We start from the raw sequence: 950,162 nt of genomic DNA, 5'->3' as shown, positions 1-950,162 counted from the left end.
ACAGAGGCCAAAAGCAACCCCAATGTGTAACATGAGAACAGCTTAAATCAACATACATTTTACAGTACCAAAAACACAATGGAGAACTTGAAATGCATATTTTAGGGAGATGGATGACGTCCTGGAAATCTCTGTTGAGTCTATACAGAGTCTTTCGCATGAGTTTTTTACTGACTTAAGCAATCATTTGCTAGGCTTGTTTTTTGTTGTAGGGTTATTGTGTTTTCTCCCCCCCTCCCGCCCCCCACCCCCAACAGGACATTTAGGACTCGGCTCCAAGGGAGCTCTCTTGATGTGTGTCCAGGATCCTTAAGCTGGGAGGCTTTAGTCACAGGAAACAAAGCCTGAGCTTTGGGGCTGGGAGAGGACCTTCCTCTCACTTCTGCCATAAGGGAGGAGACTTATCTGAGCCCATAAGCAAAGCTTTGCCAACCTAGGGATGCACTTAGGGCCGACCACTGTTGATGAAAAGAGTCCAGCTCTGTAAAATATTTGAAGAAATTTAATCTGAACCAAATATGAGTGACCAAGGTCTATGACACAGCCCTCCGGAGACCCTGAGAACACGTGCCCAAGGTGGTCAGGCCACAACTATACAACTAGGTTTTATGCATTTTAGGGGGACATAAGACATAAATCAATCCATGTAAGATGTACATTGTTTCCATTTGGAAAGGTGGGACAACTGGAAGTGGAGGGCTAGGGGTGGGTCCAGGTTATAGGCAGATGCAAAGATTTTCTGACTGGCAATTGGTTAAAAGAGTTTGTCTAAAGACCTGGAATCAATAGAAAGGAAATGTCTGGGTTAAGATAAGAGGCTGCAGTGAGCTATGATTGCACCACTGCACTCTAGCCTGGGCAACAGAGTGAGAACCTTTGTCAAAAAAAAAAAAAAAAAAAAAGAGAGAGAGAAGGGGTTGTGGAGACCAAGGTTCCTATTATGCAGATGAAGCCTCCAGGTAGCAGGCATCAGAGAGAGTAGATTGTAAATGTTAGTAAAATTTCTTATCAGACTTAGAAAGGTGTCAACTTCTTAGTTGATTCTCTCCTGGATCAGGAGAAAGACCTTAAAAAGGGAAAGGGATTCTCTATAGAATGCAGATCTTCCCCAGGAGACAACTTTGCATGGCTATTTCAAGATATGGCAAATAAACACATTTGGGGTTAAAATACTTGGATTTCCTTTCTTATCTGTCATGCGATGCTATGTCAGAGTCAGGTTGGAAAGCAGGCCATGTTATGTAGGATTAAACAAAACCCCTCTGATGAGACGTTATGGTTTGTAGGGTGGACTCTTTAGGCCCCTTAGATAGGAATTTGGGCAAAAGATGAAAAAAGGTCAAAGTTCAGTCCTCACCACCATGCTTATTGATGAGTGGCTGACTGGCCGGGTATTGTAGGTGGAATGACTGATGCATATTTATCCTGAAGGCCTAGCTTACTAAAAATTCAGCTGGCACTCAGGGCCATGGGGGTAAATCTGGAAATAGAGCTTGGCATCCAATCCTATAATAATTCCCCAAGTGACACTTTTAGGAAGTCAGGGTCCATGTGTCTCCATTAGTGTCTAGTGTATCACTCCATTTATAATTTGTATGGACTCCCTCTTAACTTTCTTAAGAATGAATGTTCTCAACAATTTTGCTACAGGTAGTTAGCCAGGCATGAGTGTGGCGGGAGAGTGCTTCCCGTCAGGAATGTCAGGCAACCATCAGGTGATGGTTGGGCAGTGATCACAATGCCTCTCTTAAAATGATAATTGGCAGCCAGCGCCCCGCCATGGAGAGACCATTTCCTGATAATTCACAGTTGTCACACTAAAGTGATAATTGATCACAGCCCCCAGGGATAGGCAATTTGCCAAACAGTTGAGATTGGTAATCTGCAGCTTCCAATAAAATCTCAGGAGTTGGGAGTGAGTTTGGGCATTCTCCTTAGGAGACAAAATGGCAGAATATGACCTTCTGGGGGCATTCCACTGGAAAAGGGAAGAAAGCCTCAGGTGAGCATGCCCACAACTTCCTAAATACACTGCACATGCTCACCTCCCAAAGCAAGTATGTGTGTGGCTCACCCTTAAGGAAGAATGAGGGAAAAGGGGTGCAAGATGCCAGAAGCAGGCTAGCAAATAAAGTCCTAGAGTCAAGGTTAAATGGGGCACTTGTCCTTCAAGTCACCCGCTTGGATCTCTTCTAAGTGTACTTTTCTTTCCTGCTCTAAAGCTTTTTAATAAACGTCCACTCCTTCTCTGAAACTTGCCTCAGTCTCCTTTTCTGCCTTATGCCCCTCAGTTGAATTTCTTCTTTCTTTTGAGGAGGCAAGAATTGAGGTTGCCACTGTTAAAGCAAACTAAATATGACCTGAGAAGGACTTGGTACTTCTATATTTCAGTCCTTGTGGATGAACTGCAACCTAACTTAGTAGGTCGACAAGATTGAAAACCTAACTTAGGAGTACCGACCTGTAACAATAAGTGAGTCTTGGCCAATCCCAGTGGCCGTACTTCAACCACTTACAGACTGTTAAGTGCTCAAGCTGTGTTCAAATAAGGCAAACACCGAGCTGTAACCAATCCAGTTATTTTTGTATCTCACTTCTGATTTCCGTACGTTGCTTCCCTTTTTTGCCTATAAATTGGTTCTGACCACAAGGCATCCCTGAAGACTCGTTCATTGCTCAATTAAACTCCTTTAAATTTAATTTGGCTGAAGTTTTTATTTTAACACATCAGACCCATCAGTAGTTTGGATATTCGCCACCCCCTAACATCTTCATGCTCTTCTAGATTTTTCTATGCCAAGAATGGCATTGTAGAGGATTTTTGCAGCTACTTCTTCCTTTCTCTTTTCATTTTTTTTGACTGCAGCAAAATATTTGGTAGTTGACATGCTATACACTTTATTCAAGGACAACCAATGCCCTTGATTCAATAAGCCCAGAAAGCCTGAGGGATTTGAGGCCAGTGCTGGGGAATCCAGGTCTGTGAGATTTTCCTGGGATTTGATGAGGATCTGAGCAGATTCTCTGAACCTGTTTCAGCCACATTAATGTTGGTCATTGAAAACTTTCCTTCACTTCATTTTGCTCGCTAATAGTGTTATCCAGAATTGAGTAGTAAGTCAATTCCAGAAAAGGCTGTGGATAGCAGAGAAATATGATTTTGAATAGTAGAATTGCAGGGTCATGGGTAGAATATAAATGCAGGAAGAAAAAGCTAGCTCAAAAAAGGAGAGATCACACAAAAGTTTTTAAAAAGGGAGACATAAAATTGTGTTCATATTTGATACTTAAATTATTTTATTTTTTTTAATTTTTAATTGTTATGGGTACATCATAGGTGAATATGTTTATGGGGTACATGTGATGTTTTGATATGAGCATGCAATGTGTAACAATCAAACCAGGGTAATCCGGGTACCCATCGCCTCAAGCATTAATCCTTTCTTTGTGTTAGGAATATTCCAATTCCTCCCTCTTAGTTATTTAAAAATATACAAGGAATTATTGTTGACATAGTCACCCTGTTGTGCTATCAAATACTAGCTCTTATTCCTTCTATCTTATTCCTTCTGTCTTTTGCACCCATTAATCATTCCAAATTATCCCCACCCCCCACTCCCACTCCCCTTCCCAGCCTTTGCTAACCATCCTTCCACTCCCTATCTTTAGGAGTTCCATTGTTTTAATTTTTAGCTTCTACATGTGAGTGAGAACATGCAAAATTTGTCTTTCTGTGCCTGGCTTATTTCACTTAATGTAAATGTCCTCAAGTTCCATCCATGTTGTTGTAAATGATAGGATCTCATTCTTTTTTGTTAATTTTTAATTTTTGTGGGTACATCATAGGTGTATATATTTATGGGGTACATAAGAGGTTTTGATACAGGCATGCAATGTGTAATAATCATATTATGTAAAACGGGGCATTCATCCTCTCAAGCATTTATCATCTGTGTTACAAACAATCCAATTATACTCTTTTAGTTATTTTAAAATGTACAATTAAATTATTATTGACTATAGTCACCCTGTTGTGCTATTAAATACTAGATGTTATTCATTCTTTTAAACTATTTTTTGTACCTATTGAACATCCTCACTCCCCTCACACCCCCCAACTACCCTTCCTAGCTTCTGGTAACGATCCTTCTACTCTCTATCTCCATGAGTTCAATTGTCTTAATTTTTAGCTCCAACAAATAAGTCAGAACATGAGAAGCTTGTCTTTCTGTGCCTGGCTTATTTCACTTAATATAGTGACCTTCAGTTTCATCCACATTGTTGCAAATGACAGGATCTCACTCTTTTTAAAGGCTGAATAGTACTCCATTGTGTATAGGTATCACTTTTTTTTTTTAGATCGAGTCTCGCTCTGTCACCCAGTCTGGAGTGCAGTGGCGTGATCTCGGCTCACTGCAAGCTCCGCCTCCCGGGTTCATGCCATTCTCCTGTCTCAGCTTCCCTAGTAGCTGAGACTACAGGCGCCGGCCACTATGCCTGGCTAATTTTTTTTTGTATTTTTAGTGACCTCATGATCCACCTGCCTCGGCCTCCCAAAGTGCTGGGATTACAGGCATGAGCCACCACGCCTGGCCTATAGGTATCACATTTTCTTTATCCATTCATCTACTGATGCACACTTAGGCTGCTTCCTTATCTTGGCTATCATGAGTAGTGTTGCAATAAACTTCAGAGTGCAAACATCTCCTCAACATACTGATTTCCTTTCTTTTGCATATATTCACAACAGTGGGATTGCTGGATCATATGGTAGTTGTATTTTTAGTTTTTTGAAGAACCTCCATACTGTTCTTCATAGTGGCCGTTCAATACTTTTAATAAATGGTGGGGTGAGATACTGTCTGAAAAGATATAGTCCTTGACTTACCAAGACTGGATATGGGGCTCGTAGGTGATACATACAAATAGCTATGACAAAACCCAGGAGTAGTGTGTATTGTCTGATGGGTGAGAACTTAAAAGGAGGGAGCCCAAGGTGATCTACATCATTTGCAGCTTCATTACCACATGCAGCAAAGACAATGATTTTAATTACATCACGAGTGCTAATATCTGTTCCCTAACACTGCAGTAACAAATCACCACTAACAGTGAGTTAATACAACACAATTTTATGATCTTACATTTCTGAACACAGTCTGACAAACTCACCCGGCAGGGCTGCTCTCCCTTTGGAGGCTTAAGGGGAAATTCCATTTCTTTGATTTTTCCAGCCTGTAGAGGCGACCTGCTCTCCTTGGCTCAAGGAGCCTCCTCCATCTTCCAAGCCAACTTGACAGGTTGAGTCCTTCTTATACTGAATCATTCTGATCTTCCCTCCTGCCTCCCTCTTCCACTTTTAAGGCTTTTTGTGATTACAATGAGCCCACCCAAATACTCTGGAATAATTTCCCTACTGTAAAGTCAGCTCATTAGCAACTTGAATTCCATTTGCAACCTTAACTCACTATTATCATAAGTCTGCACTTGTACATTGGTTTCATCCTAAATAATGGATAGCTTTCTTTAACTCCTACTGACTCCTCCTGCACAGAACAAAAAAGTATCTAGGTGCCAGAAGACCCATTCTTATGTCTAATTCCCCAAAGTTGCTCTGGGAAATGCCTTCTTTCAAACAACAAATTCTAATTAATAGTGTCTCTGTGTGTATCTGATGTTCTTGTTGATACCTTACAGGATCATAATATTAATGACAGCAATCCTAACACAAACAAGAGCTAATATTCCTTATTGGGGAACCTGCCCCAATAGTCATGTAGGTTCTTTTCTGTTTTCCCTAAGCATCGGCCAGTTTGAGAAATAAAGGGACAGAGTACAAAAGAGAGAAATTTTAAAGCTGGGCGTCCGGGGGAGACATCACATGTTGGTAGGTTCTGTGATGCCCCACAAGCTGTAAAACCAGCAAGGTTTTATTAGGGACTTTCAAAAGGGGAGGGACTGTGCGAATAGGTGTGGGTCACAGAGATTACGTACTTCACAAGGTAATAGAATATCACAAGGCAAATGGAGGCAGGGTGAGATCACAGGACCACAGGATGGGGCGAAATTAAAATTGCTAATGAAGTTTCGGGCACCATTGTCATTGATAACATCTTATCAGGAGACAGGGTTTTGAGAGCAACCGGTCTGACCAAAATTTATTAGGTGGGAATTTTTTCTTCCTAATAAGCCTGGGAGTGCTATGGGGGACTGGGATCTATTTCACCCCTACAGTCTACAGACCATAAAAGATGACCACGCCCAGAGAGCCGTCTATAGACCTACCCCCAGGCACATATTGTCTTTCCCAGGGATGTTCCTTGCTGAGAAAAAGAATTCAGCGATATTTCTCCCATTTGCTTTTGAAAGAAGAGAAATATGGCTCTGTTCCGCCCGGCTCACCGGCAGTCAGTGTTTAAGGTTATCTCTCTTATTCCCTGAACAATTGCTGTTATCCTGTTCTTTTTTCAAGGTGCCCAGATTTCATATTGTTTAAACACACGTGCTCTACAATTTGTGCAGTTAATGCAATTATCACATGGTCCTGAGGCAACATACATCCTCCTCGGCTTATGAGATGACAGGATTAAGAGATTAAAGTAAAGACAGGCCTAGGAAATCACAAGGGTATTGACTGGGGAAGTGATAAGTGTCCATGAAATCTTCACAATTTATGTTTAGAGATTGCAGTAAAGACAGGCATAAGAAATTATAAAAGTATTAATTTGGGGAACTAATAAATGTCCATGAAATCTTCACCATCCGTGTTCTTCTGCCATGGCTTCAGCTGGTCCCTCCGTTTGGGGTCCCTGACTTCCCGCAACAATTCCTTGTGGTTTTTAATGTGGCAGACATTGGGCTAAAGTGATTCTTTTAAATGCATCATCATTTAATCCTCGTAACACTGCATGTAGTAAGTCTTAGCATCATTCTTGTTTTACAGACAAGCAAGAGGCATAGAGAGGCTGAGTGCTTCTCTGAGCTCCTCCAGCCGACAAGTGACAAAGTTGCACGGTGACTTCAGAGTGTGGTCTTTAACATAAAGCCAAGTTGCCTCTGGGTGTGAGTATCAAAGTTGGCAATTGTCAATCTGGAGCACAGGTGTTTCTCCAGGATGAAAAACATTCTTTATTGAAACATGCAACATGTTGTAGACATCATTCTTCATCTGCTTTTCTACTTCACTTATCAAAATTACTCTTCTTGTATTTCACAAAAGACAGACACATCCCTCAGACATACCAAATATGGCTGTGCTGCATTATCACCCCCAGTGGAAAACATTCCAATGTGCAGAAAAAAAAAAGAAAAAAAGAAAAAGAAAAAGAAAACAACAACAATTTGACAATGGAAGTAAGAGTAAAGGTTTTGTTTGTTTTTGTTTTAAAATCAAACCTTGAAAACAACTTGCAGAGTTTTATGTCTTTCCTTGTCTCATGCATATTTTTGTAACAGACGAATCATGGTGTTAGATACAAGACATTTTGTTCATGTGATCTTTTAATTAGATGTTGTTTAGAAAATATTACATGAGGTGTGGGTGGTGAGATGCCCATGTCTATTAACCAACAAAACAATCCAAGTTTGTTTAATCAACAGAATAACCTATTATTAGCCAGTAATGATGATTTTGTTTTGATTTGCAACTGAAAAACAGTGCATTGAAGTATTATGATTGAGCTGTTGAATTACTAATGTAAGTGATTATTGTACACTTTCAAATGATAGCTCACCAGTGTCTGTCTATAGGTCTGCCAGTTACAATTCTCTGTACCGCATCCTTATAAACAGTGGTTAGGAGACTGGCTGGCCCATAAGAGGGGAGTGCTGGAGAGCCTGGGAAATGGAATTCCCAGCAGTATAACCCTTGGTGTCATCTTTGTTTTGGGCGCTTCCATAGTTGTTAGAAAACCTCACAGGTTTTCCATGGGGAGCTTCAGGCCCATCTCTCCTCACTGGTGCAACACTGAACACAACTGAAGCCTCACAGTTCTTCATTGCTTTCCAATTTCCAACGCCAATGCAATGTCCTCTTGAAGTTTCCCAAAGATTCTTATTTTTAAAAAGGGATAGTGAGACTATGGGGAGAGGCTTTCCGCTTTTATTACTTAGGTCCTGTAGCAAAGACCAAGGTGCATAAAAAGAGATGCTGGTCATTGGTCATTGCTTTTTTTTTTTTTTTTTTTTTTTGACAGAGTCTCACTCTGTCGCCCAGGCTGGAGTGCAGTGGCATGATCTTGGCTCACTGCAACTTCCACCTCCCAGGTTAAAGTGATTCTTCTGCCTCAGCCTCCTGAGTAGCTGGGATTACAGGCATGCACCACCGTGCCTGACTACTTTTTTTTTTTTTTTTGTATTTTTAGTAGAGATGGGGTTTCACCATATTGGCCAGGCTGGTCTCAAACTCCTAACCTCGTGATCCGCCTGCCTTGGCCTCCCAAAGTGCTGGGATTATAGGCGTGAGCCACTGCACCCGGCTGTTCATTGCTTTTTGCTTCAAGAATGGATGCATTCTAATTCCCAGGCATTGGAATGAGTGTGAAATTTAGGTGGCTCTGTATGGGGCAGATGTGTGTATTATGTAATGGAATTGGGATTGCTGCAGTGGGAACAGAGGGAGAGATCTAAGATTGGACAAAGGGAGTTCCTGTTTCTATTTCTATTTTCGGTTGAATAATTTAATTAAATACCTGAAAAATAGAGATTGTCTTTCTAACCATTTTTTCAGCACCTTACCATTTTCAAATGAGGCCGGATAGATGTGGGTGAAGGTTCTTAAGGTATCTAAAGCCTAATTTTATTACAAGAGGATGCAACATTATGCTCAGATTAGTTTGCCTGTCTAATAGGATGCATTCCTAGCATTGGTAACACTTATGACACCATTAGAGGGAATTATTTTGGGGATTTTGGAAAATCTTGGTACAGGATGTTAATAATTATTTTGGTTCATCTGCGGGAATTTCTTGGCTTCTACATTCCTTTACAGAAAAACCAAAAAGAGCTCTCTTTAAGCAAACTACAGTACCTTCACAGAGCAGGACTGGCGGAGCGCAATGTTGCCTGCAACACTAAGGGAGGTGGCCTTCTCTGCCCAGACTGTTTCCCAGCAAGCAGATCCTTGGACTCCAAAGTTTTTGTTCATTTACTCCCATCAGTAGAAATGTTTAAGGCATTCATTCTCAATTGGTTGGCATTTCTTACTTTACAAAGTATAGGTATGCATTACTGTACTCACATATAATTTACACTGTAAAACCAACACAGAAGTAGAAAAAAAGATGAGGTTAAGAGATGAAATTATAATGTGGAAATATTACTTCATATATTTTTATTTACAAATGGTACATATTCCCTTTTGTTTTCATTAAAAATATATATTAGCATTGATATTGTCCAGGAGGGCTGACTTCTAATGGTCTTGCTAATTATGATGGCTTAATAATACAGTTTGAGATGATCTCGAGGTATAAGGTTCATGGCTAACAATCATTGATGCAAATTTCCATTTCAAATAATGCTCTTGATAACTTCAGATTCCGCAGGCAATTGCTCGGCCCATCTTATTACATGGGTGCTTTGTTAACCTCATACTATGGATCGTGAAAATCTGCTATTAGAATTAAATCCAAGAATCAACTGAGCTATTATCTTTCTCTCTTGGACTTGAAATATGGACAAATATTGTGAATCCATAGTTCTTTCCCAGGAAAATTGTAAGCTACATATTCATTTTGTGTGGGCAAGATCAGTTAAACCTAGATGAAATAATGCACAAATCTGCCTAACTATGCATATGTCACAGGACACTGAAAGTTGAGGGCTAAGCAAATTAAAAGCCCAGTCAAGGCTGCTCTGTGGTTCACAGACTACAAGTGTGCCCTTAGGATGCTTCAAATTTCAAGAAAATTATGCATCGTGACTGTCATGGTACCAAGTGGGCAGTCAACGTCAAGCCAACTGTTACAAATCAGCATAGCATGTCTTAATCACTCCCTTAACTATTTAGGTAGAAATAAATATGAGTGGAAGTTCCAGAACTATCTTCTTACATCTAATTTGTTTTCTTATAAACCTCACTCTACATTGAAGACCATCAAATGAGACAACAATCACTAGAGTACAGCCAGGTTAGTACTGCCTATGGAATTACCTCCAGGAGGTGATAAAAACAACTCTTGAGCATTTTCCAGCTCACTTTGTGGATAGGTGAGGCCTGTGTGAGGAGATACTTCTTTAGGAAGGGAAATATCTCTCAGTAGCATTTCCATTTCCACGGGGTATCCAAACTCCAGTATACAGAGCTGAGAATTATCTAGGGCAGTGTATCTGTTTCTTATGCAATTCTCCAGCCTTTTCTCCAAGGAAATAAGCATTTCAGAAACGTCAGATTCATGAAGTAACGAATAAATAAATGTTGAATGACTCAATGATTTATAAGGAGATAAAATAATTTTGCCTGAAATCTTACTTAATCCAGATGGGGTGTTCCGACCTTCAAGATGGCAGACACCAGACCTGCCCTAAGGAATGGAACCAGGTTTGGGCTGAGGTTGGTCCTGCTGTAACATTTAGCTGTCTCCTGGACACTGCATGGCAGCAAAAACTAATGTCCTGTTCAGAAAGCTTTGGATCCTCACTCATCTTTTCCTCCTTTTCTTTTCTTTTTTTTTTTAAACTCTTCTATTCTGCACTATTATGGAGTGCCTGCTAAAGAGATAGATTTCTTAGCGACTATTGCAGGGGACCTAAAAAATAATTCCAAATGAGAGAGACCACTGGCCTTTCCTGCAGTTCTCACTATGCCTCCTGATGGAATCAGGGCCACAGGCATTAATCCATACTGAAGATGCTGATTCTCACTGTGGCCCAGGAAAGCCAGAAGAGGAGGAAAAACAGAGAGCAAGAATTACGCCAATGTGAAGATGGTCATGCAGGAAGGCTTATGAAATGCAGTGAAAGAACAAGAGATACGCTAATGGAGAATATAATGAGAGCTTATTTTGAATGACAAGTATTGATTTCTCTCTCCCTATTTTTTTTAACTGTCCATATAGTAACAGGTATATATGCACGGGCAGTCTCTAAAAACCACCACCACCAACAAAACAACTGTATTTGCTAGTGGACTGTTTTGAACAACATCAGATGGAAATGAAGAGGGCAAGAGGTTGGTCCTGGGAAAAAGTCACCTTTTCTCCATTAATGGCACATTTATTTAAGTGTTATCTGTATATTACAGCAAACTATTTTTTGCATTCATTGTTTAACACAACCAACAACAGTAAACAATCTTAATTACCTGTTTGATTGAAAAAGTCAACATTTTTCATTTGTCATTGTAAAATTAAAGACAGATTTATAACTTCTTTAGGTATGGTTGTTACTGGGAACAATTTTTATTTAGTAGAAATAAATCAGTTTTTCCTTGAAAGTGCCTTATTGTTTAAACATGTTACTTTTTATTTTGGAAATAACCATAGATGTAGACAAGAGATATCCAACAAACACAGAGGTTGAAATTGAATGCAAAGTGAATTTGTAGCATGAAAAAGAAAACAAACAAACAAAAAAAGGACTTTTCACCAGCTTTTGTGGAAGAAGGTCGCTGAACATTGGCTCTGTTCTCCTCCTGAAGTTTAGTGGAGTTTCTTACAACAGCATTACTTCCCGGGCCATTATGCAGAACCCACTTTCATCTCATCCCTCAATTCCTGGGAGTCTCTGCATTACAACAACCTTTATGGAGCTTTGCAGCTAGCAGTATTAGCTTGCACTGTGACCACAGGGGAAGGGTAAACAATGCTCACCAGGACGGATGCCTGAAGGGTTATCATCTGAGATGGACTGGACATCCTGTCTTGCAAAAGGTTATCATCTGAGATGGATTGGATGTCCTGCCTTGGAAGACACTCAGCTTGTTTCAATGGCTCTACATCAAGCAATCTTTCTCAGTCCAACTGATCTTATTTAAGCTCCACCAAAAGGGCATTTGCAACACCAAGCGATCAAGACAATGTTCAGGGGCTGTGTGGTTGGAAGTCCCTTGAAGTTTGATGGCTTGCCTTTTCATGACTTTAATAAATTTCATCTCATCTTGAAATCATTGGCCAACCATAAATCACTGATTAACCAAGTTAATGAATGAAATAGAACTAATAAAATGCAAACTCTGCACATATTAGCAAAGTGAGATGTCTTTCTTCAGGATCTTTTTAATCCTGATTTTGGCAGGCATAACTTTTGGGACGGTTTTTTTTTTATTTTCAGAACATAAAACTTATTAACATATAAGCTCCGAGGCAATACAGCTTTCTTTTTCTTTTCTTTTCCTTTCTTTCTTTTTCTTTCTTTCTTTCTTTTTCTTTCTTCTTTCATTCTTTTCTTTCTTCTTTCTTTTTTTTTTTTTGACAGGGTCTCGCTGTCTTGCCCAGATTGGAGTGAAGTGATATAATCATAGATCACTGCAGCCTCAAACTTCTGGGCTCAAGCAATCCTCCCACCTTAGCTTCCCAAGTAGCTAGGGCTACAGGTACGTGCCACTGTGCTTGCCTAATTTTCGAACATTTTTGTAGAGACGGAAGTCTCACCATGTTGCCCAGGCTGGTCTTGACCCCTGGCCTCAAGTGATCCTCCTGCCTCAGCATCCCAAAGTGCTGGGATTAAAGGAATGAGCCAGCATACCTGGCTACAATATAGTGTAAACCAAAAATAAAAATTTAAGCCCCCCAACCATCTGAATGGACCCCAGTTCATGGCCCAGAAAATTCCAAAATTTACCTGGAAAACTAGTTCAAGCAATGATAAGCAGGGGGAGTTGGACATGCTTCATTATTCCCTCTTCCCTTCTACAATTCAGACACAGCTGACCTTAAGACTGATAGAACAGACTCTTTTAAGTCTGTTGTGAAACATTTACAATCTATTCTCTCTGAAGCCTGCTACCTGGAGGCTTCAACTGCATGATAAAACATCAGTCTCCATAGCCCGTTATCTTAACTCAGACATTCCTTTCTATTGATTCCAGGTCTTTAGTTAATAACTCTTTCAACCAATTGCCAATCAGTGCATTTTTGAATCTGCCTATGACCTGGAAGCCCCCCAACATTCTAGTTGTCTTGCCTTTCCAGACTGAGCCAATGTACCAATATACATATAAGATGTATATATCTTATGTTATGTTATGTTATGATTAATGTCTTATGTCTCCCTAAAATGTACAAAACCAAGTTGTAGCCTTGTTGTACAAAACCAAGTTGACCACCTTGGGCACATGTTCTTAGGACCTCCTGAGGGCTGTGTCATGGGACACTGATTGCTCATATTTGGCTCAGGATAAATCTCTTCAAATATTTTACAGAGTTTGACTTTTTTTTTTCAACAATTGCTTTATGAAGTATCCTGATGTTGTTATAGCAAGTTCACATGAATACTAGAATTGCTAGATGTCAGCTGAAACTGGCTGGTATCAAGGAAGCATTCTTAGACTCTAAGAACATGTCTGTTATACAGATCTTGTGGTTTCCATTCAAACATGAAAAAATATTTAATCAAATGAAGATCTTTTAGTACATTTGCTGTGTGAAAAGTGTAGATGCATTTTCTAAGCATGGTTATTTTCCCTTTTTTTAAGGAATCAAAGTATAACTGTGATCCTTTGTGCAAATATATAGTTTATTTGAAATCTTTTGGACAACTAGGTTTTAATACAAAACAAAGGCATTTTCAAATTTTGCATTATGGCTGGGCATGGAGACTCACACCTCTAATCCCAGGACTTGGGGAGGCCAAGGTGGGCAGATCACTTCAGGTCAGGAGTTCAAGACAAGCCTGGCCAACATGGCAAAACCTCATCTCTGATAATCCAAAAATTAGCCATGCGTGGTGTGTCACGTGCCTGTAGTCCCAGTTACTCGGGAGGCTTAGGCAAGAGAATCGCTTCAGCCTGGGAGGTGGAGGTTGCAGTGAGCCTCGATTGCACCACTGTGCTCCAGCATGGGCGACAGAGTGAAGCTGTGTCTCAAAAATACAATAAAAATAAAAATAAAATAAAATTTCGCAGTATTAGGGAGTTTTTTATTTACACTTGTATTCTTTTTCATCTCAAACTGTGTTAATCATTTATGTCAAAGCAGAATTATGTAAGTCAGAAAAGGCATATGGAATTGTATGGAGTAGATTTGAGGGAGAACAAATATTACAATGAGTTATAAAAAGATGTCTAAAATTTCTGAGATATTTTAATTAGCAGCTAGAGAAACAGTGATGGGGAAGAGTGAAGTCAGAATCTTCCACTCCCATCGCTAATCAGCCGTTGCTATTGTACACAATACAGTTGAACATTAATAAAACCTCCATTCGTGTTTCAGCAGATGCCACGTGACATCTGTCAGAGCTGGTATTTGCTTTGCAGTGTTTCTTGCAGTCTTTTTGGCTTCTGTTTCTTGCAGTCTTTTTAGCTTCATGGGTATACCTTTAAAACATTGTATTAAAAAAGTATATTTTCAATGAGTACTTCATGCAGGTATTAACTGTCTGGCAAAGATAACTGTGATCTTTTTATTAAAAATCTAATTTCCCTTATGTGAAACAATCAAGTATTGAGAAGTTCTCCACAGCCATGCAAAGGGCAACTGGGTTTCCTAGGGTTACATTATGTCTATGGAATATTTCAGGAAGAAGGAATTATTGTGTGGCTATTAAAAACTAGTAACTTAAAAATATGGACATTGGTTAAAGTTTCATATGGGCTAGAGTTTTCAAAATAATTGATCAGAAATTTATATGTCTGTGTGCATTTTTGATATATCACACTAACAGGCTGGAAACAACAGGCTTTGCTGATGTACAAAATCCATAATAATATCTTAAGAAAGCCCTTTTGTCACAGAAAATGTAACAGATCAGGGATTTAATTTAAAGTTATCTCCAGTAAGAGAGGAGTGAGTATTTTTCACCTCCTTGGGATGCATGAAATTGCGAAGAATTGAGAGAAACTGCAGTTCAGAGTGAGAAGGATAGAGTTTGCAATTCCAGAGGGAAAATTTATTATCAAGGTTTCCCGAATCACATCATCTCATGGTCAATGCCAAATAATAAGTAGATGCAATAAATATTTCCTTAAAAAACAATAATCATGTTGACAAAAATGAATATTAACGAAACATAAATTACAATTTCTAAATCAGCACTAACGACAAAAGAAAAGTGCAACTTTTCATGAGGATTAAGGAAAGACAATGAAAAAGGGTTGCAGTCTGACTAACCTCCACATAACCCCGGGGAATGATGTCTGGAGTTTCATGGACTGACTCAACCATCAGTTATGTGTGCAACTTTCTGCTTTCCTCTAGCAACTGGACAAGAGAAGTAGAAATTCGCCTGCCCATTGACGTTGCAGCTATAAACACAGAAGAGTAGTGTATAAAAGCAGCAACAAGAGTGAGAGCATCTTAATAATGCCTCGCAGAAGTTTATGGGGCTGCCCTCTTTGAGATACATGGTCAGTTGCCTTAGTTTTCTCAACATTCCATGCTTATCTATCAACTTCCCAGAAGTATAATATTTTAAGTAGAAATAGTTCAGTCCTGGTGAGCTACTCTGGGAGAAAGAGGACAAGCTGCTTGTTCTCAGTGCAATGCACCCTCTTGCTTCTGTGTAGTGGCCCCATGGTAGTCTAGGTGTGGGAACAAGGGAAATAAGAAAGGGTTACATTTTGCTTACTGAACACCAGCAAGGTAAGCACTTTTCCATTTTCTAGCTATGTTAACATTGACCTGGGAAGTAGGACAGAGTATTCATGTTGCTCTCTTTCATTACATTCTTTGTATCAAAGATTTTGCTTGGAATTGTATTAAATTAATAGGTTACACGACTGTTTCTCATCCCCCCCAACAAGGAATATTTTATATTTCTTCATTCATTCAGGATGTGGCTTTGTCCTTCACTGTGAGCACAAAGTTCCTGGAAATATATGTTTATACACACACAAACACGATTGACTAAGAAAAGAAAAGACATATATAGGTGTGTATATAATCTATGTATATTAAAATCTATTTTATTAGTTATTCTGTAGTTTTAGCTGCTATTATGAATAAAAATATAATCTAATTTTAAAATTTATTCTATTGGCATAAAATGCAAGACAATTTTGACATATACAGCTTTTATCATTCATTTTACTACTCTGCCTCACTAATTCTTAAGTACCTTTAATTGTTTTTTCAATTTTCTAGATATTTAGTGTCAACATCTGCAAACTAAACATTGTTGTAGCTTTAAAATATATGTTAATAATTTAACAATTGCTTTAGCTTTCTGGTTTATCAAGAATCTTCAAAGCCATGTTAAGTAAGAGTGGTACTGGTGTTCATTCTATATTTTTTCCCTTGATTTTTAAAAGAAATATATAATTGCTTTTTTCTTTCCAATGATATTTGCTGTTAAGTAATGGTTATGTTCTTCTAGTCTTATCTTACCTAGAGATTTTTTAGGAATAGCCTCACATTTTTAGGCAATTTACCAAATGCCTTTCCATCATCACCTCCCATGAATATAAACAGATGGTTTTCTCCTTTAATTTAATAAAATAAATGATCTTAAGCCATTCATTCATGCTTTCATCCAATATTAAAAATATTGGTCATTATCTTGAATATAGTAGAATCTATCGAGTTGTAATTTAGAATGTTTGCATCTAATCATGCACAATAAGCATATAGAATTATCCTACAATTTTTTCCACTATTTCCCACTCATCTTAGCAAGTTATAGCTTAAAAGTTACACTAACATCATGAAATCGGGCAATTTTCCAGCTTTTTCTTTAGCCTAGAAAAGTTTATGTTACATAGAAATGATTTGTTCTTTAAAGCTCAAGTAGAACACAACTGTGAAACCATCTGGGTCTGATGTATATTATTTTTTAACCTGGCGTCTCTTTAATTACCTTTTCAACACCTTCCTTTATTTGTAGATTCAGTTTTCTGCCTCTTTGGGAAGCCAGTTTGAATATTTTTGCAAGAAACTAGCCACTCGCTTCAGAATTCTCATATTTATTGCCATAGAAGTACATAGACTATGCACTTATAATATTTCCTTTTTTTTTTTTTTTTTTTTTTTAGTATTTATTGATCATTCTTGGGTGTTTCTCGGAGAGGGTGATGTGGCAGGGTCATAGGATAATAATGGAGAGAAGGTCAGCAGATAAACACGTGAACAAAGGACTCTGGTTTTCCTAGGCAGAGGACCCTGCGGCCTTCCGCAGGGTTTGTGTCCCTGGGTACTTGAGATTAGGGAGTGGTGATGACTCTTAAGGAGCATGCTGCCTTCAAGCATCTGTTTAACAAAGCACATCTTGCACTGCCCTTAATCCATTTAACCCTGAGTGGACACAGCACATGTTTCAGAGAGCATGGGGTTGGGGGTAAGGTTATAGATTAACAGCAACCCAAGGCAGAAGAATTTTTCTTAGTACGGAACAAAATGGAGTCTCCTATGTCTACTTCTTTCTATATAGACACAGTAACAATCTGTTCTCTCTTTCTTTTCCCCACATTTCTCCCTTTTCTTTTCGACAAAACCGCCATCGTCATCATGGCCCGTTCTCGATGGTCGCTGTCTCTTCGGAGCTGTTGGGTACACCTCCCAGACGGGGCGGCTGGGCAGAGGTGCTCCTCACTTCCCAGACGGGGCGGCCGGGCAGAGGCGCTCACTTCCTAGACGGGGTGGCCGGGCAGAGGCGCTCCCCACCTCCCAGACGGGGCGGCCAGGCAGAGGCACTCCGCACCTCCCAGACGGGGTGGTGGCCGGGCAGAGGCGCTCCTTACCTCCCAGACGGGGTGTCGGCCGGCACTTATAATGTTTCTTTTAATCTCTGAAATCTGTGATTTTATTGCCTTTTTATTCATAATCTCATTCATTTCTTTGTGCCATCTTATTTTTTCTCAATCTAATATGCTAGTACTTTTTCTGTTTTATAGTTATTTTCAGAGAAATGATGTTTGGATATATTTCTGTTGGCTACTATTGATACTATTTTAGTAATTTCCGTTTTTATCTTTATTCTCTTTTATTTTACTATTTTAATTGTTTTTTCTAGTTTCTTATATTGAATAATTATTTCATTTATGCTCAGCCTTTTTTTCATTTTAATAATGAAAGCTTGTGAATATAAACAGGTTTATCATAGATTTTGGCATACAGAATTAGCCTTTTCATTACTTCCGAGATAACTGACATATCTGTTATGATGTTCCCTTTGATCTGAATATTGTTTAATACCATGTTTTTATTAAATTTACAAGTAGATCACTCAATTTACAAATGATTGGGTTTTTGAGGTCATTTTGTATTGTTGATACCAAGCTTTCATTGTTTATGAAAGTGTTTTGTAAAATCTGGACATTTTACTTTATAGGATTTTGTTTTGGTTAAGTCACAGCCAGCATGTGTATAAATACATGCACACAAACATGTATCCATAAATACAAATGCAGGTCGGGCACAGTGGCTCATGCCTGTAATCCTAGCACTTTGGGAGGCTGAGGCAGGAGAATCATTTGAGGTCAGGAGTTTGAGACCAGCCTGGCCAACATGGTGAAACTCCCACTCTACTAAAAAGATACATAAATTAGCTGGGTGTGGTGGCATGCGCCTGTAGTCCCAGCTACTCGGGAGGTTGAGGCAGGAGAATTGCTTGAACCTGAGAAGTAGAGGCAGGAGTGAATTGATCGTGCCACTCCACTGCAGCCTGGGCAACAGAGCAACACTCCATCTAAAAAATAAATAAATAAATACAAATGCATAGATAGAAATATAGACATAGATATAGATACAATTATAGTTGTAGAGGTAGATGATATAGATGTATAGATATCCTGCCCATATCTTCTTGATTTGTATAATTTTCGTGGACACTGCTCTGGTCTTCCAGTTTTCCACCTCCCAGCACCTGTGTCTTCTTGCCCAAGGGCCTTTCCTGGCTACCAGGTTCAGCTCCGGCAAAGCACAAAGCATACAGGACATGCCAGGAGACAATGCCTCCTACATTGGCCTCCAGCAATGGCTGAAGGGTGTTGGTGACCAGCAGCTCCAGCTCCCTCTTGTTTTGGGAATGAGAATGCTGAGGTGTGTGCTCTGCTCTACCTCTCAGAGACACTCCTCAGAATGAAGCTACAACTGCCCGCAGCAGTCACTTGTATTATAGGACAGCACACCCTTTCCGAGCTCCTTCTTTTGTCTTCTCTTCTCCCTCTGATGTTTCCTATGCTCACATCCCCTCCTAAAAGTGATCACATTAAAATCTTGGTCTCAATATCTGCTCCTAAGAAACATAAACTAACTTTCTCTCTCCCTCTCTCATATTGAAAAACAAAACACAGTTTTCTCTCCTGCTATTCTAATGGATAGAGGCAGGTAATTCTATTATATAATTTGGCCAGAATAGAAAAATCTGTACTGTTCTTGTAACAGTCTTTGGCGAATATTGCCTATATTACAGAACTTAAAATCTGTATTCTGATTCAGGTTGCAACCCATTATCTTGAACAAAGTGACACGACATCCAGCTCGGCTTGCTGTGGGCAAAGAGGCTTTGCCCCGCCTGTGAAGTACGCGGCTGCAAATGGCATTATTCAGCTCTTGCTTTTGTCCAACAATGTTTCTCAAGGCTATAGCTGACAGGTGTTAGGGATCCTCACCTCCAAGTTGAGTCTTATTCAGACCCAGCTAGAGACTGATGTTATCTCAGGTCAGTATCTTCTTCAATAACAATAACAGAAATCCAACCTGGGACAATCTAAATTAGAACCTAAGACATTTCTATTTTGAGAGAAAGAAAAGAAGCTGAGAAGTTTGACCCACCTCATGACAGGTGGTATGACTTGGTCTGAATCTACACGTATTTTCGGATTTGAAAAAAATCCAACCAAAACAAAGCAAGGAAAGATACTATGTGCTGCTGAATTACAGTCTGTAGTAGTTTTAGACTGGATGCAGCTGAGGTTGGAAAGCCTAAGTGGTTCATATCTCTGTAGCATTCAAGCAGATGGAAATTGGGGGATTCCTGGAATGTAATCCTTTTTAAAGTTCTTAAATAAGGGTTTAGGGCCCCTGCTGTAATATGCCAAGGCAGTTTAATGAAAGATGGGTAAATTATCCCTCTGCCTCCTCCACATGATCTACTTACACAGATACTAAGTCCTGTAATGCATGAATTGCCATCAGAGATTAAATGCTTAGAAAGGAAATAGATATGAATTTAGATGAAACCCACATTATACTATCTGGTTTTTTCTCAAATGGTATTTAGAAGAATAGCGAGAGCATTTCTATTTAAAATCACCAAAGCCTCTTTCCGGCTTATCTAGTCATCTAGTAGAGATGAGTTTTTTTCAGGAGTTCTTAATCAAGAATGATTTCAGAGGTTGCGTTCACTTGAGTGTCAAAGTGTGTACCAAGACAAATTCATTCAGTGAATTCTTTTGATTTAATAAAAAACTACTCAAAATAATTAATGTCACATTTTGGGATCATGTGGATACAATATTTAAATATTTAAAGTATTTTGCATTTTCAACTGAACACCTCTCTATTCAGTTGGTGGTGTAGATAATCTGAAAGACAACCAATTATCTTGGTTTTAAATGCTGGGTAGTCATGATAATGCTACGTTTTTTGTTACCAAAATGTTGGTGAAGAAACACACTGGATACACATATACGTAAGCAATTATAATTACTTATCTCTATGAAGTGGGATAACAATGTTTTGATTTTTCCCCAATGAAATTTAGTTTAACTCAAGACTTTCTCTTTCTTTCTTCTTTTTCTTTCCTTCTTTCTTTCTTTTTTCTTTCTTTCTTGTTTCTTTCTTTTCTCTTTCTCTCTCTCTCTTTCTTTCCTTCTTTTCTCTCTTTCTTCATTTTTCCTTTCCTTCCCTCTCTCCCTCCCCCCTCTCGCTTTCCTTTCTCTTTCTTTCCTTCTTCTTCCTTTTTTCTTTCTTCATTTCTTCCTCTACTCTTTTTCCTTTCTTTCCTTTCTTTCTTTTCTCTTCTCTCTCTCTCTTTCTCTCTTTCTTTCCTTCTTTTCTCTCTTCATTTTTCCTTTCCTTCCCTCTCTCCCTCCCCCCTCTCTTTCTTTTCTCTTTCTTTCTTTCCTTCTTCCTTTTTTCTTTCATTTCTTCCTCTACTCTCCTTTCTTTTCTCTTTCTTTCTTTCCTTCCCCCCTTTCTTCCTTTGTCCCTCCCCTCCCCAAATCTCCCCTCCCCACTCTCCCCTCCCCCTCTTTCCTTTCCTTTTCTTTTTTTGTTATGCTCTTAATATACCTGGGGAGAATAAACCAATGAATAAACATATCCCTGAAGTTCTAGAGCAGGGGTGTCCAATCTTTTGGCTTCCCTGGGCCACATTAGAAGAAAAATAATTGTTTTGGGCCACACATAAAATACACAAACACTAGCAATAGCAGATGAGCAAAAAAAAAAAGAAAAAAGAAAAAAGAAAAAATCTGGTAATAATTTAAGAAAGTTTACAAATTCATGTTGCGCAGCATGGAAGGCTGTGCTGGGCTGCATGCGGGCAATAGGTTGGACAAGTTTGCTCTAGAGGCTTATGGAGAACAGAGCTAAGTCATCATTATGGGAAGGTTGAATTACTGTTCTCAATTCTTCCAGCCTTCCTGCTCCAAGAATGATGCACCCATGCAGGATAGTGGCTCTGCAATGCTGTCCACTGCAGCAGGGAGCCGCCTTTGCTTCCTGCCATGGTGGTACTGGGCTTGGTGAGAGGATTTGGATTGGCCAGTGGGAATTGAGTGATGGCGTAAGGATCCGGCCTGGGGCCAAAGTCTCAGGAAGCCTCATGTTTCCCCTCCCACTGCGGTATTCCTGCGATCTGCTGTCAGGACAGCATGTCCACAGAGCCATCAATAAAAAAAGGATGGAATGGCACATGAACCTTAAATGAATACCAACTGCCGCTTGAAGCAGAGTGGCCCCAGCTCCCCTGCAGAGCCATGAATGTTCAAGTGTTTTCTGTTATGAATGGCTGGGTTTTTGGATGATCCCTTTTGCTCAGCATTATTGTAGCAATTGTGGCACAGTAGATGACTTAACTATGGTCTGTCCATATAATTAAAACTGGCCTGAAAGTCATTTGACTAAAAGGAAAACAGTTCAAACAAAATAAGGGTTTTGCAAAATTCCAGGAGTCTGCACACCACCACATCCCATTTTGGGGAAAGCGCCATCACCCACAGTTCCCCACTGAGAGAAAAGATCTAGGTGGCTTCTTACACATAAATTTCTTATCAATATTTTGAAAACCTTCAACAAAAGGAGAGACACAGCTGGGCAAGGTGGCTCACGCCTGTAATCCCAGCAATTTGGGAGGCCGAGGCGGGTGGATCACCTGAGTTCGGGAGTTCAAGAACAGCCTGACCAACATGGAGAAACCCCGTCTCTACTAAAGATACAAAATTAGCCAGGCGTGGTGGTGCATGCCTGTAATCCCAGCTACTCGGAAGGCTGAGACAGAATTGCTTGAACCTGGGAGGCAGAGGTTGTGCTGAGCTGAGATCGTGCCATTGCACTCCAGCCTGGGCAACAAGAGTAAAACTCCCTCAAAAATAAATAAATAAATAAATAAATAAATTTAAAAAACAATAAAGAAAAAGAGGGAAACACTTCCTTGGTGGTAGAAACAGAAGAGAAAATGTAACAGAGAGGAGGAAGTAGTAGTGAAAAATACTAAAGTTCTGAGAATAGGAGAGCAACAAAGTGATGATAGGTGATCAAAGTTGTCATTCAAGCTTTCTTCTCTCCATTATTCTGCCTATACTTGGGTTCGTGTTCTTGCAGGGAGGGCGTCTTAGTGATTCCAGCTGCCTATCTCTTCCGCAAGGTGGCATCTTGATGGTGATTTCCCTGGTTTCTTATTTTCACATGTATCCTCATTGTTTGAGGTAAATGGAATGATTTTCTGGCTTTGAAACTGGGAAAATCCAATACACATGTTTGTCAAGAGGAGGCTGAATTATTTCCTTTGTCAAGGTGCTGCTGGCTTTCCCTGTATTAATGCTTATATTAGAAAACATCTACACTGCCAGTCCGAAACACCACTCCAGACGCTTTAGAGATCTGGGCGTCGTGTGTGCTCTTATTTTTATGGTTGGTGATGGTTTTATGGTGTTCAAACATCTGGTTGATGCCAGACATTATATTATGTACTAGAGAAGAAAAATGCTGAATCTCTTCCCCTAGGAATCCAGTTGGGCATATAGACATATACAAAGATAGTTTCAATGCAGTCTATTAGATGTTTATAGTGGGTGCTATGGAACCACAGAGGATAGGCACAGCAACTGCTTCCTGAAATTCACATGAGCTTTAAATAACCGCCTTGAAATGCCCGTTTATGAATGAAAGGATAAAAGAAGAGTGCCCATGTTTCCTCATTTACTCGCTTGTTTACTATAGTGCATTTATGTGTGCATTCTTAGAGTGAATGTCCCCAAGTTCAAAATCCCTAAAAGGAGCTCACAGCAACTCTTCCTATGAAAGACCCTTCTGTCCATTTCAGAGATGGGGATATCTTGATAAGAAAGATAAATAGGAAGAGCATTGCAGAAAGGGATAGACCAGGAGGATGGAAAATGTCTGCTTGTCTTGAGTCCAGTCTTTATAGCTCTGTTTCAGAACTATTTCAATTGTTGTGAACTTCTCCCATATTAGGGATGCATACTCAAATCCCCAAACACGTTCAGGTTAGATATAAATTCATTTTCATTATCTTGCTTTCAGGATAATCCATGCCACTAGAGTATGCTTTCCAAACAGTGAAAAAATAAAAGTTAAGAGGATTCAAATTGAAGTTGAAAAATTTTCCCTCTAGAAATTAGAAAGACAACATTAGTATTAATAGTGTTTAAACTATTGAGTTAAATATTAACATTTTCCATTTAAAATGAAATTTAATAATGTATAGAAGAGCAACGCATACATTAGTATTTCAGAAGTACAAATGATGAAAGATAATGAGGCTCTTGTCTTCGTAATGCGACTAAAAATCAGAATATTCCAAAGTTTTATAAGCCTTGATCCTGTCATCATTAGTGTATAGTGTCTAGGCCGATCTCACAGAAAACCTCAAGGGAATGTATTTTAAAACTTTCCAGTCTAATAGTGTCATTCAAGAAAAAGGACGTCTTCATGTGGTTGAAAACAAGGTTTAAATTGCGTAATCCTGTTAAGAAAGAAAACTAGGCTCTTTTTCATATTCTATTCTGTGTAAACACATGCACACTTTTTTCCCCTTACTTACGTTTAGAGCTTTCAGAGCTGAAGGCCAAGATTTAGTGCCAGCTCTTTCACACTTTTGATATCTCAAGAGTGCCAGCCAAGAAAACATACACAATGCTCACTTAATTTGCATAATATCCAGGGCTCAAAAGAGGTTATAATAAATGTTACCAAAAAAAATCTTGTAAGGAATATGCTTGCCTGATATTTAAAGCTATTGATATGATTCTGCTTAGAAAGTGACTTTTGATGTTCCCAATTTGGGTGTCAGCTGGAGTTGTTATGCCTGAAAAAAATTCACTTAACTCTTTCATATATGGTGAACTGTGATTGTCCTGTTGCAGATAAACACTTTCAAGGCCTCGCTTATGTTATTTGTTGCTGTCAGCAGCCTTCTGAGATGGCACACCATGATACCTGCTCCCTCATCTTCACGCCTTGCTTAATCACATCCTGTTGAGAGTGGGCTGGAAAGAGCAAGTGGCTTCTGAGGAATGGAGCACTGCCAAGTGTTGGGATGATGTTACTGAGACTAAGCCACAAAGACTCTAACTTTGTGGTCTTCTTTCACTTTCTGGGCCTCCTCACCTGTTTTCATGAAGGAAGTTGTGAGCTGCCCCATGGAGAGGCCTATATGATAGGGAACTGGTCAACAGCCAACAAAGAATGGAGGGCCTCCGTGCAGCAGCCCATGAGGATCTGAATCCCACCAATCACCTTGCAAGGGAGCTTGGAAAAGGATCCACCTAGGCTTGACACGACTGATGTCCCGGCTGACTGCAGGCTCATAAGAGGGCTCAGCTAAGCAATGCCAAAATTCCTTACCCACAGAAACTGTGAGGTAATACATATAATGTTTCTCACCATTATATTTTGAGATGTTTTGTTACATGGCAACAGGCACCTACAGTAGTCCCCCTCTTGTCCGTGAGAGAGATGTTCCGAGATCCAGAGTGGATGCCTGAAACCAAGGATAGTACTGAACCCTATATACACTGCTTTTTCTTATACCTACATACATTACATACGTATGATAAAGTTTAATTTATAAATAAGGCACAGTAAGAGATGAACAACAATAACTAATACTAAAATTAAACAATTATAATAGTATCTTGTGAAGTTAAGTGATATCGCCTTCTTTCTCTCGAAATATCTTATTGTACTGTACTCACCTGATATGGTTAGGCTTTGTGTCCCCACCCAAATCTCATCTTGAATTGTAATCCCCATAATCCCCACGTGTCAAGGGAGAGACCAGGTGGAGGTAATTGAATCATGGGGGTGGTTTCCCTCATGCTGTTCTCGTGATAGTGAGTTCTCACGAGATCAGACGGTTTTATAAGGGACTATTCCCACTTCACTCAGCACTTCTCCTTCCTGCAGCCTTGTGAAGAAGGTGCCTTGCTTCCCTTTCACCTTCCACCATGATTGTAAGTTTCCTGAGGCCTCCCCAGCCATGTGAAACTGTGAGTCAATTAAACCTCTTTCCTTTATAAATTACCCAGTCTTGGCAGTTCTTTATAGCAGTATGAAAATGGACTAATACATCACCCTTCTTCTTGTGATGGTGTGAGATGATAATATGCCTGCCTCATGAGATGAAACGAGGTGAATGAGATAGGCATTGTGGCACAGGCATTGTGATGTAGTAGTGTTAGACTACTATTGACCTTCTGACAAAGCATCAGAAGGAGGGTCATCTGCTTTGGGTGATCCCAGATCTTTGAGCTATGATGATGTCTATGGGTGAATGTCAGGAGCAGATGATGTCCATGACTCTTGGGTGGGTAGCGAGTTATGTGCCCAGCTTTGGTGGGTAGCGAGTTATGTGCCCAGCGTGGAGATGCTGGACAAAGGGATAATTTACATCTCAGGCAGGATGGAGCAGGACAGTGTGAGATTTCATCATGTTATGAAGAATGGCACACAATTGAAAACTAAAAATTATTTTTGGAACTTTCCATGCAATATTTTCCAGCTGCAGTTGTCTGCAGGTAACTGAAACTGCAGACAGAGAAACTGTGGATAAGGCGACTGCTGTAATGCATTCACTATACTTCATCTCTGAATGTGAGCAACTCCAGAAAACTACTTGGCCAGGTAATTTCTCAGTAAATAGAAAGTATTGTGTTCTACCTTTTGGTACCTGGAAATAGCTAACCAGGTATTTACTAAATATTGGCTGAAATTACCTTAATTATAGATTAAGCACAATCAGTTCCTGAGAATACTAAGATTAATACACATGATCTATGGTGATGGTTGAAATGTCTCCGATAGTAATTTTTGGCAGAGTTGGTTTAAATCCCATAATTGACCACTTGATCAATTTGACCAACAAATTGATTTGTTGTGTGATCTTGAGGGGGTTAATTGGCCTCTTTGAGCCTATTGTCTGATTAACTAAATTGGAAATAATAAAACCTATCTTGGCCGGGCACGGTGGCTCACGCCTGTAATCCCAGCACTTTGGGAGGCCGAGGTGGGCGGATCACAAGGTCAGGAGACCGAGATCATCCTGTCTAACACGGCGAAACCCCGTCTCTACTAAAAATACAAAAAAATTAGCCGGTCTTGGTGGTGGGCGCCTGTAGTCCCAGCTACTCGGGAGGCTGAGGCAGGAGAATGGCGTGAACCCGGGAGGCGGAGCTTGCAGTGAGCCAAGATCGCGCCACTGCACTCCAGCCTGGGTGACAGAGCAAGAGCCCGTCTCAAAAAGAAACAAACAAACACCTATCTTGCAGCACTTTTGTGAGAATAAAATAATGTCTGTGGAAGAGCTGACATTTAGAGGGATCTTAATCCACCACAAATATTTTTTTGTCACCAGTCACCAAGGAGCTCTTAATTTAAGAAGGAAGGCAGAAATGATTGTGGCAAATATGGAATATGTGGAAACAGAGGTGAATTCAGTGTGCAGCAGGGAGACACACTAAAGAGCATCACTTATTTCTCTAAATGTTAACATTTTCAGTTAGTTGCCTCTTAACAGAGGAAAATAAAAATGAACAGGACGATAGTGATTTTTCCCCTTAGCAAGTCTTCACTAGCTAGTTTTGAAAGCATGGCCAGCCTTATCAATTACTTACGGGTCTTCTTAAGTCATGTTGGAAGGAAGAGAACATGCAGACTTGATCTGTAATTCAACTACATGCAATGCAAAGAGTTTATTTTAAAAAACATATGTGTATATACACACACCTTACCTAATGAATGGCTGGCTTTACTTCATTGTACAGTGCGCAGTCTCTGATAATAAATGCCAGGTCTGCATAATACAGAAAGGTTTGTTAAACATTTCTTTGGTCTTACTTTCAAGAAATGAGAATTTATATGAGGCATAAATAGCTCATGAAAATGTCTTATTGCAAACAGCTTTGTTTTAATGTTCAATTACCTTTTTTTTGAGCTGCATTTCTACAACCACACTGAGTAGTTTGAGTTTCTCATCTTCTGGTGTTTTCTCTCTCTCTTTCTCTCTCTCTCTCTCTCCACACACACACACACACACACACACATATTCGCACATGTATATTCCAGCAAAATCCCTTGCACATATACAGTGGAACATTTACCTTTGTGTTTTTTGTTTTCTTGTCTACTGCTGTACTGCAATCTTAAATAAATGCTAAGCTACTTCAGTGCATGGAGTAGAATCAAATGCAGCCTTTAAACCACTCATTTACAGCCAGTAGCTTTTTGCAAGAGAATAACTGGGCCTCACACTCTGAGTTTTCCTAAAGAAGGGCTGTAGCAACCACCTCCTTGGTGTAAAGCAGCATTATAAGGCCTTCCGGATACTTAGTAAGGCACGTTTTGTCATGCCTTTGACCTGATGTGTTGAAAAAAAGTGTTTTGATATGTGGAAACCAAAGCAATTTTTTTCCCTTTGGCAATGTCTACCTCTATTTTACAGTTTGCCAAAACTTTTCTCTTTTCAAAAGTTATCATTTTAGACTGCAGAACTGCTATGGATATCACTTATTGTACTTTCTGAAAAATTTTAAAAGACTTCATAACATCTGTCACATCTGTCTTTAGTCAAAAGAAACCCCTGAAAGATCTTTTCCATTAGGTTTTGCATAGACTTATGGTTTACTATTTCGTCTCTAAAAATTGCTATTATTCACACAATAGGATGGACAAGCACATTGTAAATGAAAAGTAAATATAAATATAGTTTAGGATAGCAAAACATGGTGAAAAAATGTTAGTGCAGTATAACTGCTTCATGTTTTTAGTTAGGTGAACATAGGTGAAGATTAAATACAGATATACAACTTTTCTCTTGAAAACTTCGATGTAACTCATGTTTTGAAACATTAAAAAGAATTTTTATATAAACAAAAGTGAAATAAGTTCTCACACATTCTGCAGTTCTGTATGAAAATTTTGCTAAAGGTAAATGGCAAGATGACATTTATTTATTTAGTGTCATCTCATTATATATTTTTTTCTTAATTTGTCCAACCAAGAGACTTTCCAAGCCTTCTAGCAATAATAAGATTATATAATAAACCATGATCCCAAAAGCATGTTACAGGAAAAACAAAAATCTTGACATTTTAGTTGACTACAAATTTGTTCTGAGCTAATAATATGATAAATTCTAACTGATTTTAGAAATCAGCATATTAGAATAATTTCTTATAAAATGTCACATGTGTGCTACCCAGGCTAGACCACATCTAACTATTATATCTAAGCCATTGTCTTAATTTACAATATAGGATATCAAATAAACACCACTGTCTACTACAAGGTCTTTTTTTTTTTTTTTTTTTTTTTTTGAGATAGGGTCTTGCTCTGTCATCCAGGCTGGAATGCAGGGACATAATCATGTCTCACTGCAGCCTCCACTTCATGGATGCAAGAGATCCTCCTGCCTTAGCCTCCTGAATACCTGGGACTCCAGGCATGCATCACCACCTCTGGCTAATTTTTGTAATTTTTCTTTTTGTAGAAATGGGGTTCCACTATGTTGCCCAGGCTTTGAACTCCCGGACCGAAGAGATCTTCCTACCTTCGCCTCCCAAAATGCTGGGATTAAGGGCACAAGCCACTGTGCCCTGCCTCCTACAATATTTTGACAGACATCAAATAGCTGCACTCTTTCTGAACAAGCCTGAATGTAACCTCTTATTTTCTTCTCAACTATGGTAGTTCAGGTCACTATACTAATTAATCAGCATTGTTACCATTTGTGACAGACTCAACAGTATTCAGAGTAGAGCAAATTATCATTGAAAGCACTTTTGAAAAATGGAATTGGGAACTGGTAATATTTAGCAAAGAATGACAGTATCCAACAGAACACGGGAGCTCTCTTCAAATATTTAAAGGAGTGGTGTATGGAAGAGGAAGTAGATTCACTATTCGTTACAGCTCTTGAAGTCAAAACAAAGAACAAGGCAGAGAATTGCAGGATCTCTGCTTATAATAGAAAATGTCAATTAGTGAAATAAGTGCTCTTAAAATGCTATAGTTACTCTCAACCCCTAGAACTATGCAAAAGTGGCTGAGGTATTAATCATTGAGAAGACTTTGGTAACAGTGAAATAGGTGACCAATAAATTAGTACCCAGAGGCTAAATTATGACATTAAAACACCCTCGGATTTTCATAAAAATAATTATTTTGCCACCATTTGTACCAGAGTATGTCTGATTGTATTCAAATATTTTATGCAAATATTTCAGCACAGCATAATTACTGAGTTTGATTTGCAGACATGATTTATATATTCAAAGAAGACTGTGGACATCTCTCTTGTTGAAAGCTCTTTGGGCAAAAACTAAAGTGGCGTTAGACTCAACGTGCTCTGCAATATTATCTGCATTAATTTTGAATGTCACAATTAGAAGCATTGTTAGAGATAAAAGTATTTATCATTATGTATGTCAATGTATTCTCTTAATAAGTTAATAGATGGAGATCATCATTCTAGAATTACTTTTATCTTCATTTTGACATCTGAGGAATTATGGTAATGTTATGTCAGAAAGTATGAATAAATGCTTGGAAAGTGTCAAAATTACACAGGTGCCATTTTGAAAGGGGTAACTTCAGAAAAGTGCACTTGTGATATCCAGGAATTCATACGGATAGTGAATAGAATGATAGAAGACAATGCAAAGCACTTCCTCACAGATAGCCAAGTGAGAAACACAGAAAGAATGATGGAGTTGGGAAATCTTTGTATTGTAACCACCATATTGGCATCAAGGCCAACTAGATGACAAAACTAATTTGATGAACAAGATATGATATATACATAGTCTGAAATAGCCCATTGATTTCTTATCAATACCACATGTCTTATAAATTGCAAAGGTAAAATTAATAACTTTGTACGGGGATATCCAAGAGACACCATTTTAACCAAGTGATGAAGTTTATCATCACCAATAATGAGACAGAGGCATCATGTGCATCTAGACATAAGGTACTAGAGAAAACACACCTCATTTTGATGGTATTCCTGCCAAAAATAAATAAATTGAATCCAGTTATCAGGAATCATTAAACCAGCTCATATCGAAGGATGTTCAACAAAATAACTGGCCTGTCTTCAGATATATCAGCTTCATGAACAAACAAGAAACTGAGAGAATGTTCCAGACTGAAGGAAAGTAAAGTTACCAGACAATGTGATGTCATTCATGATTGTGAATTGGATACTGGACCAGAAAAAATATAGCTAAAAAAGACAGTATAGCAATAATGAAGAAATTTTCAGTATCACTGTGAATTAGATAGTACTGCGCCAATGTTATCAATGATACCAATACTATCAATGAATTAGATAGTATTGTACCAATGTTAAATGTCTTGATTTTGTTAATTGTATCAGGTTCGTGCAGTTTTTATCTTTGGGAAATTCATACCAAAATATTTGGTGTTAGGTGAATATGATATCTACAACTTAATTTCAAGTAGTTCAGAAAAGTATATGCATATATAGATATACATATATAGATATATAGAAGTGTGTGTGTTATGTGTGTATTTGTGTGCATGAAAACACTTAGGGGAGAGAAGACAGATGATAGGTAGATAGGTAGCTAGAGAGAGAGACAGACAGACAGATAGACAGAAAGACAGACAGGTCCCTTAGACAGATAGATGGACAGACAGACAGACGGGCAGACGGATGGACAGACAGACAGACAGAAAGATAGACGGACAGAAAGAAAGACAGATAGACAGATAGATGGACGGAGGACGAAAAGACATACAGACAGACAGACAGATGGACAGATAGAAAAACAGACAGAAAGATAGACAGACAGACTGAAAGGTAGACAGACAGACAGAAAGACAGGCAGATAGGTAGGTAGGTAGATAGATAGATAGATAGATAGATAGATAGATAGATAGATAGATAGCCAGCCAGCCAGCCAGCCAGTCAGACAAATAGACAGACAGGCAGACAGATAGACAGATAGATAGACAGATAGACAGAAAGATAGTTAGACAGATAGACAGATCCACAGATAGATAGACAAACGACAGCCAGCCAGCAAGCCAGACAGACAGACAAATAGACAGACAGACAGACAGATAGATAGACAGACAGAGAGACAGATAGACAGATATAGATAGATAGATAGATAGATACAAATAGATGGATAGGTAGATGATAGATAGATAGATAGATGATAGATAGATAGATAGATAGATTAGATAGATAGATAGATAGATAGACAGTCAGATAGAGCAAAGCAGTTGGGCGCAATGGTTCAAACCTATAATCCCAGCACTTTGGGAGGCTGAGGCGGGCAGACCTGAGGTCAGGAGTTCAAGACCAGTCTGGCCAACATGGTGAAACCCCGTCTCTACTAGAAATATAAAAATTAGCCAGGTGTGGTGGCGGGTGCCTGTAATCCCAGCTACTTGGGAGGCTGAGGCAGGGAGAACTGCTTGAACCAGGGAGGCAGAGGTTGCAGTGAGCCAAGACTGTGCCACTGCACTCCAGCCTGAGTGAGACTCTGTCAAAAAACAAAACAAAACAAAACAAAAAACCACAGTAACATAGATAGAGCAAAGCCACTGTGGCAAATTTTTAACATGTCCTAAATCTGGTTGAATGTTTACAGCAAATTTTATACTGTACTTTGATATTTTCTGTGTGCTTGAAAATATATAAAATAAAAATTTATAAAGATAAAAAGAGAACCAGAAACGAAAGTTGGAATAATCAAAAATAAATTTAAACAATGATGCATCTCTGGGTAATCAGTTGTTTTTTTTAGCTCATTCTGATGAAATTTTTGGCTGAATTGACTTCAGCAGTGGATCTCACTTTCTGAAAGATTTGTGCTGTCCTGTTAGGCTATCTGATACACAGGACTCAGTTTGTGGGAAACAGAAATGAAGTACAGTAACTTATGGTAAATATTTAACAAGAATACAGCTCAGTACCCTGCAGCATGAACTGCAGGGAAACTTACCTTAAGCAGAACCATACCTAACAATATTTAGGTTTCTTAAGCTGTTTGGGATTACACCACTTGTGCCTGCATAATGTCTAGGATGCCTTCTTAACAGCAATTGCAATTTTTTTTGCAAAGCCCAATACCAAAATGTAAAAGCTGGAAACTATTATGCTTTTCTCGATTCAAACTTTAATAATATACATTTGACAATGAGCTTATTTATATATGGTGAACTGTAATATAATGTGATGCAAACCTCATCCTGTGGTTATTCCAAATTTTCCACAAAATGTTCACAGAAGTAGCATTATCAAATAAATGAAATGTGAAAAAAATAATACATTCAATCTTGGCTTTCAGTAACAGAATTCAAGTTTAATTGCAGGGACATGAGTTGTTCATGTTATTCATCAAGTTCAATGTCATTATCGATTTTTCAGGAATAGTATCGGCGTGACTTACATTTTGAGGAATTTAGGCCAGAAATCCTAGGTGCCAATAATCTTTCTCTATATGGGAAAAATGCATCCTTTAGTCCCCCTGTCTGAAGGGAAACCGCAGAGGCAGTGGAACCGTTAGAAGCAGGAAATAGGTTTGAATAATATAAATGGCCAATGAGTTTCTTTCTTTCTTTCTTTATTTCTTTCTTTCTTTCTTTCTTGCTTTCTTGCTTTCTTGCTTTCTTGCTTTCTTTCTTTCTTTCTTTCTTTCCTTCTTCTTTCTTTCTCTTTCTTTCTTCTTTTTATTTTTTTTTTTTGAGATGAAGTCTCGCTTTGTCGCCCAGGCTGGAGTGCAGTAGCGCGATTTCGGCTCACTGCAACCTCCGTCTCCCCAGTTCAAGCCGTTCTCCTGCCTCAGCCTCCCAAGTAGCTGGGACTACAGGTGCCTGCCACCATGCGCAGCTAATTTTTTTTGTATTTTTAGTAGAGATGGGGTTTCACCATCTTAGCCAGGCTGGTCTTGAACTCCTGACCTTGTGATCCGCCTGCCTTGGCCTCCCAAAGTGTTGGGATTACAGGCGTGAGCCATGGCACCCGGCCAATTTTCTTATTTGTATTTTCAGATGAGGTTTGAGAACATTATATGCAGTTTTATCTACTTAATGAAAAGATGTCAAAATATTTAGCAGTCAATGAATATAATACCTGTAATGTAGTCTCAAATGATTTCTTCTCCTTCTGTCCTAAAAGAAGTGTAGGGTCTTGTCTACACTAACCCCTGAATCATACACTCAGGGACTTAGTAAATGGGCAGAAAGTGGTTAGCCAAGATAATTAAAACTGAAGCATTATATTAGTGCTTTACTCTTCTTAAGAGTTTTGAAATCCCACTATGGTAGAGCCTCTTCAAGGCTGAAAAGAACATCATGAAAGAGCTTTGCTGGTGGCAGCTCTCACATGAATCACCACCACCAGGAATGGCTAGGCAGATAACTTTTGCATATGTTTCAACATTTTACTTTCGGTAGCTAAAGCAGAGGAGATGCTTCTTCTTTCAACTAGCAAGCTCCTGATGCCTCTCCAACCCAGATGCATCATATTAGAATGAAAACCTTGTTCTTAGAAAATGAACTCAGTACAGTGTGTGGCCCTTACAGAGATGACACAAATGGCTTCTTCAATGGGAAGCTCATCGCCATCATCCCCTGCTCCATCCATTATTTGTTACTGACAGCTGCCCATGTGTCAATCTTATGTCAAGTACAGTGGAAGCCAGCTTCAACACAAATCTGCTTTTCATGTCACACCTGATCCCAGGTCACTGCCCCACACTCCTGCTCCGTTCTGTGAATGAGGGCCAAATTTTAAAAGTAATACATCATGGAACAGTTTTTTTTTTAAGTTATGAACCTTAATTGCCCATGAAGGCCTTACCTCATGTATGCTGTCCACTCTCCAACTAAATTCATTATACCCCAAATCGAAGCCATTTAAAATGAACATGAGAAGTATCTTGAACATAGATGATACATCCCCACTTGATCTTGATTCTATACTACTTACGTTTCCCATGAGATCAATTAGTGACACAGATAGCTTACTTTGTATGATGTTCACTGGAAACCTCATATACTATCCACGACGTTATTTGCATCTTGCCTGTTTCTAAATTACTATGAATTTTTTTCACCTAAAATAAGAATAATGCTAAGATGGAGAAATGGAGTTGTGCATATTTAAGTCATCATGTAACTGTATATATTTTGGTAAAATAGAAGAGCTGAGAATGTTTTATTCTTCAGAAAAAAATCCCCGAGGAAATGAGAAGACATACATCATTGAATAACACCACAGTGTGGCCCCATTAGAAAAGCAGTATACATTTCCTGACGTAGAAACGACCAAATTAAAACATTCCAAGTGGAATTATTATTTTCCTAAGCCTGCAAGTTTATTTGTTGTCCCTGTTTCCTTGTGTGCGTTAGTTAGAAGCATCCCTAGGAGACAGTGGAGAATGGAGATTGCTAAGCGATTTTCCATACTTCCTCAAATGCAAGGGTGAGCACTTTAAAATTCAAGACCCAGCACCCTTCAGTGCCTGTATACACTGCAGAGATGGATTGCTTGGTATTGTCGTACGTAAGTAACTAGAGTCATAAGATTTGTATTTCTGTCTCTGGATTCATGAGCCATAAATCTTGAGCATGTTAAAAATGCTAGTGCGGGGACTTCATGAGAAGCCAGTGTCCTGCTGGTCAGCTTTCTCCATCAGGCGTGCATATGCAATAGCTCACAGAGGCATTCTAGGAGTGCCACAAGTCACACGATACCACTTTCCTACCATGATAACTCAGTGCGACACCAGCAGGCTCCTGTCCCCAGCTTCGTGTTAAACACTCTGCAAACACTTCAGTGTGAATCCAAGCACGTGTATGATTTACCTACCCATTTTAGCAAAATATCTGCTTTCAATCACTCATAACTTTGGTGAAAAACAAAATCAAACCATATGCTCTTGTGGAAAAAGAATACATTATGGTTGTCAATGTTTACGCTATTAATATAAATTATATCAGTTTGCCTGGCTTGGAATTATAAGAATATCTCGAAAATGCTTTAGGTTTTCTAAAATGGAAATTTTCCTTCAGCAGCAATTCAAAATGACAAGAAAAAAAGATTCATCCTAGACTTGGGAGGCAATATCTAGATAATAAATGCTTCTTCATTAAAGAGAATAGGAAACAAAAACAAAACAAACGGAAAACAAATTTGGATTTATTATATTAACACTTCCAAATTGTTTCAAGAGTCTCATTCATGACTTCTATAAAACCTTGGTGATATTTTACCTCAAATAAATCACTTCTCTTTTGGACTTCAAATAAAGTTAGAGAAGCATATATATATATGCATATATATATATTTATATATATATATATCCTAACATATATATCCATATATGTATATATATATCTCCTACAAATTTGGATTCTGGCCAGGCATGGTGACTCATGCCTGTAATTCCAGCACTTTGGGAGGCAGAGGCAGGTAGGTCACTTGAGTTCAGGAGTTCGTGACCAGCCTGGGCAATATGGTGAAACCCCATCTCTACTAAAAATACAAAGATTAGCCAGTGTGATGGTGCGCACCTGTAGTCTGTAGTTCCAGCTACTCAGGGGGCTGAGGTGGGAGGATGGCGTGAGCCCAGGAGGTCGAGGTTGCAGTGAGCCTTGACTGTGCCACTGCACTCCAGTCTGGGCGACAGAGTAAGACCCTGTCAAAAAATAAATTAATTAAATAAACAAATCAGATTGTTGATTCAACCTCTAAAGCTGCAACTGAACATGTAAAGAAAAAAACAAAACCTGTCAGTTGCTTAATTATTTTTGGAATGACCACTGTCCGAAACCATCTTGTTCAGATTTGCACTCTTATTTCTAATCCCATGAATGTGCCCTATGGTACAATTTTTTTTTGAAATATATCTGACGCATTTTTTTCTTCTTTATTTTCTGCAAATCCTCACCATTAAAATCAGCATTTGGGCAGAAGAGTATTGCCCCAGAAATGGACAGGCTCAACAGAACCTAGCAAGATCAGAGTCAAATCTGTGGCTTTGAGTAGCAAAGTAGGACTTCTCTTTCAGCTCATAGCAGAAATATTCTTTTTATTCCAAATTCTGCATTTAAATATCAAGAGGCAAAGCCCGGAGAGCTCAAAACATTAAGGTTATGTCTTTAACTCTCAAGTGAGAGAAATGCACAATGAAATGAACACCTCCCAAGCAAAGGAGATGGGAGTTGCAACAGAAAGGAGCAGTGGGGAAGGGATGTCACTGCACTGTCTGTGTTGGTGGGGTAGGAAAGTGCGTTCTTTCCCAGGAGGCAGATGGAGCAATAAAATACCATTTAGGCTTTTTTTTCTCATCTGAAATTCTTAGAATAGGCAGTCTTGTCCTTCAGAAGGAAACATAGACGTGTATGAAATGGCTATGGGAGAGTAAAAAATGGCAATCAGAGAAAGGGATTGGAGTTGGGCAGAGTGGCTCATGTCTGTAATCCCAAAACTTCGGGAGGCTGAGGCAGGAGGATTACTTGGGGCCAGGAGTTGGACACCAGCCTGGGCAATATAGCCAGATATCATGTCTAAAAACATAAAAAAACAATTAATTGGATATGGTGTCATGCTCCTGTAGTCCCAGATACTCCAGAGGCTGAGACAGGAGGATCACTTGAGCCCAGGAGGTCCAGGCTGCAGTGACCTATGATTGCACCGCTGCACTCCAGCCTGGGCTACAAAGCAAGACCCCAACTCCAAAAAAATACAATTAAAAAAAGGAAAAGAAAAAGGGATGCAGACAGTGTCCTGATTCCTCTGGGACCCCAGAAAAGTATTGGGGAGCTTTAGGTGGGTCTCAACCCTAGGCTTCCATGCCCAAGACATCCCTGGCAACTCAGCTGCAATGACCAACAGATAACCTCATGAAAAATTGGACTTCCCCTAGGGAAAGGAAAGGAGAAGATGAAAATGAGTAGACATATCTGCCTCCAAGATGCGATAGCAATAGCTTTCCTTCTATTGGCAAAATAAAGGGTACAGTCAAATGACAGCTTGAGAGCTAAGCTATAGTCAGAGACATTTCGTTTTTAACTTGCTGTAAGTGGTAGAAAAAAATAAATGCATTAACCTCTCAGAAGTGGGTTTCCACGCAGCAAAATAGTGAAATAATGCCTAAATTTTATACAGAAAATAGCACATAGCAAGCCTTCAATAAGTTGTAGATAATATTATTATTGCTGAAATTATAATTGTTAGGAAAAATAAAACTATGATGGAGCTTATTCACTTTAATGGTTAAGTGTTACAATTTAATTAGATGAGATGAGAATCACATGTGTCCAGCATCTTTCCTGATTAGCCTACAACCATTATTACACTAAAACAAAAAGAAACAAACAGCAAATGGTTCTAATTTATCCTCAGGAGTAGTGTTAATTTTAGACTCATCATTTTGTAATGGCAGTCATAGAGACCACAACAATGCATGGTAAACCACTCCAATTTGCCCAAGATTTCTCAAATTAGGAAATCTCTTTAAAGAAACCTGTGCAAGGGAATAAGTGAAAGCCAGTTTGATTTTGTGGATCTCCTGACAGGCATGACAACTAATTGCCTTGTAAATTGAAAGGGTATAGGGAAGTCCCCAGGATTGAATATTGTAGTTAAGTGATCAGGACCACTTTCAGTGATGATTTAAACAAAATGGGTCAGATGTAGTGGACTGATTTATCTGCTCCAGGTGTGGTTCATGGACCAGCATCACCTGGGAGCTTGGGAGAAACACAGCATCTCAGGCCCACCCCATCCCTGCTGAATCAGCATCTGCATTTTAGCAGGATCCTCAGGTGTTTATGGGCACTGGAAAGTTTCAGAAGTGCAGGCCTAGGCTGATTTCCATGCTAAAATTCTAGCATTTGCATAACACAAAGCAGGAGACAAGGTTATTTTTATGTAATAGATAAAGAATAGATAATTTTGAATGGTTAAGCTTATTTTTATGTAATATATCATGAATAGATAATTTTCATAATAACATACAGTTGCATAGAGGAAAAATTTTATAAATAGAGAAATGAGCCAATAAAATCTTGTGAAGAATCATGTGACTGTCACATCAAAGTGAAATTTCTATGCCATAAATATTTGGTTTTGTTTGAAATTGTGACATTGCTTTCAGAAATTGGTAAAATTAAGGCCACTGTTCTGAGAATAGAGTATCTATGCTCTTTTCTGATGCATTGTCTTTTTGCCTATTTATATATTTGCCACAACCCTTTTTCACTAAGCCTAGACACTTTTGAGTTATGACCTTTTCTGGAAGACCACAGGTACAACTTTCAGTTTAAGATAATGAAGATGGTTTGCAAATAAATGATTCCAGCATGCAAGATATAAATTATTTTTAACTTATCTATTGATAACTACTTATTCTGTTATAATCAAGGTAATCTACCTATAGGTAATGATTATTCTAATACATCATCTGCTAAGATGTTTAGAAAATGATTCTCAGAGAGCATATCAGTGGTTGTATTGAACTAGAATTATTGTATGTTTCCATCTGATTCCTTCACCAGAAAGGGAACTTGCCTTCCTTATCTTTATTTGTTTATAGCATTACTCATTGCCTGGCTTATACTGGAAGTTCAATTAGTGTTCTTAAATCAATAATGAATGATTGCTGTAAATTGTATATACTTTTGTTTCTTTGTGACATTTTTGGTAATAGCCTGTAATGGTTAGTAGGTCACTTCATATCAGGTGTTTAAAAAGATGAAGTTTCCCAAGTAAATTCACTTGTGATGCTATGCTTTCGTTTTTATTATTTTTTATGTGTGGTTTGATGAATTTAGTTAAATAAGATAATGGGCATTGCAAGAATTAGAATTTCAGGAATTCTAATATCTAAGGTACCTACTGGCAAACAGGTTTGCGATAGCTATAAGCTGAAACCAGGCCATTTACAAATAATTACAAACCAGTAATATCCTTCTGACCTACTCTTCAAATTCATTGCACTCAATTTGGAACAAACCATGTTCTATTCTGTATTCACGGTAACATGTTGTTGGGCAATTAGATATTGTAAGTAGTATTTTGGGTAGTAATAGGTATTTTTCAAGATCATTTTCTTTTTCTGAAAGGAATACACAATTTCTGTATATCTAAGGACCTTGTCATTGCTTCATAATCAACCAGACTTTACTTCTTAATAGTTTTTGGTTTATTTTTCCATCCCATATTTTTTGTTTTAGTTTTTTATATTTTTATCTTTCACCCTTGATCATTTGGGAGCTCTTGACAATGACAACAGAAGAAAAACCAAAGCAAGTAATTTCAGTTTAATCTATAATTCATTTGTGAGCGTTTCAAAACATTTCACATATTACCTGAAATATCAGTGTTCTCTTTAAAAGAAAAGCTAAGAGACAGAACCATTTTACTTAAAAAAAAAATGATCCAAGCTGGTAGAATAAATGCACATTTTCCTCTCTAGGCACAACTCAAAGTCAACACTCCCCAACTCTTTCTTGTCCAATGGGGACAGAAGGAAGACTTAGAGGTGTGCCTCTATTGTCCCTACTGAACAATGTTCCCAGATGTTAAAATTGTCGTGAAAATGTGAAACTCTTTGCTACAAATTTTGGCAACAACAACAACAATAAAACATCTATTCAATGTAACACAATTTTTAAGAGTGTGTATACAGAATGCTAAAAAATAAATTGGCTGATTGTAGTCAAATTAATTGTTTACCCAGTTAAATAAAGAAAAAATAATAATAAAATCAATCACTCCTGATAAGTGTTTAAAAAAAAAAAAAACTGTTTCCAATTTAGAGTTCTTAGTAATGTCGCATTGGTGCCTCTTCCCTATAGAAAAAGGTGTAGTGTTTTTATTCTTCTTCCATTCCTGGGCACTGTCAAGTCCCTGCCCAACTTTTGGCCTCAGACGAAAAGCATTCTTTGGTCTGGTCTTTCCTAGCCATGGGCATGGACTGAACAGCATCTCTCCGGAAGCACAGTTGATCTTCAGATGATAATAGTAAAAGAAAGAGGAGGTATTGTGAAGAAAACTGGTTTGGTGTTATCTGTCAACATTTCTTTTAGTTCCTACTGTATACTCGTGTACAGAGGTGCATAAAAAAGGGATTCGTGGCCCGGCGCGGTGGCTCACGCCTGTAATCCCAGCATTCTGGGACTTTGGGAGGCTGAGGCGGGCGGATCACAAGGTCAGGAGATCGAGACAATCCTGGCTAACACGGTGAAACCCCGTCTCTACTAAAAATACAAAAAATTAGCCAGGCGTGGCGGCGGGCGCCTGTAGTCCCAGCTACTCGGGAGGCTGAGGCAGGAGAATCGCTTGAACCTGGGAGACTGGAGGTTGCAGTGAGCGGAGATTGCGCCACTGCACTCCAGCCTGGGTGACAGAGCCAGACTCCATCTAAAAAAAAAGGGGGTAACTCGCTGCCCGGAATTATTTAGGCTACGATTAGTTGCTTATAGTCAAGAGTCAGGAAACTTGTTAGTTCCACACATTCAGCTATGAAGTAAATAAATTAGGAAGTTAAAATTTTGACTAGAAGAAACACCCTCTATTCACTCCTTCCATAGTTGTGGTTTCCAGGAGCATTCACACAATGGCATATCAATGCCAATAAGTGTAGCATAAACTTAAAGAAGCAGTGTGGACACCTACATTTTGGAAACCCTTTGGTTACTGTGAGGAATTAGTCAATTAAACTTAAACATTTTCTTTCCTCAAAATTGGATGAGTTTACTGTAGGTACTTTGTTATCTATCACCCCAATAAATATACCCAGGTGAATAATGGAGATATATCTTGGTGAGGCAAACTTGTGTAGGAATTAGCAGACCTAGATTCCACTTGAGCAGAATAGATAAATCAATTTTAGTCAATCTGTTAACTGCTATGTAGCCTTCTTCTCTTTCTGTGAATTAAGACACACATGCTCTTACATCCACAGGAACTGCGCTAGCCAGAAGGTAATGGAATGGCCCCCACAAAGTGTGAAAAAGGGGGGAAAACAACTGTTAGTTTACAGTTCTATATACACTGAAGATATCATTTTTAAATGAGGGGGAAATTAAGGCTTTTTAAGATGCACAAAAGCTGAGGGCATTTTTCTCCATCAGACCTGCACTTCAAGAAATGCTAAAGAAAGCTCTTCAGGTAGGATGGGACTGGTACCAGATGGAACACTGAATCCATCCAAACCGTGACAGACTCAGTGTGAAATATGTGAGAGGGTATAAAAGACTTATTTGCTCACTTTACAGTTTCTTTAAAAGATAATTAACAATTTAAAGCAAAGTTTAATAATTACGAGTTTACCACACACATCAAAGTGAAAAATGTGTTTTAAAAATAGCACAATGGTCAGGGAGGGTAGGGATATGGCTGTGAGTGTCTTACATCACACATGACGTGGTATATTATTATTTGAAGATGTTAAAGATTTATTATAAACACTGTAATTTTTTTTTTGAGACGGAGTTTCGCTCCTGTTGCCCAGGCTGGAGTGCAGTGGCACAATCTCAGCTCACCGCAACCTCTGCCTCCCAGGTTCAAGCAATTCTCCTGCCTCAGCCTCCTGAGTAGCTGGGATTACAGGCATGTGCCACCACGCCCAGCTAATTTTGTATTTTTGGTAGAGACGGGGTTTCTCCACGTTGGTCAGGCTGGTCTCAAACTCCTGATTTCAGGTGATCTGCCCGCCTTGGCCTCCCAAAGTGCTTGGATTACAGGCGTGAGCCACTGCACCTGGCCATAAACACTATATTTTTTTTAATTAAAAGAAGGTATATCAAATAATTCTATGGTGGAGATAAATGGGATTCCACAAAATTAATTTTTATTTTGTATATATACACACAAACTTTTACCTTTATTTCTCTGAAATTACTATTTTAGTTCTACTATTAGGTTGGTGCAAAAGTCATTGCGGTTTTGGCCATCATTTTCAATGGCAAAGACCGCAATTACTTTTGCTCCACTCTAATACAAATTATGATGATGAATTTAATAAGTGACTTTGACCGGGCTAAGAGATGCCCAGATAGTTGGAAAAACATTTATTTCTGGATGTCTCTGTAATGGTATTTCCAGAGGGATTAGCATTTGGATCAGAGGGGTTTTTTTGGGAGTGGGGGGTGAGAGGTCCTGATTTGCATAAGTCCACAGCAACCACCAAAAATGTGAATGCTGCTTGCTTTCCATAGTGACTGCTTGAGTTACCTCTCACATAGAAAACCAAGGGTGTCTTGCTTCCAGGCGGTGGGATGGATTCAGAGATAATACCATTAACACCAATGCCTCTATACAATGCCTGAACATTCCTAGACAGAGATTTAAGTGGTGTGGTAGACAAGGGATCAAGAAGGATGCCAGAATGAAGGGAAAAATTTGGAAAAACCAAGAGAATTGCAGAAAACCAGATCCAGGGCTCTAATAATCTATGAGAGCCTATGTAGACTTTTCTCTAGGATGAGTCAATGACTTACCATTTAAGAGCACAGAGATGGCAGGGCACGGTGGCTCACGCCTGTAATCCCAGCACTTTGGGAGGCTGAGGCGGGCAGATCACGAGGTCAGGAGTTTGAGACCAGCCTTACCAACATGGTGAAACTTTTAGCTGGGCGTGGTGGTGCACGCCTGTAATCCCAGCTACTAAGGAGGCTGAGGCAGGAGAATTGCTTGAACCCGGGAGGCGGAGGTTGCAGTGAGCTGAGGTTGTGCCACAGCACTCCAGCCTGGGCAACAGAGCGAGACTCTGTCTCAAAAAAAAAAAAGGAAAAAAAAAGCACAGAGAGTGGGCCCTCTGTTACTTTTGATGTCCAGCCTGCAATATTAATGCTCCAGAATAATACAAGTTTTGAAAGGGATATCCTGATAAAAACCAGGAACCAAGTTATTTCAAAAGTAAGTTAATGAATAAAAAATCAACAATGAAACATTGATCCTGAAAATGTGACCAAATTTTGGTGCTTGGTGAAATGGAAATTCCGAGGGAAGAAAAAAGTGTAGTCTTTGCTCTTAACTTATTTAAAAAACAAACTAGTAGAAGATATACAAATTATTATTATATATGAGGAGCACAGTAGTGACATATATAAGCTTCATTTGTTATTGTCCATTCCAATTTTTTTTTTTTTTCTGTTGCCCAGGCTGCAGTGAAGTGGCGCAATCTCGGCTCATGGCAAGCTCCGCCTCCCAGGTTCAAGCGATTCTCCTGCTACAGGCACAAGCCACCACACCCAGCTAATTTTTGTATTTCTAGTGGAGACAGGGTTTCACCGTGTTGGCCAGGCTGGTCTCGAACTCCTGACCTCAAGTGATCCACCCGCATCGGCCTCCCAAAGTGCTGGGATTACAGGCGTGAGCCACCGTGCCTGGCCTATCCATTCCAATTTAAATGATAAAAAATGAGATCTCTATTGTAGGGAGTGTGAGTCCAGAAATTTTCTTGGAGAAAGTGGGTCTTCAGTTGGACTTAAGATGATGGAGTTTAGCAGAAAATGAGGAGAGGGAAGAACATCATGCTGGCAATTATGTGGAAAGCATATAGAGCTAGGTATGCACAGGACGTATTTCTAAGAGAGAGAGAAGCCTGGCATTTTGGGGCAGAGAAACCTATTTGAATCATTTTACTACTTTAACCACATATTTTAAAAAATGGATCTCTTCCCCTCATGCCTTCATTTGTTTTCACGTTTGCATTGAAATATCATGCACCTCACCTCATTTTCACCTTGTATTTCAAATGAACATAGTCATAAATGAAATATTTTAGTAGGTGAGGAAATCTTCACACAAAAAAATACAATTCACTGCTAATTGTAAATTTCAGCAATAAAAATTAGTTTATACGCACCTACCCTAAATAAGCCATAGATACTGAGACATAAGGTACGGTCCTCGCCCTTGAATAGGCTATTATCCCCCTAAGAAGTGTAAAAATCCACATGTATGTGTGATTATATCAGGAGCCACTGTCTGGTGATAGTGGTAAGATAGCTTAAAGAAAGAGAGACCACTTCGTGCTGTGGGGATTATCACAGGTAGCAATGGGATAGATAAATTTTGGAAGTTGGGTAGAGTTGCTGCAGATGGCTGGGGTGGGGGATATCAGTGAAAAGAGTCAGAAAGAAATAAAAATAAGAAGGTGAAAACACCCACTTGTCTTTCTTTTCATAACCTGTTTGTTATTAAGCCTTTTTCAGAGTGTTGGTAAGGCCAATAGTTACAAAGATCATGACACAAACTAGTGAAGGTGACTCAAGGTGAAAGGCTTTACTTTCCTGATATGTATTAGGGAGCACCTGAAGATAGGGTAGCCTCTAAACCAAAGCAAGATTGGAGTTAAACGGGGCCAGGAGAAGAGAAAACTCCACGATCCTGTGTCCTGGCCCAGGTAGCAGTGCGGTAAAACTTGTCATTGGAATGATTGGTGATTGTTACTGTTTTTCATGCCCTTTAATTGGAATCGCTGAGGGGATCTTGTTCTGAAAACTGTCGGAAGCATTCTTCTGAGAATAGTTTTTGTGAACCTTGCAAGTTCAGAAGAGGGCAAGATAGTAGAAACAAAGAAAAAGGGAAAAAGAGAACGGAAAAAAAGGGAAAATATTCAAGGGTTAAAACGAAAGAAACTGGATTCACTTTTAATCCATTTACATGATCTTGTGATGTCTCCACGGACTTGCTTCATGCTTTTAGCTATTTTCTACCAATTACATTGGGAGACATGACTGTGTGCAAGTACAGGGAAGACTATTTTCTGATCATTTCTCATTAAAGTAGAAAAGTGCTTTTATTTTGCAAAGAAACTTAAGGTTTGTCAGGTTTTTCTGATCTTGTGATTGAAGCTGACCCTTCTTTTTTAAAAACGTCTTTTGGTCTCATCTGCAATTACTCTAAAGGTCTTTAGAGACACATAGAAGTGCAGGTTACAGATTTTATTCCCACATCTTTGCTCTTTGATGTGGCTCTAAATGGATAATTGGAATGTGAGAGAACTCCTCTAAGAAGAAAAAGAAAATAGAGGTCTTGGTAGACACAGAGATTCTTTTTGTTCCATTTACCAAATTGGAAGCGGGGGGGTTGCTGCTAGAGGTCTTGCTCTGGCTCAGATGCAAAAATTCTTCTCCTACTAATAAGCACTGCTTGATATCGACTTCACTGCATCCTATTACTCACTGTAGCCATGTAGCATGATAATTACGCCCGACACCCCTCTCTCTGCTTCTGGCCCCAAACGTCATGACTTACATGGGATACAAGACATAAGTTAATCCTTATTCTTAATACAGTCTCCTGCACTTCATTCACATAGCCAGAGTATTGTCTCAATCCTGCCCCGTGTCATACTATAGGACTTGATGTAAATCATAGCATTAGATTTGGAAAGAAAACATTTCCCCTGAAGCATTTAAGGTCTTAAGCTGAGCCCTTGAGTCAGCAAATAAGTAGTGCTACAAAAATGCCTACAAACAGAGGGGAAAAAACACCACAAACAGAGCTGTGTCAGGGACAATGCTAGTTTAGGGAAAGCAGGTGATGACAAAAAACCCCAGGAGAGTTTGACTGGCATCTCAATGGGTGGATATCACCTCCATGCTGCAGATAAACTAATACTTTTGAGTATGTGCTTTGAGCTAGGGTCTTTCCAAGCCTCATTTACTTTTCTGAGTTAACTAGTAAGGCAGAAACAATTACTCCCGTATGATGTACGGGAGGCAGCATAGCATAATGTCATGAGCTGGCATTTTGTAAGTATCAGGAATAGCTGTCATCTATGTGTGATGTTGGGCATTTAGTAAAAGAGAATTAGCAACTGCACCTACCCTCTCAGGAGCCTATGAAGATCAAATGTAACCCCACATGTAAGGCATTGAACCTCTAGCTCCTTTCAAATGCTCAAAATATGCTAATTGTTATTTACAAAAATCAGTCATGAGGCTTAAAGAAGTTTATTTGGTCCAATTTCGCATAACTAACAAGTTCCATGACTACTCTTGACTATAAGTAACTAATCATAGACTAAATAATTCTGAGCAAAAAATCCCTTTCTTATGCACCTCTGCACACCGGTACAGAGGAACTAAAAGAATTGTTGGCAGATTACACCAAACCAGTTTTCTCCACAACGCCTCTTCTTTTTTTTTTTTTTTTTTTTTTTTACGATTTTCATCTGAAGATTAATTGTGCTTCCTGAGAGATGCTGTTCAGTCCATGCCCATGGCTAGGAAAGACCAGACCAAAGAATGCTTTTCATCTGAGGCCAAAAGTTGGGCAGGCAACTAGAATCTGCTCTTGCTAAAGACCCAAATAAGCACCCCTGTGATCTTAGGTCCAGCAACCACAGAGAAAAGATAGTTCATCAACCGCATCATAGATCTTTACAGCTGATTCATCCATGCCTTTTACTGTAAATGTAGCAGGATTATAAAATTCAATTTGTAATTCCTGCTGCTCTAGAGGAAGCCTTTGTGTCCATCCTCAAGGCATGGTGACTTGATAGTGCCCAGGAATGGAAAAAGAATAAAAACACTACACCTTTTTCTATCGGGAAGAGACACCAACCCGAGATGTTATTAAGAGTTCTAAATAGGAAACAGTTTATTTTTTTACATTTCTATTTTATTTTAGATTCAGGGAGCACATGTACAGATTTGTCATAAGGATATTTTGCCTATTGCTGAAGTCTGGGCTTCTACTGATCCCATCACCCAGATAGTCAATACAGTACCCGAAAGGAAGGTTTTTCAGCCCGTAGCCCACTCCTTCTCTCCCCTGTTTTGAAGTCCTCAGGGTCTATTGTTACCATCTTTATGTCCATGTGGATCCAGGGTTTAGCTCCCACTTGTAAATGAGAAAATGTGATATTTGATTTTCTGTTCTGTGCTAATTTCTTTAGGACAATGGCCAGCTGCATCCATGTTGCTGCAAAGGACAGGATTTCTTTTTTTTTATGGCTGCACAGTATTCCGTGGTGTATATGGATTTCTTTCTTTTTTTGTTGCTGCACAGTACCTCATGGTGTATATGCACCACATTTAAAAAAAATCCAATCCACCAATGATGGACACCTGGGTTGATTCTGAGTCATAATGTTTGGGACCAGAAGTAGGAAGAGGGGTAGTGGGTAATTGTCATGCTACATGCCTACAATGAGTAATAGGATGCAGTGAAGTTGACATCAAGCAGTGCTTATTAGTAGGAGAAGAATTTATGCATCTGGGCAGAGCAAGACCTCTAGCAGCACTGCTCCTTGCCGCCCACCAATTTTGTAAATGGAACGAAAAGAACCTCTGTGTCTACCAATACCTCTATTTTCTTTTCCTTCCTAGAGGAGTTCTCTCTCATTCCAATTATCCAATTAGAGCCACATCAAAGAGCAAAACTAGAACTAAAACTAGAACTAAGAACGAAAACTAGAACTCCCATTTGACCCAGAAATCCCATTAATGGGTAGACACCCAAAGGAAACAATTTCTAAGGGCAAGAGTTTCTATGTGACAATTCCTTTATGATGAGACTTTTTATTGGAGTACAAAAAAAATACCCCCTGCCCTCCCCCCTCCACAAAAAAATAATGATTTCCAATCAAGATAGCCCAGCATGTTGTACCCCTTCCATTTTAAACAGGTATCAATGCAGGTAAATGCTATGGAGAAAATTTAGATACAGATAGGAAAAAGCCAGGGGTCTGCTAACAGGTCTCAACATTCACCAAGAGTTTTCTTCTGAAATAACTAAGACTTCATCTTCCTTACCTAGGTGGGAGAATTGGAATTAGATTTACCCAAATAAATCCAGAGGAAAGCAAGCTGAGAGAGGCAGGTTTCTTATGCTGCTTGGTGTTTAGCTTATCTTAAGCGTGTAGGCTTAGGGTTCAGACACCTAACCAGGTACTAAAATATCTGCCTTCCTGGCTTAGTGAGAAGAGGATCAGCCATCTTCCTACTCTCATCATGGGCAGGGAATACTGAGCCTTGATACCTGATGTCCCTTTGGACTGAGGACTCTGGAACGTGGCAAAGGGAGTTAAGGAACCTAAAGACTGGAAGATTTAATGTGTGAAAGTATATTTCCTTCTTTAAGTGAAGCTGAAAATACAAATTCACAAGCATGTAGAGAAATACAAGAATATGAAGGACAACCAATAAAACCAGTGATTGCAGGATAAATATAGTCCACAGGAAACTAAAAAAAACTAGAAATGCAACTAAGATTTAAAAATACGTACAAGGTGCTTTCAAATTTTCCCACTAACTGTCTTTGACAGCTGGGAATCTCAAGATCACCTGTTGTTCATGACTGTTGTCAAGGGGATCCTCCCTTTAGGGACACAGGAAGATTTGCCTAAAAACATCAGGAAACTTTGATATCTATTATTTTATTATAAAATTCAACTACAGCTTTGCTGCTATATTACTTCGGGTCTTTACTCATTCCACTGTTTATTTTAAGCCTCAGCTTGTGGATAGTTGGAGAAGGAGGGAAAATATGTGACACTCTTATTAACTAATTTAACTATGTATATAACATGTAGAATAATGAAAGACTTAAAAGAAGATGTAGTATTTGTGAATGCTCCAACAAATTAAAAGATTATTTAAATTATTGATTTCTGATGAAACCACTTATTGTCTATAATGAATTAAAACAGTTTGTGAAAATAAATTCAGTGACATTTTTGCATCTATAATTTCAAAATCATAGTAACTTTCCAAAGCCAAAAATTCCTGAAACACAAGTCTGCCAATCATCACAATAAAACATGAAGCCCCAGTGAAATAGCTAGTCAGGATGGGTTCCCAACAAATAGCAGTTGAAGCTCCTACTGCCATGAAATGATGAAATAAACCCATGGATAATTTTTTCAATGCCAAAAGAATCAACACAGACTGTTTTGGGTTGCAGAGCTTGAATGGAAATACGGCATTAAAATAAGGTGCACAAAATGAATTCTGGAGTATAATTTTAAAATACACTGCAACGTTGCTCCGTAATATGCATCAAACCCAAAAGTGACCACTGACAAGATTCAGTTTATTTTAGTTTTATGCTGTCATTATGGAAAAAACTATAGCAGAGAGTTCACCAATTTCCCTTTGGAAAGAGATATACAACCACAGCCAATACGCTTTCCTAAAAGACAGCAGGAGCTTTTCATGCGGACTTGTTTCCCATCCGTAACATACAAATATTTATTGTCCAGGGTCAATACAGCCTTGCAAATAAACAGGCTTTGAGTTATACCAAGCATGCTCATTCTTATATGGTATTTCCATATAAGAAATACAAAAGAAATATACCACAAAATGATGGTGTTCAGGACATGGGGCAACGCCCTGTTTCTGTGGTATAGTGGCCTAGATTTCGTAGGATTCCATAGGAGGCAGCTACAAGATCAACATGCAAAGCTCTGAAATCCCTTCCTAAGCTAATGAAGTGAAGCCCTGACTGCACCAAGGAAAGGATGAAACAGAACTCATTTATTGTTTCTCAAATGATGCTACCATCTCTTCAAAGCCACCATTATTTTTAACGTCTTTAAAGCTATAAGAACAATCTATGTAACAAGTGAAAACTGCCTATAAAATTAGTGCTTTACATCTCAAACCCTTATTATATGGAAATTCATATTTTCAGAATCACATAAAAGTTTAACGTGCTATTCATTGTAGGATTAAAGGACATGAGTTATTCTGTCCATGTAATTACTAACAACTGGAAATTAAATCGCGATAATTTTGTACTTTATTCTTCTTAAAATAATTTCCTTTCTCCTTTTTCCTGAGAAACATGCTTCAACAATACTAACAGCTTACCTTCTAAAATAAATGATCACATATAGGATATTTTATATATAGTATATATTTATATTTATACATTATATATTTATGTATTATATATACATATAAAAATGCTTATATATTTTACAGATGTCTAAACATTTATATAGAATATAAATATATATATAAAATCTATATAGAATGTAAATATTTATATATATAAAATCTTTATATGAAATCTATCTATATGAATACATAAAATAGATAAATAAATACATAAATATACAAATACATAGATTATATGTATATAATACATAGACAAATAAGAATTATATATACATATACACATTAGAAACACAACGATCTTTTCTGTATAAAGACCTGTGTGTTTATATAAAAACCTGTGCATTTATATAAATATTTATACAGATTTTATATATATATAAATATACACACACAGGAATACAGTAGTAAATTCTACCATATATAGAAAAGACCTGTGCATTTATATAATTATATATAAATGTAGATTACATATATACACATGAGAAATACACAGGTCTTTTCTATAAATAAAAAGTTCTACTATATTATACTCTCATTGCAATTATTGACAGCTGAGTATTGAATCATGATAATTTTGTACTTTATTCTTCTGAAAGTGATAATTTCCTTTCTCTTTCTGCCTGTGAACCATGCTTCAACAAGCATAAACCCTTACCTTCTAAAATAAATTATATAGAATATATACATATAAATATGTTTTCTATAGGTGTTTCTATATAAAATATATATTTATATATAAATATTTCTATATACAATCTATATATATAAAAATATAAAAATACATGTTAATATATAAATATATATGGTAGGTTCTAGTACATATAGAAAAGACCTGTGTATTTCTAACGTGTTTGTATACAGCAAATACAGTTGTATATTACATTTTATTTACATATATTTATGTGTATTTCTATATAGTAAATTCTACTCTATTCAGAAAAGACCTGTGTATTTCTAATGAATTGAAATATGAAATATAATTTTTGTCTCCTCAGTCGCAAAAATAAAAAGACTCTTTTCAAGTAGACAGATTTTGCTCTACTTTGAATTTTTCTTCTTAATTATATTAGATTGTAGGGAGAGGACGCTGAAAGGAAAGAGATGGAAACGATTCTTCCATCGGTTTCTATAACCGAAAAGGTATTTTGACAGTGAAACCTAAGTAGGTAGAATCCAGTTCTTGGTACTTGGTGTATGTGCTAGCAAGATTGCATGAAGAAACAAACCGTATAAGAAGCGGAGTCATCCTGTGAAGGGGAAATTTGTCTCCAGTGCTCAGCCATGACGCAATCCTTATCCTCCTGTCTGGCTAACTGTGACCTGTCTCTGTGACCTCAACCCCGTGGGACCCCACTTCCCTCCCTCCCCACACACCACCTCTTCCTCCCTCCCTCCCCACACACCACCTCTTCCTCCCTCCCTCCCCACACGCCACCTCTTCCTCCCTCCCTCCCCACACGCCACCTCTTCCTCCCTCCCTCCCCACACACCACCTCTTCCTCCCTCCCCACACACCTCCTCTTCCTCCCTCCCTCCCTCCCCACACACCTCCTCTTCCTCCCTCCCTCCCACCCCACACACCTCCTCTTCCTCCCTCCCTCCCTCCCCACACACCACCTCTTCCTTCCTCCCTCCCTCCCCACACACCTCCTCTTCCTCCCTCCCTCCCTCCACACACACCTCCTTTTCCTCCCTCCCTCCCCACACACCTCCTCTTCCTCCCTCCCTCCCCACACACCACCTCTTCCTCCCTCCCCACACACCTCCTCTTCCTCCCTCCCTCCCTCCCCACACACCTCCTCTTCCTCCCTCCCTCCCCACACACCACCTCTTCCTTCCTCCCTCCCTCCCCACACACCTCCTCTTCCTCCCTCCCTCCCTCCCCACACACCTCCTCTTCCTCCCTCCCTCCCCACACACCACCTCTTCCTCCCTCCCTCCCCACACACCACCTCTTCCTTCCTCCCTCCCTCCCCACACACCTCCTCTTCCTCCCTCCCTTCCACCCCACACACCTCCTCTTCCTCCCTCCCTCCCCACACACCACCTCTTCCTTCCTCCCTCCCTCCCCACACACCTCCTCTTCCTCCCTCCCACACCACACACCACCTCTTCCTCCCTCCCTCCCCACACACCACCTCCTCTTCCTCCCTCCCTCCCTCCACACACACCTCCTTTTCCTCCCTCCCTCCCCACACACCACCTCTTCCTCCCTCCCTCCCCACACACCACCTCTTCCTCCCTCCCTCCCTCCCCACACACCTCCTCTTCCTCCCTCCCTCCCTCCCCACACCTCCTCTTCCTCCCTCCCTCCCCACACACCTCCTCTTCCTCCCTCCCACCCCACACACCTCCTCTTCCTCCCTCCCACCCCACACACCACCTCTTCCTCCCTGCCTCCCCACACACCACCTGTTCCTCCCTCCCTCCCTCCCCACACACCACCTCTTCCCCCCTCCCTCCCTCCCTCCCTCCCCACACACCTCCTCTTCCTCCCTCCCTCCCCACACACCACCTCTTCCTCCCTCCCCACACACCTCCTCTTCCTCCCTCCCTCCCTCCCCACACACCTCCTCTTCCTCCCTCCCTCCCCACACACCACCTCTTCCTTCCTCCCTCCCTCCCCACACACCTCCTCTTCCTCCCTCCCTCCCTCCCCACACACCAGCTCTTCCTCCCTCCCTCCCTCCCCACACACCACCTCTTCCTCCCTCCCTCCCTCCCCACACACCTCCTCTTCCTCCCTCCCTCCCACCCCACACACCTCCTCTTCCTCCCTCCCTCCCTCCCCACACACCACCTCTTCCTTCCTCCCTCCCTCCCCACACACCTCCTCTTCCTCCCTCCCTCCCTCCACACACACCTCCTTTTCCTCCCTCCCTCCCCACACACCACCTCTTCCTCCCTCCCTCCCACCCCACACACCACCTCTTCCTCCCTCCCTCCCTCCCCACACACCTCCTCTTCCTCCCTCCCTCCACACACACCTCCTCTTCCTCCCTCCCTCCCTCCCCACACACCTCCTCTTCCTCCCTCCCTCCACACACACCTCCTCTTCCTCCCTCCCTCCCTCCCCACACACCACCTCTTCCTCCCTCCCTCCCTCCCCACACACCTCTTCCTCCCTCCCTCCCTCCCCACACACCTCCTCTTCCTCCCTCCCTCCACACACACCTCCTCTTCCCCCCTCCCTCCCTCCCCACACACGTCCTCTTCCTCCCTCCCTCCCCACACACCACCTCTTCCTCCCTCCCTCCCCACACACCACCTCTTCCTCCCTCCCTCCCCACACACCACCTCTTCCTCCCTCCCTCCCTCCACACACACCTCCTTTTCCTCCCTCCCTCCCCACACACCACCTGTTCCTCCCTCCCTCCCTCCCCACACACCACCTCTTCCCCCCTCCCTCCCTCCCTCCCTCCCCACCATCAGAGAACACGGAGTCACTCAGATCAATTTGCAAGACATTCATTTTATTATCAACAGTATGGCAAGCACCCCGCTGGTGAGATCTCTGAGGTCTGGCGGCTGGGCCTGAACTTAGTCGCTGCTCTCGGAGATAGGGGAGTAGCTGGCCGTCTACACACTCGGTAGTTCTTCCACCTCGCTCTCCTGACTCAGTGGTTCTTCCATCTCGGTCTCCTGACTCAGTGGTTCTTCCACCTCGCTCTCCTGACTCAGTGGTTCCCCCACCTCGGTCTCCTGACTCAGTGGTTCCCCCACCTCGCTCTCCTGACTCAGGGGGTCGTGCTGGCTCCCCTCGCTCACTGGCTCCTCCGGCGGCAGCTCGTGCTGAGGGAGCTCCCGGCTGGGCTGCTCGCTGGGGCCGGGTGCCGCTGGCCCGCTCTCCGCCTCAGGTGCCGTCACGGCCGCCATCTTTGTCGCAGCCCCTTTCTTCCCGCGTCTCCCTCTACGAACCGCTTTTCCCTTCTTGGCCACCTTGGCAGTCTGGAAGGACAACAGGGACGATCACAGAAGGGCTCTGGTTTAGGGACGAGGATGGAGGAGGCTGGGAACAGGGACGTGTCCTCAGAAGCGGTGGGGACCGGGTTGGGGGGTTGTGCCAAGTGAGGACAGGAGAGGCTTCTTGTGAGGAAGGAGGCGAGGGGAAGACGAGGAGGAGCTTGGGAGGGTCACTCACCTTCTTCTTCGGGCCACTGGGGCTCAGCTGAGAGGAGGCCTTCCTCTTTGCTGCCTCCTCGGCCTTGGCCGGAGGTCCCGAGGCTCTCGGCTTTGGACTCATCTTCCGCAGCTCAACGTCTCGCAACGGTCGACTAACTCCAGGGTGTCTGGCCTCCCTGTATATACCCCTCTCGCGATACCAGGACGAGACAATCACGCCCCTGAGCTGTGATTGGTCAACACTCCACTACCCAGCCAATGGTAGCCCTGGGTGGGAAGGCAGGCCGTATACGTCACAAAGCACCATCAGGACATGGCCGATGAAGTCGGGGGCGGGGGGTGGGGGTGACATCTAATGAGGAAGGCAGGGTGCTCTAGTTGGAGAAAGGGAGATTTGGGTTAGCACCCCTAAAGATAGTTCCCAAACTGACATGTCGCCCCTCCTAAACTCCCCATGTTCAATTTTGGCAGATCACGTGGCACGGGAGGATATTTCCGCCATATGTTTCCCCCGGACCTCCCATTCAGTGGTACATTCTGTTCCTCCACACCTGCCATCATTACCCAGTTTCTGTATGACCTACCTAAAATCCCTCCATGCTAACTGGGATAGACGGAGGGCTATATGAAGACGTCAATTGACCAGGCACAGTGGCTCACGCTTGTAATCCCAGCACTTTGGGAGACCAAGGTGGGTGGATCACTTGAGGTCAGGAGTTTGAGACCAGCCTGAACAACATGATGAAACCCCATCTCTGCTAAAAATACCAAAATTACCCGGGCGTGGTGGCACGCACGTGTAGGTCCAGCTACTCAGGAAGCTGAGGCAGGAGGATCTCTTGAACCCGGGAATTGGAGGTTGCAGTAAGCCAAGATTGTGCCACTGCACTCCAGCCTGGGCGACAGAGCAAGACTCTGTCTCAGAAAACAAGAAGAAGACAAAAGCTATCTTATCTGTGCGTTCTTTTGTATTTACTCATTAGGATAAAGAGGCAATTCCAATGAAAGTAGGACTTCAAAAAATAGATATACTCTATGGCCATATCAAAATTATTAAAAGCACCTTACTGTCTGTGTTCTTAAAAAATTTATACTGCTGTAAATGATTAAGGCAACTGAGCAAGATATATTAATATCAGTGCTGAGCCACTGGTTTGTGGGTATGTCATTTCCACAGACATCAAAATGCTATTTAGTTTGTTTTGGTCCATCATTCAATGATACCTCCCCTTAGAATTGAATGAAAGCATTTTGTTAACATTTATGTACGCTTACAATTATTTCACATCTGTGGCAAGGTAAATTATGTAGAGTGCTTTGTTTATCCAGTTTAATATTCGTGGATTATGTGGAAGTTTATATGGACATCTAAAAACTTGAATGATGAATTCCCCTGCCCTTCCTTTTTTAATGTGCAGTTTTCACATGTAACAACATATGACAACATGTAAAAAGATTTTTTGCATGTAACATGTTAAAAAGATGTACATGTTTTTACATGTAAAACAATTTTACATGTAACATGTAAAAAAAGAAATGTTCATTTGGAAACACTTTATTTAGTAAATATGAAATTCAGAATATATATGGAGTAAGTGAAGTAAATGTATTCTTTTGCCAAGTTTCTGAAATTCCATTCATGAATCCTTCAAAACACAGTACTCCCATTGGGAGGAGAGGAGTGACTTCCTCTCATTTTTCCTCGTGCTATTTATGTTAATTGGCCCCTGTATACCACTCATCTTTTCTAGGTTTTCCAAGTTTAAGAAAAAAAACAAGTTCATTCAGATTGTGTTTTTCTGCCTGCAGTCATGTATACAGCAATAAGTGAGTCCCTATGGGGAGCATTTAATTCCTAAAGTTTGCATTTTCATAAAGGATTTTCCTTTTACCCAAAGCGTGTGTTGGTACTACTAAGTACTATGAAGTACTACTTTAAGTTTCTAAAAAGATCCTTATTTGAGATCTCTTTCAGTAGTTACAGAGCCAAAATAAGCACTGCAGAGGTCCATGTCTGAGTTCTGTTGTACATCCTGGGTTATCTGACTACTATTTACTCGATAGTGGAAGGACAAGAAAGAGGCCACAATGTACTTAATGATGGAACAGTTGATGTTTATGCCACCCCTTACTACCTCAAATGAGTAACTGTGTACTTGAAGTCATATTATTTTTAGAGACCAGGTGTCGCTCTGGCCCAGCCAGAATGCAGTGGTACGATCATAGCTCATTGCAACCTTGACCTCCTGGGCTCAAGCGATCCTCTCACCTGAGCCTTCAGAGTGGCTGGTACCACAGGTGTGTGCACCACATCCAACTTATATATAATATATAATATATTATACATTAAACATATTATATATATTATATATAATATAAACATTATGTTATATATAATATATATTATATTATATAATATATATATTATACATATTATATCTTATATATTATACATAATATAATATATCTTACATATTATACATAATATAATATATCTTATATATTATACATAATAAAACATATCTCATATATTATACATAATATAATATATCTTATATATTACACATAATATAATATATCTTATATATTATACATGATATTACATATTATATATTATACATGATATAATATATATTATATATTATACATGATATAATATATATTATATATTATACATGATATAATATATATTATATATTATACATGATATAATATATAATATATATTATACATGATATAATATATATTATATATTATACATGATATAATATATATTATATATTATACATGATATTATATATTATATATTATACTTAATATAATATAGAATATATTATATATAATATCTAAAGCATAATTATATAATATCTGTAGCATAATTATATAATTATGCTATATATATTATATATCTACCATATTAGATATATATAATATGTATAGCATAATTATATAATATGTAATAATACAAATTTTATATATATATAAAAAATGTATATATTTTGTATATATAATTTGTATTAATATATATTATATAGATTATAGATTATATATATAATATATATAATCTATAATCTATATAATATATATATTAAATATATAATATATATATTATATATAATATAATGTTTATATTATATATAACATATATTATATATAATATTATATATTATATATATATTTCATATAGTATATATATTATTATGTAACATATATATTATATAATTATATATATTATATATATTATATAATTATATACACACACACACACACACACACACACACGTTTTGTCTTTCTAGAGATGAAGCCTCCCTGCATTGTCCAGGCCAGTCTCAAATTCCTGGCCTCCAGTGATCCTCCTGCCTTGGCCTCCCAAATTGCTGGGATTGTAGGCATGAGCCACTGATCCTGGCTGCATTATCTCACGCCTATGTGGAATCTAAAACAGTTGAACTCACAGAATCAGAGAATAGAATGTGGTTTCCAGGAGCCGGGGGAGGTGGAAGGTTGGGGAGATTTTGGCCAAAGGGTACAAGATTTCAGTTAGACAGGAGGAGTAAGTTCAAGAGCTCTATTGTAAAACACTGTGACAACAGCTAATGATAATATTGTATTTTTAAAGATTGCTAAGAGGGTAGATTTTAAGAGTTCTCACCACAAAGAAAATTATACTTAGGTGAAGTAATGCAATCGTCAACTAGCTCGGTGTAGGTATTTCACGATGTATACATATTTCAAAGCAACCTGGTGTAGATGGTATATACCATTTAAGTTCGTCAATTAAAATAAGTTAGTGAAATGTTTGGAATTAAAAGTAAAAACATACACTTATTGCCCTGCAGTTCTATAGTTTCATGTAAAGTCTGGACTGAGTGCCTTTGGGTTAACATTCAAGATGACAGTGGGGCAGTGTCCCTTCTGGGGTTTGTAGGGGAGGAGCTGTTTTCTTGTGTTTTTCAGACTCTGAAAGCTCCCACCATTCCTTGTCTCATGGCCTCTTTCTCCATCTTAAAAGCCAGCATTTTTGGGGTCGGATCCTTGTCATGTAGCTGTCTTTCTGGTTCCTTTCTCCTGCCTCTTTTACACTTAGAAAGACCCTTGGGATTCCACTGGACTCCCCCAGAGATAACCCAAGATAATATCCATGCTTCAGGTCAGCTGATTGGTACCTGTCAATAGCACCTTCCAACTCATTTCCTCCCTTGCCTTGTCGTCTCACATGTTCACAGGTTCCAGGGATGAGTTCCTGGACATCTTTGGAGGGTACTTATTTTGCCTACCAAATACACCCTTTCTTTAAATGCACCTCATCTTAAAAATGGCATTGTTTTAGGTGGGCACAGTAGCTCATGCCTATAATCCCAGCGCTTTGGGAGGCAGGGATGGGAGAATCACTTGAGGCCAGGAGTTTGAGACCACCCTGGCCAGCATAGCAAGATCTCATCTGTACAAAATCATTTTTTAAATGGCACCATTATAAAGAGGGAGATAGCGTGGATTCCATCCTGGTCTCAGCCCTTGTTGAAAGGTGTTGACTTGCATAAACTGAAAAGCCACAGTGACAATAAAAAGCTCATCCCTTGCTACTCCTAAGGAGAAACGCTGGCTCCCATAAGCAAATGATGTGAGTGTAAGTCTTTGTGTATGTGTCCATGGGCTGGGGAACGGGTTCGCTGAGTTAATGGAGGCTTTGAAGTCTGTACTGTCTTCCACCTGGCTGCAAATTGTATACAGTAGTTCAAGGGATCCTCTCACTTCAGGCCTCCCGAATACCTGGGAATACAGGCATGTGCCACCATGCTGGCTAATTTTTTTGTGTGTTTTGTAAAGACATGGTCTCACTACGTTGCCCAGGCAGGTCTTGAACTCCTGGCCTCAAGTGATCCTCCTGCCTCAGCCTCCCAAAGTGCTGGGATTACAGGCATGAGCCACTGCATCCAGCTGACCTATGTGCTTTGTTTTTTATTTTATTATTTCATTTTATTTTTATTTTATTTTTTGAGACAGGGTCTTGCTCTGTCACCCAGGCTGGAGGGCAGTGGCGCAATCATAGCTCACTGCAAACTCTGCCCCCGGCCTCAAGTGATCCTCCTATCTCTGCCTCATGAGTAGCTGGGACCACAGGCATGTGTCACCATGACCAGCTAATGTCTGTATTTTTAGTAGAGATGGGGTTTTGCCGTGTTGAAATAGACTCTCTTTATTTAAAACATATGTCTGTCTATTCCTGAGTACAGTTTAAAAACATCTCTTTTTATTATTTGAATTTGTAAGGGTCTTATGTGTAAATAGAAAAGAAAATGCTTATGATAAAATTAATCATAATTAAAATTATTGAATAAGTAATATATTAATATATTTGCTTAACAAAATGTTAATATTCTCTTAAAATATCATTACTAACACATAATCCACAAAATCCTACCTTGGATTTTATTACATAGTTTAGAACTTTTATTGCATGTTCTTATCTTTGTAGTACCATACATGAATTTTAACATCTCTAAGCACAGGAGAAGATTGTATATGTCATTGCCCTTACCTTACAGCTAATAAATGATTGATCATTTCAGAAAGCAGGCATTTAAAGCTGTGTGAACATGAAGCATTCATCATTACAGATGCTCTTGATCACATAGCTACATGGTATCCAGCAGTTGCAACTTACAAAGTGTATCAGTCCAAGATCTGATTGGTTCTGCAAATTTAGATGACTCATTTTCCAATATTTTCAAGTTGCAGCCCCATGTTTTCATACATGTCATTTCTGATTTACCATTAAGCATGTTCTGGTAAATTGTTTCTCTCGACTGCTCATGCAGTGTTTTGAACTGGTGCCATAGTGGATTTATTTTCTTCCCTTCAGTATAGACACATACATGTGCTTATTTCTAAACCTCATTAGCTGCCACTAAGGACCAGGAAGCAAAGTCCAAGTGACTGAAAGCGGTTACAAGTTATTCTTTGATTGGCTTTCGGAGTGAGTTTGATGCAATCTCCTCACTTTTCTAGCCAGGGTGATTTGGCCAAGTTATCTGTCCTCAACCATTCCCGTTTGGGCTGTAATACTGTTTTGCCAAACACAGAAACACTAATGTAGATAGCTCACACTTACGGTTTCCAGAAATTTTTTTCATACAGGGAAGTTTTCTTAAAATGTATCAATCTCTTTTTTTTTTCTAAATCCACAAACAAGATTGAATAATATATCACATATACATTTAAATACATATTGTAAATATTTGCATATGAATATATACAATATATGATTAATGTAAACCATTTTGTTTTCCTTACATTTCTTAAAATCAAAGCCAATGAAAAACATTTTAAGTACAATGATATAATTTACTGATAAAAGAAAATTATCTTCCCCTCTTCTATAAATTTACAGAGCCTGGAATTTTTATCAGATAAATTTTGGATACCTTATAGCACTAACATAGTCCTTTTTTAAAATATGTTTTTGAAATTTAGCTATTATTTTTAGTAGAGACATGATCTCACTATGTTGCCCAGGCTAGTTTCCAACTCCTGGCTCCAGTGATTCTCCCACTTGGCCTCCCAAATTGCTGGGACTACAAGGAATGAGCCACCATGTTGGCCCAGCATAGTCCTTTACAAAAAAAAAAAAAAAAAAAAAAAGGCCACCATAAATATTTGCGGAGATATTGAGTGAGTGGATGGATTAACAAATGAATTAATCAATGAAGCAGTGTCTGAACTTAGGAGAAATTTTTTTTTTTTTTTTGATATGGAGTCTCGCTCTGTCACCCAGGCTGGAGTGCAGTGGTGCAATCTCGACTCTTTGCAAGCTCCGCCTCCCAGGTTCACGCCAATCTCCTGCCTCAGCCTCCCGAGTAGTAGGGACTACAGGCGCCCGCCACCACGCCCAGCTAATTTTTTGTATTTTTAGTAGAGACGGAGTTTCACCGTGTTAGCCAGGATGGTCTCGATCTCCTGACCTCGTGATCCACCCGCCTCGGCCTCCCAAAGTGCTGGGATTACAGGCGTGAGCCACCGCGCCCAGCCTCTTTTTTTTTTTTTAAGGAACATTAGTTAAAATGTACTAAACAGCTCCATACGACTTCTCCAGAATGATGGACATTGCCCTATAGACATATGTGAAAAATGTATATGTTTATTTATAACAGATATACAACTTTCTTTATTACTGTATTCACTTTATGTTGTACTTATTTTTCTACAAATGACTACAAAAGCCTGTTTGGTTATAATACAATTTCTATAGGCACTTAAACAAACAAAATAGCTCCATCCTTATTTGTGTTCAAAATTTGAAAGTTGCTATTTTGGGGTCATTTTTATGTTCATATCTCTTTTTCTGAATTTGATTTTGTAATGCTTTTTTGTTACATTTATTTTAATTTTTTTATTTCTATAGGTTATTGGGGAGCAGGTAGTGTTTGGTCACATGGTATTTGGTAACACAAGAAAGTTCTTTACTTTTTTGAGATTTTGAGATTTTGGTGCACCCATCACCCGAGCAGTATACACTGAACCCTATTTGTAGTCTTTTATCCCTCACCCTCTTTTCACCCTTTCCCCCTAAGTCCCCAAAGTCCATTGTATCACTCTTATGCCTTCGTATCCTCATAGCTTAGTTCCCACTTACAAGTGAGAACATGTGATGTTTGGTTTTCCATTCCTGAGTTACTTCACTTAGAATAATAGTCTGCAGTCTCATCCAGGTTGTTGCAAATGCCATTAATTCATTCCTTTCTATAGCTGAGTAGTTTTCCATTGTGTATATATACCACAGTTTCTTTATCTACTCGTTGATTGATGGGCATTAGGGTTGGTTCCATGTTTTTGCAATTGCGAATTGTGCTGCTATAAACATGGGTGTGCAAGTATCTTTTTCGTATAATGATTTCTTTTTCTCTGGGTAGATACCCAGTAGTGGGATTGCTCGATCAAATGGTAGTTCTACTTTTAGTTCTCCAAGGAATCTCCACACTGTAATGCTCTTTTAAAATATGTGCTTTTTATTTCTTGCTTGAATTTTTTTTTTGTATTTGGAAATTGATTTAGGAAGTATATGTAATCCATAGAGACCTCAGCCCATTTTTAAAGATTCATGTTACAAACACTGCAATAGCTTCCTGTGGGTCTGGCATGGTAGGAAGTACAGGTGAAAGAAAACAAATAAGACAGAACTGGTATTCTGGAGCTTGAGAAAATGAAGAACCCTGGCAATCACAATGCAGTGTGAGAAGTGTTGTGAGACATGCATTTGCGGGACCCCTAGGGGCACGTGTCTGTCTCCTAGTGCAGCCCAGGAGGTATTGTCATGGAAGGCATCCCTCTTAAATCATCTCCCAGAGGATGGCATCTGATGAGGGTAGGATGCATATTCCAGGCAAAGGAGGCAAAGGCACTGGGTTATTAAAGTATTGCAAATAACTCCTGCACACTTCTGGTACAAGTATAAATTGGTACAATCCCCGAGGAGAAATATTTGGTAATATCCACCAGTAATAAAATGTATTAATGATCAGATATGGGACCCAGCTCTCCCAGCTGTTCCATTTTTGAGAATGTTTCCTGCAGAGACACTTGCCCATGGATGACGTGGCAGATGCACAGTTTTGTTCACGGCAGCCCTAGCCTTCGCACAGAGTTACAAACACCCTAGATGTTCCTCAGGAGAGGAAGGATTCAACAAAATACTGTGTGTCCAAATGGTGGGAATGCCACTACAATCAAATGATAAGGAAGACTTTCTGAGATATGATGTTAGGTGAAAAAAGTGGGTTGTAAATGGACGTGTACGATATACTATATATTATGTGAACAAGGGAAAATACATATATGCCTTTACTTGTTTCTTGTAAATGTATAAAGTCATCTCAACGTGTAGGTAAGAAGCTGACAAAAATATTTGTCTCAGTGTGTGGTGTTGTTATATGGGACTAGATACAGGACTCGTTGGGGTGAAGGATGAGAGGGAGAGAATGGTCCAAGAAACAGCTACAGACCTTCTCCAAGCTTCCGCAGTCATCAACTCATGGCCAATTCCATTTCATCCCAACTCCTAGACATTTCTGCCTGCCCCAGAGTAGAATATCTTGTATATATACAGATGCACACACACACACACACACACACACACAGACACACACACATATTCATGTGCTTGGCTTATGGCCCAAATAAGATCCATGCATAAAAATTAAAGGTAAAATTTTTCTTTTAAATATGTACTTTGTCAACTTCTGCAATAATTATAAAAGCCTTAAATTATGAATGGAGTAAAGGGAGTTTGTTATTATTATCAAACTCTCCTAGACACAGTTTTATTTTTATTATGATTTTTCTTTTAACTCATAGTGATCTTTGTGTGTCTTTTTACATTTTTAAATATACAGGGCCATTGAAGGTTTTCTTTAGGCATTAACTTTTTAATTTTTGTATTATAGTTAGAAAATTTCAGATTCTTTGAAATTTGAGAAGACATACTTTATGTCAAGTGGGTAACCAAGTTTTAGAAAATTTTCTGGAACGCTTGAAAAGAACGTGTTCTCCAATTATTTCATGTAGTTTTCTATATATGTCCATTACAAGGAGCTTATTAAACTATTAAATCTTTTATATTTATATTAGTTTGATCTCTATGCCAGTCATAGACCATTCTCACAGCTGGTGAGAATATGCTGAATTATCCCAGTATAATGGTGGATTTGTTCATTTCTATTTTCATTCTGTTAATTTTTCTTTTATGTATATTATATATAAATGCCATTTAATTAGATGCATATAGATTTAAATTGTTATAGCTATCTGAGAACTTAACAGATTTTCCCATAGGGATAACTGTTTTACCAATAAGAATGACTTTTGCATTAATATTTAATTTATCTGATGTTGATACAATTAAGCCTTTTTCCTTGGATTGATACATGTTTGGTATTTTGTTTTCCATCTTTTTCTTTTCAAACCTTTTGTGTCTTCATCTTTTCATTATAGAGTTTAATCTGTTTGTATCCATTGTGTTTATGGACTCATTTCTATCATCTTATATTGTACTTTCTGTTAGTATACTTGCTTTTCATATCACTTTTATTCTATCTTGTTTGTGTTTGTTTTATTTTAGCTTGATTATTACCATTTTATTTTGTCCTTTTTTGGGTCAGAAGTTACATCCTCTAATTTCATCCTTTTATTGGATATTATAGAAATGTTATAATATATATTTTTTGAAGTGTGTACACAAATAAAGTGAATGAGTAACCTGACTCTTCTTCAGAAGAATATAAAGACCACACAAAGTGGGCACATAGCTGTGGAGGGACAAAGGTGATGCTGGGCACACAGACTGACCACACAGAGCTGGGTCTCTTCAACAATGTCGTATGTCTATGTGAAGAAGGATGCCAAGGCACACTCTAAGATAATGTGTGTGTGTGGGGGAGGAGGCGTGTGTGTGAATGTGTGCGGCACACCTGATGCATGCTCAGGAGTGTATGTATATCTATGTGCACCGTTGTTTTTAATTCAAAAAGTGCATAGCTTTCATTTTCACAGGAAGTTATGATGCCTCATACAGCAAGTACCTTTGGTACCTTTGGATAGACTTTTTAAGGTAGCATCTCATTTTTGTCACCAATTTAGCAGCTGTCTGCATTCTAAAAAGCTGGATTCAACTTTAAAACTTCCCCAGTCTAGTATAGTATAGTGTAAACAGATCAATCACTATAGGAGGAGGATTAAACAGGCATATTCTGAGCAGGCGACTGGAACACAAAACCACTTAAAGAAGCAGAATTGGGCTTGTGTGTTTAAAAGCACAAAAGGAACTGTGAAATATCTAAAATCCAATAGCTAAGAGAAATTTCACATGGAGAGACTGAGAAACTTCTGCAATAATTATGAACGCCTTAAGTTATGAGTGGAAAAACTGTTGCAGAGATTTCCATAGTAATCTCCAAAAATGAATCTGTTGCCCACTGAAACTCAGGATGGTAAGGAAGCAGAAAGTTATGGCAAGACTGGGCTAGTTCTGATTCCATTGGCCATGCCTGGCTAAGCATTTCATTAATTCTTTACCGAGATGAGATTTGAATTACAGTTGACATCAAGAAGTAGTTACATCTCTATTTTCCAAGATCAATCATTCAGCAAAATTTAATAATTGATTCAGTAATACAGAGTCAGTCATTCCTAAATAATGTTTTCTGTTTGCTTTGTAAATTTCTGAAGCAAAAGGACAAAACAATTATTTTAAAAAATCAAAGGTCAGTATCAAAAAGGCAAAGTCAAAATTCTGCAAGAGCATGGTGCTGAGCATGGGTTGGCCAGATATACTTTATTGCTTTTGGAAATGGTTCTCGAGTGATTCGTGTAGGAAATAGTGTAGAAATATTCTGGAAGGGTTTTCTCTGCCTTTATGTGAACATTTCCAGTTTCCAGGAGCCACGGAGCCTGATTCAGTTGTCTACACACAGGTGATGATGATGATGATGATGATGATGATGATGATGATGATGCTGCTACTGAGTTGTTTGAGCTCATTATATATATATATATGATATTATATATATATATTCTGGTTCTTAATCTCTTGTCAGATGTATAGTTTGCAAATATTTTCTTCCATTCTTTAGGTTGTCTCTTCATTGATTTTTTTTTTTTTTACCATGCAGAAGCTGTTGAGCTTCATGTTTTTCCATTTGTTGACTTTGCTTTTACTGCCTGTGCTTTGGAAGTCTTACTCAAAAAATCTTTGCCCAGACTAGTGTCCTCAAGCATTTCCCCACAGTTTTCTTTTAGTAGTTTCATAGTTTGTGGTGATAAACTATGAGCATGCAGGTGTGACTCCATTCGCCAATGTTGTGAACAGAAGTTGTGAGGACAGAATGGTTTGTGTTTTCATAAGTTTTCTATATGCAAAGTTGATTTGATGACAGTGGCCTCCTGAGAATGAACTTTCATCAAAACACTGAGGTCTGTGACCAAGCAGACAATAAAAACACTCCTTAATGTGGGAGTCATCAGTACCACATAAAATGTGCAAATTAGCAACATTTCTGTCCAAGTATTGAGCTACAAGATTCAACTCAGGAATATTATATGGTTTTATTCATTTTAATACGTAATGGAGGAGACACATTTTTGCTTGTAAAGGAATAAATCCATGTGTCTAATTATGTATTAGGAAAATGAGGTCATTTCCTTCTATGTGGTAATATATTCACGTATAGGGGGAAATGCCATAATATATGGGACAATAAGATGGATAATACTATACTAACAAATATAATAAAATGAATAATATGAAAAAAACATCAAGAGATGGAATTAACTTTAAATACAGGGCAGATATATTTTTATCAGCTTGCTGGGCTAGCACTTTTCCTTACTTCTCTCCCTGAAGGGTCCTCAATTCTGTTTCTATTCTGTGTGTCTTTTTCCCCCACTTCTGTGTACATATGTCCAGGGCCCCTTCCCCCAAAGCCCTTCAACTAGTTATTCTCCAGCAGAACATTTTTCTGCCAGTAAAAATATTTTCTTTCAGGAATTGGCTAAAAGCTATTTTCATAAAAACTTCCCTATATGAATTGAGCCTATAATTATCTGGCTCTTTCTTAGGATTTCTGCAGAGCGTATGCACACCTAAAGCGTACCAATTCACACTTGGTTCCGGGGTCTATAGTAGTCACAGAAACATGACTCCTGTCATGAATGCAAGCTAGGATGTGGTCCCTAAAGCAGGGTATGTGTCTCGAATGCCTCTTCAATCCTTGTACAGTGTCTAATACAGTACTGCTTCCACAGTGTTGAGCAGCAGTCCTTAAGAGGGTGGAGTTTAGAATTTGATCTTTGCAGACCTGAGTTTTAATCCTGGCTCTATAACCTATAAGCAGTATAAGAAAGTTACTCAAACTGTCTGTCTCATTTGTCCAGTGGGGACACTACTCATTTTACAGGGTGTGATGGTTAATTTCAGGTGTCAACGTGACTGCCTTAAGGAATACGTCAGGAATTGGTAAAGCATTGTTTCTAGGTGAGCCTGCACAGGTATTCTTGGGAAGATTGGCGTGAGCTGGTGGACAGAGTGGGGAAGATGTCTTCAATAGAGACAGGCCCCATTCAATTCTCTGAGGGCCCAGATAGAAGAAACAGGGCAGAGGAAAGGCACTTTCCTCCCTTTCTCTCCTGGAGCTGAGACTCTTCTTTTCCTGCCCTTGGACATCAGAACTTCAGGCTCTTTTTATACTGAGAATTACACCATCCACTTCCCTGGTTCTGAGGTTTTTCGGTGTGGACTGAGTCACACTCCTGGCATCCCAGGGGCTCCAGCTTGCAGACAGCTTGTCCTGAGACTTTTCACCCTCTAATTCCCCTAATAAATCCCCTCTCATCTGTCTTTGCTGATAACCTGTTGGTGGTGTCTCTACAGAGCCCTGATTAATCCATAGGGGTAATGTGAGGGAGAAATGAGGTCGTGCATGGAGAGCATTTCACACCCTGCCTGACACATGCCCAGGTCCAACAGGCTGCAGCTGCAGTTATTCTAGAGCTTAGCATCAGTGTTCAAAACAGTGGAAGGCCTTCCCTCTGGTACCCAGCCATCGCGTTGAGCTTCTCCTGTCATTTTTCAATTCCGGAGTGTTTTTTGAGAGCAATTCTATGTCCTGTGTATCACTGACGTGGGGCCAAAAACAATCTGTATGCGTGGGGATCTGAAGCTGGGAATGACCAATAGGTCAGAAAGTTCTTAGGAGTCGGGAGCAGAGGAAGCTGCATGGTCAAGGGGAATCAACATGAGCCTTCCTGCCATGTGTCCTATTTCCTGCGGTCTAATGAGACAGAGATATATGTATGTATGCATCATCTCATGCTTAGGTCTTTAATATGTACAAGGTGTTTTCAAATTCTCCCACCAACTGTCTTTGACAGCTGAGAATCTCAAGATCACCTGTTGTTCATGACTGCAGTCAAAGGGATCTGCCTTTTAGGGACACAGGAAGATTTGCCTAAAATGTCAGGAAGCTTTGATATTTATCATTTGATTACAAAAGTCAACAGCACCTTTGCTGTTATATTATTTTGGGTCTTTACTCATTCCACTGTTTATTTTAAGCCTGAGATTGTGGGTAGTTGGAGAAGGAGGGAAAGTATGTAACACTCTTATTAACTAGTTTAACTGTGTGTATAACATGTAGAATAAAGAGAGACTTAAATGAAGATGTAGTATTTGTGAATGCTCCAACAAATTAAAAGATTACTTAAATTATTGATTTTTTTTTTTTTTTTGAGATGGAGTCTTGCTCTGTCACCCAGGCTGGAGTGCAGTGGGTGCAGTCTTGCAATCTCTGCTCACTGCAACCTCCACCTCCAGGGCTCAAGCAATTCTCTTGCCTCAGCCTCCCAAGTAACTGGGATTACAGGTGCACACCACCACGCCTGGCTAATTTTTGTATTTTTAGTAAAGACAGTGTTTCACCATGTTAGGCAGGCTGCTTTCAAGCTCCTGACCTCAAGTGATCTGCCTGCGTTGGCCTCCCAAAGTGCTGGGATTACAGGCGTGACCCACCGCACCTGGCCTGATTTCTGATTAAACCTCTTATTGTCTATAATGAATTAAAAGTTTGTGAAAGTAAATTCAATGACATTTTTGCATCTATAATTTCAAAATCATAGTAACTTTCCAAATCTGAAAATGTCTGAAACACAAGTCTGCCAATCATCACAATAAAACATGAAGCCCTAGTGAAGGAGCTAGTCAGGATGGGTTCCCAACAAATAGCAGTTGAAGCTCCTACTGCCATGAAATGATGAAAGAAACACGGTTTAAGTGCCATGGATAATTATTTCAATGCCAAAAGAATCATCACAGACTGTTGTGACATGCAGAGCTTGAATGGAAATATGGCATTAAAATAAGGTGCATGAAATTAATCCTTGAATGTAATTTTGAAACACACTGCAAAAGTGCTCCCTAATATACACCAACCCCAAAAGTGGCCACTGACAAGATAAGTTTATTTCAGTTTTTATGCTGTCATTATGGAAAAAACTATAGCAGAGAGTTCACCAATTTCCCTTTGGAAAGAGATATACAACCACAGCCAATACGCTTTCCTAAAAGACAGCAGGAGCTTTTCATGCGGACTTGTTTCCCATCCGTAACATACAAATATTTATCGTTCAGGGCCAATACAGCCTTGCAAATAAACAGGCTTTGAGTTATACCAAGCATGCTCATTCTTATATGGTATTTCCATATAAGAAATACAAAAGAAATATACCACAAAATGATGGTGTTCAGGACATGGGGCAACGCCCTGTTTCTGTGGTATAGTGGCCTAGATTTCGTAGGATTCCATAGGAGGCAGCTACAAGTTCAACATGAAAAGCTCTGAAATCCCTTCCTAAGCTAATGAAGTGAAGCCCTGACCACACCAAGGAAAGGATGAAACAGAACTCATTTATTGTTTCTCAAATGATGCTACCATCTCTTCAAAGCCACCATTAATTTTAACATCTTTAAAGGTATAAGAACAATGTATGTAACAAGTGAAAACTGCCTATAAAGTTAGTGCTTTACATCTCAAACCCTTATTATATGGAAATTCATATTTTCAGAATCACATAAAAGTTTAACGTGCTATTCATTGTAAGATTAAAGGACATGAGTTATTCTGTCTGTGTAATTATTAACAACTGGAAATTAAATCGTGATAATTTTGTACTTTATTCTTCTTAAAATGATAATTTCCTTTCTCCTTTTGCCTGAGAAGCATGCTTCAACAATACCAACAGCTTACCTTCTAAAATAAATGATCACATATAGAATATATATTTTATATATTGTATATTTATCTTTATGCATTACATATTTATATATTATTTATATATTATATATAAATGTAAATATATTTACATATTTATATATGTATTTATATATTTACATAGAATATAAATATTTATATAATCTATATGTGAAATAGATCTCTATCTAAATGTAAATACATAGAAATAGATATATAAATATATAGAGATTATATATTTATCTATAAATATACAGATTATATATTTATCTATAAATATACATATAAATACAAACTATATATATATCCATTAGAAATATACAGGTCTTTTCTAAATATAAATATAGAAATACACAGGTCTTTTCTAAATGTATCATAAATTCTACTATATAAAATTCTACTATATATAGAAAAGACCTGTGTGTTTATATGTTTATATAAATACCTGTGCATTTATATATGTATAAAACCTGTGTATTTATATAAATATATATAAATATAGGTTTAATATATATAACACATTAGAAATACAGCAGTGCTTTATACTATATATAGAAAAGATCTGTGCATTTATATAATTATATATATAAATGTACATTACATATATACACATTAGAAATACCCATCCTTTCTATATATAGCAAGTTCTATATTATTCTCTCATTATAATTATTGACAACTGGGAATTTTGTACTTTATTTATTTTTTATTTTTATTTTATTTTTCTTAAAATGATAATTTCCTTTCTTTTTTTATCTGTGAAGGATGCTTCAACAATCACAACACCTTACCTTCTAACATAAATGATCACATATAGAATATATATTTTATATATATTTATATTTATATATCTATTTTCATGTATTTATATTTATAGATAGGTTTCATATATAGATTTGATGTCTATATTGATATATTATTTATAAATATAAATATGTTTAATATGTTTTATATATAATATATAGAATATAAATATTTACATATGTAATCTATAAATATAAAAACATAAGATATATTAATATATAAATATACATCATAGGTTCTACTATGTACAAAAAAGAGTTGTGTATTTCTAATGTGTATAATCTATATTTACATTTATTTATATTTATATATTTATATATAAATATATATTCCATATTTTATGTCTATATGTATATATCTTATATGTAAACATATAATCTGTGTCTATAGTAAATATAGTTGTATATTTTATTTATATAAAAATTTACATGTATTTGTATATAGTAAATTCTACTAGATATAGAAAAGACCTGTGTATTTCTAATGTATGGAAATATGAAATGTACTTTCTGTCTCCTCAGTTGCAAAAATAAAAAGGCTTATTTCAAGTAGATAGATTTTTCTCTACTTTGAATTTTTCTTCTTAATTATATTAGATTGTAGGGAGGGGACGCTGAAAGGAAAGAGATGGAAACAATTCTTCCATCGGTTTCTATAACCGAAAAGGTATTTTGACAGTGAAACCTAAGTAGGTAGAATCCAGTTCTTGGTACCTGGTGTATGTGCTAGCAAGAGTGCATGAAGAAACAAACCGTATAAGAAGCAGAGTCATCCTGTGAAGGGGAAATTTGTCTCCAGTGCTCAGCCATGACGCAATCCTTATCCTCCTGTCTGGCTAACTGTGACCTGTCCCTGTGACCTCAACCGTGCGGGACCCCACTTCCCTCCCTCCCCACACACCACCTCTTCCTCCCTCCCTCCCCACACACCACCTCTTCCTCCCTCCCTCCCCACACACCACCTCTTCCTCCCTCCCTCCCTCCCCACACCACCTCTTCCTCCCTCCCTCCCTCCCCACACACCTCCTCTTCCTCCCTCCCTCCCTCCCCACACACCACCTCTTCCTCCCTCCCTCCCTCCCCACACACCTCCTCTTCCTCCCTCCCTCCCCACACACCTCCTCTTCCTCCCTCCCTCCCCACACACCACCTGTTCCTCCCTCCCTCCCTCCCCACACACCACCTCTTCCTCCCTCCCTCCCTCCCCACACACCTCCTCTTCCTCCCTCCCTCCCTCCCCACACACCACCTCTTCCTCCCTCCCTCCCCACACCACCTCTTCCTCCCTCCCTCCCCAAACACCACCTCTTCCCCCCTCCCTCCCTCCCCACACACCACCTCTTCCTCCCTCCCTCCCCACACAGCTCCTCTTCCTCCCTCCCTCCCCACACACCACCTCTTCCTCCCTCCCTCCCCACACACCACCTGTTCCTCCCTCCCTCCCTCCCCACACACCACCTCTTCCCCCCTCCCTCCCTCCCTCCCTCCCCACCATCAGAGAACACGGAGTCACTCAGATCAATTTGCAACACATTCATTTTATTATCAACAGTATGGCAAGCACCCCGCTGGTGAGATCTCTGAGGTCTGGCGGCTGGGCCTGAACTTAGTCGCTGCTCTCGGAGATAGGGGAGTAGCTGGCCGTCTACACACTCGGTAGTTCTTCCACCTCGCTCTCCTGACTCAGTGGTTCTTCCATCTCGGTCTCCTGACTCAGTGGTTCTTCCACCTCGCTCTCCTGACTCAGTGGTTCCCCCACCTCGGTCTCCTGACTCAGTGGTTCCCCCACCTCGCTCTCCTGACTCAGGGGGTCGTGCTGGCTCCCCTCGCTCACTGGCTCCTCCGGCGGCAGCTCGTGCTGAGGGAGCTCCCGGCTGGGCTGCTCGCTGGGGCCGGGTGCCGCTGGCCCGCTCTCCGCCTCAGGTGCCGTCACGGCCGCCATCTTTGTCGCAGCCCCTTTCTTCCCGCGTCTCCCTCTACGAACCGCTTTTCCCTTCTTGGCCACCTTGGCAGTCTGGAAGGACAACAGGGACGATCACAGAAGGGCTCTGGTTTAGGGACGAGGATGGAGGAGGCTGGGAACAGGGACGTGTCCTCAGAAGCGGTGGGGACCGGGTTGGGGGGTTGTGCCAAGTGAGGACAGGAGAGGCTTCTTGTGAGGAAGGAGGCGAGGGGAAGACGAGGAGGAGCTTGGGAGGGTCACTCACCTTCTTCTTCGGGCCACTGGGGCTCAGCTGAGAGGAGGCCTTCCTCTTTGCTGCCTCCTCGGCCTTGGCCGGAGGTCCCGAGGCTCTCGGCTTTGGACTCATCTTCCGCAGCTCAACGTCTCGCAACGGTCGACTAACTCCAGGCTGTCTGGCCTCCCTGTATATACCCCTCTCGCGATCCCAGGACGAGACAATCACGCCCCTGAGCTGTGATTGGTCAACACTCCACTACCCAGCCAATGGTAGCCCTGGGTGGGAAGGCAGGCCGTATACGTCACAAAGCACCATCAGGACATGGCCGATGAAGTCGGGGGCGGGGGGTGGGGGTGACATCTAATGAGGAAGGCAGGGTGCTCTAGTTGGAGAAAGGGAGATTTGGGTTAGCACCCCTAAAGATAGTTCCCAAACTGACATGTCGCCCCTCCTAAACTCCCCATGTTCAATTTTGGCAGATCACGTGGCACGGGAGGATATTTCCGCCATATGTTTCCCCCGGACCTCCCATTCAGTGGTACATTCTGTTCCTCCACACCTGCCATCATTACCCAGTTTCTGTATGACCTATCTAAAATCCCTCCATGCTAACTGGGATGGATGGAGGGCTATACGAAGATGTTAATCATCCCTCTCTCCTACAAATTCCTCTGCTACACCTTGAGGATCATTCACTTCTTGGATGCCATGGAACAACTTTTCCATCTCACATACTTCTCCCAGCATCCACAAAGTGCCTCACAATTTTTCATTCTCATGGTTTAAAGCACTGGCTTCCAGAGGTCAAGATCAGCAAACACACTGGCTCAGCTGGGAATCGGTATCAGGCTGGGTTCCTCAGAGAAGGAGAAACTAAACCAACAGGATATTTGTGTGTGTGTGTGAGACAGAGAGAGAGTGTCTGTAATACTATATATCATAAACATCTGTTTACTATACTATAGTATTTATTTATCAATAATATTATATATATGATACGGTTTACTCTAAGTAATTGGCTCACACCTTCACACAATGTGGGGGTCTAGGAAGCTGAAATATATAGGGCAAGTGAGCAGGCTGGAAACTAAAAGCTTCCGCACAGCCAACAATCAACAAAATGAAAAGGCTATGGTTTGGGAGAAACTATTTGCGAACCATATATCTAATAATGAGTTAATATCCAAAATATATAAAGAACTCACACAGCTCAATAGCAAATAAATAAATAGTCTGGTTAACAAATAGGCAAAGGACTTGAATAGGCATTTCTAGAAAGAAAACACACAACTGGCCAACAGGTATATGAAAATGTGCTCAACATCGTTAATAATAAGAGAATGCAAATGAAAACCACAATGAACTATCACCTCACACCTGTTAGGATGGCTATTAAAAAAAGTCAAGAGATAAAAGATAATGATGGCAAAGGTGTGGAGAAAGTGAAACCCTTTTAGGGTGTGCAGAAAACGGGACCTTTAAACGCTGTTGACAGACGTGTAATTGGTACAGCCGTTATGAAAAACAGTGTAATGGTTCCTTGGAAAATCAAAATAGATCTACCATGTGACCCAGCAGTTCACCTGTTGAGTAGGTACCCCACTCCCACAATGAAATCCACATCTTACACAGATATCTCCAGTACTAAGTGTAACTCATTAATCACACAGGAAATTAGAGTTTCTATTTGAAAAGAATGTTTTTTTTCCACCATTCTGGTATCAAATATCTATTCTAGCCATCTCTTCTTATTTCTTGCTTTGTAATAATCTAGGTACTACTACCCACTGACAGAACCGACTCATTATTCCAACAAGAAATGAGAAATGTTGAGAAGAATGCAATGTTATGCTTCTTGTCTTCAATCAGTTATTTTAGTTTTATGGAGGATTCTGTATTTAACTCTTACCCAGGTAACTCTAGTTACCATATCCACAGTACGTAGTAAACAATCGTAAAAATGTAAGAACACAGAATTGACTAGAATGGTTACTAAACTTTCTATATTCAACCAGTTTTCCTAGTAATTGCTAGTTATTTATTCAGCTGTTTGCCTAGGTACCACTAAATGTTTAGTTTTATGTCACAGAGACATAAGAAGTAGTACTGTGAAGAATTTATTTATTACAAGTACTGGCTTCATGTAGCTATCTCTAGTTAATTACTCACTTGGATAAAGTAGATATCTATTGTATGAGGTAATATTTCTAACATGAGGTTGGAATTTTGCATTGAGGAAAATGGTTATTGAACTCCCTGGCATAGGCCAGTTATCTTCAGCTTCCTGGGATCAATTACTTGGTCTGGCGAATTCTAGCTATCTTTAGGTTGCTAATTACATGTTTACCACCAGATGTCTGTGGTAATTTATTATTTCAACAAAAAATAGTGGAATGATAAGGAAGGATTTTCCTTTTTCTTGGCATCACATAGATGATTCAAGTTATCTCCAGTTATTCTTTGTAACTTTTTTTCCTGGGTAATATTCAGCACCTACCCTTGTAAGTTCTTATCTCAATTAAAACCGATAATTGAGAGTTGCAAAGAACATGATTTTCAGAATCAGGTTCATTTGGTATTGTAATGACTGTAGGCTCTTTCCATGTAACGAGTTTCATGGGAAAGCCCAGTTAAGTAAAACTTATATATTAACTCAACACCAACAAAATTTTATCTGACCAGACTAGATTCCCTATGTTCTACATTCCACTGAACTATTCTTGTTGTCTCTATTTTACTACTTACTTAGGTACATGACTTACCTGTAGTACTAACTCATTATTCCAGCAATAATTCAGCAGTAAGTGGTGAGAAGAAAGTGATTTTATTTTTAATATTTATTTTTATTGAAGTAAAATATACATACATAATGTACCCTCTTTACCACTTGTAAGTGTGCAGTTCAGTGGTAATAAATACATTTATACTCTTTTATTTCCCCTTCACCCCCCCTTCCCCTTCTGGCCTCTGGTAACCATCACTATAGTTGCTGTTTTCATTAGAATCACTTTTTTAGCTCCCATGTATGAGTGAAAACATGCAATATTTGTTTTTCTGTGCCTGACTTATTTTATTTAACATAATGGCCTCCAGTTCCATCCATATTGCTGCAAATGACAGTATGTCATTCTTCTTATGGCTGGATAATATTCCATTGTGTACATATACCACATTTTCCTTATCCATTTGTCTATTGATGGGCACTTAGGCTAAATCCATATTTTGGCTATTGTGACTTGTGCTGCAATACACGTGAGCAAGTATTCCAGCAGTGGAATACTCGGATCATATAGTAGTTCTATTTTTAGGATTCTGAGGAACTCCATACTCTTCTCCATAGTGGCTACAGTAATATGTATTCCCACCAACAGTGTACAAAGTGGGTTCCCCTTTCTCCACCTCCTTGCTAGCAACCTTTCATGCCTGTCCTTTTGATCAAAGCCATTTTAACTGGGGTGAGATGATATGGCATTGTGGTTTTGATTTGTATTTCTTTGATGATTCGTGATGAGTATATTTTCATATGCCCGATGGCCATTTTTGTGTCTTCTTTTGAGAAACGCCTATTCAGATTATTTGTCCATTTTTAAGTCAGATTGTTTGTTATTAAGTTTTTCGAGCTCCTTATGTATTCTGGTTATGAATCACTTATCAGATGTATAGTTTGCAAATATTTTCTGCCATTCTGTGGGTTGTCTCTTCACTTGGTTGATAATTTCCTTTGCTATGCAGAAGCTTTTTAACTTGATGTAATCCCAGTGGTTTACTTTTGCTTTGGTTCTTGTGCTTTTGAAGTCTTACTCAAGAAATCCTTGCCCAGACTGATGTCCTGGAGCATTTCCCCAATGTTTTCTTCTGGTCGTTTCTGTTTCAGGCCATAGTTTTGAGTCTTTTGTTTTTGTTTTTGTTTTTTGTTGAGGCAGAGTCTCATTCTGTCGCCCAGGCCCAGGCTGGAGTGCAATGGCACAACCTCGGTTCACTGTAACCCCTACCTCCTGGGTTCAAGCGATTCTCATGCTTCAGCCTCCTGAGTAGCTGGGATTACAGGTATGCACCACCATGCTTGGCTAATTGTTGTATTTTTAGTAGAGACGGGGCTTTACCATGTTGACCAGGCTGGTCTCAAACCCCTGACCTCAAGTGGTCCGTCCGCCTCAGCCTCCCAAAGTGCTGGGATTACAGGCTTGAGTCACCATGCCCGACCAGATTCAAGTCTTTAATCCATTTTTTATTTGCTTTTTATGTGTGGTGAGAGATAGAAATCTAATTTCATTCTTCTGCATATACTTATACAGCTTTCCTACCACTGTTTATTGAAATATCTGTCTTTTCAGCATCATATGTTCTTGGTGTCTTTGTTGAAGTTGAGTTGGTTTTAAGCATGTAGCTTTATATCTGGGTTCTGTATTCTGTTCCATTTGTCTCTGTTTCTGTTTTTATGCCAGTACCATGCTGCTTGGTTTACTATAGCTTTGTAGTAAATTTTGAAGTCAGGTAGTGTGATGCCTCCAGCTTTCTGCTTTTTGTTCAGGGTTGCTTTGGCTATTTGAGGTCTTTTACGGTTTCATACGAATATTATAAGTATTTTCCTATTTCTGTGAAGTATGTCATTGGTACTTTGATAGGGATTGCATTGAATCTGCAAATTGCTTTGGGGAGTATTGTCAATTTAACGATATTAATCCTGTCAATCTATGAGCATGGACTATCTTTCCATTTTTTTGTGTCTTGAGAAGACAGTGTTTTAAAAATTTTTGTGTTTAGTTTTTCTAGCTATTATTACTTATTCATAGTAAACTAATTACCTGGGTACTGGCAGGTACAGGTCGACCTTGTTTTATTGTGATGCACTTTATTGCATTTATAGATATTGTGTTTTTTTATATACATAAATTGAAGGTTTCTGGCAACTGTCTGTTGAGCATGTCAGTGTCATTTTTCCAACAGCAGGTGCCCACTTCATGTCCCTGTGTCACATTTTGGTAATTCTCACAATATTTCAAACTTTTCCATCATTATTATACCTGTTACTATGATTTCTGATCAGTGATCTTTGATGTTATCATTATAATTGCTTTAGGACTCTACAAACCGGGCCCATATAAGAACACACCAAGAGGCATCACACTACCTGACTTCAAAATATACTACAAAGGTGTATTTCAAAATATACTACAGATCTACAGTAGGAGCAAGATGGCAGAATAGAAGGCTTCACCGATTATTCCCCTGGCCCTCTTGCAAAGACACTAATTTAACAAATATTTACACAGAAAAAAACACCTTCATGAGAACCAGAAATCTAGTGAACACCCATAGTACCTGGTTTTAACTTCACATAGCTTGATATGGTTTGGCTGTGTCCCCACTGAAATCTCAACTTGAATTGTATTTCCCAGAATTCCTATGTGTTGTGGGAAGGAACTAGGGGGAGGTAATTGAATCATGGGGGCTAGTTTTTCCTGTGCTATTCTCGTGATAGTGAATTAAGTCTCACGAGATCTGAAGGGTTTATCAGGGGTCTCTGCTTTTGCTTCTTCCTCATTTTTTCTTGCTGCTACCATGTTAAGAAGTACCTTTTGCCACCTGCCATGATTCTGAGGCCTCCCCAGCCATGTGGAACTGTGAGTCCAATGAAACCTCTTTTTCTTCCCAGTCTCGGGTATGTCTTTATCAGCAGCATGAAAATGGACTAATACAGTAAATTGGTACCAGTAGAGTGAGGCGTTTCTGAAAAGATGCCCGAAAATGTGGAAATGACTTTAGAACTGGGTAACAGGCAGAGGTTGGAACAGTTTGAAGGGCTCAGAAGAAGATAGGAAAATGTGGAAATGTTTGGAACTTCTGGACACTTGTTGAATGGTTTTGTCCAAAATGCTGATAGCGATATGGACAATAAAATTCAGGCTGAGGTGAGCTTAGATGGAGATGAGGAACTTGTTGAGATCTGGAGCAAAGGTGACTCTTGTTATGTTTTAGCAAAGAGACTGGTGGCTTTTTGCCCCTGCCCTACAGATTTGTTGAACTTTGAATTTGAGAGAGATGATGTAGGGTATCTGGCAGAAGAAATTTCTAAGCAGCAAAGCATTCAAGAGGTGACTTGGGTGCTGTTAAATGCATTTAGTTTCATAAGGGAAGCAGAGCATAAAAGCTAGGAAAATATGCAGCCTGATTATGTGATAGAAAAGAAAAACCCATTTTCTGGGGAGAAATTCAAGCTCACTGCAGACATTTGCAGAAGCAGCAAGGAGCCTAATGTTAATCCCTAAGGCCATGGGGAAAATGTCTCCAGGTCATGTTAGAGACCTTCACAGCAGCCTCTCCCTTCACAGGCCTGGAGGCCCCGAAGGAAAATGTGGTTTCATGGGCCAGGCCCAGGGTCCCCGTGCTGTGTGTAGCCTAGGAACCTGTTTCCCTGTGTCCCAGCCGCTCTAGTCGTGGCTGAAAGGGGCCAATGTACAGCTTGGGCTGTGGCTTCAGAGGGCAGAAGCCCCAAGCCTTGGCAGCTTCTGCATGGTGTTAAGCCTTCAGGTGCACAAAAGTCAAGAATTGAGGTTTGGCAACCTCTGCCTATATTTCAGAAGATATATGGAAATTCCTAGATGCCCAGGCAAAAGTTTGCTGCAGGGGTGGAGCCGTCATGGAGAACCTCTGCTAGGGTAGTGTGCAAGGGAAATGTGGGGTCAGAGCCCTACTGGGGTAGTGCCAGGTAGAGCTGTGACAAGAGGGCCACAGACCTTCAGACACCAGAATGGTAGATCAACTGACAGCTTGCACTGTGTACCTGGAAAAGCTGCAGACACTCAATGCCAGCCCATGAAAGCAGCCAGGAGGGAGGCTGTACCCTGCAATGCCACAGGGGCAGAGATGCCTAAGACCATGGGAACCCACCTCTTGCATCAGCATGACCTGGATGTGAGACCTGGAGTCAAAGAAGATCATTTTGGAGCTTTAAAATTTGATGGCACTGCTGCATTTTGGACTTGCATGGGCCCTGCAACCCCTTTGTTTTGGCCACTTTCTCCCATTTGGAACAGCTGTATTTACCCAATACCTGTACCCTCATTGCATCTAGGAAGTTACTAGCTTGCTTTTGATTTTACAGTCTCATAGATAGAAGGGGCTTGCCTTGTCTCAGATGAGACTTTGGACTGTGGACTTTTCAGTTAATGCTGAAATGAGTTTAGACTTTGGGGTACTGTTGGGAAGGCATGATTGGTTTGAAAGGTGAAGTTTTGGAGGGGCTAGGGGTGGAATGATATGGTTTGGCTGTGTTCCCACCCAAATCTCAACTTGCATTGTATCTCCCAGAATTCCCACATGTGAGAGGGACCCAGTGGGAGGTAATTGAATCATGGGGGCCTGTCTTTCCCATGCTATCGTCATGATAGTGAATAAGTCTCACAAGATCTGATGGGTTTATCAGGGGTTTCGGCATTTGCTTCTTTCTCATTTTCTCTTGCCACTGCCAGGTAAGAAGTACCTTTCACCTCCTGCCATGATTCTGAGGCCTCCCTTGCCATGTGGAACTGTAAGTCCAATTAAACCTCTTTTTCTTCCCAGTCTCAGATATGTCTTTATCAGCAGCATGAAAATGGACAAATACAGGGACACTATTTCCTTTTGCACAATGGAAAGCATCATAAATAAGGTAAAAATTAAGATACAGAACAGAAGAGCACATGTGTAACTTCAATTTATTGACTTGGATAGTTTCTAGATGATATACACATATTTATACCCAACAAATTAGTAATTTAAAAAATCCTCAAGACATTTAAAGATGGGCAAATTATATGGAATAAAATGTATTGAAGACAAAACCCAAATGGATAGTAATCACAAAAAGTCTGGTGTCACTGAGAGTCAAGGGATTACAAAATATCACAAAGGAATGCACTTCCATTTGCAAACAGTGGTAATGCCGTGTGTTGATAGAAACATGTAATCGATCTTTTCTTTGGTGGGCAATTAGCAATATTGAGGAAAGTTAAAGATGTATGTATCCCTACCACTTGAAACACCTGGAAATGCCATTACCATGCTTATATTCTAGAACAGAAGTTCTCTGCCATGACTGTACATGAGAATCACTGCTCTAGAATATGGCACAATACACATTCATGCGCATTATTCCTTGTCCAGCAAATGCAAGAGTTTCTCTAGAGGAGGGGCTTATCTCAATCCTAGGCTCCTGTTAGAATCTCTTCAGGGGTTCTTTCACAAAAGTAATACCTAAACATCCCCCTCCAAATCTGATTAAGTTGGTCTGGATGGAGTCTGACTGAGGAAGCCTGGATGCCCATTAAGTTCTTCCAGGGAACTATTGAAAATCTTGACACCCACGTTGCAATCCAATATCTCTGGATTTGAGCCCCAAGCTTTGTGTAAACAAATTAGAACCTTGTGTGTAATAGCAAAAATCTGGAAGCCACTTAGATGTTCATTGAGAGGAGAATGCATAAATACATTGTAGAAAATACCTATAATAAAATATATCCTGCTCTTAAAATGAAACAAATTTTGCCCTCATCTATCAGCATGAGTGAAACTTAAACATGACACTTTGTGCAAAAAAAGGCAAGCTAAAAGAATATATGGACATAAGTTCTTTATGCCACCCTTATGTCCATATATTCTTTGTAGTATAGATGTAAATATATAGAATATATATTTATAAAATATGATCTATAGACACAAATATATAGAATATATATTTATAAAATATGATCTGTCGACATAAATATATAGAATAGAATATATAGAAATAAATAATTTCTATCTATATAACCTTTATGGTATAGGATGTCATCTAAATAACATAAGCATATTGAATATCCTATTTATTATTTACAGATGCATTTGTGTACTAAAGGTATGAAAGTTCAAAGGCTGGGTGCGGTGGCTCATGCCTGTAATCCCAGCACTTTGGGAAGCCGAGGTGGGTGGATCACAAGATCAGGAGTTCAAGACCAGCCTGGCCAATATGGTGAAACCCCGTCTCTACTAAAAATACTGAAATTAGCCGGGCATGGTGGCAGGCACCTGTAGTCCCAGCTTCTCGGGAGGCTGAGGCAGGAGAATCACTTGAACCTGGGAGGCAGAGGTTGCCATGAGCCGAGATCGGGCCACTGCACTCCAGCCTGGGAGACAGGGCGCGACTCCATCTAAAAAAAAAAAAAAGTATGAAAGTTCATATAGAGGTAATATAAGTCAAGTAAGGGTTAGTAGTTACACCTGGAGAGGGAAGGACGGAAGGAAGACAGGGGCAATAATAAGGTCTGATGTCACTGCAAAAACAGAACATTTCAGCTCAGTGTTGGAGTCTCACTGATTTGTCATTGCTTCCAGACCCTGCACCCAAGCATGTTGTAGTGTGAACTGAGGACACCTTTAGCAAGATTTAACAGCTGTGGTCATTCAATATTTTCAATGAAAGAGCTCACAGAGCAGTTTCTCAGCTTACCAATAGACTTAGGAAGCATCAGTCTTCACCATAAAATGGAAATTTTCTTTTCCTTGAATTTAATATATTATTTGAATAATTTATAAAAAGTTTGCCTTGTTTTCTTTTCTCGTTTGGAAATGTTGCTCTGTAGCTGTCAAAACTCCTTCTCACTTCACCACTGAGAAATCTAAGGCAGTGGAGAAAGAGTTCTGGCACTGAAAATGTATCCAAAACAGTTGCTCCTTTTCTAAACTGAAGAACAGCAGTTATCTTAGACTGGAACAGCATGCCAGGATGACATGAGGCTCCATGGGAACATGTTTGTATCATCTGTGGCCACCTAGAGTCCATCAGCAGTAACCACAGTGGAATCAGAGTTGGAAAGAATTGCACTGGGCATAACTCACAAGTTTCCTTCTGCAATGACGAGGGTGGCAGTCTATCTATCCACAATCTGTGCATGCACATTCCAAATCCTACCGAGAAAGGTTCGGGGATGCATCAGGGGATTCCATGAAAGGGAGAGAAACGTGCATTTTAATGCATGTAATGTGCCAACCATGAGGCTACTAGAGTTACATAGATTGTTTTATTTAATTGCCACATGGTTTGAAATAGACATCCTTAGCCCCTGCCCCCCCCCTTTTTTTTTCCATAGGGGGAATGTGAAGTTAGAGTGGTTAATTTTCTCACATTTACATAGCTTGTTTGTGACAGACCCTATATTGACACAGCCTGTATCATTCCAATCCATGCCTCCCCTCTTCAGTGCTTCTATGCCACAGTCTGTGCATCCCCATTTTCCTTAGCCAGTTATTTCGGAGTTTATGCTTCTCCACGCTCCCAGCTGCTCCTTCTCCTCTTCATTTCATGCCTCTCCTAATTTGAAAACTCGTCAATTTTCTGAGTCTTACCTAAACTCAATTTCCTCTCGTGTGTCCTACGTTTTTGCACCAAACCTGCACTGGGTGGGAGGATGCCGTGAGTGGAAATTGTGGGATTTTCAGTTGGACACAGAGGAAATTGAATTCAAACCTGTTATATGCAGCTGTGTGATATTGGACAGTGACCTAATGATGGAGAGCTTGAGTTTCTTCATGTATAGTAATAAATACTTCTCATGGAAGATTGCTGTGAGAATAGAACAGGATTGCATTTGTGCAGTGGCTGCGTTCCAGTGCTCACCTGGTGAACATTTGCTCCCCTTCCCTTCTAACTGTCTCATAAGGTTTCCAGTGGGAATTGCATCTTCTTGGCCTTGCTTTGAACTTGCTAACGAGATTCAGAACTGGATCTGTAACAGATTTTCAGTTAATACATTTTCAATATAAAATGTTTACATTTCCAGTCTCTTTTAGGGGTTCTGTTTCCTTTGCATCAACTTTTAATTTTTGAATAATTTTAGATATAGAGAAAAGTTGGAAAGACAGTGCGGAGAGATAACACGAACCCCTCGCCCATATTCCCCTAATGTTAACGTATTATGGAACCACAGAATATCTGTCAAAATGAAGATATTAACATTGGTAAGTTACTATGAGCTAAACTCCAGACCTCATTGGGATTTCCTCTGTGTTTCCATGGGCTCCCTTTCTCTGTTCCAAGATTCCATTCAGAATCCCATGTTGAGATCATGTCATTACAGTTCACTGGCTTCCTCCCATATGTGGCAATTAATTAGTCTTTCCTTGTCTTCATGACCTTGACAATTTTGAGGAGTACTCCTCAGATATTTTGTAGAATGTCCCTTGATTGGACTGGGTTTACCAGATGCTTTTGTGAACATTATACTGTGGTTCTGGGTTACCGGGCAGAATATCATAGAGGTGAAGAGCTCTTCTCCTCACACCGTTCCAGTGGTACAGGATGAGGGTGCCCGTTTTAGGAGACTCAAAGCAATAATTTGCTAATACTGAGTGACTTGTTTAGAAAGAGTCAGTGAAGCTTCTAGAAATAGCTACCCTTTTTTTGGAATGCCTTGGCTCTGATGTCTTATCACACATAACATTCTTGGCTGCATTAGGATGTCATACACTCCCAGTGAGATGCTTGAGCAGAAAAGGAGCTTGTAAGAATTGAGCTATTAGGCAAACATGCAAGCAAACAAACAAAAAACCAGGTGGGCAATGTACACTTTGGAAAATACTGCCTTGCTCTGTTGGCTGCCATCATGAACCTGTTTTTCTAACATCTGTTATAAACAGCGGTACCCTTCTGCAAACAGTGCCACCTCATGCACAGAGAGAATAAATTTTCCTGGGCATTTGTGGCTCTGTGTGTGGCCCGGGAGGCAGCTCAGCCTGGGATTTGGGCCTGCAAAAATAGAATCATTCTTTCCACTAGCAGAGGAAATTAGTCCTTGTGAAACTTCAGCTTTGTTGAAAGGACACACACAATGCACAGATTTCCTGTCTACAAAATTCATCCCACAGATACTATGAGGAGATATTTTTAAATGTACCCATGCTAATGGCTGGATTTTGAGATTTTTACAAAGCAGAAATAGATGTAATGATCTCTCCTTCTTCCTTCTCTTTTTTTTTTTTTTTTTTTTGCACTCTACTTTTCTCTCTCTCACAAACTGAAGTTTAACTCAAAATCAGTGGTCCTCGATTAAGTTGACTGCATCCCCAAGGGGACAGTTGGCAGAGTCTGGAGAAATTTTGCATTGTCCGTATTAGAGGAGGGGTGGATTGGCATCTAGTGGGCAGAGGCCAGGGATGCTGCTAAGTAAGCATCTTACAATGTACAAGACAGGCCCCACCACAGAGAATCATCCAGCCCCAAATGTCAACTGTGTCAAGGCTGAACAATCTTCTCCTTGCACTGCTTCCCCTCTCCACTGCTAGTGGAGCCTGTGACTGCGGCAGTCCTGCAATTCCCCCCCTTCCCCCCACATTTTTTAAAGATGAAGTCTTGATTTGTCACCCAGGCTGGAACAACCTCCGCCTCCCGGGTTCAAGTGATTCCCCTGCCTCAGCCTCCCAGAGTAGCTGGGATTAAAGGTACTCACCACCACATTTGGCTAATTTTTGTATTTTTGGTGGAGACAGGGTTGAGAGGTGACAGCGTGCTGGCAGTCCTCACAGCCCTCGCTCGCTTTCGGCGCCTTCTCTGCCTGGGCTCCCACTTTGGCAGCACTTGAGGAGCCCTTTGGCCCGCCGCTGCACTGTGGGAGCCCTTTTCTGGGCTGGCCAAGGCTGGAGCCCACTCCCTCAGCTTGCAGGGAGGTGTGGAGGGAGAGGCGTGAGCGGGAACCGGGGCTGCGTGCGGCGCTTGCGGGCCAGCTGCAGTTCCGGGTGGGCGTGGGCTTGGCAGGCCCTGCACTCGGAGCAGCCGGCCAGCCCTGCTGGCCCCGGGCAATGAGGGACTTAGCACCCGGGCCAGTGGCTGCAGAGGGTGTACTGGGTCCCCCAGCAGTGCCAGCCCACCGGCGCTGCGCTCGATTTCTCACCGACCCTTAGCTGCCTTCCTGCGGGGCAGGGCTCGGGATCTGCAGCCCGCCTTGCCTGAGCCTCCCACCCACTCCATGGGGTCCTGTGCGGCCTGAGCCTCCCCAACGAGCACCAACCCCTGCTCCACGGCGCCCAGTCCCATCGACCACCCAAGTGCTGAGGAATGGGAACGCACGGCGCGGGACTGGCAGGCAGCTCCACCTGCAGCCCTGGTGCGGGATCCACTAGGTGAAGCCAGCTGGGCTCCTGAGTCTGGTGGGGACGTGGAGAGTCTTTATATCTAGCTCAGGGATTGTAAATACACCAATCAGCACCCTGTGTTTAGCTCAAGGTTTGTGAGTGCACCAATCGACACTCTGTATCTAGCTGCTCTGGTGGGGCCTTGGAGAACCTTTATGTCTAGCTCAGGGATTGTAAACACACCAATCAGCACCCTGTGTTTAGCTCAAGGTTTGTGAGTGCACCAATCGACACTCTGTATCTAGCTGCTCTGGTGGGGCCTTGGAGAACCTTTATGTCTAGCTCAGGGATTGTAAACACACCAATCAGCACCCTGTGTTTAGCTCAAGGTTTGTGAGTGCACCAATCGACACTCTGTATCTAGCTGCTCTGGTGGGGCCTTGGAGAACTTGTGTCGAAAACTCTGTATCTAACTAATCTGATGGGGACGTGGAGAACCTTTATATCTAGCTCAGGGATTGTAAACGCACCAATCAGCGCCCTGACAAAACAGGCCACTCGGCTCTACCAATCAGCAGGATGTGGGTGGGGCCAGATAAGAGAATAAAAGCAGGCTGCCCGAGCCAGCATTGGCAACCCACTCAGGTCCCCGTCCACACTGTGGAAGCTTTGTTCTTTCACTCTTTGCAATAAGTCTTGCTACTGCTCACTCTTTGGGTCCACGCTGCTTTTATGAGCTATAACACTCACCACGAAGATCTGCAGCTTCACTCCTGAGCCAGCGAGACCACGAACCCCCCAGAAGGAAGAAACTCCGAACACATCTGAACATCAGAAGGGACAGACTCCAGACGCGCCACCTTAAGAGCTGTAACACTCACCGCCAGGGTCCGCGGCTTCATTCTTGAAGTCAGTGAGACCCAGAACCCGCCAATTCCGGACACAGGGTTTCTCCATATTGGCCATGCTGGTCTCAAACTCCTGACCTCAAGTGATTCGGCAGCCTTGGCCTCCCAAAGTGCTGGGATTGCAGGCATGAGCCATTGTGCCTGACCTGTGATCCTCTTGGAACTCCATTCTTTGCCTCCCCAAGACTGCCCTCAGCTCTTTCCTCCAAACCTCCCTTTACGTTCTTGCTGGAGTTCAGCGAGTTCCTTCTCCCTATGACTCCAGCTCAGAGTTCCAACATGTATTTCTCCCCACGTTTGTCTTAGGTTACATTGTTTTGTTTAATTGCATCTGACATCCCTTTAAAATTACTTATCAAGTCATTACATCTACCTGCACTTGGATGTCCTCTCCTTTCCTAAGTCAACATGTCCCAAACTGAATCCTTCCTCCTCTTGCCTCGATTTTCCCTGGCATGACTTCATTGCTGCAAATGACACTGCAATTTCCCCAGGCAGCCAGGCTCAAACCTTCATCTTTCAGTGATTCCCTATCAAATTCGTCATCCATTCTCCAGTACAAAATTTACCAGTTCTTTCTACCAAACTCCTTCTGTAGTTATTTCTTTCCTGCCTCTTCAGCTTTGCTCAGGGTTCTCCTTCATAACCTTTTAGTCTTTGGTTCACCAACCTCCTAACTACCCCCTCATCCTTGAATCAGCTCACCGTCAACAATGGGTCGTCTTCCTACTGTGACAGCACAAACCCCAATTCCTGCCTTTCATTCCTCATTTCCCTGCCTCCTCCCCTGGCAATGATTCCTTCTAGTTTAAAAAATATATATATTATATATATTATTTAATTTATTAATACATATTTAATATATATTAATATATATTAATATATACATATGTGTATATATACGTATTTTATATATATATATATATATATAGAACAGTTTCAGGATTACAAAAAAGATGCAAAGATAGTCCAGAGAGTTCCATCTACTGCTCACTCATCTACCGTTAGTGTTAAAGTTTTCTATCACTGTGGTTCCTTTGTCACAACTAATGAATTCATGTTGGTACATTAGTCTTAACTAAACACAAGGTTTTATTTGGGTTTTGCTAGTTTTCCTTTCAAAGTCCATGTTCTCTTCTAGGACTCAGTCCTGGATTTATCATTGCATATAGCCATTTCTCCGTAGTCAAGGCCGGGTGTGAAAATTTCTCAGACTGTCTTGTTGTTGTTGTTGTTGTTGTTGTTGTTGTTGTTGTTGTTGTTTTTGATGACCTTGACAGATTCGAGGAGCCCTGGTCAGGCATTTTGCAGAATGCCCTGAATTTGAATTTACCTGCTGTTTTTCTCATGATTAGACTGGGATGACTGAGCTGATGAGACTGTGGTGTTTCTTCTCTCTTGGAGACCTCAGAGGTGAGGTGTCCTTTTCCTGATATTTAATCACAAGTGCATGCTATGAACATGAAGTCACTGGCTAAGGTAATGCTTGCCTGGCTTCTCTACCTTGAAGCTACCATCTCCCCCTTCCCATATGCTAATTTTTGGAAGCCAGTCATTAAGTCCAGCCCACACTGAAATGTGAGGGAAGGAAGACATTTGATATACTTAGGCAAGTTTGCTTCTAATTCTGTTTTTCAATGTCTATTTTTAATTGAAAATTAATAAATTATAGTTGTATATATTTATGGGGTACCAAGTGATGTTATGATTTATGAATACAATATGGAATAATTAAACTGAGCTAATTCACATATCCATCACCTCAAATACTTACCATTTTTTTGGTAGTGAGAACATCTGAAATTTACACTCTTAGCAATTTTAAAATGCTTCCAATTCTTTGTTTTAAATTCCACCCAGAGCACATTTATGCTTTCTTTAACTCAAATTCTATCTGAAGGGCTCAAAAGCTACTTTGTCTGTAGGGCACTCTTTGATTTCTCTTTGATGCAATTCTCTTATTATTTATCAAAAACACTCAGAAACTAAATTCTACCTGTACCCAGAATATTTCAGAGATGTGTGCTTCCCTTCAGCTCAGACCACATCTCTAATTTATGTATTCATTTTGCCTTGCATTTCACATCAGTGTTTTGTGTTACTCTGATCATTCCTTGCTGGCTCCTGGATTGCTTGCTGAATTAGTTCTGTCTAGTCCAAAACCGTGACAGGACACACTCAAATGATACCTGCCAAGGGAATGAAGGAGCCATTCATTGACAGCTGATGTTTATATCCTCACACATAACATCATATTTCTTGCACCAAAGCAAGGCTAATGTGGGCTTAATTAAAACAATGTTGAAATACTTCTGGTTGCAAAGCTGGGCGCATACAAGGACTCCCAAATGCAGCACAGTTCTGAACGCTTGGCAGATGCACAATATATAGGTGTGTATTCCTTTTTGAAAAATTCACACCAAGAAAATGAATGCCTGTTTTAGGAGAGCAGTGAAGAGCAGTTTACATATACAAACAGGAGTTAGCAAACACTGAAGGCGGCATGGCAAAAACTCAGCAATGCATCTGCAGAGCCGGGTACGGCCTGGGATCTTCCAGAAAGTCTTTCCTCACTATTCCAGTTGGAAATCAATCTCTTCTTCCATAGAAATCTTTCCTTTTTTTTTTTTTTTAGACAGTGTCTCGCTCTGTCGGCCAGACTGGAGTGCAGTGGCACGATCTCAGCTCACTGCAACCTCCACCTCCTGGGCTCAAGCAATTCTCCTGCCTCAGCCTCCCGAGTAGCTGGGATTACAGGCATGTGCCACCACACCTGGCTAATTTTTGTATTTTTAGCAGAGACGGGGTTTCATCATGTTGGCCAGGCTGGTCTCGAACTCCTGACCTCAGGTAATCCGCCCGCCTCGGCCTCCCAAAGTGCTGGGATTACAGGTGGGAGCCACCACGCCCAGCCCTTCCATAGAAATCTTATAGAATCTGTTCCTGTGTTCCCCCTTTGACTGCTGCTTCATTGACTACTGCTATTTAGCATTGCACATTTACACAGTGACTGTTTTTGCTTGTCACTTATAAATGGGATGCCTCATATAATTCACACTGTTCCTATGCTTCCTGTCTCTGGGTATGAATGACATCAACAGGTGATGACTCTATATCAATATATTTTGTGAGTGCTTACAGCCACATGTCTTCACTTTGCTTACAGCACAAGATGCTAGTCTTGAGTTTTCACATAGAAATACCAACAGCTACTCTTCTTTTTTAGGTAAGAAGACCTGAAAAACACACATTGGCCCTTTGCTTAAGCACAGTAAGCTACTTTTTCAAAATGAAACCCACACAGAGTCCTTATTATAAAATGCTTCTTCTCCTAAAACATGTTATCCTGGCTACAAAACACAACTTTTATAAAATAAGTTTAGGATACAGTCTTAACTCCAAGTCTGTCTCTCAGTACATATTTGCTGTCTGACTAGTCAATTTCTCCATGGTCTTTGCACTCACAGTGGTACCCCATGGAAAATATCAATTTGTTTATTGTTCTTTTGCGGCTTTGAGAGTTTTCAAGAGAAATGGCAAGGTTTAATAGAAACCTGCTTTCTGGGAAACCTTCTCTCCCTCCTGTCTTCCCATTGGTGCATTTCTTGCAATAGCTCAATTAACTATTAAAATTACCAGAGACATTCCCAATTTTGTTTCTCGTAATCAAACATAGAAAATATACAAACAACATTTTGAGCATTCTTCAACTATTTTCTTCATGCCTGAACTAGACATTGGGCCCTCTGGAAGTAGAAGTCGTGATCATGTTTATTCTAAATGTGATCATTCACACTTAATGATTAAATAATGAATTTCATTAGTTAAAGGATTATACATGTTAAATATTGATTCTATTTTGAGTGACTCTTCCACTTTTCTCCCAGTGCTTTTCCTGGCTTCATCTCCTATAAATCCTCAATTCATATGTGTCATTTTGTATCATACAGACACGTCTAAAATAAGATAGCAGCTAAATTCATGTTGTTTGCTTTGGGAGAAGAATTCTGTCACTCAAAAGGCAAAATGATGCCTGACCTTAGGAGCCATCACACAACTTCCTGTCAGATGGACATATCCTGTGGTTTAATAGTCTTTTAGTTCTGAGCTGAGCCAACGTGATGTCCCATGTGTGAATGCCTTGTCTAAACGCATCCATCACAAGAGACATCTTATAGCAGAAGGCTCCGATTTTAACTGTTGTTGAAATCTGTGCATTGCTCACATTTGGCTATCTATAAACGATAAAGTGGAGAATTGAGACAAATATTCAGTTAATTTTTTAAAATCTTAATTTTATCATGATCCTTGTAGTCCTTAAGGTGAAGATCTTAAAGTAAAAAGAGATTTGAGTCTTTCAAATAGGTAGAAATAAGGGGTAACTTAGACTATTAAAATACAATTGATTTCCATGTAACTCAAATGCTAATGTTAAATTTTAATATTATAAAGACAACAAAACCAAGACATAATATTTGGATAGCAAAAATTCTCTCTCTCTGTCTCTCTCTCTCTCTCTCTCTCTCTCTATATATATATATATCCCGATATGTATCTGAGGGCAGTATTTTACTGTGTAAATAAAATTTGCATGCACAAAAAATATTGAGGGAACTTAAAGGATCAAAACCAAGTACTGAATTTTCAGAAATGGATTGCTTTCGGGGATATTACATATTTTATTAATTTAAGTACATTACTAACCCTCTAAACCACTGACAAATGATCTTTCTAATAATGTTCCACATATAAATTGAGTAGAAACTAATACTTGAAAAATACACATAGTCAAAATAAATCAGGAAATGAGTAGCTTGTTTCCTTTAGTGGTCAGAAAACATTTTCCCCCACTTTAGGATATGTGTGTCATGTATTTCCAATAAATAATTGCTGAGCTTAATACTTAGGTGATAGGTTGATAGGTGAAGTAAACCACCATGGCACATATTTACCTATGTAACATACCTGCACATCCTGCACATGTACCCCAGAACTAAAAATAAAAAAAAAAAAAAAGAATTGAGGTGGACAAACACATTTATTGAGGGCTTGCTTGCATGATGGTGGTTACTACATGTTTCAAAATAGTATGCCTAACCTCCCTAACCTTTTATCTGTTTGACAAATGATTGAATGTTTTCATCATCCATATCAAAATCAAATAATTTTAAAGCTAAAGGGATATGTAGACATCGACCCGTTGATCTTTCCGTATTTGACATGTTCTTGGAATTTTTTTAATAGCATCATTTTTCTGCCACATCAAAAGAATATCGACTGATAGTGAAATACTTAACATTTTTCACATGGAAGAAACTCTCTCTCCCATATTGTGAAACCCAAAACAGAGTCATATTCAAGCCAGGGAGACATGCTATTTTGATTCCCTAGAGACTTGCTGTATCCATGAATTCCACTCCTTATTAATTCTTTAATTTACAGTTCTTATATTGAACTCAGGAAAGGTGTGTGTAGTTGGTCCTGTGCCATGTGTTGGGAGGCTGACCTCCCTTCTAGATTGTACAAACAACACAGTGGGCTCATGGCATTCCCGGACTCGAGTCCTCCTTTTGGTCTATTCACAAGTGACCTTCAAATTCCACAGCAAGGAATGAGTATGAATTTTGCCAAGGCATTGATTCAAATTCTGGGCAAGTATGTTCTGCAGAAACACATTCCATAGCTTCATGGTGATGTGAGCAGTAACTCTGGACTTCCGTGGTTTGGAAGTCTATAGGTTTTTTGTTGTTCTCTACTCATCATGGCAAAGGCTGTTTTTCCTATGGGGCATCCTCACTTTATCTTTGCTGTCTAGATACTGACAAAAGATACTGATAGCCATCTCCACCATCTGTATGGGTTACAGTATGCACTCTGCTGGATCCCATTAATTTTGAAATTTGCAAAGATTTAAAAACATATCCCTTGCAAAAATCAAGGCTCCATTTTAAGCACACACTTACAGAACTCTGTGGGTTTATCAGGTATTTCCACTTAAATGGTCTTTTTTAAACCATCATGGGCAACAACATACGTTGTTGTGCTGTAGGGCTTTATTTCTCATCAACTAGGACACATTACACTTTCCAGATTAATAATAATTAATTTGTGTGTGTGCATGTATGTGCTCATATGCAAACCTGCAGGTCTGAAAAGAATGACATTTAATTTTAAAATAGAAAAATCTGCATTTTGAAATACAGTTGAGAAATAACAATGACATGGTTACATTAAGCCTTTGAGAAAGAGTAGAGCCCATGAGTCAATTTAGGGAGACAGCCATTATTGTAAATCAGAAGTGATGCTCAAATGATTTCAGGTTAATTAAAGCATGGCTTGACCTTATTGCCCCATCAACCTCAGTGGGCTGGCATGACCTGGGTCAGAAATTCCCCAAAGAGGCCTGCCTTATCAATAAATAAGCCATGAGTGCTGATATCATTATTTTCAAAACTACAGCAGGTGACAGACACTTCTGTGCTTTAGAAATCAATGTCAAATTAATGAGTTCAGAGTCAAACGAAAAGTGTACACCTGCATCATCTAAGCCAAATTACATTACTGAAACCCAATAAAATATTAAATAATATCTCAATTTCAGGAGTGCTGTCTTTCAGGCCATGTTTTTCTACTTCACAAGAGAATTTTAAAAATAGAAAGAAACAAAAGAAAAATGCATATGATCAGTTATTAGATGAAATCAAATTACCTGTCCCTTGAAGAAATATTAAATATTTATTTCTGGATGACTCTTTTGAAAAGGTGTTCATGTTGATGGGTGCATATCCATTTTCATTTTTAAACTACACATTAGTGAATTACTAATACAGGCATTAAACAGTATAATGCTTCAACTTATAAAGCAAGACGGAACATAATTTACGTTTTTTGGTATGTAGAGCCTGTAAAACCCATACAGAAAGTGAGGTTATACAAGTGAAATCCAGTAAAAAGAAAAAAAAGTCACTGATTATTAATATTTTAAAATTCATGTACTTATTTCCCCTCCAAAGAGGGGAAAAACAGCTTGAAGATGCACACATGGCTTTCTGCAAGAGTTAAATTGGTAAAATTGCCTCAAACACAAGAAGGAAGGAGGCAGCTGAAAAAAGGGATGGAGTATCCCTTGCTGGAAAGATGAATATGACTGCTGCTTGTGTGAGAACCTGAATTGTAGCTCATATTTTTTGTTGCCCGTGGACAGAAAATCTGTAAATAGGAAAGAGCACAATAAGTAGGAATATATGAATGAATGACTACATTTGTCCAAAAGAGAATTCAAATATATGACTTGACTTTATAAATGAATGGTTAGAAAAGTTGGCTGATATTTTAACAGCAGTTACACAATGGCACACCATCATCATAGTGTTTTCAACCATGGGTCAGTTCATTTTTTTTTTTTGCACTGAAAAAGATCCTTGAAAACAAACTGTGTATCTCCTCAAGCAATATCTAATATTCCTTATCCAAATGAACATGTATAACAGGTGAAAACTGCATTGAACGGAATCAAACTTGAGTGTTCTGAATGAGCTTTACAAGGGACCTCGGAGTGAAAGAAAGAAAACCTTCTTTTTGGTTGTGCCTGCCAGTATTTCAGTGATCTTATAAGAGACAGGTCATTTATCCAATCAGATGCTTAGATTTCTTCATTTCTGAAATGAACTAATCAACAGATTTCTAAAGCATTTCCACGTAATGCATAGATGTTCATTAGCACTACCTGCCTAGATAAGTTGGGGTGGAACCAGCAATATTTCCATAGATGACTTCATTGCAGAATTTAGCTTCAGCCACGAGAATTCTGTTGGTATAAATGAAGTGCAAGGGAAATTTATTCAATCAGGGCTCTGCAGATGGTTTAAACAGGTGCACTGTTTGGGGGGTGGGTTTCGGTTGTCTTGCTGTGGGTTGCACAGGGGTCAGAGGTTATGCTTCAACAGCAAGGTCTTGGATGCCTGGCAAACCTCGGCAGCGCTTTCTGGGAAAGAGAAAAATAGAATATATTCTTTATGAAATTTATGGGCTGCAAAAGACAACTGCACCTGCATCTGGTTTCTCTTACTGAAAACACATGAAAGCTGTCACCAGGAATGGAAAGCTCAGCTCCCTAGTTCCTGAAAGTGAACAATGCAGGAACCTCGAGGAGATCTGGGATGTATCAGACATGTACAAAATAATCAGCTGATTGCCGCAAAACTGCCACTGGGACCAGCACTACCTAGACATATACTTCAGGGACACCTGAGCTTTTGACCAGGAAATTCCATGAGAACAAAAAAGTTCAACTTTGAGTGGGACCTACACTTAATCTACATGACATGTACAAAAAGGATTCCAAATGTTTTGGGTCTGCCTATGAATCTCCAAATTTCTCTCTTCTTGTATTTGATCAAAGGTAATTTTCCTGATTGGAAGTTATATAATGTTGAATAGAAGTGTTTTTTTTCAGTACAATTCATGTTGCTATACGAGAATTTGTTGGGATGTAAAATCAGTCCTGACATTTCAAATACTCCAGCTGTATTTGCAGATTTAAGCCCACGCTGCCCAATATGGCTGGTACCCACCTCCCTCAGTTTCTACTTTTGAAGAAGAAAAATGATTATGGCAACTCATCCTGATAGTTTATTAACAATTCATGAAATTGTTAGGCAGTTTTTCAACTACAGTTTTGAGAACTTTTCATGAGTTGGGTACTTTGCCTGACATTTGAAACTCAAAGATATATAAACTCTACATCCCTCAGGATTGATGGTTAGGGTATTTCATTTTAGTTCATTACTGTGCATATCCATTTCTTTACTATGGAAATAACCTCCACGTTTCCATGAAAGACTGAATTGAGAGACTGCAGATTTTACTTTCACTTGACAACAATGACTTACTTAGTTTGGGCCTTTGTATTAGGTTGGTGTAAAAGTAATTGCGGTTTTTACTTCAATGGCAAAATCGCAATTACTTTTGCACCAACCTAATAAATGCATTCCACTCCTTGAACTTCAGTTCCTTCATCTAAAGTGAGGAACTAGAGCTATAGATTGTTTCTATGGTTCTTTTCAATTCTCACTATCAAGAATTTTGTAATTATAGGTGGCCTCCTAACACTCAGACATTATCCTGGGAGTTTAGCTTTGCTAACTAGGTAATACAATGGTTAATGTGTACCAAAGATTTCTCCTGATGACACGTAAAAGCCCTATTTTGTGATACTGAAAACTTATATTTGCTGGGTGATAATTCTCACCATATTTCCCTACTGGAATGGTCTCCAGATAACTTATGGCAGTTTTCAGATTCTGAACCCATCTTTATAAGAATGTTTATTTATAAAATGTTTATTGTAATAAATGTGTCTTGATTTTCGAAGAAAATTCTAAGACAAGACCCAAGAGACATTGTGGATCATCTAAGTATCATAGGAATAATTGCATAACTTAAACTAAACACTCTACCATCCACTGCTCCGATCCAATTAATTGGCATTTTCTTGTATGTACAATGCACCCTTATGTCTTATTAGCTTAGCATTTATTACACTGGGGGACAATAATGTAGTAATGTTTGATTGTCATATATTTCCATATTCTTAAGCAACAATATTTGGCAAAATGTCTAGCTGAGAGTAGCAAATACATTGTTTGTCTTCAGACAACTATGGAGAAAATAACTGGTTCTATTTGTTCAAATAAGTCTGTCACAGAAAGTGAGAAGTAGATGTGGTTAAAAATGTATGGGAAAATATTCAACCTCACTATCAAAAGAAACACACCTTGTAAAAAATATTACCAGGCTTCCAATGTGTTAAATTCATAAAACATTTGAGAAGATTGCCTATGGTTTGTGAGAGTGTGTGCAGTGGATGCAAATTGTCATTTGGTGAGCTTTTTGACAACATGTATCAAATATCTAAAATATATGTATACTCTTTATTTGGCAATTTCATATCTGAAAATTTATCCTAAATATATTGAACATAAGCAGCTATCAAAGAATCAAATATTAACGAATGTCAACAAAATTGAAACAATATTTGTCAAATCTTAGTCAAAATAGCCAAAACCAGCGACAGAAAAGTGTGTAAGTAAAAAATAAGATGGCATAGCATGCAATTGTTAAAATGTTTGACATGGGTATGAAAACATAAAATGAAAAATGAGCTAACACATTTTAATAAATACAGGACAAATAGAAAGCAATACCATTGGTAAATATGGACTCATACAAGATAATATATGGGAAGGCCATACACTAGATAATAATTGCCAATAGCTAGAGGACTATACATCTATTTTTAAATTGCTTATGATTAATAGGTATTGATTTTATAACATAATAAAATTAAATTCATTTTGTTTAAAAACAGGCATTACAAAACCATATTTGTCTTTCCAACATTCATTTAGGTTTTTAGCATGGCTGAGAACTTGTTCTCAAATCTGCTCTCAAAACTAATGCTATCCACAATTCAAGCTAACATACGTATACACTAGCTTTGAGCCAAACCCTAGATCTTTACTAAATTTGTTTCTATCAGTTCATTTTTAAAGGAGATATATGAATTTGCCTTAAGAAGCCAGCATGAGGACACAAAAGTCACCCAGAATAAGCAGTCAAAAATAATGTAAGTGGACAAAGTTTTGGCAAATTACTTTAAAATCACCTGTTAGCCAGGTGGACTTAGGTCAATTCACCCAATGGATTGACCAATCCTACACACTTTGAAAAGAGTCTAGTTCATGGGATGGAGTGAACCCAGGCAATATTTGTGGATGACTCCCTTTGGTATTGGTGATAGAACTGTGGTTGTTGGGTTGTGCAGTACCACACCAGTAAGAGACTCTCCAATTGTAATCTGTTCCCATGGGTAATATCAGATGAAGACTGCTTAAAGCCCAAATAATGAGACCACTAATAGGGAAACATGTTATTGACTCCTGTGGCAAAGGAAGGGGAGTAAAAATAGGAAGATGATAGGTTACTGTTGATTGACATGTACCTAATAGGCACAATCTTACGCCAAAATAAATATGCATTTTTGTGAGCACTTTAGTTCTAGTCTTTAAAATCATGTCCCTAAGATGTTTCTTCAAAATATTTTGAGCAGCAACAACATCAAGTTTTATGTAATAGGCTATTTTTGAAGCTTATTAGCATTATTATAAGTAGATAGTAACAAGAATTAATACCTAAAGTCATATGGAGTGAAATTTGTATTGCATCTTAGAAATCAAAAAATCATTGCCCAATTATGTTATCTAATTTTTTTCCCAATAATGTACTGAGTTTGGACTGTATTTATCATATTTTCATAGGTTAGAGGAGGGCTGAAGAGTTAAATAAAAGGTTTGTACAATTTTGTGTTCTTCATAAAATATTGAAAATAACACATATTTTTATTAATCCACAAGTTCAATGAATATGAAATAGGGAATAAAGGGAAAATAGCTCTTCCTACCCTATCCTTCTATCCCTCTACTCTCCTGATGGTAACCAATGTGTACAGCCTCATACATATTATTTTTGGTACATGTCAAAATACACATGGTACACATGTCAAAATACAAATGACTGCATTAAGTACACACATTTTCTGTACTACTCACTTTTTTCATTTAAAAACATGTATTAAAAAACTCGATAAAACAATGGAGATACATACCCTTCTTAGTTCTTGTTGACATTTCTTTATACTGATATATGATTTCCTTAACCAGTGCTATACTGTTTGTTGTTTAGGAAGATTATAGATTATACTCTCAGTGATTTGAAGAATTATCTTGTGCATTTATCTTGTAGGATTGTGATACAATTTCTGAAAAAACATGACGGAATTTTTTGGTTCCAGTTATGAAAATGTTAAATTCATATTCTCTCAAATTGTACTTTGCACTCTCACTACTGGTTGTACAAAAACACAAGTTTCTTCACACTATTTCCGATATTTTATATTACCTTTGCTAATTTATCTGTAGTCTGATAGAGTCAAATGGTATCTTTTTATATATTAAGTATTTCTTCTACAAGCATTCTACACGCAATTTATAATTCTCAGAATTGTCTGTTGTATTCCTTATTCCTTTTTCCTGATGGGTTTGTGGCTTTCCTATGGATCTATGAGTTTTTTTACATAATTGTATAAGTAAGAATAATTATAAATTTTATATTTAATTTTATAATCTACATTGCTTGTCCCTTGTGTCCACATCATTGTTAGGAGTGGAGAAAAGTGTTGAATTTTTACGTATTTTTACCTGAAATACAACAAGTCAAATTTATAGAATGATTAAAGAAAATTTCAGAGACTCCAGTTAAGATATGGTTCTCAAATCTCACATAGGAGACCTGCAGGTAAACGGAGGATAAGCATTGTCTAGTGTCCTGTCTCACCTATGGGTAACTGTCAATTCATATGAAATATAAATTTCTTAACTAATGAAAACAAACAGGCTATTTTTAGTGCAGACAGAACTACTGTCCTACCTTTTCCCACATTCTAAACTAACACTGGTGGTATCATAAGAAGTAGGTGCAGTTGAGGATACATTTTTTAAAAATAAAACTGACCAAACAATATATAGGTGATAGAGTTTGGATTTGTGTCTCTGCCCAAATCTTATGTCCAACTGGAGGAGGGGCCAGGTGGGAGGTGATTGGATCATGGAGGCAGATTTCCCCCTTGCTGTTCTCGTGATAGTGAGTGAGTTATCATGAGATCTGATGGTTTAAAAGTGTGTGGCACCTCCCCCCTTGCTCTCGCTCTCTCTGTCTCTCCTGCCATCAATATGAAGAAGGTGCTTGCTTCCCCTTCGCTTTCTGCCATGATGGTAAATTTCCTGAGGCCTCCTAGTCAAGCTTCTTGTTAAGCTTGTGGAACTGTGAGTCAATTAAATCTCTTTTCTTCATAAATTACCCAGTCTCACGTAGTTCTTTATAGCAGTGTGAAAACAAACGAATACAGTAGGTAATGAAATTAATACTTCCAATATGCATACTGATATTAGTAACACCTAACCTGAGCATAACATACTTTGCAGAATGCCTTAATACTTCCTCTGCCTGACATCTAAAGAAATCTGACTTGCTGTCATCCTCTTATATTTAGCAAGAGGAGATGTTTTCTATGTCAAGAAGTGTTTTTATGTCATCTGTCATTGCTGTGGGCCCTCCCTTAGTTTATCTACCATTGGAAAGCAACTTGTAAGTATCATTTTCAAGGAACAAGAAAAGAATATATTTTTGCTGTGATAGAAGTCACTTCTTGTAACCCTGCCTGTTACATTCCTTGCATAATGTCAGGTCCATATTCCCAGACATCTGTTTGAACACAATGTAGGGGCATCTAGCCATTCCCAAAAGTGAGACACCTACAAGAACACCCAACATTGTTTTGGGGTTTGATCTGATTGATCCACATTGAATTGAGTCGAAGAGGAAAACAACAAAACAAAACAAAAATGAGAAAGGTTTTACATTTTTCCGGTTTCCTGTAACTGTACAACAGAAAACTCCAAACACATTTAGAGTGGTGATTCAATGCATAGTAGTAATCCATGCTTTGCAATATCCCATCATGCAAAACATAATAAAACAAATCAAGCTGGGGTTATAGAGGTGGACTTTTAATCACTGGCCTGTTCTGAATTTCCCTGCATAAATACTTTTGGGTAGAATCAGTCATTCTTTGAAAAATATTCTCAACCGTTAAAAATCACAAAACAGATTGAATGTTATTTAGCCACAAACAATAGAACCTACATCCTTCGGCTGCCATGCAGCTACCATTTCCTTCTGTAGCATTACAAGTTGCTTGCAATGCTTTATTTGCTCCCACCGTGCCTAGAATATATATTTGGTACATAATAAAATTGAACCACAGCCAAGTGAATGGTTTGATTTTTGCCTGACTCATTTACTGAGATTTGTTATCCATCTGTCCTAGAATGGAATATTTCTGCCTTGCTGTAGACATGTGAAAATGAATGGTGAGAATTCTTTTGGTTTCAAGGAATGGAAGCCACATCAATCTAGCTCTCAATTTCATGGGAATCCAGGAGAAACTGAGTAACCAGTACTTAGGAAATGTAGGCACCTAACTGTTACAGTAGATAGTTAGGCAGACATGAGCAGGATGGGAGACAGCCCTCTCACCTCCCAAGGAATGTCAGAGGACCATCAGGTGATGTTCAGGAGGTTGTTAAACTGTCTCTCTAAAATAGTAATTGGTCACAGCCAAATCCAGGGAAAGGTCAGTCTCCTAATAGGTAGAATCCGGTGATTAGCAGTTTCCCGATAAGATCTCAGGAGTTGGGTGATTGGGCTCAAGGATGTGCAGTGCAAGGCAAAATGGTGGAGTTTAACTGGTCTATGACCTTCCTCTAGGAATGCTCGACTGGTAAGGGGAAAAGCACCTCAAGTGAGCATGTGCACAACTTCAGTAAACACACTGCGCATGCAGCCCCTCCCAAGTGCTAGCAATGCCACTGCACATGCAGACAGCCCACCCCAAGGGAAGAATCAGAGAAGAGACGCAAGACCCCTGAACCATGCCATTGTAAAACCCCAAGTCAAAGGTCAACTGTACACTTGAATCTCTCAAGTTGCCCGCTTGACCCTCTTCCAAGTGTAATTTACTTCTTTTCATTCCTGCTGTAAAACTTTTTAATGAACTTTCACTACTGGTTTCAAGCTTGCCTCAGTCTCTCATGTGCTTTATGCCCCCTCAGTTGAATTCTTTCTTCCGAAGAAGCAAGAATTGAGGTTGCTGCAGACCTGTATGGATTTGCCGCTGCTAACATAATAAAATATGTAGTCACTCATCTGCTGTTATCTTTCAAACCTCAACTCTGAGACCGGTGATATTTCTTCCAGATTGGCAGCTTTCACAAAGTTGATTTACAAGCACAATGTCCTCAAGCAAACGTTACTCAGCCATACCACGGGCCAACTTTTAAGTCAGATGCGAGATCTTAGAGACTTGGTTTCACACCATCGAAAAATTATGACAGTTCTTAAAGACATTCCCCAGACATGCCATTGTTTTTATGGCAAGAATATGAATATAAAACAGCATTTATTCAGAAAAAAGATGTCAACTCCTTATCCCATAATGCAATTAATTAAGCCTTGATGGGTGTGAATACCCCTTCTCTTGATTTGAATTGGGGAAAGGGTGTGGCCTAGTGGGTCGTACTGATAGCTGTTCTCCAGATGCACAAGCATGCGCATCTTAACACATTTGGAGAGATGGAGTTTTAAGCACCTAAGCCATTGAGCTTGACTCTCCCTCTGTGAAGGAGGCATCTCACATTTGACCTAGAGAGATCATGTAAAATGCTTGAAATTTGAACGCAAAATGCTTAGTCTCAGTATTAATTGTCCATTTTGCTCAGATATATCCTACCTCCAAAACCATACTTCTATAATAGATGATTTTTTTTTGTTATTAAGTTGCTTTGGTTTAACTGCACATTTTATAATAACTGAGCCACAGGACGTGTTGGAGATATCTATCTGGAAACACTGGATCTTATTATACAATCGCCTAGCAATATATTATTACCCTCTTTCCTAACATTTTCATTTTTATAGCAATACTTCAAAGTGCTATTCTTTTCTAAAATAATGTAAGCTAAGTTATTTAATCATTTTATATTCGATGAGCAATTATGTTTTCATTTTACACTATATGAAAATGAACACTTGGATTTGTGTATCTATATGTTTATATCTACTCATTCTTTTTTGTTTGTTTGTTTGTTTGTTTGTTTTTTGAGACAGGGTCTCACTTTGTCACCCAGGCTGGAGTGCAGTGGCATGATCATGTCTCACTGTAGCCTAGACCTCCTGGGCTCAGGTGATCCTCCCACCTCAGCCTCCCGAGTAGCTGGGACTACAGGTGTGCACCACCACACTGGATAATTTTTGTATTTTTTTGGTAATTTTGCCAATGTTTTGCCATGGGATTTTGCCATGTTTCCCAGGCTGGTCTTGAACTCTTGTGCTCAAGTGGTCCACCTGCCTCGGCCTCCCAAAGTTCTGGGATTACAGACTTGAACCACCTTGCTTGGCCTCTATTCATATTTTCTAAATAGCCATATCTTTGTACATTACCTCCAACATTTTTCATAGACTAGTTTATTTGAAAATTACATTGACAAGAGATATATACTCTTTAAAATTATATTTATAGAGTGAATAAGTATATTGTGAAAATTTGTATAAATTTACACATTTATAACACCACTAAGATTATATATAGGTTTCCATTTCAGCCCCTTTAAATAAACATGAATTATCACTTTGTCAAATATATGCCAAAATCATAGGGAAAAAACAAGAACCTCCCTGGATCTTTTTTGTGCATGTGTGTGGAAGGGATAGTAGTGAGGTTGAAACATTTTTATGTTTACTAACTATTTTTCTCTCTTCTGGAAATTGCCTGTTTATAACTTTACCCACTATTGTTTTAACCATAAAGGCTATTTTGAGGGTAAGGAACAGATGTTAACTTCTTGCTTACGGACATAGTATGACCATTTGTTTCCAGAAAATAGTGTCATTTTGGCTTGTATATAGTGCATTTTCCATAGAAAATGAGTGACAGGTCAGGATTTTTCTTCACAGTTTTATTATTATCATACCTAAAAATGCCTTTCAGAACCGGAATATTACAAAAAAGTCACTCTTTTTTTGTACAGTTATAGTCTTGTTTACTACACATGAATTTCTTATGTGTACCTAAATTATAGTTTGCTGTGCTGGGTGAAGTAGGAGTCCGATTCTCATTGGAATAATTCATCTTTTCACAACTGGTTTAGCATACTAGCTTTATGAGCTACTGCAGTCTATCTATCTGATACAGTTTCCTGACTTTTGAGTTCTCGGTTTATTCCAAATTCTGTGTATTCTGCCTTTTGTTACAATTTTTAAAACCCTACATGTTCCAGTGCCCCCTCCCCCCATGATTTCCCATTTCATTATTTTTCTGGCTATGTTTTTCACTACAGGTGAATTTTAAAAGTCAACAGAGGAGTTTGTTTGGAGTCATTTTGAGTTTTTATTAATTAATTTAGGCAGCTTCAACATTTCTACAATATTGTGTCATCTCACTTACTGACAATTTATGTTTCAATTTTCTGAAGCACTTTTTCTTAAGCTTTATGCTTTTCTTCATATTTTTCATTCCTGCTACTTACTAAATTGGCTCCCGAGAATGTAATTATTTTGTTTGCTACTAAGAATGTGATTTTTCTCACATAATATTTTCTGAGTGTCATTTGGATGTAGAAACCTGTTTATGTAAGTATCTTTCTGAATTCTTCTGAATTCATGTGTTTAGTCAAATTCTTTTCAAACTCTTCTATAAGGTTTTTTTAAAAAAACCCTTCATGAGATTATTTAATCATTTTTATGATAGCAGAACATATTTATTTATTCTGATTGTGCTTAAAAAGATTTTCACTGCTTCAGTGCTTAGCATGAAGATGGTATTTGTCTTATGTCATCTTTCAGATCAAGAAAGTAGTAAACTGTTCTGAATTTTGTCAGATTTGGCATTTTAAAAATCTTTTGAAAGTTGGAATTTTCAGCCTTTTTGCCAAAACAAAACTGTCCATTAAGATCTTTGGCACCAGAGTATCCAAGAGAACCCCTTTAACCTCTTTTTCATTGTTTATGTAGAACTATATTGGGGTTTTCACAGTGCTCTTGCTTTTCTAGGTATGGCTGTTTTATGGGCTCTTGTGACACCTGTGCATACTTCCTGCAGCACAATAATGTACGTACATACATACACATACACACACACCATATATATATATACACATATACATACATACACACACAGTTTGTTCTTGTTATTTATGATAGTAATGCTCTATAAAGCCACTGTGAATGCTGAATTATCATAATACCATTGCTCTTAGGAGAAACACAGGCTTAGGGAGTCTATGAAGTCTCTGGTCACAACATTTTCATCAACTGGTCAATATATGACCTTGGTTTGTGTATCTCTGTTTAAAGACACTGTATTTAATATACATAGTTGATTCATTAATGCTGAATGCACAGCCAACAGCACTATGACTCATGCCTGAGAAAAGCTAATTGAACACACCCATCTTCTCTGTTGGACACATCAGAGCTTTTTTGTGCTTAGCAACATTAGACAGCACTTCAGCAGCAGGCTTGGGTGCCATTTGAGAGTGACATCACCAACAAAAAGCACAAAAATGTGAGCAATGTGGGTGTCAGTTATTGAAAATTGTCACCACTCTGTGCATGTCTCTGGATGACTACGGAAGTGCTAGATTACAAATCAATTTTAGTATGTAAGCAAACTTGCAAATATGGAAGTCAACAAATGATGAGGATGTGAGTGTGTCACCTGAAATAGACAGTGAGCTTCTCAGTGTAGGACACAGACATTTCTCATCCTTGTTCCAGTGGAAACGGCATCATGCCTAGCACTGGGTAATCTATAGACTAAGCTGTTCTTACACTTTTTAAAATTATAGAGTTTTTTTTTAACTTGAAATGCAAATAAAATAGATGAATTCAAATAAAATAGATAATAGTAGATTTCCTCTGCTTGATATTTTGTCATTCACCTTGTCCTTTGGGCAGGTAAAGTGAATTGCAAGAGATTATATTACAAGCAGGTAATTACAAGCCTCTAGAAATGATGCTTTTCGGATTCTAGGATCCTAGTTGAGTGCATTTTTCTTTACTCCAAGCTGTCTCACTTCCCAGGCACTCTCATGATAAACTCAATGATGTTGCCTCTCCTAGAAAACATCACTCATAATTCTTAGTTTCATGTAACTCCTGAGCTCTTTGCAGTGTGAACATGTCTAATATATAACAGCTGGTTTTGAAATGACAATTTCACCACAAATTGTAAATTGTCCAGTCAGGATCTTAAATGCCCTTTTCCCATCAGGAATCATTTGGTAACATAGTCTCCTGGAAGTAATAATCTCTGCTATATATGGAGCCTCATTAGGGAGGAGTGAGCCCCCATAATCAGTTCAGATGCGTGATTTAAGGAGACCTACACCAAACTCTGCCACTAACGTAATTATCCATGTAGGAGGTCTTTGGGAGGGCTTTCCACACATTTTTATCTTATAACTCACCCCTGTGTGGAGTTACAAGAGGACTGTGTTTAAATGCTTGAGGTTTGATAATGTAAAATGAAGCAAAATTAGACCTTAATCTGTGTCAACACCAACTAAATGAAGTTTTCAACATATTTAGTCCCTGGTCCTGGCAGAGAATCAGGGTGATGTAGCCAAGAGTTCACATATGTCTGCCAGCTCAGCTTTTCTTTGCTATAAGGGCTGCATGAGAAAGGGTTCCCATAGACCCAGTGGCCCCAGAAGCTGCCTGGAGCACACCATCCCCTTTCACAAATCTAATGTTCTGGGAGAAATGCCGACCTAAACAATGTGACTCCATGAGAGAGGATCACCGAATTCTTTCATCTGCTCATCTCCTGTAAACCCACAATGAAAAGTGCTCTGCGTAAACTTCAGGAACCTTTTTCTCATGTTTATGGTAAATATCAGGAAACAAGAACGTGTTTCCTATCTTGTAGTTCTGTTACCTACAACCAGGATTCCAACATCATATAAAGCACTGAGCTTCTCCTTGGCTTCCCTTCTCTGGATAAGCATATATTTTAGAGAGATTCTATTTTCACATGAAGAGTTGGCTAAAGTCTCATTAACTTAGACCACATTTCACATAGAAATGGTTGTGTTTCTCTGGTGCTACAGCCTCTGTCCACAAAGAGTGGAGATAAGCTAAACTACTTGCTGTAAAGAAATGCATCATGCTGTTCAATGGAAGGGATGTGACCTAAAATTTGAGGGTTCAACTTGCAGCAAGGAATCCAGGATTACAGAAAAGTTAAGCTTTGCACATGTTCTGATGCCAGGAAATAACTTATCTTTCAGCAAGTTATGGGAGATGAAAATATACTTGGCTTTTAATAATCATTGATCTTTTCTTTTGTCTATCTATCTTGCTTGTTACCAGAAATAAAATGTATCTATCTATCTATCTATCTATCTATCTATCTATCTATCTATCTAATCTCTATGTGTATCTATCTATCTATTCATCCATGTATGGATGTATCTATCTATCATCTATCATCCATTTCTACTTATCTCTCTCACTACCTACATATCTATCATATCTATCTAATCTCTGTGTCTATCATCTATCATCTATTTATATCTATCTAATCTCTATATCTATCAATCTATCCATCTATCATCTATATCCATCCATCTATGTATCTATCTATCCATCATTAATCTCTATCTATGTATCTATGTATGTATGTATCTATCATCTATATATCTACCTAGCTATCCATCTATCATATGTTTTTATGTATGTATCCATCTATCTTCTATCATTGATCTCTATCCATCCATCATCTATGTATGTATGTATGCATCATGTATGTATGTATGTATCTATCTACCTGTCATCTATTTCTATCTATCCATCTCTGTATGTATCTATCTATCTTTATCTGCCTGCTTATAGCACACATCTATCTTTTGATGGTCTGCATTATTCATGCAAGAAATGTGAACACGGTGCAAATCCTTTTTCTTGTTTACTTGGGTTTTGCTTGCAATATTTTGAAGAAACAAAACCCATTTGAATGAAACCATGATGTGTGCAGTCCCCAGGAATGCAGTAAAACTCCCCAGCAACTCACTTGCCCCAGTGTGTATGTCCCTGGGAATGCGGTGAAGCTCCCCAGCAATTCACTTGCCCTACTCTAAGAGAGAGATTTTTTTCATGGTATAAGTATGTAAGTGTTTAGTGTTCATTGTATTCATAACTAATACAATTTTAGGCACTCAATACAAATCTATGCAATAATATATTCTGTTTAATAAGAATATTTACTCAAGCCCGTAGTTAACTTTATGTGAGTCATCTTGTGAAGTGGCAGAAAATCCAAGATAACATAATGTTTGTGAACCTGTATTTACTTACCTTATAGTACCACTTATATCTAAATGCCTGGAAAAATAATCATTTAAATTGAAACATTAAAATACTACATCTTTAGGTCTCAGTGTTACAGTAGACTCAAATGTCAGCTATTTAGGATCTGCTAAGGTCATATATAGTTTTCAAATATTCTATGAAAGGAGAAAAATTCAGCTTACTTCCTGAAACCATGGGGTTTGTAAGGAAAGTTGTATTATCTGATAAGAATAGACGTTTTGTATTCCAAAGTAGATAATATTTAGGCTTTTTTACTGTTCACAAATAAGTCGTGTATCCATAAACTGGGAAAAACAATAAAGGAAATATCATTCCATCCCTTTAATTTTAAGGACCTGAGACTCCTTGAGTTTATTCGTGTTCCAATAAAAAGATGTAAAACCTATATGCAAAAGCTTTTAAATCATCTTAGATACGTGCTATTGCTAATATGCCTTTGAAGCTATGCCTTTGAAGCGTCCATGGGTTGCAAATTTACAAAGCCCTCCACACTCACTGTATTCAAACTATTCTTTGACATACTTCTGATTTTCACAGGCATCTCAGGAACTTAAAGCATGTTGCAAACACTAATTACATGTAAGTATGTGAAGCATGTAAGAGAGCAAACTTGAGGAAGATAAATATTAGCCCCACTTGATCGTGATGTCAAGTAAGATGTAGAGGCTGCCCATACTTATGCCAGATCTCTGGAACTGGGCGGTGGCACCCACATGCCTTTATCAACTGGATTCACAATGTTGCTGGCTTTCCTCATTAGCTTGCGAAAATAATTATGGCAAAGCTCTATTTCAGTACTGTACAAAGTGCTAGGTAACTGTAAAAAGTTACTTAGAATTGAGAAGTCAAATAACTATTAAGATTAAGTTCAACTTACTTAGAATTGAGTTGTCAAATAACTATTAAGATTATAGATCGACTTTCAGTAAAATTCTGCCTGAGTCTGTCTTCAGAAATTGATAACAAGGAGCCACATACTCATGTGTTCAGATGTTGTTTGTGAAAATTAATACAGATGCAGAGTCCAACTCTCTTAATTTCCTGGAGTAGGGGGCCCATCACAAGCAAACTATGAAACCTAAACAAATACAGTAAAACGAATACAACCGATCCTTGAACAACATGAGCTTGAACTGTGAAGCTCCACTTATATGAGGATTTTCTTCCACCTCTGTCACCCTTGAGACAGCAAGACCAACCCCTCCTCTTCCTCCTGCTCCTCAACCTCCTCAACATGAAGACGACAAGGATGAAGACCTTTATGATGATCCACTTCTACTTAATGAATACTAAATATATTTTCTCTTCCTCATAGTTTTCTTAATAACATTTTCTTTTCTCTAGCTTACTTTACTGTAAGAATACAGCATATAATATATATATAGCATATAAAATATGTGTCAGTTGGCTATTTATGTTACCAGTAAGGCTTCCAGTCAACAGTAGGCTATTAGTAGCTAAGTTTTTAGGGAATCAAAAGTTGTACATAGATTTTTTTAAGTGCATGAGGTCTGACACCCCTAACTCCTGTGTTGTTCAAAAGTCAACTGTACATCTGAATATGTATGGGAACAAGGCCTATCTTTGTTAGGCATTATGGATGATAAAGAATTAACCATGACTCTTGCCTTTAGGAGTTTGCCTCTAAATAGAAAGAATGGACCTCATTTTTTTTTTTTTTTTTTTTTTGAGACAGAATCGCTCTGTTGCCCAGGCTGGAGTGCAGTGATGAGATCTTGGCTCACTGCAACCTCCACCTCCCAGGTTCAAGCGATTCTCCTGCCTCAGCCTCCTGAGTAGCTGGAACTACAGGTGTGCACTACCACTTCCAGCTAATTTTTGTATTTTTAGTAGAGACAGGGTTTTGCGATGTTGGCCATGCTGGTCTCGAACTCCCGACCTCAAATGGTCCACCTGCCTCGTGGCTGGGATTACAGGTGTGAGCCATCACACCCAACCAGAATGGACCTCACATTGACCACATAGGCTTTAAATAACAAGCTGGGAATTGATACAACAGATAGCCTTGAGTTCAATCTCTTGAGGCTTGCGGCATGGAGCAAGAAATGTAGAGCGTCTAAATCGTCCCTTTCTGAAGATTAAGTTAGTCCTAATCCTGGAAGAAACTTGCATAGCTGGTAATGATTTTTTAAGGTAGCAACTCAATGACAGTTCATTGTCAAGAACATGTTAAAGTCACCAAGAGGAGTGCCCTTCAATCTCAATTCTCTAAAGCTAAAAGTAGAGGGAAATCCTCTGCTCACCTGAGCCAAAGGCTCCTCCTCTGCCTCCCAATCTCTGCTCCTGAATCTACACCTCTCATGGGCAGTTGGAAATGGGAGTTGCCCCTCTCCTTAGGAGAAATGCCTCTTGCTACACACCAGTGGGTCACCTTTGCTTCTGGTTCCTACAGAATAATCTCATCACAACATCACAGTTTCCTCATCTATTGATTCACATCCATTCATTTATTTGAGTATTTACTAAATATTTGAGTGGAAAAGCTCAATTCCAACACTGGGTTTTGCAAGTACAGTGCTGAACTAGACAGGTCTGGTTCCTGACCTCAGGTATTTTGCACATCACTACTCATTCCAAGGTGTAAAGTTGGGCTCATCCAGGCTTAAATAGGTGCATATATTCTGGGCCAAAACTTTAGGGCCCTGTACATCCATCTTAGGTCTTCATCTTTCAAAATACCTGCTCACACACACAAGGATAAACACGACTGAAGTAAGACAACCAAGTATTTTTTAATTGCCATATATACATATACATACATATGAGTGTATATATATATTTTATATATATATTATATTTTTATATATATTTTATACTTTATATATATTTTAAATTTTATATATATTATGTATATTATATATTATATATTATGTATATTATATATTATATATAATATACATAATATATAATATATAATATATATTATATATAATATATTATATATATTATATATTATATATAATATTATATATTTTATATATATAATATTATATATAATATATTATATATATTTTATATATATAATATTATATATATATATATTTGGAGACAGGATCTTGCTCTGTCACCAATGTTGGAGTGCAGTGGTGTAATCATAGTTCACTGCAGCCTTGAACCCATGGTCTCAAGAAATTCTCCTGCCTCAGCCTCCCAAGTAGCTGGGACTACAGGTGCACACCATGACACCTGGCTTATTTTTACATTTTTTGTTGTTGTTGTAGAGACAGAGTCTTGCTATGTTGTCCAGGCTAGTCTGGAACTCCTGGCATCAAACAGTCCTCTAAAAGTGCTGGGATTACAGGTGTGAGCCCCTGTTCCTGCACTGTATTTTATATTCATGTTGAGAAAAGCAACATCCTCATGAAAAAAAAACACACACATTTCAGAGAGACATAGCTGTGACTCAACCAATTCCTGCCATGTATTCTGCAGGATCAAATTCTATCTTCTCAGGCTTCTCCTCCTCAAGGACTGAGGGTTAGCTGAGGAGTATTCTTAGCTTTGTAGAAGAGGCAGGATTGTCAAGCGGGGATGCAGCTGTGAAATGCTCCAATGTGCTGCCTTCAAGTTGCTACTTTGAAAAATCATTAGGAGCCATGCAAGTCCCTTCCTCTATTGGAACTAACTGAATCTTCAGAAAGGTAAGACTTAGACACTCCACATTTTTTTGCCCCTTCCCTTCCCCCACCAAAAAAAACCCATGGTGATTAAAGATACTTGGTTGTCTTAGTTTACTAATATGAGATGGGGTGACCCAGGACTCAAAGAAGAAGCCCTTATGATGTATGATGAGAAGTCCATAGGCTTCTGTGTGTCATAGGGCTGGAGAAGGACATGCTTGGGAAGTGGAATAGGGTGACCATGACCTTGGAGTTCAGAAAGGCTGCTCCAGGGAATCAACACCAGAAAAGTGAGTTCCTGGTGAAGGGTAGTGGAAGGAGAGAGTGGATAACTGGTTTAGCCCACCTGTCTAAGTGTTGAGAGTTAGACTCTATCTACTCCCCTCTCCCACGTCAGTTTTGGAAGCCTTGACTTCCAACTTGAGGTTGGCGAGTTTCTTCTGGGGATACCGGGGAGAAATAAATGACAACTCAGAAGTGGTCAGAGCATCAGCATAGGCGGAATGCACCTGTGCGGTTTGTCACCTGTGGGGTTTCCAGGAAGGACACTTACAAGCCACATCCTCTTATCTCTCCAAATGCTTGGGTCCCACGCTCTTCCATATAAGCCGCATCCTCTTACCCCTCCACTGCCTGGGTCCCAAGCTCTTACTCTTTCCCTGCCACATTTCCTATTGGCACTCAACAAGTCAGGAGTGTCAATCTGAGGCCATTTCCTAAGCTTTTGAAAGGAATCCTGAGTAATATCTTTCAGACCGAGGACATTCTGCCAGCTGATTTACCAGAGGGGTGTTTTTTACCCAGGTAATACCTGAGGAAAATGAATGTCTGGTTGGTATTGATATCCAGTCGTAAAGCAGAAAAAAATCACAGTGAGAAATTGTGTACACACAATAAGAAATACAGTATTCACAGGTTATTTTCTTTTATTATTTATTTGACATTATGTTTTAGAAGAATTTTGTAGCTTTCTGTAGTAAACCCTACTTTCATCTTTCTGCCCAAGGAAACAATAGTTATGACTCAAGGGAAGTGTGAGGAAATCCAAAAGAGAGCATCTCCCCCTAAACCTGATCAAATTCCGTGGAGAGTTTGGTGTTAATTGAAGGAAGTGGCAGCCTTTCTGTAGTTGAATACGTATCAAAGTGAGGGACAAGTTGTTTTCCCTAAAAGAGTGTATGCGTATTTGAGAGTGAATATTTGCACACAGACATATATTTATAAAGATCTATAACAAGACAGTGTGGTTACATTGTGTTTGAATCAACATGTTTTGGATTAAGTCTCACTTCATCAGAAGCTCCCATTAAGACAAAAAGTGTCTCTCTACTACTCTGTTTTCCTACATCATTAATAAAACTCCACCACCCCTGGTGGGGGAGGAAAACTAAGAAATCTATTTTAGATATTCAAGGAAAATATGTGCAGGAAGTGTTATTACATTCTATTAGCTACACCAACTGCCACATAGAAAAAAGTCAGTTCCAAACTAACCAATATCCAGTCCTTGAAGTCTTCCGGGTGAGATTTTGCAGTGAGGGTCTCTAGAAAAGAAAGAATTGTTTACTTACTACCTTGAGGTGCTGGAGCTTAGGTGTGTCAAACTGAGGATGGCTTTCCCAACTGTGTTTTAAAAACCATATCAAGTCTGTGCATGTTCAGGACCTGTTCATGGGTGAGTGTGTGGGGCAGAAGCAGAAACTGGCACTCTCTATCTGTTCTAAAACAAAAACAAGGCTTTTGAATTACAAATTTGGAGGCAGAGTTCTGACTCATGAGAGTGTTAAGGGAAATTATTTGCAAGCTTGGACATAAAAATATGCAGCAAAGTCTAGATCTGTTTTATTTACTTTCTTTTTTGCTGCTGCAAAAGTCTTTTTTAAAATCTTTCTTTCTCTCTTCAGGTTAAAAGAAATGGACTGAGCTGGCATATTCATCAAAGCAATTTACTGAGAATGCACTTTGACAGACTGCATTAAGAATGTTGACTTGTGAAAACAAAGGGTTGCTTTATAATGCACATAAATTATATGCTTTAAAAAAGTGAAGGGTCTGAATTTTTTAATGATCCTCTAGCTAGAGCAGAATGGAGTTTTGCCTATTTTTCATTTTAGCACTTCAAAAGGTCTTCTCAGGATCCCATGGCTGACATAACTCAAGCAGAAAAGATAGCATGACTGTATTATGCTTTTCTACTTGGATCTATTAAAATTAGATTTAAGTCAACATATATTTATTAAGTATCAACCATGAACCAAAGACTGTGCTGAATGCTTTTAAGGATACAAAGATAAACCAAACAATGTCAGAAGAAGGTTGAAGGGAAATATCTCCTCAAATAGTAGCCTACCAGGGTATACTAAAAAAATGTACCCTCAAAAGAACAATATGGTTTCAAAGAATCAATTGATTGTGTTTAGTTGAGGGCTAGTAAATTATCTTATTTAAAACCCAATTTTGACTTCCATGTTTCTTGAGGGATGGATACTAGAAGAGACAGGAATCAAGGGAGAAGGGGGAGTCCAGAGGCACTAAGCAGCCTAAGCAGAGGTAATGTTTAAGGTCTGTTAAGGTAGCTGGTTTGACTTGGTGTCCAAAGTACACATAGAGGAAGAGGAAGAGGAAGACGCAGGGCTGGAAAGAGTGCAGCTTTGACACATAATTGATGGAAAATATGAGGAAGAGATGAAGATCTGGTAAGAAAATGCTATGCTGAAGGTGATATTTAATAGTGGTTAATCCTGAAATGGTGTATGGTTGAATTGGTGAGGGATATGACTGAAGTTCCATCATGGGAGTATGGTAAAAAATTGCTGAGAAACAGTTGTATCTGAAATGCATGGGAAAACATGTGAGAATGGAAAAGAAGATGGATGTAGAATGTTATCTATATACGTTGGTGTTTGTGGAGTGAGGAAAGAGTTTAAAAATTACTTCTGCTATTATTGGCTTGACCAAGGATTGGGGTCAAATAGTTCTTTCATAATTTAGTAAAACTTGACAATGATACAAGGAACAATGAGTTAGAAATTTAAATGTAAGGGAACAAATAAATAAATGAATTCACATGTACACATAAATCGATCTAGTTAATTATGTGACACTTCTACACAGGAAACAACAACAAAAGTGCTCAGAGAAATTAAAGGCCTACATACGGAAATATATCATGTTTATAGTCTGGAGGACCCAATATTTTTAAGATACCCATTTTTCCAAGCTTGTGCAATCCCTATCAATATTTTACCAAAGATTTTGTGGAAATTGTGAAACTGACTTGTAAAATTTATATCCAAAGCCAAAGTACCTAAAAAGCAGCTAAGGTAGCCTTGAAGAAAAACAAAGGCCAAATACTTAATTTACCAGATATCAAGAATTACAATGAAGCTATGGTAATCAAGATAGTAGCACAAGAATACACTAAAAGATACATAGAAAACAGAGTCTAGAATCTAGAGTACATCCCATATATGCAGTAGACATATTTATGAAAAAGTGTTACAGCAATTCATTGGCGGGAAAGAATGGTTGCTTAAATAGGTGATGTTGGTTCCATTGGATTTCAATATTTTAAAAATAAAGTTTTACCTCTACTTCAAATAAATTAATATGAAATAGGTCACAGATGATCTGTAAAATACGAATTATAAAATTTATAGAAAAAAACAAGAAGAATATGTTTATGAGCTTGGGATATACAACAATTTTTAAAGAGAACACAAAAATTACTAGGCATAAAAAACTGATAAATTGGTTATCATTAAAATTAAAAAACTTTGCTCATCACTAGACATCACTAAGAGAGTTAAAGGATATGATAACGAATGAGACATTATAGTCTCCAGAGGACTGATATTTAGAATATATTAAGAAATCCTATAAATTAGTACAAAAAAGACAACTCGATTAAACATTTTCAGAAGATTTAGACAGACCATTTCCAAATAAAGATTTCTGACTGGCCCATAAGCATATGGAAAGTTACTCAACAGCATTTCTTATCAGGAAAATATAAGTTAAAGCCATAACGACATGCTACTGCCCAGCTACCAGAATGAATGAAATTGTGAAACGATTGACAATCCCATGTATTTGCACATGTCTGTGGAGTGACTGAAATTCTCACATATGGCTACTGGGAGAGTGAATTTGATGCAGGACAGGCGAGTCCCAAAGTGGGGCTTAGCCTTTCAGGATTTTTGGCTTTGCCAAGGATTCAAAGGTAAGCCAGTGGTAGGGTAGAAGAAAACAGCTTTATTGAAGCAGCAATAAAATGAATTTTACTTAAAAGATTTGTACAGTATGTGCATGCTATGTCTAAAACATGATGATAATTTTGAAAACTTACTTTATCCCTTATGTAGAATGTTGTAAAATGTTCCATTTTAGCAACAACAAAACAATTGTAAAGGCATTTTTAAGAAAGGAGGCAAAAATCTATTATGCTTATTTTTTTCCCAGAATCTTACTGACCTACACATTTCCACATATTATGCATTTCAGTAAAACAATGGAGAAGAAATACATTTTCTTCACTTTAGAAAGAAAAAAATAACCCCAAGGCTATTAAGAAGCATAGCAATGATTGGAAGCATAAAAATGAAACTATCTTCGTTAATAAAAATGATTGCCCTGATCATATTATATACTTGTGTTTCAAAAGAAATGTTACCCAATAGAATTATACTGTACCTGACCGCTCACAACTCTCATTTTATTTCTGATCTATCTTATAGTTATCTCTGGAAAGAAAATGGCCCTCTGGTAATATATGTGACATCACGTGCTGAATTTGCAAAGAGGGGTAATTTTGATGAGAATAAATTCATAATAACATAATACATTTCAAGTATATAGGCCAATACTCACTCTAATGTCTATACCTTTTCACCAGTCTAGCATCTGATAGCATTTATGGAAAGCTTCACTGGCTGATCAAAATGTTCATATTCTAAAGTGATTCAAGAACTCATTTAAAGCATATAAGTCATGATGTGAGATGCAATTGTGTATTTGGAATATCTCCATTGGTCAGTAGTTTTTAGTACAAAATGAATGAGCCTTCTGGGTCCTGTAAATATTTTGTATTTTGAATAAATATATTACACAAATATCTTGCCATACATAAACACCACCTCCTAATGTCTAAACAAATATAATTTGATATTCAAAGAAGCACATGGTAATGGGGTGCTTCCCATGTGCAAGCACTTCAGATGTAGTGAGTTTGGGTCAGAATTTGCATTAGAAGCAGAGCCAAGATTCAAACACATCTCTTTCTGGGTCTAAAACCTATGATCTTCCCCTATTTCCAAATAATATCAGAGGGCAAAATGGCATGGCCACCAAGATCCCAGACTATGGAATTGAAGGAAAACGGGTTTCCTTCACAGTTCTGCCACTTACTCACTCTGGGGACCTTGAGCAGACTCAAATTAGTTGGTCAACAGTTGGTTGGCCAACATCAATGCCAACCTCACTCAGTTATCACAAAAATCAGACATCATGATATGTGACAAGTCCAGGGTGCAGTGCCCTGCCAATGGTGAGAGTCTCAATCCCTATCTGCGGCTATAACCAAACATCTTAGATGGTATAATTTATACATAATATAAATTTATTTCTCACAATTCTGGAGGCTGAGAAATCCAAGATCAAGGCACAGACAGATTTGGTATATGGTGAAGTCTGCTCTCTGCTTTGTAGATGGTGCCTCTCATTGTGTCCTCACCTGGATAAAGGGTGAAAGGGCCAAAGAGATCCTCTCAATTTCTTTCATAAGGGTACTCATCCCATTCAGGAGGCTGGAGCTCTCATGACCTAATCATCCCTCAAATCCTCCTAATACTATTGCGTTGGAGATTAAGTATCAACCATAAATTTTGGAGGGACACTAACATTCAAATCACAGCAGTGAGGGCTCTATAAAAGTAAGTCATATTTATTACCCAACCACGTTTGCAATGAGGGGTTGTGGGGCAGATTTGACTGTCATAACAATTCCGGTTTTCTCTAAACTTGGGCACATCCTGTAGTTGAGTTGTTATAAGCTCATGCGACCAGGCTGAATGGCTGGGGAGACACTGGAGATGTAAGCTGCCTCTTTATCTGTCTGTAGATCATCTTAACAGTTTATCATTAGATTTTTACTTTTGAGATGGAGTCTTATTCCATCACCTAGGCTGGATTAAAGTGGTGCAGTCATAGCTCACTATAGCCTTGACCTCCCGGGCTGAAGCAATCTTTCCGCTTCTATTTCCGAGTAGCTGGAACTACAGGCACAAACAACCATGCCTGGCTAATTCTCAATTTGTTTTGTACAGATGGGGTCTCACTATGTTGCCCAGGCTGGTCTTGAATTCCTGGAATCAAGCAATCCTCTCACCTCAGCCTCCCAAAGTGCTGGGATTACAGGCATGAGCCACCGTGCCTGACCTATTCTTAGATGTTGAGAGAAGCACACTGAATGCTTTTGCTAATGCTGAATAATAAAATCGTAACCACCAGTTACATGGCAAATACTTCCTGAGCATTTCACAGATATGATATTACGAAATCAGTAAGAAAATGTGGGGAGGTAAATAATAGTGTCCTCATATTACCAATAAATTAAATGAGTTTGTGCTGCGCTGTTCTGAAGAGATTCAACTTGTACTTTATTACAATGATATAGTCCAACACTCGGAGATGATAGTTCAAGTATTTTGTAAAAGTATCACAAAGAAAGATGCAATAGGGAGGGGACGCACACACACCCCACAGAGATAGTGAAGAAAACCAAGGAGAAAAATTGCAACAGGTAAGAGAACAGCAACTTTTGTAGAGAAGAGGACAGTCTCCTTAACAGGGTGCAGCCAGGAAAGCCCTTCTGATCAAATGACATTTGAGCCTAGACCTGGAAGAAGTTGAGGATATATTGAAGATACATTTTCAAAGTAGAGCTGAATCTCTCAGGAGTTGAGAGAACGTCTACGTCAGATCATGGGATGATACTGCCATTGCTCCTCAGGCAGCAGGTGGCTATGGCTTCCTTGTGACTTCAGACCACGGTGGAGGCACCAACCTAATGGGTGCTCATTGGAGCCTGTAAGTGTCTGGAGGAGAAGGACTGTATGATCTTTCTGATATTGAAGAGCATGTAGAGGAAATCAAGCCTTTACTTGAAGCCACCATCATATTTTCTTCCTGTCATCTCTGTAGATTTCCTTGTTTTGACCAGACAAGTTAAAACTTTTGGATCTGCCAACAACCTTCATACCACGCCATTTTCCAATATGTATTCTGAATGTGACGGCTAATCACTTCATCATGGTAGGCAAATGTAGAAAGCCTGCCATTTTCGCAACCCAATGTATGATTTATCTGTAATTTGCAAAATAAAACCTAAATCAGCAAGCCATAAATTGTTACTGCTGTGTGCTGTTTACAAGAGATTTGAATGATAGGATGGCATTATTGGAAACCTGATAAATGTCAATTTAAGAGTTTTTTCCCAAAGTGCAAGACAGATTGACACCATACCAGATACTTTATAGAGAGCTGTAGTTTACTCAGATAAATAGTGTTTTCCACGAAAGTTACTGGATGGTTTTGTTATTGAGTCATTATTCTTTTCATACAGTGGTTTGGTAGCCAATTCATACAGAACCACAATTCTTTAGGTTTGCTTTGACCATACTATTTCAACCTAGTGGAGATTAGGCAGGAATACAAAATCTTGAAGAAGAGATACTAAATCAAGGTTCAACATAGCCACCACACACACACACACACACACACACACACACACACACACACAGTGCAGCATAATGCAATTCTCTTGCAAGAATTTTCTACAGAATTCATTTGAGAGAAAAAATATCATCTTTTTAATTACAGTTCCCAGATTTGCTCTGCTGTTGCTGACACAGTGTATTAGCCACCCTGATTATGTTTTAGAGACTCATGAAAATTTCGGGTTTCATTGTGTTTGCAAAATGTTTCTCCGAGTGCACACTGTATGCTGACATGGCAGACTGTTGAAGTAATATAATGTTACTCTGATTAAGCTGATTAAAAGCTGTGTGTTTTGACACATATTGGAAAAGGCTAAGCTGTTGGAATAGGGGACAATAATGAAATAAAGCTTAAACTTGTTCCATGTCACACAATACCATGGTTCCTCCTAACAAGATTACGATGACATTAAGATTCCTTTCTCATCTAAATCTGGATTTTGTGAGACAATGTACAGACACATTTTAAGAGGTATCACCCATAGTAAAGTGTTTAAGAAGACAGTTCACAGATCCAACTTTTAATAAAATATAGGCTGTGACATTAACTCATATTTCATAGGCTTAGGGTTTTAAAGATCACCCTTTAAGGAACTGGTTCTTTCCCTAGAACTTGTCTTTAATAATTTCAGTAGCTGTCATTGGAGGAGCAACAGCACTGGCCATGGGTTTCTTTGACCGCCTCAGGTTGTTCCTGGAAATTTCGCACCAGGGTTAGCTAATCATGTGCTTCCTACAAAAATTATTTTTTATTAAGATGACAGGATAAAATTTACCTAAACCCTGTATTTGCTGGGCATATGCAAAGTGAGGAAAAAACACATTTATGTACCTACATACAGGGAAAATTAGCCCAAATTCAAATTTTTATAACTCATTCTTAACTTTATTCTGGTTTTCTTTTCTTCTTCTGATTAACCATTAACTTATATCATAGGTGGTACCCACCCACGTTTTCTAGGGCTTTCTCTATAAAGGAGAGCAATTTATTTGTATTTAGTAACTATTTTTTTTGCTCTTTTTTTGCCTATACTTTATTTATTCACTTATTTGAGACACGATCTCACTCTGTCCCTCAGGCTAAAGTGCAGTGGCGCGACCATAGCTTACTGCAGCCTGAAACTCCTGGCCTCAAGCAATCCCCCCACCTCAGCCTCCAAGTAGCTGGGCCTATGGGCATGCACCACCATGCCTGGCTACTTTTTAGATTTTTTTGTAGAGACAACGTCTCACTATGTTGTCCAGGCTGGTCTCACACTCTTGGGCTCAAGAGATCCTCCCACCTTGGCCTCCCCAAATGCTGGGGTTACAGGCATGAACCACCATGTCTGGCCCGCCTTTCCTTAAAAAAATTATGGAACAATGAAAACACCAATACCTTTGCAAATCTGTAACATATGGTTCTCATGCCCTCCATGGATTCTTTCCACAGTGGACAAGCATTTCTTAGCACTCACTCTGTTCATTGCTCTTTCAAATGATATGGATAAACAACAGATTTTCATAAAGCACTTCAGAGCCCTTGAAGCACTTTGACAATGGTTGTCCTACTTTATCCTCGAAATGACCCCTTAAAGAAGGAAAAACAGATGTTATTATCTCCGTATTTGAAAACAAAATATAATCAGACAGATTATACAGTTAGGCAAAGTTCTTATAGCCATGAGTGGGGTGGTTTGGTCCTTGGACTTCTAGTTTGACAACTTTTCTGAAACTACATATTCAAATCTTAGATTCATTTCTTTACTAAGCTTCACAGTTTTCAAATCTGTGGTTTTCAATCTTTGGATGTGCACTCTTGCACCCAACAACCTAAATGGATATAAACACTGCTATGGACTGAATTGTGTCCCTCCAAATTAATAATTTGGAACCCTAACCCCCAATATGACTGTGTCTGAAGACAGGGCCTTTGAGGAAATACTAAAATGAAGTCATAAGAGTGGGCCCTCACTCAATAGATCTGGTGCTCTTATAAGAAGGGCAAGAGACACCAGCACTCTCTCTCTACCATGTTAGAATGTGGCTACCTGAAGCCAGCAAGAGAGCCTTTACCAGAACCTCCACGTTGCTAGACCTTGATCCTAAACTTCCCATCCTCCAGTACTGTGAGAAACGGAATTCTGTTGCTTAAGCCATGTAGTTTGTAGTGTTTTGTTAAGATAGCCTGAACAGATTCGTATAAACACAATAGTACTATTACAAGAATTATCAACTAAGTTTTCTCACATGTGAAAATTATACATTCACAGGTGTATATATGTATTAGTTTATTTTCACGCTGCTGATAGAGACACACCCGAGCCTGGGCAATTTACAAAAGAAAGAGGTTTAATGGACTCACAGTTCCACATGGCTGGGAAGGCCTCACAATCATGATATAAGGTGAAAGGCACATCTCACATGGTGACAGACAAGAGAAGAGAACGTGTGCAGGGAAACTCCCCTTTGTAAAACCATCAGATCTCATGAGACTTATTCACTACCGCAAGAACAGCACAGGAAAGACCTGCCCCCATGATCCAATTACCTCCCACCCTGTCCTTCCCAAAAGTGGGAATTGTGGGAGGTACAATTCAAGATGAGATTTGAGTGGGGACACAACCAAATCAAATCAATATGCATAAGTGTTTTCAGCTATGCTGAGTGAATAATGAATGGCTTTCCAAATATGTCCATGTCCTTAATCACCAGAGCCCATACCTGTCTCACCTTATATGGCAAAAGGGACTTTGCAGTTGTGATTAAGTTAAGGACTTTGAGAAGGGGAGATGATCTTGGATTATCTGCCTGTGTTCAAAATAATCATTAATGTCCTTTAAGAGAGAGGCAGGAGAATCAGAATCAGAGAAGGAGATGGGACAAGGGAAGCAGAGGTTGGAGTGATGGAGGAGGAAGCCACAAGCTAAGGAAGGCAGGTGGCCTCTAGAAGTTGGAAAAGGCAAGAAAATGAATTCTCCCCAGGAGCCTTCAGAGGAGACACAACGTTGTCAAAATATCAGTTTTAGCCTTCCGATACTGATTTTGGACTCCTAACGTGCAGAAATAAAAAATAATGTTTGCATTGTTTTAAGAAACTAAATTTGTGATTAATGGCAAAGGAACAGTAGGAAAGGAATACCTCATCCTAAAAGGGAATTCTAGGATTAGAATGATTAAACTATGAAAAATTAAACTCATTTCAGAACCAACTTTTAAGGTTTGGGGATCAGTTGACGAAAAACCTCACCCACAAAGAATTAGGCATCTAAAAGTTTTCAGTTATAATTTAAGAAAAAGAATTTTAAAACCCTGCCGAATGCATGTTCATATGTCTATTTATAAGTAACAATTTTAAGATTTTAATGGCCACTTTAGCTAGCAAGAGAAGGAAATATTGCCATGTGTATTACATATTTTGAAGCAAAAAGCTTAATACTTGGAGAGGAATCAGAAGGATTCTGATTCCTACACTATTCACTGGCATAAACAAAATATCTACTTTCTGCCTCTTCAGTCACAAAAAAAGGGCCTATCTCTTGCCGCTTCATGCAATTAAAGAAAGAAAGATGCGCCTGGGTATTTATTTCAGATATTCAGCACAATGGGAGCTTGTAATTAATATGAATCTTTTCCTTTGTGGCTATTTTAAAGTCAGCAGGAAGTCATCTGAAAGGAAAGGCTGTATTTTTAAAACTTCAGGTAATGTTCCCAAGCTTGGGAGGTTCACGCTAATAAAGAAAATGTCTTTTGAAAAAGAATATAGAGCTAGTTATATTTTTTATATGTTATGAAAGAAAAACAGTCCTTGGAGGACAAAGATCTCTAACCAAGCCTTATCCTCAGAGCTGTGGGGAAGCACCAGGTCAGAGACTTTCAATTCTAAACTTTAAAGTCTGCATCTCTCCTTGTTTGGGCTACACCAGATCCTGACTGCACATGTTCGCCATTCCTCCACCATTCCTCCGTTATCAGTCATGAGTTCTCCACAGTCTCCCAGCACTTTGCATGTATTTCAGTCATGACACTGAGCATGTCTCATGGTGTTCTATTATTTCCATCTTTATGTCCATGTGTACCCATTGTTTAACTCCCACTTATCAGTGAGAACACGAAATATTTGATTTTCTGTTTCTGCTTGAATTTGCTTAGGATTATGGCCTCCAGCTCCATTTATGTTGCTTCAAAGGACATGGTTTCATTCTTTTTTATGGCTGTGTAGTATTCCATAGATTATATGTATCACATTTTCTTTATCCAATCAACCCTTGATGAGCAGTTAGATTGGTTCCCTGACTTTGCTACTGTGAATTGTGCTGCAATGAACATCCTAGTGCAAATGTATTTTTTATATAATGATTTGTTTTCCTTTGAGTAGATACCCAGTAGTGGGATTGTTGGGTTGGATGGTAGTTCTATTTTTAGTTCTTTGGGAAATCTCCATACTGATTTCTATCGAGGTTGAACTAATTTATATTCCCACCAATAGTGTATAACAGTGTAGTCACTTGTTCTGAGTGCATTTCCCCCTGTTGGTCTCTTAAACAATCAGCAATTAAGAAACAAGGTCTGGGTCTGATCATTGACATGTTCCTTCCCCACTTTCTCATTTTTCTCTATTGCAAGTCTATCTACAGTGTTTGGTATGCAATAGGCATTCAATAGTGTTGGTCAATGTCTCCTTGTTCTTGCTCCATGCAGGTCTGTGTGGACCCCTGGCAATATTCATGGCACAGGGAGCTTATTCTCCCAATCCTCCTCTGGGGACCTGGACACTCAAGCATGTATGACACGCTGTCTTTCTTCTGCACCAAGACCAAGGCTCTTACCGGGCACTCCATCCTGGCCCTGGGACTGCATTGGCCTCTCAGAACAATTTTATGACATCTACCTTCATTCTGTTGCTTAAAATTCTTCTCACTCTTGTGCCTTCCAATGAAGTCGCTTCACTAAACGTGAAAACAAGACAAGACAAAACATAACAAAAAAAAAAAGTGTTTTGGATAATACACACACATTCAGAGAAGACTGAGGAAGCAGGAAACATCTTTTCTTTTTCAATGTGCTTTTTTTTGTTGTTTTTTTTTTTTGGAGATGGAGTCTTACTCTGCCACCCAGGCTGGAGTGCAGTGGTGCGATTTCGGCTCACTGCAACCTCCACCGTCTGGGTTCAAGCGATTCTTCTGCCTCAGCCTCCCTACTAGCTGGGAAAACAGGCACCCACCACCATGCCTGGCTAATTTTTTTGTGTGTTTTTAGTAGAGACGGGGTTTTACCATGTTGGCCAGGCTGATCTCGAACTCCTGACCTCAGGTGATCCGCCTGCCTCAGCCTCCAAAAGTGCTGGGATTAGAGGCATGAGTCACTTGGCTCAGGCCAAAGTGCATATTTTTAAAGTATACATTGTGGATTTCAATTTAAGTCAGAGTCTAAGGTGAGGTTTTGGGAAGCTGGAGGAGGGACATGTGGCAAGTCTCATCATTCCTCATTGCCTTAGCAGATGTTTTTTTTACCTCAGGCCTGGCCTGTAGAGAGCGATGCAATGGAATGCCAAGATTTAGCTGAGGGTAGGCTAGGGATGTGGCCCAGATGAAATGTGGATGTGCTTGTGCTACTGAACTTTGCCTAGCAAGAATACTCGGGGCTGAGAAGAAATATGCCAGCAATTTTATGAGTTCAAATTTAGGAATTTAAAATCAAGCTTTACAAACATGTACCCCACTTAGAAGGGCACTTGTCATGAATCCTGGAATGGCTGGGCCTTTCCAGGTGTTGAGAGAACCCACCACTTGCACAGTTACTTATTTCTTGAGGAACAAAGATTCTTCGGGTTGATTTTTAGTGTTGGTGCCCCCACCACCTTTGCGATTTTCCACATTGGCAGTTGTACACGCCCAGTAATAAACATCTCCTTCACATCATCAATGTGCAGGTAGCAGGATGTTTCAAGTTTTAAACTTTTGAAAGAAGAGTCCATTTCTAATATTTAATACATTTTATTTTCTGGAGCAGTCTTATATAGCTTCAGGAGGCATGATGCTTACCAGTTGACTATTTACTCTTTTGCCTTTTAGGGCTTGGCAAATTCATGTTTCATTTATTAAACTTTATGAATGCATTTTAAAATACTTAAAAGTTACTAATTTGAAAGCACATCTTCTTCATTTTAAAACTTGATAGAAGAAAGTCATTATTTTATATTTTTTGAGACAGGGTTTTGCTCTGTCACCCAGGCTGGAGTGCAGTGGTGTGATCATGGCTTACTGCAGCCTCTACCTCCCTGGGCTCAGGTGATCCTCCCACCGCAGCCTCCTGAGTAGCTGAGACTACAGACATATACCACCATGCCTGGCAACTTTTGTAGTTTTTGTAGAGACAGAGTTTTGGCTTATTGCCCAAGCAGTCTGCCTGCCTTGGCCTCCCAAACTGTTGGGGTTACAGGCATGAGCCACCATGACCAGCAATCCATTATCTTTTTTTTTTTTTTTTTTTTTGGAGATGGAGTCTCGCTCTGTTGCCCAGGCTGGAGTGCAGTGGCGCCATCTCTGCTCACTGCAAGCTCCGCCTCCCGGGTTCACGCCATTCTCCTGCCTCAGCCTCCCGAGTAGCTGGGACTACAGGCACCCGCCACCACGCCCGGCTAATTTTTTTTGTATTTTTAGTAGAGACGGGCTTTCACCATGTTAGCCAGGATGGTCGAGATCTCCTGACGTCGTGATCCGCCCACCTCGGCCTCCTAAAGTGCTGGGATTACAGGTGTGAGCCACCGTGCCCGGCCCTTTATCTTTAGAATGGAAATTTTTATTGCAATCCAAGAGATACCATATTCATTTGTAATTATAATATAGATTAATCAATAGAAAGTCTTCTTTCACTAATTATAGTTCCTCACTAACCTGACTACTGTCTTTCTTTGAAGACCTTTAAAAATATAATAAGCACTTAAGTTCTTTTGACTTTCTCTATGGCTTAATTTCAAAGATTGTAGTCCCTTTCCATCAGCCCAGTATTATTTAAATGATGGTTAAACATGCACATGTTTGCCCCTTCCTAAAAAAGACCTAATACAGCAGAATCACTAAAGAGAGGAGCCCCAAATCTGCACATAAAACAATATCTCTGTGAAATAAAATTCTTCTGAACAACGTTTTATAAGTAAGGGGAGGAGCAATTTTATTAAATAACAGATGATTGCCAAGAGTGTAAGGTGCATTATACACATTATCTTATTACGTTTCTGACAATACTCCAAGGGCAACATACTGTCTGCTTTTTACAGATGAGTACACAGGACCAGGGAGAACATGATTTGTGCAATAGCGCCCAGCACACCTTTATGCACACAAGATTCTTGTCGTTACTTGTTATTTCTGACTCCCTTGACCTTTTCCACCTTTTTCGAATTCTGTGATGATCTTTTGGACATGCCAGCTTTGCTAAGCTATGGTGTCCAGTTATTTAAACGAACGTAGGCATTGTCATAAAGATATGTAATTAAAGCCCATAATCAGTTGACTTTAAGTAAGGCAGATTATCCCGTTAACCTTGTGGTCCTTGTTTATTCTGGGGAAAGGCTTTCAAAGCAGAGTCGATGCTTAAAAACATGTAGAGAAGAAGAAACTCTGCCTCTGGGGAGCAGCCTCAGTCTATGTGGTGAGTTTCAGGCTGTACTTCCTGCTAGCTTGCCCTGTGGGATTTGGACTTGCTTCTCTCTCTCTCTCTTTCTCTCTCTCTCTCTTTCTCTCTCTCTCTCAAATAAATAGAGAGCTACCTGAAATAGTTCTAGATAGATGGATAGATGAATAGATGTATGGATGAATAGATGGATAGATAGATGATAGGTAGAATAGATCTAGATAGATAGATGGATAGATGAATAGATGTATGGAATGTATAGGTGAACAGAAAGATAGATAGCTGGAATAGATATAAATAGATGGATGGATAGATGAATAGACAGATGAATAGATGGATAGATAGATGATAGGTGGAATAGATCTAGATAGATGGATAGATGAATATATGTATGGATGGACAGAAAGATAGATAGCTGGAATAGATATAGATAGATGAATAGACAGATAGAATAGGTCTAGGTAGATAGATGAATAGATGAATAGGTAGATGGATGGACAGAAAGATAGCTGGAAGAGATATAGATGAATGGATGAATGAGTGGAGAGACGGATAGATAAACGGACGGAATAGATCTAGATAGATAGATGGTGATATGGTTAGGCTTTGTGTCCCCACCCAAATCTCATCTTGAATTGTAATCACCATAATTCCCACATGCCAAGGGAGAGACTAGGTGGAGGTAATTGCATCACTGGGTTGGTTTCCCCCATGCTGTTCTCATGATAGTGAATTCTCATGAGATCTAATGGTTTTATAAGGGCCTCTTCCCCCTTCCCTGGGTATTTCTCCTTCCTGCCGCCTTGTGAAGAAGGTGCCTTGCTTCCCTTTCACCTTCCGCCATGATTATAAGTTTCCTGAAGCCTCCCCAGCCATGTGGAACTGTGAGTCAATTAAACCTCTTATATATATATATATATTGCCCAGTCTCAGGCAGTTCTTTATAGCAGTGTGAAAATGGACTAATGCACATGGATAGATGAATACGTGGATGGATGGATGGATGGATGGATGGATGGATGGATGGATGGATGGAATAAACACATATACAGATAGATGATAGCTCTCTAGCTTTTTCTCTCTTGCTTCCTCTAGAAAGATAAATAGATTTCATATATTTTTATCAATCATACATGTATAAAGAGGATATATATGTGTATATCTATCTGCATCCATATCTGCATTTATATCTATAGCTTTAGCTATCTTTGTAGTTCTGCTTCCCTGCCTGAGTCATGTTTTACACAGATATGATATTGTGTGGGAAATCTGGGCAACACTGACACTGTTAATGTTCATAAAATGACTCCAGGGGCCAGGTGTGGTGGCTTACGCCTGTAACCCCAGCACTTTGGGAGGCTGAGGCGAGTGGATCACTTGAGGCCGGGAGTTTGAGACCAGATTGGCCAGTATGGTGAAACCACGTCTCTACAAAAAATACAAAAATTAGCCAGGAGTGGGGGCATGTGCCTGTAATCCCAGCTACTGGGGAGGCTGAGGCAGAAGATTCACTTGAACCCAGGAGGCAGAAGTTGCAGTGAGCCGAGATCACGCCACTGCACTCCAGCCTGGGCGACAGTGAGACTCTGTCTCTAAAACAAACAAACAAAAAAATATGACAGCAGAAAAGTGATGATTTCACACAGAATCATTGAGAACTCACTCTAAACAACCAGCACGTCATCTTAAGGAGATGACTCATTAAATTTCCTCTTGGTATGTAACTGCAGCTGGTTGGTACCCATGAAGTCAGGTGTTGGCAGCTACCTTTTGGCTTTGATTTATGGAAAGAAAATGTGATTGCTTTCTTGGGGTCTTTTACAAACAAATACAGAGAAAAGCTGCTCCATGTGCAGGGAAACCAGCCTCTTGATTCTGTGTGAAGTGCGTAATCCTGAAAAGGAAAATGAATGAGCCTTGGAGATGCTTTCAAGAGACATGAGGGAAAATAGAGAACTAAAGGGAGATGTGAAACTACTAATTTAGGAAATAAGAGAACTTCAAATACCTTGTAGGTTAGTGAAGGTGAGACAATCTTACAGTCATGCAATCAAATGCTATTATTTTATAGTCAAAAGTGCTATGACAAGGGTTTATTTAAGTGGATTCAGCACTCCTGTAGCAGTACTACAGTAAAAATCTAGGCGTTATGATATCCATTCCAATGGCATGTCTACTAAACTGCATTGCTTCTAGTAATTTGTTTGCTATTTGGTGTCAATGGTATCAGTGTTTTGGAAGGTGAGGTGAGGAATCTGATCTTTAAGGCCCAATACTGTAGAATGGGCTGTAATTCAAATAGAGAAACTTGGAGTCAGCATATTTTAATCCTCTTTAACTCAGACACTTGCATTGCTGAAGTTAAGTGCCCTTGATATCAGGAATATTGGTGTTTTTATAGAATCAGAGAGCTGTGAACTAAGGGAGGCAGAAATGAAGTTATGTAGAATTTGAACTAAGGCTGCAGAATGCAAAATGCCTCCTAACACGAAAATTGCCTTTTGGACCTATGCTTCAAAATTTTTGGCTCATCCTCCTGGAATTCCTACCCCTCACTTCCCAAAGATGCTCTCTTCTTTCCTTACTAGCTGCATGTATCCTCATGTTTTTCTATCATACACAGTCATGTGTTGCTTAGCAATAGTGAGAGGTTCTGAGAAATGTGTCCTTAGATGATTTTGTCATCATGTGAACATCACAGAGTGGATTTACACAAGCTTAGATGGTATAGCCCACTATATACCTGGACTATATGGTATAACCTATTGCTCCTAGGCTACAAACCTGAACAGCCTGATCCTGTACTACATACTGTAGGTAATTGTAACCCAATGATAAGAAGTTGGGTATCTAAATATGGAAAAGGCACAGTACAGTAAAAATACAGTATTATAATCTCATGGGAGCACTGTTGTATATGCGGTCTGTTGTTGACATGTTAGAGCAAGACTATATATATATATATATATACACACACACACACATACATTATATATATGTATAAAGCTGCTGTGAACATATTTGTACAAGTCTTTTGTGTATATATGCACTCATTTCTCTTAGGTCTATATCTAGGAGTTGAATTTCAATGTAAATATCCATTCAAAGGAAAATGGATGAACACAGTATGGCATGCTCATAGAATGGAGTGTACACATGTTGGTACCAACAAACAAAAAGCACATATGACAGACAGAAGCACAAATATGACTGAATCTCCAAAACGTCATGTTGAGAAAAAGAGCCCGTTCTTGTAGCCCATGAGGGTAAAGAGCCCTGGGTGGAAAGTACGTCTAGAGGGCAGATGGAAATTCTCCAGCACTCCAGCCTTGCCTGCAGAAGAAAGATCTTTAGGAAAAAGAGACGAAAGATGTCAGATTCCCTATGGAAGGGCAAAATAGTGACGCCAGGCTGTGAAATATGATGGAACATAAATTGGTCAGCTTGTCTGTGGTGACTGTGTCTCTTTTCCCCCTGCTCTTCATGATTTAAAATGAAGCCTAGTTAGCATTTTAACCTAAGGGTTGGTTTTTCCAAAGGAGGAGCAAACCACAATTTTTCAATTTAGTTTTGATAAGTCTAGAAGCCAGATTTCAGCTTTCACAGTTATAAAGGAAAGCAACAAAGGAGAGTTATGATTCCATTTTGATGGTTTATCTGGTAGCTGAGACAACTGTTGGTGGCTTCTACTCAATCCAGGCACAACATTCTATGTCTGGGTGTTTGCATCAAGAAAGGAAAACCCTGGAGATATGACTTTTCCTTGGTAGGATCACGTACTTTGTATTCAATTTCTCTCTGCAGGAATGCATAGACTTTTTCCACCTTCCTTCACCCTGCTATGCTTTATTTCCTGGACCCTAAAGATTATACCTGTCCTCTCTGCCTGCCTTCCCTCCTTGGAATATTACAAATGCTTTCTTCCTGCCATTTTTCTGCCTTTCTTCATATGGTTTCTTTAAGTAATTAAAAAAATTTTTTGAGATAATTTTAGTTTTACATGTAGGTGTAAGAAATAATACAGAGAGATCTCAAGTATCCTTCATCCAGTTTTCCCCAAGAGTAACCTCTTGAAGAAAGAACTACAGTACAATGTCACAACCAGGAAGCTGACATCCGCCAACCTCACCAACCTCATTCACATTTCCCTGGTTTTTCATGCCCTCATTTGTGTGTTAGTGTATATGTTTGTGTGTACTTCAGTGCAATTTTATCATACGCATAACCTTTTCTCTGTAAAATTTTGATTCAAGTTTATATTGACACAACTTTCTAAAAATTCACTACTTTGAATTAGAGGTAAGTTTTTTAACACTCACCTTTTAGGTCCCTAAAAATTCAATGTGTCAAAATTTGCCTAAGCTCCCCGGGAGCCTAATTACTGTTGGCACTCAGCTCAGACCATTTTTAGGACAGGTGTGAGTCTTCTAAGATGCTGAAATTCCTTTCAATTAACCAGCAGTCAATATCTCGTTGAGAGGGATTCTCTGCAAAGGTGCACAGTTACCGGAATTTGGAGTCATAGGACTCACTATGACTCCTCACACCTAAATGTCTCAAGCATCTCCCATTATGATCTATACTTTTCTATTTTTTAATTATTTAATTATGTCACAGTCCAATTTTGGACCTTGAAATAACAAAATATAAAGGCCAATAAATTTTTTAACTGGGGGCAAATGTGAATGAGAAGGTGGTGAAGAGTATTTCACACTATTTGCTTTCATTTTGTTTCAAAACTCCAAATCAGAATGGGGACCATTCAAGCAACAAAAAATATTTAAAGAGACAGTATCAGATTGCATCAGATTGCATTCAGAGTGCAGAATAAATTCTATTAACCGAAAGGAATGCATGCACGCACACACACACACATACGAACACACATAAGTACACACACACATACACACACATAAATATCCACACATGACTATACACACATACACACATGCACACACATATGTAAGATTCTATTTGCCTGCTCAGCAGGAAATTTCCTGAAAATGACATAGGAATAAAAAAGAATGACCTAAGAAACATCCCCCACGTTAAGGCAGTCTTCGGTTGTAATAAATTGCATGAAAAAGGTGGACAGACATTTGTGGGGCGTAGGTGATGGCTTCCTCTCTAGTTGAGAGACTAATGTTCTCCTGCAGACAAAGGGTGGCTCTATAGTAATTTTCCTTCCTAATGAGAGGTGAGAAGCAAAATCACAGCCACATACTTTGGAGCCTGGAAACAGAACCACATCCTACCGGGGTCTCGTGCCCAGAGGAAGTTATACATAATGTTGAGTATTAGCAACACTTCTCTGGTGGTTTCATGTTTAAGACAAGCCATGTTAACCACTTCCTGGTGAAATAGTGTGAATTGCATTCTGAGGGAGCTCAAGGTCGAGCCAAAAGATTCTGGCAGGCTGTTCCTGCCTACCTCCACCCTACGTAGATTCCTAAATCAACATGGTATGCTCATGTCCAGGTAAACAAAGCGATCGTGTCTTCTGTGTTGTAGATGAGAAAGGTGGGAGGTAGGTTGGCTTGCTGTCCCATAAACAGAATAAAGGAAGAGCAGATACTCTCTTTACAGAAAAGTTTCACAGTCATAATTATTAAAGCAAGTATAGAAACTATACAAGCCAGGCTTATGCTTTAATGGTTTAAATGGAACTATAGCGACCAAGGAGTCCATATTTCTAGGAGAAACTCCTCTAGTGAAGAAAAATAAAGTGTTGACAGAACAGAATCAATAATAACCTTTAGGCTTTAATACAACATATATTGGACTTATTCCAACTATGTCCCCTGGGCTACCCCATCTACCCTCCTTGTTTGATCAAGATTCCAGCTCCCTTGCTCAGGCTGTTTAGAGAAATAACAGTTCAGATATTCCATACCTCAGCTTTAACCAAGGGGAAAGATCATTCTGCACTGCCCTTTCTTCCAGCAGCCAAACTAGCATTTCACAACCTTTACTTAGCACACACAAGAAGCAGAAAACTTCCTGCCAAATAAAAGGCTTGGATTTGCTTGGCTAATTACATTTTGAGCTGGAAGGTAGATGATCTTTATTCTGAAGCTCTCAATAGCAGGCACAAACCTCCTTTTCTCTGAGTCTGGCTTTCCTCCTCTGGAAGCAGGGATATATTTTCTACCTACCTCACAGGTGAACTGTGAGTTTTGAGTGAGATTTTTGGGAGCCAAAATGTCAACCTAGAAAGCTCTATCCAAACAGGACAGGAAAATTCTTATTTTCTTTGGCGTGACCCTTGGAACTTGCAAAAGGTGATTAATAAAAACGTATAAAGCTTTGGCCTGTAATTTAAGAATGTCGACAACTGCCAGCAATTTTTGTTATTGTGATCCAAATGGCAGGCAGCAACAATGAGCAAGTTTTCCTTCTGTGTCAGAGCTTGCAGTCTCAGTTTACGTGCACAGCACTGCCAGCTCCAAGCCTGTGTTATCAGGAGACTCAGGAAACTTGGGCACATTCTTCGGTGTCTTCTTGGCACAGAGCTTGGAATAGTTTCACCTCTTAATCTGGATTCCCTTTCAGTTCAGCAAACACAGCCAGCAGCTTCAATAGAGACTTTGCCTGGTTCTAAGACTCTGCAGATTACGTGGGGCTGCACAAATCACTGGGTGGAGATCAAGTTAAATCAAGATACACATTGTTGTACACTGTAGGCTGGCAGACTGAAAATGAGAGTTTTCAAACAAGAACCTGGGTCTTTTCTTTCCTAAATAATATTTGTTTCAGAGGCTACCTTTTAGGTTATGTTTAAGAAAGGTGTTTCTGAATAGGAAAACCCTCATCTTGAAAATTTCCCAGGAGGGACTCGACCATGAGTCTGTGATCTTGAGAGAAATGCCTCGGAGTATGTTTCCTCTCATCTTGGGAATTTTCTGGCCAAATGCCAGCCACCTCCTTTCTTAGAGAATGCCTCTTTTGGGGCCATAGAAAGAGAGAGGGTAGTAGGTGGTTTTGCTATTAAGCCAGGGGATTAAAAGGGAGGTGTTTTAAGGATAACGTTAGCTAATAGTTTATTTCAAAGGTTTAAGGGAAGAAGTGTTTGCGGTGCTGAAAGCAAATCCTCTTTACACCTTGACAAACGTAGACAGTTTCCTATTCCCGGAAGATGGCTTAGAAAATGGAAATAATCACTGGTATGAATAAAAGTTTGTCTGTGTAAAATTAAAGGAAAAAAAAAGAGAAAGAAAACCAAGTCCTGGATAGGTTAGTTTTCTGCAAATAAATTCAATGTTTAGAACAGAAACACATTATGAATGGAGGACACATCTTCTTTCCCTTCCCCTGGGACACAATCTCTTCTTGAATGCCAACCTCAGGACAGATGAGGGTCTATTTGGGGTCTTCTGACTTCATTCAATCCTTGAACATTCCTGAGAAGACAGGCTAAATCATTACAAGCTGTAGTGGAGGCCAAGAAGGCTATCTAGGCAATAAAGGGTATGACTGTCACAAAGCCCCTGAGACTTACACTGTGCATGCAGGCTAAAAAAATTCTAACTATTTTGAAAGCAATGGAATGTTTTTCAGTGTGAACAGTAGTCTCAGTTTGGGATATTTTTAAGTAATTTATTTTTCCTTTATTTTTCTCAGCTACCATCTTGAAAGGTAGCTTTGCTTGTATTTGTTCAGCTCAGACTTTTAGGTTAAGAGCTTTGTTCATACTCTGGTGCAGGGCTTGGAAGAAAAAAAAATTTTTTTTTGTAAAGTTGTAGATAGTAAATAGTTTAGGCTTTGCAGGCCTCAGGGTCTCTTACGTGAGTACTCAACTCTTTCTTTGTAGTGTGGAAACAGACATAGACAACATAAAAACTAATGTGGCTGTGTTCCAATAAAACTTTATTTATAAAAACAGGTACTAGGCCAGATTGACCCACAGACTAATTTTTTTTGCTGTCAGTTTTTTGACCCCTCTAGAAGCTGATGTAGTCCAGATGTGCAGAGCCAGTGGTCAGTAGCTTTGGGGTAATAGCTTAAAGCAGGGGTTAGCAAACTACAGATGGTGGGCCATATCTGTCCTGCTGACCAAGTCTTAGCAGTTTATCCAGTGAAACGTTACACAACAAGCAGAGTAAATGAACTACAGTGAACTATATCAACACCTAACAATATGTTAGAAACTTGACACTAACTGAAAAAATAAAGCTACTACAATATCACTTTTCATAAAGCATGGAAGCAAATAAAATTGATGTGCTTTGGTGTTACCATACATTAGTCTTGCCTGTTGTAATTAAAAAGAAATGAAATCATGTAGTTTTTTCTCTTTTTCATCTGGTTTCTTTTCCTTAAAGTCATAATTTTGAGATGTATCCATACTGTTGCATGTAATAATAGTTTCACTTTTATTGCTGAGTATTAGTCTATCAATACACCACAATTTGTTAATCTATTCTCCTGTTGTTCGACATTGTTGTTGCTTCTAGTTTGGGACTTTCATTAATAAAGTTGCTAGGAACTTTTGTGCAAACATTGCTTTATGGACATAAGTTATCATTTCTTTGGGGTAAATCCTATAAGCGAAATTGCTGTGTAGTACTCCAGGCGGTACATTTGACTTTTAAAAAGAAAATGCTAAATTGTTTTGCAAAGTGGTTGTGCCATTTTCATCCCTCCACAGCTATGTGAGCATTCCAGTTGCTCCATATCTTCACCAACACTTGGTATGATCAGTCTTTTCCATTTTCATCATTTTGCTCAGTGTGTATTGATGTTTTGCTGTGGTTTTAATTTGCATTTTTCTGATGATTAATAATAATGAGAATTCTCCGTCAATAGTTGCCTTGAGATATAGAGGAATGGCAGCCATTAAGTCTAAAGGGGGATTAAATAACATTTTAGGGTGATGAAAATATTCTCCATCTTATGGTGATTGTTATATGAGTATAAAATCAAGAAAAATAGATGCCCATAACTGTTCATAAAATAACCTCAACAAAACAAGTATAAATATGCTAAGTTGATTTGAAAACCCCACCAAACAAAACATATTTAGGGACAAATATGCATGTAATAAAATGATATATATAATAAAAAGTTATTTATTTACTTAAAATCAAGAGAATGAAGAGCACAAATTTCAGAGTAGTGGTTGTTTCTGGAAAGAGAAAAAGTGATAAGATAAAAGAAGGTAGGAGAGAAAAGATTTCTTATCCATCACAGGGTTTATGATGGAAACACCTATCATAAAAGAGAGACTAACAAGAGAAAAGCACACTAATTTATTTAATATAAGCTTATTTATTTATTTATTTTTTATTATACTTTAAGTTTTAGGGTGCATGTGCACAACATGCAGGCTTGTTACACATGCATACCTGTGCCATGTTGGTGTGCTGCACCCATTAACTCGTCATTTAACATTAGGTATATCTCCTAATGCTATCCCTCCCCCCTCCCCCCACCCCACAACAGGCCCCAGTGTGTGATGTTCTCCTTCCTGTGTCCATGTGTTCTCATTGTTCAATTCCCACCTATGAGTGAGAACATGCGGTGTTTTGTTTTTTTGTCCTTGCCATAGTTTGCTGAGAATGATGGTTTCCAGCTTCATTCATGTCCCTACAAAGGACATGAACTCATCATTTTTTATAGCTGCATAGTATTCTGTGGTGTATATGTGCCACATTTTCTTAATCCAGTCTATCATTGTTGGACATTTGGGTTGGTTCCAAGTCTTTGCTATTGTGAATAGTGCCACAATAAACATTTGTGTGCATGTGTCTTTATAGCAGCATGATTTATAATCCTTTGGGTATATACCCAGTAATGGGATTACTGGGTCAATTGGTATTTCTAGTTCTAGATCCCTGAGGAATCGCCACACTGACTTCCACAATGGTTGAACTAGTTTACAGTTCAATATAAGCTTTATGTGACATGAGGGCCTTCATAAATGAAGGCTCAAAGAAACAGGAACACTGTATTTTTATGGGAAGTCATAGAAGAGTATAATTGGAGGATACAAAGGCTTGGGCTAATGGTGATAAACTGGGGGCAACTCAGCAAGTCCTATTTATTCAGACTCTTGGCCTCTCTGTGTCTTGAAGGATACAGATGTTCCTTTTCCCCAGATATAGGGAGGATATCTCTGAAATGAAGGTCTCATGATCTATGTCAGAGAAAGGTCAGAGACTTCTTTTATGAGCTGCATCAGGGGAGAAGGGTGAAGGGAAGGTGACCTTCCTGCTTCCTGCTTCTGCTGTTTCCTCAAATGCCCAGGTGCCTATATTGGGGTAGCATGCCCTAAACCCCGTTACAAAGGAGTATAGAGATATATTTAGCTTCATAGGTATTTGGAGGGTCCATGGGGTTAATTTTATTATGTTTCATAATTTATGCAAACATACGTTATTTGGATGCATAAAACAGTACATAATAAATTCTACTTATAAAAACATGCTCTTAGTGCTTGGGTTAGAATCTCATACATGGGCAAATTCCAAGTCACTTAAAAAAATCCCACATCTTTTCAACGTGGGATACATTGTGATGGTCTGTAATCGCAGGGTCTGGTCTGATAGGACAAGACTGTTCAGAGAAAACGTTATATGATTTTGAGGACATACTAAGGACATACTAAGAAGTTTTCAGGGGAAGTCAATAATTTATTTAAAATGGAAGGTGGTGGTCACATAATCTGATTTATATTTTAAAAGATCATAGGGCTGCTAAACAGTGACTGAGTGAAGTACAATCAGAAACTTTTAGGGATCTACTGTAGTTTGCACTTGGGGTGAATGGTAGAGAGGAAGTTGAATAGAAGGAGGTGGATTTGAGAAGATATTCTAGAATTAAAGTTGATGGAATTTGCTGAGGCTAGGATATAATTTTAAAATACCTCTCATGCAATATGCCTTATCTTCCCCTATCAAGCTTTACAAAATGCTTAACTTCCTTTAAAATCTATTGGCTAGGCTTCTAGGTCATTCTATGAATTCATAACAGTCATTTCTGTCTTACGTTGTTATGAGATTTAGGTTCAGATTTGACAGCTAAACGACAAAAATAATGACCAGGAACCAGATAATATTTTATTTTGGACATTAATTTTATATTTTTCTTAGAACAGTAGCAGGGAACATATGACATTTTGGAAAACCCATTCATTTAGGGCGTCCTTTTGCCTTCTTCTCTGAAGGAATGTGAGTGATGAGAAACTTCTATCAGTTGAAAATAATCCATTCAGAACTTTCTCTATAAAGACCACAATGCTTGGCTCAAAAGGAGGAGAATAATACTAAAATATGAGCTTTGCATATTGTAGAATTCCATCTAGTTATAAAAAATGTATTTTTTCCCAAAAACTTTATTTGCCTAACAAAGTGGTTTTGAATCAAGGGTCAAATTGTTACAAGAAAAAGAAGTTTCTCAAAGTCCACACCCTGCCATAACATTTTCATTTTTCCTTCCAAAGTCAATCATACCATCAGGAATTTCCATCCACAGATTTTGGGAGCATGCACATTTTGGTCTCCACCTAAGACTGTCATTTATTGAGTTCTATTACTCCAGTCATCTCTTCCAGATGTTCAAGTGGATCTTCCAAACTTGAACTTTCAGTTCCCCAATCTTTAGTCCATTCTATTCTCTCCGACCTTGGCTTAGTGACCTATGTCTGAGGACTTTTTGGATGAAATCTGGAACTTTCTAAGGAAGTTGGCACTTTTTATTTTGTAAATGAGGACCTTACAATTTTTTTTTCTTACCAGACCCCTTCAGTTTTAAAGAAGGCACTGTGCCAAGCGAGTGAACACAGCGCAAATGTCTATGCTTAAGCTGAGTTTGAAGTTACGACCCAGTGACTCTTACACCATGAGTAAAGAGAAGGCAAGTGTGTAAATTGAAATAAATCCCACTTCCTGTCCTCCTAAGTACATGCATTTATGGTCATGGTTACTAGTTATAAAGCTCACTGGGAATTTGAAAGTAGCCAATTTGATAATAAACTAAGTGAATAGGGATAAAGTTTTACTGATTGTAGTTTTGTGAAATGCAATGGTAGTATATGATTCTGTTTGGATTTTTTGTTCATCAGTTGCTAATGCTGAATGGAAGTGTGTTAAGAAATGTACATTTCAACCCCAGTATATTATAAGAAGCAAACAGAGGACGGGCAAAGTGCAATTTTCTTTATTCATGCTTGCCTTTAACATGCTGGTGGTTAATTGAAAAAGCACACAGTGAAGAAAAACATTTCACAAAATTACAAATATTCTAGGAAGCATCAGGAGGGACTGGGAGAGGTCAGTTGGCTCAATCTCTGCCTTACAACAAATATCAAGAATGCAATGATCCTGAATCTTAAGATTCGTTAAGAATTCTACCTTTCTCTCAGGAACTTCTGCTCTTTGCAGGAAAGATATTCCAAATGCCATGAAATCAAACAATTCTTACAATTTGAAATGATTTATTCAACTTTTTATTATATTTCCTTGGAAGGTTGTTTCAAACTGGGGATTTAGGAGATATATAGGATATCCATCTATCCAACTATCCATCCATCCGTCTTTCTATCTATCCTCCTCTCTCTGTGTATCTACCTATCTACATACCTGTTTATTGATATTGGCTAAAACTGCCTAATGTCAAAGTTGTAACAGACTAAAAATTGACAGACATATTCAATCTTCTTGACAAAATTTAGATCCGAAAAATATTGACAAAGGAAATTGAACCCAGTAGAAACAGTTGACACAAATGAACATCCAAAAAATTAGAATTAATAATTGATCAGAGGATACAAAGTAGCAAAATATGGCATGAATATGTCTACAATTTAATGTACAACATTAGATTCTATAACTATGGGTAAAAAATTGTGCTGTATTTAGGATTCATGCTAAATGAACAGATTTTAGCTGCTCTTGCCATGGGGTAGTTGGGGAATGGGTATTTGCGTGAGATGATGAATGTGTTAATTTGTTTCACTATAGTAACCTTTTTACTATCTCATAACATTGTTCTGTATACCTTAGTATACACAATAATATTTGCTTAAAAAGTAAAAATAATAATTAGGAAAATTTGATATGTCTTAAATAATCATTGAAATAAAAATGAAAAGTAGGAGGGGGGAGGGATAGCATCAGGAGATATACCTAATGCTAAATGACGAGTTAATGGGTGCAGCACACCAGCATGGCACATGTATACATATGTAACTAACCTGCACGTTGTGCACATGTACCCTAAAACTTAAAGTACAATAATAATAAAATAAAATTTAAAAAAAGAAATAAAAATGAAAAGTAAACAATGGAACCAGTTTAATCATATTGTATAGAAAATTGATCAAGGGATTCCATTGCATGTTGGATATGCACCAGAAAAGAGTCTAAGAATTGTAGTACAGTTTCTCTGTACAGCTTTTCTAAAAAATGCTTTGTTGGTAAAAAGTCATAAATATTAGTATAGTTCTGATTAAAATGACATAAATTGAAGTTGTCCTTGAGGGAACAGTGATATCCTCAAAACAAAAGTGTAAAAACACCCTCAACTAGATAGGTCTGATATGCAGTGGTCAAAATAGGTCCTATGATATTGTGTTCCTCTCGACTCTGGAGCTGTGGAAGCTGGGTATAGTCAACAGACAAACGAACTCACCCTTCCTTGTATTTGTGAATAAGCTAGATGTCAAGGAGGCAGCAGAGAGAAGTGTTTCAAATGATGTTAAAAAAAAAAAAAAAAGACTGGCTGGACACAGTAACTCAGACTTGTAATCCCAGTGCTTTGGGAAGCCAAGGTGGGAAGAACTTGAGCCCAGGAGTTCAAGGCTGCAGTGAGCTATGATCTTACCACTGCACTCCAGCCTGGGTGACAAAGTGAGACACTGAATAAAAAGAAAAGACTGATTTATGAAAGTAAATATATACTTAAAATGTGTATTTGCATGAATAAAACTGAAAAATGAAAACGCAAACCTTAAAAATATATTTCCAACATGTCAGATGGGAAATAGCCAGTGAAAGGACATTCAATATCCACTTTTCCAGAGCTTTACTGTGTTTTCAGGAGTAATTTTTCTGCCTAGAGTTCAACAGATGTTAAGAATAGTGACATTATAAAGTTCGACTTGATGGCCGAAAATCGGCAATTCAGGATAATGTTGTCTAAAGAGCAACATAAATTATTTCCTTATTATTTGGTTGGTGGGTATCATTTTCAGCAGGATAGGTTTTAAAATCCACAATGGGACCTTTGTGTAAAAATGATGCCAATACATATTAGTTAAATTACCTTGTATGCATATTTTATACTGATGGGATATAAGCTATTTGCTTGATGATGAAAATAAAGCACCTGAATATGTAAAGTTGAGTAGATTTCACCTGCTGGGAAATATATTCTTAGTGTTAAAAATGCAGCATCACACGGAGCTAGAAAGTCTTCTCGTATCCCATAGGGTAATAAAATTGAGTAGGAGAGAGTTTCAATTATTCCCCTAATAAGCAAATAAAGCAGCCACTTAGAAGTTAGTGTGTTTGCAGTACTGAGACTTAGTTCTGTGTTCAATTCTGCCTTCCAGTCTCTGAAAATGTATGTAACCTTTTACTATCTTAAATGAGATTTTCTTTAATGTAAGTTTTATGATGAGCAAGTTGGGTGAATGTAATTTTCCATGGTAAAAGTGAAAAACACAAATTTCATTAATGAATAGCATCAACAAAATGCCCTTCCAAATGAGGAAACAAAAAACAACAGATGCTTGCCAAAGAGCTAACAGAAACAAAGGCAAACAGAGAAAACTTTGGATATAAAATTAAAGAGGGGCAAGTGTTCACGGTCCTTCCTTGAAGTGGTGGGGGTATGCATATTTCTGAGGAAACCCTGTCTGGCAAAAACCATAATTTTGAGTATTACAGTTGTGTCTACATGACCACATAAACTTTCCCAGTGGCTACCTTATAAATGGTGCCAAAGATTAATCTGACTTCAAAGGTGCAGAACAACTATGTCATGTGTTTGAAGTCAAGAAGACAATGAATATATTCATTTCTACAAAGTAGTCATTTAAGTTAAGCTGTTACTTTTTCTTCTTGCTGCCATCCAGTGATTTCAAAATGTTCAACCGCCTAGCAAGAATGTGATCCCAATTCCAATGCTGTGGATTAGGATTGTATATTATGTTTATGCAAAGTTATGGCCAATGAAAGATTTCCTTGAAAGGTTGTTTCAAACGGGGGATTTAGGAGATTTAGGAGATATAGGAGATATATAGGGAATATTTATAGGCAGAAGCGTAACCTTTTATTTTTTATTTTATTTTATTTTTTTTGAGACAGAGTCTCAGTCTGTCGCCCAGGATGGAGTGCAGTGGCATGATCTCGGCTCACTGCAACCTCTGCCTTTCAGGTTCAAGCGATTCTCATGCCTCAGCCTCCTGAGTAGCTGGGATTACAGGCGCCCGCCACCACGCCCAGCTAATTTTTGTATTTTTCATAGAGATGGGGTTTCACTATGTTGGTCAGGCTGGTCTCGAACTCCTGGCTTCAGGTGATCCACCCATCTTGGCCTCCCAAAATTCTGAGATTACAGGCTTGAGCCACTGTGTCCGGCCAGCTACATCTTTTACATCTTCCCCAGTTTCATAAACGTAAAATACAAAAGGGAGTATCCATTTTGAGAGACAGTATTTTCTAATATTTGTAAAACAGAAGCAAAAGATATAGATGGATTGAGATTTTTTTGTTTGTTTTCTGTTTTGTTTTGTTTTTTGAGACAGGGTCTCACTCTGTTGCCTGGGCTGGAATGCAGTGGTAAGACCATCGCTCACTGCAGCCTTGACCTGTGCTCAAGCGATCCTCCTGCCTCAGCCTCCTGAGTAGCTGAGATGACAGACATGTGCCACCACACCTGGCTAATTTTTTAACTTTTTGTAGAGATGGGGTCTCACCATATTGCCTAGGCTGGTCTCAACCTCCTGGGCTCAAGCTATCCTCCCACCTCGGCCTCCCAATGTGTGAATTTTTAAAATATTGAAACTTCACAAAGTCCACACAAGAATAAGACTGCCAAACTGATATATTATTTATTTATTTAAAAAAACTATGGTTTCTCTTTGTATTGCTTTGTCTATATGTACACACCAGTTTAAAAAATGTAAAAGAACTTGATACCTTGAAGTGGTTGATCTGGAAACACTTGTCCCTCTTGTCTGGAAACAAGCCACTCTCTAATAGAGAAACATGGAAGCGGACACATACTGTCATTAGTTTTGGTGACACAGACCATTCTGTGGTGCACTGAGAGAGGGAACTACACAACAGTGTGACTAACAGGAGGCCAAGTTCACTGGGGATGTCTTGAAGACAAGCTACCGCAGTTTATAAACATATCTTAACAGATCACCTACATGTAAAACCTCTTATTTATTCTCACACATATCCAACTTTTTATTTTTTTCTTCTAACATAAAGATACAACATTTCTGGATAAAATAAGGCATGGTTTTAAGGCTTGTGGAAACAAGAAACGTTTTAAGCTCAACTGAAAGTTCAAACTGTCTTTGAAATACGTTTGATTCAGCCAACTCTGAGGTACATTGTGCCAAGGTCAAAATACCTTTTACTTTAAAATCTAGAGAACGTTTACAAATTTAAGTCCTATGGCATTGTTCATTCTTTTATTCAACTCATTAAATATTTCTTTTATAAGCTACTTAATGTCCAAAAGTTGTTCCTGCCTCATTTCTTAGGGACAGGAAGCCATGTTTACCAGGAGTATATTAAGTTACATGTCTGCAGTTTGGAGTATGGTTTACATTTTCTACCTGCTTGGAAAATATGATGTTGGTTCAACATTTTAAAAAATTAATTCTGCTTCCTTTGAAGACTCTTCCTAAATACCTAGATGTCTGTTCATTAGTTATAACATAAGTAAAACACAATCAAAATAAAACCATAAAAAGAATATGCAAATCAATCTAGAAACATAAATTCCTATAAAAATAAATGTAAGGAATGAAAAATGAATCAGTATTTTTTAGGACCTCAATGTTGGGCAATGTTTCCATTATCTATTTTCATCTTTAGAATGAGGAATTTTTACTTAAAATTGAAAGTCTACAATACCACTGAACCCTTTTTGGTTCTCCATAATTTTAACCCACTTTTAAATTATCTGCTTCTTACCCTAAGTAGGAGAAGCATAGGAATTATATTAGAAAGAGGTCCCTATTGTCAGAGTGCACAAAGAAGGAAACTGAGACCTGAGAGGAACACGTCCTAGTTCATGGGATTGGAGCTCCAGAAAGCTGGGGAAATAACTCAGGGCATCGGACTCAAAGTCCCACCAGCAACGATGTCCTTAGGAGAGAGAGCCTTGAAGCTAGACCTGCATTTAAACCACCAATCTTTTGTGGCCTCTGTAACATAAATTAATGCCTTAGAATACTGTTTTCCATATTGATGAATATAATAATAGTAATAGCTCACACTTCCATTGCACTTATTAAGCGTCATGAATTGTTCCATTAACTTTTATTTTATTGGTGTGTAATTTTCACATCAATCTCACATGTAGGGTACTGTTGTCACCCCCATCTTACAAATGAGAAACAGATGCATGGAAAGGTTAAGAAACTTGCCTGAGGTCACACAGCAAATGAGATGTGAGTCTTATCCCACAATCTGTGCTCTGACCTGCTGCACTGTTGCCTCTCCTTTAAATCTAGAGCAGAGTTGCTGGAGAGCTAACATAGGGAAGGAAGTTTGAGTGTTAAATACAATAAACTATGTGGACAGTGGACAGTTTCTTCCTTTCTTAAAGGCGAAACAGTCAAATATGAATTTTTTATATATAACAATGTCTATGTGTATGTCTATATGCCTACACCTAGACCTAAACCTATACGTGTGTCCAAATTTTGTACCTACATCTCTTCTTGTTAAACAGCATCACACGTGCCAGAATGCCATATAAATGTAAAAGAGAAAGTGTAATAGCCTGTTACTTTTTAAAAAATTTTTATTTTATTTTAAGTTCTGGGATACATGTGCAGGACCTGCAGGTTTGTTTCATTGGTAAACATGTGCCATGGTGGTTTGCTGCACCTATCATCCCATCACCTAGGTATTAAGCCCCACATGCATTAGCTATTTTTCCTGATGCTCTCCCTCCACCTTCCCCCGAATGGCCCTGGTGTCCGTCATTCCCCTCTCTGTGTCCATGTGTTCTCATTGTTCAGTTCCCACTTATGAGTGAGAACATGCAGTGTTTGGCTTTCTGTTCGTGGGTTAGTTTGCTGAGGATAACAGCTTCCAACTCCATCCATGTCTCTGCAAAGGACATGATCTCATTCCTTTTTATGGCTGCATAGTATTCCCTGGTGTATATGTACCACATTTTCTTTATCCAGTCTATCATTGATGGATATTTGGGTTGATTGCATGTCTTTGCTATTGTGAATAGTGCTGCAGTGAACATATGCATGCACGTATTTTATAACAGAATAATTTATATTCCTTTGGGTATATACTTGGTAATGGGATTGCTGGGTCAAGTGCTATTTCTGGTTCTAGGTCTTTGAGGAATTGCCACACCATCTTCCACAATGGTTGAACTAATTTACACTCCTGCCAATAGTGTAAAAGTGTTCCCATTTCTCTACAACCTCATTAGCATCTGTTGTTTCTTGACTTTTTAATAATCACCATTCTGACTGGCATGAGATGGTATCTCATTGTGGTTTTGATTTGCATTTCTCTAATGATTAGTGATGTTGAGCTTTTTTTCATGTTTGTTGGCTGCATAAATTTTTGCAATCTATCCACCTGACAAAGGTCAAATATCCAGAATCTACAAGGAACTTAAACAAATTTACAAGAAAGCAAAAAACAACCCCATTGAAAAGTGGTCAAAGGGCATGAACAGACACTTCTTCGTTACTTTAGGTAACAGAAGTTCAGAATGTTTTGTGAAAGTTGCCTTTTCTTAAAGAGGGAGTCAAACTTCCAAAACAAATGAACAAACAAACAAATAAACAAGCGTTTTCAATTAAAGAAAGTCAAAGATTAGACAGACCAATGCAATTAGAGCAGTGCAAATAAAAACACGTTTTGCCTTTTGTAGATAAGTGCTGTGGAGATTATACAGTGTTTTATAAATTTTGAATGACACTTTTACATAAGAACTAATTATTCTGATGTAACATTTCACACTAATAATGCTAGAGGTTACATGTGAGTCTAATCAAGTGAAAAACAACATACTGTCTCTCCAGCCTAAATTATCTACACGTTTGTGGTTTACCCATTTGGTAGTTAAAATTTTTTTTCTGAGTAATACAAGAAATAATGGCATATATTTCATAAGGAAGAATATTCTACGTTAAAGCTTGAAAATATTATCCTTTAATTTTTTCCTTGTGTTTTTCATAACTTTATGATAGTTTTATTATCATTTTTTCCCCTGAGGATTACTTTCTGCAAAGTAAGGACAATTCTGGGCTTTCTATGAAGTCCTCTTGATGGCCCTTAATCCACATTGCACCAGGAATAACAGAAGTGACATTTAATTGAATGTTACTACTTTAGGGCAAAGCTCTGTTTTAGAGGTAAACAAAGAGATTAACATTAGTGTCCCTGTTAAGTTCTTGATGGTGTTTCTCAATGTCTAGCATTCAGCCTCAAACCAAAAAAAAAAAAAAAGTTGAGGTAAGAGCATATGTTTTTTAAAATGTCAGTCTGTGTTGAAACCAGCAGCAATGAAAAATGGCAGCCTTGAGCTGAAACGTTGCTTTTCCTGAAGAGATGGGGAAACAGTTGACGCTTGAGGTCAGGGTCTGCAGAACACAATGGCAAATGTTGCAACTCTCTGCATCCTGTTTAAATGGAGGTCTATGTGTGTCCATCCCACCTTTGATGAATTGTTGTGAATGAGGTTTTATTAAATTGGACCCTGGGGTGATTTAATTGTTCCCTCCCTCTGAAAGCACTGAACGCTGAAAGAATGCTTCCTCCAGAGGAGTGAACCCAACATCTGTTGAGATCAACCAGCAGAAGGAAAAGAGCTTGAATATAATTGAGAGCTAATAAGTAAACTAAATAAATAGCCCTGACCATCTCAGTATGAAGCCTGATTTTTTTGGTGATTGTTGCCAGCAAAATCTAGAGACTTGGACCACTCTAACCGTCATAAATATAATAATAATAAATAATTTTTAAAAATCTGCTCCTTTCACCCCTGAGTATATACTATTACTTTATACATTGAGTCTGGATTCAACTTCCAGACCATGACATCAGCATCAATATATCATCCTAATTTGCCAACAAAATACCGATATGTGTTGCAAAAGAGAAAATATGTTCATGATGAAAGTCGACTTCATGGTGCAGATTTGCAATTGTTATTATGATTGTAAGAATTATGTAAGCTGTCAGGAAAGCAGTATTCATTGACTGCCCACGAGGTCGCTGCATACAAAAATTCAATAGTTATCTATATGCTTATGTTGGAGGCAAAACAATAGTCAAATTCATGACTTTCCGTTATTTCTTTTAACTTCATATCACTAGTCTTTTTCTATCAGGTGCCAAATGTCTATCTTTTACATATTTAATGTCAGAGAGTGGTAAATATAAATGGCCATGTCTGTTCAGGTAGTGTAAAATCAGAGTGGCAACCTGATTCTCTCAATCACAGTAGTGTCCTGTTTCTTAAATGCCCCTACAAATTCACATCCTATACCACTGTTCTTCCAGGAGAAAGCCCCAAATCCTAAATCCATGCCCTCCTTAATCAGGCTTTACCTAAATTAAAATATGTCTAGGGTAGGTTGGATATTCCTGTGATTGGCCAAGTCTTGGAGTTTAGGGAATGGCAGGGCCAGCATCCTTCAGACTAGTGAATGGCTGAGATGAATGCGTGTTGGGGAGAGGAATTGAGGGCAGTTGGAGTGACCCTGATGCTGCACGGAGGGGAATCCTGAACACTCTCATTCCTATAATGCCTTAGCATTTGCAAAGCTCTCACACAGACATCATGTAATAGGATTCTCCTCAAATCCCTTCAGGGTCAGTAGGGCAGCAACCATTTCCCTGAGCCCAGATGCAAATCACCCATCCTCACAACCTGTAACTTCTTTCCTCCTTATGTTTTCATTGTCTGTTTTCCACTGTCCATTCCTCTGCCATGGCTACTAGATGGTAAGACGCTTGTTATCAGAAAAGTTGTCTGTATTGATGGCTGTTCTCCTCCCTCTGCCTGGTACATTCTAGGTGCATCAAATCTATTTGTTCCAAGAAGGAATGTTCCTGGCAGGAAGCCATTTACGTAAGCTGGCAAAGCCAAGCCTCCAACTTCAAATCGTGTCTTCTTTTTAGAAGTGGGTGATTGTGATCTAGAATCTATCTGCTTGACTTCAGAACCAGGAGAAAGTGAACCGAAATACCGGGAAGGAAATTAGAGAGAGAACAAGAAAGAACATTCAAGTAATGGAGCTGATGCTATGGGTTTAGTGTCTGTCTGCCAGTTTCCGGTTGAGTGAAGCCAAAACTAAACCCATAGCCACCCGGTTATTTACTTTCCCTGTTTACATATCTCCTCTATTCACTAGAGGCTGTTTTAAAACTGTTCTACGCTCTTTAAACTTTCTATTATTATGTTTAAACTTTCTCAGTCTGAGTTGAGAGACAGAATGAGCAAACGTTTATTGAGTTCTTACGAAATGTTAAGAGCCAGTCTAAGCACTTTTAATAAATTTACTTATTCAATCATCACAGTAATTGTATGAATTGATTACTCTGGTGGTTTTTTGTTGTTGTTTGTTTGTTTGTTTTTTGAGATAGGAACATTTGATAGGAAGAAACATTCAAACTATACCTGGGAGTAAAAACACCCCTGACTGAGTTCCACTGTTTACACACTCTTCATCCCTTTAATTAGTGTCTACACTACAATCCATAACTAAGCATTTTCATGTTTATAACATCAACCTAAGCCTGAGTCTCACTCTGTCACCCAAGCTGGAGGGCAGTGGTGTGATCATGGCTCGTTGCAGCCTTAACCTCCCAGGCTCAGGTGATCCTCCCACTTCAGCCTCCCGAGTAGCTGGGACTACAGGCACACACCACCGTGCTTGGCTAATTTTTTAATGATGATAGTGATTATTATTTGTCGCGGTAGCATTTCACTACATTGCCCAGGCAGATCTCAAACTCCTGGGCACAAACAATCCTCCCACCCCGCTTCCCATGCTGGGATCATAGGATTAAGCCACTGCGCCAGGCCCCTCTTATTTTTTCATTTCATAGCTAAAGGAAGGGAGGCTGACAGAGGTTAAATCCCCTGCTCCAGGGTAGGCATCTTGAAATGGGTGGAGCTGGAACTTGAAACCCTGGGTGTTTCCTTAACTTAAAGCTGTCAGTGCATTCTCTTTGTAACTTCCCTCCTTCTCCAACAGAGAAGACACATCACGTCTTTTAGAAGACAGCTCTCCCACCAGGGCTCATGACTCTAACCTGTTTAACCCACTTTAGGACTTTAGGGACCAGGTTGCTTTTCCTGTATCTTCAACCTCTCCCCTCTTCTGTTCTCTTTCCATGAACATCCACATGTCAAGTATTTTCTGCAAAGTCTTCCCTCAACTCTGTCTCTCCTTGGATCAAACAATTAATGCCTCACCTTCCTTTCAGGGTCACATTTCTGTTTATTTTCTCTCTCTCTTTTTTTTTTTTTTTTTGTTATGAGGTCACACCATGTTGCCCAGGCAGGTTTCCAACTCCTGGGCTCAGGCAGTCCTCCTCTCTCTGCCTCCCAAAGTGCTGGGATTACAGGCGTGAGCTACCATGCCCAGCTCAGGGTCACATTTCTTAAAAGATGTGTCTTCATTTTCCATCTCTCCTTTCTCACATCCTGTTCAGTAGTAAACCCACTGCAGCACGACACTGTCACCATGACATTGATACAGTTGTTCCTACTAAAGTCCCCTTGACCTTGCACTTGTATGACCCAGCGAATGCTTTCTTGGTCTTTTTGTACTTGATATCTCTGTGACATTTTCCCCTGTTGTCTATGTCTCTTTCTTTAGCTTCTCTGACACCTCAATGTCTTGATTTTTCTATGTCTCTGGTTGTTTCTCCACAGACAGTTTTGTGGGCTCCTTTCCTAATACTTTTCCTTTCAATGCTGGCACATAACAAGATGTTGTTCTTGAACCTCAGTCCTCTCCTCTGATTGCTCTGTATCATGGTTTCTCAACCTTAATATTATTGACCTTTTCAAACTGTGTAATTCTTTAATTCTTTGTTGTGGAGTTGTGCTGGGTGCATTGTAGGATGTTTAGCAGCATCCCCGACCTGCACTCACTACATGCTAGCAACATCCTTCCCTCTGACTGTAAGACTAACAGTGTCCCCCGGCATTGCCAAGTGTGTCAGGATTTTTTGCATTGCTATAAAGAAATAACCTGAGACTGGGTACTTTTAAAGAAAAGAGGTTTAATTGGCTTGGGGTTCTGCAGGCTATACAGGAAGCATAGTGCTGGCATCTGCTTCTGGTGGGGCTTCAGGAAGCTTTCAATCATGGTGGAAGGTGACAGGGAGCCAGCATGTCACATGGTGAGACCGGGAGCAAGAGAGAGTGAAGGGAGGTGTCGTACTCTTTTAAACAGCCAGATCTCAAGATAATTGACTCACTATCACCAACACCAAGCCATTCATGAGGGATCCACCCCCCGGTACCCAATCACCTCCCACCAGGCCCCACCTCTGACATTGGGGATCATACTTCAACATGAGCTTTGGCAAGAACAAACATCCCAACTATATCACCAAGTGTCCCCTGGGAGGAAAAACACCCCTGATTGAGTTCCACTGTTTACACACTCTCTATCCCTTTCATTAGTATCAACACTACAATCCATAACTAAGCATTTTCATGTTTATATCATCAGCCTAGGCCTTTCTCCTCCATACCAGATTCTTCAATCCTGTTTGATAATTCCATGGAGCTGTCCTAAAAGCACAGGAAAATAAGTTTACCATTCCCCACACTGAAACTTATCTTCTACTGCTAACTTGTCTGTTTGTTTTCTGAGATTTCTGACCTCAAGAAATAGCACCATCTTCCATGATATTTCTCAAGGTAGGACATGGGTGCCTCCCTTACCCCACATCTACTCCGGCATCAAGTCTCTTAGATTCCATTTCCTTAACACAGAGCTTTTTCTCTCTTTCTCCACACCTCTACCATTTTTCTCTAGCATCCTCTGTGCATTCTATAAGCGCAACAGCTTCCTAAAGTATATCTTGCCTTGCAGACATTTGCTTTAAACATTCATTAGTCCAAATGCAACCAGAGTGATTACATTAAAGTTCAAGCTGTCCAATGCCATGCAAATACCTTCAGATCTCAACATCTTTCAATGTCCTTAGGATAAAGTGCATAATCTAAAGCATGGCTTGCAAAGCACTCTATGACATGGCCGCTGCTTGATTCTCATCTTTAATGGTTGACCTCATCTAGGTTTCTTTCATAAAATCTCATAATCTATGGGATGGATCTATTTACAGTTGCCAAAAAAGCACCATCTCTCTCCCCCACCCACAAGGCTCTGCACTGGTTGTGCCTTCTGCCTAAATGCCTTCCTCTCTCTATCCCTCCACCCCTTTCTTTTGCCAACTTTCTCCATCTTCAAACCTCAGCTTATATAGGAAACTGTCACCAACCCACATAAACCTAGTGAATGGCTTCTCCTTTTATGCCATCTATGTAATGTTCATCGTATTCCACCCACTCTACAGCCACTGCCTGCTGACCGATGGAGTTCTCTGCTTAGATTGTGAGGTCCAGAAGATCATGATACTCACTTGAATGCTGTTCTATTTTTAAATCCCATTATAGAGGTGCTCTAGGAGGTAGTCAATAAATAAATTTAATAAATATTTAACATGTTACAAATGGGATTTTGCTGCCAAGTCAGCACTTCAGATATCCTGTAAACCTGTAATCCTCTACAAAAAAAATTAATGCCCCATGTGTTGGCACTTAAGCCAGTCCTTGTGATCTATGCACATTGCAGCACTTCTAAGGCTTGGAAAACAACTTGCATCAACTACTTCCATAGCCCAGCACTTCAATTGCTCTCCCTCTCCCTTTCCCCTTTATGAGGGACACAGAAGTAAAGAGAATTGGTGGCAGCAAGGAATTAGCATTTACTGAGTGTCCAATCTGTCAATCTCTTTAGGCATCATTTCATTAAGTGTTCACAACAACCCTCAGAGTTAAGCATCAGTGTAGAGACCAGGTTACTGAGGCTCACAGAGTGTAATGACACATCCTTCAAGATGTTGGCTGGGATGCAGTCTTTTCTGGAGCTTGAAGTCCTTTTCTAGGCTCACTTGGGCTGTTGGCAGCACCCAGGTCCTTGTGGTTATGGGACTGGGGTCTCCCTTTGCTTGCTGGCTGTTGGCCAGGGATTGCTGTCAGCTCCTGGAGTCTGTCCTTAGGGCCTAGCCACAGGGTCCTCTCTCAACATGATGACTGACTTACTCAAAGCCAGTAGGAGGACCTTTCTTCTGACATCTACAATACAGGTATATAGAATATAATGGAATCATGTCCACCCCATTACCTTTGTCGTACAAAGTAACCTAATGGAGGAAGTGTCATTCCATCATAATCATAGGTCCCAACCAACTCAGGAGAAAGGACTCTTATGGGGCATGTCTGGCAGCAGTGGGGATTCTGACTACCACAACAGTAACCTGGAAAGACACAGAATTTCCTGTCCAGGGAGCGAGGTTCCAATCCCAAATCCATAGGTGAATTATTCAATCAACTGTGAGTCTCAGCAATTTTTAGAAATTTGTGGTAACTCATTATATAGCAATAGATTTCCAATAAACTATGCTGCATGCTTGTACAAAAGTACTAGAGAGTAGTGTCTGCAGAAGGCAGAAAGAAATTCCTTATCTTGCCCTAGATCCTCAACATTCATGACACATTGGAAAGGACTGTCAATCATCCTTATTAAAAAACAAAAAACTCAAATCTGGTCTGCTAGGAAAGCCCATTTTTCCAGCAACAATGCCCTTCTGTATAAAAATTATATAGTAATACCAGATCCCATTGCATTTCTACACACCTAAGTATTTTTCCATCTTTTGGAGTGATTTTACAAGTGGTCAATGACTGAGAACAAAAGAACTGAGGGAAAACACAACTGTACAACACAGTGTCTGGCCAGGCATGCCCGTGCAGAAGGCAGCTCTGCTCAGGTGGGCTTCCTGGCACAGATTTCTGGGGCTAAACTGGTGTGACATCAGACACTAGTTACAGTGGAGCATTCCGGCGGGGCATTTCATGCTGTGGTTCAGCTGAAAAGCAGGTAGGGCTGGGTTCACACAGATCTCTTTCCTGGGAAGACTGAAGCACTGAGTCCCAGCTGGAAGGACGCCTTGCCAACAAAAATTTCAAAGTTTCATAAGGTCAAAAACCAGCCTACCCCTGGTCCAGCCTTTCACAGCCTCTACCCACAGATGCCAGTGGGAACTCCCTACCAAAACCAAAAAGGCCTCCCTACATTGCCAAACATGCACTGGGAGAAAAAAAGAAAGAAAAAGTCTAATAAATCCTGATTTCTAAACAGAAGGAAAAACACAATTGCCCACTCTCTTTCATTAAGCTATAGGTTCAACTCCAATATTGTATCAACCTACCCTGGGTTTAATAGCAATTTCTATTAAAATAAAAACCATATCTCTAGGATTCATATTCTCCTTGTTTTAAGTAGAGATTTAAGAACATAATTACATATTTTAATACACCTTAACATACATGGGATTTATGTTTATTGATGTGGAAATGAAATTAAAAAGAAATGTGCTCATTTTAAGAATATGCCTATCAAGGAGTAAAAAACATATTCCCACCACCCAAGAAGATAAATTGGAAATTAGAACAGTTTTACCTGAAACAACTCATTCCAAGGGGGAAAAAAAAATCCTAATTTCTATGTTGCTTTCGTTCCTTGCTTTGAAAAATTTTGATTATAACTCAAGATCAACCAAACTGCCTCAACTTCTTTAAAAATAAGATAAAAGACGTTCACAGGAATAGTTTTAAAATAATGAGAAACATTTCTCAAACTAGCAAGGGAAATGTAAATATTTTTCTGATGATGTAGACTTTGAAAGTGATCAAATATGATCCTGGTGATCCAGGGACCAAGACTAACCTCCTAACAATCTACCTTTTATCAAGTTGTGTGCTTCTTAGGAAAACAGAGCACAGAGAAAACTGAGCTCAAGCTGCCAGGTTAGTAGCTGACTATATGATTCAGAAGAATCATCCTCTTTACAAAGAATACAGTCCACTATTCTTTAAACATGAGATTACTTTAACTTTCTTAAGAATAAAAATGAATTCCCCTGAAGGATGTTCCAGAGAAATGTCTATTTTGACTAGTCTGCCCATTCTTAATGCTGGCAGGCTCTTCCCTATCTAATCCACAAATGAGTTGTTCCTTTAAAATCCGAGCACTTTGGTTGGGCGCGGTGGCTCAAGCCTGTAATCCCAGGATTTTGGGAGGCTGAGGCGGGTGGATCACCTGAGGTCAGGAGTTCGAGACCAGCCTGGTCAACATGGTGAAACGCCGTCTCTACTAAAAATCAAAAAAAAAAAAAAAAAAAAAATTAGCTGGGCATGCTGGTGTGCACCTGTAATCCCAGCTACTCAGGAGGTTGAGGCAGGAGAATTGCTTGAACCTGGGAGGTGGAGGTTGCAGTAAGCCAATATCCAGCCACTGCCACTGCACTCCAGCCTGGGCAACAGAACCAGACTTTGAAAAAAAAAAAAAAATCCAAGCTCTCTAAGAAGGCAAATGGTATAGGCACAATCAACTTGTTTATTTTATTCTCTGGCTATTTTTTTTTTTTTTTGAGGTTAGGTAACTAATCTAAAAGGCATCTTGAGAAATGGTTGATGTTGGACACCCTTGTGTTTTGGAATTCCAGCAACATATCTTAGATCTTTACCTTTATTAGCACAGATGATCCCATACATGCTAGGCCATTTGGCTGCAACTGGGCACGGAGAAGAGAATTAATTTCTTTGCTTAAACAGTCGCTTGCAACCCTGCCTCCTCCTCCTCCACCCACAGCAATGCATGAATTCAGGGGCAACTGGACCTATACAGGTTTTCTAAATGAACATAATTGATTTCACAATTAGTTTTTCAATATCACTGAAGCCATTTGGCAAATTAACTGGTATAATTATAAAACAACAGTATTTGAAGGGCTAAGTAGCCACCTCTGGACTGTGGATTCCCAGTGGGGGTGTTCCATTGGAAATCATCCCTGAATTGGGAATTCCTGATAAAAATCCTTTCAATGCTAATTCACCACCCCTGAGGTGTAGAGTGGGGTTGACTTGCACACACACATGTACATAGCATGATTGTATTTTTTTAACAGAAAATCTCAGATAATAATAAGATTTCCGGATTCCATAATATACACATAGTTCTAAAATCGTTGGTGTGAGTAGATCTAGAAATTACTGTGTATTCAAGTGGACATTCTCTGTTTCTACAATGGGTGATTTAAAACTTAGCAATCAAAATTTAAATGTGTTAAACACTTGGAACGCACTCTTCCACCTCTTTACATCTATTTTACAGGACTTCCCACCTGAGTGTATTCTGATATTTCCGTTACTGGTTGTCATAGCTGAACACTTGTAATAACATAAATGCCATGGTTAAGTACATTAGGACATATTCATAAAATGGTATGATTTTTAGCTGTAAAACAGAAGGAATAACTAAATATAGAGTGAAAGAAAGAGGATGACCAAAATCTATTAAGAGACAAAAATCTCAGAATAGTACATATTTTAAGGGAGTACCTTTTTGAACTTTTTTACAATGTATGTGTTACAATGTTTTTAACTTTCTTTTTTTCTATTAATATATAATACACTACATACCACTGGTTTTTCTTCTGTGCAGAATTGGGGCAGATTATAAAAAAGTAAAATGGAGATTTTTTTTCCTCCAGACATTTACATTTTTGCTGGGTGCAAGTAGTAAAAGTGAAATCACCTTTACAAAAATTATGAGAGTGAGAAAAATCTGACAAGAAAACTGTGGCAGTGAAAGAGATCTGAACTAACTGACTCTGTCTTGCTTTTAACCTCCAATCTGCCCTTTTTCATTCCTTGGCATAGGGAAATCTAACTTTAGGAGGAATTTAGTTTATACTTTAACTTTGGAACAAAGATGATAACAACCCCTTCCTGAAACAAACCCCCTCCTTGACTGAGGATCAGACCTCCTTAGTAAAACTAAAGAGTTAGCCACAAGAGTAGAAATTTTGGCTCAGGAATCATGCAGCCAGAGGCCACAAGATTCCTAACCTCCTCAATTGCTCCTAGGGATAACATCACTATTGTAAAACCTATAATTGGTGTTCAGGGTATTTTTCAGACCCTGTATCCTGATGAACCAGCTGGCGCCACTAACACCAGTAAACTGGCCCACCTAGTTCTGCAACCCCACCCAGGAACAGAAGGCACACAGAAGAACCCCCTTCCACCTCCACCCACCATGATTTAATCCCCAACCCAACTAATCAGCACTCCTCACTCCCTAGCTCTTTGCCCACCAAATTTTCCTTAAAAACCCTCCCAGCCTTCAGCGAGACTGATTTGAGTAATGACTCCGTCTCCTGCGTGGCCAGCCTCCAGTCAATTAAAGTCTTTCTTTACTGCAATACCACGATCTCAGTGAATTGATTTTGTCTGTGCAGTGGGCAGGACAAACCCGTGGGATGATTACAAATTAACTTAAAATGGTGTTTAAGACCAACTGTTGTATAAGGACGTAAAGAGAAGAGAAGAAAGTTGGGGGGTGGAGAGAGAGATTCACATGAGTTCAGAGAAAAATCATTTTTAGAGAAGTTGAGATTCAGAGTTGAGGATTATGTATGGGTGGAAATTAAGTAAACAGGAGGAAATTAGATGGATGTTCCAGTGGAAAAATTTAATTAACATGTGAAAATATCTATGAAAAAAATATTTTTTTCTATGCATCTCTCAGAAAAGGGACAAATAACTACTTTTCTATCAGGATTAAAATTGGTTGACAGAGTTTTATCAATATCCCCTAATTGTACTAGTTGAACTGACCAAAATGCCCTATTATCTCATTTGAAATAAATCACCCACATGTAAATACATATATACATGCCCATTCACCAAATATCATTGTTCGTGCAATCAATCCAAGGACACAAGAAACCAGCTTGTCTTTAATACATACAAAGTGGACATCAAATAGCAGTGAGAGGACTGCAGATCTGCTCTCTCAAAGATTCAGACAGAAAGTTCTGAGGTAGATGAACCCACCCGCAGCTGTTCAATCAGGTACAAATAAAATTGCTTAAATAGCAGTAAATACTTAGAAATTAGAAAATAGCAACAGAAAAACAAATACAAAACAAATCAGTTCATGAGGCAGTTTAAATTAAAATGATTCTCTAATAATTTGATCTCAAGTGGCCGCCAGGGGCATGTGAAATTATGAAAAATAATGAACACAAGATAAATGTGTCCCCAGTGTCAGTCGGATGTGTACCTTCTCTGTTATTTTCCAGTTTCTAAACTGTTAGCAAATTAGGAAACATTTCCATCTCCGTCAGTGGAGGATTCACTCTGCTTCCAAAGTAAACACATTTGTGAAGAAGTGCGTCTATAGTGAGAGGCTCTTTAACATAGAACAGAGGCATTTAAATCGCTTTCAATTTGGCTAATATCCTGAGGAATCTTAAAGCTATATCTTTACTAAAGAGCATCAAATACTTCCAAAGCAATTGGGATTTTCCCTCTCATTTCTGAAGGCAGATAAATCCCCTTGAATGAAGCAGCGCTCGGTTACTTCATTACTTCTCATATGTTTGCTGTGAGATATTAGTAAACCACAGCCATGAAAACAGACATTCCTTCCACTTCTGCCCAAGAAGGAAAGTTCATAATTTAGAGATTTCTGCACATCTTGAGCCTTCAGTGTGCAGCTTGTGCCAAAATACGTGTTCCCTTCAAGTTCGATGCCCACGGTGGTATTGAGTGGATTGGCTTACTGGAAGTCAGGTGCATTCTTTATCTGATGTTCCCATCTCCCTTTGACCTTCCTCTTAATTTTTTTTTCCTTGCATGTTTTAGGAAATGCAGACAACAAAATAAATGAAAAAATACACTTTCGATGGCAATACTAATTTTCTGTATTTGATTGAATTTAGTTTTTCTTTCAATAACTACCAACGTTGATGCACAGTGATGGGAGTAAAACAGATTGCTCTAGATTAATGAATGGTTCTCAAAATGTGGTCTCCAGACGAGTAGCATCAGCGTCCCCTGGGGATCTCTTAAAAATAAATTATTTGGTTCCTGTAAGGTGGGCACACAGTTTTAGATGATTAGCAAGGAGATTCTAATGTGTGATTGTAATGTGTGATGATGTTTATGAGCCACTATTCTAGATGTTAATCAGAAATGCCAGCATACTTCAAAAAAGAACACTCCTATGTAATATATTTCCAGCGTAGCACAGTGCTATGCCTATATTTATATTTCATGGTTAAGCCCTTTTACTGTTAAAAAAACACTTGATATTTTTAAAAATATTATGGCTCATTGATTAATGCATATTTACAAATAGTAATATGCTTTAGGTTATCTGATAATATCAATGTATGATGACCTATACAACTTTCTCTTCTTTGAAGGCTTAAATAACCCAAAAAATGAGGAAACAATGAAAAAGAATGGCACTACCTTGGAAAAACAGCATGAGTGATGCAATTTAATGGATGCACATTTGATTTATGGCATGCTAAATGCTAAGTATGGGTTATTTCATTTAAACCTCACAACAAACCTATGTGAGGGATACTCATAACATCTGCACTTGACCTAGAAGAAAACTGAATTTCAAAGTGATTGAATATCTTACTGAAGGGGCCATGGTTAGGGAAGCAGCATTTAATATCCCAGAACCACAAAGCCCATACTTTTCCCCGTCTGTGGCTGCCTCATTCATTAAAATAACTCCACTTTTGTTCCTTTTAATTAGAGTTGAAAATTCTTTTTTGCAAGAAATCAGCTTTACTGTCCATGCTCTGATATAAGGGCATGTAGATAAACCACCATGAGTGAAATTACAATGAAGCTTCTTATCAGTTGTTTAGAGTAGGACTGTGTGTGGGGAGAAGAGAGCTAGGTGAGGATGGAAAGTGTGGCCTCCCTCCAGTGTGACGGAGACAATATTTTTACACCAATCTCGCTTTAACCATGCTCATCTAAGCCCAGTAGCTAGGAATATGACTCTGGGTGGAATGGTATCTCTTATAAGATGTCATTTCTCTCTGTCTCTTTTTTTTTTTTTTTTTTTTTTTTTGAGATGGCGTTTCACTCAATCTCCCAGGCTGGAGTGCAGTGGTGCGATCTCGGCTCACTGCAACCTCCGCCTCCTGGGTTTGAGTGCTTCTTGTGCCTCAGCCTCCTGAGGAGCTGGGACTACAGGCACGTGACACCATGCCCGACTAATTTTTGTATTTTTTGTAGAGACGAGGTTTTGCCATGTTGGCCAGGCTGGTCTCAAACTCCTGGCCTCAAGCGATCCACCTGCCTCTGCCTCTCAAAGTGTTGGAGTTACAGGCATGAGCCACTGTGCAGGGCCTAAGACGTCACTTCTCATAAGCAGTCTGCTAGCACCTTAATCTCAGCATCTACTCAACAAAAGTTTATTCTGGAAGCCAAAAGAGCCACACACAGGATGTATAATAGTTAATAAAGAGTTAAATGAATTCAAATGATGGAACTCAAGACATTTGTAGGCATGTTGGTTTTCATAGCTTAGGTTAAAACTATTGATAGTTTAAATTATATAGAAACATAGGTTATGTTTAACCTATGTGTGTGTGTATGTGTCTCTTATATAAGAGGAGATACAGCAGAAATGTAAATCATTAGAATTTTTAACCTTCTGTCTTAATATCTCAAGCCTGCTCAAGGAACGTTGATCTCCTGCTTTCAAGTTAACCTGGATTGTTAATTTTCTGGTTTTTAACAGAAATTCCTACACCACTGGAAGGGTTGCCTGGCAAGATGAGTCCACGCTGGCCAAATCATTCACCTGGTCTAAGGCAACAGGCTCTTAACTCTCCTCCCATTCTCGCCCCTTTCAACTTATCCCCACCCCGAAGTCAGAGTAAACTTATTAAAATACAAGTCAAATCTTATTCCTTCCCTGTTCAAAACCTCCCAGTGACTTCTCAACCAATTCAGTGTAAAAGCCGAAGCCCCTAATATGGCCCCTGCCCCTACACAATCTGTACCTCTATATTCTCTGATGGGTTCTTCTTTTCTTTTCCCTGGCACCCCTGTATCCTGGCTTACCTCCTTGCCATTCCTGGAAAACCTTAGATTTCCCCATCCTCATGTCCCTACCTCCATCATTCTCAAGCCAGCCTATTTTGACTTGTGTAGTTTGTGTTGCTACAAGATGTATGTATTTCTTCTTTGTCACCCCTTCACTCTCTAGGGCTAAGGACTAACTCTGAGCTCCTACAATAGTTCCATGCACATCATGGGCACCCAGTAAATGTTTGTTTCATGAATGAATATATGGTGAGACCATCTAGGGCAGCTCAATACAAATACAACACAAATCCCACCAAAATATTCAGCACAGAGTCAAGAATTGTCACTCAGGAATGGTAGGCCATAACTCTGTATTTTACATATCATTTGAGATGGCCCCAATTTAAAGCAGATTGAATGTCTCCCATTTTTCTCATTGATGGTAAACTGGACACAGCATGTTTTCATTAGTCTTGTTGCATCTGGCCTGTGCTTTATATATAACAAGCTCAACTGAGACTTTAAGTCATTGGCACTGGTTCTGGTTTTCCACAGTTTGCCTCAGCCTCGTCTCTCTTGGTCCTCAGAACACTATCATTACCACCTCAATGACTGGAAAGAAAGTAACAAAATGTGTACCTTCCTAGGATCTTCTACTTCATTTTCTGGGAAAATTTTTTCATATCTCCTCCCAACCTGGCCTCTGTTTTTTCTTTCTGTTGTCCTGCACTTGCTGAAAAGAGGTAGGACTCTGAATTTGGGGGAAAAATTAGAAAGAATTATATTATTTTCCATATGTTTTCTTTAGCTTGAATTACAACAGTGATTCAAGCATTGTTTCTTTTTGCAATCATATGAATCATACAATTTTACAATTTGTCTGGCAAATTGGTTAAAGCAATTTCAATGCAAAGATGATTTAAGAATAAGAATGTAGGAATGTTACTGCCTAGTTGAACTATCTTGGATGCTCTCCCTCACTTCCGTGTATTTCAGCTGCTTCATCTATAAGAGGAACCATTTGGACTAGATTTCCTTCCAATCTTGTGCAGGTCTACTTTCAGTTTATTGTGTGCCAATAAAATCTTTCTATTTAACTTCAAGTAGCACCACATCTGTGTTAATTTAATACAAGTTTCAAGATGTCTACTGTGACCATGGGACAGTCTTTTATGCTGCTATACAGTTATTAGTAATTCCATTATAATGGTCAGGAGAATAAAAAATAAAAACCTCATTAAGTAAACAAACAAAAATAGCTATAGGTCCATGATGTCAAAAGTTAAATATACATGGAAAAAAGAGGTTAAGAAAACTATACTTTATCCACAGGATATTAAACGTTTTTGGATTTTTGACTCTAGCATTAAAAAATAAATAAAATAGACATGTCTTCATCCTGTGCAATTCCTGCCTAGATTACCGAAAGTCACTGTGGCCACTGAATCATCACTACAGCTGCCCACAGATACCCTACTGAGCTTTAGGACCCATCATCTTCCTAGCTGGTCATTGAGTCTGTCCAAAGTTGGCATGTATTTATGTTTTTCAAGTGAGGAAGAAATGCTTTGTCTTTTCTAAAGCAGGAATTTAACTTCAAGTCATAGAGCCATGTGTTACTTAATGACAGGAACACTTGTGAGATATGCTTCATCAGGTGACTTTGTTGTTATACAAACATAATAGAGTGGACTTTCACAAACCTAGGTGGTACAGCCTACTCCACACCTAGGCAAGATGGTGTAGCCTAGTGCTCTTGGGCTACAAACCTGTGCAGCATGTGATTGTACTGAATATTGTAGGAGATTGTAAAATAATGATAAGTATTTGTATAATCTAAATATAGCTAAACATAGAAAAGGCAATGCATTGCACTGTGACACTATTGACAGCTACAGTGTCACTAAGTGATAAGAATTTTTCAGCTACATTATAATTTTAAGGGACTACCATTGTATGTGCAGTCAACCATTATGTGTCATGTGACTGTGTTGAGAATTTCTTTTTGCTAGTATAAGATCATCCGTAAATTCCAGTCATTGTTATTCACAATGGACTATATCACTCACTGGAATTGCCTTCTTTTTACTTTCAGAGTTGGGCCCTGTCACCCAGGCTGGAATGCAGTGGTGCAATCACAGCTTCCTGCAGCCTTGAACTCCTTGGCTGAAGCTATCCTCCTGTCTCAGCTTCCTGAGTAGCTGGGACTACAGGTGCACCACCAAACCGCATAGCCTGCTTTATTAGAAAACTTATCACCACCCCTTGATTTATGACACTTAATTTTTTGGTTAACATTACACAAACTAGTTATTAATATGACTTTTCTAACTAATGACTAAAAATAAGAATCCTCTTGGTTGAAACTTATCTTAAGGCTATGCATATGAGGTAAAGTTATGATATCTAAATGTAAGGTATGCTTGAGATAATCTCTTCTAAAACACACACACACACACACACACACACAAATGCACATTTCCACTCCTAGTCTCCTAAAGTGATGGCTCTCATCCAGGGGGAGATTATGAGTTAGGTCTCCTCCCTCATTTCTATAACATGTCTAGAAGCAATTTCAGTTGCCACCATTGGGGGATAAGGGTGCTGCTGGCATCCAGTGGATAGAGAGTGGGGATGCTGCAAAACCCCATACAATGTACACGGCAGGCCCTCATACAAAACAGTCATCTGGCCCCCCAAATTCTGTAGTGACAAAGATGAGAAACTCCACCCAAAACAAAGAAAAAACACCACACACACACAAAATAATCCTTACCTTTCAAAAAAAAAGGCTTTTAAACTATTTTACCAATAACTTTTGTTTTTTTAAAGCATCTTGGATATTTTGCATTATTTCTTATTTTGCGTTGTTACAGGACCAATAGGTCCATATGCCTACTGCCTAGTAACAGACCAATCCACCAAGACAACAGGGTTTGCAGCAGAGAAAGAGTTCAATTATTACGGGGCAGCTGAGTAAGGATGACAAATGATGAGAGGGACCCTCAATTCCACCTCCCTGGGGACTTCTTGACTGGAGTTTTAAGGGGATCTTGGAGGGTAAGGGGCTGGAAAATTGGGATTGTTGATTGGTCAAGGGAAGAGGAATTAAATCATGAGGGTGTGGAAGCTGCATTCCTTGGTGAGTTGGCTCCTCATGGGGTTCTTCAGACTAGCTGATGTCAGTGGTTTCATTGGTACTCAAGACCTGAAAGAGTATCTCAAATGCAAAATGTAACATTTCACAATACTTAAGATGTTACCTGTAGAGCAGTCAAGGGGAGCTGTAATGCCTTAAAGGGTGTATGTGATCCGGGGGCCATAGGCAGCAAACACCTATGAGGAAGGGTGTTGGAGAACAGGCTGACCTAGTCATTAATGCTGAGTGAGCTGCAAGCTTGGTTTACTTTCATTTCTCCTCTTCCCTCCTTCCCTGCTTAATTTTATAAGATTTATAGGGTTGGCATCAGTATTTTCAGGTTTTTTCCCCATTTAATTTGTTCTGGACAATTACCCTAGTCCTAGAAATGCTATGCATGCTTTGCTGATGATCTCAGCACAGTTCTCAGTGAAGACAACAGACGAACACATTGACACCAAGGTAAGCTCAGCGCAGATGACTAAAGCTCTACTTCTAGAAAAGTTAACATATTTTACTGCAATCCTTTTAGAAACTTTACCCTCCTGCCTGAAAAAATTAGTATTTATTGCACTGTCTTATGAATGAGTGGCTAATCACACATAAATGGGGCAACATAAGTATATTTTTAATTGTTTTATTTTCTGATATCTGTAATAATTCATGTGGCTTGAACTCAAGCCCATTTTTTTGAAGTTGCTTGCTATGTTTTTCTGAAGATACAAAGGTACGACAAGATTATTTTTATTTGTTGAATGCAGGATGCGGCAATGCTTCATCAGATTGCATTCACAGGTTATTTTCTTCTCCTCTGTTATTTGAATCAGCTCAAAATTCCTGAGAGAGTGTAGGAAGATGAGTCATGATAATGCTCTTTCATTGAACACATGCTGCACTTTCTTTTTTCCTTTTTTCTTTTTTTTTTTTTGAGACAGAGTCTTGCTCCTTCACCCAGGCTGGAGTGCACTGGCATGATCTCCGCTCACTGCAACCTCCACCTCCGGGGTTCAAGCAATTCTTATGCCTCAGCCTCCTGAGTATCTGAGAATACAGGTGTGCACCACCACACCCAGCTAATTCTTGTATTTTTAGTAGAGATGGGGTTTCGCCATATTAGCCAGGCTGATCTCGATCTCCTGACCTCAGGCAATCCGCCCACCTTGGCCTCCCAAAGTGTTGAGATTACAGACATGAGCCACCACGCCCAGCCCATGCTGCACTTTCTAAGAGTTAGGGAACTTTGCCACAAGTTTCTTCATGCTATGGCAACTACTACTGCTCCCTGATCATATAAAACCCTGTTGGGGTGGCCGAATCCAACACCAGGCCGTGGGGGCTACGAAGTCCAGCAGAGTCAAAGGAATGAGAAAAAACAAGTTTAAGAGTGCATAAAGTGGGTCCAGGGGGCCATCGCTAGTATGGAAGCTGCGAAGGCCCCGAGCTCTGGGAGCCCACACTATTTATTGGTAATCAAACAAAGAAGCAGGTGGTGAGGATGTGGGGGTTGAAAGGAAGTGGTGCATCAAACACATGATCTATAGCTGTGATGGTTTAGCATTTCCTTTGAAGCATATGGAACATGTTCTGCTACTTGAGATAATAGGGAACATGTTCTAGTTTAAGATACAATTGTTTTATGAGCCTGGGAGTGCTAGAAGCAAGGACCCAGCAAGTCTAGACACATTCCAGAGGCCATTAGGGGTTTTATGCCCTGAGCCCTGGATTCCATCCAAGCCATGAGGGGTTTTATGCCCTGGGCTTAGATTATGGTGCAGCAGGGCAGCCTTCCACCCTTTGTCACAGAGCCTGGTGTTCCAAAGGCCACGAGGGGTTTTAGGCCTTGGACCCTGGACATCTTCCAAGACTCTTTTACATTATGTCTGACATGCAAGCCCTGCATCAGCTTTTCTCCCAACAAATCTAACCTAATAATAAGAGATATACCAGAAAATCACATTTATTTTCATGATGAAAATGTTCTTCAAAGGAAGCAATCTGTTTTCTTGCTTTATACCCTTTAACTTCCATGCAACAAATATTTTCTCAATTATTTTAATGCATGGGGTAAAAGGATAGATTTTAGTCAAATGCCTAGACATACAATGGTGACCCTAAATAAACAGGTGTTGTTTTGATCCTTATCTTAGAGTGACTCCGGTGAAAATATTTACAGATGAAACAATGTGATGTCTGAGAATCTCTTCCACCTACTGTGATGGGGATAGGATGAGGCTGTGGCAGGACTGACAGTCTGAGGCGAAGTGATGGGAGCAAAGACTCCCATTATACTATTTGGTCTATTTTAGATGTGCCCCAAATTCATCTCATCATGATATTTGTAAAAGTGGCCTTTAAGGATATATATGTGTCACATTTATATAAATGACACTTATCATTTATAAGTGAGGGAGCTAGACACAGCATTTTGTGGGCTATTCAGATAACTGGAGGGTTCTGGATGTTAAGGTGCACCTTTGCAATAAGGTGTCATATTGCAAAGCCAGCTGTTGTCTTGTCCTGATGTGGTGCTGAATGTCCTGCAAACTACTAGTGTCTGTCTTGATTCCTTTCTTAGTTCTTCAATTCCACCTTCACATAGTTACTGTTTCCTGCCAAGAACAGAGTTCAAAAAATGTTGCTTATTTCCCTTAAAATCTTTCATTTTTCCCATTTGATATGGTTTGACTGTGTCCCCACCCAAATCTCATCTTGAATTGCAGTTCTCATAATCCCCACATGTCATGGGAGGGACCCAGTGGAAAGTGATTGGATTATGGGGGCGGTTTCCCCCATGCTGTTCTCCTGATAGTGAGTTCTCACAAGATCTGATGGTTTTATAAGTGTCTTGCATTTCCCCTGCTAGCACTTCTCTCCTGCAACCATATTAAGAAGGATGTGTTTTCTTCCCCTTCTGCCATGATTATAAGTTTTCTGAGGCCTTCCCAGCCACGCAGAACTGAGTCAATTAAACCTCTTTCCTTTATAAATTACCCAGTTTCAAGCAGTTCTTTATAGCAGCATGAGAACGAATTAGTACACCATTGTTCACAGTAATAGGTTTTCAACTTGATTAATGAGATATCTATATGTTTATTTTTCTAGTTGCTGTGCAGTCAGCATTTACCAAAAGTATAGTTTCATATTTTTTTTCTACCTCATTGCTCAGCAAACTACAGTGCCCACCCCTCAGGCCAAATTGAGGCCCACTGGTTAGTTTTTGTAAGTAAAGTTTTATTGGAACAGTCATGCTCATTTGTTTATGTACTGTCTATGGCTGCTTTTGTGTTAAAAGGGCAGAGTAGCTGTGACAAAGAACATACAGTATGCAAAGCCTAAAACATTACTTTTGACCATTAAGAAAAAATAAATTGCTTAACCCTTATCTACTCTATAGTTTCAAGAATCTGTGTTGAGTATTTTTTCTTTTCAATTTGATATATATTTACGGTGTTTGATTTTATTATACATTAATATGCATACAACTCAAAAGAGTTCCATTATATTTTGACAAAATATCCTAATTGCCAAGAAAATGAAAATTTGGCCCTTGTACAGAGGAAGAAAAATATCTTTATTTCTTTTTATACTTGAGGCCTTTAGTTTCACTTTATTCTACTTTAAAATATTTCCAATGCCATTGCTCAATTTTATCTAACCAAAATATTTTCTTCTAAAAGTATCTTTGTAACTGAACAAATGTCTAAACTCCCTGGAATCCTGCTCTGACTAGAGGTGAACAGTAAAGGCTTATAAGGCTTGCTTAGTTTAAGAATGTAATGTGGCATAAAATAAAGAAGGTGAGTAAATGCAAAGTTTTAGCAAGTTTAATGTCTATTTGAGCAAAAGGTGGGTCAGTAATTTGAAAATGCATGGGAATGGGTTGGTTCCTTAAGCACTGGTAGAGGTAGAGGCTTGGCATGGAAACAAAAGAAGAGCTTAAAAAAAATGGGCAATGCTTTCTTAGGGGGTTATGCTCCACTTAGGAAACAATTTCTCTTTTTGACCATGATTTAGGTTGCATTAGCTTGTTGTTAATCTTTGAAAGGATGCACGTGTTTGTGTGTGTGTATGTGTGTGTGTGCATGTGTGTGCGTGTGCACTTAAGTTTTCTAATAATTATCTGGTTAAAGACCAAAAAGATTGAGGAGATAAAACTTCCCCTCAGAGTGACAAGGTGACCTGGAAGGGACTTAACCATAGAGTATTTATTTATAGAGTATTTATTTATTTCAACTGGAGTTCTGCTCAATACATACGGTAGCCACTCACTGCATGCAGCAGCTTAAATTCAAACTAGTTAGAAATCAATAAAATGAGAAATTCAGTTCCTCTGTCTCAGCACATTTCAAGTGCTCATATCCATGTGAGGCTAGGACTACCATATTGGAAAGCACAGGGTCATGGAGCTTTGCCATCATGGCAGAAAGATGATGAATGTCGTGTTTCTGAACTGTTCTCAAGAGTTGGGTTACGAAGCTCCTTCTGCTAATACCTGAATGACCATAACTCAGATTTTAGAAAAGGCAAAGTTTCAAAACCTTGTATTATATGAATTTCACTCCTAGAGTAATAATGGTCAATTTGGAGGTGGAAGCAAGTTTGGCAAGTTGGAGGTAATGTTGTCTTGACTTTGAGTTGATGGTTGGGTTGGTAGAGGGCTGAGAACGGTTATTCTGTCTCTTTATCTTTCTCTCACTGGTTTCCAGCTTTTGTTTTTATATTAACTCTACCTTTGTCTATCTCTGCCCCCAATTCAAAGAGAAAATGAGTAGTCTTCAGGATCACTGCACATGGCTAGAACTGGAATATATTAAGTGCCGATGCCATGTGAATTTTTTTTCATTTCCCCTGGACAGTAATATTTGACATTCAGTTGTGGGGAAGGTTTATTTTTTGGTCACTAAAATTAGCTCTAGATATTCTTCAACTTCCACTAAAGTTTGCCTCACAATACTGTATTGTAGGGAAATGAAGGAAAGGAAGTCTCATGTTATTCACATCACCATTCCATAGGCCCACATGCCAATGGTGACATTTAGTGATTGCAATAACAGAGTCAACTGAGAATACTGGTATTTCGGTATTTAACTGCAGAAGACATGTTTAAAACATTATATTTTGAGGGGAAATGGAAGTCCAACTTTTTATTGTAACAAAATTATAAATTTTATTTCAAAAACAAAAATCGTGGCTCACCTTTTTCTTCCTTTTTAAAAATGTTTTATCATTTATTTATTCTTAGACTGTCCCAAGGAACAAACAGCTTTATCTTCTTCAGTTTCATTATGTATAGATGGATATACTGAAGAAGAATTACCTGTGTTAATTTCAAATTTTCATATACATATTTCACTTATTTGGAAAACTTCTAAGGAGTTGCTTTGGGGATAGGATTCTCACTTTGTCTTTTTCATTGCTGTTCTTCTTCTTAAGAATTTTGAAATTCACTTCTTGGCATACATCACTATGTACCCAATGAATATGTGCAATTATTATTTGTCTATTTTTTTAAAAAGAGAAGAAAAGAAAAAAATTTTTAAAAATGTGGAGCTAAGTACCAAAAGAAATACTTAAAAAATTGTTTTCAGTATAAAAAATTTCTAACATTTCTATTCCAGGATACACTTTTCTTGGTAAAGAAGAGTCTTATTCACCAAATATTTTCATAATAAATTATTAGTTATGAATAAATATTGAATTCATCAATAAATATGAGTGAACATGGATGACTCACTGGAATTAATAAGTTGTGGATCCCAGTTTCAGGTTACAGTTACTGATCTTGATTTCAGGGCTATAATAAAACCTGCATATCCTGGTAATCATGTATCATACGATTCATATCAACTTTTCGTAGTTGTTTGTTTTAATGCCATAAACAGCCCTTCAGGAATGGCCCCAGGCTGGTTCATTCTTTTTTAATTTTTATTTTATAATTATTAATATTTTTTGAGATGGAGTCTCACCCTGTCACCCAGGCTGGAGTGCAGTGGTACGATCTCGGCTCACTGCAACCTCTGCCTCTGGGGTTCAAGTGATTCTCGTGCCTCAGCCTCCCAAATAGCTGGTATTACAGGCGTATCCCACCACATCCAGCTAATTTTTGTATTTTTACTGGAGACGGGGTTTCACCATGTTGGCCAGGCTGGTCTTGAACTCCTGACCTCAAGTGATCCACCCTCCTTGGCCTTCCAAAGTGCTGGGATTACAGGCATGAGCCACCGTGCTCGGCCTGTCATTTATTCTTTATCTGGTTCAGGAGTTGAACTAGGAGCTTATTTATGTATTTATGTATTTATTTATTTATAGAGATGAGGTTTCACCATATTGCCCAGGCTGGTCTCAAACTCCTGGCCTCAAGTGATCTGCCTGCCTCAGCCTCCCAAAGTTCTGGAATTACAAGCGTGAGCCACTGCTCCCAGCCTGGTTCATTCTTAGGCTTTGGACGTTTCCCTCTTTGGATGGCAGGCAGCCAGTCATTCAGTTTCTGTTCACTTTTTCTAACTGGGAAAATTAGCCTTAGTATTGTACGATTCCTCTAGTCTAGGAGGTATAGTTTGAGGATGCCCTAATTTCTCCTCTTTCCCAGCCAATTTTTGGGGGTGAGGGAAGGACAAGTTAGGTTGAGATGGCTTGAGAGCATAACAAATGAGAACATCAAAAGTGTCAGAAGTGCAGATAGAAAGGCAACAGAGTTTCTATTTTAATCCAGGAACAGACTGCATTTTATCAGCTACTCTTGGTTTTTACCAAATAGCATAGTTAAAATGCTATATATGTAAACTGAATTTGCAACACATTACTTATGCAGTTGACCCTATCTCACTTTTTAAGGATTCATGTCCTACTGTATTCCTAGACACCCCAGCCTCAAATATTTGAAGATCAGCAATCCCTTTGGTATCACTTCTGGTTTTTTTTCTAAAGCTAAATTTAAGAAAAATACATTTACTGGTTCTTAAACACATGGTCCTTAAAACATTTCTATCTGAATCTCTGTCTATCTGCATATCCTGGTATCCATATATCAAAAGTCTGCAATCATGTCCTCTAGACTGGTTACATTTGAGGTGAACTTTGGGTATGTCATTTTAATGCCTTTTCCCCCAAGTACTTTAAATTTTGTAGAATTGAATAATTTTTCTATACACAATAAAGTCATTTCTATAATTTAGTTAATGAGTTCTACGATGTTAGATATTTTGCTTGGCTTACTTTTTTTAGTTATAAATTTTTATGTAGGTAATATCTGCATTTAAATCTTGGCTTTTTTTTTTATTGTGTAGGGCCAAATTCTCTGAAATAGAATTGCCAAGTCCAAACCAAATATTTGTTTGCACTTGAGGCATATTTTCATGCTGTCTTCCAGAAATGTGCAGCCTCCGAGAATGCCTTCTTCACTGCTGTTCTGTTGGTGTCATTTTAGAGCTGTTGATCTAGACCTCTCTCCTAAAATAATAATGCTGTTGGAATCAAAAGACAAAATATAGAAATTATAGGTCTCTTTCATTTTCTGTTTATACAAAGATGGGTTGATGACATCATTTGGCAATGGAGATCTGGGGGAAAAAAACCAGATAAATAGGTGCAAGCATGATGGTTTTAGATACTCTTCAGTGAGTATCTATAAAAGTTCTTCCCTGAATGGAAATTTGTCTCCAAAATAGGGTTCCTGTGTCTCTTCCTCTATCATGTTGCAACCTTTCCAAGGACTATTTTTGCTTAAACAATATATTCAAACATCGGAGACCATACTGTTAGAATCATAATTATTTAAAATGTACATATACTGGACTAACCAGTTATATATGCACTGTCTTTTTTATGTGTCATAAAACCAAAGTCCCATACATTCATAAAGTAGTGTACCCTGTGCTGAAGCCCCTGTATTGTTAAATATACATATTGAAGCCCAAAAGGCTCAAAGAATTGACATCATACTTTAATATCACAGACTAACGTGGCTCTTCATGGAACCGGAGATATCAGTGGATTGAGTAGTTTCCACCACCACAAAACCTCATATGTCTTCATATCTGGACTTGGTGTCTGATACTTAAACCAGCTAAAAATTCTGCAAGATTTAACAAACAGCTTCCAAAGTGTTTTTTTAAAATCCGTGATGTTTGCTAACTCATTCTAATCACCTTGAAGGTATGTACTTTACTCAGTGGAATCTCAAATGAGGTGCTAGGAGGTGGCTTGTGATCTGAACACTTTAGGAAGAGCTAACTTAATCACGAAAGTTTCTAAGTTTTTCTTTTTCAGCCCAACTTTTCTTTCATCCTGTCTTGTTTAAAAGATTTCACTTTCTTTAGACTGATGAGGATGGTGATTCAAGCCAAGAAAGTGTGGGTGGGAATTCAAAGCCTTGCTTTGTAACTAGAATGCAAATGCTATTCTAACATAATTTGAACCTGATTGAGCTGCCCAAATTTCAACCATCCTGGAGCAAAACACAGGAAATCTGTACCACAGCCAGAAAGATTCCCTGAATTCCAAACGGAAACAGAGCATTTCTCCATTTCTTGGAGTTGTACTGGGCCCAAATGTGTAGCCTAGAAAATAATGGTTAAATGTTGTTTTTGGACCAACTGTTGAGTTAGTTTTAAAGTTTCTACCAGAAAAAAAATAAAGAGAAAATTACCTACATATAAAAAGTTACAAAATCAAATTGTCTTTTTGGCTTAACATTTTCTTCACATTATTTTACTGAAGTTTGTATTAACTTTTTCTTGAAATGAAATGTTCTATGGCTTTTGTTCCAAAAACTGTGAGTTTCCTTTCATTTACCCTGCTGTCACAGCATCCAAGAAAGAACATGTTACCACGATTGCAGCCCAGAAAGAATTGGTCCCTTAACTTTTGATAAGAACAAGAACAAAATAATAGACATCACTTTCCTATTTCTTCTTGAGTACTGGACACAATTCTGGTTTTTTTTTTTTTTTTTACTCAACCTTCATTTTTGGCTTCAATAACTTGAATTTGTAGTATAAAATATACTAGAATGGCTATAATCATAAAAGATAGAACACAATAAGTGTTGATGTGGATGTAGACAAATTGGAACCTTCACACATTGCTAATGGGAAGGACAAATGGTGCAGCCACTTTGGAAAATAGTTTGGCAGTTTCTTACAAAGTTAAAGACAAATGTACCAAGTGCTCCAGCAATTCAACTCCTACGTAGCTACCCTGGAGAAATAAAACGTATGATTTGCACATAAATGTTCATAGCAGCATTATTGCTAAGAGCCAAACAAATGGAAACAACCCAAATGACCATCAGTGGACGCATGGATGAACAATATGTGGTATACCTATACAATGAAATACTGTGGAAGTTTGAGTCCAGGCAAAAGACAAACCATGCAGTGGGATTAAATAGGGAGAGTTTAATGTGAAGAATTATGAAGAGTTATAAAAGAGTAACTATAAGACATGCATGCATAGACTCGCCGGGCGTGGTGGCTCACGCCTGTAATCCCAGCACTTTGGGAGGCCGAGGCGGGCGGATCACGAGGTCAGGAGAGCGAGACCATCCTGGCTAACACAGTGAAACCCCACCTCTACTGAAAAATACAAAAAATTAGCAGGGCATGGTGGCGGACGCCTGTAGTCCCAGCTACTCGGGAGGCTGAGGCAGGAGAATGGGATGAACCCGGGAGGTGGAGTGGAGACTGCGCCACTGCACTCCAGCCTGGGCGACAGAGCGAGACTCCATCTCAAACAAACAAAAAAAGAGTGAAGATGTTTGGAGATTTGGCCAGGCCAGAGTTGGTCTTGAGTTGCTGGGCAGACTGTGGGCCACATTCTAGAGTGCAGGTGAGAGGGCAGGTGATCGGCAACCACTGTGTTAGGGAGTCTGTGCATTGGAGTGGACAGAAGGTTCAAAGGGACACAGCCATGTGGGAAGTTTGAAGAAGGACAACAGCTTGATGTGTCAGACTCGGAAGGGAACTCTGGTTTCTCAGCTGAGAAAGCTGGGGAAATAATATTGCCAGGCTTACGTGTCAGAGTTGCTGAAAGGCTGCAACCTGGGCCTATGGCTGGAAGAGGTGCCACCAGATGTCATAACCGCACTTCCGATCTCGCCCCCTGAGCCGAAAATTGCAGCCTTTCTTTTGCACTATCTCTCCAGCACCCTCTGCTGGGGAAGCTTAACGTGGTGCTCACGTTAAAGGAGCAGAGCTTCAATGGATTCCCTTGTTTATCTGAAAATATATTAAGGGGTGCATGGGGAGCTGATATCAATGTGTTATCAACACATTGATAACAGAAAAATTCTATCCAGCAATTTATAAAAAAGGAAAAAAGTATTGGCACCTCCTACAACATGGATGAAACCAAAGCATGATCCTGAGCAAAAGAAGCCAGTCACATAAAACCATATCCTGTAGGATCCGATTTATGCAAAATGTCCAGAATAAGCAAATGCATGAAGGCAGAGAGTAGATGAGTGTTTGCCAGGGGCTGGAGGGAGAAAGAATAGGGTGTGAATAATAAAGGGTGCAGGGTTTCTTTTTGGCGTGATGAAAACACTTTAAAAGTAGATTATGGTGAAGGTTGCACAACTCTGTAAATATACTGAAAAAACATTGAAATGTACTCTTCAAAGGGGTAAATTTGATGGTATATAAATTACATCTTGATAAAGCTGCTGGACGAATTCACTATGTAAAATTTTTTATTTTTAAATATTTATTTTTAGTTTTGCAGATTTGAGGGTACAAGTGCAATTTTGTTACACTGATATACTGTGTGGTGGTAAAGTCTGGGCTTTTACTGTAACCATCATCCAAATAGTGTACATTGTACCAAACAGGTAGAATTTCATCCTTTAACCCCTTTCCTACCCTCCCTTTGGAGTCTCCAACGTCTATTATTTCATTTTGTATGTACGTGTGCACCATTATTTAGCTCCCACTTGTGAGAACATGCAGCATTTGACTTTTTTGAGTCATTTCACTTGGGAAAATGGCCTCCAATTCCATCCCTGTTGCTGCAAAATATATAATTCCATTCATTTTTATGGCCGAGCAGTATTCCATGGTGTCTGTGTACTACATTTTCTTTAGCCAATCATCTGTTAAAGGGCAGGTAGGTTGATTCTGTGACTTTGCTATTGTGAATAGTGCTGCAATAAACATATCAGTGCAGATGTCTTTTTATATAATGATTTATTTTGGGTAGATACCCAGTAGTGGGATTGCTGGGTCAAATGGTAGTTTTATTGTTAGCTCTTTGAGAAATCTCCATACTATTTTCCATACAGGTTGTATTAATTTACATTCCCACCACTAGTGTATAAGTGTTCCCTTTTCTCTGCACCCACACCAACATCTGCTGTTTCTTTACTTTTTAATAATAGCCATTCTGACTGGTGTAAGATGGTATTTCATTGTAGTTTTAATTTGCACTTCTCTGATGATTAGTGATGCTGAGCCTTTTGAAAAAAAAAAACAAAAACTTTTTATGAGACGCCACTGTGTTTGAATTGACCATGTTGTGTTGCTCTTAACCCAAAGAAGAGAGGAGTTCGTAGCATCGAGAAAAACTATTTAGTTAGTGTTCAGAATTTTGTGTCAGCTAGACTTGGATAATTATAATAGTTTTAGAAGTCTTGATGACTCTACATTTATTTGCTTGCAATGTGACTAAATTCTAATTTTATTTCTGTTCTTTTTTTTTTTTTTTTTTTTTTGCTGTTACCTCTTTTTAATAGTTAGATATTTATACGGTACAAATCTCCAGACTCAACATATTAATTTCCATTAAGTCATCTTTCCTATTCTGGATCTTTTCTCCCTAGCTTAATAGTACACACTGAAAATAGGAGAAATCTAAATCTGTAACTCGTTTTGAGAGTGTTCCTGAAGTAAAAGGGTTGGCACGTGGAGTGACAACAGTAAAAGGCCAGTCTCCTGCCTTTTATCCATCCTTTTTCACTTAGGTGTGAGCTTAATCTTTCCATCATATCCTATTTACAGGCAGAAGAAAGACTTTACATTGACTGACAACTGCAGAGGGCCATGTTAGAATAGGAGAAGGGAGGTTCGCTGTAATTAATAAAAACTGACCCACAGGAGTGACTGGTCCAATTCCATCCTGCAACAAACCCAAATCCAATCAGATGCACATGTTCTGGTGTGTGCAGTCTAAATTTTGCAGCAGTGTGACCTGATATGCAGATAAAGAGGACAGGGACAGATAGACCATGCATCACACCTGCTATAATTGGATTCTTATATTTATCAATATTAAACCTCTGTTTTGCCACACAGAATTGAATGTGACGTGTTTCTAATTCCCATAATAGATTTCTTCATTTCCATTTTGCAGGAGTAGCTTATTAAGGCTGGCTAGGCTGCCCGTAACCATGTGAAGTACTTCTGTTTGGTCTTTTAATCACTGCAGACATGGGATGCTGATTTTGTGAATAAAGAGCACAAAATGAATGGGGGTAAGATGTTAATGGGTCAAAAATCCATTTCCCTATTATGAACCAAGGTGAGAGGAGAATTACTAGCATGGCACTTCATTTAGAAGGCCATCTGCTGTGCATTGTGCCTGGGAAAGAAGGATGTTGCTGAAGTCACCAGGTCTGTCCTGGGTCAGAACTCATGTCCAGAGGTCACCTCTTGGAGCACAGTAGACTCATTTTATTTCCACTCTCTCCTCTGCCTCTGCAGCCAGCAAAACATCTTATTCTTTGAAATTCGCCAAGAGAAGGGAAAAAATAAAGAGACTTGGATCCATAGTCATCCTTCCATTTCTAAGTTGAAGAAGAATAGGGAGGGTTTTGTCTATGTCTTGGGCAATTAGATTAGCAATTGAATGTGAGCATGGAATCTTTGTTCAGAGGGCTAAAATTCAGACATAGAGTAAGAAAAACTGAGATTTGAGAAAGACTTGTAGAAAGATTGTCCTGATGCAAAGAAGATGATATGAGAAGATACCTGGAAACTCAGATACACAGGGTGCAAAGCTTATGACTCAAGTAAAAGACAAATACCCTGCTGGCCTGACTAGGCTTTAGAAAAACAGAGGGATGCTCATTATCGATTAAGAACAAACCCAGAGTAGACTGAGAAGGAAGCAGACATATAACTTACCTGTTATTTTAGCACCAGAAAATCAGGACTCATGAAAAGTGGAGAGGTCTTTCCCTTTTCTTTTCTTTCCAAGTCTACCTAAATAGACTATGCAAACGCTGCTCTCTCAGTGCCTCTTGCCCATCCAGTAAACACTTCATGTGGATGTAGTGCTGGGCCCTTTTTGGTTACTGTGACATCTACTCCACATATATATTTGTTATTTAACACAGGCCTTCTAAAGATACAACTTCTTTACCCAGTTGCTTGACTTGGGGTGGAAACATCATGTACAAGACGGACCGTGGAAAAGATATTTTGAAGCAGATGGACCTCTTTAAAAGACTAATTTTAGATAGATTCAGAAAAATGCAAATATGTCATTTCATTTGACCATAGTATTAGCATCATATTTAACATTTCAGTCTGGACCATCTGGGGCTGATTCTGATCTTTAGAAATTTTATGGGAGCTATTTTGGCTCTGCTTGGGAAAGTTTTGGTTGAGTTACTAGCAGTATGAGAATCTAGTCCTGTTGCTGAAATAGAAAGATGATTTTTTTAAATCTCTTTTAGAGAAAAGTTGCTTTAGGAAGAAGAATTTGGGAACTTAGAATATATTTAAGAGATGAAGAACATTTCAGCTACCAATTTAAAGCTCAAATAACAATCACTTGTATACGAGTAAGACCTCCTGTTTCCTTTGGATTAGAAGACCCTGAATTCTCCCATACGGTTGATGTTTCTGTGCTATTCCTTGCTGCAGACATCTTTGGATGAATTTACTCTGTTTCTGGAGAAAGTTCTGGGTAAGGATTCACGTGATATGGTAAGACAGTGGAGGAAAACAGTCTTTTTCCTCCCTATGTCTGTGTAAACACCTTCCTTTTCAGTCTCAAATGCTCTGTGCAGGCTGCTAAAAGATGTTGTGAGTCATTCATTTTAGAAACACAATTTATTTTAGAATGTGCACAAATGCTGTTATACATCCACATAAGCCTTCTCAGGAAAAAATAACACCCCAAATGTTTCAACCTTAGCATCTTCCTTCTTTAATTTTTTAAAAATGTCCCTTCTTTGTTCTTGCCCATATGAGTACATATTTTTTTTAAATGGTTCAATTATAGTAAAACATGTAGTACAAACTATTTTGAGGACGGAATTATTTTACTTGATTTGCCCTTGTACAGAACTGAAAATTTTACTCAAATAATTTTGTTAGATCTATCAAATCTAATAATATTCATTTAATACTCCCTAAAAAGATTATTTAACTCAAACATCAGGAAAAAAAATGAATTTGTATTCTGTCTTAAAAACAGAAACCGTTTTAAGGTTATAGTAAGCATTTCAAATTTAATACAAAAGTCTGAGTAATGCTTTCGTGGACGAACATACATTATACATTCCATTTAAAATTATTTTCTTGTCACATAGTTGTGTGTCCATTTTCAATTATTCTGTTAATTCAAGGTGCTACTGCTGTCTGTAGAAATTCAAGTTGGCCACTGGCACAGCATTAGTGAATTACAAGTGGGTCACAGATGATTGAAACTACAAATAATTGGATGAACCCCAGCCATGGGTTATGTAGGTGGTCCTAGCTGCAGATCCAGAGCTAGTCATGGCCTCTGATTTGCCTCTCCTTTTGTGGTTGGGAAATCAAAGATGGAATTCAAGACATCTGCCTATACACTTCATTATGGACAAGTGGGTTGTGGACATGTGTTTGTTTTTGTCTGTTTTCATCTGCTCCCCACTTCATCTCTTGCTAAAAGTACCCTGATTTTCCTTTGTGCAATTAATTACTCTCCCTTGCTTAAGAATGTGGTATGAGAATCTTGAGCCCACTACTGTATTCTAGGAGATTTTAATTGCCTTGTACGATCAAGAGATCTTGTGATACTAAGCACAATGACCAGTCTTGGAATGGTCAGGTTACCCAATTCAGGACACTGGGAGAATATGAACACCACAGTGCATCTACCAGCCATTAGCTACAAGAGATGCTCATTTCTTCCATGACCAGGATGAGGACTTGAGGCTGGTACTAGACATTAACTATTCAGTGAATACAATGTAGAGCCCCATCTACTGAGAAGCTGCCTGTTGGAGCCTGTGGTTTGAGTCAGGCCTGGAGAAGACAGCAGTGAGACAGCAATGGGTCCTTGGTTACTTGATTTGAGCAAGTTTCTTGATCAGGTCTAGCCCAATGGATTTTTTTCCCAATGAACCCAGTAAATTACCTTTGTTATCCAGTACAGTAGCCACTAATCTCATGTGCATATTGGACATTTGAAATATGACTCCTCCAACTGAGATGTGCCATAAATATAAAATATGCACTGGATTTCAAACTTAGTACAACAAACATTTTTATATTGACCTCATGTTGAAATTGTAATGTTAAATTTAGACACAGCGGGTGTATTGGTCAATTTGCATTCTTATAATAAAATATTGAGACTGGGTAGTTTACAAAGAACAGAAATGAATTTTTTTACAGTTCTGGTGGCTGGGAAGTTCAAGATCAAGGCATCACAGGTTTGCTTATCTGGTGAGGGCTACTCTCTGCTTCCAAGTTGACATCTTTTGCTGCAACCCCAGGAGGGGAGGAACACTGTATCTTCACAGGGCAGAAGGTGGAAGAGCAAGTTAGCTGAGTGCTGGGTGAAGCTTTTTATATAACTCTACCTCCTAGCACTATCACATTGGTCATTTAGTTTCAACACTTGAATTTCCAAGGGGACACATTCAAGCCATAACACTGGGTCAATAATTATGCTATTAAAATTACTTTCACCCATTTCTCCAAGAAAACATGAAATTACATGATCAGCTTGTATCTGTGGCCCTGGATGTAGTTCTATTAGAAAACACTGGCTTAATGCATTTCGAATTTTCTTGATGACATGTAATGTAAAGATTTTAAAATTTACACAATAACTTACTTTTCAAATCCTAGTTGGATAACACCAAGTTTGACTGTCATACTTTGAAAAGCCAGTTCTAAGTTAGAAATGATATGTATATAAGCATCCGAGCTAGCAAAGTCCAAAGTCAAGTGAATGCTGCATGTGGTTTTTTATTGGTGACATTCTCCAAAGTTCTTTGGCCGATATGCTTTATGTGTGAAGGCTCTGAATGGCATAGGCTTTATTGTCTTTCAAAATATACAATTGCTTTGTGTACTTATTTTCAAAGTCGCTGCAATAGCCTAAAAGTGAGCTGAAATCCTTTCCCCCTTGGCTATAATATCAGTATGGTATCCAGCCTCCAAGATGGCCCCTAATGACTGGGCTGACTTGTATAAGCAATAGGATACTGAGGTAATGATGGCATATGACTTTGAAGTGTAGGCCATAAGAGACATTTGAGTTTCCTTCTTGCATTCTTTTGGCTAACTCACTTGAGAGAAAGCCAGCACCATGTTGTAAGGATACTCAAGCAGCCCTGTGGAGAGACCCATGTGATGAGTAACTGAGAAGGCAGGCCAGTAGCCATGTGGCTGAGCCATCTTGCCAGCAGATCCTCCAGTCACATAGAACCTTTCGAGACTAAAGCCCTGATGGACAACCTGACTTCAAGCTCATGAGGGACTTTGAGCCTGAACCTCCCAACTAAGCCACTCCAAAATCCCAGACTCATGAAAAAATTGTATATCTTTATTGCTTTAAACTGTGACGTAGTAGGATCATTTGTTACATATTAATAGATAACTATTGCAGTCACACTTTATATGATAAGAATCATCCTATAAATTATTTTTATTTTTCAAGAAAAACAACCCTCAAACTTGTTCCCTGTTGCTAAGTCACTTACTTACTTTCTCCTGTTGATTTTTCCACTGAAATACTTGCTATCCTATTTATGTGGTTCCATCTAAGATGTCTGAGATATGCTATCCATTTTCTCTTTAAGCTCAAGAGGAGTTTAGGCTGTAAAAGGTGACTGGTTGGTTCTGAAGAGGCAGATGTCTGTTTTTAATGCTTCGCATTACTTGAATCATAGACAATTTCAGGCTTAAAAGGTCTTTTGGAGGTAAATGAGCCCAGTGCCTCCTCCAGATGCTTGGAAATTCTCTCCACCATTCCTTCCATGGGTCACTCAGCCTATACTTAAATATGGTGCTAGAGGACATCTACCTCTGACACTAGCTCCATGGATAATGTGAGACTGCTCTAAATTTTAGAACAGGGTTGTTTATCCTGGGGCCATTGGATTCTGCTGAAATATATAAATAAACTACAGGTGTCCCTGAGCCCCCTGAGATGAAATTCATGCATGAGATTGCACTCCTGTGATTTTTTTTTACATGGAAAATTATTATGACTTTACTACTCAATGAGGTTAGTAGGTATTTTTAGAACCAATATATAAGAAAATAGCTTATATTGAGTGAAAATAGAGGTCTGCAATTTGTCCACTTCAGTTTTGGATCTTTACAGAGGCACATACAATAAGAAAAACCCCTGTGCCCTTGTCTGGTTCCTACATTCTACTTCCATGCTCTTATTGGAAATCTTGACGTCTAGCTGCAGGCCCAGCTGTCCTAGTGTCTAGCACTAATGTAGACCTCAGATCTAAGGGGTTTAAGGAGCACCTGTTTAATGCTCCGAGGTCTCTACCAAGTTGCTTAGTTGCTGCATTGGCCCTGACAGCCACCTGACACCATAGTCTGCTTAGTATTGCTGATTAATTTGCTCTGCTCAGTCACCATACAGGGCCTGGCGTGCCAGCTATGAGTCTACCACAGAAAATTGAACCCTGCATCCTGCTAAAATGTTTCACTGGGGTTAACTTCTGCCTAGCTTACAACTGTCTGTTGCCCATTTCTTGGCTTTAGCTTTGCTTTACTGGTTTCATGATGCCTCACTTTTTTTCAGGCAATAACCTCTCAAGGTAATCATCTACTACCTATTATTTTCATACAGAAATATGAGGCCCTGTTGTCCCTGAAGAACTAGACTAGATTTCCTTCCCTATCATTAAAGCGGTTTAACTTAATTGCAAAATCTGGTCCCTCCCATCATCATGGAAGTTAAACTTTATCTATTATCTATCTATCTATCATCTATCTATCTATCTATCTATCTATCTATCTATCTATCTATCATCTATCTATCTTCTATTTGAGGCAGGGTCTCATGCTGTTGCGCAGGCCACGGTGCAGTGGTGCAAACATAGTTCACTGCAACCTTGACCTCATGGGCTCAAGTGATCCTCCCACCTCAGCCTCCTGAGTAGCTGGGACTACAGGCATGTACCACCACAAATGGATAATTTTTTAATTTTCTTGTGGAGATGGGATGTCACTATGTTGTTCAGGCTGGTCTCAAACTCCTGGCTTCAATGATTCTCCTGCCTCGGCCTCCAAAAGTGTTGGGATTACAGGTGTGAGCCACTGCACCCAGCCAAGTTAAACTTTAGAATCCTCACCAGCTATGGTATAATCTTTGTCAACAGTGTCAGGCCTCTAAGCCCAAGCCAAGCCATCATATCCCCTGTGATCTGCACCTATACATCCAGATGGCCTGAAGCAAGTGAAGCATCACAAAAGAAGTGAAAATGGCCGGTTCCTGCCTTAACTGATGACATTCCACCATTGTGATTTGTTCCTGCCCCACCTTAACTGAACGATTAACCTTGTGAAATTCCTTCTCCTGGCTCAGAAGCTCCCCCACTGAGCACCTTGTGACCCCCGCCCCTGCCTGCAAGAGAAAAACCCCCTTTGACTGTAATTTTCCACTACCCACCCAAATCCTATAAAACGGCCCCACCCCATCTCCCTTCGCTGACTTTCTTTTCGGACTCAGCCCACCTGCACCCAGGTGAAATAAACAGCCTTGTTGCTCACACAAAGTCTGTTTGGTGGTCTTTTCATACAGACGCGCATGACAAACAGGACAGTTTGTCAACCATTTGAATATAACTATTATGTATGAATTTAATAAAATCATTTTCATCTAATCCTGTCATCCATAGAAAAAGTGTTCTAAATGATTTTTGAGATTTCTTAAGCTCTAAATGTCTGGATTCTTCCTAAATATTTCAACTATTATCCTACAACACCATCAACTTTGTTTCCACCCTACCTTTTCAGTGTCCCACTCATTAGCCCAAACTAAATGACTATTTTCAAGTCACTTTTCACAGTTTTGAGTCCAGAGTCAGTGTTTTGTTGATTTTTGTAACCCAAATCTAACACAATAATACCTAAAACATCAACATCTATTACATGTTTATTGAAGAAAAGCATGTTGAGTTAATATTCAAGAGCCATTATGAGTATCTTTGAAAACAATGTAATATTCTTCTTTCTAGAAATCCAACCCCCCCTTTATTATTAATTATAAGAAAAAAACTTTCTCCAAAATTTGTTAATGTCAAAAGAAACATAAAGTCTTTATTTCCTAAAGGGTTGTTTACCTGGAGATTTCTTTACATTTTAAGAAAATAGGACTAGGTCAGCCTTGGGAGAATTGTTTGCAATTTCAAAAGTGAATAACGACTTGGGAAGCTTGTTTGCTTGTTTGTTTCCCCTTTTCAAAGCCCTTCTGGTGGTCTATTTGCATAAGTATTTGAGTGCACTTTAATGCTTATGCAAATAATGATCGGACCCACAGAACTTGGATTTATTATAAATATGAAACATGTATAAAGATAAAATCTTAAGTAGAAACTGATTATCCTGAAATCCCAACTAAAATCATAATAAAAGGCTTTTTAAAAGTGAATTTTGCCTAAAGACTGCCTTTATCCAATTCCAGCACTATATTGACCCACAAAAGTGGGCCCATACAGACAGCAGGTGTGGGGGAAAAAAAAACAGAACAGTCCATTGACTTAGACAATTACACTGAACTCTACAGGGAGATGGAACCTAAATTTAAACTGAATTAGTCAAGACTCAAATGTATGCAATCATTAAACAAATAAGCAAACACCTGTTGACAAATTTGGGTCATTCAGGGACTTAGAATATGTCAACTATAAAAAATATAATAAAACCAAATGCATGCACAAAGAAATAGAACTAAAATGTATTGAGTGACCCACATCACCACACACTGAGCTAAAAGCTTTACACAATTGACGGGTTTCCAGCCTGTGGCATATTAATGCATTGGCCTCATGGGTAGGGTTATAATTTAAAGCTCCCCATCAGGCTTTAAAAACACTAAAAGGTTATCTCTTCTAATGTTCCAACCATCCTAAAACATAGGCCATTGATTGGAAGTGTGGTCTCTCTACCAGCAACCTTATCATTGCCTGGATACTCAGTAGAAAGGCAAACCTTGAACTTCAGCCGAGGTTTATAGAGCAGTGTGGAGTCCAGGAATTCTGTGTTTCACAAGCCCTTAGTGCACACTTAAGATCTAGAACCACTGGTCGTCTGATTTCATGACCATTCTACAGATAAGAACTTTGAATTCAAGAGATGCTAAAAAATATCCTGAAAGTCAGCCAGGCACAGTGGTTCATGCCTGTAATCCCAGAACTTTGGGAGGCCAAGGTGGGAGGATCACTTGAGCTCAGGAGTTTGAGATCAGCCTGGGCAACATAGTGAGACCCCCATCTCTGCAAAAAAAATTTAAAATAAATTAGCCAGTTGTGGTGGTGCACACCTGTAGTCCCAGCTACTCAGGAGGCTGAGCTAGGAGGATCACTTGAATTCAGGAGTTTGAGGATGTAGTAAGTCAGGATTGCACCACTAAACTCCAGCCAGGGCAATAGAGTGAGACTCTGTCTCAAAAAAAAAAAACAAAACAAAGAAACAAAAAAACAAAAAATCCCAAAGTTAAGCAAATTAGTAAGAGATGTGGGTAGGTCATGAAGCTGGATTTGATTTGGCCAGAAAATGTGAGCTCTTCTGATTTCACCACAAGGTCAACCAAAAAGAACTTAGGGTCTGTTTAAGAAACAATTCCTATTTAGTAAGCATGAAATTATGATTTTAATAATTTGATTAATGATTTTTAGTCATTATACTTATAGGCCAGGAATAAATTCAAACAGCGCAAAGTAGGGCATAAGAATAAATTATAGTGCTAAGTAGTTTCTGTGTCATTTCAGAATGCAGTCTCTTCACTCTGGCTAGCTTGCTTGCTAATTACTTAGTGTAATGCTCTATCTTCACAATGCATGTGCTTATCATATATTCTTAGTTATTACTTCAGTGGAAGGGAAATTACCACTCATTTCATGTCAGTTTTGTATGAATCTTGTATACTCCAACTACAATAAAAATGAGAGATGAATAATTATATTAAATCTGAGTGACGGGCTGGCTAGACAGTATTTAAATGTATCTCTGAGACAACATTTTGTTAACAGTATACTAAGCAAGATTCACATGTTGAATCTTAAAGGCACACACCAGAATAATTATACTCTTTGTTCCCAAAGGACTATCATTATGTAACTACCATTAATGATGTAAGTATACAGTTAACAGACTTATAATGATATACGTATATATGCTTGTATAGAGTTATAAAATATAAGTGTGTGACTAGTGTAAGTATATAATTATTGCTTGCATGGCCTTCTTTTATGTTATCTATTTCATTATTTATTTTATTAGAGTAAGGAACATCTTGTTATTTTAATCATGCATTATTTAGGTTAAATATGGGAGATATTTAGGAGAAGGAAGCCAATATTGAGCACCATAAACAGAAAGCAAACAAAAGTGAAAACCAGCAGAATGAGTGCTGATAAACAAAAATATGAACACACATTCCAAAACTTCAGACAGTTGCAAAAAGGGAAAGTGTTAAGCCCTAATAGTTTTGCATTGGTAAAGGTCCTGGGAATTTTACCAGCTTGTAGAGGATTGTACAGAAAGAGTAAGTAAGTGAATTAAATTTAAAAAATCATTAAAAAAACAATGAAGAGTGGCAGAAGTTACCTATCTGTCTCTGAAGCATAAGCAATAACAATTATTAGGGCTTGCCACTTTTCAGGACTTGCTAAATCAAGATAATGCACTTTTGGAGACCGAGGTGGATGGATTGCTTGAGTCCAGGAGTTCGAGGCCAGCCTGGGCAACATGGAGAAACCCTGTCTTTACAAAAAATACAAAAATTAGCCAGGCGTGGTGACATGCACCTGTAATCCCAGCTACTTGGGAGGCTGAGGCAGGAGAATCACCTGAGCCCAGGAGGCAGGGTGCAGTGAGCTGTGATTGCACCACTTTGCTCCAGCCTGGGCAACTGAGTGAGACCCTGTCTCAAAAAAAAAAAAAAAAAAATCAAGAGAATGATGCTCTGAAATCAGAAGTTATCTCCTCTATAACAGGAGATGACAGTCTTCATGTTTGGACAGATGGATGAATCTAGTACGGGCTTTTAAGAAAATCTCAGAGGAGAGAGTAAATCCCAGATTCTTAAAAAAAAAAAAAAAAAAAAAAGTCACATATTGACCCAAAGGAGTCTCCCTCCTGCCACAACCCCTCCCCGAGCAACACACACACAGGATTGGATAAAGCCAGAAAATACTACATCCAGCTTTCAAACCGCTTCAACAGAGGACAAGTTTAAGCTGCACTGTGTGTGTGCATGTGTCTTTGTTTGTGTGTATTCTCATCCTAAGGACTGAGTCTAAGAATCAATAGTGTTCTTTCGTGATTTTTGGTTTTTGTTTTAGAGACACGTCTCACTATGTTGCCTGAGCTGGTCTCGAACTCCTGGGCTAAAACCATGCTCTTGCCTCAGCCTCTGGAGCAGCTGGGACTACAGGTGCACACCACTACCCCTGGCAAGAATCAACAGTGTTCTTAATGAAAGATGAGAGCAATGGGAATGAAAGAAAATATGAATACTGTAATTTAAAAAAATTCCTGTGCTTAAACATGAAAAGTATATACATAATTAGTAGGTCCATTGAATTATTGACAAAATTAACAAAAAAATTAACAAAAATGCACATTCTCTATGAATCTTTTCAAAAATTGAAGTATAAAGAAAGGCAATGCCTCAAATATCAAGTAAAATAAACAGATTTATGACACTATGAAATGAAGCTGGCCTCTCCCTGTAATCCATAAACAGCAAAAATATCAGAAGAAAAAAAATCAATGTACAGGACTTTGATGAAAGAACTTTGCATAGCCAAGGTACATGTGAATGCAATAGAGACATACTAATTCAGAGAATAAAAGGATTAAATCCAGTTCATTCACCAGGAACCATTTATTTTTCCCTTTAAAAACATATTGATTTGAGCATTAATTACAGATAAAACACTTTGCTGAAGAATAAAGCTACAACAGGGAGACATTGGTTGTTACACAGCAGCGATGTGGCAATAGATACTTGATACAAGAAGTGAATCATGCCATGACTGAATGTAAGGGGGAAGCAACTTAAAATGGATATTAGCAATGGCCACACCAAGGAGAGAGGTAGAGCGAGGTTGGGCACACACAGAAGAGGAGAAAGGTAATGTAATGCCAGAGGCAGAGATTGAAATCATGTGGCACAAGCCAAGGAATTCCATCAGCCACCAGACTGTGGAATAGGCAAGGAACAGACTCTCCCCCTACAGCCTTAGAGGGGAGGGTGGCCCTGCCAGCAGCTTGATTTCAGCTCAGTGATGCTGATTTTGTACTTGTAAACTTCAGAACTGGAGGGAATAAATGTGTCTTGTTTTAAGCCACTGAATTTGTGGTAATATGTAACAGCAGCCACCATCATACAAGGTTATTAAATTTATGCTGAATATATTATCTCAATGCATGTAAGAAAGTTGAAGCATACCACCACTTCATTCTCCTTGTTTTTTTTTGAGATGGGTTCTTGCTCTGTTGTCCAAGCTTGAGTGCAGTAGTAACGATCATAGCTCACTGCAGCCTCAAGTTCTTGGGCTCGGGTGATTCTCCAGCCTAAGTAGTCAGGATGATAGGTGCATCCACCACACCCAGCTAATTAAAAATATATTTTTAAAAGATATGGTCTAGCTGTGTTGTCCAGTCTGGTTTTGAACTCCTGGCTCAAACAAGCCTCTCAAGCAGCTGGAACTACGGGCATGTGCCACCATGCTTAGCCCACTTTGTTCTTGATAAAGCTAAACAGAAAAATCTAAGTGGGGAGTTGTTTGTGAGTTTTAGTAAAATCTATGTGGACACTAATGGGCATCGCAGGTGATGGGGAGACCGTTGTTAGGCAAAGTGGCCTCTGTGCTCTTGGAAACAGGCAAGGGCAGTGTCATCATGGACATTGGCATCAGTGGTGATGGTATCATCATTGGGAAGTACTGAGGATCTTTGGGGAGGTATCGGTTACAGAGAAGGAACCTCAGTATTTTCAGCATTAGGAAACCTCACCACAGCTAACTCAAGGAGGAGGATCAAAGTGGATGTGCTCTACAAGGCAGCAGGACGAGCTTACCAATCACACAGGAACACTTTACTCAGGATGACAGGAATTATTGGGTGATAGGCAACAGGAATTAGATTTCCTACAGTGTGGGAGGGGGAGGAGCAGAGAAATAGGATGTTGTAACTCTGTGTTCCTAAGTTTATTTCCAGTTTGTTCTGTTCTAGTATCAGTTACCTATTGCCATGCTGCTGCTGCACAACAAACAACCACATGGCTCAGGGGAAGACAAGAGTGTGTATTACTTACCTATCTGGAGCCAGCAGGGAGTCAGCGAGGTGGTTCTGTGGAGGTCAGCTGAGCTTACTCATAACCATAGAGAGGTTTCCTTGTTGACTGGCTTTGCAGTGCTGCAGGTTCCTCTAATCCTTGAGTAGACCAGTATTGGGACTCAAAAAATGATACCCCAAAACAAAGGCCTCAGAGGCAGCCTCAAAAGCAAAAGTTTCTCTCTGACCTCCTCTTGCCCTCCTATCTCTCAGTTCCATCCTCCTGACAGGCATCATAAAAACTAGAATTTCTCTTCCACAAGGCAGGTCCTAGAAACCAGAACCCTCTTTCCCAACAGCCAGCCATAAAACCTAAAAATAGGACTCTACTTTTGTTTCACCTGTTTGTGTAGAAACAGGTCACAAAGAATGATCTGACCTACTGGGTTTGACTGCAGGTCCTAAGACCCCCATTCCAGAGAGGGTCCCACACCATACCCAGAAGGAAGAAGTGTTGCTCAGAGAGGCCAAGAAGAATTCAGACAGACAGGCCTTGCTGGGTTTCCCCACTCAGCTGATTAGCATTAGGTTAGACCCTTTTGGTCCAGTCCTATTTCTACATGGCTGTCCATACTTTGTTGAACCTAAGCATAAAAATGGTCAACTTCCCCTGTATCTTTGGGTCTTCATTCTAAAGGCTCCTGGGTACACATTAATAAATTTGTATGTTTTCTTTTTTCTATTAGTGTGCCCCTTGTCAGTGATTTTTTTCAGTAAAGCTTCAGAGGGCAAAGGGAAAATATTTTCTTAGCCCTTTGTTATGGTTTGGCTGTGTTCCCACCCAAACTTTATCTTGAATTGTAACTTCCACAATCCCCACATGTCACAGGAGGGACCTGGTGGGAAGTAACTGAATTATGGGGGCAGGTTTTTCCCATGCTGTTCTCATGATAGTGAATAAGTCTCATGAGAGCTGATGGTTTTATAAAGGGCAGTTCCCCTGTACATGCTCTCTTGCCTGCCACCATGTAAGATGTGCCTTTGCTCCTCCTTCACCTTCTGCCATGATTGTAAGGGACCATATGGAACCGTGAGTCCATTAAACCTCTTTTTCTTTATAAATTACCCAGTCTTGGATATTTCTTCATGGCAGTATGAAAATGCACTAATACATCTTTCACTAGGTTGGACATAGTCCTATACCATTTGCAGAGATACAAAAGAGAACTCCAGCCTGATCAGGCAAGAACTTCCCAATGTTCCACTTGCATAGAGGCTGGTAACATCTCATTTGCCAAAGTAAGTCATGTGGCAGAGACCAGAGACCAGAGTTAGAAAGAACACCATGACCACAGAGTACAGCCACATAGCTACATGATAAAGACAAGGACATAGGGAAGGGTGAGAAGTTGGGGATAAGGAAGCAACCTACTACCTGTGGGTTAAATATTAAATATTACACTGGATTGGATGGTTAGTTTCCCTGAATTTAATAGTTGCTTATATTACCTAATGTAATAAATTACATTATTTGTTATTAAATATATTTATTACGTTATTTAATACATTCATTTACAGCCATCTTTCTGCTTTAACATGAAAGTTATTTCTTGACATTTGTTTTATCTCTATTGCTATGGTCTAAACGTCTATGTCCCTCCCACCAAAATGCTTATATTGAAATCCTAACCCCTAAAATGATGGCATTAGGAGTTGGTCCTTTGGGAGGTGATGAGATCATGAGGGTAGAGCCTCATGAATGGGATTAGTGCCCTTATAAAAGAGACCCTAGAGAGCTCCCTCACCCCTTCCACCATGTGAAGACACAGAGAAAAGGCGCTATGAACCAGGAAGCGGGTCTTCACCAGACATTAAATCCGCCACACTTCAATCTGGGACTTCCAGCATCCAGAACTGTGAGAAATGTCTGTTGTTTATAAGCCACCCAAGCTATGGTATTTTGTTATAGCAGCCTGAACAGACTAAGACATCTACCTTCACTCTTTGTATGTCTAAACTGACTGAATTTCCTGAAGAAACAGGTATATATTATTAGTGTCTACGTCACCTAAGAAGCCACCAAAACATTTTATGAGCTAATTCACTCTGTATGATTTATTTGCAGAAATCCCCCTTAAGTAAGGTTGACTCTTGTAGGAGCTCGAAGCCACAGTGTAACTTCCCTAAGGGTGTTTGCCCCCTTTTTTCTCACTGGAGTAACTCATCCATTAATGCTGTCCTTTTATAAGCTTTTCCTAATGGTTTTCCAGGTTGGTTAAAACAAGCTATGTCCTGATTTCTCATTGCTCAGTGTACTTTTCTCCCCCATTATCTGTTTCCTTTATATATTTCACATATTCAGTCCTCTGCCTTGTATGTACAGTGAAAACACAAATGTTCAGATTTATAGAACATCAAATCTGGACTGGCTACTATGTTGAATGCTGACATCTGGATAAGGTTGCCAGATTAAATACAAGATGCCATATTAAATTAGAACTTCAGAGAAACAATGAACATATTTAAAATATAAGTATGGTTCAAAAACTGTATGGGGTATACCTATACTAAAAAATAAAATCATTGTTTCCTGAAATTCAAATTTAACTCAATCCTGTACTTCTATTTGCCAAATCTGACAATGCTAGATTTGTAACAAGAAGCTGGCATAATCTCTGTCTTCCCAGACTTCATCATATTATAGATTTAACGGGAACACAAGAAGATAATAACAAGATTTTTTTAAGTGGAAAAAAGGGTGAAGTAAAAAATGTGTTTTGGGATATTTAACAGGGACCCATAACCATCTTGCAGCTTTGGGACAGGCTTCCTCTCCTCCATACCTACTTGTTAAAATAGTTAGCACGTTATGCTAGAATTGTTATACTACACTAGAATTGCATTTACTGTAGGCAAGCAAGGTATTTCTGAGAAACAGGGATGTTATGAGGAAGCAGGTTTTTCTGCATACAAGTTATAAAAACACGCAGCCTCAGGCAGCATCATTAAAGTGCAGTGCTGCGTCAGTATGGGCAACCCTCCCATCTGCCAGGTAAGCCTGTCTTCGCTGTGTGAGAAGGATTCATTTGGGGTGTCTGCTGTAAGGTGGACAATGTGGGCACCTTTGCAAATGGCTAAGAAGTCTGTTAAGCTACTTGGAAGAAAACAGTTACTCCTCCCAGCCTCCCCTGTTCTGGCATGTGTATACATGGACACACCCATGTGCACACAGAGGCACATGCACACTCCTCCCCCATACAGTTACTCTCATCCAAGTTAAATAGGAGGGAGAGCTGGACTGAGAAGTTTATGCAAGTTGATCCCAAAGTAACTGTAATCATAAAAATTGGTTGCAACAAATTGATCGTAATCACAAAAATTGGTGGTAAGCTAGGCAATGACTCTCCCCTAATGAACCAATGGAGTGATCTAAGGTAGTGTTTCTCAAACTCAAATCACTTGGTGTTCTTCAGAGAAACAGAGCTAATAGGATCTACGTATCTATATCTACATATTTTAGATGCCTAATGTGTGTGTGTGTGTGTGTGCGCACGTGCATGCACGTGTGTACATATATTTAGAATACACACACACATAAAGAGAGTTATTATAAGATATTGGCTCATGCAATTATGGAGGCTGAGAAGGCCCACAGTCTGCCTTCTGCAGCCTGGAGACCCAGGAAAGCTGGTGATGTAGTTCGAAGGTCTGAGAACCCAAGAGCCAATGGTGTAGATTCCAGTCTGGGTCTGAAAGCCTGAGAACCAGGAGCACCCAGGGCTCAAAGATTCAAAGACTGATGTCTCAGCTCAAGCAGCCAGGGAAAGAGAAGGAGAATCCAACCACTCTCTGCCTTTCTGTTCTAGAGGCCATCAGTGGATTGGATGGTGCCCACCCCCATATTGGGGAGGGTGTGTGTTCTTTATCAGCCTACCATGTCAAATGCTAATGTACTGTGGAAATACCCTCACAGACACACCCAGAAATAATGTTTAACCATTTATGCAGGCATGAAGTGGCCCAGTCAGGTTGACACATGAAGTTACCACTGTGGTATGAAAAGGGGCATGCTGATTGAGCAGGTCTGAGTGAAGTCTGAGTCAGTGTATTTCTAGCATGCTTCCGGGAGATGCTGACGCAGTGGGTCTGGGGACCTCACTTTCAGTAGCAGGGTCCTAACCTGAGGTTTTTGGCCTAGCCATTTCTATACCATCCTTCTGCACCAATAAAGATCTATAAATGCAGATGGTGGAGTGGAATGTTGAGGTGACTCTCCATGGGAAACAGCTAGACCTTTATTGGGAGAAACATGTTGTTGAGATGCTGGGAGGTCTGGTCTGGCCCTAGATTTAGCTTACTGAGTTGTCAGATCCTGGTCTACCGACTTCCGCCTCACATCCCAAATGGCAGAGGCTGTGTGGGGTGACGGAGAAGCCCTTAATCCTGAAACAGCAACTGAGTGTGTTGGTGTATGGACTGGCCAGCTTGTCTTCAGTTAAAATCCATTAATTCAGTACCTTTTAGGTGCCTGTGGGTGCCGAGCATGAAGAGGTAGACACTGCTTAACCATTGTAGGCTAAGCTATGCATCAAGTCATGCAGAGGAGATCAAAGGGTCTCACCAGATGACTCATTTCACTGATGGTGCATCTGAGTTCCAGGTGAGTCATGGGGCTTTCTTAGGGTCACACGGTTGGCTCCGGCCAGGACTGGGACCCTGATTTCTCAATGGAGAATCCAGTGCTCCTTGCTTCTCCTCCAGGAGCCAATAAAAACCACAGACAGCACAGTGGTGAGCCTTTAGTTGGAGTCTGGCCCCGAATTAAACTTTCCCAGCTGGTATTTTCATACCAGCCCTCAGGATCTAGTTCATTTTCTCGATTGTGTTTACATTCCCATTACACAGTATTAATCACAGAAATATTTCCTGCCATGAAAGACTCTAATTAATTTCCCGTGCTTCTTTGGTCTGTTAAACTTAAGCCATTGCATACCTTGGGGTCCACCGACATCTTTAAAATATCCTCCAAGTTGGAAGCTTAGATGTGGAAGGTACAAATAAACCAACGGCAGCCCGGATTAGCCTGAAGGATGATTTTGGTTCACAGAAAAATAAACCGTGATTTAACAACCTTGTCTGATCTTGCGTGAGCGAGTCACAGTGCTCGAATATGCCTGGGCAGGAGGCCGCCTTATAATGATGAATTATGGATGAAAAACCTACACATTTTCTGCTGAATCTGGGGAGCATGAATGCCCCCTTCAGAAGGCTGGGAATTTCCCTTATGTGCCTCCATTTTGAGGAATAAAATGAATCACTAAAATGCATGAATAATTCGACCAACATGAAATTAGTACTATTCGCCATACACCACAAAGTTTGGGTGAAGTACTCGGCAGAGAGGCAAATTGTATGAGGAGGGGTAAAGAATTACAGCTTTCAAAATGCTTAGTTGTCTAAAGGCCAAAGATATTTTTTTTAAAAAAACTTTATTCCTGAATGTCATCTCATGCATAGAGAAGAGTATAACATCAAATTTGATGATAAGCCTCAAGTATCTTGGAAGATGAATTGGATAGCTGGAAAAATTGGAACAAAATTCCATCCCTTGGGGGACATATTTCTAACTTCCTGGGGACCTTAATTTATGGTGAATTTACACATTATACAATTTTACTATTTCAACAAACCAGAGCATGCCAAATCAGATAGACTTATTCATGCATAGGGAAATAAGAGATAAGAATGAACTATCTGCCTTCCCCAAAATTTTGCATGCAGAGCCCACCAATCTATCCATCTATCTATTATCTATCATCTGTGTATTATCTATTAATCTATCTAATATCTATCTACCTACCTATCTTGAAACGAATTACTTGTGTGTTAAACAAGCACACCTGAGCTTGTCCTGATTTGTTTTGTTTTGTTTTCTTTTGTTTGAGACAGAGTCTCACTCTGTCTCCCAGGGTGGAGCACAGCGGTGTGATCTTGGCACACTGCAACCTCTACTTCCTGGGCTCAAGCGATTCTTCTGCCTCAGCCTCCCAAGTAGCTGGGATTACAGGTGCCCGCCACCACGCCTGGCTAATTTTTGTATTTTTAGTAGAGATGGGGTTTCGCCATGTTGGGCAGACTGATCTCTAACTCCTGACCTCAAGTGATCCGCCCGCCTCGGCCTCCCAGAGTGCTGGGATTATAGGCGCGAGCCACTGTGCCCAGCCTTGCCCTGATTTTGAATGAACAATTTCTGTGGCTAGTTTGATAAATCCCATGTAAATCACTGATTTCTATGCCCGATATACAGAAGGTTTACAATAGTATTAGTTCTCTTTCCTTTTCTATTGAGACAGGAGTCTTTGTATTATATAACTTTATGGATGGAACGAATATTGAAAATTAGTTGTTCAACTATCTCATGAAAAAGCAAAACAAAACAGTTTAGGTGCAGTGGCTCACTCCTGTAATTCCAGCACCTTGGAAGGCCAAGGAGGGAGGATAGCTTGAGCCCAGGAGTTTGAGACCAACCCGGCAACATGGTGATACCCAATCTTTACAAAGAATTCAAGAATTACCTGGGTGTGGTAGCACACGCTTATAGTCCCAGCTACTTGGGAGGCTGAGGCAAGAGGATGGCTTTGAGCCTAGGTGTTTGAGGCTGCAGTGAGTTATGATCACATCACTGCATTCCAGCCTGGGGAATAGAGGGAGACCTTGTCTCAAAATAAGTAAGTAAATAAATAAATTAAAATAAAACCAAAATAAGACACAGGAAAAAAAACCTTCGGAGCAGATATGTTTGTTGTAATCAATTACTTTAAGGGTATGTCAACATAGATAACCTCAAATTAAAATATGAATGGTCACTGAATGAGTCTGAGAAAATAAGTAATTTATGGAATTCAAGGTGGTCCCCTTCCCCAACCTATTGTCTCTCAACCCAGCCACCATATTTTCCTTTGCTTCAAATAAAATATACAAAATGACTCTCTTACCACAGGGCCCTTGCATATGCTTTTAACCTCTACCTGAAATGCTCTCTCTCTGTATCTTAGCATGGCTCATTCCTTGTCCTTCAATTATTAGCTTTATCCCATTTTGTACTTGTGTATTTGTTTAAATAGTTTTTTATACAGTTTTCTTTTTCTTTCTTTCTTTTTTTTTTTTTTTGAAACAGGGTCTTCCTCTATCGCCCAGGTTGAAGTGCAGTGGCAGTGGCATGATCACTGCTCACTGCAGCCTCGACCTCCTGGGCCCATGATCCTCCCACTTTAGCCCCCCAAGTAGCAGAGACCAAAGAAAGGCAGGTATCATCACAGCTTGCTATTTTTAATTACTTTTTATAGCCCGGGATCTCATTATGTTGCCCCAGCTGGTCTTGAACTCTTGGGCTCAAGTGATCCTCCCACCTTGGCCTCCCACAGTGCTGTGATTACAGGCATAAACCACTGTGCCCAGCCTGTTTAAATAGTCACATTTTGACTCCCGGTAAGTTATAAGCACAAGGAAAGAAGAAATAGCAAATCTCAGGGTTATTGCAGTATACCTAGTACAGGGCCTGCTGCCTGGCAAGTAGTAGGCACTTGCTAGACATTGATTGTATAAATAAATGAACTGCTTTGGATCTTTATTTACCTTCCTAGGTTCCATCAAATAGAGTCATTCTATTTATTCAGTCCAAGGCAGGGCATGGGTTAAGATATCCCCAGAAATATATTCTCTGTTTAGAATCTGGTCCCCAGTGCTGCTGGGGCAGCCCAGACAAACCAGGACATGTACCATACTCTTGCTGCAGTAGCATCAGAGCTTCCACTGGAGCCTACACATCTCAGGTGACTAAATAACAATCATAATATGCTGGAGCCTATTCCAGCCTTGGGTGGGTGTAACCCCAGGGGGAAACTCTGGAGAGGGTAGGAGGATTAGCTAACTACAGGATAATTTGCTCGGGTAATGTGTACCGAGGACACACTTACGTAGGTGGAAAAGGGAAGTCTGATGAGTCACAAAGACCTGGCACAGATCGTGAAAGCACAGGGAGAAAACCTAAACTCCATCCAGGGTGGCATGGAAGCCATCTTGGGACATTAATTAGAAAGCCTGAAAGCAGACAGGAAATCAGGAGATGGAGGAATTGAAGAAATCACAGAGGTGGAGGTAGTGCTGGTGGCAAGAGATTCAAGAAATTAAAAGAAAAAGAGGAGGAAGAGGAAGAGGAGGAGGAGAAGCAGGAGGAGGGAGACAATGATTCAAGGCAATGTGCTTGCAAGCAGCTATTCAAGTCAGACAACACAATTTGGCATCCTATGGGTGCAGAGCAGTGATACCCCCCTCTCCTGGGTTATTTATGGTTTCCCGAAATGAAGAAGACGAGAAGTCCCATGGCTAAATGTATGCAGCATGCTGAGTTGTTAGAAACATTTCCAGCTTAGATATTTATTTCTATGCAGAGTTACCAACACTCTTGTCCAATTTGGAAATAACAAAAGAACAAGCAAGACTTAGAACTTCTTCTCTGCACTCATAATCTTGGCATGTAAGGATGATGCAGAGTCAAAATTGTGGGCTTCATTTGTTTAGTCATTTATTAGTTGATTTATTCAACAAATGGTTATATAAATCACATTCTACATCCTTGATACTGTTAGGCACTGGGGGTGAAAGAAAGAAAGAAAGAAAGGAAAGAAAGAAAGAAAGACATAGTTCCTGCCCTTTAAAAGTCTTCAAAGAACCACACAAAAAATTATACCACGTTGTGCTCTAGTTATAGAGAGACTTACAGACATAGGAACCCATCTGGGGTATCAGGGACAGCTCCTGATAGAGGTCGCTATCACAATGGCTTTGCTAAACTCTCTGAAGTCATTTTTGACCACATATGCATTCATTTCACAAATATCCCTTGAGATCCTAATAGATGGCATTGACTTGCAAAAATGAACAGGAAATGGTTCCTGCCCATAGTTGGATGTAAATCGTGATCTTTGAAAAGAGCGTCTTTCTCAGATGTCCAGTGTTAGAGGATCCAGTTTTCAAAAACTTTACACTGTGTATACGTCTCACCCCAAGATGTGCCCCAGTTGTTTTGATACTGTGTATTTTGCCTGAAAAGTTCTATATTTTGATTAAGGTCACTTAAAAAAAAGGCAGGTATCATTCAAGGATATAGCATCAACTCAAATTAGTTCTTGTTTACAATGTTACCTCATTGGATTCAGAAGGGCCTGGGCTTCTAGCAGAGCTAATATAACGGAATCAAGAAGTTAGCAAGACTTCCAAGGCCAGTCACCAGTGGCTCACATCTGTAGTCCCAGCACTTTGGGAGGCCGAGGCGGGCAAATCACCTGAGGTCAGGGGTTTGAGACCAGCCTGCCCAACATGGTGAAACCCTCATCTCTACTAAAAATACAAAAATTAACCAGGTGTGATGGTGCGTGCCTGTAATCCCAGCTACTTGGGAGGCTGAGGCAGGAGAATCACTTGAACTCGGGAAGTGGAGGTTGCAGTGAGCCAAGATCACGCCACTGCACTCCAGCATGGGCGACAAAGCAAGACTTTGTCTCAAAAAAAGACATTAGTAAGACTTCTAGAGAAAGTAACTTATTGGTATGGTTTGGATCTGTGTCCCCCCACCCAAATTTGATGTCCCTTTGTAATCCCCAATATTGGAGGTGGGGCCTGGTGGGAGGGGACTGGGTCATGGGGGCGAATCTCCCCCTTGGTGCTGTTCTTGTGATAAAGAGTGAATTCTCATGAGATCTGGTTTTTTAAAAGTGTGTGGCAATGTCCTGCAACTTGCTCCTGCTCCAGCCAGGTAAGACGCTCCTTTTTCCCCTTCGCCTTCTGCCACGATCGTAAGTACCCTGAGGCCTCCCCAGAAGCTCAGCAGAAGCTGCTATGCTTCCTGTACAGCTTGCGGAACCATGAGCCAATTAAAGCCCCTTTCTTTATAAATTACCCAGTCTCTGGTATTTTTTTATAGCAGTGCAAGAGAATACACTTATCATCTTGACAGTGCCCGGATATGGCATTTAATTAAGCAACAGCGCATTACGCTCCATGGATGCCTGGAAGACAGGGCACTGTGAACGATGACAGAATAGTCCAGATCCCTTGCTTCTTACATTTGATGTCCTTGTTAGAGGCACAGGAATGAAAACTTCTTTTGTATTTGTATTCGTTTCCAGTGGCTGCTGTAATACATTATCACAAATGGGGTGACTTAAAGCAAACCAAATGTGTTCTTCACATTTCTGGAGGCTACAAGTCTAAAATCAAGGGGTCAGCAGAGCTGTGCTCTCTCTGAAGGCTTTTGGGACAATCCTTCCTTGCCTCTTCTAAATCTTTGTGGTTGCTAGAAGTCCTTGACATTCATTGGTTTGTAGATGTATCACTTCAATCTCTGTGTCTATTATTATAAGGCATGTTCCTCCGTCTGTATCTCTGTGTCCATATTTCCCTCTTCTTTCTTTTTCTTTTTTTTTTTTTTGACAGGCTCTTGCTCAAATTTTGCCCAGGCTGGAGTGCAGTGAACACAACTCACTGTAGCTTTCAACTCCTGGGATCAGGTGATCCTCCTGCCTCAGCCTCTCTAGTAGCTGGGACCAAAGGCACATGCCACCATGCCTGGCTAATTTTTTAAAAAATTATTTATTGTAGAGATTGGGTTTCATCATGCTGCTCCAGCTGGTCTCCAGCTCCTGGGTTTAAGCCATCCTCCCGCCTTGGCCTCCCAATGTGCTGGCATTACAGGCATGAGCCACTGCACCTGACCATATTTCCCACTTCTTATAAGGATATCAGTCATTGCATTTAGGTCCCACCCTACATTAGCATGACCTCAATCTGCCTTGATTACATTAGTAAACACCTATTTCCAAATAAGGTCCCATTCACAGGTTCTGGGTAGACACAAATTTTGGGTGGCATTATTCAATCCAGTACAGTGCAGAGTTTTTTTTTAAAAAATGCTAAATACAGGTTTACCTGCTTTATGTTAGCTTTCTAATTAGCCTCATACTTTATACAAGTGTTACAAGAAAATTACACTACCTCCCTTCAAAAATCTACTTTGGGCTTAAGGGTGACTAGCTCAATTTTGTCCTGGGTTTCAGGAAACCCCTCAATCCCAGGCTAGCTGGGGTGGTTGCTCACCAAATAAACTCCTTCCAGCCCTTGGCTGCCACCAATTTCTGTCACAGAACAAGCTATTTGTTCTTCTTCCAGTTTAAGTCAGGATTATTTCTTCATGGATAATCTGTTGAGCATTTTCCCAGAGGCGGACACTGGGGTCTGTGGTCTGCCCTATGTCTCAGGATCCACTAGTGACTGGACATCTGAGCATGGTGGTAGGGGCTGGACCAGTGAGGACAGAGCAGGACCTTGGTCTCTGGGACTTCTGGCTCCTCCATGGACCACTGGGCTCATGGTCCTCGTGGGGAGAAATGCAGATGCAGGTCATTTGGTTTTCATTGTTCCTCAATCTCATTGGTAAACTTGAGACTTGTAAACATAGTCTTGTACTTTGGGGTGCTCTTATCTTCTCCCCAAATTCACTTGCCCTCACACTGCCCACTCCCTGCCTAGCCTTCATTCGGAGACCCATATGTGGGCTTCCATGTTCCATATCTACCCATTTTCCTGCTCTAATCCAATTTTGTTTAGTCAGGAGATGGGGAAATCAAATTAACTTGGCAAACAGAATAGAAGGCTATTGACAGTTAACCATGAGTGAACCTGTTAACTCTTCCCTGGCATTCAATTGTCACATCTCAATACTTTAAGGTAAATGGTAAAGAAAAGCCAGAATTGTCTAGGAAAATCTTATGAATGACCAAACAGTGACGTTTTCTTCAGTTGTGCATTCCTCCCTTATTCTGCTTTTCGTCCCATCTTAGACAGCCATCTGAGTCCATGTTTGCTCATCTGTGGGGACTATAGACAGAGCTGGGTCATTTTTTTTTCCTTCTTACTGGAGACTGAAACTAATACGAAAGATGCAAATCATCTCTGTCTCAACTGAAATGATGGAAAAGAGAGCGCCAAAAGATATCCTTGAAATCTGCATACGTTAATTATTTACTGAATAGCTGTTGTGCACCAAGTTCCCTCAAAACATTGTCTATTTATTCCTCACAGTTACTCAGTAGGGGAAGTCTGAGATGTTTTACAAATGTTCAGAGAGTGAATGGCTCTATTAAATCATCTCAAAGAAATTCAGCTCAACAGATACTTGTTGAAGTTTGACTGTGTATGAAACAATATTCTAGATCCTGGTGATTTACAGAACAAGGCAATAATTCCTAACCTTTTATCAATATTGCATTACTGGCTGGGCACAGTTGGTCACACCTATAATCCCAGCACTTTGAGATGTCATGAGAGGAAGATCACTTGAGGTCAGGAGTTCAAGACCAGCCTGGGCAACATAGTGAGATCCTGTCTCTACAATAATAAAAATAAAAAGTAGCTGGGTGTGGTGGCACATGCCTGTAGTACCAGCTACTTAGGAGGCTGAAGCAGGAGGATCCCTTGAGCCCAGGAGTTCGAGGCTGCTGTAAGCTGTGATGGCACCACTGTACTCCAGCCTGCATCCCTGCAGACACATTGTGTGTGTCAATAAAGAAAAATGATTTCAGAGGGTGATAAATGCTGCGGAAGAAATAAGACAGGGTCATGCAACAGTGGGTGTGAACCTCTTAAGATGAGATGCTCAGGGAAACCCTCCCTGAGGAGAGGACATTGGAATTTAAACTTAGTGATAAAGGAGCCAGGTATTATAGGTGAAGGTCTGGAGGAAGAGCTTCCCTGAAGGAAGGAACAGCAGATGCAACGTTCCTGGGGCATGAGAGCACTTGGCAGTTCATGTTGGAGGAGCAGAGTGAAGATCATGTGCTTCATACGCAAAGGAGAGCACGGTACACAATGAGGTCAGAGACCAGGAAAGCTGTGTGATGATGTACTGACCTTATTCTGCACACAGTAGATGCCTGTAAAGCGGCTTAAACAGGGAATGCCATGATCATATTTATGCTTTAAAAAGCATGCTGAAAGGCATGAGGAAGATGATTTGCAGTGCTGCAAGAGAAGAAGAGTCATTTGTGAAGAAGCTGTTGGAATCGTCAAGGCAAATGAGGATAATGACTTCTGTGGGGCAGAAGTGGATGAAGAGATGTGGATGGATTCATGCATATTTTGGCAGATCTCAAAACAGTACTTACAGAGCACTCTATCAAACCAACCAACCAAACACAGCAGCCACCACTGAGAAGGTAAAGAACATGAATGCGCTTTCTTGTTATAAGAGATTTTTTTTTTCCTTTTAAATGGAAAGTCAAAGAACCGTCCTTCCTTCTATCTGTTTATTGCTTTGCTGCTTACCCCTGTGCCAGATGCATCTACTGTTACCACATGAGTGGGAAAATGAGAAAAACGTTCATCAATCCATTTAAAAAAAAATAATCAGACTGTAGAAAATCCATAAAAGCTTTAGAAGTATTATTAGATGTGGTTAGCATAAAACAAAGCATTCAGATTAAAAGCTTCCTGTATTGAGGCAATCTCTTCAGCACTCAGAATTACAAGGAAGGCTAAAATATTTTATCAGTTTAATAAATGCTCTCTTGATGGAGAAAGCTTTTTTTTTTTTCTTCTGCCACAGGGACAGTGGTAACCAGAGAAAAGGAAAACATTTGAGTTAATACTTTTAATTTATATATGTATATGTGGGTAAGGTAAAAAATAACCAACTGTTTCTCTTACTATAGTCCCAAAACAACACACTTCTGGTCACCAAAATGTGAAGCAATTCTGCAACATCAGCAGGGCATCCTACAATGTAACTCAATTCTGACACTACCTGGAAATAGTATCAGTCTCAGAGGTTAAGGGCTCAGTCCCACAAAACTGCTCCCTCCACCCCCACTTTAAACACCAATTACAGGCCAATGGTTGTTCCTCTGTGCTTCTGAATAACCACCTATAAATCAGAATTCCCATGACCCTCTTCTCAGGTTCAATACATTTGCAAGAGTGACTCACAGAACTCAGGGAAACATTTATGTTTACCAGTTTAATATATTAATAAAGGATACGATGAAGGATACACGTGAAGAGCCAGAAAAAGAGAGACATAGGGTGAGGGTCCCCAGCACAGATGTTTCTGTCCCTGTGCAGCTGAGATGAGCCACCCTCCTGGCACATGGATCTGTTCGTCACGGTGGAAGAAACTTAACCCCATACTTTTCATATTTTTATGGAGAATTTATCACATAGGCATGGTCAATTATCAGGGAGTTTCTGTGCCTGTACTGAGAAGAATGTCTTATCCTCTGCAGCTATAATGCTGAGATGGCCAAAGAGCAAAGGGCTTGACCTCCTAGGTCACAAAATGGCAATCTTAGTTGAATAACCATGTTGATTGAATGGGTAGCTTAACCGGTTTTCTTATGAGAAAGTAAGGCTCCAGATAGAGGAAAATGAGGGGCCCTCAGAATTTAAATCAAGGCCTATGAGGAGGTTTGGGAAGTTGAGAGTACACTAAGCTGCAGCCTCTCCTTGGAGCCAAGGCAACCACTCATTGCCACTTTGGGGAGAGAGTCTGTAGGGACCATGCCTGTTGGAGTGGATTGATCATAAGCAACTGCCACCTACCCTGTAATTATCTTTCCTGAGATGACCAGTAGGGTAGGTTCCTTTTGTAAGTTGTCAAGGAAAGTGGCATCATCCATGAATAGTTCTGTAACGACTTGTTTTATGCAGAATGGAGAGGCTGGTGGGAGAGCTGGAAATAGGGCCCCTGCTTTTAAGGGAATAAGTATCTCAGACATCCACAGCAAGATAACCTGGTTGTCAGAGTAGCAGCAGAGCAGGCATGAGAATTAGAAAGAGTCTGCCCCACAGGATACGTGGAGGTGGCAAATGATTGAAAAATCCCTACCAGCAAAGAAGATGCATAGTGCCCCAAACTCTTCATTGCTTTGTATAAAGAAATAAACAAAAAATCCCAAACTGGCAAAGAGAGTCCTCGTGTGAACTGACATAAGAGTTCTCATTCTTCACGAATTTCAAGACCTGTGTCAGTCCTTAGATTCAGAGCCCCTGGACTGAATGGGGGGGCTGAAAGTCCTCGAAAAGATGTCCTTCAATAATATCTCAAATATGTATGTACTATGATCTCCCTCCTGGAAAGAGTTATTGTGCACCAAGGAAATGGATAGACCTGAGTTTTTTAAGGTTTATTAGATGCTACATCTGAGAAGCAGCACTGTCAGAGCGTGACATTATGGGGTTAGTTGATACTAGAGGTCTGACATGAGTCTACTTTACAAGAAGTCAGACATGACCAGTATTGCCTCCCATGTCTATTTCTCCATTTCTTAACTGTATATCTGGAATAGATCATTTTAACCTGGGGGTGCAAGCCCCACATGGGCTTCCTGATGCTAAAAGTCCAATGAGCCCCTGTCACTCTCTCTTACCACCCAAATGGTAAATTCACACTACCCACTATATCTCTGGTGTCCTTTTAAGAGATGTATGCCATCACCAGGTTTAGCCTTCTCTTCAGGTATAATAGCAATACACTTTCACCATCTATGATTTTGTGCCATACTTTGGTCTACAAGGTCCTTCGTTACTTCTATCTCTATCTTCCATCCTTGAGCAAGGATCAACCCATGATCCACTATTAATGATATCATACTGATAGGACCTGGAAAGCAGGGTGTAGTAAACACTATACATACTTTGGTAAAGCCCATGCTGACACAGCGTTCTGCCATCTTGTTAAGATTTCCTCAGACCTACTGAACTGGTTTAAGGTAGGACAGCCATGCCACAGGAGAGGAATGTTGCCCCATCATAAAGTAGGCACATTGCCTTGTAGGTATCCTTGGACTTTGCAGTCAGTACTATATGAGATTGTTCCAGGCTCACCCGTTGACTCAGCAACTTCAATGATGCCAGATTCCAGTGATGCCTTTAGCAAGATAAGGTTGACCAGATGACTCTCCCATTTATTATTTTTTCAGTTTCTAAAGATAGCAAGAATATTATAATCCATCATATCCCTCCCAGTCTTTGTTGCTATTAAGAGTAGCTTGCTACCCATTTCTATCCTGAAGACTTTCTGGGCCACCCAGGAAAGAACTAGCTGTCTGATTTTTGCACTATATGCACTATCTGTACATGACTACTTTCTCAAATCTCACCTAAATCATGAAGTGTTTCCTCTTGGTACACTCTTCCTTAATGGAAGTGGCTTTTCCATGAGTTCGACTGGGCAAATGATAACTAATCTTCTGTACTAAGAAGAATATTTTATCATCTATAGCTAAAGAGCTGAGATGGCCAAAATAGCAAAACGCTTGACGTCCTAGGTCCCTAACTGGTTATCCCACTTGAACCACAATGTTGACTGAATGGGTAGCCTAACTGGTTCTCTTATGTAAGTGAGTTCTCTTCCATCTTCTAGACAGAAGCCATATAATTGCTCTAATATTTGAAGTTCTCTAAGGAATTCTCCCTGAATTTTAATAGAAGCAGCTAGTATTTATTGAGTACTTATTACATGCTAGGAACTTAAGTCATATATCCTTATAACACCATGGGGAAAGTGCTAACATTATTTCCCTTTTCCAGATGGACAATCTTAGGCACAGAACACTCCATTAATTTGCTCAAAGTCATGCAGTTCTCAAGGGACAAAGCCAGGATATGAACCAATGCATTCAGGCATCAGAACCACAATCTTAGTACTAAAAATATAGTTATCCTACATTTTAAAGGACATCTTTAGAATCACCTAGGAGAGTCCTGTGAATGAGTAAATGTTTAACTCAAAATTTGGACAATGATTTAAACACAACAATTTTTTTGCTTGTTTTTAAAAACACCTAAAAATACCTAAGCAATTAACAAAGGCAGACAAGAAAACACAAACCAAAGGAAAGAGACAAACAAAACAAAACACCCACTGAGAAGTATTTTTCTTTTTAGAAATGATGTCTCTATATTATAGTGCTTCAATACAAAGGATCCTGTATTCTTACTTGTGTTTTTATGGAAGTAGAAAACTGCCCTGTTTCCAAGGCAAAAGCTTTCTTCTTAAGATGCCTCAGACCAAACACATCCCTGGCTACCCAGAGTGGCAAAAGAAAAGGGCAAGAGGAAATCTGAGAACCAGTCAAAAAAATACATTTCAGAGAGGAAGATGAGTTTGCTTTTCCCTTTGAAAAACCAAAAAGAGACATGTGGCAGGAAACCGAGGGAAGATTTCACCAAGTTCCCACTTCCATCGAAAGTTTATGTAGGAAAAAAAATTAACCAGATTCCAATGAAGGAGCCAACTAAATGCCAACTTAAAAAAAAATCTGTGTTATGGATAAGGACAGTTAGACCATCTCTATGAAAATACGTTACTTGGTTTACAGGGAACATATTATGAGAGAATCAATAATCAAATACTGTAACTAAGCTGCATATGATAAGATGTTCTGAAATCAATTTAGATGGGAAATCCCCAAGCCTTGTAAACAGAAACAGATGTATGGTCAGCAATGATTAATTATGAACTGTCACACAAATGTTTGCAATTCTGTTCACTTATTGAATCTAGAAGGCCCTTTAGTATTTGGTATGTAACAGTTTGGGTACTGGAGAAAGATTCCCTGATTTCAAACTTCAACCTTTTTGGCTGGCTATTCTGGAGTAGATGATTTAAACCATGGAAGCCTCAGTTTCCTTCTCTGTAAAGTTGGAAAAATAAAGCTTGATATTTCCCTGATAGTGTTGATAGGATTAGATGAAATCACCCTTGCATATCATCTAGTCTGGTACATAATAAATGCTTAATGAATACTGGGTACTATTAATTTTAGAGTCTTTCCAAAATGCTAATTTGTAAGCTTTGCTCTTGTTTAAAAATAAAACAGACTTCCAGATACCCTTATCATATTTTTGTTATATAAATGATACTATCAAAATAAAAATTCTTCAGAATAAATGCACTTACATAGTTCCCCCAAATATTGCCCCATTACAAAATAATACAATAATTTTTCTGATCTTTGGGAAGACATGTAAATCATATGGATTGCAGAAAATAAAATTCGTCCAGTGGCAAACTTGAGAAAAAAAGGCTCCCATCCTATTTTATCTCTAAGTTGATTTCCTGAATACAGTATGCAAAGTGAGCTTGATGATTTTCAAGATGAACTCTAGCTCTAAAATGTCTCCTGGGAATGACACATCCCTTGAGTTTTTTCAGAAAGTCTTACTGTGGGAAATAGCACCATTCCAGAGTTTACCTCCTAGGGAAGCTTCTATGATTTTATACAGCTACTACTTCTTCCTCTTCTTCCTCTCTCTCTCTCTCACTCACTGTCATTCACTCTGTCATTTTTATTTGTATTCCTGATCCAATGCTCAGTCCTTATCCATCCCTCTTGTCTCCTAACAATTTTTTCTCTGTCCTTTGCCCTTGTCCGCTCACAGTTTTTCTGCATTCAGTCTTAGCTAATGTGTTTTTAATTATTAGTTTAATTGTTGCTATTTTGCATCATTTGTTGCCACTAAGTGCAATAGCATCCCATAAATTATTAAATTAGATTTCATGCATTCAGTCACAAAACTTGTATTAAGGGCCTGCTTTTTGCCATTCTGAGGTCTAGGAGCCAAGGAGATGTGGTCAATGAATGGCAATTCCCTGTGTCAAGAATCCACTGCTGTAAACTTTTTCTAAACTGGAATCCACAGCCCTCCAGACCCTTAAGTCCTCATGCCTCTTTGCCAATCTAAGAAGTCTCTATTCAAGCAAACTGGTTTCCGCTCCCTGACTTCCACAATCCTCCAACGATTCCTCACAATGTGCTCTCTCATGTGCTCCATATTTTTATTCCAGTTGTGCTCCTGCTTTATAAAGAATCCTCCCAACGTTAGACCACTCACCCAGATTCAAACATAACCTCCCTTTCAGGGATAGTTCTGTCTTGGTGAAGCATTCTCAACCACTCTGGCCTGCAATGACCTTCCTGACCTCCAGTAGAGTTTCCTTCTAACACCCCTTCTCTGTGAGATCAGGTGGTCTATCTAGGCATGCTGTTGGTAATGTGCTCACTCAGCCTCCCTCCTTGTGCTATGTCTTTTTTGTACCTCTGCAAGAACCTGATCCGTTGTGGAGAGATTCACTAAAAAGCCCATGGGGTTGAATGCACCAAGTATGTGTAATGCACAGCCAGGCATTTCCTTTTGCTGTGATTTGGCTAAATTTCCTGTTCATTGTGTATGTGATCTAGAGGAAAATTAAAGAAAGGTCTCCCCTCCTTCTAAATCCAGTGATCAGGCCAAATTATTCAAGTGTTCTGTTGTTCATTGGAGGAAAATGTTGTTCAGTGACTAATATATTATATATATACACACATATGTATATTTATATCATACATATATTATTACATTATATATGTTATGTGTGAATGTATACATGTAATCAAAATACATGATTCTTGATTGCAGCATTGAAAATTCAAGTATTAAAATCTGTCTTTTCCAAACCAGGTTTTGTTTCAAAATTATAGGTGGAATGCAGTAAAGTCTCAGTCATATCACACACATCTTGAGACAGAACCCCACAGGTTTTTATGAGTTAGTAAATGTTTCCTCTTTGAGTCTACTGAGTGCCCAAGTTTCAAAAAGCAGTCATTTAAAACATGAGGGTTTGAGGACAGATGAAAACTATAAAATATAAGATACCATTGATTAGTTTAATAGTTGAATTCAATAGCTATGGCTCGATGAAGCTCAGAAATCTATACATTCAATTTATGATGAAAAGAAAGATTCACCATGAAGGGACTGTGGGCTGTGCTCAAAGTGAGATGTTGTAAGGAATCTAAGGATGAAAACACCACTACGTTATGAGCAGACTTTATAGCAATTCTTGTCTGTAAAATCATTACATTTTCTCCATCGGTCTTCAAGGAACTTTGATTTAAATCAAGGCCTTTAAGTCATGAATCTCACAACAAATTAATGGTGTAAATTCACGAATTTCATAAAGCAGGCATAAGCAGTTATACTATCAGCCCCACTTAAGCTGCATTCATGTCTCTTTCTACTCACTCCTCTAGAACATTTGACATAAGCCTTGTTGAGTTAACGGAATTATGCCAGAACACAGTGCTTGCTATGAATTCATTATCTGAAATTATTGAAACTGTATTTCTGCAGTACAGTGCATCATACACGGCTACAGTGGAACATACTATATTGGTCACATCTTTTCCCACAGAGAAAGGTCTTTGCAAAGCTATAACTTAACAATGCGCCATGACTTTTAGTGAGATATCTTCGTTTGGATTCCTTCAAAGGAAATCGTGAGTGAAGGATTTAAAGGCAGGCTGTTTATTTGGGAAGGCATCCTAGAAAGAACCCCTGAGGAAATATAAAGTTTCTAAAAAGAAATGAAGAAAATCTAGAATACATTCTCACCGTGAGTATATAGAGCTTCTTCCAACTGAAGACTCTGAGAATCCTCAGAATTGTCCAACCAAATAATGCAGAAGTGGAGGCATTGATCTATTGGGGAGTGTTTGCCTCTGAGGGTTGCTTCAGGGGAGCTATCTACTCTGTATTTCCCGGTCATGACTGCCCAGGCTGGACCAAGCTCCAATGAAGCTAGCTTCTGTGAATACAAGAGCTACTCAAGCCTGAGCAAACTATACATCAGCATTCCAGAACCTGAGCTATGCAGTTGAAGTCATGTGGCATTAAAAGATCTGTTATCAGACAATAGAAGTCAATATGATCCTGCTTTTTTGAAAACCATAATTACAATATTGTCTTTATTTTATTTTATTATTTTTTTGAGACACAGCCTTGCTCTGTTGCCCAGGCTAGAGTGCAGTAGCACAGTCTCGGCTCACTGCAACCTCCGCCTTCCAGTTCAAGAGATTCTCTTGCCTCAGCCTCCCGAGTAGCTGGGATTACAGGCATGCACCACCACACCTGGCTAATTTTTGCATTTTTGGTAAAGACAGGGTTTCACCATGTTGGCCAGGCTGGTCTCAAACTCCTGACCTCAGGTGATCCACCTGCCTTGGCCTCCCAAAGTGCTGGGAGACAATATTGTCTTTGTACAGTTTAATATAAAAGTATGTGTCATAAACACCTTGCAGACTCAGGAACACAGCAGTCTCCTCTAAGGACAGAGCAGTCATCATCTCATTAGAAAACAAGCACCTTCAACTCACTGTGTTTCTCTCCTTGCTAGGGCTCCTAGGAACTCAAGTTTTCAGCTGCCCTTCAATAACTTACACTTCCCTTTGCATTTCTTTTGTAATTATTTCATCACCATAGTAATGTCAAGATTTTATCCTGAATTTTCTAGATTTTTCATCCCTTCAAGTGTCTTAGATATTGTCTCAAATCCATTTCAGAACTAAAAGAAAAGGGCCTGGATTACAAATAACAAATAAAAGGCCAACCCACGGAAAGGAATAATTCATTATGATATTTAGTAGGAGCCAAGGGAATTGAGTCAGAGATAATACTCGTGTTGAGTCTGTGCTTTTTTCAAGGTGTGATATATTTATTTTGAACCCCACATGTCTTCGTTGTGCAGATGAGGAACTCAAGTTTCCAGGGAACCAAATGTCCTGCCTAAAGTCAATCATCTAGTGAATGGAAGAGCCAAGACCTGCAGGCAAGTCTGGTTCCATCTGTTGTGTTCTTTATGCTATGGCCTTTGGGTACTGAAAACACAGTGACTCATATTAGATCATTTGTAACAATGGAGAGATGCAATATATATCTGTAATCATATATTACATATTGTTATTTCTGCTTTCCTTTAACTTTGAAACTTTTCCAAAATCATAGCGATAATGGAGAATGCAAGATTTAGCCTCAAGTCAACATTTCCTCTTCTTTTGAAATATTTCTAGAGCTGGTTGGTAATTTTAAGATAGCATACTACTCAATTTGTCATAGTAGTCAAGATTCTTTTAAAATTAGGAGACTGCCTGTCCTTACTAAATGTAAACAATTAGAAACAATTACAAAAGAGCTAGATTATGAATCATTTTAATCTGATATTATTTATTTTGAAAAGCAGATTAATGATGGGTACACATTTCAACTGAAGTTTGCTTCTGTTTTGGGAGCCTTGGTGCTTCCACAGGGATGGTGCAGGGAGAAACAGTACTTACAAACTGCTGGTTCCCACTGACCTGGCCCATTTGCTTTGGACAAAGCTCATGCCGAACAGCCTTCTTTCTAAATAACTGTGGCTTTCCAAATCCCATTATGTCACAGTGTGTACTTAGTCATGGGTATGAATAAATTTTTATTTCATAAGCCAATTTTATGGCAGTCACCAAGTCAAACTATTTGTATGATAAACTTCCTTGATTTGTTTAAAATAACCATCCTGATGGTAAATAGTGGGCACCTCAGAGGAGTTAGCCAATTCCAAGACTTTTCCATCTCAAGGTACTTGTTCGGCCAAACGATTATTTATTCTGGACTCAGAGGACACACCTGGCTTAGTTCAGAAAGTTTAGTTAGTTCACAAAAATGGGTGCTAGTAGGCAAGGGTGATTTCAAATATTGAATAGTGGCATAAAGGTATGCAGTGATCAGAATGGAACTGCCTAGTTCAGAATGACATTTTCTACGAGCAGATATACACAGACTGGTGCATTCAGGTGGGATAGTCCTGGAATTAAATATATCCAGGGATTCTTTATCTGATAGCAAATTTCACAAAATCCAAGGCAGTGGGGTTCAAATTAGTAGTTTATGACTTCAACAGAAAATGTGGACCATAGATGTTTCCTGTTTCCAAATTGGATTGAGATGAATTTAAATGTGTTAATTTGCTTCAGTAGATTCACATCTAAAAATAACAGTGAGAGAAATGTATATACTATCAACAAAATTCAGTTTGCTTGGGAACCAAAACAGCCTTTCACATTGCACATCCTCAGTGATTTCTAAACAGCTGCCAAGGGCTTAAAAATCATCAAAGGTATTTATTAATAACAAACTCAGCATCAAACTTTTGAGACATTAGCATAGCTTTATTTGTATTTTCATTTTGTGACCATTTCTCTGGTGGGAGGAGACTTGACACACGCAGACAATCTGTAGTGAGTTCAGCAATGATACTCATGAATTGAACAAATGCTCACACATACATGCAAAACAGAAAGTTACTCTAGGTAGAGAAATGGATCTCTTATATTCAACTAGAGACAAAGGAAAAGAGATGGCATCATTTTTCTTACCAGCTGTCATCAATGCTTGATATGTCATATAGCTAGATGTAGGTGATTTTTGAAATTCGTAAATGATTGGAAACAATTCAAGTATCCCTTAACAGAGATTGCTAAATAAACTATGGTGAACTACACGATAAAACATTATACATCTGCACCAAAACAAAACAAAACAAAAAAGTGTAAGATTGTTATTAATCAGTTTGGAGAGAAAGTAGTGTTTAATGGTTTATATTAGCATAAAGAAACTAATAAAAGTAGTTATTTATAGTGGGTAGGGTTGGGCTGAATGGAGAAAAGAGTAGAGGATGGGAGTGAGGTCCTCCATACTTTTTTATGTTAAATGAGTTTGTTTTTCTTTCTGCAAAGTTTTCAGGACTTTGCAGCCTTTGTCTCTTACATCCAGACATTGCTTCAGGGGTTTATTATCCTCTCAAGAAAACCTTCCTTGAATGTTCGGCTGGATATAATTTCCCAATTAAATGCCCTATTATACATTAGTAGTAGTAGTATTTTGAGATAGGGTCCTGCTTTGTCACCCAAGCTGGAGTGCAGTGGTGTGATCACCATAACCTCCTCTGCCTCTTGGGCTCAATCGATTCTCCCACCTCAGACTCCCAAGTAGCTAGGACTACAGGCATGCACCTCTACGCTGGGCTGATTTTTGTATTTTTTGTAGAGATGGGGTTTTGCCATGTTGCCTAGGCTGGTCTTGAACTCCTGGGGTCAAGTGATCCACCCACTTGGGCCTCCCAATGTGCTGGGATTACAGGTGTGAGTCACCACGCCCAGCCTATAAGATGTTCTTAGAGCCCTGTACTTTTTCTTCTTTGTGGTTGTCTTTATTGCAATTGTGTATGTGTGTATATATATATTTGTTTACTTATATTTGTTTACTTATTTGATGTTTCTCCTCAAACGCTAGCCTGGGGTCCCTCAAGAACAGGGTCTCAGTTTCTGACTAATTGCTGAATCTCCAATACCTGACATTTCTCAGCTCAGGTTGGCTTCCAAGACCCGTTTCTTGATTGAGTAAATGACAGTGCATCCACATCACCCAGCTAATATAAACAAACTTTCATTTTCTGTCTGCATCTGCTTTTTAAATCCACGTTATTTGGGCAATATAGATGGCATTGAGACCCACAGGAAAAATTTTTCAGAAACATATTTATCATTATCCTTTCACACAATAAATTCTATAAAAATACTTTTGCTTATTAACTTTGTATTTGGAAAACATTCTGATGGTAAATAGTGGGCATGACAAGATGGTGAAACATGAAAGGCGGTGCTCATTTTCTATGTCCGAAATTCTGCAATTACTAAAATTTGTGTGCAAAACTGAGCGAAATACCTGTTTATCGGGCAATTTGGCCATGAGGGAGAAGTGAAATATCTGTAATGCATTTGCTCTTGTCCCCCTTTCCTGTACCGTATTACTGCGTCGCTTTCATTTCACTTATTATGACACAATCTCTATCTCAAAAAAAAAAAAAAAAAAAAAGGCCACAGGCTTCTTTTTCATTACTTTCAGCATGAGCTTTTTTTCTTTTATAAAAATTATTTGCGAAATGCTTACTCCACTTTTTTCTTCATCCTTTCTTCTGGCAGTCTTACATATTTCAAAGTTTTGGAAATTAAATATTTGCATAAATATCCCAATAGATAATGCATCTTTTACTTTTATTTCAGAACACAAGTAAACTCTTCATTTGGGTACAGTATTTCATTTTTTCAAGCTTTCCAAGATAAAATACTATTTTTCCTCTCAAACTAATAAGTAATAAACAATTCAAGACCAAGTAGTAACACTTAAAAAAAATTTTTAGAAAAGTTTATTATTCTTTTACTTTTGCTTCACATATTTTTACTTTTAATAACTGTTATAAATTTTCTATTTCAATTTGTAACCATGTTTATGGTTATGCTTTAAAATTTAATTTAATGTTTAGCTTTCAAAAAATTATTTTCAAGTGACAAATAATTTTGCATAGCTATGGGGTACAATGTGATGTTTTGATCTATGTATATATTGTAGAAAGATTCAATCAAGCTGATTAACATATCCAAAATACTTTTAATCATTACTTGAGATGAATTTGTGGGTTAAATTGGCAGAAATGTAAGAGTGATTAAAATTTATTTTGTGCTGTGAACTGATCTAAACATCTGGTGATACTGGACCACTAAATAGTGCTGTCCATGACACCAGACCATTGAACTTTAGTTATTGGTCTGCTCCTCCAGCTGCTGTAACATATGTTAATTTCTCACAACTGTACCTCTCTCTCTACTAAATTGCCAGTGACCTTCAGACAAGGCTCCAGTGGGTCTTCCAGAGCACCCATGGGATCTAGCTGACCCATTCTCCAGCTGAGACTACATCCTTGTCTTAGGCTGCTCTCCTCATCCCTCTTGTTCCAAAACGCATGCACTGTCAATCACCTGCAGCAACATCCTTATCTCAGGCTCTGCTCCCAGGGAGGCTGACTTATGACCGTGTTTGAAAATATCATAGAATTATGGGAAAGTGATCAGTACTTTATGATATGCTTGTATCCAAAACTTTAGTTTTTGTATAATGTTTTGAGAGATGACTGCCAACAATGTGGCAAGTAAAATTATTGTTTGACACGTATTTTATTTAACCCCCTAGTGTTTTTTTTTCTTATCTGTAAAATAACAATAAGCACATCTAACTAATGAGTTTATTGGGTCAGTTAAATAATTTAGCATAAGGAGAAAGGGCTGCTGTGCCTGTACTAGGTACAAGGAAATTAGGATTCGTTTTTCTTTAATTACTGGATAGGTTATGAATAAATGTAGCAGAACATTGACTGGAATAATCTGTTGAGAAATTCTGGTACTTTTTTTCCTAGTAATATCTGGTGAATTTTCTAATTCAAGATTTTATGTAGAAAAGAAGTAGGTTCAAGTGAAAATATATAAACTATATCATGTTCCCCAAATGGACTTGACTATACAATTAACTTATATTCTTGACCATGGTATTTTAGTATGCATTTCAAATCCTTCTACAGTGATGTTTGGAAACGCTTAATGTTAATGACTCAGCATCTCTGTGACTTTCATCCTTAGCAGGAGGCAAATACCCATTGGAGACTATTATAACACAGTTGACCCTTGAACAACATGGGTATGATCTGTGCAGGTCTACTTAAACAGGGATTTTTCTCATGACTCTGCCACTCCTGATGATGCAGGATTTTTCTCGGCCTCTTGGCTAGACTTGCAGAAGGAGCACCCCATCTACTCAGCTCACCATGCTCAACCCCTTGCAGGAGAGAGCACTTGAGTGAGCAAGTGCAGGATCCAGCCAGCCACTCTGGGCACCGACACAGGAGCAAGCTCTGTGCAGGGCCCGTGGCTAGACCAGGTATATCACCTTGAGGTGAATGTGGCAGCACCCAGGTGAGGGTGCCCATGAACCCTAAGCCCCAGACAGGGTGTTACAGTGCTCTCTTAGTTCTGTCATCCGTGGACAGCAATGTTAGCAGCTCAGTTGGTCCCTGGTGATGGTGCCCTCTGCTGGTGAGGGCAAAGGGTCAGTATGACAGCCTTTCTGGGTACCTGCAGTCAATAGGTCCCAAGCTCTTGTCTGGTGTCCAAGAAGAATGAAGTTGCACAGACAATTGAAGGATGGTGAAGGCAGAGAATTTTATTGAGCTATGAAAATGGGAGGGGAGCTAAAGAGGGGACGGGAAGGGAAGGTCATCTTCCCCAAAGTCAGATGAGTCTGGGTTCTTTACAGGCACAGGATGGGGAGTGCACACTGACTGGTTTGTGAGTATGCAAAAAAGGTTAAAATGAAGACACCACTCAAAAATGGGCACGACAGCATAGAAAACCAATTAAGGAAGGGTAGGTAGATGTAAAATAGGTGAAGGGTGGGGATCAATCAGAGGAAAGAGTGCCAAACAGGAAGATGAGTTCTCAATCCACTCCAGGGATTTAACTTGTAGCTTGGCTTTCAGACTTTAAACTGTGTTGAGCTTGGAGGTGGGGTTTCACTGGGGACCTGCCCCTATCTGCCTAGGCATTTGGCTGCCTCCTGTCACTATCACCAAGACAGCAAGACCAACCCCTCCTCTTCCTCCTCCTCCTCAGCCTCAATGTGAAGACGATGAGGATGAAGACCTTTATGTGGATCCACTTCCACTCAACGAATAGTAAATATATTTTCTCTTCCTTATGACTTTCTTTCTTTTTTTTTTTTTTTGAGATGGAGTCTCGCTCTGTCACCCAGGCTGGAGTGCAGTGGTGCGATCTCGGCTCACTGCAAGCTCTGCCTCATGGGTTCAGGCCGTTCTCCTGCCTCAGCCTCCCGAGTAGTTGGGACTACAGGCACAGGCCACCACACCCAGCTAATTTTTTTGTATTTTTAGTAGAGATGGGGTTTCACCATGTTAGCCAGGATGGTCTCGATCTCCTGACCTCGTGATCCGCCTGCCTCGGCCTCCCAAGTGCTGGAATTACAGGCATGAGCCACCGCGCCCAGCCCCCTTATGACTTTCTCAATAACATTTTCTTTGTTCTGGCTTACTTTATTTTATGAATACAGTATATAATACATAGAACATATAAAACATGTGTTAGTCTGCTGTTTATGTTATTGGTAAGGCTTCCTGTCAACAGCAGGGTATTAGTAGTTAAGTTTTTGGGGAGTCAAAAATTATAAATGGATTTGACTGCAGAAGGTCAGTGCCCCTAACTCCCATATTGGTCAACTTTATTTTTTTCATTTACATGTATTGCTATTTTTATGTTTTAGTTTTTACCCTTTAGAAAACATTTTACTCTATTTTTTGGATAGAGATTTGACAATCATAATAAAAAGAATGTCCCAGACATATCTTTAGTACAAAAAGCTGATAGTGCACCTTTGTACTACTCAACAAAAGCAAAAAAAAAAAAAAAAAATCACTCCAAAAAGTTGCAAGAAAAGTATCTTCCCTTTCTCCATCCTCCTCTACCTTCCCCAGCCCCTGGTAATCACCATCTACTTTCTACTTCTAGAAGTTCAACTGTTTTATTTGACTTAACAAAATGTCCTCCAGGCTCATCCATCTTGTCACAAATGACAGTATTTCCTGTTTTTTTTTTTTTGTTTTTTGAGTTGAATAGTATTCCATTGTGTATATGTACTACATTTTAAAATCCACTCTTCTTTGATGAACATTTAGGTTGTTTCCACATCTTGGCTGTCATGAATAATGCTGCAATAAACATGGGAGTGCAGACATCCCTTTAGCATACTGATTTGATTTCCTTTGGTAGATACAGAAAAGTGGGATTGCTGGATCATATGGTATCAGATAAGCAGAATAAGTTCTGGTGTTCTGTTGCACAGCAAGCTTGCTAAGGTTAATAATAATGTATTATATATTTCAAAATACATAAAACAGGATTTTAAATGTTCTTACCATGAAGAAATGATAAATATTTGAGGTTATGGGTATGCTACTCTTTCTAATTTGGTCATTCCACAATGTGTACAAGTATCAAAATACCACTTTGTACTATAAGTATATACAATTATTGTCAGTTAAAAATAAAACACAGCTTAAAAAAGAACGGCAAGAAAACCTTACAAACTATTTGAAAAGATAAATAATTTGCATATTTGCATTTCTCTCTCTCTTTTTTTAATGCAGACGTCTATGATCGTGAATCACTTCTTTTACTTACAGAAGACAGAAGCATTAGCTTGTGCTTTTGGAAATAATCCACAAGGATTTCAGGAAGAAATCAGATTTAGAAAATATCTCCAAGTCTGTAAGAATCAACTTCATGATTCAAGCGAGGGCTTCTCTTTTAAGTTTTTTTTTTTTTTTTAAGTTTCTTATCACTATGCCAAGATGAGCATAATAGATTTTCCAAGAGAAGATTCTGACTTTCTACCCCCAAGACAATTTGAAATGTTCTATGTCAGAAATTCAGGACAAAACTTCATTGTCTTTGACAGAACTTCAAATTGTTTCCTCTATCATGATGGCTCATCACCTGCTTTTGTGTTATGAGAGTTGAAGTGTTTTACCATCAGATTGTTCTGCTTAAATTCCTCTTCTAGCCTAAAATTCCCTAAACATAAAATTCATGTAGCATAACATTATGCTTCGTTGAACCCATTGTATGTTTTTTTTTCTGAGTCAGGTAAAAGAAAAATAGTGTAGAAATAAACTTTAATGATCATACTTTTTTATAGAGAATCAGACTTAAATGCTCACATATTTTTAAAAGAGGTCTTTCATTCTTACAGGTGTCTTCAATATATTCATCTGAATAGCTAAAGGAACATTAATGTTTCAGAATCTCTTCTGATTTACTGCTTAATAATATTTAATATGATCCTTGATGCTGAATATGTGTTTTAAAATGTCTACTACAGGAATTAAGAAAATAGCAATGCATGAGGTGCTGAGTCATTAATGGCATAGCTAGAGCATGCTACTTGATTTTTCTGGAATCATCTTTACTTGCAAGTAAGAGTTCCAGGCAGTGACTTCTGAGGTTTCTGATGGGTCTAAATTGTAAAATTTAAACGAGTCCCATTTCTGCAAAATGCCAGAGTCTCAACTGGTTATAAAATGTAAGTCATTGTGGATTATGGTCAAGGTAAGAGTGACTTCAGGTGTTGGGGCTATCCTCCAAGGAAGTTTAAATAAGATATATGTTCATCTGCATAGCACCCAAATCTGGGGGTAATTCTGATTTGGGGCTGTTGGAATAATCAGAGAAAGAATTGTCCAAGTATGTGATGGGGATGGCTGTACTCTGTCGAGGGGTGGGAGGGGCTCCAGCTTTTATTATTGGTGATGTAGTGATGGGAGGAAAAACTCAGAAAAGGGAGACAATGAATGAAGGCAGCCCATGTCATCTTGGGCTGGTGTCAGGGAGTCTGCAGGATGCAGACAATTTGTTTTTCTATCCCAAGTGCTGAATGGATGTCTTACATTTGCAAAAGAACTTTCAGGAAAATTTCAGCATTTTGAGGTTCTGATTGGTCCGATTGGCTCAGATTGGGTTAGATTCTACCCTAATATTTTTGTTTTGCTTTGACTTTTGGAACACATTAAGAAATTGATTAAAATTAGTACAAGGGATTGTTTCAGTAATCACTTTTCAATATTTTAATAACTCTATCTTATAAATAGAAAAATAAATCAAGTGAATGACAGAAGATATTTTTTCCCTTGTGACCCCCAATTGGCCATGCTCAAATTTGCTCATAATTCCAAATAAAAGCATCCTTAATATGTGAAGAAAAATAACTAGCCCCAAATGGAGACAGCTGTCTAGACCCGAATATGTTAACTTATATTGACCTGCATTTCAGACGCCAGTATAGACAGTTGTTATTGTTCCTGGTGAAAGATGAGTGCCCCTCTTCCCCGCCCAGCATGGAGAAGAATAAACAGGCTGGCAACACAGGTTTATGGGGATTTTGTGAGCCTCTGATCTCAGCCCTTAGACACCTTCTACAGGAGCATTGATCCCAGGCTGGGGTTGCGCAGTCAGCAGAGCAGCAATAGCCCTTCCCCGACCGGCAGGCACAGAGCAGGTAGGTTCCACGGCAGCATCTCCTTCCTGGTCTCTTGGGGCAACAGGCAGTAGCAGCAAGTGGGCTGAGATAGTGCTTCTCAGGCAATCTAAGGTTTAAAAAGCCTTTTCCCAGGAGCACCACTTCTCGTCTTTATTATGATAATGGTGATTATCATAATAGTGTTGTGGCATCCGTAATTTCAAAGCCTTTTTGGCATTCTATTTGAGGGCATTGTTAAAATTCATCTAGGTAAGTGTTGACAATGTGTAGTTATGGATAATGGGAGGGGTGAAATGGACATCATAGTTGGAAAAAAAAATAGTCCTTTGTCTTCTCTAAATCATTGATGACAAGAAGGCAAGCAAGAAGTCTGTATTCATAAATCTCCAGGCCAGGGATGGGAGGAAATTCAGGGCCCTCAGAAACTATTAAAATGTATTTTCTGGAATGCTACCCTAACTTATAAAAGATGAGAGAGGTTTTAGAATGTGAGTAGAATGATTTTCTTCTCCAAGGCCATGGTCATAATGTGGAGATAGTGTGTGTGTGCATGTGTATGTGTGTGTGTGTGCGTGCAAGTGCAACATATATGTGTATGTTGAAGACGGTGGTGTTACAGAGCCTGTCTGAGCTTCCGCAGGGCCAAAACAAGAAGCCAGAAAAATCAAGAACAATTGTGACATCAGACAAAGAAGGTGCGCAAACGGTAGAGACAAGAATCACAACAGGAAATTTAGATTTCCCCAATAAAAGCAGTCTTTCCTTCCTTGTTAAAAACACTATTTTTCCCCTCTCGACTTTTTGATCATCCTTGAGATTTTAGAGAAAGAATAAAAATATTGATTATTTTTAGGTTCGTTTGTATGTATGATCAAAAAGAAAATGTTTTCTTTCATAAAATGTTTAACACATGCATTAATAATTTAAATCCACTTTTAGGCTATGCTTCATTTAGAAATTAATTGAGAAAAAAGAGATCTCAAAAGGGAATTCTCTATGAGCTCTGATAGACTTTACATGTAAAAATGATTTTTTTTTACCTTGCTGGAAGCATACACAGCTCTAAACTAAGTGTCTCTGGCATTTATTCCACTGTGTACATTGAACTACAAAAAAACAACAACATTACATTGACATCATTGAAGACTGGCTGACTCCTTGAGGGAGTAAAACATGTTGTACTTTTAAGATAACACAAAACAATGGGAATTTCAGCACTGAAATGGCGGCTTACACATTGTGTTGGAAAATGTATGATTTTGATACATATTTTAATTCTTTCAAGTGGTTACAGATACAATGATAGGAATTGCACAGACAAAAATTATCAGCATTTCATAGAGCTTCATGCATCTATGGAATGAAGTATTTAACTTGGTTAAACTTGGAATTCATTGAATTGTTTACGTACTGATTTTGACAGACTGAAGAAGTTAATGGCCTTTAATCTAACAGAATCTGCTGCATCAGGAACCAGGATATCTCTAAAAAAATCACTTTGTAAAGTGGGCTTGCTCATGCTCTCTATCTCCCATTACAGATGCCACTCCAACAAACAAATATTGTTAAAAGTGAGTATTTTTAGTTAAGCTGGGATTCCGTATCCCTAATTCCAAATATGTTTATATTGCCATGTGTTGATCCATGAGCTTGAGATACAGGCTATTAACTTCCAGCTTTCCTAGCTGCCTGACATCATTCCCTCTTTCCTCCAAAAATCCTCACAATTTAGCTACATCAATAATTTTAGTAACTCTTTGGTTATTGGTAGAGCTTTAAATTTTGGCCAGTACCCAAATCCATATAGAGATCTGAAGTGGGGGCTTCTGACTCTCCCTTTTCAGAAGACATGGATATTAATGCCCCTACTCTATGCTCCCTTTCCCTGACCTCCTCTCAATCCCACTTAAAAATTGTATTGTCTCTCTGTTGACTTGAATACTGTCAATGGTGATATAGTATTTATGTGTATTTCTGGAACTATAACTAGATTTTCTCTGCTTAATATATATAGGTTAATTCTATATATTTTTAAAAATCTGTAATCTTGTTTAACATTAGCATTATAAATACTACTTACTTCTGCATCAGACAATATATTTGACTGTGTGTGTGTGTGTGTGTGTGTGTGTGTGTGTAGAATGTATTTTATATTCCTGGGTTCATACATGTTTTCCTTTACTTCTTGGTTTTCTTGTTTTGTTTTGTTTCTGGCATGTGCCTCTAGATATGATTGGTTTCCTTGTATGTCAATATCCTTCCATGCCTTCTCATTATATGCTAAGGGATAAGGAGTTATTTTTTAAAATAAACAAAAGCTCTTCCTCCTGGAGACCACTGCTTTCTGCTCCAATCAGAACTGCTTGGCAGTGATTTAGCATCCCAGAATTTTCCTCCACTACTGTAATATGTTTAAGTTATCTTAGATTATGGGGCTTCCTTTTTCCCAGTGTACTCATTTTACTGAAGCATGTATTTGAAAAGGATTCATGGAAAGTGTTTTAGCTTCCTATCATTGCATAACAAGTGACCTGCACATTTTAGCTGCTTAAAACAACATGCATTTATCTCACACAGCTTCAGAGGGTTGGAAATATGGGAGTAGCCTAGCTGGGTAGTTGTGGCACAGGATGTCTGATGGGGTTGCCCTGAAGCTGGCGGCCAGGGCTGCAGTTATCTGAAGGACTGACTGGGGATAGACGGTCCATTTCTGAGAGGGCTCACTCATGGGTAAGATAACTGGAGACCTCAGTCCCTGGTTGGCTGGCCGCAGAAGGCTTTAGTTATTCGCTATGAGGGCCCTCCACATGGCTGCCTCATGTCCTGGCATTTGGTGTCCCTCTAAGCAAGGGCTCCAAGACAATCAAAAAGTCCAAGATGGAAGATGCAGTTCCTCCACATGACCTATATTCAGAATTCATACACCATTGCCTCTGCCTTGACTCATTATGAGTAGCTAAGTCCATCACATACTAAAGGTAAGGGGAACTAGGGTCTACTTTTTGAAGAAAGAAGTATCAGTGAGGTTGGGAATGGTGGCTTATGCTTGTAATCAGAACGCTTTGGGAGACCGAGATGAGAGAATAGCTTGTGGCCATGAGTTTGAGACCAGCCTTGGCAACACAGTGAGACCCTGTAGTCCCAGCTACTCAAGAGGCTTAGACAGGAGGATCACTAGAGCCCAGGAGTTTGAGGCTGCAGTGAGCTATGATTACACCACTGCACTCTAGCCTGGGCAATAGAGAGAGACCTTGTTTCCATTAAAAATAAATAAATAAATAAATAAATAAATAAATAAAGAAGTCTCAGTGAATTCGTGAACATAATTTTAAAGCCACCACAGAATTCATTATTCTTTCCTTGTTCTTAATAAGGAGCTTCAGTGGGTATCACATTATAATTCAAATACCATTTTTCATTTAGAACATTTTAGGTATTAATCCATTTTGTTTTGTGATAAAGTCTTGCCTGTGAAAAGCTCAGCTTTTGTTTTCTGTTGGAAGAAGCAAGGATTTTTGTTTTCTTTTGTTTTGTTCTCTTCTTGTCTAGATTTAAAACATATACATACATACACACAAAAATACACACTCATACACACGACACACACACATATAAAATTCTCTCTACATATATCTTTTATGTGTGTGTGTATATACATATATGTGAAATTTCTGAGCACTAAGGATGAAGAAAGCATACATTTATCTTCATTATTCATGACTAAGCACCTAAGTTAAGTGTTTTATTCCTTGTGCTCAAAACTCAATGGGTTTTCAGGTTGAAGATGTATCTCTGCAGTGTGTGTATATATATATGTATACACACACACATATATATACACACATATATATAGGCAATTCTCATTATTCACATAAGTCATGTTCTATTGTACACTCATATATCACATATTATATATATATATATATAGAGAGAGAGAGAGAGAGAGAGAGGCAAATCTCATTATTCACAGTAGTCATGTTCTATTAAAGTCTCTGCAAACACTGAATTTGCAAATACTAAACTGCACCTGCAAGGGAAAATGCAGGGTTAGGTTCCCGCCAGCCTCTGGTCACGATACATTCATCAACAAATCAATGCATAATTTTGTTTTATGTGTAGTTCTATATAAAGACATCTTAGTTAATATAAACTGCTGATCCATTAACATTGAACTCATGGCCAACAGCACTATAACTCATGCCTCAACAAAGCCCATAGAATGTTTGTATTTCTTTCATAGGAGCATCACTGCCTTCTGGCGCTTAGGGACCCTAGACAGCACTTCAACAATGCACCTTGAGAGTGAAATCACTGAAATTAAGGACAAAAATTTAAAAATGTGACAGAAAATAAACTGCAAAAAAAGAACAGTTGTTTACAGTCTGAAAGCTGAAACGAGGCAGCTGATCACCCTGTTCAACCTCAGCTGGAATTGTGTGTGCTGGTGGCTCAAACTTTTTACCACTGTGCGCATGTCCACAAACGATCTTGAAAGTACTCCAAGGATTGATTTTCATGTTTACTGACAAACAGGTGAGTCTGCAAATAAGAAAGTCTTGAATAATGTAGACAAATGTATGCTTTCTTCATTCTTAGTGCTCAGAAACTTCACAACAGTGCACCTTAGTTAAGTGTTTTATTCCTTGTGCTCAACACTCAATGGGTTTTCAGGTTGATGTATCTCTGCAGTTCTCAGACGATTCTCTGCATCATTTCTTTGCTATTTCCACCTCTTTGCCTCCTCTGATCATTCTTTTGGGAGCATATATTAGTCACGTTTTAGCCAGTTAAGAGAGAGTAGTAGTAAAGGGAAGAGGAAAATGTTTATGAAAGATTTAGAATCAGGAGGAAATAGCAAAGATGCTACATGAAGGACACGGTAATAGGAGAATTTTAAATCAAGAAATAGGTAATCACCCTATCATTTATTAAAAATAACTTTTGGGAGACAGGAGAATGGCATGAACCCAGGAGGTGGAGCTTGCAGTGAGCCGAGATCGCACCACTGCACTCCAGCCTAGGCGACAGAGCGAGACTCCGTCTCAAAAAAAAAAAAAAAAAAAAAAAAAAAAAAACTTTTGGATTTGGAAGCAACCTAAGTGTCTATCAACAGATGAATAGATAAAGAAAACGTAGTACTTGCACACAATGGAGTATTATTCAGCCATAAAAGGAATATCACACATATACACACAACACACACACACACACACAGCAGCCTCTGGTCACAATATGTTCATCAACACACGTGTGTGTTTTTCACCCATTTTCCCAAATGTCTTCCCGTCTTGAGGTCATGGGTGGAGGATAATGTTCTACCATCATGGGTACGAGGGTTGTGGTGCCTGGGAACTTACTGCAAGTAGAAAATGAAAACTATGAACATCTACTTGAAGAATGTATTTATCACCAAAGCGGGATTCCTGACAGAGTTTGCTTTTACTTCCTCTGGCTTCCCCCGGCTTCCCCCTATATAATGGAAGGAGCAGAGAGCCTTAGTCAACATAACAAATGCATAAACATATTTGGTTTCCATGACTTTAATATGTGAGGATAATTAAGCCCAGACAGAGAATTGAATTTCAGAGTATGGAATTCCTGATAGTAAGTTCCTCTCATAATTAGCTGACACATATTCATTTTCCTTTACTTTCAGTTTATAAGGAAATCGTTTCTCTTATTTTTCATTGTTTTATTTTTATGGCTTCATTTTTTATAAATTAAGCTTTATCATAAGGAAATTGTTTTTCTATGCCTTTTTCTGCCCAGACGAACAGCAGAGAAATCATGATTGCAACAGCCTGGAGGAAAACAGTACCACTAATATGGAAGAAAGTAAATACTCAGCTGTGAGAAGCGGTAAGCTTGTCTGGCTGTGTTGAAGAGTAAAATGAAGGTAAACTCATTAGTATTTTTTTAATGAAAATTCCTAGGGTCTGCAAACTTCCATATAATAATCATTTTGGACATGAAAATCATTCTATTCTAACAGACTCATCTGTTGGGAGAATTATTTTTTGGCTGTTTATTTTTACTTTAATCAATTTTTGGAGGAAAATAAATTGATTAATAGTTTAAAAGACATCCATTTCCCCCATTATGGGTCTCTGGCACAGAAGATTGAGTTAATGATACCCCACACTGCTGCAATTATGGTACAACATCACCGTTGGTCCATGTGATGGGCCCATTTTCCATCCAGACTCCCCTTCCTGCCTCATTGGAAACTATGTAATACACTTATTATGAGATATTTGCTTATCTGACCTTATGAAATGTGTATTGTTTTATGTGTGTGTTTCATGTTTAACTAAATAATATTGGCATATGTCCCATTATGTGTTCATATTTTCACTCCAAACTATGCTTTTGATTTTTAATCCGTGTTTAATTTTTAATCCACTAAAGAAAATGTGTATTGGTTATCTATTACCACCAATTTGTGGAGTCACAAATTGCCACCAATTGAGTGGCTTAAAATGATGATCCCAACCTCTGCCCTATAGTTGTCCAGCCAAGAATGGTGATTTCTTCCTGAAATTACAATCTCTTTGTTACTTTGGTGTTTTTGTTTTGCTCTTTTTCAGTTCTTTCATGATGTTGATAGCTGCAAGAAACTGGATCCTACTAACAATTCAAGGGAGCTTGGAAGTGGGTCCTTCCCTGGCCAAGCCTTCAGATGAGAAACAGTCCTGCCTGACTCCTTAATGCTAGCCTTGTGAGACTGTGCAGAGGGTCCAGCCAAGCCATGTCCTGACTTCTGACCCATGAAAGCTTTGAGATGATACATGCATTTTACGCAGCTAAATTTGTGGCAATTTGTTACACAGCAATAGGTAGCCAATATCATCCCCAGTAATGGCTTTGTCACTGCACAAAGCCCACCCTTTATTCCCAAGACAAAGAAGCTCATTGCTTCTCTTGTCCTTGGCTGCTCTCTGATCCCTTGACTTCTGAAATATAGGCTCAGTATCTCTTTGCGGTTGGTGTTAAGCTTTACAGCTCTGGGTTCAGGATGTTAAACTGTCTTGATTAATCCTGGATTCAAATCAGTGACCTTGGGCAACTTGCTGCTATTGTTTCTTCTTGCATAGAATGAGGATTATATACTACCCATCCCATATTTATATAAAAAAAGGATTAAATAAGTTAATTCATGGACATGTTCAGAGTATCACCCAGGACTTAAGTGCTCACAGAATATTACTATTAAGTTACTGCTGCTTACCTACATTTTATAAAAGGAATTTCTGTGCTATAGAGAGCATATGTTCTTAGCAGATGAATATAAAAGCTAACAAGAATAAGTTAAAAGAAACAGCAGCAGTATTTCATACCAATTAGGAGATCAACTGAAGGAAACTAAAGGAACATAAAAGCTATTCCATTTTTGGACACAAAGGATGATCGTATTTTGTTTCCACCCGATTTCTTTATTTTTATTTATTTATTCTTCTTAACTTTTATTTTAGGTTCTTGGAGTACATGTTTGGGTTTTTTATATAGGTAAATTGCATGATATGGGGTTTGGTGCAAAAATTATTTTGTCACCCAGACAATAAGCATAGTATCTGACAGGTGGTTTTCCAGTCCTCACCCTCCTCCCACCCTCCATCCTCAAGCAGGCACTGGCGTCTCTTGTTCCTTTCTTTGTGTCCATGTGTACTCAGTGTTTAGCTCTGACTTATAAGTGAGAACATGTGATATTTGATTTTCTGTTCTTGATATCAAATCTATTTGAATATTAGGTTTCTTCATGTTTAATATTAGGTCTCTGTAGCATCAAGTTTCATCAAGCAGAATATTCTCCTAGCACTGGGGACAGAACAGAGATATACAGCCATTCACCAGTCAATGATGGACTACATATACGATGGTGGTCCTATAATATTATAATAAAGCTAAAAAACTCGTATCGCCTAGTAACATTGTAGCTGTCATAATATCATAGGACAATTATTTTACTTTTTAAGAATCTTAGTGTAGCATAAGTGTATAGTGTTTATAAGTGCTACAGTTGCACAGTAATGTCCTAGGCCTTCACATTCACTCACCACTCATTCACTGACTCCACCCAGACAACTTTCAATCCTACAAGCGCCATTCATGGTAAATGCCGTATACAGGCATACCATATTTTTGTATTACTGTACCTTTCTATGTTTGTATTAGTTGGTTTTTATGCTGCTGATAAAGACATACCTGAGATTGGATAATTTGTAAAGAAAAAGAGGTTTAATGGACTCATGGTTCCACATGGCTGGGGAGGCCTCACAATCCTGGCGGAAGACCAAGGAATATCTTACATGGCTGCAGGCAAGAGAGAATTTGTGCAGGGAAACTCTCCCTTATAAAACCATCAGATCTCATGAGACTTATTCACTATCAGGAGAACAGCACAGGAAAGACCTGCCCCCATGATTCAGTTACCTCCCACCAAGTCCCTCCCACAACACATGGGAATTGTGGGAGCTACAATTCAAGATGAGATTTGGGTGGGAACACAATCAAACTATATTAACGTTTATATATGTTTAGATACACAAATACTTACCATTGTGTTATAATTGCCTACAGTACTCAGTACAGTAAGATGTTGTGCAGGTTTGTAGCCTAGGAGCCCTAGGCTCTGCCTTACAGCCTAATTTTGTAGTAGGCTGCACCATCTAGGTTTCCGCAAGTGTACTCTAAGATGTTCACCCGATAACAAAATCATCATCTAATGATGCATTTCCCACAGTAAATCTCTGTCGTTAAGGGACACATGACTGTACAGACAGAAATTTCAAGTTCAACCTTTTTGGTCACTTCAAGTTACTTTAGTAGAGAACGTTTATTTTATTGCAAAAGCTTAAAACTACCTCGCAATGCAAAACTTGTAAGCAGTGGAATATGGCCAATTGGAATTCCTCCCTGAATTATGTGGATTTACAAAATTGTGTTTATTCAAATAAAAAATAGCTGCATATGCAGCACATTTCACTTAGTGACTGGGGACAAGAAAGATCATCTTTCCTCTTTCTCAACTCCTGGCGCCATGAAAACTTCTTCATCTTTATCTTTCAGAAACTTTGCTCAAACGGTAGCCACCTTCCATTACTCTGACTTTTGGGTATGATGAGCTCACCCTGTACTTCCAATAAACACACTTTTTCATGAGTTTTCCAGTTCTCTAATCTCTCCAGGAATCATGCCTCAAGGCCTTCTTCCCCACATAAACACACAACACATTCTGTCTAACAGGCAATTTTGAACAGGATTAAAACTTTCTGACATAACAAGACTAACCTTGTAATGAAGTAGGATGACAGCAGAAACTTATGAAGGTGGTTTCCTATTTTGGAATTTATGAGGAACAGCATGGGAGGGAAGAGTCATAGCATGGCATATGGCAAAGATGCAAAATGTGGATCTATCAGGGGTAGGGGGAATGTTTGCTGTTTTAAGGAGAAATAATGGTATAATTCGGGGACAGATAACCGTGGCCCTTGGACCAAATATGACCCACCACCTAGTTTTGTAAATAAAGTTTATTGGAGCATAAGCACACCTATTCATTTACTTTTTTTTTTTTTTTAAGATGGAGTCTCCCTCTGTCGCCCAGGCTGGAGTGCAGTGCTGCGATCTTGGCTCACTGCAACCTCTGCCTCCTGGGTTCAAGCGATTCTCCTGCCTCAGCCTCCCTGAGTAGCTTGGACTACAGGCACATGCCACCAGGCCCAGCTAATTTTTTTTTGTATTTTTAGTAGTGACGTGGTTTCACCACGTTGTCCCGGCTGGTCTCGAACTCTTGATCTCAGGTGATCCACCCGCCTCGGCCTACAAAAGTGCTGGGATTACAGGCGTGAGCCACCATGCCTGGCCTATTTATTTACATATTACATATCACATCACCAACTGATTTCCTCCTACAACAGCTGAGTTGAGCAGTTGAAATGGAGATCCTACGGTTCACAAAGCCAAATATACTTACGATCTGGCCCTTTACCAAAAAAGCACACTGACCCCTGCACAGCAGATAGAGAACACTGATTTTGGAACCAATGAAAGATCCAAATTCCAGGTAGTAATTGCAACCTGTACTTTTGATGTTGTTGATTGGATTCATATTGGTAGAGCAAGATTTAGCCCATGGCATCAATGTTGTCCATCAAATGACAATTATTTTCTCATTCCTTATGTAAACAATTTGTTAAAGAAGCAAAACATTTTGTTTTCACATCTCCCATTTTTAATGAGTGTTATGTCAGAGAAAAGTGCACAGCAAAATCTGTTATCAGTCAGTGCATTTCTGTGTGGCTCAACTACAGATTTTTAATGTAATATTCACCAAGTAAAGGCTCTGCTGAACATTTCCCAACTATGATTTTGTTTCATATTTTATGCCACCAGGAGACATATACATTTTGTGATAATTTTTGGAGAAGAAAGTTTATTCCAAATTAGATCACCAAAATAGATAAAGATATGATGGAAAACCAACTTGGATAACCTACTATTAATATCTTCAGGTGAATGGGATGCAGAGAATAATGCCGTGGTTAGCGTATCCTGTGAATTTTATCTTTGAAGTTATATAATAAAGTAAAATTTAAATAGAATAAAGGTGGCACTGTTTCTTGGAACAAAGGGAAATTACAAAGAGAAAATTACTAAATCACCACAAAATAAATTGGCAAGGAAAAACAAACATGAAATAAATATGTGTTAAGTATTGAATTTGACTTTTATTTTATACTACCCCAGGCAACAGAAACTGAAGAACCACGTTCTTTTTTAAACAAATTTTTTTGGGTACATAATAGGTGTATACATTTATGGGGTACATGAGATTTTTGATACAGGCATTGATATGGCTTGGCTGTGACCCCACCCAAATCTCATCTTGAATTGTAGCTCCCATAAGTCCCACATGTTGTGGGAAGGGCCCAGTGGGAGATAAATGAATCATGGTGGCAGTTCCCCCTACTGTTCTTATGGTAATGAGTAAGTCTCATGAGATCTGATGATTTTATAAGGGGAAACCCCTTTTGCTTGGTTCTCATTCTCTCTCTTGCCTGATGCCATGTAAGACGTGCCTTTCGCCTTCCACCATGTTTGTGAGGCCTCCCCAACCAGGTAGAACTGTGAGTCCATTAAACCTCTTTTTCCTTATAAGTTACCCAGTCTCGGGTATGTCTTTATCAGCAGCATGAAAATGGACTAATACAAGTGTGCAACATGAAATAAGCGCATCAGGAAAAATGGGGTATCCATCCCCCCAAGCATTTATCCCTTGAGTTACAAACAATCCAATTACACTCTTTTGGTTATTTCAAAACATAAAATTATTATTGACTGTAGTCAACCTGCTTTGCTATCAAATAGCAGGTCTTATTCATTCTTTCTAACTATTTTTATGTACCCATTAACCATCCCCACCTCCCCCTCCCCCAGGCCTACACTACCCTTTCCAACTTCTGGTAACCATCCTTCTACTCTCTATGTCTATCAATTCAATTGTTTTGATTTATAGTTACCACAAATAAGTGAGAACATGAAATGTTTGTCTTTCTGTGCCTGGCTTATTTCACTTAGTGTGATGACCTCCAGTTCCATCCATGTTGTTGTAAATCACTGGATCTCATTCTTTTTTATGGCTGACTAGTATTTCATTGTGTATATGTAGCACATTTTCTTTATCCATTCATCTGTTGATGGACACTGAGGTTGCTTCCAAATGTTAGCTATTGTAAACAGTGCTGCAACAAACATGGGAGTGCAGATATGTCTTCTATATACTGACTTCTCTTTTGAGGGGTATATTCCCAGCAGAGGGACTGCTGGATTGTATGCTAGTTCAATTTTTAGCTTTTTGATGAACCTCCAAACCGTTCTCCATAGTGGTTGTACTAATTTACATTCCCATCAACAGTGTAGGAGGGTTCCCTTTTTTCCACATCCTCACCAGTATCTGTTATCACCTGTCTTTTGGCTTATAACTACCTGTTCTTTTAAAAGTGTTCTTGGGGCATCTCAGGTTGCTGATCCAGGCAAGTGGGTGCTCTAAGTACTTGAAGATCTGCCTGGGCATGGAGCAGAGAGGGCCAAATGAGATATATTATGTCGTTTTGTGCTTCGCGAGTATTATTTGTGTACATGTGAACTTTAGTATTTGTGAAATATGCATGACTGTATAGTACAGTTAATTAATTATCTGCAAAAACAAAAAAATAAAAGCAGTCTTGCATAAACTCAATCCAAAAACATCTGTGATTGTCACTTACCCTTGCCCTTTGTGATTTCTCTTGGGCTCCTGTGTCTGCACATCCCCACCCAGAAGATGGCCCCGTCTTTGGTACATCTCTAGCACACTTCACAAAGTCACCTCTAGCCTTATGGATGGAACCCAACTGTTTCTCCTAGCTCACTCTTCTTCGGTTCTCATCTGTCACATTTAATGTTGTTTCTGGTTCCACCTGTACACCTTTAATGATATTCATTTGTGTAAGCTTCATCTCTGCGGCCAATGAAAGGGGGCATTTCTCCAGCACTGCTATGCAAAAATCTCAAAGAATGAATGCTGTGAAGAATTGCCAGCACCAAGGACATAGAGTTTACTCTCAGTATCTAGCCAGTAAAAGTGTGGAGTTCTAGAGTTTCCTTTCCAATGGGATGCCAGTCTGAAGTTGCCTCCTGGGCAGTCTGGGAGTCACTGTGAGGGATTTTCTCAAGCTTGGCTGGATCCCTGCCCCAACAGAGAGCCAACATGACCACCCGTGCAGGTGACGCCATCTCTGGCCCATTGGGAAACCTCTAGTTGGGCCAAATAAATGTCATTCTACTAAAAATCCATTTGGATGACTGAATTGCAACAAAGGGATGGCCATGAGAGCCAGAGCAGATGTATTGATCAGGAACATGTTCTCATCTTAATGATCTCAGAGTTTGAACGTAACCAGAATGTATTTGAGTGAGCATGTCTGGATGAAGAGATTAATCTTGGCTTCAGTCTTGCATATGTAAAATTGCTCTCAGGATGAATAGGCTAGGCTGTTTGTGTGCCAGACTCTTCAACTGGGATGAAGATACAAAAGATCATTGTTGGATGAGGAAAGGAGGTTCCCAGAATTTTAACTTTCCAAAGTAAGGGAGAAAAAAGGATACTTTTATTGATGCCAGAATACCTGAATAATAGGAAAATGGAAAAGACTTAGTAGCAGTTTACATCTATGTATTTTTAGGTCAATAACCAACACTAGTGGAAAAGCCTTTTCCTGCAAATGGAAATTTACCTCTTTCAATAGTTACTTGGAAGAAGAGCTCTCAAATTAGCAGAGAATCTGCTGATGGAAACTATTTGCAATTTGGAGGCAACACCCTTGGCCATAAACATTTAAGAGATTAAAAAATAAAATAACAGTAAGAACACATGCACGAGCATGCGTAGACACACACACACACACCCCACCATGCAGGTGACTCCATCTCTGGCCCATTGGGAGACCTCTAGTTGGGTCAAATAAATAAACTAGCAGGCTTGTTTTAGGAATATAGAAGAGTGGACCTTTTCTCACGGAGATCCAGATTCACAAACAGAGCCTATATATCCATATGTTCCTGCTTTTTCACAATTTATTATTTCATATTAAGCTCAAGGAAAAAAGCGGCTAAAAAAAGTCTAATTTTAAGGAGCTATAAATGAGTTGTTTGCTCATTAAAAAAAGCAAAACTATAATAAAACTTGCATTGATCCCATCAACAGTTAGACTTGGCAGGTTGCTCATTAGGACAATTTAAAGCAGCTTCTGTCTAATTCGACTTTTACGTTTAGACGTACGGTCAAGCTGCAGTGATTCAGTTCTATAAAACACACTTTCAATTAGGTCTGTTTGAGCTTGGCCTCTCCCATGCCACGATCTCAGACAGACCTGGTTTGATTTATGAGGACTCTGAAGACAGCATATTCAGGGTCCGCCAAGTGCTCCCTTCTGTTGTGCCTCGCGCAGATCTTGTTGCTGTGTGGCGGCCTCCCTGGCCTCACTCTCAGTCCTGGGAGGCATTCTCCAAGGATGAGGTGGGTGACAGTGGTTTGGCTCTTCTGTCTGCATTTCTTGTTTTTCTCTTTTTCATCACACACAAAAAAGAAACCACTTTTTACTTGAAAGTAAAATATCTTTTCCTCTAAAGAAAATGTCTGTTTTAAATCGTTATAGATTGGCCCATCTACAACAACTCGTTTGTATCTCCTCCTTAAAATTAGACATTTTTGTAGCCTTTTTATTTTCTTACGAGATGGAATAACACAGAGTTTAATATGAAATAACAAATTGTGTAAAACAGGAACACATGCAAATCCTCTTCCTCTGATTCATCGTACTCTATCAGACCTCCTCAGAGTCATAGACCTGCTTTCAGTATCTGGATCTCCATGAGAAAAGATCCATGCTTCCATATTCCCAAAATAATCCTGTGAATTCAAGAACTGATTCCCCACAATGAAGCTTTGTGGTAGATTCCAAATGGAATAAGCTTATGAAACACCTCAGATGGCATACAACATGTTGCAACAGAGATCAAGAAACAGAAATAAGGGCAAATGATTTCTCCTCTTGTTATTGGAATGAATGATGCAATGGGTGAGAGTCTCCTACTCAGTGTGCAACAACTCTGCGGCAGCTACACGAATTCCCGCACACCATAAATCAGAGCAAAAGAATGTCTGCTTCCTGGATCTTGGATAACCTGCTGTGTTTACAGAGGAGAAAAAGAACACATATCTAAGAGAACCACTTTCATTTCAGAGAACCATACCTAGGATGAAAGCCCTGCCTGAAGTCATGATGTCTTCATTTAGCTGCATCCTTAAACTCATCTCTCCTTTATGCTACAGCTGGGAAAGCTGAGCAGTGAACCAAACTCAACCCATTACTTTCTCTGGGGTTTTTCAGGCTACCAAAAGCATAAGCTTATTTCTTTCAAAATAAACAAGTAATCTTATGCACAGAAGAAAATTGCACCCTGCTGCATAATCAATAAACTCAATAATTAGATCAAGAAACAGAACAAAGCAAAACATTTCAGGAACACAGAGAAAGGAAAAGGAGCTTCTTGGAGGAGATGTGCTCAGAGAAAGACTCAGGGTTTCACTCTTTGATGCAATTTGAAGATCCCTGAAGAAAGTGCTCCCCAAATATCCCCCGGTAGGATGCCTGAAATTTCATGCTCACATATCCTTCCTTCCATTGGGATGAGGGTCTCTCAGATGCAGTTCTGCAGATATTGGAACATACAGGGTTTTGGAAGAAGCAATGCAATAAACAGTAATAACCTCTGTGCAGAAGTTTAAAGGATGTTTTGCAAATGACAGATAAATGGTGGTTCTGAGAGGACAAGTCCTATTTAGGATAGTTTTGTTTGAAGTATTTGGGGAATGAAGCTGGGTACTGCCTGCCCGAGGTAGCTGACTTGATTAGAGAACCTAGCCGAAAGGCACTGGGTTCTTGAGCAGATGCTGGCTAGAAGAAAAAAAAAATGTATGGATCCAGAGTTCTAGGATCAGGAAAGCCAGACTTTACGGTCTTATTTATGCCCTGTAGCAGCAGTACCGGCCATTTCAGGATGGAAACCTAAGCTGTTTTGCTTGATGAACAGAACACTTCTATTTTCACTCAAAAAGACTCAGTGATATGTTAGATTCAACAATTTAAAAGAGAAGTTTACTTAGCTGTGGCATACTTGAGCTATTTTATTACACCAATTTATAATTTCTTGGCCCTGTGGGCTTAAATGTTTCCAGGTGGCATAATGAACATTTTTAAAAACTAAATTTGAAAATTTATACTGAAGTCATTTGGCCTAAATAATTATATGGAAGAGAGTGAAAAAGTTTATACATCAAAGTGGTATTTTTTTTCCTCATAGCTAATATTTTATATAATGCAGAGTTAAGTACGTTTTGCTAAACCTCAGAGTGAAACACAGACCTTGGCAACATATAGTACCATGAGGTTAAATAGGGGCTGAAGACAGTAGTCTCTAACTATTCCTATATTCATAAAAATAATTTCTGGACACATTATTTTATTACTTAGAATAAAGATGGCACATCATGTCCTGTGACAACCTACCAATCACCTACCTGTGGCCCATAAAGAAGGGTACAAATTCAAGAGAATTTTATCAAAAATAGTGAATGTGTGCTTATAATAGGTTATCATCCAAATAGAAGACTTATGCCATTAAGGGTGAAAGTGAGGGCTCCCTGTATTTCATGATAGGGAAGGGGCAGTTCAAAAGAGCCATTCCAAGGGATCAAGCATGACAGATAGGCATGTTACTTAACAGAATGCTTACTGATTTGCAGAACTTGACTTACTTTCCTGCCTTTTGGGTGTGGCCATATGTTTTGGAACGTTCTTGGAGGGCCTTGCATATGTCCCTGAGACTTTGAGGGTCTACATGAAGAAGGTGAGTGGTATCTACTGATGAACTGCAAAATCCTCCAGCTGGGGGCAGTGGCTCACGCCTGTAATCCCAGCACGTTGGAAGGCTGAGATAGGCAGATCGCTTAAGCCCAGGAGTTCAAGACCAGCCTGGGCAATGTGGTGAAACCACATATCTACAAAAAATAGAAAAATTAGCCAGGCATGGTGTCTTGCACCTGTAGTCCCAGCTACTCAGGAGGCTGAGGAAGGAGGATCACTTGAGCCTGGGAGGTGGAGGTTGCAGTGAGCTGTGATTGCGCCACTGCACTCCAGCCTGGGCTACGGTGAGACCCCATCTCAAAGAAAAAGAAAAAAAATCCCGAGGGCCCGAGAAGCTTGGAATAGCCAAAAGCAAGGAGAGGGTGCATGGTGTGCGGTGGGGGAGGGGAGTGTCTATATCCCTTCACCCTCCACTTGATGTGATAAGAACATGTTTTTCTTTTTTCTTTCTTTCTTCCTCTTTCTTTCTTCTTTCTTTCTCTTTCTTTCTTTCTTTCTCTTTCTCTCTCTCTGTCTCTTTCTCTCTTTCTTTCTTTCTTTCTTTTCTTTCTTTCTTTTTTTTTTTTTTTTGATGGAGGAGTCTCACTCTGTCACCCAGGCTGAAGTGCAGTGGCACAATCTCGGCTCACTACAACCTCGCCTCCCTGGTTCAAGAGATTTTCCTGCCTCAGCCTTCTGAGTAGCTGGGACTACAGGCGCCCACCACCATGCCTGGCTACTTTTTTAAATTTTTTGTAGAGATGGGGTTTCGCCACATTGGCCAGGTTGGTCTTAAACTCCTGACGTCAAGTGATCTGCCTGCTTCGGCCTCCCAAACTGCTGGGGTTACAGGCGTCAGCCATCCACCATGCCCTTCCAGAGTATGTTTTTCCTTAGTTACATGGACAATGGAAAAGGGCACCAGGCTGAGGTCTATCTTAAAGTTAGTATGTTCAAGTTAGTATGTAAAAGTGGTACAGCCCTGGAGAACTTCAGCCGTAGGAGCCTGGGTCTGTAACCCTTGGGGAAGGAGGTTGGAAGGTCAGAGGAAGGCAATCTAGAGAACACTGCCATAGCAGGCAGCTGTGCAATGCTCAGCACCCCGTGGGCCTCCCAAAGAGCTCCTGGGCCAACCCATGGAAAGACCAATGTTCTACCCTCATACACATGCCATAGCGTCCACACTGATCACCAACCAGCCTTAGCCAAGAGAATCCTGAAATATTAATAACAAGACTAGTTCAGAGAACGAACTCCCCTTTCTTTTTCTTGCCCCAAATCTGGAAGAGGCAAAGTGGGAAAAGGAGGCAGAGGAAAGAGTGGAACCATCTCTGTTCTTCTACATGTCCCTAAGCCTCAGCTTGGGGTAAAAAGAGAAGCTCAGTATTGGATCCAAATTTGAAATCAAAATTTAAACTGGAAAGCACATTTTAATACAAGAAAATAAGACTTAATTACAACAAGGAGACTTTCCCGCATCGTTGGAAATGTCTGGAAAGCTATGGGAATGGTCAAGACGTCTTTGGGAGTTGGAAAAAAGGTCCCTAGGATGCAGTATGTTTGAGGGCAGTGTTAAAGAAAAATAAAGCCTTCTCCTCTGTGTTGGTCACTTAGTTCAGATTAGATCCATTTTTATTCGAGTAGATCCTCGGGTACATTTCTTCTCTCTGGTATCTCCATTAGTCCAACTTCTCCAAGCAGCCAGAGTTCTCATTTCACTTCCCCTTCTGTGCAATTTCAAGCCTTACAACATCCGCTAAGATGTAGAAGAAAGGATCTCTTTGTTTTTTTTTCATTATCGCCTTCCAAGGAGGCTTCTGAGACCATTTTTTCCTAATCAAGCCGACATAAAGTTTTAATATCACAGAAATACATCTGTTTATGTACTGTACTGTATCTTACTTGATATATAAGTATAGTACAATTTTTTTTGCCACTTCCCACCGAGAGCATTTTTTGAGAATGCATGCCTTTGGTAATTCACTTACTCCAACTGCCTCAGGTAAAATAACGAAGTGAGTCGAGTCAATGGTTTTCCATACTAAATATGGAGGAACTCTTATGGCACAGAGAGTTGATCCCATGAACACCCAAGGGGTAAGGGTGAGAAGGGGGTGGGCACCAGTGCGAGTGCCATATTGCTCTCACCCAGAAGGGCCACCATCCACACTGGGTTCTACAAGAATACCATGGAGTAGCCCTTCTAATGCAGCCTGAACAGCTGTTTTAATATATCTCTGTGTTAGGGTTCTGTGCAATATGACAGTTCATAAAAATGGTTTAGTGAAAAAAGGGGAAAAATTTTCTTGTATCCATACACCTGAATGTCCCCCACATTTTCAAATTCTAGCTTTGTGGTTAATAATGCCATAATGAATACTGGAATTTTAACAGAAAGGTGACTATGTACTCAGGAAAACTCAAATATTTGTGGAATTCCAGCAAAGGGGGAAAATGTATTTTTATGGGATTTTCCTCTGTGTCTTTCAAATCAACCCACTGACAGTTTGCTGATAAAATCTACTCCATGAGTTCATGGGACAGTCCTTCCAGTGATATATGTTTATAGCTTTATATTTTTTAGGAAAAAAACGAAACCTATAATATAGTTGGTAGATATTTTGTACCTCATGACATTTTATTCAATGCATTATAAGAGGGCTCATTGAAATTAAAATATTACCACTGTAAAATCTGATTATGATATATTTGGGTCTCACTTCATGGTGAGAAAAATGTTATACAAGAGGTCAATAATGTATTAACTTTTATCACTTTTTCAGTTTGTATGGTTTGCAGCATGATAATCCAATCAATCACACCATTAGGTTTGATGCAAAACCAACAGAACTGTACATATAGATACATGCTATAAGCCCAACTTAAATTCTTGCCCTGTTGTGAGGAGGTGTTAAATAGGGAGAGATCTATTCCCTCATTAATGTATGAAATATTACGGGGAAACAGGAAAGAGTGGTTAATTCAGTCTAAGAGGTTCTAGTGACAGGATCAGGTGACTTTTGAGCTGGGTTTTGTAGATTCTTGGAAAGAAGGGAATGGAATAATATTCCAGATGCAGGAAATAACTCAAATAAAATGTCCCAGGAGTCTTATAGTGTATGGTATTTCCATCTAGTTCTTGGATTCTTTGGGAAAACTGATACGATGCATGGTAAGAAAGAGGGGGAGATGAAAGCAGGCTCATAGAGACAAGAAACCACTACTAGGTTTCTTATTAGTGGTTTCTTATACGACTTCTTATATGATGCTGTGTTTTAGATTTACCGTGTATATGATGGTGAGGCCCTGGGAGTTTTAAGCAGAAAAGAGAGGTGTTGTTCCCTACAAAGCACAGAGTGTATAAACAGTAGAAAAGTCAGTAATCTGATGGAACCAACGCTAGGTTTGGCTAGTCTTATGTCCCAGAATCAGTATTATTCAGAAGTTCTTGCTACAGAATTGAATTAGCCAATGTCCATGTAAAACAATATGATTTAGTTCTGCTCATAATAAAGCCACTTGAAATTGTTCAGATATTTATTTTTTGGAGCACTGATACATACATATAGATGTAATTATAAATCAATATATGGATGATATCTATATCTCTACCTATGATTGAAAAGTAATGATATTATGCTATTTTTATTTATGGACAAATGTCTTTGGGTGAGAGATTTCAAGTTCGGAATTAACCTATATAATATTTTAATCCCAAACAAGAACAGTGAAATGTAAAAATATCACAGCATAGAATCTTCAGGAGAATAGCTTCAGATACAGTCCTGAAGAGATTTCAAAATGGCAGAATGGAAAATAAAATGAAATTAAAAAGATCAAGCAAGCTACACATCTCAGGTCAGACAGCTGTCAAGTGTATTCTCTGTTGAACCAAGTTCTGAACTGAATCCACATGAACGCAATGAATGAATGAGCTGTAAACTTATTTTATGATGAGACAGAGAGAAAGAGAGGTTTTGCTCAAGAGTTTGTGCCAGAGTTTTGATTTTAATAAACAAAGTGTGGCATATGAGCTCTGCTACACCCATGTCAGGACATTGCCTTTAATACATACTGTCCCAAAAACACATATCTCATTATTTTTGTAAATCTGATTTCAACATGAATACTGTACTCTGTGTTGAAAAGTTCCTAGCATTTGTGCTATCATTGCTGATAACTATGTATTTATTTCATACTTTCATAATAATGCCATATTAAAGTATCCATGTGCACATTTTCAAATTGCAGGCATGATCCGGGCCTGGCGGGGTCAGGTTGGGAGTGAATGCCTCTTGGGTAGGGAATCCTATAAGCTCTATTACTTGGATGATTACCAAAACCCATCAACTTAGTTATCTTTAAAATTATACTCTCTTTGCTGAAATAGAGAATTTTTTATTTCTTTGAGATATATAGCAAGCCAAAACTTATAGTTCTTCCAATATGAAAAATGGTTCTTTGAGATTATTAAAATCAGACTGATTATTGAAGTGGCACTTCTTCAAGAAAATAATATGCAGGAGAACAAAAGCAAAGTTTACACATAAAGATATTGATACTTCAGATAATGAATTTTTGTTATATGGAAAGATTCACAGCAGGATTACTTGAAATGCTGAGCCCTCCCAGTTGCCCACACAAAAGGAAAGAGTTAAAATTCAAGATTTGGGAATCATCCATTATCAAGCAAATAACGTCAATACATCAACTCATTTACGTTTAAACTCTGATGCCTCCAGTGTTTCTCCTTGTTAGGGTTTGTCCACATTGACTGAGAGGGAGTATTAGAAGACATCGCCCATAGCTGCCTGTGGCCCTCTGAAGGCCACTCTAGTGAATCTGTTTCAAAGACACTCAGCACAGGCTGAATGAATGTTTTGATGAAATAGCTTGTAGAGTAGAAGCAGTTCCAAATGGAACGTCTCTTCTATACCTCACCTTTCCCAGAGGTTACTGGCTAGAGTTTGGACATGGATTTATGCTGGATGATTTCATGCACTGGAGTTGCCTGCCCTATCATTGTTAAGCAGGAGTGACAAATCTCTAGAGATGATTAAGCCAGGAATGTATGCTCATAGTATAAGACTGGATACTATTCCTCGCTGGACTTATAGACATAACATTTAACGTAGGGAAATGCCAAGGGTGATCTAATTTGAGCTGGACTTGGCTGATGTTCCATGCATATAATAGCTATAATAAGCAGTTCATGACTGGAAGAAAAATCAAATAAAAAAGGTATCTCCTGGATATTGCTAAATGAAAAAACAAGCAGCAAGTCATAGTGTTATTGTTATGAAAATAAGACTAGGAAATCTAGAAAAGTATTTACGTAGCTCACTAATGATAGACAGCAGATTATCAGAATGAGGTAGGGTAGAGAATGTACTTTATATTATCGTGCTTTATTTGTGTCTTTTCTTAAAAAAAAAAAACAGGCACACACTATATTTGTAATCTAATTTATACATTAAAGAGGCTCTATCATGTACTTTCTGTTCCTGACCTTACTCAAATTTTCCTATTACAACCACCATGTCATCTTTCCTCAAATACAGGGAAACTTGGTCTTTCATCACTAAAGGAAAAATTATTGATTAGAAATGATCTGCTTTTACTGATTCAGATAAACTTGCCTTTAATACACAAATGTTTCTTTAGAATGACCTTTTAGAATTCATTTTTTTAATCATGTTTAATGCAGATGATAGATAAGACAGATAAGACATAGAAAGTGTAAGAGAGAGAAGGAAGGAAAGGGAAGGAAGGGAAGGGGAAGAGGAAAAGAAAAGGAAAAGGAAAGGGAAAAGGAAAGGGGGAGAGAGGGAGGAAGGAAAGAAAGGAAGGGAGGGAGGGAGGAAGGAAGGGGGAGCGGGAGGGAGGGAGGAAGGAAGGAAAGAAGGGAGGAAGGAAGGAAAGAAGGAAGGAAGGAAGGAAGTTAGTTAGTTATCTTATTCTGGGCCTCTCCCAGAAGCAAAGCCTCAAACAAGAACTTTGTGTACGTGGTTTATTCCATTGCTGATCTCAGAAATCAAGGGTAAGGAATGGAAGAGTTTGGGCACACGAGTTCAGTGCTCCCCTTTCTGCTTAGCAGTATACGAAAAGACTTTGCAATTTCACCATAGAGAGAAGCCTTTATCCAACAGCACCCATCGCCTGTGGACTGATAGTTGCCTCAGGAGGATTAATTTAATTAATTCCTCAGCTATGAAGCACGCCCAGGGGTCATCTCAGAGTTCTACAAAGCACATGTTGGAGAAGGTCCAGGATAGAATGCATAAGATGCATAGTGTGCCCCTAAAGAGTGATATTGTCAAGGAAAAGTGGGTGAGACTTGAAAGGAGCTGTTCACTGCTGCAGCATCTGGGCTCACAGGTAGGGCCGACAGATGTGTGGCTGCCCAAGGGAAAGGCTGGATAGAAAGAACGGGGAAAATTACATTTCTTGCTTTCCGAAAGATATTTTTCCTGTTGTCAATCGTTTTGGCATGAAGCCTGTGTGCTGAAGATCGTTTCTTTACAATCATCATTCACGGGAAGTGATTCCCCGCTCGACTTGCAGAGGGCAAAGACCAGGGAGACTTTGGGGATGTTTGCTGTGCCATTACTGCTAAGCCGTGACCATCAGCACTGAGAAAAATAACATGAAAAATATGATTTTATTGTCATTAAAAACATATAGAAATTCTCACAGTATAATTGGTCTGCATCATAAATGTATTTATCTCATCAGTGACAATCTATGTCCTTTTCTGACTTTTTTATTGTGTCATTTTTAATAGTATAAAAAGAACAGTAAAAATCATTGGCCTATTCTTCAAATTTAGGATTCAAACAGCAATGCAAATATGCAGTGTTTATTCAAGACTCTACCAAAAACCAGGAGCATTGACATAACTTTGTATATGGCCTAAAAATAGGAGGAATAATGCTATTTTCCAAAGGTCAAGAATCATTATTAGGCATCTTTGTGTTTTTATCAATGTTTTGTCTCTACAGGGTTCCAGGTACCATGCATTAGTCAAGAGATTATGAAAAATGTGTAGCAGTTAAAACATTAGTAAGAAATAGAGTGCTGGTATGTTTCATCTGTATTTTAAAAGAGTGAGATGACATAAAAATTACCTTGTATACTTATATACATTTATCATAAAATTTGAGCATCTGTTTACTGAAATTCAAAAGCAAAATTACAATGCTGTTGAAAGCTTTTAGCCTGTGAATCTTCAAGAATTGGAGGGATATCCATTTGTCTTGTAAGAGATGAATACAAAGAGATGAATACTTCTGCCTTGCAGCAAAGAAATACATAGAATAACCTTTTGAGATCCCACTTAGTTTCTGAATTCTATAAATAATACTGAAAATTATTTCAGAAGCCCACGTAATGATTACTTTTTCTATTTGTAATAAATAGATTATAAAAGTAATATTTTAATTATAGCTTCTGGATCATTAAATCAATCAATGAGGTTTTGGCATTTATTTGGTTTGATAGTTCCGTAAGTGGGTTGGCTGGTACTATGTTTTATTCTTGAAATGCCTGAATTAAGATTGAGTTCCCTGAGTCACTACTTTTAGGGACAGATGTGTTTCCACATTTAGTTAACATGCAAAGCAGTTCTACACAACACAATCTGTTAGCGTACACTTACTTCCTAAGCACAACCAAGTGCTTTTCCTTTTTTTTTTAAATTCTGCCAAATTATTCTGCAGTCACATATTCCAAAGCATCAGTGTCTAACAGATGACTACTTAAGTCCTGAGATTTTTCTTAAATTATTTTATAGTATGATAGAGTGTTGCAGGTACCCAAAGATACAAAGGAACAAGTCCCTCTGGTTTCAGAGGCAATGACATGAGATCTAAATAATATATGTAATTCGATGTCATTATTATCCCCATATTTTAACACTGTTTGCCAGTTCCTATGGATTAGAAAAATGTATAGTGATTGTATTAGTCGGGTGTTTTCCCAAAGCAGATCTTGAAACGAAGATTTGAGTGCAAGTAGTTCATTTAGGAGGTGGTCATGAGAAACATGATGAAGAAATGAGGTAAGACAGGAAAACAGTTGGGTTAGTAGTTGATATGTTGATGCACAGGAAATTGCTGTGGGCTACAGAAACTCAGTCCCACTACAAAACCTCTGCAAGATTGTGGAACACACTTCAGAGTTGTCTTCCACTAGGGACTAACAAATCCCATCTCTCTTTAATTACAACCAGATCAGGATTCAGCCAGGGGATTCACTTGCCAGCATTTCCAGCATCCAGAGAAAATTTTTGAGTGCAGAGACACAGGAGTGTGAGGCTTGAATCTGTGGTCCTGTGCAGAAATTGTCCACTCAGATGTAAGTGATCTCCAAGGTGGTTGGAAAGCCTATTCATGGTAGTCTCAGTCTACACTACAGAGTCATTGATTGAGCATTCTCAATCAACTCTAGTAATTGGTTGACTATTTAATTAATTACTATCAGGCATTTACCAGAGGGCAGACCCTAGGCTAGGTGCAAGGCATAAGGAAAAAACCAACTTAACTCTTTTCTTCTTCTCCTGGAAACAATGCCTCAAATAAACAGCCCCTCCCTCTGTTTAGTCTTTTCCTATTATTCAAATTAAGGGTACTCTATTTTCTGGACCCTATGGCATTTTTGCCGTATTTCCATTTCAATACCTACTGTGCTACATAATTAAATGAGTCGGTAACCTGTCTCATTTCCCTGACACTCAAAACATTGAGTTTGTAGATTGCATCTGGCGGTATGGTAATTTTCACAGTGTTGATTCTACCCATCCATGAGCATGGGATGTGTTTGCATTTGTTTGTGTTGTCTATGATTTCTTTCAGCAGTGTTTTGTAGTTTTCCTTGTAGAGATCTTACAAGTTTTCCTTGTAGAGATCTTTCACATCCTTGGCTAGGTATATTCCTAAATATTTTCGTTTTTATTTTTCCTCTTTACCAATTTGGATGCCCTTTATTTCTTTCTCTTGTCTGTTGCTCTGGCTAGGACTTCCAGTACTATGTTGAATAGAAGTAGTGAGAGTGGGTGTCCTTGTCTTGTTCTAGTTCTCAGGGGGAATGCTTTCAACATTTCCCTGTTCAGTATAATGTTGGCTGTGGGTTTGTTGTAGATGACTTTTTTTTTAAGTATGTCCCTTCGATGTCGATTTTTCTGAGGGTTTTAATCATAAAGGGATGCTGGATTTTGTAAAATGCTTTTTCTGTGTCTATTGAGATAATTGTGTGACTTTTAATTGTGTTTCTGTGGTGTATCACATTTATTGACTTATGTATGTTAAATCATTCCTGCATCCCTCTTATGAAACCCATTTGATCATGGTGGATTATCTTTCTGATATGCTGTTGGATTCAGTTTGCTAGTACTTTGTTGAGGATTTTTGCATCTATGTTTATCAGGGATATTGATCTGTAATTTTCTTTTTTTGTTATATCCTCTCCTGGTTTTGGTATTAGGGTGACAATGGCTTTAGAGAATGATCGACTTAGAGAGGATTCCCTGTTTCTCTATCTTTTGGAATAGTGTTAATAGGATTGGTACCAATTCTTCTTTGAATGTCTGATAGAATTCAGCTGTGAATCCATCTGGTCCTGGACTTTTGTTTTTGGTAATTTTTTTTATTGCCATTTCAATCTCATTGCTTGTTATTGGTCTGTTTGGAGACTCTATATCTTTCTGGTTTAATCTAGGAGGGTTATATACTTCCAGGAATTTATCCATCTCCTCTAGGTTTTCTAGATTATGCCTGTAAAGGTGTTCATAGTAGCCTTGAATAATCTTTTGTATTTCTGTGGTATCAGTTGTAATATCTCCCATTTTGTTTCTAATTGAGCTTATTTGGATCCTCTCTCTTTTCTTGGTTAATCTTCTCTCTTTTCTTGGTTAATGGTTAATGGGCTATCAATTTTATTTATCTTTTCAAAGAACCAGTCTTTTGTTTTATTTACCTTTTGTATTTTTTTGTTTCAATTTCATTTAGTTCTGCTCTGATCTTCATTATTCATTTTCTTCTGCTGGATTTGGCTTTGAATTGTTCTTGTTTCTCCAGTCCCATTAGAAGTGACCTTGGATTGTCTATTTGTGCTGTTTCAGATTTTTTGATGTAGGTCTTTCCTCACTAAAGGAAAAATTATTGATTAGAAATGATCTGCTTTTACTGATTCAGATAAACTTGCCTTTAATACATAAATGCTATGAACTTTCCTCTTAGCACTGCCTTTGCTGTATCCCAGAGGTTTTGATAGGTTGTGTCACTATTATTGTTCAGTTCAAAGAATTTCTTAATTTCCATCTTGACTTCAGTGTTGACTCAATGATCATTCAGGAGTAGATTATTTAATTTCCATGTATTTCCATGGATTGGAGGGTTCCTTTTGGAGTTGATTTCCAATTTTATTCCACTGTGGCCTCAGAGAGTACTTGATATAATTTCAATTTTCTTAAATTTACTGAGACTTGTTTTGTGGCTCATGATATGGTCTATCTTGGAGAATTTTCTATGTCCTGATGAATAGAATGTATATTCTGCAGTTATTGGGTAGAATGTTCTGTAAATATCTGTTAAGTCCATTTGTTGTAGGGTATAGTTTAAGTCCATTGTTTCTTCGTTGACTTTCTGTCTTGATGACCTGTCTAGTGCTGTCATTGGAGTATTAATATCCCCCACGACTATCTTGTTGCCATCTATCTCATTTCTTAGGTCTAGTAGTAATTATTTTACAAATTTGGGAGGTCCAGTGTTGGGTGCATATATGTTTCGAATTGTGATATTTTCCTGTTGGACTAGATGTTTTAACATTATATAATGTCCCTCTCTTTGTCTTTTTTAACTGCTGTTGCTTTAAAGTTTGTTTTGTCTGATATAAGAATAGCTACTCCCACTCACTTTTGGTGTCCATTTGCATAGAATATCTTTTTCCATCCTTTTACCTTAAGTTTATATGAGTTCTTATGTGTTAGTTGAGTCTCCTGAAGGCAACAGATAGTTGGTTGGTGAATTCTTATCCATTCTGCAATTCTGTATCTTTTAAGTGGAGCATTTAGGCCATTTACATTCAACATTAGTATTGAGATGTGAGGTACTATTCCATTCATCATGCTATTTGTTGCCTGTATACCTTGGTTTTTTAAATTGTATTTTTGTTTTATAGGTCCTGTGAGATTTATGCTTTAAAGAGGTTCTGTTTTGATGTATTTCCAGGATTTGTTTCAAGATTTAGAGCTCTTTTTAGCAGTTCTTATAGTGATGGCTTGGTAGTAGCAAATTCTCTCAGCATTTGTTTGTCTGAAAAAGACTGTATCTTTCCTTTATGAAGGAAATTCACTGGATTCAAAATTCTTGGCTGATAATTGTTCTTTTGTTTTTTGTTTTATTTTTTTGAGACAGAGTCTCACTCTGTCACCACGCTGGAGTACAGTGGTGTGATCTTGTCTCACTGCAACCTCTGCTTCCTGGGTTCAAGTGATTCTCCTGCCTCAGCCTCCCGAGTAGCTGGGAGTACAGGCATGCACCACCACACCCAGCTAATTTTTTGTATTTTTAGTAGAGACAGGGTTTCACCATGTTGGTCAGGATGGTCTCAATCTCCTGACCTCGTGATCCACCCACCTTGGCCTCCCAAAGTGCTGGGATTACAGGTGTGAGCCACTGCGCCTGGCCAATTGTTTTGTTTAAACAGGCTGAAGATAGGGGCCCAGATCCTTCTTGCTTGTAGGGTTTCTGCTGAGAAATCTGCTGTTAATCTGATAGGTTTTCTTTTACAGGTTATCTGGTGCTTTTGCCTCACAGCTCTTAAGATTGTTTCCTTCACCTTGACTTTAGATAACATAATGACAATGTGCCTGGGTGATGATCTTTTTGCAATGAATTTCCCAGGTGTGCTTTGAGCTTCTTTTATTTGGATATCCAGGCCTCTAGCAAGGCCAGGGAAGAGTTCCTTGATTATTCCCCCAAATATGTTTTCCAACCTTTTAGATTTCTCTTCTTCCTCAGGAATGCCAATTATTCTTAGGTTTGGTTGTTTAACATAATCCCAAAATTCTTGGAGGCCTTGATTATTCATTTATTTCTTACTCTTTTTTGGATTGAGTTAATTTGAAAACCTTGTTTTCAAGCTCTGAAGTTCTTTCTTCTGCTTGTTCAATTCTATTGCTGAGACTTTCCAAAACACTTTGCATTTTCTAAGTGTGTCTTTTATTTCCTGAAGTTGTGATTGTTTTCACTTATGCTATGCATTTCACTGAAGATTTATCCTCTCATTTCTTGTATTATTATTACTTTTTTGATTTCCTTAAATTGGACTTCACCTTTCTCTGATGCCTCCTTGATTAGCTTAATAATCTACCTTCTCAATTCTTTTTCTAGCAACTCAGAGATTTCATCTTGGTTCAGTTCCATTGCTGGTGAGCTGGTATAATCTTTTGGGGGTGTTAAAGAATCTCATCTTGTCATATTACTAAAATTGTTGTTCTGGTTCTTTCTCATTTGAGTAGACTATGTCAGAGGAGAAATCTGGGATTCAAGGGCTGCTGTTCAAATTCTTTCATTTCATGGGGTGCTCCCTTGAAGTGGTGTTCTTCCCCTTCCCCTAGGAATGGGGCTTCCTGAGAGCCAAACTGTAGTGACTGTTTTTGCTCTTCTGGGTCTCGCCACCCAGCAGAACTACCAAGCTCCAGGCTGGTACTGGGGAGTGTCTGCAAAAAGTCCCATGATGTGATCCATTTACAGATCTTGCAGCCATGAATACCAGTACCTGCTCCAGTGGAGTTAACAGGGTAGTGAGGTGGATTCTGTGAGGGTTTTTGGTTGTGTTTTTGTTTAGTGTGTTGGTTTTATGTTGGTTGGCCTCCAGCCAGGAGATGGTGCTTTCAAGAATGCATCAGCTGCAGTCCTATAGGGAGGATTCAAACCTGCCCTAGGGACACCTGGTTAAGTATTCAGGTTTCTCAGGTGGTAGCCAGGGCCACAGAGCTCCCAAGAGATGATGACCATTGTCTTCTGCTAGCAGGGTGGGTAGAGAAAGACCACCAGGTGGGGGCAAAGATAAGCATGTCTGAGCTCAGCTTCTCCTTGGGTGGGGCTTGCTGTGGCTGCTGTGGGGGATGGGGATGTGGGTCCCAGTCCAATGGAGTTATATTCCCAGGGGGATTATGGTTGCCTCTGCTGAGTAATATAGATTACCAGGGAAGTGGGGGAAAGCTGGCCCCAGACCACAAGCCTCCTCATCGAGAAAGCAAGCTGACTCACAGTTTTTCAGGATTTCAGGGAGCCTGCAGTAGTGATCCAGTTCCTTCAGAGGGTCTGTGGATTCTCTTAGCATTCCTGTTATATTCCTGCGGTAGTTCTTGCAGCAAAAGTTCACAACATGAATCTCCACATGCTGCTATCTGTGGGAGCAGGAGCTGCAAGCTAGTCCTGCCACCTATCTGCCATCTTAATCCCCTGCTCAATGAACTTTGAAGTTTAGTGCCTTGTTAGTGGTGAGTAGCCACTTCATGGGTAACAAATTTTATTTGAAGACAAGCTTCCTGGTGCTTGCCCTAAATTCCTAGTTACAGCTCTGGGAAAGAGAATGCAAGTCAGAGAGGACTGCAAGGGGAAAGGTGGTTGTAAAGACACGCTGTCTTCTGTCTTGGTACTGAGTTTATGTTGATGTAGGGTCTTCCCCGATCTGAGTTGACACAATAGGATGGGACCAGATTATCAAGAACTGTTTGAATGCCTGTGACATTTGTATGGTGACGAGGTAGCAAATGTGCACCATGGTTTACCCCATAATATGCCTGTGGCAGATTCTGCATTTCTGCTAGCCATCAGCTTAGCCTCATTTTCCTTTCCTTCTTTTTCTTCCCAGTCATAATGTCATTTGGGATGTTTTAGGCAACAAAGAACAATCCAACGTGATGACATTTTTATAGTATAGTTATAGATAGCTCTGTCAACAGCATAAAGGTGAATGGGTAAAAATGAGTTCTGTAATGATGTTGACAAAGCTAATTTAAAAGTGGGCTCTTGCTCTTTGAAAAGTTGTTTTCGAATTCCCATTAAGGTCTTGGGGGATGAGAAACTTATTTTCAATATCTTTAAGAATAATAATCATTTTTGAGTCTCACTTATTTTTTCTCTCAACTATTTATGGGATGATTACTGTCCACATATACCTGCAATGGTGAGTCATAGAGTTTCCCAGAAGGCTGATCATGTCTGTGGAGGACAGGATGAGAATGACTAGTCTTCTTTATAATGAAATACTTCAAAGATGCATGTCATCATTTAAGTTCCTGGTGGCAGGGGAAGTGATCATATATCAAAGTGACTGAAAGGACCTGATGGGACTATTACCTTGTTTGTTATGTTTTTGTCTGTCATCACCAAGGAGCAGACATAGTCTATACTTTCAAAGGAATGAGCAGAAAGATAAGGCTTTCTGAATATTCCCTGGCTTTACCTCACCATATGAAGATTTGATACACTGGTGTCCTCCATATTTGCAGGATTCATTAAAAGAAGGGCCGTCTCTAATGAGTGATGACAAAGCCCACCTTCTCCTCATTACTCACTCAGAAGATGGTGGTTGTTGGAAACCCAACAGCTCACTTAGTTTTGTTCCTTCCCTTTCTTTTACAATTTATGCAACCAAGATGATAGGGGATGTCTTTAGTCTGGAATAATCACTCATGAACAAAGCTTTGCCTTTCATTTTATAGTGCATTTGCTAATATCAAATGAGGAAGACAAAAGTCTGAATACTTTTTTAAAAAAAAGAACAAAAAGTTGTGCCAGCCTTCAGTTACTTAATTATTTGTTCAACAACTATATTAGTAAGGGTTCTCCAGAGAAACAGAATGAATAGGATATCTATCTACTTACCTATCTATCATCCATTTATCTATCAATCAATCAATCAATCACCTATCTACTATCTATCTAGATATTCTATCATAGTCTATCTAGATAGATAGATATTGGGATATTGATAGATAGATGCCTATATACATGATATATACATATATATAATAAGGTATTGAGTCATGTGATTATGGAACTTGGGATTTGCCAGTCTCAACACCCATAGTTGGCAAGCTAGAGACCCAGGAGAGCCATTGGTAGTCTGAGTTCAATGGCCTGAGGACCAGGAGAGCCAACAATATAGTTCAAGTCTAAAGGCAGGCAGAGTTGAGACCCAGGAAGAGCCTGTATTTCAGTTAGGGTCTGAGGGCAGGAAAATACAGATGCCCCAGTTCAAAGCCAGTCAGGCAGACTAAATTCTCCCTTACTTGACCTTTTCTTGTATTCAAGCCTTCAAATGCTTTTTTGTTCTATTCTTTGTGCGTTGGATGAGGCCCACCCACATTGGGGAGGACACTCTTCTTTACTCAGTCTATAGATTCAAATGTTACTCTCATCTAGAAACACCCTCACAGTCACCAGAATATTGTTTAAGCAAAGGGCACCCTGTGGCCCAGTCAAGTTGACACATAGAATTAACCATCGCAGCAACTATTTACAAAATAGTTAACAGTATGCATTGCTAGATTATGCAATGTGAGGATGACAGAGATGGATGACTTCCATCCCCTACCCTTATAAGTTACAAGCTTTAGGAGACGTAGTGTTTTTGCAGGTGTGTGTGTGTGTGTGTGTGTGTGTGTGTGTAAGAGAAGTTAAGTGCCAAATAAATAAAACTCAAATATATGTACACATGCACATATACATACATACATACGTATATATACACACACACATCTAAATATGTATATATACACGGAGAATCTATATCTATCTATCTATGAAAAGCTCATTTATAATTGGTGTTAGCAAGCAAGAATTAAAGAAAGTCTAGCACTGGATCCAAGCCATAGGTAACAGTTCAGAGTTCAGCAGAGCCAAGGAGAGGAAAAGCATTCAAAGATGCAGAAAGATATAGCAGAGAACTCTAGCTGTTACTCATACCCTGAGCGAGTCCTCTTGCAGGGTGGTAGGTCTTCACAATCAAGTATGTGAGTGGAAGTAGTAACTACACCCAGGCATGGCTCATAAAATTCCCTATTGCCTATTCCTCCAAGCTCTTTTTGTTTTCTGTGTAGCTGTCTGGAGACAACTTCCAGGGCCACCTTAGAAGCCACATGTCAAAGACGGCACCCTCTCTGCTAGCCAGGGTCTTTAAGCACCTACCCAGGGTCTATGAGAATTGCTGTGTTGGTCTGTTCATCTGGTCAACACCATGATATGATCCACAAGTGAACTGCTATTGTGTTTGAGCCATTATACACTTTGGGATCTCTTTGTCACAACAGTTAACATTACTCAAACAAATATAAGATGGATGGATGGGGAAGAGTATGACTATACAGGCACGATGCATTTGTCCAGTGTGAAGGAAACATAGAATATACGTGAAGGATTTAGCAGAGAAGACAGTCCCATGACGTCAATCAGAGAATACAGAATTTGGACTCCATAAATTGGGGATGGGGAGTCACTGAAGCTACTGAAGCAGGTAGGAAACTACTGAAACAGTGTGGAGAAACATGTAATGTTCCAGCAGGGAATGGATTATGAAGAAGACAGCATCTAGATCTTCTTCTAGAGCACAGGAAGGATACCCAAAAAGTACTGTCCAACACAACATAACAGGCACAGAATTTTAGAAGGATGGGTGAGATGGCAAGAAAGAAATAACAGAAATAACAGAAAGTGAACAGAAATGGATTTTGACAGCACAAGGAGAGTGAGAGTTATCAAAGTTAGAGCACTAACACTTTCAGCTTTGTGGATAAAAATGTTTATTAATGAGACAATCTCTGTATATTTTGTGTTTCAACTGTTTGTTATATTTAAGAGACTAGGATGACTTTACAGTCTGGGAAATTAGCCTTGTGATTCCAAATTAAAATGTAACTATATTTTGAAATATGTAATAGAATTTTATTAAATAGATCAACAGTATGAGATTTTGCTAGATTGATACATTTGCTACTGTCCTGTGTGTAACTAAATAAGTTTTCAAAGGTGATGCAAAAATTTGGGAAAGGTTTTTTGCTTGTTAGGGTATTATATTTTCTGGCATAGGCAATTGATGTAACTCACACAAATACTGAATATTTAAAATTGATGAATGTCTTTTAAGATGTTTATGTATTTGTAAATGGAATTGATTACTTAAAGATATTTATTCTGTAAAAATGAATAATTATTGTAAGACTGTTGCAAATATATAGTTAACATTGTTAAAGCGTTAGTATGTTCAAGGCATTGTAAGGAGAGATGTTTAAATTCATTAATTCTCAGGTTTTCTTTCAGTCCTAGAAAGTTCAAGATTCCATTTTTTGTGCAAAGTATCATCATCATCAACAACAAAACCCCCAAAACAGAAATCATTACATTGTTTTATCTTCTCACAGGAAGGGAAAGGAAGCACAGCGTTTGACTCCCTGGTTTTCATCCTTTTCCTTTTGTCTTTTCTTCCTTTATGCTATTTTGGTGAAAGAGCAATGTGCAAAATAATTCCTTACGGGTAGTTCATACTTCAGTATTTAATAAAAAGCCTCTGAACATTTGTCAGATGATTTCTTGCTTCCCCTTCCTTTGTTCTGGTCTAGTTGGTTAAAAAGAAAGAGCAGAGACCCAGCAGATCTGGGATTTGTTTAACTGTGACACTCTGTAATGATGGGGTCGTGCTCTCAGGAGTTCCTACGAATCCAACTTGGGGAAGAGGGGAGGAAAGAGATGGCAGTAATATTACCAAAGGACTCTGGTTTATTTATATGCAGGCTATTATGCCATATCTTCCTCATCCTGTCCCCACAGAATCATGTGGAAGGTCTTATTAATGCATCAACAGGCTCTTATCATGAATATTAAAGAAAAAATAACCAGACACAGAGTTCATGATTGGATACCCCCCGCTCCACACACATACATACCCTTAAGGCAAAGGTGTGAGACTGAGTGTTATAGTTTTTGTTCTGCACTGTGTGATAAGATTGCTATTATAAATTTAAAAATATAATGGGGCATATACTGCAGCCTGAATACTAAATATCAAACACTTTTAATAATATAACATTAGAAAATATGAGTATGCATTAGAATCAAATTTTAGACATCAAATATTTTATAAAGGAATTATAAATAATAACGATATGAAAGTTAGCATTTTTAGCATAAATATTTAATCCAAAACACAGCAATTAAAATGACTGCTATTTATGCAAAAGTGCCTTCCATGTGTATTCAAAATTATTTGATGTTTATTATTTACTATTCACATGTGACACCTCTGCAAGCCAGGTTCCCATTGTATAGATGAGAAAACAGAGGCTCAGAGAAATTAAGAAACTTACAATCACACAACAATCAACTTTGACAGCTGGTATTCAGAAGAACCCAAAGAGAGTAAGTCAGCTAATTTTATGTTAATGGAAGCTAATGATGATAAATAACTATGAATCATAATAAGAATTATTTTCTTTTCTAGAAAATAGACTATTTTTTTAGTTCAATATGATTTTATTTAAAAATGTGTACAGCTGAAGGAGGGATCTGATCTTTTGTTAAAAGAACCCAATTTTCACAGTATATATTTGGCCATTTTAGCTTTGTAGTTAATAATAACAGAAAAGGAAGTTTCTGTTCAAGATCCTCACTCCAGCACACTCAGTCAAGTGCTTGGCAAGATGACACATTTCCTGGTCTGAAGCTCATAGCCAATCCTCTCACCCAAGTGGAACACCAGTTCTCCTCCAGGCACACACACACACACACACACACACACACACACGAGGTCTTATTTTCACTGCTCTACACGGGGCCCTGAGAATCCTTAATTTTAAAGTTGGGAAAAAGGTGAAAGGATTCCTTAACTCATTGTCTGCAACAAATCCAACTACCTTTTATCTCTTAACAATTGCAAGTATAAAATACTTGAAATTTATGAGATGCTCCATACACTATTTTTTAAAGCAGTATTAGGTTATCTAATAACGCAAAATTGAGTAGAAAATATGGAGAGTTGCCGTATACCCCTGCTTCTACACACAACCTCAGCCACTATCAATAACCTGCACCACAGTGGTCCATTTGTTACAATCAATGAACCAACACTGACACATCATCATTACCTCATGATGTCTGTATCTATATTAAGATTCTCTTTTGGTGTTGTACATTCTATGGGTTTGGATAAATGTATAATGACATGTTCCCACCATTAAAATATCAAACAGAATAGTTTTGCTGCCCTAAAAGTCCTCGCTACCCTGCCTATTCAAAGTTATTCCATTTTGAATATTATCTCCTACATTATTTGTTAAAACCTTGTTAGATCTCAGTTTCCTCAATTGTAAAATGAGAGGTCAAATTAAATTATCCCTTTGCTTCCTGCAAAGATATTATGAATGTATTTGCAAATGGAAAAATCTCTCTGATCTACAGAATTTTGAAAATAATATGGATTAGGTTTCTGAAGTCTCCTGTAAGTTATTCGTTATTAGCTCTAATTCGGTGAAATTCAAAGGAACCCTTGTGACACGCTGTCAGCAATTCAGGGTTATAGGCCTCACTCTTCCATAGCAGTCGCCAGAGGAAGCCGACCCCACCTCTAGAAGGTGTGGCCAGTCAATTCAATCAAATTTAATGATGGCAAATTTTAAAGACACCATATTCCCTCAAGGCCTTAAACTATATATCATTCTCAAGATGGATTTGACTTAAACACAGAATTAGTTACATGAAAATAATTTCACTTCAAGCATGGAGCTAATAACAGGGTTGGATTAAACTGTAGCTAATTGGTTATGCATAGCCAGCTCAACTAAAATTCACTAAGTGAACTGTATGTAAGAAACATGGAAAATAGGAAAATGAGAAAATTGGAACTTGTAGCTGAGTACAGTCCTTGCTCTTAGAGATCAAAGACAACACATAAGTAAATACGTATTTCATTAAAGTATGCCAAACTTTAAATAAAATATGCTAACCGTTGAAATAAGAACTATTTTTCCCTTAGTAGGTGGTACTCAGCAAGACTTGAAACTTTGGTGCCTCCAATTAACAGGACTAATGCCAGCTACTAAACTAATTTAATAAAACTATAAGTATAATCACGAAATGGGTCTTGGAACTATCACCCCCATGAAATCATAAATCCTCTCCCATCTTTCTGGCCCATGGTTGTCCAGTGTGTGCATTCCCTTTTACTGGTCATGTCTTTCAGGCAAAGCCATTAAGTTTTCGGCAGGATTAACTCATTAGACAATTATTAATCATGAAAACCAGTGCAGCGCTAAATTGTTTATTCCATTATCCAGACGAAGAAAATTATTAAAGACAATTTTTTTTTTTTGAGACAGAGTCTTGTCCTGTCACCCAAACTGGAGTGCAGTGGTGTGATCTTGGCTCACTGCAACCTCTGCCTCCCGGGTTCAAGCAATTCTCGTACCTCAGCCTCTGGAGTAGCTAGAACTACAGGATGCACCACCATGCCCGGCTAATTTTTGTATTTTTAGTAGAGACGGGATTTCACCATGCTAGCCAGGCTGGTCTCAAACTCCTGACCTCAAGTGATCCACCCACCTCGGCCTCCCAAAGTGCTGGGATTAAAGGCGTGAGCCACCATGCCCGGCCTAAAGACAATTTTATCTAGAACAATCATGGTGGCTACCCTTGATTAGCTCATGTATATCATTTTGAATGAACCTTTAGATTCTAGGTAGAGAGTGCCTAACTTGGTATTTTTCGGCCTTCTTTTTTTTTTCATTATCATTCACCTAAGGAGGATTTTAGGCATTATTTTTCCGAATTGCCATTTCCAATGAAATTTTAATACCTCAGACATTTTGTAAATCTCTGCATTTTATGGTATATCTGTGTTTTATAAATGACAAGTGTGAATTTGGTTAAAATCAACAAAAACTGTAAAAGCCAATTTCCATCCCCTTAGAGGCAATATTCCTTCTGTTGAGAATGCATGGCGTAGATAAACTAATTAGTAGCCAAGAAGAAAGCATACAATATCTAGACACTTCTCTACTATAGCACTGTGTGCACTCACTCATAATATGAATCACAAAACCACTGAGGGCCTACTTTTGGCCAGGTATGGTATTATACAATACTTATTTAAATATTATATATCTTATATCAAACAAGCATTTTTTAAGGCAAGCAGCACTTCATCTTTATTTTTGTAATTTTCATCAAAGATAGAAAAGTGCATTGAATAATTTAGGTTTTGCTGAATGGATGAATGAAAAAGTGAAGGGATGACTGAATGATTATTATGTAATAGGACACAGAAAACAGTTTTGCTGCCCTAAAAGTTCTCTCTGCCCTGTCTATTCAGAGTTTTTTCTTTTGAATAGGCAGGGCAAAGTTACTGACTATTGAGGAGTGAAGAAGTTATATCGTCCATCTGTATCAAAAACTATCTTATCTTATACAGAATTTTATATTCGAGTACTTAGTAACAACTAATTTCAGAAGCAGAGTGTGCACATCAACTGTACCTGATAGGCAATCAAAGTCATATTGAGGTCAGCTGGGGTTATATGATGCAAACTTGCTCTCCTTATAGTGTATATTTACTAATAAGCAAATACCAAGTATCCACTCTGCCTTTATTCCCTGACATATTTAACAGAGGCAACTCATTTTTGAAAAAAAGAAGTTAATTATTCTTGTACCTCTTAAAGATTGTAACACTTCAAATGTTTGCCTCCCACTTGTGGGAAAGAAAAATTATAATCTGCACAGGATTATCAATGAGTGAAACACTGGAGTGATTGTTTCTGGCATATTCACATTTGCTGGCTGATTCTGCAGCTAAATGCCAAAGAGGAATTTGTCAAAGAAAGAGACTTGCATATATTGAATCCAAAGCATTTTCAAAATCAATACATTTCTTACACAAAATAAGCAAAATATCTATGTACAGAGGCTTTGAATAATTCACAAAATGATGGTGTTTTCCCCTAAATGGCCTTTAAACCTCAATCACAGGCTAAGATTTGTCTACTTAATAAATTATTATTTCATTGCCTTGGGACATGAAGCTCTCCTTTTGTCTTTATTTGTAAAATGGAGAGAATTCTCTATTGTGCTATATATATGTGTGTTCTCTCTCTCTCTCGATATATATATATATATATACAGATGTATACATCTGTATACAGATATATATATCTGTATATATATATATCTGTATATATATATACATCTGTATATATATATGCTATATTTTTAAGGTAGTCTATGGACTATGAACTATGAAATCAAGGAATGCTATTACTTGGTTGTTTCAGAAGAGTTTTGAGGGCCCTTACCAAACTTGTAACCTTAGTGTCAAACACATACACATACCCACATACTTCACACAACACACACACACATAGACTTGCATACTACATATCAATTTACATTTCCCACTCGAGTCACCAGATTATTACTAAGTGTACTTTTTTCCCTTTTTTTGGAAAGTAAATGTAAGCATGTTAAATTAATAGGATTCCTTTTTCATAGAGTGTACATTTGAACTGCAATAATGTATAAAGGTAAAGTAGATTAAGATGCAAACATTAAGCTGATAATTATATTGCAGGACCTAGTATTTCTAGAGTAAAGTTTGGCTATGAACCTGACAGTCAATTATTATGCCAGGCAAAGTTTCCCACAATAAAATTTTGATTGTTGTTGAAATCAGGGCACTTGATATTCACAATGCTGTAATTAATTTTTACTTAAAACATTGGTATGCTGTTTTTCAGATCCAGGAATCACAGGGTCAATTTTACTTTCCTTAGCATAAGAGATTAGAGGAAGCTTATCTTTTCTCATCGGTAGGGTCAAAAATGCATTCCCTTACAAATTTTGGAAACTGCAATCAATCAGTGGGATAATTTTTAAATGTGAAGACTGGTTCTCACACCCATTGATCCAAAAATTAAATTTATTTTGGAATATTCATGGCTTTCCATGACCTTCCTGAAATAGCTGTAAAGTACATTTTATGCACATTTTTCTCAAATGTATGAAAATCAATGAGTCACATATCTTCATAAGGAACTCCTATAGAATATCATTAGTAATAAAAAAAACCAGCACATTATGGCTTTGGTTTAATCTTAAAACTCCCTGAAATTAAGTATGTATAACTTAAAATGGAACATAAAATAATTGCATCTGGAAAGCACAATTTAGCATTTAATGAAGAAAACATATAAAATTAGATTGAAGAAGTCATCCCATATGGCGTTCTTTGATGTAAATAGAAACCTTTGTTTTCTTTTCGTTACTCATTACCTACCCACTCTCCCTGGCAACGCAAGTGCAACTTTCAATTTTACTATTTTTGGAATCATGTTAATGGTTTCAATGATATTTGCTGGTATTAAAGCTTTTTTAAGAAGACAACAAAATTAGGAAAAATAATATGAAAGTAAAAAATTCCAGAGAAAACATTTTAGGAGAAAAAAACATTATAGTACTTTCATATTCAGTTACTATTTATAAATCTTCAATTCAATAAATTATGTAAACTGAAAATTGAGAGTGACCTTTTCCAGCTCCTTCACATTACAAATGTGAACCAATGAAAAATTTTAAAAACTAACTTTAAAATAAAATATAATTTTCCCAGGGAGAAAAAATTAGGAAAATATAATAAATGGTCCTAATTATCTGCAAAAGATTTTATGTTTTTTTTTCCTCTAATTTCCTATTATTTTTCTTCTCATCATTTTGGGAGGTCACAAGTTGTTTTATCCAATGAAATACGACTTCTGAAATGCAATCAATGATGTTTTTGGGGGGGAACTTTTTGTGACACTAAATGGGATAAGACAGTGAGGCACCCATGTTTCCAATGCAGGCAGAGACCAATTTCTGTATCTTGGGTTTGATATTGTGTCCTGCTGAGTAGAACTGACAGGAGTAGGAACTATCGATTACCCCTTAGTACACTGAATGGAAGATGGGGAAAACAGAAAGTTTATAGAGAGAACCCTAACGAACCAGAGAAAATGGAGCTTACCCATGATATTGCCTATTGTGTAATACCTACCACACCCGTCCTCAACAAACTCCTCTCCTCACCACTACGTTCCTGAACCTCCACTTAATCATTGATTTTCCCCTGGTATGCAGAATTAGCCAAATCCTCTTAAACAATGGATGAAAGAACTCCAACTTTGGTGCTGACAAAACAGGAAGTAAATCCCAACTCTACCACTTAGGATCTGTGTAGCCCAGTCCAAACCAGCCCTCAGTGATTTTGTAGATTAAACAAATAATCATTTTGGAAAGTACCTGAAGTGTCTTTTGTAAAATGTAGATTGAATCCTTTGCAGCACTGGACTAAACCCCTGTTCAGTGAAGGCACATTCAGTACTCAGGGCAGAATTTTGTTACAAGAAATTGTAAATTATCACACCTATGTGATTTCTTGGGCACTCAGAGGAAGTTTGAGATCTCAAACTAAATTTCAGTCTGAAAGGGTTTCTAGTTGAGTGAATGTAGGAAAAACTAAAAATGTAAAGAACAAAACCTGATGGGAAAGTTTCTAATCCCCAGCTCTAAAAAAAAAAAAAAAAAAAGAGAAAGAAAAGAATTCTCAGGACCAGCAGGGGCAAAGCTGCTACTTTTTCCTGGATAGGGCATGTATATGGCAAATTATACCTTCCTCTTCAGAAGCCAGAACATAATGCAACCCTGGCTGAGGAGTCCACAAGTGTTGTTTTAGGAGAGTTTCTCTGACCTCAAGGTAGTTCTGTTCTACACCTGACATTGGGAAATGATCCTGAATGTTATGCCAAAATGTTGTATAACTGTACTTGATAGTAACATGGTCCTGAAGCAATCCTAGAACACATGAGGAAACTGTGCAGTCAACCACCATCAAGAATGAAAAGTACGCATGTCTCCTAGGTTTCAAGTTCCAACACCAAAACCCATAGATAGAAAAGTGCTACACTGTTCATCACCACAGCTTTCTTCCTGCCTAACTTTTGGAAGCAGACTTAAGTTAGGAGAATTTCTAAGGATATATATAGAGAGAGAAAGAGAGCCCTGAAAATCCAGAAAAAGAATTATTACTGTATTTCATAGATTTCTCTTCTGAAACAAATCTTCCTGTCCATGACATATCTTCACCATGGAGAAATTCTAAGAAAGCACTAGAAACTTAGTAGTTTAAGGTAGCTCTTAGTCAGTGACACCCAGTCAGTTGATTAATTTTAGATGCATACAGCTATCATTTTATGTAGCCCTCTTATCAGCCCTCAAATCATCACAAACTTAGCAGCTTAAAACACCCATGCATTAACTCATAGTTTTTCTGTAAGTCAAAAATCAGGGCATGGAATGAGTAGGTCTTCTGACTAGCATTTCATTGCACTGAAATAAAAATGCTGGCCAGGGCTGTGTCCTCATCAGATATCTAAAGTGGGGAAGGCTGTAATCCCAAGCTCTCTCAACTTGTTGGCATAATATTTTTTCCTCATCATTGTAGGAACCATGTTTTATTTTATTTTCGTTTAAATTTTTTTATTTGTGCATGTTTATGGGGAACATGAGAAATTTTGTTACATCTACATACTATATAGTGGTCAAATCACGGTATCTATAGTCCCCATCACCTGAGCACAATAAATTTTTGTCTAGTCATCCTACTCTGCTATCAAACATTGAATTGATTCCTTCTATCTTACCTGTTATCCCATTTATCTTCATCCTCCCACTTCTCTCTCTTCCCAGTCTCTGTTATCTATTTAGGAAATATGTTTATGTTGTCTTGAAGCTCATCACCTTGGGGCCACTCTCAGCCTCCAGGGCCTACTCTCAGGTTCTTCCCATGTGGCCGTCGCCATTGGGCCTCTCACACTTACAATTTTTCTCACCAGGAAGACTTACATTCTTGTTTAGGGCACATCTGTTTGGGTCAGACCCACCCACACTATTTCCCTGGCATAAAATCAACTAATTTGGGACATCAATTATGTCTGCAAAGTCCCTTCACGACAGCACCTAAATTGAATAACTAGGAGAGGAGAAGATTTGTGTGCAACAGACGGCAGGAATCTTGGAGGTGATCCTAGAATTCTGCCTGACACGTTGTTGCTAATGTTTTTAGAATATATGAATGTATTCAGTTATGCTATATGCCCAATAATTATGAAAATAAATACATTCATGACTGAAGATTAACTACTTCATCTTCCACAGTGGAAAGAAAGAAGTAAATCATAAATGATTTAAGGCAGCATTTTTTCCCCCAAACCCTTCTATCTAGGGATAATAAGAGAACAAAACGGTTTTGCAGTTTGTTTCTCCCTTTTAAATTTTTTAAAAGTAATTTTTAGTCACTGATAAAAATAAATATTTTTTTCACCTTTCACATTTTTTTTTCAAATTGCTGATTGGGGAGGAAACAAAAAAAATTTTAATCACTTGTCATTTTACATGCATGTGAAATTTGGATCTTACATGCATGTGAAATTTGGATTAAAAATTGTAATACAAGTGCTATCACTGGATAAAGTTTGAATCCCACAAAATATTTCCATATATTAAGCTATTTGAGGGAATAATATTTCTGAAAAGTGAGTGCTAAGCTTTGTTTAAAGTGGTATTCATGATTCAAAATAAATCTGAAACAACATAAGTAATCTTAAGGGATCTGAAAGCATCAAAGATAAATGGCTGTTAGTTTCTTGTTTTTGTCAAGGTATTCAGTTGGCCTCCTTTCAATTGTTCCATTGGTTTGGATTTAAAGGCTCAAAATATGACATTCTTCCAAACTGATGAACTATACCAGAGCATATAACTTACTTTATCTTAGTTGAAAATGTTGTACATCTGTACAAAATTTATATTTGGATTTTCTTTTTTATATGCTTAGAATAGCTTTAGTTTTATGATTATGCTATGTAAGACTAGGGAAACTTGATAGTTTAGTCTCAGTATGACCCAAATAAAGGAGATTATTTTAACCTTGTTTTTGGTTTTGTTTTGTTTTTCCCTCAGAATAGAATAGAATTAGGTGGGTTAAAAAAAACACTAATGATGGATATCTCCATCAGTGTCATTTTTTGGCGACAACCTCGAAATATTCTCAGTTAGTAGATTTAGAACTGTTACAGACTGCAAAATGGCCACACAGCTTTGCAGCTCCTTTATCATAGACGGAGCCTATTTTCCCAGCCCTTGCAACTTCCTCTCACACCAGGAACTCATCTGCCACTATGTGAACAGACACCAGCTTCCTGGGGTTTGAGAGACCACATGGAGCAAGTCTCCAGCCATCCCATATGGCTCCTGTCCCAGCTGTCTCAGCAGAGGCCCAAACACGTGTGAGCCTAGCATCCTAACAGCACTATGTGGGGCCATCCACAGAACCACAGCAGGTGAGCACAGCCCTAATTGTTGATCCAAATAATTATAAGAAAACACATGGTGGTTGTCTAAGTGACTACGTTTTCATTAAAAGTTCAAAGATACAAAACCAATACATTTTGTCTATTTTCTTTTATTACAGTCACTAGAGGTTTTAACATCTAACTTCCATTGTTTCACATGTACGTTTTACAAGCCCACCTTTTAAACCTTCTCTTTCACTTTGTATAAAAGGTAAATGTCATCCTCCACCATTTCTGTTCTCTCACACCCATTCCCCAGATAATTCTATTATAGCTTAAATCTACCCTTCTCTCCATTTTCAACCTACTAGGCACAGCCCTAGTTTGCACTTCCATTGTCTTCTACTTGCATTAATGTAACAGCCTCCTAAACACACTTCTTAAATACAACACTTTCTCTCTCATTTGCATCGTGTTGACATGTTTTGCCTATAGAACCATCTTTCTGAAATATCAAACTGCACATCTTGCTCTCTTGCCTGTATCCTTCAATGGTTCCCATTGCCTGTGACTAAGTCCCAGGCTCAGAATAACATATGGACCCTAGATATCTTTTAGTTGTCATTTCCTACATCCACATCTGACATTCTATATAGTCCAGACATAAAGAATTACTCCAAACTAAGAATGATCAGTAAATTGTTCATGTAGAATCTGGACTATAATGTTCCCATCATTCTCCTTCTGTATAAATTCTGTTCATCCTCAAAATTCATAATCCCTAGAAAGACTTCCCTGATTATAACCTCACTCCATTTTCTGCTCTCAGTATAATTATTAAATAAGTTATATCTGGTTATGCAAAATATAATGATTGAAGTATATGAGGCATAGTCTTTTTGACTCTTAAAGCCATGAAAATCTTCATCCTTTAAGGCAATCTTAAATTTACAAAAGAGTCATAGCTAATTTGGCATCAATCAGGTCAGTAAAAAAAGAAATTAAAAATTTATTGACAAATGAAATTGTACAAGTTTGTGGTGTATGACATGATGTGTGGAAATATGTATCCATTGTGAAATGGCTAGATGAAGTCAATTCCATGTGCATTACCTCACATACTTATCATGTGTTTGTGGTGAAAATGCTTAAAATCTACTTTTAGCAATTTTAAGTATATGGTACATTGTATTACTTATAGCCACCATATATTGTACAACAGGTCTCTTGAACTTATTCCTCATGTCGAACTGAATTTTGTATCCTTTGGCCAACATCTCACTGATCTTACCTCCCTCCCTCCAGCCCCTGGCAACCACCTTTCCACTCTTGGCTTCTATGAGTTTGATGTTTTTAGATTCCACATGTAAGTGAGTCCATTTGGTATTGAAGAAAATGATTTTACCTGGTGAATTTGCCAACAGAAAAGGAATAACTGAAATATTTCTATTTGAATTTTTGGACAATTTATTTAAAGTCTCAGGACCCATTTTCTTCATTCATAGAAAGCAAAAATAATATTTACTTTGTCTGGTATATTCTATGTGAAAGTATTTCGGTGGTGTCTGGGACATATTTTTCCAGTGAATATCAGTCATCTTTTCCTTGATGTGACTCATAAACTAGTTCTGATATCACTTAAAACAAACAAACAAAAACGGTTTTGACACTCGTTGGGGCTGTGATAACATTTTTGAAATACCCGTGTCGCCACTCACAGGGACCAGTTTGAAGGAAAATACACATTTGCATGTGTAAGTTCTCACCTTATTTTTTCAATAGTTGTCATGTGAGGTAGATTGCATTCCAGATACCTTGTCTGTAGATATGGGGCTGACTAGGGATTGGTATTTATGACATTCAAAGGGAAGTCTGTGAGAGGTCAGTCCCTTCTGCTGGTTCTAATTGTTACTCACCTGAAATAGTTTAGGAATGAGGAGGTTTAAGGACCTACCAAAATTAGGAATGCCTTCCCTTCCTAGACAGGCTGCAATGTTTTGAGACTGAGGTATCTGGATACCCACAGTGAGAAAACAATCCAAAGCTTTTTATGTTTGGGAATTAAAAACTGGTACCTGTGCCACTTCCACATCCCTGTTGAAGGTGGGAGGCTGCTATTGATGTATTCCTGGACCCAAGTCAGGAATGTTTTATGCAGTGTTCATCAACAGGTATTCATATGCTCTCCATGGGCAAGACTGGAAACCTACTTCTAATTCCTCTAAGCAGCTAGCATCCTTCTAACACTGAAGAACTAAAATTTATATTCTCCAATAGAATCAGTGAACATCAACTACCCATGCTCTTTTGACAAGAAGACACGTCCCAGAGAAATTCTGCAACACACATTCTTCCCTTGTTGTGCAATTCTCTTTCTTTATTACTCTATTTTGTAGAAGGCATATAAATCGTAGGAGTTCCCTGCTCAGGCAATTCCTTGTATTACATAAAGGAGAGGAAAACAGATATGCCTAGGGGACTCCTCAAGGCTCTCTCGAGAGACAGGATTTGTAGAAGATTGTTGAGAGCATGGGAGGCTTGGCAGCCTGAGTTCACTAATGGGTTGTTAAGATTTAAATGTTCATATGTGAAATGGCTCAACTGTTTTTATGTGAGATGGTTCTATAATTCATATGTAACATTTTGTCACTTTGATTATTTTCCCAGAAGAAGTTATATACATAGAGATTATCTTTTCATTAACACTGGACATGCAGTTGCTTGGAAGAGAGTTCGTTATTCAGCCTTTGTTTCTTTTATTGTTATAGATTTATTTGGGGATTTAACTTCTTGAATTAACTTTGACACTACTTTTATTTCATCAATCTCTTTCCTTGTTTTTCATAGTGTTTTGAGCTTGGTTTTGCTTCAGCTGATATTGATTCTTTTGGGTTTTTTTGTTTTGTTTTGTTTTTGTTTTTGTTTGTTTTTTTGTCTTTGCCTGATACAATCTGGTCCATGCCCCTCTATTTAGCCTTTCTTTGTCATTTGGTGTTACATGTGATAGTTTTGGTAGAAAAAACATTGCTGGACTTAGTACATTAAGCTAGTTAATTGCCTTTGCCTTTGAAAATTTCATTCTGTTTACTTTTAGAATGATAGCTGATATGTTTCCTTGTATTTCTTTCATCTTATTTTATATTTATTGTGTGCATTGTTATTGAGGTACTATTTCCGAAAGGTAAAACACAAATTTTGAGTATGATGTTCAGCAATTTTTTTTTTTACATAGGAGCATATGCAGGCAACTATCACCCAGATCAAGATATATAGGACATTTCCATTATCAAAAAAGGTTTCTCATGCTCCTACCCAGTCAACAATCCCTTCCCTAAGATAATCACTATTCTTTTTTTTTTTTTAATTATACTTTAAATTCTAGGGTACATGTGCACAACGTGCAGGTTTGTTATATATGTATACATGTGCCATGTTAGTGTGCTGCACCCATTAACTCGTCATTTACATTAGGCATATCTGCTAATGCTATCCCTCCCCCCTACCCCCACCCCACGACAGGCCCTGGTGTGTGATGTTCCCCTTCCTGTGTCCATGTGTTCTCATTGTTCAATTCCCACCTATGAGTGAGAACATGCGGTGTTTGGTTTTTTGTTCTTGCGATAGTTTGCTGAGAATGATGGTTTCCAGCTTCATCCATGTTCCTACAAAGGACATGAACTCATCCTTTTTTATGGCTGCATAGTATTCCATGGTGTATGTGTGCCACATTTTCTTAATCCAGTCTATCATTGTTGGACATTTGGGTTGGTTCCAAGTCTTTGCTATTGTGAATAGTGCCACAATAAACATACGTGTCCATGTGTCTTTATAGCAGCATGATTTATAATACTTTGGGTATATACCCAGTAATGGGATGGCTGGGTCAAATGGTATTTCCAGTTCTAGATCCTTGAGGAATCGCCACACTGTCTTCCACAATGGTTGAACTAGTTTACAGTCCCACCAACAGTGTAAAAGTGTTCCTATTTCTTTGCATCCTCTCCAGCACCTGTTGTTTCCTGACTTTTTAATGATCGCCATTCTAACTGGTATGAGATGGTATCTCATTGTGGTTTTGATTTGCATTTCTCTGATGACCAGTGATGATGAGCATTTTTTCATGTGTTTGTTGGCTGCATAAATGTCTTCTTTTGAGAAGTGTCTGTTCATATCCTTCTCCCACTTTTTGATGGGGTTGTTTATTTTTTTCTTGTAAATTTGTTTGAGTTCTTTGTAGATTCTGGATGTTAGCCCTTTGTGAGATGAGTAGATTGCAAAAATTTTCTCTCATTCTTTAGGTTGCCTGTTCACTCTGATGGTAGTTTCTTTTGCTGTGCAGAAGCTCTTTAGTTTAATTAGATCCCATTTGTCAATTTTGGCTTTTGTTGCCATTGCTTTAGGTGTTTTAGACATGAAGTCCTTGCCCATGCCTATGTCCTGAATGGTGTTGCCTAGGTTTACTTCTAGGGTTTTTATGATAACCACTATTCTTAATTTTGTCACCATAAATTAGTTTTGCCTGTTGCAGTTTCTGATGTAAATGTCTATCATCAGTATGTAGTGTTCTGTGTCTGTCTTCTTTTACTCAGTATAAGATTTTTGGTATTTATGAGTGTTGTCACATGTATTGCTTGTTTGTTCCTCTTTATTTCTAGGTGGTATTTAGTTGTATGGCTATATGAAAGCTTTTAAATTCATTGCCCAGGTAATGGATATTTCAATAGTTTTTGTTTCTTCCTATTACCCATTAAGTTTCTCTCTATACATTTTTTGTCAACTCTTTCTAAAGAAAGGTACTCATTTATTTTGGGTATACATTTAGGAGTAGAATTGCTGGATCAATTTAGTAGGCATATGCTTCATCATATCAGAGACCATCAAATAATTTTTCAACAAGTATCATTTTATATTCTCATCAGCAAAATATGAGTTTCAGTTATCCAGTCACCTTGCTATCACCTTATATTGTCAGTTTTTAAAAATTTACCTATTCTGCTACATAGGTTCTGATATCTCATTGTGATTTGAATTTATATTTCTGTTGAATATCTTTTCCTATGTTAATGGAAATTTGGTTATCTTCTCATATTAATTGCCTAATGAAAACTTTTATCCATTTTTTTAAGAAATTAGCCCATCTAAAAACAGGGTTGTCTTTTTCTTGATTTGTAAGTTTATTATAAATGTCGATTAAAGTTCTTTTGTTTGATATATCAATTGTACATATTTTCTCACCATATGAGAATTATAAAACTTTCTTAATTGTGTATTTTTGAGGGCATGTTTTTCATTTCCATGTAGTCCAATTTACTCTTTTTATTACTTATTAAATAGTGCAATTTTCATCCTGACCAAGAAATTATCACTAATGCTGAGATTAACTACATACATTCTTATATCCTTCCAGAAGCTTTATAGTGTTAGCTCTTGCATTTTGCTCTCGGTTACATCTCAAATCAATTATTGTGAATTTTGGTCAGAGTATACTCTTTCCATATAGGTATCTAGTTTTTATAGTATAATTGGTGAAAAGACCTTGTGATCCCCATTGAATTTTGGTAGTGCCTTTGAAAAAAAACTAGTTATCATTTATGAATAGTTGTATTTCTGGACTCTACTCTGTTGCTTTGATTTATTTTTTGGTCCTTAGGTTAACGCCACACTATGTCTATTACTGTAGCTTCATAGTAAGTCCTGAAATTAGATAATATAAATATTCCGATTTTATTCCTTATCTTCCATCCTTGTCTTGGTTGAAATAATTCCTTTGCATTTCTATATACATTTGAGCAACAACTTGTTAATTTTAGTAAAATTTTTGGAATTTGTATTGGAATTGGATTGAATTTTTGTATCAACTGAAAGAGAAATTGCATTATAAAATGATGAGTATTCTAATATGTCTCCATTTATTTCAATCTTCTCTAAGCCCTAAAACATTTTATATTTTTTGGTGTAAAAATCCTGCCATCTTCCATTGAAATTGCATCCTTAATACTCAATGTTTTCTAATGCTATGGTGAATGGTATTCTTTATGAATACCATTTTAGAGCCATTTTCCAACAGTTTGTGGCTGTCCTATAGGCAAGCAATTGATATTTTCTATTGATCATGTATCCTGTGACCTTGCAAATTATTTCGAATAGTTTTAAAAATAGATTTCATAGGATTTTATGGGTATAATGGCATGCCTGTGAGTAATGACAGTTAAGACTATCTCTCAGACCACAGTGCAATCAAACTAGAACTCAGCATTAAGAAACTCACTCAAAACCGCTCAACTACATGGAAACTGAACAACCTGCTCCTGAATGACTACTGGGTACATAACAAAATGAAGGCAGAAATAAAGTTGTTCTTTGAAACCAACGAGAACAAAGACACAACATACCAGAATCTCTGGGACGCATTCAAAGCAGTGTGTAGAGGGAAATTTATAGCACTAAATGCCCACAAGAGAAAGCAGGAAAGATCCAAAATTGACACCCCTAACATCACAATTAAAAGAACTAGAAAAGCAAGAGCAAACACATTCAAAAGCTAGCAGAAGGCAAGAAATAACTAAAATCAGAGCAGAACTGAAGGAAATAGAGACACAAAAAACCCTTCAAAAAATTAATGAATCCAGGAGCTGGTTTTTTGAAAGGATCAACAAAATTGATAGACCGCTAGCAAGACTAATAAAGAAAAAAAGAGAGAAGAATCAAATAGACGCAATAAAAAATGATCTGTCTTCATTTCTAATAGCCTGTAATTGCATGCCTATTTTTGTGAACTGACTCAACTTATTTAAGCATTTTTTTTTCTTTTTTTTTTTTTATTATACTTTAAGTTTTAGGGTACATGTGCACATTGTGCAGGTTAGTTACATATGTATACATGTGCCATGCTGGTGCGCTGCACCCACTAACTCATCATCTAGCATTAGGTATATCTCCCAATGCTACCCCTCCCCCCTCCCCCCACCCCACCATAGTCCCCAGAGTGTGATATTCCCTTTCCTGTGTCCATGTGATCTCATTGTTCAATTCCCACCTATGAGTGAGAATATGCGGTGTTTGGCTTTTTGTTCTTGTGATAGTTTACTGAGAATGATGGTTTCCAATTTCATCCATGTCCCTACAAAGGACATGAACTCATCATTTTTTATGGCTGCATAGTATTCCATGGTGTATATGTGCCACATTTTCTTAATCCAGTCTATCATTGTTGGACATTTGGGTTGGTTCCAAGTCTTTGCTATTGTGAATAATGCCGCAATAAACATACGTAGTCATCCATTCTATATTCTCCATCTGAAGGTTCCAAAAATCCATACACAATGTGCTCTTTGCTGTATCTCTGGATGCCCACGATAGTGGCTTTCCTTCATAGGTGCCCAATAATCTCTGACTGTGCACTCAGTGTTGACCATAATCATTAGGACTCACAGGCATAATGTGGAAGTGCTTGTTTCTCCTGTAGTCAGGGAGTAATGCACCCTTGGCCAGCTTCCCTCTTCTCTCTACATGTTTGCCGAAGCATGGAGCTCACAGGTTACGCTTCTTCACCTCTCCTTCAGCCTCAGGTTTATTACCTGCTATCACATGGACCCTCAGGAAATCAGGTTTATTATCTGCTATCATGTGGACTCTTAGGAAAACCTTATCTCTTCCAGCACCTTCTGGAGTCTTTAACCCTGTACTTCTGGCTATAGATCAGGCTTGTTTTCTTTTGCATGGAAGTATTACATCACCACTCGTGAGACCAGGTATATTTTTCCAATTCTCTTTCTACCACTGAATATTCCAATTGTAAAGTGTTCTCTCTGTCCATCCATCTATCTACCTATCTAGAAAGACAGATAGATACCTAGTAGACAGATTATGCATATTAGCAGCTATGTTCAATTTGAAACATTTTAAATTTTACTCCGTCTTGCATTACTTCTCATGAACTCATTAGGATTTTCTTAGAGTCCAAGCCACTCAATTTCATTCTGCAATTCACAGAAAGAAGCATAATTCTATAATATTTCAATGAAACATGTGTGTTATAAAAATGTTTGAATTTGTCATTATTTTTAATTGAAAAATGTATACCATATGAACAGCTTATAAACATTCAAAAGGTATGGGCATTCAACTTTTTACCCATTCTATTAGGACAATCCTCATTGACAGGTGGATTGGAGGGATTGAAAAATAAAATTATATGTTGGCATAAAAATTTTTAAAAAGGTGACATTTTAATCTTTTCCTTTATGGTTTTTACAGAGTGGTTTGAATTTATACTTAACTGAGATGACTTACAGAGGGACATTTACTGATTTAAGCTGGGAGTTTTAATTATCAAAGTTCAAGTAGATATGACAGTTCCTTTGCCCTGTGTCACATTCAGTTAACTACAATAACCTGAAAAGATAAATACTACGCATGACTTTGGAATGCTTCAAAATTTTAGTATTTTCAAAAGTGCATCTGGGTGCAGTGTTTTGTGTCTGTAGTTCTAGGTACTAGGGAGGCTGAGGCGTGGAGGATCGATTGAGCCCAGGAATTCCTAGTTGCAGTGAGCCATGATCGTGCTACTGCACTCCAGCCTGGGTGACAGAGTGACACCCTATCTCAAAAGCAATAAATAAATAATTTAAATTAAAATGAAACTTACATAAACGTTGTTATAAAAACATAGCTACCAGAATATGACTACTAATGAATAATTCTTATTGCATCATGCCCATTTTTTATCATAAAGATATTTTAATTATTTTTGTTATCAACAATATTTCATTGACCTTAGGATTTTTGTGAAAATATATTTTCCAGATAATATAAATTTGTACAAGTCATCATTCAAGAATGTTTTTGCATTATTTTTGATAGAAAGTGAAAATGATAAAAAATATGAAAGAAAGTCAGATGGGGGCTTTCTAAATTCACACCTTTATAACATTGTTTACCTTTTTTTTATCCCAGTGCTAGACTCAGCTTTCTGATGAAAACAGTGCTTTGACATTATCTAAGGGAGTGGAACAACTGCATGAAATTAAGCAGCTTCATAAATCTTAAAGTTATTTGAATTCAATATTTGGCATTTATTTGTAGGCAAAAGTAAGACTCTAAAGATTTTTCACAAAAATAAAACAGTAATAAGTTGTGACAATATAGTCTTTTATCAATTATGATTTCCTTCTTTAAAATTTCAACTCCATTTGTTCTTGAGGCAAATACTGCAATGCTTTATAATTCAGTTTCAGGTGATGACACAGCGAATATGCAATTTATTGTGCAGCTTCTGCTGACATGTGCTTTTCAGCTGGCTTAACTGCTCATCCACTCAATTTCTTCATGATAATGATATTTTGATATTTTGAGATCATCCCTTTCATTTACAGAGAGATTTCATGAGATTTCCAAGGTGTATCTGCTTCTCTCCTATTATCTTAAACTTGCTTGTGCATATTGAGCAAACATATTGAGGCCATGGCTTTAAATGCTGGTGTCTTTGGAGAGGTATACACACTGATTAATTCACCAAAATGTCAGCTTTATCTTGTGGCCTGGCCATTGTGAGCATAAATAAATAAATAAATAAATAAAATAAAGAACATTTACACATAGCTTTTCAAAATGTTTCTTCACATTTGTGAAAACATCATAAGATTATGTAAGATTATGGATTTCCCAGGGTGAACCTCAACATCTTTCCTCTGACATATTTCTGACAACCTATCCTATTATCCCCAGTGTCACAAAGTGGTACATAAGCCAGAACCTCCCTGCTCCCTATCCCCTCACTGCACAGGAACAATTAAACTCACTGTGGTGGTTCCAATTAAAGCCAAAGCATCAGTAAAGCCCCACAAAGAGCTTCATCTTTTTCAAACTAACACGTATTCTCATTCTTCACCCCTACATTACTAAAAACTGTATATACAGTCCAGGGCCCTCCTGCACTCCCTTCCACCTCCCATCCCAACCTGATTTCAAGTTCCATGCCTAGGCCAATACAGGTCTTCTCAAAGTCATCTGTATCTTTCACTTCACTGAATTTAAAGAACATTTCCCAGTTATTTTGTGTATTTCCTCAGCAGGATTCATCTCTGCTGACCACTACTACCTTCTTGAAAAATCCTCTCTCCTGTCTCCATGTTTTGGGGTGAAATCTTCATGAATAATTTGGAAATATTAAGGTTTGTTGTGGGTGTGTTCAGAATGCCTTTAACCTCTTCACTGTTGAGTTGAATGAAGGCTGACGAACATGTTCTTGTTCCCCATAAGGATGACCTTTAATGAATAATTCAATCATCGTCTCTACAAGTAGTGTGACATCACCTTCCACTTCAGAATGTAATGTCAAGTCAAACCTTAAGTGATTAATCCTCCATTCATCTAAGTATTTAAGTATTTAGATCTAAAATATTTACATAACTAAGTATTTACTGAATGCCTACCTTTCTAATTTTTATGTTTCTTAACCAATCCTACTTGGTAAAAGACAGTGTGTTACAAGACAGTATGTTACCGGGAGTCGAGATAAATCAGACATGAATATTGAACTCATAAAGCATATTGTTTTATAAAGGAAATAAAATATATATGCCAATAAAGGGTTCATTGTTACACACACACACACACACACACACACACTTATAAAGATATATAGCACCTACTACACGGCAGATACAGTTCTAAAAAATCAGACATGGACCACCCCCCTTGTAGATCCTACAGTGTAATAGAGAAAGCAGGCATTAATAAGACCATTTTACAAATATGAAGTTACAGTCATGATGAATTTCCTGTAGTGGGAGGTCCAAGGTACTTTGGTAGAATGTAATGGAAGGATATGCCCTGGTCAGGGCTGTGTGAGGAGCATCCACTTAGAGAGCGACACTCATTTTAGACCTACTGTGAGACTGGGAATTGAATATGGGCAGAAAGGAGAGAAGGACAAGGGTAAATGATAGGGCTTGGCTGTGTCCCCATCCAAATCTCACCTTGAATTGTAATAATCCCCATGTGTCAAGAGTGGAGCCAGGTGGAGATAATTGAATCATGGGTTGAATCATGGGGGTGGTTTCTCCCATACTGTTCTTGTGGTAGTAAATAAGTCTCATAAGATCTGATGGTTTCATAAATAGGTGTTCCCCTGCACAAGCTCTCTTGTCTGCCACCATGTAAGACGTGCCTCTGCTTCCTCTTTGTCTTCCACCATAATTGTGAGACCTCCTTAGCCATGTGGAACTGTGAGTCTATTAAACCTTTTTCCTTTACAAATTACAGTACAGTCTCAGGTACATTTTTATTAACCAGCATTTCCCAGAGAAGCAGAATGAACAGGGTGTGTGTGTGTGTGTGTGTGTGTGTGTGTGTGTGTGTGTGTGTATAGATGAACAGCAGTATATATAGCATGTTTGAAATCAGCAAGACAGACTGGCAGGCTGGAGACCCAGAGAAGAATTTGTGCTACTGTCTGAAGTCCAGTGGCTGTGAGGAAGCAGAATTCCTTGTTCCTTGGAGAGCCTCAGTGTTTTCTTATAAGGCCTTCAACTGATTAGATGAGACTCACCCACATTATGGAGGGTAATCAACTTTCTTCAAATTCTACTGATTTAAATGTTAAAAATATCTAAAAAATAAATTCAAGGCAACATCTAGACTGGTGTCTAACCAAAAACTGTGCCTAGAGCAGCTGACATATAAAATTAAACATCACAAGGTGTTAGTTGCCAGCTTACAAGGCAAGGATGGAAGAAGCAAGCTGATGGAAATGAATTAGTGAGTGTATTGAATCTTAACAGATGGCTGGCATTTGCACAGTTTGCTTTTAGAATGTGGGCAATGGTGTAGGCAAAGGTATGCCAGGTAAAGGGCACAAGCTAAACATGCAAAGGCAGGTAATTGCTGGGTGTGTGCGAGGCACATTGATTAATCTGAACTGAAAGTATATTAAGTCAATCTTGGAAAATGAGGATGCAAAAACACGACAGGATCAGAATTTGGGTAAGGAGTTTGATTTCATTTTATAGGCAATGGATTTTTTTTTTTTCCTTTTTGAGTAGGGAAGTGACGTTATCACAGCTAGAAAGTGACAGTGCTTATATAACATAAGATGTACTTAGGTAAAATGGGGTGCATGAAAAATGTAATCAATTAATAGAATATGTACTATAACATGTAATATAATTAATATACTTCAGAATAGGCAAAGAAAACCACAATGCTAGTCAGTAAGAGTTCTCTGTATTACTAGTTATCAATTCAAAGTTACATTTTAAAATGCTTTTATTATGTTGTAATCCATAAAGTGAATATATTTCAAAACCAAGGAATTTTTAAGGCAAAACATGATGACTTTATTTGCCTTAAATCCATAAAGGTTTCATTGCATATAAGCATAAGGTTTCACCTCCTTATTAAAAAATTCAATAATGAGTTAAATATGTACTCAATTTTTCTGCCCAGTTAAGTACTAGACATCCAAGTCAAGAAAAGGAACGATGGATTATGCCATAAAAGCATTGTGGATTGAAGGTTGTGTGTGTGTATGTGAAGTCATTTTGTGCAGCAAATCTTTTCAGCTCAGAATTAAAATATAATTTATTTATTTTGATAAAACAGAAAACAGTAGTAGGCAAATACCAGTGAGGCCAGATTGTTCTTTTCACTATGTTATGACAAGCCCCTCCCGTAGTGCAACAGGTAATCATCAAGACTAACTGCCACATGAGTACAAGCAGGTTGTCACACGAAACTCTATTCTAAACTGCTGTCTTCAGCCCTGAGACATTTCATATAACCAAACCTGCACCTTGAACATGTAATCTTTTTTCTTTTATCCCTTGAATCAAATCCGCTTGATATTACACCTGGTGCATCAATCAATTGAGCTTTATTACCATTATACCATAGCATGTACCATAGAAAGTGTATGAATTCTACACACTAAACATTGCTCACCATTAAATAATTATTCCTGTTTTTATATATTTTTATTTTTTTATTTATTCATTTTTTTTGGAGACGGAGTCTCGCTCTGTCACCCAGGCTGGAGTGCAGTGGCGCAATCTCGGCTCACTGCAAGCTCCGCCTCCCAGGTTCACGCCATTCTCCTGCCTCAGCCTCCCGAGTAGCTGGGACTACAGGCGCCCGCCACCACGCCCGGCTAATTTTTTGTATTTTTAGTAGAGACGGGGTTTCACCGTGTTAGCCAGGATGGTCTCGATCTCTTGACCTCGTGATCCGCTCGCCTCGGCCTCCCAAAGTGCTGGGATTACAGGCGTGAGCCACCGCGCCCGGCCACCTGTTTTTTTATAATAAAAAGTATTAAATGTATATTTTCAAGAAAGAAACATATTTAGTAAACAAATATACACTGTATCAAAGTTTATTATAATACAGGCCCCACCTATAACGTTTATAACTGTGGCATGTTTACAATTTTCAGTTACTTGAAATTTTTAAAGTTTTATGCTAAATATTTAAATAATTTTTCATTTCACTATGCTTTTTTATCTACGTTAACAACTGATCTGAGTCTTGAACGCATGAGCACACACTCAAACATGCACACACAGACATGTGTGTGTTTGCAAACACAGAAGCAAAAATGGAATGATATAGAATATAAAATAATCATTTTATTCCTGTTCCTTAGGAGTAGTGATTAAACTGATTTTTCAAAAATTTTTACTCACAGTTCTTATATTTTAAAAAATTATTTTGCAATAAATGCATGCATTACTAACATATTTTATTTAGCTCTGTGTGTTTTCAAAATTTGTATAAATGGGATCATATTAAATATATGCTTCTGACTTGGTTTTCATTCATTTTGATGTTTCTGAGGTTCGTCCATGTTGATCTGTATAGCTGTATAATATCCATTTTATGGAAACACCACAATTCATCCACTCTCTTTGCCAGTGGCTATCTGGGTTTTTCCTATGTTTATCTATTACAAATAATGCTACAAAATGTGTACAAATGCCTTTCATGCAGATATACAGTGATTATGTAAGTAGTAGAATAAAACTTTGTTGTACCCCATGTGCTATTCAAATTTACTAGGTAACTCAGATGTTTTCCAAAATACTATTAATAATTTACTCCCCCAAAAGTGATGACCCATCATTCCACATCCTCTTTTACACTCATCAAACACTTAGAGTTTGGCCAATCACAGGAGTGTAAAATGGTATCTCATGATAGTTTTAATTTGTATTTCTTCCACTGATAATGAGAATGGGCATCTTTTCATATATTTATTGGCAATTTGTGTCTCCTCTATGAAATACTTTCTCATGTATTTTCCCTGTTTTCCTCTTGGTTTGTTTCAATTTTCTGTTTTGATTTGTAGATGTTATTTACCCATTTTTGAAGAATAATCCTTTTGTTGGCAATATAGATAGCAAATATTTCCTCAGCTTGTGGCTTGCTTTTTTGTGTGTATCATTTGTTAATTGAGTCATATATCACATACAATAAAATTTACACATCTGAATGAAATGCAAAGCTCAAAGAATTTTGACAAATACATACAACCATGTAGCCATTTATACTTAATGTGATTATTGCTATGTTGAGGTATAAGGCTACCATCTTGCTATTTGGTGTCTACTTGTTCCATCCATTCTTTGTTCCCTTTTCCTCATTTTCTACTTCATTTTGGCTTAATTATCATTATTACTATTATCATTATTTTAGATTCAGGGACACATGTGCAGGCTTGTCACATGGTGGATATATTGCTTCATGGTAAGGTTTGGGTTTCTAGTATACTCTTCACTCAAATAGTGAACATTGTACCCAGCAGCTAATTTTTCAATCTTCATCCCCGCCACATCCTCCCCACTTCTAGAGTCCACTGTGTCTATTATTTCCATGTGTGCCCAGCTCCCACTTGCAAATGAGAACATGTAGTATTTAGTTTTCTGTTTCTGAGTTGTTTAAGATTATGGCCTCCAGTTCCATCCATGTTGCTTCAAAGGACATGATTTCACTCTGTGCTATGGCCTCATAGTATTCCATGGTGTATATCACATTTTCTTTACGCAATCAATTGTTAGACAGTTAGGTTGACTCCATAACTCTGCTACTGTGAATAGTGCTGCGATGGACATACAAATGCAGGTGTCTTTTTAATAAAATGATCTGTTCTCCTTTGGATAGACACCCAGTAGTGAGACTGCTGGATCGAAGGATAGTTCTCTTTTTAGTTCTTGGAGAAATCTCCATATTGTTTTCCATAGAGGTTGTACTAATTTACATTCCCACCAACAAGGTATAAGCATTCCCTTTCCTCTGCATCACTGCCAACATCTGTTGTTTTTTGACTTTTTTAATAATAGCATTTTGGCTTAATTATTTTTATAGTTCCATTTTACCTCCTTTTGGTGTATTAGCTATAATTTTTTTATTGCAGTGATTGCTTTAGTATTCATATTATGCATCATTAACTTATCATAGTCTAGTTTTGATGATATGAGACCACTTCACATTTAGTGTAAGAACCTTGCAGTGGTTAACTTCCATTTCCTATCCTGGAATTATGCTGTTGTTGTCATACATTTCCCTTTTACAATAATTGAAATCCTCACAATACATCCTTATTATTTTGGTTAAAACAGTCAGCTGTAAGAACAATATTACATATTTACTTGCATGGTTACTATTTCCAGAGTTTTTCATTTCTTTGTGTAGATCCATACATTTAGTTTGATAATTAATATCAATTATCAATATATTACTTATCAATGGGCTTAAAACTATATTATTGTTTGTGACATTTTTCTGCTTTTTTATTGCCTCTGTGATATTTACTTATATTATATTTATATTATTTTAGTGGTTCTTTTAGGAGAATTATCTTGCATGTTTATTTTAATAAAGCCTGGAACTATTCATTATCTTCACTCTCCTGAAACCTGAATTGTTCTAATCTCATACACTTTTATCTTTTAAGATAGTTAAAATTTAATAGCCTAATTAGTATAGTAGAAAGAAGATTGCTATGAAATCAGACTATCTTTATTTTAATCCCAGCTGCATCTTTTCTTGGCTATAAAGTTTGGTAAATAGCATACCTTCCACGAGCCTGGATCTTCTGATGTGTAAAATTGGGACACAATATTTAATTGCATAAATGAAAGAATAGGATTGAAAGGCACACAGTAGGGGCTCAATAAATATTAGTGACTTTTCCCTTCCTACAAGATTTAATCAGGCAGATTTTAATAAGGGAATCATATCCACCCAATTAGGAATACTCAAGATAATATGGAAGGACATTCCCACAAACTGTTCATATTATGTCTAATGTGAAACCACATTTAAAAAGAGAAGGAGATATAAAAACACTGCCTCAATGAATTTAAAAAAAAGTGAATGTACTACATCTTAGCATGGAAATGACATAATATGCACGAGTCAACTGCTATACTTCAAAACTAGACACAGATTCGAATCCCATCTTGATTGTTGAATTATAACATTTGACAAGTCCCTTTAGTTCAATGGGTCTCACTCAACATTTCTAAAATGCAGATATTGGATTATAATGTCTTTAATATAATGTGGATTTCTACATTTTTTGGATTTTCTGATTTGCTAAGTTGAGAAAGTAAATTATATATTTCTTTGTTCATGAATGAAAGTATAGCAGGTATAGCATTTTGTCTTGTAATATAATCACACAGATAATTTTAGAAATGAGGCCAGGCACAGTGGCTCATGCCTGTAAATCCCAACACTTTGGGAGGCTGAGGTGGGTGGATCACGAGGTCAGGAGTTCAAGACCAGCCTGGCCAAGATGGTGAAACCCCGTCTCAACTAAAAATACAAAAATTACCCGGGCATGGTGGCAGGCGCCTGTAATCCCAGCTGCTTGGGAGGCTGGGGCAGAGAATTGCTTGAACCCCGGAGGCAGAGGTTGCAGTGAGCCGAGATCACTCCACTGTACTCTAGCCTGGGCGACAGAGCGAGACTCTGTCAAAAAAAAAAAAAAAAAAAAAAGCAGTTACCATGGAGGGAATATTTTAGATGAATAAAATTATTCCATGTGCTATAAAGTGGGATGTTTTGACAGAAATTGGTAGCTTCCTACTTAGAAACAATAAGGACCATACTTATTTTCCTCTGATTTTTTATAGAAATGTGTTTTGCTGATGCAAGTTCCTGTACTGTGAAGTTGTTCTTTCTAAATCATAAAATATTTACTTTGATGCATTTTTATTTTTCCTTCTCAAAATGCTGATACATATAGCACTCTTCTCTCTGAGAGTGCACCAGGCTGTGTTGTTACTAATTGCTTTTTTCCATGTTAGGTTTACATGGTGTAGGAAGTTATTGATTTTCTTTATAATGAGGGATTGAATCTCATTGTCCTAAGTCACAATTATTTCTGCAAACTAATAACAATGAACCAAAATATGCTATTATCATTTGACGGAATGACTTAAGAATGACAGATTTTGTAGCAACAAAATAAAATCAATTTCTTTACTGCTTTTTCAAAAAATGAAACATTGAACATCTTTTTCTGATTCAAAGACACTGCCTCAATTTCATTTTTTAAATTAAATGTTTGCATTCCATCTTTTTCTCTTCAAGGAAAAATAATATTATGAAATAACATTCTCATATCAATAATGCCTCTTTTTTCTTCCTCATACTTCTTTCAGCTTCTTGCAATACAGATTCAAACTCTATTATTGAATTGAAACTCTTTCTGTCATTTTCTTCACCATGTGATCTTCTTCAATGTTTGTAACCTGCTTAGCTTTGCAGCATTTGAAACCACAGACTACTCTTCTTTCAGATTTCTGTTATTCTTTACCTCCCTGGCTCTCTATCTCTCTCTGTGATTGCACTTTCTAAATCTTTCCAGCTGGATGTTCCCTCTTCTTCCTCCACCTGCCCCTTTATGGTGACATTTATTCAGGTTTCATAATCAGTCATCATCTTTTATTTCTAAACTGTTGTCAGGATCATCTACTTCCATGGCTTCAACTACATCTCCAGGCCAGTGTCTTCTCTTATAAATCTCTTACTTTTTTTTCCAGACTTCTCTTTCGTTGCAAGTGCCTGCTGGGCATTTCCATATTGATGTCCCATAGAGAAGTGAAATGCATTTTATTGAAGAGAAAATTCCGTCTTTGTCTGTCCAAACATATTATTCCTTCTGGTGCATGCCTTGGTTGCAAGCACCACTGAATACTCCTCATAAAAGATAAAAGCTTGGATCAGTTTTACTTGTCTCCTTCAACTTCTAACTAGCCTGACTAGCTAGTTAAATTACGCAAGTTATTAGTACTTGGTTAAAATACTCCATTTGGAGTTGTATCTATTCTTTTATTTAGTATTATTATTTTTTGAAATGGAGTCTCGCTTTGTCACCCAGGCTGGAGTGCAGTGGTGCAATCTCAGCTCACTACTACCTCCGCCTTCTCAGTTCAAGCGATTCTCCTGTCTCAGCCTCTCGACTAGCTGGGACTACAGGTGTGCACCACCACGCCTGGCTAATTTTTGTATTTTTAGCAGAGACAGGGTTTCACCAGGCTAGTCTCGAACTCCTGACCTCGGGTGATCCACCAGCCTCGGCCTCCCAAAGTGTTGGGATTACAGGCGTGAGCCACTGTGCCCGGCTAGGTTGTATCTATTCTAACAGCACCTGTTCAGGATCTATCTCGATGCTGTTGGACTATTCCTTATTTACATATTTATTCACTGTCAACTATTAATTGGGAGCTTAGCATATGCCCAGTATTAGTGAGGGTTCTAATATAGGAGAGCTTTAGGATACATGAGAAAGGAGGAGAAACAGGTCAGTAAATATGCCTGTATATTATAAAATAAGTCAATTATAAAGCATTATTGTAAATGCTTGGTGGAGATATGTGCATGACGATACGGGTGCAAGTATGACTATCTAGATACCTGAGAAAGTTAACAACAGGAGGTGAGATTTAAGAGGAAATTTGAGAATTACCATAGACAGACTGAGGGAACTGTAGGTCATTACAATGGCCAGAGCACAGGGCTACAGAGAATAGTGGGGAGAGGTGGGAGTTTAGAGGTTGGCAGAGACCAGATGATAAAAATCTCTTCTCTACTGGGCTGAAGAAGTTAGATTTTGTCTTAAAGTTAATAAAGAGCCATTGAAAGAACCTAACAGATGGGATTTATGTCATTAATTTCTCTTCGTGTTGTTCACTCCAACAGTTGTCTGGAGTATCACTTGGTGTGGAGGCAGTTTAAGAGTATAGGAAGAAATATTTTGGATTTTGTCTTAATAAAAAAAAAAGCCAGAAGCTGGTGGAACAAAGGTATGTCTTTGAGAGATAATAAGCAAGTTGAATATTCAGAACTTGACATAGGATTAAATGTCAATTTATTAAATGCAAGGGGTAGGATGGAAGGTATAGGCAAGATTTGAGGCTGAACCCATTATGTGGATGAATGGTGGTGCCTTCCATTGAGGAAGGGAAAATGGAAGAAGGTGAAGATTAGAAAGAAAAAATAAATTGAATTTTGAGCATCTTTATTTCAAGAAGTTTTGCTTATGACCAGAGAAAAAGTCTAACTGTTTCTGGGCTATCAGGATGAAGAAGTTAGAAGGCTCCGTGATGGAGTTAGAAATTCAAGAGCTATCGGGCATTGGTGTGTATATGCTATTGGGAGCTACGAGAACAGGCAATAGCTTACAGCATCTTCACAATTTTTTTGTGTGTGAATTAAAAATAAAATAATCTATCCCAATATTCCCAACCATTCTCTGCCCCAATTCAGTCTAAACAATTTGGGTTCTCATAAAAAGTATGGGGTCTGTCTTTTATTCCGTCATGCTATTCAGCGAGATTGTTCCCATAAAGTTGTGGGGATGGGTGAAATTTGAATCCCGGACCTCAATATTCAAAGCTCCTCATTACTGGGCCCCAACCAATTCTCATGTCTTCCAAAAAGCAATCATGAATCTCCTTAGTTTGAATCCATCTCTTCCTTTCTTCTCTTCTTCGTCACTGCCAGTGGGACCCTGTCATTGCAATAGCAATTTTATAATCCACATTATACTGGGGCGTATTTATTTGTGTTTCTCTGTGTCCCACTGGACTCTGAAAGGTTTGCTTTTGCACTTCATAAATACATTTATTTTGGATAATTATTGTGACTTTTATTGTCGTAATGGCAATTGTTCTAAGAATTCAATTCCCTCTCTCATTTAGAATTGTAGAAATTTTAAGAGTCAAAGGATCTTGGAGCTTCTTGAGTTCCAAAAGCTCATTTTGCAGACAAAACCAAGGTCAAAAGTTATTTGCGTAAAGTCACAAAGCAATCAGTGGCAAAGCAGACATAAACACTAGTTCTTGATGTGGTACAAAGTAGAAGTGAAAATTATTTCAATTCATGTGATTAATGTGAATTTAGTGGAATCCACACTGAAAGTTCTCAGATAAATAAAATGTCACAAATGACAGTGTTTACGGAAGTGCCTCAACCAGAAATTTGCTGACATGTTTATTCTACAAAATAAATTGTTATACATATAAAATTTATTATGATTAACATGCACATCATACTTTACTGCTTAGGAAAATATGTTTTCTATTTTTTTTAAGAGTAGGTTTTCATAATTGTATTTACAAGGTTCCTGGTTACACTTGCATCTTCAAAACATATTCCTTTAGAATGGAGAACCAAACATTGTGCGTTCTCACCCATAAGTGGGAACTAATCTTTGAGGAGGCAAGAGCATAAGAACCATACAATGGACTTTGGGGACTCGGGGGAAAGGGTGGGGGGTGGGTGAGAGATAAAAGACTACACAATGTGTACAGTGTACACTGCTCGGGTGATGGGTGCACCAAAATCTCAGAAACCACCACCAAAGAACTTATTCATGTAACTAAACACCACCTGTTCCCCCAAAACCTATTGAAATTTAAAAAACCCTTTAAACGACATGATTTTGGGTGCTCAAGTAATTTTGACAAAGTCAACTAAGTCTGCCCAAGATAGATGAAGAAATTAACCCCAAAACAAGATAATTTGCTTTCAAAAATAGCTATTTCTACTAATGTGGGAAAATATTTATTGTTGAATTAAACTATGATTTTATTTTTAAATATCACCATCCCTTGGAAAAGATCACCATAGCTTGAAAAAACATATTTACTTATTATTCACACTTTTGATCCTTAAAGAAATGACATTTATAACTCCAGTACGTGGTATGCATCTTTCTGAGTCAGTAGTTTTATCTCGGATGCCCTTTAAAGCAACATTCCTGAATGTTAACATGATGAATGACTTCTCATTAAACTTACCAGCCAATTTGGTGATGCATATATTGAAAGCAGTGCTTTCCTTTCTTAACAAGAAATTGCTAGTTTCAATTTACATGTTTAGAAATGTTATAAGCTTGAAGTTTTAAATCATGTGGTTTTAAAATTTAAGCTAGTGAATTAGACACCATCTTCTGAGGTACAAAAATGTCATATTTTAATGTAACTAACTTCATGGACCCCACTGTCAACTTTTTAAATTTTGCAAAAACAGCAAATAAGTTCCTGTTTTTCATTTACCCTTAGGCAGTCTTTTGCTTGCACTAACAATCTCTGCACATAAATCTTCGTGGAGGTGGCCCAAGGTCTATTAGTTCTGGAGTCCAGTATCTACACTTGACCGCCGGTTAGAACAGAAAAGAAGGTAATTATCTAGTTATCGGGAAAAATAAAATTCAACCCAAATTATCAAAGTGATTGCTTTGTTTGAAAGAGAAGTCCTGACTGGTATGTAAATGAGATTGAGAGATAAGTTATAAAAAGAGCTCGAATGACAGGGCCACGCTGAATCTCCTGTCTGCTGCCGATTAGGCAGGTCAATTCTAACACTGTGCTAACAAGGTCAAGGTCAAGGTTAAGTCCCCGAAGTGGGTGGTTAACTTGGCTTTGATCCAAGGCCATAGAATTCACTTTTATTTTCAGCTGTTTCTGAATATCCTTATTAGGGATAACAATTCTTAAAATGAAAACAATTCTAATAATTATTTACATATATGTATACATGTAATTGGGAAAATAATTTATAATATGAATTGAAGTAATTGAGAAATAAATTATAAAATTATTCAATTGCAAGTGACAATTTCTCCGACATGACTACCATCTGATGATCCTTAGACATTTATTTAAAGTTGTATGTTTTTATAACTAGGCTAATAAATTTTCTTTAGGATATGCCAATGTGGCCTTCTGTGTCAAAGTTAGGCAAGCCATACAGATTGGGATTCTTTTGACCAACTTAAATGATAAACTGTTAGCATAAAATACTCCAAACTATTTTTTCATGAGTAGCTAACATTATGCTTTCTGCTGTCTAATTCTCACCAAAACTAGATGGTGAATATTAATATTCATGAAGGATTTATGGAAGTCTATGCAAACTATCTGTCTCTGAGGGTTATCCTTGGTTCTTGCTTTTAGAAAGGGAATCCGACAGCATGGCTTTTGTGATAACATGCATTTAGCTCATTCGTGGGCTTATTATCCTAACCTCACCTGCCTTTGCTCTAATTACATCTATTTCCCCTAGACTATTGTAAATGTTTCTGCAAGTTACCACTAATTGTTTTAGAGTGAGGTAAGCTGACTAAACCTAATTAAATAAAAGAGTTAAAGTGAGTAAGAAAAGTAACTGCAGACTCGGTGCCTTTTGGGAACTGCATAAGATTTGTTTAACCATCCTTTTCTTTCCTTCTTCTCAACTGTGAAAGTACATGAAAAATGTGAATACTTACTATGTAAAATGTATTGCAAAATGCCTTGGAAAGAACCTTTCAAATACGTTGAAATTGAGGGTGGAAACAGTAGGCAAGAAGCAATGTTGCTATTCTCATTTTCAGCTTTGCCAGTCTCAATACTAGGAATCAGATCCATTCGTCCCATTATTACTGGTATACATTTTTGCAACAATTAATATTATTTTGTACAGTTCATAGTGAATGTTTACCTTGGTGATAAAACATTTAGAATAAAGTGCTATTTTGTTTTGTTTTATTTTCCTGTCAGCTAATAATAATTTATAGATCTCTAATAATCATGGAGATAATCATGGAATAATCATGGACATATTACTTATGATTTACCAAACATTATAAAATAAATTGCAAGAAATTCACAAATGAATACATTTGTGCTGGGACATGGGAATTTGAAAATAAAATATGCATTATGTCCAAAATAAGCTTTGCAAGTAATGAAAAACAATTAACTGAAGAATTCTACATACTTTTTGGTTAAACTGTTAGAAAGACTAAAGGCCATCATAATACTTACATCCTGGCCTATGGAGACAATAACCCTCCCATTGTTGTTATAAATGTTATTAGTGGCAGTGACAGTAACCAACCATAATTTCATAATTTCATTGAAGCCTGTCCTCTCCTGCTGTCTTTAAGCTCATTGCTGTGGATCAATCCTATATCAGACTCCGCCTGGACTTTCTGACACCCACAGCCTCTGCTCTATCCTTTAAAAGACATCGTCCCAGTTCTCCTACCAAGGTTCACATCAAGCCATCATCCTGTCTGTTAAAAAACAAAAAACAAAAAACAAAAAAACAAACAAAAAAAACCCAAAAAACCCCAAAAAACAGCAGCAGAGACAACAAAAATTTCTATATTTTACTTCAAGAATAAAATATAAACTCTTTAGCTTAATATTCAATATCCTACAACTCACTTATTTGTTTATTCATTCATTAACTCATTCAAATAAAATGTCTGAGTGGCTACAGGCACAATCACTACCATCATAGAATAATGATAATCAGGTCAGATGCTAAGGAAAAGAATAAATAAAATAGCATAAAAAAGCACCCATAGATTCTGTTAAATAGTAGACAGGAAACTAAAAAGTACTGACAAAAAGCCTGTAGCCTAGTGGCTAAATCTAGGAGTCGAGGAAGTATTTTTATGGGAACCTGACCTTAAAACTTAGACCAGATGGACGGATACAGCTAAACTTGGAGAAGAAAGGGGAGATTTCAGAAGAAGGAATAGTGCTTACAAAGAGATTTGTCCAGAGGAAGCATGATGTGCTCAGGAAACTGAAAATGTCAGCGTTGTTGCTCAGACAGAAAGATGAGGAAATCAGTTCCAGGTGAGCCTAGGAAAGTAGCCTAGAGCTAGATCTTTGAGATGATGGAGGAGAACGGTGGGGCATAGTCACTTCTGAAAGGATGACTATTTCTGAAGTAATGAGAAGGGATTCATTTTCTGTGACCAGAGTAGGCTCCTCCCAGAAAAGAGTTGACAGCAACTTGGCATTCAGTGTTTGCAATGCGTACAGTCCATGGGTTTGAGACATAGTTAGGAGGGAAAATTGACGGGACTAGGCAAGAGATGTAATGTGACTGGTAGAAGGGGGATGAGCTGGAAGAGACTTATTTAAGGGGAATTATCAGTTCATTCAGTTCTGTTTAAGTTCCAAGTACCATTGAGATGTTCACTGAGATATTCAAGTAGAGAGGGCAAATATGATTCTGAGGGTCAAGAGACAGGTTAGGAAAGGAGATAGTACACTTGGGGGATATTGATAGTTAGATGGCAGTTGAAGCCCCTGGGGCATGGTAGACATTGCCCTGAAGAGAATGCAGGATGGAAGAGAGCTCTGGCCCTGGGCTTTGCTTTCAGGAGGTCAAAATGGCATCTGGAGGCTACATATGCCTCACAGATGTGTTCTCTTTGTTCAGCAGGGCATTATAAAAATGGAGGATTTGGGTCAGTTTTGGATGGGCCATGCTGTCTCCAGTTTACCAGAATCTCCATAATTTCCAGGCTTATCCCCAAGTTGACTAGTTCCTCTCTTTTTGTTATCTCCTTGGTCCCTGTAGGCACTCGAATTTCAACCTTTGCTTTCAATCTTCATAGCCCAGTTGTTCCAATGTATGGCATCCAACACTGTTGTTTGTTTCAACTCCCGTTGCTGTATGCTAGAATTCATATCTTCCTGAATGCAGGGAGAATCAGATACCCTCCTCTGGTCATAGTTGGATATTTCCATTCTAATTCTTCCTTTATGGACATCTTCTTTTTTCTTCAAGGATCAGCTCAACCCATTTTCTCACAATATTGACCTAATTCCCATGCTTGTCAATACTTCCTTCATCCTCTGTTCCCACAGCAGTTTGTTTAAATTTCACATTTAATTGTGAATAAATTCATATTTATTTAATTTAATTATTTGATTTAATTTCATACTTATTTTCTTATACATTTTTGCATACATGCCTGTTCCATTTGCTGTTATGTAGAGTTCTTAGGGCCATGCCTTTATTGCTTTTATATCCTTTATAGCAGTTAGCACAATGCTATTCTCAGAATAGGTGATCACATGTTTGCTCAGTGAATTCTGCTGGAAGAACTGGAAACATTAGGATTCCAACACCCTGTCTTGTGCTTTGTGAAAAACAATGTCAGTGATCTTGAACAAGGCATGGACCCTGTATAGCTTCAGTTTCCTAATCTGTAAAGGAAGAATTCGGAATCACATTAGTGGCACCTAAATTTATCGGTATGCCAAGGTTCCATGAGGGCAGAGGTGTGATTTTTTCCTTAAAATATAGATTCCTAGGCTCTATCTCAGACTGTCTGAATTGGAATACTCAGGGTTATGGCTTAGGAATCTGTATTTTCAAATAGCCCTCTGTTAGATTCTAAGGTGAGTGACTGGTGATATCTTTGTTCATTACTTTTAGTTTTATTTTTTGCATTATTTAGAAATTATCCATCTACTCATACTCTATCTTTTTTATATTCTAATATGTGATTTCTTTCTCAAGACAGACATGAGTAATGTGAGACAAATAACTTTATCTATTTCTCCTTTGATAAATAAATGCTATATATTTATCTTGGTATGTATAACCAACCAAGTCATGCTAAGGTTTTTAAACTTAATAGACTTTTTTCTCTTCCCAAGTGAGATTTGAAAAGAGACCATCTTCTCCTAATTAGTGAGGCAGCAACATTTGCATACATGGCCCTGAAAAAAAAAAGCCCTACAAAGATAAAGACTTAAAAATAATTCCAATTTCAAGTAATACAATGTGGAAATTGTGGGCTAATTTAACATTAAACAGTGATGTGAATTTTGTTTCTTTAATTTAAAAAGTGTACAAGTCAAAGTTTGGTCTTATTTCTGGCTATTTGTTATATTGAGCCAACTCGAGCTAGTACAAGAGAGATGGGAAAATAATCTTTTAGCTGAAGGTCAATCAGTGTGTACATATACATTATAGCGTGTTTTTCCAATTAAGAATATCTGAGACTTCCCAAAAATTCTGGACAATTTGGAGCAGAATCATTCTGGGCCACCCCTTCTGGTTTGTGCGGTTGTGCTGGGATTTTGATGTTTATTCTCAGGTTTCCAAGGAGTCTCCAGTGAGTTGGATAGAGTTTTGTTTCTGCGTTCCCATGGCTGAGGCCAAATTTGATTGACAAGTATTTGCAGAGAGGCTGCCATATGCCCCGGAATTTGGCACACCAAGAAATAACAGACAGCCTCTATCCACAAAGAGATTTATGTGTTCATGCAACAACTACAGTGCAAGGCCACTCATGACTAAAACTGTCTAAGGCTACTGTGTCCTAGTTGAATTACTGAGTCCAAGGCACATGAAAATGATGAGGACAAGGCCCAAAGTAATGCCTCCTTGCAGATGTGGCTCGGAGTCCTCCCCGGTCTCTGTCTGATGACATTGCTTCATGAAGAACCTTACCTCTAAGAAATGGTTTTCTCCTGGACCTCAGCACTTCTTTTATTTCCAAAATTAAAATGTTAGGAACAAAAATAATAATAATAATTCAAAGGCAAGGCAGGTAAAACACTAATTTTAAAATTAGAATAATAAAAATCAAGTTGAGAGTTATAAAAATAAGCTGAAAGTTGATATAAATCCCCCAAAAGACAAGAGTTCTCTCCAAAAAACGTGAGATTCTGGTTGCTTTCAACGTTTCGTGAGATGTCATCAGGCCTGACTTTTCTTTTCATTACTGAAAAAGGCGGTGCATTTGCAGTGGATGCTTGCAGGACAAATGCCATTGAGGCGTCTTATCACAACTTTCTCTTTGTCCCCAACTCCTTTTACATATGCATTTATTGGACTATGATTCCCCTCACTTTAGAGTTACATATTTATATGACTTGCCTGCTCCTAAATCTGAGGTTATCCAAAACGGGAATCATACCTTCTTTCCTTGGTTGTTTGCTTCATGGGATCTTAGTTTCTAATCCCATGTACAAAAAGTCCAAATTTCCACCAGTGGCCAAAAGGACTCTGTGGCCTGGCTGCCTCTTCTCTCTCCATTCTCATCTGTTATGGATCCCTTTCACCCTAGCCCCTTTCCATTCCAAAAAGCCAGGGAAGGCAATCACTCTTCTTTCTTGCTGGACCCACCTCTCTGCACACCTGTGTCACCAGGAAGGCATCTACTGATCCTTCGTGCCTCATGTCAGTCTTTCCCATCACCAGTGGGCTGTGTCCCCCTTTGTGTTCACCTGATCTGTGTACTTGTGTACCTCTCCCTTTCAGCGTTTATCACCATGTGCCACTATACACAGAATTGAATAACAATTCATGTCTCTCTCCCCAAACTGACTGTTAGCTCTACATAAGTAGATACAGTTCTTCTCCATGTTTTTATTTTGAGTCCTCAGTCACTGATGTGTAGTAGGTGTTCATTTTTATCTAATTGGATATTGATGTGTATAATATCAATTTATATAATTAATTGTATAAAATAAATTTACGGCAACTCCATTCCTTCACACTGAGTGAAATTCAGTCTTGAATTTACATGTCCCTTGGAACAAGTTAAAATTGAACTTACAATTCTTACGGAATGGGACCAGTAAAAATACATTCAATTTGTTGGTTTTCTGCACTCCCTAGGTAATATCAACAATAAGTGAAAACATGCCTCCTCAAAGTGATTGGCAGTATCTCTTAGAATTTTACAATCTTTAATAAATTGCTAAATTATCAAAGATTTCAGGAGATCCTTGTTGCATTCATCTTTTATTGAGATTATATCAGACTGTGATAAGGCACTCTCCACTGTTTTATGTGGCAAAACAGATCATAGTTTTAAAAATAATCTTATTTGTATAAATAAAAATGAAAAGTCATATAAACAAAATTGTTTTGACATTTTCCTTTCCATCACAGGTTGTTCCTAAACACACTGGGATAAACTGGCACTTTTCAATAACGGCTACATATTAGAATCGCAGGGGAACTTGCCCAAGACACACCCTCGACGAAAATAACAAAAACCCTCAGGGGATATAACCCGGGCATCTCTACTTTTAAAGCTTCTCAGGTAAGTCCAATGTGCAGCCAAGGCTGAGAACCTTGGGTTCTTCTTGAAAGATCACTGTCTCTCAAACTTTAAGGTGCACACAAGTAATCTGGGCAACTTGTTAAACTGTGGATTGTTATTTTGGAGTAGAACCTGCAATTCTGTATCTTCACAGGCTCCTTGGTAAACCACGGAGCACGTGCTGAGTTGTGCAGAGTCAAATGACCTTAAAGGGGGAGAGAAGTCCTGATTCAGGGACATGCAAGGGTATTTAGAATTGAGTGCTCTCATTTGTTTTGGGCATTTATTATTTATGCCCAACCTAATTTAAGAAAGTATTCCACTTGCTTACATGACAAAAGATGTCTACTGTAAAACCATAACATGAAATGCAAGGGGGCATAATAGAAATGTGGCTGGCCAACAGGTAGATGACCCCTGAATATTCTCATCTTCTGATATTCATGCCCTTGAGTGTGGGTTTGGCCTGGTGACTTGATTCGAATGAACAAGATGTGGCAATGGTGATCGGATATGATTTCTGTGGTCAGGCTGTGAGACATTGTCACTTCCACCTTGCCAGCAGATGCTCTCTATTACATTCTAGGGCTTCAGCCGGTGATAAAGTGGACTGCCATTCTGGAGGGCCCCACATGACTGCAGGCAGTGATAGAGGGGGCTGCCATGCTGGAGGGCCTCACATGGCAAGGCACTGATGGCAACCTTCAGCCAACATTAGCATGGAAGTGAAGCTGATATCCCAACACCCTGGTAGAAATTGAATCCTACCAACAACCATATGTGCCTGGACACAGATCCTCCCCAGTCACGCCTTGAGATGACTGTAGCTCTGGCAAACACCTTGATGGCTACCTGTGGGAGACCTTGAAACAAAGGACCCAATTACACCACACCCAGAATCCTGACCTGCAGAAAATGTGAGATAAAAATTAGGTGTTGTTTTAAGTCACTAAGTTGTGGGGTGATTTTTTATGCAGTCATTGATAACTAATACTATGAGTAATACAGGCAAGTAAATGAGATATTACAGCACAGGAATAAAGAATAAGAAGAGCTACAGTGGCCTCTTCTGAGCTTGGATAATGTTGATAGGCTAAACACACTCATCAACCCACTCTGCCAAAATAAAACAACAAGAAAGTTGAGCAGTTATTTTTTTTTTTAAGAAAAAGCACTATCAGCTTTGAAAAAAACAGAGAGGTATCAAGAGATTAGACATTTTGAAAGATTAACGAAAGGTAAGAAAAATACTGAATCAAATATATGGAGAAATAAAGTGGGAAAAATAGTATAAAACACATGTTGCTTATGTCAGAGCTACCCAGGAGAATTATAAGGCCAGAGGCACATTCAAGAACCAAGAAGAGAGCCAACATCTACGCAATTTATCCTCGGTTTAATTTTGAGTCCATAAAAGGTGGTGGCATTACATAATCTGTGGTATATGTTACTAAATATTCAGGTTATAAAGTATCTTTCAAAGATTGTATTTAAAATTCATGTTATCTCTCTTAAAATGCATGAAACTTCAATATTATTTATGAGACACTGGTCACATCCAATTGTTCATTCTTGAATAGACAACACTTTGAAATTTTTAGCACCAAACTGAGACATCACACACAAAAATATTTCAGTAATCTACAATCATTGAGGGTGAAAATGATTTTAAGCCCACACACACGGTGTAGAATTATTCCTGTAATTTACTTGTGTATCGAGGTTAGGACCATGCCTCCAAATTATAAGTGGGTGATTTCTATTTACATAGCATACCTGTTGGGTTATGTTGTGCCTATGTTTCCTGTATGTCTGAGTCTCTCTTGTTGACATCTTAGATGCCATCATCATTTCAGGATCTAAGCAAATCCTGGGCTCTGTCCAGCATCTGTGGTGCTGATCCTCCATGAGACAGCCACCCCTTCTCATGCCTCTTGGATTTCCAAGTGCTGTCTGTCCTCTTTGCTAGGAGGTTAGATGTGGGCTCCTCTCTCCACAGTAAAAGCATAATTTCATTCTCATCTCTACCAAGACTGTGATGGTTAATTCTGAGTGTCAACTTGATTGGATTGAAGGATGCAAAGTATGGATCCCGGGTGTGTATGTGAGGGTGTTGCCAAAGGAGATTAACATTTGAGTCAGTGGGCTGGGAAAGGCAGATCCACCCTTACTCTGGGTGGGTACCATCTAATCAGCTGCCAGTTCAGTCAGAATATAAAGCAGGCAGAAAAACACGAAAAGGCTAGACTGGCTTAGCCTCCCAACCTGCATCTTTCTCCCGTGCTGGATGTTTCCTGCTCTCAAACATTGGACTCCAAGTTCTTCAGCCTTGGGACTTAGACTGGCTTCGTTGCTTCTCAGCTTGCAGACAGCCTATTGTGGGACCTTGTGATCATGTGAGTTAATACTACTTAATAAACTCCCATATGTATATATATCATATACATCTCAGATATATCTGATATATATGGGAGTTTATTATATATTAGTTCTGATATTAGTATATATATATTAGTTCTGATATATATATCCCTATATGGGATATATGCTATAGATCTGATATATATATATCATATATGATATATATATCCTATGTGTATATATCCCATATAGGGATATACATATATCAGAACTAATAGGATATATATAATCCCATATGGGATATATATATATTATTAGTTCTGTCCCTCTAGAGAACCTTGAATAATACAAAGACAAATGTCATGTCATTTGAATAAAAAAAAATTGTCTCTGGAATTGGAGAATGGTGCATAGCCCTTTGATGTTCTGTGGAGTGTGGAGACAAAAGAGATTCCATTTTTCTCTGTGGTAAAATCACTTCTCAGACAAAATGTTAACTTTTAATTGGTCATCCCACGCTGGTTGTTCTATGGTCTGCAATTTTCCCTTCTCCGTTCTCACTTTCATGTTCCGTCAACCGACCACAGGCATCTAAGCATGGATTCCAGGGCATTCCCAAGCTGTTGAGCCAGCCCATCTCTGGGCATGAAGAAATCCTTCTCGATTTCACAATTTATCTGTGCTTTAGTTCTAGAAAACTGACACGGCCACTAGCTGGAGGCTACATTTGTGGTCTTAAAATTTACTTTGAAAAAATGTAGGCAAATACCCTTGCACACATCTTCCCCATTCGCACAAGTACAAAACTGTACTTCAATGTCATTTTCCCTTGGGCCAAGAAGAAAATGTGGAAGAAAGCATGGAAATTATTTCAACTTTGATGCTGGAATTTTATTCTAAAACCAAATTCATGATAACTAAGAAATACTGTGTAGTAGAATGTTTATAGTATCTAAAAATATCACTTTTATGCCATCATCTATGAATTACTTAGGGATTATAGGGAAAGTATTTATATTTAAATAATTTTCTTCTGGACCCATTCAATAAAATATTTAATGCATAAAAGGTAATTTAAGATGAGAAAAAACAATGTTACTTAAAGTGTCATAATTCTGTCAATTGTACCATATTCTCATATTAAAAAGTGTGGAACATAAAGCTATATTTTATTTAAAAAATTTCCTAACTCCATTGTCTATATCTGCAAGGTTTATTTTCCCATAAGGAAAAATTCACACATCTAAGAAGTGTCTTGGGTTAACATAACTCTCTCTGTCTTGAAAGATTTTTATTTTCTAGTAAATTAAGTTTAAGTGCATAAATAATGGTACTGTCATGATGAACAGGCATATTATTAATATCATATTAATAATTATTATCATATTAATTATTATTAATATCATATTAATAATTATATTAATAATAATTAATATAATTATTAATATGATATTATTAATAGCATACCTGAAATTTTATAACGTTTTGGGCTGATTTGAAACCAGGTAGTTGTATTGTTGCATCACAGTTGAAATTATTATAACCAGTAGTCACGTAAGCCGTGGCTTGCTATGAAATTCAGGGCCCCAGAAGAAATATATTGAGACTAAAGCTAGCCACGCTGTTCAAAAGAAGAACTATAGTATATTTCATATAACTCTGTAACAAAGAAAAGAACTGAAGCTTCTGTGAGGTTTTTTGAAAATTACAAGAAAATATAAACAATTAAATGATAAAATGTAGTCCTGCAATAGCAGAACATGGAGGGAGAGGAAGTGAGAAAGAGAAGCAGAGAGAGAATAAGAGTGAATTATAAACAAGGAATATCTGCTTTCTGATTTCACCCACGGCATTGGGGAGTCCCACTTGACTGTCCTGTAAGCTGCTTGCCAGATAGCATCTTTACGGTGTTGGCTCTAACATCATGCCTCACCTTTGCAATGTGGTGTTATACTATTAAAGAAACAACAATAGTGGCATGGAACAAATCCCACTAGAAATTCCATTTCCATTCAATATGAATTCCGGTTTTGACTCTCCAATTCCTTTTGCTTTTCTAAATATGGAGTCGAGTTGATTCTCCATCATAGAATTCAGTTCAACAATTTTTCTTAATGTAAGCAGCAAGAAAGTAAAAGTGACAAAATGAGGATTCAATGAAATGCAATGATTCTGCAGCACAATCAGCACAAACCCAGGCAGATGGAAGTAGGAAGTCTATGGATTTTAATCGAGCTCAAGGAGAGGGAGGATTCAATGATAACCAAAAAAGAGTTACAGTTTTACCCTTGCTACTTTTGTAAATTTGAAATGACTGTCTTTTTCATCTTGTAGCCATAAAGCAAACACTGTAACTCTCAAGTTGTAGATCTAGCCAATTTTAAAATCTGCTACCACATTTATAATTCTCTATTTTTATCATGTTATTGCCACTAAATTCACACACACGCGTTGCTGATGTGGTCTGAAGTTTTTGTTGGCATGACTTGAGTGCTGACAGATTCCTTCATATTTGAATATCTTCCAAGCCCCAAACAATCTCCACTCTGCACCACCTCACAGCATATGTGCTTATCCCACATTTTTCAAAGACAGAATTATTTTAAGACACTGATTTGCCGTCACCGCATCCCTTTTATTTATCTCCTCACCTGTGCATTTTCTTTGCCTTTGTTTCTTGAATTAAAATGTAAAAGGCAACCAACTACCAACTGAGTAGATGATGTGAAGGAGGAGGTGTCAGAAATGTTAGGTTACTCCTGAATTAGAGTAATTCCTTAAGAGATGCTGTGATAAGCAGAATCTGGAAAGTCCAACCCCACAATTCCTTGCCCTGATGTTCAGAAATATGAATATAAGATTTCACACCGTACTTATTTCCTCCTGTGATGGTGAATATTGAGTGTCAACTTGATTGGACTGAAGGATGCAAAGTATTGTTCCTGGGTGTGTCTGTGAGGATGTTGTGAAAGGAGATTAACATTTGAGTCGGTGGACTGGGAAAGGCAGATCCACCCTCAGTCTGGGTGGGCACCATCTAATCAGCTGCCAGCACGGCCAGAATAAAAGCAGGCAGAAGAACGTGGAAATACTAGACTGGTTTAGTCTTCTGGCCTACATCTTTCTCCTGTGTGGGATGCTTCCTGCCCTTGAACATCAGACTCCAAGTTCTTCAGCTTTGGGACCCGGACTGGCTTCCTTGATCCTCAGCTTGCAGACGGCCTACTGAGGGGCCTCACCTTGTGATCCTGTGAGTCAATACTCCTTAATAAATTCCCCTTTATATATACATCTATCCTATTAGTTCTGCCCCTCTAGAGAACCCTGACTAATACACTTTCCAGGGCAAAAGGGTTAATCTGAAGATGTAAATAAGGTTACCATTCATTTGATTTTGAGTTAGTAAAAAGGAAGATTATCCTAGTGGGTCTAAACCTGTTGCACGAGACCTTTAAAAACACGATGTTTTCTCTGGCTGATAAGAGAAGGGGAAGTCAGAAATATTAGAAGCAGGAGAAGGAGTCCATGCATCCTTGATGGCTTTGGAGATAGAGAGGTGGTAAGCAAGGACAAATGAGAGATCTGAGACTGGCCCCTGGTCAAACAGCAATAAAACAAAGACCTCCACCCTACAATTGCAAGAAACTAAAATCTTCCAACCACAGATTCTTCTCCAGAGTCCTGAAAAGAGCCTGGTTGTCTGTCATCCTGACTTTGGCCACATGAGACCTTAAGCAGAGAATTCAGCAATGTCTTACTGGATTTCTGTCCTACAGAAGTGTGTTTTAAGTCTTCACGTGTATGCTAATTTGTTACACAGAAATAGAAAAGTAATACTGATGCCTTCTATGACAACTTAGGACCTGCTATTTTGAGATTATTTGGGGCTATAAATGTCCATTTAGGGACTGATTCACTATACTTTCTCTCAGGGTAGCAAGTCAAACTGCTTCTGCCCGCTAAATACTTTTGAAATCCACCCCTCTCCTATTTTCAGCCTAGTGACTTTCATTTGAACTTCTGTTTAAGAGTCCTCATCTCCTTCTCCTGATCTCCAACCTCCCCACCCTTCCACATATTCTTTGAGCTCTTTCTTCCACTGTACGGCTAGATTCATCCCCCAGAAACACAGCTGAGACCATGTTATTCTGCTAACCAAAAGCTACAAATGACTCACCAGTATCTACTTCATGAAGTAAAAACCTTCCTGTTGGAATTCAAGTTCTCTAAGGCTTTCTCCAGTCTCTCCCTCTAGCGTTACTTCCCTTCTCTTGACATCACACACTGTTTTTTTCCATCAAACTGATTGCATTTGCCCTTTTTACAGCATGTTCTCACCTGTGCCTCTGCACGGGTATGTTTCTGGTATACATGCCAAGATGTGAGTCAATCTTCACAGCTTAGTTAGATGTTACCGACCATCTGAGGCCCTCTTGCACGGTATGAGTGTCTTTTTCTACTTTAAATTTCAATGGTGCAAGGATATGGCCCTTGGAAGTCTGTGTCTCCTGATTGAGCTAGTAATACACATCTTTTGTAGCCCTTATGAGCTTCTACAAGATTACATCTGATTTATATTCATCATTGTATTCCTTAAAGCACTTGTTTCAATGTTTTATGCTTTGTGGATTTCCAAAAATGATGAATTTGTTCAAGCAGTAAAGAATAGCTAATGATACATATGTTCCTCAAAATACATAAACCATGTACATTTAAGTAAAAACATGCTAGATAACAAAAAAACGCACAAGATGATCTGAGTTTTTGTTGTTATGGTTGTTGTTTGTTCATTTGCTCATTTTTAGAAGAAAGGAGAAAAGAATAAAGGAAGATTGGACCCATGTGGTATAGAAATATCAAATACTAAATATGGATACTTCCTGTTAGTGGGAAGACACAAAATATAAAATACAGTCCACCCTTGAACAACACAAGTTTGAACTTCACAGGTCCACTCATACATGGATTTTCTTCTGCCTCTGCTACCCCTGAGACAGCAAGACCAAGCCCTGCTCTTCCTCCTCCTCCTCAGCCTCAACAGGAAGATGATGAGGATGAAGACCTTTCTGATGATCCACTTCCACTGAATGAATAGTAAATACATGTTCTCTTCCTTATAATTTTCTTAATGATATTTTTTCTCTACCTTATCTTATTGAAAAAATAAGTATATAATACATATAACATACAAAACATTGACTACGTTATTCATAAGGCTTCAAGTTAACAACAGGCTATTAGTAGTTAATTCTTTGGGGAGTCAAAAGTTACATGCAGATTTTTGACTATGTGGAGAGTTGGTACCTCTAATTCTCATGTTGTTCAAGGGTTAACTGTATCTTATTTTTATGTTGCACATATTTCATAATTAAGTCTTTCTTCTTATTTTACATATTAAGCCTATTTCTTTTAGCAATCCTAAGACTAATTTAATGACCTCTAAGTCAAAATGACTGGCTGACATTTTCTCTGCTGTTATTCTCAAACTTCCAAAAATGTGTTGTTCATTGCCACAGGCATCCTTTGCTCTTTAATTTCCAATCCAGTTTAGGCAAACAGTAGGGGTCAGATGTGAAACAAAGTTGATGAACGTAGAGTGAATTCAAACTCCAAACTGTAAGAATCTTTGTTTGGAAAGGGCTTTCTTTGCTTCTGCTTAAAAAGAGATATTATATAATTCCATGGTCTTGAATTTATTAGGCAGGATCTAACCTTCCGTGTAGATAATTACAGAAGACAGTAAAAACAATTGGCATTTAAAATAAAACTGTTGAGGCCAGGCATTGGTGGCTCACACCAGTAATCCCAGCACTTTGGGAGGCCGAGGCAGGCGGATCACCTGAGGTCAGGAGTTCGAGATCAGTCTGGCCAAGGTGGTGAAACCCCATCTCCACTAAAAATACAAAAACTAGTCGGGCGTGGTGGCACGTGCCTGTAATCCCAGCTACTTGAGAGGTCGAGGCAGGAGAATCGCTTGAACCCGGGAGGTGCAGGTTGCAGTGAGCCGAGATTGTGTCACTGTACTCTAGCCTGGGCAACAGAGCGAGACCCGTCTCAAAAAGAAAATAATAAATAAATAAATAAATAAATAAATAAATAAAATAAAACTTGAAAAAGTAGTTGTTTGAGATGTGGTTTCACATTCATAAAATCAAAATATTTTTCTTAATGTCTATAAAAATATTCACTCTGTCCTTTCAGAAGCATTTTATATCTTTTATTTTTAAACTTATTTTCAACAAAATAAAGTCATAATATAAGTAATTAGTAAAAATGGTATGTAAAAATGGAAAAATTTCATAGGAATGGGCTAATTATACTTTATTATTTGTGAATAAAATTATAAAAATGACATGTATTTTATTGAATGTTTAAACTGTTTCCTTGTATTATAATATAGTAGAGTGGGAGGATACCAAATACTATAATAGAAGAAACATTACTAATCATTTATCCAATCTCTTCATTTTACAGAAGAATAAACAAAACTCAGTGAAATATGGGGTTATTGTGCAAATTGTGTTCTCTGCATCTTAGATTTGAATCACCAAACTCTGTTACATATATGCAAATATGCTGATGCAAAAAAAAATCACAACACATTTAAGTTAAATGATTTACAATTATTCAAATTAAATAATTATTTTAATTCTTTAAACAATTATTTATTGTCTGGTTTAATATTGTAGATTAAAAAAATAAACCTTTCCTCCCTTCCAGATGCCCATTTAAAAAATTAAATAAATAGAAAGGAACTGTCATGGTAAGGAAATGTAGAAGGTCAACTCTCAACAACAGATTTTAATAAGTTTCTGGAAGGGATATTAATGTAAGAAACTGAACAATGCAAACCACCTTCCAGGATGTGTGTCCATTATCCAATCATCACTCAGACTAACACCACGAGAGAAAGAAGGACAGTGGGTGGGTGAAAGGAGCTGGGTGATTATTAGATTTCCAGTTTAGCTTCTCTACCTGCCTCGTTCATGCCTGCAAAGAAAACAAAATAAAACAAAGAGACAAAAACAGAGGGCTTTTCTCCCTAAAAGCCATACAACAATCTAGAGAAAACTGGTAAGCGGACAAGTTTTGTTGTCCCAAAATAAAGGATACCTTTAATCCAACATTTGGGAAATCTATAACATTCAATGCAATCCTTAAAAATGCAACCCAGCAAAGCCTGACAGTCAACAACTCTACTCATTTATACTGAATACCTGTAGAACTTTCCATTTCACCTGAGAAAACTAATGGAATACGAAATTATAGTGAAAGAAACTCACACAAACCATCGTGTATAATCAGGTCCACTTTCTGCAAACCAAGTCATCAGTCAAAAACAAATCAGGGTGAAAGTAAGGGAAATACTATGTTAAAGATAAAACTTATCTCAACAGAAATAGAGATGATGAGGAAAAGAGAATGTAAAACAGACACAGAGATACTCAGACACACACACACACACACACACACACACCCCCTCAGCATCAACCATTTAGCATCCGTTAACACAGATCAGACTTATATAAAAAGGAAATAATGAGAAAGCCAGAAAAACCCTTAAAAATTTAAAATATGAGGATCAAAATTCATAATTTATTTGAGGACTAGAAGACAAAAGAAGGAAATCCTAGAATATAAAGCAAAAAGACAAATACATGCAACTAGAGATGAGAGATTTAGTTTCTCAATCCAGAAGCTTCAAACACACCAGTAGGATGTTTACAAAGAGAAAACAAAATGAATTAATTATTTCAAAGAATATATAATGAGAAACACATGATTTTAGTCAAAGTTAAGATGAATGAAAAAGATTTCATGTCCTTGTGCAATCAGAACACCACGAATAAAATTAACCTTATTAAAGGTGGAGCTAGATTGTCAATGTGGATGATCTACAAATTGAGAGAGATTAAGATTTGCTTTAGATATTTCTTGGATGATTGTGGTTGCAGAAAATAAAGAATAATGTCTCCAAGTTCTTAAAAAAAGGAAATGATACCAGTAAAACTATTAATCAAGTTTCAGGAAAAACATGTATATATTGTGACTTCATTAATGTCCCACATACTCTGGTGACATCACTTAAAGACATGCTTCAAGGAAACAAGACCAGTAAAAAGGTAAGAAGGTATGGGTTTTAAGGACTGGTTGAACTAACTTAGGAGTCTTAAAAAATATATTGACTGAGAAGTCATCCTAGAAGAAAGCAGTCTGAATTAGGACTAAATAAATTCACTGATTTTTTGCCTTTAAGAAAAAAAGGCAAAGAAAAATGGAACGACTTCCACAAAATTCATACAATGAATGAGAAAAATAAATAATTTAGTGCATATTTTAAGAAGCATATGTTTATTCTTACCACAAGAAGCAAAGACAATTGCATTTTCTGGAAAAGGGCCTGTTTACAACTAAAGACATTGTGAGGGTACACGTGTAAGTTTCAAATACGAAGTGACCTAAACAGTGGCATGATAACTGAAGGAGACTAGAAAGCCACCAGGCGGACTTTACTCTGATAAGGCTCTCTTTCTGGGCATGCTGCGTTAGAACCATGGAGGATGTACTCTGAAGCATGAAGCTTTGTAGGTCTCTGTAGCTATGGTGGTATGAATGGCAGAGCTGATGGTCGGCACAGTGCTTGAAGCCTGCAGGACGCTCAGGGGCCCATGAAAATGCGTGGATTTATTTAAAATCAGAAGAAAAAACCCACAACTTTAGAGTCAATAAAATGTTCTAATTGTTTTTTTCACATCAGTAAATACGAAATTTTTAGGATGAATAAAATACATGATGGTGGGAGGCACTCAGCAGGGCAAGGGGCCGGGGTCCCAGCTAAGTCAGGCCATGCTCTGAGGAACGGTGCTCTTTTCCTTCTGCTTTTCCACATTTCAGAATCAAGTCATAGAAAAAGATTTAATGGTATTTCCAGAAACAAATTTAAGTTTCATAAACAATGCAATATATATGATACATAATTATATAATACATATCTGTATAATAGATAATAAATATATTATCTGTTACAATCATATATTATATATTGTATATTATCTATTACACAATTGTATATTATATATTAAAATTGACTATATGTTATATAATAAAATACATAACATATATGATTACATATGTTTATATATAATTATTGTAATGCATAGCTATGGTATGATTATATAATAATTGATATCACGAATATATTATATAGGATTATTATATATTATATTAATATGGATTATATTATTTATATGTGTGACAGATTATATATAATATTTACATATATATTCATTATATATAATTATGAAATATAATATGATAGATAATATTTATCATATATTCAAGGGAGAAAAGATCAAAGGGAAAAAGTGATGTGAGGAAGGAAGCATATAATATTTATCATACATTATATTACATCTGATATATTATGTTATATATCATAATTATATATAATGAAATGCATAATATATACTATAATGTAACATAATTATATATCATATAATATATATTTATCATGTTATATATGATTATATATTGTATATTATATTGTTATATAATATATAATATACTAAATATATACTGTATATTATATAATCATATAATGTATATAATATATGACATATATAATAATATACACTATATATCATATATAATATAAAATATGACAAATATTGTTATACTACCTATGAAGCAATATATATTATAATATATATCATGTATAATATTATATATTATATTATATCATAATCACATGTGATTAATATATATAATTAATATTTTATATGATATATTAATTATAACATATAAGCATATAATGTATACAATATAATTATACATATATAAAATATATAATACTATAATTCTATTAAATATGTTAATGTAATGAATACATTTAATATAAATATATATATGGTGAAGAGGTTGAAGGTGAGATAAGATCTGGCAAAATCATAAGGGTGCTAAAATTCACCTTAGTGGACAATCAAAAAATTTTTCAAATGTAAACATATATTATTTTGAGTTCAAAAGTTAATCAGTAAAGCTTAATAAGTACCTTTAGAATACTGCAATAGACAAAACAATCCCCCTCTAAATATGTCCTTGTTCGAATCCCCCCAACATTGTGACTATATTAGCTTACATGGCAAATGGGACTTTGAAGGTGTCTTAAGTCAAGGATTTTGAGGTGGAACTATCATCCCATGGGTCCCTATGAGAGAGAGAGGAGGTTTAGGGGGAAAAAGTGACATAAGGAAGGAAGCTTAGTTTGCAGTGGTGCATTTTGAAGGTAGAGGAAGGGGCCAGGAACAAAGGAATGCAGTTGTCATCTAGAAGCTGAAAAAGGGACGGAAAGAGACTTTCCTTTAGAACCTTCAGAAGGAATGCAGCTTTGACAACTGCATTTAGCCCAGTGAGATTCATTCCAAACTTCAGACCAGTAGAACAATAAGATAATACATTTGTGTTGATTTAAGCCACTAAGTATATGGTTATTTGTTATAGCAGGAATGGAAAACTAATACAAATATATTCATGAATTAATGAATGGCTGAATAAATGAATGTGTGGATGCATACATAGAGCTGATTATGAAGGGTGTGTCCATAAACAAGGACTAGTACCACCAAGTTGCCAGGTTTCTGTAATGATGTGTTTTATACATCTATTGTTTTGTTCAATTGATAACTTTCTTCTTGCCCTCTTTTTCTGCATGTTAATGTACTTTAATCATCACCGTGTATAAGTGTACCTCACCTTATTATGCTTTGCTTTACTGTGCTTCACAGACACTGCCTTTTATCTATATTGAAGGTTTGTGGCAACCCTGCATCCAGCAAGTCTATAGGTACCATTTTTCCAACAGCATGGGCTCACTTTGTGTCTCTGTGTCATATTTAGGTAATTCCTGCAATATTTCAAACTTTTTCATTATTATTCTATCTACTATGGTGATCTGTGATAAATGATCTTTTATGTTACTATTATAATTGTTTTGGGGCACCATGAACCATGTTCATATATGATGGCAAACTTAATCAATAAATGTTGTGTGTGTTCTGACTGATCCACCTACCAGCTGTTACCCTATCTCTCTTTCTCCTCAGTCTTCCCTATTCCCTGAGACACAACAATGTTGAAGCCAGGCCAGTTAATAACCCTGTAATGGCCTCTGAGTGTTCAAGTGAAAAAGAAGAGTCTCATGTTTCTCACTTTAAAAAAAAAGCTAGACATGATTAAGCTTAGTGACTAAGGCACATTGAAAGCCAAGATAGGCCAAAAGCTAGGCCTCTTGAGAAACACAGTTATCCAAGTTGTTAATGCAAATAAAAAGTTATTGAAGGAATTTAAAAGTGTGACTCCAGTGAACACATGAATGATAAGAAAGTGAAACAGCCTTATTGCTGAAATGAAAATAGTTCAAGAGGTAAGGATAGAAGATCAAACCCATACAACATTCCCTTAAACCAAGCCTAGTCCAGGGCAAAGTTCTAATTTTCTCCAATTCCATGAAGGCTGAGAGAGGTGAGGAAACTGCAGAAGAAAAGTTTGAAGCTAGAATATGTGGGTTCATGAGGTTTAAAAAAAGAAGCTGTCTCTACAACATAAACGTGCAAAGTGCAGCAGCTGGTGCTGATGAGAAGCTGCAGCACATTATCCAGAAGACCTAGCTAAAATCACTCATGAAGGTGGCTACACTAAACAAAAGATTTTCAGTGTAGGAGAAACAGCCTTCTATTGGAAGAAGATGCACCTAGGACTTTTGCAGCTACAGAGAAGTCAATGTGTGGCTTCAAAGTTTCAAAGGACAGGCTGACTTTCTTGATAGGCAGCTGGTGACTTTAAGTTGAAGCCAATGCTCATTTACCATTCTGAAAATCTTGGGGTCCTTCAGAATTATGCTAAATCCACTCTACCTGTGCTCTGTAAATGGAAGAACAAAGCCTGGACAACAGTACATCTGTTTACAGCATGGTTTACTGAATATTTTAAGCCCTCTGTTGAGACACACCAATCAGAAAAAAAGAGATTTATTTCAAAATACTTCTGCTCATTGACAATTCACTTGGTAACCCCAGAGCTCTGATGGAGACGTACAAGATTTATGTTGTTTTCATGCCTACTAACACAACATCAATTCTGCAGTAATTACTTATGGAGTAATTTTGGCTTTTAATTCATATTATTTAAGAAATATATCTTATAAGGCTATAGCTACCATAGACAGTGATTCATCTGTTGGATCTGGTCAAAGTAAATTGAACACCTTCTGGAAGAGATTTACCATTCTAGATGCTATTAAGAACATTTGTGATTCATGGGAGGAGGTCAGCCTACCAACATCAACAGAAGTTTGGAAAAAATTGATTCCAACCCTCATGGGTGATTTTGGGGGGTTCAAAGCTTCAGTGGAGGAACTAACAGTAGATGTGGCAGAAATAGCAAGAGAACTAGAATTAGAAGTGGAGCCTGAAGATGGGACTGAATTGCTGCAATCTCGTATCAAACCTGAATGAAACAGGAGTTGCTTCTTATGGATGAGCAAAGAAAGTGATCTCTTCAGATGGTGAACATGCTGTGAACATTGTTGAAACAACAATAAAGGATTTAGAATATGACATGAATTTAGTTGATAAAGCAGAGGCAGAATTTGAGAGAACTGACTCCAATTGTGAAAGAAGTTCTACTGTGGGTAAAATAATATTAAGCAACAGAGAAATCTTTCCGGCAAAAAGATTACATGACTTGCTGAAGGCTCAGATAATCAGCATTTTGGGCAATAAAGTATTTTTAATTAAGGTGTGTACATTGTTATTTAGACCTAATGCTATTGTACAATAGGCTATGGTACATAAATTTTATATGTACCGAGAAACCAAAAAATTCATGTGACTTGCTTTAATTGCAATAGTCACTGTATTGTTGTGGTCTGGAACTGAACCTGCAATCTCTCCAAGGTATGCCTGAATACCTTGGTATACATGGTATACATTCACTTAAACTAGCTGAAGGCAACAAAGAGAAGATTCTCCTCTTGGTACTTGTTTTAAAACATTTTATTAGATGATTTTTCGGATTTTGAGTATACATTCCTGGCCCGTTACATAGCAGGAGAATGTTTTCTTAATATTACCAGAATTTCCCCTAATCAGAGCTCCAAACCACATATTGGCCACTTTACAAGAAACAAGAGCCAGCCAGTTGACATCTCTAGCTGAAAGCCAATACCAGTTTTTTTGGCAGTTCCACAGCCACCTTTTATTAATTTAAAATGGGGGTGACCGAAACATTTTAAGACCATGACTGTGGGTCAATTCCCTGGGAAGATGCTCATTTAGAATGTACCAGATATGCTGTGATGTTAAACTTCAATATTCAAAGAAGTTTTTCAAGTATATTGTATAGTAGTTGCAGATTCTACCTTATAAACTGGGTGTTGCTAGTCTCATAAAAACTGAAATAGAAAAAGACACAAGTATCAAATACAGTTCTAGTTATGACCCACGATGGTAGTTTTAGCTGTAGATTCATATTGAAATCAACTGGGGAAGCTTTAAGAAACGGAGCCATCATCTTTCCCAAACTCTTCCACCCTCTGCCTGCATTGAATTAGAATCTCTGGGGATGGTGCTCCACCAATAGCATTTCTAAAAACAACTCCTTTCAGTTGATTCCAGTGGGGAACCCAGCTAAAGAAAAATTGTCCTCAGGCAGCTCAGCTATTGAGATCCTACACATGTGACATGTTATTCAATGAATACTGGACTATCTGGGCAAATGGTTCATGATATCTGAAATACTGTTGACGTTTGACTCACTCCAGTCAGCTGAGAACTGTCCCTTATTCTTAATATTTTGCCTTTAACTTGACACATGCTCCATCAGTGTTGTTATAGATATGACTAAATCCTACTCTAAAATTTACCCTTGGAAGTGATTCATAATCACATAATGAATATCTCTGGGCCTGTTTAAAATTGTTAAGATTGGACCACCCTAAAACCACAGCAAAGCTAAAATCAGGCATACACGTCAATGTTGTTAAAATTTCTTTGTAGTGCAAGGGTTTTCAAATATTCTGTTCAGTTAAAAACTCATGAAACTATCTGGATTCCTTTTAAATTTCATTTTCCAAATCAATTGGGCCTTCTCTTGAATCAATAGAATTGAACAAGTATTACAGAGAAGTAAAGTTTATTTTCAATTATAGGGACTTGTAAAAATGTGTTTCAACCTAATGTTTCCCCATTTTCATCTATCTTCTCCGAATAGGTAATTACTTTCTGGATTTTGGAATATTTTTCTCCATGATAAAATCATCTTGACAGTGCTGTATTTTGCAGACATTTCAGTGTGGGTTTCTTATTTAATTGGGTGACTTTCTCATGTCTTCCTAATCTCTCTCAGCACTGGCATAATTTCAGATTATTTAAATTCTAAAAAACTATTTATCCTTTAATTATTTATCCTTTAATTAAATACTACTTTATTACAAAAAAGTAATATTTACCATTACTTTTAATGGCAAAAACCACAATTGCTTTTGCACCAACCAAATAAAACTTGTTTGTATTGCATACAACATATTTTGAAACATGTATACATTATGGAATGGTTCAATTGGGGTAATTAACATATGTATTATTATGAATATATATTTTATTATATGAAATATAACTTATTCTTTGTTGCCAGAATATTTAAAATCTACTCTCTTAACAACTTTCAAGAACGCAATACCCTGTTATTAACTATAGTCACCCTGTTTTCCAATAGATCTGTTGAACTTATTCCTTCTAACTGAAGTTTCATATATTCTGACTTAATGGTACTATAACTAAACTGCACCTATAAGAATTGGGAACAAGAGCTAATCATATGTTTGAAAATTTTCAAGACCTAATTAGATGTTTTCAGAAAATTTCCAAACACTTGAACATGTAGATCTTGATCCTGGTTCTTATAGGTGCAGTTTGAATCATAGTTCCATTAAAGTGAGCATTCCACATTACTGGAAAAGATCAAAGGAGTCTTTTTTATGTGTATTTATTTTCTCCCCTCCATCCTTCTTTCTGGAAAGTATTAGCAAAGTATTACTTTTTTTTTTTTGTAGCATCTAGTTAAACATTTTTAAGTTAGGGACAGATTTAATGGCAATATGTCCCATTTCGGTATTGTTATTTAAGGCTCTCTAGGGTTGATTCTTCTGAACTGTACCACCCAAAGTTACTTCAAATAATCCTAGATGGCTGGATCCACTGTTATGCTATTCCCAAGGAGGGACTAAGGAAGGTAGAGATCACAAGGTTTAGCAACATTGTTCATCATAATCCGGTTCCAAATCTTCATTTGAAATTTATATGGCATTTTCTTCCTCTTCACTGGGTTTCCACTTTATATTTAATTCTTTCAGGAGATGATAGTAATGTGCTTCCACTCCAAAGCCATTGCCAAAAAGTAAAAAATGATTGTTTTCATGAGCATCATGAGGCAGAGTCTTTTATTTTCCTTATTTCGAATGAAAAGCACATATCTTCATGTATTTTGCATGCTTACATCCCAGGGAAAGAATATGTAATTATTTCTCCAATTGCTGCCTTAATTTTTCTACTTTTGTTTACTACAATATACTGAAGTCTGTGTATCTTTTTAAAATAAAATAAATCTGTGAAACGGCGACATTGCGTTAAATATATTAAAGTACAAAACACTCTCAGTAGACCAAGGGAAGGATTACAAATGACACTCAGATATCTGAAGAGTAGAATCAGCAACTATGTATGTGTCTTACTGCTGTATACACATCTCCAACTAAATATAGAGACACATTTTGCCTTATATTCTTATAAGAAAATATATAAAAAATAACAAAAAATAAAGCAATTACAATACTTGGCATTGTATTCTCTCCACATCAGACATTATTTGCCTCAATGGTGGTTCCTGTAAATGCCCATCTTTTGCTGATCCAAGAAGTACAAATAACTATGATTACACAATGTAAAACAGGAGCCCATTTGGTAAAACCTATGCATATTTTAAAATAGAAGAGAAAGACATCTAAATGTTCATAAACCTTAATTATGGCAAGGCATGGATGATTTGCTGATTCCTCTCCTTATCTTTATTTAACTATCAGGGGTAACTTTTATTTTTGATTTTTTGAGGCAGTCTTGCTCTGTCACCCAGGCTGGAGAACAGAGACGTGATCTCGGCTCACTGCAACCTCTGCCTGCTGCGTTCAAGTGATTCTCTCACCTCAGCCTCCCGAGTAGCTGGGATTACAGGCACCTGCCACCACACCCAGCTAATTTTTGTATTTTTAGTAGAGATGGGGTTTCACCATGTTGGCCAGGCTGGTCTCGAACTCCCAAACTCAGGTGATCTGCCTGCCTCACTCAGCCTCCCAAAGTGCAGGAATTACACGTGTGAGCCACTGTGCCTGGCCAACAGTCATTTTTAATGAAATGAAATATTTTTGTAGAAAGCACCAGGAATGATGGCTATGTGTTTAAGTAGCATATGCTCAGCATGTGAGACATCAGCTTCATCTACTGCTCTTATAATTACCAGAATTGTCTAGTTCACAAAATTGAGCCATGACTCTTGAAATTGCCATTATACATAGGTGATCTAAATATCCCCACATGGATACAGTACACTATTGACCCATTATTTGATAGTATCTATAACTTTTTCCAAATGCAAGGGGAGAAAGTTCTATGATGCCTTCAGATTCTCTGGGTTTTTCAATTCAGGTTTTTGTTTTTCTTTTGTTTTTCTGAATTCCAAATGTCTAGGATCCAATATTATATGTGTATACTTCATATTACAGAAATATCAGCTAGAGATTATAATGGACCATTTAAGTTTCATAAATAAGAATAAAAATATTATTCTGGTGTTTTGATTAATTAATAGAATGGTCAATCTTCTTATGCATTACATTTTTAAAAAATAACATCACAGCTGGTCAATTTACTTTAAAAAGAATTCAAACAAAATTAGAGAAATCAAAAATCAAAGCAAACTGAAAGTATCATTTTAGATCCAATAAATGGTCCAAATATTTTAAAAAGAGATATATTTCAGGGGGATAGTGGGAGAGGAAAATGCCATAACAGTTTTGGAAAGAAATATTTTAAGAACCATAAAGAAAACATTGAACATAATCAATTGGGCACTTACCATATATTGACACTAAACCAAATATTTTATTTATAAACTGTCCTAATAACATTCCTATTAGAGAGGTGTGTCTGCACCCACTTTAATAAGAAGAACACTGAAGTTGAAAAAGCTAAATAATTAGTTGAGGTCACACGTTGGTGGAGGGACGAGATGAAGCTGAAAGGAGGGCCTTTCCTTATTGATGGGCTCCTCTGCCCTAAACCATGCTGTTCTAGCCATGGTTTTGAAACATTAATCACAGAAATCTCCTTTCTAAGCCTTTCTCAAAAAGAAATCATTTCAACTAACCAGAAGATATGTGTATGAATATATTTGTGACAGTAAAAATTACGAAGTGCATACAAAAGAGATTCATAGAAAAGGTTCTGGAAGGTTGATCAAAATACAAGGATTAATTATAATTTAACATTCTGAAGCCTATTTGTCATTATGGAAAATGATGCCAACATAGTGTTAAATAAAGATGCAGGCAAAAATATTTCATAAAGAATATAATTTCTAGTATATAAAACATAATTCCAAGTTAATATTTAAAAAACATTAAAAAGTTATCTTAGGGTGTGAGAACAATGATGTTTTTAAATTTAAATATTCTATAACTTTGACACTGAACTTACTACCGTTAACTGTGTGCAGTTTGAACTTAACGAAAATCTTCAAAGACTATAATTTAGATGTGATTTAAAAACAACAGAGATCCATTCAGTCTGCAATCATATAACGGAAAAAATATAACGTCATTCATATACGATTTTTCCATTTGACATGGCCTAGAGAAAATGTGAGCTATCTTCTGCTATAAACAACCTTTACATTCTTGGAGCTGTCAGGGTAATATCTCTGAACGTAAGTTTCCTTACCTGAAAAATGATGAGTTTGGAGGACACAATCTCTTAACTTGTCTTCATAATAGTCCATGAATTTGTAAGTGCTAGGAAGAAAATAGAAAATAAGAAGCAAATTCATTGGCATGGCATTATGGGTGATAATACGAGGATAGTTTCAGAATGATAACTGACATCATCAAAAAAACATCGAAATTGGAAAATTTCAGCTATGGATAAATTAAGTATCTCTCTATAGATCTATATAGTAAAATGAAGTAGCCAAGCTATCAATTTTGTGATATATGCAGCATTTTAAACAGGTGATTATTAGGACTAAATTTTCAGCCCATTAGTGATGGATTAATGGCATAGCTTGCTTCCAAGGGGAACTCTTATGGACCCTATGAACTCTCACCTCCACAAAAAAGAGATGGGGCTTGCAGGTGGCCTGGTATGTGTGGAAAAGGTGATGTGCAGATAACTCCCATGAAGCACTGCTAACCTCTCCTCAATATGTGGCCAAATAAATTAAGAATGCTCTCAGTGGTCATCTTTTCAGCTCTCTTTCAATGCCTCCTTCTATTGCCCTTCACTTCCCCATCTCTCCCCTCCCTTCCATAGGATCCACTCTTATTATAACATCCCATCCAGGACTCTAGGTGCTCAAGTTTTTCCTTTACCCACATAAGTTTTGCCCTACATAAGTTAGTCCTCAGAACGTATTTGGTCAGGAGATGCCTGCTGTCTGATTGAAACATATAAACCCTTTCTTCATGTTTCAAGTGACCTCTTGCTGAGGAGGTTTATCTTGAGTCAGGGTGCTTGACCTAAGTTATTATGAAAAGAGAGAGAGAGAGAGAGGAAGAGGAAGAGGAAGAGAAGGAAGGAAGGAAGGAAGGAAGGGAAAGGAAGGAAGGAAAGGCGAGCAGGGGAAGGGAGAGAGGAATGAAGGAGAGGAGGGAGGAAGGGGCAGAAGGAAAGAAGAGAGGAAGTAAAGAAAGTAGCATTGAAAAAAGATGCTTGCACAAGAATGTTTTTAGTAGCACAATTTGCAATTGCAAAAACGTGGAACCAGCCCAGAGCCCATCAATCAATGAATGGATAAATAAATTGTGATATATATATATGTGTGTGTGTGTGTGTATGTGTATATGTGTGTGTGTGTGTGTGTGTATAATCAAATACTACTCAGCCATAAAAAGGAATGGATTAATGGCATTCACAGCAACCTGGATGGGATTGGATAGTATTATTCTAAGCGAAGTAACTCAGAAATGGAAAACCAAACATCGTATGTTCTCATAAGTGGGAGCTAAGTTTTGAAGATGCAAACGCAAAAGAATGATACAATGGACTTTGGGGATTCAGGGGGAAATGGTGGGAAGGGGGTGAGGGATAAAGGACTACTAATTGGGTTCAATGTATACTGCTCGGATGATGGCTGCACCAAAATCTCACAAATCACCACTAAAGAACTTATTCATGTAACCAAATACCACCTGTTCTCCAAAAACCTATGGAAATTTAAAAAAAAAAAAAAGAAAAAAAGAAAAGAAAATTCTGCTTGGTTTCCAAGGAAAGGAAAAGCAAATAAAACAAGCCAACAGAGGTATAAAAATAGCATTTTTAATTCCTAAAAATTGTTAATAGTCATTTTATAATTTTTATGAATTAATTGATAAGAGACCTTTCTATAAAGGTCAAATGTTAAAGACGAGAAAATATTTACCTTGAAGATATCAGAAAGGCATTAGTTAGGTCTTATAGGAAAGTCATTTCAGGTATTTATCCAGTTCTTTTTTTTTTAATTACAAAAGTGAATTATTTACTTTCCAATATGATTGCTCATCTGCTAGATTCTACTTAAAGCTCATGATGGTTAATTTTTAATTTATTCACACATCCCTACCAAGCACCATTCCTTATTTCTACTCTTTTTCAGAAAATAAAAATTAAAAAGTTGTGTGGACTCACTATTTCCATTCTTTTCTTCCCACTCTTTTTTAAAACTATTTTTTTTCAGGCTTTCCACCAAATACTCCATCAAAACTGTCTTTTTCCAGGTCACTGACAACTTCCACATCATTAATTTTTTTGGTCACTTCTCAATCTTCACTTACTTACTTAGCAGTATTTGATACTGTTGATTCTGTTCAAATTGTCTTATAGTTCCATTATAACTACAGTAATAATTCAGCTGAAATTATAAGCATGTAAAATTACTTAGCTCCCCATTTAAAATGACAATCACAAAACTCTTTATATTCCAGAAGACAAATATCTTTAAGCACTATAAATTCCTATAAATATGAAAATTTCCTAATGGACATGTCAATTGCATGTCCACAATGAACTTCCACAGCTATTACAAAATCATCTTAATCTACGTCAATAGAAACTTTTACCAGTAGGTAGGTTCCCTGGCCCTTTGCAACTTAAAATCAGGCACTGAAAGGAATAGATGATAATTTTTTGGTGCCCCGGGGGGTGAATTTTGTACATAGATTATACAGAAGGTACTTTGATTTTAAATATTAATATTCAATTTATTATGGTTATAAATTCAAAATACCGGTTTGCCTTAAGCACCCTTATGCTTTTAATTTGTATCACAAATATTATTTTAAATAGAAATCTAGGAAATTGTATAATTACCTTTAAAGGAGATTTTCAATTATGTCTACATTAACAAGTGTAATTATTTAGCATGCATTAAATGTTTTAAGCCTCACTTAATATGTTGTTTCCTTCAACTTTTGATTACTAAACATACTTTCTCAGACACTTAAACTATTCTTGCAAATTTAATAAATGCAATATATAGATGTATGCACATGCACACACAGTGACCAGAAAAGTGTGGTATGACATTACGGATGGAGATGTATCATCCAGGATGAATTTTTCCAAACCCCCTTTGCTGTGTTAAATCCCTTTTTTGTAGTCAGTTGTTATATATGCAAATACGAAAAAGGGAACAGTCCATAGCCTATGCACCTGTGTTCAAGTTGCACATTAACTAAATATGCAAGTCAAGTTCATGATATTCATGCCAAGCAGAAACACCAAGTGATAGATTTAACTTATCTATAAGCAGCATAATTCTCTTCTGAATACTTTTTTTTATGTTCATCCGTTACAACCACAGCTTATATAGATACTTAAGACATCTAATATGATTCTGTGTGGCCAAAGGGCGTGCCTGATGTTAACATCACAGCTTCTAAGGGTACCATTTTAGTGGCCACAATCCACATGTATCCTGCTGAATTAATCAACTCTTTTTGGTATTGGATGAGAGTTAAATTTTCCCTTCTTACCTTGATGGTTTACAAACTGTGCAGGCTAAGTTGGTGCCCATACCTCTCAGTGTAATATTGAGAGGTTCTAAATAATAGTAAAAAATAATTCTAATATCTTGCCCTACATGAAGGAATTACCTTGACACATTTTCAACAGAAGCCAAGAATAAGTGTTTTCAGCATTCTGAAAAGTAATTTCAGAATTCTGAGTTTGTGTAGTGGCCTAGATGTAAATTTATTTTTAAATGATTGAATTTCATCTTGTCTGAAGACTAAAATAAGAGGAAATAACTAAGAGGCTGAGAAATACATTTATAACAGGGTAACTTACATAAATTTCACATTAACAGTTTGAAGAGCATGGTATGATTTTTAATATCCTCAATTATATTTGAAAACTAAATAGGTCTTCTATATTAGTAGCCTCAAGCTGTCTGACAGCAGATACCTTCAATTACAAACTCTTACCTCAATTTGCCTTCTTAGGGACACTGATTATATTGCATGTAGGTCTTCCAACAAAGACCACTTTTAAAATATCAAACCATGACACTCAACCCTTTCATTTCAGTTCAATATTTATTATATTATCTTCATTTTATCTACCTTGAGGTTGCCACCATGTAAATATCCATTTCATTCAATGTTTCAATAAATATTCTCTGAGTGTATAGTATGTGTCAGTCTCTGAGCTAAAATAAGTGTGTTATGGTGGTGACATAGGCATAACATATTATTAAAATAACTGTAAAGATTTAATTTATTCTCAAGTTTTCAGACAAGAACATGCTTAAAGTATATGCATTCAAGACTTCCAAATCGTCCCTTATGGCCATCCCTAATAGCCTTCTATTACATAGTTTTATGCAAGAATTTATGTCCCATTCTCTTTGTAACTGATGGCCTCATGACTTTATCTTTGATATAACTTTAGTTTTTCTTATTTTCATCTTTAGAGACAGTATTCTGAGTGCAGTTTTCAACTGACTAGTCTACAAAGGATTTATTGTCCAAGTTATCAATCATTACACTGCTGGAGTATGAGTGGTTTCTTGAACTTTTTCAAATATCATGAAAATTTCACTATTAGTGTTGGATTAATACCGACTATCTTATTGTAGCCATTATGAATTTCAAATAAATGATTATGAAAACATAATTTGTGCTAATTTATATAAAGTTTGTGTAATTTATTTTCTGACATATTTGTCTCTGAAAACTGTGAGACAAGATGCTGTTTTTCCACTACCAGTTATATGTTGAAAAGTAATTCTATTCTTTAGCCACTTAAAGTTATAACTTTCCAGGAATTTGAAGGTCCTCATTCCTGGAACTGTTCAAAGTTGGATACACATATAACAGGGATATAACAGAAAATTTCCAAACAAGGGCATTGATTTAGTTTAGAAAATTTTTAACTTTTCTTCAAGTGTTCATATGTTCTAAAGTTCTGTGAGTCTAAGAATTTGTGTTTTTGCTTGATTTACGTTGTGAGTCTTCCTTGAGAACAAAAGTTCTCCCCTTTATCTTTAGGGATCCAATAAATACAAAACTGAGGACTTAGAGATTTTACTGATATTTTACTGATAGAATTACCTTCTGCAGAGTTAGTACACATCTATACAAACAGATTTATTTAAAAGGCTGATAATTTTCCACTTAATTATTTGTTTAACAATGATCCTGCTTATATGGAAAATGTAGGAATTTTGTTTTTACAAAGAGGCCAAAGGCAAGCAGATGATATTTAGTACCTCTCTTTGTAATTTCTCAAGATTTGTTACTGAAATATCTCAATGTTATGTAGTAGAGTAACTTTGTTAGTTCTTATAAATTTTTCTTATGAATTTCTTAAGAATAACTTTATCTCTTATGCAATACATTGCAGCTAGCCAGGGTGCAAGTCGAGGATAACAAATTAGTAGTCAGCACTCTGTCTTCAGAGCATGTAAGTTAAGAAAATGTATGGTTTCTCATATTCCAGAAAATCCAAACATCTTTGGAGAAACAAGTGAGTTTCAATGGTCAAAAATATATAGGAAGTGTAAATAAATAAACAAAAAATAGCAAGTTTCAAAGGAATCACAATTTAGACTTAAAACACTGGCCCCTTAGTAATATGGTAAAAACAGTTACCTATCGTATCTCTCTGATTGTCAAGATGAAAGAGGGTGTGGAGGGGGAGAAGTAGTAAGATGGAGAGAGAAGGAGAGAAACAGAGAAAGGGAATGAGAGATGAAAAGGAAAGATGGAGAGAGAGACACACAGAGACAGAGGGGCACACACACATACACAGGCTGATTTTATCAGGGATCGAAACACCATAGGGAGAATGTTTTAAAGTTACCCTGTACGTAATAACACACATTTGATGGGAAGTGATTCTGTATGTCACTGTAAGATTTATTCAGATCACAGAAATGAACCAGCACCTCCTCAATGATGAATCATTAATTACTTAATTTAGTAACTTAAATCATTAATGACTTAATTTAATTTTAAATGTTTTATCCCCAAAAATAACGAAAATGGATGTTAAAAACTTAACTGACTTTAACAACTAAATTAAATGTTAAAGCTGGTTATACATCCGTGTCAAGTTCCTCACTGATTCCCACCTCCATTCATAGGCACCTCAAATGGATGTGAAACATATTTAATGAATGGGTAGCATACATTTAAACTATTTGTAACATATATTTGATAGCAAGTGATTCTATAATACAGGTTGCATGTTTCTTGTTACAAAATAAATCCACATGAAGGCTCTGAAAAATTCTAAAAACAAAGTTTGTTTATTTAATCACCAAAGGTTGTTGAGCAGTGGGGATAAAAAAGTTAAAAATGAGCACATCCGGACCTATAAACAGATCACTGCATTCTCAACAGAAAGATCTACTACTGATCCATCTTTCTCTATATCTCTATCATCTATCTATCTGTCTCTATCTATCTATCTATCTAATCTATCATCTATATATCCTATCTATCCATCTAATCTATCCTATCATCTATCTATAACTCTATGTATTATGTATCCATCCATCTTTATCTATAAATCTATCATCTATCCATCCATTTTATCTATCAATCCATCCATCCATAGCTATCTACCTATCCACCTACCTATCTGTCTAGCTACCTATATATATCAAGATTGTAAAGTCACAGAGGGGAGTCAGGTTAGGCTTCAGCATGCTAGTGACAAGCAGGCTTTTTCCATGCAGATAAAGATGGAAGTCGGCCAGGCGTGGTGGCTCATGCCTGTAATCCCAGCACTTTGGAAGGCCAAGACAGGCGGATCACGAGGTCAGGAGATCGAGATCATCCTGGCTAACACACGGTGAAACCCCATCTCTACTAAAAATACAAAAAAATTAGCTGAGCGTGGTGGCGTGTGCCTGTAGTCCCAGCTACTTGGGAGGCTGAGGCAGGAGAATGGCGTGAACCCAGGAGGCGGAGCTTGCAGTGAGCCGAGATCGCGCCACTGCACTCCAGCCTGGGCGACAGAGTCAGACTCCATCTCAGAACAAAACCAAACCAAACAAACAAACAAACAAAAAACGATGGAAGTATATTTCCAGCAGGAGAAACAGCACCTGCAAAGCTACTTAGATAATGTCTTGCTTGAGGTTAGGCATGCATAATTTGGTAGTGAAGACAACCAAGATAAGTTTTGCTTGTTAACTGTGGTGTTGCAACTCAGCCCAACACTTCGTGTTTATTATTTTCTAAGTTTCTTCCTTCTTTTTTAAAAATTATTTTTTTCTAACTGACAAATAAAAATTGCATATATTTGTGGTGTACAACATGTTGCTTTGAAATGTGTGTACATCGTGGGATGGCTAAATTACATATGTGTTATCTCACATACCTATCAAATTCTTGTGGTGAAAACATTTAAGATCTACTCTCTTAGCATTTTTTAATGATATGATACATTTTTATTAACTATAGTGGCATTCTATTAAAACAATAATTTTATTATTTCATGATTTTATGGGTTAACTGAGCTTAACTAGGCAGTTCATGTATGGTATTGGCTAAAGCGGCAGCTAGTGGTAGGGGCTAGATTGGATTAAATTTGCTAGGACAGAAAATCAAAACATAATTGACTCTGGAGGTAAATTTTTAAATATAGGTTTTCTCATTAGTTCTTTATTTTGTGAGCTCAAAAACAATATACTCTCTTTTTCATATATAAAATTTATATAAAATACACTTCATATATACAATGTATAAAATAAAATTTCTGGTTCCATCTACCCAATGTTCAGACTGTTTTGCTTGATTAAGCAGTACAGGAAAGGTAGGCATGGTGACTCATGCCTGTAATCCCAGCACTTTGGGAGGCCGAGGCAGGTGGATCACTTGAGGTCAGGAGTTTGAGACCAGCCTGGCCAACATGGTGAAACCCCATCTCTACTAAAAATATAAAAATTAGCTGGGCGTGGTGATGCGCACCTGTAGTCCCAGGTACCTGGGAGGCTGAGGCAGGAGAATCACTTGAGCCTAAGAGGGGGAGGTTACAGTGAGCTCAGATGGTGCCACTGCACTCCAGCCTGGGAGACAGACTCTCTCAAAAACAAAACAAAACAAAACAAAACAACAACAACAATAACAACAAAACAAAGCATAGAGGGCTACTGTGCTTTAATGTGCTTTTTAAAAAGGAGTGGAATAAAACTAGGAAAAGAAATAATTTTCATTAAGAGAACTATTATACATAATCGTTAAATATAGGTTTACGTAATTGGGATAAAAATTATTTGAAAAAATATCAGTCGGCTGAAACCACTAAAACATTCAGGCTCAACCCATGTAGAATTATACCTCGAGAATATTAGGAAAATGGGTTGATAGAAGGAACCAGGAGTTCTGAGCACTGCAACTGAACTTTGATGTTGAGTGTCTCAAAGTTCTACGACCTAGGAGTGTGCTTGTTTTCACCTGCCAGATGAAATGGGTCGCTCTTTCTCCTGTCATCTGAGTAGAAGATTGCTTTCATTACAGTCTGAGTTGAGTGAAGATCAGAAGAGCCCAGGGATAGGTCAGAGACACCACAGGTCAATAAGTCTAGAAACGCGAGGCAGCGTGTGGAGACGGCCCTGCATGGCTACTCTGGTCTAAATGTCTGAGTTCCCCACCAAATCCAAACGTGGAAATCCTAACCTCCAAGGTGATGGTATTAGAAGGTGGGGCCTTTGGGAGGTGATGAGGTCATCAGGGTGGAGTCCCATGAAAGGGATGAGTGCCTTAAAAAGTAATATGAAATGGTTTGCTTTCTGCTTTCTACTCTCTGCCACATGAAAACGCAGTAAGAAGAGCACAATGTGCAAACAAAGTGGGTCTTCACCAGGCACTGCATCTGGTGGGGCCTTGATCTTGGACTTTCCAGCTCCAGAACTGCGAGAAATAAATGTCTAGCATTTGAGCCACCCAGTCCATGGCAGTTTGTTACAGCAGCGTGTACTGACTACATCAATGGCACACATAAATTTCTCTGAAGATGATTTTCAATGGTTCTCCTTCATTAACTTCTCTTCATGAGGGCCCAGGCTTTCTTTGTATTTAGTGAAGGCAGGTAGGACTGTCCAAGCCAGCACTGTAGAACCGTCACATGTCAGGAGCCAGTGAAACTCATTCATGTGTGGAGCATATCAGCAGATTCCCATGGCCAAGAATATCAGTATGAGGAACATCATGGGCAAAGCTAAGAAGGCTTTACCAAGCCAGCGGCTATCCCTGCCAAGAATGGCCAAATAAGCAACATGCCTACCTTTGTGTTATGTACTATGGTTCTATTATATATTGATGCTTTGGAAACCATGGAATAAGATTCACCGGTAGGAAAACAAAAGCATCACCAAAAGTCCTTTTGTAATGTGGTGAAGGGTAAGGTGATGGATACTAAAGCCCCTACAAGAATCTTGTATCTCAGGAAAGGAGGTTTTGATGGCCGATGTGATGCCTTGGTTCTCCTTAGTTTGAAAGAATTTAAACAAGAGACACTCAACAAAGGAGGTGTAGCATAGAGTAATTTATTGTAAAAGAAAAATAATATGTTGAAAGTTAGGCGCAGAATGGACAGTACACCCTGAGAGAGAGAGGATTCAGGGTGGGCTGCTCGAAGGATGAGACAGCAAAGACTGGGACTGGGGCGACTCGCTGTAAGGGAGTCTTCCATGATTACTCATCAGGAGTTGGGAGAGGTGTTACAAATAAGCATGTTCTGGATAGTCCTCTGGGTCCACATGCGCAGTAACTGTGCGTGCTTGTTCATACATTGCATGTCTCATTAGCATCTTATATCTCCACCCAGGGGTATGCTTTTTACTATTAAAATGAACAAAGGATCAGTTTGAGGACAGGTAAAGTCAAAATGCACATGCTCTCTAGAAGGGAAAGTCCCTATTGAAGATGGCTTAGCTTGAATGAACTCAATGACAATGAGAATACTGAAGTTTATTGTGTTGATTGTATGGTCACCACAGTCGCTGTGTCCTGAGAACATGGACACTTCCTTGACTACCTATCCTGTCTCAGAAGCCTGGTACTTAACAATGGATGATCACATAAGCATCCTTGCTGTCGGTAGCACCATTCTGAGCTAGCCTGACTGTCAGCTAACACTTGGGTGGGAAGTCACGTGCAGCGTGCAGGGCGCCTTCTATTTGGCCGTCCTGGTGGTCTGCTTCTCTCCACGCAGCTCTTCACAAACACAAGCTTTCATTCTGCCCTTTGGTTCTCCAAGGAACACTTGGACAGTTATTTAATTTAATCTTTCTTGTTGGTCTGCATTCGACTGGGCCAGCTTATCAATAGAGCTCCTTTAAGAGAGTCAATACCTCCTGTTTGTTCCAAAAAAGAGTCTTCTTTACACAATTCAGTGTAGAGAAATAAATGGATGCATTTGACACTAAGAAGGCACGTTTATCTGACTTTTAATGTATCTGCTACATCAATAGAAACAGTGCTATTTTATTTGATGAATTATAATAGTAGGGTGGCAATTCTTTGAAAACTAAGAAGTGAATTGTTGCTTTCGTTTGAGATAATAAGGATCAATACAGTGGATGGATTTCACCCTCCTATCCACGAAGCACAGTTGCTTCTTCCTGCAGCTCTTTGGATGTATTGGTCTATGTGACTCGCTCATAGCCTTATTTGACTTAGAAATCTTTGTGAGTAGCTAAGGAGTGTGGCCATGTGCTAGGAACAGTGGCTCACACCTGTAATCCCAGCACTCTGGGAGGATAAGTCAGGAAGATTGAGTCCATGAAATTCTAGACAAACTGGGGAAACATAGTGAGACCTCCTCTCTATGAAATATAAACAAAAATTAGCTAGGTGTGGTGGCACACACTTATAGTCCCAGGTACTCAGGGGGCTGGTACAGGAGAATTGCTTGAGCCCCAGAGGTTGAGGCTGCAGTGAGCTACAACTGCACCAGTGTACTCCAGCCTGGGAGACAGCAAGACCCTGTCTCAAGAAAAAACAAAATATAAAAAAGTAAAAAAGTAAAGAAAAGCCAATGTCATCATAAAAATGAATTTCTTTTTTGGGCGAGAATGGGAAATGGTGGGGGTCAAAGGGACAGAATCACGAAACTACACCAGATGTCATTCTGGGTTCTTTCTGTTCTGTTTTCTTGGAATAATCTTGGTGGAAGCCAAACTGCTCATCAATCCTGTGGTGATCGGGGAGCTCAAAGGATCCCATTCATGCAAACAGAGTCTTAAGTTGGGCTAAGAATTAAAGGTTGGTTTTGTAAAGGACGTTTCCAGGTTATAGCACACTTGCAAAATTACATCTACATAGTAGGCAGCCACTAATTGTGATGATAATCGTATTGATGTAAGAAGAAGAAAGTGGATGCTGAGGGGAGGAGGAGGAGGTGATGGTGAAGATGTAGGACTTGCTCAGGAGAAGAGAGAGAGCAGTGTAATTGTGGACATCTACGGACTGTTTCTTACTCATGATTAGGTTAAAGGTGAACAATAATCATTGCAGCAGGCATTGCTCGCCATCCCCTAAGAGTGTCAAGCTATTTTTATACCCTATAAGAAAATCCCGCTTGATCACAGGTTTGCCCAGTTAGTTTCAAGAATGAACTGATGCTCAGAAACACAAATACTTAAAATTCAGACAACGTATCACAGTTCACTAAATTGCAGGTCATTGGATCTCCTCAAGTGAAAATGACTGCTTTACATCAACCTCATTCAGGCTTTGGCCTGCTTTCTGCACCTATGGATGAGACAACATTTTGTTATCAGGCAAAACTATGAAACCACATCCCTGCCAGACAGGGAGGTCAGGATGTCAGCATCACTCCGAATCCTGGTTATCAAAGGCCATGTCAATCTGCACTTTTCTTTCTCTATCTTTCTCCAAGCCCTTAGAAGAAAAAAGGAATCCTTTATCCTGGAGGGAGATGGCACTACACTAAGATGACAGATTTGGTTTTGCTTTACCTTTGAGACTCTAAATAAGAAACCACTTAATTAACTTTGGTTCCAGGGATCTTTCAATAATTTTAAGATGGGAGCTAATGGGTGGAGCTGTTGTTCTCTCCAGCAAGTTATGTCTTCCTGCATGAAGCTATATCTTCATGCATATTTACAGAATCATATTTTCGTATATGGAGATGTATATGCATATATGTTGATGGATGAATATAAATCTGTGTGTTTATTTATTTATGGAGGCATATCTCAATGTGCAGTGATATAACTATAATGTATCTCTATTTATGGAGACGTATTTTCATGTATGGAGATAAATTTCCTTGTGCCTTGATAAACTTAAATATGCTTTCATGTGTAGCTATATATCCTCACATAGGTAAATGTGTTTCCATGTATCTTTACGTATGGAGAGTCTACATTGCAGCAAATAAAATCCCAACCAATTAGTCACTGTCTGATGAATAATCACTTCACTTAGATGACAACTTTAATCATTTTAATAAATGCACAGATACAACAAACCCTTTACTTAATAACTCATTGTGTCTAACACTAAATTTTGTATTTTCAAATAAAGCTCTTTTTCATTTTCATCTGTAGAATTAATATGTAAATTATTTCTTTTTTTTTTTTTTTTTTTTGAGATGGAGTCTCACTGTCACCCAGGCTGGAGTGTAGTGGCACAATCTCAGCTCACTGAAACCTCCACCTCCCGAGTTGAAGCGATTCTCCTGCCTCAGCCTCCCAAGTAGCTGGGATTACAGGCACCCACCACCACGCCTGGCTAATTTTTTGTATCTTTAGTAGAGATAGGGTTTTGCCATGTTGGCCAGGCTGGTCTTGAACTCCTGACCTCAGGTGATCTGCCCACCTTGGCCTCCCAAAGTGCTGGGATTACAGGCGTCAGCTGTTGTGCCTGACCCCTTTTTTCTAATTTATTTAATATTAAACATTCATATTGGTTTCTAATTATATGCAGAGTTCAAGATTGAGAGTTAATTTAATTAGATTTGTTTTACTTTTGCTGAATGTGTCTAACATCATAACATATTTTATCTCATCAATTTATTTTTATAAAATGTAATCAACTTAGAAGTATAGGTAGGGGCTTTACAAAAGATTTCTCATTTGTTTCTACATGTTTTGTAACAAAATTAGAAAACACAGATATGCAAAACCAAAAGTGAAAACGTAAAGGGCCACAGTTTCTTCTTTGAGAGTGAACCACTTCTTAAGATTTTACACATTTTTCTGTGAATCCAAACTATTGCCTGGGTAGTTACATATCTATAAACATGTACAACTCAAAAACTGGATCATAGTTACATGTACTAATGGATAAACTTCCTTTTTACTACTTAGTATGATATTAGAAACATATATTCATGACAATAATAATGCATCGAGATCACTGTAATGACTACAGAGTAGTTTGTATATCTAGTCTTTAAATTCGAAAGTTCTGGTCCTCAACTTTGAGGCAATAAAGGATTTTTTTTTTTTCTAAAATGTTATGTCAGATATTTTTCCTTTAATCTACCTAGTTGTCTGAAATGTTTCAATAGAAGATCCTAGAATTAGAATTTCTTGTACATTAGTTATACTCTTTAATGATGAAGTGGCATCATTTGTCTGGGGTAATACCCGAGTTTTGTTGCCTCACACCAAGGAAATTGAGGATGTGGGCACACAAGGAGTGAGTTTAAGAGTGGGAGTTTAATAGAAAAGCTCTTTTGTGCAGAGGGAATGGGTTCCGGATGGATCTCCCCTCATGCAGCCAGACGTTGGTTTTATAGATAAGCTTGAGGAGGCAGTATCTGATTTACATAGGGCACAGAGGATTGGTTGGACCAGGTGTGCCATTTACATAGTGTGAGAAGAAGCTGGCCATCCCACCCTAATCTTTTATTATGCAAATTGGGTCTCTACCTGGTCGAAGCCATGTTGTCTGCTTCTTTTACAGCACACGTGGCACACAAAGAAAAGGGAAGAGGGAACGTCTATGTTGAGTATACCTGGCTTCCAGGTATCCCTTTTCTATTGGCACAGCTGCTGGCATTCATCTATGCAAGCTTCCAGCTTGCTTATCTATGCTTGCAGCTTGATTCTTCAGGCTGCTTTTTTTTTGGAAAAGCAATGATTTGGGGCTGCTTTTTATTAAAAGGAAAATCTTACCAAGGGCTCTGTTACCCTCACTATCTGCCTCATAATTTCTTTTTAGCTCCTATATCAATAATAACTTGAATTTACTTTTTGAGATGCAAAAGCACAATGAAGAAAATAAAAAATGATTTTTAATATCCCCATCCAGATAACATTGATACTTAAAAAAATAGACATATGTTTACAAAATTCATAAAGCATTAGAAAATACAAAATGACAAATTATAACTGTCTTGTTTTCTGTTTCACAAACTACACAGATTGAAGAGTTGACCATATTGTAGCAGGACGAGCCGCAGACAAGAACTCCTCAGACACCGAATTGTAGAAGGAAAGGGCTTTATTCAGCTGGGAGCATCGGCAGACTCATGTCTCCAAAAACCGAGCTCCCTGAGTGAGCAATTCCTGTCCCTTTTAAGGGCTTACAACTCTAAGGGTGTCCGTGTGACAGGGTTGTGATCTATTGAGCAAGCAGGGGGTACGTGTGACTGGGGGCTGCATGCACCTGCACTGGTAATTAGAACGGAACAGAACAGGACAGGGATTTTCACAGTGCTTTTCCATACAATGTCTGTAATTTATAGATAACGTAACCAATTAGGTCAGGGGTCGATCTTTAACTACTAGACCCAGGGTGTGGCGCCAGGCTGTCTGCCTGTGGGTTTCATTTCTGCCTTTTAGTTTTTACTTCTTTTTTTCTTTGGAGGTAGAAATTGGGCATAAGACAACATGAAGGGTGGTCTCCTCCATTAATATGAGCCTATGAAAATTCAACTCATTACTCAGATGACTGTGAATACTGCAAGCACCACTCTAGGGGTGGGAGCTATCCCTAGATTAAGTCAGTTTCCTGGGAGTGACTTCCCAGTCTATTGTTCTTGAAGGGTCTTGGCTCCACTTTCCAAGCTATCATCTCTTTCCACCATTCTCTTTAGCTGCTCAATAAGAAGAAAACATGCCCTTCAAACAGATTTCTCAGTCTGCTTCTTGTCCACACTTAATTGGAAACTCAAGATAATCACATTTCCAGTTTGAACTAACACTTCTGTCATATAACTGTCTCAAAATTACCAAGGGTCTTCTATGAATTTAATTCTGTGTTAGTCTTAGAATCAAATTACTAATAGCACTTCTTTTTGAGACACGCCTTCATCTGTAGACTTGGTCACTGCTTCTTTGGGTGTGTAAGGTGTGCTAGAATAATGCCTTAGCATTCAGCAGAGAGGTTCTACCAGGCTCTATCTTAACTATTTCAGAAGTCTTAATATAAGGCATTACTGAAACCCCCTTGCTTTGATCTTTACCCATATACTTCTGGTAGTGAACTAGATCTGATCTTTTCCCCAAGATTTTAACTTATTTTGCAAATCATCTTTAAAGAGCCTGGGGTTAAGATACATGCTCGTTTTCCAAACCTCCCATTCTCAGAATTTCTATGTTTCTTCTAAGTTCAGTCTGCAAATTGACTGACCCTTCCTGCATTCACTCCTTTTATTGCAGTGCCTTCTCTCTCTCTCTCTCTTTTTTTTTTTTTTGTTCTTGTTTTGAGACAGAATCTCGCTCTGTATCCCAGGCTGGAGTGCAGTAGTGCAATGCTGGCTTGCTGCAACCTCTGCCTCCCACGTTCCAGGGACTCTTCTGCCTCAGCCTCCCGAATAGCTAGGACTACAGGCGCCTGCCACCACGCCTGGCTAATTTTTGTAGTTTTACTAGACATGAGGTTTCACCATGTTGGCCAGGCTGGTCTCGGACTCCTGACCTCAAGTGATCCTTCCACCTCGGCTTCCCAAAGTGCTGGGATTACAGGCGTGAACCCCATGCCCGGCCTTATTGCAGCGCCTTCTCATGTACATGTGTCATGGGTGGGACAATGCCTGAAGTATTTTACATGAATATCTCTTTGTCCTAGTGCAGCACTTTGTTAGGTACCTTTTCTATTTTCCAAAGTTATCACAGGCCACAGTTTTACCAAGTATGTTGTGACTACATAACATGGGTCACAAATTTTCTTTCAGCCTCACAGAAGTTTCCTTAATACTCCTTTATGTAGCCTCCTACATTTTCACAGATTCCAGGTTTACTGTTCTATCTATGGTGCAGTAAAAGTAAAACCTCCAGAGAGCCTTGTCTGGAAATTTCACTTTCACTGATACAACATATACAAATTTTTCTAGACATCTTTCCCCTTGGACTTGCTATGGATGTGGCTGAAACACTACATTTTCTTGAGCTTTTGGATTTTAGAAAGGCTGGTTTGTGCTCTCCAGAGCACGTCATTTTGGAGGGTAGCAGAATTCTGCTCTTTCCCCTTTTCCATAGATGTTTTCTACCCCGCAGCAATGCTTCTCTTGGGCATCCGGTTGTTCTCAGAATTCAGATGAAAACCTTAGCAGCTTTACTTGCATCACAGAGCCAGCTTGGTTTTTTTGGGAGACTCAATTGCTTCACCTAAGCCATTTCCACACACTTTAGCAAAAAACGAAAAGGCACGTAATAATTGCTATCTGGTCCCAGCTTTAAGTTTCCAAGGATGGGGAAGTGGGCCCTCGTGAAAGATCTTGAAGGATTTGATTTCTCTTTAGTCTTTCTTTTCTCTAAATTCACGATATTTAGAAAAGGAAGGAAAATGAAAGAAATGTAGTTACATTCCTCTTCCATTTTCTCCTCTTCCTGTGTACTCTTCTGGCCTTTTTTCATGGCTTCCATATCACCTGGATCTTCAGAAAGGGGCTTGTCTTCTTGGAAAATTTTCCTCACTCCATCCTGGGCCAAATCCATTGTCTATCCTAAGGCCACTCTTAAACGTTGCAGGTAACTGCTGATCATTGAGAATATTTATATTTACTAATATCTCCCATAGAGATTCCAAAAAGAAAGGAATAACAAGCTAGAAGAAACTGCATCAAGCTAAGCTCTGCAGACACTTGGAAATGTCAGGATAAATAACATGCTGATCATAAGTCTCTTTCTTTGTTTGAATGCTGCTGGTGTTCAGGAGTCAGATGGTTAGTGTTTGGTTTGTGTGTCTTATAATTTCAGTCTTACATGTTCTATTCCCTTTTCCAATTACAATGTATCTGTTGAAGAACCTGTGTTGTTTAAATTGTAGTGTTTCCCACAGTCTGCATATTACTTATTGCACATTTATATTGTGGTTAAATAGGTTGCTGTGTTTTCTGCATTTCCTGATAATCAGCAGCTGAATTCATTGGCCTGATCAAAATCAGATATGATTCATTTGGCATGACCACAGCTGGAGTTGAAATTTCTCATCAAAAGACACATATTTTCTGGCTTTCACTCTCACTCTTGTTTATGTCATCAGTCTCTGGTGCTCAATGACTGTATTTTTTAATTTATTGAGGGCTGCAAAATGGTAATGTTCTAATTTGATCATTTTGTTTATTCATTTATTTAAGTTTAATAACTTTATAACTCTCATCTAGTATTCTGTGGCTTATACAGAAAAATGAAGTGTAAGTTCTCAAGGTAATAAATTGATTATCTCTCATCTTCACAACAGAAACAATTCGTGTTACTTCAAAATATCTTTGCAATTCATAGATCTTAACATATTTGATAGTTTAAATCCATTTCAAATCTTATCCATACTGAAGCTCAAGCTGGCACAGCTTTGACCAGTGTGAATTCCTTCAAGCTGGCTCCATGACTCTAGAAGCCTTTGATATTTTTCTTCTTTCAATTCGTCCAGTTGTATTAGTCTCATCTTGTACATCCCTGCTCCTGACCAAGAATCAGTCATTTTTCCGAGAAACCTTGTTTTTTTAAAGTAGAAAATGTGTATCAAGATCAAAATCTGGGAGCTAGGAATGTCATTTCTACTGCATTGGTCATTATTTCAAGAGCTTTTGGTGTAGTTGAAAACAACATATAAAACGTTGAGGGTTCATATTAATGTTTCCAATGCAAATTTAGGAGTGCAAGGTTTTTACTTAACCTCTTGAATCACATCCTTGCTCCACATTGAAAATCTACATTAAAAGTCAAGGATACAGGGGATGAGAGAATTTAAATGTCTCATAATTACTCACATACTTTATCCTATATTACAAACAAAACAATATCAGTAAGACAGTATTAAGACCAACTACCATAGCAAAAAAAAAGTTAATTTTTTTGGCATAAGCTATTGCCATTCTCTCACACTTTAATCATTATACTACATCTATAGTGTAAGATTATATGACAATTACATCTATTCTCTCCCTTTTAAACCCATATTTTGTCTTAGTTCTACCAGTCACTTGGTACTTAATGTATTAATAGCATTATTCTTAAGCTGACATATTTTGTAATTTGTGTTCTTTAAAGGTTGTTTGTTAGTACATTGGTTAGGAAAGACTAATGGGAACAATGTTGCTTGAGTTCTTGAATGTTGCTAACAGTTTGTGCTATTATAAATGAAATTTTCAATTCTGTTATAAATTCAATGTGGTTTGACTATTGGAGAAATACATGTGTATGCTGATTTTGTAACTGGCTACTTTAGTAAACATTTCCATGTTTTCTACTAGTTTATTGTTATTACTAATCCTTTTGGCTTTACCATCTTACAAAATGTTAATTTTGCCTTTCAAAGTTTGAGTCACTTCAAAATTTTAATAATTGTATTAAATAGCACTTCCACATTGATGTTTGTAAGAAAAAATGATAGCAGGCACCCCTTCCTTCTTATTGATGCCATCAGAACTTCTCTTGATGGCATCATTCTCAAGACATATTTGGCCATTTGGCTGAAATTATTTTAATTACTTTTGTTTCTTTGTTACTTCGAAGTTTTATCAGAAATAATGGCTGAATTTTATAAAATTCTTTTTTGGCACTTATTGAAATAATAAAGTTGTTTCTTTTTCATTTAACCTAATCATTTCACAAATTACATTAATATATTTCCTAGTATTGAATCATTCTGATATTCCTGAAATAGATACCATTTCATCATGGGGTATTAGTTTTTAATATACTTTTGGTTTAAATGTTCACTTAAATAAAGACCTTGCATCAATATTTATGTAGTTGAGATGACACCTATGTATGCATATAACTTTTTTACTTCCTGATCTCTCTCAGATTTTAATATCAAAGTTAATCTACCTTTATAATATGTAATACAAGTATCTCTTTTTTTATATTACCTTCATCGGTTTAATACCACTGGGATTAATAGTTCCTTTAAAGTTAAATAGCATAGAAATTTCACTTTGCTTATATGATGGAAAAAATCACCTAAGAAATAACCTTCATCTTTCACTTTGTGGATAGTCAGGGAGTGGGGAGGGTCTTTTGCAAGTTTTTGTTTGTTTGTTTTGAGACAGAGTTTTGCTCTTGTTGCCCAGGCTGGAGTGCAATGGCACGATCTTGGCTCACTGCAACCTCTGCCTCCTGGGTTTAAGCAATTCTCCTGACTCAGCCTCTTGAGTAGCTGGGATTACCGGCGCCCGCTACCACGCTCAGCTAATTTTTTGTGTTTTTAGTAGAGATGGGGTTTCACCATGTTGGCCAAGCTGGTCTCGAACTCCTGACTTCAGGTGATCCGCCCGCCTCGGCCTCCCAAAGTGCTGGGATTACAGGCGTGAGCCAACATGCCCAGTTGGCAATTTTTTTTTAAATTGAGAAGATGACTATCAGTCTATTTATAGTTTCTTAAAATTTTACCAAGAAAAAGATGCATCTCATACTCACTTATCAACATTCTGTTGTTTTTCCTATCTACAGCAATTTTATATTTCCACTTATGCTTATCAAATATAAGTTTATTGTCTCTGTCTCCCTCCCTCCCTTCTCCCATGTTCTCCCATTCCCCCTGTCATTTCCCCTTGCTTAGACTAGTGTGCACAGAACTTTCTCTAAGTCTGTGGTAAGCACCCTGGCTAAGGAAATAAGAGCCTCAGAGTAAGCACTAAGTTTGTTTCCAGTTCTAAAACAGCCAAAATAAATCTTGTCCTCATTCGAAACTGCCTGCTATGCTTGGTTTATTGTAAATTTATTGGAACCAACGTGAAGCAATCACTAAATCTAATGCGGCAACTTCATCATGGAATAAGCCAGGGAGAAGCAACTTCTCACACCTAATGGCAAGAACCAAGAAAACAAACAAGCAAACACGGAGCTCTTTGCAGAACGAAGCCTCCTGCAATGCTTTTTGGCTTGTTTAGATGATGATTTGAGACCTGACTGCTCTCAGAATTTCCATGAATATGGGTCTGAAGTTAGTGCCCAGCTACAGCCCAAGAGAAAACATCACATCTGCACCCATCGTCAGGCACACCCATGCCAAACAGAACCCCAGGATCAGGAGGGTGCCCAGCACTGGGTTTAAGAGTGAGAGGTTAGGATTCAGGTCCATTTGCTCCTCCTCTTTTCTGTGTACCTATTTACATTTACAGTCATGAGATAGTGAGATTAAATTGTGCCATCTTGTGTGTTGTGAGTTATTGTTTCATTTTGTAGAGTTTGGTGTATGTCTGTGTTTTTCCTTCTGATTTTTGTTTCCTTAGTAATAAGGAGAAAATTCAGTAAGTTTTTTTTAACAGTGTAAATTCAGGACAGTTCTTTGACTCTCGGGGCATGCTATTTTCTGACTTGTAAATTGGTCTAATCATATCTACCCAATAGAGTTGATGGGAGGCTACATCTTTATAATATCTGATTTTCATACAGTCTTTCACCCAGAGATATAGAGTGTGAATAGGTGAAATCTCATTATCTTGTTATTCTCCTTGTCAAGTTAGTGATATTTTCTGTCTCATCATGGGGATGTCCTTCCCAAATAAGATGAGCCCTGCTTTTGTGATAGAATTAAGGTAAAGAAAAAGTGGACAAGGTCAGTCTTGGTCTTTAGTGATGAGCTTTCCTTTCACCAGCAGAGCTTCCTCTTCTGCCACTGTCCCCAGAAAAGACAATTGTTGATGATCCTACTGTTGCTAAAAAGTGTCTCATCACAGATGTGATGGAAAAATAAATGCCTTATAAAAGATTACATTATGCCTTTTACATTTCCATGCTTCCCCCATGAATAACTTGTTTTACTCTGCATCTCATTATCACAGTTTGATAACCCATATGGGTTGCATTAGACGTCAAGGCCACAGACTGAGTTTCAATGCACATGGCAATATATTTTCAATTTGCTGTTTATTACCTTTGTAAGAATCTATTACAGTTAAAATTGTTTCTGTAAAAACAGGAATGTAATCTAAAATTTAGTTCAATTTAATCTAAACTTTTTCTAAGAGCTAGAAATAAATAATTGAAAACAGAAGAGGGAAAAGCAAATCAATGAATAAAAAAAATAATCTACTACTTCTATCCATTTTATTATATATATATAAAACATATATATTTTACTTTGTGATATATATATATTTCCTACTTTGTGAGATATATATCTCTCTCTCGCATACGTTTATTGAAATATCTGTATCTACATTTATATTACATATTTAATCATCACCCTTCTCTTGTTAGCTTTATTCACTAATTGATTGCTGAGACCTTACAATGTAAAAAGCAAAAAAGCACTTTACAAGTTCCTCGGACCCAAAAACCTAACCTCAAGTTACTCACAGTAGAGGAGCAAAACAAAAACAAAAACAAAAACAAAATATATACCCAAAAAACCCCTTCAAAATATACCAACTATATTATGATTAGTCAGGATAGAATAGACTGACGTGGCTACCAATACGCTTACACATTTCAATGACTTTACCTAAGAAAGATTAATTTCTCACCTATACCATAGTCAGGGTGTCCTCCTGTATCCACCAGCTGTGGGGTGTAGAACAGGTTGACCTCCCACGTCATCCAGCAGGGGATAAGAGACCTAATGCATTCTGTGGGACAAGGTTATGGGGCAGGCCTGGAAGCAGCTATATCCTTCTTTCTATTCCATGGATCAGAATGTAGTCATGTGCTCCGATGTAACAGCAAAGGGAGGATGGGGAATCTGTGCCCTGGAGTCAGAACTGGTGTGGTGGACACTGTGCACAGCCTTTTCCAAACTACACATGGGTGCTCCATGCCAAGGTGGAAGTGAGCACAGGGGTCCACCCATGGGTACTATATTGGAGGATGGGAAGGGAAGACTGCTGAGTGGAATACTGACATTGTTATGTACTTAAAAATCTAACATACAAGGAAAGGCTAATTCTCATGATACACGATATGCATTGCACACACACACACACACACACACACACATACACACACACAAACATATACACGCTCCTGAATCACTGAAAAAAATAAAACGCTTCCCACTCTGGGCCAGCATTTTGTGTTCCATCATGATGACCTCATGGCCACACTTAATAGGTGCAGGGGGCAGTAAGTGACCCAAGTAGAGTGGATCACACTGCTTCTCCAGATAATATCAGACTGACCTGGAGGAACACCAAGCCTGAAAGGTGCCCTGGTTGCATGAATGCCTCTCCTGGCACTCTCTGGCTGCACCACTCCTCCTCTTCTGTAGAATGTATTCCATCCTACTCTGCAATTCAGTAGATAAGGATGCAGAATGAAGCTTCTGGAGAAGCCCAGTGGTGTTCCAGAGCCAACTCATGCCCTCTTCTGCCTAAAGTTTTCCATTTGAGAACCACTCCCTGGCTCACTACAGCAAGTGAGCATGAAACGCAAACGGTTCATCATGAACTGTGTGCCATCTGACTCCCATATGTTAACTGTGCCTTTAATTCTGTATCGTGAGGCCTTGACATCTGGGGCCTTACTGATTTTTGTTGGACTGCCCCTCCCAGGACTAGCAAATTCCTGGATATATCATATGGCTCCCCAGGGAGCATGTCTTTCATAGGCAAACTCACCAGTTGGGCTCTTACACTCTGCACCATTATTCCCCCACCATCCCCCACCCCCTGCTCCCCACTAATCACCTCAGAGTCAGGAATCAGAAAACTATGGGGAGTCTATACTCCCCAGGGCTCGCTGAAATTATTCAAACTAGTCCATTGTAAACCTGCCTAGCCTGCTTTCCCTGTCTTGTCCATTCCTTCCAAGGAAAACCATAGTAAAGGCTCTTATCCACATTTTCCTGTGGCCCCCTCTGCCTCCTGACTGGCCCCAGTGCTTCCTTGTGTGGCTCTGCATGGCCAGGCTTGCTCTGCCCTCTGGGAACTGTGAGTAACAAGCTATCTTTTCAATGGAAATAATCCCTGAGACTTGTTAGCCTCACCATACCTGAATAATGATCAAATCTGTATTTTAAAACACCCCATCCCACAAATCTTGACATTGGACATGCATAGCAGGCTTTCCCTATGAAATGGGAATAGTGAAATAGGAAGGTGAAGAGAAACTTCCAAGTGAGCAGGACTTGAAGCAATACATTCAGTTATCCCTTTTTCTTTGAAGGAAAGATGGCCTGAGGCATGGACCAGAAGTGGCCCATGGGAAGTGCCTGCTGGTTTGACTAGCTGCTCACTGTCTTCAAAAGAACAAGATTGGAAGATTGTGATAAGGATGTCTGGGGAAGAAGATGACTTCACTCCCAACGAGCCAACTGTGAGACTTAGTCACCTGTCTTCAGCCCATACCTATGGCCTCAGGAAAGGCAAGAGTATATAAATATTTACCTTTAAAATTTTTATTTTTAAATTATTTATTTATTTTTCTTCTTTGAGACAGAGCCTCGTTCTTTCACCCAGGCTGGAGTGCAATGGTGTGATCATAGCTCACTGCAGCTTTGACCTCCTGGGCTCAAGTGATCCTCCCACCTCAGCCAGCCGAGTAGCTGGGACTACACAGGCATACACAACCATGCTCAGATAATTTTTAAAATTTTCTGCAGAAATGGGGGTCTCACTATGTTTCCCAGGCTGGTCTCAAACACCTGGGCTCAGGTGTTTGGTACGCTCCCACCTCAGCATACCAAAGTGTTGAGATTACAGGTGTCAGCCACCATACCTGGCCAATATTTACTTTTAAAAGTAATGATACATTTTGTGAGTCAATTGTAAGTGCCCGAATATAATTTTTTAAAAAATTTCAGATAGATTAGAATTGTGTGTTTTATACTTATATGACAGTTTATACAGATAATTCAAATCATACTTCATCGAAGTGCTTTGGAATATATTTCTTTAAATTTAAATCACAACCCTATAACATATATTTTATTTCTAGAATACTCGTTACATATTTCTTTTCATTTTGTCCAGGGATATTTAATAATTTTTGTTATTAATACAAAAGCAAAGAAGTCCATTAACATTTGATGAAATTGAATTTTTTTTAAAAAAAACTATGTTAAATATGACAATATTTGAATCTAAAGCTACTGCCACAATCTCTTGGCATTGGCCAATTTCAGGAGAAAAATAGAGATTTGAAAAAAGAAGATATTCAGAGGCAAAATGTACAGTAGTCCCTCGGCATAAGTAGGGGGTTGGTTTCGGGTCCCCTGCCTATACCCAAATCCATGTGGATTCATCCCTCCATGTGCCAGGTTTCACATCTGCAAATACTGTATTTTCATCCTGAATTTGGTTGAAAAAAACACAGATCAAACCCATGCTGTTCAAGGGCCAATTGTATAATATTTAAAAATTTAAAAACCATAGCGACACTAAAAATCAGTGGTCTCCAGAGATTGGGGAAAGATGAGGAGGGATGAATAGACGGATCTCAGAGGATTTCTAGGGCAGTGAAACTATTCTGTAAGACATTGTAATAATTAATTCAAGATATTATGTACTTAAAAATACTCTTAGAAAATGACAATAAAAAAGTGAATCTTCATATAAACTGTAAACTTTAGTTAATAATAATGCATCAAAATTGGTTCATCAATTGTGACAAATGGACAATACTTCCGCAAGATGTTAATAATAGTGGAAACTGGTGTTGGGAAGGGGTAGTGGGGATGGAGAGTATATGGGAACTCTGTACTTCCTGTTCCATTTTTCTGTAAACTGAAAACCTCTCTAAGAAATAAAGTCTACTAATTTAAAATATTCAATCTGTAGAATTCAGAAAATGAAATGTTCATGATGTTAGAAAAATGTAATTTATGCCTTATTCAACAGATTGCTGAGCTATTCTACATTAGTGACAGAGTATTTCATGGTGTGTAAAATATAACTTTGAGTTGAACAATCAGAAGGTTCAAAAGCATATAGTTTTTTTAAAATGTGAAGACAAAGTGGGTGTTATACATGCTCTGCATAAACACCTCCCAGAAGTGCTTTTAAGATATTTGGAAGGGCACCTTGTCCTCAATTTTGCTGTCTGGGTTCCCCCTTAAGCTTCAAATCCCTTATGTAAAGGAGGCATCATCCTCATAATCTACTCTTGATTTGCAAAGAGCACGTGACTTGCAAATAACTTAGACTTAGTAAATTTATTGGCATGTGTTTGGTCTGTGGTAAGGGGGAAAACCTGGCCAGTATGACCCCAGTTTGAGGGCAGTACAAAGCCCCAGCCACACAATCCCTGATGTTATTTTCATGTCCAATCTGTGCATCTTACAGGGGAGTGTTCAGAATAGTCTGTATGAAGATGCATGGAGTTTTCCCCATTTCAGAGCTGCCAGAGCTGTCTGCAAGGCTCCTGAGTCAGCCCCGAGCATCGTAATTACACCGGGAGCTGCTGATAACTGGGCAGGCTGGGCTCGGCTCCCAGGCCTTCAAATAGGCTCCGAAATGCTCCTTCAAGCCCATTAACTTTGAATGTGGTCTCCACCAACAAGGCTTCCTATTGTTAGCCACAGCTGAATTCCGTGAAATGCTGGTTTTGAATGTTTTGAGTAAAAATTCTTCCCAAGCTGTAAAGATTTAGCAAAAGCCTGATTAATGGGACTGGCGCTGAAACAATGCACTGTGGGGCCAAGTAGTCAGGGAAGGCTGGAAAACGAAGAAGAGCTTGAAATGCAGGCATTAGCCAAGGCCAGTGACTCCAACCAAACCAAAGAAAATAGTGCTATCATCCAGGCAAATAAATGCACAAAGCTGCAAAGCACTCTGGGTTGGTTTAACGATAAAAGTATGCAGCCATGTCTTCAAATAAAAACCAAATAGGAAAAAGAAAAGAAAAACAACTTAGAGTTATCTTTCTCCTGGGCCGAAATCCATTCACAGAATTGGAACAGTTGTCTCATTGGTTTTACCGAAATAGGAACAGGTTTCCTGGCTCTCCTTGAGTTAAGCCTGTAGCTACTTGCGGATCTCTCTACAATTCCTCAAACATGCGTATTTCCTGAAGGGATTTAGTGGATATCCCTCGGACTTTTCTTTTCCAGTTGCCCCAATCTGTTTTGTCCCTGTATCCTATCCCTTTCTGAGACTCTTGGAATCCTTTTGAATGATTTGTCTTTAACACTCCTTAAAACCTATTTTCAAATGAAGCCCTTGCCTCTTACTTCAGTTGGAACATATGAAGCCACCAGCCTGGGGCTCCTTCCTGTTCCTACTATAAGCATCATTAACATGATCTGTATCCAGACGCAATCCTGAATACTCTATTTGTAACCCTAAAGGTACCTGCTGGATTTGAGCCTGAGCTCTCCATTTTCGCTCACACATATCATGGTTCTCCTCACTTCTAGAACATTTCCCCAAGATTACAAACAAACTCCTTTATCTCCCGTATTAAGTCACCACACACACACACACACACACACAACCTGAACCCACATCACCCCACATCCCCCTCAAACTTCCCCAGCATCTCCCTAACCAATTCATAGTAATCCTTCTCAAAAGAGTTATCAACTTATTCCTGAATTGTTCTCCCATGCAATTTGGCCCTAAACACTATCACAAAGTACTTTCATTACGGAAAAGTCCAGGAAAATAATAGAATAAACGCCTACGCTGGTCACTTCCAAGGAGATAGCATCTCATGCCAGTCAGAATGGTGATTATTTATAAGTCAAAAAACAACAGATGCTGGCAAGGTGGTGGAAAAAAAGAACGCTTTTACACTGTTGGTGGGAGTGTAAACTAGGTTAACCATTGTGTAAGACAGTGTGGCAATTCCTCAATGATCTAGAGGCAGAAATACCATTTGACCCAGCAATCCTATTACTGGGTATATACCCAGAGGACTATAAATCATTCTATTATAAAGATACATGCACACATATGTTCATTGTAGCACTATGCACAATAGCAAAGACATGGAATCAACCCAAATGCCCATCAATGACAGACTGGATAAAGAAAATGTGGTACATATACACCATGGAATACTCTGCAGCTACAAAAGGGAATTAGACCATGTCCTTTGCAGAGACATGGATGGAGCTGGAAGCTGTCATCCTCAGCAAACTAATGCAGGAACAGAAAACCAGACACTACATGTTCTCACTTAGAAGTGAGAGGTGAATGATGAGAACACATGGACACATAGTGGGGAACAATGCACACTGGGGTCTTCGGTGTAATGGGGGGAGGGAGAGCATCAGGAAGAATAGCTAATGCATGCTGGGCTTAATACCTAGGTGATGGGTTGATAGGTGATGCAAACCACCATGGCACACGTTTACCTATTTAACAAACCTGCACATCTTGTACACATACCCCAGAACTTAAAAGTTGAAGAAAAAAATAAAAAAGAAATGTAGCTAGTTCAATTTAAAGACTTAGTAATAAAAAAGTAAAATAACCCATTTAATGTTATTATATCCACATTCATTACACACTGAAATAATACATTTTCATGTTTTGAATGAAAGAAAATATATTATTTAATTTTTTAAAAAATGCTGTCCATTTCGATATTCTTAGAATTGTGTCCCTTTGATAAGTTTCCAGTGTAAGACGCATAGGTGTAAAATCCAATTCAAATAGGAAAAAAAAAAAAAAACCAACAAAACTAGAGTATATAAAACTTCACAATCACAACATTCCAATGTCCCCTGTCCCTAGTGTTAACAAAAAATTAAATATATGCTGTAATATGTCTTGCGTATTTTATTAGTTTTTAAAGACGTGTCTCAAGGGAGCCCACTATTTGTTTTATTGGGTAGGTTAAAGAAAAAATTGGCCAGGTGCAGTGGCTTCAGACCTGTAATCCCAGCACTTTGGGAGGCCAAGGCAGGAGGATTGCTTGAGCCTAGGAGTTTGAGACCAGCCTGGGTAACATACTGAGACCCCATCTCTACAAAAAATCAAAACATTAGCTGGGCATGGTGGTGCACACCTGAAGTCTCAGCTACCAGAAGGCTGAGGTGGGAGGATAGCTTGAGCCTGGGAGGTCAAGGAAGCTGCATTGAGCTATAACTGTGCCACTGAACTCCACTCCAGCCTGGGTGACAGAGCCAGACCCTATTTCTAAAAAAAAAAAAAAAAAAAAACCCAACAAAGCAAAAACACAAACCTTAACTGACAAATTAGTCTTGAATTTCAATAACACGAGGCCTTCCCTGCCATCTCCATGGACACTTTTATTGGGCTCTGCCAAGCTTTCCTCGCTCAGTTCTCACTCTGTCCCTGTTGTTCTTCCAGCAGGCACTGCCAGTTTAGGACCCACTTCCTAACAGTGGGTGTTTCCTTGCTAGTGACCAGAATGTGTTCCGGTTCTTCCCATCTCCAGGTCCTGGTTCAAAACTTAATCACCAAGAAAGCTTTTCCTGAGCCTCCTGAACTGGGGCAGGCCTTCTCCTCTTCCAAATAAAATCTATTTTCTCAACAAGTCTTCAAACACATAACTTCCCATCTTGCTCTCTTATGCTTCATGGGAGAGCTAGAACAATAAGAAATGTACCTGTCCATAGTCAACTGTAGTTTTCTCTGAGAGGCACTGTTTGGGAAAAGAAAGGCACAAAGACATGAGGACTATAACCCTTCCTTCATCTTGACTGCAGAAAATGATATGCAAATGGCTAATAATGTAATAGCTTGGGAAGAGTAGTTTCCGTGTGGTTATTAGGAATCCCTTTAGTATGATGGTCCAAGCATTTGGAGAATTTTAGACTGGGGAAAATTAAGTAGCGTGTCAGTAGACTTGAGAATTTGGAAATTTATAACAATCTACACTTTCCTGAGTGCTATTTTCTTATTCGTTACAGCGGCCCAATCTCTTTCCTGTCATAAAATGTCTCCATCATTTTACATATAATGATGAAAAATTATATTTTTAAATTAGGTTATTAAATAAATGCTTTATGCTAGCATAAAAAAGAAACAAAAAACAAGTATTAATATATGTGCAAACTGCTTGCTAATGTTTCTACAATGCCTCATATTTTTTCTGCTTCCTTAGCTGATGCTGAATCACTGCCATTTTATTGATCCAGGAGTGTGACCTATCTTTTCCCAGGACTATTAATAAGGAAAACTCCTTCACCTAACTATGTGACAAGATACTCTATAGAGATGTTAAAGTGTGAGCCCTCTCTATTTCCTGCCCGCCTCCTGCCATTCTCAGGAGGTTGCTGGGTCTTTTTTGATTCAAAGATTTTGCAGAGGAGAAACCAGGTGTTGCTTGAGGTGGGAGTGCTCTGTATGTCCAGTGTCAAAGTGTGAGCTTCAAGAGAAGACAATCTGAATTGCTCCAAATTGTAGGAAGAGAGGAGTGTTGAGTGTGTCAAGAGGACCCTGAAGGTCACCCCACGATGAGGAATGGACAGGTAAAAGATCAGAGAACCCCAGTGTAGGGGAACAGGGGACCCCTCCGTGGCCACCAGTGTGACTCATGGCATCAAGAGCCACCCCTATGTGCTGATGCTGGGTAAAGTCATTGGACCCTGGCACAGTCCTGGAGATGATAGTGTCCCAGTTATGACTAAATAGGATCTTTTATTTCTATGGGGGGGTGAAGGTTGAGTCAATGGTGGTGGGAAGGGAGTGAGTATCTCAGAGACAGAGTTCAATAATCATTTTTTTTTTTTTTTTGAGACGAGCCTCGCCCTGTTGCCCAGGCTGGAGTGCAACAGTGCAATCTTGGCTCACTGCAACCTCCACTTCCCAGGTTCAAGCGATTCTCCTGCCTCAGCCTCCCGAGTAGCCAAGATTACAGGCGCACGCCACCACGCCCAGCTAATTTTTTGTATCTTTAGTAGAGACAGAGTTTCACCATGTTGGCCAAGCTGGTCTCAAACTCCTGACCTCATGATCTGCCCACCTCGGCCTCCCAAAGTGCTGGGATTACAGGCATGAGCCACCGCGCCCGGCCCAGAGTTCAATAATCTTAAAGAAACTTGCAATGCAGAATTCCGCACGCACAGATATTTCTATGCAGAGATTAATACCCGTTGTGTCCATATTAGTGAACAACAGGCTATATATATAATTTATATGTCCTACAGTATCCACTGTCCCTTCAAAAATTCTGGCTATTTTTCTGGTATGCTATGCAACTTCTGGGTGGTAACAGACACATGGAATCAGAGAATATACCACCTTAGTCTGCTGCTACCTGTTTATTCAACCTCTTTCTCACAGCAAGCCTGGGAAGCCTCTTATGCATACACCTTGACTAATTTGGGTGGGCAGTACAAGTCCCCAAGATGGGAATCCTACACAGCCTACATGTTGTCACCCCAGAATCCCCGAACTCTGCTGGGAGAAACATACTCCATCATCCCTCTGGTAGAGGATTCTACATCCGTATTGACAGAGACCCACAGCCTCCCATGGAGTTACCACACAGGCTCAAGAACTCATATCACAAAGCTACCGCCAGGATCGATATTGTCATGATGAGGCCTGATATGTTATCATTTCAGTTCTATTATATTATTAAACATGAGCCTGGTAAAAGGAAGAGTTTATAGGCTGAGCTCACAAAAGGATCTCTGTTTATCATAAAGCAAGCAGAAAGACATTTCAGCCCACAGATGTCTGGCTGATGGAGTGTCAGGCCGGCCACCCGCCGAGGATGCTGTGATATGATTGACAAATGGCCAGTGCTCTCTGCCACGGGGTCCTAGGATGTCAGCATGTGAGAGCCAGTGAGTGCTACCCCGCTGGAGCCAACATTTGTAAAATGTGTCAAAGACTTGGGACCAAGGAGTAAATGAATATATTTGGACTTCAACAAGCCGCAAGTCTGACTCCATAGGAGGCCTCGTGTAATAGATACAATGTGCTTTAAACCCATTTATAAAGGAATGGCATAATTTTCTTGGTCTACATGGAATTTTTGAATTTTGTTACTACCGAGGAAAACAAAATCAAGAATGGTCAATGGTTTAGTGCTGATGACATTCATAGTTCCCCTTTACTTGGGGACGTAACATTTTACATAAGCAAGAATTTAAAAATACAGGCAAGAGATACAAAACAAAATTCTAAATGTTGCAAATTTTGAGACATGTTTAATATTTTTGGCCATCTTTCTGCTTCCACACTCAGTGCTAGGACATTTTATTTGGTTATTTTATTTAATTCTGATGACAAAGTTGTAAGGTAGATGTGGTAGGTAGATTCTAAAGCTGGCCCCCAAAAGCTTTCACCCAAATCTCTGGAGCCCGTGAATGTGATGTGATACTACTCCCATGATTGCGTTGTGTTATATGGCACAGCTGATTCTGAAATAGGGAGATTACCTGGGTGGGCTGACCTAATCACATGAGCCCTTGTTAGAAGACAACTTTCTCTGGCAAGTGACGTAAGAAGTCATGGAGATTTGTGGGCCGGGCACAGTGGCTCACTCTTGTAATCCCAGCACTTTGGGAGGCTGAGGAAGGCGGATCCGAGGTCAGGAGTTTGAGACCAGCTTGACCAACATGGTGAAACCCCGTCTCTACTAAAAATACAAAAATTAGCTGGGCATGGTGGCACGTGCCTGTAATCCCAGCTACTCAGGAGGCTGAGGCCGGAGAATTGCTTTAACTGGGGAGGTGGAGTTTGCAGTGAGCCGAGATCGTGCCACTACATTCCAGCCTGGGTGACAGAGAGAGACTCCATCCCCTCTTCAACCAAAAAAAAAAAAAAAAAAAAAAAAAAAAGAAGTCATGGAAATTTGTAGCCTGAGAAGGATTCAACTCTCTGTTGGTAGCTTGAACACGTAAGAAACCACATGAGAAGTAATGTAGCAACCTTAATGTGTTGAGAAATGCCCTGGAATGACAGCCAGCAAAGAAACAAGGACCTGGGCCCTGCAACTACAAGGAAATGGAGTCTACCAACAACCTGAATGAGCCTAGAAGCGGATTTTTTTCCCAGAGCCTTCAGCTAAGAGGCCAGCCAGCCAGCACCTTGATTTCACCCTTGAGACCCTACCTAGAACAACCAGGTGAGCCCACCTGATTTCTGACCTACTGAACTATGTGACCTATTAGACGGGTATTGTTTCAAACTGCAAACTTTGTAGTGATCCGTGAAGCAGCAACAAAAAATGAATACCATAGAAATCAGGTGATATAGTTTGGATGTTGTCCCCTCTAAATCTGGTGTTGAAATGTAATCTCCAATGTTGGAGATGGGGCCTGGTGGGAGGTGTTTGGGTCAAGGGGGCGGATACCTCATGAATGCCTTGGTGCTGTCCTGATAATGAGTGAGTTCTTGCTCTGAGTTCATGCAAGATCTGGTGGTTTAAGAGTGTGGCACCTCCCACCCCTCCCACTCCCGTTCTTGCCATGTGACATTGCCTGCTCTCCTTTGCCTTCCGCCATAACTGTAAGTGTCCTGAGGCCTCACCAGCAGCAGAAGCTGGAGCCATGCTTGTACAGCCTGCCGCACCCTGACCCAATTAATCCTCTTTTCTTAATAAATTACCCAGCCTCAGGTACTTATTTATAGTGACACAGAATGGACTGACACATCAGGAAAATGAGATGTGGGCAATAATTGTCTTTTTCTCTTTCAATTTATTTTTCAATCTGTCATTTTTTTCCTTTATTTCCCTGTTTGAACCAGAAAGACGTATTCTTTTTTAGCATTCTTGTCTCTATATCAGAGGTTGGCTTATGGAGCCACTGCCTGTTTTTGTAAATAAAGTTTTATTAGAACACACCCACACCCACTCATTTGCATATTGCCCAGGCTGCTTTCACACTACATCTGTAGAGTTGAGTGGCTGACACAGAGGCGATGTGGTTCACAAAGCTGAAAATGTTTACTCCATGGCCTTTTACAGAAAAACTTCACTGAGCCTGCTCTATCTTAGAATGGAGTGGCTTCCCCAGAAGACATCACTCTGGGGATGTAGAGTGGACCAAACTGAGTTTTTACCTCTCACCAGGGGAAGCACAGAGCTAAGACACTCCATAAACACGTTCCAATGATGCATGACTATAGAAAGGTGAGGTTTCTGATCTTCCTCTCCCCAATACTTTTTTATATTTACTTTTGTACTCTTAGATTTCTTTATTATAAATTTTGTTAACCATATATTCTGCCTTACCATCTTTCTTTTCTCCTTTACCCATTTCATTAACTCAGAGGGTAAGTGCCTGTGGCATTGAGAAGAGGTGCCTCAGGCTATTTAGTGAGTCAGTATCAATGGTGTGTGTACAAACAGTAGATGTCAGCATTATCATTGGCTGGGATGCCAATCACACGGGACACTGAAGGGAAAGTGAAAATGCCATTCTTCCAGTGACAGGTTTGTTTTTTAGAAACAGCTTGGAACAAACTCATGCCTGAAACATAATAAACCTCCCTGGACATCAGCTAGGGTGACAGCCATCACTTATGCATGGGAAGAAAATGGTTGAGAAATTCCTGGAAGCATCACCAAGAAGTTTAACTTAACTGCCATGTTTTGAGATAATCTTTCCACTATTATGACTAAAAATATTTGAAGAAAAAGACCACATAGGAGGAAAAACTTTGTTTTTATGTGGTGATATTTATGTCGGTTTTCCATTAGAGAAAATTGATGAGTTGCTGCTAAACAATTAAAAAGAGAGTCACATTTTTAAAATGGCACTTCACATCTGGGGTCTTCCTCCCTAAAACTCATAACCCCACTCATGACTAATGAGAAAAACATCAACTCTTTAAAATACCCATGCAGTACTTCTCAAAACTGTCAAGGTCATCCAAAATAAGGAAAATCTCGGAAACAATCACAAGTCTAGAGAATCCTAAGAAGACATGATGCTTACATCTAATGTGTTATCCTGGACCAGATAAAATACATTAGAAAAAAAGTAGGAAAATCTAAAACAAATTTGGACTTCAGTAAATAAGAACGTATGCATATTGGGTTATTATTGGTGGAAAATATACTATATTAATGTAAGATATTAAGAATAGTGAAATTCAAAATAGCAAAGACAGAGATTCAACCTAAATGCCCGATAGAATGGATAAAGAAAATGTGGTACATACACACCATGGAATACTATGCAGCCATAAAAAAGAACAATATCATGTCCTTTGTAGGGACATGGATGGAGCTGGAGGCCATTATCCTTAGCAAACTAATGCAGGAACAGGAAACCAAATGCTGCATATTCTCACTTCTTAGTGGGAGCTAAATGATGAGAACAGTTGGACATATAGAGGAGAACAACACACACTGGAACCTACTACAGGGAGAAGATCAGGAAAAATAGCTAATGGGTACTGGGCTTAATACCTAGGAGGCAAAATAATCTGTACAACAACCCCCCATGACACAAGTTTACCGATGTAACAAACCTGCACACACACCCCTGAACCTAAAATAAAAGTTAAAACAAAAAGAATAGTGGAAATGGGGTAGGAAATAGGTGGCAATTCTCTGTGTTATCTTCACATCTGCCTTGTAAATCTAAAACTCTCCTAATATAAAATACTTATTTAAAATAAGTGTTATGTGTGTATGAATTTAAGAAAAACATCATAGGTTATACATCAAACTGGGAATGTTTGCCTTTGGAAAGGGAAATAGGACTTGGGCCAGGAAGGATGGAGGGTGAGAGGAAATTCATCCATTTCACTCTGTATGTTTCTGCAGTATTTGGATATTTTAGACGGACAAAGTGATCATATATGAATTCTGTACCTGACAAAACAGCATGAGTACATGTAGTTTGGTCCTATCCAAAATTTGTAATCAACCTGTTTATAGGCATGAAGTGAAAAGTCTGAATTTTGGAATGTCTCATACAAATCTAAGGAGATCTGAAAAGATGAAGGAAAGCATGATAGTGGTAAACTTTGAAGTCCTTACTTTATTTATGCATTTTGCCTCATCTTATCACAATGAATATTTATAATGATGAGAAGAACTTGTTTTATTTAAAAATGTTTTTTTCAAAGACCTAGGTGACTTGAGTACATTTCCCAAACCTCAGTTTTTTTCATCTATAAGAAGATGAGGATTTGTTACATAATATATTAGGTCCCTGCCAACTCTATTTGCAAGGAGGCTGGCACCAAAGTTTGGATTAAAAGCTTCCTTGTGGTTTGTCCTTAGCTGACCTGAAGTCATGCTGAAGAAGACTGACTTCAAGTCAACTCATCCTAAACCACAGCCTTTGTCTTTGAGGTTAAATTCATTCAGTGTACACATTTGTTTATTGAAAACTTTGACTTCCCAAGTAGTTCTGAGAAATGATCAAGGTGACTGGGGATTTGGGGTGAAGATCTTGTGGTCTCTAGTTAAGGTTAGTTTAGGTAAGTACCTGCCATTCCAGACCAGCACTATATCTGTGGTATAAAATCCTAAGATTTTAGAGAGAATCAATTCTATTAATGGTGATATTGGGTGGATGCGGAGGCTCAGGAAATCTCATTCTGTCAACGTTGCTTAACCACACCAACTGTAAGTAGAGCTACACTGTCTGTATACAGTAGCCAGTAGCCACACGTGGCTATTCAAATTTGAAGTGTGGCACTTCCAAATGTGCTGCAAATGTAAAATGCACACTGATCTCAAAGACTCAACATTTAAAAAGTGGAATGTAAAGTATCTCATTAGCATTTCTGTATTGATTGCATGTTGAAATTATAATATTGGGCATATATTGGGTTCAATAAAATATACTATAAAAATAATTTCATTAGTTTCTTTTTCCTATTCCAATGTGGCTACTAGACATTTTAAAATTATACAGATACATCCAATTTTGACTTATGTTGTAATTCTATTACACGAAGATGACTTAGAAGAACCATAGAAAAGTTTCAAGCACCATTTCAAGTACTGGTTCTAATTTTCACAGAAAACTTTCAGATACAATTCAGGAAATTTTTTAGGATTCTGGGTATGCCTATATAAACATTAGGATACTTTAGCTAATCTTTACATATTTCTTCTAAATATCCCAGCATGTTAATGGAGGAGGAGGGGCGACAAGCAAAACCACTTCTCATTTAAAAGGAAGGTAGCATTTGAAAGAAAGACAAATTTGTTTGAATTCCAGTTTTTCTAGGAGTCTCCAGTTTTACAGCTGGCTGTAAAAAAATACACATGCATTCTCTTTCAAGGGAGTGTGTGGTCTTTATATTCAAATGAGTATCGGTCTGCCTTGCAGAGTACTAGACTTTCCTGACCAATAACCTAAAACCCAGGGTAGTAGCCCCCAGGGCTTCCCAGGGTTCATAGCATAGGTCCCAGAAGCTAAGAGCACGCATGGACTTGAGGTCTGGCCCAGACAGGGCATTCTAGCTTTCTTGCCGGCAAGGAGAGTGAGTTTCCGCGCAGTCTCGCAAACATTCCAGGATCCTGTACAAAACTGTCCTGCCATTGGATGAGTATTTCTACTGCACCCTTGCCCTCGCCCTGCAGTCGTACCACCTGTTTGCTCTGTGACTCACCTCCCTCAGGCATTCCCTGCTCTTCAGCCTCCCCATGCTCCAGTGCCTGCAATGAACTCAGAAGTCTACGAGAGATAAAAACACCTAACAGCCCTCTGCTCACAAACATGTGGTCTCCATGGGAAAAATGGCAGAGCTATGACAAATATGAGACATGTTATAATATTAGCAGCAGTAGTGGTATTTTTTGCCTAAAGGTTACTCCAGTGTTCTATTTCTTAACTTCAGCGCATGATGTAGAGCTTTCAACCTAGCTCCTAATTGTAAGACTTATTAGTTATGGCACTTGCCCATTTAACCAATTTTAAATAAGTGAGTTATTCCTGGCTTCAGTATTTATTTATCCCAGCAAATAATGAGAAAAATGCTGCTATGATGAAGCAATTGGCTTTTGCAGAAGTTATGACTTGTCTGTCTTCTGTATGCTTTTACAACATGTTCTCTCTCATTTCTATAATGGTTCAAATTATCTGGTAAGTGCCAAGGTCACACTGAGTTCATAGTTTGGAAATACCTGTAAAAATTCAGTCTCGTGAAATGGCCTTCTTTTCCCTTGCGGGGATGAGGAACTGTGGGCAGATTGCGGCTGATTCATGCCTCAGTGCACCATTTTATCAAATGAACTAGAGTGTCCGCTTCAACTGACTGACCTCAAGCTATGCCTCAGAATCTTAATTGAGAAGATAGATGAAGACCTGATAAAAGATGGGTTAAAAGATTACTTTTATAAATACCAAAAATTCACAATGCAAAAAACCTCATTCTGAATATGGCCCCCACATCCTATTAGCATACTCTGTAGACAAAGGGCATATTTCATTGTTGGTCTTAGGTATCCCTGTAACGAGTCCTATTTTCCTTCGGTTCTTGCCATTTTAATCAGTAGTACTAAGGCACGCCCTGTTGCAGGAAGCAGCTCCATAAACCAAAGTCTTATTATCACTTACTGGGTCAAATGGTTAACTACTGAGTCTCAACATTTCCGAAATCCCAATACTCTTTTTTTTTTTTATTGGTAATTTGAGTAAGCATCTTCATCTGAAAATCTATTACAAATATATTTAAAACCAATTCAATTTTGTTCATAATTAGTCTCCTCCCCCTCTAGCCTTTGAGTTGTCTGGAAGCCCAGAGATATTATCAGTTTAGGAAACTATTCTCACAGGGAAAGATTCCACAGAGCTACTTGTTGCAGTGTGCAAAGGTGAACTAATATGCAAAAGACCATTTTTCCAAGGGTAGGGAATACCACTTAAAATACCTTTCAAACCCTTGCTTTATACCTTTATTTATTTAGAAGTCAGGGTAGAAAACCTACTTTGGTAAAACGTTAGTTTAATTATCATGGAAACCACTCATAAAAAGAAAAGGTATTGACGACTTTCTCTCCTCCAATTTCTATCTCAAAATAAAATATCATTAAATTCTCCTCCCAGGCCATGACTCACTAATTCCTCCACCTGCCTTGGGGTCCTTTGAGTTCTCACTTTCCCTTCAGCTCCCAGGAAGTCTTAATTACCCCCTCCAACTTGTGCCTGCTTGCTCTGAATTACATGATACTTCGGGCACCCCCCATCTGTCAAGTATTACATGCAACCTGATATCGCCACCTCATTTTCATATGAATATTCTGTCTCTGTTCTCACTTGCATTCTCCTTAAGAGCACAGAATGTGTTTTATTCATATTTTATCACCCATGCACAGGACTATGTACACGAATGTGCCCAATTCAACTCAAAAGGAAAAATAATTCGAATCCTTTATTATAAGATGCATGCTTAGAGGTTACTGAGAAGACTGTGCCATTAAAGTCATTTGAAACACTCATGGAGGAACACTTGAACTCCCCCGGCTCATGGGATTTTCCCTCATGGGATTTTCAACATCTTGTGTTGTAACTACATTCTTTGCTGTAAAGGACACTGGTTACGTTTGTGCAGTTGTTTATGATGTGTGCCAATTTTTCACATTAATGGGGCTGCTTAGTTATGCCTGAGACATGCATTGCAGTGTAGACACCTGATGGATTAACCTTAATATTTTATGGCTTATACTTCATAAAGTGATGTCTGGAGGAGCAACTGTCCACCTCAACTTCAATTATCCCATTGCCTATTTCTGACTTTCTAGCTGTAAGATAAATAGAAATATGCCTTTTCACCCAGAATGGTCATCTCAGAAAAATATATGGGGAATTTTCGGGGAACATGAGGTAAGCATTAAAACTTTATTCTCAAGATAACTAAACATAAGCAGAGTAGTCATGCTTTGAGAATGATTAGAAAATACATCTAGTGACATTTTACCTTTAAGTTCAACTTTTTTCCCCTAAGTAGCTGTAAGATTAAATCTAGAACAAATAACTCTCTAAGCACACGAGTAGCCATTTTTACTAGATTTCAAGAGTTTGAAGTAAGGCAATTTTGGTCCCTGCTGATTAAAGTAGGGGCACTGAAGTTCATCTCAAACCTTTTTGTGTTTCTAGAAAATGATCTGTTTATAACATGTGCTGATATAATCCAGTATCCAGGTAGAACAATTATGTTGTTATCTACTGTTGCATAAGAAAACATTCAGTATGTTTTAATACACATGTTAATGATGATATTACTTCAGAACATTGGGGTATTATGTTTCCTTATAAACTAAAAAGAATTCTGTTACATTTCAGGCAGAGTTAGGTATCAGGCTCCCTAAAGAAGTAAAACATTCTCAATTCCAAGACATTGTGGTCACCAGGCACTTTCATAGTAGGACAATAATGCATTTGAACAAAGTAGAAATCCTCAAATGTTTTGCAGTCGTAAATGACTCAAATAACTGAAAGTGTCTTACAGGATAGCAACTCACAAGCACTATCCTTTCCAATATGTCTTTAAATATTAAATGTCCTATGGTTTATAGATAATGTTAGTGAATGTTTGTCAACCAAATTCCCAAAGATAGCAGCACTTTCACTCGCCATCTTCCTACTCCTTCTCCTTCCTCACTCCCTTCTTTATAGATGCCAGCCACATTATGTACAAAATGATGTTGTTTTAGCTCGATGCATTTTAGTAATATATAGACAGTAGCTAATATTGCAAAGGAAATTATATTTGCATAATTATATTTTGTGTGAAAAAAGATAATATTTGGACTGTGGGAGAAAAAAGAAATCAGGGAGTCCCTAAGGAAAACCATTTAATGGATACTCTGTCACCTACCCTTCACTTCCCTGCTGTTCTCCCACTGACCCCATTTCTTCTGTGTGTTCAGTGATATCTACCCTTGCTCCATTCAGCCCTGGACTTCAGGGGAAGTGCATGAGATCCCGGGTTTACCCATGAGTCTAATCAGAAAAAGGACTGGTGCGGGCCAGGATTTCAGCTGGGAGGGGCAATGGGTAGCCAGATGCTCCGGGTTTTTTGGCTAGAGGTTGGGAACTATCTCTGGAGATCGCCACAGTGGGCCACACAGATGTCATTCTCCACATGCACTAGACATCTAAAAAGTCTTAAAAGCAACTGAAGAAGTCTGGGTCTACTGCCTTTGAAAGCAATTGGTTCCAGAATGTCATGAGACCCATTCAGGCTAACGAGAATAAGACGTTGCATGATGTATTCTAAGGAAAGTGTCTTAGCTGCTTAAGCAGAACCACACAATGAGACAGCCTTTCTTTTTTCTGACACAGTGTGTGCATTAAGTCTTGAAATGTTCCTGTTATCTCTCTAGCAGGCATGCAACCGACGACTATATTCTCAGAATTTCATCAACAAAAGTCAACATTTTAAAAAAGTTTCCAAAGGAAAAAATAATAATCTTTTTTTTCTGAGTACCACAAAGCACCAAGACTAAATGAGTGGAAATAGCAAAATTATATTTTCATTTAAAGTACACTGAAACATTCTGAGTGTTCCTTTTTCTTAATATGCTTCTGGGAGAAGGAGCTGTTATATAACTAACTGAAGCTCTAAGATTAATATAGAACTGAATTCATAATTTGTTCCTGTCAAAGCTCTTCCATTAGCTTAAACACATATCCCAAATATAAACCCCATATATCAGAGTTCAGTTCCCATTTGTGATAGAATTAAATTAGAATTAGAAATGGATGGGTTGTTCTTTGTTTGTAGTGTTCTCTGTTTGGGAGATATTTAAATTTTTGTTGATATAGCAAAGTAGTTTTGGCAAAAAATTCTCATTCTCATTTGATCTATAAGAGCTTAATTCCTTTTATTTTTTTCACCTGGAAATCAAATGCCAACCTAACCCAAACACGTCTCAAACTGCAATTGGATACTTTTGGGTTTTCATCCACAAACCACGTTGCCGGGTTTTTGTTGTTGCATGTTTGTTTGTTTTACCATCTTCAAGTGGCCTTTGTCAGTTCCTTCTCTATTTTGGGTAACTGTGATGAGAATAGGAATTGTTGTATTATTCCACCATAGCATTGAGGCCATTTAATCTAATTTAAGGCACACTTTTTTTTTCAACTCTGTTTTCTCTAGACCTTGGGCTTCATTAAGGTGCCTCAAAGCCAATAAAGAGTGGAATTTGGAGACAAAAGGAGTCAAATCCATCTCTGGATCCATTAGCCATCACTTTCACTCTCATCTCAAAGAATATTAATAATAGTTCAGTTCACTGCTATGAGCATAATTTTGAAAGACTTCACTTAGCTATTAAGAATTTCTTGATCTGATCCAATTTTCCTTGAAAAGTACTTCTGTTTTTTTCTGTTCTTGTCTACAGTATTTCAAGGAAGATATTTCCTCTCATTTACAGTAATGACTTCTGTTTGTGCATGTGTTTTCTCACCTTGACTGTTTTGCCCAACACCTAAATCAATTATAGCTGCACGAATCTCCGAGCACGAAATGAGTTTTTGGAGTTGCTTTTCTCTCAGCCACCAAAAGAAATCCACCCTCAAAAATGAGCTGCCACTGAGCAAAGCGTTTTAAAAGGTTGAAGGTATTTGATAAACACTACACGAGAACATTCAATTAAAATTGGTCAAGTGACTGTAGCAGACAGGAAAACAGAAACTGGGGATTTGTTAAATTAGATTAGACCTTAGACTCTTGGTCCATAGTACCCTTTAGGGTATCCTTGACAATGTTCTAAACATCCAGTTTCATAATGAGGCAGAAATTTTCTGATAATTAACCTGATAGTGTATTGGAAATGGAAATAGGAGAAAGTTCTGGACCTCAATGGACCAAAATCTTATATTATTTAACATGTTTTACAAGCTTTTTTCTTTTCATGCTGCATCCTTATATAGCTGTATCTTCTGTCTAATACAGTAATCAGTAGCAGCAACCTAAGGTGATTTATATTTATATTTAAATACATTAAAATTAGATAAAATTAAAATTAATTTCTCAGTCTCACTGGCCCCATGTGAAGTGGTCAGTAATCCCATTTGGCCACCATATTGGACAGTACAGATACGCAGATTCTTGATCATCACAGAAAGTTCTGTTGGGCAGTGCTGCTACATAGGATGGAATCACACCTGAGGATAAGTCTCAAAACTTGGTTTCTGCTGTGTGGGGTGAGCCTTTGATCACCTTCTACCAAGTTAGTAACAATCTCTGTAATGTGTATGCAAACATATTTCTGCAATGCATTGCAACATTCTTCTTCAGTTCTAACCATTCAGCAGCTCCCCTGACCCACTGAATACGAACATTCCTCCAACTGGCATTGTGAGTCTTCCTCAGATGTTTGCAATCCCCAGCATTAGTCTTCCATCCTCATTCTGCATTCACCCTTGCTCTAGTCACATGGGATTGTTCACTCTTTTCCAGACATGGCCCATGTCTGGCTTTCAGTCCTTGCTCCTACTAGGCCAATAGAAATTTTGCTTCCTTTCCTATCTCCTTCAGCTTTCTCTTCTTAACAGAGTATTTACCTGTTTCTTTAGAGTCAAGTGTGATTTTCCCAATTTCAACCCCTGAATCATTGAATGAATTCATTTAAGTGCATGTGGCTTATTCTCCTTTGCATTTCAATGATTAGTAAACCTGCCTTATAGGTCCAGTTACCTTAGTTACATAGATGCCCCTGGGTCTTACACTTCAGCATCTCTCTGTGCCTTGCACATTTCAGGCATTCAATCAACACATTTGGAATTACATTTCATTTAAGCACCAAAATAACTCCTTGAAACTCGCTTTAATTTTAAATTAATGAAATAACAAAAAACTATTAACTTTATGCACTCTTACAATTGCTATAGGATAATACCACAGAAGAAAAATTAAAAATTAAAAATTACTGCTATTATAATTTTATAATCAGATGCCACTCACTGTTTATATGATGGATAGTATCACTGTAGGACTTTCAACTTTTTAATATCTCCCAATGAAGCCTTGAGTGTTGGGATTAAGAATATTTTGGTGCATGGCTGACAAAAACCCCTTCTTTTTGTCTCTGTCTCTATTTCTCTCTCTCCTTACACACACATACACAAGCGTATCTTTTTCTTTCTCTGCCTTTGCATGTGTGCATAGCTGCATCTTCTCTCTCTGTCTGCTTCTCCCTCACTTTCTCTTGCACTGTTTCCTTGTTAATTTTTTTACTGTTTTACTCTCCTCAGCAAATCCTTGTAATTCTCATCATAGTTCTTCACTGAAGCGGCCTGCTCTGTATGCTTCACTGTCTCCCTATTTTTTTTTTCTCTAATTCCCTTCTACGTGGTTGAATGCCTGGACTCTGAAGGTCTGTCCTGGTCTGCTCTCTCCCAGTAAAGCAGTACACCCTCACAGCATGGCCCCATACAGCCCAGGTTCTCCTGGCCATCCAGGGGTAGTTTGGCCCTCCCTGAGGTCTGCTTCCAGGCCTTGTCTGGGCTAGGCAGACTGAGCCCTTCCCAGCTGGGTTCCAGAGGCTAGACTTTAGATGACATGGAACAAAGACTCAAGGTACACCCAAATATGAATTCAGGATCAGCCAGAGCCTTCCAGGATAAAATTCTGGGAAATTTGGGAAAGACAACAGGTAAACCTCACAGGACTAAAACACGTCAATCGGTATGGCTGCTTAGTACAGCCCTGCAAAATCCCAGGCTCACTGCAAACTACAGCTCTCCAGGCTTTAAGCTGTGCCTTGATCATTGTCAAGTGCATTTCAATAAATTTTATTTCACTCTTTAAAATACTTGACGATGATGATATAAAAGGAAAGCTGACAATTCTAAAACATGCATTTTATAAATGTATATGTATAGTGATAAACGGCCTGTCACACAGATGATCCTCATTTCTCTACACATACCCTCTGCGGAATCGATTTAGGTGTAATCTAAACAACTTTGCACTTCTGGTTTTCAAAGGGATATGCAGCAGAAGTAATAGTCAGTCACTAGTGTGACCCTCCCTGATAAAGATCATCCTTCCTACTGTGCCAATGGGTTTTTATTTCAATTCACGGAGACACTGTTGTAAAGAAATACATGAATTAATTTGTCATTAGAATTTATTTCTGGGTGTAAAATGCCTTAGCTCTGCTTCAACAGAAACAAACCCTGAGAACAGACACTAGAATGGTCTGCCTTTTGAAATAGTGCAATTGCCCCTGTGGTGTTATGACCTAAGAAAGGAGAGACATTCTTGGGATCTTTACTTTTGATTCATTGTGTAGCAATGAAATATAGAATAGGAGTCTGTAGAAACTGTCTGATGAGGTTACTTCTCAGTTGGAAGCCCCAAACACATTTACAATAACTCAGTGGAGTGAAAGTCTTTCACTCCTCAGTGGATGACTTCATTGTGGCTGGACACTTAGAATTCCAAAAGAAGAAAATAATTGGTATATTTGCTTTCAAGACCACGAGTGAGATACACATATCCCATAACATTCTTCTGTAAACCTCAAATATACATAATACAGTTTTAAAGGCCACTAGGTAGGGACAATAGTTTTTAGCACATGGATACAAGATTTTACCTAAAGACATTTCTTGAAAACAAACTTTATGTGACAAATTGCATAGTAAGGCTATAATTATTTTGGGAGGAAAATACACAACCAGGAAATTGGATAAGTAAAAATAATATATTTATAAATTGGTGTTGGCCTTCATACCCACCCACCCTGCTGGTGAGGGTAAATGAGATGTGAACTCTGCCACAGTCATTAAAGTAATGACTTTTCTTTTTTTGTTAGGGGGGAGGGGGTTGCGGAATTTCACTCCTGTTGCCCAGGCTGGAGTGCAATGGCGTGATCTCGGCTCACTGCAACCTCTGTCTCCTGGGTTCAAGTGATTCTCCTGCCTCAACCTCCCAAGTAGCTGGGATGATAGGCATGTGCAACCATACCTGGCTGATTTTATACTTTTAGTAGAGATGGGGTTTCACTAAGTTGGTCAGGCTGGTCTCGAACTCTTGACTTCAGGTTATCCACCCACCTTGGCCTCCCAAAGTACTGGGATTACAGGCATGAGCCACCACACCCAGCCTTATCTTTCAATAACTGATGATTCCACATGTATTCTAGGTTTGTACATAGTCTATATTTAGCCTGAGTTTGTTCCTATTAGAGAGATAATTATTTCAATTCAAGGTTCAATGAAATGCCCTTGCTGAACTCAAATAATTCAGAAGACCTTTCAATGACTTGAGAGGTCCTCAGTATCAGGTTGTATATTTTGTTCTTTCCAGGAAGAAAATCATATTGTCTATTTGGATCATATTGGACAGCTGAACCCATCAAACGTTACCAGAATGGTGGAGTCCAGGAAGAAAACAGAAGATGACAAGAAAACTACACGTGGAAGTCCATTTCCAAGCAGATATGTGTGTGCAGGAGTAATGTTCTACAATGAAGGGAGAGGAGTAGAAGTGCTGAGTAAACCCAATACTAAACCTTTGCTATATGAGCTTTTATGTGCTGGAATTTCTCAAAGGTCCTTCCTTGACCTCCTGTCTTCTCACTGTATACTCTACCTAAGCAATTTAATTATACCCATGACATCAATAACTCAATTCTCATCTATATTAGTCAGTGTTCTCCAGAGAAACAGAACAAACTTGAGTATTAGAATACATATATATACACAGATTATATATATATACATATTATATATATACACATTATATATACATATTATATATATACACATAGTATATATATACATATTATATATATAATATACACATATTATATATGTTATATATACATATTATATATATTATATATATACATATTATATATACATATTATATATATTATATATACATATTATGTATGTTATATATATACATATTATATATACATATTATATATATTATATATACATATTATATATATACATATTATATATATACATATTATATATATACATATTATATATATACATATTATATATATATATACACACACACATCTCTCATTTTATCTGTTTTTCTCCATCTTCACCAACACCACCGTTACGCAAGCTATCATCGTCTCTACTCTGGGTAACTGTGACAGTCTTCTAACTGCTCTTATGCTCTCCAGTGTGAGCTCTCAAGGAATGGCCAAGGTTCTCAGTGTATCTTTAAAAAATCGTGCAAGATAGCCCTTCCTTCCTTTTCTCTCCCGATGCATCATGTGTTATGTCTCCATCCTGCAATGCCCAGAACCCCACCCTCATCCTTTAAGTTCTAACTGCAGTAACATTCTCTCAGTCCCTCAACCATCCATGCACCTTCCACTCAAGAGTGCTACCTGGACAACTGACGTCATCCTCGCCCCAAGCCCCATTCCCATTGGCCTGATTGCCAAATATCAATTCAGCAGAGAAACCGTTTCTGAACCCCAACACCTAGGAGGTCGTCTCAGAGAATGTGATGTGTTTTAAAGGCATATTTTTGTGATAGTTTGATTATTACTGGAGTCCCCCACTAGCTTGCAGGCTCACTAAGGACAGGGTCTTTGTTGTTCAGTTTCATTAAAACAGCAAGTACTTAAAAAATATTTAATGAGTTTTAAACATATTTTTATTTGTTTTAATCTCATTTTTTAAAAATTCCATTGCAAGTTCTTACCAGGCAGAGTATCTTTTGATTCTGACATTGTTCATTTACTCTTTTGTCACCATCTCTGTGAATAAAATTGAACATGGATTTGATATAACTGGGCACTTGCTCTGTTTTTATAATTTAAATGAAAAATCCTTTCATTCAAATAAACACAGGCCTTCAATTAACTAATAGTTTTTGCTAACCCCTGCTGCTGCATTTTTCTCAGTAATTCTTAAGTGAGAATCATGGTAACTTCACCAATCCCTTTATGTTAAAAGCAAGGATGTTCTTATGACTAGTAAGAGGTTGGTGCAAAAGTAATTGAGGTCTGAAAGTAATGGCAAAAACCACAATTACTTTTGCACCAGTTTAATAAAAAGCAATTTATTAAATGGCCATAACAATATATGCCATTTAAAGATGTAGTGTTATATATTGAAACATAACTTGGATATTTTCCAGATTCAGTTTCAAAAACAACAAAAATAAAATATAACTGTCCCATGAACCCATTTTCATCTTTCCAACTCTTGCCCTCTACGGATTCAATTCCGTGGTTTAAATATTGACCTCTAAACTAGTCAGCCAGTTTATCAGATTCACCTTTACAACTTAGGCAATAACTAGCCTTCAAAATAAATATAAAGAAAAGAAAATAAAAGAAAGTTTCCAACGATGTTCTTAGAGCAACTGACTAAGTCTTCTCATTCTGTCTGCACAGGTCTTTTCTCCAAGTTCAGCAGCATTTGTGTTGTAGAACAGGCACAACTGTTTTGAATTGCCACAACCACTCACTTCCATCGAACTTGGCAGAGTGGAGCATATTCATAGAGAAAAAACATAGGTATCTGGTTCTGATTAGTGATGCAGTTTTAGAATACATCTGCCATCATATATGCACACACAAGGCATGGGTAAAAGCAGTTGGACACTAAGACACAATAATTATATCTAGGGCTAACTTCTCTACAATGGAAATTCTGTATAACCAAGAGTTCTTCCAAAAATGTACGCAGGCACACACATCAATACACTGTACAAATTCTTCAGATTTAACCTGGATATAATAAAACTCGAAGATGACCAACAGAATTGTGTATTCCTTTGTTATTTAAATATCTGAACATTTAATATTTCTTGGTCAGTTTCAGGTAAAAAGCTACACTAATAATGTGGTTTAAATATGACATACTAATCTGAGAAAAAACTGTGGTATATTTTAATAAAACTTTCTATTTACAATGCTAATCTGTGTAACACTGAAGTGTTCCGCTCCAAAAATTCAGGATCTTTTATTGCTGAAGAGTTAATCATTACAGGGGAAAATCATGACACCCAGTGGCCAAAGACTTTCAATGCTGCATAAATTCTTGTGTCCTCTGTTCTTTATCACACTCATAAATTAATTTATTGATAAACTAAATCATTTATGTATTAAAATATGTATTACTAAAATAGGTAATGTGTTCACGAATGCTTTTGCATTTTTACATGTAGGCATGAAAATTATTTCTGAAATTGGAAAACTGCAGATGCTAATGTGGTTTGTGTGGATATGTGGCATCTGCCTCAACATAACCATATGAATATATTTCTTAAACACATATACTCATTTACAAAGAATCTCCTATTCTGGCAGGGTGCAATGGCTCATGCCTGTAATCCCAGCACTTTGGGAGGCCGAGGCGGGCGGACCACGAGGTCAGGAGATTGAGACCATCCTGGCTAACACGGTGAAACCCTGTCTCTACTAAAAATACAAAAATATTAGCCGGGCGTGGTGGCGGGCGCCTGTAGTCCCAAGTACTCAGGCAGCTGAGGCAGGAGAATGGTGTGAACCTGGGAGGCAGAGCTTGCAGTGAGCCGAGATCGCGCCACTGCACTCCAGCCTGGGCGACAGAGCGAGATGCCGTCTCAAAAAAACTAAAACAAAGAATCTCCGATTCTATACTCATGATTAGAACACATTCTGTGCTAGCCCACTTTTTTTCCTTTTGAAAAAACCCTCAAAGGAAAATAAAATGAATCATTTTACTTGTTGAGCTAATAATGGACATGGATCTTATTTATGTCTACATATTAAGCAGGACATTGCATGATAAGAAGGAGGTCTTTATGACGGGTAAGTTTATTTATACCTGTGCTGCTTCCCTTTCATTGGCCAATTTTACTTATTTCCCTCCTCGATTTAATTACTATTATAAACCTGGGAAGCTATACAGTAGTAGTGGTGAAAGATAAGTTCAGATTCCAACCTTGTCACATAATTAATTTGTAACTTTCAGCAAGTTCTTTCAGCTCCTGAAATTCAAGTATCTTTATGTGAAATGAGATTATTCTTTATTTGAAATAAAAAAAATTCCTACCTACTCCCTTTGTTGTGAAGATTATCTACCCTATGCATATACATTTATATATCCGTAAAGTGGCTAGCACAGGGCTTGAAGGTTTTTGTTTGTTTGTTTGTTTTGACACAAGGTCTCACTCTGCCATCCAGGCTGGAGTGCAGTGGCATGGTCATAGCTCACTGCAGCTTCTACTTCCTGGGCCCAAGCGACATTCCTGCCTTAGCCTGCCAAGAAGCTGGGACCAAAGGTAAGTGCATCCACCCGCAGCTTATAATACTTTTTTTGTAGAGAAGGGGTCTCACTTCAAGCAGTCCTTCAATATGTTGATAACCTGCTTATTTGCAATCCAACCAAAAATGCCTCAGACCTAAATACTATTACAACTCTTTAGACATTGGCCCCTTGTGGTTATTAAGTCTCTCCTTCCAAAGCTCAAATCTTCTCCCAGGAGGTTTGATTCTTGAGACTAACATTAATCCCAGGGCCCAAGGGTCTTTCAGACCACCGCAAAAATCGTATCCTAAACATGGACATTCCATACACTAAACATCAGTTGTAGTCCTTTCTTCGAATGGTAGGTTTCTGTCACATTTGGATAACCCGGTTTGGACTTATAGCAAAACCTCTTTATGAGGCACTACAAGGATCAGGGGAGGAACTCTGAAATTGGAGCCTTGAAATGGACAATGTTCTAAAAACCCTCAAACAAGCCCCCGCCCTGGCCTTGCCAGATCTTACAAAGCATCTTTACTTGTTTGTAGTTGAGAGAAGGGATACAGCCCTTGGAGTCCTCACTCAGCCACTGGGACCCTCCCAGTGGCCAATTAGTCACTTGTCAAAAACCCTTGACCCAGTGGCATGGGGATGGCTGCCATGCCTCTGAGTGCTAGTGTGTGTGGCTATCCTGGCTGTGGAGGCCTCCGAGCTAACTCTGGGCCAAGGAATAACTGTCTACATCCCACATCAAGTAATGAATGTCCTAAACTCAAAGGCCTTTCACTGGATCTCACAGAGCCATATAAGCAAATTTCCAACACTCTTTCTACAGGTACCAGAATTGAGTATTAGGCTCTGCCAACCCTTAATCCTGGCATGCTGTTACCAAACCCAAATGTGGAGGGACCACTTAAACATTCTTGCTTGGAAACCATAGATCTAACCTGTAATGTTAGACCAGACCTCCAGGATACTCTCCTTATAGATTCAGAGGCCACATGGTACACAGATGGCAGTAGCTTTATGATAGGTGGAACCCAACTGTCAGGGTATGCTACTATTAACCTAACTGAAATCACAGAATCTGGACCTCTGCCAGGAAGTAGCACCTTAGCCCAAAAGGCTGAGCTCATTGCTCTTACCTGTGCCTTACAATTAGGGGCAGGCATGAGGCTTAATATTTACACAGACTCAGCCTATGTCTTTCATGCAGTGCATGCCCATGCAGCCATTTGGCAGGAAAGAGGACTTTTAATGGCCTGAAATACTTCAATTAAACGTGTTCCTGAAATCATGGCCCTGTTGGAGGCAGTTATGCTTCCCCCACAGGTAACTATCATTCACTGCAAAGTGCATCAGAGAAGCAATGATGAAATCTCTATCAGAAACACCTGGGCTGACAAATAAGTAAAAGTGGCTGCCAGGTCACCCTTTCAGGCTGTCTTCATTCCTAGCCTAACTTCCCTGTCTCCACACTATACACAGGGGGAAGCCCAAAAAGCTCTAGAAAGAGATTTCTCCCATACCTCAAAGGGTTGGCTAAAAAGTCCTAATGGCAAACTCTTGCTCCCAGGAGCCTCACAAAGGAAGTTTCTAAATAGCGTGCACCAATCGACTCATCTGGGGGCTAAGGCCATCCAAGATCTAATAAAGTCACTGTTCACCAGCACGGGGATAGCCCAAGCTCTATGGGCCATCTCACAGGCATGTCCCACCTGCTGCCAAATAAACCCAGAGGGAGCACACAAACCTCCCCAAATCCTTCAACCCATTCTAAGATGAGGAACCCTACCAGGAGAAGACTGGCAAATATATTTTACACACATGCATCATGCAATGTGTGTATTTGTTAGTCAGGTATCTGTTAGTCTTTGCAGACACCTTCACTGGATGGATAAAGGCCCTTCCCACTAAAACTGAACGGGCCTCAGAAGTCACCTCAGCCCTTTTAGACCACATTCTTCCTTGTTTTAGACTCCCTCATGCCCTACAGTCAGACGATGGCCCCACTTTCATTTCTTAAATAATGCAGAGAATCAGTGAAGCTCTCCATTATTTAAGAAATGAAATGCAGTGAAGACACATGTGTCTTGGCGTCCACAATCTTCTAGGAAGGTGGAGAGAGCCAACCAAACCAGAAAAAGCACTTCACAAAGTTAATACATGAAACCCAACAGTTATGGTCAACTTTGCTCCCCATTGTACTCTTAAGAGCCTGTATCACCCCAAAATCTGAAACCCATCTAGCCCTTTTGAGATTCTCTGCGGAAGATCTTTCTTCCAAACAGACCTTTTGTTAGACCCAAAGAGACATTATCTCATGCAATATGTTATGTCCCTGGGACAAACCATCAAGGCCATCAATCATTATCAAAGTCTTCATAGCCCAACACCTGGCCCCTCTTTTTCAGGAAACACTCACCCTAACCTTATGCCTAAAGACTAGGTATATCTTAAAACTCTCCCACAGGACCAAAAGCCACTGGAGCCAGTTTGGACTGGACCATACCAAATTCTCCTTATGACCCCGACAGCTGTTCAACTCAAAAGCCTCTCCATGTGGATTTACTGCTCCAGGGTAAAGGTGGCACCAGCACTCGACAAAGAACGCACCACCTACACCTGCGAACCAGTTGGAGACGTTTGTCTATTGTTCAGGAGGAACTCAAACTCAGGCAATATCCACCTTAATACTTAGAAGCAGCAAAAGCAGAAACCCCTGATAAACCCATCAGATCTCGTGAGACTTATTCACTATCATGAGATTAGCACAGGAAAGACCAGCCCCCATGATTCAATTACCTCCCCCTAGGTCCCTCCCATAACATGTCGGAATTCTGGGAGATACAAGTCAAGTTGAGATTTCGGTGGGGACACAGCCAAACCATATCAAGCTATATGAAGTTAAAACCAGGTACTGTGGGTGTTCACTTGATTTTTGGTTCTCATGAAGATGTTTTTCTCTGTGTAGATAGTTGTTAAATTGGTGTCCTTAGTGGGGGGTCAGGGGGACAATCAGTGAAGCATTCTATTCTGCCATCTTTCTCCTCCTGTAGATCTGTAGTATATTTTGAAATATACCTTTGTAGTATATTTTGAAGTCAGGTAGTGCGATGCCTCCTTGTGTGTTCTTATATGGGCCCAGTTTCTGGAGTCCTAAAGCAATTACAATAATAACATCAAAGATCACTGATCAGAAATCATCATAACAGATATAATAATGATGGAAAAGTTGGAAATATTGTGAGAATTACCAAAATGTGACACAAGGACATGAAGTGGGCACGTGCTGTTGGAAAAATGACACTGACATGCTTGACAGTTGCCAGAAACCTTCAGTTTATAAAAAACACACAATATCTATAAACACAATAACGTGCATCACAATAAAACGAGGTCGACCTGTACCTGCCAGTACCCAGGTAATTAGTTTACTAGGAATAAGTAATAATAGCTAAAAAAACTAAATACAGAAATTTAAAAAACACTGTCTTCTCAGGACACAAAAACATGGAAAGACAGTCCAGGCTCATAGAGTGACAGGATTAATTTTGTATAAATCACAATACTCACCAAAGCGATTAACAGATTAAATGCAAGTCCTATCAAAATACCAATGACATTCTTCACAGAAATAGGAAAAAACTTATAATATTCATAGGAAACCATAAAATACCTCAAATAGCCAAAGCAATCCTGAGCAAAAAGTGAAAAGCTGGAAGCATCACACTACCTGACTTCAAAATTTACTACAAAGCTATAGTAAACCAAGCAGCATGGTACTGGCTTAAAAACAGACACAGAGACAAATGGAGCAGAATAGAGAACCCATATATAAAGCCACATGCTTACAACCAACTCAACTGAAACAAAGACAAAAAGAACATATGATGCTGAAAAGACCGACATGTCAATAAATAGTACTAGAAAGCTGGATAAGTATATGCAGAAGAATGAAACTAGATTCCTATCTTTCACCACACACAAAAAGCAAATCAAAAATGGGTTAAAGACTTGAATCTGGCTGGGAGTGGTGGCTCACGCCTGTAATCCTAGCACTTTGGGAGGTCGAGGTGAGTGGGTCACTTGAGGTCAGGGGTTTGAGACCAGCCTGGCCAGTATGGTGAAATCCCATCTCTACGAAAACTACAAAACTTAGCCAGGTGTGGTGGTGCACACCTGTAATCCCAGCTACTCTGGAGGCTGGGGCACGAGAATCACTTGAACCGAGGAGGTGGATGTTATAGTGAACTGAGATGGTGACACTGCACTCCAGCCTAGGCCTGAACAACAGAGTGAGATGAGACTCTGTTGAAAAAAAAAAAGAAAAAAAAGACTTGAATTTATGACCTGTAACTGAAACCACCAAGAAACATTGGGGAAATGCTCCAGGACATTGGTCTGGGCAAAGACTTCTTGAGTACGACCTCAAAAGCACAAGAACCAAAGCAAAAATAAACTACTGGGATTACATCAAGTTAAAAAGCTGCATAGCAAAGGAAATTATCAACCAAGTGAAGAGACAACCCACAGAATGGCAGAAAATATTTGCAAAGTATCCATCTGATAAGGGATTCATAATCAGAATACATAAGGGGCTCAAAAAATTTAATGACAAACAATCTGACTTAAAAATGGACAAATAATCTGAATAGATATTTCTCAAAAGAAGACACAAAAATGACCAGCAGGCATATGAAAATATGCTTATTATGAATCATCAGAGAAATACAAATCAAAACAATGCAATATCATCTCACCCCAGTTAAAATGGCTTTTATCAAAAGACAGGCATGAACAGATGCTAGCAAGGAGGTGGAGAAAGGGGAACCTGTGTACACTGTTGGTGGGAATGTAATTTACTACAGCCCCTATGGAGAACAGTATGGGGTTCCTCAAAATCCTAAAAATAGAACTAGTATATGATCCAAGTATTCCACTGCTGGGGAAAGAGAGAGAGAGAGAGAGATGGATAGATAGATAGATAAATAAATTTATCTGTACATCAAAGAGATATATCTGCATACTCATGTGTATTGCAAGTCACGATAGCCAAAATATGGATTTAGCCTAAGTGCCCATCGACGGATGAATGGATTAGGCAAATGTGGCATATGTACACAATGGAATATTATTCAGGCATAAAAAGAATGACTGGATATTATGTTAAAGGAAATAAGCCAGGCACAGAAAAACAAAGATTGCATGTTTTCACTCATATATGGGAGCTAAAAAAGTGGTTCTCATGAAGATGGTGACTATAGTGATGGTTACCAGAGGCCAGAAGGGGAAGCGGGGGATGAAGGGGAAATAAAAGAATATAAATAAAAGAATATAAATATTACCACTGAACTGCACACTTACAAGTGGTAAAGAGGGTGCATTACATGTGTATATTTTACCTCAGTAAAAATAAATTTTAAAAATAAAATCACGTTCTTCTCACCACTTACTGCTGAGTTATTGTTGGAATAATGAATTACTACTACAGATGAGTCATATACCTAAGTAAGTAGTAAAATAGAGACAACAACAATAGTTCAGTGGAATGTAGAACATAGGGAATCTAGTCAGGTCAGATAAAATTTTGTTGGTGTTGAGTTAATATATAAGTTCTACTTAACTGGGCTTTCCCATGAAACACGTTACATAGAAAGAGCTAACAGTCATTGCAATACTAAGTGAACCTGATCCTGAAAATCGTGTTCTTTGCAAGTCTCAATTATTCATTTTAGTTGGGATAAGAACTTATAAGGATAGGTGCTGAGTGTTACCCAGGAAAAAAAGGTCCAAAGGATAACAGGAGATAATTTGAATATCTATGTGACGCCTGGAAAAAGCAAAATCCTTCCTAATCATTCTACTATTTTTTGTTGGAATAATAAATTACCACAGACATCTGGTGGTAAACATGTAATTAGCAACCTAAAGATAGCTAGAATTAGCCAGACCAGGTAATTGATTGCAGGAAGCTGAAGATAACTGGCCTATGCCAGGGAGTTCAATAACCATTTTCCTCAATGCAAAATTCCAACCTCATGTTAGAAATATTACCAAATATAGTAGATATCTACTTTATCCAAGTGAGTAATTAACTAGAGATAACTACATGAAGCCAGTACCTGGAATAAAGAAACTCTTCTCAGTACTAGTTGAATAAACAACTAGCAATTACTAGGAAAACTGGTTGAACATAGAAAGTTTAGTAACCATTCGAGTCAATTCTGTATTCTTACTTTTTTAGGATTGTTGACTAGGTACTATGGATATGGTAACTAGAGTTACCTGAGTAAGAGTTAAATACAGAATCCTCCATAAAACTGGAATAACTGGTTGAAGACAGAAGTATCACATTGCATTCTCCTCAGTATTTCTCATTTCTTGTTGGAATAATAAGTTGGTTCTGTCAATGGGTAGTGAGTACCTAGGTTATTACAAAGCAAGAAATAAGAAGAGATGACTAGAATAAATATTTGATACCAGAATGGTGAAAAAAACATTCTTTTAAAATAGAAACTCTAATTTCCTGTGTAATTAATGAGTTACAATTAGTTAGTACTGGAGATATCTATATGAGATGTGGACTTCATTTTTGGGGGGTGGTACATACTTAACAGATGAACTGCTGGGTCACATGGTAGATCTATTTTGATTTTCCAAGGAACCATTACACTGTTTTTTATAACGGCTGTACCAATTACATGTCTGTCAACAGCGTGTAACAGTGAGGTGATAGTTCATTGTGGTTTTCATTTGCATTCTCTGATTATTAATGATGTTGAGCACATTTTCATATACCTGTTGGCCAGTTGTGTGTTTTCCTTCTACAAATGCCTATTCAAGTCCTTTGCCTATTTGTTAACCAGACTATTTATTTATTTGCTATTGAGCTGTGTGAGTTCTTTATATATTTTGGATATTAACTCATTATTAGATACATGGTTCGCAAATAGCTTCTCCCAAACCATAGCCTGCCTTTTCATTTTGTTGACTGTTGGCTGTGCAGAAGCTTTTAGTTTCCAGCCTGCTCACTTGCCCTATATATTTCAGCTTCCTAGACCCCCACATTGTGTGAATGTGTGAGCCAATTGCTTAAACTGTATCATATATATAATTCATAAATAAATACTACATGATAGTAAATATATATTTATGATATATAATATTACACACACACACACACACACAATATCCTATTGTTTTAGTTTCTCCTTCTCTGAGGAACCCAGCCTGATACCGAAACCCAGCCTGATACCGATACCCAGCTGAGCGAGTGTGTTTGCTGATCTTGACCTCTGGAAGCCAGTGCTTTAAACCATGAGAATGAAAAATTGTGAGGCACTATGTGGATGCTGGGAGAAGTATGTGAGATGGAAAAGTTGTTTCATGGCATCCAAGAAGTGAATGACCCTCAAGGTGTAGCAGAGGAATTTGTAGGAGAGAGGGATGACTGACGTCTTCGGATAGCCCTCCATCCATCCCAGTTAGCATGGAGGGATTTTAGGCAGGTCATACAGAAACTGGGTAATGATGGCAGGTGTGGAGGAACAGAATGTACCACTGAATGGGAGGTCCGGGGGAAACATGTGGCGGAAATATTCTCCCGTGCCACGTGATCTGCCAAAATTGAACATGGGGAGTTTAGGAGGGGCGACATGTCAGTTTGGGAACTATCTTTAGGGGTGCTAACCCAAATCTCCCTTTCTCCAACTAGAGCACCCTGCCTTCCTCATTAGATGTCACCCCCCCCCGCCCCCGACTTCATCCGCCATGTCCTGATGGTGCTTTGTGACGTATAAGGCCTGCGTTCCCACCCAGGGCTACCATTGGCTGGGTAGTGGAGTGTTGACCAATCACAGCTCAGGGGCGTGATTGTCTCGTCCTGGGATCGCGAGAGGGGTATATACAGGGAGGCCAGACAGCCTGGAGTTAGTCGACCGTTGTGAGACGTTGAGCTGCGGAAGATGAGTCCAAAGCCGAGAGCCTCGGGACCTCCGGCCAAGGCCGAAGAGGCAGGAAAGAGGAAGGCCTCCTCTCAGCTGAGCCCCAGTGGCCCGAAGAAGAAGGTGAGTGACCCTCCCAAGCTCCTCCTCGTCTTCCCCTCGCCTCCTTCCTCACAAGAAGCCTCTCCTGTCCTCACTTGGCACAACCCCCCAACCCGGTCCCCACCGCTTCTGAGGACACGTCCCTGTTCCCAGCCTCCTCCATCCTCGTCCCTAAACCACAGCCCTTCTGTGATCGTCCCTGTTGTCCTTCCAGACTGCCAAGGTGGCCAAGAAGGGAAAAGCGGTTCGTAGAGGGAGACGCGGGAAGAAAGGGGCTGCGACAAAGATGGCGGCCGTGACGGCACCTGAGGCGGAGAGCGGGCCAGCGGCACCCGGCCCCAGCGACCAGCCCAGCCGGGAGCTCCCTCAGCACGAGCTGCCGCCGGAGGAGCCAGTGAGCGAGGGGAGCCAGCACCACCCCCTGAGTCAGGAGACCCAGCTGGGGGAACCACTGAGTCAGGCGAGTGAGGTGGAAGAACCACTGACTGTGTGGATGGCCAGCTACTACCCTATCTCCGAGAGCCGCGACTAAGTTCAGGCCCAGCCGCCAGACCTCAGAGATCTCACCAGCGGGGTGCTTGCCATACTGTTGATAATAAAATGAATGTGTTGCAAATTGATCTGAGTGACTCCGTGTTCTCTGATGGTGGGGAGGGAGGGAGGGAGGGAGGAAGAGGAGGTGTGTGGGGAGGGAGGGAGGGAGGAAGAGGTGGTGTGTGGGGAGGGAGGGAGGGAGGAAGAGGTGGTGTGTGGGGAGGGAGGGAGGAAGAGATGGTGTGTGGGGAGGGAGGGAGGGAGGAAGAGGTGGTGTGTGGGGAGGGAGGGAGGAAGAGGAGGTGTGTGGGGTGGGAGGGAGGAAGAGGAGGTGTGTGGGGAGGGAGGGAGGAAGAGGTGGTGTGTGGGGAGGGAGGGAGGAAGAGGTGGTGTGTGGGGAGGGAGGGAGGGAGGAAGAGGTGGTGTGTGGGGAGGGAGGGAGGGAGGAAGAGGAGGTGTGTGGGGAGGGAGGGAGGAAGAGGTGGTGTGTGGGGAGGGAGGGAGGGAGGAACAGGTGGTGTGTGGGGAGGGAGGGAGGAAAAGGAGGTGTGTGGGGAGGGAGGGAGGAAGAGGAGGTGTGTGGGTAGGGAGGGAGGAAGAGGAGGTGTGTGGGGAAGGAGGGAGGAAGAGGAGGTGTGTGGGGAGGGAGGGAGGAAGAGGAGGTGTGTGGGTAGGGAGGGAGGGAAGAGGAGGTGGTGTGTGGGGAGGGAGGGAGGGAGGAAGAGGTGGTGTGTGGGGAGTGAGGGAAGGAGGAAGAGGAGGTGTGTGGGGAGGGAGGGAGGAAGGAAGAGGTGGTGTGTGGGGAGGGAGGGAGGAAGAGGTGGTGTGTGGGGAGGGAGGGAGGAAGAGGTGGTGTGTGGGGAGGGAGGGAGGAAGAGGTGGTGTGTGGGGAGGGAGGGAAGTGGGGTCCAGCGGGGTTGAGGTCACAGGGACAGGTCACAGTTAGCCAGACAGGAGGATAAGGATTGCATCATGGCTGAGCACTGGAGACAAATTTCCCCTTCACAGGATGACTCCGCTTCTTATACGGTTTGTTTCTTCATGCAATCTTGCTAGCACATACACCAGGTACCAAGAACTGGATTCTACCTACTTAGGTTTCACTGTCAAAATACCTTTTCGGTTATAGAAACCGATGGAAGAATCGTTTCCATCTCTTTCCTTTCAGCGTCCCCTCCCTACAATCTAATATAATTAAGAAGAAAAATTCAAAGTAGAGAAAAATCTATCTACTTGAAAAAAGCCTTTTTATTTTTGCAACTGAGGAGACAGAAAGTACATTTCATATTTCCATACATTAGAAATACACAGGTCCTTTCTATATACAGAATTTACTGTATACAAATATACAGAAACATATGTAAATAAAATGTAATATACAACTATATTTACTATATACAAACCTATATAGATTGTATACATTTATATATAAATATATAAATACAAATATAGAAATATGGATTATATATTTACATATAATATAAATATAAATATATAGATATAGATTATATATATATCTTAGAAATACACAGGTGTTTTCTATATATACTAGAACCTACTATATATGTATATATTAATGTATGTGTTTTTATATAATTCGTAGATTAAATATAGAAATATTTACATATATATTTTATGTATAAATACACATATAAAACATATTTATATATTATATATAATCATTTATTTTAGAGGGTAAGACGTTAATATTGTTCAAGCATGGGTCTCAGGCAAAAGGAGAAAGGAAATTATTTTAAGAAGAAATGAGTACAAAGATAAATATACAATATATAAAATATATATTCTATATGTGGTCATTTATTTTAGAAGGTAAGCTGTTGATATTGTTGAAGCATGCTTCTCAGGCAAAAGGAGAAAGGAAATTATCATTTTAAGAAGAATAAAGTACAAAATTATCACGATTTAATTTCCAGTTGTTAATAATTACGCAGACAGAATAACTCATGTCCTTTAATCTTACAATGAATAGCACGTTAAACTTTTATGTGATTCTGAAAATATGAATTTCCATATAATAAGGGTTTGAGATGTAAAGCACTAACTTTATAGGCAGTTTTCACTTGTTACATACATTGTTCTTATACCTTTAAAGATGTTAAAATTAATGGTGGCTTTGAAGAGATGGTAGCATCATTTGAGAAACAACAAATGAGTTCTGTTTCATCCTTTCCTTGGTGTGGTCAGGGCTTCACTTCATTAGCTTAGGAAGGGATTTCAGAGCTTTTCATGTTGAACTTGTAGCTGCCTCCTATGGAATCCTACGAAATCTAGGCCACTATACCACAGAAACAGGGCGTTGCCCCATGTCCTGAACACCATCATTTTGTGGTATATTTCTTTTGTATTTCTTATATGGAAATACCATATAAGAATGAGCATGCTTGGTATAACTCAAAGCCTGTTTATTTGCAAGGCTGTATTGACCCTGAACGATAAATATTTGTATGTTACGGATGGGAAACAAGTCCGCATGAAAAGCTCCTGCTGTCTTTTAGGAAAGCGTATTGGCTGTGGTTGTATATCTCTTTCCAAAGGGAAATTGGTGAACTCTCTGCTATAGTTTTTTCCATAATGACAGCATAAAAACTGAAATAAATTTATCTTGTCAGTGGCCACTTTTGGGGTTGGTGTATATTAGGGAGCACTTCTGCAGTGTGTTTCAAAATTACATTCAAGGATTAATTTCATGCACCTTATTTTAATGCCATATTTCCATTCAAGCTCTGCATGTCACAACAGTCTGTGATGATTCTTTTGGCATTGAAATAATTATCCATGGCACTTAAACCGTGTTTCTTTCATCATTTCATGGCAGTAGGAGCTTCAACTGCTATTTGTTGGGAACCCATCCTGACTAGCTCTTTCACTAGGGCTTCATGTTTTATTGTGATGATTGGCAGACTTGTGTTTCAGACATTTTCAGATTTGGAAAGTTACTATGATTTTGAAATTATAGATGCAAAAATGTCATTGAATTTACTTTCACAAACTTTTAATTCATTATAGACAATAAGAGGTTTAATCAGAAATCAGGCCAGGTGCGGTGGGTCACGCCTGTAATCCCAGCACTTTGGGAGGCCAACGCAGGCAGATCACTTGAGGTCAGGAGCTTGAAAGCAGCCTGCCTAACATGGTGAAACACTGTCTTTACTAAAAATACAAAAATTAGCCAGGCGTGGTGGTGTGCACCTGTAATCCCAGTTACTTGGGAGGCTGAGGCAAGAGAATTGCTTGAGCCCTGGAGGTGGAGGTTGCAGTGAGCAGAGATTGCAAGACTGCACCCACTGCACTCCAGCCTGGGTGACAGAGCAAGACTCCATCTCAAAAAAAAAAAAAAAAATCAATAATTTAAGTAAGCTTTTAATTTGTTGGAGCATTCACAAATACTACATCTTCATTTAAGTCTCTCTTTATTCTACATGTTATACACACAGTTAAACTAGTTAATAAGAGTGTTAAATACTTTCCCTCCTTCTCCAACTACCCACAATCTCAGGCTTAAAATAAACAGTGGAATGAGTAAAGACCCAAAATAATATAACAGCAAAGGTGCAGTTGACTTTTGTAATCAAATGATAAATATCAAAGCTTCCTAGCATTATAGGCAAATCTTCCTGTGTCCCTAAAGGGAGGATCCCCTTGACAACAGTCATGAACAACAGGTGATCTTGAGATTTTCAGCTGTCAAAGACGGTGGGAGAATTTGAAAACACCTTGTACATATTAAAGAGCTAAGCATGAGATGATGCATACATACATATGTCTCTGTCTCATTAGACCGCAGGAAATAGGACACATGGCAGGAAGGCTCACTTCGATTCCCCTTGACCATGCAGCTTCCTCTGCTCCTGACTCCTAAGAACTTTCTGACCTATTGGTCATTCCCAGCTTCAGATCCCCACGCATACAGATTGTTTTTGGCTCCACGTCAGTGATACACAGGACAGAGGATTGCTCTCAAAAAACACTCCGGAATTGAAAAATGACAGGAGAAGCTCAACGCGATGGCTGGGTACCAGAGGGAAGGCCTTCCGCTGTTTTGAACACTGATGCTAAGCTCTAGAATAACTGCAGCTGCAGCCTGTTGGACCTGGGCATGTGTCAGGCAGGGTGTGAAATGCTCTCCATGCACGACCTCATTTCTCCCTCACATTACCCCTATGGATTAATCGGGGCTCTAGAGAGACGCTACCAACAGGTTATCAGCAAAGACAGATGAGAGGGGATTTATTAGGGGAATTAGAGGGTGAAAAGTCTCAGGACAAGCTGTCTGCAAGCTGGAGCCCCTGGGATGCCAGGAGTGTGACTCAGTCCACACCCAAAAACCTCAGAACCAGGGAAGTGGATGGTGTAATTCTCAGTATAAAAAGAGCCTGAAGTTCTGATGTCCAAGGGCAGGAAAAGAAGAGTCTCAGCTCCAGGAGAGAAAGGGAGGAAAGTGCCTTTCCTCTGCCCTGTTTCTTCTATCTGGGCCCTCAGAGAATTGAATGGGGCCTGTCTCTATTGAAGACATCTTCCCCACTCTGTCCACCAGCTCACGCCAATCTTCCCAAGAATACCTGTGCAGGCTCACCTAGAAACAATGCTTTACCAATTCCTGACGTATTCCTTAAGGCAGTCACGTTGACACCTGAAATTAACCATCACACCCTGTAAAATGAGTAGTGTCCCCACTGGACAAATGAGACAGACAGTTTGAGTAACTTTCTTATACTGCTTATAGGTTATAGAGTCAGGATTAAAACTCAGGTCTGCAAAGATCAAATTCTAAACTCCACCCTCTTAAGGACTGCTGCTCAACACTGTGGAAGCAGTACTGTATTAGACACTGTACAAGGATTGAAGAGGCATTCGAGACACATCCCCTGCTTTAGGGACCACATCCTAGCTCGCATTCATGACAGGAGTCATGTTTCTGTGACTCTACTATAGACCCCGGAACCAAGTGTGAATTGGTACGCTTTAGGTGTGCATAAGCTCTGCAGAAATCCTAAGAAAGAGCCAGATAATTATAGGCTCAATTCATATAGGCAAGTTTTTACGAAAATAGCTTTTAGCCAATTCCTGAAAGAAAATATTTTTACTGGCAGAAAAATGTTCTGCTGGAGAATAACTAGTTGAAGGGCTTTGGGGGGAGGGGCCCTGGACATATGTACACACAAGTGGGGGAAAAAGACACACAGAATAGAAACAGAATTGAGGACCCTTCAGGGAGAGAAGTAAGGAAAAGTGCTAGCCCAGCAAGCTGATAAAAATATATCTGCCCTGTATTTAAAGTTAATTCCATCTCTTGATGTTTTTTTCATATTATTCATTTTATTATATTTGTTAGTATAGTATTATCCACCTTATTGTCCCATATATTATGGCATTTCCCCCTATATGTGAATATATTACCACATAGAAGGAAATGACCTCATTTTCCTAATACATAATTAGACACATGAGTTTATTCGTTTACAAGCAAAAATGTGTCTCCTCCATTAAGTATTAAAACAAAGAAAACCATAAAATATTCCAGAGTCGAATCTTGGAGCTCAATACTCAGAAATGTTGCTAATTTGCACATTTTATATGGTACTGAAGACTCCCACATTAAGGAGTGCTTTTGTGTCTGTTTGGTTGGAGACCTCAATGTTTTGATGAAAGTTCATTCCTAGGAGGCCACTGTCATCAAATCAACTTTGCATAAGAAAACTTATGAAAACACAAACCATTCTGTCCTCACAACTTTAGTCCACAACACTGGCAAATGGAGTCAAAACTGCATGCTCATAGTTTATCACCACAAACTATGAAGCTACTAGAAGAAAACTATGGGGAAATGCTTGAGGACACTGGTCTGGACAAAGACTTTTTGAGTAAGATGTCCAAAGCACAGGCAGTAAAAACAAAGCAGACAAATGGAATAACATGAAGCTCAAAAGCTTCTGCATGGTATAATAAACTTTCAATGAAGAGACAACCTAAAGAATGGAAGAAAATAATTGCAAACTATACATTTAATGAGAGATTAATAACCAGAATATATATATGTGTGTGTGTGTGTGTGTGTGTGTGTGTGTGTGTGTGTATAGAGAGAGAGAGAGAGAGACAGCTCAAGCAACTCAGAATAATAATAATAATAATTATTATTATTATTATTATTGCGTGTAGACAAATGAATCAGGCTCTGTGGCTCCGGGGAACTGGAAATCTTCACACAAAGGCAGAGAAAGCCCTTCCAGAATATTTCTACACTATTTCCTACACTAATCACTCAAGAACCATTTCCAAAAGCAATAAAGTATATCTGGCCAACCCATGATCAGCACCAAAGCTTGCAGAATTTTGACTTTGCCTTTTTGGTACTGGCCTTTCATTTTTAAAAATAATTGTTTTGTCCTTTTGCTTCAGACATGTATAAAACAAACAGAAAACATTATTTAGGAATGACTGACTCTATATTACTGAATCAATTATTAAATCTTGCTGAATGATTGATCTTGGCAAATAGAGATGTAACTACTTCTTGATGCCAACTGTAATTCAAATCTCTTCTCAGTAAAGAATTAATGAAATGCTTAGCCGGGCATGGCCAATGGAATTAGAATTAGCCCAGTCTTGCCGTAACTTTCTGCTTCCTTACTGTCCTGAGTTTCGGTGGGCAACAGATTCATTTTTGTAGATTTCTACAGAAACATCTGCAACACTGTCTTTTTGCATTCATAACTTAAGGCTTTCATAATTATTGCAGAAGTTTCTCAGTCTCTCCATGTGAAATTTCTCTTAGCTATTGGATTTTAGATATTTCACAGTTCCTTTTGTGCCTCTAAACACAACAGGCCCAATTCTGCTACTTAAAGTGGTTTCATGTTCCAGTTGCCTGCTCAGAATATGTCTGTTTAATCCCCCTTCTATGGTGATTGATCTGTTTACACTATACTCTCCTAGACTGGGGAAGTTTCAAAGTTGAATCTAGCTTTTTAGGATGTAGACAGCTGCCAAATTCATGGCAAAAATGACATGCTACCTTAAAATATCTATTCAGGCTGGGCACGGTGGCTCACGCCTGCAATCCCAGCACTTTGGGAGGCCGGGACAGGTGGATCACCTGAGGTCAGGAGTTCAAGACCAGGCTGGCCAACATGGCAAAACTCCATCTCTACTAATACAAAAATTAGCTGGGCATGGTGGTGCGTGCCTGTAGTCCCAGCTACTCGGGAGGCTGAGGCAGGAGAATCCCTTGAACCCGGCAGGCAGAGGTTATAGTGAGCCAAGATCGCACCACTGCACTCCAGCCTGGTGACAGAGCAAGACTCTGTCTCAAAAAAAAAAAAAAAAAAAAAAAGTCTATCCAAAGGTACCAAAGGTACTTGCTGTATGAGGCATCATAACTTCCTGTGAAAATGAAAGCTATGCACTTTTTCAATTAAAAACAACAGTGCACATAGATATACATACACTCCTGAGCATGCATCAGGTGTGCCGCACACATTCACACACACGCCTCCTCCCCCCCAGACACACATTATCTTAGAGTGTGCCTTGGCATCCTTCTTCACATAGACATATGACATTGTTGAAGAGACCCAGCTCTGTGTGGTCAGTCTGTGTGCCCAGCATCACCTTTGTCCCTCCACAGCTATGTGCCCACTTTGTGTGGTCTTTATATTTTTCTGAAGAAGAGTCAGGTTACTCATTCACTTTATTTGTGTACACACTTCAAAAAATATATATTATAACATTTCTATAATATCCAATAAAAGGATGAAATTAGAGGATGTAACTTCTGACCCAAAAAAGGACAAAATAAAATGGTAATAATCAAGCTAAAATAAAACAAACACAAACAAGATAGAATAAAAGTGATATGAAAAGCAAGTATACTAACAGAAAGTACAATATAAGATGATAGAAATGAGTCCATAAACACAATGGATACAAACAGATTAAACTCTATAATGAAAAGATGAAGACACAAAAGGTTTGAAAAGAAAAAGATGGAAAACAAAATACCAAACATGTATCAATCCAAGGAAAAAGGCTTAATTGTATCAACATCAGATAAATTAAATATCAATGCAAAAGTCATTCTTATTGGTAAAACAGTTATCCCTATGGGAAAATCTGTTAAGTTCTCAGATAGCTATAACAATTTAAATCTATATGCATCTAATTAAATGGCATTTATATATAATATACATAAAAGAAAAATTAACAGAATGAAAATAGAAATGAACAAATCCACCATTATACTGGGATAATTCAGCATATTCTCACCAGCTGTAAGAATGGTCTATGACTGGCATAGAGATCAAACTAATATAAATATAAAAGATTTAATAGTTTAATAAGCTCCTTGTAATGGACATATATAGAAAACTACATGAAATAATTGGAGAACACGTTCTTTTCAAGCGTTCCAGAAAATTTTCTAAAACTTGGTTACCCACTTGACATAAAGTATGTCTTCTCAAATTTCAAAGAATCTGAAATTTTCTAACTATAATACAAAAATTAAAAAGTTAATGCCTAAAGAAAACCTTCAATGGCCCTGTATATTTAAAAACGTAAAAAGACACACAAAGATCACTATGAGTTAAAAGAAAAATCATAATAAAAATAAAACTGTGTCTAGGAGAGTTTGATAATAATAACAAACTCCCTTTACTCCATTCATAATTTAAGGCTTTTATAATTATTGCAGAAGTTGACAAAGTACATATTTAAAAGAAAAATTTTACCTTTAATTTTTATGCATGGATCTTATTTGGGCCATAAGCCAAGCACATGAATATGTGTGTGTGTCTGTGTGTGTGTGTGTGTGTGTGTGTGTGTGTGTGTGCATCTGTATATATACAAGATATTCTACTCTGGGGCAGGCAGAAATGTCTAGGAGTTGGGATGAAATGGAATTGGCCATGAGTTGATGACTGCAGAAGCTTGGAGAAGGTCTGTAGCTGTTTCTTGGACCATTCTCTCCCTCTCATCCTTCACCCCAACGAGTCCTGTATCTAGTCCCATATAACAACACCACACACTGAGACAAATATTTTTGTCAGCTTCTTACCTACACGTTGAGATGACTTTATACATTTACAAGAAACAAGTAAAGGCATATATGTATTTTCCCTTGTTCACATAATATATAGTATATCGTACACGTCCATTTACAACCCACTTTTTTCACCTAACATCATATCTCAGAAAGTCTTCCTTATCATTTGATTGTAGTGGCATTCCCACCATTTGGACACACAGTATTTTATTGAATCCTTCCTCTCCTGAGGAACATCTAGGGTGTTTGTAACTCTGTGCGAAGGCTAGGGCTGCCGTGAACAAAACTGTGCATCCGCCACGTCATCCATGGGCAAGTGTCTCTGCAGGAAACATTCTCAAAAATGGAACAGCTGGGAGAGCTGGGTCCCATATCTCATCATTAATACATTTTATTACTGGTGGATATTACCAAATATTTCTCCTCGGGGATTGTACCAATTTGTACTTGTACCAGAAGTGTGCAGGAGTTATTTGCAATACTTTAATAACCCAGTGCCTTTGCCTCCTTTGCCTGGAATATGCATCCTACCTTCATCAGATGCCATCCTCTGGGAGATGATTTAAGAGGGATGCCTTCCATGACAATACCTCCTGGGCTGCACTAGGAGACAGACACGTGCCCCTAGGGGTCCCGCAAATGCATGTCTCACAACACTTCTCACACTGCATTGTGATTGCCAGGGTTCTTCATTTTCTCAAGCTCCAGAATACCAGTTCTGTCTTATTTGTCTTCTTTCACCTGTACTTCCTACCATGCCAGACCCACAGGAAGCTACTGGAGTGTTTGTAACATGAATCTTTAAAAATGGGCTGAGGTCTCTATGGATTACATATACTTCCTAAATCAATTTCCAAATACAAAAAAAAAAATTCAAGCAAGAAATAAAAAGCACATATTTTAAAAGAGCATTACAGTGTGGAGATTCCTTGGAGAACTAAAAGTAGAACTACCATTTGATCGAGCAATCCCACTACTGGGTATCTACCCAGAGAAAAAGAAATCATTATACGAAAAAGATACTTGCACACCCATGTTTATAGCAGCACAATTCGCAATTGCAAAAACATGGAACCAACCCTAATGCCCATCAATCAACGAGTAGATAAAGAAACTGTGGTATATATACACAATGGAAAACTACTCAGCTATAGAAAGGAATGAATTAATGGCGTTTGCAACAACCTGGATGAGACTGCAGACTATTATTCTAAGTGAAGTAACTCAGGAATGGAAAACCAAACATCACATGTTCTCACTTGTAAGTGGGAACTAAGCTATGAGGATACGAAGGCATAAGAGTGATACAATGGACTTTGGGGACTTAGGGGGAAAGGGTGAAAAGAGGGTGAGGGATAAAAGACTACAAATAGGGTTCAGTGTATACTGCTCGGGTGATGGGTGCACCAAAATCTCAAAATCTCAAAAAAGTAAAGAACTTTCTTGTGTTACCAAATACCATGTGACCAAACACTACCTGCTCCCCAATAACCTATAGAAATAAAAAAATTAAAATAAATGTAACAAAAAAGCATTACAAAATCAAATTCAGAAAAAGAGATATGAACATAAAAATGACCCCAAAATAGCAACTTTCAAATTTTGAACACAAATAAGGATGGAGCTATTTTGTTTGTTTAAGTGCCTATAGAAATTGTATTATAACCAAACAGGCTTTTGTAGTCATTTGTAGAAAAATAAGTACAACATAAAGTGAATACAGTAATAAAGGAAGTTGTATATCTGTTATAAATAAACATATACATTTTTCATATATGTCTATAGGGCAATGTCCATCATTCTGGAGAAGTCGTATGGAGCTGTTTAGTACATTTTAACTAATGTTCCTTAAAAAAAAAAAAAGAGGCTGGGCGCGGTGGCTCACGCCTGTAATCCCAGCACTTTGGGAGGCCGAGGCGGGTGGATCACGAGGTCAGGAGATCGAGACCATCCTGGCTAACACGGTGAAACTCTGTCTCTACTAAAAATACAAAAAATTAGCTGGGCGTGGTGGCGGGCGCCTGTAGTCCCAACTACTTGGGAGGCTGAGGCAGGAGAATGGCGTGAACCTGGGAGGCGGAGCTTGCAGTGAGTCGAGATTGCACCACTGCACTCCAGCCTGGGTGACAGAGCAAGACTCCATCTCAAAAAAAAAAAAAAAAAAATTTCTCCTAAGTTCAGACACTGCTTCATTGATTAATTCATTTGTTAATCCATCCACTCACTCAATATCTCCGCAAATATTTATGGTGGCCTTTTTTTTTTTTTTTTTTTTTTTTTTTTTTGTAAAGGACTATGCTGGGCCAACATGGTGGCTCATTCCTTGTAGTCCCAGCAATTTGGGAGGCCAAGTGGGAGAATCACTGGAGCCAGGAGTTGGAAACTAGCCTGGGCAACATAGTGAGATCATGTCTCTACTAAAAATAATAGCTAAATTTCAAAAACATATTTTTAAAAAGGACTATGTTAGTGCTATAAGGTATCCAAAATTTATCTGATAAAAATTCCAGGCTCTGTAAATTTATAGAAGAGGGGAAGATAATTTTCTTTTATCAGTAAATTATATCATTGTACTTAAAATGTTTTTCATTGGCTTTGATTTTAAGAAATGTAAGGAAAACAAAATGGTTTACATTAATCATATATTGTATATATTCATATGCAAATATTTACAATATGTATTTAAATGTATATGTGATATATTATTCAATCTTGTTTGTGGATTTAGAAAAAAAAAAGAGATTGATACATTTTAAGAAAACTTCCCTGTATGAAAAAAATTTCTGGAAACCGTAAGTGTGAGCTATCTACATTAGTGTTTCTGTGTTTGGCAAAACAGTATTACAGCCCAAACGGGAATGGTTGAGGACAGATAACTTGGCCAAATCACCCTGGCTAGAAAAGTGAGGAGATTGCATCAAACTCACTCCGAAAGCCAATCAAAGAATAACTTGAAACCGCTTTCAGTCACTTGGACTTTGCTTCCTGGTCCTTAGTGGCAGCTAATGAGGTTTAGAAATAAGCACATGTATCTGTCTATACTGAAGGGAAGAAAATAAATCCACTATGGCACCAGTTCAAAACACTGCATGAGCAGTCGAGAGAAACAATTTACCAGAACATGCTTAATGGTAAATCAGAAATGACATGTATGAAAACATGGGGCTGCAACTTGAAAATATTGGAAAATGAGTCATCTAAATTTGCAGAACCAATCAGATCCTGGACTGATACACTTTGTAAGTTGCAACTGCTGGATACCATGTAGCTATGTGATCAAGAGCATCTATCTGTAATGATGAATGCTTCATGTTCACACAGCTTTAAATGCCTGCTTTCTGAAATGATCAATCATTTATTAGCTGTAAGGTAAGGGCAATGACGTATACAATCTTCTCCTGTGCTTAGAGATGTTAAAATTCATGTATGGTACTACAAAGATAAGAACATGCAATAAAAGTTCTAAACTATGTAATAAAATCCAAGGTAGGATTTTTGTGGATTATGTGTTAGTAATGATATTTTAAGAGAATATTAACATTTTGTTAAGCAAATATATTAATATATTAATTATTCAATAATTTTAATTATGATTAATTTTATCATAAGCATTTTCTTTTCTATTTACACATAAGACCCTTACAAATTCAAATAATAAAAAAAGATGTTTTTAAACTGTACTCAGGAATAGACAGACATATGTTTTAAATAAAGAGAGTCTATTTCAACACGGCAAAACCCCATCTCTACTAAAAATACAGACATTAGCTGGTCATGGTGACACATGCCTGTGGTCCCAGCTACTCATGAGGCAGAGATGGGAGGATCACTTGAGGCCGGGGGCAGAGTTTGCAGTGAGCTATGATTGCACCACTGCCCTCCAGCCTGGGTGACAGAGCAAGACCCTGTCCCAAAAAATAAAATAAAAATAAAATGAAATAATAAAATAAAAAACAAAGCACATAGGTCAGCTGGATGCAGTGGCTCATGCCTGTAATCCCAGCACTTTGGGAGGCTGAGGCAGGAGGATCACTTGAGGCCAGGAGTTCAAGACCAGCCTGGGCAACGTAGTGAGACCATGTCTTTACAAAACACACAAAAAAATTAGCCAGCATGGTGGCACATGCCTGTATTCCCAGGTATTCGGGAGGCCTGAAGTGAGGGGATCCCTTGAACTACTGTATACAATTTGCAGCCAGGTGGAAGACAGTACAGACTTCAAAGCCTCCATTAACTCAGCGAACCCGTTCCCCAGCCCATGGACACATACACAAAGACTTACACTCACATCATTTGCTTATGGGAGCCAGCGTTTCTCCTTAGGAGTAGCAAGGGATGAGCTTTTTATTGTCACTGTGGCTTTTCAGTTTATGCAAGTCAACACTTTTCAACAAGGGCTGAGACCAGGATGGAATCCACGCTATCTCCCTCTTTATAATGGTGCCATTTAAAAAATTATTTTGTACAGATGAGATCTTGCTATGCTGGCCAGGGTGGTCTCAAACTCCTGGCCTCAAGTGATTCTCCCATCCCTGCCTCCCAAAGCGCTGGGATTATAGGCATGAGCTACTGTGCCCACCTAAAACAATGCCATTTTTAAGATGAGGTGCATTTAAAGAAAGGGTGTATTTGGTAGGCAAAATAAGTACCCTCCAAAGATGTCCAGGAACTCATGCCTGGAACCTGTGAACATGTGAGACGACAAGGCAAGGGAGGAAATGAGTTGGAAGGTGCTATTGACAGGTACCAATCAGCTGACCTGAAGCATGGATATTATCTTGGGTTATCTCTGGGGGAGTCCAGTGGAATCCCAAGGGTCTTTCTAAGTGTAAAAGAGGCAGGAGAAAGGAACCAGAAAGACAGCCACATGACAAGGATCTGACCCCAAAAATGCTGGCTTTTAAGATGGAGAAAGAGGCCATGAGACAAGGAATGGTGGGAGCTTTCAGAGTCTGAAAAACACAAGAAAACAGCTCCTCCCCTACAACCCCCAGAAGGGACATTGCCCCACTGTCATCTTGAATGTTAACCCAAAGGCACTCAGTCCAGACTTTACATGAAACTATAGAACTGCAGGGCAATAAGTGTATGTTTTTACTTTTAATTCCAAACATTTCACTAACTTATTTTAATTGACGAACTTAAATGGTATATACCATCTACACCAGGTTGCTTTGAAATATGTATACATCGTGAAATAGCTACACCGAGCTAGTTGACGATTGCATTACTTCACCTAAGTATAATTTTCTTTGTGGTGAGAACTCTTAAAATCTACCCTCTTAGCAATCTTTAAAAATACAATATTATCATTAGCTGTTGTCACAGTGTTTTACAATAGAGCTCTTGAACTTACTCCTCCTGTCTAACTGAAATCTTGTACCCTTTGGCCAACATCTCCCCAACCTTCCACCTCCCCCGGCTCCTGGAAACCACATTCTATTCTCTGATTCTGTGAGTTCAACTGTTTTAGATTCCACATAGGAGTGAGATAATGCAGCCAGGATCAGTGGCTCATGCCTACAATCCCAGCAATTTGGGAGGCCAAGGCAGGAGGATCACTGGAGGCCAGGAATTTGAGACTGGCCTGGACAATGCAGGGAGGCTTCATCTCTAGAAAGAAAAAACGTGTGTGTGTGTGTGTGTGTGTGTGTGTGTGTGTGTGTATATATAATTATATAATATATATATTATATATAATATATATTATATAATATATATACTATATATAATATATAGTATATATGATATATATTATTCTATAATATATATAATATATGTTATATAATATTATATATATTATACATATTATATTATATATTACATATCTTATATCTTATATATCATATATAATATATAATTATATTATATCTTATATATTATATATATTATATTATATAATTATATATAATATATATTTATTATACATATTATATTATATATCATATATAATATATATATTATATATTATATACATTATATATAATATATATATTATATTATTATATTATATATATTATATTATTCCATATTATATTATATATATTATATTATATATATGTTATATAGAATATAAATTAATAATAGAATATATATAATATAATATAAAAATCTAATATATAATATAAATATATAATATAATATCAATTATACTTTATTATAATTATATTATATATTCTATATTATATATCATTACATATTATATATAATATATAATATATAATACAAATTATATATATAAAATATATATTTTTTATATATATATAAAATTTGTATTACATATTACATAATTATGCTATACAGATTATATATCTAATATATTAGATATTTATAATGTCTATAGCATAATTATATAATTATGCTATAGATATTTATAATGTCTATAGCATAATTATATAATTATGCTATAGATATTATATAATTATGCTATAGATATTATATATAATATATAATATATTACATTATGTATAATACATAATACATAATATATTACATTATGTATAATATATAATATATGTTACATTATGTATAATATATAATATATCTTACATTATGTATAATATATATCTTACATTATGTATAATAGATAATATATAGCTTACATTATCTATAATAGATAATATATATTATGTATAATAGATAATATATATTATGTATGATAGATAATATATATTGTGTATAATAGATTATATATTATGTATAATACATAATATATTATATTATGTATTATACATAATGTTATATTATGCATAATACATATTATATTGTGTATAATATATTATATATTATATTGTGTATAACATATTATACAATATATTGTGTATAACATATTATACAATATATTGTGTATAACATATTATACAATATATTGTGTATAACATATTATACAATATATTGTGTATAACATATGTTATACATTATATTGTGTATAACATATGTTATACATTATATTGTGTATAACATATGTTATACATTATATTGTGTATAACATATGTTATACATTATATTGTGTATAACATATGTTATACATTATATTGTGTATAACATATGTTATACATTATATTGTGTATAACATATGTTATACATTATATTGTGTATAACATGTTATACATTATATTGTGTATAACATATGTTATACATTATATTGTGTATAACATATGTTATACATTATATTGTGTATAATATATGTTATACATTATATTGTGTATAATATGTTATACATTATATTGTGTATAATATATGTTATACATTATATTGTGTATAATATATGTTATACATTATATTGTGTATAATATATGTTATACATTATATTGTGTATAATATATGTTATACATTATATTGTGTATAATATATGTTATACATTATATTGTGTATAATATATGTTTTACATTATATTGTGTATAATATATGTTATACATTATATTGTGTATAATATATGTTATACATTATATTATGTATAATATATGTTATACATTATATTGTGTATAATATATGTTATACATTATATTGTGTATAATATATGTTATACATTATATTGTGTATAATATATATTATATATAAGTTGGATGTGGTGCACACACCTGTGGTACCAGCCACTCTGAAGGCTCAGGTGAGAGGATCGCTTGAGCCCAGGAGGTCAAGGTTGCAATGAGCTATGATCGTACCACTGCATTCTGGCTGGGCCAGAGCGACACCTGGTCTCTAAAAATAATATGACTTCAAGTACACAGTTACTCATTTGAGGTAGTAAGGGGTGGCATGAACATCAACTGTTCCATCATTAAGTACATTGTGGCCTCTTTCTTGTCCTTCCACTATCGAGTAAATAGTAGTCAGATAACCCAGGATGTACAACAGAACTCAGACATGGACCTCTGCAGTGCTTATTTTGGCTCTGTAACTACTGAAAGAGATCTCAAATAAGGATCTTTTTAGAAACTTAAAGTAGTACTTCATAGTACTTAGTAGTACCAACACACGCTTTGGGTAAAAGGAAAATCCTTTATGAAAATGCAAACTTTAGGAATTAAATGCTCCCCATAGGGACTCACTTATTGCTGTATACATGACTGCAGGCAGAAAAACACAATCTGAATGAACTTGTTTTTTTTCTTAAACTTGGAAAACCTAGAAAAGATGAGTGGTATACAGGGGCCAATTAACATAAATAGCACGAGGAAAAATGAGAGGAAGTCACTCCTCTCCTCCCAATGGGAGTACTGTGTTTTGAAGGATTCATGAATGGAATTTCAGAAACTTGGCAAAAGAATACATTTACTTCACTTACTCCATATATATTCTGAATTTCATATTTACTAAATAAAGTGTTTCCAAATGAACATTTCTTTTTTTACATGTTACATGTAAAATTGTTTTACATGTAAAAACATGTACATCTTTTTAACATGTTACATGCAAAAAATCTTTTTACATGTTGTCATATGTTGTTACATGTGAAAACTGCACATTAAAAAAGGAAGGGCAGGGGAATTCATCATTCAAGTTTTTAGATGTCCATATAAACTTCCACATAATCCACGAATATTAAACTGGATAAACAAAGCACTCTACATAATTTACCTTGCCACAGATGTGAAATAATTGTAAGCGTACATAAATGTTAACAAAATGCTTTCATTCAATTCTAAGGGGAGGTATCATTGAATGATGGACCAAAACAAACTAAATAGCATTTTGATGTCTGTGGAAATGACATACCCACAAACCAGTGGCTCAGCATTGATATTAATATATCTTGCTCGGTTGCCTTAATCATTTACAGCAGTATAATTTTTTTAAGAACACAGACAGTAAGGTGCTTTTAATAATTTTGATATGGCCATAGAGTATATCTATTTTTTGAAGTCCTACTTTCATTGGAATTGCCTCTTTATCCTAATGAGTAAATACAAAAGAACGCACAGATAAGATAGCTTTTGTCTTCTTCTTGTTGTTTTCTGAGACAGAGTCTTGCTCTGTCGCCCAGGCTGGAGTGCAGTGGCACAATCTTGGCTTACTGCAACCTCCAACTCCCGGGTTCAAGAGATCCTCCTGCCTCAGCTTCCTGAGTAGCTGGAACTACACGTGCGTGCCACCACGCCCGGGTAATTTTGGTATTTTTAGCAGAGATGGGGTTTCATCATGTTGTTCAGGCTGGTCTCAAACTCCTGACCTCAAGTGATCCACCCACCTTGGTCTCCCAAAGTGCTGGGATTACAAGCGTGAGCCACTGTGCCTGGTCAATTGACGTCTTCATATAGCCCTCCGTCTATCCCAGTTAGCATGGAGGGATTTTAGGTAGGTCATACAGAAACTGGGTAATGATGGCAGGTGTGGAGGAACAGAATGTACCACTGAATGGGAGGTCCGGGGGAAACATATGGCGGAAATATCCTCCCGTGCCACGTGATCTGCCAAAATTGAACATGGGGAGTTTAGGAGGGGCGACATGTCAGTTTGGGAACTATCTTTAGGGGTGCTAACCCAAATCTCCCTTTCTCCAACTAGAGCACCCTGCCTTCCTCATTAGATGTCACCCCCACCCCCCGCCCCCGACTTCATCCGCCATGTCCTGATGGTGCTTTGTGACGTATAAGGCCTGCCTTCCCACCCAGGGCTACCATTGGCTGGGTGGTGGAGTGTTGACCAATCACAGCTCAGGGGCGTGATTGTCTCGTCCTGGGATCGCGAGAGGGGTATATACAGGGAGGCCAGACAGCCTGGAGTTAGTCGACCGTTGCGAGACGTTGAGCTGCGGAAGATGAGTCCAAAGCCGAGAGCCTCGGGACCTCCGGCCAAGGCCGAGGAGGCAGCAAAGAGGAAGGCCTCCTCTCAGCTGAGCCCCAGTGGCCCGAAGAAGAAGGTGAGTGACCCTCCCAAGCTCCTCCTCGTCTTCCCCTCGCCTCCTTCCTCACAAGAAGCCTCTCCTGTCCTCACTTGGCACAACCCCCCAACCCGGTCCCCACCGCTTCTGAGGACACGTCCCTGTTCCCAGCCTCCTCCATCCTCGTCCCTAAACCAGAGCCCTCCTGTGATCGTCCCTGTTGTCCTTCCAGACTGCCAAGGTGGCCAAGAAGGGAAAAGCGGTTCGTAGAGGGAGACGCGGGAAGAAAGGGGCTGCGACAAAGATGGCGGCCGTGACGGCACCTGAGGCGGAGAGCGGGCCAGCGGCACCCGGCCCCAGCGAGCAGCCCAGCCGGGAGCTCCCTCAGCACGAGCTGCCGCCGGAGGAGCCAGTGAGCGAGGGGAGCCAGCACGACCCCCTGAGTCAGGAGAGCGAGGTGGGGGAACCACTGAGTCAGGAGACCGAGGTGGGGGAACCACTGAGTCAGGAGAGCGAGGTGGAAGAACCACTGAGTCAGGAGACCGAGATGGAAGAACCACTGAGTCAGGAGAGCGAGGTGGAAGAACTACCGAGTGTGTAGACGGCCAGCTACTCCCCTATCTCCGAGAGCAGCGACTAAGTTCAGGCCCAGCCGCCAGACCTCAGAGATCTCACCAGCGGGGTGCTTGCCATACTGTTGATAATAAAATGAATGTGTTGCAAATTGATCTGAGTGACTCCGTGTTCTCTGATGGTGGGGAGGGAGGGAGGGAGGGGGGAAGAGGTGGTGTGTGGGGAGGGAGGGAGGGAGGAAGAGGTGGTGTGTGGGGAGGGAGGGAGGGAGGAACAGGTGGTGTGTGGGGAGGGAGGGAGGAAGAGATGGTGTGTGGGGAGGGAGGGAGGAAGAGGAGCTGTGTGGGGAGGGAGGGAGGAAGAGGTGGTGTGTGGGGAGGGAGGGAGGGGGGAAGAGGTGGTGTGTGGGGAGGGAGGGAGGGAGGAACAGGTGGTGTGTGGGGAGGGAGGGAGGAAGAGGTGGTGTGTGGGGAGGGAGGGAGGAAGAGGAGCTGTGTGGGGAGGGAGGGAGGAAGAGGTGGTGTGTGGGGAGGGAGGGAGGGGGGAAGAGGTGGTGTTTGGGGAGGGAGGGAGGAAGAGGTGGTGTGGGGAGGGAGGGAGGAAGAGGTGGTGTGTGGGGAGGGAGGGAGGGAGGAAGAGGAGGTGTGTGGGGAGGGAGGGAGGGAGGAAGAGGTGGTGTGTGGGGAGGGAGGGAGGGAGGAAGTGGAGGTGTGTGGGGAGGGAGGGAGGGAGGAAGAGGTGGTGTGTGTGGGGAGGGAGGGAGGAAGAGGTGGTGTGTGGGGAGGGAGGGAGGGAGGAAGAGGAGGTGTGTGGGGAGGGAGGGAGGAAGAGGTGGTGTGTGGGGAGGGAGGGAGGAAGAGGTGGTGTGTGGGGAGGGGGGGAGGGAGGAACAGGTGGTGTGTGGCGAGGGAGGGAGGAAGAGGAGGTGTATGGGGAGGGAGGCAGGAAGAGGTGGTGTGTGGGGAGGGAGGGAGGAAGAGGTGGTGTGTGGGGAGGGAGGGAGGAAGAGGACGTGTGTGGGGAGGGAGGGAAGAAGAGGTGGTGTGTGGGGAGGGAGGGAGGAAGAGGTGGTGTGTGGGGAGAGAGGGAGGAAGAGGTGGTGTGTGGGGTGGGAGGGAGGGAGGAAGAGATGGTGTGTGGGGAGGGAGGGAGGAAGAGGTGGTGTGTGGGGAGGGAGGGAGGAAGAGGTGGTGTGTGGGGAGGGAGGGAGGGAGGAAGAGGTGGTGTGTGGGGAGGGAGGGAGGAAGAGGTGGTGTGTGGGGAGGGAGGGAGGGAGGAAGGGGTGGTGTGTGGGGAGGGAGGGAGGAAGAGGTGGTGTGTGGGGAGGGTGGGAGGAAGAGGTGGTGTGTGGGGAGGGAGAAAGGACAGAAGGAAGGAACAAGTGGTGTGTGGGGAGGGAGGGAAGTGGGGTCCCGCGGGGTTGAGGTCACAGGGACAGGTCACAGTTAGCCAGACAGGAGGATAAGGATTGCGTCATGGCTGAGCACTGGAGACAAATTTCCCCTTCACAGGATGACTCCGCTTCTTATACGGTTTGTTTCTTCATGCAATCTTGCTAGCACATACACCAGGTACCAAGAACTGGATTCTACCTACTTAGGTTTCACTGTCAAAATACCTTTTCGGTTATAGAAACCGATGGAAGAATCATTTCCATCTCTTTCCTTTCAGCGTCCCCTCCCTACAATCTAATATAATTAAGAAGAAAAATTCAAAGTAGAGAAAAATCTATCCACTTGAAAAAAGCCTTTTTATTTTTGCAACTGAGGAGACAGAAAGTACATTTCATATTTCCATACATTAGAAATACACAGGTCTTTTCTATATCTAGTAGAATTTACTATATACAAATATATGTAAATTTTTATATAAATAAAATATACAACTATATTTACTATAGACAAACATATGTTTACATATAAAATATATACATATAGACAAAATATGGAATATATATTTATATATAAAATATATAAATATAAATAAATGCAAATATAGATTATACACATTAGAAATACACAACTCTTTTTTGTACATAGTAGAACCTATTATGTATATTTATATATTAATATATCTTATGTTTTTATATTTATAGATTACATATATAAATATTTATATTCTATATATTATATATAAAACATTAAACATATTTATATTTATAAATAATATATCAATATAGACATCAAATCTATATATGAAACCTATCTATAAATATAAATACATGAAAAGAGATATATAAATATAAATATATATAAAATATATATTCTATATGTGATCATTTATTTTAGAAGGTAAGGTGTTGTGATTGTTGAAGCATCCTTCACAGATAAAAAAAGAAAGGAAATTATCATTTTAAGAAAAATAAAATAAAAATAAAAAATAAATAAAGTACAAAATTCCCAGTTGTCAATAATTACAATGAGAGAATAATATAGCACTTGCTATATATAGAAAGGATGGGTATTTCTAATGTGTATATATGTAATGTACATTTATATATATAATTATATAAATGCACAGATCTTTTCTATATATAGGATAATGCACTGCTGTATTTCTAATGTGTTATATATATTAAACCTATATTTATATATATTTATATGAATACACAGGTTTTATACATATTTATATCAATGCACAGGTATTTATATAAACATATAAACACACAGGTCTTTTCTATATATAGTAGAATTTTACATAGTAGAATTTATGATACATTTAGAAAAGACCTGTGTATTTCTATATTTATATTTAGAAAAGACCTGTATATTTCTAATGGATACATATATAGTTTGTATTTATATGTATATTTATAGATAAATATATAATCTCTGTATATTTATAGATAAATATATAATCTCTATATATTTATATATCTATTTCTATGTATTTACATTTAGATAGAGATCTATTTCACATGTAGATTATATAAATATTTATATTCTATGTAAATATATAAATACAAATATAAATATGTAAATATATTTATATTTATATATAATATATAAATATGTAATGCATAAAGATAAATATACAATATATAAAATATATATTCTATATGTGATCATTTATTTTAGAAGGTAAGCTGTTGGTATTGTTGAAGCATGCTTCTCAGGCAAAAGGAGAAAGGAAATTATCATTTTAAGAAGAATAAAGTACAAAATTATCACGATTTAATTTCCAGTTGTTAATAATTACGCAGACAGAATAACTCATGTCCTTTAATCTTACAATGAATAGCACGTTAAACTTTTATGTGATTCTGAAAATATGAATTTCCATATAATAAGGGTTTGAGATGTAAAGCACTAACTTTATAGGCAGTTTTCACTTGTTACATACATTGTTCTTATACCTTTAAAGATGTTAAAATTAATGGTGGCTTTGAAGAGATGGTAGCATCATTTGAGAAACAACAAATGAGTTCTGTTTCATCCTTTCCTTGGTGTGGTCAGGGCTTCACTTCATTAGCTTAGGAAGGGATTTCAGAGCTTTTCATGTTGAACTTGTAGCTGCCTCCTATGGAATCCTACGAAATCTAGGCCACTATACCACAGAAACAGGGCGTTGCCCCATGTCCTGAACACCATCATTTTGTGGTATATTTCTTTTGTATTTCTTATATGGAAATACCATATAAGAATGAGCATGCTTGGTATAACTCAAAGCCTGTTTATTTGCAAGGCTGTATTGACCCTGGACAATAAATATTTGTATGTTACGGATGGGAAACAAGTCCGCATGAAAAGCTCCTGCTGTCTTTTAGGAAAGCGTATTGGCTGTGGTTGTATATCTCTTTCCAAAGGGAAATTGGTGAACTCTCTGCTATAGTTTTTTCCATAATGACAGCATAAAAACTGAAATAAATTTATCTTGTCAGTGGCCACTTTTGGGGTTGGTGTATATTAGGGAGCACTTCTGCAGTGTGTTTCAAAATTACATTCAAGGATTAATTTCATGCACCTTATTTTAATGCCATATTTCCATTCAAGCTCTGCATGTCACAACAGTCTGTGATGATTCTTTTGGCATTGAAATAATTATCCATGGCACTTAAACCGTGTTTCTTTCATCATTTCATGGCAGTAGGAGCTTCAACTGCTATTTGTTGGGAACCCATCCTGACTAGCTCTTTCACTAGGGCTTCATGTTTTATTGTGATGATTGGCAGACTTGTGTTTCAGACATTTTCAGATTTGGAAAGTTACTATGATTTTGAAATTATAGATGCAAAAATGTCATTGAATTTACTTTCACAAACTTTTAATTCATTATAGACAATAAGAGGTTTAATCAGAAATCAGGCCAGGTGCGGTGGGTCACGCCTGTAATCCCAGCACTTTGGGAGGCCAACGCAGGCAGATCACTTGAGGTCAGGAGCTTGAAACCAGCCTGCCTAACATGGTGAAACACTGTCTTTACTAAAAATACAAAAATTAGCCAGGCGTGGTGGTGTGCACCTGTAATCCCAGTTACTTGGGAGGCTGAGGCAAGAGAATTGCTTGAGCCCTGGAGGTGGAGGTTGCAGTGAGCAGAGATTGCAAGACTGCACCCACTGCACTCCAGCCTGGGTGACAGAGCAAGACTCCATCTCAAAAAAAAAAAAAAAATCAATAATTTAAGTAAGCTTTTAATTTGTTGGAGCATTCACAAATACTACATCTTCATTTAAGTCTCTCTTTATTCTACATGTTATACACACAGTTAAACTAGTTAATAAGAGTGTTAAATACTTTCCCTCCTTCTCCAACTACCCACAATCTCAGGCTTAAAATAAACAGTGGAATGAGTAAAGACCCAAAATAATATAACAGCAAAGGTGCAGTTGACTTTTGTAATCAAATGATAAATATTAAAGCTTCCTGACATTTTAGGCAAATCTTCCTGTGTCCCTAAAAGGCAGATCCCTTTGACTGCAGTCATGAACAACAGGTGATCTTGAGATTCTCATCTGTCAAAGACAGTTGGTGGGAGAATTTGAAAACACCTTGTACATATTAAAGAGCTAAGCATGAGATGATGCATACATACATATGTCTCTGTCTCATTAGACCGCAGGAAATAGGACACATGGCAGGAAGGCTCATGTTGATTCCCCTTGACCATGCAGCTTCCTCTGCTCCTGACTCCTAAGAACTTTCTGACCTATTGGTCATTCCCAGCTTCAGATCCCCACGCATACAGATTGTTTTTGGCCCCACATCAGTGATACACACGACACAGAATTGCTCTCAAAAAAACACTCTGGAATGGAAAAATGACAGGAGAAGCTCAACGCGATGGCTGGGTACCAGAGGGAAGGCCTTCCGCTGTTTTGAACACTGATGCTAAGCTCTAGAATAACTGCAGCTGCAGCCTGTTGGACCTGGGCATGTGTCAGGCAGGGTGTGAGATGCTCTCCATGCACGACCTCATTTCTCCCTCACATTACCCCTATGGATTAATCGGGGCTCTAGAGAGACGCTACCAACAGGTTATCAGCAAAGACAGATGAGAGGGGATTTATTAGGGGAATTAGAGGGTGAAAAGTCTCAGGACAAGCTGTCTGCAAGCTGGAGCCCCTGGGATGCCAGGAGTGTGACTCAGTCCACACCCAAAAACCTCAGAACCAGGGAAGTGGATGGTGTAATTCTCAGTATAAAAAGAGCCTGAAGTTCTGATGTCCAAGGGCAGGAAAAGAAGAGTCTCAGCTCCAGGAGAGAAAGGGAGGAAAGTGCCTTTCCTCTGCCCTGTTTCTTCTATCTGGGCCCTCAGAGAATTGAATGGGGCCTGTCTCTATTGAAGACATCTTCCCCACTCTGTCCACCAGCTCACGCCAATCTTCCCAAGAATACCTGTGCAGGCTCACCTAGAAACAATGCTTTACCAATTCCTGACGTATTCCTTAAGGCAGTCACGTTGACACCTGAAATTAACCATCACACCCTGTAAAATGAGTAGTGTCCCCACTGGACAAATGAGACAGACAGTTTGAGTAACTTTCTTATACTGCTTATAGGTTATAGAGTCAGGATTAAAACTCAGGTCTGCAAAGATCAAATTCTAAACTCCACCCTCTTAAGGACTGCTGCTCAACACTGTGGAAGCAGTACTGTATTAGACACTGTACAAGGATTGAAGAGGCATTCGAGACACATCCCCTGCTTTAGGGACCACATCCTAGCTCGCATTCATGACAGGAGTCATGTTTCTGTGACTCTACTATAGACCCCGGAACCAAGTGTGAATTGGTACGCTTTAGGTGTGCATAAGCTCTGCAGAAATCCTAAGAAAGAGCCAGATAATTATAGGCTCAATTCATATAGGCAAGTTTTTACGAAAATAGCTTTTAGCCAATTCCTGAAAGAAAATATTTTTACTGGCAGAAAAATGTTCTGCTGGAGAATAACTAGTTGAAGGGCTTTGGGGGGAGGGGCCCTGGACATATGTACACACAAGTGGGGGGAAAAGACACACAGAATAGAAACAGAATTGAGGACCCTTCAGGGAGAGAAGTAAGGAAAAGTGCTAGCCCAGCAAGCTGATAAAAATATATCTGCCCTGTATTTAAAGTTAATTCCATCTCTTGATGTTTTTTTCATATTATTCATTTTATTATATTTGTTAGTATAGTATTATCCATCTTATTGTCCCATATATTATGGCATTTCCCCCTATATGTGAATATATTACCACATAGAAGGAAATGACCTCATTTTCCTAATACATAATTAGACACATGGATTTATTCCTTTACAAGCAAAAATGTGTCTCCTCCATTACGTATTAAAATGAATAAAACCATATAATATTCCTGAGTTGAATCTTGTAGCTCAATACTTGGACAGAAATGTTGCTAATTTGCACATTTTATGTGGTACTGATGACTCCCACATTAAGGAGTGTTTTTATTGTCTGCTTGGTCAGAGACCTCAGTGTTTGGATGAAAGTTCATTCTTAGGAGGCCACTGTCATCAAATCAACTTTGCATATAGAAAACTTATGAAAACACAAACCATTCTGTCCTCACAACTTCTGTTCACAACATTGGCGAATGGAGTCACACCTGCATGCTCATAGTTTATCACCACAAACTATGAAACTACTAAAAGAAAACTGTGGGGAAATGCTTGAGGACACTAGTCTGGGCAAAGATTTTTTGAGTAAGACTTCCAAAGCACAGGCAGTAAAAGCAAAGTCAACAAATGGAAAAACATGAAGCTCAACAGCTTCTGCATGTTAAAAAAAAAAAAATCAATGAAGAGACAACCTAAAGAATGGAAGAAAATATTTGCAAACTATACATCTGACAAGAGATTAAGAACCAGAATATATATATATATATAATATCATATATATATATAAAATGAGCTCAAACAACTCAGTAGCAGCAGCATCATCATCATCATCATCATCATCATCATCACCTGTGTGTAGACAACTGAATCAGGCTCCGTGGCTCCTGGAAACTGGAAATGTTCACATAAAGGCAGAGAAAACCCTTCCAGAATATTTCTACACTATTTCCTACACGAATCACTCGAGAACCATTTCCAAAAGCAATAAAGTATATCTGGCCAACCCATGCTCAGCACCATGCTCTTGCAGAATTTTGACTTTGCCTTTTTGATACTGACCTTTGATTTTTTAAAATAATTGTTTTGTCCTTTTGCTTCAGAAATTTACAAAGCAAACAGAAAACATTATTTAGGAATGACTGACTCTGTATTACTGAATCAACTATTAAATTTTGCTGAATGATTGATCTTGGAAAATAGAGATGTAACTACTTCTTGATGTCAACTGTAATTCAAATCTCATCTCGGTAAAGAATTAATGAAATGCTTAGCCAGGCATGGCCAGTGGAATCAGAACTAGCCCAGTCTTGCCATAACTTTCTGCTTCCTTACCATCCTGAGTTTCAGTGGGCAACAGATTCATTTTTGGAGATTACCATGGAAATCTCTGCAACAGCTTTTCCACTCATAACTTAAGGCGTTCATAATGATTGCAGAAGTTTCTCAGTCTCTCCATGTGAAATTTCTCTTAGCTATTGGATTTTAGATATTTCACAGTTCCTTTTGTGCTTTTAAACACACAAGCCCAATTCTGCTTCTTTAAGTGGTTTTGTGTTCCAGTCGCCTGCTCAGAATATGCCTGTTTAATCCTCCTCCTATAGTGATTGATCTGTTTACACTATACTGTACTAGACTGGGGAAGTTTTAAAGTTGAATCCAGCTTTTTAGAATGCAGACAGCTGCTAAATTGGTGACAAAAATGAGATGCTACCTTAAAAAGTCTATCCAAAAGTACCAAAGGTACTTGCTGTATGAGGCATCATAACTTCCTGTGAAAATGAAAGCTATGCACTTTTTGAATTAAAAACAACGGTGCACATAGATATACATACACTCCTGAGCATGCATCAGGTGTGCCGCACACATTCACACACACGCCTCCTCCCCCGCACACACACATTATCTTAGAGTGTGCCTTGGCATCCTTCTTCACATAGACATACGACATTGTTGAAGAGACCCAGCTCTGTGTGGTCAGTCTGTGTGCCCAGCATCACCTTTGTCCCTCCACAGCTATGTGCCCACTTTGTGTGGTCTTCATATTTTTCTGAAGAAGAGTCAGGTTACTCATTCACTTTATTTGTGTACACACTTCAAAAAATATATATTATAACATTTCTATAATATCCAATAAAAGGATGAAATTAGAGGATGTAACTTCTGACCCAAAAAAGGACAAAATAAAATGGTAATAATCAAGCTAAAATAAAACAAACACAAACAAGATAGAATAAAAGTGATATGAAAAGCAAGTATACTAACAGAAAGTACAATATAAGATGATAGAAATGAGTCCATAAACACAATGGATACAAACAGATTAAACTCTATAATGAAAAGATGAAGACACAAAAGGTTTGAAAAGAAAAAGATGGAAAACAAAATACCAAACATGTATCAATCCAAGGAAAAAGGCTTAATTGTATCAACATCAGATAAATTAAATATTAATGCAAAAGTCATTCTTATTGGTAAAACAGTTATCCCTATGGGAAAATCTGTTAAGTTCTCAGATAGCTATAACAATTTAAATCTATATGCATCTAATTAAATGGCATTTATATATAATATACATAAAAGAAAAATTAACAGAATGAAAATAGAAATGAACAAATCCACCATTATACTGGGATAATTCAGCATATTCTCACCAGCTGTGAGAATGGTCTATGACTGGCATAGAGATCAAACTAATATAAATATAAAAGATTTAATAGTTTAATAAGCTCCTTGTAATGGACATATATAGAAAACTACATGAAATAATTGGAGAACACGTTCTTTTCAAGCGTTCCAGAAAATTTTCTAAAACTTGGTTACCCACTTGACATAAAGTATGTCTTCTCAAATTTCAAAGAATCTGAAATTTTCTAACTATAATACAAAAATTAAAAAGTTAATGCCTAAAGAAAACCTTCAATGGCCCTGTATATTTAAAAACGTAAAAAGACACACAAAGATCACTATGAGTTAAAAGAAAAATCATAATAAAAATAAAACTGTGTCTAGGAGAGTTTGATAATAATAACAAACTCCCTTTACTCCATTCATAATTTAAGGCTTTTATAATTATTGCAGAAGTTGACAAAGTACATATTTAAAAGAAAAATTTTACCTTTAATTTTTATGCATGGATCTTATTTGGGCCATAAGCCAAGCACATGAATATGTGTGTGTGTCTGTGTCTGTGTGTGTGTGTGTGTGTGTGTGTGTGTGTGTGTGTGTGTGTGCATCTGTATATATACAAGATATTCTACTCTGGGGCAGGCAGAAATGTCTAGGAGTTGGGATGAAATGGAATTGGCCATGAGTTGATGACTGCAGAAGCTTGGAGAAGGTCTGTAGCTGTTTCTTGGACCATTCTCTCCCTCTCATCCTTCACCCCAACGAGTCCTGTATCTAGTCCCATATAACAACACCACACACTGAGACAAATATTTTTGTCAGCTTCTTACCTACACGTTGAGATGACTTTATACATTTACAAGAAACAAGTAAAGGCATATATGTATTTTCCCTTGTTCACATAATATATAGTATATCGTACACGTCCATTTACAACCCACTTTTTTCACCTAACATCATATCTCAGAAAGTCTTCCTTATCATTTGATTGTAGTGGCATTCCCACCATTTGGACACACAGTATTTTATTGAATCCTTCCTCTCCTGAGGAACATCTAGGGTGTTTGTAACTCTGTGCGAAGGCTAGGGCTGCCGTGAACAAAACTGTGCATCCGCCACGTCATCCATGGGCAAGTGTCTCTGCAGGAAACATTCTCAAAAATGGAACAGCTGGGAGAGCTGGGTCCCATATCTCATCATTAATACATTTTATTACTGGTAGATGTTACCAAATATTTCTCCTCGGGGATTGTACCAATTTGTACTTGTACCAGAAGTGTGCAGGAGTTATTTGCAATACTTTAATAACCCAGTGCCTTTGCCTCCTTTGCCTGGAATATGCATCCTACCCTCATCAGATGCCATCCTCTGGGAGATGATTTAAGAGGGATGCCTTCCATGAGAATACCTCCTGGGCTGCACTAGGAGACAGACACGTGCCCCTAGGGGTCCCGCAAATGCATGTCTCATAACACTTCTCACACTGCATTGTGATTGCCAGGGTTCTTCATTTTCTCAAGCTCCAGAATACCAGTTCTGTCTTATTTGTCTTCTTTCACCTGTACTTCCTACCATGCCAGACCCACAGGAAGCTATTGGAGTGTTTGTAACATGAATCTTTAAAAATGGGCTGAGGTCTCTATGGATTACATATACTTCCTAAATCAATTTCCAAATACAAAAAAAAAATTCAAGCAAGAAATAAAAAGCACATATTTTAAAAGAACATTACAGTGTGGAGATTCCTTGAAGAACTAAAAGTAGAACTATCATTTGATCGAGCAATCCCACTACTGGGTATCTACCCAGAGGAAAAGAAATCATTATACGAAAAAGATACTTGCACACGCATGTTTATAGCAGCACAATTCGCAATTGCAAAAACATGGAACCAACCCTAATGCCCATCAATCAACGAGTAGATAAAGAAACTGTGGTATATATACACAATGGAAAACTACTCAGCTATAGAAAGGAATGAATTAATGGCATTTGCAACAACCTGGATGAGACTGCAGACTATTATTCTAAATGAAGTAACTCAGGAATGGAAAACCAAACATCACATGTTCTCACTCGTAAGTGGGAGCTAAGCTATGAGGATGCATAAGCATAAGAATGACAAAATGGTCTTTGGGGACTCGGGGAAAGAGTGAAAAGGGGGTGAGAGATAAAAGACTACAAATTGGGTTCAGTGTATACTTCTTGGGTGATGAGTGCACCAAAATTTCACAAATCACCACTAAAGAACTTTCTTGTGTAACCAAATACCATGTGACTAAATGCCACCTGCTCCCCAATAATCTATAGAAATAAAAAAATTAAAATAAATTAAAATAAATTAAAAAATAAGAAAGCATTACAAAGTCAAATTTAGAAAAAGAGATACGAACATGGTTAAAAATGACCCAAAAATAACAACTTTCAAATTCTGACCACAAATAGCAATGGGGCTATTTGTTTGTTTTAGTGCCTATAGAAATTGTATTATAACCAAACAGGCTTTTAAAGTCATTCATAGAAAAAAATAAAAGTACAACTTAAGTGAATACACTAATCAAGAAAGTTATATGTATGTTATAATAAATATATGCATCAACATCACTAATGATCAGGAACATGTAAATCAAAACCACAATGCGATACCACCTTACTCCTGCAAGAATGGCCATAATCAAAAAAATCAAACAGTAGATGTTGACCTGGATGCAGTGATCAGGGAACACTTCTGCACTGCTGGTGGGAATGTAAGTAGTACAGCCATTATGGAAAACAGTGTGGAGATTCCTTAAATAATTAAAAGTAGAACTACTATTTGATCCAGCAATCCCACTACTGGGCATCTACTCAGAGGAAAAGAAGTCATTATACCAAAAAGATACTTGCACAGGCATGTTTATAGTGGCACGATTTGCAATTGTAAGAATGTGGAACCAACTCAAATACCCACCAATCAACGAGTGGATAAAGAAACTGTGAGATATATCTATCTATCTATCTATATATATATATATTTGAGGAAATACTACTCAGCCATAAGAAGGAATGAATTAATGGCATTTGCAAGAACCTGGATGAAACTGCAGACTATTATTCTAAGTGAAGTAATCCAGGAATGGAAAACCAAACATCGTATTTTCTCACTCGTAAGTGGGAGCTAAGCTACACAGATGCAAAGGCATAAGAATGATGCAATGAACTTAGGGGACTTGGGGAAAGGGTCAGAAGGGGGTGAGGGATAAAAGACTACAAGTTGAGTGATGTATATACTGCTCGGTGATGGGTGCCCCAAAATCTCACAAATCACCACTAAAGAACTTACTCATGTAACCAAACACCACCTGTTCCCCAATAACCTATGGAAATTAAAAAAAAAATTAAAAATAAATTAAAAAATAAAAAAGTATTACAAAGTCAAATTCAGAAAAAGAGATATCAACGTGGTTAAAAATGACCCAAAAATAACACCTTTCAAATATTCAACACTAATAGGGATGGGACTATTAGTTTGTTTGTTTTAGTGCTTATAGAAATTGTATCATAACCAAACAGGCTTTTACAGTCATCTGTAGAAAAAAACATACAACATAAAGTGAATACACTAATCAAGGAAGCTATATATATGCTATAAATAAATATATACATTTTTCATGTATGTCCATAGGGCAATGTCCATCATTCTGGAGAAGTTGCATGGAGCTGTTAAATACATTTTAAATAATGTTCCTGAAAAAAAAAAAAGAATTTCTCCTAAATTCAGAAATTCAGACACTGCTTCATTAGTTAATTCATTTGTTAATCCATCCATTCACTCAGTATCTCAGCAAATATTTATAGTGGCTTTTTTTTTTTTTAGTAAAGGACTATGCTAGGCCAGCACGGTGGCTCATTGCTTGTAATCCCAGCACTTGGGGAGGCCGAGGTGGGAGAATCACTTGAGCCCAGGGAGTTGGAAACTAGCCTGGGCAACATAGTAAGACTCTGTCTCTACTGAAAATAAAAGCTAAATTTAAAAAATATATTTAAAAAAACGTACTACGCAAGTGCTAGAAGGTATCCAAGATTTATTTGTTAAAAATCTCAGGCTCTGTGAAGTTTATAGAAGAGTGGGAAAAAATTTTCTTTGATCAGTAAATTATATGATTGTACTTAAAATGTTTTTCATTGGCTTTAAGAAATGCAAGGAAATATAAAATGGTTTACATTTACTATATATTGTGCCTATGCATATGCAAATATTTACAAAATGTATTACAATGTATATGTGTTATATTATTAAATCTTGTTTGTAGATTTAGAAAAAAAGAGATTTACACATTTTAAGAAAACTTCCTTGTATGAAAAAAATTTCTGAAACCGTAAGTGTGAGCTATCTACATTAGTGTTTCTGTGTTTGGCAAAACAGTATTACAGCCGAAAGGTTGAGAACAGATAACTTGGCCAAATCGCCTTGGCTAGAAAAGTGAGGAGATTGCATCAAACTCACTCCAAAAGCCAATCAAAGAATAACTTGAAAAGACTTTCAGTCACTTAGGTTTTGCTTCCTGGTCCTCAGTGTCAAGTGATGAGGTTTAGAAATAAGCACATGTATGTGTCTATACTGAAGGGAAGAAAATAAATCCACTATGGCACCAGTTCAAAACACGGCATGAGCAGTCGAGAGAAACAATTTACCAGAACATGCTTAATGGTAAATCAGAAATGACATGTATGAAAACATGGGGCTGCAACTTGAAAATATTGGAAAATGAGTCATCTAAATTTGCAGAACCAATCAGATCTTGGACTGATAACCCAGCTGGGTTCCAGAGGCTAGACTTTAGATGACATGGAACAAAGACTCAAGGTACACCCAAATATGAATTCAGGATCAGCCAGAGCCTTCCAGGATAAAATTCTGGGAAATTTGGGAAAGACAACAGGTAAACCTCACAGGACTAAAACACGTCAATCGGTATGGCTGCTTAGTACAGCCCTTCAAAATCCCAGGCTCACTGCAAACTACAGCTCTCCAGGCTTTAAGCTGTGCCTTGATCATTGTCAAGTGCATTTCAATAAATTTTATTTCACTCTTTAAAATACTTGACGATGATGATATAAAAGGAAAGCTGACAATTCTAAAACATGCATTTTATAAATGTATATGTATAGTGATAAACGGCCTGTCACACAGATGATCCTCATTTCTCTACACATACCCTCTGCGGAATCGATTTAGGTGTAATCTAAACAACTTTGCACTTCTGGTTTTCAAAGGGATATGCAGCAGAAGTAATAGTCAGTCACTAGTGTGACCCTCCCTGATAAAGATCATCCTTCCTACTGTGCCAATGGGTTTTTATTTCAATTCACGGAGACACTGTTGTAAAGAAATACATGAATTAATTTGTCATTAGAATTTATTTCTGGGTGTAAAATGCCTTAGCTCTGCTTCAACAGAAACAAACCCTGAGAACAGACACTAGAATGGTCTGCCTTTTGAAATAGTGCAATTGCCCCTGTGGTGTTATGACCTAAGAAAGGAGAGACATTCTTGGGATCTTTACTTTTGATTCATTGTGTAGCAATGAAATATAGAATAGGAGTCTGTAGAAACTGTCTGATGAGGTTACTTCTCAGTTGGAAGCCCCAAACACATTTACAATAACTCAGTGGAGTGAAAGTCTTTCACTCCTCAGTGGATGACTTCATTGTGGCTGGACACTTAGAATTCCAAAAGAAGAAAATAATTGGTATATTTGCTTTCAAGACCACGAGTGAGATACACATATCCCATAACATTCTTCTGTAAACCTCAAATATACATAATACAGTTTTAAAGGCCACTAGGTAGGGACAATAGTTTTTAGCACATGGATACAAGATTTTACCTAAAGACATTTCTTGAAAACAAACTTTATGTGACAAATTGCATAGTAAGGCTATAATTATTTTGGGAGGAAAATACACAACCAGGAAATTGGATAAGTAAAAATAATATATTTATAAATTGGTGTTGGCCTTCATACCCACCCACCCTGCTGGTGAGGGTAAATGAGATGTGAACTCTGCCACAGTCATTAAAGTAATGACTTTTCTTTTTTTGTTAGGGGGGAGGGGGTTGCGGAATTTCACTCCTGTTGCCCAGGCTGGAGTGCAATGGCGTGATCTCGGCTCACTGCAACCTCTGTCTCCTGGGTTCAAGTGATTCTCCTGCCTCAACCTCCCAAGTAGCTGGGATGATAGGCATGTGCAACCATACCTGGCTGATTTTATACTTTTAGTAGAGATGGGGTTTCACTAAGTTGGTCAGGCTGGTCTCGAACTCTTGACTTCAGGTTATCCACCCACCTTGGCCTCCCAAAGTACTGGGATTACAGGCATGAGCCACCACACCCAGCCTTATCTTTCAATAACTGATGATTCCACATGTATTCTAGGTTTGTACATAGTCTATATTTAGCCTGAGTTTGTTCCTATTAGAGAGATAATTATTTCAATTCAAGGTTCAATGAAATGCCCTTGCTGAACTCAAATAATTCAGAAGACCTTTCAATGACTTGAGAGGTCCTCAGTATCAGGTTGTATATTTTGTTCTTTCCAGGAAGAAAATCATATTGTCTATTTGGATCATATTGGACAGCTGAACCCATCAAACGTTACCAGAATGGTGGAGTCCAGGAAGAAAACAGAAGATGACAAGAAAACTACACGTGGAAGTCCATTTCCAAGCAGATATGTGTGTGCAGGAGTAATGTTCTACAATGAAGGGAGAGGAGTAGAAGTGCTGAGTAAACCCAATACTAAACCTTTGCTATATGAGCTTTTATGTGCTGGAATTTCTCAAAGGTCCTTCCTTGACCTCCTGTCTTCTCACTGTATACTCTACCTAAGCAATTTAATTATACCCATGACATCAATAACTCAATTCTCATCTATATTAGTCAGTGTTCTCCAGAGAAACAGAACAAACTTGAGTATTAGAATACATATATATACACAGATTATATATATATACATATTATATATATACACATTATATATATACATATTATATATATACACATAGTATATATATACATATTATATATATAATATATACATATTATATATAATATACACATATTATATATGTTATATATACATATTATATATATTATATATATACATATTATATATACATATTATATATATTATATATACATATTATGTATGTTATATATATACATATTATATATACATATTATATATATTATATATACATATTATGTATGTTATATATATACATATTATATATACATATTATATATATTATATATACATATTATATATACATATTATATATACATATTATATATATACATATTATATATATATATACACACACACATCTCTCATTTTATCTGTTTTTCTCCATCTTCACCAACACCACCGTTACGCAAGCTATCATCGTCTCTACTCTGGGTAACTGTGACAGTCTTCTAACTGCTCTTATGCTCTCCAGTGTGAGCTCTCAAGGAATGGCCAAGGTTCTCAGTGTATCTTTAAAAAATCGTGCAAGATAGCCCTTCCTTCCTTTTCTCTCCCGATGCATCATGTGTTATGTCTCCATCCTGCAATGCCCAGAACCCCACCCTCATCCTTTAAGTTCTAACTGCAGTAACATTCTCTCAGTCCCTCAACCATCCATGCACCTTCCACTCAAGAGTGCTACCTGGACAACTGACGTCATCCTCGCCCCAAGCCCCATTCCCATTGGCCTGATTGCCAAATATCAATTCAGCAGAGAAACCGTTTCTGAACCCCAACACCTAGGAGGTCGTCTCAGAGAATGTGATGTGTTTTAAAGGCATATTTTTGTGATAGTTTGATTATTACTGGAGTCCCCCACTAGCTTGCAGGCTCACTAAGGACAGGGTCTTTGTTGTTCAGTTTCATTAAAACAGCAAGTACTTAAAAAATATTTAATGAGTTTTAAACATATTTTTATTTGTTTTAATCTCATTTTTTAAAAATTCCATTGCAAGTTCTTACCAGGCAGAGTATCTTTTGATTCTGACATTGTTCATTTACTCTTTTGTCACCATCTCTGTGAATAAAATTGAACATGGATTTGATATAACTGGGCACTTGCTCTGTTTTTATAATTTAAATGAAAAATCCTTTCATTCAAATAAACACAGGCCTTCAATTAACTAATAGTTTTTGCTAACCCCTGCTGCTGCATTTTTCTCAGTAATTCTTAAGTGAGAATCATGGTAACTTCACCAATCCCTTTATGTTAAAAGCAAGGATGTTCTTATGACTAGTAAGAGGTTGGTGCAAAAGTAATTGAGGTCTGAAAGTAATGGCAAAAACCACAATTACTTTTGCACCAGTTTAATAAAAAGCAATTTATTAAATGGCCATAACAATATATGCCATTTAAAGATGTAGTGTTATATATTGAAACATAACTTGGATATTTTCCAGATTCAGTTTCAAAAACAACAAAAATAAAATATAACTGTCCCATGAACCCATTTTCATCTTTCCAACTCTTGCCCTCTACGGATTCAATTCCGTGGTTTAAATATTGACCTCTAAACTAGTCAGCCAGTTTATCAGATTCACCTTTACAACTTAGGCAATAACTAGCCTTCAAAATAAATATAAAGAAAAGAAAATAAAAGAAAGTTTCCAACGATGTTCTTAGAGCAACTGACTAAGTCTTCTCATTCTGTCTGCACAGGTCTTTTCTCCAAGTTCAGCAGCGTTTGTGTTGTAGAACAGGCACAACTGTTTTGAATTGCCACAACCACTCACTTCCATCGAACTTGGCAGAGTGGAGCATATTCATAGAGAAAAAACATAGGTATCTGGTTCTGATTAGTGATGCAGTTTTAGAATACATCTGCCATCATATATGCACACACAAGGCATGGGTAAAAGCAGTTGGACACTAAGACACAATAATTATATCTAGGGCTAACTTCTCTACAATGGAAATTCTGTATAACCAAGAGTTCTTCCAAAAATGTACGCAGGCACACACATCAATACACTGTACAAATTCTTCAGATTTAACCTGGATATAATAAAACTCGAAGATGACCAACAGAATTGTGTATTCCTTTGTTATTTAAATATCTGAACATTTAATATTTCTTGGTCAGTTTCAGGTAAAAAGCTACACTAATAATGTGGTTTAAATATGACATACTAATCTGAGAAAAAACTGTGGTATATTTTAATAAAACTTTCTATTTACAATGCTAATCTGTGTAACACTGAAGTGTTCCGCTCCAAAAATTCAGGATCTTTTATTGCTGAAGAGTTAATCATTACAGGGGAAAATCATGACACCCAGTGGCCAAAGACTTTCAATGCTGCATAAATTCTTGTGTCCTCTGTTCTTTATCACACTCATAAATTAATTTATTGATAAACTAAATCATTTATGTATTAAAATATGTATTACTAAAATAGGTAATGTGTTCACGAATGCTTTTGCATTTTTACATGTAGGCATGAAAATTATTTCTGAAATTGGAAAACTGCAGATGCTAATGTGGTTTGTGTGGATATGTGGCATCTGCCTCAACATAACCATATGAATATATTTCTTAAACACATATACTCATTTACAAAGAATCTCCTATTCTGGCAGGGTGCAATGGCTCATGCCTGTAATCCCAGCACTTTGGGAGGCCGAGGCGGGCGGACCACGAGGTCAGGAGATTGAGACCATCCTGGCTAACACGGTGAAACCCTGTCTCTACTAAAAATACAAAAATATTAGCCGGGCGTGGTGGCGGGCGCCTGTAGTCCCAAGTACTCAGGCAGCTGAGGCAGGAGAATGGTGTGAACCTGGGAGGCAGAGCTTGCAGTGAGCCGAGATCGCGCCACTGCACTCCAGCCTGGGCGACAGAGCGAGATGCCGTCTCAAAAAAACTAAAACAAAGAATCTCCGATTCTATACTCATGATTAGAACACATTCTGTGCTAGCCCACTTTTTTTCCTTTTGAAAAAACCCTCAAAGGAAAATAAAATGAATCATTTTACTTGTTGAGCTAATAATGGACATGGATCTTATTTATGTCTACATATTAAGCAGGACATTGCATGATAAGAAGGAGGTCTTTATGACGGGTAAGTTTATTTATACCTGTGCTGCTTCCCTTTCATTGGCCAATTTTACTTATTTCCCTCCTCGATTTAATTACTATTATAAACCTGGGAAGCTATACAGTAGTAGTGGTGAAAGATAAGTTCAGATTCCAACCTTGTCACATAATTAATTTGTAACTTTCAGCAAGTTCTTTCAGCTCCTGAAATTCAAGTATCTTTATGTGAAATGAGATTATTCTTTATTTGAAATAAAAAAAATTCCTACCTACTCCCTTTGTTGTGAAGATTATCTACCCTATGCATATACATTTATATATCCGTAAAGTGGCTAGCACAGGGCTTGAAGGTTTTTGTTTGTTTGTTTGTTTTGACACAAGGTCTCACTCTGCCATCCAGGCTGGAGTGCAGTGGCATGGTCATAGCTCACTGCAGCTTCTACTTCCTGGGCCCAAGCGACATTCCTGCCTTAGCCTGCCAAGAAGCTGGGACCAAAGGTAAGTGCATCCACCCGCAGCTTATAATACTTTTTTTGTAGAGAAGGGGTCTCACTTCAAGCAGTCCTTCAATATGTTGATAACCTGCTTATTTGCAATCCAACCAAAAATGCCTCAGACCTAAATACTATTACAACTCTTTAGACATTGGCCCCTTGTGGTTATTAAGTCTCTCCTTCCAAAGCTCAAATCTTCTCCCAGGAGGTTTGATTCTTGAGACTAACATTAATCCCAGGGCCCAAGGGTCTTTCAGACCACCGCAAAAATCGTATCCTAAACATGGACATTCCATACACTAAACATCAGTTGTAGTCCTTTCTTCGAATGGTAGGTTTCTGTCACATTTGGATAACCCGGTTTGGACTTATAGCAAAACCTCTTTATGAGGCACTACAAGGATCAGGGGAGGAACTCTGAAATTGGAGCCTTGAAATGGACAATGTTCTAAAAACCCTCAAACAAGCCCCCGCCCTGGCCTTGCCAGATCTTACAAAGCATCTTTACTTGTTTGTAGTTGAGAGAAGGGATACAGCCCTTGGAGTCCTCACTCAGCCACTGGGACCCTCCCAGTGGCCAATTAGTCACTTGTCAAAAACCCTTGACCCAGTGGCATGGGGATGGCTGCCATGCCTCTGAGTGCTAGTGTGTGTGGCTATCCTGGCTGTGGAGGCCTCCGAGCTAACTCTGGGCCAAGGAATAACTGTCTACATCCCACATCAAGTAATGAATGTCCTAAACTCAAAGGCCTTTCACTGGATCTCACAGAGCCATATAAGCAAATTTCCAACACTCTTTCTACAGGTACCAGAATTGAGTATTAGGCTCTGCCAACCCTTAATCCTGGCATGCTGTTACCAAACCCAAATGTGGAGGGACCACTTAAACATTCTTGCTTGGAAACCATAGATCTAACCTGTAATGTTAGACCAGACCTCCAGGATACTCTCCTTATAGATTCAGAGGCCACATGGTACACAGATGGCAGTAGCTTTATGATAGGTGGAACCCAACTGTCAGGGTATGCTACTATTAACCTAACTGAAATCACAGAATCTGGACCTCTGCCAGGAAGTAGCACCTTAGCCCAAAAGGCTGAGCTCATTGCTCTTACCTGTGCCTTACAATTAGGGGCAGGCATGAGGCTTAATATTTACACAGACTCAGCCTATGTCTTTCATGCAGTGCATGCCCATGCAGCCATTTGGCAGGAAAGAGGACTTTTAATGGCCTGAAATACTTCAATTAAACGTGTTCCTGAAATCATGGCCCTGTTGGAGGCAGTTATGCTTCCCCCACAGGTAACTATCATTCACTGCAAAGTGCATCAGAGAAGCAATGATGAAATCTCTATCAGAAACACCTGGGCTGACAAATAAGTAAAAGTGGCTGCCAGGTCACCCTTTCAGGCTGTCTTCATTCCTAGCCTAACTTCCCTGTCTCCACACTATACACAGGGGGAAGCCCAAAAAGCTCTAGAAAGAGATTTCTCCCATACCTCAAAGGGTTGGCTAAAAAGTCCTAATGGCAAACTCTTGCTCCCAGGAGCCTCACAAAGGAAGTTTCTAAATAGCGTGCACCAATCGACTCATCTGGGGGCTAAGGCCATCCAAGATCTAATAAAGTCACTGTTCACCAGCACGGGGATAGCCCAAGCTCTATGGGCCATCTCACAGGCATGTCCCACCTGCTGCCAAATAAACCCAGAGGGAGCACACAAACCTCCCCAAATCCTTCAACCCATTCTAAGATGAGGAACCCTACCAGGAGAAGACTGGCAAATATATTTTACACACATGCATCATGCAATGTGTGTATTTGTTAGTCAGGTATCTGTTAGTCTTTGCAGACACCTTCACTGGATGGATAAAGGCCCTTCCCACTAAAACTGAACGGGCCTCAGAAGTCACCTCAGCCCTTTTAGACCACATTCTTCCTTGTTTTAGACTCCCTCATGCCCTACAGTCAGACGATGGCCCCACTTTCATTTCTTAAATAATGCAGAGAATCAGTGAAGCTCTCCATTATTTAAGAAATGAAATGCAGTGAAGACACATGTGTCTTGGCGTCCACAATCTTCTAGGAAGGTGGAGAGAGCCAACCAAACCAGAAAAAGCACTTCACAAAGTTAATACATGAAACCCAACAGTTATGGTCAACTTTGCTCCCCATTGTACTCTTAAGAGCCTGTATCACCCCAAAATCTGAAACCCATCTAGCCCTTTTGAGATTCTCTGCGGAAGATCTTTCTTCCAAACAGACCTTTTGTTAGACCCAAAGAGACATTATCTCATGCAATATGTTATGTCCCTGGGACAAACCATCAAGGCCATCAATCATTATCAAAGTCTTCATAGCCCAACACCTGGCCCCTCTTTTTCAGGAAACACTCACCCTAACCTTATGCCTAAAGACTAGGTATATCTTAAAACTCTCCCACAGGACCAAAAGCCACTGGAGCCAGTTTGGACTGGACCATACCAAATTCTCCTTATGACCCCGACAGCTGTTCAACTCAAAAGCCTCTCCATGTGGATTTACTGCTCCAGGGTAAAGGTGGCACCAGCACTCGACAAAGAACGCACCACCTACACCTGCGAACCAGTTGGAGACGTTTGTCTATTGTTCAGGAGGAACTCAAACTCAGGCAATATCCACCTTAATACTTAGAAGCAGCAAAAGCAGAAACCCCTGATAAACCCATCAGATCTCGTGAGACTTATTCACTATCATGAGATTAGCACAGGAAAGACCAGCCCCCATGATTCAATTACCTCCCCCTAGGTCCCTCCCATAACATGTCGGAATTCTGGGAGATACAAGTCAAGTTGAGATTTCGGTGGGGACACAGCCAAACCATATCAAGCTATATGAAGTTAAAACCAGGTACTGTGGGTGTTCACTTGATTTTTGGTTCTCATGAAGATGTTTTTCTCTGTGTAGATAGTTGTTAAATTGGTGTCCTTAGTGGGGGGTCAGGGGGACAATCAGTGAAGCATTCTATTCTGCCATCTTTCTCCTCCTGTAGATCTGTAGTATATTTTGAAATATACCTTTGTAGTATATTTTGAAGTCAGGTAGTGCGATGCCTCCTTGTGTGTTCTTATATGGGCCCAGTTTCTGGAGTCCTAAAGCAATTACAATAATAACATCAAAGATCACTGATCAGAAATCATCATAACAGATATAATAATGATGGAAAAGTTGGAAATATTGTGAGAATTACCAAAATGTGACACAAGGACATGAAGTGGGCACGTGCTGTTGGAAAAATGACACTGACATGCTTGACAGTTGCCAGAAACCTTCAGTTTATAAAAAACACACAATATCTATAAACACAATAACGTGCATCACAATAAAACGAGGTCGACCTGTACCTGCCAGTACCCAGGTAATTAGTTTACTAGGAATAAGTAATAATAGCTAAAAAAACTAAATACAGAAATTTAAAAAACACTGTCTTCTCAGGACACAAAAACATGGAAAGACAGTCCAGGCTCATAGAGTGACAGGATTAATATTGTATAAATCACAATACTCACCAAAGCGATTAACAGATTAAATGCAAGTCCTATCAAAATACCAATGACATTCTTCACAGAAATAGGAAAAAACTTATAATATTCATAGGAAACCATAAAATACCTCAAATAGCCAAAGCAATCCTGAGCAAAAAGTGAAAAGCTGGAAGCATCACACTACCTGACTTCAAAATTTACTACAAAGCTATAGTAAACCAAGCAGCATGGTACTGGCTTAAAAACAGACACAGAGACAAATGGAGCAGAATAGAGAACCCATATATAAAGCCACATGCTTACAACCAACTCAACTGAAACAAAGACAAAAAGAACATATGATGCTGAAAAGACCGACATGTCAATAAATAGTACTAGAAAGCTGGATAAGTATATGCAGAAGAATGAAACTAGATTCCTATCTTTCACCACACACAAAAAGCAAATCAAAAATGGGTTAAAGACTTGAATCTGGCTGGGAGTGGTGGCTCACGCCTGTAATCCTAGCACTTTGGGAGGTCGAGGTGAGTGGGTCACTTGAGGTCAGGGGTTTGAGACCAGCCTGGCCAGTATGGTGAAATCCCATCTCTACGAAAACTACAAAACTTAGCCAGGTGTGGTGGTGCACACCTGTAATCCCAGCTACTCTGGAGGCTGGGGCACGAGAATCACTTGAACCGAGGAGGTGGATGTTATAGTGAACTGAGATGGTGACACTGCACTCCAGCCTAGGCCTGAACAACAGAGTGAGATGAGACTCTGTTGAAAAAAAAAAAGAAAAAAAAGACTTGAATTTATGACCTGTAACTGAAACCACCAAGAAACATTGGGGAAATGCTCCAGGACATTGGTCTGGGCAAAGACTTCTTGAGTACGACCTCAAAAGCACAAGAACCAAAGCAAAAATAAACTACTGGGATTACATCAAGTTAAAAAGCTGCATAGCAAAGGAAATTATCAACCAAGTGAAGAGACAACCCACAGAATGGCAGAAAATATTTGCAAAGTATCCATCTGATAAGGGATTCATAATCAGAATACATAAGGGGCTCAAAAAATTTAATGACAAACAATCTGACTTAAAAATGGACAAATAATCTGAATAGATATTTCTCAAAAGAAGACACAAAAATGACCAGCAGGCATATGAAAATATGCTTATTATGAATCATCAGAGAAATACAAATCAAAACAATGCAATATCATCTCACCCCAGTTAAAATGGCTTTTATCAAAAGACAGGCATGAACAGATGCTAGCAAGGAGGTGGAGAAAGGGGAACCTGTGTACACTGTTGGTGGGAATGTAATTTACTACAGCCCCTATGGAGAACAGTATGGGGTTCCTCAAAATCCTAAAAATAGAACTAGTATATGATCCAAGTATTCCACTGCTGGGGAAAGAGAGAGAGAGAGAGAGATGGATAGATAGATAGATAAATAAATTTATCTGTACATCAAAGAGATATATCTGCATACTCATGTGTATTGCAAGTCACGATAGCCAAAATATGGATTTAGCCTAAGTGCCCATCGACGGATGAATGGATTAGGCAAATGTGGCATATGTACACAATGGAATATTATTCAGGCATAAAAAGAATGACTGGATATTATGTTAAAGGAAATAAGCCAGGCACAGAAAAACAAAGATTGCATGTTTTCACTCATATATGGGAGCTAAAAAAGTGGTTCTCATGAAGATGGTGACTATAGTGATGGTTACCAGAGGCCAGAAGGGGAAGCGGGGGATGAAGGGGAAATAAAAGAATATAAATAAAAGAATATAAATATTACCACTGAACTGCACACTTACAAGTGGTAAAGAGGGTGCATTACATGTGTATATTTTACCTCAGTAAAAATAAATTTTAAAAATAAAATCACGTTCTTCTCACCACTTACTGCTGAGTTATTGTTGGAATAATGAATTACTACTACAGATGAGTCATATACCTAAGTAAGTAGTAAAATAGAGACAACAACAATAGTTCAGTGGAATGTAGAACATAGGGAATCTAGTCAGGTCAGATAAAATTTTGTTGGTGTTGAGTTAATATATAAGTTCTACTTAACTGGGCTTTCCCATGAAACACGTTACATAGAAAGAGCTAACAGTCATTGCAATACTAAGTGAACCTGATCCTGAAAATCGTGTTCTTTGCAAGTCTCAATTATTCATTTTAGTTGGGATAAGAACTTATAAGGATAGGTGCTGAGTGTTACCCAGGAAAAAAAGGTCCAAAGGATAACAGGAGATAATTTGAATATCTATGTGACGCCTGGAAAAAGCAAAATCCTTCCTAATCATTCTACTATTTTTTGTTGGAATAATAAATTACCACAGACATCTGGTGGTAAACATGTAATTAGCAACCTAAAGATAGCTAGAATTAGCCAGACCAGGTAATTGATTGCAGGAAGCTGAAGATAACTGGCCTATGCCAGGGAGTTCAATAACCATTTTCCTCAATGCAAAATTCCAACCTCATGTTAGAAATATTACCAAATATAGTAGATATCTACTTTATCCAAGTGAGTAATTAACTAGAGATAACTACATGAAGCCAGTACCTGGAATAAAGAAACTCTTCTCAGTACTAGTTGAATAAACAACTAGCAATTACTAGGAAAACTGGTTGAACATAGAAAGTTTAGTAACCATTCGAGTCAATTCTGTATTCTTACTTTTTTAGGATTGTTGACTAGGTACTATGGATATGGTAACTAGAGTTACCTGAGTAAGAGTTAAATACAGAATCCTCCATAAAACTGGAATAACTGGTTGAAGACAGAAGTATCACATTGCATTCTCCTCAGTATTTCTCATTTCTTGTTGGAATAATAAGTTGGTTCTGTCAATGGGTAGTGAGTACCTAGGTTATTACAAAGCAAGAAATAAGAAGAGATGACTAGAATAAATATTTGATACCAGAATGGTGAAAAAAACATTCTTTTAAAATAGAAACTCTAATTTCCTGTGTAATTAATGAGTTACAATTAGTTAGTACTGGAGATATCTATATGAGATGTGGACTTCATTTTTGGGGGGTGGTACATACTTAACAGATGAACTGCTGGGTCACATGGTAGATCTATTTTGATTTTCCAAGGAACCATTACACTGTTTTTTATAACGGCTGTACCAATTACATGTCTGTCAACAGCGTGTAACAGTGAGGTGATAGTTCATTGTGGTTTTCATTTGCATTCTCTGATTATTAATGATGTTGAGCACATTTTCATATACCTGTTGGCCAGTTGTGTGTTTTCCTTCTACAAATGCCTATTCAAGTCCTTTGCCTATTTGTTAACCAGACTATTTATTTATTTGCTATTGAGCTGTGTGAGTTCTTTATATATTTTGGATATTAACTCATTATTAGATACATGGTTCGCAAATAGCTTCTCCCAAACCATAGCCTGCCTTTTCATTTTGTTGACTGTTGGCTGTGCAGAAGCTTTTAGTTTCCAGCCTGCTCACTTGCCCTATATATTTCAGCTTCCTAGACCCCCACATTGTGTGAATGTGTGAGCCAATTGCTTAAACTGTATCATATATATAATTCATAAATCAATACTACATGATAGTAAATATATATTTATGATATATAATATTACACACACACACACACACACAATATCCTATTGTTTTAGTTTCTCCTTCTCTGAGGAACCCAGCCTGATACCGAAACCCAGCCTGATACCGATACCCAGCTGAGCGAGTGTGTTTGCTGATCTTGACCTCTGGAAGCCAGTGCTTTAAACCATGAGAATGAAAAATTGTGAGGCACTATGTGGATGCTGGGAGAAGTATGTGAGATGGAAAAGTTGTTTCATGGCATCCAAGAAGTGAATGACCCTCAAGGTGTAGCAGAGGAATTTGTAGGAGAGAGGGATGACTGACGTCTTCGGATAGCCCTCCATCCATCCCAGTTAGCATGGAGGGATTTTAGGCAGGTCATACAGAAACTGGGTAATGATGGCAGGTGTGGAGGAACAGAATGTACCACTGAATGGGAGGTCCGGGGGAAACATGTGGCGGAAATATTCTCCCGTGCCACGTGATCTGCCAAAATTGAACATGGGGAGTTTAGGAGGGGCGACATGTCAGTTTGGGAACTATCTTTAGGGGTGCTAACCCAAATCTCCCTTTCTCCAACTAGAGCACCCTGCCTTCCTCATTAGATGTCACCCCCCCCCGCCCCCGACTTCATCCGCCATGTCCTGATGGTGCTTTGTGACGTATAAGGCCTGCGTTCCCACCCAGGGCTACCATTGGCTGGGTAGTGGAGTGTTGACCAATCACAGCTCAGGGGCGTGATTGTCTCGTCCTGGGATCGCGAGAGGGGTATATACAGGGAGGCCAGACAGCCTGGAGTTAGTCGACCGTTGTGAGACGTTGAGCTGCGGAAGATGAGTCCAAAGCCGAGAGCCTCGGGACCTCCGGCCAAGGCCGAAGAGGCAGGAAAGAGGAAGGCCTCCTCTCAGCTGAGCCCCAGTGGCCCGAAGAAGAAGGTGAGTGACCCTCCCAAGCTCCTCCTCGTCTTCCCCTCGCCTCCTTCCTCACAAGAAGCCTCTCCTGTCCTCACTTGGCACAACCCCCCAACCCGGTCCCCACCGCTTCTGAGGACACGTCCCTGTTCCCAGCCTCCTCCATCCTCGTCCCTAAACCACAGCCCTTCTGTGATCGTCCCTGTTGTCCTTCCAGACTGCCAAGGTGGCCAAGAAGGGAAAAGCGGTTCGTAGAGGGAGACGCGGGAAGAAAGGGGCTGCGACAAAGATGGCGGCCGTGACGGCACCTGAGGCGGAGAGCGGGCCAGCGGCACCCGGCCCCAGCGACCAGCCCAGCCGGGAGCTCCCTCAGCACGAGCTGCCGCCGGAGGAGCCAGTGAGCGAGGGGAGCCAGCACCACCCCCTGAGTCAGGAGACCCAGCTGGGGGAACCACTGAGTCAGGCGAGTGAGGTGGAAGAACCACTGACTGTGTGGATGGCCAGCTACTACCCTATCTCCGAGAGCCGCGACTAAGTTCAGGCCCAGCCGCCAGACCTCAGAGATCTCACCAGCGGGGTGCTTGCCATACTGTTGATAATAAAATGAATGTGTTGCAAATTGATCTGAGTGACTCCGTGTTCTCTGATGGTGGGGAGGGAGGGAGGGAGGGAGGAAGAGGAGGTGTGTGGGGAGGGAGGGAGGGAGGAAGAGGTGGTGTGTGGGGAGGGAGGGAGGGAGGAAGAGGTGGTGTGTGGGGAGGGAGGGAGGAAGAGATGGTGTGTGGGGAGGGAGGGAGGGAGGAAGAGGTGGTGTGTGGGGAGGGAGGGAGGAAGAGGAGGTGTGTGGGGTGGGAGGGAGGAAGAGGAGGTGTGTGGGGAGGGAGGGAGGAAGAGGTGGTGTGTGGGGAGGGAGGGAGGAAGAGGTGGTGTGTGGGGAGGGAGGGAGGGAGGAAGAGGTGGTGTGTGGGGAGGGAGGGAGGGAGGAAGAGGAGGTGTGTGGGGAGGGAGGGAGGAAGAGGTGGTGTGTGGGGAGGGAGGGAGGGAGGAACAGGTGGTGTGTGGGGAGGGAGGGAGGAAAAGGAGGTGTGTGGGGAGGGAGGGAGGAAGAGGAGGTGTGTGGGTAGGGAGGGAGGAAGAGGAGGTGTGTGGGGAAGGAGGGAGGAAGAGGAGGTGTGTGGGGAGGGAGGGAGGAAGAGGAGGTGTGTGGGTAGGGAGGGAGGGAAGAGGAGGTGGTGTGTGGGGAGGGAGGGAGGGAGGAAGAGGTGGTGTGTGGGGAGTGAGGGAAGGAGGAAGAGGAGGTGTGTGGGGAGGGAGGGAGGAAGGAAGAGGTGGTGTGTGGGGAGGGAGGGAGGAAGAGGTGGTGTGTGGGGAGGGAGGGAGGAAGAGGTGGTGTGTGGGGAGGGAGGGAGGAAGAGGTGGTGTGTGGGGAGGGAGGGAAGTGGGGTCCAGCGGGGTTGAGGTCACAGGGACAGGTCACAGTTAGCCAGACAGGAGGATAAGGATTGCATCATGGCTGAGCACTGGAGACAAATTTCCCCTTCACAGGATGACTCCGCTTCTTATACGGTTTGTTTCTTCATGCAATCTTGCTAGCACATACACCAGGTACCAAGAACTGGATTCTACCTACTTAGGTTTCACTGTCAAAATACCTTTTCGGTTATAGAAACCGATGGAAGAATCGTTTCCATCTCTTTCCTTTCAGCGTCCCCTCCCTACAATCTAATATAATTAAGAAGAAAAATTCAAAGTAGAGAAAAATCTATCTACTTGAAAAAAGCCTTTTTATTTTTGCAACTGAGGAGACAGAAAGTACATTTCATATTTCCATACATTAGAAATACACAGGTCCTTTCTATATACAGAATTTACTGTATACAAATATACAGAAACATATGTAAATAAAATGTAATATACAACTATATTTACTATATACAAACCTATATAGATTGTATACATTTATATATAAATATATAAATACAAATATAGAAATATGGATTATATATTTACATATAATATAAATATAAATATATAGATATAGATTATATATATATCTTAGAAATACACAGGTGTTTTCTATATATACTAGAACCTACTATATATGTATATATTAATGTATGTGTTTTTATATAATTCGTAGATTAAATATAGAAATATTTACATATATATTTTATGTATAAATACACATATAAAACATATTTATATATTATATATAATCATTTATTTTAGAGGGTAAGACGTTAATATTGTTCAAGCATGGGTCTCAGGCAAAAGGAGAAAGGAAATTATTTTAAGAAGAAATGAGTACAAAGATAAATATACAATATATAAAATATATATTCTATATGTGGTCATTTATTTTAGAAGGTAAGCTGTTGATATTGTTGAAGCATGCTTCTCAGGCAAAAGGAGAAAGGAAATTATCATTTTAAGAAGAATAAAGTACAAAATTATCACGATTTAATTTCCAGTTGTTAATAATTACGCAGACAGAATAACTCATGTCCTTTAATCTTACAATGAATAGCACGTTAAACTTTTATGTGATTCTGAAAATATGAATTTCCATATAATAAGGGTTTGAGATGTAAAGCACTAACTTTATAGGCAGTTTTCACTTGTTACATACATTGTTCTTATACCTTTAAAGATGTTAAAATTAATGGTGGCTTTGAAGAGATGGTAGCATCATTTGAGAAACAACAAATGAGTTCTGTTTCATCCTTTCCTTGGTGTGGTCAGGGCTTCACTTCATTAGCTTAGGAAGGGATTTCAGAGCTTTTCATGTTGAACTTGTAGCTGCCTCCTATGGAATCCTACGAAATCTAGGCCACTATACCACAGAAACAGGGCGTTGCCCCATGTCCTGAACACCATCATTTTGTGGTATATTTCTTTTGTATTTCTTATATGGAAATACCATATAAGAATGAGCATGCTTGGTATAACTCAAAGCCTGTTTATTTGCAAGGCTGTATTGACCCTGAACGATAAATATTTGTATGTTACGGATGGGAAACAAGTCCGCATGAAAAGCTCCTGCTGTCTTTTAGGAAAGCGTATTGGCTGTGGTTGTATATCTCTTTCCAAAGGGAAATTGGTGAACTCTCTGCTATAGTTTTTTCCATAATGACAGCATAAAAACTGAAATAAATTTATCTTGTCAGTGGCCACTTTTGGGGTTGGTGTATATTAGGGAGCACTTCTGCAGTGTGTTTCAAAATTACATTCAAGGATTAATTTCATGCACCTTATTTTAATGCCATATTTCCATTCAAGCTCTGCATGTCACAACAGTCTGTGATGATTCTTTTGGCATTGAAATAATTATCCATGGCACTTAAACCGTGTTTCTTTCATCATTTCATGGCAGTAGGAGCTTCAACTGCTATTTGTTGGGAACCCATCCTGACTAGCTCTTTCACTAGGGCTTCATGTTTTATTGTGATGATTGGCAGACTTGTGTTTCAGACATTTTCAGATTTGGAAAGTTACTATGATTTTGAAATTATAGATGCAAAAATGTCATTGAATTTACTTTCACAAACTTTTAATTCATTATAGACAATAAGAGGTTTAATCAGAAATCAGGCCAGGTGCGGTGGGTCACGCCTGTAATCCCAGCACTTTGGGAGGCCAACGCAGGCAGATCACTTGAGGTCAGGAGCTTGAAAGCAGCCTGCCTAACATGGTGAAACACTGTCTTTACTAAAAATACAAAAATTAGCCAGGCGTGGTGGTGTGCACCTGTAATCCCAGTTACTTGGGAGGCTGAGGCAAGAGAATTGCTTGAGCCCTGGAGGTGGAGGTTGCAGTGAGCAGAGATTGCAAGACTGCACCCACTGCACTCCAGCCTGGGTGACAGAGCAAGACTCCATCTCAAAAAAAAAAAAAAAAATCAATAATTTAAGTAAGCTTTTAATTTGTTGGAGCATTCACAAATACTACATCTTCATTTAAGTCTCTCTTTATTCTACATGTTATACACACAGTTAAACTAGTTAATAAGAGTGTTAAATACTTTCCCTCCTTCTCCAACTACCCACAATCTCAGGCTTAAAATAAACAGTGGAATGAGTAAAGACCCAAAATAATATAACAGCAAAGGTGCAGTTGACTTTTGTAATCAAATGATAAATATCAAAGCTTCCTAGCATTATAGGCAAATCTTCCTGTGTCCCTAAAGGGAGGATCCCCTTGACAACAGTCATGAACAACAGGTGATCTTGAGATTTTCAGCTGTCAAAGACGGTGGGAGAATTTGAAAACACCTTGTACATATTAAAGAGCTAAGCATGAGATGATGCATACATACATATGTCTCTGTCTCATTAGACCGCAGGAAATAGGACACATGGCAGGAAGGCTCACTTCGATTCCCCTTGACCATGCAGCTTCCTCTGCTCCTGACTCCTAAGAACTTTCTGACCTATTGGTCATTCCCAGCTTCAGATCCCCACGCATACAGATTGTTTTTGGCTCCACGTCAGTGATACACAGGACAGAGGATTGCTCTCAAAAAACACTCCGGAATTGAAAAATGACAGGAGAAGCTCAACGCGATGGCTGGGTACCAGAGGGAAGGCCTTCCGCTGTTTTGAACACTGATGCTAAGCTCTAGAATAACTGCAGCTGCAGCCTGTTGGACCTGGGCATGTGTCAGGCAGGGTGTGAAATGCTCTCCATGCACGACCTCATTTCTCCCTCACATTACCCCTATGGATTAATCGGGGCTCTAGAGAGACGCTACCAACAGGTTATCAGCAAAGACAGATGAGAGGGGATTTATTAGGGGAATTAGAGGGTGAAAAGTCTCAGGACAAGCTGTCTGCAAGCTGGAGCCCCTGGGATGCCAGGAGTGTGACTCAGTCCACACCCAAAAACCTCAGAACCAGGGAAGTGGATGGTGTAATTCTCAGTATAAAAAGAGCCTGAAGTTCTGATGTCCAAGGGCAGGAAAAGAAGAGTCTCAGCTCCAGGAGAGAAAGGGAGGAAAGTGCCTTTCCTCTGCCCTGTTTCTTCTATCTGGGCCCTCAGAGAATTGAATGGGGCCTGTCTCTATTGAAGACATCTTCCCCACTCTGTCCACCAGCTCACGCCAATCTTCCCAAGAATACCTGTGCAGGCTCACCTAGAAACAATGCTTTACCAATTCCTGACGTATTCCTTAAGGCAGTCACGTTGACACCTGAAATTAACCATCACACCCTGTAAAATGAGTAGTGTCCCCACTGGACAAATGAGACAGACAGTTTGAGTAACTTTCTTATACTGCTTATAGGTTATAGAGTCAGGATTAAAACTCAGGTCTGCAAAGATCAAATTCTAAACTCCACCCTCTTAAGGACTGCTGCTCAACACTGTGGAAGCAGTACTGTATTAGACACTGTACAAGGATTGAAGAGGCATTCGAGACACATCCCCTGCTTTAGGGACCACATCCTAGCTCGCATTCATGACAGGAGTCATGTTTCTGTGACTCTACTATAGACCCCGGAACCAAGTGTGAATTGGTACGCTTTAGGTGTGCATAAGCTCTGCAGAAATCCTAAGAAAGAGCCAGATAATTATAGGCTCAATTCATATAGGCAAGTTTTTACGAAAATAGCTTTTAGCCAATTCCTGAAAGAAAATATTTTTACTGGCAGAAAAATGTTCTGCTGGAGAATAACTAGTTGAAGGGCTTTGGGGGGAGGGGCCCTGGACATATGTACACACAAGTGGGGGAAAAAGACACACAGAATAGAAACAGAATTGAGGACCCTTCAGGGAGAGAAGTAAGGAAAAGTGCTAGCCCAGCAAGCTGATAAAAATATATCTGCCCTGTATTTAAAGTTAATTCCATCTCTTGATGTTTTTTTCATATTATTCATTTTATTATATTTGTTAGTATAGTATTATCCACCTTATTGTCCCATATATTATGGCATTTCCCCCTATATGTGAATATATTACCACATAGAAGGAAATGACCTCATTTTCCTAATACATAATTAGACACATGAGTTTATTCGTTTACAAGCAAAAATGTGTCTCCTCCATTAAGTATTAAAACAAAGAAAACCATAAAATATTCCAGAGTCGAATCTTGGAGCTCAATACTCAGAAATGTTGCTAATTTGCACATTTTATATGGTACTGAAGACTCCCACATTAAGGAGTGCTTTTGTGTCTGTTTGGTTGGAGACCTCAATGTTTTGATGAAAGTTCATTCCTAGGAGGCCACTGTCATCAAATCAACTTTGCATAAGAAAACTTATGAAAACACAAACCATTCTGTCCTCACAACTTTAGTCCACAACACTGGCAAATGGAGTCAAAACTGCATGCTCATAGTTTATCACCACAAACTATGAAGCTACTAGAAGAAAACTATGGGGAAATGCTTGAGGACACTGGTCTGGACAAAGACTTTTTGAGTAAGATGTCCAAAGCACAGGCAGTAAAAACAAAGCAGACAAATGGAATAACATGAAGCTCAAAAGCTTCTGCATGGTATAATAAACTTTCAATGAAGAGACAACCTAAAGAATGGAAGAAAATAATTGCAAACTATACATTTAATGAGAGATTAATAACCAGAATATATATATGTGTGTGTGTGTGTGTGTGTGTGTGTGTGTGTGTGTGTATAGAGAGAGAGAGAGAGAGACAGCTCAAGCAACTCAGAATAATAATAATAATAATTATTATTATTATTATTATTGCGTGTAGACAAATGAATCAGGCTCTGTGGCTCCGGGGAACTGGAAATCTTCACACAAAGGCAGAGAAAGCCCTTCCAGAATATTTCTACACTATTTCCTACACTAATCACTCAAGAACCATTTCCAAAAGCAATAAAGTATATCTGGCCAACCCATGATCAGCACCAAAGCTTGCAGAATTTTGACTTTGCCTTTTTGGTACTGGCCTTTCATTTTTAAAAATAATTGTTTTGTCCTTTTGCTTCAGACATGTATAAAACAAACAGAAAACATTATTTAGGAATGACTGACTCTATATTACTGAATCAATTATTAAATCTTGCTGAATGATTGATCTTGGCAAATAGAGATGTAACTACTTCTTGATGCCAACTGTAATTCAAATCTCTTCTCAGTAAAGAATTAATGAAATGCTTAGCCGGGCATGGCCAATGGAATTAGAATTAGCCCAGTCTTGCCGTAACTTTCTGCTTCCTTACTGTCCTGAGTTTCGGTGGGCAATAGATTCATTTTTGTAGATTTCTACAGAAACATCTGCAACACTGTCTTTTTGCATTCATAACTTAAGGCTTTCATAATTATTGCAGAAGTTTCTCAGTCTCTCCATGTGAAATTTCTCTTAGCTATTGGATTTTAGATATTTCACAGTTCCTTTTGTGCCTCTAAACACAACAGGCCCAATTCTGCTACTTAAAGTGGTTTCATGTTCCAGTTGCCTGCTCAGAATATGTCTGTTTAATCCCCCTTCTATGGTGATTGATCTGTTTACACTATACTCTCCTAGACTGGGGAAGTTTCAAAGTTGAATCTAGCTTTTTAGGATGTAGACAGCTGCCAAATTCATGGCAAAAATGACATGCTACCTTAAAATATCTATTCAGGCTGGGCACGGTGGCTCACGCCTGCAATCCCAGCACTTTGGGAGGCCGGGACAGGTGGATCACCTGAGGTCAGGAGTTCAAGACCAGGCTGGCCAACATGGCAAAACTCCATCTCTACTAATACAAAAATTAGCTGGGCATGGTGGTGCGTGCCTGTAGTCCCAGCTACTCGGGAGGCTGAGGCAGGAGAATCCCTTGAACCCGGCAGGCAGAGGTTATAGTGAGCCAAGATCGCACCACTGCACTCCAGCCTGGTGACAGAGCAAGACTCTGTCTCAAAAAAAAAAAAAAAAAAAAAAGTCTATCCAAAGGTACCAAAGGTACTTGCTGTATGAGGCATCATAACTTCCTGTGAAAATGAAAGCTATGCACTTTTTCAATTAAAAACAACAGTGCACATAGATATACATACACTCCTGAGCATGCATCAGGTGTGCCGCACACATTCACACACACGCCTCCTCCCCCCCAGACACACATTATCTTAGAGTGTGCCTTGGCATCCTTCTTCACATAGACATATGACATTGTTGAAGAGACCCAGCTCTGTGTGGTCAGTCTGTGTGCCCAGCATCACCTTTGTCCCTCCACAGCTATGTGCCCACTTTGTGTGGTCTTTATATTTTTCTGAAGAAGAGTCAGGTTACTCATTCACTTTATTTGTGTACACACTTCAAAAAATATATATTATAACATTTCTATAATATCCAATAAAAGGATGAAATTAGAGGATGTAACTTCTGACCCAAAAAAGGACAAAATAAAATGGTAATAATCAAGCTAAAATAAAACAAACACAAACAAGATAGAATAAAAGTGATATGAAAAGCAAGTATACTAACAGAAAGTACAATATAAGATGACAGAAATGAGTCCATAAACACAATGGATACAAACAGATTAAACTCTATAATGAAAAGATGAAGACACAAAAGGTTTGAAAAGAAAAAGATGGAAAACAAAATACCAAACATGTATCAATCCAAGGAAAAAGGCTTAATTGTATCAACATCAGATAAATTAAATATTAATGCAAAAGTCATTCTTATTGGTAAAACAGTTATCCCTATGGGAAAATCTGTTAAGTTCTCAGATAGCTATAACAATTTAAATCTATATGCATCTAATTAAATGGCATTTATATATAATATACATAAAAGAAAAATTAACAGAATGAAAATAGAAATGAACAAATCCACCATTATACTGGGATAATTCAGCATATTCTCACCAGCTGTGAGAATGGTCTATGACTGGCATAGAGATCAAACTAATATAAATATAAAAGATTTAATAGTTTAATAAGCTCCTTGTAATGGACATATATAGAAAACTACATGAAATAATTGGAGAACACGTTCTTTTCAAGCGTTCCAGAAAATTTTCTAAAACTTGGTTACCCACTTGACATAAAGTATGTCTTCTCAAATTTCAAAGAATCTGAAATTTTCTAACTATAATACAAAAATTAAAAAGTTAATGCCTAAAGAAAACCTTCAATGGCCCTGTATATTTAAAAACGTAAAAAGACACACAAAGATCACTATGAGTTAAAAGAAAAATCATAATAAAAATAAAACTGTGTCTAGGAGAGTTTGATAATAATAACAAACTCCCTTTACTCCATTCATAATTTAAGGCTTTTATAATTATTGCAGAAGTTGACAAAGTACATATTTAAAAGAAAAATTTTACCTTTAATTTTTATGCATGGATCTTATTTGGGCCATAAGCCAAGCACATGAATATGTGTGTGTGTCTGTGTGTGTGTGTGTGTGTGTGTGTGTGTGTGTGTGTGTGTGTGCATCTGTATATATACAAGATATTCTACTCTGGGGCAGGCAGAAATGTCTAGGAGTTGGGATGAAATGGAATTGGCCATGAGTTGATGACTGCAGAAGCTTGGAGAAGGTCTGTAGCTGTTTCTTGGACCATTCTCTCCCTCTCATCCTTCACCCCAACGAGTCCTGTATCTAGTCCCATATAACAACACCACACACTGAGACAAATATTTTTGTCAGCTTCTTACCTACACGTTGAGATGACTTTATACATTTACAAGAAACAAGTAAAGGCATATATGTATTTTCCCTTGTTCACATAATATATAGTATATCGTACACGTCCATTTACAACCCACTTTTTTCACCTAACATCATATCTCAGAAAGTCTTCCTTATCATTTGATTGTAGTGGCATTCCCACCATTTGGACACACAGTATTTTATTGAATCCTTCCTCTCCTGAGGAACATCTAGGGTGTTTGTAACTCTGTGCGAAGGCTAGGGCTGCCGTGAACAAAACTGTGCATCCGCCACGTCATCCATGGGCAAGTGTCTCTGCAGGAAACATTCTCAAAAATGGAACAGCTGGGAGAGCTGGGTCCCATATCTCATCATTAATACATTTTATTACTGGTGGATATTACCAAATATTTCTCCTCGGGGATTGTACCAATTTGTACTTGTACCAGAAGTGTGCAGGAGTTATTTGCAATACTTTAATAACCCAGTGCCTTTGCCTCCTTTGCCTGGAATATGCATCCTACCTTCATCAGATGCCATCCTCTGGGAGATGATTTAAGAGGGATGCCTTCCATGACAATACCTCCTGGGCTGCACTAGGAGACAGACACGTGCCCCTAGGGGTCCCGCAAATGCATGTCTCACAACACTTCTCACACTGCATTGTGATTGCCAGGGTTCTTCATTTTCTCAAGCTCCAGAATACCAGTTCTGTCTTATTTGTCTTCTTTCACCTGTACTTCCTACCATGCCAGACCCACAGGAAGCTATTGGAGTGTTTGTAACATGAATCTTTAAAAATGGGCTGAGGTCTCTATGGATTACATATACTTCCTAAATCAATTTCCAAATACAAAAAAAAAAATTCAAGCAAGAAATAAAAAGCACATATTTTAAAAGAGCATTACAGTGTGGAGATTCCTTGGAGAACTAAAAGTAGAACTACCATTTGATCGAGCAATCCCACTACTGGGTATCTACCCAGAGAAAAAGAAATCATTATACGAAAAAGATACTTGCACACCCATGTTTATAGCAGCACAATTCGCAATTGCAAAAACATGGAACCAACCCTAATGCCCATCAATCAACGAGTAGATAAAGAAACTGTGGTATATATACACAATGGAAAACTACTCAGCTATAGAAAGGAATGAATTAATGGCGTTTGCAACAACCTGGATGAGACTGCAGACTATTATTCTAAGTGAAGTAACTCAGGAATGGAAAACCAAACATCACATGTTCTCACTTGTAAGTGGGAACTAAGCTATGAGGATACGAAGGCATAAGAGTGATACAATGGACTTTGGGGACTTAGGGGGAAAGGGTGAAAAGAGGGTGAGGGATAAAAGACTACAAATAGGGTTCAGTGTATACTGCTCGGGTGATGGGTGCACCAAAATCTCAAAATCTCAAAAAAGTAAAGAACTTTCTTGTGTTACCAAATACCATGTGACCAAACACTACCTGCTCCCCAATAACCTATAGAAATAAAAAAATTAAAATAAATGTAACAAAAAAGCATTACAAAATCAAATTCAGAAAAAGAGATATGAACATAAAAATGACCCCAAAATAGCAACTTTCAAATTTTGAACACAAATAAGGATGGAGCTATTTTGTTTGTTTAAGTGCCTATAGAAATTGTATTATAACCAAACAGGCTTTTGTAGTCATTTGTAGAAAAATAAGTACAACATAAAGTGAATACAGTAATAAAGGAAGTTGTATATCTGTTATAAATAAACATATACATTTTTCATATATGTCTATAGGGCAATGTCCATCATTCTGGAGAAGTCGTATGGAGCTGTTTAGTACATTTTAACTAATGTTCCTTAAAAAAAAAAAAAGAGGCTGGGCGCGGTGGCTCACGCCTGTAATCCCAGCACTTTGGGAGGCCGAGGCGGGTGGATCACGAGGTCAGGAGATCGAGACCATCCTGGCTAACACGGTGAAACTCTGTCTCTACTAAAAATACAAAAAATTAGCTGGGCGTGGTGGCGGGCGCCTGTAGTCCCAACTACTTGGGAGGCTGAGGCAGGAGAATGGCGTGAACCTGGGAGGCGGAGCTTGCAGTGAGTCGAGATTGCACCACTGCACTCCAGCCTGGGTGACAGAGCAAGACTCCATCTCAAAAAAAAAAAAAAAAAAATTTCTCCTAAGTTCAGACACTGCTTCATTGATTAATTCATTTGTTAATCCATCCACTCACTCAATATCTCCGCAAATATTTATGGTGGCCTTTTTTTTTTTTTTTTTTTTTTTTTTTTTTGTAAAGGACTATGCTGGGCCAACATGGTGGCTCATTCCTTGTAGTCCCAGCAATTTGGGAGGCCAAGTGGGAGAATCACTGGAGCCAGGAGTTGGAAACTAGCCTGGGCAACATAGTGAGATCATGTCTCTACTAAAAATAATAGCTAAATTTCAAAAACATATTTTTAAAAAGGACTATGTTAGTGCTATAAGGTATCCAAAATTTATCTGATAAAAATTCCAGGCTCTGTAAATTTATAGAAGAGGGGAAGATAATTTTCTTTTATCAGTAAATTATATCATTGTACTTAAAATGTTTTTCATTGGCTTTGATTTTAAGAAATGTAAGGAAAACAAAATGGTTTACATTAATCATATATTGTATATATTCATATGCAAATATTTACAATATGTATTTAAATGTATATGTGATATATTATTCAATCTTGTTTGTGGATTTAGAAAAAAAAAAGAGATTGATACATTTTAAGAAAACTTCCCTGTATGAAAAAAATTTCTGGAAACCGTAAGTGTGAGCTATCTACATTAGTGTTTCTGTGTTTGGCAAAACAGTATTACAGCCCAAACAGGAATGGTTGAGGACAGATAACTTGGCCAAATCACCCTGGCTAGAAAAGTGAGGAGATTGCATCAAACTCACTCCGAAAGCCAATCAAAGAATAACTTGAAACCGCTTTCAGTCACTTGGACTTTGCTTCCTGGTCCTTAGTGGCAGCTAATGAGGTTTAGAAATAAGCACATGTATCTGTCTATACTGAAGGGAAGAAAATAAATCCACTATGGCACCAGTTCAAAACACTGCATGAGCAGTCGAGAGAAACAATTTACCAGAACATGCTTAATGGTAAATCAGAAATGACATGTATGAAAACATGGGGCTGCAACTTGAAAATATTGGAAAATGAGTCATCTAAATTTGCAGAACCAATCAGATCCTGGACTGATACACTTTGTAAGTTGCAACTGCTGGATACCATGTAGCTATGTGATCAAGAGCATCTATCTGTAATGATGAATGCTTCATGTTCACACAGCTTTAAATGCCTGCTTTCTGAAATGATCAATCATTTATTAGCTGTAAGGTAAGGGCAATGACGTATACAATCTTCTCCTGTGCTTAGAGATGTTAAAATTCATGTATGGTACTACAAAGATAAGAACATGCAATAAAAGTTCTAAACTATGTAATAAAATCCAAGGTAGGATTTTTGTGGATTATGTGTTAGTAATGATATTTTAAGAGAATATTAACATTTTGTTAAGCAAATATATTAATATATTAATTATTCAATAATTTTAATTATGATTAATTTTATCATAAGCATTTTCTTTTCTATTTACACATAAGACCCTTACAAATTCAAATAATAAAAAAAGATGTTTTTAAACTGTACTCAGGAATAGACAGACATATGTTTTAAATAAAGAGAGTCTATTTCAACACGGCAAAACCCCATCTCTACTAAAAATACAGACATTAGCTGGTCATGGTGACACATGCCTGTGGTCCCAGCTACTCATGAGGCAGAGATGGGAGGATCACTTGAGGCCGGGGGCAGAGTTTGCAGTGAGCTATGATTGCACCACTGCCCTCCAGCCTGGGTGACAGAGCAAGACCCTGTCCCAAAAAATAAAATAAAAATAAAATGAAATAATAAAATAAAAAACAAAGCACATAGGTCAGCTGGATGCAGTGGCTCATGCCTGTAATCCCAGCACTTTGGGAGGCTGAGGCAGGAGGATCACTTGAGGCCAGGAGTTCAAGACCAGCCTGGGCAACGTAGTGAGACCATGTCTTTACAAAACACACAAAAAAATTAGCCAGCATGGTGGCACATGCCTGTATTCCCAGGTATTCGGGAGGCCTGAAGTGAGGGGATCCCTTGAACTACTGTATACAATTTGCAGCCAGGTGGAAGACAGTACAGACTTCAAAGCCTCCATTAACTCAGCGAACCCGTTCCCCAGCCCATGGACACATACACAAAGACTTACACTCACATCATTTGCTTATGGGAGCCAGCGTTTCTCCTTAGGAGTAGCAAGGGATGAGCTTTTTATTGTCACTGTGGCTTTTCAGTTTATGCAAGTCAACACTTTTCAACAAGGGCTGAGACCAGGATGGAATCCACGCTATCTCCCTCTTTATAATGGTGCCATTTAAAAAATTATTTTGTACAGATGAGATCTTGCTATGCTGGCCAGGGTGGTCTCAAACTCCTGGCCTCAAGTGATTCTCCCATCCCCGCCTCCCAAAGCGCTGGGATTATAGGCATGAGCTACTGTGCCCACCTAAAACAATGCCATTTTTAAGATGAGGTGCATTTAAAGAAAGGGTGTATTTGGTAGGCAAAATAAGTACCCTCCAAAGATGTCCAGGAACTCATGCCTGGAACCTGTGAACATGTGAGACGACAAGGCAAGGGAGGAAATGAGTTGGAAGGTGCTATTGACAGGTACCAATCAGCTGACCTGAAGCATGGATATTATCTTGGGTTATCTCTGGGGGAGTCCAGTGGAATCCCAAGGGTCTTTCTAAGTGTAAAAGAGGCAGGAGAAAGGAACCAGAAAGACAGCCACATGACAAGGATCTGACCCCAAAAATGCTGGCTTTTAAGATGGAGAAAGAGGCCATGAGACAAGGAATGGTGGGAGCTTTCAGAGTCTGAAAAACACAAGAAAACAGCTCCTCCCCTACAACCCCCAGAAGGGACATTGCCCCACTGTCATCTTGAATGTTAACCCAAAGGCACTCAGTCCAGACTTTACATGAAACTATAGAACTGCAGGGCAATAAGTGTATGTTTTTACTTTTAATTCCAAACATTTCACTAACTTATTTTAATTGACGAACTTAAATGGTATATACCATCGACACCAGGTTGCTTTGAAATATGTATACATCGTGAAATAGCTACACCGAGCTAGTTGACGATTGCATTACTTCACCTAAGTATAAGTTTCTTTGTGGTGAGAACTCTTAAAATCTACCCTCTTAGCAATCTTTAAAAATACAATATTATCATTAGCTGTTGTCACAGTGTTTTACAATAGAGCTCTTGAACTTACTCCTCCTGTCTAACTGAAATCTTGTACCCTTTGGCCAACATCTCCCCAACCTTCCACCTCCCCCGGCTCCTGGAAACCACATTCTATTCTCTGATTCTGTGAGTTCAACTGTTTTAGATTCCACATAGGAGTGAGATAATGCAGCCAGGATCACTGGCTCATGCCTACAATCCCAGCAATTTGGGAGGCCAAGGCAGGAGGATCACTGGAGGCCAGGAATTTGAGACTGGCCTGGACAATGCAGGGAGGCTTCATCTCTAGAAAGAAAAAACGTGTGTGTGTGTGTGTGTGTGTGTGTGTGTGTGTGTGTGTGTATATATAATTATATAATATATATATTATATATAATATATATTATATAATAATATATACTATATATAATATATAGTATATATGATATATATTATTCTATAATATATATAATATATGTTATATAATATTATATATATTATACATATTATATTATATATTACATATCTTATATCTTATATATCATATATAATATATAATTATATTATATCTTATATATTATATATATTATATTATATAATATATATAATATATATTTATTATACATATTATATTATATATCATATATAATATATATATTATATATTATATACATTATATACAATATATATTATATTATTATATTATATATATTATATTATTCTATATTATATTATATATATTATATTATGTATATGTTATATAGAATATAAATTAATAATAGAATATATATAATATAATATAAAAATCTAATATATAATATAAATATATAATATAATATCAATTATACTTTATTATAATTATATTATATATTCTATATTATATATCATTACATATTATATATAATATATAATATATAATACAAATTATATATATATAAAATATATATTTTTTATATATATATAAAATTTGTATTATTACATATTACATAATTATGCTATACAGATTATATATCTAATATATTAGATATTTATAACGTCTATAGCATAATTATATAATTATGCTATAGATATTATATAATTATGCTATAGATATTATATATAATATATAATATGTTACATTATGTATAATACATAATACATAATATATTACATTATGTATAATATATAATATATGTTACATTATGTATAATATATAATATATCTTACATTATGTATAATATATATCTTACATTATGTATAATAGATAATATATAGCTTACATTATCTATAATAGATAATATATATTATGTATAATAGATAATATATAGCTTACATTATCTATAATAGATAATATATATTATGTATAATAGATAATATATATTATGTATGATAGATAATATATATTGTGTATAATAGATTATATATTATGTATAATGCATAATATATTATATTATGCATTATACATAATATGTTATATTATGCATAATACATATTATATTGTGTATAACATATTATATATTATATTGTGTATAACATATTATATAATATATTGTGTATAACATATTATACAATATATTGTGTATAACATATGTTATACATTATATTGTGTATAACATATGTTATACATTATATTGTGTATAACATATGTTATACATTATATTGTGTATAACATATGTTATACATTATATTGTGTATAACATATGTTATACATTATATTGTGTATAACATATGTTATACATTATATTGTGTATAACATATGTTATACATTATATTGTGTATAACATATGTTATACATTATATTGTGTATAACATATGTTATACATTATATTGTGTATAACATATGTTATACATTATATTGTGTATAATATATGTTATACATTATATTGTGTATAATATATGTTATACATTATATTGTGTATAATATATGTTATACATTATATTGTGTATAATATATGTTATACATTATATTGTGTATAATATATGTTATACATTATATTGTGTATAATATATGTTATACATTATATTGTGTATAATATATGTTATACATTATATTGTGTATAATATATGTTATACATTATATTGTGTATAATATATGTTATACATTATATTGTGTATAATATATGTTATACATTATATTGTGTATAATATATGTTATACATTATATTATGTATAATATATGTTATACATTATATTGTGTATAATATATGTTATACATTATATTGTGTATAATATGTTATACATTATATTGTGTATAATATATATTATATATAAGTTGGATGTGGTGCACACACCTGTGGTACCAGCCACTCTGAAGGCTCAGGTGAGAGGATCGCTTGAGCCCAGGAGGTCAAGGTTGCAATGAGCTATGATCGTACCACTGCATTCTGGCTGGGCCAGAGCGACACCTGGTCTCTAAAAATAATATGACTTCAAGTACACAGTTACTCATTTGAGGTAGTAAGGGGTGGCATGAACATCAACTGTTCCATCATTAAGTACATTGTGGCCTCTTTCTTGTCCTTCCACTATCGAGTAAATAGTAGTCAGATAACCCAGGATGTACAACAGAACTCAGACATGGACCTCTGCAGTGCTTATTTTGGCTCTGTAACTACTGAAAGAGATCTCAAATAAGGATCTTTTTAGAAACTTAAAGTAGTACTTCATAGTACTTAGTAGTACCAACACACGCTTTGGGTAAAAGGAAAATCCTTTATGAAAATGCAAACTTTAGGAATTAAATGCTCCCCATAGGGACTCACTTATTGCTGTATACATGACTGCAGGCAGAAAAACACAATCTGAATGAACTTGTTTTTTTTCTTAAACTTGGAAAACCTAGAAAAGATGAGTGGTATACAGGGGCCAATTAACATAAATAGCACGAGGAAAAATGAGAGGAAGTCACTCCTCTCCTCCCAATGGGAGTACTGTGTTTTGAAGGATTCATGAATGGAATTTCAGAAACGTGGCAAAAGAATACATTTACTTCACTTACTCCATATATATTCTGAATTTCATATTTACTAAATAAAGTGTTTCCAAATGAACATTTCTTTTTTTACATGTTACATGTAAAATTGTTTTACATGTAAAAACATGTACATCTTTTTAACATGTTACATGCAAAAAATCTTTTTACACGTTGTTATATGTTGTTTCATGTGAAAACTGCACATTAAAAAAAGGAAAGGCAGGCGAATTCATCATTCAAGTTTTTAGATGTCCATATAAACTTCCACATAATCCACGAATATTAAACTGGATAAACAAAGCACTCTACATAATTTACCTTGCCACAGATGTGAAATAATTGTAAGCGTACATAAATGTTAACAAAATGCTTTCATTCAATTCTAAGGGGAGGTATCATTGAATGATGGACCAAAACAAACTAAATAGCATTTTGATGTCTGTGGAAATGACATACCCACAAACCAGTGGCTCAGCATTGATATTAATATATCTTGCTCGGTTGCCTTAATCATTTACAGCAGTATAATTTTTTTAAGAACACAGACAGTAAGGTGCTTTTAATAATTTTGATATGGCCATAGAGTATATCTATTTTTTGAAGTCCTACTTTCATTGGAATTGCCTCTTTATCCTAATGAGTAAATACAAAAGAACGCACAGATAAGATAGCTTTTGTCTTCTTCTTGTTGTTTTCTGAGACAGAGTCTTGCTCTGTCGCCCAGGCTGGAGTGCAGTGGCACAATCTTGGCTTACTGCAACCTCCAACTCCCGGGTTCAAGAGATCCTCCTGCCTCAGCTTCCTGAGTAGCTGGAACTACACGTGCGTGCCACCACGCCCGGGTAATTTTGGTATTTTTAGCAGAGATGGGGTTTCATCATGTTGTTCAGGCTGGTCTCAAACTCCTGACCTCAGGTGATCCACCCACCTTGGTCTCCCAAAGTGCTGGGATTACAAGCGTGAGCCACTGTGCCTGGTCAATTGACGTCTTCATATAGCCCTCCGTCTATCCCAGTTAGCATGGAGGGATTTTAGGTAGGTCATACAGAAACTGGGTAATGATGGCAGGTGTGGAGGAACAGAATGTACCACTGAATGGGAGGTCCGGGGGAAACATATGGCGGAAATATCCTCCCGTGCCACGTGATCTGCCAAAATTGAACATGGGGAGTTTAGGAGGGGCGACATGTCAGTTTGGGAACTATCTTTAGGGGTGCTAACCCAAATCTCCCTTTCTCCAACTAGAGCACCCTGCCTTCCTCATTAGATGTCACCCCCACCCCCCGCCCCCGACTTCATCCGCCATGTCCTGATGGTGCTTTGTGACGTATAAGGCCTGCCTTCCCACCCAGGGCTACCATTGGCTGGGTAGTGGAGTGTTGACCAATCACAGCTCAGGGGCGTGATTGTCTCGTCCTGGGATCGCGAGAGGGGTATATACAGGGAGGCCAGACAGCCTGGAGTTAGTCGACCGTTGCGAGACGTTGAGCTGCGGAAGATGAGTCCAAAGCCGAGAGCCTCGGGACCTCCGGCCAAGGCCGAGGAGGCAGCAAAGAGGAAGGCCTCCTCTCAGCTGAGCCCCAGTGGCCCGAAGAAGAAGGTGAGTGACCCTCCCAAGCTCCTCCTCGTCTTCCCCTCGCCTCCTTCCTCACAAGAAGCCTCTCCTGTCCTCACTTGGCACAACCCCCCAACCCGGTCCCCACCGCTTCTGAGGACACGTCCCTGTTCCCAGCCTCCTCCATCCTCGTCCCTAAACCACAGCCCTTCTGTGATCGTCCCTGTTGTCCTTCCAGACTGCCAAGGTGGCCAAGAAGGGAAAAGCGGTTCGTAGAGGGAGACGCGGGAAGAAAGGGGCTGCGACAAAGATGGCGGCCGTGACGGCACCTGAGGCGGAGAGCGGGCCAGCGGCACCCGGCCCCAGCGAGCAGCCCAGCCGGGAGCTCCCTCAGCACGAGCTGCCGCCGGAGGAGCCAGTGAGCGAGGGGAGCCAGCACGACCCCCTGAGTCAGGAGAGCGAGGTGGGGGAACCACTGAGTCAGGAGACCGAGGTGGGGGAACCACTGAGTCAGGAGAGCGAGGTGGAAGAACCACTGAGTCAGGAGACCGAGATGGAAGAACCACTGAGTCAGGAGAGCGAGGTGGAAGAACTACCGAGTGTGTAGACGGCCAGCTACTCCCCTATCTCCGAGAGCAGCGACTAAGTTCAGGCCCAGCCGCCAGACCTCAGAGATCTCACCAGCGGGGTGCTTGCCATACTGTTGATAATAAAATGAATGTGTTGCAAATTGATCTGAGTGACTCCGTGTTCTCTGATGGTGGGGAGGGAGGGAGGGAGGGGGGAAGAGGTGGTGTGTGGGGAGGGAGGGAGGGAGGAACAGGTGGTGTGTGGGGAGGGAGGGAGGAAGAGGTGGTGTGTGGGGAGGGAGGGAGGAAGAGGAGCTGTGTGGGGAGGGAGGGAGGAAGAGGTGGTGTGTGGGGAGGGAGGGAGGGGGGAAGAGGTGGTGTTTGGGGAGGGAGGGAGGAAGAGGTGGTGTGGGGAGGGAGGGAGGAAGAGGTGGTGTGTGGGGAGGGAGGGAGGGAGGAAGAGGAGGTGTGTGGGGAGGGAGGGAGGGAGGAAGAGGTGGTGTGTGGGGAGGGAGGGAGGGAGGAAGTGGAGGTGTGTGGGGAGGGAGGGAGGGAGGAAGAGGTGGTGTGTGTGGGGAGGGAGGGAGGAAGAGGTGGTGTGTGGGGAGGGAGGGAGGGAGGAAGAGGAGGTGTGTGGGGAGGGAGGGAGGAAGAGGTGGTGTGTGGGGAGGGAGGGAGGAAGAGGTGGTGTGTGGGGAGGGGGGGAGGGAGGAACAGGTGGTGTGTGGCGAGGGAGGGAGGAAGAGGAGGTGTATGGGGAGGGAGGCAGGAAGAGGTGGTGTGTGGGGAGGGAGGGAGGAAGAGGTGGTGTGTGGGGAGGGAGGGAGGAAGAGGACGTGTGTGGGGAGGGAGGGAAGAAGAGGTGGTGTGTGGGGAGGGAGGGAGGAAGAGGTGGTGTGTGGGGAGAGAGGGAGGAAGAGGTGGTGTGTGGGGTGGGAGGGAGGGAGGAAGAGATGGTGTGTGGGGAGGGAGGGAGGAAGAGGTGGTGTGTGGGGAGGGAGGGAGGAAGAGGTGGTGTGTGGGGAGGGAGGGAGGGAGGAAGAGGTGGTGTGTGGGGAGGGAGGGAGGAAGAGGTGGTGTGTGGGGAGGGAGGGAGGGAGGAAGGGGTGGTGTGTGGGGAGGGAGGGAGGAAGAGGTGGTGTGTGGGGAGGGTGGGAGGAAGAGGTGGTGTGTGGGGAGGGAGAAAGGACAGAAGGAAGGAACAAGTGGTGTGTGGGGAGGGAGGGAAGTGGGGTCCCGCGGGGTTGAGGTCACAGGGACAGGTCACAGTTAGCCAGACAGGAGGATAAGGATTGCGTCATGGCTGAGCACTGGAGACAAATTTCCCCTTCACAGGATGACTCCGCTTCTTATACGGTTTGTTTCTTCATGCAATCTTGCTAGCACATACACCAGGTACCAAGAACTGGATTCTACCTACTTAGGTTTCACTGTCAAAATACCTTTTCGGTTATAGAAACCGATGGAAGAATCATTTCCATCTCTTTCCTTTCAGCGTCCCCTCCCTACAATCTAATATAATTAAGAAGAAAAATTCAAAGTAGTGAAAAATCTATCCACTTGAAAAAAGCCTTTTTATTTTTGCAACTGAGGAGACAGAAAGTACATTTCATATTTCCATACATTAGAAATACACAGGTCTTTTCTATATCTAGTAGAATTTACTATATACAAATATATGTAAATTTTTATATAAATAAAATATACAACTATATTTACTATAGACAAACATATGTTTACATATAAAATATATACATATAGACAAAATATGGAATATATATTTATATATAAAATATATAAATATAAATAAATGCAAATATAGATTATACACATTAGAAATACACAACTCTTTTTTGTACATAGTAGAACCTATTATGTATATTTATATATTAATATATCTTATGTTTTTATATTTATAGATTACATATATAAATATTTATATTCTATATATTATATATAAAACATTAAACATATTTATATTTATAAATAATATATCAATATAGACATCAAATCTATATATGAAACCTATCTATAAATATAAATACATGAAAAGAGATATATAAATATAAATATATATAAAATATATATTCTATATGTGATCATTTATTTTAGAAGGTAAGGTGTTGTGATTGTTGAAGCATCCTTCACAGATAAAAAAAGAAAGGAAATTATCATTTTAAGAAAAATAAAATAAAAATAAAAAATAAATAAAGTACAAAATTCCCAGTTGTCAATAATTACAATGAGAGAATAATATAGAACTTGCTATATATAGAAAGGATGGGTATTTCTAATGTGTATATATGTAATGTACATTTACATATATAATTATATAAATGCACAGATCTTTTCTATATATAGGATAATGCACTGCTGTATTTCTAATGTGTTATATATATTAAACCTATATTTATATATATTTATATGAATACACAGGTTTTATACATATTTATATCAATGCACAGGTATTTATATAAACATATAAACACAGAGGTCTTTTCTATATATAGTAGAATTTTACATAGTAGAATTTATGATACATTTAGAAAAGACCTGTGTATTTCTATATTTATATTTAGAAAAGACCTGTATATTTCTAATGGATACATATATAGTTTGTATTTATATGTATATTTATAGATAAATATATAATCTCTGTATATTTATAGATAAATATATAATCTCTATATATTTATATATCTATTTCTATGTATTTACATTTAGATAGAGATCTATTTCACATGTAGATTATATAAATATTTATATTCTATGTAAATATATAAATACAAATATAAATATGTAAATATATTTATATTTATATATAATATATAAATATGTAATGCATAAAGATAAATATACAATATATAAAATATATATTCTATATGTGATCATTTATTTTAGAAGGTAAGCTGTTGGTATTGTTGAAGCATGCTTCTCAGGCAAAAGGAGAAAGGAAATTATCATTTTAAGAAGAATAAAGTACAAAATTATCACGATTTAATTTCCAGTTGTTAATAATTACGCAGACAGAATAACTCATGTCCTTTAATCTTACAATGAATAGCACGTTAAACTTTTATGTGATTCTGAAAATATGAATTTCCATATAATAAGGGTTTGAGATGTAAAGCACTAACTTTATAGGCAGTTTTCACTTGTTACATACATTGTTCTTATACCTTTAAAGATGTTAAAATTAATGGTGGCTTTGAAGAGATGGTAGCATCATTTGAGAAACAACAAATGAGTTCTGTTTCATCCTTTCCTTGGTGTGGTCAGGGCTTCACTTCATTAGCTTAGGAAGGGATTTCAGAGCTTTTCATGTTGAACTTGTAGCTGCCTCCTATGGAATCCTATGAAATCTAGGCCACTATACCACAGAAACAGGGCGTTGCCCCATGTCCTGAACACCATCATTTTGTGGTATATTTCTTTTGTATTTCTTATATGGAAATACCATATAAGAATGAGCATGCTTGGTATAACTCAAAGCCTGTTTATTTGCAAGGCTGTATTGACCCTGGACAATAAATATTTGTATGTTACGGATGGGAAACAAGTCCGCATGAAAAGCTCCTGCTGTCTTTTAGGAAAGCGTATTGGCTGTGGTTGTATATCTCTTTCCAAAGGGAAATTGGTGAACTCTCTGCTATAGTTTTTTCCATAATGACAGCATAAAAACTGAAATAAATTTATCTTGTCAGTGGCCACTTTTGGGGTTGGTGTATATTAGGGAGCACTTCTGCAGTGTGTTTCAAAATTACATTCAAGGATTAATTTCATGCACCTTATTTTAATGCCATATTTCCATTCAAGCTCTGCATGTCACAACAGTCTGTGATGATTCTTTTGGCATTGAAATAATTATCCATGGCACTTAAACCGTGTTTCTTTCATCATTTCATGGCAGTAGGAGCTTCAACTGCTATTTGTTGGGAACCCATCCTGACTAGCTCTTTCACTAGGGCTTCATGTTTTATTGTGATGATTGGCAGACTTGTGTTTCAGACATTTTCAGATTTGGAAAGTTACTATGATTTTGAAATTATAGATGCAAAAATGTCATTGAATTTACTTTCACAAACTTTTAATTCATTATAGACAATAAGAGGTTTAATCAGAAATCAGGCCAGGTGCGGTGGGTCACGCCTGTAATCCCAGCACTTTGGGAGGCCAACGCAGGCAGATCACTTGAGGTCAGGAGCTTGAAACCAGCCTGCCTAACATGGTGAAACACTGTCTTTACTAAAAATACAAAAATTAGCCAGGCGTGGTGGTGTGCACCTGTAATCCCAGTTACTTGGGAGGCTGAGGCAAGAGAATTGCTTGAGCCCTGGAGGTGGAGGTTGCAGTGAGCAGAGATTGCAAGACTGCACCCACTGCACTCCAGCCTGGGTGACAGAGCAAGACTCCATCTCAAAAAAAAAAAAAAAATCAATAATTTAAGTAAGCTTTTAATTTGTTGGAGCATTCACAAATACTACATCTTCATTTAAGTCTCTCTTTATTCTACATGTTATACACACAGTTAAACTAGTTAATAAGAGTGTTAAATACTTTCCCTCCTTCTCCAACTACCCACAATCTCAGGCTTAAAATAAACAGTGGAATGAGTAAAGACCCAAAATAATATAACAGCAAAGGTGCAGTTGACTTTTGTAATCAAATGATAAATATTAAAGCTTCCTGACATTTTAGGCAAATCTTCCTGTGTCCCTAAAAGGCAGATCCCTTTGACTGCAGTCATGAACAACAGGTGATCTTGAGATTCTCATCTGTCAAAGACAGTTGGTGGGAGAATTTGAAAACACCTTGTACATATTAAAGAGCTAAGCATGAGATGATGCATACATACATATGTCTCTGTCTCATTAGACCGCAGGAAATAGGACACATGGCAGGAAGGCTCATGTTGATTCCCCTTGACCATGCAGCTTCCTCTGCTCCTGACTCCTAAGAACTTTCTGACCTATTGGTCATTCCCAGCTTCAGATCCCCACGCATACAGATTGTTTTTGGCCCCACATCAGTGATACACACGACACAGAATTGCTCTCAAAAAAACACTCTGGAATGGAAAAATGACAGGAGAAGCTCAACGCGATGGCTGGGTACCAGAGGGAAGGCCTTCCGCTGTTTTGAACACTGATGCTAAGCTCTAGAATAACTGCAGCTGCAGCCTGTTGGACCTGGGCATGTGTCAGGCAGGGTGTGAGATGCTCTCCATGCACGACCTCATTTCTCCCTCACATTACCCCTATGGATTAATCGGGGCTCTAGAGAGACGCTACCAACAGGTTATCAGCAAAGACAGATGAGAGGGGATTTATTAGGGGAATTAGAGGGTGAAAAGTCTCAGGACAAGCTGTCTGCAAGCTGGAGCCCCTGGGATGCCAGGAGTGTGACTCAGTCCACACCCAAAAACCTCAGAACCAGGGAAGTGGATGGTGTAATTCTCAGTATAAAAAGAGCCTGAAGTTCTGATGTCCAAGGGCAGGAAAAGAAGAGTCTCAGCTCCAGGAGAGAAAGGGAGGAAAGTGCCTTTCCTCTGCCCTGTTTCTTCTATCTGGGCCCTCAGAGAATTGAATGGGGCCTGTCTCTATTGAAGACATCTTCCCCACTCTGTCCACCAGCTCACGCCAATCTTCCCAAGAATACCTGTGCAGGCTCACCTAGAAACAATGCTTTACCAATTCCTGACGTATTCCTTAAGGCAGTCACGTTGACACCTGAAATTAACCATCACACCCTGTAAAATGAGTAGTGTCCCCACTGGACAAATGAGACAGACAGTTTGAGTAACTTTCTTATACTGCTTATAGGTTATAGAGTCAGGATTAAAACTCAGGTCTGCAAAGATCAAATTCTAAACTCCACCCTCTTAAGGACTGCTGCTCAACACTGTGGAAGCAGTACTGTATTAGACACTGTACAAGGATTGAAGAGGCATTCGAGACACATCCCCTGCTTTAGGGACCACATCCTAGCTCGCATTCATGACAGGAGTCATGTTTCTGTGACTCTACTATAGACCCCGGAACCAAGTGTGAATTGGTACGCTTTAGGTGTGCATAAGCTCTGCAGAAATCCTAAGAAAGAGCCAGATAATTATAGGCTCAATTCATATAGGCAAGTTTTTACGAAAATAGCTTTTAGCCAATTCCTGAAAGAAAATATTTTTACTGGCAGAAAAATGTTCTGCTGGAGAATAACTAGTTGAAGGGCTTTGGGGGGAGGGGCCCTGGACATATGTACACACAAGTGGGGGGAAAAGACACACAGAATAGAAACAGAATTGAGGACCCTTCAGGGAGAGAAGTAAGGAAAAGTGCTAGCCCAGCAAGCTGATAAAAATATATCTGCCCTGTATTTAAAGTTAATTCCATCTCTTGATGTTTTTTTCATATTATTCATTTTATTATATTTGTTAGTATAGTATTATCCATCTTATTGTCCCATATATTATGGCATTTCCCCCTATATGTGAATATATTACCACATAGAAGGAAATGACCTCATTTTCCTAATACATAATTAGACACATGGATTTATTCCTTTACAAGCAAAAATGTGTCTCCTCCATTACGTATTAAAATGAATAAAACCATATAATATTCCTGAGTTGAATCTTGTAGCTCAATACTTGGACAGAAATGTTGCTAATTTGCACATTTTATGTGGTACTGATGACTCCCACATTAAGGAGTGTTTTTATTGTCTGCTTGGTCAGAGACCTCAGTGTTTGGATGAAAGTTCATTCTTAGGAGGCCACTGTCATCAAATCAACTTTGCATATAGAAAACTTATGAAAACACAAACCATTCTGTCCTCACAACTTCTGTTCACAACATTGGCGAATGGAGTCACACCTGCATGCTCATAGTTTATCACCACAAACTATGAAACTACTAAAAGAAAACTGTGGGGAAATGCTTGAGGACACTAGTCTGGGCAAAGATTTTTTGAGTAAGACTTCCAAAGCACAGGCAGTAAAAGCAAAGTCAACAAATGGAAAAACATGAAGCTCAACAGCTTCTGCATGTTAAAAAAAAAAAAATCAATGAAGAGACAACCTAAAGAATGGAAGAAAATATTTGCAAACTATACATCTGACAAGAGATTAAGAACCAGAATATATATATATATATAATATCATATATATATATAAAATGAGCTCAAACAACTCAGTAGCAGCAGCATCATCATCATCATCATCATCATCATCATCACCTGTGTGTAGACAACTGAATCAGGCTCCGTGGCTCCTGGAAACTGGAAATGTTCACATAAAGGCAGAGAAAACCCTTCCAGAATATTTCTACACTATTTCCTACACGAATCACTCGAGAACCATTTCCAAAAGCAATAAAGTATATCTGGCCAACCCATGCTCAGCACCATGCTCTTGCAGAATTTTGACTTTGCCTTTTTGATACTGACCTTTGATTTTTTAAAATAATTGTTTTGTCCTTTTGCTTCAGAAATTTACAAAGCAAACAGAAAACATTATTTAGGAATGACTGACTCTGTATTACTGAATCAACTATTAAATTTTGCTGAATGATTGATCTTGGAAAATAGAGATGTAACTACTTCTTGATGTCAACTGTAATTCAAATCTCATCTCGGTAAAGAATTAATGAAATGCTTAGCCAGGCATGGCCAGTGGAATCAGAACTAGCCCAGTCTTGCCATAACTTTCTGCTTCCTTACCATCCTGAGTTTCAGTGGGCAACAGATTCATTTTTGGAGATTACCATGGAAATCTCTGCAACAGCTTTTCCACTCATAACTTAAGGCGTTCATAATGATTGCAGAAGTTTCTCAGTCTCTCCATGTGAAATTTCTCTTAGCTATTGGATTTTAGATATTTCACAGTTCCTTTTGTGCTTTTAAACACACAAGCCCAATTCTGCTTCTTTAAGTGGTTTTGTGTTCCAGTCGCCTGCTCAGAATATGCCTGTTTAATCCTCCTCCTATAGTGATTGATCTGTTTACACTATACTGTACTAGACTGGGGAAGTTTTAAAGTTGAATCCAGCTTTTTAGAATGCAGACAGCTGCTAAATTGGTGACAAAAATGAGATGCTACCTTAAAAAGTCTATCCAAAAGTACCAAAGGTACTTGCTGTATGAGGCATCATAACTTCCTGTGAAAATGAAAGCTATGCACTTTTTGAATTAAAAACAACGGTGCACATAGATATACATACACTCCTGAGCATGCATCAGGTGTGCCGCACACATTCACACACACGCCTCCTCCCCCGCACACACACATTATCTTAGAGTGTGCCTTGGCATCCTTCTTCACATAGACATACGACATTGTTGAAGAGACCCAGCTCTGTGTGGTCAGTCTGTGTGCCCAGCATCACCTTTGTCCCTCCACAGCTATGTGCCCACTTTGTGTGGTCTTCATATTTTTCTGAAGAAGAGTCAGGTTACTCATTCACTTTATTTGTGTACACACTTCAAAAAATATATATTATAACATTTCTATAATATCCAATAAAAGGATGAAATTAGAGGATGTAACTTCTGACCCAAAAAAGGACAAAATAAAATGGTAATAATCAAGCTAAAATAAAACAAACACAAACAAGATAGAATAAAAGTGATATGAAAAGCAAGTATACTAACAGAAAGTACAATATAAGATGACAGAAATGAGTCCATAAACACAATGGATACAAACAGATTAAACTCTATAATGAAAAGATGAAGACACAAAAGGTTTGAAAAGAAAAAGATGGAAAACAAAATACCAAACATGTATCAATCCAAGGAAAAAGGCTTAATTGTATCAACATCAGATAAATTAAATATTAATGCAAAAGTCATTCTTATTGGTAAAACAGTTATCCCTATGGGAAAATCTGTTAAGTTCTCAGATAGCTATAACAATTTAAATCTATATGCATCTAATTAAATGGCATTTATATATAATATACATAAAAGAAAAATTAACAGAATGAAAATAGAAATGAACAAATCCACCATTATACTGGGATAATTCAGCATATTCTCACCAGCTGTAAGAATGGTCTATGACTGGCATAGAGATCAAACTAATATAAATATAAAAGATTTAATAGTTTAATAAGCTCCTTGTAATGGACATATATAGAAAACTACATGAAATAATTGGAGAACACGTTCTTTTCAAGCGTTCCAGAAAATTTTCTAAAACTTGGTTACCCACTTGACATAAAGTATGTCTTCTCAAATTTCAAAGAATCTGAAATTTTCTAACTATAATACAAAAATTAAAAAGTTAATGCCTAAAGAAAACCTTCAATGGCCCTGTATATTTAAAAACGTAAAAAGACACACAAAGATCACTATGAGTTAAAAGAAAAATCATAATAAAAATAAAACTGTGTCTAGGAGAGTTTGATAATAATAACAAACTCCCTTTACTCCATTCATAATTTAAGGCTTTTATAATTATTGCAGAAGTTGACAAAGTACATATTTAAAAGAAAAATTTTACCTTTAATTTTTATGCATGGATCTTATTTGGGCCATAAGCCAAGCACATGAATATGTGTGTGTGTCTGTGTGTGTGTGTGTGTGTGTGTGTGTGTGTGTGTGTGTGTGCATCTGTATATATACAAGATATTCTACTCTGGGGCAGGCAGAAATGTCTAGGAGTTGGGATGAAATGGAATTGGCCATGAGTTGATGACTGCAGAAGCTTGGAGAAGGTCTGTAGCTGTTTCTTGGACCATTCTCTCCCTCTCATCCTTCACCCCAACGAGTCCTGTATCTAGTCCCATATAACAACACCACACACTGAGACAAATATTTTTGTCAGCTTCTTACCTACACGTTGAGATGACTTTATACATTTACAAGAAACAAGTAAAGGCATATATGTATTTTCCCTTGTTCACATAATATATAGTATATCGTACACGTCCATTTACAACCCACTTTTTTCACCTAACATCATATCTCAGAAAGTCTTCCTTATCATTTGATTGTAGTGGCATTCCCACCATTTGGACACACAGTATTTTATTGAATCCTTCCTCTCCTGAGGAACATCTAGGGTGTTTGTAACTCTGTGCGAAGGCTAGGGCTGCCGTGAACAAAACTGTGCATCCGCCACGTCATCCATGGGCAAGTGTCTCTGCAGGAAACATTCTCAAAAATGGAACAGCTGGGAGAGCTGGGTCCCATATCTCATCATTAATACATTTTATTACTGGTAGATGTTACCAAATATTTCTCCTCGGGGATTGTACCAATTTGTACTTGTACCAGAAGTGTGCAGGAGTTATTTGCAATACTTTAATAACCCAGTGCCTTTGCCTCCTTTGCCTGGAATATGCATCCTACCCTCATCAGATGCCATCCTCTGGGAGATGATTTAAGAGGGATGCCTTCCATGAGAATACCTCCTGGGCTGCACTAGGAGACAGACACGTGCCCCTAGGGGTCCCGCAAATGCATGTCTCATAACACTTCTCACACTGCATTGTGATTGCCAGGGTTCTTCATTTTCTCAAGCTCCAGAATACCAGTTCTGTCTTATTTGTCTTCTTTCACCTGTACTTCCTACCATGCCAGACCCACAGGAAGCTATTGGAGTGTTTGTAACATGAATCTTTAAAAATGGGCTGAGGTCTCTATGGATTACATATACTTCCTAAATCAATTTCCAAATACAAAAAAAAAATTCAAGCAAGAAATAAAAAGCACATATTTTAAAAGAACATTACAGTGTGGAGATTCCTTGAAGAACTAAAAGTAGAACTATCATTTGATCGAGCAATCCCACTACTGGGTATCTACCCAGAGGAAAAGAAATCATTATACGAAAAAGATACTTGCACACGCATGTTTATAGCAGCACAATTCGCAATTGCAAAAACATGGAACCAACCCTAATGCCCATCAATCAACGAGTAGATAAAGAAACTGTGGTATATATACACAATGGAAAACTACTCAGCTATAGAAAGGAATGAATTAATGGCATTTGCAACAACCTGGATGAGACTGCAGACTATTATTCTAAATGAAGTAACTCAGGAATGGAAAACCAAACATCACATGTTCTCACTCGTAAGTGGGAGCTAAGCTATGAGGATGCATAAGCATAAGAATGACAAAATGGTCTTTGGGGACTCGGGGAAAGAGTGAAAAGGGGGTGAGAGATAAAAGACTACAAATTGGGTTCAGTGTATACTTCTTGGGTGATGAGTGCACCAAAATTTCACAAATCACCACTAAAGAACTTTCTTGTGTAACCAAATACCATGTGACTAAATGCCACCTGCTCCCCAATAATCTATAGAAATAAAAAAATTAAAATAAATTAAAATAAATTAAAAAATAAGAAAGCATTACAAAGTCAAATTTAGAAAAAGAGATACGAACATGGTTAAAAATGACCCAAAAATAACAACTTTCAAATTCTGACCACAAATAGCAATGGGGCTATTTGTTTGTTTTAGTGCCTATAGAAATTGTATTATAACCAAACAGGCTTTTAAAGTCATTCATAGAAAAAAATAAAAGTACAACTTAAGTGAATACACTAATCAAGAAAGTTATATGTATGTTATAATAAATATATGCATCAACATCACTAATGATCAGGAACATGTAAATCAAAACCACAATGCGATACCACCTTACTCCTGCAAGAATGGCCATAATCAAAAAAATCAAACAGTAGATGTTGACCTGGATGCAGTGATCAGGGAACACTTCTGCACTGCTGGTGGGAATGTAAGTAGTACAGCCATTATGGAAAACAGTGTGGAGATTCCTTAAATAATTAAAAGTAGAACTACTATTTGATCCAGCAATCCCACTACTGGGCATCTACTCAGAGGAAAAGAAGTCATTATACCAAAAAGATACTTGCACAGGCATGTTTATAGTGGCACGATTTGCAATTGTAAGAATGTGGAACCAACTCAAATACCCACCAATCAACGAGTGGATAAAGAAACTGTGAGATATATCTATCTATCTATCTATATATATATATATTTGAGGAAATACTACTCAGCCATAAGAAGGAATGAATTAATGGCATTTGCAAGAACCTGGATGAAACTGCAGACTATTATTCTAAGTGAAGTAATCCAGGAATGGAAAACCAAACATCGTATTTTCTCACTCGTAAGTGGGAGCTAAGCTACACAGATGCAAAGGCATAAGAATGATGCAATGAACTTAGGGGACTTGGGGAAAGGGTCAGAAGGGGGTGAGGGATAAAAGACTACAAGTTGAGTGATGTATATACTGCTCGGTGATGGGTGCCCCAAAATCTCACAAATCACCACTAAAGAACTTACTCATGTAACCAAACACCACCTGTTCCCCAATAACCTATGGAAATTAAAAAAAAAATTAAAAATAAATTAAAAAATAAAAAAGTATTACAAAGTCAAATTCAGAAAAAGAGATATCAACGTGGTTAAAAATGACCCAAAAATAACACCTTTCAAATATTCAACACTAATAGGGATGGGACTATTAGTTTGTTTGTTTTAGTGCTTATAGAAATTGTATCATAACCAAACAGGCTTTTACAGTCATCTGTAGAAAAAAACATACAACATAAAGTGAATACACTAATCAAGGAAGCTATATATATGCTATAAATAAATATATACATTTTTCATGTATGTCCATAGGGCAATGTCCATCATTCTGGAGAAGTTGCATGGAGCTGTTAAATACATTTTAAATAATGTTCCTGAAAAAAAAAAAAGAATTTCTCCTAAATTCAGAAATTCAGACACTGCTTCATTAGTTAATTCATTTGTTAATCCATCCATTCACTCAGTATCTCAGCAAATATTTATAGTGGCTTTTTTTTTTTTTAGTAAAGGACTATGCTAGGCCAGCACGGTGGCTCATTGCTTGTAATCCCAGCACTTGGGGAGGCCGAGGTGGGAGAATCACTTGAGCCCAGGGAGTTGGAAACTAGCCTGGGCAACATAGTAAGACTCTGTCTCTACTGAAAATAAAAGCTAAATTTAAAAAATATATTTAAAAAAACGTACTACGCAAGTGCTAGAAGGTATCCAAGATTTATTTGTTAAAAATCTCAGGCTCTGTGAAGTTTATAGAAGAGTGGGAAAAAATTTTCTTTGATCAGTAAATTATATGATTGTACTTAAAATGTTTTTCATTGGCTTTAAGAAATGCAAGGAAATATAAAATGGTTTACATTTACTATATATTGTGCCTATGCATATGCAAATATTTACAAAATGTATTACAATGTATATGTGTTATATTATTAAATCTTGTTTGTAGATTTAGAAAAAAAGAGATTTACACATTTTAAGAAAACTTCCTTGTATGAAAAAAATTTCTGAAACCGTAAGTGTGAGCTATCTACATTAGTGTTTCTGTGTTTGGCAAAACAGTATTACAGCCGAAAGGTTGAGAACAGATAACTTGGCCAAATCGCCTTGGCTAGAAAAGTGAGGAGATTGCATCAAACTCACTCCAAAAGCCAATCAAAGAATAACTTGAAAAGACTTTCAGTCACTTAGGTTTTGCTTCCTGGTCCTCAGTGTCAAGTGATGAGGTTTAGAAATAAGCACATGTATGTGTCTATACTGAAGGGAAGAAAATAAATCCACTATGGCACCAGTTCAAAACACGGCATGAGCAGTCGAGAGAAACAATTTACCAGAACATGCTTAATGGTAAATCAGAAATGACATGTATGAAAACATGGGGCTGCAACTTGAAAATATTGGAAAATGAGTCATCTAAATTTGCAGAACCAATCAGATCTTGGACTGATAACCCAGCTGGGTTCCAGAGGCTAGACTTTAGATGACATGGAACAAAGACTCAAGGTACACCCAAATATGAATTCAGGATCAGCCAGAGCCTTCCAGGATAAAATTCTGGGAAATTTGGGAAAGACAACAGGTAAACCTCACAGGACTAAAACACGTCAATCGGTATGGCTGCTTAGTACAGCCCTTCAAAATCCCAGGCTCACTGCAAACTACAGCTCTCCAGGCTTTAAGCTGTGCCTTGATCATTGTCAAGTGCATTTCAATAAATTTTATTTCACTCTTTAAAATACTTGACGATGATGATATAAAAGGAAAGCTGACAATTCTAAAACATGCATTTTATAAATGTATATGTATAGTGATAAACGGCCTGTCACACAGATGATCCTCATTTCTCTACACATACCCTCTGCGGAATCGATTTAGGTGTAATCTAAACAACTTTGCACTTCTGGTTTTCAAAGGGATATGCAGCAGAAGTAATAGTCAGTCACTAGTGTGACCCTCCCTGATAAAGATCATCCTTCCTACTGTGCCAATGGGTTTTTATTTCAATTCACGGAGACACTGTTGTAAAGAAATACATGAATTAATTTGTCATTAGAATTTATTTCTGGGTGTAAAATGCCTTAGCTCTGCTTCAACAGAAACAAACCCTGAGAACAGACACTAGAATGGTCTGCCTTTTGAAATAGTGCAATTGCCCCTGTGGTGTTATGACCTAAGAAAGGAGAGACATTCTTGGGATCTTTACTTTTGATTCATTGTGTAGCAATGAAATATAGAATAGGAGTCTGTAGAAACTGTCTGATGAGGTTACTTCTCAGTTGGAAGCCCCAAACACATTTACAATAACTCAGTGGAGTGAAAGTCTTTCACTCCTCAGTGGATGACTTCATTGTGGCTGGACACTTAGAATTCCAAAAGAAGAAAATAATTGGTATATTTGCTTTCAAGACCACGAGTGAGATACACATATCCCATAACATTCTTCTGTAAACCTCAAATATACATAATACAGTTTTAAAGGCCACTAGGTAGGGACAATAGTTTTTAGCACATGGATACAAGATTTTACCTAAAGACATTTCTTGAAAACAAACTTTATGTGACAAATTGCATAGTAAGGCTATAATTATTTTGGGAGGAAAATACACAACCAGGAAATTGGATAAGTAAAAATAATATATTTATAAATTGGTGTTGGCCTTCATACCCACCCACCCTGCTGGTGAGGGTAAATGAGATGTGAACTCTGCCACAGTCATTAAAGTAATGACTTTTCTTTTTTTGTTAGGGGGGAGGGGGTTGCGGAATTTCACTCCTGTTGCCCAGGCTGGAGTGCAATGGCGTGATCTCGGCTCACTGCAACCTCTGTCTCCTGGGTTCAAGTGATTCTCCTGCCTCAACCTCCCAAGTAGCTGGGATGATAGGCATGTGCAACCATACCTGGCTGATTTTATACTTTTAGTAGAGATGGGGTTTCACTAAGTTGGTCAGGCTGGTCTCGAACTCTTGACTTCAGGTTATCCACCCACCTTGGCCTCCCAAAGTACTGGGATTACAGGCATGAGCCACCACACCCAGCCTTATCTTTCAATAACTGATGATTCCACATGTATTCTAGGTTTGTACATAGTCTATATTTAGCCTGAGTTTGTTCCTATTAGAGAGATAATTATTTCAATTCAAGGTTCAATGAAATGCCCTTGCTGAACTCAAATAATTCAGAAGACCTTTCAATGACTTGAGAGGTCCTCAGTATCAGGTTGTATATTTTGTTCTTTCCAGGAAGAAAATCATATTGTCTATTTGGATCATATTGGACAGCTGAACCCATCAAACGTTACCAGAATGGTGGAGTCCAGGAAGAAAACAGAAGATGACAAGAAAACTACACGTGGAAGTCCATTTCCAAGCAGATATGTGTGTGCAGGAGTAATGTTCTACAATGAAGGGAGAGGAGTAGAAGTGCTGAGTAAACCCAATACTAAACCTTTGCTATATGAGCTTTTATGTGCTGGAATTTCTCAAAGGTCCTTCCTTGACCTCCTGTCTTCTCACTGTATACTCTACCTAAGCAATTTAATTATACCCATGACATCAATAACTCAATTCTCATCTATATTAGTCAGTGTTCTCCAGAGAAACAGAACAAACTTGAGTATTAGAATACATATATATACACAGATTATATATATATACATATTATATATATACACATTATATATATACATATTATATATATACACATAGTATATATATACATATTATATATATAATATATACATATTATATATAATATACACATATTATATATGTTATATATACATATTATATATATTATATATATACATATTATATATACATATTATATATATTATATATACATATTATGTATGTTATATATATACATATTATATATACATATTATATATATTATATATACATATTATGTATGTTATATATATACATATTATATATACATATTATATATATTATATATACATATTATATATACATATTATATATACATATTATATATATACATATTATATATATATATACACACACACATCTCTCATTTTATCTGTTTTTCTCCATCTTCACCAACACCACCGTTACGCAAGCTATCATCGTCTCTACTCTGGGTAACTGTGACAGTCTTCTAACTGCTCTTATGCTCTCCAGTGTGAGCTCTCAAGGAATGGCCAAGGTTCTCAGTGTATCTTTAAAAAATCGTGCAAGATAGCCCTTCCTTCCTTTTCTCTCCCGATGCATCATGTGTTATGTCTCCATCCTGCAATGCCCAGAACCCCACCCTCATCCTTTAAGTTCTAACTGCAGTAACATTCTCTCAGTCCCTCAACCATCCATGCACCTTCCACTCAAGAGTGCTACCTGGACAACTGACGTCATCCTCGCCCCAAGCCCCATTCCCATTGGCCTGATTGCCAAATATCAATTCAGCAGAGAAACCGTTTCTGAACCCCAACACCTAGGAGGTCGTCTCAGAGAATGTGATGTGTTTTAAAGGCATATTTTTGTGATAGTTTGATTATTACTGGAGTCCCCCACTAGCTTGCAGGCTCACTAAGGACAGGGTCTTTGTTGTTCAGTTTCATTAAAACAGCAAGTACTTAAAAAATATTTAATGAGTTTTAAACATATTTTTATTTGTTTTAATCTCATTTTTTAAAAATTCCATTGCAAGTTCTTACCAGGCAGAGTATCTTTTGATTCTGACATTGTTCATTTACTCTTTTGTCACCATCTCTGTGAATAAAATTGAACATGGATTTGATATAACTGGGCACTTGCTCTGTTTTTATAATTTAAATGAAAAATCCTTTCATTCAAATAAACACAGGCCTTCAATTAACTAATAGTTTTTGCTAACCCCTGCTGCTGCATTTTTCTCAGTAATTCTTAAGTGAGAATCATGGTAACTTCACCAATCCCTTTATGTTAAAAGCAAGGATGTTCTTATGACTAGTAAGAGGTTGGTGCAAAAGTAATTGAGGTCTGAAAGTAATGGCAAAAACCACAATTACTTTTGCACCAGTTTAATAAAAAGCAATTTATTAAATGGCCATAACAATATATGCCATTTAAAGATGTAGTGTTATATATTGAAACATAACTTGGATATTTTCCAGATTCAGTTTCAAAAACAACAAAAATAAAATATAACTGTCCCATGAACCCATTTTCATCTTTCCAACTCTTGCCCTCTACGGATTCAATTCCGTGGTTTAAATATTGACCTCTAAACTAGTCAGCCAGTTTATCAGATTCACCTTTACAACTTAGGCAATAACTAGCCTTCAAAATAAATATAAAGAAAAGAAAATAAAAGAAAGTTTCCAACGATGTTCTTAGAGCAACTGACTAAGTCTTCTCATTCTGTCTGCACAGGTCTTTTCTCCAAGTTCAGCAGCGTTTGTGTTGTAGAACAGGCACAACTGTTTTGAATTGCCACAACCACTCACTTCCATCGAACTTGGCAGAGTGGAGCATATTCATAGAGAAAAAACATAGGTATCTGGTTCTGATTAGTGATGCAGTTTTAGAATACATCTGCCATCATATATGCACACACAAGGCATGGGTAAAAGCAGTTGGACACTAAGACACAATAATTATATCTAGGGCTAACTTCTCTACAATGGAAATTCTGTATAACCAAGAGTTCTTCCAAAAATGTACGCAGGCACACACATCAATACACTGTACAAATTCTTCAGATTTAACCTGGATATAATAAAACTCGAAGATGACCAACAGAATTGTGTATTCCTTTGTTATTTAAATATCTGAACATTTAATATTTCTTGGTCAGTTTCAGGTAAAAAGCTACACTAATAATGTGGTTTAAATATGACATACTAATCTGAGAAAAAACTGTGGTATATTTTAATAAAACTTTCTATTTACAATGCTAATCTGTGTAACACTGAAGTGTTCCGCTCCAAAAATTCAGGATCTTTTATTGCTGAAGAGTTAATCATTACAGGGGAAAATCATGACACCCAGTGGCCAAAGACTTTCAATGCTGCATAAATTCTTGTGTCCTCTGTTCTTTATCACACTCATAAATTAATTTATTGATAAACTAAATCATTTATGTATTAAAATATGTATTACTAAAATAGGTAATGTGTTCACGAATGCTTTTGCATTTTTACATGTAGGCATGAAAATTATTTCTGAAATTGGAAAACTGCAGATGCTAATGTGGTTTGTGTGGATATGTGGCATCTGCCTCAACATAACCATATGAATATATTTCTTAAACACATATACTCATTTACAAAGAATCTCCTATTCTGGCAGGGTGCAATGGCTCATGCCTGTAATCCCAGCACTTTGGGAGGCCGAGGCGGGCGGACCACGAGGTCAGGAGATTGAGACCATCCTGGCTAACACGGTGAAACCCTGTCTCTACTAAAAATACAAAAATATTAGCCGGGCGTGGTGGCGGGCGCCTGTAGTCCCAAGTACTCAGGCAGCTGAGGCAGGAGAATGGTGTGAACCTGGGAGGCAGAGCTTGCAGTGAGCCGAGATCGCGCCACTGCACTCCAGCCTGGGCGACAGAGCGAGATGCCGTCTCAAAAAAACTAAAACAAAGAATCTCCGATTCTATACTCATGATTAGAACACATTCTGTGCTAGCCCACTTTTTTTCCTTTTGAAAAAACCCTCAAAGGAAAATAAAATGAATCATTTTACTTGTTGAGCTAATAATGGACATGGATCTTATTTATGTCTACATATTAAGCAGGACATTGCATGATAAGAAGGAGGTCTTTATGACGGGTAAGTTTATTTATACCTGTGCTGCTTCCCTTTCATTGGCCAATTTTACTTATTTCCCTCCTCGATTTAATTACTATTATAAACCTGGGAAGCTATACAGTAGTAGTGGTGAAAGATAAGTTCAGATTCCAACCTTGTCACATAATTAATTTGTAACTTTCAGCAAGTTCTTTCAGCTCCTGAAATTCAAGTATCTTTATGTGAAATGAGATTATTCTTTATTTGAAATAAAAAAAATTCCTACCTACTCCCTTTGTTGTGAAGATTATCTACCCTATGCATATACATTTATATATCCGTAAAGTGGCTAGCACAGGGCTTGAAGGTTTTTGTTTGTTTGTTTGTTTTGACACAAGGTCTCACTCTGCCATCCAGGCTGGAGTGCAGTGGCATGGTCATAGCTCACTGCAGCTTCTACTTCCTGGGCCCAAGCGACATTCCTGCCTTAGCCTGCCAAGAAGCTGGGACCAAAGGTAAGTGCATCCACCCGCAGCTTATAATACTTTTTTTGTAGAGAAGGGGTCTCACTTCAAGCAGTCCTTCAATATGTTGATAACCTGCTTATTTGCAATCCAACCAAAAATGCCTCAGACCTAAATACTATTACAACTCTTTAGACATTGGCCCCTTGTGGTTATTAAGTCTCTCCTTCCAAAGCTCAAATCTTCTCCCAGGAGGTTTGATTCTTGAGACTAACATTAATCCCAGGGCCCAAGGGTCTTTCAGACCACCGCAAAAATCGTATCCTAAACATGGACATTCCATACACTAAACATCAGTTGTAGTCCTTTCTTCGAATGGTAGGTTTCTGTCACATTTGGATAACCCGGTTTGGACTTATAGCAAAACCTCTTTATGAGGCACTACAAGGATCAGGGGAGGAACTCTGAAATTGGAGCCTTGAAATGGACAATGTTCTAAAAACCCTCAAACAAGCCCCCGCCCTGGCCTTGCCAGATCTTACAAAGCATCTTTACTTGTTTGTAGTTGAGAGAAGGGATACAGCCCTTGGAGTCCTCACTCAGCCACTGGGACCCTCCCAGTGGCCAATTAGTCACTTGTCAAAAACCCTTGACCCAGTGGCATGGGGATGGCTGCCATGCCTCTGAGTGCTAGTGTGTGTGGCTATCCTGGCTGTGGAGGCCTCCGAGCTAACTCTGGGCCAAGGAATAACTGTCTACATCCCACATCAAGTAATGAATGTCCTAAACTCAAAGGCCTTTCACTGGATCTCACAGAGCCATATAAGCAAATTTCCAACACTCTTTCTACAGGTACCAGAATTGAGTATTAGGCTCTGCCAACCCTTAATCCTGGCATGCTGTTACCAAACCCAAATGTGGAGGGACCACTTAAACATTCTTGCTTGGAAACCATAGATCTAACCTGTAATGTTAGACCAGACCTCCAGGATACTCTCCTTATAGATTCAGAGGCCACATGGTACACAGATGGCAGTAGCTTTATGATAGGTGGAACCCAACTGTCAGGGTATGCTACTATTAACCTAACTGAAATCACAGAATCTGGACCTCTGCCAGGAAGTAGCACCTTAGCCCAAAAGGCTGAGCTCATTGCTCTTACCTGTGCCTTACAATTAGGGGCAGGCATGAGGCTTAATATTTACACAGACTCAGCCTATGTCTTTCATGCAGTGCATGCCCATGCAGCCATTTGGCAGGAAAGAGGACTTTTAATGGCCTGAAATACTTCAATTAAACGTGTTCCTGAAATCATGGCCCTGTTGGAGGCAGTTATGCTTCCCCCACAGGTAACTATCATTCACTGCAAAGTGCATCAGAGAAGCAATGATGAAATCTCTATCAGAAACACCTGGGCTGACAAATAAGTAAAAGTGGCTGCCAGGTCACCCTTTCAGGCTGTCTTCATTCCTAGCCTAACTTCCCTGTCTCCACACTATACACAGGGGGAAGCCCAAAAAGCTCTAGAAAGAGATTTCTCCCATACCTCAAAGGGTTGGCTAAAAAGTCCTAATGGCAAACTCTTGCTCCCAGGAGCCTCACAAAGGAAGTTTCTAAATAGCGTGCACCAATCGACTCATCTGGGGGCTAAGGCCATCCAAGATCTAATAAAGTCACTGTTCACCAGCACGGGGATAGCCCAAGCTCTATGGGCCATCTCACAGGCATGTCCCACCTGCTGCCAAATAAACCCAGAGGGAGCACACAAACCTCCCCAAATCCTTCAACCCATTCTAAGATGAGGAACCCTACCAGGAGAAGACTGGCAAATATATTTTACACACATGCATCATGCAATGTGTGTATTTGTTAGTCAGGTATCTGTTAGTCTTTGCAGACACCTTCACTGGATGGATAAAGGCCCTTCCCACTAAAACTGAACGGGCCTCAGAAGTCACCTCAGCCCTTTTAGACCACATTCTTCCTTGTTTTAGACTCCCTCATGCCCTACAGTCAGACGATGGCCCCACTTTCATTTCTTAAATAATGCAGAGAATCAGTGAAGCTCTCCATTATTTAAGAAATGAAATGCAGTGAAGACACATGTGTCTTGGCGTCCACAATCTTCTAGGAAGGTGGAGAGAGCCAACCAAACCAGAAAAAGCACTTCACAAAGTTAATACATGAAACCCAACAGTTATGGTCAACTTTGCTCCCCATTGTACTCTTAAGAGCCTGTATCACCCCAAAATCTGAAACCCATCTAGCCCTTTTGAGATTCTCTGCGGAAGATCTTTCTTCCAAACAGACCTTTTGTTAGACCCAAAGAGACATTATCTCATGCAATATGTTATGTCCCTGGGACAAACCATCAAGGCCATCAATCATTATCAAAGTCTTCATAGCCCAACACCTGGCCCCTCTTTTTCAGGAAACACTCACCCTAACCTTATGCCTAAAGACTAGGTATATCTTAAAACTCTCCCACAGGACCAAAAGCCACTGGAGCCAGTTTGGACTGGACCATACCAAATTCTCCTTATGACCCCGACAGCTGTTCAACTCAAAAGCCTCTCCATGTGGATTTACTGCTCCAGGGTAAAGGTGGCACCAGCACTCGACAAAGAACGCACCACCTACACCTGCGAACCAGTTGGAGACGTTTGTCTATTGTTCAGGAGGAACTCAAACTCAGGCAATATCCACCTTAATACTTAGAAGCAGCAAAAGCAGAAACCCCTGATAAACCCATCAGATCTCGTGAGACTTATTCACTATCATGAGATTAGCACAGGAAAGACCAGCCCCCATGATTCAATTACCTCCCCCTAGGTCCCTCCCATAACATGTCGGAATTCTGGGAGATACAAGTCAAGTTGAGATTTCGGTGGGGACACAGCCAAACCATATCAAGCTATATGAAGTTAAAACCAGGTACTGTGGGTGTTCACTTGATTTTTGGTTCTCATGAAGATGTTTTTCTCTGTGTAGATAGTTGTTAAATTGGTGTCCTTAGTGGGGGGTCAGGGGGACAATCAGTGAAGCATTCTATTCTGCCATCTTTCTCCTCCTGTAGATCTGTAGTATATTTTGAAATATACCTTTGTAGTATATTTTGAAGTCAGGTAGTGCGATGCCTCCTTGTGTGTTCTTATATGGGCCCAGTTTCTGGAGTCCTAAAGCAATTACAATAATAACATCAAAGATCACTGATCAGAAATCATCATAACAGATATAATAATGATGGAAAAGTTGGAAATATTGTGAGAATTACCAAAATGTGACACAAGGACATGAAGTGGGCACGTGCTGTTGGAAAAATGACACTGACATGCTTGACAGTTGCCAGAAACCTTCAGTTTATAAAAAACACACAATATCTATAAACACAATAACGTGCATCACAATAAAACGAGGTCGACCTGTACCTGCCAGTACCCAGGTAATTAGTTTACTAGGAATAAGTAATAATAGCTAAAAAAACTAAATACAGAAATTTAAAAAACACTGTCTTCTCAGGACACAAAAACATGGAAAGACAGTCCAGGCTCATAGAGTGACAGGATTAATATTGTATAAATCACAATACTCACCAAAGCGATTAACAGATTAAATGCAAGTCCTATCAAAATACCAATGACATTCTTCACAGAAATAGGAAAAAACTTATAATATTCATAGGAAACCATAAAATACCTCAAATAGCCAAAGCAATCCTGAGCAAAAAGTGAAAAGCTGGAAGCATCACACTACCTGACTTCAAAATTTACTACAAAGCTATAGTAAACCAAGCAGCATGGTACTGGCTTAAAAACAGACACAGAGACAAATGGAGCAGAATAGAGAACCCATATATAAAGCCACATGCTTACAACCAACTCAACTGAAACAAAGACAAAAAGAACATATGATGCTGAAAAGACCGACATGTCAATAAATAGTACTAGAAAGCTGGATAAGTATATGCAGAAGAATGAAACTAGATTCCTATCTTTCACCACACACAAAAAGCAAATCAAAAATGGGTTAAAGACTTGAATCTGGCTGGGAGTGGTGGCTCACGCCTGTAATCCTAGCACTTTGGGAGGTCGAGGTGAGTGGGTCACTTGAGGTCAGGGGTTTGAGACCAGCCTGGCCAGTATGGTGAAATCCCATCTCTACGAAAACTACAAAACTTAGCCAGGTGTGGTGGTGCACACCTGTAATCCCAGCTACTCTGGAGGCTGGGGCACGAGAATCACTTGAACCGAGGAGGTGGATGTTATAGTGAACTGAGATGGTGACACTGCACTCCAGCCTAGGCCTGAACAACAGAGTGAGATGAGACTCTGTTGAAAAAAAAAAAGAAAAAAAAGACTTGAATTTATGACCTGTAACTGAAACCACCAAGAAACATTGGGGAAATGCTCCAGGACATTGGTCTGGGCAAAGACTTCTTGAGTACGACCTCAAAAGCACAAGAACCAAAGCAAAAATAAACTACTGGGATTACATCAAGTTAAAAAGCTGCATAGCAAAGGAAATTATCAACCAAGTGAAGAGACAACCCACAGAATGGCAGAAAATATTTGCAAAGTATCCATCTGATAAGGGATTCATAATCAGAATACATAAGGGGCTCAAAAAATTTAATGACAAACAATCTGACTTAAAAATGGACAAATAATCTGAATAGATATTTCTCAAAAGAAGACACAAAAATGACCAGCAGGCATATGAAAATATGCTTATTATGAATCATCAGAGAAATACAAATCAAAACAATGCAATATCATCTCACCCCAGTTAAAATGGCTTTTATCAAAAGACAGGCATGAACAGATGCTAGCAAGGAGGTGGAGAAAGGGGAACCTGTGTACACTGTTGGTGGGAATGTAATTTACTACAGCCCCTATGGAGAACAGTATGGGGTTCCTCAAAATCCTAAAAATAGAACTAGTATATGATCCAAGTATTCCACTGCTGGGGAAAGAGAGAGAGAGAGAGAGATGGATAGATAGATAGATAAATAAATTTATCTGTACATCAAAGAGATATATCTGCATACTCATGTGTATTGCAAGTCACGATAGCCAAAATATGGATTTAGCCTAAGTGCCCATCGACGGATGAATGGATTAGGCAAATGTGGCATATGTACACAATGGAATATTATTCAGGCATAAAAAGAATGACTGGATATTATGTTAAAGGAAATAAGCCAGGCACAGAAAAACAAAGATTGCATGTTTTCACTCATATATGGGAGCTAAAAAAGTGGTTCTCATGAAGATGGTGACTATAGTGATGGTTACCAGAGGCCAGAAGGGGAAGCGGGGGATGAAGGGGAAATAAAAGAATATAAATAAAAGAATATAAATATTACCACTGAACTGCACACTTACAAGTGGTAAAGAGGGTGCATTACATGTGTATATTTTACCTCAGTAAAAATAAATTTTAAAAATAAAATCACGTTCTTCTCACCACTTACTGCTGAGTTATTGTTGGAATAATGAATTACTACTACAGATGAGTCATATACCTAAGTAAGTAGTAAAATAGAGACAACAACAATAGTTCAGTGGAATGTAGAACATAGGGAATCTAGTCAGGTCAGATAAAATTTTGTTGGTGTTGAGTTAATATATAAGTTCTACTTAACTGGGCTTTCCCATGAAACACGTTACATAGAAAGAGCTAACAGTCATTGCAATACTAAGTGAACCTGATCCTGAAAATCGTGTTCTTTGCAAGTCTCAATTATTCATTTTAGTTGGGATAAGAACTTATAAGGATAGGTGCTGAGTGTTACCCAGGAAAAAAAGGTCCAAAGGATAACAGGAGATAATTTGAATATCTATGTGACGCCTGGAAAAAGCAAAATCCTTCCTAATCATTCTACTATTTTTTGTTGGAATAATAAATTACCACAGACATCTGGTGGTAAACATGTAATTAGCAACCTAAAGATAGCTAGAATTAGCCAGACCAGGTAATTGATTGCAGGAAGCTGAAGATAACTGGCCTATGCCAGGGAGTTCAATAACCATTTTCCTCAATGCAAAATTCCAACCTCATGTTAGAAATATTACCAAATATAGTAGATATCTACTTTATCCAAGTGAGTAATTAACTAGAGATAACTACATGAAGCCAGTACCTGGAATAAAGAAACTCTTCTCAGTACTAGTTGAATAAACAACTAGCAATTACTAGGAAAACTGGTTGAACATAGAAAGTTTAGTAACCATTCGAGTCAATTCTGTATTCTTACTTTTTTAGGATTGTTGACTAGGTACTATGGATATGGTAACTAGAGTTACCTGAGTAAGAGTTAAATACAGAATCCTCCATAAAACTGGAATAACTGGTTGAAGACAGAAGTATCACATTGCATTCTCCTCAGTATTTCTCATTTCTTGTTGGAATAATAAGTTGGTTCTGTCAATGGGTAGTGAGTACCTAGGTTATTACAAAGCAAGAAATAAGAAGAGATGACTAGAATAAATATTTGATACCAGAATGGTGAAAAAAACATTCTTTTAAAATAGAAACTCTAATTTCCTGTGTAATTAATGAGTTACAATTAGTTAGTACTGGAGATATCTATATGAGATGTGGACTTCATTTTTGGGGGGTGGTACATACTTAACAGATGAACTGCTGGGTCACATGGTAGATCTATTTTGATTTTCCAAGGAACCATTACACTGTTTTTTATAACGGCTGTACCAATTACATGTCTGTCAACAGCGTGTAACAGTGAGGTGATAGTTCATTGTGGTTTTCATTTGCATTCTCTGATTATTAATGATGTTGAGCACATTTTCATATACCTGTTGGCCAGTTGTGTGTTTTCCTTCTACAAATGCCTATTCAAGTCCTTTGCCTATTTGTTAACCAGACTATTTATTTATTTGCTATTGAGCTGTGTGAGTTCTTTATATATTTTGGATATTAACTCATTATTAGATACATGGTTCGCAAATAGCTTCTCCCAAACCATAGCCTGCCTTTTCATTTTGTTGACTGTTGGCTGTGCAGAAGCTTTTAGTTTCCAGCCTGCTCACTTGCCCTATATATTTCAGCTTCCTAGACCCCCACATTGTGTGAATGTGTGAGCCAATTGCTTAAACTGTATCATATATATAATTCATAAATCAATACTACATGATAGTAAATATATATTTATGATATATAATATTACACACACACACACACACACAATATCCTATTGTTTTAGTTTCTCCTTCTCTGAGGAACCCAGCCTGATACCGAAACCCAGCCTGATACCGATACCCAGCTGAGCGAGTGTGTTTGCTGATCTTGACCTCTGGAAGCCAGTGCTTTAAACCATGAGAATGAAAAATTGTGAGGCACTATGTGGATGCTGGGAGAAGTATGTGAGATGGAAAAGTTGTTTCATGGCATCCAAGAAGTGAATGACCCTCAAGGTGTAGCAGAGGAATTTGTAGGAGAGAGGGATGACTGACGTCTTCGGATAGCCCTCCATCCATCCCAGTTAGCATGGAGGGATTTTAGGCAGGTCATACAGAAACTGGGTAATGATGGCAGGTGTGGAGGAACAGAATGTACCACTGAATGGGAGGTCCGGGGGAAACATGTGGCGGAAATATTCTCCCGTGCCACGTGATCTGCCAAAATTGAACATGGGGAGTTTAGGAGGGGCGACATGTCAGTTTGGGAACTATCTTTAGGGGTGCTAACCCAAATCTCCCTTTCTCCAACTAGAGCACCCTGCCTTCCTCATTAGATGTCACCCCCCCCCGCCCCCGACTTCATCCGCCATGTCCTGATGGTGCTTTGTGACGTATAAGGCCTGCGTTCCCACCCAGGGCTACCATTGGCTGGGTAGTGGAGTGTTGACCAATCACAGCTCAGGGGCGTGATTGTCTCGTCCTGGGATCGCGAGAGGGGTATATACAGGGAGGCCAGACAGCCTGGAGTTAGTCGACCGTTGTGAGACGTTGAGCTGCGGAAGATGAGTCCAAAGCCGAGAGCCTCGGGACCTCCGGCCAAGGCCGAAGAGGCAGGAAAGAGGAAGGCCTCCTCTCAGCTGAGCCCCAGTGGCCCGAAGAAGAAGGTGAGTGACCCTCCCAAGCTCCTCCTCGTCTTCCCCTCGCCTCCTTCCTCACAAGAAGCCTCTCCTGTCCTCACTTGGCACAACCCCCCAACCCGGTCCCCACCGCTTCTGAGGACACGTCCCTGTTCCCAGCCTCCTCCATCCTCGTCCCTAAACCACAGCCCTTCTGTGATCGTCCCTGTTGTCCTTCCAGACTGCCAAGGTGGCCAAGAAGGGAAAAGCGGTTCGTAGAGGGAGACGCGGGAAGAAAGGGGCTGCGACAAAGATGGCGGCCGTGACGGCACCTGAGGCGGAGAGCGGGCCAGCGGCACCCGGCCCCAGCGACCAGCCCAGCCGGGAGCTCCCTCAGCACGAGCTGCCGCCGGAGGAGCCAGTGAGCGAGGGGAGCCAGCACCACCCCCTGAGTCAGGAGACCCAGCTGGGGGAACCACTGAGTCAGGCGAGTGAGGTGGAAGAACCACTGACTGTGTGGATGGCCAGCTACTACCCTATCTCCGAGAGCCGCGACTAAGTTCAGGCCCAGCCGCCAGACCTCAGAGATCTCACCAGCGGGGTGCTTGCCATACTGTTGATAATAAAATGAATGTGTTGCAAATTGATCTGAGTGACTCCGTGTTCTCTGATGGTGGGGAGGGAGGGAGGGAGGGAGGAAGAGGAGGTGTGTGGGGAGGGAGGGAGGGAGGAAGAGGTGGTGTGTGGGGAGGGAGGGAGGGAGGAAGAGGTGGTGTGTGGGGAGGGAGGGAGGAAGAGATGGTGTGTGGGGAGGGAGGGAGGGAGGAAGAGGTGGTGTGTGGGGAGGGAGGGAGGAAGAGGAGGTGTGTGGGGTGGGAGGGAGGAAGAGGAGGTGTGTGGGGAGGGAGGGAGGAAGAGGTGGTGTGTGGGGAGGGAGGGAGGAAGAGGTGGTGTGTGGGGAGGGAGGGAGGGAGGAAGAGGTGGTGTGTGGGGAGGGAGGGAGGGAGGAAGAGGAGGTGTGTGGGGAGGGAGGGAGGAAGAGGTGGTGTGTGGGGAGGGAGGGAGGGAGGAACAGGTGGTGTGTGGGGAGGGAGGGAGGAAAAGGAGGTGTGTGGGGAGGGAGGGAGGAAGAGGAGGTGTGTGGGTAGGGAGGGAGGAAGAGGAGGTGTGTGGGGAAGGAGGGAGGAAGAGGAGGTGTGTGGGGAGGGAGGGAGGAAGAGGAGGTGTGTGGGTAGGGAGGGAGGGAAGAGGAGGTGGTGTGTGGGGAGGGAGGGAGGGAGGAAGAGGTGGTGTGTGGGGAGTGAGGGAAGGAGGAAGAGGAGGTGTGTGGGGAGGGAGGGAGGAAGGAAGAGGTGGTGTGTGGGGAGGGAGGGAGGAAGAGGTGGTGTGTGGGGAGGGAGGGAGGAAGAGGTGGTGTGTGGGGAGGGAGGGAGGAAGAGGTGGTGTGTGGGGAGGGAGGGAAGTGGGGTCCAGCGGGGTTGAGGTCACAGGGACAGGTCACAGTTAGCCAGACAGGAGGATAAGGATTGCATCATGGCTGAGCACTGGAGACAAATTTCCCCTTCACAGGATGACTCCGCTTCTTATACGGTTTGTTTCTTCATGCAATCTTGCTAGCACATACACCAGGTACCAAGAACTGGATTCTACCTACTTAGGTTTCACTGTCAAAATACCTTTTCGGTTATAGAAACCGATGGAAGAATCGTTTCCATCTCTTTCCTTTCAGCGTCCCCTCCCTACAATCTAATATAATTAAGAAGAAAAATTCAAAGTAGAGAAAAATCTATCTACTTGAAAAAAGCCTTTTTATTTTTGCAACTGAGGAGACAGAAAGTACATTTCATATTTCCATACATTAGAAATACACAGGTCCTTTCTATATACAGAATTTACTGTATACAAATATACAGAAACATATGTAAATAAAATGTAATATACAACTATATTTACTATATACAAACCTATATAGATTGTATACATTTATATATAAATATATAAATACAAATATAGAAATATGGATTATATATTTACATATAATATAAATATAAATATATAGATATAGATTATATATATATCTTAGAAATACACAGGTGTTTTCTATATATACTAGAACCTACTATATATGTATATATTAATGTATGTGTTTTTATATAATTCGTAGATTAAATATAGAAATATTTACATATATATTTTATGTATAAATACACATATAAAACATATTTATATATTATATATAATCATTTATTTTAGAGGGTAAGACGTTAATATTGTTCAAGCATGGGTCTCAGGCAAAAGGAGAAAGGAAATTATTTTAAGAAGAAATGAGTACAAAGATAAATATACAATATATAAAATATATATTCTATATGTGGTCATTTATTTTAGAAGGTAAGCTGTTGATATTGTTGAAGCATGCTTCTCAGGCAAAAGGAGAAAGGAAATTATCATTTTAAGAAGAATAAAGTACAAAATTATCACGATTTAATTTCCAGTTGTTAATAATTACGCAGACAGAATAACTCATGTCCTTTAATCTTACAATGAATAGCACGTTAAACTTTTATGTGATTCTGAAAATATGAATTTCCATATAATAAGGGTTTGAGATGTAAAGCACTAACTTTATAGGCAGTTTTCACTTGTTACATACATTGTTCTTATACCTTTAAAGATGTTAAAATTAATGGTGGCTTTGAAGAGATGGTAGCATCATTTGAGAAACAACAAATGAGTTCTGTTTCATCCTTTCCTTGGTGTGGTCAGGGCTTCACTTCATTAGCTTAGGAAGGGATTTCAGAGCTTTTCATGTTGAACTTGTAGCTGCCTCCTATGGAATCCTACGAAATCTAGGCCACTATACCACAGAAACAGGGCGTTGCCCCATGTCCTGAACACCATCATTTTGTGGTATATTTCTTTTGTATTTCTTATATGGAAATACCATATAAGAATGAGCATGCTTGGTATAACTCAAAGCCTGTTTATTTGCAAGGCTGTATTGACCCTGAACGATAAATATTTGTATGTTACGGATGGGAAACAAGTCCGCATGAAAAGCTCCTGCTGTCTTTTAGGAAAGCGTATTGGCTGTGGTTGTATATCTCTTTCCAAAGGGAAATTGGTGAACTCTCTGCTATAGTTTTTTCCATAATGACAGCATAAAAACTGAAATAAATTTATCTTGTCAGTGGCCACTTTTGGGGTTGGTGTATATTAGGGAGCACTTCTGCAGTGTGTTTCAAAATTACATTCAAGGATTAATTTCATGCACCTTATTTTAATGCCATATTTCCATTCAAGCTCTGCATGTCACAACAGTCTGTGATGATTCTTTTGGCATTGAAATAATTATCCATGGCACTTAAACCGTGTTTCTTTCATCATTTCATGGCAGTAGGAGCTTCAACTGCTATTTGTTGGGAACCCATCCTGACTAGCTCTTTCACTAGGGCTTCATGTTTTATTGTGATGATTGGCAGACTTGTGTTTCAGACATTTTCAGATTTGGAAAGTTACTATGATTTTGAAATTATAGATGCAAAAATGTCATTGAATTTACTTTCACAAACTTTTAATTCATTATAGACAATAAGAGGTTTAATCAGAAATCAGGCCAGGTGCGGTGGGTCACGCCTGTAATCCCAGCACTTTGGGAGGCCAACGCAGGCAGATCACTTGAGGTCAGGAGCTTGAAAGCAGCCTGCCTAACATGGTGAAACACTGTCTTTACTAAAAATACAAAAATTAGCCAGGCGTGGTGGTGTGCACCTGTAATCCCAGTTACTTGGGAGGCTGAGGCAAGAGAATTGCTTGAGCCCTGGAGGTGGAGGTTGCAGTGAGCAGAGATTGCAAGACTGCACCCACTGCACTCCAGCCTGGGTGACAGAGCAAGACTCCATCTCAAAAAAAAAAAAAAAAATCAATAATTTAAGTAATCTTTTAATTTGTTGGAGCATTCACAAATACTACATCTTCATTTAAGTCTCTCTTTATTCTACATGTTATACACACAGTTAAACTAGTTAATAAGAGTGTTAAATACTTTCCCTCCTTCTCCAACTACCCACAATCTCAGGCTTAAAATAAACAGTGGAATGAGTAAAGACCCAAAATAATATAACAGCAAAGGTGCAGTTGACTTTTGTAATCAAATGATAAATATCAAAGCTTCCTAGCATTATAGGCAAATCTTCCTGTGTCCCTAAAGGGAGGATCCCCTTGACAACAGTCATGAACAACAGGTGATCTTGAGATTTTCAGCTGTCAAAGACGGTGGGAGAATTTGAAAACACCTTGTACATATTAAAGAGCTAAGCATGAGATGATGCATACATACATATGTCTCTGTCTCATTAGACCGCAGGAAATAGGACACATGGCAGGAAGGCTCACTTCGATTCCCCTTGACCATGCAGCTTCCTCTGCTCCTGACTCCTAAGAACTTTCTGACCTATTGGTCATTCCCAGCTTCAGATCCCCACGCATACAGATTGTTTTTGGCTCCACGTCAGTGATACACAGGACAGAGGATTGCTCTCAAAAAACACTCCGGAATTGAAAAATGACAGGAGAAGCTCAACGCGATGGCTGGGTACCAGAGGGAAGGCCTTCCGCTGTTTTGAACACTGATGCTAAGCTCTAGAATAACTGCAGCTGCAGCCTGTTGGACCTGGGCATGTGTCAGGCAGGGTGTGAAATGCTCTCCATGCACGACCTCATTTCTCCCTCACATTACCCCTATGGATTAATCGGGGCTCTAGAGAGACGCTACCAACAGGTTATCAGCAAAGACAGATGAGAGGGGATTTATTAGGGGAATTAGAGGGTGAAAAGTCTCAGGACAAGCTGTCTGCAAGCTGGAGCCCCTGGGATGCCAGGAGTGTGACTCAGTCCACACCCAAAAACCTCAGAACCAGGGAAGTGGATGGTGTAATTCTCAGTATAAAAAGAGCCTGAAGTTCTGATGTCCAAGGGCAGGAAAAGAAGAGTCTCAGCTCCAGGAGAGAAAGGGAGGAAAGTGCCTTTCCTCTGCCCTGTTTCTTCTATCTGGGCCCTCAGAGAATTGAATGGGGCCTGTCTCTATTGAAGACATCTTCCCCACTCTGTCCACCAGCTCACGCCAATCTTCCCAAGAATACCTGTGCAGGCTCACCTAGAAACAATGCTTTACCAATTCCTGACGTATTCCTTAAGGCAGTCACGTTGACACCTGAAATTAACCATCACACCCTGTAAAATGAGTAGTGTCCCCACTGGACAAATGAGACAGACAGTTTGAGTAACTTTCTTATACTGCTTATAGGTTATAGAGTCAGGATTAAAACTCAGGTCTGCAAAGATCAAATTCTAAACTCCACCCTCTTAAGGACTGCTGCTCAACACTGTGGAAGCAGTACTGTATTAGACACTGTACAAGGATTGAAGAGGCATTCGAGACACATCCCCTGCTTTAGGGACCACATCCTAGCTCGCATTCATGACAGGAGTCATGTTTCTGTGACTCTACTATAGACCCCGGAACCAAGTGTGAATTGGTACGCTTTAGGTGTGCATAAGCTCTGCAGAAATCCTAAGAAAGAGCCAGATAATTATAGGCTCAATTCATATAGGCAAGTTTTTACGAAAATAGCTTTTAGCCAATTCCTGAAAGAAAATATTTTTACTGGCAGAAAAATGTTCTGCTGGAGAATAACTAGTTGAAGGGCTTTGGGGGGAGGGGCCCTGGACATATGTACACACAAGTGGGGGAAAAAGACACACAGAATAGAAACAGAATTGAGGACCCTTCAGGGAGAGAAGTAAGGAAAAGTGCTAGCCCAGCAAGCTGATAAAAATATATCTGCCCTGTATTTAAAGTTAATTCCATCTCTTGATGTTTTTTTCATATTATTCATTTTATTATATTTGTTAGTATAGTATTATCCACCTTATTGTCCCATATATTATGGCATTTCCCCCTATATGTGAATATATTACCACATAGAAGGAAATGACCTCATTTTCCTAATACATAATTAGACACATGAGTTTATTCGTTTACAAGCAAAAATGTGTCTCCTCCATTAAGTATTAAAACAAAGAAAACCATAAAATATTCCAGAGTCGAATCTTGGAGCTCAATACTCAGAAATGTTGCTAATTTGCACATTTTATATGGTACTGAAGACTCCCACATTAAGGAGTGCTTTTGTGTCTGTTTGGTTGGAGACCTCAATGTTTTGATGAAAGTTCATTCCTAGGAGGCCACTGTCATCAAATCAACTTTGCATAAGAAAACTTATGAAAACACAAACCATTCTGTCCTCACAACTTTAGTCCACAACACTGGCAAATGGAGTCAAAACTGCATGCTCATAGTTTATCACCACAAACTATGAAGCTACTAGAAGAAAACTATGGGGAAATGCTTGAGGACACTGGTCTGGACAAAGACTTTTTGAGTAAGATGTCCAAAGCACAGGCAGTAAAAACAAAGCAGACAAATGGAATAACATGAAGCTCAAAAGCTTCTGCATGGTATAATAAACTTTCAATGAAGAGACAACCTAAAGAATGGAAGAAAATAATTGCAAACTATACATTTAATGAGAGATTAATAACCAGAATATATATATGTGTGTGTGTGTGTGTGTGTGTGTGTGTGTGTGTATAGAGAGAGAGAGAGAGAGACAGCTCAAGCAACTCAGAATAATAATAATAATTATTATTATTATTATTATTATTGCGTGTAGACAAATGAATCAGGCTCTGTGGCTCCGGGGAACTGGAAATCTTCACACAAAGGCAGAGAAAGCCCTTCCAGAATATTTCTACACTATTTCCTACACTAATCACTCAAGAACCATTTCCAAAAGCAATAAAGTATATCTGGCCAACCCATGATCAGCACCAAAGCTTGCAGAATTTTGACTTTGCCTTTTTGGTACTGGCCTTTCATTTTTAAAAATAATTGTTTTGTCCTTTTGCTTCAGACATGTATAAAACAAACAGAAAACATTATTTAGGAATGACTGACTCTATATTACTGAATCAATTATTAAATCTTGCTGAATGATTGATCTTGGCAAATAGAGATGTAACTACTTCTTGATGCCAACTGTAATTCAAATCTCTTCTCAGTAAAGAATTAATGAAATGCTTAGCCGGGCATGGCCAATGGAATTAGAATTAGCCCAGTCTTGCCGTAACTTTCTGCTTCCTTACTGTCCTGAGTTTCGGTGGGCAATAGATTCATTTTTGTAGATTTCTACAGAAACATCTGCAACACTGTCTTTTTGCATTCATAACTTAAGGCTTTCATAATTATTGCAGAAGTTTCTCAGTCTCTCCATGTGAAATTTCTCTTAGCTATTGGATTTTAGATATTTCACAGTTCCTTTTGTGCCTCTAAACACAACAGGCCCAATTCTGCTACTTAAAGTGGTTTCATGTTCCAGTTGCCTGCTCAGAATATGTCTGTTTAATCCCCCTTCTATGGTGATTGATCTGTTTACACTATACTCTCCTAGACTGGGGAAGTTTCAAAGTTGAATCTAGCTTTTTAGGATGTAGACAGCTGCCAAATTCATGGCAAAAATGACATGCTACCTTAAAATATCTATTCAGGCTGGGCACGGTGGCTCACGCCTGCAATCCCAGCACTTTGGGAGGCCGGGACAGGTGGATCACCTGAGGTCAGGAGTTCAAGACCAGGCTGGCCAACATGGCAAAACTCCATCTCTACTAATACAAAAATTAGCTGGGCATGGTGGTGCGTGCCTGTAGTCCCAGCTACTCGGGAGGCTGAGGCAGGAGAATCCCTTGAACCCGGCAGGCAGAGGTTATAGTGAGCCAAGATCGCACCACTGCACTCCAGCCTGGTGACAGAGCAAGACTCTGTCTCAAAAAAAAAAAAAAAAAAAAAAGTCTATCCAAAGGTACCAAAGGTACTTGCTGTATGAGGCATCATAACTTCCTGTGAAAATGAAAGCTATGCACTTTTTCAATTAAAAACAACAGTGCACATAGATATACATACACTCCTGAGCATGCATCAGGTGTGCCGCACACATTCACACACACGCCTCCTCCCCCCCAGACACACATTATCTTAGAGTGTGCCTTGGCATCCTTCTTCACATAGACATATGACATTGTTGAAGAGACCCAGCTCTGTGTGGTCAGTCTGTGTGCCCAGCATCACCTTTGTCCCTCCACAGCTATGTGCCCACTTTGTGTGGTCTTTATATTTTTCTGAAGAAGAGTCAGGTTACTCATTCACTTTATTTGTGTACACACTTCAAAAAATATATATTATAACATTTCTATAATATCCAATAAAAGGATGAAATTAGAGGATGTAACTTCTGACCCAAAAAAGGACAAAATAAAATGGTAATAATCAAGCTAAAATAAAACAAACACAAACAAGATAGAATAAAAGTGATATGAAAAGCAAGTATACTAACAGAAAGTACAATATAAGATGACAGAAATGAGTCCATAAACACAATGGATACAAACAGATTAAACTCTATAATGAAAAGATGAAGACACAAAAGGTTTGAAAAGAAAAAGATGGAAAACAAAATACCAAACATGTATCAATCCAAGGAAAAAGGCTTAATTGTATCAACATCAGATAAATTAAATATTAATGCAAAAGTCATTCTTATTGGTAAAACAGTTATCCCTATGGGAAAATCTGTTAAGTTCTCAGATAGCTATAACAATTTAAATCTATATGCATCTAATTAAATGGCATTTATATATAATATACATAAAAGAAAAATTAACAGAATGAAAATAGAAATGAACAAATCCACCATTATACTGGGATAATTCAGCATATTCTCACCAGCTGTGAGAATGGTCTATGACTGGCATAGAGATCAAACTAATATAAATATAAAAGATTTAATAGTTTAATAAGCTCCTTGTAATGGACATATATAGAAAACTACATGAAATAATTGGAGAACACGTTCTTTTCAAGCGTTCCAGAAAATTTTCTAAAACTTGGTTACCCACTTGACATAAAGTATGTCTTCTCAAATTTCAAAGAATCTGAAATTTTCTAACTATAATACAAAAATTAAAAAGTTAATGCCTAAAGAAAACCTTCAATGGCCCTGTATATTTAAAAACGTAAAAAGACACACAAAGATCACTATGAGTTAAAAGAAAAATCATAATAAAAATAAAACTGTGTCTAGGAGAGTTTGATAATAATAACAAACTCCCTTTACTCCATTCATAATTTAAGGCTTTTATAATTATTGCAGAAGTTGACAAAGTACATATTTAAAAGAAAAATTTTACCTTTAATTTTTATGCATGGATCTTATTTGGGCCATAAGCCAAGCACATGAATATGTGTGTGTGTCTGTGTGTGTGTGTGTGTGTGTGTGTGTGTGTGTGTGTGTGTGTGCATCTGTATATATACAAGATATTCTACTCTGGGGCAGGCAGAAATGTCTAGGAGTTGGGATGAAATGGAATTGGCCATGAGTTGATGACTGCAGAAGCTTGGAGAAGGTCTGTAGCTGTTTCTTGGACCATTCTCTCCCTCTCATCCTTCACCCCAACGAGTCCTGTATCTAGTCCCATATAACAACACCACACACTGAGACAAATATTTTTGTCAGCTTCTTACCTACACGTTGAGATGACTTTATACATTTACAAGAAACAAGTAAAGGCATATATGTATTTTCCCTTGTTCACATAATATATAGTATATCGTACACGTCCATTTACAACCCACTTTTTTCACCTAACATCATATCTCAGAAAGTCTTCCTTATCATTTGATTGTAGTGGCATTCCCACCATTTGGACACACAGTATTTTATTGAATCCTTCCTCTCCTGAGGAACATCTAGGGTGTTTGTAACTCTGTGCGAAGGCTAGGGCTGCCGTGAACAAAACTGTGCATCCGCCACGTCATCCATGGGCAAGTGTCTCTGCAGGAAACATTCTCAAAAATGGAACAGCTGGGAGAGCTGGGTCCCATATCTCATCATTAATACATTTTATTACTGGTGGATATTACCAAATATTTCTCCTCGGGGATTGTACCAATTTGTACTTGTACCAGAAGTGTGCAGGAGTTATTTGCAATACTTTAATAACCCAGTGCCTTTGCCTCCTTTGCCTGGAATATGCATCCTACCTTCATCAGATGCCATCCTCTGGGAGATGATTTAAGAGGGATGCCTTCCATGACAATACCTCCTGGGCTGCACTAGGAGACAGACACGTGCCCCTAGGGGTCCCGCAAATGCATGTCTCACAACACTTCTCACACTGCATTGTGATTGCCAGGGTTCTTCATTTTCTCAAGCTCCAGAATACCAGTTCTGTCTTATTTGTCTTCTTTCACCTGTACTTCCTACCATGCCAGACCCACAGGAAGCTATTGGAGTGTTTGTAACATGAATCTTTAAAAATGGGCTGAGGTCTCTATGGATTACATATACTTCCTAAATCAATTTCCAAATACAAAAAAAAAAATTCAAGCAAGAAATAAAAAGCACATATTTTAAAAGAGCATTACAGTGTGGAGATTCCTTGGAGAACTAAAAGTAGAACTACCATTTGATCGAGCAATCCCACTACTGGGTATCTACCCAGAGAAAAAGAAATCATTATACGAAAAAGATACTTGCACACCCATGTTTATAGCAGCACAATTCGCAATTGCAAAAACATGGAACCAACCCTAATGCCCATCAATCAACGAGTAGATAAAGAAACTGTGGTATATATACACAATGGAAAACTACTCAGCTATAGAAAGGAATGAATTAATGGCGTTTGCAACAACCTGGATGAGACTGCAGACTATTATTCTAAGTGAAGTAACTCAGGAATGGAAAACCAAACATCACATGTTCTCACTTGTAAGTGGGAACTAAGCTATGAGGATACGAAGGCATAAGAGTGATACAATGGACTTTGGGGACTTAGGGGGAAAGGGTGAAAAGAGGGTGAGGGATAAAAGACTACAAATAGGGTTCAGTGTATACTGCTCGGGTGATGGGTGCACCAAAATCTCAAAATCTCAAAAAAGTAAAGAACTTTCTTGTGTTACCAAATACCATGTGACCAAACACTACCTGCTCCCCAATAACCTATAGAAATAAAAAAATTAAAATAAATGTAACAAAAAAGCATTACAAAATCAAATTCAGAAAAAGAGATATGAACATAAAAATGACCCCAAAATAGCAACTTTCAAATTTTGAACACAAATAAGGATGGAGCTATTTTGTTTGTTTAAGTGCCTATAGAAATTGTATTATAACCAAACAGGCTTTTGTAGTCATTTGTAGAAAAATAAGTACAACATAAAGTGAATACAGTAATAAAGGAAGTTGTATATCTGTTATAAATAAACATATACATTTTTCATATATGTCTATAGGGCAATGTCCATCATTCTGGAGAAGTCGTATGGAGCTGTTTAGTACATTTTAACTAATGTTCCTTAAAAAAAAAAAAAGAGGCTGGGCGCGGTGGCTCACGCCTGTAATCCCAGCACTTTGGGAGGCCGAGGCGGGTGGATCACGAGGTCAGGAGATCGAGACCATCCTGGCTAACACGGTGAAACTCTGTCTCTACTAAAAATACAAAAAATTAGCTGGGCGTGGTGGCGGGCGCCTGTAGTCCCAACTACTTGGGAGGCTGAGGCAGGAGAATGGCGTGAACCTGGGAGGCGGAGCTTGCAGTGAGTCGAGATTGCACCACTGCACTCCAGCCTGGGTGACAGAGCAAGACTCCATCTCAAAAAAAAAAAAAAAAAAATTTCTCCTAAGTTCAGACACTGCTTCATTGATTAATTCATTTGTTAATCCATCCACTCACTCAATATCTCCGCAAATATTTATGGTGGCCTTTTTTTTTTTTTTTTTTTTTTTTTTTTGTAAAGGACTATGCTGGGCCAACATGGTGGCTCATTCCTTGTAGTCCCAGCAATTTGGGAGGCCAAGTGGGAGAATCACTGGAGCCAGGAGTTGGAAACTAGCCTGGGCAACATAGTGAGATCATGTCTCTACTAAAAATAATAGCTAAATTTCAAAAACATATTTTTAAAAAGGACTATGTTAGTGCTATAAGGTATCCAAAATTTATCTGATAAAAATTCCAGGCTCTGTAAATTTATAGAAGAGGGGAAGATAATTTTCTTTTATCAGTAAATTATATCATTGTACTTAAAATGTTTTTCATTGGCTTTGATTTTAAGAAATGTAAGGAAAACAAAATGGTTTACATTAATCATATATTGTATATATTCATATGCAAATATTTACAATATGTATTTAAATGTATATGTGATATATTATTCAATCTTGTTTGTGGATTTAGAAAAAAAAAAGAGATTGATACATTTTAAGAAAACTTCCCTGTATGAAAAAAATTTCTGGAAACCGTAAGTGTGAGCTATCTACATTAGTGTTTCTGTGTTTGGCAAAACAGTATTACAGCCCAAACAGGAATGGTTGAGGACAGATAACTTGGCCAAATCACCCTGGCTAGAAAAGTGAGGAGATTGCATCAAACTCACTCCGAAAGCCAATCAAAGAATAACTTGAAACCGCTTTCAGTCACTTGGACTTTGCTTCCTGGTCCTTAGTGGCAGCTAATGAGGTTTAGAAATAAGCACATGTATCTGTCTATACTGAAGGGAAGAAAATAAATCCACTATGGCACCAGTTCAAAACACTGCATGAGCAGTCGAGAGAAACAATTTACCAGAACATGCTTAATGGTAAATCAGAAATGACATGTATGAAAACATGGGGCTGCAACTTGAAAATATTGGAAAATGAGTCATCTAAATTTGCAGAACCAATCAGATCCTGGACTGATACACTTTGTAAGTTGCAACTGCTGGATACCATGTAGCTATGTGATCAAGAGCATCTATCTGTAATGATGAATGCTTCATGTTCACACAGCTTTAAATGCCTGCTTTCTGAAATGATCAATCATTTATTAGCTGTAAGGTAAGGGCAATGACGTATACAATCTTCTCCTGTGCTTAGAGATGTTAAAATTCATGTATGGTACTACAAAGATAAGAACATGCAATAAAAGTTCTAAACTATGTAATAAAATCCAAGGTAGGATTTTTGTGGATTATGTGTTAGTAATGATATTTTAAGAGAATATTAACATTTTGTTAAGCAAATATATTAATATATTAATTATTCAATAATTTTAATTATGATTAATTTTATCATAAGCATTTTCTTTTCTATTTACACATAAGACCCTTACAAATTCAAATAATAAAAAAAGATGTTTTTAAACTGTACTCAGGAATAGACAGACATATGTTTTAAATAAAGAGAGTCTATTTCAACACGGCAAAACCCCATCTCTACTAAAAATACAGACATTAGCTGGTCATGGTGACACATGCCTGTGGTCCCAGCTACTCATGAGGCAGAGATGGGAGGATCACTTGAGGCCGGGGGCAGAGTTTGCAGTGAGCTATGATTGCACCACTGCCCTCCAGCCTGGGTGACAGAGCAAGACCCTGTCCCAAAAAATAAAATAAAAATAAAATGAAATAATAAAATAAAAAACAAAGCACATAGGTCAGCTGGATGCAGTGGCTCATGCCTGTAATCCCAGCACTTTGGGAGGCTGAGGCAGGAGGATCACTTGAGGCCAGGAGTTCAAGACCAGCCTGGGCAACGTAGTGAGACCATGTCTTTACAAAACACACAAAAAAATTAGCCAGCATGGTGGCACATGCCTGTATTCCCAGGTATTCGGGAGGCCTGAAGTGAGGGGATCCCTTGAACTACTGTATACAATTTGCAGCCAGGTGGAAGACAGTACAGACTTCAAAGCCTCCATTAACTCAGCGAACCCGTTCCCCAGCCCATGGACACATACACAAAGACTTACACTCACATCATTTGCTTATGGGAGCCAGCGTTTCTCCTTAGGAGTAGCAAGGGATGAGCTTTTTATTGTCACTGTGGCTTTTCAGTTTATGCAAGTCAACACTTTTCAACAAGGGCTGAGACCAGGATGGAATCCACGCTATCTCCCTCTTTATAATGGTGCCATTTAAAAAATTATTTTGTACAGATGAGATCTTGCTATGCTGGCCAGGGTGGTCTCAAACTCCTGGCCTCAAGTGATTCTCCCATCCCTGCCTCCCAAAGCGCTGGGATTATAGGCATGAGCTACTGTGCCCACCTAAAACAATGCCATTTTTAAGATGAGGTGCATTTAAAGAAAGGGTGTATTTGGTAGGCAAAATAAGTACCCTCCAAAGATGTCCAGGAACTCATGCCTGGAACCTGTGAACATGTGAGACGACAAGGCAAGGGAGGAAATGAGTTGGAAGGTGCTATTGACAGGTACCAATCAGCTGACCTGAAGCATGGATATTATCTTGGGTTATCTCTGGGGGAGTCCAGTGGAATCCCAAGGGTCTTTCTAAGTGTAAAAGAGGCAGGAGAAAGGAACCAGAAAGACAGCCACATGACAAGGATCTGACCCCAAAAATGCTGGCTTTTAAGATGGAGAAAGAGGCCATGAGACAAGGAATGGTGGGAGCTTTCAGAGTCTGAAAAACACAAGAAAACAGCTCCTCCCCTACAACCCCCAGAAGGGACATTGCCCCACTGTCATCTTGAATGTTAACCCAAAGGCACTCAGTCCAGACTTTACATGAAACTATAGAACTGCAGGGCAATAAGTGTATGTTTTTACTTTTAATTCCAAACATTTCACTAACTTATTTTAATTGACGAACTTAAATGGTATATACCATCGACACCAGGTTGCTTTGAAATATGTATACATCGTGAAATAGCTACACCGAGCTAGTTGACGATTGCATTACTTCACCTAAGTATAAGTTTCTTTGTGGTGAGAACTCTTAAAATCTACCCTCTTAGCAATCTTTAAAAATACAATATTATCATTAGCTGTTGTCACAGTGTTTTACAATAGAGCTCTTGAACTTACTCCTCCTGTCTAACTGAAATCTTGTACCCTTTGGCCAACATCTCCCCAACCTTCCACCTCCCCCGGCTCCTGGAAACCACATTCTATTCTCTGATTCTGTGAGTTCAACTGTTTTAGATTCCACATAGGAGTGAGATAATGCAGCCAGGATCACTGGCTCATGCCTACAATCCCAGCAATTTGGGAGGCCAAGGCAGGAGGATCACTGGAGGCCAGGAATTTGAGACTGGCCTGGACAATGCAGGGAGGCTTCATCTCTAGAAAGAAAAAACGTGTGTGTGTGTGTGTGTGTGTGTGTGTGTGTGTGTGTGTGTATATAATTATATAATATATATATTATATATAATATATATTATATAATAATATATACTATATATAATATATAGTATATATGATATATATTATTCTATAATATATATAATATATGTTATATAATATTATATATATTATACATATTATATTATATATTACATATCTTATATCTTATATATAATATATAATATATAATTATATTATATCTTATATATTATATATATTATATTATATAATATATATAATATATATTTATTATACATATTATATTATATATCATATATAATATATATATTATATATTATATACATTATATATAATATATATTATATTATTATATTATATATATTATATTATTCTATATTATATTATATATATTATATTATGTATATGTTATATAGAATATAAATTAATAATAGAATATATATAATATAATATAAAAATCTAATATATAATATAAATATATAATATAATATCAATTATACTTTATTATAATTATATTATATATTCTATATTATATATCATTACATATTATATATAATATATAATATATAATACAAATTATATATATATAAAATATATATTTTTTATATATATATAAAATTTGTATTATTACATATTACATAATTATGCTATACAGATTATATATCTAATATATTAGATATTTATAACGTCTATAGCATAATTATATAATTATGCTATAGATATTATATAATTATGCTATAGATATTATATATAATATATAATATGTTACATTATGTATAATACATAATACATAATATATTACATTATGTATAATATATAATATATGTTACATTATGTATAATATATAATATATCTTACATTATGTATAATATATATCTTACATTATGTATAATAGATAATATATAGCTTACATTATCTATAATAGATAATATATATTATGTATAATAGATAATATATAGCTTACATTATCTATAATAGATAATATATATTATGTATAATAGATAATATATATTATGTATGATAGATAATATATATTGTGTATAATAGATTATATATTATGTATAATGCATAATATATTATATTATGCATTATACATAATATGTTATATTATGCATAATACATATTATATTGTGTATAACATATTATATATTATATTGTGTATAACATATTATATAATATATTGTGTATAACATATTATACAATATATTGTGTATAACATATGTTATACATTATATTGTGTATAACATATGTTATACATTATATTGTGTATAACATATGTTATACATTATATTGTGTATAACATATGTTATACATTATATTGTGTATAACATATGTTATACATTATATTGTGTATAACATATGTTATACATTATATTGTGTATAACATATGTTATACATTATATTGTGTATAACATATGTTATACATTATATTGTGTATAACATATGTTATACATTATATTGTGTATAACATATGTTATACATTATATTGTGTATAACATATGTTATACATTATATTGTGTATAACATATGTTATACATTATATTGTGTATAACATATGTTATACATTATATTGTGTATAACATATGTTATACATTATATTGTGTATAACATATGTTATACATTATATTGTGTATAACATATGTTATACATTATATTGTGTATAACATATTTTATACATTATATTGTGTATAACATATGTTATACATTATATTGTGTATAATATATGTTATACATTATATTGTGTATAATATATGTTATACATTATATTGTGTATAATATATGTTATACATTATATTGTGTATAATATATGTTATACATTATATTGTGTATAATATATGTTATACATTATATTGTGTATAATATATGTTATACATTATATTATGTATAATATATGTTATACATTATATTGTGTATAATATATGTTATACATTATATTGTGTATAATATGTTATACATTATATTGTGTATAATATATGTTATACATTATATTGTGTATAATATATATTATATATAAGTTGGATGTGGTGCACACACCTGTGGTACCAGCCACTCTGAAGGCTCAGGTGAGAGGATCGCTTGAGCCCAGGAGGTCAAGGTTGCAATGAGCTATGATCGTACCACTGCATTCTGGCTGGGCCAGAGCGACACCTGGTCTCTAAAAATAATATGACTTCAAGTACACAGTTACTCATTTGAGGTAGTAAGGGGTGGCATGAACATCAACTGTTCCATCATTAAGTACATTGTGGCCTCTTTCTTGTCCTTCCACTATCGAGTAAATAGTAGTCAGATAACCCAGGATGTACAACAGAACTCAGACATGGACCTCTGCAGTGCTTATTTTGGCTCTGTAACTACTGAAAGAGATCTCAAATAAGGATCTTTTTAGAAACTTAAAGTAGTACTTCATAGTACTTAGTAGTACCAACACACGCTTTGGGTAAAAGGAAAATCCTTTATGAAAATGCAAACTTTAGGAATTAAATGCTCCCCATAGGGACTCACTTATTGCTGTATACATGACTGCAGGCAGAAAAACACAATCTGAATGAACTTGTTTTTTTTCTTAAACTTGGAAAACCTAGAAAAGATGAGTGGTATACAGGGGCCAATTAACATAAATAGCACGAGGAAAAATGAGAGGAAGTCACTCCTCTCCTCCCAATGGGAGTACTGTGTTTTGAAGGATTCATGAATGGAATTTCAGAAACGTGGCAAAAGAATACATTTACTTCACTTACTCCATATATATTCTGAATTTCATATTTACTAAATAAAGTGTTTCCAAATGAACATTTCTTTTTTTACATGTTACATGTAAAATTGTTTTACATGTAAAAACATGTACATCTTTTTAACATGTTACATGCAAAAAATCTTTTTACACGTTGTTATATGTTGTTTCATGTGAAAACTGCACATTAAAAAAAGGAAAGGCAGGCGAATTCATCATTCAAGTTTTTAGATGTCCATATAAACTTCCACATAATCCACGAATATTAAACTGGATAAACAAAGCACTCTACATAATTTACCTTGCCACAGATGTGAAATAATTGTAAGCGTACATAAATGTTAACAAAATGCTTTCATTCAATTCTAAGGGGAGGTATCATTGAATGATGGACCAAAACAAACTAAATAGCATTTTGATGTCTGTGGAAATGACATACCCACAAACCAGTGGCTCAGCATTGATATTAATATATCTTGCTCGGTTGCCTTAATCATTTACAGCAGTATAATTTTTTTAAGAACACAGACAGTAAGGTGCTTTTAATAATTTTGATATGGCCATAGAGTATATCTATTTTTTGAAGTCCTACTTTCATTGGAATTGCCTCTTTATCCTAATGAGTAAATACAAAAGAACGCACAGATAAGATAGCTTTTGTCTTCTTCTTGTTGTTTTCTGAGACAGAGTCTTGCTCTGTCGCCCAGGCTGGAGTGCAGTGGCACAATCTTGGCTTACTGCAACCTCCAACTCCCGGGTTCAAGAGATCCTCCTGCCTCAGCTTCCTGAGTAGCTGGAACTACACGTGCGTGCCACCACGCCCGGGTAATTTTGGTATTTTTAGCAGAGATGGGGTTTCATCATGTTGTTCAGGCTGGTCTCAAACTCCTGACCTCAGGTGATCCACCCACCTTGGTCTCCCAAAGTGCTGGGATTACAAGCGTGAGCCACTGTGCCTGGTCAATTGACGTCTTCATATAGCCCTCCGTCTATCCCAGTTAGCATGGAGGGATTTTAGGTAGGTCATACAGAAACTGGGTAATGATGGCAGGTGTGGAGGAACAGAATGTACCACTGAATGGGAGGTCCGGGGGAAACATATGGCGGAAATATCCTCCCGTGCCACGTGATCTGCCAAAATTGAACATGGGGAGTTTAGGAGGGGCGACATGTCAGTTTGGGAACTATCTTTAGGGGTGCTAACCCAAATCTCCCTTTCTCCAACTAGAGCACCCTGCCTTCCTCATTAGATGTCACCCCCACCCCCCGCCCCCGACTTCATCCGCCATGTCCTGATGGTGCTTTGTGACGTATAAGGCCTGCCTTCCCACCCAGGGCTACCATTGGCTGGGTAGTGGAGTGTTGACCAATCACAGCTCAGGGGCGTGATTGTCTCGTCCTGGGATCGCGAGAGGGGTATATACAGGGAGGCCAGACAGCCTGGAGTTAGTCGACCGTTGCGAGACGTTGAGCTGCGGAAGATGAGTCCAAAGCCGAGAGCCTCGGGACCTCCGGCCAAGGCCGAGGAGGCAGCAAAGAGGAAGGCCTCCTCTCAGCTGAGCCCCAGTGGCCCGAAGAAGAAGGTGAGTGACCCTCCCAAGCTCCTCCTCGTCTTCCCCTCGCCTCCTTCCTCACAAGAAGCCTCTCCTGTCCTCACTTGGCACAACCCCCCAACCCGGTCCCCACCGCTTCTGAGGACACGTCCCTGTTCCCAGCCTCCTCCATCCTCGTCCCTAAACCAGAGCCCTTCTGTGATCGTCCCTGTTGTCCTTCCAGACTGCCAAGGTGGCCAAGAAGGGAAAAGCGGTTCGTAGAGGGAGACGCGGGAAGAAAGGGGCTGCGACAAAGATGGCGGCCGTGACGGCACCTGAGGCGGAGAGCGGGCCAGCAGCACCCGGCCCCAGCGAGCAGCCCAGCCGGGAGCTCCCTCAGCACGAGCTGCCGCCGGAGGAGCCAGTGAGCGAGGGGAGCCAGCACGACCCCCTGAGTCAGGAGAGCGAGGTGGGGGAACCACTGAGTCAGGAGACCGAGGTGGGGGAACCACTGAGTCAGGAGAGCGAGGTGGAAGAACCACTGAGTCAGGAGACCGAGATGGAAGAACCACTGAGTCAGGAGAGCGAGGTGGAAGAACTACCGAGTGTGTAGACGGCCAGCTACTCCCCTATCTCCGAGAGCAGCGACTAAGTTCAGGCCCAGCCGCCAGACCTCAGAGATGTCACCAGCGGGGTGCTTGCCATACTGTTGATAATAAAATGAATGTGTTGCAAATTGATCTGAGTGACTCCGTGTTCTCTGATGGTGGGGAGGGAGGGAGGGAGGGGGGAAGAGGTGGTGTGTGGGGAGGGAGGGAGGGAGGAACAGGTGGTGTGTGGGGAGGGAGGGAGGAAGAGGTGGTGTGTGGGGAGGGAGGGAGGGAGGAAGAGGTGGTGTGTGGGGAGGGAGGGAGGGAGGAAGAGGTGGTGTGTGGGGAGGGAGGGAGGAAGAGGAGGTGTGTGGGGTGGGAGGGAGGAAGAGGAGGTGTGTGGGGAGGGAGGGAGGAAGAGGTGGTGTGTGGGGAGGGAGGGAGGAAGAGGTGGTGTGTGGGGAGGGAGGGAGGGAGGAAGAGGTGGTGTGTGGGGAGGGAGGGAGGAAGAGGAGGTGTGTGGGGTGGGAGGGAGGAAGAGGAGGTGTGTGGGGAGGGAGGGAGGAAAAGGAGGTGTGTGGGGTGGGAGGGAGGAAGAGGTGGTGTGTGGGGAGGGAGGGAGGAAAAGGAGGTGTGTGGGGAGGGAGGGAGGGAGGAAGAGGTGGTGTGTGGGGTGGGAGGGAGGGAGGAAGAGGAGGTGTGTGGGGAGGGAGGGAGGAAGAGGTGGTGTGTGGGGAGGGAGGGAGGGAGGAAGAGGTGGTGTGTGGGGAGGGAGGGAGGAAGAGGTGGTGTGTGGGGAGGGAGGGAGGAAGAGGTGGTGTGTGGGGAGGGAGGGAGGAAGAGGAGCTGTGTGGGGAGGGAGGGAGGAAGAGGTGGTGTGTGGGGAGGGAGGGAGGGGGGAAGAGGTGGTGTTTGGGGAGGGAGGGAGGAAGAGGTGGTGTGGGGAGGGAGGGAGGAAGAGGTGGTGTGTGGGGAGGGAGGGAGGGAGGAAGAGGAGGTGTGTGGGGAGGGAGGGAGGGAGGAAGAGGTGGTGTGTGGGGAGGGAGGGAGGGAGGAAGTGGAGGTGTGTGGGGAGGGAGGGAGGGAGGAAGAGGTGGTGTGTGTGGGGAGGGAGGGAGGAAGAGGTGGTGTGTGGGGAGGGAGGGAGGGAGGAAGAGGAGGTGTGTGGGGAGGGAGGGAGGAAGAGGTGGTGTGTGGGGAGGGAGGGAGGAAGAGGTGGTGTGTGGGGAGGGGGGGAGGGAGGAACAGGTGGTGTGTGGCGAGGGAGGGAGGAAGAGGAGGTGTATGGGGAGGGAGGCAGGAAGAGGTGGTGTGTGGGGAGGGAGGGAGGAAGAGGTGGTGTGTGGGGAGGGAGGGAGGAAGAGGACGTGTGTGGGGAGGGAGGGAAGAAGAGGTGGTGTGTGGGGAGGGAGGGAGGAAGAGGTGGTGTGTGGGGAGAGAGGGAGGAAGAGGTGGTGTGTGGGGTGGGAGGGAGGGAGGAAGAGATGGTGTGTGGGGAGGGAGGGAGGAAGAGGTGGTGTGTGGGGAGGGAGGGAGGAAGAGGTGGTGTGTGGGGAGGGAGGGAGGGAGGAAGAGGTGGTGTGTGGGGAGGGAGGGAGGAAGAGGTGGTGTGTGGGGAGGGAGGGAGGGAGGAAGGGGTGGTGTGTGGGGAGGGAGGGAGGAAGAGGTGGTGTGTGGGGAGGGTGGGAGGAAGAGGTGGTGTGTGGGGAGGGAGAAAGGACAGAAGGAAGGAACAAGTGGTGTGTGGGGAGGGAGGGAAGTGGGGTCCCGCGGGGTTGAGGTCACAGGGACAGGTCACAGTTAGCCAGACAGGAGGATAAGGATTGCGTCATGGCTGAGCACTGGAGACAAATTTCCCCTTCACAGGATGACTCCGCTTCTTATACGGTTTGTTTCTTCATGCAATCTTGCTAGCACATACACCAGGTACCAAGAACTGGATTCTACCTACTTAGGTTTCACTGTCAAAATACCTTTTCGGTTATAGAAACCGATGGAAGAATCATTTCCATCTCTTTCCTTTCAGCGTCCCCTCCCTACAATCTAATATAATTAAGAAGAAAAATTCAAAGTAGTGAAAAATCTATCCACTTGAAAAAAGCCTTTTTATTTTTGCAACTGAGGAGACAGAAAGTACATTTCATATTTCCATACATTAGAAATACACAGGTCTTTTCTATATCTAGTAGAATTTACTATATACAAATATATGTAAATTTTTATATAAATAAAATATACAACTATATTTACTATAGACAAACATATGTTTACATATAAAATATATACATATAGACAAAATATGGAATATATATTTATATATAAAATATATAAATATAAATAAATGCAAATATAGATTATACACATTAGAAATACACAACTCTTTTTTGTACATAGTAGAACCTATTATGTATATTTATATATTAATATATCTTATGTTTTTATATTTATAGATTACATATATAAATATTTATATTCTATATATTATATATAAAACATTAAACATATTTATATTTATAAATAATATATCAATATAGACATCAAATCTATATATGAAACCTATCTATAAATATAAATACATGAAAAGAGATATATAAATATAAATATATATAAAATATATATTCTATATGTGATCATTTATTTTAGAAGGTAAGGTGTTGTGATTGTTGAAGCATCCTTCACAGATAAAAAAAGAAAGGAAATTATCATTTTAAGAAAAATAAAATAAAAATAAAAAATAAATAAAGTACAAAATTCCCAGTTGTCAATAATTACAATGAGAGAATAATATAGAACTTGCTATATATAGAAAGGATGGGTATTTCTAATGTGTATATATGTAATGTACATTTACATATATAATTATATAAATGCACAGATCTTTTCTATATATAGGATAATGCACTGCTGTATTTCTAATGTGTTATATATATTAAACCTATATTTATATATATTTATATGAATACACAGGTTTTATACATATTTATATCAATGCACAGGTATTTATATAAACATATAAACACACAGGTCTTTTCTATATATAGTAGAATTTTACATAGTAGAATTTATGATACATTTAGAAAAGACCTGTGTATTTCTATATTTATATTTAGAAAAGACCTGTATATTTCTAATGGATACATATATAGTTTGTATTTATATGTATATTTATAGATAAATATATAATCTCTGTATATTTATAGATAAATATATAATCTCTATATATTTATATATCTATTTCTATGTATTTACATTTAGATAGAGATCTATTTCACATGTAGATTATATAAATATTTATATTCTATGTAAATATATAAATACAAATATAAATATGTAAATATATTTATATTTATATATAATATATAAATATGTAATGCATAAAGATAAATATACAATATATAAAATATATATTCTATATGTGATCATTTATTTTAGAAGGTAAGCTGTTGGTATTGTTGAAGCATGCTTCTCAGGCAAAAGGAGAAAGGAAATTATCATTTTAAGAAGAATAAAGTACAAAATTATCACGATTTAATTTCCAGTTGTTAATAATTACGCAGACAGAATAACTCATGTCCTTTAATCTTACAATGAATAGCACGTTAAACTTTTATGTGATTCTGAAAATATGAATTTCCATATAATAAGGGTTTGAGATGTAAAGCACTAACTTTATAGGCAGTTTTCACTTGTTACATACATTGTTCTTATACCTTTAAAGATGTTAAAATTAATGGTGGCTTTGAAGAGATGGTAGCATCATTTGAGAAACAACAAATGAGTTCTGTTTCATCCTTTCCTTGGTGTGGTCAGGGCTTCACTTCATTAGCTTAGGAAGGGATTTCAGAGCTTTTCATGTTGAACTTGTAGCTGCCTCCTATGGAATCCTATGAAATCTAGGCCACTATACCACAGAAACAGGGCGTTGCCCCATGTCCTGAACACCATCATTTTGTGGTATATTTCTTTTGTATTTCTTATATGGAAATACCATATAAGAATGAGCATGCTTGGTATAACTCAAAGCCTGTTTATTTGCAAGGCTGTATTGACCCTGGACAATAAATATTTGTATGTTACGGATGGGAAACAAGTCCGCATGAAAAGCTCCTGCTGTCTTTTAGGAAAGCGTATTGGCTGTGGTTGTATATCTCTTTCCAAAGGGAAATTGGTGAACTCTCTGCTATAGTTTTTTCCATAATGACAGCATAAAAACTGAAATAAATTTATCTTGTCAGTGGCCACTTTTGGGGTTGGTGTATATTAGGGAGCACTTCTGCAGTGTGTTTCAAAATTACATTCAAGGATTAATTTCATGCACCTTATTTTAATGCCATATTTCCATTCAAGCTCTGCATGTCACAACAGTCTGTGATGATTCTTTTGGCATTGAAATAATTATCCATGGCACTTAAACCGTGTTTCTTTCATCATTTCATGGCAGTAGGAGCTTCAACTGCTATTTGTTGGGAACCCATCCTGACTAGCTCTTTCACTAGGGCTTCATGTTTTATTGTGATGATTGGCAGACTTGTGTTTCAGACATTTTCAGATTTGGAAAGTTACTATGATTTTGAAATTATAGATGCAAAAATGTCATTGAATTTACTTTCACAAACTTTTAATTCATTATAGACAATAAGAGGTTTAATCAGAAATCAGGCCAGGTGCGGTGGGTCACGCCTGTAATCCCAGCACTTTGGGAGGCCAACGCAGGCAGATCACTTGAGGTCAGGAGCTTGAAACCAGCCTGCCTAACATGGTGAAACACTGTCTTTACTAAAAATACAAAAATTAGCCAGGCGTGGTGGTGTGCACCTGTAATCCCAGTTACTTGGGAGGCTGAGGCAAGAGAATTGCTTGAGCCCTGGAGGTGGAGGTTGCAGTGAGCAGAGATTGCAAGACTGCACCCACTGCACTCCAGCCTGGGTGACAGAGCAAGACTCCATCTCAAAAAAAAAAAAAAATCAATAATTTAAGTAAGCTTTTAATTTGTTGGAGCATTCACAAATACTACATCTTCATTTAAGTCTCTCTTTATTCTACATGTTATACACACAGTTAAACTAGTTAATAAGAGTGTTAAATACTTTCCCTCCTTCTCCAACTACCCACAATCTCAGGCTTAAAATAAACAGTGGAATGAGTAAAGACCCAAAATAATATAACAGCAAAGGTGCAGTTGACTTTTGTAATCAAATGATAAATATTAAAGCTTCCTGACATTTTAGGCAAATCTTCCTGTGTCCCTAAAAGGCAGATCCCTTTGACTGCAGTCATGAACAACAGGTGATCTTGAGATTCTCATCTGTCAAAGACAGTTGGTGGGAGAATTTGAAAACACCTTGTACATATTAAAGAGCTAAGCATGAGATGATGCATACATACATATGTCTCTGTCTCATTAGACCGCAGGAAATAGGACACATGGCAGGAAGGCTCATGTTGATTCCCCTTGACCATGCAGCTTCCTCTGCTCCTGACTCCTAAGAACTTTCTGACCTATTGGTCATTCCCAGCTTCAGATCCCCACGCATACAGATTGTTTTTGGCCCCACATCAGTGATACACACGACACAGAATTGCTCTCAAAAAACACTCTGGAATGGAAAAATGACAGGAGAAGCTCAACGCGATGGCTGGGTACCAGAGGGAAGGCCTTCCGCTGTTTTGAACACTGATGCTAAGCTCTAGAATAACTGCAGCTGCAGCCTGTTGGACCTGGGCATGTGTCAGGCAGGGTGTGAGATGCTCTCCATGCACGACCTCATTTCTCCCTCACATTACCCCTATGGATTAATCGGGGCTCTAGAGAGACGCTACCAACAGGTTATCAGCAAAGACAGATGAGAGGGGATTTATTAGGGGAATTAGAGGGTGAAAAGTCTCAGGACAAGCTGTCTGCAAGCTGGAGCCCCTGGGATGCCAGGAGTGTGACTCAGTCCACACCCAAAAACCTCAGAACCAGGGAAGTGGATGGTGTAATTCTCAGTATAAAAAGAGCCTGAAGTTCTGATGTCCAAGGGCAGCAAAAGAAGAGTCTCAGCTCCAGGAGAGAAAGGGAGGAAAGTGCCTTTCCTCTGCCTTGTTTCTTCTATCTGGGCCCTCAGAGAATTGAATGGGGCCTGTCTCTATTGAAGACATCTTCCCCACTCTGTCCACCAGCTCACGCCAATCTTCCCAAGAATACCTGTGCAGGCTCACCTAGAAACAATGCTTTACCAATTCCTGACGTATTCCTTAAGGCAGTCACGTTGACACCTGAAATTAACCATCACACCCTGTAAAATGAGTAGTGTCCCCACTGGACAAATGAGACAGACAGTTTGAGTAACTTTCTTATACTGCTTATAGGTTATAGAGTCAGGATTAAAACTCAGGTCTGCAAAGATCAAATTCTAAACTCCACCCTCTTAAGGACTGCTGCTCAACACTGTGGAAGCAGTACTGTATTAGACACTGTACAAGGATTGAAGAGGCATTCGAGACACATCCCCTGCTTTAGGGACCACATCCTAGCTCGCATTCATGACAGGAGTCATGTTTCTGTGACTCTACTATAGACCCCGGAACCAAGTGTGAATTGGTACGCTTTAGGTGTGCATAAGCTCTGCAGAAATCCTAAGAAAGAGCCAGATAATTATAGGCTCAATTCATATAGGCAAGTTTTTACGAAAATAGCTTTTAGCCAATTCCTGAAAGAAAATATTTTTACTGGCAGAAAAATGTTCTGCTGGAGAATAACTAGTTGAAGGGCTTTGGGGGGAGGGGCCCTGGACATATGTACACACAAGTGGGGGGAAAAGACACACAGAATAGAAACAGAATTGAGGACCCTTCAGGGAGAGAAGTAAGGAAAAGTGCTAGCCCAGCAAGCTGATAAAAATATATCTGCCCTGTATTTAAAGTTAATTCCATCTCTTGATGTTTTTTTCATATTATTCATTTTATTATATTTGTTAGTATAGTATTATCCATCTTATTGTCCCATATATTATGGCATTTCCCCCTATATGTGAATATATTACCACATAGAAGGAAATGACCTCATTTTCCTAATACATAATTAGACACATGGATTTATTCCTTTACAAGCAAAAATGTGTCTCCTCCATTACGTATTAAAATGAATAAAACCATATAATATTCCTGAGTTGAATCTTGTAGCTCAATACTTGGACAGAAATGTTGCTAATTTGCACATTTTATGTGGTACTGATGACTCCCACATTAAGGAGTGTTTTTATTGTCTGCTTGGTCAGAGACCTCAGTGTTTGGATGAAAGTTCATTCTTAGGAGGCCACTGTCATCAAATCAACTTTGCATATAGAAAACTTATGAAAACACAAACCATTCTGTCCTCACAACTTCTGTTCACAACATTGGCGAATGGAGTCACACCTGCATGCTCATAGTTTATCACCACAAACTATGAAACTACTAAAAGAAAACTGTGGGGAAATGCTTGAGGACACTAGTCTGGGCAAAGATTTTTTGAGTAAGACTTCCAAAGCACAGGCAGTAAAAGCAAAGTCAACAAATGGAAAAACATGAAGCTCAACAGCTTCTGCATGTTAAAAAAAAAAAAAATCAATGAAGAGACAACCTAAAGAATGGAAGAAAATATTTGCAAACTATACATCTGACAAGAGATTAAGAACCAGAATATATATATATATAATATCATATATATATATAAAATGAGCTCAAACAACTCAGTAGCAGCAGCAGCATCATCATCATCATCATCATCATCATCATCATCATCATCACCTGTGTGTAGACAACTGAATCAGGCTCCGTGGCTCCTGGAAACTGGAAATGTTCACATAAAGGCAGAGAAAACCCTTCCAGAATATTTCTACACTATTTCCTACACGAATCACTCGAGAACCATTTCCAAAAGCAATAAAGTATATCTGGCCAACCCATGCTCAGCACCATGCTCTTGCAGAATTTTGACTTTGCCTTTTTGATACTGACCTTTGATTTTTTAAAATAATTGTTTTGTCCTTTTGCTTCAGAAATTTACAAAGCAAACAGAAAACATTATTTAGGAATGACTGACTCTGTATTACTGAATCAACTATTAAATTTTGCTGAATGATTGATCTTGGAAAATAGAGATGTAACTACTTCTTGATGTCAACTGTAATTCAAATCTCATCTCGGTAAAGAATTAATGAAATGCTTAGCCAGGCATGGCCAGTGGAATCAGAACTAGCCCAGTCTTGCCATAACTTTCTGCTTCCTTACCATCCTGAGTTTCAGTGGGCAACAGATTCATTTTTGGAGATTACCATGGAAATCTCTGCAACAGCTTTTCCACTCATAACTTAAGGCGTTCATAATGATTGCAGAAGTTTCTCAGTCTCTCCATGTGAAATTTCTCTTAGCTATTGGATTTTAGATATTTCACAGTTCCTTTTGTGCTTTTAAACACACAAGCCCAATTCTGCTTCTTTAAGTGGTTTTGTGTTCCAGTCGCCTGCTCAGAATATGCCTGTTTAATCCTCCTCCTATAGTGATTGATCTGTTTACACTATACTGTACTAGACTGGGGAAGTTTTAAAGTTGAATCCAGCTTTTTAGAATGCAGACAGCTGCTAAATTGGTGACAAAAATGAGATGCTACCTTAAAAAGTCTATCCAAAAGTACCAAAGGTACTTGCTGTATGAGGCATCATAACTTCCTGTGAAAATGAAAGCTATGCACTTTTTGAATTAAAAACAACGGTGCACATAGATATACATACACTCCTGAGCATGCATCAGGTGTGCCGCACACATTCACACACACGCCTCCTCCCCCGCACACACACATTATCTTAGAGTGTGCCTTGGCATCCTTCTTCACATAGACATACGACATTGTTGAAGAGACCCAGCTCTGTGTGGTCAGTCTGTGTGCCCAGCATCACCTTTGTCCCTCCACAGCTATGTGCCCACTTTGTGTGGTCTTCATATTTTTCTGAAGAAGAGTCAGGTTACTCATTCACTTTATTTGTGTACACACTTCAAAAAATATATATTATAACATTTCTATAATATCCAATAAAAGGATGAAATTAGAGGATGTAACTTCTGACCCAAAAAAGGACAAAATAAAATGGTAATAATCAAGCTAAAATAAAACAAACACAAACAAGATAGAATAAAAGTGATATGAAAAGCAAGTATACTAACAGAAAGTACAATATAAGATGACAGAAATGAGTCCATAAACACAATGGATACAAACAGATTAAACTCTATAATGAAAAGATGAAGACACAAAAGGTTTGAAAAGAAAAAGATGGAAAACAAAATACCAAACATGTATCAATCCAAGGAAAAAGGCTTAATTGTATCAACATCAGATAAATTAAATATTAATGCAAAAGTCATTCTTATTGGTAAAACAGTTATCCCTATGGGAAAATCTGTTAAGTTCTCAGATAGCTATAACAATTTAAATCTATATGCATCTAATTAAATGGCATTTATATATAATATACATAAAAGAAAAATTAACAGAATGAAAATAGAAATGAACAAATCCACCATTATACTGGGATAATTCAGCATATTCTCACCAGCTGTGAGAATGGTCTATGACTGGCATAGAGATCAAACTAATATAAATATAAAAGATTTAATAGTTTAATAAGCTCCTTGTAATGGACATATATAGAAAACTACATGAAATAATTGGAGAACACGTTCTTTTCAAGCGTTCCAGAAAATTTTCTAAAACTTGGTTACCCACTTGACATAAAGTATGTCTTCTCAAATTTCAAAGAATCTGAAATTTTCTAACTATAATACAAAAATTAAAAAGTTAATGCCTAAAGAAAACCTTCAATGGCCCTGTATATTTAAAAACGTAAAAAGACACACAAAGATCACTATGAGTTAAAAGAAAAATCATAATAAAAATAAAACTGTGTCTAGGAGAGTTTGATAATAATAACAAACTCCCTTTACTCCATTCATAATTTAAGGCTTTTATAATTATTGCAGAAGTTGACAAAGTACATATTTAAAAGAAAAATTTTACCTTTAATTTTTATGCATGGATCTTATTTGGGCCATAAGCCAAGCACATGAATATGTGTGTGTGTCTGTGTGTGTGTGTGTGTGTGTGTGTGTGTGTGTGTGTGTGTGTGCATCTGTATATATACAAGATATTCTACTCTGGGGCAGGCAGAAATGTCTAGGAGTTGGGATGAAATGGAATTGGCCATGAGTTGATGACTGCAGAAGCTTGGAGAAGGTCTGTAGCTGTTTCTTGGACCATTCTCTCCCTCTCATCCTTCACCCCAACGAGTCCTGTATCTAGTCCCATATAACAACACCACACACTGAGACAAATATTTTTGTCAGCTTCTTACCTACACGTTGAGATGACTTTATACATTTACAAGAAACAAGTAAAGGCATATATGTATTTTCCCTTGTTCACATAATATATAGTATATCGTACACGTCCATTTACAACCCACTTTTTTCACCTAACATCATATCTCAGAAAGTCTTCCTTATCATTTGATTGTAGTGGCATTCCCACCATTTGGACACACAGTATTTTATTGAATCCTTCCTCTCCTGAGGAACATCTAGGGTGTTTGTAACTCTGTGCGAAGGCTAGGGCTGCCGTGAACAAAACTGTGCATCCGCCACGTCATCCATGGGCAAGTGTCTCTGCAGGAAACATTCTCAAAAATGGAACAGCTGGGAGAGCTGGGTCCCATATCTCATCATTAATACATTTTATTACTGGTAGATGTTACCAAATATTTCTCCTCGGGGATTGTACCAATTTGTACTTGTACCAGAAGTGTGCAGGAGTTATTTGCAATACTTTAATAACCCAGTGCCTTTGCCTCCTTTGCCTGGAATATGCATCCTACCCTCATCAGATGCCATCCTCTGGGAGATGATTTAAGAGGGATGCCTTCCATGAGAATACCTCCTGGGCTGCACTAGGAGACAGACACGTGCCCCTAGGGGTCCCGCAAATGCATGTCTCATAACACTTCTCACACTGCATTGTGATTGCCAGGGTTCTTCATTTTCTCAAGCTCCAGAATACCAGTTCTGTCTTATTTGTCTTCTTTCACCTGTACTTCCTACCATGCCAGACCCACAGGAAGCTATTGGAGTGTTTGTAACATGAATCTTTAAAAATGGGCTGAGGTCTCTATGGATTACATATACTTCCTAAATCAATTTCCAAATACAAAAAAAAAATTCAAGCAAGAAATAAAAAGCACATATTTTAAAAGAACATTACAGTGTGGAGATTCCTTGAAGAACTAAAAGTAGAACTATCATTTGATCGAGCAATCCCACTACTGGGTATCTACCCAGAGGAAAAGAAATCATTATACGAAAAAGATACTTGCACACGCATGTTTATAGCAGCACAATTCGCAATTGCAAAAACATGGAACCAACCCTAATGCCCATCAATCAACGAGTAGATAAAGAAACTGTGGTATATATACACAATGGAAAACTACTCAGCTATAGAAAGGAATGAATTAATGGCATTTGCAACAACCTGGATGAGACTGCAGACTATTATTCTAAATGAAGTAACTCAGGAATGGAAAACCAAACATCACATGTTCTCACTCGTAAGTGGGAGCTAAGCTATGAGGATGCATAAGCATAAGAATGACAAAATGGTCTTTGGGGACTCGGGGAAAGAGTGAAAAGGGGGTGAGAGATAAAAGACTACAAATTGGGTTCAGTGTATACTTCTTGGGTGATGAGTGCACCAAAATTTCACAAATCACCACTAAAGAACTTTCTTGTGTAACCAAATACCATGTGACTAAATGCCACCTGCTCCCCAATAATCTATAGAAATAAAAAAATTAAAATAAATTAAAATAAATTAAAAAATAAGAAAGCATTACAAAGTCAAATTTAGAAAAAGAGATACGAACATGGTTAAAAATGACCCAAAAATAACAACTTTCAAATTCTGACCACAAATAGCAATGGGGCTATTTGTTTGTTTTAGTGCCTATAGAAATTGTATTATAACCAAACAGGCTTTTAAAGTCATTCATAGAAAAAAATAAAAGTACAACTTAAGTGAATACACTAATCAAGAAAGTTATATGTATGTTATAATAAATATATGCATCAACATCACTAATGATCAGGAACATGTAAATCAAAACCACAATGCGATACCACCTTACTCCTGCAAGAATGGCCATAATCAAAAAAATCAAACAGTAGATGTTGACCTGGATGCAGTGATCAGGGAACACTTCTGCACTGCTGGTGGGAATGTAAGTAGTACAGCCATTATGGAAAACAGTGTGGAGATTCCTTAAATAATTAAAAGTAGAACTACTATTTGATCCAGCAATCCCACTACTGGGCATCTACTCAGAGGAAAAGAAGTCATTATACCAAAAAGATACTTGCACAGGCATGTTTATAGTGGCACGATTTGCAATTGTAAGAATGTGGAACCAACTCAAATACCCACCAATCAACGAGTGGATAAAGAAACTGTGAGATATATCTATCTATCTATCTATATATATATATATTTGAGGAAATACTACTCAGCCATAAGAAGGAATGAATTAATGGCATTTGCAAGAACCTGGATGAAACTGCAGACTATTATTCTAAGTGAAGTAATCCAGGAATGGAAAACCAAACATCGTATTTTCTCACTCGTAAGTGGGAGCTAAGCTACACAGATGCAAAGGCATAAGAATGATGCAATGAACTTAGGGGACTTGGGGAAAGGGTCAGAAGGGGGTGAGGGATAAAAGACTACAAGTTGAGTGATGTATATACTGCTCGGTGATGGGTGCCCCAAAATCTCACAAATCACCACTAAAGAACTTACTCATGTAACCAAACACCACCTGTTCCCCAATAACCTATGGAAATTAAAAAAAAAATTAAAAATAAATTAAAAAATAAAAAAGTATTACAAAGTCAAATTCAGAAAAAGAGATATCAACGTGGTTAAAAATGACCCAAAAATAACACCTTTCAAATATTCAACACTAATAGGGATGGGACTATTAGTTTGTTTGTTTTAGTGCTTATAGAAATTGTATCATAACCAAACAGGCTTTTACAGTCATCTGTAGAAAAAAACATACAACATAAAGTGAATACACTAATCAAGGAAGCTATATATATGCTATAAATAAATATATACATTTTTCATGTATGTCCATAGGGCAATGTCCATCATTCTGGAGAAGTTGCATGGAGCTGTTAAATACATTTTAAATAATGTTCCTGAAAAAAAAAAAAGAATTTCTCCTAAATTCAGAAATTCAGACACTGCTTCATTAGTTAATTCATTTGTTAATCCATCCATTCACTCAGTATCTCAGCAAATATTTATAGTGGCTTTTTTTTTTTTTAGTAAAGGACTATGCTAGGCCAGCACGGTGGCTCATTGCTTGTAATCCCAGCACTTGGGGAGGCCGAGGTGGGAGAATCACTTGAGCCCAGGGAGTTGGAAACTAGCCTGGGCAACATAGTAAGACTCTGTCTCTACTGAAAATAAAAGCTAAATTTAAAAAATATATTTAAAAAAACGTACTACGCAAGTGCTAGAAGGTATCCAAGATTTATTTGTTAAAAATCTCAGGCTCTGTGAAGTTTATAGAAGAGTGGGAAAAATTTTCTTTGATCAGTAAATTATATGATTGTACTTAAAATGTTTTTCATTGGCTTTAAGAAATGCAAGGAAATATAAAATGGTTTACATTTACTATATATTGTGCCTATGCATATGCAAATATTTACAAAATGTATTACAATGTATATGTGTTATATTATTAAATCTTGTTTGTAGATTTAGAAAAAAAGAGATTTACACATTTTAAGAAAACTTCCTTGTATGAAAAAAATTTCTGAAACCGTAAGTGTGAGCTATCTACATTAGTGTTTCTGTGTTTGGCAAAACAGTATTACAGCCGAAAGGTTGAGAACAGATAACTTGGCCAAATCGCCTTGGCTAGAAAAGTGAGGAGATTGCATCAAACTCACTCCAAAAGCCAATCAAAGAATAACTTGAAAAGACTTTCAGTCACTTAGGTTTTGCTTCCTGGTCCTCAGTGTCAAGTGATGAGGTTTAGAAATAAGCACATGTATGTGTCTATACTGAAGGGAAGAAAATAAATCCACTATGGCACCAGTTCAAAACACTGCATGAGCAGTCGAGAGAAACAATTTACCAGAACATGCTTAATGGTAAATCAGAAATGACATGTATGAAAACATGGGGCTGCAACTTGAAAATATTGGAAAATGAGTCATCTAAATTTGCAGAACCAATCAGATCTTGGACTGATACACTTTGTAAGTTGCAACTGCTGGATACCATGTAGCTATGTGATCAAGAGCATCTGTAATGATGAATGGTTCATGTTCACACAGCTTCAACTGACCGAATTCTGAAATGAACAACTATTTATTAGCTGTAAGGTAAGGGCGATGACATATATGATCTCCTGTGCTTAGAGGAAATGTTAAAATTTGTTTATTATACTACAAAGATTATGACATGCAATAAAAGTTCTAAACTATGTAATAAAATCCAAGGTAAGATTTTGTTGATTATGTGTTAGTAATGATATTTAAAGAGAATATTAACATTTTGTTATGTGAATCTTAATATATTATGTGATAATTTTAATTTTAATTATGATTAACTTTATCATAAGCATCTCCTTTTCTATTTACCCATGAAACTTACAAATTCAGATAATTAAAAATGATGTTTTTAATGTGTACTCAGGAATAGACAGACATACGTTTTATATAAAGAGAATCTATTTTTAAAAATAACATACATAGATGAATGCTTTCAATCCACTCATATAAAACAAGCCCCACTGGTCTAAAATTAGTAAGAAGTATTTTAGAGTAGGGGTCAGCAAATTATGTCTCATTGACTAAATCCAGCTGCTTTTTTCATAAAGTTTTGCTGGAACACAGCCAAATCCAATTAACTTACGTCCTGTCTATAGTTGTTTTCAGGCTAAAACAGCAGAGTTGAGTAGTTGAGGTGAAGACCATACTGCCTGCAAAGCCGACAGTATTTACCATCTAGCCTTTTACGGAAAAAGTTTGCTGACCTCTGGATTAGAGTCATGAATCTCAAACTTGACTATGCATCATCATTCTTGGAGGTTTGTCCATGCAGACAGCTGGACTCCACCAGTAGAGTTTCTATTCAATAGGTCTTGGGTGGGACCTAAGAATTTGCAGTTCTAGGCCAGGCGTGGTGGCTCATGCCTATAATCCCAGCACTTTGGGAGGCCAAGGCGGGCGGATCACAAGGTCAGGAGATCCAGACCACCCTGGCTAACATGGTGAAACCCTGTCTCTACTAAAAATACAAAAAATTAGCCGGGCATGGTGGCGGGCATCTGTAGTCCCAGCTACTCTGGAGGCTGAGGCAGGAGAATGGCGTGAACCCGGGAGGCGGAGGTTGCAGTGAGCAGAGATCGCACCACTGCACTCCAGCCTGGGCGACAGAGCAAGACTTGTCTCAAAAAAAAAAAAAAAAAAGTTCTATCCAGTTTCCAAGAGATGCTGATGTTGCTGGTTCAAACACCACACTTTGAGAATCCCTAGTTTAGACTATCACGGATGTGGTACAAGTAGAAACATTATTCACCTTAGGTATATCGATTTTCTCTGCCTAATGATACCATAAAACGGCTTATATGTTGCTGAATTAGCAATTTCCATTGCATCTTTACTAAGCATTATCTATCACAATTCATCTTTTTTTTTTTTTTTTTTTTTTTGAGACGGAGTCTCGCTTTGTCACCCAGGCTGGAGTGCAGTGGCGTGATCTTGGCTCACAGCAACCTCCACTTCCTGTGTTCAAGCAATTCTTCTGCCTCAGCCTCCCAAGTAGCTGGGATTACAAGTGTCCACCACCACGTCCGGCTAATTTTCATATTTTTAGTAGAGACAGGGTTTCACCATGTTGGCCAGGCTGGTCTAGAACTCCTGGCCGCAAGTGATCTGCCTGCCTCAGCCTCCCAAAGTGTTGGGATTACAGGTGTGAGCCACCACACCTGGCCACAAATTATGCTTATAGTTAGCTCTGAAGTTTAGGTAATCATTACCCACCTCCTTTTCTTTGCCAGTGAGGAGAGTATTCATAATAGAGGCTAAATGCCTAGTTCTGAAATAGACTGGAGTCAAAAGTAGGAGATGATTGAAAGCCCAGATTTCTTCAGTAACTACTGGGGTCTCCAGGTCAACTGTTTTCATAGAAATTCCAGAATCATTGATGGAAAACGAATTGAGGTTAACTTGCTTCTAACCAGTTGCCTGGGCACTAAGCACCTGGCACATGTAGAATAAGTATCTCCCAGACACTCCAGGGCTCTGTCTTCCATTCTTTGACTTAGGAAGAAACAGAGGCTTTTTATGCACACTTGCAAAGTTGGAGCTCTTGGCAAAATCTAGATGTTATTTGCTTACAATTTTAAGAGTATTTAGTAAGGGTCACATGACCTTGAAAAATAAACTATCTCTCTAGCACTAAAGTAGGGATTCTGTTTTCTGTTACTATATTCCATCATTTGGAAAAGGATTTTCTTTTTTATCTTTTTTGAGACAGAGTCTTGCTCTGTCGCCCAGGCTGGAGTGCAGTGGCGCGATCTCGGCTCACTACAAGCTCTGCCTCCCGGGTTCATGTCATTCTCCTGCCTCAGCCTCCCCAATAGCTGGGACTACAGGTGCCCACCACCACACCCGGCTAATTTTTGTTGTATTTTTTAGTAGAGACAGGGTTTCACCATGTTAGCCAGGCTCAATCTCCTGACCTCGTGATCCGCCCGCCTTGGCCTCCCAAAGTGCTGGGACTACAGGCATGAGCCACTGCGCCCAGCCGGAAAAGGATTTTCAATTCCAGTGTTATAAAGATTATTCTATTAGTAGGAAGGGGTTACATTTTCAAATAACTGATCTTGAATCAATTACAGTCATATGCTGCATAGCAAAATTTTGGTTAATGGCAGACTGCATATATGGAGGTGTACTGAGGGATCTGGCCAGCAGCCCGCAATGCAATGGGGCTCTCTTTGTTCCCAGGTGGATCGGCAGGTTGAGAAATAATAGACACACACAAGATAGTGAAAGCTGGGTCCAGGGGGGTCACCATCTTCTGGTACCGTGGTGCCAACAATGCACTGGATATACCAGCATTTATTATTAAGTTTAGTGAGGGCGGGGGTTAGGTTGGTGAGGGATTTAGGGTCATTTGATTATGAGGTGAGATGGTCACATGGGGATGAAATAATTCCTTAACATAACATTTGTATGTAGAAGTACAGTACATTTGTATGTAGAAGTACAGTATACAGAGATAAGAATTTATAATATAGTGTGCGCATCAGTAATTTCTAACAGAGCCTTAAAACAGAAACACAATCTTTCCGTAACCTATGATTAGCAAGATATTAATCAGCAGTAACGATTGCAACAAAAGCTGGTTACAAACAATCCATGGAAACAGGACATGAAGCTAGACAACCGGTTAGACCAGAAATTCTCAGAAGGGAGTATGCCTTAACCCTAAAGAGGGCTAGAAGAGCCGTGGCAAGATGAGGGCGTTTATAGCCCTATCTTATCCATATGGACAGGTGCTCCCCCGTGCATCCGTTTATAGGCTTTCCACAAGGGTCGCATTCCATTCCCAGAGCTATGAACATCTGCTTTTCTGGGATAGGAATCTTGGTGATGTGAAACCTCCCTGACTGCACGTCCATTCATAGGCTCTCTGCAGGGGGAAGCACATCACGCGCTGTTGGCTCGTTCTGGCAGTCCAACCTGGCATTGTCTTTACACAATCCTGCATGCAATTTTGTATTTACAATACTCAGGAGCATTTCATCTTTTATTCCATAGCAATAGTTTCAGGGGGTCTCCCTACAGAGGTGGTCCCATAAGATTATAATGGAGCTGAAAAATGACTGTTGCCTAATGATATCACAGCCTTTGTAATGTGACAGCACAAGGCATTACTAATATATTTATGGTGATGGGGGTGTAAAAAAGTCGACTGCAACCGGACGTAGAGGCTCATGCCTGTAATCCCAGCACTTTGGAAGGCCAAGGCGGGCGGATCACTTGAGTGCAGGAGTTCGAGACCAGCCTGACCAACATGGGGAAACCCTGCCTTTACTAAAAACACAAAAATTATCCAGGCATGGTGACACGTGCCCATAATCCCAGCTATTCGGGAGGCTGAGGCAGGAGAATCACTTGAAACTGGGAGGTGGAGGTTGCAGTGAGCCGAGATCGTGCCAGTGCACTCCAGCCTGGTGAAAGAGTGAGACTCCGTCTCAAAAAATAAAATAAAATAAAATTGACTGTGCTGCCAGTGTTAGAAAACAATGCATACAATTATGTGTAGCACATAATACTTGATAATAAACAACCACATTACTAGTTTATATATTTATGATACTATATATTTTACTAATATTTTAGTGTTTTGCTTCTACATATATACACGTGTGTGTGTGTGTGTGTGTATATACACACTATATATATGTATATAACTGTAAAACAGCGGCAGGCAGGTCCTTCAGAAGGTGTTGTAGAAAAAGGCAATGTTATTGGAGGTGACAGCTCCATGCATGTTATTGTCCCTGAAGACCTTCCAGTGGGACCATATGTGAAGGTGGAAGGCAGTGATATTGATGATCCTGACTCTAGTGTAGGCCTAGGCTACTGAGTATATTTGTGTCTTCATTTTTTCACAAAAAATTTTAAAAAGTAAAAAAATAAATTTAAAAGTAGAAAAAAACTTGGATGATAGAATAGGGATATAAAGAAAAAAACATTTTTGTACAACCATACCATGTATGCTTTAAGCTAAGTGCTATTACAAGAGTCAAAAAGTTTTCAAAAATCTAAAAGCTTATAAAGTAAAAAAAGTTACAGTAAGCTGAGGTTAATTTATTAAATAAATACATTTAAAAATAAATTTAGTGGGGCCTAAGTGTACAGTGTTTATAAAGTCTGCAGTAGTGTACAGTAATGGCCTTCACATTCACTCACCACTTACTCACTAACTCACCCAGAGCAACTCCCACGTCTGCAAGCTCCATTCATGGTTTCATGGTCAGTGCCCTATACAAGTATACCATTTTTTATCTTTTATACTGTATTTTTATTGTACCATTTCCCTGTTTAAATTTACTTAGATATATAAATACTTATGTTGAGTTAGTATTCAGTACTTCCTATAGTATTCAGTACAATATCATGCTGTAGAAGTTTACAGCTTTGTTACAACAGGCTATATACCATGTAGCCTAGATGTGTGGTAGGTTATACCATCTAGATTTGTTTACCTACAACCTATGATATTTGAATAACAATGCAATCACCTAAGGAAATATTTCTCAGAACTTATCCCATCATTAAGTGACACATGACTGTATACTGTGTAATGGCTTTGGAACTGTAACAAGTTATAAGATCTTTTCCTGAAAGTCACATCCAGCAAAAATACATGCTGGATTTTAATTCCAGTGCCATCCAAATTACTTACTGTAGCATCCTTCAAAACTCTTGACATATATGTCCCTTAAAAGACAAGCACATTTGGTTGCTGTCTTTAAAAAAAAAAAAAAAGAAAGGAGTTAAAGGAAAAATAGTAGTTCTAGGGTCAAGTTCAGTTAGCTAAAAGTAAAAACTGAAAATACAATGAAATATTTAAAATGTCATATGACCTGTGCATGTTGAAGCCATCACTTAACAAAGAATTCAGATTTTGTCACATCAACACAAAATGGTACAACTCAAGTTACAGGAGAAAGAATCACAATTCAATTAAAATCACTTTGCTTTAGCAACTACATCATGTCTCTATAACACATGCTCTTATTCCGAGGGTTGGCATTTTCCCCAATGGAAATGCAGTGCAGCTGAGAAAGAACCTTCTGAATTACAATGACATTCCAATGTATGCATCCAAGGGGAAATGAGCACACTGACCCTCAGATGCAGTACGCCAGTTTCCAGAAATCACAATTATCGTTCGCGTTACTTGTCAGCCAAAATGTATCTGACAAACATGCGATCCACACAATGATACGTTATCCCTTAATACCCATAAGTAGATTTATGTTTTACTTCAATAAGAATCTGGAACCAAACCAGTTCAGAAAAAGTATTTCGTTTGATATGGTGCTATATTAAGTAAATTTCATTTATTTTCAACACTATTGAAATATGATAATGCCATATTGATTATACTTCTCATATCTAATTGGTATCACTTCTCCTCTCCAGCCACCAGCTGACCTCTTGCCCTTCCTTAACCTCCCCTGTTTGTTCATCAGTTCCTGGCCCTCGGTCATGCTCCTCTTTCCATCTTCCCACTTCTTCTAACATTTTCCTTTACATAATAAATAACCTATGATGACTTTATTGCTTTGACCATTGGCATCTCCAAACATTGACTGCTCCACACATTTCCTACCTTTGTTTTTGTCATCACTTGGGATGCCTTCATCTCACACATCATCTTAACATCAAATGTTCCTGTCTCTGGCCATGAGTGCTCCTTTTGCTCTAGTTCATGTCCTCATGCACCATCTTCATCTTTTTTTGTTTGTTTGTTTTTGAAACATTGTCTCACTCTTTTGCCCAGACTGGAGTGCAATGGCACAATCACAGCTCACTGCAGCCTTGACCTCCCCTGGCTGAGGTGATTCTCCCATCTCAGCCTTCCCAGTAGCTGGGACTATGGGTATGCACCACTACAGCTAGTCTCCAGCTCCTTAACCCCATATCTTCTGCCTTACATATCATCTATCTCCTATCTCCATTTCTTCAGGTATCCAGCTAATGTGTTCAAATAGTGAGGTCCAGTGTTTACCATACCAACTTCCCATTGAAAGTCCATTCCTGGGTCATACTTAATAAAATTTTTATTATAAATAGTTCTGGATTTACAAAAAAAGTTGCAAGAACATTACAGAAAGTCCTATACCACATAACCAGACTCCCCTATTGTTAACATCTTACATTAGTCTGGTACATTTGCCACAACTAATGAACTGATAGTGATACATTATCATTAACTAAAGGCTATCATTTACTTGAATTTACATACTTTTTTCCTAATATCCCTTGATTGAGGATTTCATCCAGGATATCACATTACATTCATTTTTTTTCATCTTTTGTTTTCAATGTTCTGCTGAACATTATATTTGACAGTCATGTTTTCTAAGTCTCCTTTAGACCATGACGGTTTCTCAGACCTTTTGTTTTTGATGACCTCGAGGGCTTTGAGGAATACTGGTCGGTAGACTGTCCTTCCATTTGGGTTTTTCCAGTGTTTTCCTCATGACTAGACTGGGGTTATGGCTATTTGGGAAGAAGACCACAGAGGTGGTGTTTCCTTCTCATCACATCATGCCATGGGTACACACTGTCAATATGACTTGTCACTTTTGATGTTGACCTGATCATCTGGTTGATCGAGTGTTTGTCAAGTTTCTCTACTATAAACATTACTCTTTTTCTTTTATTTTTGAAGGACATTTTTTTAACAGTAAGTAAGTATTGATTTTAGGTTATCTGAATAACCTGTGAAATTTTCTACATCTACACATGTGTTGTATGAGTTCTCATTTGGGCAAATGAGGGAGCACACCTTCAAGTTTATATTGGGATTGTGTAGAACAGTGAGAGGATAAACACAGAGAAATCAAGCATTCCCAAGGAGGAGGAACTTGGAATGACCAAGAAAATAGAAGCATCTATTTTGGGATTGAAGAAGTATCCTGAGCTCAATGTGGAATAGTGCATTAAGTGGACAGAGAGTTACATGCTGTATTAGTTGGGAAACATGTTAAGCTGCTGTAACAAAAAGACCCTAAAATATAATGGTTCAAATAGGAGAGAAGTTTTCTTCTCTTTCGTGCAACAGATGGAAGTAGATGGCCAAGGATGGAAAGGATAGCCTTGTTATCTTTAATACATGGCTTAAGACCACTGGGTTTAAGTCAATTGTTCCACTTAGCCAACATGAAGGAAGAAATAATGGAATGCATTTGTCTTTATTTCTCAAGGATGAGAGACAGAACTTGTTCATGTCATCACCATTGGTCATGATTACTTTGCAGCTGTATGTGGTCATGTGACCAAGTCCTCTGGCCTGGACTTGGTCACATGACCATGTACAGCTACAAAGTAGTCAGGGCAGTGCAGGGACTAACCGGATGTCCATATGCTTGCTAAAACCTGGCACAGCTTATGTGAATAAAAGTATCTAGAAGAGAGTGGATACTGGGAGAATAAATACTGGTCAAAATCGACCAAACCTTTAACTGGATGTCTGGTGGTAGGCTGTGTGTTATTCATTCCAATAAAAAGATGGCATCTGAACCAAAGCTGCAAAGAGATTCAGCATCTTGTTGAGTTTACTAAACTACATCATTCTTCAAGTGTCTTCTATCAACTACACATCTCGAACGGGGGAGTCCAATGGAGTTGTGATGGAAAACAACACACTTGAAATTTTCAAGTTTTAATGGTAACACTGATCTCTGCAATTCTCCCCAGGAATGCAATATTAAATTTGTTCAAGTATCTTAGTAGGGAAGCCAGGTCTTCAGACTTTTACTTAATTATTTCTATTATAAAAATCTTTACTGCATGGGTGATAGGGTCAAATGGGTAGGATATTCCCAGTTGCTGACTGTATCAGCTATGTTCCAACTGTGCCCTCAGGTCTTTGGAAAATAACGACAGGGTGCGTTTTCAGATATGCCCAATGGACTGACCCCTAAACTCCATTTTTTAATCTGATTCTTAGAATCCATGACTGACTGCATTCTGGGGCCCAATAGTTAGAATTGACCCAGAAGGAACTGAAAATTCAGTATATTCTCCTCTTGTAGTTCTCAGACACCCAGGTCAGTACTGCCAGCCCTTTGGTGTAAAGCTAGGAGGAGGATTTGTAATTCAGGCATGCAATGTCATTTCAGATACCTGGTTTGGGTCACCTGGTTTCCCCTTCATGCAAAGGGTGTTGGAGATGTGAACAGGCTTAGGTCTTTAGATAAACAGAGAGAGTAAGGCTACATTTGTGCTGACCCAGATCTTTTATTCATGATACCTAATTTGCTTCATGGGCAGAGAACAAGTAGGCTAGTCATAAGATTTCCAAACTCTTCAACACAAAGTAAAAAGAGGGAGAAATGGCAGGTAAGTGATGAGTTGATCTAATGTGGTGCCTAACACCAATTAGAAACACAGAAAATCAATAGATCTTTCCTTTATACAATGCTTAAGTTTGCACCATTTTTAGCTAACCATGTAGATTCTTTGTACTCAGCAAAGGCAATCCTTTGAAATTGTGCTGACATGATTGAATTCAAGAGTCTACTGTTGATGTTAGCCTTAAAAATATGCCATTGATAAATCATAGTTATGCCTGAGTCTGCTGCATTCAATATGAACAGAAGACACTGTTTCATGAAGAAGAATACTCATTAAGAATTCTGAATTCTCTGAAAATTATGAAATGTTTTATTAAAGGGATTAGAGATAAATTACATAAATTCAGTGTGTTTTATCATTTGCTCATCCAATGATAAATATGGAAGTATATACAGGAAAACATATACGTAATTTTCTGAGATCAGGACAAAATGCAACTAATGATAAACATTTCCATTATCCAAATTGACTTCTGAATTTCAAAACTAAACTGACAGTTAAACTGAATTTTATAGAAAAATTAAAATTGTCTTAACTTTTAAAAAGTCTGAAATAAATATATGGATCTTGACAATTTGCTCACTTTATTAAAATAGCGTTTTGGATATGTTGAATACATTTCACCTTATATTTAGTCTAATTAGAAATAAACAACTTGATTGGGAAAAAAATAGGGAGGGCTTTTTTCTGTTATATAAGAAAAATTAATTCTTATTTAACAAACATCAAAATCATGTTTCCTGTATGTATGTGTAGCAAAATATTTAAATGCAAGCAGTGCTTCTCACAACCTAAGTGCCATGAGGCCAGATTCAATTTAGTTTTAAGATTCTCTGCAGTATTAACAGCATGCTAAGCATTTCATTGCTATAGATTTGCACCATTTTAATGTTTCTATTTTTTCTTGCTAATAATTAAGTTCCAATAAAATTGCTAGCCAAGTAAATGCCATGTGAGTGTTGCAAGGCTGATGAATGACATTAAGTAATTCTGGCTAATGAGGCACTAAAGGATGACCAACCACCAAGGAATTGGGGGTCATTAGCTTGGAAGGGCTCATCCTTTCTCAGGGGGATAAACGCAGGGCAAAGCGTTCAGGAATAAATAGTGTAAACAGCACTGTGTAAACAGCAAGGGCTTTAACATATGAAGCCAACATGGCTGACTTAAAAGCTGGAGAGGAAACCTTTCCTTAGGACATCCTAAGGATTCCTGCTGCCACCTGTGCCTCTCCCAACCATGGAAATCAAGGGCTTCCTTTTCTTTCTTCCATGACTGGAGTTGGGTTCACTCACCTGAAACAACCTTTCCTATCTTATTACTATGGTGTTTAATTAGCCCTCTACAGAGAGCATGTTTTCTTTTATGGTTAAATGTTTGTTATCTATAAAAACTGACCTGGGCGAGAAGAAATCTTTTTCTCCCTATATTGGGATAATCAGGGAATGTTATGCCCGAATTTAATTGTGGTTAAGATCATGCAACTGACAGCTTTGGTACCTGCTGATATAAAACTCCAGATGGTTTTAATTATTAATCCTAAGGTTTTTATCTCTTGCAGAAATATACATGCAAGCAGTAAGTCAGCACATATAATTTTTCTGTTTAAATCTCAACTAGGAAAAATGTTCCAATGTATTATTTTACAAACATGAACCATAAGACTTCTTTTAACTTCTTGGTTTGCCTTATTTTCATATCAAGTTGTATGTAATTGTCCCTGTGTCTATATAAGACTCATATAAAGGCCATTTAATTGAGAAATTAGTAGATATCGCCTTTTTAATTGAACTTCTCATAAAGTTTAAATCTATAGCCTGAGGATAGCATTGAAAATAGTAGGAAAAATCACTGACTTTGTTATTACCGTCTAAATAAGCATTCCTCCAGGTGCAAGTGTCAGTGGTGCTGTATCTCATTCCACCACATAGATAATTCTGTCCACTGGGCGCCTATTTGATACCCTCAACATTACATTTTCCTGTCTTCTCAAATCTATTGATTAAATAAATTCTGTATAACTTTTTCTTTCACTTAAATTATTCTGTCAGAGTCTGCGTTTTAAATTATTCAATTTTAATAGCATTGGAAACTAAAACGCAAAGATTTTCCTTGTAACGTTTTGCAAAGTTGTAAGTTTGCAAAGTTAGATAAATAATGTTTTGCAAAGTTAAAAATAACGAATCAAATTACACATGCTCACAATTTCTATTTGGAATTTTATCAATTACCATTCATCCTCTGGCTTAGAGAAATAATTATCCTCTGCCCACCTTGTTACAACATTACTTGAGCATAACCCTCCAAGGGTTTCAAGGGCATACTGATCAGTAATTCAACCTTGCCACATCCTATTTGCTTTTGTCAAGAGACTTGATAGATAGTCCCCACTGGAAAAGGCGCTCACTAGCATTGCTGGGAGAATTATGGGAACCATGGCTTTTCTTTACCAGAATATCTGCTGTTCTCTATTGTCTTTGTCTGTTGTACATCCAAACTAAAACAGCCTTTGTCTTTTACTGAGTATGGTAGGCAGATAAAGACCCCTAAATATGTCCCCAGTTTAATCCCTACATCCTGCAAATATGTTTTCTTACATGACAAAAGGGAGTATGCAGATGTGATTAAGTTAAGGATCCTGAGATAGGAGATGATCTTAGATTAGCTCATTGTGCCAATGTAATCACAAGGTCCTTGTAAGTGAATGAAGGAGGCAGGAAAGGGTGAAAGTCAGAGACAGATTTGAAGATGCTACTCTGCTTACTTTGATAGAGGAAGGAGCCACAAGCCAGGGGATGCGAATGGCTATAGAAGCTGGAAAAAGCAAGGAAACGAAATGTCCCTTTGAGCCTCCAGAAGAAATTATACCCAGCAGACACCTTGATTTTAGCACAGTGAGAGTTTTCACCTCCAGCAACATAAGATAGTGACTTTGTGTTATTTTAAGCCACTAAGCTTGTGATATTTTGTTACAGCAGTGATGATGAGAGGCGACAGCGTGCTGGCAGCCCTCACAGCCTTCCCCGGCTCTCAGCGCCTCCTCTGCCTGGGCTCCCACTTTGGCGGCACTTGAGGAGCCCTTCAGCCCACCACTGCACTGTGGGACCCCCTTTCTGGGCTGGCCAAGGCTGAAGCTGGCTCCCTCAGCTTGCAGGGAGGTGTGGAGGGAGAGGCGCCGGCGGGAACTGGGGCTGCGTGCGGTGCTTGCTGGGACCAGCGTGAATTCCGGGTGGGCGTGGGTTCGGCCGGCCCCGCCAGCCCGGGGCAGTGAGGGGCTTAACACCTGGGTCAACAGCTGCTGTGCTCAATTTTTCGCCGGGCCTTAGCTGCCTTCCCGTGGGGCAGGGCTTGGGACCTGCAGCCCGCCATGCCTGATCCTCCCCCCACCCTCCGTGGGCTCCTGTGTGGCCCGAGCCTCCCCGATGAGCGACGCCCCCCTGCTCCACGGCGCTGAGTCCCATTGACCACCCAAGGGCTGAGGAGTGTCGGCGCACTGCGTGGGACTGGCAGGCAGCTCCACCTGCGGCCCCAGTGCGGGATCCACTGGGTAAAGCCAGCTGGGCTCCTGACTCTGGTGGGGGACTTGGAGAACCTTTATGTCTAGCCAAGGGATTGTAAATACACCAATCGGCACCCTGTCAAAACAGACCACTTGGCTCTCTGTAAAATGGACCAATCAGCAGGATGTGGGCGGGGCCAGATAAGAGAATAAAAGCAGGCTGCCAGAGCCAGCAGTGGCAACCCGCTCGGGTCCCCTTCCACGCTGTGGAAGCTTTGTTCTTTCGCTCTTTGCAATAAATCTTGCTGCTGCTCACTCTTTGGGTCCACACTGCCTTTATGAGCTGTAACACTCACTGCGAAGGTCTGCAGCTTCACTCCTGAAGCCAGTGAGACCACGAACCCACCAGGAGGAATGAACAACTCCAGATACGCCACCTTAAGAGCTGTAACACTCACCGCGAAGGTCCGCAGCTTCACTCCTGAGCCAGCGAGACCACGAACCCCACCAGAAGGAAGAAACTCCAAACACATTTGAACATCAGAAGGGACAGACTCCAGACACGCCACCTTAAGAACTGTAACACTCACCGCGAGGGTCCGCGGCTTCATTCTTGAAGTCAGTGAGACCAAGAACCCACCAATTCCGGACACAGTGAGACACTGATACACTGGGCGCTGCCAGCTATAGAGTTGAACATGTTGCTTTTCCTATAAATTTCCTTAGACTTTCAATTGATGAATTGATTGATTTAATTAGTTTTTGTCTAAGTTCTCATTAAAAATGAAATTTCTCTGAACAAGAAGGCACATACAATTTGAGAAGAGATATATGAGATCCACTAATATAAACTCTATAATACAGATTTTAGAGTCATCCAAAAGTTTTTTTTAACTCAACCAATTCTCAAGTGCAAAACTCACCACCATTTCTGCTTTTATTTCTTTAGTAATTACCTCCATATTACCAAATGATACCTTTCTACTGATACTTTTTAAAATTTCATCAACTCCATATAATGATCTGCTGTTATGATACATGAAAGTACTCACAGTATCTCCCTCTCTTCTTATCCCATTTTTTAAAATAATTATATCACTATTTAGACTTTCACTATTGGTTGCTGTTATGAGTTAAACTGTGCACATCAAAAATCCGTATGTTGGAGTCCTAATTCCTATCAGCTCAGAATGTAACCTTATTTGGAGACAGGGTCATGACAGAGGCAATCAGGTTAAAAAGAGGTCATTAGGGTGAGCCCTAATCCACCGGGACTGATGTCCTTCTAAGAGGGGGAGATCTCGTCACTGAGACAGACATGCATGAGGCAAGAGGATGTGAAGGGATAGGAAGAACGCCATGTGCAGATGAAGACAGACATGAAGTTGATGCATGTAACCAGCCAAGGAATGTCAAACGTTGCAAGCAAACCATGAGAAGCTAGGAGAGAGTCGGAAAACATATTCATTCTCATCCCCCTCAGAAGGAACCAGCCCCCGCCAACACTGGAGATTTCAAGCCTCAAGAACTGTGAGACAATACATTTCTGTTGTGTTACTTGGTTAAGGCAGCCCTAGTAAATGAATACAGTAACCTTTATACCTCAGAATAACCTACATTACAAGACCAGCTTTCTTGTTTTGTTGTATCAGAGCAAAAAGGACACAGGAGTCTGGGAAGAGAAGAGGAGTTTGGATTTATCATCCTATCCATTGTCTGCTCATTTAGGCTGGAACATGGAGAGGACACCATTTGGCTGACACAGACACCTACGAGGGCTCCCCTCTGCCCCACAGGCCTTTACTCACCTCATTCAACTGGGAGAAAAGACAAGAAAAAAACAAGCCAAGAGCAGAAAGAGAAGAGCAAAGGCTGAGGGCACCCTTGCCTTCCAGCTCCCCCCTACCCCTGCCATAGCCTTGCCTGTGATCCCGTCCTATCCAGGTCCTCCATCCTAGGGAAGGAGTCAGGGAGCTGGCAGAGAGGACAGAAGAGTCCACCTTGGAGCATCTATTAAGAGGTCAATATACAGCTCTCCTTTGACTCCTGCCCTACTATTCTGAATGTCTTAATACCCTTACAATTTAAAATACATTCCCTTACGGAGAACACATTATTTTTATAACCCTAGTTTCTAACACAGATACACAAATGGTGAAGCACAAAGCAGGTCCTTAATCAGCATTTCCTAAATTAATGGAACATGTTTCCATTACTAACTCTAATCACTTGAATAAATACTGGTAGCATGTTAAAACAGTTAAACATATAGTATCTATTGCAGTTGTCTGTTTTTACTATTCTCACTTCTCCATCTGTTGAAAATGGTAGCATCTCTGAATTTCTTAGTCCTTTGATTATAAATTCCTTCTGGAATATTGATAGAGAAATACATTGGGGGTTCCTGTGAATGTCCTTAACCCTTACTCATAATTTCCTTATGGCCCTTCAGAAATCATTTTTATTTTTTATTTATTTTTATTTTTTATTTGCCTGGATAATTTTTTGAATTTTTAGTACAGACAGGGTTTCACCATGTTGGCCAGGCTGGTCTCAAACTCCTGGCCTCAAGTGATCTGCCGGCCTCAGGCTCCCAAAGTGCTGGGATTACAGGTGTGAGCCACTGCACTCGGCCAGAAATCATTTTTATTTGTCATTCAGATCAAATACATTGCAAATTTAGAGTGGGAGAGTTGCTATGCTAAATATTTCATGCACATGATTTAGTAAGGCCCACAGGGTAACAACAGTCATTGTCCCCATTTACATGTGCCCTCTAGAGCAGAGATGCTAAAGCACAGAGCCTTGGAGGGGAGGCCTGAGGATTCCCACCCCGTCAGCCTCCAGACCCTATAATCCTAACCACCACTCTATGCTGTGCCTCCACCCTTGTGCATGAATAAATGCCATTAGCTTTAGGTGGTTATTACTATCCCTGTTGTACAGCGAGCACACTGAAATCCAGTGAGGTCAAGCGAGTTGGGATAGATCCCTCTAAGCAGAAACTGACACCATGAGGATTCAGATTCTGCTTGCATAGGGAGCCCATGACCTCCAATTGACGACTCTCAATTCCCACCTATGTCTCTCCTGCATTTGTTTGTGCAGGTCTTTTCCTCCTCTTGAAGGTAACCTCTTGCAGGCTAAGCAGTGTGGAAAAGTTGATGGACCTGAGACAGGAATGATACAGGGTGGTGGCAGGAGAAAAGGAAATTTCAGGCAGCAGTCCCACATGATTAGCAAAAGGAAACTGCTGAAATAGCTGCATAAGCTAGGGGCTGATAAGAACCTACAAAATAGGATGTGGACCAAGCTGGCTAAAACCAACTAGGCCCAACATGATGCTGGATTTGACCTCGTTTCACATAAGGCCTCATTATATACTCATTAACATACTACATCATACACCCACAAGCACCATGACAGATCTGGGAACACCCATATTTGGTGTAAAACTGGGTGGCACCACAGTTCCGAGAAATCTCACCTTTTCCAGAAATCTTCATTAATATTCCACCTCTTGGTTTAAGAAAGCCATAAAGGTAGCAGCCCCAAACTCTGTTGTGCATGACTCATTTTCTTGAGTACACCTGCACTCACCTTTCTTCGGTGTGTACTTTTGGTATGCAATAAATCTCCACACTTAACACTATTTTTTTGACTCTTCCTTGAATTTCTTCTCCTGATGGTATCAAGAGCCTGGACACCGGCCAGGATTGAGGTCCCACCTGGTTTTGGGGACCTCCCATAGCCTACGGGTATCAGACTCAGCACCCAGGCATTTTCTTCCAGTTCATCAACTTGCAAAAAGTGCAGCCACATGATACTATGGTTGTGAAGGAAATCAAAATATTTCACCGAAAAATAGGGCTCCCTGATATAATGAGTATTTTGAACGAAAAGCCCTTAGAGATCAACAAGTGCTGCAAAAAACTTTTTTCCTATCTACATAAGGCTAGGACTCACCCACCAAGGAGAACAATTGTTCTTGTTCCTCTCCTATTATCTCCTTACCCATTGCTGGAAAGATGACCAACATATTACCACACCTGAACAGACCCTTTTTCCAGATGACTGTCTCTAAGAATCAGTTAAATTCCAAAGAAAACTATTTACAAGTTAATCCCTGTTTCCCATGTATTCATTCTCCCTAGTAATCATTTACTGCCCCACAATAGAATTCTTCTTCTCCCCCTCCAGTCACCTATTTCACAAGGCTCCAAGGCCCCCAGTCTTTCTGTAACCTCAGGATAGTGCATAAGCTTCAAACCTCATTGAGGTTGAGTCTTCATTGTGAAGACTCTTGTCTGTACACATTAAATATATTTGTATGCCTTTTCTCCTACTAATCAATTTGCCTCATGGCAGTGATTTTTCAGCAGACCTTTGGGGTCAAGGATCTTGGCCTTCACAGTTCAAAGGCATGAGATTGCTTTGCCAAATGCCTTCTGGGGAGGTTGTATTGTCATGGATAATACTGTCGTGGAAAGTGAACCTCATTGCTCTCTGATAACTGGGCAACTTGGCCCAAAAACACCTGGAAAAAAATCTTTTTAAAAAGGCCTATTCTGTCCTAATCTTTTGCCTGACATGATGTTTTCACCCAGAACGGGAGCAGCATTTATTTGTATACTTGACTAAAGCACTTCAGACATGACTTGAATACTGTCTAAAACATACATTTTCACTCTCATCCCCAACTGGGTTTTTAGAAAAGACTAACACCTTTGAAAAGTATCAGTGATAGCTATTTGCAAGTAGGAGATGCATCAGATGAAACATTTTTTGATGAATTTTTTTTTCTTCTTAACATCTGAGATGCTAATACCTCAGAGAGCTCTCCTAAGCATTTGGTTTTGAACATATGATTTGCTTTGCCCGGAAGATTTCATTTGATGTTTGGTACTCATTGGTAAAGCACTTCAAACTTCAAAAGCACTTCAAAATCGGTTGACTTGAGTCTGAAATCCTTTGCATTTACACAGTATGACTCACGGCACCCGGAGGAGTTGGTTGGAATCTTTCTCAATCCCTTTCACAAGGAAAGTTTGTGCAGCAACTCTCCTTAAGTCCTTGGGAATTTTTGCTGAAGTTTTAAAAATGGCTTTTAAACAAATGTCATTCAGCCTTCCATTAACTTTAACTTTTAAAAATTATTATTTTCTTAGCTTATCTATGGTTGAGCCAAACTTCAAACATAATTACAGTGTTATATGTCACTCTAATTTGTCTGACACAGAAGTCAAGAAAATAGTTTTGTATTTTTAGAGACAACTGCAGTTACTGAAATCCAATGGACTTTAGGATTCATTCCTGCTTTTCTAAATACAATTTTAAAATTATGAATATTTGACTGATATTTAAAATCCCATCAAGTACTTTTAAGGAGAAATATCTGGGAATGCCAACTGTCCTATGGGATTATAAGAGTTTATGAATAAAAATGTGGTGGTAACTTGGGAGTGTAGAACAGAGGTAGAATGCATTAAATTTTGCATTCTGGGGCTCCCCTGTTTAATTAACGGCTAATGCCCTTGTCTCTTTGCCAGGTTTAATTGGTTGGAGTGAAATGAAATGCATTAGGAATAAAGAACTGTTTTTCTTGGATAAAGCTAAATCTTTGATCACAATTTCAACTTGCATTAAAATTAATTTAAAACAAATACCAGGCAGTGGCACCAAACCCTCTTTTTGGATCTTTCAATCAACCAGAAAACCAAACAATTACGATCACTTTTTTTAAAATGAAAAACGAATTTCATTTTTTTTACTATCAGTAAGAGGAAAGGTCTCCCTGTATCACCAGGCCCAATGCATTCTTTGTTTAATCATATGACTAAAAAGCTAATTGTAGAGTCCTGCCTGTTTTCACTGCCTTAAAGACAGACTTGAAAAATGGGGAAACCAGTCTAGCATAAATTGTTCTGTTACAGCCTATGGAATTAGTCAGTATTTACAAATGATGGTGTCCTCATTCTTAAGTTCACTTTGTTAACAACTTGAAAAAAATCTAAGAAATACAAAAACATTACAGCCGGGTGTGGTGGTTCATGTCTTTAGTCCCAGCTACTCAGGAGGCTGAGGCAGGAGAATCACTTGAACCCGGGAGGCAGAGGTTGCAGTAAGCCTAGATGGTGCCACTGCACTACAGCCTGGGCAACAGAGCAAGACTCTGTCTCAAAAACAACAACAACAACAACAACAACAACGAAATATACTTCAAACACCAACACTACTCAGTAAATCTTCACTGTAGTGTTTTCTGTCCCTTACAATATAAATCACTTCCTATATTTTCCCTTTTGACCATAAATAATTTGAGAACATATCCACTTGGTTTTCAGAATATTGTGAAAAGAAAGACCTAAGAGGTTTCAGTTTATAAACATGTGTTTATGGAACTGAAAATATTATCCTGGGTCACAGTGTTACGAAACAGTGACTTTGTATTGCCACGGTAGTAGGCGTAGGTCAGAGGCTTTGAGGTATCTGTCTCAGTCGGCTAGGGCTGCTATAAAAAAAAACAAACTAACAAAAAAAACGAACGACTAAAACAACAACAACAACAATAACAAATCTACTATAGACTGGGTGGCATAAACAACAGACATTTGAAAGTCCAAAATCAAGATTTCAGCTAAATCAGTTCCCAGTGAGTGCTCTCTTCCCAGTTTGCAGACAGCCACTTCTCTGTGTGTTCTCAAATGGTTAGTGTGGGGTGGGGAAAGAAAGAGACAGAGAGAGAGAGAAAGAGAGAGAGAAATCTTCTTCCTCTTCTTATCAGCCACTAATCCCATCATGAAGCTTGGGCCCTGTGATGGTTAATATTGAGTGTCAACTTGATTGTCTTGAAGGATGCAAAGTATTGATCCTGGGTGTGTCTGTGAGGGTGTTGCCAAAGGAGATTAACATTTGAGTCAGTGGGCTGGGGAAGGCAGACCCACCCTTAATCTAGTGGGCACAATCTAATCAGCTGCCAGCACGGCTAGAATATAAAGCAGGCCAAAAAAAAAAAAAAAAAAAATCCATGAAAAGACTACACTGGCCTAGCCTCCCAGCCTACAACTTTCTCCCGTGCTGAATGCTTCTTGCCATTGAACATCAGACTCCAAGTTCTTCAGTTTTGAGACTGGACTGGCTCTCCTTGCTCTTCAGCTTGCAGACGGCCTGTTGTGGAACCTAGTGATCATGTGAGTTAATACTTAATGAACTGCCCTTTATATATATATATATATATCTCCTATTAGTTCTGTTCCTCTAGGGAACCCCAAGTAATACAGATTTTGGTACCAGGAGTGGTTCTAGAGGAATAGAATATTAAGGATGGAGTTCTTTAGTTAGTTTTGGGGTTTCTGGAGTTGGTTGCTTAACATGATTAGACCCCAAAATGTTAAGGACTTTATTTCTAATAGTATGGAGAACACTGATAGTCTTTGGTGTGAAATGTTTAGAGAGTTATGCAAAATAAATGCATTTGACACTCCTGATTCACTACTTGTGAAAGGCAAGGAGTTTAGTGACTCTATAGATAACACCTTTGACCATATGTGGAGAACCAAGGAACATAATGAAGTTGGTTGGTTGCTCCTAAGTTCAGTGGACAAAGTGATGAAAGAAAATGATGAACTCAGGGATTGTCTCCCAGCTTCAGAAGCAGATACTGAGCCTCAAATTTGCTAAGACTGCCCTGAGTGAAAGTCTTATCAGATAAATTGTAAATGTAAATTAAGTTTAGTTTTTAAATTGGTTACACTGTAGGCCCAGTTTGCTGTTTAAAGGTCTCTTTGACCCATGGCCTTGCCTAGAGGAATATCACTTATCTTTAAAATCTGATTGAATTGTAAACTCAGTTTAGAAACCTTTTAATCTTATATTTATATTTGGATAATATTTTCATGATAGAAAGTATCTAAATAGAAATATGCCTGTACCCACAGCATATGTATTTTTAAAAAATTTTTTTCCTTCAATTTTCAATTTTTAAAAATGTATTAACATTAGCTCCTTTATGAGGCTACTTATACAACTCTGTGCTGGGAATACTTCCTGAGAAATGCATCTTTAGGTTGTTTGGTCCTTGTGCAATCATCTTAGAGTGAACATACTCAAACCCAGAAGGCACAGCCCACACTGCACACCTGGGCTGTATATTGTAGCCCATTTCTCCTGGGCTACACACCTGTGCACCCTGAAACCACACTGAATAATGTAGACAACTGTAACACATGTTACACATGGTATTTGTGTACCTAAACCTATCCACACTTAGGTAAAGTATGCTACAAATACGGTGTAATCTCATGGGACCACCATCAAATATGTGGTCTGTCATTGACTGAAATATTCTTATGTGGTGCAGGTCTATATTTCTCATGACTTTTTAATTGCATTTTTTGCCCAGCAAATTTTTAGAAAATTACATATTCAAATGTTATATATATTTGATTGCATTTGATTTTGAGTGATACTTAGCCCTTTCCCCACACTGAGATTATAGAAGAATTAATTCATTTTTCTTCTAGTACTTACATGGCTGTATTATGTAGGTATGCATACATCTAAGCATGTGTATGTGCATGTATGTTTAGATACTGGATTCATTTGGAGCTTACTCCTGTGTACAAATGAAGTATGGATCTAAATTTATCATTTTCCAGCTTGTCCCAACATTTGCTTAAAAATCCATTATTCCTGACACTGTGGTGCACACCTGTAGTCCTAGCTACTCAGGAGGCTGTGGCAGAAGAATGGCTTGACCCCAGGAGTTCAAGACCCATCTAAGCAACATATTGAGACCCTGTCTCTAAATTAAGAATAAACATAATACAGTAGCCAGGCATGGTGGTGCAAGCCCATAGTCCCAGATACTTGGGAGGCTGAGCCAGGACGACTGTTTGAGCCTGGAGGCTGAGGCTGCAGTGAGCCTTCATTGAGCCACTGCACTCCAGCCTGGGCAACAGCGTGTGACCCTGTCTCAAGAAAAAAATTTATTATTGCCCAGTGGTTTGAGATACCATCCTTATTAAATACGAAACTGCCTTCTTCTGTACTTCTACCTGTTTCTAGATGTTCTCTTCCATTCCTCTAGTCTTTCTGTCTTCTCATGCACCTGTAACAAATTATTTTCATTAAAGATGCTTAATAATGTGTTTAAAATCTGAAAGGGCTTGACTCTACTAAGGGTTTTTCTGGCTATTCTTGCCTGCTGGTTATTCCACATGAACTTCCGTGTCAACTAATCTTACTCCATAAGACAATTCGTAATTTTCAAAAATTGTGACATTAATTTTATAAATTCACCCATTTAGAATTGACTTCATTATGTTTTTGAGCCATCTTGTTCAAGGATGTTTGGCCTTTTGTTTAATCTACGTTTTTTTCTTTCAGATTTTAAAGGTTTTTTAAATTATACACTTGGCACATTTCTTTTTGTCTTTATTTCTAAGGGGTATGTCATCTTGCTGTAATTGTACATAGAGTTTTCTCTAATACTGAATACTCTATAAATTTTTGTTTTGGGTGTATACTAATGACTTCTGTATGTTATTTTTATTGCTAATTTACTGAATTATTGTACTTTGTGAATTAGTTTGATCATTAATTATCTAAAGCTTTCCAGGTATCATCTAAAAAATAATAGGAATTAATATTTTTCCTAGTCCTTATGCCACTAACTGGTTTACTTATTTTTCTTGTTTAGATAAACACCTTTAGCATTATATTCAATAGCAGTGGAGATACTCTGCATTCTTTTTTTAACTTTTAAGTTTAGAGGTACATGTACAGGTGTGTTACATATGTAAACTTTTGTCATGGGGCTTTCTTGTACAGGTTGTTTCATCACCCAGGTACTAAGCCTAGTACCCATTAGTTATTTTTCCTGATCCCCTTCCTCCTCCAACCCTCCACCCTCTGAGAAGCCCCAGTGTCTGTTGTTCCCCTCTTTGTGTCCATATGTTCTCATCATTTAGCTCCCACTTATAAGTGAGAGCATGTGGAATTTGTTTTCTGTTCCTGCATTAGTTTGCTAAGGGTAATGGCCTCCAGCTCCATCCATGTTACTGCAAAGGACATGATCTTGTTCTTTTTTATGGCTGCATAATATTCCATCATGTACATGTACCACATTTTCATTATCCAGTCTATCATTGATGGGCATTTAGGTTGATTCTACGTCTTTGTTATTGTGAATAGTGCTGCAATGCACATACATGTGCATGTGTCTTTATAACAGAACAATTTATATTCCTTTGCATATATACCCAGTAATGGGATTCCTGGGGCAAATGGTATTTCTGTCTTTGTCTTTGAGGAGTCACCACACTGTCTTCCACAACCATCGAAGTAACTTACACTGCCATTGTGATGGTTAATACTGAGTGTCAACTGGACTGGATTGAAGGATGCAAAGTATTGATCCTGGGTGTGTTTGTGAGGGTGTTGCCAAAGGAGAATAACATTTGAGTCAGTGGGCTGGGAGAGGCAGACCCATCCTTAATCTGAGTGGGCACCATCTAATCAGCTGCCACCATGTCTAGAATATAAAGCAGGCAGAAAAACGTGAAAAGACTACACTGACCTAGCCTCCCAGCCTACATGTTTCTCCCATGATGGATGCTTCCTGCCCTCAAGCATCGGACTACAAGTTCTTTAGTTTTGGGATTTGGATTGGCTTTCCTTTCTCCTCGGCTTGCAGATGGCCTCGCAATCATGTAAGGGACCTTGTGATCGTGTAAGTTAATATGTAATGAACTCCCCTTTATGTATATATCTATCCTATTAGTTCTGTTCCTCTAGAGAACCCTAACTAATACAGGTCCTCATGAACTCATCTAACCCTTATCACCTCTCAATGGCCCATCTCCAATACCATCATATTGGAGGTTAGGGCTTCAACATATGGACTTTTTGGTGGTGGGGGTGGCACAATTCAGTCCTCAGCTTTCCTGGTGTCTGGTTGGAAATCAGGGAATTGTGCCTGGATAAGGAAGGCAGTCCTTATTCAGGACCCCTGATAATTCCGTAAACAAAACTTCAGATGGTCCTTCACCTTGGAGAGAAGAGTCCCAGTGACAGGGGAGGGAGACAGAGCTGCCATTTTCAGCTGAGCACCCGCCAATGGGAAGAAACTGGAATCAAGTATGCCCAATGTGGTCACCTAGATGTGGAAAGTGGAGAAAGTGTAAAGGAATAAAAAACCTTCCTGGGGGGGATAACAAACAATTTGATGTAAAGTATAATATGGAGAAAGGGCTTCCATGGAGTTAGCACACACAGAGGACAGAGAGAGGAATCTTCAGCAGGACATGCAAAGCAGAAAGAGACATGTAGAAGAAAAATCACATTCTGGAGAAAAAGCAGGATAAAAAGAAAGGAAACTGTAGGAATGAAAAGGGGCTGGGGTCAAAAGGCAAGCAAATACAAGAAACCAGAAGGATGTGGCTTTGAAAATGCAGGCTGAAAAAATAAAATGGTTATGAAGAGAAAGAAAATGGGGAAGTGGTCAGTCAAGAATCAAGTGTGAGCATGGCGGTGGGGAAGGGACAATGAATGGAGAGATGGAATAAAGGGCATTAATTGTTGAGAAAACATTCTAAAATGTTTCAGATTCAAGAAAGTCAACACTAGATTTAAACACCTGAGAAATAATTTATATTATCAATGATGTTATCAGCACTTGGAGATAACTGATATTCTGAAGTCACAGGAATTGAATACCTGGTGTTCTCTATAACCTCTTGGTCTTATTGATCAGCCAATGGCATCGAAAAAATGATTTTAGTTTACTGAACACTGCATAAGCAATGCCAAATGTATGGCATCATCAAACTCAACCCACTTTCATGTTCAAGGTCTTTCATTCCTCATTTACTTGTCTTTCTCCTTGACTGCCTCTTTGTTCTCCTGATTTAAGAGGCACTACATGCTCATTATATGAAGCAGCTCTCAAGAGCACCTTGGGTTCTTTAGAGAAAAGGAACCAGTAAAGCTAATGAATATAAACCAATATGCTTTTTGGAGTCTGAAATGAAGCAAATGCATCAGCCACACCCACCCAGGTGGAGCACTGAAGATGAGGTTAAGTTCTTTCTACATCTATAAAACGTCTAACACTCTTAATAGAAGGATTCTATTGAGACAGAAAATGAGGTTATTGTTTTAATGATTTGAGTAAGAACAAGCTAACTTAGCATAGCAATGTGCATTATAGTTTCTGCTGCATTCTTGCAAACATCAGCTCTCCTGCCTGCTGGTTCACTGACAGATACTTCATGCTCCCCCAGAGTCTTTGGTGGAATGTTTTCTAATTGCCTTACATGTGATCCTTGATGTTTTCAATGTCTCACACTTCTAATCATTCAAAAAAGAGAAAATACTGTCAAAAGCTTTTGGATTAGAGTTTTTAAATATTTTCTGTCCCTAGCACAGTCTATTTATGTTAAGTTCACCCTTCACATGTATTATTTTTATTTTTGAGACAGGGCCTTGTTCTGTCACCCAGGCTGGAGTGCAGTGGCATGATCAAGGCTCATTCCCTGCAGCCTTGGCCAACCAGGCTCAAGTAATCCTCCCACCTCAGCCTCCCAAGTAGCTGGGATGACAAGCATGTGCCCCCACATCCAGCTAAATTTTGTGTTTTTTGTAAAAATGAGGTTTCGCCACGTTGCTCATGCTGGTCTTGAACTTCTGAGATTAAGCGATCCGCCCACTGCGGCCTCCAAAAGTGCTGCAATTACAGGCATGAGCCACCATGCCCAGCCCCTTCACATGTACGTACTGAGATCTGTACCAGTTTAGAAGTTAAATCATTTCAGAGAAACATATTAATGATACAGAACTTGCAGGAAAGAATGGTTCCACAGTGGCCTGACGCTATGAACTCTATTGCAGCCATACCACCAAACATAAAGACAACCCAATACTAAAAAGGACTCTGACCTATTTTATCTTGGAAATAACTTTACCAAGAAGAAGAGCCTTTTTGTTCCTGTTCTTTAATTTTTGCATCATTCCCTTAATTGCTAGACCTCTAGCTACATTAAATCAGTTGAACATTTATCAATTTTAGGGAAGAATAGGAAACTTGAAGTTTTGACTCACTGTTTAGCCTGGCTGGGGAGGCCTCAGGAAACTTACAATCAGGGCAGTAGGTGAAGGGGAAGCAGACACCTTCTTCACAAGGCTGCAGGAAGGAGAAGTGCCAAGTGAAGGGTAAAGAGCCCCTTATAAAATCATGAGATCTCCTGAGAACTCACTCACCATCACGAGAATAGCATGAGGAAAACTGCCCCCATGATCTGATTACCCCCACATGGTCTCTCCCTTGACACATGGAGATTATGGGGATTACAATTAAAAATGAGATTTGGGTGGGGACACAAAGCCTAATTATATCAGGCATGAACCTCTCCAGATTTTAATAATTATTTTAATATATATGAGTTCTTACAAGCATAACATGAATTCATTTGGTCAAGAAACAATGTATAACAATGTATAGTGTAGCATAAGACTTCTTTTTTTCCCCAGTAATGGATAAAGTATTCATGGATCTGATTTATTCAAGGAGTGCAGTGGAGCCATCACAGCTCACTGTAGCCTCAACCTTCCAGGCTCAACTGATCCTCCTGCCTCCGCCTCCCAAGTAGCTGGGACTACAAGTGCATGCCACCACGCCCCGTTAATTTTTTGATGATCCATACAGGTGGAGTCTTCCTATGTTGCCCAGGCTGGTCTTGAACTCATGGACTCAAGCAATTCTCCCTCCTCAACCTCCCAAAGTGCTAGGATTACAGGCATGAGCCACTGCACTTGGCCTAATTTATTCTTAAAAGGCAGAACATCTACAAGAGGCCATCAGAGGGCAGATGGGTGAGACAAAATGCTTAAATTGGCACATTCTTTACATAAAGATTGAGTTTCCTCTCAAATTGTTAAAATGCACAAGGCACTAAGAGGGACAATTATGATTCTTCTCTATGGAAGTGGGGATGTGGCCTGTCTGTCATAACTTCATTGACGTTTGACATGTTAAAAGATAAAATATTTGTGCAGTAGACAGGCAAGCAAAAGATAGTCAAAATATTCAGCTAGGAAACTAACAGGTTAATAGAAAACATTTTCTATTTATTTTACATTAAGTTGTAATTTTCAGAAAACATGTGAGATTATTTTTTCCCCTAAATCAACCCCAACACCTTAATACAAGGTTTATTTTTGAAAAAAAAAATGTAACTGGAAAAAAATAAACAGAAAGTAGCTCACAGCAGTTTGGCTGTGAGATGAGTCTGGAAGGATGTTCTACAATATAAATATTTTACCTCCAACTTGGTCAGAATGGATGTACAAATAAAGACATGTGTAGACTTTTAGGTAGTAAGTCAGGAATTTTTTAAAAATGCACATTTCTAGATATGTATCTCAGTTAAAAGATACACTTAGATATATCCTCTCATGCTGTTCACAGATCCATCTGCTCAAAACAAATTTCTGAGCATGTCAGTTTCCCACTCCATGCTTTCTCACTTCATAAAGATAAAATGCTGACTCCCTTTCTGTTGCATTCAGCGTTGTTCCAAGTTGGACTTTAGTCTTTGTTGCAGCTTCATAACTCACTCCCTGTTCCAAACCTACACCCCTTCCTTCCAACAACTCATCCCTGTTCATGGAGCTTGTGGCTTTAATCATACCTGTTCTCTCTCTCTAAAATGCCCTTCCATCTTCTCCTCTGTCAACATCACCCTTCTCCTTCAAGGCTTAGCTCAAATATTATCTCTTTTATTAAGCCTACCTCAAATCCTTCCTCACAGTCAGAATTAATGAGCTCTGCCTCTGTGGTTGAAAGAAGAGCAATTTTACTTCTCTTATGTGTAGTGTCCCACTTTGTGGTATGTCCCTTCTTGGAACCTAAGTCTTCAACGCAATTATGACCTCTGAGGACAGAAATCGTTTTTGAGATTATTATTGAGACCATGTCTTAGTCCCTGTTCTGTTGCTGATAACAGAATACTGGAAACTAGGTAATTTATAAAGAAAATGAATTTATTTCTTACACTTATGGAGGTTGAGAAGTCCAAGGTCAACAGGCTGTATCTGGTGAGGGCCTTCTTGCTAGTTGGGGGTTGGAGGAGACCTCTCTGCAGCCTGCAGCATTCTCAGGAGGCACAGAGCATCGCATGGTAAGGAAGCTGAGTGTGTTAGCTCAGGTCTCTCTTGCTCTTCATATAAAGCCATCAGTCCCACTCTTGTTACAACCCATCAATACATTAATTCATAAACTGATTAATCCATTAATAAATAAGTGGATACTCCATTCTTGACAGAAGAGTCTTTATGACCCAGGCTCCGCTTAAAGGCCCCACCTCTCAACATCAGGGATTAAGTTTCAACATGAATTTTGGAAGGGACAAACACTCAAATCATAGCAGACCATGATTGCACAACAGTGTAATATCAGTATGGTAGGCTAGAGTTAGGTCAGATTTGACTTATACCAGCGCTGACAGTCTTTTATAAGTTATGGGACCTTTTATATGAATAGTAATATCTATTCTGAAAGGAAAATAAAAACTTGGGGCCCCAACTCACTATGCCAGAAGAAAACAAACTAGGCTGAAAATTGAGTCGTGCAAGAAACTGCCTTTCCTCTTGTTCCTCTACAGACAGCTAAGATAAAAGGTTAAATGTCTCCATAGGTAGCTACTCTGTGTTCACCTTATCTTATGTAAAGTGCTGATTTATGGAGCAAGAGATAAATATATTATTGACTATTCCCCAACCTGCTTCCTTTCACTTGCAGCATGTGGATTCAGTAATGTGACCATACCCTCCCTTTTTCCCCTCCAGACAGCTATTCCTCTTTAAATGCTGAAGTCCTCAACATTATCTTTGGAGAAAGGCACAAACCTCCTTCACGATTATTTCCTTCTCAGTGGCAAAATAAACTTCGAAATTGATTGAGACCTGTCTCAGATACCTTTTGGTTTATACTATCTTGCAGAACTCTTAAGGCAAATGGAAATAGCGTATGTAAAATCCTTTGCAGAATTCCTGGCATATAACAGGAACTTAATAAATACTAAATATTGGTAGATATTGGTATGCTTTTTCTAATGTCAAAGAAGGTTTATAGCAGCTATAACTAAATAAAGAAGATTGAAGGCAGCCTTAGCTCTAAAATAAAGCCCCTCTCCCAAGGGAATTTAGGGTCTCTCAGGAGAGATTAGATAAGGACATTCATGAAAACAATCCAGAGCCGTATGGATATGATTGGAATAAAGGGCTTGAAGAAAGAGCTGTATGTAATCTTAGGATGCAGACTTCACTTCTGGCTGGTGCAATCAATGAATGAATGCTTTGTGGAGGATGGAGCATTTGAGCAGGGCCATGAAGAAAGGTTGCTATAGACAGAGGTATCAGGTACTTGCAACTAGAAGGAAAAGAACCAGCACCAGAAAGTGGAAACTATAATGTATTTAAAAAACAATGCAAGACAGTGACTGGTTGGGGATTCCAGTTGATGTAAGGCCATGTCTGGGAAAGAATGCACAGGACAGTACTGTGTCCTCAAAGACCAGCTAAGGGCCGGGCACAGTGGCTAACACCTGTAATCCCAGCACTTCGGGAGGCCGAGGCAGAAAGATCACTTGAGATCAGGAGTTTGAGACCAGCCTGGCCAACATGGTGAAATCCTGTCTCTACTAAAAATACAAAAATTAGTTGGGCATGGTGGCACACACCTATAGTCCTGTGGTCCCAGCTACTCGAGAGGCTGAGGCAGAAGATCGCTTGAACCTGGGAGGCGGAGGTTGCAGTGAGCCGAGATTGTGCCACTGCACTCCAGAATGGGCAATAGAGCGAGATCCTTTCTTAAAAAAAAAAAAAAGGGAAAAAAATCAGCTAAGAATTTAGGACTTTCTTAAGGAGATAAAGGGAAGATATTTAAGACTCTCACAGAACACAATTTAGACGGCTAAAAAGCTAAAGATGAATGCAGTGTATCATAGCATCATCTTACATGAGTAGGTCTTGGGGCTTGGTTTGGTTTGTTTTGCATTTCACAGTCCTTTACCAGAGAGTTGCAGGTTGTTATCAACATTTTCTGCAGACTTTTGGAGATAAACTGTTTTATCTTAGAGTGATTCCTCCTGATACAATATAATGAGAGGAATACAAACCCCTTTATAGAAAAGGCACACATTTCAGCATACAGCCTAGGTAAAAAGTAAGGGTTAACTGGCTTAGTTGAGATTAATTATATAGATGTTTATTTCCCAGTTGTTATGTGTCTGTAACATAAAAGTGGTTATTGACTAAAAGTAGATGTGCTTCATTAATATCAGTGTGAGGAGAAGAGCAACAGGGAAATGCAGGCACCCATGCCGTGTGGGCTGGAATCTGGAAGACGTGGCCCCTGGCCAGGTATGCGCTGATGACAGGTGACATTCACCTTGCAATCTGCCCTTTCCTCACCCATAAAATGGGAATCATAATACCTGCTCAGTCCTCCAGATGAAATATTGACTGGAAGTCATATATAAAATTGTCAAGCAAAATGCACAATAAAATTAAAATTGCTACTTTTCAAGACATAGGAAGTGTATTAATTGTTTTTTCCTGCTTCTTTTCTGTCAGGATCAACGTTGAATAAAGTTTTGTCAAACACATCTCACTTGATGCATCTCATATCACTTAAAAAAATAACATTGGGAAAGTCTTTCCTTTCACTTTATTCATCCTGACTCTTCTTTGCTAAATATTCTGTATACAAATTTCCACATATCATTATGTTTAGAGTTGTACCATCCACACAAAATGGTTCATATATGGATCTCTTGAAGGTTGCATGTCAGAAACACATTAAACTGTCATTGCCTTTTAGGATACACTTTCCTTTTGCATTTTTATTTGAACAAAAGTCGAGCTTATCCTAAAAAGCAGTGATAGATTTCTGTGGATCTAGGGAATTGTTAATACACTTTGTTATCTGTATCATACATTTGTACACAGCTGCTGAGTAATTCAACTGTTTGGAGTTGAACTAATGTTTTTGAACAATAAGTCAAATTCCACGATTTAATCTACATCACAAGAATTTCAGTTCCATGGCATTATGGAAAAATGCGCAATCTGTTGTCAAGGTTGAATTTCATTTCTGCTTTCACAAATAAATTATGCCTGTCATTTCCATTAGACACAGTCCTTACCTAGATCGTTACAAAACATCTTTGAGAAGCTTAGGGCATCTCCTATGTTCCACTTCAGATAGAGATATAATTTACTGAGGGGTTAGAAAGAATGGTCAATAAAGCTGACAAAATATTTTAGCATTTGGAAAAAAATTTAAATGCCTTAGTGCAATAATTCCTGGGGAAACTATGGTCGCTAAAATGACTATAATTCTTATTCATGTTCATTCCCGGTTTCGGGGCCTTCCTTAAAGAAACTAATTTCAGAATTTATTTAAGTCATAATAAAGGGTCTTAAAACCACCTGATTTCCTAAAGTTTTCTTTACCACTCTGATTTCCTGGTGCCTTCCTCTCTTCCCTGTGTCTAGGTGGAGAGTGGGAGGTGCACATATGAGGTAATGATGTGTGTGATGATGTAATGACGTGTCTGATTATGCAATGATGTGTTTGGTGATGAAATGATGAATGTAATGATGCATGAGAGGCTCTTGTTGATTGCAGATGATAAGAATAAAAGACTTAGCTCACTACTTCTGGCAGGGTCTGGTAAGAAGGCATTACCACCCTATGCATTCCAACAGAAGGAATCTATTGAAAATGAATCATTTAGAAAGGGGTAGGAGATCCAGAAGAAGGTAGAAAGGGAAGGTAAGATGGCCAAGAGATTAAGAACTGCAGAAAGCTCCTACCACTTCTGTGCTGAAGGAGTGAAAGAGAAAATGGTTTCACCAAGAGCCCGTAATCCCCCACCACTGAGGCTCTGAGAGTATTCATGGCAGCCTTAGAACCAAGACCACCACCTTGCAGGAATGCAGGAGCCCAGGGCCCTGATGCTGTCTCAGGACTCTGGGAGCCTGAAGCTGCCAGCCCGTCACCACCATGGCTTGAGCCAGAGCCTGCACCTGCCGTGCCCCACAGGCTGCTGCATTTGTGCTCGACACTGCTGCCTCACTGCGACCACACTGCCTGGGGACCACGTGGGAGCCAGTCTTTCCCTTATGGAGGCTCTGGACAAAGGGAGGGAACCCAAAAGCCTTCCAGTTCCTGTCTGTGCTTCCCATTGGAAGAGCCCCATATTCCAATCTCACACAGTTCACCCCCACCCTGACCCTTTCAAAACTCATGCAAATTCTTCTCTTTGGTAATCACTAATCCAACACCCATACTCAGAGGCTCCAGACTGGGAAATGTATTTGTAGGATCCCAGCACCCCGCGACACAGGGGATAGCAGCAGAGAGTAGGAAGGAAGCTGGAAGCAAGAAGATAAATGACTGGTGCTCTTGGCAATCAGTCACAATGCTCCTGGGACAGGGCTGCCTGACTTAGTAAAATGACAGGTTACCCAGTTAAATTTGAATGTCAAATAAACAACAAATAACTTTTAGTTTAAGCATATCCCAAATATTGCATGGGACATGCTTATACTTAAAAAAAAAACACATTTATTGCTTTTCTGAAATACAAATTCAATGGGTTAACATGTATCCTATCAGGCAACTTGTCCCAGGGGCTATCTGACTTACTCCTTACAGCACTGTTAGACTAAATGGGGCTAAGTTTGCCAGCCACCTCTGCAACTTTAGTCCAGTAAGGTAGACAAAGGGCATACATGTAAACCAACAAATAAATGTATACCATTGTGCATTTGAGGGTGAGGGTGGTTACCAAAGAATTTGAGAACTAAGAATGCTATTTAGGGAGGGGTTTTGCTCTTCTGTTTGTCTTTCTGAGGGAGAAGGTTCATGAGCTTTGAGGCCACAGTTTGGCTGACTGTGACTGAGTTAACCGTCAGAGCTTTGTGAGCATGTGGATGAATCTGGGTTCAAACCAGAAAGGAAAATCACTAAAAGTGTGGCAGCATTTGGGGTTTCATCACAACCATGACGTGGAAGATGGGGTAGAGCTCTTTGAAAGAGCTGCTTCCAGTAGCCTGGGCCTCTGGAAAATAACGGCTTCCACTTCATTCCACGTCCCACATCCCATGCAAACCTTCTCATTTTTCTCAAAACCCATTCTCAGAAGGGATTATGCACATTGGGAAAGGACATTAATTGCCAGTTTTCCCAATAGTAAAATGGCAGCAGGAATAATAACAGCAGTGGTTAGCACTAATGAGTTATCTTTCAGCCTGAAGGATGTTATAGTTCTAATATTCCTCATCGTGTGTTGTACTTGACAATATGAGGTGGGACACAACTTCTCATACATCACAGAGAAAGAGGGAAACATTCTGAACGATATGATGAAACAAACGCTGGAAATGCTACAGTGAAAATTAAGATGCTGGCCAGGCGCGGTGGCTCATGCCTGTAATCCCAGCACTTTGGGAGGCCAAGGTGGGCGGATTGCTTGAGCCCAGGAGTTCAAGACCAGCCCGGGCGACATGGGAAAATCCCGTCTCTATAAAAAATACAAAAATTAGCTGGGCATGGTGGTGCACACCTGTCATCCCAGCTACTGGGGAGGCTGAGGTGTGAGAATTGCTGGATCCTGGGAGACAGAGGCTGCAGTGAGCCGTGATTGTACCACTGCACTCCAGCCTGGGCAACAGAGTGAGACCTTGTCTCAAAAAAAAAAAAAAAAAAAAAAAAGAAAAGAAAGAAAGAAAAAGAAAGTTAAGTTAAGAAAGTTAAGATGAGAAAAATACATACATACACACACACATACACACACACTTTTTTTTGGATAAGAGGCACTTGTTTTTGTGTGTTTTGCAGAAGCCTCAGTATCACCCAGGAGATGGTGGCAATGGGGTTTTTGATGAGTATTGAGAAGAAGGGTGGTGGTGATTTGGGTAGGTCACAAGTCTGATTTCTGCTTGTACACAACAGGATGGTATGCTAGCCACACAGACACTGTCCTTAGTAAAAATTTCTGCAAATCCTGGCCAAGGAATTGGGGCAGAAAGAGGCACTAAACTAAAATGAATACAGTATCACTCTTTGGTCTTTAACATACCAGTCAGCACACACAAGAATCTTATAACAACATTCAATATCTTAATTGTACCTTTTCAAATAAACTGTGATTGTTATTTGGATGATTCACAGCCATTTAAATGTTCTGAATGTTTTGAAGAAAAAAAATCCTTGTTTTTTTAAAAATGCTGAAGCCCTTAAAGATGTTGAAGTGAGAACTACACACACATGCCAGATAAGACCCAGACAAATGGTTAGGGGACTGGCTGGGAGTGGACAGAGGCCGAGGAATGCCTCAGAAGAGAGACTTTGAAGATATATCTGAACTAGAAATGCATTCATGGAAAACACTTGGGTCTTCGGTTCAAATTTTAGCCACGGATGCCAGGTTAACACCATTGACCTACACATATGGAACATGGCTCTGTCACACTGATTGAACTGGACAGTGTGAAAGCATTTCTGGTTTTCAACGTGTCTGATATCCTGGCCACTTAGCACACAGGCGGCTTCATGAGCAAAGAGCTCCCAGTCTGGAAAATCTGGTGGAATCTAAAACCAAACCAATCAATTTAGATCTGTCTGCTTGAATCATTGTTGGTTGAGAGTTTGTTTCCAAATGAAGGACGTGTTTGAAAATTGGTGACTTTTATAATGCTTTTTGTTCTCTTTCTTTGTCAAACTTGGATTTTATTTTTCACCCTGAATTTAAAACAGATGAATTCAAATCAAACTAAAGTACATGCTTAAAGCCCTTATTTACACACACACACACACACACATCTCCTCCTACCAACACACACATACACACAAAATACACTGGGATGCTTTAAATGAAAATTATGTTTCTTAAGAACAGGGATAGGATGCATAAGTCGTTTTATGGCAGTCACCAAAAAATAAAGTTAATCAAATTCAAATGTAAAATATACTTAAGATTAGTGAGTAATCTTAGTCTTCTCTTCTATGGTAATCTTAGCTAAATGATTCATATTTTCTTGAAACTACCCAAATGCATAAAAGGGAGGGCAGTCATAAACATGAGGCTGTTTATGGATTCAACAAAGACTCACTGACCTTCCAATATTGGAGATTAAGGGTGTGTCCGGAATTGGTGGGTTCTTGGTCTCACTGACTTCAAGAATGAAGCCACCCACCCTCTTACAGTTCTTAAAGGTGGCGTGTCCAGAGTTTGTTCCTTCTGATGTTCAGATGTGTTCGGAGTTTCTTCCTTCTGTTAGATTCGTGGTCTCGCTGGCTCAGGAGTGAAGCTGCAGACCTTCGCAGTGAGTGTTACAGCTCATAAAGGCAGTGCAGACCCAAAGAGTGAGCAGCAGCAAGATTTATTGCAAAGAGTGAAAGAACAAAGCTTCCGCAGCGTGGAAAGGGAGCTGAGGGTGTTGCCACTGCTGACCAGGGCAGCCTGCTTTTATTCTCTTATCTGGCCCCACCTACATCCTGCTGATTGGTCCATTTTACAGAGAGCCGATTGGTCCGTCTTGACAGGGTGCTGACTGGTGCATTTACAATCCCTGAGCTAGACACAAAAGTTCTCCATGTCCCCACTAGATTAGCTAGATACAGAGTGAGGACTGGTGCACTCAGAAACCCTGAGCTAGACACAGGGTGCTGATTGGTGTGTTTACAAACCTTGAGCTAGATACAGAGTGCTGATTGGTGTATTTACAATCCCTTAGCTAGACATAAAGGTTCTCCAAGTCCCCACCAGACTCAGGAGCCCAGCTGGCTTCACCCAGTGGATCTGGCACTGGGCCGCAGGTGGAGCTGCCTGCCAGTCCCGTGCCCTGTGCCCACACTCCTCAGCCCTTGGGCGGTTGATGGGACTGGGTGCTGTGGAGCAGGGAGCGGCGCTCATCGTCGTCTGGGAGGCTCCGGCTGTGCAGGAGCCGATGGCTGGGGGGGAGGGGGGAGGGGGAGGGGATGGGGGAGGGGGGAGGGGGAGGGGAGGGGGGAGGGGGAGGGGATGGGGGAGGGGAGACGGGTGTAGGGGAGGCCCAGGCATGGTGGGCTGCAGGTCCTGAGCCCTGCCCTGCGGGGAGGCAGCTAAGGCCCAGTGAGAAATCGAGCACGGCAGCTGCTGGCCCAGGTGCTAAGCCCCTCACTGCCAGGGGCTTGCGGGCCGCCCGGCCTCTCCGAATGCGGGGCCCGCTGAGCCCACGCCCACCCGGAACTCGCGCTGGCCTGCAAGCCCCGCGTGCAGCCCCGGTTTCCACTGGCGCCTCTCCCTCCACACCTCCCCGCAAGCTGAGGGAGCCGGCTCCGGCCTTGGCCAGCCCAGAAAGGGGCTCCCACAGTGCAGCAGTGGGCTGAAGAGCTCCTCAGGCGCGGCCAGAGTGGGCACCAAGGCCAAGGAGGCACCGAGAGCGAGCGAGGGCTGCCAGCACGCGGTCACCTCTCAAGGGAACCTATTAACATCAGCTTTCCCTTACCTGAATTTGGAAACAATTGACAGATAGGGAGAGAAGTCAAGCAGTTGGAAATCAAAATTTACAATTTGTGTCTGGCAAATTGGGATTGAAAGATACAGATTCAATGTGCAGAAAAATGGACATCCTCATAGCCCCCCACCCCCATGAGACCTCTGCTTCCAGCCTCTCTGGGTGGGGAACGCCTCCCGATACGATGGTGAGGAAGAGGAGTCCACAATGCCTGCTCTCTTGGAAAAAGGCTGCATCCAAAAATGGAGGAAAGGAAAACTCTAAACAGACCCAATTTTCTACTTCAAAGTAATCAGCATGCACATTACTCTTCTTCTCAGACTCCGTGCCACAACAACTGTGTGACCACTCATCAGATACGGATGCTGTATCACAGCAGGGACAAGGAGATGTCAGAGAGAAGTGGCAGGGAAGAGACAATATGTCTGGCCTCCTCGGAGATCCCAAGGAGGCTGAGAGACTATTATCTCTTTCCCATGACCAGTATGCCTAATAGTGACAGCAACAAGAGTTTAATTTGGGGTGAGGGTGGTGGCTCACACCAGTAATCTCAAAGCTTTGGGAGGCTGAGGCAGGAGGATGCTTTGAGCTTGGGAGGTTGAAGCTGCAGTGAGCTATGATCACACCACTGCACTGCAGCCTGGGTGACAGAGCGAGAACCAATGTCTAAAAAAACAACCAACAAAAAATGTTTAACTTGGCCCTTAAGGATGTGCCACATGTGCTATGTATGAGTGGGTGTTTCATAAGATCCAGGAATCCAAACATGGATGCAGGAACACACACTGATGTACAAATGCAAGAATCTCTAATCACATTCAAAATCTTGATGTGCTTTTTCTCTCAAGGGTACATATCTTAGGAGATCTGTTTTCTAAAACTTGCAAATTGATGGAGATGTCAAGGCAGGTATGAGGCCCTTCCATGTGAACACGTTCACTACCTTTCCATTTTCACTTTGCCCTCTGAGCCCTGTGTTTCTGGAACGACATGGCTGCCTTTGGGATGGGTTCTGTATTGTGATGGGACCCCGCGTTGTGTGGCGAGTCCACCAGTTGAATCTTTTGTTGTTGCCTCTCACTATGCCGAGGCCTCAAAACCTGCCTGTTATGGACAGATTCTGCTTTCTTCCCATATTTCTTCAACTGGTGCACAGGCAGATTTATGGTACAGCTAAGTAAACCTGAAGCTCTGGTTTCACTTCTATAGTTGGGGCAAAACTGAACTAAAGGAGGCACTTGTTTGAGCACAAAATTTAAGAGCATGCCCAAAAGGAAAGTAACCTGAATAAGTATTATTTTAATGCATTATTTTAACAATCTGGCTGGGCACAGTGGCTCACGCCTGTAATCCCAGCACTTTGGGAGGCCAAGGTGGGCATATCTGAGGTCAGGAGTTCGAGACCAGCCTGGCCAACATGGTGAAACCCCGTCTCTACTAGAAATACAAAAATTAACTGGGCATGGTGGTGGGCACCTGTAATCCCAGCTACTCGGGAGGCTGAGGCAAGAAAATCTCTTGAACCCTGGAGACGGAGGTTGCAGTAAGCCGAGATCGTGCCACTGCACTCCAGCGGGGGCAACAGCCAGACTCTGTCTCAGAAAAAAATAAAAATAAAATAAAATAAAAAATCTAAATTAATGCAAGAAAGTCCCACAATGAACAAAATATTAAAATGTTAAGTAAGGACAGGAACCTTGCACTTGAGTGAATCACTTCACATGCCTAATTGGAATCCTGGCCAGGAGCACTAATAATTGGTCCAGTTCACCTGGCCAATATTACTGCAATAATTACAAAAGTAAGAGACTTTCACTGCAATCAATTAAGACCTCTATGTGTCTTTGCTGTCAAAATCTCTCCCATTGTATTACCCTTCAAATTAGGTTGGGTACATCCAAGTACATTTTGAGAATCATGTTAAGAGTTGAATGAGTTGGGATAATATTTAATTTCCATTTAGTAGAACGTTTTTCTTGGATCTCAACATTTTTTCTATACTTAAGGTAATGCTAGTCAGCTATATAAGTTTCCTATTAAGGCTTGATATGGTTTGGCTCTGTATCCCCACCCAAATCTCACGTTGAATTGTAATCCCCAGTGTTGGAGGTGGGGCCTGGTGGGAGCTAATTGGATTGTGGGGGTGGTTTCTAATGGTTTACCTCCATCCCCCCAGTGCTGTCTCATGAGTGAGTTCTCACGAGATCTGCTTGTTTAAAAGTATGTAGCACCTCTCCTTTACTCTCTCTCTTCCTGCTTCCACCATGTAAGACATGCTGGCTTCCCCTTCACCTTCTGCCATGATTGAAAGTTTCCTGAGGACTCCCAGTCACGCTCCCTATACAACCTGTGGAACTGTGAGCCAATTAAACCTCTTTTCCTCATAAATTACCCAGTCTCAGGTAGTTATTTATAGCAACATGAGAACGAACTAATACACTGCTGTAACAAATTAACACAAATGTAGTGACTCCAAATAACACAAATTTCTTATCTTACAGTTCTGGATGTCAGAAGTCCAAATTGGGTTATCAAGGCTGACCTTCCTTCTAGAGGCTCTAGGGGAGAATCTGTTTCCTTGCCTTTTTCACCATCTAGTGACTTCCTGCATTCCTTGGCTTGTGCGCCCATATCATTGCAATCTCAGCTTTCACCCTTATGTCTCCTTCTCTGACCCTCTTATAAGGACCTTATGATTATATTGGACCCACCTGGATAATCTAGACTAGCCTCCCCATTTCAAGATTCCTAATCACATCTGCAAAGGCCCTTTTGCTGTGGAAGTTAGCATATTTGCAGGTTCTGAGGCCTAGGACAGGTGAACATATGGGGGGATGAATACTATTCTATCCATAGCAACATTCTAGAATAGGAGAGGCTTCCAGGAATCCTCTTGTCACCCACTGTGCTGACTTTCTTGGGGACATGACATGAAAGTGTGCTGCATCATCTCTACATGAAAATGTTCTATGGTTTCCAGCAAGTAGGTTTGAAATACAAAAGAAACAAGACTTGAAATGGATAAAACTAGAACCTAATCTGTGGAAGTTTCTTCTACTCTTATAGCACAGTTGAAAAAGAAATTTGCAACATGTTTTCCTAAATTTGACACAATCTCTGAAATTTAAATAACTTTACTCATAATGACTTTTGAAGATAAAAGAAACTATTTAAAGCTATAAATAATTTTTTTTTGGGGGGTGACAGAGTCTCACTCCGACACCCAGGCTGGAGTGCAATGGCGTGATCTTGGCTCACTGCAACCTCTGCCTCCTGTGTTCAAGCAATTCTCCTGCCTCAGCCTCCTGAGTAGCTGGGATTATAGGCACGCACCACCATATCCAACTTTTTTTTTTTTTTTTTTTTTGTATTTTTAGTAGAGATGAGATTTCGCCATGTTGGCCAGCCTGGTCTCAAACTCCTGACGTCAGGTGATCCGCCAGCCTCAGTCTCCCAAAGTGCTGGGATTACAGGCGTGAGCCACCACACCCAGCCATAAATTATTAAATGCTAGCAGCAAGAATAAATTTTTGTTCAAGTCTCTTTATGAACAGTGGTACTATAAATGTTATTCTGTCATATAAAGAAGCAATAAAATGAAAAAGTATTACACAAGGAAGTTTAGCAGTTAATTAAGAAATTATTGTCTCTTTTTTTCTGGATATTTGATGTTTCTGATATTTGTCAGATTTCTAAAATTTGCATTTTGTTGTGATTTCTTTTCCGAGTCTACGTAGCTGTGCAATTTTCTTACTTCATTTTCTACATTTAAATTTGTAATATTTTCTGGCCGGGCACAGTGGCTTATGCCTGTAATCCCAGCACTTTGGGAGGTTGAGGCAGGTGGATCACTTGAGATCAGGACTTAGAAACCAGGCTGGCCAACATGGTGAAACCCCGTATCTAGTAAAAATACAAAAATTAGCTGGGAGTGGTGGCACATGCCTGTAATCCCAGTTACTAGGGAGGCTGACGCAGGAGAATCACTTGAATCCAGGAGGTGGAGGCTGCAGTGAGCCGAGATCCTGCCACTGCATTCCAGCCTGGGTGACACAGCGAGACTCTGTCTCAAAAAAAAAAAAAAAATTAAAAATAAATTTGTAATAATTACATATTGTGGGCTCCAAAAGTTTTAGAGTTCAGCCCACCCAAACCTGGACTCAGGTTTCCTGTACTGCATACTGGAGAATCACCCTCAGCAGAAATCTAAATAAGCTCCAGTGATAATCATTTTTGAGCTATTTTGCTAGCAGTCTGTGGACAACTGCATCCTCTGTCTTGTTCTACTCATAACTGACTTTTTTCTGCATTTGAATGTTCTAAACCATGAGTAGCAATTATTTGGGCTTTACCTTTTTCTCCATTAGTGGGATGAGATTCTAATGTTTTATTCTCCTCTACTCTTTCTGTGTCCTTTTTGAAAAGTTGGCTGAGTTTTTAAAAGCTCAGCTTGCATGGAAATCAATCTTCCTTCAAGAAGGAACTATTATTAAGTGCTGAACTGGAGTTCCTTTATTCTCTTGTGCTTTCTGACCCAGCTTCCACCTGTCTAAGGTGTTCTAGAATGTATTTTTGAGGAGTTTTCCAGAGTTTCCACAGAAGCATGCATTCTGGAACTCTCCAGTTACTCCCTGGTTTCCTAAGCAAATCTGATTCCCAGAGAACTGTTCAGACAAAGACCTGTAATTTGCCTTATTCTGGTTTGCAATGACCAAGTTGAATAATTTCTCTTATTTCCTTCAATCAAGATGATAACATAGTCATTTTATAGAAATGACATGTCATTTCATTTCAATTCATGCATTCACTTATTAAAATCTACCACTCTGCCACAGGTCATGCTACAATTGGGTTTTGACACCTAGAGACATTTTATAAGCTGAAATAATATTCAAACCTAAAACTAACTTAGTCCATATGGTGCTGAGAGGCTTTTAATAACCTGAAGAAATAATTCAAGAGACTTTCCCTTCATACTTTACTTGGGTAACTGCAGTTAACAACTTCAAATGCAGTAGAGTCGATCAGCTATTTTTTATTCTTCTGCTAATTGACCGCTTGTTATTAATAGTTTCTAAAAATAGCCAGGAGGAGGACATTGAATGTTCCCAACGCAACAAAAATGATAAATGTTTGAGATGATGGATATGCTAATTACTCCGATCTGATCACTATACATATGTACATAACATATATATCACTACGTACCCCATAAATATGTACAATTATTATATATCAATTTAAAAAATTAAGAAATCAAGACAAAAAAATAAATTTCAGGAAACCTTAAAGTTTACATATTTACGTGGTTCCAAACACAGACGGTCCCACAATTGAACTCAATGCAATTTCAAGTCCTGACAGGAGATCCTGACTATAAAACACCTTATTTTTTTTAAAGAAAAAAAGGCAAAAGAGGCCAGGTACAGGGGCTCACACCTATAATCCCAGTATTTTGGGAGGTCAAGGTGGGAAAATTGCTTGACACCAGCCTTGGTAACATAGGGAAACTCCATCTGTACAAGAAAAAAAAAAATCGCTGAGCATGGCGGTGTACATCTGTAGTCCCAGCTACTCAGGAAGCTGAGGCAGGAGGATCACTTGAGCCTGGGTGGTTGAGGCTGCAGTGGGCCTTGATCATGCCACTGCACTCCAGCCTGGGTAACAGAGCAAGATCCTGCCTCAATACAAACAAACAAACAAACAAACAAAAAAGATTGCCAATTTTCACCCCGTAAGATCTGAGAATTCAGTATATTAAAAAAATATATAATTTATTGGAATCAAGTCCTTTCTTCATATATGATGTCTTGGAAGTCTTCAAGCCTCCCAGTAGCTGTGGAGACATTTGTATGTTTAAGGCCTGTGTGATCCAATGTGAAGCTGCCTCCACCTGCAACCCAAGACTCACATCTTTGCTGAATCCCATACATGCATGCTCAGGCTAGTCTCTTTCTTCTTTTTCTCTGGCAGGTCTGCCTAAGGTAACCTGTCACTGTGAAAACATTTGTCTACGATCAGTAAGACCAAAACTGGAGTGACTCACCAAAGGGAAAAAAGTTCAACTCTAGCCAAGCCACTTGGTCATCCCAAGGCCTGAAGCCATGAGCCCAACCCCTACTCAAAACCTCCAATTCTTCATGGTGTGGTCCCAAATTCCAATCCATGTCTATTCCTCAAGGCTCACAGATAAAGTGCTAGAATTTAGTATTTGAGCCTTCTCAAATCACACTTCTTTGTCTTCTGCAAAGCAGTTGGGGAAATGACTAAGAAACTATATATCTAAACTATATCTTCTAATCTAGCCTTCATCGGCAATAAAGGTTAACTATCACCTTTATTGCCGATGAAGGCTAGATTAGAAGATATGCATGGGATGCTTATCAATGATGGGCTAAAACCAAATCTGAGAAGGAGATTTCATTTCCCTACCCAAATAAGGGCAGTGCTATGTGATCCCACCCACCCCACATTATATGGGGATATGACCCTGTAAAACATAGATCATAGAGGATCAGATGAGAACACATGCTCTTGCTGGGTAGCCTGCATCCCGGAAGTGAAGGTTAAGAGGGAAGAAAGAGCTATGTACTCCAAACTGCTTGTCCCAAGCTCACAGTAGGTACGAGGAGTCTGTCCACCTGGGGGGCTAGTGAGTGCAAAGCAGAGTGACCAGGAGCTTTGTGCTAATAGGTGTTCTTGTGGAAATGCAAAGAGAGTGCACAGGAGACTCCATATTCCCACCAATGTCTCCTTGGTGCCTGGAATTATTCTTGGTGGTCACAAATGGGTTATATTTTCTACTGTTTACACATGTAAATTATTAAAATCCATTTCCAAATGTCAAGACAGGATGGGAAATTTCCAAAACCAAAATGCACAGTTAAAAATAAGTTTGAATTACCATTGTTAAAAAAAACTGTCCAAAACCATATAAATAAGTCATAAATTCACATCATAGAATCAAATTCACATCATAGACTCAACTGGGAATATACAAGAAACAAGAGATGCCAAATTGGCTAGACAACCACCATAATGACCTTTGAAATAAATACTACAGTCAACTTCTGAGACTTTTAGACACCAAAGAAGAAAAAATAAATCAGCCTAATATCAAAATTTAAAAACAAGAAAAGCAGTATCTTTGCTTATTGTATAAATAAATTATTCCCATTGGGCAAAATGAATAGATGCATTTTTCATTTAGCAAATGTTTGCTTGTTGACCACAAAGTAACAAAATTCCTTTTATGACTCATCTTTAAAATTATTTGAAATTCACATTGGAAATCGTATGCCCATGATTACTTTCTATTTCAACAACCAGAAGTAAACAATGTACACAGCATCTCCACTAAAGAAAGTTTAACAAATCTGAAACTTATGCAGGGAGAAGCCCTCTTCCCACACCCTTTTACAGAAGAAGAAACTCAAAAAAATTACCTGTTTTCCCCAAAGGAACCTAAGGATCTCAGTAGATTTCAGTGGGAACTAGTTATTTCTACATAGACATTTTATTCCTATTGTGTCTTATCGATGATAGAATAAATCCAAATCCCAGAAGAATTTATTTTCCCACCCAATCAAGAGCGATGTTAAACCATCCCAGTCCCCGCATATTAAGTGGGAATGTGACCCTGTAAAACTTAGAGCATTGAGGGTCAGACTAGAACACATGCTCTCGCTAGGCACGCTGCCTCCAATAAGTGAAAGGAAAGAGGAAAAAAAAAAAAACCGGAGCATTGTACCCACAATTCCTTGTGCCTGAAGAAATTGTGCCTCTGCCTCATACCTCAATTAAACCACTCCTCAGAGCAAGAACATGACACTCTGGCCATCATTCTACAACTTTGGTAGCGCTGTTGCTGAGCATTTGGAATTAACTCTTAGGCCTTTCATTCTGTTTCTGCTACACTAGTGGTTTCTGAATTTTTGGCCAAATGTACTGGCCTCCTTCAGCAAACTTTCAGCTATGCTGGCAGGATATGATTTCAAATCTAAAGTGAACCAGCTATTTGCTAAAGGTCAACAGTATTTGGTGGAATCAGCAGGATTTTCCCAACTTTTCCCAACAATTAGTCCAGTATTTTACAATAACTTTCTTAAAAATGTGTAGATTTCATGGTGTTGATTGAAATCACAGCATGCAACTCTGTAAGAAGTTAGTAAAACCAAGAGAAAGCATCATCATCTTCAAAAAATAAATATGGGTTCTCATTATGGCACTTCATGCTGCTGTACACACTAAAATATTCCATTGCAAAGGTGTGATACTGGTCTTCCCAACACCATAGCGGACACCTCTGACTCAGGCACTACCATGCGGCATGTTCAAGTGAGCACTTGCACCACACGCTGGGGCTTCGAAATGGGGTGCCTAGCTTCACTCTGCCCTGAAATGGAACGAGGATCCTTGTTCTTTCCATGCTAGGCTTTGCTTTACTTTGCTGTTGTTTTGTTTAGACTTGTATTCTTTCTCTTCCATAGAAACAAGTTTATGGGCCAGGCACAATGGCTCATGCCTGTATCTCAGCACTTTGGCAGGCCAAGGCAAAAAGATCACTTGAGGCTAGAAGCTCGAGACCAGCCTGGCTGGCATAGTTTCTACAAAAAAAATTTAAAAATTAGCCAGGCATGGTGGTGCACACAGGTAGTCTCAGCTACTTGGGAGGCTGAGGTGGGAGGATTGCTAGAGCTCTGAAGTTAGAGGCTGCAGTGAGCTATAGGGGCCCCATCGCACTCCAGGCTGGGCAACAAGTGAGACCCAACCTCTAAAAAAAATAATAAAAGAAATAATTAAAATTAAAAGTAAAAATCAAAGAAATAAGTCCAAGTTCCCTGGATTGGGGACAGATTTGAATCAGGAAACATTAATTTACTGAGGACTACCCTCTCTTTAAAGACTATGGCTTTGAATTGGTCCCAATTTCCTTCTGACTTTTCCATTCTCTGAGGTTCCTATAGATCAGTCCATCATGCAACCTTGTTCCTGGAAAAGACCCCACTGCGTACCAAGCCTGCCTAAAGGGTCTGAAAGCCAATGGGAATCTGGCTTAGAGTCATATAGGAAACCACCAAATGCCACACACACAAAATAAAACATGCCACACAAAATACGAAAAGCTTTTTCAGCTGATGCATGCCGTAATTCGCTTGCACTTCTCCATTTTCCACTAGATATACATGGAAAATTTATGATCTCCAACAAACCTATTGGTTCTCAAAAACGTATGATGCATTCAGGTAAAATAGCTGTTACAAATTTAGAAAGGAATGCTCACCATTCAAGGACTTCTATCAGTGTGTGTCTTCTAATTATGACTGCTGAGCATTTTCCGTAATGGCATGCATTGATATTATACAGGCAACTATAAGAGATAATAAACTGGGTAGAAAGGAGAACTAAGCAGGGAGGTCAGAAAAATGGGCAGTGTTGAAAACTGAGAAGTGATGTTCTGCCAGTTAAAAAACAGAGGGAAAAAAAAATAAAACTCAGCCATCTCATTGCCATTTTGTGTGGGAACAAAAAGAAATTCGCCTCCTTATGACTCTGAATGTAAGCCTGTAATAGTATAGCTATCTGTCTGCCTATACGAAGACACACAGCAGAAGGGAAGAGCTGAAGTTCACAACATTGGCAGTCAAGCAAACGGCTCCATAATAATCATTATACCCTGAAGGAGGGGATATACATCACTCTTGTTAAAAGATTTCCCATGACACCAGTCTAACAGCTCATTTATTTGATCAATGAAAAAGTTACACTGGAGTTTAAGTTACCTGGAGAATTCAGTTGTGTGCCATCTCCTTACTCCTTGATGGAATGTAACAAATGCAATGCACTGAAAAACACCAATCTCAATCGATCATCCTGTCTAACTAAATACGAACTCATAATTCAAATTAATAAGAAATGCTGGAGTAGAAAACATGAACCCTGAAAGGTTTCTAAGTAGCATATTGGTAATCACTATTAGTCACTGCATATACCTCCCACTGTGCAGGTTAGTGTGATATGGAGGTCAGAGTATGCACTTGGAGATTACACAGAAATCTGCTGTAATGCAATCTCTGCCATTAACTAGTTGTGTGATTTTCTTGATATGTTAATAAGGCTTTACTGGGGCATAATTTGAATCCAACAAAATACAGGACTCTTACAGTAGAACTCAATCAATTCTGGCAAATGCTTCTACCAGGGCAGCCAACACTCAGATACAAATACTGGACATTTCAATTCCTTAAGATATTCCTTTACGCCCCTATCTATCCCATTCCTATACATGAAGACATTTATTATGAGGAATTAGCTCATGGAATTATGGAAGCTAGAAGTTCCAAGATCTGCAGTTAGCAAGCTTGAGGCTCAGGAGAGCCCAGTTCACGTTCAAGTCCAGGGAATTGAGAAAGCCAATGGTGTAATTTCTAGTCCACAAGGTGACAGGTTCAAGACCCCAAACAGCCAATATTTCACTGTGAGTCTGAACTCCAGAAACCAATGTTCCAGATCCACGTTCCAGCTCAGGTAGTGAGTCAGGAGTTCCCTCTTACTCAGCCCTTGTGTTCTACTCAGGTCTTCAACTGACCAGATGAGGCCATACCTATAGCAAGGAGGACAATCTGCTTTACTCACTCTGTGGATCCAAGTGAGAATCTCATCCAGAAACACCCTCACAGACATATGCAGAATCATGTTAGGCCAAATGTCTGGACGCCCTGTGGCTCAGTCAAGTTGACACATAAAATTAACCATCACAGTTACTTAACTTTGCTAAGTCACCATTTTTCCTTTTGTCTTTCATATCTGGAGCAGATTAAATAACATGTCACATCTAAAATGGTGCATAATTGATGCTCCTTACACCATATGTAGAAATAAGAAAAATTAAAATTATTTGTTAGGATGTGTACTCTGTTCCTGTTTAGCTTAAACTTTTATACATTATGGCCTCAGTGCCCCAGTGAGTTCAATGTTTAAAGTTACCTTATGTCAGAGAAATAATGCACTTCACATTATTTACACCCCCCTCACCTGACTTCCAGAGAGCTCCTTGGAAATCACCCCTTAAAAATTAGGCAAATAAGAAGCAGAAACACAAATTTCATCTTTGGTAAAACAAAGGGAAAAATGTGTAACATCAAAATGCAATGTGTAATGAAAGGCTATCAGAGTAACTGTCAATAGGTGGTAGGAAGGTGCCTAGAGAAGGTATCTGCATCTGCAGGTCTCAGCTAAGTCAGCACAGGTCAGCTCCCCAAAACTGAAGGTCCTCCATGAAGGGCTAAAACAATGAGCTCTTGTTGAAATCAGTGCAGGCAGGATATGTCAAGTTGGATGCAAAAGTCTCCCTGGATGGGGACAAGCACCAACAAATACTAGGTGAGATGAGGCTGAATGAGAAATAAAATACCCACTCTGCAGCAGGCAGCCTATTGGTGAGGAAGAGAACAAGCCAAAAAACTATCTCTCGATGGCCTCCTAGAACAAAGCCTAACTATATACAGAGTTGGGGCTGAATTGGGTCAGAAAGAAATAAATTCTTATCTTGTTTGCACTACCATGTTTTTGGATCTCAGTTTTACAGCAATTTAGCTTATGTCCTAACCTCTATGGAAAATGATAACAGAAGTATGGTGCTAAATAACAATAACAATTACAACAAAAATGTGGCATTGCTTATATTAGGAGCAGGCAGCAAAGACACTGATATTTTAGGCTAGATACCTGATGACCTTAAAAACATTTGGTAAATTTGTCACATGTAGTAGACAAAAAATGTGGAGTATGTAATTTTTGCCATACATGAGCAGAAAAAGCCTGGAGATTCTTGTGTTTACAAGTGGGCTGTAGACAGAATTGTTGCATGAAACTTCTGGGAGGCTGCTTTTACCAAGGCATTGCAAGAAATAGAATCCATGAATTCTCTACAGAAAGGACATTTCATCTGCAAATGGAAAGATAAAAAGGCAGCAGCCATGAAGCCATGTGAAGAGGTTTAGAGAAGCGTTTGCCAGAAGAGGGAACACTGTCTACAAAGGATGCTGAGCAGTGCGAGGCTTGGTGTATTCAGATACAAAGGAAGATAGTGTTGTTGGTGCATAGAGAACGAGGGGTAAGATTGAAAAGGAAGGAAAGGAGGAAGGAGGGAGGCAGGGAGGACTGCTTCACACAGAGCTTTGAGGTTTTATGAATCAGCAGACAATATATGTACATACGATGACAGTTTGGCTATGAGAGGTTTGAAGTAGAAAAATCACGTAAGTGTGTTCTTGTGGCAAGTAACAGTAATTCTCATAATGGCCACATTTTATAGGGCCTTGAATATTACCTGTTACAATATCTGACCAACAGAAGTTTTGAGCAGAGTTGAATCTAGGAAGATAACCCCATTAGTTGTATAATGAGGAGGGTGAAGGTGGAACACAATATGAGCTAGGAAGCTACTGCCAAAATCTAATGAAAAGATTAGCCTACTGGTAAGGAGAAGGAAGAGAGTGATCACTACAAGATGCACTTAGCGGGAACTCTTTTGGACTTGGTGAATAACTGGAGAATAGAGGTCAAGGAGAAAAATGGTCAGAAGTTACTCCAAAATATTATATGTGCATCAATGGGAAATAAATGATGGGTCTCATAGTGCTCAGAGCAAAATCAGCTTAGAGCAGAAAAAAAAAAATTGCAATGAAGAAGAGGCTTTTTATTCCCCCTAATATGGTTTGGCTGTGTCCCCACCTACATCTCAACTTGAATTGTAACTCCCACAGTTCCCATGTGTTGTGGGAGGAACTTGGTGGGAGGTAATTGAATCATGGGGACAGGTCTTTCCCATGCTGCACTCATGATAGTGAGTGAATGTCATGAGATCTGATGGTTTTAAAAATGGGAGTTTCCCTGTACAAGCTCTTTTTGTCTGCTGCCATCCATGTAAGACATGATTTGCTCCTCCTTGCCTTCCGCCATGATTGTGAGGCTTCCCAGCCATGTGGAACTGTAAGTCCATTAAACCTTTTTCCTATACAAATTACCCAGTCTTAGGTATGTCTTTATTAGCAGCGTGAAAACAGACTAATACACCCCCTTCTTAATTAAGGTTTATAGAAGTAATAACAGCTTATGCAAGGTCCATCATGATCAATCAGTACCTGGCCATTACCAGTGTTTACAATGGCCCTGGCACCAAGTAGTTTCTTTCAATTGTCTCAAGGCAACCAGAAAAGAAGAGAGGCAATCCGGGTATATAGGTGCTGTGTTTATACTGGTGAACAATACATGACCCAATCACATGTTGTTTGAATGAACTCGAGTAGTCTAAAAAGAGGAAAGCATGCTTCTGTGGCTGGAGGAATAAATCCACATGTATTATTTCTTCTAGAAAATATCAACCACTATTGTAGGCACCACCATCATTATTATCATACGTAATAAAAGATCAGCAGAAATGAGAGTCTAGAACATTATGGCACATCGTGCCCTGGAAGCATTCACCACTGTCTCTCAGCAGGACAGCCCTGGCAGCACATCACACCAAGATTCTATAAGGAGCCCAGGCTACAACACAAGGGAGCCTGCTCATTTTTGGCAGCTGGAGTAGACAGTCTGCCTGCAACTGAGCTTCCAGAGCCAAACCCAACTAAAGGCTTATAGAACAAAGAGACACATGACACAAATATGAAATCTGACCTGATAGCCCACCCTGAGAGGGGCTAAATTTCAGCAGCCCCACCTCTCCTGCTAAATTAAGTAAAAACAGCAAGGCAGGGCTACTTCAGTTGATGTGTCCCCACAAATTGCTAGGCTATGGAAATACTCCCACTATTTACCACCAGCGTGATCTGCAATCCATCTCCTCAGGCAGTCACACATTCCTGTGCATGTGTGACAAAAGTTAACTTAGAAGAGCCAGGTGTAAATGCTTTATAGGAGACCACAGACTTTCTCAAACATGTGCATTGCTTTGATGTCCTGCAAAGGGAAAGGCATGCTAAGAAAAATAAACCTGTCAGAAAAGGACAAATGCTGTACTTGTATGATTCCACTCATATTAGGTACTTCAAGACATTAAATTCACAGAGTCAGAAAGCAGAATGATATTTGCCAGGGCTGGAGAGAGGGGAGAATCAGAAGGTAGTATTTAATGGGTATAGAGTTTCAATTTGGGAAGATGAAAAAAGTTCTAGAGATGGATGCCAGTGATAGTTGCACGGTAATGTGAATGTACTTAATACCACTGAACTGTACACTTAAAAATAGTTATAATGGTAGATTTTATGTCATGTATATGTTCTACAATTTTGTAAAATAAATCAAACATCAAAAAATGATAAAAGAAACAGTCTCCTTGACTTCTAGTGTTGACTTACCTTCTTGATATGTACATATGTATAAATATATATGTCTATATATAATGTATATATATTTGTATCTCTATATAATGTATATATATTTGTATTTCTATATAATGTATATGTAGATACATTTATATACATAATGTATATATGTAGATACATTTACATAATGTATATATGTAGATACATTTATATACATAATATATATAGATACAAATACAAATTGATTAACTCATAGATCTTTAGCTTTTATAAGACAATGAAATCAAAGCAATTTTGTCAGTTAAAAGCAAACAAAACTACAGAGCAATAAAATCTAAATTAGCAGTAATTGAACATGATGGAAGCTGCTGCTTTGCTGAGACTAAATGGTTGCTCAGAACATAATTGTGGAAGCAGCTACCACATGCAAGTGTTCTGATTCTGGCAAAGCCAACAGCAGAGTGATGCACAAAACCATCGGGGCCACCTCTGCTCATCATACATGCAGTGAAGTTCACCCAAGCAACCTGGGTTGAGGCCATTTGGTGTTCACGAAAATAAATGCATCATTTATGTACCTGGACAGGGTAGGGGAGAAAATAATACCTTCTTTCTCTACTCATCTTAGGAACTCTGGGTGGGGCCCTGTAAAATGAACTGGCAAAAGACAGATTAACAAGAGAAAAACAAAAGTTCATTACCACATGCCTTGTGCATGCGTTAACAGAAAAAGAAAACACTAATATGTTTTAAAGATGTTTATTCTGCGCCAATGAGTGAATTCAGTCCAAGGAAACACAGTCTCAAGGAATCCTGAGAAAAACCCGGGAGGCAGGGTAACAGTTTGGTTTTATATTAGGTTGATGCAAAAATAATCATGATTTTTGCAGTTACCTTCAATGGCGAAAAGTACAATTACTTTTGCACCAACCTAACACTTCAGGGAGACATAAATTAAAGGGAAAAATATAAATCAGTACATAGAAGGTATACATTGTTCCAGCCCCAAAAGGTGAGACAGCTTACAGAGGGGGCTTACAGATCATAGGTGGATTCAGAGATTCTTTAATTTGTAATTGGTTAAAGAGCAAGGCTCTGTCTCAAACTTGGAGTCGGCAGAAAGGCATCTTTAAGATAAGGATGCTGTGTAGCAAGGTTGATGCCCTACAGGCATGACTTAACCATTGTCTGGCCTGGCCATAGGTCTTATTTATAATTTGGTATCTTATTGCCACAATGAGTCTGCTTTGTCAGTCTTATGATCTCTATTTTAATATCAGTCCTGGTCAGTTGCTGTGCCTAAACTCCAAAATGGAGGGGTTATGATGAGGTGTGTTGACTCCCCTTCCTGTCATGGCCAGTAATTCAGTTTTTAAGGTTTTGCTGGGGTCCTCTTGGCCAAAAGGGGTCCATTCAATTGGTGGAGAATTTAGGATTGTATTTCTAGTTTACACATGTATATATGGGAGCACACAGGGATGATTAACTCTAAGGTGTGGTCGGATTTGGGCTGATATAACATCTTAGGCTAAACAAAACAAACAGGACTTTGGGTTTCCCAGTGGGGGAGGCAAGTTGTGGAAAGATGACCAGGTAAAGTGTAGTAAGCAAGGGTTGATTACTAAGGCTTCTCATGCAGATTTAAATCATTTAAATAACAGTTGTTTAGAATTATTCTCTTGCTGGCCGGGAGCAGCGGCTCATACCTGTAATCCCAGCACTCTGGGAGACTGAGGCCGGGCAGATCATGAGGTTAAAAGATCGAGACCATCCTGACCAACATGGTGGAACCCTATCTCTACTAAAAATACAAAAATTAGCTGGGCATGGTGGCGCGCACCTGTACTCCCAGCTACTCAGGAGACTGAGGCAGGAGAATCGCTTGAACCTGAGAGGCAGAGGTTGCAGTGAGCCAAGATCGTGCGACACTGCACTCAAGCCTGCCTACAGAGCGAGACTCCATCTCAAAAAAAAGAAAAAAAAAAAAAAAAGAATTATTCTCTTGCTGATAGTGGGAGAAGAAGATATCTTTGACAAATGGATATTTTCTTTATCCATGTAAATTTACATATGAAACAAAATCTTGTGCCCTGTTTCTAAAGGTTTTCTTGTGTCTGCTGATTCTCAATGATCTTTAGCTCAAAATAATCCATACATCAAAGAGGCATATTTTGAGGTGGCATATTCTGGCACCCCTCATCCATGGTTCTTTTTTTTACTACCTTCAACAATTAAAGGGCATTATTTGGCACCAAACAATTGGAAACACAGACAAAGGTAGCAGACCTCATAATGGGTCACATGGAAAGTTAGCCATCTTGATGATGCAGGGCATGCTTCATTATTTATTAGGTTACCATCAAAATGAAGAAGAAAAATAACAAGGAAAAATATAGTAGGCAATCAGTCAAATACCAAAAAATTGCCTGTAGACCCTCAGGTTGGGTTCAATGACACTGGGTCCAATATTGAACTACTTTCATATTTCTTTCAATATGTTCAGGCGGGTTCAGAGGTAAAGTGATATTCAATCACGGTATGGTCATTAGAAAAAATCTTAATTTCTATAGTATGATTTTCCCTCTTGAAAAAAGAATCCAATTATGTCTAAGATCCATTCTATCTTTAAAACTCTATTTTTAGTAGAGTAGGTTTTTTGGCTGGCACAACCATCCATTAAGTATAATAGAATTATAATTGCAATAAAATGATTTTTATAAAACAACTTTAGCACCACACACTGTTACAGCATAAATTAAACCATTGTGAAATGGACATTGATATGTATTGCATAAAAATGTTTTACTTTGAGTCTTCTTCACAGCCAACCATAAATATACTTTTTGTACTTTCTTTAGCACAACTTAAAACAAAGCTACAGTATCCCTGTTAGGGCAGTCCTGAACTTAACAAACCAGCTGTACTTCTGTTACACATTTCCTGTGGGTGCTGAAGGTTTTCTAAAAATTATAAATGCCAGGGATCTGTAAATATTTTCCGTAAAGAGTCAGATAGTAAATGTATTTGGCTTTGCAAGCCACGTGGTCACGGTCGGAGCTACTCAACTTGCCACTAGCACAAAAGCAGCCACAGATGATACACAAATCAATAACCTGGGATATGATCCAATAAAACTTTATTTACAAAAACAGGAATCAGACTGAATTTGGCAACAGGCTGCCAATTGCTGACATCTGGCATATTCAAAAGACTGAACATGATAGCATAAATATGAGAGTGAATAATTACTGTATTGTTATTTCAACATGAGAACAAATTCAAAATGTGTAGACAAAGAGATGAAACTGACAATTTTTTTTTCCAATGGAGCAAGTGCCTTTTGCATTTCCATTTCTCTTACCAGTGGACTCTTGTAAGATGCAGTGATTTTGTGTGAATCTATCTTTTTTTTTTTTTTGTCACATCCTTTGCAATAAGAAACTACTGTAGGGGCAAAAGGAATTTTCCCTTCCCTCTAAAGTGCTAAACAACTGACAATATACAGATTAATAAGAGAAAAGGCATACACATGTATTAATGTACATAAGCATGGGAGCCATATAAAATATAAGACTCAAAGAAGGGCCAGATGGTTGAGGCTTAAATATCCTATTTATGAGGAGACAGAAATGGGAGGTGTAGGCAATTTTGAGGAGTAGTAAATAATAATTTTGGGGAATTGAATGAGCCCAAAGAGCAGAAAATAGTTTGTAAATGATTGTCTTTGGAAGCTAAATGGGACCTATAAGTTATGACAGAAGGTGTGGGGTAGAAATCCACTGTGAACAAAGATTGTTTTATTATGCAGATAAAGTTTCTTAGGTAATCTCTACGAGCTGCCCTCTGAAAAACAGAGGAAAAGTCTGTCTGGGCATGGTGACTACATTTAGTTTTTTCTCTTCTCCAGTATTAAACTTTCCCAGTTAGTTGATGAGATTCCTAGGGAAGGCATCTTAAGACAACTGCATTTCTTTCAGAAGAAGTTTTCCTCAGTCAGAGGAAGGAACTTCCAGAGAGAACCCCTCCCTGCGCTTGAGGATGTGGGGAGAAACAAGGGAGGGTTAGAAAGTCCTTGGTTCTAAGGCAGCTTCTAAGGCCTTCCAATTTCCTTTATTTCAAAAATGTTCAGCATGCCAAAGCACCTCATACTTTGGGGTATTATTCTCTGCACCCCAACACTACCTTTGACTTATGAAGCAATTAGCTCAGTAATTATCAAGGAAATTGTGTTGAATCTCTAGATCAATTTTGGAAGAACTGACAACATTGAGTCATTCTATCCATGAATATGGAATATCATTCCATTTATTTAGACTTTTTATTTTCATTAGAGTTTTGTATTTTTCTTGTGTAGCTCTTATACATATTTTGTTAGGTTTTTTTCCTAAATATTTCACTTTTGTGGTGCTAATTAGGTTTTTAATTCCAAATTTCAATAATTCCAATAATTATTGTTGGCCTATAGGAAACTGACTGGCTTTTGCATTTTAACCTTGTAGTCTGTGGCCTTGCCATAACTTATTAGTTACAAGATTACATTGATTTTGAGATTTTATACATAAATAATCATATCATTTGTGAAGAAAGACAGTTTTATTTCTTCCCCCTTAATCTGTACATGTTATATTTCCTCTCCTTGTATTATTGCATTAACTAGAACTTCCAGTACATTGTTGAATAGAAGAGGAGACATCTTGCTTGCTTCTTGATCTTAAGAGTAAATATATTTTCTCGCCATTAAGCATGATGTTAGCTAAAGGTTTTTCTTTAAGATACCCTTTATCAACTTGAGAAAGTTCCCTTCTATTCCTAGTTTGCTGAGGATATTTATCCCAAATGGGTTTTGGATTTTGTCAATTTTTGTGCATATATTGATATAATCATATGATATTTTTCTTTTCATTAATGAATTTTTAAATGTTGAGCCATTCTTGTATACCTGGAATAAGTTCCATTTGGTAATCACGATGTATAATTCTGTTAATACATGATTGGATTCAATTTCCTAATATTGGATTCAATTTCCTAATATTTTGTTTAGAAATTTCTGTATCTATGTCTTTGAAAAATATAGACATCTGTTTTTCTTTTCTTGTAATGTCTTTACTTGGTTTTGGTGTCAGGATAATGGTGGCCTCAGAGAATGAGTTAAGAAGATTTCTTCTGTTTGCCTTTTTTTAAAAAGACTGTAGAAAATTGAAATATTTCTTCTTTAAATGTTGAGTAGAATTCAACTGTGAACACTTGGAAACCAGTAATTTTTGGGAAGTTATTAATTATTGATTCAACTACTTTTATATATATATAAGCCTATTCAAATTATCTATTTCTCTTTGTACAGGTTTTGGTAGATTTTGCCTTTCAAGGAGTTGGCCTATTTTATCCAAATTACCAAATTTGTGGGCATAGAGTTGTTCATAATATTCCTTCATTATCCTTTTAATGTCTGTGGAGTTAGTAGTAATTCTTTCCTTTCATTTCTGACATTGATAATTTGTGTCTTCTTTGTGTTTTCGTTGGTTAGACTAGCTAGAAGCTTATCAATTGTATTGATCCATTCAAAGAACCAGCTTTTGCCTTCATTTGGTTTTCTCTATTTTTCTTAAATTTTAATTTCATTGTGTTCTGCTCTCATTTTTTATGATCTTTTTTCTTCTGCTTTTTTTTTTTTAAGTTTCGTAAAATAGAGCTTCAGCTACTCGAGTCTTTCTTCTTTTCTAATATATGTTTTTTTTGTTTTTTTTTTTTTGAGACAGAGTCTTGCTCTGTCGCCCAGGCTGGAGTGCAGTGGCGCGATCGCGGCTCACCGCAACCTCCACCTCCAGGGTTCAAGCGATTCTCCTGCCTCAGCCTCCCGAGTAGCTGGGATTACAGGCACGCACCACTGTGCCCAGCTAATTTTTGTATTTTTAGTAGAGACGAGGTTTCACCATATTGACCAGGCTGGTCTCAAACTCCTGACCTTGTGATCTGTCTGCTTCAGCCTCCCAAAGCGCTGGGATTACAGGCATGAGTCACCACGCCTGGTCTAATATATGTATTTCAATGCTATGATTTTTCCCTATAAATAGTGCTTTTGCTATATATCAAAAATTTTGATGTTTTACTTTCACTTTCGTATACTTAAAAGTATTTTTAAATTTCTCTTCAGACTTCTTTTATGAGCCATGTGTTATTTACCAGTGTGGTGTTTAATCTGCAAATATTTTGATATTTTTCAGCTTTCAGATTTTGTCTCATGTATTGTGAGTCAGGTCCACATACATTAAGCATGTTATGCCTCCTTGACGAATTGGCCACTTTATCTTAATGTAACATTCTTCTTCATCACTGATAATTTTTCTTTCTCTGAAATCTGTTCTGTCTGTAATTAAAGTATAGCTAGCTACTCCTGCTTTCTTTTGATTAGTATTAGCATATCATTCTCTGTCCCTTTATTTTCAATCTGTCTCTATATTTAAAATGGGTTTTGTAGACACCATATGGTTGGATCTTCTTTTTTTTAAACCCATTCTGACAGTGTCTGAATTTAATTGCTGTATCTAGACCATTTGCATTTAAAACAACTAAGGATATAGTGAGATTAAAATCTACCAAGTTTGTAACTGTTTTGCATCTGTAGTACTTGTTTTTTGTTGTTGTTTCTAATCCTCCCTCATTTTCTCTCTTCTCTGGTTTAAACTGAGCATTTTATATATGTCCATTTTTCTCTCCTCTCTGAACATATCAATTTTTCTTTTTCTTTTTTCTTTTTTTTTTTTTTTGAGAGGGAGTTTTGCTCTTGTTGTCCAGGCTGGAGTGCAATGGCGTGATCTCGGCTCACCACAACCTCTGCCTGCCGGGTTCAAGGGATTCTATTGACTCAGCCTCCTGAGTAGCTGGGATTACAGGCATGTGCCCCCATGCCCGGCTAATTTTGTATTTTCAGTAGAGACAGGGTTTCCCCATGTTGGTCAGGCTGGTCTTGATCTCCCGACCTCAGGTGATCCACCTGCCTTGGCCTTCCAAAGTGCTGGGATTACAGGCGTGAGCCACTGCACCCAGCCCAATTATTCTTCTTTTTAAACAACTGCAGTGGTTGACCATGAATTTATACCAGAGTTACACTAATCTAAATATACCTGAAAATCATATTATCCCATTTCATGGGTAGTTCAGAAGAGGATTTGCAATTCCTTCCTCACTTCCTTTATAATATTGCTATCATTTGTTTCACTTACCCATAAGCTATGATAATCTAATATACTGTTGATATTATTATTTTGAGCAGTTATCTATTGAATCAATTAAGAGTAATTTCAAAGTTATTTTTACCTTCAATTATTTCTCCTCTAATGTTCTTTCTTTTTATATTAATAGATCCATAATTTCAGTTGTATATTAAATTATATTAGGTGTATATTGTAACCTTTTAGGTGTATATTACATGCATATATAAGCAAATCCAGAAAAATAAAACACATATGTGAAACTTCAAAATCCATTCCAACAATCTATATTTTTCTATATAAAGAACATATTTCATTATATATGTATTTGTTCCTGGGAATGAGTAAAATTGCACTATAATGCAGTCAGAATTTTAAAAATCAAGTATACGAATTGGGTGTGGTAGGAGTATGTTATTCAGAGCTTAAATGAGGTAAGCTCATTTGTCCCAGGCAAGCATGAGTGAACTAGACTTCGGTAAAAGCATCTATGACTTCAACTCCTCTGAGTTGCAATTACCAGATGGTACTTATCTACTGCAGATTAATTAACAGTGCTGGAATTTCTGGATCAAGTGACTGGCTGACATAGTAGCGTTGATTCCAGGAGGCACACAATAGATTGGTCCCCAATTGATTAGTAAAACAATAGATGATTGGACCATGAGAATATTGGGTATTTAGAGGCCTATGCAGTTTCCTGTTATTTTCCTGTCCCCAATTTTCCACCATAAAAATGTATGTCTCAGGACATATTTATTATGTATATAGTTATGTTTTTACTAAGTATAATTTAAAAATATATAATTCTAAATAAGTCACAGGAAAACGTTAACATATAAGAACATGTTGTTTTAGGAATTAGAAAAAATTTAATTTTCAGTTTATATCCATATATGATTTCAGAGGGATATTGATATCATAAAAACATTTTCAAAATATTTATTATATTAAAATGAACATTCTTTGACAAAAGTAAAAGGAAATATTAATTCAAGAAGGAAAGAATAATAATGTCAAATGGCCAAATGCTAAAGGAGACTTTGGTCATCTACATGGATAACAGTTTCAAGTTACTATCATATGAAGGTATAATTGAATACATCTATAGGCGTATGAAATAATTTAGATGCCAACTAAAAAGTATGCCAGTGAATAATAAAATAATTTTTCAGACCAATATCAGCTATAAATATTGGTGATTAAATACTAAATAAAATACTATCAAACGTAATCCAACGCCACATTAAGAAAATAATATGCCATGGCCAAGTAGGATTCATTCCATAAATGCAAGCATGGATGCAAAATATCTCCACTGCTATTTAATCTTAAACTAGAAGTGTTTGCTATTGAAAGCAGAACAAATAAGCCAACTATAGGCATAAAAATTAAAAAGAGAAATAACATTTCCATTATTTTGTAGATGAAATCTGAAAAACCTTAGAGAAACAATAATCCTTAGCAAATAACACAATTACTTAAAACAATAAAATAATTCAATAAAGGAGCTGGAAGAAATTAACATACAATTGGCCAGGCACAGTGGCTCACGCCTGTAATCCCAGCACTTTGGGAGGCCGAGGCAGGCAGATCACTTGAGGTCAGGAGTTCGAGACCAGCCTGGCCAACATGACGAAACCCCGTCTCTATTAAAAATACAAAAATAAAATAAAATAAAATAACATACAGAACATACAGAAATCAAGAGCCTTAATATATCCTTAAAGAAATAATTTAGTGTATATAATGTTAGAAAAAGTGCCACATACAATAACACCAAAGAAGATAACATACTTAAGAATAAATGTAACAAGAAATGTGCAAAACCTATAATGGGTCTACTTAAAAATCCTCCTGAAAGACACAAACACAGATTTAAGAAATGAAAAAGTATCCCCTTTCTTGAGTAGGATGGCTCAACAAAACCTTTTTTTTTTTTTTTTTGAGACGGAGTCTTGCTCTGTCGCCCAGACTGGAGTGCAGTGGCATGATCTCTCGGCTCACTGCAACCTCTGCCTCCTGGGTTCAAGCAATTCTTTGGCCTCAGCCTCCTGAGTAGCTGGAACTATAGGCACATGCCACCATGCCTGGCTAATTTTTGTATTTTTAGTAGAGACGGGGTTTTACCATATTGGCCAGGCTGGTCTCGAACTCCTGACTCTGCCCACCTTGGCCTCCCAAAGTGCTAGGATTGCAGGTGTGAGCCGCTGCACCCGGCTAACAGAATATTTTAGGGAGTTAGTTTAGCTGACTGAAGTTCATATGGAGTAATCAATGTTCAAGAAGAGCAATAAAAACCCCTGGCAGAAAGTCTGTGGACAGCTAGAAGGGGCTGTGAAGGAAGAAATCAACCTCATCCTCAGACAGTTCTGGCTCCTGGGACATAAACTCTAAACACTTGGAATTTCTCAAGTGATAAGAGTGTCTTTGTTTTTAATAGTGGACCCTTCATATCATGTGTAATCGGTCTGATCTCTAAGGTGAGGAGAAGGGGAAACTGAGTTCAACCAGTTGGCCAATTAATCAATAAGCTCCAATACAAACTTTGGACATCCAGGAACTTGATACTAGCCTGTACATCATGGCAAAATCCAATCTCAACGAAAAAGCAAAAATTAGCTGAGAGTGGTGGCAAGCACCTGTAATCCCAGCTACTCAGGAGGCTGAGGTTGAAGGACTGATGGAGCCTGGGAGGTCGAGATGGCGGTGAGCTGTGATTGCACCACTGCCCTGAAGTTTGGGTGACAGATAAGACCCTGTCTCAAAAAAAAAAAAAAAAATATATATATACACACACACACACACACACACACACACACACACACCTGGACTGCGAAGTTCCTGTGGGCTTCCCTGGATGGCAGTATTCTATATGTGTTGTCACACATTGTGGCCAAGAGGAGATAACAAGGTGGATGATTCCACAGGGAAAGGATTACCAGGATCTCTGTTTGCATACCTCAGACTTTGCCCCACATGTCTCTTCCTTTGGCTGGCTCTAATTTGTATCCTTAACATGCTACATGTAACCATGATTATAAAAGGTCTCAGAGAATTCTGTGACTCTTTCTAGCAAACATCAAACCTGAGGATGATTTCAGGAAACCCTCACACTCGCAGCTGGTGTCAGAAATATTGGGAAGACTTGGCATTCTCAAGGTCTGTGCCCTTAACATCAGAGTTTGGGTAACTCAGGTAGGGGTCAAGCTGTTTTAGATTTTAAATACACAGTAAAGCATTGATGAAGAACCTAATGCATTATGGGTGCATGAAAACACAGTAAAACTAGTGAAATAGAATTGAACATCTAGAAATAGATTCAAACACATAAGAAAATTTAGTATATGATAAAAGTGACAACTGAAATCGTTGGATGTTTTAGTGAATGGTGTAAATGGGTAGCTATCTGGAAAAATGATGAATTTAGATCCATACTTCAAACCATACATGAGAATAAACCCCAAATGAATCAGACATATAAACATATATTCACATATACATAAACACATATCTATATGCATACAATCATACTAAAAAGGAAATTAATTCTTCTCTAAACTTGGTGTGGGGAAATGGTTTCTAAGTATGACTCAATATACAAATGCAATGAAAAGTCAATAAACTTGACAGTACATTTTTTGATAAGAAATATTTTTCAGGGTAAAAGAATATCCGTAAGTAAAGTCAAGAAAAAATAGACTGAGTGAAATTATTTGCAACATGAAAGATAAAGGGTTAATATTCTTCACATGTTAAAAAAAAAACTCTATAGGGGAAATAACACTGAAAACAGAGAAAACAAGTTGCAAATAAATGAATTTTTGAAATGAGCAAAATACATGAACTGCATTTAGACACCATTTCTTATCTATCATATTGGCAAAAATCTTTAGAAGTTTAGCAACACGTATACTTAACTGGTACACTCTCACACTGTCCTGGTTGGACCTCAAACTGGTAGAACTCCTGGGAATGAATTTGGGCTATCTATGAATATAAATGTGAGCACGCGCACACACACACACACACACACACACATTTCTAGCAACCCTGTTTCTAAGAATTGAGATGCTGAGAAAGCACACAGAGACACTCTGTGTGCTATTTATCAGAGTGGCTCTCTCATAAATATTTTAGCACTAAATAATTATAAATGGTCCCGACTTACGATGATTGAACTTACGAATTTTTGACTTTACAATGTGACACAAAATCAGTAGAAACCCTTTGCATACCCATATGACCATTCTGTTTTTCACTTTCGGTATTCAGTAAATTACATGAGATTTTCAATATTCAACACTTTAATAAAATAGGCACTGTGTCAGATGACTTCGCCCAACCGTAACCGTAGGCTACTGTAAGTGTTCTGAGCATGTTTAAGGAAGGCTAGACAAAGCTATGATGTTCTGTAGGTGAAGTGTATTATATATTCTTTCAGCTTAAGACATTATCAACTTATAATGAGTTTATTGGGACATAACCTCATCATAAGTCAAGGAGCATCTGTAATTTAAAGTACAAATACACGAGAAATACTTCTAGACTTTATGTTATAGTGAGTAAAAATACCCCCAACTGTGACTTTTTTCATTTGGAAAAAATAATTTGGCTGTCTGGAGAACTGGCCTGCCTCCTCTTAACCCCTCCAGCACTTTGGAAACTCTTTTAAGCCTAAACTTGAAGCTAATACCATTTTTCTTAGCAAAACTGAGATCACCAAATAAATTTTTATTTTAATTTTACATTTCTTGTTAATATATTTCCCCCAAAAATTATAAAAAATGCTTTCAAGCATTTGTTGTTGCTCCTTTGTAGCACTATAAAACTTACATATGACAGACTTTGGGCTCAGATTTATGTTAGAAATGACAACCGACCATAGTCTGTCTTATCAAATGTTGACTACCATCCACCAATTATTCAGATATCTGACAGCAGCATTCAAATATCTCTAAACCAATAAAATACAGTAATACTATATATATCAATTTTTAAAATTATTTATTTTACTACTAAAAATGTTCAACACTGTGTATCAATGAGATATCTACCTGATAATAATGTCTAGATTAAATGTAAAACAAAAAATGCACCTGACCAACATGGAGAAACCCCATCTCTACTAAAAATACAAAATTAGCCGGGTGTGGTGGCGCATGCCTGTAATCCCAGCTACTCCGGAGGCTGAGGCAGGAGAATGGCTTGAACCCAGGAGGCAGAGGTTGCTGTGAGCTGAGATCGCGCCATTGCACTCCAGCCTGGGCAACAAGAGCGAAACTCCGTTTCAAAAAAAAAAAATGCAATCTTAATGTTTCCAACAATTTCATAAAATTCTGCATTTTAATTTCTGTAGATATTTTCTCCAAAAATACATGTTGTTTATTCCTAATGCTTTTTAGCTAAATGCAGATAAAAGTAAACAACTTCACCAACTCTTCTTTTCCCACATTTTACAAGTTAGTTTAGGGTTTCTAAATATATATTTACAATTTTAGAACAGGAAAAAAATTAAGGATTTACTAATTCACTTTGCTCATTCATGTATTGACCACAACAATCCATTGACCCTCATTAACTCCTAAGTCTACTGTAATCTGATATCAGTGTCACAAATATATAGGCTTTCATGTCTCTCCATGCATTGCTGTATCTGACCCAGAGCCCTCCTTGTACAAGTCCTCCCCGGCACTTGCCTGGCTGTGGCGGTCACTGCTTAACTGCATCGTGTCTGTGCAGCTTCAACCTTTCACTGTACTCCCACACTCAACTTTCAATGGCATCTCTCATTGTGAAACCTCCTAAGGTGTCCTCCTGGGGGACTAAGTTCATGCTCCTCAGCAAAGGATTTAAGGAATGTTCTGGTGTAGACCTGTAAGCATACCTGGATCTGTCCACCCTACATCACATCATACCGTAGAATCAATGAACGCCGCACCACAGCAAACTGCAGGCTCCTCTCTGAAGGTGAAATGCTTTTCAGCAATCCCTTCCTGTCCAAGTGGAGTCCTGTTAGCTTAACCAGTTTTCCTCCTAGTGTGATCTCTGTACCCTCCCCCAACCTTTGTGACATCTCCAAGCAGATTCAGGCATCCTGCCTTGAGTTCTGATTTTTATGACAGGAGGTAAGGTTCCTGAGCAATTAAAAACATGACTTGTAAATCAGATAGGCCTGGATTTGAATTCCGGCATTTCTGTTGTTTTGCTGTGTGAGTATAAAAGCAAGTTCTTTCTTTTATGAAACGTGATAAAAACTGAAAGCAATCAGACCTATTGTGTAGGGCTGTTGTAAGGATAAAAACATTCAGCACGTAAAGAATGACACACAGTGCCTGGAACAGAATCAGTGCCCTGTCTTTCTCTTTCTCTCCCTTTTTTTTCCTCCCTTTTTCTCTTTTGTATCTGTCAGCTAATATTATATCTATCCTAATCCTCACCAAGATGTATCACTTTTGTGCTTTTGTTTATATGTGTCTTAATTTCTCATAAACAGTGAGTTTTTTGAGGGCATGGAAGATATTACTATGTCTTTTTGTCTTTATATCAGTCATAGTCACTGGCAGGCACTAGATGCATAGTAATTGATTGTTAATTAAGTGATACAAAAAAGGAGAGGGAAACAGACAACAAAAGAAAGAAATGCACTGCTTCTTTGCATCGTGAGGTGCCAGGCATTCATGGGAGCATCCTGGTGGCCAATTTATCTGTTATCATAACCTCTTTAGAAATCTGCTTCCGCTGTCCAAAATAAATAAAAACATAGCAGTAAAATTCCAGAAATCAGTAGCTCTACCTTTAGCAGTGAGATGTGGCAGTGTGATAGCAAGAAACGCTCTAAAATGAATCCTTAATTTGAGCATGCTATGAGAAATAGAATTACAAAACTGCTGCATTGCCAGATGGTCTCTATAAGTAAATTTAGTTTCTCCCAGTTTTTATATAACAAAACATTTTGTAAATGAATTATTAGCAAATGTGTAGGGTGTACACATGATCTTCGTTGGACGATGTAGGCCAATGTGGGGTGACTGTGGGTGGTGTGGGAAACCTAAATACTGATGGCAAAACCTAAACGACAGTCTTGACGAGCGTAGGAGAAATTCTCATCTGAGATCTTTTAGAATGTGGGCAAAGAGGAAATATAGCAGATGAACAGCTAAACCTAGGTTAAATCAAAAGCCCTATGCAGGCTGGGTAGAGCCTGGCTACCCCATTTTGGTTACAAAATTACTACCATCAGCACATTTGAGAGTTGCCAAGAAATGTAGCAGACTGCTGGAATCAGAGTCTACATTTGAAGATGTCTACATGATCTTAATACACATAAAGATGGAGATGAGCAACATGAGCACTGAAGTGCCCTGTGACTAAGACTGTGGCAGGGAAATCAGTGCTTAAAGCCACAAGGAGAGATGTCCCACGTGTGGACTTTGCTTAAAAAACCACTTCACACAAATGTATGCTTCTGTATCATGCTTAGGAGAATGGCCCCAGCTGCTGTATATCAATAACATGCAGTGCAACTAGGCATGCTGGTGAGGCCACCAAGCCTTATAGACAGTCAAAGCTTCAAAAATCTTGGTGTGCCCATTGACAATTCAAAGTCCAAATGTACATAGGTTTGAGGAGCTTTGGCTACATGATCTCCAATTTCTATTTATTTGACTGCCCTCTTTTTTCTTGCCTTTATTCATAGTACTTTCAACTCCAAAGGATGCACACAAATTTGGTAATCCAAGGTGCTGATGATTAGATGAAGTCTTCAATCTGGATTCAGTCCTTAACCCTCAGCAGTTGATTTTCTCCCAAAACTCTCTTTGATACTCACAAGCAACTAAAAATATACGGTGATGTCAAAAAAAAAAAAAAAAAAAAAAAAAAGTTGGTATGCACCCGGCTCCTTTCAGATAATCTGGTTCCACGTTTTCTGGTTTGCGTTACTTTGGCTCTCACTCCATCTGAGAAGTAGTGGGATTTTTCTCACTTCTAAAAGGCAGGGATAAACCACACCCTGAGACTTCCAGAGGCTTAATTCTTTCTGACCTTTTCCTAAAGTTGGAAGACAATTTCCTTAGATAAATTCCAAAATAGCTGTAGGAATTAGGCATGAAAAGATCTCATCCACATAGTTTTGTCTAACGAATTCCCAAACGGTGCAGCATTCATGAGTTGTAATTACCCTACCACCCACAGTCACCGCACATTAACCCACACGATCCAATGAAGATCATCTATCTTTTCTCTAAAACTAATGAACACAGGAGTGATGGCGCTCAGCCGAAACTTTTATTTTTTTTTAAGTATAATATATCTAGAAGAACAGTGACAGCAAAACCACAACCTGAACAGTAGACTGCCTTACTTTGTTGGTAGGTCAGGTTAACACTGTTGTGTGTGTGTGTGTGTGTGTGTGTGTTTGTGTGTATTTATATATATGGCTATATAACACAGGGAAAACATTAGTCGAGTTTAGGCTAGTTCACAAAAATCAGCAACAGAAAGGAAATGTAAAGCCACCTCCTCGATAAATATGTATCTGCATACCTATTGTATTAGTCTGTTCTCACGCTGCTAATAAAGACATACCCAATACTGGGTAATTTATAAAAGAAAGACGTTTAATTGACTCACAGTTCCACAGGCTGGGGAGGCCTCATAAGCATGCTAGAAGGCAAAGGAGGAACAAAGTCACATCCTATATGGCCACAGGAAAGAGAGCTTGTGTAAGGGAACTCCCCTTTATATAACCATTAGATCTCATGAGACTTATTCACTATCATGAGAACAGCACAGGAAAGACCCACCCCCATGATTCAATTACCTCCACTGGGTGCCTCCTACAACATGTGGGAATTATGGGAGCTACAATTCAAGATGAGATTTGGGTGGGGACACAGCCAAACCTTATCACCTATATATGCCTCTATCTACAGAATTCCACTTTGCCGCATATAAAGCAATGCACTGAGCTAACCAGTGGTATTCTCATCACTTATGAGTCAATGCCATGGAAATGTTTCAACTTGTTAATTACTCATGTCTTGGGTAACGATATTAGCTATAAGACTGGCTAATGGCTGAAATTATTCTACGGATTTAACAGAGGTTTAGTAGTCAAAGAGAAGAAACCATGAAAAGTCCAGAAGCATCAATTTATACCAATGGAGGCCTAAATAATTAAATCATGGACTAAGTCCTCTACTCACAAGTAGTACTTTAATACTCCTGACAGTGACTGCTCTAAGCAAGAACTGGGTTCTGCCTAAATCTGTACTTGGAATTTACAAATCACAAAGTAGTTGCGTTTTGTTTAGCTCTCATAGAAAAGAAATCCGAAATCAAACACTCTAGCCCATTTATTTGAATGGGTGACCCTTGTAAGGCATGCCTCTGTTTCCAGGAGAACTACTGGTTAGATGTTCCTGGTTCACATATATAAATATATATATATATATATATATATATATATATATATATACATATATATATATATATATATATATATATATATATACACACACACACACACATATATCTTGGATCAACTGGGATAAGTCACCTACATGCTGTTTGAATAATAACTGATTCTCCATTCATCACCTGGTACGTGTGAACCTGTTCATTCTCCAAGCCCATTCATTCTCAATCACTTGCACCAGATAAATAGATCAAAGCTGCTGAACTCCATTTCTGAAAGCAAAACAATTACTTCAAATTAACCTGTTGGTTTAGGGATTTATACTGAACACTACATTCCAAGGTGATAGCGACCATGTTTTTTTGGTTGTTGTTGTTTTTTGCTTATTTTAGTGGTGTTATTGCTGCACTCCCCTCAACCTTTGTAAGCTAACTCACAATCCTCAAATACATATGTTCATCAAAGAGAAAAACTATGAGGATGACAATATTTCTGCACAGGTTTAATTTTAATGTACATCACAAATGAAAAAGAAATGAAATCTATTTTGCTTATAAATCTAGAGAATAAATGGAGAACACAAGTTGTATTTCAGTGTTTAAAGGCGAGCTAATTGGAAAATTGATATAAAGCTTATATTATCTACATTCACCACCAGACATAAAAATGCATTACACAAAGAAAGTCCTACTAAACAATCATTTTATAAAATATGGAGCAGGCTTGGGCAACTCACAATAAAATATTTTGTTGGGAATAACCATTGAACATAATCTGCTAAATACTAAATACGTTTTTATTTTACAATTTAGTCTGTATCAGGGTTTCCCCCCATTGGTAGTACTGGTATTTTGCACCAAATAATTCTTTGTTGGGAATGTCCTGTGCATTGCAAAATGTTTAGCAGCATCCTTGGCCTCTACACAGAAGATGACAGTAGCGTGCCTCCTCCCAGACATGACAGCCCAAAACGTTTCCAGATATTGCCAAATATCTCTAGGGGGTGCAAAATCGCCTCCAGCTGAAAACTACTGGCTTATTTGAATAAACAAACAACTGGAAGATCAAAGTTGGAAATCTATCAGCTAGGCAAATAATTAGTTAGTAGTTCATTAATTTATTCAACTTTTCCTGAGCCCATTTCATGGGCCAGGCACTGTGCAAAGAACAGATGGTATAAAAGTGAACAAGACATTTTCCCTCCCCTGCCCATAAAAGGCATACAGTTTACTGGAATAGGAAAGACAGCAAATGTTGCACACCCAGGCTTCCACTGCAGAAGGGCCAGGCTGGCATTTGGAGATTTGGATGTCTTTGGGGTTCTCATGGGAAGCTGCTGAGGGCTCTTAAACTGGGGATCTTATGATCTGTCTAACCTGTATTTCAGAAAGCCTTGCCTGTCTCTGCTTCTGAATGAATGGGAAGAGGATAAGTCTGTAGTCATAGCCTGGTTATCAGGCTGTAATTATATCCCAGGGAACAAGTAAAGGAATAAAGAGATGGGACTAGATCCCTGAGAAATTACTGTGGGACAATGAAGGATAATTAATGGGTGTGTGTTGGGAAAGGCTGAAGGGGAAGAAAGAACCAGGCAAGAATGCATCTTCCTGTCCTGGCTTTGGCAAGATGCAGATGGTGACCTCGGATAACCTTCAAAAGAAAAAGGGTCTGGATGGGGATTGTTGATGTGAATCTGAGGACTCAGGGGCCAGCTTTCTCTGAACCAAAAAAAAAAACAAAAACCTCCAAAATATTTTCGACATTTACAAAATTAATATTTGAATCATTCAAATTACTGATATCCTTACGAACGAAAAACTCTTAAAAGTTAAACGTCTTAATAAATTAAATAGAATTTATAAACCTATGAAGTGTCAGGTTTGCCCTCATTACAATTTTTTTAATGAACTTGGTAAAATACTTTTATATCTTTCATCTTAAATCCATTACCCAGTTGTATTAGGTTGGTGCAAAAGTCATTTTGCCATTAATGACAAAAACCACAATGACTTTTGCACCAACCTAATACAATTAATACAACCTAATACAACATTAGAAGTAATTGCAAAAACTGCAATTACTTTTGCATCAACCTAATACAACTAATACAACCTAATACAACATTAAGTAATGGCAAAAACTGCAATTACTTTTGCAGCAACCTAATATATTTTACATTGGAATGACAGAGCCAATGTGCTAAGCTTTTAATCATGCATCATTCTCTTAAACATTGCTTGATTAGCAAAATTAACACAATGAATCTGAGTACCACGGGTTCTTATAATTCATCATCTATATTCTTGATATTCAGCTTTGCTGGGTAAGGGACACCCACTGTAAAAGGAATCATGCTTACTCAAACAATGGACTGATCTTCCTAAGCAAGTCAGTGTAGCTTCTCGGCAAGCAGGTGTTTTATCTGAGACCTGGTGTACAGATATACAGAGCAATTATTCTCTTTTTAATCCTTCCTGGAATTAAAGACCAAGTACATATTCTCCACATCTTGGGATCACACAGTCTGCAAATTACTTTATCCGAGTTACAAATTAGCAAATCTCCCAACTCTGACTTGAATTTACGGCTCCCCTTTCTGGTTGATTCACTAGGATAATCTGACTCATGGATTTACTGTTTAATTTTATTCTCAAATCTTTGCAGATAGTTTCTGTTAGAGAAACTACCACTCTTAGAACCAAATAAATGACCTTGGATTGGACTCTATGTATCTCTCAAGGCTGTGTTTCAACCTATTTCATAACCCAAACAACAGGCAAGGCCATACAGAATTAAGTATTTTACAGGTAAATATGAAGTACCTAAGTAATTTAAAATGGTACTCTTTGAAGGATATTGCCCATAAATTGCTCTGCATTCATTCTGTTTTACATATCATATGTGGATATAAATAAGATATATAGGTAGAAGTAGGTATAGATACAAATATGGATATAGATATGAAAGATAAATAGGTAGATACATGATAGATGATTCATAGACAGGTAGGTAGATAGGTAGATACATAGGTAGGTACGTAGATAGATAATTGATAGATACACGGGAAAATAGATGAATTTCTTTTTCTCTAGAAACTTGAAAGTGCACGTTCAGAAATGACAGAATATTCTTGGTTAAATTATTCCACTAATACTCATGTAAATTGAGTCCAATGTTCAACAGTCATTATTCATTCATTTGCTCTTTTATTCAACAATTTCTTGAGTGCCCACTGTGTACAAGTCACTATGATTGTAAAGGGGGCATAGCAAAGGGACAAAACAAAGAACCTCATGAATTGGACTTAGTCTTGTGAGGGAAATCTACAACCACACAGCGACAAATGCTCTGAAGAAGAAAAATATAAAACAAGGTAAGGCAAGATGGGTTGCTATACTGAAGTGTATCAGACAGGCAGGTGCTGAGTAGATGCTGTAAATGAAATGTTGGGTGGACTAAACTGAGACTGTTGACATCCCCTTCTGATATGATTAGGCTTTGTGTCCCCACCCAAATCTCATCTTGAATTGTAATCCCCATACTACCCATAATTCCCATGTGTCAAGGGAGAGACTAGGTAGAGGTAATTGAATCACGAGGGTGGTTCCCCCATGCTGTTTTCCTGATAGTGAGTTCTCATGAGATCTGATAGTTTTACAAGAGGCTCTTCCCCCTTCTCTTGGCACTTCTCTCTCTCCTGCTGCCATGTGAGCAGGTCCAAGTTTGCTTCTCCTTCACCTTCCGCCATGATTATAAGTTTCCCGAGGCCTCCTTAGCCATGTGGAACTGTGAGTCAATTAAACCTCTTTCCTTTATAAATTACCCAGTCTCAGGTAGTACCTTTATAGCAGTATGAAAATGGACTAATACACCTTCTCATAAGGGTTTCTGAAAATGAAAGCTTACATGGAGGCAAGATTGTTTCTTGGCACAATCACATAGAAAATGTCTGTCCTCAGGGGTCTTCACATTTCCTTTCCTTATCCTTGGATGATATTATCATCCGTCCTCCCTCTTCTAAACTCCATGACTTCCACAACTTGTACTTGAGAGAATACAGGACAAAGGCATTCTTTGGAAGAATTCTACCTTTGATGTCAAAGCACAGCATATTCTTTACATCACCTCATTTAATTCTTGGAGCAACCCTTGGAAAAAATGCCTCAGTTCCCAAAGTGCTGCTCCCACAGAGTGTTTGAATTGCTACAGCTCCAACTGCAGCAGCAACATCACAAGCAAAAATAAAGTAGTAATTAGCAACACAATAATAATGATACTGTCTTTTTATTAAGGCTGAATGCTTTACATGTATTTTTTTCACTGAACCCTCACAGAAGCCTCTGAGAAGAGGTATCATTATTATATACAGCTCATTCACAGATGAGCTGAAGGGTTAGAGCAATCTCATATGTTGCTCAAGGTCACATAGCAAACACATGTCAAAACCGAATTGTGAATGTAGGTCAGAATCAGAATTCAAATCCTTAACTACTATAGCATCAAAAATGAAACCAGACAGGATACGCTCAGAATTGTTGAACTTCAAACCCCACTGAAGAAGTAGAGAAAGCTATTTGAGCAAACTTATTTACAACATCTTGGAATGATACAGCACATATACAGGTGTAGATGATAACACCAAAAAGTCTAAGGCACTAGTGAAATTGCAAGGTTGAGTTGAGTCTTCAAGTTGACACTTTCTTGCTATTTTGAATCACCTTCAAGGTTGCCTAATTTATCAATAGTAATATTTCTCACTGTAGATATTGTGCATGATCTTCAGTAAAGGTCCAATATTTACCAGTAAAATATTTTAAAATAATATTGTTATTTTGCATGAGTCCTGAGAATAACTCAAAAGGTAGATGAAATAATTCCTTCCCTTTCACCAATAATAAATGCTAAGATATTTCAGAAGACACTTGGTTAAATAGAAATAAACTGCAGTATTTTTCAATGCTATGCTGAAATTAACTGTGCAGAAATTATAATCTTCAAATTCATATTTCCTAATATTTCCTAGAGGTATATTATGTACACACACACAGAAGAAGTGCTGTTCACCCTCTCCCAAATGAACTTGGTTCTCTAGTTTCTAGCAAAATAGTGTTATACAATTCTGGGCTAAAGACAACTTATTAAAGTTTTCCCAGTGTAGGGATTCTTAAGAGATTTTAATATACTAAGTTGAATTTGGAATCATCAAGGACAGAATAAAGTATACACGGTTTCCCAACCTTATATGATGTTTTTTTTTTTCTCCCAAACATTACATCGTACTGTTTTCTGGCATGTTGAGCAGTTGATAGGCTGTGCTATCATTCAACTTCCTTTGTTTTTATTGACCAAAAAGCTTCATATACGTATAAATATGCAACACTTCCAGGGTTACCAGATTTCACAAGTAAAAACAGAGAATGTCACAGTAATTTAAAATTCAGGTAAATGACAGATCTCTCTTTGGTAAATGTGTGTCCAGTTTATCTGGAGTTCAAATTTCACTGGGCATCCTGCATTGTATGTGGTAATCCTAAACATTTTTGAAGAAAAGATGAAAGAGCCATGTCATTCAGTGCATGATAATAGAAACTTAACATCTTGAGTTGGTGTAGACAGATCCCCACACATCAGCAACATTTTGAAAATTTACCTACCTATTCTTAGCCCCTAGTTTAATTCCACTGTGCCCTTTATGTACACATTACTTTAAAATATATAATTTTTCCAGTTTTTAAATTCTTTTTATTGATTTCCCTGAGTTGTATCCCTACATGATAAGGAATCAACCATAAAGGTATTTACTGGCTAACAGTGAACTAGGCACTAGGTACTCAAGAAAGCTTTTTTTTTTTTTTTTTTTTTTTTTGTCCACCGTAAAATTGTTCCTTAGAGGAACAAGCAATAACTGATAAAGGCCAAAAAAATTCGTCACTGGATATTCTCAGATGCATATGATGGTTTCCACTGTAGGCATTATTAACATTTTCTCAGAGTTTTCTTTTTCTCACAGTGACTAACACATCATTATTTTTCTTAAGTAACGAAAAGCTGGGAACCCTGCCAAAAGTTATCTTAACAGATGCTATATTATCATTTCAGTGAATTCTATCATTTTTCACATCCTGGTAATTATATTTCAGAGGTGGAATGCATGCTGAGTATGGCGGGCTGCTGTTACAAAAATAGACCCGAGAAACACATTAACCTGGTAACTCCTCCCATTCTGGGGATGTGGGATGCTGCTGTGTGCATTGCCTGTGGTGGGATTTTATGGGAATCCACTGTTTTCTATTTTGTGCTTCATTTCAACTCACCTTTTCACTCATGCCCCATGCCGAATTACCTGTAAGGAATCATTAAACTTTTGGTTTCCTGTAGGGAAGATTAACTAATTGCAAATATTCGGGAACTGGGGCGGGGGTTGGGGTGCGGAGAACTACAGGGTCTCATTAGTTGCTCCTTCCTGAATTGAACCATTATAGCATTCCCAAAGAACCCCAACAGCCTAAAGGGGCACACTTATTTTTAAACGTTTGCTGAAAAAAACAACAATACTGTAGTTGATACTTGTCTAATCTTTCTTCAAATAAATTGAGACCTGAATCCAACCCTCCTGGATATATGATGTCTTTAGTTCTATTACTTTGTTTCTTTGACATACCAGAAAATTTCCAACAAAAGGAAAATCTTGGCTTTTCATAGTTCAGTGCTCATGAGTCCAAATGAATTATCTTTCTCAATAGCAGGGGATTAATAAAATATGCAAAGCATCCCAAATTGGCCTAGACACTGGGAATAATGTTATTTATCCTACACCCACGTTCCTTCCAGTGAGGAAGGCGGAACGATGAATAATGTACACTTTCCCAGCTGCTCGTCACTGTCTGTAGGAGTAGACTAAGAAGAACATCATTTCTCAGAAAAAGCCTCCAAGTGTGCAGAGTTGGAGGTGACAGCTATTTTTCATTCTGAGTTTTGTTCATAACAAAGGGCAGTTATTCTTCTACTGTAAAAGGAAGCTCACTCTAGGTAAAGTCACCTTTGATAGAAGCTTTTATTTTCCAGTCCTTGCCAGATCAAAGTCCGTACTATGAAGACCCACCCTACGGGCAGACAGCAAAGAAACCCTGTGTGTGGTGGGCATTGAATCGCTACAAGAGTGGGGGCCGGTGGGGGGCGGGGAACAGAAACAAAAGTCCAACTGGGAAAGTCTGAATGGCCCAGAGATACAGGCGCAGTTGGAACTATTCAATTAGAACATTGACAGGGTATTCATTTGCTTTCTTTATTTGTTCTGAAAATTACTAGGATGTTTTCATTAGCTGTCCTGTAAAATTGGTGACAAGAGCCCATTTGAGAGAATTCTAATCTGAGAAGCCCCTCTTAAGTGTGAGTTATATTGGAGACTTATGGCCTGAAAAATAAAGAGTCCTCTTTTCTTTCTACATAATTATGTTTGCAAAATGTGAAGCACAGGGGCACAGTGTGTAGATTTTCAAAGCACAGAGATGAACTTCTAGAACATGCAGGTAGAGAGAAACGTCTACCAGAATCTTTGAATTAGAAAATGTTATATATGAGAATGGGGTGCAGGTCATAAGAACAGCTATTAAATCCCTTATGAAACTGGAGAGGAAGGAAGCAGCATTTCTTTGCTTAAAGAGCTGACAAGACTGGTGAAGCTGAAGCTCATGTTTTTGGCGAAGTGTATGGGTTTTTGATCCTTGAGAAGCAGAAAGAATTTACTCAGGTTAACAAATTACCAATCTTTGATGTGTCTGCAATGTTATTTTTTCCTATAAACTTGGAATTTAAAAGGTCTTTTTTCCTGACTCTGAAGTCCAAGAATTTGGAGTCTATATTAAAAGACATAATCATTATTTTGCATTAATATTAATTTGGTTGCATTCAATAAATATTCACCAGCAAATCTGATCCTTCATATGATCTGAAATAAAATATGTACAAGTTACGGCAATCTTTTTTTTTTTTTTTTTTTTTGAGACACAGTTTTGCTCTTGTTGCCCAGGCTGGAGTGCAATGGCGCGATCTTGGCTCAACACAACCTCCACCTCCTGGGTTCGAGCAATTCTCCTGACTCAGCCTCCTGAGTAGCTGGGATTATAGGCAGGTGCCACCACATCTGGCTAATTTTGTACTTTTAGTAGAGACAGGGTTTCTCCATGTAGGTCAGGCTGGTCTCGAACTCCCGACCTCAGGTGATCTGCCCGCCTCGGCCTCCCAAAGTGCTGGGATTACAGGCATGAGCCACTGTGCCCAGCTGGTAATCTTTAATACTAAAAGAAACTTAAGTCTGTTTTGGCCTGACCATACTAGTTCCAAACTAAATTTTATATGTAAAAATGAGAGATTGACATCTATACAAAATATATTAAAATATGTTCTATCAGTTATAGCTACACATATATAATGGTTACATATTATGGTTACATATGTATAAATATTGACATATGCTGATACATATACATATAAAACGTATCTATGTCTCTAGCTAGCTAGCTACAGTTAAGCTGTAAGTACAACAATATCAACAGCAAACTGTCTCATGCATCCTTTCCAAGACTAAATACTTCATTACAAAAATGATTGAGATGGGCCAATATTTGGCTTATGTTTATTTCGTTTTGAGCATTTGGTTCTTCTCAGATTTATAAACTTGTGTCCTAAAAATAATTTGGACAAATAATTTTATGGGGTTTAAGTATATAAATATATGGATACTGTTTTAGAATCCAAAATCCCTCCTTCTGGGGTAAAACTATGCCAGTAGGTTCAATCAGAAGGTTTATTGTAGCAAAAATACTAGAGAAAAGCTGCAAGTAATCCCAAAAGGAAAGCAATTGTAGCGTAGGGAACCTTTGCCTTTACCTTATAACTTGCATAGCAGTGTGGAATCCTTAAATTATGCTTACACCATTTGCCCCATGCTCATCTTTGAGATCATCAGAAAACCGGAGATAGGTTATATGAAAAGAATCTTTAAAAATCATCATATGGGGGTGTCGCATCACTAATTATTATTCCCTTTTGACTATGAAGTACAAAGTGCTAATGCTACCTCTCCCCAAATATTTACATTTTAACAATGACCCCAAGTACCTCAACACAGGAGGATGTATTTCAGGCAGCTCCCAACAACATAAGAGATCTTCCTGATATTAAAAGGGGCTGCACCTGGAAGCAGAAGGTAGGTTGCTCCCTGTGTCAGTTCTCAAGGTTTTGTCTTTCAATTCCAAATGCACCCTTCTGTGCTCTGCTTCCCCATGCTCAGAGCTGAAACCTTTAAACATTTCTCCTTTGGCATCAGGCACATGTCAAGTTTTGTCAGCAGACAGCATGAGAGGGCTTTCCCAGGAAGAAAGGGGCTTCCTCTCCTGGTTCTGGTTCTTCCTTTGTTCCTGTGATATGACTTCAAGGGGGGTGTGCGTGGGACACCCAGTAGTCCCCCTCCAGCAGCTTTTGTTTTTTGGATCTCTGTGTACCAGCCTCAACCCACTAACTGTGGACCAGCTCTCCTCTCGGACATCCCAGTAAACCTAACCCCTTCCCCTCATTCCACCCATTTCCTTGGCAGACTGCAACCTCAGCCTCTCCAATGAGGTCTAAATCCCATCCCTGGGGCAGCGCCACTATTCCAAGTTTATTTCCTCCTTCAGTATTTTTCCCCAGTTCTATGGTATTCTTTAGAGACCTCTTTGATCTCTTCTTAGTAGTAGTCTTTGTCAGTAGTTAGTAATTCTGTTTGTTTAATTTCCCCTCTTCAAATTTCTGGATTACTGGTTTGATGTTTGCCTCCCACTGGGAGTTTGTTGGATAACATTCCCAAAATCCATTCCATTGCACTCATTCAAAAGTCCACATTACAAAAAAAAAAAAAAATCCGTATTTTAAAAAAAGAGAAACTATTCCCAAATGGAATTTTTCAAAATACTAGAGCTCCCTTAAGGAATTCCATTAAGGCAAATTCATCATTTCATAGGATTCTCTCAAATAAAATCAACAATATGGAGTTTACTGAGTTTCATAGGGAGATGAGGAAAGTTACACTACATAGAAATTTCTTCTTTTATCCTAGTATATTAGTCTGTTTTCACGCTGCTATGAATAACTTCCTGGCACTGGGTAATTTATAAAGGAAAGAGGTTTAATTGACTCACAGTTCCACATGGCTGGGTAGGCCTCAAGAAACTTGCAATCATGGTGGAAGGCAAAGCAGGCAAGTCTTACATGGTGGGAGGGGAGAGGGAGAGTGAGCAAAAGCAGGAAAAACTGCCTCATAAAACTATCAGATCTCGTGAGAACCCACTCACTATAACGGGAACAGCATGGGGGAAACTTCCCCAAGGATCCAATCACCTCCTACCTGCTCTCTCCCCTGATACATGGGGATTACTATCTGAGATGAGATTTGGGTAAGAACACAGAGCCAAACCATATCACCTAGATTGACATATTTCCAGATCTCCTTCTTGAAGAGCTCCTCCTTATAGACAGCTTCTCAATAAACCTTATCATTTACCCACATGTCAGTTCTAACTTTCAGCCAGTGTATCTTATTTGGCAAAACCAGTTAGGTGGTTGCTCAGGGAGGGACCACCTGCAGCTTCCACCTGAGCCTCGGTTTTTGCTGTGACTGAAGCCTGCCTTGATTTTGACTTGATTAAGAACACTTAAGTATTTTCAGTTATTGTGCTTTTCTTTTTTGAAGAATCTTATCCCTTATGTAAATCCTTAGGCAAAAGACAGATAACCTTCATCTTTACATTTCTAATATATTTCCTAAATTATCAAAATGTATTTCTCAGAGTTTCATACCGTGTTATTTTTCCCTCATGGAAATGTTTAGAAAGATTCCATGCTTTTCTAAAGCTCATTAACTACTTTGCCAGTGTCATAGTCTAAAAAAATACATCAGATCTCACATGGTGCATCTAGGAGCCATCTTCTCCTTTTTCACAAAAACAAGTCATGTTGAACGCTATTTCCCAGAAAGAGGTACAACATTAGAAAAGACAAGGTCCTTGTGCTCATAGTATACCTGCCAATGAGAGAAATCTACAATAAATACAAAAATAAGTTACTTGAGTAGTGCAGCTCAAGATGGGTTTGAATGTCTCAGCAGGCACTGGAATTTGCAGTCCTGCAAGCCAGGTTAAACTGCCTTAATTTATTCCAAGGGCCAAAGAAAGTCCTCAAAGGCTTTAAAATAGGTGAGCTTTTTATCCAATGTAGTTATTTATTTATTTTAGGGAGTGCTTTGCCTGCTGGTTGGAAAATGAATTGTAGGGAAGCAGGAGGAAATTAGGGGGCAGGTTAGGAAGTTGTCACTGGGTCTAGGCAATAAATGATGGAGGTGTGAATTAGATATGGTAAAGATTATAAAAACTGTGTTGGCCAGGCGCAGTGGCTCACACCTGTAATCCCAGCACTTTGGGAGGCTGAGGCGGGCAAATCACAAGGTCAGGAGTTCGAGACCATCCTGGCCAACATGGTGAAATCCTGTCTCTACTAAAAATACAAAAATTAGCTGGGCGTGGTGACACGTTCCTGTAATCCTAGCTACTTGGGAGGCTGAGGCAGGAGAATTGCTTGAACCGGGACCAGGGAGGAGGAAGTTGCAGTGAGCTGAGATAGCGCCACTGTACTCCAACCTAGGCTACAGAGAGAGACTCCGTCTCAAACAAACAAACAAATAACAACAACAACAACAACAACAAAACTGTGTTTACTGGGATACACTTGAGAGATGGGGGCAAACAGCACTTGGGGGTTGAAGGAAGAAGATGACAGGATGACTCTGAAATGTTTGGCTTGAGAACCTGGGTGGAAAGTGGTACCATTTGTTAAGATCTGGAAAACTGTGAAAAGAGTTGTTTTTGTTTTAGGTAAAATTAAATGATCAGTTTGTGACACAAATTTGGGACACATCTAAGCGAAAATGTCAAAAAAGATAGATATGAGCTCAAAGGAGATACCTATTCTAACAATAAACACAGACATTATTAAGTCATAATTGTCACTTAATGTGAGGAGAATGAATGAGCTAGCTTACAAAAAGATAGCAGGAACAAAGAGAACACTGGCTCAGACAGGCAAACCACACACAAAAGCTGAAAGGAAGACGTTATGGCTACAGTATAACCTCCTTCTACATTTTGAGTGTTAAATCCAGTTAGATGGAATTCCTTTCATCTCTTACCACTTAACGAGCATTTCCCTCCTGCAGTGCTTCTCAATTCTGGCTGCATATGAGATTCATCTAGGTACTTTGAAATAATTCTGCTACCTGGGTCTCCCATCTCCAGTTATTTTGCTTTAATTGGTCTACCCAGGTGATTCTAATGTTCCCCAAGGGTTGAGAACCATTGTTGGAAGCTGTGAACTTCAAGAAGAGACCCTTCTTAGATGAAGTCAACTGCTATCTGGCCAAAAGCATATATATTGCTCTGCTATTATTCCAATACATTAATGCTCTTAAAGTGCCCCATAACCTCTCAAAATGTCAGAAAGTTTTATTAGCAAATGAATTTAGTTTAATGATTCCAAATTCTGATCCACAAAGGCAGCACCTTTTTCATTTTCTCAGAATAGTTTTAATTTGAAATGGCAAATGTGATGAGAGGACACATAAAGGGTGCCACCAGAATTCAAATAAGGGATACTAGCTCAGAGTGGTAGAGTTAAGAGCGTTTCCCTAAGGATAATAGTGCCTGGGCTACTTGAAGGATCATGGGAATTATCCAGTTGAGGAAGGATGAGAAGGGAATTTCAAAGAAAATGGAACCATTTGGGAAACTGAATGGAGACTTCAAATAGCCTATTCTATGAGGAGAATTAAAAACTGGTTTTCTTCGAAACATAGAGACAGCCATGGAGAACGTCAAGAAGGATAAAAGGGAAGACAGGTGGAGCTCTGTGCATCACTAAACATCTCAGATGCAAGCTAGGGGCCTGCTCTTTATTCTCTAGTTGATGAGAACCAACACAAGAGTTTCATATTTCTGATTGGGACAGGTTACTAATCACTACATATAGCATGGGTTTAAGGCAGTTAAAAGTATATTCAATGAAGCCCGCTAGTCTAATAAGTCCCTCCAGATGAAAGATGATAATGACTTATACTAAAGCAGGGCGAGAGGCGCTATGAGTCAGATCAGATCTGGGAAACAGTTAAGAGGTAAAAAGCACCACAATGGATGGCTGATTGGATGTGGAGGTCCAGGGAAGAAAGAACAACTGTGTTTTCTAGATCAGACACAAAGGCAACAGAGTGCCTTTAATTTAGGTAATGGAAGAATTCACTGGATGCCTGAAATGCAACAGATACCTGTGTCCATCAGAGAGCTGACATCTGTACTAGGTTCTGATGGCAGCTGCAGCAAATCATCACAAAGTTAGTGTCTTAGCACAACACAAAGGTCTAGAAATGAAAAGTCCAAATGGGCCTCATGGGGCCAGGATGGTGGTGCCAGCAGGGCTGTGTTCCTTTAGGGATGCTCTAAGGGAGAATTCATTTCCTTGCCTTTCCAGCTTCTTAAGGCTGTCTACCTTCCCTGGCTCAGGACCCCTTCTTCTCTCTTCAATAGTGGCAATGGCTTGTCAATTTCGTCTTATACTGCATCACTCTGAGCCCCTTTCTGACCCTCTCGTCCACATTTAAAGATCTTTATAATTACATTTATCCATTTTAATAATCCAGAATAAGCTCCTTATTTTGCAGTTGGCTGATTTACAGTCTCAATGCCACTCACTGGTAACCTTCCTTCCCCTTTGCTATCTAAAGTAACATCTTCACAGATTCCAGGAAATAGCAGGTGGACATCTCTGGGGAGAACGTCATTATTCTGCCTACCAGAGTATCTGAAACATGGGGTAGCTATGAGGGCTCGGACATCAAATTTGAAACTCCACAGCATATTATGCATAACAAAAATGATGCAGAAACCAAGACTGCCCAGAAGAATGAGGGGAATAGAGACAGTGTTTTTGGATGAATGTTTTGGGTGCAGGAGGAAGAGGAGTCTATGAAGAAAGTGAGAAAGAGTGATTGGTGGAGAAAAAGGAGCCAGAAGCAAGTCGCAGAAGTAAGATGTGGTGTAACATCAAAGATGTGAGTCCTGGTTTTAAGCTGGGGAAAAATCTGTTCCTGAAAAATTCCCAATATGTTGAAAATAGTGTTCAAAGAGCCCTGGAGGTAATGTCTCTTAATTTTGAGTTACAGCTAAGACACATACAACATTCCTATCTCTTTTTTATGTGTATATTGTAAAAAACATGTTATCCTCCCATGGCAAACATATATACATCACTTCACATTTCTCATCAGGTCCAAATGACATCTAAAACCTTGTGCCCATAAATGGAGTGTCTGACTGAGAAGAACTATTCCACATAAGAACTTTACATGGGTTTGTTATGGCTAGATGCAGTCAACTTAAAACCAAAAACCTCCTTTGTGTTTTCATTTAGATTAATGCAGCTCATTCCTGTGAAATGTCTGGATTTCAAGATGAATAATCAATTCTGCTCAACTCTCACAAATGTTTTTGTCATATAAGGAAATTATCAGTAGTAGTTTGAATTACTAACTCTTTTTTGGGAGGGGGTTATCATTTTTGTTTTATTCTGTAAGTTTGCTTTTGTCTTGTTAAGTCATTAAACATCTAGGTAATTTGACAATGCTCTTGTAATATGCAGTCCATACACAAAAATGCAGGGTTGATGTGGGGCTCGCTCATGGAATGAAAAGCCAAAGATGAAACTGACTATGAGAATAAATTTGATTTCAACAGATTTGGCCAGGGAAACATTTACTGTGCTGAAAAACTCAAGGAAGAGGCAAGGTGTTTATTAGATGTATTTTTTATCACCTTTTTAAGATAGATAGGGTAATACACATTACACATAGGTATAGGTAATAGATATAGGAAACAGGTAAAGGAAATATGTTAAAAAACTCAAGGAAGAATCTAGGTTTTTATTAGATTTTAAAAGAGGATGATACAGATTATATATAGGTATAAGAAGTTCAGATTATATATATATATAAAGTACAGATTATATATATATATAATCTTATACACACACACACATACACACAGTTGACCCTTGAACAACATGGGTGTTTGGGGACACTGACCCCTTGTACAGTTGAAAGTATGCATATAACTTTTGATTCCCCCAAAAACTTAACTACCAACAGCCTACTGTTGACAGGAAGCCTTACTGATAACATGAATGATAAATTAACACATATTTGTATGTTATATGTATTATACATATTATTATTCCTCCAATAAAGTAAGCTAGAGAAAAGAAAATGTTATTAAGAAAATCATGTGGAAGAGAAAGTATATTTACTATTCATTAAGTGGAAGTGGATCATCAAAAAGATGATGTATCATAAAGATCTTCATCATAAAGGTCCTCATCCTCATTGAGGAGGCTGAGGAGGAAGAGAAAGGTTTGGTCTTGCTTTCTTAGGGGTTCTTAGAGGTGGAAGAAACTCTGTGTATAAGTGGACCCTCATGCAGTTCAAACTCATGTGTTAAATGGTCAATTGTATATATATGGAAAAAGACACACACACACACACACACAGAGAGACAGAGAGAGAGAGAGAGAGACCTTTCTTAATAATATACTTGGCCTAGGCAGAATTCTAAGATGGCCCCCATGGTGTAAGGACTTGTGCATTCCTCTCCCCTTAGTGTGGGCAGGATCTCTGACTTGCTTTTAACCCAAAGAATAAGTCAAAGATGATGGAATACCACTCTGTTGATTACACTATGTAAGACTTAGCTGAGTGACTGAGACTGCTTAGAGTCTTGGAGGCAGCAAACTTACATGGTGTGAACTGCAGATGGAGAGAGGCATGTCCCAGAGGGCTGCAGGCAGTCACTAGGCATCGAAGGTGGCCTCCAGCCAAAAGCCAGTGGAAAGCCAGGGCCCTCGTTCACTCAGCCCCAAGAAGATGAGTTCTGCCAACAACCTAAACTTGATTCCTCCAGTCAAGCCTTGAAGGTGAGAATACAGCCCAGGTGACACCTTGATTACAGCAAGTAAGAGTGCGCAGTGGACCCTAAGCCACGCCCATATTCTCAGATCACAAGAGCTATGAGATGACACACATGTGCTGTTTTCAACCAGTAAGTTTGTGACAATCTGTTATGTGGTATAGAAAACTAATACAAGATAATTTTAGAATAAATTTCCCTTACATTTTTGTTACAAAGAAAAAAATATGTTTGGTAAAACAGTTATCTAAAATTAACCACTTTTTTTCTCTCTGAATTATATGAATAAAAATTTGATAAACGAATACATTTTTTTCTAATACATTTTTTGTCTAAGTTTGGAGATGGGAAATTGTGCAGTTTAAATGCTGCCCCCAAATCTACTCTTGATAATTAAATCTTTGGACGTAGAATCTCAATGTAGTGACCAATCCCTTATCTTGAATTTCTGCAGTTGAGTTTCTTAAACATAAAGCAACCACTAATTATAGGGTATTGGATTACTGAATCATGATAAAGGTATTTATCAAGGCAGATGTAATTTAAATATTTTATTTTATTTCATATATATGGGGAATATTTTCTACCAACATCAATATTTTAAACATTTTTATTCAATTATGTATTTACCATCTTAAATAAATACAGTTGCCAGGAAGAGTCAGGAGGCAGGAGATAAGAAGAGAAAGGTACTCCTGCCACTAAGTTACTTTATCAAAGGTACACATGCCACTAAGTTACTTTACCAAGGTACTCGTGCCACTAAGTTACTTTGTCAAGGTACTCATGCCACTAAGTAGTTATACTTTATCTCTCATGAGGTTGTAATTCATTGATGATTGTCTTCTCACTCAGAGGTTGAATTCATTTTTTATTATTCTTTTTTTTTCTCCGAATCTACATAGTTGACACTTATAAGACAGACCCTATCAAAATCTCTCTCTCTCTCCAACTCCCAGATGGGTAAGTAGCTTGCTGTCTCCAGAGTATCAGTTGAAGAGGAACGCAAGTTCTCTATTAGTAGTATAGAGTGAGCAACAATAACATGTGACCCCCTAAAATTGCATGGCTCAAATACAGTTGTTTATTTCCTCCTCATGGAAAAGCCCCAGGCAGGAAATCAAGTTGGCAGGCGTATTTCTTTCCTATTGATAGTATGACGAATCACAACAAACACAGTGGCTAAAAACAAGACACAAGACCAGAAGGTCTAAATAAAGTTCACCCAAATAAAGTTAAGGTGCTAGAAAATCTAGTTTCTCTGGAGCCTCTGCAGGGAGAATCCGTTTCCTTGGGTTTTTCAGATTCTCATGGCTTCCAACATTCCTCCGTTTCTGGCCCCTTCCTCCACCTTCAAAGCACATCCTTTCAATCTCTGCTTCCATTGTCTGATGGCCTTTTCTGCCCTCTGAACCCCCAGCCTCCTTCTTTTCATTATAAACACCCTTGTGATTACATTGGACTCACCTAAATAATCCAGGATAATGTCCCAATCTCAAAATCCTTAGTTTATGACATCTGCCAAATCCCTTTATGCTGTATAAGGTAATGTATTCACTGGTTGGGGGACCTTATTCAGACACAGTGGAAAACTGTGTTCAGTTAGGGTCCCACACTAATGACTGTCCTCCTGTGTAGATTACTCATTCTCTGGGATCTCACGGTTCTCTCTTTTATGAACAGAAAATTAATGAACAAGAAAGAGGAAATGGGCTGGGCGCGGTGGCTCACGCTTGTAACCCCAACACTTTGGGAGGCCAACATCGGCAGATCACCTGAGGTCAGGAATTTGAGACCAGCCTGACCAACATGGTGAAACCCCGTCTCTACTAAAAATACAAAAAATTAGCCGGGCATAGTGGTGCACGCCTGTAATCCCAGCTACTTGGGAGGCTGAGGCAAAAGAATCACTTGAACCCAGGAGGCAGAGGTTGCAGCGAGCCGAGATCGTGCCACTTCCAGCCTGGGTGACAGAGTGAGACTCCGTCTCAAAAAAAAAAAAAAAAAGAGAAAGAGAAAATGTAGGTCTATGAGCTGGGGCTAAAGGTAGTGTGTATCTATATACACATATACACTCCATCACACATTCCATTAGAGAGAACAAAGTTCTCGGTGGCTACATATCACAGCAAGGAGGCCATAGACATATAACCTAGAATGAGAGAAAGGACTTGGTGGAAAGTGTCCTCAGGGCCACTATACATCTTCCCTGCAACTTTCCTATCAAAGCAATGGGATACCACTTCTCAAACTCTAATAAAAATACCCCTTGGTGTGAGAGACAGTGAAGAAAGAAGCCCAAGGAGCCACAGTATTCACAGGAGCCACAGCTATAAGAGGTGTATTTTTCTTTATTCAATGTTAAAAACATTTTATCACTATTTTGACATTGAAACAAACAGGAAAGATGAATCATGATGTCTAATTCCAACGTGTCCTTTTAGTGTTAAACGCAATTTCAAAGAACAGTTCCAATTTACGGTGGGCTCTTGTGGGGTCAAGTTCAGGGAAAGAAAGTGAATCACACATGTCTGCAGGCTTGGGAAGCGCTCAGGATCTCTTCTAAAAGAGGCTTCCTGGAAATTGCACATCCATGTGCTCATGACAAGGAGGAAAAAGTGTTAACCCATCTCTAGGATACTGACTTGTAAATAGTCTTCAGTTTGCTGCCATTTAGTAAAATGTTGAACTTTTGGCTTCAAAGGATATGGGCTGATATAGTTTGGCTCTGTGTCGCCGCCCGAATCTCATCTAGAATTGTAATCCTCATAATCCCCACGTCAAGGGAGGGACCTGGTAGGAGGTGATTGGATCACGAAGGCAGTTTCCTCCAAGCTGTTCTCATGACAGTGAATGAGTTCTCATGAAATCTGATGGTTTTATAAGTGTTTGACATTTCCTCCTACACACACTCCCTCTCTCACCTGCTGCCATGTAAGATGGGCCTGCTTTCCCTTCCAACATGATTATAAGTTTCCCGAGGCCTCTCCAGCCATGTGGAACTGTGAGTCAATTAAACCCCTTTCCTTTATAAATTACCTGGTCTCAGGTGGTATCTTTATAGTAGTGTGAAAATGAACTAATACATGGGCTTTTTACAAAAGGTGCTATAAGAAAGCTCAAAGTAGGTGATAGGTTTTAGTGCATTTGGAAGACTTTTTAAAATTATATTTTTATTAATATTAAGGCAGGCACAGGAAGACAATTACTGCATGATCTCATATGTGGAAGCTATAAAAGTTGAACTCATAGAAAGGGAGAGTAGAATTGTGGGTACCAGATGATGGTGTGGGGGGATAAGCAGAGAGGGAATGGGGAGTTGTTAGTCAAAGGGTACAATGTTTCAGAAAGACATGAGGAATACATCTTGAGATCTAAGGCATCACAGGGTGACTATAGTCAGTACTAATGTATTATATATTCCAAATAACTAAGAGAGTAAATTGCAAATGTCTCACCTCAAAAAGCATTAAAAGAGGTGATAGATATGTTAAGTAGCTTGATTTAACCATTTCACATTGCTTACATATGTCAAAACGTCACATTGTACCTTACTGGGAAGACTTTTAAAACCAAGGGAAAATCTGTGGTCCCTGGGTTCATGAAAACAGGGCATTACTGATTGTGAAGATTCGTAAATTAACTTGTCAAAGACCAGCCTCATCAAAGACTAAGACTGGTCTTTGATCCCAAAGATTAACTGGGATTATGTCAGTCAAAAATTGATTAATCAAGAAGAACCCACTGTGTATTCAAAACTGTGCTTAAGATCTGTGCGAGTTTTAGATATGCCTCTCCTTGGGTATACCTGGGTCAGGGAAGTGACCAATGTATACATTTTTTCAGAGCATGAAGCAAAGAGAATGAAAAGTGGAAAACTGTCAGTCACTCATGGCTATCCCGACCTATGGAAACCACCTACATGATGTGGCTTGGTGGTTTCAAAAAGTACCCCAGACCCCAAATTTCTCATCATCACCCAGTCTCAGTGCCTGATATTTTCACTGGCAACTTATTGAATTAATTTAGTAAAAATACCAACTAGAATGGAACTAACCCATTTGAGAGAGAATATACAAATTCATTATCAGATGTTGAGTTTAGAATGAACGGTTTCTCTGAGTGGCTAGTCCCAAATTAAACTAGTCATTAGTTAAAGCCACGATACCATCGGACAGAACAGAGACATATGGCATTTTGTTTTCTGGGATAAATCTCAGCCACTGGATCAAAAAGAAACAGCATATTTTTATTGAGCAGCTCATTTGTGCAAGGCATTTTGTTAGATACCAGGTAGACTGCAATGATGAATAATACAGCACGCACACTTTACAGAGTAGCCCTCTGCAGATGCGGGTGAACACATAATGGGACAGGGTACAGGGAAGATTTTGATGATGCTGTAATTCAGTTAAAGGCAAAAGGTGGCCAGGTGTGGTAGCTCACACCTGTAATGCCAGCACTTTGGGAGGCCGAGGCGGGCAGATCACTTGAGGTCAGGAGTTCGAGACCAGCCTGGCCAACATGGTGAAACCCTCTCTCTACTAAAAATACAAAAATTAGCCAGGCGTGGTGGTGGGTGCCTGTAAACCCAGCTACTTGAGAGGCTGAGGCAGAAGGATCACTTGAACCCACGAGGCGGAGATTGCAGTGAACTGGGATAGTGCCACAGCACTCCAGCCTGGGTGACAGAGTGAGACTCCATCTGAGAAAAAAAAAAAAAAAAAAAAAAGCAAAAAGTGAGGAAGAGCTGTGATTGACTGATGACTGTATATAGAAATGGGGCTTGAGCAGGCCCTGAAAAGATGTTGCCCTACTGGAAGGAAGTCTCCTAAGTAGGAACTTGTTAGGTATAATTGGAGAGTGGACAGATTTCTGTAGGGCTGGTATGCTGGGGATGGGACAGGAGGATGCAGAATGAGGCTAAAGTACAGACTAAGGCTGGTCTGCAGAATCAATGCCAACTTGAACTTTTGAGTCTTGCTCTCCAGGCAATGAGAAACAATGAAAGGGCTGAGCTCTCTGAAGGTCACTCTTTGGGTTCTATTCAAGGTGGATTAGAGTGGGGAAAGACTGCAGTGGAGACAACAGCCAGAAAACTGATGTGACTACTCTAGAGAGAAGTTATAAAGTGTGCACAGTATACTAGGGTTCTCCAGAGGGACAGGACCAATAGTATCTCTGTATATATAAAAGGGAGTTCATTAGGGATAGTTGGCTCCCATGATCACAAGGCAAAGTCCCGCGATAGGCCATCTGCAAGATGGGGAAGAAAGAAGCCAACAGTGTCTCAGTCCAAGTCCAACAGCCTCAAAAGTAGGGAAGCCAAGAGTGCAGCCTTCAGTCTGTGGCTGAAGGCCCCAGAACCCCCTGGAAACCACTGGTACAAGTCCCAGAGTCGAAAGGCAGAAGAACTTGGAGTCTGGTGTCCAAGGGCAGGAGGAGTGGAAGCAAGGGTCCAGTGTGGGAGGAAGAAAGAGAGCCAGAAGACTCAGCAATCAAGGTTATCCCACCTTCTCCAGCCTGCTTTCTTCTAGCCATGCAGGCAGCAAATTAGATTGTGCTCATCCACATTGAGGGTGGGTCTTCCTTTCCCAGTCCACCAATTCAAATGTCAATCTCCTCTGGCAACACTCTCACAGACACACCCAGAAACAATACTTTACCAGCCATCTAGGCATCCTTCAATCCAATTAAGTTGACACCTAATATTAACCATCACGGGCAGCGACTTGGAAAAGTGGAAGCAAGGTTATCTCTTTAGATACCTTACATGTATCTAAGAGATATAATTAGCAGGATTTTGCCACTGGAAGGCATTGGGAGTAAGGGAGAGGAGAACTGAGAGAATTCTGAGGTTCTGAGAGGGGCAAGTAGCAAAGTAACTACTTCAAACTCGAAAAAGAAAAAGTAGACAACACGGGGAGACACTGACCAGCCAGTGGCCATTTAAAGCTCGTGCAGTGTGGAGACAGAAATAGAGATAAGGCAGGTTTGGAACAGCGAGTAGCTGTCCAAAATGTCAGTGGTAATGGGAGCTACACATCTTTCTAATGTATAGAAGACTTAGCTTTGATCTGGCCAAGCCCCAAAAGTTAGTTTAGCTTATCCAATCTGACAATTAGATCCAGGGGAATGCATTGAACATGATATATTATTAAAACATTGTTTAAATAGAACATGTAGGGATTTCATTCGCTCAGCACCAAATATGTTTTTAGATGAAGCTCAAGACACCTCAAAATTACAGTGAAAAGTGTTTATATTTTAATCTGAGGCAATATATTGTCAGGAGATGCCAAGTATGACTCACCCCTATAAATCACCTTGCTTCGGACCAGCAAATGTAAATATGTCATCCGATGTGAGCATAAGTGCGGCTGGCTTAGCTGAAATGGTGGCTTGACTAATCTCTTTCTATACTGCTTTATGATGTAAGTCTTAAAGTATTTTTGTTTGCTTCAGCTTTACTTAAAACTTTCTTCATGAAGTATTATCCGCGCTGGTGCAGTAATCAGCCACTGTATATCCAGTGTTTCAGCTCTTTTTTTTTGTAATAAATAAACCTTTCTCCCTAATGTTATGCTATTATTTTAAGTTATTTTTAATATTTATGTTTATTCCTTTAATACTATGCTATGAAAACATTAATGTATTTTTCCTCTTCAAATTTAGCTATTAACAAACCCTGGATTCCTTGTTAAAACCAAAGAAAGATATTTTAACAGTTATGAAAACCATAAGAAAGGACTGATAATCTGCTCTATTCTCTATATTTGTGTCTACCTTCTCTTGCATAAGCACACTTAAAGACCTAATGCATAACTGTGTGACTGGCAAATAGCCAATCAATAAAGAGTTCTACTCTTCATTTGCCTCCATGTCTCTTTTCCTTCTAATTTTTAGAGATAATCTTCTGTGTTGGACAATTCAAAGACTGTTCTTGTCATGGCCAGGTGGTAATGTAGTTGTCTGAGCTTGAAAGGGCATAAATGAGACATCCTTTGGTCTCACTGTCATCATCTTCAGACTAAGGAGTTGCATCTTGAAGGTCTACATCAGCTCCATAGTCGGTGACTTTTTACCCATCCTATCATTTGGTTATTTCATGGTCACTTTGTTTCTTCTCCATTTTATTGGTCCTGTTCATGAATAAAATCTCCACTTTTTACTGTGTGACTGTATCTTTAAACCAAGTTTCTAATGGCCATTATTTATTGGAAGAAATAAAGCCATTCATTCATTTACTATTTGTTAAATACCTACTAAATAACAGGCGGAGTTTCAGAAGCTGGAAAAATACCAACGAACACAATGGAAAAAGCCTCTGCCCTCATGGAACTTACACACTAAAGTGGAGAGACAAAAAACTACCAAAGAGATAAATATATATAATATGGCAGGTGATAATGAGAGCTAGGAAGAAAAGCATGCCATGTTTAAGAATAAAGAGTGATGAGGTGGTTGGGATTTTGAATACAGCAATCAGAAGAAAACAAAAATCTCTCTGGTTGTGGGAGTAAAAAAGTGAGCCCTGAAAATATCTGGTGGTAGAATATTCCATGCAGGAGAAACAGGAAGTAGAAACCCCCTCCAGCACAGTCATACTTGGAGGACAGCATGGCTGGCTCTCTCTCTTAACAACAGGTAAAGAGATGGGAAAAGACACCTGGAAGAGAGCGGGAGCAAGATCATGTAGTAGATGCTGACATGGACTGGATTTCATTCGGATTGAGAAGGAAAGCAATGCAGGGCCCTGTCATGACTTACACTTTAATAGAACCACTGTGGCTGCTATATGGGGAGACTAGGGTAGGAACAGGTAGACCAGTTAGACTGCATAGCCCACACAATGCATTATGATGTGTGTTTGCTAACTTGATATGGGGGGGTAAACGTAGAGGTGTTAAATAGTGGCTTACTGTGGATATAGTTGAAAGACAGAGCCTAGAAAATATGTCCAGGAGTTATACAGTGTAAGGGACACAGAGAGCTAAAAAAAGATCCAAGCTATCTGGTTTGAACAACTGGAAAAAAAATGGCATTTGATCAAATGCAGAAGGATGTGGGAGGGTCGAGATTCTTTTTGGGGGCTAGGGATGGGGAAGGAATGGAAATAAAATATTCTCATAGATGAACAGTTGTTCTCTATAAAGAAAGAAAAATAAAAATATATACCCAAATGTCTGTTTTATCTAAGCATCAGGATTCAGGGCTTTTGAGGCTTTCTTGGTAATTTGATTTAGTTCATACTCAACATGCCTAGAAGCAGTTTCTAAACTCCTCTCTCTGCAGGCAGTGTTAATATTAGGACATAGAAAAGAAAGTCTTCTTGAAGTTCACTCAACTAATACCTCCTGGGCACCCTCGTGATATCCCAGACATTGTTCTGTGATCTGCCTGCATGGAGTTGACACTGGAGTGGGAGGGGGGCGGTGTTGAACTCGTGATTGTCTAAGAGAACTGCACTTTATAGCCCAACTGTCGGAAGCTGCAGGGACTAAGGTGTTCTCAGAATCCCTCTTCCTTCACTGTATCATAAAGGACCATCAGGACAAGTGCTCTCAGGCACCAGCAGGAGTGGGCCTGCCAGGTCATGTCTTTACTTACATCATTTATACCTTTATACCACTCGTATTAACCTGCCTCCATTCCCTTCCCCTGTTCTCCCTTCTAAAACCCTTCAGGGATTTTTTGCTCCGGCTTCCTTTGTGTCCTCAGCAAACTCCTCTGCTCCCTGAAACCTTCTCTGAACATTCTCTTCACTTTCTCCCCCAGACACAAACCTAGCTTTTCCCTGATGACGCGGCTTCCTCTGTAGGCCTCCCTTGTCTTCCAGAGCTGACCTACAGCAAGGCCTGGGCAGGGGGCAGGAGCCTCTTTGTTCTCTCCTATTTCTTCCCAAAGGTTTCTCTTCCTTTTTATCCCCTGCTCACAAACACGTTTTTCTTTTTGGAGCCCCCATCTCCATTAGAGTGTTTTCCAATAGCACAACTTAACAGAGTAGAACATTTTCATTTAGTCGCTCTCCCTCTTTCTTTCTCCTCCACATCTTTTTTTTTATTTTATTTTAAATGATGGTAAAAATCTTGTCTGCCCCTAGAAAACTATTAATTTTCTTTTGGTGCATAACCAATTACTACAACTTGAGCAAATTTCTCTCCTCAGAATCTCACAAGGCCAAAATGAAGGTGCTGGCAGGTCTGGGGAAAAATCTTGCTCAAATTCACTGGGATTGCTGGCAGAATCCAGTTTTTTGTGGTTATAGAATTGAAGTCCCCCCAATTTTTGGGGGGCGGGAGGATGGCATCTTGCTCTGTCACCCTATCTGGAGTGCGATGGTGCGATCTCGGCTCACTGCAACCTCCGCCTCCCGGGTTCAAGCCATTCTCATGCCTCAGCCTCCTGAGTACCTGGGATTACAGGCATGCATTACATGCCTGGCTACTTTTTGTATTTTTAGTAGAGACGGGGTTTCACCATGTTGGCCAGGCTGGTCTCGAACTCCTGACCTCAAGTGATCCGCCCACTTTCACCCCCCTAAGTGCTGGGATTATAGGTGAGAGCCACCGTGCCCGGCAGAGGCCCTCAAATCCTTTCTGGCTGTTGACTGGGGTCACTCTAGGCTCCTAGTGGCTGCTCTTGGGTCCGTCCACATCCTTTAGTGTCAGAAAGCCTCCCTCCCATCCAAAGCTTCTCATGCTTCAGATCTTTCTGACTTCTGCTTCTGGCACCAGCTGGAGAAAACACTGCTTTTATATGGCTCACATGGTTGGATTAGTTCCAGCCTGATAATCTCCCTATTTTAAGGCTGACTCAGTAGTAACCTGAACTGCATCTGCAAAAATCCCTTTTGCCTTGTACATAAATGTAACATAGTTCTGAAAGTAATACTGGGGAGAGAAAGTCACAGGAACCATCTATTAATAGAAGTTGACCTGCCATGCCTCCCAACAGAAATTTCCAAGGTGCTCTACTCTCTTTTGAGTGAGAGTGTGAATTATGGGCCTAACACAGAAATAGGAAAGAAAAAGTGGTGTATACTAAAAAAGAGATTTGCGATTAATGAAACTCACACCTAGATAGTATTTTCATCTCGACATGAGTGTGAATGATTATTCAAAGTTGTCACTACTTTCAGGCAATACAATTAAATCATGGAATGAACAAGAATTGTTGGATGAAATGGATAAGGGGGAAAATGAGTAGAAAAAACTGTGCATCTGTAAATACTTCATTTATTCAATAATTGTGAGAAAAGAGGGACTGCCAAACATTTGAGATGTATGTTTTTAACTCTGCTCAACACACTTACTCTAAGGAACAGGGCCAGACGTTTAAAGACATCATTAAATTATGTTGAGTTGAATGAATTATACCATTTGCCATGCCAACATGGTGAGGAGATCCACAGTGTGTGCTGGTATACTCAAAGTAATACACTCTTCTTATAAAACATATATTTTATTCACACGTGGATGTTTGAAAAGCAATAAATTATACAGAGACTAGGTGACTGTTCTTTAGTCCTTTTAAAGTAACATTATAAAGTTATTTTTAAAAAAAGAAAAAGAAGAGGCAGTGTGGTACAGAATGTTCAGTAGAATCTGGAAAAAAAAATATTTCTAGTCCTTGTTTCATTAACTAACAACATAACCTTGGACACACATTATTTTCTCCCTAAAGCATTGTTCTCCTCTATTTCTAATAAGGATATGTGACTTATCAACATCTTTGATCACTTTCACTTTAAAATCATAGTCTAAGAATGCATCTTTGACTTAGTAAAATATTACAGATACGTTCACTAATTTTTACTGTTTTGAAGAATTTTCCAAAAGCTCTGAGGATTTTTTCATGTCACCCCATCTCCTCTCATGAACCATAAACAATTGGCTTGACTCCAAGACCCCCCAGCATCCCAAACTTCCATTTCTGATTGAAGAAGGTCCACTGGTTGTGTCTGGCCTGAATCCTCTCTCTACTTTTCATTCTACTACACCCATATGTAGACAGCTAATTGAGCTATTTTATCGCCTTAATTTCTATCACGGGAGTGCTGTTTTATAGGACTGCAATATAACTGATTAAGTACCCTACACGATCCCATGGTGTTTAGTAACTTTTACATCACCAATCCAACACACTCTGTAGTTGAGGCCAAATCCAGAAGGAAGAAGACTAATTTTATGACTTTCCATTAAAGAGGTGAATACTAACAATTTCCTGGGTTTTACTCATTCTTGCTAAGGAATTAAAATGAATTCCAACCATCTGTTGCTTTATTAAACACAAAATTCATCACAGTCTTCCACTGTATTAGCCATTGTCTTACTAGTTCTTACTCAAAAAGAAAAAAAAAAATCTAGGCACAGGCCACTGTGATTACAGAGCAAGCTCTTAGAATGTACATAGCACAGAAGAATGAAAATGTTGCCTACTGGGGTATAGAGCAGTGGTCCCCAACCTTCTTGGCACCAGGGACTAGTTTTGTGAAAGACAATTTTTCCGTGGACAAGGGGGTGTGGGGGTGGTTTTGGGATGATTCAAGCACATTACATTTATTGTGTACTTTATTTGTATTATTTTTCCATTGTAATATATAATAAAATAATTATACAACTCACCATCATGTAGAATCAGTGGGAGCCCTGAGCTTGTTTTCCTGCAACTGGACAGTCCCATCTGGGGGTGATGGGAGAAAGTGACAGATCAGGCATTAGATTCTCATAAGGAGCACACAACCTAGATCCCTCACATGCGCAGTTCACAATAGGGTTTGTGCTCCTATGAGAATCTACTGTGGCTGCTCATCTGACAGGAGGCGGAGCTCAGGCTGTAATTAGAGGGATGGGGAGTGGTTGTAAATACAGATGAAGCTTCATTCGCTCGCCCGCTGCTCACCTCCTGGTGTGTGGGCTGGTTCCTAACAGGCCACAGATGGATTGAGGGTTGGGGACCTCTGGGTTGGGGACCTCTGGTATAGAGGATTTTTACCATATTTTGCATATAAGCTGGACTTTGCTTTCATTGCTTTCTTTTTTGGTGGGTATTTGTACAGAGATAGTGACAGAAAATATTTGACTGTGTTTTAAAAATTCCCATAACAAAATTCCATATTAACATGTTTTCCTTTTTTTAATACTAATATCTGACAAGGCTGGTATTTTTCCTTTTCCATGAGTGTTCCTGGAATAAATGTCCCTAGACTCTTTGTATCTCTTTGTGTATCTCTCTGTGTGTGTGCATGTGTGTGTGTATATATATACGTATATATACGTATACGTATATATACGTAAATACGTATATATGTGTATACGTATACGTATACACATATATATGTATATATACATATACACATATATACGTATATATACATATATACGTATATATGTGTATATGTATATACGTATATATAAATATATATATATTTACGTGTATATATGTATACATATATACGTATATATGTGTATATGTATATACATATATATGTATAAATATATATGGGTATATACACATGTATACCTATATATACACATGTGTATATATATACACACGTATACCTATATATATACATGTGTATATATATACACACACACACACATATATATATCTGTATCTATATATGAATGTGTGGTCTATAAATTCCTGAAATACATATATGAAATATATATATATATAAATGTCTACAGACATATAGAGAGATCTGAATATATAAATATAAAACCTTTCGAGCTAAATCATACATTGATGTGATAAACTCAATGCACCATGATGGGAATTGAAAGAAACTCAAAATACTTCGCAGTTATATGTTCCCAAAAGTTAAGTGAGTGTGTCATCTAAAAGTATTTTTACTAAGCATCTACTAAATATCTGTTTCTTGAAGTGAGGCAGAAATGATGAAATAATAGAAAAATAAAAGTACTTTCTTTCTTTTTTTTGAGATGGAGTCTTGCTCTGTTGCCCAGGCTGGAATGCAGTGGGACGGCCTCGGCTCACTGCAACCTCTACCTCCTGGGCTCAAGCGATTCTCCTGACTCAGCCTCCCAAGTATCTGGGATTACAGGTGTGTGCCACCATGCCCAGATAATTTTTGTATTTTTAGTAGAGACAGGGTTTCACCATGTTGGCCAGGCCGGTCTCAAACTCCTGACCTGAGGTGATCCACCTGCCTCAGCCTCCCAAAATGCTGGGATTATAGGCATGAGCCACCACGCCTGCAAGCTAAGTCTGGTGTCATTAAGAAAGTTATCTCCAGAAGGGAAGAAGCCTTTCAAGGGAATACAGAGTAAGCAATGCACTTCGTGTTCTGCTAATTAATGCAAATATACTGCTTTCCTCTGATCAACCTTTCCATTCAAGGTATACTTTTCAAGAGCCATCTTTGCTGTCTGTTGACCATGTTATGCTGTGCCCTTCTCAAATAAAGGCTCAAAAGCCCTAGTGTGCTCTCCAAAGTCACACATTCACATGACTCTTAACAAAGCATTCCTACATTCTAGAGATAAATTCTGAAATATTTACAGAAAACATAAGGTGAGCTCCACAGCTGGTATCAAAATAATCCAAAGGGGGAAAAGGAGTCAGTCTGCTTGGTGTGTTGTAACAAAAATACCATCACCTGGTTGGCTTATGAACAACAGACAATTATTGCTCATAATTCCAGAGGCTGGAAGTCCAAAATCAAGGCATGGCAGATTCAGTAGCTGGTGAGGATCTGCTTACTGCTTCATAGGCAGAACCTTCTCTCTGTGTCCTCATGTGGTGGAAGAGGCAAGGGAGCTCTCTGGTGTCCCTTTTGTAAGGGCACTAATGCTATCCAGGAGGGCTCTACCCTCATGAGCTCATCACCTCCCCAAAGCTCCGCCTCCTAATACCATCCCATAGAGATTAGGTTACAGCATGAATTTTGGAAGGAACACAATCATTTAAACTGTAGCAGGAGGAAAGGTATAGATGAAATAAAATTGGCCATTAGTAAGTTTCTGTTTTGAAGCCTGGTGATAGAAAGTTTATTACACTATTTTCTTACTTTTGTATGTCTTTAAATATTTTCACCATAATAATAACCTTTTCAAATATCAAGCACATCCTTTTTACTAACCTTTTGTATCTCCTGTACCTAAATTCAATCATGCTTTTATGTCTTGAGTCAACAAGTTGAACTTTTCCTGGTTGATGTTGCCCATTTCCACTGTCAAGTTTTGTATATGACACTAATTGTGTTGTTCCAGCATGTTAGAATTTCACACTGATTATCTGTCATGGGATTGTCACTGTCCTAAGTGCTGTGGATAGAATAAGCAATACAACATGACTCCTGTCCCCAAGCAGATAATGGCTGCACAGGTACACACAGGCCTGCACACAAGCGCATATTCCAGTAGATGTGTGTGACTAAGTATGAAGTTTCCTTTCTCATAGTCGATGGTAGGACTCAGTGGTCCATTGTAACTGGGGGTGGAGTGGGGCGCCTGAACTCAGCAGAGAGGAGATGACTCTTGAGTAAATGGACAACATGTGGTTAAATCGCTCTAGGCAGATGGAGGTTCAGGAGCAAGACCCCAAGGAATGAAATAGCCTTATGCATTAAATGTCAACTGCAATGAAATAAATGTGTAAATGACTAAAGGAGTGTACTTTATTTTGCACGTTATATGTTGCTGGTGATCATTCTTCCTAATAAAAAGAGAACTAAGAAAATCAAGGGATTATCCTGGACACAATATCATCATCATATGACAATTTGCAATATCTCAAAACAAAGCTAATTTAAACTTTTTTTTCAGTTTAAATTTTTCTTTTTTTTTTTTTTTTTTTTGAGACAAGGTCTGGCTCTGTTGCCCAGGCCGGAGTGCAATGGTGCAATCTCAGCTTACTGGAACCTCCTCCTCCTGGGGTCAAGCAATCCTCCCACTTCAGCCTCTCAACTAGCTGCAATTACAGGCATGCACCACCATGGCTGGCTAATTTTTGTATTTTTTGCAGAAACAAGGTTTCATCATGTTGCCCAGGCTGGCCTCAAACTGATGAGGTAAAGTGATCCACCCACCTTGGCCTACCAAAGTCCTGGGATTACAGGCGTGAGCCATAGTGCCCGGCCCAGTTTAAGTTTTTCACGATACTAATGTTGTTAAAGTTCTACTCCTTTCTTAATATTCAAGTCCTATTGCTCTGAAGAGATATTTTATATTAGAATAACACTGCCTACTTTTTGGTGAAAATTCTGAGTGATTATTCGTTGTAAAGAGGGATGGAGAATTGTATTCCCAGGTGCCCATTCCTTTCTGACTGCACGCACATCACGGCAGGCCATAGGAACAAAGCGCATTGAGCAGATGCCTGCGACTCTGTGAATGCTGCTAGAGCCTGCTAGTCTGGAACCACGCTCAGGGTCCCATGCTGCTAATCTATATGCCGGAAAATTTCTGATGGTTCAATTCCTTTACAGCAAAAAAAGTCACCTGTACAATTCAATTAGTTGTGCTTTGATTATATTTACATGGTATGGGAATGAGAAGATATATATTCTCTCTAGATTATTAAAAATAAAGTCTAGGCTGGGCGTGGTGGCTCATGCCTGTAATCCCAGCACTTTGGGAGGCCAAGGCAGGCGGATCACGAGGTCAGGAGATTGAGGCCATCCTGGCTAACAGGGTGAAACCCCGTCTCTACTAAAAATACAAAAAATTAGCCGGGCGTGGTGGCGGGCGCCTGTAGTCCCAGCTACTCGGGAGGCTGAGGCAGGGGAATGGCATGAACCTAGGAGGCAGAGCTTGCAGTGAGCCGAGATCGCACCACTGCACTCCAGCCTGGGCGACAGAGCGAGACTCCATCTCGAAAGAAAGAAGAAAGAAAGAAAGAAAAGAATGAAAGAAAGAAAAGGAAGGAAGGAAGGGAGGGAGGGAGGGAGGGAGGGAGGGAGGAAGGAAGGAAGGAAGGAAGGAAGGAAGGAAGGAAGGAAGGAAGGAAGGAAAGAAAGTCAATCAGTCAGTCTAGGCTGGGCGCTGTAATCCCAGCACTTTGGGAGGCCGCAGCAGGCAGCTCACTTGAGTCCATGAGTTCAAGGCCAGCCTGGGCAACATGGTGAAACCCATCTCTCCAAAAAATACAAAAATTAGCCAGGCATGGTGGTGCATGCCTACAGTCTCAGCTATTTGAGAGGCTGAGGTAGGAGGATTGCTTCAGCTGGGGAGGTGGAGGTTGCAGTGAGCTGTGATTGGCAACACTGCACTTCAGCCTGGGCAACAAAGCAAGGCCCTGTGAAGAAAAGAAAAGAAAGAAAAGAAAAGGAGAGAGAGAGAGAGAGACAGACAGACAGACAGAAAGAAAGACAGAGAGAAAGAAAGACAGAGAGAAAGAAAGAGAAAGCCAAATTGTCTAAACAAATTGAAACGATTTTCTCTCATAGAACAATGGGGCTGTTCCTCTAAATAACATTATCTTCTGGAGGTTATTTATTTTTTTCTAATTTCCTTTTTTTTAGAGATGGGAATTATTGCCCAGCCTGGTCTTGAACTCATGGCCTCAAGCAATCCTCCCGCCTCAGCCTCCTGAGTCGCTGGGATTACAGGTATTAGCCACAACATCCAGCTCTCATTTTTGTATTTATAGACATTTACAAAATAAGGCAAAAAAATAAATAGAAATGCATTAATTGAAATCTAAGTTAATTCTACCTTTTATTTTATTTAATTTATTTTTGAGACAGGATCTCGTTCTGTCACCCAAGCTGGAGTACAGTCGTGTGATTATAGCTGACTGCAGCCTTGACCTCCTGGGCTCACCAAGTTCTCCCACCTCAGCCTCCCAAGTAGCTGGTACTACAGATGCACTGGTAGCCACTGCACCTAGCTCTAGGAGTCTATTCTAAATTTATTGTTCATCTGCTTTATGATTTTTAAATAAAAGAAAACATAAAAGTATAAAACACATTAAGACAAAAGTTCATGTACATGTTACCCCAAAATAACAACAGCACAGTCACGTTTGTTTTGGATATTTTAAAACACCATTAAACATGTAAAGATGAAGTCATTTGTGATAACATCTCATGTCTCATTACTATTTCTCTTTCTCCAGTTGTGACTACTATCAAACGTGTAATATATAACCAATCACTTCTTTGAAGTAATGTTTTCTTAAATAATAATTGCCAGGAACACTATAATGCTCTCTGCATTTTTGAATATACCTCATAACTGGTAGACAGCAGATACTGTCTTGCAACTTGCATTTTATCCCTCTACGTGATGCTCTTCAGGTCTTTCCTCATTTCAACTGTTATACTGGTTTTTTGTTTGTTTTTTAGTTTAATTTTAAGTTCAGGGGTACATGTGCAGGTTTGTTACATAGGTAAACGTGTGTCATGAGGATTTGTTGTATAGATTATTTCATCACCCAGGTATTAAGCCTAGTGTCTATTAGTTATTTTTCCTGATACTCTCCCTCCTCCCACCCTCCACCCTCTGAAAGGTCCTAGTGTGTGTGTTGTTCCCCTTTATGTGTCCATGTGTTCTCATCATTCAGCTCCCACTTATAAGTGAGAACATGTGGTACCTGGCTTTCTGCTCCTCTGTTAGTTTGCTAAGGATAATGGCCTCTAGCTCCATTCATGTCCCTGCAAAGAACATGATCTCATTCTTTTTTATGGCTGCATAGTATCCCATGGTGTATGTATGCCACATTTTTTTAATTCAATCTTCCATTGATGGGCATTTAAGTTGATTCCATGTCTTTGCTGTTGTGCATAGTGCTGCAATGAACATATGTGTGCATGTGTGTTTATAAGAGAACAATTTATATTCCTTTGGGTATATACCCAGTTAATGAGATTGCTGGGTCAAATGGTATTCTGTTTTTGGGTTTTGAGGAATTACCACACTGCTTTTCACAATGGTTGAATTAAATAATTTACACTCCCATCAGAAGTGTATACGTGTTCCTTTTTCTCCACAATCTTGCCAGCATCTGCTATTTTTTTACTTTTTAACAATAGCCATTCTGACTAGTGTGAGGTGGTATCTGATTGTGGTTTTGATTTGTATTTCTCTAATGATTAGTAATGTTGAGCTTTTTTTCATATGCTTTCGACTGCTATATTATAACAAACAATGAACATACGTCAAGTTTACCACTTATCCATTAATAGGAATTTGAGTTTTTTTCTGTTTATTTTTTTCCCCTTCACAAAAAAAGTGAAAAAAATAAACATTGAACTTTGGTGCATATGTCTCTTTGAGTTCATGTTATATCAAAGACAGTGTAAGACTGCGTGTGTGTATGTGTGTGTGTGTGTGAGAGAGAGAGACAGAGAGAGCATGCGAGAGAGGTGGGGTGATCTGATTGTTTTTACACATGTGTGTTCAAACTATTTATATCATTTGTTTACTCTTGATTTTTTAATCAGTTTTTGATGCTATATTATTTGGTACACACAAAAGACAAATTTGGGTATTTTCTCATGCATTTTTACATAAGAATTTTAGCATGCTTAACTATTCTGTTAATAAGCCGTTTTGTCTTTCCTGTTCTATGTCATTAACTTTTTAATATCTCTTTGAAACACAAGGTTAAATAGCTTGATCAACCTAGTTTACTAAATTATTTAGTTACTGAGGATGAGCAAGTTATGGATTAACACATGTCAAAGTTGGGTGATAACAAAATGTTTCTGCTGGGAGGAAAGAAGATGTTTAATGGGTTCCAATGTCATAAATTAATCCCTTTGCTGTCTACCCCAGTACATAGTACAAAAGCTTCATCTAATATGCTATTGAATTTTATTTTCTTTTTAATATATTCTTCCCCATTCTGTCATCTCCACAGACAACTGCCATGTCTTTTAATGATAACAGTCATAATCACTGACATAAAAATCATGCCAATATTCACATAAACACTGGGAGACATTATCATGTCTTGCGTACTTATTATAACACCACGAAAGCATTTTTGCAAATTATTCTATTTTGATATCGCCACATTATGATAACGTAGGAATCATTTCTTTATTTTTACAGAAGAGGGAAATGAGACTCCAAGGGTTACCCCAAGTTACTCTGCCACTAAGTGACAGGAGTGACAATGAGCAGAAGAAACTCCAGCTCTGGCCCCAAGCTGCTTTCCCTGGAGTCTGTGTGCCCACAGTGCCTGAGTCTGGGACACAGCAATCACACAGGATTTTGAACAAATAAACATCATGCTTTGCCAGGAAAGCAACTGACAAGCAGGCCCCAAGGGGGAGTGGCCAGAAAACTCTCCGAATGGCCACAGAAGCATCAAGAAGAAATTGTGTTGAAAGGGGTGTCAACTCTGAAATGTTCCAAGGTATCTGCAGCAAACGTAACTGTCCCTGGGGGAAATTGGCCCAATCCAAGCCTCCTAGTAATTCCAGAGAGATAGATCCAAATGGAAAACAAAATACCATGAAAAAGTTACAAAACGTACGACTTCTACCTGCCATGTGTGATAGTCATTAGAAATGAACAAAGCTATCATGCACTAGAATCATCAGATACAGAATATAAAATAAGTATTATTAAATGTCTAAACAACAATAGAGGGAATTTGAGACATGAGTAAGAAGCAATATACCATAAAAATGACCAGGCAAATTTTCGAAAGAGTACCAGCATGAACTTTTAAAATGGAAAAAAAAGATAATTGAAATGTAAAAATCAATGGAATGTTTAAAGGTAGATTAAGATAGCCTTAGAGGATATTAGTGGTTTATAATATAGATATGTAGAAGTAACACTGAATAACTATAGAGCAACAAAAATGTAGAAAAATTAGAGAAACGTTTGATATTTAATCTATTGAATGAGAAAGTGCAAAATATATTTGAATGAAATATAAGGAGATTTTTAAAAAGAGAATGCACAACACACAATATTCAAAGATAAAATGGTTGAGAATTTTCCAGGTTTATGAAACTGATAAATTGATAGAATCAGAGAGATCAACCTATTTCAAGCTGGATAATTAAAAGAAAGCCACATTACATGCTAGTTAAGCTGATAATATCAAAGAAAAAGAAGCAGAAATTTCAGTCTAAAATGCATATATTAGGGAAAAATCATTAAAGATTTTTGTGCTATGAATTCAAACCAACCAGTTAAAGAAATAGAATAAACTCAAGGAAATGACTCAAAGAGAGAACAAAGAAATAAAATAAAGCAGAAGAGAACTAAACACTGATTATTTTCAAAGAGAGATAAAATTGATAAGCATCAGAAAAGGGGATTCAGCAATAAAGAAAAAACAGAGCTCACATAATTGACACTAGAAATAAACTGGGGAACGTGACTACATTACGTCAAAAATTTCAAAATTTAAATTATATACATTTCTTTAAAAACATTAAGACAAATTCAAAAAATAGAAATCTTAAATAATCTGATACACATTGAATAAAAATGGTGTAATTGTGTTTCTGTACATTGTGTAGTGTGTGTGTATTTTATTTCACAATAAAACATTTAGAAAACAAATAATCACGATGTGATCAGAGACTGCCAGACTTCTTTGTTCCTTGGTTTGTGGTACAACCAAAGCACAATTTCATTAACTCAATATGGTTGCCACTAACCACATGTACCTATTTACATTTAAATTATTTAAAACTAAATAGAATTTTAAAACTCCATTCTTTAGTAATGTTAGCCACATTTCAAGGACTCCATAGCCACATAAGGCTAATAAAAGGTATTTTGGGAAAGAGATACCAGGCGGGATTCTGCCAAGAAGGAACTCAACAGAAGAGACAACTCAATCGGGATCCTGGCTAGTATGAAGGTCCTTCAGATGTCAGCAAACTTTTCTGTAAAGAACTAGGTAATAAATGCTTCAGGCTTTGTGGACCAGAGTCTCTCTCACAATTACTTAACTCTGCGGTTGTGATCCAAAAGAGGTTCTAGACAGCTTGTCTATGAATGGCCATGGCTGGGTTCCAATAAAGCTTTATTCACATAAACAGGCAGCATGCTAGATGTGGCCCACAGGCCATCGTTTCCCGAGCCCAGGTGCAGAAGGAGGGGCACATACAGAGAACAAACTGTTGCACATTTCCTCAGAATGCTTTCTGTTAATAGGAGATAATTACTGTATTGCAGTAAGTTAATATTTGATCCCTTCATGGTACTTTCTGGAACACAACTTATTCAATGAAATAAACACCTCACCAGGCCAATTTTCAAAATTAAATTAAAAAAATTTTTTTTGCACTCTCCTGAAAGTAGTCATGCCAGCCCTGAATTTGAGTAAAGCCAGCTGTGATTTTTATCATCTTTTCTCCCAGGTTATGCTTCACTGAACTCCATTAAAGAACGCACAATGATCTCACGGATCAAACTGTCCTGAATTATAAGCTACCTGGGGAACGTCAAGTCCCTTTAACACAAAAGTTCTTTTTAAAATAAAAAATCTAAAAGGCATTCCTAAAAGGCTGAGCAGCTCTGATTAGACTTTGGCATTGATGGGCCCTGTTGGAAACGTGGCAGTCACCTTGTTAGGGAGACCCAGCTGACCCTCACCTCACAGCAGCTTGTAACAAGCCTCCTCGGGTCTCTCCCTTCGCTCTCTACTCCAGTGAGGAATCAAAGCTACACTCCCTCTTGACTGTCACAAAGAAGCTGTTTGGAAGTCCTTAACTCAGAGTTCAGGGCATGCAGATTAAAAAGGCATGCTCACTTTCCCAAAGCAACCTTTAAGAGATTAATTTAGCTGAAACCTTTGCCCCTCTGGAGACAGAAACACTTAGGGTTATGTTGTTCTCTTGGATGTCTTTACACACAGCAGGAGTATCATGCCACGTGGGGAAAAATACAGCATGCTGCTCAACACAGGTGAAATAGAACACTAACACAAAACAAACAAACATATTCAGTGAGAAAAAAATCCTGACTCTGTCTTTATTGAAAACCATAGTGATTTGACTCACGTTTGAGACTGATTAGGGCATGGATTTTCCTCCAAAACAATGATACCATCTTTTATGTAACGCTTATACTTGCCTTAATTCAGTCTAGTTTGTTCAATTGTTCATTAAAAAAGAAACTACATTTATGTAAAAAAAAAAAAACAAGGAAAAACAATGACAAAATCTGGGTTGCTTTCTGGATGCATAACTTTAGGAAATGTGTGCACTGTAATTCTTTGATAATTGGGGGTAATATTTGGTAACCTCTGCTATGAGCTTTGTTCAAATAGATACTCCTTAAATAGTTGTGGAATTCAAGGATAACTTCCAGCTGACATTAAAATATGACTGTGCGGGGTCAGGGGGAAGTGGGGATGGATAATGGGTACAAAAGAATAGAAAAATGAATAAGACCTACTATTTGATAGCACAACAGGTTGACTGTAGTCAATAATAACTGAACTGTACATTTAAAATAAGTAAAAGAATATAACTGGATTGTTCATCACACAAAGGACAAATGCTTGAGGGGATGATACTACATTCTCCATGATGTGAGTATTACACATTGCATGCCTATATCAAAACATCTCATGTACCCCATAAATATATATACTGAGTATGCACCCTCAAAAATTAAAAATTAAAAAATTAAAAATTAAATAAAATATGACAGTGCCTCTGTTTTGAGGGTTGGTTTTAACAACATATTGTATCTTCAGAAACGCCACAAAGAGTCATGCATCACTTAATGACGGGGATACATTCTGAGAAATATGTCCCTAGGCAATTTTGTCCTTGTGTGAAAATTACAGAGTGTACTTACACAAACCCAGATGGTACAGTGTAATATATACTACTTTTAAACTTTTTAATTAAAAATGAAGACACAAACACACACTTTAGGCTAGCTCTACATGGGGCTGGGATCACCAATATCACTGTCTTCCAACTTCACATCTTATTCCACTGGAAGGTCTTCTGGGGCAATAATCACGCATGGAACTGCCATCCCCTATGATAATAATGCCTTCTTCTGGATACTTCCTGAAGGACCCGCCAGAGGCTGTTTTACAGTTAACTTTCAGAAAAGTGTATGGAATATTCTATCAAATAAAGATTAAAAGCAGAGTATAATAAATACAAAACCAATAACATAGTATTATCAAATATTATGGCCTGTACATAATTATGTGTTCTATACTTTTATATGACTGACAATGCAGTAGGTTTATACCATTAAGTTTGTTTACATGCAATAGGTTTGTTTGCATCACTACAAACACATGAAGAATACACTGTGCTACAGCACTAAGACAGCCACAATGTCACCAAGCAATGGACATTGAAAATGGAATTTTTCAGCTTCATTATAACCTTATGGGACCACTATCAAATATGTGGTCCATCACTGACCAAAATCTGGTTATGTGGCTCATTACAGTATAAGTAGCTAGATAGGTAGGTAGGTAGATAGATAGATAGGAATAGAGATAGATAAGGTAAATGAGTGTTTATTGAATATTGTTAAGTCTCAACGCTTTTGTATATATTCTATTTTTCCCAGGTCTGTTAGACTCACATATGCATATTCTTTCTTGTTTCCTACAACACTGGGTTTACAAGCTATCATGTTCTTTTAGAATATATTTAGTAGAAATAGTTTAGAACTGTGGGTTCCTTCTATTTTTTATGATGTCTCAATAAATTGATAAGAGACATCAACAAACAATTTTCAATTAATAAAACAAGCCTCTGACATTTATAATTAACAAAAAGTTGCTATCATGATGTATGTTGAATTTTATCTTATGCTTTTTAAATATACACCAAGATAACCATGTGGTTTTTCTCCTTCTTTTCCTTCTATATTAACATTGCTACCATTATACACACACATACACACATGCACACACACGTGTGTGTGTAGATATATAGAGATATATTTTGGAAAGACTTCACTGCCACATAAAGTTGGTGTCTGATGTTCTCAAAATTCAAGAATAATCAGGATTTAAAAGAGTCTATTACATGGACTAGCACAGAGAAAGCCTTCTTCCAAAATATTAAGAGTAGGCCTTGGAATGGCATTTTAGATATTTTTAAAAATAAATATACATTTATCTTGAATTTTTATTTTTTTTCAAGACAGGCTCAAAAGAAGCCCTCATGGGTAAACGCTATACAGGAAAGGAAAATAAAGTGTGTGGTTTGGAGTTCTGCGTTATAGGGCATTTGCCCTACTCTGTTCCTGATGGATATAAATTAGGTGAGTCCCAGATTGGGAGGAGCTTCCTGGCACCAGCACAGTATCCATCGGTTAGCACCCATCAGGAGCATGGCCCCCCCCTCCAGCTCTCCTGTACATCACAAGGCCCCCAACAGGGTACATGTTGGAGGTGACTTTTTCTGATATTTTCCCAAGCAATCACCTATCTGTGCCAAGACAGGAATAGTCTTTGGCCACATTCCCAGACTTTTTAAGGAGTTGGCAGTACTTCTGAATGTGTGTATGGTGGTCAACAGCTGCAGTCAAAATAAACACAGCGTACCCCTGTCTTAGCTGTAGGTTCTTAAGTTTTACCCGTCCCTACCTGTCTGTGTGCATTGCTCTGATCCACCAGCTTCAGCTGCTACCTTAAAAAATAATCTAATTTGTCCTTCCGGTCAGGCTTATATTTGCAGAGATCTGCACACCATAGGCATTTGCACTTAGCCCTAAATTTCATGTCAATTTCCAGTACAAGAGAAAGCAATTGCTTCACGAAAGGGTGACTCTCATAAGATATTCTAAGCCTTGTTATGGTTATTGGTATTTTTATTTTCTCCCAACCCCAAAGAAATTTATATTCTTCATGGACGCAGCAGAGGTCATCCTGTAGGGTAGACTGCCTTGGTTACATTAAACTGATTAGGCTTTTTTTGACAAGCTACCTGTCCATCATTACTGGAGACTTGCGAAGCTAAGGAGGAAATGAACCACATGGCACCTATTATCTTGTTTAAGAAATACATCTTTTTTTTCTTCTCCCCATGATAAAAAAAAAACTTGTCATGTTTAAAAGCACATAAGACATATATTATTCTGATAAGGTCTTTGCCTCCATTCTTCAGTGCATTTGAATGTTAAAAGCTCTAATATCTATTAAGAATGCAAACCATGCATCATCTGAGCGCTGAAAATCCACTCCCTACATTTTTTCTTCAAAAATAACAACAAAGGTGTCCCTGGTTGCTGCTCATAAAACCCACTGGGGTTGAAAAGAGAGGACAATTTGCAATGGGATGACATCACAAACAACGCTGTAACATATATATTTTTTAAATATGATGAGGAAATGCTTTTTCAGGAGGCATTCAACCTCTATGTTGCTTCTTCCCATTGAACAGGAAGGGTGCTCTATAAATCCTTCATCTCCCTAATCTCAGCCTCTGCTTCCACCTTCTAACAGAGCACAGAGAGAAGAAACTACTCCCTTGCTGCAGCAGGTAGCTGGAGTTTCTGATTCTGCACACATGGATGGTCACCCCTGTTTACGTTCTGCATTGCATATTTTTGTGCAGGTGCTAATCAGAATACAACAAAGCCATGGATATGCAATGAGGGAAGAGTCTGGACTGTAGGGCCTGAACAGCAATGGAGATGGATACTTCTCAGAAATTATTACATCTGCCTGAAATAACAAAGGGAGAAATGGAATGGTCATGGTGGGACGTGGACATGTATAGGTCCTAGAAAAGGGGTTGGCTATATAGAGGACTAGACACATGAAAGTGGTATTCTTTCTCTCTTCCCCTTTCCCTTTTATTGATACTTACCACAGGTCTAATGTGCTAGACACATGGTTAAGAACTGAAATATCACACGGAAAAAAATAGTCATCATAGAATTCAGAGTGTGGTGTACAACAAGCAGAATATTCTGCAAATCAAACCTGGCTGAGCCATTTGTAAATTCCTTAAAAATGTGCAAGAGACTTTTGCTCAACATAAGCTGCACGTGGACATAAACACATATGCTTCAGCTAGTTACCAGAACATTATAGCTATTTTCCTTTGTTAACCTCATGCCCATTTTAAAGTGTCCCAAGTATAACTTCAGAGATTGCTAAGGAGAAATCCTCTCCCAGGAGGCTCCAGCTGCCCACTGCTGCTGAGATACAAAGAGCAAGAACACAACAACCAGGTTAAGAAGAGCACTCACATCAAGTTGCCAAACAGGCCTCATTTCTATTTGAAGGAGCAAACGTGGTATTGGTCTCTCCTGACCCGGGAACAAGATACATCTTCATGTAAAATGACAGCATGGTCACCCCTTAACTTTCCTTTTTCTGAATTTACACAAACATGCCTTGCTATTAGGTAAGTTTCTTTCATAAGTTTATACTATCAAACAACATGGCCTTTCATTACAGAAGGCAATGTCAATATATTTGAATTGTGAGTGAATTAAACATTTAGATATATCTAGTTTGAGTTTTTAGGACTATGACCAAATCGAAGCAATTTATAGGCTCAATGGGATCAAATGTAACTGCTCATTAAGATAGCTGGAAAATGGGCAGAGATTTTGATTCCCAAATGTTCTGTGTCCAGTCAGCTGTGTGATGGTTCTAAGTTGAAACCAGAAATAATGTTCTAGTTGCTTACATATATGAACTTGTTTCACAGAGATCAAGGCTGCAGATCTACCAGTTAATATTCTCATCCATCAGACTGACTTCTTTCTCTTATGTCTACACAGCTTGCCAAAGGCAGCATTCAACAAGTGATGGCTTTATTTTCATAGCATCACATAATTCTAGGGCTGCTTTGAAGTGATTTTATAGATCATCTCCTCCAGCTCATTATTTTACAGATAACAAGCACTATGGGTCCCCAGAAGATACATGAAATCCTAAAATCTAAATTCCTTTAGTGATGAAGCAGAAACTCAAATGTATGTTTCAGGTCCTGATTCTTCTTTCTGATGAAGTTTAGATCCTCTTCAGCTTTTATTTGTTTTCATTTGAATTACAGTCTTGGAGCTTGGGATTTGTTGTTGTTGCTTGTTTGTTTGTTTGTTTGTTCTAGTCTAGACCTCTGCACATCTTATATTCTCATCTAGGTTTGATGCCACTTCACAGTCAAGTTTATGTGTTACAGTTCTGTGAAATAAAAATGCTGTTTGCAAAGTCAACATGAAGGATGCTTCAACAACAAAAAAAATCCAGAAGTGTGATTTGGCCCCAATTAAACAGAACAATTAAGTGATTCAGTTATTCTTTTCCATTTAATTGGTAATGGTGAACCACAGTATACATGCTTAAGAGCTAAAAATATTTAAAAACATGAATATTTGGGTACATCTAATATGAGAGGGGGCAGGGAAGTGCTGGGTAGAGAAGGCAGTGTCCCTGGTGATGGCTCCATCCTCAGGTCTGTGCCCTCAGGCCTAAGTGGGAACAGGTACTCCAGTTTTCACGCCCAAATGTGGCATTTTCCAAGACCGCTCTGGCCCGCCATGTCCCCCATCCTATACCCATATAAACCCAAGAGACCTTAGCAGGCACATACACAAGCAGCTGGACATCGAGAGGAGCAGAAGAACACACTAGCAGACACCGGTAGGCCAGGGATGGTGGAAGGACATGGATGCCAAGGGGAAATCAGCTGGGGGCAGTCAGGGGAGAGTCCAGCTAATGGGCAGCTCGACTCCAGGGGAAGACCACCTTCCCACTCCATCCCCTTTCTGGCTCCCCATCCATCTTGCTGAGAGCCACATCCACCACTCAATAAAAACTTGCACTCATCCTCCAAGCCCACCTGTGATCCAATTTTTTTTGGTACACTAGGGCAAAAACCCAGGACAGAGAAAGCCCTCTGCCCTTGCAATAAGGCAGGGGGTCTAATTGAGTTGATTAACACAAGCCGCCTGCAGATGGCAATGTTGAAAGAGCACACTGTAACACACACCCACTTGGGCTTCAGAAGTTGTAAACACTCACCCCTAGATGCTGCCATGGGGTCGGAGCCCAAAAATGCTCCCCATGACCTCTGGACCTGCCTGTCTGCATGCTCTCCCAAGGGGTTTGAGAGTCAGGGCACTGAAGAAGCAAGCTACACCTCTGTCCCACGCCCTGCAAAGGGGATAAGGTAACTTCTCCCATTTCACATGTTCTCTTTCCCTTCACAATGCTTCTGAAAATGAGCCTGAGCAACATGGTAAAGCCCCATCTCTACAAAAAATACAAAAAGTTAGCTGGGCATGGTGGCATGCACCTGCAGTCCCAGCTACTCAGGAGGCTGAGGCGGGAGAGTCACCTGAGCCTAGGAAGTTGAGGCTACAGTGAACTGTGATCACACCACTACACTCTACCCTGGCCAACAGAGCAAGATCCTGTCTCAATAAAACTAATAAGCAAAAATAAAGCTTCTGAAAATGATAAAGTACTTGCTTCGTTCTCTGTATGTAGAAACACTTCACACAAATACACCCTGCTGGACATGCTTGTGCTGCTAAACACCCTCAAATACTGCCCATTCCTGACCTGCCTCCATGGCATTAGACAGTATCTATGAAGAATTGCATTTCTCAGTGGGAAAACTAATTGCACTATGATACTCATGCATGCAACTGGGGGTAAAAAGGAATGGGCATGCTCACAGTGAGTTTTGCCTCGCTTAAATACGTACTCATGAATTGCTCACATTTTTAAATGATGCCATATTTCTAGTTTACAAGGTATTACTCCTAATTTATGCACACAGGAAAAACCATGAAAATCTTCAGGAAGAATTTTTTTTAATATCAAAAACATATTTCTGAAAAATATATAGTGTCCTGTCTTTAGGGGGAAAATCATCTTTACTTTTTAAAAAAGTGCAGTAAGAACTGTCTGCTCCATAGGGCTGGCACTATAATTCATACATGCAAAACATCACCCATCTGCCTGGCTGGTAGGAAATGTGGAGAAATTGTACATTTCTCTAAATGTCTATTCAGTTTCTCTGTGCAGGTCTTTTTGTCTGTCTTCAGTTGTGTTCAGATCACCTTTGCCTTAAGGGAAAAGCAAAACAAAAAGAATTGCCACCTTACCACTTCTCCCAGCTGGGCTGCACGTTTTCTGTTTTCTTGTCCTGAGCCTGTTACCTCTCCTTCCCTCCCACACCTCCTTCTTCAGACGCCTGCAGCATGGCTCCATCTCTTACCCACTGGCACCAGTTCCCCAGGGCTGAGGATAAGCTCCATGCTCAGATCTAGCGGCCTGTTCCTGCCATTTCCTCTTCATTCTCTTTCAGCTCTGTTGGCCGCCCACCCTGTGCTTTCGCTTTCTTGGCATCTGATACGGTTTGGCTGTGTCCCCATCAAATCTTATCTTGAATTGTAACTCCCACAGTTCCCACGTGTAATGGGAGGGACCCGGTGGGATGTAATTGAATCATGGAGGTGGGTTTTTCGCATTCTGTTCTCATGATAGTGAATAAGTCTCACAAGAGCTGATGGTTTTATAAAGGGGAGTTCCCCAGCACATGCTCTCTCTTGCCTGCCACCATGTAAGACATGCCTTTCACCTTCTGCCATGATTGTGAAGCCTCCCCAGCCCCCAGCCACATGGAACTGTGAGTCCATTAAACCTCTTTTTCTTTATAAATTACCCAGTCTTGGGTATGTCTTTATCAGCAATGTGAAAACAGACTAAGACAGCACCTCTGGTAGCACATTCTTGCTGTGTGTTGCTGACCTGGCATCATGGCTCTCTCTCCTCACTATCTTATTCCTTAATGCTGAGTGTCTATGAGGCTGTGTTTCTGGTTTTCTCTATGGTTCTCCATCTTCATCCCTTTACAAATAAATCCAGTCCCTTCTGCGACAGCAACCTCCATAGCAGGGTAAGTATAGGTAACAATAATCTACTGTGTGTGTCAAAATAGCTAGAAGAGCAGATCTGAAATGTTTGCAGCATAAAAAAATGACAAATTTCCAAGGTGACAAATATCCTAAAATACCCTGATTTGATTATTACACATTCTATGCATGTATCAAAATAACACATGCACCCCATAAATATGTACATTATGTATCACAAATAAACAAATAAAAATGTCTAGGTAATCAGAAAACAACCTACAATGATAATAATAGTAATAAATCCCATCCAAATACCTGCAGACCTCAGGCCTCCCCTGTGTGCTGCTCCTAGATCCTCAGTTCCTAGGCTGCTTGACTCTGTCTACTTGAGTGCATCGCAAATGGAACCATCCTCTTTCCTAAAAATGTGCTGCTTCTTTCCAACATTCTTGGCCACACTGCAATTCTGCTGGGCTGCTAGGAAACGTAGAATGTGTGACTATCTTTGATAGTTCTATTTCCTTTTTCTTCCGTGAGCACAAACTTGCTGCATTATCTAGTAAGGTGCAAGATATTCTAATATCCCTTTGATTGATTCTTTCCAATTTTTCTGAACAGACTATTCATTTTTCCTGTGTCTAGAGATGCTGCCACCTTACCCCACCTACTCATGCCAGAAGCTTGAATGAGAACTTATTTCATTTCCTCTTCTCTCCAGCCCCGAACCTCTGCTTGTCTTTCAAGGGCTCTTATAATTTCCCTGTGATTCCCTTAATGTACCTTCCATTCCAGTGACAGCTTTCTTCTCATTATAATGCCAATCCTTCCTTTTTATACTGGGAAGACAGGTTGCCTCATGCCTTTGGTATAAGGCAATTTCCTGTCTCTCACGTTAGTCCCCATAACATCTGCTCTGAAAAATCGTTTTGTTTCCAGAAGCTCTAAACATATTTCAAAGCCCTTTAAATTCCACCTCCATGAGGGTGTCATTTCTGATTAGGTGAACACTCTCCTGTCCTCCTATTGAAATCCTATGGCACTACCCTCTATAGTACTTGAATGCACTTGAATTTAGTATGCCACCCAACAGCCACCCTCCCCTTCCTCCTTATTTCACAACCATGACGTTGAGGATGACAATGTGTCCAATTAAAATATGCAGCTTCCCAGATTCCCTTGCAGCTGGGGGTAGCCATAGGAAGATGAAGGCAGACTTGCAGATGTGTGTCTTTTTTCTTGAGACCCAGTTTCTACCTGCCTACATCTTATACCTAAGCTCGGAGGTACAGGAGCCATCATGCAAGAATTCCCAGTGGCAGAGTAGGAAAGTTCTAAGGCCCTAAGTCATGATCAGCAAAGCAGCCTCAGGCTACTTACATCCCGAGTTCTTGTTATGTGAGAAGAAAAATAATCTATCAAAGCCCTACTCCTTGAAGCAGCTCTGGCTTCATACTGCTGTTACAGCTGGTATGCTACAATATTTTGGTGCTGTACAACAACTGTGTATTTTTACCAATGTCATGTGTTTTTAATTTTCCATCCTCAACTATGAGAACTTATGAAAATCAAAAGTAAAAAGAAACTAAATGAATATAGCCTTTCTAGACTATTTTCTTCAGGTTCACTTTCATCCATCAACTCAATATCTTGTTTTGCAAATTGTGTTCTCCAACATCTAAGAGTTCAGAAGCTAATAAATGACACCTCTGAATAGTGACAGTCATTAAGTTAACCATCTCACTTAGCTTCACTATAGAAATTGCACATTTTGCCACAATATGTGGACAAAACTGCCAGATTAACCATATATCATTATCAAACCCAGAAGCTTAAGTGGTCCAGATTGTTTTTGGCAATCTAGTTAGGCTTATTCATTTTAACCTGTGTATTACATTCTTTTCACCTTATGACTTGGCCCTGCGCCCTTTCTGATTCTGCTCTTTCTAGTTTGGGATAAGGAACTGTACTCACTGTGTACCAAATGAGAGCAGGTATCATATTATGTGCAGGGCTCAATCTAGTTGTCTGTGGATAGGTTTATTGTTCCTTCAATGGCTGTGAACTAACCCTTTTCCACTTTTCCTCTCCTCAATGCAGCCTCCTAAGGAGAACATGGGTACTGCAAGTGAGTCAGCAATGGAAACTTAGGTCTCATCAGTAAAGGCAGGACAGGACAGAAGGAGGCCTTGGGGCCCTTTGCTCTTTCATGATTTTCAATGGTTTCCTCTCAATAGTCAAGAACTGCTGAATGTGCCAGGAGAGAATGCTTGGGAGGGATGAAAGACATCCCTATAGGCCTTCATTCCCCTGAAATGCAATCCTTTTGTCACCTTCGCAAGAAGAGCTCTTTGTAGAAGAGGGCAGGTGTCATCGGTCCTCTCCCAATGGAGCCTTTAATGCTGCCCAGCTCAGCCACGGGATCTGCCTGTTTACTGATCCCTCTCTGATAAGGGCTGTCAATAAAGGGGCACTGTCCTTGCAGGACCTAATGAGGAAGCCTGCTCAACCACACACCTGTCACCCCATATTCTGAGCCAGAGTGGTGCCTGCTGAGCAGGCAACCGGCTCAATGGGTGCAGTGGCCCATGACTGGCGCTCAGTGAATGGCTTCACAACCACCCTGGAGACTTCTTAGGTTTGACAGGAGAAAGCAGACAAAGGAGAGAATGGGCTCATGCATTTGCAGCATGGATCCATATATTGGACTGTAAACTCAAGAGAAACTCAGAAACATACACACAAACACACACACACATAGACCAAACACACTCAACAACAATGGGATGCATGCTGACCTCTGCACTGAAATACCATCAACTTAGTCATAAATGAAATCATTAGAATTATCACAAACCACAGCCTATACAATGTAAGTATCTTCCATTGCATTGTGTACATATGTGTGTGTGTGTGTGTATTTCAAATAATACTTGATTTAATCAAGTTAAGCTTGATTAAGACAGGATAATAATGTGAAAACTGAAGAAAGACAGCTGTGTTCAAATCATCAAGTTTTATTTGCAGAAAGGGGGTAGAAAATTAAAACCCAAGTTATTACTCAGAACTATACACTTTTAACAAAGAATAATTAAAATGTATGGTTCTGAATTAATCCCAGATTAACTGACTGGCATCAGTAATAAATTAGCTATTACTAATTACCCTGCCACATATGTAAGTGGCCCCACAATTCCCCAGCACAACAATGGGCTTTAACAAATCTTATGGCATACTGGTGTGCCGTGCACTACATAGCAGCATTTCACATAGAAGCAGGGGAATTCCTTAATTTCCTCTCATGGGGAGTTCTCACTCGGGAATAGCTTAGCCATAGTTTCACTTGTTTACTCGCACTCTGATTAGCTGACATCCTTCCTGTCTTCATAAAGCATCCAACTCGGTCTTTGAAAGTGTCTAAACTTGTCTGAGACTCAGATTTTTACTTTTAACAAGGGACTATTTAGGGTGTTTAAGGGGCTAACATCCAAAAGCTGTCTTCATAGTAGACATTTAAATATTAAATAACAAACTCCCATTATTCACATACTATGTATAGAGTTTAGGTCATTTTATAAAAAATTAAGTCTATTTACAAAATTCACAGATAAATTTGGTGTCTAAGCAGGAGAGTAAAATTCTATGTTTCTTTGAACACATTAGCTATGTTAATCCACCTTATTTAACTCCAATTCGGTTTCCAGTGATTCTAGTGTTATGCAGTAAGTATTTTCTGACAACTGTCACACTTGGGTAATCAATAGCTTTAGTTAAATGGATGTCTTTTGCAAATGTTAGTGAAAGCTATGCCTTGATACTGAGGGAAGACAGGAAAACCTGAGAGTTTGATAGAAGACGTCCTATTCTGGCCTTTGGACTGTTGAGTTTTCTATAGAAAGCAAAATAAAAAGAAATCCCAAACATCAGAAGACAAACCCATCAGACTTTATAAGTATTTCAGCATGTGGGAAGCCTTTGTCTTTAAGAGGCCCTGCTTGAGGTGCTATAACTTAGAGAAGGAAAAAAGGATGAAAGAGATAAAGAGAGGAAAAGAAATACTATTTATCTCATCTTCCTCATAATTGCCTTAGAGTTAATTCATTTATGAAATACAGAAATTGCAGAACATATTTCCAGAATGTTATCTCTAGGTTTCCTTTTCCTATAGTCAATTTAATTCAATAAACATCATTTCCAAAGCTTCATGTACATTTTGAAAACTTTTATGTGACTCCCCATAATCATTAAAGTTTCCTCAATTTAGTCTTAATTTTGCAAATGATTCTTTAAGACATTTTACTGTTTCTCAATCCATTATTTTGCCTCAAACACAAATTATTTTTATCTTTTAATTTTTTAAAAAATCTGATAACATATGTACCTTGAATTCACCTTTTCTTCTGTATGAAAATTAAAAGATTAGAAATCCCTTTTTTTTTCTTTCAAACACATATTTTTATAAAACAACACTTAACCTGGACAATTTAGGGACTTTTAGAAATAGTTATCACAAGGTATTTTTGAGGTCTCAAATTCTAAGACACAGTCCTTAATCTGAGAAGTATTTAAGTATTGATGTGAAGAATTGATCTTACCTTACTATTCTACTGAGCTACTAAGATTTGACACGAGGCTGGGCGTGGTGGCTCAGGCCTGTAATCCTAGCACTTTGAGAGGCCAAGGCGGGCGGATCACCTGAGGTCAGGCATTAGAGACCAGCCTGGCAAACATAGCAAAACTCCATCTCTACTAAAAATACAAAAATTAGTCAGGCATGGTGGCACATGCCTGTAATCCCAGCTACTCAGGAGGCGGAGGCAGGAGAATCGCTTGAACCCGGGAGGCGGAGGTTGTAGTGAGCTGATATCTCACCACTGCACTCCAGCCTGGGTGACAGAGTGAGACCCTGTCCCCCTCACCAAAAAAAAAAAAAAAAAAAAGATCTGACATTGGAGAGAAGATGGAAATATTATTGCAAAGATATATCTTAATTCACAAACACAAGGGTGTAGGTAATTGAATCACCATTATTTTACATAATTTAATTTCATATTTATTTATTCCTATATTTCATGGAGCTGATAGAATGGGTTAGCTTCAATTTTTTGTGTGCAGGAGGGTAGTGGGGGTACATTCATCCTATTTTCCCAAGGTTCTCTTAAGTTTCTAGAGCTTACATTCTGGGACTTACATAGTAACAAAAAAAGTGGGTGTCAGATAGCTGTTAGAGGGAGAGTTTATCAGTCAGGGTTCCACCATAGAAACATACCACTACAATATCAATACTGAATATACAGTATTGATACCTATATCTATATTTAAATCTAGATCTACAGGAGATATAGATGGATAGATAGATATGAGTATATATATGCTATTTATATCAATAGCATACTGATTGAGTATATATATCGTAAATATATCTACATATCTACAGATATACAGATATATAGATTCATAGAAATATATGATATATAGATATCAATATTTTATATATCTCATATATATAAGACATATCAATCTATCTATATGTCTTCTATATAGTCTATATCTACATCACATACACACACACATATGAACACACACAGACACAAGCATATATATTTTCTTATCCAACATAGTACACATAAATATATGCATATATGCCTAGAGGTAGACAAATTGATTAATCAATATCAGATATACATCTACCTATCTATATCTATGCACAGTTATTAGATACTTATACATACAGTTAGAGGTCTTTATGACAGAGCTCTGATTTGCACACTTGTGGAGCTGGTTGAGCAGTCTCTGTAAGGCTTTGATGTTGTTTTTGTGTTTGATGCTGAAGCTAGACATCCAGAGGGCAGAAATTCAGGAAGAGAAGAGGAACATGACATGGGAGAGATCAGGGGCTGGAGCCTGCAAGGACAGACTGAAACCCATATCAATTCTTGGTGCCTCTGCCCTTCACAAAAGCCATTACAGAGACCCACATGGCAAAGGCTTCTAGTAATTTTGCCCTAAATTTTAGTAACGGAATCCCTATATGCACATAATATTTCATAGCCTCCCTTGCAAACAGAGTGGCTGTCTGATTAAGTTCTGGTCAATGGGTGAAAGCAAGTGTTACTTATGGATAGTAGCGTGAGAGGGTTAGGAGGGATGGCCTCCTCCTGCTTTTTCTCTTTCTATTCTGCTTTGCTGAGTGTGTATGTAAAGGTTAGTGCTACAACAGCCCCTCTTAGCACACGGGATACAATGGAGTGGAGACCCGGAAGAAGCTCGGCTCCTTGATGAGTTAATGAGGCCACCGTATCTTCCCTATACTGCCTCCTCCAGACTTTATGAGTTCAGATGAACTTTTACTTGTTCAAGCTGCTGCTATCTGTGTCTTCCTGTTGCATAATGCTAACTGACTCAGTAGCCTTGGGATTCAGACTTGGGTCCACCCAGGGGTATTTAGAAAAGCAAGTCATGTACTCATGACCCTTCAAACTTGGAGGAATCACTCCTCCTGGTGTTCACAGCTTGGAGAACACAGGAACCCTCTGTCTTCTCCGTGCCAGCACAGGAACCTTGGTGAGACCCTCTCAGGTCCCATTCTGCCTGTTACTTTGGGATTTATTGAGGAAGCAAGGTTTCTACCTTTTAAACCAAAGATTTCCTAAAAATGGGTGTGGTGACGTTCCCAGATACACTGCAAGATCCCCGATTAAATTCAATTTCAGTTACACAGTGAAACAAACAATGTTGGCAAGTCACAGGGGCTTGCAGCTTCCATCAGCTGCAAGAACATAGCAGTCTCAAGACTGAAAGTGAAACAGGAAACAGAAAAACCATAAAATAAAACCAGTAATCAGCAAACAAGGCATTTGAGGACCATTAATACAAAGGCAAATAGTCGTATGCAGCCCAGTCTACCTTGAGGACGACCTCTGTATTATAGGCTTAAATAGAATTGACCAACATGCAAATAAAGTTTACAGGTTCTATTGCAGGGGCAAGGAGATGGGTTATATATTGTACACATATTTTTTCTGCCAAAATGGATGAATACACTTTAATAACTGCACATTTTAAAATTCACACGTGTGGGAAGCCTCAGTTACTTTTCCTATGATGCTGAATAAACTGGGATGAACAAAGATGCTTGCTTCCTTCCCCCCTTTTTTATTGCAGTGTAAATAGTCTTCTGACCAAAAATATTAATATGCCTCCTCAGGTGCCTAATTTAATGCAAGAAAAAGAAAAATACTGTATTTAACATTTATATGTCTCCATTTGTACATTGTAGGAATGTTTTCTGAGCTGACACTTTTAAAACTTGATGAAATTTTATCTGAAAAAGATGTAGCCATTTAGCTCAGTGAAATGAAACAAAACTGGATTTAAACTGTGGCTCACAAACAAGAGGAATGCCCATGCTAGTTCTAAATCACACTGTACTAATCATCAGTCCACAGATGGTTAACCACTCTCCTATCTGTTTGCTTGCCCCAAGAATAGAATCCACTTAACGTTTTTAGAGCCAGCAGTAGGCTTATGTTATCCAAGTATTTAAACAGCAATGGTTTTCATTTGTAGACACTTCATTATTTGACTCCAAAGTCAGAAGCAACAGCATTTTGTTCACACTCCCATAGCCACTCCATAGCGATTCTGAGGTGTGCTTCTCATTGTAGGGGATAAAATCCTCATGGTTTCACTAGATGAAAACAGTGTCCTATTTTTTCAATTAAGGAAAATGAGTAAAGCCTTATAATGTAGGCTTCTGTTGTTCTGGTTGTTGGAGGTAAAACCAAAACACCTGAAAGTGCAATGATAGGCAATGCTCAACTGTCAGAAACAAAAAGACGGTCGGTTAAGAATATAAATAACATTTCCCCCCTGAAGTGCCACTGGCATCAAATGGATGCTTTTAAAGTGAGTGGCCTCTTGACTGTGATTGTTATAACCTAATTAATGTAATTCTTCCTAAATCATTGAAAACCAAATACAAATTTAAAGACAAAGAAAGGAGGAACATCTATAAAAGACACTTGCGATAACCTACAAAAGCTTGTGCCAAACCAACATCGATCATGTGCTAAATTCTCTCCTAGAAATATTTTCTGGCAGAATCTCTCTTGTGAGTATTCATAAAAATGTATAGTAACAGTTCTCAAGATTCTTAAATCTCAGAAACACCTTTTATTGAGTGTGACTATGCTGCATTATTAGATAGAAGCTGGCTTATGTTACAGATGCTTGGGGCCTTTGGTACTGAAGTTCTATTCATGGAACCCAATTATATGTACTTGTCCATGGGAAGAAGTTGCATTCTTTATAACTTTCCACCAAACTGGTTCACTTCAGCACTATGTAGCAAATTACCTGTGTTCTGGTACCTTTGATAAAGTCTTACAGTTTTACAAAGTTATATTCTGAAATGACTGTTTATGCCCAAAGTCCATCTCTAAAGTATGCTGAAAGAATTGTTTTTTCCAAATCTGCTTGGTTCCTGGGGTCAGATATTCAGTTTTTATTTAAGCAAGGGAAAATATATTTGAAAATACTCTCCAAATAATCCTATCTCAAAACTTCTGTTTCATGAGTTTAGATAGCAAGTATTCAGTTAATAAGAGCTTGGGTAGTGAGGGACATTTTATATGTGCTGTTTATATATATCTGTTATACTTACTGCAATGTCTCCAAATGTTTTCCATTAAACTTTGCATGTGTGGTGATAATGAATAGATTAAGATACGTGTGCGAATGCAGTGCTACAGTGTGAAGGAGAAACAACAGCTCATTCCTTTTCAACAAACCATTCAATTCTGGTTGTTTATACTGAGTCCCTGCAGTATTCTTTTATTCAGTAGTTTAAACAGATATTTTTATATAAAATATATGTATTTATATTTGATATTTGTATCTTTGTATCTTACATATACATGTATATTTTAAGTATGTATAATTTATATCAATATACAAATATAGGCCAGGTGTGATGGCTCACACCTGTAATCCCAGTACTTCGGGAGGCCAAGGTGGGAGGATTGCTTAAGGCCTGGGTCCGACACCAGCCTGGGCAACAAAGAGAGGCTCCATTCCTACAAAAAATTTTAAAAACTAGGCAGGTGTGGTGGCACATACCCGTAGTCCTAGCTGCATGAGAGGCTGAGGTGGGAGGATCACTTGAGACCAGGAGGTTTGAAGCTTCAGTGACCTACAATCGCACCAATGCACTCCAGCCTGGGCGACAGAGAAAGACCCTGTCTCTAAAAATGAAATAAAATAAAATAAATAAAAATTAACTAACTATAAGTAAGCATTTACATGTAAACTTACGTATATGAACACATGTAAAATATAGATGTTTACATATACGTAAGTTTATATGTAAACTTATGTATACTAGAACTTCTGCATAACAAAATTGAAATCTTTCCTTCCTGATATATATTTAAATCTTTTCTTTCTGATATGTATAGAGAGATAGGCATATAGATATATATAATCCTATATCTCCAAATAATCCTGTCTCAAATATTCTGTTTCATGAGCTGAAATAGCAAGTATTCAATTAACAAGAGTTTGGGTAGTGAAGGACATTTTGCATATGCTATTAGCTCATATATATCTGCTATACTTATTGCCTCCAAATGTCTCCAAATGTTTCCCATTAAGCTTTGCATGTGTGGTGATAATGAATAGATTAAGATAGATGTGGGAATGTAGTGCTACAGTGTGAAGGAGAAAGCATAGCTCATTCCTTTTCAACAAACCATTCAACTCTGGTTGTTTATACTGAGTCCATGTAGTATCCCCCAATGTGACAATGTTCACTTAGATAATATATATACATACACATATATAATTATATATTTATATTAATCATATGTTAATTTATATATTAATACACTGTATTAACTTATATTAATATATAAATATATAAATATAATTATATATTTATTATATTAATACATTAATATATATAAAATCTAAGTCCCCAAAGTGACAATGTTCACTTAGAATATATATATATAATATATATCTTAAATCTTTTCTGATATATATATCTATATATATTAGAAAGGAAAGATTTAAATGTTGTTATGGAGAAGTTCTAGTTAACTCCCCACCCAAAACCATTCAAATGGAATCATAAGGATTGAAGCCCAAGTTTGGAGAATGCGGGACACTATGAATGGCAAGCAAAGAGGGTTGTGATGGGAGGTTCTGTAGGATGGGTCTTCACAGGAGGGGTCCATAGGGATTTGTTAAAGCTGAAAAGAACAACTGGCGTCAGAGCTTGTGCTGGGCTGGGTACAGACCTGAGCTTCATGATTATTCGAGCTCTGATGCTGCGGTGGAGTCCAGAGCAAACAGCTGCAATGTCCCCACCACTAGGTTGTTGATGCAGTTCTCGCTGGTTTCCATTCAGAGAAGCTGCGTCCAGCCCACGCTGCCTGCTCTTCTGGTCCTGACCCCTTGCTGTCTTACAGTGTCTCAAACTCCCCAGGCTCAATATTCCCTTCGTTCTCATTTCCACTAACCCCAGGATGTGTCCAAGAACATACTGTGAAGTAGGGAAACTGAAATGGAAAGGAGGCAGGGAGAGCAGCAGAATCAGAGAGGAGGAGGGAAGGTTTTCCAACACATGAGAAGTGTTGGGTGTGCTGTGCTGCGTGTGTGTGTGTGTGTGTGTGCGTGTGTGTGTGTGTCTGTGGGTGTGGGTGTGTGTGTGTGTGATGGGAAAGAGAATGAATTCAAAATTTAAAAGCAAAGAAGAAGCGAAATGCTCACCATCCAGGGGCAGAGAAACTCATGTCAAGTTCCCTAGCACATCAAAATTACCAGATTAAGAAACAAAACAAAATGTGTGCATGCACAAGATTCAGACACTGGACTCACAGACATTTTCAGAAATTTTCTTGGAATCCAATTCAAATCCCCAAGATGCAGAACTTTCCAGAAATGTCTTTGGAATTTAATTCATGCCCTAACCCCAAGCTTCAGAATTTTCCAGAAATTTCTAGAGGATCCACAGGGGGAAGGAAACTTAGACCTCACATATAAACATATTTCAAAAGGTCATTACATTTGGAAAGAGATATAAATAAACATGGGAAAGGAGGTCAAGCTGTGAGAACCCATTCATTCCTTCTCAGCTTCACCGAACAGCCAGCACTGAATTTCTCTGCTTGTTGCTAGTTCCGTGTCAGCGCCCGTAATACCTGAGTGGACCTGCTGAGGAATGAGTGTACCCAGAAGAGCTCTCAGCTGGTGACTGATGCAAGCTGAGTCTGCAGAAATGCTCCATCCCCTGTGCCCTCAGGTAGGCTAATTCTGGGGTATCTTCCACTCTGCCTTCCAGAATTCCCAGGGAAGATTCCCCTCTAGTTACCCAGAAGGATAACTTGCTGAATACCAAACACTCTCCTGGGCACCCTCTTTAGTGTCTCAGTTCCCACTACCCCACCACTCTTCCCCAGGAACCCATCCCAAATAAACTACTTGTACTGGAATTCTTGTCTCAGGTTACTAATTCACACAGAGAGAACACACAGAAGTCAGGTGAAGTAGACCATCATTAAGTTTTATCCCAGAAGAAGCTCTGCTAGACACATGAGTCCCACTGGCCACAGGTGGGAGGTAGCTGAAGTCACTCCTGGCAGTAGATGGGTTATATTTGCAGAGAACACCTGGTGTGAGAATGGGAACCTCAGAGAAGCAAAAACCTGCAGGTGCCGACTGAGGAAAAACAGAAGGGAAAAGACAACGCAGGGAGAGCCTGAAACAGGGGAAATCAGGTGAAGACTAACAAGAATATGAAATCAGGAGCTCCCTGGAATATCGGCAGCTAGAATAGGCATTGCAATAAGCCGAGGACTTCAAGGCTTCAAGGCTTACTGTGAGGGCATAACTATTATATCAACATTAAGAGACCCAAAAATAACAACAAAAGGATAAAGAAGCCTATCCCCATCCTCCAACACCATACTATTTTATTTATTTATTTATTTGTTTATTTTTTTGAGACAGAGTTTCACTCTGTCACCCAGGCTGGAGTGCAGTGGCGCGATCTCCGCTCACTGCATCCTCCGCCTCCAGGGTTTAAGCAATTATCTGCCTCAGCCTCCCGAGTAGCTGGGATTACAGGCGCCCACCACCACGCCCAGCTAATTTTTTTGTATTTTTAGTAGAGACAGGGTTTCACCATCTTGGCCAGGCTAATCTTGAACTCCTGACCTCGTGATCCACCCGCCTCAGCTTCCCAAAGTGCTAGGATTACAGGCCAGGCGTGAGCCGTGCCCGGCCAACACCATACTATTTTTTATGCTATTTGTTTCTCCTTTTTTTTTTTTTTTTTTAAGAGTCAGGGTCTTGCTCTGTCACCCAGGCTGAAGTGTGCCAGAATCACAGCTCACTACAGCCTTGAACTCCCAGGATCAAGCAATCAATCCTCCTGCCTCAGCCTCCAGCATAGCTGGCACTATAGGCATGCACCACCACACCTGGCTATGTTTTAAAAATTTTATTTTAGAGATGGGATCTATGTTGCCCTGGCTGGTCTAGAACTCCTGGCCTCAAGGGATCCTCCCACTCAGCATCCCAAAGTGCTCAGATTACAGGTGTGAGCCACCAAGTCTGGCTATTTTTTTTTACCAGATTTTTATAAACATGATATTTTCCATAGATATTTTTAACATAATAGCAAAATATATGAAGTCTTAAATTTATGGTTTAAAAAAATCCATAAATCCTAGATATGGGGTAGTGGTATATAAAATTACCTGAAAAGACACATCACTGTAAGTTCAATATAATTCAACAGTGGAATGATTGTCTCAAAAGCTACTGCAATTCTGACTTCCTTATGGAACTATGAACATCAAGGGAAAAAAGTACGCCCAATCCACTCTACATCTTTAGACTTCCCCTAGGGTGCTGGATCCAGTTCTGGGCCTCCTGGCATGAGTATTGGCAAGCGGGGTAGGTGTTCCAAAAGATAAACCTAATTGTGAGAGAACGGGAAGCACTCTACTCAGAGAGGAATTTGGAAAAATGGAGGAAAAACCTAGAGTGGAGGCACAATGATAAACCCAAAACATCAGAAGCTGTTTCATTCAGAAACCTTTTAAAAATATTCAGTATTGCTGGAAAGGTCAGCACAAGAAACAGAGAAGAAGAATTCCAGAGAGGCATCTTATTTCAGAACAAACAGGAATGTTAAAACTGTTAAAAAATGGAAGTGGCCATCTCAGAAGGTAGTGAGTTCCTGTATTCTTGAATGAAGGACTCTGTAGGGGTTTTGGTGAGAGTGTCTGTGAATGGGGCAGATGGCTGAATTGGAAAAATTACATCGTTTCTAAGTATGATAGTCTGCAATCTTTGCTTCTATGAGATCCAAATTTCCAAAGATTAAAAATTAAATTTTTGTGTTGTTCTCTTTCCGTCTTTTCACCTCTCTCCCACTTTAGTCTGTGCACAGTGAATATCCTGGCTCCACTTTAGTCTGTGCACAGTGAATATCTTAGCCCCACTTTAGTCTGTGCACAGTGAATATCCTGGCTGAATGGACCAGGAGAATCCATGGCTTTTCTACTTACAGAATTCCATAATCTGTTATTACAGCTCTTTGAAAGTGTAGAAACCAGAGTATGTAAGTAACTCCACTTTTATAATGAAAACATTTCCCTCTCTTTGAATGCACATGAAAAATGTTGAACACTTAGCCAAGTGATGAAAAGGAGATGTATTAAAGGTCATTAGAATTTTGTTTCAAATGTTGGCAAAATACAAGACTATTTCCCAAATAAATGAAGGAGAAAGCATTTGGCAAATCCAATAGTTTCTGATTTTTATTTAAAACTTACTTTTCTATTCTGCTTGGCTCTGCTATAACATATGGAAGCCAAAAACAATTAGAACACAAAGAAGGGTTTGAAAATATTTGCACGTAATTCACAAAGGTAAAGGTAAGTGAGTCTTGCAGAGTTGGAAGCCAAGAAATGAGTAAGAAGTAAAATATATACCTTAAAATGATTCCCTTGAAATTTCCTACTGTAATGACAACCATAAAAATTCCAAATACCAAGAAACCAAATGCAATACTAAACACCTGGCTGCAAGGCACCATATTACACAACCATAATCTTTATTTGTATAATGCTGAGGTAGGGAATGTCAGCATCCGATGGTTAGAACATTCCATAATTAGTTTAGTTCAGTAACATTTAAATGGACATTTCTCCAGTCTGGCAAATGTTTGCATTTTTTTCTTTAAGCACTGATTGTAGGTTTTCTCCCAGCTGATAATGGCGTAGGATTGGGGAAGATGTTCCCCAATTTATAATGGCATGAAAGTGCATGGTGCTGTTCAAGGTAGTTTGGTGAGCACCTTAGGAATGGGAGAGGGTGAGATTAGAATCTTGGCAAATGGGCAGTGAGGGTGTTGCCTCTTAAAAGCTGTTGTTTATGTCCCTAGCATGACATCAAAACAACCCAAGACATTAAATCATTTACAATATGTGTCTCTAAGGAAAGAGGCAGATCTTTTTTTTTTGGCAAACACACTGAATCTTACACATTGAGTACCGTCACAGCCATCCAAGTAGTCATCTTTAACGTTTTACTTATTTAATAACGCTGCCCCTCCTTCCATCATTTTTGCATTCTCTCCTCCTTCAGTGTCCTTACATCTGAAGGACATTTTAAAAACTATGATCAATGGTGTCCCTTTAATCTTTTACGGTGGATTTAACTTTCTGATGCAACTAAATATCATTCTGGACAAAGAAAGTCTAGTAGATATGGTGAACTAACCAGTTAATTTAATTTTCTTTTCTTTTTTTTTTTTTTTTTTTTTTTTTGAGACAGAGTTTCACTCTTGTTGCCCAGGCTGGAGTGCAATGGTGAGATCTCAGCTCACTGCAACCTCTGCCTCCCGGGTTCAAGTGATTCTCCTGCCTCAGCCTCCAGAGTAGCTGGGATTGCAGGCACCCGTCACCATGCCCGGCTATTTTTTATTTTTTTATTTTTTAGTAGAGACAGGGTTTCACCATGTTGGCCAGGCTGGTCTAGAACTCCTGACCTCACGTGATCTGCCCACCTAGGCCTCCCAAAGTGCTGGGATTACAGGCATGAGCCACCGCACCTGGCCTAATTTAATTTTCAATATAAAAAAAATCTAAAATTAAAACTGCTATTCTATCCAGAAATCCCACTACTGGATATCTACCCAAAGGGAAACAAATCATTATATCAAAAAGACATCTGTACTCTTAAGTTTATCGCAGCACTATTCACAATAGCAAAGTCATAGAATCAACTTAAGTGTCCATCAATGGATAAAGAAAATATCCATTGATGGATAAAGAAAATGATACACACACACACACACACACACCCCCGGAAAAGTACTTGGCCATAAAAAAGAATCAGGTCATATCTTTTGCAGCAACATGGATGGAACTGGAGGTCATTACCTTAAACGAAAAACTCAGAAACAGAAAGTACAATACTGCATGTTCTCGCTTATAAGTGGGAGCTGAACAATGAGTATACATAGACAGAGAACAGAATAATAAACACTGGAGACTCAGAAGGGTAGGAGGATGGGAGGGGGGTGAGGGATGAGAAATTACCTTTTGGGTACAATGTACTCTATTCAGGTGATGGTTACACTAACAGCTCAGACTTCACCACTAATCAATATATCCATGGAACAAAGCTATACTTCTACCCCTTAAATCTATTTTTTAAAAATCATGAAATGTTTTCTTAAAACATTTGAGAGCAATCAAAAGAGAGTTTCCAATAAGACGAGTTGAATAAGTTTATAAACTCACCCCAGCAGCCCTAAAAATACCTATGGAAATCAGTCAACAGTATTTCCCAACCACCCATGTGAGAACCGACACTGCTGAGCAAGAAGATTTTACAAATCCGTAAAAAGTTTACTCTGAAAACTGAATTTTCTAAAAGTTATCATCTTATTTAGTCCTTATATTAGGACATATTTGCTGTCACATTTGGAAGATACAGGGCGTCTTGTATCTTTCTTGAAAGTTGTAAAAGGAACAGAAATATAGACATAGATGTCTCATCTTAAAAGGATAAATGAGCCTGGGTAACACAGCAGGACCCTATCACTATAAAATATAAAAATTAAAACAAAATAGCTGGGCATGGTGGTGTGTACCTATAGTCCCAGCTACTTGGAAGGCTGAGGTGGGTGAATCACTTGAACCTAGCAGTTTGAAGCTGCAGCAAGCTGTGATTGCACCACTGCACTCCAATCTGGGCAACAGAGCAAGACTCCATCTCTAAAAATAAATAAATAAAAGGGCAAATACCAGTACACATTCAAATCTGTTAATTTAATGAACTATCGATTTAATGAATTTTCATCATTTTCCCAAAAGCCACCACTCACTTCAAATATTAAATTATCTTTGTTCTCCATAAAATTTCTGCAGCTCTCATCTTCTTTAATTCATATTTCACTGGCTTTGGATTCCAACTTCTGTTTTACAGAAGCACAGCTCCTAAAGAATGGGATCCAGTGCCTCTCCTTCCACTTACCCAGAAGAGGGCTGCCAGTCCCTTTCAAATGCTAAACACGTCATTACTCCTGTCACATGTTTGGCTTAGGGAGCCCCAAACCTCAAGCTTGGCCTTTTATATGGGTCTCCTATTTGGCAGCTATGGACTGTTAACACATCATTCCAACAGTTACTTAGGAGCCTCTGGCTTCACTGGGTCAGATGCCTCTGACCAGGGGTGAAAATTGTTAGAGTAGGACATAAAAAGCCTCATTTTATGCCTTTTGCAGTTACCATCTTCAGATACACTCTTAAACGAGTGAGTGGATTAACCCTTGCAATCCAGATACTTTAGGAAGATTTAGTAAATGCCTCTGTGGAATTACATGGCAAGTCTCAAAAATTCTACTGAGGAACTCTTTATGCTATATACAGAAACTCCTCTGAAAGCCCACCTGTAGAACAATTGATCCAAAAAAGCATCTTTCCTATTTCCAGAAACTAACACAATTCCTGACACGCTGTTATAATATCTGCTCTTGGCCGAGAATTTTCATTAACTAATGAAAGAATGGATGGATGGATGGACGGATGGACGGATGGATGGATGGTTGGATGAGTGGGTGGGTAGATGGATGGAAGGAAGGATGAGTGGGCTGGTGGATAAATGGATGGATGGATGCATGGATGAGTGGGTGGGTGGACGCATGGATGCATGGATGGAAGGATGAGTGGGTGGGTGGACAGATGGATGGATGGATGAGTGGGTGGATGAATGGATAGATGGAAGAATGGGTGGGCGAATGGATGGATAAATGGAGAGATGAATGGATGAGTAGATGGATGGATGCATGGATGAGTTGATAGATGAAAGGATGAATGAGTGAATAGATGGATGGATGGATGGATGGATGAGTGGGTGGGTGGATGGATAGAAGGATAAGTGGGTTGGTGGATGGATGGGTGGAAGGATAAGTAGGTGGGTGGGTGGATGGTTGGAAGGATGAGTGAGTGGGTAGATGGAAAGATGAGTGGGTGGGTGGATAGATAGATGGATGGATGGATAGATGGGTGGGTAGATGCATGGATGGTGGAAGGAAGGATGAGTGGGTGGTTGAACAGATGGATGGATGGATGAGTGGGTGGATGGATGGATGGATGGATGGATGAATGGATGGATAAATGGAAAGACGAATGGGTGAGTAGATGGATGCATGGATGAGTTGATAGATGAAAAGAGGAATGGGTGAATAGATGGATGAATGGATGAGTGGGTGGATGGAGGGATAGAAGGATAAGTGGCTGGGTGGATGGATGGGTGGAAGGATGAGTGGGTGGGTGGGTGGATGAATGGAAGGATGAGTGAGTGGGTAGATGGAAAGATGAGTGGGTGGGTGGATGGATGGATGGATGGATGGATGAATGGAGGAATGAGTGGGTTGGTACATGGATGGAAGGACAACTGGATAGACGGATAAATGAATGAATGTATGGATGGATAAACCAATCAATGAATGGACACCTAATTGTATGCAACTTTGACTTTATCTCTGGCCAGGAAACTCACTTTTATGTAATTTTTCACATTTGTTTTGGGACTTGACTTAAAAAAAATGAAGAACCTGGGCCAGGCACAGTGACTCACGCCTGTAATCCCAGCACTTTGGGAGGCCAAGGCAGGCAGATCACCTGAGGTCAGGAGTTCGAGACCAGCCTGGCCAACATGGTGAAACCCCGTCTCTATTAAAAATACAAAAATTAGCTGGGTGTGGTGGTGGGTGCCTGTAATCCCAGCTATTTGGGAGGCTGATGCAGGAGAATCCTTTGAACCTGGGAGATGGAGATTGCAGTGGGCTGAGACCCTGCCATTGCACTCCAGCCTGGACAACAAGAGGGAAACTCTGTCTCAAAAAAAAAAAAAAGAAAAGAAAAAGAAAGAAAGAAAGAAAGAAAGAAGAAGAAATAAATAAAATGCATTTTATTTCCAAGTTACTTTTTCAGAGTCACTTATTTAAAAAAAAAAAAAGTTTTTTTTTTTTTTTTACCAAAAAAATGTTTACTGTGAGTGTAACTAGATCAGTAAGGTTATCAAAAATTAATTATCTCTCAGGTTAGTAGGCAACTGCACCTCCTATAGCAAATGTGTTTCAAAATCTTAGTAAACAAAAATAGCTTTCTAAAGCAAATATTCTAAAAGATGTCATTGCCAATAACAAGCATATTCTAGAATCAAGGTTATGAGTTAATGATCTTTGGAAATGCTGAAAAATATCTTTCAATGTTACCTTGGCTCTTTCAGTCAGACTTACAACTTTGTGATGATGAAATTCAGAGTAAAGATAGGCTTATCTTTAATGTGTTATAACATTGTGTAACTACTGACCTCTGCCATGTCAACATGACAAAATGTAAGTCACTGGCTGAGTGCTTACCATCTCCAAGCACAAGTGTACACATGTGTCCTTTTATTTTTGGGGTTTTCTTGCAACTGTTGTTTGAAGCCTATAGTTATTGCTTTAATTACACATCTAAACTAAGGATGAACACAAATTTGGTTTTAATTTGAAACTAAATTAAAAAAATAAGAGAATAATGTGAAGTTTTATCATGTTCTCAGATGACTTCTAGCCCTAATAATCCATGGGTTTGGCCACAGCTTTCTTTAAGGCAGTGTTCCTATGTGATCGAGTTTTGAATCTTCCACAGTGCCCAGCACTCTCCTGTTCATATGTTAGGAGCTCAAAAGCACCTGATGAATCAATACAGAAGTGAATCTTGCTACTACTCCTGTTTCAGATGGGACCACAAATAATTTATCCCCCTAGATCTGCACTTAGATCAGCTCCACCTTCACTAGTACTTGGCAAATACTATATATGCAGGGGACTGGGGAAGAGAGTGATAACAGAATTGCAATACCTCATCTCTGACTTCACAGCTGATATGGTTTGGCTATGTCCCCAACCCAAATCCTCAACTTGAATTGTAGCTCCCATAATTCCCACATGTTGTGGGAGGGACCCTGTGGGAGATACTTGAATCATGGCAGCGGGTCTTTCCTGTGCTATTCTTGTGATAGTGAATAAGTCTCATGAGATCTGATGGTTTTATAAGGGAGGGGGGTCCCTGCACAAGCTCTCTTCTCATCTGCTGCCATGTAAGACATGCCTTTCACCTTCTGTCATGATTGTGAGGACTCTCCAGCCATGTGGAACTGTGAGTCTATTAAACTTCTTTCTTTTGTAAATTGCCCAGTCTCAGGTATGTATTTATCAGCAGTGTGAAAATGGACTAATACAATAGGTGTTTGAAATTAAAGGCAAAAGCTTTTTAAAAAAGAATAGCATAATAACGTATATGATAAATACTAAGAAGCTATGCAGATTATGAGTGTTATAGGACTAAAGAATGCAGAGCCACGGGTATAAAGTTAGAAATGGACAAACCAACCCAAGGAGGCCCAGACCCAAAAGAGAGGTGTAAGAAATAATCCAGTAAATTCACACTAGCAGAAGTGAACCCATGGGAAGTCACGCAACATCAGGCAGGTCAGCCAGTGGTCTAAACCATGACCACTTGCAAGCTGAGAGGAACCTGGCTTTAGGACAGTGTGGAATAGACTTTATGGAATAACTGGGTACACTTATGGAGCCAGAAGCAAGATTGAGATAAGGCAAGCCCTTACTCCCTCAGGAAGTAAGATATCACTAGGACAGAGACATGAATGCAGAAAGTAGTAGCTTTGTGGCTAGCGGGAAGCCACAGCCCACTTCTAGATCAGAAGGAAAAAAACCAAAGCAGTTCTGGAATCAAGGTCGGTCTTTCCACCATATTCTTTTCTATCTTTCAGCCGTTTCCTTTTCTAAACTATATTGAATTTACTTAGCTGGAAAGCAGGAATTTTAGTTCCAGGTACTACTTTATCCCAAGATGTTCCCTGATAGCGTGAGAGTCTGGGCTCTAAATAGTAAACTCAATTCCCTTTGTGTACTCCTGCAATCCTGTCCAGCCCAACACTCTATCCTTGGTGCCTTCTTAATTCCTCCATAATAAGGTTTTAGAATCTCAGTATGGTTCCATCAATATGAAGAGTTGGAAGTTTCTATGTGCTGTGCAAATTTTGTGTTCAACTACCCATGAGATCTACCCGAAGAAATGTCCTGCAAAACCCAAAACTGAGGTATGACACTAAAACTATTAACTTCCTCCATGTGACATCCTTCTCCTCCTCTTTTCCCAGTGACTCAAATCACAATCTTGGCCATTTCTCTTCCTATATTAGTCAGGGTTCGCCACAGAACCAGAACCAATAGGATGGATGGATAGACAGACAGACAGACAGACAGACAGATGATAGATAGATAGATAGATAGAGATAGGTAGATAGATGATAGATAGATAGATAGATAGATAGATAGATAGATAGATAGATAGATAGATAGATAGATGAGATTGATTATAGGAATTGGCTCATGTGATTACAGAAGTTGAGAAGTGCCACAATATGCCATCTGCAAGCTGGAGGACCAGGAAAGCCTGAGGTGTAATTCAGTCTTGAGTCCAAATGCCTGAGAAACAGAACCAAGGGAGTCCATGGTGTAATTCTCAGTATGAGGCTGAAAGCCTGAGAACTGGGTAGGAGGGGCGGGGCAGTAGGGTGTGGAACCCTGGTGTAAGTCCAAAGGCCTGAGGAGCAGGGGCTCCAATGTCCAAGGACAAGAGAGGGATGTCCCAGCTCAAGAAGAGAGAGAGAGAACTTTTCCTTCCTCTCCCTTTTTGCAAGCAGTCAATGGATTGGAGGATGCCCACTCACATGGGGAGGGCAGTTTTTTACTCAGTCCACTGATTCAAACGTTAGTCTCTTACATAGAAACCCTCATAGACACACCCAGAAACAATGTTTTCCCAGCAATATGGACATTCCTTAATCTAATCAAGTTGACACATACAATAAACCATCACACTTTCTTTTCCTTAAACCTCACCTCCAATTAACAAATGGGTTCCACTGACTTTCCTTAACATGTGCCTCCATCATCTCTTTAATCCAATCCTAGTGTTACCATGTTTGTTCAGCTTCTCAAAATCTCCTTGTCTACCATCCCCTAAATATTATCTCTCAACCACACTACATTGCCAATAGAGGTTTTCCAAAATTTAGCACTGTCCATGTGTCTCCTCAAGTCAAATTCCTCAATGGCTCCCAAGTGTCTACTTGACAAAGAACAAAACATGGTTTTCACAGCCTTCTACTGTTTTTCCCCACCAGCTTTCACCACCTCCTCCCTTTGTGATGCATCATTATTCACTAGTGCATGTGACATACTGACAATTTCCATTTGCCAAAATTCACAATTATTTCATGCATCCATGTCTGTGTTCACACTGCAACTTGTACCAAAATTACTTTTTTCCTTGCTGCCTAGAATACCCTTATCTATCTGTTAAGACACAGCTCAAATATCATTTCTGCTGTGAAGGTTTTCCTAAACATCATCTCAAGCACCATGTAGAAGTGACCTCTTCACTGCAACTCCTTGAGGTCAAGGGCCATGTCTAGCTTGTCTCTAAGGTCCGAGGGCCCCATGTAGTGTCAGGTCTATAGTAGGCACTCAAGGGAGGTCTAATAGATAATATAAATAAAATTTTGAGTAACTGTGAATCAAATGATAAGATTCTCATTTGCTCTTCCATAATTAACTCCTTCAGTAAGACCTAAGTGAATATGTTGCACTTTAAATACAAAGCCCATGAGCAGAACTCCCAAAAATAACATAAATGGGAGTTCCCAATAAAGCTGTATTATCTGTATTATCTGACATATTTCATATACCAGGACAGAGCATTGTAATCCTGGGAGCTTTAGATGAACAATAAATATTTTTAATTTCACTAAGAATAACTGCTCCACAGCCAGGTGATATTGTTAGGTAAACAGTTTAGTGAAGAACAAGAAAGCCTAATTTATAAACCCAATAAAAAATTGCATTGTGTGGCTCACACCTGTAATCCCAGCACTTTGGGAGGCTGAGGCAGGTGGATCACTTGAGCTCAGGAACTCAAGACCAGCCTGGGCAACGTGGCAAAACCCCATCTCTACAAAAAAATTAGCCGGTTGTGGTGGTGTGCACCTGTAGTCCAAGCAACCCAGGAGGCTGAGGCGGGAGGATGACATGAACCTGTCCAAGAGGTGGAGGTTGCAGTGTGATGGTGCCACTGCACTCCAGCCTGGGCAACAGAGAGAGATCCAGTCTCAAAACAAACAAACAAACAAAAAACAAACTGCATTGTCTTTCTATATCTTTATCAAAACTGTTTGAATTAAAGCTTCGTTCTACTCAGTGAAATGTAAGATCCAGGACACTTAGAAAAGAAAATGATCCTACACAGTATCTACTCAAACTTCCTCCCCGACATTGTTTTTCCAAAAATAAGTAAAGTGTGTGCCAAAAAGTTAAGAGAATTTCAGGGTCACAATGTTGTTAACAACAGAATTGGGATTTAAATCTCTTTTGAAACCTAGTTAATATATCTTGCCTACCTGTCTATGTCATAAGCAAAAACAACTATTATTAAAACAACAACAATACAATGTTTCTTACTTCCAAGCACTAATATGTATCCATTCAAAAAATAGTTATTAAGTATGCCCTACATGTTAGGCAACATTCTGGAAAAGGCCACTTCCAACTACTGGATTTAATATGGCTGCACCCTATTTTATCCATGTTTAAAATTATAACTGTAATGCACTGTGGTTATTTGAAGAAGCCAATGAGGTGGTACAGCATATTTTATAAAATGTAAAGCAATGTATGCAAATACAAAGAACTGTTTACGTATTTGGAAAACTAAGCATTAACGGGCACCATGTTCTTTCATAGTCTATGACTGGAACCTCAAACATCTTCAAATATCAGCCAGGACCCTGGCATGAGATTTGTTGAGCTGCTCAAGATTGACAAGATCAGATGTAATTGACAAATATTTCACACTGATTTTTGTTCTAAATGTCTGCAGGAAGGAATTCAAGATCAAGTTATGGCAAGTGTTTAAACAAGAACAGGAGAGTAAGTTGTTGGTGGGGTACGGTGGCTCATGCCTGTAATCCCAGCATTTTGGGAGGCCAAGGCAGGTGAATCACTTGAGGTCAGGAATTCGAGACCAGACTGGCCAACATGGTGAAACCCCATCTCTACTAAAAATTCAAAAAAAAATTAGCCAGGCATGGTGACAGGTGCCTATAATCCCAGCTGCTCAGGAGGCTGAGGTAGGAAAATCACTGGAACCCTGGAGGCAGTGGTTGCAGTGAGCCGAGATCGCGCCATTGCATTCCAGCCTGGGTGACAAGAGTGAGACTCTGTCTCAAAAAAAAAAAAAAAAAGAACAGAAGAGCAGGTTGCTGAAGCTAATAGTTCAGGGGGGGACCTCTGCTGCCTGTGGATAAGATACACATTATTAATTGGTGCACAGTGGGAAGCCAAAAAACAGGAAATCACCATTCTGTAATAATACGCTCTATTAATCAGCTCAAACTCATGGACTTTACAACTGTGCTAAGGTCTCAACGTGCTTCTATTCCTAATCAGCTTCTTTATTTCTCGAATTCAGGTGCCTGTGTTTATTTTTAATAGTTCCTGAGATCCTATAATTAGCAACCGCCATATGAATATTTTTGAAACCAGCCCAGCCCACATGATGGGTGAAACCATACCCGAAAGCATAAATGTTTTCACAATTGAGTAGAAGATAATCAAGTATGAATATTCTCTTGGAATAACAAAATAAGTCATAAAGTACATTTCCAGCAAGATACATCTCTCCACATAATGCCCTGCTATGACTTGTAAAATATAATGAGCAGCATAAAATATTCCATCATAGGGCATTCTTACCTAGTTTTGATGTAGCTATTTTTTTCTTTAAGGTACAGTTGCTCTTCATACTTCATTATGAAGTTCATCTGTCCACAAAGTGTAGAATACTGAATGCTAAAAATATCAACTTCTAGTTGTACTTTAAAAAGTGAAAGAAAATGGCCTCTGAGGCACATCAACTGCATAATATTTACACATTCCAAAACAATTAAATAAAATAAATCCAGCTAGTGTCAATACAAGAGCTGTTTCTACAACTTAAGCTGATAATAATTAGACTCAGGCCTCTATCATAGTAGTCTGTGACCCAACGTAAGTTTTTAACTTTGCCAAAATCGTGAATGTCAAAGAAGAGAAAATAAACAATGAAATAGAGAAGGCTGAATTACCATGGAACAATCTGAATCTTGAAAGCATCATAAGTAATCAATTAAGATCGGTTTTTCAAAAGTTTTAGGAAACATGAAAAGTACTATAAAATGTAGAAAGGCTCCAGGTACTGCTAAATGCCCCCTGGAAGGGCAAAATCACCTCTGGTTTAGAACCACTAATAGATAAGCAATCCAGTGGCTGTGAAAATATCGCTCATGTGAAACAAAATATTAAAAAGTCAGTTTATCATTAGCATTTATACTTATAAATGTCTATATTTGTTTTCTTTTTCTTCTTTTTTTTTTTTGTTTTTTGTTTTTTGTTTAGAGACAGATCGTGCTCTGTCACCCAGGCTGGAGTGCAGTGGTGCAATCATGACCCACTGTAGCCTTGAATTTCTGGGTTCAAGCAATCCTCCCACCTTGGCCTCTTGAGAAGTAGCTGAGACGTGCCACCATACCTGGCCTTCTTTTTTTTAAGAGATGAGGTCTCACTATCTTGCCCACACTGATCTTGAACTCCTGATCTCAAGTGATCCTCCAACCTCAGCCTCTCAAGGCACTGGAATTATAGGCATGAGCGACCTCGCCCAGGCTGCTTTAGTTGTTTGTTGAGCCATTGCTGCAAAAGATAGTTATCAACAGCGCTTTGGTGAATAATAACTAAATAATGACAACACAGGTGAACCTACTGGCAGAAACTCCATCCCTTGTTCTTATGCCCCCTGCATCATTAGGCTGCAGAAGGCTGGTGAAATAATAGGCTTCATGGAAGTATCAAGAAGGAGAGAAAACAGGCCCAGCTCTTCATTCTTTCTATATTCTGTTGAAAGCTCATACGTCACCTTTAAGCCACTTGGATTTCACCCTCCTGGCCCTACTCCTGCCCTACTCCCGCCCTACTCTTCCTGGCTTCCACGGAAATGGTGCCTTTGGTTAAAACCTTACATAATCGTGCTACCTTGGGCAAGTCCCTTTGCCTTTCTAAAAATAAATTTATTTCCCTATTGGTTCCATATTTCATAACTTTATAACTCTTGGTTTATGTGGCTCAAATAAATGTACCCTTCACCTAGAAGTGCCTCATTCGCTGTGGGGTGGATAATAGCAGTGATGCAAAGGTTATATTTTGCAAACTCTACTAATGTGCTTTCCATTTTTGCCTTTCTGTGAACATATCCTTCTCGCTAGGCATCCTGAAGCATTCTGAGGGATCCAGGGGCCTAAGGCAGAGAGGGGGGCTTTTGAACTATTGCTGCAAAATGCAAAATGTTGAGCTACTGAGCAAAGTGCAAAGGGATATAAAGAGGCCATGTTGAGCTATTGACAAGCACAGGGGATTTTTCTTTCTTTCAAGGCAATAGCTGTACAGACCATACTTCGTTGAGGGGGACAAAAGGATTCTTTAAGTCAAAATTTCCCAAATTGAAATAGTTACCATTTAACATATTACGAGGCTACCCTTGCAGTTTCTATCTCTTTCTCTACATGCACATACACACACACACACATACACAAGATATAACAGATTTTAATTTTATGCCAAGAGTAGAGAGAACTCAGGATACAAGATAACGTTTTGTAATCCTGGTTGCACATTAGAAACGATTTGCAAAACACTCTTACATGCAGGACATATCCAGATCAGTGACTGAGAATCTGCAGGCCCCAATCATCAGCATTTTTTAAAAGCTTTCTTGGTACAGTAAAGTTTAAGAATCACTGATGTAGGACAAAAAATAAGCTGTTCCTTCCAACCCAAGGACATGCAGGGAGAAGATGTGGATGTGAGTAAAGCTGACAGTAGGAACATACACTTTGATCTCCCTCCTCGGGGTACAGCCAAGGTGAGCTTACATGGGCTGAGAGTCATGCTGACGGAAGACAGAGTTTAGTGCTTCTTGCTCTTTTGGACGGCGGGAGGAGACAGGTGTCTCACAGCAACCAGGGTGGCCACCTGTGGAGGCAGCATGTATGTCTGAGTTAGCAGAAGATTCCACTCCCTGGATCCCTGGAGAGGAGTACAGATGGAAGGCAGTACAGGCTGGCAGACTTCCCACGGGGTTGCTGCAGGCTGAGGTGCCCGCTAGCAACAGGAGGCAGAGCAGAATGCTGGGGCTAGGAATGGAAGAGGAGTCCCCACCAGACATCTAGTAGCAGCAAGAGCTGAGGTGGGGCAAAGTCCATAGGAAAGACCAGCAGGCCTCCAACAAGCTGGAAGAGACCAGACTAGGAAATATTCCAGGGGCAAAACTGCATATCAAATGGTGGAGATTTTGTGGCTGGATCTAGACAAACTCCACCCAGTGGAAGTGAGCCATGCACATGCAGGGACCAGCAAGAGCCCAGGGTCGCCATCCCATTGTACAAAGTAATGCCCTCATGAACTTATCCACCATCTTGGGGAAGAAGAAGGTGAGTAAGGCTCTCATCAGCTGAGCATCTACCCAAAGGGTCTGAGGTGCCCATAAGTGATTGTTTAAAACGGGTGTAATAAGCAATTCCACTTTACTACACCAGATACCTAAACTGAAAGGAACTTGCTTAGCAAGAGACTGAAATATTTTAAATTGGAAATTAGGTTTCCTAGCTATTGTGTGCTGTTTATAGAGAAGATTTGATTCTCGGCAGAAAACTAAAAAAGTCATATTTTTAAAACCAGTCTACGAATACAATGCAAGTTAAGTGAATACAACAGTGTAGCAGGGAGGATGATGAACTATTACTGGTACACAAGTGTGAATTCCTCTGCTATAAAGAGAGGCAGGGGGATAGATAAATAAATTAGTTACTCTTCTCTTTTGCACATTTGGAAATAATGTGAATAAATGTCCAACTCTGTTACCGTAACTGTTTCCATGAAACTTAGCAGCACTTTTATTCAAAAGCTTGTCATCAAAAAAAAAGTTTAATCATAGATATAGCAGCTGCATGGGAATGTATTTGCTTTAGATAATCCTCCAACCATTTAAAGAAAAACACATAGAATTTAAGCACACCTCTAGGTTAAAAGAAGGGCAGCTATCACCCGTTTATCTTTGCGTCAACAGCATGACAATTAACGCAGTCCAAGGTTGGCCTGGCTGGGGTGATTTCTCAGAACACTGGATGCCTCTTGGCAGTGACCATTGTGTCGCTTAAGTGGCAGAAAAAATCAGAATATGGCAAGGTGAGAACTTTCGTGTGATATGATTCCTTCATGTCTTGGAACTTTTGTGACACGCTGAAGCTGGGGTGGCCAGGTCATGAAACAGCTCTGAAGGCAGCACCACATTGCTCAGAAGAACCCAGGGGGAGCATGGGTCATTTATTCACCCACTGAATAAAGGAAGGCTCACAGAATTAGAAGAGATGCACTGCATTAATCTTGCAAGGTACACAAGTTTAAAATCTAGAAAAGAGAAGTGAAGGCCAAAAAGTGACAGGAAAAATCTAAGAGAGGCACTGCCTAAAAAAAGAGTGAATGCCTGAAATGATGGATGAATACATTGTTGGATGGATTCAGCAGGAAATAAGCATCAAATAAAAATAATGACAGAAATAGATTATAATCTGTTTAATAAAAAATGAATCTGAGTCCAGGTTAAGATAAATGAATAGAGATACGATAAAGCTCTTCTTTACTGTATACTGTCAATTGATAGAATATAGAAGAAATGGTGGAATTAGAATATTACTATTTCATAATGATAACTGTAATAATTCATTCAAGAAATATTAATGCCCAGCACTTTTGGAGGCTGAGGCGGGAGAATTGCTTGAAGCCAGGAGTTCAAGACGAGCCTGAGAAACACAGCAAGACCTGGTCTCTGCAAAAACAGTTTAAAATTAGCTGGGCATGATGGCTGTGCCTGTAGCCCCAGCTACTTGGGATGCTGAGGTAGGAGGATCACTTGATCCTAGGAGTTGGAGGCTGCAATAAGCTATGACTGCACCACTGTACTTCAGCCTGGGCAAGAGAGCAAGTTCCTGTCTTTAAAAAAAAAGAAAAGAAAAGAAAGAGAAAGAAATATCAATGAATGCTTAAAACAGTGGGTACAAATTTGATGAGGAATGGAATATTTACATAGTACCAAAGTACCTCTGTACAAAAGTCTTATTGATTACAACAGAGAAACTTGGAATACTCTGCCTTAACCAAGTGATCAAGGTTAACAAGCCAGGAGAAAAATCGACCACCGGATGGGATGCAGGGAGAAGAACACAGAGTCACATTTGTAGTGTTCCTACTACAAATGCATAATCCAAATGTAATCATGAGCAAACATAAGACAAAACCAATAGGCACACTAACTGGCATGAAACCTTCAAAAACATCAAGGTCCAAAAACGATAGTCCAAGAAAGGCTGAGGGATGATTTCAGATTGAAAGAGACCGCCCCCCACTCCACACACACACAAAAAAAAACACACACACACACATGAAACTAAACACAATGCATGATTCTGTATTGAATCTTTCCACTGTGAGGGACATTATGAGGACAACCGGCAAACTTTGAAGGGGATATGTGGCAGCTACATGCCAAGCTGAAGTTCCTGATTTTGGTGGCTGTACTCTGATTATGTAAGAGAATGTACTTCTTTGTAGAAAATACACACACAAGTATTTCAACAACTGTCTTCAAATAGCTTAGGAAAAATAAAAGTTCTTGGATTTTTTTGAAATTATTCTTAAGATTAAGAGTATTTCAAAATTTTAAAAAATGTATTATACAGGGATTAATCAGTTTTGAATAATTAGAAATATTTTGTTAATAAATTGGTGAAAATACACATTCACAGTCACTAGGAATAACTTAGGAAATAAGTAAACCTTTATGTCTGCAGAAAAAAAATACTCTCTATTTAAAGAAATTGAATTTGTTAAGGAGTGTGAACGAAGAAATATTTTCTTACAGGAAAAACTACTCTTGTTTTCTTTACATTATTTTTTAAAAGGCAAGGATAAATAGCTATATTGCAGGGACAATTATCTTCTTTAAAATATTTTTTCGGAGTGAGATTGTTTAATCTGATTAAGGAGATTTAAAAATATTGACATGCATGTGTATGGAACACATATTATTCAAGTCCAAATAGCTTTACATCAATGATCAGTACCCGAGTTGGTTTGATCATAACATCTTGAGGCACATTAATTTTGAGTGCCTAATCAGGTAGAGTTCAAACAGCCTAGATACGTATCTGTAGCAACCCCTGGAGGAATTTTTAACTGGGCAATAAAAGTTATGTTAGAGTGATTGTTCTATGCACAGGTTCAACACACTGTTGTGATATAATTGGCCAAGTCTCCCACACTGAAGAGTTAGTGCAAGCTTTGATATGAGGAGGGTATTAATCCAGCTCAGTGGTTCCCACCCAGGGGTGACACTGTCCCCCAGGGTACATTAGGCAATGTCTGGAGGCATTTTTAGTTGTCACCACTGAGGGTGATGTTCCTGGCATCAAGTGGGTGGAGGCCAGGATGCTGCGAAACATCCACAAGGCACAGGGCAACCCCACCACAGAGGATGGATCCAGCTCCAAATGTCAGTAGTGCTGCAGCTGAGGGCAACTGACCTTGGTCCTTGTGCAAACCACCCACTTTGGGGTAGGGTTAGCATGGGCAGGTCCCACTGTGCTGGATCCTATGGTCCAAGTGACTGGATTAGAAGTAGATTCCAAGTGACTCAAAGGAGAATAAAGAATTCCGTTAAAAAATCAGAATACTACAGAAGTATTCTAAAAGGATATTATTTTTGATATACTTTCAAAAACCACAGAATTATAATGACGGAAAGTTAATTTTCTGGACTGCGCACAGTGACTGACAACATGATCTTTGGGATTTTGGCTGCACAATCTACAATCTATGAACAGAGTGATGCTGATCTCCAGGTCTCTCAGGCTGAGAAAACGCCATACATTTCATGAACCAGAAGTCATTTCGAGGCAGGGAGAGAACATTTGAAAAGAAGGCAGTAAAATAAGGCATAAAACACTGATGGGATTTTCCAAGACACTTTGGTAGTGTAAACCTGTGACAACCAATCCTGAGGACGAGAGACTTTGCTACTTCCATCTGCAAATCAGCTGAGATTTCTAGGTAAATGATAATTTCTTGGATATTATTATTGCAAGGTGGTTCTGTTTTGACACGTTTGGGAAAGGCACTTGGGTTGTAAATTCTAATTTAGGGACAATTTATAAATACAATTAGTTCATTGTTTATTTCTCAATAAATAGTAAGGATTTTATTATAATGTGTTAATTTTCCCATCTTCAGGCAACCCCAACTGTTTTTACTTGATATGAACTAATAAATTGTATTGCCATTATTTAATTTCTATCTTAAACATTTACAAAATAATAGCTTTTGGATGCACAGCCACTTTAAAAATTCACATATTTGGCCGGGCATGGTGGCTCACACCTGTACTCCCAGCACTTGGGAGGCCGACACAGGCAGATCAGCTGAGGTCAGAAGTTCGAGACCAGCCTGGCCAACATGGCAAAATCCCTTCTCTACTAAAAATACAAAAATTAGCCAGGCCCGGTGGTATGCACCTGTAATCTCAGCTACTCAGGAGGCTGAGGCAGGAGAATCACTTGAAGCTTGGAGGTGGAGACTGCAGTGAATCGAGATTGTGCCACTGCACTCTAGCATGGGCAAAAGAGCAAAACTCCATCTTGGAAGAGAAAAAAAAATCACATATTGCTTACAATACTATAATTCTGCACTAAATATCATAGCTTATCTGCCAAAATTTACAGTATCTAACTCAGAAATACTGTTCCCTCAAGACAAATTGGATCTCAAATATTTCTGCTGAATGATTTATTGTATTTCAGATCATGGAGAACAACCAGGATTAAGCTAAGGCCAGGACCTTCATGGAAAATAAAGGTTAGAATACAGACTCTAACGTAAAAATTCCAAACCTGAAGACCCAATGCAGGTTCAAGGCAGGGAACTTTGGATCAGAGGTTCAAGGACTGCCTGAGAAGGGGTTAAAGGAAGAGAATTGGTGGAGAGGAGGAATCATCTAGGGTAACTGATGACAACAAGACAGCACATTTGAAATTCACCTGTATAGGCAAGAAGTTGCAAGGCACATAGAAAAGTTGGATTGGCCGGAAGGAAGTAGACAGTTCTGATCCATCCATGCCTTGCCATGTGTTATCTGTTTGTTTATGAAGGTATCCACTCATTTATCCATTTATCATTCATTTAATAGTAACTTATTGAAGTCATCTGTGAGAGAATTCTTGCAGAAGAGAACATCTGCCTTTTAGTATCCAATATACTTTTGGATACTAACTTTGTATTCAACTTTCCCCTACTTTGTAAATACCAATAGCTGCTACTATTCACTGAATGGTTACAAGTGCTAGAAACTGTGCTAATAACCATGTAATGTAGATATCACTATTTCCTATTTACATATGTGGAAACAAGTTTGAGAAAGCAATGTGCCCAAAATTACAGAGCTACTAAAGAATGTAGCCAGGCTTGGAAATGATTCCAGCAATTTCTTATCTCCTACCAAAATGTCTCTGAAAAATAAGAAAGACAAAATCTCACACCGCCACTAAAACCTCTTTCATAAAAGCTTTTTGATTTGACCACTCCAATTCTCAGGGCAGGCAAGAAGAATTTCAACTCACAATAAGGATGATGGAGGTTTTAAAAAGAAAAAACAAAAAACAGTGCAATCAACCTAAAGCCAAGTGAAATCATGTGGTTATCATGGTAATCTAATAATTTGGTGTACCTTCGAAATATGTTATCTAAATATCTGTCCACTATTTATTAAATGGAAGCAGAGAAAATACTTTTTAGGCAAATAGCATAAATCTATTATTCTGTGTTCAATATAAAAAATGTATTTCAGGCAGGCAACATAATATTCTAACTTACTTGGTAGGATCATACTAGGTTAATCACTGATTCTCATTAAGAATAAAGTTTAGGCTCTGTGAAACTGGAAGTATACATTAAATATAACTCAGTGTAGGAGGTGGGGATTAATTAAACTACCCTAGTCGAGAGAGAAAGAATTTTGCAATAGACGTTACCAGGAAACTTGGTTAAAAATTTGGGTAAAATAAACAGATTTAGAGTTTTACATCATATCAAACACAAATTTTAAGCCCAAAATTGTTTAGAGAATTTAATTAAAACTATGACCCATAGGAGAAAAAAATAGATAAGTATCTGATCTTCTTGAGGTCAATGATTTTTAAGCATTTAAATAGGAGAAAAAGATTCATTTTCTGTCATAATTATATACTTATATATAATTATCCCATATATTTATATGTAATTATAAATATATGTAAACTTTTCCAGACATTTATAAAGGTTATCTTAATCTTTTGAGAATTAGAAACTTAACCATCAATCCCACTAGTGGATGTATATTGAAAGGAGGTAAAATCAGTATGTCAAAGAAATATCTGCCCTCCCATGTTCATTTCCACGTTTTTCACAATAGCCAAGATATAGAATCAACTTATGTGTCCATCAGTAAATGAACATATAAGGAAAATGTGGTATACATACACAATGGATGTGATGTGATTTTTCTCAATGGAGTATTGTGTATATATACAATACGTTGTGTATATATTGTGTATATATACAATACGTTGTGTATATATTGTGTATATATACAATACGTTGTGTATATATTGTGTATATATACAATACGTTGTGTATATATTGTGTATATATATACAATACGTTGTGTATATATTGTGTATATATACACAATGGGGTAATTCTGTAATGAAATTCTGATTCAGCCTTAAAAAAAGAGGAAATTCCTGTAATGTACAACAATATGGATGAATCTGAAGGGCATTTTGCTAAGTGAAATTAGCTAAGCACAAAAGGACAAATACTGAATGGTTTCACTTATGTATGGAATCTTTAAAAAGTTGAACTCATAGAAGTAGAGAGTAGAGTGGTCATTATTAGTGGTTAAGGGGAAGATAGGGTTTGGGTTGGGGAGATGTTGGTCAAAGGATTCAAAATTTCAGTTAGGCAGGAGGAATAAGAGACCTACTGTACATCATGCTCACTATATAACAATGTACTGCATACTTGAAAATCACTGAGAGAATAGATTTTAAGTGTTCTTACCACAAAAAAATAAGTATGTGAGATCATACATATCTTAATTAGCTTGAGTTAGCCATTCCACATTGTATACATATTTCAAAACAACATGTTGTACATGATAACATACATACAATTTTTATTTGTCAATTTAAACATGGATTTTTAAAAAATATTTTAAAAAAACAGAATGAGAACCTCTAGCAACACTCTCAGGCATGTTTTTCACAAAAGTGAATTGCACTCTTAACCTTGGGAACCAGTTGTCTTTTCCTGTGTCATGTTTGTGTAGTTCACTCACACTAGGATATACACCCTTCTTGGAGGGATCTGTCTTGGTCATCTTTGGATCTGAGGCAAAAAAACAGCTTGGTACCTCACAGGTGATTTTTATTAGGTTGGTGCAAAAGTAATAGCGGTTCAGGTTTAGAAAAAGTCCTTATCTCTTTTGTTTGTTTCAAATTTATCTTAACATTTTGCTAACAGTCCCTCTCAGAGAAGCTCCATTCCTATGCTTTCCTGGAGCCTGCTTCTTTCTCTCAGGACTTGGTTAGTAGGCCCTCCTCTCCACACCAGCATATGAATCTTTTAAGAAGCCTAAGCGCCAGTGCTTTTTCTAGAGCTCCGCTAATGATCTGACTTTTCCACTCCCTGCAGTTCCTCCCAAGTCCTGTAGGCCTTTTTATCAGTGGCTCTTTTACTCCTTACCAAAAATATTTCCTCATTCCTTTTTAACTCCTGAAATGGAATCGATAGGGAGCATAGATGACCTACACGTATTATTATAAATATTACAGGAAATAAGGCCCATTGCAATATAAAGCAGAAATAAAGACAATATGATTTATGTTACATTTTAAAATATGTAAATGTTAGGGCACAATGGCACTCGAATGCAGAATAAGGTTGTTATATGCTTGCTCCTATTAATAAGAACAATCTCTTCAAACGAATAATAATGATTTTTTTAAAAAAATGGATATTTTGAAAACAAAAGTGTATTTGTGCATAGTTGTAAATGTGCCATAAATACATAAACTTCACCTGCAGCCTGATGTATGAATATAGACCAACAATTCAAACAACAAGAGGCACTGTCAAAAGTGATATGATTTTCTCAAGCAGAAAAACACTCTTAATGACATACTGAATAAAATAAAGTGAAATATATTTCCTCAAGGCCAGGTGCAGTGGTTCATGTCTGTAATCCTAGCACTTCGGGAGGACAAGATGGGAGAATCACTTGACACCAGGAGTTCAATACTAGACTGGGCAACACAGTGAGACCCCATCTCTATAAAAAATAAAAAAATATTAGCCAGGCATGATGATGTGTGCCTGTAGTCCTAGCTACTGGGGAGGCTGAGACTGGGGGATCACCTGAGCCTAGGAGTCGAAGGATGCAATAAGCTATGATTGTGCACCCAGCCTAGGCAATAGAGCAAGACCCCATCTCAAAAACAAACAAAATAGGCTGGGGATGATGGCTCACACCTGCAATCCCAGCACTTTGAGAGGCCAAGGTGGGGGAGATCACTTGAGACCAGGAGTTCAAGACCAGCCTGAGCAACATACTGAGCCCATCTGTATAATTTTTTTTTTAGAAACATTAGCCAGGCCTGGTGGCACATGCCTGCCTGTAGTCCCAGCTACTACTTGGTAGGCTAAGGTGGGAGGATCACTTTAGCTTAAGAGTTCGAGGCTGCAGCAATCTATGATTGTGCCAGTGCACTCCAGCCTGGGTCACAGAGCAGGAGTGCACAAGCAATCAAACAAATTTCTTCAGGCTACTTGCTCGTTGCACTGCTAGAATATGCAGTATATTTTAAAACAATATATAGAATGCCTGGGGTTTCTATGTAAACTGAAGTTTGTTGTTAGTGTTGGAGAATGACACACAACTATTTCCTGGGGGTCATTCAAAACTTATGTGTGACATGGATACTTCTCTGTAGAACAGAACCCTCCCATCCATTGCCTGTGCAATCCCCCTCTAATTGTGACAACCAAGCATGCCCTCACCCCAATATAAATACCACTTAGGGAGCCCTGAAGCCCCGTTTGAGAACCACTGGTTCTCCTTTGACTCCTTCCCAGGTCCTTGAACACTATTTTAGAATGTTGCTATTTCTTTTGATCTTTCTTTCTCCTTTATTTGTACCATCTGAAACACAACCTGTTCACACTCTCAGCTTTTATTTCCTCCCATATAAATCCTTCATCTACACCTGTGTTTACCTTTGTATGGGTCAATATTTACAAACGAACTCCATTTTCATCTACACACACATAGCTACATTTTCTTAAGAAATATCAGTGACATTTTTATTAGCCAAGTTAACACGCATTTAGTTTGATGGATTTGGTGAGAATTAAAGGAAATTTAGCTGGTGAAAGTGTAAAGAAATGTGAAATGTTAGGCTCAGATATATTGTTTATTGAATGTGAAATGGTAAAGATAACAATGACATTTTAAAATAATCTTGTGTCGTAATACATTATTTAATAATTCCAGATACCAGAAATTGCCAGAATATTCAATCATCATATGAGAAAAGTTAAACTTAAAGCATTAGCTTTTTGTGTTCCATGGACATAAAGCACTGAGCTATTCATATGAATGAACTTGTTCTCATTCATCTAAGAAACAGGTGACTATTGCATTACTTGCTTGAGGTGATAGTATTGCCAGGATGGAAATTCTGTAATAAAATTCTGATTGTATCAGTCCTGTATTGCATAGCTCCTTCTTAACCTGGGGTTTCAAATGCTATTAGAAAGCAACAGCCATTTATTATTGCTGGGCCCATGTATAACATTTCAGGGTAGAAAGGACCCATCTGTGTCCCTCCTCATGTGGTGTTGACAAGACTTCTCAACTTCTCCCAACCTATGAATAAGTCCTAATAGAAGGCTTGGAATGAAGACAAATCCCTCAAGAATTTAAACTTTATTAGATATACTAATCTCCATGATGACAGATGCCACCCATTCTCTCAGAGCCTGAATTTTAGCTATACCATGAGCTTCATGGAGAGCAATTTAATCTCAGCTTCGTTTCATTTCAATCATTATCATTTTAGCACTATCTATCCCTGTGCATACTGCACAAAGGCTCTGCAAACACAAAAATGGATGTGAAATGATCATGCACATTGCTATTCATGAGGAGTCATCAAAGTATTTTCACTCATCAGGCAGAAAAAAAGGAGAGATCTTTCAAAGGTAAGCTGAGGGTACTTCTGCTGAGTTGCATAAGAAAGAAGAGAAGAAATCACTTCTTTGTATTCATGATCATGGCCACATTTGATTGGTACCTTCCCCTAGGCTTGTCATAATACCTCTGAAAAACACAAGGCACTGACAATGACTGCAAAATAAAATAATTTTATGAGCCACAGAAGAGGCAGGTTGATCAACAGAATAAAGGAACAAAAGGAGCAAAGAAGAGCTTTCTCCTGTATTCCTGGAAAATCATGTTTTATGGTCCAATGAAAAGCTGGATTAATTACTCATATCAGCTGAAAGATTCAGAACCTTGTTCCAGCATGTGGCTTTTCACACAGCATCTGTATCCTACCAATGTTGTCTTTAGCTCGGGGCAGTGGTTATGTGATTGGAAACAAGAAGGAGCTTGAACCAAGGTCAACATCCAATTGATGCTAATGAGGAACATTAGGTTCTCAAACATCGTGTGACCTAACCATCCCAGTCATATTACTTTTCCTACAACGAACAGAACGTGACTTCAGGTCACCTCTTCTCTCTCCTGCAGCTCTCCCTTAAACACAGCCATGCATTTGTGATCCTGGTCAAAGGAAAAAGAACTAACAAAATGGCAATTGACCAGGAAAAGTGTTAAAAAATAATCCTGGACACAGGTGAGAAGCTAATTACATCCAGCCAAGTGAGGGCTGTAAACAAGGTCAAAAGTATAAGAAGGCCCTGAAACCAAGACATCCAGCTGGATCAGAAGAGAACAGAGATGAACTCAGGTTTAGAGACATCCAGAGAAGAGCAGGGAAATTAAAAGGAAAAAAGCAAAATGGGGGTAAACAGATTGTTCTTTCAAAGGATGGAGGGAAGGGCAGCACAACCAATCTCGCTTTGGAAACAAAAGTTTACTAATTATATTTATGTCTCTCCAGGTCATAAGATGGAAGCTTCTCAAAGTGGAAGTTTTGTTAATTTTCTGAGTAAAGCTAATAAAATATATAGGTATTAAGACCCATACTTGTATATAACCTGGGTTTCCTTGTCAGACTCCACAAATTGATGCCGAGATGCTGTGGGTAGAAGGTGATTTTTTTTTTGAGTCAACTGCATGAGCAATAAAGATTATTAACAAAATAAAACTTTGTATTTTTCCCCACATCTCTACAATATGTCTCTAGATGGAATATTTCTTTTTCTCCTGGCCTTTGCTGTACTGAGTTTTGTCACTCCATATGTGTTGATTTACGTAGCAGCAGAAACAAGAAATCCAACCCCAAATGGAAAACCCTCCCAGTCTTTGTCACTCAGAATTCATCACGCTGTTTTCCTTGTCCTTCAGGGACTACCAACACTTATATCTTGCTCATGGGTTTCAATTCACTACCCCTTACCTCCTGGCTTTTACGCTCAGCTTGCCATATATTGATAGATAGCAATTGCTAAATTTTCTTTTCTCTAGACATGCCATAGAATCTATTAAGTTGATTTTTTTCTTGTCTGTAGGACAAATTCTCCTTTATTCATAAATCCGGTTTAGCAGAAACTTAGATTCATGCCTAACCATTACCTACATCACACTCTTAGCTTCTGACTTTTCATGATAGCTTCTGACAGTAAGGTGGGCCAGAGGAAAAAAATATGCAGAAAACAGAAACCTAGAACAAAGGGAAATTCCATATTCCCTTGAAGCTCCTTCTGCTGCTAATTTCCTTTAGTCTCTGTCTGTGGTTGTCACCCAGTTTTTACCTTCAAGTTTTTTGTTTTCTTTTTATTCTTTTTTTTAAAAAAATTCTTAACCCTCTGCCAGGACCTGTCTCCTTCCTGTGTCAAACAGATTGGCTTATTCTAACTCCTTCAGATATTTATTTGATTCCTCAACCATTTTAACACTCACATAACACCACAGATTTGTTCTCAGAGGAAATAAAAGAACCATCAGGTACCTCCCAAACATTTTTCCCCTTGATTAAGCAAACAATTGAATAATAGCAACCTTAGAAGCCAAGTAAATGTTTCCAAAATAAATGTTTGCTTTGCCAGAAAATATTCCTAAAAGCATTTCAATAGCAGTAATAAAACAAATACCTGCAAAATGGACAAAAAAACACATCAAATATGTTTTTTTGCCATCCTTTCTAAGCACCTGGTGTTGCTTATGCTGAATTTTTGACCTAACCAAGAACCCAGTAGATATTGTGTGAAATTGTTTCCCAATTCTCCCTACCACCTACAGAAAATTTAGTAAAAATATTTTGTTTGCCAGAAGGAGGATATTTGTAGTTAATATAAACCCATATCAAATTATTTGCAGTTACTTACAATTCAATACGCACAGTGGCAATCTAATAGAAAAGGATTGAAAAAAATATATGAACTTGGCACATTAAAATATAGCTGTAGCAGGTCTTGATTTGACTGTAAACTGGCTAGAGTAAAAATATATATATATTCCCACAAAAAAATCCTTATCAGGAATGAGTGCTTTTTTGACCAGTTATAACAACTGCAATCTTGATGACTGCTGTTCCGGGATTCATTCTTGCATTTGACAAGAAATCCTATCAAAATCTATTCATAGATAAGTCAACTTGCTTAACTGACATGAAAAAGGACTACATTTTGTCCAAACTATGATTGAATTTAACAATAACACTTAGTCCTATATCATCTATTTTAATATATATTATGCTGTAAAAACATACCTTCAGAAATATTTAAAATGTAACCCTATCTGGTCTTTTCTTTGAAATTTATAACAACTCAAACTTCTAATAATGTAAATGTTGACAATTCTACTCCACTAGAAATCTGTTATAATCTATAATTACTTCTATAGTTACTAAATTGGAAGTCTTTAAAATTACATAAATATTCTAAAATTTGCTTCAGTTGTTCTCAACCAGTGGCAATTTTACACACAGACATCCCACCCACATAACCCAGAAGGGGACATTTGACAATGTTTGGAGATATTTTTGTTTGTCAGGATTGAGGGTGGGGGTGAGACTGGCATTTAGTGGGTAGATGCCAGAGATTCTGCTAAACATCCTGTGACGCAGAGGACAGCCCTCTCGCAACAAAAACAATCCAACACACATTTCAGTAGCGCTGAGGTTGAAAACACACAATTTACTCTGAGCATGTATCTTCTGTTGACAAAACAAGTTTAAAACATCAGAAAATACCTTGTGAAATATATTCTTTAAAATTAAATATTACTTATTCTGAAATATTCTACATAAATATGAATAAAGGAATAAGAATGACTAGAAAACTAGTAAACTTTGAAAATAGTAGGATTCATGAATGTGAAGGTATACTATTTATATATTGAATTAGAGTTTTTGAGAAAGTAATGTTGTTTATATCTTTTTACAGAATGTGGCTTTCTATTTTCCAAAAGACACAATCAAGAAGTTCTTACAAAGGCATTTCAGTTTGATGAGTTTTCAGGAAAGAAAAGATTCAAGAGGTAAGCAAAATTTAATCAGAAACATTTGAGTTTTATTCAATTTCCTATAAAATGCCGTATGGATTTCAAAATTAATAGTGGAATCTACATGACAGACAAATAAGTGGTCATTCTACATTCTAGACATTAGGAGTACTTGTCATATGTTAAAAGAGGAACTGATGTTTCTCATGTCTAAAATTTTGATAGAATTATTTTATTATAGAATCTAGTCTTAGCTGCTAATTGAGCTAGTAGCATCAAGTAAAGATTTCATATGGTTTAAAATAAGAGTGTTAAAATTGGGGAACATTTTAATCAAATCCTCATCAATAATAGGACAAATTGAAAATCATTTGCTTAGAATGTGGCAGAATGTGAAGAAAAGAACAGGGCCTCACTTTTGCACTAATTCTGGCAAATATGTTCAGTCCAGATATAATCAGGAGGAAATAGCAGACAAACTCAAATGGAGGGACATTCTGTGAAATAACTGGCTGCTACGTTTTAATTGTGCTACTGAGAGGTGACAGCGTGCTGGCAGCCCTCGCAGCCCTCGCTCACTCTCGGTGCCTCCTCGGCCTCGGCGCCCATTCTCTGGTCTGGCCAAGGCCAGAGCCGCCTCCCTTGGCTTGTGAGGAGGTGTGGAGGGAGAGGCACGGGTGGGAACCGGGGCTGCGAGCGGCGCTTGCGGGCCAGCTAGAGTTCTGGGTGGGCGTGGGCTTGGCGGGCCCCGCACTCGGAGCGGCCAGCCCTGCCAGCCCCAGGCAGCGAGGGGCTTAGCACCTGGGCCAGCAGCTGCGGAGGGTGTGCAGGGTCCCCCAGCAGTGCTGGCCCACCAGCGCTCGATTTCTCACCGGGCCTTAGCTGCCTCCCCACAGGTCAGGGCTCAGGACCTGCAGCCCGCCATGACTGAGTCTCCCCGACGAGCACCACCCCCTGCTCCACAGTGCCCAGTCCCATCGACCGCCCAAGGGCTAAGGAGTGTGGGCACACGGCATGGGACTGGCAGGCAGCCCCACGTGCGGCCCCAGTGTGGGATCCACTGGGTGAAGCCAGCTGGGCTCCTGAGTCTGGTGGGGACTTGGAGAATCTTTACGTCAGCACCCTGTATCTAGCTCAAGGTTTGTAAACACACCAATCAGCACCCTGTGTCTAGCTCAGGGTTTGTAAATACACCAATTGACACTCTGTATCTAGTTAATCTGGTGGGGACTTGGAGAACCTTTATGTCTAGCTAAGGGATTGTAAATACACCAATCAGCACTCTGTATCTAGCTTAAGGTTTGTAAACACACCAATCAGCATCCTGTGTCTAGCTCAGGGTTTGTGAATGCACCAATTGGCACTCTGTATCTAGTTAATCTAGTGGGGACGTGGAGAACTTTTTTGTCTAGCTCAGGGATTGTAAATGCACCAATCAGCACCCTGTCAAAATGGACCAATCAGCTCTCTGTAAAACAGACCAATCGGCGCTCTGTAAAATGGACCAATCAGCAGGATGTGGGTGGGGCCAGATAAGAGAATAAAAGCGGCTGCCCGAGCCAGCAGCGGCAACCCGCTCGGGTCCCGTACTGCACTGTGGAAGCCTTGTTCTTTCGCTCTTTGCAATAAATCTTGCTGCTGCTCACTTTTTGGGTCCACACTGCCTTTATGAGCTGTAACATTCACCATGAGGGTCTGCAGTTTCTCTCTTGAGGCCAGCAAGACCACGAACCCACCGGGAGGAATGAACAACTTCGGACAGGAGGAATGAACAACTCCAGATGCACTGCCTTAAGAGCTGTAACACTCACCGTGAAGGTCTGCAGCTTCACTCCTGAGCTAGCGAGACCGTGAACCCATCAGAAGGAAGAAACTCCGAACACATCCGAACATCAGAAGGAACAAACTCTGGCCACACTGCCCTTAAGAACTGTAAGACTCACTGCGAGGGTCCACAGCTTCATTCTTGAAGTCAGTGAGACCAAGAACCCACCAATTCCGGACACACTATGACCAGGAAAGTCAAAGAAAGATGAGAAATCAGACTGAAGGAGACTAAGAGACATGAAAACTCATGGCAATGCATAATTCTAACTGGCTCCTCCTGCCTCAAAGCATTTAAAGGCAGTCTGACCATTAGAAGGTAGAAATACATCAGTGCCCATTTCCTGATTTTTAGGTCTTGACTGGGTCTGTGTATAATAATCCTCTTCTAGGGAAATGCATGCTAAAATATTCAGGATATGAGGCATCAGAGTGGAAACTTACCCTCAGATGTTTTAGGAAAAATGAAAGCTCTTTGTATTCTATACTCAAATTTTTTGTAAGTTGGTGACTGCTTAAAATAATATATAAACAGTATGACATTTCAAAATTACATATGTATACCTATAAATTATTGTTTCAAAGTTATGCATATATATTTTTAAGGGGGTACCAAGTCAACCCCAATAAAACCGCATGACTCAAGAAAAAATGATGTTCAATTTACCCACACTATAGAGTTTAGAAACTAATAGAAAATATTTTCATTTAAAATTATTACCATAAAAATATCTTACCACTGAATAAGGGAGGTACTTCATAACAGCTAATGATTGAAAACAACCCAAATGCCCATTAACAAAATGTCATGTAACTACATAATCATCACTTTTCAGCCACAAAAGAATGAACTACTGATAGATGCTATAACATGGATGGACCTAAAACCATTATCCTGACTAATAGAAGCAAGGCATAAAAATGCCACATAGTATATTATTACATTCATATGAAATATCTTGAATAGAGAAACCAATAGAAACAAAGTGAATTAGTGGTTGCCGGGGGCTGTGGGATCACTGAGGATGATGGCTAAAAGAGATGAGATTTCTTTCTGACATGATAAAAATATTCTACAGTTGACCGTGGTAATATTCACAATGTCTGTGAATATACCTGATATGGTTAGGCTTTGTGTCCCCACCCAAATCTCATCTTGAATTATAAATCCCAGGTGTTGAGGGGGGAACATAGTGGGAGGTGATTGGATCACGGTGATGGTTTCCCCCATGCTGGTCTCATGATAGTGAGTTATCACAAGATCTGATGGTTTTATAAGCGTTTGGCAAGTTCCTCCTTCACTCACTCTTTTCTCTCCTGCTGCCATGTGAAGAAGGTACTCAGTTCCCCTTCATCTTCTGCCATGATTGTAAGTTTCCTAAGGGCTTCCCAGTCATGCAGAACTGTGAGTCAATTAAACCTCTTTCCTTTATAAATTACCCAGTCTTGGATATTTCTTTATAGCAGTGTGAAAACAGACTAACACAATACCAAAAACTACAGAATTGTGCAATTTAAATGAGTGAATTAAGTGGCATACACACTCTATCACAATAAAACCATTTGAAGAAAAGAGAGATGGGTACTCCTTTTCTTCCCCCTTATTCCTTCAATTTTTGTAAACTACATAATGTACACTGTTAATCATTTGTTCATTTACTGAGCAAATATCTTACCACTGAATGTCACTGAACTTAAATACAAGTAGGAACAGACATGGTAAGTGGCTATTAAATAACTCTTCCTATGTCATTATCCAGGTGTGGCTTGTTTGTGTTTTTTTTTTTTTTTTTTTTTTTTGGAGATGGAGTCTTGCTCTGTCACCCAGGCTGGAGTGCAATGTACAATCTCGGCTCACTGCAACCTCTGCCTCCCAGGTTCAAGAGATTATCCTGCCTCAGCCTCCTGAGTAGCTGGGTTTACAGGTGTCTGCCACCATGCCTGGCTAATTTTTGTATCATTATCCATGTTTTGAAAAGTTATGCATCTCAAGGTTCATTAAATATGAGTGAATAAATGGAAAAGGAATTATGTACATGGATTACATAACTCTGACATTTACATTTGTATTTAGATCTTTATTGAAGAGGGGAAACGTAGTGTACTCTGTTAAATAACTTGTGCCTTTATATTGCAGTTTTATAGCACTTACACATTCCCGATGTATGAAATATTTGGAAATCTACTAAATACTGCTTTGTTCTTGGTTTATGCCACATGTACAAAACTTTCAGTTGTAGTGATCATGGTATCATATTGTCACATTCTCCCAAAAAAATGTTTACTGTGCCATTCTATCTTTGTCTCTTTTCCCCCATTTTCCAGATATATTGGTAAGGAAGCCAGAAGTATGTTGCTTCAGAATATGTATTTTCATTTTTTTCTTCTCTTATGTTAGGAATGTAGACACCAGAAAAAATTCTTAGCTTCCTCAAAGGTTACTGTGACTACATTAGCACTGTTTTTCTCTTAGAGTCTAAGACTTAGGCTAGTGGTTATCTAAACTTAGTTCCCAGGATCAGCAGTAAAAGCATCACCCCAAAGCTTGGATAAAATGCAAATTACAGAACTCCACCCCAGATCAACAGAATCAGAAACTCTGAGTCTGGGACCCAGCAATCTGTCACAAGCCTTTCAGGTCATCTAATGGTTTGAGAAACAATGTCTTGGATCACTAGTTTTCAAAGTCATTTTCTGGTAGAACTCACCTGAGAACCTGTTTAAAAATTCAGGCTCATCCTGATTCAATAGGTTGTGCCTGAGCATTAGAAATTTGTGCTTTTAGAAGAGCTCTGGTTGCTTCTAACTTAGGTAACTAGGGCAGGATGAGTGACTGCATGGTCAGTCTCTCTGCTGCATCAGCATTTACAAGAAATCCGACAATGACACAGCATGGGTGAAGGGATAGCTTTCACTGGAGACTGGGGTACATTCAAAAGCCAAGGTCAATGAGAGAAGAGAAACCACTGTTTCTGTCCATCCTCATCCTTCAGAGAGGTGTGCAGAGGACAGCATGGCTGGACACACCATGAGGGTCTAGGCTGGACACCCGGCCACCTGATTGCTCTCCTTTGTGTATAGGACAAGCATGTGGGCAACCTTATCAGTGAAATGACACACAAACTTCTTGGCTGTCTGGTCACCTGGAACTGGTCAGCAGCCATTTATAGCTGCTGGGCACCTAGAGACTCTGGAACCCAAGGGGTAGTTACAGGCCCTCCTGTCATGGGCAGCTGAGTTTGCACGCAGCTCCCTGCTAGAGGGTAGGGGAAGAAGTCCCCTGGTTCCAGGTGGCCCAGGGTCAATGCAATCTAGAGAGGGCAGTCAGAGTCATGTTAAAAACTTATCTCACTGCACCTCAGCCATATGCAGACCATGCTTTCAGAAGTGTCTTCACAGACTATTACATAATCTCTAATCTTTTGGATTTCTTTGACAGGCTTTTTTTTTTTCCATCTGCTGTCCTGGAAAAAAAAAATTATGGAAGGTCCTATTTTAGTCAGTAGGTCTGCTATAAGAAAATACTGTAGACTGGGTGGCTTGTAAACAAAAGACATTTATTGCTCACAGTTCTGGAGGCTGGAAGTCCAAGATCGAGACTTGGCAGATTCACTGTTTGGTGAGGACCTACTTCCTGGTTCATTGACAGCACCTTCTTGCTGTGTCCTCACATGGTGGAAGGGGCAAGGGAGCTCTCTGGGATCTCTTATATGAGGGCACTAATCCCATTCATGAGGGCCCCACCCTTATACCTAATCAACCCTCAAAGGCCTCACCTCTTGAAACCATCATACTGGGAATGAGGATTTCAACACAGAAATTTTAGAAGACATAAACATTCAGACTATAACAGTGCTTTATTTCTGAGACTCTATTTCCTTTCTAATCCTTAACCCATGCCCCACTTCCCACTTCACGCTACATGGTTCTAGAAGTTCACATTATTAGAGTCTGAATTGAAGCACTCACATATGGCTATTAGTTTGATTTTTTTTTCCATTTCTGGGTCAATGAAGGCCTTTTTGTGGGTCCATAAAGATATGGTCAAGAAGGTATATGAGGTACACTTCCTTCTTGCATGTTATAAATGAGGGTGGGTTGGTCCCTTCCAAAGCCTCTACATGGAAATGATTTAGAAAATGACAGGCGTGGCTGTTGAGTATTTGCCTTTATAAGCCAGAGGGCACTGAATGCAAATTGAAAAAGCATAAATTGATTAAAGTAGAGCTAGTATTTCTAGAGGAATTTTAAAGGTGTTTCCCTACAATGTCTTCATGCAGTGCAAATAGGTGCTCCAATGTTTGCCCCTAACCAATATTAATTCACAACCAAACAGGAAGCAGTGCAAGCACAAACTTTTGTTGCTTGGCAGGATTTGTCTCCATCTCAACAGTAAGTGGAACCTGGAGTCTTATTTCAAGTTGTTGTATACCTTATAGAATCTGTTGCATATCTAGAAAATATTGATACAAGTGTCTGAATATTCATTTGGCAAGCTATTGAGTTTTATTATAGAGTGTGGGCTTCATTATCCTCAACATTTTGTTGTATTTGTAAAGCTAGATTTTATAGAATGCTCTTTAAATTATTATAGAGAGAGGTACCTGAAAAGATGAACCTTCTCAACAATGGGGGGCAAGATTCCAATGCTCAGAAGAGTCAAACCAAGTCACAAGTACCCTTAAAAGACTGAGTTTTAAATGAGGTTCAGGAGGCATGCTATACATTAAATTCATCGAGTCTGTATCTTGAAATAAATTGCAGAAGAGGATTGGGAGGGTAAGTTAAACACAAAAGTGGCCTGGACACATGAAGTATTTTTGTGATGTATGTTGAGTGAGGAAAGAACAAGCTACCCAGCACAAAGGCTTGGGTGCTCAGAATGAAGGCTGGAGTCAGGAAAGAAGAAGCCACCCAGCACAAAGGCTTGGGTGCTCAGAATGAAGGCTGGAGTCAGGAAAGAAGAAGCCACCCAGCACAAAGGCTTGGGTGCTCAGAATGAAGGCTGGAGGGCGTAGAGGAAGCCTTGTGTTGACACAGTTGTAAAAAGGCAACAGAGCACTAGCACCAGGCCATTAGATGCCTGCTTCTCAGGCTGCTTTTTGTTGAAAGTGCACATTACACACCCTTGCATGGATCCAGTGAATTAAGACATTGAGAAACAATTGAAAAGAGTCAATAAAATGAAGGCTTTCCCTGAGTTTATAGAATCTCTCAACTCTTAAGAACTCATTCTCCCTACTTTAATTGAACAGGAAAAGTCATTTTTGAATACGAATGTCAACAGAGGAGACAGAAAGTAACAAGCATTATTTTTCTGTTTGAAGTGAATAGTCTATTTGGCAACAATATTTCCACCTTGGTTCTTCCAAGGGGACAGGGGCCAAGGTATCAGGCATAGAGTTAAGCTCCTAAATCCTGTGAGGTGCTACAAAATGAACCATTTGCCAAGGAATTTCCTCTTATCTAACTCAAGAAAAGCCCCAGTGCCTGTCCAAAGAGAAGAACTGGGGTGCTTCTGACACACCCACAGGGTGACCAAGTATGTGTGGTCAGGTATCACTCAAGGGTCTTTACCTAGAAAGGAAGAATTTAGCTGCATTCAGGATGATTCAGGATTTTTTGGTTTGGGGAAAATTAATAATAATGATAAATATATAAACTCCAGAAATCTAAGATATTATTTCACTAATTGAATACCTTTAAAAAATACTAAAAATAACAATCTAATGTTCAATAGTGAAAGCTAAATATCTATATTTGAATAAAGGACAAGAACAGTTGTTAATAAATATTACCACAAACAAAAAAGTTCATTTTTATACTATAGAAAATATACGTTTAAACATTAGCTCAAGAAGGCTAGTGTTGAATTTTTAACAGGGCAGGGCATAGATTGGTCTTTTTTATTGTCGGACAGTGCCACCTGCAGGAACAACTCAGGTCCTTCACTTCAGAGTGAAGGTTTTCAGCAATCTCATTTTCTTGTGTTCAGTTTGGTTATTTTTTAAGGTAATAGGCAGGTGAGAAGTCTGTTAGGCTATTTCATGTTGAAATCATATTACATTTGCAACACTTATTCAGGTGACATGTAATGTGCAAAAATAAATCTTTAGTTTCTTCTTAAGAAGAAAATACTAAACCACATTATTAAAAATTCCTCCAAGGAAACTGTGACATTACTGCAAAACTTACAATTATATGTATATACAAAACTTACAATGATATGTATATATAACACTTATATGTATATATAATCCATTTTACCTGGTTTTGGGTCTCATAAGAATAATAAATAATTTCTATTTCAGGAACTCTACAATGAATATGTAGACCGATTTATTGATTCATTTGTTTCTATTTTATTGTTAAATTGATTTAATCTTATCACAAACGAACATACCATTTTTACCCTCTTGACCATCTTTAAGTATACAGTTCAGGCCAGATGTGGTGGCTCACGCCTGTAATCCCAGCCTTTGGGAGGTGGAGGCGGGCAGATCACAAGGTCAGGAAATCGAGACCATCCTGGCCAACACTGTGAAACCCCGCCTCTACCAAAAATACAAAAAATTAGCGAGACTCTGTCTCAAAAAAAAAAGTATACAGTTCAGTATTTAGCATATTCATATTGTTGTAAATCAAATTTCTACAACTTTTTCATCTTGCAAAAATGAAACTGTATACCCGTTAAACAATTCCAAATTTCCCCTGCCCCACACCCAAGTAGCCCCCTAGGGGGCCACTATCTGTTTCTAGGAGTTTGCCCACTCGAGATACCACATATAAATAAAATTATACAGTGTATGCCTTTTAAAAAATTGACAATATAAACTTTGAAAATCACTCAAGGTATTTATTCTTGCAGATACTGAAATGGATCCTGGAGGAAGGTATTTATTATGGATCAAGACATGTGAAAAGGAGGAGATGGAAATAGGATGAGGTACAGGGAAAAGATGAGCTGCAATGCAGCCTTGAACCACAGGAGCTAGGGAGCAAATGTCTGTTAGTGTTGTCCTATGCTGGATTCAAATGACTGGGCTTTACATCCCTGCATGATGCCTTCTTTGGAAGTGGGTCACCCAGGGAAACACGTGTCTCTCTGCAGCCAAAGGAACCCGAAAGGATCTGCCGCCTAACCATACACCTGCGGCTGGCCAGCAAGACCATCTTTTTTTGTGACCGAGTCTTGCTCTGTCACCCAGGCTGGAGTGCAGTGGTGCGATCTTGGCTAACTGCAACCTCTGCCTCCCAGGTTCAAGCGATTCTCCTGCCTCAGCCTCCTACGTAGCTGGGATTACAGGCGTGCACCACCATGCCTGGTTAATTTTTGTATTTTTAGAAGAGACGGGGTTTCACCATGTTGGTCAGGCTAGTCTCAAACTCCTAACCTCATGATCCACCTGCCTGGGCCTCCCAAAGTGCTGGGATTACAGGCGTAAGCCACAGCGCCCGGCCTAGACCATCCTTGAAGGATGATCTGGGTGGCATGTCATGAGTCCGCCACACTCCATCCGAGGCACCCATCTCTGTTTGGGGAACACTTCTCTTCAGGATCCCAGCAGGCTTCTCCTTCTAGGGGAAAGCTCAGTACAAACAGGTTAAGAGAAAAACCTGAAGCCCCAGTGCAACATCTCATCTCAGGATCACAACAGACATTCATCTCCTGTCTCCTCTCAAAATGCTTCTAGATCCCATACCCTTGGCTACCATTTCTGCTGGTCGTGACTTGAAGCGACAGAAGTCCTCACTCCTGGGGGGCACTGAGCTCAGGCACTATGTTCTTTGAAATCCAGGGTCGTTGTCCCTGTTCATTTTGGTCACAGTAAATCCTGAGGTGACACCCTTCTTCCTCCCTGCTCCATTGTGTAACAGCATCATGATCTCTTCTAATAATGAAGGTCAAAATGGCAACACTTCTACTTGCGTATTGGAAACAATGAGCCTGAAGTGCCCAAGCAGCCTCTGTTGCTTATAAAATTAACAGGGTTCTTTCCTATCCCCTGGCAAATATATGCTGCCTTTGGGGGACTAGTAGTACCTCTAATTCTGCAGAACCAAGAGTTGCAAGGACAGGAAGCACAAAGTCCCTCAGTGGGTCACTGGGAACAATGGTGAGTGGGGACCTTTCTACTTTTACCTCTTTGCTTCATGACCCATGTCATCTTCTCACTGGAGACGTGGTGCCATATTCAATCTTTGAATGTATAGACCACACACTGAAGGAGAGCATCCTACCTTCACAGGCAGCCTGACAACTGTCTAGTCAGTCATTCATTTATCTTGTCCTTTGACACTTGTGTATTGTCCAGTCTCTATCTGATATGTAGCCAGTGTTTAGCTTCTTATTCCTGAGCTCGCCTGCTCTCAGATTCCTGCCCTGATATTGTTTTCCATTTTTGCTCACAGAGTCAGGGTCACTGTGTGAAGTTGTGCAATTGTGCACTGCCCAATACCAGGGGTGTGCTTTGTGCAGGATTCCTCTGTATGAACAGTTCCTCTAGGAGTGACGCCATTCTTACTGGTTGCAGTATGATGACGCCATCCCCAGTGAACAATATCTCTAAGTCAATAACAGTAGTTCAGAGATGCCTTTTCATATTGAGAAGCTGGTGTTTTGAGAGAGACAAATGAATCTTATTAGTGATTTTTATCAGGAAAAATCATTATCTAATATTTGGCTACTGGAAATGCAACACAACTTATATATTATATTTGCATATAACTAAAGAAACTCCATCACCTTTCATTATCACTGCCCCTATTGCCATCAACAAAGAAATCAATATGCCACTAGTGTAAAACAGAGATATTTTCTGAGGGTACATTCTGTGGGAGTGATAAGCATGTATTCTAACAGAAAAGATGGAAAGCTGCCTCTTTTAAGTTTTATAGTTTTCATTTCCTATGCTTTTTATCTCTGATAGTCTGTAAACGTCATAAAACCTTTTAAGAAATTTGAAATATCAAGGTGTGTTCCCTGAGAAAGATGTAATTATGGATGTGCACATATAGTTTCCGAGTGTTTACAGCCTCCCTAATGTCTATCCATAGGTTCTGGGAGATTCCATGGGTCCTGGAATTTGGTAGCCAGGGTGATATATAACAGACACCGAATTTGGAGTCAGAAGGCTTGGTGATAATCTTGTTCTACAATTTACTAACTGCATGACCTTCTGCAAGGCAATTCTGTGTACCATTGCCAGTTGTAGTGTGACTATAATTATTTTTATAATGATATCTTACACAGTGTTTTTGAGCATCAGATGGGAAGACAAACTGGAAAACCTCTGGCCAAAGCTGGATACATTTTTTTTTAAGTGGGATTAATAAACATGTTGTTCACCTAGTACTTATCAGTATGGGTTTCTACAAATGGTTGCCTTTCTGTAATCCCTTCTATGCTTATTGGTCAGCCCAATCAATCTTCAAAACAGTTACACCTTTCACAGAAAATGAGTAAAGTGTTTTCCATTAGGATATTTCCCCATTACATCTGGATAATAAAATCTCAATAATATCCACATGATATTTAGGCAGCTGTGTGCTTAAACACACAACCAGTTTGATTATGTCTTGGTGAGTAGTTTCAGGGGTTGTGCATGTCCAAAGGCATGCAGTGTGAGCTGTAAGCATGCCAAAGTAGCAAGAGAAAACCCAAAAAGATCTCCACAATGCCGATATTTGAAATGATGAGGTTTCCTCTTGTGTTCATTGCTTAGTTGTGCTAATTCAAGGAACCAATTAATAATCTTCAAACATCTACTAGATTCAAAGTATCATAACAGATATGCCATGAGGATGCACCAAAGTATGAGACACACACACCTGACTCTCAAATATTTTACAATGAGCTTCCTTCTGGACTTGCCCTATGCAAATGAAATCTCAACTCAAAAGACATTGGATGAGGGTGATTTGTGCTAAGGGAAGAGAGAAGCAGTCAGAGCCCGCACACCCTGGCATGTGCAGGGAAAGCAACAAGTAGTGGTTGGGACAGAGGACAGAGCTGGAACCAGGAAGGCTAGCTGGGAGAGCTCAGATCATTTCCCATACGGCTAATGGAATAAGGGAGGGAGAAATAATGGCAGGAAGGTGGGCTCTAGGGAGGGCTCTCCAGGCAATTGTCTATTTGCTGCTTAATAATTACTGATGGAGCCCTAAATGTATGGCAAAAAAAAAAGGTTACGTTTTTTATGGTAAGGAAGGCTGTATCATTCTGCAGAGGATTGAGGTGAATCAGTCCAGCGTGCCTTCAATCATTCTATCACTAATTTACTACTACTTCTACTACTACTATTACTACACACACACACACACACAGAGAGAGAGAGAGAGAGAATGCATATATCACAATATATTGACTACAATATAACTCTGAATCCTTTCTGGACCTTCTTCCTCCAATCTCTACTGTAATAAGATGCCTTTGCATGCCTACTCCATTGGACTGATGGAAAAAGGATTAATGATAGAGTCTTTGGATGAGTTTAGAAAGCACTGCAAAAACATATGCAGTGAAAGAGAGAGGGAGAGAGAAATATGTTTCATGTTAATGTCTCAGATCTGAGAATACTTTGGACACCAGACTTGGGAGTAAGCATTTCAATGGTGATTGAATCTTCAGTGGTGAACCCAATGCCCAAAGCTTGCTCTACTGGCATGAGTTTAATCTGTACTCTAGTCCCCAAACTGCATTTGGTGTGATTTGAGTTATGATTTTAGAATCTAGGCTCAGCACCACGTCCTAAAGTTATTTTTCTGATGCACATATGAGATTTCTATCACAATTAGAAAAGTGACATGAATTGTGCAGAAGACTTCCCAGTTCCAGATGACTATTCCTATGGGTCACACATCACTGTCAGCCACATGCTTTTCATGAGAGTCACAAGGGAAGGTCAGGGAGAGCAGGCCATCCTTGCCCCAAAATTCTCTAAGGCACCAGAACTTTGACAGGGTGTAGTGAAGACAGTGTCCTATTACAGCAAATAAGAAGACAGGCCAGAGGTTTTAGAGGTGTTGATTTTTAAGCCTTAAGCAAAACTGGCTTAACCATAAGAAAAGAAGTTAAGAAGAATATGAAAAAAAAGATTTTATCTATTACATCTGTGCCACAATAAATGTCACATATTTAATTAGCTCATTTCACTGTATTATATGAGTCTATTTTTTTACATCATCAATTGAGCATCCACATTCACTACATTGCAAAAGACATTTTCCAGAAGTCCCCAAATTTATCCACGTCTTAAGATGGTTTCAATGAATGGTCCATACATTGCAATCCCGAAAAATGGAGGCAAATGTGCTTCATTTCTTCTTGCTCATGAGCAGGTGGTTTTCACTAGCTCATATCTTTGATACCTCTAAAATGGTTTTTGAAAATTACAAATGTGTCACTTACAGGGAAGACACCAGCAATAGCTTCAATATCCATAAAAAATGTGTCGGTAAAAGGGAGTGAAAAATGGAACACAAGTTTCCTTTTCCCTTGCTATAAACAATGAGCAAGCCCAGAATATTTTCTATAAAAACACACATTTTGTTTAAGAGCCAGTATCATGAACCCTGTGTTCGTTCCTATAAAATATTGCTTCCAATAACAGTTTGGGGGAGGAAAATATATTTAATAATTCTCAGTCAACTTAGTCCAGTGCACTAAAGCTTAAATAAAATGTAATTTAGAAAACAACATCCTAGACAAAACAAGATGACAATGGTGAGGTTTTAAAAAAAACTCTATAAATCTTTTCACAAAACTACACAAAGCAACTGAAAAGAAAATGGACACTGTGTTGGTTTCCCATTCCTGCTATACCAAATGACCACAAACTCAGTGGCTGAAAACGAATCAGATTAATTATCTTCTAGTTCTGAAGGTCAAAAGTCCAAAAACAATCTTCACGGGACTGAAATCAAAGTGTTGGTGGGGCTGCATTCCTTTCTGGAGGCTTTAGGGGAGGATTTTTGTTTGTTTCTTTAAAGTCTTATAATATTGCCACAGCATATCTCAGTGTTTATTGTTTGGGGTTAAGGTTGATGTTCATAGCTACTCACTGTGCCTTTTCACTGTGGAGATTCAAATCATCTTTTGATGCTCTCTTTATCTCTTGAAGACATGGTAACAGAATGGAGCAATATAAAAATTATTAAAATAATGTGCTAAAAGAAAATGATTAATAAATAACTAATAGCAACAATAAAGCATCTACAAGTATCTAAGTAAGGATAAAATCCAAGCAGACTCTTCTGCGATGATTTGGTGAACCCTCAGGGGTCAAGCACGAGGAAGCCCTAGGGGTCTGATGTTTTACGGTGGAAGTTCAAGAGAGGACACCCTTGGGTTTGACCTCCATCTCATGCACACAGATGCAATTTGCATCCTAAGCATGTATACATCATTATTGTAGGGCATACTCAACATATTTTATCACTATGACTGACACAGAAGTTAAGGCAGGAGCTTCCCAATTATAAAAAAAAAAAAAAACCCAACCCACTAAGCTGAGCCAGAGAAAACTAATAAAAACAATTAGAGCAGTTTTGATGCAGGTCTTGCTGGAGAGTCATCCATCTCCAGGTGAGTCCATGAGCTCAACCAGATGTTCAGCTGCAATAAGACCTTCTATCTTATTCTTCAGCTGGCTAAGCCAGATGGTGGGGAGATGTTATCTCTTCATCCCTCTTTCTCACTCACTTGTCAAGTTTAAGTCTTTTTCACCTTGGTCCCCAAGTAACTGAGAGCTGCCAAGTGCCTAGGTGTTGACAACAATGCAATCACTCCCTCTCAAAAGAGAGAAAGGGATGGTTTGTCTGTGGCAAATAACTGGCAGCGTGGGTAGGGGGGAATGTCTTAATCTGTTTGTGATACTATCACAGAATAGCTGAGAGTGGTAATTTATAAACAACAGACAATTATTTCTCACAGTTCTGGAGGCTGGAAAGTCCAAGATGGAGGCACTGGCAGAGTCAGTATCTAGTAAGAACTGCTCTCTGCTTCCAAAATGACAACTTGTGACTGGGTCCTCAACATGGCAGAAGCCAAAAGGGACGAGTTAGTCCCCAGAGCCCTTTTATAAGGGCACTAATCGCCTGCTAATGGCCCCATCTGTTAATACATTCCCTTTGGGGACTACGTTCCAGCATATGAGCTTTGGAGGACACATGTATGTGTAAGTCCTACACTGTCAGAATCTATCTTGTCTCATCATCTCCTTACTAGCCAAATCCATGGGACAATGGCAAACCAAGCTATCAGGGGCCGCCACAGTGCTGCTTAGGGGTGGTGCAGCCACTTGGCTTGGTTTCACCTTTGCTTCCACATCCTCCACTGTTAACCGACCCCAGTGCCTGTATATTGGGGTATGGATGTTCTGTTGTCAGGCCAACTTGGGAGGATATGATTGTATAGGACGTCCTCCCAGTGATGTAGCCACAAGTCCCTTTTGCTGTTCCTAAATGGTTTGTAAACTTTTTCCACATTTCTGTACGTCAAGGTTCTCCTGTAACCTAATAAGTCCATTGCCCCATGCATGTGGCAAGTCACTGCCCCGAGACACCGGGTTGCAGCAGAGAAAGAGGTTTAATCATGGGGCTGCCAAATGAGGAGATGAGAGGAAACCTTCAATCCATCTCTCCAAGGAGTTTGGGGCTAGGGGCTTTAAGGGTTTTGGAGTGGGCCGAAGCGTGGAGATCACTGATTGGTAGAAGAGTGCAGGGTGAAGTCATGGGACAGGGTGATGAAGAAGCTGTGTTCTCATGCTGGTTGGGTTCCTCTGTGGGGATCTTCAAACTGGTTGGCCTCAGCTGTTTCACTGGAATTCAGGATCTGCTGAAGCAATTCTTAAACAGAAGCCTCTGATTCTAACATCAGAGATCCTTTCGATAGGAACAACGGAGATGCAAATGGTCAGGATCTAGTGCTATGGGGCTCGTGGTTACAAGGAAGTGGGTGCAAGTGCAGCCTGAGGAATGCTGAATGATGACTCTCTTTCTGTCCGGAATTCTTGGGAACCCTGTGAGGATGGCTTCCTGCCCTGAGTAGCCCCAGAACTCTTGTGGAGCATCCACTAGGAATGTATGAGGTAAAGGGGTTGATTTTATTAGATCCTCATATTGCTCCAGGTTTATGAGTCACTACTTGTCCTCAAATGCAGTCAATACAAAGGTATTTCCTTAAGAAAAAACAGTGGGCTCATCAAGTCAACACCACACTGTATTTCATCACAGAGAGCCTTCCTTACACATTGACAGCATGTGAACGTCCCCCTGACTCAAAATACCTATAAAGTGCCCTGAGCAGACCCGGGAGCAGGATCACAGTTAAGTAAAGTGTTCAAGTCTCACTGTAGAGTATTTTCTTTTGGTCCCTAAGCCCTCTCCTAGCCATAGCTTTAAAATAAATAAATAAAAGCCCTAGCTTTCTCAGGCAACTGTCAACCCGTCATTGTTTTCAGCTGTGGCTCTTGCCACAATTGAACCCAAATTCATTTTTAATGATAACATTTCTACACTTTTGCAAAGTAGTTAACCCAGATGTGACACACTGAGAATAAAAAGCAGATGTCTTCATCAGATCCTGAATGTGCTACTCTCATAAAACATATCTGTTCATAAATGTCTTAGGCTAGACGATGATTTATTGTAGCTGAGCTTTTCATGCCCCGCCAAAAGAAAGGCTAGAAGCACAAGTGTGGGAGTTTACCAGCTGTCCTGATGAAACAAGAGAGAACCCACTCATGTCTTCATCACAATTGTGCCCAAGGACAGTTTTTCTAATCATGCTATGTCAAGTTTTAGCACAAACAATGTTATAATTTCCTACTTCCTCTTTTCAGAATCACAAGTTACTAATGAAGAAAAGAAATAAAAGAAAAAACCCTAGAGAGCAACTGTACCCCATCTGTAGAATATTCAAAAAAGAATAGGAATGAAGGCTTATTGCACACACAAACGAGGCTGCAATTTGTGAAAGTTGTGAGAATGAAGTGGGGGTGACTACTGTTAAGAAAATCCTGGCAAACAGAGCCAGGGAAAACCATGGAGATGGTTCACATGCTTGTAGGTCTGATAACAAAAACTATCACAAAAGGCTGCAAAAACCACAACCTTGCACAAATGTCATCGCAACCTTACAGAAAAAATACTTCTATAAGGACATCTGCCAAACAACTCCCTGACCAAACTCGGATTGGTGTCACCTTTGTTATTGATTTTTGTAGTCAAAGATAATGATTTCAAAACAGTTACATCATCCTCCTCATTTTTCCCTTTAAAAACTTTTGTCTTCCTTTACCTCCCTGAATAGGCGTATAGTTTACTATGGCATGTGTGTTTCTATTGCAATGCCCTGTTCACAAATAAACATCTTTTCTTTTGGAGAGACTCTCTGTTATTTAGGTTGACAAAGTAAAATGTAGTTTTCACTATTTTGACTTCATGGCATTTCCTTTAAGTCTCAGGCTCACCAGTGCATGTTTATATGGAACGAAAAAAAAAAAACTATTATTTGAACAGACAGTGCCGCCATAAGAATTTGGGATTTATAAGTACCACGCGCTAACCGACTGCGCCACTGGAGAGTAAACTATCGCAAGAACAAAGAACCAAACACCGCATATTCTCACTCATAGATGGGAATTGAACAATGAGAACACATGGACACAGGAAGGGGAACATCACACTCTGGGGACTGTTGTGGGGTGGGGGGAAGGGGGAGGGATAGCATTAGGAGATATACCTAATGCTAAATGACGAGTTAATGGGTGCAGCACACCAGCATGGCACATGTATACATATGTAACTAACCTGCACATTGTGCACATGTAACCTAAAACTTAAAGTATAATAATAATAAAAGAAAATAAACCAATCCAAATGAAGATTTTAAAAAAAAATTTTAAAAAAAGAATGTGGGATTTAAAGATGGTGCATTCTAACTTCTTGAGGGTCTGAGTTTAACACTGATTCCAGTGTGCTGAGATTCCTTTGTCCTTGGGAATGACCTCCTTGTGTTTGGGTGGTGGATCCCAAGGGCCTCCTTACAGAGACAAGAGAATCTCCAAGTTCAAGGGGACCTTACCTTAAATATTAACCAGTCCCAAATCCATAGAGACAGAAAGATTAGTGGTTGCCAGGGGCTGGGATAAGGGAAGATTGGAGGGTGATTACTAATGGCTTTCTTTTTGAGATGACAGAAATGTTCTGGAATTAGATAGTGGTGATGGTGATACCTGTACACCCTTGTGAATATACTAAAAACTAGTGAATAGTTATACTTTAAAGTGGTAAATTTTGTACTATGTGCAATATCTCAATAAAAATGAATGAAAAGGTCAGTACTATGTTAAAGTTCTTTTGTGTGCATGAGCCCACACACACGTGTCACCAGCCAGTCTACACATTCATATGGTAATGCTCACATCAGCACCCTTGCCATGGGATCACCCAGCTTATGTACAAATACACCCAGGATAGAGCAAGGCACCACCTTTCAAAGAAGCCCCTTCCATTGTTGAATGACTCTTGCTATTAGAAAAGAATCCCACCAGCCAGCTGAAACAGGCTTTGCTGTGGCCTTCACTCACTGGCACTGCTGTTACCCCTTGCAGCTTTAGAAAATGACTTTATTAATCTTTATGAAAAAGATGCCTTAGCAACAACTTTCCCATTACTCCTCGATCATCCCTTCTCCAGATTATATAACCTCAGTGTCATCAACCACACATCCTGAAACTTGGTTTTGAGTCATCTTTCTCATTACTCTCCTCAAAGTGTGTTCAGTTTATCCAGGTTTTTTCAGTAGTGTGGTTTCTTGAGCTGGAAGAAGTACTGCTGAAGTCATCTCATGCAGCTCTCCAAGAAGCAAAGCCCAAGTCCCCAACATCTCCCCTGACATTGTGGTGAACACCAAGAAGCTATAAGATCAGATGTCTTCTCTCAAGTAGGGCTGCCAGATAAAATACAGGACTGTTTAACATGAATTTCAGGTAAACAATGAAATATTTTTTGTATAATCATGTCCTAAAGACTGCCTGGGACACACTTATACTAAAAAAGTATTCATTGTGTATCTGAAATTTGCATTTATTTGAGTACCTCGTACTTTTTGGGTTGACTTTATTTTTTAGTATGGGTTTAGATTCACAACAAAATTGAGCAGTAAGTACGTAAGGTTCCCATGTACCTCCTTCCCCAACAAACCTACATGCACACTTTCAATATCCCACCTCAGACTGATAGGTTTGTTATCACTGACGAGCCAATAATGATACGTCGTTATAACCTAAAGTTCATAGTTTCCATTAGGGTTCACTCTTTATATTGACAAATGCATCATGACAAGTATCCATCATTTTAGTATGATGCGCAGTATTTGGGCTGCCCTAAAAAATTCTCTGTGCGCCACCAATTGATCCTTCCCTGTCCCCAGCCCCTGTAAACATTAAACATCTTACTGTCTCCATACTTTTGCCTTTTCCATAATGTCATCTATATAGCAGGAATCATACAGCATGCAGCCTTTTCAGATTGGCTTTTTTCTTTTGGCAATATGCATTTCAGGTTCCTTCTGATCATTTCATGGCTTGCTAGATCATTTCTTACAATTGCTGAATGGTATTGCATTGTATGAATGTGCCACAATTTGTTTAGGCACTCGCCCATTGAAGGACATCTTAGTTGCTTCCAAATTTTGGTAATGATAGATAAAGCTGCTTAAACATTTGCATACAAGTTTTTGTGTGGACATAAGTTTTCATTTGGGTAATTACCAGGGAGTGTAATTTCTACATCGTATGGCATGTCTATGTTTAGTTTTGTTAAGACTAAGCTTAGTTTTGCAACATTTGGCAACCCTATTTTCATTGAGTTGTACCCCTTTTTAAGAGGCAAAGAACAAGCATATACTTCAATGAGAAAAGGCTGTAAAGGACATCTGAAACTCATGTGTTCAGTCATTCATGCATTCATTTGATATTTATTGAGCACAGTTATGTGCGAGATCCTGGAAGTACAAACATATGTAATGGAAAAAATTCACGCACAAACCAAAGCAACATAACAAGGGCAGTAGGAAAGGCTCCCAATATGCAAGTGACAGAATGAAGAAAAGATGGAGGAATTTTACCTGCAGCAGCTTCAAGAAATGCTCAGAGAGGTATGAACTAGCAATGTAACACATTTATCCAATCAACATTTTTTTACCCTTCTCCTACACTGGGTCTGAGGACACAGCTATCGTGAAACAGGTGACCTCGCCAAGTATCCTACAGAAAAACAAGTAAAGCACATTTGTGCAACTCAGAACTACAAGCTCTTCCTCATGATTTGGACAACAGATGCCTTCAAAGAGTGGTTCTTTTTCCTATATTTTCCTTCCCTTAAGGGAGAATTCCTTCTTCCACCCTAAAAAGAAAACACAACCATCAATTTCCCAAATATGAAGAGGGAAATGCATGTGTGTGTTAACAGTGGTTACCACCTAGTGGAATTTTAAGCTTTAAGGATTTTTCTCCCTAATGCCTGCAATTTCCTAAGTTGAGTCAACATTCAGAACTTCAGCTACTATTTTCCTACGTGAGATTTTTGTTTCTTGTATCCAATGTGCTAGTTAGGTATTTCTTTATAGGCTTTTTAAGATTTACAGGTGTACCTGATCAAAAATAGCTGGAAAGTTCTGAGATTCTTTTACTGGCTAATCCATGTGTACCCAACTGCCAAGCACTTGGCAAGTGACCAAAAGATATGATTTGAAAAGCCAGAATAGCTTGTGCAATAAGTAGCTGACAGATAAAGAAAAATGGCAACTTTATGCTTTAATGGCAATGTAAACTATCTAGAAGGAACATTTATCAGTTCAACAAGAATTGATTTTCTTCACTCTCAACTCCTATGAACAAGTCTTCACTTTCTAAAAGGTAGGAATGTCTGCTCCAGTAATTAATTTATGTGTAACTAGTACATTGTGAGAATCTCTATAAGGCATCTTTCTCTGGCACATATTTTATCTTGATCCTGGATGGAAGATAATACTAACCAAGTGAACTGTTTGTTGACGGGAGCACACTTAAAAGCAGGTATGAATATTTGATTTGATGTACATTAGCAGGACATCGATGCAAGTGTTGTGTGAGTACTGAGACAGATAGGCAAGTGGCGGGGTGAACTTCGCTCCTTAAAATAGTGAGCTCAAGAGATGTAAACTACCTAAGCTGTTTGATTTTGTTCCACATGCTCTTTTAAAATGATACAAGGCAAAAGAGATTTAACTGATTAGTGAAAATCTAGTAACAACGGATGTCTGCTTAATTCATGGAAAATGGGAAGTTTGAATAAATTTCAATATAATATTTGAATTAGGCAAAGTTAATTCTTGTGTTTGCATAAACACAGAGATTGGAGAATTGCTGTGTATTCAACACTTATTCTTTCAAATGACCAATCATTCATTTATTTAGTACATGTATATTGTGCACCTCCTGTATGTCTAGAAACATGCAAGGTTCCAAAAACAAAACTATGATAAAAGTTTTACTCTCAAGGGTAACGTTTAAGTAACAGCCACGATACGGGGTTTGAGAGGTACAGAACCACTAAAAGAGAAGAAAACGGGCACAATTTTGTTTGAGAACTAACAGATTCCAGAAAAGGTGAAGAATTAGGTGGTCTTTGACACAAGCCTTAAAAGAGTAAGTAGGCACTTGCCACACATAGAGGAAAGAAAGTGTAGCAGACAAAGAACAGACCAGTCATGGTTATTAACTATCAACTAGTCCATCTTTACCACTTACTTGCTATTCGTTCCTGGACACAATTGATCTCAGGGAGGTAGTGAGTAGAATGGTGGTTACCAGAGGCTGGAAATGGTAGGAGGGATGTCAGGGAAAAAGAAATGCTGGACAATGGGTACAAACATACAGTTAGAGAGAAGAAATAAGCTCTAGTGTTCAATAGCACACTCGAGTAACTACAGTTATCCTGTATTTCAAAATACCTAGATGAGATTTGCAATGTTCTCGGCACAAAAAATGATAAAAGTTTGAGATAATGAATATTCCAACTACCCTGATCTGATATTTACATATTCACAAATCAAAATATCACATTTACCCTTTTATATTTACAACTATTACATACCAATAAAAATCATGAAGGTATTGGTAACTAATAGCTAACATTAATTCAACATGTACCATGTGTCTAACCTTCTCACCATCATCGTTTCCTCTGACACTCACAGTAACCCTCTGACACAGACACCATCATCACTGTCTGTTTTACAAATAAATAAGAAGAATTGATTTCAATGTGCTTTGGATGAGTAGCACTGAGAAAGCCTTGATTCACTTGGATAAGAATGCAATGTGCTGCCTGGTTCAATTTTACATCTCAGAGCTTTTGTACTCTGAGTGCAATAAATGAGGTGTGTACACAGAAATCAGGGCAGAGTTAAGCTCCTCCTAAGGAGTGAGTCGAGTATTTAGTGATTTGGCTGGATCACCTTAATTTAGATATCTTCACAAAGATATGAACCTATCAATCCAAGATGAAATTTTAACTAACATCAGGGAGATGAGATGGCCATTTCCCTCCGGTGTCAGGAGAACCCCTCTCCAAGAAGCAGAGGCAAGAGACTCTGTTTCTCCTGGGTTTCAGTTGCTGAAGGAAAGGACTTGCCACTGGTGTGTGAGCAAACTTCCTTGGGAGCTGTCTTTGCATATGACCTCTGAATTTTGTTCAGTACATCATTGTTCTAAGGATATATTTAGTGCTTTGTGGCTGTACATTTCAACATTCAGCTGTTGAGTGAGACTATATTAGGAGACATGATGCTCTTGATATCAGCCATTCTTTAAAGGGAATATTTATTATGGAACAAAAGAAAATATGTGCTTCGGTCTAGAATTTAAAGGGACTAACTGCAATGTTTCAAGCATATGTATGTAAATAAAACTTATCTGTCTTGCCATTTTCGGAAGAAAAGTGAATCTTTACATTTGTTTTAGTGTGACTTGTTTCTGATATTCTGACCTAACATTTCCTGGTCACAAAAAAGTATAAATAAAATGTTCTCTTTATGAAAAATAAAACAGGGACTACTAGCACAGGTGACATGAGAAAAATAGTCACTAAAAAAAAAAAAGGAACCAAGAGTGAACCCTGAAATAATCTATGGACTTGGGGTGATAATGATGTGTCAATGTAAGTTCATGGGGTATAAGAAGGGCACCATTCTGGTGGGGGATATGGATAGTGGGAAATGCCATGGTGGAAGAACAGGTGGTAAATCAGAAAGCTCTAGACCTTCAGATCAATTTGTTGTGAACTAAAAACAATTCTAAAAAATAAAGTCATATATATATGTATGTGTGTGCATATATTCACATTACATATATGCATAGAGTATACATATATGCATGTTATATGTATACACACGTACATGTATATGCACATATACACATACATACACACTCACATTTATACGTATACACACATTTAAACACACACATACACACACCCCTAATAACTTTTAAGGGCAAAAACTTTCTTCCCTTCAGAATATCTGCCAAAGTGACTTCAAGTACACAGTTACTCACTTGAGGTAAGGGGTGGCATAAATATCAACTGTTCCATCACTAAGTACATTATGGCCTCTTTCTTGTCCTTCCACTATAGAACAAATAGTCATACAGCCCAGTATGTATAATAGAACTCTCACATGGACCTCTGCAGTGCTTATTTTGCCCCTGTAACTACTGAAAGAGATCTCAATTAAGGATCTTCTTAGAAACTTGAAGTAGTACTTAAGACTTACACATCAACACATGTGTTGGGTAAAAGGAAAATCCTTTAGAAAAATGCAAACTTTAGGAATTAAATGCTCCCCATAAGGACTCACTTATTCCTGTATAAGTGATTGCAGGCAGAAAAACAGAATCTGAATGAATTTGCTTTTTTTCTTAAATGTGGAAAACCTTGAAAAGATAAGAGTGGTATATAGGAGCCAATTAAAATGAAAAGAACAAGGAAAAATGAGAGGCAGTCACTCCTCTCCTCCCAATGGGAGTATGGTGTTTTGAACCATCCATAAATGGAATTTCAGAAACTCAGCAAAAGAATATATTTAACTGACTTTAAATATATTCTGAATTTCATACTCTAAATATATTCTGAATTTCATACTTACTAAAGTGTTTCCAAATGAACATTTTGTATGTTGTTACATGCAAAAACTGCATATTACAAAAGGAAAGGTAGGAGAATTCATCATTCAAGTTTTTATATGCATGTATACTTAAACTTCCACATACTTTACAAATATTAAACTTAAAAAACAAAGCACTCTACATAATTTGCCTTGACAAAGATGTGAAATAATTGTAAGCATAAATAAATGTTAATAAAATACTTTCATTCAGTGCTAAAGGGAGGTATTATTGAATGGTGGACCAAAACAAACTAAATGGCATTTTGATGTCTTTGTGGAAATGACATACCCACAAACCAGTGGCTCAGCACTGATATTAATATATCCTGCTCAGTTGTTGTATTAGTCAGGGTTCTCTTAGAGTGACAGAACTAATATATATATACACACACATATATATGTATATATGTACGTATATATGTGTGTGTGTGTATATATACACACACACACACACACACACACACACACAAAGGGGAGCTTATTAAGCATTAACTTACATTATCACGAGGCCATAATAGGCCATCTGCAAGCTGAGGAGCAAGGAGAGCCAGTCCGAGTCCCAAAACTGAAGAACTTGGAGTCTAATGTTCAAGAGCAAGAAGCATCCAGCACGGGAGAAAGATGTAGGCTGGGAGGCTAGGCCTGTCTTGCCTTTTTGCGTTTTTCTGCCTGCTTTATATTCACTAGAAGCTAATTAGATTGTGCCCACCAGATTAAGGGTGGATCTACTTTCCCCAGCCCACTGACTCTAATGTTAATCTCTTTTGGCAACACCCACACAGACACACCCAAGATCAATACTTTGTACCCTTCACTCCAATCAAGGTGACACTCAGTATTAATCATCACAAGTCCACCCCTTGTCAACTTGAACCCACACACATCTCCTGAGATCATACATAATCTTCAAATAAAGACAATAATGAGGTCATAATTATGCCTAACATAATACAACTATTCTTTGTACAACCGGAAACACACCAATCCCCAACCCAAATACTATTACATAAAGTTAACAATACTTAAATGCTGATATAATGTCAATAAATCTTATGTCACATGATAAAGCAAAGGGAAAAAATGAAGATATTTTCTTAGAACAAGTGTACACATGCATACAAACATGTTTTTAACAAAAAAAGGAGGAAATACTCATGACAATTACAGTCCTTGTTTCTGCAGCTGGTTACGTGGTAGTAGCTGATACTGATGACTATCTTCTTTTACTACCCATTCCGTATTCCCTTTGCCTTCAGCAAGTACCTCAGCAGGTCATGGTTTTTTTCCTGGTGGAGTGACCCAAACCTTCATTCCTGAAGGGCCTGGGTCATCTGTAGTCCTGTCTGGATTGGGCTGTTGTCGTTTCCCATTGACCTTAATCAGAGGGCATGGTAATACTAAGAGATGCCCTAATGGATCTCCTGTAGTCCATGCATACTCTTCCTGACCTCCGTTGTGGAATAGTAGACTGATTTCATCTTAATAGTCCGGGTCAATCACCCCAGCCAACACTGTAACTCCCTTCTTAGCCTGTTGACTTAAAGGTAGGAGGAGCCCAAAGTGTCCTGGCAATCTGAACTTCCAGTTTAATGGGATCGTTGTTGTGTCTCCTGGTGGCAGCATTCCTCTCTCTGGAACTAAGACCTCTAGGCCAGCAGAACATAATGTCGCAGGAAGAGGAAGCAACAATTTTGCTAGTGGATCACTAGGGGTGATTGTGAGTGGTGTCACCTCCACTTCCACTCCTTGATTCCTGGACCCATGAATCCTGGCTATGGGAGAAACAGTACCACATATTGGATGCCGATTCAGAGTATACACGGCCTTCTGGAGAACTTTGCCCCAGCCCTGCAGTATTGTCACCTAGTTGGCATTGTAATTGAGACTCCAAAAGGCCATTCCACCATTCTATCAATCCAGCTGCTTCAGGATGAAGGGGAACATGGTAAGACCAGAGAATTCCATGAGCATGATCCCAATGCTGCACTTCTTTAGCCACAAAGTGAGTGCCTTGGTCAAAGGCAATGCTGTGTGAAATACCATGATGGTGGATAAAGCATTCCATGAGTCCACAGATGGTAGCCTTGGCAGAAGCATTGCATGCAGGATAGGCAAACCCATATCTGGAGTAAGTGTCTATTCCAGTGAGGACAAACTTCTGCCCTTTCCATGATGGAAGAGGTACAATATAATCAATCTAACACCAGGTGGCTAGCTGGTCACCCCGAGGAATGGTGCCACATCGAGGGCTCAGTGATGGTCTCTGTTGCTGGCAAATTGGGCACTCAGCAGTGGCCGTAGCCAGGTCAGCCTTGGTGAGTGGAAGCTCATGTTGCTGAGCCCATGCGTAACCTCCATCCCTGCCACCATGGCCATTATGGTCATAGTCCCATTGGGCAATGACAGGGATGGCTCGGGAAAGAGGCTGAGTGGTGTCCACAGAATGGGTCATCCTACCTACTTGACAACTGAACTCCTCCTCTGCTGACTTCACCTGTTGGTGAGCACTCACATGGGATACAAATATCTTGTTTTTTACCACTCAGAGAGGACGATCCACATACCTCTTCCCCAAATTTCTTAGTCACCAATTTTCCAATCATGCTTCTTCCAAAGTCCCTGACCATCCAGCCAAACCACTGGCTACAGCCCATGAATCAGTATATAATCGCACATCTGGCCATTTCTCTGTCCATGCAAAGTGCACAACCAGGTGCACTGCTCAAAGTTCTGCCCACCGGGAAGATTTCCCTTCACCACTGTCCTTCAGGGATGTCCTAGAAAGGGGCTGTAGTGCTTGAGCTGTCTACTTTCGGGTGGTGCCTGCATATTGTGCAGAACCATCTGTGAACCGGGCTCTAGTCTTTTCTTCCTCTGTCAACTGATCATAGGGAACTCCCCATGAGGCCATCGGTGCAGGCTGGGGGAGAGAAGGCAGGGTGGCAGGAGTGGAGACAATGGGCATTTGAGCCACTTCCTCATGTAACTTACTTGTGCCTTCAGGACCTGCTTGAGCCCGATCTTGTATATACCACTTCCATTTGATGATGGAATGCTGCTGTGCACGACGCACTTTATGGCTAGGTGGGTCAGAAAGCACCCAGTTTATGAAAGGCAGTTCAGGCTGTATGGTGACTTGATGACCCATAGGTAAAGGTTAAGTTTCCACCAAAGCCCAGTAACAGGCCAAGAGCTGTCTCTCAAAAGGAGAGTAGTTATCTGCAGAAGATGGCAGGGACTTGCTCCAAAATCCTAGAGGCCTCCACTGTGATTCACCTATGGGGGCCTGCCAAAGGCTCCAAACAGCATCCCTATCTGCCACTGACACCCCAAGCACCATTGGATCTGCTGGTCATATGGCCCAAGTGGCAGAGCAGCTTGCACAGCAGCCTGGACCTGTTGCAGAGCCTTCTCCTGTTCTGGACCCCACTCAAAACTGGCAGCCTTTCAGGTCACTCAATAAATGAACCACAATAATACACCCAAATGAAAAATGTGTTTCCTCCAAAATCCAAATAGGCCCACTAGGCGTTGTGCCTCTTTCTTGGTTGTAGAATGGGCCAAATGCAGCAACTTATCCTTTACCTTAGAAGAAATATCTCGACAGGCCCCACACGACTGGACCTCTAAAAATTTTACTGAGGTAGAAGGTCCATTAATTTTCACTGGATTTATTTCCCATCCTCTGGCACGCAAATGTCTCACCAATAAGTCCAGTGTGTTTGCTACTTCTTTTCACTGGATCCAATCAGCATAATATCATCAATGCAATGGACCAGTGTGATGTCTTGTGGAAGCAAAAAGCAATCAAGGTCTCTCCAAACGAGATTATGACACAAAGCTGGAGAAGTGATATATCCCTAAGGTAGGAGAGTAAAGGTATATTGCTGCTAAAGGCAAATTGCTTCTAGTGGGCCTTATGGACAGGAATGGAAAAAAAGGCATTTGCCAAGTCAATGGCTGCATACCAATTACCAGAAGATGTGTTAATTTGCTCAAGCAATGAAATCACATCTGGTACAGCAGCTGCAACTGAAATCACCACTTGGTTAAGCTTACAATAATCCACTGTCATTCTCCAAGATCCATCTGTCTTCTGCACAGGTCAAATAAGAGAGCTGAATGGGGATGTGGTGGGAATCACCACCCCTGCATCTTTCAAGGTGCATTGATGGTGACACTAATCTCCACAATCCCTCCAGGGATGGGATACTGTTTTTATTCACTATTTTTCTAGGTAGGAGCAGCTCTAATGGCTTCCATTTGGCCTTTACCACCATCTTTGAATCTATATTTCAGCTAACCAAGCAAATAAACTATTAGAACCTTTTTTTAACTCCCCAGCTGCAACATTAAAAGCAGAGTCCCTACTTAGTGGGCCCAAATCAATAAATTCAGCCTGATCCAACTCTATGTTCTTTCCACCATTATCCCATACCCTTAATATCTATTCCCATGCCTGTTCTCCAAGATTTCTGTTTATATCAATTATAGAACTCAAATGGTTCTTTTCGAGTGTAGCGCACCTCCTCATGGGTCACATTCTCAACCTCACCTCTAGGGGCCTGCTGCGACTTTAGTCTAGAAGCAAACAGGGGTGTCAGGGGTGGCTCCTGAGAAGAATCAACATATTTTGCCTGGCAACTGCCTCAGGGGAGGCCATCACTGTTGCCTCAGGCAGCACAGGGTTTATCTGCTCAGACAAAGGTGGAAAGGCTGATGGCAGCATGGGTCAGGGAAGGGATGTTGCCATTACAGGGGATGGGGAAGCTGTTCCTTCTGGCAAAAAAGGTTCATCGGAGTTTACAAACTCAGTGTCCCCAGCTTCATCAGGGTTCTCCCTCACCGTCCCCATTCCAAGTTGCAGGGTCCTATTCTTTTCCAATCAATGCCCTCACTTTAACAGTAGACATCTGGCGAGGCTGTGCATGCATCTTTCATTGAAGGTCAGCCACTCGCATGATAAGAGCTTGTGTCTGTTTTTCCACAATTTCAGCTCTTTCACATATATGTGTGTGTGTGTGTGAATATATATACATACACACACATACACACACACACACACACACACACACACAAAGGGGACTTTATTAAGCATTAACTTACAAAATCACAAGGTCCCATAATAGGCTGTCTCCAAGCTGAGGAGCAAGGAGAGCCAGTCCGAGTCTCAAAACTGAGAAACTTGGAGTTCAATGTTCGAGGGCAGGAAGCATCCGGCACAGGAGAAAGATGTAGGCTGGGAGGCCAGGCCTGTCTCGCCTTTTCACATTTTTCTGCCTGCTTTACATTCGATGGAAGCTGATTAGATTGTGCCCACCAGATTAAAAGTGGATGTGCCTTCCCCCGCCCACTGACTCAAATGTTAATCTCTTTTGGCAACACCCACACAGACACACCCAGGACTAATACTTTGTATCCCTCAATCCAATCAAGTTGACACTCAGTATTAACCATCACAGTTAATCATTTATTGTTTATTTTTTGTCAAGAACACAGATGTTAAGGTGCTTTTAATAATTTTATTAAGGCCATAGATTATATATAATTTTTTGAAGTCATACTTTCTTTGGAATTGCCTCTTTAACCTAATGAATAAATACAAAAGAATGCACAGATAAAATAGGTTTTGTATTTTTTTATTACAGAAAAATGTACTTTACCATGCCCGTGCTTTCTACATTTTTGGAACTGATACAGATCCACAGAGGCCAAATCTAAAACTAAATTATCTTTAATGTTAAAATTTAATTCACCAGGTGTATAATTCTGCAATTGCTGCTTTCTCACAGAACTATCTTGGTTTCATTCAAAAGATGACAGAAACAAGGTCTGGCATTTAACAAACAGACTAACGAGAGAAGAGATATACTGATTTATACAAGATTATCAAAGCACTGTCATGTGGTTCAGTGTAGCTCAAATTATGCTTATATCACATAACATAGGTTCAAGTTTTTCCTTCAGTCATCAGAATAACAGAGGTTAAAGAGACAACTGAATAACTGCCACTCTTGCTGCAGCTGTTTAAAAAATGAAATTTAGTAAGTGTGATACACATTTCTTCAAATAAAATATTCCAGTACTTACATCAATCTTGAGTTATTAAGATTAAATACGCACTACTTACAGTCTCTGACACAATTTTATTTTGGAACACAGCGATTTATTTTTCAAGTTGACACTCTTCACCAACCAAAAAGAATTCTTTCATGATACTCTTCCAAGTCCTGGATACTCTACAACAAAAATTCTAGTTCACTGACAAACCACTGCTTTACATCTCACGTTTTAAACAGGGTAAATTAAATGTCAAAAGGAAACAGCTTTTCATATTCAAAGGATGCTGGTTATTTATTTCAAATTTAAAAACTGTAATCAATGCATGGACCTCCAAATACCCACTTAAATTTTGTAATGCCAGATTTCAGTGAAATATTATTATTATGGCAGTTCCATCAGTCATGTACTTTGCTTGAAAAAAATGAGTTGATGAACATCTTAAGGTCAAGATGGAGCAAAGACAGAAAAAAACTGGCAGTCTGATATTATAAAATAACATATTTTTTCACCAGGTAGCAACCCATTTATTATTGCTAATAGTCCACATAACACAGTTTCCATTGAAGGGATAAACTTCTCTGTGATACTGAAATGGCATCCTTCACTGGGTAATACCAGAGGTTCATTGCCTCATGCCAGGGAAATAAAGGACATGGACAACCCGAGGAGTAAGTTTAAGAGTGGAGGTTTAATAGGCGAAAGAAAAACAGAATAACTCTCTTTCCTGCAGAGAGAGAGGGGTGCTACCCAAGTGGGTCTTCGATTTTGTGGTGAAGTGCATGGGGTTTTATGACTGACTTGAGGAGGCGGTGTCTAACTTACATAGGACTCAAAGATTGGTTGGACCAGGTGTGATGTTTATATAGCACGCAAAGAACCTGGCTGCCCCATGCTAATCTTTTTATTATGCAAATGGGTTTTCTAGTGGGCTAGTGAGTGCCATGTTGTCTGCTCCCTACTGCACATGTGGTTGGCAAGGAAAGGGGAAGATGGAGCCACCATGTTGGACATGCCTAGCTTCCAGGTAGCCTTTTCCTATTAGCACAGCTGCCGGCATTCACCCGTGTAAGCTTCCAGCTTGGTTATCTATGTTTGCAGCTCAATTTTACAGGCTGCTCTCTGTTAGAAAAGAAATGATTTGGGGGCTTCTTTTCATTAAAAGGGAAACCTTACCAAGGCTGGTATCAAACCATGGGCAGAAGTAGCCATAAGGGCAATGTCAGATGAGCACCCAAATTTGTAATCTCCCAATAGGTTCACCTTGCCTGCTACCCAGACAAAGTCGATCTCTCAAGATGGGAACTGCAATAGAGAAAGAGAAATTCACACAGAGCCAGCTGTGCAGGAGATCAGAGTTTTATTATTACTCCAGGAGCAGAGTCTTTAAGGACAACTTGGTGGGTGGGGTGAAGCCAGTGAGCCAGGAGCTCTAATTGGTGAGGGATGACATCATAGGGAGTTGAAGCCGTCCTCTTGTACTGAGTCAGTTACTGGGTCAGGGGCACAGGATCAGATGACCCAGTTTACTGATCTGGGTGGTGCCAGCTGATCTGTCACATGCAGGGTCTGCAAAATATCTCAGGCACTGATCTTAGGAGCAGTTTAGGGAGGCTCAGAATCTTGTAGCCTCCAGCTGCATGACTCCTAAGAAATAATTTTTTTTTTTTTTTTTTTTTTTTTTTAGCTGCACCAAAGGCGTATCCTAGCTTTATTAAAGGGCCCGCGCCGCAGAGTCAATATAAAAACCCAAAAAGTCCCATCAGTTTAATAACAATAAAAAACCCCAAAAGTGGAAAACTGAGGGGGCAGGGGAAGAGACCCCTGGGCCAGGGGCACGAGGAGCCCTGCTCATGGCACCAGGCCTGGCCGCAGGGTCCCCCGGTATTGCTGTTGCTACGAGGTTGGGGGGCAGCGATTGTCCTTTGGGAGCCACCGTTCTCCTGGGTCGGGGACCCTCACCTCTTCTGGGGTGTGCTCAGCTTCTGCATGCCCCGGATCTTGTCCAGCAGGCCAGAAATGAAGGCCTCTGTGGGTTTGTAACAGTCAACCAGCAGCTCCTTGACCCTGGCAGCCCGGGCATCGTCACTCTCCATGTCCAGGAGCTCATCCACGTCAATCTCCAGTTCTGGGATCTCCTCTTCCTGGCAGTCGTAGAGGCGCGTGAGCTGCTCCAGGATCCACTCCTCTAGGTTGAGGCGCTTCCGTAGCTCCTTGCGGTCATACTTGACGGTGACCTTCCCTTGGCGCCTCACTGGGCCCTCATCGTCCGCCCCGCCCGGGCCCTCTCCTGCGGCCCCGGGGGGGCTCTGAAAGTAGACGCGTGGTCCTGGGCCGCCACTGCCCGGCCCGGGGGCCGGGGCCGCCAACGCCGCGCCCCCCGCGGTGCCGCTGTCCGCCATGGCGGCCGCCAGGGCCACGTGCGCGCGTCGGGCCCCTCCCTGCGCCACCGCCTCCGGGACGCCCGCCGGCTGGCTCGGGTTAGCTCGCCGGCTCCGCTCCGCGCGGCTCCGCGGCGAGGGCGGCGGCGGGGGCCGACTCCTAAGAAATAATTTCTAATCTTGTGGCTAATGTTAGTCTACAAAGGCAATCTAGTCCCCAGGCAAGAAGAAGACCTCCTTTGGGAAAGGGTTGTTATCATCCTTATTTTAAACTATAAACTGAGTTTCTCCCAAAGTTGGTTCACCCTGAGCCCAGGAATGAACAAGGACAGCTTGGAGGTTGGAAGCAAGATGGAGTCGATTAAGTTAGATCTCTTTCACTGTCTCAGTGATAATTTTGCAAAGGTGGTTTCAGGGGCAGAATTGGAATGGGGACAAAACAAAACAAAACAAAAATTCCAATTAATTATACCCTGTATTATACAAACAGTGAAAAAGAAAAATAAGGACAATGAATGTAGAGTTCAGGAAAAGATTTAGTGCATTTTTACACCCTTTCCTATTGCATTTTCTTCATTTGGTTTATATTTTGCTCTTTCCAAGTTAGATGCTTGCTTATTTTAGTTGCTGTACATAATACCTGCTTAGTAAGTAGTCAATAAATATCATTGAAATTGACATTCCAAAAGACCCAAGTCCTAACAAGAAATCTCAAAAGAAAGGAAAATAAGTCCACAAACTGTCATGATAATCATGTGATATAATAAAATATGAAACCGTAGCAAGTACAGTTTGCCATAATTTATAGAATGGGTATGTTCCCAAGCTGTCGAAAGCTAACACAGTATTTTGAAATCATAGAACAAGACTTCACAAAATTCCCTGATAAAAGTAAGTGTGGATTTGAAACTGCTTTTGCAAAAATTATAACTGAGGAAATTATGACAGTGAAAGAAATCAGACCTAACTGGCCCCATCCTGCTTCTAACCTTTAAGCTGTCCTTGTTCATTCCTGGACATAGGCCGAACTAACCTTGGGAAGAAATTTAGTATCTCATTTAACTCTGAAACAAAATTGATAATGGCCCTTACCCGAATAGACCCCTTCTTGCCTGGGGACCAGTCTGCCTTTGTAGGACTAACAAATTAGCTTTAAGATTATAAATTACTGTTTAGGAGTCATGCAACCTCTTGCTTCAAGTGTCTGAACCTCCCCAAATTGCTCCTGGAGATAACATCACTATTGTAAAACCTAAGATCAATTCTTGAGATATTTTGCAGACCCTGCCCTTGATGGATCAGCTAGGTCCAATAACGCAGGAATAATTAAGGGAAAGGTAAGATGGGGAGTGGATGAGCTCAGATCTCTTTCACTGTCATAATTTTCTCATTGATATAATTTTTGTAAAGTCAGTTTCACAATTTGTGGAGTGGTCACTGTGCAACACATTATGCCAAGTATCCTTGGCTGCATTCCAAGATAAAAGGGTAGAAAGAATGGAAAGAACAGTTACAACTTCAGAAAGCTTCAGTGTTCATCAATGGGCAAGAATCCCTGTGATAAGAAAATGCTGTTACATTCTTTAAGTGATGGTCCTAGATCATGATTTATGTGAATTATGCCCTTTCAATGCTTTCTTCAGCTTTTACCTAGAGATTCTGTACTTTCTAGTTTATAGTGGTTTTAGTAATCTCTGTTTAAATGGAGTCACACAAAACCATTGTAGAAAGCTTCACTGAGATGTTTGTTTCCAACATTTTTATTTCCATATATTTTAGGTTTAAACAATCTGATGCATTTTATCTGTATAGCTAGCTCTTTAGTAACCTCCATCACAACCATTCTTTAACATGTGCGATCTCTGTCTTTCGATCTGTCCCTAACTTCACTTGTATAACAAATCTTTAGAGTCGCAACACCGAGAGAAGTTGTACAGTGCTATTCTAATTTGGGCTTATTGATTTACAATGCAATTTCATTCTATTTAACACATGCTTTCTTTGATTGGGCTGGTTGTCACCGGGAAAAACTCAGATTTACGTATTTTTAAAGTGAACCTGACAAGTAATTCTAATCATGGAAGAATTACCAACTTTCTCCTGAAGGTAACTTGTACAAGATTAAGCAATGTTCTCATGCTGACAGGTCACCTGATGATGCAATGATTAAGTTTACGCTTTTAACCCCTTTAGGACATTAATTATATTCCTTTGAACTTAGCCCCTTCTCCTTTTAATTTCTGTCATGTGCCCAAAAAAGACAGTTCTATTTTGCTGTGTACTGCAAAATCAAAAAAGGTTTGAGTCCAGAAATTTCATAGTACACAGGAAGTACAGAACTCACGTCTCCAAAATCCAGGTATATTCTCCTTAAAGGCCTCCTAATCTCATATGCCAAACCATCAATTGAAAAGTTCATATAAATACAAATATGGCTAAAATCATATAAATGCATCACATACATGCTCTGTGCATTTATGCCGCACGCTGTATTTTGCTTCCATTATTTATTTTCATTTCAATAGCTTTGGGGGTACAAGTGGTTTCTGGTTACATGAATGAATTGTACAGTGGTGAGGTCCAGGCTTTTAGTGCACCCATCACCCAAATAGCATACATTGTACCTAACAGGTAATTTTTCATCCCCTACCTCCTACCATTCTCTCCTCTTCTGAGTCTCCAATGTCTATTGTACTACTCTGTATGTTTTTGCATAGTCACAGCTTAGCCCCCACTTGTAAGTGAGAACATGTGGTATTTGCTTTTCCATTCCCGAGTTACTTCACTTAGGATAATAGCTTGCAATTCCATCCAAGTTGCTGCAAAAGGTATTATTTCATTCTTTTTTTTATGGCTGAGTAGTATTCCATGGTGTGTGTGTGTGTATGTGTGTGTATGTGTATAAAACACACTTTCTTTAGCCACACATCAGTTGGTGGGCACTTAGGTTGATTACATATCTTTATAATTGTGCACTGTGCTACGATAAACATATGTATGTGGGTTCTTTATTATATAACGACCTCTCTTCCTTTGTATAGATACCTAGTAGTGGGATCACTGGATCAAATAGTAGATCTACATTTAATTCTTTGAGAAATCTCTATATTGTTTTCCATAGAGGCTATACTGATTTACACTGCTACCACCAGCATATAAGTGTTTCATTTCCACCACATTCATGCCAACAGCTATTGTTTTTTGATTTTTTAATAACAGCCATTCTGGCTGGGGTAAGGTGGTATGTCATTGTAGTTTTAATTTTCATTTCCTTGGTGATTAGTGATGTTGAGCATTTTTTCCTATGTTTCTTGGCCATTTGTATATCTTCTTTTGAGAAATGTCTGTTCATGTAGTTTGTCCAATTTAATGGGATTATTTGCTTTTTTGCTTGCGGATTTGAGTTCCCTATAAACTCTAGGTATTAGTTCTAATATGGTTTGGCTGTGTCCCCACCCAAATCTCATCTTGAATTCCAACATGTTGTGGGTAGAACCCAGTGGGAGGTAACTGAATCATGGGGGCAGGTCTTTCCCATGCTGTTCTCGTGATAGTGAATAAGTCTCATGAGATCTGGTGGTTTTAAAAGGGGAGTTTCCCTACACAAGCTCTCTTCTCTTGTCTGCAGCCATGTGAGATGTGCCTTTCACCTTCCGCCATGATTGTGAGGCCTCCCCAGCCATTTTGTAAACTGCCCAGTCTTGGGTATGTCTTTATCAGCAGTATGAAAATGGACTAATACAAGTTCCTTATCAGAGGTATAGCTTGCAGCTATTTTCTCCCATTCTGTTGGTCTTCTGTTTACTCTGTGAATTTTTAGCTTATAATGTTTATTTATCTATTTCTTCCTCAATACTAACAATGGGAGCACAGTTTCTACATTCTGAATAAGATCATGGAAAATCTACAATGGGAAGAAGATTAAAGGATTGGTGCAGCTGTCAGAGTTGAATTCCAAAACCTACCGACTGGCTGTGGAGCTGTTTAGATGTTCAACGCATCATCTTAGTTTCCTTACTTGTTCTGCATGCACTTCAGATGCTATTTCTAAAATTATATTTGAAACGAGATTAGTTGTTAGATTTTGCTATAGCATTAGTGGGGGCAGTGAGTTATACTTCTATAAAACATGTTACATTCTTATAATTAGAAGGCTCTTGTTATTTTGTATAGCTTAACCTAGCCCACTATGAAAATGTACCAATGTGTTTGCTCTTGCTTCTCTAGTTCTTTTAATTGTGATGTTAGGGTGTCAATTTTAGATCTTTCCTGCTTTCTCCTGTGGGCATTTAGTGCTATAAATTTCCCTCTACACACTGCTTTAAATGTGTCCCAGAGATTCTGTTATGTTGTGTCTTTGTTCTCATTGGTTTCAAAGAACGTCTTTATTTCTGCCTTCATTTCGTTATGTACCCAGTAGTCATTCAGGAGCAGGTTGTTCAGTTTCCATGTAGTTGAGTGGTTTTGAGTGGGTTTCTTAATCCTGAGTTCTAGTTTGATTGCACTGTGGTCTGAGAGACAGTTTGTTATAATTTCTGTTCTTTTACATTTGCTGAGGAGTGTTTTACTTCCAATTATGTGGTCAATTTTGGAATAAGTGTGATGTGGTGCTGAGAAGAATGTCTATTCTGTTGATTTGGGGTGAAGAGTTCTGTAGATGTCTATTAGGTCCGCTTGGTGCAGAGCCGAGTTCAATTCCTGGATATCCTTTTTAATTTTCTGTCTCGTTGATCTGTCTAACGTTGACAGTGGGGTGTTAAAGTCTCCCATTATTATTGTGTGGGAGTCAATGTCTCTTTGTAGGTCTCTGAGGACTTGCTTCAGCAAAGTCTCAGGGTACAAAATCAATGTGCAAAAATCACAAGCATTCTTATACACCAATAACAGACAAACAGCCAAATCATGAGTGAACTCCCATTCACAATTGCTTCAAAGAGAATAAAATACCTAGGAATCCAACTTACAAGGGATGTAAAGGACCTCTTCAAGGAAAACTACAAACTACTGCTCAATGAAATAAAAGAGGATACAAACAAATGGAAGAACATTCCATGCTCATAGGTAGGAAGAATCAATATCATGAAAATGGCCATACTGCCCAAGGTAATTGATAGATTCAATGCCATCCCCATCAAGCTACCAATGACTTTCTTCTCAGAATTGGAAAAAACTACTTCAAAGTTCATATGGAACCAAAAAAGAGCCCACATTGCCAAGACAATCCTAAGCAAAAAGAACAAAGCTGGAGGCATCACGCTATCTGACTTCAAACTATACTACAAGGCTACAGTAACCAAAACAGAATGGTACTGGTACCAAAACAAAGATATAGACCGATGGAACAGAACAGAGCCCTCAGAAATAATAGCACACATCTACAACCATCTGATCTTTGATAAACCTGACAAAAACAAGAAATGGGGAAAGGATTCCTGATTTAATAAGTGGTGCTGGGAAAACTGGCTAGCCATATGTAGAAAGCTGAAACTGGATCCCTTCCTTACACCTTATACAAAAATTAATTCAAGATGGATTAAAGATTTAAATGTTAGACCTAAAACCATAAAAACCCTAGAAGAAAACCTAGGCAATACCATTCAGGACATAGGCATGGGCAAGGACTTCATGTCTAAAACACCAAAAGCAATGGCAACAAAAGCCAAAATTGACAAATCGGATCTAATTAAACTAAAGAGCTTCTGCACAGCAAAAGAAACTACCCATCAGAGTGAACAGGCAACCTACAGAATGGGAGAAAATTTTTGCAATCTACTCATCTCACAAAGGGCTAATATCCAGAATCTACAAAGAACTCAAACAAATTTACAAGAAAAAAAACAAACCCATCAAAAAGTGGGTGAAGGATATGAACAGACACTTCTCAAAAGAAGACATTTATGCAGACAAAAGACACATGAAAAAATGCTCATCACCACTGGCCATCAGAGAAATGCAAATCAAAACCACAATGAGATACCATCTCACACCAGTTAGAATGGCGATCATTAAAAAGTCAGGAAACAACAGGTGCTGGAGAGGATGCAAAGAAATAGGAACACTTTTACACTGTTGGTGGGACTGTAAACTAGTTCAACCATTGTGGAAGACAGTGTGGTGATTCTTCAAGGATCTAGAACTAGAAATACCATTTGACCCAGCCATCCCATTACTGGGTATATACCCAAAGGATTATAAATCATGCTGCTATAAAGACTCATGCACATGTATGTTCATTGTGGCACTATTCACAATAGCAAAGACTTGGAACCAACCCAAATGTCCATCAATGATAGACTGGATTAAGAAAATGTGGCACATATACACCATGGAATACTATGCAGCCATAAAAAAGGATGAGTTCATGTCCTTTGTAGGGACATGGATGAAGCTGGAAACCATCATTCTCAGCAAACTATTGCAAGGACAAAAAATCAAACACTGCATGTTCTCACTCATAGGTGGGAATTGAACAATGAGAACACATGGACACAGGAAGGGGAACATCACACACCGGGGCCTGTCAATGGGGTGGGGGGAGGCGGGAGGGATAGCATTAGGAGATATACCTAATGTAAATGACGAGTTGATGGGTGCAGCACACCAACATGGCACATGTATACATATGTAACAAACCTGCACGTTGTGCACATGTACCCTAGAACTGAAAGTATAATTAAATAAACAAATAAATAAAAAAGAAAATGTACCAATGGACATTCATCTTGGCTTTTTTGAGGACAGTAGATTACATTTTTCTAATCGTATCCTCCTATCTATCTTCGTTCACAAATATATGTGCACCATTTTGTGTTGATACTTTTTTTGGAAGTTTATATTAATTAACCACCTCTAACAAGTTATTACTCTACTTGTAAAGTAAGGGAGAGAGAAGTACAAGAGGAACGAACAAGACGGATTTCATTTTGTGTCTCCTCTCTGCCTAACCCTGCTAGGTATTTCACATATATTATCTTTCATTAGCTCACATTTATGGTTTAACATTCAAGAGTTACAAAAAAATAAAACGCATAAATTCTGCATAATTAAATGTGACTCCTGAGCAGAACATGCTTTCTCTGCTGAGACTGGCAGCTGAGCTTTGTTTCACCAACGGATCCAGTTGTGACTTGTAGGCTTCCTGATTTCTGGCTGATGGACAGGCTTGCAAGTCAGCCGAGTGACAAATCTGAAAACAAATCAAGAGTGGGCATGTGCCAGTGACTTCCTGGAAGACAAACATCACAGCCCTGAACTTAATTCTGACACCCTGGGCGTAAGAAAAAGTTCTGCCAAAGTTAGGTTCAAGCAGAGAATCGCAGCACTGGATGGAAACTGGAGGGAATCATTCCCAGGGCATGCAAATTCTAAGATGGCCCAGGATGCTCGGCAACGTTTTATCTTGTGTTTGAGACAGTCTTTATTTTTCACGTGATGCATGTGCATGAGCTCCTGGCCTGCAGAATGAGTATTATGTTAGAGTAATCCAGTCCTGTCTTCTCCTAGGATTCTTAAATCTCTTCCATGCCTCTGAGCATGTGCCAGCAATGCGGCATGCTTTCCCTAGCCATCCTTCCAAGAAAATCCTTTGAGAATATTAAATTCATTCAGAAGAACATTCTCATCCCAATAAGATTTCTCTGTTTTTCCTTTGAGCTTTTTGGTAAAAGATGCCACATTTACTCATTGATTTATGGCTTCCCAGGAATCTGGAGTCTCACCTTTCATGCAATGGATTCTCTCTGCATATGTATTATTAATTATCTAAGGTTTGTGATAGGACAAACTATCCTCAGGCAACCAATATTGCTTACCTTTAAAATGGGAACATGAGACAGAATCAAGGAATAGGGGCTGACCAAAGGAAAGGCAAAGAGAAGCAATGCCATGATTCCTATCTCCTCTATCCCCCAATCTTTCCTTCAATACAGAAAGCAGTGGAAATGATTCAAGCAATGCTAAATGATCCTGGTCGTTTTTCCCTGGGTCTTCTAATATCTGACTCTTCCTCCAGAAGAGGGATTTTTATCATCCAGCACGATTTCCACTGTATATCAAGAAATCTTAACTCCAAACCGCTTTCAAAGTCAGGAAAATTACAATTTTGTAGAACAGGAAATGCCTGGGAAAGGCTGTAGCAACTGCAGCAGCCCAGAGACGTCCTCATCTTTCATGGCGTAAGAGAAGCAACCACAATTCTACACACCACAGGCAGACTGGCTATCACCTAGGAGAGAAGGAACAATTGCTTCCTACTGGCTGTTAGCACCAGAAATAGCTGTTTTATCTCTTACTCCCTGAGTTCTTCTAAAAGCCAGGACAGTGGGTAAACCTGTGTTTCCCTTAAAAAACTCCTACAGTGTTGCTGAGTTCTTCCTTCTTGTAGGATGAGTGTGTCTTCAGGGGATACACCTCCCACTGTGGGGATTTGGCTCTTGAAGGTATCTTCTCCCTCCTTGACTCCTGCCCTGCAAGCTGCCACACACGTGTCTATGTATTGCAATTGTTGGCCCTAACTGAGGCTTCCTGTCCTGCCCCCAGTGTCCCTAGGTCCTCAGATAAATCAGCTGATTCAAATTAATTGAAGGTGGGTGGGGAGGTCAACGCATTATCTAGTGTTGAAAATTCTCTATTATTCTCATTTTCAGCCACATCAGACCTCCTGTCATATAGCATTATCTAGATATTCTGCACACCAGATGTACTCATTCACTGCTGCTTACCATTTATCTTTCTAAAATGAAAATTCTTTCCTAAATATCATTTGTGAATTTCAAAAGAGGTGGCAAACATACAATGATTCTCTAGGAAATAGCTTAGAAAGTTGGAATAAGACAAGCAAACTGAATAGTGATTTGACTGCAGTGTCTTTCTATTCAAGGACAAATTTGATCATTTTTAAAAAGAGCTCTAATCTCCACTATCCATTAAACCTAGGAAAGTCTTAAACATTATTGTCTTGATATCAAACGGCGTATTACAGGAAAAGAAAGTGCATTCAGTTTTACTATTCAAGGAGTTAGAATTACTACTCATGGAGTACTTAATTTCTCATGAATAAAGTTTTAAAAGAAAAATGTATATATATTGCTATTTAAGGCAATGACTATATACTTTTATGACATCTGTAAATTTGCACTGAGCTCTGCAGCTGACTACATTCTTTCACACACATTAGCTATCTGCAAGGCTCAACAGAAGGGTTTATATTAGCAGTTCCTCTTTACAGATGATTTAGCTGAAGGTCCTACATGAAAATGAACTTTCTGTGAATGAGAGTTAAATGGTAGACCCAGAATACAAACACAAGACTTCTAATTCAAAATTTTATGCCCTTTCACAAAGCATTTAAAAATTAACTTACAAAAAATTTCTCTTCTGGAAAATGCATGAGACAAATTATCTCCATCATTGTACCCGTTTTTCTACCATTTTTAAAATTCATAAAATGTTTATTGGAATTAACTTCAAAAATGATGGCTAGTTCACTTATATTTGAATGCTAAAAGCATAAGGACTTGAGGTAATGATTTTGTACTTGATTATATTTGCAATCTACTTTATAACCAGTTACCAATTTTTTCATCTTCACCTACAGAGACTTTAGAAATTTAGGCTATTTACCACGCTTGCCTAACTAAAGATATTATAAACATAATGCAAGACGGAGAAGGCTGAGGTGAATGAGTTGTCAGGGTAGTGTTGTGTGTAATCTGAGCATAAAACACTCAACAAACGAGCACTGTTATTTCAGGATCTACCCCTTTTCTACATTGCCCCACAGAACTGGGGGATGACTCTCTCAATGCGCCTTGTATAACAGACCAGCTTGAATTAAGAGGTTCCTTTGAAATCCTGTCGTAAAAGGTACAGTTAGGATTTAAAAATAGAAGAGTTGAAATGGAGGACCTTCTTTCAAATTCCCTTCTAGCATCATGCTTGATGTTAGAGATTATAATCTGTCATAGTGTAACAATTTATATTTAGTGACTCAAAAATCCCCGCATGCCAAAGGTGAAAATGACTTAGGTACTTTTCTTATATCATTCCCTTACAGAAGCCATCTGTTACTTCCAAGAGCTGCTTGGAAACACCATGCAGGATGTATCTTAATGTTGTACTTAAGTACATTGATCTTTTCCTCTTGACATTTTCTGACTCTCTTATAATAGCTTTCAACTCTAGCATCTTTCTTGGACTGGAGTGTGGATGTAATGTCAGCTTTCCCTGATGAACTGGAATTACCAACCTGAGACTTTTGAACACTGCTCTAAGAATGCTGCACCCAAGAAAGATGGCAAAGGAATCTGAAAAGCTGTGAAAATATAGATCTCATTAACCAGGTCATTATTTTGACATTGTGCCTTGATTTTTGATCATAAGGAGTAGGTAGAAATGAAATAAATGATGGTACCTGTATGAACAATAGGAATATATTATGGGCCACCTTCCTTGAAGCCATTTCCAAAATGAAGTCAGTTCCTTAGCCTGCCACAGCCTATTCCCATGTCTTCTCCATTCCCCTGAATGTCCAACACTGAGGCCTATGATTGCCTCCCAGCCAAATCCATGTGAGAACTGTCAGCTTCCACTCATTTTGGTCAATGGGACACAGAACTTCATTTCTCGCAATGTCTGTCCTTCTTCACCCAACAGCTCTCATCAGGTGCCACGTTACCTGCATTCTACTTCCTGAGAGCTCTCAAATCCTTCTCTTCTCTTCATGTCCACCTTCACCTTTCTAGTTCAGGTGCTCTTAACTCTCCCTGACCCAAACTACCAGCTAACTTGTCAGCTCCCTGTACTTTTGCTTCACACAATCCTTGACACCTCCACACACAATTAACATTTTACCAGTTCAGCTCTCCTCATCCCCACCTTCCTCATGCATGTGACATGTCTCCTGCTGCTCACAAGCCCAGTCCAAACACTTTAGCTGATGTGCTGGTCCCCTGGGTCTGAGTCCATCCGCATCCTGTAGCTCTCCCTCAATGGTACACAACCCTGATTTTCTGACATGGCACATCTATAAATTACCCCAAAGAGAAAATGTCCACTTGTCTCTAATAAATGAAAAAATAAAACTTGAATGTAAATCTTGATAATTACTTGAGTGTTATTTTCCATTTCATTATCTGTTTAGAAATGTGTTTTTCTCAGTGAACATGCACTGCCTTGATAGCAAGAAAGTTCAGAAACTGCTGAGCTATGGGCCACTTACAATTGGGCCCTCCTGCCATGCTCTGCCTTAATTTCTGCTTTCCAACTTAGTTCCTTATTGGAAATAGGAAATAAGCCCAAATTTCAGGCTAGATGGCTCTGGCAAGGAAACCATGGGGACTCATCCTGCTAGCATTCTTCCCACCTCCCAGAGGGACTTGATTTCTATTCTCCTGCCTAAACCTTGATAGAAATCTCTAACCTTCAATGGCAACTTCTATCCACTGTGGCTACCAAAAAGCCCTTTTACCCACTGCCCCACACCCTAGGTTCATGCTCGGTCCTGCCCTCAAATTAGCCAAAAACTGGGATGATAGAGGCTTCTTCACTTTTCTGCTCTTCTGTTCCTCTTCGCTTCTGCACAGATCCTACTGTCAACTAAATTAGTCAAGTTGCAGCCAAACCATGCATTACCATCCTACATATATGTTTGTATATACACAGACACATTCATCTGTGGATATGTGTGTGCATATGTGCATGTATATGTATATGTGCATGCATGTGCATGTGTGTGTATTTCCCATCTCCTAGCTGAAAAGCAAACACTTTTTCAAAGTTGCCCACTTTATTGACTGCCCTTAGGGAAGAATGAGGTGCACGGACAAAGTTTGAAGTCGGAGAAAAACAGGGCATCAGCAAAGTGGTAAAATTTAGAACCACTACTCTTTGTAGCTGAGTATCTGCAATAGCTAAAATCCTCATATTTTCACAATATCTCTGCTTTATTTCCCAACTAAATATCTTTGAAAATCTGTAGATTTTGTTTTCAAAACAAATGCTGTAGAAGACCTAAACGTAGGGAACTGACTCATGAGGGTACATGTCACATCCAATAGACGAGACAATCTTTTTAAGGAGAAAAATAAAAATATATTATGCTATGCATGATTGTTTTTTATGAGTTTTTGTAAACATTTAGGGAAAAAAATTGAAAAGCAGTGTTGTTGAAGTGTCAACCAACCTTATCAATATCAGACATTCCACAGAATTCCCAAGTGGATACACACATTCGTGATGCAAGTAACAGATTTAGAAAATTCATGTAGTGATTCTGCTCAGTGTGACATGAATCATGGTTTATGAAGTGCCATGAAAAAACAATGAGGTGCATGTGAAAATATATAGGACACGACTGTCTCAGAGAAATTAAACAGAAGGGAAAAAAGCCATCTGCAGGAAAAACAAAGTCATAAAGATATGGCAAAGCAATGTCCTCAAACAAAGAACAGAACTGTAAATAAATTACAAAGCAACAGCAAGGTAAAGTAATAGAAAAAAGGCCCCAAAGAAAACAGCATTTCCTTGTAAAGAATTATCTTCAAGGAAATTAAATATTTTACTTTAGAAGAATATTTCACATGAAAATAGTCAAAATAAAACAAAGATATTAGAAATGAAAGAACACAAAATAGTAGACCCACTGTCAGTAATACTTTTCTCGGTAGGAATTTTCTTTTAACTAAATACTAAGCTTATCAGGGGTGGCAACATGGAGAGCCAGAACAAATTACTGGGACCCAATATTATACAGCAGAGCCAGGGGTGCGTCTAGGACATATATTGGTATAGATCCCAAGTACAGATGTTAGAAGTGCAGACTGAGTTCTGTCTTATTTTGTTTTCTTTAACTAGGACCCCCAAACTACTCTCTGAGTACCTCTCTATGGTTAAGTGTATCAAAGGCATGTATTAAAGTCTTTTGCACAGGCTCTTGGTTTTACAGGCATAGGGGAAACCCTGTCCCATCACTGGCTGGTTATATAACTTCCTATAAAAGGAAACTGGTTGTGTCTACCGTAAGGACTATTGACAGAATCGAATGAATCACTGTGGAAAGCAGCAGGAACAGTGTCTGGGACATACAGTTGCCCCATCAATACTGTTTGCCTTCTATCTTTTGTTTTTCCTTTCTAGAGAAAAATGTATTCAAACAAAAATTCCTGAAGTTCTTCACTGCAGGGAGCATCCTACTGAGCTGTCGAACAAAAACCTCCTATCCAAGGGAGCACAGGTCAATAGAAGGCATCACCTTAAATGACAAGAGGAGGAGGAAGAGGAGGAGGAGAAGGAAAAGGAGAAAAAAAAGAAGATGGAGAAGAGAAGTAGGAAGAAGAGGAAAGAAAGAAAAAGAAATGAGAGAAGGACAAGGAGAAGAAGGAGGAGGAGAGAAAGAAGGAGGAGAAGAGGAAGAGAAAAAAGGGAAGAGGAGGAGGTGGTGAAAAGAAATAGGAAGAAGAAACAAAAATAAGATCACAATAATAATAAGAAGATATATATATATATATATATATATAGGAAAATACAGTGAAATAAATTTAAGTAACTCAATATTATTAAACTCTTATGTTTCTTTGTTTTGTTTTGAGATGGATTCTTGCTCTGTTGCCCAGGCTGCAGTGCAGTGGCATGATCTTGGCTCACTGCAACCTCCGCCTCCCAATATTAAACCCTTATGCTTCTATTCTGCTTTATGCTTAAGCATTTTCAAATTATTTCTTGTAAAATTCTGGCATGAGATACTATATTATACAAACGAGGGAACTATACATTCAAGGGACATGACCAGGTTATACATCAGGTTAAAGACAAAACTGAGATTCCAACTTCAGTTGCCCCAAAACTAGCCTAATCTGATTCCACTAAACCATGGCCCTCTGAAACTGCTCAGAACAGGACCCTCCACAGCACTCCACATTCATAATACTTGCTTTTGAAAGAGCAGTATAACTCCATCCTAATGAAATGCTTTCAAAGCACACCTAAAGAAAATTAGCAGTGCTCTCATGATAGTCTGGATGAGAGCCACTAGCTTGTTTACAAGGTATGACAAGCTTATAAAAATAGGATGTATTTTAAAAATAATCAACTCAATTATTAAAATAAAAATTATTGATACTAATGTCTGTGCTTATTGTTCATGAAGGAAAGTCCCCTTCTTTTGAATCAAAGGAAGCCCAAGGCTGAATACATAGTCAAGTCCCTGAAGTCTGCCTGCAGTGGAAGTGCTTTCAGTCATTATTTTGTGGTTAGGATGTACCAGGTACACTGCATACTATTAAGACACAAGGAGGAACAAGATAAAATCCAAAATCTGGGCAGGTTCATGTATGTAAATCAGCAGTGACTTACATAAATATCATGTATATGAAAATAACCAGTAATGAACCAATTGATAAGCATTATAATAGAGTATCAAGAAGACTTCTATTTCTCCCTTATGTAGGAAGGATATAAGTTGAAATGCCAACTCAAATAAAGAGAAATTTCGCTGGTCCAAAGGACCAGTAGGGAGATTCCAGGCAAACAAACAAGACAGGGGAGAAGGGAGAGTGATATGCTTTGACTGGATCCCCATCCAAATCACATCTTGAATTGTAGCTCCGATAATTCCCCCATGTTGTAGGAGGGACCCAGTGGGAGATAACTGAATCATGGGGGCAGTTTCCTCCATACTGTTCTCGTGGTAGTGAATAAGTCTCATCAGATCTGATGGTTTTATAAGGGGTTTCTCTTTCACTTGGGTCTTATTCTCTCTTGCCTGCCACCATGTAAGACATGCCTTTCACCTTCCACCATGATTGTGAGGCCTCCCCAGCCACATGGAACTGTGTGTGAGTCAATTAAATGTCTTTTTCTTTATAAATTACCAGTCTCAGGTATGTCTTTATCAGAAATGTGAGAACAGACTAATATGAGGGCATCCTCAGTGAGGTGAAGAGTTTGTGCAAAGGCAGAGAGGCACAAGAAAACTTATGATCCTTGCAAATTGGGAATATAGGTTGATTGGGCACTTGACATATGGGAGGGTGGCAGGTGAAGAGAGATAGTGCTATGTTGGGAGCAAGCCCCCCAAAATCTGGCCATAAACTGGCCCCAAAACTGGCCATAAACAAAATCTCTGCAGCACCATAACATGTTCATAATGGCCCTAACACCCAAGCTGGAAGGTTGTGGGTTTACAGGAATGAGGGCAAGGAACACCTGGTCCACCCAGGGTGGGGAAAACTGCTTAAAGGCATTCTTAAGCCACAAACAACAGCATGAGCAATCTGTGCCTTAAGGACATGTTCCTGCTGCAGTTAACTAGCCCAACCTATTCCTTTAATTCGGCCCATCCCTTCGTTTCCCATAAGGGATACTTTTAGTTAATTTAACATCTATAGAAACGATGCTAATGACTGGTTTGCTGTTAATAAGTGGGTAAATCTCTGTTCGGGGCTCTCAGCTCTGAAGGCTGTGAGACCTCTGATTTCCCACTTCACACCTCTATATTTCTGTGTGTGTGTCTTTAATTCCTCTAGTGCCGCTGGGTTAGGGTCTCCCCAGCCGAGCTGGTCTCGGCAGTGCTAGAGTCAGGGAGGGGCATAAAAAAGGAGCTCTTCTCACAAGTGCTCAGCAATGCCTCCTGCTCCTCCTCCTCCTCATTTCTCTTAACTTGAAGGTGTAAGATCAACATTTAAAATGAAAAATGAAGAAACAGAGAAGAATGAATGGGGGAAGAGAGATAAAGAGACAGAAGGGGAGACAGAGATATATAGAGATGAAGAGAAAGAGACTCAGAGATGGACAGAAGGAGAGAGGATGAATTATAGAGATCTGACAATAACTCACCAGGTGCTGAATACACAGTTATTGGGACTTATTGAGGAGTGGCATGGGGAATATAATTATTCCTCATAAAGACTTCCACCAAGAGGTGAAAAACACACAGGTGTTTCTGTTCTTAAAGCTCCTGTATCCCTCTGGGAAAGCAGAAAGTCAAGTATAATAAGGCCTTACATTCATGCAAGTAAACTAACCATGCAGTCATAAGCATCACTGAGAACCATTCCAGGGAAGCACAAGGCAAACATGAGGTCAAGGTAGACATGGATGTAAAAGTAGGACACGTGGAATTTGATGGAGGTGGGTGAAGCAGGAGGACAAGAGTTTCTAGACAAGGAAAATCAGATGAACAAGAGTTTGAGGTCAGATTGTTCACAACATGCCCACACCACACGCCAGAAGGGATGAGATGTTGATGGGTCCATTTTAAGAGAGTGGAGAAGATATAGTGGAAGCATGCTCTTAGCTGGTAAGATCCTGTGGTAATGTGACTAAAAATCAGAGTCAGAACAGGGCTGTAGGAGCAAAGTGGCAGGAAATGTTAATTCAAATGAAATAAGTAAGTATATATTCCATCATTATTATGGTCTTACCACCATATGAGATCTTGAGAACACAAAGATGATTAAAACCTGATACTGTTTTTAAGGAATTCATAGTAGAACAGAGAGATACACACCCAAAGTCACCACAATTCAATATATGGAGGGATGCCACGGAGCTTAGAATGATGAAGCCAGGAGGGAAGTCAAGAAAGTCATAGACAGTACGTAATGCTTAAGTGGGTGATGCAGGTGAGGAGGAGTTAGCAAAATGGTCAGGGCACAGGGAAACTGGCAGAAAAACACAGGGAGCTGTGTGTGCATATAAGGAATGCATGAAAGAACACAACCCTGACTGAAACGTAGGACACACAGAGAGAGAGGCACTGGGTGCTGCTGCTGAAAATGTGGCCGGGTGCCCCAGCCAATCAGACCTCATTAGACCTGGTAGAAAGTAAGTGATGGAAGCAAAGCTCTTAACCTGGAGACATCGTGGATGTGAAGGGTATTGACTTTGGAATCATACAGATCTTTGATTCTGGTTGGTCGAATCACTAGCTATGTCACCTTAAGAAATTAATTTAACTTCAGTAAACTTTAAGTGTCTGATCTTAAAATGGGGATCAAATGACTGCCCATCTTTCACTCAGGCTCTTGGGTAGAATAAATGGTAAAATGCTGTCTAGTGTGTATACCTGCCACATAGTGGGTACTTAGAAAATTATTAAAACTCCACACATTTGGATAAAAAGAGAGAAATATGGGTTCTAGTGGATTCTGGAGTATCAGTTCAAATAAGTGCCTGCAAGGTAGGGCATCTTGTAGATAACTTCCCTATGCCAGCATACAGAAAGGGGTCTGGACCTAGGATACAGAGTGGCTTCACAAAATAACACATTAAATAAGGGCTTTGAGTCAGAATTTCTGCAAAGGAACTATGCAATAAACCAAGATAGAGAACACAGGATATTTGAACAAGAAGAGAATTAAGTTGCATTTAGATGCAATCAAGTAAGGCCCTAATCTCTTGAAATCATCAGTCATGTTACATTGGAATGTAATTGCTAGTTTTAACTGATGGAGATTCCTTGCAGCTTAACATAAATATCTGGATATATTTGAGAGATAAGAAGCTGTGTTTGCAGTTACAGAATTGTGCTCTCCTTAGGATGTTGGGCTTCATGAGATTTGAGAGCAGATAGATCACCTGCCCAGACAAGGGTGGCAATCCAGTCAGACTCCACCTCAGACAGGAACTGCCATCACCTGCATGGAGTATGGGCAGAAACACTCTGATCTGAAGAGTCACTGATGGTTTCCTGACAGTTTGGACAAGGACAAGCCAGTAGCCCCAGTGAGTCACCAAATACTGCAAAAAGTTTTATTAGGCACTGTCTGAAAACTTAAACTAAGCAGAGCAGGCAGGTCTATAAAATACAAAAGGATATTCATGATTATTGCAAGAAAGAGCATGAAGCAGACACAAGTATTCTGGGTCATTTACAGTTAGTTCTCTAGGACTGAGAAGCTGCATCTCTCTACTACAACTGTATTAAAAGGCTGAAAATATAAATGGATTTCTGGGTCTTGCATTCACCCTAGATCCCTTATCGAGCTATTTTAAAAATGGAATCTAACCTCCACTGCAGAAAGAGTTCACACAGTTAGAATTAATACAGTGGCAGAAAGTTCTAATAGTAACACCTTTAGAAATTAATTGAGTATGCTGATTTCCTCATCATTTTGAAAACTGGAATTAATACTATCACAACTATAGGGTGCAGATTTTATGGAAAAAAGTTTTATTCCTGGGAAAAGTAATTCAATTGCTTATGAAAAAGCCAAAAATATTATTTTTTTCATAATCTTCAGAAATGTCTGTCCTGAAAATTAGAACTACTGTCTCCTAGTTCTAAAATACATGATTTCATTAGATTAAAAAAATGAAGAACTGACACATAGAAATGAGACAAACAATATTCATATGAACACATGAGGTAATTATTCTTTCACTGCAGCTTATGTATAATATATTCCTGTTAAAAGTAATACTGCTGTCCAAGGTTATTACAATTTAACATCTCTCCTGTGTTTTTAGAAAAACAGAAACATAATCACTTTTATCCAAGTCACATGAAATAGTTTCTGTCATCAGTAAATTGTGAAGTTAATTATTTTGCAGGATTTCTTTAAGGCAGATGGTGGTTAGCAGTAAATATCAACTACCCTTCCCAAGCAAACAGGCAAACAAAGGACACTCGAAGAAAGGAGAGATGAATTAGTCAACTCTGCCACCTCTGCTAGGGCTAATTTCAGGGAAATTTTTCTCTAAATCTGTCTTCTGGACAGCAATACAGTTCCAAATCCCTGTTATTTTGTAATGTTGGTGGGTCGGGGATTAGAGACTGTGAGGGGGCTTCCAGTAGTCTGAGGTTGCCCAGCAGTTCCTTACATTTGCTGGTTTGGCATCCAGAAGGAAGAGTTCCCATCATCCTGCAAACTGGCAAAAGCACAGAGCAAAATACCTCAGTGATGTATAGATGGTAACGAGATTAAAGGGATTGATTTATCCTTGGAGAAAAATTCCCAAAGCAGCCTGTAAACATTACAAATTGTGAAGGTGTAGAAACTGGTTTGGTTATAAAACTCCCCTACTCCCACGAGAATTGCATAACTTTATCAACCTACACATTATACTGGTATATACATGACATTGCTTTTGATTAGTAAGCAAAACTGGTGTCTCGGGACCATCTGGCACTTTATGGATAGGCACAACTGAACTCAGCCAGGTGGTTTATACTCTTGAATACACGCTTGGAAATCAGTAACTGCTTGACATTACAAAAAGCAGCTTTCTGTTCAGGAATCCAACTCTCTATACTTTTTTAAATTTTTTCTTTACCATGTAGGGGATGCAGTGGCTCAAAGGTGGCACCTTTATGTAAGAAAAACACATCGAAAGTCTAACAGACTCAGAGCTCTTACATTTTGGAGTTGACAGCTGAACCACCTCTTTAGAAAGGGCTGTCACTGATGAGGCAGGTGATAGTAGGATTAGTAACTCACTTTTGTTTCTTTTTTTGAGACAGAGACCGGTCTCACTCCGTCAGGATAGACTGCAGTGGTGTCGTCTTCGGTCACTGCAACCTCTGCCTCCCCTCCCGGGTTCAAGCAATCCTCCCACCTCACCCTCCTGAGTAGCTGGGACTACAGGCTCGTGCCACCACAGCCTGGCCAATGTTTGTATTTTTTTCTTGGTAGAGACAGGCTTTCACCATGTTGCTCAAGCTGGTCTCAAACTCCTGGGCTCAAGCAATCCGCCTGCCTCAGCCTCCAAAAGTGTTGGGATTATAGGTTCGAGCCACTGTGTCCAGCCTTGTTTCTGATATATGCAGTGATTTTCACTCACATAGTGAGTCAGAATTTTCTAGGCCTTCTTAAAATCTTCCCATTATGTCATCCTCGGTTGATCTCATAATAACATTGTTCTAGAAAGGGTATCAATGAAGCTTTGGGCATTTCCAGGTTGAAAGACATTCCACACAGATTGGATTAACTCAAAATGAATTTTGATGGGCATGACTGTTTCAGCATCCTCAGAAGAGTTATTAAATTAAATTGTTCCATTTGAGCAAAAACAGATTTTGGTAAGCCTTTCTTACTTCCCTTGCTCTTCCAAGCAGGTATAGTAAGACGGTGATTCTCTCTAGACATTGAATGAGTTTAACTGTCTCATTCATAGGAAATTTCATTTTACCATTTTGGCTTCAGCTTAAATATTATAGCTCCATGAGTGTGTGTGGAAGGACTCCGAGGTCACACGGCTTGACTGGATACTCAAGGTGCTCTTCATTTTGTGGGCAGTTATTAATTCACTCAAAGTTTTTGAAATCCATTGTGTTCCAATTTTGTTGCTAAGTGCGGGGGATGCAAATACGTCTGACCTGATTTCTGTTCTCCAGTCTAGTAATAGAGAAAGACTCACAAATAATTACAGTACAATGTGCTATGAATCACGATAAAGGGATGTGCATACTGCACTAGGAATACAGAGAAGAAGCACTCAACAAGGCTTGAATGAACCAGGAAAAACACTTTCAAGTGTCCCATTTCCTCTATGTCTAGGGAAATCTGTTGATCTTTCTTTTTTAAATTAGGTAATTATAAGAATATAGATTTCCCAGACTCTAAATCTCAATGTTAGAAAATACACTTGGAAAATAACAAGAGTTTGTTGAGGGGCCATATGCACAGCTATAACACAGTTCCCAACATTCACAGTGAGGCCATGGAACTGTTTACATCAAAGGAAGTCCCAGTGTAGTTTGCAAAGGCTTTCTTGAGACTTTGTAATAGAAAGAATCTCTGCGACTCAATCAGTTTCTGACTTTCACCCACAATCGTCAATGAGCAAGATGGGTGAATACTCTAGTCTCCACCAGGGTGATGCACATTGGATCCTTGGAATATCATACAATCCCTGGATTCCCCAAGTAGGTGAAGTCATTAATGCTGGATGAAAAGAACTTATTCTGTCCTTAGTTTCATTCTGATGGGTTTCAATGGCAACACCTCTGGAGGCAAACCTTCACTTTTCAAGATCTACATTTCTGATTGGGTCAAACTGGAACAATATGCCCAATGATGAAAAGAAACACTTAACTATTACTCTAGAAATGTGCCCATATCAATAGATTTTGATGCGAACAGAATACAAACTTCCTTTATACTAGCTTAAAAGTATCTTCATTACTCTGAGAAATGCACATAATGGATTATGATGACCTAAATGCTAAAATTAAATTTGACATTGGCTGCAAAATCTCAACCAAGAAGACTGCATCACCACGTCCAAATTGCATGTTCAAGTCTTTTGATTAGAGGTTTCATTAAATGTCATCATTAGACATGTCACATACAGCAGGATCCACATTGCTATGCATGATGATGTTCAGAAAACCAGTGTCAAGGCAGTTGATAAAGCTCTTGATTTGTTTTCTAAACAGAATTTCCTAAAGAACAAATTGATGGCATGCATGAGAAGATTTTTCCAGCAATTGTAAGCAATAATCAAATGTCCTCATAAAGGAATTGGGTCAGATAACAGACCTCAGTATTGCATTACTTAGTTGAGTGACAGGGAAACACAGCATATTTCTATTTTTAACAGTTTTATTGTCACAGAAAAATTAAGAAGTTCTCTCACCTTAAGAATACCAAGATGCATCCTGCATACCCACATGGTGTTCAACATGACTCCAAGGGAGTCTCTGAAAGCCCAGGTCAGACACTATATTTAGTTCCTTTTTAGAAGGGAAACAGCCTCTCTAAGCCTCAGTTTCTTATCAGCAGAGGGACTACACAATTTATCATCCAAACTGTGACACCTGAGAGTGAAAGAGGGCAGGACCATCAGATGGGACACTGAGCAACAAGTGTCAACTGTAACTGCCCTAGGTAAATATACAGTTATCGTAATTATCAGAAAGAAGTGTGTTGGTCCAATTCAGTCATTTTTGTCCCCCGACTATACATTAGAATCATCTTGGGAGAATACATGCACACACACACACACACACTGGACTGGATCATCTCTAAAACCTTTTCTGGCTTTCAAATTCAGGGATCATAATTTCTGAGCATAAATTTATGGCACTTGCTATTGGCAAAGTTGTGTAACTGCAAACTATTCTCATATCTAGAACACATAACTACTGAATACCAGTAAGATAATAACCAATATTCATTTAGGAAGAGTTTGCAGTCTACTGCAAAAGTGTTTTGCAGTTTGCAAAAACACTTTCTCAGTGTCATCCTTTTTTTTTTTTTAAGTTCTAACCTTAACCCTGTGAGAAAGTCAGGTTGGTTTATTATTATCAACTTTTTGTAGGAGAGGAAATCGTTGCTTACAAAGCGTAAATATGCAGATTTAAGTTATACAAAGAGCAAATGGAATAATCAAGCCCATGTCTTGATTCTAAATGGTGGCAGATAAGAGAAGGTGTCTGGCCCTCTTCCTGTATGGGTTTGAATTCTACTTCTATCTCTTTATTAGCTCAATAGATTGGTTCAAGTCATTTAACCTAAACATTATCTCTAAAGTCACAATAATATTAATCCTTGCTTCACAGTGATGCCAGTATTTCATGAGGTATTACATGAAATGTCTTTGTACTATGTCCAATAAATATTAACAATCACTGCTATTAGTGCTATTACTACTCTTCCTCCACTCTTTCTCCTTCCTTTTACCACTGTAATTACCATACTACTATCATTACTACTACTATTAGAACTCATAATATAATCCCTGTTTGCTATGGTCTGAATGTTTGTGTCCCTACTCCTTCTAAATTCCTATGTTGAAATCCTCACTACCAAGGTGATGGGGTCTTTGGGCGGTGATGAGGTAATGAGGATCGGGCCTCACAAATGGCATGAATGTCCTTATAAAAGGGACCTCAGAGAGCTCTCTTGCCCCATCTACCATGTGAGGACACAGCAAGAAAGTGCTGTCTCGGAACCAAGCAACAGGCCCTCACCAGACACCAAATCTGTTGGCTCCTTAATCTTGGACTTCCAGCCTCCAAAGCTCCAAAAAAAAAAAAAAAAAAAAAAATTCTGTTGTTTATAAGCTACCTAGTTTATGGTATTTTGTTATAGCAGTTTGAACAGACTAAGACAGTATTACAGGCAGAATAAGTGTATTAGTCCATTTTCACACTGCTATAAGTACCTGATGCCTGAAATCCCAGCACTTCGGGAGGCCAAGGCGGGCAGATCACCTGAGTCAGGAGTTCGAGACCAGCCTGACCAACATGGCAAAACCCTATCTCTACTAAAAATACAAAAATTAGCCAGGCATGGTGGCATACACCTGTAGTCCCAGCTACTTGAGAGGCTGAGGCATGAGAATTGCTTGAACCCAGGTGGCGGAGGTTACAGTGAGCCGAGATCACACCACTGCATTCCAGCCTGGGTAACAGAGCAAGACTCTGTCTCCAAAAAAAAAAAAAAAAGAAAAGAAAAAGGAAAAAAAAGAAATATTCAAGACTGGGTAATTTAAAAAGAAAAGGTTTAATTGACTCACGGCTCTGATGGCTGGGGAGGCCTCAGGAAACTTACAATCACAGCAAAAGGAGAAGGAGAAGCAAGCACCTTCTTCACAAGGTGGTGGGAAAGAGAAAGAGGGTGAAGGGGGAAAAGCCCTTTATAAAACCATCAGATCTCTTAAGAACTCACTCACTATCATGAGAACAGCATGCAGGGAACCACCCCCATGATCCAATCACCTCCCACCAGGTCCCTCCCTTAATACCTGGGGATTACAATTTGACATGAGATTTGCATGGGGACACAAAGCCAAACAATATCAATAAGTGTCCCTTCAACTAAACAAGCTTAATTACAATGAAGCCCTTTGTGCTCATCTTTACCCTCCTCCCACACACTCTTAAATAAAACAAACCACACATGAACAGTCTTCAAGTAAGACACTGTAGAGAAACAAACACCCAGAAATGTAGCAATAGCGAACTCTGGCAATCCTTGGCATTTATGGCACAGGAACAGACTCTATATAGATACTCGAATGGATTTAGAAACATAGGTGACTGGCAGCCTTGGAGATGTGCCACCAGAAGCTCTCTTTGGAAAAGAAGTCATTTACTAGCTTCAGGGACTACAGCTGGCTGGTAGCCTCCAGCTGCAATGCCTCAAGATCAGCTGCTGTGTTTATGTGGAAGTCACACTCTTTTTGTGGGAGCTCCTAGCCAAGGTGGAGTATGGTGACCAAACAGTAGGGTATGCCCATTTCTGTCTTCTGTGTTGCTACCCTATGAATGATTTTCGCACTGGAGACCCCTGGGCTGGCTGAACCTTCCTCAGAGATACAATGACACCTGAGGATCTTCCTATCCAATCTTCCTCCACTCCCACTTCCCTTCACAGGTTTCAGACTGCACCGTGGTCAAAAGCCCCCCAGGTGCAAAATAACAGCCTCAAACATCTCCACACATCTTAAACAACCCTATCCAAGGTTGTACTCTACTTATTTGAGAAATAATGAAAAAAAAATTCTAGGGAAACACTTTGTTCCAAAATTCTGTTATTTTGCTGGTTTTCTAATAGCTTATTTATTTTGACAGTTCTATGGAGTTATAAGGTTGACTAGCTTGTCTTTTTAATGGAGTGCCTACCACATATGGCTTAGGAAAAAAGTGATTATGGATCATGCTCTTTTCATGTCATCTTTGTTTTGCAAATTAAATTTGTTAAGCCACATTAGCTCAAAGATATGAATATTTTAATAATGTTAGATCTATAAATTATAGGAAAGTGAATTAGAATTTCAAAATGTATTTAGTTCCAAGGAATTGGATTACTTGAAGATACATTTTTCATCTGGGGAGAGAAAAGGTGTTCTAAATTACTGCTCATGTTAACCATTGAATTTCATTCTTGTTTTAGTAATTTTTATTTTTCAACATATTTAAAACATTAAAGATAATCAAAAAGCTTCATGCTAAATAAAAATTGTAAAGTATTTCAAAATATTAGTTTGATTTGGTAATCTAAATGTTTTTAATATAAATATTTTTAAGGTTAACAAAATAGTTGCTGTGTGACAAACAGTAGTCTATACTCTTTGCATATATTAACTCATTTAGCCTTAGATACATTTTAAAGCTTAAGTATAATCATTATCCTCTTAACACACATTTTATTGATTACTCTGATCTACTAAGTTAAATGTTTTTAATGTTAATCTTGTCATGATTTAGGATAACAATACAATAATAGTTCAACTGTTCTGAACACTTGACAAATAGTATCCCGTGCTCCTTACGTATATTAGGTCATTTAGCCTCATAAACATTCTATAATTTAGGCATAACCATTATCCACAGTCCATAGATTAAGAAACTGAGGGAGGCATGTCGCGGGTGCAATAGGCTGGGGCCAGTGTTGCGTGAGGTAAAGGAATTTACCAAGACAGCTGTAGGTAAAGAAAGGCAGATTTATTAGAGAAAGAATGAAAATACATTGCAAGGGTGCAACAGGCAGCACAGCAGAAAAGGGGCTGTCTGCCAAGAGGCAGGGGGTGGAGGGAAGTCTTACAGGGTTGTGCTGGAGGGGGCTACCGGTGGAATGAGGTCATGCTGTTGGGGTTATGTGCGCAGGGAGGCAGTTGTGTCAGTGGGTTGTTTGTGATTGGCTGTCTCTCAATACAAATTCACTGCTCACTCTCACTAGGGGCCCTCCCCAATCTGGGAACCTCCCCGACCTGGAGCCCCTTCCTTGTTGTTGCTTACTTATCAGGACTCCACAAGGTAGAACAAGAGGGCAGAACAGAAAGCTCTACAGATTGTCCCCCAGCAAGGACACCAAGTTAACAAATATTTACACAGAAAAAAACACCTTCATAAGAACTAAATATCAGATGAGCACTCATAGGGCCTGGTTTTAACTTCATATCACTGAAAGAGGCACTAAAGAGAGAAAAAAACAGTCCTGAATCACCAATGCCACTCACCCCACGCCCCACAGCAGTAGCACTTAACTCAGTGCTGTTCTATTACAGCAGAAAAGAAAATCAGACCACTGTCACCACCGTTAATTCAACATAATACTGGAAGTCCTAGCTAGAGCAATCAGACAAGAGAAAGATACAATGGGCACCCAAATTGGAAAGGAAGATGTCAAATTATCCTTATTTGCAGATGATATAAACTTATATTTAGAAAAACCTAAAGACTGTACAAAAGAACTATTAGAACTGATAAACAAATTCAGTAAAGTTGCAGGATACAAAATCAACCTACAAAACTCAGTAGCATTTCTATATGCCAACAGTGAACAAGGTGAAAAAGAAATTTAAGAAGTAATCCAATTTAAAATAGCCACACATAAAATATAATACCTAGGAATTAATGAAAGAAGTGAAAGATCTCTATAATAAAAACTATAAAACACTTATGAAGGAAACTGAACAGGACACGAAAAAATGGAAAAATATTCCATGTATATGGGTTGGAAGAATCAATATTGTTAAGAAGTCCATACTACCCAAAGCAACCTACAGATTCAGTGCAATTCCTACCAATATGCCAATGACATTCTTCTCAAAAATAGAAAAAACAATCCTACAATTTATATGGAACTACAAAAGACCCAGCATAGCCAAAGCTATAGTAAGCAAAAAGAACAAAGCTGGAGGAATCACATTACTTGACTTCAAATTACACTACACAGCTATGGTAACCCAAACAGCATGGTACTGGCATAAAAGCAGACACACAGACCAGTGGAACAGAATAGAGAACCCAGAAACAAATCCATACACCTAGAGTGAACTCATTTTTGACAAAGGTGCCAAGCATATACACTGGGGAAAAGACAGTCTCTTCAATAAATGTCGCTGGGAAAACTGGATATCCATATTTAGAAGAATAAAACTAGATCCCTATCTCTTACCATATATAAAAATCAAATCAAAATGGATTAAACACTTAAACCTAAGACCTCAAATCGTGAAACTACTACAAGAAAACGTTGAGGAATTGTCTCCAGGACAATGGTCTGGGCAAAAATTTTTTGAGCAATACCCCACAAGCACAGGCAAAAAAGCAAAAATGAACAAATGGGACCACATCAAGTTTAAAACCTTCTGCATAGCAAAGGATACAATCAACAAAGTGAAGAGACAACCCACAGAATGGGAGAAAATACCTGCAAACTATCCATCTGACAATAGATTAATAACCAGAATAGATAAGGAGCTCAAATAACTCTCTAGAAAAAAAATCTAATAATCCAATCAAAAGGTGGGCAAAAAATTCAAATAGACATTTCCCAAAAGAAGATATACAAATGGCAAACAGGCATATGAAAAGGTGCTCAACATCACTGATCATCAGAGAAATGCAAATTAAAACTACAATTAGATATCATCTCACACCAATTAAAATAGCTTATATCCAAAAAACAGGCAATAAGAAATGCTGGTGAGGATGTGGAGAAAAGGGAACGCTTGTACACTATCGGCAGGAATGTAAATTAGTACCACCACTATGAGGAACAGTTCGGAGGTTTCTAAAAAAACTAAAATTTGGGCTACTGCATGATCCAGCAATCCCACTACTGGGTGTATATACCCAAAAGAAAGGAAATCAGTATATCAAAAACATATCTGCACTCCCATGTATGCTGCAGCACTATTTACAATACCTAACATTTGGAAGTACCTAAGTGTCCACCAACACCAACCAATGAATGGATAAAGAAAATGTGGTACATATACACAATGGAGTACTGCTCAGCCATAAAAAAGAATGAGATCCAGTTATATGCAACAACATGGATGGAAATGGAGATAATTATGTTAAGTGAAATAAGTCAGGCACAGAAACATCACATGTTCTCACTTATTTGTGGATCTAAAAATCAAAGCAATTGAATTCATGGAGATAGAGAGTAGAAGGACGGTTACCAGAGGCTGGGAAGATTAGCGGGGGTGGGGTGGGAGATAGGTGGGGGTAGTTAATGGGTACAAAACAAGAGAATGAATAAGACCTAAGATTTGATGGCACAAGAGGGTGACTACAGTCAATAATAACCATACGTTTTAAAATAAAGAGTGTAATTGGATTGTTTGCAACTCAATGGATAAGTGCTTGAGGGGATGGATACCCCATTTTTCCTGGTGTACTTATTACACGTTACATGCCTGTATGAAAACATCTCAGGTACCCCATAAATATATATGCCTACTATGTACCCACAAAAATTGAAAATAAAAAAAATTTTGAAAAGAAAGAAACTGAGGCACAGAGAAGTTAAGTAACCTTCCCAAGGTAACATAGCCATAGACGGTAGAGTCTGGATTTGAACCAGGTAATCTGCACGAATCAAGAAAAGCAAATGCTGACTTAAGTCACATCAATTAAACCTGCAGTCTGTGAATGTGTGTACATATGTAAAGGTATCAACACACTTGCAAACTGAGTAATTTTAAAGTGAACTTTATATATATATGTATATATTTACATACACATATATTTACATACACATATATTTACATACACATATATTTACATACACATATATTTACATATATTTACATACATATATTTACACACGTTTACATACATATGTTTACATACATATATTTACATACATATATTTGCATACGTATATTTACATACAGGTATATTTAATTGTTTGATTTAAAGTGTATCAGAACGTTAAAATCCAAATGCTTATAGCCCTCGTCGAAGTACTCAACTTGAATAGTCAAGGCATATTCAGGCTGCCAATACTCGGATTGGCAACCTGCCCTCACTTGTTCAAATGAGTCTCTTACTGCAGGAGAGTTCCTGGAAGCAATATAATCAACTAGCAAGCTATACAAGCAAATCTGTCTCAGCACTCACATCTATCTGGTTTTAGACTAGAATTTTCCAGTTGTGCTTCAATCATTTTGTTAGCTGTCTTGTAGTCAGTTATTGATAAGCATCCATTGAGCATCTACTGCATGCTTGTCCCTCTGTTAAAACCCTGGAGCTATTAAAAGGTCAGTGTGACTAATACTACACTGACCTAGCAGCAGGTATTACGTTAGACTTTAGCTTAGAGAAAAAGAATACAAATTACATCAAATGTTATCATTTACTTCCCTATAGGCTATTCAACAAAATACCCTAAACCTTTGAAGGCAATTCCAAAACAGCTCTCTCCTTTTTCTGGGACTATGATACAATCCTGATTAAGGTACCTTCTCAACTGTTCAGCCATGCCCTGGAATTCCAATGGCCAAGACTGAGCATAGGAATCATGTTGTTTTCACATGTGACCCGACCCCTGGGACTGGAGTGGGTAAGATCCCACATTGTCTTGTACCACCTTCCACTTACAGCTTAGTTCCTGTATTGCAAAGGCTATCATCTGCCCCCGTCCTTAGACTGCGGACTACCTGTGTCATTCATTATTATGTCCACAGTGCCTATGAAAATGCCAAGACACAGAGCATTCTCAGTTGATACTGATGAATAAATAGATTCATGGAAACACATTCATCAATTATGGAAACAGTTGGTAAGCTCTTAACCTATGTTGACGAAAACACTTGCTTGAAAGTATGAGTACTGACAGGTGTGTTAAAAAATATATCCTATTACTTTATAGACATCCTCGCCATTCATGCATTTAATGTTTCTAGTATTGAGGCCCCTGGCATGTCATAATTTATAAATTTATTAGGACACAAATTCCACCAGCAAGGTTGTTAAAAACAGTGGGTGAGAAGTCATTTCAGTGGTGACAAAGCCTAGTAAATAATCAAACACCAACATCTAATACAATCTTTGGTCTCCTATCCATAACTATTATGTGCAAAAATGATATTCATGAGTCTAGGTTATTGATGTCTGGAAACAAAATATGTAAAAAGGAGTCGTGTATATTTCATAATATTAGGTAACTTACTATGTAAGAACTTAAATTACTGGCAGCTCTTTTATTAGGTTATAACATATTGGTAGTTTTGATATAATGTTTTGTGTTAAAATTTGACATAGAAATTTCTACAAAGTAAATTACAAAATGCTTTTACCTATATGTGTGTGAATATATCATACATATAATTTTATATAGGTAGTCTTTTAATTCCTGTTTGTATTCTTTAAATTTTCTATGGTGAACATGCATTTCTTTGGAAATCAGAAAAAAAAAATTTTTTTTAACTAAATTCCAACAAGAATAGAAATAACATATATTTGGTTTGTGAAATGAATAGTCCCCATTGAGTGTGTGTGTATCAACACACAAACATAATTCTAAAGCCTAGCTTCATATCCTAAAGGTTACATTAGCAGTAGCTTTAATTTTAAGATCTAATGAATAATTATGCTACTTAATGTAGAAATTGTCTTATGTTCACTTTTAACCTTTAGTTTGCTTCACCAAAAAAATAAAATGAATCCATAAGTGGGCTTAATAAAGTAATTACTATTTGGTAATATAGTGAACATTTTAAATAAAAATAAAAATTAAAAACAGTCTGAACAAGTAGCTGTACTCTATGACTGTTTGATTTTTTAATTCTGGACAAAATCAAATTCATCTATGTTCAAAATCAGTAAGAGCTCCGCAGAGTCAAGGTAAAGGATGCATGAAACAAGAGACACAAAAATGATGAACACTAATCTAAGTTATTCTCTTTTCAATCTTTATCAATTTAATTTTGCACTGACATTTCAATCATGACTCAGATAAGTAACATAAAGCAGCCTTTTGCCATACAGCACAGGTAAATGCAAGCAGAGGATAACATTGATCTGAAAACTTCCTGACGCCTTCCTGGAGTTGGTTTGGGAAAGGGTAAAATACAGGTAGTGGGAGAGTCAGTTGGTTTCTGAATGGACTAAGGCCTTATGAGATTGAGACCTCCTTGGCTCTTTCAACCCAGGGAATTGTGGCTTCTCTCTGGCATTTACTTGCCTGGGTCTGTGATTTGCAATATCCAATTCTCATGAGCCAGCAGAGGGCAGACTGGAAACGGCTATAGAAAAACATCTTGAAAACACAAGAAATCTACTTTCACACGCAGGTCAGGCCCACCTGGCATCAATTTTTGTGGGATTATGCATGTAATCTTGGAGGACACACTAGCACTATTCTGAAAGTCACTCATTAATTAAGGGCAAACATTTCTGACAATCTGCTGTGCTTAATTGCTACTATCTTTTTAATTGAGTTCCTTGGAAAAAATCAAGCATCAGAAGTTGTCTGAACTCTGACAGCAGTCAATGAATAACCAGGGAGAAAGTGAGGGCTATAATGATAATGATGATAGTTTCTCAACAGAGTATATAATCAAGCCAGCTCGTGTTTGTTATTTTCTAGTAAAAAGAGTACAGGCTCAGCACTGATTTGAATCTGGATTTCTTTCCTGGCTCTGCTTCCTTCCTGTCCAGGCCCCTGGGAAAGTGCCTTGGCATTTTGGGGTGAGTGACTTTACCCAGCTCCAGGGTGCTTATTGTGGACACTGACACAATGAATACGACACGATGAGCAAAGATACTGGCACACAGCATGGGCTCTGCAACTGCTCCCAGATTATTTTTATTATCTTTTATTTATAAAATGTTGTGCTCATCTTCTGTATTGATCCAGTTACCAAAAAAAGAAATGTAAACAATAGTAAGAGAAAAAGCAGATATCTAGATCTAGATGTATGATTTATCTATTAGAAAGTTAACTTATGACCAGGACATTTAACCAAGTACGAAGGGTGCAGTAGAAAACTTCAGGAATGTTGTCCATCCCATGAGCTTCCAAGTCCTGGCCCCCCAGCCCTCACCATTCATCACTGCTAGGACCAGGGACATCTGTCCAATCACATTCTCTCTGCCAGAAATATGGACTAGGAAAAATGAGACTCTACACTGCCTGTGCTGTTTGCCTGAGCTGAGGTTGTATAAACTCCAGAGCTGAAGGCTGCCACGTTTGGTTATGGTGTGCACACTGAGAATCAGAGAAAGTGGATCTCCTGGAATGGAAGCAAGAGATGCTAAGTGAGAATCCACAAGACCCTGGAAATCCAAAGAGGACACATGGTTTCCGGTGGCTTTCCACTTCCTAGTGCCAATCCCCTAGACATCCCCCCTTCCCTGGGTTCTGTATTATTTTTTTAATTGACAAAGAAAAATTTTATATAACTATCACGTATAATATGCTTTGAAATATGTTTACATTGTGGAATGCCACATCAACTTAATTAACATGTCTTATCTCTATATTTATCATTTTTTTGTGACGAGAACACTTGAAATCTACTTTTTTAGCAAGTATATTCTAACAGTAATCTTCTTTATCCACACATAATTTCTGCTTTTTCTCTCAGCAACCAAAGCAGTCTTAACTAAGGCAATGAATCTCAGGAATAGAAATTTTAAACAAACAGCCAAGAGTAAATTATTTTGTTCTTTCATGTTATCACTAGTATCTAATAATCACAACAGTCTCATTTCATGCAGAGCAGAAAGTTTCTTCTCTCCCCATTTTCTGTGAGATGTTAACTGGGAATACTGGAAAGCATCCCTGAGCAGGATCAGATTCATGGGGAGGTAGCTGGCACAGTCAAACAGGGCCCCATGCTCAGAAAGGACCCCATGCTCAGAAGGACCCCATACTTGGATTAACGCTCTGCTGTGGCCATCTTGAAATCTGTAGTAATTTTATGTTTGAACTTGTGTTTTCTAAGGGACATCTGATGGGACACTGATGTATAAACATGAGCAGAGGAGATACTGGCAATGTGCACGTCTGCTGTTCCCAGCTGCCTGCTTCATATACATAGGGTCTGTGATGCTTCATGAGCACAGAAGAACAATAGACCCACAATGCGTGGGAGATCACAGTCTCAAAGCAAGTACAAAGGGACAGTGTTATACTCATGGCTGAGTTAGGAGAAATGCTGCCAGCCTCAGATGCCACATTTTCCCATTTGAACCAGAATTTTCTTCGAAAGCAGAGAGAAAGCAAATGTATACTAAAGAAACACATGTGACCAAGGAAGCCTGTTATAACCTTTCCTACCTATCCATGTCATCTCCTGGATTGGCCAGCCACTTAAGCTCAAAATGATGACACAGAGGAAAGCAAAAGATAGAGGAGCCCACAGTTCTTTTCCTTTCAGGCCTTCCTCACTCAGCAGGTGGAGAGTGTTGGTGCAATGTGTGCATATCAAGAAGTGGAATCAGAAGAGTTGGGCTACTCTTGCATGGCATCCTCACTATTCAGGCCAGAATGAAACGCATGTGCATGTGTAGGCTACAAAACATGGGTTGTGTGATTGTGATAATCCCACATCCTACTTAAATGCTCTGATATTTGTCTGTAAAACTGGCATCATGCAATATAAACATGAATGATGAAGTTTCATGCTAATTATTTACCATTTTTTCTTTACTTAGACATCAAACAGCAAATTTAAAACTCTTTAACAAATTGAGGGAGATAGGCCACAGAAATAAGGAAAAAGCTAGTAACGGCAATTTTTTTTTCCTGCTCTTTGTGCACAGGTTCTTCATTTCCCTTTTGCACTGGACCCTGCAAATTGTGTATCCAGCACTGTTCCTAGGACTTTGTGAATGGGGGAGAAATGGGAGGTGTGATCAAGTACCAGAAGGCTCTGTGCTGTCTCTGCTGGTCTGGGTGGTTCCTGGACTGGTGTTCCCTGAGGTTGCACCTGGCACGTGTGGCACCAGCTATGTTCCTGATGCTGGACTCCATGGTCCTGGTCCTTACCTCTGTTCTCTATACCCCCAGGACTGCATCCCCATCTCAGGCCGGCCTGGATTTGCTCAGCTACTCTGTCACTCCTCATTGGGGTAGGCAGAATCTTCCAGATCCCTTGATCACCAGGCTGAGGCTTATGTTAGCTCAGGATCCAGGCATATCCCTCTCCCAAACCTGCATTACAGTCCTGGTGCCATGTTGACCAAACAGAGAACTTCTCTAAGAATAGTGGTTCTCAACCCTAGCTACACATTAGATTCACCTGAGAGGTCCCCTCAACTACCCCCGCCACCCCCACCCCACCGACTCCCCACCACCAAAATAATATTGATGCCTGGGCTCCATCCTAAACTCATCAAAAGCAGCAGAATTGAGAACCACTGTACTAGAGTATTATAGCTCCCCAAGGCCATGTGTGGGAAAACAGGCATGCCCTTTACCTTCCTGTGTGCGTCTACAAGAGCACTCCCAACATAGAACCATGAAGGTGGGGGAAGTAGCACATTAATTTTCTGCCTCGGTAGCCCTTTTTCCTTCTCCCACACCTCGACTGTGCTAGTGGGCAGGATGGGCTTTCCCCCTTCACCTAGGCAGGGGCTTTCCCTGAGTTATATCCTGAGTTGGCCCCTATGCACAGGTAGGCAGTCCAAATTAGGAGTCCTCGTGTTACCACACTACGTGATGTGGAGGCCGGAGGCTGAGAGACCACACCAAAGCTTTGGGCAGGAATGGTGTCCCCTAGTTGGCACAAGGAAATGGACCCCAAGTCTAAGTCTTGATAACTCAACATTTAATAGCTTGGTAGAGGAGGATGAGCCTCTCAAGATCCTGCTGGGGTACAGCTGGACAGCCTCATTTCTCAATTCACTTATCTATGTCTCTATGAAAATGCCTGCCATAAACAACCTGTGAACATGGGTCTACTTTGCTACTTTTGACTTTGGCATTGGGGAGGCACCATGGCAAAATGGTAAAGAAATGAATCCTGGCTCTGCTACTGATCAAATGTGTGATCTTGAGAAAGTTACTTAGTCTCTTTGTAGATCATTTAGCCACCCTTAAAATGTTAGTGCCAGCGCAGTACATACCTCACAGCGTTATTAAGATGATTAAATGCATTGATATCTGTAAGGTGGTTAGAAGACACACACAGTAAACACCATGCAAGTGTGTGTTAAGTAAATTAAAAAAACATAAACTTAACACTCTTTCCTCTAACAACATAAAATATAAAGTAAATTAAAAGTACATACAGAGGGGTTTTGTGTTGCATACAGTATCATAGTAATTTGCCATTCTAGTATACAAAGTAAAAAACAAAATGAGTATAGAAAGTAAAAAAAGAAAAGATATTTGAAAACATCTAAGTGATGGAAAATGGCCTGCAATTTCAACAGTCACATCAACAGTTAATGAAAATTTAGTTTGGGTGGATGTTAAGTGTAAGTAAAATTGGGGTCATTGAACCAATGTGTTTGTCCACATTAACAGAAGGTACTTCTCTTTTAACAATTAAGCAAAAATGTCATTTAAGTTTCTTTTCCAACAGAAGTGAATGTAACTTTTGCCTAGGTTCACAGAATGGTGAAATGAAGCTCAGTTCTCTTTAAAATATTATCTTGTAAATGTTTCTATACCCTACAGAATCTGAATTATTTTCTCTGATAAAACTAGAAAAATGTCCTCATCTTTGGTGCTCAGTGAATTTTCTAAATTTTGGTGTAGCTATACATGAAGACACAGGAAAACTAAATTCCAGAATGATAATGAGCCTTTTGAAGAACCTTAACCTTATGGTATATTTATGGTGTGTTCTGCTTTCTACAGTTGCTTTTTGTTTTTTGTCTTGTTTTGTTTTGTTTTTGAGATGGAGTCTCACTCCATCACTTGGGCTGAAGTGCAGTGGAGCCATCTCGGCTTACTGCAACCTCTGCCTCCCAGGTTCAAGCGATTCTCCTGCCTCAGCCTCCTGAGTAGCTGGGATTACAGGCACCTGCCACTACGCCCAGCTAATTTTTTTGTGTTTTTAGTAGAGATGGGGTTTCGCCATGATGGCCAGGCTGGTCTTGAACTCCTGACCTCAAGTGATCTGCCCGCCTCAGCCTTCCAAAGTGCTGGGATTACAGGCGTGAGTCACCGTGCCCGGCTTCTACAGTTGCTTTTTAAGTGAGATGTGAAGGTGCTATGTGGCTACTCAAATGTTTATATTATGAAAGGTTTACTGTCTTAATATGACATCTCTAGTGCATCTTAAGAGTGGGATCATGCTCCCTCAAGATGAGGTGAGAGAATAAAATATAGGAAAGAAAGCTTGGTGCTTAAAAGGACAATATAAATAGGGCTCTCCAGCTTCCATCTGGGAATTTTAAAAATGCAAAACACATCTTAGGCAGGTATACCTGGGGATAGGCTTTCCCATGTAATTAATGCTGTTGGAATGACTTTGAACTTGCCATCTCTTTCCTTCACAGAGGGTGAATTCTGTGTTTTCATTATTTTACATTCAGCTGCTTACAGGAATCAATGACAGTTCATTAGAGCTTGGGAATTTTTTCACCAGGAATAATAGAATCAATCCATACAATTCAACAAATATTGTCCCACATATTATTGGGTTCTATTAGCCCCCTACTTCTCTGCTGGTTTTCTGAGAATTCAAGTCATAATAAGAGAGCCTGAAACTACAGCCACCTTCTACATGTCAGCCAGGGCCCTTTTGGAATTTCACTGTGACTTCCAACTCACATGCCTGGCCCACTTTTACCTATTCTTTTTGTAGTTTTCCAAATGGGGAATGCATCTGTATAGTTTGGGATATTATGTTACTTTTGTTAGAAATTTAGTGAAGTTGTTGTAAAGAACATTTTTGAAAGTTTATGTCAATAGTATATTTATTTATGGCTTTAACACAAAATATGATACCTTAAAGGATGTCCACTAAATGGTGACTATTCTCTTTTTCAAAATGCCTTATGATGCTATGTTCTAAAGTAAGAGATGATGGAGAGAACCTTGGGATCTCCTCCTACTCCTTAAAAATTTTTGGCAGAAAAGCATTATCATTATTGTCACTGATGTCAAAAACAAACATTTACTTAGCATCTACTTTCATCCCATGTGTAAGATAAGATTCTTGCCACCACTCTAAGTAGCACAGCTCCCTATGGGGAAATTTATCACAGTGAAACATCATTCATTTACACTGACTTGGTGAGCAAGTCTTATGCCCCCTCTCACATCCAAAATAGCCCATGAAATTCAAAGAAGCCAAGTACCCCTATAGTTAATTCAATGCTGGACAACACTGATGCCAAGTAACACACTGTTAATTTGAACATATCTAATATTGCAACTAACTTTTGGTTGTACTAAACATCATAGTTGTGTTCCTATTCGCTTAGGCGGAATGTGTGCCAATTAGATATGTACTATATAGTTTTATGTATCAAAAGGAGTAAAGAAAATTGTGTCATTTTATACAGAGATTACAGCCGCCCTTTTGCTTTCATTGAATTCAACAAATATTTATCAAATACTGCAGTGGACAGGTGGATTGAGTCTGCCAGGCCTCCTCCTAGGAGGGCTTTCCCACCCAACTGTCTCTGGACCCGCAGTGCATCCATTCATATTTTCCCACTGTCTGCACAGCCCATGCTCATCTCATCATGGGCTCAAACCATCATGTATCATAATTTGCTGTTCACACTGATTATTGCAAGGACATGCATGTAATAAAAACAGAACCAGCAGGAATCTTTTTCTAAATTTGGGAGGGAGATAGTGATAAAAGCACTTTTCCACTGATAAGCTAAGAAGATAAGGGGCTGCCTGCAGAATGAGACTAAGAAGAGAAACATAGAGAGGAAGTGGCAAAATGGTGATCTGATATGGTTTGGCTCTGTGTTCCCACTCAAATCTTATCTCAAATTATAATTCCCACCTGTTGAGGGAGGGACCCATAATCTCCATGTGTCAAGGAAGGGAGGTGATTGGATCATAGGGGCAGTTTCCCCCATGCTGTCCTCACGATAATAAGTGAGTTCCCATGAGATCTGATGGTTTTATAAGGGGCTCTTCCCGCTTCGCTCACTCCTCTCTCTCCTGCTGCCTTATGAAGAAGATGTCTGCTTCCCCTTCTGCCATGATTAGAAGTTCTCTGAGGCCTTCCCAGCCATGTGGAACTGTGAGTCAGTTAAACCTCTTTCCTTTATAAATTACCCAGTCTCAGGTATTTTTTTATAGCAGTGTGAGAACAGACTAATACATGGCCCTAACAGCATTCACTGAGTGCCTGACCGAGCCATATCTGCAGTTAGCACTACCTCTAGCACCTTGATTATTTAAAGTAGCATATTTTCCTCTGCTAAAGCTAGCTAGATATCTGAAACATGCAGTTTAAAGATTTTTTTTTTTTTTGAGATGGAGTCTCACTCCATCACCCAGGCTGGAATGCAATGGCGCAATCCCGGCTCACTGCAACCTCCACCTCCCGGATTCAAGCAATTCTCCTGCCTCAGCCTCCCGAGAAGCTGGGATGATAGGCACCTACCACCAGACCTGGCTAATTTGTGTATTTTAAGTAGAGATGGGGTTTCACCATGTTGTCCAGGCTGGTCTTGAACTCCTGACCTCAGGTGATCTGCCCACCTTGACCTCCTGAAGTGCTGGGATTACAGGCGTGTACCCAGCCCAGTTTAAAGATTCTTATTATAAACATTTACTCATTTCCTATGCTTTAGCTAACTTCTATGTGCTGGAGAAAGCCAAAACGTACAAGTCATAGTCCCTGCTCCAAATGAACTCTGAACCTAGAGAGTGGTGGCGAGCATATCTCTAACTGAAATAAAAGTTCAGAGATGCTACAGCAATAATGTACACGTAGTAACAAAGATGAGGGTGTGGCTAAGATTAACAGAGGTGGTTGAATGTATTCCACAAGTAGAGTTTGATTTAGGCCTTGAAGAAAAAGTAGGGCTTAATGGGACACAGAAGTATGAAAGGACATTTGAACAAGAAAATACAGTGAACTAAAGGAACAGTTTACCTTAAGATTCTTTTAAAATATATTTGTAATGCCTAGCCCAGCTCTTTTCATATATTGGACAAAAAGTTTATCTAATGAGAGCAAAGGCGTGAAGACAAATGAATAGATACATAATTTATTTGTAGTTAAGACCTTAGCCAATAACATAATCCCCTTTTATAACATTGCTCCTAATGGAAATTATGTTTGTTTTACAATCACCTACTTTATGACATAGCTTCCAGGAAAAGGAGACATAAAAAAGAGTTACTGCTGCAAATGATCAATAGAGAAGGGTAGTTTTAATTAATTGCTAGGCTTGCTTTATTTTTCTTTTCAAGACGCGAACAAGTTCTTTAAATGCTATAAACTCATATATAACATCTATTAAGACTTTTACCATTTTTAAATTATAAACATCCAGATATGAAACCAATCACAAATTCTGACCTGAGAAAGAATTACAGGAAGAAAGATTCTGAGACTCAGAGTAGCCAAATAACACAAAGCTTGGCACATCATAAAAGCTTAGTATTTTACTAATTTGTGCACAGGCTTTAGAGCAGGGCAACCTGGCCTTATAATCTCTGCACAGATATGGAAAGGCTACCTTAAACTTTCATCTATTATATATTTCTCTTTTTATTTGAGTCATCTATTATATATTATTATATATTTCTTTTTTTTTTTTTTTTTTTTTGAGACGGAGTTTCACTCTTGTTGCCCAGGCTAGAGTGCAATGGCGCCATCTCAGCTCACCGCAAGCTCCACCTCCTGGGTTCAAGTGATTCTCCTGCCTCAGCCTCCTGAGTAGCTGGGATTATAGACACGCGCCACCACGCCCGACTAATTTTGTATTTTTAGTAGAGACGGGGTTTCTCCATGTTGGTCAGGCTGGTCTCGAACTCCCAACCTCAGGTGATCCACCTGCCTCGGCCTCCCAAAGTGCTGGGATTATAGCCATAAGCCACCACGCCCGGCCCATATATTTCTATCTTTTAACATTGTACAAGTGATATGAGACAATGTATATAAAGGACTGGCATGGAGTGGGCAGACAATAAGTGTAGTAAATATTAATAATAAGATTCTAATAATAGGAGTGGGTGCTCAGGAAAGCAAGGCATTTTACTAACAAAGAATAGACCAAAATCTTTATTTTGTCTCTTTGAAATGAGGTGATTAGATAATTAAATGTTTTAGTAGTTACGGTGTTCATTTTGATAACAGCACTGGTAATGACTAGATCTTGTAATCCAAATTAAAATACAGTATTTTGGTGAATTTGATGGAGCATAAGGCACTGAAGCTGTCCACCTGTCACCCAACAATATTACTTACTTGATATTGATATTATTTCCTCAGTAATTGGCTCCATGATAAGAAAAATATTTGAAGGCTAGAAAGGACTATTTATGTCTGAACAATTGGTGGACCCCTAGCAGCCATGTCCACTGTATAGTTGCTTTGCGATGAAGTACACAGAGCAGAGAATACCAGTTTTCTTTGATTGGGATTTTAAAAAATATTTAGGATTATGTGTACATTTGGTACCACATACTCACCACCTGGCTATCAAGGATCTGAACCCGTTTTCTATAAAATATATCGTTTAAGTATAAGAACTCTGAAAGCTTGCCTACTTTACTATTTCTGTTTTTCAGCTCAATGCATAATATTACATTTGGAACCCTTCATATATTAAATTAAAATGAAGTTTATAAAATAAATGTCACATTTTTAAAATGTTTCTCTTTAATAGAAATAGTCTGATATTTAGTTTCAACACCATGTTAAAAGATCTAAAGATTATCATATATTATCAGATATATTGAGTCATAAATAAATTATATTTCCAAAGGATGGCTATTTTGAATTATGTTTTCAGATTGCTATGGTCTGAATGTTTGTGTCCCATCCCAAAAATGTATTTGTTGAATCCTATCCCCCACAGTGATGGTGTTAGGATGTGCGGTCTTTGGGAGGGGAGGAGGTCCTGAAGGTGGAGCCTCATGAATGGGTTTAGTGCCCTTATCAAAGTGGCCCCAGAGAGCTCCCTTGCCCCTTCCACCATGTGAGGACAGGGCAAAAAGGTGCCATCTATGAACCAGGAAATAGGACCTCAACACACACCATCTGCTAGTGACTTATCTTGGAATGTTCATCTTCTAAATCTGTGAGAAACACATTTCTATTGTTCATAAGCCACCCGGTTTTGGGTATTTTGTTATAGCAGTCTGAACAGACTAAAACACAGATGCTATCAAAGAAAAGTCTTATTTTGTTTTATATAAATATGTAAACATATATATAACAGAAATATGTAATAATGTAATATATATAATATGGTATATATATAAAATTCATATTTTTTGAAAGTATATTACATTTAGAAAGAATTTACCCAGTGTTCCTTTAAGTAGTCAGTTTTTGTAGCATATTTCTAATGGAAAACAGCCATGCACAATGTAAAAAGCACTTACATTAGTAAGAACGGTTTGGTTTGCAAGCTTTAGAAACTCAATGCTAACTAACTTAACAAATAGAAAAGGGTACGTGTAGTGGGGAAAGCGAGTCAGGAATATAAAATATATTGTTTATGCATGAAACCTTTGAAAGCTTACTTGCTCTACCTTATCTAGAACACCAGTTACAAGCACTGTAATTAAGGAATTCTAATACGATAACAGAAATACTCAGGAAATCCTTACCATCTCTATTTTTCAGTTCAATGTATAATATTACATTTGCATCCACAGGCTCAAGAGGGGCAACAACACCTAGGTGTCTGTCTGTGTCTGTCAGTCTGTCTGTCTGTCTGTCTCTCTCTCTACCTCATTCTCAGCTCTGGATCCCTCTAAGCTGCCTCTGTTTTCAGGCTGGCTCCCTCCACATAGTGGCATTCACACATGACCTTCTTCATCTATTCCCTCACTGTGTTCCTAGAGACGGTGATCTATAGGAAGGAAGTAGCCCCTCTTTCTATGGTTTCGGATGGGCAGTTCTACTCCAAGATTGCAAAAGTTCCTTTCTCTGAACTCCATGGTGGTCTCAAGACAAGATATTGCTTAAACTAGGCACAGACGGCATGTTATCATGAGTATTACTTTGAAGCCCCCATGGAAAGGGCAGTGCTCCAGCAGTGTTGCCACACTCCCCTGAAATTAAAGTGCATGTATCTAAGCTCCACAGTTCATTGGGATCAGTTTGCAAGATTTGGGGAGGAAGTGACAAAGAAGAGCAGTTATCAAGCAGGAGGCAGAATAAGCAAAGCATATTGAATACACGACAAGAGATTTGTTTTTTTAAAAAACCAAAGCACTTGTAACGTTGACCGACAAGAGGTGTTAAGATGCCTGCCGGGCACGGTGGCTCATGCCTGTAATTCCAACACTTTGGGAGGCCGAGGCGGGCAGATCACCTGAGGTCAGAAGTTCGAGACCAGCCTGACCAACATGGAGAAACCCCGTCTCTATTAAAAATACAAAATTAGCAGGGCATGGTGGCACATGCCTGTAATCCCAGCTACTCGGGAGGCTGAGGCAGGAGAATCGCTTAAACCCGGGAGGCGGAGGTTGCGGTGAGCTGAGATGGCGCCATTGCACTCTAGCCTGGGCAACAAGAGCAAAACTCTGTCTCAAAAAAAAAAAAATGCCAAGACTGGAAAATGAAATAACACCACAAGGAGAGTAGACTGAAAGAACTGATTAGACTCAAAGATTCTGAGATATGGTCCTTTCCCTGGAGCAGAGGTGTGGACAAGCAACACTTATCCATGTCCATTTCTCCTCCCTTATGGGATACAGGATAAAATCTCCTGAGAGGAAGCACTGGAGAGGAAAAGGAGCCATCATGCTGGGGCATTTTGTTTCTGTGCTGGGTGCTACTGTAGGCACGTCCCGAAGCTAAAGGTTTCCTACTCCGTAGCTGGTGTGCACAACCAGGGCATCTGTGCATGGCTTTGCAATACCACATCATCACGCCTCTGTAATTACACATCAGATGTCTCCCTACCCACTGGACTCTGCATCCCTGATAAGGGCTGAATTCTTTCAACTGTGTATGCCCTGTACCAACGTAACACTTGCTATACAACAGATGATTAATAATTATGTAAATGGCTAAATAAACAAACCCGTTTGAAACTAAATTACTAAGGAAAATAGACGAGCAAAAATTAGCAAATTAATTACAGAAAAAAAAGTTTCAAAGGGCAATTAAATTACTATATATTCAGATCACAATGGTAATTTACATAAATCCAACATCCAAAACAAATATTTATTGATCATATACTATGGGCCAAGTGCTAAGCTTGGCGATGAGATGACAAAGACAAATGTGAATGAATATGATATCCTTCCTTACATTAGAAAGCTGAACTTTTTTTGTTTTTTTTTTTCTTTAGAGATGAGGTCTCACTACATTGCTCTGGCTGAAGATGAACTCCTAGGTTCAAGCAATCCTCCCACCTCAGCTTCCTGAGTGGCTGAGACTACAGGCACATGCCACCTCACCCAGGTGAGAGCTGAACTTTTAACTAGTTACATGGAGATATGATACGAGATTGAAGGGAGTAAGGAGGAAATAAATTTAAAATTTTAAGAGTTAAATTATGGAGCATTTTGCTGCTCCAAAGAGACTTACCTTTGGTGAGCTCTCACTCTGCCAGCCAGGTGTAGAAATAGTGGATGCCCTTATCTTTCCTTTAAGTGAAAGATATCAAAGTTGTGGTGTTCATCCAGGCTGCCCGGTGATAAAGTTTTCACCTGTCTCCTGAATCGACCTGCTGACAGTGTCCAAATGCAGGAAATAACTTGCTCTGTAAACAGCATCCCAGATTCTGGTTCTGTAAATCCAGTCTTTCCTTAAACTTCTGATGCCACCACATCACTTTAAACCAGACCACCTGTCTTAATCCATTCAGGCTGCTATAATAAAGTAGCATTGACTGAGTGTTTATAAAAGAAATTTATTTCTCACAGTTCTGGAAGATGGAAGTCTGAGATCAAGGTGCCAAGATGGTCAGGTTCTGAGGAGGGTCCTTTTCCAGTTTGCAGATTGCCATCTTCTCCGTGTACTTTTATCCTTACATGGTGGAAAGAGACCTCTCTGGGGTCCCTTTTCTAAGAGTACTAATCCCATTCATGAGGGCTCCACCCTCATGACTTAATTACCTCCCAAAGGCCCCACCTCCTAATACTATCACCTTGGGGGTTAGTATTTCAATATGTGAATTTTGGAGGTATACATGCAAACCATAACACCACCAAAGGAGTTAGACCACTGCTTCAGGATTCTGTTAAAACGCAGATGCCGACTCAGATCAGGGATGGGACCTGGGATCCTTCCTTTCTCATGAGCTTCCTGGAAGATGCAGTTCTGGGGAGGATCACACTCGACCTTAAAGAGCTAGAAGGTTGTGGAAGGTTTAAGGACTGGAGTGTGTCCTGTATTTTCCTAATGTACGTTGTGCCTTCCCTTCACTAAATTCCGGTGGAGGTAAAGAATTCTGAGTAATGCAGTCATTCTACGATAAGGCAATAAGGTGTTTCAGGATCAATTTTCTCTAAAGAATAGTTATGTGAATTAAAAACATCTTCCCTAATCGTCACATCAAGGACTCACAGGTGTTGTTGGCCAGAGACGATACACCAAAACAGAAAGAAAAAGCCCAAACCAGAGGCAATTTGGAGAGCTCCACCCCTCCTCCCTGTTTTGTCTAAGGTAGAGACATTCTCGCAGACGCTCCTTTGTAGCCTCAGAGAAAGTAAATCTCTGCCCTTAAACTAGGGGACCTGGAGAGCCTTCAATCACGAAGTCAGAGATTCCTCCAGGCTTGGTTATTAGGATTAGATAAGGAAAACACTGTTTGGGGAGAGAAAGAATTATCAGAGTCCTTTAAATCTTGATGGGCATGGCAGGCATCTTGGCGGTCGTTGAAGCTGCTTAAGTCTGAGCCAAAGGTGCCAGAGGACAAAACAGCCACCTGCTCACGGCCCCCTATGTGGAAAAAGCTTTCCAATGTAGCTCTCTCATTTTAGCATCTCAATCTGCACATAAGGCACGCGGGAAACTCAGAGAGGTTATGCTACCTGCTCAAGGTCACACAGCCTAAGGTCAACTGAGGATATGAAAGTTCCCCAGAGTCATAGTCCAGCTTTTCCTTTAGATAGCACTTCTTAAAAAAACCAAAGGCACACCTTGAAAAGCTGCGGGATGTCCAGCCCCAAAATAGCCGCTGGAGTTGGCCCCTAGGGGCAGCTGGACCGCCCAGGCGGGCGAAAGGGTGGAGAGGGAGAAGAACCACTTCCGGGAAACAGACGCGAAGAGGGTAAGGCACTTCCGGGGCACAGAAAATGAGGATTATTAAAGGTCAGTGGCTCGCAGGTAAGGGCCAAGTAGCGTTAAAAGACACGTAAGGATTACAACGCCTCTCTAGGGTATGGGTTAAAATGTCTCTCTAGGTACTCGAAGATAACATGACTCTAAACAAGGAATCCTTGCCTGCGCTGGAGGACGCTCCGGTCTAGCGGCCAGGTTGAGTCCAGAAGTTTAAATAGAGCAGGCGGGGCCTAGCGGGCGCCTGCGTCGGCGCGATGACGTCACATACCTGCGCGGGAGGCGGTACCAACCCCTGCCGCAGGACTTTCCCGGGCCGGCTCGCGGAGAGCGTAGCGCGGCCTTGGTGGCGGAATGGCATTGAGTGACGGCCCGGCCCCGCCATCTGGTTAAAGGGACTCGTTCAACACGGAAGTGTCCCGGGGCTGCATTGGTACGGAGCCCTGGGGCCCAGCAAGGGTGTGCTCCTGCGGGACTGATGCGGGGACCACCCCGGCCCTGCCGGCCTCCAAGCCGCGGGAGGGCACTGAGCCTGTGCTGGCTGGGCCTGGCCGCCTGGATGCTAAACACCCAACCCCCTTCCCGTCCCCATTTGCAGAAGTGGAATCAAAACTGGGGCTTGACCCCGGATCGATGACTGGGACTCACTCTACGCGGACGCCAGCGCAGCCTGCGGCGGCCGAGCCACCTGCCCTCACAGGGCCTGGCCGGGTGCATCAGGAACAGGCGGTCTTAGGTCCCTAAATTCGAGGCCCTGTAATGTGCCTCATCTTGGGGTCCCTGAATGGGGCCCTTGGGCCCCCAAGGAAACCCTGAGACCTTCAGAATGGACAGCCTTGTGGAGGCACAATTTCATTCACTTGGGCAAATTGTGCGCACTGAGGCATAGGAAAACATGTAATTTTGTATTTAGATGTGTTCCAAGTATAAAGTGGCGTGGCTGACATTTCATAGAGCCTTAAATTGCCTTCACCAGTCATGACCTCAGTTTGTGTTGAGATACTTGGCAAAGAAATGTATTGCATTGTTGAGTGATTGCTTATTGCGTTACTGAGTAATTGTATTGGCGTTCATAAAAGCATGGGTGCTCACAATAGAAATTGGGAAGGGGAGTAGAGAACTATATTTGAAATCTTCTGATACACTTACCAAGAACAAATGTATTGTTCATTTGGAATTTGATACGGTCTCTAATAATTTTCTGTTTCATAATGGTAGTGCCGCCCCCACCCGCAAAACGTTTCAAAGGGTCAAGAGAAAAGACCAAATGCCCTTGTCAACTGGAATTTATACGTCTGTTTCCTGCCAAGTAATTAAATCGTAGATTCATAATCTATGTACCGAATAAATGTGGAATGTTTTTGTTTTGTTTTGTTTTAATGTATAAGACTTGGGTCAAGGTGAGGAGGGAAAGAAAGGGTTTCCTTGAAAGATTCTTGTGTTTAATTAGAATTAATTGAAACCACTGTGCTTAAAACAGAGAATGATGTTAAAAGAAAGCCTTGGAACGATGATCAACATAAGACTACACAGTATGTGGGATAAACTATTCCAACTTACAGCATTTTTGTTTTTTGTATTGCCAGTGCTACAGCTAGAATGAAGCACATCAACCTATCATTTGCAGCGTGTGGATTTCTGGGCATTTACCACTTGGGGGCAGCATCTGCACTTTGCAGACATGGCAAAAAACTTGTGAAGGATGTCAAAGCCTTCGCTGGGGCGTCTGCGGGATCGTTGGTTGCTTCTGTTCTGCTAACAGCACCAGAAAAAATAGAGGTAATTAAGTAGTAACTTAGGCTGTGTTCCTCATCAAGAAATTAAGACCCAAAGGCAAACACGAGCATTGACTCTACTAAGTTAACACTGCAGAGAAATAATCGTTTGCTTGGAAACAGAAAGGATTAGGACTTTTCTCTTAAGATGTAATTATTAGGGATCTGTGCTCTGGTTGTGGAAAAGATTATTTTGGGTGATAGTGAAATAAGGAAATAAAATGACTTATATTACTCTTGAGTTTGTATTTATCCTTAAGATTCCAGCTCTGTTCCTTTCAAGCAAAGGATATTTCTTCTTTCTATGATCATGAGAAGAGCATGGGGCCTGTTTTCAAGGCCTTGAACATGTGGGCAACAAGTCTTACCTCACTGCTACTTAGAAATAGATACATAAATTAAAATGTGGGCATGCAGTTTCTATTAAGTGGAATGGTATAGGAATTTAATTCTTTTTTAATTCTCACAGTAAGAGGAAGCTCTGAGTTCCAAGCAATTTATCCAGAAGTAATACAAATAATTCTTCATTAAGTACTTTATTTAATGCAATCTATGTTTTAAAATCTGTTTTCTGCTATCCAGACAGTGATCAATCATTTTCTGACTGTGAGAGCTGGATTCCATAGTTGGAGAATATTATATTTGTTAATCATTACGTACTCTAGCAGCTTTGAACAATAATGAAATAACAATTTAACACCCTCATACCCAAGAATGAATTTCAGTCACATTTAAAATTCCAAAACTATGCAATGTTAAACATCAGAATCTCATTTCAGATCTTTTGTGAGCTGCTTATCAAAGGGAAGCTAGATTTGAGGCCAATCATTCAGAAATCCACTTATCTTCCTGTCTTTATATGGTTGATTTACAGGGAACTAGAAAAGTGATTTAAAAACTGCAGAGATTAAACAGGACGAGAACCTTAAGCCATGCAAGGTATAAATGAGGTGGGAAAATTCCCCCTAAACTAGCAGATTCATAAGCTTTGAATTACAAGCTACCTCCTTCCCATAACTGTGTTTCGTTTTTGAAGCAGAGGACTTTCAGGGTGTCACTTCTTCCTTTTTACTGCAGTCTTTTCTTGAGCTGTGGCAAATCCTAAGCTTTGGAGTTATGTAGACTTGGTTTCCAATTATCAGCAAATTAAAAAATGTATTGTATGATTTAGAATTAACCTGATTTGGAAATACTGCAATAGTACAGCCATTTATACTTAACTAAAATTCTGCCATGTTAAGACATTGAATAATTTACCTGAATTGGAGACTTGATGTCATCATATTCTCAGATCAGTTTACCTGTTGTTATTTATTTTTTGCACTAAATGAGAGACTGGGTTGTGTTGTCTGATGGTGCTGGTATGATGAAAAGGTGTGTGTCTTTATCTGGTGCTCCCATGGGAAGGTAGAAAATAATTTTCTTAGTTTCCTTAGGGCATCCTCATTTGTTCTTCTTCAAAATAATTTTTCAGCCAAAGTAACCCTTTGACTTAAGGTTATTTTAGTTCCTTTATTTTTAGCATCTGAAATAATCCACTTGTAGGATAGCCTTGAGTTTTTTTTAGCAAATGTTTCTACCTACTCAGATTCGTGTTCGCTTGGTTCTCGCTGATGATGTAAGTTCCTCAAGCTTTTTACTGTTGTGACAAATACGTGTGTAATTAATCTTCTGAGCTTATGCATGAATGATTAAGAGGAGCACCTGATACTGGGCATATTTTAAGTGGTAGGCAAATTTAGACATTGATGTGGAAGAGCTCAATGCTGCAAGACTTTCCTCAGCCCTCACAATTTGCGAGGAAGCCATGGTGCTAGACTCAGTGGGGAACTCAAAGATGAATAAGTCCATCTTTAATAAGTTTACAGTCTAGTCCGGGCTATGGAGAGTATTGAATATAACTAATATTAGTACAAAGAAATAGGCTAGATGGGCAGTCTAGCTCAGTAGAATGAACATACATTTGGTGGGGCTACCCCCATTTCTCACCCAGGAGCTTCCCACAGCCTATATCAATTCAAGCTCCCTACAATCCGCCTACCTCATAGCGCTTAGAGTGATGTCACCCAAAGGCACATCTGATCACCTCATTACCCCCGGGGCAGGGGCTGTCTGTGGACTTAGGATAATGTGACCCAGGTTTCTCAGCATGTATCACAAGGCCCCATGTGACTTAGCCCTACTTGTGGCTCGCCGTAGGGACACATTTCAGCTCTGTGCCCCTCTCAGAATTGTTCTTGCTGTTGTTTTTACTATCCTCTGCTTTCACCTTCGTCCTCTACCCAACTCCTGTTTATATTTAAGTCCCAGCCTGGGTGTCAAATTGGAGGGAAACCTTTGGCAACCCATGAGGTTGGAGGTTGACACACACTGTATTCATTTCCCGTTGCTGATTTGACAAAGGACCTTCAACGTAGTGGCTTAAAACAGCATGTGTTTATCATCTTCCAGCTCTGGCGGTCTTAAGTCTAAAAGGGTCTCACTGAGCTAAAATCAAAATGTCCATGCTCACTCTCTCCAGAGGCTCCAGGGGAGAATCCATTTCCTTACCTTTTCCAGTTTCTGGAGGGTGCCCAGACTCCTTGGATCCTGACCCCTTCCTTGATTTCTAAAGCCATAAGCACAGCATCTTCAAATCTCTCCAACTCTGCCTCTCCTACCTCCCTCCTTCCCTTACAAGAAACCTTGTGATGATATTGGGCCTACCCGGGTCATCCAGGATTATCTCCTCAACTCAAGGTCCTTAACTGGATCTACAAAGTCCCTTTTAACATAGAAGGTCTCCTAGTCACAGGTTCCAGGGACTAGAATGTGGACATCTTTGTGGGGAGAGGAGAGACTGCTGCAATAATATAGCCACTTAACTGAAATTCTGCAATGTTAAGACATTGAATGATTTACCTGAATTTGAGACTTGATGTCCTCATATTCTCAAAACAGTTTACCTGTTGTTATTTATTTTTTGCACTAAATGAGAGCCAAACACACCCTTGTGGGGGCTCTTATAGCCCTCTATGACCTGCTCTTGGAGGCACTTATGACTCTCATGAGCACAGGTTCTTTGTATCTTGTCCTCTCCAAGTCCCAGTGCCTAGCCAAGTACCTGGTGCCCAGTTGGTTGCCAAATTAATTCATTATTTAATACAAAATAGACTTAGATGTAAATTCTGGCTCTGAGACTCATTTTTAATGAGATATTGGGATAGACACTTGAACTCTCCAATCCTCCGTTTTCTTGTCTGTCAAGTGGGATGGTTATACCCACCCTGCAGGGTGATGTGAAGATGAACTGACAGTGTCATCTCTGTGGATCCCAATCCAGGGTAGACATGAGCATCCCTGAAAGACTTTATAAAATACCAGTGCCCAAGATGAATCTCAGAAGACTCTGATTCAGTCTGTGCAAACCATAGACGTCACTACTCCTATTTCTGTCACTGGTGCTGTCATTTGTAATCAGCTTTGTTGCACGGTTGTAATCAAACTGCTGCTGAGACCACAAAATAGGGGTGGGAGAGAAGGTTAATTGCGCTGAGGAAACCTTTTGAAGAATGTGCTCAATTAAAAGTCAGATTGAGCCTTCAAGGATTTTTCAGATGGGGCAAAAGCCATTTAAGGTGCTTTACAAAGGAAAAAACAAAAAAAGATTAGGATTCTGAGAGTGTATACCTTGCAAAGGGCCTGAGAGTGGTGGGTGAGGCCCCGGCCAGGTGGGGAATTTGCACACCTTTAATAACATGACACCCTACATTTGCTGTTGGGTCTATAGAATCCCAAGTTTTAGAAGTGGAATGATTGTTTTCTTTACAACACCTAGGGTCACTTCTTAATTTTCTTTTTTTAGGAATGTAACCAATTTACCTACAAGTTTGCCGAAGAAATCAGAAGGCAGTCTTTCGGGGCAGTAACGCCCGGTTATGACTTCATGGCCCGACTAAGGTATACAGAGTACATTTTGCCCAAAAGTACATGAAGACAGAATGTTGACGACTCTCTGTACAAACTGTGGCAAGCTCAGCATTCTCTCTTGTAAAATATTTACAGGGAGTTCAATAATTAAAGGTGAGTAATTCAGATTGCTTTTTCTTCTTTAGAAGTGGAATGGAGTCGATTCTTCCTCCCAGCGCTCACGAGCTGGCCCAGAACCGACTGCACGTATCCATCACCAACGCCAAAACCAGAGAAAATCACTTAGTCTCCACTTTTTCCTCCAGGGAGGACCTCATTAAGGTAACAAAGCCATGTTTCCTATTTGAAGAAATCAGCAAGTGCTGATTTCAATACTTCATATAAAGTAATGAGCATTACCACGTTCTTTAGATCCTGTGTCTCTTACCAGGCCCGATAGATGGTTGAGTGCTCAGTAAATTACGTGTTTGATGAAAGTATTCACCAGGATCCCTCCTGAGGCCGCCTTATGATGCACTGTGATCCAAATGCTCCCTGTACTTGTTCAGTGTTTTCCTGCAATGTTCAGATCTCACGTTGATTATGTGAAGCAAGTCGCTGATGCAGTTTAGTAGCAATAATAATTCCCGAAATTTATGTGGCTAATACTTTGGAGTGTATGTAGGGTTTTTAACATGTACTCTCTTATTCAGTCCTTCAAGTCCTTCTGTAAATCAAGTAGGGTAGGTGTTATTGTGACCCTTTTATGTTTTTGTTTTTGTTTTGAGATGGAGTCTCGCTCTTTTGCCTAGGCTGGAGTGCAGTGGTGCAATCTTGGCTCATTGCAACCTCTGCCTCCTAGATTCAAGCAATTCTCCTGCCTCAGCCTCCTGAGTAGCTAGGATTACAGGCACGTACCACCATGTCCACCTAATTTTTGTATTTTTAGTAGAGACAGGGTTTCACTGTGTTGGCCAGGCCAGTCTTGAACTACTGACCTCAAATGATCTGCCCACCTCAGCCCCCCAAAGTGCTGGAATTACAGGCATGAACCACCACACCTGATCCCTTTTATGTTTTTAACAGAGAAGTGAATGGAAAGATTTTATGTGATGTACGTACCTATGTACCCAAGATTATCCTGCGTGGCAGTGGGAGCTAATTCTGGTACCCAGGTCTTTTAACTTTTCAATCTAATGTTCCATTTTGTTTCTTCCATTTTGTTCTGATGTCTTTCTATCCAAACACATTTGAAAGTTGGTTGGTTGAGAATTCATCATCTCTGGGAAATACTTCAGCTGGTTGATTTCCAAATACCAATGTGCCTGCTGTGGTAATGCACTGAATATTTGTAGGGTGGAAAGGGTGTACTTCTCTTGGAATTTTTTCTTGTTTTTCCCTCTAGTGCAAATCATAACAAGCTTCAGGTAATATGGAGAATGTATGTTTTTGAAAGCAGAAGGTAATGGGTTGAGAGTAAGTGGTAAGATTCCATATATTCGGATGCTGTCACTTGAAATACTTAATGAAATGTTGAATTGACAAGTAAAATTACTTTGCCACTTAATAGATTAGAATATTTTTCCTCGATATCCCTATTACGTCATTCTCTCACTTACAAGAGTCTATCTTATAAAAAGACATTATTCTATAATCTTATTACAATATTATGTAGACTTGACAGTGTCAAGGGAAGAGCTGGGCAACCCATGCTAAGTGGTCCTAAGCCATCAATGTCCAATACAGACAGATAAGGCTTGCGGTGGGCAGACATGCATCCTCTTGTTTACCTAGGAACAGACTGTGTGCTCTTGTGACGTAAAATGAGGGGGATTCTGCCCCAGCTCTCTCTCACGGAGTCCATCCCTGGCTTTGCTGTCTACAATGACAGAACTCTCAGCCCCTGATCTCCCCACATCCCTCCTGATTTACATATCACTCTTTAGCATGCTACCTCTTTTACTGCTGTCCTGTTCAGCTTTCATTGTCCATCCTCCTTCACCAGAATGTAAGCTCCAAGAGGCAGGGGTTTCTCTGGTTTGCTCACTGCCGCAGCCCAGTACCTGCCACACTGCCAGCCATTGTGTAGGCACTCCGTAATATGTGTGAAACGAATGGATATGAACCAAGGTTGCATCTGTTACACTGGCTCGATTTAAAATAAAAGAAAAGAAAGAAGCTGGGCCCTCCATACTGTATGACCTGGGCAAAATCACATAGCTGGCTGGGGCCCAGCTGTGACTGTGGTTCATGTATCTAGCATTCTTCCCTAACTATATATACCCCACACTGGATAAAATGCTCATCCTCCCTATCCATCCCTTTTATGTGGCAGAGAGAAGAATGACACCCAAAACTGTCCTTACCCTAATCCCCAGAACCTGTCCAGATATAACCTTACCTGGCAAAAGGGATTCTGTAGATGTGATTAAATTAAAGGTCTGAGATAGGAGGATGATCCCATATTATCCAAGTGGACCCAAACTAAGTACATGAATCTTGAAAAGTGGACACCTTTTCTGGATTCTGTGTCATGGCTGGTTTGGAGATGTAGCAACCACATGCCAGGGGAGCACAGAGGCTTCTAGGAAAGCAGCTCCCCACTGACAGCCAGCAAAGAAAAGGGGGCATCTGCCCTTTAACCTATGGAACTGGATTCTCCTAACACCTGACTGAGCAAGGAGACACATTCTCCCCCAGAGCCTCCAGAAAGAGATGCAGCCCTGCCGACACCTGGATTTTCCCCAGTGAGACCCATACCAGACTTTGGACCCTCAGACTGTGTGACAATACATGTGTCTTGTTTGAAGGGGTTAAATTTGTAGTAATTTGTTATAACGGCAATAGCAAACTATTGCTGTTAAGAAAACATGACGTTTTTCTAGTTCCTTTGTTTTGGATAATAACTATTCAGAGAATTTGTGTAATTACTTGAGTTCATTGAACAGAAGAGAAATTGTTGACACAAATGTGTAATACTTTGTAAGGAGAATATGGAATAATTGACATTTATTCTAGGTTCTACAAGAAACATTCCACGTGTTTAGGAGGATGTTTTAACATTTTTCAGAACTAAAAAGGAAGGATGAATAGTTCCTTGATAGCAGATGGTGATTATCAAACTGTGAAACCTATGCCTGGAATACTCATGAAGCATTTAGCGGAAAAGAGTGAGAGTGCGGGAAGACTAGGGATGATGTAGCAAAGGAAGAAGTGTGAAGAGGAAGTAAAGTAAACCCCCTGCCAGGTAGGGACATGATCAAGTATATATGTTCCGGTGAAAGAAGTGGCTGGTGGGAGAATGTTGTCTGAGGTGGTGCCATGGGAGGATGGTGCTTCTGACCTTTTTGGTTGGGACTGGGGAGGCTGCCTGAAGGTCACCCCACTCCCCTTAGGTGGAGACAGGAGGCTCTGAAGCCATGCATTGAAGCAGCTCGATGATGGGTAGCTGTGGGTCTCCCAGGGCTTGGCACACCTGGCTCTGAACATACAGCCTGGGGTCTTGATATGGTTTGCCTGTGTTCCCACCCAAATCTCACCTTGAATTGTAGTTCCTATAATTCCCATGTATTGTGGGAGGGACCCAGTGGGAGATAATTGAATTATGGGAATGGTTTTCCCCATCCCATACTGTTCTCCTGGTAGTGAATAAGTCTCACAACATCTGATGGTTTTATAAGGGGTTTCTGCTTTTGCTTCTCTCTCATTCTGTCTCTTGCCTGCTGCCATGTAAAACATGCCTTTCACCTTCCACCACGATTGTGAGGCCTCCCCAGCCACATGGAATTGTGAGGCCATTAAACCTCTTTTTCTTTATAATTTACCCAGTCTCGGGTATGTCTTTATCAGCAGTGTGAAAATGAACTAATACAGGTCTACTTCCCAGTATCTGGATATTCTGTAGATGGGAGGGGATGGGAGACAGAGAGAAAGAGAGAGGTTGATTAAAACTCAAGTTAGAGTAAAAGAGCATGGGAGAGCATGAAATACTAAACACTGGTGATTTTCACCTTCTTCAAACTTTGCTCCATGTTGTATTTTCTGTTTTTATCATTAACTCATTTATTCTGCTACTTAATAGTTGAATTTTTTAAAAAATGCCTAGTTTTTCATTATCCACTAGCTGACTGATGCTGTTTGTTACAGAGTGCCTATGTACCTGAAAATCCAACTAGAAACCTGTAGCTTAGAATATGTGAGAGTGTGTGCTTGTGTGTGTGTGTCTGTGTGTGTATTTTGACGTGTTTTTGAATCTCCTCAAGAATGATTACTTGTTTTATGAGTGTCCTGGTGATCATGTCTAGGCCTGTCGTTTCCTGACGTTGTCCTCTTGGACTGATTATTTTTGAGTCTCAGTTTTCTCATCTCTGAAATGGAGTAATTCACACAGTAATACTAACGAGTGTTACTGTACAGAATAAATAAGATAAAGCATGTGAAAGTGTGTTTTAAATGATAAAGCCCTTTATGCATGCTGAATGGAGCTAATATTTCATAAATAATGAACGAATAACATAATAACCCACACACACCCCTGCTCAGCGCCCTTGTATGAATCTGTCATGAAATTTTAAAGCCATATTAAATCACAACTTTCTTTTCTTCAGGCTGAATAGGATTACTTTTTCTTATCAGTGTTATTCTTTAACCCCTTGCTTATTACCTGTCTTCATGAACAATGTGCTAACCGATATCTGTAATACTTCAGGTTGCTACTGAGTTCTTGCCACCTTTAGGCATCTGATTTTACAGCTCATCATTATAGGCCTTCTTTTTTAAAATAAATAATTTTGTGTGATGATTCATACTTAATTTATCTTAATGAGCTTCACCTTTAGTAGCATGGAAAAATCACTCGTTTGATAGCTGCAATGCTAGTTGATTGTTTTCTTGAAACCCTTGTGGACTGTGTGGTCCAACTATTCATTTTACTTGGGGTTGAATTTCCACAGAATTTTGAATCTTACGTTCATTAGGATTTAACTCAGTCTTTTCTACTTTATAAACTGTTATAAGACAGGTGCAGGCCTTAAGGCATTCCTTTGTTCAGAATTTATTGGTGCCAACCATTCCCCTCCTCCTTTATAGTAACTGTACTGACAAAGGGAAACACAGATGATGTCTGCTCAACTACTTGAAGGCAGCCTGCAGAGGGGAGACCCCTTTATAGAGTTAACCAGAGCCCCAGGAGGCCCCCCTCCAAAATCATGTCTTTATTTCCCGTCTGAGAGATTTATTTCCAGGTGCCACACCCAGAAAAATGTTACCCCCAAGGATGACCCTTTATGTCTGTGGGTCGCCAGCAGATCAACACCAAGCTGAGATCAGTTCCTGCAAATGCAGATAATTTAGGGAATTGAAAAGAGTCATGGAGGAGTGGTACACATCCACCTAACCCTGTTGTTGGTGGGCTCTGGGACCCTTGGCGAGTCTCAACTTCTTGGAGCCTTGGTTTCTTCATCTTTAAGATGGAGACCTTCAGAACAAGGTCAAATGAAGTATGTATGAAAGCATTTCATCAACTCTTAAGTACACACCAGATGTGCATGGTCACCTTCAAGTGCCTCCACTCTCCAGACATCCATCCCTTCATACTGTTCATTATTTAGCATGATTCCTTCCTGATTCCTCTCCTGGTGTGCCGTTCTACACAGTATCCCCCGAGTGTCAAGTGCGTGCATTTTGCATACCAACTCATTCATTTCGAGTTCCAGATTTTATTGTGGGCTCTTTTTCTTTAGAAGCATGCATGCAACTAGGAAATCCAAACACATTTTAATGTTAGCCTTCAGCAAAGCCTAACTAGGGAGGTGAGCCCCTAGGTTAAAAGAAAGTCATATGCAACTTCCAAGGCTGAGCTGAAATGATGCGTAAATTAACAGTGCAATGGCGTCGTAGAGTTCCACTACTTCCCTGAATTGGTACAAATCATTGAATTCTTCATGTTTAAGACTGATGCACAAGTGTTTTCCGAAAGGGTCTTTTGACACGTGTGAATGCTCTAGGGTAGAGGTACCTAGGAAGCCTTTCCTGCACCATAGTGTCCCTGGCCGTCTTGAGAAAATTCTGCCCTGTCTCTGTTGCAGTGATGTCCTGAATTTCTTTGCATGTGTGAGAATGCTCTTAACAAGATCCTCTCACATTTAGCCTTGTGAAGGTGAAATAAAAACTGAATTTAAGATTGGTCATTATCTTGGAAAAACTGAGGAAGATAAATTTGAATCTGTCTTTGAATTTGAACTACAGCAGCAAGTTCTGTATAAACAGTTAATTCTCATTAAAGTCCACAGTAAACTTTAGGCATAAATGAAACTTGCTGAGAATTTAATCCCTAAGGAAGCTAGGCCACATAATTTTCTAAATACCTCTTTTCTGTAAAATGCAAAATGAAGAGAGTCAATCAGAACGTGTCGGGAATGCGCACCTGGCGATGTTTTATACAGTTGCTACAGGAAGACACTAGCTCTCATTTTTATCATTGTGTGTTTAGTAAGAACACAAATCAGTGGTTTCACATATGTCCAACATTTAAAGTGCTGTACCAAGTGATAGGGTGTGAAAAGTATACCCCTGCTTTCCACATCAGCGTTCTCAACCACAAACACTGCACTCCTGGCAGTAAGGGCCCAGATTATTACCCAGATAGTTATTTATTGTGACAGCTGTCTGTCCTTTGTAGGAATTTGAGCAGCATCCCTGGTCTCTGTTCAGTAGATGCTAGCAGGACACACACCCCCCCCCACCCTCCACTCCAGGTTATGACAGACACATTGCTAAATGTCCCTAGGGGGTAAAATCACCTCCAGTTGAGAACAAGTGCTGTAGACGTGTTGAGGTTCATTGGCGAGGTGAATTTCACTGGGAATATTGTGAGGTGAGATACACTAAAAGCACATGTTTAGGCATAATATTTTATTACATGACCTTAGAATGTCAGTCTTTATCTCCTTTCTTAGGAAATCCTATTTGCCTGCAATAAAATGGCAGTAAGCTGACTACAAATAAGAAAAGCTGCTTAGCTCTTAACTATCTAAAGCTAATTTCCCAACTAAACTTGGTTTGATATACAAATCATCAGTCCATATAAAGGGAGAGTCAGCTATGACAAAAACAAATACATTGATTTGGAGGAGTGACAAGTATTTTCCAGTTCATTGCACTTTTCGTATCATTTAGGAGGATTCTTACTGTTATTATCTGTAGGAAAGTAATTGGATAGCATTTTTCATCCAAATATCTCAAAATAGTTGCAAGCATTAACTTGTGAACTCTACATTATACTTTGACATGGGGGAAAAGAAAAAAAAACATAATTCTAAGGTTAGTGATTTTTTTGCAGTCCACATGTCTCTCTGCAGAATAGTGAAATAAATCATTATATTTATGTAGTGTCTTTGGTTCTTTAAAGACCTCTAAGTACTGTAATTTCACGATATGTGCGCTATCTACAAATTGCTCTAGTTATTGCTTTGCAGTGTTGCATTTGCTGAATAACTTCATTAAATAGCTACATTGTGCTTGCGAAACATACCTAGGGTCTGTGATTATTTTTTTAAAAGCATAGCCAATTGATGATAAGGTCAGGTTTAGTTAGGTTGAATGCAGTTACCTTAACCGTAAACAACCTTTCTCTGAAGCCAATGATGTCATTGCTACCGGTGGGCTGAGAGGGTTGGAGTTGAAGATGCCTGCTTTCTGTCCTCTCTCTCCTATTGATTTATTAAGCGATCTTCACCAAATCACCCAAGGTGCTACTCACTCCTGCTTTGCCTCTTTGTGAAAGAGACATGATTGCTCTTATGTCACAGTATTGCATTATGCGGGCCATTTAAAGTTGAGATTTTGAGAAGAATGTCACGGTGCGGGCATGTCCACATTGACATTTTGTAGAAGGTTGGCAGACCTTGCGTGAGGTTATTATTATGCCTTGTAATAAATAAATAAACAAGCACATAAAAAATAAATAGAAGTGCCTGCTTTCCTTTGGGAAACAGTGCTGCAAATTAGCATGCTTTCAATATTTCAATAAACAAGCGATTGAGATAGATGTGCATGAAATTGACCAAAAGATGAAAAAAAAGACCCATTGTGAGAAATCTGACGTGTATGTTGGCTCTGGTAAAAATATACATTTTATATTAAATTGGTTCTGGGGACAGTCTCAACCACGTATTAGCAGAGAGACCTTTGAGCAACTTTATCTTTTTGAGACAGGGTCGAGAAATAATTAAATGAGACACTATATTTGAGGCAAGGTCTACTTCATGAATGTATGACCTGTGCATTTGCACGTGGCTCCACTATCCAAAGGGCCTCACCATTGGTTTAATGCTCTGCTGTCAACATCTTAATATTCTCCATACTTTCTGAACAGGGGGCCCTGCATTTATCTTATTTTGGACAGGACCCAGAAATTATATAACTGATTCTGGCACCTAGCACCAGCATGGTGCAATAGAACCCTTTCACACTTGGCTATTTCTTACCTTCTTTCCTGCTGGAGTCCTTGTGTTGTGCTGTTACCCTTGAATTTGCCACTGCTGAAACCTGAGGCCCCAGAAGCTTCTTTGGGCACTTGTCAGGAGCCTGTTGCTATAGGAGCTGTTACAACCAGGCCTGTGCCTTTGCAACCAACATGCCACCAACAGCACTGGGCAACCTTCTTTAGTGCCACTACTGAGGTAGGTGGAGGAGTGTTGGGTCCATTCCCATCACAGAGAAGGGAGAGAGATACCCAACAGATGTTTGTTGAGTACTAACTCTGCCAAGGGCTGGACATACCAGGAGAGACACAAGTCCCTCTCCTTTCAGTGGGTTTTTTGGTAATGAGGAAACAGGAGACATGTCCAAGGAAGAACCACTGCATAAGAAAGCTATGGAAGTTCCCTGTACCTGGTGCAGAAATAAACATGGCAAGAGTGGATTCCAGCTGTGTCGGGTCACAGCTCAAAAGAGGATTTTCCTATGGAAATTGTTATGCTGGTGACTGAGTCTGTAATTTAGTTGCAGTTCAGAATAAATAGGCTTTTGAGAGCTGACCCAAAAACCATACCTATAACATTGATTTTTGGAGGAAATGCCTTCTGAGTTCTAAATAATTGTAAATGGATGATCTGCAAGTCAGCATTTGAGCCATAATCCATTTCTGAATAATGTATGATGAAAAAAAACTCATGAAATCTTTGACAACAAACAGCCAGAGTCTTTCACTTATCAGTTGAAAGATTATAGCTTAAAAAATATTCAGTATCTAATGCTGTATGTTTTCAAATAGAACACTAGTGATTTGGAAACTACACGGCAAAATAAAACATTTACATTTCAGAAAAGCTATCAGAGCCCAACTTCCCATGGTGTATGGAATGGTAATTTCCTAAATGACAATCTTTTTCAACTGTTTAAATGGGAGATAAAGCATAATTGATGTCACTGCTTGCCAGGGTTCCATTACATATCCTGACCACGTCATTGGAACATAAAATATGCCATTCCCTTTGCAAATCCTGGTGACATAAATGAGAACATCTCTGAGCTGTGGACTAACCTCTCCTGTCATAATCAGAGGGCTTTGTTCCTCCAGAAAGCAGGAGTGCAACTGTAACATGATTTTTACAGTATATGATAGAACATTACAAATAATTTATCTGTAACCTTTACATACTCAGGAACTTAGACTTACCTTAAATTTCATTTTGTAGTAACTTGTGTGTCTACTATTAAAATGCTGATTTTTACCTAGGTGAAGTTGATTGATTTAGAGTATGTCAACTTGTACCTATCTGTTTAGAGTCTTTTCTGATATTAAAAGTGTTATCTTTTATGTAATTACGTGCAGTGCTGCACTTGAAGTCTGTGGGGCTTATTTATTGAGATTTTGCTAGTCAATACTACAACTGTATTGTCTGAATGTTCATGCCTGTAATCATGAGCTGCTTCTTTATTTTATCCATCTAGGTCCTCCTAGCCAGCAGTTTTGTGCCCATTTATGCAGGACTGAAGCCAGTGGAATACAAAGGGCAGGTAAGCTTGTTATAACTGAGGAATTACCCTCCTCCCTATATTAATATGTTTCTTTTGAGACATCCAATTTTATAATTATTCTAGTGGCTTCAAATCAGTTTATATGTTTTTTTCCTCCTAAATAGCTTTGTTTCTCTTTAAGAGGGAAAGAATATACAGGGCTAGTGATAACTTATCATCAAGATCTCGTGAATGGGAATGATTGACTGTGATGCTCTTATTTTCATCATATATATATATTCTGTTGTTGTTAGCAGTGAACGATTTTTTCTCCACCTAGTAAAGTCCTACTCACAGCCCCTTCTAAGCAGAGTTGTACCACCGTCAGGGTGAGAAAAGGCTTAAGGGCTCCACACCTTGTCCTCCCCCAGACAATGCAGCATAGGTTCCTTCCAGCCTGTCCTCAGCCCCTCTGCTAGGGGACGACCCACTCCCCTCCAAGGCTCTCTACTTACCCAGACACGTTGATCACTGCAAGGCCAAAACCCATTTTGTTTGAGGAGAGTGCTCCTCACTTGGAGCTGGCACTTAAGACAGGATGCCAGTTCTTTTAGGGAAATTTAGACATGGGCTTCCCCACCTGAAGTCTGCGCTGACTGTGACCCAGCTTCCTTCTGTGATCTGCACAGAGTTTGTTTTGAGTATTCACCATTCGACCCAAGGCAGCTCCTCCATTGCATGGACACAGGTTCAACATGAGCATTTTATTCTCAAATATAGTGTCTATTTCACATATGTCACAGATACATATTTTATAACCAAATATAGTATTTGGTTTAACGTGTTTATTTAACGTATACTGGAAACATGCATTTTATAATTAATACAGTAGCTATTTTACAGACACCAGAGATATGTATTTTATAATCAAATAGAGTATCTGTTTAGCACATACCAGAGATACGCATTTTGTAATTAAATGCAGTATCTATTTAACACATACCAGAAATATGCATCTTATAATCAAATGGAATAGCTATTTAACACATAGCAGAGATATATATTTTGTAATCAAATAGAGTATCTGTTTAGCACATACACCAGAGATATGTATTTTATAATCAGTTATCTAACAATTACTAGAGATATGTATCTTTTAATCAAATATTATACCTATTTAACACATTCCAGAGATATATATTTTATAATTAAATAGAGTAGATATCTAACTACTAGATATCTAAATAGAGTAGATATCTATTTATAATTAAATAGAGTAGGTATCTAACACATACCAGAGATATGTATTTTATAATCAAATAGGGTATCTGTTTAGCACATACCAGAGATATGTATTTTATAATCAGAGTATCTGCTTAACACGTACCAGAGATATGTATTTTTTAATCAAATATAGTACCTATTTAACACATGCCAGAGATATGTTTTATAATCAAATAGAGTAGATATTTCATACATATCAGAGATATATATTTTATAATAAAAAAGTATTTAGCATATATCTAATAAAGTATCTATTTAGCATATATCAGAGATCAAGCATATATTCAGGATGAATAAATTACATTTATTTTATATATATGTAATATATATTTATTTATTAATAAAAGAGTACATACAAAGTGCTTTAACCATCTTTCATTCATTCATTCACCCACTCACCTTGAGGGCCCAGCACCAGGCCTGTGCTCAAGGAATTGATGGTCTCTCAACAAAAGAACTGAGTTTTACAAACCCTTTGGCTAATAGGATTGAGGCAGTGTCTCTGTTCTGATCTCATCGGTCCTCATCAGTGTCTTTCCTTGAGCTTTGCTGAGCTTTGGAATTTTTTCTTTTCTCTCTAGTGCAAATCATAATAGGCTTCAGGTAATATGGAAAATGTATGTTTTGATAGAGCAGAAGGTAATGGGTTGAGAGTGAGTGGTAAAATTCCACATATTCAGATGCTGTCATTTGAAATACTTAATGAAATGTTGAATTGACAAGTAAAATTACTTTGCCACTTAGGAGATTAGAATATTTTTCCTCTATGTCCCTATTACGCCAGTCTCTCACTTACAAATTAAGAGTGTTTCTATCTTAGAAGGAGAGGCAGGTGGTAGAGGCTCCAGGTTCTCTTCCAATATACACTTTCTTCTTCTTTCTTAGTAACAGAATCCCAATTTTTATCTGAACCTGTGGCTGTGCAGCTAGGTTATACATCCCAGCTTCCCTTGCAGTTAGGTGTGGCCATTTATTTCATTGTTGGGCAATGACATGTGAGCCGAATAACTGTGGGACTTACAGTACAAGGAAAGTTGTATATCTTTCCATTTTTCCTGTTGCCCAGAACTTAGATGTGATTACTGGAGCTCCAGCAGCTCTTGTTCATCATGAGGTCAAGGATCACACCCTGAAGATGGCCAAATAGTGAGCTGGAAATACCCAGGTCCTAAATGATTTGAGGAGTCTACCTTACCAGCCTGCCCTCGATATTCCTGTTACCAGAAAAAAGAAGTAAAACTTTTTTTTTTTTTTTGAGATGGAGTCTCACTCTGTCACCCAGGCTGGAGTGCAGTGGCGCGATCTCAGCTCACTGCAAGCTCCACCTCCCGGGTTCACGCCATTCTCCTGCCTCAGCCTCCTGAGTAGCTGGGACTACAGGTGCATGCCACCATGCCCGGCTAATTTTTTGTGTTTTTAGTAGAGATGGGGTTTCACCATGTTAGCCAGGATGATCTCTATCTCCTGACCTCGTGATCCACCCGCCTTGGCTTCCGAAAGTGCTGGGATTACAGGCGTGAGCCACCGCGCCCAGCCTAAAACTTTTGTTATTATTGTATACACCAGAATCCAGTGCTATCTGCTGTAGGGATTCTTACTTCCAATTTTACATGTGAGGAAATTGAGATGTAAAGACGTCAGTCTACTTCACTGAAGTCACTGAGCTTAGAAGGGGTCAACTTCCCCAAGATAGTCCTTAATGTTTCTATCTTTGCTGTGCCTCTTACTCTGCTTTGCCCTTTAGTTCTTTTCAAACAATGCATTCCTTGTTTTCTTCCTGTCCAGCCCCAGCGCCATGTCGTGGGTGTGTGACAGGAAGACTAGCAATGTTTAAAAGGGCATGAGTGAGGAATCAGTTTCTAGTGAACTTTCCATGATGTGATTAAGTACTTTGGACATGGACATAGAGTGACAGCCACAATTAAACAGCAGGGAACGCGCAGGCCCAGAACTGTGAGGAAGATGGAAAGCGACCCACCCAAGCCCCTTGACCCTGGACAATGTCCCAGGACAGTGTCTTGCTGATCATGTGGTGTCTGTGCATAGGAGGCACACCAATAATTACTTGTAGAGTTGAACCTTATGTCTCCTGAAAGCATTCAGTTTTCCTCTGTTGTTTAATGGAGTCCACAATAAGGGGGCCTCATGCACATGATTGACAGAGAGCCACAGCGGCCTTGCATTGTTTATAACACCAGAAAGCGACAATTTAGAAGTGCCATTCTCTGCTTAACACTAACTCTCTTTAAGCCTGATCACCTCCCACATTCTAATAGGGCTTCCATGCCGAGTTGTTTTCTAGAATCTTTCCTTTCCGTTTTCAGGGAAGCGTGAATGTTGCTTTAAATGCAGTGTTTTAATGTGGGTATAAGCTTTTTATGTGATTTAAATTACATAAACATTTCAGTTGTGCTGAATACACCTCTTATTTTCTAGATTTTCATGTTTTCATACAGCTCAGGTTTTGATGTATTTGTTGTCTTTAGTTGTTTTACTGAAGTGACGAAAGTGGAGGTGGCAGAAGGGGAAAAAGGGACTTAGCGTTACTTATATTTGTGGCACTGAGTCAGGAAAGGCAGAGAAAGTGGGACTCAGCCAACAGGGGCAGAGTCTAGTCTCTCCACTTGTGACTTTTGTTAAATACACAGACCTCCTCATTTCTACATTGCGGGTATTACTGGATTTTATTAAGATATATTTGTGGATCCAATATGTGCATTAAAAAATGTTTTTATTAATCGCTTAGAAGAATCATACCTTAATAAGACTTAAGATTAATTTCAACCACAGCAAATACCAGTATGAGTCCTTTCAAAACCCTCTACCAGTGATTTAAAGTGGAATGATGTCTTTGAAAATTGCTTTTTCTTTTTAACTTGGGAAACATGGCAAAACCCCGTCTCTACAAAGAAAAAAACAAAAATTAGCCAGGCATAGTGGCATGTGCCTATAGTCCCAGCTACTTTGGAGGCCGAGGTGGGAGGATCACCTGAGCCTGGGGAGGTTGAGGCTACAGTGAGCTATGATCACACCACTGTACTCCAGCCTGGGCAACAGAGTGAAACCCTGTTAAAAAAAAAAAAGAAAAAGAAAAAAAGAAAACTGCTTTTTAAAAAATATTGTTTTAAAAAGTTCTGTAGCTTTCTCTGGCTTCATCTTATGACTATTTTAATACCTTACTTATAGTACATACTCATTAATAGATTTGTCAGTGAATGAATGGAAATAAATTGAAGTTTAGTCCTATATTTTTGACTAATGATTTTTCTTTACTACATATGAACTCTTTCCAATGGTAGAATAAATCCACAGGAATGTTCACACATTTAGGCCATGTTTTCACAGATTCTTGTCAATTTGGAATAAGAATGAAAATTTTCAAGAGGAATTCTTAACTCATTTGTTTTAAGAGATAGAATTAGCATTGGCAGGTGACTAAAATATCAGAATAAAATCATCTCCAGAACCGGCACATGCAGATCAGAAGAAAAGCTGTAGGGTTGGCTGGGCACGGTGGCTCACGCCTGTAATTCTAGCACTTTGGGAGGCTGAGGCGGGCGGATCACCTGAGATCAGGAGTTCGAGACCGGCCTGGCTAACATGGTGAAACCCTGTTTCTACTACAAATACAAAAAATTAGCCAGGCATGGTGGCGCATGCCTGTAATTCCAGCTACTCGGGAGGCTGAAGCAGGAGAATTGCTTGAACCCAGGAGGCAGAGGTTACAGTGAGCAGAGATCATGCCATTGCACTCCAGCTTGGGCAACAAGAGTGAAACTCTGTCTGAAAAAAAAAGAAAAGAAAAGCTGTAGGACTTTGCATTGTTTCTTTCATCTGAGTTGGAATTCAAGTAATATTTTGACTGTGTAGTATTACAAGATCGCTTCTTGGCCTTTTGGTTAAGATTAAGTATATACTATTACAGGAACGTGAAAATGCACCGTTGTATTACCCTAGTCCATGCGGATTTGGCATTATGGGTCATTTATCCTTTCATTATTGACACTTGTGTGGGAAAGAGAATTGTGGAATACTCCATGTAACTATGCTTTTATATGAGGTTGATACTGTGGTCCTTAGGCTTCTATTTCCTCGTGGCTTAGACTTTTTACATGGAAATGCAGCTCTGTCACTGTCATAGCAAACAGTGGTAGCTGGCCTTGCCACCAGCTAGATTTGGCTGGATGGAAACCTGGATATCAATTTCTAGTTATTCTGAAATAGACGCTCTTATTCTTCAGTCACTTTTTAGATTTTTTTGCACTGTCTGTTTAATTTTTGAAACAACATGTTAGTCCTCTAGGAAAAATTTTCTGTATGGTGTTTATAGATGGTCAACTGTTAACCCTTTAGAGCCTTCTTAAAAGTAGATATCTGGAGTCATCATTTTTAATCATCCTTCACACATGCAAAAACCAAGAAAGCAATGCACCAAGAATCAATGCTTAGTAGAGGTTAGTATGGCAGGTTTCTCAACCTCTCTTTTAGAATTGTATTTTTACTTGTCTTTCTTTGATTAAAAAATCTCATCTGTCTCTTCTTCCCACCGTAATTGGAAGATTCTCACCTGTGTCTAAGGAAGTGGATATCTCTTTGTCTCTTTCCCTCTCCCTTCTATTTTAGGAATTGCTAATCAAGAGCATTGTTGGGCATTGCTGTCTGTAGGCTATCTCATGAAAGCAATGCAGATATGTTTGCAAATAAGAAATTATTGTTCAAAGCACATTTACTTCTTTCTCACCCCTCAGAAATCAGTTCTAATTTGCCCTGCCCCATCGAGCATCCCTGAATTTTACAGTGTGCGAGAAAAAAAACCTGAAGTGGAAAGACAACTATCCCTTCTTGCCTGTATATTCTATAGCAATAGATGTTTTATTCTCTGTAAAGTATCAGATAGCAAATACTTTCAACATTGTCTCTGTCAACACACCTACTCAACTGTGCTGTAGTAGAGGGAAGCAGCCGCAGGCGATATCTCAACAAAAGGTCCTGGTCATGTGCCAATAAAATTTTATTTACTGAAGCAGATGGTGGGTCGTGGTTTACCACCCCGTGAACTATAGCAAGGAAACCTGCAAGCCTCAGTTTCCTCTTCTGTAACATGAGGGAACTGAATATACAAGCATGACCTTTCTGCCTTACAGGGTTCGCATATTAAATTATACATGTGAAATCACTTTTAAACTACTAGGCCCTCTGCCATGGTATTTATAATAATTATAGATAGCAACATTCGTTCTTCCAGCAAAGTATTTTTTATTCACTTGTTTTTTGAGCAAAATATACCTTAAGAAAATGGAGCCCTTCATGGAAGTTCTATCACAAACATATCCCCAGCATCTACCATACATCCAGACACACACTGGATGCTCAGGGATCACTTGCTGAATGAATAAACTGGCCCTTTCAGTACAGGTTAACTCATCAGGTTCTTTCTTAAGTTTTCCACTTGCGTTATGTAATAGCAGTTACTTGAATTCATAAGGCATGTTCTCAATAGCTACCCATAATACATCAATGTCTAAAGCGAAGTTTAACAAGTACTGCCAGATGAATATTCTAGCCTGTTTAGGTGTAATGGGTAGCCTTATCTCTTTAGAAGTGATTCTATTAATTCTAGTTTTCAGTGCTGTAACTTTCAGAGAACAATCACAGTAGATGTCTGCCCCACAATTGGGCATGAGTTTTTTTGTTTTGTTTTTGGTTTTTCTATTGAGCAGTTGCTTATTTCTATGTCTTAGGACTCAGGCATTGACTTGAATGTGGAACACATTTAGAATATGGCCAAAGATTAGAGAAAAGAGTAGTAGGTCTAGCAGTGGGACTGAGAGGTGGTCACTGTACAGCCTGTAACGAGTATGATTTTGAAACTATTTTGCCTTGGAATTTTTATGTACTTGCTCTCCCTTTTCCTTTGAGGATGATGGTGATATGTGATGAAAACTGACAAACACACAGGAAAACTCTAACGGGGTAGACCAGCAGCTATTTTTCTTAAGGACAATTTTGGAGTCACAGAAGCTCATGGAAGTAGCTACCAGCATGTAAAATGCTGCCCATGAAGCAAGAAGGTGGGAATGACTCACAGCCATATGTTGTGAACAGCCAGAGAATTCATGGACAGAAGTGTTTACTATGCAAGATTTTAAACTATCAGTAGAGCACAAGATATAAAATGTTTCTACTTTTAATTTGGAGGTTGAAGAATATTTGTTGTTCTGACGGTTGTTTCCAGAAACTGCTGGAATCTGTATGCCCGAATGAATGTGTGATTGTCCTAAGTGATACAGCTCGTGAGAGCATAAATCAGGAGTAAGAGGTACCACATTTAGCATATCTGAGCAGTGGGGCTATAGCATCAAGGGTTGTGAAGGAGCCGGTATCATTGCAAGTTTAATCAAGTGATTTGATAAGCTGCTATACATTTTCCCTTGTCATTTATCTAATCAGAATAAGCTAACAAGAGTGAACAAAATTTGGAAAAAGGATTTTCGATTCCCTGAAACAGCAGTCATTAACCCCACAGTAAATTAGAACACTTTTTAATTTACTGAGCCAGATTGCCCTTCTTTTCATTAAGTTGAATAAGTCAGAAGAGCTGTTACTTAAAGTTGCATATCTTTAATTTTTCTTGATGAAACCTGTATGAATTTTTACATCGTTGATGACAGCTTCTGTTGACAATATGAAATAATTTTGGAAGCTGTCTTTCTTTTCCCTTCTGGGTATTATCCTATTCCAGAATTTGATATTTACACCTAAAGCAACCAGGGAAAAAAAGCAAGTTCTGGGACAGAATCAGATATTTTGGAGCCTTTTTTTTTGCAAACCTCCCTTTTAGATCATACAGTTACATAACCAGCTATATTTTATGTATACATATGGGTACATATATAAACACACATACACAAACACATGTGTACATGCATATACACATACACATATAAATAAGTATGTGTAATACACATAACACATAATATATCATAATCTTTATATCTTTTAAAAATAATGACAATATGCAAATTATGCAGGTCAGTTTTATTTTAATCCAATCTACTTATACTCTCTCCTCCACCAAAATGCAATTCTCTCAAAAGGAATTTTCAACCCATTTTTATCTTTTATTTATTTACTTTTATTTCCTTTGGAGGAGTTTGTGGCTGTCCAGAGCCTTTGTAAATAATGTAATACCACTCATTTTGTCATCAACTTTAGAAATAAACACAATTGGCCTGGCGCGGTGACTCATGCCTGTAATCCCAGCACTTTGGGAGGCCGAGGCGGGCAGATCACGAGGTCAGGAGATTGAGACCATCCTGGCTAACCCGGTGAAACCTCGTCTCTACTAAAAATACAAAAAATTAGCCGGGCGTGGTAGTGGGCGCCTGTAGTCCCAGCTACTCGGGAGGCTGAGGCAGGAGAATGGCGTGAACCTGGGAGGCGGAGCTTGCAGTGAGCTGAGATCACACCACTGCACTCCAGCCTGGGCGACAGAGTGAGACTCTGTCTCAAAAATAAATAAATAAATAAATAAACACAATTAAGAAGGACATGAAAAAGACACATTGGAAGAAATAAATGCATGGTTTTAAGTGAGTTGAGAACATTTTATTTTGGCCTGTTTCTCCCTCCTCTTGCCACCTTTATGTTGAATAACAAAGGTTTGTTTTATCTGCATTGCATTTTACACATTGAAGCAAAACTCAGTTTACAAACTTCACTAAAGATTCCTGCATACAGGACTTTCAACTGTTACCAGACTTTTTGTTTTTTTGTATATTATCTGAAGGCTATTTTTAATAACAGATAAAGTTAGACAATTTGGGCGTTATTTCCATGTGTGTTGTGTTTATTGAGTGCTATAGCTGATCATGTGAATACATCAGATCATGGCTGCATTGAGACTGTTTGGCCTTGGAATAGACAGCAGAAGGAATATTGTCTGTGTGGTTCTTCAGTCACCATTTCTCATTGTGCGCTTCTGTAGAGCTAGGGGCTGAGGCTGCACACACCTTGAGCACCTCATTGTCCGTCCTCATTGCCCCAAGACTCTTTCATTTTCTTCCTTGGGAGGCTTCTGTCCTCCGCCTTCTCCATCACTCACTCCCCTTTGCGGTGGGCTTGAGAGCACTGAGTGCCTACTGAGGAATGTGTGCTTTGATGCAGCACTCCCATGCCTTATGGCTTCAGGACATGCCCCTTGCTTCAAGAGCACAGGAACCACTTTGGAATTAGAAGCATTTCTAGTTGCTGTATTTACTTTTTAAGTTTGCCACAGAAAATGCCAGTTTCCAATTCATATAATAAAAATGGAACCTCCTCTGGTGGTGGATGTTTTGTTCAGCATCCACAGTAAATTTGAGTTTTTAGTTTGATTAAATAATGAACCCCAATCTAATTACACATGGCTTCTTAAGCATGCACTGTAGTCAGTAAGAATTCAAGTCTTACAGACAATAATCTAGTTAAATTCTGTCCAGAGTTGTTCTTATGTTGGTAAGTGATATGTGTACCAAGATTTGTTTTACCCCCAGAACAGATCCCCAATGGGATTAGTCCTCAAAAATAGCCATTTAAAAGCATATCCAAGGCACACATATTATTAGAAGCTGCTTTTCTTTGTGCAGGATGTGTTGTTGACATGTGCTGACGTGAGATGTTTCTTTCCACAGAAGTGGGTGGACGGAGGCCTCACCAACGCCCTTCCCATCCTGCCCGTCGGCCGGACAGTAACCATCTCCCCCTTCTGTGGACGACTGGACATCTCCCCGCAGGACAAAGGGCAGCTAGATCTGTATGTTAATATCGCCAAGCAGGATATCATGGTGAGTAATTATGTTCAGTGATATTTGAAGAGTTCTGATCTACTAAAAATTCCCACAGAATTCAACATGTTTCCCAAGCACTGGAAGTTCATTGATAATTGTAGGTACGAGTTGCATCTTCTCCTTAGTGTGTTGTTTAATACTTTATAACATGTATCAGCCATAGGAACTTGGGTTCCTATGGACTGTCAGCATTAAGTCTTTTTTGCTGCTTTTATTTTTATTTTTTTTATTTTTAGCACCCCTCCTACCTTAGCCTCCCATGTATCTGGGACTATAGGTGTGCACCGTCTCGCGGGGCTAATTTTTTTTATCTTTTGTAGAGACAGGGTTTCACTAGGTTGCCCAGGCTGGTCTCAAACTCCCTGGCTCAAGTGATTCTTCCACCTTGGCCTCCCAAAGCACTAGGATTACAGACATGCACCACGCCCACCCATTTTTGCTGCTTATTATCTGTCACTTCTTTTTCTTCACTTCTTTTTTACATCAATAAACTTGGTAGGATATCAGAGCAATTTTTTTCTTCTTTGAGAGAGGGTGTTGCTCTGTCCCCTAGGCTGGAGTGCAGTGGCAAGATCATGTCTCACTGCAGCCTCGACCGCCCAGGCTCAGGTAATCCTGCCACCTCAGCCTCCCAAGTACCTGGGACTGCAGGCGCGTGCCACCACACCCAACTACTTTTTTAAAAAAATTATTTGCAGAGACAAAGTCTCACTGTGTTGCCAAGGCTGGTCCCGAGCTCCTGGGCTCAAGTGATCCACCTGCCTTGGCCTCTCAAAGTGCTGGGATTACAGGCCTCAGCCACCACGCCTGGCCCAGAGCAATTTTAAATAAAATCATTTATTTGCTTAGAAAGATGGAGGTAATGAAATATATAAAAATAGTGGAGAAAAACTTAGGGACCCAAATGAATAATTGACATAAAAATACTGATTCCCTTAATCTAGTCTAATAGTTTTCCACATGGGATGATATTGTACCTAGACATTTTTGGTTATCATGTCCCAGTGGTGCTACTGGCGTCTGGTGGGTAGAGGCCAGGAATGGTGTTAAACGTCCTGCAGTGCACATGACTGTCCCACAGTTAAGACGTCGTGGCCCCAAATGTCAGCAGTACCAAGGCTGAGAAACCCTCCTTTAGTGTATCAGTGGAGATAACTTCTGAAGTTTAAATTTTTCCTACTGATTTTTTGTTACTGCTAATTGTGTCTGTGATAAGAAAACCTAGATTATAAAAATAGTGTATATTTACCTGTACTGGAATATCCTACCGCTTAAATTTCGGTCTTTTTATTCTAGTTGTCCCTGGCAAACCTGGTGAGACTCAACCAAGCCCTTTTTCCCCCAAGCAAGAGGAAAATGGAATCTTTGTATCAGTGTGGTTTTGATGACACTGTTAAGTTTTTACTTAAAGAAAATTGGTTTGAATAAAAAGCATAAAAGTTTATAATGCAAAACATGTTTTAGATAGTTTTTGATGGAAGTTTCTAATCAAATCCTTTTTAGAAAATCTATCAAGACTCAATTGTATTACTCCTTGTAATATTTGTGTTTATTTTTAATATTTGAATTATTACTTAGCACATGGATATAAGAGGCACTTTATTAGAATTTGACAACGTCATTAAGAAGGATACACTTAGATGATAAGGAATCATTTTTGGTGAATTGTCGTGTCCTTTAAAAAATGGAGGAGGATAGGTTCTTTGGGTAAATTGAGGAACATGGAAAATGGAGGGCTACCACTTAGGTTCCATGGAGAATATGTGGCATGATCTTGACGTGAAGCATGGGGTTTCCGTGACTTAGCTGTGTCCCTGTAGCTCTGGAACTGAAGGAACTAGGTAGGAGAGGAAGGATTTGAGAAATAGGCAACTCATGGTTAAAGACCTTTGATCAGGACTGGAGGAACAAAGGTTTGTGTATTAGTCCATTTTCACACTGCTGAGAAAGACATACCCAAGACTGGGCAGTTTACAAAAGAAAGGTTTAATGGGCTCACAGTTCCACATGACTGAGGAGGCCTCACAATTGTGGTGGAAGGTGAAAGGCATGTCTCACGTGGCAGCAGACAAGAGAAGAAAACTTGTGCAGGGAAACTCCCCTTTATAAAACCATCAGATCTCTTGAGACTCGTTCACTATCATGAGAATAGCATGGGAAAGACCTGCCTCCATGATTCAGTTACCTCCCACTGGGTCCCTCCCACAACGTGTGGCAATTGTGGGAGCTACATACACTTCAAGATGAGATTTGGGTGGGGACACAGCCAAACCATAACAGTTTGCTTTCCACAGGTGTGTGCAGTTGCTCCCAGTGCAGTTAGGGGCAGATATCCAGAAGCCTAGGAGATTTTGAAGAGGCTTATCCCCTCTCATCTTCCTCCCCTAAACCCCACCCCCCAGTTTAGGAGATTATCAAGCTGGTTGTCATTCATTCTCTCTCTCTCTCTCTCTCTCTGGCCATACCTCTCTGAGTATTTAGCTATTGTTCTATATACTGGATACATCTATTATGGGAACTTAAATAGATAAAATACTACTAAACACAAAGAACCAAGTAGCCTAGTAAATAAGAATTAAATCCAGAATAATCATTCACTTCTCATTTTTAAATCACGTTGTACTGATCCCAGGATTTTTACTTTCTGAGTAGTTGTCCATCACTTTGAGGACTTGTGTATGGGCTTCTACTAATTTACTCACACTGTCTTAAATCCTAAATCTGTTTTTATGAGATTTTGCCAAGCAAGAACTCTTGATTACTAAGAGGCAGTTAGAGACAAACCAATTTAATTCCATGTCTTCAATTGTCACGCATTTCTTCTTTTACTCTTTGAAACTATTCTTTGAGTCAATTTTATGGTTCTCAGAAGCCAAAATACACAACTTTTAGCACATAAACACCAACGATGGCCTCTTTTTGAGGAGTTTTGCATAGACCCACTCTAGAGTAATGATGGTCCCTGTGGTATGTACTTTCTCCTACTCTAGCAAACATGTAGTTTAATCTTAACTTGTTGTTTCCATAAGTGACATGAAGTGGATAGATTCTCAATTGTTATGTCCACTTATTCACTAGGTAAATTTTCAGTTTTAATACTTTTCTCCTTACCCCTTCCTTTGATCATTTCATATGAATATTCTATTTGTATGATACACTGTATTTCAATAAATTCCTTGTTGATGTACCCTTAAATTGAAGAAATTTAAGCTGCAAAACCAAATTTCATTGTATAAGACTTTTTTGAAGTATCTTGTATCGACTACATATGTATTTGACCCTGTGGGAGGATGGTACTTTTCTTTTTAACTTTTATTTTAAGTTCAGGGGTACGTGTACAGGTTTGTTATAGGTAAACTTGTGTCACGGGGGTTTGTTGTAAAGATTAATTTATCACCCAGGTGTTGGTACTTTTCTTTAAAAATACTGTAAGATCATTGACATATCAGTCTGCAGCAACTTTCCTACATGAGGGGAATACAGCGGTGTAATGAAACACATACTTGGTGCACACTAGGCGCTCTCCGGGGCTGGTGCACCAAATTCTCCTGTGAGCACGCTACCAAGCATGCTCTGCTTACCTTTGCTGGAGTGTGTGCTCATGCAGCCATACTAATTGAAAACAGGCATTCACAACAGGATCTGCCTCACTTGTGGGATCAAAATTTTGAGGCATTGTAGAACTGGCATATAGAAAATCTGAAAGGACTTTCTGACCCAGATACTGATATGTTTGCAGGGTAATTACTGTGATTGGCAGCTTGATAAATTCCCAATTCCCTGTGGGGGCAATTTCCTTATATATTTGAATCTGTCATTAAAAATGTCATTAGTCTTCCTTTTCTTCTTTTCAATAAGACACTTTACTTTGTAACTATGGTAACCCAGTGCTTCCATTGACAATTAGAGAAAATAGGTTTGGTTTTGAAGTTCAATAGTGCTCTAAAGGAACAAGCCATATATTAAAAAGTAAGCAAGAAAAAAAAACTGTTAATTCTGGGTTCTTAATATCAGGTGCAGGGTGTATATACTAGAAGCTTGCAAAGATACAGTCTCACCACTCTGGGCATTGAATTTTGATTCTAAACAAGCATGAGCACTCAAAATACACAGATATTAGTGATTATGCTTTTAATTTTTTGGAGGATTAAAAAAGATAAATACAATTACATAAAAACATGTTTATAAATATTAGTCGTAGAAAGTTTTTGGATCCAGTCTATTACTTTTACAATTGAGGAGCCTAACTATGGAAGATCAGTGTTTTGGGATTTTTCTTGCCTAAATTTTGTCTACGTGATAGCAAAATAAAATCAGAAGTTGAAGTAATTATCTAAATAACTCAAAGTAGGAAGGAAGGCAGTTATTGCAGTTCATGTAAAGTGGACAGATTTTTAGACAGCTATCATGATTCTGATTTGCAAATTGACAGTTTCCTTGGGCAGAATTCGCCATTTATTTGCTTAGTTCTGCACTTCAATTTTTTTCTAACTGCACAACTCAAAGCTCTGCTTACTTAATGCTAACACACATGTTTATTTTTCCTCATACATATCCCCTAACTCAGTATAATTTCCCCATTTTGACTGACTTAGAGGGGAAAAATATGATTTAACTTTATTCATACTTTAGAATGCATGTCTGAGTACACAGTCATGTACAAGTCATAATATCACATCCAACTTAATCTTGAAATAAGATAATTTGTGAAAAACATGAATATGAACAAACATACTTGCACATATATATGTATGTACATATACACATACCTAAAACATGTCACAGCAGCTGCATTTTAACTGTGCCGAGATGAAGCAGCATTTATGTAATGCCCGATTTCACTGAGTTTATAAGTGCTCTTTAACCTTTATATAGTCAGATTCACTTTTGTGGATAGACCTAGTAAAGTGCATATGCGTACTCTACTCTTGGAAAGCCCCACAGTTCCAGCCAGTCCAAGAATATCAGCCCTCCCTTGATGGGCTCAATGGCTTTGCAACATGACCTTCCAGCTATGGCCAAGCTCATGGCCCTGCAGGTGGGTCCCTGATTCATAAACTGTCCCTTGCAAGATTGGACTTGGGCCATGCAAAAGTCTACTGGGCACTTTTGTGGATCCCTCCCTTCACGGAGCTCACCTGAGCAACTAAGAAAACAATCATGTGAGATAATTCAGGCCACACAAGCAATGTGAAAGGGCCAGGAAGCTTGAGGAAGATTTACGGTGGCTGCTTCTCCTTTTGTCCGACAGCGAGATGTGCTGGTGTCTGTTGCTAGCCAAGACAGGGACTTCACTATTACCCCCTCACCCACCACTCACCTGGACACCCACCACTCACAAGAGGACCCCCTGGAGGAAAGGCTCAGGATGACACATGTTCAAATCCTGAAGTTACTCCAGGAAGAAGGTAAAATGGTCGAAGGGGTGATCACTGGGCTTATTGACACTGTGGACACATCAACCCCAAAACTTGGTTCCTGGCAAGGTCATGGAACTAGGCAATTTAGCTCTACTGATCAACCTCAGTCAGAACTATCTCTTGACAATTTCAAATCCAAGGGGGTTACTAGCGCCAATCACTCTCAGTGAGGGAAATGATCTGTTCTATTTTGCCATTTCTGGTTCCTCCTCCTACTGGCTGAACAGAATCATGGTAATGGATGATCTTATTGTACTTGTCAAGGGGAGATGGATTTGCTGCCATATGATGGGGATAGGGAGGAATGTGCATGAAATTGGGGTAACCCCTCCGGTTATCCAGTCTACAACCAGCACTAGTGGAATAGTTAGTGGGAAACCATTGCAACCTTATATGGCAGAAGCAAGGGTACACATCCCTGAGGACCTAAGGTTTGAGTCATGTCACTGGAAAATGGACTCTGATCACCTGACCTGTGCCTGAAAAGGAAGCCACCTGGAATAGAGAATGATTGAGGAAAGTCAATGTCACCTCGGAAACAGTGGCAGCCACAGTGACCTAGGATGGCCAACCTGATGCCAAGTAGCTGAGTTTTAGAAGCCTGTTCTCCTACCAGCTGCCAATAGTAGGAACTGTTCATATCATATCCTTCCAGTACCTGCTCTGTGTGACTTAACACAGCCAGGGTCTATTACTTGCTGCTAAAGGACCCCACTTAGAGTCAATGTACACTTGACCCTTGGAGAAAATGGGTTTGAACTATGAGGGTCCATGTGGATTTTTTCAGTAAAAATTACACCAAGTGTGCCTGCCTCCCCTTCCACTTCCTCTACGTCTTCTGCCTCTGCCACCCCTGAGACAGCAAGACCAACCCCTCCTCTTCCTCCACCTCCTCAGCCCAGTCAATGTGAAGACGAGGACAAAAACCCTTATGATCCACTTTCACTAAGTAAACAGTGAGTATATTTTATCTTCCTTATGATTTTCTTAATATTTTCTTTTCTCTAGCTTACTTGATTGTGAGAATACAGTGTATAATTCATGTAACATACAAGGTATGTCTTAATTGACTGTTTATGTTATTGGTAAAGCTTCCAGTCAGTAGTAAGCTCTTAGTAGTTACATTTTGGGAGAGTCAAAAGTTACATGTGAATTTTTGACCACAGGAGTGGTGGACAGGGAAGTCAGCACCCCTAACCCCCATATTGTTCAAAGATGAACTGTATATAAATACCTGCCCAACAACTGGTGAAAAAGCAGATGAGAACTTAACAATTATTTCTTTATTAATTTCTTATGTTAAAAAATTCCTGTGTAGGGCAGCACAGTTGTGCTTGTTTTAGGGTACCTAGGTCTTTCCTCCTAAAGTAAGCATTAAAAGTTAGGAAACATAAAGGGGCTTTGATTAGGTTGTCATTTACAAATATGCAGCTTTGACATGTGTCTTTAAAACAGGAGAGGTTGTCATCTGTCTCCCAACTAGGAACCTGGTGCTTAACTAGAACTTACGTGTGGGGTAAAAGAGTAGGAGTGTCCGCCTTCAAATACAACATCCTTAACACTCAGAAACTGAGAGGAGCTGAAGGAGATCAAATGGCTTATCACATTATCATTCCTTACATTTCACCATGAAGTTGTTTTTAGCTGACAGTCTTTGCAAAATCCTCCTCACACACTAAGAACTGAATACATTTTGGTTGCATATTATAGCCACCTATGTATTCTAATGTTTGGTACAACATTTTCTTCAATGACTTCCAATCTTTCTTGAATATGACCTGTTTTATAAGGTAATCCAATACATATATGCACATATTTTACACATATATTGCCATATGCATATAGTATACATATGCAAATATAAATTTGAGTAAAACTATTTACTCATATAAATAAAAATAATTTTTATGAAACACTTTTATTATGTGTAATGTTTTTTGAGGTTTTTATTCCATTTTGATTTGTAAAAATTGTCATGCTACACTTAAATAATTTCACAATCACTAATGGATCACAATCTGCAGTTTGAAAACATTCTAATGCAAACTTAGAACAATGCAGACACTGAAATTCTCAACTTGTGTTTAAAAGACTTTACAAAAAATATGGCATCCAAAAATAATTACTACTTTATTTAAAATAATTTCCTATTCTTTCTCCTCTTAAGTCTTAGATATGTTTTATTTAACTTTATGGCTACAGAATATCTCAGAAATTATTTCTGCTCAAAAGCATGATTATTTTCTATGAGTGCTATGGATAAAAATTCCTTAGTTTATGTATTTCATCTATATAAAGCTACTTAAATGGTGATAGTCATTCCATGATGAAATTCTTTAATCAATTAATTATATAAACCAAAAAGTATTCTTATTTTTTAGCCACATTGTGGACATTAAGATAAAGAAAATATACCTGTAAGTATGCAAATACTTTATATCTAACATAGGTCATTGTCACCTTGCAACAATAAACATAAAATCAGTTGGCTAGATTGTCCTTGAACAATTTAGTACACCAGGCCACTAGCATGAAAAAGTGCAATTGATTTCATTTTCATTTGTTGTTATTTTATATAACAACAATATATAATATATTTTTAATTGTGTTTTACAATACCTTCACTATCTCTGTCAGTGAAATATAATTAACTTACTGTTAAAAAAAGAATGCATATGGAGTTAGAATATGCAATCAACATTGTAAAATACTTTGCTTAAAGATCTTTCTACAATTCATGTTCTATATTGATCTATCACATTTACTTAGTGGCTACAATTTACTGGTTAGCCTGCATGTCATCTTAAATGGTGTAATTAAATTATTGACTGTAACTGGGAAGATTGAGAGGGTACCAATGTAGTTTTAATGTACATTTCAAAATATCAGTGATTTGCAAAGTATTTCTATGGATTAGAAGGGTCAGAAAGAAGGTATTTAATCATTGCTTTCTGGTCTATTCCATAAATATTTATTGAGAATTTACTATGTGCCAGAATTTGTGCTACATACTTGATATGTAGATGAAAACAAATAAAGCAGGTTCCTGACTTAAGGGAATATTTGTTTTACTGGGTGAGAAAGCAGTAACAAGTAAATGAGTCAATAAACAGGGTTAAAAATGGGGATTTTATTAAATTACAAAAATAAATAGAATAAAATAATCTGTGGTGCTATAGACTAAGGGGGAAGATGGCCCCACAAAAAGCGTAGCAGGATCAGTGCCATCCTCACTCCCAATAGTATCCTTGCATTAATTCAAAAAATGACTTTATTTCCTCAAGAGGTTTATTGCCGTTTGCTGGGAAGTTATTGTATTTTTGCTATTGTAATGCACATCTTCAATGACTTTGATATGAATGATGCCTGCTCAATCATAATCAGCTGCCTTTTTTCTTATTTTTTTTTTAAGTTTTAGAAATAGGGTCTTGCTCTATCACTGAGGCTGGAGTGCAGTGACACTATGCAGTGAATGCATAACTCACTGTAACCTTGAACTCCTGAGCTCAAGCGATTCTCCTGCCTCAGCCTTCTGAGTAGCTGGGATTATAGGTGCATGCCACTACAGCCAGCTAATTAACATAGAGATGGGGTGTTGCTGTTTCCCAGGTTAGCCTTGAACTCCTGGAGGGATTCAAGGGGTCGTCCCACCTTGGCCTCCCGAAGTACTGGGATTACAGGATTGTGCCATGATGGCCCAGCTGCTGTTTTGAAGATGTTGTTAGAGATATTAGCTCACAGTAGTTTTGTTATGTCTGATGGTGCTAGTGCTATTGGGACTGATCTTTAGCTTTTCCTTTTGGATTAGTTTAATATGCTTTTGGCACAAATAATGTAAAATCATAGATAATAAAAATAATAATAAATTTTAAAAGTCTTTTTTGATGTTGTTGTGAAGGTTGTGTGTAATGCTCCAGGTGCTGTATCAGAGAAATTGGCATCATCCCCATACAGTTCTTTTGTAGACACAACACTGCCCTTTTCTGGCTTTATTCAGTCAAAGCAGACCATCCTTTTGAAAATGCTCTTCTTTCACTGGGCATGATAGATTAATAAAATAGCTATACTCAAGAATAAAAAGAAGTTTCAATAAAATACCATTTAAAAACTCACAATCAAATGGCAAGCCTCATTCTGGGTCATGAAGCATGAGAGCATTCCCATTAAATCAGGGATAAGGCTCGTGTGCCTGACATCTCTGCTAGTCCACACCCCGTTCTGCAAGACTTGGAAAATGCAGCAACAAAGAAAAAGAAAAACCAATAAAATGAAAAAAAAGATACTGGAATCATTACTGTTGGTCCAAACTGCATCATTTTGTAAGCTCCCCGCTATTTTGCAAACCTTGCAAGAATGTGAGTCCAAACTGCACCTTTATGTAAGCTACCCGCTATTGTGCTGACCTTGGTCAAAGTGAAACATTTCACGGGGGTTCGGGCCGTGAGAAACATCCTGCCTAACCACCTGATCACAAGGCAGACAAAGCCCCAACTAAAGAAACGTCCCTATCATATCTTGCTGGGCAAAGATCCAAGGAACACCATGATGACATCCCGCCAGAACAAGGACCAGAACCACCTTATCGTGGGAACATCTTATCAACATCCCACCAGGCAGCAAGCCATACTGCCCAAACCCTTCCTGCCTATACCTATAAGTACCCCCAGCCTGTAAGCAGCGGTGGGCTCTGGCATTAAGCTGGTCCCCAACTTCTTTAGGTTTTATGCTGGACACAAAGCCTGCATTTGCTGTTGAGCCACCCTCTTTCTGTGTGTGTGTGTCTTTTTTTAACCCTCACCTTCCCTTCAAAACCTAACAATTATATTTGTAAATTGTCTCTAGTATCATGCACATGACCTAACCCACCACTGGTCCTCAATAATTGTGGAATAGATAAGTAACTGAATGCCTAAATATTTCAGTATAATCAACTGAAAAAGTAATATGAGAAGTTAAAGAATTCACTCAAATGTCTATAAGAATATATTGAAATTAATAATACTTTATATCACCAGAAATTTTAAAAGTAGAAAAAAGAAATCACAATAGCAAAAAAAATGGCAACACACAGAAAATGTGCAAGATACATTCAAAAACTCTGCACATAAATCTGCTTATGTGATACTAGACATATTATGTTGCTGAATGGGAAAATTACGTTGTATATTGGTGTTGAGTACCCATATATTAAACCACAAATTTTACAAATGCCAATCGCACTCAGAACCTTGGTTTTCAAAATGTGACAAGTAGATGTTAAAGTTCATCTGCCAGACCAGGCGCGCTGGCTCATGCCTGTAATCCCAGAACTTTGGGAGGCCAAGGTGGGAGGATTGCCTGAGCCCAGGAGTTCAAGACCAACCTGGGCAACATGGCAGAACCCCGGCTCTTCTAAAAATACAAAAAGTTAGCTGGGTGTGGTGGTATGGGCCTGTAGTCCCAGCTACCTGGGAGGCTGTGGTGGGAGGATCACTTGAGCCTGGGAGGTAGAGGCTGCAGCAAGCCCTGATCATGCCACTGCACTCCAGCCTGGGAAACAGAGTGAGACCCTATCTCAAAAAAAAAAAAAAAAAAAAAAATTTCAATTGGCAGAATAAATGCTCAGTAATAGCCAAAAAAGATTAATTATTTTTTAAATCTATTTAAAAATTTTTTTTGAACTTTTATTTTAGATTCTGGGGTTACATGTACAGGTTTTTACCTGGGTATATTGTGTGATACTGAGGTTTGTGGTACAAGTGATCCCAGAACCTAGGTGCTGAGCATAGTACCCAACAGTTTTTCAACCCTTTCCCCTCTCCTCCCTCCCCCTTCTAGTAATCCCCAGTGTCTACTGTCCCCATCTTTATGTCAATGAGTACCCAGTATTTAGCTCCCACTTGTAAGTGAGAAAATGCAGTATTTGGTTTTCTATTCCTGTGTTAATTCACTTAGGATAATGGCCTCCAGCTGCATCCATATTGCTGCAATGAACATAATTTCCTTCTTTTTAATGGCTATATAGTATTCCATGCTGTATATGTAATTTCTTAATATTCACTTTCTTAAATTCTTCAGCAAATTTTCTCTCACTGTCTTTTGCCTATTTTTCTAAAGAGGTATTAGAGGTTTTTTGTTTTTTGTTTTTTCTTTTTTCTTTTGAGTCAGGGTTTCACTCTGTCACCCAGCCTGGAGTTCAGTGGCTCAATTACAGCTCACTGCAGCCTCTACCTCCCAGGCTCAAGTGATCCTCCCACCTCAGCCTCAGAAGTAGCTGGGACCAAAGGTGTGTGCCACCACACCCTGCTAATTTTTATTTTTATTTTTTATTTTTGTAGAGATGGGGTTTCCACATGTTGCCCAGGCTGATCTTGAATTCCTGGGCTCAAGTGATCCACCTGCTTCAGCTTCCCAAAGTGCTGGGATTACAGGCATGAGCCACTGCTCCTGGCTGGAGATATTTTTATTTTAGGAAAACAGAGTAAAGAGAAATTTCTTTTTCTTTTTATTTTCATTTTTACTTTCATTTATTTTAGCCATTTGAAAATATTCCAGGAAGAGCAATACAATGCTGAATTTTTCCAATGTGTTAATTCTTAATATATATGTAGGGTACTAAGTAACATTTTAGACATTGAAAACATAGCTGGCCAGGCCTGGTGACTCAGGCTTATAATCCTAGTGACTCAGCCAAAGCAGGAGGATTGCTTGGGGCCAGGAGTTTGAGACCAGTCTGAGCAACATAGTGAGATCCTATTTTTACAAAAAATATGTTTTTTTTTAAATTAGCTGAGTGTGGTGATGTGCACCTGTAGTCCCAGCTACTCAGGAGTCTAAGGTGGGTGGACTGCTTGAGCCAAGGAGTTCTAGGCTGCAGTGAGCTATGATTGCACCCCTGCACTCCAGCCTTTATGATAGAATGAGATCCTGTCTCAAACAAACAGAAGAAAACCCCATAAAAACATAGCTAACTTATTATTTTCCCAATTGTTAAATTGGTAATTTATAAAACTTAAAAACAGTTACTAAGATTGTTTATATCCAAATTTTTCTATCTATTGTAGACGTGTCATTTTCTCAGCTATTTTTTCTCAAAAAATCTATAGATAAGAGATTATTTATGAGGGATTATTGTCAAAACTTTTTGTTGCATGTGAAGGAAGCCCAACACAAATTACCACAAGCCACAGAGAGATCAAAGAAAGAGAAAGGAATTTACAAGTACATATAGCTGTACAGTCTAGGGCTATCTCCTGGCCACCTGGGCATAGCAGCTGAAATGAAGGCATTCAAATGCCATCTGTTTTCACAAGACAGATCTACAGATGGTGGGTGAGATGGCTGTTCTCAGAGAAAAACTCACATTCTATCATATTAACAGCCACAGAGTATAAGCTTTCTTTTGTTTTTGTTTTTTTTTAATAGGCCCGAAAGAAAGTGTAAGAGAGAATTCTGATTGGGCATGATTAAGTCATGTATCATCCCTGACCTGCTGTGGGCATAGGGGCTGGATATCCTGACAGTTCGGTTTTAAATCATGTGTTCAGTTTGTTGGCCTGTGGCTCAAGCAACATGGAAAGAGGTAAATATTTAAACCTTTTTATGACTTGGTTTTTTTGAAAGCACAACATAAATGTTACCCAGTAATGCTATAAGGGGAATCTCTTCCTCCATAGAAGACACAGTTGTACCGTTTCATTGTATGAGTAGTCTGTGTTGAATTCAGCAGAGGCAACCAGTGAGATGATGAAGAAAAATCTATTGGATGTGACACCGCAGAGATGACTGAAGAGAACGGATTGTATGGAGAGACACACTTGGAAGACAAGTAGCAATGAGTTAAAGAGGGAAAAGATAAAAATAGATAGACACGATTTTAGGTTTAATCTTCAAATGACAGCCTGTAAAAAAAAAAAATTAACAAGACTTTGGGTGATGATCCACTGGCTCTTTGCATTTCAAATTCTGGTCTGTGAACCAATCCTGGGGCATCCCTTGGGAGCTTATCAGACATGAAGACCCTCAGGCTCCATCTCCCAGCTACTAAACAAAAACCACGTTTTTAACTACAATCCCATGTGATTTGTATGCGCAATAAGTTTTGAGAAGCAAAGCTAAGATGGTGGTTTCTATGGTGATGGGAATACAAATTTATTTTTAAGTGTGTAATTAGTGACAGATTATACAGACAACATTGCTGTATTTTACATAAACCAACTTTTCCCAAGATGTGTGATATTAAAAACATGGAGAGAGGGCTGTAAAATTGAAAGTTAGGTGTGTGAATAGAAATTAGTTTGGGTTGTGGACAGTAGGATGATGGGAAAAAAAGAAGATTGGGGCATATTTGTCAGCAAATAAAGAAGGGCCAGAGAATGGAAGACAGGAAGAGAATACCCAGGCAGTCCATTTGTTGAGCGAGTTTCTGGTGAAAGTTGGCATAGGGCAGATCAAAAACACTGATGGAGGACTGAGACAGAACTCTTCGAGAGAAGCATAATCTTAGGAAGAGAGAGAAGCTGGCTATGACAAAGGGATTTGGGAACAGAGAAGAGAAACATGAGCAGGTCTGTTGTCTTTCAGAATAAAAGGCAAATCATCTAAGTTTGGAACAGCTATGAAAAAGTGAGGGTCTACCAGAGAAAATGCAACAGACTAGCTGAGATTATGTATTTTGACAATTAGTGAAAACAGTACCATGTTTTTATAGCATCCTACCACACTTAAATAGTCTGCAACTGCAAGCAGAGAACAAGGACGATGGTAGTGGGAGCCAGACAGGTGGGAGCCTGGAAGGTTGTGGAGTGAAGAAGCCTAGGATGGCAACAATGCCTGCTGGTGTCATGGCTGCCTGGGTTAGGTTGTGGTTAGGTAGGTTGATGAAAATGGAAGAAATGAGGGGTGGGAGTTTGGGAGAGAAACCAGAAAATATCCCAATCAAAAGTTTTATTTCTGATATGAAATTTTATGAAACATTCTGTACATAGAACGGTAGTGTTGGTGAGCAAGTTTCTGAACTCATTAGAGAACATTGCTTTACCATTGCCATTAATAGAAAATGAATATACAAATTCCACTACCATTCCGGGAAAAATACTATTAATAACTAATAGAGCATTTGGTAGTAACCTTTTTAAAAGATAAGTAATGATAGTATTTGTCTTTCTACCTCAGATGATAGAATCACTTTAGGGGTTTGTTAATAATTTGAGGATTAAAGCTTTATAAAATAATTTATAGGTTATATTTTTATTATACCCACATTTTGCAAAAATCTTAGTTTTCAAATTCTATTAAATTAATTTTAACACTTAAAAAGAGCCAGTAACCAGTGCTTGCTAGTAAATTCATCTTTCACTTTCCCCACTGGGATAACGGTTTTGTTCTTCCTCTCTTCTCCTTATCTATCATGGTACCTCCATTCTTTTCAGAGTCAGCATATTGCCTCATTTTCCACACAATGGAGGAAATGAAACACATCTAATGGGGAGTCCATCACCTTCTCACGGTCAATATATCCAACTTCCCCTTTTTCCCTTTTACAAAATGGAGAAAATGTCTCTCCCTCTCTCAAAGCCCAAAATGTGTGTTGACTTTGTAGCCCAACACATCTTACCTTTACGGGGAGCTCTTTCCACCATGTATAGACCCTCTCCGGCATCATCAACCTCTCCCTTTCTCCTTCATACTCTCCGCCACTAACAGGCTTCAATATCCCCCATGTGAAAAATAAAAGCCTCCCAGGGCCCCACTTTCCTCTTAAGGCACCACCGTATCTCTCTACTCACCTTCAGAGCCAAACTTCTCAGTAGTCGTACCACTGCCACCTCCGTTTACTCATTTCCTAGGAACATTTCTTCCATCGTGGTGTAGGGTATGCCCCCAACATGCCATCAAGATTGCTCTTGTTGTGATACCAGAGAGGTGTGAGTTGACAAATGCAGGGGACATTTTTCATTCTTGACCTTACTTCATGTCCTGGCAGTATTTGGCATGCTGTCTCCAAACACTTGCACCCTCCTGCCATTTTCCTCCTAAGTCCTTGGGCACTCTTTTAGGTGTCTAATGTCACCTTCTTTGCTTCTGCACAACCTCTCAAGGTCAGAGCTCTTCAGATGATCTTGTGAACCCTCTGCTTTTCCCACTCACTCTTCTAAGCTGAGTAATGCAGGCATCAAGTGCAATCCATCAGTCGATGACTCCCAACTTCTAGCTCTGGTCCAGACTTACCATCATATGGCCCCAGACTGGTTTATCCAACTGCTCACAAAATATCTCAAGTTGGGTGTCTCAGAAACATCTTCAAACCTGACATATCTGTAACCAAACACTGATCTCATCCTCACCATCTCTTAAACCCTCAAAATGTTGTTTTTTTCTCAAGTGGCCCCATACCACATCTAGATGTATGATAAAGTATATATAACATATTTGCCAATTTTACATTTTGTCATTTGATTTTTAATTCTTTCAACTTATTCCTTTAATTGCTGAATTATATTGCAAGTTTTCCTTTCAGTGTCAAAATCTCTCTTAAGAATGAATTCTACTAATAGCTATAAATACTTCCATGGAGTGATCTTCTTTGCTTCCTATCACTCGATTTAAATATGTTAAAACCACAATATTTTCAACTAGTGATTATATCCTTCAGATTCATATAATGTATTTACCGTATTCCGGAGGTCATTGCATCTTTAGTTTCATCCTTCCTTTACCAGTATTTCCAGAGTTTAATTTGTACAAGCTATAAACAATGTGAAATACTGAGGCATCTGCCCTTTTTAGTGTTGAGAAATTACTTAATATCCCAAAAGTTTATGCGCATTAAGATCACCACCATTTTTACTTTTTGATCTGGTTTATTTTTATTTATGTAGCATTCTTTTAAATATCCATATTTATTTATGTAGCCAATAAAGCAAAAGCGAATCAATTTAACAAATTAGATTCCCATAGACATTTAAACATTGAGTACACACCTAATCAAATAATTTTAATCATTTCATTAAAATCACAGTCTGATAGATCTGATTTTCTTCATGCTTTAAGCGCCATACGAAGCAGACAAAACAAGCACAGGTAATGTTACAATTGTTATAATTAGATTGGTTCACTCAGGCTAAGGAGGTCAAAAGTGCTAATACCTGTAACTTCATGATGTCTCTTCATTATCTATATTCTTATTCTCTCTCATTCATTTTTAGAGCTCTCTTTCTTGTACATTTTTATCAGTTTTACTAATTGTACATGTGTGGAGTGTTTCAGTAAACTCACGCAGCCTGGAGACAAAGAAGAAGCATTTTAGATTGCCCAAGGTTGAAAGATCTGGTTTACCAACAAATTTATGGTGTGGGTCATCCGAATTTTTTGCACCTTCCAAGGTGATTTTACCCAAGTTGATTACACAACAGGTGAAGTCTTACTTTTAGAGTTAACTTTGCCCTTTACATAAGGAATTGTCCATATCACTGTCTCCAACAGTTTGTCAATATCTTTTTTTTTTTTGGTAGCCCTACCTTTGATCCCAAAACATCTATTGGTCTGGACATCTCATCCTAGTACAAGTCAATCTAAACTTACCTGTTTCATGCCTACCTTCATTTTCAGACTGGAGGGAGTGTTCTCTGCCATTGCTTGTTCTGAAGGAGACCTGGCCAAAGCTAGTTACATCTAACTGTTTAGTTCATATGGCTCTTGGAAATCATTGCTCATCCACCATTTAGTCCTAAGTATTGACTCTATTGCCATTATTCTTATGAGATTAGGAATCCTAGTGTTTGATCTCTTCCACTGTCACATGCCTATGATTATTCCTCACATGTAGTCCTGTACTGTTCATGTTGAAGTATTCCCAGTTCTAGTTCTGTGAGTTTGTCCAAATTTCTTGATGGTGATAAAAAATAAAATTACAAAGTTTCTTTTGATAGCCATCTGTCCTGCTTGAGAAATAGTATCTGAACACCCTCTCAGACTATCACCAGCTGTGACTTTAGAACTATATTTGTCCCTTGGAAATAAAAGCAGGTGTTTTACATACCATAAATATAGTTAGACAGATGGAATGTTTAGAATAAAGAAAAACACTCGAAAACAAGACTCCATTATCTTGTTCTTCCTGAATAATCTACGACTATCAGTAGAAGGTGATTTATGGGAAAACAGGCATGGAGAAGTGAAAGAAACAAACTTTTATTTATGGTGTATAACAAAATGTTGAAAACAAATGAATACATAATGATACAAAGAGGAGTTAATGCAAAGACTTGAATTACTCTACATAGGTATTAAATTTTTATATTATACTTAGTTTTTGTACTTCCTAATGTTTTTTGATTATGGTGACATTTTTAGAATTGACATATCTCCCCACTCTTGATGAATACTCTTATTAAAAGCTCTGTTTGCATTTGGCAGATTTGTCAGATAAGCAGCCTTATTATTATATCATTCATGACACCAGATAATCTGCAGTAACATTCATAGAAATATTATATTCCTGAAATTTTATAGAGAAAAAGTCACTTAGTTTTGCAATTGTTTTCTACATGCAAAGCATTTCCAAACTGTGATTTGAGCTGAAGTATTTTCTTTTCAGGGTTATTTTAGAATGAATAAGCTTTTGAGCCTGACAACATGGGGCAGATTGGTTTTAGATGGGTTTACTTCTTCTAAGCAAGACAGGAGTCAGGTATATGTATGTCTATATATGGCTGTCAAGCCACCCATTGAGATTTGGGTTTTCAATGGGCGGCAGGCAAATACCCAACTATTTTCTACTACATGGATTCTGAGTGTTTTTAGAAACTTCACATCTGGCAGCACATTTAAAAAATTCTGTGTATGTCTTAATGCCAAATGGTGATGCATATTGAAAATCAAAGTGTATATGTGCTTAAAAAACAACAAAAAAAGCACCTTCCAATCAGTCCATCATATTCACATGTTAGGAGTATTAACTGTTCTTGTTTGGTGTGTATTCCTTTGTATGTAGGTACACATACGCAAAAGTGTATCTTTTTTCCTTTCTAGTACAAAAATAGATTTGGTTCATACTTTCTATAAGGTATGTACTCATCTGCAACTTTCTCTTGTGTTTTTTCCTACTACTAGGTAGTACACCACAGGAACCATTGGTTTTAACAGATTGCCCATGTCTGAGTACACTAAAACTCATATGATCATTTCCTACATGTGGTCACTTAGATTCTCTTTGATCTTTGTGCATCTGTCTTTGCACACTACAAATATTTCCACGGGATATCCCTCTACAGGTAGCATCACTGGCTCAAAGGCATACGCAATTAAAATTCTGAGACATTCTACGCAATTGCCCTTCAAATAAGGCTGTACCAAGATATACTCTCTCAACATTTTTTGAGAACATTTTCCTCCACACCTTCAATAACTGTGGATAGTGTTAATATTTTCAAATTTTGAGGATCAGGTTGGCAGAAATACAGAAACAGAAATATACCGTGTTTAATTTAGAAAACATATTAATCTTAAGTTGGGTTGGTTTTTATCATTTTAAGGATCGATTTCATCCATATTCGGAAACTCATGTCTTAAGCTATTTCCATTAGTTGGAGTCCTTCTTCACATGTTTCTTTGATAGTGGCGGCAGAATTATGTCTTATTATTCCTCTTCTTATTTCCTGTCAAGAGAAGAAAAACTCTTCTCCATGGTTAAGGAGTTATGAGCATTGGGAAAATACTCCCTCTACATCTTTCTGCTTCCTTCATTCATGTCTACGCAAGAGAGAAGGCGGGCGTTTTCTCAGTGGTGTTCTCTAGGTAGATGGCAATGCGTGAGATGGCCCTGGACCTGGACTTGGTTCTTTCTTTCTCTTGGAATCTCATTTTGCGTTCAAACAGAGGCTTCAAAATTCTTGCACAGAAGGCTTACCTCCTTTCAGTTTTCTTTTCTATTCATGAAAGATGAAAGGAAGGCTGTAGTTTTTCATGCATCCAGCTTGGTAACTGGGGTTAAAACTTGCTTTGCTGGTGCCATTTCCCCCAAGATGGACTCTAGGGCCTAAATGGAGGAGAAGGGAAGTTGCAAGGGTAGAAGACCTTTTAAGCCCAATTTATTCTCAAACACATAACACATCCTACGGTTTGTAGGTAGAGAGTTGACGCAAATCTTTACATGAGTTCTTACATCTGAGCGTAAGTAACTAAGAGAGGAAGAGAAATATGCTGAAGTAGCACTCCAAGTCTTCAAACTATTTGTGTTGAGAAAAAGAGTTGGTGTGTTTGTGTAAAATTAATTTGACTTCGTAAATTTTACTGTATGGAATTTCTTTGCTTCTCCAAAGGATATCAGACTGGGGGGAAGTGTGCAGCACTGCTTCACAGATCATGTATATAATCTAAAATTATAAGCACAATGTGATATTTGAATTATCGTTTCCAATTTGAACTGTAGTTCTAAGATGAAGAGGATAAGGAATAAGTTTTATATGACAAGGAACAGAAAAGTTGTCAAAGTTTCCAAAGCTTTTGTAAAATCTGAAGACAAACATTGGATAAGAATGCTAAACTTCCATGTACACAGATGTTTCTCACAGAATGGGCTAATCTTACAGTAAATTTGCTACACTCTCTGCATAATACTAAAACACACAACTCAGAATAAAGGCAAAGTCCATATGCCAGATGTACACACACAAATAAACTTTATCAATATGGATTTAAATATTAGTCAACATTATAAATAATCAGCCTAATAATTTGATATTTGTTTAGGGTTTTTCTAAAATGAACAACTCATGGAGAAAATTATGAACAAAATTGAAAAGCAATGCTGTATCTGAGAAGATAAGAATCCCAGTTTCACTTCTAATTTAAGCATCATTCTAAGTGAAGGTAGTATCTGAAGAGGCAGAAAGGCAAACAAGAAATTCATATAATATTCCACTAATCATTCATTCATTCATTCATTCACTCACTTGCTATACGTGAATGAAAGGCCAACACAAGAGTGCATTCCAACTGCAATTAATAACCATGTAGAGGACGTTTTGGGTGCAAATTTTTAAGATCTGATGGGAAAACAGAGTGATCAAGGCCACACACAAATTTAGAAAATCTTAGATAATTATACTCTTTTCATTAAAATACAACAAATAAGCTTTCTTCCTTCAGAGCATGTTAATGATACTAAATTAGAAATTAAGAAAATTCTATAATCAATGATCATTGCCTTCTCTTGCTCACTAGATCTATTTACAAATTTTCTTTCCCTACAGCTTTAAGTCAATGGTTAGAAGTTAGTGTCTTTCATGGGTGTATTAGTCTATTTTCACACTGCTATGAAGAAATATCTGAGACTGGGACATTTATAAAGAAAAAGAGATTTAATAGACTTACAGTCCCACATGGCTGGGGAGGCCTCACCATCATGGTGGAAGGCAAATGAGGAGCAAAGGCACATCTTTCATGGTGGCAGGCACGAGAGCATGTGCAGGGGAACTACCCTTTATAAAGCCATCGGATCTCGTGAAACTTATTCACTATCATGAGAACAGCATGGGAAAAACCCACGCCCATGATTCATTTACCTCCCACCAGGTACCTCCCACAACATGTGGGGATTATGGGAGCTACAATTCAAGATGAGATTTGGGTGGGGACACAGCCAAACCTTATCAATGGGGAATGATGCTCTTCTGTGGAACATGTTTTTGTTTGTTTGTTTTTCTGTTTTCCCCTGAGCCAAATGTTCCTTGTCTTTCTGATTTTATGACTTGCAGTTGTTAATTATGGTCTGCTGATTCCTACTATTGTCCTAGAAGAGTTCTGTGGATGCTTAAAGTGGATGAACAAGCAGAAACTTTATTTAACCTACTCAGTCTGCAATCCTAAACTGTGTTCTAGGCTTAGCACTGCCAATTTAGCACTGAACACATATACTCTCAGTCTCTCTTATTTGGGTCTGAGCTCTTTCCCTTCTCCCAGGCATAGAAAGATAGTTCTAAAACCTGGATTTGCTTTACCTTATCATGTGATACCTATTCCAAGTTTTATTCTAAAAGTCCACTTCTGTTCAGGCTTTTCTTTTATTCTTTACCTACCCCTCTTATGATTCAACACCTGACTTGGTTACTTCTTTTTCCAGTTGACTTGGGTAAGAGTGACACCAACTGTATTGAAATTTTCTTCATTGCTAAAAAATCATGTGTACATTTAAAAAAGATAAACCTTCAGGGTAAGGATGGATTACCCTACATGTCATATGCACTACATCAGGTGTAATTGGGTGAGATGAGGGTACCCTAATAGTGATATATCAGTACTCAAAATGATGAGCTATATTAAACACAGTCCTGGAATACAAAGTGGTAATACAAGTATCGTTGAAGGCAAAAGAGTCTTGAGACAAGGGAATAGGAGAGCTTCTTTGCATGGGAGGCCGGGTAAGCACCATGTGCAATAAGATGCCTTGTAAAGAAGCTGAGAAGATCACTCTGTGCCGAAGAAAGGGGGTGTATGCACAAACATATTTAGAAACAGAAGGTTTGCTAATGTGGAATTCATTTATTTGAAGCATCTTTTAAATGCACAGTAGTGAAAAGTGGAAGATTAGATGAGGGCATGTCCTGGAAACAAACTTGCATTCCTGTGACAAAGGAATTTGTAATGACTCCTTTGGCGATGGAACAACATTGACCATTTCTGAGTGTGGAAGGAGGAAGGTGTTAGAACTGTATTGGAGGAAGGTGTCATAACTGTATTTCAGGAAGATGAATATGAATTCACTGAGTGGGAACAAGGAATGACTTAAGAAATCATATTTAGAGATGATTTTATCATTCTCTGATGAGATTAGAAGGTTCTGAATTGAAGTAATGGTGGAGAAAAGAGAAATCGTTGAATTTCCAGGAATGCTAGCTGGGTCATTCAAAACAATTTCCTTTCTGACTGAAAGTAATTTTTAAAAATCTGAATAAAATATCATTTTAAAGTATCTTTAAAAGATTCAAGAGTTTGCAAAGACTCTGAAGAATTGCCAGACCAGTAGTTTTGGAGAAAAGCCTAAAGCAAGAGGAATTAGGTAAATATTGGGACTTTCAAGCTGCTTTGGCTCAGAGAGGATTGGCTAACACCACAAATATGGGTTTGGATTTGGGTGGAGCTCTTGCCCTGTGAAGGGGACAGATGTCTGGGTGCAAGAGCTCCCCAGTATCGCGGTCTTATGGGAGACACTATAACTTTAAGTATAGGCATCACATGAATGTAAACCAGAATTAAACGTCTCCATTCTACCCCCAGCTCCAACCTCAGCACTGTGGAGTGGGCTGCTTTGACCCTATTTGCAGAAGATAAGAGGAAGAAAATGATTAACAACAACAAGTCCTTGAGACAGTGTGGCCTAGAGAAGACGGATTTGCTTTTATGTATATTAAATGTGGGAATTGTAGACATTTCATTGAAAATAATCCAATTGGGAGCTTTGGAGAAAGGTTAGCATTGAGGATGGCAATTTGGTATGTGTTGTCCTGGAGGTGATAGAGCTATGAGAGTGCAAGAGGTTTCCAGTGGAGTGGTGGTGGTGGTGGTCATGGAAGAAGGGAGTGGTTCAGGAGGAAATAAATAGACCTAAAGATGTGATAGTGAATGCAAAGCTAGAGTCTAATGATGTGATAATGGGTGGAATGATGGGGTCTAAGAAGACAGGGTGTCTGTCTCAGGTTCTTGCAGAACTCCCCCCAGCCCAGGGATTCAAGTTCAAGGAATATAACAGGGAAGCTTTCTCAGGCAAAATCATGAAGAGGCAAGCAGGGAAGGAAATGAGACAAGCAACTGCCAGATGAGGGGATTGATCAGGAGGAGCCTGCAGCAATGGAATCACAGAAATACAGTCAGGGCTCATGGGACACAAAGAGACCAATGGTGTCAGGTAAATAATAAGGGAAGTAGCAGGAAAATCGAGTGGGCTCATTTGATGCCAAAGGGGAGGGAACAGAATGGTCAATTCCTTGGAGATACCAAAGATGTGAGAATGATGTAACCAGCATAAATTCATAAGATGCCTCAGACAAAGCAGCTTCAGGAGAGCACTGGGAGAAGAAAGTGACTTTAAAAGGGGGGCAAATGAAATGGCAAGAATTCTTAAATAGATACAGCAAGGCAGAGCTCTCAACTGGACTGTTTAGCATGAAATGGAGTGGCACAAAGGTTCTGTCTTGACGGGAGATTTTGGGAAGAATTGTTCTCCACAAAGGACACCTGAGTATGTTTGTATATTAGTCCATTCTCACACTGCTAATAAAAACATACCCGAGACTGGGTAATTAAAGAAAAAGAGATTTAATGGACTCATAGTTCCACATGGCTGGGGAAGCCTCACAATCTTGGTGGAAGGCAAAAGAGGAGCAAAGGCACATCTTACATGGTGGCAGTCAAGACAGCATGTGAAGGGGAACTGCCCTTTATAAAACCATCAGATCTCATGAGACTCATTCACTATTATGAGAAAAGCACAGGAAAGTCTCGCCCCCATGATTCTATTACCTCCCACCAGGTCCCTCCCATGACATGCGGTTGTGGGAGCTACAATTCAAGATAAGTTTTGTGTGGGGACACAGCTAAACCATATCAGTTTGTCATCAAAGAAGACTGGCAATAGCTTACATGCATAGAAAAGTTCCCAAAATTTCACACTTTTAGACTGGAAATCATTCTTATTAAACAGCATTCTGTAAGAGCTACAGCTTCTCACATTTTGTCTGTTCCAGGAACTAGAGTATTGATTGCAACAGGCGGAGGGGGCATGCTTTGTTCTAGGGAAGTCTGTCTGAAAAATTGTGGGAAGATCTCAAAACATGATGACATCCACAGAACAATTACAGGAAAGGACTCTGCACACACTCTGGATTTACAGCTTTGTAAAGTATACTTTTAACTTAAGCATATTGTATAAAATCCATGAATGATGTAATATCTTTATATAACTACCCATCATATTCTCCCACCCACCCTCCTTTCTTCTCTCCCTCTCTGCTTACCTCCTTCTCTCCCTACCTTGCTTCCTGTACAACAGGACCAAGTTTCCTGTTAGTCAATAGCAACAGATGGCACATGCCTCCTCTAACCCCACAATGAGATGGACAGGGTATGGTCCAGCCTGAGGTGCTGGAGCATGCCTGCTAGCAACTGTAGCCCAAAACATTTCTCATGTGATGGCTCTACTAGAAGCCCAGTTGAGGGAGTCTTCCAAGGAAATAAGTCCCTCATACTGGGACCAAAAAGACTAGGAGCACATTACCACCAGCCCCTTCTAGTTCTCTAAGTCTGCTGGACTCTTAGCTCCCATATCTGGATGCTGGTTTAAGCTCTGGCATCCAAGCAGGCTGAATTCCTGCTACCCCTATGTCTGTTCTCCAGTGATAGAGTTTCTCTGTACCGGACTCCTGCTTTCCCTGACCTTTGTCACTAGTTGCCTGGTGTTTTTATCTCTGCCAGTCCCTGGATCCACACTTTCTTGAATAACACATTAGATTTCAGGTGTTGCTGAGATTTTTGCTTCTGTGCTGAGTCTGGCCCATGTCTAGCTTCAGATCAAGCTTAGAACTCACATCCTCACACGCTCTAGCACCTCCCTTAATAAAAGCAGATACCTCATTTTGCTTCATTCTTGTTTTCCATTATAGCCTGCCCTGAAACTGCCTAAATTAATTTGCACTCTTTTGAAGTCTATGAGCTTGTCCACCATTAATTTTTCCCCACAAGTACGAACACATCATTTCCGTTATTGGAACATCCCATTGAAAAGTAATCAAAGACAAACAACCAGTTTATGTGAATTGTGTTTTTCCTTTTCAATTGACAAGGGATCTTGACATTCTGTAGTTTTTCCCAGTTTATAAACCACAAAGCAGTCACAGTATATAATAATATGTTTCTTACTTATTTCTCCACAACCTTGCCTACAATGGCTATTAGTTGAATTTGTAACCCAATAAGCAGAGGGGAGATAGGGCAAGTGTGAACAATTGATATTATTTGTAAAGTTCACTTATCCAAAGTAAATAAAATTCCATTTAATACACAGCTGAAGAAGAACTCACAAAGATTTACATATATTATTAATCTAATCGCATCCTTTATCCAGTCAAATAGAGAGTGAGCAGATTTATTTTGATTATATTTGTATTCACTTATTCAAGAAGTATTGAAGTTGCTAGGGTCTGCGTGTGTTAAACAAGATGAACAAGGTTCTCATGGAGTTTACATTTTCTGAGTGGTGAGGGTAGGAAGATTTCAGAGGATATAAAATATGAGAAAAGGGAAAAAATCTTAATGGCAGAATTATAAGAAAAAATGCTAACATAGTGGTTCTCAAATGGGGCAGTGTCACTCCCTGGGGGATATTTGACAATGTCTGGAGTCATTTTTGGTTGTTATACCTGGAAGCGGACTACCACTGGCTTCCAGTGGGTAGTAGAGACCAGGGATCCTTCTCAACATCCTCCAATGCACAGGTTAGCCCCCACCACAAAGAATTATCCAGAGACAAATGTCAGTAGTGCTGAGTGGGAGAAACTCTGCTTTCACACTTGACTTACGTAAATGATCTTTCTCTCTTTTTTTAATTTTTATTTTTATTTTAAGTTCTGGGGTTCATATACATGATGTGCAGGTTTGTTACACAGGTAATCATGTGCCATGGTGGTTTGCTGCACCTATCAGCCCATCATGTAGGTATTAAGCCCCTCTCACACATATAATATAGATAGTATCACTGCTTTGTTATTTACACTATTCAATTTGAATTTAACAAATATTATTCAAATGATCCCTTGAAAAGAATCGTTCTTATTTTATAGATTTTCTAGATTTATAAATAAAAACAATATTTATAAGTTTAATTTAAAGGGGCTAAAAGAAGCCACATTTTGGCTGGGCGCGGTGGCTCATGCCTGTAATCCCAGCACTTTGGGAGGCTGAGGCGGACAGATTGCCTGAGCTCAGGAGTTTGAGACCAGCCTGGACAACACGGTGAAACCCCGTGTCTACTAGCATACAAAAAATTAGCCAGGTGTGGCAGCGTGCGCCTTTAGTCCCAGCTACTTGGGAGGCTGAGGCAGGAGAATCACTTGAACCCGGGAGGAGGAGATTGCAGAGAGCCGAGATCGTGCCATTGCACTCCAGCCCGGGTGACAGAGCGAGACTCCCTCTCAAAATAAATAACATAAATTAATTAATTAAAAAAAAGAAGCCACATTTTAAAATTTGTAATTTAATACAGTCAACATTAAGTTCAAATCAGTAGTGTTTGTAAGATTTAAAATTGCATGTTTCTTTTTTCTCAAAAGAAAGGGAGTCTATCTTTAAGATTTTTTTTTCTTTTACCATATACAATGATCCTGGTTTCCTTTCACAAAATGCCTTCTTGAAGAAGAGATGTGACTTTCAAAACTTCATAGGGATGATCACCACCATCATTTAATTGAAGATGGACCAATTCCAAGGTGCTATTTTTTTCAGAAACACTCTTAAGGATCTGTCTTTGTGACATTTGAAAGTGGGAGAAAGTCTTAGAAGCTTGCAGGGTCTCTGCTGTGTTGGAATCTTGTATAACTGGCTTTCCAGGTCAGTTGCAGTGTCATATGTATAGTTAAATGAGCAAATTATCAGAGCAGATGCATCAAGGGAAATGTTACTTTCTGGAGTGTACTGCCAAACATAAATTTCAGATTCATTACCCTCTGCAAAATAGAACTGAATATACTAAGTCTTGATGATGTGGACTGCGATTGAATTATATTAAATTGCCAATAAAATTGTGAAAGTTCCCTAGCACTCTAGACAATATTTGATCACTTGGAGGATCTTCTCGAAGGCTATCCTAACTGTTTTTCCTTCCTCAATTGCAGCCACCTGCCAAGCTCTGCATTTAAATTGTCTTTGTCTTCAGAAGCAGCCTTCTCTCTTTTTTCCTTTTTAATGGACAAGTCTGAAACTAGTGCTGTGTCTCAAAAAGAAGCAACTAATTATAGTGCTGTATATTCATAACTTTTTTTATGTTCTGTTCTATCCTTTTTATATCTTTAATTACATTTAAGTGTTTTAGGAATCTGTTCTGTATCATAATCAAACATCATCTCGCCTTGTGTGTCTATTCCTCTTTTACATCTAGATTTCTAAAATGTCTATGCTATTTTTATGTCTTTATCTCCATCCTCTCTAGTTTTCCTATATGAAGAGATATGTTTCAATGATTTGTCTGCCAGTTGCTACAAACAGGCCGGTCATATGGGTTACCCAATTAATCATATTTATTCTCCCATAGAAAATAAGAGAGGGAGCAGTCACAAGAGCCCAGACAAACCAAATCCTAATCTCAGCCACTTACAAGTCACTTAACCTCCTGAACTCAAATGTATTTATCAGCCAAATGAGTACAAAATTTACTTGAAGTTGCTAAGAGGATTGCCTACACAGGGAATGATGGCGGCATAGGAAATGTCAGTTTCCTTTCCTACAAAAATACTGGATTCAGGCTCTTCTCCCAAGCAGACACACCAACCACAACAGACCTGGTTTCCTTTATCCATGACCCATAATCCTATCAGTGCCTTTGTAGATTTGTCAAGGAAAATGCCATGTGGACATGTGGGGACCAAAACACCAATCAATCTCTATTTCAGAACTTGATTAGCCATGTAGATATTACTCTTGAAGTCACCTTGGCATAAGAACCACAGGAGAAGAACTGAACTGAAAAATAGGTTTAAAATTCTTTCAAATATAACATGATTCATAACAGCAGAGGTTTCTGTGAGCCTGCAGAACTCTAAAGCTTTTGTTTGTTTGAAAAAATATATGTAGGCCGGGCGCAGTGGCTCACGCCTGTAATCCCAGCACTTTGGGAGGCCGAGGCGAGCAGATCACGAGGTCAGGAGATGGAGACCATCCTGGCTAACACGGTGAAACCCCGTCAAAAAATTAGCTGGGTGTGGTGGTGGGCGCCTGTAGTCCCAGCTGCTCGGGAGGCTGAGGCAGGAGAATGGCGTGAACCCGAAAGGCGGAGCTTGCAGTGAGGGGAGATTGAGCCACTGCACTCCAGCCTGGGACACAGAGCGAGACTCTGTCTCAAAAAAATAAAAATATATATATATATGTATGCATTTACAAGTGGTATCAAGTGGTATGAGGGATGAGGGATTATCACAGAGAGAAAGCATACCTTTGTATATAAGCATATATTATAAAAGCAAGAAACATCTTCAAATGTTGCTTCAGGAGGTAGATGGAGCTGCTGGCAAACTAGTCAAACTCACTCAGCATAAATACAAGAAACATTTCAAGAAGTAAAAGAGCAACTTTACTTAGGTGAAAAATTTCTGACAAAAGTCAGAGAAACTAAAAGCACATTTTCCCTTAAATTTTTTAAAAAATTTACAAGTGGAGATTTCACATAATCCGTTAATGTCTTGTATTACCTTTAGGTGGGTATTAGCAATACACATGGGGGAAATGTCCCTGCTTAATCTTGATTTTTGCTTTTGTCCTCCAGCCCTGTAGAATTGTACCAGTTTGCATACTATCCTACACCATGTGTCAAAAGAGGCGAAGAAAATGCCACGGCTTGTATTACCTGACAAGGCCACTGTTTTGAAGCTCAGCGGTGTTGCTACCAACAGGGACTTTTCCTATAATGTAACGGAATGAATCAATAGATTTGTTTGCGTCATTTGTCAAAACTTCAGGTCTAAATAATAATATTCCATAATATAATAAAAACAGCATGCCAATAAGAAGTAAACATGGGGATTTATAATATTTAAAAATTACATAAATAGTTTTGACAGGAATTAATGTTTTAAAACCACAGACTGGTTGTGTATCCATGTATATGTAAACCCACAGAAGGGAATGCTTTGCAAAGCACTGCGTAAAATAATAAAATTATTGATTAAATGAAAAAACTCAATGATGCCTAAAGAAAGTCATTACCAAGGAGTCTTTCTGTGAACTTCAGACATGTGTTTCATTTCATTACCGCTAACAAAAGAAAATAATGAAATACGATGCAAAATAATTAAGCTTTTTACCTTTTATTTCTATCTAGATGGGAAATAAATTTAAGCCAGCAATGACAATAAGCAATGAGTAGAACTCAAAGCTTTTCAAATTATTCTAAAATCTTGAGCTTGCAAAATTGGTATAGTAAGTTTCTTTTTTAAAATTGGACTATCTCAGCTGTGTGCTGTGGGTTTCAAAGAAGTTCCAATACAGCTGCATTGTACAAATGGTGATTCCACTCTGAAAGAATTATTCTTTTTACTTGACCACACCCATTACTGCGTTGCTGTGTGGATTCTAAAAATATGAATATTAACACGTACCAATGTGCCAAGTGAAATACATAAATGGATACAACCAAACAAGACATGTCATGATACAATGATCTCTAAGGTTGAAGCACATCAGATAGTAAAATGGAAACCATGATTTGATCAGACACTGAAAGCACTTTGAATATAAAGTAAATATCAGTATTTCATCCAAGGAATGTGCATGCCAGTATGTTTTCTCTTTGTCTAGTTTTCTCTTTTTAAAAGTCGAACTGGATTATCTCATCAACTTCCTGTCAAAATTAATATACATCGAATGATAACAACTGCATTTAGTGTTTTGGTTGATATTTGAATTGTTTAAATCACCCTAGGAAAGGTTACTAAGAAGTCTTTATATTTTGTTTTCACAATCTGAAATTGGTTTTAAGTAATTTGACTTAGTTTCATCTTTATAGAAATCATATAAAAATGAATGTTTCAAGTCTTTGCCTAATTCATATGACTAAAGAAAGTTAAAAATAAGACAAAACAAAACAAAAACCTCTAAAATGGAACAAAGTTTGATTTGTTCAAACATTTGATACTAAAATATGTCAAGGACAAAATTTGAAAGCACTCTTCAATTAAGATAAAATGTCAATGGAGCTATTCCCATCATGAATATTTATGAGGCAAATGATAAAGCATCCACGTGTATCTGAAATGCACTCACAACATGTTTTTTGAAGTACAAAGATACTAAATTGTTTGACATACTTTTTCTGTCATTGACAGAACAAGTCAGCAGAAATTGACAGAACAAGTCAGCAGAAATACATAAAAATGTGGAGAATTTGAGCAATATGACCAATAATGTTGGTTAATAGATGCAAATTAATTAAAGTGCTCTTTCCGTTTTAGCAAGTATATACATGTTGCTTCCCCAAAAGGATCATGTTAGGCAATAAATAATTTATACTAAGCTTTAAAATAATAATAATAATTTTGAAAATGTTCTTTCACCTAAACACATGGAAATACACACATAGGCAAAATTTGATAACATTTGGTAGCAATGATATTACTGTCCCCACAAGAGCAGCAGCAAACTCTGACAACTGGGAAATTAGCCTCACTTACCCAAATAAGAGGATGTTAATTACCCTCAGAGAGGAAGCCCAGAGCCTATTAAAATTTGCCCCCTCCCCTTCTTTCCTATCATACTATACTAACCTCAGCCATTTCCTTCAAAAACTCTTATCTGAAGTATCTTTTTAAATTGTTTAGAATAGTTTTAGGTTCACAGCAAACTTGTACAGAAAATAGAGTTCCCTATACCTCCTGCCCTGACACATGCACAGCCACCCCAACATTGACACATTATCATCCAAAGCCCACACTTTAGGGTTCACTCTCGGTGTTGTACATTCTATGAGTCTTGACGAATGCATTATGTTGAAAGACTATCTTTTCTCCATTGCATTGCCTTTGCTACTTTGTCAAAGAACATTTGGCTGTGTCTATGGGGGTCAACTCCTAAGCTCTCTGTGCTGTTTCCTTCATCGATTTGTCTGTTCTTTTGCTAATATCACACTGTCTTAATTGTAAAGCATCTTTTTATTCATGTATTTATTTAGATTTTGACTATTTCCCCAATCTTATCTACTGTATCTTCTTCAGTGCATCAACAAATAAATATTTTTAAATAAATAAATAGGGTTAAAGAGGAAAAGGAAATAGCAACTATGTCCATTTAGAAGCATGCTGAAACTGGAGCGTGTTGGGCAAACAGGACAGTGGCACTTGGTGGCATTGATGATCAGAAATTACTAAATATTGAAGTGCACAGAATATGGTTAATGTGTATGCAGAGGCAAGTTCATACTCATAAAAGTTTTCTACATTAAACAAAGAAACAAAAATACATTCACTATTCTTTCAACTTACTTGGCTACAAATAGGAAAAGAAAACTGGACAAAACTGAAAAGCACAGTGAACTAAGTATAAATAAATGTGTGAATTAATGAGTTAGGAGAAAACCTGAATCTTTGAAAGGAAACCATAAATGGCAAATTAAAATAAATGTGACAGCTGAAGATATAACCTATTTCTCTGCTCCTGACACAAGAAAGCAAAAAATAAACAAGGAAAATGTAAGAAAATCATAAAGATCACTATATATTATACTGTGTGGCATAAACTCTACTTATTGAATAACTGACTTTTCACAATTTGGTTCATCTAATGCGAAATTCTCCTAAGGCAAATTATTGCTTTTGCATATGCCCAGTTTGCCAAATTTGCCAAAAACATGTTTAGGGAAAATTCATCTTAAATATAGTGAATGAAGTTGAATTAATTTTTCTCATTAAGTCTTTCTTAATGAAGGGTCTTTACCTCAACCATACAATATAAAAATAATTTTAATAATTTTTTTTAGAACTAGTAGTGGCAGATGCAGAGAAGAAAAGTCATTGCTGGAGGGATTAATTCTCTCCAAGAATCTGCTTTGAAAGGAGCTACATGGACTTATCCACGTTTCATGGGTATATTCTTCTTCCATAACATTGAAGAATAAATATTTAACCCTAAAGGGTTTAAGTAAATTCACATTAAAACAATAGAATTTTTCATCTATGCAAAAATGACATTTGAATATTGAGTATTGTTTATCATGTTGACTATTATATTTTAGGAGTGTTATTTATTTAAATCCTTTTCAATCCTTTAATCCACCAAAAGTACTTCTGAAACATGTAAAAAATATGATATTAATACACAAAATGCATACTGAGGGATTGAAAAACAATTTGCTTACAATAATAAAGATCAAAACATGGCCATTGACACTGGTGTAAATTTCTTGAGGTGGTAAGTACTTGCAATCACAATACTCTCATCATCCTTGTGAGGTAGGTGTGATCATCTCTGCTTTCTACAGAAAATATGTGGGAAGAAAGATCATCAGAGTGGATAAAAAATACTCTACATTTAATCTCACAAAGCAGTAGCAGAGTGAGCATTTGAATCCCAGTCTCCGTAACTCCATCCCCACCTTGATTACTCTCTATACTGTCAAACTAAGAATAAGTCAAGGATATAATCAAGACTGTCATATGAGATCATTTTAAATACAAATAGGCAGGCAGAGTCTGTACATAAATGCATAGAAGCATCTTTACAGAGAGCTATTGAATATGCATAGACTAACTGTCCACCAATAAATGTAAGGATAAAGAAAATGTGGGATTTATTCACAATGGAGTACTATTTGGCCATAAAAAAGAATCAGCTCTTTTCATTTGCAACAACATGGATGGAACTGGAGGTCATTATGTTATGTGAAATAAGCCAGGCACAGAAAGATAACTATCACATGTTCTTATTTATTTGTGGGATCTGAAAATTAAAACAATTGAACTCATGGAGATAGAGAGTAGAAGGAGGGTTACCACAGGCTGGGAAGGGTAGTCGGGGGGTAGGGGAAAATGGGGATGGTTAGTGAGTACCAAAAAATAGTTAGAAAAAATGAATAATCCCAGCACTATGGGAGGCCGAGGCGGGCGGATCACGAGGTCAGGAGATAGAGACATCCTGGCTATCATGGTGGAACCCCGTCTCTACTAAAAATACAAAAAATTAGCTGGGCGCGGTGGCGGGTGCCTGTAGTCCCAGCTACTCGGGAGGCTGAGGCGGGAGAATGGCGTGAACCCGGGAGGCGGAGCTTGCAGTGAGCCCAGATTGTGCCACTGCACTCCAGCCCGGGAGACAGAGCAAGACTCTGTTCCAAAGAAAAAAAAAGAAAAAAAAGAAAAAATGAATAAGACCTAATATTTGACAGCACAACAGAGTGACTATAGTCAATAATTTAATTATGCATTTTAAAATAACTAAAATAATCTTGTTTGTAACACAAAAGATAAATGCCTGAGGGGATGGATACCTAATTTTCCATAATGTGATTATGATGCATTGCATGCCTATACCAAAATATCTCATGTACCTATGAATATATACACCTACTACGTATCTACAAAAATTTAAAACAAATTTTGAAAAAGAAAATAATAAACATAATTAACATTTTAAAATATGCCTAGGTTGTCTCTGATGACTAGTTTTGCCTTTTCCTACAGATCAGTCTAATTTGTCTATAATAAATGTTAGTCTTATGTATATTTCATAAAAAGAGAAAACTGAAATACATAAGACCAGAAAATTAGTCTTTAAATCAATGAGCAAGATAGACAAAACTCTATAAAATACAACAAAAAGGCAAAAAAAAGAAAATTTAAAAATTAGACCTGACAAATTGAATAGGACAGAGAAAAGATATTAACGGATTCTAAGGCAACACTATGTACAAATCCCTAAGACAAATTGGAAAATTTTAGAGAAATATCATTAGAAAATATAAATTCTCAAAATTAAATGAAGAATTAAAGAAAAGTTGTAAATGTGTATAAATCAACAAAGGAAGAAATGGAAAGGCAAAACAAAAAAAGGAAATGATATTCAAGACTCTGGGGTCACACAGATTTACTAATGAGTATATTCTAGCTTAAATAAAAAAAATCAATCTTATGCCTTGCATGTGCACACACTCATACACAGCGGGAACCCATTGTATTGTCAGACACTTGATCTGATGAACACAGAGGGGAAAGGCATCGTACATTTCAGTGCATTTAACTCTTGCACACTTGCTTTTAACTCTTTTTCAGAAAGCTAAAATGTAGAACAGATACAAAGGGAGCTGTTCTAGTTGGAAAGGAGAATTGTGGGTGGGAGAGAAGGCGGAACAGCAAGTGGAACATCATCTGCTGTTCTCAGTTGCTTGGCAGAATCTCAGCCTTCATTAAATCCACTTCATTGCCTCTTCCACACCTGCACCTGAACAGCCATATATAGCTGGAGAAAAATTCACAGCCTAGCAGACTGGTATCTTTAAAGAAGGATCATTATCCTCAAGGGGGCTATCCCAAGTTTATTTACTTGCTTAAATACCCAGAGCATTCGGTCATCAAAATTGATTTCATGTTAACATCACCTAGGTAGTTTTAAAAACTACTGATGCTGGGGTCTCAATCCCCAGAATATTGTTATGAAATTGGTCTTGGGTGTGACCTGGACATGCAGATTTTTAGAATAGTCTTGATTCATTCCAGTGTGCAAATTTGAGAAAAGCTGGCTTTGAAATCACTTGGAGATCTTAATAAAGTGCAGATTCTGGTTTGTTTGTTTTGGGGCGATTCTTCATTTCTAACAAGCTCCCAAGTCAGGCTGATGCTGGTGGTCTATAGACCACAATCTGAATAGCACAGACCTAAAGTCTTATTTCTCACCTGTTCCTGTCTCCTCAGAAATGTCCAGTAGTGCGATACGTTCTCTCTCCTATCCTCACTTTCCATGCATGACCTTGTTTCCCATTTTACTAGGAAAATCCAAACCATCAGTAGGGAGATTACACAAGCTCTGACCTCCACTCTACCCACCTACATGCCATCATGCCCACACATTCTTCCCTTCACTCTTGTTATTTCAAACCATCTTTGCTCTCATCTAATGAAAGCACCCCACGTTCACACCAGAGTGGACCTCTCTATCCCTTTGACAAGTCTCCCTCTCTCTGTCATTATCAGCTCGTCACCAAGGACTAGATCACTACATTTGGAAGCAGGCCAGAACTCTACAATACTAACAGGAAGAAAGGCAGGCAGGCAGGCAGGCAGGAAGGAAGGAAGAGAGGAAGGTAGGAAGGGAGGAAAGAAGGAAGGGAGAGAGGAAGGGGGCAGGAGGGGGAGGAGGGAGGGAGAGGAGGAGGGAGGGAGAGAGGGAGGGAGAGAGAGAGAGAGGGAGGGAGAGAGAGAGAGAGGGAGGGAGGGAAGGAAGGAAAGGAAAGGAAAGGAAGGGAAAGGAAAGGAAAAGGAAAGGAAAGGAAGAAGGAAGGAAGGAAGGAAGGAAGGAAGGAAGGAAATAAATCTCTTTCTTATCCCAATTTCTTCTTCTAAACCAGGTTTTCCTCACAACTGACCAGTGAATATGCTGTTTTTCTCAATCACCAATGATCTTCACATTGCTGCATGCAATGCCAACCTCAAACCTCAGCTGACTGGACCTACAGCATCATTTATTTGACAGTCATCATCTCTCTTCTTACCTTAGGAAGCTTTCTTGGTGTGGATGCCTCACACTCCTGTTCTTTTCCTTCTACCTCCCCTGCTGTTTCTTCCCAGCCTCCTTTATTGATTTATCCTTATCTACACAACCTTTAAGTGTTATTGTGGTCCAGCCTTACCCTTTGAATGTTTCCATTTTCATATCTATACACAATCCCATCCTGGTCTTATCTAGACTAATGACTTGAAATCCTATTTGTCTGCTGATAACAAAATTTTTATCTCCAATTTGTACCTCTCACCTGAACCCTAATTTTGTGCATCCAACTCTTCCTTAATAGTTCTACACAGTTGCTAATACTCACCTCAATCTAACATGTCAAAACCAGAAGTCATCACCACAACCAAAAATTAAAACAAAACAAAACAAAACAAAAATGGAAAAAGAAGAAAGTAAAAATCCCTTCTTCCCTTGCAGTGTTTTCCATGTTAATTAATGTCAATTACTCAATTGAAGACTCAGGAATTATTTTTGAGCTCTTTCTGTCCTTCCCAACCTACATCTGATCTTTCAGGAAATCTTATAGAGTCTGTCTTCCAAGTACAAGCAGAATCTGACCACTTCTTCCCACTTTCTCTCCTACCTTCTCTAAGCCATCTCCATTGTACCCTGTAGGCACAGCATTCACATTTTAACTGGATTCCTGATTCCAATGTTTCCCCTTGTAGACTACTATTAACACATAGGCAGAGAGACACCGTTCTATGATAGAATGTATCATGCCAGCCTCTGTCTGCTCCAGCTTTCCAGGAATTCCCCATTTCCCTGGCAGTAAACATCAATGTCCTTACAAAGATCTGCAAGGCCCCACATGACTTCCCTCCCACCACCTTATTACTCTTTCTCCCTTTATCATTCTAATCCGGCCAAAATAAGCTTCTTGCTGATCCTTGAACACTCCAATTGCCCTTCTAAGGCATGGGCAATACCTGCTTCCACTTCCTCCCCCCAGCATACCCTTCCCCCAGGCAACCAAATGGCTGGCTGTTTCACCATCATCAAGGTTGTATGAAAAATGAACTTCTCAATGGCTCAGTCAAGTAGGCAGTAATACCCTTCCCCAAGTATTTGTCAATACTTGGAATTTACATTAAGAAAAGAAAAAGTTAATGGCAATATCAGGTACTTTTTTTAAAAATGGAGAGATTCATTTTACGAGTTATTACAACAAACTCTTTTAAAATAGTACTTCTCAAACTGAATTTTGCATCTAAAACACCAGGGGATCTTGTTAAAATGCAGATTCATATTCAGTAGACCTGGAGAGCCGGCTGAGGATTTGTGTTCCTAACAGGTGCCGAGGTGATATCCATGATGCAGCTGGTCTTTTTGCCACAACTTGAGTAGAGGGTCCTCAGAGGATTTTTAAGAACTTTTAGTAATATACAGAAATACAAAAAGTAAAAAGAAGAAAAGGAAATCCTCTGTGTTTTACCTACTCATAATTTGTTAGTATGTCTTGGTCAGTACAGGCTGCTATAACAAGTCACAGACAGAGTGGCTTAAATAACAAATATTTTTTCCTCACAGTTCTGGAGACTGGGAAGTCCAAGATTGAGATGCCAGCACACTCAAGATCTGATGAAAAGAATCCACTTCCTGGTTTGTAGACGGCTGTCTTCTCTATTTGTCCTCACATGTTGGAAAGAAGGAAAAGAAGAAGGAAGCTACTTTGTGTCTCTTCTTATAAGGGCACTAACGCCATCCTGAGGGCACCACCCTTATGATCTCATCACCTCCCAAAGGCCCCACCTCCAAATATCAGCCACTGGGGGTTAGAGATTTAACATATGAGTTTATGGGGATATAAAATACAGTTTATAACAACTAATAACATGTTTAATATCACTGGATTTTCTTCATCTGTAGAGATTGCACATTCATTTAGTGCATTTATTCATTAAAATAAGTATCAAGGATATACCATGCAACACACAAGTAGTGTATTGGATGCTGAGTATCTAAAAATAAGGGGAGGATTCGTGCAGTATCTCATGTCTGTAATCTCAGAGCTTTGGGAGGCTGAGGCAGGAGGATCACTTAAGGCCCAGAGTGTGAGATCAGCATGGGAAACATGGTGAGACCCTCATCTCTACAAAAATTTTAAAATATTACCTGGGTGTGGTGGCATACACCTGTAGTTCCAGCTACTTAGGAGGGTGAGGTGGGAGGATTGCTTGAATCCAAGAGTTCAAGGCTGCGTTGAACTATAATCACACTACCGCACTCCAGCCTGGGTGACAGAGCAACACCTTGTCTCTAAAAAAATAAAAAATAAAATAAGTGAAGAATCGGCACTTCTGGTCAGAGATTTCACAGAAATATTGGACTCTCTGTCCTTTCTTTCCATTCATCTTTTCTGAAGACAGAAGGGTAACAATTCAGCATTGGAGGACAGACAGAAGCTAACAATTCAGCATTGAGTGATAAGGTGAAGAGAAGCCAAAATTCCCTGTAAACATGTGGACACTGTTTAGAAAATACTGCAACTTAGCATTCCCTTCTGGACATTAACAATCAGAAGTTTAAAAATAGCTCACGGTTAACTCAAAGAACTTTGCACATAATTTCTCTGTAAAATTCAGAAACAACTTCTATTATTGATATTTCATCTGAATAATATGTAACGATACGGCATAGACAAATTAAGTGTGAGATATAAATGATATTTCAAGAGAAGTATTTCAGAAAGTTCATTCTGAGTGAACAAACACACATCTTATAATATTTTGTTTGATTTCCTTTCTAGCAACAATTTTATTCTGCTGAGAGACAGTTACTGTGAAACTATCTCATTATAATGATATTATATTTGTACGTAAAATTGAATGTTTTGCAAATTGATAAAGGAGCTAATTCACTTCTGTGGTTCATAAAAATGTAGTATTCGAACACTGGTTTGGATTGTTGTAGGTTAGTTTTTGATATTTGTTTTGGGACGCTGCATTCAGTCGCTCCTGGCAGATTTTACATGCAGAAGAGGAAGAATGACTTACACTTACACTGCACCTTTGCTGGTCATCCCCCCACTAACTTACTCACAATGTGTTCATTGCCTGCACTTCTGCTGGGAGCCAGCTAGTGTGCTAGTCCAGCCCAAAGGATGTAAAGAGGAATAAGACACGGTCTCTACCTTTGAACATCTTGGTTCAGAAAGAGTGTCATGTGAATAAATAAGTATTCTTTCTCAGGAGAAAGGAGAAAGAATGGAAATAAAGTATTGTGGGCAGAGGAAGGTAATAGGGGAATTGACTGCCTCATCTGAAAGGAGCCTTAGTTTTAATTGGTCTTGAAGAATTAAAAACTTAAAAAAAAAACTTATTCCAAGTTTTTTATTCTACTGGGGGCAGGTGAAGGAATTTGATATTAAAAGCTGCAGAGCATAAAAAATATTGGGGGTGGTTTCATCATGGCCAAGGTGAAAGAAATGGGAGAAGATGGTTGAATGAAATCTGAGAAAGAATAGGCCAGATTTTGACAGACTTTTCTCCACAAAGGAGAAGTTTATCTAGAATGAAAGGACACAGCCTTGCCCAATAATACCAAAACATAGAGGATGAAAAATGTTTAAAGATTATGCAAATTAAATTGACATTTGCATGTAACAATGCGTGTATTCCTTTAGCAATATAGGGGAAAAAATCTCAGGGCAGTCACAACCTTTAATTTTGTAAAAATGCTTAATTTCAACATAAATGAAATTATATATATATATGTAATATTATTTATGTATGCATATTTTAATGAAATTGTCCTAATTAGACTACAATAAAAACCAGTAGTTCTTTCCATCACTCTTCTCCACTTCTGGCATTGCAAATGCATGCATTTTTAACTATTTTAGTTATTTTCTCAAGATATTTACTTCCTTTTTTTGAATAGCAAGCTTATGGGTTTTTTTTTTTGATTTAGATATTATCCACCTATTACTTATTGATTTATCTCTCTTATCACTTCTGCTACCATTTTGCTTCTTTCACTCCCTCTCCACCTATAATGAACACAGGAATTGGCTAAATCAAGTATACTTTGCTTATGTTATTAAGGCTATATTTCAATTATTCACAGTCAAACCATATGATGAAAAATGATTGCATTCCCTTCTAGTACATCTCTTTGGTTTTCCTTGGAGTTAGTAATTGCCTTTTGCTTACTTGTCTAATTTTTATATAGCTCTTCTTGAATTGTCTCTGCCTCTCCCACAGAAATATACACCTGTTTTCAAAATAACCAGAAACATCTGTATGTTCTTGAACCACTGAACTCACTGCCTCTGGACATGCTGCATAGCTTTGATATTGGAATTTCTTATCACCATTGCTCCTGTAGTTTCTTTAGTTTCTCTCTTGTGTTGGCACTATGACTTCTTTACTCTCAGTCCTTTTCTGTTTTGGTAAAGCATACCCTTTAGTAATTTCCTCAGAAAAGATGATACATTTTTTGGACTTTAAATATGTGAAGATATTTGTATTGTATGCTCAGATTTGATTGGTAACTTTACCTGGTATTGTATAATGTTCTAGGTGGAGAATAACTTTCTCATAGTTTTTTGAAGGAATTGCTTTATTGGCTGCCACCCTCAAGCATTTTTATTGCAAAATTCCATATCAACATGATTATTGATTTTTTTTCAAAGTAAACATTCTTAACCTTGCAAGTCTGAATTAGGTTAAATTCTTTATACACAATCATTAATTGATTTTTTTCCTCTTGTTCACCAGCTGCTGACAGCCAGAATTCCTCTCTCAAGAAATTGACCAACCCAAAGGAAAAAAATTTAGATGCTGAGAGTGATGGTCACCTTGTGAAATAGCAAGGTTTCTAGTGAGTTATTGTACCGTAAAGGTCACCATTAGAAAACAGGAGCTACCATTTGACATTTTAGTGTGTCTCTCTCAACATGGAATGAGCAGTCCAGGAAGACCAAATAGTTGACATAGGTTTTAACATGATGTATAGACCGAGGCAAACAAAATAGAGATTAAAAAACAAGAGACTCAGAAGAAAGAGGAAAACTATCCTTAAAGGAGCATATCTCTACTATTTCTTCTTTTTTTTCTTCTGATGTTAGATGCTTAGTACATTGATTTTGAGCCTTCCATCTTTACAAACGAATATGTCAAAGATAGTGAATGCTATGGCATAAAATATTAAAATAGAAAATAAATATGTTTAGGGACGAAAGTAAGGAACATCTTCTAAAATAAAATCAGCATAGAGCTTAGACATATTGGACTACTAAATGAGCCTCACTCTGAAATCTTGCCCAGTGTCAAATGCTACTAATAATTTCACACAGCCAAAACAAAGTTTGGGACCATCCACACTCCTCCTTGAATCCTTTCTTCTTTCATTAGGACACGTTCTGACTCTGGGTTCCAACTATGAGTTCTCTAAGTAGTGCTTGTGGGAGCACCTTTTATGCAGAAGGGAGTTGCTTCTTTCATGAGACATTTCCAATTAGACTCAGTTACATAGTTTATGTAACATTTTTCAGAAATCCATGTCCCTAAGTCTATAAACAATACTAACCATGCCAGTTACAACAGTCTGCTAAAAGTGGATCATAAAAACTTGGTAATGGTATCTCCTACTAAGAGATAAAATTATAGTGTTTTCCAAGGGGTCTGACATTTGCAAGCTTGCAGGTAAATTGCCCAAGTCATCTTTCTTTCTTTTCCTTGGCGTCCCCAGTAAAACAAGAAAAAGAATTCCTAAACTGCTCTTAGCCCTTTCTTTACCAAAGGTTTTAAGATTTTGGCACTAAGGTATTTTTTTCTCTAAACTATATTTATTTTATTTTTTAAATTAAACTTTAAAAAACATAAAATATGAGTAGAGATTTTGAGTGTTCATATAATTTTAGGAAGTTAGGTGAGCTAATATCAATATTTAAGATATGCACACAAGAAAATAATAATAAAAGTGTGCTGCGAACTGCTTAGCAAGAAGTAGGCACTTGTCTAATAGAAAAATTACTTAGAGACTGGGTGGTACTTCTGAATTAATCGTGTGTCTTTGTTTATCATTATTGTTGAAAAGTCTGGAGATATGGTCCATATTGCCTTTAAATTTCTTCACATTGGTAATAGCATAATTTCTGACTTAGGGTAAATGTTTTCACTTTAATAATTGTTGCAATTTATTTTGAACTATTACCCTATTCTTAGACAATATTCCCAAAATAGTCCTCCTATGTTTCAGATTGTTACACCTGCAGAGAGTCCTTTTGTGGCTAAACCAGATGAACCCCCCTGTAACAGTTGTATGCATTGGGAAATGGTATTCTCAACAAATAGAAACTTTCCCTGCAGTTAAATTGAGTATTGGGCCAATGAATCACTACCCTTCTGACCGAGGAAATGTTGTATAAATCAATGGTACTCTCTAAATAATATATGAGAGTGAATACTCAATCTGTTTCACATTGAGTTTGCGGGGGAGTAGGTTTGGGTTAGGCAGAGTAGAGATTAATGAGACCATGTGTATTTCCTGCTCTGTGGGTAAATAGCTTAATATTCACCAGGGAAGTCAGTGAAGGAAAGCAGTGGACCCTGCATGTAAGTGTTAGATATTTTGAAACCATGCTCAATAGAAATTAATTAAGTACTCCAATGTCCATGATTAAATAAGTCTTTTGGGGGAAACTAGAAAACTCACTGAAAAGGAAATGGAAGAAAAATGAAATGAATTCTAAGCAGCAATGGCAGAAACAACTATAGACTATGTTGTGACCAGGGCTTGTGCCAAGTGTGGCCAAAACGCCTCTGTGTCCTTTATATATAATACTTCTCACTTTCTTGTGCCATCCAATCAGTATTTGTCAGGGCTTGTACCTATAAAGAATGATACTTGAGTCCTCAAATAGGAGAGTAAATTAGTCAAGACAAAGTCCAAGGCTGGTGGGACTGGGGTCTTGGAAGTGAGGATAGTGAGAACTAACTGGAGAGGAGGGTACAATTATGGAAATATGATGGTGAGCAACGGCAAAGCCATCCCTGTCTTTATTGGGATGCAGGCATATGGGGAGAAACAGACACATTTGCAAAAGCTTCTACAACGTCATATGATGAATGTCTGAAGACGTAAGTACATGTGAGTTCACCTGAAAGATCGCTGATATCGTTTGGCTCTGTATTCCTGCCCAAATCTCATGTCGAATTGTAATTCCCAATGTGGGGACAAGGACCCTGTGGAAGGTGATTGGATCATGAGAGTGGATTTCCCCTTGCTGTTCTCATGATAGTGATGAGTTCTCACAAGATCTGGTTGTTTAAAACTGTGTAGCACTTCCACCTTCACTCTGTCTCTCTCTCTCTCCTCCTCTGCCATGGTAAGACGTGCTTGCTTCCCCTTCACCCTCTGCCATGATTGTAAGTTTTCTGAGGGCTCCCAGCCATGCTTCCTTTACAGCCTGTGGAACTGTGAGTCAATTAAACCTTTCTTCTTCATAAATTACCAAGTCTAGGTAGTTCTTCATAGCAGTGTGAGAATGGACTAATACAGTCCCTAAATCAGTTACAGGTGCAAGTCAAACTTCATGAAGAAAGTGGCATCTATCAGGAACCAGCAATTTGAAACGGAGCAGATGAAATGTGGCAGAAAATTTTTTTTAAAAAGCTTCCATCTTGGAAAAGATGTGTTGTTTCCTTGAAATAGGAGTTGGCATTACGTATGTGATAATCCAGAGAGGAGAATAGGGAGGAAATGGATGAATGCAGAATAGCAGAACATCCAGACAAAGGAAGAGCACATTCAAAGGCCTTTGCCCTTTAGAGTAAAGACTAGCTTTAATTAAATACGACACTTGGGGTCTCCATAAAATAGACCCTGCAAGACTGTCAGCATCATCTTTTATCACCCACTGCAACAGACTGAATGTTTATGTCACCAAAATTCCTTTCTTGAAATCCTAACCTCTGGCTAGGTGCAGTGGCTCATGTCTGTAATCCTAACAGTTTGGGAGGCCAAGGCGGGTGGATCGCTTGAACTCTGGAGTTCGAGACCATCCTGGGAAACATGGTGAAACTCTGTCTCTACTAAAAATACAAAAATTACCCAGGTGAGGAGGCGCGTGCCTGCAGTCCAAGCTACTTGGGGGAGCTGAGGCAGGAAGATCACTTGAGCATGGGAGGTTGAGGCTGCAGTGAGCCATGATCTTGGCACTGCACTCCAACCTGGGCAACCAAGAGACTCTGTCTCAAAGAAACTACAACAACAACAACAAAAAAAACAAAAAGAAAAGAAAAAGAAATCCTAACTCCCACCAGATGGTATTAGGAGTTGGGGGCTTTGAGAGGTGATTAGGTCATGAAGGTAATGTCTTCATGAATGCGATTAGTGCCCTTATAAAAGGGACCCCAGAGAACTCCCTTGCCCCTTCCACCCTGTGAGGGTATAACAAGAAGGCACCATCTCTGTGAACCAGGAATTTAGTCCAGCAGACACAGAATCTGCCATGCCTTGATCTTGGAGTTCCAGCCTCCAAAACTGTGAGAAATAAATGTCTGCTGTTTATAAGCCACCCAGTTTATGATATTTCATTATAGCAGCCTTAACTGACTAATATACCACCTTGCCACCTGGGCATTCAAAGCCATACAGCCACTTCTGACTTTATTCCAGATCAAATAGCAACAGCTTAACAGCTGGTTGGATATGCGCAGTGGGGTAGAGAATTCAGTGGAATTATCAAATGGTAATGGAAGGTTGTAAATTGCTACAAGCATTTCGAGGGGCAACTCACCTTATGGTCTGCTAAGTGCCTTACAAATATTTTTTCAAGGTATTGTTGTCTCCATCCTGCATAAGATGGAACCACAGCTCAGAATGGTATGGTGATCAATTTGAAGTCACATGTCAGAGCTTGGTTTAGAACTCACATTTGCCTGGTTTCGATGCCCTTGTTCCTTCCATTGTATCTAACTCTCAGCAAAGCCAAGATACAAACATAAATTATGCAAAGTTATGGTGCTCGTTTTGCTTATGTAAAAATGAGATCTTTTTATTATGCAAAGACAAGTCACCAGAAACTCATATCCATGATAGAAATGGCTATTTAATATGAACATTGTTTATATTCATCTAAGAAATGACATTGTGATGGGAAAATGGATTTAGTCATGGTATTTTGATTCCATTGTAATAATGCTTTATGTTTTTAAATGTGTTTGTATTTGTGATGGATCAGGACTCAAGTAACCTGTGAGGAAGTTTAGACCAACACTGGGCTTCGTATATGTTCCAAATGGGTTTATTTTCTATCCACTTCTAAACCCATATTGGATAAGAAAAACACAAATTCTAAAAAATGAAGCCCAATTGATTAGTTCTCCCAATATAAAGACCATGATAAATGTATTTGTACTTTTGTAGGATTTACTCCTTCATCCAGGTAAATTAGTAAGACCAAATCAAAAGACATACAAAAAATGACACAAAGGAGGAGCCCAATGAAAACACAATTGGAAACACAAGAAGAGAATGAATTTAGCCACAAGTTGTCAATTTCTATAGTTAGAATCTGATTAGACAGTGAAAGTAAAATGCCAAATTAAATATAATTAACACACTTTACGTAAACCGGGGCAATAAATTAACCACACCACACATCACATACAACTCAGATTAAATATGTTGTGTCCGTAGACTGGGGAAAGAGTCTTAAAAAAATACAACAAAGTAACAAAGTTTATAATAGTGCTATCTCCAAACCATAGAAGGTTAACTCTAAGAATTTTTATTTTGATAGTAAAGTCCACTAGAAAGGCACATTATTAGATTCAATTTTTATGCCACAATATTTGAAGTTGTGTCTTAAGATACAAGATATTATTATTCAAAATTGTTTTCAATATATTCATTTCTCTTATTGAATAAGCATATTTGTCTACTGTAAGAAATTGGAAAATAGTTTGTTTATATAGGGAGTCAATAGTGAGGCAATATTAGATTTGCACACAATAAAAAACCAATAAAACAATTATAGAACATCATCTTCATGTTAATTATTTTTAAACCTTATAGATGGCACAACAATATGAGTATTGTAGCAGTATCATAACTGCACTGAATAAATTAAAAGTAGAAATGTATATTAGCTATCATTTTAACATTCATACTTGCTGGTAAATCCACCTGAAAGATATTCACCTTCAGCTTAATTATATATTTATGTGGATTCAAAATTCTTATGAGCATTAATGGGAACTTTGACGCTTTAATAAATGAAAGAGTAGGAAGTTAGGATGAGATATTGGATGATATATTCAATTTATTCCTAAAATATATAATACTGCTTGCTGTGACACTTCCAACTGGAGTAATTGGTTGCAATTAAAATAATGAGATATTCCAAACAGTGATATATGCATTACAAATGTAGAGTGATATATAATTTGTAATTCCTATATCATTTTTATGCTGATACATTTCTTTCTAATTATAATAATCTTTTGAGCTAATAGGAATATGTTTTGTCACATGGATTATATTCTCAGATAATTTTTTTATGATAGCTAATTTGAAAATCTTTTGACTATACCTAAAATATAGTATAAATGTGTATTTTGGAAAAAGAACTTTGGGAAACTGTTCAGAAGTATCTATAAGCTGAATACATGCATGCTCTACGACCCAGTATTTTCATTCCTAGGTAAATATCCAACCTAAGTGGGTACATGTGTTTACCAAAGGCACATGCAAGAACGGTTATAGTGTCATTGTGTAGTAATTTTAGCTATACACTTTTAAGGCTTTTGCCATCTGACCTGCTTGAGTGTGAAGGCAGCAATGGTGATTTGAAAATTGGATACGGGCACTTCATGGCAGACTTAATACTTATCGTCTGCGATTTAAAACAAGTTAGTTCATATCCTGAATAATATGATAGTTAATACTAGTCCACCAACATTTACTGACTGCTGTGTGGAAGAATAAATTGATTGCTTCTGTGAATATTTACTCTCAGCACTTGATGTGTATTAACTCCTTTAATACTCAAATCAACTTTATGAAATATGCTCTTTTTAAAGTCAGAGAATATGAAATGTAAAAAGATGACTTATTCAAAGTCAAGTAAATAGTAAGTAATAAGTGACACGAAAAAAATACGTCAGGTAAATGTTAGGAAGACTGACTGGTAGATGGCTTCATTTTGTAGTCAGGGCTGGCTTCTTTCTTTTTTTTTTTTGGAGTAGATATATAAATTGCAATCTAAAAGACGAGAACTCAGACATATGAAGATACTGGGGAAGATTATTCCAGGCAGAGGGAGCAGCTTCTAAAACAGGCTGTAGGCCTGAGTGTTTAGCCTGAGTGTTCAGGCCTGAATGTTAGCTTTGAGTGTTTAAGGAACTAAAACATTGAGCTAACAGAACTGAAGCAATCATGACTGAGAGGAGAGTGAGAGGGAATGAGGTTGCAGAAGGGCATAAGCCCGAGTCACACAAGAACTTCTCGGCTAGGTAAGAGTTTCACTTCCATTTTAAAGTATGTTTGGAAGTGCTGGAGAGTTTTGATCCAAGGAATAATATTTTATAACCCAAAGTATGGGGATTTTCAGCTAATGGTGTCTGGAAGACCATTTAGGAAACTCTTGCAAGAACGAAGATGAAAGATGATGGCTGCATGGAATAAGGTGACACTAGTGGAAATGAAGAAAATTGAACAGATGTGGAATATAATGTAAAACCAGAGCTGACAAGAGTTATTAATACAGGCTGTTAATGGATGTGAGATGAGGGAAAGACAGGAATCACATGAATATACCTGGGTGCACATGCTGTTCACTGAGACACAGAAACTGAAGAAGAGAGTTGGAGTTTGTGTAGGATCTAGAACCAATAGCTTTATTTTGGACGTGCTGATTTTGAGTTGCCTTGTAGGCATCCAAATGTAGATACGAATTAGGCAGTTAGATTTAGGATTTAGGACTTTAGAGGAGAAAGAGCAGGAGATAAGAATTTGGGGTCATCGTGATATAAACGCTATACACAACCATGGGAATGGATAACATTGTCTGCAGAGGCAGAAGAGCTGGAGGAAAAACAGGTGTCAGGAATGGGGTCTTGGGAGAGTTCAACATTTGGAAGAGGAGAAGATGACCAAGAAGATAAGAAACATTGACTAAGTGTGTGCTGTCTTTGGAGATAAGAAAATATGTTTACAACAGAAATTGTTTAATAACAGTATTAAAACAAAAATAACAGCTAAATAATTTAAAATGCTTTTTGAAAAATTTCCAAGATTTAACATAATAGGAATCAAAAGTATAAAATTAAAACATATACAAGTATATGCTTTGTATACTTGTTTGTGTGTGTGTGTGTGTGTGTGTGTGTGTGAAAGAAAGGAATCTCAGCTATCTGAAATATGTCTGAAAAAAATCTTTGTCATGCTGCATGAAGAGTTTAACTATCCTCCTGATAGCTAGCGTAAAGAGAGATCTAACAAGAAATATGCTTATTTTCTTGTGCCAACAAAACTAGATAAAGGACAAGGTCTTTTTCAAGTAACACTACTACAGGCTCCACACCTTTCAAGCTCATCTTTTTTTGGTTCAAACCCAAAGTGGCTACCTGATAAAGGATGGTGCATGATTACCTGATTCAGGGATGCTATGTTAATTTAGGTTTCCCAGGTGACCATCTCAAATGAATGCCAATGGCAACTCAACCAGCTGTCAGACCACACAGAGCCGTCAGAACGGCATCTGCCTGGCACTCATGCCTTTGCTGAAGTACAATCAAGATCATCTAAGTTTCCTACTAACACACTACCTTGGAGTAAGAACACTCTGTTTTCAAAAGTTGTATTCATTCGTGTTCATTTGTGTAAAAGCACAGTTCTTCAGGTGGGTGCCAAAGGTACGGATTTAACAAGTTAACAATTATTTTCTTCATACTTGTCCTAAGTGAATAGTGCCGTTCTCCCCAACTGATATACAGGACCACAGTAATTTCTGGGGAAAAGGTAGCAAAACAACATGTCTTCTGTCAGTAGGACAATCACTTTTAGACTAATGCTTACTTGCTTTGGGTGCACTACGCTTCCTGGTCTAAATTTAGTCTGAGTGGTATTACACTATAGGTAACTTACAGTTTGACACTTCCATGCCTTGAAACTAAATAAAGGGATCTTGCTGGGGATGCAGTGAGCCCACAGAATTGCTTAAAAGGAAACCTCTTTATCCTTAACCTTGATTCTTTGATGCAGACATTTTCTTGTCCCCTATTACTGAAAGTAAGGGTAGAGCCTCAAGCCTGATCCTCACATTCTCCTGTGTTGTGTTCATCAGAAAACGACCAACATTAACCTCATGTAATGCTTGGGGCCCTGTCCCTAATTTTTTTTTTCCTAATAGCAGCTTTTGACTCCTATGCATCATGCTTTTCACAAAATTTGGGGTTTCAGCTTTGTTACACTCTCTTAATTTTATAAAGTACCCATTACGACAATAGTTAATGATATTTTGGAAATCTTGAAAATAAAAAACAGTAGAAGTTACTATAATGTTGTCACTTAGAGATAGTCATTTGTTAATGTCTCTTAAGATTCTATTTTTCCTCCTCCTTGTCATCTTCATCTTATCCTCCTTCCTCTTCCACTCTTCCTTTTCTTCTTCCTTCTCCTCCTCCTTCTCTTTCTTCTTCTCCCTTCTCATCCCTCTTTTCTTCTTATTTTTCTCCTCTCCTCCTTCATCTTCTTCCTCCTCCAGCAAAGGTATTTTGTTATACCACCCTGAATGGACTAAGACAAGTGATCAACTCAACCTTCAGTTGCTCTCCCCTTCCTAGAGGGAGCTCTAACCCTCTAATGACATGGTTGGTTTCCCTGGCAATCTGCTTCCATCGTGAGGCTGTTCAGGAGCCCACCAGGAGAACAAAAGATGCTCCTATCACCCAAAACATTCCTAGGGATTTAAAGGCTCTGTGTCAGGAACTGAGGGTCAAATACAAAATATTAGAACAAAAGATTCTCCTAGCACCTCTACCTAGAGGTTGTTAGGCATTCCTGGCAAGTTCCGGTGCAAGGAACTGAGGGCCAGAGACTAAACATGTATTTCTTATTATGTTATAATACCTGATATGGTTTGGCTGTGTCCCCATCCAAACCTCAACTTGAATTGTATCTCCCAGAATTCCCACGTGTTGTTGGAGGGACTCAGAGGGAGGTAATTGAATCATGGGGGCCAGTTTTTCCCGTGCTATTCTCATGATAGTGAATAAATCTCATGAGATTTGATGGTTTTATTAGGGGTATCCGCTTTTGCATCTTCCTCATTTTCTCTTGCTGCTGCTATGTAAGAAGTGCCTTTCACCTCCTGCAATGATTCTGAGGCCTCCCCGGCCATGTGGAACTGTAAATCCAATTAAATCTCTGTTTCTTCCCAGTCTCGGGTATGTCTTTATCAGCAGCATGAAAATGGACTAATATGGTAAATTGGTACCAATAGAGTGGGGAGTTGCTGAATAGTTACCTGAAAAATGTGGAAGCAACATTGGAACTGGGTAACAGGCAGAGGTTGGAACAGCATCTTCAGCTTCAGTTCCATGATGAAATCATTGTCTGGCTATACTGTTAAGTGAACAGCGTTAGAGAGCAACGTAAGCTCACAACATTGTGAGGTCAACATTAGCACATGGACAGGGTGGGAAAGAGCTTTACAGTGGCATATATCACATCGCTAATATAGATCCTCACTGAGGATCTATAAAATGTAACATCTATAAAATGTTAGTCTCTGTGTGCTTCTGTAAGGCTTGAATAATTGTTACTCAATCTTGGATTACTGTTGTCACCAGGAAAAAATTAAAAAATCAAAACCATCTGACTTGAGGCAAATTCTTAAACACACCCAAGTCAGTTTACTTAAAAAGTAATCTAGGACTTGCTTTAAAATAACTGAGTTGGGCAGGGGATGGGTCAGGTTTGGAGAGGGTAACAGGTGAAATGGAATTAGCTGACTTTTGTAGTGGTTGAAGCTGCATGATGAAAACATGGTGATCACTATAGTAGTCTCTCCACCTTTGTGCGTGTCTCACAAGTTTCAAAACCCTCTCACTTTGTAGGATGTCAGAAACCACTCCTACAGGACAGATGGACCTGAGGACATCATGCTTAAGTGAAACAAGCCAGTCACAGAAGGACAAATGCTGCCCAATTCTACTTTTATGAAATATCTAAAATAGTTAAACTCACAGAAAGTAGAATGGTCATTTCTAGGGGCTGGGGGAGGGGAAAATGGGGAATTGAGGTGCAATGGGCATGGAGTTTCAGTCATACAAGACGAGAAAGTGTATTAGTGTTCTCTAGAGGGACAGAACTAATAAGATAGATGCATATATGAAGGGAGTTTACTAAGGAGTATTGACTCACATGATCACAAGGTGAAGTCCCATAATAGCCCGTCTATAAGCTGAGGAGCCAGGAAGCCAGTCCAAGTCCTAAAACCTCAAAAGTAGGGAAGCCCACAGCGCAGCCTTCAGTCTGTCTGTGGCCAAAGGCCAGAGAACCCCTGGCGAAACACTGGTGTAAGTCCAAGAGTCCAAAAGCTGAAGAACTTGGAGTCTGATGTTCGAGGAAGCTTCTGGCACAGGAGAAACATGGAGGCCGGAAGACTCAGCAAGTCGGCTTCTCCCACCTCCTTCTGCCTGCTTTATTCTAGCCACGCTGGCAGCTGACTGGATGGTGCCCACCCAGACTGCGGGTTGGTCTGCCTCTCCCAGTGCACTGACTCAAATGTTAATCTCCTTTGTCAACACCCTCACAGACACACCAGGGAACAATACTTTACATCCTTCAACCCAACCAAGTTGACAATATTAACCATCCCAGAAAGTTGTAAGGATCCACTGTAGGACAATGGGCATATAGTTAACAATACCGTACCATGCACCTCAACATTTGTTAAGAGTGTATATGTCGTGTCGTGTGTGTTTTACCACAAGTTTAAAAATACTCCTGAGTATCTTATTCCATATACTCAACACCTTAGCAAACCTTAGTACTTCACTGCCCTTTTCTGGCTGCATGGCGTATCAGAGAATGTGTGGGCTTTGGAGTCAGACAAGCTTCAGTTCAAGTACTAGGTGATCTGGAACAGGTTATTTAGCCTGGCTGGTCCTCAGGGTCATCTCATGTAAACTCAGGATGGAATAAGACAGCCCCATCTATCTTCCAGCACCATTCTAAGGATGACTCATAGGCATTGCTCAGTCATGGCAGCGATTATTACTTTTTGATTAGCATCTAGCCCTCTACCTGGACCATGGTAGGTGCCCAATAAATGTTTGTTGAATGAATAATTTAATTCATTATTAATGAATTTTTATTTTAATTTACCCTGCTCTGCGCCATTTTTTTTTTAGTGCAATTACTCTTATCTGGTTTTGAGTTGTATCCAAATTCTCAATCTAGTTAAGATTTAAAATTACATATCAGTTTTCTGGGCTAGCACTTTTCCTTACTTCTCTTCCTGAAGGGTCCCCAATTCTGTTTCTATTCTGTGTGTCTTTTTTCCCCACTTCTGTGGACATGTGTCCAGAGCCCCTTGCCCCCAAAGCCCTTCAACTAGTTATTCTCCAGCAGAACATTTTTCTGCCAGTAAAAATATTTTCTTTCAGGAATTGGCTAAAAGCTGTTTTCATAAAAACTTCCCTATATGAATTGAGCCTATAATTATCTTGCTCTTTCTTAGGATTTCTGCAGAGCTTATGCACACCTAAAGCGTGCCAATTCACACTTGGTTCCGGGGTCTATAGTAGAGTCACAGAAACATGACTCCTGTCATGAATGCAAGCTAGGATGTGGTCCCTAAAGCAGGGGATGTGTCTCGAATGCCTCTTCAATCCTTGTACAGTGTCTAATACAGTACTGCTTCCACAGTGTTGAGCAGCAGTCCTTAAGAGGGTGGAGTTTAGAATTTGATCTTTGCAGACCTGAGTTTTAATCCTGACTCTATAACCTATAAGCAGTATAAGAAAGTTACTCAAACTGTCTGTCTCATTTGTCCAGTGGGGACACTACTCATTTTACAGGGTGTGATGGTTAATTTCAGGTGTCAACGTGACTGCCTTAAGGAATACGTCAGGAATTGGTAAAGCATTGTTTCTAGGTGAGCCTGCACAGGTATTCTTGGGAAGATTGGCGTGAGCTGGTGGACAGAGTGGGGAAGATGTCTTCAATAGAGACAGGCCCCATTCAATTCTCTGAGGGCCCAGATAGAAGAAACAGGGCAGAGGAAAGGCACTTTCCTCCCTTTCTCTCCTGGAGCTGAGACTCTTCTTTTCCTGCCCTTGGACATCAGAACTTCAGGCTCTTTTTATACTGATAATTACACCATCCACTTCCCTGGTTCTGAAGTTTTTGGGTGTGGACTGAATCACACTCCTGGCATCCCAGGGGCTCCAGCTTGCAGACGGCTTGTCCTGAGACTTTTCACCCTCTAATTCCCCTAATAAATCCCCTCTCATCTGTCTTTGCTGATAACCTGTTGGTAGCGTCTCTCTAGAGCCCCGATTAATCCATAGGGGTAATGTGAGGGAGAAATGAGGTCATGCATGGAGAGCATTTCACACCCTGCCTGACACATGCCCAGGTCCAACAGGCTGCAGCTGCAGTTATTCTAGAGCTTAGCATCAGTGTTCAAAACAGCGGAAGGCCTTCCCTCTGGTACCCAGCCATCGCGTTGAGCTTCTCCTGTCATTTTTCAATTCCGGAGTGTTTTTTGAGAGCAATTCTGTGTCGTGTGTATCACTGATGTGGGGCCAAAACAATCTGTATGTGTGGGGATCTGAAGCTGGGAATGACCAATAGGTCAGAAAGTTCTTAGGAGTCAGGAGCAGAGGAAGCTGCATGGTCAAGGGGAATCGAAGTGAGCCTTCCTGCCATGTGTCCTATTTCCTGCGGTCTAATGAGACAGAGACATATGTATGTATGCATCATCTCATGCTTAGGTCTTTAATATGTACAAGGTGTTTTCAAATTCTCCCACCAACTGTCTTTGACAGATGAGAATCTCAAGATCACCTGTTGTTCATGACTGCAGTCAAAGGGATCTGCCTTTTAGGGACACAGGAAGATTTGCCTAAAATGTCAGGAAGCTTTGATATTTATCATTTGATTACAAAAGTCAACTGCACTTTTGCTGTTATATTATTTTGGGTCTTTACTCATTCCACTGTTTATTTTAAGCCTGAGATTGTGGGTAGTTGGAGAAGGAGGGAAAGTATTTAACACTCTTATTAACTAATTTAACTGTGTGTATAACATGTAGAATAAAGAGAGACTTAAATGAAGATGTAGTATTTGTGAATGCTCCAACAAATTAAAAGATTACTTAAATTATTGATTTTTTTTTTTTTGAGATGGAGTCTTGCTCTGTCACCCAGGCTGGAGTGCAGTGGGTGCAGTCTTGCAATCTCTGCTCACTGCAACCTCCACCTCCAGGGCTCAAGCAATTCTCTTGCCTCAGCCTCCCAAGTAACTGGGATTACAGGTGCACACCACCACGCCTGGCTAATTTTTGTATTTTTAGTAAAGACAGTGTTTCACCATGTTAGGCAGGCTGGTTTCAAGCTCCTGACCTCAAGTGATCTGCCTGCGTTGGCCTCCCAAAGTGCTGGGATTACAGGCGTGACCCACCGCACCTGGCCTGATTTCTGATTAAACCTCTTATTGTCTATAATGAATTAAAAGTTTGTGAAAGTAAATTCAATGACATTTTTGCATCTATAATTTCAAAATCATAGTAACTTTCCAAATCTGAAAATGTCTGAAACACAAGTCTGCCAATCATCACAATAAAACATGAAGCCCTAGTGAAAGAGCTAGTCAGGATGGGTTCCCATCAAATAGCAGTTGAAGCTCCTACTGCCATGAAATGATGAAAGAAACACGGTTTAAGTGCCATGGATAATTATTTCAATGCCAAAAGAATCATCAGAGACTGTTGTGACATGCAGAGCTTGAATGGAAATATGGCATTAAAATAAGGTGCATGAAATTAATCCTTGAATGTAATTTTGAAACACACTGCAAAAGTGCTCCCTAATATACACCAATCCCAAAAGTGACCACTGACAAGATGAGTTTATTTCAGTTTTTATGCTGTCATTATGGAAAAAACTATAGCAGAGAGTTCACCAATTTCCCTTTGGAAAGAGATATACAACCACAGCCAATACGCTTTCCTAAAAGACAGCAGGAGCTTTTCATGCGGACTTGTTTCCCATCCGTAACATACAAATATTTATCGTCCAGGGTCAATACAGCCTTGCAAATAAACAGGCTTTGAGTTATACCAAGCATGCTCATCCTTATATGGTATTTCCATATAAGAAATACAAAAGAAATATACCACAAAATGATGGTGTTCAGGACATGGGGCAACGCCCTGTTTCTGTGGTATAGCGTCTTAGGTTTCCTAAGATTCCATAGGAGGCAGCTACAAGTTCAACTTGCAAAGCTCTGAAATCCCTTCCTAAGCTAATGAAGTGAAGCCCTGACCACACCAAGGAAAGGATGAAACAGAACTCATTTATTGTTTCTCAAATGATGCTACCATCTCTTCAAAGCCACCATTAATTTTAACATCTTTAAAGGTATAAGAACAATGTATGTAACAAGTGAAAACTGCCTATAAAGTTAGTGCTTTACATCTCAAACCCTTATTATATGGAAATTCATATTTTCAGAATCACATAAAAGTTTAACGTGCTATTCATTGTAAGATTAAAGGACATGAGTTATTCTGTCTGTGTAATTATTAACAACTGGAAATTAAATCGTGATAATTTTGTACTTTATTCTTCTTAAAATGATAATTTCCTTTCTCCTTTTGCCTGAGAAGCATGCTTCAACAATACCAACAGCTTACCTTCTAAAATAAATGATCACATATAGAATATATATTTTATATATTGTATATTTATCTTTATGCATTACATATTTATATATTATTTATATATTATATATAAATATAAATATATTTACATATTTATATATGTATTTATATATTTACATAGAATATAAATATTTATATAATCTATATGTGAAATAGATCTCTATCTAAATGTAAATACATAGAAATAGATATATAAATATATAGAGATTATATATTTATCTATAAATGTACAGAGATTATATATTTATCTATAAATATACATATAAATACAAACTATATATATATCCATTAGAAATATACAGGTCTTTTCTAAATATAAATATAGAAATACACAGGTCTTTTCTAAATGTATCATAAATTCTACTATATAAAATTCTACTATATATAGAAAAGACCTGTGTGTTTATATGTTTATATAAATACCTGTGCATTTATATAAATATGTATTTACATAAATATATATAAATATAGGTTTAATATATATAACACATTAGAAATACAGCAGTGCATTATGCTATATAAAAGATCTGTGCATTTATATAATTATATATATAAATGTACATTACATATATACACATTAGAAATACCCATCCTTTCTATATATAGCAAGTTCTATATTATTCTCTCATTATAATTATTGACAACTGGGAATTTTGTACTTTATTTATTTTTTATTTTTATTTTATTTTTCTTAAAATGATAATTTCCTTTCTTTTTTTATCTGTGAAGGATGCTTCAACAATCACAACACCTTACCTTCTAAAATAAATGATCACATATAGAATATATATTTTATATATATTTATATTTATATATCTATTTTCATGTATTTATATTTATAGATAGGTTTCATATATAGATTTGATGTCTATATTGATATATTATTTATAAATATAAACATATGTTTAATGTTTTATATATAATATATAGAATATAAATATTTATATATGTAATCTATAAATATAAAAACATAAGACATATTAATATATAAATATACATAATAGGTTCTACTATGTACAAAAAAGAGTTGTGTATTTCTAATGTGTATAATCTATATTTACATTTACTTATATTTATATATTTTATAAATATATATTCCATATTTTATGTCTATATGTATATATTTTATATGTAAACATATAATCTGTTTGTCTATAGTAAATATAGTTGTATATTTTATTTATATAAAAATTTACATATATTTGTATATAGTAAATTCTACTAGATATAGAAAAGACCTGTGTATTTCTAATGTATGGAAATATGTACTTTCTGTCTCCTCAGTTGCAAAAATAAAAAGGCTTTTTTCAAGTAGATAGATTTTTCTCTAGTTTGAATTTTTCTTCTTAATTATATTAGATTGTAGGGAGGGGACGCTGAAAGGAAAGAGATGGAAACGATTCTTCCATCGGTTTCTATAACCGAAAAGGTATTTTGACAGTGAAACCTAAGTAGGTAGAATCCAGTTCTTGGTACTTGGTGTATGTGCTAGCAAGATTGCATGAAGAAACAAACCGTATAAGAAGCGGAGTCATCCTGTGAAGGGGAAATTTGTCTCCAGTGCTCAGCCATGACGCAATCCTTATCCTCCTGTCTGGCTAACTGTGACCTGTCCCTGTGACCTCAACCCCGCGGGACCCCACTTCCCTCCCTCCCCACATACCAGTTGTTCCTTCCTTCTGTCCTTTCTCCCTCCCCACACACCACCTCTTCCTCCCACCCTCCCCACACACCACCTCTTCCTCCCTCCCTCCCTCCACACACCTCCTCTTCCTCCCTCCCTCCCCACACACCTCCTCTTCCTCCCTCCCTCCCTCCCCACACACCACCTCTTCCCCCCTCCCTCCCTCCCCACACACCTCCTCTTCCTCCCTCCCTCCAACCCCACACACCTCCTTTTCCTCCCTCCCTCCCCACACACCACCTCTTCCTCCCTCCCTCCCTCCCCACACACCTCCTCTTCCTCCCTCCCTCCCCACACCTCCTCTTCCTCCCTCCCTCCCTCCCCACACACCACCTCTTCCTCCCTCCCTCCCCACACACCTCCTCTTCCTCCCTCCCTCCCCACACACCACCTCTTCCTCCCTCCCTCCCCACACACCTCCTCTTCCTCCCTCCCTCCCACCCCACACACCTCCTTTTCCTCCCTCCCTCCCCACACACCAACTCTTCCTCCCTCCCTCCCACCCCACACACCACCTCTTCCCCCCTCCCTCCCTCCCCACACACCACCTCTTCCTCCCTCCCACCCCACACACCACCTCTTCCTCCCTCCCTCCCACCCCACACACCACCTCTTCCCCCCTCCCTCCCTCCCCACACACCACCTCTTCCTCCCTCCCTCCCTCCCCACACACCTCCTCTTCCTCCCTCCCTCCCCACACCTCCTCTTCCTCCCTCCCTCCCTCCCCACACACCACCTCTTCCTTCCTCCCTCCCTCCCCACACACCTCCTCTTCCTCCCTCCCTCCCCACACCTCCTCTTCCTCCCTCCCTCCCTCCCCACACACCACCTCTTCCTCCCTCCCTCCCTCCCCACACACCACCTCTTCCTTCCTCCCTCCCTCCCCACACACCTCCTCTTCCTCCCTCCCTCCCTCCCCACACACCTCCTCTTCCTCCCTCCCTCCCCACACACCTCCTCTTCCTCCCTCCCTCCCCACACACCTCCTCTTCCTCCCTCCCTCCCACCCCACACACCACCTCTTCCCCCCTCCCTCCCTCCGTCCCCACCATCAGAGAACACGGAGTCACTCAGATCAATTTGCAACACATTCATTTTATTATCAACAGTATGGCAAGCACCCCGCTGGTGAGATCTCTGAGGTCTGGCGGCTGGGCCTGAACTTAGTCGCTGCTCTCGGAGATAGGGGAGTAGCTGGCCGTCTACACACTCGGTAGTTCTTCCATCTCGGTCTCCTGACTCAGTGGTTCTTCCATCTCGGTCTCCTGACTCAGTGGTTCTTCCACCTCGCTCTCCTGACTCAGTGGTTCTTCCACCTCGGTCTCCTGACTCAGTGGTTCTTCCACCTCGCTCTCCTGACTCAGTGGTTCCCCCACCTCGGTCTCCTGACTCAGTGGTTCCCCCACCTCGCTCTCCTGACTCAGGGGGTCGTGCTGGCTCCCCTCGCTCACTGGCTCCTCCGGTGGCAGCTCGTGCTGAGGGAGCTCCCGGCTGGGCTGCTCGCTGGGGCCGGGTGCCGCTGGCCCGCTCTCCGCCTCAGGTGCCGTCACGGCCGCCATCTTTGTCGCAGCCCCTTTCTTCCCGCGTCTCCCTCTACGAACCGCTTTTCCCTTCTTGGCCACCTTGGCAGTCTGGAAGGACAACAGGGACGATCACAGAAGGGCTGTGGTTTAGGGACGAGGATGGAGGAGGCTGGGAACAGGGACGTGTCCTCAGAAGCGGTGGGGACCGGGTTGGGGGGTTGTGCCAAGTGAGGACAGGAGAGGCTTCTTGTGAGGAAGGAGGCGAGGGGAAGACGAGGAGGAGCTTGGGAGGGTCACTCACCTTCTTCTTCGGGCCACTGGGGCTCAGCTGAGAGGAGGCCTTCCTCTTTGCTGCCTCCTCGGCCTTGGCCGGAGGTCCCGAGGCTCTCGGCTTTGGACTCATCTTCCGCAGCTCAACGTCTCGCAACGGTCGACTAACTCCAGGGTGTCTGGCCTCCCTGTATATACCCCTCTCGCGATACCAGGACGAGACAATCACGCCCCTGAGCTGTGATTGGTCAACACTCCACTACCCAGCCAATGGTAGCCCTGGGTGGGAAGGCAGGCCTTATACGTCACAAAGCACCATCAGGACATGGCGGATGAAGTCGGGGGCGGGGGGGGGTGACATCTAATGAGGAAGGCAGGGTGCTCTAGTTGGAGAAAGGGAGATTTGGGTTAGCACCCCTAAAGATAGTTCCCAAACTGACATGTCGCCCCTCCTAAACTCCCCATGTTCAATTGTGGCAGATCACGTGGCACGGGAGAATATTTCCGCCATATGTTTCCCCCGGACCTCCCATTCAGTGGTACATTCTGTTCCTCCACACCTGCCATCATTACCCAGTTTCTGTATGACCTACCTAAAATCCCTCCATGCTAACTGGGATAGACGGAGGGCTATATGAAGACGTCAACTGACCAGGCACAGTGGCTCACGCTTGTAATCCCAGCACTTTGGGAGACCAAGGTGGGTGGATCACCTGAGGTCGGCAGTTTGAGACCAGCCTGACCTACATGGAGAAAATCCATCTCTACGAAAAATACAAAATTAGTCAGGCATGGTGGCGCATGCCCATAATCCCAGCTACTCAGGAGGCTGAGGCAGGAGAATCGCTGGAACCCGGGAGGCAGAGGTTGCAGTGAGCCAATATAGCGCCATTGCACTCAAGCCTGGGCAACAAGAGCAAAACTCTGCCTCAAAAAAAAAAAAAAAAAAAAAAAGCCGTCAATCAATCATCCCTCTCTCCTACAAATTCCTCTGCTGCACCTTGAGGACCATTCACTTCTTGGATGCAATCAAAGAACTTTTCCATCTCACTTCCTTCTCCCAGTGTCCACATAGTGCCCCTCAATGTTTCATTCTCATGGTTTAAAGCACTGGCTTCAGGCGGTGAAGATCAGCAAAGACACTCGCTCAGCTGGGTATTTGTATCAGGCTGGGTTCCTCAGAGAAGGAGAAACTAAGCCAACAGGATATTTGTGTGAGTGTGTGTGTGTGTGTGTGTGTGTGTAATATATGTCATAAACATCTATTTACTATTGTATGGTATTTATTTATGAATAATATTATATACGATATGCTTTACTCTAAGCAATTGGCTCACACATTCACACATTGTGGGGGTCTAGGAAGCTGAAATATGTAGGGCAAGTGAGCAGCCTGGAAACTAAAAGCTTCTGCACAGTCAACAATCAACAAAATGAAAAGGCAGGCTATGGTTTGGGAGAAACTATTTGTGAACCATATATCTAATAACGAGTTAATATCCAAAGTATATAAAGAACTCATACAGCTCAATAGCAAAAAAAAAAAAAAAAAAAAAAGTCTGGTTTACAAATAGGTAAAGGACTTCAATAGACATTTCTCGAAAGAAAACCCACAACTGGCTGACAGGTTTATGAAAATGTGCTCAACATCATTAATAATCAGAGAATGCAAATGAACCACAATGAACTATCACCTCACACCTGTTAGGACGGGTATTAGCAAAAAGTCAAGAGATAAAAAGTAATGATGGCAAAGGTGTGGAGAAAATGAAACCCTTTTAGGGTGTGCAGAAAAGGGGACCCTTACAGGGCAGAAATGTTATTGGTACATTAAGAAAAACAGTATAATGGTTCCTTGGAAAATCAAAATAGAACTACTATATGACCCAAAAGTTCATCTGTTGAGTATGTACCACCCCCCAAAATGAAATCCACATCTCATAGAGATAGCTCCAGTACTAATTCTAACTCATTAATCACACAGGAAATAAGAGTTTCTATTTGAAAACACTGGTTTTTGTTTTCACCATCCTGGTGTCAAATACTTATCCTAGTCTAGTCATCTCTTCCTAGTTCTTGATTTGTAGTAACCTAGGTACTACTACACATTAACAGAACTAACTCATTATTCCAACAAGAAATGAGAAATGTTGAGAAGAATGAAATTTTATACTTGTCTTTAACCAGTTATTCTAGTTTTATGGAGGATTCTGTATTTAACTCTTACCCAGGTAACTCTAGTTACTGTATCCATAGTACCTAGTCAACAATCCAAAAAAAATAAGAACACAGAGTTGACTAGAATGGTTACTAAACTTTCTATGTTCAACCAGTTTTCCTGCTAATTGCTAGTTGTTTATTCAACTGTTTGCCTAAGTACCACTAAATGTCTAGTTTTATGTCACTAAGACATAAGAAAAAATATGACAAAGAATATGTTTATTCCAGGTACTGGCTTCATCTAGTTATCTCTAGCCCAGGAGGAAAAAGTGTATTTTATGGGCCAGGCCCAGGGTCCCTGTGTTGTGTGCAGCCTAGGGACTTGGTGCCCTGTGTCCCAGCCACTCCAGCTGTGGCTGAAAGGAGCCAACGTACAGCTTGGGCTGTGGCTTCAGAGGGCGGAAGCTCCAAGCCTCGGCAGCTTCCACGTGGTGTTGTGCCTGCAGGTGCACAGAAGTCAAGAATTGAGGTTTTGAAAGCTTCACTAGATTTCAAAAGATGTATGGAAATGCCTGGATGCCCAGGTAAATGTTTGCTGCAGGGGTGGGACCCTCATGGAGAACCTCTGCTAGGGTAGTGTGGAAGGGAAATGTCAGGTTGGAGCCCCCACACAGAGTTCCTACTAGGGCACTGCCTAGTGGAGCTGTAAGAAGAGGGCCATCATCCTCCAGACCCCATCATGGTAGATCCACTGACAGTTTGCACTGTGGGCCTGGAAAAGCTGCAGACACTCAACGCCAGCCCATGAAAGCCAGGAGGGAGGCTGTACCCTGCAAAGTCACAGGGACGGAGCCACCCAAGACCATGGGAACCCACCTCTTGCATCAGCGTGACCTGGATGTGAGACCTGGAGTCAAAGGAGATCATTTTGGAGCTTTAAAATTTGACTGCCCCGCTGGATTTTGGACTTGCATGGGCACTGTAACCCCTTTGTTTTGGCCAATTGCTCCCATTTGGAATGGCTGTATTTACCCAATACCTGTACCCCCATTGTATCTAGGAAGTAACTAGCTCACTTTTGATTTTACAGGCTCATAGGCAGAAGGGACTTGCCTTGTCTCAGATGAGACTTTGGACTGTGGACTTTTTGGTTAATGCTGAAATGAGTTAAGACTTTGTGGGGCTGTTGGGAAGGCATGATTTGTTTTGAAATGTGAGGTTTTGGAGGGGCTAGGGGTGGAATGATATGGTTTGGCTGTGTCCCCACCCAAACCTCAACTTGAATTGTATCTCCCAGAATTCTCACATGTTGTGGGAGGAACCCAGGGGGAGGTAATAGAATCATGGGGGCCGGTCTTTCCCTTGCTATTCTTATGATAGTGAATAAGTCTCATGAGATCTGACGTGAGATTCAGGGTTTCTGCTTTTGCTTCTCCTCATTTTTCTCTTGCCATTGCCATGTAAGAAGTGCCTTTCACTTCTCACCATGATTCTGAGGCTTCCCCAGCCTTGTGGAACTATAAGTCCAATTAAACCTCTTTTTCTTCCTAGTCTCAGGCCTATCTTTATCAGCAGCATGAAAGCAAACTAATATAATACCACAGGCACTTTATGGGAGTATTGAATGGAACTGGACAAATATGTCCAGGGTCCTCCAAGCTAACTGCTAGGTCACTACTAGAGTGAAGGTCTTTCCTCATTCAAACACAAACACAGGCCAGCAGCATCACACTGACTGACTCGAGAGAGAGAATAGTCAGAGACATCCCTGCTCTTTTACTCAGGTCCCAGAACAATCAATTCCACCACTGGGAAAAATTAAAGTGGGTGTTTGTTTTCTGTAGGTGCTGGTGCTTTTTTTTTTTTTTTTTTTTTTGCATTGCACTGCAGCTTTTTAAAAATTATCACCTCTTTCCCCCTTCTCCTTCTCTTCCTCTCCCGTACCTCCTCTTCCCTCACCTTCTTCTTCACCTTCTCTCTGTGTCTCTCTTTCTATGTATGGTGGCAGATAAACGTGAGAGAGTATAATGAGGGGCATATATAGATCTATCTATCTATCTATCTATCTATCTGTCTATCTATCAATCTATCCTTAAAGATATATATATCTCTAAAAACTTAATTAATATATAGATGGTACCAATAGCCTTTATGTGTCAATATTGTATTTTTGATCATTTACTCATGAACTGAAATGGGTTAAAAACATGACTCTTAAAATCTGTAGAATACTCTCTTTCATGCAGGGTCCATGATGTACCTACCTATTTGATATGGTTTGGCTCTGTGTGTCCCCACCCAAATTTCATCTTGAATTGTACTCCCATAATTCCCACATGTTGTGGGAGGGACCCGGTGGGAGATAATTTGAATCACGGGGGCGGTTTCCCCCATATTGTTCTTGTGGTAGTGAATAAGTCTCATAAGATCTGATGGTTTTATCAGGGGTTTCTGCTTTTACATCTTCCTCATTTTCTCTTGCTACTGTCATGTAAGAACTGCCTTTTGCCTCCCACTATGATTCTGAGGCCTCCCCAGCCATTTGGAACTGTAAGTCCAATTAAACCTCTTTTACTTCCCAGTCTCGAGTATGTCTTTATCAGCAGCATGAAAACAGACTAATACACTATTCTTCTACATGGAGTATATTGATCTTTTCCATTTTCTAAAATTAAGGCACAATTGGGTTTAGGATGCTTCTTTGACCTGACTGTGACCCTGCATGCTGGTTAGCCGGAGCCCGTGGTATGTGACTGTGAAAGAAAAGCTCTTAGTTTCATGTAGCAAGAACAAGAATTGACTTAATATCAGCTACTCAGAAAAATAAATGCATCAAATAACCATCCAACTGTGCATATGGAAGATGTCCAGAAAATCCATAAAATAATAATATTATCATTGTCACTGTGACCAAGGTGGAAGAAATAAGACTGTTTTGTACCCAAATCAGACAGGTTATATAGTCTCACTTCAGTCCAAGTATGTTTTTTCCACATGATCGTTTTTCAATGCTGCATGACCATTTTTAAAGCAGCATTTACTCTGAATAAATTTGAAGACCTCTCATCATTTTAACCAGTTTTATATATGTTGACAACCTGGGTGAGAGTTGTCTATGATCAGGAGAGAGATTTGGTGGGTAAGAAAATCGCGAGGCATGTTTAGAAGGTGGAGAGGAGAAATTCAGATTCTGTGACCTCTTAGGTCTGTTTTTAATCTATTTCTGAGTCATCTACAATTTTGATGATCTTTTGGTTGTTCCCCCAAATTCATCAAGTGAGCTCACCTTTTAATTATTGTTATCCACTGAACCAAATCATTCAGAATATAGTTTTTGCATTTATTTATGTTTTTCCTTTTGTGTCCTTTTTCTTCATAGGTCTAGGTCTAATGAGTCATTGAGCCCTATGATACTGCAATGTACGGATGGCTCTATTTTCGCTGTATTATCTAGAAATGAAATACAATCCATGGCAGGAAGCCCAAAGAGGAGTTTGGCAGTTAGGCCTCCTTATGTCTCAGAATTGTGTCCTGAGAAACATAACTGAGAAAATGGCTTCTGGACACCCCAGGACACTTGAGATTCTCAAAGAGACAAGGCATAAACAGCCCCAACAAAAGACTTTCCTTCTCATTAATTTGATGTTTGTATCAGCTGAAAACCAAAAGACTGTGAGGCAACGCTCAAATGAAGACAAGGCACAACATAAAACATAAAGAATAAATGAAGACAAAGTCCATCAGAAAACCCTGAAGAATTTGGTACTCCTGAGCGCTCATGTTGAGTAGTTTGGGAAGCTTGAGTTGTAAATTTAGGTCAACATTTGTTGATGGCTATATATATATATATATCCTTTACCTATGAACTCTTATGGGTTGAAAACATGACTCGGCCAGGAGTGGTGGCTCACGCCTGTAATCCTGGCAGTTTGGGAAGCAGAGGCGGGCGGATTGCCTGAGCTCAGGAGTTTGAGACCAGCCTGGGCAACATGGTGAAACCTTGTCTCTACTGAAATACAAAATATTAGCCAGGTGTGTTGGCACGTGCCTGTAATCCCAGGTACTCGGAAGACTGAGGCAGGAGAATAGCTTGAATCCAGGAGCGGAGGTTGCAGTGAGCCGAGATTGTGCCACTGCACTTCAGCCTGGGTAACGGAGTGAGACTCTGTTCAAAGCCAACAACAACAACAACAACAAAAACATAACTCTTAAAAGGTGTATAATTCTGTCTTCATTATTTACCTACATAGATATACTTTTTGCTGATAAGAGAAAACATACACATTTATTCCTAGGGGTGAATCTCTTCCTTCCCCTGATCCCCTGCTACTTCTCGAATTAAAATTCAAGGAATATTGTGTGGGCTTTTATGAGTGACAGTAGATGCAATGTGCAATAATTCATCTTCAAAATTATAAAAACACTACCCAAATCGACATCTGTGTGATACGTTCTCTAGAGAAGACAAGGATATAACATCAAATTGCCTCTCAATGAGTGTATTCGCGAAGGCCCAAGAAGTGTGTATCTGTAATGCCCTGATAAACTGTTGACTTCAAAAGGACTGTGTGCAGTTTGCTCTCAAGCAACAACTATCTGAAGTAAAGCACTTGGCCTTTTTCAGGGTCTCCAGATATTTATATCGATCCAAGAACCACATTTACTTTGCAACAATAGTCCTGAATCTTGCTGCTGTTTGGGACCTTTCCCTATCTGGTATTTGGGAAAGCAGTTTGCCAGGGAGGAAGGAGAATGACAGAGTAGACATTGAGTACCTCTCTCTGTTTTCATATCCCCTATCGAGAGGCTCAATATAGTTAGAGGGGTGACTTATTCCTGACAACTGCATATGATTGCAGGAGGACCTTCCTTCCTTCCTCTGAGGCTACCCTACCTTATTCCATTTGATAGTCTCTGTCAGTGCTAGAAGATTAATGACAGTCACCCAAAAGCTTCCCCTGTCCCTGAACGCAGAACATAATTAGTACATTATCATCATCATCATCATCATCATCATCATCATCATCTTCATCATCATCATCAGATAAGAGTTTCTGGTACCATCAGCAGCATAGCAATACATCCTTGTCCTTTTCTGATACACTGAAAAAATCAAAATGAAATGATTCATACCTCACACTCCATTTCAGCATGGCCACTGGAGCCCACATAGCATTAACCTCAAGGACAATGACAGAAATGTCCTTATGCAAAGCACATCTCACTCTCTGTAACAGTTCAAACTCCATAAATGTCAGCAAACTGCCTTCTGGGAAGAATGGATAAAAAAGGCTAAATTGCTACAAATCTATGCCCCCAAAAGAGGCAATAGGAAATCATTTTACAATAGCCAAGTGCACAAAATATAATACTGTAAAATACGGAGCTGGAAATCACAAATTGGAAATAAAAATGGGGACCTCAACCCCTGCAGAAAGAGAGATAATCAACTACTATATAATGACTAAGAAAAAAGGGGAGAAGAACTACAATTTACAGTAATAATAACCATTATTCTGAAGTGAAGTTGGAAAGATAATCTTTACAATATGGAGAGAAAGATGGAATTAAACCGATGTTACAAAATGATTTGTTCATATCTGAAGAGGCAGTGTGAGTGAATCATGTTCACACAAACACTTTATTTTCCCATGTCAATAGAGCTATTGCATATGAATTTTCAATTTCATTCATTTGTTCAAAACATGATTTCATAATTTGAAACAAAGAGGCAATTTTAGCAAAGCAGGATATGAAACATGCCTAGGATAAGTACCCTTTTTGAGAAAGACCTCACGCTTTGTCCTATTCAATAATGATGTTTTAGACTCATGGTCTCTCATGAATGACTCTTTGTAGGGGGTAGGGAGATGGATGATCGTTCAGGTTAGAATTGTTAGCTCTAATACTGGCAATAATTTCGGGTTGGGTTTTGTAATACGTTCCATCATTTATATCGTTTACTTCTTTTGGAAGAGCATTTTCCTCGATAATCGACTCACACCCTGCATCTCATCCAGCAGCAAGTTTTCTTCTGTGTCTTACAAATGTGCTATGAATCTGATGGCTTTGGCCCATGTCTGCTTTCACCTCTTGTCTGAGCTCCAGGTCGTTCTGCTTTTCTCACGTTACCCCTTCACACCACCTTCCACTTGGTAACCGGAATGGTCCTATAAAATTGTAAATCAGGCCTTCTTACTGAGAGGCTACTAACCTGTCCATCGCTCTCCATCCAAATGTAATTAAACCCATCTTTTCCCCATGGCACATCACTTTTATCTCTTTGAGTTTTCCTCTTACAACTCTCTCTCCTCCTGTTCATTATGCCGTGAGCACACCACACCTTTCTAGAGCCTTTATCTCAGCACCTTGCCAGTTCTTAGTTGCACTGCCAGAAATACATACTCCTCACATTTATTTTTCATGGTAGGTTCCTTCTCGCCACTCAATTTTCAGCTCACTTGTTGCATCCACCAACTTATGCCGCTGTACCTGCCCCCAACTTACCCGTTGGCCTGTTACTCTCTCCTTTTCTTCATAGAGGCTCATCTCATCCAATGTCATCTTCTGTTCCATTATCTTCTTTCATTTTCTTCATTGTTCCTAATTTTAACCAATAACAGCTGTTTTTTTGTGTTATGTACCATCTGTCTCACACCAATTTAAGTATCAGCTCCAGAAGACAAAAAGCCTTGTGGTTTTTTTTATTATTCTCTTTTTAGCACCTAAAACCACTCAGAACCCAGAATGCAATCTTTAAGTGTTTGCTGAGTTAATGAATGACTCCATTCCTTGGTGTCTTCAGGAAACAGGACAATAGACAGGCAGCCAAGCTAGGATCTGGGAGTTGATGCCCTGAAGTTGTTCCAGTGTTATCTGTCCCTTCCTGGCATTGCTATTAGAGGCTTCTCTGAAGTGGCTACTGCGGCCAGCAGCACACTCCCCAGGCCCTTCAGGCTGGCCCCAGCTAACTTGCTAGCAGTTCCCATTAGCCATCCTGAGCCAGCACCAACATTTACTCACTCACCACTCAGAACCTGTGAGTGGTCATTTATTTGCTTTTTTTTTTTTTTTTTTTTTTTACCCAGTCCTCTGTGAAGCAATGACTATGGCCATGTGGATGAGATAACAACAGCAAAGGTGATGCCTCCATGAAGACACATCAAATACTGCATTGCCCAAGTGTGGCTATCAAGAGATAGTTCTGGCGAGCTGCAAGGCCTCTCTTCTTTCTTTTCGATGTTGCCAGGAGGATGGCGTCCTTGGTGGTGGTAGGTATGACTCTTGGTACATGGTGGTATGTGTGAGTGAAGGTGTGTGTGTGTGTATGACCCTGTCTGTGTATGCATGTGAGTGAATTTGTGTGAGTACGTGCATGACTCTGTGTGTGTGGGTGGGAGGAGGGCTTTGCTGCTGATGGAAGAGAGCCTGAGAGCACACGGGACAGGTAGGTGAACTGCGCTTTCATTCCTGCTTGCCACTCAAGCATTTCTCTCCTTCATATGGGAGCTAACAGGACACTTTGTTACTGATCGGAGATGGTTCACAAGTGAAAAATTGGTTTCCCCCCAAAAAATGTTTATAGTCATGCACTGATTAATGATGAGGATACATTCTGAGAAATGTGAGACTGGGCAATTTTGTCATTGTACAAACATTACAGAGTGTGCTTGCACAAACCTAGATGGTACAGTCGATCACTCACCTAGGCTATATGGTATAGGCTATTGCTCCTAGGCTACAAACCTGAACAGCATGGTACTGTACTGAATACTGAAGGCAATTATCACACAATGGCATTTTCATATCTAAACATAGAAAAAGTAATGTGTTGTGCTACAATATTTGTAGATGATAGAATATTTTCAGCTCCCTTATAATCTTTTAGGACTACCATTTTATATGTGGTCCATCATTGATCAAAATGCCATTATGCTGTGCATGACTATACTTTTGTTTTTCGTTTCATTCATAACAATACAACACCAACAATTATAATGATAAATATCTATTTTCTGCTTACTTTTGCCAAGCACTTTTCTAGGAAGGTTACACATGTTAATTTACTTAATTCTCGTAGCACCCATGGATTAGGTATTTTTCTCATCATTAGTGTTTTGTCGATGGAACAATGGAAGAACAAAAGTAATTTTGCAATGTGTACATTGGCAAAATTGATATGCGTGGAAATATGACTTGCAGGACTGATTTTATAGCACACACTTTGGGATAAACCTTTGTCTTCCCACAGTTATAGAGAAAGAAGAAGAGCACTTGATATGAGTTAAATGGCATAAATGGCCGTTGACCTAGCTGACAAAAAAGAACAACTCTTGCCCCTTATTAGGGTATCACTTTCAGCCTCTCTAACGCTCAATTTTCTCACTATAAAATGAGATTAGCACCTGCCTCACATTGAGGAAATTAAATGGGCAAATGTATGTGGGAAGACATTTTAAACTGCAAGCACTATATTAACATGATATATTTAAGGCACACCGTCAACCAACAGTTGCCTGGGTCCTTTAGCTATTTCCATGTAATTCACCAGTGTAGGTTTGTAGAGGAATATGACAATTGAAGAGCACCTTAACTCCAGGCCACTGTAATGACATTAATCAAGAAGCTACCTAATGTGCTATTTTAGGTCATAACAACTACACTATATTGTATCACAGGGTGTTCCAGAATTCTCTGATCGTCATCTCTAAAGATACACTCATGCAACTACACGTAATGGAAACGTTTACTTCCACTCCTGTCCCTTCAATTATGATAATGTCCTCTGTAAACTTCTCCTGCATATATTAGCTAATATATTTTCTAATATCCATTTCAGCCCCTTGGAGAAACTCCTCTTAGGATCCTTTCAAGCATCCTAAGCCTCTGAGACTTCTTGGCTTCTTGTATTTCATTTGATGCATTGTTCCTCCTTTATAATTTTTAATTTTCTTCGCCTAGACACTGCCTTCACATAATCATCTTTCATGTTTCTGAATACTCCTTCCATTCTGATGGTTCTTCTTTCTCTTACCTCAGTAACTATGGACCTCCTTAACACTTTGACCTAAGGAGCTCACTTATCCACTCCTGCATGTCTCTTTTCAGAGATCTAATTAGTTTTTACGATGTGCTGTGGGTGGTTCTAGGCAAAATTACATCAGTGACATTTTACATCTTCTCCCTCACCTCTCTGCCTTTCCTCAGTGTTGCCCAATTGCCTGTTTCTCTGATGCTCTTGTAAAGTTCCAAGTGTCTCAGGGCCCCCTTCCTGTACAACATGCAGGATTTTCTGGTAATTTTTGGTCGAATTCCATCATCAAATCTTAGCAGTTCTGAGCTTACTGCATTGTCAGGGGGTAACAACCAAACTAACGAAATCAAGGTTTTACAACATTTTTATTTTGACCAAGCTTGCTCCTGCCTACATTTAAAGAAGTAGATAAATTCTGAACAAGAGAAGAAAGAGAGTGAGAAGAAGGAGCGGAAGGAGAATAAAGAGAAGGAGAAGGAGAAGGAAGAGGCAGAACTAAGCAGAAATCTGGGAGGGTTTTGTTAGCTTCAGATCGCATCACAGGGATAGATGCTAAATCACTTAGAGCACTAATCTTTCTTTGAAGGGACTACTCTGATTTATTTGTATGTTTTAATAACTTCAAAAAAATGTAATGAGCATTTCTTTTTCATTTTATGCCTTGCCCCTACTTTTTTCTTTCTTTCTTTCATTTTTTTTTTTTTTGAGACAGAGTATTGCTCTGTTGCCAAGGCTAGAGTTCAGTGGCACGATCATAGCTCACCGCAGCCTTGGACTCCTGGGCTCAAGTGATCCTTCCACCTCAGCCTCCTGAGTATGTGGGACCACAGGTGTGCATCACCATGCCTGATTAACTTTTTAAGTTTTTTTGGAGAGATGGGTTCTCCCTATGTGGCCCAGGCTCATCTCAAACTCCTGGGCTCAAGCAATTTGCCCACCTCAGCCTCCCAAAGTGCTGGGATTACAGTCATGAGCCACCATGCCCAGCCTTCTTCCCTCTTTTGCACACTATGAACCATTTATTAATCCATCCATCCATCCATCCATCCATCCATCCATCCATCCATCCATCATTCTATATATTCACTTAACCTCATTCATTTGTTTAATAAATATTAATCGAGTACTTTTTCAGGCCAGATACTGTGCCATGTTGCAGAAGCAGACCCAGTCCTTACTTACTGTTTAGCAGGAGAGAAAGGCATCGCATTCAGACGTTCCAATAAACCCAGAGGTATTCACATAGAACCCGAATAACACTTTATAACCTCTACTCCCCTGTTCACTTCACCTCTGCACACAAAACAAAGTTCTCAGTAACAATCCATTGCCCTTTCATCCAGCACTGCTCTCTCTCTCACTAAGAAAGTTGTCACAATAGTAAAGTGAAGTCGTGGGCACAGGAAAGGAAACAGATAATTCATTTATTGTCAATCATAAGTAGAGCCTGGCAAAGTGGTCTCCTTGCTGAACAGGCTTTAAAGGCAACATCGACCCCCATTTTCACCTAAAACCATGTAAAAAGCTGCAGTCCTACCCTGACCCCTGAACCAACTCTGGCAGGGTCCAAACTAATATCCCAATGTCTAGGACACCCTTGGGGGCTCAAGCCTCATGTCCACAGCAGCCTTCAATCTGCAACTTTGCATTTAGCAATTGACTTGGTTTGCCCACAGACATCCTGATGTCCATACCAAAAATATTAGGCTGATGGTTTGTATGCTTTATTTACAAACCACCCCGTGTTCCTTCAGGAGTCCCATCCACCAGAAAACACCCTCAGTTTTGTGTTTTCCCTGTTCCTTCTGCAGTACATATATATAGCCCATAAACTGACATTAGAATTCCTAGTCTACTTTGCATGTAAATTCTTGAACATCCAAAGTGGCTTTTTCACTTTATATGCAATGAATCAGTAATAAAAGCCAACTTCATTAATTCATTCACTGTATTCCTCCAGAGGGAAATGCAAGTAATAAAAATCATGTTAGGACAAGCATATTATGTGTACTTCTCTGCTCTGAGGTACTATGCTTTTATTTGATTCATGATGAGCCTCAGACTATACAAATAGATAAATAGTTCATAGGAATTAATTCTCTTGTTGGTAAAATATTATTTTATTAAGTTTTATTGGATTTTAAACATTGTGCAGTTAACCAAAGGTGTATTAGACTTTCCCAAGTGGATGTTTTCTGTTTGATAAGTGAATTAAAGTTCAAAATATTAGATAACTTTAAAATACTTTTGAGTGCAAAAGTATTGAGTGCAAAATTTTATTGATTTAAATGGCAAGTTTTTAAATGACTTATTATGTAGAAGGTCTTGCTCATTGAAATATCACCATCTAGCCATAAAAATTCTAGTTTTAAATGTTAAAAGAGAAGGTGGACTGTAGCATAAATTAATTTAATCCTTTAGAGTCCATACAAATATTGGAAATAGCCTCCTGGTGGAACACAAATCTTTTAAAAAAATCACACACACACAGATATATATTTGTACTATATGTATGATTGTATGTACCGCATATATGTGTATACACATACTACTGAAAAAATCATATGTATGTATATATATTTGTACTATAGATATGATTTTTAGTTATATATGTACACGCACATGTTTGCATGCACACATAAATGCATGTACATATGTAAACACAGACACGTCCACACCTACATATGGAAGCATTTGAACCACTGAACCTTGTACTATATACAGAATGCTATGTCACATTATTTATTTATTTTTGAGACAGAGGCTGGCTCTGTCACCCAGTCTGGAGTGCATTGGTGTGATCTTGGCTCAGTGCAACTTCTGCCTCTCAGGCTCAAGCGATTCTCCTGCCTCAGCCTCCCAAGTGGCTGGGATTACAGGCACATGCTACCACGCCAGGCTAAATTTTGCATATTTGCTAGAGATGAGGATTTTGCCATGTTGCCCAGGCTGGTCTCGAACTCCTCAACTCAAGCGATCTGCCCACCTTGGCCTCCCAGAATGCTGGGATTACAGGTGTGAGCCACCATGCCTGGCCCTATGTCACATATATTTAAATACAATTTTATACAAATTGACAAATATTCAATATAAGCATATTAAATATGTTAATCCTCAAAATAGGTATTAGAATGAATTAATGAAAATATGGCCAGATTCCTTACTCTGGGGCAAAGAACAAATGTTCTAATGAGAAGAAGACAGGAGATAGGTCAATAGGGGGAGTTGTAACAATGCCTGGTCATGCACATCTGACAACGCTTGGTCATGCACATCTAACAGTATACGATTAAGAACCATGGATTATCTTTGGCTTGGTATTTTCAACACAAGTCTTGAGTAGGAAAACAAATTGGCAAATGGTGTGCTATGTTTTCTTCCCTAGATTTCCAAAATAAAGCTGTTTAGTCACATGCACTTTTTTTCCATTGCTTATGTTTCCATGGGTTAAAAAAAATGTTTTCATCGAACACTACTTGAGATATGATTAGGTAAAAAATTGCCTAGCAGTGTTTAGATAATCAGGAATAAAAAATAAACTCTTGAAACAAGTATTTGGATTCTTGTTCATTTTAAGCCTGCTGCCATTGATAAGCCACCATCTCAATTATGAAATGCATTTTTGGAACTCAGCAATGCTATCATAATATTAGAACATGTTATTAGACAGCACGTGGAAGGGTGGTGGATCATTAACAAAAGCCAAATTAAAGTCTTTCTTGATTGACGCATACAAGGAGCGCATGAAATACTCTTAATTTAAAAAGAAAGGAATTTAGAATAAAGTAATCAAATAATGCTTCCAGAGTTAACCTGAACTTGTGGCAAAAGCAAGGTTTGGATTTGCATTTCTATTCTGCTTCAACCAATTATTTCTTCCTATAGGATGTAGAAAGCAATACTGTCCCTAAACTGTCATGGAGAAGATTTTGGCAATTTTAATTGAGATAATATTTTTAAAGGTGTTAATACACAGCAGAAACTCAATCACTTTCTATTCTTTTCTTGCATGAAAACTGTGAATATCAACATTAGGTTTAGTATGCATATGATCTTCAAAGCCTCATTGGAGAGGGGCAATAGGGTTGTGCATATATATACTATCACTTTGATCTTCTTCTCCAAGGTGCAAACTGAGTCTGTGAGATTTTAAGAGATTTTTCTTGCATCCTCAGTGCTCCAACTTGGCCAGAACTCCTGGCCCCAAGATCTAATACTCACATCTCAGTGTTCTCCAGGAAAGACTAGAGCTTGGTAGTCCGGGCAGCCTAAGAAGTTCCTGCATAAAGTTAAGAAGTCCCCCATGGCTCAGTATCACAAAGATAAGATCCTGCCTGGTGTACTCAGAATCAAATACACCCTCCTCAATCTTATGTCAGCACTTTTAAAGTTGCAACTGACAGCCAATGGTATTCAAACTTTAAGATACCAAATAATCAGCCCAAGTGCTTGTTAATAATAAGATTGCCAGAAGTAGTCACTGGAAGCTTCCCTTTAAATAAGGTTGCCAGGTGATGCTGATGCCTATATCCTAAGGGCACCATCTTGAAAACCACAGAGAGGTAGCTGTCTATGGAGGATATCTGCCAACACCCAGAAGTACTTTTGGTTTAAAATTGATGTCTCTCACCGTTTGGATTCAATGAAGTCTTCTTTCTCTATTAAACAATTCTTTTGGTTAAAAAAGAGACCTATATATTGGTTAAAGAAAAATGATTTATGCCTACATATTTAGAGGCAGAGATTATATAGAAATATGCCATCAGTATAGAATATGTCCATTAATTGCATTAATTTCTGTAAATAACATTATTCCAGGTTTGCTTCCCTAATCACCTTATACAAAGTTGCCCACATTCTCCTTTTACTCTCTTTCAATCTGAAATACATAACTTTTTCTTCATAGCGTTTAACCCCATTTAAAGAAATCATCTTTTGAAATATAATTTTGCTTGATAATTCTCTGCCCCTCACTGCAATCGAAAGTATTTATCGACTTTAGAGCAGTCTTTTAAAAATCAGAAAGGTTCAATGAATATTGAATAAATTTGAGGAAGGAAGGAGGGAGGGAAAGAAAGAAGGAAAGAAGAGAGAGAGAAAGAAAAGAAGAGAAAGAAAGAAAGAAAGAAAGAAAGGAGAAATAGCTGAGTTATATGGTCACTATGCTTAACTTTATGACAAATTTCCAGGACTTTTCCCAAGTTAGACTCCCACAAGTGGTGAGTAAGCATTCATATTTTTGACAACACTTGAAATTGTCAGAATTTTCCACTTAAACCAGACTAGTGGGTACAGACTGGATTTGCATTGTGATATAATTGACATTTCCCTGATAACTAATGATGTTGAGCAACATTCCATGTCATTATTGGCCATTTACATTTCTTCTTACGTAATGTGTCTTTTGCTATCTTTAATTGGCTTTTTTGATCTGTATTGTTGAGTTACCAGAGTTCTTTATATATATCGAATTCCATTACATTATTAGATTAGATTGCTAATGTTTTCTTCCATCCTGTGTCTGACATTTTTTTGTGTATTTGTGTATTCCAGAGAAAAGTTTTAACATGGATGAAGTCTAGTTTATCAATTCTTTACTTTTATAGTTTATAGTTTTATGTCTTATCCCTATGGTTGCTGATTTTTCTCTTATGATTTATTCCAGAAATGTTACTGTGTTAGCTTTTGTGTATAGGCCAATGAATTTATTTTGTGTTAATGTATTTGTAGTGAGATAAGGATTGAGTTCCCAATACACACACACAAAACAAACATGTCCTTTAAAAATACTACAAGAAATAACTCTACTTTGCTCATAAATTTTCTAAGCTTTATGTTCCCGTGCTGTGTGAGTATATAACTTCCACTTAAATACATGTGTATATGTGATAAATAAATTTGAAATGCACGAGTTCATCCTTTCAATGAACAGTTCAAATGCTGCCCTCTTCATGTGGGTTCCTTTTTTATTGATGCAACCCTTCCCTGCCTGTCCACGTAGCATCCACACATGGCAGTGCCTCTCCATTTCTCCTGTCCAACATCCAGATCACTCCCAAACCCTGCCAGTTGACCAAGCTCAACCACTTCTCACCAATTCTACAACCTTTGTCTTCCACCTGGACTACTGGGATACGGTTAATTCTGCTTATTGGAGGTAGTTGTGCTCTAAGAGGTCATCACAAACACTGAATATGGAACCATTTCTTCTTGGAAAATTCAGGGTTAGGTTCCCGTGAGCTCCAGTTTCATTTTCATCAACCAACCAATATATAACTTTGTTTTGGGTGTGTTTTCGTACAAACATACTTTACTGGATATATATTGTTGATTCACTAACATTGAACTGACACCCAACTGCACTGTCATGCATGCATAAATGAGGCATATCTAAGACATGTATTTTCTCTGTAAGGCAGGCACATCACAACTGCCTTGTGTTTGGGAACACTAGGCAGCACTTCAGCACTGCATTTTTGGGCCATTGTAAACAGCAAAAGCGCCAACAAAAAGCACAAAAATACAAACAATATAGCCCTAGATAGACCACGAAAAGAATAGTTATTTACAGTATGAGAACTGAAACAAGAAGGCAGAGTGTCTCCTTACTCAACCTCAGCTGGGAATGTACTAGAATATTTCACCACTCTGCACATGTCCACAAAAGCACAGGGAGTATTCATTTGGGGGTTACAAATAAACTGTAGCAACTAGATGGATTTACAAATACAGAATCTGCAGATAATGAAGATCAACTGCAGTGTTCTAACTGGGTCTCCCTGTTCCGATTCTCACCCAAGCACCACTCAGCAGTCAAAGTGATTTATACTCAATCCACATGAATGATTACTAGACTCTTCTGCTTGACACCTGCCAGTAGCTTCCCGTAGCAATCAGGGTAATAAAATTGAAGGCCCTTTTACTACATCTGAATAAATGGTTTCAGACTCTGGCACACATGTGTCCCACAAAGACTCACCTGGGATATTTCTCCAAAAGATCTCCCTCTCATTACTTCCCCCTTGTTGGTTACGTTCTGACTTTCTGTTTCTCCAAGTCCCTCAAATGTCTTTGCATTTGCTCTTTCCCCATTCTCTCCTCATGTATTGCCATGGCCAACCACCTTTCTCCATAAGATCTCAGCTTAAATGCCATCTTATTAAAGAAAAATTCGAGCATAGTCTATTATCAGGGAAGAAATATACTTTTTCTCATCCTCCATAAGCTTAGTTGGGATGAACTCCTGTAACAAAAGGCAAGTCAACAGAAGGAAAAAGGAAGCTGATTCGCCTGTGCTGTTCACATCATACAGGAGAAATCTCAGTGAAAGGTAGCTCAAGGCAGTGGATTAGAAATCTGGCTTACAGGATATATTCCACCAAGAACAACCAAGAACAATGCATGTGTAGAGAAATGGTAAGACAAAGGAAAGTGGTTTCAGCTACCAAGGGACAGCAATGGTGGGAAGGTAAATATATTGTAAGAAACTTAATGGAGTAAGTTTTGTTTGCAGATCTCTCTGATGCCATCTCTGGGCTGATAAGAGTTTAGAGTCATCTCCAGTAAAGGAGAATCTATATTTTGCCTTTAGGCAGAAAAGCAGGAGGACAGGGCCAGCATTTCCTTCATTTTCTGCTTTCTAATTACTTTTGGCTCATAAATAATTTCTATGTTAAAGAGGCATCTTTTGTGGGACAGATCCTGGTTTCCCTCACTGTCTATGGTCACAATTCCTCTCAACTCTGTGCCCTGGCTGTGTTCTGCACTTTTCTTGATCTGAAAGGGTCTTGTGTGTTTGCTTGTCTACTGGTTATTGATGTGCACAGGGATATAGAATTTCTGACAGCAGGATCCTTGTCTACTTTCATCCCTGCTGCATTTATAGCATGAAGAGCAATGTTCCTGGGACTCAGTAGCATGCCTTACACATGCATTGAATGAATAACTTGCAGAGTACTCCTGTGTACTATTTTTATGGTACTAATTTATGTATTTGTCCCCATTTACTCCCATTATAATGTAAGCTCCTGAATAGCAGCAGTGACTTAGGCTCTGGCTTCACAAGAAGAAATTTCTTAATAAATATCCCCTCCTTACTGTGTAATGTGGGGACGGCAGGATATGGGTAGCAATGAAGCCACACATTTGAATAGCTTTGGTATGTTAAAAGCTAAAAATAAGTTTATCAAATAAATGGTTTCAGATTCTGGCACACAAGTGTTTTAGTTGTGTTTTGCTTCATAACAAATGATACTTAGTGGCTGAAATCAACAGCAGTCTTTTTTTTTCCCTACAAATCTGCAATTTGGGCAGGTCTCCGTGGGCACAGCTTGTCTCTGTTCCATGCGACAGCTGGCTTGCTGGAAGGATAGCTGGGGGCTCCATCATCGCGAGTCTGACGACTCACATGTCTGGGGATTTTGTTGCCTGTCCCTGAGACTTCAGCTGAGGCTGCTGGCAGGGGACTTGATGTGGGACCTATCTATATGGCTGCTTGGCTTCTCCAAAGCATGGTGCCTGCATCCCTAGGGGAGAATGCCACAAACACTGGGAAGAAGCCGTATGATCTTTGAGTACCTCGTGTTGGGAGACTTTCAGCATCACTTCCTTCTTAGACACATTGTAGGTACACCCAGAATCCAGGGAAGGAAGCATTAACCCTACCTACTCATGGGAGGGCCATCAAAGACATTACACCTCCATGTATAGCAAGACAGTTCGTGTCCATCTATCACATTCGAATGGATCGAATCTGGGGCAAAATGGTGTTACATGAATGCCTTTATTCTTTCATTTGCTCCTCCATAGTACGCATGTGAGCATGTGTATGCATGTATGTGTGTGCATATGTGCGTGTGTTTCACTCATGGAAGCAGCAGGGAGCAGAGAAAATAATTTTTTTAAAAAAATTGAATTCCCTTGGACCAATGAGTTTTTTAGAGCAAAGCGGAGGAGTAAAATGTAATTAATTGCAGAGTCGAATCTCAGAATAGAGCCCCAATAAGTAATAAATTTTCCCCAAGTCAGTTTTCTAGAAAAGTATACCAAAACATTGGTCATTGTAAGCAGTTCCCAGTGATTATTTTTGATATTCAAATCTGTAATTACAAGCCAAATACTGCCAGTTCCAGCAACTCCCTTGCCCTTTTGCTATTATGTCCGCAGTGGAACAGAATGCCAATGGGATTGCATCCTTTTGCTCCCATCTCAATAGGAGACATTGACCTATTTTAGTAAACTTTTTGTGTGTGTGTGTGTGTGTGGCTCATAATACTCACCCTTTGATGTCTATCTCTTCCCCTTCTGTATTGCAAATTGCCTTAGGCATTCTTTCAATGAATACTTTTGAGCTACTCTGTGTCAGGAACTATATCAGGGTTTGGAGATACTGAGATATTAGCCATGGTATCTACCCTCAGGTGCTTCCCAGTGCAGTAGATAAGAGAGACAACTGACTCCAAATCTTATAGTCCATTTTGAAAGGAAGATAACGTTTTGTAAAACTCCCAAGGAGTTTAACTAACTTAATAGTGTCAGTTCCTTCACGGGGTCTGCATACATGCTATGAAACCTCAGAAGCTCACTCAGACTTAAAATAGCCCAGTCAGTGTGAAACTTTTAAGGCAGATTATTCCCTCTCAAAGTGGAATCATTACAATTCATATGTGGATATACAAATAGGTATTTATAGTGCATATATAAATGCCAATGTAGAATAATCAAAACTCAACAAATATACATTGATATACATTTATGTATATATAATAAAACACGTGAAGAAATTGGTAGAATTGGCCAATGTCTATTCTCCTAACACTCTCTTCTTGTCAGAGAAGAATGTATTACATCTGCAGGTGAATGTTTCCATGAAAATTTAGGTGGATGGATATTTGGCTAAAGTTTAGGAGCTCTTATGCTGTTATGCTTTGATAAACCACCACCAAACTTCTAAATGAGCAGCCACCTTACTCACTAATTGAATATTTTAACCTTTTTTCCTGTAGAGCTAGTGTTTCATTATATTTTCCATTTTCTGCCTTGCTTTTCATGCATTTAAAGTGCTGGAGCAGCTGTTTATTTGGAAAGGTTCCATTATGGCCATAATAATCTCCAACTAATTGCACATCAAATATTTATTTCTTGCACATTAAATTAATGAAGCAGTTTCAACAAGAGAAAAATTGGATCAGGATGGCAAACAGTGCCTATAAATTCATGAAAGATTCCCAGTTCTTTTTTGGCAGGATTCCTTTAATACAGATTAACAGCTTTTAAATGGAATATTTTTCTGCTATCTAGTTGTGACTTTGAACATATCCAAGCTTTACTGTGTAAAGTGCTTTTCTCGATTTGCTCTGGATATATCGTATTATAATTTTCAGAAATAAAAGCTAAATCAAACTATCAATTTTTAAATAAATTATTTGCATCTTTTTTTGCCTTAGATTTTATATAAATTTTTCCTGATTTCACTTTTTTTTTTTTTTTTGAGACAGAGTCTCACTCTGTTGCTCAGGCACGAGTGCAATGGCACGATCTCGGCTCACTGTGACCTCCGCCTCCTGGGTTCAAGGGATTCTTATGCCTCAGCCTCCTGAGTAGCTAGAACTACAGGCACATGGCACCACACCTGGCTAATTTTTGTATTTTTAGTAGAGATGTGGTTTCGCCACGTTGGTCAGGCTGCCCCCGGACTCCTGGCCTCAAGTGATCCTCCCACCTTGGCCTCCCTAAGTGCTGGGATTACAGGCATGAGCCACCATGCCTGGCATAATTCTATGTTTTATACTATAATTTTTTCAGTGGGTGGACTTTAACTTATTTTCTATTTTATTTTAGTTTTTATTTTTTAACAGCTTTATTGAAGTATAATTGATATACACATAATTTCACATATTTAATCTGTATAATCTGATGAGTTTGGACATTTGCAAATAACTGTGATACAGTCACCACAATCAAGGTAATAAACTGATATGGTTTGGCTGTGTCCCCACCCAAATCTCATCTTGAATTGTAGCTCCCATAATTCCCACGTGTTGTGGGAGGGACCTGGTGAGAGATAATTGAATCATGGGGGAGGTTTCCCCATACTGTTCTCGTGGTAGTGAATAAGTCTCATGAGTCTGATGGTTTTATAAGGGGAAACCCCTTTCCCTTGGTTCTCATTCTCACTTGCATGCCACCATGTAAGACATGCCTTTCACCTTCCAACGTGATTATGAGGCCTCTCCAGCCATGTGGAACTGAGTCCATTAAACCTCTTTTTCTTTATAAATTACCCAGTCTCAGGTATGTCTTTTTCAGCAGCATGAAAACGGACTAATACATAGACAAATTGAACATGTTCCAAAGTTTCCTTGTGTTGATTGACAGATTGATTAATTTTGTGGTAAAAGCACTTAACATGAGATCTCCCCTCTAAACGAATTTTGAAGTGTAGAATACCACATTGTTAACTATAGGCATCATCGATGTGCAGATCTCTAGACCTTATTATCTAGCATAACTGAAACTTTATACCCATTGAACATGTTTCCCACTCCAGCTCCTAGCAACCCCTGAGTAGCTTCCATGAGTGTGACTATTTTAGATGCCTCATCTAAGTGGAATCATGAATTATTTGTCCTTCTGTGACAGGCTTATTTCACTTCCAAAGCAGATATACAAATGGCCAACAGGCACATTAAAATATGCTCCACATCACTAATCCTTAGACAAATGTAAATCAAACTATAAAGTGATATCACCTCACACTTGTTAGGTTGGCTATTATAAAAAAAATGATAGCAAGTGTTGGTGAGGATATGAAAAAACTGAAACCCTTGTGCACTGTTGGTGGGAATGTAAGATGGTATGGCCATTATGGAAAACCATATGGAGGTTCCTCAAAAAATCAAAAATGGAACTAACATATGATCTAGGAATCCCACTTCTGAGTATATATCTAAAATAATTGAAACCAGGATCTTGAAGAGCTATCTGCAGTCCCATCTTCATAGCAGCATTATTCATAATAGCCACAATGTAAAAACAGCCCAAGTGTCCAACAATGGATAAAGGGATTTAAAAAATGTCATCTATATACCCAATGGAATATTATTCTGCTACGAAAATCCTGCCACTTGTGACAATATGGATGAACCTGGAGGACATTATGCTAAGTCAATGAGTGAGCTTTTAAAGCTTTGCTAATTAAAAGTAGCAGGTGGCTAATGATTTATTCTGAACATTTATTCTGAAAACTAATTTGTACTTTCAACTTACATTTTTTTCTGTTGATACGGTCTCTGAAAGATCTCTATTTTCAGATAAAAAAGATACTATTTTCTCTTAGTCCTATTGCTGGTGTGTGTAAAATAACTAATTGTTTTAGGAAACAGTTTCAGAAAAGAATTTCTCTAGGCAGTTGGTCTGTCAATGTTAAGGATAATGTCTATGGATTTCTTTCATTGGAATAAATTATGTTACAATTTTACAACAGGGAAAACTTGCACGGTTGTCACCAACAATTCTTGAATACTTACAATTCTTGGTAAAGAATACAGTTCCTACACAAGGCTAATGGTCGACCACTGAGTTGGTATGAGCCAATAATTATCCTTTTTTGTATAACCCTTTTGAGTAGGGTTTTGGCTTCAGTTACTTATGAATGCAACATAACTTACATTTGTTTGCAGAAAAATCCTTTTGAGGTCGTTGTGATCTCCCTGTGTCGTTTCCTTAAAACAGCAAGTTACCAGTAACTTGTCCTCTAAGTGGGGCAGGATGGGTTTGTCTTTCCTCACTTCCACCCATTACCCTTTATTGCACATGGTCTTTAATAGAGGAAAATAAGATGCGTCACATATATGCTCTGAAAAGCACTCAATACAGCAATATTTATTTTCTATATATTTTACTCAAAATAATCTGATGTGTCTAAATTTCTTTTAGAGACTCACAGATTCTGATTCTACCCCTTTCTCTTCAATGCATGGCTAGGACCAAGGGCAGGAGAGGCACAAGGGGCTATGCTAACCTGCAGAAGCGCTTTGTTTGGTCAGCCTAGACCTCATGTTTACTGTCTCCTCCACCTTCTCTTCTTCCTCCTCCTCTTTGGTTTTCTTCTCCTCCTCCTCATCCTCTTCCTCTTCCTTCTCCCCCTACTCCTTCCCCTTCTCCTTTCCTTCTTTCCCCTTCTCCTTTTCCTTCTTTTTCTCCTTCTCCTTTTCCTTCTCTTTTCCCTTCTCCCTCTCCTCCTCACTCTTCCTCTTTCCTCCCTCCCCTTCCTCCTCTTCCCTCCCTCCTACTCCTTCTCTCCTCTTCCCTCCCCTCCTCCTCTTCCCTCCCTCCCCCTCTTCTTCCATCCCTCCCTTCCTTTTCTCCTCCTCCTTCTTCTTCTTCTCCTCCTTTTCCTCCTCTTCCTCCTCCCCGCCCTCCTTCTCCTCCTTCTTGCAGTGGGCAAGCACTCTCCAATTGCAGACATCCCTAGTTCCCCACTGTTCACACTCAGCCTGAATCATGCCTATGTGATAGCTGCCTGTCTCCTGCAGGCATTTGAATTTTCATCTCTGACTTAAATGATCGTATGTGGCTCTCGTAAGATACAACTAAGAGGAGAAAGCAAAAATAATGTTGGTGATATGACAGCAACTGAGACGTGACACTGGGTACAACACTTATATGTATTTACTGAAGATATCATAGTGCAATACCACTGTTTTGTTATGTACTTAGGATTTTATTATATGCCACTGTCTCTATTTTACACTATATTTTGAAATTTGCATAAGTTATCTTTTTTAAGTCTCATAATGGTGACATGAGTTATGTATTATAACCCAAACACGTAGAGAAAAAAACAGAATTAAACAGAATTAGTTATGTATTATAACCCAAACACATAGAGAAAAAAACATCATGTATCCAAGCTGACACAGAAATTTTGTAAGGAGTAGATTCAGGATTGCGGCATGCTTGAAAATGGGAACAGCACGTTTTTCCTCTCCAAAGCACAATACTGAATATAATTTTGATGCTACCCAAAATGTATCAGTTGAAGAAAACAATATAGGTTTGTGGTCAAAGTTGAAAGATTATAAAGAAAATGGGGACAAATATAAATTTTCTTTCAAAATACCAACAGACTGGTTGTAAGGTCTTTTGGTCAAACTTGAAAGGAATAAAATTAAATGAAGAATAGAAATATAGCGAAAATGAATATGTATGCATGCATACATGTACACATACATGCACGCACACATGGATAGACAGTCATTTTGATTTAGGGAAAAATAAATGTTTAGGAAATATGTCATTAATCTTATCATACACTCTCTACCTGGAGGAATCCATGCCTTTTTCCCAAATTTTTATCAGTATCTCAGGAGATGCCAATAGTCAATCTCCATGCTTCCCAGTGATGACAGCCAAAAATGTCTCCAAATATTACCAAATGTCTACTGGGGATACAATTGCCCCAGGTGTGCACCACTGCCCTAGCTCAATCCCATTTCATTGCAATGTCCCCTCGAAACTCTTCCATATTTCCTACCAGTGTATTAAGAGCTGTGCAACAATCTTGATCTAATTGTCAAAACGAAAAACCCAGCAATTACCGTTGATTATTCCCTATGAGTAGTGACAGATTTAAACTTCTTTTTGCTCCTCTCACACCATTTCCAAGTCTTTGTAGAAGAGATTGGATATTATTGTTTAAATTCATGGTTCTTAACTTTGTATGCACCTTAGAATCATCCAAGGTTTTGCTTAAAACTCCAAACACCAGGTGGCATCCCAGAAAATCAATTCAGAATCTCAGAGGTGGGGGGCCACACAGGCATGACTGTCTTTGCAGTTCCTCAGCTGATTCTAAAGCATAGAAACATTTGCAAACTGCTGGTCTGGATTTTGGCCAAATCTGCGGATGAGCCATGATATTGGAAATAGGATGCCTTTGTTGCATCCCTTAGAAAATTTTCACATCATCTTGGGTATATGACTTCATCCAACTCTGTTTTTCTCTATGAGTTCGGGCTATAAGGCTTAACTCATGAGACTTAAATAGATGATGTGAATTTCAAAATATAGTGAATGGCATCTATAACAAAATGGTGGTTACTAAAATAGCTATAATTTTTAGTATTATTCCTTTTCAATAATTATGTTGAGCTCATTCTTTCCATTACAATCAAGTTTTCAATAATTGTCTAGTAAGTTGATTAAATAAATAATTCAATCAGGGGATTTTAAGCAGGGTCATTATTTTAATCTACATGTTGGTAAACTGGAATATATATCCAAGTAATTTTTTTCAGAAAAGCTATTTGTGTGGTATATATCGTAAACCATAGCATACCTTAGTGTCTCTTTCTCTTGCCATTACACTTGAGGAAAATCTTTTTTGGGGTTGAATTCTTGGGCCCTGAATCCTAACCCGTCAACACTCTGTAGATGTCACTTGATCTTTCATTGTTTGGTATTACAGAGAAGTTGGACCCAGCCCAGGAATACTTCCATCCCATGCCACATACTTTGTTTGCCAGGGTGATTATAGTTGATATTTCACTTTTATTTAAACTATGATGATACAACACATTTTGGTTTGGTTCTATTTTTATTAAGTTTTCCTCAAACCAAAGTGAACCCAATTAATCTGCAACTCTGCTTTTTTTTTCTGTAGAAAAGTTTTCTTTTGTTACAACCTTGAATATTATTTCTGCTCCATTTGCTTGTGAATCATCTTCAAGAACACTAATTATAAGTTGATTCTTTTGTTTGTCATTTGTATTTTTAATTTCTTTTTAAATTTATTCTATTTGTCCTATTTTTCTGCATTCTGGGAATGTGCCCCATGTTTTACATGCCAGAAAATTTTTAGTGTCAGTTACATTCTTTACAAATTCCAACGCAAATTTAAATTTGGTCATTGAACTTTGAATTCTTTTTAAAGTCATGTCCATGTTCATTTTATCCTGTTCTCTTCTTATACTGCATGGTTGCCTTTGTATTTGCAATACTGGGAGAATAAAATAAATCTGAATATTCTGAAATCCAAATGTTTAAAATATTTAAAATCCAATTTTTAAAATAACCCCAAATGCTTAGAAGCCTTATTATGTACAGGAAGATCTAGAACATTTTCTAAAATGACTCTTTAGGAGAAACAGCTCTTACCTTTTAAAAGTTTCTCTTTTTCAAAGTTAAGGTACAGACACATCTAGAGATTTCTGTATCTTACATGTACTTCTCTGAAAAGCAATCTCTTGCTGTGAACCATTTACACTTCTATAGATAACCCATACCAAATTAGAAAAAAAAAATTGAAGGCCTATATTTGTCCCTGCCTTGAAATAGGTTTGTATCTCATACCAGATTAACCCATGCTGTGAGGAACAGAGACAGTGAAGCACTAAGTTAGAGACTGAAATCTCACCTAACAAATTCTGAGAAAGGCAACATTTTTCTTCAAGTGCAAGTCTCCACTCCCATTTGTGAAGATTTTGTCTCTTTTCCTTCCTGTGATCTGTCTCTATGGCATTCTTTCCTGTTATAAAATAAACTATTTTCCAACGAAAGTTAGGACCTCGTGACAGGGGCCACATGACTTTTAGACAGGAAGTAGCTATAAGGAAGTGGGCTGTTGGACAAGCTGGTTAATGCTTAGCTTTGCTTCTGCTCAAAGCTTAGGCTTTTGCTTAAAAACTAACCAATTCAGTTGCATTAATTTCATGATGATGGCTTCACAGGCACTGTTTTAAGTGCTCACACTGCATGAAGTCTTTCCATCTGTATGACAACCATGTGATGTAGGTACTCATGATATCTCCATCTATAGATGAAGGAATAGAAGTACAGGGAAGTTAAGTATTTTTCAGATATACAGATGGGATGGTCAAAGCCAAGTCTGTTCATCAACTGTTCATAGTTGATTTTATAACAGGAAAGAATGGAAAAGACTCAATGGAAAAGACTCTGTAAACTTATCCACATGAAGGGTTACATTTGGCATATTGATCAAACAGCAATTATTGATTGAATGCTTGCCATATGTAAGGAAAATACAGGCTCTGGGAGGTATTGAGCAACCTCTGCAAGCAGCTTACAGGTTTTGAGGTAGAAAATGATTAAGAATAAGGCTTGCCTGAGGAAAGATGGAGCCTCCTGGCTGAAGAACACGGCTTTGCACTTCACTCCAGGTAATAGTAATGTGATTATCTAAGTGAGTATAAAGAGCACAAAACTTATATAGTGAAAGGAATGAATCACAGGGGACACAGACTAGAGGCAAGAACCCTGAGTCCCAGGAATAAGACTATTTCAGGGAAAAAGATAATTTCCATTTTGTGGTTGCCTTCTTGCACCTGTCATTGGGTGGGATACTTTACAAGCATTGTTTTGTTTCATTGTCTGAACATGTTTATGCAGATATAGGGATGGAGAAAGCATGTAGAGTCCAGTCCAGACTTGGCTTTGACCATCCCAACTGTATATCTGAAAAATTACTTACCTTCCCTGTACCTCCACTTCTTCATCTGTAGATGGAGACATTATGAGCACCTACATCACATGGTTGTCATACAGATGGAAAGAATTCATGCAGTGTGAGCACTTAATACAGTGCCTGTGAAGCCATCACCATTAAATTAATGCAACTGAATTGGTAGTTTTTAAGTAAAAGCCTAAGCTTTGAGCAGAAGCAAAGCTAAGCATTAACCAGCTTGCCCAACAGCCCACTTCCTTATAGCTGCTTACTGTCAAAAAGTCACGTGGCTCCTGTCACAAGGTCCTAACTTTCCCTAATTGTTTCTATAGATAACATCTTAACATTAAGAAACTTCAAGTTCTCCATTGGAGATATTTTCCAGATTCTGCATTCCAATGGGTCCAGTGATGCCAGTCTGTCTTAAGATCCCCTCCAAGGAACTGACTCAATGAAAAAATGCAGTTTCTATATCTTTATGGTTTCATCCCTAATCACACCCTATAAACAACCCCCAGCTCCTCAGCCCCCTATCCACCAAAATTCCCTTAAAAACTCCAGTCCAAAACTCCTCAGAAAGGTGGGTTTGAGGTTCTCTCCCATCTCCTCATTTAGTTGCCCTATGATGATTAAACTCTTTCTCTACTCCAACTCCTGCTGTTTTGATGCATTGGTGCATTGGTGCCTGTTATCATGCAACAGGCAATCAAACCTTGTTGTTGTATAACACCTGGCAGTCAGAAAGGACCATGGATGTTTGTTGAATAAAGCTATTCCTCCTGCATAGATTAGGAAATTTCATCCTGATGGAGTCAAAGTTTGAAAATCAAACACATAGAAGAACCACAAAACGTTCTGGATCCTGACTTAGGGAATGGAAATGGGAAAAAAAAAGTTTACAAGAAAAGAAATAGCTAGACTTAGGGAACAGTCATCTGCAGTCACTCAAAGAGTCATCTGGCTAATATTCCTTTCAATAAGTACAATTTCTCTTCCACTGTCTCTTTCTTTTATGCTCCACTGGAAAACTCCTGGAAGAGCCTGACTTTCACTTTAATCACTGAAGAGGAAATAGGATAGTGAATTACATGTTGACTAAACAGAGTCCACATTACACCACCTTTAACAGACCTCACAAGGTTGTTTAAATCTGGAAACCATAAGGTTTAGCGAGAATGATAAGGCTGACCACCTGTTTCCCATCTCTAACAAGAAACACAGTTTAATTTTGCTTCCTTTAAGAAAATTAGCATGCTTATACTGGTCACACTTAAGACACCATATGGGGCCACAGGTGCTAATGAAACCATCATGATGTCTCCTGGTCATTAGACGCACAAGAATAAAATCACCTTGTGACAAAGGGCTAGAAAACCAGACAATGAAAAGTGACACATTCTTTTCAAGTTCCTCTGCCACAGGTGTTTCAAATGCTCAAAGTAATATCTGATTCCTCTCATATTTTTGTAAGATTTTGAACCAAAATAAGCAGCTAATGCACCAGCCTTTAAAAGATCTTATATAATCAGAACTGTTTGTTCTCCTTGTATCTCCCATGAAGGCATGGACATTATCAAGCCTTCCCTGACACACATGAACAAGATAAGTCAATGCCCCCCTCCCAGACTCAAGATAATCTGGAATCAGTACTGTGTTGCAAAGCATATAGCTATGGCACTGACTCTACATTTTATGCGCAGAGGAGCTTGGAGACATAACATTGTTTTAAACCAGATGTACTTTCTTTTCATGGTACTTCAAAGTCTCCCACTGACACTAGCACCAAAGTCTGAATGTCATGAATTGCCCATATAGAGAGACAATTATCGGTCTAGTGCAGGAAAACACTGAAGACCCTCATGCACAGAGACCTAGTTCATCCAAGCAGGGAGCCACCCTTGCTTCTCATATCTATACAGATTCATGCTTTCTGCTTTTTCTTCCCCATTCTACAGGTACAATTCCCTTGCAGGAAGATTTTCCACTGAAGAAAAGCTTTTGGGATGAAGGGGGCGAGAGGCTGATCACTGTCTATCTATATGGGCAATTCATGAAATTGAGACTTTGGTGCTAGTAGCAGTGGGAGACTTTGAAGTACCATGAAAAGAAAGTACATCCTATGGTTCGAAACCATGTTATGTCTCTGATCTCCTCTGCGCATAAAATGCAGAGTCAGTGCCATAGCTATATGCTTTGCAACAAAGTACTGATTCCAGATTATGTTGAGTTTGGGGTGGGATTGACCTACCTTGTTCATGTGTGTCAGGGAAGGCTTGATAATGTCCAGGCCTTCATGGGAGATACAAGGAGAAAAAAAAGTTCTGGTTACATAAAGACCTTTTAAAGGCTAGACATTCTGCTTTGCTGTTTATGTGTATCCTCAGGTGAATCTCCACACCTTCCCTGTGAGCTAGATACCAATACATCCATTTTAGAAAGGAGAAAATTGTCAATGTTGACCAAGAATAAAATCAGGTCTGTCCAATGTGGAAAATTACACACTGGTCTTCCAAATGTCACTGGCCTCAGTAAGCGGGAAAGGAAAGGGATGAGAGGGTCTGAGGTATGGTCTAGCTCCCATTTTCTTTGCTCTTTTAGGATCGTAACATGCTGTGCTACAGGTGTGCATTGCTGTATAGAGTGGTGTATACCAATGGGCTAGTAGGAGTAAGAATAAACTTCTAATCTCATGTTAGGACCATGAGCTGCTAGAATAGGCACCCTTTGTTTCTTCTAGAAATGGGCATTGCTATGAATTTCAAATCAAAATAGAAACATTTTTAGGCAGTGCCATTCTTTATATAACTGTGAATAAGTAAAACACTGGTTAGTATGTTTTCTGTTTTATGATGAATTCTTTTAACTACTAGGTTGGTGCAAAGGTAATTATGGGTTTTGCCATTACTTTCAATGGCAAAAACTGCAATTACTGTTGCACCACCTAATATATATGGTGCTTCAAATAAAGTAGCATGTGACAATAACATTTATTTGAAGGACTAAGGGAGGTCACCGGATTAATAATTGTACATGTCATTCTATAAGAGTACCCAAGATTCAGTAGCATCTCTTCAACTCCAAGTTTAAGGGAATCCAGACTGAAAGGTAATATCAGAGGACTGTCAGTGAATGGACGTGCCAGATTTTGGGCATGAGCTAATGGCTTTTAATGCTAACTCCCATCTCTATGCATTTGGAACATATTCTGGCAACCTCGCACAGCTTTGCTGGTGCCAAAGCATTTGGGCATTCTCCACTCTAAGTTATTTTGACTAAGTGACTCCTTCCAAGTCATAAAAAGAGCATGGGTGGATTTGCATCTTTGGAAGGCAAGGTTCATATCCTATGATATTATTTTGCTCATTTTCCCTCTTGCGTATCATGAATTATAAATTTGTGTATTCTTCAGCCAGGCTAACAGCTAGAAGAAGCTCTCAAAATGCAGGGTATGCATGAATTTTGCTAAGAAAGACCCTTGTAATATACATATTTTAAAATGCATATCATCCTTGTCTCTTGTGACTACACACATTCAATGAACATATTTGTATGTCTGAAAAGAGGGTATGCTGGAAAAATAATAAAAAAGCGATCACTGTTTTTGAGCTTCAGGATCGGAGACTCAAACCTACTTCATCCCTTTCCACTCTTCCTCAATAGCCTCTCTATGGCCCAGTTGTTTTATTTATTAACTGAATGTGTGAGGTGGCATTTTCTGTGAAAAATTAGAATCAGATATCTCTAAGCATTTTAACCTCAACAATAGAGTACTTGGTTATAAGAAGTAATATTCAGTTCAAGAGCAAGTGTACAGGGAAACATAAAAGAATAAGATGCATCCGGGTGAGGGGCATGGTGCAAAAGATGAAGTGGCCTGAACTGCCGCTCCTTATCACCACACAGATGCTCTGCGAACAGACACTCCATGCACTGCCACTGGGAAACAGATAACCATGCCTGCCACTGGAAGGGGAGGTCACAGAAAGAAATTGCTGTCAGACATCACAGAATGGATTATAAAACAAAAATATCTATATCAGTGAAGACCTTTTAAATCCAATACAAAAAGAAGGGCTTTCTTTGTCCTTCCCTTTGTCATGCCTGCATTATCAAGGATAGCTGCTAGCTGTATACTTGTCTGAAAACAGCAGTAAGAGCTGGAGAAAAGGCCCATTAGATTTCCTTCCTAGTAAAGGAAGACTATTATTATAGGAAATCACACTCTACTTCTGTTTATGTAGACAACTTCTCTTTAAGGGAAAAAGAGTATTGAATATTTAATGCCATTTACATTTTTCCTGCAACTTCTTATGTTGAGCAAAAGCCATGTAGAAAAAGGTAAAAATACATTGGTACACAGACAAGTACCATAAAACATTAAGGGAGAGGGTGAACTTCCAGAAGGGCTGGAAGTAGACATATTCAACAGGAAACAGAGACTACTGTTTGCATGGTAAGAAAATAATTGGACAAGGAAATCAGAAAGCTGGAATCCAGCCTCGACCCTGTTGTGAACAAGATTTATGTCCTTAGGTAACAGGCTTAACCTTCCTGGGATTGAATTTGGTTGTGTCTTACATGAAAGGTCAGGTGACTTAGGCTGCCCAGAGACAGATATCAATCAATCAAGGAGGAACGTGGAAAAACCAAGATCCCCTGTTTAAAGTCTTCCAGTTACCCAGCTGCAACAGATCACCATGGGTGTGTTCATACACAAGATCTGAGGACTTCAGTGGTAGGTTCTTTTAAGAATAATGTTAGGCCAGGCACAGTGGCTCATGCCTGGAATCCCAGCACTTTGGGAGGCCGAGGCGGGTGGATCACCTGAAGTCAGGAGTTCGAGACCAGCCTGAGCAACATGGTGAAACTCCATCTCTACTAAAAATACAAAAACTAGCCGGGCATGGTGGCGCGTTCCTGTAGTTTCAGCTACTCAGGAGGCTGAGGCAGGAGAATTGACTGAACCCAGGAGGTAGAGGTTGCAGTGAGCCGAGATAGCACCACTGCACTCCAGCCTGGGTGACAGAGCGAGACTCCATCTCAAAACAAAACAAAACAAAACAAAACAAAACAACAGAATAATGTTAAATAGCACTTGATTAATTACTGAGATGCATAGAAAATGTCAAGTATCAAGGAATATTTGAGGATTTTTCTGCTCAAAATTACTCAGAAGGACTAGTGGGACTAGTGACTTGGGTTAACCTATCGTCCAGGGGTCTGCAAGCTAGGGCCCATGAAATACATCTTCTCTGCTACCTGTTTTTGCAGATAAAGTTTTATTGGAACAAAGCCACACACATCCCTCTATTTACATAATGTCTATAGCTGCTTTCCTGCTACAATGTAATGAAGGCAGAGTGGAATAGTGGTGATAGAGACCATCTGGCCTCAAAGCTGAAAATATTTACTATCTTGTCCTTTGCAGAAAAAAAGATTGCCATCTCCTGCTTTTGACCTAGAGGAGGTTATAAGGCCACCTTATTAGAGATGAAAATGGAAAAGTGTGGTATAGGTCGTAGGCGACATCTGGTTCCTTATGATAGTTTTTGTTGTACTTAATGCATTGTCTAAACACTTAAGGTAAATGCTGAAGGAAAGTTCCCTTATTTTAGAAATAGCTGGAGAGAAGTGGTGTTATTCATGCATCTCCCCAGTCAATATGCACCCTTTAGACCTGCACCACCTGGGGGCTTGTTAGAAATGCATACTCTCAGGCCCTGCTACAGCCCTACTGAACCAGAATCTGCATTTAACTGGCTTCCTGGGGGATATATACCCACATTTAGTTTAACTAGCACAGCTCTAGACGTTAGAGGAAGTCAGTTTTTACAGACACAACAGAATCTGGGTGCTTTTGCTTTTAACTGGATTCCTGGGGGATTTATATCCACATTTACTTTAAGTAGCACAGCCCTAGACGTTAGAGGAAGTCAGTTTTTACAGACACAACAGAATCTGGGTGCTTTTGCCAAATTTTCACAGCTATGGACTACAGAGTTGACATACAAATCTGCTGTTAAAAGCATTTTAGGCAGAGGGAACTATAAATTCAGAATATTATATGTTTACAATTTCAATACACTTACGTTTTCAATAAAGTATAAGTTTTAGTTATTTAAAATTCAGCATGTTTATGATATTTGAAAACCACACCCCATAACCATCCTCCCTCTAGAATTGGGTTTACCTGAAATAATAATTGCAATCTTTATCATTTGGTCTTAGTGGATGGCTCACGAAATTTATCAATGTTTAACAGTATCTGAAATCCCCATTATTTTCTGCCCAATTGTTTCCCCTTTATTCCTCTGAAGAACTGTCCTGTTTCCCCTTTATTCTTGCTGAAGAACTGTCCTTGTTAATTTGTTCATTAAGGATATATGGGTGGTAAATTCCTAGTCTTTGTATATCTGAAAGTGGTTTCCATAGCTTCATCTTGATCTGAGGCTACCTGGATATTGGATTTTCAATTGACGATTTTTTTCAACACTTAGGCTACTTCTCCAAGACGCTTTCACTTCTCCTGAGGTTTATGTGAATCTCCTAACAGACTAACAGTTTTTCTATGCAATCTGCTTTTTATTAATACCTTGGGAAGGTACTTAACTTTATCTTCATTCTCAATATTCTTTAGTTTTACATCAATCTGTGGATTTACTGATCATTTTATTTGGTACTCAAGTGATGTATTTCAATGTGAGAGCTCATATGTTTCTTTAATTTAGGAATATTTCCATCCTTTATCTACCCAATCATTGTTGCCGTGGTTTGCTCTCATCTCCTTTTACTAACCCATGTCCATAAACGTATCTCCTAACAGCTCTTTACGTATTCATATTATTTTTTATTTCTTTGTGCATCCTCTGTACTATGTTTCAGTGTTCTCTTTGATTGTAGAGTCTACACTTTACAGTATTATATTTTATTTCCATTACTGTATTAGTCTGTTCTCATGCTGCTAATAAAGACATAGCCGAGACTGAGTAATTTATAAAAGAAAGAGGTTTAATGGACTCACAGTTCCACATGGCTGGGAAGGCCTCACAATCATGGCAGAAGATGAAGAGCAAAGGGATGTCTTACATGGTGGCAGGCAAGAGAGTGTGTGCAGGGGAACTGCCATTTACAAAGCCATCAGATCTCATGAGACTTATTCACTACCATGAGAACAGCATGGGAAAAACCCATCCCGCATGATTCAATTACCTCCCACCAGGTTCCTCCCACAACACGTTGGGATTATTACAATTCAAGGTGAGATTTGGGTGGGGACACACAGCCAAACCATATTATTTACTGTATCTTTTTTGTTTCTGTAGTTGTGATTTTGCAATTTCTATACCCACTTGCTTTTATCTGGTGCCTGCCTGTCTCTGTTTCATGATTTTTTTGCTCTTTTCATGATTGCTGTTTTTTCTTGCATGTGCCTTCCTTTGTTTCTCCCTTGTGGTCTCCAGAGGCATTAGAGGTACTGTTCCCTGGAGGCATTATAGGTCCTGTGCTGAAGGCAACTGCTCCTCTAGAGAATGCTTGCCCCATTCTAAAGAATTTCACTTAATGTCTATTTTAAAATCTAAACTTGTGGTTAATTTGGAAGACTGCATTTTCCACTTCTTGATTCTTTTTGCATGTGTTTTGGGATTTGGATCTTCAGGTGAGTAAGATGTGTCTCTCTCACTCTGTCTCTGTCTCTCTTTCTTCTTTGCACACACATCTGTCTTCATGTGTCTATTTCCTTATCCCCTTACCCTTCTCTATGGTCTTATCCTCAGTGGTTGGAGCTCCCACCCAGAGACGTGAGTGGCATAGTCATGAGTCCATTCACTGAATCTGCAGCCTGCTCAGTTGGTTCTTGGTGGTGACGTTGTGTCAGCTCCCTTTCTCCTCCCTAGGATATCAATTTCATAGAAATGCCAGCTCTGAGTAATGGTCAGTAGCTGTCTTCAAACTCTCTTATTTCTGGAAAGAAAGGGCTCTGTCTCCCAGACTCCTGGGGCACCTTTCATAATTTCCCAGGAATTACACTCCGGGTGTCTCCTGGCTCTTGGGCCTAGAGTCCAGCAGTTCCTGGCCACTACTGTGTTGAGTTCCCATCTGGTTTCTATTCCTAAGAAGACAATTTCCTCATTTGGAAATTTGACTATCACTGTTCCATTTTTAGGTATTATGTTTCAACTCTCGGTCCTATATGTTAGAAACAAAGAAGAGACCTCAAGTATGAGCTTATAATTTTGTCTAAAATAAGGTACAACAAGAGACGTGACCCCCTCTATTAAACAGGCCAGGGGAGTGTACCTGAGTGAGTCAATTTAAGCTGGAGACCAGTGTAAATGTATGTTGTGTGTGGACATGTTGGTATATATAATAATAATATGTAAATGCAGTTGAAATATTTTGGATACTGGATATTTTCTTAAATACATTACCAGAATCAGATTTCTAACCTGAACCATTTCTTGACTATTTATTTATTTATTTATTTATTTTGAGTCAGAATCTCACTCTGTCACTTAGGCTGGAGTGCAGTGGTGCTATCTCGGCTCACCGCAACCTCTGCCTCCCGGGTTCAAGTGATTCTCGAGCCTCAGCCTCCCAAGTAGCTGGGATTACAGGCATGTGCCACCACACCAGGCTAATTTTTGTATTTTTAATAGAGATGGGGTTTCGCCATGTTGGCCAGGCTGGTCCCAAACTCCTGACCTCAAGTGATCCACCTGCCTTGGCCTCCCAATGTGCTAGGATAATAAGCATGAGCCACCGTACCCAGCCTTGTTTTGACGGAGTTCTGATATCTTCAAATTGAGATGAATACGCAATAAGGATAACATTTTCTAATGTGCTACCACATTAGAAGCTTAGGGACAGGACAAGCTGTAAATAAATAAATGAATTAGATGGAAAATAGATGGATATGTAGCTAAAAATACAGCATGTTTATTATTAGTGAGTGACTCAAGCCTGCTAGAAAAATGGAAACCTTTTCAAGGACAAAGCTAAACCTTTCCATTAATTACATTCCAAATACAGGAACTATATGAAAAAATAAAGCCACTGAAAATTGCTAAAAGTATTAAACAGCTACTTTTATATCACAGACAAGACTCATCTTTTATATGTGAGACAGTATCACCTATTTAAATCTGAAGCTATTTTTGCATTTGCCTTGAATGTGCAGGTACTATATTTAAGGCAGACGGGTGATGAAGGAAATAACGCCTACTCCAGTGGATTAATTTAGTGGATTCACTTGAGAAATAGCCTTACCTTCCTCTAAATTAAGAAATATTTACTCTTACTCTGCAGATGTCAAATGAAAAAGAAATGATAGGGCCCTTGGTTTCAAGAGAGACGTCTCTATAGTGTTATAAATTGTGCTTTGCAAATTAAACTTGTACAAGCAAAAGTTTCCTTTCATTCTGGGAAAATAGGCCTTGTTAATACAATGCTTTTCCTCCGCAACTTTAGAGTTTCTGCATAAACTTAAAAGAAGTTAAAAATAGACAAATATGATTTATTTAGTCAAAAAAAGAAAACAGGGTAAATCATTCAACTTATTAAGAGAAATCTAACTATTCAAGTTGCTGAAAAGACCACAAATACTTGTTTTTGCAGAGACGCTCTTATTTTTCAGTCTATTTATTTTACATAGTGGCCTCAAATACAAATTTTAGATAAACATAAGTTATGAGCAGACATTTTTTTCTGCTTTAAGTATTATATTCCACCAGATGGATAAAACTTAACAGTTTTATTAAACTGCAAATTTAAAAACTGCATTTTAAAAAAGTCAATGTCCACACAAATAATTCAAAACACCAATGTATTTTTAAATTCAGATCTATGTATCTGGGGATGAAAATCTTAAACCAGCCTACCAGCCTTTCACCTTGGGGTAGGGGGAGCAAACGTTAGCACTGTGGTTGGGGAGAGAGGAAGCTGTATTGATTGATTGATTGAGACAGGGTCTTGCTCTGTCACCCAGGCTGGAGTGCAGAGTGGCACGATCACAGCCCACTGTAGCTTCTATCTCCTGGTCTCAAGCAATCCTCTCACATCAGCCTCTCAAGTAGCTGGGACCACAGGCATGCGCCACCAAGCCTGGCTAATTGTTAATTTTTTTTTTTTTTTGTAGCAATTGGGTCACCCTATGTTGCCCAGGGTGGCATCAAACTCCTGGACTCAGGCGATCCTCCCGCCTCCGCCTCCAAAAACGTTGGGATTACAGGCGTGAGCCACTACATCCAGCTGGTTTTAAAACAGAATGTTTCAGTAAAAACAATGACTTCTATGGCAAGAGGTTTTAAAACCTGGCCATGGAAGAATCATTGTTTCTACTGAAAATGATAAGGTAATGTGACACCTCACTGCTGCCATCATGTAGCTTATATCAATAAGGGCATGTCAGCAACTCACTCTCCAAGGCAGAATAAAATGCATAATAGAAGCTAAGAAAAAAAGTTGTGATACCTCTAAATAAGAAAGAATCCTTTCCGAAAGAGTGGGGCATGAGGACGGGGTGAATGGCAGCAGGTGGTATGAGGGAGATGGCCTTGAAACCAAACCTTGGAAGAGGAAGACATATTCAAGTTGTAAAGAAAACGGCCTGAAATTACACTAAAAATTAAATCAATGTTTATGCTACATGCTTTTATTTCAATTTGAAAAATAAGCAATCTTTTTTTACGTTAACTGTTTCAGGCATCTTAATTTGTTACGGGTTTGCCTGATAGAAGCATTACAATGGAAAAAATAAAAGGGGAAAAGGAGGGAGATGTAATTCTGGAAAAAAAAAGTGTACACTGGAGGTAGGGAGCTCAGGGATGGCAGCTCAGATCCGGAACAATTACAATGCAATACTTGGGCATCAGCACTCTAAATCCCGAGGAGCTAGCCAGGAGTGAAGTGAGGAAAGAGCAAATCAATTTAAACAATGCTAAATACCAAAGACAAGCTAGCTATTTCTTACTTTGCATGAGGCTTGCCCACGTCCTTTCTTGTAAATTGTCTGGACCATCTCTGGTCATTTGGTGGCATCAGCAGGACAGAGATATAGTGAGATGCAGAGAGCCATCGAAGTTGTCTGACTTGGTGGAAACAAATGTGACTTGGCTTGGAGTGTCAAAGCAAGAATGAGCGCGTGCATCAGATGAAAGTTGTCCATGGGGTCTTGCAGACATGCATCGTTGCAAATGCAGTTTAGTGAAAAAGCAGAATTCAGATGCAAAACACCATTTTCAAAACTTCTGTTTCAAAACCCAAATGCAAAGTGTATTTCCCTATATAGAATATACTAAATAATGCATGACCAACAGACCCATGCTCACAGTACATCACGGAAGCATTCCCAATGCCTTTCTTCAACCAGTTATTTTAAACTCAATATTATTTATCAAAAACAGAAAACCTTTTTACCTTTATTGCTTAAAATTCCTTGAGAGGCTTGGGCATTGTATAGATAGAAAAAAAATGCTTTCAGGATGAAAATAAATAATTAATGACCTGTAGATCTGAAGCATGGAAGCAAAAACCAAATCGGTTTTGCATTTTCACCCTCACTCAAATATATTTATAGTCCAAAGCTTCTTCTCTGAAAGTAGACATGGTTTTAAAAGAAAGCTTACCATGTACTTTTTGCAAGGTACTTGAACACATGATTTTTATTTCATGAGGAAATAGGGGATGGAAGTGAAATAATAGAATACAAAATAGACCCTCCCAATTAGAGGGTGCTAAGGCAACTAAAAGAGGGGAAAATCACACTTGCTTAATTATTAAAGATTAGAAAAGAAATATCCATTTCTTGTAGAGGAATGACATTGCACAGCAACTGCAAAGGCAGGTGAATAAATAGGTTGCAGAGAATCTTATTGAATGCTTGCTTCAGTTTACAAATTAAAGAGAAATCGAATGCATTTTAATGAATATAACAGGGCCCAGGCAGAGAGAAAGCATATTATTTGTGGCTTGCACACACTGCTAGAGATATGCAATTTCATAGGAGTAAAATCTATAACTTGGAATTGGTTTAACAGTTATCATGACTAGCATGCTGCTGATTCTTAATGAATGTGTGTTAACGTCAAGTGTTAATTTAGAGTTTAAAAATCAGGGCTCCCTGTTTACTTCCATGAATGTTTATTGATACCGACATGTGATAGGCACAGTGTAAGTCACACAAAGATAGAACCATTGTAATGCTTGCTAACTGTGTATACTTCGAGTTAAATATCCACCTCACTACCTGTCTCCAAGTAGCTGGGACTGGCAGGCAGACAGCAAAAGTATAATATGTAGGAAGAAAGTATATTCCCTTCACTTTTTTAAGGTTTCTCTTTTTCAATACTTCCTATGCCAATCTCAAAACCCTTTTTGTTCTCCTAAAGTCCATGCAGGGTTTTAACTTTTCCCTCATAGATGCTTCCTCAGACTCTGGATCTCCTTCACCCATTACCTCATCTCTATTAATTTCTTCCTCCCAATTCTTGCCTCCGGAGAGTCCACCCACAAGTCCCAAGCACACCTGCACAGCACTCCGATAACCCAATTTTGTGCTCAGCCTAAGCCAGTGCTTCTCAACCTTGGCTGCACATTAGAATAACCTGGGCAGCTTCCAAAAATTTCAACAGATTCTGGCAACAATGTTTTCTAAAGCTCCTATGAGGCCTCCTGTGATTCTAGTGTGCACAATGAATCCTGGGCTGAGGGGAGGCCATTGGCTTATTCTATGAGTCATTTTGGGGTATTTGTACATTAATCAGGGCATACTAAAAAAAAAATCTTAACATAGCAGTCCCTTAGATAAACACTTTTGAGATTTATTAATAGGTATTGGGTGCATCAAAAAAAAATTTGGAGTTCTACAGTCTGATAAATTTGTCAATGCATGTATATCATGTCACCCTCTCAGAGACAGGAGTGAATACATCAGATACTCTATGAACACATGGCTTTAAAAAAAACAAACAAAAAATCCCAAATAACAAAAAATAAAACTCATTTCAGTTTTATTTAGTCCAGGACTCTCAAATTTATTTGACCACCAAATAGGGTTTGTTTTTTTTTTCAGAGCATCAAAATTAGCATCCCATGAAAATGAGACTCAATTTTCCCTTGGGAAAAGGCTGTTTCAACACCGTAAGATTTGTCTTTAGAGGTGGAACTTGGTCCTCAGTGCAAACTCATGGGGAAGAAATCAAGGAGAGATTGTGGGGAATTTTCTCAGACTTTCTTCACTTCTTCTATAGAAGGTCAGTGGATTCTACAATCTGTGAAGTCAGCTTAGAATGCAAACTTTTCTTCAACCAAGCTAAGCTATTCGCCACTTCTGTAGTGGAGATTCATGTTACTTTATTTCCATGACAAAATTTAAATTTTGAACGTCAGAGCTGGAAAAATTCTAAGACATTATCTAGAATGAAGAACTAATTTTTCCACTGTGGGTCCAGTACCTAACTCAAAGAAACCTCAGCTCAATCATCTATAAAATGGGGATGATGAAAAAAACACTGTCCTTGTCATGTATCTGTGACAATTAGATAAAACGCACTTTCCAAGAACCCAGTGAAATGACTGATCCAGAGAACACACTCAACACATGAATGCAGTCATTATTGCCATTTTCAAGAAGCCAGATTTTATGGGAACACCAGGTACAGCGTTTACAGGAAAGGACATGTCAGTAAGACACACACATAGACCTTTGACCTTCCCACACAGGAACTGGAAGAAATGTGTGGTTTGTCTTTAGCAGGTCTCGAATTCTAAATGACAAATACAGAAACAGGAAGGAAAGGAGCAAGAGGAGACATCTGCAAAAAGGTTTGAGGAGATTCTCTGGTAATTTGTTTGAGAAGACCTAGGGATAAACGAAGTGAGATGTAATATACAAAACTATGAGGAAGCATAGAGAGTTGAAAGTTGATACTTAAAACTAATGGATGATCAAAAGGAAAGAGTGGTACAAATAATTTAGGCTGGATTGAATTGGTGGAAGATTTCCAAAATTAAATGTCATTTAGGGCTGGGTGTGGTGGCTCATGCCTGTAATCCTAGCATGGAGGCTGAGGTGAGTGGATCGCTTGAGGCAATGAGTTTGAGATCAACTTGAGCAACATAGTGAGAACCTGTTTGTACAAAAGAAAAAAAAAAGAAAAAAAAGAAAAAATTAGCCAGGCAGGGTGCCACGCACGGGTAGTTTCAGTTACTCGGGAGGCTGAGGTAGGGAGATCACTTGAGCCCAGTAGTTTGAGCCTTCAGTGAGCTATGATCGCTCCACTGCACTCCAGCCTGGGTGATAGAGGAAGACCCTGTCGCTAAAAAACAAAACAAAACAAAACAAAACAAAAAGTCACGCAGTAATGGAGATAAGTTGTGAATTTTGAGGAGGAAAATGAGGTGGTCACAAGAATAGAGTTTATTGCTGTTAAAAATTTTTGTTTTAAGTATTGCCTTAGAAAATGGGCATAAGTTATGGCCTCAGGAGTTTACATCAGATCCTTATAATTTGTATCTATCATACTGGAAAGTTTTCTGAGAATCAAATATGATGTAGGCAAAATCAGCTGTTAATCCAGGTTCTACACCTGATGAAAAGCCACTTCTGAAAATACCAGATTAAGCTACATTCATTAGGATATTCCTCTCCTACAATAAAATGTCATTATTGCTGCTCTAGCTAACTGAGAATTCATGATGATTTAGACATCACTTAGCAAAATGTTACTCATGTAAAGCAAAGCTCTTCTTTACATATTGTGCAAGTTCTTAAAGTAATAAATATGTATATACCTGCAAATTGTAACGTAATTCAGACTACTTTTTCCACTAATGTAAAGCAGTCAGGTTTACAGATTTTCTCTTTCAATGTGCACTTCTGAGTTTTCAAACTAGAATATATGTTTCATCCACTGCATACTGTTTATTCTCACATTTACTTCCAACTACTCATTTTGTACATATGAGCATAGCATGTAAAATATTCTATATACCTAATTCTTATAGGTAGAGATATTTCTTTCTTTTTTCTTAAAATGGGAAAGGTCTAATTTCGAGGGCTCATGAATCCATATAAAATCAGAACCATTACCTGTGTTGTTCATTGCTATGGCTACATACTCATGGGATCTGCAGACACGACATAATTCAGGTATCTGCAGAGCAATATCATTGCAAAGAAATCAAGAAAATTTAAACAGCACAAGAAACCAAGAAAAATAATTTATAAAAAGGATACTCTTGGAGATAATAAAATTTCTTACTTTATTTTGTAATATATTTTCAACTTTTATTATTAAATATTAACATCTTTTTATACGTATTCTGTCTCTCCTAAGAATCTAATTCTTCCATTTAATACTTAAAATGTATTCACTAACTGGATAGGAAAAAAGTAGAGAAGATTTTCTTAGCTATGGCATATTGCATAAAATAATGTAAGACAGTGGTAACGATTAAAAGTTTATTGTTTGCTATTTTAAATAAATAAATATTGCTTTTAACTTGTAACTTGTAGAGGGTATGTTTGTGTAAAGAGATTTCTTTTTCTGGCATCAAATATATTAAATTTACTGAATGACCTTTGATAAAATAAAAGAGCTATGTTGCTTTTCTAAACAATAATCTAAATTAGCAGGTGGGTTGATAATCTGGAAATACAAATAAAAATTTAGAATAACACAATGATTAGGTGTTCCTATTATAAATAAGACAAGCCTGTTAGTATTCATGCATGGCTAGATGGTTGAGAGACAGGTGGTAAGCCAAAAAACATACAAATGCATTCAGATATTAATTGTGTAATAATTCGTTTCACTGGATTGTACATGTTTTCACATGAATTCATTGTAGCCAAAACAAGTGTTCACCTCCTGAATCACAGGAAATAATGCTTCTTGATTGATATATTAAAGTGACTGGTAAGTAGTGATTTTTATAAGAATGTTATATTTCTGACCATGTATTTCCTTAATCAAAAGTTAAAATTCTAGGAACTATATAAATTTGGATAAGCCTGATAAAATACTTAAAAGAACATGAAAGTGCCAATGAAACATTAGGAAAGTGTATTATTCTGTCCTCACGCTGCTAATAAAGACATACTAGAGACTACATAATTTATAAAGTTCCGCAGTTCCACATGGCTGGGGAGGCCTCACAATCATGGCAGAAGGTGAATGAGGAGCAAAGTCACATCTTACATGGCAGCAGGCAAGAGAGCATGTGGAGGGGAACTCCCCTTTATAAAACCATCAGATCTCGTAAGACTTATTCACTATCACCAGAACAGCATGGGAAAGACCTGCCCCCACGATTCAATTACCCCCCACTGGGTCTCTCCAACAACATGTGGGAATTATGGGAGTTACAATTCAAGATAAGAATTGGGTGGGGACACAGCCAAACCATATCAGGGAGAAAGAAAACCCACCAGGAGACAAAAAGAAATCTACATTGATGAAGATGAAAAACACTGAAAAAAGAGAAGAGCGACTGAAGATAACGGAAACACTGTGAACAAATCCAGATAGAAGCCCTGGGTGTGAGTAATCAAGTGACAGTCAATGTGAAAGAAAGCTGGTTTCATAAATATAAGTTTTACCTGTGAGTTATCAGTCATATTGATCTGTCCCTTCACACTGACTGCATTGGTCAGAGTTTTCCAGAGAAACAAAACCAATAGGATAGATAGATAATGAGGTAGACAGATAGATATATAGATGATTGAAAGACAGATGACAGATAGATAGATAGATAGATAGATAGGGATAAGTAGATGATAAATAGCTAAAGAGAGATGACAAATGATTGACAGATAGGCAGATGATAGGTATAGAGAGATCAATAGATAGATAGACATGGATAGGTAGATGATAAATAGCAAGAGATAGATAACAAATGATTGACAGGTAGATGATAAGTAGATGATAGATAGATAGATAGATAGATAGATAGATAGATAGATAGATAGACATGGATAGGTAGATGATAAATAGCAAGTGATAGATGACAAACAATTGACAGGTAAATGATAGGTAGATTATAGATAGATCAATAGATAGATGATAGATAGATAGATAGATAGATAGACATGGATAAGTAGATATAAATAGCAAGAGATAGATGAGAAATGATTGACAGATAGGTAGATGATAGATAGATATATAGATAGACAAATACACATGCAGATGTACGTTTTTGTCTTTCTATATGTATCCATCAATGACGTTTACTTGTAAGGAATTGGTTCACCTGATGATGAGGACTGGCAAGTCTAAAATAAGTAGAGGAAGCAGTATGCCGGAAACTCAGGATTTCTATGTTACTGTCTTGAATTTCCTGAGGCTGAATTTCTTTACTCTAGGAAATCTGTTTCAGCGCTTAAGGTCTTCAAGGGATTGGATGTAGGCCACCATGTATTGAGGGTCAACTCCTTGATGTCAAATGATAGGGAATGTTAATCCCATCTAAAACATACTTTTGCAGCAATATCTAAATTGGTGTTTGGCCATGATTGACTTGTAAAATTTAATCATCACACCAACCTGACTTCTCTCTGCTCCAGACATCCCTCTCACACTGAAGAGAACAGAGTTCTCGTTTAGTCTTTTCAGTCATCATGGAGTGGATAAGTTTGTGTTGTGTTCAGAGTAAGTTGCACCATTGAGTAATCTCTGGAATCTTTAAGAGCTCTGTCTGATAATAAGAAGGTTAATTGTATCTACAATGAAATATGTAAGTGAGAGGGAACCGGAGAGACAAAGGAGAACACTTGGGCCCAACCTCTACATTCATGGACTTTATGGCTACAACAAGATTGGTTGATATGTTCAAATATCCCTGCACGTTTTGACATTCTTTTGTGTGAGGCTCAGTCAGGGGTGGTGTATAGCATGGTGACTTCTGTCATCAGGCTACTCAGGGTCTGATATTAGCCTTGTCACAGATTAGTTGAGTGGCTTTCAGGAAATTTTTTAACCTCTGTAGACCTCAGTTTCTTCGCTTGTAGGACAGGTACAACAATGGTACCCAACTGGATTGCTGTGAAGTTGTAATGGCATAATTTGTGTAAATTAAACAAGACAGGGTCTAGCGTGTAGCAAACATTCAGTAAATGCGAGCTACAATTCTTAGCTTCTCCCCTGTCATCTCTGACTCAGATCATGGGAGCCTGCGGTGTCTACTAAAGATGGGGTGGCATATATATGTGACTCTCCATAAAGCTTGCTTTACTCCAAGAGTAAGTTGGCCTGTAGCAATAGGTAAGGCTGATGTTCAAGTCTTTCCCATGAAAACATCACTTATGTGATTGAATGACTTGCTGTAGCTATTATTCTTTCCTTCACGGATAAACTTATTAACAGGGTTGTCTATTACTTGTCCTTGAGCTATTACTGCTCAATTCTCCACAACCTGGCTTCTGCACCAAGTATGCTACTGAAATGAATTGAAAATACGGTCATCTTCTCAGTAATTTCTCCTGCCTGCCACCAAGCTCATACCTATTTCCTAAATCTTAACAGTAGTCATGTTTGCCTTATAAGTCACATTGTAGCATCGCAGACAAAAACTAATGGTGATACAATGTATTGTTGTCACACATTAGCTAAATAAACTTGTGGACCTTATTAATATTTTATAGGTCCTTTAAAAAGGGCACTTTCTGATGGCTGGGGATACCAGAGTGATAATTAATCATCCTCCACACTGTCACCCTGCCGGGCATTTTGCAAGTCAGGAGGATGGGTTGTGGTGGGGCTTCCTAGATTCTTACCTGTATACATCTCCACAATTTTTTCTTTCTCCTTCTGTTATTTATGTTTTTAATCTGTGAGGCAGCAGAAAGTGGTACAGTCAGTTGATGACTTCATAGTTTGTTGTAATCAAATAAATATGCCCCTTTCCCCATCTCTATGGGTCTCCTTCTTATTTAATCTTGAGTATTTGATTTGAATAGAATAAAATGATATAAATCCAAATTTTCTACAAATAGAGCAATATGGTTTCTTATGGTGAAACTGAGTGGTAGAGAGAAATGATACGGAAAAAAGGCTTACTTTTCAATCCATGTATGCCCTTTCGTACCTTTGAATTTTCTGCCATGTGCATGTATTACTTATTGAAATATGTTAAATAAGTAAATTAAATGAACAACCATATGAACAAATTTAACTGCAGAATATCAAAACCTGTAGTTTTTGTGATATATACATACATATATATTCAAGAATAAATGTTTCTATAGATCTTCCTTTATGATTTCCTTCTTCCAGATTTAGCTTTTCAATAAATAGAAACTGTGTCACAAAAGGAACCATGTGAGGATTTAAGACATGGACTTCAGAAATCAAGATGCCAGTCATGTTCTCTTTGAGGCAATTCAGAAAGAAATGTTGCAGATTGCCTTCCTAATAATGCCTGATGAATGACACCTTCCTGTGTCCACCATAAAGACACAGAGTCTATTTCCATGCCCTTGATCTGAGAATAGGCTTGTTATGTACTTTGACACACAGAATGTGGCAGAGTAAATGCTGTGCGAAGTCTGGGAATTCAATCTTAAGAGACCTTGCAGCTTTCACTCTTGTCCCCTGGTAAAGGAACTCTGAGGCCACCATACACTGAGGAAGACAAGTGTAGACTCTTGGAGAGAGGTCATATACAATGCAAACCAAGGCACCCCAGCCAGCAGGAAGCAGCAACTCTGGGCAGGTGAGTGAGGTTATGTTTTTCTACTTCTCAGTTCCTTCATCTTACACCCTGTGATCTCCGATCAGTGTAAAATGGGATTTCTCTTTTTGATGTTTTCTCCTGACATTTCTACTTTTGAACCGTGAAATGCACCTATAACTTTCTAGAACGACGTGAAATGAACCTATGCAATAACAAGAATTCCATATTAGATATCAGAACTGCCTTTCAAGTTTCTTCTCACCTTAGAAAGCTATACTTGATCCAAGAGACTCAAAAGGGCTGAGTTTCTCAAATAAAGAAGAGCAGATGCTTCTAAAAAGCTCTCCTCTGGGCTCATTCTCAGTGTACAGCTGCCGTGATGCATCCCTTCCCATAGCCTTAACTTCTGGTGTTGAGCAAAGAATAGAAAACCAGGGTTGCAGCTCAGTGGCATCGCAGAGGCAAACAGCATTTAACTGTCTCCATGCATCACTCTGATTTGACTTTGAGACTAAAGTATCTCCTTTTCCTCTTTGCATCAAGAAGAGAGGGGAGCACCAGATTAAATGGGCAGATCTTAGGCCATGCCCTGCCTGTCTTCACATCAGCCTGACACTTCTATCACCACCTTCCACAGGTAGCAATCACTGAACTTTGCAATAGCTCAGCTTCTGCCCCCACACACATCTTTCACCAGTGGAGACAATGGAGGCATCATTGCACCAAGAGTGCTGGCTAAATGTTTGATGAATGCAGTCCAGAGCACATCTGCCTTTAAAACTGCTTCACATTCAAACTAAGGTAGAGTCACTGGGAGAGATCTGGAAGATGAGCACTTCTCTCACATCACATCATCCCACTGTTCCTTTAGAACACATGGATCGCTTTCAAAAACATCCTCATGTTTTCAGTAATCTACTCCTCTTTTGTTTTACTCCAAATGATTTTCCCAACCTTCCACAACCTTTATAGGGACACACATTTTCTCCTAAAGATTTTTTTGCATCATACCAAACATAGTTGATTCTCTACAAAAATCTGCCATTAATAGGAATATTTAAAGAAAATGCCTTAGGCATTTAAAAATGTTTTAAGTAGTGCCAACATCATTGGATTAAGCACGTGGCCTTAGAAGTTGACCACTTTGATAGACAATGTTCATTTGGATAGAGGACAACTGGTATCATTTTTTTTAGATAATTAAAACATAACCACTGTAATCCAACCATAAACATAAACCACAATAAAAAGCAAAACAACACACAGGTATTTATTTATTCTCACACTGTGCATCATTTTCCCATTTGAAGGTATATCTAGCATTATTTTAATCTCACAATCTAACATTTTGGTCTCCTGGCTTTACTTCACTTTTCCTCTGATATATGATGCTTTACAACTAATATCAATTCCAGAAGGCATCTTATTTTCCCCATATCCTAAATTATTAATAAATATGTCAAGGGAAGAAAACTAGCATCAACCCTTTTAGCAGCTTGACTATTCCTTAAGTCAATACAAATACATATTATTGACCTTCAAGTCATTTCCCCACAGTGTGTACTCTTTTGGTGGAAGCTAATTTGCTCCTATTTGTAGGGAAGCAGAATGGTGCAGTGCATAAAACAATTGTGTGAGAGCAAAGGGGATAAGTTTGTATTCCTAATACTGTCAGACGTCATCATCAAACCTTTCCTGATCTCAGTCTCTTTCTCTGTACAAGCAAAGGAAGATCTGGGGTTGGAACTTCCAAGGCCCTTTCCATCTCAGGATTCCGTGCCAATTCTCCCTTTAATGTTGGAGGGGCAGGTAACCTTGGAATGAGAAATCTAGACAGAGCTTTTCCACCCTAGGTGTGCACAGCTCCAGAGCAGCCTCCTCACCACTTTTGATGGCTGCACTATACAAGCTGCTGGGAGAACGAATGACATGACCATGAAACCAGAGCTCTGATTACTTCCACCTATTAATCCTCCTGGCATCATTCTTGAAGGAGAGAAAGAGAACAGACAGAGTAATATGTCAAACACACTTACATTAGTTTCAATGTGAAGTCCCTACTCCAGTCAGGTATAAGAGAACCAATGAAAAGAGCAAGTAGAATTTCCTGGGTGTCTCCTCTGAGCTCTTTGATTATAAAATCCCATTCCATTTTTGCTAGACACTATGGCTCAAGTCTTTAATCCCAGCACGTTTGGAGGCTGAGGCAGAAGGACTGTGTTAGCCCAGGAATTTGAGACTAGACTGAGCAATATAGCAAGACCCCTATCTCTACAAAAAAAAAAATTAAAAACAGCCAGGTGTGGTGGTACATGTCTGTAGTCCCAGCTCCTTGGGAGGCTGAGATGGGAGGATCACTTCAGCCCAGGAGTTTAATGCTGTAGTGAGCTGTGATTGCACTACTGAACCCCACCCTGGGTGACAGAGCAAGACCCTGTCTCTAAAAAATAAATAAATAAAAGTAAAATGAAATAAAATCCAATTCCAGGTAAGCATTATTACTCTCTTACAACTGATAAAACAAACTAGGCTTAAAAGAGTGAAATAGCTTGTCTAGGGTCCCTTGGTCCCCTGCTCCTCCCTGGAGTGAGGAGAAGTGTAGTTCCCAGATGGCCTGCCTCCAGTGGCTGCACTGAGGGGTGGCTTGAAAAGGATTTAGACCACACAAAAATCTCCATCACATCCCTCTGAGTCACCCAAACAAATACACAATCTCAGTGATATGGTTTGGCTGTGTCCCCACCCAAATCTCACCTTGAATTATAATAATCCCCAGGTGTCAAGGGTGGGGCCATCTGGAGATAAGTGAATCATGGGGGTGGTTCCCCTCATACTGTTCTCATGGTAGTGAATAAGTCTCACAAGTTCTGATGGGTTTATAAATGGGAGTTCCCCTGCACATGCTCTCTTGCCTGCCACCATGTAAGATGTGCCTTTCTTCTCCTTTGCCTTCTGCCAGGCCTGTGAGGCCTCCCCAGTCATGTGGAACTGTGAGTCCATTTAGCCTCTTTTTCTTTATAAATTACCCAGTCTCAGGTATGTCTTTATTAGCAGTGTGAGAACAGACTAATACACTAAGCCATCAGAAACCAGGTGCTTGCTGTGTAAACACAGCTTCTAAGCAGCATCCTTGCCCTCCCTTCCATCACATTGATGATCCCAACCTCCTTCATATAGAGATTCTGGGGTCTCCACTACCTAAATCAGATCACAGAGGGTTCCACTTTAGAAACACAACAAAAAAAATATGTTCCCAAGCTTCATCTCAGAATTGGACCACAGTGCAGTGGGGACCCAGAATCTGCACTTTTAACTGGAAAGCCAGGTAATTCTTGATAGTTTCAAACAGCAATGCTTGAAAACTACTGCCCTGGAACACTCTAAGTTGTACTAGGTTGAGGTGAGGGGAATGGAACAAGAGAAGATGTCAGGGGGTAGAAATATAAGGAGTCTGTACTAAACCTGCTCCCTGGTTTCCCCCATGACATAGTGCTGCCCACCCTGGGCATCATGTGGTCCATGAACCAATAGCACCAACATCACCCAGGATCTTGTTAAAATCACAGAGTTTGGGGCCCATCTCCAAATCTACCAAATCATAATCTGTATTTTAATGAGATCCCCAGATATTTCATGTACACATCAGAGTTTTAGAATGGGTGAGGGAATAAATATGATGATTTACCAGGAATCTCACCTTCCCCAACTCAGGGGAAAAGAAAACAAATATTCACATAACATCTACCAGGCACACTTTATAAACAATGTTAATTATTTCTTTCATGATTCACTAAAGTGTAGTGCACTTGGTTTCTCGAGTCACCTGCTTGGCCCTCTTCCAAGTGTACTTCCCTTCCTTTCTTTTCTTTCCTTCCTTTCCTTACTGTTCTAAAGCTTTTTAATAAACTTCCACTCCTGCTCTGAAACATTCCTCCATCTTTTTCCTGCCTTATGCCCCCCTTGTTGAATTCTTTCTTCTGAGAATGCAAGAATTGAGGTTGCTGCAGATCCATATGGATTTGCCGCCAGTAACTTGGATACCTTCCACCAGTGACATATTTGGTGCCACATGATTCAGATACCTTCCTTAGTGGTAAGAGATCTCTATGCCTCACCTTCTTTGGCTGGAGGCATCTGGCCCCCGTGCGTGGTTTTTTTCTCCTCTCTCTCTCTAATTAAAAATAAAGATTCGCCAAAGTAAAGTATCTTATTTCAAATTCATAGAGCAAGGACAGAGCAAGGATTTTTAAATCAAAATGAATCTCTCTCCAGTTCCCCTGGCTTTTGCACAAAGAACCAGACAAAAGAAGGCTACAGGCAGTCCAGGCGCAGTGGCTCAAGCTGGTAATCCCAGCACTTTGGGAGGCTGAGGTGAGCAGATGGCCTGAGCTCAGGAGTTGGAGACCAGCCTCACCAACATGGCGAAAACCATCTCTACTAAAATTAGCTGGGTGTGGTGGTGCACACCTGTAATCCCAGCTACTTGGGAGGCTGAGGTAGGAGAATCGCTTGAACCTGGGAGGCTGAGGTTGCAGTGAGTCGAGACTGTGCCACTGAACTCCAGCCTGGGAGACAGAGCGAGACTCCATCTCAAACAGAAACAAAAAACAAAACAAACAAAAAAAAGTGGCTGCAGGCAAGAGGAGCCAGTTTTCACAACACCCCCACCATGGACTCACCACCCTTGTCCCCTATACAGGAAAGACTTAACACAGCAGGCCTGGGTTGCTCAAACCCTGCACATTCCCAAGAAAGTCCCACTTTAGTGATGGGCCTTGGTTAGTTTCCAGTGATTTAAGCACTTAGAATGTTCCCATTGATTAGAGGGCTTTTCATGCTTTGAGTGGGAGGAGTGTCTTGAACCATACAAACAAGATTGTGTATATAGTGCATGCAAGCGGTGTGCATTGTGGTAAACACTTTTTGTTTCCTTCTAAGAGTCTAGAGATTCAAAAATCATGTTTGATTATGTGCCTTTGTGTCTGCCCTCCAATAAAAACTCTGTACTCCAAGGTTTGAGTGAACTTTCCCAATTGACAATACTTTGGATATATTATTACAACTCATTGCCAGAGGTATTAAGTGCACCCACTGGGAGGACACACTTGGAAGTGTGCCTGGTTTCCCTTGCACATTGGAAGCTTGTGTCTACTTTCCCTTGCACCCTTGCACTTTGCCCATCCATCTTTTTCCCTGTGCTGATTTTGTTTGTGTCCTTTCACTATCACAAACCGTAAGTATGAGTAGTATAACAACTTCTGAGTCCTGTGAGTCTTACCAAATCATTGAATGTGGGCATGGTCTTGGGGACCACTGACACATCCCTCTTCCTTCTAAGAGGCTGCTCTGTTATCTCAAAGCCTAGTGGGGAAGATGTTTCCCACCTCATCAAGCCATCTGTCTTAGTCCATTTTGTGTTGCTATGAAGAAGTATCTGAGGCTGGGTAATATATAAAGAAAAATGTTTATTTGGCTCACAATTCTGATGTCTGGAAAAGTTCAAGTTTTGGCATCTGCATCTGGCAAGGGCCATGGACTGCTTATACTCATGGTAGAAGGTAAAAGGGAGCTGGTGTGTGCAGGCATCACATGGTGGGAGAGGAAGCAAGAGAGCGAGAGAGGCAAGAGGTGCCAGGCTTTTTTAACAACCAGCTCTTCTGGAAACAAAGAGAGTGAGACCTCACTTATCTCTTCCCTCAACTAGGGTATTAATCTATTCATGAAGGATCTGTTCCCATGATCTAAATACCTCCCATGAGGCCCCACCTCCAACACTGGGGATCAAATTTTAACATGAGGATTGGAATAGTCAAATATACAAATCATAGCACCATCTAACTTTTTTTCTACATGGTTGATCTTCAGATACAAAATCACATCTCCTACAGGCTTCTCTATATTTTCCCCAATCTTTTTTCTCCAAGATCAAAATTCTCAGATGCTTTGATATCATCATATTCAGCTACTTCAACATACTATGGTCATCCTCTCTTAAATATGTTCAAGTATGCCTGGGCTCTTGTCCAAGTGATTAATTCCAATACTCCCAGATGCGTTCCAACCTGCACAGAATGGAACTTGGTCAACACCAACCTCTAGGAATGAAGCCTGAAATCTTATCTCAGCTATTTTTGTAGACACTTTTAATTTTCCATTTATTAAATAATAACATACTTGAGCTGTTTTTTATTTTTCCTTATTCTGTGCTAAAGATTCACAATCTGTTTTTTTCAAAGTTATTTTCAAGCCACCTGAGCAAAGCCTGCAACTTTCATACAATCATCATTCTTCTTGGGAGAGTGGATTCATAATTCCCATCTGTCAATATCTTTTGGATCCTGACGAGTTGATATGAGACAAGATTGTAAATGTTCAAACAGTTTTTATCAGACAACTAAGGGTAAACATGAAATTCTCCCCAAAGAGCTAGAAAGAAAAAAAAAATTTACAGAGTAGCAGTGGTTGTTTCTGATCCTAACTTCAACTGACATTGAGCTAAAATATACTTTGGTCGGTGATATTTGTGAGCATCTAGGCCCCGGGTGCTTTTGCTTTGCCTCTAAACAAAGACATAACCCTTCTTTTCTGAGATGAACTCAGATTGGCACTGCTTATGTTTGTTCAAGCTTTACCCCTTCCAGCCTGGCTTGCTGTCCTCCCGGCAACTGGAGGACAATCCCCGCACAGCATTTCCTGCTTGGCTTCTGGTATTCAGTCCCTAAGGTCCCAGAGGTCAAAAGGTACTTCTCATTGCACTGCAAAGTTTTCTTTCCTGGTTTCAGGCTATCTTGTATTTGGTTTTGGATATGTCTTCAATCCTTTCCTAGTGGACCTTATGACTTTGTCGTTATTCTAGCTGTCAGGAAGCTATTTAAAACCTACCTCATTCTGCTGAGATGCTTGTGATCTAAGTCTCAGATGATATGAAAGCTCCTGATATCTCATGTCCTTGCACGCAACTCATTGATAATCATGTCAGGGCAAAAGAGCCTGAAATCTAAAACTTCCAGCACTAGTGTGTTGGTCCATTCTGGACATCCTTTAGACCAATCGTTTAGAGAGCTGTTAGTTTGCTTAATTTAGCCCATCTTTTCTCACCTTACCTTGTATAATTCATAATTTCAAAGCAGGAGAAGATCAGTAAAGCCAGGGAAACCTATTTTAAGCTTTAGATGGGAAAACAGCGACCCAATAAGAGTAAAACTAAGCCAAAAATGTTCCAGTATGACTTCAATAAAAATGTGTGTTCTGCTTCAGTAGATGTGTGAGCTGGGAAGAGAGAATAGCATTTAAATGCTATGGGAGACAGAAGGGATGATTGGGAGGCATGGTGAAAGAAAGGTCTCAGAATATGGGATGAGACAAAGAAATAAAAGTGTTCCAAAACACCACAAATTGCATTATTTTAAATATTCTTAGAGAGACACAGATAAAGAATAGAAGTCGTTTTTAGTAAGTTTTTGTGATTGGATTGTACTTCTTTAAATAAGACACTACTATGGCACAAACCAAGTAAGTCATGTACTCAATGAACTTATTATATTATAGGACATGCATGCACGAAATCCACAATGGAAACCATTATAGCAATGTGCACAGAATTTAATGTGGGGATTCACAGAATCTTGACTAACTTGGCCAGTTGATTCAGCTCTATGGCCTCGTCTTCCCCAGTGAGAAAACAAAGGGTGTGCAGAAGAAATCTAAAATCAATTCTGCCACCATTCTATGTGCTTATCAGATGGTGTATTTTATCTGCTACAGATAACATTGTATGTATAGGTAAAAGGAACAGACTTTTGGAGAAATGTATTTATATTTTCTTTGAATCCTTTTGTTTAGTCACACTGAAGGGTAAAAGTGTGCATATGGAGTGGGGATAGTGTGATGATGATAGTGACAGGAGACAGACAAATTCCAAGGCAGACAAGGAGAGGTGAGGCCCGACCTTCAAGCCAAAGATGGTTTAAACCTGAAAACTGAGCTTATCTGGTTCCAGATAGAGTCCACGACTGGAGCGAGAACTTCTATCCCCATGTTACCCTCTCTCTCAATTGTTTCCTTCTGGATAATGCCTTTTTACCAATTGAATGGTGCTTTTGCCAAGCCCACCGATGGATCAATCAGCACACTCTCCCCCATTCTAGGTCCACAAAAACCCCAGACTCAGCCTCACAGATGGCAACCTGCTGTCAGGTTCTCCTCTCACAGGTGAAAGCTTTCCGTCTGTCACTTGATAAAATTCTTCTCTGCCTTATTCACTCGCTAGTGTCCGTGTACCTTATTCCTCTCAGTCACGGGACAAGAACCTGAAACTCACTGAGAAGCAGGTGGTGGGAATGAAAGAGCTGTGATGCTCCTGGCCAGCTCACCGAGCTGCGAGCAATGGGAATAAAAGAGCTGTAACACGCTCCTGCTTGCCAGACTACAGGAGAAAGAGAGCTGTAACATGCTCTTGCTTGCCAGGCTACAGGGGTGAAGAGCTGCCACATTTCTTCAGGGCTTGGACCTCGGGGCTCCCTGAGCAAGAGCTATAACACCTCTAGGGGCTCCGTGATTGCTGGCATCTCTGAGTTTTCAGGTGCCACTGTGTTTGCCTCATCTAGATGCTGGTACTAACATGGAAGCCATTCGTGGCATGCCTGGGAGTCATGTAAAGACAGCAATGGGAAAACTCATGTTGCCCAGTTATCTACCAAATATGGATTTCAGGGCAATTGAAGATTCAAAGTATTGGAAGGGACAGTTCATCAGTGAAATATAGCATTTACAGTGTTGGAAATACCTTTCTCTTCTCAGTAAAATATCTCAAAGAGTATAATGATCCAAGGAGACATTTCAAAAGACAATCATACACAGATTGATTTCAAAAAGTCTGCAAATTACCTCATCGTCCTGATTTTAACCTATTTTGCATAATATGTATAAAATAATGCATGGTTCCTCAGATCAAGTGTCTCTTGCACCCCCATACCCTTTTATTTGAATCTGTTGGCTCAATAGAAATGATAATTGAGTGTAATTAAAACTTTATGGGTCTCCTTCAGCAGTGTTATTATGGGATCACTGCCTTATGTTTTGAATGAATTTGTAATTGATTATTTAAATAAGATTATGTTTAAAAGTGATATGGTTTGGCTGTGTCCCCACTCAAATCTCACCTTGAATTGTAATAATCCCTATGTGTCAAGGGTGGGGCAAAGTGGAGATAATTGAATTATGAGAGTAGTTTCTCCCATACTGTTCTTGGGGTAGTCTCACAATATCTGGTGGTTTTATAAATCGGAGTTCTCCTGCAGAAGCTCTTGCCTGCCACCATGTAAGACGTGCCTTTCTCCTGCTTTGCCTTCTGACATAATTTTGAGGCCTCCCCAGCCATATGGAACTGAGTCCACGAAACCTCTTTTTCTTTATAAATTACCCAGTCTCTGTTATGTCTTTATTAGTAGCATGAGAACAGACTAATACAAAAAGCCATATGTTAACTTCATCAGCAAATAACCTTGCCTTCTTTGGAGTAGCTTGGTTGAGAACTCCAATCATATCCAAAACTGCTTTGGTAGAAAACTCTTTCACGCTTTTTGACTTCATATCCTCTACCTTATTTTTTTATTGTAGTAAAATGCACATAACATAACCATCTTAAGCATTTTTAAGTGAGTTCAGTGGCACTAAGGATATTCGCATTATTGTGCAAGCATCACCACCATCCTTTTCCAGAACTTTTCTCATCTTGCAAAACTGAAACTCTGCATCTGTTAAACCATAACTCTTCATTCCTCTCTCCCCCCAGTCCCTGGCAATGGCCATCCACTTGCTGTCTCTATGGATTTGACTACTCTAGGTGCCTCATATAAGTGAAATCATACAAAGATACAGTTACTTTGTAACTGCTGGTTACAAAGTACCTCAGCATTTGCTTGTCTGTAAAGGATTTTATTTCTCCTTCATGTATGAAGCTTAGTTTGGCTGGATATGAAATTCTGGGTTGAAAATTCATTTCTTTAAGAAAAGAAAATAATTTTCTTAATTATTTCTTGTCTTCTACTAGATTTTGGATTAATTTGCTCTTGCCTCTCAAGCCCTTTTAATTGTGGTGTTAGGGTGTCGATTTCAGATCTTTCCCACTTTCTAATGTGGGCATTTAGTGCTATAAATTTTCTGCTTAATACTACTTTAGCTACGTCCCAGAGATTCTGGTGTGTTGTCTCCTTGTTCTCATTGGTTTCAAATAACTTCTTGATTTTTGCCTTAATTTCATTATTTTCATTATTACGTAGGAGTCATTCAGGAGCAGGTTGTTCAATTTCCATGAAATTGTGCGGTTTTCAGTGAGTTTCTTAATCCTGAGTTCTAATTTGATTGTACTGTAGTCTGAGAGACTATTTGTTATGACTTCAGATCTTTTGCATTTGCTAAGGAGTGTTTTACTTCCAATTATGTGGTCGATTTTAGAATAAGTGCCATGTGGCACTGAGAAGATGTATATTCTGTTGATTTGGGGTGGAGAGTTCTGTAAACATCTACTAGGTCCACTTGATGCAGAGCTAAGTTCAGGTCCTGAATATCCTTGTTAATTTCTGTCTCATTGACCTGTCTAATACTGAAAGTGGGGTGTTAAAATCACCCACTATTATTGCGTGGGAGTCTAAGTCTCTTTGTAGGTCTCTAAGAACTCATTTTATGAATCTGGGTGCTCCTGTATTGGATGCATATATATTTAGAATAGTTAGCTCTTCTTGTTGCATTGTTCCCTTTACCATTATGTAATTCCCTAATGAAGGCACAATTCTTAAGAAAATGAAACCTGCAAATTCGATATCCCATGTTTTCCTAGAATCATTCATTTCCAGGATGTTTTTGTAGATTTGACAGTGCCTGGGAGGGATAGGGGGAAATGGCTCACTCTCCTTAAATTATTAATTCAACTTATTCCGAGGAAGCTAATGTTCTTGACAAAAATTTAAGATCAAATTATTGGGAACTGGATACAGCCCTTATTTCAATATGGTGGAGTGGAAGCACAGGGGCTTGGTAGGTTGGCAGGAATTGATTTGAAGACAATATCCATCCTCATCACATGAATAATCACATGTGACCTTCAGCAAATTACATTTCTTAGGGTCTACATGAAGGACTGACTTGGGTCCTTCATCTAGAACACACATATATCTGTATTATAGCACCTGGGCTTTTATGGAAATTAAATGAAATGATGAAGATTAATTGCTCTGTCCACCATTGAGATATTCAAATATGATACTGGATGGAAAGCTTTTGCCCAAGGGTGTACAGACTATGACTTGTGAGCCAAATCACTCATAATACCTGTTTTAACAAAATGTGGGCATATTTACAAATAACAATTTTGTGGGGGACACAACTACAACCATTTGGCTTTTGTACCATTTATAGTGTCTTCCTGCCATAATAGTACAGAAAATGTATGGCCCAAAGAGGCATCAGAAGGTATTTTAAATTGGGGGGAAAACACTGAAATACTTGATGTCTGTCAGATATCAGCAAACACCATGATAGAGATTGTTCTGAGTTGCAACATTAAATCATGCTCCATCCTTTTCAGTAGTGCCACATCTTTGCAAAACTGAGTTTTGGGCTCTTGGTGGGATAAAAAAATCACATACTGTTTGAACAAATCAGTGGGTAATAGGGAATGAGGATGGGTGATATGATTTGGCTGTGTCCCCACCCAAATCTCATCTTGAATTGTAGTTCCCACAATCCCCATGTGTCATGGGAGGGACCTGTGGTGGAGGGGAGGTAATTGAATCATGGGGACAATTACCTCCATTCTGTTCTCATGATAGTGAGTAAGTTCTCATGAGATCTGATAGTTTTAAAAGGGGCTTTTCCCTTGCTTTGCTCTGCACTTCTTGCTGCTGCCATGTGAAGAAGGGCATGTTTCCTTCCCCTTCTGCGAGGATTGTAAGTTTCCTGAGGCCTCCCCAGCTCTGCGAAACTGTGAGTCAACTAAACCTCTTTCCTTCATAAATTACCCAGTCTCAGGTATGACTTTATTAGCAGCATGAGAACAAACTAATACAGCGGGTGAGTCTAATCTAATTTCAAGTTTTGTGAAATTGTATGGTACCAACAAGCATGCACATCCCATTCATTTGTCAATAGTTATGGTTATTCAAGAATGAAATATAAATATACTTCTTTGCTTTCAAATTAATAGACATGATTTTAAAATTGTTCTACTAAAATATTAGCACATAAATTTCTTGTAACTTATTTGGGCTAATAAACAGAAATTTTAGGTCTTTCTTTTGGCCTAGAGGAAGTAGGAAAAAAATTACTCAGACACTAAAGAAACTATGAGCTCACAAAGTCTGGGAAGTTCTGCCATAGTTGGTACACAGTTGCACAGAAGCAGGCAAGCTAACCTTGGCTGCCCTCTCTTACTGAGCCGTCTGCATTCAAGGTACTTTTCTGAGTGTCAATATAAAACCCAGTTGGTTTTCAATTGACCAAGAAGACTGTTGACTTGATGGTGCTATGTACATAGGTTTACGAAAAAAAATTGCCTTTCTGGAAATGCTACACTGACCTTAAGAAAATACTCCAGTGGTTGGGGAAGGTGGCTTGTGCCTGTAATGCCAGTGCTTTGGGAGGCTGAGGTCGGTGGATCACTTGAGCCCAGGAGTTCAAGACCAGACTGGGCAACATAGTGAGACCCCATCTCTACAAAAACATTTAAAAATTGGCAGGGCATGGTGGTGCACATCTGTAGTCCCAGCCATGTGAGGGTAGGCTGAGGCAGGAGGATGTCTTGATCCCAGGAGTTCCAGGCCGCAGTGAGCTATTATCACACCACTGCACTCCAGCCTGGGCAACAGAGCAAGACCCTGACTCTAAAAAAATAAAAAGAAACAAAAAATAAAGAAAATACTCTAATGAATACAATTCCTGGCACCATGGCAGTGAGAAAGGATGATTTGGGGGAATTATATCTTCCACAAGTCTCTAGTTTCATCGTCCAGTAATTTACCCACCAAGACTTTGTCAAGGGTCTGTCAGATATGGAATCTGATCTCATTTTATTTCTCTTGCAAATGTTGCATCTGTATATTTTCTTTCAACCCTTCCCATTAGCTGCACAGTCTTCACTTTTATTTAGCCACTAGGAAAAGCTGATGATTTAGAGCCATTGTTCTTTCCTCTTCGAAGGCCACAGCTGCTGGTGTGAAGCTTGGAGATGCTGAGTCACAAAATAATCTTCAGTGGATATAATGCAGGGTTATCCTCCCAAGTAAATACATTTGGGACTACATATAGTTATCTTCCTTTGTTCAAAGCTAATGGATTTTCACTTTTCTCCTCCTCTGTTGATTATCATTTTAACCTCTTCATTTCTAATTTTCTATATTATTATTATTAGGCTGGTCTGGAGACCCTTACAGACGATACCTGACACATACCCATATACTAATCATCATTACTTTCCTTTGGAAAGATAATCAAGGTTATTTTCGTTCAGAGTGCATTTTGTGGTTCAGTGACTCTGGCCTACTTACAGTCTCTGAATTTCCTATTCAAGAGATGAGAATAATACTAATAATTTCACTGACAAAAAGTCCTGCATTGATACAGCTTTCTCTATTTTTATATTTATATGGAGAGGGATGTTTTATCTCGGGTCTACATGGTACTGCAAGTAAAATATTACCCAAGTCTATTCATGCTTTGGAAAACAAATATACATTAAAATTAAGTAGAAAAGTAATGATTTCTTCTCCTGAAATATGTTTGTCAAATATAGAACTATTCAATAATAGTGGCCAGACATCTCCCAAGAGGAACATTGAGTTTGTCAATCGTGATCCAAAGAATCAGGAATGACAGAGAATTCCTGCTAGCTATGGAAGTAATGATCACAATGTTCAGTTTCCAGGAGACCGTGGACCATGTGTCCATGCTGCTTGGATGGAAGTACAGTGACCTCATCTAGCCTCCTGTGCTGAACACAGTGGTTATGATTTTTTTCATGGTCATGCTTGCTAGACCTGTCTCTGAAGTATTCTCATTGGATGGGACCATTAGCAGGCTAGTGTTAAGCATGGGACCAATGGCAGGCTAGTATTTTTAGCAAACTCACTTTTAAGTCTCTAGGTTGTGATCAAAACGCACAACCAGTCCATATTGTCCATATTGGGATTCTGACCCTAGAGCAGCTCCCAAGTTCACATTCTGCAAGTCTGACAGGCCATCTTGAAGATCACCTGAGCATTTTCCTGAATACTGGACACTGGTCCATCTCTGATCTTGTGATTCAAATCTGAAAACTAGATTTCACCTTCTTCCTGATACTAGCTTCCCTCTTTGTGGTTCTTACTCTTCCTCTTGACTTGTGTCCCTCTTTGGTAACCTTTCCAAGGTTTAGTCCTTTTATATTGAAGACATGGTCTTTGTGACGGTTACTTTCACATGTCAACTTGACGGGCTGAAGAGATGCTCAGAGAACTGGTAAAATATTATCTCTGGGTGTATCTTTGAGGGTATTTCCAGAAGGAATTAGCATTTGAATTCATAGACTGAGTAAAGATCACCTTCATCAGTGCAGGCAGGCATCATCTAATCTGTTGAGGGTCTGAATGGAACAAAAGGTCGAGGGAGGGAGAATTCGCTCTCTGTTTGAGCTGGGACATCCAGATTCTCTTGCAGTTGGACAACAGTGACTCTTGTTCTCAGACCTTTGGACTTCAGCTGACTTGCTTCAGCTGGAGCAAGTCTGCAGCTTGCAGACAGCAGATAGTCGGGCTTTTTGGCCTCCAAAACTTCATGAGCCAATTCCCACAGTAGATAGCTAGATATAAATATGGATATAGTTATATAGATATATAGGTTTAGATATGAATATAGATATAGCTATAGATATGGATATAGATATATAGACATGGATATAGATATATAGATATAGGTATAGATATGGATATAGATATATAGATATGGATATAGATATAGGTATAGATATGGATATAGATATATAAATATAGGTATAGATGTGAATATGGATATATAGGTATAGGTATAGATACAGATCAGTATATATATGTATCAATATAGGTATAGATATAGAGATAGACGTCAATGCAGATTTCGATATAGCTATAGATTTTCTATTGGTTTTGTTTCTCTGGAGAACCCTGATGAATACAGCCTTCCTCTCCGAGGCTTCTGATCACATTTTCCAGGACTGATGTAATTTTCTTGGATGACGACATGGTTGTTAAGACTCTTTACCAATTGTGAAGGCTCTAAATTTGCTCTATCAATTATCACCTATCCCTCAGTTACTGGGCACACCATTTACCGACCCATTGGATCTAACCTCTTAGACTCCGGGTTATATGTCCTTGAAGCTCCCTGCTCAGCTTGGTCCATTTTGTGTTGCTCTCTGACCATGGTCTAGCCATCACACAAACTTCTGGAGAAACTCTGGAGAGTATGGCATTAGCTGGGAGCTTCCCATCCTACAGTTAATTGGCCTAGTTAATTTTGCTTGGATAGGATGCCAATACTTGGACACCACATAGACAACTAATCATTTCTTTAATTTTGATGGTTGTGCCACAGGGTTTAGTGCCATTCTCACCTCTACAATTTAATCCCTTGGACTCTGGTTTATGTGGAAAGAATTTCTTGGTCCAAGTGATCACTGCAATGGCTACCTCACTGCTGAAAATATTTGCCCATGTGTTAAGCCCACTGGTGGGTAAATTTTCTGGAGTGTTTCATGCTGCAAATCTAATCAACAATCTATACAATCTTGTGAAATTTAATTGAGAAACTTCCCATGCTGACCCTTTTTCACCTACTAGAATATATAATTCGCATCTTCTCTCAGGTCAAAAGTGAAAACTAGGGTCATTATCATCCCACTCCCCAAGCCTAACTCTAATTAAAATATCGAGCTTGCTTTAGTTTTCCTGTGCATTTTGCATTTAGATAGACACAGCATGAAGCATCTTTATGATAGCAGAAGTAATAGGTTTTAGAGAAAAAGATAAGCTTTCTCCATTCACTTGTTATTTTGGATTTGTGTTCTAACAAAATGGGAATACACACACATTTGATTAAGTTAAACTGATAAGTATGTTGTGGTAATTGCCTCAAAATGAATGTAGATAAGTTAAAAAAGAAAGAATATCCCAAAGTAAACGGGATGTTAAACATGGGCTCTTTGGTCTTGAACAAACCAGATATTTATCTGCTGCCAACAACAAAGTTAGAGAAGTCACACTTACTCTTTTTCCCTATGGTAGGGAGAAAAAAGGAATTGCTACCTATTACAAATATATGACAGGATGTAAGTATATAAATGCTTATATTTTATATATTAGCTAAATATATAACTTCCGATTAAATGTTACAAAGAACAGATAGTACTTAAATAAGTATTTGCCTAGGTAAGTGATTCTCAACAGAGGGAGTGATTTGGTCCTCAACAGGAGACATTTGACAACATCTAGAGATATTTTGGTTTCCACAACTGGGTGGGGAGGGGAAGAGGGAAGCAGCTAATGTCTAGTGGGAAGAGACCAGGGATGCTGCTAAACATTCTTCTGTGCATAGTATAGCTCCCCCACAACCCAAAAATGCACAGCCTCAAATATCAGTAGTGCAAAGGTTGAGAATTTCTGGTGTAAATAAACTGAAAATAGGTATTTTCAGTTCTGATGTTAGGTATTCACTGTATTTATCTGGCATGATGCTTTGAATCTTTATTTAAATTGTCTCATTTGATTTTCACAACTTTCTTGTGAAGTTGTGCCCATTTTTGAGATGAGAAATTGAAGAACAGTAAGTTCAGTGACCTATTCACATTAGCTAAAAAAAACAAGACACCCACCATTCACAGCAAGATATAGCTGGTTCCAATGGCATCACGTATAATATCCATGGAAGCTTTTCATTCCTTTTATAGAAACTACCTAGCTTCATATTAGCAAACAGATTGGATTAGTGCTGCAATTCTCATTTTATAATTAAAGAAATTAATGGAGAAGGTTAATCATTGTCCGGGGTTATCACTAGTAGATATTGGAGTCAGTATGCAAGATTATTCTTCTGACTCCAAATCTAGAGCTCTTAAACAAAATATAATTTTATGTCCACACTGTCTAGATAAATCACTGTTGTAGGCAGAATCGTGGTCCGCAAAGATGTTGATATCCTAATCAACAGAACCTGCAAATGTATTCTATGAAATGACAAAGGGAAATTAAAATTGCATTTGGGATTAAGGTTTGTATTAAGTCTGGAATTAAGAATGACTTTGAGATAAGATTACCTCAAATTGTATGCATGGGCCCACTGTTATCACTTGGCATTGAAAACCCTGTCCCATATTTGGGACACACCAGCCATTCTTGTTTTCATGGTAACAGAAAACAAGTAACCTCTTATTACAGAAAACAAATCACCATGTTTGACATGCCAAATGGCATGGGACTCGGTGGCCAGACACCTCCCAAGAGGACATTGAGATTGTCAATGGTGATCCAAAGAATCAGGAAAGACAGAGAATTCCTGCTAGCTAAGGAAGTGATGATTGCAACGCTCAGTTTCCAGGGCCAGTGGGCCATGTATCCATGCTGCTTGGATGGAAGTACAGCAGCTTCACCCAGCCTCCTGTGCTGAACACCATGGTTATAATTTTCTTCATGGTCATGCCTGCTGGACCTGTCTTCCAAATGTTCCCATTATTTCCACCCACACTCCAAGCTTGTTTCTCCAGTTTTCCTGGTGATGATGTGAGATGCTCACTATCTTTTCAATATACTCCTTTAACATGCCATCAGCCCACATTAGTTCCTTCTCCTTTTATGTATGTATGTATGCATGTATGTATGAATGAATACCAAGTACTCAAAAAGGACAGCACCAGATACATTAGCTCAGCAGAGATACTTAGTTGGTCAGAAGTCCCAGGACATATATAGGATCTTGACAGCCATGTATAGACTGGGAGAATGCAGAAGCAGACAACATCCACAGAGAGAGAAAAGGGAAGCAAAAGTGAAGAGAGAAAAAAAGGTAAAACTTCATGGGCCTCTTAAAGAGAGTCAAGAGGGGGTCATGGAACATAACTACCTGCTCCACTATCCTTGACAACTTACGGGTTCAAGACTTCATCCTCCCATGAGGTTCTGTTGTTCTTCCTGTCCTCAAATCCCTAAATATCATAGAGGAAAAGTTTGGCCAAAGAATGCTTAGAGGAATATCTTTTACTTGCCGGCAAGCATGTCTTAACTAAGACTTCTACTGTGAGCCTGTGGGTCTGCTAGTTCCTACTGGAGATGCAAATGATTACCATTTGTGATGCCTCTTCTCCACGCTCCATGACTCATGGGTGGCAGCAACTCCACCACAGAACGAAAGGTGGTGACGATATATAACACTTAAGGAGGTATGTAAGAGGTAACAAGTTGAACATTCCAAGGTGCAAAACAAGACATGTTAATGATCACACAAAGTGAAAAACACTTGGAAGTTCAAGAAATAAAAAGATTTGAGTTTTTATGCAATTCTTAAGAAGAGATGAAGAAGGAATCAACATTTCCACTGAGAAGCAGATGTTGGGAGCTATGCTATGTTCGATGACAAGAAATGGAAACCATAAACATTTATCTTACTACTAGAAATTAATGGGATTTTTTTTAGCTCAAGATGTCGAGTTAAAAAAAATATGATTCCCTTAGAATAAAAGGCTTTTCAAGAAGTTGTGGTTCACAGAACACACTGATAATGAAATTAACTAATTAATTATAAGAGGTGAGAGGTAAATGTAGAGAGAATCAAGACTAAATATGAAGAATACTTGAATATACTCAGCTTTTCTATCTTAGTTACGCTTTAATTGGCAACTAGAATTAAAAACCATGATATTTTAGAAAGGGACATTGGTAAATTCTACACTTTTGCAAATGTACAAAGTGGGAAGTACTGGCCTACTGAAAGGGCCATTTTCTAGTTTTGTTTTCCTCCCACCAAATTATCTAATCAACTGAATTATCTAATTGGCAGGCATCTAATGCACAGGGAGTCCTGTGCACCTGGGATGTTTAGCCACATCCCCGGCTTTTACCCATTAGATGCCAGTAGCATCCTTCTCCCAGCTGTGACAACCAAAAATGTCTCCCTATGTTGCCAAATGTCCCCTGGAGGAAGACTTGCCTCCAGTTGAGAAGAGTTGCTCTGATTAATGTCTGTCTTGGTAGTCTAAAACAAATGCTTGCCAACCCTTAAAAAATATGTTCAGAGACTACACCTTTTTGGATCTTTCTTTCTGATTCTGGTGTCTAACCATGAACTGTATTTACAAGCCACCAGCAATTCATCAAATGACTAAATTAATTATGTTAAAATACAGTAAATTCTATTGTCTGTACATTCTGTTTAGTCAGTCCAATTAGTTACAGCTATGGAGTTGTGAAATTATTTTATTCAAATTATTCTCTCAATCTTCCGTGCTGGTAGAGAATTATTGACAAGACTCACTGGGTATGGAAACTTACTGCTCTGTGCCAGCGGTGATGAAAATACCTACCAGGAGGAGATATTGCCTATGGTGATGGTGCTTAAGTTGCTGAAGAGCCAGTCTCAGCAATGCAGGAAGTTGCTGGATCTTAGTTTGTGAAAGGGAAAGGAGTTCATACAAAGTGAGTGTTGTCAATACCTTCAGCACTAGTCATGGGAGCTAAGGTGAGTTTTAGGTATCATATCCTCAAGAATTCCCCATCAGTAGTGTCTGAGCCTTTGTTCCCCTTCTCTATTGTCCACCCCTATTCCCAACACTTCTAGTATGTTGGTCCCAGTGTCTTCCCACCATGAATTCTGAAAAAGCAGCCTGTTGCCCGCTCCTTGCTAAAGCTTACTGTGACCCAGATAAGGAGCAGGAAAAGAGCTTCCCCTTCCTCTCAGTCTAATTTTCCAAAAAGAAATGTGGCTGGCACCATCCTGTGCCCAAATAGTAAAACCTCAAGTTTTAGATAGATCTTTCTTTCTGATGTGCTGTACCTATTTCAGAAAGACTTCATGCATTTCAAAAAAAGAATATATCTAAAACAGCAGCATGCCCATGAAAAAGAAATGACAATTACATCCATAATATTTTCTTAGCACAGTATTTCAAAAGGCAATTCTGGGTATGAGACTTATTTTTGTAACCTATTTCCCAGCTTTTTCTTGAATCCAAAATTTATGGGATAATCTAAAGTTTTAGGATTTGAAAAATAACTACAGTAATCTCTTCATTTTCTATAGGCTTTCTTGTTTTGAACTACATTGAATATAAATAAGTTTTATGGCCCCAAACTTCAGGTAGGTTTTAAAAGTCATTTAAGGATATACTTCAGTTATATTTGGGATCAAATCTTGATAAACAGCCTACTCTGTCTATCCTCTCTTGATAATCCACTACTTTATGAGGTTGGGCTGTGGCTACTGAATAAGAGTAAGAACAGACATCAAGGACCATGGTCAGAAGTGAAAATGTGCAATCATTGTTATAAGATACGATGCTGGGCAAGCAGCATGTTGATGTGTCTCCAGACAAGATAAACATGGCTATGTGCCAATGAACAAGTAAGCAAGGAGATGGAACTTAATGATCACACCCTGATTATAAAGCCTGAAAAGGTGGTAGTTTAGGGAGTCTGCAATTTCAGACATATACATTTTAATTCACTTTTATAAGTATTATGCCATGAATGTCTGCTTTTTAGCTCTTCCATGCTACTGAGGATTGGCTTACTATGTTATGAAAGGGGAGGAACTTATAAAAGTGATCTGTGTGGCCTCTACAGATCACTCTCAGATCTAGTATTCTAGCCCTAACCAAACTCCCATGTGAATCAGAAATGTATCCCCACCTGTCTGCTGGGGAGTTACACCTGAATGTCTTACTGCTGTTGACATCTCAGTGTGCCCATTGCTAAACTCTCTTTTCCCCAAACGCTCCCTGGGTGTGACTTTCCTGTTTCCTCTAATGACATCATTGATTTCCAAACTCTTGGATCAGGAATCTTAAAGATCTTTTCTCTAGGCCCTTATATCTGATAGGATTCCAAGTGAATTTATTTTTCTTTTTCATTTTATTTTTTCAGCTTTGCCTCTATTAATTACCATTCTACCAACACCAACCAAAACCAAGCCATTGTTACTTGTCGTGCATGCTACCATTATAGCCTCCTAACTTATTTCCTCTTACCAGTTTTTTTCTTAATTCAGTTCCAAAAGAAATTTGTCTTATCTAACTCTTTTCCTACTTAATAATACCAAGAAATTCTCTGTAATTAAAATAACTAAAATTCCCTAGTAAGACAATAAAAGACACTATGATCAGCCTATCTTTACAATATCTTTCTCCATCTAGCCGAATCAACCACCATTCCCATTTTTTGACCAAAAAAAAAAAAAGCAATCTCCATGGATTCTTTACCTATAATATTCCATGCTTCTGAATCATTTGCTCATTGTGAGGAAATAGGTCTAATATGTTCAAATCCACTTCCACTAAACAGCTATATAGCACTGTGCACACAGGAAAAGACATGTAATATTTGTTGATTAAAGTCAGTTGGCTACCTGTGGGATTAATACAATGACTATAATATAATCTTCTACATATTTCCTGAGGCATAAATGTCATCCAGTGAACTTTATTTTTGTACTTTGTAATTTTTAGCTAAAGCATATGGAATTATCCTCTTGTCAAAATCAGAGATAAGAAAAAGCCTTAAAGAGATGATCTTCTACTAAAGAATATATAAGATTAGGTTTACAAATTTAATTGGTAGAATGCCCATTCCACAAATCAAGCATTAAGTACTTATTATAATTCCCACATTTTTAGAAGCACCTACTATGTGCAAAGCAAAGTGCCTTAAGGAGAAGGAATGTAATAAAGAGTTGAACCAATAAGTAAGAAATATGTTTTTTATATTTTGTGAAATTTTATAAGAAAATTTGAATGAGACAAAGAGTTAGAGAGTAATTTGCATGGTGGCTACTTTAAATAAGATAGGAAAAATGAGAAGGTTCTCAGAGACATCAATGCTGATACTGAGGATATGTTTATATAAGAAACATGTGAGGATTAGTGGGATTTATGCTTTAGACAAAAAAAGGGATAAGCAATAAACAGACCACTAGACAAAATATATGAAACAATTGCTTTCAGATGTTGTACAACGATCAAGACAGAAATGGGATCTCTTATGTGTATGAGTCTGACAATTGCCCTTTGCACCTGGACAAACATTCGAGGCTTTAAAAACAGAGGAAGGCAATCAATGAGTTGATAAAACAGAGATCAAAGTTCAGGGAAGTTGAGGTGGCAAGAGTTGCAGGACAGAGTTCTAGAAAGCATAAAACTTCATAAAGAAAGACCTCTAAAAATCTGCATAGAGGTTCTTTTAAGTGTTTTCTACAAATAAGGACATACATATAGTTGATGAAATTCTATCAGTCCGGGCAGAAATCTCCAGGGATCTGTAAGCGGAACAATTTCCAGAGCATACACAGGGTAATAAGGTGTGGAAGTTTAAATTGTTCAGAGTATAGAATTAAGAACTAGGGCCTTATTATTGACTGTGGTAGGACCACGTCTTAGTATTAAGGTTAAACTAAACCTAGGCTAATGGTTACTCTAGCAATGCCCTGACAAAGCTTAAAAACAACCCTTTAAAGCATCCATCCTATCTAGAAGTAACTTCGATTTACCTCAGGTGAGAATTTACTCCTAAAGGAAGATAACATTTAGACTCTAAAATAAATAACATGCATTATGTTTCACATCCAATTAAAAACTGTATAGAAAGGCCAAACATCAAGACAATGTAAAATATTTTCCATGATAAAAATAATAGAATCAGATTCAGAAATTAAAGTGACGGGATTAGCAGAAAAAGATTTTAAAACAGTTGTTATATTCAAAATGGTCAAGGATTTAAAAGAAAGCATGATTATAAATAAGGAAAAAATTGGAAGACTAAGAACTGAATATAAATACTTGAGATGAAAAATAAAATATCTGAAATAAAAATTCATTGCACAGGATTAATTGCAAGATGCAGAAGAAAAGGCATGTGAATTAGAAGACACAGTAATTGAAATTATTAAGCTGAGTCATAGAGACAAAAGCATGAAAGAAAGGAGTAATTAACTGTGGAACAATATCACATGGCCTGATAAAAGTTCAACTGTAATCCTGGAAGTAGAAAATGGTGAAATGGGACAGAAAAATATTTGGAAAATAATGATTGACAGTTTCCTACGTTTGATAAAAATTACAAATTTAAGATTGGATAAGGTCAACAAACTCCAAATTGAACAAAATATAATGAAATTACATCAAGTCAAATCCTTAGCAAATTGGCTAAACCTAGCAATATAGTGAAAAATCTTAAAGTGAGTTAGAGGAAAAAAGCACATTTTATGCAGAGGAATAAAGATAATCATCACTTAAGATATCTTGTCAGAAATCACCCAAGTCAGAAGACAGTAGATTAGCATGTTTGAAACATTAAAAGAAAAAAAATTAACTTGGAATTTTTTATCTAGCACAAAAATTATTCTAAAATGAATGTAAATATAAGAATTTTTTAGACAAACAAAACCAGAGAAAATTTATGGCCAATAGAAATCTTTTACAAAGAATATAAAAAGAATTTCTCCAAGCATTAAAAAAATGGCATCAGATGGAAGATGGATATGTGGAATCAAATAAGGGAATGAGGACTGCTAGTAATAGTATAACAATGTATATGGGTAAATTTTGAAACATATTCATTGGTATAAACAAGGTAATAAATCTAAGTTTCAACTTAACAACTTATGCAAAAATTGACTCTAAATGTGTCATAGACGGTCCTAAACCCCAAAGCTAAAAGTATAAGGAGAAAGCTGTGACCTCAAGTTATATAATGAGTTTTTAAGTGTGACTTGAAAAGCACAAATCATAAAAAAGATGATAGAGTGAATTTCAAATTTTAAATCTTCTGCTCTTCTAGAGACATCATTAAGAAAATGGAAAAAAAGACTGTAAGAGACAGAAATTCAATAAAATCTTAATTCAAAATGCATCAAGAACTCTTACAACTTATAATAATGCAAAAATCCAATTAAAATCATCAACGTATGTGAGCAGACATTTCGCCACACAATATACACAAATGGCAAATAAGCATACTAAGAAATACTCAACATGATTAGCATTAAGGGCTAAAACCTGGAAGTACATAACACTATACATCCATCAGAATAGCTAAAATAGAAAGACTGATAATATCAAGTGATGGTGAGAGTGTGAAGGAACTGGAGCTCAGATACATTTGTGGTGGGAAAGCGAAACTGTATAATTACTTTGGAAATTACTTGGAATCTAGCTTCAGTAATGTTGATTGTCTAACACAGATTTGGATATTTCTCTTGGAGAAATTATTCCTTGGATTAAGGACCATTTGGCAGAAAAATAGCTTCTTATTTGTAAGTTTTTACCTCCTCTGCCCTACTCACCATGGTATGCTTTCATGTAATTATCTCAGGCTGATTTGCGCTTGCACTAATTTGGAGAGGGGGCTAGGAGTTTCTATGGTAGCCTGACCAAAATCTGCATAAAATCATCCCTGGAACTCCTACCAGAGCTGTACCTTATGGAAAATACTTTTACGGATAATATCCTTGGATGCAAAATATAGGTGTCAATACTTGCTAACATAAGAAGCAGGAAGATTTACTCAAGGTCATTATGCAGCTGACCAAAATTTCAAACTGCTACTGACACGCTCTGTGTCATCTGCCCCCACTATAAAGTCCTGGATCAGAATATCCAAATGACCAATACTAGGTCATGGGCCTATGATTATCTAGGTCAGGGACAACCAGAATCTAACCTTGTTGCTTTGGTAACAAAAAGCAGAGCTTTACCTTCCCTTAAGACTCATCACTAACAATCTCCCCAAACCCAAAAAGGACCTCAGATATCCAGCCAGAAAATAATGACAGATGTCCATTACAAATAACCCATCATTCCAGCAATGAGTTGGGTACTTTCTTGTTTAAACCAAATATATGAATTAATTCATCATCAAAATATTATTTATAACTTTCTTTTCTAATTAAATTAAAAATATCAAAACATTGTATTCCTGTTGATATGGATTCCTCTGTCTGCCCACCCAAATCTCACCTCAAATTGGAATCCCCATAATCCCCACATGTCAAGGGCAGGACCAGGTAAGGTAACTGAATCATGGGGGCAGTTTCCCCCATGCTGTTCTCCTGATAGTGAGTGAGTCTCACAAGATCTGATTGTTTTGTAAGCGTCTGGCATTTCCCCTGCTTGCACTCACTCTGTCCTGATGCCCCGTGAAGAAGGTGCCTGCTTCTCCTTTGCCCTCTGCCATGATTATAAGTTTCCTGAGGCCTTCCCAGCCATGCGGAACTGTGAGTCAATTAAACCTCTTTCCTTTATAAATTACACAGTCTTGAGTATTTCTTCATAGCAGTGTGAGAACAGACTAATACACATGTTATCATATAAAATGAATCTAATATTTTTGAATAGGATCCTTTTGTTTAGAAATCATTAAGCTAGTTAGAGGAGCTTCCAGTAACTTAAAATTTCAATTGCAAAATTCCACAAGCTTCTTTAGTTGTTGTTAAATGAAAATGTGTATCTTCAGTTACATTGTTTGAAAGCTATAAGTAAAAGGGAAAATAAGAATAGAGGTTTCATTATGGCATTAAAGGATCTTAAAGCTGCAATGATGCATTTGCAAATCTAGCACTTCAAGTTCCAAATTGTATCTCAAAAGAGGAAAATAAATCCATAACCAGTGTTTCTTCATAAGCCCCAGTTAAGGTGGGTTTTAGTCTTCTGTTTTCTAAACTCATTCCTATTACAGATAACTTTAACACCACAGACATGTTGTATACACATTTTACACTGTGTAAGTAAAACACATATTATGTATATTTGTGCTTTATAAATAGAGGGAGGTCTGCCCTTCTCAAGAAAGAACCCTTTCTTTGTCCCTTGGGGATGATTTGTCTCCCTCTAAGAATGCTTTCTTTAGATCAGTACTGTCCAATAAAATTTGCTGGGATGTGGAAATATTCTCTAATATGCAATACCTGCTAGCCACGTATGGCTAGAGAATGGGTTTTTAAATTGTATTTAATTTTGATTGATTTAAACATTCATATATGGCTAGATGCTACCACACTGGACAGCACAGTTCTAGAGGGTTAAGGAAGAAAATGATTAAATATAAGTATATGAAGAAGAGTCCTCTGTAAAATCCCTATGGGTAGCTAGTGTGATTCCTGGAAAGGCACAGACTACAGTCATGGTTTTCAACCAAGGACATCTTTGTTCTCCACTCCCTCCACCCTGGGGATATCTGGCAACTCCTGAAGACATTTTGGCTTGTCGCAGTGGGAGGAGGTGCTTCAGGTGCCAACCGTATCCAGTGAGTAGAAAAACCAGGGATCTCAATAATAATTCCTGCACAGAATTATTCAGCTGCAGTCCCAACAGTTCAAGACTGAGAAACTCTGCAGTGGTGAAGATAGTCTAGCTGAACCCAAAGCTTGGAATTTAAGCCTCTCCAGACATTCCCTTCCATTTTGGCAAGCAACGGGGCTGAGAACCTGGCTTCTTGTCATTATCTTTAAAAATATATTGGAGCTGCAACGCTCAACCAAGGTGTATATTAAATCTGCCTCTTGAGACTTTTTGGAGTTCTGTCAAGCAAGAATACAAATAATACTTTGGATAGAATGTTTACTTTCCATTTCCCTTAGAGTATGAAAAAAACAGCTGATACAATGACTGTGTGTTTCTGAAAATCTTCAATGCTTTCCTCTCAAATTAAGGTGCAACAATAGCTCTCTTGAAGCTGGAAGGAGTGTCAGAAGTCTATTCAGCTTGGTTTCAGATTAAAAATATCATGAATATTATTTTTATGCCAGTTTGGAGAATGGTCTCAGAAGACGAGAACTGGTAAGACACTTTCTGAGGCTATGCATGAAAAATCTACTTTCTTCAGCTAGGCGTCTGATGAGGCTAACTGTGGAAATGTGATAGGGCAAGTTCACAAATATTTGCACTCCCGACCGAGAGAAATCTTAAAGGCACAGAAAAAAGGGGTCTAAGATCTCCTGGAGCAGTAAAGCAAAACCTGGAGATCATAATACAGTGGAGTGGATTAAATTACAAAGACCATTTTGCAACAATTCTGTTAGTGTCTGGATCTCTATTTTGTTTTTGTGCTATAAGCTTTGTCACTGTGAGCCATGCATGGCATAAAATATTTCATGAAAAGTAATAGAAGAAATATCACAGAAAGGAAAGTGATTATACAGAAGGTTGGGTTTCTGCTAGAGGAATCTTATAGTCTTACAGTGGATCTCCATTTTATATGGGGAGGGGTGTTTATTCATACCACTAGGGAATCTCAGAAACAAAATTTACATGGGGCCCAAATTAGTGTCAAATTCTTTCTTATTAATGAAATTTAGTTTCCTGGAAACTAAAATAAGCTACGAATAGAATTTAAGTCACAAAGGTGGTTAAATATTTTCAAAGAGAACGCATTTTCACTTATTAGTCACCTGGGTAGGTTTTCCTTTTCAACAGCACGGTGATCCTAAATATGATTAGAGCCCTCAAATGTAGGGACGAAGATTCTTTGATTTCTTCAGGTTGAATTTAATCACTTTTTTATTTTTTATATTTTTAAAATTTTTAGAGACAGGGTTTCACTATGTCATCCCAGGTGGCATGCGGTGGCGCAATTGAAGCTCACTGTAGTCTCAAACTCCTGGGATCTAGAAATCCTCCCACCTCAGCTTCCTGAGTAGCTGGGACTACAGGCATGCACCACAATGCCTAGGCAAATATCTTTTAGCTGTAAACTCAGCTGTGAATGAAAAGTGCCTAGAACAAAACATCGCTGTTTAGTTCATTATGAAACTCTGCTAAAAGTTAAAATGCAGCCTCAAGACCCCAAGCAATTTCACATTTCTGAAATGTACTAGAGAATCAGCCAGTTCCCTGTACAAATCAGTTGCCTATGGGTTGTACCACTGGAAAAACAACTCTCCCCTAAGGTATCTAGAAATCTCCAGGGAAGAGGAAAACCTGGAGAAGCCCATGGGAGGCAAACTGTTTAAAGATCTTGAGGCAAAAGAAAGAAGACAAAAGGGAAGGCTTTGGTTTAAGAGAATTGTTCATATATTTCCCACCTCCTGCTTTAAGCTTTTTTTTTGTTTGTTTGTTATTAAAAAGATCCTTTGAACTTTATGAGGAAAAATTGGGATTTTACAAAATGAAAGAGGAAGGCCCCATCAGCTGTAATTCTTTTCTTAATTGAAGCTTACAAGGAATCTCATGCTGTCATGGGTGAGATTAATGGCTACAGGAACTGAACATTGCAGGCAATCCTATAAATAAGTACAACTCTCTGGGAAACCAGTTTTGAACTATGTATCCAAATGAAAGAAACTCCTATGCCTTTTGACTCAGAATCCAAATTTATATGAATCCATGCTAAAAACTATTTAAAGCAGAATAAAAACGTTTGGGTAAGGATGTTCATATGGTGAAAATTACCAGCTTATCATACATCTAGCAAGAGTAGAAACACTAAACAAACTAGGATACATTTATTTGCTGGAATATTTTTAAGACAGTGTAGCCACGGATAATATTTTGTGTAGCCTTATGGAAGGAAGGTAGCTTGGACACTGCCTTTCCTATCTATTCCTCTTTGGTAATATCACATCCACGGTATGTTGGAAAAGTATAAAAGTATGTCCTAGATCTTGAATTGGACTGAGATTTTCAGGGGACAGAGTGGGAAAATCTAGCATTTATTGTCTGTGCTGCCAGGCAAACAAACAAACAAACAAACAAAAACAGTAACCTAGGATTTAGAAGAATGATAATACATCCTTAAAACTTGGGGCAAAAGCATCCAAGTCTCTTCTCTGGTAGGATTTTCTGCACCCTCTCTGTTATAGACTGGAGACCTGAGAAGCCACTCAAGCCAGTGGATGTGAGTCTGAATAGATCCTGCACCATTTTATGTCCAAGGAACCATGGAAGAGGTCTCCCAAGACATGAAAAGGGGAATTTGGCCATAGCTTTCACTTTGCTGAGAGCCAGACCATAGGAAGAGTAGCCTTCCTGGCCATCAACTGCTACCTGGGTTACCAACAGGCTGCCCCCAATAGGGGTCCAGACATGACCTCTTACAAGCTGGCAAAAGGAAAGCGCATTTCACTGAAGGAGACTGTGTAGTCCACAGGACTAAGGCTGAGGCTCATGTCTACAGCCAACAGTTCCTGTTTAAGTCGAAATAATGGGAAGGACAGAAGAAAAATTTCACAAGAGTTACAAGAATTTTAAGGAAGTTATAATTGGAGAACAACATAGGCTGCCTGGGTGTAAAACAATGAGTTCCTAAATAAATAAACAAGTAAACTCAGAAAGAGCATGGTAATTCTTGAGAATTGAAGAACCTTGCAGAAATCCATTCTTATAACAGGACAAAAGGAAATGAACATCAAAAGTGAAAGTTGAGACTCGGAATACAGTGTTTTCAGTGAAGAGTTTACTGGGTATCCTTCTAGGCACAGAACCCACAGATAAGTATGTATTAGGTATTACTACCTTATTTAAGTAAGTTGAATTGCATCATACATATCATTCTTCATTTTGCAACTCTCACTACTATTAGAGGAGTCAGGTAACATACCAGTATAAAAAGCTCTAGGAAATTAGTTTATGATAGCATTTAGAAGCATTGACCCCAAATTTTGACTGCTTGAATTCAGATTCTGCCTCCCCCACTTCCAACCTGTGAGATTTTGGGTGAATTACTGACAGCTTTCCTAGGTCTGAGTTTCCTCTTGTGTAAAATGGGCATGAAATATCACTGGCCTTTTAGGCTAAGTAGAAGGATTATTTACATCAAAGCACCTAAGGAAGTAGAAGAATGTTACCCACATAACAAATGCTATATAACTAGTAACTATTATTCCCTTACTCTTTTTAACAACAGCACTCTACTGTCTAGAAGTCACTTAACAACGGCCCTCTTGACTAACATTTAGAACCTTTCCTTTATTCCCTCATTGCAACAAACTTCCTTGGACACTATCTTTTTTCCTTTGTTCACACGCCTGCCACCTTTAAATTAGCATATTTGGTGTCAAGCTCGTTAACCTTGATGAAATGTAACATATTTCAAGCTAGTTTTAAGTCCTGAGGTACACAAATATGCTGGCTGTCTGGTTGTATGTAAAATAATGATGCCGATAATGACATTGATAAATAACTAGCATATGTCAAGCTTTCTAGAGGCACTACTTAATTTAATGTAAAATCCATTTAAAATGGGACCACCACAAAGGGGCTGCTTTTTTGAAAACACAATCATGGTTGTTTGAAACGAAAAAGAATTCTCCCTCTGTCATAGAAATTTATAAAATATGTATACCTTGTGGATCATTTAATTGTACATATTTGTGCATATTAACTTATTTTCTAGGTTAAAGCTTCTCTGATAGTTTATATTATATTTCCTTTTTTATAGTCTTGGTAGCTCCAAAGCACCAAGATAGTGACTTGCCCCCAAAAGAAAAGTAAAATAATCACAGTTATATTAGTAATCATAGTGGTCTGCATTATAGCAGTGACTATAAGAGAAAAATAATTTTTAATACAGAGGTCACCAGCTGTGCTCAGGTAGATATTCACAGCCCCCGATGTGTTCATTTGTCCTGCAAAGTGTTTGTAAAAATCAAATAAATTGTAAACATTTAAAAATCAACGTTAACAGTCAGATTGTGATGCAGCATCTCTTAAAAACGTGACAATTTGCCAACACCTAGAGGTCTCCTGCACCGTGTATCAGTGTTTGGAGGTGAGAGAATCTCCCCTTTGAAAAGCATGTTCCCTTTATACTTCAGCAAAACTTCATCTAGTTTTGCTCTCTGCAGTCCGACTTGTAAGCACTTGAAATACTGTCTGCTGAGTTAGGCTGTGTCAGCCATTAAATGAAGGGCTTCACATTCATTATTTCACTTAATTCACAACATCCTATGAGTAGATGCTTTTTAAATATATATTTTATAGGTGAGAAGACTGAGATTTGAGGCAGTCCGATGAAACTTGCTCAGTGTCACTCAATGCCCAGCCAGGATGTCACCCAGGACTTGAACTAAGGTCTATTTTACCTCACAGCTGAAATGCTTAACCACCAGGCTACAGAAATATTCCCTAACCCTATGTGAATTAAGCTAATTTGTGCCTGCATATTCTTAAAGTTTCCTTCTCGGAGGTCGCTGTGTCTATGACCATCTTCTCTTAGTGGACATGAGCATCGTCCGTCTGCCTGTCTGCAATTGTTGTATCTGAATGGTCTCCATTCTGCGTCTGTCTTCTTTTCCCTCATCTTCATTCCTGTACTCATTCCATCAATATTTTCTTCTCCCACACAATTTCTCTATTTTTCACATCTTTTCTTTCTATTCCATCCTTAGCTCTCCAAAGATGCAGAAAATAAAATATTTTTCATTCCTGTACCCTATTTTGCACAAGAAACACATTTTGCCCGAATGGAAAGGATTATGTTGAACAATGTCATTTTTTAAATATCAGTAACCCTTGATAGTATACACCCAATTTCCCCTCATTCTCTGCTCACACTCTCATCTGAATTATATCTTCATCAGTGAAAACTTATTGTGACCCACATGTGATAAAGTCCTAAACATCATCTCCTTTGAGTAAAAAGAGAATTCAATTAATCTTCCTTTGGGAATAAAGGTATGAATAAGATTCAGTTGTCTGAAAAAAAATCTTTGTCAATTATATGGGACAGAGATACCTATATGCACCTTAACCTAACAGCAGTGCCTCATTGTAATTCTCCATTCATTGCACAGTTCCATTCATCACCATGTGGTTGACATCTGTAAGACGCACTCCATGGCTCCCAAAGCTTCTGTTGCATTCTTCTCCCCCAAGAACAGAAGCTGGTTTGCTTTCTATTTCTACTTCCTTCTAACCTTCAAAGCAGTGAATGTTCCGATATCTTTTTATTATTTATTACTGGTCTGATCACAACTTAATTACAACTTATGTGTGCAAATGCTATCTCGTGAAGGCTTTTATTATTTTAAGTTATTACTTTTTAAAAAGTTCTATCTCAACCTCCCCAAACAAACCTCCTTACTGTAGTGATAATGCATAAAATGCATCCATCATAGTTCATTTCTCATGATAGGTTTGCAATATAGTATCATACCTCCACCCTAAATATTTTTCATGGTATATGCACTAAGTTATTTCTTCTTTTGGTTATAACATTGCAGTCAAAGTGCCTGAAATGCTCTTTTCTTTGTAAAGGACCAGATCACCTACATGGATTGATATGGTTTGGCTGTGTCCCTACCCAAATCTCATCTTGAGTTGTAGTTCCCATACTCCCCACATGTTCTGGGAGGGACCTGACGGGAGGTAATTGAACCATGGGGATGGTTTCCCTCATGCTATTCTAGTGACTTAACTCTAGTGAGTTAAGTTCTCACGTGATCTGACAGTTTCATAATGGGCTTCCCCTTTCACTTAGCTCTTATACTTCTATTCCTACTGCCATGTGAGAAGGACATGTTTGCCTCCCCTTCTGCCATGATTGCAAGTTTCCTGAGGCCTCCCCAGCCATGCTGAACTGTGAGTCAATTAAACGTCTTTCCTTTATAAATTACCCAGTCTCAGGTATGTCCTTATAGCAGCGTGAGAATGGACTAATACATGGATCTAGCAAGGGGCTAATTTGACTTGTTAAAAGTTTCATTTAATAAATGTGTTGGAAATCTACCATAGCCTCGCCCCAGTGAAGGATACCACAAATCAAAAGCTCATAAACCCCTCTCCATTCCCTCAGAAACCTCACAGGAAATGGGAGACCAATGTACAAACAAGTTACTTCACTAAACTGTTATCTGTACCACCTCTGATGTCTGTATAACATGAAGGGATGTGGATAGTCCCACCTTTTAACTCAGAGTAACAGGGTCACGTAATGTGAGGTGTTTGTGTGGTCATGTAATCACTCCATGGGAACCCCAGGAAGCACTTTTATTTTTCTTTTTTGACAGGTGGGTCATCAAAACATGAGTTAGAATACTTTTGGCTTCAAGAAGTAGACATCAGTTTTTCCTCTCTGAAGCCCCAAGTAGGAACTTATTGGAAGGATTATTAGATTTCTCACTAGAAACTGAAAAATTTGAAGGAAAAGAAAACCAAAAATCAGCAACCAGGAGTCTCGGGAACAAGGACAACTCCAGAGACCTCACCTGAAGAGATTGGGCACCTCCTAAAAAGTAGCCACAAACACAACTCAGCTTCCAAAAATCCCAGCCTTGGAATCTCAATCCCAAATGTCAATTTCCTGAACACATGTGACAGTGGTCCGACCTGAATGACCTGTGCAGCCTTGGGTCTATCAGCTATAGCCAAGAGACCAAGTGCTCATACAATTCGAGTGTAGCCACTGGGGCCAACCTTTCTAAGAAGCCATGTCCAGAGAAGAGGAAAGGAGGAGCCGAAACCCAGTGACCCTGAATATTGTTTCTGCCAGTTTCAGATACCAACAGCAACATGGTCATCAGAGTGCTCATTAACATTTACAAGAAAGGCATTTGTATTTCTTCCAATCAGCTGTAGAAATTAAAGCATTCACGTAAGCTTAGAGAATTGGAAATGTGAGAACTTCTTAATGTAAACTAAAGAGGGTGATAAGAGAGAGATATTTGCACTCAGTCGACCCCCTGTTTTTATACTATTACTGCATCTAAAATAACATATATGAGCAATAGTAAGAGAGGAAATGAGGGAACACAAAGAAGGTTGGAGACATTTACCATGAAGGGTGATTCAGTAATTGTCATCAAGTAAGTGAAGGGTTATTATGAAGAGAACTCTGGCCAACTTTTCTTAATCTTCCTAGAGCAAGAATAAATTGATTTAAATGTCAACAAGGGAAGGTTAGGTTAGAAATTAAAAAGGATGTCTTGACAATAAAAGTTATTAAGCATTAACTGAGGATTCTTGGTCATAAATGGTGGGAAAAGAGATTCAATACTTCATTTTAAAAATCACTTAAGTCACCATTTCTTTTTATATAAAATTGATTGTTATAAGAAGGCATTTGGATGGAAAACAAACAATTTTTACAATCATATTTGAGAGCTTGGGAATTAGGCAATCTCACAGTGCACAAAGAATGATAAATAATTGATAAGATTAGCTTTAAGTCAGCTATTTTTTAATAGAGTTGAAAGATAATGAACTTCACTAAAGTTTATCACTTTATGTCTTGGAGTCTGTGTCATGGGACTGCCCCTAGATAAGAAAGCCCTCTTAATGGAATGTCCTGGGTTGTTGAAATCACTTGGAGGAATTTCAAGTCCGATATGCTTGCCTCTTTACCAGAGGGCCCTGAATATTGATTCTGCCAGTTTCAAATACCAACAGCAACATTGTCATCAGAGTGCTCATTAACATTTACTAGAAAGGCATTTGTATTTCTACCAATCAGCTGTAGAAATTAAAGCACTCATGCAAGCTTTAGAGAACAGGAAATATGAGAAGTTCTTAATGGAAACTAAAGAAAAAGTAAAACTGAATGAAGTATTATCATGTGCTGGCCATGTGTTAGTAATGACAGAACATAAAATGCTTGTGCTTAAGTATTCAAATTTTTCAGTTTATCATTATCAAACTGTTTTCATGAAAGCAATAGGTATCCATTTTTAAATCCCTATCACTCATAAACCTTTATGGTCATCAGTTGTTAATTTTAGTTTATTTAGTAAAAATTCATTTTCAAAGGGGACACTCTATGGAATACCATCTTTTATTGGTTATTGGACTAGTATAAATTAAAATAGAGTGAAACATGGTGATAAGGCAGCATTGGTGTTGTCAGAATAAATTCATCAGTTTCCAAATTGTGTTCTTTACATAGAGATCTCTACATGGCAATGTTTTAAAATAATGCTCCCCAATTAAGCACAGTACAATAGTACATGTTCATTATTTTTTGTGTCCTGTTGTTGCTGCTATTATTGTTGCTAGGAAAATGGGATAAGTTCTTTTGTGTTATATCATTAGAACCAAGTAAAACAAAGTGTATGTACAATGGAGTAATTGGGGATTAGTAAAAAGGTACCATATGGAATACAACACACACACACACAAACACACTCCATTCTCTCACTCAGGGGAACCATCTATTATTCATTGACTGCCACCTGCGTACAAGGGGCTTTGCAAGTCACAACTACAAACAAACACACAATTAAAATAACTGGTGTTGGTGAGGATGTGAAGAAAAGGAAACCCTTGCATGCCGCTGGTGGGAATGTAAATTAGCACAGCCATTATGGAAAACAGTATGGAGGTTTCTCAAAAATATTAAAAATAGAAATACTAATCTGAAATTAAATCAGCAATCCCACTTCTGGATATATATCCAAAGGAAGGGAAATCAGATTCGTGATTTCCTAGATGGCAATGCCTTTTAAATAATGCTCCCCAATTAAATAGAGTACAAAAGCAAATGTTCATTATGTTTTAAGTTTTGTTGTTGCTACTATAATTGTTGCTAGAAAAATGGGGTAAAAGATAGCTGCACTCCCATGTTCATTGCAACATTATTCACCATAGCCTAGACGTGAAAACACAAGTGTCTATCAGTGGATGAATAGACTTTTTAAAATGTGGCATATACTCACAATGCAATACTATTCAACCTTAAAAAAGAAGGAAATTCTGTCACTTGCAGCAATATGTATAATCCTAGAGGATATTCTGTTGAGTGGAATAAACCAGACACAGACAACAAATACTGCATGCTCTCATCTATATGTGGAATCTAAAAGTTGAACTCGTTAAAGCAAAGAGTAGAATGGTAGTTACCAGGGCCTGGGGATGAGGAGGTGTTGAAGAGATGCTGGTCAAATAATAAAAAATTTCAGTTAGACAACAGGAATAAGTTCAAGAGATCTATTGTAGTCAGGTTGACTGTAGTTAATAACAATGTACTGTCTGCTTGAAAACTGTTAAAAGAGTAGATTTTAAGTGTTCTCATTATTTTAAAAAGTGATGTGTATGTGAGGTAATGGATGTGTTAATTACCTTGATTTAGCCATTCCACAATGTCTATACATATACTGAAACATCATAATGGATACCACAAATATATTCAATTTTTATTTGTCAATTTAAAACAATAAGTAATAGATAAATAACGGAAGTTCAGTTTGATGTTAAAAATCCAGACGTGTAGCCTGGCTTTGTGGTACACTGGCCCAATTTGAGTGTGTCATGTTTCCTGACAAGTCTTCACTGTGGCATGGACTATGTTCTCTAAATGTCTGTACTCACAAAATGGCTTTTCCCAATCTACGTTCAGGGTCATGCCATATATTGAATATCTCCTGCTGGACTCTGCAGGAAATTGAGTCTGGGAGGCAGATTTTTTCCTTATTCTTTCAATTTCCAAGCCATTGTTTTTGGTGCCATAATTGCTGATGTTCACGTGTTCCCTATTTGTAAATCTCATCTTACCAAGAACTTCAGCTGAAGACCCATGGGAGATCCTGAACTTTGGCTGTGTAGCACTCACAGTACAGGGTTAGAAGAATGAGTGGTATCCTTGCACTGGTCCAGCTAGCTGACTCATGGAGGCTAAGAGATGCTGTGAACATCTTCCCCAAGTCTGGAAACAGCTAGATGCACATAGGAAAGCAGAATCCCAGTGGGTTTTGTGAGTTTTCTTGGTGAAGTACCTAAGCACAGTCAACTTTTAGGAGCTGTGGTCCAAAGAAGTTTCTTTGAAACTCAGAACATGGATCACCTTTGCTTGGTTCATAGAATCAGAACAACTAATACTGCAGCCCAGATTAAGTTTTCAGCCCACCATTTTCTCAACAAATATGTGAAACCTGAAGTTAGATAACACAGGTGCTGCTCCATGGAGCAAAGTAGCTACGTATATCTATATATAGATAATATGTATTTGTATGTGTGTTTTAAGCAACAATGCAGAGGCTTGAATCAATACTTCCTCATACAAAATGCAGGATCAAAGTGATATCATCATTCTACTTCATTTAATAGAATTGTGTAGTTAAGTGGACAGTACACGGGGTCTCAATTAATCAAATGCATTTCTTAGCCAGGTGTTAATTTGAAAGTTGCTAGGTGGCAGTTTTAGCACTTGCTGGATGTCTTCACGTGGTTCACTGAATCCAGAAGGTCTTAATTTTCCATCGAGGGCACAATGTGTTTATTTTAACTTCCCTGAATGAAGCCCTTACCCCTGACTCTGAGGCAAGGCTTAGAATGCACATCATTTATGTGAGAGGTGATTCTTCCCAAGGAGAACTTGGAGAGATGACACAGGGAAGGGAGAAAAGCCTGTAAATCAGTAAATGGTATGTTCAAAAGCGGGCACCCTTGCAGAGGACATGGGTCCAGTGTCCCAAGAGACTGGAACATGCCTCAAAGTTGACCAAGTTGAGGGACTACGGAGCTAGGATATGTTATGCCAACTCCAGCAGTCACTGGTTGAGGTTCACTGGCAAACTCACTGCCTGGTGTTGCCAATCTGTGCCTCCTGGAGTCAGAAAATGCCCACAAAGAGAAGTGTCTGTTCATGTCCTTTGCCCACTTTTTGATGGGGTTGTTTGTTTTTTTCTTGTAAATTTGTTTGAGTTCATTGTAGATTCTGGATATTAGCCCTTTGTCAGATGAGTAGGTTGTGAAAATTTTCTCCCATTTTGTACGTTGCCTGTTCACTCTGATGGTAGTTTCTTTTGCTGTGCAGAAGCTCTTTAGTTTAATTAGATCCCATTTGTCAATTTTGGCTTTTGTTGCCATTGCTTTAGGTGTTTTAGACATGAAGTCCTTGCCCATGCCTATGTCCTGAATGGTAATGCCTAGGTTTTCTTCTAGAGTTTTTATGGTTTTAGGTCTAACGTTTAAGTCTTTAATCCATCTTGAATTAATTTCTGTATAAGGTGAAAGGAAGGGATCCAGTTTCAGCTTTCTACAGATGGCTAGCCATTTTTCCCAGCACCATTTAACAGACACTTCTCAAAAGAAGACATTTATGCTGCCAAAAAACACATGAAAAAATGCTCATCATCACTGGCCATCAGAGAAATGCAAATCAAAACCACAATGAGATACCATCTCACACCAGTTAGAATGGCAATCATTACAAAGTCAGGAAACAACAGGTGCTGGAGAGGATGCAAAGAAATAGGAACACTTTTACACTGTTGGTGGGACTGTAAACTAGTTCAACCATTGTGGAGGTCAGTGTGGCGATTCCTCAGGGATCTAGAACTAGAAATACCATTTGACCCAGCCATCCCATCACTGGGTATATACCCAAAGGATTATAAATCATGCTGCTATAAAGACACATGCACACGTATGCTTATTGCGGCACTGTTCACAATAGCAAAGACTTGGAACCAACCCAAATGTCCAACAATGATAGACTGGATTAAGAAAATGTGGCACATATACACCATGGAATACTATGCAGCCATAAAAAATGATGAGTTCATGTCCTTTGTAGGGACATGGATGAAATTGGAAATCATCATTCTCAGTAAACTATCGCAAGGACAAAAAACCAAACACCGCATGTTCTCACTCATAGGTGGGAATTGAACAATGAGAACACATGGACACAGGAAGGGGAAAATCACACTCTGGGGACTGTTGTGGGGTGGGGGGAGGGGTGAGGGAAAGCATTAGGAGATATACCTAATGCTAAATGACGAGTTAATGGGTGCAGCACACCAGCATGGCACATGTATACGTATGTAACTAACCTGCACATTGTGCACATGTACCCTAAAACTTAAAGTATAATAATAAAATAAAATAAAATAAAAAAGAAAATGCCCACAAAGAATTATGACATTATGAAATAGGCAATACTAATAACTGCTACACTCTTTTTTTTTTTGTTTTAGACAAGGTCTCAGTCTGTCACCGAGGCTGGAGTGCAGTGGTGCGATCATAGCTCACTGCAGCCTCCACCTCCTGGGCTCAGGTGATCCTCCCACCTCCAACATTATTAGGGGAGCTTACACAATCAGGTCATATCCTTCCAAATCTGGGCACATTTGGACCCAGAGTGTCAAGTACTACATTATTTCTCCTAGTATGAAATGTTTGCTGCAAATCAGCTTGAGTTTCTTGTGTTACATCTTTTGATGGATAAAATTCCTTGCAGTCACTCATTGTTCTTTCTGGTGCAAGTCTGGGTACAATGATTGGGTGGGAGCAGGTCCTCAAATTGGCAGCACATGATGCGTGTACATCCACACAGCTGGATTCTTCCAACTTACATGGGAATGCTTAGTCTTTGCTCAAGTTTGTACAAAATCTATCATAGCTTTAAAGCTCAAATGGAAGTGATCTAAGTCTGATGTTCTTTTCTTTTAGGGCTATATAAATTCATGACATATCTACATACATAAATGGATGCATATGAGAGTTCTACCAAAGAACAGCAGTAAGGATCCCTAAGTCTTTTCATTAAATTTGCAAAATAAAATGTATTCAGTTCACTACCCCTCTCCCTTGAGAGACTCTCCCTAGAAAAATGTCAATACATGGTAATTGTCTAATATCGACAGAACTAAAGACATTATCCAATGACACTTTCTTAACTCTAGAGCCAAAAAGCTTTAGGTAACGCTTGACTGATAGTTCTCCAGCTTTGCAATAAAGCTGTAAAAGGATTGCAGTCTCCATCAGATGTCGCATCCCATGTGCAACGAATAAAAATGTAAACTTCTTACAACACAAACCAACCAAATGAAACCCTTTACAGCACAAAAATCATGTGCTTTTAAAGTTACGTGAGAGGAAAGTTACCTTCTTCAAACAGCTTTACGGCCTATGAAAACAGCATCATATTAGCTTTGAGTTAGGTGCCAGGTTGATTAAAGTCCATCCTCTTTATGCTCCCAGAATTTGTGGCCCCATTATCTCTCTGTACAAACTTTTTCGAGGGAGCAGTTCTGATGTTTGTGATAAGAGGATTGCTATTTTAATATAACCAAAAGTTTGTTTGGATTGCTGAATGTGTGCTTGCAGGAAATAATTGTCTCAGGCTATGTCTGCAGGCTGTCAAAAGACAGATTTTTCAGGCAAACTTGAGAGACAAATCAAGTTGAATGCATGTAAGAATATTCTGTGCATAAGCCTGTTTTTTCTTATCACCTAGATTATTGCATGTGACCTATTTTGGGGCACTTTAATAATGGAACTTTCCCAAATTCCAGAGAAGAATTTTAATTTTGGAAATACAAATGAAATGTAGTAAAATCCAACACTAGTAATGATTTCAAATTTTGAAACATCATCAATATTTATGAAATTGGATTACAGTCATTTACAGATGATGCAATCATCGTTTGAAGCTATCTTCTGTGAGTTAATTTGCAAGATTAAATGTATGTGGTAGTCATGATGTTTTGGTATTTAATTATCTATTACCTGGGTCTAAATGCCAGAGTTATAATCACATTGCAAAATGAATCCTAAAATAATCAACTTTCATTTATTTCATATCATATCCACACTTTAAGTGGTGAGTTAATTGAAAGTGTGTGCAGTTAACGTATTTGACAATTTGATATGTATGTTAATTTATAACTCTAAAATGCATTTTGCTAAAGCAATGTTGAACATATAATTTGGAGATTTTCAAAACTCTGACATTTAAATCAAAGTGTTCACCGTGGCTTCTGAACACGGCAGACATGAATGGTTAGTGATTTTAAAACTCTTGGTATAATAATAAAACTGCATATAGTAGCTTATCAAATGCATTTTAATGCAGCTCAAATAAATGAAAAGAGTATATTCAATGTTAATTACTTATGTGTGAGAGAACAGAAGACATATTTGTTTCTGCAGGGCCCAGCCACAATGTGTAGCATACACAGTGAATAATCGATACATGATTGTGAAGTAGAGAAAAAAGGCTTATGTGTAATCTTTAAACAATGAATTTGATGATCAGAGGCAATTATTTGAAAAACATTATACCAACCCTTCCAATCAAGATGTAAAATGATAATAATTATAGTCTCCTCTCTCCATTCCAAACATGGACCTGTCCCTGTTATTCCATTATACATGTTGAGAATTGAGGAGAGATCATTGAATTTAGTCATCAGGCAGTTGCTGGTGACACTTGGGAAGAGTTTCATGGGCTAGGAGAAGAAAGCAGATGTCTGAGGGTGGCAGAGTAAACATGAATTGGAGAGCTTTAGCATTTTGGGTCTGGTGGAATTCAACAACTTCTGGCCAAAGACTGTTAAAAAACATTTCTCAAAAAATACATAAAAACAATGTATTTTTGATAAAACATATGTTAAAAAATAAATAAGGCAGAATGAGTATCTCATTAAGTAAACCTAAACAATCTTTTGGTTTTATGAGAAAAATCATCACCTTAATGAATCATCGAGCTGTCCCTTCAGCATTCTTGAATACAAGTTTAGGGATTCCCACCTTGATATAATGAGCTTATCTGTGTTATTCCATATGAGATTTATTTCCCAAACCTGAGTCTCAGTACATATAACCCCTACGCTCCCAACCCCAAGCACAGACAAAGGTATTCTTACAGTCTAAATACACAGAACAACACAAGAGGTAAATACACAGGACATACACAGGATACACAGTTCTTCTAATTGTCCAGAGCCCTACAACACTAGAGTGGCTGGATGCAGTTTTGTGAGGGCACCTGTTCAACTTAGACACTGGTTGTGGTCTACAACGAGGGTCAGAAGTTGCATCTCCCTGACCACTGCTCTTTTTTATATATAAAATTCTAAATTTTAATGTCTATGCATCAAGCTTTATTGGATCACATCCATATCCATTGGTTTCAGTGTTGTTTACAGCTGTTCGCATGCTTCAGTAGCAGGGCTGAGTAGGCAAAGCAGAGACGACATGGCCTGCAAAGCCAAAATATGTTTACTCTCTGGCCCTTTACAGAAAAGGATTGCTGATGTTTGGTCCAGAATTCTTGAGTGTTTGAAGGTTAGATTCAGTCGCTTTTTTTTTTTTAAGTAAGATATATCAGGTAAAGTGATATCATTGTATTCTTTAATATTTTATAATACAAATATTTGAAAATGCTCGCTATCAAATGATTCGAATAAAGGAAATCCCACACCACTAGGAATTAAGTAAGAAGTAAAAATAAGGGGGAAGAATATTTATATTTTAAAATTTTAAGCTAAGGACTGAGCTCTGAGTTCCTGGCCAAAAAAAAAATAGAAAAAGAAGAAAAGGAAAAACAGAATCACTCTCTCTCTCTCTCTCTCTATCATTCTGTCTGTTTGTCTCACATCTGATAATAATTTCTCATGTTAGTTTGTATCACCACTTCTTATTAACCTATAAGAATGAGGAAAAACTCTGTGCCTAGTGAGAAGTTAAATTAGACCTTTGTTTAATAGAAAATTCTATACATTCAAATAGCCCTGAAACTTGGGATCATAGTCAAAAAAATGTGTGTGGGCGGGGGTGCTAATTAATAGGAATAAGACTTTCTCTGGTTTAAAGCTCTTAGGACAGAAACCTATAATGTTTTCTGTCTTTTACTGTTTTTCCTTAGGAAAATGCTTGGCAGAAATGATCAATTCAGTATTATGAACTACAATGTGGAAACAGCCTACTTCCTAATTTAATCATCAATATTAAATAATCAGTAATAGGTCCTGAAAAAGTATTAGCCTCAAACCCCTAATTTACTCTAAAAAAATTGTATCATGATCAATAGGATTAGTTTTCCATCCATGGTGTCTTAGCCCATTAAGGCTGCTATAACAGAACACCACAGATGGGGTGGCTTATAAACAGACATTTATGGCTCACGGTTCTGGAAGCTGGAAAATCAAGGCATGGTAGATTCAGTGGCTGGTGAGAACCTGCTTTCTGGTTCAAAGTCAATTCCTTCTTATTGTGCCCTTACATGTTGGAAGGGGTGAGGGCGCTCTCTGCGGCCTCTTTTATAAGGGCACTAATCCCATTCATGAGGCTCCACCCTCACGACCTCATCGCCTCCCAAAGACCCCACCTCCAAATACCATCCCTTTGTGGGTGAGGATTTCAGCATACCAGTTTTGAGGAGACACAAACATTAAGTCTATAGCACATGACTTCTGTTATTTCCAAATTATGGGATTTCCAAATTATGCATGTATTAAACCCAAATAATTTCATTTTTAAAGGCGTTAAAAATGAAAAGTGAAGAGAGATCAGAGCCTATGTTCACTGGCAGTTTATTTTTTTTTTCTCTTTTAAACCATGTGATCTAAAGGCAAAGCCTGAGGACCTGACAGTACCACTGTTCCTTTGAAGACTTTAAGTTCAGAACCTCATGAAATCCACATGAGAGTGACATTTCAATACAATTCTTTTCCTGAATATGTTATTTTATTATGAAACAAGAGCCTTGCATTGACAACGAGAAGAAAGTTCATGGACTCTACATTTCAGCCTCTCTTTGTACAAAATAAATGGACATTTCTCTTTGCCAAGGGAATGGTCGTGGTGGTCACCTTCACCCTGAAATGCACACTATGGTGATATCTTTCAGGATGCAAAAAGGCATGAGAATACTGGGTGCCTTACCCCCATCTAAATATTAGACTTCCATTCCTCATAGCAAGATGACGTGAATTAGAAATCACATGAACTCGATTCTTGGAAATAAATAATTTACTGTTATAAATAAACAGAGTTCTTATTGCTAATTATATATTACATGAAGAGATGTATTACACAAAGGGGGGCATCATTCAAAGCTCTTATGCCTTTCTGGAGAACCATTGGCCATTTTCGAGTTGAACAAAACTCTGACATATTAAAATAATCCAATAAATAGATTACTTGAGTGGATACCCTGATGAGGCACATGCTGACCATTTAATTAGAGTATTGTAGGGTGTGACAACTGAAAACCTGTTCGGCGATCATATTCTCCTCCTGAAGATCAAAAGGCACTTGTGCCCTTCATGGTGAGTGTGAATACATCAGGGTGCAGCAGAGGCCATGCTGGGGAGGGATGCTCTGCATCCGATCTCAATCTGTGTGCGCTCTTTTCAGAAAGTCACTTTGGGGGCTTCACACATAGAGATTATTGTGTAAGTGTCACAGAAGCTAACAAAGCTTATTGTAGCAGAGCTGGGAAAGCCAGACAATAAACACACACAACGTAGCCCCAAGGTAAAGTAGATAACATCCAGCAGGCTCAACCCCAGGCTGTGTCTGGTTGCTGTCTTCAATTTCAAGCCTATTTTACCCCACAGCTCTCCACCGACAGCTACCTGGAGCAACACCTTGGGCTCTCACTCACCTTATGGAGCAAGTTACTCCCGGGAAAGCTGTGTTGCTTGTATGAACTTCAAGCTAACATTACATTTTAGCAAATTTATATTAAAAAACATTTTTTGAAATTTTGTGATTCTAGCAACTGATATTTACCAATGGCATCCAAGGTATTAGATAAATAAATGGTTGTGTGTGCTGTATCTCAATCCTACTGCTAACAGCCAGTTGATTTCAATATTAGGAACTATAATGTGGAAACAGTCTGCTTCATAATTCAGCATTAAATCATTAATAATATGCCCTAATAAAGTATAAAATGCACCATATTTTATAAAGATTTATTGCCAAATTGCTTTTCTATATTTTCAGAAGTATCTTCTGTCTATCAAGCTAATCTTTTCCTTCCTTCTTTCCTTCCTTCGTTCCTTCCTTCTTTCCTTCCTTTGTTCCTTCCTCCTTCCTTTCTTCCTTCTTTCTTTTTCTTTCTTTCTTGCTTGCTTTTTTTCTGATATGGGGTCTTGCTATGTTGCCCAGTAAACATCTTTCCTTAATAAACTGCTACAAATCTACAGTTCATAGCAAGTGTAAGACAATTATATTTCTATTCTGCACTGAAGGCCATAATCTATGCCATAAAGAAATAAATTTATGCATAAATGAAAAGGAGGATAAGTATTGGAAAAAAACCCCAAATGTCATGAATTATAGATAAAATGATTGCTACATAGAAAACTCCAAATAATCCACAGCCCAATTACTGAACAAACATGAGAATTTAACAAGTTGGCCTATCACAAGATCAATATAAAAATTATATTGCACTTAAACTTATTAGAAACAAACAAAATATATTTTAAAATTACTGTTATGAGATACATGGTATCCAGTAGTAAATAAAATTTTTAAAAAACATGCAAGAACTATACAGTGAAACACATTAATGAAACATTAAATGCATTTTATGGCCAGTAAAAAGCGTTGATTCACAGAAGGGCGAATTTACCGTTGTAACAGACAAGTATATTGATCCAGACACACACCATTTCATGTATAGAAACTTGATATATTACAAAGGCAGCATTGCAGATTCTCAACTAAAGAATGGTCTCATCAATTAATGTGTTGTAACAATTGGTAATCAATAGAAAAAATAAAGGGCCCAAGACTTCCCTTCTTATGTCTTTTCAAATATTCATTATTGATAGATGAAAGACATGAAAGTGAGAGACAAGACTGTAAGAAAGTTTTATTAAAAAACATACTATGATCTTTCCCTGGGTAGGGAAAATACTTTTTAAAGACACAATAAGCACAGACCATGAATAAGAGGATTCATAAATATAACCACATTGATTTTAAGAACTCCTCTTCATCAGAGATATCATAAAGTATGTGTGGGGAGGAGGAAGGACAGATATTTGCAAATCTAATAATTTATAATAGGTAAGTGTCCGAGACATATAAAGAGTTCCTTTAAATCAAAAATAAAAAGACAAGCAATTTAGAATAAAAATGGACAAAACACATAACAGACTTTTCACAGATCAGGAAATAAAATGCTCATTAATATGTGAAAAGGCGTTCAGGGTAATTTTTAAAAAGATCTCATGCATGCCCACTGGATGGGTAAAACTTAAGACTGAAAATGCTGAATAGTAGGGAAGATGTGTTTCCACTGGAACTCTTACATACCATTGGGGCAATCAGGGTGTATACTGACACAGCTATTTGAACAACAATGTGTCTCTAACTTGTAAAGTTGAATAGTCACACACCAATGACTCCACGATTTTACTCCTAAGAGGAATATACCTCACATTAATGCTTGCACAGGTGCAGTGGGGGATATGAAAAAGAATGTCAAATCAGCATTGCTTATAGTAGATAAAATTTGGAAAAATCCAAATGGTTATCAACAGGAATAGGATAAATAAAACATATATGCGTGGGGTGGAATATTTTACAGCAATGAAAATAAGTGAACTATCCTTACATTAACAAAACAGACTATCTTAAGACTGCCAAATGCAAAAAGAAAATTAAAGAAGAGTACATGTTATATGATATTTTCACAAAACTCAAGAGCAAAATACTCAATAGATTGCTTAGTTGTGGTAATGTCCTCATTGATGAACTGAGTAGTAGGTTCACACACATTCATTTTATTATTGTGTTTCAACCACACACACACATACACCCACACAAATATATACACACATTGAATATTATACAAAATAAACAAATATTATTGAAATGCTAAAAAGATGGCATGACTAAGACTACATCTTAATAAAAGTGCTACAGACTACAACAACAAAGCTAATTCTATTTCATGGTATCATTGTGATAGATTATTTTCCATCAGTCCAGTTACTCAAGATTAACCTCTCTCAAGGTGTCCCACAGCTATTTCTAAGAGGCTCCCAGGTGCTGGCTCAGGTGTGCTCAAGAACAGATCAATTGGTTTCTTATTTACCATTTTGTTTCTGCTGTCTCTATCGGGACAAGAACCAAAAGCCTCAAAACTGTGTATACCCTTTGACATGAAAAGTCATGTGCATCTTCAGGAGATAGTCAATGACGTGAAGAAAGACTTGATTGTAAGGATGTTTTTTGCAATATTATGGATAATAAAATATTTGAAACAATAGGGTATTGCTAACTAAAATATGGTTTGTTCCTTATACCCTCCTGCTCCTGTCACCATGTCCCAGGTAGGGGGAAAGATTGTCTTGTGTGTCACTCTGGCAGGGGATGGACCCTTTCTAAGTTCAACACGGAGCCACTGAGATCAGGCTGAAATCATTAGCAGGAAGTGAATGAAGTTTTCAGGAATAATAGAAGGAATTTACATAATAGAAAACATCTTATAACTACTGACTGTGTTAACCTCGCCTATCCAAAGCCAAAGGCCCCTTGCTGGCTCAACGCCCTGCCAATAACCTTGCCTGCACCCCAGTAGCAAGATGTTCCTCATCTTCCAACAACTGAAAATATTTTATGCATTGTGCATTTCTCAGAGTCTGAGTCAGACTGAACTCTTGTCCCAAAGAAAAATGTTTTCCTTTGCCTCATCTCAGACCGTTTCCTTGAGTCTTTTTTTGTTTGTTTGTTTTTGGCAGAGTCTCACTCTGTTGCCCAGGCTGGAGTGGAGTGGCACAATCTCAGCTCACTTCAATTTTCACTGCCCAAGGTCAAGCAATTCTCCTGCCACAGCCTCCTGAGTAGCTGGGATTACAGGCATGTGCCACCACACCTGGGTAATTTTTGTATTTTTAGTAGAGATGGGAAATCACCATTTTGGCCAGGCAGGTCTCGAACTCCTGACCTCGAGTGATCCACCTGCCTCGGCCTCCCAGAGTGCTTGGATTACAGGCATGAGCCATTGCACCTGGCCTACCCTGAGTCTTAATTCATGGTTCAGGAAGAATCTCTTCTCAGAATGATTGAGAGTGGATATATCTATTGCCTTCAGGGTAGCTCTACATCTTTGTAAAAATATGTGGTCATGCTCAAAAGCCAATTGCAACATTCTCTCTCTTGATAGCCATTTCTCAATATCTGGACCATAAAGCTTTTGAAATGCTCTGCCTAAAATATCAACCAAGTGTAGGTTGGGCAGTGTTAAGCCCAATGTCTTCCTCACCAGAAGATCAAAATACATTGAAGTTCAATTTTATAACGACCACCTTGCTTCAGAGACAAAAAAACTCATAAGGGAGTTGGATTTTAGGTTAACTTTTAAAAAATGGATTAAATTTTAGAAAATCTGGTTTTAGGAGAACTGACTTTGGGCAGAGTTGTTGGTTACCTTTGCCGCTAGTGTTGCCTGAAAGCTGACGATGAAAATCTGTAGGTATTTTTCTCACTTCCACCCCTTGATGTGCTGCTATCTCTCCTAGAGCTGGCATAGCTCAGAGGACATACAGCTTCATCCCTATTCTCTACTTACTCAACGCTTCCATGAAATATTAAGACTGACTCCCCTGTATGAAGAAATATACTCAAAGCCACATGCAGCATTCCATCCTTGCCCACAATACCTTTCTCCTGGAGGGCCGAGACCTTTAGTGGTGTCATTCAAACTCGACAAATATTGGCGCAAGGTCACTTGAGTGGTGCAAGGTCACTTGAGTGATGAGTGAAACAAGGCTTTGGAAGATTAGGTGGCATGGCTAAGATCAAGAAGATCACTGCAGATCATAATTTTTTTAAGTAACTTAGTAAATTTTCAGTTACAAATAATAAATGTTTAATGTAAGTAATGTCTTTTTTATCATATAGCTTTAGTAGTTCATTCTCCTCCCCATCTCCCTTCCTCTCTTCTCTCTCCTCCTCCTCCTCCTTCTCCTTCCCTTCTTTCTCCTTGTCCTCCTTCTTGTCGTTCTCCATCCCCTTATCTTCCTCCTCCTCCTTCTTCTTCCTAATATTATTTTAATTTTTTAATCAAGTAGTAGTATTCTCAGATTTTTACCTTAGACATCAAAGACAATGGAGATGTTGATAAATTTTTAAAATTCAAACAATTAATGACCAAAAAAAAGACCATACCAAACAGCATACAACTTCTTAATCACCAAAAACAAATTATCACCAAAAAACCCCACTTGCATAGAAAATGGATTAAGATGATCATGTTCTGGCAAAAAGAAAGCTGTGAAGAAACTTAATGATCTTCAAATCCACATAGGACTGTGCTCAGCTATATTTTTATCTCAGCTGAAAACAATGTGCGTGGGCTGAGGGAAGGGAAGTGGCCTAAGACACCAACTAGGTGAAAGAGGAAGAAAAGTTTCCTTTGATACAGTTAGTTTTAATATTCTGAAACAGACTCCTGCTGAAGCTGGTAGAACTGCCTTCTCTGAATATCTTTAAGAATAAGCTGACAATTTTCTATCTCCCTGAAAGAGTTCTAAAAGTAAAAAGCTGGAATAATGAAAGTGAAATAGGAAATCTCCAAGGATTCAGAACTGCCATTCCTTTCTGGAAATGTTTTAAGATCCTCAAATTAATTGTGCAGACTCATAAGTATTTCTGAAGTACGTGCCATGCCCACTGTGCTGCTAGTTATGAATTGCACTAGACACCATGGAAGGAGGAAGGATGGGTAACTATTAATATATCTCTCTTGGACGTTATAAAACAGGTGGGAGAGAGATTTATGTACATAAGAAGGGGTCATTTAAGGCAGAAGGCATAGAGTACCAAAACAGAAGTGCCAACAAAAGTCAAGTGAAGAAGTAGTGTTTATACGAGATGTACTAGCGTAGTATCCCATATAGTAGCAAACACAGGAATTACGCATGCCAACCCAGTGAACAATACGACAGTTAAATAAGCAAAAGCTCTTGGCAATCCTACAAGAGATGGTGCAGGATGTATGAGATCCACTCTGGAACAAGAGGACATTCTGAGATGAAGGACATCAGATGGGAGCTGCTGTTTGCAGAAAACACTTATTATTTTAAAAATCACATTGGCAGTGTATTAGTCCATTTTCATGCTGCTAATTAAGACATACCCGAGACAGGGTAATTTATAAAGAAAAAGAGACTCACAGTTCCACGTGGCTGGGGAGGCCTCACAATCATGGCAGAAGGTGAAAGTCATGTCTTACATGTGGGCAGGCAAGAGAGAAAATGAGAGTCAAGCAAAAGGAGAAAGCCCTTATAAAACCATCAGATATCATGAGACGTATTCACTACCACAAGAACTGTATGGGGGAAACTGCCCCCATGATTCAAGTATCTCCCACCGGGTCCCCCCTACAACACATGGGAATTATGGGAGCTACAATTCAAGATCAGATTTGGGTGGGGACACAGCCAAACCATATTAGACAGCATACAACTTCTTACATCTTTTTTATAAATTTCCAAATAGTTTTAATACATTTTAAATAATTTTCCAATAGTTTTAGATTTACAGAAAAATTACAAAGATAGTACAGAGAGTTTCCATGTTGCCCACATTCAATTCCCCCTATTATTAACATCTTATATTAGTGTAGTACATTTGTTAAAATTAGTAAACCATGGTAGATACATTATTATTAACAAAAGTCCATAGTTTATCCAGATTTCCTTATTTTTATCTAATGCCACATTCAGAATACCATATTAGATTTAGTTTTTATGTCTCCTTGGCTGTGACGGTTTCTCCCTCTCTTTATTTTTCAGATCTTGACAGTTTTAAGAAGTACTGGGTGAGTATTTTGTAGAACGTCTGTTAATTTGAGTTTGTCTGATGTTTTAATTATGATTCAACAAAGGCTGTAGGTTTTGGGCATGAAGACCATAGAAGTAAAATGCCATTTTCATCATATCTCATTAAAGGTACATGCTGTCAACATGACTTATCACTCTGGAGGTTGACCTTAATCAACCTCGGGTAGTGTTTGTCAGGTTTCTCCACTCTGAAGTTACTTTTCCCACCTTTCCCTACTTTACTCACTGGAAGTTACTAAGCACAGCCCACACTTAAGGTGTGGGAAATGATGTTGCACCTTTCTGAGGATGGAGTATCTATATCAATTATTGGAATTCTTCTGCAAAGAAGATTTGCCCTTCTCTCTCCCTCCATTTATCTATTTATTCAATTATTTATTTTTATCACTATGGACTGACAACATATAACTTTGATACTCAAAACTTTATGTGAGTGAGCCTCTCTTTATTCTCCTGCAATCAAAAATACCTGTCACATGCCTTTTGGACACAATATGTCAAAAAACTCCCCAAATATTATATAGGTAGATTGTTTTGTCTGTGGTATTTATTTGGTAGATGGGTGACCCGTGGAAGCAAGTTCTATTAAGAGTGAATGCCTTACTCATTCTTCTGAAATTTCCAAGTTTCAGGTTTATAAGTTTCTAACTTGGTGAAAATGCCTTCTGGGTGTTGCTAAGCAATTTAGTAAATTGAGTTTCCAAACTGGACCCTGAGTTCCTTCAAAGAATTGAGTTCTGATGAGTGAACATTAATAAGGCATTTGCATCAGTCCTGTGTTCATCTAAAATTATTAAAGCTTAAAATTGCACGTGGCCCTACAGATGGGATGTGGTTAAAATGGACCATTTCCCAAGCACGTATCTGGTGAAACAAAGGGCTTTTGTTTCTAACTGTTAATGTGGAGGACGGGAAAGATTCTCTTAGCAATTAAACCACTAGGGACATGAACGACCCTCCCAAATCATCACATGTTTAAGCCGAATACTAGGAGAAGTCTATATATGTGACAGCTTATTTTTTTACCCAAAATGTGCATTTTTAAAATGGCATCCTAGGAAAGAAATCTGTGTGCAAGCATGATATGCATAGATAAATGGCTGTATTTCCAAAGTTCTGTAACCCTATGTTTTTACATGAGTCAGATCTCTCCTAAGACCAATAGAAGCAAGACATTTCATTTTGGTAAAACTCTCCAGAAAAAATATATTTTTAATAATGCAACTCTTAAGTTTGTTCTCTGATACTTAGCATGGTGGTGTTTCTATCAGACCGTGCGGGAACCTCATTGTCCAGAGCTAGCTGAAAGACCTAAGGGTAAACTAGTACAAATAGCTCAGGAAGCCTCACCACTCTCTTCTCAGCCTAGAAAAAAATGATTCCTGTGGTTATCTTGAGGGTCACCCTTCTTCCCCTGGGACTGCAGTGTATGAATAAAACTTAAATTCTCTTCAACCTCTCACTGAAAATGATCCAAATGTCAATGTTATTTTGAAAGCTTTATTGAAAAAACAATTAGTGGGTTTATATTTTGCATAAAATGTCAGAAAGTGAGATGAGGAACCTGCCTTCTGTTTTAGTAGTCTTCAGTTGAAAATGCTCTCATTCTACACTCAGATGCACAAAGAAAACATGTGCTTTTTATGCGTTTAAAAGTAGATCTAATCTTTTTTTTTTTTTTTTTTTTTAGTACTGGGGTCTTGCTCTCTTGCCCGGGCTGGAGTGCAGTGGCATGATCATGGCTCGCTGAAGGCTTGACCTCCTGGGCTCAAGTGATTCTCCTGCCTCAGCCTCCTGAGTAGCCACCACACCTGGCTAATCTTTCTCACCTCAATGAGAGTGTGGGATAATCACAAACTTTCAACCCACCAATTCAGAGTGTGACAATTTCTTCTGTTTAGTCTCTTGAATGACTTGACTCCTGGGTCAATACCCAGCTGCTAATTTTGTTATTGCCCTATACTTCTCCCCATGATACTATCTATGTATATAGGCAATCTACCATGACCTTAGGGTGCTGGGAAGAAGGGAGTCTTAAAACCTTGTGGGTGCCATGAATCCTCACTCTTCTGTGCCATAGAGGAACCTGTAGAGTTTGGTTCCTGGACTGGGTTAGATCTTTCCAATCTATCCTGCTGGGGGAATGTGCCAGCATCCTACCCTGAAGCTCACAGCCCCAGTCATGTTTCACTAGTTTCCAAGTTTGCATATAGCAACTTTCCCTCCTGTATTGACCTCCTAGTCATCACTCCTGTGTCTCCACATTCACATATACATAAAGTTCCCAATCCACTACATGTCACAGAATGGCTCAGGTGAGCTACAATTCCCAACCCCCAGCCCATCAAGCCCTCAGATAACATCTCCCCACTCCTCTCAAACCATGAGAGATCATGAGCCTTTTCAAGACTTGGCTTTCTCTGAGAGCCTCATCATCTCCCCAGCAGAGATGAGAGACACAGGTGCTAATTTTCCATAGCATCTTTATGCCATTCCAATGTTTATGTAGCTCCATCCCAAAATAAGTGGGGGAAATGAGGATCCTGCTCTGTGATCACCCCACTCTCTCTCCATTTTTGTTTCAAGGTGCACCAGGACTGAAGGCACAGGTTTTCCACTTCATTTACTCTCTGGCATAGATTTCAGCTACATTCCATCCTCCTTCAAGATGGCATCAGAAAGCCAGCTCAGCCTTCAGAGAACTGGAGATTATTGAAAACAAAAATATTGTACTTGTTACTCATATTTTACTTAGCAAGAGTCCAAAGAGAGTCACTGCATGAAATAACAACTCTCAACCTTCTAACCAATTTTATCTTCTCTCCCCTCTTTCTTTTATATTTAATAACTGAGTCATGTGATAGCAATTTGCTCCAATTGGTAGGGTAGAATGATATTCCATGCTGTTCCTCACACCTGCTGAAGAAACCCTTCTGATGACAACAGTCAAATAAGCTTGCATCGCAGGTTAGTTCAAGTCAAAGGATTTGATTCAGGACCAAGCTTGGGAGCAGATTATTTGCTCCATGTTCAGGGCCCTAGGGCTTCTTCTATTCTGATCAGCCACAATATCTCAATTCAGGGGCTTCTGGACATGAATGTTTTGTATAGAAGCACAGAAGGATCGCTAACAGAATTATAGACCACTTTCAGAGTCAGCCCGATATTACAGTCTGATAAAAAGAAAAATGAAGCAGAAAGCTGCCTGATAGAAAGGCAGGGACCCTCTATGAGTCCATCAAGCAGAGGATGGTGCATTGAATTCTGTGACTCCTAGCCAGATAAGCAGTCCACTTGATGACATCTAAAGGATTTAAAGACTCCAATCTGCCACAGGCATCACATCTACCTTCTTGTTGATAACACCTATGAGCGGCACCATGACGTTGGACAAAAAAAAAAAAAAAAAAAGAAGCAGAGCCTGGCCATCTCACTCTTATTACAACTGAGTCTCCAAATCTGCCAGAGGATGGATGAGTGCAGGGTCCCAAAGCAATTAACAATTGCTTTCTTAAATTGTTTTCTTTCTTGCAAAATGAGAGAGGGCACCTAAAGAGAAAAGAAAAGCAGTAGCTGCTCATGGCGAAACACACACATTTGAATTCCTCTGCAGAGCTGGTGAGGGGTGATGGGGATGGATGATGAAGTAACACAGAGGCATGGCCTATGGATGCTTGACTACTTAGAGTGAGGTGTGTTCTCTGGAGGAAAAGGGTCAAGGTGAACAGGAAAGAGATGGTTTCATGGAGCTCAAACAGTAGAGTGAGGAGGAAGGCAGTGGACAACCTCTCTAGGTGGCAGCAGAGGAGGGAGCTTGGCCATTTTCTAGCTGTGTGACCAGAGCACCTGGTCCACTCCTATCCTCAGTTTCCTCATGTACAAACTCAGAACAGTGATTCCTAAATCTCACCATGGTCTGGAGGATTAGTGGCAAATTCTCATCATAAAACATAGCTCCGGAAAAGAGGTAGATTCTCAGTGAGGATGGCTGCTTTCATTTGCTATAAAACTTTCATTTGCTATTCTTTTTCTTTTCTTTTTCCAATGATAGTTCTCCTTTGAACATCTTAGTCTAGTCAAGCAGTGGGTGTGTATGGGTAAATTCACTTGATACTTCAAAGAAGAAAAAAAAATCAACCTTGAGGTTGTTTCCCAGCTTTGTCCATCTGGACGCACCTTATAAATTATTTAAGCTCTCAGAGTCTCCGTTGCTCGAACTATAAAATGAAGACTTTCCATAAGGCTTTGTAAAAATTAGGAAGCAGCACATTTAAATACCCCTGGTACATATATGTATATGCTCAGGTAATATTACTTCATTTCATTGTCTTTTGTCAAATTTTCATCAAAATAGAATTTGTCTTATGCTACATTAGTCACAAGAAATAGCTTTCTATTGCTCATGATTGTGGTGAAGATGTCTTGTAATTACCTGTTTGGAAAACACTTTCCAAATATCCTCCCTGGATGTTGACCTGCAGTGTAGGTTCCTATTATGCCAAACTGTCCTCCTCTCAAAGTATTTCAATGCTGATCGATTGTGTTGTGGTTTCCATTACAGGTTCATAGATTTATGCAGTTTTTATGCTGGCCGAGTGTATAGTCTGACACTACCATCTGACAGCATATCTATCTAGCTTTTGAACAAAACATCCTCTGCCATTGCTATAGTCCAATCTTGAGTCACACCTCACACATGGGGACACATAGATGCCTTTATGTTCACATGTTTATTTTATTATTTACTCCCTGTGTTTTGGCATACCCATACCTAAGGCTACAACTATGCTTCTGTCTCTCTTTCCAGTATTTTTATTTATTTCATTGTTTGTTTCTGAGAGCAACTGAGCATTTCCCATACTTCCTCAGTGCCCCATAACCTTTTCTGTCCTGCTGGAGACATGCCGTCTCACCCTTCATTTTATATTGCATGTGCCCTGCCAGCTTTCAGAAAAAGAATGAGGCTGTAGGTGCAATGATTTCCCTGTGATGTGCCTGATTTCTCAGTTATAGTCATCTGCACAAGCTTATAATAGCATTCCAATTTTCACCTCCAGCAAGAAAGGGAAACAGGTGTGAATGTGAGGTGTGTGTGTGTGTGTGTGTGTGTGTGTGTGTGATTTGAGCCACAGCCTATTTCCATCTCTGTGCTCAATGTTTTTATTGCTTGTACCCTGCAGGGTAAAACCCTACTGGGAAGATACTTCTAGAGCTTGTACTTGTGCTTCTGTTTCAATTATTCTGCTTTTAAACCACAGCAAGGCAATTTGTAATGACCCACATGGTAGGAATGTCATGGTACAATTCCTTTGAAATGTTTTTGTCTCCAGGATGGTATTCTTAAGCAATATGAGTTAAGTGACAACGTGGTCTTAATGAAAAATGTGCTACAGAAAGAAAGCATTTTTTAGAGTAATGCTCCCTTTCAGCTACATAAATGCCAAGGCCAGGCAGGGGGGCTTCAGATGCTTAAAAAATTCTAATTGTATGGGCTTCATTCTGTAGCAAATGCTGATTTCAGTGGCAAAAATCAGTGTATTTTATAAAGAGACAGTTTGCTGATTTCCTGACAGCAGTATTTCTTTATTTTTCCATACCTTAGTTTTCAGATCACTAGTATTATCAAAAAAATGATTGTTTTAACAGCATGTACCATGGCAGGGTGCAGTGGCTCACACTTGTAATCCCAGCATTTTCAGAGACCAAGGTGGGAGGGTCACTTGAGTCTAGGAATTTGAGATCAACCTGTGCATCTCTACAGCAAATACCAAAAATACTAGCCAGGCATGGTGGTGTGCCCTATAGTCCCAGCTACTCAGGAAGCTGAGGTGGGAGGATCTCCTGAGTCCAGGAGGTCGAGGCTGCAGTGAGCAATGAATGCACCTCTGCACTCCAGCCTGGGCAACAGAACAAGACTCTGTCACAAAAAAAAAAAAAAAAAAAAAAAAAAAAAAGGAAAAAGCAAAGAGCATGTACTGCATCTCAACAGCTGAAACACTTGACGCTTGGGTTACATTTTCTTTTGTTCTGTATTGTTTTGCTTTTGCTTTATGAAAATAACAACTACGACATTGCTATTCAAAATTCAGACCTTGAATCAGAAGCCGTGGCCTCACCTGAGAGCTTGTTACAAATGCAAATTATTGGGTACCCATTGCAGACCCACCAGATGAGAACCTGAACTTTTACAAGATCCCCAAGTGATTTGGCCACATCTAAAAGTTTAACAAGCACTACACTTCAAGAGACATGACAAGAAGGAAAACTGTCACATTTTGTGAATTTGTGCCAATGGTTCTTAAATTTGGCAACATATTTAAAATGGTCTTATGGGATTTAATAAGAGATTTTGGTGGGTTGGTCTACCGATTTTTTTTCTGAGATGGAGTTTTGCTCTTGTCGCCCAGGCTGGAGTGCAGTGGTGCAATCACAGCTCACTGCAATCTCCGTCTCCCGGGTTCAAGTGATCCTCCTGCCTCAGCCTCCTGAGCAGCTGGGACTACAGGCGCACGTGACCACGCCCAGCTAATTTTTCTATTTTTAGTAGAGACGGGGTTTCACCGTGTTGCCCAGGATGGTCTCTATCTCTTGACCTTGTGATCTGCCTGCCTCGGCCTCCCAAAGTGCTGGGATTACAGGCATGAGTCACCACGCCTGGTGCCACGGGATTGTTCAGAAGTCCTCCTCTCCCAGGCTAATGTGCAGCCAGGATTAAGAATGTTTCTGTTAGCATCCAGAAGAAAATAAAATGGATCCTTATATTTTATAAGATATAAAATATAAAAATTATATATGAGTGTGTATATATATATACACAAATATATGCATATACACATATACACACACACCCCTACACACACATACACACATAACTTTTTGCAGGGAATTTGCTATGGTTGGAATGTGTTTCCTCCAAAATTCAGGTGTAACCAATGCGACACTACCAATGTAGATAGTAGGGCTTTTAAAAGGTGGCTGTGCCTTGAGGGATCCTCCCTCATGAATGCGATTAAGGCCCTCATATAAGAAGCTGCAGGTAGCATTCAGCTCAATTGCCCTTCTGCCTTTTGCCATGTGAAAACACAGTGATCCTCCCTTCTGGAAGATGCAGCCCTCACCAGACAACTGAACCTGCTGGTGCCTTGACCTGGGACTTCCCAGCTTCCAGAACTGTGAGAAAATACATTTCTGCTCTTTATTAATTACCCATTCTCAGTACTTAGTTATAGCAACACAAAACGGACTAAGACAGAACCCAAAAAATAATTCTCAATGGTTAGAACTAAAATTCCAGCTAGTGTAAAACTACATGGATTGAGTGGATTTGAAAATCTTTGCAAAAAGAGCACAAACACTATTCTGACAAGAAACCATTCTAAATTTAAATTCTATGGATTTTTTTTCCTCACAAGAGCCATCCTAGCAACTTATGCCTAAGGATGCTCACACCTACACACATCAAGAACTGTGAAGGGCCTGAGATTTTACTCTACATGCAAGCTTACTAGTTAGCCTGCCACAATGTTACAGGGGTTAGCCAAAGACATGAGACTCCTGGGTCAGAGATAAAGAACAGATTATTATTCATGGCACAAAAAGAAGCAGAAGCATCACATTTTCATTAGCTCTGTTTGCATCGAGGTCCCACCGGTCTGAAGCAGATAGGCTGAAATGGACTCCTACAGATACAGTGGATATGTTACAGAAGAGGCATCCCATGCTTAAGGATCCTAGTGGATAGGGTTTGGATCTGTGTCCCTGCCCAAATCTCATGTTGAAATGTAATCCCCAGTGTTAGAGGAGGAGCCTCGAGGGAGTGATTGGATCACAGGGGCAATTTCTAATGCTTTAGCACCATCCCTATAGTGCTGTTCCTGTGATAGAGTTCTTACGAGATCTGGTCGTTTAAATGTGTGTAGCACTTCCCCCCTCTCTCTTCCTCCTGCTCTGGCCATGTAAGACATGCCTGAATGCCCTCTGCCTTCTGCCATGATCGTAAGCTTCCTGACGCCTCTCCAGAAGCAGAGCAGGTGGTCAACACCATGCTTCTTGTACAGCCTGAAGAACTGTGAGCCAATTAAACCTCTTTTCTTTATAAATTACCCAGTCTCAGGTATTTCTTTATAGCAGTGCAAGAACAGACTAATGCAGTGGTGGACATTCTGGCCCTTTGCTCTGGAAGAAGATAGTATAGCCTATCTTTCCAAAACTGTTTGCTACACAAACATCCTTGAAAAGATGGTCTGAAGCAAACAGTAGATAACACTTCCCTTCAAGACACAGTGAAGCAAGACAGACTCAATGGGAGCTGTTGCCCAAGAAGTAGCACAAGATGTTTTCATTAATGAATGTGATGGCACTTCCACTGGGTGTTACTACATAAAATTTCAGTTAGCTGAACATTGTTTCCTTGATGACTTCAATTATAAGCTCAGGGATGCGTTCTAATAGTAAGCAGAGTTAACACTGTTATCTAATGAAATCCTCTTTGGTGAAAGCTTTGCTTAAAGTTAATTATTTGAAGGAAAATACATAACGATCTTATTCTTTTTACTGAGAATATATTAAGAATAACCCAAATAGATTTAGATTGAGATGGTGCAGTTACTGCCAGAGTACAGATTGTAAAATTCTATTTGACCAGAGATAAGAATGTGCCATCATATTGAATACTACTGTAGTGGCTTCATCTTGACAGTAGCACACTTCAGGGGGAGAAACAATAGCATCCAAAAGTTATGAAAGATGTGAATTGCTGGTGTCAGGAAGTAATTTCAATAGGTTAGGTCATATAAATGTCATAATAGAAAAATTAAGAAAAAAGTATTATAGTCAAAAGTAATAAAAAATGGGTTGTACTTTTCAATCAGGCCTTCTTAACTAATAGTTTTGTCTGTGTGCCTTGTAGACACTAATTTAAGTATAAACGAACAGTCTTCCATGATTTCCATTAAATCATCTTGATAATATTGAAGTTTATTAGGAATGCATTGATGCTTAATAAAAATAAGTGATAGTCAAATAGGAATGATTATAGATCATAATAAAATATTAAGATTGAAAATATAGTAAAATGTAAGTCATTGACCATATAATTATCTGCCTTACACAGATCTACTGTTTGACATAAGATAGAAACAACAAAGACAATTAATATGCTTTCCATAGTAATAATTTGCCAGGCATTACACTGTGCTTTTTATTTAAATGGCCCCTTTAATTTTAACAAATACCTTGGCGCCAGTTCTATTGTGGCCATCCCCATTTTATGGACAACAAAGCAAGACTTACAGAGTTCATGTAAGCGTCCACAACAGTTCACAATAACTGCAGCAAGGTTCTGAATGCAGCCCCAGCCAAGCTCCTCATAGCTGCCCTTTTCTTAATTAAAATAAATAAAGCTTAAAATTTTATAGACAAGTACACTTCAAATTTTATAGACAAAGTAGTTATCATTCTTGCACTTAGGTATACCTGAAAACATCTCTGTTACAGTGGAATGAAAAATAACTAGCTAAGAAGATAGCAACTAAAAATCGTGCCATCTCGTGCTCATTTAACATTAAAGTGTATCTATGGTCTCCTGGATTTTTCAACCTACATAGAGGGAAAGTTTAAGAAGCACTACACTTCAAGAGACATGACAAGAGGTGATAGACATGATAGAGGTGACAGAAACACATGCACATCTTTACCAATCATCTAACTTTATGAAAGCAAAAATCTAAAAATGTGCACCATCTCATGTTAAATCAACACATTTTACTCTTTGTGTTTCATTCCAATCTTCTCCTTATGCATCCACACGTTTTACAGCTCCAATCTTGCCTGCCATGGATAAAATTTTGTTTTTGCCTTTGTCGCTGAATTGACACAAACAGTTTCAATGTTGTTATACAAATTTAGGGATTATCATTTTAATGGCTGTATGATATTTCTATCAGTTGACAAAATATAAGTTTTTTACTCATTTACTTACTAACACTCAAGTTGTTTTTAATTCTCCTTTTCTTTATTTTGGATTATTTCCCAATATGTATCTTTTACAACAATATTAGACAGCAAAGTAGGTATTTATTTTTATGCCTCTTTAAACATCAAATGGCTCTTCATAAGAGTTCAACCACTAGACAATGTGCAATTATAGAATTTGCATTATAAACTTAATGATACAGTATGGTACCATTATTTTACCTCCCCATCCTCCAACTTTATTAAAGTAAAACACATTTTCATTTTTGTCACAGGTATAATTTCTTGCCAGGAAAAGGCCAACCCAAGAATAGCTGATGCACTGCACGCCCACAGCTGGGCACCAAGGGCAACCTGGAGGCAAAGGAAAATCTCTGAACCAGGGAGAGGAAACAACCAAAGGAAAAAAGATGAGAGCAGAGATAGCCAAGACCTGAGCAGGAGAGGTTCCTCCGTCAATATCTGCCATTCAGGTCATTCAGCTTTGCCCCAAGTATTTACTTCTTGTTGTGTTCCAGCAAGAACCAACACAATCTCGTTGTCTCCCAACAAAAACCAACACAGTCTCTAGAGCCCTTGTCAGTAACAAAAACTCTCTAGAGAGAATCTAATTAGTTCTTTACCTGGTAACTGATAGATGCTGCATCCACCCACTGCATCCACCGTGTCAGGCATCTTCCCCAATCCAGTCTGCTGTGAGGTTGTGAGGGTGACGAGGTGCAACCATTGTATCTGCTTGCTTGGACTGTCTGCTCAACAGGACCTGGGAATTATGGAGACTTCTCTGAGAAGAGGAGGCTGTACAAGTCAGAGAATGGCTTCTAAAAGTCCATGTGCAGAGAAATCCCCTGGGGGTCTTGGTAAAATGCAGACTCTGGGTCTGTAGGTCTGGGAATCTGCATTTCTGACAAGCTCTCAGATGGTGCTGATGTTCCGGGTTGGTAGGTCTGACTTTAAGTTGCAAAAGAATAGCCCACTGATTGTCAAGCTAGGCTGCAAATTCCAATGACCTGGGGTGCTTTAAAATACTAATGTAAAAATCGGCAATTTGAGAATTACAGTAACTCTAACCAGGGCAATTTTGTTCCGCAGTGGACGTGTGGCAATGTCTGGAGACATTCTGAGTTGTTGCAACGTGGGTGGGACAGAGAGTGGGGGAGTTACTGGCATTCAGAATATAGAGGCTAGGGACGTTGCAAAACAGCCTGCAATGCATAGGACAGCCCCACGGAGCATCATCTGGCCCCAAATGTCAACAGTACCAAGGCTGAGAAACAGCCTCTGGTAGGCTCTTGCTCCGAATCATGCCCATCATCTCTGCAGTCGACAGTTATATTATAAAATTAATTGTGCAATATTTCACTGATGGATAATCGGTTAATGTATGTTGAAACATATTTACTAAGCACAATATTGCTAATTAGCTTTGTCTAACTGCTACATAGAATAGCAAATAGCCAGCCCTGCACTTGGTTTCAGTTATCATGAGGTGCAATATGCTAGGAGAAGTTCCCCCAATTTGCCACACTTCGGAGTGCTGCCCCTTGATATTCTCTAATCTAAGCCATGAATTCTGCAACACAGACCTTTGAGGATGAATAATTGCATTGTGATGCTTTTAATATCAAACTCCTTAAAAAACGCTTTTGTTTTAGCATGTTATCCTTTGCATGGTACAGTGTACCTAAGTGCTTTATAAATGGTGTATTTTATGACCTACTTGAGCAGTTAAACTATCCTACATCTGCATAATGAAACTGGATGGTGGCTCGAATCCTTGAATTATCAAAAATATCAACTTAGCACTCTGCAGAAATATGCAGCTGATGCTACTTGGAGAAATACTAGGGAAGGGCTTTTTATGAATTTTATTCCATGTAGTAGCTTATCTTTTATTTTCTATATTTCCTTCATAGCTCTGCAAAAATTCTTCAAAGAAGGAAAAAAATAAACTTGGTTGGCATTTTTACTAAGGCACAGAAACCATGTATACATATAAAACAAATAAAGAGAGAACATATTTGTCATTCAAAATTATATGAGCTACCATCAAAAGACTAGAAAACAATAATTATCAGGATGTTTCATTAATCTCATTTTTAAAATAAAAGAGCTTTTTATGTTGGTTCAAACTCTTTATCCATAGTTCTATATGAGTAAAAAAATATGTGAATATATAAATGATCCTCAACTCTTGATGTGTGTGTGTGCATATACACATACATCTTGCAGGACAGATTTGTGGATGTAAAGGTCAGGTAAGGTTTTTGACATGAACATAAGAGTAGTTCAAGGCTGGGCACAGTGGCTCACACCTGTAATCCCAGCACTTCGGGAGGCTGAGGTGGGAGGATTACTTAAGGCCAGGAGGTCAAGACCGGCCTGTGCAACATAGTGAGATCCTGTCTGTACAAAAAAAACCAAAACCAAAACAAAAACAAAAAAAATAGCCTGGCATAGCAGCACACACTCCTAGTTCCAGCTGCTAGGGAGGCTGAGGTGGGAAGATTGCTTGAGCCCAGGAGGTCGAGGCTGCAGTGAGCCATGATGGCACCACTGCACTCTGGCCTGGGAAATATAGTGAGACCCTGTCTCAAGAAAAAGAGGAGTAGTTCAAGAGTAGAGGGTTTCCTCTGCCTTCTCCCCCTCTGAAGGAGTTTCCTAAGACCCTTATATTTATTGAGCAGGTACTGTAAATAATATTTTGTCTTCATAGCAATGCACTAGGTAAGTGTATTTGTATGAGTTTGTAGAATTTTTTAAACGTAGGAAGTTAATTGCCTTGCAGAGGAACACACAGTCAGGATCGAACTTGCCTCTGAACCCAAAGCCCAGGGTCTTGTATCATATCATGCTACCTCCTGCTACTGGGGACCTTCCTCAGTCTTTCCCAGGGGATGGAATTGCTGCCCAAGCACAACATTCTAATAAACAAAATGACTGCAGAGCTGGAATATTTTTCCCATCATTTCAGCCAATGTATTGATTATGGAGGGTGATCAGATAAGAGATAGCAACCTATGTGAATGGAAGAGGTCACTGAGAAGTAGGATGAGTTAAACCACAGTTGGCTTCCAAACACAGACACTGGTCCCTGTTCCCATTCTGATTTGTGATTCTGCTCAGTGACAGGTCTGCATTACCCTAAGGGTGGAGCTTTGGAATTGCAATTTTTCTAAAGAGCCCCAGCTAAACTGAGATGTCCTGCAGATTTGGGAATGATTCATGGCTGTAATTGGGCTTCAATCACATTTCCATGCTAAGAGGGATATCCGTACCCTCGAACAGACATGGGTGGAGAACTGGAGTGATTTACACACAGGACCAAAAGCAGAATCATAGCCTCTTGAGACTGGGAAATTCAGGGGAAAGGGTTCAGGCACGGAAACAAGACAGCTCAACCTTCATCTTGTCAGTCACATTTACTGGCCCTGGAGCCTTGCACAAGCTCTGGAACTTCTGGGCTGTTAGTCCTGCCCTCCCCACCAGACCACCATGTGACTTCTCCCTTCTCAGCAGAATTTTCTCCCAACTTGTGCAAGAATCTTGTGCAAGAGAGCAGCAATCTTTATTAATCAAATTACTTCAGAAAGAACAATTCCTTCAGCATAAGCTTTACTAATGTTAACTATGCAAAAGCTAGTTATTGGCATACATTTTAAACATTGCAACTTTAGCAAACATTTTAGAGGTTATTCGTTGTTTATAACTGTCAAATAATTTCTTAATTATTGCTTAATTTAATAATGCACTTTTTATGTCACATAATAAAGCGTGTGTGTGTGTGTGTGTGTGTGTGTGTGTGTGTTTGGGGGGCACTGTGTGTTAGGGTCACATTTAGCTTAAAATAACTTTTTTTAATAAAAAAATGGTTTGCTACCCATATGCATTTCAAAAGGTGTTCCATCTCTTTCTTTACCCACGATTGTTTGTGCAGGAATAAGTAGGTGTCCTTTACTGAGACACCCTAAGTAAGCCTTTTAAACTTTGAATTCTCAGGCTCTGTATGTAACCTTGGCTCTCATCTCGTGCACTACAGTGAGGATGTGGCTCTCATTTTAGGATTGTCAGCTTAAAGATAAGCACAGGATGTGTGGATGACTTAGTTACCTGAGCAAACATTAGTAGGTGGACTCAATTCTAGGCAAACAGCCAAACGAAGTCTTGAAAATACAAAGTTCTAGATACTGTTTTTCAAGTTCAGCAGCACTTTCAGAGGAATTCTGAGATAATAAAATGCTGCAATTCTGAGATTGCAAGGCAAGAAAGGTCTCAGACTGCCTGAAGACTGAAAAGGAGGAGGCTTGACTTGCCTACAGAGGAAGTAAATTCCATGCACCAAGAAGAAAGGGGAGCAAGTGAGATCAAGTGGTAAAGATACCAAATCCTGAGTCTTCTCACCCTATGTATCAGTGATGGCTGATGTTAGCCGCAGCCAGCCACATGGAAGTGTCTGGAGGAGGAAGGGTGGCACAGGAAGGAAAACACACAGCAGCTCCCATCCAAGACACCAATCCACACTCTGAGTTTAGAATAAGCTCTACATAGGTACAAACCATTTTAAAAAATGTTATTTCACATGAAACTGCAAGGCAAAGGCCTACAGACACCAGATTGCAACACAAAAATGACATCGAATTTGTCATAAGCAGATTTTGAATCAAATATAAACAATAAGTTTAATGCAATGGGCTGACTTCACAATACAGAATCTTCTCACTTGTTCTTAAGAACCAGCATGTGTGGTGGCTCACACCTGTAATCTCAGCACCTTGGGAGGCCAAGGCAGGCAGATCACTTGAGGTCAGGAGTTCAAGACCAGTCTGGCAAACATGGTGAAACTCCATCTCTACTTTAAAAAAATACAAAAATTAACCAGGCATGGTGACGGGTGCCTGTAGCTCCAGCTACTCAGGAGGCTGAGGCAGGATAATCACTTGAACCTAGGAGGTGGAGGCTGCAGTGTGCGGAGATTGCACCACTGCACTCCAGCCTGGGTAACAGAGTGAGACTCCATCTCAGGAAAAATAAATAAATAAATAAACAGAACTAGCATGTGATGGACTAACTAGCATAAGACATTCCTACACCGTGTCCTTACAGCATCAGCCTGCTACCTTTGTTTCCATCAGTTTGGTCATGTATTAAAAAAAAAAAAAAAGGAAAAAAGACAAAAGGATCGTGCTAAGGACTCATACTGAATTGTTATGTAATTCTACCAAGTCTTTCCAACATCACAGGAAGAAACATCCATAAAGTTCTCGAGATTCCTACACATCTCAGGCACACATCTATACATAGCTGCATACCACACGATCTCTTATATCAACCTGTTTGGCAATAGTAAGTTGAAATCCACGTCTTCCCCCAAAGGCTGATTTTTGTGCCTATGCTTTAAAGCAATAAAACCAACCTGTGTTATTTGGATAAAGAGTGATCTTGTTCTCTGACTTTATTTATTTATTTATTTCTCTACGTGTTTTATGCATTATGGGGAAATGCTATTGCACTGTAAGTAGTTTAGCCCTTCATAAGTCAAAATTTCACTTAATACCTTCCCCTGACCATCGCCAGTTGGATTAGTAATCACGGCAGCTGCACAGCGGCTGCCAGTGGGTGGGGAGTAGGAGCCAGGAATTAAGTAGATGTTTGTTCAAAACAGGAAATCATGAGATTTAAGTTAAATTGAGAACACAGCAAGGATGCATGTTCTCTCACTGTGACAGAAATGAACACCTCACATGGTATAAACTGATAACATTCCATAGTAAAATGTTATTGCAACTAAACAGCCCTTTCACTAGCAACCTGTTGAATTTCTCAGAGAAGAAACAGACAAAATACCATTGTTATTTGTTCCTTCATATCTCCCATACGTATACTAAAGATCTTAAAATAGTTTGAAATATCACTGCTAAATAAAGATGACAGTAACAATGGGAAAAAATCTATATTCTAAAAATTCACCTAAGCTTTTATTAATACCTGGGGGAAGAAAACATAGAAAAAAGGATGATACAAATTTCTTGAATGCACAGTTATCTTCTTTATCTGAGTACACTCATTTTTTCACATTATATTATAAAGCTCTTAATATAAACATTGAACCAGTACCTATATGTCTTCCATCACAGCACCTAGGGGCTAAGTATAGTATATATGACTTAGAGGATTTTCCCATCGTTTGCCTGTCTTTTAAATGTTTTAATAAACGACGCTGCTTTATAAGAATACTTTGTCCTCAAATACAGAGTTTGGAATGCTAATAATCACATGTAAAACAAACAAGACCACTTCATGGATGTACTCTGAGCATCTTCATGCATTTTCACAATACAATGTCTTCTAAGGGCCTTGCTCCATGATTTAAGCAATAAACACAACTGCTCAGTCCTGGGTTGCCATCCTTGGGAGGATGGCTTGAGCCCAGGAGTTCAAGGTTGCTGTGAGCTATGATGGCGCCACTGCACTCCAGCCTGGGCAACAGAGTGGGAACCTGTCTCAAACAAATAAACAAACAAAAAATGATGCCCCTGTGATGTGGCCCTATGTCACACCTAAACAAGCAGGTGATTCATTGAAACACCTTTCATCTAAGCATCTCACAAAGGGATGTAATTTGGGAATGCTTATCAACCTCAGGTTTCAGAAGTTTTTACTTCACGGCTCAACTTGCCCTGTGTACATTTCAAAGAAACAAAGCCAAACAAAGCAAACCTTGAGCATATCTTTAGCCCTTCCCATTTAGACAGAATTTCAGTAGCTTTCTCATACCCCTTTCCCTCCTCATAAATATGGAAAATAAAGAAAACCCTTGGTTTCTAAAATCAACAAAAAAAGGCTGAATTTAATTGGATGCATTTCGCTAAGATAATGGTTACTTGAAAATCTGTCAAATGCAAAGCTGCTGTGGACTGAAAACTTTCCTCCATACCTAAAGATGAACAGAATATGTTAAAAAATCAATAACACTCTATCTAGGGGATATATATATATATATATATATATATATATAACAACTATGAATACATATGGCTATATGAATTTAAGAAAGATGTCTTGTGAGCTTTTCATGCTCCCGAGTTTTGACTGAAGAATAGAGGGATAAGTTTACGTTACAGTCTACATTTATACTTACGAAACCAGGTAGAACCTGAGGTGAGAAGCTCAGATTGTTATTTATAAGGCCAAAGAGTGAAGTGAATCTGTCAGTATTATTTCCATTCCCAATGAAACAATGACTTGGTGTAATTCAACTGTTGTGATAAAAAAAATCCATAGTTGTTTCTCAGGATTATGTAAAAAATAAGTTCTGCAGCTATCTTAGAATTTCCAAAATATGCTTACATTTAAATATTATGTCATTTTAGGACTTTGAGCCTCTCAAATCTTTAATTGCTAGCATTAAAAAGAGATTAAAGAAGACAAGAGAAAACAAGAAAAATAAGAAATAAAAGACAATAAAACTGAATTATTAGAGTAGTTGAATTCAATTTCAAGATCTATCTCTCCACCCACATATGCATATGTAGGTATATGTAATATATATGACAATGATGTCATCTATGAGAATCTTATATATCTATATAGCCATAGATACATATATATCCGTAGTTCTACTGTGTGTATAGAGCATTGCTTCATTCACTGAGCACTTTCAAAGGAACATAACCTAGGAAAACTAGTTTGAATTTATCAATTTAATGAGTTCCCTTTTAACTAGATTCCAAATTTATGAAAACTCTGCTGGAATCCTAATTAATCACTAGAAAAAGTGTTGTCATTTGGAAATGTGGGGTGTTATAAAGGTGAACAGGCCCCCTAAAAAATCCTGTTGATTCTTGTTCTTGAAGTAGTTTCCTCCTCATTCATTCCCTTATTTTTCATCAAATTCCATTGACTTCTGAAGTTTTTGGAGAACGAAGTTCATACACAACTCTCATAATATTGACTAGGAGGTCAAGTGACTTAAGTATGAGATAGAACTGATAAATAACTATTTGGCTCTTCACAGAGACATTATCAGATTAAAATGCTCCCCTAAAACTGGCAGAAAGCAAGAAGATTTCCCTTCTACACACCCATATAAATAACAAAATCCAATAACTGCACACATTTGTTGAGCTAGGTAAATGATGCATCAGGGGGTAAAAATATCTCATCATTCGCCTCATCATTCCAAAAAAAAATATTATCATTATCTCCACTATTAAGTGTGCAGGACTAAAAATAGCCTCACAATGAAAATGTTCTTTAAATAGCGGTCTTTAAATACAGAATAATATTATTGTGTAAGAGGGATCTTAAATTCTTTTTTTTTTTATTTTATTATTATTATACTTTAAGTTTTAGGGTACATGTGCACAATGTGCAGGTTAGTTACATATGTATACATGTGCCATGTTGGTGTGCTGCACCCATTAACTCGTCATTTAGCATTAGATATATCTCCTAATGCTATCCCTCCCCCCTCCCCCCACCCCACAACAGTCCCCGGAGTGTGATGTTCCCCTTCCTGTGTCCATGTGTTCTCATTGTTCAATTCCCACCTATGAGTGAGAACATGCAGCGTTTGGTTTTTTGTCCTTGCGATAGTTTGCTGAGAATGATGGTTTCCAGCTTCATCCATGTCCCTACAAAGGACATGAACTCATCCTTTTTTATGGCTGCATAGTATTCCATGGTGTATATGTGCCACATTTTCTTAATCCAGTCTATCGTTGTTGGACATTTGGGTTGGTTCCAAGTCTTTGCTATTGTGAATAGTGCCACAATAAACATACGTGTGCATGTGTCTTTATAGCAGCATGATTTATAATCCTTTGGGTATATACCCAGTGATGGGATGGCTGGGTCAAATGGTATTTCTAGTTCTAGATCCCTGAGGAATCGCCACACTGACTTCCACAATGGTTGAACTAGTTTACAGTCCCACCAACAGTGTAAAAGTGTTCCTATTTCTCCACATCCTCTCCAGCACCTGTTGTTTCCTGACTTTGTAATGATTGCCATTCTAACTGGTGTGAGATGGTATCTCATTGTGGTTTTGATTTGCATTTCTCTGATGGCCAGTTTCTTATGTGTGCAAGAATGTTTAGTGTCACATCACAAATTACGTAACGGGAAATGAGAAAGTCTAGACAAAATGAAGTCCAACAAAAATCACTTTTCCAAATTTAACTTATCCACACTTTATCGTTTATTTCATATTTTGAGAGTCCAATTATCTACAGCTTTCACACCTCAACACCTTTTCTAAACACAACTCTGATTCTTCTTAAAGGTACCAGTAAGATGAAATCAAGTATATTTGCAATTTAGACCTTGTTATTTTTGTTTCTTATAAAAAAAACAGATACAATCAAGAGTGCCTTGTGTCAAATCTCTTGTGGATGCATTTTTTTAAAATGACATGTGCTATAGGACCAAAGGTCTTTAACATGATTAAGAGACCTATTATTTGCAAGAGAAAACATTAGAGATCAAAACCATCATGAGATATGTTTGCTTCATGGCTATGATTATGATCAATTTGCATAAAATGAATGCCTTTTGTGCCTTAATGTTTTGGGGAAAGCATACGTGTTTTAAATATCTATAACTTTTGTTTCTATTATAAATGAAAAGGAAAAGAGAGAAAAGGGGAAGATCACTGTAAGACTAAGTGTCTAGTAGGTAGGGTCAGTTCTGAGTTCCTCCAGTGTATTTCTGTGTGCCTGTAACAACCTTGACTCTTCCAAGAAAAAGAGTTGGGAGAAAGGCGATTGGGAAAAGTAATGACCCATGTCTCTAGCTTTCATATACACATTCAATAAAATATACAAATGTGTGCTCTGAAACATGTATAGAAACCTCTCTGACTAGTTGGTGTCAATTTTCACTCCATCTTTAGGATCTGGTCGCCTTACAACTGAGGCATGTTGCAGAATATTCCATAGTATTTTACTAACCACTGTAATTTCTTCTATTTCTAAACCTTAATGGCTTTTTAAAACGACCTCTCCAAGTCCAGATCCTGAATGCATCCCTGTATTATGCAGTGTGAGCCTTAAATTACATGAGAAATGTTCAAATTAATGATGTTCAAATATTAAATTGATCTGTCAGGGCTCAGTGAAGCCATGAAACTAGTCTAGCAATTTGGACCCTCTCCTTTCCTGGGATATTTTAATGCCCTAAAAGTCTCCTCATTTCAACATATAATAGGTATACTATATTTTAAATAACTTCCATCTTTCTGTAGCAGTTAAATGGTATAATAAGTTCTGTTATTAAAGAGTCCAGTATGTAGAGAAAAATCTTTTATAAAGTCAAGAATAATATTTTACTGAGTTAGAATTCAGGTTTCATTTTTCCTGGACTGTGTTTTGAGATTTTTCATTTCTCTCCTTAAAACGAAGAGCATTTGTTTTGTAAAATACATGAGATACTTTGAATCACTTTGGCTTCTACTGATAGTTTAGACTTTGGTTTACACCACCAAAAGCTCTTGCTCGTTCCTCTGCCTGTTTCCAATGTCCTTGTTTATTCCTTATGAAGTTTATTTCAAAATGTTGCCTGCTGAGACCCCTGAAGGCTCATTAAGCATGAAGGTCATAGACATATTAATGAAAGTTTAAACATGCTGCTTGGTAGCATAGCTGTGACTGATGGGTACTGGGTAAACAAAGGACTCACCCAAACCCAGGATCAAGTCTCTGCCATCTGAATTATCCCTGCTTATTTTTACAAATTGGACAGTTCTGGTGTCTTACATCACTAGTGCTTCTCCTAACAAACAAACTGGGAAATCTAAAATACCACCGATGACAACCATCCAAAACAGGTGTAAATACTTGGCATTTCAAGAAGGCTTCACCAAGAAGCACAGCTTAATTACAGAGAAGCAATTGTGAAGATGGAAATAAATGGTCACACTTACCTGATGTTTCTCGAGACCCTGACAATTATGTAAATATAGTTTCTGCACATTTATTGTGTCTAATATTCTTCATTTTAGTTTTTCAGAGAAAACTATTAGCCATAGATAAGTAAACACACACTCACGTGTGCGCACGCGCGCGCACACACACACACACACACACACACACACACACGATGCAACAGACATGTTATAATGAACGGCTGATTCCAACCAACAAAAATTTTTCATCATTGACCCACATAAGAAAAAATTTTAATGCATGACTTTTAACTGCATAAACACATTGTTTTATCTAGTTGTAATTATTAATATTATAAATCTATGAATCAAAACATACTATATATTTTTATGTCTACATTAGTATAGTGCTTACACTAAAGAGGTAGCCTATTTTTAAAATTTACAAAATTTTTCCTCTGTTAAAACCACTGAATTTATACTCACTGAGTAATTTTGATTGAGTAAAATGAGCAGTATGTTTAGTTAGAACCATTTCATTTGACTTGCCAACATTTTTTAGTCCTTTTTAAACTGCCAATACTATTAATCATCCCAAGTTCTGGGAAGTAGGCTCAACCTGACCACAGATTATTTAAAAATGTTTATGTAGGATTCTATCTGCCAAAGGACTTCCAATAATGACTTTGTCTTACTATTTTTTTGTTATGATTACCATTATTTGTTCACTAGAATAAGAGATAGAAAGATGCCATGGCTCTGATTATTTAAATTTGAGCAAGCCCAGCTGTAAAATTATGCTGCTTTGCTTTGAGTTGTGTGTGGAAATTGTGAGACTCAAGCTCTTTCCAGTAGACTCGGTGGACAACAAAAAGGCATTGCTGATTCTCCCCTTTGAGAACTTATATGCAAGAATATTGGCTCGACCTGACACTTGCTCATGTTCATTATGCATGTTTCCATATCTGGAGGCATCCCTGATAGGAGTCCATAGACAAGCTTACTAGTACCCAGTGCAGTCTATAGACTGGCCTACCCATACCTAGTGTAGTCTATAGACTAGCTTACCCTATCTCTACACAGTGGAGTCTATAGACCTGCTTACTAGCACCCAATTTAGTATGAAGACTAGATTATCCATATCCTCTGTAGTCTATAGACTGACTTACCCAAAACAAATATAGCCTATAGACTAGATTACCCATATCCACTGTAGTCTATAGACTAGTTTACCCATATAAAGTATAACGTATATAATAGACTGCCTATATCCAGTTTAGTCTATAGACTAGCTTACCCAAACCCAGTGTAGTTTATAGACCAGCTTACCCATACTCAGTGTAGTCTATAGACTAGCTTACCCATATCCAGCATAGCCAATAGGCTAGCTTTTCCATACCCAAAGTAGTCTATAGACTAGCTTACCCATACTCAGTGTAGTCTATAGACTAGTTTACTCATACCCAGTATAGCCTATAGACTAGCTTACCCACACCCAGTGCTGTCTGTAGAGTAGCTTACCCATCACCAGTGTAACCTATAGTCTAGATTACACATATCCAGTGTATTGTATAGTGTAGCTTACTCATACATAGTGTAGCCTATAGACTAGCTTACCCATACCCAGTGTGGTCTGTAGACCAGCTTACCTATAACAAAAAAAATCCAAAAATTTGTTTATCAAATTGTAATTTCTCTAGGGCATGTAATTATTTAAAGAAAATCATTCTATACAATAAATAATTTTATTAAAGGAAGATTAAAATGACACACATCTGTAACCCTAAGCCTCTGTGTTTTAAATGTTATTTGGGAACTTCTTGGTTTCCAGTGCTCATCTAAACACAGGCCTATCTTGCTTTGTTGTGCCTCACAGAAACTGCATTTTTTTACTGAATTGAAGGTTTATGGCAACCCTGCATTGAGCAAAGCTATACATAATTTCTCCAACAGCATGTGCTCACTTTGTGTCCCTATGTCATATTTTGGTATTTCTCACAAAGTTTTTCATTATTATTGTATTTCTTATTATTGCTATACTTGTCTTGGTGATCTGTGATCAGTTATGTTTGTTATTACTACTGTAATTGTGTTGGGGTGCCACATATCACACCCTTATAAGATGGCAAACTTAATTGATAAATGTTGTGTGTGTTCTGACTGCTCCACCAACTGGCCATTCCCCATCTCTGTCTCTCTTTGAGCCTCCCTATTCCCTGAGACACAGCAATATTGAAATTAGGCCAATTAATCCCCTACAAAGGCCGAGTGTTCAAGTGAAAGGCAGAGTCTCTCCCTTTAAATCACAAGCAAGAAATGATCATGAAGAAGGCATGTCAAAAGCCAAAAGAGGGCAGAAGCTAGGCTTTTGCACAAAACAGTTAGCCAAGTGGTGAATGCAAAGGAAAAATTCTTGAAGGAAATTAAAAGTGCTACTTCAGTGAACACATGAATGCTAAGAAAGTGAAACAGCTTTATTGCTAATATGCAGAAAGTTCCAGTGGTCTGAATAGAGGATCAAACCAGCCACAATACTCTCTTAAGCTAAAGCCTAATCCAGAGCAAGGCCCTATCTCTTTTCAATTCTATGAAGGCTGAGAGAGGTGAGAAAGCTGCAGAAGAAAAGTTGGAAGCCAGTGTAGGTTGGTTCATGAAGATTAAGAAAAGAAGCCACCTCCATAACATAAGAGTGCAAAGTGAAGCAGCAAGTGCTGATCTAGAAGCTGCAGCAAGTTATCCAGAAGACCTAGCTAGGGTTATTAATGAAGGTGGCTACACTATACAACATATTTTCAATGTAAATCAAACTGCCTAATGTTGAAATAAGTTGCCATCTAAGACTTTCGTAGCTGAAGAGGAGAAGTCAATGTCTGGCTTCAAAGCTTCAAAGAACAAGATAACTTTTGTTAGAGGCTAATGCAGCTGGTGACTTTAAGTTGAAGCCAATGCTCATTTAGCATTCCAAAAATCCTAGGGCCCTTAAGAATGATGCTAAATCTTCTCTGCCTGTGCTCTAGAAATGGAACAACAAAGCCTGGATAACAGCACATCTATTTACGGCATGGTTTACTGAATATTTTGAGGCCACTATTGATACCTACTGCTCAGGAAAAGGATTCTTTTCACAATTTACTGTTCATTGACAATGAATCTGGTCACCCAAGAGCTCTCATGGAGATGTATAAAGAGATTAGTGTTCTTTTTGTGCTTCTTAGCACAAGATTCATTCTGCAGCCCCTGGATCAAGGAGTCATTTTGACGTTCAAGTCTTATTATTTAAGAGATACATTTCATAATTTATAGTTGCCATAAATAGTGATTCCTCTGATGGATCTGGGCAAAGTTAATTGAAAACCTTTTGGAAAGGATTTACCATTCCAGACGCCATTAAGAACATTTGTGATTTGTGGGAGGAGGTTAAATATCAACATTAATAGGAGCTTGGGAGATGTTGATTCCAAGCCTCATGGATGACTTTGAGGGGTTCAAGACTTCAGTGGAGGAAGTAACTGCAGATGTGGGAGAAATAGTAAGAGTAGTAGAAGGAGAGGTGGAGCCTGAAGATGTGGCTGAATGGCTACAACCTCATGACTAAACTTGAATGGATGAGGAGTTGCTTTTTGTGAATGAGCAAAGAAAATTATTTCTTGAGAAGGAATATACTGGTGAAGATTATAACATAATATAATATATAATATACTGGTGAACACTGTTGAAATAATAAAAAAATCTAGAATATTGCATAAACTTAATTGAGAAAGAAGTGGCAGGGTTTTAGAGGATTGACTCCAATTTTAAAAGAAGTTCTACTTGTGGGTAAAATGCTACAAACAGCCTCTCATGCTACAGAGAAATCTTTTATGAAAGGAAGTGTCAACCAATGCAGCAAATTTCATTGTTGTCTTATTTTAGGAAATTGCCACAGCTATCCCCACCTCCAGCAACCACCACCCTAGTCAATCTGCAACCATCAACACTAAGGCAAGACCCTTCACCAGCAAAAAGATTACAAATCATTGATGGCTCAGATGATTGTTAACATTTTTTAGTAATAAAGTATTTCAATTTAGGTATGTGTATATTTTTTTAGACACAATGGTATTACGTACTTAACGGACTACAGTACAATGTGAACATAACTGTTATACTCACTGGGAAATAAAAAAAATTGTGTGACTTGCTTTTATTGTGATATTTTCTTTATTGTGGTGGTCTGGAACGGAACCCACAATATCTCTGGAGGATACCTGTAGAAGCCCCTTGGCTTCTCTTGTGAGACAGTTGACAGCTTTGCCAATGTCTACCTTTTCCAGTAGATAGTACAAGTTGGCAACATGTCTCCTTCCATTTACAAGGAGCTGTCAGGACTAGATGTATTCCTTAATATTAGTGATGGTTACACAGTGGTTTCTAATATAATTATACCCTGCTTTCTCTACATGGTTTCCAATGTTTTTTAATCTTTATTTAACCATAAGGCAATAATGAGTAATTTGCTTTCATTGTTTCCTTTTTATTTATTACACAACACATACTGAGCTTCACTATCAGAAATATGCTCATAGAGGTGACAATGAATTGAGCAACTGATGTATGATCTATGTCTGCTAAGGGTTTATTAATGTCTGGAAAAGCTCCCAATTAATAATAAAAATAAAAGTAGCAATAACAAAAATACTGATCATAGTATTTAATATTTCCTAGGTGGTATACAGTCGACACACAATTATGAAAAAAACTATAATATTCTAGGATAATTGTCTGAATATAAATAGAGATTGTATTAATGCTCTTTCTGAAAATAGTGCCATATGTAGAATTCTCCTATTTAGCATATATTTATGTTTTTCTTACCTCTGTCTCCTTGTGGCTTTTATCTATGAGATCTAGCTCTGTCCCCTGGAATGCAACAGGAGGAGTTCTTTTACTCTCTTATGTGAATTTCAAATATTTCAACAGCAAGATGTGTCTTTTCTAGACTAATCATCTCCACCTGTTCCAATGCTTCCCAAACAACAGTTCCTAATCACCTCATCTTGTGGATTGGAGATCCATATTTCCTATTTAGTTGTGATTACTTTTACATTGCAGGGCAAAGAAAAGAACTGAAACCTGGACAAAGAGTCTGAGTAACATGAATAACTGTGAGCTTTCATATTTGTAAAGGACAGGTGCTTCATTGTTTATGACCTACGACGTGCATGCTACCATGAGCACACCTACCATCTTCTTCCACACACTTTCTCAGAGCCCGGGTGCAGACTTCCATTCACATTAAAATTTTTCTTTTAGGTTGAGCCTGACACAGAAATGGAGGAGACAGCTGTAGAAACAATAACATTTGTAGATAGGGAGATGGTCAAATTCCTTTTTCATTCATGTGCCTGCACTTAACAGCCAGCATACTGTGAAAATAAAGCATGTTTCAGTGAAATACTGAAATGTAGGAGAAATCCTATTAAGCCACTGCTACCTATGCATAATTTTAATATGCTTTTATATATTTGTCTAGCAAGTCGGTCATCCACCTAGCTGAAGTCATAAAAAACGAAATTTAAATATATTGAGTGGACACTCGTTATGAAGTTTCACAATTGTGATATGTTGCTAGCAAAGCATTGGGGAGCCAATTAAGTGCTTAACTAATACATGGTGAAAATGAGGTATCGTCTAGTAACAAATGTGATGATTATGGCTTCTTTCAATGTTAACTTTGAAAGCTTGTGATTTGAGAATCTCCCCTCTGTATTTTTAATATCTGTTTGAAAATCAGAGCTAGGGCAATGGTATGAAGAAGAATTCCTCTGTCATCTGGCAGACTACCAGTCATGCATTTAGTGTAAGACTTATGGATCTGCCAGGCACTGATCCATTGCTCTGTTATGTTCTGTTGCATCTTTGGAAATTAACTCCACAGATAATCCAAAGGGAAATGCATGTCTTTGGCACATACATTGCAAGATTGTCTTTAGTCATTTCTTTGCCCCTGCAAGGCACATGAATGAAGATGATAAATAGGCATCTATTTTCTTAATAGGGCTTAGATCTTGAGCTGCAGGAATGGTTCACTTGCAATTTCCTTTACATACTTGAAGGTTTGTTTGGCCCTTACTGTCCTGGGCTGTTTATTGAGAGGCTCAGAACCACTTAAGCACATGTGCACACTGAGAGCTGGCTACTGGAAGGGTTGGCAGGGTGGAAATCAGACTAGAGATCCAGGAGCATCAGGCATGAGTTGGGTTATATCAGCCCCCGACAAAACATTGTATTTATGGGGTCTTAAGAATTCACTTCAACTCAGGTCATCCTCTTCAAACCAGGGTGCCCTGAGTCAATCTTAAATCCTATAAGTGCAATTGTTCATGTGGGTTTTCAACAGCCTTCTCAGCTAGGAGCAGTGTGTATTTCATCAAACCTCCTGTTGGATCCATAACCTGTGATGGCTCTGGATATAATTTTGAGGAACCCAGTGTACTTTTACGTGCTTAATTAGAATGGGTATCAGACCTTCCAATAAACTCCTACCACAATTATTCATGATTGAGCTCACATGAAGCATTCTGAGGTCATTTTTGAACACCCTAAAAAAGAAAAGATGTCAGAGTGTCCATAAACTAAAAACCAAAGCAAATTTTAGAGTTGTGCTTTTCTAAAGAGAGAGAGAGATCAGAAAGTGTACTTTTCTTTCTTATTTCAACACATTGTGTTAGTTTCATTTCATCAGCATACTTTCAACCTACTAATACAGGGCTGTTTAATACAATCTTGTTTATGTCAGACAACTGTGCGCATTTTCCTCTCACCTTTCAGTAGAACAAGGATTCAAAAATGTCGAGGTCTATTATAGCAATTCTAAGGGTGCAAACAGTAAGTTTGGTATTTTATTGAAATGTTTTGTTTGGAATCTGAGAGTTCATTGTTCAAGATCCTCTGACACAGACAATGAAATAACACGTTTTCTTTGCAGAAAGAAAAGTAAAAATCTTGAGTTTCTATAAAATAATTTTCAACGTAGTTTATGGTTCTCCTTTAAATGTCAAGAAGAAGAAAGATTGGGAGAAAATACACTGAAACATTTATGCTCTGAAAAGAAAGATTTCCATTTTTTTTCTTGTTTTTACTTTTCTATATTGTCTGAATTTTCCCTAATGTGCAATTATTTTTATCATTGGAATTGGAATGAAAAGGATACAAAAGTTGGTGGTTTAATAGTTCCCAAAGTCTTTACGTGACTACAGAAATCATTAATGATTTTGGAAGCATCAGCAATTTTTGTTTGTACCATCCATTATAATTTGTATGATTAATCAACATAGTTAAAAACTGCCCTGGGTGATCTTTGTTCCCCAGATGTGTTTACATCCTGTTTCAAATGAGAGACCTCAATCCTTGCTGTGCTTCGTCTGATTCCCTGGGCATGGGTCCCTCAGGATGAAATAATAAAAATAATCTGCCCCATTTTCAAAAAGAGGTAACTCTCTGTGTCACAAATATGGTAATTCATTACTTTTCTGCATCGCTCATCAAAATTCTAAGTTAATTTTCTTCTCAATAAACTGCTTCTCCCAAATTTTCAGGTTTCTATGAGGAGTAAGCAGTCTTAATAATAATAACTATAATTTATTGAACAGTTAAATATCTGCCAGGTGCTCTGCTAAGCATTCTGAATATACCATTGAATTTAATAATTCTCCAAACAACACTCTCATGGAAGTAATATTAATAGCTCCACTTTTTATGAGAAAGCTGATGCTTATAGAATTTAAGGATCTTCTACAACCATCTAAAACTGATAAGTAATTGTGCTAGGATTTCACTGCGGGGCTCCTTGGCTCCCAAGTTAGGCATGCCATGTTGCCATTTAATTTTACAGGCAATGTCCCCACCCACTTTGAGTTGTCTCGCCTTTATGTATTTCTTAAACGTACCTGATTGATGTCTCATGCCTCCCTAAAATGTATAAAACCAAGTTGCGCCCCCATCGCCTTGGGCACATGTCCTCAGGACCTCCCGAGGGCTGTGTCATGGGCCATGGTCACTCATATTTGGCTCAGAATAAATCTCTTCAAATATTTTACAGAGTTTGACTCTTTTTGTCGACACTCAGAACATAGCCCTGTTGTTAATCAATGCGTTATTGTAATTGTCAACCAGAAAAGCAGGGAGCTTCCAGGCTGTAAGTAAATTTAAACATTTTCTGGTTGACAATTGGTTGAGTTTGTCTAAAGACCTGGGATCGATAGAAAGGAAATGTTCAGGTTAAGATAAAAGATCGTGGAGACCAAGGTTCTTTTGAAGTCTTATAGTGGCAGCCTTTAGAGACAATAGACGACAAATGTTTCCTATTCAGACCTTTAAAAGGTGCCAGACTCTTAGTAAATCTCTTCAGAATTGGGAGTGCCTGGAAGAAAAGATCTAGCTATGTTAATAGACATTCTCTACAGATGCAAATTTTCCCCCACAAAGGACAAGTTTGCAGGGCCATTTCAAGATATAGCAAAGAAACATGCTTGGGGGTAAAATATTTTAACTTTCTTCTTTGTCACATAATGTTATGACAGAGTCTTATTGGAACGTAGGTCACAATATATAGGGTAAAATAAAACCCATCTGATGAGAATTTATATTTTGTAAAGCATGACTACCCAGACTCCTTAGATGGGAATTTGGGCAAGATAAAATATCAGAGCTTAATCCTCATGAGAAATGTGTCATTAAATGATTTTGTTACTGTGTGAATATCAGTAAGTGTACTTACACAAACCTAGATGGTATAGCCTGCTACACACCTAGGCTATACATCATAGCCTCTTGCTCCTGGGCTTCAAACCTGGACAGCATGTTACTGCACTCACTACTGTAGGGTATCATAACACAATGGTAAGTGTTTGTGTATCTGAACATAGCTAAACATAGAAAAGGTACAGTAAAAATATGGCATTATAATCTTATGAGACCAGCAGCATATATGTGATCTGTTGTTGACCAAAACATTGTTAGGTGGTACATAATTATACACATAATACCTAATCTAATGTAAATGCTACGTAAATAGTTGTTACTATTTACAAGAAAAATAGGTGTTTATCGTTCACTACAGATGTACTTGATTTTTCCAAATACTTGGATCCAATATTGGTTGAATCCACAGATGTAGAACGTGTGGCTGACTGCATATATGAGGATGTATTTAGGTTAAATGCAAATACTATGATGTTTTATATAAAGGCCTTGAGTATTCTCAAGTTTTGGAATCCATGGGGGTCCTGAAACCAATCCCCTCTAGATACTGAGGGACAACTATTCTCAATCAAACAAGGGTATGCTTAAGAAAAGATTGGTTATCTAGCGCTACAATAATGCAGCATAACAAACACTCTTTACCTTACCTTGATGGCTTGAAATAAAATGCAGTTGTCTAACTCATGAGATGGATTATGGGTTGCATATTTAGGTTGTGTTCAGCTAGATGGTATTTTGGTTCCCTGTTGACTTCACTCCTATGGCTATCAGCTGAGATAATTGCACCATAGGTCTCTAGCTTCCAGCAAGCTAGCTCAGGCATGATCTAAAGATGGGGGCCAACAGCAGGAGCACAAGAGAAAGCACAAGCACTTTGAAAATCTCTGCCGCTGTTGACACCCATTGGCTAAACCAAGTAATGAGGTGAACTCAAAATTTAGGGGTGAACTATCCCCTGCCTTCTGTTGAGAGAAGCTGTAATGTGGTCACATTGTGAAGGGCCTGGTTTCAGGAAAGGCTGAGAAATCAGGGCACTAATGCAATCTCCCTTCCTCCAGGAACACGGGAATTTCATGTCAAATCATCATTAGCAAAAGCAGGTCTGTGACAGCTATTTACACACTACAAGCTTTGTTTAGAGTAGATGCTTTTTGCTGTTTAATTCAACATGAGTGCATGCTACTCGAGGTGCAGTTCACATCTAATTCATCCTGGCAGGTCCTTAGGGAGGCCATGATGTTCAAAACTGGAACTGCCCAAACACTATGCAGTTATTCTTTCATATTGAAAATGATCAACGGGTAACCCACACACAATATTGTCTGAGCCAAAATAGTATCTTCTTGCCCTAAGTCACAGAAATAAAAAGTCCCAAATGAATAATTGCTTACAGCATTGAACATTTAACGTTTCATGAAATAAATATTGATAAAAAGTATGTGTGTGCATGTGTGTGTGTACAAAGTCAGGAATGACTTTCTATCTTAACACATGTGTAAATCAGGATTCTTCTTTCCATTGCAGAACACCAACACCATCACCATTAGAATAACTCTATTAAAGGTATTTATGGACAAACTGTGCAATACTGAATTTCTTACCACAAACTTCAACAAAAGCACCATGGGAATAATGGATATACAGGAAAAAATAGTGCCAGTGGCATAGTAATCATACAAACTGTTTACGTTTTCTGAGCTTGGTTCCCTTATCAAAATATTTCCCCAGAAATACTCACCCATTTCACATTAGACTGGCTTTCTGTAACTCCAGCTTTCTCTCACTACTTCTTTTCAGGGTCTTTCTCTGTTGCCCAGGCTGGAGTGCAGTGGTTCTATCATAGCTCACTACATTTTCAAACTCCTGCGCTCAAGCAATCCTCCCACTCCCGACTCCCAAAGTGCCGAGATTATAAACCTGAGCTATCATGCCCAGCCAAAATCAGACATAAAAAATAACTTTTGCATTTTCTTTAATACAGCTGCTATATGAACTTTTTATGAGACAAATCCCTCTTAAAAACTGGCTCTAGGAGACAATCTGTTTGTCCAATAAACTTTTTTGCTTTTATCACATATAAAAAATTATAATTTTGGCTTCTTTTTTCTCTAAAAAGAACAAGGTATATATTGGCACATAATTGCAGTTTCTACATTAGCTTAGGTTTGTATTAGGTTTGTATTATTATCTTTTATCAGCCTTTGCACTGATATATTTTGTAATTAAGTCAAAATATAGTGGCTGATATGGTTTGGTTGTGTCTCCACCCAAATCCCATCTTGAATTGTAGTTCCCATAATCCCCACATGTCATGGGAGGGACCCTGTGGGAGGTAATTGAATCACTGGGGTGGTGTCCCCCATGCTATTCTTGTAATAGTGAGTAAGTTCTCATGAGATCTGATGGTTTTATAAGGGGCTTCACCCTTGGCTCAGCTCTCATTCTTCTCCTGGTTGCTGCCATGTGAAGAAGGACATGTTTGCTTCCCTTCGGCCATGATTGTAAGTTTCCTGAGGCCTCTGCAGTCATGCTGAACTGTGAGTCAATTAAATCTCTTTTATAAATTACCAAGTCTTAGGTATATTTTTATTAGCAGTGTGAAAACAGACGAATACAGTGGCTTACACAACAGTTGTTTATTTAATGCATGATACTACAGTTTGCTAATTTCGGCAGAGCTCAGCTAGGATAGCTCATCTCTATTGCTTGTGCTATCTCTGGGTTCAGTCATGTGGATGGGGCCTCACCTAGGAAAGCTGGGGCAGCTAAGATGGCTGTACCTCTGTTCCATGTGGTTTCACTTTGTCCAGGAGGCTAGCCCAGGCATGTTCACATACCACTGTTTAAACAGAGGAAGTGGAAGCTACAGGGCTTCTTGAAGTCCAGATTTGGCACTTTAACACTATTACTTTGTTGTATTTTATTGGTGAAATCAAATGTGGAGGCCAGCTCCAATTTAAAGGGTAGGAAAATAGATTTCCTTTCTTGGAGAGAGGAACTGAAAAGAATTTGTGACCACCTTAATCTTCCACAGCTACAGATAAAGTGAAGTCTAGGTGATTCATCACTGCATGAAATTATCGGCACAAAAAAAATGATTTTGCTTGTTTTAATGGAAAGCTCAATTTCCACTTAGGGAAATAAAAATCCAAATACAGTCAGTGGCAATTCAAATATAAATAAAAGTAATTAACGTATATTTTAAATGGATATAAGATGCATCAATTAAGGAAACAGCAGAGATTTCATAGTGCAAATGAATTATACAGTGAAACAATTTAATTGCAATGTATTGACGCGTCTTATGATATCCTTTCAAAATGCTTCAAAGAGTGAATTGAATTACAGCCTTCCTATAATTTAAAACAAGTTTATAACTTGTTTTCCCTTATATACTTTATCTTTTGCATTAATGCTAGACAGATTTTTAAATAAATATGGAGAGATGTGTGTATATGTGTGTGTGTATCCCCGAGTCATTTATAAAATGTAACATAGCAGTACCTAAGAAAACATTGCAAATTAAACAAATAACTGTCTCATAACCATCTTTCTGTTTTCAGCAGCTATCTGCCTAGGGAAAAAATACTCACGTCTAGATATAAATGGAACAAAATTTAAAAGTAACAATTTTAGTCATTGGAATTCAAAGAGATAAAACTTATAAATGTATAGATTTGTTTCTTATTAAGGATGCATTTCCAGAATTTTTTGAATTTCCCTGGAGCATAAATAGTAATTTGTCTCCTTCCATAATTTCAGTTTTTCACAATCATCTAAAAGATAAACAAGATAGTTATCACAAAGGCAAAATCTGAAAGCTGATATTTCTCTCCCTCTCTCTTCACCCTAATCCCCATCCTGCACTCTTCTGGAGTTAATTGCAGCTTTCATTTAAAGCGATGCGTGTTCCTAGCGAGGGAAGGGCACAGGCATTTGAGCTCTTTGACAGCAAGGAAAATGAAAATGGCGTTCTCGAACAGCCTTGATAGAAGATGAAGTTCAGCAGTGAGCATGCAGTGCAAGTACTTGGATGTCTCTGTTATACCCAAAAGACTGGAAGGGATTCTTCTGCAAGGCTAATTATAGGGCCACTGCCAGGAAGCAATCTCCGTAATCTCCCTATGATTTCCTGTCTCTCTTTCCAAGCTGACACACCTAAGAATAGCTATTATGGAGTCAGCTTCCTCTGTCCTTCCACAGTAATGTGTTATTTTGCCATGAACTCAGGGCTGCCATTACTTTCATAAAAATTGTCCATCCAGTGTGACAGCAGAGAGTTAGGATGTGATCCCAGGATGAGTTTTGGGAGGATTTCCAGGGATCCACTCACAGCACACTCTTACTTTCATGTGACTGAGGGAAAAATATTTAGTGGGTAACTGCTCATCATGGAGTGAGGGGACCCTGTTTAGCAAAAACTCTCAAACCACGTTTTCCCTCTGCTCTCAAACTGCAACAATCAACAAAGAAGACTTCTGAGACAAAATGTGGGGGTTTTCCCCATGCATACTGTATCAGTCTGTTCTCACACTGCTAATACATACCCGAGACTGGATAATTTGTAAAGGTTTAATGGACTCACAGTTCCACATGGCTGGGGAGGCCTCACAATCATGGTAGAAGGCAAAGGAGGAGAAAGGCACAGCTTACATGATGGCAGGCAAGAGAGAGTGTGCAGGGGAAGTGCCCATTATAAAACCATCAGATCTAGTGAGACTCATTCACTATCACGAAAACAGCATGGGAAAGACCTGCCCCCATGATTCAATTACCTCGCACTGGGTCCCTCCCATGGCATGTGGGAATTATGGGAGCTATAATTCAAGATGAGATTTGGGTGGGGATGCAGCCACACCGTATCAAATACCAAGCAGTGAACACCAGCTGGGTATCCTCTAATTAAATTTGGACACTATCTTTCTGGATATAGTGTCAGATCCTACAGGGATCTACCCTGAGACACCAGTTGCAAGTCCAGGCCTCCTGAACTTTGGAATGACCAGCTTCAAGTTGGGGTTCCCACAGTCCCCTCTTTCGGTTCCATTAATTTGCTAGAGTGGCTCACAGAACTCATGAAAACATATTTATGGTTTATTATAAAGACTATTACAAAGGACACAAATGAAGAGGCATGTAAGGCAAGGTATGGGCAAAGGAGTGTGGAGCTTCCATGCCCTCCCTGGGAATCACCCTCCAGGGACCTCCACATTTTCAGCCACCCAGAAGTTCTCTGAACCCAGTCCTCCTGGCGTTTTATGAAGACTTCATTTTATAGACATGATTGACAACTGTGTACAAATGCAACCGGACCAAAAAAACCCATGATCTAAACCCAGCAAGGAGTCTATTCAGACTTTTCTTGGCCTCTCCGGGTAGCATTCCTCCCTCTAAAGTATGGGGCAGAACGCTGTCTAGAATGAGGGTCTTTTGATCCACAATCAGATTACAATCTTGCCATGGGCAGGTGAAAAGAAGAAGGGAGAAATTCAGTGAGAGAGAGAGGTTCTGTTTTCTGAGACCTAAAGTGCCCCAACATTCTAACAAAAGACTGCAATAAGGGTTATGGGAGATATGAGTTGGAAACCGTGGCCAAAAACCTATGTGTGTGTGTGTGCATCTGTGTGTGTGTGTGTGTGTGTGTGTGTGTTTTGTCCAATCACATTTCTACTTGTTCTCAATCAGGCCTATGTAATGAAGCTTGCATAAAACACACACATATATGTGTATGTGTGTTTCTGTATGTGTGTGTATCATATATATGTGTATATTCAGAATATCACAGACCCCAAGTGAGAATATTTATGAGTGGGCCAGGGTGGCAGGGGCTGGGCAGGGTACAGTTATGAAGCACATCTCAACCCAGCAGCAAAGGGCAGTAGCTATCCTAAGGATATCCTAGCATGACTGAAGATATCACTGCCATCTAGTCCATTGCCACACAGATCCAAGTTTAATGATGTATAGGAAAAGGTGATCAGGTATCTGAACTCATCCGCATGAGGAATGCCACAGCTTCATGAATAGAATACCCCATGTGGTTGGGCTCCCAGAACCTCAAAACTGGTTCTCAGAGAGGTTCCACTCATCACTGAGCACCTTCCATGATGAAAATTCTGGTATGTGAAAACACACAGTGCTGTCTGTCTTGGAGAATGCTGGAAATTTTTGAGGCATGTATGCTCTTGTAATGAGCTAATTTTACAAGAAGTTTTCCAAATGTGAACCATAAACCAGAGAGGACCCTGAAATCAATAGAGCGGGTTGCAATGGGCCTTCTTCAAAATGAAGGGCCAGTGTGGCTTCCAGTGGCCTCTGGTTTGCAGGTACCTGTGCTAGCTCAGTGATTTCCACACTTTGTCTTGCAAAGAATCCTCAGGGATTGTAGGTGTGGGGAAAAGAAGGAGGAGGTGAGAGTCCAGAATCCAGACTCTTGTAATCCTCACCTTCCTGCTAGCCCCATGGGTTCAACAACAGCTCCCTGGTTTTGTCTATTTGGCACAGTGAACTATCAGCAGATCAGCTCATGTGTCGATGTGC

General features: G+C 38.8%; 11 protein-coding genes and 1 pseudogene across 15 annotated transcripts; 8 read left to right on the top strand and 4 right to left on the bottom strand.

The window, feature by feature from the left end:
• Positions 1-54,084: 54,084 nt before the first annotated feature.
• On the bottom strand, positions 54,085-54,913 carry LOC129395258 (variable charge X-linked-like). The gene is made up of 2 exons (NM_001427544.1): positions 54,769-54,913; positions 54,085-54,575 (listed from the first exon to the last, which is right to left on the bottom strand). The coding sequence occupies exons 1-2, from the start codon at positions 54,868-54,870 to the stop codon at positions 54,207-54,209; spliced, it is 471 nt and encodes a 156-aa protein (NP_001414473.1). The 5' UTR covers positions 54,871-54,913; the 3' UTR covers positions 54,085-54,206.
• A 17,952-nt stretch (positions 54,914-72,865) lies between these two features.
• On the bottom strand, positions 72,866-730,200 carry LOC117978598 (variable charge X-linked-like). Of its 2 annotated transcripts, XM_063601471.1 has the most exons (4): positions 728,291-730,200; positions 312,244-312,314; positions 73,555-73,909; positions 72,866-73,361 (listed from the first exon to the last, which is right to left on the bottom strand). In XM_063601471.1, exons 3-4 carry the CDS (start codon positions 73,654-73,656, stop codon positions 72,993-72,995), a joined length of 471 nt encoding a protein of 156 aa, XP_063457541.1. In that variant the 5' UTR covers positions 73,657-73,909; positions 312,244-312,314; positions 728,291-730,200; the 3' UTR covers positions 72,866-72,992. The 2 variants fall into 2 exon arrangements, with proteins under 2 accessions (XP_063457541.1, NP_001414472.1); NM_001427543.1 differs by lacking the exons at positions 312,244-312,314; positions 728,291-730,200 and having other exon boundaries at positions 73,555-73,804.
• LOC117978277 (variable charge X-linked-like) lies at positions 369,202-370,044 on the top strand. The gene is made up of 2 exons (NM_001427537.1): positions 369,202-369,445; positions 369,639-370,044. Exons 1-2 carry the CDS (start codon positions 369,344-369,346, stop codon positions 369,954-369,956), a joined length of 420 nt encoding a protein of 139 aa, NP_001414466.1. The 5' UTR covers positions 369,202-369,343; the 3' UTR covers positions 369,957-370,044.
• Positions 388,700-389,568, top strand: LOC117978111 (variable charge X-linked-like). The gene is made up of 2 exons (NM_001427535.1): positions 388,700-388,881; positions 389,075-389,568. The coding sequence occupies exons 1-2, from the start codon at positions 388,780-388,782 to the stop codon at positions 389,441-389,443; spliced, it is 471 nt and encodes a 156-aa protein (NP_001414464.1). The 5' UTR covers positions 388,700-388,779; the 3' UTR covers positions 389,444-389,568.
• Positions 416,973-417,812, top strand: LOC117978241 (variable charge X-linked-like). The gene is made up of 2 exons (NM_001427536.1): positions 416,973-417,216; positions 417,410-417,812. Exons 1-2 carry the CDS (start codon positions 417,115-417,117, stop codon positions 417,725-417,727), a joined length of 420 nt encoding a protein of 139 aa, NP_001414465.1. The 5' UTR covers positions 416,973-417,114; the 3' UTR covers positions 417,728-417,812.
• LOC117978565 (variable charge X-linked-like) lies at positions 436,285-437,343 on the top strand. The gene is made up of 2 exons (NM_001427540.1): positions 436,285-436,657; positions 436,851-437,343. Exons 1-2 carry the CDS (start codon positions 436,556-436,558, stop codon positions 437,217-437,219), a joined length of 471 nt encoding a protein of 156 aa, NP_001414469.1. The 5' UTR covers positions 436,285-436,555; the 3' UTR covers positions 437,220-437,343.
• LOC117978367 (variable charge X-linked-like) lies at positions 464,555-465,394 on the top strand. Its single transcript, NM_001427538.1, has 2 exons — positions 464,555-464,798; positions 464,992-465,394. Exons 1-2 carry the CDS (start codon positions 464,697-464,699, stop codon positions 465,307-465,309), a joined length of 420 nt encoding a protein of 139 aa, NP_001414467.1. The 5' UTR covers positions 464,555-464,696; the 3' UTR covers positions 465,310-465,394.
• On the top strand, positions 483,775-484,966 carry LOC117978431 (variable charge X-linked-like). Its single transcript, XM_055106274.2, has 2 exons — positions 483,775-484,343; positions 484,537-484,966. Exons 1-2 carry the CDS (start codon positions 484,242-484,244, stop codon positions 484,903-484,905), a joined length of 471 nt encoding a protein of 156 aa, XP_054962249.1. The 5' UTR covers positions 483,775-484,241; the 3' UTR covers positions 484,906-484,966.
• On the bottom strand, positions 684,321-685,009 carry LOC117978599 (protein phosphatase 1 regulatory subunit 14B-like). The gene has a single exon (XM_063601954.1). The coding sequence runs from the start codon at positions 684,968-684,970 to the stop codon at positions 684,527-684,529; it is 444 nt and encodes a 147-aa protein (XP_063458024.1). The 5' UTR covers positions 684,971-685,009; the 3' UTR covers positions 684,321-684,526.
• PNPLA4 (patatin like phospholipase domain containing 4) lies at positions 729,985-785,028 on the top strand. Of its 4 annotated transcripts, none has more exons than XM_008960116.6 (7): positions 729,985-730,033; positions 731,572-731,764; positions 735,605-735,699; positions 735,855-735,990; positions 745,603-745,668; positions 755,565-755,717; positions 757,017-759,558. In XM_008960116.6, exons 2-7 carry the CDS (start codon positions 731,585-731,587, stop codon positions 757,146-757,148), a joined length of 762 nt encoding a protein of 253 aa, XP_008958364.1. In that variant the 5' UTR covers positions 729,985-730,033; positions 731,572-731,584; the 3' UTR covers positions 757,149-759,558. The 4 variants fall into 4 exon arrangements, with proteins under 4 accessions (XP_008958364.1, XP_003808078.1, XP_034807247.1 ...); XM_003808030.5 differs by lacking the exon at positions 729,985-730,033 and adding an exon at positions 730,260-730,418; XM_034951356.3 differs by lacking the exons at positions 729,985-730,033; positions 757,017-759,558 and adding exons at positions 730,264-730,418; positions 784,647-785,028.
• A 29,227-nt stretch (positions 785,029-814,255) lies between these two features.
• Positions 814,256-815,258, bottom strand: LOC100970257 (variable charge X-linked-like). The gene is made up of 2 exons (NM_001427529.1): positions 815,005-815,258; positions 814,256-814,811 (listed from the first exon to the last, which is right to left on the bottom strand). Exons 1-2 carry the CDS (start codon positions 815,104-815,106, stop codon positions 814,383-814,385), a joined length of 531 nt encoding a protein of 176 aa, NP_001414458.1. The 5' UTR covers positions 815,107-815,258; the 3' UTR covers positions 814,256-814,382.
• A 134,633-nt stretch (positions 815,259-949,891) lies between these two features.
• The window catches only part of LOC129395381 (syncytin-1-like), a 9,204-nt pseudogene continuing 8,933 nt past the window's right edge, over positions 949,892-950,162 (top strand).

Source organism: Pan paniscus, chromosome X (genome assembly GCF_029289425.2).
Source record: "Pan paniscus chromosome X, NHGRI_mPanPan1-v2.0_pri, whole genome shotgun sequence".
Taxonomy (NCBI): Eukaryota; Metazoa; Chordata; class Mammalia; order Primates; family Hominidae; genus Pan; species Pan paniscus.
This window is presented reverse-complemented; position numbering and strand designations above follow the sequence as displayed.

Excerpts from the sequence above, each read along its gene's own strand:
- LOC129395258 (NM_001427544.1), bottom strand. The coding sequence starts at position 54,870 with ATGAGTCCAAAGCCGAGAGCCTCGGGACCTCCGGCCAAGGCCGAGGAG. Across the intron at positions 54,576-54,768 it reads CCAGTGGCCCGAAGAAGAAG|ACTGCCAAGGTGGCCAAGAA; the intron begins GTGAGTGACCCT and ends TTGTCCTTCCAG.
- LOC117978599 (XM_063601954.1), bottom strand. The coding sequence starts at position 684,970 with ATGGCGGACAGCGGCACCGCGGGGGGCGCGGCGTTGGCGGCCCCGGCC.
- LOC117978367 (NM_001427538.1), top strand. The coding sequence starts at position 464,697 with ATGAGTCCAAAGCCGAGAGCCTCGGGACCTCCGGCCAAGGCCGAAGAG. Across the intron at positions 464,799-464,991 it reads CCAGTGGCCCGAAGAAGAAG|ACTGCCAAGGTGGCCAAGAA; the intron begins GTGAGTGACCCT and ends TTGTCCTTCCAG.
- LOC117978277 (NM_001427537.1), top strand. The coding sequence starts at position 369,344 with ATGAGTCCAAAGCCGAGAGCCTCGGGACCTCCGGCCAAGGCCGAAGAG. Across the intron at positions 369,446-369,638 it reads CCAGTGGCCCGAAGAAGAAG|ACTGCCAAGGTGGCCAAGAA; the intron begins GTGAGTGACCCT and ends TTGTCCTTCCAG.
- LOC117978431 (XM_055106274.2), top strand. The coding sequence starts at position 484,242 with ATGAGTCCAAAGCCGAGAGCCTCGGGACCTCCGGCCAAGGCCGAGGAG. Across the intron at positions 484,344-484,536 it reads CCAGTGGCCCGAAGAAGAAG|ACTGCCAAGGTGGCCAAGAA; the intron begins GTGAGTGACCCT and ends TTGTCCTTCCAG.
- LOC117978241 (NM_001427536.1), top strand. The coding sequence starts at position 417,115 with ATGAGTCCAAAGCCGAGAGCCTCGGGACCTCCGGCCAAGGCCGAAGAG. Across the intron at positions 417,217-417,409 it reads CCAGTGGCCCGAAGAAGAAG|ACTGCCAAGGTGGCCAAGAA; the intron begins GTGAGTGACCCT and ends TTGTCCTTCCAG.
- PNPLA4 (XM_008960116.6), top strand. The coding sequence starts at position 731,585 with ATGAAGCACATCAACCTATCATTTGCAGCGTGTGGATTTCTGGGCATT. Across the intron at positions 735,700-735,854 it reads GACTTCATGGCCCGACTAAG|AAGTGGAATGGAGTCGATTC; the intron begins GTATACAGAGTA and ends TTTCTTCTTTAG. Across the intron at positions 755,718-757,016 it reads TCGCCAAGCAGGATATCATG|TTGTCCCTGGCAAACCTGGT; the intron begins GTGAGTAATTAT and ends TTTTTATTCTAG.
- LOC117978565 (NM_001427540.1), top strand. The coding sequence starts at position 436,556 with ATGAGTCCAAAGCCGAGAGCCTCGGGACCTCCGGCCAAGGCCGAGGAG. Across the intron at positions 436,658-436,850 it reads CCAGTGGCCCGAAGAAGAAG|ACTGCCAAGGTGGCCAAGAA; the intron begins GTGAGTGACCCT and ends TTGTCCTTCCAG.
- LOC100970257 (NM_001427529.1), bottom strand. The coding sequence starts at position 815,106 with ATGAGTCCAAAGCCGAGAGCCTCGGGACCTCCGGCCAAGGCCGAGGAG. Across the intron at positions 814,812-815,004 it reads CCAGTGGCCCGAAGAAGAAG|ACTGCCAAGGTGGCCAAGAA; the intron begins GTGAGTGACCCT and ends TTGTCCTTCCAG.
- LOC117978598 (XM_063601471.1), bottom strand. The coding sequence starts at position 73,656 with ATGAGTCCAAAGCCGAGAGCCTCGGGACCTCCGGCCAAGGCCGAGGAG. Across the intron at positions 73,362-73,554 it reads CCAGTGGCCCGAAGAAGAAG|ACTGCCAAGGTGGCCAAGAA; the intron begins GTGAGTGACCCT and ends TTGTCCTTCCAG.
- LOC117978111 (NM_001427535.1), top strand. The coding sequence starts at position 388,780 with ATGAGTCCAAAGCCGAGAGCCTCGGGACCTCCGGCCAAGGCCGAGGAG. Across the intron at positions 388,882-389,074 it reads CCAGTGGCCCGAAGAAGAAG|ACTGCCAAGGTGGCCAAGAA; the intron begins GTGAGTGACCCT and ends TTGTCCTTCCAG.